This window comes from Columba livia, chromosome 12 (assembly GCF_036013475.1).
Source record: "Columba livia isolate bColLiv1 breed racing homer chromosome 12, bColLiv1.pat.W.v2, whole genome shotgun sequence".
NCBI classification, from domain to species: domain Eukaryota; kingdom Metazoa; phylum Chordata; class Aves; order Columbiformes; family Columbidae; genus Columba; species Columba livia.
The window spans coordinates 18,624,408-19,735,234 of NC_088613.1; the positions used below are offsets into that span (position 1 = coordinate 18,624,408).

Sequence of the window (1,110,827 nt, forward strand, 5' to 3'; positions counted from 1 at the left end):
CGGCCGTGTGACTGAGCGCTGTTGTGTGCCGGGTGACATGAGCAGCATGAAAAGGGGCGGAGGAAATCTGAGCAAAGAACTGAATGAATTCGCTCCCGCTCCCAGTAATTACACACTGCCTGGGAAAGGGGAGGCGGGTGAGGAGCTCTGATTGACTCCTGTCAGCAGCTGCCTCTGCCAGGAGGTGGGTGCAGAAGATGGGCTGGGTTGAGCTGTTGCGGCAGAGGAGATGTGACAGCTGTGCAAGGGACAGAGCCCACCCAGGGCCCCCAGGCTGAGATGAGTGGGGGTGGCCTCAGCCCAGCCAGGCTGATGTGCCATGAGCAGCTGCAGGTCTGAGCAGGGATGGCTCTGCTGCCACCATTGGATCTACAGGGGGCTTCCGAACCCCCTACCCGGCCCAGGGGACACAGCTGCAGCTCCGGGTCCCCATGTCCAGCCAGCAGTGAGGCTGAGCAGGGATGGGCACATGCAGATGCACTGTGCATCCCTCCAGTAGGTGCCCTCAGATACCCAGTTACCCCAGTCTGGCTCTTGGATCTTCTTGCACAGACACACACACCCCAACAGGTCTCAGGTGACCCCAAACCCCCTCATCTCACTGGCGGTTGGCTTGGACCTCCCGCTCCCTCCAGCATGCAACGCTCACTCACAGAGATACCATCAAACAGCCAGGTGTCTCAGTTGATCCCCAGGCCGCACAGTGGCCTTGGTAGTCCCAAACCACCCTGCTGCTTCCCTTCCCCACCTTTAGATCCTTCCCTCAACACCCAAGCACAAGTTTGGTACAATCCCAGGATAATCTTCCCAGGTCCTGCAGCAAGTACCAGACCCCACAGGTTTTGTCCCCCAGCACTGGAGAGGTGCCCCCTTTAAACGTACTCATAGCTGTGCTGGGACATCCAAGCAGTATCATAGTTTCCTCAAGGCGAAAAAATGGTGATAAAAATGACCTTATTTGGCCATTTTTTAACCAAGGCATGTCACCTCCAGAGCTGCCTGAATGCAAGCAGTGTTGCATCTCTGATGAGCACCACTACACATGATATTTGTAATATTTGAGCATCCATCTTTTGTAGTCACAGATAATGTTTTGAGCTGGGTATCCAAAACAAAATTTTGACAATATATTAAGTATACTTTATCTATATTAAAATTACAGATTCAATAGTGAGGTGTAAAAATCAAAGCTAATCAAAATCACCAGCAAAAGCCTGACATAGTAATGACAGAGCAAGAGGCCCCCAGCCTCACCTGGGAATGTCATTCAGCAAGAAGAGGCTTTCACTTATAATTTCTCATCTTCCTCCTTGGATTTTGGCTCATGGGAAGAAGCTCAGAGTTAAACACCACACATGGTCCTTCCAGCACTGTCAACCCACAGCAAGGCTTGACCTGGGTCTCATCCTGCCTTAGAAACTGGGCTTTTTTTGGTTAAAAGCCAAGTGGCGGGCAATGTGGCTGCCTGGCAGGCAGGAGACAAACTTGGGAGCCACTAAATTTTTATCTCCATCTCTGACTTACTTCATCACAGCTATTTCTATAGCCAAGTCTTTGTGGTGATTAGGTGGCCCTAAGAGGGTGATAACAAACACCTGGGTGGGTATAGGGTGGTGATCACTAACAATCTGGCCATCCAAGGCAGAGCCCACTAGTAACCGAAGTTTGCACAAGCGCCGCTGCTTAACAGACATAACAGGTGCTCCAGAGCTCACCAAGAGGAATAACTGTGATGCCAATAGTCTGTAAAAGTGGACAGAGTGGCAGCATTTTCACCACTCTGTGTTTGTTTTGCAAACAGCAACAAAAATACCCTGAAAACCACAGGTAACCAAGCCAGCGGGCAGCTGGGTGTAGGTCCCCTGGGCTATGTGGCGAGCCCTGTGCCATCACCAATCGCTGGTGATACCGTGGCGAGCTCTGTGCCGTCACCAACGGATGGTGACGCCGTGGCGCTTTGCGGGCGCTGCCCCGGATTTGTGGCTGTGCAGGGAGCCCTTCTGGGCATCCTCTGCCATCCATCATGGGCTGTAATAAAATCATACCCAGGACACATTTGATCAAATAGAGGGAATGCAATTTGCCGTCATTTTTTTCTCTAAAAGCATTAAAATCATCTTTATTTCTTTTCCTTGGGGAAATATCACTACCTCCTTGCATCACATGACCTTTTCCTACCTCAGCTCCCACTCCTACCAGAGCGCCCATGGCCAAACCAGCAAGCATTGCCTTGAAACCCCCCAAGACAGGTGTGCAAAGCTGCACCGCTGGAAATTCATCCCCATATTTACACAGGCATCTTTTCTGCAGCAAGTGGATGCAGCCTTATTTCAGCACCTCTGTTGTTCCCTATTACTCCAATAGTGCTTGAAGAGCTATAAGAAGGAAAAGTGTGGCTATAATTAGCAGTGTTGACTAATCGGGGTGGCAAACAAGCGCGCTGCACCCGCCAGCCTCCTCAAACCGGGGCTGTGCGTTGCTGGAGAGTGCATGAAGTCCTACATTCAAAGGCTTTGCATAATCTTTGTGGCTACGGGGTGGAAATGAGGCCATTTTCTTGCCGCTGCTGCTGCTGGAGAGCGGGGACTTCTCCCAGCGCTGCTTCAGCTCCAGCCTCCCTGCCTGGTGGGAGAAGCGACCAGGGCTCGGTTTGGGTGTTTGAGATGCTGGTGGCAAACCCAGGCTTTGGAGGAGGCGGAGGCAGGCCTCTGGCTTATAAAATCATCCCACCCTGTTGAGAAACAGTTGATTTAGCTGAAAAATCTCTCTTGTGGTCACTGGAATGGGTCTGTTGGGGAGCCCGGCTTGCAGAAGTGACCTCTGCTTTCCTACCTTCAGCGGCACCGTCACAATATGACTTGTGCCTCTCAGAGAGCTGTGGATGGGTAGTTGCCTTTAGCACACAGGTCTCAGCTTGCCACACACTGCAGAGATGTGTGAGGCCTTTCTGCACCAAAATGAGGTATCTCTGGGTCGTCTGGTGTGGGGACAGCGAGGACACTGTGTCTCACTGCACCATTGCAGTCAGATATCCAGCTGCTGTGATCATTCCTGCATTTACCTGCAGGCTCAGAGGGGTGCAGGCACCTGCAGATTTGTCCCAGGAGAATGTTGGGGTCCCATCGCTGCGTTTGGGCTCAGCCATGCTCCAGTGACAGATCCAGGCTGCCAGGGCCACCCCTGCTCGAGGATAACTTGCATCCCTGCATCCCGCTGACACTGCACAGGAACAAGGCTGTATTGCACATGCATGGGGATGGGACACCAATGGCACCTGCGCAGGGACAAGACCCCCAGCACAGGTGATCAGGGCCGATGCCACACTGTGCCAGGAGGGCAGGAGCAGCCCTGTGTGATTTGAAGTTTTCTTTCAATTCCCACCATACACTCAGGCCAAACCAGGGGGAGGACTTTCCCTTCTCCCTTCAGTGGTATCATTCCCATCTGAATGATTTTTCTCTAAGCCCTTAAGCTTCTGAGCTTTCCTGAGTCAGAGGGACACACTTTGAAGCATCTTTGCTGACACACACTGTGCCACCATATGTCAGCTCAGCTCTGGCATTCAGGGCTTCTGGGGCAAGGTGTTTTTTTTCTGAAATAAAAAGCATTTGCACTATGTTTTCCTCCTTCTCCTAGGCTGTGTTTGGTGCTCTGTCTGGATACCTCACCAGGAGTGACTGTGTTTCCCTTACACCATGATTCATCAAGCCATAGGGAACACCGGGAGCATGCAGGATGTGGGGCAAAATATTAGGGCAAATTATTGTGATAATTAACAACAAACAAAAACCTAATTCACCTGATGTGACACAGAGGAAAGGAAGGTTTTCTGTGGTTTTGGAAAGGGCAAAATAATAAAAATTCTTAAAAAAAAAAAAAAAAAAATCTAAAGTCTATTTGCGGCTGAATGTAGGGCAGCCTTCGTCCCCGCTGGTCTCCTGGCCACCTGCTGCCACCACCGAGAGCTTTCTAAGGCCAGGCTTGCAGAAAGCTGCTCCAGCAGAGCGCGGTTGCTGCGCCCACACTGGAACCACCATAACCCCCTGGCAGGGACGCAGGTCTAAGGACCAACAAGGTCCCAGGTCCTCGCAGAAAAGCCATGGGCTGCCCTGGAGCAGCACCAAAAGAAATCCGCAGCCACCATGTGCCGACAGGGATGGATCTGTCGCTCCGTTGCAAGTGTTAAACCCTCATGCTCATCCCTCCTAACGCGTCGGCACAGGGGGGTGTCAGGCAGCCCACCCAGCAGGGAAAACCCCCCCGCGGCAGCACTCAAAGTACCTCCAGCCTCCCCAGTTCCTATCCTGCTGGGCAGGAAGGACGTTGGGTTTCATAAAACCCAGGGAACAAGTTCTCAGCTTTGAAGTTGAGCAAAAGGCAGCTCCAACACCCTCTCGCCCAAGCACAGCCAGTCCTCTCTATTTATTGATTTTAAGTCTGGCTTCTGACATTTAAACAGGATCCTACGTAGAGACACGGTGCCGGGCTCCCCTCCGAGCATCTCCTGAGCGCGGGCACATTCCCTGGAGTTAGGCTGGGGACCACACTGCCCGGAGCCGTGGTCTGAAGCCTGGGGTGGGCTAGGACTTCACCAGAAAAAGGTCACAGCTGCTTGCTTGTAAGTGAAATAATTAATGTAAAGCAAGCACTTGGCTTGGAAAAAAAACCCAGCTTGAGTTAGGGAGAGTTGTAAGTGGGTAAAGCCAAGTGTCAGGAGCCAACAGGAGCAGCTCCCACGGGCTGGCCTGAGGTGCTGCCCTCCCACTGGCTGTGTGCCCCAGCCACAGCCCTGCCCAGCCCAGCAGTATGGGTCCAAAATCAGCTAAAAATGCCCAGGTGCCCCTCAAATTATTAGTAATAGAAATAACATGGGAAGAGCAGATTTCAGCCCCCTGCATCTGACAGGCTCAGTTGCTCCTGTAGCTCAGAGCACAGGCGTGCAGTCCTCGGCCCTTCCGTTCTGCAGGTGATGTTATTTCTGCCTATGAATATTGCAGCAGGAGCAGTGAAGGGTTCCTGACTTTCCAGGGCGTGGGGCAGCATTTGCAGGCAGCATTGCTGCAGGTACCGGGCTTGCCAGCAACCTGAATCTTATCCCAACCTTCAGCCTGAGCCATACACACCTGGATTTTGGGTGTATGGAGGAACTTCTCAGCCCCTGGGCATTGTGTTTTCTCCTTTGGCACGACTGCCCACAGCTGCATCTTGGTGGTGGGAATTTCCTGAGGGTAAAAGAGACATTTCCAGAAGTACAAACACCCAGCCAGACCAGAGAGCTGCTTAATAGAGTGGGAATCTGCCTTCTCCATCCTCCGGTCTGGGGTTTAAACCAGAAAAGTCTTCTGTTCTCAAAAGGTTTCCCTGTGCCCTGCGGCCTTTTCCTCAGAGCTGTGCTGCACGTCTCCCCGCAGCGATGCTGGAGGTCACTTGGCTGGGAAACATCATCCCCTGCGATGGTCAGATCTATGGCAGAAAGGCTCTTACAGAGGGAGTGAGAAAACAGAAAACTAGCAGTGGGGAAAGACCCTCCAAATCCTTTAAACGTGCCTTCAGATCCCTTTGAAGGGATTGAGGAGGTCTTGCTGGGAGTTTTTGGGAACATAGCAGCAGTTTTCCCTGGCATATGCAGGAGAATGATGCACGGCCCCGACAGAACCACGGTGCATGTCACCGACAGAAGCAGTAGAGACTGTTTGCATCCAATCTGCTTTTATTTACCACCTGGGAGTTCCTAAGCAGGGTGAGGGTGGTGGGATGAATAGGGAGGATGAGACATGGGACTGCACTTTCCCATTCAGTTTTGAGCTATTACCCTTATTTTTAATTTTTTTTTACATTTTTTTTCTCCCCAAAGGTCAGCTGCCTTGTCAGAGCTAGAAGTCACAATCAGCTTCCCTGATATCAGTGTAATCGTGTTTGATGAGTCACTTGTTTAACGGGAAGAGGCTGCTGGTTGCTATAGGGATGGCAGCAGCGGGGAGAGGATCCCTTCATTACCCTAATCACTGCTTTTGACAGAGAAAACACAACCCCAAACAATTCCAGGCCAGACTCCCCTTCACTCTAACTTTTTGACACAGTGTGATATGTCAGGTTTTTCCCCAGCTGCAGGGATGCCCAGACAGATCCCTGAGTGATGGACAAGATGGAGTTTGAGGATGTCACAGGGCTGGGAGGTGACAAGGACCAGGGAGGGGTACGGATGAGCGTGGTGCTCGATGTCGGGCTTGGGTACCATGGGGAGACGGGGGCCTGTGGGGGCTGCAGTGGCTTTGGGGTGATGGAAGGAGCTCCCCACCACTGGCTCATTGGGTTCCCATCCCTCCTTGAGCTGTTTCTTGATATCCTGGAAAAACACGGGGCTCCTGGGCGTGCCAGGGCTGATGTCTTTGCAACGCAGCTGGTGCTCTGATTTGCAAAGGTGAGATATTGGCAGCACCAAGGGAGCTGTGGCTGTTTGTTGCCTTTGGAAATGAGGCCAGCGGGTCACGGAGATCAGCCGTGAAGGTCACTGGGACCCATCTCCTCCCAGCTGGGTGTTTGCCAGCCTTTCTCCCTGCTGGCTTTCATCACCATGGGGCATCCCCATCCCACAGGCAGGCACCTGCCAGGGGAGCCTGCTCGGTCCCTTTGCTTCACCTTCTTCTCTCCCATGCCACACTGGGGGATTTATTCTCCAGTTTGGTCCCAGAGGAGCTCCCAGCCACTTCTACAGGGGACACAGGGAGGGCAATTCTGTCAGGTCCATCTCTGCAGACCCCCACTGCCATCAGTAACCCCCCACCATCTGTGCGATGCTCAGCAGAGCTGCTGCTCTCCCCCGGGACACCCCCTGCTTCCCCAGCTCTTCATTAGGGGATCCCTAATTACCACCAGAGCGTTGATCGATGCCGTTTCACCACAATGCTCTCATTCTGTGTAAATGGCTATATTTAGCTCCACTGCTCCTGCTGGGGATGCAGCTTACCTGCTCACACTTCTTCCTCCAGAGCATGAGGTGCCTCTTGATGGTGGGGAGGGGAGATGGGAGAAGCCTCCAGCTTCCAGCTGTGCTCTCCAGAAAGGTTCATACTTGTTCTCTCCTACATGAGCAGGGTTTGAAGAGCTGTTATCTCCCAGCAGCACTGGGTTTCAGGAAGGACCATCCTTCCCCCTTCACAAATCCCCCTGTGAAAAATAAAAGGTGGGAGATAAAAAAGGAGGATGGCAGCGGGGGAGATGCAAATCTCCTGGGTACCGGCTGGCCTGTTGCCCCTTCGGCAGGCCGTGCTTGAGCCATAGTGGAAGAGCCCATTTTGGGGTGCTCTGATGCCATGGTTGCACTGACAGGCTCTCTCACATCATCTTTGTGCTCTCCAAGCAGCCATGATTCCGTCAAGCTCAATCCCATAAGCTCCCCAAAGTTTTAGGAGTTATTCATGCTGGCAACACCATGCCATGGCCTCCTTCGCTCCACTGGCCACTTGGCATAACATCAGGGGACATCAGGGCAGTCACCGGAGCAGATGCAATGGGAAAAAGCCACTTGTGGTAAAGCGATGGCTGCATGGTCGCAGTGACGTGGCTTTGCATTTGGAGCGCTCCAGCCTTCTCTGCCTGACCCATCTCACTGGGTGCAATATGGGGACCAGCACAGGCACCCACATTTATCTGCTGTCCTCAGCGCGTCAATTCATGGCGGTGCTGGCTCTGGCTTTGGGCAGAGACCCCAAACCCTGCACAGCCCCTGTGGGGGTTTGCTGGGGTCCCTGTCCCCGTTGAGTCCCACTGCACTGCTTCCCAAGCAGCGGCTCTCAACCTGTGTGCAAACAGGCTGCTGGGGACAGCAGCATGTGCAGAACTGCAGTGTGACTCGTGTGTGGCTCAGGGACCCAGTGATGCTGCTGGTGCAACATGGCTGAGAGTTCCTGGAAGGGGGGACGGGGGCTGCTCCGCTTCCTCTGGGGCTCATCGGGGAGCTTGGTCTGGCCGTCCCTGCCCACAATGCGCAGCCCAGGCATGACTGTCACACATGTGGGGACACCTGTCCTACCCGCATCAAGCAATGGGGTATGAGGAGTAAACCAGGGACATCCCCTTTGCTGGAGAGACACCCCTTTCCTTCAAAACACCCTGCCTCTGATCCAGCAGAGAGAACCTGGAGGTATTAATGAGGCAGAAAGAAGCTCATCCTGCATCACGGCCGTGAAGCAGCCTGGAGCCCACGATTTATTTATCGATGCAGGTGAAAACTGCTGCAGGGATGACAGCAGAGAACAAGGACTGGGAGTGAGCTGCAGAGCCACAGGCAGCAGCGCCAGGCACCCCATGGCACCCAGTCCCCACAGCCCCGGTGTGGTTTGTCCTCGCAAAACCCACACCAGGCATTGCGGGGTGGGCAGGTGCCAGAGCAGCTACCTGCTGCCTCAGCTGCAGAAAACAGTGGCAAGGTCTTTTTCATATTCTATGCACTGTATGTACCTTAGTGCTACACGCAACCCCCCTGCAAAGTTTTCACATGCCTCAGGGAGTGGGATGCAGGTGATGCAGTGCTGTTCCCGCATCCATGCTCCTCCTGTGCAGACCCTACTGTTCCCAGGGCCAGGGACTGCTGTGCCTGAAACTGCCCCAAGAGCTCCAAGCTCTGTCCTTTGGAAGGGACAGGTATTTTCCCATTTGCTTCATGCTGCGTCTGTCCCCAAATCTGCCCCATTGGGTGTCTGAGTCTCCTAAATCCTGCCCTGTTGGTTACCTGCATCCCAAATTCTGCTCCCCAAATCCCACCTTGCTGGGTCTGAACCCCCCAGTCAGTCCTGACCCTCTCTGGTCCCTACACCCCAAGGCTCACAATGCCGGAGGGAACAGCAATACCTGCATCCCCCTCTGTCCTATTGGGGGCCAGGGGGAGATGCTATATGGCCATGCAACTAACCAATCATTAAAATCAGTGCATAATTAAATCTGATCCAAAATCTCTGAGCTTGGAATCATCTGTGGCTATTTCAGCAAGGAAAAAAAAACCTCCCTGCTTTCCCCATCAGGTGTTTCTTGAGACACAAAAGAGGCAAAATAGCTTCTTTAAATAGCCGAGCGCAGGAGGCAGCCGGCAGAGCGGGAGGCAGGAGGCAGCCGGGCTCCTGCTGCTGGAGCTGCGGCTCTGCGGGTCGGCCCTGCACGCAGCCTGCGCCGGCTTCATGCCGGGACACTGCGGGCCAGCAAGCCGACGGCTATTTTTAGCCACTTGGCTTTTTAAGAAAACAAAACCCCATCCAGGAAATGCACCGCTGATACACTGGGAAAAATAAACCCAGCCCAAATGCTGGTCCTTGGGAGCATCCCCAAACCCTCCCGCATTCGGAGGTGCTGTGATGGGGTTGGGGACTGGACCCCCAGCCCTGGCTCACTGCAAGTTTAGCGAAATACGGGGGATTTTGTGCCAAGGCACAGACTGTTTGGATTGCCTGTGTCTGTTTAACTGGAAATCAGGTAGTGAATGCTCTGACCAGGGTCAGAGCAGCCACTCGGTGCACAGCCCAGGTGGCATTAACTGATGCCTCAGATAAAATCCCGGTTTGAGTGCAGAAGGGGAGGGGAGCGGACGGCAACTGGGGTTCGTTTGTGGGACACCCATGTATGGTGCGAGTGCCTTCCTCCCCACCCCTGCGCTTACACAACCAGGCAAAACCAGGAGTATGTTTTTCCCCCAAATTACAGTATTTTCATCCTGGAAACCTTTCAAGGCGAGCGTGACCCTGGTGCTCACAGCGTGACTCAGTCATGGTGCCAAGTCCTGTACGGGCATGGGTGCTGGTCCCTGGCCCTTGCTGCCCAGCCATGGGGGACAGGACAGAGCATCTTAGGAGAAATATCCCCAAAACAGGGTGGTTTGGATCCCCCAGATGCCCCAGAACTCAACAGAGGAGCAGAGCTGTGTCTGGCCAGTGCAACCCGCTCTGCTGGATAAATAAAAGAGAGTTAACACACAACAAAAGCCAGGTGGACACCCCCGGCCAGACCGTCCCACTCATCCCTCCACCTACTGCTCCTGACTCATCGCAGCTCCGCAATGTGGGGGCAATGGGAGGAAGAGAGGGAGGAAAAGAGGATGCCCGGCTCCTCCCGGCAGCCGAGGAAGAGGCGATGCCACCAGGCACGGCAGCAGCTGACGGTGCCAACTCGGGGAGCGTTGGCTGCCGAGGGGGCGAGCGGCAGTTTGAATCCATCAAAGATGCACAAGGTGAAGGGAGACTTCCCGAAATGCTTCCCACCAGCCGTGGAGGAAAACCAGGGTGGAAATGGATGGGACGAAACCCAAAGCAGGGTGGTGTTTATCATCCCCAAACCTACACTGGAGAGCTGGAGAAGGGGCCAGGAGAGTGGCTGCTCGGTGATTTTGGGGCAATCCGGCCGTCTGCACGAGCGCTCAGAGGAGAGACAACTCCCTCCCAGCAACATTTTATTTCTTTCAGTGCCGAGATATAATTAGTGGCAGTTCTTCAGGAGCTGCCACTCACCATCACGCAACATTTGCTTTTCTTAGGAATATGACTAACTGGCAAATGATTAAACACGCTCACCGAAGGAGGAGGGGGGAGTGAATTCTTTTTCCTGCCTAGGATTTGAAAAAAAAAGCAACCCAACAAAACAACTTCAGGAGCCACTTTGCAGTCGCAGAGAGAGGAATAAACTTCGACAGCGCTTGAAGAGGGATGCACGGCTCCAGCACAAGGATGCTCAGAGCCATGACCCCTAGAAAAAGTCAAGCCACCTTCCTGCCCAACTCCTGTTTTTTCCCGGTTTTTGTGCTGCAGAGGATGCTCTCATTTGCCCGCCTGTCCTGGTTTTGTTAAAAACCAGTTTCTCTTTTAGTGAATTTGCCTGTCAGCTAAAGCTTCATATGAGCTGCATTTTCCTGGAGAACCAGATACATGTTTTGGTAAACATAGCAATGGAATGTGAGGTCATTGATAAGGATGGATGGACATCTCGCGAGAGGGGCAACCAGACACAGGTGACCAAAAACTGACCAGCTGAAGTATTCCATCCCATTCACATGAATACTTCATATAAAAGTGGGAGATCACGAGGATCTCATCCCTTTTCCTTATGGCCAACATTAGGAGAGGACCTTGCTAGTCGCCCCTGCGAACTGAGGCCAGTGACAGACTGAATCCAGCTCCGGTTGGCTGCAGAGTCCAGTCCAGGACTTCGGGTGCCGGCTCTGCAGTTGCTGGGACTTACAAGATTGGTTTTGTGTATTTTGTATTATTTTCTCTATTTTATCAGTAGCATTAGTAAAACATTGTTAATTTTTCCAACTCTCTTCTCTCTGTCCTTCTTTCCCTCCCGATCACCTGTGCTGAGTGGGAAGGGGGGAGAGGGAGGGGCTGAAGGGGGAACTGGGGAGAGGGGGTCAACAATACATCTGCCAGGGTTTTATTGTCACCCCGCAATCAGAACCTCGACACCGCCCTCTCAGCAGAGCCCTTTTAACACAGTGGTTTCTCCAAGCTCATCTTGCTAGCTGTGCTTCGAGGAAGGATGGCTCTCCTGGGGACCGAAGGTGACATCGCTGCAATTACTGCCCTTTAGCTGCGATCCGCGGCCCGTGCTGCAGCCGAGAGCCGAGCTGCAGCCTCCAGAGAGCCCAAAGTTGGATCCCGCTCTTTCAGATGGGTTATTTCAGAGAGGTTTTATGTTTTGTCAGAAGATATTTTTAGAAGACAATGTGGTTGCCAGCTCTCACGGGAATCCTTCGCTCCCCGAGTCGTTGCTGGTGAAGCACTTGGCTCAGACTGTGGAGGAGCAGCCTGGAGAAACTGGTTTTCCCAAACCCAGTAACCTCCTCCTGTTGGGGGATGGATGGGAAACTTCAGTAAAACCCAAGTTTGGCCTTTCTGCAGGGTCTGAGTCTAAAGAAACTGTGAGGCCTCAGAAATTCAAACCTAGTTTTATCTTCAGTTCTATACCGCCCATGAGAAACCAAGCAAATAAGGGTAAAACTTAAGCTCTGCGTAACTTGCACCTTAGGGCTAAGTTAATGAAAATATTTTCATTTTGCTCTGTTTCATGGCTTCACACATCCTTTAATACCCCTTCCCAGCCTGAAGACTCATTCTCTGATCCTCACTTATCCCTATATTTCGGGGACACCCCAAACACCTGCCAGGAGGCTTTGAAAGGTGTCAGCGAGTGTCCTCGGTGCGGGGACACGGAGACATCGGGGCTGTTCCTTCATCCATGTCGGCAGCAGGTACCAGCGTGGTTTGGCTCTTCCGTGCTGAAGTGACGGCAAAGAATTTTGAAGGAATAAACTGGATTTTTTCCAAACTCGCAGCCTTTTGCGTGGAGAAACATTGTGACTCAAAAATCTGAAAATGAACAGTTTAACATCAGAAAATGTAAAAAGATAAAAAAAGAGGACTTGGAAAGGGTTGCCAGGCATAACACTTTTTCCCCATCACCACCACGTGCTCTCTCAGGCAATTCATTGTGCTCTTGCCAGGGAGGAGCTGAGTGTTTGCTGGCGTGAGGGTGGAAGCAAAGGGACCCAGAGGAGTTTCGTAATGGAGCAATCCTCTGGCTCTTGGCTTGTCCAGGTGACAGGGCAGGGGAGCTTACAGGTGTTGCTCAGACTTGAAAAGCACATGACAACTTGATGGTGCCCCAATTAGAGCCCAAACATCCACCCACATGTGTTTCATCACCCAGGGACACAGGTAGAGATGTGCCACTGAGACAAGACTTCCCACCTGCAACAGCCCCTGGGACACTCAGTGCCCCCGACCTGCAGAGACACCACCGCAGACCTGACGATTTCAAAATACTGAGCGTATTTCAAAGTGCCCATTGCTAAGAGAAAAAGGAACAACAAACCCAAATTGTAGGGGGTGCAAACGAGTCAAGACAAGGATGTCTCACAAGGTGTGAAGTCTGTGCTGACACCAACACAAGGTTCCTGGCCAAATACCTCTTTCGTGCTGGCTTTGCCTGGGGTCTGTCACACAAAGACCTCTGAGACAGCAGCCCTCTGCTCCCCGCTGTGGTTTCCTTTCCTTCGGGCCACCCCTTCCCTGCCTCCGTTTCTCCACGGCACAGTCCCGCTTTCTGCTTTACAGCGCCGCGGTGACATGTTGCGGTAGATGCACGCTGCTTCTCTCAGAAGGAAACAAATGCGCTAATAGAGCACTAATTAGGGTACTTAATTACAAAGTTATTCATCTCCTGCTGAAAACCACCTGCTATTGTCTTTTGTGTCTATACTTAGGGGTAGACAGAAGAAATTACTTCAGTCACATTTGACCCGACCTCTATCCCCAGCCATGGTCTGGTGGTCAGTCTGAAGCTCACTCAGCTGGGCAGCTGAAGCTCCTGTTAGCTTGTCCCTTCTAAGTCCAGGCCTTGAAGCCACGTAAATGTCTCTTTCCACCTTCATATTCCTCACACAACACCTTTTACTAAAGCATCCTGAAAAGGAAACGAACTCTGGGTAGATCTGGGGATGTTCCCGACCCCAAAGGCAGCTCTAGCCCCCAGCCTTGCCCTTTTGCCCTTCCCCTGCAGGTTTCCTCTTGCACACCACCTCGGAAATCACCAGAAGACCCAGCTGGGACCACTTGACCTTTTTTACACAAACTGTGATGTACTCTGTGCCTCCACTGCATGTCCTGGCTTCGGTGCAGCTCCCTGGTCCAGGTGCAGAGGACACTTCTCAGCAGCATGGCACCGAAACTGTTTTGCCCTCAACAAAACTGGGCCAATGTATCTAGAGTAATACTTTGGGAGCCCTGATATTTTAAGACCTTCATAAATTCTTTCTTAGCTTGGCCCTTCAGGTCTAACTCCTCCTCTTGGGGTTTCTAAGTCACCTTCTGTTTCAAGGCCCCTGACACTGGCCCAGGGGTCCAGACCCCATCATGGTGGTCTCAGAGAGCACCTATTCCTACACCCATCTCCCACGTCCCAGACAAACATACCCTGGCACAGTATGAAGGAGCTTCCAAAACAGCTGCCAACAGCTAAACGTGCTCATTGTTGGCAACCCAAGCGATATACTGCCCCTGTGGAATTTGTCCTTCCCCTCTTGGGTGCTGTGCAGAGATGTTGCACACACTACGACAGGTTCATTCGAGTCCCAGCCTGCCCAGGGACCTGTGATGCTCCGCAGTCCGTGCCACCAGCTCCAACGCTCCTACACTCTGTTGTACATACGACCTCTAGCAGTGAGATCCTCACCGTGGGCTGGGGCTGAGCTTTGACACAAGCCGAGCTCCCCGGATGCCACAGAGCCAGCATCCCCTCCAAACACACGCTGACACAAAGGGGAGGTGGTTAAAATGAGCAGCCAGATGGCAGAAAGCATCAAATCCTTTTCCTTTGCAAAGCGTTGTCTTCAAAGTCCAAGATGAGCCTCGCGCTATCCCACCGCTACCGCTTCATGTTTAACTTTACGTACTCTGAACTATCACGTACAGACATCTAATCCCAGTCGGCTGCTGCTTTCAGGAACCAAACAAAGGCTGGCTGGGTAGGTGGAAACCAATTCTGCAGATAGGACTGATGTTGCAGGAGCGGGAGGGAAGCAGACAGAAGTAGCCCGAAGGTTAATTAGTGCAACAACGGCAAATGCTGGCAGGACTTTACATGTTGAGAATTAATTATGTTTCAGGGGATTGTTTCCTTTTGACGAGCACTGAGGACTACAATGGGAAGGTTTGACTTGTCTCAGGGGCCTTTGTTAGTCTATTTTCTTTCTTGTACCAATCAAATGTGATTTGTTTTAAACATATCCTAAACCGAGCTGGCACGGTGACTTTAAAAGCTCTTGCTGGTAACTAGAACACGCCAAGCACAAACACCAATTCATAAACAACTCTGGTTTCTGAAGTCTTCAGGGCAGAGCCTCTCCACAAACCACAGGATCTGCTGACCTGGAAGCAAAATAGCCACACAGGGCGAGTTTTGCTTCAGCTGCTGGCGAGCAGAGAGAAATAATAATTATGGGATGGTCTTTAGAGCACCCTCACTCCAGCACCAGGTTCTGGAGGAGACCTGAAGTGACAAGACCAGCCCCCAAATCTTGGTATCAACCCTCCCTTACCTGTGCTCCAAGCTAAACCCACGTCGCTTTCAGATGTTCTGGTTTTGGTTGTTTGCCCTCGAGAAAATTAATTCTGGGTAATACTTTTTCGAAAGTGACTGAAAGTCAAACATTCACCAGCGTTAAAATGAGCTCCATTTATTTATTGCTAATGTGTGGCCCAGCCGGACAAGGACCAGACAGTATTTCGGATTTAAAATACGGTTTTACAGAGCAGTTGTCATTTTTGAATCTCATTTGCTTCCGTTGCATCCTGATCTAGTCCCACGAATTCCTCCTCATGGGAACAGCCTTTGTTTGATCCAATTTTCCCCATAAAAACGTAAACTCCAATGAATGACACAGAAATGAAGACCCGTCCCCCAATGAACCCATAAAGCTCCAAGCATATGGTACTATCTTTGCTTTTAAATGCCTCTGTTCCAGATCAGTCAGATAACATTTGCAACAAAGTCTTCAGGAATCCAAGAGCAAGGGGTGAAAGAGGGAGAAGGAGAAAGGAAATGAGAGGGAAAGGCAAGGGCAGAGCTCCGGGGGCTGCTGACCAGCCCAAGGAACACCCGCACCGCGGACCAGGCCCTGCCAAACCTCTCCAGTTATCATCCGTGACGCTGAATTATTCGTTTCTCTTGCTTTAAACCGCTCACGCACAGGTTATACAAGTACAAATCCAGCCAGTGTGGAGGGAGAAGGTCTGAGGAGAGGGAGCGCCCAACCGCGGCCGTCTGTTTCTGCCTGGGGCTGAAATACAAGGAAAAGCATTTGGGCCATGTGCGTTTGATCATACATGACCTTTATTGGAGACAGGTGGGGTCATCTATTATACAGAAGTAACATCGCACCGTTCTCTTCCAATTTAATTCCTTTTAGTCTCCTTATAAATCTGTAGCAAAAGTGCACTTTTAACAGTTTTTAATCTATAGTATATATCTTTCAATATTATCTCTCAGTCAGGTATTTTATTTGTAAAAATGTCTCGCCAGATATACAAAATACATGTCTAGTGTACTACATTAATTCTTGTATTTACTGCTTAGATTATTTTTAACTCAGTGCTCTCTTATTATTTTTTGCAAGGCTTGGTGATGACAGGCTTCTGGGAGCGCCACCAGGAGAGACTCACAGCTTGTGTGTGAACAAGGGGAGAAGGCTCTCAGCCAGCAACAATTCTCACACGACAGGAACAAGATGAGAAGAACGTTTGCTGTTATTGAACACGGCTCTTCAAACGACAGTACTCTGGATAATAAAAAATAATTTAAAAACCCAGTATCCGTATTTTCTCTTCTGGAAGAGATGTGCCAGGAGGATGGAAGCTGTACCCAGCTGGAACACAATGACAGTGATTCATTTGCATCTTGAAGACAGGAGTTAATTGCTAACGTGACGTTTCTGGTTGTGATAAGAAGAAACAGATACATAGAGCCACAACTAGAAACTGTTTGTGAAATGCTGTTTTCCTGAGGACAATATTTTGGTAAAATATTTTCTATCCTGTACAAGCCACAGAATTGCATAAGTTAAATATCCTCAAGAACAACAATCACTGGTAGATAGCACGAACGGCTGTGCTGGGAACAACCACACAGAGGACAGCTCTCACGTCACCTAACAAGATGAAGAAAGGAAGATAGTCATTTCCACTGGTAGTTTAGAGCCAGCTGTGACAAGCTTTGGCACGGCAACAGGGCTTCTCAAAAAGAACATTTCAGAACATTTTCTGAGATTTCTTACAAACTCCCTTAGTCTTTTCTTTCTAGTTATCCTTGAGATTATAATATATACACACATAACGGATAATTACTTAATTTCAGTCTTCAAAAGACTAACAATTTCCCCTGTTAAGCAAGGCCTATAGAGGTAAAAGAATCAGAAGCATTTTTAGAGGAGTGTTGTGATTCCCAGATGGATCAGAACATTACCAATGGGTGACGAGGAACACTTAGCAAGGTAACATCTGGGTTGGGTGGTTTGTTTTCCTTCTTACTTGTTCATTATCTTGAAGACTACAAACAACTGGATTAGCTACATAAATAATGCTTCCCTTGGTTAACTCTTCACAACTAGTGCTGTTTCTGTGTATTAGCATAGATTCAAAACGCAAGTTGCATCAGTTTACGACGTATTGAATGAAATGTTGAACAGATCCTGTTTCGGAAGGAGGGCACTTTTGGTTTACACAATAGCTCCAAGAAATGCTGTAACTTCCAAGTTCCTACAGCAACTGGTTGCCAGACATATTGTTCAGAAGGTAACTGCTCCCCTTAAATCTGCAGCAATGAGGCTCTGAGTCAAGACTTCTGCTTCAAAAGAAAAACGCACAAGAGACTAGGCTGAACATGGACAAAGTTCTAGACCTTCTGAAGAAGAAACAGAACAGGAAAAATAAAAATATACAAAGAATCAGTGCTGTTAGTGTTACCTAAAACCAAGATAATGCATAATGGGGAATTTACAATGCTGCAGAGAGAGGGTTTTTGTAACAAAAACTACAGACTTGACATTTCCAATATGTCTTAGCTTTGTACTGCTTCTCAAGTCTGAGTCACCCAAAATATCCAGCAACCAGCTGCTGTGCATATCCTAAAATATGCCTTCAGCTGACACTGAATATTGAAATCGTTCTGCTAAAATACAGAAAAACGACAATGGTAGAAACCAAGGTATAGCCTCAGGCCAACGTTAAATGGTAAAAATTCTACAATGCTACTTTTAAATCTCTTCTTCAGTTCGTGAACAAATAAGCAGCCAGGTTTCAAGTAGAGGTAACACAGCTTTTGGAAGGTAGCACGTAAAAAAAAGCCCAGAAAGAAAACTGGAACAAAAGCTCTTCTTGTTACGGCAGTCGGCACTAATCCTCCACAAAAGGGCAGGGAGACACCTCGATTCGCCCCGCTACGTCTGTCCTGGTCCTACGGCAACAACGAGGAGCTGCTTCTGCTCTCACAAACACGTTCCATTTGGACATATCTTGATCCCTTTTTTATCTGATTTGTATACGTGTATCTCTTATCTTAGTCTCTTGACTGGTAGAAGAGGATATATCCAGACTCTGAGTTTTTGGAAATGTCTGATGTTAACCCATAGAATTCTTCAATGGCTTGGGCATCAATTTTCTGAAAATTAATGAGAGTTATAATTAGCCTCAGTCAAAACATCACCCCAAGAATCCCTTTCCCAGACAAAGCATTATTTTCCATTCTTGGGGATGATGCTGGAAAGCCACCCAGCATTAATGCAACCATATTTCAGTATCATTGAATCCAACCCAGTACAACAAAACATTTTTTCCACTTATTACCTTACCCACTATTGAGAAACAGGAAATAAAGATGAAATAATAAACCTCTCAGAATCAATGCACTCTTAAGCCTGGCTATGAAAAAAGGGACCCAGGAAAATGTATCCTTAAAAGAATACATTACTTTTTTAGTATTTGCTTTTGCATTCAGATAGGTGTTACCTGACTGTTCGTTATGTACATTTTAAAAAAGCGGTCACTGATCAGCAAAGAAGATTTTTGTACAGCTGGGAGTACATAACGACCATCTTGAACATTTTTTAACATTCAGATTAAATAACCCCAGATTTTAAAGTTCTTGTAACCCTTTTACATAGAGAAGCCCTGCAAGTGCTACTGCTAACTATACCATGAAATCTGTGGATCTCATCTGATTATGATCTTCTGGTCTTACAAGAACTTCCTTTCCTTAGGATTTGCCAGTACAATGCCTACTGCATTATCACAAGGTCTTCACTTATGAGAAATAAATTATTTGCCATATTGATACAAATAGATGGTCTGCTTTTATTTCAAGTTGAGAACTAAAGGCAGAAAAGCTGTTTTCCCATTTTCTCCTCCAACCAGCAAGGCCCGTAGGGCATTTTAAAGGTCTTTTAAAGATGCAAGTTCCAGAGTCTCGATCCAGCTCCTGAGAATGATTGGCTTCACATTCCTGAATGTGCCTCTGCAGCCAGTGGAGAGCAAGCGCAGCGACTAAACACTGAAATAAACCACTCCCAGTGACCTCTGTTGCTCAGCACTATATTTTAGTATTTTAAAACACCTTCAGGACTCTGGATGTTAAGAACAAAATAGTGGGGGAAAAAAACCCCAAGGAGATGTTTTGCCTTTCTCTCTTCTCCATTCTAAGACTTCAGAGAAGCTGCAATACTGTACTAAGGGCTTTTGTATTTTCACCCCATTTATTAACCAAACATCTCCTATAAACTGTTAGGTACACAGGCCTTGTCATATATTTTGGAGACAACTCAAACGTTTTATTTTAAGTGCCAAGTAACTTGTCATGCAATCAAGTCTATTTCCACTACTCATTTTGAATGCAACTCAAACATTTGATCTAGATTAATTCATCCTACAGATATCTTTAGTTTTCTCACAGCAAATCTGACTTCCTTTTTTAATTTCACTACCCACAGAAAACACTGTGGGACTGAAAGAGGATTATATAGACCACAAAGTGGACCACAAAGTTGCAGCTTTAAAGGAACAACCAAGCTGATGGTTTCACAACTATTTTTAGGATTCTGCAGCCTCACCTGGCGTTATGACTATTTTTCCTGCTAACTGAGCTTCAATATTCTTTGTTCATTTCCAGATAACTCTGCTGGTTCCCCAAACCAACTCCTTTTCTTGCGTACCATTCATTGCATTCAACTGAACAAATATTGACGTGAAGATGTAGAATCATTCTCCCCCTTTTCTCAATGTGGAGAAGTCCCTGGGTGGACACTTTTCCCTCTCTCAGATAAAAACTGTCACTGTAACGTCTCACTTAGCTGCTCTAATGACAACACGCATAACTAGCCAGAGATCATTAACTCAGGTTTCTCAATTAATTTTACTTGGCACGGTATCCCATGCGGACTGATCAGCCTCCTGGATTTGATGCAGCTGCTTTTCACATATGCTGTAGTATGTTTGATTATTATCTATCTCCAATTTAATTGAAAGTTGGCCTTCCAACCCAATCCAAACAGATAAATAAATATGACTTCACCATTTCTGACATTTAGTGGCTAATAAGGATAAACTACTTCCTATTGGCGGTTCAGAGCTACTAATTCCTATCACTTGCCAAAAACGCAACAAAGCTTTTAAACTGTGCTTGAGGGGAAAAAGCTTTTACCCATGTTCTCTTTCGGTTGCAATATCTGCATAGAGGCACAAGAGCTTTGGACTCATCTCCTGTCATCTGCTGACTGGCACTTGTTTTGTCATGCAGCCAGTTCACACAGAAAATGTTAAGTCTTAAAAATCTGACTTCATGTTCTTAGAGTCTCTGAAGAGCTGAAGAATTCACATTTTAGGGGATTTGGAGGTTTTTTGTCACTCCATTTTTGAGGACAACCTCTGAAATGCCACATACAGCAATTTCCTGCGGTGTCACCTTATGGCCAGTCACAAGCAGTTTGAAAATAGTACTTGGTCGAGTTCAGAGCGGACACTTCAATGTCTTTAGGCAGCAGATGGAACTGACAAAAGCAGTTGTGGCTTTACCTCACTTTTCCAGTGAACAACCTGCAGCACTAGTGAGGAATTAATTCTCAAGAGCTGATGACTAAGAGGGGAGAGAGAGAACAGATGAGTAAAACTGCAGCTACTTCTTCCAGCAGCCTGTAGTATCAGCAGAGGAGGAGAAGCCTCCACTGCCCTGTTCTCCCTGATCACCGAATCTCCAGAAATTCAGGTGAGTTTCAGAAGGTCGACGAATGAGGAAGGGTGGGACTTTATAGCTAGAGGGAGGTGAGATGGGACCTTCATGTTCATCACACATGTGGAAGACAGGAGAAGCTACAAAGAGATGCTCTGGGACAAACCCAGCGGGAATCCTCATCCTCTGCTCTTCAAAGCAGTGCAAGGAGCAACCGTTCACCTGAAAGGGCCAACGGTCTCGAATGACTCGTGTAAAACTCTCCTGTGCAGTTTTTCATGCCTTCCAGCGGAAAAATAAAGCCTAAATTTCACAGAAAATAAACACCACATGCAAATGCCAGCCAAGGAAAGTCCTCTAGCAGGAAAAGGAATTGTAAACTGCTGAGGCAGTGCTACAGGACAGGGCTACCTTGCTAATCCTAATCAAGACAGTGAATACTCCAAGAACCATGGAAAACACAAAAAGCAGAAATTTCAGAACAATGAGCTTTGTTTTTACAGCATTTTAGATAAACTCAGTAAAAGAAGATTAACTTAAAATAAAAAAGAAAGCCATTATTAAAGTTAGAAAAGCAACTTGAAGGAAAAAGACAAAAAAAAAGCATCCCTCTAAGAGAGAGGAACTACATTCTGGCTTACTTGTGACAGCTCCTTGAATTTATTGTCCAATAACAGCCAGCACATATTTAAAAGCTGTGTTTTGGCACATCTATAGAAGTGCCCACAGTGTTTGCAGATAACAAGGAATTTCACTTTGATCTAAAAGCTAAGATACAACATAGAAGTGACCGATAAAAAACAAATAGAGAACAACAAGACGGTTACTTTATACCTGCTTTTAAAATGTAGAGTTTATCTCCTGGCTGAAAAAGACAGTGAATACTTGCATTTAAAAATATTGAAGTGAACACTACTTCCAAAATTTGCTGACATAATTACATACCTTGGCCATACCAGAAACAGAGGAAAATAAGCCTCAAAATACAGTAACAGGAGAAAGGCAACTTAATATCAACACAAGCAAGGAATTTGGTGCACCTATTTGGACACGTAGTATGAGGCCTCAACCTTGACCATGAGATCTCGGAGGCAAACACTACATTTTCATCTCTATAAAAAGCAATCCTACTGTGGTATTTGTTCTACTGTTCGATATTTGCTTGATAATTGCGTGAAATACATGGATATATAAATATCTTGGATATTAGTCTTTACAGATATGTTAGTAAAAAAGTTAAGGAACAATTTGCTTGAATAGACTGTTTAAATATTATCACAAATAGCTCAAATATCTTTGTGTGCTCTCAGGACCTTCCCACAGTCTTCAGTTTTAATACACTTCCATTTGGGGGGGGATTTGCCTACAAAGGAGAGAAGTTCTCAAATACAGCAATGAAATGCAACTAGCACAAAGCAAGTTAGCAACAAAACGGAGCCCAAAAGGTGGGCTGAGATAAGAGCATTTCAGATCTGGAACAAGACAACTGTGGTCAGAGGGGTCAATACAGCCCTCGTGTGGGTTTGCCTTTCTCCACACTATTTCTATAACGAAGATGCCCCAAAATGATGAAGTTTACCTTTGAAACGTCCGGAATGATTCTGTGTTTTGCTGAAATACTTTCAAAGGTACAAAGGCTAATCCCAGACATAAAACCAGATTGGGGGAGCGATGCTGCTTAGACTTGTTTTCACCAGGTAAATCATACCTACCTCTACAATGTCATCATCAAACAGCAACCAAAAGCCATGGCTCTTCACAATGGTGATATAATGTCCACGGTTTGGACCACTGCCAGGAAAAAAAGGATTAAAGACTTATTAATCTTGTGCCTACAAAAGCAGGAGCGCTGCTCTCCCTCATGATTCTAGCTATTACTGGCAGGGTTAGGTTTCCCGGCTCTTAATGTTGTCTAATAGTACTCATAACATCGTTTAGGTTCTTAGCCTTCGCCAAATTGCTTGAATTAAAATGTCTGTCTTTGCTACTTGCCAAATACAATATATTCAAAATACACCGTTTCCTAAATATTTCCGATTGTCATTCATTTCTTTCAAAAACCAAAATTGAAAGCCAGTTATTTCAATCACTGTTCAAAAACTTTTGACCACGGTCCAAAAATTTTAATAACTGTCTGAACTATTCTATTTGCACAGATTTTTTTAATTCCCAGTGTGGTTTAGCCTATGGCTGACGGCAGCCAGGCTTTCTGCAACTGCTGCTCCCACTTTTCCAGGAGCAGTTTCCCAGTCTGATTCTATTGCCTATATCCCAAATGCTCGTCGTGAAAAGGTGGTGGTTTGGGTTAATGAACTATTGTCCCGGTTTTGTTAAAAAACAAGTTTCTATTTTAGTGAATTTGCCTGTCAGCTAAAGCTTCATATGAGCTGCACTTTCCTGGAGAACCAGATACATGTTTTGGTAAACATAGCAATGGAATGTGAGGTTATTGATAAGGATGGATACAGCTCTCGCGAGAGGGGCAACAAGAAACAGGTGACCAAAAACTGACCAACGGAGTATAACATCCCATTCACGTGATACTTCATATAAAAGTGGGAGATCACGAGGATCTCGTCCCTTTTGTCCCTTCTTCCTTATGGCCAACATTAGGAGAGGACCTTCCTAGTCGCCCCTGCGAACTGAGGCCAGTGACAGACTGAATCCAGCTCCAGTTGGCTGCAGAGTCCAGTCCAGGACTTCGGGTGCCGGCTCTGCAGTTGCTGAGACTTTCAAGATTGGTCTTGTGTATTTTGTATTATTTTCTCTATTTTATCAGTAGCATTAGTAAAACATTGTTAATTTTTCCAACTCTCTTCTCTCTGTCCTTCTTTCCCTCCCGATCGCCTGTGCTGAGTGGGAAGGGGGAGAGGGAGGGGGGAGAGGAGGTTAACAACACATTTGCCAGAGTTTTATTGTCACCCCGCAATCAAAACTCTTGACAACTATATGGATGGAAAACCACGAGCTATCAATCTACCAACCAAAAAAAATAGGGTTCTGACTCCACCCCTGCCCCAGAGTACTTTTTACTTTGCATGTACCCGAGGCTTTAAAACAACCTATATTCATATCAGGTGTAGGCAAAATAAAGTACTTCTCTAATCCTTCTGGAATTATTGATAAACATATTACCTGCCATGGAATGAAACTTCTTTGTTTAGAACAACTAAATGAAAACTGAAACTTACGGGCAAAATATTCAAAACGAGTTCTGAGAACTCCAATATTTAGAATATGTAGTTTATCTTAAGTCTTTGGTAAGTTCCTAGTAAGAACTGAGACCAGAGGGGTCACAGGATCCCTAGAAGCCCTAGATAAGACAACAGGTTTGAGAACAAAAAGCAAAGCCACTTAGTACATCTAAATTATTAAACATCATTGTTAAAACATGTAAGTGTAGTTATAGGTATAGCAAATTAAGAATCCATAGATAAAAATACATAAGATCTTAACATCATACAATAAATAAAAAGTAGCACAACTGTACCACAATAGGAATCACCTATCACTATACACAGTTTATTTATACTAAATCTATGCAATATTAGTGTGTTGATTATATTGTCTTTCTCCTCACAAAAATGTTTCAGAACATCTGTGTGCTGTAATAACTTATTACTTTAAAACTCACACTTCCAGAAGGCAGTTATAAAATTTTTTGCCTTCCACAGCTACTTTTTTGCCTAAAAGTGCTTGACATTTTTTCCTCTTTGCTTTTAAAACCAGAATTGAAGCCTCCACCACCACCACAACAATTTAATAAAGAGAAAAAGGGTATTTAAAAAGATGAGCAGTACACAGTTTATTCCACGTGGTGGCACCAGCTTCTAAAAAAACCTGTAATAGTTTAGCAAGCAGCAACATGAGAACTGTAACTTAATTCTGTTTCAGTGTTTTTCCAAGATTTGTTCTAACTTCATTTAGCTTTCTTGGAAAGCAGGGGTGAGGGTGTGGGGTTTTGTTGGTTTTGCTTTTTTAAATACTGCTCTTTGCTACAGTTCAAAGATACAACTTGTCTGAATTGCTGACATCACAGAATCCCAGAATGTCAGGGGTGGGAAGGGACCTGGAAAGCTCATCCAGTGCAATCCCCCCACGGAGCAGGAACACCCAGATGAGGTTACACAGGAAGGTGTCCAGGTGGGTTGGAATGTCTGCACAGAAGGAGACTCCACAACCTCCCTGGGCAGCCTGGGCCAGGCTCTGCCACCCTCACCATCAAGAAGTTTCTTCTCAAATTTAAGTGGAACCTCCTGTGTTCCAGTTTCAACCCATTACCCCTTGTCCTATCACTGGTTGTCACTGAGAAGAGCCTGGCTCCATCCTCCTGACACTCCCCCTCAGTCTCCTCTTGTCCAGCTCCAGAGCCCCAGCTCCCTCAGCCTTTCCTCACACGGGAGATGCTCCACTCCCTTCAGCATCTTGGTGGCTGCGCTGGACTCTCTCCAGCAGTTCCCTGTCCTGCTGGAACTGAGGGGCCACAACTGGACACAATATTCCAGGTGTGGCCTCCCCAGGGCAGAGCAGAGGGGCAGGAGAACCTCTCTGACCTACTGACCACCCCCCTTCTAACCCACCCCAGGTACCATTGGCTTCCTGGCCACAAGGGCCCAGTGCTGGCTCATGGTCATCCTGCTGTCCACCAGCACCCACAGGTCCCTTTCCCCTACGTTGCTCTCTAATAGGTCATTCCCCAACTTATACTGGAACCTGGGGTTGTTCCTGCCCAGATACAAGACTCTACACTTGCCCTTGTTCTATTTCATTCAATTTTTCCCCGCCTAACTCTCCAGCCTGTCCAGGTCTCTGGATGGCGGCACAGCCTCTGGTGTGTCAGCCACTCCTCCCAGCTTCAACATATTTGAAAGCTGCTAAAAGAGCAAACCTATGTACCCAGAAAGGAAAATTTAAACCAGGAAAAGAGAAGTAGTAAAAAAGACTGAAACATTTTAAAAATATGTACTTTTGGACAATTAGCTCTGATGCTGCTTAGCATGGACCCATATCGTCAGCCAGGGTACTGTTTTGTAACGGCATATGGATGACAGACTCCGTTCAAATGTCAAGTAAAAGCATTTAAGGGCCACAAAGCCAACGTACCTGCCACAGTGAACAACTACGGCCACGAGGTCATACATTCTGTCAGGGTTTGTAGCGTCTCCTGAAGTGTTGAAGAGCCGGAGCTCCAAGGGAAAGACAACACGGTAGGAGAGTTTGGTGTATCGATGCAGCTGGTCCATGTATTTGAACCTTTTTAAGTGCAGAGCTAGAATCATGGGCAACTTTTTCACTCGCATTCTGAGCCACAAAAAATATGTTAAACAAAGAAAAAGGTATTAGCAGACCACCTAAAACAAAGCTTTTCAAGAACAGTTTCAATATGAAGAAGCTTCTTAAAAGGCATCTAAAATGTTGATGAAAATTTTATTTTGAAATTTGCCTCTTTTTTTAAAAAAATGCACTTTTCTCATGTATATTCCAGTGAGAATAGGCAATATTTACTCTGAAAGATTAACAGCACAGCTGACATCTGAATGCAGGACAACTGCCTATGTAGAAAACATCATTTTTCCATCACATCAATGGGAAGAAATAGATGGAATAAATCTGGTTTGCTGCTCTGTGACCAAGTATGAGGTGAGAAATAAGATTTTTGTATTTGGTATTCCCAGTGAAAGCAGATGGGATGGTTTCCAGTGCCTTTAAGCTGATTAATGTTAACTGGGGAAAATGCGAGTGTCTGGAAGCACCAGATACAAGCTCTTCTGTGAGGAATACAAAATCAATCTCTTCATTTCTCTCTGATAAGGTTGCCACAAAGTTACTTGGTCTCTCCACTTTTCCTTACTCCCTTCCCCACCAAACACAAACCTAAACAGTCATACATTCTCTTTTGACTGAATTCACAAGATGTATTTTTCCAACAACTGCCCATTTTAAGAGGACACTTACATTAGCCTGAATATTTGAACCTTACCTCTTCTGTGCTTCCTGTTTACTGCGGCACTGCTCGCAATAGTATTTATATTCACTGCATAGAGTTTCAGTATTACTAAATCCCCTGTGGAAATGAAAGAGAAGTGAGATAAGCTAATAATGCTGAAAAAAAAACCCAAAGTACACACAGAAGATGAAATTCCTCTTATACATAACGCTCATGATACCCAAACATATTTTAGGTGTATATGTCCCAGTCTTGGGATGTAGTATCAATGTTCAGCTGGAAAAAATCTGGAAACTACACCCTCAAGCATTAACTGCTTATTTTCTGGGCAGGAGTTGAACATGATAGGCAATAAGCAGCAATAAGGTTTTTGTTGAACAGCAATAAGGTGTTTTGTTTCCAGAGGTAGCCACTCCGTGTTTTCTTTGGGGGCAGACATTAAACGTTAAGACCTACAGCCATGAGCCGTTGGCTAGCGCAAGTCTGGATCATCTTTCATCTCCTAGCAATTATACATCCATTATCAGCTATTAAAAAGCCAGCTGCTATACGCAACTTGTAGTATCCTAGCAGCTGATAAGCCTTGGATCTAGCAGCCAAATACACAGAGCAAATTTCTATCGGCAAAGAAACCCCTGGACACAAACATCAGGACCAGACAACTGAAATGCAATAACGTTATTAAAATAAACAAGAAATTATTATGAAACCAAACATATTGTGCTTAGTTTTGATAAAACCTGACTATATGATGTAACAAATTTAAATCCCCATTGAAGAAAGTGAAAAATCAATCTTATATACCACTAAGATATGAATCACTGTATTGGTTAACTACTAAAAACCGAAGAAACTAATAGCAGCTTCAAAAAGCCACAATAAAGATAAAATGAAAAGCACTGTGAACAGAATGTATTTTCCCATAAGTCAAAGCCTACACCTGCTGCACAACAGAGCCACTAAGCTAGGCTCTTTTCTTCGACCATTTTTCCATTCACAAGTATTTTCATTTACCTTAGACAGTGTGTAATTGATGTATTTTGTTCCACATCAACCGATAGATCCAGAAAGTCCTCATCTTTGCTACTAACCTTGAAAAGAATAATAAGAAATATTTCATAACGGTTTAGAACCGGCAGATTTCTTCTACCCGTTGCTGGAATGCCGCAATGTCCTCGCTGCAAGTAGAGAGCTTTGTGATAAGGAAGAAATCTACACACATACACAAGTCCTTTCTTGAGGTAAACTAAAACTGAAGAAACAATCTGATGTGTTGTTACAATCCAGAGGGGAATGTTGAAAAACAAAACAACACAAAACCACCAAACCTTTATGGAAAAACATGCCTCCCCCTTGAGACTTCAAGACACATCTGCTCACTTCACTGGCAAAACTGAGTTTTTAACCAGTCAGAGCTCTCAGAGCTGGACAAGTTTTAACCATATTCCACTCTGCTTTGTAAACGAACACAGCTTTCTGCTGCATTTCAGAGTTTAACAGTAAATGGTCATAGGAAACACAGAAACAGGCAGATGGCTTTTCAATTAAATGGGTTAGCAGTTAGGAAAACCATCTTTCCATTTGTGGAACACTCACATTTAATTTCAAAATTCTTTTAGAGCTTCTGTTCACCATATAACTATAATTTTACATGTAAAATGCCAAGAACAGCCATTTCAGTTGTAATCACTTCTCCTTTTCTCTCCCCTGCTAAGTTTTAATTCTTTTAGAAACATTAAACTAGACATAGCACATGACTAACTACAAATTCCTGGTCTGAAGGTGGTGTTGTTCTAATTCTAGACTTTGTGGCACTACTTTTGCTCTCAAATAGAGTCACTGTGGACCAGCATCAAGAAGCACAGACTTAGAGTGCAATAAATTCAGTTAATCCCAGAGTTCAATAAATAGCGAGCAACTCCCATGTAGAAACACAACATGAACTATCAATCACTGACACAGGAATAACACGAAGACAAAAAGGCAGCTTAGATCAGCCAGGTGCAGACTGCCTCGATGGAAACAGGGAGGAGGAACAGAAAAAACACTACGCTTTTTCTGAGAAACATACCTTAATGAGTATTGGTTTGAACATAGAGGTGATACAGTCATAAAATAGGCTATGCTCCATATTTTAATAGAGAGAGTGCAATTTCATCTACCCTAATAAATGAAAAAGTGTGCTTAGTATTAGGAAAAATGAACCAGAACCTGTGCAAAAATCTAAGAGGTTTTGTTTTGTTTTAAACGTACAGCCTCACAGTTAAGACATCTGGTTTCATTGGTTAGTGTTCCTTGGAAGATTTCATGGACCCACGTCAGATCGGTCTTGTCTCCTTCTTCACTCTCAATGCTGCCATTCTGGAGTTTGCCATTCTGCTTCTCCTGCTTTTTCTCTTCTTGGAGTAAGTCAGCAATAGTGTTAAGTAGGTAGTTCAGGAATTCGTGTGCATCCTGCTGCATATAATTATCAAATAATTCTGCAAAGGAGGAGATGAAGGAGAATGAAAAAATACAGATACTTCATAATATCAAGTTACTATGATTTAGCAATCAGTGCATGCCCTTCCCCGTTTTCTGGCCTATCCCACAATCGTGGGTTACACTGTTAAAGTTCTTTAAAGAATTGTACTTTGTTCCCACAACAGATGTTAGGTTATCCTCACCTATTCCTCAGGCTGCAAGAAACAGGCAGCTGAAATATAACATAAAGGAAACAGTTTGGGCATTTCTCGGAACTGAAGAAAACCACAATTGGTTTTTAGGTTTGTTGGTTTGCTTTTTGTTTTGTTTTTATTTTTCTTTGGGGAGGGAGAAAAATAGAGAAATTCAGATTTGCTGCCTTTGGTCATTAGTTCATTAAGTCCAGCATCATTAGGTGAAAATCCCTTCCTGTAAGTTTGTTATCTTTTCAAATTCAAGCAGAGATGATAAATCAACATACAGAACCCTTCCTCACGAAGTAGCCCTGGGAAATAAACACTAGTTCTCATCCTAAGGAATTTATCCTACCACAAATATAAGTAAACAGGCTAAGGGTGGTTAAATTTCCTTAGAGACTCTGATCAGCTCCGTGAGGTCTGTTTAGCCCATGATGGTTTCCAGCAAAGACCCCAAACGTGCTGACTTGCAGCCGTCCTCTGCAGAACATGATGCCAACACGGAGTAACTGGAGCACTGAGACTCATACAATGCTGTGCCTGGGCTGAGCAAGTACAGAAACAGAGATATCTAGAGAATGCTCTTAGGACACAGCACCGTTCTGATATAATCTCTGCTCCTGTGCTACACAGGTGGTGAAATTCACACCGAAAACAGGAGTTCGAAAATCTTCCAGAAATCTGTTAAAACTTGACAGCTTGGACTCACTCAGAAAGAAATCTGTTTATGTTTTCTATTCTTAAATATCCAATGCTTAAATCTGCATTAAAAAGTCATGTATTCATTTACCATTTTCTTTCCTCAATCGGGAAATAAATTTCTTGGGTGGGATGACTCCCACCTTCTTCTTTTGCGTAGCAATACTGTTGAAGAGATCAGAGAGGCATGTCAGGAGGCTTTCCTTCTTTCGAGGCTGCACTTTGTATGCCAAAACTTTTTCCCGAAATGGACGACAAAAATAAAGTGCCTGTAAGACTGAGTTGCAGTAGCAGGTATTGCCGAACTGGTTAAAACAGAACAGAAGGAAAACAAACGTTTTCATATTAGGTCTGTTAGGAAGTAATCAAAGAAAGGTTGCTCATTAAGAATGTCACATACTGAAAATGGAAAGGTTGTCTGTCAGAGCTCATTTATTGGGGAAATACATGTAGGCGTGGTGTAGGAGATTCATCCTTGTATCCACACAGCTGGTAACAGCAAGAAGAGGAAGAGAAAGCAACAGTCACAGTGATGCTGAGCACACACAAAAAGCAGGAGAGCACCAACAAAAAAACATCCAGTTGAGGGCTCACCACAAAAATCAAACTTGTGCAGATACAGCATGTGACTAATCCTGACAGGAGAACCTGCTGGTGCTGATGTGCAAGGGACAGAGGGACAAGGAAACAGACAGAGACAGCACCCATCCGCAGGCACACGGCGCCCATCGGCATCGCTGCGTCCCAGCCGTGTTACAGTAACGAGCTCAACGCATGACCTCAGACGGTAGATTTGCCCATGTCAGATCCACAAAGTACTTTTTAGAGATGGTTAGTTAGCAAGGTATCTGCTAAACATTTCCTGTTTCTAATGAAATATTATGAGAAGAACAAGATGCAGGCATATTCAAAGAGCAGCTGGTTTACATCTGCCATATCTGAAGTCGTTTTGGAGAAAGGAGGACGGCGATAACAGCTTCCAGAGGCAGCGCTCCGCGTTGCTCAACCAGAGCAAACACTCAGATATTACCGTATCATCCCCAAGAAATACACCATGGTTTTAAAGATGCCTCTTTGCAATTTATTGTGCAGCTGTATTGTACAATGCTGTTGCTTCAAAAAAGTGAAAGAAATCCTGGCTTTGCCCGTCCCCAGATATTCTGGCAATGAGATTCTGCATCTCAAGAGTATTGAGCACAAAGTATTTTAAACAAACAAAATGAGCATAAAAGTCTCACTACGGAACACTGACTATTTTGTTAAGTGGTACTCAGAGAATATGGTCACTAATGTTCACCAAAATTCAGTGTGATTACTGTAGCAGAATGATTTCAAGTTAATATAATAACCAGTTTGCTGACTGAAACATAACATTAACAGCTTAAAAGGTTACAGCATTATAGTTACATCAACATTAATTTATACCATATGCAAGCAACACGGAACAAGAGTTAAAACTTATTGATATGAGGAAAACAAATACGCAAGCTGAGCAAATGTGAATTAGGATAGAAACTAACTCATATGCCTGTTAGCAGCCTAAGAAAACAAATAAGCATCATGCTAGCTAAATTTGCATATAAGACAAAATAGGCAAGAGAACTACCAAAAGTGTGATTAAACATGTGGAGAAATCATATAAAAAACCACAAGTCAACTGGTTGTACATGTCCTGCTTTGATGCAATCTATACAGAGAGAAATTATTAGAACCAAACTACATGGAAGAGTTAAAGGAGTTAAAGAATTTACATTCCATCCAAATAGCTTTTAAAATTGCTGCCAGTAAGAGGCAAGATGCTTTGCAGCAGTCAGTGTGATATGGTGAAAAATCCACTTTATGGCATTTTGAAAATGTCCTTCTAAATAATATTTCAACTCTCTCTGTCGTCTACCACCTTTACATAAAGTAACATGGAAGAACTTTTATTCCTGAAATCAACATCTATTTTAGATATTTTACTGCATGCCAAGTATTCTGCAAAAAGACCACAGCATGCATTTTAATTCAGCATTTCTGATTTTTTTTTCAAGCTGGAACACAATCTTTCCAACTTTGAGCAATTCAGGGCTTTGGGAAATGTCTCAATTTCTCCTATTATTAATCTACCCTTCTCTGAAGTAGAGAGTTCTCCACAAATAAACAGTATTATATAGCAGTGTCGCACTTTCAAACTGTAATTGGTTTGAATTGAGAAGTCCGAAAGAGTCAGATCTTTCCAATCATGACCTTAACTGTGCTAGGAATTCTTCAGAGAAAAAAGAAAAGGAGGGTTCGAACTATTTGTCTTTGACAGAAGCCCCAAAACCAGGTTGGCAAAGCAGTTCTCAATGGGCCGATGAATATTTCCAAACCTAAATCTATAACGCACAGATGATATACACAAATAGTGTATAAAGTCTAATGTGATCTAAACTACAAAGGAAAACCAGGTACAAACATGTAGGATTTAAATGTTTTTTGTCATGGTTTCTCAGGTATAAAAAAATATTTTAAATAGATGCAAAAACATAGGGGTTTTTTTGCTTAAAATTGTATTTGGAGTCAACATAGCCTACCTTTATAAGAACTTGTACAATTTCACACTTTCAACATAAAACTAAAGTTTGAAGGCTTAAGATAGCAGCTTTTTCAAACTGAAAACCGAGATGTAATTCTAGAATGAAAACATTGTTCCATCCCTCTCGTACTTCAGTTCAACGTCACATGTAATGCATTTGAACAAGGTCTGGGAAGGAGCAGTCTGACCCTTCTCCCATTCACTCTGTGGTGGTTTTAGCAACAGTTTGAGTGCAGGCAAACTGGTTCCGCTCACAGATCCAAAGAGAAAATAACTATTTAAAAAAATAAAAAGAAAATTTTAAGGCTTCCATTGTCCGTGGGTTCAACATCTTTATTGATGATTTAGATGAGGGGATTGAGACCATCATCAGCAAATTTGCTGATGACACCAAGTTGGGAGGGAGTGTGGACCTGCTGGAAGGCAGGAGGGCTCTGCAGAGGGATCTGGATAGACTGGAAAAATGGGCTGATTCCAATGGGATGAAGTTCAATAAGGCCAAGTGCCGGGTCCTGCACTTTGGTCACAACAACCCCCTGCAGCGCTCCAGGCTGGGCACAGAGTGGCTGGAGAGCAGTCAGACAGAAAGGGACCTGGGGGACTAATGGACAGGAAGCTCAACATGAGCCAACAGTGTGCCCAGGTGGCCAAGAAGGCCAACGGTATCCTGTCCTGTATCCAAAATAGCGTGGTCAGCAGGACAAGGGAAGTGATCCTTCCCCTGTGCTCTGCATTGGTGAGGCCACACCTGGAGTGTTGTGTTCAGTTCTGGGCCCCTCAGGTCAGGAAAGACATTGAAGTGCTGGAGCGGGTCCAGAGAAGAGCAACACGACTGGTGAAGGGACTTGAACACAAGCCCTATGGGGAGAGGCTGAGGGAGCTGGGCTTGTTTAGTCTGGAGAAGAGGAGGCTTAGAGGTGAGCTCAGCACTCTCTAGAACTACCTGAAGGGCAGTTCTAGCCAGGTGGGGATTGGTCTCTTCTCCCAGGCATCAGCAATAGGACAAGGGGCCATGGGCTTAAACTCTGCCAGGGGAAATTGAGGCTGGAAATTAGAAAGCAATTCTTTGCAGAGAGAGTGGTCAGGCATTGGAATGGCTGCCCAGGGAGGTGCTGGACTCACCGGCCATGGAGGTTTTTAAACTGAGACTGGACATGGCACTTGGTGCCATGATCTAGTCAATGGACTGGAGTTGGACCAAGGGTTGGACTTGATGATCTCTGAGGGCTTTTCCAACCCAGTCGATTCTGTGTGTGCGAACACTTTATTCTATTTGCAATGCAACCACATTTACCAGCAGTGATGCTGAAGCCATGAAACCGCCTTATTTAAAGTGCTCCAATTACCTTCAAAACATGAAAGAACTAGAAATAACTCAGGAAAAAGCTCTGCAGAAAAACAGCGTGAAAACGATAAACCTAAAGAAATTGGTTGCAAGAAGCAAAGCACAACAGTATTAGTAATATTTTGTCCTTCAAAACAGAGAATGGATGCGGTTATAATAATTCTGGTTATTTTTAGTATGCTATTTTTTTCCTCTTCGCTCTATTCATCGCTCAGCTATTTATGTTACAATTGGAGATGCCTTCCATTTTTCTCATTATGGCGCAAACCTCAGCAGCTTTGGAATGGCCATTAACACCATACTTACGGAATATAACAACATGTTTAGACAGTTTGGTGTCTGAGAGCACAAACCGCTAGAAACCCACACAGAATTCAATTAAATGCATTTGTAACAAGCTGCAACAAATAACACTTCAACTGTTATGTTAACCTTATTTGGTGTGTCAAACAAAATATCTTTCCATTTTCAACAAAATGCACCCAGATGACCAGCAAACAGAAGTATACTTATGTTTCTCATGAGTTTTGCAAAAATTGTAGTTTCACATAATTAATACGATGCCATGGAATCACTGTTTTTGTTAACCAGCTTCCTATATTAATTGGTAAAAGATGTCACAGGTGCAACGCCTGCTTTTCTCCTCCAGAAGCACTGGCAAGATGAACATCAATGTTCCATTCTCCCCATAGGTAATTTAGGCAGACAATTCTTATTGTCCAACAGATCCCAGGCAAGTGAGCTCTACACAAACTGACAGATACCAAAAAATACAGCTTTTAAGAAGGATTCACTGTTACACAAGGCTGTCAAAAAATAAAGGCGGCATATTACTACATGTAAGAAAATTATTGACCAAGTCAATGCCATCTCCTGGCTGTGTTCTTGCATAGAAGAACTTCCACTAACCCCATGAGCAATATCTTTTTGGAAAAGTAACACATTTTCATCTTTAAAGCCCAAAATTCCATTTAAAAGCTTAAAACTTTACACTGTAGCATCAAATATCTCTTCTCTAGAAGAACATATGAACAATGCACATACAAAATGAGTTAGTGCCCTTTCCAGCTAAATATTACAATCCTATAATTAGAAACATACCTGAATAGGAAGGTTTCTCTCAAAGACTTCATAATACATATACTTATTTTTCTGTATTTAAGATGACATTTATATCTTGGTTAATAACAAGGCACAGCACCATATTGTAGGATGTGGTGTGTATGCAGAATCCGCTTTTAAGTTAGAAGTGCTCATAGATATGTTTCTAACAGAGAAGCTTACCAAAATTATGATATGAATTAAAACCCAGCATTTCAAGCATAGAAAATTCACTTACATTGACCAAACCAAAATAATGCTCATTCACAGGGAACTGTTCAGGACCAATCTCTTTCTCCAAAGCAGAGGCATTGGCGCCCTATAAAGAAATAATGTTATGTTAGAAATTAGAAATAATGCTTATGTTAGAGAAAAAAAAAACAAACTTCCTAAAAAAATCCAACAGAATTCGTACTACTCCTATAAAAACCAAAGCAGCTAAGAAAATAAGATACTTCCATAGAGAATTAGCATCTTGTGCTTCTGATGTTCTTCAAAATGAAATCAATATGATGCTTTATTATTATAAAAGGTAACACGGTTTCTCTTGAAAACTCAGCTTCATCAGCCCGAAAGAGAGCTATCTGATTTAACAGAGAGGGGTTTGGCATTTGAGTTCATTTGAAAACTAACAACAATAAATTTGTTTTCACTTAAGACTTCAGGCTACTCACAGTGACTTAGCAACACCAATTTAAATTTAGTCAAGAATGCACTGTACAAATAAAGAAACTTGTGACACACAGGGAACTTATCAATCTAGAGGACACAAACCATATGGGCTACAAATCCCACGAAAGAAAAAACGCCTTTTTGTGATGTTGATGCACAAAAGGTTTGATGTGGCTGTTTATGATTTGCATCTCATACAAAGAATTCTTGAAAAAATCTTGCCTTCACTGACACATTAGAAATATTAGCATGTTTTAATATTCTTCCTGGAAAATCCTAATGGAAAAGTGGAGCAGGATTACAAAAAGAATGGAAAGAATAATCTTATCGGTCATTGCTCAAACTCAGATCACCAGAAGGGCTTTGGGTTTGCCATTCTTGATTTAAGAACACGGCATTAAGCTTACAGCACATTTTGATACATCCTTGTGTCTCCAGCAAATAAGGACAGAACTCACTATTTTCGATACAACTGAAAAATACCACTACAGATCCATATAGTGTTATTTGTCACACAGAACAAGAACTAAAACGTATAAGCATTTTAGTTTCAGTTTTAACTTTGCCACTCAAAGTGGTTTATACACCTCCCTTTCAGTTTTTCCCCCCCTTTTTTTTAATCCACCAATACGTTATAGCTGAGCTCTCACTTGGGATTTGGAACCTTCCCTCATCCCACTCCACCTTGTTCTCTAATGTTTCTTGTTGATCTTCCAACAGTCCTTAAGCTGCATCTGTGCTGTTGTCTAAGGAGCTGCCATCATTCAACGCAGAATCCAAGCACTTTGGATTCTTGACTTGTGTTTCAAATATCCAAGTCACTCCACCTATAACCTTCTGTAAACAGAGATCCTTCTGCGTGGGTGAGCCACCTTAAGGCGCCCCAGAAAAGCACTAAACAAACAAAAATTACTGTTCCAAACAATTCAGTTCCTCTATTTCCCTGAAGCTGGTAATGTTTTTTAATTGCTGAGCAAATATTTCCATCACTTCCATTAGCGTTCTGCTATTAATATAAACCACAGACAAGGAGAGACTGTATGGACAGGTCCATCTAGATTGCCATTACCAAAGAAATAGCTAAAAATTTTCTAAGAAACAGGAAAGAAGCCACAAAATAATCTAGTTTAAAAGATGGAATGGAAACTCTGTAGTTGGATCTCCCATATCAGATTTACAGTAAATTACATATATTAAAAAAAAGAGACAAAATGCGGAAGGCTCAAAATTGGGTACTATAAAAACCACAAACACGTTCACTAGGTGCTTAAAGATTTACAAGCAAGAGGCTTTGCAAGCAGCAATTCTACAGACATTTTCTGAGGCATCGGTGGCAGTTCAAGCAGCTCCTCTCATTTGTTTCCCTGCATCCAGTACCTCATTTTTCCTCCATTATCTCCCCCCAGAAACCCGCACCAAACCGAGACATCTGCAAGGAAGAATGGCTGATACAACTCCCTCCACTTGTTAGTTCAGCTCTTCACTCATCTTGTTCTGATCAACCCTGTGACTTTGGGTAATACTGTAATAAAAAATTATAACCCACGTACTATGTAAGTGCACAAGAGGTGATGCTGGTTTTGAAAAATGTTCAGCCTTGAAATCAGACCGGACTGCTCAGTGAGGTTCCTTTACTCATATATTCTCTTTGTGGCAAGATAAAGGAAGGGACGTATGTAAAATCTCTAAGCCTACGAAGCTCAGTTTAAATTGCTCTGAATTGTCTTCTCATCTCCTCCACAATCACCGACACCGTATTGGAGAAACAAACGAATAAGCAGGTACCACAACCTACAGAAGTAGTGAAACCAGACAACCCCAATACTCCAGTCTATAAAGCAACATATGGAACAAATACCTGAACAAAAAATAAAATTGAATTTTTTATCAAAAGTATGCTATAAGGAATTTAATAACCTACCATAAAGCACTATTGCAGTTCAACGAAACCACCAACCCATATTCCACATGTATCTATCCATTTAATCTAACAGGCTACATGTGGCTTTTTTTCAAGCACTTCCTTTTATCTACTGCTCAAACTTCGTATGTTTGGGTAAGTTCACTGCAGGGGCAGATCAAAAATCAGGCTTTTCTTAATAAGTCAAATGCTAAAGTCAACCGGCCACAGAAGCTAAATTAACCTGACATTTAGTTGCAATGCTTCTGAAGTTTCTTGTCAGAGAAGATTTTAAATTAGCACACCAAAATCACAAAAACCAAACAGGAGACTGAAAGCAATTGTGGGAGGAATGAAAATCACAACCGAGTCATAAATAGTTCTGAAGATGCAAACTTGCAAATTAAATAATATGTAACATTAGGCTCTTTAGGATGCACATGCCTAGCATACCACAGTAAAATACCAACAGTGCAAACAATATAGAGCGATTTATCATTGGAGTCAACGCCCAGATCTACACTACACAAGGCAACGAGTACGTAGGGAAAAAAGCACTTTATGGTGACAGCACAAATTGGCCTTGGTCACGTATCAGCATGGAAATACATAAGACACTTGTAAGGCTGCACAACTGGAGTCAACGCTCAGCTACTCACAACCCATCACCTTTACAACTAAATGTGCAATAGCAAATTAACCAAGCGGAGATGAGATCTAATGCAGCATGAATCGTGTCTTGCTGTAATGAAGCCTAATAAGCAGCTTTGTTTTCAGACCGATAGGTGTTATACACATTTTCCCACCCCCACTCCACATTTTTTCCATCTGGATAAATATTTCTGCCTCAAATCACATAAATATTTGTCCATAAGAAACAATACATGCTTCATAATTTTGGAAACATAAAAGTCATGTTTCTCATCTAGAAACAGAATCTAACAAAAGTGGCAAGCATCCAAAGTATGAACATTTATACTTGGTTATTTGGTGAATCAAGAGAGATGTATCTCTTCTGGGGTGCCACAAACTATTCTGCATCTTACAGTACTTTATACATCTAAAAACATAAGAAAATCAGTACTGTATTGCTAAACTATGACACACATTGTGGGAGCAATAAAAAAATGACCAAAAAATATCACTAATACATACCAATTGAGTTTGGTTGGCATATAAAAGCTAAGCAAATAATGTACACCACAATACAGCTAAATATAAAGTTTAATGCATGAGATTAGAATTGACTTCTCATTGCTAGAGCAAGACAAATAAATACATCTTATAAAAACCCCGGAAGAACATCCTTGAGACTTCCAGAAGGTCCAAGGAAACGCTCTCAAGTATCTGCTCTGTTATTCTGGTTCAGGAAGAGACGATCAAACTTTCTGTACACGGCTGTGTGAGCAGGAACAAACCACAAATTTATACAGTCAACATGTAATTACTTGACAAGGAAAACATCCTCCTAGTTTAACTAAAGCAGCAATACTGTTTTGCTTATATAATTAGACTCCCAGATAGATGCAAATTTAACACTTCCATATCGCTGGGGGAGGTGACAACTAAAGTTTCAGCAACTTGCAATCAGGATTTTAAATCTTCTAGAATTTACTGTGACTTAAAGCGATGTCTTGGAGGTTGGTTGCACTTTTCAAGAGCTCACATACTCTGCTCACATCTCCTTTGAATCCAGAGAGCAGGCAAGCTCAGCTCAGTGGTTTCCACAACTCCTGCACTATTGAGCGAATAGAAGAATGGAAAGCTGCCTGATCCATCTGAACTATTTTAGCAGTTCAGAATAATAGATACGATTAACAACGGCCAAGATGGCCCCAGAAAAACAACAATAAAATATTTTCTGTCATAGCTGATTAAAAAAGGGACCTATCCAAGAACATTTGTGCTCGCTGATTTCCATCAGAAAAGAACACCCTTAAAACAATCCCATATAACGGATTTTAAATTAGCAAACAAAAGCACAGGGAACTGGTAATATTCAAATTTTTCTCCATTTTTCATACCAACTCAGTGAGGACATCACACCAGCATTAGATATGTATGAGATATAGGGAAGACGGGATTAATTAAAGCTAATATTTACCCAAAGAACACCAAAAGGTCTCTGAGGCAGGTTTTGTTGAGTTTGGTAAAGCCAAAAAGGACAGTAAAGTAACAAGGGATATGAAAAGACCAGTTTCAGAAAGTCTTAACTGAGGTAGCTGTCTAAGCAAGTCATCATGGATGAAGTGACCCCACAGTATAGCTGAAATTCTAACTGAATAACCCATCAAAACCAGAACAGAGACCTATCAAGCCTTCCAACTTGCAAGCTGTGAGTCCTTTTTGCTCGGTAGAGAAGTCTTAAAGATTTATTTCCAGTTCAATACACCACGCAAGTAGAAAAAATAGTAGTAGACTTCTATTTATTTAGCCAGATTACACTGCTAACTCATTGCATCACCCAAACGAGATCAGAAAGAAGCACGCTCAGGCATTACGGTCTCTTATAAGCTCTACAGTTTGCGACTACTCCTGCAAAGAAAATGAATATTTTGCCTGGTCTAGATTTAAATGATTTCAGAACTGGAACTGTATCAACACTTTCCAGGGGCCTAAATACTTCTATACCCTTAAAACTTATTTGAATTTGTAATTATTCCTATAGACAAGGGTTTATCGATTGCATCACTTCTCTGAGAGGAGGCATAAGAAGAAATTATTGTTGGGAGACGAAGAAAAGTTATAACTTTTCTATTCACTTTACATAAGTAGCTTTACAGTAGAAGTGATAATAAGGCCCAGAGCTGAAGAGTTCTGAAGCTACAGAAGAACAGATGGGAGTGATTAGGAACAACTACACAGCTCAGAACATGAACTAGGGTCAACTGATGAGAGAAATCCACGGCTGGCAACCACACGGGTCCCGCTTCAAGTTAGAACTTCTTCCATTTTCAGTGCTATGGGTTTTACTAAGTTTCAGTGAAATCTTGATCATCCACAAAACTCGGCTGAGAAAAAGTGGATTATTATTACAGACAAACCAACGTTACCGATCAAAATTCTTTATCCTGGACTAACACTTTCACACTTTGAAGGAATTCACACTTCCATTTATAAGTATTTACTTTTTGCTAGTATCAAGGTAACTTTGCAGATGTGGGAATGGTTATAAAAGCAATGTTGTACTGTCTTGATAAGCACGCAAGCAGACCTTATGAGAATGAAGCAGCTGCTGCTCGAGCTGCAGTAAGAAAAGGATCAAAATTAACTCAACATTGGGTCAGTATCCTTGCTGCTATTCAGAGCTCTTGGCAAAAATAATCAGGTCAAGGCTGTGCTGCTGCTCGAGCAGTGAGAGGCACTGAGGGTATAAAATGAAAGACACAACCAGCACAGAGCAGATGATGGCAAAGGGTGCAGTGCTGTGATTCTGTCAAGGATTAGGACAGCACAGGAGGGCTCAGGTCGTCGTCCTGCACAATTTGGAGGGTGCTGGTTTCACACCTGCTTGGACGGAACAGTGGAGTGTCTCACATTAGCACAATCCACCCGCTACCAACAACTGGGTGCATTTGCTACGCTGTAGAGGTGGGTGTGTGGCACATTCACGGGACAGGCTGAAAGAATCACAGTAAGAAAGCAAGAAACAACTATGGTGAAAGAAGAGGGATAGTAAGTGAAGATACAAAAAAAATAACTATCAAAATAGTCATTAAAGGAGGCAGCGGTGCAAGCAGCATTTCTGACGTGCTCTAACTATACAACAGGTTTGAAATTACGCAGGAAAATCCACGCAACAGCAGATTGGCAATGGATTTATAACCATTCCTTATTAGCTCAACAGAATGGGACAGCATACTAAAGATTTGCCTGGTTTCTTAGAAGGACATTGAAATTTAGAGATATCTAAGCAAGACAGGACACTTGACAAACAAATGCTATCAGAGTTTTTCAAATGCTAACAAGGATGAAGCAGTGGCTTAAAGTACAAGAAAAAGAAGTAAGTAGAACCATGAAGCCCTTCTCGCTTTTTCATAAACTACAACTACAAACTTGCAGTTTGTTTCTTTTTTTAATAGTAGTGATCCTGACAAAATCTACCAAGTCCCAGTAAATCACCGTCTTGCTTATTTCAGATGCTCCATTTACAGTTCATTTGTAGACAGAAGGGGATTTTCAGAAGTGAACTCTTCTGTGAAATCTGTATGTATTTGTATTATTGCTCTCAAAGTTCCAGAAGAACTCCTATATGTACATTGTATAACATTTAAACTGTAGTTTCCTATACTTGCCCATATACTTCAGCTTCTTTAGACCTGTCTAAAATACACACAAGACTAATATCATCACCCGATTACTTTTAATGAGCTATAGAGAACCAGGTAATTTAGAACACTCCATACAGTCCACGGAAGTCTGAAGATACAGTCTTCCTTCAAGGATAAATTACTGGGTTTTTTTGTTCAGTGCAAAATATTAATTTCCACATTATATGCTTTTACACAAGCCTTTCATCCTTCTCCCATTGCAAATAATATCATTCAGTTCAAATGAAGTAATTAAAGCATTGCAACTTAGGGTATCTCTAAACTTTTATGACAGCTGTATGCAGGCTCAGAACTGAGTAGCATGTTTGGTGTAACAGCCTGTTGAAATAAAAATCCCTATGATATACTAGTTTGGGCTCCATACCATAGTAATTCAGCTTTTGGACTGGAACCAGTTTATTCCCACTGAGCGCACCGCATGCACCTGCCTGCAAAAGACATTTCTCTTCAAGTAACACAAAAAAGGGAAAGACATTTAGTTGGTTAAATATACTGCATGACTGCAGACTGTCTTTTAAAGAGTGAACAAACAAAACAAAAAGGAAAATTAAAAAAAAGTAGGCCAAGACAGAGCTACTTAAAGCCTTTCAGGAAAGAAAGCTGAATGAGATGATGCATTTCATAAAGTCTGCCTGCACGTAAATTGCTGTATTAGCCGTGATAATAGCTCCAGCTTCAGGACTATTAAAAATACTATGTGGGGGATCGCAGAAAGGAGCAGAGCTGAGGCTGGATTTCTGGAAGTTTACAGAACATACTGTCATGATTTTCTAAACACAGAATGAGATGTTGCTTCCCCACCTTTTAAAACTCCTTGGTTGTGTAGCACTGAAGTCAGATGAAAAGAGTTGTCAGCTCAGCTATCAGTCAATGTGATTTAGGTTTTGAAATTATCCCTTCTCACACATCCAGGAAGGCTGCCGCTCTAGGCATAACAAATTATGGTAAACTGAACTTTGGATGCCAGCGCTTAGCGTGCTTACGCATGCAAAACAAGCTGATAATCTTGAAAGAAGCAGGTGTAACAGTGTCACAGACTTTACAGGCAGGAACGCCTGGCTTTGCCCTCTCTTCAACAGTGAGCCAAGCTTACAGAATACTTTGGTTACTGCCAATATCATGGAGACCACAGGGAAATTAGAAAAAGCTGTATTTCAAAATAAGTTGACTACTCTGAAGGGCTTAAAATCTGAAGTCTTAGTTGGAGTGTTTTAAATAAATTAATACAGAATGCTTTATAAACTGTTGTATGTCAATGTTTATTCAATTAGGAGCTGGTCTTGCAAGGTCGAAGGATCTACGCCTCACTTACAGATGTAAAGCAAGTCGTATACGCTCATGAAATTCTGTAATTTTATGCTCTTTAACATTAGATAGTAAAGCCAGGTTCCTATAAAAAGGACATATGGAAAGGATGCTGGATGAAGGGTAAGAAATATGGAAGCTGCTGCTTAGTCTCAGCCTCTAATGTCCTACTGTATGCAACCCATTTCCCTCTTCTCGGCCACTGTCTCCAAGATCACCGAAGTGTTCACAGCCAGTTCATCCACCCGAGAAGAGCTCCACAAGATTTCTCCAGACCTTGCAACACACAGAAGAGAGGATGTCTTGCTAGCGCAGCTCTGAGATATTGTGCAGCTTTTCGGCTCTCTAAAAGAACAAACACAAACAGATCTACAGGTGCACCCCAGGCCAAATGTTTACCAGTTCTATTCTTTTGTGAGCTGGGAATAAGATTTTCTCACGACCTTCACACATCAAACAGGGCAGAAACAATATTGTAAGAAGCAAGGAAGTGGATGCTGATGGAAGGCAAAACACTACGGATTTATTAATAGGTTGTAACTTCATGGATTACACATGTACAAGTTAAACAGGCACAGAGGTACAGCAGTAAAATTCAGACACAGGGCCCATCAATGGATCTGAATGTGTATATATTCACAACTCAGTGGATGGGAGGCTAAGTGGATAATTCACTAGGAAAGGAGCTGAAAATATAAAATACGACATAAGAAACCAAACAATGATCCCTTTTATTTAGCCCTTTGTTTTGGCAACAAGTTTAGGAATCTCCCAAACTGACATCTGTAAGAGCAAACACGGAAAGCCATTTACTTTTCAACAGCAACAAATACTAAGTGATGTTCATATTAATATAAATACAGATGAATTCATTAAAAGCATTTGCCCTAAATCCTGACCAAAGAACAAAACAAGAAAGATTCAATAATATAAAGCACATTGAACTACCTCCACTGATATGTTGACATTTTTCCTGGGTATTCACACTTCATTTTTTAATTGTAACAGCTCTGTAGTAAAGGACCTCTAGTATAATTAATATCTAGCTTCAACTAATGAATCATATACTGCACATAGTTTCCTCATGTCACAACACAGTTATGTTCTTTCATTTTCCAAAGGAAAGTCAAGAAATCTAGAAGTTTATAGGCAACCTGGGACAAAACAGACACCGGAATAGCAGAAGAAACTAGTCCATGCGGTAGTTCAGGACTCCTGCAAAATCCTAAAAAATCATTCAAACCAAAGCTGTGTATTATGGAGCGGAGCTGCAGGCTGGCATCTCCGAACTGCTGCAAGTCCAAAACCTGGAGAACGCATCAACAACCACCCATCACACACGCAGCACTGAACCAGAGCACAAACAGCACGCGAAACACCTTGCACAAAGTGACCTACTAACTGCTCTGCAATGGCTTACACACGTGGTTTTGTTGCTTTTTTTTCCCCTTAAAACAAAGCAGGTTATTTTTAAGCTGAGTTTTAAGTCCAAAGATGAATATTTGTTCCCTTTAGCTTAACAAGTCAATCAAGAAGCAGAGTACTGCTGGAAACAGAAGTCTGCTTAGCTACCTCCGCTTTTATCCTCCCTTCCTGAGCGATGCCTTCCCAGCCATAAATGCTATTTCACTGATAAAGCTAAACCAGAGTTCTATAAATATAGGTGAAACAGCAGCAAGGCAAACATACATCAGCAACACGAAAGCCCTGCTTGAACTGAATAATGTAAATTATTCAGGTGGCAAATGGAAATGCGTTACTTACAAATGATTCTGTCATCTTCTCTCTAGCACTGAAGTTAATAATTACACCCGTGCTGTACTGATTCAGAGGAGTAGAATAAGACTATGACCAATTTGTACACTGGATTTGAGTTCTTCAGGCATGTCTTACTGGTTTAGCAAACAATTAGACATGAATCTAGGGGAAGTGTCTCTAATTAGCCTACCAGAAACGCCAATGTTTCTGCTAACAGCTTACTACAGACTTTTTATTATACAAAACTAGCAGTCAGAGAGGACAAGATCATATCTATAATTCACATTTTGCTCCATTCTAATGTTCTGTTCTGCTTTGCCAACAACAAAAAAATGTCAATGCAACAAGAAAAACCCCAGTTCCTGACTCAATACCCCAGTTCGACGGCCTCAGCCCCCTGGAGGTGTGTTCTGAATTAGATGACGCAGTCAGACCCATGGAAATTCAGCCCTCCCTGTCCGCTCTCCTCAGTCAAGAGAGGATTCACATCTGTCCACGACCACGCGTGTGCCACAGAACTACAAAGACATCGCTTTGAAATATTTTTGAAACAGGAGCTATGCATTTCTCATGAAGGGTAACAAAATACTGTAATAGTGCTTTCTATTTCACTTTCCCACTTAATTCTGCAGTTGCTTGCAAAAAGAAAACAGAAGCTCCTGAAGTCCACAGGAAAGATAAGGGCTGGGAAATGAAATTAAGTCAAAGGGACGCAGCAGAGCTCTAGTTGGTAGCTCTTGGCTACGGATGTGTCTGGCCATAGGCGACAGCAGCTTTACCAAAACAATGAATCATATTCAAATGGACAAGTATTTTCCTATGAGTTTCCAACCTTCGCGATGCTATAGGTGCCACATGAACGATAAGGAATCGCTGAAAAAGGGACGGTGATCACATAAAGGAAACGCAACAGTCATGGGGCACAGGAGAGATGATCCGCAGCACAAAAATCTGGAAGTTATTTTAGGGAGGGGCATATGATTAAAGTTATAACTACATTACTGTCTACTAGCAAGTTGAGGCATGGAATTTAATTTTTAAAAAGATACTGGAGACAAGTGTCTGAGACAGAAAGGCAGAAACGCCAGTCCCTGTGCTACTGATTGACTAAGGGGTCTGAGAATGTCATAAGCCTGTGTTTCAGTTTTCCAGCCTGAAGCGCAGATGATGACTAGAAGCACTGCTGAAAACTGCATATTTTACTACAAATATGTAAAGTGCTGTACAATCACTACATATTAGCATAATCCTGAAGAACGTAGTTTCCCAAAGGGACTTTGTTAATGTAGTTACATGTGTTTCTAAAGAAGGCTTAGGTTTTTCATATTCGCATCATGACAAAGCAAACAGTGATTTCTCTTACTGGAAATTAATTGAAGTAGATGCAAATAAACTGATTCAATTTTAAAATACAGCATCCAGGCCTTGTTTTTCCTGGGCTAGCTGAAGAAAAAAAAGTGAGATTGACAGTAAGTTTAGCCAAGCTACACATGCACCTAAAACACTGATGCTCAAAAATTCCATAACATCTGATTAAACAGCTACATAAGAAATTTGGGAGCAAGTTTAATACAACCATTTAGTGCCAGCAGCACTGCCTAACCTCTTCTGCAGAGAAATGAAACAAGTTCTCCACTTGAAACAAAAGCAGTAAAAGGAGAACTGGCTCCCCAAAAGCTACAACATTGTGAAAAGTCTCTTGAAAAAACCCACAGTATTTGAGAAGGGGCACTAGCAAGCTATAGGTATCTGCTTAGCTTTCTGTCATCCCAACCAAAACGAAGGTAAGCGCGGGAGCAGAAATGAATGCAAGACTGAGCACATATAGCCAAAGTCTCCAAAACCAAATCACGAGCACCAGAATGGCTGTATCCAGGTTTGGCTACATACTCACAGGAAAATGCATTGCCTTACATTTGTCCTCTTAATCTGAGGCTCAGTCAGCTGATCTCAGGAATGCATCCAAAATATTACATGGGGCTGAGTCAATCACTTGCCTCTGGGGAGCAGAACTCCCCAACAAAGTCATGATTCAGCCACCTCACTTGTGTTTGTGATTGGCAATTAAAAATGCAAATTATATTGTCAAAAAATCCAGTGAGATTAGTAAAGTGTAAAGTTCTGGGAAATCTTCAGTGCTTCAAACTTTAAGATCAGGTATCCATTGCCACAAATTTAAAAAGAAAAAGAATCTCTTGTTAAGAGTGTTACTATGAAACTGCAAACAGGTTTGTACAGAACCACTGTGGCTCTGTTCAACTGGATCTCGAGTTAATCAAAACCAGCAGCCAGGACCTACATGGAAAAGAAACAGGAAAACCTTGCATGCTTTACACACGTGTGAAATCAGTCTCAGCAAGCTGGAAGACAAGAGCCCCTTTGGACAGGGCGACCGGCTCTCTGCTTTGCTACTGCTTCAGGTGAGATCTAACCTGATGTCTGACCACTCGGAGCAATTAAGATGCAGGACTGCGAAAACCAAGATACTAAAACTGAATATCCTCAGCTTGATTCTAAGTTGGATTTTGACAATTCAACCCCCTGTTATAGTTTATACTGACTAAACTCCTTACAGTAAGAATCTTTGTGAAATGTTTTGATGGCGTATCAAGTTGCAATATTTTCCTATGAGTCAGTGTGTTTCAGCGCTAGACAAACCACTCACTGGCCTCTATTTATGCAGTAATGCAACTTCATTAAAAATTCTGCATAATCATGCAATTATCAGTCTCCCCTTGCTAGATTGTCATTGGTAATATGGATGACACCCTGTTATGTGTATTCATGTGAAATGATTACAGAGCTTCTACAAACTGGTGTAACGACCTTTAAATTGAGCTCAGTTATCACAGCAAACGACTGCGACCTGACCCAGAAAAATAATTTATGCTCGATAATTCCTTTATTTCCCGAAAGCGAGCATCCACCTGCCCTAAGCACATATTTCTGGGAGCTGACACATCCCCCGGCGAGCTCTCCTTTCTGCAGCGAGCTCCCCACGCCTTTCCCCCCTCCCCGGACCGGGGCCTAATCCCCCCGCAGAATCACAGAATCGCAGCCCGGCCGGCCCTGCCCGCTCCGCTCCGCTCCAGCCCCGCTCGCCCCTTCCCGCCGCGGCCCCGCCGCCGCCTCACCCGCTCCCGCCGCCGACCCTGCGAGGCCGCCCCGCTCCGGCTGCGGCCCTCCCGAGCCCCTCAGCGCGGGGCCGGCGCCCCCGCCGCGCCCCCGCGGCTCTCACCATGGTACAGATGGAGGCGAGTCTCCGGACCGTCGTCAGTACTTCCATCCGCCCGTCGCGGCCCCGCGCCCCGCGGCCGCTGCCGCCGGCGCCATGTTGGGACGCAGCCGCCCAACTGACAGCGGCAGCCGGAGCCGCAGGTGGCGCAACCGCCAAACGGGGCCGGGCCGGGCGGTGCGGCGCCAAAACGGCGCCGGCTGCGCCCCGCGCCGCTGCTCCCGGGGTTCCCCCGGCCTCCCGGCCCTCCCCCGGCCTCCCGGCCCTGCCCGCAGCCCCTCCTGGGCCCCTCGCTCCAGGCCGGCCCGGTCCGTGCGGATGGCAAGAGGTGCCTCAGTTCCCTCCCCCAGGGAGGTGGCTGGAGGCCCCTCGCGTCACCGGTGAAACGGCTGGAAGGTGCCGTTCTCACTGTGCCGGTGTTGGGGAGTTGGGGGATGTTGTCAAACCCCCCAGCGAGGGAAACCGCAGACACCCAGGGCACCGAAATGGTGTGTGCTGAAACTCTGTGTTCCTTGAGGTGCTTTTCAGTGGCTGTGACCACCCACAAATCCCAGAATGTGAGGGGTTGGAAGGGACCTGGAAAGCTCATCCAGTGCAATCCCCCCATGGAGCAGGAACACCCAGATGAGGTTACACAGGAAGGTGTCCAGGCGGGTTGGAATGTCTGCACAGAAGGAGACTCCACAACCTCCCTGGGCAGCCTGGGCCAGGCTCTGCCACCCTCACCCCCAACAGGTTTCTTCTCCTCTTTCAGTGGAACCTCCTGTGTTCCAGTTTGCACCCATTACCCCTTGTCCTATCACTGGCTGTCACCCAGAAGAGCCTGGCTCCATCCTCCTGACACTCCCCCTTTCCATATTGATCCCCATGAATGAGTCCCCCCTCAGTCTCCTCTTGTCCAGCTCCAGAGCCCCAGCTCCCTCAGCCTTTCCTCACACGGGAGATGCTCCACTCCCTTCAGCATCTTGGTGGCTGCGCTGGACTCTCTCCAGCAGTTCCCTGTCCTGCTGGAACTGAGGGGCCACAACTGGACACAATATTCCAGGTGTGGTCTCCCCAGGGCAGAGCAGAGGGGCAGGAGAACCTCTCTGACCTACTGACCACCCCCTTCTAACCCACCCCAGGTACCATTGGCTTCCTGGCCACAAGGGCCCAGTGCTGGCTCATGGTCATCCTGCTGTCCACAAATGGGTTTTTACAGCGATGCCCAGAGCAATGGTGGAGTCAGAGAGCGGTTTTGCACCAGTAATCCTTTGCTGTCCTGCAACACGTCCTCCTTTCAGCAAAATCACAAAAAGCGCTCTTTCAGAGCACAGCGCTACAAATGACAACAGTGTCTATTGTAAACCCAGGAGGAAAAGGAGCGAAAAATGTTGCCATGTCACCATAAAGCACTTTGTGCAGTGCATACCCAAAGCAAATACATATCAGAGGAATGGAGCCAGGGATGGGTAGAAATGTTTGTCATTGGGCTCATTAATATCTACAGAATTGTGTCAAACCTGAAAGGAGCCCGGCTTGTATTTCGTGCTAACTAGAAATGGAGCGCTGTTGAAAAGTGGTGATGAAGTGGCTGGAAGTCCCCTGGTCACGCTGTGCGCCTCACACACCATCACCGAGACAGGACAGTTTCCACACGCTGTCCCTTACTCCAGCCCTGACCTCGTGGCGATTTCTGCAGGGATGGAAGGATGGTTCAGTTTCCAAAGCACCAACTTTTTTTTACGGGGCCAAGATGTTTCTGTTCTATTTGAGTTGTCCGCCTGCAGCGATGTTCTCTTATACACTTTGTACTTTCCACGTCATCTACTACAGGCTCCCAAGGGAGAGTATTTGGCAACCTAAAAAAAAAATTCCTTACAAGATATGCTAAAAGTGAATAAGGACACGTGCTCCTTACAGGGTTTCCATGAGCAGCAATGCAACAAAATTAGGGACAGGAAATACAGAAATAGTGGAATTTGTACAGAGTTTAACCGAACTGAACTATATATTTAAATTATCACTTCCCTTACATCTCAAAATAGAATCAAATATGATTTATCACAGCTGTCACAATAGTATCTGAGGACACTTCCTTCCCCTTTGGCCTCAGGATCAGAACAACTTTGCGCTGGGTACAATTATGGTGCTAAAATAGCAGCCTTGTCCCCAGACAACATCTGCTGAGGTTACTGCTGGAGCATGCGGCTGAATTTTTAACACATTTTGCCCATGATCAGGCACCGTGCAAGGTGAAATCCCAAGTGCCCAAAGAAAGGCTGGCTCCTTGTGCGCATCACATTTTGTTCTGTTCCTTCCCTGCCTCCTGCAAATATGCTTTTTATTTGCCTTTCCCAACAATGAGGGAGCAAAACGGTGGTGAAAACGCTACTTGTGCTTAGTGCAGTGTGAAAATTGGCCTTTGCGCCCCAAGTTTGCAGCAAAGAATGGTCAGATAAAGCTGCAAAGATGGATCTGTTGTTGTTTGGAATATGTTCAGGAACGGGGGACGTGTACACGAGCTGCCAGCTACGAGTTTTATCCCAGCATCTGCCAAAGCAACTGGCATTTCCCCAGCACCACCTTTGGCTTTTCTGCTCAGAAATGAGCTGTGCTTCTCCAGCCGTGTCACCGTAACATCAGTGTGCTGTGCAAAAACATCTGAGATGTACTGCAGGGAAATGTGACCATCGCAAATAGACTTTCAGAAGAAAGATGATTTTTGCCAGTGCTGGGCAGAAGGGAAAGAGTGACAACAATCATCATTTCCCCAGCATGCTGGGATCTTAGCATGATCGCTGGCTCTGCTCATCTGTTACTCCTTTTGTAAAATGTATGAGGAATAATTACACCCAATTTTGAAAGCAATTTGACATCCTCATATGAAAAGCACTATGGTAATAGCAAATATTTTTATTTTTAGAATGCTTCATCTCTGAAGATGTGTAGGAGTGCCAACAACAATAAAAACAGAAAATCTTATTAAAAACGTAGCCCAAAGCAACGCAGACCAATAAATAAATCTGTAAAAAAAAATGGTGTGGAAATAACACAGTCTCTGTGCAGCATGCAAAGGCACATATCTTTGCATGGAGCAACCCGAGGAGTGGTTAGTGAAATCTCCAGAATCATCCAAATGTTTTCAAAGTTGCTCTGAGTTTTGCAAACACTTTCCTTCTAAATTAAACTATTGTTTTTCCAAGAGAATTTGAATGTAAAACATGGTTTTCTTAGCTAAATATAAGTCCATTGTGCACAAACAATGACTATCTCTTTTAAAAACAATTCTTATTCTACATGCCAAGGGTTATACAATCTCAAATAGTGTGAATCCTTCTGCATGGTTTCCCTCAGTGAAAAGACTATTCTGACAATCTAGAAAATCAGACGAGGATCAGATTTTAAAACCTCTGGCTTTTACTCTATATCTTAAGTTGAATTCGTTCAGAATTAGAGCCTAAAAGTTGGGGGCGTGGGGTGGGGGGGGGCGGGGAAGAGGGGCCGGAACTTGAGAATAGATTTAAAACTTTTGGAGAATATGCTGCTTTGTTATTGTTACTAAGCCCCATTCTCTCTGGACAGAGGTTTCTGCGCACAGTGGAAACAAGCTTTGGTTAGAAGCACAAGAAGCCCAAGTACATAAGAAATTTAGATTGAACCATATTAGCAAAGGAACGAGAAATCAATTGGTCTGCTTCCAAGATGCAGCCTAAAACTGCTTTCACATTTGTTTTAAGCAACCAGAAGCCATCACAGCTGCCAAAAGAAGCAGTTCAACATTTCCTCCACCACAGGTCTTTCATTTCTGCCCCCACGCGTCCCCTCTCATGTCAGCACCAGCGTTTGTACAAGCACATGCAAAACAGCTTTTCCAGTCTCTCCTCCAGCTGCTGTGATCATTTCTGGTGCCCCGCTCTGTGCCTCTGCAGACCCTGCTACGTTTTTGAGATGCAGAGAACTGCGTGTTGCCCTGGCAACGGGGATGCTCTGAGGGTTTGTGTCAGCAGCAAAATGTTCCCCTGTCTCCTTCTCCATTCCCCTCCCAAGGATGCGCAACATTTAGGTGGCTTTTTTTGCTGCTGTTGCACTCTGAGCTGATGAGTGTGAACTGCCAGTGACGACTCCAAGGTCTCTTTCCTAATTTATGAGTGCCATGTCCAAGTTCAGCATCATTTAAGCATAGTTGATATTCATTTTCTCTGGATGCATTCATCTAGGCTAAAACTCACCTGCCAACTTTATATGCACTCACTCGCTTTTGTGAGACCCTTCTGGAGTTCCTTGTCACTGGCACAACATTTGGTTACCCAAAAGGACTTGAACTTTTGTTTCTGTGGATTGTGTTGCCTCTCTTTTGGAGCAAGCCAGGAGATCTGTAGTCTTCTAGGAATGTCTTTGCTCATATGGAATATTCTCCATGATGTTCCTCAACTTACCTGGCTTTTTTTCCTGGGTTGAAACTCTTCTGACCACCTAGAAGCTGATAGATACATTACTGTTAGTTTTTATAGGGGGACTCTTCAGATGAATACTTTTATATTACTCACTAACATATGCTTTTAATAGCAAATGGTAACAAATGTTGTAACATCCTACACTTAGAGAGGCGGACAGTTACATACTGGTGGTAGCTAATCCCCGAATTTATAATGTGTCCAATTCAATAACACATTTCAAAGTGCCTTCTTAATTGACCACAAGATTTTGAGTATTTTCCTATTCCTCCTTTCATTTTCCCTGTTCTTACAAAACTTGTGTGAGATTAAAGCACCCTGGTAATGAAATTTCCTGGAAAACAAATCTTCCAGTCTGTGGGTGTTTGCAGAAATCTGGAAGCAAATTTACATTGGAAATTTGAAAACCATTCGCACATGAGCCATGTCCCAAAAGACACATGATCCGGCAGCTCCCTCCTGATACCATGAGCTGGAGAGCCCTCCAGACATTTTGTTCCACCTCTTCATCAGCTGACTGTCATGATGGTCAAAGTAATAACACTTGGTGCTTACACAGCAACTCTACACAAATACTGCTTCAGAAGTAGTTTTCAGAGGGGAAGCAGAGTCTTAGAAAAGTGACATATCCATAAATCTTCTGCATCCTGTGCTTATTTCACCGGACTGTTGCACACCAAAGCTGGATTTTTCTAAAACCAGTTCACACTCAGCATGTCCTCTGTGATGCTGCCGTGGAAATTGAGATCATTTGACAACCTGGCCCCCAGTGCTTCAGGAAGAGGTCATAATCCAGAGGCTTGGCCTGATTTCCCTTCCTCTTGTGCTCACTCGCAACTGTACCCCTCGGCTCTAAATCCTTCTGGGGAGAACTCGTGTGTGTGCTGTGATTAAAAGCAGTGGCGTGAAAGCAGCTGGGCAGAGAAAGTCTCTTTGGTGGCTGCAGCCTCTACATAATGACCAGTGACCCATGCCTACCTTTTGCTAGGGCTGTACAGAAGATGAGAAAAATCTGCATCCTCAGGTCTCCATGATCTGTGGGTGGATTAGCTGCGGTGCCACTTTCTGTTAACATCCCTGTCTCCTACACAGCGTGACAGAGCACACGTCTCAGAATTATGCTGCCCGCACCAGGCTCGCCTCTTCCCCCCTGAAGCTGCTCCTGCCCCTTTCAGACCTCTTTTGAAAAGTTTTTCAAAGTTGAATGCTCTAACTGTATTTTCTGTACTTTAATTTACATCTGGTTTATATTATTTGCAGTTTTGCTTTATCCAGCTCATTCCCTCCCCACTGCTCTTCCCTTTTTCTTCCCGCCCCATTATCCTTGATAACTGAGAGCTGATTGCAGCCAGTGTACGGTTACATGCTGTCATCCCTACAGACCTCGCAGCCGCCAGCTGTCTTAAAACTATGCTGGGTTTTCCTATAGAAGTCATTCTTTCTTCATTTCCTCTGCCTGTCTCACCCCACTGAAGGATACTGAGTCCTTCCGCAGCCTTCCCAAGTCTGTTGCCAGCCCTAAATTCACTTTTCCATGTTTGGAGAAACTTCAGGGTCCCAACCCAATGCTAACCCACATTCCAGCGGGCCATTAAGACTAACAACATGTATAAACCAGCAGATCAAATGTATCCTGGAGGATACACATGTGAGCTAGTATTTCGGAATAACCCACAGCTGCCTGAAAACTGGAGGGGGGGGTGTGTGAAATGTGTTTGCTTTCCTGAAGAGGAGTGTCCCATCAGCTTCGGCACTCTGAAGGGGCCCAACTGCAGGATACAATAGGACAGGGAGAACAACAGAGCATGGAGCTGGAGCCAATTGAAAATGCAAAGAAACTAGACAGGCAGAACGGGATTATTCAAAGTGGAATTAGAGCAGAGGACGGGGGTGGCTGTATCTCGCTGAAAACGCTGCCGCAAAGACTGTAAAACAGAAGAATCTCGTTTTAGCAAAGAGCCAAGGGCCAGCACATCAAACAGGCAGTGGGGAGATAAAGCGGGGAGCGAGTGGGGAGCGCGGAGGATGGAGACACAGCTCGGTGCCCAGCCGGAGGAATGTCCTGGGTTCCCTTGTGATTGGCTGGGGAACGGAGGAGTCAGTTTTCACGGGGGCTGATCAAAAAGTTCCCTTTTGCTTTCCCAAAGTTGCTGTCTGAGCAGAGGCATTGGGAAGAGGAGGCCAGGCGCTCTAACATTCCGCAGGAAAGCGACTTAAATGAAATGAAAAGGCTTCTCTATCCAAGGATATACAGCCAAGAACTGACGCCGGGAAGCTGTTTTCCTTATTTTCTCCCCCAACTCCTCGTGGAGTTGAACGGCTCTCATTTCTGGCATGCGTCTCATCTCTCAGGATACTATGTCACAGTATTCTACTAACTTTCTCTTGCTCCCCATACCAGAGTATCCTGTATTGGACTGCGTGCCCAACAAAATCATCAAGCTGGTGGTACTGGGTGGCAGTAGCGTTGGCAAGACAGGTAAGTCCGCAGGTGTAGCTCCACGCTTTTTCTTGCTGCTGCACTTACCAGCTAATTTGCAGCTCAGTTAGACCCAAGGCTGTGAAAATCCTTAACTGTTGCAGCTTGAACATTTTAATGATTTTCTTATTTTTTCCTGAAAATGCACTGAATAATTTGAGGGTTTGCATGAGCAGCCAATGTGAGGTGGCAGCTCAGAGGAGAGGGCACCGTGTTGGGAGCTCTGCACTCACAAATGTTTCTACCCACTCCTGGGCAAATTATTTAACTGTGGCTAAATTTCCACACCCCAAAAATGGAGCTAATGGTTTTTATTCTCCTGTTGTAAATGTTTTATGCTCTGCAGAGAAATAACAGCGTACATGTGTCTTCCTGTATTGTTCTCCAAAGGGAAAGAGAAGAAAAGAGGATAAAGCAAGCGTTATTGCTTTTTAATATGTGGTTCATAATTTCAGATTATTAAGGCCAAATCTGTTTTACTACATCTGGGGTTACACAGAACTCAGTGAAACATCTAATTGGTTTGGATTTGAAGCAGCCACATTTTCATATTATTTTTAAGTAGTTTGTTGCAGAGAGCTGCACAGTCAATTTCCTTTAGGGGTACTGAAGGATGACCTGGTGGTATTCACTGTGAGAAAAATGATTATTTTAAATGAAATCTATTATAGAGTTATTTGCAGAACGAACCCTTTTATTTAGCTATTAACGAAGGGGTTTTGCAAATGATAAGGAATCTGCTGAGATGAAAGCACTACAGGAATGTAAGTTACTGTTGCCATGACAGGATTTTAAGTGTTGTATAGCGATCAAGAAAAAGGAAAATGTTCTAATTGAACAGTGTAAGACAGTCCCGCAGGTTAAGATGAAGAAGGCCCAGGGAGCTGGAGCATGACCCATGTGTGCGGAGCACATGCAGTTTGTTTGCTGGATGTGATTAGATACTGCTAATGGGTTCCATGAGGAGGACTGAGAATTTTTAAGGCTGGGAAGAACCATTACAGCCTCACTTATGAAACACAGAGGTCTTAAGTGTAGTATTGGGATTAGGTTTGGTTTACCTGCTTGTTACTCTTTTTCTAAATTATTTCAAAGCAAAGGTCAGATTGTTATAGCTGCTATCTCAACAAGCAAACCTCCGTATCGTACACTGAACAGCCACATTGAATCTAAGGGGTAGTTTTCAACACAAGTTGCGAAAAACTCTGCATTAAATATCACAGCCTGGCCCCAGATCATGTTCTGCGAGTGCTGAGAGAAGCTTTTGCAGAATAATATGAGCAATTCAAAGATTAACTTGGTCTCATATTATACTAACTCTTCCAGTAAGATATTACACGTGTTCTGCAAAGACTGGTTTTGGTTCACATTAAAGACCCATCTTTTTTTCATTGTTTTACAGCCCTGGTTGTGCGCTTTCTCACAAAGAGATTTATTGGAGACTATGAAGCCAATACTGGTGAGTCTGCTTTCTACTGCAGTACTGCAGAGAGCTTGAAAAGAAATCTGCTCTCTTTTGTGACTGGTGCATATTACAGGAAAGCCAGGCAGTGTTAGATGTCCATAAGGTGCATATTTTCAGTTAATAGCCTGAAGCTATGAAAGCAATAAATCAAAGGCTCATTATTTATGATCCTTTTAGCTATTTTTTGTCCAACTTGATGGAAAAGGAGCCGAGTAAAAGGTTTGCTTGGAGACATACCTGTACTAAAACGCAGACCCAAGGAACAACTTGCATATCGACTAAACCGCAGAAACCCAACGCTGCTCCCTCTGCAACCCCAGGGAAGCCAGAGGAATTCCAAAGTGCGTAAAAGGCAGTTCAGAACTTTTCCTGTGTATTCCCTTTTTTCAGCGGCTTTTATGGGAGACTTAAGGGAGATTTCTAACTCAAAGTCTTCTTTCCATGATATAAGCAAAGTGACCATGCAAACTGCTTCTACTGCCTTTCTTGTTTAATCCTGACACCTCAGAGGATGCGTTCCTGTGAGCTGTTTAATTCACAGCCTCTGTTCCAAGAAAGTGCCAACCGTACTGGCCAGTGTTGTAGAAAGGATCTACGTACACCATGTCTACCAGCACATCCCGCACGTAGGCCATCTCCCAGGTTTTGGGTGAAGGAGGACAGGATTTAAAGCAGTGACAGCTTGACTTTGGAGACACATGCTGCATTTCTAATGATGAGTTAGGAAAGGAGATGGCAGACACCTTTGATCTCTGCCTGTCTGACAAAACACAATCTGAAAGCTCCTCCTTACAGCTCTCACTGACCCTAAGTAACCTCGAGGGTTGGCTGCGCTATTTCTCTTTCTTTTCCTTCATCTCTTCCATGGGAGACTGTATATCAAGTTAGACTTCTGAGCTTTGCAAAGAATTGCTGCCAGAGACATTACTGAGATCCACATGCTTTTCTCATTAAGCTAGCAGCCCAACAGCCACACTGTAGAAGAAACAAATAGGCCAGAAATAAGAAACAGGTGGCAGTGTATTTGTGATCATTCAACCATGCTTCTCCTTCAGCTGGCTATCAGGCAGAGCACAGTCATCTCTGGAAGTACCTGTGTTCTTTTCTGCAACGCATTACAGAGTGGGAATAATATGTTGTCTGGTCTTGGCTTCCCATAGAACAGTACCATCTTTTCATCTTAAAATCTGATTTTTTTAAAAAAACATCTCAGAAGGGCTCTATCACCTCACAGAGTCAGTATTAAAACATAACATGGTAATGCTAGATTGAGTTAGAGCAAACTTTGCCATACTAAATCTCTTTATATTGTAAATGTTTCTATGAGCACAGAAGCAATGGCATTATTGTCACTGACCTCCCTGTTAATCTGAATTCCTTACTCTCCAATAGATGGGATTTCTCTACATTTGAGGTGAAATACATTGGTTTAGATGTAGCGGTGACAATTGTATTTGGACAAGACTGAAAGGCTGCACTCAACAGCTGTGGATATTGTATTTCTTCACACAGCCATGTGACTTGTATCAAGTTCCAAAGAAAAATGATGATGGCGTCAATCTCTGAAGCTGTCCTTATCACAACCATGGGTAGTTCATAACATCAAAACTTAAATTTTCTTCGTCACTTAACCCATATTTCAGTAACAAAGTTCAAGCCCAGAATAATGATGGTCTTACTAGAGCTGGATCGATCCTAGATGTTTTGAACTTGCACTAGGCCCTGAATGCGTGTCATTCAGATAAATCAGAAGTCAGATTCTAAGTGTCCAGTGATTGGGGATTTCAACCAACCCCTTACTGCTAAGGTCACACAAATCCCAAACAGCATCTGGGTGTTTCATGTACAGTCACTCTGTGTCCAAAACTGGAATACATTTCTTTTTTAAAAACTTTCCAAGAATAGGAAGAGGAAACAGATCAGTCCTTTTACAGGCAACGCCTTTAATCTTGGTTTAAGATTAAAAATATATGCAGTTCACATTTTAAGAGGTTAAAAATATGGACTGAAACCCCAAATGGGATTTATGCGCCCAGTTTGACTATTTAATTCAACACAAGGTGCCACCTTTCCCAGATACCACCCTAGGTATACATCCAAAACCTCCAACCACACAACAAATACAAAACTGCTTTACTGAAGTAAACAGCCACACAACCGCTCTGCTGCCGTCCAGTTCTCTATAAGCAGGTACGTATCAGAAGCCTCAAAGTCTGGATTTCAACACTTTCATTTTACCTTTATGTTCTCTTTCTTGTTATAATCACTGACTCCTATGATCTTACTTTTTCACCAGGTGCTTTGTATTCAAGGAAGTTCACCATAGATGGGGAACAGATCTCTCTACAGGTGCAGGATACTCCCTTTGTTTCACTGGAGGTAAAACATCTGCTCAGTGCATGGGTCCTTACAGCACAGTTACTGTCTCTTGTTTGTTGCCAGCACTTCTGTAACTCCGCTTTGCAGAAACACACTTGGGCTCAAATCTAAATGAGTACTAACAGGGGTACCTTAAGCCCTGCCAAAATGAGCCCTTGAAGAGCTTAAATCAGGCTCCTTTAAGAGTGAATTAAAACAAATCTATTTAAAACACATTACTGCCTCTGAAGCCTAAAGAGCTGTAAAATCATAGTCTGGCTCACTCCTGCCAACTCCTTTATTGTTTTATTTCCTGTCAAATGGTTTCTGTCGTTGCATGGCAGAAGACTCACCTGCCTACGAGACCAGCTGGCTCAGCTTAGACCTATCTACACATCCAGAATCTTTCTTCTCTAGAAAGGTGTTTCTTTCCAAAGGAACAGGCCTTACAGCAGTTGTTGTTTCCAGACAGGGTGTTTTTCAGTGGTCTCTTTAATTTATTTATTTATTTTATTGTTATTTCATTCATTCCTTATATTAAAGGTGTGAACATTTATCTATACCCCTTTCTCTATCCGTGTTCTAGATTTAATATTTGACTAGGAACCTGTTTCTAGAAATATCTTTCCAAGCAGGATCTAAGATTAAGATATCTTTTTTGAAGATCTGCTTCACATACAGAACAAGAGCATAAAAATAATGTCAAAGCAGCAGGAAATGTAGTGAAGTTTGTTTTTACATGAATGGTGGAAATCTCACGAGAGAAATAATTCCCAGAGAATAGCAGAGATTTCATGATAAAATTAGGTACACTCTTGTCCCCATCAAACATGGGCTCATTTCTGTGCCGTAGAACTCTTCCACCCTGAGCTTCCAGAACAGAATAAGCAAAGCTCCCACAGCTTCAGTTTCCATTTCCATTTTCTCTGATGCCTGAAAGTAGATTTAAGCAGAAATCTTTGACAAAGTTCCACGCTCTCTGCTGCTGCTGGGGGTGCTCAGAGCAGTGGAGAGGACCCCTCATTTACTCTGGACACTATAAAGCAAACAAAAGCTGCTATGGAAGTCCTCCAAATATTCAAGTAGGACTTAATACAAAGGCTATGCCAGCTTGCTTCAAGAAGACCTGCAACGAGAAGCTGTTGGTGGTGATTAGGCACAATTGGGACTGCCTGATAACAAAGGGAATCCCCCCCTTTCACACAAGAGAAGTGTTTATTTTCCAGTCTTTCTGTTTTAATCAAGACTGTGCCCTAAAGTTCTGTGACTGTAGCCAGAACTCCTTAAAATTTAGTAATGGCAACACCTGAGGTTTCTTAGTCAGAAGCAATTTTAATTTAGTTAGGGAGGAGTTTTGTTTTCTGCGTCCCAGATCTGCACTGTTTCAATAGTTTCCACAGACACACTTATCTTCGCCTTATCTCTCTTTGCATCAAATCATGTATCTAAAATCATTTGAAGGGACTGTTCCTGAACAGGACTTGTTAAGTCTGAGGACAGGTTGGATTTTCTGTTTAAAAACCTTAAGGGAGAGAATTTCTTGTGCTCTGCAGGCTGAGCACAGCATTTCAGGAGGAAGTCATGTGGAACCCCTCAGGATTCTAGCCACATTGGAAATGTGAATGTTTAAGAGAGAAACAGAAGCAAACAGATAACTGATTTTGTTAGGCCATTCATTGCTGCTTGGTCTATACACGGCAAATGACTGTGTGTTGCAAAATTCACTCTGGAGCAGAGATTTCCATTTTAAAAGTAGCCCATTAGCCTTTGATTTTCCTGAATAAAGCATTCCGTTGGGGATTATCCATCCATCTCACTGCTGGGTGGGCCTAGATGGAGTAACTGAGAATTTCTGCTCATTAGGGCTGTCTGAATGTACACCTTCTCCAAAAACATTTTCAGACGCTTGCCAGAGCAATGAGTTCTTTTTCCCCCATGAAAGGAGTTTGCTGGTGAAAAGAGGCTAGCAGGACATGAAGGGTGGCTAATTATCTACAGATTGGATACAACCCAGACACCAACAGCGCAAATTGCCCTTCTTCCCACAGCCTGTCCTGTCCCGGCTTGAGTTCACTCTCATTAGCCTTTCAAACAAGGCTGCTAGTGAGGATCCCTCTGATTCCATGTGCAACTCTGTTGGGGTTTGGGGTTTGAGGGTTTTGGGGAGGGAGAGGAGCGATAAGAGCATCTGTTCAACAATTTCACTGCTAACAGGATTTAGTGTTAACTGTGAGCTGGCAAGGGCAAAGAACTACTAGGTACAATAAGCCAACGTCTCTGTGGGCAATACTGAAATATTTATGAAAGGCAGTTAGTTAGCAGAACTCCTGTTGAAAGTTGTAAGCCTGATTTATACTCTGAGCCTTCAGAAATTCTGCTTCCTTCTTCCCACAAGCCTTGTTGCTCATCCTTTCTTTACTATCCAATCTACCATAAAAGAACTGACTGGCTTTACTCACTCTTTTCCACCTCTGCTTCTTGAAGTTAGGCTTTATAATTCATATTTAGGTGTCTAAATAAAAGTGATCTGTTTTGGGAGATTGCTGAGCACACGCAAATTCTGTTAAAATGAGTGTGAATGGCTGATATATATTCTATAGGTAAATAGATAATGGAACATATGTTCTAATAGTCTTACTGAGGTTGTTGAAGTTTTTTTGAATAGAATTTAGCAATAATAATAAAAGTCTGGGCTCTATATCCATGATGTTGAGCTCCCCCTAAAATACACAAAAGCCACCAATTCCTACCAACTTCATCAAGAGCTGAATAGTGAATATGCTTAGGGCCTTGATGGATATGGAAGAAATTACAAAGTTCCAGAAAACCTGTAGTACTGACAGGAATGTCAGTTCTTACCGACTGAGCACACTGGCAAGAACTGAAGCAGTGATCTCCCTGTCTCGTTGGGTTACACGCCAGCACGGATAACAAAGAGTAGGAGATTAGCTGAAAATAGCTTCATCTTGAAAAGTGAGCTGATGTCTTTTCAAGCCCCACGCTGTTGTATTCAGTTTTATATTCCCAGTGCTGGTGATTGTTATGGCTGGCTGAGTAGGAGCAGTGATAGACTGAACAAACCTCTGAGCAGCAAAATAATAATGTAAACCCATTGCTGCTCTACAAATGAGCAATGAGATTTCACCTCCTTTTAAGTTCCAGGAATTGGTGATTTGTAACAAATTGCTTTCTCATAGGAGCTTTGCCTTTGACTATCTGGACACCTACATGGTAGAAAAACCTGTCAGGCTTCACCGGAGTAAGTGGAATCCCCGTCCATGGAGACACTGAGCACAGAACTTGAAAAAAACCCTAAAAAATCACCTTGGGGGACAACAGTTCATTTCCAGCAGTGTGACTACACTGCTGAATTTTATAAGGCTCTTACTGTGCTCATCATTATTTTATCCACAATGAAAGCGTGGGTTTCTGTCACACTGATTTAGCACAACAGAATACAGAACAAACTTTTCAATATGAATATTTTGGCTGTTGTCTTATTTTCAAGCCATTTGCTCTGACCCCTCTCCACTCCTGTACAGCTTACCTGTCATCACGTTACTGTCACAGTGGAGATTTCTCCTGTCCCTGGTAGATTCCCCAGTGGTTAGAGGGGTGTCTGCCTGTACATTGAGAAACAGCCACACGTTAAAACGAAGCCCCGAGTAGCTAACAGTGCTATACGACTCTTTGCTCTGTCTGCTCCCGTTTCTCAGTTTTCTAATCTCACACCTCTCGGTTTTGACGGCAGGATGACACTGACAGCATCTGCTGCCAAGAGCAGATAAACCGTTCAATCTACTGGGCGGATGGCTTCGTTTTTGTTTACTCCATCACAGACTATGAGAGCTACCGAGTCATCCGGCCCCTGCACCAGCACATCCGCAAGATCCACCCTAACGCCAACATCCCCCTGCTTTTGATGGCGAACAAAGGAGACCTCCTGCGAGCCAGGCAGGTGTCCTCCAAAGAGGGACTCCAGCTGGCCAGTGAACTGGGAGGTACTTACTACGAAGTCTCAGCCCGGGAGAACTGCGAGGGAGTGCATGAAGCCTTCCAGCAGCTCTGCCAGGAGGTCAGCAGGATGATCGGGAGCTGCAACGGAGAGAAACGAAGAGGCCTCCACCTCGTCCGGCCCAAGTCCCCAAATATGCAGGACTTGAAGAGACGTTTGAAACAGGCTCTGACTTCCAAAGGGAAATCTGCCACGACGCTTTGATGGAGCCCACAGAAATGGTTTTCCGCAGCCCTGAAAAAAAGCAAAAAAAGGCAAGAAAATAAGCTGGTCATAAGGGGCACCTCTGAAATTCAGCAAGCAGGTTGTGTGAGAGGCTCTTCCATGTTGTCTTTACATCTTCCTTAAAAATCCCGTGCTCATTCAGCAAAGGAACCTGCAGAATTTGCTCTTTGGGGTGAGAGTTTAGAAACTGCAATTTAAAAAATAGGTTGTCCTAAGTAATTTCCTTTTTGAAAGGGACAAAGTCAAATAGTCTAGGATTACAATGTGGGTTTTTATTAATAAAAATCATTCAAGCCTACTTTGAAAAGAAGTGACTTCTCGTGGGGATGGCTGTAAGCTCCAGCAAGACAGGAGGAGAGTGATGTGAGCTATACTGAGCAAGCAAAATTTACCAGATATGCCCAGTCACAAGACTGGAAAATAAAGGCAAAAAGTAAACAAAGAGCATAAATAGTGAAAAGTAGTGATTGAACACTTCTAAATTGCAGTTTAGAAAGTGTTCTTAGCAACTTGGGGAGTGATTTGTTCATATGCAAGCTTTGGCCTCACAGTGTCTCTTCAAAGGGAGATTTTTAAAAAAATCACTATTTTTTTAGATTATTTTTCTTTAAATGTATATTGACTATTTCTGAAAGTGATTATATGGACAAAATACGTACTTGTAGCAGCATTTTGTAGGCATACTTCTAATTTTTCTATACGGTTCCTACATATCAACAAGAGAGAGAAAAACAGAGCAGTGTGGTTTAAAATCTGCAAGACAAATGGACTGTGTTAAAGAAGAGCAAGGAGGTGACCTAAAACTATTTAACTTTTTCTTTTTTCCAAACTAGTTAGCTTTCAAGTTCAAGATGCTGTTTTAAAGAAAAAAGGTCATCACATAAACTAAATTTAACTCATTAGTGTGGGTTTTTTTGTTAGTGGTGGTGTTTGGGTTTTTTTTTAAAAAGAAAATGATTGATGATGCCTGAAAATTCTGGCTTTTGGAAATCATCCTTTTGTCATTTGCCTTAAAACCAACCTTTACTCAATACCTTGCAATACATCCAACTCACCAGTCTCTCAACACGTATTTCACGGGCAGCACGTCCCTGCGTTGTGTCTCAGCACGTACCAAGGGGTTGGAAGCTGCATCCTGTGAGCTGCCGTGTTTAATGGTGACGACAACGCGAAGCATCCATCGTGCTGTTCCCAAAGCGAGTGGGAAGAAACTGGCTTGGACCATGCCCAAGTCACGAAGGAACAATCTTTTCTTTAAACAGACCCTCTGAGCAATTCACAGGACCATGAAATGAAGGAGAGCTCAATGATTTACACTCAGGAAGGCAGAAGGGGAAACCCTCATTTGATGGATACAGAAAAACACTCCCAGCTGTGCTTTCAGCTGGCAATGCTGAGCTAAATCAACCTTTTACTCATTATGAGCAGCAAAAATATAAGCTGAGACTGATGAGTATATAGATCAGGGCTTGAAAATGTATTTTATATTTTTCTTGTCCCTTTATTAGACAGCTTTAATAATGGTTTTCCTTATCACCTGGATTTGCTCTATCTGCAGCTCACTTTCTGTTTTATTTATTGTTTTCCACAGCTGGTCATCTGAGAACATAAGTTCTGATTAACTTAAATGTCTTTTGTTCACACAAAAGAACTGGGGTTTTTAAATTAGTTTCAAGTAGTACTAAGAAGGGAAAAAGAAAGCTAGATCATCCAAACAGGGACTCAAACAACAGCAGCGGATTTCTCCTTTAGCTTATGTCTAATTAACAATTTGATGTTTGAGCAGTGTCATTATTCACTGCTGGTACTTTGATATGGCATTTATTGGCACAGAATTTCAATATTTTAAATTACTAATAGCACAGCTCAAATATCAAATCTAAAGATTCATAACACGAAATAGAGCAAAAAGTTTGCAAGAGAGAAACAAACTGAAAATTGTTCACGCTGGAAAAATGATCACTAATTTTGAATAGCAAGCAAATATTTTACCATCCCAGTACTGCATAGCAAGGACTAAATTTGCTGACGTGTTTTTATAAGAGCCTCAGAGAATTAGGTGATCTAGCTTGTTAAATTTTCTGCAACTTCCTCTTTCAACTCGAACCCTTTCTTATTTGGGAATTTCAAACCTGTCAATGTTTTATTTTCAACAGTGATTAATAAAACATGCAAGGTCTTGCCTGAGTAGCATCTAAAATAGCTCCTTTACGTCTCACATCTTTAAATGTTCCTTGTTTATACTATAAATATATTTTTTTCCACTTCTATAACCTAATACACCCTGCTTTGGAAGTATACACAAGTATTCCTGTGCTTGTACTCCTACATAAGGATGTATTCCCATGTTCCTGCAGCACTGGTGGGGGACAAATAAAATCTATATATTTTAGCTAAGGCTAAAAAATATTTAAGTCTTCTCCTAAATACTAACATGTGGCAAACATTTATTCTGCTACAGAAAGTTGAGTATAGTTTCTCCTTTGTTCGTTGACCAGCAATACAAATCCTGTAATAGCTCTGATCCTGGTTTTAAGCCAGGATATACCATCCACGGAGGACAATAGAGCTCAGCATATTTATTATGATAGAAGTGCAGGACTTAAGCACCGGAACACAGGGCTGTGCCACTGAAGCTAAGCAAGGAGAACGGTAGCATGAAAGCAGGGAGAAGAGAACATTGTAGAATTAAGCGCCTAAAAATAATCGTGTAAAATATCAAAGATTAGTCATGTAGAACCTGATCCTGAATTAGAAACTTCAGGCTGCCAGGGAAAAAACGTGTATTCTACTGAAGGTTTAAAATGAAGCCTCTAGAGAGAAGGTACTTGACATAAAGTCAAGAGAGGAATGGAAAAAAAAAAAAGATTTGAGAGTGAGGTGGGTTTTTCTGATATCAAGGCAAATTCTATTCTCAGTTATATTGGTTGAGTCCAGATTAACTTCATTGGAAGCAAAACCAATAGCAACAAGCTGTAGAATTCACTTATTTTTTTCTTTCTCATCCCTCTCCATTCTCCTGAGCGGTTTAAATCTTGTGCACCATCTGGTTTTCAAGATGGTTTGCAGCTGGGTTTACTTGGGCACAAAGCAGTTGAGTGATTTGCCCCAAGGTTACACAGCTGAGCAAGTACTTGAGAGCAACTCAAAACCTATGTCCTTTGTAATTAATTCCAAACTCTTTACAATAACTACCAGACCATACCACCTCCCTCAAGGTATGCACAAAGCACAGTGAGGTGTATTACACAAGAATGTAATTAAAAGTAGGAAAAAGTAACTTAAATTACAAGCTATGTTAGGAACTGACTGAGCAAAGTATTACTGACGTGCTGGCACCGTGCACAATTATAGTAATACCCAGACTGGCTCAGGAGTTATTGAAGATTTCTGTAAATGGTTATTTGCTGCAGTATTTCTGTCAGCTGCACTTTTCACACGTTTGCAGTGGTTCCTCATGGAAATACAGTGTGATTTGGGAGATGGGAAAAGCAGACTCCGTTTTTAACTTCTCCTGTGAGTTGTTTGATGATTTAGGCCAGGTATCTTAACCAAAGTTACTGTGTCCCTAAGAGGAAGGGTATTGTCACATCTTTGCCACGCACAGGAGAAAATCACCAGTGAGAAATGAAGGAATTGCCCGCATTTGTAGTAGGAATGGCTTAAATCTTAACATCTGAATTCAGATCTCAATTCCGGATTCCTTAAACTCAAAGTTGTTTGGATCTCACATTTATATTTGAAACTCAGGAACAAAATGGAAAATTCAGATCTTGCTTTCAAGGAAGAGCTCAACAGAAATATTTGTATCTGGGGTACCCGACTACCTACAGGATTTATGACAGGTGTATAAATGAATAGGAAAGAGTAACTTTCTGAGACACTGAAAGAAGCTTAGTCTGTACCAGAAAACAGTTGTCTAAGTGGTTTACAGGGCAAATGGGAAGGCTGCCCACTTATTGTTACTGCTGGAGTTCCCTCTGCCCAGCTAGAAGACTTGGGGTCAAAATCACACTGACTCTGCTCGAGTTGCAGCTATATTTGCAGAGCCAGCACATGACCCGGAGGTAGCAGAACATAATGACTTATTTGCTAGTATTTAGTTATTAATGTATTTTCAGAGTTGTTAGAAGCTGTACCTGTCTCTTTTGGGGCTGGCACAGGAAAGCCATAGAATTAGAAGTTAAAAGAGTTCTCCAGTTTCACTCTCAAAATCTCAAAAGCAGGGACAGTGGTGCTAGAAAAGACAATCTAATCTGTCACCTCTGGAGCCAAAGCAAGACTCTTCCTTCGATAATTTTTCACCCCTGTTAGCACTGGCTCTGCCCTTCCTTGTCCCTCTCCATTCATGCCTTTGTACTCATTTAATTTAGCGAGCAAAACTTATGCAATTGTTCTCCCTTAGATTTAGAAATATATTTTTAACTCCAAACACGGTTGATAGCAAAATAAGTGTCTACTTAGCCTTTTGACCTTACTTACCTAATGCATTTTAAAGCATATCTAAATGAAGTCAGCACAACTCTGCATTTAGACAAACCTTTGAATTCAGTCCATTTCTCCCCAAGTGCTCTCACTGGCTTAGCCCAATATTTCCTTCCCTTGTTTTGTGCTTACTGTGTTGAGCTCTTTTGAGTTGCATAGTCATTGCTTACTTAAACCTGTTTAGTTCTTATAAAGTTCTGCTGCTCTTCCCTGAAATCTCTTTGGTTTAATCAAGCAAGTTCTCTTCTCTGAGCAGCTGTGCAAGCGGTAGATGAGCTCAGAACAGCTGGTGATTTTCTGCTCTGTCGGATTTTTGCCCATTATTGAAGATTTTGGAGTAAACAGGAGCATGGAGAGCAATGCAGCAAACCCAGTTGTAGTCTCCTTTCATCTGTCAGCCTCATTTGCTGACAATAATTTTATCCATCACAAAGTGGACAAAGTTTATCCTAAATGATAGTGTTTCAGCATGGGTTCCTACAGCTGGAAAAAAACCACCAAATATGAAGCAGAGAGATGAGTTGATAGGCTCTGTAAACCCTGGGATCCAATTCATTCAGGAGCTGTCATACCAATCTTCTTCTCTTTAGAAGATACATTTTTTACATTTTCCTTTTTATCCAAATGGGTTTCAAGACACAGGCTCTGGATCTCATCACGCAGACACTTACTGCCTCCTCTGCTGCAGGTCAAGGGATAGCCGCACATTCTCTAAATACGATGGGTGAAAGTATGCATGCCTTGTGCTGTTATTACGGATGCTTGTGGAGACTGTTCCTAAGAATAATGTTTTTCTTCTTTCTGGGCAATAATGCAGAACATTAGCAATCAGTAAGTGGTCAGTTTGAAAGGATATCAATTTTGTTTGATGAATCTGGAGACACACTGTACCTTCTCTGCTGGTTAGAAAGCTCACCAGATAAGAAGGGGTTGGGCTTTTTCTGATGTAGCTCTTGAACTCTCACAAAGAAAGCTGAATTATATCACTTTTTGACCGTGATCCAGGTTTCCAGATGCTTGCAGGAGCCACCACTCTTCAGAGTGTTCTGCATTGTATTTCACTTCAAAACTCTCAATAATTTTCTGTGCCACGATGAAAAAGAGAAACAACTTTGGAATATCACACTGAACTGCAACAGCCTATTCTCTTGCCTCACTATTTTTGATCAAGATCACAGGTATCTGAGCTGGTTTTACATTTGTCGGGGACTAGAACTCGTGCTCTATAAGCAAAGGTGTTTGTCATTTCAAATGAACAAGGCTTCATTATTTAACTAGCAGAACAAGGTATACTGTTGTTCTGTGATTGTCAGTAAAGACGAGTGGGATAGGGAAATGAAAGAGAGGCATCAAATCTTTAAATGATGCTCCTGTGTGCATTTGATTTTCAGTAAGAGAGACTGATTCCCCCTCAAGCACTAGGAAAGGCAACAGGCTGGTGACAGTGCTGAATATAGAGAATATGGTGATGAACATAGTGATGGCAATTCTGGCTCCACACTGTGCTCCTGTCCCTCCATTTGGGAATGGTGGGGAAGGTCACATTTGTGAGAACAGCCTCCCAAGTGCACAAAAAAGGGTCAGTGGGAAACTACGGGTTCTCTGCGGCAAAGTGGCGTTTTTGTGAACTGCACATCTGGAGGTGCTCTGCTGAAATGCGAAGCCAGAATCCAGGCCTTGGAGAGCCGTTAGCATTTCCCTTCTACATCCTTTCAGAGCAACGGTGAACACCCCACGTCTCTGTCACACTGCAGCCCAGGTGCTTCAATTATGCCCATGTCAAAGCCACTTCTTCTCCTAAAGCACCACAGCAGTATTGCTGGTCTCAGTGTAGACACTGGTACAGCTCCAGCAATGAACGGCGGGTTTGAGTTGCCATCCTTACCCACCTTTTCACTGCCAAGACCACCTATGAAGTTCAGAGTCCAAGAGCTAATACCAAATATATCTGACTCGCATTCATCAATCTGTGCTGGAGAGCTGTAACTGGCTCTCAGGAGAGCCACAATCTGCCAAAAGAGCAGCTTTCAAAGATCAGAATACATATTTGTGTCAGGACTGTGAAATGATACATTTTCTATGTAAGTGCTGTTCTGCTAGTATTATTTATTAGGCAGCTTTGCAGAAAGCAAGAAGTTTTGTTTCTAAATCCTGAGTGCTAATCACTGAGATTCCTCATTTTATCTATTTTTGTGTTTTTAATTTTAGCCATTTGCACTTATGAACCTCACACTGGGGAATTAAGAGAAACAAATGGAGCCAAAGTTTCATCTTCTATATGTTTTGCAATGCACATTTTCCCCACACTTCAAATACGTCTCAGCACTGGAAGAACCAATAATCATGAAAAGGGCTGAGAAAATACGTTCAGTTTGCAAAGCCCGGACACCCCTCAATCCCTGTGCTGCGGCTACTGGTAAGAGCCACTGGTGAGAGAAGAATATACAGCTGAAAAGCATCAGTGCTCACCACCTATTTACACACGGTTTGCAAGGAGCTTTAAAACTGAGGCTTTACAGGATGACGGGAGAAGGTTGTCAAAGGGTTAAATGTTTCCTGCCTTTAATCTAGAATCACGTAATGTGGAATGAATGTTTCAGCTCAAAATGTTTCCTCACTCTGACAGTTTCATGGTGTGAGGTCAAAGTGTGGGAGAGATGGGGAGGAAAGAGGGGGAGCATGGAGTGGTGAGCTACTAAATCCAGAGAAACACACAGAAACCCCAAGAAATAAAAAGGGTGGTTTCTCAAGCAGCTTCAGCCCAGCTGGAAGGGGCTGTGGTGGAGCCATAGGCAAAATCTGTGACTTTAAGGACTTCCTGCTCGGGGCTGCCTCTGCTTCTCCCATGTGTGTGTTTCTGCTCTGGGCACAGTTCCCACGCTACATTGCAAAATGTGCTTTGAGTTTCTCACAGTATCGCTGCCCAGACACTAACTGCAGCTTCGGTCCTTCCTCCACCCTGCAAATTCAGGAGGTGGGACTCCTTTGGGGGTACTGCTCGCTATATTTATTTTTCCTGCCTGTGTGGAGCTTTTCCTGTGCTACGAGATCTGTTTCTTACACCAAAGGGCTCTACTTGACGTGGCAAAGTTCAATTTCAAAACTCATCAGATTTCAAGTCAATTTGGTTTTTTGGGCTAACCTGATCTCAGATCACTTGTCACACAGAGACTGGCCTGGTTTGATGCCATTTGCAGGCCTTCCTGCAAGGACAAGGTAATCACTCATTCATGAATATCATGATGTCAGAAATGTATTTCTACAGATCAGTTAGTTCATCACATATTTGCCTGATTCCCTTGTAGTTCCCACCTTCTCTGCCATGGGCAAAAGTTTCCATTTGGGGAATTTTTACTTCTTTAATTTCTTGCTACTTAACATAAACTTGTAAGCACTGATACAGGGTCTGAGAAAACAAACAAAAAAACCAGTTACACAAACACTTCAGTAAACACATTTCCTTACCGTCTCCCTCAAGCCAAACACAACAGTCTCAACCTCCCTGTTTTCAGCCTGGGTTACACTCAGGCCACCTCAATTTCTTTCTTAAATAAGCCTGAGGAAGGGCATCATCATGCACTCCTCTGGCGGGCTGAGGTTTGGGCATGCAACGGGGTGTTCCCAAGCAGCAAAGACAAGGAGAGCCCCCTGCCCAAATGACAGCGATAACACGGAGATTTGGTAGATCAGCCTTCTGCCGAGAACAGTAAATTCTGCATCTTCCCAACAAATGTCTGAAGGGAATCAGTCGACAAATCCTCTTGCTCAAAGCCACTCACCCCTAAGCTGCATGAAAGAACCAAACTCCTTTCATGGCAGGAAATCCTCAGGCTGGTTTGTCACCAGGATTCAGAAAGATTTAAATAACTGAGCCACTAGCAATGGATTTTGACAGGTGAATGATACAGCCAGGAAAGCTGGTCAGCAAGCATTTCTGTGGGCTGATAGGTACAAATCCTATTTCAAGTCTAACAGGCAAACAGGAGTACTAATGCTTTCAGGATGAAGAAGCAGGCTCCTCCAGGAGGAGGACTCTAGAACCCCTTCTAAGAGTTTTACATGAAAACAATTCCTTATGATTTAGGAAAAGGTCGAACTCCTGCCCACAGCTCCAAACATTTTATTTCTAAAATGGGCCACATGAAAATTCCCTGGGTCAGACCTACCAGTTTTCAGCATGCAGTTTCACCCTTTAAACTGAACAGAAAGGTTCTAATTTAAGTCTCTTTCCTTAATGCTACCGTGTGTATTGTGGGACACTACCAGTCCCTCTAATCCCATATCTTCATGCTCCCTGTCTCTCAGGCACTTTTTCCTGCCAGTGCAAGACATCATGTAACCTGAGGGACCAAGAGCACTGCAGGGTGTTGCTCAGGTTGTCCCACCCTTGCGCTTCAGTTTCCATAAAATTAAAATGATACTTCCTTCCTTTGTAAAGTGTTTTGAGATGTATTGATTAAATTCCTGTGTGTGAGCTAGGTGTCACACTGTTTCCAAGATTCCATTGCTGCTGTGGAGAAGAGCGGATGGTTTGTTATTACTAGAGCAGGAAGTGGGGATTAAACTTTGCTTGCTAATCACAAACAAAAGCTCTGATCACAAATAAGAGCTCTGTAGCTTCTGGGTAAACCTAGGAATGAACAACTGTTTGTAAGGAAAGTGAATCCCAGAAGCAGAAACCCAGATTGATGTCTCCAAGGGAGCTGAACTGAAAGAAGGTCAGGCTTGGCAGCCTGCCTCCTCTTCACCTTGTGAATGTTCTCCAAGGGACGGGTCTGGAACATAACTGCTTTGACACAGGGTTTCCGGTTGCAAATGCTCTGTGCAGGCTCCACATCAAGCAGCTGGGATTTTTATTAACGTGTGCCTAAGCCACATTTTCAAGTGGTGTAAATTGCCGTAACATCATGAGAGTCTTGCGGATCAAAAGAAATCCAGCTGACAGTTTTTATTGGCTGAGGATTCAACCCAGCCTAAAAATCACCCATAGCAAAACTGATTTCTGAGGCCAGGAAAGTAGTTTCACGTAGGCAGACAAAGTAGGACAGTCATCTTTTCCAAGCTCGGCTTTGCAGAGGTAGCTGTGGTGTCTACATTAAGTCACACAGAAAAAGCTTCGAGAGTTGTGTAAACAAAAGCTCTGCGTGTTTAGTGGCCTTTTGATTTGCTTTAAACTCCTCATGCATATTTTGCATTCACTTTCCAGGAATAGCCTGGTGAGATTTATCCTGGCACAAGAGCTCCTAGCAACTAGGATTGATGTCTTCATGATATCAATTGCATTGCTGTGCAGCATCAGACTGCTACGATGCACGTGGGAGTCCTGATCCACCCGTGGGCTACCAGACTCATAAAACAAATATGATACTACAGCAACAACCAAAGAGATTATTTATAGATGCACCAGTACCTTCTAGCACGGTACAGAAGGTTGTGAGCTCCCACTGGCCACACCGGTACATCCAGATAGCACAGGAATTGCCTCCGCAGCCATACCAGACCCAGCTCTGAAAGCTGCATAGCTCTGTTCCCACAAAGCTGCATTCTCGCTAATAATCCCTGCTTAACTGCAAAAATGTAGCACTATGCTAGCACAGGCCTGCTGCTTCCAGTTTTGGAGCTGGTTTGGTCGGCATTAACTGAGGACTTGCTGCCCCACACTCTATTGTGTGATGTGGACGTGCCCTTAGAGTTATGCAGCTGGGTATTTGTTCTGGAAACGCTCATGCACTCACCCACTCAGCCCAGAAACAATGCAATGTGATTTTTTCTAAGTGGTCATAATTAACAAAGCACGACCCATATAATCGTACAGCACTGCTCAACATCACTGGAGAAGTCCACAGAAAAATAATTACCTCCCCACTGCTTTTGAATAGCACAAAAAAGTAAATAATCTTACCACCAGAATTCAGTGAGCAAAACAAAGCCTAAATTCATCAGTGGTATCATCTCCCTGCCTTTAATGTTCAAGCAGTGTTTAATAAATGCTCTATGGTATGAGAAGCCTTCACAATTGCTGCACGCTTAGTGTGCTGTGAACTGGAGATGTGACAGACAGTGTTCTGTAAACATCTAAGCTCACAAAGCTTGTTCGTTTATTATAACATCAGTGGTGGCAGTAGCTATGCCACTGCGGTTCGTGCCCAGAAATCCAGGTCTAAGAAAGAGCTATCACATAAAAATAAACAGGACTCTCTGGTCCACTTATTCAGCAGGGCATAAAAGCAATTAAAGAGATACTAAGGAAACCAGTCATGGAAAATTTAGGTCATACTATTTAAATTCAGTTTTATGGTTGTGTTCTTTCTTTAGTGCATTTTCCTCCTTATGCTTTAGTGTTGTTTCTAATGATGATGGCAGCTACAAAAGCATCAAGATCTTTGAGTGCCCTTCTGACTATCCATGCCCAATTTACCTTTCAATGTTCCAGTAAGTCCAGATGCCTCAATAAAGATTACCTGTAAAGTAAGAAGCAGGAAATAAAATGAACTATAAGGAGCCATCAGCCTAGGTCTGTTATGTGAGTTTTATGAAGTCCAGAAATGTTAAAAGCAAAACATATATTTTGTACCAGCACATTCCAAGCAAATGTAGAGGGGGGAAAAAAGAGGCTTGCCACTGTAAAACTGTTTGGGTATTTTTAGATACTAGTACTTCTGCATGCAGGAGATTTTCCATTTGATTTCAATTGATCAGCTTGAATAACTTTATTTGCCTTGAGATTCTAGCCTCCTTTAACGAAGATACTTTAACCTCAATTCTAAAAAGCAGGGAAAATGAGCTCAAACATTGTCTAGCACTGTAGCTGGGGTTCCAGATCACTGATGGTTTACAAGGCCGTGATAAAAGACTTGCAGCTGCCCTGCAGAACTGCACTGGCGCCTTCAAATTTGCAACTGAAAATGTCAGGTAGGTGCTTAGCAATTTGCAGTTGTTTCTTTATAGCTAACAGCACTCTGCAGCCCCACAAATCTGGGAATCAGTAGTCTGGGCCAGATTAAATTTTAAAGGAAGGATAACAGCAAGTTATTTCTGCGTTCTACTAAACCACTTAAGATATTATATAATAAATGACTATTCTGAGATATTCATTTGTATCTCATTTCTTTAACATCCTCTCTACAGACTCCATGGAGGCAGTTACGTGTCATTGAAAACTCAGTTTCATATTGTACCACTTTTGAGTGGCAGAAGGGCTGTGTGCAGGGGTGTGCTCTATACCAGACTTTATGGCCAACATTTTCCACTACCAAAGTTCCAAACTATGTGCTTTAGCTGCCCTCACCCAGGCATCCAAATAAGCATCTGAGGATTTAATGAAAGAGGATGGCTGTTCACCAGATGTCCACGCACATATAATTGACCTGGGCTATATGGACATCAGTGTAGAATTTACCAAAATATCAGCTGGGAAAATAGTGCTTAAACCACAGAAAACAGGGCTTGGTATAAGGATTTTTCTGTAGATAGAAAACTATTTAAAAGAGAAATGGTAACAGAATGGACCGAAGAGGACTGGACTCGTATGAATATAACACTAGAGTTTCTGAAGAATCAGACTTGGAACAGATCTCATTAAATATTTTTATGAATGACCCTGGCACAAACCATCAGAATATGCGAGTAAAACTTGCTGATGATGTAAAGCTGGGTGGGACCATCAATATACAGGAGGATCAGAGTGCCCTACAGGAAGAATGACATTCCTCTAGGGAACTGAATCATTGTAATAGGATGCAAAAGCAAACGCCTAGGGACCGAGAACAAGAATTTCTCTCCTAATCAGTCAGAAGCAACACAGGAAGAGAAAGGCCAAAGCATGTTACAGTAGCATGGATGGATATCAGCATCTCGCAGCTGCGAAACAGGAAAAGTGATCTGAGGATGTGTCAGGCAAAATATTACAGCAAAGGCTGGGCGTATGGGTGGAATTGCACACAGGCTGCCTGAGACCTTCCCCTGAGCGCTGCCCACAGCCCCATTTTCATTACAGGACAGGTGCAGGCAGAGGAATTACTGAGGGTTGGAAACCTGTTGTATCAGAGGAGGCTGAAGCTGTGGTTATATTTTTATACCTCTCACCTGTAAGGATCCTGCAGCAGGCTCCAAATGTGTTTTCAAGTCCACATGGCATAGCACATTAGGCACAGAAATATTAACCCAGCTGTGGTTGGATGTTTGGTGGTAGGGCTAAACACACAAGCTCCTGTGCACTTGCTGGAGCCTCCAGCTTCTTGTTCTTGCCCTCCAGGCTGCTTCTCTCCATCGTGCTGACACAAACCTTTCTGCAGTCACCTGGGAACAGAGACAGAAAATTGATCCACCCAAAGAACAATGCAGCAACAATAAAAAGCTAATTATTCAACATCAGGTCTATAGACAGTCAAATATGTCTGCACTTCCTTGAAATCTGAGGTTTGCTCAGTCAATAGTGACTTGAGAACCCTGGCGAAATGGCGTGTTTGTTGTAGCGGCAAGGCTTGGCAAGGGTGCCCTATCTGGGCTTGTGGAAAGTATCCTGAGAAAAGACAAAGTTACTCGCTGTACACCCATTAGAGCAGTGAAGAAAAATTAGTTAGCTGAGGAGCAGCACTGAGCAGGGATTACTGAAGAAACTACCTGTGAATCCCACTCACCTGGGAATTAGAAGCTGGTTTCTGTCCATGACAGTGGGTGAAGATCTGGAAGAGCCTTCCAGTGCAGAACAAACACTTGAACTGGTTTTAGAACAGGTTTGCCCCTTAGGGACTGTACAAGACAGCTTTGCAATAGTTGGAAGTGTCCAAGGAGGTCCTTTCCAATGACCTGGCACACACAGAGAACACAGTAAAATGTGTGGCAAACCACACCGCATTTGTCTACACACAAAAAATCTTGGCCATTTCCCCCCACTTTGTACCTTTGTGATACAGTGCAAATTCCACCAGTATTGCTTATGAGCACTTTTCACTCAAATATCTCAAGACACATCAACCACACAATGTCCAAGACAGGAGAACAAGGCTTCAGAGACTTACTGTCTTCTTGGAAGGAACAAGCCCTAAAGTAAGCAGGAGAAGGGCATACCCGAATCTCTTATGCTGAACTGTTGCACTGCATTCATTCCCATACCATTCTCCACTTTAATAATGAAGTTTTCCATCCTGGGCAGATTGACTTCAAGTGTTTCAAATACACAGAAAAGTGGAACTGGCCACTATGGCTGAAAAGAAATTGTTGTAATGAGGAAGACTGATCCTAAACAGAGAAAAATTCAACTCAAAATGATAGATGAGGAATGAAAGAGGATTTTCTACTGCCCCAGCCTAAAGCTGCAGCATAAAGTTGGGATGATGCAGAGGTTTGCTGTGGAGCGCCCATCCAAGAAGCATGGCCATGGCCTGGGTGCATGGCACAAGCGCTGGGGCCCCAGTGAATCCCCCTGTACGCAAACCTGCAATGACACCTACTGGTAACCAATCCAAGATGTTCCTGCTTATGACCAAAGTGAGCCTGCTTGCTTCCAAACATCAAAGAGATTTATTTTCCATCATCAAGGTTCTCCACAGTGGTTTTGTACATTCTAGTGCCGCAAGCTGGGCTCTGTTTAGCCTGACTTATTTGCAAACCACTTATTTACCATGTTTATTTTCTGTTCTGAGCTGAATAACTCAGGCTGGAATACATCAGTGTGTGTGCCTAATGTCTGTTGCCACTGGGGCCTTGTTACTTCTCTCACCTTGGGCCAGGTCAATCAGGTGTCTATGACATGGACCTTTCATGTCCCACTCCTCTGCTTCCACATTAACAGTTCTGTTATAGAATCAGGGAATCATTTCAGTTGGAAGAGACCCTCAGGATCGAGTCCAACCATAACCTAGCCCAACTCTAGCACTAAACCACGTCCCTAAGAACCTCGTCTAAATGCCTTTTAAACCCCTCCAGGGATGGTGACTCCACCACTGCCCTGGGCAGCCTGTTCCAACACCTGACAACTCTTTCTGTGAAGATTTTTTTTCCTAATATCCAATCTAAACCTCCCCTGGCACACATGAGGCCATTTACTCTTGTCCTATCACTTGCTACTCAGGAGAAGAGACCAACACCCTCCATGCTCCAACCTCCTTTCAGGTAGCTGCAGAAAGCGAGAAGGTCTCCCCTCAGCTCTTGTTCTCCAGGCTGAACAGCCCCAGTTCCATCAGTGGCTGCTCATCAGACTTGTGCTCCAGACCCCTCACCAGCTCCATTCCCTCCTCTGCACTCTCTCTAGTATTTCAATGTCCTTCTTATGACGGAGGGCCCCAAACTGAACACAGGATTCAAGGTGGGGCCTCACCAATTCTGAGTACAATGACACAATCACTTCTCTAGTCCTGCTGGCCACACTATTCCTGACACAAGCCAGGATGCTGTTGGCCTTTTATCCTACAGGACAGGAGTTGCCCTTAAACTGCACCTAATTACCTGCTCTCTGAAGGCCTTGAAAGGTGACCCTCTGTTTCTGTAGCTGTCAGCGGTAACACGTAGAAGATCACCCATGAACTGGTGAAATGAAGTAAGCATCACTTCACATAAAATACACCCACAGCAGACAGCAAGGGAAACCAACAGTATTTGATAAAAGTCTTGTTTTAGAATCTAACACTGGGAAGTTTGAGAGCCAGGGAGAGTACATCTCCTTCAAAAACCTTTGTTTCCTCATCTTAGAATGAAGACTTTGACAAAATACAACCAGCAAATCCGTGGAGGACTGATGGTATGCTAAGCTCTTTACAAACCAAAGGAAGGCAGGAGTCATGACCAAGCTGTGAAAAGTCTCGGTCCTCAGCTCAGAGTTAGCATTAGACTTTCTAATTTAGAAGAAATAACATGGAAAGAAAGGGAAGAGTGGGGAAGGGGAAACTGCATATATTCTGAAAGTCAGAAGAGTTTTAATATGCATTCTGTCAGTCCGCTGGAACACCACAGAATGATTAACGCTTGTACAGGGTGCCATAAATCACGTGAAAAATACACGCAAAGTAATTAGACTCAGGAATCTCACATGAGATTTTCTTACTGAATTCCCTGGATTTGTCCCAAATTTTAAATTGTCTCCTTTGTCTTTTTCTAACACATTTCTGGGTGGAATTACAGCCATGCATAAGTAACAAAAGTTCCCTTAATTATTTCTAAGACGGTAGCAGCTGATTGGAATTATTAATTTGCTTTAAAGAAAATCTGCAGTGAGAATGTTCTGTATTTGTAAATAGGTAAAGAGCTGGGCAGACAGATCATCAGCCATCATCCTTGAGGAGTACACAGCCTAGATTAATCTTATTAGCTTTGGATATCTACAGACTGGACATAAATAGCTGAAGGCTAGTTTTCCAACTCCTCTCTGCAACTAAGAGAAACAGGTACTTGAAGGGCACACTTTGTCTCATCCTAGACATTTGGAAATATCTCTGCCAGGGTGAGATGAATTGCACCTCAGAGAAGAACCTATTTTTCCCTTATGTAGAGTCACCATATATATAAATGTTATACTATATATAAACCTTGTATAGAAGATCCTTTAAGGAGAGTCTGGATAACTATCTGGTGTGGCAAATACCTCACAAGTATCTAATGTGAAGTGACGAACTCTCTCCCCTCATGTTAAGAGAGAGACCTTCTTGCAACAGCCTTTCCTGTGCATAGCCTGAACTTGTACTACCAAAGGCACAATGAGAGGCCTTGGTAATTCCTTTTATGAAGGGATGAAGATGTTTTGATTAAATTTTCAACTGAAGTAGGTATTGCATTGTGATATCTTATGATCACATTAGCCCACATATAGTAAGGCTTAAGTTTACCTCTTTGATTAATGCAAATGACACAAATAACTCCTGTAGCAACAGATGGTCCAAGACTGGGCAGCCAGGTGTAACTTCCTACAGCAGTTCCTATAAGTTTTCCTTTGCACAGTTCTTCTGGGAGCTATATAGCTCCAGTCACTGAGGGGCAATTCCCACACAGCACAGAAAACTATCACAGGCCACAGAGCATCATTTAAGCCCTTAATCTGGGCATAAGTAGCATTTTGATCAACCAAAACTTTCTATGGCAGAGCACATTATCTTTTTATATGTCTCCAGGAAACAATGTAACTTCCAAACAGACTACTTTGTCCATGGTTTTCATACACAGAAATCTAATATTGTATTTACTTACTCTGGCAAATTTTTAAGTCTTCCTTTAGTTAGAGCTAAATACAGTCTGTTCTTGAAATTCATTTATTTATACTACTCGGCGTCCCCACTGATATAATCAAATGAGAACACTGCCTGCAAATATGTTTTTCCTCCTGCATTTAGAGCTCATGGCATTCCACAACACTTTGAGGCCAAAGTCTGCAACTTCAGAGAACCAATTCTTTGGCAGGAGTCGCTTCTTGTGAAAATATTTTTGGCCCAGAATGACAAGACTTATGTAGCTCCTCCCAGTTCCCTATCACTAAAACCCCACAAGCCATTATGGAATGGAGTCACCAGGCTAAGCCAATGTCCTCTGGATCACTGCAAATCTGAGAAGCTGACCCAATCCAAGCATCTGATGATGGATTTCTTTATTTTCTCCAAAATCACATTATCATTCAAACTTGTCCAGACACCTAAAATAATAGCATCTTGAAGGAGGAAAGAATAACACTACCTGTTACCTCACCTGCATGAATTGCCAGAATTCCAGTGCTTGTTTTCACAGCAACAGTCATCTTGAAAACGCGCAGACACCCTCAAAAGACACTCGAGATCCACAGTGTGATTTGATTAGCTGTACAGCAAGACTGGATTAGCAGCCCTACTGAATTAGTGGCTGATGAGCTATTAAAACTTGAGCTGCTGCATCCCCACTGTGTGCAGCACTTGACCTTTCCAATAGCCTAGTTGGTGCAAGTTCAAAGGACCAGCAAATTTGGACAATACCTTAACGTGGGGACAGGGCTTGGGTTGGTGTGACATCAGCTCAGGTACCTGCACGAGCCACTGCTGTCACTGCAGGGATCACTGGATAAATGTGAATGAAAGCAGAATATGACAGCTGTGTCAGGCAGCTGAAAAGATAGTGAATTTAGTCCTGATGTCACTTCAACAAGAGCTAAAGACTTCAAAAAGGTTTTTTTCCAGAGATCTACTAGATGTGAATTTAATGTTCTCAGGGTTTAGGAGACAAACATCCTTCACACAGAACTCCTCAGGACAGGTGATGTCAAAGAGTGAGGGAAAAGCTCAGTTCTTTATAACACTAGTGCAGAGGTGTTTCTGTTGGATCAGTTCTGTAGTACATAAGCAGAAGCATTCCCAGTTACCACCCCTGCACACAACTGGGATAACCAGGAGATGCTAATCTCATTAATTTACACATGGCACCAGCATTTACACAAAGGCTTCAGGAAAAATCAGTATGTACCTCATGTGCCCTGGAATGTGGCAGACACCTCCAAAGAAACTGTGAAAAGTCTTAGAAGGGGCAATACAGCAAAGCATCCTACAAAACCAAACAAGGAAAGGATTCGGGAGAACCGGACATCACTTGGCAAAGACCAGAACCCTTTCCAGGTATTTTTCCCCTCAAGCCCCAAAGCTGAGCAGTATCCCTTTGTTGTAGAGAGAAGGATGGTGTCCCTGCACACTGCCATATACAAAGATGTGCAGATTCTAGACTTTCCTAGTGTGCGAGACTTGACATAGGAAAACCCAGCATGTGAAAGTCCCATTTTCTTCATCTTTTATCCTTATTTATAATGCTATAAAGAAAGGCAAAACAAATGAAATTTCACCAATACAGTGTTGTGGCATTTTACAGCCTTTCAGCGAGGGAAGTAGCAACAGGAAGGTTTGGAAAACAGAGAATCAAAGCTGCTGGATGCCAATATGCAATTAATCTGTTTTCATTTGCTACTTTAGGTTTTATTAATATAACAGAAGAAGAACCGGGGGATCAGAGCTGAATCAAATACTTCACACCAAGAGCATCCAGGGTTTTTTTTCTAAAATCTTGTTATTTTCAAGCACACAATAGAAACCAAATGTCTCCATCAGGATTAAGCCACCCACAAAAATAAATATTGCCAAATATAAACTGTTCCGATTCCTTTTTTTTTTCTGTCAGCAAACAAAACACCATCAGCTTGTTTACGCAGAACAGTAACCAGCTTTGCAATTAAGTAAGACAAAAATTCAACAACTGATTTGCATTATTTTCCATGCAAATGGAGACTTTATCAAGCCAGCAGAGAGGTAGGAACAGCCAATTCTCTCCAAGGAGCAACGCACAGGAGGTTAAATTGCATTGCTTGTTGATATATAACGAGGCACCACAATAAAAGAGCAACACAGTCTGAAGGGCCAACCATTTCCATTTTCCTCGGAGGAGCTGTTAGTATGAATTAGAAACCATTAGTCACTGCAACACGGGGGTGCAGGACATGGAGAATCATCAGGATCACTTTCAGTGACAGATCTTCTAAATCCATAGACAAAATTATTAAAAAGTTAATTCCTTACCCCACACTGGAACCCCAGTGCAAAGAGTAACTGCTTTGCATGTCATGGACCCTGATACCCCCCCCGGGCAAGGCACAGTGACTTAATTCTCTTTTTAAGCTGCTGCCCGCTGAAGCCAGGGTTTGTCTCGGTGCCTGTCTTGGAACACATCGAGCACAGTTTTGGTGTTCATATAATAGAGAATGGCAGTTAAAATCCCAGGAAACTGCTATAAATATGGGGGGGAACCCATGTGACATCAAAACAACTGGGTATTCCGCCCAAGGTAGATCAGCCAATATGGGAAGTGACAGCTCAGTGTCAAAGTGTCTTTACTTTTGAACATTTCCAAATGGGACCCATTAGGACTTCGCTTATTGTGGAGATATTTGAACTGCAGGCTAAGATACAAGCACAGTTTTACATTTGGATCAACTTTTGGATTAGAAGCGTTTCGATTATTTCCAGCCATTTTTTCATGAAGCCTCAATTCTGTGGGGAGTTGTTCTGTGTATTTTTATGTGGAACCAGGACCAGTCTAAGATTATAACACATATAACTAGGCTTTATAGATCTGCATATTAAGGGCATATTGCTGTTGTTTGGAGAAATGTTTATTCATCCAATTTTTAAAAATCCAGCATTAAGAAAATCCACACAGTGTTAAGAAAATTCCAGTTTCAAAAGACAAGATGATGTAACCTTAACCTACCCTCTGTTACTCATAGAGGGTAGGCAGAAATCTCGCAGTTGTGCTTTTTGACAGCCTTCATATATTCAGTCAGAAATCTTTGTTTCTGAAATCTTTCTGTGTTGTCATGGAAATTATCACCATGTCCCTAAGACCAGGATAACAATTTTATGACAAATTACCGGAGATAAGGAAGGAGGATATGTTGGCATAAGACAATACTTACAAGGAAAGAAAACTCACACGATGTTTTTGCACCCTTAAAAGGCATCCAATTAAAGATTACTCTCCAATCTGTTCCCATTCTTTACAACTAGGCAAGTACAAAATGTAGCAATCTACAGGGGATATTTTTTGCAGGATTTGATATAGGGCAGCCCATGCAGTCCAGGGAAGATTGGCCATTCTCAGGTTTTCCAACCATTTGTCCCAAGCATCACGCACCAAAATCTAAGAATGAAGCATAGCAGAACATAAAGATCTCAGTAAGATTTCTGACCATTTTAACATCTGAATCTTGCAGATCCATGTCTGCCATAAACACCCTGTGCAATTACCCGGTCTCTAAACCTTTATAAAACTGCTCCTACACGAAAATCATCTGAATGGCACCCAACATAGATTTTTAACAGGTGAAAACTCTTACCACATAAAGAAAGGGATGTGAAAACTGATTTTAGCAGAGGAAAGAAAGATGATTTTCCCCCTATTGCTGTACCGTAAGCTTTGCATTGGTGTCCAAGGCATCTGGCAACCAAAGAAATATCATCTTCCAGAAGGCAGAGACCTGCTCTTCCGGGCTGTATTTTAGGCCACATCAGCTGCAGTATTAGCTCTAAATAGCCAAATGCAAATGGATTCTTTAAAAGGGCGTTTTCCCAAGGAGGGTGATTCCCTTTCTGTGATTAAACCATCTTCACATGCAGCTTCCAAAGCGAGGGGAAGCTTTCATGGGCAGTAAGTTAGAGTAAGTAAGTTAGATAAACAGATCATCTGGGCTGACAGTGGCTTTTCAGGGGGTCATTTTGAGGTGCCACATCTAAAGCAGGTTTCTGCTGCTCCATGGATCAGGCAAGTCAGAGCACAGAGAGAGCCGAGAGGCAGCTTCGCCCTCACCAGGCCTGTCAGACAACCAAAAAGTTGATTGCGACAAGATACTGAACATCTGTCTCTCTAAAACTTCAACCCTGCCACCTTTCACAGTTACCTGGACTCACCGACTGGAATACTAAAGAATGCAAAATTTCTGCTACTTTCCACTTAAGGCATAACTAATTGACCTATAAACAAAAAAAGCAGTTCTGTAGCTGTCTAGAAATCAAAAATACTTCAGATGATTCATATAAACAGAAGTGATTTTTCTGGTATTTTTAAAGTAAAAAACAAATGGGGAAAAATGAAACTTAGATAAATGTCCAGATTTTTTTTTTCTCCTTTTTGAATTTTTGCTGGAGAGACATTGCTGATTATTTTGTTTTTTAGACTATTTTTTAAAACTAACTTTAACTTATTTATTTGTTTTGCAGACAGCACAATGCAGCAGCATGCAGAATCAAAGTAAAGGTGCTCCAGCTTTTTACTGGTTGTGCATAGGCAGAGCACATATAACTTTGTGTTATATGCACTGGAACAGGCTGCCCAGGGCCGTGCAGGAGTCACCATCCGTGGAGATGGCACTTAGGGACATGGTTTAGTGGTGGCAGTGTTATGTTAACGGTTGCACCTGATGATCTGAAGAGTGTTTTCCAACCTACATTACTCCATGACTCCATAATTCTATGTCTGAGCTGCTTTTCATCCAGTTCTTGAAAAACCTATAAGCAGACTCAATGAACGAGATCCTGGACAAAAGAGGCTCTCACTAATGAATTGAAAATATTTGTATTGTTGTTTTTTTTGTAATATTGATATTCAAAACTGTAACTACATCAAGAATTCGGAGTTTCAAAATTTTGTTTTCCTCACTACTTTTCAATGAGCAAACCCATTTATTTTATTTGTAAAAGGAAAGATTTTTTTTTTTCACATTAAAAAAAGATTCGGCAAAGTGAGATGGTCCTAAAATAAAACAAAAAATCCCAGGTGCTTTGAGTTTCTCCTTTCAACACGATTTAATGTGTTCAAGTGACAATTTCAACCATTTACCAGTAGAGGGCGGACGCTGACAATAATTTGAGGCTGCAGCCCTAAAGCTTTTGGTTTAATTAAAGTGCTAAAGCTGAGGAAAGGAGTAGGATGCATTTTAAGATGATCACTTACTAATAAGTAAGTCTAACACAAGCTCTCCAAAAGGCAAACATTGCAGCTGACATAAAAGAAGGAAGCTCGCTGCTGAGGGACAAAACCTCCTACTTGGAAAACAAAACAAATCCCTTATTCTCTTCCTGCCGGACAGACAGTAACTGATTTCAGTCCAATTATTTATTTCAAAAGAATAAAGAAACTTCCATGTCTGAAAACCACACAGAAAAGTGGTTCAACACAAAACATCCCAGCCCTGGTAATGGTGCCAGCTCCGAGGAAGCTGCGCCATCGCGGTTAGGGCAGCTTTGAAGATTCGAATGGCTGGTTAAAGGCCTGCATAGAAGGACCAAGGGAAAGACAAACAAGCCTCAAAGGCACAACACACCCCTCCAGACCTGATAGCATCCTTTAGCCACTTCAAAAGAGCACAGGTCTGTTTGATATTCACTTTTCCTCCTTGAATTTGGGAACATGTAAACAGAGAGCCAGGCCAGCAGCCTTGAGCCGAATGCAGGATCCGCGGAGGGAAGTGGGAGGAGAACGTGGCACAGCTGGCCTGGCCTGGCTGTTGTCAAACGGGAAGGTCTATCTGGTGCTGGCCCCTGGAGATCAAACAAAAGATACAGCCCCTTTGAGAATATATGACTACATACATCAGGGAACTTCCTGGCCTGGCACAAGGTTACCATAGAGGATTTTCATGCCAGACCCCCATTGCTAGTTGTCGGGATTTTGTTGCAATTCTTGAGAGTTGACCAGCTCTGAATGATTCCGCCCCTGGAATTCACTGTGCATGGGTACAGTCCTCAGCCTGAGTAATAAGGAATACACTTGAAACAGCTGAAAGAAGTAAAACCAAAACCTGTAACACTAAAGGATGCAAACCCAGGAAGAAAGCAAAAATAACCCAGTGTTTATCATTTTTAGGTTAGTGAGAATTCTGTGAAACATCTCATAGTTGGGCGCCTGACTCAGGATACTTAAAAGCTTGAGGATGTCAAACCTGTAATTATTTACCACTGGCAAATCAAAAAGAAACATCCATTTTCATAAACCTCACGCTTCAGAACGTAAGCCAATCTCTGCTTGCACCAGGAGCTTCTTTTTGAAGTAGGTTATTTAGAAAGGCTCTTTATGGAAATTCCTCTGAAACACCCTGTCCTGACGTCTGCTGGAGATGGCAAACAAGAGCAGATGAGCCACTGGTCAGATGGCTTTGCGGTTCCTCGAGCAGTAAGGTGCCTCCTGACCAAAATATGTAGTCAGCAAAACAGTGCGAATAATTCCTCGACAGGCTCTCTGAAGCCAACCCTGTCAATCCTGTGGCTGCCAACCCTGTCAATCCTGCAGCTACTCTGTTAGAAAATAAGGGAGAAAAACCACTTGGCCTGAGCTTCTGTGAGTTAATGTTCCTCCCCAGAGCCCTTCACTGAGAGAAATTTCTCATCACGCCACAGACCCTCCGTAGCCCTCACTCAGACTGCCAGCCTGCCTTTAAAGTACCTTTTTACAGGTCCCACAGAACTTTCACAACAGTTCTCGCTTTGCAAAACAAATGCCTGTTGCTCTCCTGCCCTTGCTCTCCAATTAGATGCCACTTTTTTCATTCTCCTTTAAAGTAGAGGTCACTTTGCCCATTTCCTGATAGTGACATTGTAGAGCAGGTCTTGTAAATCCCATCACTGATACCAAAAAGACACCTGGGACCAAAAAGCTAAAGAAAAAGCATCTCTGGTTAGTGAAGTTTTCCCCTTCCCCAAATTTGCAAAGTTCAGGTGGGATGAGCCTCCAGGCTCCTCTCTGAGTGCTGTCACTTGTGCAAACAGGGCTCTCCTGCAAAGCAAAGGAGAAAGGCAGAAACAAGAGATCTAAAGGCTCCTGTCCATACGCTCTCAGGCTTCTTCCCTTTGCTTTATCAAGGCGCCTTACATGAAAAGGAATCTCGCAGTTTAAAGGTCGTGTCAGCCTGCAGCTGGCTATGAAAGGCTCACCATGAAAATACTGCAGCGGTGAGTGAGTGCCGGGGTGGAGACAGGCTATGCACAGCCCCGCTGCAGCTATTGTCCGGCCTTTTTGCTGAATAGGGTTGGAAGCCTCTTCCGTGAAGAGCTGATCTTTTCTCCTCCTCTGCTACTTACTGGTCCCACTTTCATGTTTTGTACTTCAGAGCTGTGTGGCTTCCTCGCCAGGGTCAGCACAAGGTCATGACTTGTGACATGAGGTTAATGTAGTTGTTAAGTAACAACATGAGTCTTTTCAGCGGCATGAATATTCCACCCCACCCTCTCCCAGACACACACACACGCGTTCTGTCTCCCGGCTGAAGCATCACTTGAACACTTGTTTAATGTATAGGCAATCATGTGAGTCTCTTGGACAATATGTGGTGCAGTTACACAGATTTCAATTACCACACGCCCAGTAAAATAAGCTATTTAATACGTAGCATTGAAAGATTTCACATCACTTTTAAAAGCTGGGCAAATATTGTGACTGCCTTTTGATAGTTGAAAATGAATGATAAATATTGACTGTAGTGTTGACACTATGTTTTGAACAAGCACAGAAAAGTGCAGGTTGATCCAAATCTCTAAATTTGCTGAACATCTGCAGTATTCATTTACTTTATGGGGGGCTGCATATGCTTAGGAAACAGCTTAAGTGATCTGGATGAGACTTTTGAAGATGGAAGTGTGGAAATCGTGGAATTGTATTTCAAGGTTGCAAATTTTTGAAGTCAAAGCACTTGGATGTGAGGCTTCTCTTTGGGGGGATGAGAAAGAAGAGAGAGACGAAAGAAGCTTTTAGAAAGTGTCAAGCCAAGATGCACCCAATTTTTTTTCTACCCTCTTCTGACAAACTGCTAATAAATGCATTACTGAAGTGATATCTTAACAGATAGTTTCTGTTTCTGTTTTCCATACTTCAGATGAACATGCCCCGTGTAGTCTGTAATTATCCAACAGAAACGAGAGCAGGATACTGGATCAGATATTAGCGTCATAGGAAGGTACAAGGCCCCTGTTTGATAACCACATGCAAGTGTGAAAGGGGCAATAGGACTGGAGAAGAGAAATCCAACTGTCTGCTTTGCTAATGAGACAGCTTGGTCTGTGTCTCTGAATTCTGAAAGGGCTCTCAGAATAGCTATTTACCTCCTCCCTTAATCTGATGGGAACTTTTTGATCTCAGCTGGATCTGACCACTCAGTTTACAAAGTACAATTTAAGACAGATAAAGCCTCTTGGAAACAAATCATTCAAATCAGAAGACCCTAGAAAAGAAGCCAAATGATGTTAAGTGAGAAACGGCAACTTTACTAAGACTTTGAATCCAAGATCACCCCTGAAAGAAGAAAGGGCCTGAGGCAAGCTATACTGGATATGTGGCTCTAAATAGGAACCAGAGCAGCAAGGCAAAGCAGACCAAACAGGACAACTTCCCTGCGAGAAAGAGAAACTAAAATCCAAATAGCTTATTATAGTTTAACAGACTTTTCCATCTGCAATAATCACACAGCTGCAGACTTTGCAAACCACCAGGTATTTCACAGCTACCGTTCACAGTTTCACAGACCTATCAGGAAAAGAAAGCAGGTCTCATTTCTCCAGAAAAGTAGATGTCAAAGCAATTTGGAATGGTTATTATTGTCAGAATTGCAAACACATCCAAGTAGAACCATCCTAGTCACCAGGGATCCCCCAGGTGTCAAGGATGGGAAAGGACACCAAGCTGTGTTGGTTTTCTCTTCAGTTGTTACACAATTGATGGGTGCGTTGGTGAAGCTATGGAATGAGTCCCAAAGGACCTGCATCTCTCAAGCTCTGCCCTGCTTTTGTTTCAGGCCTCTGAAGGACTATTTGAGATGAAGACAGAAAATAAATACATTCATTTACTATTTTGTGTACAGCCTAAAGTGCTAATTCAGAACCTCTTCTGTGCTGCTTGCTCAGTGAGAGCTTTATTGTTCTAGGTGGGTCTGATGTCTTACAGAAACCAGAGGTACCAGGTTTTGCTTTAGACAAGTGTCACTAAAATAGCTTTAAAAGCAACTGTCATGGTTTTATGTGGGTTTCCATGAACTTCCAACAGCTGTCCAGTTATAAAGCAGCCTACAAAACAGCTGTGAGAGGCCCCAGAGAAGGCAGTTGGTTCCTACATGCCACAGATGCGTAGGCAGCAGGCGAGTTAAACACAGCAGGACAATTAGGGGCCCAGGGGAACCTGGGCTTTTCTCTCCTAGAGATGGAGTGAACCATTTACAAGAGGGAATGGTCAGAACCAGATGTGGGGCAAAGTGCAGTCAGCACAGTCTCTGTCTCTTTCTCCCTTGCTCTACGGGGGATTCCTAGTCTCGACTTGCAGTTACTTCTTTCTTCAATCTGTGCTGACTTTCTGTTGCATTCAAGACTCACCAAAGGGCTCAGGTCTCAGAGTCTCCTCTCTGAATTCCAGCTAAGAGTGACCAAGCAGAGCCTGGATCCACCTGCCAAATATTATCTCTAGCCCATGACAGTTTTTTCTTCCCAGTCTTTTCTCCAGAAGAGCGATTCTTCTTTGCTATTTACTTTCTTGGTAGAAAGTAAGATCATGCTGCCCACCCCCCGACTTATATTTCTGTTGCCATATTCCTCCTCAAGACTCTCACTGTTGACCTGTGATCCCTGCAAACTATCAATCTGCATGTAACATGCATGGTATCAAGTGTAGCAGTATTTAAAATCATCATATGTTTACTCCAGTGTTGGCTCTTGGGGAAACCATGTCAAAGATGTAAACACCAAGCATGGAACGAAACTATTTACAATGACATATATGCCTCACATTATGATGAAAAAAAGAGAAAATTTAGGTAGAATAGTAAAACTTACTAAAGTATAAAAACACCTCTGAAGGGACATCTATTCCTAACAGTCTTCTGTGTCTGAACACTCATGTTATTTTCAATGGCATCTTTCACCAGGCTTTTTAACTAATGCAATAGAATATATTTTTGTTACTGAAATAAATTACCAAAATCAATGTATGGAGATGAGGCTAGCTGGATAATGTACTATGCAATTAATACAACCGGACAGAAGAGCTATAGGACAGAGCCCAGTACAAAAACGTGCCAGCAGAGGGTACTCATACTTTGGACATCCCAGAGCCGGGTGCACTGTAACGCTCTGGAAGGCTGGAGGGACAGCACTGGAGGACAACAGGGGACCTTCAAGAATAAGCAACTGACATGAAGAATGCCCATAGCTGCTTACCACCCTCCTGTCACTGAAGAGCTTCATTAGGAGCAGCTGTGAGTAATGTAGCAAGAAAAAGAACATGAATCAAACATTGAAAATGTTGCCAAAGACAATGATTTATAGGTTGTTTCCAAAAAGCTGCTCTTTAACTCTCAGTCTTCTAGGACAAGCAGAAGGTCATCATTATTACAAAACAGCTAGATGGATGAAACGATCATAAATGTATTTTTTACAGTTCTGTAGCTACAGTTCTGTAGCTAAGTGAATACAAGTCTAAGTAATATTATCAGTGTATACATGCTCATGCCAATACAGAATTGGAAAATAAACAATAGAATATAAGCAGTGACACCACTATGAACGAGCAGGGCTCGTTCTCCATGAGACTCTTGCTTCCAGTGCAAGGGTAGAGGCTGAGCGAGGAATACGCAGGATATTCAGTAAAAAGACGGCCTGAAAAGACAGACGTTCCTCAGGGAAAAGGGAAATTAAGAACTGAGATTATCTTGTTATAAAGGCAGCTTGAGAGCAGAGAGCAACAAGAAAACTTCATGCTTCAACATGATCGATACCTTTAAGACCAACTTGGACTTTAGCTGCCATATTTAGAGTAATCTCCTCTTTATTTGTTGTGGTCTGACCATGCATGGTAAGAGCTCGAGGACTCTTTCTAACTTCGCTTGGTGTCATATAAGGACAGGTACCTAACCTGCTCCTTAACTTACTACTCAGACTCAGTTGCAATGTTGTTTTAGTCAAGCAGAGAACATACCTGTTGCAGAGTTACTACTGTATGGAACAATTTAGCAAATACTAATTTAAAAGTACCAGAACATTGTTGAACATCCAGTACTGGAAAGAAGAGCAGGGGAATATATTAGTATCAGCATTTTTGTTTGTGCATAGACAACTAACCATAATTAATAGAGCTGTCCCTTTTAAATTTTATGATTATCTTATTTGAACCAAAATACTACTTGGATTCCTCCTCCACACCTTTGTTTTTACTTTAGATTGCAAACACGTGATAGACACACAGTGCTCTGTGCTAACATACATGGAAGCAACATCTTGACACCAAGAAACCCCAGAAAAAGGAGTTTCCTTGTGATACATTTACAAGATAGCCTTTTAAGAAGTGAAATTTCACCACCAATACTTAAAAACACAAAATTGCTGAGTACCAAGTTGACTTTTACCTTGTTTTGAACCCTAAGCACCAAATTAACTGCTACTCTAACATCAGTACTGCAACTTAAGAGTCACATCAGAGATAAATATAGCATGCCTGTCTTGGACGTGGGGCCTTATCTGCCAAGCTCTCCAGAAAATTCCACACATAAGCCTTCCTCTCCCCAGCAGCAAACACAACCATTCAGGAAGCCTTCCTTTTTGGAGAAAGCAAGATGACCACTGCACCAATCTTCACAATTATCGAAAGAATCAAGAAATATACAAGCTGATGTCAACAAGAATAGAAGCAGCCCTTTGAGTTCTGTTAAACACAGGCTTTCTTTGTAGTGTCACAGTGACGAAACTTCTGCGTGCCTCAGTTTCTAAATCGGTAGTATGGATTGTAAACTGTGCGACTGCCAGGAGGCAAATCTGCAAATTAATATCTGCAAACGACTTTTTGATGATTAGGTAAAAAGAAATTAAGAAGGACCATATATTATAAGTACAGAAGGCAAACTTGCTAGTGGACTCATCAGCAAAGGGGAGCTTCATGGAAGATGAGGAATGTAGTTAGACCAGAAATCAAAAGATGTCATGCAAGCTGCAAAAACGAAAGCATCTTCAACCACAGGAGAGAACTGTTGTATCCATGAGATGGAGCAGCCAGTTGCAATGATTGTTTCTAGTAATTCATTTTTTGAGATATGTTTCAGTCCTACACTTCAAGAAATTCTTTTTAACTAGCTGAATGCTAGATGCAGATAAATAATTTGGATGTCCCTCACTCAAGCAGAGATGCAGCATTTATAGGTTTGGCTTTTTATTTTTATTTTTTTTTTTTAATATACAAGGTTCACTACTTTGACCATTGAATCTTGTGAAAGATGTAAAAAGGATAGTACTAGAAGTGAGCCCTGTTTTCTGGTCTTTATAGTTGAACAGATTTAATGTCGGTTCTCTTCAAGTCAGAAAACACACTAGCACATATACCACGCAACATTCCCAGAGCAGCTTGTTCTTAAATTCATCTTCTCTGAGAAGGACCAGCAGTGTAGCTATTGCTTTTCTTACCAGTTCAGAGTAGGTCTCCAGATTTCGAACAAAAGTGAACATTGTAAGTGGGCTATGACCAAAAATGCAGTTTTAATTTGGGTACAAGGTATGTACTTCAACAAATGTTATACAATATATCTGTGTTCTGTTTCACTTGACATCTCTTGAGCTTTCATTAAGTGATTATTAAAGGTATTTCTTGGGTACAGGCAGCAAGATTTTTCTTACTGTATGCACTAATGAATCTAATTCAGGAGAGGACTGATACCAGCACTTGGCACGGAGCAGCCTCCTTTCAGAGGTAGGTCCATCACAGGAAAGTGGGTGTCAAAACACAAATGAAAGCTCTTCCCGGGAAGGTCTACTTAAAATATCTGACTGCAGCCACAGACATATTCTATTTCTGCAAGTAGCTGCTTCATGGCAGGGTCAGATTCGTCCATTTTATTATTAAAAATTAATATATTTTTACTTCTTCCTGTATTTTGAAGCTCATACAAGTCTGGATGACTGAGCTGGAGGGAGTCATGCCTTACCCAAAACTCTTTTATCATGTTCAGACTGTAGAGTCTTAATAACTTGAGTCAAGCAAATTATTAATAGTCTAAAAACCCCTGGCCTAGCAGCATTTTTCCTAAAATTGTGTGGAAGATGCACGTTTTCTTATGTTAACTCACCACTGGAATGTATTTAACAAGGTTCTTCTCCCTAAGTCATGCATAGCTTAAACTGAAGGCAGACTGCTAAAACTGGTCAGAACAGTCTCTCAGGGCCGCTGACATTGTTTGACAAGACGAGCCTATGAAATACGGGTCAATATTCTTGTGTACAGAAACACAAAAGTGTCGGCTTCTGCAAATCATGACTTGAGTGTTCAGGGAGAGAAATGTCTGGAAAAGAATTAGTGTTGGAATATTCTGTGTCAAATGGAGGTGCCTTATTTTTACTGAACTTACTGCCATCTCCTGCATCAGAATTCAGCTTAATGGGGAAGCACAGCAGAGGATTCTATTACTGCAAAGATTCATAATTATGGTCAGGAAACTCGTGTACTGTATCCGTGAAAACACCCAGAAAATCTGAGGCATCTTGTCCAGACTTTAAGGTGGCAACTCTGCAGAATTACATTTCTCCAGAAAAAAAGACTCAAATACATATTGAAGAAGCATGTAAGACTTAACAACTGGGTCTGCCAAAAACCAGCCTGGTTACAGTTCTAAGTTAAGGTAGAATTAGTTTAAAAAACAAAGTATTCCTAGGAAAAATCTATGCTATTTTCACAGCTGTATTATTGTTGTGACACCATAGATTTCTAATCTAGAGTTCACCTAAAAAAATTAGAAGTGATTTACATCTACTAAGATTATGGAAAGCCCTATAGTCAGGGTTGTGGTGTCTTTTTCAGGCTAGAATCTGGGACATGACCACTAAAAGTGCGTGTGCTGTCCATAAACTCTCCTTCTCACATCATCTCCAGTGGAACTGCAACAAGCAGAAGAAAACAGCTAGAGCTGCAGGTCCCCTGGGAGGGTCTGCAGGGTTCCTAACTGTCAGCTAGAAAAATGTAACCTCATGGTTTGGATCCAGAGTAGCTTGGTCTAGGAATGTGAGAGGGAACTCACACTGGATGCCACTCTCAGAAAAATCCGATTGATGGTATAATTGTACTTTAAGCACCTATATTGCGTATTTCTCCGATCTCTTTTTCAGTGCTGTGGCAGAAAGAATTCTTGTGGATTAGCTTGTTAATACGTAATCCTATTTAGCAGGGACCTTTGCTGCAAAGCAGTCTTGGCTTCCCACCCATTCAGTCAGGAATGTTTATATTTAGCTATTTTCTGGAAACAGAGCTCCAGCTGCAGCACATAGCAATGGCTTTGGATGGATCTTGGTTTTCCTCAGGACATGTCTTTTTCTTGGTGTACACTGAGCTGTCTCACTAGAATATGTCACTTTGCCCAAAGAGAGTTTTGAAGAACAAGTAAGTTTAAATAGTACAGGTCCAGATCGTGTCAGATCTTAATGAGACTTGCAGCCATCCCACATTCCATCCCTTTGGGTGTATACTGCTGTTATTAAAAATTGATTGTTGCAAATGCTAAAGGTATTCTAGGGCAATTTTAGTAAATAAAAGCTCCAGGGAGAAAATTAATTCCAAGGTGTCTCAGTACCTTCTACCTCTCTAACATCCTGACGCTGAGATGCTTCTTCACTCTCTTGCAGGATGGTGCTATATATTATTAAATAAATGGACACTGAGTCTCATATTAATTTCCAGAAGTGAGTGCAAACCAGGAAACGATGCAGAAATCCCTATGGAAATCTTTCCTACACAGATATTTAAATTGCTTTGGCACCTGCTGTGCTAAATGGCTTGCAGCAAGCTGTTGGTAGGGAACTGATGAATGTAATCTGCCCATTTTAATGAGTTTCACAATCTTCATTTTTATTCTTCAACATTCTTTGCATAGCTATTGAAGTAAATTGTCCCGCCTATGATGGCTAGTTTGACACATAGGATTTGATGCAGTAATTTTGTAAAGCCAGGTGTAGGTTGCATCTGTACAGCTGGATGAAATACAACCGAAATAGACGCTTTGAAAGATACTGCTCTGGAAAAATATTTGATAGATGTTGTGGTAGCATGGACCAAGGGCATCTCTGGTTTAGTTTTCTAAATGTAGACGTCTTGCTAGCAAAGAACATGGTACGGCCAAGCAGAATGCAAACAGCTTTTGTCCTAGAAACAACCTTGCTGAAGCAGACAGCACACCTCATAAGAGTGCGGGGGGACTGACCTTATGGTTATCCACAGAGCAGCAGACAGTTCAAAATGAAAGGTGATCAAAATCCCCAAACTCATATCTATCGAGTATTTTACACTTATGCTGGAGAAATAAAGGCGTTCTGTCCATTACCTTGAAATAATTAACGAACAAGACCTGAACGTACTTCAGAAATACCACACCAGTGCTCTATATTCCACAGCCCAGCCATACTCGCTGCTGCTGCTGCTACTAAACCCTTGCAGCAGGGAGTTTACATGCACTAGGAGTAGTGCTGCAGATTTCCTGTCACTCCTGCTTCCCCAGGAAGACACGGCAAGCTGCCACCGTCTCACCGGGGACTTGAAGGGGAAGAGTTTCCTGTTAGGGACAGGATAATACCCCTTGACATACGCAGCCTTTTCCTCTGACCCAGCTGCCCAAGAAGCAGCATTCAAAAACACGGGCAGCAGAGAGCACTTGTTTTTAAACAGTTAACAGAACAAAAGTGGCTAGAGGTCAAATTCTAAACGCTGCAGAAACAAATTATTTAGTTAATATTCCATATCAGAGAGCAGCAGTACCTCCCAGGCACAAAATTATGCAGATAATTGGATCAAGTCTACTCAGTACCTGTTATCAGTTTTAACTATGAGAAGAGTGTTGCAATTACAGGCTATAAAGTAAATTGAACATCATACTTGCTTTATAAAAATAATTGCTAGAAGCTTGATTGTACCTCATCTCTTTTCTTCAAGAAGTTAATAAGGGAGGGGAGTCAAGGCAGTTCAGCTCAGCATCACAAAAGATCAAGTCCAATCCTGTAAAATAATAACAGAAATTTCAGTAGGACCCAAAATTGGCCTAATGAAATTGTATTTTATTTATTTGTACACTTGACAGGTGTTATATTTCTGAAGCCTCATTTAAAATGCTGCAACAGAAACGTTGTGATTAAAAGAAAGCTGGGTTGGTTACAAAGCAGCTGCAACATTTCAACAGTGTAATTTGAAAATTTTGAAATAGCCATCAGTATTGTTCACAACAGCAAATCAGGAAAGCTATTTCCTTCATGTAGGTTTTTTCTTATATTATCATATCTGCTCCACTGTAAAAAGCCAGATGGGTTATTCCCCTCCTAAGAAAAGCCAGATGTCCTCTTTAGAGCTGCCAACACACTTTTCTACAAGCAGAGAATCAAACTGTTTACTTCTAATGAAAACATTCTACAGATCCATCAAATAAAGTACTCCAACATTGTTAATAACTGGCCACTCAATAAACCACCACAAGGAAAGATAACGTAAAATAGTCCCAAGTCATTACTAAGACATACAAGATTTTTTTGATATTAATATTCTGTTTTCTCCCATTTATAAACTTCAGACAATGCGACTCCAGCCACTTCCTATAAATCTAAAGTATGCAATGCATATGTAGCAATAATTTGTAGCAAACATAACAAAATACTGTAAAAGGAACAAATGTCCTCTAGAATCTGGCAGAATGAATCCAGACAACGTGCTAAGGGCCTTGGATTTACCAGAATCCACCGTGTCTTCATGCGTGCGTACTTCCATTGCTCTGCTTTCCACAAAAGGGAGATTCCAGGCCATTTAATCATAAATTCCTGGGATGACTCTCCCTCCTTGTTTGTTGTGTGGGGTTTTTTTCTTTCTTAATTGTGTTTACATTCTTGTGTGTGGGTTGAGAATTTAGGTTTGTTTGTAATGAAACATCAAAGGTGAGTCCCAAATTAATACTGTGCAGTGGTATATTCATTGCACCTTCCCACATGAGGACGATAGAAACACATACGGTTCCTAAATTTTATGCAACATTAATGGAGCTAAACTAACCTGTAAACCTTTTTGTGATGTGATTTTGCTTCCCCAGTCCATTTTCCTACTGTTATTTTTCCTATTGTTTGCTTACCGATTTTCTTTTTCAGATTTTAAAAAAACCCCTTCCAAATCGTAATGTGAAATTAAAAAAAAAAAAATCTGTAAATGTGCAAGTATGTTCAGTTGATATATCTAATTCTGTTTGTCAGAAAGCGGCATTTTAATCCTGCCATGCATTGAGCAGGTATGTGGCCCATCATCTTTCTCCACATGGTATCACAGAGGTTACTGTACAAATGACACCATCACATAGAGGAAATAATCAGCAGTTAGAGCAGGGCAAAGCTCTAACTCAGGTTGCTGTATTTTTTCATAGAGAGTCTTCTCAGTTACCAAAAAAATAGCAGAACTGCTAGCAAATAAAAAGTCCCGAAGTTCTGCAGAGGAACTTTGGTATTTCAAAGACCAACAGATTGCGGGGTTTGCAAGAGATGCCAGTGAAGAGAGCAGACTGAGATTCTCTTTGACGTAAGGTTAACCCGAGTTATAATTTGAGTGTTACCCAAGAAACTATTTCTCTCCCAAATGTTGTGATGTTTTTCAGGCAAAATGTTTACATCTGAAGCTGCATGAGCTGCTGTTCAAATTCGCACAACACATTAACTGCTAGCACAACAATCCAGTGAAGCAATCCATTTATGCTTTGCAGATTGAATATTCAACTGTGGTTTGGGATCCTTCTTTACCGGGATCAGTTTTGTACTTAGCTGCTTCATTCTTCTAAGTGCTTGCTTCCATTCTAGTAGGGAAGAATGTCATCCCTCCAGAACCTCTGAAATATAAACTAGACTGGAAAACTGATCTATCTGGCTTTAAAAATATAGGCATCTATTTTAAGTATGCTTGTATTTTTCAAATAAAATCTGTTTATCGAGATTTCCACCCTGTTGATTTTTCAGGTGGATTAGAATCCTGATCTGATTCACAGCTGAGCCACACAAAGAGCTGCAGACACAGCGAAGGGCTGGTGTGTGGTGTTGCAAGCGCAGGAACAAGGAGCCAGTAGGAACCAGTAATACAGCAAAGGCTTCATGTCATCAAGCCACAGCCTTGTTTACCATGTGGCTGCTTTTGCCTGGACTAAGAAATAAATTAATTTCAGTTCCTCACATTTATGTTAGCTCTGCAGAAGAGACCTGTATCCTCCATGAGTCCATTTAGTAACCATGACTCAGTGTGATTCCTTTATTGCAAAGCCAAACCAAAATTCCAGCACACTCATACAATAAACTTTCACCGTATCTTAATTACATATGGGCACACTGTCCACTCAGGAAAACAGGTCATTGTGCACGATAAAAATCTCCAGCGAGTGCTAACTAGACAGAATTCCTAATTTTAAAGATTTGCATCAATTTGAAATTTCCCTGGGGTTTGTCTTCCTGATACCTCGAGTTCACCCACACATTTCCTGTCCTCACCGACTGAGCTGCAGGCTGCACAAAGGAGAGACTGGTTCTCTGCTACGGTTTAAACCTCTCCCCTCAAAAGTGCTCCAGCTCTGCAGAGCTTAGCTTAAGCCTTTGCTGGCTTACACACAAGCCAGTCTTCGATGAGTAACAGGCTCTGGTGTGAGGTTGGCTGACAGCGCAGCCACCGCTTGATGTCTCCGCATCAAGCTCTAGTCATTACACAGCTCTGGCTTGCTGTTGGCTGCTGTCCCTTCCCCAAAAAGAGCTTAATTCCACAGAGTCTCAGGCCAAACACTTTCTTGCCAAAATGTTTTTTTGTTCAGAATGGTCTGAGGATGTGACGCTACCCATCTTCCTCAGCCATCTCAGCCTCGGTGCTTCAGAGGAAATCCTATCAAACAATTAACTTAGTCTAACCAAAGTCATTGCTTTTGCAAACCTAGATCACAAGTTCTCAGCCAAGGTCTTCAAAAATACCTTACACTTCACATCCTGTGGTAACATGAATCTCATTGAACAAAGATGCATTGCTGGTGTGCCTCGGGTCCATTAGATTTCCAACAATGATCTAAAATGAAAAGAAGAAAGGGCCTTATTGCATTTGTGGTACATGGTGCATCTCCTGCAGTCTCACCTTTGCAACATAAAGATATTCTCACACGCTAACAAGCGTAGTCCAAACCCCCTCACTGACAGACTTCAACCGACAAAAAGAGGGAACAGAATTCAGTGAGGTAGCAAAGAATTGAGCAGATTGCATAGGAAATTTAACACAGGACGGGTAAAATTGAGCCAGATCAGCCCATGTCTGAACTAAAAGACAATACCTTCTCTCTGTACCGACATTTCTTGAATAGTCTTAATTGAGTAACACAGATCCCCAGCCCTATCAAAGTTTTCAGGGCATTGAAAGCACTTATTCTTCTTTCCATCTAGGTCTGCTTCAAAATGGGACATACCTAAATGACAAAATGCAGACAGGTGTGTGCTAGGTCCACCTGTACTGCCTATCACCTATGTTAATGTACAAAGGTTTCCTTCCTCCTCTAAAACTGTGGTTTAATGTTCTATTTTTCTTCATTGGCAGAAATGTCATCATCTTCATTACTATTCAGGACCCTTTTGACTGCAGTATTTCCAAGGCTGAGAGATAATCCAGAGCAAGAAATTATAACCCAGGAAATACTATGGGTTAGTTTTGGGGGATTTTTTTTTAGGACTGAAACATGTTCTAGTTCACTGCGTGGGCCCAAATGTGACATGGTACAAAGAAAAGCACCGTACCCACCCAGGAAGGTCTCTTCCTCTGGCAGGAACCCCTGGCCTGGCTGCAGCACTAACACGGCTTGACCACTTTTAAACCCCACCTGGTTTGGCACTCATTTCCTTGGCTCTTATCAATTGCCTTGCCAACAAACTAAATGCAAGTCTGAATTGTCAGTATTTCTGTTTATTGCCCAGAACACAAATAATTTCCCCTCTTTTTTTTTTTTTTTTTTTTTTTTTTTTTTAGCCAGCTGAACTACAATTTTCTCCTTAACTGAGAAGAGAATCAGGTTTTGCTCTTTCTTCTGTTTGACGGGATTTTTGGTAAGGCAGAGCCCTCAGGACACTGGCAGAAGGAAAGGAAACAGAGAATCCCAGAATGTCAGGGGTTGGAAGGGCTCTGGAAAGCTCATCCAGTGCAATCCCCCCATGGAGCAGGAACACCCAGATGAGGTTACACAGGAAGGTGTCCAGGCGGGTTGGAATGTCTGCACAGAAGGAGACTCCACAACCCCCCTGGGCAGCCTGGGCCAGGCTCTGCCACACTCACTGAGAAGATTCTTCTCAAATTTAAGTGGAACCTCTTGTGTTCCAGTTTAAACCCATTACCCCATGTCTTAACACCTCAGCATCACCTCAGGAAACATCCCCGAGAGAAAGGAGAAACTGTTCCACCAGGGCCAAGGTACCCGGGATGAGCGGCCGGGGTGTCTCCCAGAGCTGAGCCCCCAGCACCTTTCCCCGCGGCTCACGGAGCCTCAGGCAGCGAAGCAGCGCCCGAGGGGAGCGGGAGGCCCCGGGGAGGCGGCCCGGGGAGGAGTTGGAGGCGGAGGGCAGCGCGGCGGTGCCGAGGGGCGGGCAGGGCGGGAAGGAGACACCTGGGCGGCTGCGCTGCCTCCTCCTCTCACGTAGGTTTCGACTTTCTTCCCCGCCCGGAAACTTAGTGGAGGAGCCGCGTATTGCCGCTGTCGCAGGCCGAGTTGGCGCCGAGCTGCCCTCCCCTCCTCCCTCCCCTTCCCGGGGGCGAGCGAGCCCCTTCCCGGCGCCGGCAGGTGAGCGGGACCCGGGGGGTGTGTGAGCGGCCCCCGCCGGGCTGAGGGGCCGGAGGCCGCGGGGGGGTCGCGGAGCCGCGGTGGAGCGGCCGAGGGCGGCAGCTCCTGCCCCGGCGGGCGGTTCTGTCAGCCGGGGGCTGCTCAGCCATGACCGGGCGCAGCGGGGGAACAAATGTCGGGCTTTGATAATGATCGTTACACAGGGCGGTAAGTGCGAGCGGGGCTGTGTACCCCACGGACACCCCACAGCCGGGCGCAGGGAGGCGGCGGCGCCGAATTCCTTCGCTGGGGGATGGAGAGGTACTAAGTTGGCAAGTTGCTGGCGCTGTACTGGTAATTAATGCAGGAAAAGCCTATAAATAGGAGTTGAGATAACAGGCGAAGGAAAGCGATGTGGATGTTTTGGAAATGCCTTAAAGGTAAGAAATACAGGTGATGTTAAATATGAGGTAATGTTCTGGAAAGGCTTGTAAGAGGCTTGAAAAAAGTGTAAGGGATGCTATATAACCGGAATGCTTTTATTTTCTTTTAGAAGTTTTCCATGAGGGGTTTAGAGCGGGTGAGGCCGTGTGCTGCTGAAGGGACCGTCCCACTCTGCTGCGCTGCTGGGTTGTGTGCGCTTGACATCTCTACTTGTGACATTGCCCTCGTTATCTGATTGAAAACCGAGAGAAGAGGCCACAGACAGCTGGTGCCAGCACAGGAGGTGGCAGGGAGAGCAGGATTGCCCCTTTCCGTGGCAGTGCAGGCTTGGTTTGCTTTGAGTCATGCTTGAAATGGCACTTTCAATTCCTTGAACAATTGTTTTTTGGTCCTGCTTTAGTGTGGTAAAGTAAAGAATGCAAAATGAGTGTTTCCCTGTTGCTCACCAAACCAGGTCGTATTTTCACTGCCTGCTCCAGTATTTTAGACAAGGCGAACGGACCAGAACTTTATAAATGCTCCATGGGAAACATCATTTCAGCTGAAGTGCAGATAATAAGTGTTAGCGCTGTGCAAAGCGTACGTCAGGGCAGGGTCACAGCATACAAGCCTGTGGAGATAATAAGCAGCCTGGGGAAGTTTTTGTCACCGTCACATGGCCCCAGAGTTGTCCAGTCTAATCCTTCAGCCTCTGGAGACTCCAGAGCAGCCCAAGGTTTGGGTGGTGTGCTGTACTTTAAAGAATTGTAGTTATCCTCCCGCAGCAACGCCACTTGTGTGCTCTGCCTTTGAGGGATGGTGCTGATGTTTGTCTTTGATTCCTGAAAGGCCGAGCTCTTTTGGCAGCTCCCCAGCACAGAAAAAGCAGATTGTGCACGTGTCCTTCAAAACTGAATTTCTTTCTCTTAAGTTACACACTCAAACTCTTCTACAATGTAACTAAGCAGATGTTGCATGTCTGCTGCTGAAAAGGGCCTAAGGCAGTGGTAATATTTATTCCTTCCCCCAAAGGAATTTATTTGCTCTCTGAACCAGCTCATGAAGTCAGAACAGCATCAGTGCTTGTGCAGGGAAAAACAAAGGGGTCAGATGGCTGAGGATGGAGCGGTGAAACAATGAACAGGAGGCCAAGCTTTTCTTGGGGTTCTCTAGCTGTTGGAAAACTCAGCTGTGCTGTAAATCCACACCTTCATTCACCTGATTTATGTGTCTGCTCTAGTATGCAAGCTCGATGCATATGTAACTCTTAAATAACAGATGCACTAGCATCAAACCTCAGTGCAATGGAGAGAAGGACCTGTGGCATACAGCAAAAAGGAACCTCAACTGTTGAAAGACAAGTTTCCTTTAAAGTTTCTAACCAAATGAGTAGTGAGGAAAGTGAGGAAGAGTTAAAAACCAAACCACATGGCCTGGGGTATGAGAGCTGTAAAAAGTGGAAGGAACAGCTCCAGAAGGGACCTGGAAGCTAAATGACCTCAAAAAAAAACCCCCACGGAGTTCAAAGATACCTGATGAAACAGGCTGCAGATTATTTTGGATAACATTAGTGCTACCGGAATGGCGATTCCTGTAATTTCAATTAGAAATTGTAATGAATGGTTTCGTAAACCATGGTAGTGCTGTACTTCCCTAAGTATGGCTAATAGATGAATTAACACATGCTTATGAGATTGTGGAGTCTTAGACTTAATAGTATAATAAGAATAAACTTTAAAATTGCCAGAGTACAATATATGTAGTCCACAAAGCAACTCCTGCTGTATTTTCTTACTCTTCCTTGTGCATTGCTATATATTTTTTGTTTCTGCATTAAAAAAAAAAATCCTGCTGAGATTGCTATATTGATTTAACTTTGAAAATCAAGCTGCATCATTTCATTCTGATCGTGTATATCTTGCCAGAGTAGTTGCAGCTGTTGTCTTACTCACAGGCCTGAGTATGTTTTGCTGGTTTAATACAAAACCCTCTTGTTTGGTTTCTCCTTCTCAGCTTACTTGAGTGGGGCTGTTCATACAGTTGTTAGGAATTGTATTTGACAATCCCCAGTCAGTTTATGTTCCCTGATTTATAACACATAAGATGTTGCTCTTGGCTTAGAAATTTCTTGACATGAATTGAGTTTGAAAACATGAAAATATCTGGCAATATTTTTGATCCTTTGGACAAGAGATTGCCTGTGAGCCAATGTCTCACGAACCATCTGAAGTGTTAGAGAGGATTTAGATGAACACACATAGCAGGAATTACTCTGCTGGTCCAGGAAAAAGCGCTCAAAGAGCTGGAAGGAGGGAAGTGGAATAAGGCTGGAGGGATTTGGAGAGACGATCAGCAGCACACAGGCAAAGGCTGATTTTATGTGTATGTAGTGGTGCCATGAGCTTAGAGGGTCTCTGCACATTCTGTTTGTACTATTCCTTATCTTGAATATTCTGGAAGTGATGTGCTGCAAGGGATTATGTATCTGAAAAACTGTGTTGTCCAGCTTTGTCTGCCCTTTGCCTGGGCATTAGCTCATGTGACTTTTGTAAACAGCTGCAGCAGTCTCTCTCTTTAAAAGCTGATTTTTCTGACAGTTAAAAAGGGGTCGAGATAAAACTTGACCTGCTCCTCTGAGGGTTTAAGGGGCTACTCTGTGACATCAGTTGTGTTGCACTTGTTGAAACTCCAGTAAATCATGATCAGCCCTATTTGTAAAGTTCTCAGACTTATTAACCTACCACCTCTAGGCTCATAAAAAACAGATAAATTCTTCTCACCTAGTAAGCACGGTCTTGAAATAGAAAAGAAATAAATAAAGCAGTCCCTGCCCTGGGAACCTTAGATCTGAGGATATCCTCTTTTACATGGTCTCAATTGGTAGTGGACAAAAATTGCTGTATGATTATTTCAAGTAGGATACATAAAAATAAACATAATGGGTCTTCTGGGCCTTTTTGTACATATGATTTAAAAAAAAAAAGTTCCCTATGAGATTAACACCTGGGGCTGTTTGGTAATCTCAACAGGCTGAAAAGGAGCAGAGAAAGGAGATTGTTGTCTATACAACTCAAGGTCGTTCACGGGTGGCTAAGGAAGAATGTGGTTGCTGCACTGATTTGTGGATAGTGGAAGGACTTTGGTCTGTTGTTCCAGCTCTGGTGAGACAGCCACGCCTATTTTAAAATTATTTTTAGAACAAGGGAAAATATAACATAATTCTCAGTTTACGTATACTGCGAATGTGTGCCCAATAACATAAGATAATGATGGTTCTTAAAGACCTGTTTCTGATATTAGCTCAGACACAGCTTTAAATCAGGTTAAGATTTGGAAAAAAAAAAAAGCCTCTTGCAGTTTTGTTTCTCCCTGTTTAAGTCTAAGGTCAACAAGATACACTAGGAAAAACTGTATGATGAAAAGGCTTCTGAAATTACAAGTGCAACTCCACTTGAGCTCATGAACCCATAATACAGATGTCCTAAGCAGCAGAACGTGTCTCAAGTCTTTCAAAAATTAGACATAATACTGTTCTGTAAATCTCTAAGGGAATGTAAGTCTTAATCCTGATTATTTTATTTTATTTTATTTTATTTTATTTTATTTTATTTTATTTTATTTTATTTTATTTTATTTATTTTTTACTGTTTCCTATAGTGCTTTTTTCCTTGCTTTTTTACTCCCTGGCTGTCATCTGTGCGAAGGGCATCCGGGTACTGGTTGCAGCAGCCGCAGCTCTGCCTGCCCACAGGCACTGGCGGGAGTTTAAACTAAATTCAAATTGAGCTGCGCGCCACCCCGAGGGGCTGCAGCTTGAGAAGATGTGGGCTAGGAGTTAGCTGGTGGTTTTCTTTTGTTTAAATGAAGATAACTTGTTTTATTTCTTTCCCCTTTACCATGATCTAACAATAAGATGAAATGTAAAGGGGAATTATGGACTTAATTATCTTTTAATTCAGCTTTTTTAGTTAGTGGGAACAAGTCTGGGCTAGCAAGTACTTTGCACTGGTTTTGATAAAATGCCTTTACCCCATGAAAAGAAGTCTGGGGTATCATTTATTGAGCAGGGTGATATGTCCTGTTGCTGACAGCATCAAGTGCAGGCTGGGGCCACCAAGGGGGAAAAAAGATCCAGGACTGGGGAAAGCTGCTGGTCCCTCTAGAATAGTGCTCTCAGACGTGCTGCATGCTTGTTGCTGATAATTAGTTTTATTTTGCAGAATTTAGATTCCAAGCGTCTGCTGATGTAAAGGGATGCTGTGATAGATTGTGCTAAACTCTTTACTTAAAACAGAGAACCGTAAAAAAACCCACAAACAAATAGCACTGCTGTAACTGGGACCAGAATTGGACTTTGTGTGGCTAGTGAAAAGTTCTGTGCTGGTTTGTCCTGAAGTAAAGCCCTGGTCTGATGTTTCTGATATTAACAACTGTAACTGTCTGTTGATGGGAAATATTTCATCACCAGGTGCGAAACTGCTTTCATGCTGCTGGATCGCTTACGGTAAAGTTATGTAGAAAACAGTATTTGCAAAAGTGTTGTTTGGTTGGTTGGTTTTTATTTTAACTAATATAGAAAACAAGTGACTTCATGCTTAAGGTTGAGGATAGCCAAGATTAGTTTCTGTAAACTGAAATTAATTTCAGTTTAAAGTAACATTTGATAGAGTGTGATAGAGATTAAAGCTTTGTAGGACTTTCTCACAGATAGGCAAGGCTTAGAGCTACAGAAATACCATATGCCTACCAAACAACAGTCTCTCTCTTCCCTCTCCCTGCTTCTCCCTGCTTTTAAATATATTTGATAATGACTACCATGGTAAGGATATTTGAACAGTGACATTTGAAAACATACAGTTATTATAATATATTATATATATAGTTATAATGCAGTCTGCTTCTTCCATCTATGCTTCAGAAACTCTGTAATATGAAAGCCTCTGCTTTTTGCTGACCTACATAACAAATCCAACACCTAGATCACAAATGGACACTGATGCAGAGGTTTTGTTTCATCAGAGTGATACCTATAAGGGCTGGCTAGTTATGGAGCCTTATACCTGAAACAAACCCCTGCACATCACATACTTATTTTATATTCTATAAGACATGGTGCTATTTTCTTTCTATAGACAATGACTTTACAGGTTGACACACATGTGGTAAGAGCATCTGGTATTCATATATAGCCAAGAGACACATGATCTCTACCTCTTGTCCTCAAAAGCTAACCCAGCTCTTTGGAAAGTGTGCTACCAGATATTTAGATGAACTTAAATCTTAACATCAAATCTCCTAATCCCTCTTTGGTTTGGTTTGGGGCTTTTTGCTTTAACTGCAGAAGAAATTTTGGCTATTAATTACAGATTAGGTCCTTTACGGTTACACTATAGCATTGGGTTCTTTGGGTATAGAAAGCTTCTCCCACAAACATCAAACTGATTTTTAGGGATAAAAAAATGTAGATAGCTGCCAAATTCAAACTGTAGGTGATGTGAGGGTGGAGGTAGGGGTATTTAATTTCACAGAGAGAGATAATTAGACACAAGAAGAAAACCCACGCATGCTGCCAGTGGTGGAACTTCCATAGGAGGCTTTGGGTCAAATCCTGCAAAGAAGTAAATTGATTTCAGTGAGTGGTACAACAGAAGAATTCCTGTGAGCATCAAGTTGAGTGGAAGACAGTGTATAGAAAGGATGATGGATATAGCAGAAACATCTAGAAATGGTGAGAAAGCAGGAAGAAATAGAAATAAACCAACTTTTTCTGCAGCACTTGTCTTCTGTTTGAGGTCATTTAATGTATTGATTTTTCAGAGCAGTATGTTAAAATAGTCACTGTTTAATCCCTTTGGAAGAAAAGTGTAGGTAGAAAACATTTTGCACCACTACTTAATTCTTTAAGAAGAAGGGAGGAGAGAGGAAATGTATTGGTTCTTCTTACCTAGATAACATGAACTGAACAATAACAGCAGAATTTCCTGCTCTGTAGAAAGAATTTGGATTAATTGTTGAAATTACTTTTGAATAATCCCACTGCTGGGTCCCTGGTGAGACAATTACTGTTCTGTGGTATCATTAACTGAGCTGAGAAGCAAAGGTAGCGAGAGAAATGAATTACAAGTGCCAGCTTCTTAATTTTTCATGCCAGCTTTTCTTTCTCCTGAAGTTAGGTGTTTAATTGCAATTGAAGCTGTTGATTGCTAGTAAGATTTTAAAAATAAGTAATACAAAAAGAAGCGATCTTTTCTTATGTTGAACTTCAAATAGACTAATAAAACAAGGTTTTGTTTTGTTTTGTTTTCAAATCTGTCTTGAAGGGCAGTATGTGACAATGGAAATCCATATACCATGCTGGAGAGCTGATGTTGCAAAAGTTGCTGAGGAGAAAACTCCTTGGGATAGTCTTGCCCTAGTCAACCACGCCTTTTGGCACATCTCTCAAGCAGGGTTTCCTGGAATAATAAGTCTTTTCTAGTATAACAGGACAATGATTCTGATCATAATTAATGGAAATACAATCAATTTTTTGTTTTCTAGTTGAGAAAATGGTTACTTGCTCAGAAGCCCAAGCAGACAAGATACAAAATTGTCCATCAAGCACGGAAACACCAGAGAGTTAGAATACAATTTATTTTCAAATTTGTGGTTAAATAATGGGCATAAATGATGGGGGCAATCAAAACTTTAAAAATCTTTGCTCTTCCTTCATACTGAGCACAGCGAAGCTGCTTTGATTTAGAGTTTCTTAACTGAAGTGTTCATAAATGCGCGGAGCAGTGGGTTGTGGAGGCGGCTTATCAGGAACCCTTTGGTTTGAAGGCAAGGTCAGTCGGTGAAAGGGTTGCTTCTTATTTAGCTGTATACATTTACCATTTCCAGAAGCTTTGACTTCCCACTTCTCCATTCAGTGGCCTGATCTTCAGCGATATCAGCAAATAGTAAAGGTAACAGGATATTGTATCAGCACCTGAAACTATTCCTGGGTTTGGTATTGTGGTTTTTGGTAGAAGTTAAAAATCCCCTGATATTTCACCGCTGTTCTCTGTGTTGCTCCTGTAAACTCAGGACAGTTTGCTCAGGGTTGTGAAATGCTGCAGCAGCCACATGGGGAATGTTTGCCCAGGACATCAGTGCGTTTTGTATAAAACGTGCCCTATTTCACCTGTGAAATCCTCAGTCAAAATAGCAATGACATTTGCCAAAAAGCCCTGTTACAGAACACTGCCACAATGTACTCCTCCCCATCTCTAGAAATGAACAAAATTGCTGTTCTGTGAAACACAAAACTTCTTAACTGCCCGAAAACTGTTGGAGGAAAGTTTAGCAAAAGTTCTGCCCCTTTTTCTTATGGTTTATTGCTAGAGCACTGGATTTCTATGGTACAGCCCATCTTGAACTTGCTTTTATGTAAGGAGATGGTTTTGGGGTTGGTGCCCTACTGGTGTGTGCTCTCAGTCATCTTAATCCAGAATGTCCTGGTTTTTGTTTTGTCCACCCCCCAAAAATGAATTGTTTAGCCTTTAGTTGGAATGTTGCATTTCCAGTCTCCCAGGGAAATGTAGCTATAAATATAATAACTGGCATAATTAATGTAGTGAACTATTACATAGCAGTATACGTGGGGCACGCGCCCTGCAATTTCAAAGCCGACTTGTATATTGGGGTTTTCAATAACACAGTCTGTATCAGCATATAAGTGCTAACCTACAGGTGCATAAAAACATAAACCCATTGTACTTCCAAAATATTCTCCTTGGTACAAGGAGGTTTTTTTGATACTAAGAACTAGTTATTTGGCAGGTTGTTGTTATTTTTTAACTAAAGCAGCATCAGACATTCCTCTAGCCATCCTAATCCATGTTATACTTCTGTTTTGTGTCCTTATTGCAGTCTGGCTGCATGGTTTTTTATTTTGCAACAATGAATATGCTCTGGCTCACTTACCATATTTGTCTTCTAAATCAGTTAGTTAATACGATTGATCGGTTAGTTAATATGGTCTTGATTTTCTTTTGTTGTGGGGTTTTGTTGGTTGGTTTGGTTTGGTTGTTCTTGTTTGTTTTTCCCAGGAGTTTCCTATGTGATCTGAGGTAGGTCACTTGAGATCCTATTCGGGGATATACTGAAGTGTTAAATTCCTAGGAGCTGATGCCTCTGCGGGTTTGTATTTTATCCCCTGGTGATGCAATTTCTCAGTTTTCAAATGGGATTAGCAACAATGCTTATACCTCACAGAGATGTCATTAAGGTAAATATGTTCTTGGCTGAAAGTGACTGGTATCAAAAGCTGGAATTGTAGGAGCAGACAGGGCTGGACTGAATTGTGCCCCAATTTGTACTCCCCTCTAACAATGTCAGAGTGAAATGCCCTAAAAACAAGGAGCACAAAGTGCATTTGGAGATGCTGAGGCTTCAGATGATAAGATTGGCAGCCAGGTGCCACAGACACAGTTCCTCTTCAGTGCCTGTAGCTCAAGTGGAGGCACCACATTGGAAAGATTTATTAAAAAGAACCATTTTGAAAAAGCATAATTGTCTAGCAAATCTGTAAAAGTATCTCATCAGTGGTGTTTACAAGTCTGGGGTGCTTTGGAGAACTGAACGGAGTTTGTCCATGAGGAATGGCGCTGGGTGGTTTGCTGTCGGGTGGTTCTTGGCATCCTCCCTACTAGAGCTATTACCAGTGTTGTAGATGTGCAGAGGGGTGTAGATCTGAGGCTCTGTGCCCCAGCAGAGTTAAAACAAGAATAGGCAATGTGCTAATATTGTCAGGAATAGTCTTGCTTTGGCAGGAAAATAGATTAGACAACTTGATAAGTCTTCCTTTAAAAAAAAAGTCTATTATTTGAGTCAGTGTTACAGTACAAGAAATCATACTTAAAAAAAAAAGAGCCAACAGTGATTTAAAAAAAATACAGTAAAGATAAAGGTGATCCCAAATATTTTCTTTAGCACTGCACAGTGTAAGAAACAGGGAAATATAAAGAGATTTCTGCTGGTTTATTTCTTTTAGTCCTTTGTCATCCATACGAATAGGTGTATTACTTTCTAAATAATTCAGACTCCAGAGGCAATCCTTGCATTATATTTTAGAACAGCAGAGTCCCTTAGAGCAGCAACGTGTGTATATTTTGGGCTTTAACATTTCCATGTAGCCAATAAGTAGTAACTCGGGACCAAGGTAGATCCTTATTTTATGATTCCCTCATACTATGTGCATTGTGCACATGATTTTATGATTCCATCACACTATGTGCGAGGCTCAGGGGAATGTGGCACTTTGGAAGGAAGCTGGAGAGGTGGAATGGTCCAACAAAAAGAGCAACACAAGAACACGGGGGGTTGTTGGGTTGGTTTGACCTTCAGAGGTTAGAACAAGTAACTGAAATTTGCTGGAAACTGCAAAAGATTGATATATATCCAACTTCTCCCCGAAAGCTGGAATCCTTGGGGACTCCAGACAGACTCTTGAAACTCGACTGTTTAGGCTGAGGGGAACCGTGCCTGTTATGTTGAAATGATGCCTCTTCTAGCCACTTACAATCTGTCTTGTCGTGCTGGAGTAGTCATCTTTGCTGAATAAGATGTTAGCAATTTTCCTCTTACAGCACATGTGCGTTCTGACGGCACCGCGGAACACGCGGCAGGCGTGTTGGAGCCTGCTGTCCTCCGCTCCTGCCTTGCCAAAGGGTGTGGGCTGCTTCTCATCACCGAGGTGTCAGGATTAGGTTCCCTGGTGTCTGTCTCTTTCTTATTGAAAGGGCAGTGGTGCAAAAGTAGAATTTACCTTGGCGCTTTTGAATGAAATCTTCGCCCCTTGTTTTCGAGGACCTAGAAGTGAGGATGGAACAGCTACGAGTTACAGGGAAGAAAAAAGCAGCAAGATTTTGGTGATACTTTTATCTTCCACGAGTTTTGAAGTTACTCATAAATAGGGTTCATCTTGTATAACCTTTAAACACAGAGAGCAGAGAATTAATTTGGTAAATAATCTCAAAAAAAACCCCATATAAAAGTAGTTTATCAGCAAAATTACCGTGGGGTTTGTTTTTGCTGAGAAAGTAGATTTGTTTAATCACCTGCCAAAGTTTTATGCAAGTATTACAACCCGAAGCACAGGTATTTCTGATGGGTAGATGTTTGCCTTGGAAGGTTGGTGTTTCTTTAACTGCTGGTGCTGAGCTGATTGATTAGAATTGGTAGGGTGACGTTCAGTGATTGTCTGATGTCGAAATGTTTCCTTTTCGCTTGTAAAATCATTCAAGATCAAATAAAGACTCTTTATAAGGCAAACAGCAGGAATGCCTGTTTCAGATGGGGTACGTACCAAAGAACAGGGGTATTTCTAAGAGGGTACCGCATGGAAACAGCTGCTTTGATTCACTTGGGTGCTGTGCGTGAACTGTGTGTTCTCTTTTGGGGAGCACCGAGTCGGTCACGCAAGAGTTAAGGAGTAAATGCGAACAGAAGAGCCAGGTTTGTACATCCAGCCCAAGCGCTTTCCTCAGGGGGAAGATGCTTTCTGGCGCAGGAACAGGAGGAGAAGCAAACAACTCCTGCCCGGTGCCCGTCTGGAACCGTGACAGTAACGTTTTCATCTTTAGAAGTGAAGAACTTTCTATGGCTAGGTAAAAATCAGCCTGTAAAACGGCTTGATTCTCTTGGTGATATGTTATGCCTTTAATTAAATAGCTGACTTACGCTTGACAATTAATTGGAGTGATGTGTGATTTTTATTAGAAACCCATGACTAATTTTTTCTTGCCGTTCTCGCTATCTTATTGTTCTTGCCTGCCCTCCTCCAAAGCTGCTGCGTGCCAGCCGTGTCCTGCGGGCACTGCTGCAGACCTGCGTTCGCTCTTGCTGAGGCTTTTACCTCTTCCAGATAAAGCAATTGTTTTCAGATATTTTCCATGTTGCCCTTCAGAATTTTTCCATTTCATCACAGTTCTGTGATTATTTTGGTTTCTTGCTTTTAAAAGGCTCTGGGATTTTTTACATAGACTTTAAAAAATGCACCAAATCTCCCCAAAAAACCTCACCACCGCAACAAAACCCTCACTGTGTAATACAGTGTTATCTTCACTTAGTACCACATTTCCTTCATTAAAATAACTGCGAGGTTAAAAAGAAATCCTTCCTCCATTAGTCTCTGTGCCTGTAATCTGCTAGCAAACTGAAGTGAATTTAATATTTAATTATAATAGGCGAGATTCAAGATGGATGTGCCTGGAGACAACTCTGTTATTAATAAGATCAGTAAAGTGGCAGCTACAAAGAGCTCAGTTTGCCCCTTATTTTATTCTCCCTGCCTGCAAGAACCTGAAGCTTTTCTGTAACGTTACAACAAACTGTGATGTGCACAATTATTTACATTTTTTCCACTTAGGAAGCTCTAGTCTTTTCATAGGAAATTTGTTTCCATGGGTGAACTTCGGCATGGATGAGTGGGGAACAATGCATTGTTTGTTAAAATGAACTTTTTTGAAGGGAGTGGGCTTAAAAGGAAGGAAATGTGGTTTAGATTTAAGTTTCTTTTGAAATTTCTTCCTCTTCTTTTTCCTCATCCCTCCCCAAAACACAAAACAAAAATCCAAGCAGCTATAAGTCCCCAGACTGATGTTTCACCATAACATATCTTTGAAATATTTGGTATAATCTGGAAGGCCAGAAAGGAACGTTGTCAGTTTAAAAATCACCACACTGGTTATCCTTCCCTTCCCTCTCTGGGTTGTTTTTCCTCAAGAACCCGCAGCTTTTGTCTCAGATTTCTGGTTCCTGTGTTTGGCCGGGTTTTATCTCTTCTGTGTCGCTGGTGGGTGTAAAGTAATGTTAATATAAGCTTCAATTTATCCATGTGCTTAAACATTTTGCTGAATGAAATCCTTGTGTTCTCTGGTCCCTGGGCTGATCATTCACAGGGTCACTCTGGAAGAACCCTAAGGTGAGGGTGAAGATACCGGGGGGGAACTGAAGGCAGGAACACCATTTAATTTTTAATGGGCTAGATCTAGAGCGGCCAGTTGGCTGGAAATCTCTTTCTCTCCCTTTCCTTAGGGGTCCCCTGTGCGACAGCTGCTCCGTGACACGTTTCCCGGCTGCTGGGCCGAGCGTGCCCACTCCCGGCTCTCATGGCTGATCCTCTGGCAGAAGAACGCGCGTCCCAAGCCAGTGAGCTCTGCTGCGAGTGCGGGCAGTTCCACCTCTTGCTGGACAATCACCTCTACAACTTCCAGGATGAAGTGGACGATGAGCTCATCTGCCACATCTGCCTTCAGCCTCTGCTCCAGCCTATGGACACCCCCTGCGGACACACGTACTGTTTCAAGTGCCTTGAAAACTTCATGCAGGAGTACAACTTCTGTCCCATGGATCGGAAGAAGCTCTCTTTCCAGCAGTGCCACAAGTCCAGCCTTCTAGTACGAAACCTCTTGGATAAGCTGATTGTCTTGTGTCCCTTCAAGGCAGAGTGCCAGCAGATAATGCAGCGGTGTGAGCTAGAAGCTCATCTGCAGAACAGGTGCATTCCCATTTACATTGTATTATTTCTCCTTGTATAATGCCATCTGTCTCTTGTGCTTCTGACCAGGAAGATCCATTAAACTGGGGCAAGGTGGGACACCAGAGATGAGAGAGGGTGAGGCCAGAAAGGTGGGTGGGTGAAGACAGCGTAATTATGTGTGTGCTAGGAAGGGCAGCTCGTGCTGCAGAGGTGCAGAGTGAGGTGCCTCCCCACTGCCGTGCAAGTTGTCCACAGACACACAACCTATCAAATGCGTATAAATTTGTGTCTCCTGATCTGGGGCACCTGACTGAAAATTATTACAAACATGCTTATTCTTGTTTCACTTGCACATAGAAGAAAGACAGGTAAAAAGTCAACACTCTGGAAGCAAGGGATCGTGCAGTGTTGCCAGTTTAATTGGTCCAGTTAAGATAAATCTTTGATCCAAATCATGTAAGTTCCTTCAAGCTGCACATTATGCCATTGCTGACTCATCTATTTACAATTCCATTACCTTCTCTCATTCTTTTGCTGAGAAAGAGAAGCAAATGAAAAATACTTGTTTTTTTTTTTTCACCCCCCTTGGGCACAGGGAGACTTTTTTCCTTGCTCTTGTCAGCAGAGACGTGTTTTGGTGCTTCCAGTGCTGGTTGAGCTGGTGGCAGGCAGAATATTGTAGCTTTCAAAGAAGTGACAAAGAGCTCTCGCCATAGAGCTTGAAGAGCGCTTGTTCCTACCTAGTTAATGATTGCAGGAGAGGGAGCGAAGTGCAAGTGGAAGCAAACCTTCACTGGCTCTGTGTTTTGTCAGTGGGCAAGGAGAAATGCAACAGGGTTGTTTCCCCTCAGCTGTGTTGTAGCTTTTTGTGGCGATGGCATACTGTAAAATCAGGTCAGGCAATGTGCAGGGAACAGTTGCACTCAGGATACCTTTGCAGTTCCAGCCAAGGATGTGTCCTTGCGGTTCTTGCTCGTCTTTGATACCCACAAGCTGAGAGCTGTTAAAGCCAGAGGAAGTGATGGAAGATGCTTGTGTGTGCTTTTCCCTTGATCTATGAAAGCCTATGATCTCCTTTTTTCTTGAGCTAACTCTTGGTGCTGCTTTCTTGTTAGCAGGCAGGGCTGAAGGCTCAAGTGGCAGGGACAAGACTGCCCAGATGTGCAGCTGTTGTGTTGCTGGGGCCATGGCCCGTACGAGGGCTGAGCCTTCCTCTCTGCTCTGAAAATCTGCCCTGGTGCCAGTAAACTGCTGTCACTTGGTAATCCCTTTGGCAGGAGAGTTAAACGCAGAAGAGGGAAGCACCCTGAAATGTTTATGTTAGAGACCTGTCTGGAAACTCTTATAATGCTCTCACACATTTCATAGTTCTTTATATCATCCTTGGAGGGGAGTGTGTTCTGAAAATCGAGGCTATTTCACCTGGGCTGTAAGCATAGTTAGGCTGAAAAACGAAAAAACAAATGAAAAGATAAAAAACTTACACTGAGATTTGAGTGTTCCGGTTTTTTAGTTTTAAGTGGGGCTATCTGATAGCAAGAGACTTACGGAAATAAGCACCTTGCAACTTGTTTTCTTGGGGGATTTCTCTGCCCTTTGCAAAATGAATTTGTTCCTTGACATCTTAAGATGGACCTGTACACAAGTCAGTCAATCAGCTTCTGTCTTTAAGTTTCAGGGTCATCTTACTGCTTGGAGAATAAATAACTAGAAATAAACCAGTGGAAGTAATACCAGGATGAGACTTGTTGATCCAGAATGTAAATAGACGAGTTTAATTTGAAAAGTGACTCTGGTAAACACCCAATACTACTCATGTCTCTGAAAGTGATGCTTTTGCATTCATCACACTCCTCACCTGACACCTTTTTCTTATAAGTACTCTTGATAAAAGAGCTTGTTTTTTTGTTTTTCCTTACTCGTTTTGCCGAGATAGGCTGGCTGTGGTGACACTGCCTACAGAGCGCGTTTTGTTGAATGGAGAATTGGGTCTTGAACCTCTGTGTGGGGGGCAGTTGGTGGGATTATAAACTCCTGCAAGTTGTCTCAATTCAAGCAGAGCTGCCACCCGCATGGACTGGAGGTAGAATGCTGTCCGAGGGGCAGGTCTCATTCAGCAACAACAACAACAAAAAGCAAGCCTCACTTGCTGCTCTTGCGTGTTACTGGTTTGTTAAACACAAAGCCTGATTCAAGGCTAAGCTTGAAACTCGAGCCACTTCCTTTGCATAGAGATACAGTTCATAGTCATCTCTAAAAGGCCCAAGCTAAGTATTTGCTTATATTCTAAGAGGTATTGTTTTCTTCACTGAGTGTTTGCCAGGTAAATATTTAGCAAGGGAGACTCCGGTTCCTATTGCATTCCTCTTTTTAAAATAATTTGCTTAATAATTTTGAAAGTAATATAATAACAAGCCCACTCATAAGCTGATAAAAGTAGAAGCTGAAGGTCAAATGAGAATAAATTTTAGCATTTATGATACAAGCTTTGCATCTGACAAGAGACTGAATGTGCTTCTTCACATACCTTTGTCAGTCAGAGCCTGCATGTGCTGGAATAACCACGCAGGCAGGGACTAAACACTCACAGTTCCTGACAATCTCTCTAGGTGTCCTGGTTTCAAGAAATACAAATCTGAACTACAGCGGAAAAAGAGTCCTGTTTCCAAAGGGAAGGAAGATCCTCCTGCCAAGGTGGAGCCAAACACGCCCAAGGACCCGGAGGTGCCGAGCGGAGGGTCGTCCCTTGTGGCAGAAAGCTCCGCAGCGGCCGTGGTGTCGCTGGGGACTGCAGAGCCTGGGCTGGTTAATCCAGCTTTTGAGGAGACTGAAGAAGGTGAGAGTTTGATACAGAAATGTAATTATGTAATTAACTTTTATAATGTAAAAATGAGGTAATCATCTCAGACAATTCAATTTTTAAGGTATCCCCCAACGTTCTTAGATAGCCTCAATGCTATTCAGCCATTAGTAGCCATTGCAGTAATCTCTTTCCTCAGCTTGTCCTTGAGCAGAAGGGAGACACATTCACGCACATCAGGTGTGGAGGGATCTGCTCACAAGCACAAAGCTGCCTGCGCAAAACAAGGTGGAGAATCTCTGTTAGACTGCAGTGAATGTTTGCAGCGTTATTTGTAGAAACAAAGGCAGTCCCTGTCAGTGTGAACATGGAGTGCTTGAAGCACTTACAGAAGCCAAATAATTAGTGACTAGGAAATGTTCCAACTTCTTAATCTTAAGTTAAATATACAGTCAGTTTCCTGGAGCGGTCAGTGCCTCCCTAATGGTGTGAGGTGTGTTTTTATAGCATAACTTGGTGTTTGGATTAAACCTTGCAGATAAAAGTAACCCATCTCCACTTCAGTGCAGAACCCCTTGTCTTGACCCCTGTTATAAGGCAGCAGCGTGGAATCTTGGTCCTTTGTTTCACACTTAGTCTCAGTTTCCAAGTGCTGAGGTGCCGGAGCTGTCAGCTGCTGTGCCTGTGTCGGGGTTTATACATGGGTCAGTTTACTCCTCTGTTGGCTTTTTCCTGAAGAACACCTGGGCCAGGTTGTGCATCTCCTGTGTGACAACTGCACTTCATCCTGACAGGCAGCATGCTTGGCTTCCTTAGCGTTGGGCCTGCCTCAGCGTTGCAGTGCTCGTAGATTTATTATGACTTGCTAGCAATGACTTTCATCTTCAAAGTGTCTGAGAAGCATTGCTTAGTCTTCAGGATGCTGTGAAACGGGTAAACATCACTCCTGTTTTAAAAGAGAGGGGGTGGCAAAAGAGGAAGAAAGGAAATTAGAGGAGGGAAGTTGCCTGTGGTGAAGTCACCGCAACAGCAGACCAGTAATTACAGCTCAGGAGTTCCCTTTTCTAATGGGCATCATGGAATTTGGCATCTGTTAGGTGTGCGCTTCTGGGAGTCCAGCTGTCACAGTAGAAAAATAAATCTCTAAATGGTAAGTGAAACACACTGAATGCCCTTTAATAAAACTCAAGAAATAATAATGAAAGAGTTTAAATTTGCTGTAAGGTAAGGGAAGATGGGAAACATTCTGGAGAAACTGTAAAGAAACAGGCTTTTAAAGTTTTTAATCTGACCTATTCTTTCCTGCTAGCTGCTTTCCCTCCAGACACTACTTTGAACACACCCTGCCAGTGCTACAAATCTTGTGGTGCTATGTGCAGGAAAATTCTATTAATACATTATTTTTTTTGCTTCATTTCCACAATCAGACCTTCCTCAGAGAACTAGCCTTGTGGCTGAAACAAACACAATTGAAATTCACCGAGAAGACCCGGAGGAAGAGCTGGGGATGAGGATAGTTGGGGGTAAAGACACCCCGCTAGGAAACATCGTTGTTCAAGAAGTCTTGCGGGATTCTGTCATTGCTGCGGATGGAAGAATAGCACCTGGGGACCATATTCTTGAGGTAGGTAAAACCCCACTGGCAGTCCCACTGCTTCTCTTGACTTGACATGAGGGCCAAGGGAGGAGAGTTGTTTAGAGAAACTGGGAAATCTCTGCAGCTGAGTTTTAAAGCACTGATGAGATTTGTATGTCAGCAGCATTGTGTATCTGCTGGGGCTGAGCAGTAGATTTTTGAGGCTCCTTCCAGTCACATTTACCTTGCAGATTCGATTGCTTTTTGAAATTTAGATAATTTTGGATAAATCAAAAATATTTGTATTGGACAAGTTTCACCCAGTAGCACCACTGCTCTGCTCTAGTTACTAAGTCCTATAATTGCTTGCTCTACTATGTTGCTTAAGCTGCATATTCTCCATGGGCAGGTCCAAAGTTTACGGCCTTATGACTTGAAGTAAGCATCAGATATGTACTGTGAGTAATGAAGAGCAGCAGCCTTGCACTGTGCTGACCCACGGGCAGATTTACTTTCCAGATTCATCGCGCCGCATTGCAGTGGGCTGATCGGGATGACTTGCGCATGGCAGCGAAGCCTGCACGCAGGGGAACTGTTAGCACCTCCTGGCGATGGCTGCCCCGTCATTTCACAAGCCATAAAGACCTAATTATCTTGTTGGACTGTGGACTTCAGTACGGACAGGCGGACCCATGTGCACAAGTGGCTGATGCAGTCTTTGGGTTGGTTTCTTGGAAAGACCAATAGATTAAATTCTGTTTTATCCAGTTGAATTGTACATGTCTCAGTCTTGACTGGGCTGTAAACAGGGCAGGTCCCCATGCTTAATAGCCCTATTAGCATCCTAAAAGAAGGCTGCACGTAGTGTTATGTGACAACACACAAAACAAAAAGTAACTTCTCAGAGTTTGTAAGCAAAGCATGATTAGACTGATGATTCCAGAAGCTTGTAGACTATGGACCACTCCTCAACTTAAAAGTTGAGGACAGGTAGTCTCCAATTTGAGTCTTCTCCTCCAAGTGTGTGTTGAAAGCTGGAAGTTAAGGGAAAGCAGTTCTGCATTGCCATGGGCTGGATGAAATGATTGAATATTTTGCAGTTACAGGTTTGTTAGTTATGTGAGATGTTCTGTCTTGTCCCCATCCTCAGCTATTCACCATCAATTATGGTCTAATTTAATCTGCTTGCTTCTGCATTCTTTTTTAGAAAGCTCTGCTCTCTAATGTGCACCAGAAGCAGCTGCTTCAGTCACAGCATTGCACAGGGAGTCATACAGCCCGTCTCCAACTCTGTGATGTTCCACACTGCGGACAGTACCTAAATTATGTAGGTTCTGATTAGTGACTCTGGTTTGTTTGTCTTTCTAGGTGAATGGCGTCAACATCAGCAGCGTGACTCACTGCCAAGCTGTCTCCTTCCTGCGCCACCCAGGTCCTGTTCTCCACCTCATGGTCCTGCAGGAGAAGGGATTTTCCAACAAGACTGCACAGCAGGATTCCACTTCTGCTACGAATCGGGAAGTGATCCACGTTACCTTAATAAAGAGAGACCGATCCGAACCCTTGGGAATCAAACTGATCAGGAAGACAGATGAGGCAGGGATTTTTATTCTAGATATGTTAGAGGGAGGTTTGGCAGCCAAAAATGGAAAGCTGAGTCGGAATGACAGAGTCCTGTCAATAAACGGCCAGGATTTGAGGCAAGGAACACCTGAGACTGCTGCACAGATAATCCAGGTAATTTATGACACGGTGATGTTGTATGGCTAATGACTCTGCAGCTGCCTGTGTTGATGGCAGGGCTCCTGTTCTGACCTGGGGGCTAACAGAACACACCAGAGCAAACTGCAATCCTTGAAATATCTCTTTGGGAAAATTACTTCCCTGCAGATGTGTGGGAAGCACTGCTTCCAAATGAAGATAAACACCAAGAGTGGGAATCCATCGTGAGTCATCTCTGACAAGTCTGGAGCAAGGCCGTGGCTCATGGCACTTGAGTTCAGCCGAGGCCGTGGGGTGGAGGCTGGAACCTTTTTTGCAAAGTGAATACTTGTGTGCCCTGAGTAGATGTGTGCAGCGGCGACAAGGAGAGACCAGGGCAGCTGCTTGTGCTTCAAGCACTCAACCTAAAGATATTTGTTGGGAGATGCGATAGGCTGGCAGCACAAAACAGAACCCTTCTTGTTGATCTGAAGTACTCTCTCACCATTCTACCTGCATTTGGGAAAGGAGTCTAGAACACAATGGGAGGCACCGCAGACTAAAAACATTCTAAAATACTCGATGGGTAGAAGAGAGGTGGTCGTTCCCTGTGCAATAGAAGGGTGCTCCTGTTGCAGCATGCCAAATGTTTTGGTGAAAGTAGTAGGCAAGGAATTCTGGTTAAGGATTAAGGATTGCTACATGTGCAGCAGATATCACGTAGATCAGTTTAAATTCTTTCATCTCCCTAGGCGGTGACCTCCAGCTTCTGTTTTTATCTAAAGATCCTGACACAATACATCTCATCACATACTGTTTATATTCCGGAAAGGATCTGAGGTCAGCAGAGTGAGGGAGAGACTGTTCTCTTCCTGGTAATCGGCAGAGGAGTGCAATGGAACGGGAGAACAGAAGAGCACAGTTCCAGCACTAAGATCCTTTTTAATGTTATGTATGTGATTCCATTCTATGGCCTCTTAGAATTTTGTTTGCATCCCACTAGTGTTGCTGTATTTCTGTCGTAATGTGCAAACACAACTCCCATGTGAGGAACTATGTCTTGGTCCCATTGAAACCAGTCACCAAAGTATCAGAACCAGCTTCACTAGGTTTGGGGATCGAATTCCTTTTCAAGTGACATTTGTGTAAAACTGTGCCAGTCTTTCATACGTTATCTGTTCTCCTGAAGACTAATTCAAATTCTCAGTTAAACATATTTTAATTGCAAACCATTTGCAGAAAAGAGTCCGTCTACCTGCATTATAAAGTACCATTTACAGCTACATATGTATGCACAGCCAGCCATAGTCTGGTACTCCTGGTTGAAGGGGAGGGCAAATCCCCACCTTAGGACACGATGTCTACAATATATTTCATGAAGACATGGATGTGTCTGCAAAAAAACTGCTCTATCTGAAGTGACCTCAGAGGCAAGAGGCTTTTAAATTCTATTTCAGAAGACAAAACTCTCCTGTACTAGTTTAGAAAGAAAACAGCTGATGCAGTCTCTCTTCTGAGGCGAGGGAATTCGGTGCGGTGGCACCAGGGGAACGAGGTCCCGTGTCAAGAAGCGAAAGCAGCACCCGCGCTTCTCTCATCCGCTGCAGGAAATGCCCCAAGTGAGCACACAAGCCTCACCCCACTGGAGTCCTTCACAATAAGGTTTTGTCCAATTATCTGCAAGAACAAACCAAATTAGAAGAGCAGTAACAATAGCGAATACTTTCCCTGTAGTTCTGCCAAGGCCAGACATCCAGCTGGTTAAGTGTTTAATTGGCAGCAGTCTCAGACAAAAGGTCATGTCTTCAGGTACTCTGGGTAAAAAAAAGGCTGGGAGATGTTGAACAATAGATGTGGTACATAAGCTGGGAGGGAAAGAGCTTTAAAAGTTTCTTTACAATAAAGAAAAAGCTTCCAACTTGTATCACGGTCATCCATCATGTGGACCAGTTAGCATTCTAGCTCTGTTCATTTTGTATCACAATACAATACACTATTTTGCTTATTCATACTGAAGTGGAGGAATGAATCATCCCTTTTCGTTTGGCACTTGTGCGGCGAGGGAGGCATGAGTGAAGCCTGCCTCTGCTCCTCTTCCTTCTGATTAACATTTGCTAATTGCTTTTTTCTTTACACTGTAGGATTCTGTGGCTCTTTCCAAAAACATTGCCTTGCGTGCCATAGCCCTGTTTCAGACCCTTTGGAGAAACCACTGCCAACCCTTCTCTCTCCCCAACAAATGTCAGGGGCTGTCCCGAATTTCTAACTTATTTTTCTATCTATTTTATTTACACTCTTTTTGTTTCTCCTGGCAGACCACTGAATCCAGAGTGAACTTTGTTGTCCTGAGGCAGCCAGGCGTACAGCTCTCGGACCCGGCAGAAGACGGCAGCACATCAAATAACAGCAGCAGCAGCAGCAGTAGCAACGGAGGGAGCCCCGTGCACCATCGGAGACGACTAGACCAGAATCACTACAGACGAAAATCTAACTACCAGAAGGTGAGTTTGGTAAATAATGACAGAAGCGCTGGTTATTCTTGATCCAGGAGATCTATTATGTTTGCTCCCTGATGGCGATTTATCATCTAAGACGGATCAGTAACTCCATTTCTTCTTGAGCTATTGAAAAGCAGGTTTGTGGCTTTTGGTACTGGAGAACTGCACATTGGTCACCTTCTGGGAAAAAGAGTTTTTTTAGGGAGAATGCGTCAAAATTTTTTCTAACGTCTCTACTGTTGATGCCAAACCAGCATTTCATCCTTTCTTGTCTGGAAAGGGCAATGGGAAATTTCTAATACCATCCATGAGAGGCTTGGGACTGGCTTCTTGACACTCATCAAGCACGACGTGTTCAGGGTACTGCACATGACACTGAGTTGTGCCTCTGCTTTGGAGCTGGAGGGCTTTATGGCACAGAAGTACAACCTACACAAATTACACCGTAGTGCTCCTGCGACTCCAGCGACGCGTATGTCATTTATTTGCGTATTATATGAAACAGTCTGAGCAAGAGGAGAAGCACCAGCCTGTTGTACCAAGAGAGATTTGCTCTGTTTAGAACTTCCATTTGAGTGAGAAAACATGCTAAAACTGCTTAGACTTCTGTGTCTAAATGTCTCCGGGGTTTAGTAAGTAGCTGTCATAAACGGCTGGAGTGTGGGTCTCTGATTTAAATCCCAGAATATTGTTTCTATAGCATACGCTATAATGTGTGCTTCCACTGCAACCTAAACATTCAGTAGTAGTCAGAGAGAGGTTAATTGCTTGATATGAATGGCCTTGAAATGAATTCATAGCTTGTTCCTCAGTGCAAAATGGTTCTCCTTGGTGAGCATCTCTCTACAGCAAGTTAATGTGGATCATTAGGAGAGCAGTGCTTCAGTCGTGGTACCACTTTGGAAACACAGGGTAGTATTTCTACTCAGAACAAGTAAATGAGAAGCTGAGTTTTCCACCCAGCAATATTGCTGAAATGTTCTGGGTCAAAGATACAGATTATGTTATTTTCTTCCAGATCTGGGCGTCTCATGTGAATTGCATTAAAAAAGCTGCATTCTATGCTGTCATTCCTTTGTAGGATTTACCTCAGGGATATGCAAGTCATGAAAAGACAGTTGCAATAAAAAAGGAACCAAAGGAATCTTTAGGAATAACAATTGGAGGCGGAAGGGATAACAAAAACAAGCTCCCTATATATGTAACGAGTGTGCAGCCCATCGGATGCCTCTTCAGGGACGGCAGAATCAAGCGAGGTAAGGAGGCTCTGAGACCCTTTATCCTTTTGGAACTGTTTGGTTTGGGTTTATTAGTGAGAGTTGGACTTGGACACTAAAGTGAGGCTGGAACAGGGTTCCACCTGAGACCCTGAGGCAGAAATGGGCTTCATAGCAAAAGGTCTGTAATAATCCTATCTTACTTAATCAACAGGAGATGTACTTTTGAGCATAAATGGCATTGATTTGACTCACCTGAACTACTATGAAGCTGTCTCAGCACTGAAATCTAATGCTGCTTCCCACTCAGTCGTACTGAAAGCCTTGGAAATCATTCCGGCGAACTCGGCAGAGCCGTCTCTGGACATCAAGGAGCAAGGATTCAGCTGGTCTCCCCTCTGGATCACATGGCTTGGATTGCCCAGGTACATTTGTTTGGTGACTCTGTTCAATCACAGAGTTGACTTTCACTCAAACACTACAAATAATTGCTTTGTTGGTTGACCTGGAAGCATAACTGGTATTCTCACTTAGCTCTAAGGCACTGGAAAGCCTTATTTGTCAATGAGATCATAGTATTATGAATGCATAAGAAACTTCCATTGCTTTTTATGGTGTGAGCCATCATTCCCCGCTTCCACTGGACAGTAACCATATGTCAGAAATTCCTGAAAACCATTTTTCCTTCTAAGAGAACTAACACAGAAAATAAGAAGTTTAGATTCTGGCATTTGAGGCACTGAGCTGACATTTAGTCAACACAGATACAGTCTCTGCCAAATATCATTAACTGAAATCAGTCTGTGGCTCTTTCTGGATTGCATAACAAAAGCCAACAGATACCTGTGCTGTTGTGTAGTTTCTGATCTGATAACATCAGTTAGGGGCAGGCGTTATTTCAGTCCAATTCTTTTTGGCTGTCAAAACTGCGTCATCTACAGCACAAAGCAGAAATGATTCTGGATAGTTGAGTTTTCCTTCTGCGAAGCTTTGGAATGTAGACTTAGCACAGATTTTAGCGGCAACATGGTAAGTTCCAGACAACACAGCTGAGACTTCGAAAGCTTGAATTTCTGTCTCCTTCCTGGAGAGGTGAAGCTCTGCATTGCTCGCTTTTGCAGTTCCATCAAAACGCATTCAGCTGTGCGAGGCAGAGCCTGTTTTCAGTCCAGCTGACTGGAGGAGGATTGCGCAGGAGAGGCACGTGGAGCAAGCAAAGCCAAACCCTTCTGTGGGAAGCTCCGATTATTTACAGCCTTGTTTCTTGAGGCACCTGAAAAAAGAAATACTAACAAAGCCTCCGTTACCTTGCCCTTGTGTTACTTAGCAGCCTAATGCTAAACAAAACAGCCCAGGGAAGGTGCCTTTTGTCTCGAGCGACAGTAACTTGGCTCACACTCAGCAGTGTCCTACAAATTTCCTCCGCTCGCCCGGGGAATCAGCCTGTTCTGTGCAGGCCTGGTATGAACTAGCCCGAGCTGCACCTGCACGGCCCAGACCAGAGCACCAACCTTCAGATGCTGGCTGGTGTTTGCTCCTCATGGGAAAACCTGGCTGTGCTTTCTCCTTTCTTCCTTTTCCGATTTTTTGGATGTCTGGTGGCTTGCAGCTTCACCGCACTTTCTGCTACAGGGACTCTTTGCTCATCTGCCACCTGCCTTCATTTCAAGGGTATCCTGACATTACCTGCTGTTCAATATGTGGCTTGAAATTCTTTTGCTGCTGGTTGTTGGCTTCCCGTAGTTTAACTGTTGCTGTACCTTGCTGAAGGAGGAGCAATGATTTCAGGTGCCCTTGCTGCTCTTCAGTCTTCCTTTCTTCCTCTGACCTGAATTCATACATCTGAATTTGCTGTTCTTCTGTGGCTGTGAGGATGGTCAGAAGGCACAAAGCAAGGTTATTTCATTTCAGGATCTGACAATAATCTTCCTTCTTCTTTCCAGTAATAAAAATGGCCATGATTCTTGTATTTCCTCACTCATTTTTCCACTTGCTCACAGTAAGACCTGGTAGCAACCAGCTGGTCATCCACAGAATGAATGATTTCCCTAAAGCCACTAAGAAATCTGCCTTTTTCAGCTAAGTATTTACGTTTGACATTGTGGCTTGTGGAATCAGATTATTTTCAATTATTGCTTGGGAATCTGTGAACTGAAATGGCACCATTCTTGGTCAGCTGTAAATGTTCAGGGTGCCTCTACACCAGCGTTTTAGTTTGGCTCAGGAACGTGCCGTTGAAGAGAGAATCCCAGATGCCCTCACCTGCTGTTGTAGTTCAGGTTACAGAGGGGCCTCGACCCGCACAAACAGGGTTCCTTTTCAACAGGACTAAACCAGGAGCTCTGCAGAGGAAATCCCACTGCAGTCTGGCACCAACAGACCCCGTGTGCAACGCCAGATTACAGAAAATGCCCTGAAATGTACCCAAGCTAGACCTTGTGTCCTCAGCACCAGTTGTTTCACTCCGAGCTGTTCCTTCCGGGCTGCCCTACTAAAGCAGACATAGCCTTAGAACGCTATTACAGAGCGTCTGGCGGTACAGCGAGAAACTTTAAAGCTTATTGCTGATGGCGAGTGTGATTTTGGGGTTGTTCAGCTTCTTTTTGCAGTTAATACTCTGATCCAGCAGAAAGATCCTTTCCTCCTTAGAGGAAACCCAGGTATTTCTGATTTGAAGCTGAACTTTCTCCGGAAAGGCTGAAGTTAGTGCTCCAGGCCAAGGAAGCGTATTTGGTCGTTGCAAAACTTGAGCCCGCAGTGTTTGATTCCAGCCTTGATTCTTCTATCTGTGGTTTTCTGTTGATGTCAAATGCTGTTTGCTCTCTCGGTGACGTGCTGTTTCTGAAACGTGTGTAAGCTTGGAGTATCTTCCACCTCCGACCACGGCCAGTGCTCCACGCTTCCAATGAAGATACAAACATAAGAGGGATGGTGTAGTAATATTTTCCAGAAAGTCTAACCTCAGGCAACTAGTACTGGCTGTACGGAACCAGCTGGCCAGTATCTTCCTTGCATTTTTGGTCTTGTAATACACCTGTGGGTAGCTCTGCTGTCCTTGTAAACTTACTCCTTCTCCATTCTTTGCTTTGTTATTAATTGGTGGGGGGGAGTGTTCAAAGCTAATCATAGGCTACGACTTACTGCTACTGAATGTTTATCATCATCACTGTATATGTCACCTAAGACAGCAAACGAACTTTACTTGATTTCTCCATAGGATGATGTTAAATCAATACCAGCTACTGGTAGTAAGAAATACCATCTCCAAATGCTGGTTTGGAGGGGATGTGCATCCCAATTCATCACACACTGAATCCTAAAGATACTAGAAATACCAAGTTTACAGATAAACTTATCTTTTCTCTGTAAAGGCTTTGACTCTCAAAACCAGTAACTGTGCACAGTGTGGCTTAGGGATAATTCCGGGCGGGGGGGAAAGCAGTTTTCCTCCTGCCTTGAGGTTTATCTGGAGCAAAACTTCACCTTTCTGTGAAGCCTAACATTCTTTTCCCACAGTCATAATATAATCAATCCATGTTTCTCTTCCTAAAAACCCTTTTTCATGTGGAAAAATGATTTCCAGCAAACAGCCTTTTCCAACTCTTGGAGAAAAATGGTTTGATTTCTATTCTGTGCTGCCTGGTGCTTACCCCTCTTGCTCCCTGGGCTATTGATTTATTTGCACTAGCTGCCACATACACTTCTCATAGCTGTGGTTTTACACTTGTGTGGTGCCAGGAGAGGAAAACCGTCGGCAAGCCAGAGCTGGGTCTTCCAGTGTTTATGTGTGAAGAACTCCTACAAAAGTAAATTACAGTTTCAAAGCAGATAATTAGATCTTTCTCCTAGTGAGAAGTTAACTGAGAAGGCTTTTGAAATCTGAAACTCATCTGCAAACTGCTCAAACAACGCCCTTGGGGCAAAACCGTTTATTAGGAGAAGTTTAGCTGCTGGAATAGCTCGGTGGGAGCAGTTTCACCCAGCGAACGTGACCTGTGAGCTCTTTGCGCTCCTCGTCAGCGGCTTCGTGTGTCTTTGTGCTGCAATCTCCAGGAGCAGGTGCTCTTAGCAGTTGTGTGTCGCATTCTCCAGGGCAGCCCTGGCGCTGCAGAACACCCCAGCAGCCTGGTGAGAGGACACCAGCTCAAAACCAGCAGCCTGGCATCTCCGAGGACTCCAATACTAAATTGTATGTGGCAATCCCAGGTGTAGGTCCTGCAGGAAAGACCTTTCACACTCTGATTTGTTAGCAGAGGAAAGGCTGCTGGACCTCCCGTGTTTGCTTTCCATCATCAGTGATACGCAGCTGCTGAATGCCTCCATTGTACCCGGCGCGTAGCTCCATTCTCATTAATTGCATGGGTGTAACTCCTGTTTGTGATCAATTTGGGTTTGTCACAAGTACAGTGCATGTTCATTAGTACAATTAATGAAGTTATTAATGAATCTTTCAGGTAATGGTAATTTTCTGCTGCCTCTTAAGCTAGCACTGACAATACTGAAAGCAGATTTCCAGAGGGCTAGCGTATCTAGGTTTGAGAATGCCCTGCAAAGGGGTTGCCTCAAATCCTTAAAAAAAACACCCAAATAAATATGAGACTGGTACTTAGTTGCATTTTCCAGAAGGGAAAACATACATTCCTGGTCAGGCAGTCTTTGAAACACACTTAACAAGCTGCCTCTGGTTTTGACCGTGCCTGTCTCCACAGCCACCTCCACTGCTGTCAGGATATTGTCCTCAGCAAAGGGAACCTGGAGAGCTGGGGCTTCAGCATTGTCGGCGGCTTTGAGGAGAGCAAAGGAAACCAGCCATTCTTCATCAAAACCATCGTGCCGGGCACTCCTGCCTTCCGAGACAGGAAGCTTAAGTACGTATGAGCTCCCCTGCAGGTCCCTGTGTGTCAGAAACGCGATGGGTATTTTGGTCAGTGTTTTACGGAGGGGCTGGCTTTTACCCTTTTAACAAGCCGAGCTAAAAGTTAACGACTTCTAATTCTTAGACGCTCATTTGTGTAGTTAATGCTGTTACCAAGTTCTAACAAACCAAGTTCTACATGAATGAGTGTTTTGGTTTCTCTATAGAGGTGCAACTAAAAGGAATTAACGGTTGTTTTAAAAGGCTGTAATGTTTTAATGGAGTAATTAGATGATAGAAGTGGAAAGGGAATGTTTGAGATGAATCTCAGACTGTGAAGTAAAAAAGTTGCTTCAACAAGCAGTTGATGATGTTGGCTCAGGGTAGGTTAGATGACCTTGGGGGTCCTAGGGCACAGCGTTAACAGCAATTAAGTCCTGACAAGCACCTTTCTCATCTTCTGATTAGGTGTGGAGATGAAATAGTGGCAGTAAATGGAGTGCCAGCAATAGGAATGAGCAACTCTGAACTAATCCCAATGCTGAAGGAACAACGGAACAAAGTGACGCTGACTGTGGTGTCCTGGCCGGGAAGCCTCGTGTGAAAGCTCAAACGAAACACCCAACACTTGCAGGTACCAGTTGGCCATCCCGCAAAGCTAAAGACGTGACAGACCAAGGGACTGCTGAACTCCTGCGCCGCAGTGAATTGCCATGGAAGACTTTTGGTGTCCTGTTTGCTGAAAACCTGTCATTACTGTGCTGAGGTTATCAACAAATCTGGTGGTTGATTCAAAGCAACTGTTAATCTGAACAGTTGTTGTGGCTTCCTGGGCTCATTAAAGCTCTTTAGGGTGGTGATGCAGGGAAAGCTCTTTTTCCTGTGTTTCTCTACAAATCTCCTTTGAGGCGCTTTGCTCCATTTTAGAGCTCTGCTTTCCCTTCAAGATTATGATCAGGTTAAAACAGGCACGACTGCCCAATTTCCCCTGCTAATGTAATACTGTTCTGCTACTGATCTGACCGCCATTCTTGGACAATGAATTATTTTATATGTGCTTTTAAAAGCCAATAATAAAACCATAAGGATGGGGCCCTAATGAAGCTGTTCCTATAGACCCCAGTGTTGATATTCTTAGGTGTACTTACACCCAATGAATGTGTTTATACAATAAAGAACCAATTGTAGCTCTCATGGCTGACAGCAGAAGAGCACTGAGGTTAGGAGGATGTGTTGACCCACATGGGTCAACAGGTAGCTGTTGTGAATCCCAATTTAGGATCCCACTGAATGTACCAATTTTTCGCGAATGGGCAATTTAGACTGTGTAAAAAACCACTGTTACATATATCAGCAAAAGTGGTTTCACTGATGTGACTTTAACAAAGTTCATTCTTATTGATCAGAGGATATAACAATGATTCAAAGTTCCCAAGATACAAGTTCAAGTTATAAAACAAAGTTATGCTGTATGATGTTGGTCGCTTCCCAAAGATCTCAGCTTTGAGGAGGAACCTTGAGAGGTGTCCATGCAGCAGCTGCCTGGCAGGAGAGCTCAGAGAAGGGTCTCTTAGGATGTCATATTTATGGAATAAAGTGGTTGGCTTGTGGTCAAATTGCACGTGATGGACACATGAGACTCTTAGTGTCCTCGGTCCCTGGTCCAAGTTGTGGAAAAGCCACCTGCTGTTCATGTGCTAATCACATGATGGGTGTTCCAAGCTCACACGCATCAACACTCACGGTGTCACTGTGGGGTTTCAGAGACCAGCCTGGTTACAGCTGCGGCCCTGACCTCCTTTGGAGCCTCTACCAAACTGCCACTAGTTTTGTTAAGGAATCAAGTGCCTCCGTCACAGTAGCCAGAGACAAGGAACTTGTTTCATTTTCATCCCCTTCCTCAGCTTGATTTCCCTGCTTTTATGACTTGATAAAATGACCAAGTTTTCCTACAGTAGGCAGACGATGATGCAAAGAGGCTTGTTACAAGACACCTCTGTCCCAGGATGCTTGTTTTTACCAGTTTCCAGAGATCAGAGGCAGAATCAAGGCAGGGGGAGGCGGACGTACCTGACCCAGCAGGGTCAGGCATGTGTGCTGAGCTCCTGCAGTTCTGTTCTGGTCCCTCATGCAGCTGGAGCAAGTGACCACCTTGCTGGATGAGGGCGAGCGCCCCAAGGGCCATTGGCCACCTCAGCAGTGTGGGACCAACTGCATGAACTAAGTGACCTGCAGGACAGTGCCCCACTTGGCTTCAGGTCAAATCCACGCTATTGTTACAATTTAGAGTAAAAGAATTAAAGCCAAGGCAGGTTGGTTTGACCTGTGACAACTTGCTGAGCGCCTACCCGGAAACTGCACGTGAACAGATTCCCTCCTCTTTTAGCAGGTTGTTATCAGCCATAGAAACGTCAGACCATTCCCAGAGCAGGTTTTATTGAGAGATCTTTCATCTCATGCTGTTTCTGCTCTCACTTTCCGGGGGAAGCTCAGCTTATCAGAATCAAAGGAGTTTCTCTCTCCTGTAAAAATGCTACTTAGAATGAATGTTTAATTCCTTCTTGTAGTAAACTGGCTGCAGGTAGGTGCCTGTCGTTGTCTTAAGCAGCGCTTTTCTTAGGGCTGGCTACTCCGTAATTAGCAATTACTGCAGAGCGGAATCGTTCCTTGCTTGATGACTCTGGTGTTTATACGCAGTGACTCGACTCTCTTTGGCTGCTGGCAGCACCGAGCAGGGCCTGTTAACAGAGCCCATTACACAGAAACAGCTTTGGATCCAAAAACTTCCCTGGCACATGGTGTGGCCTCTTTGTCTGGTCGACAAATACCATGTTGGACTGTGACAGCAGAACAGTGCCTGGCCAGCTGGGCTCTGGGGCCTTTTTTTAATCTCCTTTTGTTGCTACTGAATGCTGAAAGCAAAATAACTCAAAAAGTCGGAAAGGTGCCTATGGAAAACTAGTCACTCGACCTCTGTCTGACACAAAGGAACAGAAAAGCCTGAAGCAATTTTTGTCTCTTTCCAATCAATGTGCAGAATCTGTGCCTGGTATGGAACAGTAAATATTTTTGTAGGTAGAGAGAGGGCGATTCCTACTGGGTAGCACCAAATGGAGAAAGTACAGTAGGAAAAAGCCATGTAGAAGCCAAGAGGATGCTGCAGAAGGCAGCGTGATTTTTGCTATTACTCCATCTTGTTTCAAGGTGCCTTCAACTTCACCAAAATGTCCTAGTAATTTAAATAGTGTTTCCAAGATCAGCTTGTTAATAGATGTTGAATTTGTTTTGATGCCTTTATAAATTATTGTAATATGACTGAAAAACGTGTCCTGTGTGGTTTTTTAACCTTTCCTTCCAGTGTATTGGCTACAACGACCAGAATAAGCCACTTCAACAACAGACACTTCTCCAAGAAGGTGACCTTGTGAAGCAGGAATAGTGCTTCTGGTTCTCCCTGTCCTGAAATACACTGTGACTGGGAAAAAAACCTGCATGACAGTAAATCCTACGTACCTCCCCTTGCTGTGCCCCTGCTCCTGGCTGCAGCCCACTAGGGCTCAGAATTGACCAGAGAATAGATAAATAAGGCTTAACGCCCCGATTCAGTGCGCTGCACAGCTCAGCAGCTCCGAGGCAGCGCTGGGGCTGCCGCTCCCAGAGGAATCGCACGTCTGCGCTGGCGCTGGCTCAGCTGTTGCTGGGGTTTCTACCGCTGCAGTGCGGGCAGCGCAAAACATCTGGGAGAAGGCCAGCACTGGCGTTACCTGCAGGCCGCACGGCCGTACTGAAGGCAGCTCTGCGTGTTTCCTGCTGGCAGGAGCAGGACCCGCCACGGGCTCCCCGAGACACCGTCCTCCTTCTCTCCACAGCTGGCACTTGCATAATGACACTTGTGCAAGCGTGAGGTGCTCGGCCCCCCAGGCATTCTGTGCTCAGTGCCACACAGGCCTGTTTCTCACCTCCAGCTTTAGTCCAATGCAAATACCGATGCCCCCAGCCTAAGAAGTGGCCTCTTTTCTGAAAATTATTAGTTGCCATTCAGTATTCCCCAGGGAACACGACCATGAAACCTGCGTGATGCAAGTAAAGATTATTTCCAAAGCCCCACTGTTAGACTTCTCTAATACATTAAAGGCAAACATTTCACCCCTACTTATTTAATTAAAACCAAACCATTTCAAACTATTTCCCTTAAATCCACAGCTGCTTCTGGCAGCATAAGCCTGCTAAAATCAGCGAAGGGCTTGGGTCCATCTGTAAAAACATTCCAAGGACACAAGAGGAAGCTGCAGCACTGACTCCATCCCCTCTCAACAGCCCCATCCCTAAGCCCAGGTGCAGAGTGGATGTGATCACCATTCATTGTGCCTATTTACAGGCTGAGGAGCTTCTGTCACCTCCCTAAACTGAGCAAGAGGCAAGGGGAGTGGATGCAGAACAGCTCTGTCACCCGTACAGAGGCACCACATACACCTTCACACGATAAAACAGAAAGAAGGAGCACTGACTGGGCCCAAAACCTAAACTTAGCAGAGGGGGCACGTCTGTCCCTGTGCTGCAGACAGCTGTGTTTCCAGGGGGCCATACCAAGTGCTCCTGGATCCTCCTCACCAGGTCTGGTTTGATTTCGCCCGCAGCACAGCAGGTTCAGCCCAGGTTCCCGAAAGCTGCCAGGCGACGGCAGCTGGAATCCAGCGAAGCCAGGAGGTTTCCCCTCGCTCAGATCCCTGCAGCTCGTGCCCAAACAGGCGACCGAGGAGAGGTGCCAACACTCCTAAATCCCGGTGTTGTTCCACCACAACTCCGCTGTGGCTGCAGAGGGAGGAATATTTTGAAGCCTGATGGCAGGCCCAGCCCTTTAACTCTGGTTCAGCGCACACACATTTCCCATGATCTCAGAGCACGCTTAAAAAGCTACGTGAAAACCAAAAAAACAAACAGAAAACCCTGGGTTTTTTTCTTCTTTGCCCTGCAGGTTTTGCAGTTAATGACTCATCAAATGCGCTGTCACTGCAGAAAAGCTGTTATCAGTGCTATACTGGCTGGAGTCGCTGAGGCTGTGAGCTTCGCGGGACACTCACACTTGCAAGATTACAACACAAAAAATACGTAACATTTCAGAACCATATTATTTCAGGGCAAAGATTTAAGACAGTTTTAAATAAGTCAAAGCAGTGGAAGATACTTATAAAAAAAAAAAAGTCAAAACTAAATCAAGAGAAACTCATGCTCTTACTACGGGTCTTCTGTTCATTTCCCGCTTAGAGGTGTCATATATGATAGAACTATCTTGCAACAGATTTAAAACCCCCTGGGTTTGAAGCCTTTGCACACCCCGTGCAAACACACACCACAGCTTCTCAGATCCACCAGACCAAAGCGGGATCTTGCGACCCCGCAGTAGGAGCAGCTGCTCCTCACGGGCTGCCCGCGGAGAAACCACAAAACGTGTTTGTAGCTATAAAGAAATTTATTTGGGGATGAGACTCTTCACTACTACTAACCAGACTCTAAGCTGGCTCTCAGGATCTAAATCACACTTCTCTTTGGACAATAAATTTCAAGTCGCACTTACTGTCCTATTTTTCAAAACGGAATGATGATGACCAAAAAATAAGCAAAAACTATGACCTAAATGTGTTAGTTTCAGCTGAAGCCATCTTCCATCAGAAACCATAGGATCTGATACAACAAAGTTCTCCCTAGGGATGTTTATGAGTAGAGTAGCTCAGTGCTTTGTGTACTAGTACTGCTGTATTTTGTCTCGTATCAAAAAAGAAAATAAAAATAAAATAAGTTTAACTGCATGTGCAGCCTCAGCTCTCAAAGCGACGCCACCTGCTTCACTGCTCACCTGGAGGCAGCGGCTTCTCTTCCCTTGGAGAAAAAACAACAAATAAAGAAAAACAACCCCCAAACCAAACCATCACCAACGGCGGGCTGGTTCAAAAGGAGTGGGCTCCTCCCGAGGGCTGACGCTGGGCTGGGGTTACTCCTTGGCATCCTGCTCCTCTCCCTCCTGGGCGCCGTCCTCGCTGGCCTCTTTCTCCTCTTTGCTGCGCTTGTTCTTTTTGTGCTTGTGACGCCGATGACTCTCCCCCTCCTCGCTCTCGTGCTGCTTGCTGCAGGGGGGGAGAAAGGGGGGAAGAAAGTGACACCGGAGCCCGCGTCAGCGCAGCAATGCCAGAGAGACCCAGCCGCACCGGCTCCACGACACACACGGGGACAGAGCGCTTTGGTCTCCGATAAACAGGAGCGATCTCACAAGTGCTGAGGGCATCACGGTGCCATTGAAACGCTTCGTCGTGTTTATGTGGTATCAAACATGCTGAACTGAAGGCAGGTGATGCAAACGGCTGGAGGTGGCTTCTGCACAGCAGTCTGGGCAGGCGGCACACCAGACAGACTGCTGTCAGAATAATTTTTGGATAGTTTTTATAAGCAACATCTCTGTGTCCTTCCCCACTCCTAAGGGAGCTCTAATGATCTGGTCACATCTCAAGCTTTAATGTGAAAAAGTGAGGCTGCTGAGAGGGGGAAGAGTCCTCAATCCCAGCGGTGTTTGAAGGCTTCACTCCTCTAAGCATCTTAAGGAATCCCTGGGTCCCCAGGATCACTGCAGCTAGAGAAATGTGAGTTTCCTAGTGGGAGGCAAGTCCTGCTTCTACTTCTGCTTATGCATAAATGACTTGGCACTTCATTACTTTTGTGCTTTAAAACTCCTCTATCTCCTCACCCAGAACTGTTTTCCAGATGCAGCTGGATGGTTGTGGATGTTTATACAGCATGTATATGTGAATGTTTAGACAGCATTTCTGCCAATGCAGGAGAAATCCCAGCCAGAAGTACTGCACTGAGGTTGTGTGTGCCCCCCACTGCAGCCAGCTGTGCCCCCCACTGCAGCCAGCTGTGCCCCCCACAGCCCGGGATCCACATCTGTCTCCCCTCAGGGACACGGGGAAAGCGGGAGCTCTGGTTTTGCTCACTCTGGTCCTTGGCCCCTCCTGGGAAGAGATTTGCTGCTGCTTCTCAAACATGCCATTATTTTTCCTCACAGGTTGATAACCAAGTGAGGTCTCCAGAGCAGACAGTGATGCGAAGGTGGCAGAATTAAAACAGAGCAGAGAGTAGAAGAAAAAGTAGATTAAATTTATCACAGGAAGACGGACGCAGTGCAGACACTCAGCTCCGTGATTGGGGAAAAGAATCAGATGTAGAGACAAATTCTTAGCACAGCTGGGAGACCAGTTTGGCAGCAGAGACACCTGACTGGCTGAACCACTGGAGCCCTGCCTGAAAAGCTCCTGGCTTCGAGTACTTTCCTGACTTGTTTAATAAATAGTTTCATAGTCATTAAAATAGAAAAAAGAAAAAGGCTGCTGCGTCTCCTCAGCACCTTCAGCCACCTTGTGGACAGCAACGTGGCGGTGGCTTATGCTTGAGCAATGCGACTGTCCTTTAATATTTAAACAAGCGTCAGTGATTTCCTTCAGACTGCTCAATTTGCAATCGACTGGAAACAAGGAAACCCTTTCATCTCCCTGCAAATGCCTTAAATGGGCTCAAACCTCATCGTGCTTCAAGCAGGGACTCTGAATGCACTGGAAGTGGCCTTGAACAGAAAGTATTGCTCCATTTGGTTGAGGTAACGAACACTTCCCATCCTACCCTTTTGAGCAAGACAGAGAGCAGCTGTGCGTGATTTAAGGAGCAGAGGAAAAGTAGCTCCTTCCCGCCCCTCACAACAGCCCAGTTCTGTAAATCAAGCTCTCAAGCGGATTCTGACACTTTGATCTCCACCCTGTTCATGCAGTCAGGTATCTAACACCAGATTTCAACTCTGAGCAGAGGAAGCTGGGAAATAACCCCGAAAGCTGTTGGCTTGTTAGTCTGGGATCAGTTCAGCTGCCATTTGTTTCGTATTCCATTTTGACTTTGGTTCTGGTCTTTCTTCCCATCACTTTGTTTCCAACCCTTCAGCAACAAGCTTGTCCTTGAAAAACTTACTCATCTCCTTAAGGATGAGAACAGCCTCCTGCCTCCTGTCACTACACAGGAGATTTTCTGATACTAATTTCAAAATAAGGGTACTTACTTACAGAGCTGACATGAATGTCATTTAAAAGGATGAAGTAAGCTGAAGCACCAAAAAAACGAGCTAGTCTGCCCAAGTGATAGCCAGGATGTAAAGTGACCCAGCAAACAAGCACTGCTTCACATCTGAGAGCAGAGCTGGTACTTTGCTAGAGAAATGCTCTCACAGGAAGATCAAGTGTAGCAAGCACATTTTCTCCAGAAAAGCTGGGATTTTAGAACATTCTGCTCTGCTCCAAAAGGGTTTCACCTTTCTCCAGGTCCTCATCAACCTCACTTGGAAGCACTGGGCACGGAGCTCTGATCATGCAGTGCTCAGCCTCCTGCTCCAAGAGGAAATTTCAGATTACAGGCTGAAGAAAGCTCTTCTGCTCAAGAACATTTAATACTGAAAGCTGATGCTTCTGTTATGGTTTTGTTTTTTGCTTTGGGTGTAATTTCTTAACAGTGGGAGCTATGCTGTTCCAATGTGATGTTTAGCACAGGTTAACCTCTCCTTTTCCAATCAGTGCTGCAATTTTCTTGGCAGCAATTTGACATCCTGCCAGCTGCCTTACTAAGAGTTTACAAACACCAAGGACTTCTCTCCCTGTTACACAGTTCTGCCTCCTGCCCAGGTCACGCGCCCAAGAGCGCTTGCTCTGTCTGGGCGTCACATCTTGGGACACGAGCAGATCACAGGAAGCGAGTATGACCTGGGGTGACAGTTCACCCCGAGAACATCAACCTTCTCATCTGCAGCTGTGTTCCCATCACCAGCCCAGTTCAGCCCTAGATAGCTCTTACCGCCTCGAAGACTTATGTTTGCTGCTCTCCTCCTTGTCCCTGTGCCTGCGCTCCCGGTGACGATCCTCTCGCTCCCTGCTGCGATCTCGACTCCGGCGGTAGTCACGCTCGAAGTCGTAGCTGCGCTCCCGGCTGTAGTAGCGGTATCGTTCATCATCGCTGGAGAAGAGAAAGGAAAAGTGAGGCAGAGGAACACACCACTTGTGGACCTGAATGTCAAGAGCCATGTTTACGGGACTGTAGAACCCCACTCCTCACCAACAAAATCTCTTATTCAATCAACAGGTTGAGGTGTTCGTGGTGCTCTTGGAAACATCTGTAACAATAAGCTGCTGCTGCTTTTTGAACCCAAACTGCAACCCAATCCCAGTTTCTAACCACAGTGAAGTAACTTGCCTATTACATAAGCCAAAACAGTTGAGTTATCATGGTTTTCTCCTGGCCTCTCGAGTCAAGGGTTTACAATATTTGTTCTGCAGATTTGCTAAGGCAGTACCTTAGCAGCAGGCATGTGGCCAACGTCTCAGGGCTTTCACCCGCACAATCCGTCTGGAATAGGTCCAAGACATCCAGCTACCTTGTTTAAAACCAACAGAAACACGGTCCTCTCATCATTCTGCCTCCCCTGGTGCTGCACGTCACCTCACTGCACTATTGTCCCAGACAACTTGTTACATTAAGGGAATATTTTATTTCCCACAAGTTCAAAAACTCAAATTGTGAGTATAGCTGACACGGTCTCTCTGCCTATACCCAACTACCTGCACCTCATTCAACCCACACTCAGGAGCGGGCATGATGTACCCCAAATTCAGATACAGCCCACACTCCCCTCTACATCCCACAGTCCCTAATCAATTTCTGAAAGTCAAAATCTAAAGGGCTATCAAGTCCCACTGTGGGAAACAATATTCAAATTCTGAGAGAATGGAAGCCTGAAACATCTTCCTAATGCTCATGGAAGCAAGCTAGGTAAGTAACGTCCATTATCAATCATCTGGGAGTGCTCCACAAGACTCCACTGAGCACAGCTTTGGCAAGCAGGATCTCAGAGGTCAGTGTGCTCGAAAGCACCCAGAAATGCCAACAACGTGCTCAGGAGAGCTGATCACAGGACTAAGTGTGGGCTTGCTGAGGAAGTATGGGAGTCTGAGCTCTTCAAACTGTACCAAGTTTGTCTTCTGTTCCTCCCCCTTCCACCCACAGTGCCCACAAACTCTTAAGGGAAAAGAAAATTAAGGGAGGAAACAAAAAGGTTAGGAAAATGTTGCCCTATTTGCTCACTCCCTGGGCTGGGAAGTTCCCCAGCAGGCAGCAGCCCTCTGCCAGGAATGCACATTCTGATCATGTTTTGAATGACTGTCAGTATTTCTGAGCCTGATGCCTGCAAAACACCGACGCTGCCTGTGCGGAACAAAAAAGTGATGGGTTAGGAAGAGTCTTTGCAGCCAGCCTTCACTTTAGCTCTCTAGGTCAACACCGGGAGGCCAAAAGCCTCCTTTCCCCAGTGCTCCCAGCGCTGCTGTCGCCTCAGAGCCGGCCAGTTCCTACTGAGGTGGTTGTCCCCAGCAGCACCGGCAGAAACGCCTGGTTAAGGATTTCCAGTTAGTGGCTGACTCCTGGTGAATGGCACTCCTTGCCCTGAAAGCCTCTCCAGGAGAGAAGAGCAAAGCAGGGGTGGTTTTTCCTTTGATCTGACAGTTGCATTTAGAAGACAAGAAGCAGCAGCTTCTCTGGCTGATGTTTCACACTGAGCTGTGAAGTACCAAGTAAACAGAGAGGGGCTATTTCATTTACTGGCCTCATATTACAGGTGGGAGAGCAAGAGTAACTGGTTCTGCTGGATTTAAACAAAAAAGCAGACATGGGAAGCCAGCCAGTGACACTGGCTCCTAGTTTATCCTCTAGTTATTGATCCAAAGTATCTCTTCCCCAGACATTTCAGAAAATTAAACTGGTAGAATCCCATTCCTTGACCAAACACCTTGTGCTCCAGGGCAAGGTTAGAGCTCCCTACTGGGTAGCTGGGAGCAGAAGGTGACAAAAACCAGCACTCACTTGTTGTATTCACTGGTGGTCGGAGTGCGGTCTCGGTCTCTCTCCCGTTCCCTCTCCCGCTCACGTTCCCGCTCCCTCTCGCGCCTGGAGCCCGAGTACTCCCAATGGCTGCTGCTGGAACTGCTTGTGCCTTTGTCCACCGTCGTCACCCAGGGCGTGTGGGACGTGGAGATGGGCGGGTAGCTGATGAAACCTGAATCTGCAGCAAGAGAGCGGAATTCTTGTTCATCTGGAGCATTCAGAGCATCCTTTCTGTCCCTCCCTTTTCAAAGATACTCTCTGGAGATACAGCTGAACCCAAGGAGTCAACAAGGGCCCAGCTCCCTTCTGTCCTCACTCTCCCTTTTTACTTGCAGCAGTTTGCTAAGAACACATGGACACCTCTTCCCTGCAGAAGAAGCAAGCAAGACCAGATAATTACAGACATCACTGCAAAATCTCCCCAGCCCCTTACACAGCCTGTAAACGCAAGCGCTATGCACTCCCACAGCTCTTGCTCTCTATATAAGCTGGAGAGGGACTTTTTACAAGTGCATGTAGTGACAGGAGAAGGGGTTAACAGCTTTAAACTGAAAGAGGGGAGATATACATGAGATATAAGGAAGAAAGTTTTCACCACAAGGGTGTTGAGGCCCTGGCACAGGCTGCCCAGAGAAGCTGTGGATGCTTCATCCTGGGAAGTGTTCCAGGCCAGGCTGGACAGGGCTCTGAGAGACCTGGTCTGGTGGGGGGTGTCCCTACCCATGGCAGGAGCTTGGAACAAGGTGATCTTTAAGGTCCCCTCCAACCCAAACTATTCTATGATTCTATGATATGATTCTATGTCCATCAGCTTAAGAAAAGCCTGAACTACCAAACACCAGAGAACAGAGACATAAGCAGTTTGTTATCTTCAGTGCTCACCTGCGGAGTTGTAGCCAAACGGAGGAGGCTGCCTGTTGTTGTAGCTGGCTGGCTGGCTTTGGAGAGAGAAAAAAGGATGCAAGTCACTACCATCAGTGACCACTTGCAGGTACGTCTGTGCTGCAAGTTCACCCCATTTTTTCTGAAGGTCTGTGGAACATCCTCATGGGAAAGCTGCAGTTTCAGTGAAGCTCTGTCACTTCACACCGCAAACTACTGGAAGTGCATGCAGGTACACTTGCTTTGCCACAGCTTCTGAAACAGCTGTAACTCAGTCACTTCTCCCCTTCACCCCTCCCTTTGCACATCAGGCAGGCTTCCTGGGAAACCACCAGTGCTTACAGAGTACCTGGAGAACCTTCAGAGAAAACATCTGGAGTAACACAACATGTATCAACTACTCTGCACTAGACCTAAGCACACACCTAGATTTTATTGACTCCTTCCAGTGTCATGAACGTGACAAATCAAGGTAAATGCACAGAGGATTCCCCATGGACTCTGCTCTCACTCCCCGCCCCAAGCCATGACCAGACTGAGTTACTGGCTCTGATTTTAGACCTGTCCTCCACCCTTCCTCGCTACAGAGCAGCTCTGCCCATGGCTCGGCCCAGGTGTGGTCTTACCCATCCAAGGTTGGAATAAGGAGAGCTGGTGGTGGTGCCAGCGGAGGCGGGAACAACCCTAGACACAGAAGCATAAGTCAGCACAGAGATCTCACTGTTCGACATGAAGGAACAAGATTTTGTTGCTGTTCATGGTTAAAAGCAGTTAAAGCATCTTTTGAGTCTAAACAAGGCCCTGTTTGAAAGGGAATAATTTTCCTTCAGGCTTGTATTTCTTACCAAAATTAAAACCCTACAGCTGTGTTAGTTCTGTAGGGGCATGGAAAGGAAAATAAAGGAAGAACTACTTTCTATTTTGGCTTATTCATCATAAACATAAGAGGCATTAAGGACTAAACATTAACCCTTATGGTCCTAGGGAAGACAGAAAAATCTGGTTCTTGCGTTGTGGACACATTGCTCCGTTGACTGAAGTGAGTACCTTTGTCTCTTACAAAGCACATAACATAGCAGTCACCTGATTTTTGAAGAAAGCCAATCATCTGAGCACATATCCGTTTAAAAATCATGAGAAGACACATCACTAATGATGCAGAGAGCTGTCTGAAAGGTCTGACACTATAAAAATGGGCCCAATGTCAAATGCATGAAGAGTTGTTATACAAAATCACAAGGCCGTATCTTCAGAAAGCAGAATTAAGCAGAAGTTTATGAGGGCCACTTCCAGAAGTGACAAAAGCCTTGGAAACTAAAGTCCTCAACCCTGACCAATGCGCAAGTGAGAAGTATGTGCTAATTGCTCCTACCAAAACTTCTGAAACTTGGATCAATAACTATAAGCAACCATTATTTCTATAGGCAGTTACCAATGCCAACAAGAACACCCATTGGCTTGAGTTTGCATAAAAATTCCTCTTTTCATTATTAAACAAAAGAAAAGAAGCAAACTATACTGATATAAAGGAGACAACTGACTAACTGTGGTCATTTACATTAAAGCTGGCAGCTCCAGGTTCCAGTCAATGGAGACTGAGCCAGCAGAGTCAATGAAACTTTGGGCCAATTCATCACCTCTTGCTGGGAACACCTCAAATGGGTCAGGAGAACCTCACCCTAGAAGCGTCTCACTGCAAAAAGAGGTAAGCTGAAGTCTCCAGCTCAGCTGGTGGAGATCTGTGCTGCAAACCAGCTGGGGGACACCTCTCACTCTTGGATGCTTTTGTTTGGTCCTTTTTTCCTAAGATCTTCCAATAAAATGCAACGCCTAGAGCATTTCAGTCACACTTGCTCATCAAGCGCAAGTATTTCAAAGTGCTACTGTTATAAGCACCTAACTCTAATGGTGATGGATCATCACCATAATTAGCAGGTATTCTCCTTCATTTCCCTTTCCAACCCAGTTACCTGAAGTTCTTTGCAACAGCCTGGTCATTTCGTCCACCTCGCTCCTCCCAAATTACTTTAGTCTAAATGCACTTGCAACTGGGCGCTGCAATGTCTGCAATCAATAGCACTTTGCATCCGGTTTCACTACGACGTATTTCTTCTAAATCCAAGTTTATTACAATATTATTGTACATTACGAGAAGTATGAAAAGTGACATTTTAACAAACACAGGAATTTTGTCCATCTGAGGGACAGCCCAGTATAGGTTTTCCATACTTCCATTTGGGAAGCCTGGGGCAGAGCATGAATACAAATGTACGGACGCAAAAGCTGTGAATCAAGTCCAACACGTCTGACACATGGTGAGGACAAGCACACCGAGTCCAAAGTGCTTTGGGTGCAGACATTTTGCAAATACATGAATCAAATATACAGTATAAGACAGAGACAGTGGCCTGACTGCACGTACGCGGTCACCGTCAGCCTTGGCTTTTCAGATGTACAGCATCTGCTCAGAGCTATCACTCCAGTCCGCTACACAAACAGTGAAATCTGTGTCCCCTGGAGTAGGCAAAGTTTCCAATAGACAAAAAAAAGTTACAGCTAGAGGAAACTCAGCTTTATAGCAGCTCTGAATTAGTGGGGCTCTTAACTTATGCACAAGATTGGTTGTTAGATTTTTCTATTACTATTCACCATCTTCATTGCACACCAGGGAGCAAAAGCTTCTGATGGAAATGGCATTTGTTCTGCTCAGTCTCACACTCCAAAATTCCTCCACAAAGCATCAATTCGTCACTCGGACTTCCACTGTGCAAATGCCATAACAAGAACTAAACCATTTCAAAACCCATTAAGTGGCTGTTGCCATCTGAAGCTCTCCATTTCACTTTCTAGATTGGTCTTCAGAGACGAAACAGGATAGTATTAAGAAACCCTGCAGATTTATATTCAGGTCCAGAATATAAGATAAGCAGCTGGAGTTCAACGCTGCACTGGAGTTTATTACCCTTCAATTAACTATGCTCTAAATGGGTCTTGGTGTCATCCTATGTTGTGTGACTTAATCCAAATGCTCAGACATGGCCACCTGCACACCCACAATCACTGCTGTTATTAAGCTCAAGTGAAGACCTACCTGGAATAGGACCGGGCGGTGGCAGACCTACGGAAATAACAAAGCAAGCAACACAAGTGAGCACAACAGGTAAAGGTGTAATCTCTGTAACTGAAGCTAAACCTAAAAGCACACTTTTGAATAAACTTCACATATTTGAGCAAACGGACCAGCAGAAAAACTGGTACTGTTAAGCAGTAATTAGCCAATAAACAATATCATTTACCCAAATGGTGATCTCTTTACTTTTATATTTTAATTCAAAATGTTAGCGCTTTCTTACACCAGAGAATTCTTTTTTCCTAGTGTCAACAACAGAAACAATTGATTTGGCCTTCAAAACAACCAAAGGAGCTGGAGAGGAGAACCTGCTGCAGATGCCAGGGTGTCCTTTTGCCTGTCCATTTCTTTTTTAATGTCAATCATAACTGCATAGTGAAATCAGACACTCTGGTCAACAACCAAAAGAACGAGTGAACAATTTATCTTGATTTTGCCAATCATTTCAATGAAAGGCAGGAGGAAAAGCTACCAATGTCCACCAGAAACTACCGCAGTAATAATCCTCCTCAGATTAAAAGCCTTGACTATATTTTTTATTCTGTATCTTCTACCAGGGCAAAATACTGCATGAGGTGCTCCTGGTGACTTCTCACAAGTCTGGCTGCTCCCTCAGGACCAGGGAAGATCTTAGAGTGTGGCCTCTGCTTCAGCCTCGATGTACAAGTGAAGCCAGGAGCAACAGAGGCACAGACATGGCTCAGGCTGGATCAGAAGATGCCCAGGCTTAGGAAGTGAAGACAGAAAAAGGTGTCTTACGCTGCGGCCACTACGTCTGTTAACGTGCACTGAAAAGGGTCAAGAGAAAAAATGACCCTATGCCCCCGGAAAATGCTCTGCATGAATCAATACAATTAAACTAAGCAGTATTCCCTGAAAATAAAAGAGTTTCAGAACAAATATGAGGCCTTGGTACTTATTTTAAAAATGTTCTTTAAACTCCAACGATTGCTTGATGCTTCTTTTATCTACAGTCATGCTGAATAAAGCTATAGCTAAATGGAAAGTTCTATGCATTCACGAGGTGTTAATGCCTACATCTTATTATTTGCAGTCTCTCAGAGAAAGCATATTTGCCGCTTTCAGTTGGAAAATTCTTTGTTCTCTCCACCAGTATTGATTGCCCTGAACTGCCTGGAGCCCAGGAGCACTACTGGCCTCCATGGTGCAGATGCATTCAGAAACTTCCTGGAAACTTGGGTTTTACATGCACAGATGAGACGATCAAACCGTTCTGTAACATGATGCTCAAGACAATAAAGAAGAACATTAGGAATTTTGCCTCAGCTATCTCACTGGGTTCCAGGACTCAGTCTCTAAGTGCAGGGGCAAAGGGGATCCCTGCAAAGACAGGACTCGACAGTGGCTTCTCAAGCACCATGTGCTCTTACCACAGTACAAACCCATCTGGCTATTAATAAGAGCGCACAAACTTGCAAATGCTGAGGGCTGACCACACCCAAAGGGCTAGAAAAGCACAGTAAAGCCCTAATTTATGTTATATATATATTTTGCTTTTAAAACAAAGCACAGCTCTAACGTCTGCACTGGACACTAGCCTCTGTCAGAGCAGTAAGAATCATCCTGCAGTGGCAGTTGGTACAATAAAACGCACAGAAACAAACACGGAGAGACACGAATTGTGGTATTTCAAGGCATAAACCAACCAAGAACTGAGGTGGATTAAGAGGAAAGTTGCTTGTTAGAACTGCTGTTGCGGAATTGCCAATTCCAGCATGACCCTTGAAACATCTGGAATCAGCTGTAACCATGCAGGATTCTGAACCAACCAGCCCACTGGTGTGACACAGGATGGCAACTCCTGCATTCTCAGCTTCCTCCACAGATCAACAGGAACCCCTTTCACTACACTTATCAATAAAGCAAATGATCAGTAGCACCCAAAGGCTCTCTCATGTAAACAAAACCTAGAGGGTTTTTTTTTCAAGGAACAGCTGTCATTTTTTAAGTATTCAATGGCAAATGTTAAGTAGGCTGATGGAGACACTCAACAAATATTGGCCAGGCCTAAGGACCTGTTACCTGACTGACTGACCGTCCCATCGCATTTAACCATTAAACCTTTGATTTGCACCAAGCCTGGGACGTCCTAACTTGCAGGCTCAGACTGCTGTATCTTGCTGCGTGAACACGTACCTGGCGGATGCAGGGGAGGTGGCACAGAAGTAACGGGCGGAGGAGGGTGGAGGAAGTGCGGTGGAGGTGGCCCAGCGAGCGGGGGAGGCGGTGGGCCTGCTGGTGGAGCGAACGGCTGTTGCTGAGGTGGCTGTTGGGGCTGTGATGGCTGCTGGGGCTGCTGGGGGGGTTGTGGTTTACTGCCGTGGTCTCCAAGGACCTTAGAAAGCAGAGAAACGAGAAGAGAGCATCTTAATCTCTTCGCTCCTGCTGCGAGGACCTCACCGTGCTGGCATAAAGGGAGCATATTGCCAAAAGAGGCAGCATGGGGAGACGTGGAAAGGCCAGGCTATGCTGGAATAACATCTTTTGGGAAGGAAGGAAGGCTGATCAAAGTAATCAATACACTCAGCAAGGCATCTTCTCTTATGCAGAAGAGCAGTGAGAAGAGATTCTAGCTGTCAGACAACTGGGCAAGGCAGCTGACAGTTCACTGCTACAAACATATTTTGGTCACAGAACGGCTACTGATAGAGGCTCCAGATTAAAAGCTGCCATATTTGAGGGTGACACAGTAGTGCTTCCTTTTTTAAACCAAATTCATCTCTCCTGAGGGCAGCAAGAGGCCAAACTCTGGTCTAGATTGTGCCTACGTAGGGCAAAGGAAGACCAGATTCACACCTCTCTGACAAAAGCATATCACATACCCACTACTACTGAAGGAAATAAAAATATGCACATATCAGAATGACCTGGAAATAACAGGTTATCCAAGTCTGTAAGTGGGAGGAACAACAACCATTTCCCAGCAAATGCTTTCTCTTAGGCAAACTCTTTTTTTGGGCCATCATTGGCAAAATTTGGAAAACGGACCACTAAAAAAATAAACAGACCACATAAACACATGTGATAACAAAACCAGGATTTGTGTCTAGAGAGGGGAATGGTTCCATATTTGGGTTTCCTTTGGTGAATTAGGGGTGGCTGGTAGGAGGAAGGTGGTTTAGAGTTCTCGGCAGATGGTCCTCAAAGCCTCCATAGAGCATCTTCCTACCTGGAACCCAACCATAACATTATGGTCATACACTGGACGTGCAAGATCAGAACCAAGTCCAGCTTTAAACCCCAGGCTTTTATAAGGGACAAGATCCAGTAACCTGAAGTCTGAAGCATGGGCTGCACCTAACGATGCTTAGACTAAATGTTATTTTACAGTAAAAAGAAACACAAGCCCCAGGTTGAAGTCCTCCACTGCAGGACTGGAGATTTCAATCCAACAGTGGAGGAGAAGGGAATAACCCATGTAAGAGCCTCCCAGCTACACGCCCCAAGGGATACTTTGGGAGAGCTGATGAGAAAAGGAGCTTGGGCCTCACCATTCTGATGGGAAGGCTAGACTTTAAAAGATAATCCCCAGCTCCTCGCAAGAAAGAGCTTTTAACACAGAGATTAATTCATTCTGCAGAAGGGAATGATACATGCATATGCCTCTATGGGGTTGATAAACTACCTACTGCTCTGCAGGCAGAAACAGTGTTGTGGGAGGTCAGGAATGCACAGATGTTTGCTCAGGGGTCACTAGAAGTGCAATAAAAGGAGAAATTTGTCAAGAGGGCACAAAACGTTTACCTGAATGGGGTTTTCCTCAGAAGCGTGCTTATCACGACGTCTTCCTTCTACTCTCCTAATTGTGCCTGCCTGGCCACCGATCACATCAATTGTTCCGCCCAGCTTCCTGGTATAAAGTAGAGGCATCTTTTTAGGCTCAAAAACACTAGAAGGAACAGTCTTCCCCACTACTACACAGACTTCTTTTGTACATTCTTTTCCTCTAGGGCCAAATCTCTAGAGGCAGCACTCAAACTGGACAAGAGGCAGAGAAGTCATTTTCCACTTTAGAGCAACCAGAGCTCTGTCAGCAGGGGTGAGTTAGGTCTCTCTTGACACCCAGAAACATGCTCCAAAGAATCCCCACAAACGGGTTTAATAAATGGGATTGCACACTCTGGTTCCACGCTGAAATCCTTTACTCACGCTCCAGATTTGAATAATCATTCCCACATCAGGCTCCATGAAAGTGCAGAATACATGAAGCCTTTAATGTTATCGGCCCAGATTTTTCCTACTTTCTGTCCAATCTCCCAAGTGTGGCTGATACCACTGGAGTTATTCACAAATCAGATTCTCAGACACTTTCCAGCCCACCTCCCTGGGGTCTACTCTGTTTCTAATAAAGTCAAAAGTTTTTCCACTGTCTTCAGTGAAATCAAGGCTAGATCCTTGAAAAAAAATAATGTTGATGTAGCCAAGAAATCAGTCACAGAACCTACAATTTTCATGTTCTTTTATCTGCATATTCAGGTCACTCTTCGGGGAAGAACATTTTTATAGGAGCTCATTGTAGGGTCACAAGTAAAGGTTTGTGAGAGAGAGAAGCACTCTCAACTGAAATTTAAGAATCCCTCATCTTATAGTCACGCAACAATTGATTTGTGTAAGTAGGGCCTCAGACATGTTTTCCTGCAGTTAGGACAGAAAAACGTCATCACCTTTCCAAGTCAGACTGCAGAATTTTCCGTCTCAGTAGGAAATTTAGACAAAGTGGATATAAAAATGCTGGCTAGTTGGCAAGATTTCTCGCTGCAATCTGCTCACTTTAAGAAGAAAAACCTCAACCCAAACAACCCATTGCTAAGTCTGTGTTTTTGATGCTGCTGCAGTGTATAAAGATACTTGTTCTGGTCCTGACTAAACGCTCTGCTGCAGGAACAGAGTCTTTCTTGTGCGTCACTATTTTCAAAACCAGACTGCGAGTTAAAACGGGCAAAAATGGTGTATAGTTACAACAGCATCAGCTTCATTTGCAGTGGTGTACATTTTCAAAAATCTCAGAAGATACACATAACAGCTGGAAACAAACCTGACTGATCTCATGGTACTACAAAGGGGGACAGAAATGCCAGCAAAATGCTTAAATGCAAACAGACTAAACACAGCTTTAAAGCTTGTAATGAAGCATATAGCTGGTTCTCTCTCAGACAAAGTGGAAAGTTGGAATGCTAGACTGATTTCTGCAAGACAGGTGTGCAGAAGATGTAATGTGAATAAAGCAATAGAAACACACAGACCCTAAAGCTCTGGCTCTTCTGGTTTCACATAATTTTGGTTTTCTGAAGCTTTTGATAAAAAAACCATCAGTGTTATAAGGACAAAGCAGTTTTCCCAGCAGAGGCTGCCAATCAAAATGACTCAATTGTTTTGCTTTGTCCAGCCTTGTGGATCCTCTCTCTCACAGGAAAATATAACTAATCAGCATGCACCAAGCAATTCAGCATGCAGGTTCAGAAACCAATAGCTCCTCTTATCAGCTGCCAAAAATGTAATCCACTTCTGCTTCAGGAGACAAAGATTTCCATCGTGGGAGTAAGAATAAGCCAAGTAAGCATAAGCAACCAGCAACATAAGCCCCCAAAGCTGAGGTTTTTTGTAAGCCCAGAGGCTCACCCCTTGAGCTGGGAGATAAGTTTCCCTCCCTGTGCAGAACTATACTGAGGACATCACCGAGAAGAGGTAAATGGGTAGGTAGGGGTTGCACAACCCTCTGCTAAAGACCACAATAGCTTCCTGTAAAATTAAAAAGCTGCTTTTGTTTCAGGCTCAAGGAGATTCAAAGGTGGCCCGGGGGGATCCCAGCTACCCCTGTGAAAAGCACAGCGCAGCCAGGCTTCATGCCTGCACCATCTCTTACCTGTTAGGAGGAGGCCCAGCCTTCATGCGTCCTCCCACCAGAGCCAGGAAGTCTGTTTTGAATTCTGTTTTGATGATGTTGTTTTCCACTTCTTTTTCAGCATTTCCTGTTCTTCCTTGCTGAACCTACAGATGGAAATACATAACACATAGGTTTAATGCTCTTTCAACTGAATGTAGCATCAAAGGTTAACTCTCAGCAAAGGAAAAGGGCTCCTTTGAAGAACAATCAGAGGGCACACGCAAACAAGCGATCTATTCTTCAGTCGAGGCAGCAGATATTTCTGTATACTAGCTGACTATTCAGCCTCAGCCTGCTGTCTGCTGCTAGAAGTCCAAAAGTTTAATAATCTCATAACCTTTTTCATTTAGTCCTGAAATCAAAACTGGAAATATTAATATTTGTTGTGCTGACTCATTGGCTGAAGTTCTGATTAAGCACTGTTGGCCACCTGATGGACTCCTGCAAAGGCTGATGGTCAAAGCCGCCTCCAAGCACAAAAGGCAGCCACACAACCGCAACAGACAATAGCAACAAGAAAAACAGCCATGGATGCCCAGCTCCCCTCTCTGCACCTCTCACATCCACAGGACCTATAGCTGGGTGGCCTCCAAGTCAACTGGAAATTCACTCAAGTCTTGCTATTGTGGTGGTTCAAACCTGCCAGGCAGTTGGAACTGTTTGTTCTGTAAAGAAAAGATTTTTAGCAGAGAGATTTAATTCTTAAAGATATATTTTTGTACTTCTCATCACTGAAAGAACACAGAACAGTTAAGTATCTTCTGCTCTTATTGTTTTATAATCACAGAGATGAGACTAAGTCCCAGTTTTATCATAGCCATATGCAGGAGTAACAGGTCACCTACCGTGATTTTATTTTCAGTGCTGATGGGAGGAGCAGGATCCAGTCCAAGTTGAAGCCGTCGCTGCTTTTCACAATAAGCTTTCCATGTTTCTTCATTGAATCCATAGTTAAAATAATCAGAAAGATCAGCACCTGACAAAGGGAGTAGAAGTTAACATAGATTCTAGCAGATGTGCGTTCTCAAATTGTCCTTTAACTGCTTAAGAATACAAAAATCTTCCAGAGAGCACAGCTTACTCTTCATTCTGTCAGAAAGCCACTGTGTGCCACAGCAGAGACGGCTGCATCTTTTGGTGGGAGGGGGACTATACCCTGAACAGCAGTGGGACCATTTGGGACTTAGAATACAGCACGTACACAGGCTGTTAAAAGAGATGCTTGCAACCACTTATCCACCAACCAGATTTTTTCAGACTGGCTTCTTGCAATTGTCCAAATGAGTTGAGTGCTGACAAGAGCACGGGAATGATGGTTCTAGGTACCACCAGAAAAATGGGATGGTGCCACAGAACCCTTTTCTTGGCGGTGTTAAGCCAACACGTTCCTCTCCTGACCATCACTGCCTCTGCTGTTTTGAGAAGAGATTCTGGGACTCACCCCATTGTGAAACAGGGCTAAAGTGGAAGTTTTTTTATTGATACATCTCAGACTAGACAAGTAACTACAGTTCAGCCATGATTCCAACTATAGCCTTCCAAGTTTGTCATCCAGCTTTGACAGTCTTCTGTGAAATGCCAGTTCAGCAGGAGCACTTCTGAATAAGAGAGGCAGCTGCAAACTGCTTGCCATGAAAATGTAGATGTAGAGGGAGAAACACAGCTGCAGCTAACACTGTGAGGCATCCCTCACAATAGGGAGCAGCATGGGGCATCTCCCAGCCCTGCCATGGTGTCCCGCAAACATTCCCCTCACAGTATCACAGTATGTTTGGGATTGGAAGGGACCTCAAAAGATCATCTAGTCCAATCCCCCTGCTGGAGCAGGAACGCCCAGGTGAGGTCGCACAGGAACATGTCCAGGCGGGTTTTTAATGTCTCCAGAGAAGGAGACTCCACAACCTCCCTGGGCAGCCTGTTCCAGTGTCTGTCACCCTCACTGAGAAGAAGTTTCTTCTCATATTTAAGCGGAACCTCTTGTGTTCCAGCTTGATCCCATTACCCCTTGTCCTATCGTTGTTTGCCACCGAGAAGAGCCTGGCTCCATCCTCATGGCACTCGCCCTTTATGTATTTATAAACATTAATGAGGTTCCCCCTTAGTCTCCTCTTCTCCAAACTAAAGAGACCCAGCTCCCTCAGCCTTTCTTCATAAGGGAGGTGCTCCACTCCCTAATCATCTTCGTCGCCCTACGCTGGACACAGGTATTCCTAGACAGACCGATTCTAAAACAGGGAACTGAAACATAAGCACTAAGCAAAACACTCTGACCATGCTGAGCCTGGATCTCTACAGCAAGGTTTAAGTTTATCTCCTGTGCAGGCCACTCTTCCTGTTGTACCACCCAAATATGCAAATTTCACCACAGACTCAGCAACATGGCATTTACATATCTATTTTATCAGCCTGTATTTCATCCCTCTGTCAGTTCTTCCACACCGTATTTCTTCTTCCTCTCCCTCACCTAAAAGAGATACCAGCTTGCCAAACAATTAACTGTACAGGATATAAACCTGAAAGGCTGCTGTGTAACAACATACTTGACATCTAAAATAAACTTACAGACCACACCTCTGCAGATGTCTTCCCTCTATTTGTATTCCAACATTGTTTTAAGGCCAGCTGGCTTCATTTTGGTGCAAAGATGTCAGCATGACAATGATTTCCACGCTTTATCTCTAAATTTCACTTCATTATTTTCCTTCTAACTTATTTTCTTCATAGCCCCCTCTTTCTCACTTCCTAATCAATGGCAAATCCCCTGCAAATAAAAGGCTATGCTTTATATTATGTCCATACTATCTACACTTCATCACAGAGTGTTTTAGTGCTGGTTTGACATCATGTCACATCGACGTAGTTATTATAATAGCACTGTGAGGTACTCTGATGCCTTTCATGTCAGGTGGGCAACATATAACAAAACCACTCCACAGACAACCTAAAAGCACTACTTAGCATGGCAATATTTCTGAAAGACAAAGAAAGTACAGGGGCTAACGGGGGGAAGAATTCTTTCTAAGAAGAGGCAAGTGGACTTTTTGCTTCAGTTAACATTTTACCATAGAACATTTCATGAGAGTAGCACAGCAGAAATTTGGATCTCTGGTTCCTTCATTTACTTTTGTATCAAGTTTGGATGAAAAACACACGTTTATTTCTAGCATCCTACAGCTGTCACCTAAGAGCTGCTTTGGAGTATTAACAGAAATCCCCCAATACTAATCAGGAAGACAAAAGAGACTATGTATATATTAAAAACTGCTGTGCAAAGTACTAATTGTCTGGACACAGTCTAGACAATACCGTCCAGAAGAAATAAGTGGGGACTGCTCACTCATAGTTGTGGACCCAAGGGCAGCATCTAGCTGAACATTAGGTAATGTAGCTTTTCTAAAAGAAAAATCCTAGCCTTCCTTGTCAGAGTAGACAGTGTTTTCCCTCCTTTTATTCCATTGTTTGCAGCAGGAGAATTCAAGACAAAAAGGCAACTTTCCTATGATAACACGTGCTCATATGGTAATTCCCACCATCGCTGCCCTCTGCAAGGAGTATTCTCCTGCAGAAGAGTGGACATCCCTGGGACACAGATGAGAAGGGTGCATGGGGATGACCGAACTTGGCCATGGCGAAAGAGAACAAGCTGCTGCACATGAAGAGGCAACCACACATCATCAACAGCCAAATCTTCATCCTACTCAGTTGACTTTAAAGCCAACAAACGTTATCGTATTGGTATCAGTGCAGTGTTTTCTGGAACTAGGGAATTAATAAAATAGAATATTAAAAAGAAAAAAAGTTGCTCCCTTTAGGGAAGTTAAATTAATAAAGTAGAGGTAACCCAATTTTAGGCAGAAGCACGGCTTGGTCAATAAGTAAGTGTCATTGATTATCTAGACAAGCAGAGGCTGAGCGGTAATTGTTCTGACTTCCCTGTTCCCTTGCAGCAATAAATGGACAAAAATTACATGTGAAATGAAAAAGAGACAACTAAAACTACAGCAAATATTTACCACAAGAAAATGTGAGGCCCCACCTGGTTTCCTCCATGGTTTGTCTTCAAATGAATCTAAATCCACTTCTATAACAGGCAATCCATTTATATTCCCTGCGGCATCTAAGTCAATACCTTTAGGTTGCAACTTGGCTTTGGAGAGAGAGAAACCGTTACTACTTTTAATGCAATGCCTTTAATCCACTAATTTGCTGAGTAAATTACTCCAGTCAAAAAGAAAGCACTACTGTGAATTAATTGCTGGCTTTATAGCACACAGGTAACCACAATCAACTTATTAAGAACTACTTCAGTCACTCTATAAATGAATAGCCAGGGTATACAGCACTTGCAGTTGAATAGCAGAGAAGCACATTTCAACCCAGATTGCTACTAGACAGACAGAATAAATTATTAGAGCATGCAGGAAATTTACCACAAATGAAAACAAAAAAATCCTCATGCAAAATATTTATTTTTCCCTCCAAATATACACACATTTTTTCATGGTAAAGAGACTTTTCCAGGATCAGTCTGGAGTGGATTGTGTGCTAACTGGAGTCAGCAAAAATGTGTTGAGTACAGAATCTTCAAGGGGAATTGGTCTTACTTTCCCAATCAGAGGATAAGTCATTTGCATAAAGAAATCAATGGAAGAAGTCTATGAAGCCCATGAAAGGACAGCCTCACATATGAGGAAGGACAGAATCCAAGTCACAATATACAGTATAAATGAAACTGAATGGTGGGGAAAAATGTCATCTGCAGAACTATGTTTACGTGATACTCAACCACAGAGTTTGCTTCTTTTAGTACCTTACACTGCAAGCAGCTCTGTCTACCGACCATAAAGTTCTTCTCCAGACAATTTAGAATGTTTAGCTCCAGTGCACAATATAGTTTAGAAATACTCTGTGTTTTTACCATAAAAGTAAGAATCTATGTTTGTTTGTTTGTTTGTTTTCTAGTTTAAATAGAATTTTAATGCATTTGTTCAGTGATGGGTAATCAAATCATTCCATTGCATCCTGGAGCCCCAGACTGTCCTAGCAGTGCTTGTCTTTAGGAAACGCACTTACTATTCCTAGTTTAAGTAAGATGCACTTATTTGATACCCTTCCAAAGAGAAACCAAGATTTGCAGCTGCTCCAGCTGTCAGTGCCAGCTAAGTGAAATACTGCAAAAGGTAAAGGGTAAAAATAACAGAAATACCTGAAGCAGATGCTCCATAGCCTCTACCCGTTTTTAAGTTTAGATTCATAGGAGTTCCCCTACATGGAAAAGAATCACTACGTTGGTATTTGAACAAATTACTTGGTTGAAGGTTTTCATGCAAAATATATTCAAGCCCTGACATCCTTCAGAAGGTGCTTAGTTCACTTAGGTTTGTTCATGCCTCTCTACCATTTTTAATATTAAGTCTCAACATCTTAAAAGTGAGATTCATTGTCACATGAGTTTCTCTAACCCTACAGAAACCCAGCGAACACACTTACTGACCGACAACAGAACACGAGAGGATTGTCTTGAGCATGAAGGAAAAGGTTATTTCTAAGAGTCGTAGTTACCATGCTGCCCAGGAACATACTTACTATTTAAATGGAACTGAGCAACATGGAATCACAGCTGCACATAGATCACAGAATGAGGAGAGAAAGGTAGGAGAAGCAGATTTCAAAAAGGATGGCTGCAAAATCTAGCAAGCTGCTAACGGATGGAGCATTGCTACTCGGAGTAATCCATCAGACTGAAACCACCTCTACAACAAGAGAAGGGAATTATCTGTAAAGTGGAAAAATTAGAATATGCTGCAAAGCACACTAAGGCATTTCCTTAAGAGAAGGGCTGCTAGCAGCAAGCAAAAATGCTGTCTTCTTATTTTTATTCAATGCAAATGAAGTACAATTTTAAGCTGGTGACAATTTCCTGGTTTGCAAATCCAGCCTCACCAGTGCCGAATCACAAAAAAATCAGACAGCTGAAAATCAGTAAATTCACCACTTAGGCAAATTCTCATCGATACAGATTTTGGTTCTTTACGTTTTCACAGATAAGTTAAATGTAACTTCCCACCTTTGATTTTGCCAATAAAGCACATTAATTATTTGCTTAATTTTCCAATAGCAGACCCATGAATTACCGTTCCTATTTTACAGATGGATTCTCCAACAAGCAATTGCAGGATAGAGCTGCCCATCAGCTTCCAATCCCATTCTGGTGTTCTAGCCATTACTCCCATTGCTCTCAGAAGACAGATCGGTTCTTGTCCCCATGTTCAATCCCAAACCCCCTAGAGCCACCTCAGATCAAAAATCAGCACCATAATCAGCAATACGTACATGTACGATGGTGCTCCTGTTTTAATGTTGCCGATAGTAACTTTCACGTCATCATCATCACTGTCGCTATCGCTGTCATCTTCATCATCTTCACCGCTTGGAAGGGCCTAGCAACAACAAAAGCACACAGGAGCTCATTAATACGTACCGTTGCTAAATTTCCCAGGACGGAAAGCCAAACCTTACAAAGCTTGTATGATAAAGGACTATTAGAAAGAATGATTCTGATATAAGGATGTAACTTTCTACTACACTCCAAGGCTATAAAAAGTTGTGTCTGGAGGCAAAAACCATGGAATTAACCAGCTTTCAACATAAATAGACAGGTGCCCACAAAGAAACTGCTGTGTCCTTTGAAGAAGTGACCCTACACAATAATCAGGATAAGATTTGCGAAGATAGGGAAGGTTTAACTCGGTTCTAAGAATGTCATCATGTCCCACAGTTCCTCTCCGCTACTCTTTTTGAAAGAGCTAGGGCTTTTCTGACACATCTCCTTCACAGGTCTGTGGTGAAAATATACAACCACAAATAAAAATCACCAATACATATCCACCAGGCTTCACCTAGAGAACCCTGGAGCAACTATTTTCTCACCACAACTTCTGTGGTAGGAGCTCGGCTTGGCTTATTTAGCACACTTGGTCCCCAACTCACTTTACATAAGAACTTTACAGCTGCCGATTCAACTCCAGCGCAGCACCACTGCTGTGGCAGAAAAGCAGAGGAAGCTTTCCAGATATCCAGCAGAGCAGTTCTGCAAGATGCATGAGCTGGATTAACACCTCACTGCTACAAAAGGGCACGAGGAAGGTGTTCCCGTAGCCCTTCCTCCTTTTCCACGGCACATGGGTTTGTCAGAACTCTGCATGAGCCCTCTCAACATTCCACAGTGACAGAAAAACCCACCAAAAAGCCTGGAGGAAGAGGGGGTGGAAAAGCAAGCTTCTTCCTCCTCCTTCAACACTGAGCCACTAGATTGCATTCTAAAAGGTCTGAGGCCGAATCAAAACTGATTCCCAGCACTTTGGGCTTTCGATCCCAGTGTTTCCCATATTTTACTGACCCTCAAGAAGTCACACTAAATACTGAGCTGGAAGTAACATCACATTCTGCTTTTCCTGCCAGACTGTAGAGCCAGAGACCCTCCTTCATCTGCCTCTTCAGTGGGCAGAAGCAACACTTAAATTTGGGTTCACACAAGGTTGGCTGAGAAGCCCATGGCTGTAGTTACCACTGGGAACTACCAGCACACTCCTACAGTACAAATGTAACGTACTGGGCAGTACCAGTGTCTTTACACTTACATCTTTTTACCCACGAGTATTGAGAAGCACAAAAATAACTACATCTACCATTTGCAGTGGAACACGTACATGTTGTGACATCTCTCGGTCTTCAGTGTTGACGGGTCGGTTCTCCTGAGGAGTGTCTTGCAAAGGATGAGAGGGTTCTGCATGTCTAGGAAATGTGACAGATAAAATTAAGTGGACAAGCCCAATCTATAGGTTCACCTATAAACATTTCTAAAGCATTCGTCCAGGTGACTTTCATATAATGGCTTTATTCATGTAGTGTGTTTATTCTGCTGGCAGTTAGCTCAACTATATGATAACAAATTAATCATCCTTGCTTGGCTTTGCTTTTGCTGGAAAGAATCAGTTTAGCGCTTGCAAAGAGCTTGTAAATGAGCCAAAGCTTTCAGCTGTGGTTCAGCACAATCACAACTGATACGAATAGACCATAATAAGCAAAACTTCACTTTTTCCTTAAGGATGCTAATAATTATACATATATTTAGTAAGCAGTCAGGCCATCTGACCCACAGAAATGAAGAAAAAGTGATTTTAATGTTTCTACAAATGGCTTACATTAATGAACAGTTAAAATTCAAAGAAGAGAAGACATAATTATCCACCCAGTCTTCTCATTCATTACAAATTAGTCCAGATGCAACAATGGTCAAGTTCAAATTTACCTCCAATTAAAGAGCTTGTATACAGATGTTAACATTGTTTATTGCCATTAGCCAAGCAAGAAAGTCAAACTGGTATACACATGATAGAAACAAGTATGCTAAGTGTTACAAAACTAAAATACAAAGAGAGAACACTTTTCTCTAATGTTGCAGGTAAAACCTAGTAGAACTTCCAAATAATTCTGTCTTTTCAAAAGAGACAATTAGAATAGACCATGCCCAGGAAACCAAATACAGCACCAGTACTTTGTGAAGACATTGCTATTAATTTAAAACCCCACGTTGGATAAATGTACAGAGATTATTTTAAAAAGTAAACATACATGGCCCCTAACAGAATCCAAACACTGGTCAGATTAAAGCCATTTCAGAGGTGGCAAGAAAGAGAGACACCAAACAAGTAAGCCGAAAGATCACATGAGGCAACTCACAAAGCAGCTACTGAGCATTAAAAAAAAGAACAAACGAACAGGAACAGTGTGAGCAGTTACTGAAGCTCCCACATTAGAAAAGCCCCATATATAAAGACATTCGACAATCAAGCCAAGATCAAAAAGAAGAGATGAAGGTTCAGCAGCTAACCAAGGAAGCACAGGTCCCATCTTCACGAAGTTCCAGAGGTGGCAGGTGAAGACACTTTAAGTTTTAAAACTTAGCCAAGACATCTAAGGGAACAATCACCCTCTAAAAGTATTTCAAAGCTGCACACATATGCAATTACATAAGGACCAAAAGATGCACCAATGGAAAAAAATCTCACAGATGGCTCCAAAACCTGTTGCATTTTGTTTGCCAAATCCAAGCAACTCGTAACATTGACCTCAACCCCAGAATTCTCTTAAGAATCCAAGATGACTGAATTAAGGAAGAGTGACAAGTATTACCTTCAGCTTCAAGTCACATGAAGTATCTGTGGGTGTGCATTAAAATTTGTGAATCGGAGTTCAAAGAAACATTTGCTAAGTAACAGTCCTTCCCTAACCTGTTTGCTTCCCAGGAATGAACAATCTGACAGGTCCACAGCCATCATCTGCAGGCAAAAAAACGTCGCAGCTATTTAATTTCCCCAGAAAGCCAACAGAACCCTGTGCATCGCTGATGTCACAGCATCCTGCACAGACTGCTGGTATTAAGGCATCCTTTAGGCTAAGGGATGTTAACGGCCACTGCATCCCATGCTGCACTGATTTCTGCCTCACAGGTAGAGACAAATACTCTGGACAGGCCAGCAATGTATCTCTGGAGCTGCAGCTGTCAACAACATAGCAAACAAAAAGTCATTTTTCTTAAAAGAGCCCAAAGTTCTTCATTTAAGAAGATTCTCATTGGGCAAAAAGGGGAAAAAACTAATAAATAAAGGAGAGTTAGCACAACCACTAATACTTTTCCTTTGTGCATCTTGCAGTTAGAGGAGACAGTTGCTGGAAATTCAGATTTTTAATCCTGCTTGTAAAGGCAAATTACATTCAGATGGAAGTGACAAGGAACAATAGATTTATGCAAGTTAGCAGTAAACTTCTATCTAAACCAAAAGCTCATACTTCTCACAAAGGTAATTTCATGGTTTTAGGTAAAAATTCACCAAGTCTGTCTAAAAGTTGTGTTTGAACAAGTATCCAAGTAGCACAGTATCCATAATAATCTCAGAAATTCCAGATACTGAATTCCCTATGAACTTAAAGGACAATAAATATTAAACTGAACTTTTGAAGGTGCTGAGCACACTGAAGTCCAGTGAAGATCGAGCCTTCTGAAAACCGTTGTTACATTTAAAGATGGCAAGCAGATAGTATCTCTGCTGAGAGAAAACTCTTCTGGTACAAAACACACTGCTACAAATATGTGGGTGTTATGATTAAGAACAGACAATACTTTCCAGACACAGAAAGCAAAACTGATCATTGAGTTGTCCCCAATGCTTTTATCTGAAAGTCTCACCCAAATCCCATACTTCATAAATCTCCTATAATTTGTTGATCATGTTGAGAATTTAACCTAGGCTCAAGGTTTTTAGCTTTTCCAGGCTAAAGCACAGGCTGCAGTTTTACCAACGCCAGCTCAGCACAAAGGCCAATCCTCAAAGCACCGTTTTTTCCAGAGAATTAAACTGGAAGACACGTCTGATTTAAAACTAATTGGGAGAGGCAAAAAGGACTTAAAAGTTAGTTTGAAGCCAAATAAGTTGACTGATACAGGTTCACCTTCCAAATCCATAAATGCTGTGCCAGCCCAAGCGTAGTGCCTGGGGAAGACCCCATGGGATAGGAAAAGGATTGGCTCCTGTTTCTGGACGGGTTTAAAGCATTCATGAAGCTACGCTTAATGTGGCTTGATCTTCTGAGGAGCATTTACTGTTATAATGAATAAACAGTCTCTGGACTCACCCAGAAATTGGTCCATCTTCTTGCTTACCAGTGGTGTCGTCTGCAAAAACAATAATAAAAAAGTAAATTATTCAAGTGAAAGAAAACAAGCTAAATTTAAGCACAAAATACACCACTGCTAGAGAAATACCTAGTATCACTGAGACACTATAACCCCAATGTTCTCTTTTCAAAGTTTACCTGGAAATAGAGCAACTGAAAAAACTAACAAGCAAAACCTCTCTGTAGTAGTGAAGTGTCACACCACTGACACAGAATAAAATCCAAAATGCACATTTTAAGTCTCAGAAGCAGTAAAGGCAAACATTGCATAAGCAACTGAAGTCAGTTGTGAAGGTCCTCACAGACTTTTTAACATACGGGGGAAGAAGAAATATAAGAGTATTCTGTTGGGAAGTCTACAAAGAGAACAAAGATGTTTAAATCGAGTCCTGCACTTTCTCCTCAACACACACCCCCGTTAGGCCAGGGGTTCACCTGCATCAATCAGGTTAACAAGACCTGGATGATTAAGAAACTGAAATGGTAACAAAGCATCACTTTAACCGCTTTACATCACAGTGTTGCTAAAAGGACAATAACCTCCTCACACCCCCCCCACCAAAAGCAGCTGAAGCGCCGGGCCCCTCCCGGCTGCATCCCGCTGGGCTGGGGCAGAGGCGGGGGACACCGGGACCAGCTGGGGACACATCCCTCCCCAACAGCCCGGGGGCGGCCCCTCGGGCGGGGGATGCTGCGGGCAGCCGGGTGCTTCGCGCTGCCCCCCAGCCCCGAGCCGGGGCCGGGACCGGCGGTACCTACCCCCGTAGAGCCAGTGCTCCTCGTCCTCCTCCGCCTCCAGCGCCGCCGCGCCCGGCACAGCGCCAGCCGCCGGCGGCTCCAGCTCGGTGGCCATGGCCGCCGCGCCGCGGGGCTGAGGGGAGCGGGGCGCCCGAGCTGCCCGCCCTCTCCCGCGCCCGCAGGAGGAGAAAGAGGGGGAGGAGGAGGAGGAGAAGCGGCGGCGGCGGCCGCGGCCCCGCTAGGCTCCCGCCGGGGCCTGAGGCGAGGCGCGCATCCGCTGCGGGCGGCACGGGGCGGGGAGGTCCGCAGCCGCCGGGCCGCCTCACTAAGGCGAGGCCATTGCTCTTTCTTTGGCTCCTGCGGGCGGAGAGGGGGGAAGGGAGGCGCGGAGGAGGGCGAGACCCCCCTGCCGCGGGAGCGGAGGCCGCTGCCGGGCCTTGGCGCCGGCCGCTCCGCCGGTACAAAAGGCGCCGCCGCACACCGGGCCTTGGACGAGCGCCGCGGCGCAGGACGGGCCGGCGGGGGCGCATGCGCGGCGCCAAGGCGCATGCGCCGAGGGGAGCGGCAGTGCCTGAGGCGCGCGGGAAAGGCAGGCGCGCGGCCCCGAACAGAACAGCGGGGACACTGTCCCGTGTGAGGAAAGGCTGAGGGAGCTGGGGAAGAGGAGACTGAGGGGTGACTTCATGGTTATCGGCATGGAAAGGGTGAGTGTCAGGAGGATGGAGCCAGGCTCTTCTCGGTGACAACCAGTGACAGGACAAGGGGCAATGGGTGCAAACTGGAACACAGGAGGTTCCACTTAAATATGAGAAGAAACTTCTTCATGGTGAGGGTGGCAGAGCCTGGCCCAGGCTGCCCAGGGAGGTTGTGGAGTCTCCTTCTGTGCAGACATTCCAACCCGCCTGGACACCTTCCTGTGTAACCTCATCTGGGTGTTCCTGCTCCATGGGGGGATTGCACTGGATGAGCTTTCCAGGTCCCTTCCAACCCCTGACATTCTGGGATTCTGTGAGCAGCCCCAGCGCCACACCCGAAGCAGTGCAGGGCTCCGCACCACAGCAGCCGAAGGAGCAGGTTTGCATCGCCCTGTCGGCCCCGAGCCTTGTCCTGAGAGTCCGATGGCACGCGAAACACCCGGGTTTCACTAAATCTTTACCTCATTAACCTCACTGACACAATCCGCCATGGGGCTCTGCAGCCTCACAGGACTCCCTACACGCCATGGGCTCGGTTCAACAACTGCCTCCCAAGCAAAGACAAGTGCCTGCGTTTTACAACAGCACTGTCTGGCACTGTGAGTGTCACATTCATATTTTTGTAAATACCAAAATTTTCTTCAGCCTTTCACAATGAGCCTCGTAACACTGAGACCCTGGAGATTTTGGCTACTGTAAAGTGCTGGACATGGAGAACAAGAGAGAACAACCAACCACTGTGGCTTCTTGTCCCTGATGCTCACAGCATCTTGGTAAGAGCCCCCCAAAGGGCTCAGGAGTCCAGTGGAATTTCCAAAGAGGTTTTTGGAAGTGACTGGAGGCAAATGCTGCTGCTATTTGTGTTCCTTTCACAAGCCCTAACAGCTGTTACGCCTATGTAGTGGTATTCACAAAACAGCTGGTGACACTATGAAAATGTTCAGTCCTTTTTGGGTAGGATTTACATGACCCATTTCTAGCTTTGCAGCTCATAAGTGAATTTCACATTCTCAAGATGTAGCACCTGATGCTTATTTCTTCTGCCATTTGTCACCATCTGGTAGCTTCTCCATTAGAGTAGCTGTACCAGTTAGTGTCACCCTCTCTGAGTTTCAAAGCTCTTAATTCCATCAGTACTACATAGGAACTTAGAACAACATGATTTTCAGTACTACTCAATGCTACCAAAAATTGTAACTAATCATAAAGCAAATTACCTTTTCTTCGCACTCAACAACAACAAAATATACCGTATCAAAAAGTTACCTTGGAAGTGTCTTTTCTTGTGGTTCAAGCATGGCTATGAGCCATTCCTCCTCGTCCCCTGTTCTGCTACGGGTGGAAAGAGATGCTGAACAAATGCTCACCGCAGGAATTAGACAACTGTTCCACAGGATCCCCAAAGTACATCGAGAGTCGACACAAGATCCCCTGGTTATATGCTACCAGTGATTTCAGATTAATTTACACAAAGATGAAAATGTTCACTCATAGGAGGAGCCTCAGCAGTGGCCAACAACTCTTGCTGTCTATCAATAGATTTTACAACAGTGGTTGATTTATTTATTATTATTTTCCAGATGATCTCAAAACAGCACTTGAGCCTTACAAACACTTGAGATTATCTAAAAAAAAAAAACAAACTAAACCCACAAAGCCCAACAGGAATTAAAGTTGAAAGGAACTTATTTGTACTTTGACGGAAACAGCAGTTAGGATAACTGGCTTAGTTTTCAGTTTACAACTTTGCACTTCATAATTTAGCTCAGATGAAGATGTCAGCTGACCCACTGTGGCTACAGATTTCACCATCCAATAGACTGTCATTTTAAGGTCAAAATAAATTCATCTTTGCTGAAGGATGAAATGTTCAGGAATATAGGAAACTAGTGTGGAATTAAGTTCATGAGCTGCCCTGCACTGCTGAGCTGTACTGCGTTGCCATGGTTTCTCCTCGCCATTCCCACTGTTATTTTAGCATTCCGAGTGAATGTATGCACTCAACCATAGTGCTATTGTTTGCAGAAAGTCCTAATAGACCAACTTGAGATGGTTTGAATCCATATGACTTGCAGAATATGGGCACCCATCATAATCACAAGGCATGTTAATGCAGTGTCTACGATACAGCGAAATGAGAACTCCTTTTTTGCCCTATTCAGACACTTCATTGTCAACAATGTCCAAGGATATCCCTGTAGATTTTGTCTGGAGAAGCAGTAATTTTCAATTACTCATTTGAGCTTGCACATCAAATAATTTACACTAAATACAGATCAGTCATTACCTTTTGTTTAGTATATGCCTGTTAATTTTAAATTCCTTTCAGTCTGAGAGATACTGTAATTCCTCCTCACAATTTTACTACAATTTTGGATATCCCATATGACCCAGGACATTCTTAAAAAGTGTGTTTTCTTCCTAGCAGAAATCCGAGGTCATATTTGTTATCAGTGAACTTAAATATATAAACATATTTTAATTTACTGTTCAAATGAAGGCTACTATGGATCACATGGTTTATATAAAGAATGTGAAATAAAATGTGAATATATTAAAAGGATAATCCTCTACACAGATCCAGTGATTAGAGAAAAATGGAGAAAGCTCAGTAGTTTAGCCAAACTCCAAAACTACCCTGTTCACACGTTTGCAAAATAAATAAGTGTAAGTCGATGAAGTCCAAATAAGCTAGACCTAGCAGATCGACTACAAGGAACTTACTGGTTCGGTCAAATGGAGAAATAATAGAAAAATTTAAATCAGGTAAGGGACTAAGTAAAAGGGCTTTTAGAGAATTACAAGCAGATTTCAGGCATCAATCTTGGAACTAATCTTTTTACTAAAATCATTTTTGTTAACTTTGCAGATGAAATCAGTGGCAAAGATTTTTTTACAGGAGGAATGGGAGGGCATATACAAGAAGAGCGGGAGGACCAATGTAATGTAAGTATGGAGAAATTCAACAGTGCAAAGTGTCAAATGATGGGCCTGGCCTGATGGGACTAGTAATGAATGTTGGGAGCTTGTATAAACTAGAGACAAAGTCACAAATTTATCACAGGATGGCTATGAATCAGAAATACAGTACAGCCAATATGGAGAGAAATGTGATCCTTTAAATTCAATGGATCACCTCATTTTCACAGAAGAGATGGAACTATCCGCATTGAAATAATGATGCCTTAGCCATGAGCCATTATCAGGAATATCTGATTGTTTCTGGACACCTGTATTCAAAGGAAAATGAATTCAAACTGGAATAAATGTAAGCAAATGCAAATACGATGATCAGAAACAGAGACTAACATTTCATTTTGTCTAGCAAATGAAGACTAAGAGAATTAATGTCTCTCTAAGCTTACCTAGAAAAATAAACTCGGCTGGATCACTTCCACTATTTAAGAACAATACTGACATGACAGATATAGAATTATGAATGCATTGTCACAGACATTATAGTAAGCTTCACTACTGAATAGTTCTGAAACTGCCTTCCAACAGCAGAAGTTGGGGCCAAATCCCAAATATGGACCTTTCTAGTAGCTTAGGCTATTACATGTCATAAACCCTAATGGGGATTAACTTAATGACTCAGCCCAACATTTATATATTTGTTCTAACACCACACTAACATTCTCTAAATTTCTCAAACGATATTCTGTAACTGTTCAATGCTTAAACAGCATGTCAACCCAGACGCTCCTGTATTTGTCCAAAACAACTGTGGACATCACGTTTCAACAAAACCATTGCACGTGCCCATTCCAGGAATGCAATATTTTTCCCTCAGGGATGAGCCAAAGGCTTTCAATTGAAGTCCTGCTTTCACAGCTACAAAGCCAGCCTGTTAACATACACAAAAGGCTGCATTGTCCTACAGTCACGATCCCCTACATAAGCCAATGTTTTATTTCGCTAACGGACACTATCCACGCTCAGGTTAGTCTCCCTTTGAGGTGCAACTATGACAGCACAGGAGAACACCCTCTGCTTTTGGGAGAGGAACACTGCTGCAACAAGTCCTTACAACAAAGGGTCCGTAAGCAAGCAAACAAGTCATCTGAAACGCTAAATGTGATGATCATTCTGCAGTTTGGGGTTTTTTTTTGAGCACCTTCCGAGGTTTTCCAAGTCTTGTTCTTTAAGCCAGCCAAACCATACTTAGTCGCAACACAAACACCTGGTCTCGCTCTATCAGAATGTGTCTCATTTAAAGAAAACCCACCGCTATTGCCATTCCACTTGCAGCTGATCAGTGCACTGCTACAGGGAGAGACGCAGATGATTTTTCTTTCCTTTCCATAAACACATTGCACTTTCAAAGGTTTTCATCTTTTAATTTAATTAAAGAAAAATGTCTCAAAGTGATCAAGCATGTCTGACTTCCAGCTTCTTTTAATGGCACAAGCCAGTACAGTAAACTGTAGAAAGCAAGCTCGGTTAGAATTTTATTTTAATTAAAAAAAAAGAGAAAATTCTCAAGATGTGAGGTCCTATTAAAAAAGTGGGTGTTCACTTGTAAACAGAATAAAAATGTTAAGAACACAAGGTTTCACACAGCTTAAACAAAACCATTTTTCTTAGGCAGTACAAGTAACGTTACACCATAAGAACACCAAAAGCAGAAAACAAAAAAAAAATGGCAGAAGAATCACATAACATTACTTACTAAAATGAGAAATTATTTACATTTAATACTAATAGCTTGAGATTTTTATTGCTCCAATGGTAGTGTGTTGATGAGTAAATGCAGTAAACTGTCATGGTGGGACAATAATAAACATGTATTTGTGTTGTTGCATATGGAGTTTGGTATCTATTAAGGAAAACACATGAACTGTTTTTATCAAGACCACACCAGATTTGGCAAAAATGTTTTCTGTTTTCTACAGCTGAATCCATACTTCCTAGCCTTGTCTGTGCATGACTTGGAACCCATCATTTTTTTCCTCCTCCTATAGTAAAACTTCACAGATGCAGGTGGGAACCAGTAGGTAAGAGCTTTAATGCTGTTTAATACTTCAATACTCCTTAGATACAAAACTTGCTACATACAAACCCAAATGTTTCCTAGATAAAAACTAGAAAGTTAATGTCAACATGTTTATATGAAAGATTAAACATTGATTTGGTAGACAGTAACTGCTTTTAAAAATCTGCTGCAAACGCACACTACTGATAGTTCCTAGTTCCCTTTTCTCCTTGCTCTCGGCACAATGTTTTCCCTTTTGCTGGAATCAGTCAAGGCACTTTCTTTACCACTTCCACTACACTTTGCTGACATTAATCTCTGTTATATTGCTACAAACTCTTTCTCCAATTAACAAGTATTCTCCATAAACAGGTTTACCAATTTATGCTGACGTCTTATTGTAAAAAACAAGATTTTCAGTCTCAGGATATATAATTACCTGCTGAATGTTTTTATATTAAAGCAAAGGATAGTCCAGGGAAAAAATGAACCTGTAGACCCAAGTGCAGAGAGTTCACAGCAGTACTTATAGCTGCCTTCGTCTTTAAATGAGCTATAGAACTTGTGTCTTTCAGATGCAAATATAATACTGTGTGCTGGTTTTGAATTTAATGAAAATTTATCTACTTACTAAAACATGAAACTTACTGTAAAAGGCAGTTTTGGCTTTCATATTCTTTACTAGTTGCTTTATGCCCACATATTTAAATGCCTATTAAAACAAAAAGAAGAGACCCTTTCATGGTTTGAAGACGATATAATTAATAATTATGGACAAGGTAAAATGTAAACTTTAAAGACTAATATTCTGTGCTTAAGTGCCTTGTGGCGCGCGGGAGAGATGCAGGGGCAGGGGACATGGCCAGGCCCACGGAAAGGGGACAAAGGGACGAGGGTGGGAATGCAAAGCCTCAGATCTCTGGTCACATCACAGCAAGGACTGGTGACTCCTGTAGCTCTGGGTATTATCTCCGCTTGGCACAGCACTTCACAGAAACAAGACAAATCAGACTGAAAAACTCTGAAGTGAATACGATGAAGTCAGCACAGGGTGAAGAGGATTTTTGTTGGCAGTGGGACTGAAGACTGCTCAGCATTCACCGCTGGCAACTACTACAACTCACATTTGGCTTGCCCGGTCTGTCAGTTGGAAAAGAACATTTTGAAAATATAGTCACATGAAAAAGAAAATAAGAACCTGCTGAGATTGTTGAGTTTCTCAGACACAAAAAGAAAATAACTAATAAAGTTCTGGCTAACAGTAAGAAACTTCCATTGTCCTGTTAATTAGACTAAGCTCCCTTCATTTACTCCAGAAACTTATTTGTAGGGGAAATACATAGAATCGAGTATGCTATTTCAGTTTTGGTTTACACTGCATTTTCCTGCCATTAAGTATTTTCTCTGCTTCCAGTTAACACTCATCCTAAATAAAAATAAATTAGAGAGAACACTTTGCTCGGTTCTGTGATAGAATTCCAAGTTGCAAGGTGTAGCTAATATTAAATTCAAACACAGTAGGTTTTTATTCATTATGTTACAAATGCAATTACACAGTTAGTTGTCACCAATCTACCACTCAAACCAAACCTCTTCACTAAATATACAGATTTCAGAAGCTGAAGCATTGGTCTGTGATCGGAAACTACTGCAAGTGCTGGAGTCTGACACTCCTCAGCTGTACAGTAAGAATAGCACAAAACAATTCGAAGTAACAACTCGCATAAAACTGGCCTGCTGTAAACACTGTGTACAAGAAATCTGGCCTGCTACAGTTAGTAGAATGCAATGGTCTTACAGCTAATATATTTTAATACAACATTGCATACTGAAAAGATGCAAATACATACATTCAGAGGAAATCTCAAGTCACCCTGAAACTAAAAAGTGACTTGGGATGATGTCACAAGGAGTCAAGTTGCTGCAAAGAAATGCCTGGACGTTTATGATGATATTCATCACAACATGCAGATACTCAGCCATCTGCTGTCTTTTCTCTGCTTTCTTATTTCTAGTTAGGAAAGGGAGGGAACTTGGCATCAATTTTCATTCGCTTACTATTATTGAGTGGTCTTGCTTAGGCCAGCCATTACAGGAAGTTTTTCTACAGTTACTTCCCTTCTTGAGATCAGACAAACAGGGTAGAATCCAAAAATACTTAAGAATTCCATAGTTTGTGGCTCTTCAGACTGGTCCTGAACGCCAAAAAATAAGCATGAACACTTTCAACTGATCCACTTCCTCCTGCCAGCATATTTTGAAACACTACTCTGATTTAGATTAAATTTATTTCCACTAGAAAAGGACGCTGTGTCACTTAACTGTTAAATACTATCACGCTACAGAAAAAAAAAAAAAGTGTTACTCCAGCTTTGATTTGGCTGTTCCAAATTTTTCTCCTTAGTAATGAACGTCCCCAATTATGAACCATTTTTTTTTACCTTACTCAAAAAGAAACCAAAACTTGACATCCATCTATTCCGAACTAAAAAGAGGCCTGAGGGTATTTTGCTAGTAGCAGGCACCATCTACCCCACAAACGCAACTTTTTCAAAGGTGAACAGTATTTAAGCTTCCTATTTCAGATGCTACAAATAACACCTGAAATACTAAAAAAAAAAGAAGACAGAAATGCTATGCATTTTTCATCCATTTACTAAACAAAGTGCAACTGAGCCCTACACATCTGATAACATGTACAAACTCATTATGGCTTTACCATAAAACCAGCATGTGAATGGGTCTATACAATCAGAGGGATACTAGCAAATGTAATGAATAAAACGATGTTGGGCTGTTGGCAATAGAATAAGAGCTATATTACAGTTTGTAAACCTTGGCATACCACACTTTACATTATGCAAAGAGTCAATATTTACAAATCCATAGTGGGTAAAATAATTAACCCCCTACTGTAAATGATGATTTTGCAAAGTGCAGGACAAAACCAGTGCTGTTGATTGCAAGTCCTATGCAAGCAAGTTATACTGAAGTCATTACTACTAGATGCTTACCTGGACATTTCTATTGAGGGTTTATAGGGCTGCGATGTTTTGAATGAAATATAGTATGACATGGCATTAGGATGCATGTTTGAGGACAGCAAACATAGAAATTAATAAGGCAGCATGCTCAGAACAAGTTTAAGCAGCACTGATGTTAGATCCCTAGTGGCAACTATATCAGTTAATGTTAAAAATTCAGAGTGCAACATAGAAGCCTCATTTAACATAAAAAAATGTGCAAATTGTTCTCTTATTAACAAAAGAAAGTAACATAGCAAGGAAGATATTCTACTGAAGAACATTTTTAAGTCACAGCAAAGTAGACCATCTTCTTTCCAAAATCATCTACAAGGCACTAAGGGTAGAAAATGACAGGTAACATGAACGATCAAATGCTGTTCCTCAGTCAGGTCGAAATATGGGATATTTTGGTAAGAACTCTATTAATATTACCTGTTGAAGAAGGGAAAGAGACAAGAACAGAACACAGTAACCAAAAAGTTCAAATTGTCAGCACAATTTCCATGCAACATTAGCTAGTACCTAACACTAAATGTATCCGAGATATTCTGTAAGGAGGGAATGTTTCCCCAAGCAACAAAGCAGATATTCTACTTGTTCTGAAATACAGGGCTTCAATATTTCCGCACAAAGAACTTGAATCAAAGCAATTATGAATACCAACGGAAAAGGTGGATAACTGTTAAAGAACTACGGACTGGTATGGGAATCACATCAATGCACAAAGTCCCAGCGTGTCTCCCTCATTACAAATTACAGACCGAAACAAGCGCACCTGCACTACAAACGTAGCATTGTTATGAAGTGAAAAAGACGTTTAGCGCTGACAATTTCTAAGTCTTAATATATGCCACAGTTGCTTTTGGTAAAAGTGGCTTTCATGGGTGTATATCAAACACATGTTGTTCTCAAAGATTTTTTTTGGACAGGTGACAGTCTAGTAAGTTAAAAATTTTCTCTATAAAATCATAGTTACATTAAATACCAAATAAGTAATGGAAGTAATACTTACATATTCCATCATATTGCTAGTTTCACATTTCCTCTTACTCAGCTTCCAGTGCAAACCAAGCTAAGAGAATAATTATCAAAGGATTACTGCATACCACAGCATTGTTTTGATGAGTAATGTAATAAGCATTATCAATATCAAGTTACAAGGATCTGAAACACTTCTGACATAGGCTTAAGATCAGTATGGTATGGAATTATAACAAGACTCTAAAATTCCTATATGCCAGTTATGTAAAAAAACTTGCTATTCTTAAAGCTGAAGAAAACAAACACTCTAACTTACCTTATGATATAGTCTGTTATTTTCCCATTCTAATAACTTCTGAATTGATCTTCTAGTCTAAAAAAGTAAGCCAAAACTGTATTATAAATGGTTCATTAGCCAGCCTCATCCAGAAGAATCCTGCTACTACATTTCTGACTTAAAATTAGTTTTATAGAAGCAGAAACAAGCAAAAGAAAAACTATAAATAGAAGTCCTGCCACTTCAACTCCCCACTCCTCAACATCAGATCACCTTCAGAAAAAAACAAAACAAAACATCCACGTTTTTTTTGTTAACTTGGGACTACAACCTTCCTAGAATTCATTTACTTAGTAAGAGATCCTTATGAATTAAGTGATTTTGTCTACACCACAGCCAAGCCAGCAAAACAGAGTTGGCCAAACACTGCAGTCGCTACAGGTTGTCTACTGACAACACATAATTCACATACATGTCATTTCTAGATTTTCCTAATGGAATTGTTATCTGAATCCTGAAAAAATCCCAGTCGCACAGAACTCCAGCTCACAACAAACAGTGCCTGCATTTTCAACTCTTGGATACCAAAGTGCACGTGATCTTTATGTTTTGCTCTTTCTGCAATTGTGGGAGAGGAGAAGATTTGGGGAATTTCAGTGATTTTTTTAAGGTCATAAAAAGACCACTGTGATGACCTACTGTAGTTCCTGCATTGTATTAATATGCCACAAAATTCTATCCACCAATTTCTTTGCTGAAACTGGTAACAGTATGTGAACTAAACCATTTCATTACAAAAGATACAAAGCTATCCAGTCCTGAGTCAAAGACTCAATGGGGGGGAAATACACCACTTCTTTGAATGTTTTTCCAGTAACAAAGCTATCCTTGGAATTAAAAAGTACATGCTGTTACCTGCTTTACCTGTCTTGGTTTCATATTCCAGCCTTTGGATCTCATAATGCCTTTTGTTGCTAGATGAGTGTATGGGGACTGGTTGGGCTGGAGTTAATTTTCTTCATAGCAGTTTATATGGTGCTGTTTTAGATCTATGGCTAAAATAGTGTTGATACCACATCAGTGTTTTAGCTGTTACTGAACAGCATCGACCAAAGGGACATTCCATGCCATGTAACATCATGCTCAGCTATAAAACTGGGGGTTATTCTTTCCAAAGCAGTCCTTGGGTTTTCTTGCCTTTTTCTCCTTCACTTAGGAAACTGGCTTTATCTCAACACATCACCACAAGTCTTTCAAACCACATGGCTTCAAAAAATACCATTACACTATTCCTATTTATACATTTCCTAGACATTTACTTCCTGTTTAACATCTTTATTGATGATTTAGATGAGGGGATTGAGACCATCATCAGCAAATTTGCTGATGACACCAAGTTGGGAGGGAGTGTGGACCTGCTGGAAGGCAGGAGGGCTCTGCAGAGGGATCTGGATAGACTGGAAAAATGGGCTGATTGCAATGGGATGAAGTTCAACAAGGCCAAGTGCCGGGTCCTGCACTTTGGTCACAACAACCCCCTGCAGCGCTCCAGGCTGGGCACAGAGTGGCTGGAGAGCAGTCAGACAGAAAGGGACCTGGGGGACTAATGGACAGGAAGCTCAACAGGAGCCAACAGTGTGCCCAGGTGGCCAAGAAGGCCAACGGTATCCTGTCCTGTATCAAAAACAGCGTGGTCAGCAGGACAAGGGCTGTGATTGTTCCCCTGTGCTCTGCATTGGGGAGGCCACACCTGGAGTGTTGTGTTCAGTTCTGGGCCCCTCAGTTCAGGAAAGACATTGAAGTGCTGGAGCGGGTCCAGAGAAGAGCAACACGACTGGGGAAGGGACTTGAACACAAGCCCTATGGGGAGAGGCTGAGGGAGCTGGGCTTGTTTAGTCAGGAGAAGAGGAGGCTCAGAGCTGAGCTCAGCACTCTCTAGAACTACCTGAAGGGCAGTTCTAGCCAGGTGGGGATTGGTCTCTTCTCCCAGGCATCAGCAATAGGACAAGGGGCCATGGGCTTCAACTCTGCCAGGGGAAATTGAGGCTGGAGATTAGAAAGCAATTCTTTGCAGAGAGAGTGGTCAGGCATTGGAATGGCTGCCCAGGGAGGTGCTGGACTCACCGGCCATGGAGGTTTTTAAACTGAGATTGGACATGGCACTTGGTGCCATGATCTTGTCAAGTGGAGTTGGACCAAGGGTTGGACTTGATGATCTCTGAGGGCTTTTCCAACCCAGTCGATTCTGTGATAAATCAACTCTAAATGTAACCCATGTTAACCATGGAGGTAATTAGGATTACCTTTACGTGATATTGCTAAAGTGCTTTTCAGAATTATTACTTTGGACCCGATTACAAGAGTTGTCAACTTTCTGTTGAAAAAAAAAAAAAAAAGTAAAAGGGAAGTCTTTAAATTTCCCAAATAGAGAACAAATTTGTGTTTGTTCTTAATAGAAACAGCACAGTAAAGTACATCGAATAAGCCTCAGCTCTGAAATGTTACAGTATCTATAACATACAAAAAAGTGATTTTTAATTAAAATAATAATTATTATTCTGGGCTGTGTGTGAAGAAGAAAAGTAATTTTGCCTCCAGTTCAGGCAGTTTTTGCAGGTCAGTGTCATAGTTCTGCACTCATTTATTTCAATTCTCAAACCTTTGGAAATCCTGGAAAACAGGTTATCATATACTCCATCCTGTTCTTCAAAATGAGATGGGATTAGCTATTCCTAAAACTACTAATTCGATTGGTAATTTGGTGTAATTTACTTCATTAACAAACATTTTTTCTGTTTTCTAAGAAACAGCAAAATGGAATAACCTTTTGAATGTAAGTGAAACAAAAAAAGGGTTTTGAAATGGGGATGAGACGATTAATCATTACTTAATGTTATCAGTAATTGCAAAATAAACCGAATAAGAAGAATGGAACATGTACTTACTCTTTTGTTAAGACAGACGACAGGCCACAGGCTACAGCCCAGCGTGCAGCAGCAACACAGACAGCCGCAAAGCAGCCACTTCACATTGACGGGGAGGTTCTTTCTCAAACAGGCGTTCACGCGACTGATGCTGGTCTTGAATTCTTCTGGGGCAACCTGGAACAGAAGTGCTGAACTTCAGTGGAAAGCCATTACAGGTGTATTTTCTCAATAATTGCCTCTACAGATTAAAACGTCAATGAAATATAACAGCATTATGCAGTATGACCCTGTCCTCTAAAGCACTGGTCACCCAGTGAGCGTGAAAAGTCCATTTCCTGTACCAAATTAATTTATGGTGCATGCTTTCCAAAAACTTGCATTAAAAAGCTGAGCATCACTTAGATGAACAGTCTCATCCTTATTTATTGCACCATTAATAAATCAATTGTCCTGATAACAAACAAAACTAGAAGTGGGACACAGCTGTGGAACATCTGCACTGGCTATACTGACCAAAAAGAAAGGAAAGACAGATATCTGGTTTCCAAGGGAACGTGGGGCAGCTTGGTAGTAAAAACACTCGTGTGTCACATAAAAAAAAAGGATAACATTGTCCAAATTAATTTCATACCAGTACAAGTCTACACTGTGCCTGGATGAAGGTGAAGCCCTGTCTACAGATGAATCCCTGGAGTGGCCCATATCAACGGGAGGCCACAACTTCATTTGTGGCTGTTTCCTAAAATAGGGAAGCCTGAAAGGACACATTATATTCAAGGCAAATAAACGCATCTTGTACGGGGTTATGCATAAAGCCTAGCTGTTCAAAACCGACTTATTTAAAGAATATCCAGCAGAGCTTACTCAAAAGAATATTTTCTATATATTGCCACTGCAGGGTCACAGTGGAAAACCACATTTTCTATCAAAAACAAGCTCCTTTCCCCAATAGCAGCATGTTTCTTACAGAAGAGCGAGAGCACTTACCTATTTACATACCCCAAATCCCTCCTCTCTCTACAGAATCTAAGTAACTTACATCTGACAAGTCAAATACAGATTTGTGGTATTGACTCCAAGATGACACTCTCAACTGTAAAACAATCCAGCATTCGAACGCACAAAGCAGAATAATCAGATCCATATCAATAGATTTGACCAGTCAGACACAACTAAAGAAAAAGAGTAAAAACCTTTCCTAACTACTTGCCATGTTGAAGAAACCCACCCCCCTGAATTAGTCTGTATACAAAGCTATGTAACTGCAGCCAAGCAAACCAAGCTCCGTTCATTTGATTGTGCAAACAAGGGGAACAACAACAAAAGCATTAACTTAATGACAAAGACTCCTTTCACAAAAGGAGCAAAACTATGGGACGGGAAATGGAGAGGACCTGGTTCTGCTACCTCCGCCTATTCACAAGAGCCAAATGCATTAAAACGTAGCAGGAAAGGGAGTAAATAAATACAACATCTGTTTCCTGGCCATTCAGATCACCATGCAGGATGGAGTCAGAGGTCAGCTGCGTTCGTACACAAGCCAGTTAGTAATATAAGAACATAATTTAACATTGTGATTATTTTGTAGCAGGAATTAAGTACACAGCTTAATTAAAAAAAGGGGGGGGGGGGGGGGTGTGGGGGGCAAACCCCCCCCCCCCAAAATCCCATGTATTGGGACATTTTCAATGAGCAGAACAAAAAATCACATTGCAATGTGGAAAACTAGCCTGTACTTGCACGTATCTGAAACAGGTGGTTTTACAGATCTCTTTGGCAGTGCTGGCTCCTGTATTTAGGATACCACAAACATCAATGGACATGAGTAAGACCACTTCATCTTCAATGTGGGAGCAAGTGTTGTAGTAAAGTATAACTGGGTTGGTTGTATGCAGTATGAGTAACATAGAGCTTCTGCAGACGTGCTTCTAAGTAAACCGAGACTATGCGCATTAACGAACTAGCATTCTCAGCTCTTAGGGATGTTTACACGTTCTTAACATTTGAATGTACACAAATGGCACTTTTTTAGTAAGTCTTTTGAAATTTTTATATGTATCATTCTATGTGTTTATCTGAAAGCAAGTTGTTTGGTGGTGATGGTGGTTTTTTTTCTTGACCCCATTGGTATTTTCACAATGAATCCCACTAAGAAAAGACAATGTTTCCTTTTCTATTAGACACAAAGTTTACTGCCCTTAACAACACCACATCCTTAACCCCAAAATAGAGCTGTATGAACCCACCAAAGACAAGGGAATCACACGGCGTAAAATTTAGTTTAACATGAAGAAATCTTATAACCGGTGACAACATCCAATACGAAGTCATGCACATTCTTAGATCAGAGCTCGCAGAAAAATTTGGGACCTAATAATAAGATAGCACTGGGATGGTGAGATTCCCTATTTCTGTGCCGCTTTTAAAGGAGCCCCTGTTCTCGTCAGGTTAACAGCTTGATGCTGTTTTACCAGAACAATGTTGATGGCACTGCAAATGCCTAAACTAGAAACCCACCTGGGATGCCAGCAAGACACAGAGAAAATTTCTATTTCAGAAATTTTGGTATGAAGTTTACCTTAATATAATATAATGAAAGCACCACTGCTACCTACTAATGCACCGGATACTTTCATGCAAAGATGAATCTCTTAGCTGCAAGATGAAATGACTCATGATGGTTATGCCTAACCCAAGCTATTGGATATCTTTCTACCTTCAGGAAATGTAATGACAACGAATATTTCTGTCAGTCAATGACACATTTTCATTTGAAACTAAAGGAACTGGTGACCAAGAGAAGCCTAATTCTGTGACAAATAGAAGCAAACAACAGTTTTCTTGCCCTCAGTTTACAGCTCAGTAACAGTTATACATTGTTACACAGTGACAAAGAATGAAAAATTTGTAAATAAACAAACTGTTGTGATTTAATAATAAAATGGTATCCAAATGAAACAGTCACCAAATAATTTTGTTGATATTCTGGCATAATTTTAAATTTTACCTTTCTTGCAGGTACAGATATTGAAAGGTTAATACGAAATAACTAATATATTTCAAGCAGAGAATGAATGGTGCCTCCTGCACAAAGAAAGTTCCCTAAGACAGTCTAGTTTTTGGGTCCTTTTGGCAAGTCTCTTGGAGAGTTTGTGTCTGGGTCTTGAAAAGACTTGAGATAAGTACATAGTTCCTGGCTGTGTAGTAAACCTTGTAAAGAGACATAAGTTCCTTTTAGGTCTTTAAGGGAAGAAAAAAAACCCCAAACATAAAAGGAAGGGAGGGGGTGTCATAATATTTTACAACAGGATGCAAGAGAATCTACAAACACAGGAAGAGAGCAAGTAAAGCCCAGCAGGCCTGATCTTTCTCCTCCAATCATCATGATCACAAACCCTATCCATCACGTGTGGCAATGGGATCACAATACGGAGAGCACATTTTATGGCTTACATTTCCCCGCGCTGCACAATAATCTCTGTACGGGACCTTCACTGCTTTAAGATCAGGGCAGGAAACTCCACTTTCTCCCCTAAGGTTCACCAGCTCCATTATTTTGTTGTCACCTGGAGCAGTGTGTGCTACTGTGCCATACATCACGAAGAGTATTTTGTTAAAAGCTTTAAATGCTTCTTTCAAAAGAATTAGTAATCCTATAAAGCTGTAGCACACAGAATTTAAATTTAGCCAGAATTTAAATTTAGCTTTTAATAATGTGACTGGACTTTGGCCTAAGTATTGCCTCTGTATTAAGCGTAGTCAAATCTTTTCTTAAAACATTCCATTGAGCAGAACACACTGGTCAAAAAACTAGCTCGGCATTTATAAACCAGACGAAGCTTGTGTCTCAATGGGCAAGATGAATACCAAGTCTATGTAGCTGAACTAGCTAAGACCAACACGTGAAAGGTGTAGCTCAATAGTTTTATCTATTTAGGATTTTTATTGTGCGTCGGATAGATTTTCATTCTGTGTTTAAAACCCCAGATCTTCATCTGTATTTATTCTCTATTACCATAGAGAAATCAACCCCACCTAACAGCTTCATCTTTTACACTCCATCAGCAAATGGGATATATTATTAATATTAATTTACATTGGAAAACAAAGCCATTAAACTTAATGTTACAAAGACAATGTGAATAAAGTATGACATTACCTTATACTGGCTGTGAACCAATGCAAGTTCATAATAAATCTTTTAATCACAAATTGTTAATATAAACAGTCGCTATGCGATTCAAAACTTGTGACTTCACAAAAAGTAAAAACTTGTATTTTAAGAGCAGTAAAAGATCTTATAGTGGTGTATCAACTGACTAAAATTCTTATTATTGTGAATTATTTATGAGGGTCTCTGAAGAAAACCTTACTTGAAAAAAATGAGTTTTCATTTTCAATAAGGGGAAAAAAGTGATTGACTGCCACAACCGCTGCAAGTCACAGATTTATCTCTTGCAATTCATGAAAGTATTAAAAACCAAAAAACCCACAACTGTGGTTTTTAATGTCTTTCATAACAGCATGTGGCAGACAGTAAGAAAAAAATGAGGTTTACTACCTCATTTGATTGGAGTTTTTTCCCCACAAAAGGGAACTAATTTATTTTCAAGGTCTTCTTACTCAGCAAGCCACTCAAATCCATATATGAGAAAAAGATAACAGGATATCAAGATTCTCAAGAGAAGCAGCATACCTCCATAGAGCAAAGTCACTGATTATATCTATGCAAGGAGAAGGGTAAATGCCAAGCAGAACAACTTCCTCTTTCCTCTCTTTGCAAAATTAAGTCCAAGTTGTCAACTGATCTTTAAATATAGCTTTTGTTCACTATTTAACAAGAGGAGAAAAATAAAGTGGAAAATGGCATTGATGCTTGTATTAAAATTGCAGGCTTTGCGGTTTTTTAATATACACGTAATTTAGAGAGCGAGAAAGAGATTAACCTACATAATCAAGTTTTAACATTTCCTGATAGGTATTTGTCCTGGTTTTGTTAAAAACAAGTTTCTCTTTTAGTGAATTTGCCTGTCAGCTAAAGCTTCATATGAGCTGCATTTTCCTGGAGAACCAGATACTTGTTTTGGTAAACACAGCAATGGAATGAGAAGTTACTGATAAGCACGGATGGACATCTCCCAAGAGGAGCAATGAGAAACAGGTGACCAAGAAACCGATCAACTGCGTATAACATTCCATTCATGTGAATATTTCATAGAAAGTGGGAGATCACGAGGATCTCGTCCCTTTTGTCCCTTCTTCCTTATGGCCGACATTAGGAGAGGACCTTGCGAGTCGCCCCTGCGAACTGAGGCCAGTGACAGACTGAATCCAGCTCCGGTTGGCTGCAGAGTCCAGTCCAGGACTTCGGGTGCCGGCTCTGCAGTTGCTGGGACTTTCAAGATTGGTTTTGTATATTTTGTATTATTTTCTCTATTTTATCAGTAGCATTAGTAAAACATTGTTAATTTTTCCAACTCTCTTCTCTCTGTCCTTCTTTCCCTCCCGATCGCCTGTGCTGAGTGGGAAGGGGGAGAGGGAGGGGGGAGAGGAGGTTAACAATACATCTGCCAGGGTTTTATTGTCACCCCGCAATCAAAACCCTCAACAGTATTTTCTATATGCTTATTTATAATAAACTACAATCTGGCTACAAGAACATAAAAATTGCTATTTTCAAAAAGTATTCTGTGGCTTTTCAGTAATCAGGAAGAGCTTCGCAGAAAAGAATAAACCTTAGACATGCAACGTGGTGAAACGCAAATGGTGTTATCAGCAGCCCTCACATGACATACTATGGAATCAGTAAGACGACTCTGAGCTCAGTAAGACTCTGAAGCAAGCGCAGATTTCCCAGGCTGTCCTTTATCAATCCAAAACTCCAAACGGCAACCTGCTTTTCAACTGCACTGCTGTCAAAAAAGCTGGACAAATTCAACACAAGTACTTCATTCATTCTGCTCTGGGGTGAAAATGAAGGAGAAAAACCCCAGATGGATTTGGCAGAACCAGGAGACGCCATCCAGATGCATTTTAGTATATTGTTGATATGACTCAACAGCTACTGCAAGAGGCTGCAGAGGTAGTGTAGCTTATGGTAAAACATTAGAGAAAGTAGTAAGAGCCAAATAAACATTTTCTTCACAAATTCTGGAAAAAATAGACAAGTGGGATATAAAATGAGGCAAAATGAAAGCACTAGAGGATGAAAGAGCAGAAAGAAAAAAATCCAAGAGAAAAAGAATTCAAAATTTAAGTCTAACATAAAAAATATGATTATGAATTTATAACCAAGATTTTTGTTACAAGATTTCATTAATAGCTACAAATTAATATTTATTAAACTTGCATTTAATAAGACGACAGGCCTCCAGAGAAAGCAAGAGAATTGTCACCACTCATTTGCAGAACTAAACAATGATTCTATTTCTGAAAATGTACTAAAAAGCTACTTCATTTGTAGATTTAACACTATGTTTTGTTCCCTAGAGCTTCAGATAAAACAGATTCTCTTCCAGACATCTAATACAAGCTCAAGGCTTGACAGAAATATTAAACAGAGAGGTCTAGTATTTGAAATAATTTCATTTACACCGGAGGTAGCCTAAATGCCAGATATCTATAAAGCAAGGTTAAGTGATTCTTGCTTTCATGTAGATTGTGGCCATGAAAACAGTATGATGCCACATTGAGTTTTTCTGTGTTTAGAATGTCAATAACGACAGCAATCACCGCAAATCATTTTTTCTTGTTTCCAAGTACACTGTAGGGACTGGCCATCAACCAGGTAGCTCATAGAGGACAGAGTGAATTCAACAGCGCAGCGCTGGCCTGTGGATTCATGAGCATGTATTCGTAACACAGAAACCACTGGATGCACTGCATCTTTCCATTTAAAAGAACAGTTTAATCTCACACTTACCTTCCCTGTCAGAACAGAAGGAAATTCTGTATCAAACTTGTTGCTCAAGCCAAACCTTGAAAACAAAAGAGACAAACAAAATATATTCCACCTAACTTTTTTTGTTTCCCTTAATAAAAAACTGTAATAGATTTTTTTACTTTAAAAACACCTATTAATTTATTTTGCCCTTATATTTACCTTATTTCATAAGCTGTCAATCTAAGTATATATAAGGTCTTGTGTATCACTCATAAGGTAATTTCTAAGACAAAGAAATATAAGTTGTTGCCTTACTTCAATATATTAAAGTTGCTAAAAATGCAAAAATTCTTTTATGATTAGAGGGCAGTGAGTTTCAATCTTTACTTGCTTTAAGAAACAAGAGATCCAGCTATTAAATTTCACTTTTACTAGGTTCAAAAATCCTTCCAGTGCTATTTTTCTTACTCATGCAATTTATTCACATGCAACAGATAAAGCTAGTTATAAGAAACCCATTCGTCATCATCATTGGAATTTGTAAACATATTGTTTTAAAAAAATTGCTTTGGGCTGAGTTAAACTATCTCATGCAAAACATGTTAAGAGCCTACACAAAGAACAGCTTCAAAACAACTGTAAGCTTCAGGAAAATTAAGTCTTTGGCATCACTGTGACCGTGTTTGAACAGAGCTTAATGTTAAGTTTGTAAAGTTAAATACAGTGTACATCAACTTCACTGTCAGCTCTGCTAACCGATCTCCTGAGTATTTTTGCTAAAACAAACATCCCAAAGGATCACAGCTAAAACAGGGAGCACAAATATATTGAGTATTGCAATATTTATTGCAGAAACAAACCTTCTGGAGAGAGTATCTGCTTTGAGTCAAACTGACACCTGAAATACTCCTTACTGGTCACTCGCACAAATATGCATGTTGCTGAAAAGTCATCAGTCCCCTATCATTACATAATACATACGCACCTATGTGCACACTGTAAAATTCAGATATCCAAACCTGGCAATGTGACTTGTTTACAAAAAAGTATACAACAGCGTAAAATAAACCTTAAAGAACAGATAAGCATTATAAAAGAACTTGCCCTGTCTTGAGAAATCCCAGAAGCTAATTAAAATGTTTGTCAACAATACTGGTGAAGTCCAATCAAGTACTTCAATGGCTAATTTAAGTCAGAGCCTTGACTCTTATCAAACAGCAGCAAACTGGAGCACTAGTTGTGTAAAACATTAAAAAAAAACAACCCCAAAGAGTAATTGAGGTATCTCAACCTTTTTCTCTTAAGCTGTTCTATGTACTGTCACCAATTGCCACCTATTTGTGTTTGTTTTATTCAACGTATTTTCACCGAGTTTCTACAAGCAAACGTGACTGAACAGAACACCAGCACAGCGTGGACTACTGCATATTCAAGTGAACTGGAATGATGTCAAATTAGTTAACGATGTTAAATCAGCACTACGAAATCAAACAGTTAAAACAGTAAGTGTAGTGAAGTAGCAATCAGACAATACGGAAATTTCAGGTAATACTGCAGAATTATTTCCTCTACCCATTTAACAGGCTAATTCCACTGAATCATGTTAAAGGTCCCCCTAGCCCAGAACACTGACTCCTACAGTGACCAGCAGCAGATACCTAGGAAACAGCAAATTAAAGAAAAAAAATGCAAACATACTAGCATTTCCACAAAATACTCTTCTGACCTTCAACAATTCGTAGTTTACAAACTTCCTAAGTCATACATTGTATCTTTTATCTCATTGGTCACATATACTCATTAAAATTCCCACTGCACCACTGGTTTCCATAAAGAATAACATACACTAGTGCTTTCCGATTTAGATCTATTAAGAATACAAGACCAAAATGTGTTTTACGACATTAAATTTGAAGGCTGATAATGTCATGAAACAGATTTAACACCCAAAACTTTGTATCGGTTGCCAAAATACTTCATTCAGTTCTAACACATCCAAGAAACCTCAGTGACAGAAATGCATCTCTCTTACACTGACACCTGCAAGTGGCTAAAAGAACATTAAAGATTTTGACTGTAGTTTCTCTACAAGTTTTACAGACCCTCCTTGTGATGATTTACCACCGTTCAGAAACATTAAACTCTTATTAGACGGGGAGGGGAGGAGTGCAGACCTCAAGAACCAAATACAATGAGATTTCTTTTTTCTAGAAATGTTTAAGCAGAATGTTGTATAGTTCTATGGCTTTGCAAGCAACTTTGTAAAAGTAATGAAGTGTTATTAAAATATTTAATATAAAAGTTAAGACTTAAAAGCCTTGATTACGAGACAAGCAAATTCACTGGACCTTCTACAACAGACTAATGATCTAGCATGATTTGGCCTACAAAGTCTTCTAAAATTAAGTTTATTTAAAAATTGCTATGTAAAATAACTTCCATTACCTGTCCTTTAAATCATTTAAAACATCAGTTGTTGGCAACTTACTTCCAGGCAAGCTCTCCAAGCCCTCAGTGTACTAACAGTTAGAAATTCAGCTAAGTCACCCGGATACTTTGGTTGCAATTTTCTCACTGGATGACAAACATCTCGAAAAGCAAAGCACTGCTGCCTATAGGCAACAACGCTGGAACTAGGGTGACCTCACTTTCTAGTTCTCTCTGTCTCCATTTCCCTGGTTCAATGTATGGCAGCAGACAAGTCCATCTCATTTTCCCTCATTTATAAAGTGGACAGAATGCAACTTGTCATCCAGAGCTATACCAATGTTCATAAATCCCACATAAAGACTGAAAGGAACACCCTGAATCATGAATTGCAAACCCCACCTGCAACAGGTATCACATTATAAAATTATTCCCATTAGTTTGCAAAGCATAAGGAAGGTTTCCTGTCCCCAGAAATGAAATCAGAAAATTTTGGAAAACACTTTCTCATATCTAGAACAGACATATTTACAGGTGCTTTACCTTTATTTTTTTAATTCTTTTTACTTTCAAATTTAATAGCACTTCATTCTTGTTTATGCCACTACCGTACTTATAGATAGTAATCAGTCTTCCTAGACTACATGAGCTAAACCCGTTGAGTCAACTCTCGTACAACAGGCTCCCCAAACTCCTCACAGCACGGCTCCTTTCCCCACAACTAATCCTGGTTACATTTAAACTCTCTTGAACAGATAAACCCAGAGCCTACATTCTGTTCTTTGTGAAGTATCATCTAAGCTTTGTCCAGCATTAGAGAATAAAGAAGACATTAATTCAGAGCCCTGAGCTGAAATCTCTTTGAATACTTTCTCTTCCTAGTCTAGGACCTTTTCCTATGAAGCCAACAGAATTACTGAAGAGCATCCTTACCCATGGGTAATGTTTTGGAAAGCTAAGGTTCTGATAACTAGCGGAAGGCTGAGGTGATTTGCTGTTTTAAACGTGGATTATGCAGAAGATGGAGTAATAACAGACAAAAATCAAAGGTCATCACAAGTGAGAGCACATGGTTCTCCCCTGCCTTCCCTAATTGATGATAACATGCTTTCTGTTAGCACCTGGACTGCAAATCCTTCCTCCTAAAGAAAAGATCAAAAGTTCACTTGTATCAAAAAATCAGGAAGTTTGCAGATTTAAGCAGGAATCACAAACTGCATGCTAAGGGCAAAAATGTGTTTAATGGCCATTTCATTACCTCATTGCTATCCATTCACACTGACTTCACAGTATGGAAAAGTCAGAAAAAATAAAACTTGAAAGTAAGTTAGAGCTTGTTTACTGCTCTGTTTTTGAAAGTCATGACTGTTGTTTTGGTAGGCATATGACTCAGTCTTCACTAAAAATGTTTCTGTTGAGATATTTGGATACACCAACCGGAGTCACACTGACTATGCAAGAAACAGCGAACAATGGGTTTACAAGTCACTAAAATGGAATTTCAGAAGCAAAGAAAAGGCATTTAGCAGGTTCTAGTAATTTCTCTGTGCTAAAATTCAAAAGCTTTCTTAAAACAATAAATATGACTGCCAGTTAATTTTTTCAAAGTAAGAATCTTCTAGAGTGAAAGAGCATCAAACAGGATGAGCATAAATTTTGCTAACTGCTTTCACACACGTTCTCTTTTTGTGAGTAAAATAAAACAAATACACTTTACATGATCACTCGACATGCACAAAAGGGTTAGCAAAACAGTCAGTGCGAAAAGCAAGGTCCTGCTAAAAACCCTCAGAAGATTACCGGAATGTATATTTAGTACTTTTGGATACTGCAGTAGAACTCTGTTAGGGTCAGCAGCTCACTGACAATGTCATAAGAATAAAAACTCTCATGCAAGAAAGTAATACATAGTTTGAATCTACTAACTTGGGAGTTCTATAAGAGGCCTGTACTTTTCAAGCTGGACCAGAAAACGACCCTGGAATTAGAGACTTATCCCTTCCCTATACACCAAAAGCATCCAAGAAGGCCAACACCAGATGAGGAACAGAAGGCACCTGAAACAAAAATTCAAGGAAGACGATGGCTTTTTAAAAATAACTGGGGTTTTGAGCTTTCATTTGTTTGTTTTGTAATACAGTGTCTGACTTGTCAGGACAGAAATTTTTACCAGCACTGTTCCAGGCAGGTTCAGAAAACAAATAAGAGTTTTACTGAATGATGTATCTTACTTCAGTAAGTAGAGCAGGCTGCTTCTGAAACCAACTGATTTCAAAAGCAGCAGCATCCGTGTGATCAAAAAGTGATGGAATTTCAGAGCTGACACATACAAACCAGAAACTCTTCAGGAAGCAAAATATGTCCCATTTAATGAGGAAGTTAGGATTACATACTACAGCGTCCAGAGTTTATTGGCATTTTATTCATAACATCCACTGTTTCTATTAATAGAAAGAGATTTAAAAATAAGTCATGAATTGATGAAAGTTGCCTTCTACCATTCAGGAAGTTATACTTGTTACAGGAAGAAAGCTAGGAGGAGTGGAAGAAAGGGAAAATAAGGTGCATGGAAATTCAGTTCAGGTAGTTACAAGGGTTCATGATTTCCCCATCACTTACAAGTATTTCTTTCTTTTGCTGTAGACATCACTAGTTGACAGAGTTCTTGGAGATGCTCCTGCCAAACCCCAAAAGATGCTGAAGCCAAGAAGAAACTTTAAGGAACGTCACTAATACACAAAAAGCATCACGGCAGACAAAGCAAGTGTGTAGCATTTCTTCTGGTTTAGCGTTTAAAGCCAGATAACTAGTAAGATGGGTAGGTGGTATTCTGATCATTTTGCTTGTGTTACATCCCTCCTTTAGTCAGGTCACATGCTATTTGGGGTAAGGACAGAAAGAAATTCCATCAACACAAGCAAGTACACTGTGGTGCAGCAGGGCAACTACCCACTGGCACTAGCTCAATGCAAACTGATTCAGACTTACATGATGGACACTGTATCAAATCCAACATTAGTTCTCTTAAGGTGTGAGAGAGCCTTCCCCACCCAGTGTTTTTGCTGCAGATAGCTACATCACACTGCACCTATTTACAGAGAGAAACGCGCATTCTTTTATGCAATCCACAGACAGACCTAAAGCAACACAAGCTTGATGGATCGCTGCAATACAAAAACTTCAATATCTCCCCTCCTGCCACAAAAAATTAACGCAACAACCAGCAACTTGTTACAGATGTACTTTGTTATATTAAGTCCTCCACTTGCAGGAGTAGGAATATTAAGAAAATCCCTACAATTAAACATCACATCACAATTTGCTCATCTTCTGTTCCAACTGTTTAAATGAGTAGTAATCATTCTGGCTCACGTTACATTCTGATGATAAAAACATTTAGCCTAAACCAAACTCATAACTAAGTTTGGAGCAAATAAACTACAGGGCGGCCATGTGCCTCCTCTGCAGTGCAGCGTGGGGACTCCATGGCCCAGCTGAGGCAGAGAAGGGTCACGGCGGATTGTTCGAACAGGCTGCTGACCCTCGCATGGTGTGGTGGTTACTTTCTATCGAACAGATTGTTTGCAGAAAGCACACTCAGGACTGTCAGGACTGATCAGTTGCTGCTTCTGCACCCAACACCCGGCTGAACTTCAGGTGATCACTCATGACTTAGGGTTGCCTCAAGCTACTGGGAAACGCCAAGTGTCCCGTTTAAACACGTTAAAAGCAAAACTCCTCTCACGGAACAGGTGACGAGGTCGGGGGGGAGCAGAGCCGTAGCTCCCGCCGCTGCGGGCAGCTCGCGTCCTGGGGGTGGGGGGCTCCGGGCAAAAAGGGACGGGGCTCAGTCCTCTTCGCGTCCCTACCCCCTCCAGGCACCGCCAGCGGGCGGCCGTGCCCCGGCAGCCCAGTGCTCCAGCCCGGTGCTCCCACCTGGTGCTCCCGCCCGGCCGCCGCCGCCCCCGCCACACCGGCCTGTCACGCTGCCTCGTGCCCGCCGCCAGCCCCCGCTCCTTACACGGTGATGTGGCCGGCACCCCGTACCGCTACGGGATCCGGCGCGTCGCGGGGCCGAGGCAGCTCCTGGCTCCGCACCACAGGCTCGGACTCCTCCTCCTCCTCCTCCTCCAGCTCATAGATAGTGTCGAAGTCCGCCATATTGGGGAGTAGTACGCTCATCTCAAGCCCTCCCCGCGCGCCTGCGCACTGCGCACCGGGGGCGGAGCCCTGCGCGCCAGTGCCGCCGCGCAGGCGCAGTGCGGGGCAGTGAGAGTGTTGAGGGGCGCGCACCCCGCCAGGGGAGGGAACATTCTCTCCGCTTGCGGGACGGATGGGGAGAGTTGGGTTCTTCCCCGCCCTCCTGCGGAGGGTGCACCTGCGAGGGGCCGTGGGCAACCCCCGCGGTGTCTCGGGTAGGCGGTGCCTGCGGGGAAGGATGGGCGGCCGGTGCCGCTGACAGGCGGCTCTACCGCGCTGCACGTGCGCGCGCTCCTTCCCGCCGCGGGGTGGGTCACGAGCCGCCGCGAGGGCGCTGCTGAGGGGAGGAGGCGGCTGCGCGGCGGGCGGGGGTCGTCCCGCTGGCACCCCGTTTCCAGGTGTATTTTTGTGGCGTTTTTAATAAAAGCAGGCGGGTATAGGCTTTCTGTTCTTCCCCTTCCATTTCCCGTCGCTTACTTCCTCGGGTTTTAAACGCGCCACTCAGGGTGACTGAGGGGAAAGTGAGGGATGGGGGGTGTGATGTTTATGACGAGGCCTGTGGCTGTCGAATTTTCCCGAAGCTTTGAGATGGTTTTCTGGGGTTCGTTGTTTGGTTCGGAAATTGAATTCTGTGCGAAGTAATGGGTGGTCAGAGGGAACAATATCAGCACAGGGATACAAACATTGGGGAAGAAAAGTCTCCCAGAATAGTAAGAACAGGAATGCTCCTTCCCCTTGCACACAGGTATAAGTTATCATTTAAGTAACTTTAAGCACCTTACTAGTGACCTATTGCAAATGGAAAGTAAGCCAGAAAAAATATTAGTGTTCATAATTGCGATATAGGGATCAGAAGTAAAATTCTATGAAGGTTTGTGGGTTTTTTTGTGTGTGGTTTTTAATTAATTAATTAATTTTTACTGTTAGTGTAGCTCTGTGTTGGGTCTGGTATCTGGCCAAATATGAACTCCTGACCCACAGCTACTGTAAGGAAGGGAGCTCGCCTGGTCCTAGAAGAGGAGGGTTTGCATCTCCTGTCTGCTGTTTTTAGAAAAAGACTTTCATTGTAAATTGTCTTTGCTGTTTTTCAGGGCTTTCTAGACTGCAGCAAAATGCAGATGACTCAATTGGGAAATCTTTTGCTGCTTAGGAAAGCAAAATTATGAGATCTACAATTTTATCACTGCTGCATACTCTTACTTCAGCTCAGTCTCCATGTTATGTGGAGTTGCAGGTAAATCACACTCTAATAACTTGAGAAAAAAATCATAAGTAAGAGACAAAGTGTTGTTACAAAATGAAATTAAAACATATGTTCTATGTTCTGCCATTTTTGTCAAAATATTTTCTCTTGTCCAGTGATGAATACTGTGGATAAATTGCAGAGAAAGTCTAGGACAGAGTGTATCTCACTGTCATTGACCAGACATTAAAAAGATGTCCTATTTAGAAACATATAAGAAAAATTGAAGTAATTCTATTATTGAAGATCTAATATTTTTTCCACTCATCTTCAGTTGTATATATGTGATTGCCATTCATAACCCATAGAAAGAAAGTCTTGAAGCCACTGAAATGAAGTTGTATATGGGGTTAATAATAAGGTACTGGCCTTTATTTTACTTTCAGTTAAATTCAGGATTTCTGCTTTCGCTGATGTGAAAGTCAAAAATATACAACTTATAACTGAAAACACCTTAAGAAATGATACATCTGATGCCGTGCATTTACATTGCAGGCTTTAATATTTAATTGAGATTGTATTAGTTCTTGGCAGTTTTGGTGAACTATCCATGAGAAAAGTAATTGTATTTAAAATAAAACTAGAGGGGATGTAACCTCCTGTCCTTTTGGCCAGCATTTCCTGTGTTAAAAAGGTGAGCACCAGCTTTTGCGTTCAAGGCTGTGCTGTTGTTGAGCAGAAGTCAAACAATTCTAGGACTATTTCAGAGCCATCCATGGAACATGTTTTAAGTTTATTGTTGAAGCATTTTCCGGCATTGTCCCTGCAAAATACTAAGTACAATAGTGAATACATAGTTGCTTTATCTTCTTCACAGTGCTACAACACTTCTTGTTTTCTCAAAGCTTTGTGTGACCACTGATTCTTATAAACCTTGCTGGTGTATTTCTGTTTCTTAGACTGTTTTAAGCTGACAGGAATTCTTACAGGTGCTCCCATATTCAATTATTTTGAATAGAGAGCCACAGGTAAGGTTTCTAACTCTTAACTAGATAGATGTGAAATGTGTTGTCTTAAATAATTAGATTAAGGCATGTTTGTGAATATATTGGGCATATTTTTCTTCATTTAGCTATCAGTGTCTGTACTTCTTGATTATCATCACTATTTTATCTGAACTGTAGCTTTGCAATACTCCTATTAATGTAACTGTGAATACATCAGTACCAAAGAGTTACTAGCATTGAAAGAAATAGCAAAATTTTCTTGACCGCTTGTAACAGCATCTCTGTAACTAAAACGACACTGGTGGTGATTCTGTTGATGTAAAGTATTTGGATTTCAGAATAGTTTTTCATAAAAATGTCTCACTGCTGAAACTAAGCTGTTTTGCATAGCTTAATGACCAGTTAAAGGACATAAAAGATAGTGATAGTCCTCATAAAAAGGAAAGTTTTCTAAGGAAGTCCAACAGCCATAAGTGCTGTTGAATACAATTATAAATTATCTGGAGTAAGACAGTGACAGTTTTCCACTGATGTTTTACTGTCTTTTGGCAAAACCGGCTCCATGCTGCTCAGAGCTAGGGAGGGTGAAGGAGTTAACCCTGCTCTGTGAATTAATGAGAGTGAAAGAGGAAACTTGTGAGGGTTGTAGCCTGGGATTTCATGTGGTCACGACAGTGCGCCCCACTGGCATGATCCAGCTTTCACTGGGATGAGCACTTGTGCACTGACTTGGGATGTAGATCAAGCCCTCTAAGAAGATTTGTGCTGGATTTTTTCAGAGCACTTAAGACCACCCCTTGGATGCTATAAAGCCAAGCCCACTTCCTGTTCCTTGTATGTGTTCAGTTTTGTTCAAATAAAAACAATTGAAAAATTTATTTTATTTTTAGGAGGATGAAATTTCATTTTATTTTTAGAAGGGCGAAACAAAAGGAGACAAGCAGCATGTGTGCTAAGAAGTGAAATAAAGAAACAGAATACTTGTCTGCAAGGGTTTACGACTTTAGCTATGGCAATGATGAGATGCAGGTGGTGTGGAAAGGTGCAGTGAACAGTGAGAGATGCAGCAGCAGTATCATGTGTGTTTAATTGAAAAGCCTACATTTTAATGTGTTCTAATTTAATAAATAAGTTAATGTTGCAGACATTTAAATGGACATTGTGACAGAAGTGAGCGTTTGGTGGAATTAAGGCATGAATTTTGTTAGGTTCTCAAACGGTAAAATAATTTGCTGAATGGAAGCATAAAATAAGGAAGTGTAGAGTTTTGATGTGATCTCTTTATAATGAGTGTCTGAGATATTAGCAAACCAAGAAAGGAAGTCTCTTTAATTGGAAAAGATACTTTGCTATACCAGTTTAATATTTAATGTCTTTAGCTTTTTAATTAATAGGCTGAAGTAAAATCTCAGCTGAAGTTTTATTTTTTTTTTTCCTGGGTTCTCTCGTAGCAGGAGTGATGACTATCTGGAGGAAAAACAGACCATTTTAGAAAAACACCTTTAGTAACCCATATCTGTATCTGAAGAATGCCTACTTAATATTGAGTTTCAGGTGTAAATACTATAGGGAATTTTTTCAGTATGATTTATCAAACTTTATGGTGTCACAGGAAGAAGTATTTCACTGCATTGTTTTCAATATTTTTAAGGATGCTGTTTATTAGATTATTATATCAAAAATACTGAATGATTTGTGGAGGAAGATGATGGTGTCTGGCAATGTTTATCCATTCAAATCACTTTCTTTCTTGGAGTAAAAGGTGTTCTTATATAGAGCATGAAACACTAAAAGAGAGTGCAGGAAAGATAGGAGTTAAAGCACAGTATTAAATAAAAGAACTACTGAAAGAACATGGAAAGTGAATGCTAATGTGGGCCTGAGGGATACTGAATCTTATTCCAATATACTTTTTCCTTCTTTATTCCATATCAGTCTACACAACATAATCATTATTTAGAAGCAAGAAGATGCAACAAGAGATGTCATGTTTACTGTCATAATTCACTCATTTCAGATACTTCTGTGTTTCAGCAAAGAAAGAGGTTATTAGTGTAGGAATATACTCTTGGAGTTTGGAGAATGTATTTTAAGGCTGGTGGTTGAACCATCATGTTTCTTGATCAACATCAGCTCAAGAATTGGAGAGGACTTGGCACTTTAGGTCCTCACTGGAGATGCAAATCCCTCAGTTTTGGTACAGCAGAAGTATTCTCTTTTTGCAAAAGAGTGAACAGAACAAACAGTATTTGACCTCACCTGTAAGGCACTCTCTTCCTGAGTCAATTTATACAAACTGATATTACTGATTCCTTTTTGAGAGTGTGTTCAGAATACAAGCTCTTGAGAGTTTTTCGGTGGTGAGGGAAGCGTTGGGGTTGGTTTTCAACTTGTGGGATGTGGTGGTTAGTAATGAGGTATCTCTTGATACAAATAATTTCCATTGATGTAAAATAATTGTATGGTGTAAAAAGAGTAATTTTTGTAAGAACTGTTTCTGCCTGTGTGACACATGAACAGCTTTGGAGAATTTACCTCTGCTGTAATCAGGATTAACTTGACACAAGAGCAAGTTAAGCTCTGGTAATGTCAGAACATCTGTGTTTATGCTTCATAGTGTTTTGGCAGACAGCCGCCTTCTTTCAGGCTGTTTCAAGCCTGTTTCAACTAAGCTTTCTGTTTTCTTGGCTTCCCTGCATGTGCTAGGCTGCTGGTGATTTATATTGCCTTTGAGATTGATTTCCGCACTTCTTCCAAGAGAGGAAGATGCGGTAAATGGTCCTAGCTGAATACAGAACTTGCATCACATTTGAAAAATTTGCCATGGTAGTAGGCAGTGACTGTAGCTGAATGCATACACAGCTGCATGAAGACAAAGCTTTAAAATGGTCTGCAAGTGTATTGTGTAGAAAACCAGCAGTGGAGCTGTTCTCCAGCCATCTTTCTGTGGTGTGACAAACTGGGCAGGATTTTTACACATGACTGAACGTAAAGGTGTGTTTTGTGTTGGATGTGAATGATGAACTAGCTGTCAGGAAGACTGAGGTCAGTGATTGCATATGAGTTTATGCCAAAAAGCCAGAGTCTGTTTTGTTTTGTGGGAGGCTGAGGGCCATTAAAATCCAAGCTGAATACAGAATATTAGGGTCCCACTGCTGGGCAGCCTTCTGCCCCTTAGAGCCTTCAAGCTGCCCTATGTATATATATACATATGATATGCTTACTCTTTCCATCAGTACAGAGAACTGTTACCAAATGCCTGGCCCGTGGCAGTTGTGTATATCTCTGTCCAGAACACTTCTATCTAGGTACTTAAAGCCTAATTTCTTTATTGTTTTCTTCTGTTCCATTTTTTTCTGGCATACTCAGCTTTGAAAACGTCCTTTTTCATACCCATCTGCTTCTAATTCTGCCAGTGTGCAGTGTATAAGCCTTACTCCATCCACAATTTTGCCCTTTCACTTCAGACCTAGGCCAAGTTTATTCCTGAACATAGTGATACAAGCTTAACAGCTGACGTTATTTAACATGGAAATAAGTTTACCAATAACTGAGCTTGGAATGGTTGTAGTTACATACTGCATTTTGTGCCATAGAAAGTGACTGCAAGTATGTTTTTATGATCTTTATAATTGAAAACCTCATAACATTTTTTTCCAGTAGCATTTTTAAACAACTTCTAAACAACATGATAGCTCGTATCAGAGGTTGAATTTCTTCTTATGTGTTGGTTCTGAGCCTTGTTGCAGGACGGATATGATTTCATGACTTTCACTAGTACAATTGGGAGACCTGTGCTTTTGAACTAATAAAGTAATATGTTGATGGACCAGCTCTGCAGTACTGGAAATCTCTGCCCAGATTTCAGTGAAAGTGGTTTTTAGCCATTTTGGAATTCCAAAATACTGCTGAAGTATTCTTTTGCCACTAATGCAAACTCATTTCCCAAGTTGACAAATAAATCTGCTTGAAGTTATTCCAAGAAAAACAGATAAGGGTTTAGTGGGGAGAAATCTTAAGAAGCCAGACTGTTCCCTTTACGAACACCTGATGCATAATGAAATTTGGGAGACCTGCACAGCTGTATCACTCAGGTTGGAGTTGTGTCAAACACTGAAAATTCAAGACTCTCTTGTGAGGTATGTGTCTGATATTTTTTTTTTTTTTTTTTTTTTTCTCCCTCTTCTTTCTCACTGTGTTCTTGTTGCCTTTTAGTTCAGCTGTGCAGTCAGATGGTGAAGATGTGTTTGCTGCTGCTCTGGTTACTGTAGCCAGCCTTGTTAGATGCTGTGGTGTTTGGCTTTCAGAGCTACAACTATCAGGTCGCAGAATGCCAAATGCATGCTGCTAAAATTATACGTATTCTTGCTGGTGTCTTGAGGCAGAACTATGCCTCATTCAGAGAAAGTTGCACTGGCTACATGAAGACTGGTATTGATAAGTCGTTTCAGAGAGGAATCTTGCAACTTGTAGAAAAGAACTGTGGGAAATGTTGAGATTTTTACTGGCCTGCTGTTGTGTGTCCCATCATCTTTACTCCATAGGCAGTGTTCTAAGTCTTCACTAATTTGAATGTTTTGTATTTTATCTCTTTTTTTATCTTGTTCTACTTTTGATATCTGGGCTGATAGGAAGAATATCAGGATCTAGGCAGTTTCAGTTAATGGGTCGAAGTGTCAAGTTGATAGGCATTTGAAACATTTTTAACCTTAATTGCAGATGAGAAGCAGCAGCTAATAATGGGTTTGGGACCCATGATTACAACTTGGCCATCTAGCATTCAGCCTTCTGTTGGGCCATTCACCTGTGATAGTGTTATTCATTCTCAAGTTATGAAACCTTTACCCAAACTGGCATGATACTATATCCTGCGGATAATTTCAGTAGGATCATTAGTGTTTAGTGCATCCATGAAATAATATAAATTGTTCCTTCAATGCAAATAATGTTTTAAAAATAAACCTGACTACATATTTTAAGATTGGATAAGTACCTGAGGCTTTTTAAAATAACTCCCAAAATGTTAGCATTGCCTACTAGCTCTTGTCTTTGGGAAATAAAAGCATCACTTTTGACTGGGAACTGTAAGCAATGTATAGGTGATCCTGTTTAATGCTGCGGAATTTATTATGAGAAAAAGACCGTGGTAATTTCTGTTGGTTTGGTTGTTGCATTTAGCAGATATTTTTTTTTTCCCTTTCCAGGTGCATTCATCATCTCATTGCATGTTCACTTTCTTTTATTTAGAGATAGAAATATGTAACTCGTTAGGTAAATTTGGATATGTTCCTTTGTTGAAGTAAGGCAAGTCAAGAGTGATGTGAGGGGTTTAATGAAATTACTTTTGTCATGCAAATATTTTGTAATGTCTGAAAGGTTTTTGGCTTTGTGCAGGGTTATGCAGCTCTGTGCTGTTTATACTGAAAATGCCTAATGTAGAGGTAGATCGATTTTCAAAAGTAACCTTAGTTTCAAGAGGTTGTCAAATTTCTGATCCAGGTTTTTGTTTGACCTGTATTATTACTACAACCAGCCAATTAGGGCTTTATGTTATGGTCTCTTCTCTGTAAATTGTGGCTTTAGAAATATCTTGTAATAGGGTCCTTTCCAATTTCTAGTCTGAACTATCTGTCAGGGAATAGAGTGTACTATCAGCAAGTTTGCTGATGACACGAAGCTGGGAGGAGTGGCTGACATGCCAGAAGGCTGTGCTGCCATCCAGAGACCTGGACAGGCTGGAGAGCTGGGCAGGGAAAAACCTTAATGAAATATAACAAGGGCAAGTGTAGAGTATTGTGTCTGGGTAGGAGCAGCCCCAGGTTCCAGTATAAGTTGGGGAATGACCTATTAGAGAGCAGCATAAGGGAAAGGGACCTGGGGCTCCTGGTGGACAGCAGGATGACCATGAGCCAGCACTGGGCTCTTGTGGCCCGGAAGGCCAATGGTACCTGGGGTGTATTAGAAGGGGGGTGGTCAGTAGGTCGAGAGAGCTTCTCCTTCCCCTCTACTCTGCCCTGGTGAGACCACACCTGGAATATTGTGTCCCGTTGTGGGCCCCTCAGTTCCAGCAGGACAGGGAACTGCTGGAGAGTGTCCAGCGCAGCCACGGAGATGCTGAAGGGAGTGGAGCATCTCCCGTGTGAGGAAAGGCTGAGGGAGCTGGGGCTCTGGAGCTTAGAGAAGAGGAGACTGAGGGGTGACCTCATTAATGTTTACAGATATATAAAGGGTGTCAGGAGGATGGAGCCAGGCTCTTCTTGGTGACAACCAATGATAAGACAAGGGGCAATGGGTACAAACTGGAACACAAAAGGTTCCACTTAAATATGAGAAGAAACTTCTTCTCAGTAAGGGTGCCAGAACGCTGGACCAGGCTGCCCAGGGAGGTTGTGGAGTCTCCTTCTCTGCAGACATTGCAACCCGCCTGGACACCTTCCTGTGTAACCTCATCTGGGTGTTCCTGCTCCATGGGGGGATTGCACTGGATGAGCTTTCCAGGTCCCTTCAACCCCTGACATTCTGGGATTCTGTCATTACTGTAAGTACAGATAAATCCGTAATTTTCTTTCTTTTCTCCTACAGATCAATATTTAGAAATTAATGAAGCCAAATCACTGTGCTGCTACATTGAGTCTCAGCATGAACACTTTGTGGTTAAGTGTTTCTTCTTGATTAAGTATTTATAGATAATGTCTCTGAGAAAGGCAGTTATTCTCAAAGCTTTGGCACCTCTACAGTATTCTCATAAGAATAAAGATGAATCAATTAAATGTCAGAAGGGATTTGCTGGCTGCTGGAATTAGACAGTTGTGTGATGCAGGATTTTTCTTTTGATATCAGCATGGTGTTAAAGTGGCTCACTACTTTGCAAACTCAAAATACCAATCAAACAACTGAATTTAAACAGTGTGATGGTTTTCTATTTACATAAAGTGAAAAAGACAGGGAACTGAGGGTGCTTGGGGAAAATACCCACTGGGTGAGAAGAATCATGTTTGGTTTATTATTATTTTAATTGCCTACTGGTGCTAAGGGAGAGTTTAATTAAAGTCCCTGGGGAAGCCTTCAAAGGAAGATAGATAAATATTGGAAAGCGTTATTTATAGCCTTTAGTGTTTCTTCTCACCCGTATAAATACAAAAATTAGATACAAGGGCTGGATCACATCTTCTGAAGCTTTTGCTTTGTATGAGCAATCTTGAAGAGTCAAACAAAGCTGCCTAGAAAATATTTTAATAATAGCAGTGTAGGGACTTCATAATTGCTGTGTTGCCTCCACCCAACTGCATATCCTGATCCTTGTGTTCCCGTGCTGATCTTGGCAGAACAGGGTGTATAGGATGGACTGTCATGTAGTCTTTCATGGGCCATTAAAATGTGCCAGCATGTAGTTCTGAACTGTGTTTTGATTTGCCATGATATTTTCAGTACACTCAGATTTAAAGGGACATTATAATCTAGATGGAGGATACTTATGCACAGTACAAGACAGGGAGAATAACTTCTAATTTGACTTAGCAGTTTTTAGGCTTAGAGAGAATTTTCTAGTGCATGAAAGAGAATGTCTCTCCCAAACATATATGCTTTGAGTACATTTAAAGTAGATCTGGTGGAAAAAAATTCAGAGTGAAGATAATGAAAAAGGAAAACACTTTTTATTGACAATACTGATTTTAAGCCTCTCACAGGAGGTGCTTTTTATCTCATGCAAACTCCCATTTGACATCTGCACTAGTTGCATTTAAAACATTGCCTTTATGAACAGTGGTTGTTCTGAAGTGCAGTCAGTGTCTCCAGCCGCTCTTCTGCCCAGCTGGTCAGAACAGCTTGGTGTTTCCTGACTGCCAGGCGGTTCAAAAAGGTAAACTGGAGCTTGTTTAGAAATGGCAAGATGATAATTTTGCATATGTTGAATGGGAACTGGGCAAGTAACTAAGGTTTTTATTTCAATTTTAACATAGATTAGAAAGAAAAAGAAATTTTAAGTTAAACCAGGAGTTTCTGGTATACAAGTATAATGAATGGCGTGTTGCGTGTTTGTGGCTCTTTATTTGCCATTCTTCCATGTTGATTTGAAAACTGATCACAGTAATAAAATCTGGAAACTAGGAAAAAATTTTTCTCTCACTCTATTTGTCTGTCACTGATACCTTCACCAAAGCCATTGCCTGCTCTTCTGTAGAGGTCGGCCTTTTGATGGCTTGAGATTGGGTAGCAAGGTAAACGTCCTCTTCCCTTTTTTCTTGTATGTCTAAAGTATTACAGCTTCTTTCTTCATGAGTTACTTGGGAAATTATTTTGTCTTCTACATCCTTCATGTAGAAAAGGACAACACAGGTAGAAGGGCTGCCGGAAGTGGGAAAACCTCCGCTCCCAAATCTGTTGTAGAGCAAATGTATGAATTTCTTTGAATGAAAACTGGAGCAGAGCAGTGTGTATGTGTCTGCTAGCATGTATACTTCTATTACTATAAACAGAAGTAGATCTGTTTGTGTGCATGTTCTGTAACATGCTCCTCTGTCTTCTGAAATGTCCACGCAATATCAGTGAGCAGTTTTAGAAGATCCTGAATTAAAGCCGTGCAGATATAGTCCTAATTTCTCATAGGGCTGAGTTTTATAAATATTTATATACATAGTATTTTCTGTTTGTAGTTTCTCCGCATTAAGATATGCGCGTTTATTTTAGCCATATGCATAAGAGATTATTTGCAACATATTGGAGAACCACCCACAAAATGCTTAGAATTAGTAAGATCTTATTTTTGTTACAGATTTTCTCCCCTAGTTTAGCTTGAGGCATTGTTTTTGGAGAGTCTTGTTATCATAACTCCTAATAGACTTAATTTCATGGAGTTCCTCTAACAGTTATTTTTAAATAATTGGGAAACAGTGAGTCACATCTTCAAATTTAAGTGATCTATTTATTGGGTCCAGGCAGTGAGTGCTTTGACATGTCCTGCCCATGTCGCTCCGTGCATTGTCAATGTTCAGTAACCTTAAGAAAAGTAGAATTTGATCTTCTGTTTCTGAGACCAAGAGTTAGACATTGTTGAAATAGGGAGTGATGCATTACTTTTCATGTTCCAGGTAACTGTGTTTTCTGTTTGTTTTCTTCAGTTTTCCCTTTTTATTATCTTTACTCCTGATGACCTTTTCAATAACTGTTTTGTGGGGTTTTTATCCCAGTAGATCACTTCTATGCTATCAAAAAGCTCATATTATGAAATTCCTACAGGTAGTACTACTGAAAGGTTTGGAATTGGGTTTTTTGTTGTTGTTTTAGTGCTTTGGATTTTCTTTCTACTTTTCCAGCTTCATCAGTCATCTTCTTGATACCATTGCTGCCTTCTCACCTGCTATCGTGGACTGATAGTAAAAGCTGACCACACTGTGAGCATGTTTATCCTTAATTTGTGCTTTTTCAGGAGTGTGTATGGAGTGAACGCTTTCTTTGTTGCGTGCTTGCTGTGACTTTGTGAATGCTAAGCTGCCTGATAACAGCTTCAAAATACAGTGTCAGCTACTTTTGGATATTTCTTACCTTTAGCCTGAAATAAGTGTCATGTGTAAGATCAGTGACCCGAGCCTGCTACTATTTGACTTGAAGGTTTAGAGACATTAAACAAATGATAATCCTTATCTTTTGGTGGTTTGCTGGTGGTTACAGTTCTGTTTCTGTTATATTTGTGCTCGTATTTTTGAGCAGTAATGTGTGCATTCATTGAAGACTGGAGTAATATTTACATCTTGCGAACATGTTTGTCATTCTAGATGATCTTGAAGGCCCCTTGTAACTCAAAGCATTTACTAACGTTCATGACAAATCGCTGCATTTCTTACTGTTCAACAAATCTTGACGGGTAACTATTGTTTAGGAAACTGGCATTCTTGAATGCAATTACATTAGGAAAGGAGATTTGTTTTTAATTAAATTTAATTAAATGCAATGTGTTGGTAGAGCAACATAGTTGTTTCTTGAGGGTTTAAAAGTGGTTTAAATGTTTTTCTTGTTTTCATAAAGTAGCATTCTTTTCAGTAGGCTTAAGTGTGAATATTAACATCTATGGTTTACTCTTAATTATATAAAATGTAACAAACTGAAGACACCCAACATCTTATATTTTATGCAATAGTACTCTATTTTGTAATCAGTTCACTGACATTTTTTGTGTGTATATATATGATCAGACTAGAACTACATTTACTTGAATCCTCAGTTGTATCATTCTTTGTGTCAGTGTCTGAAGCAAATTACCTCCTACTCAAAGATTCTGAGTGATGAATCTTAGCAGTGCAAGTTCCCTGAGATGTCTCCAATAATTAAAATATTTTCATAATAGTCCCAGGTCCTGTACTTAGAAACCAGCACTCTGAAGACAGTTAAATGGAAATGGTCCTTTGCAAAGATGAGTTTTCAAGGGGGCGTCTGTGATGGAGAAATCCATTCTTGCTTTTACTTTTTTTCCTCTTTTTTTCCCCCCCCTCTGTTCATTCTGAAACTATAACTTGATGAATGTCATCAGGCCGTAATCCATTTATTCCGTGTGGTGGTGGGAACAGAGAACTAGATATTTCATTTGGACTGAGTGAACCAGAGTCACTCTGAACTGAGCCCCCACTGCCATCAAACTGAGATATTTTCTTCTTGATCAGTTTTCTTTCTTTGGCTCGGCGGTTCTGGAACCAGATTTTCACCTGTGATGTTATAAATTATATCGGATTAATTCGAAGTAGTGCTCAACTTTTTACAATAATAGTAGCAATGAAAATATAGATATGTTAAAAAAACAAACAAAACCAACAAAAACCCCTCACCATGAAGAAGTTTCTTCTCATATTTAAGTGGAACCTCCTGTGTTCCAGTATGTACCCATTGCCCCTTGTCCTATCACCGGTTGTCACCGAGAAGAGCCTGGCTCCATCCTCCTGACACTCACCCTTTATATATCTGTAAACATTAACGAGGTCACCCCTCAGTCTCCTTCAAGCTAAAAAGCCCCAGCTCCCTCAGCCTTTCCTCACACGGGAGATGCTCCACTCCCTTAATCATCTTTGTTGCTCTGCACTGGACTCTCTCCAGCAGTTCCCTGTCCTTCTGGAACTGAGGGGCCCAGAACTGGACACAATATTCCAGATGGGGTCTCACCAGGGCAGAGTAGAGGGGCAGGAGAACCTCTCTTGACCTACTGACCACCCCCCTTCTAATACACCCCAGGTACCATTGGCCTTCTTGGCCACAAGGGCCCAGTGCTGGCTCGTGGTCATCCTGCTGTCCACCAGCACCCTCAGGTCCCTTTCCCCTACACTGCTCTCTAATAGGTCATTCCCCAGCTTATACTGGAACCTGGAGTTGTTCCTACCCAGATGACAGACTCTACACTTGCCCTTGTTATATTTCATTAAGGTTTTTCCCTGCCCAACTCTCCAGCCTGTCCAGGTCTCTGGATGGCAGCACTTCAGCCACTCCTCTCAGCTTCGTGTCATCAGCAAACTTGCTGATAGTACACTCTATTCCCTCGTCCAAATCATTGATGAATATATTGAATAATATAGGCTCCAGTACTGACCCCTGAGGCACTGCACTAGATCCAGGTCTCCAACTAGACTCCGCCCCATTGACCACGACTCTCTGGCTTCTTCCCTTCAGCTTCTTATCCTTCAACTGGAGCAGAACCATTGAAATTCTGTTGTATAAGGTGTGTTTGATTCAATAGTTACTGCATTTGCAGACTGCAGAGCTGTGCTTTCTGAGTGTGCTCTCCAACACAGGGATTTTTAGGAGATTGTTATCCTGAATTCCTCTAGTCTTTGAACAAAGCCAAGATACCTGGGACCCTGCTTGGGAGGCTACTTAGGACAGGGCTTCAATATGTACTTGATATGAATGAATGCAGAGCTGCTTTCCAAAGAAACAATAGATGCACTTGAAAATTTCCTGAATGGATAATCTTGGCTATATATATGTGTATAACAGGCATAAAAATTTGGCACCTTTATAAAGTGGATGTGAGCTACTATGATAGGTGAAGTACCTGTGAATATAATAGCAAAAATAAATCCTGACTTGAAAATCAGAGGCTGGAAAAACTCCTTATAATGTGCCGAAATCTAACTGACTGAGGAAGAATATGGCCTGTGGAAACAGTGGCAAAAAATTTGTAATAAATACACACTCGATATCACTAATAGATATCACACTCGATTGTTCTTTGAATGCTGAGTTTTTATTTTCCTGGCTTAGAGCTGAAATGTATCCAGTGCTCTGGACTTTTTTGGCCACCATTTTGTGTGGCTGCAAGAAGAAATAAAATGGTCAATGTCATGACCACTGAGAACATAGCTGAGATAATGTGAAGCTGAACTGTTTAAATTCCAGCTGTCTAGCAAGCTGTTAGGCACGAAAGAGTAAGTACTTCTTCTGGTACAAATGAATTCCTATTGTTTAGTTACTCATAACTGCAGGATTCTATAAAAGTAGCCTATTTATTAGTTTGTATTTGCATAGTGTATTCTCTGTGTGTCAAATATACTCACAAACTTTTTCATGGTTGCCTTCGCACTACTTTTGGATACAGAACGTGAATGCTGCTCATGTCCTCGGGCAGTAACAGTGTCTGGTGAATGGGTGCATACGAATGATGGATAGTCTCTGTGTACCTGTCTTTCAGATAGTCCCAGGTTTGCTGCAAGTTCTGACTTTCTCCGTATTGTAATATATCTGTTGCAGTGAAATTCCTTCTCTAATTCTAGTCTCTGATGATCTGTGTAAACAACTCGGTACTTTTCTTTTGTTCTTGTTTTACCTGTTTAAGAAAGAAGTGTTATTAGTATGTTAAATTTTATTTTCTACAGCATCTTTCAAACATCTCAAACGTTTTACAGACGTTCATTAAACTACAGAGTACTTGCATGGGATTGTTTTGTGTGTTACAGCAGAGGAATATGAGGTGCAGAGTGAGTGTTGGTTATCATAACTGTTTTTCCCTCTTTATCTTACTCTCTCTGTAAACACACATTTAAATGTGACGCTCTATGTGAAAAACACCCTGAAGCATCTTAAATAATCCATAGCAGTACATAATTTGAGCTGGCTATATTAGAACTCAAAGAGGTTTCATTTCAGCACTCATTGAAGTGACTTCCATGTATATGTGGGCATACATACACAGGGTTTCAAGACTGAAGTTCAGTCACAATTTTAGTTGTACCGTGTCCTAATTCTTTATTTGGGTTTTTAAAGATCACCTCTCTAACACAAAGAAATATCGAACTAGGAATGCCTTTTGGTTTCTTGTGCGGCTATAGGACATGCTTTTAAGTTCAATTATAACTTGAATTTGTTTTTTCAAAAAGGCCCAGTCTCGCAAGATGCTCAGTGCCTGTAGAGCTATTACTGGGGGTACTCTGTGTGCTGAGCTTTCCTTTCAAGTTGAACACACTTGGCAATTTGTAAGATAAGGCAATAAAATACGTGTAAAAGCATTTAGGTATTATCCTCTCTCAAATGTATAAAAGAAGTACTCTTAAATATATTGGATGAATACTGTTAAGGAAGCATTACTTGATGTTTAGAAGATACCTATCATTTCATGGACTTTTTAAAATCAATACTTCATGTAATAATACAGATCACTTTTCAACTTATTTGTTCTCCTTTGCACTTTCAAGAGCCAACTAGATAGTTTTCCTTTTTCTTCTGATCTTCCCAGGTTTTTTTTGATGTGAGTTTTCTGGGACAAACTGTAGGACAAAGACTCCTTTAAAGTGGTTCCCTAAAATCCATTGAGGTGTTAAGATGAAGCACACGCCACACAAAGGAGCGACAAGGAGATCTTATCAAGAACCCCTTTCACATTCAGAAACACAAGCCAATTGGTTTGGAATTTACAAGCCCTAAACAAATGTCGGACTCTTTCATCTTAGCAGAGGAAAAAAGGACAGAAATAGATGAAGGAATATTTTTTTCCTCAGTTCTCTCTAATTTTGGATCAACGCTGAGGATAGACTGTGATATTTTTATCTGAAGGCTGGAGGTAGACATAGCTGAAGACATTTTGAAATATGCATAATTAAGGGTGTTTTTCCAAATCCTATGGCACTTTGACTTCTAGTGTACAAGGTTTTCCTGACTAAATTTGCAGGACTAAAACAATTGTCAAACTAAGTTTACATTTTTCAGGGTACAAATTGTTGGCTTTGAAATATTTGCTCTAATGATAGTTATAATGTTAACAATAGTATAGATATTCAGGTTCCTTGTAAACTAAAGGCTTAGAAGGTAATCTTTGAAAACAAGTTAAAATTCAACAGGGTTATTCCGGCTTCACTATAATCAGCAAATATAACCATGATTTGAGGGGGTGGAGAAAAGGAATAGTTTTCCCCATTCCCCTTGGTCATAAAATTCACAGGGCATTTCTTCTGAAGACAATAAAGCCGGGAGAAGGCCTCTTTATTTGCTGTGAAAATCATCACCCTTTCCGGCAATATAACTCCTGAAGGAAAGAGGGAGAAGGAAGAGACAAGACTGCATATCAAAGCGAAGTGAAGTGTTGAAAGGGTCTGTTGCCTCAATATGACAGATAGGCCTCAAAACCTCAGACAATGTAGCCCAGTGGAAAATAGATGTCACAACTAGTTTACAAAGCAAAATAAATTAGCATTAGAGCAGAGGCCTCACCTTTTTTCCTGCTTTTCTATTTTGCTTTCTGGCTATGTTTCTGCTGTGATGTAATCTGAATTACTCGTACATCAATACTTGTTTAAACAAAGACATAAAGTATGTTGAGTACGGTTTAAAAAAAAAGCTGATGCTGACAATGCAAAATATAAAAATAATATTGTACTTTGTTTAGTCCTCTTAAAGTCTGTTCTCGTGCTGAGAAGAGTCACTCCCAGATGAAGTTTCATATAAAGCTTTAAAAGATCTATTTTCTAGTCCCTGGCTTAGATATCTTATTTGCAGTAAGTTTCATGCCTTTAAGGCTTACTCACTCTCATAAAACACACATTTTACACTGTTGATTACAGAGATTTTCAAAGTGAATTGGTCTAAAGTTCTGCTCTCACAGAACTGAATCTGATAGGGCATTTTGTCATAGATTTTTAGTGAAAACAGGATCAGACTATAAGGGATTCTGGAGATGTTCTTTTTCTGATTTTGTTAGCCGGTCTGGGAAGATGTCTTTACCAAACCCACTTTCCATGTTTATTTTTGAAAATTTCTCATTGTCTGATATGTTTGTAATATCTGTGTATTTGAAATAAAAACAGGCTTGGTTCTGACTATACAGTTACTGTATTTTAATAAGAGGATATACATAATGTCAAATCAAATATTATCAGTTGAAAGGATGTAGCACTTCTGTCTTTGTGATGGTGTTTCATCCTGAGAATTTACTTGGTCAGGTAAATTTTCATTTCACTTATCCGGCAATTTTATTTTTTGTATAAAATGTTCAATAGAAATATTTCATCATCACACAGTGTATGTGATAGAGTCTAAATAGAGGGAGGAAAAAATATCTCATTAACATCTTCTTCTCAAACATAATTCCAATTATCTTTAGGACAATTCTTCAGTAGGTTCCCTCATTTAAGTACGTGTGTTTTGATTTTTGTTATTCTGTGCTGCTCACATATGTTGACATGAGTACACACCACTAGTGAGGTTAAGGACATATGCATATTTATATATATATACTTGTAAAGTTTAAGGCTGTGGTTCTGGAATTTTAGAGCAATGAACTGTACTAAGTAGTGATAATATTGAAGAAGAGGAGCCAGTAGCTATTTTGATAGTATGAATTAATATTATGCGGTAAGGAAAAACAGAGAGCAAGTCTGTTTCAAAGAGAGGTTGTAATGGCATCAAGTAAGTTTGCTTGAGTTATCTTTTAGAGAAAGCATTGATAATATGTAGCTGCTACATGCCTTGTCATTAATTGCTTGAGTTTCTTTTTCCCCAACTTTTTGTGTCAGTATAAAGTTTTTCCAGTTTTTACAGTTAACATTATTTTAAAAACACCCATGAAAAGCCAAATCTATTCGGTACTTTTCTTCTTTTGCAAAATACCACATTTTTGCTATACTCTCCTAAACACTTTTTTTTAAGCTGTGTTGATGTCTCAAAGCTGTTTTTAACACTTCAAAGGATTTGGCTCAAGGAATGTGCAGCCTCAGGACATGTATCTATTGACAGGCCCTGATTCACCTGTCCACTATTGTTCATAAAGTATTTTGGAGTGTGTGTAAATTCTGTGCAAGTGCACTGTGCAAGTTCAGACAAGAGATGAATATAAGCACATCGCTGCTTTTCTGAATTGCATATATATTTCATGAAGTTGAACAAGAGTGTGAGAAACATTTCAGAGTCTTGCATGTCTGTGCAGTAAGTGTAAAACTAGGGTTTAGATTTTTTTAGCCTGTTTTATTCTTAAAGAATGCTCACACACTTAGAATTCAGTGACAACATGACAGAGGCACAGTTGCCTCATTGACGTTCAGTAGTGTCAGTTTGAATTTGGTCTACACGCAAGTCTTGCATCATTTCTACACCTGGAAATCTCCAGTGATGTTAATGAAGTTACTGCTGATTTACATGAGTATAAATAGGGGGAAAAAACAGACTATAAATCTGTCTGGCTTTGAAGACCTTTGTAGAGGCTCCGAGTGGAAGGATGAGATTGTGGTATCTTAATGTTCACTCAGCATTTTATATTTAGTAACAATGGGAAAACAGTGTTTATCTGCTTTGTAACTAAGAAACAATTACCAGACTAATTTTGCTCTAGAGTAATAACCATTTGAAGGAGGATTGTGTCTCAAGCCGCAGTGCTGATGTTCTGTCTTCTGATTGCTCCAATCGTAATCGCTTTTCTTTCTTTAGAGCGTTTTCTTTGATGCTCTCTAACACGCACTTACTACTTTTAGCCTTAACAATAGATTTAGCAAACCTTGCTACACCCAATTTACACCTTGGGAATATACATTGAGAAGTTCATCTGGCATGTAGATTGTGACAAAAACAGGCGCATCAACAAGTGATTTTTTTTTTTTTTTGATTGTGTAATTGTGACAAGCTGCAAAATTCTGGTACGTGAGAAAAATATTGTAAAACCGATTTGAAACTAAATGAAAAGAAGTTTAATTGATGAGATACGTGGTCTGCAAACAAAATAGCCTATGCTGATCATTTGAGTCAGATTACTTCCCTAGGAATATTTCTTCTCACCTAATGAATCTAGGTAGAAAAATTAAAGGCACAGGAACAACAGGAGAAATTTGCATAATCACTAGAGTTGGATCAGAGGACATAATTTTCTTTAAAATCATTGAAAAGTCTGTAAAGATTTAAGAAGATCAACCTGATTTTATACTCATATTTACCTTGTGGCACGAAATTTTTGCCTGTAACTGTTAAATGTTGCTGTGTTCAATGTTCCATAACATTCTCAAAAGTGTCATGTTCTTAATCCAAAATGCTTTGCAGAATATTAGAACAAAGTTTCCTGGACTTGAGTGAGATGCAGCCATATCTGAACACAACAGCTTTTCCAGTAGAGTAACCATATAAAGCCTTTATGGGATGAAAGTGAAACTAGTGCAAATTTAGTTAAAACTGCATTAAATAGCAAAAGGTTAAATAAATGTCACAAATGACGCACCAACCTGTGTGCTTCGAGTAAAGTTAATTATTTATAAGATCAGTGATAGCAGAAGATGCTTTCTCAGGCTCAAGATGAATATATACTTACCAGTAGTGTTCAGTTGCACTGTTTTCCTCATCCATTCGTAAGAGCTGTGCCTTTGGCTGTTGGGAGAGATTTGCTGGGCATTAATTGTTTCTACAGGCGGTAACCCCCCAGGTGCGGCAGGATGGAGGGAGCTGTAATCAGCAGAACTGTAGGAGACCTGTCCAGGAGACGAGCCATTGAGCTGGGCAGCAGCGACCGTGCTGGAAGGTCCTGGGCCGTAGGCGTTCCAGTCCTCCCGCTGTGGGCCGTAGTGAGATCCCCAGGTTCCCGCGGGCTGGCCATGGGTGTCCAGACTCGGCACATGATGATATCCCATGTAATCGGAGTAGGGTGGCGTAGACACAAAGTTTTGTGCTGGCAGGTTGTTGTTCCCTCTTGCAGATCCTGGATACATGCTGTTCTCTTTTTCCAAGAGAGAGCTCACATACATGATTGTCACAGATTATTAGTAATGTTGTCACAACATCTTGTTCTTCTGTATTTTCTTCCACTGCTTAAAAATAACTGTGTTTGGTTTTCTCTGATATTGCTACTCTGCTTGGAATCTTCTACTTCATCCTCCTTTATTATCAACTGTGCTACCAGGTGCTGGTGGTAATGGTTTACCAAGATCTTGTCTGACGTCAGCCTAACTGCCTGCCTCATAATTACATTTACATTCAAATGAAGGGCTGACCAACCCCACCTTTCTGCTACTTCTGGTGCTTTCTCTTTTACAGAACTTTTATCTATCCTATTACCCTTCCCTGATATCCAACAGCAATTCCAGTACTATAAGATGATGCAACAGTTGCTTGCATTTGTCACTTGGTAAATAAACTGGTTTTAAGACAAGACAGTGGTAACTATAATAGTAATTTTTGGTGTTTAGGTGATTCTTGCCTGAAACGTTTAGTGTTGTGATGTGTTCTCCATCAACAAGTAAATCTGTTAGGTTCTTAATTTCTCAGATACTAAAAAAAATATATATATGTAATTTTACTTCTTAAATTAAGGGAAACAGTTTGAATAATTGTAAGGCAATAACAGAATACAGAGCACCATTGTAAACTGCATGTCTAGAATATAACTGTTGCAAACATTTTCCCACAATTATTGATGTTTGTAAGCGGTTTACCAGCAGAGGAGAAATTCATGCTGTAACTGTAATGCACGTGTTCACACCCTCCCAATACAAATTAAAGAGATCCCTTCATCTACCAGCCATTGCAAAATGACACATTTTAAAAAGCAGACAATAAATCTTCCTAACAAAGATGGTGCCAGAAGTCCAAAGAAAATGACTGTAAAAAGTAGTGAAAAAAGTCTTTGATTAGGCCCAGCAATATTGTTGCTTTCTGTTTGCAGCTGAAGACAGCTTTTTATCTGCCTGCAAGGCTGGATTCTTTCCTCTGAAACTGCTGCCGGGTGGCTGTTTTCTATGGTGGCAGTTTAGGTGAGTGCAGTCAGCAGGGAGGAACATCTGGGTTATCGAGGTGGTGGATCAGAACTGCCTTGGTGCTTTTCTGGAAAGCGCCTGACATGTGTGCTCTATAGGGCAATGTAAGTGTTCCCACTGAGAAAAGTTATTTTGAAGGTGGGTTTATATGTTGTTATTAAGATCTTAATATTAACATGGGAGAACTAACCTATTGCTTATGACTTGAGAATTGCCTCTCTATGATTATGATTTGTATGCTACAATTTGTAGAGTGAGTTAGTTATATTTTTATCCTGGAGGATTTCTTTGCACTGAGCTATTTGTCAAGGGATATGCTTGCAAAAGAGGTGCAAATTACAATGAGTTGTTTCCCTTTACAAAGGCGTGGTTTTTCATTCAGTATGCTTTGTATTTTGACACTACTTGTATTCACACATCCCTTCTAATTCCAGCACTAAAGGATTCTAAATGTGTACTTAAACACAGGAAAAATATTCCTCTTCTGTGTTTTTTAAAATTTCTTTTATTTTTTATGGAATATTTTTTATTGAGAAGCATAGCGAAATCTTTTAATTCATTTTGCTATATTTACAGACTTCTTGATCCTTGGGGTCCTGAGAATGTTGAGGAAAGTTGTGTCATGGGATAGGACATGGAAAAATAAAGGCTTTCTGTAATTGGTGTACCCTTATAAAAATAGACATTAAAAAAATGGAACAGGCTCTTGTTCTCTTTGTCTTGAAAGAACAGTAATTGTAATAAAAGTTTTGAGAGCCCACAGATTTTTTAGTACTGATATGTACTAAAAACACCATGGAACTCCACTGAGCATACCCCAAATTAAACAAGATCTGTGTCTTATACTGGAAGTATCTTTGGCCTATTTGTGGTAATTATGCCAGCAATTAAATTCCAAGGTATTGTGAAATGTCATGCAGAGCTGTCAGTCATAGCCAGATCCATAGGAGGGTGAAGTGTTGTCTCCATTGACTATATCTGAGATCCCTTGACATGACACATGAACATTGGTTGCTCATAGATTTCAGATCAGACATGCTGTTTGACTACTTGTAAGCACACCATTTTCACATCTCATTGAGTGGCATTTAATTTCATATAATGCATTAGATGATGGTAACATTTTTAATCTCTGGTTTTCCTCTTTATGAGATGCCTCTGTGCATACCCCCCACAATTTCACTATCACCTAATCCTACTTTTTGTATCTCAGAGCTTTATCCTTTATTCTCTGTTCTTCTTTTATCTTTTGTTTATGCTTCTCCTTTCCCTTTCTTGTTTTGCCTGTTCCATTATCTGAATTTTCTTTAGATCTATTTCAATTCTTTCCAGAACATAATTAGATCAAGATACACTGATGGCGGATCGCTACACTGATTTGATATCAACTAACAATAGTAAGCTTTGAATAAGGCATTTTGTTTAAAAAGATTTACATAGCAGGATAAGATTGCCGAGTAGGACTGCAGATTTTTAACACCAAAGTGAGAATAAGATAACTAAAATGGCAACATTCAGATGATCTTCTGCACCCTGACTCTTATGCCTCCCATTTTCTGTAACAGATCCACATGGATGTTTTAAAAAGGAACCATACCTTCATATGTAGTCTAGTAGTTTGAGGCTAACAAAACTCCAGTGTTGATGTTGAGTCATTTCTTAGCCACGCATGTGTCCTTCATGCTCAGGTCCAGCATGCTGGTAGCTGCAGAGCCAGAGAACTGCTGCATCTGCAGCATACAGCAGTAACTTCCACTGTAGTTCCAGGAATACTTCCAGTGGTTATTGCTTTCAGGAAAAAGAAATGAATCCCCGAAATGCCCTTGCCCTGTCCATAATTGCACTGAGGAGGTGACAATGAGTTGCTGCTAGTAGAGGAAGGACTTGTCCTGTGTAAAGTGCTTGTGGAACTATCATATTACCATGGGCCCTCTGACTTTCTAGGGTGGTGGGAACACAAAAGCAGTTCTGAGCAGTGAGCTAGGCATCCAGAAGCCTCTCATCCATGGGGAGGTTTGTATTTATACAATTTTCTGCAGTGGGTGATAAAGACAGGAGAGGAAAGATCTGTGTAGTGTTGGCAGCAAGAGTGCTCTTGGCGTATTTCAGAGAGAGTGATTGCCAGATAACTGGCGTTTAGATGAGGTTCCTAGGGACATGGTTTAACACTAGAGTTGGGTTAGGTTATGTTTGGACTCGATGATCCTGAGGGCCTCTTCCAACCGCAACGATTCTATGATTTGATTCTAACTGAATGCCAGGCTTACAATTTTCCCTTTTTTTCCCCCATCCACCTGTTAAAATGCTGTGTATAATTTATCTAAACCAGTCTCTACAGGAGATGCATCACTATTTCTTGAAGTGTGGTTGTATGTGTGTAAAATTAAATGTGTTTTGAGATCTTTGGGGAAGAAAATTTTCTAGTTTTCTAATAAGTGGTTGATGAAAATCTAGCAATAATAACAAGCATGGTGATAACCATTGGAACTATGAAAGTTTTGTTTGTACAACCACTGTAGATAGTATACTATGGTATATGTGCTGTTATAAAGAACATTTCCAAACTGAGTAGTAGTAATATAATCACAAACATGCAATCAAATATTTTAATGACAGCCATAACAACTGCAATTTCAGGGACTACTAGTAGATTAAAACTGGCCTGTACAACAATAACTTCTATTAAAGGTGTTTTGTACCTGTAATAGCTTTTAATTAGGAACACTTGCTCATAAAGTTACTCTTCCTTTTATATGGAGATTAGAAGAAACAGATCTGTCCATCTTTGAAGCTTGAAAATTCTATGAAACCTATCTGGGGGTTTGTTTCTGAGGCAAAAAAAGCAGGTGAGCATTGTGTGTCCTGTTCTAGCTTAGGTGATAGAATAGATGTTTGTTTTCGTGCATCCAGATGACCACACTCATAACGCATCAGTAAGGTTAGAACTGCACATTTGGAATTTCAGTGGAATGGCTAGCGAAGGACTTTGGTAGCAAACTACATATTGCTGATGGTTTTAAGCAGTATTTTGGAGGTGTTACTGACCCTTTATTCAAGCTGGGCTTCGCACGCATACCCATGTCTCCTAAAATTAATAGTCAGCTGTATAAATCTTGAGGAAAAGTCAGTTCTGTTGGAAGAAAATCTGACTAGTCATGAAGGCAGGCAGATGGTTTTAAAACTCTAGAACACACTGCTAAAGAGACTGCCCTTGCTTTCACTGAAGCTTTTACAAATACAGAGCTGCTGAAAATTTTATTTATCCTTTTTAATTGGTCTGGTTTAATATGTAACACCCTAGTTAGGTCTTATTTTCAGGGTCTGGAATGCACGCACATACCAAATTGTATCTCCAAATTGGCAGTGTGGCACAGCCTGGAGACCCAAACGAGCAATGGTAGCTGAACTATTTCCACCTGCTGAACTGAGCTCTTCTGGGGAAAAAGAAAAATGGATATATCACACGTTTCAGTTCTGTACTGTGTCTTTTTCATCCCTAATATGTATTTCTTTTTCATAAGAGACCAGTAGTAGAAATAAAAGCCTCGGTTGCCCATGAAGCCTTCCTCAGTGGTTTCACTTTTAACTCCCTGCTCTGAAAGTTTGGTTAACAAATCCATTTGAAAAATTATGAAAAGTGACTTGTTGGGAGCATGGTGATTGTATTTGCCCTTCTCTCTGTTCCACTAATGTTTTTCTAACTGCTGCTAACAATGACTTTTCTTTCACTTCTTGATGTTAACTTTTTATTTTACTAGAAGGAGCAAAAATATGTCATGTATGATCTGCGTCAGTGTTGTATATGCCAGGAAAGAATGGTCTGGAGCTAAAGGAGGTCTTAGTATTCTGAAATCTAAATAGCTTAAAATCTGCTACAAAATCAATGCTGACAGTAGTAAGAGTGTGTTTTACTGCTCACAAGCCGACTTAATACAGCAGGAGTTACAGAGTCTGCATGTGAACTCCAGGTTAAATAGATTGTTTTTAGCAGAGCCATGAAAATGAACAGCAAACCCTCTATTGATATTTATTTGGTTTCTTTCTTGAGTCCTGTAGTGTAGAGCTCCCACTTGCGGTAAGTAATTTATGCTGACCAAAATATAACTTGATGGGATTATTGGGTGCTCACTACAGAGTCCTTGAGACACTCTTTGGTGTGGTGTTTCATGAAGTAACAAAGTAATCGACTGCCTTTACCATTTGCCATTCTTGCCATGTGCATGGTTTATATTCTGGTAGGCTGGCATTTTTGTTGCACAACTGTAACTCTTCTTGCCTACTCTCACGTAAGAGAGGTTATTGTCTATATAAAGTCTGTTCTGCTTTAGAGCGACTGTATTTTATTGTGGCTTAGAAGACCAGGAACATTCAGGGTGTATCTTAATTAAGCCTCTCTATTTAATGTGATACCTCTTAGAACAGTGCTTGTTACAAAACGTACAAGGAATTATTTCTGCTCTTTGCGTGTGAAAACAGCTGGCAAACTTTTAGTAGTAAAGGAACAGGCACTGCTTTACAGAGTGGGGTTTGCACAATGTTGTGTCCGAGTAGTAGCATCCCGTGCTGTACTGAAGCGTGCCTGGCTGTGGAAGTCATCTGCACGGACACATCATTTCAGCACATGTTCTGGATGTAAAAGCCTAGGTTGAAGTAAGCCTGTACTGCACCAGCAAACCAAATAAGGGTGCTAAAGTATGAGTATGCTTTTTAATTTTTATGTTAACATCCAGAATGAGTAAATTTTTGAATCTACTCCTTGAGTAGAAGGTAGCACATATTAGATGCTCTCTCATGTGTATGTTAGTGGTTGCATAACCTCTAAGCAATTGCAGGTACTGCATGTTTGAAGTTTTTGTTTTAGAAGTGTACTTTTGAGTTATATGTCTTGCTTAGTTGCATGAGGTTTTTGCACAAGGTCTTGCTTGCTATGCTCTTCTTGATCTTTTTGTATCATATAGACCACAATTCTCTCTGGGTAATGGGGTTTAAAGGTTAGTGAATTCCTCTGAAAATTGGACATACCTTGATTGTTCTTTTAATCACAATTAGGATTAAGGGCTTAGATATTCTTGTGATGTAGTCTAAGGTATGCTTTTCTTCTTCAAGGCACTTTGCTAACAACCAATCAATCTTCACAGCAACTCTGCTTTAGTGTCTCTAGTTTTCAGATGTGATAAAAGTGATAGGTTATATGATATACCCAAAGCCAGGAATAAAATAAGTATTCTGAGTATGGGCACCAGTATTTCATGACTCAGTGTTGGACCAAAATACTTGCAGTTGATTTGTCTCCACTGTTACGTCTTTCTTATTTTTTAATTATACACAATACAGCATCTAAGCAACAGTGCTACACAGCCTTATTAGAGAAAAAAAAGCTTTCTTTTGGTTTTGGTGGGCAACTGTTGAAAGGATTAAGCCTTATTGAAAATATTTAGCTGAATAGATTGCTGGTAAATTTTACCAAAAAATTGTACTACTTAAAACAATCCCTGGCATAACTAAAAGGTTAATAATCTCTAAGGTATTGCCCTGTTTTATAGATACTGCTTTTGGAGCAATAAATTTTAACCTTTGAACATGTGCTTCTGCAAATAAAATCCAGCCTTATTTTGTGTACTTAACAACTTCTGATTGGAAACACATAGCAACCTATAGCAAGCATGCTTTCAGCAAACTGGAACAGAAATGAGGCAGATCTTCAAAGTGGTCACTTATCTTCCTCAATAACTCTTCTACATGTAAACAAGATAAACCAGGTCATTTTGCCAGATTCCCCTCTCTTTGAATGATGTTTAAATAATTTTAAAGAGAAAGAGGTGGTGTTCAGATATATTTCTTGAAGTTCTTTCTTGAAGGACATTTTTATTTTTCCTTTTTAAAATTTTAATACGAAATTAAACTATGTAATGGAAATGTGATTAAAATAGGTGGCTATGAGCTTGATACTGCAAAACCCTAGGGCCAGGGTTCTGTGCACTGAGCTAGAACTAGATCCTAGATTACTGTGTATCAGTACAAAAGACAAAGTTTTCTTCTATATTCTTACCTTTTGAAAGCCTAAATCTGGAAATTTTGATTGATTTTTCTCTAGTATGCAAGCATATTTCATTTATTTGGCCGATGTGAGGATGCTTTTCTCCTTGATCCTTTTGCAGTCTCTGCAGAGTTAAATATATTTGCATGTGTGTGTGTTAACTGTAGGTAAAATATCTCTAGTATTTCTCTCTGTAGACAGGATGGCTGCTCTGTGTACTTTCAATGGATTCCTCTTTTGGACACATCCAATGGATATCTCTTTTGGGAGACTAGTGTTTTAGTTTGGTTGCCACGCTCATCAATAGAGATGATAAATCACTTTTGTTCCTACATGCCACTTGTCATGTTCCACTTTTCATAAGATGTGGAAATCAGTTGGAGTCTTTCTGGTGCTGAACTTTGAATTGCAGCTGCTTCATCTCATTTGTATTACCTATGCCAAGCTTCCAACTGCTGTTGCCAGCAAGAGGAGCAGCATTGTGAGGGCAAAAAGTGGGAATTCTGCAATGTAGATATGTATCTATTTAAAGCTGGAATTTTACTCTTATTTAGTAAGAGTCTTTCTTGCAACCATAAAATGATCAAGAAAAATTAAGAAATCATGAAAACTGCCGGCTCTCTGAACCATCCTGGTCTTACTACTTTCTTCTGCTTTTTGTAAGCTTTGTTACCATCACCCTGCTTTTAAATTTGATATTACAATTCGATAACAGGCTAATCATGAAAATCTGCATGTTCAATTTCTACAGTTTTGGATACCACATTAGAAAATGATTATGAAAAAAGTCATTTATTTTAATGTTCTTTATATACAAAGTAGTTTTACATTGCCAACACTTTCATGATCTAATAGTACTATTTGTTATAATTAAGGAAAAAAAAATAAACCAAGAATATAGTGCCTAAATGACTTAATGCTTCTAAGTCTTATTTGCAACAGCGACAGAGATATTTAGGAGGACACCTTGATGAAAATTAGTGAGAGTGGGCATCCTAAATTTCTAAATTGCTTTTGACAATGATATAAATTCCCAGATCACTTATGTGCTTTAAAAATTTTCCCTTTGCAGTCAAGTTATACACATGCAATTGTTAGTTGTAAGTATCTGGGTTATTCTTAAGTACTGCTTACCTGCCAAATTCTGCTTAGGATGGAAAGGATCAGCACTTCAGGAACTGAGACCCAATCAAAAATTGCTGAGAGATTATTTTTAAGTGAAATATTTGTTTGTTTTGTCTTCCATTAATTTGACTTACCAGATTTTTTTTTAGTGTCAGGATAGCTCTGAAAGCTGGACCACATTTAAAATTGGTTGAATGCAATTATTGCATCTTTATCCATGGGCTATATTGTCTCATATCCATGGGCTATACTGTCTCATGCAATGCAGACAGTTTTGAAATACCTACATTTCTGAAAAGCATTTCCCCCTACTTTGCTCTTCCTTTTAGGACACAAGATGAGTCTGACATGATTTTTCTTCTGTCAAAAATGAATTTGGGCCCAGATTCACAATTCCAGAATGCTTTCAAAACATTTATGGTAAGATTGAAGAGTGCATGTTTATACCAGTGTATGGAGCATTGGAAATCATACCTTTCAAAACCAAAACATTCCAAAAAGCTCATCACTGACCTTTGCCCTTAACATGTAGTGAGTGCAATCACCGTGACCCAGGCTTTCCATCAAGTGGGTCAAAACATATAAGCCAGGTTTTAATTTATCAAGATCCATGTGTGAAGTCCATGAAAGTGAGATTAGTACGTGGAACCTGTGTGGAGATCAAAGGAGAAGGAATATACTCTTCACCTAGGGGCAAGGAACCAACAGAGCACTTCTTGTGTCGCTCGTGGCCCGTTTTGTGTTGGTTTTTGTCTGCAGTGTTCTGTAACCTGTGGCTGTATCTGGTCCTCAGCTCTCCTCCCTCCCAGTGCCTGCCCACCACCGCGTGGCTGGAGGGATCCTTGCCGGCTGGCTCCACCACGGCACGGCATCCTCTGGCAGAGGCTCCCTGCGACTAGGACTCCTGGCACACAACAGTTCCATTGCCCTTGGGAACTTGCACTATGCTGCAGACCTGGCAAGTGGCTTTTGGTTTACTGTACTTGAAGCGTATGTGCCCAGAACTGTGTCATGCTGGGGACTCCTGCAAAACAGCTACCGCTGGCCTCTCTCTTTCCTACTGTAGTGCTCCGTGTACTGGTAGTTTAGAGCGTTCGTGATGCAGTCGCTCTTCGCGCAGCCTCACTGAGAGGCCACTACCTGCTGCAGGTTCCCGTTGTGCTGCAAACCATTCATAGGAAGCGGCGGTGGAGGAGGTGGAGGTGGGAATAAAGAACTGGGCATCTCTGAGTGAGTCTGTTGGTCAGGAACTGGCATCGGGCTCACTGAGCCAGAGTCACTCTGCATAGAGCCAAGATTGCTGCCGTCAAAATGAGTCATTTTCTTCTTCATTAATTTTCTTTCTTTGGCTCGGCGATTCTGGAACCAGATTTTCACCTACAGAGGAGCAGAGGAAAATTCTTTTTCAGTTGCTAATAGCATGCAATGCAGTCCTTTATGTATACAGTCAAGGGTTATAGGAAATATCAATTGCATGAGGACCAATGAGGAGTGCAGTGGCAAACTGAGACAACAGACTTGTTTGCTTGTTTTTCATACATGTAATCTTTTCTATCTGTTAATAACATATTTAGTAGTAGCTTGATAAAAAGAGCTTTTTCAGTGTTAATCCCTTATTTTTAGGAGGTATTTCTTTATGGAATGAACTTAGATTTGGGTTTTTTTGGTACAAAATCTAACAGAGCAGAATCTCCTGTGTTATAGTGATGGCCAAAATAATCTGAGAGTATCTTTAAATTGAAAACTATATGTGCTAGTCAGAGCACAGAACAGGCAAAACCTGTTACTGGCCTAGTGACTGAGGCACAAAATCTTTTCCATTTGGATGCTGCACATTAGGTGGTTAGCTCCAATATATAACCCGATGGAAACACCAGCACACTACTCTTGGTGCACCACGCCAGTTCAAAATACTGTATTAGCAGTGCCTTAGTAGCTGAGTGCCATTTATTGCATTCGTAGATGGAGCCAGAATCTGCTGCTGCTTTCCTCACAGTCCACTGCTTGATCCCATGGTCATTGTGCTGTCACAGAAATGCAGTCTTCTTTGGGAAGAAATGAAGCAACTATTGAAGACTATATGGGTTTTGATTAGGATGGAACAAGTGAGGACATGAGATGAAATGGATGAGGAATGGTCAGTTGAAAACATGGCAGAACTTGTTTAGGTATGAAAAGGTGAATGTTCTATGGGAACTGAAATGTCTTTGGACATGAATCCCCAGTGTTGGATTTAAAGCAGTGCATGCCAGTTATTTATCCTTGGAAGTGGCTCTCTATTATGTCTAGTCAGTGTAATGAGTCAAGCTACCTCATTCTAATATGTTGTGTTTTCTTGGTGTTCAGATGGCAAAGGAAAAACTTTTGTCACCGTTTGCTGTAACCCAAAGAACAGTAAATAGTTTGCTGAGAAATACTGGTTTGTTCAGTTATTCTTTCCTAGAAGCTAGAAAACAAAAGAGAATGATGATCCCAAAGGAGGTGAAACAGTAAGAGGTGATAACATCTGTGGCTATTAGATTGTGTTTGGAAAGAAAACCAGTGGTAAAGTCCCACAAAACACCTAAAGGAACCTCCATGACAGTCTCGGTGTACTTATCCTTGAGGCATTATTATTTGCGTTTTACAATTGAAAAAATTGGATATAGCCAAAGCTTGTGGAAATTTGAACTAGGTCTCTTAAGTCCCAGGCTGTTATTTGAAACATCTGGCAGTTCATTTTGTTGTCTAGTTTCTGGAACATCATTTCAGTATGAATTTATGTTCCATTAAACCAGTCTCAAATACTGTCAAATAACTACAAGTAAATACAGATCTGTAATGCTAGACCAAAAGCCAACTTGGTCACTTGTTCTTCACGTGTTGTCCTCCTTCTTTTCAGTACTTTTTATCCACTGTTCACTTGTTATGCAAATAACTCCTCCTCTGAAGTCTAATTTCTCTCTTCTTTCTTGTCCTCACCATCATCTTTATTTCTGTGTCCTTCTTATATTAGCAATGCTTCATTTTGTCTGCTTCTTTCTTCATTAGATATTACATCTTTCCTTCTGCGTTTAAACAATTGTTCTGTTTCCTTTGGTCTTGAGACATTCCTTCCAGTGCCCTGGATGGGATTTTGGCATAGCCAGGAAAAAAGCTTTTCCAGAAAAATAGTTTTAGGTTTTAGGCTGAGTGCAGTGGAACTTGGCATAGGACAGGGCATGTTCAGTCACAGTCACATGATGAGGTGGTTTAATTTGCATGAAAGGGTATGGTAATGGGAGTATGGATCAGTTATTTCTTAATCTTACATTTTCAAAATTGACTTCTGAGATGTAGGCTTTATGCACTGGAATTAATTTCATTCATGACATATATTGATTATGAAGAAGAGCAAATATTGCCAAAACTCTTGACATGTTTCCTCAATATATGTCAAGTCTTGTATCATGTCTTTTTTTGTTTCATCACTTCAAATTTATTAACGAAAAGGCTTATCAGGAAGTATCACTGAACTAGGAAGTTTCAAGTAAATATTTTTGGTTGTTTACAGAAGCGGGGTCATAATTTTTAAATTCGGCAAAATGAAGCCAAGTTCCTAAGGTTTTAATAGCCAGCAAAAAGACACATAGTGTATTTTTTTTTTTTTACACCTCTTTGAAATAATTTTAATTTTCAATAATGAAATACATTAAGCAGCTGACTGAGAAATATTTGCAAAATGGGTCTTTCCTTCTGCATTTCTGTAAGCTCTTTCAGTGTGTGCTGTGTAAACAAGTCCAGTTTGGATGAACAGTGCTACAACTAGGTGGATTTTGGACTATCCCTGCCAGGTAGACAATGGTGAATCAGGCACAATCTTCAATGAATGATACTGAAAAACAGCTGACTGAGCAAACAGTGCTGTGATGGTTTGCAAATAGAAAAGGCACCAAGTGAGCATACTGTGTGCTGAAATCTCTTCAGGGAGTTCCTTCAGTAAAGCTTTTAATTTTCTGTTTGGCTGCTTACTTCAGTGTACTGCATCAAGAAACTGCGAAGTAAAATGGGGCCGACCATTTGCTCGACCTGTGTCGTGAGTGTCTTTGTGGGAGATCTGGCTTGGCCTCTTATCTCAGCAGTTTGCAGGAGAGCCAGGGGCCATGGACCTGCTTGGCTTTGGTGGGGGGTGCCACAGGCGTTGCAGCTGCATGACTGAAGAACGAGGCACATATATATTTTTTGACCAAAAGGATTGTGCTTCGATTTACATTGTGGGAACAGAAGTAGAATTTGGAGGACGTAGAGGGGAATAGGTGTAGGAGAAAGGAGCAGCAAGTATGTAGGAAATCTTTATCAAAAGGCTAAAGGCAGCCAAAGAAACAAATACCTTCAGGTGTCCTCAACATACTTGAGCTCATCACTTCCATTCTCTGCTAAGACTGACCCTGTTGAAACTCATTATAGTATTCCCATTGACTTCAGCAGAACCAGGATATCTGCGTTAGAAATTTTGGCAAAAATTTCTCCCTACTACAACTACCCCGGTAAAACAGAGAGAAATACAGGCAGGATTTTGTTGATATTTTTAAACTCTCGTTTCTCAGAACAGGACTGTATATAAGAGCGGTGTCTGCTTTTTCTGTGTTGTTGCACAGCTCCCTGATGTCACTATGAGAGCTGAAGAAGTGCTGATGGGATATTTAGAAATGCACTCGTTTCAAAAAGGGCTATCAGGCTGTTCAGCTGGATAGTTTGAGTTCCTGCACTGCAAAGGGAACCCAGTCACATTGTTTGGTTATTTGAGGCATTAGCATTTTCGTGTTCTTAACCAGTATGGCTATGTCCTCATCCACAATAATAAATTCAAAGGAAATCCTGAATGGGTGATCCATACTCTACCTGTCTCTCGGAAAGTCTTAGGTTTGCAGCAAGTTCAGACTTCCTCCTGATTGTAATGTATCTGTTGTAATGAAATTCCTTCTCTAATTCTAATCTCTGATGATCTGTGTAAACCACTCGGTACTTCTCTCTTGTTCTTGTTTTACCTGTTTTGAAAGAAGAACACATTGCTTCAAGCTAGAATTTTTTAACTTTAGTAACACAAAATATCTGGCTTTACATTTGAAAATGTTTGTGGGTATTTTAGGCCTGATTCTCCATGCACTTACCCAGAGTAATTCCCTTGACTGCAGGGGACTTGGTCTTGATTTACAACACAAGAGGTTCATACCATCAGATTTTGGTTTTGCTTCTTAGTACATAGATGATAAACTGCTTCTCATATCCTTTATCACCCTTGTGTTATCGGTTGGGAAAGGGAAGATGTTCTTGTTAAGAGCAAGGAGCCAGGAAACCTGGATTCTGTTCCCAACTCTGATGCAGGCTTCCTGCCTGCTCTTGAATCGCTCTGTTCCTCTATCCCTAAAGCTGATACACGGCTACCTGCTTCAGAGGGAAATTGTGAAGGATATTTTACTGCACAGAAAATACTTCTGTTGAGAGCTTCCAAAGTTCCCCGCTTCTCTTTGCTAGGAAAATGAACACAGTATTGTGATTGTTACTGCAATTTGGAGGTTGTGTTTTTCCTTCGAGTCTGGCAGAGTCTATCCATGACTTGATAATAGCACAGGGAATAGTAACATGGATTTTCAGGTGATGGTTAATAAAAAAGAGAAAAAGAAACCAATAATACTTAACAAAAGACGTTGAACAATGATAGAACTGCAGCATCTGTTCTTCTGCCAGCAGCACTGCTGCATCCTTTCAGCTGCGGGTACAGCTGACTGAAGCAGACATGGCTCAGCAGTATCTGGGTCATTAAAAGGTAATGGCAAATGACATGAGCCAGTGAACACAGATGCAAGTAGCTGGAATTTTATGGATCCCATGCAGGATAATTTCTGAGAAGAGAATGTGTTGGCGGTAGTGAAAGAGAGTTGAGAATGGGAAAGGCTACCGTGCTTCCTTTCTCACCCACCTTTTTTCTGTTGTTAATGTTCATATTAGGCAATGAATATATTTGATATAAACACCTGCTTAAAACCAAGAATCCTGAGCTCTAGCCTAAGGTCATCTTACATTTTTTGAAAGATTGGATCATTGCTGTGTTGAGAATAGTGTTCCCATATTCGCTAACCACAGTCTTACCATTTTTTTGTGCTTCCTTGTCTGTCATCGTGCGGACATTTCTTCAGATGTTTATATTTAGATTGTAAATTGTCAGGGAATCTATTTTTAGCTGGTATTGTGTTTTGCAGTGAGTCTTGCTGTCACACTGTAGGTTGTGAATCTTTGTGTCCGCAGTGGTCACTATAATAGAACAGCCCCCTTGGATTCAGGTTGTCTCAGATGATGCATAAAACTCAAGGCATATAATGGCTTGCTGCCTGTATCAGTCTGCTGTTGCTAGAGGGTAGCAAACAACAGCTCGTGTTTGCTTACAGATCACTTTCTCAAAAGAATATGTGCATGCCTAGCTCTTCAAAATACAGGTTCCTCGAACTTGTAATAGTTGCACTTCTAATGAGAGCCGTTAATTTTGATTGGAGAGGACTAAAATACATTATCAGAGAGTGAGTTGGTAAAATTTCAGTCTCTGAGCAGATCACCACGGCACACTGCCCCGAGCAACCAGCTTCCCCCTGCAGGAGAGAATAGCTGGAGGTTTTGTCTATCAGTGGTCCCAAAGGCCCCTCCTTCTAACTCCCCTTGCTTTTGAAGTTTAAGTAGCACCCAGAGATCACAATTCAGGGTACAGAACTATAGTGGAATCTTGAAGTACTTTATCCCTTAATTCATTATTTAGTTTCACAGGTTCATGTTGTTTTGTTTTGTTTTTCCCCTCTCATCTGTGGAGGGTCACATAATATCCCTTCGTTATAATAGCTAAACATATTTAAAGTTGACATTGCCTTCTGCTTGCTTGTGTACACTGTGTGGTAAAGTCTCGAGAGCCATATCACTATTTTCTCTTCCAGCATTTAACAGTTAGTATGTTAGTACTTGTAAGAATTTTTGGCTCACCAGGGTACTCTTTGCATTAGAGGGTTCTTTGGGCTTTAATCTTTTTTTTACTGTTGGTATAGATGCTAGATCGATCTATATATCTATATACACACACATTACATATATCTATATACACAGTATATAGATATATTTCTATACTGGAAGTCCTGGTTAGTGTAATGCTGTAAACAGATGTTGCTACACCTCTGGTTGTGAATAATAACTTGCTTGCCCTACACAACAGAGTTTCTCTAGGACTCTTCCCAGGCTTGTAGAACAAAGTCTACATCAGAATTTGATCCTTCAGCTTCCACGCACCGTGGTGTGCAACCCTGGGCAAGGACTATGTGTGAATAGTGAGTTTACAAGGCTGTGGGTATTTTCCAAGTGTCTCGAGGCCATCAGCCTGTTTACTTGGAATACTTCAATAGGGAAAATAGGTGTGTTTGTTCCTTATGTTTGGGTTTCTGCTCAATCTGTGCAGTCAAAACCACTTTGACTCAAAAGTGTTAACCTCCCTCTGCAGGGTCTGCTGTGCTGTGTTTGGCTGGGGTACATACACAGGACATTCTCATTTCAGTAGAATTTCTGTCCTTGCGAAACCATAGTGAAAGCAGAATTAGCTCAAGTATGTTTACACTGATAATCAAGTGAAAAGTGCTGTTAATTTTACAACATTATGGTAAGAATTTGAGAGTCTCCAGTGAACAGCAGTTATTCAGTTCAGTCCACATAACCACTAGGACATTTGGTTTTGTTCATTCGAAGTGTAAATTGTTTGTTTAACATCCAGTCACCTGTGGTGCTTTAATGCCTCACTTGATATTTTTTAACTTTTGATCTCTCTAGATGGTGGTTTGGTTAGGTTTTTTCTCCCTCTTTAAATGAGAATTTGGGGTCATTCTATGGGAGAAAATGTTTAAAATGTTTCCTTAGTCCCCTTTATGTTGTTAAAATGGATTACACAAAAGAGCAACAAGGTGATCTTATCTTGAACTCTATTCTCATTCAGAAGCCATAGACAAATATCAAATGTTCTTCTATTGCCAAAACAAGGTGGTAAACTTCAAGATAAACCTTCCTGTTTCTGGTTTTAAGTGCTAAAACCCCTTATTATCTGAGTAGGAGAGGGTTGGGTCTTCTGCTTTTTAAACTGAAGAAGAAATTAAATGCATGTAGAAAACAGAACTTTCTCCCATAAAAATATTTTAATTTTGTATGGGTAGCTTTATGTTTATTTTTAGTAGCAATGATAATATCTGGTTTCTTCTTGAAGGAAGGTTGGGAGCTTTCACATCTAATTTCTTTCTTTAAGGTAAGTTAAGAGAATAATTTAAAAGTAGACAATCAAAAGGTGAATGCTTCCTTCCTAAAAGTCTATGAGTCTCTATGATTTGTCACATAAATCTTGTCTTTAATAATTTGATATTTTGTGTAGGGTAAGACACCAGACAATGGGAGTTGAGATCTGCCTGGCTCTTCTGAGAGGATACTTTTAGTCCTGGCCTAGCTGTGTTTGACTCTGTTAGGCCTTTCCCCAGACTCCTATTGATGTCAGTGAGAGTCTTGCTAATGCCTTTGTTGGATTCTGGGTTGGAATTAGTCTGCATATGGCATTTCCTTTCAAAGGCAAAGTACACCTTTCTTTTATTTGCCAAAGTTAAACAGCAGCAACAAAACCTATCACTAAACAGTTTGGGACTTCAGCCTCTGAATTCCATCTGTGAGCTGGAATAGATCCATTCTACTGCATTCTGAGCCAAATCTTTCAGATCTGCTTCCTGGTTTTATTTACAGTGATGCATTTGATTTCAAGAAGTATTACCTGAGTACAATTTGAGGTAGGACTAATGGTTTCACCCCAGAGACAGCAGAAGGAGGTTCTTCACTTCTCAGACTTCTTTAGGAGATAATGGTGCAATGATAGAAGTTAATATTTTAATCAATCCAATTCTTTAGTCAAATCCTGCGTATTTTACTCAGGTGAGTGAAATTAGCAACATTTAATTTTCTGCAACCTAAATTAATCTTGTTAATGACAAATTATAATTTTGATCAGCAATATAGTGTCGTTTTTATTGGAAATGAGTTCTGACCTGGACAGCTGTACTACAGAGCTGCAAGTGGTTGGAGAGGTTATTAGTAGCTGGGTGGAAGGAAAATGACACAAAAGAGCTTTGAAGCAACTACCTTTGCAGTATGAGTGCCTTTGTGTCGGGGGAGTGGATTTCCTGCATTTAATGAGCTGTTTAAGAACAGAGAGTTTTGTCGAAAACCCATTTTACAAATAGTGGCTCTTGAAGAGTGTCTTTGGAGTACCAAGAAACAGGACATTTCAGACTTAGAAAACTTTTCGTGAGATATAGTTTAACAATCCTGTTCTATCACACCCGCTCCAGCAATTTTTGTGACTGGCCAGGCTTCGAGTTGGGGGAAGGGAACAGCTTTCCCATTGGTCATAAAATTCACAGAGCATTTCTTCTGAAGACAATAAAGCCAGGAGAAGGCCTCTTTATTTGCTGTGAAAATCATCACCCTTTCCGGCAATATAACTCCTGAAGAAAAGAGGGAGAAGGAAGAGACAAGACTGCATATCAAAGCGAAGTGAAGTGTTAAAAGGGTCTGTTGCCTCAATATGACAGATAGGCCTCAAAACCTCAGACAATGTAGCCCAGGAAAGGAAAAAAAAACCCACCATCGGACCTCACAACTAGTTTACAAAGCAAAATGAATTAGCATTAGAACTAGCTTTGGTCCTTTTTTTCAGTGCCTGCTCTCTTCAATGTTCAGGATATTTTTAGTCTACTAAAATTGGCAGCCTCCATCAGCTCCAGAAGCTACCTAATTTAGACAGAAGATGTCATAGTATAGAATAATGTGGGATTACTGTCAGATTACTTATAAAACATTTTAATCTGAATTTCATAGTCTACTGTTGTTTCAGAGGGAGTTAATGTCTGTACTTGATGACTGGATGTTAGCTTAAGTCAGCTCAAAATGTGAAACAGCTTTCTAGGCTGAAGTTGTACTCAGTTCAAATCTGCATCTTTATGTTAGCTCAGTATTAAGAGAGAGATTAGTCTTAGTTTTTGAGTTTATAAAGACTGTCAGAGATTAGGCCTCAGAATTTGGAGATTTTTGATATTTATGCACTTTAAAAGTATGGGAAAAGAAGGGGGCAAATTCTCCCTAGTGTAATTTCACTGACTTAATTGAAGTTGTGAAGCAAAAGTAATAAGACAGTTAAGTATTGAAGATGGACATTGTGCTGCACATGATGTTCTGTAAAGTTAAATTAAAAAACCCCACAAACCTATCATACACTGCCATTGTATTAGAAAATGTTACACAGATCTGATCCTGTATCATGTGAGTAATATAACTCTGGCCAGAAGTCTTAGTGTGATGAGTAGGAGTATTCATTATGGCAAAGTTGGATGCATAAAGGTTTGTGGAACATGGTGAAATTCTATGTTTGTATTTTCTGCTGAGTCTTGATCATTTGTTCTTGTTATATGTGTTCACATGACTTGTGCCAAAAAGAATAGGATAGGATCATAGAATTGAAGCCTTCCAACAGACTTGAAGAATTTTCCTTCTGTTCTGTTGGCTTCTATTTAAACTGGTGAAGTTTTCCATTTTGACTATGTTCTGCTATTCTGTCATATAGCTCATTGGCCAAATGCTGTCCTTCCCTTTGCTAGTGGAAACTTTTTTGTTCGTCATACAGAAGCAATTGAATCCAAAGCAGATTCATTTTTGTCACCTTTAAACAATGATTGGACAGAGACCAGCCTGTATGGATTTTGTTTGCCAGAAGGATCCAACCTGCAGAAAATGTAGGTGGATTTCTAAGTGCCAAGAAATCCCATTTCCAAGGACTGTATAGACTAAAAAGCAAATGAGTAACTGATTTTTTTTTCCAAGTGTTGTATGTTCTTTAGGCATTCAGCATTTTTAAGGAATAGCTTCTTAAGAGGCTTGTTTTTCTTCACTAACTTTGAGGGAATATAACTTCATCCTTCTTCAAAGACTAGATGCTATATATTTATAGTGCATTTGGTAATGATCAGAGTGAATTTTTATTGAACACGGATGATAGGAGAGGTGTCATCTACAGGAAAAGTCTCTGCTTGTAGTTTACATCTGTTTTAAACTGGTTCCTTCCCTGTTATATAGTAACCTAAGTGGAGATTTTAAGAGGTACTTTCAGCTTTGTGAGCAAATTCTTATTGCTGCTGGAACTGGCTGTAGTTAACTGTTCAAACTCACCATTTTGGGTGCAGTTTTACCACAGATGTACGTGGTTTTCTCACAAAGGAAACAGTAAAGGCTCCCTCTGTGTGAGTGCTTGCATATCTCCATAAAAATTTCAAAATCAACAGGAGGAGATTTGTAACTTGTTCTAAGGTGGCTTTATTCTGCTTTCCCTGAAGTAATTTGCCTGTAATTATGCTCTGTGTGTGTGTGTGGAGTTGCCAGCTCAAATCTCTAGTTTTGGCTTTGTTCTGTCCCGTTACAACTGCTAGTTGCCTTGGCTTTGCTTGCCCTGTCAAAGTGGTAGTTTAGGAGAGGGGACAGGAGCAGTTTAAGAGTTAGAGGAGGGTCTTTTGCAGTTCTCAGTTGAAAATACTAAGTAGTCAGTGTTTCCTTCTTCAAGTGTTTTGAGTCAAAATGTATTTGCTTTCTCCTGGTTTCCAAACACCCTCAAGAATGCAGTGATTACACATTGGATCCTGTGTGCACTGTATTTAGGATTGGGTCCTGATCCCTCCAGTTCCAAAGCTGCAGGGAGAGACATTCAGCCAGCGGGACAGTGATGGATGAAAGCCTTGTTAGGTCTTTCCTGCGGGAAATGCCTTCCAGTAGCACTAAACCAGGATGATAGTCTCGCATTAAATACTGAGATCTTCCAGTGGTTTCAAGTAACATAACCTCACAAGCATCACTTAACACCAGTTGAAGACATGGGTTTATACTGAATGTTGTTTTTAAAGTTACAGAGTAAGGCTTGAAATAATTTCTTCTTTCGTTCCAGGTTAGTTGTGTAGGTAACAGAGTATGAAAAGACCTGTAGGGCATGAGCCAGTGGTAGAAATTTCAATAAAGTATTTTGTTTGTCATCTCTCAGGTCATGAGGCCACAGGAGAGAAGCTAACCCTGATATCTCTGGAGATGGAATGTCATTGATTCTGGGCCTTGTTCCTGTAGCTGTTACGAGTCAAGTCTACTCAATGTAAGTAAACCTTTGGAAAGAATCACTCCTGATCTTGAACAGATAACAGGAGCGTTTCTGGCACACTTTCAAGAATATCTTGCAAAAATCACTTGCCTTAATTGTTATTGTTTTCATAGTGAAATAATAACTAGTATTTTGCAACAAGTAATGAACGAGTAATAAGATTAATTTCTCTGAGTAATTTCTGTTCTGATCACTTCAGGTAAGTCTAAGCTTCAGTTTTTCCACCCTCAAGAATAGTGGCTCATATCTGTTTCACTTGGAATAAGGAAATCTAATAAATAATAGGTGGGATTCCTTCACTCTTGCCTATACAAAACCTTTACTGCAATTCCTAAAGGTTTTGCAAAGAGACAGAAAGGGAATGCTCAATGTATGCATACAGCTTTAACGGTGTAAAAAGTAATGGATTCCATCTAAGAAAATGCTGAGGATTTTGATCATGATCCAGGAAACAATACTGGTACTTGCAGTTAGCCTGGTCACACACTGGAAAACACTTGCATGCTCAGAACCAAACTCAAGTGCATTACTAGATTTGACGTTACTGTTGGGGCAAAAATGGGGAAGGACAGAGTGCCTGTGCTTTTAAACAGAGCAAAAGGAGTTAATGAAGAAAAAGGAACCAACTCCAGTGAAGCAGATGTATTGGTACTAAGCATTGCTGGGCTAGCAAAAAAAAAAGAGAGAAGGGAAGAGGCAGAAGGAGAATTACTTATCTGGATTTTTCCCTGAAGCATGACCTAGTACCTATTAAATGAATGGACGGGCTCCCGCTAACTTCAGAGAGCCTTACACTGGCCCATGGGCTTTTGGGGAGATGCACTCCTATGACATGCTGATTTCTTAACTTCTTGAGATGAAGATGCTCTATATCTTGTTGGACCATTCGAGAACGAAGAGACTCCCAACACCTTCTGTGAATGCTCTGACCCTTGCAGGCATGAAATTTGGAAGGTTAGAAAGCTTCTTAAGCAGATAGAATGTTATTATCTATTCTATCTATATATTGTATCTCTATATTATATAGATAGATAGATATCTCACAGCATCCCCACTATACAAGTAAGAGCACAGATCAAATTGGGTCTTTCAGGCAGGCAGCAATTGAAATCCACAGGAGCAAGAGGCAGATAGGTGAAGAAGAGATGAGAAGTAGTGTTTATTTGGGCAAATATGCTGCCATCTGCAAGTCATATAGTTTGTGAGCAATGTCATTGCCCTGTAAGGACTACTTAAAAGTAAGCTGTAAGTTTCTGCAGACTGGCTCTCTTCTGGTTTTAGGGGGTGTTTTTGGTAGTATTCAGCGAAGAACAAATATGATTTTAGAAAACCCAAATTCTTATTCACCCAGAGTAACAACCTACTCTGATTGTCCTGTTGACTTCTATGGACTATGAACTGGAGTTGTATTCAGCAGGAATGAGGACGACTCTGTCCGTATAGATCAGATGCATTATTTTAATAACAACAGTTTTTCTGTACAGTTGCTTTCATTTTCCTTAAGTATGTTTGAAGTAATTACTTTCCCATCAGAGACTGATTCAGTACTTGCTTTGACAACTAATATTTGCAGGCATGTGTGGCCAGAGCTGGGTTGGGAGGAAGGGCTGAAAGGAAAGCAACCTTTCTGGGGCGTAACTGAAATGCTGTGAGCATCTCTTGAGATCTCCTTCATTTCTACTGATCTCAGTGCATGTCAAAGCTGCTCAGCACCTTGGAGGATCAAATACTTTTACATAATGGATTGTGCCTCTGTTCTTTCAGGCAGTTTTCCCCCTTTTCCTTCTTTGCTTTCTTGTTTCTTCTTTTCTTTTTTTTTTCTATTCGTGCAAGGTACAGATGTTTGTTTTAGGGATGCTCAATATTTATATTTTTTCTATCATTCCTCATCACAATCAATCAGAACCTTTGTCTCATGCTTCATGACTGACTCTTACTGGTTAAATACTTTTTACTGGTTAAATGTTTGGTACTCATGTACTATTATGCATCAGAGACTGATCTGTCACTGAATTAACTGATTGTGTTACCATGGATCTTTGTATTTCTTCATATTCTGAGAGCTACTACTATGAAGTGAAGCAACCCTTTCCTTATCATTCATTTTTTGAAAGAATTGACTGCTTGATCTAGCAGAACTCATTTCATTTCAGTGTTCTGAGGTTTAGACAGGTTGTTTGTAATACAAAGTCTGATTTCTAGCCCCCCCACTGTATATATTTTACTTGAACTCCTCGTATGTACTCTGTATCTTGAGGAAAACAAGCAAAATATAGGTGGTGGTGAAAGACAATGCTTTCATCATGATTTCTTTCTGCAGACATGCTGCTTTGTTCCGATCTATAGGACTCCTATTAAAAGCAATTATTTGATATCACAAATTCTGTTAACATATCCAAAGGGAAAATACTTCACTGTCAAAGGACATTGCTTTTCATTTGCCTCAGCATTAAAGGTCAGGAAAGAAATATAAGAAATAGCTGATCAAAACCAGGATCCAGTAATTGAACTAATATTTAACTGCTAGCAAGGGAATCCTTCAGAGCAATTAGGATCTTCCTTTGTTAAACAGTATGCTTCCCTCTAAACAGGGAACCTGGCAAAAAAAAAAAAAAAAAACAACACAAAAATGTGAAATATCTTCTCAGCATAAAACCTCAGTGCCCTCGTACCTGTAGAAGTGGATTGCACCGTTTTCCTCATCCATTCGTAAGAGCTGTGCCTTTGGCTGTTGGGAGAGATTTGCTGGGCATTAATTGTTTCTACAGGCGGTAACCCCCCAGGTGCGGCAGGATGGAGGGAGCTGTAATCAGCAGAACTGTAGGAGACCTGTCCAGGAGACGAGCCATTGAGCTGGGCAGCAGCGACCGTGCTGGAAGGTCCTGGGCCGTAGGCGTTCCAGTCCTCCCGCTGTGGGCCGTAGTGAGATCCCCAGGTTCCCGCGGGCTGGCCATGGGTGTCCAGACTCGGCACATGATGATATCCCATGTAATCGGAGTAGGGTGGTGTAGACACAAAGTTTTGTGCTGGCAGGTTGTTGCTGCTGCACCTTGCAGATCCTGGATACATGCTGGTTTCTTTATCCAAAAGATAACTCACATACATGATGCTCACAGCTTGGCTTTGTCTTGCTGGGACATCCTGCTCCTCACAGGGTTTGTTTGATCTCTCTTCCCCTCCTCTTTCTCTCTCTTTTCTAGCCCTGACTGGCTCTATAAATGACTCATGCTAGCCCTGATGTCCCTTTACTACACATGATTAACAATGGTTTTACCAGGTGCTGGTGGTAACAGTTTACTAAGGTCCTGCCTGATGTCACAGATAACTGCCTGCCCCAAAATTACATTTGCATTCAAATGAAGGGCTGGCCATGCAGGCAACCCCACCTTGCTGCTAGTTCTAGTGCTTCCTTTCTCACAGAGCCTTTATATATTACCATCCCAGTTCTATACTTTTTGAATGTAGTTTGAAATCTTGTGGTCTTCAAGCAGAGTTGCATATATAGTTAACCAATAACTGTTCAGACAGCAGTAGTAGCATTTTTCTTGAGTAATACATGTCAGGATCTAACTTTAGGTGCTAGGTTCTAGTTAGTTAAAGCCTGGTATCTGCCAGTCCAGTAGTTCTTTTTTTAGAACATGCCATATTATTTTTTTTTAACTGAAAACATCAGTCTTTGACTGCAGCTTTTACCTAGTTGCTCACATGAGTGCTCTTGACTTCAGCTCTTAGTCCATGTGGGAGAGCACTTAGAAACCACAGTAATCCTCTGATTTTAACATTACAAAGGATAAACAAGAAGTCTCATAGTCATTTTGAGCATTTGTTCATACGAATAGTCTTGTTGATGTTAGCAAGCCTATTCATGAGCTGGCTGCTTGCCACAGTGATTGAAGTTTCTCTATTCTTACTTACAATGTTAACAGAAAGAGAATCTGTTACTGAGAGAATGCAAAATTTGTCACTTTCCCTATGCTTGTGTCCTGTTTGTGATATTGAAATGAGTGGCAGTTTTCCCTAAAGGTTTTTCTGTTCTCATTGCTATGCTTGTTCACAGTAAGTGACACCTTTTCTTAGAAATACGGGTACAAGTTCTAGCTTTTTAGCTCAAAAAGCAGTTTCCTAACTTACAGGAGCAATCCTGTGTTTGTAAGTAACACATTCTTATGAGAGATTCTCTATAACCAGGACCACGGAGAGAAAGTGCTGGTTTTTTTAATGAGATAGATACTTAGGATTGTTTCTTAATGAGAATTTACTCTGTTTTCATTCCTGTTCCTTTAATGATGTGATACTCAGTTGCACCTTTATTGATGAACCAACTTGTTAAAAGGATTTTTTTCTTAAACAGGTGCAAAGTATAATGAGTTTTTTCTTTGTTCAGAGGTGTATTTTTTCTTTGAGGGCCTTTTGCACTTTAACACCATTTAAACTTACAGGTTCCTCCTGGTTCACAGGAGGGAAGAATCACTTTGCACACCTGACAACACCCTTGTTTCCTTTTGTGAGAGAATGGTGTCCTTAGGCGGTGTTCACAAGATGGTTTGTAGCCCTAGTTGTGGAAAAACCTTTTGTGGCTGTTAATTTCAGGGGTTGGTGGAGAAGCACAGGCTGCCATCTCTGAGTATTTAAGATTTTCCTCCTGTGTGCTTTGGTAAAACTTGCACTTCTTGCTTCTTGTGCCCTTCTGGAGGATAATGTTTTGCCGTCATCACTGCTGAAAGGTAGTCTAAAAATCATTAGGTGGGGGGGAAGATGGCAGAAACTGTTTCTTCTGCTGGCATATGTGAGCTTATTCATTTGCAACGTACACATCTGGGAGAGCTGGCCATTCAAAGTGGGCACGTACAGCTGCTGGTACAGACTCCTCAAATCTAGGGAGGTCAATAATCAGTATGTCCTGTATCTGAACAGCCTAATTCTCCTGTAGCAGCAGAGTAAATCATATTCATTTAATTCTGAATTTGGTGTCTCTAGATAGCTTGTGTCTGTAGTTAGCAGTGCAATGGGGTTTAAATGTAACATGATCTATATTCTATTTTTTTTTTTTTCCGGAGTGTTTCCCTCCCTTTGTCAATCATTTAGAGCACTACGGTTGCTTTGTACCTCTCAAGTTCAGACTTTATTGAAATAGTTATAAAGAAAAGATACTTCACAGCTTTTTGTTGTAAATTAATTTCAATTTCCTTTTTTTCCTCTTCACTGTTGGAGACTCATCCTTTTAAGCATTTCTGTACCTCTCCTGAATGCAGGTGTAACATTAAGTCAGCCAGAGGAAGAAGCAGCATTTGCTTATTTACAGTAGCATTAGTTGTAGCCCTCCAGCTGTCTGGAAAATGTTCTCATTATGATTCAGCAAAACTTTTCCTGCGGGCCTTAGTTATCTAATATACCAATAGCACAGAACACTGCAGAAGGGCCAGGTCTCACTGCCCAGTTTAGATCCTGACCTGCCCTTCTTCAGCAGTCAGCACTGTTGCATACACCAGACTGTAGTCATGCTAAAAGCATTGAAATAATGTTTATTCATGTTTATTAGAAAAAAAATAAAATTATTATATAAAAATACATTTTGATGCTTTCAGCTAGTGTGCGTATATATTGAGATGGAAGGAGACTGTTCCCCTTGTTCCATACTGCTTAAAGAAAGCACTTTACAATATGTACTTGTTAAACTAACAATACTTCACTCCTCTGGCCACATGCTGTGACCACTAAGCAGGAAACTGATTCCTTTAAATTCCCAAGTACCCTAAGTTGGGCTGATTTCAGCAAGCTCTATTTCATTTGCAGTTAGTACAAGTGTTTTTTTTGTTTTTTAATTTACATCATTTGAATCTAAGCTGTTGGTTGAACCACAGTCTTTAGTCTTAGGTGCATTTTTAACTGCTGGGCTTATGTGAGTAGTCGCATGCTGATATAGTTCATTTAAAACTAAATATTTCCGTAGGTTGTCAAACACGAAGTATGAAGTGATTTGGATTTGAGTTGCTTTTCATACTTTCTGGCAAGAATATATATTAGTAACAGGTGTCATCTTGGGGAGATGAGTCTATATGTACAGCCAGTCCTTTGGAAACATTACATTTTTCAGTCAAAGCTGCTTCAGGAAAAAAAATTCAGAAGTTTCTCCAGTCGGTTGTTACATCTGTAAAGTGTTTGTAAACAGTACGTTATGTGTACAGTGTTTGGAGCTATTTATTTTGGTGAATAAAGCTTTAAGTCTGTTAGAATGCACTAATACAGTGCACTCACAGGTGAAAAAAATCACAGTTGACTTCACGTGGGCATTCAGTAGGTAGCTGGTGGCACATCAGATGCGGTTTTGTGCCCATTCATACTACATAGAGCAAAGTTTAGAATTTGGAACTAAATTGTAGATTTCAAACTGAGAGGAATTCTGGTTTAGGGTTTTAGCCCATTTTAAATAAAATCACCAATGTATTTTAAATTCTGAACTCTTCCTCTTCAACTTGGTGAAATTTAGAACTTGCATTTTACTTCTTATATTATTTTGCTAATAATTCTGCACTGGCAATTCTGAATTTTGCTTTGCTGTACTGATAAAGCTCTCTGCAAACATTTTGGCTTAGTGTGCTATGTTGTGACATGCAGGAATTAAGTGCTAGTGGCTGAGTAAAGAGATGTAAGAGTAAAGAGTAAAGCAGAAGCTTAGAGTAACAAAGCAGGAATGTCTCTTTTCCCTGAGTGTGTTTTCCCCGTGACTATCTTTTGAAGATACAGGAATCTCATCCTTTACTACCCTTCTCAACTTTGCTGGAGTGGAATGTAGCAAACAAAAAGGTAGATTCTGATCTCCAGAGCTGACTTAAGTGACAGCTGCCCTTGGATGACATATGAGCAATAGGGCTGTACCAGAGGCCTGGCACGTTAGAAATGACATTGCCTTGTCTTTGATTTTTATGAGCAAATATTATAGAGTAGGTAATCAGTCGGATTTACAAAGGCTGAACAAAAAGCAATATATAGCATCCAAATTCATAGCATACATTTTGTTAAGCATGTGCAGGCTTTCATAATTCTTTTGTGAGTGGCAGCATTAAGGCTAAAAAAGCAATTAAGGTGGAATTAACTGCCTTGTAAAATATTATTCTGCCTTCTTAATAGCATCTATTATGTGATAATAAATCCCAACCATTACCAGCATGAAATGAGATTTCTCCAAGTTGATTTGTGAAGAGACCAAATCCAGAATCTTGTAAATCTAACAAATATAGTTACAATTCTGTGTTATGGGCTCATATTGAAAAGACAAAAGAGGAATGGAACTGAGAAATTGTCCTGAATTTTCAAGAGAAGAAAGAACTTTATGGTTTTGAGATGAGTCTAAACCACTTTCACTGTATGGCCTCTCTAATACACAGTTCTAAATGTAAATAGTTTCTATATTCTGAGATTAGAAGGTAGTGTCTGCTATAGATACTAGCTGGGAAAACATCTCTTAAGGTGTTTTTTATTGGATAGTGCAGATGGTGATGTGATGGCTGGAATGCTCCAGTCCACTTGGATTATTCCTGTTCTGCTGCATGAATGGATCTCCAGGGCTTTCCTTTGTCATGTCATAAAGCCATAGATCTGCTAAGGTTGGATCTTAAGCTTTCCATGCTGGTCATCTCACATTGTAACCACATCTCTGTCCTGGGGTGTAGGCCTTCTCCTACACATCCTTTTTCTTATCTACAGACTTACAGAACTAAAGTAGCTCGTTTTAATTTTTCAGAGGTGCTTTTAATTATATTTTTTTTATTTCTTTTAAATATTTTTTTCTTCCCCCCTGCCAGTAGCAGCTCTCACGTTCAGAGCCAGATTTTGTTCCCGTTCCAGCACTGCTCCTGTACTCCTGTGAAGCAATGGGGACAACTAGTGGGCAGCTGCCTGAATGGCAAGGAGATGTTTCAAATACGTTTTTCGGTGACTTTGTCCTTATTCAGATTTCAAAGTTCTCGGTCTGTTCTGTTCTATATGGAATAGGAGTACTTTAAGTGACGTGAATCCTGTCTGTCACATGCCCTGATGGAGGAAGCCGCAAGGCTAGTGAAGAATCCTGGCTTAGAATTTTGGTTATGTTGCGGGGATTTTTGCCATGCTATTTAATTAATTGTTAGCATTTCTTCTTTTGCAACCTGAAGTAATGCTGTTAGGGAATATGCCAGGCTTCTGAAACTTAGCTTTTTCTGAGTGATTTTCTGTGTAACAGGACGCTGAAAGGTCTAAAAGGTGCTGCAGTATAGAGCTGAATTACTGAGCTGGCACAGGCAGGCGGGTGTGAGTACGTGGGGCTGGTCTTGTGTAACGTAGGATGGCATCTCATCAGAATGCTGCTATGTCACACCCACTTCACGGAGGTAGAAATGTCTTATGAGGTGACAACAGTGAAGAATGCAGAGCAGGACTGTAGTATTTTCATCTTGTATTCCTAAAGGAGCAGCTCTGTTTCTAATGTATTTTATTTGTTAATCGGTATATATGCTTTTAAAAGAATGACATCAACTTCCAGGATGGCACTGCTTAGTGCCCTGTTGTATAAAGAGAAAGCTGACCTGTCTGAGCAGATAAGAAGATACAGAAGTGAGGGAGAATAAACATTGAGATGATTCTTAGTGCCACTAGTTTGTTCAGTTACCTTGGACTAACCAGATAGCATGTATCTGGTAATCTGTAAAATAAAAGTAACATTCATGACCTCAAGCTATATGACAGAATTTAATAAATGCCACAAAAGAGATCCTGTATGAGGAGTGTAAAAACATGAATTCTTTCTTTCATCGCTTGTGAGATGAATTAGCTAATATATGTTGATGTCTGTTTAGCCTTTAGGATGGCTAAGGTAAACGACTGTGTCATAAGAACACGGAAAATGTTGCTAGTTCTGAAAAGAATATCTCTTTCCTAACTGTTATTTTCAGAGTGCTCTGTGCTTTGAATTTTTAACACCTTGCAGTACAGCGGATCTCCTTAGGCTGTGTGAGTCATGCGGCTTACGCAATGTGATTCAAAGTGCTGAAATTCTTGCAGCCTAACCTGATAATTCACTGCCAAACACAGGAAGAAACCGAAGGGCTCTGCTCAATAAGCTTTTGAGAAGAAAGAACAGATCCACAGTCCATACCTGGCCTCGCAGCAGACCTGATGCGCAACAGGATGTTTGCAGTCCCTGCCCAAAACCCTCAACACTGAGAAACAAATGCTTGGTATGAACTGAGTGGCCACCTGAGTGAAATGTAATCTGGCATACCAGTGCTCTGCTTTTTATGTGTTTGTGCATATATGTTTAATGCTCTTCTGCTGGTGGAAACTCGCATGTCTGCAGCTCTTTGAAATTTAGAAGAAAATGGTGTTATTTTTTCATGTGTGGCAAAACTAAACTAGGGCTGTTAAATCCTGCGTGGTGAAATGCTTTTATCTTAGATAATGGTTTTAAGAGTTCTACGAACACAGGTCTCTAGAAGCACAATCTGTTCTTTGCACTGTCTGTGCTATTAGGCAGTTAACTGCCAGCCACAGACTATGTGGTCTAATTCTTAACTACCATCAAGGATTCCAACACCCCCCCCGACCTTTAGCAGGGAAAATATATCTGGATATGACAGAATGTCTCAGTATAGGTGGCTGAGTGATCTACAGCTACATTTCATAGAGCTGTATAGTCATTACAAATAGTCACAGAGATAGCCCCTCACTAAGGTGATATTTTCCACTAGGTGGCACTTTGAATACATAGCACAGACAAAGCCTAGGCAGCTGATTAAGTACCCCTATTAACTGCTATTCAAATTTGTAGTTAGTAATTGACCAAGCTAAAAAAGGATCAATGTAGTGCTGCCTGCAGCAAGTTTCACAGCTCCTTTAATACTAACATTGATTAAATCCCCAGCCCCAACTCAGTGTAAAAGAGAATTAGCTCAGAAATTATCCTCTCCAAATCCCTGCATCCAGCCTTCTCCTCTGCACCACGGATCCCCCCACCCCCAGCAACCCAACTAATCTTTTCTCTTCCTAGAAATTCAATATAATAGTGTTCTTTAAAAAACAGAACAACCCAGCAAGTTTTATTTTAAGTTGCCAGATACAACTAAAATGAAATACTGTTATATTTCCCCACTGCTAATAAACAAGTGGGCATCAAACATTGTTGCTTAGCTCCACCCTTCTCCCTCACCAACTCACCAGGCTTCATTTCCATTGCTGTTCCAAGCTCTACTCAGAATGGCACAGGAGGTTGGAATATGCACAAATAAAATAGGCAAATAAGCAAGGACTTGAGTGACACTGGAAGGGCAAGGAAATAAATGACTTGGAGAAAAACGGGAGTTGCAAAAGGAAAACTGCATAGAGACCCAGGTAGTGTTAGTTTATATATTTAGAGGGTGGTTGTTTGAATGTGCCTAATGTTATATTTCTGGATTTGAAGCACTTTACAAAAATGGGCCTTCCTAATGCCCTTTCTATACATAAGACATGACCAAAAGTCACGTGGTGTAGAATTTACTTACGCTAAAGCTCTGTTCTCCGGCTCTTGTAGTTGTTAGTGGTGTTGGAACTGCCCAGGAGCTTCAAGAAAAAAAAATGAAGGAAACACAAGAATTCTTGCTGGGTTTGTTTGGAGGTGAGTGAGCTGTAGTCTGTTCAGGATGGAATACAGGCAAGACCTGGGAAGGAGAAGATCCTCAGTATAGTGACGTGATGTTTGCTGCCCAAACAGAAAGCTATTGGGGAATGGATAGAAGCTTTGAAAAGGCTTTAGACGTACATATCCTTAACAGAGTCATATTGACTGATGGGCTCAGTGATCATCACACGTCGGTTTACTACCAATAAATCCTCACTGCTATGGATCACGCTTATTATCCTAAATGTTGAATGTACAGCTGTTTGGTGAGTGCAGAAAGGATGAAGATACTGAACAGCAGTTGAGGAAACCTAGATTCAGTTATCAGCTCAGATCATCAAGTTCAGTTTTGCTGTTGGCACATTACATAATCTGATTTATGGCAGTACAATAAATCTTGCACTGCTCGGGGATCTGATGATGAAATCCAGTTCTTCACCATGAGTTGTAGTCACTGGGAGTTGCGTCTCTTCCAGCAGTTCTTATGGTCACAAGTACATTCTCAGCAGCTCAGATATGTAAGTGGTTTTGAGCTTGCACATAGTCTTCTAAGTGAGTGCTTTTTAGGGTTCAAAATTATTCAGTAAACTCAAAAAGAGCCTTTAAGCTATTTATGTTGACTGTGCCCTTTTGAGGGAAGCTACTCTAAGTAGTAGGCTTGCAATTAACATCATAAAAAATTCATTACGAACCAGATGAGATTATTAAAAATAAATCAAATAGTTTTGGTTCACTTGTTTTGATTAGCTGAACGTATTTCTGCAAATCCCAGTATAAACTCCTGAGTTGGAAACATTTGAGTTTGGTGTTAAAAGCAAAACTTCCAATGTCACCCTGAAAGCAGCTCTGAAGTGTCTGATGTGGGAGGTTTGTAACCGTGCAGCTGTTGCTGTGAGTGCGCAGCATCTGCAACGTGGAAGCAGAAGATGGGTTTAAAAATAGAAATGTGTGGGCACCGAATCTGCTTATTTGGGAAGGTACCGTATCTGTCATTGCCCAGTGAGTGGCCTTTTCGACTGTAGCCTTGATGTGCTAAAGAACGTGTAGCTGGGAGGCTGTTCCTCAGTAACTCAGATCTGTACCTTGGCGCATGAGGGGAGTTGCGCAACAGCACAGATATTGTGGCAAAGTTTTTCTAAGAGGGAAAATGCAGAGGCGCTCCTCTCTGCTTTTCTTCAAAAGGTGCTAAGTGGGAGTGGCTCTGGTTTTTATGCAAGGACAAACGGTGTGTGCAATTCACTGCTGCGAGATATTATTCAGAACAAAGAGCTTAGAAGGATTTGGGTAAAGATGTGATAATTACATGAGTCATACAATGTTTAAAGAATCTCAGTCGTTGTGCTTCAAGGTACAAATTGTCAGGGGTAGTTTTCCAGAACTGTCTAGCGTGTGATTATCTGAAGCTTTTTCTAAAGTATCTGAGCTTAGGTTCCGATAATTTGAAAGACTATGCTTGAGTATATGCATCATTGCATTCGTTTTGCCTGACAATGCTTGTTTCCACTATTACAACTGTATAATAGCATTTCATACAGCTTGCAGTGCCTTATATTCATGAAGATCAAAGTATTTTGCAGATATTTTCTATCTTTATACTTCTAGCAGCTGGATTAGTATTTTTGCTCAAATCTAATCTGTTACACTGTGACTTCTGTGGCTGCTAAACTGAGCATGAGATAGTTAAGGCATAGACGATTATCTGCATAGATACTTCTATGAACTATTTATAAATCACTTGGCATAATTATATGGAGTAAGGGCATCTTGAGAATAAAGAGTCATGGCTAACTAACAATGTTTATTTGCATGTTTGCTGTGCTGAATATCCTGAGTGTCTAGTTATTTATATAGCTACTGCTGAAGGAACACAGCATCATCTCACAACTATTAACTGGGTTATCCTTGTAGTGCTACTTGTAGGTACAACAGTAATATACATTTTCTATAGGTTGAGAAGTGAGGCGGAGAGAATTCATCTGGCAAGAAGTCAATGGTACAGCAGGAACTCTAAGTACAATTGGAATATAGCTCTTAAAACACAAGCCAGTGTCTTACCTACTGTGCTGTTCCTTCTTCTCCTTTATACTTGTTAAATTGTCACTGGACATTTGACCTGATGTATAGGATGTGTTGAAGCAGTGAAACTCTGATCATTATGTCAGTGGCAATGTCAGAACTTTTGCATTGTATCCTGACTTCATTTTGCAAATAATCCTTTTGAAGAGACACACACAGTCCTAGTATATGGATTCTGGAGAAATAACTAAAGAATACCATTTATATATATATATATATACACATACATATATTTAAGTACTCCTGGGATTGCACAAGTGATGAGCCTCCAAAAGATACAGGCAGTAAAATGAGAAGCAAATCTCAAGCGCTATAAATCTTTGGGCCTGTTCAGGTCTTTCACCACTCCAGTGCTGTGGAGGGGAAGGCTGTTTTCTGTTCGGCTCGCTGGGCTGAGCTTGAAAGTTGATGAGAGAATCTCAGCTGGCATCATTTACATGCAGAAATGCTAAACGAAGGTGAAAATTACGTCAGCTTATTCTCTTCTTTCGATATCTGTAGCTGTTGACTGACACCTGAGTTTAGGTTTTGGAAGATGCTGCTTGTGTATTAATGAGACAGCATTAAAATAACTTCGTAGTTGGTTCTTTCTTTTCTAGTGTGTCTGTCTGAAGTAATTGTTCCCTGCCACAAAAGGCTTTAGAATTAAATATTACCGCTTCAATCAGGCAAGTTCTTGTTCCAAGTAAGGCAGAGATACCTTTCAGTTTTGAGACCAGCACAACTGAACTGTTGCCAGTGTGGCGGGAGATTAAAAGATAATGTGTGACTAACCGGTGCTTGATGTTGCCATGGCAGATGTTTCTCAATAGCTGTCAGTCATACAGTCTCACAAATACAGAGTAAACAGGATTATTGTACCAACACCATTAGTTCTGTGCAGACTTTAAGACTGAAAAAGTTATTGGAGATGCCTGGCTCTTAGTTCTCTGGTTCTCCTCAACTGAGTCATCCCTGCATTGATCCATAAAGGGGTGGCATGAAAAATCCTGTTGTGGTTGGACGGGAAGGATAGAGTAGTTTTTAAAATGGAGGTGATGTTTAAAGGTGATTATCACTACACAGCATAGCTTTTCCAAAAACAAGCCTGGGGGCCACAATGAAGAGCTCTGAGCATCCCACTGATTTATTTTCCATGCATTCTTAGGTGCTTGTTGTTCTTAGCTTTTGGTGGCAGTGACAGAAAGAGGTGCAGGTAATTGCTGAATGGTTGCTGCACAAGTACATAGAACCTTTCCCACATTTTTGTAGTATAAAGCATTGGTACTCTGCCTGCAAAGAATATGTGCTGTTTTTGGAGACTAAAAAAACCCCAGTCCACAAAGGTAATGATTCCATTAAGATTTAGAGATGTAGAGAAATGCTCGAGAAGTGCTCTAGGTCCAAGGATCTCTGACTCCTTTATGGATATGTAAAGGCTGTTATTTGTCTCCAAAGTGTTAAATACATACCGTTGGATCCAAGAGCTTCCAAAGGGCTATTGAATAAGCATTGTAAGTCTAAATTTATACAAGTGTTGGCTTCATTTTTCTTATGGGCAAATAGGGTGCTGAGATTTGCCTATGGTCCCATTGAGGTTCTGGAACAGAACCAATAATTTTTCCAGGAGTTTTGACCCAGCTCTGTAGACTGTCTCAGTGTATTCTTTCCTGTACCATTTGCTTTCTACAGTTTTTCAGATTTACACAATTTTCAAACATTCACCCGTCTCCTGCTGAGTCATATCCTAGTTGTTCTTCTCTTTAGAAATTCTCAGGACCCAGCTGTGAATATCTTCCAGTAGCCTTATTCTGCATGTCACAGAAAACTAGTGTATTGTAGCTAGAATAGTTTGAGTTGTTTATGATATGTCAAAATGTCATTCTCCTTCTTGTAGCAGCACTCTGAATATTTGCAGATAGTGTGGCTGGACTAGGGAGCTACTTAGTGCATGTTAATGAATTTAATAGCCTGTGTGGATTAACCCTGCGCCATGGCTCATGCTTACAAAAATCTTTTGCCTTTCACATTATAAATAACGGTGGAGTTTTGCTTTATATCTCAGAGCACAGGTAATAAAGAATAGCAGTGTTAATGTTCTCATATTCTCATCCTTTGCAAGCAATCCGTGTGTTTCCAGTTACTGTGAAGATTTTTGGGGGAAATCTGATTATTGAAAAGAAAGAAGTTGTGTTTTGCTTGTTTGTTTTTTTCCTTGTATGGGGATGAGAATTTCTTCTAGTCCCACATAAGCCTTGCACAAAGTGCTTAAAAAACACTAGGAACAAATGGATAACGATTATCCTAGCTTTTCGCTGAAATTTAGCTGGTTTCTTTGATGTAAATGTCGTCTTTTTTGGCTAAATTAAAAAAGCTCTTTCTTTACCATCAGGGGTTCTGTTTTACATTCTTAATTCTTATATTCTGATATACTGGCCATTCTTGAATTTTCAAGCTGCAAAGCTAATATGACTCCAGCAACAGAGTGAGATAATAAGGTGCAGTCTTTGCAATTATAATACATTGATTTAATTAAATATGATAGTAGAAGCTTCAGTTCATATAAATCTATAATAACATTGATTGTTTCAACAACAGTAATTTTTATCTTCTGTCTCTCCTTTTGCTATGTGAACATCACTTCCTAACTGTTATGTCCTGTCTCCTTTTTGACTTCAAGCTTTGGTAGTAGTAGAGATTGCCTCCTATTTTCTATGGGTTTACTTAGCACTTGGCATTTGTAGACTCCTGAGGCTGACCAGGAGCTTGGGAAACTGCTGTAATGTAATTTCCATTCTGAAAAATGGAGATAAGTTCTGATAGTTCAGTTCTGGTGATCTGAGCTGCGGCAGGTAAGATATTAGCTGTAGTTGCCTTGTGAGGACCTGCTCTGTCCCATGGAAGGAGATTCCTGCCTTCCTTCCTTAGAGCTGCATTAGGATGCATTTCAGCGTGACCAGAGTGGTTCACTCCAAAGGAGCTTGGGATAAACTAACATCTGTAGTAGATGGTGTATAATCAGGGTACAAAATCACAGGGGGAAGCAGGAAACTATAGTCGGTATCTGCTGCTGTAGCTGTACCATTAAGGTTATCCAAAAGGTTTCTACAGGGCTGGCATATGCAACACAGCATCTGCAAAAGACCTATGTTCCTCTAGGAAGGCGGCTGGAGGCTGAAGAGGGTGCCTCACAGTGCTGGAGATGGCAGCAGGGGCCAGTGTTCTTTGGGCAGCTGGGTCTCACTCAGAAAGACCTGAGCAAACTCTCACTGTTTCGTTTGGACTGTCATTATTTCATCCACTGTCTGGCTCTATAAGGCTAGTGCTGCTGAAGTAAAAATGAAGGACCTTGTGTAGGAGGTGACTGTACAGACGGCTATCTGGAGCAAGCCACGGGTATCAAATGAAGGTTCAAACATTTTCTGATTTAGCAAAAGGGCCCTCTGCTCCACTCCTGCTAAAGAGCAAAGCAATCGAGTCTGGTCCATGAATGGGGCTTGTACGTGTTCCTGTCCAAGTGTTTTACTCCAAGTTTACAATATTGAAAGCAGGTTTTATATAGAGTATGTAGGAACTTGCATGGAAAAATAACCATTTATAGAATTATATTTGTTTCTGTACTATTTATTCCTCACATAGTGCTCTGACTGTAACTCCCAAGTATTTTTCCTGCCATGTTTCCTTTTTTGACCAGGGCTATTCCTTTATTTCTCTTAAGGTACAGGAAGGAGTACTTGAGGTCCCAAGATCAGTATGTTCATTCTTCTTTTCTCAAAGCCTTCCAACAGGATATCCCATTTTCAAAATAAATACAGCGTTTTTGGTTTGGGAAACAGGAAGGGCAGGTCATGGAATGGATGGCAATAAAGATTGTTGCTGAGATTTCCAAGCTTGGATCTCAGATTATAGCAGAAGGTGTACAGAACAAACACATGAACCTTCCCTTTTTTTAAAGTTTTCGAGGAAAAGAAGCCCTAGCAGGAAATGTTAGATGGAATCTGTTTTCAGTCTTTTGTCTAAAGACATATCTTATCCACAAACAATGCCACTTGGAATAGAGACTGGCTTGTAAACACGGGGAGAATTCTTCTGTAAACTAGGTTTGCTATTAAGTCTGCTGATCAGTGCATGAATAAAAACTAAGGAATGTTTTTATTACACAGCAAGCAAGCAGCCCACGTATCTTGTTCCTATGTCTGTGGTGGTTTTGTTTCGTTTTCAGTTTTTGTTGGTGCTGGTTTTGTCCTACAGTCATGGTGCAAAGATTTAATGAGCCATCTGCTGAAATACGGTTTTGCTCTGTAAATCAACAGGGAAAAATAGCAGCCTCTTCCTCCAAAGAGTTATTTCTTAAATGTGTTCAAAGTGCCATCTTCTCATTTTAGTGACAAACCTTTTCTTTTTTTAACTTCTTTTAGATTCATAGAGCCAGAGAAGCAGCTCTTGAACCATCTATGTTCTTTAAAAATGAAACTCTTAAGCATTCTGTTACACAGACAAGTTTTGTCTGCAGTCACACCTGTGAGAAACCTTGTCAGGATGATGTGTCTGGCTGACAGAGGTGGTGCTCAGGTGTTAATGCTGATTTTGTTTAACGTGCTGGTTTTGTTTGCTGGTCATAACACAACACAAGTCCAGTACAGTGAGGTCTTCCTCGCTCCAGGAATTGTTGGAAAGGGGACAAAAAAGATGCTTTGATAGATTTAGGTAGTCCTGAGACCAACGAAGAACTGCAGCTTCTACTTCTGGATTGGTGTAATGAATATTGCTAATTACATTGCGAAAATTACTGTTGTAAACAAGAAAAGAGCTACATCTCTCTCTTGTTTGTAACTGCGAACTGATTTATGAACAAATTAATTATAGGCGATGTAATTTGGTTTCAAGGCATGTCTAAGTGATATTCCAGATCCACTGAAAGCATCTGATTTTGCCTAATGAATAAGGGACAAGAAAAAAACGCTCCAGCTGGTGATCAATGCTGCTTTTTCAGCAAATGATCCTGTTGCTATGAGACAACGGGGATTCTCAGCTGGCTGCTGAGGCATCGTCTGATCCAAACCCAACAGAGCAGGTTTGATCTTGCCAGATGATGCAGCCTGAGTGAGTTTGAGTATTACAAGACTTGTTAGTATAGTATTTCTTCTATGGGCATGTCACCAGAAATAGAAAGAAGCAGACTTACTTGTGATGTAGATTCACAAAGAATAATGGCAAATTAAAGACCGCCTTTCAAATGAGGAAATTACAGATGGGAGAGGATCCCTGAGGGTGCGCAGATCCTTCGCACATCGTGTATCAGGGAAGGGAAGCTCATGAACAAAGATCTGCAGGTCTGTACACAGATGTAGTGAAATAACAAAGGGAGAGGCTTTTATTTAGAAGTTATTCTATAAAATGTCAATATGGAATAGGAAGAAATAAAGGAGATGCTCTGTTTCCCTCCATTCATAGACAATAGCCCAGAGAATACTATAAGAGGTCTAGGAGTCTTTGAGCCCAGTGTACACTTTGAATCTCCAGTTAACTGTAAATGCTTTGAAGATAATTATAAAACCAGCATATACGTCAAGACATGATGGCTTAAAATAAGGAAGAGGAGAACATTTTGTAGTTTTGTTAGTGTCAACAGAACTAGAGTATTTCTTCCTGCTATTTCCAGCTCCAATTGAAGGTCTAGACCAGGGGTGTCAAACTCATTTTCACGGGGGCCACATCAGCCTTGTGGTTGCATTCAAAGAGCCAAATGTAATTTTAGGTCTGTATAAATGTCCTAAATGAGTTTGACACCCCTGGTCTAAACAAACCCTGTTTTGTGATAATGTCTTTGAGCTTGTAATATAGAATTGTAGAACTGTTTCATCTGTATTCTGGAATCAGCATGAGCTTCTTTATCTGCTGCTTTGGCCATGACTTTGTGTGCTGAAATAAAATGATGTTGTGTATAAATGTGATGAGTCAGGTATTCTGCATAAACAGTTACTGGGTGGTAATCATGTCTAATGAAGATATTTTATAGTTTTGAAACATGTTTGGAGTGCACAACTCGGGAAACAGCTTCTTGTGCATCTCTGGCTGTAGTCAAATTGAAAGTCAAATACAGAAAAGCTTGACTGATTTAATGTAATCGCTTTATTATTTTCAGTCTATATGTCTATGGATTTTTTCTTTCTTTCAGGGATGGTGTAAATAACAGCAAAGAAAAAAGCACATTATTTCAAACCAATCATAATTTGACAATAATTAGCAAGATCTTAAGTAAACTCTAATGCCCTTTTTGAAAAACCTCTTCCATTCTGTGTGATTAGAGGATCTCAACAGTAAGACGAAGGGACAACAGAATTGCTTTCCTTGCACATATACTATATCATAGAGGAGATGGGAGCTATTTTTGCTTCCTTTGGTGATATTGTAAAGAAATCAAGAGAATCAGAGGACCCTTGCGGGTCCCATATTGCAACACAGTATATACAAAATACAGCTTCTAGCTCAGAGTTCAGTAATCCTTAAAAGATTTGTCAAGACAGCTATAGTCTACATCAAGCTACCAGTAGCCTACTGGAAATGCACCTTAAAGAAGAGTTAATTTTTTGTTATAATCTAAACTAGTGCTCAAAATAGTTCTGCCGTACTGGCAAAAAAAATAACTTGCAGTTATAATTTGAGTCAAGCTACGTTTGTGTTGTGGTTGGGTTTTTTGGGGGGAGTGTCACTATCCTGACAATCTGATAGTTCAGAGAAATTAAGTGGAAGTCCAAGCCCCAGAGATCCTTGCTGCAGCTCCCATTGCTCTGCTGTTGAGATGTGGTCCTGATGTGTAGCACCAGGCGAGTGATGCTAATTCCACGTTATTACTTTGCAGGAAGAGGGTGGGCAGTAAGAGATGTGCACAAGGAGATCTGTACCTTGGCAGCGCAAGGGAGGTTGGTATCTGCATTGAGTTACAACATCTTCCAAGTCATTAATGAGGGCTGGAGTTCAGAGCAGTGCTTGAGGAAGCCTGATTTAAAGGAGTAGGCAGTGATGTCCATGAAATGCAGCTGAGGGCTTGTGTTATCTATAACAAATGCTTGCCAAAGCAAGTTTCTTCAGTTGTATTTTCACATTGTGGGAATGGTCCTTTAAAAAACACAATCAGTCTGTTCCAGGCTCAGTCGGATTTCAGCTGAGCTGCTTTTCTCAGCTGAGTTGCCTCCATATCCGTCCCCTCCTTTTGCTGCAACTTGAGGGCAGGTGGTTGTTGCTGGAATTAGCCAGGCACTATACTACCTGCTGCCATGTGCTGTATGTTCATTATCTTTGCAGCCATGTTTTTACAGACAAGGGGGAGAAAGGGCTAGAGACCCCTTTTGTGCTGTATCGTACTATATGGTGTCTCTGAGGAGTGGGGTTCTCTCCCCTGAGCTCAGCAGGTACCGTGCTTTGTGCTTCACCTGCTGAAGAATGCACCAGAAAGCAACAGTGCAAGACCAGAGGGCCACTTTCAACCCCATACTGGAACACAACACAACAGAATTCCACAGCAGCATCAATTTAATGGAAAATGAAAGTGCTGCAGACCACCAGGCATTGCTGTGACATCAGGTCCTTTGCAGTGTCACCTCTGTTACCGCCCAGGTGGAACTGATGGTCATGGGCAGTTTTATGGGGCTCTGCTCCCCTCATGTGGAAGCCTGGTCTCCCATTCTTGTTGTTAAGTGTCAAGAGTAGCCAGCGGGAATGCTGCTGATCTGCAAAGAGACAGATGTGGCAGCAATATTTACCTAACATCTGGAAGTTTTATGCTTGGATAACACCGTGACATTTTAATCCTCCTACTAGATCCTCCTCTGCTAGGAAATAAGGATACCTGAAGTTGTCCTGATAGGTAAATAAATGCAGCAGTATCTCCTGGTAGATTTGGGACTATGTCAGTCTGTTGTGTTCATGTTTAGAAACCGTGTTTCCCTAACCAAGTGGCCAAGGAGTGTGTTCATTTTTAAAGGAGAACTTGTGGCTGTGGTGTGATCATTTGCCTTGCAGGAGTAGTTTCTAGACACTTGTTTATAGAGGAAATATATTAATCTAGCCTGGTTTTTGTGTACTAAGTAGTTGTTTGCGCAATGTTGCAGCAAGTCAGCATTTCTGATTTTCACATGGTCCTTGTCAATTAGGTTTTATTCCCATTTTTCAGGGGGTGGAAATTTAGGCACAGAACACTTAACCGCCTCTTTCAGAATTTAGGAACTACAATCTTGTAGGCCTGCTCTGAGTCCACCGGATTTCATCGCCTGGTTCCACAGCTAGATGGAAACAGTGCTAACTCTAGCTGAGGTTTCTTTGAAAGGAAAATATTAAGAGGTTGCCATTCCTTCTCTCTCTCGTTTCACTTATATGGAAGGGATGTGTCTTAGCTGAAGGGGATTGCTATATAATCAAAATGCAGAGATCTTCAAGCAACTGCCATCATTATTCCAAAAACTTATTTCACTTTCTTATTGCAGATTGTTAAGGAATAACATACAAGCCATGTTGTGACCAGTGTGTCATGCTCCCAGCCCCTGGCCTGAGCTCAGAAAAATAATAGCTAATCTGTATTGTTATTGTCATCTTTTGTTCCAATGACTTGTTGTTTTGGGACATGCAAAAGGGAATGAAGCTGATTGACTACCATCTGAATCTCCGCAGCAATTTCTTGGGAATAAAATGTCTTATTCTGTACTATTAGTGTGTAGAAAAGCTTAGTTAACACCCTTACACTGACAGCAGGAGACACAGCTTGCATTATATATTATAGCTTTTAATATTTTATCCAGTGCTCTTGTGTAACTGGAACTTTCACATTTGTGGTTTGTGGCTTTGGAGTTACAAATTATATGGCTTAAGCTTGCTGTAGGTTGCCAAGAATTGTTTGTAGCTTTTGTTGTATAGAGTTGAGGTTCTGCTAAATGTTTATTATGTATTTATGGAGCTAATTTGCTGCACCAATTGAGGTGATGTGTCTCAATTGTACCTTTGTGTTGGTCTCCCTCAGCATCTCCACAGAGGAACCAGCTTCTCTCACGGTGGTGACAGGTTAACAAATTTGCAGTTGCAGCTCAAACAGTTTCAGTGTAGAGTCCACAGTGATTCAAAGGGGTTTTACAGTATTTGTTTGATAAAAGTGGAATTCAAAGCTGGGACAGATTTGGGAATCCCTGACTTCAGTGTTTTCTGCCTCAGTGCTAATTGATCTTTTACCTTTGATGTAGCCATCATAAGCATTTCTTTTTTGTTATCTAAGAGTGCTGCTCACTGCCCAGGCAGATGGTAACTTTCATTTCTTTTGCCAAAGAGCTTACAGTCTAATAGATAATGCAGCCAACAAGTGGGAGGGAAAAAAAGGGGAGAGAACATTATTTACTGAGTATCATTTATCAGGATCTCAGTAGAGCTAGAACAGAAGCATCACCTAAGAGCCAGGGGGGAAGGACATCAGCAGCTTGAGGGTACACAGAGAAATGTGCCAGCTGAGGGCAGAACTCGGGCCTTCAAAGCTTTCAAATTAAATCCTCAGATCTTCAAAGAAAATCAAAGGAAAAACAATCATTTGTTTAAGGTTGAGGATACTCAGCCTTTTCAATAGAAAATCAAATACAACCAGCCTCCCTTGGGAATAAGCTGGACTGCTGAGTTTCTGACCTCTTGTGGTCAGTTATGACCACAATACTGTGGTATTTTTTTTCTGTGGGTAGAGCTTGTTATATTAAATTTGAAATTCTGGCCTAGATTCAAGAGGAGATAATATTTACCTGCCTGTGCCTTATGGCACCTTGTAAAATACTGATACTGCTCCTCAGGCTGTCTTAGAGTTCAGGTGAAGGGAGATCAAACTGTAGAAAGGACTGTACCTCACCACTGATTTCAAGTACAAAGTAAGCTTATTTGGAGATTTATAAGCATACAAGTTAAACTGAAGGTCTGGATAGGTATTTTTTAATTTTTACTTTTTTTTTTGATAACATTATAGTTGAGATGATCTGTAACAAAAACAATGATAAAGCAAAATTCACTACTTATTTTGATGAATATCATCTTTTTTTTCTAGAGCAAGATGCTTTCTTGCATACTGAAACACCTTCCCACTTTGCATCTGTTATTCTTAACACTAGTACTGTTGACATAAAAAAGAATGTAAAAATAATCACAAGACTAGAAAGAACCCCTCCGTTTTCAGACATGAAATAATTCAAAATTCGTGTTTTAAAATCTTTAAGTATTTGGTTAAAGTAATAAAGGGCATCCATGAAAAACAATTTTTCTTGCAAAATTGTTCTGATCAATTCTGAGTCTTCAGGACAAAAAGAAAAGTTGCAAAGTAAATGCTTCATGTTTGTTACCTTCTGACACCATTACCCACCAAAGACCCAGTGTCATTCCCCAAAATCCATCTTCTCGTACGTCTCCTCTTCCAAGGCCTGTGAGGCTCTGCAGAGAGAGCAGCGAGGAGTGGTGTAGTAGAGCTGTGTGATACCCACTCAGCGCACAGATACGCTCCGACTATTCAATGGAGAGATCTGTTCCGCTAAAATGACGGAGACAAAGTGGACCAGGAAACAAGACCTGCAGGGTTTTTTCCATGTAGGTGGGTGTTTTCTCAGGAGGTGATACCATGTCCCTGTGCTGCTCATAGGACTTGTTTCCTGTGCAGAACAGCCCCGGTGTTTGTCTGTTTGCAGAGGTGGACGATGGGGTACATCTTGTGTTGAACTCCAGAGTGAGGCTCCAGAACAGGCATTTAGTTGGAACAGCAGAGGCAAACACTGTACCTAGTCTTAAATTAAACTTGATTAACTTGTTAACAGGATTACATACAGTGGACTGCACTCAGTGAACCAGTGATGTCCTTTTCAATCCTCTGTCCCCAAATCATGAAGCATGTGTCACCAGTAATTGCCGAGTGCTTACAGAGGGCACAAAAATACTTGTAAGAATAAACTTGTAATGGCACAGAGATTACATAATGACAATGTCCATGTCAGGGGCTGTAAAGACCTGTGTCACTCATGACTCTGCTGCTTCAGAGTCAGATGTCATAACAGCACTTAGAGAGGCTCTGCGAGATAAGAAACAGGAATTGCCAAGAGCATTGTGCCTGAAGAATTCCCAGTTTGTGTCTTTACACAGTTTGACAAGGCCCAGACTCCCTTTTTGGGGGCTTTCCCCAGTGAGCTGCCTTTTTCTCCCTTGTGTAGTATTGAGAGCGAGAACCCGACCTCCCACAGGCACTCGCCACCTTCACAAGGCGTTTCATTACAAGACTAGGAAGATGTTTTGAGAGGAGCAAAAGGGGAAATTCTGGCTATGTTGCAGCTACTTTCTGGCGGTGGAGCTGCCCTGATGTGGCAGCAAAGCTGCTGGAAGGTTCCCAAGAGGAAGCCTGTGGCTTGAGGAACATCGCAGTGGGTGGATGTCAGATTGATATCTTCAGCCTGCAGGAGACATGCCAATGGCACAGCATGCACAGAAGAATACAGTGCACGCTTTTATACCTGATTTGTTCTCCAATAGCACCATGGTGTGCATAGGGTCACTGCAGTTGGGAACACTTGAAAGCCTCTTGTAGAGCATCTGGGATTTACAGCAGATGTCATTTTCCAGGTGCAGGTAAACCTCCAGGATATGAGCCACAAACTCAGTGCTTGTCTGTCCCAGTAGACTGCTTGATGGAAAAGCTTGGTTCAGACAGTGATATTTAGTTAATTTTGATACCGGGGAAAAGAAATGAAGTCATTTAGGAACTAAAGTTGAAGTCTTCCACCAAGGCTTGGGCGTTATTGAGTGCATATATTTATTTTAGAGTGCTACAGAAGTGGCAGAGGCTTTCAGGACTGACATACTGTGTTGCCTCATACTTTCAAAGCAATATGCAAACACTAAAACTGTTAAAAAACTCCCTTGATTCACAGCTCCTCCTGCACTTGAAGTTTGAGTTTCAGGAGCAAGTTTAGGAGAAGCAAAACAGAATGCCTGTATTTCAAATCAGGTGACGCTCTACTGGTACTGCTTACAGATAGCTGGATAACTATCAGCTGAGTGGAGGAGAAATCTGACCATGGAAGTCTGTTTTCAGCAGAGGTACGTAGAGCTACCTGCATTAAGCATTTACTTATGGTCGTGTTCACAGTGGATCTACGTGATGTTCCTGTGGGTTATGAATGTCGACTGAGTACTGTGACAGGAGAAAGGCTTTATATTTCTGAGGAACAAACTTCTTTACTACTTCCTTGGTAGAAAAGACCCAACCACCAACAACAAAACCCATAAAAAAAACAAAACCAACTAACTTCTGGGAACATGGAAGTATATCAGAGTACATTCTGCATAAATTTTCTCTGTTTCAGGTAGGTATTAAGGAACAAGGAGAAAATAAGTTACAGATTTTCAGAATTTGCATTATTCAACTTACAGCTTGCTCCATTTTGTCAGCACATATTGTGGAGGGAGACAGCAAATTAAAATAATAGAACAGTGACATTAGACAGGTTCTGTCCTCTGAAGCACAGGGGCAGCCTGAGACAAGCGTACAGCAGGGGTCATTGACTTGCTAATGTTTTGGTTTGAACCCCTATCAACAAACAGTGTAGTAATTAAATTCACAGTGGAGACTTCTAATATTTTTACTAGTTTTTTGGTTTATTGTTTATCTTGTGTAACCATATGTCAGCTCACAGTTACTGTGTAGACTCCTGTTGTGTTCCCCTCTACCCTCATCACCCAAACCATCTTCCCAGCGTAACTTTATTCCACGTAATCTTCCTGTCCTGCTTTTCTCTGCAGAACTCTTGAGTCATGTTCCTTCTAAAGACGTCTGCTTCCATGTGCTGTCCCAACTCTAAGCCATCTTTGCCAACAAGCCTTTGCCCTTCTTCCCATCTGTAGCTATTGCTGCTGCAGAGACAAGACAGCATATTAGACTTGAGACATTGTGTTCCTCTCAGAGAAGCTCTTTTTCATATTCCTTGTTTCATAGCTTTTCTTGACCATTCCAAAGATATACAACACAACTCTTCATACACAACACAGGAAACAGCCACCTACTTGCTTCTGTTCTATGTTTGTCTTTGGTTCATGAGGAGCCCTAATGATAATGGAGAAGTCTGTGCATTCAAGTCCTTTGGTAAAACCATCTATTTCCATTCTGCTCTTCAATGTCTTAGTGGGGTAATTCCAGTTACTAAATCCTTTGGGCGTCATGGAGTTCAGAACTCATTCACAGCCTGAACTGTGGTTAAACACGCAATTCTGAGGAGGTCCCGCTACAGACAACCCCAACTCTGAAAGTCACAACTAACACCCGAGACAAAAAGAAAGGTGTTTTATTTTGGCATGTTTGATACATTTTTAAAGCAAACACAAAATGTCATCTCTGTTTTTGGGTGAAAAGCGTCAGCACTGTGAAGCTCATACCTCATGAAACACCAGGTACATCTTCATTAGCAGACTGAACTAGGCAACGTAGACCTGGAGTTTTTCGTATGGTGACCGACAGGCAGTATTTTTCACTCAAGCCTATACCTGTGTGCTTCCCTGAGCTGAACGCATCTGGCATTTACTTACTCCTATAAAATGAGTTGCTTAAGCTTATTTTGAACTATTCTTAGTCAAATGCTGACCCTGCCTGCATGAAATTTTTTTCTCTATCAGCTACTTGAGCACTTTGAAGCTAATTTGGGGCACTAATTTATGCATTTCTATGCAGAATGATATATACATAATGTCTTTTGGAGAAACATTTGTTAAGGCTGACAATAGAAACTGCAAGATACGTTGGAGGTGGAGTTGTTTGGAGTGTTTGCCATCCTTTTTAGGAAAAGTAATTTATGTACTTCTCCAGGCTAACAACTTCATTAATGACCTTCACTTAGGAACTACATAGCACAAGCAGGAACAAAACAGTGAACGAAATTCCCAAAGCGCAAAATCCTAATCCATTGGCCGGCCAGCAAATCGCCTTAGCAGAACAGGGTTTGCAGAGGTCTAGAGCAGCCTTCCTCTTGGCAGTAGAAGAGTAAACAAACCCATTAGTCAGTACACTTGGTCATTTTAGAGGTGAGAAGACTGAATATTTGCATGACTTTTGTTTTTTATCTGCTTCCTGACGGTGTCTGAATAAATTCTGTTAAATTATTGACATTTCTTCTCTCTTCCATCCTCAGTTCTTACATTTCGTCTAACAATCTTGCCACGGTCAAATTTGTGTCTGTTGATCTAACACTCCCTTATCTGCCCCCCACTTCCCTTTTAATTGCTACTGCATGCCAACATCCTTTAGAGCAATTTGCAGCCTGGTACCTGCATATTGCTTCTTTATTAGTACATTTGATAACTATTTTTCTTGTGCGTTGACAGAAAGTACAGTCTTAGGTAGTTTTAGAAGGTGGCCTGTATGCTTCGGCTTCGCCTCTGTTTTATCAGCTGCCTCCTGGCTGGGGCTGATCAAGCAATGCAAAGGCAGCAGGTTGCTCAGGTTGAGGGAGGTGCTGGAGAGCTCTGAATTGCAAGCTCGAGGAAACAAGTGATAGGCCACAGGAACAAAGGCTGTTTGTAATGAGTATCACTTGTTTCCTCTTTTCTGAGTGAGAAGTGAAGGACAGCCGAAGGGACAGAGGTCCTGGCAGTTCTATTCCTGTGATGTGAAGACCTCACCTCAAATGCAGCAGCTTATTTTACACAGGCTAACTTGGTCACTGCTGAGCTGAGACTGCACTGCTCCAATGAAACAAGTTGCTGAAGACAGGACTCCTGGACGAGGGAGGAAGAAATACGGGGCTGGACGCATATTTTAAACTCCTGCTTCATTCTGCAGCTTGAAATCCTCTATCATTCCTTTATAGCTGAATGAGGAATTAAGCTGAACCAAGGGAACTGTTTACAAATATAAAACAAAGGGTGTGAAAGCAAAGCTTATCTGACTCTGAAATGCACCATGTAGGTAAAATTCATCCACGTGTGTGACCAAATGACGTTAACTTGAACTAAATATAGCTCTTCAGGAGCCCGCCTGCTGCACTAGTGATGTTGAATGAACAAAGGAGAAGACTGTAATATCTCCCAGGGTTATCTAAACTGCCCTATCTAATTTTGGCCTCGCTGGGTTTCTGGAGGCTGCTGTTAGCAGAAGGCAGCAGCGCAGGGCTGGGTGGAGCAGTTCCCCTCGTGCAGGTCAGCCAGGGAAACTTGCAACTGTGCACGTCGCCTCTGCACGCTGGGGCTGCCGTGCTAGGAGAGAAGCTTCAGCCTGTGTCCTCTGCTTTAGTATCTCTTAGATCCTTTCTGGGTATCTGCACTTGAGAAGATTGGTTTTGTCCATCTATCTTTCTTTGAGACTTGAATCCAAAACCAATCCTTGCTTATCAGCTGAGCAACATGTGGCACAAACAGAGCACCCCAAAGATGTTTTCATAGCTCAGTGTGACTCAGTGCATTGCTGGAGTCTACTATGTCAGAGCCTCAAGCTAACCCGTGGAAAACATACTGTATCTTAGAAGTAGGTTCATTTCAGAAGCTGATAGAGTCTGGGAACATTCCAGAATTGGTTCGGTTTGCCTCTGGGAAGGCTTGAGTACCAGTAGCTAGGGAATAATTCAATGACAGCAACAGCTTGTTTCTCAAAGATTTAACTCTGTATTGGTGGTGCTTGCAGGGATAAGGAAATAGCTTCTCCCGATCACTTTGAATGTTCATGAACACATAAATAGCTGATGTAAAAGGAGTTTAACTGTGTTATTCAGAAACAATTCATTCTTCCTGAGTCTAAATAGTAAGCAAAAAAGCAACAAACTCTGCAGTTAAAAATACTGCAAGTAGTGATGTCTGTGTTTGCACAGAGATACTACATGTGATTGTACTGGTCAAGAACAAACATCTATACATTATAAACTTGTTCCACAAGCTGACAGTGTCAAATCAAAGTTATATTTTAAAATTAAATTGTTAACATTAGGCTTCTGATTTATTCTCCCCTATTCACATTCTTCAGCCTCAGATAAATGATACCTCTCATGAATCAGACCTCTTTCTCTCCAGGATTCAAAGTACCATGCCTGCTTAGTTCAGTAATACAGAGGGAACAAAACCAGGATAAATAAACTGATAATCTGTAGTATATGAAGGCTTGGGCCTTTTGAGAAGGCATTTAGGACTTAAATCTAGTAATCGTATAAGCAGGTGAAATAACCACTGTTGCTTGCTGTTTCAAAGAAGGAATTTGATCTGTTATCTGGCACTGTATCTTCTAATGGAGACCTTGAGCATATTCAGTGGAGAAGAGGACCTTTTTGATTCTTCTTATGTTTTATCTGATGTGGCAACGTTTATTCAGTTTTGAACGATATGGTAGGGTCAGAACCCCTTTGAACTTACAAAGGACAGTCGCTGCTCTGAAGTGCTGATAAATAGAAGCATATGTGGACGGAAGGGGACACAAAATTAACAGTACAACTAAATGATGCTAGTCAAGTCAATTCTTTTAAGTATTCTGGGATCATAGGTAGAAATTGATTACCCAAATTTAAGTTTTTCTCCCTGGTATAATGCCATTCTTTTTTTGCGGACATAAGCAGGAAGAGAACGGTACCTGTTCGCAGTATATAATAACTGTTTTTGCATCTTGCTGAATCTGAAGTAAAAATGATCCAAAGAAAGAACTGGTAGGATGTTAAATCTGCTGGGTGACTGAAAATGTACATCTCTTTAGGTGGGGAAGTAATTCAGATCACTAAGGGGTGTAATAGTGAAAAACCTCAAGATAAAACAGCTTTTCTCAGAAACACATTTATCTCGAAATAGGGAAGTTACAGTATTGCATGAATTATATTGTTCACAAAGACCTTGTTGAACTCAGTGCCTGGAAACATTTGAGAATTACACGAGTGACTGTTTTGATTTCGCCAGAGGTTGAAGTAGCTGCCTCATTGGTCACCTTTGTACAGGAGCTGTCCTGATTAACAGGCAGCACAATGGGAGCGGCTGGAAATGCTGCTCAACTTCTTGCATACCAGTGGAACTTCTTTGTCAATGGCAGCATTTGCATCTCAATGAGGAAGTCAGACACATGTAAGTGCCACAGTGGTTCTGGAGTACAAAGACAGAATTAATCACTGAAAAAACAGCAATGCCCACCCAATTGTACGGCCACATCTGGAATATTCACCTGTAAAAGATATGCTCTCTTGTCACTTGAAGTGTAGTCCATTGATCCTCAAGATACAACTCAATTCCTATACAAGAGACCTTGCCTTCCTACTCAAGCAACAAAATTTTAGGCTCCCCTTCTTAATTTTGTCAATTGTTAAATGACAGGAGGCCAATATCAGACAGAAAATCTTCAATATCTCAAAGCTTTCATGGAACTGATTTGTTCAGAGCTGCAGAGTTTAAGCACAGGCAATCATCCTCCACTTTCACCAAAAGGCATTGATATAGCCTGAGGTATTTTGGTGACAGAAGTCATTACTTCATATTTTCATCCTCGCTTTGTTGAAAGAACATAATTATTCCAGTACCAGTTACAAACTGTAGAGAAAGACAAACCAACCAAACTCTGTACTGAAGGATACAGTGGCCAATCTTATTTTTCCATTTTTGTTAGCCAATGAATGTAGTTTCAGTTCTCACAGCCAAATCGGAATGTTTCATGGGCTACCAAGGTACAAAAAAACTGCTTCGTGGACTGATTCGTACTCATTTGTAAACACGTTTCTGCTCTTTACCAAAAGAGATCACAATCATCATTTTCAGATTCTACATAGCAAAGTTCACATAAATTCTTGTTTATTCTAATTCTTTGGAGTGAGACGATAGCAAGTCCTGGGAGGGCACAGCGTGAAGCAGTGACAAACATGATGTCCCCATTTGGGAATGGGCTGCAACATGGCCAGAAGGCAAAATTTGCCCAGTCAGGCAACTTAAAGAAAAGATCCAGATTACTTTAAATAACTAAACACTGATAAATGATCAAGTTATCAAACAGGGACCATTTAAACCGTACGTACCAGAGCATTTCTGAGTTCAGCATCTGACACGTTAATGTCTGCAGAAGCACTAGTGTCATTTGGTGTGTTTATTCCTGTGCTTTAACCAGTGGAAATCACTTGGCTGGAAGGTGTCAGGAGATGGTCAGCACCAGAGCGCTGGTGCCACACGTGCTACGCTGCCTTTGTGCATCCTGAAATCCTCTGGCTTCTCCCTTAGGTACAGATAATGTGCAACATAATTGTGTGCTTAGAGATGAAAAGCTAACCAGTGATTTATTTAACAGTCTAGGTAGTACAATGAATTCAACTGGGTTTTTTACCTCTAAGAACTTGGCTCAGATGCAACTCCACATCACGCTAATAGAAACGTTACTCTAAGGCGATCATGGCAGCTTTTCTAAGTAGATTAAGGGTAAACTTGACAAGCGTTCTCTAGTTTGTGCTCAAGAAAGCTAAATGACAAAGGCAGGAATATTTCCACCTGGATGGAGTATTTTTGAACTCCGATGGGGTGGGAGGAGGTGAAGGGAAGGGAATTCTGTCCAGGATTTTCAGCACTGGCCTGAGCACTCGGTTGGTTCTCAAAATTTTAAAGTGGCAGAAAATAGGGATCCAGTACAAAATGTTGCATGTTGACCTGGTTCTCGACATTTAAGTTCAATTGAGAGGGGAGAATGACATGACACAGCAATCTATAGGTTAATATCAAGATCTCTAAGACTTTACTGACTTGAATACTTGGGTGGACTTGTTTTAAAATTATTTTTCTAAATATTTTTGGCCTAAGAATTTTTGAAGAAAGTGTATTTTTGTCACTTATCACAGACTTATGAAGAGAAGAGCTAAATACTTTTAATTTAGTGGGACTGAAGGGTTAAAATTTGATCTTTCTGTGCTGTGTCTCTTTTGGAATCCTAATAATGGATGAGTGAAAATGAGGGTGAAGACTTGAGGAAGGTTATCTGAGGGAGCTTAAAGGAGACAAGGTATAAGGTAGCTCTGGAATTGATGGTGGTAAAGGTAGCCTAAATCCTCAAATTATTTTCATAGACAGTATTTAGAACTTGATGTACGGAAAAATCAGTAGCAGATAATAAAGTGAAGGGAGAGTGATTAAAAATTGACTTGCCATTTTAATATGAAATGTAGTTCATTTCTTTAAGCAGTTTGCATGAAGGTGCATGATGGTACCTGTTAGTGCCCTTAACACTAATTCCATGTTCTCCGACAGTTTTAAAGACTCTATTTTTTCTAATGGCTTGTGGTACTTCAGATAAACCTTATCTTTGAAGAGCATCAGATGTGGAGTCTACTCTGGCAGCAGCAATACTAACATAGCACCTGCCACCTGGATGCTGCAGGTGCATGCAACATGAGTTTTGGATGGAAATCACAGCGTTCAGTTCAACGCCAAAGTAAAAAATGTGCTCAATCAGTGGGCAGGCATGTCGGAAGGAACACAGGCTTCAAACTATAGCGTTCAAACCTAACCCCAGAGGAAATCAGATAGCATCAGCTCGCATGTATTCAATAGGCCTTTGTGTAATTAACTGTGCCAGAAAGGAACAGAAAAAACTGATTGTTTGCAGAAGTAATTTAACACATCTTGGATTGTTGGCTTCTGCCAGAGATTAAAAGCAAGTTCTGCATCTTCAGTAAGGAGTCCCTCCAGCAGATAGCTTTAACACTCCCAGTCAGGCCTGGGTGAGGCCACAGTGCACATTGTCCTCTCTGGACAGTTCATTTCCAGCCACTGAGGCCCATTATAGCTCGACATTCCAGATGGCCCGTACGTATCTCAGTCAACTTCAGCTCCTCTGCTTTGCTCAAAGGCTATTTTAAGTCATTCCATCTTTGAGGAAAATTTTCCACTGGAGTTTCAGAGATTAGACCCAATGAACTTCCACTAGAACCTGTTCCATGAGTGGATTCTTGAGGATTTGAAAATCTTGTGACTTTTCACAAGGACACAAAATACTGAGAGATATCATACATACTACCAATGCAGGTCTTATCTATGCTGGATGATGATGACTGGAGAAAATGCCAGAATAATAGCTAAAAGAAAGTGACAGCTGTTCTATAAAGAGAGACACTGATTATTAGCCATATTCTTTGAGCCATTTTAATTTAATTACATTTCATTTTACTGGCTTTTTTTTTCCAAAAACCCTAGAACTCAGTTAACAGGCTTTGTCAAGACATGGACTTCAAAGTGCGGGACACAGTAGTTTAGAAGCTTATACAAAGAAGCCCATTGTAAACCACAGAAAGCTGTAGTTTCCTCCTGAACTTTAACTCAACCAGTTTAGCAGGTGTTAGGCTGTCATTTTCATTACTTTGACTATGCTTATATGAAACTGTATTAGTTAGCTGAAGTTAAGAGTGCATCCAGAACATGAAAAGAAAATGTTCTACATCAGTTTTCTGCAGTAGAAGGCAATTTTGGAAACAACCAAACCAAACCAACAAAACCAAACTCAACAAACTGAAGTCCCCTAGGTAGCACAACATTTCATGCACCCACAGGCTCGTTATGTAGAAGAAAGGCAAAGCAAGGCCCCCATCCTGGGGAAAAACTGGGTTATTGGCTTCTCCTCTTATAGGCATCTTCCTGGAGCACATTTGTGAAGGGAGACAGCAGGACTTTCTCACTGATTCAGCAAAAGATGGCAGAGAAAGTATTTCTAAAGCTATAATTTCATTCCTACTTGTTTTCACAAAAGAAATGGTTATAGTAGAGAACTTGCGAAAGACACAAAGCTCCTTCAGCAGTTGAGTCTTGGCTGCCAGATAAAGCTGCTGTACCAGGTGGGTGGAATTTGTTGGCATGAAGGCTCAGGATCAGAAAGGACGGGGCTCCCGCCTGGGCTGCTTCCTATCAGTTCTTACTTCTACCTTTTTCTCTTTTTTATTTTACATTTTATTTTTACTTTTTCTATCTATAAATGGGTACCTTGAATAGATCAGTACTAGTTAGGGAAGTAGAGTGGATAACCTCTTAGGCTTCTTGTTTTTCTCAGATTTCCCAGCTTTTTTTCTTTGCTTATTTAAAACATTTCTGTCTGTCAAGAAGGGCTATCTCTCACCTGTCAGCTCGCTCTTTTGAACTGCTAGACACTAATCTCACATCTAGATTACACCCACTCGTGAAGAGAGATAAAATTATCACTTTGAGTCACTTGGCTGAGCAGTGACCTAGTGGGACTGGAATACAACTTTAAAAGGGTGCTGAAGTACCAGCAGTTAAGAAGACTATATGGGGTGATGCAAACCGCGTTAAAATAAATTAAATTATACATGCAAATCTAGCCCCAGCATTTAGACAACAGTCATGCACATGGGTATGGGCCATTCCAGCATGTGTGATTTTTGGCTCCCCTAAACTGTCTGCCAGCTCAAAACAGCAAAGCCAATCCCCGATCTAAAGATCCGTGCTCCCAAGCTCCGTTTGTCTTCAAGGGATGCAGAAATACTTTCACTTCGCTAATTCCACCATTAGATGTCCCTGAGCGCTCATGGTTACTGCAGCGGTCCTGCCTGTGCGGGCAGCACTGCGGCACATCACCGAATCACAGAATCACTTGGGATGGAAGAGACCCTCAGGATCATCCAGTCCAACCATAACCTGACTCTAGCACTAAACCATGTCCTTAAGAACCTCATCTATTAAACACCCCTAGGGATGGTAACTCAACTACTGCCCTGGGCAGCCCATTCCACCGCTTCGCAGTACTTTCTGGGAGGAAATTTTTCCCAATATCCAATCTGAACCTTAAGAGGGTGACTGATGTCCTTTCCTGCTCGCAGGGAGCTCAGGAAAGCAGCAAACTCATCCCAAGTGTTGCCAAAATACTATCCTAGGGGTATAGCATTTGGTCCTCTGGTTAATAAATTCTTCTTTGTGTAATAGCCATACACGTTTGTTTACTTAATGCACTGAACGTAAGGGCTAAGTGTGATTATTGTTAAAATAGTACCCAACCATCTTTTGCCTATTAGTGTGAGTATGCCTGGATTAAATTTACTGCATATAGTGATTGCCCTGGGTGCAGGAAGAAGCAGAACTTGCTTATCAGAGAGAGAAGAAGAAGAGGAGGAGAGGAGAGGGAGAGGGAGAGGAGAGGAGAGGGAGAGGGAGAGGGAGAGGGAGAGGGAGAGGGAGAGGGAGAGGGAGAGGAGAGGAGAGGAGAGGAGAGGAGAGGAGAGGAGAGGAGAGGAGAGGAGAGGAGAGGAGAGGAGAAGTGAAAGGAGAGGAGAGGAGAAGTGAAAGGAGAGGAGAGGAGAAGTGAAAGGAGAGGAGAGGAGAGGAGAAGTGAAAGGAGAGGAGAGGAGAGGAGAAGTGAGAGGAGAGGAGAGGAGGAGAACCCCATGTAATCCCATGAACATCGACCTCTCACTGTTGGGATTGTGGCTTGTCAAAATGACTTAAGCCCTGATGGAGTCATGTCAGGGAAATACAGTTGCTCCAGTGGCAGATTTTGGAGTACGGCTTCACGTCCCTGAATTGCATTAATTTTCTTCTCACTGAGACAAAACTGGTTTAACTGCTTATATTTATGCTACGAATCTGCCCGCATTCGTTTCTATAGCGAACTATTAGCTGTGTGTCTGTATTAATGACAAGACCTTGGTTACAGGTCAGCATCATTTCAATGTTGACGTCAGTTATTTTCTAGAGGGCTCACAGAGTGAGTGACAATTTGGACAGATTTTTATTCTATGAGCAAACCCAGAGGACAAATTCAAATTCAGTTTTTTAAATCAAAGAAAATGGGAGGAAATACCTATTAAAAAGAGTTACCACAAATGCACATTCTGAGTGAATATTGCCCATATGGAAATGTTGCTGTTTGCCTTTGTAATCAGGACTATTTTTATATAACCCACTTCATTTTTTTCCCCCTTTGGTCTTTCAAATATTGATCTCACTGTTTAAATTTGTATGCATGAGACCTTGTTTATGGCTACATACATAGTAATGTAGAATAAAGGGTAGAAAGATTTGCTGTGCAGAAGATAAGAAATTTGCTATTACTCATCTGTTAAAATAACATGCTGAAGTAGTCCTAAAGAAGGCAAATTAATTTTATTCCACATGCCTTTGTGCCATTCACCTTAGGGAAAATAAAACAGAGTGTTCTTTTGATCATAAAAATAGTAGAGGAGTAGGATTACTGTGGTAGAACTCAAACTTACGCCACTGTAATTCGAACCTGTTCTTTTCCTTTTTCGTCTAATATTTCTAGTTTACAGTCCAAGTAAACTCTAAATATTTGGGATTGTTTACCAGTGAAGTCATCACCAGAATGGCAACCTCATGGAATTAGTTCCTAATGAGATGATTAGTCTTGTGTTTATTTTGTGGGCTCTGAATAGCTGGCATAAACTTAGACATTGTTATTCTGCTGTCAAGATTGTGTCTGAAACTCATTTTCTTTTTCAAGGCTTTAATATAGCAGAGCTCCCAGAAAGGAACAGGACTAGCTGTGTTGTAGAAATCTTCATTATGCCCTGGGGAGAAATGAGCTTGACCAAGTTGCCAGCCAACTGCATGCTTTATACTAATCAGACAAATAAAAGACAACACAACAATCAGCAAAGGAAGCAGTTTTCTCCTTTTTTTTGGATGTGTTTTCATAGAGCCTTGTTCAAATGTGCTGATTTTACCTAGGAGAATCCCTTCCTTCACCTGTGAGGTGAGGTCTTGTATGGATGAACAGGGTTATGCAAGAATCGTGGATGACGATGATAAAGTGGAGCACAGCAATGCTTGAAAAAATCTCACCATGACATTGTTCGTCAGTTTAGATGAGAAAGTGATGAAATATTCTGGCTCCATGTAAAATCACAAGGGAAATTTTGCAAAAGCAATGGATGATTATGCAAGTAGCAATTTTCAGTGCTATTTCTCTTCAATATATTTGTCTTGTCTATATATTTTTTTAAATCCAGTTGATCAGAATGCTGTTTAGGCCTGATCTGAAAGACCATTTTCACTCAGCACTCTGTTACATGACACAGGACATGACAAGCTGGGTGGAACACAGAACTGCCGTTCTGTATGAGACCTCGGGGGTTTATTGCCAGTGAAGTGTCTCTGACAGATCAGAACTAGATACCTCAGAAAACCATGCAAGAAATCCTTTGAACCACAAAATTGCAGTTGTTTTATCAAATCAACCACCAGCTGTCTGCAATTACATTCTAGAGAGTGAATCTGTAGTTATCTTTTACTTTTATCCTTGCTGATACAATATTCTTGATTCCTAAGAAAGCTGGGCCCTCAATATTATTGAGAGTTTCTGGATGAAGCTCTTACCTTTTCTCAAAGCTATATTTACCTTGTGCTGCTCTATTGAATTGTAGAAGAGCAAGTCAATATTGATACTGGTTCTTTTACATACTTCCTACCCTGTTCCCATCTCACACACCTCCTTAAACCTTGATAGAATGTGCTGGTAAAGAACCATCCTTCAGAATTCCCTGTGCTCGTTATTGGAGCAGGCTGTTTCAGGTATTCCAGTTCCTATCAGCACCGGTACGTGCTGGGTCGTAGCAAATGTGTGGTACCATCCCTACACCCAGGCTGAGCTTTAACCAGGATTGATTTGGTCTTGCACACATTAAATTGTTCTGCAGAGCGTTTCCTTAGTCCCATGTCTTTGAAGGAGGTCTCACTGACAGCTCAGGATAAGCAGACTTTTGCTTAACCAAAAATTCTCTTGATTATTTTATTCTGTTTTGAAGTGTGAAAGCTCTTTGAACTTGTTCTCAGCAGAGCTGAGTTATTGGAGAATCAAATTCACATCAACAAAAAGCCACAAGTGATTTTTGTTGCAGTTTTTCCAGGATCTGTTCCACTTACCTGTGCCTTGGGTATACAAAGGGAAATCCTCAGTACAGTGTGATGACTGATTATCAAGTCATTTATTTAAGATGGGATTACATCTCTTTCCAGATGTGGGTTAATGTTCATACCGGTATAACACCACATCCTCCAATGAGGTTTATATTGGTGTAAAATGAGCACCTTGTTTTCTAAGACGTGCTGTTTCTACCATTTGTTGATTGGTTCTGTATAATTTTGTGTTATTGTTTCCTTTAAGAATGATCTTGGGGATAATTATTACCTTTTAGCACAGTGTTTCCTAGTACCTTTGTTTTTTAAGGCATTTAGTTTAATTGTGGTGAGACTAATAGGCAGGAAAAGGAGATACAATAGGAGATAACACATTCATATTTATACAATCTTGAGACAAGCTTGAGTGAGTTATCTAATTAACCACAGGAAGACTGTATGGCTGCTGAATAAATTAGCAGAAGAAAGCCAAAACATAGTTGATTAGAATGCCTGAAACCAGGTAATATATTGCTGGTCTTGCTAAAACTGTTCACATTGGACAAATGGTCGGGAGAACCTAAAACGAAGCTCCGATTCCTTTTTGCTTGTGTGAGCAAGTTGAGTTGCACTGTGATTTACAGTGGTCTAAGAGGAAATCGGGTCTACACTCTTTTGCAAACTTAAGACAGTCTGATAACTATTTTAGGTCAGTAGATTTGTTCTATTTAATGGTATTTTAAGTCACTTTTAGAAACAGCAAAAAAACCCAGGGAATTGCTCTTTAATGAAGGCAGAATGAGAATTTTTGGAGACCGAATTACCATACTGTGTGTGCCACGTTAACAGACGAGTATCTGAAGAGCACCCACATTCCCATTAGTGCTGCAAAGATTTGCTGAATGACATTTCTTGAGGCCTTCTTCAAAGTGCTATGTACAAGACATTATAGATATGGCAATTTCCTTGGAGGGTTCTTGTCCCCTGGAAAAGAATTAAGACTTGAAACCCATCAAGAAGATGATTTGTAGTGCCATTCCTGAGCATCAGTGCATTGCAGTTGTATCCCACACAATTGTGGTAGTTACTGCCTCAAGAAAGCTGCCCAAATTAATCCTCAGCCTCTCGGAACTGCTAACGAAACGGCTACTATAGTCAAATATCTCAAGATACTGCCTTCTTTGCTGGCCTTTGGATGCAGAAAACATGGAAAACAACTTTGTGAAGCTGAGTCTTGTACCATGTAGATCAGATTTTCTTATCACAGTGTTACCTCTTCCATTTGTGTGCTTGATTTCAACAGAAGAAAGAAGTGAGTCTCAGAAACATATTGAGGTAGGATACATATAATCACGGATGCTTACCGTCAAACCCTGTGCTGCTGCTTCTGCCATCAAAAAGGTGGTCTCCAGTTTTAAGAACTGTTAGTGAAGGAGGCAGCGTGCTTAAGAAGTTACGTATATCTGTGCGCTAACAGGGAAAATGGAGTGCGTAAAGCTGGACTTCTGAAATAGTGCTTTCGGTGTTGCAGATCAGAGAGACTGGGAATGTATTAAATGCTTTACAGACACTTCCCAGCTACTGTATGGAGTGGAGCGCTCAGTTGCTTCTGGTTCTTTCTTCACAATCAGTATGTACAGGTGAGGGACTCTTTGTTCTCTTTTCACAATGAATGCTTCTGAAATCACTTGGTACATGAGAACATGGGGTGCCGTCTCATACCCAGTTGTTGCTACATTTACTATCCAGCGATTTTGTAGTACCCGAGATGTCAGAGAAAGGTGGGAAAACTTGCATAGAGGTTGAAAATGTAATAAGCAACTTGTGGAAAAGTTTCTCTCGTGTATCCTGACTTCGATTTCCAAGGGCTTTCCATTTCTCCTTTAATATTGTATTTCTTTGACCCCTTCTAAATGTGGATGCTCTAATTATCCACGCAAATGTTCAGTTCTCTTTTGCTTTTACTGAATTCCTGCAGGTCACCAGCGCTGGCTCGTAATTTCATGAGTCACTGCTGAATGTGCACAAATGTTGGTAGTTAGGACAGTCTGACCCTTTGCTTCCAGCACAGCAGCATTCCATTCACTCTTAAAAGAGATTACTTCAAAGAAACCATTTCTCTTGGATAGCCCATGCAGTTTTGTCATTATTTGAAATTATAGATGTATTTACCTTTCAAAAATGGTTTGGGGAGGCAGTGGATTTGCTCCATAGCACAGGTTTGCTTAGAAGGAGCAGCGGCAAGCGATGGATCTGTGTCTCTTCTTGCCCTTTTCCTTTCCCCAGAGCTCCTGTAGAGCGGCAGGTGGAGCTCATGCAGAGCCACTACCTTACACAGGACCTGTGAAAAGGAGGGCTCAGCTGGAAATTACTCTTCAAACGTGACCAGACTGTTCTGTCCAGGTGAATAGTAAAAGTGCTAATCTGTATTAGTATTAATTATATCATTAGTGATGAGACAGTAAGAAGCTTATAACATTATCTATATCATATAGGGCTATAGATAGAGGATGTAAACCTTGCTGAATGACGAGTTATACCCTTTCATAATTCACAGCTCCAACTAGAAGCTTCTCAATTTCAGAGCATTTAAAACACTGATGAAGAGATGTTCTTGGTTATTTAGGGACACAGAGTTTCTTTGGACAGGTTTGGATCCTGTGCCATAGTCAAAGGACTGTCTGACCTCACACTGTTTAATTTCTCTTTCTTTTGTTTATGAAAACCAATTCCCAAAGGCAAAGCCTTTTTTTTTGTGTTATTTTGCTGAGTAGTTCTAGAAGACACATAACCAAGCTGATATACCAGAAGTATGTGGATATATTTAGTATATTGCTATAAGGTTTCAATCAAATGGATTAACTTGAGAGCAGCGATTGAAACTGTTTCTAACCTTTGATCTCGTAGGTATTAGAAATCTGTGGAATGAAGGTGACAGTGAATCAGGTATTGCCCTTCAAGAGTGGTTTCAATTGAGTCTTTGAAAACAATGTATTTTTCCAGTGCTTTTCAGACTGAAGCACTCTCCTCTACAAAATTCTTCTAGAAAAAAAGTAATTTGCCCTGCAAAATGCAGCCTCTTCCTAAAGTGCAACAGGGCTTGAATTACTACGTGACCGTTGTTTGAGGAGGGCGGGTGAAGAAAATGGTTCTAAGTAGAAATGAAGGAGGAGGGAAGGCAAAATAATCCCTTATGATTTAATCCTGCAAGGGGCAGAAAGAAGTTCTTTGAAGTCACTTGAGTAGTCCTTTATTTGTAGATCTGCGAGGCCAGGAGGGACCATTAGATCAGCCAGCCTGACTTGGTGGGCTACAGAGCCTAGAATATGCAGGTGCGGTGATTGGCCATGGGCAGTTAATTGGACAAGCTGTGCTTCAGACAAGAGGTGGCCAGGACCCAAGATGAGTTATGATATTTAGGTAAAGAATATGCAAAGCAACGGCCCAAGGCAGATCCTGTCACTGTCGTTCTTCTTAGTCCCAGTCAATGACCATGAAGTTTGCTGAGAACACACTGCTGTTCTCCGCAGTCGCTGTCAACCTTGGAAAAAGCAAATGCCACCTGGGTATCGATGATTTGGTGGGGCTTTTTAATCCACTCCCCCCTTGTGATGGGAATGTAGCTGGAAGTGCTGTGTGAAATTTAATGGAGAGCTCATTTTATTGCACATTTTATGAGCTTATGACCTTAGCAAGTATGTAGGAGCCATTTACTGTCAGAAAGAGATAAAATTATCAGACTTAGTATTTTCAAAAAGTGCTTTTTTTGGTCCCCTTTGCTACCTTTTTATAGCTCATAAAGAATGATTCGTTTTTCTTCCTCTGTTTCTGCTGTAGTTTATGAACCTACCAACTAATAAAATTTCAGGCAAATCTAATTCCATTGAAAAGTTCAATTCAATTTTTTTTTAATAAGAATTTTATTTTCACTCCCCTGTTTTAACATAGCTGCTAGCAACATGAGCGGTTTTAGGCTTTGCTGGAGAACACATTTCATTTCTCATTCAAAAGCTGTGCTGGATTTTAATAATTTGCAAGGGCAGGAGTTGATACTAAAATGACACACTGCTGTTGCCTGCACAAGCGCCTCTGGGCGCCCTCACAAGCCATTGCCAGCTCTAAGACTGCAAGCAAGGACATTGTGCTTTTGAGTATCTCTACTGTGGAAGTGAAGAAAAGTAACAGAATACCCTTACATCTATTCTTACTCAGTGTTTTACCTCTATATTTGCCACATTTTTAGCGGTACACGTACCATATTTTACTTGTGTATTCGCCACATTTTTAGCAGTGCAGCTACCGTATTTAACCTGTATATTCGCCACATTTTTATCGTACCGTACCGTACGGTGGATTTTTATCGCACGTACCGTATTTTACCTCTATATTCGCCACACACCAGCCTCCTGAGTTTATGAGCAAAAGGTAAGCACAAAGACCCTTATAAAAACCAGGAACCCCCCCTGCACCGACTCATCTCGACATCTGCTGTCATTTTGGGGATACTGAGAAAGGGGAATGCACAGCGAGCTTCATGCTGGCCATTCTTGGAGTGACCTGATGGCTTCACAAGCCATAGTTTTGTCTGAATTGACAGGCAACGCAAAAGCAACCTACAGATATTTTTGCCTTCCCTTGCCCCATTCGAACCGGGATCCTGAGCTGGTGAGTGCTTTTTGTCAAGGTTTTTCAGAGAATACTTAGCCGAACATTTTATCAAAATATTTTTGGTTTGACATTTATGTGCTGTGGGTGGTTATCCTAAGACACCTGGCAGATCAGAAATGGCGACATAATTAACTTAACTAAATTAACTTTAAAAATACTGCACATTTTCACTCCATTTCCTCCTGTTGCCAAATGCTTGATAGTTTTAAGATACGTTGTACTTTTAGAATATATATTATCCCGTCTATAGACTAATGGGGGCTTTGTTTACCCTAGTACATTTTCATCTACACATCCCTCTTGGCTTTCTAAAGCAGTCTGACTGGCGAGCCAAGCTGATGGCTTAATCCTTGGTAGTGAAATTTGAATTTTGAATACATTTTTTTGTTATTGTTGATTTGTAACAGAATTTGCATTGTCTTGGTGGAAAAAATCAACATATCCCATATGCTGATGTCGCCAGTGATTTTCTACAGCATCAGTGTGAGAAGTTCAGAGGGTGATTTCTTCTTAGACACTGGGGAGTTGAGAAGTGCGGATTGTGTTATGGAAAGGCTATGGAAAAGGTTATCTTTTTGGATTAACCTCTACTTTAGGAATAAAGAACGGTCAAATGGTGCTTTATCTAGCATTAGGTGAAAAAAGAGTTCCTTATACCCTCCACCCTCAATAAAATCAGATACCCCCAAACTTACAGGCTGTCCCCCAGAATCCTGCCTGGTTCTTGTGTTCACTCTCATGCCTAAGCTGGGTCTGAGCTGCCAGTGATGGTTGTGTTCCCTGTCACCGTTCATCTGCCGCTGGTCCTTTCAGGGCTGTCATACTTCGGACATACATCCCAACCTGGTGTCACACGTTGCGTTGACAGCGCCCTATGCACAACAAGTAGGAAGTGGAAAGTCCTCGTTTCTCTTTTTGCATCCTGATCAGCCCTTTCTACCTCATAAATCACCAAAACGTTCCCCAATCACTTCTGTATTGACATCTGGCCCAATGTCAGCGTGTTCCCGCACTTGGATGTGCCGCGCTCTGATTCCCTTGGCAGTTGTGCTGGATGCACAGACATCGATTTGTGGGACGTCTTGCAGGGAGTCTGAGATGAACCTTAACGTTGACTGGGTTGTGTCCTGGAGGAGATTGCAGCATCTTAATGCAGAATCAATGATAATGACACGCTGCTTCTCAGCTGTTTCTGCCAATACTTCACACCCTGGCTCAGGGAATTAAGAGCTGTTGGTGAACCACTGAACCTGTGGTCCTTGTTCTGTGCAGTCCCACAATTTGGGGCTGAGGTTGGACTTTCCAGGCTGCATTGTCTGCTGTGCCGTCTTGAGATCTTGAACAGTATTTAACACCCTTTAAATAAATCTCCCTGAAAGCTTCTTTGTGGTCTGTGTCGCTCACGTGTTCACGGTGGAAGATCTGAAAGTATATTCTTACCTCTGATATGTCACAGGTTACTGAAAGCTCCTTGAATTAAAGCCCTAAGCTTGTACGGTGCAGGACATATTTCTGAGCCATGTTACCTGTGTTTGTACAACAGGGATACAGTGATACAGGCAACTCTGGTTGGACTTCCAGCATGTTGTTTTAATAGTGTGAAAACTAGAAATAATTATTTGTTGGAGGGTAAATTTCTTCTTTGTCTTTTGCATGTTGTCAATAGGGGATGAATTTTGGCATGTCTGCTTGTGGATATTTGTGATATTCCATGTCTCCTTTTTCTTAAGGCAGTGACAAGGAGAACAGTGATATTGTGTTTCCTTTTATTCCTTGAGTGTATAGGCTGTTTGTTTTAAATAATACATTGAGAATCAGCTGGGGCAAATATCCCTATAGGTGCAGCAGCTTATATATATGTGCACTAAAATAAAACAAGCTGCTATAGGAAATCTGAATAAAAGCCCTTGCAGTGCTGTGCCAGTAAACATACTTCTCCTTCCCTTCTCATATTTGTCTTATTTTCCATTTGACCAGTGAAGTATCAGCAGCAGATTCAGGCCATGAAAGGTGTTTAGGCCTAATTCAATCAAACCACCTGTTGAAACGATGGCTATTTCTCAAAATACCTATTCAGCAAACCCTGTTCATGCTCTTGGGAAATTCTTGGAGGTGAACAAATGTACACTGAGAACCTGACCAAGTGCCAGATTTCCCCACATTTCTCTAGTCTCACGTTATAAGGGTTTGTGTGTCAGAGCTCTACACGTCACAGGTAGGGAAAGGGATGAAATCCAGTGCAAAATCTGTAGCTCTCTGCATGGAGGAACTAGAAAGATGTAGTCACTGGAGAATAAATTCATAATGTCTTGCAGAGAAGGTCAGTTTTGTTTCCTAGTTATATAAGCGTTCAACAATCTGTGCCTGAAAGAACAGAAGTAAAAGTTAAATGGGATGAATATTCTGTTCTACTTCATTATCGGAACAAGTATTACTAGTAAAATGCCTAAAACTAGAGTGACACATAGTTCTTCACTATAATTAATGCAAAACAATTGTAATCAGGATATTATGGTGATGGTTCAGTGAAGTTTTGAAATATTCTTTTACATTGTAGTTGGCTCTTGGATTCATCATTGCCGTGGCCTTGTTGCAAAGAAGATCAGTCAGCAGTAAGTGTTTATAAATGACCAAAACCTGTTCAAATACTAAAAAGCAAGTTAATAGATCTGAGGAAAATCTATTTTTAGGGAGGAACTTCCAGAATGGTGGCATGTCCTGGATCCGTAACATTATATAGAGAGCTGAATGGACTTCTTTAGTTCCAACTGTAAATGCAGCTAATAATTGTCAACATCTGTGGCAGAAGGTGTGGGGAAGAAGGCGAACACAAGATCACAGGGTTCTTTAATGCCTTCAAATCTTTCTGTCAACACTCAAATGAGTCTAACAGAAAGGGAATTGTATTTCAGCCTTTCTCATAGTTTACATCTCTGTTAGTCTAATTTCTCAGCTGTTTCAAATGAAGTGGTCCAAGCTATTGTGGGGCAGAGTTTTGAGTCTGTCTCATCGGAAAGCAGATAGTTCAACTCGAGTGTATACAAAGGAACTGTCTTTCCCTTTAGATGTGCATTGAAGTGGTTGAGGTGAAACCCTACACATATTTAAAAGAAAAAAAAAGTCAATTATTCAGTTCTCTTTATGGATTTTCAAGCCTAAAGACTTCTCAAAAAAATTCAGCATGTGTTTGTTTGCCTTCTGCAAGTCTTTTTTAAAGGACTTTTCCTCCTGCAGACATCAGCTAGCACAACTAAAACCCCATCCCATCCCCAGACTCATTCATCTAAAAAACTTCAAAAGGCTCAGCAATTCAATAAATCCATAAGCAAAAACTTTTCCACTAAAGAACTCTGATCTTTTTTGTGTCTTGTGAAGATGAGTGCCTCATCTGTACAAGTCATCTGCCCTAAATGGATCAAACTTGATGTTTTACTGATTTTCATAGTTTCTACACATTTGCTCAGCTCTGTAAGACACACGAACCAGTGAAGATAGATTGAAATGATTTTGCAAATGTATACACATTTTTATCTGTGTGGCAAATAAAAATATTGAAATATGAAGTGTCATTATTACGTTTTCAGTCTTTCTGTGAGCAAATTATGTTCACCAGTAAATGTAAATATTGAAGGTGCGTTAAAATTTAATTGACTATCTTTGCAATCCCTTTCATCCCGCATGAAAATAGAGTCCTACCAAGCATTCTTCACAGGCATATGTGACAAACTTATTTCAGTTGTCTGGGTAATGCTTTTATTTCAGTTTCATACTAGAAATATTTCACATGGTACTTCATATCTCTTTTTGGGACTTAGATTTTAAAATAAAAGTATAATGCTAAGGAGTTCTTCCTTTTATGGGAGTTTATCTGGAATATATCTTGTGCTCATTTCCTCATAAGTATTTAACCACCCTGGAAAAAGAACATTTTCCTTTATGGCTTTGTCATCGCATGCCAAAAATTCTAGTTTGGAGCTTTTACTTTCTATATATGAGGATAGGTTTTGCCAACCTAATTCCAGTTGTCTCTTGCAATATCATTTTATTCTGGTGTGACTTCATAACAACATCTTGATGATGGTGAAAAGAATAAACCAGCTGCAAAAATGCTTGAGACTTTATTAGAAGCCTGTTACGGCCTCAGAAAAGAAGCTGAGGACCAGGCTTTGTCCTGCTCGTCCTGCAGTGGAACAGCAGCACTGCTCAAGTGGGATTTCACCTTCTCTCTCTTCAACTCAAGGCTCTTTTAGACTAAAAGGGTTTTTGGTGGTTCGTTGCTTTTGTGATAGCCCTTGGGCATTTTACCTTCCTTGCACATCAGAAGTGACAGTGGTTGAAAGCTTGGTTTGTACCTGCTCCAAAGGCCACCTGTGCCGTGGGTGGACTGTCCTTGCTCTAGGTCTTCCCTAACCTCCGAAACTTTTCTGTTCCTGATTTTCTTTTGTGTGTGTGTGTATGTGAATACAGATTACGTATTGAACATAGTTTACTTGTTTGAAATACCAACACGGATCAGGAGAGAATCTTTTAGCTATTAGTAATAACCAAAAATATGCTTGATCCCTCCAGAGCAACAGCTAAGACCTAACCCAAGCCAAATGGAGTAACTAGGAATGGCGAGATGATATCTGAAGTGTGGGAATGTAAACACTAGGAAATACACTCCCATGAAATGCAGCCTATACAGTATTTCTTCCCAGATTTCAGGCTCCCCTTGAAGAGTCTTCACAAACAAAGGGAGAGTCTTGAAACTGCCTTGGGATTTACACTGCCCTTTGCTGGACATTTTTCACATATTTTGACATAACTTCCATGGTGCTTACAAAATGGTTTGCGGCCTTTGTCTGCCTATGAAGCAAAACACATCTTCTCCCTATATAGCCATTTGGTTTGATTTTCCCAAACCCCCAAATACATGGCAGGGAATCAGAGTAATGAAATAACTGCTCTGCTTTGGTTTGATGTCTTTAGTCTTCCTCCAGTTGTGATGTTTGCCATGTACTTTGGAGGAAGTGGTCACCTCCCCAGAACCTGTAACAGCACTAGCAAGGTCTGGGCTCTGATTTACATACTGGGCTCAGCTTGCATCTCCCATGTTCATGCTGGCAGTTTCAAAGACAAAAATAACTGCAGAGATAGTTTTGTGTTCACTTTTTGGAGGTGGAGACCTACTCAATGGTGAGGATCAGATACTTGCCATCAGGTACTTGGTCTTCTGTTAGTTGAATTTCTGAAATACAGACAGGGAGAGATGTTTAAGATTCTTTGTTAAGTGTTATGCTACATAACAGGGATACTATTTACTTTGGGATGTACCCTATTATCCCCAGTCAGAGCTTTATAAATCTCACTTAAACCCCTTTCTTTGTAGTTTCACCTTAGTAGTGGCATGATTTGGTGGTATAGTCCAGGTTTAGAGAGAACAGCATTCTACAGAACAACCCACAACTTAGTTATTCATTATCAAGAGAAGAATATTTATGTTATGCGTTGGAAAACACAAAAATTAGTCATGTTCCCCTGCATACCTTGTTGCACTCAGTCTGAATTGGCACATGCCTGAGAACACAATCAGGTGTTTAAATGTCATTTAAAAAAATGAACAACAAAATCCTGTGGAAACTTGATACAGTCTGTGACAAACTGCAACTTGTAGTGATGCACCAGCGAGTACCCCTTAGTAGGGATTTCACTGACCATCCCCAAGCTCGTGGAGATGGGCATGGCAGGACTCGGACTGAAAATGGAACAGGGTCTCTAGAGAAAATTTCAAGACCCTTTACAAGCTAATGGGCTTCTTTTCTGATGTATGACAGACTAAACATTCTCATCTTGTTAATGTGGTATTGGTATTTAATACCCTATACTGTTCTGGTTTTGTACAATGTCCCTCTCTTGTGCTCTACATTCACCTACATGCACAAGCCTGCTACAGAATTTTCCATAGAGATCTCCACAACTAAACTGCTTTTGTCACCACTTGCTCATTTTTGCATTAATGTAGGTTTTGTTTTGTTTATTTATTTCTGTAGTTTAGTTGCTGGTCTCTTACTTACCCACGGTCCAACAGGAGCATTGCTCTGGTACTGCTTATGTGTGCTCTCTTCTCAACCACTCTTTATGAATCTATGCCCCTATTTTCCCCAACATTGCACACTTTTAAGTTGCAACTGTACAGGGCGCTGGGCCATCTTGTCTAGGCCGGGCTTTTGCCAAGAAAGGCTGGACCAGATGATCCTTGTGGTCCCTTCCAACCTGGGATTGTACGTTTCTACAATTCTACTTTCCCCTCTCCTTGGCAAGCACTGAGAAACTTCTGCCATCACTTGAAGCTGAAGACCCAGCTGTTGGGAAAGGAGGACCAAACTGGAAGGGAATACGCAGCTGAGGAAATAGGGGGGAAATGCCACTTTAGGTGGCATCACTTCTGTAGCACTGCTGCTGAGCACTTTGCTTAGGAACAGTCAGTTTTCTGAAGGGCAAATTGTGGACTGTGTCTGAGAGAAACAACTGGTCTGACTGTGCACTAATCCAGGTATCAGTGCAGCTTGCTTTGTTAGGTGTCGGGGGACTTAACTAAATTGACTTGATGATATTAAAGGTCTTTTCCAACCAAAACGATTCTCTGATTCTATGAAATCCTTGATGCAAGCAAAATGGATTAGCATCACAATACCATGATTCTTCTGCCTTTGCATAGATTTTCAAGCTACCATGAGGATTTACTTTCCCTTTTCAGGTCTTTTCCCATTATATCAAATTGGAATAGGACAGTAAGAACAGGGTTTGCTTACTCTGTTCCTTTTATCTTTTTACTTATGGACTACTTAGTAGTTAATATTTGCTCTTTAGTGAATGGGGTTAAAACAGAAAAAAAAATGGGCCTTAGTCTTGCCTAAAGAAAAGGTTCCCTGTCACCTAAATACTAACTTAGGAATTAGATTATTGTTAATTGTTCCACTCTTGGGATAACGTTAGGAGGAGGGAACTACTTAGCATGATTTAGGGCATAATTACATCGCATTTTTTGCTTAAGGAGCTGTGCTTTGCTCAAGTTCAGAAAAGAATTTGAATAAGTAAAATTTGTTCCTGGGTGCATCTGAAATCTGCTTTTTTGTATTTATCGACCACAGATGTTCTTTCTTCCCATGACTCAAACGTATGTAGGCTGTCAGAGGCACAGAGTAGAGAGCTGTGAAATCAGTGCTTCTCTTTCTATGCTTGAGTGGAAGTTTGATGCAGTGGTGTTGGACCTGGCACCAGGAAGAAGTGAGTACCTTTCTCACAAAACAAAGAGAAGCAATGTGTCATGGCCAGGTCCAAAACTGTCCTTAGCATCATTTGAAGAAGAGCACACACGTATTTTCTTCTCAGTTCCTAGCTTTTCCTTTCTGGAAGGAAATAATGGAGCAAAAGGAAGGAATGAAGAGTGGAGGAAAGGCTGAGGGAGCTGGGGCTCTGGAGCTTGGGGAAGAGGAGACTGAGGGGGGACTCATTCCTGGGGATCAATATGGAAAGGGGGAGTGTCAGGAGGATGGAGCCAGGCTCTTCTGGTGACAACCAGTGACAGGACAAGGGGCAATGGGTGCAAACTGGAACACAGGAGGTTCCATTTAAATATGAGAAGAAACTTGTTCCCGGTGAGGGTGGCAGAGCCTGGCCCAGGCTGCCCAGGGGGGTTGTGGAGTCTCCTTCTGTGCAGACATTCCAACCCGCCTGGACACCTTCCTGTGTAACCTCATCTGGGTGTTCCTGCTCCATGGGGGGATTGCACTGGATGAGCTTTCCAGGGCCCTTCCAACCCCTGACACTCTGGGATTCTGTGAAGTTGACTTAAGTTTTTCTTTGCAATCCATTGGTGAGTCCATTTATTGCAATATCCTGAAGGCATCTGGGATCTCACAAATTCAAAGATTAGCACCAAGGCAAAACAGTGTTGTATGACAAAAATATCATTGAGCAGTGGAGGGAGGGATGCTGAGTCACTAGGAGTCAGTGCAATGGTCTGATCCACTTATGAGTTGTCATGACAATGAGAGGAATTATTGATTTAACCTCCAGTGCAGCTTGGAGTTCAGAAACAATCCATCAGAGAGACAAGAAGTCATTTTTGATGTTCAGATTTTGATCTAGCGATTTTAGTGCTTGTGGAGATAATGTTTTGGCTTCAGTCCACCATCCTATCCTTTCACAGGGTTGTAAAGTCATGTTACACTTCAGTCTTCCTGGTGTATCACGAGGGTGGTTTGTTGCTTGTGTCAGAAGCTTTGGGGAAGGAGAGGAAAGAAATTCTGTACATCCCAGATGTTTTAGTAGACATGATTAAGGAAGCCCATTACCTTGATCCACCACATTTGTGATTCTCGCCCCCTTCCACCTGCTCTCCTTGCCTTACCCCTGCTTGTCTTTGTAGTTCTGCTCTGTGCTAAGATGGCTTGTGACATTCTAGCTTGGGGCGTAAACAGTGGAAGACAGGATCTGAAAAATATACACGAATAAAAGGTCAAAACTCTCCCAGGAAAGAATAAAGTTCTTTTTTTCTTTTTTTTTTTTTTTTAATGCATAGTTATGAAAAGCAAATTAACCTTTGGGTTTTTGAGGAATTCACTGTGACAATGGTCCAGCTTAAAAACAAACAACTGCTACTCCAAGTAGAGTGTCCAGACATGCCCAGGTTTATTCTCTGACCCCAAGGATCAGCAAATATATAGTCCTAGCTTTAAAAAGTCGTGCTAATGTTGCTTGTCCACAGCAGCCTAGAAGGGCAGAAGGCACAGGCCTGTGTATTGGAGTTGTGGTGCAATTTCTTTTTAGTTCAGCAGGAAAGCAAGGATTTCATCATGCTGCTGGTCTCTTTGATCTTACCTGCTGTCAGATCGGAATTTTTCTTTAGCAATGTTGTAGTGGAGGAAAGAATGAGAAAAGAGTAAAACCATAAACTACAAAGTTTTCACAGTAAGAGCTGTGAAAAGAAAAATTTGCAGAAAAAGGAGAAACACTCATCATATCTGATTCAGTCAAGGAACAGTGAATTATTGACAGATGCGTGATCCTCTTTTCCCCACGTGACCTAGAGGATATAAAATTCCTGCTTCATTTGCAAAGGAGAAGTTTGTCTTAGTTGTTTGAAACCTTTCTATAATGCTTTTAGAAATCTGATTTGATTTTGGAAGCTTGCCCTTCAGAGGATGATGGTAAGAATGTGACCCTGAAAGAAGTTCAGGGAAATGGACAGTTCACAATTAATATTGTTGACATGACTAATGAATGGTATCACTATTTGGGTGCGATAAACGGATAAATTATGGTATGAGAGAACACTGAGTACTATTTGTTACCTGACGAGTGAAGTAGAGTAGCGTTAAGAAAAAAAAAAAGCCAAAGTGTATATATGAAGCCATAAGATAAAACTCCATGTAAGTTTTCATAAAAACAGTAGCCAACTTATACTTACTTTTACACAAGAAGAATGTCATTAGTTTCACTTCTGTATGTGAATCAGTGTTGCCATATCTTTTGTTTTGATGCAGACAAAAGTCATTAACTATTAGCAGATGCCACTTCACATATGATTCCCAGTGCCCTGCTGAGGCTCAAGGTGAATCACTAACCTAATTGCGAACTAATCACTAATATTTTGAAAGGCTCAACCTTGGTGGCGTGGAGGTTTTATGCTGGTAATTTGACTGTGTAGACCAATGTAATTTACATGCAGAGAGGCTACATTTGAATGAAACAATGAGTCAGACTTGATTGTAGGATAATTGAGGTTGGAAAGAACCTCAAGAGGTCTGTAATCAGCCCTCCTGCACAGAGCAGGGTCTGGGTCTCTCCGGGCCCTGCTTCACTTCTTCACTGTTGTCATGGAGAAAAAAGAACAAGGAATTACTGGAGGGAGTCCAGCGGTGGGCTGTGAAGATGATGAGGGGTCTGGAGCATCTTTCTTATGAGGGGAGACTGAGGGAGATGGGGCTGTTCAGCCTGGAGAAGAGAAGCTGAGAGGAATCTTATCAATGCTGACAAGTATCTCCAGGATGGGTGTCAAGAGGATGGGCCAGACTCTGTTCATGGTGCCAACAACAGGATGAGGGGCAACGGGCACAGACTGAAGCTCAGGAGGTTCCATCTGAACACGAGGAGAAACTTCTTTCCTTTGAGGTGCCAGAGCCCTGGCCCAGGCTGCCCAGGGAGGTTGTGGAGTCTCCTTCTCTGAGACATTCAAACCAGCCTGGATGTGATCCTGTGCGATCTGCTCTGGTGACCCTGCGTTAGCAGGGGAGTTGGAGTGGGTGACTTCCAGAGGTCCCTTTCAATCCCAACCACTCTGTGATTCAGTGAAAAGCTCCCCTGTATGTCCATAGCTGCGTGTCTCATTTCAGTATGTCTCTCATTTCTCTTCCTCAGGCCATGTTCTGCTGTGAAAACTCTGGCTCCTCCTTGCCAGCCTCATTGTAGGCATGTAGGCAGCTGTTGGGTCCCCTGAAGCTGTCCTTTCTCCAGGGTGGACAAGCCCAGCTCCCTCAGCCTCCTCTCACAGACCAAGTGCTCCGAGTTCTGACTGTCTTGGTGGGCATCTGCTGAACTCATTCTGATCATTGGTGTCTTGCTTGTGCTTGTGGGGGATGCAGCATTCTAGACATGGTCTAATGAGTGCTAAGAAGAGGGTTAGTCACCTCCTCTGGCCGTGCTGCCATTAACACAGGCCAGGTCGTGGCTGCTGGGGCACACAGCTGGGTTGTAATCAGCTGATATACTGAGCACACACAGCCCTTCCAGCAGAGCTGGTCCCCAGCCGCTCAGTCCCCAGCACGTGTTACCTCGAGGGTTTAGTCCTTCCCAAGTGCAGGTTTTGTCCCTGTTGAATTCCATAAGGTTCCTAACATTGCTCTTAATATTTGAAACACGTTTTTTTTTCCTTCATTTGGATGGGTCAAATCCTGCTCTGAGTGAAAGCACTGAACTGGGTAAACCACCTGTGTAGCCACAGTTTGCTCTAGAAAGTATGCGAGTGATAGATTTAATCCTTCAGTATCATGACCATGGATTTAGACAAGCAGTAGACATATATTCATACCCTTTCTCGAACAGGTAGAACCACACTTTAATCACCTGCCATTAAAGGAAGACAAACAGTTGCATGTGCCTGCACTGGCTTACGTGCATTACTTATTTTTTAGAGCATGTTGTAAGTTCGCATTTTAACTAAAGCTACTTATACATGCGCACTGGCCAGCAAAGGGCTGACAGACTGACCACCTCTTTGTCCCCTCTGTGCTCAGTCCACACTCTGAAGAAAGATCTCTGGACCTAGAAGGTGCACAGCTTAAGCCACAGAGGAAATATTTCTTCTTTGCTGGGTATTATTTCTTCTCAGTGAAGAAGAGGCTAGATTCAGACCCGAGGGATTCTGTGTAGATCACATATTCAGACTAAGTACCGTCAGTGACAAATGCATAGGAAGAGCGTGGGAGGCTCTCCTCATTAATTGCATTACCTCGACACTTGGCATTTGACATTATGACAGCTTATATTTTGGAATACCCTTCAGTCCTATTACTTCCTGGGAGCAACAGCCCTGTCTTAAAGGCCACTTAAAGAATTATGGAATAGGAATATTGAGAAGCCGTGTTACTCTGCCCTTGTGGTTTGTGCAGGTGTGGAGTAAGTATTCACAGAACTGCGGTGAGGAAAGGAGCAGGCAAGTCTCACTTTGTGCATCCGTGCGGATGAGGAAAGATGAAGTGAACCGCCAGAACGATGAGATCCTGCATTCTGGTTCCTCAGCTCCTGTAGAAGGAAGTAGTTCAAACAGAGTAGTTTCTCCTTTCTAAGTTTTAAGTGAATACTAACTCATCAGACAATTGCAACTCGTCAGAACTGACTTCAGTACCGTTAAAAATAATGGTTATATTTATGGCCCTTGTAGGGCTTCAGCTGCTCTTTATGCAGAGCAAGTTCATTACTGAGCAGTCAGTGGGGGGCACTCAGTGTGCCACTTCAAACAGAGAATAGCCAGCGGTAAAGTGGCGTGGGCTACTTCATAGCTTTTGAGACAAAATTATTATCTGCTACTTATGGGCCTCGCTGTGTACAAAGCCTATAAAAATAACAGTATTTTCCACTTTTGCAGAGCCTTTCCACTTTACAAACCCTCATAAACTAAGTCTTTTTATGGGAGGAAGAAAAAAGGACCTGGTTGGAAATCAGCTGGATTCTCTTCTCTGCTTTCTTCTGTGGCCACCGCAAGATCTGTTTATCTTACTCCTAAATCTTTCTCTTACTAGTCCTGGTTTCTTCATGGATTTTTATCACCTCACACTGCCAAGTTTCAATACTTCAGAGTGAGATTTTCTGGTCTTGCATCTCTAGATGCTGCTACTGCAGAACCAAAATCTTTTACATCGTGTAAACCAAAAGTAAGGGACAGACAAGCTATGTACCCTGGGCAAGACCTAAGAGAAAAGCTTACCTTTCTGGATTCCTAGTGCTGTACTTTTTTTTTCGCAAATTCTTTTCCAGGGCCACTTCCACAGGTGTATGTGATTAATAATTCACATTTTGTACTAAAAGCAATTTGGAGTTAATTTTGTGTATTTTCCTTCCACCATTTAATACATTAGTTTCTCCATAAAAGAGACTCCATATTGCTGAGCGTGCAGTGACTCATGCGTTATATAAGTTACAGAATAATTTTATAGTTTACAGAGAAGAGTGTTCTTGCTCATTATGTGGATGAAAGGAGATTGCTGCATTTCAAATGACATGTATAATTTAGACACTTATTTCTAGGACTGTTTGGAACAGGGAATGAAGAGAAACTAAAATGTTTGAAATGACTTGAGTGCTTCAGTTTTTAATGTGACTAGCAAACTACACAGACCAATAACTTTTAAGACTGTGCTAATAGAATAATGGCTCTGAATCTCTTAACACACTTTTTTTCCTAATAACAGTATTTATTTTAAGACATAAGTAGAAACTAGTATTTGTCAGTCTATAAAGATCTGCAAAGATCTATTTTTTCTGCAAGTAGTTACCTGCTGTGCTAACAAATCGAAAGAGAAATGGCAAATAGTATTTCAGAAAGATCAGCCAGCTGGTAAAGAAAAGGGCATGCCTGCTGCACTTGAATATTGTTGGGAGATTTGCTCCTCAGCCTTCTAAATGTTAGATCTTATCTACAAAATAAGAACATGGACTATTCCGTATGTCAGCAGTGCAGACCTTATTCAAGTGAGAATTCAGCATCACCATGGCTGTGAATTAGGAAATATTTCTTTAATTGTGTTCCTTTTAGAATATTATGCTAAGCTAAATGAAACACAATTTCTGGAATTTTGGTTCTGAACAACGCCCAAATGCTACCGTGCTCTGCAAATTATCTTCCCAGGCTCACGTACTTACATGCTGTAGTGAACATAGGTCTTATTTAGAAAGCAGAATTGTGATTCTGTCTTCTATCTCAGTCCCATTTATTTCTTTATCTATTTAGTTATTTAAATTGAACAAGACAGCAATCTCTGTGTCTCTTGGACTGTTCTTGGTGGCAGGTAGGTTGTGTATTTCTTTAACAAATTTTCTGAGATCTGTGAATCTTTTCAGCAGGTATAGTGGTTAGATGCCTCTGAACAATGACGAGTGGCAGGCTTCAGTCCTATAGAAATTACTGTGAGATCTATGCCTTGTAAAAATCTCTCCAAACCTTTGCATTATTTATTTATATTCTCCTTCAAGGACAACACTTTCCAAGCCAAGAGATGACACAAAGGAGCCCTGGGCTGTATAAATATAGAATCTTTTTATTTTTTTTGGTTAATAGATACAGTACAATTTTTGACTACATAAGAAAGCATTGTTTTCAGTGCATACATTCTTCAGACAGACAGGAACAGGGCAGACAAACATTCCTTAGTGTTTTGAATATTACATGCTTTTCTTTAAGTCCCTAGTTAGTGGGTTTTCCCAGTTTTCATTACCTGCTTGGACAACTCAAGGTCTAAGGAAAAATGAATGGAGCGATAAGGATGCGCTGGCTCTTGTGGCACAGGGTTATTAGGCAGGACAGCGGGACACGGCTCAGTGCAGGTCACCCCTGTCTGCCTCTAACCACGGCCCTTGTGGCATCCTGTCTGCCATGGGGCCCAAATGACCCGCTCCAGCAAGTTTTGTTTTGATGTGAACACAATATGAAAACATCACCTGTGTCCAACAACCAAACCAGTGCTTGGGCTCAACGCTTGGGTCCTGTACAGTGACTGACTCTTCATAGGGTCCAATCCAGAAGTCCTCCCTGAATTATACTTGCTTTTGATGGTGCTACTATCATAACTTTGGCAAAATTATTTCTGGTGTTGGGTTGGTTTTGGTTTGCTTTTGGTGGCATATTATAAAAACAGGGAAATGGATCTCAGGATTTGGCCATTACTACGGAAGAATTATTGCTTCCTTCTGTATTTTCCATTCAAAATATAAGACAAACATTCTAGGCTGATCTCTGACTAGGTTACTGATCCTGCCTAACTCCTGTGTTGAGGAAAACCCAATAACACTTTATCTTGTTACGTAGCTATTTGCTAGTGATGTTTCCTGTTATTGCCCAGTCGGTGCTGGTGGGAGCTGGAGACCATTGCCACAGGATCATACCCTTCCATCTGGAACAGGGCCAGATCTCATTTGCAAAGCAAGATAGGACATGACAAGGCAGTGCAATGCTCAGAGTGAAGAAAAGTCACAAACTGTTGACTGGCCAGTGACAGGTGAACTGACTGACATTCCTGCAGCACACAAGAGTGTAAGTACAAACAGAGAAGCGCCTGGACACTACAGGTTATCCTGGGCACATGCCAAGCAACTGCAGAGTCGTGTTCGCATTAGTGGGATGTCTTGAGCAGAGCAGTTTTATGCCTTAAATGTATACATGCTCAGCATTCAGGGGGTTCAAATGGCAGTGGGTTTGTGTGAGGCTGTTCCTCAGGCTTTAGGTTTTTATCTGACTTTCCTCAGCATCCCAGTTAGGGCCTCCTTCTTGTGAGGATAACTCGGAAGAGCCTAAGAGAAACCTCACTGTTTGAGAAAGGACCAGCAGAAAGATGAGGTTCATAGAGATAGTCGCCAACCTTTGTTTTGCTCCAGATACCAATATTGAAAAATCAAAGTGTTCAAAAGCTTCTGTCATTCAGGGAAGGACACAGAAAGGCTTCCAGACAAATCAGTATAAACTAGTTTCCCTTGCCTATATTGGAAAAATTTTAATGTGAAAAGAAGCTTGCTTTGGATTGTCTAGTTGAGCCTCTGCAAGAGCAGATTATACAGGAAATAGCAGAGTGAAATGAATCCTCTACCTGATCTTATTCAAAAGGCAGAGAAAAGCAATCCAAAGGGACTGTGAAGAACAAATATCAAGAAACAGATGAAAAGTAGAGAAAAGGAGATGGGAAGCCAGGTTGATAAGAACACCATCCCGAACAATTAACATGTAGGTGAAGGCACTTATCCTTGGACAGCACATTTCTGTTTGAGCTCTGAGTTCCTCTGCCCTCATTCTCTGGGGTTACAAGAGGACAAAAACAGTAGGAGTAAGCACCATTAAAGAAAACCAAGGTATGTGTTAATACCAGATACTCAGTCAGGTTAGATAAAGCAGGTGGCTGACAGGAGTCAAGTAAGAATCCCTGAGAAGTCTGAAAAAATAATAAACATCACATCATTTAAACAGTTTGGCCCTTTCTGATCCTCTAGCCAATACACCAGCCTTCAGTTCCAGCACAGGCAGTGGAAATTCCTCGCCGTTACCATGAGCTGCGTGGCAACACTTCCAGGAATGAGATAAACCTGCCGGATTCCTCCAGATCCCTGTTTCCCAACTGACACTAAATAACGTGGAGAATAAGTGAGAGCCAGAGATACTCGCAGCTGAGAGAACTGCTATGAAATGGCACTAGTAGGGTACTGTAAACTGGAGCCTGGCCTGCAAGCATTAGTGAAATGTTTAGTAACAATACTTAACTCTGTTATGTCTGGATATCTCTTTCTCTTTTGACTAAAATGTTACAAATTTTACCATATAAATGAATCACTATATTTGTTTCTACTGCGTAAACTATATACATCACTGTAAGAGAAGAACAATAATTAAATTAAGGGAGGAGAGAAAAGGACAAACAAAATATTAGTAAATAAAATACAAGACATAAGTTCAATAATACTTTTCAGGCAATACTTTTGCTTGTTACATTTAATATAAGGAGGATAAAAAATCTTCCACTCAGACATTGGAAACACAGCTGCGCAAACATCAGTCACTTGCTGTTCCCAGAAACTCGCAGGCCGTTGTCGCGGGTTTGGGGGGGTTGTTGCCATCGATGCTGCTCAAGACGACTGTTGCTTTTGCCACTGCATAGGAGCCCTCGCCGCAATGCAACCCGTGTTTTCCAGCGCGTCTGGAGCCCTCGAGCCTGCGCTCTGCTCTCACGTCGTCCCGTGCACTGCAGAAGGGCTGATCCGTGTTGCTGGGAGCCAGGAAGGGTCCCGGCTGCCCGTGCCCTGTCACCGTGGCCTTGGGTCCGTGCGGGAAACGTGCAGCACGTTCCTCTGCTCCTGCAGGAACCGCTGCAGTTCACCCGTGCTCAGCTGGAAGGATAATCTGCTCAGCGCTCTGAGAAGCAGACACTTCACACAGCAGTGTTTCCCACTCTTGTTCAAAATAGCAAACTTGCAGGGTTTTTTTTTTTCCTATATGTGCTTATTTTAAAGTTTCTAAGCAAAGATTTTTAAACATTTTCATTTTCTTCCCCTACAGAACAAGGCACAACAACAAACCGTCTCACACTGATGCCATTAACAGTAGCGGCAGACAAACTGTCTGCACCTTTTCTTCTTTTTGCCACCTGAATAAATTATTTCCAAAACAAGTGATTGATCATTTGATCAGAGCTATAGATAGTTAATTACTGCTTGATGAAAAACTGATCTAATGAGCTTTCTGGAGCTCATCAGATGAATTCTTCCCCAGTAGTTTCTTCTGTTATATGACCAGCTCTACTTCATACATAGGTACTAAAATACAAAGAAGTGCAAAAATGACCATAAAGCAAGTACAGACCACAGCTCTCTAGCAGGTCCGCTGTGAACAAGGGGCTCACGACTTACTGCAAGTGTCTTCCTTAATCCATCCAATCTGAAGTCAAGAAGAAGAGCAGTTCCCAAGAGCCTGTAATTCAGATGCTTCAGCATTCACAGTTAACATGGTTCGGGGTCTGGAGATTTATTTCCCCCTTTGATAATACCTGAGGCTTGTTTGTGTTTACTTCAATGTAACCAACTGGAACCCATCGTGCAGAAATGTTTTCTTCACTGCTGTGTTTAGGCTGTCTTTGCCAAGGTAATAGAATTGTTTTGCAAATGGTGGATTTTTCTTTCTTCCTTTAGTTTGTAGTCATGAAGAAAAAGTCTTTTTCTCTGAAGAAGTCAAATCAGTGTCAAGTCTCAGAAGAAAAAGAAAGCGTTGTGCAGACATTGGAATAAACTGCACAGTCATTTATAGATCGAGGTTCAGGACTTAGGAGGTTATAGCCTTGACTGACAGTGAACATCTTTCTCATCCTTGCTTTTTATACTTGCAACCTAGATACTTTTTCCCTTCCTAGATTTCTAAAGTCAACTCTGATTGTTACATAGTCCATTCAATGACAAGGATTATTTGCTTATTTTTGAAGTTGTGAGTCTCAAACGTTACAATTTGTGATCTATTCAGCCCTGCATGATTAGGCTGCAAAAAAGCTTTGAATTACCGTGAACCCATGAAGGGTTTAGATGCAGAGCACAGTGCATATCATACCAATATTTACCTTGGCAAGGCAGTCGGAGACAAATATGTGTCACATATGCTTACAGTGTAGCACGGGCTAGTATACCCAGAATCAAACTGTGGACATCAGCCACAGAATGCAAAAAATATGCTTTTTTTTGGTCTTTTTTAGTAAATAGCCTGTGTGCAGAAAGGAAACAAAAATGCTGCTACCCTGCTGGTGCCTTAAGGGTGTATGTGCATTTACGTGTAACTCTCATGTTGTTAATGATTATTTTATGCACATTTACACAAATGTGCATGTGTGCTGGAAAATTCTATCTGTTTAAGCTTAAGAAGGTTCTTATTTAAGGCAGCGATTTTGCCCTGCGATCGTTAGAGATGCATCTCCATCAAGGTTCTCTATTGCTAGATTGCTGTTTGGAGAAGGAGAAAACACAGGGAAACAGATTTAACCACGTTGTATGGCCCAAAAGGCTTGATACATGAGTACTATCTGCTTCCTCTGTGCTATACAGGCAGTGCAAATTATTAAATCACAAATTGTAACCAAAATATTCTGGATTTCAAAATAGCTCAGAAATACTTCTGGAAGGTGAGATGCCACGTTAAGAGTGATGCTTCAGTTTTGGATTTGCTCCAAAAGCAAAACATTAGTGTGTGCGGCTGTTGTTTCCAACCGATCCCTTAGGGCATGGTGCTGAGCAGCCTCTGCAGGGTGTGCGCAGGAGCAGCTGAATGCATTGCAGTGACTGTTATGGGGTAAAATGTGAATGAAGGAACTTGCAAATCTGCAAATGCCAATGAACAGCTGGGGAGGAAGGAGGGGGAGCACTTCTGGGTTACATCTCCTACTAAATGATTCTGATAGACAGATTTACTGCACGTGATGCAATAGGCCTTTAAAGATAGCAAAGAAGATGCTCTTAAAATGTTTCTATTCCCATCAGAGATGCGCCAGAAGAAACACAGGCTTTCCATTCCATTTTCACCCAGCCTCTTTATCCAGGTGTGGAGGCAGGTTGGGCTCTAATGTGGTCGAGAGGTGCAAGGTGCCCTGTGTGAGCTTGGGCTGGTTACACCGGCGGGGCTGAGTAGTGGATGACAGAGTTGTAATCTGGAGGTGGGCTGTGGCATTCCAAGTTTGGATCCATGGGAAGGAGAACAGAGTCTTCCAGGGTGAAGTCCATGGTGTCCTCTTCTACCTGCACTGCTGGCTGGTACTTGACAGCCTCACGCTCATGATCGGATAATATGGATTCTTTGCTCTTGCTAACAGCTCTCCGCCTGTTGAGGACAAACAGTATAATATGTTGACCTTGTCTCCATAAGGTTTATTCTCTATGTGTAATTAATTGTCAAAATTATTTAAAACCAGATATACAAGTCATTTTGACTTACCTTTGCAGCATCCTGTAAGAGAGTGACATTGTACAGATTGGATAAAGGAACTGAATTAGGTATTTCAAATAATTCTGAGTTTTAAAAGTAGATTTAGGAATAAATCCAGAAGTCCTGATGCCCTGTCTTTTTACCTTAGCACATTTCAATGCACTATAGATATCTTAGTTATGAATACACCTGTCCTATACATACAGAAATATTTTCTGTCATTGTTCTGACACAGGTTAGTAAAAATTTGACTTTCCTGAAAGCAGAACTGAAGGCTATAACTTTAAGTGTAATAAAGGACGAAATAATGAATAATCTATAACAGACTCCAACTTAAAATGATACTGAGAGCAAGAGCGTGTGTTAAACACAGCCTTGCAGCGTATGGAAAAATCTCTCTTATATTCTCTAGCCCTTTAAAATTCCTGAGCAGTATGCTAGTGAAGGGCAGCGCTTTTCACCATTACAACTGCTGGCCCGTAACTGATGCTATTAAAGAGAGCCAGCTTTCATTTTCTGCTGTCTTCTCTGATTAGAGGAGATGAAGGCGGTGGGAGAGAAGCAACTTGCATCACATGGAGCAACCTCAATGTTGAAAGTACGAGAACCCTGGAGAGGATTTGTATCACAAGGTGACCTTGAGGAACAGCAAATGTTGCAGAGGAAAAAAAGGTACTTTCTGTCACAGGCTGCCTTAAAAATCATGTTTTGTTAAGCTTGATTTCATCCATCTGAGGAATTCATTGGAAGAGGTCTGGATAATTTAGGGTTGGTTCTCAAAAAGATCTCAACATGGGAACGGCTTTGGAACTTCTCCACTTTGCTTAAGGCCCTTTTAACTTGCGTCTCTTTGGGATAAGCCTCGCTCACAGACTGGTTGTGACTCAGAATGACCTGCGAATGTGCCTGGGAGAACTTAAAATCAGGCAGTGCTCAAGCACTTGGTGTGTATATTTCATATGTGTTTAAAGGAGCGTAAGACTACATTCTAATGACCCTAAACCAAATGCAAATAATCAACAGTTCATCAAATAATTGTATAATTCATTACATTCATTTTATTTGCACTGATGCAGTGCTTACAGTCCTCAACGGTTCATGGATTCTGAGTCTGGTGCTTCAGAAAGAAAGCAAAGCCAGTTCCTGCTCCAGGAAACAAAAGAAGAGCTAAGAGACAGAGAGTAATTGGAGAAATGGGAACAAAAATCAGGAATAGGAAGAGCAGCAGTTCCCAAACACCAACTGTGTGTGCTGTCATGTCTTTGTGAGGCTACAGCAGAGAGAACTGCTGCGGGCTCAAGAGTGAGTTGATGACAGATTTGTAAGATACAGTCGGCCCAGCTCCATTCAACTATGAAAGGTAAACGTGTCCTGCTAGATTATGCTGCTGTGACTTTAGAACTTGTGTTATCTTGCCTCTGAATCTGGAACCTGTCAAAAGCTTCCATTTTCCCACAAGCTCCAGATATTGTCAGTCTGGCTGCCAGAACCAGCGGCAGTATCTTCACTTAACGCTTTCACTAATTCTGGAAAAGTCACGAGCGTGCAGTGCGTTGGCTGGAGAAGAACACTGATTTGTGATCCATGCGCAACCACACTGAGCAGCCTGTTCGGTCCATGTATAAATTGTACTCTGTCCCTGTAGTTCTCTTCTTGAGGGAGCATCTGGAGCATGTGATATTCTGTATCTCACAGTCAGGGAAGCCAGGAGCTGAGATATTCAGCCAAATTCAGACATAACAAACAGCTCAACTTTCATCAGCTGCAATGGGGGATGTGCTGCTGCATGGTTGGCCTGGTTTAGTGTGCTGTGGTGGCTTCCACAGTATGTTTGCATCTCCAGCTTTGTCTCTAGGAAGTGAATCAGGACCCCCGAGCTGCAAGAGCCAGCCCACCATGTCTTGCATATCTAGAATAAACGTGGGTTCTGTGATTTCTAAAATGCAAAGGCAGAGATTATAGATTAAAGCTAATGTTGCTGTGCTTTCAGACCTGCCCAAGGCATTGAAACCAAACCTGTTGAGTGGCAAAGGAGAAATTCTAAAATAAATAGTAACCCTGAGAACTTCAACAAAAATGTAGCACACTCTGCTTTCACATTCTAAGTTTTTCCTCTTCGTCCAGAGAAAAACGTGAGTGGAAACTTCTTCTGTACACTATACATTTGGCAGCTGTCCCTTTCTGTACACATACACTTTCTCTGTAGATAAATTCCTCCCTGGCATGATCAATGGAACCACAACTTTGCTTCACTGGTTAGTTATGTATTTTTCTCTTTGTTGCTCGGTTCTATTGACTCGTGTCAGACAATTCCATGGATGCTCTAGCTTCTAATTTGCCAGGTATTAAAGTTGTCAGTGGAGACAGAGAGAAGCTTGAAAGTATCTGTTTAACTTGGCCCCCAGCCTGCATATCTCAGAGTGCTGCAGAAAAAGAAATGTTATTAGGCTTTAGTTTGGCCACACAATTGGAAATTTTCAGACCCATGTAGACTCCCAGCAAGCGTTCTTGTTAGGTTTCTGCCCCTGTAGGTCAGGAGACGGGATATCTGGGAATAACTCCGCCTATCGCTGAAATCAGGCTGGTGTTTGAAGAAGGACTCTTAAATGCTGACATCCAATATTTGCTCCAAAGACAGAAAGCTGATGAGTTCAGTCAGACACAAGTTTTGTCATTAGCTGTCTCACGGCAGAGCAAAATGCAATTAATTTTCAAAACTACTCTTTTCATCTAAATGCATTTCCTAAATTAAAGCTAGCCAAAGGTCTTTGCATTTTTCCCTTTAATGCTCTATATTACTAACACTTCAATGTACTCTGTTCATGCTCAGCAACAGACGAATGTCCATATGCTCAGACTGTGTATTGGAAAACGAGACTGCAGTGTCCCTTTTCTCTCTGTCCTTGAAATCTTTTTTGCTACATCGACACTGCCACAGTGAATCAGACACCAGTGTTGCCTCCAGCAATGGTCAGTACTTGGTGCTTCAGGGGAAAGCAAAAACCTCTTCGTGCTCTGAGCCAGTTGTACTGCCCTGGATAAGATGGAAAAACTCTCCCTGAGCCCCACTCACAAACATTTTGTGACTGAAGGCACTAGATTTGATCAATCACACAATGATGTGGCTGCACAAGTTAATAATGGTTATGTAATTAAACCATTTCATTAAAAGCTAGCCATCACTTGGGTCGGTGCTTCTCCAAAAGGTATTTCCTTTCTGATTTTGCCTCTGCCTGGCTTCTGAGTGCTGCAGCTGCAGGAGGCGATAAAAGAGATGTTCGGTTTTGATAAATCTGCTCATAACTGGGAATGTCTCCCAGGCCCGCTTCAATGTTTGTGCTCTCACCACGGCGCAATACTCAAGATTAGATGCGTGAATATCATGACATTTAACTGAAACAGATTTGCTCACTGACCCAAGCTGGTCACATTTTACACAGTGACCAACCTGAAAACTCATTTGTGCTTGCAAGAACATGTACTTTTGGGAGCAAGATAAAGGGAAAGATGTGGTTTTAGTGTGGTACTGTGGGTAGTGAGAGCTGTTAGCAGTTCCCAGTTTTGCTGTGCTAAGTCAGATTTCCTGGTACAGATGAAGCTGAAAAGTCTAGGGATTCAACTAGACAAAGGAAAAGTTAGCCTGGATATTAAGTAATATTTCACAATCTTTTTAAAGTTTTCTGGAGAGGTGTCAAAGTTGTTTAGAAGACACCACAGAGTATAATCCTGTACTAGCTGGAAGGCCTAAATGACCTAATCAGATTTTTTCACCCTACCATATGAACCAGAGGTCTTGTTAGAGAAATACTGAAATCGTCAAAGAGCTGGGAAATCATTACAGAACTGTTTATTTTATGTGAGAGGGAGCCAGTTTCTATTCGCCTGAAGCCCAGGGTCAATTACTTGAAGAGGAGCACAGAAAATACAGCTGACTGCAAGGAAATCACCCTGACCAGTGAGGGACTGGGGTACCCAGTTTAGCACTTATTCCCAGTGCTGTGGAGCAGCTCTTGGTGCTTTGCAATAAGCTGCCCAGGTCTCTAGCTCTCAACAGGAAGAACTAATAGACTGTTGTGTCCATGTAGAAATCATGGCCTTGTTCAGAAGCTGAGCTTAGGGAAGATGAGAAATTGGGCTGAGAGCTGCCAAGTAGAGCAGTTTGTCTTATGATCACATCTCATAATAACATGTAGGAGCTTGAGGGCTTTACAACAGCTTTCGTGGGTGTTTAATGAGGCACAGGGTAAGAGTGATTAATTTTTAAAAATTTTTCTGCCATGAAAGAAATAAAAGAGTTATTTTTTCTTCTGATAGTTACGACTGATTCACAGTTTGCTTTAATACATTTTAGACAGGGCACTGCGCAGTAAGAGTTTCATCCTGGGTTCCCCTCTGGCAGTATTGGTGTATCAGTAGTCTGCTGGCACACAGAACTCAAGGGCATCAAGAATTCGTTGTTTTGAAACACTTCTAAAAACAAAGTACAGCTAGAATAAAGTTTTATCAGGCCAAAGCCACCCACTCATTGTGTCCGCTTGCATGTGTGGCAGAGTTGGTCAGCTGTCCCTGTCAAAATGCAATGAGATAAAAGCACCGCAGTCAAAACCAGGCTGGGGACCACAGCGTTTCACTCTTCTCCTTTTAGGCCTTGCCGCTGGAAGCATACAGTGTAATCCTAGAGAAACGTGGCTTACACAACCACCGAGTAGCTACTCATTCAAAGTTACTTATATTTTGGAGATCTCATGTCCGGTCATAATGCAAGTACATTTCCTCACCACAGAAGAACGATCCTCTGAAATTAAGTTCTGCTACAGAGCAAACATATTTCCATGCCTCATTTTTCCGAGCTGCTGCAAAAGGATTGTGGCCCTGTCAGCTGGGTTGCAGTTTTGCTGGGCACCTTGCAGTTGGACATGAATGCCTGATGCTCCCGAGCAAAATCAGTTTGTTTCAATATGATTGCCTTGCCTTAGGCCACATTTGGCTTTGGCAAAGGCAGAGAGCCCCCAGAGATGTGATCTGGGTGCATCGTCAGCTGAGCCTCAGTCACCTGGAGCCATGGGACTTGGCCACAACCAGAGATGTCATTTCAGAGCAAGTGAGGATCATTGGGCTGGGGTGGGGGCAAGGGAAAGGGGGAGAGAGAGGACAACTGAGCAGATACCAAACCTATTATAGTCTTAAACAATAACTGGATTATGGAGTCTCTGGAAGAATTTTAAAGCAGTGCTTGGCAGTTAGATGTTAATATTGTGAGATGAAAGCTGACACCAGAGTCATCCCATCATAAATTCCCTCTGTGGTGAATGCGCTTCCCTGAATACTAACTCCAGTGTCATCACCCCGGTCAATCTTCTGTCCCTCACTACAGCTACTGTTGTGGCTTTATACTGTAGCAGCATAAAATGCTTAGAGCTCGGAAACAGTTATTCCAGTCCCAACAGCAATCCCAGGCCCAGAGTATCAGATTAATCTTTAATAAACTCTTGACACCGACACTCCATGGGGTGTAGTGTTGCCAAATTTTAGACTCGGCCGAGAAATGAATGCAAGATAAATAAACAGCAAGATTTTGGCAAAAAAATAATAAATGCAGCTACCCTGGTTTAGAAAACATGCTAAGCCTTTGAACAGTTTTGTTTTAGGAAAGGCAGACTGTTTGAAAAGGATCCAGGGTAAATGTTTTTGATAGAGATACACAATTTACAAGGTTGACTTTATCTCCCCTGTTCAACCAGTACTCTCTTCTGACCTCTCCTAGACTATTCTGTATGCTTTTGAGGCTTGTTTTTCAATTCAGCAGTGGAGGAGCGCCAAGGGGTGTCATGTCCTCAAATGAGAGGGCATCAGGATGCTCTGTGACTGTGTAAAAAATACTGTTTGTGCCAGCGAGAGTCTGCAAGATTAACAAAAAAAGAAGCTGACAAAATAGCTTTCTCAGCCGAACCTCGGACACTCAAGAAGGATGTGGCCAAGAAGAAACACAGCTCTGTCCGTTCAGTGGTAGCTGGGGTGCTGGGAATAAGGAAACAACAAACAGATCTTGCTGCATGGTTTGCTTTTGGAGCAGAGCTCTGTTAGGATGGTCTGTGTTGGGTATCTGGTGGTGAACGCAGTCCCCGTGGAAGTGGTGACCGCAATGGGGAGAGCCCCAGATGGGGTGGGTCAGGCAGAGACTCACTGAACCCACAGAGCTGTGTTACTTCTCGGTCAGTACCAGGGGGCCTGATAGCACTTCAGAAGGTTTCCCTGGTAATCTTGAAAGAATAGGCTGTTAGGGATTTTTTGTGTTTCCACATCTGGCTGGATGTTGATTTTCTGATTTTCAGCAGAAAGCCTGGAAAGGGGAGAGAGAAAACCTTCCTTTGCCAACTCCTTACCCAAACGGGAGAGAAATGCAGGAGGGGAAACAGCAGTCAGAGGCGATTGACAGAAACCTTCAGAAGGATAAGTCCTACAAGAGGCTGTTTGTGTGTGTGTTGGATTTGTGTCAATGTGACCTCATGCAGAAAAGAGAGGTAGATCAGCCCAGGTAAAGCATCATAGTAATGCAGTTCCTGACATTTGCACTCCTTTTTTTAGAGCTGGTGCCATTTGGTCTCCATAGCAATGCACTGTGCAGAAATCCTCTCAGCATGTGTGTAGGATAAAAACATGGAACTGTATCTAGATATCTGCTGATGCCCCAACAGGTACAATGCTGGGACAATACTACAGGGGAATACATTATTGAAGTCACACTCTTATCTAGCATTTGAATGCTCCTTGTTTGTGCTGCAAGGCTCTCCATATTTCCTTGCATAACCTTTTCCCTTTTCCTCTTTCTCCTCCTCTCTTGCCTTCAAACAGCTGGGAATGTATGGTTTTAAGGCCTGAAAAGACAAAGCAAGCTCCTTGCATCTCGCTTTTCTTTCTGAGCAGGGGAGTCAGTCCCTCTGAAATACTGCTGGATTCTGCCCGTGCACTCTCATGGGAACTCACCCTTAATATTGCAGAAATTGCACGAGTTTTTTCTCATCTATCATTTATCTTTAAGGTAGAAAAACGATGACTTGATGTAGAACAAGCAGTTGCTCTGGTGGGAAAGATCATTGAGTTTAATACAGAGGAAACTAAGAGAGATCATCAATAGGATTCAAAGAAAACTCCAGGCAATTTAGTAAAAGTCTAATTAGCTTAATTAGCTGAATATACATGAAATTCCTTGCTAGGGAATTGTTTATTTTTTAATATTTTGGGTAGCTATTTGAAATTCTGCAAGTTGACATTTGAATTGGTAAAATGGGTTACTTTTGTTATTACTCTTCTGTAGGAAGGTGGAAAAGACCTATTTGACTAGTAGGTCACTTCTCTACCAGTGTCTGATTGTTACAGAAATATAAAGAACTGCGGGCTGACCGTTAGCTAAAAGCTAAAGATTTGCTTTGATTCTTCTGTGATTGTCTGTGGTATGAATGAATAAACATACAGAAAAGCTTCTATTTGTAAGCCAAATAGAAACAATATATTTCATAGGATCAGGAAGGTGGTGGGATTAAAGGACTTCTCTGTAGGACTGTCTTCATAGCTATGATAAAACAAATACAGAAATCACAGTTCTGGTAAATGTCCTTGCTTTGCAGTGCTTCTACTATTTGCTATACATGCCTTCTTCACTTTTCTCGAATCACATCAATTGCAAAGGTGCCTGTCCTTCTGGATGTCTGAAGTTAAACATCACTTAGACACTGGTATAATAACATGTTATTTTCTGGATGAATAAATCGAGTTCTTCAATCTGTGTTCCATCAGTAAAGGAGAACACTGGAGAGGCAGTCAAGAAATGGCTGAAGTGTGGATATTCTCAGCTCTTTTGCTCCTGTCATTCACCATGTGCAGAATATTCCGCCCCAGGAGATCAGATCATGAACATGAGGCACCGGCTTCACTAGACAGTACTCTCTTGTGCTTTGTTGGGTTTTTTAATGTGATTCAGAATCACAAGGCAACTTGGCATTTTGGAGGAAGAGTTAAATTGATTGACGAGACGTTAGGTACTCAAAGCTCACGAAATGAGTCTTCATTTTAATCACACAAATCAACATTTTTCATGTGAATTAACTGTCCTGTAACTTAAATGCAGCATTGCAGCATTCCTTTCAGAGATCTGCAGCTCTGGTTTGTATTCCAGTTCTTTCTGGAACCAAAGTTTACATTATAACTTTCTTGATCTTAAAATATATTAACCATACTCTTTCAGTTCTAGGACTGAAATCCAGAGCTTTCTACCTTGTTTAGGTAGTCTAACAGTTTTCCTTTTGGAATCAGAAACAAAATTTCAGAAGCGTTTTTCAGAATAGGACACTGCCTTAGAAAGAAATACCGAGAAGTACTCACGCCAGAGCCATGATCCCGTACGGCCAAGAGCGGATTTCCAGCCTCTTCGGGCTTTTTATCTCATCTGACGTCAACACCATCCCACTGTCTGACTCCTGAGTAGCAAAAGGAAGAGAACGTGAGGTTTGCACCAAAAACTCTGAATTGTGTGCCAGGTATTAAGTGCTTAACACATAGATATGTCCAGTTGTTCTATGACATTAAGCCCATTCTTCAGAATATTCTCTTATCAGGACCTGTATTATCAGTTTTTATCCAACTGTTCCTGCTAATGCTGCTATTTAGCCCGAGAACATTTGCCTTGGTTTTGTGATGATAAAGTTTTTGAGCTGTATTTTGAAAGAGCCCCCTTAAAATGATGTATCAAAAATAATTTGACATTTTCAAACTTGATATTAAGCATGACACATGGATAGTATCTAGGTAGGAGAGCTGAGATAAGAATAGACAGAAATTCATAAAGAATATATCCAATAATACTGGCTGGGCTCCTCAGAGAGAAAGTACCTTAAATACCTGCTAGAAATACACTATTAGAAACATTTCCATTTTAGGGAAGTGGAAGTTCACCATCATTTTGGCAAATGCAATGCTTTGCAAAGATATATACCCTAAACGGCTCACTGTACTTTGGTTATGGATTTCTTTATGAGCTCTCTGACAAAACTGTCTTGATTAGTTTTAAAGTTGAGGTTGTGATTCCACTGCACTTAAAGTTGGGTCTCATGGTTGCAGTTAAGTTCAAGCTGTTATTTTACACCAGTTCACAGCCATGCACAAGCCTTGTTTTAAGTAATTTTTAAAATATTAAATGTTCAAGGGGGTTCCTTTGCATTTGAAATATTTTGTGATGCTGAAAAGCTGCATGTCTGTCTGGCAAAATCAGGAGAGCAAAAGACTTCAACACGGGAAGTGAAACTCTAGTTAGTCTTACTTACCAAACGCATTAAAGCAGAAAAACTAACCTCAGCAAACAATAGATAAAAAGCAAAAGCCTTTAATAAATGCTTTGGCAATATATCAGTTGTTAATGAAACTTTTTCAAAGTATAAAGCAAAATCTGAAGTTCATTAGGTCTGTGAAAACCTCAGTAGAACACAACTTTCCTTATTGGTCTTTATCTTGACTATTTCCCCTTAAAATATGTGGTCTAGAAACAATTTATCTGAGCGCTGCTTTGCACTTTGCTTACAGAAGAATTGTTAAAGAATATCGACAGACACTAGAGATAAGCAGCACAATTACAGGAAGGTGTGGTACGGTACTTCTGGAGTGCCTGGGCATCTCTTTGAAATCATGACCTCATCGCTATTCATGATTTGATATTTAAGATCATTTCAGTAACCCAAGTTACTTTAAGTTGCTTTAAAAGAACCATGTCACATTTATTTCTGATCTGTTAATGTATTATTAGCCTTTCTTGAAACTTTTTCCCCCTTCCTGTAAAGGGTTACTTTCATATGCCACGAACAGGGAGCATTTGGGAAAGTACTGCTCATGCTGGCCGCGGTAATCGCTGACCGATACCAGATCTTTGTGTGATTCAGAGGGACAGATTTTTATCCTGCAAGAGGAAAGATACAGGAGCCATGGAAAATCCTAAACCTTCTAATCCCTAAGATGTACCGATAATGGCGCAGAAATTACATCTGACAAAATACTAAGGAATAACGGGCATCGATTGGTGCTAACAAGAGAACAGATGAGAAATAGGCTGTATTTGTCAAGGGCATGAAACGTGTCTAGGACAGGTTGTGGCTGGAGACTCTTCCCCAAAGAGCTGTTTGGAGTGCGAGAAAACATATTGAAATATATCATATAAAGCCCCTTAGCCTGATCAAAGCCAGGATAATAATGCATGAGCTTCTCTTTAAATTACTTGTTAAGCTAAACGCAGGTCCAGCTTTGTTGTCACACAGACCTTTGTGTGAGATGCTAGGGCCAAACCTTCTGCTTGATTTAAAGCTTTTTCTTACCAGACACATTTCAAAAGCTGCAATAAGTGTTTCTGGTGCTGGTGACAAGTGATCTGTGAACCCGGTGGAGAAAGATGTGGTCACGTCGCTTACCTCGTGCATCACTTTCTCCTTTTCCACCGGCACCTCATCAAATGTCTTCACACTCAGTGGTCGCTTCTTGCTGTTGTTACTGAAAGCAAGAAAGTTGAGGGGTCAGCATAAAACCTACACCAGTTGGTGGCTCAACTAACATCCTGACAGCGCAGTTTCCTGGACCAGTCTTCTTTTTTCAGCTCTTGTAACTAATAAACAATGCCCTGACAAACTGATCAGTCCAACTCCTATAAAACAGCCATCCTGAGAGAGGACATCAGAGTGACCAGCTATATGGAACTTTTCTTACCCTTCCACCCCCCACGTATGTTTTTCTTACCCCATTTCCACTGCGCTCCAGCGATTAACACAGTTGTTCAAGTTTTCTTCCACAGGACAAGTTTTGGAGTTAGGTTCTCCATCGGGGCACAGGGTGATGTTCAGTGGAATATAGTCTTTACCATCCTATATAATAAGTAATAGAAAATAACACAAAGCTGGTAAGGATCATTTATGTACTGCATCTCGGATGTAAAAGGTTATTGTATTCCACAGAGCTTCACTGGTCTTTACAGCAGTTACAAGGCTTCTAAATATCCCTCGCATATGGCACAGCGATGCGATGGCTGTATCGAGGGTGTCAATATATGTGCATCCAGTTTAAAAGTAGCTGGCGCCGACAGCTTTCACAGCAGCGTCTTTGCTGGGGTTGCAGCAATTTCTTTGTGATCGTTACCGCATTCCAGATGTGTGGCTGTTCTGCCTTAGTGAAGGTGAACAGAATTTCCCCAGTCTGCACTTCTATACTGTTATTGTGTTGGCTTCTTTGGGAATTCCAAGGACCAGTCTCAGGGACACCTATAATCCAGGTTTAAGCCGTTTATTTTGGAGGAGGGAGGGAGCAGCATGAAGTCACAAAAGCCCTATGGTCAATACGACTTTAACTGATTGTGGAATTAGCATAAGAATATTGCCTATGGATAGACTTTTGGCTTGTGCTCAGCTTGAGGAGTTGCAGCTTAGCAAGAGCCAGGCCTTAAAATGGTAGCCTTAAGGGATTTTATTGATTGTCCTTACAAGAAATCGATGCTGCAAGTTTACTGGGATTCAGTACACATCTTCATTAGCTCTGCCGTGTCATTACACCCCAGTAATCTTCAGAAATGACTCTTCCTTTAACTCCTAAAACTATTTGGCCAAATTTCCCTTTGCCTGGTATTTTTTTTTTTCATTTTGAGAAGCAGTTAAGTGCCCTGTTCCCTTGTCATGACTTTTATGGCTCCTTGATTTACTTTGGTGATAGGATAAAACTCACAAGGTCTTCATATTGCAAACTGGGCCCTCTTCGCTAAATTTGTTTGCAAACAGGAAGGAGCTGGAGGAGAATGTTCGATCCCTTCTTAAATTAAATTGACAGTTATATAACTGCTGTGGTTGTTTTTACTGAAGAAGAAAACAACCGATTTAACTAGTATGAATTTAATAATTATGTAATTGACTTTCTGAGCTTAAAACTGCATCATTTTAGAGCTCCTAAGAGCACTGATGAACATAAGCTCAGAAAATGAGAGAGAAGGTTCAGACCAACTACTGGCAGTTTACAATGTTGGAATCTAATTAAAACTGTTTGTGAGATAAAGCACTATTGTTCCTCTAAGGGGCAACAAAGCCTTTTTTTTTAATTAATATAAGTTTCTGCTTATTATGGATGGATAAAAATCTAGTTTTGAAATATAATCCCCTTTGAATAGTTAACATTTTCTTTACTCATCCCAGCAGCCGTTTTCCCTGTGACCTCTCTTACGAAATCAAATCTAATATCACTGCTCAACGTAGTCTTTACCTACGCACATGCATAACCATATCCACACAGATACACATCTGAGGTGCCCATTTGTGGATGGAATGTTTGCATTGCTGTACCTGCTGCACGTTGGCTTGAAGCAGATCTCCTAAGCGCTCCACCAGCTCCGTGAACGTCGGTCTCTCTGTGGGTACTCCGTGCCAGCAATCCAGCATTGTCTGGTAGCTAAATCAAAAACACAGCTATTAAGAAAGGAAAAGGATCGGAGCTTTACTCCCAAACTTTTTCTTTCTGCTGCTGCTTGTTTTGGTCGTTGTTTGGATAGTTTTGGATTAAGACAGCTTCAAATCTTCGTGTGCTGAAAATCTGTTCTAGTTTCCATGTGGGATGCTTTTTCCTTCCATATTCCTGCCTCCACTGAGCCTGCAGGCTTTTTATTTTCACCTAACCTAAAATTTGGCTGATAGGCCCCACTGGTTTTGCTGAAATAAGTTATGGCTGCCTAGTCTGTGTCACAGAATTGAAAATCAAGGCAGACTCTGATGTCTCCTGAACTGAGATTCATGAACGACATGGGGAGATCTGTTAATCTCGTTGGCAATGGTCAAGCTGGTTTTGTCTGTATTTAACATTCATCTGGGGCATTAGGACACCCAAGATAGGCACAACTACAATGTTTACTGAAAACAAAATACAAAATACATAGCTGTCATCTGATGAGGTCTCCTTCCTCCTCCACACTTGCATACAATCCCTTTTGTAATACTTAAGTGATACGTCTCAGCTCTCAATACAAAACCAGGAACTCTTACACTTCTGGAGTGGAGTACTCAGGAGATCTCATCCGGGTTCCTTCTTTGAGCCGTCGGCAAAAGTCCTCATCTATCTGCACTCCAGGGTACGGGGAGGCACCTGATGGGAGAAATAAGGAGGTTCCAGAGCGGCACAGTGCTCATTTCCCAGTACAGTGGATTAAACACATATCACTGGTATCTGTTGAGCATTTGAGATCGCCTAGAGCCCGGTAGTAAAAGAAGCTAGAGCAAAGAAGGGGTTGCAGTCACTATCTAGTAAATGTTTTGTTTGGAAACCCATTACAGACTCACTCTGTCCATTTAGAGATTTCAATCGCGCTGTCTCCTCTGCATTCATGATATAGCCAGGAGCACTCCAAGGTAAAAGATGGCAGAAAATAAATAAATTGTATTAGTTTGAGACTTCAAATGACCTGTTGGTCAGTGGTAGAACAGTTCCAGCACGTTCAGCTGGTTACATACTGTTTTCCAAACTGTCAGTCTGCCAGTATCCTGCACTAAGGGAACACACGTTAATTAAATAAGTCCTGCTCATCTTTCATTGCCTTAGAGCCTCTGGCCTCGCTGGCCGCTCTGTGTGCAAACTGTCGGCACCTGGTTCCTGCAGAAGACTGTGAGAACCTGGCAGTTCAGCCTCAGATGTGGAATTGTCGTCCTCCTCTCCTGGTTCACAGTTCAGTATTATAGATGTATTATGCAGCCCTACAGGTAAAATTTCCTTTGGAAGATGACCTTCCAAATTTTTAGCCTTGTTTTCTTTTCTGAGTGCGAGTTCCATGCTGTTTATTTTCAGAGCCACACAATTGTTACCATGAAACCGGGGAGGACAGTTCATGGCAACTGTAATTGCTTTTGAGAGGTAAACGTCTGTAAAGGGACCAGCAGTATTATATTAACTTGCACAGAAGTTGGCCTAGCAGGCATCAAAAGGAAGGAGTGAGACTTCTTTCACTTTCCTGTGTAAATGGTTTTCATCTTCAGAGCAATGACTGGTATGAATATATGTATGCACTGAATGCACTCTTCAACTAATGAGCAAATGGGGGCTGTGCAGAGGTGGTGATCTGTGTTGTGTGACATCTGCACCTGACGATGCAGCATAAATCAGGGGAACAAATACAGAATTCGAGAAAGTGCTCTGGCATCTGAATAATCCCGATCTCATAGGTAGAAGTCAGGACAAGACTACTGTAAAGTTTGAAAGGTTACTGAACCTCTTGTAGATAGACCTAAAAGATGTGGAAGCTTTCTTCCCTTCCTTCTCAGCAAAGGCTTCACATGCTGTACAACCCCTGTCTTTCACATTTTGGCATCCTGGAGGCTGAATGGTGGATTTGGAAAAGAATTTTAAAAGTCTTAACATAGGAGATTGAATGGAATCTGGATCTGTAACCAGCCCTCAAGGAATCCGTACATGATTCACCCTCTATAACATTCCTATTTGCTGCCTTTTTCCGCCCCCCCAGTCCCCATTTGGAAACACCATCATGTGCTGTACACTTGGGGGCATGACAAGCACAGCAGAAATCTTTTGGCTAGAAGCAGTGAAGAGGGTGCCAAAGTGTGGCTGTTCCTAGAACTGTTCTACTCTGTGAATCCGACCACTCAATCTGCAAAACTATGCACTGCGGAACAAAGATCCTGGCAACTTCCTGAGGGCATCTCACCACAGCACATAGGCTCTGGTGGCATTCAGGGCTCAGGGACACGTAGCCACAGCACATCTGAAGTCCCTTGATGTGCAAATATCAGATCACACTATTAAGATTGTTTCCTGGATTTGTGGAGATTGGAAATGATCAAGAGCTTCATTTCTGCTTTGTATCTTGATTTTTCCTTCCTAGTTACATCTTTAGCCTGTCATTATGATAATAACAACCTGGTGATTAAATGTCCAGCTCACGTGGCATCACCCATTATCCAAAGATCTCAAACAGGCTTCTATCAGCTCACAAGATCTCTCTGATGAAGAGATGGATAGAAACTGTAGCGTCACCTTCCCGCAGTTACACCATGACAGCAGGGTAAGGATGGGAGCAGGGTCTGAGGACACTGCCGTGTCCAAGCTCCTGAGCTGCTGTCTCTGTACATCTCTGAACATTCACTAGCCTGTCTGTTCATCCCACAGGCTCATCTTTACAAACCTACATATGGTGTTTTCTTTAGGGAAAATCTCTTCCAAAATGCTCAAGGATGTGGCATGCATTTGATACGGCAGCACTCTTTTGATCTTGGTTTTATTTTAGTAGGATAAAAATATGCTGTTGTTATACTACCAGCCACTGCTTGTTTACATAATTACCTTTGATTGCTTTTTGAACAGTGCACATTTAAACTCCAGGAGACACCGACGTTCTGTAATGCACTATGCAAGTGATTTCAAGATGTATTAAATACTGGTGGCCTTGCCTGACATGAGGTGCGCTGATCCCGTTTAAGTAATGCAAAGCTCAATGCAAACTCAGCCCCAAATGAATATTAAGTCGCTCAAGCCCTCATTTCTCTGTGCATCACCAAAACTTGCCCAGTCTGCCAGCCCTTCTGGAGGAAGCCTCTCGTGCTTCATTCAGCTGACCCTGAGAAGGGGCCCACATCCGAACCAAACTGTGCATTTTGCTAATCAGTATCTTTTCCTCTTTTAGAGGGTGCTAAGTCTGCGGCACCCAGTAAAAAGCAGCAGTACTAAATGGGAGCCAAAGCATACCCTGTAGCAATGACAAATAACTTGAATCCCCTGGCTCTCAATGATCTGTAAAACTTTTATATAAGAGAGTTCAATCAGTGCCACAAATCCTTAATTAAATATTTATCGTGTGAGCTGCAGATGTGAGTGGTGCCAAGCCACAGACATGCCTGGCTGATCTGTATGAAAAAGCCTCTCAGAGAAAATGACTGCTTTTGGATCTGTGCCACGGATTGAAGAAAGTCGTTTGTGATCTACGTCACAGCGAGGGCAGAGGCTGCTCTACGGATGGCAGCCCTTGCAGTAATTTAGTAGATTCCTCTGCATTCAGAAGAGCACAGTCTATTGTTCCAGGTAAGCACCTTCATTAAGAAAATAGGCTATCTAAAATTAAAAGTAACCAGATAAATTATTTTAAAAAATTGTTAAGAGATGAATTTCAGTGACCGTAGTTTAATTTTTCTTAGTTTTCGGTGTTAAAGGCCACATGACTTGAAGTTCACATCTGTTAAACTCTGTCAGGGCCTTTAGAATGGCATAAAGTTTGCCTTGTGCACTGGTCCTTGCCATTCATCAGCACCGAGTTCACCTGGTTCCCTGGAGATGCCGGATGGAGGGACTGTCCCCTCTGAGTGCGGCTCTGTGTGCTGATGCTAAAACATCTCGAATACTCTATGGGAACTGGGGCATTGACTGTGCTTCTGGATCTTTGTCTTTCTGGGGCGTTTCAAAACACTTGAGCAGGTGATGCTGTTACAGAGCCATGGAGGTGTTACAACAAAGTTGCAAACTCTAAATAAACAGGACCGAACTCTGGAGAAAGCAGTAACTGCCACTTGTTTTAACCGCTGGAGTATGAAGTTTCTGTTTTGCATGCCAATACAAACTAGAGAAAAGTGCAAATCAAAGACTTGGACTGAAATCAGGTTGTGATCTTTGCAGCCAGCCCTAAGTAAAGATTAGGATAGAAAGAGCTCCAGAATTCGCATCCAGATCTGGAGCTGGCATCTTGAGCTTGATCATTAATTTCAACTGATCCATGAACCAAAGATAGTCGGAGATTACAGAGTTTGCCTTAAAATTCAGCAGCTTAGGTTGACAATGCCTCTCGTTTTCTTTTGTCTGCAAATGTTGATTAAAAAGCCAGAGCTGACATTCCTTAATTCCCTCAGGAAAACAAAACTCGCCACTCTGCAAGGAGAATTTGAGAGTGGCAAAGTCCCGCTGTCTGTAAGGCTCCTTGTCTCAATTTCAGAGCTTTATCTCCTCGACAGTAACCAGATCTCAGTGAGGCTGAGATTTCTATAATAACAGCACCATAAGATTAAATCTATAGTACATAAAGAACACCATTACTATTCTTTCAAAAATGTTGTGGCTTGCAAATGATATGGCCAGCAGAGTATGCATTTGCCTGTTCGCTGCCAAAATGACTTACGCAGAGTCTAGCGCTGATTCTCCTATCAACCTGATGGCATCTGCTGCCAATACTTTTTTTCTTACTTAGAAAACCTTACTTAGATTTAGTGGGGAAGATAATCAAGCTGGGATAAAATGTCATGTGGACAAAGTCCCTGGGCTGCCACCAGCAACATCAGAGCACTGTGTCAACCGCAGCGAAATCCTCTGCGACCTTTGAGCTGTGTGGTTTCCCAAAGCAGACTCCTTAGGGGAAAATACGGTTTGACAGGGAAAATTCTTCATTGCTCTCAAAGAAATATTTCACTCACGAGCAGCAGAGGCTTCAATTATCTCTGCACTCTGTTGGCTTTAATTATTACAAACGTTGGGGCCAGAGTTTGGGATTTTGTTTTGGTGTCCCCCCGCCCCTCTCCCTGGTATTCACTGCTTTAATGGACTTTGCTGAGTGGAGTTCTCATTGACTTCAGCCCAGTGACTTTATTTTTCACCTGATCTGCACTGTGTAATTGTATTAACTGCAACAGAACATGGCACCACATTATCATCTTCTGTTTCAAGCTTCTCATAGCAATAGAGCCATAAATTAGGGGGGAAAAGAAGTTTTAAACCATTCTTACCTAGAGAAAATATTTCCCAGAGCAGCACTCCGAAAGACCATACATCACTCTGTGTTGTGTAAATTTTATCGAAAATAGCTTCTGGAGCCATCCATTTGAGTGGAAGCCTTGCCTAAGAATGCAAAAGACACAACATGTTGCCAGAACTGTTGCTACTAATCTGCCCAAGCCCTGGGGAAAGAAAAACTTGACATTAGCATTTCGGGTTTCTTCCACTTACATCTCCTTTCCGTACATAATCAGGGTCTTTATAAATATCCCTGGCTAGTCCGAAGTCACAGATCTTAACCACGTTGTTCTCTGAGAGAAGGATGTTCCTTGCTGCCAGATCCCGATGGATGCACTGCCAAGGAATGAGGACAAACAAGGTCAGAGGGGCCGCCCGGACAACAAGCCCCTGCTAAAGCTGATAGCATGAGACCTTCGGAAATGGGCAGATAAATGAACTTTGTTGTGAGCAGGTTAGAGAGGCAAAATGTGTGTGGGAATCTGCTGCAAATATACTGTCATATGCAAAGGAGAAAATAACTCGGGGAACAAGCCAAATATTGCAGGTAGTTTTCTGATTTTTCTATGTGAAATAACTTCCATGGTTATGGTGAGAGGGAGGGAGTGCCATTTACCACCTAATTGCTTTGCGGCAAATTTGGGAGAGATCAAAAAGCAGCTGCAGCTACATTTGCAAATGCAGTCCCATGAGTGTGTGTGAGACGGGGGTAGTTAATTGCACATAGGCAATTACTGTGCTTATTATTTCTGTGTGAACCAGCAAGTGCAAACTTTCCATTTTGTGCGTACTTTGGCATGTGTATTGCATTCTATTTATTTCAAAAACAGGTGTTCCAAAGGCTACAAACATACTTCTTTCTTTTTGTATTGAAAAGAGGCGCTAAGTTTCCTGCTAATCTCCAGCATTACTGACAAACTAAATGAATAGCTGGATACTCCTTCATTTTCCAGTAGTACTTTTGTTGACCATATTGGAAGGGTCTTTATCTATGAGGAGGCTTTGCTGCATTTAATTATGATACGGTTACATGAATTGCCTTGCAGTCTGTATTTGCACCTTCTATCTAAACTGTCACGTTACAGCTGCCAGCCCTTGTAGCCAAGAACGTGATGAATATCCCTTCACAGTTTCTTCAGTGCTGCTTATTGCTTGACCACCAGAGCTAGTGTGATCTCCAACACATTAATATAAGAGCAAAAACCAGATTAACTCAGGCTCGAAAGTGTATTTGTATTTCTTCATATCAGATAGTTCCGATTTTGTGAAATATGTGCTGCCCCGAAGTTTTAATGAGCTCACTTTTCGGGAGGCGAGAAACTCCATGCCTTTTGCCACTTGGAAGCTATAGCAAATGAGATCCTCCAGGGTCAGGGGCCGCTTGTACAGATCCTCAGCATCTAGGAGAGATCACAGACACACAAACCGCTACAGCAACGGCTACAGACTGGTTCGGCACTGGTGCCACTCGCATGCTGATGAGCCAGCCCTGCATCTGAGTACAGTTACATGAGTTCTCTATTAGCATTACAACTCTGGGTTAGGAACCGCTGACCTAGAGGCAGAACAGATGATTTAAAAAGTTGTGTCCAACATCAATCATGTCATTTAGCCAGGGAGCAAACAACATCTGGGGATAAAAGTGAGGGAAACTATTTACAGTAAGCGAGTGAGGAGACTGGGGACAGATGGGCCCCACAAATCTTCTGGTAAAATATTGCTATTATTCATCTTACACAACAGGAGCAACTTTTACATGCATATGTTACTGCAAATCTCTTTTTGGGAGAAAAAGCTGGAGTGGGGTACAGGCAAGAGAAAGAATTGGCGGTTTCAGGAACAAGTCAAGCGGTGTAAGGGCTTGTAAAGTGTGTGACGGTGTGTGTGGCACTAGCCAAGTACCAGAAGCCTTTACAATAAAAGATTTGGGACTAGGTAGGTTTGTTTTACCTTCTTCATCATCTTCTGAATCGCTGTAACTCTTATCTTCAATAAATCCTGAGCTGGCAGAGCTTCCTGTGCTGGCCACGCTCTCCAGACGCCTCTTGATCAGTTCGGTCAAATCACTGTTGGACTCATCCAGACTTTTCTCTGCTTGGTCAGAGGTTTCCTGGGACTAGAAATGGTAGAAAACTAGTTTTTAGCTTTGGATGATGCAACACCTGGGGATTAAAAATGTGTAACAGAATGGCATATGGAGAAAGTGTCCTCTGGAGATGAGCTCAAAACATGTTTGAACATGAAGTTCCCTCAATGGCAGAACTAAGGAAGCCTGGTTTCCCATTTATTAATACAGGACCTCCCATTTCACTGATAACAACATAAATTGAGCTAGAAGCTGGCTGGGTAAGGCTGATAGATGAGCAGAGAGACATTCTAATTCTGTACTTCTTGCTTTCTTAGGGAATCATGCTAAAAATGTGCATGATGTGCACTGAAATGCATCTGTCTCACCCTATCCCGGGGTGTGAGACATCACGAGTCCCTGCAATTCGTGAAAACAGTGGGGAGAAAAGAAATGTTGAGGGACTGTACCAGGAAAATCTTCTCTTACACAAAGTATCTTATGTACTTTTATGCCTGTACATAATAATAATAATAATAATAATAATAATAATAATAATAATAATAATAATAATAATAGACCAATCTAGGAAAATAATCTCGGGGAGCAGTTTCTGCAGGGCTTTGATCAGAGAGCCATTGGATGCTGTATTTCCACAAGTTAGTCCCTTCCTCTCCCCAGTGCTCATTTTTAGCCTCCTGTGTCTTCCCCCACATCCTAGTCCAGTTTGTTCCAGCACCACTGTTTGTGTGGTTGCAGACAATCGTGTGGAAGCCAAACCCATTTGGTGAGAGAATAAAGTGCCTCTATAAGTACCAATGCAGAAAAAAATCCACCTCGTGGTTGCTAATTCCCTGCCTTGTGACTATGAGAAGCCTGTCGTCTTTTTACCTTGTATGCAATGAAATCTCCTCGTTTTCCTCTTAGATAGTTGGACAGATTTCCATATTTGCAATATTCTACTATGACCATTAAAGGACCTAAAAAGACAGTGAAAGTCAAATGAGTTTTGAAGCACTGCAAAGCGCTTCATACTAACTTATCCTCACAAATCCTTTTCAAAATAAGTAAATACTGTCATTCCTATTATGAAGATGAAGAAATTAGGAAACAGAGAAGTGACACTCCAGAAGCGTGCAATTGGTAGTGGATATGGAGAGAAGGGATTACAGGACAGATTCTTAGTTTTCCTCCTAAGATGGTAACAGTTGGTATTTATTCCTTATTTATAAACAAAGGAAAATACAGAATGATGAAGAAGAATACACAATCCCACGTGCTGTTGAGGTTGTTTCAGTCTATACATAGATCCATAGCATGGGGCAGTCTTTGTTCTTCCCTGCTGCCTTCACAATTGTTTGTTTTGGGTGGAGCTGATGCGCTAGAGGCAATAACAGCATGCAGGGTCATAGGCAGATCTAAATCCAAAATTGCAAAAATATGTAGGCAAAAGTTTTTGCAAGCCTGGAAAGTCCTGCCAGTTTCTTCCTTCTGTGCAAACTACTGTACAGTTCAGTGCAATTGCTGCTTTTAGAGACAATTCTGTGTATTTTTGAGAGCTGCTTGAAAATGCTTTTATGTTTCAGTGTGAGCTATTAGAAAAGAGAAAAGCTTCATTCTGTACCTTTAGCATAATCACTGCTTTTTGTAATCATCAAATATAAGATAAGGTGAAATTGTGGGACGAGAATGCTTATGAACATGTATTATTATCAGTCCTTTCATGTCCAGAAACCTGTTTCAGTCTAGAAGGTCCGTAGCTCAGACGCAGGAGTTTGAACTTCAAAGGAAAAGCGCTGAGAGCTGCACTTGGCCATTGGGGAAGGAGGCAGCTCGAAGCTGCTCTTCTCTCTGGATTGTATCAGAAATGCCCACATAAACATGGACGATATTGACTGAAGAGGCTGCGAGCGGGGCTGGAAGGGACAGCAGAGGGGTCGAGGAGGGAAGAGTGAACCTCAGAGATGCTGGCTGCTGTGTCCTGCCTGAGACCAGGTGACAAGTACCATTTGGAAGCAGATTGTTGCATTAAAAGGAAGATGTTGAATTCTAGCACTGATAACCAATGGCTTGCTGATAATAACATTGTGTATTTCTGCTGGGGTCTGGTGCTGCACAAGAGATCTCTGGGGGACATCGTTCTGAAGAACCTGAAGTCAAATGTCCCTCGTAGATGCCCTAAGGAAATGTAGATTCTAATACAGCTTTAAAGCTTCAGTTAGTGATTTATTCATGGTTTTGAAATGCTTCCTAGGCACGTCCTCTGCCTATTTTATTTCCTCAGTGTAAAGCATGTACTATGCATTAGTTTTAGCTGGCTTAATATCAGACACTCAGCCAAGGTGTTAAAATCTGTTACTTGTTATATGGTTAAAATAATATATGTGCACACTTAATATCAGTCTTCATCAGGAATACCATTGTATGGTTACATAAAACCTGACAAGGAAGGAAAGAGCACTCTATTCTGCAGAGAATCATGGGATGCCCTGAGTTGGAAGGGACCCCCCAGGATCATCAGGGAAGGGTGAGAGTTACCTCGTCACCCAGGAGGGCAGTTGGGATGGAGCAGGCTGGAGAACGGGAACCTGAAGGACCCTCAGGAGAAAAGTTCTTCAGACACTGGACAGTCACAGTATTTCATCAGTTACTGAGCTGTGTCTTACTATACAGCTGGAGCTCTGTGGTTGAATTAGTGCTTTGGTTAAAAACTATTGACCTCTTCATAATGCTGCCATGTTTTAGGCACCTAATTTTATTTTTTAATTTTTGACAATCAATGACAAGACAAGGGGCAGTGGGTACAAGCTGGAACACAAAAGGTTCCACTTAAATCTGAGAAGAAACTTGTTCCCAGTGAGGGTGGCAGAGCCTGGCCCAGGCTGCCCAGGGGGGTTGTGGAGTCTCCTTCTGTGCAGACATTCCAACCCGCCTGGACACCTTCCTGTGTAACCTCATCTGGGTGTTCCTGCTCCATGGGGGGATTGCACTGGATGAGCTTTCCAGGTCCCTTCCAACTCCTGACACTCTGGGATTCCATGTGGTTTGTATTAAGGCACCTCATTGACTTGACAGGAGAGGAGAATCACCAGCATTCACTGTGTTCCTTCCCCTCTACTCACAGTCCCAAGGAAATAGTCCTTGCCTGTGCATCTCAGTGTTAAACCCTCCAGCTCAATCTGGCCATCCTCCCGTACAAGCTTTCGGGGTCTGCAGTGCTACGACAACCCCTGCGAGCTCCCCATTCGTGGCTCCCAGGTGACAGCAGCACCTGTGGCTGCTGCTTGCTCCTTGACAAACTGGACTGTCTTGCTGGAGGGAAGATTTCTGTCCTGGCATCCCACCAAATCTACCTCAATGCAGTTTTCTTTTTCCCTTGTGACTGGACAACTACATGTTCTTTGGGAAAGCGATAGCTTCAGAGTCAGAGATGACAGCAGGTGTATGCACCGTCTCTCTCACTCTTTCCCCTTCATTTATTCTACTCTGTTTTTTCTGCCCTCAGCTCTCCTAAATCTGTCCTTTGGGGATTGTTTTGAAGGTTCATTGTAAGCAGTAAAGAGGCATCTTTGAGACTTGTTACCCTGAAGTTAAAGCACAGTATAGTAAGAGACAAGGATGCTTTATATGGCAGTATGGGAAGGGATGTTTTAGTGACTAAGATCTAAGATTTATGGGGTCCTATGTTTAAATGTGCACTTTTCAACAGATTCTTTGCATGATGTACAGCCAGTTGTGTCAGCTTGGCCTCTTGGAAGTCCACGCTGTTGCTCCATTAAGCTTTGGACGGCCTTGGCCTTCCTGTGTACTCCACAAAAAACTGCCTGCATTGGCCAGGCAAGAATGAAGTGCCTGGGAAAGGAGGAGGCCGCAAGTGGCCAAGTGCTCAGCCTGGTACATCCTCCTGATAAGGCGGGGAAGGAGAAGGACCTTTGAAATGATCAGTAGTGCCTATGTGGAGGAGTTGGGCACCTAATTGCAATTAAGGATACTGCCTCCCTTCAGTCCATATTCCCATTTGTAAACAAGCTTACAAAGGACAGAGAAAAAAGAAAACAGAGAAGTGAGAACACTGGCTGGGAGAAGACGTTCAGAAACCATTGATGAGTGGTGGCTGTATTCCACAGCAGCAGAAGCTCTCCTGTGAGCAGAGCTAGAAATGTTTGTACTTGCATTAACTGCACATGCATGAGGCTCGAACTCCACCGCAAATACACCCAAACACCATTGGATCTGAAAACCTTTTCTCCTTTGCTCCTTATTTACTGAGAACTCACCTCCCGCTTTAGTGCAGGCTCCCAGCAGGTTGACTACATTCAGATGATGTCCTATATGGATGAGGATCTTCAGTTCAGACATTAAAGCCTTACATTCATTAGTAGTTGCACATTCTGCTTAAGATAAACAGGAAAAAAATCATCTTTACACAACAGGATATTTTTAACAGGACACAGCAAGATCCTGTTTATACTTGGAAACAAAAACCAGCCAGGTTACTTGCAGTATCTTTGCCTTTCAGACTCTTAAACAGATAATAAGTCATCCGTTTCATTGTCTGTTGACCTTTATGAAGAGGAATAACACTTTATCTTTTGGGTGACTCTTCCTTTCTCTAGCATGGGTTATGGGGGGTTACTGCCCTGTAGGAGAACCCTCCCCCCAAATCAAGCGCCAGGGAGCCTTTGCAAGGGCTGAATTTTGCACACTTAGCAAGGGAACAAACAATCGTCCCAAGCTACAACAGCACACAGATCGTGTTCCTCCATCTCTAATGGTGCTGTTCAGTTTAGTTGCACTTCTTTACAATACCTCCGAATATATTTTTCACAGTACTGAGCGATTCTCCACTGCAGGTGATGGAGGAATCCAACACACCTGTAAGTTGGATACTGGAGAATGTGGAACATCACTAAATCTCAGCCCTGCCAAGATCTCATCGACCCAAGAAATACATTTTCCAGCAAAGCAGAAAGGTCATATTTGTATGTGAGCCAAGAACCTGACCCCTGGTGAAGCACCGGCTGGCCAGTTACCCTGCAGTTTCATTCTCTTGTGCTGCCCAAGCTCAGGGGGCACTCTAAGACCGGAATGTTGTTCAGATGTTGGCTTGGTACCTCTGCCTTCTTTCCAAAACTTCCGTGATGTATTTTAACAAAAGGGGCTGTGTCCTGTTTCCCCTATTTTTGCCTTTGCATCAGATTTAAATATGAAGAAACGGTTACGTAACAGATCACTTGGTGTGACAAATGTAACCTCTTTATCTCTTTGTAGAGTTCTCCATAAACAAATCTTTCAGCAAATTGTGTCATAAAGAAGGAGCTATTCCAAGCCCAAGATTTCTTCAGTCATCAGTGTTTGTGGATGGGTGTGTACATGGGTGCTATTACTCCTGATTTACCCTGGCATGGGCTGGAACACATGCCTGGCAAAACCTAAACAGAACAGCTACAGAAAGTGTGTCAGTTAATCTTGCACATTAAGTTTTAGCCTTCATGCCAGAGCTGATACCAGCCTCCTCCATGGAAATGACAGATAATGCTGGAATTACAGAAATGCAGACATCTCCAGAGCCTTTTCTTCTTTCTCCTGAATGAATTGACTCACACTAGAGAATCTGCCTAATTTGAGATGGATTATGGGCATGTTAGATGAGGAGAGACATGTTAGAGCAGGAGGCTGCTGCCTCCACCAGGGGAGGAAGGTGTAAAATGATGGAGGAACTGCCAAATAGTTTGCTGAATATGTGCAGGCAGGGTAGAGTTGACATGAGGATCAGCTGAGAAGCACAGGGTGGGGGTGAATGAAATCCCAGAGCTACCCAGGGCAGGAAGTTTTGGATGGAGAAGGGAGCGTGTCTGAATTGAGGGCTTCCAGGGTATTTCAGGGATCTGGAGATGGGCATGGAACGGAAGAAACAGCAGGAGGAAGATGATCTGAAGATCCACTGACTAATGCAGAGAAAGGAAACCAGATTTGGAGGAGGTCCAGACAGGCAATAAACTGATGTTTTTGGAATTGCAGCGAGGTGGGAAGCAGCAGAGCATCCGAAGAAGTAGCAGAGCATCAGGAGAGGCAGCGAGCAACAGCAGCCAAATCCGGTGATAGAGGTTCGTGAATGGTGGCGTTGCAGGGGTTAATACCGGCATGTAGCAGCAATGCAGAGCAACGTGGGCTATGAAAAGCCATCCACTGAGCATCGATCCTAGCTTTGAAAACATCCTGAGTGAACAGCTAAAAACCTCCAACCCAAGGAGTCAATGTACTGGCTGTTGCATTTATTCATAAGCTGTCTGCAGAGGCTTTGTATGTAAATATGAAAGATCAGTCTCTAAGTTTCCCCCTTCCCCACCACTGAATGGTAAAAGCTTTCCTTAATTTCAGTAATTGCAAGCAAGTTGTCTCTAATTCACTCCCTTGGCATTGCTTTTTTTTCAACCCCTTGAACTGTTCTACATCTGGAAGGGCTGAGATCGAAGGCTTGGATCCAATTTCAGACTATCTAATGTAATTACATTCTGTAATCTGTTTCCCTCCTAACCCCACAGACCTGGAAGCTGCTGTTTTCCTCCTCTAGGAATACAAGACTTAATCAGCAGCACCGCATGGAGCCGCTTGTCGTTTCCTACATATTAACATCCACTGTATAACGACTAATTGCTCCCATATGACAAACCCACTCCCTTCTGAACACAATGAACTTGGGGCTGGTTCGGAGCTGGGAACTGGAAACCTCATCGCCCGCAGGTTCCCTGAGGAGTCTTGTGAGAATCTCAGAGGAATATGTACCTTTAAGCATTTTTACGGCAACTGTTTTGCAGGTTGAAGATTTATCAATGCCAAAAGCAGACGCCTCCACCACCTTCCCAAAAGCACCATGACCCAGTGTTTTACCTAGAGAAGCAAGAGTCAAGAATGAGCCAAAGGGGACTTAAGATAGTCTGCATCAGATAAGAGGTAAACGTGCATTCTCAGCTGTGCAAGAAATACAGACTCCAGTGCCCAGGCACAACGTAGACCGACAGTCAATAGAAGCCTGTATCACATATTTACAGCATATGGATATAAATGGTGTGATTTATATCCATATGACTTTAATGCAATACAGTGTGTGATAGAGTAGGATAAATAAATCTGGATTCAGCCAAAGGTAAGGCTGAAAACATACACATGGCTGAAGGGTAAAAACATCACACATAGTTGTCCTCGAGCCCAGGAAAGTCAGATTTTGGTTTAAACACGGAACTTTGGAACCCGGATCTCTCATGAATCGTATCCATAGAGATAGCCAGCTAAGGCACTCAGACACTCAGAACCCTTTAGCCCTTTAGTTATTTGATGTAAAAGCTATACTAAATGGAATTTAAGATGATCATCTCTGTTTCTCCTCTCATTTGAATTTTCATGCTTGTATTACCTAGTGTGCTCTGGGGGCTCTGACCCGCAATGCAGCATAGTACAATGAGCATCATGGTCTGGCTTTTTAGTTCTGCTAGTTTGACCCTATGTCTAACCAGCATCTCATTTTTTGTTATTTTTCTCTGGCTTCCACCTTCTTCCATGTTTTCCAGCTAAAGCACCAAGAGCACACACAGATACAGATACATTCCCTGCACTCACCATTGCACACAGATGTTACTGTTTCTCTATTCAAACACAACCTGCTTTTTACATTTTCTTGCTCCATCATCCGGTGAGCCGAGCTATTGAGTGAAATTTGGTTCATTTTTTCATGATAGCTCTTTACAACTCAACGCCATGTTGAAACAATGCATAAGGAATTGATTATTTGATGAATTCATAGATTTATTCAAAAGAAAACTCTTTGAAAGACCGTCACCTTTCAGATTCACTTCTCTTTTCCTCTATGGGTGTGAAACCATAATTTTGACAGGGATGGTGCCTGGAGGTGCCTTTTTCCCTGTCAAGAGCTTGGCTTCACTTATTCGAGAAAGAAAAAGAGGTGATAGGTATTTTGAGACAAAATCATCGCTTTTCTTACCAAATCCCTTGTTTCACCCCCCCATTAAGGATGACCCTCAATGCTGTGGCTCAGTGCCAGCTCTCCCCAAGGCTGGTGGCACTAAATGACAGGCTGCTTCTTGGGTTATACAACAGATCCACTGAAACTGAGGAGCATTAAAAATCATCATTCTTTACAGTAACCATACCCAAACCACTCACCCAGCCGCAGTCTGTCTCTTGGAAACTCCCATTTACTGCTGTCGTAGGGAAGACGGTCACACTGCTCGTCAAGAGGCATTTCCTCGGGATCCATTATAATTGACAGGTATCCTGTTTTAATATCCGTGGCATCGGGCTAAAAACAGGGTGTGGAGAAATTATTCACAGTATTTACACAGCAATTCTATTGGGAGAGCTGCCGTCTACAAGAGAGAGTGCTGGCCGGGGAGTTCCCTGGATTCCAGATTTACCCCTGAAATTTATTCCAAACCATGAATGTATCACTTCAGCTTCCTGCCTCTCTTTTTATTTTAATACCTGGGGAATCGATGTTTATGTACACCTGCCACTCAGGGGTGTTGGGAAGAGTCACTGATTAATGCTGGTAAACACTCTGAGGACACAAAATCTATCAGTGTCTTCTACCCGTATCTATTCAAGGAAATCAGTGCTTTTCAATGGGAACTCCACACGTTGCACTTCCTCATGCACTACGGAGCATTTTGGCATTTTCGTAGCGTTCTGTTTGGAACTTTACTGAAACTTCACTTTTTTGAGTCACAAAATGGAGATAAAAGAATAGCAAGACGTGGGGACCAGATAAGCTGTGTGGTTTGTGCTCATTTCTAGAGCAGGGCTCCCTTTAAAACCTGTGTTTCAGAGAAATCTTATTGGACGAGTGCTGAAATCAATCCCTCATTTTTGAGGATTTAGGATTTTTTTTTTGTCTCCTTATCTTCAAAGCCAATTTGACTCATAAAGGGGTGGGAAACCTGATTTTCTGGTACTGTGGAAGCGGGTAGAAATTTCACAAGCGCAAATGATCTCTGGAGAAGTCAAAGGACTATCAGCACAAGTCTTGCACGGAAATTTTATAGGAACGTTTTGTACAGTTTTTCTACCATCTGTCCCAAACATTCAGCCCTAAACTCTGATACTCTGCATAAACTGGGCCCAATCCCAGCCGCTTTGTGCAACATGGAAGCTCTCTTACTTTTCTCAGTTTCCGAATGAACAGGGTCAGAAGAAGCCAGAAGAGGGTAGCGGCCAGACCAGTGCAGACCAAAATGATAACTTCAATGTTGGATTTCTCCTCAGAACCTGTAGGTTAAATGTACAAGCACATTTTAAATGTAGCCAAAGCCCATGAGTGAACAATAGTTCTCATCAGTCCAACACAATATATGTGTTTTGCCTTATCTTGGAGCTCACCTTGTATTTTAATGAAGGCTGATGTGCTGTCTTGGCCCATGTCGTTAGACGCCTTGCATTCATAGAGCCCTTCATCGTCCTTTTTCACTCGCTCAATGACCAGGGTATTATTTTCCATGGAAATGCCTGTTGTAAAGGGGTTTGGGTTAATATCATCACAATGATCTACCTACCTACAAATGCTTTTAGGAGACAGAACATCCACATAGGCCTGGTATTCACTTCTATTAAGAGACATTTTAATACTGTGCTCCTCATTGTGGTCTGGCAATAACCTTTCCCTGACGTGGTTTTTCTCCTCAATATCTGTGTAAATCACTTGGGGATCTTTTAACCAACAGCAAATATGGCTGTTAATTTGTTATCAGCAGACAGAGACTGAGAAAACTTCTATGGAAGTTGGTGAAGTGATGGGAAGATAGGTTTTCTAACAGCAATAAGATGCACTGGGAAAAAAAAGAGCTTGGAGAAATTATTGGAAAAAGCATGTCTTGAAGGCTGTGAGAAGTGATGGGAGTTTAAACATGTTGAACATACAAATCAGGTTACGCACATCCCTGGAGAAATCCCTGCATGGAGCAATCCTGGATTCACAGACAGCTGGGGGCTGCAAGAGGGGTGGGAAGAGGGAGCTTGCCTAGATATGACCTTTCAGATGCTTTTCTATGTTTAATTTTTCCTCATTTGTGGCACAAAACTGAGAGCTCATCTGTTTCACTAAGGGTGTGTTTGGGGCAGAAACAGGGAAATGGATCAGGCTTTGAATCCAAAAGGGACATTTTGAGTTTCTCGATGTTCTGCCTATGAATCCTGTTGTTGTTAACAAGAGTTCTGCACATAACTTGCCTTGCACTGTGCTGAAATATTTACCCCGAGGTGTTTTTTTCCAAATATTTTATTTATGTTTCCATTGGTTGGATGAGTTACATGCTTGTCCCTCTAGAATTATTTATAAAATTCCAGTAGCTATAAAGAGTTTCTCTCAGAACAGTCTGATCTGAATTATGGATGATCCTAGATTTCCTACCTAGTCTGAGATGCAAAATTAAAGTCACAGGACCAGCTACTGACGTGGAATTCTCCACGGTTCTTAGGAGATCCCGGGACAGAGAGCTGAGAAGGACTTCGAGGCTCAGGTAAAGGAGCCCATGCTCCCTGCCCACACTGCTCCGTACCAGCCGAGCCGAGCGCACGTTCTCATCACTGTGTTGTGGGAGATAAAGCAAGGATGTGTGTGTCATGACTATGAGCCAGCACTGGGCCCTTGTGGCCAGGAAGCCAATGGTACCTGGGGTGGATTAGAAGGAGATGGTCAGTAGGTCAGAGAGGTTCTCCTGCCCCTCTGCTCTGCCCTGGGGAGACCACACCTGGAATATTGTGTCCAGCTGTGGCCCCTCAGTTCCAGCAGGACAGGGAACTGCTGGAGAGAGTCCAGCGCAGCCACCAAGATGCTGCAGGGAGTGGAGCATCTCCCGTGTGAGGAAAGGCTGAGGGAGCTGGGGCTCTGGAGCTTGGAGGAGACTGAGGGGGGACTCATTCCTGGGGATCAATATGGAAAGGGGGAGTGTCAGGAGGATGGAGCCAGGCTCTTCTCGGTGACAACCAGTGACAGGATAAGGTGCAATGGGTGCAAACTGGAACACAGGAGGTTCCACTTAAATCTGAGAAGAAACTTCTTGATGGTGAGGGTGGCAGAGCCTGGCCCAGGCTGCCCAGGGAGGTTGTGGAGTCTCCTTCTGTGCAGACATTCCAACCCGCCTGGACACCTTCCTGTGTAACCTCATCTGGGTGTTCCTGCTCCATGGGGGGATTGCACTGGATGAGCTTTCCAGGTCCCTTCCTTCTGTGGTTCTGTGTGTTGTAAGCCATGGCATGGCCCAGCCCTGCTGCTGGGTGACTGCCTATCTGCTGCAATATATTCCAGTCAGGCCCCAAGGATATCTGACGGTTCAGGTTTGTGTTTTCAGACCCGCCTGACAAGCAGGTACATTCCGTCTCAGCTTTGTGCACAAACTGTTGTCTCGCACAAGCAGGCTGAACAGAATGCTGTACTCCTTGACTTACTAATGGGATGCTAATGAGTGCAGCCTATCTGGCTGCCTGCAGACACGCGCACTGCCGCATGCGGAAGGCAAGCTGCATAAGCAGGCGCTGGCTCGCAACCGCTTGGCAGCTTTGACCTCAAAGTCCAAGCTGGAATCTACCGCAGCGATGTGATGTATTTGGATTCCTGTGTGTGTTTTGTGAGGTTGTGGTACCATCCTGACTCAGCCATTCTTGCAGTCGCTGTGGGGTTGTAGGTCCCATGTTTGTGGCAAACGTGCGAGTCTGTTATCCCGCGTTCCGTACAGCACGCTCGGGCAGCAGGTGCGCTCACCTGATGCTGCTGAAATGGGGTAACCGTTCTTTCGCCACGTAATCTGAGGTTCTGGCGTCCCACCGACTCTGCACTCCAGAATGATCTTCCCGCTGATGTTAACCTCCAGATCCGTGAGGTTTTGTATCACGTACGGTGCCGCCTTTGCTACAGAACAAAGATAAACAGAACATAATGAGATTGCAGAAGGCTCTGCCATCTTCTCTCCTTTGGCCACCTGCGTGGCCTCTCTGTGCTGCAGGTGGCAAAGATTTGGTGGATAAGTGGCAGCAAAAATCTCCCAAAAGATTATGGGAGGAGTGGGTGAGTTCATCTGGCTTATTTTCAAGCAGGCTAAGCTTAGATTTTACTTGAGCTCAAACCTCCTTGAGCTTTTCATCCCCTGAAGGAAACAGAGGACAGTGAGTGGGTAGAGCTAATGCAGAGTGAAGACGAAAAAAGAAAGGAGGCAAAAAGGAAACAGTTCTAAGGATTTTGTGTCCTCCATTGTGAGTGCAGTTATCTACTTACTACAAACTATGTTAGCCTCCACTTTATGTTCATTTATAAAGGGGACAGGAAAGCAACAACTAAAATCACAAGCTAAAATGCATAAAACCTGCAATAAGGACAGTATCTGATTGCCGTTAGTACATTTAAAATACTTTGTTTGTATAGCAGAAGGCTGGTTTGGAGGGGCATTTCCAGGCACGTTCTTCAGACCAGTTACTACTCTGACATGTGCCAGACAAATAACAGACCCCAGGAATTCTCAGAACAATATGATGAAGGTTCCAGTTCTCCCATGGATATATTCCCAGTTTAGCTGTGTTTTTCCCATCGCCATCATGTGTAGGTGTCTGTGTAGGTGGAAATTTGACTAAACGAATAAAAATATCTGCCAGGGGAGAGAAAAGCGAATTGCCTGACTGCAGAGTGCAGAGAAAGCCCAGCGCTCCCGTGTCGGATGATGCTGACAGGTGGCTCCGGTACCGGCCATGGGAACAAGCCAAACTGCCAGCACTCTGTAATACCAGGGTGAGATCCTTTCCCTTCCTCCGCACTTCAGGAAGCGGCAGGTGCTCGTGCCGTTTCTGAAAATAAATCACCTCCCACGCAGGTACGGGAGCCGTGCCAGCCCAGCTGTGGCGTGGGGAGCATCTTCTCCCTGTGTGTTGCCTGTGCGGAGCGGGGAGGGGCTGGGAGGGGGTGTTGGGGACACGTGCTTGTTCACTTAAACAAGGATGAAGCCAGCACTGGGTGGCCTGGTTTTTACCAAAGTGACAAGTGCTTACGGAAGCTTAGCTGTCCCTTCAGTATGTCATTAGCCATGAATGGAAGTGGAGAAGCCAATTTGAAAATCACTGTCCGATCCAGCTTCTGAAGGACTCTGTCTTCTGCACCCTGGCCTGCTGCTCTTTATTTCAGTTCTACTCCATTTCTGTGCTTTGGGTTTCTCTTCACCATTGGAAGATGATAGCTAATAAATTCACCCATTCCACTAGTACCTTTTCTTCTGAGAAGGCTCAGACCTGATCGCTCACTCTCTTCACTAGGAAGCAGAAGAAACTTCACTAATTTTCAGTGAGTTTCTACTGGAAGAAGTGTCCTGCTCTCTATATACACATCATAATCAAAGAAACCAGGCTTCAGGATCTGTAGTGTTATTATTTTTGAAAAGAAATGATAAAAGGAAGAGAGAGAAGGGAAGGGAAGGGAAGGGAAGGGAAGGGAAGGGAAGGGAAGGGAAGGGAAGGGAAGGGAAGGGAAGGGAAGGGAAGGGAAGGGAAGGGAAGGGAAGGAAAGGAAAGGAAAGGAAAGGAAAGGAAAGGAAAGGAAAGGAAAGGAAAGGAAAGGAAAGGAAAGGAAAGGAAAGGAAAGGAAAGGAAAGGGCGGTTGCATATAAGTAACAAAATACTGCTACTGTAAAGAAGTGCATCGCACTTACCCAGAATAAATGGTACATGTCACTTGATTATACACTTGACCAGTGACAATGGTGATTACATCTGCTGGGTCCAAATCTATTTAGGTATCTGTGTCACCCTGGCAGCTCTAAGTCGGTGGAGGCTTCTACCAAAGTCATATGAATCTGGGGTGACAGTCCCAAATGGCAGAGCTGTGCTGTTAGGAACATGGTGGGTGGTGCCTTTTCTCCTCAGTCAACACTATATCCGCACCCAGCATGGAGTTAGGAAGATAAAACGCAGCAGGTGCTGCCCAGGGACCCACCTCTGACCAGGAGCCGCGTGTGCTGCTCCAGCGTGTCGGTGCTGTTGTGCTGGTTCTGGGCTCTGCACTTGTAGAGGCCGCCTTGTTCCTTCGTGACGTTCGTAATGACCAATGTCAACGAAATGGAATAGTTGTCGGTTTTCTCGATGAGCGAGTCGCTGCGGGCCGGCTCCGAGGAGGCGTGATACCAGACCAGCTGGCTGTAGATGTACCTGGAGGCCCGGCACGTCAGCCGGACATCGTTCCCCACTATGGTTGTGACTTGGGGCTCTGTTTGCAACCCGGACGGCACATCTAGGAGGAAGAGAAAACATGTTTGCAATTAAGTCACAACTGAGAAAATCTTGAGCTGCCCGTTTGCATTTCGATGGTCAAATTTCAAAGAGCAGCCGTAACGGAATGAGGCAATTTTAATGAGACCCACATTTGCATGTGCAAACAGTGCTTGTGAATTAGGTAAGTGAATGTGCCTCTCGTGTCCCAGCACTGACCTGTGGTAATTTGGCTCTCAGCATTCTGATCATTACATTTTCAAGCAATAAATTGAAAATTTATATATAGAAGTAGTTAATGGACTAAGAGAGTTTAGTGAAGAGGCTGCTATCCAGCTAGACAAATGTTTCTAAGCTCTTCTCTTTCTGTCTGCAATCAGTGCTTGAAAGCATAATTGCATAAGAGAAAGGAACCTATTCCCATTTCTCAGAAGTAACACTCTCTTTCTTCACCACTGAACAATCTTCCCAATTCTCTCTTATTTCAGCTATGCCAATATTTATTTTCATCACATGTGCCTTGGTGGATATTTACTTGATCACTGAATGGATTAACTGATCTAATGATGTATAAGTTCTTGAGCCCTTTATATTTAGCAGAGAAATACTCCGAGGCATAAGTCCAATCTATCTGCAAAAGAGTGAGCTGTTTCTGGCTATATTTTTAGTAACTTTTCACTCCAGAAAAAAAGTCAATTTTCCTGAAGTGGCAAACTGAATCCATTTGAAGACACATTCCTATTGCTGCCAGAGACCTACAATTAAATTGTGTCTGAAAGGTATTCTTTTCCCTTTCTATTCTCTTAGTTTCAGTGATCTATCCACCCAGCAGACTTGAGCGAAAGTGCATTGATAACCACAGTGACCTGGAATTATTCTTCTGCCTGTTAAGTCAGGATTTTCAAGCAGCCAAGAGTTATGAGGAAGCCCTTATAAAACGTACCAGATGTGGTACAGGGATGGGACAGTTTAGGAGGACTTGCTCTGGATTGCCTTCTGAACATCGAACTGTGTTTGCAATAAATCTGATAGATTATTGCTTCAATAGCGAGCTGTTAGTAAGATGCTTTCTCAGGCTAGGATGAAATGGATGGTACTTGGGGAAGGACAGGAGTTAAAGGGAGCAAGTATCCATTGCACTTGCAATCTGACAAGTTCCACATGGTAGCTGGAAGTTGGCCAGGGCCTCACGCTGCAAAAAGTTCTGCCGAAGCTTTAGTTGAGCATAAATAGCGAGACTGTTGAAATAACCAATCTGCCTTATAATAAACCACATATTACATAAAATACAGAGCCCTGAAGGAGCTTTCAGATATGATGAAAAGTCTCTCTTCTTCACAAGTCATCTGGAATAGAACCAATAAGCTTTGCTTCATGTTTTTTAAAGACTGGCATCAGAAATGTTTTACAAAAGATCCAAAAAGAGAAGAGACCCCTCAGGCCACAGCTGTGGAAATTGTTATTTTTCTTTTCTTTCCTTTTCATGAACTTTCCGTTTGCTTTATGCAGTGTTTTTGTTAGGCTCAGTTGCTTAGTGCTAGCTGTACGCTTAAACTGACGTGTGGAACACACCCATCCTTCACATCTGATGCCCTGGGATTCCAACATGTCAGGATGATGCTTATCAAAAAGGGGGAAAGACTGAGGCCAGCAGAACTCCTCTGAACAGGAAGAATTAAGGTCCAGTAAAAACACGGGGATGTGGCATGAGCAGCATCTCTCCTGAATCTGTCAAACCAAAATAGGGAAAAAGTGCCCTTTTGACTTGCCTTTTTCTTAGTTTCTCTTCTAAGCATTTGCTGCTTGCTCTGGCAAGAGTCGTAGTGCTGAGCTAGATGGAACTTTGGTTAGACTCAGTTCTTCAGTGAGCTCAGTGATCTGGGAGACCTCCTGAGATCCCTCCAGCCTGCGTTATCCCTGATCCCAAGTGCTGGGTCTCAGTGAAAATATAAAGGGATTCCAGGTAAAGTGATGAGGTGGGAGTTTGGTCACATTATCTGAGGTAAACCACAGTGAACCCCTGCAAATCTGCGGGGCAAGCTAAACCTGGGCCTTCAGCAGTTAGGCTGGCAGCCCCATTTGCAGTTTCTTGTGCCTCTTTCCTTCAGGAGAATTTCTTCTTACAACTTGCAGTCCCGTTTATTTTTCAGGGTGAGTCTCCCCGAATAACTGGGAGAGAAATCAATTCAAACACTTCTACATCTCCTAAGGTAAAGCACTGGCTTGTGCACAGGGTGACAGCACGGGCTGGATTGCCTTGAGATCCCTGACATGCTGGTGCAAATGTCCTATTAATTCAATGTCTCAATTCCAAGCCTAAATTGTGAAGGACGCTTCATAGTTTTGCCTTGATACCAGACTTCACCAGTGCGGAGTTTTTGCTACCGACTTAACATTCTGGGAGCAGAAGCTTGGCTTGTTTTTCTTATCATTTCTTCTACTGACATTTTTTATTTAGCATTTGGAATATTTTTAGCTGGAACCTGTGCTATTCTCTTCCATCTTGTTAGCCTTTCAAGAAGCTCTTTCAGCTCCAATAGAATATTCATTGATTTTCATTACAGTGGAAAGAGAAAGAGAGGAAAAACAAGTCTCTCTTGCTCTCCTCTCTCTTTTCTCCTCCTACCTGGATTATCTGGGGAGTAACTGCAGTTTTGAGAGCACATTATAAGTCAGTTCATCTCTTAGACTACTTTGCTTACACAATCTTGAACCTGAGCAGTCATTAACTTCCTCTCTCTGAACAGATACAGTGTTTTATAAGACTCCTAATAAGTTGGCTAAAAGAATGCACCATGGGGCCTTTTCTCTTTTATCAGCAGTCACCAAACATTTGTCTTTCATATTGTATTACAGTGTAGTAGCTGCAAATTTCACTCTCGACTGTGCGGGATTCCATGGCAGAATAGGGAAACGAGCCATTGGGGGAAGGTAAAAAGTCAGCATAAATCAAAAGAAAGTCTGGCTCCATTTGTATTTACAAGGAATTAATTGGTTTTAATTTCCTGTGCTTTGCACAATAATCTGCGTAATTCAAAACTTCTGCTCCGTCCCAGATTCCATCCCGGTGCCTGTCAGGGTGGGGGGGTTGCCATCAGGAATAAGCATGGGGGGAGAGTGAGAAAAAGAAAGGGTGAGCCCTACCATGCGAAACAGCACAGAGCTTTTCATAAATCCTGTAAACATGTCAGCAATAACCAAATTGAAAATGGCAAGCAGTTGTACAACAGCCCCGTTCATCATTGTTCCAGTATCTGATAGCAGTTTTTTATCTCATGTTTGAAATATAATATTTTCTTTCTGGTAGAAATCTTTAACTCAATTTTTCAGAGTTGCTTTTGCAATCAGATAAGCCCTTGAAAAAGGCCTTTTGTTATTATTTGTTATTCTTATCATAATTCATTTATATTCCAAGAACTTTCAAAGGTTTCATATGGGTGGGATCCCATTCTGTTGTATATAGTACAATCACACAAAGGCTAGAATTTGATTTACTGTGGACCTACAGTAATATACCTTTGCCCTTTCCAAGGTGCAGACCAGAGATTAGAAGGTAAATAATACTTGTTAGTGGCCGAGAATACCTCCAGGAGACATCGGGTCAGCTTTTCCCTGCCCTAGGAAGGCCGCAGTCTGCCTAGGGTGTCCTTTGGTGCGTAACCAGTGGGGGACAATGACACGTGGCAGCTCTGAGCATCCGATGGCTCATCCACATTGCCCATGACAAAATAGTCATCTGACTTAAATGAGGACACGGGTGTCAAAACCGAGGTAGGCAAGATAGGCAGGAGACAGGTTTTGTTTCAGCAAGAAGCGGTAAAAATGATTTACACAAAATAACAATACTGGAATAAGAGTTAGGCCAGGGCACAATGAATAACACTGCTGTTATACTGCATTGCTGTGGGAGTTTCTGCAGCCAGGAGCAGGTTTAGGGGACGTTCAGCGGGACACAGACAGTCAGGACATCTGCAGAAAGAGCTCAGAGAGGTGTCAGGGCTGTCGGTGAATGGGAAGATTTCTCATCTCGTTGGACCCCTTATATGGTTTGATTTCAGCATGATCTCTGAACCCTGTTGACCCTTCAGTGAAATGAATTCTGCTGGCAAAGAAATGATTTAAAAATAGATAGCAGTGCTATTTCTGGTGTCCGTGGGAGTTTTCATGGGGGCTCTGCAGTGGGGGAACAAAATGGCTGTTGACATTATTCCGTTGGGATAAATACATTTTTCTGAAATGAGTGTGGTGGTGGTGAAGCAGCAGACTGGAGTAAGACATGTCCCCAGAGAGCAGGGGCAGCCCAGACACCACCTGATGAAGTTTCCCTGTCACAGCGCCTTGTCCTGACAAAACATTTCGCTCCTGACCTACCGGAACAGGTTTTTGAGGGAAAAAGAGAGTTTAGCCTCTGTATCACCTTCGGGTTTCTTACCAGGGAGAAGTTAAAGAAGCTCAGTTCAACCAAAATGTTTGACAGCAGTTCAGGATCCACCAGCTTGTTTGTTGGTAGGAGATAATGGGAGATCAGGTCTTAAAAATCAACAAATTGCTGAATTAGTTGTAGAATCCCACAACAAGCAGCTCGCAGAGAAGAGAGCACTGTGAAGTGCTAGCAACATTTGCTACATGTCCTCAAGGCCCACACGTCGCTCGTGTGCTCTCAGTCTCTAACTCAGGCTTTATCTCAGCTTCTAGGTTCAATCTGCATAAAATTAATCAGCCTAGCGATTGTAAAGCGCCCTGCTTAGAACCCGATGCTTTTGGACTTCTCTGGTTTGGTACCTCCCGAACTGTCCCTGAATGTCCCTCCAACAGGGAGACCAGAGGCAACTCCTGGTGCGGGTAACGTGGCAGTCGCTTGACCTCCTCCATGTGCACCCAGTAGAAGACACTGGGTTTTATCTGTGGGGCAGACAGAGCGGCTCTTAGAGCAGCTGGAGTAACACGCATCGCTCAGCAGAGGAGCATCACGTAAAAATAAACCAGCAGGAGGTCACTCTGCTGCTTTTTTACCGCTGCAACATGACCTACTTTAGGAGCGGGATGGACACATTTAGAAAGATTTCATTTCTAATCCATAAACAGCACTATTTTTAAACACGGGACTTATAAAAGTCAGTCATGCTCATCCAGCATCTGCCTCTTCCCCAAAGCGGCACAGGCTCTCACAGTCTTTTCTTCACAGGCGAGAATATATCTATCTTGCCAAGCCCTATTCACCTCCTGGTCTGTTTTGGTGAAAACACTTCCACCATAACCAATGCCAGAAATTTTGTCCAGTGATTCATTTCCTTCATAATTAAAATTGCATGATTAAAACATTTGTGTCTCACAACATTGCTAGATTGTTCTCAAAGAAAAAATCTGAACTATTAGCCCACTGTGGGGTAAAAAATCCCTACATAACTTTATTATTAAAATAAAAAACATAGTTGTGAAAGGTGCGTGGATCGATATAACCCTTTGAGTCTGACCTTATGCTAGTTGCTTATTTAGTTGCTGTGGCATTAATTTTGGTCACCAAGTGTTACAGAGTCCTGTGAATAGCTTGGGAACATGCGGCTTTGAGTAACCCATCCAAACATAACAGCTGGCAGAATTCAGAGCAGAAACAAAGCCACGTGAAGACTCAACACTTGGAAGTGGTGAAGTGTCAAATTAATAGTTGGTCTTCAGCCTGCCTTGGACATCTTGAGGACCTCTTAGGTCTAAGCTGTATCTGCCAAAAATGCACCTTGGAGGGCTTTTCCTAAGTAAATAAGAGTTAGGGCTTTGGAAAATATCTTTTGGAGGCTTAAACCCTTTTCTTTCTCCATTGGGCATTGGGATAGTACAAAGATGATGTAAATGGAGGTAAAATCTTTCCCCCATACGGCACCAGCTTCGTTATTGTTGGATGACATTTTTCATATTAGCAGTTCTGTGTAATAAGAGTGGTAAGAATGTTTAGTGAGCCCTTTCTTGGTTAGTCGAATTGAAATGTTCTGAATTACTTCAGAGCAACAGGGTCAGACAGCAGGGGACACAAGAGAAGCAGAGGAGAGCAGAGCGCTGCCATGAGCGAGCATCGCCCTCCGGACTTGCTTCGTGGGGAGGAAACCAAGTAGTGAGAGTCAGACATTTACCTTCCAGGTACTTCTGCACTCTTGCTTCTAAAAATTGTTATTTTGATGCAGATTTACCAGCCAACATCCATTCACCCAGAAAGTGAGCACAGAAATGATTCCGTTTGTTCTGGTGAAGCACTTGAACAAGGCTGTCCCTCGACTCTTCTCTTGGTTTTTTTTTAAACTCCCATTTCTCCTAAAAGCATTATGTAGGTCTTGATCTCACTACTAAAGAATTTCAGTGTTGAAAGGTTAAGCAGATATTTGTTTGGATTTGTGTTCTTTGCAGAAATATCATGTCCACCTCCTCCCTCCTCAAAGGGCACTGCAAAGGCTAATTGCTCAGGCAGGGATCCAGTGCCACAACAACTCCCAGTGACACCAGCCCTGGATTAGGTCTCAATATCGGCCTTACTCACCTTTGCTGACTTAATTGGAGACCAACCGTTCTCTTGAGTGAGGGAGAAGACTACAAAGAATTTAGCTTTTGCTGGAGGTTACGTGAGGACAGCGCTGACATGTCATGAGAGTTGCTCTAAGACAGAGGCAGCATCAAGGCCTGCATCTGCAGCTCAACAAGGGCAAAAGGGGCATCAGCTCTGCTGTCAAAATCATGTCAAACCCTGCGTTCCGCTGACACAGGACCCAGCCTTGCCTGTGTTGAAGAGCCTGAGAGTACAAGCACAACGTTCTGGGATTCCCAGAAGTTTTAATGGGCGCTCACCAGCCATATAGAACTTTAAGGTAACTCAGATCATCAGCATCTGGTTTTTGTGTGGTTTCTCTCATGTTCTTTACCTGAGACGTAGAACTCAATGCTCCTCTCTTCTTCACCGATCTTGTTTGAAGCCACACAGTAGTAGATTCCTGACGCACTGCTGTTTTCCGTAGTTATTGTGCTCACAATCTGCCAAGCAAACAGGGAACAAGTAAAGGCTTTGCATGCGGTGTAGGCTTAGCAGACAGGCTTGAGAGTAGTGGATAAGTCTGTGTTTTATAGTAGAAAAACAGTTCACAAAGGAGCTTCTAGTAATGAGTGAAGCTCAAAAACAGACAAGTGCATCTGTCAGGTTTTTGGTCTGTCATCTCACATCAGCTCAGCCCAGTTAATTCTCTTCTCTCCTCATTCCTAAACCTTCCCCTTCTTTTCTTTCTGTCTCCCCAGTGAAAAACAGGGTTCCCCTTTGACACACCGCCAAGGTCTTTGTGTGACAACGTCAGCAAAAAGCTAAAGATCCATCTAATCTGGAAGATTCATCTAAGACACTAGAAACACAGTCCCACATCCACCTGTTTTCTGCTTTTCAGTCCTGGTTTCTGTGGGTAACAGGACACCCACATTTGCATGGGAAGTAGGTTATTCCTGTGGATCTGGTATAAAGACTATTGTGCTTGGAAGCCCCTTGATTCTATAACCCTTCCTGACAGCCTTAACCAGAACTTGGGCGGTAAGTCAGGGAGCTCTGCAGAAGCAGAAATGCAGAAAGAAAGGGAGGATGGTGAGGGAGAAGGAAAGAAGACTTGTCCTGAGCTGCACCACAGAGAAAAAGGAAGCGGTTCAGTTACTCATGGGGCTTGAACTTGAACTCATCCTTAAGAATTTGTGTGCCTTAAACATGCTAAGCCTTCCGTGTAGGGACTTCTTAATGAGGAGCCAGCCGTATGGCACTCCCCTGTGCCTGTCATGATGCAACATCACCAGCTCGTGGAGCACTGTCCACAGGTCATGGCTTTAATTATTTCTAGTACTTTCCTTAAGCTGTGAGCAAGAAAGCAGGGTCTAACGCACCAAGACAGAGATGTTCTTGCAAGATTACTTCGTATCCCCTGCAGCCATTCACCTGAGGAACTCTGAGCCCTCACATTTGGAACAAATATCACTTTCTTTGCCGTCATCTCAAAGGACTTTGAGAATCAAAACTTATAACACCCTCTGGCCCTTTGTCCTTATCTCCAGAGAGTGCTTTGAAGTGCACAAAAGCATCTCTGGACTTTCTTTTTAATATCCTAAACTAAACTCACACAAGACATTCCTTTACTCTTCATAAAGCTGCACCATGAATGTATCTATAGCTGTGTGGGATGTATTTTCAGAGATATTTAAGATTTTCTGAGCTTTGGCACTTTAAATCCCATAGGGAAATGAATTTCAAAGGTTTTGATCTCATGTGTGTTTTACATTCTAATGGGGAACATTTTCCCTTTCACCTCGGCAGAATAACCAGTAAATGGAAAAGTATCTTCTTATCATGGGCACTAAACATAGAAATTAACCAATAATAGATAGAAACCAAATTTAGGGGTGAAAACAGGAGATGAATAAACCCAGCTCCCTCTGGTGTCCACCAAAGAAAAAGCTGTGCAGTTCTCATTTATTTTTGACATGAAAATAGCTGTAACTTGGCTATAAAATCACCCAGAGGAGCAGTCTGCTCCTCACGCCACAGGTTGTGACCAAACGCGTGTTCGGAGCGCTGCCCCAACTTTAAGCAGTAGACACTGCATTTCAAGTTACTGCTGAATCAGGACCAACATCTTTCTTCTCTTGACTACTGCATCTTAGAATTTTATATCTGGGAATAGAAAAAGCCAATATAAATGCATGCGCTGAGGACAGAAGGGGATCAATTTGGACAGCTGTTTAACAGCTATAAGTCTGGCTAAGTGACAGCTCTCGATGGGAAGTCAAGGATAATGCTGTACAGCCAGTTAAAATCATGAAGGGGAATGTAATTATCCATTTTGGAATATGTCCAGAGTGGCAGGGGTGACACTGTGACTCTTCTAAAAACTGATGCGATGCCTCGAGCTACATTTGGTGGCCCGGAGGTAAATGCGCATATACTCATGGACACACACAGATGCCAAGGTCTCTGACTACATAACTCAAGAGAAGTCTGGCCTGCTGGTGGGGAAAAAAAGGGCAAAAAGCTATACAGAGGCCTCATCCTCCCTCATCTCAGTTGTGTCTATATGTGAAGGTGAAAAAGATGTTGAAATGACACTGGGAAGCAATCTGGGGACACATTCTAGGGAAAAACATTACTGAGGAAAAGTGATGTTCTTGTTCATGTGCTCAAAATCACTGATATGCACTTGCATGCCAGTTTGCTACACACAGGAGATAATGCACTTCACTGTCTTCTCTCAGAACCAGCACCTCCCAGAGTCTTCCGAAATGTGACTTTCAAACCAGCAGCATCCGGCAGAGAAATATATGTGATTTTAGACCGGAAATGAAGGATTTTGAGTGATTTTCTGGTAATAAGATGGATCCCTTGAGATCATTATGCATCAGCTTTTCACTCTAGCTGTGCTCCTGGGTAAATCCCTGAGACTGGGAGTCCAATTATCTTTCCAGCATCTTAAAGAAAGTTCTCAGTTGCCCAACGAACCTAATCCTGGTTCAGTCCTCAACAAGAGTGATGCTTTGGAACACACACATGCTATACCAAAGGGCATCCAAATCCTCCTTCTCTCTATGAGACCGCATCGTTTTGTCTTTTACCAAAAGGAACCTGAAAGTAACATTTAGGAAGCCAGCAGTGTTATCTGCTTTTTATGAAGTATCTGTAGATCAAGGAGGTCCTATTGAAAAGTAACACCTATTAACCCAGATGTTAAACTCCATGTTATCACAATGCTGATGTTTTGTTAGTTGTTCATCACCTGTTACTGTGGGCAACCCGAGTTGAACAAACTTGAACATTTGGAATTTGCCTGTACTGGGTCATAGTGGCATGTAGGGATAAGGAAAACATTCTTCTCAATGCCATCCCTATACTTGCAATGCAACCATTTCGAGGAAAGTCTGCAAAAATAAGTTGAATGAGAAAATTTGAACTTGAGCGGCCAAACCTAGGAATCTTTTCCTGTTATTAACAGTGAAAACCGTTAGCAGACTTCAGCAGACTTGTCTCCTGGTGGAGTGGCACAGTCCCAGCATTTGGGGACCTTTAGCATGGAGTGGAAGATTTCTGAGGGGACAAGCTTAGTGTGCTTAGTCCAAGCACCTGGGAAAGTATTTTCCATTGCTAGAATCACAGTCAGGGTAGAAAAGTTTGAGACCTGTTGGCATTTGCTCCATCTGGACTCATGAAATCACAGAAAGACCTTGGCTGCCCGGGACCGCTGGTGGTCTCCTCTGAGCAGGGCTTTCTCCAAAGATGTTTCTCATGCTTCCTACCCAGAAAATTGCACCCAGACAGAGCACAGCACTTTCTGCTGAGCCTAAATAATAAATTAAACTAATAATAAATAATACTACATTAATTAGAAGTTTGGACTTTTTAGTTTACCTTCCACTCCATGTCCTAGTCAAGAGCAGTTCAGCCTAAAGGACATGTTAACCCTCACCAGTGTACCCCAGCCACATGCACAACCTCTGTGGCTGTTCTGTCCTCAGCTTCTATGCAGACTGCACTGGAACCAATGGTAATTAATACCATATTATTGGCATGTAACGTCTAGACATCTTCCTAGTGGGAGCTGGGCTGGGATCCTGTGGGTTCCCCGCACACCAAACACTAAACATCCTTCGGACCGGTTTGGATTGCCTGTGTTGAATTTGGAAGTAAAGGGCTCCATTTCCAATTACTTAGCCTAAAGGCCACCCAATACTGTGCGCCCGAAGAAGGGATTATTAGCTAATAAATAATTACTATAAAAGAATAAACAAAGTTTAAAACTCAGTAAGAAAAGAAATAAAATGACTGATCTCTGAAGAACAGCTATGACAAGTAAATAGACATTGCTGCTGGGAAAACCCATAATGGAATAGTTCAATAAAGTCCATATGTCTTGCACTGTAATGTTCCCAAACTGATAAAAACGAGCTATTTTAGCAGCAGCCAAATGACATTCCACAGCCATCTACCATGAGTGTTTTAAGACATCTTGTAGTAAGGACAGAGCAGCGAGACCTTTTTTTAAGCTAGAGCCAGCATGAATTAATACATCTTGTTATTCCTTGCTTTCTCTTTCCTTTGTCTAATCTCTCCCTCCAACAGCTTTAGTTAACAATTCTCTCTTTCACTTCGTTAGCTGTATGTGGGCGAGGATGAGGAGTAGAAAAAGTGGGTGGAAAACTTCTCAGCTGTCTAATTCTGGCAGAGCTGGGGTGGAGGTGGCTGGAGGGAGATGGAATTATAGGAACGTCACCAGAGACCCCGCAAAGAAAATATTCAGCTAGCTCCCAATCCATCTACTTGAATGGCACAGAATAACACTTATTTTTATAGCCTGACGATTCTGATCCGCGATCTTAGTTCATTCATTCAAAACATGCTAAAGGATGGACTGAGGATAAGCGATAAGAGAAGCCTGGGAGTTGGCTGAGAACTTGCAGGGTTTGCTCTCATCTCTGGCAGCGGGTGCTTCCCTCCCTGTGCAATGACAACAAGCATTGCGTTCGGCAGAGCTGATGGTGGTATGTGCGATGGGGAAATGTGCTGGACAGGGCAGCAACCCGGGGAAAACAGGAGATTTGAGGTGCCTCTGGGGGAACTGGTATCCACCTGTGGCATGGAGGGACTGATGACTCTGGCCCTGGGGCAGGTGGGTGGGTGCTGGCTACTCATGAGCAATGACCTCCCCCAGGCTTCTTCCTCACACCCAGGGGTTGCAGGTGAGGAATTTAAGATGGCAAGAAGACAAGGGGACATTCCTTATGTCCCTGCTGCTAGCCAGGCTCTCTCAAGAGACAGTGTAGTAGTCCCTGTGCTCCTGTGCTTGAGTAGAGCCTCAAACATCTGAGAGCGGAAACTCTGTTCACGAGACGCATCCCACTATTCTAATGTAGTCTGTTTGTTCCTTCAGGAGGTTTAAACCTGCCATTTTGGGTCATTTTTTTTGAGTGATTGTGAATTTCACCAGCAAAAGAGATGTATGATTTTCATTGCAGGAACATCCACGTGGCCAGGCCACTCTCTAATATGGATATGAAAGGGAGAAAAGAAATGATGAGAAAGCCCCAGTGAGGACTGAACTATGTATGGATTTTGCTGTTCTTTTCTGCTATGTCCTGTTCTCCCGAGCTCAGTCCAGTATGTTCAGTTTACTAACAGGAAAGAAGACGAAACAGCAATCCAGCTCCTTGCAACTTGAAGAGGGAAATCAGGCAATTCATGGATGTTGCACCTGGTGTTAAAAAGCAGTCTGCAGAGGTAGCTACACAGTAGTTTAAATCACAAAATGAAAAGTTCAATATTGACTCAGACCCACGGGGAACATTAAACTAGCATGATGCAATTGCCTCAACCGCTATTTGACCAAAATTCCAGTGAAGTACATCTTAACATTAACAATAACCACATGCTTTTCTTTAGTAATGAGACCCAGCCCTTAGAACACATGGGGGCTGAAATTCACTTCTCTCTCTGTGGAATAAAAGTTGAATAATCATTGTGATGAATAAGGCAAGAGACCTCCATTTCACATGCCACCTTTGTCAAATAGATGTCTAAACATCTTGGTGTGATCAAAGATCACATCAGGCATCGGTGGTCTGCTGGAAAAATCCCTGCATGCTGCCCTGCAAACTAGGTTTTGAGCAAGATTTTGGATCTGGTCATTTCTGGGGGTTGGTTCCCATATTCTTAGCAGCTCTAAAAAGTTAATGCATTTTCTCATATGTCGCTGAACCAGCTGAGGATGAACTCCAGGGATGCTGAGAGATCTTAGAGACAAGGTAAATTTCACCTTCTGCTCTGCGACTGCAGCTGTCATTGGACAGGCTCAAATCACGCAGGAAAAATAACCAGGCTCAGCTAATCCCAGCTTCATAACACAGTCAGAAAAAGCCACGCTCAGTCAGACTCCAACATCTTTATTATTTCATCTGGCTAGTCAATGCAGATGAATTACTTGCTAAGACATGGTGGGAATGGATTGAGCTGTTTCCTGTCTATTCCATTTCTGGTGGGACTGATAAAAACCAAGAAAAAGTCTGAAGGCTATGAGTTTTCATCAGTCTCTATTTGAATTATGTTCTGTTATCTAAAGACTCTGCTTAACACAGATTGGACTTCAGAATGGGGGGAAGGAGAGGAATTGTCTGCTAATGTAAGCAGGGACACAGTGCTGAAACCTGAGATTCACAAAATCTAGTTTTATTAATTTGAATAATATTTTTTATTATTTTACGTCCTGACTAAATCTTAATCAGGATGTAAAAATCATTAGGAATCACCTCAGAATGTGTTTTCAATCAGTGGATCACCAGGACATTAAAATAAGGAGAGAGTGGAGACTGCTGCATCTTTTCTTTCTGTGGAAATTTGGCAATAGGGAAAAGCTGGGAAGGCCCTAAGGATGCGTTAGCATAGACTGAGGATGTGTCACTATCCCTGCATGGGGACAGCAACCAACAGATGTTTCTTGAGGCACCACAGTTGTGAAACCCTTCACTTTTATAGGTGGACTAACATAACTTGAAGGCTGATCAGCAAATAGAAACTAAGCTCTCAGATACCAGATCCTATATTTAGATAGACTGTATATATGGAGAGAAACAGTAGCCATGAGAGCTGCAAAACTCTTGTCAGTCCATGCAGCAACCAGAAGGGCTTAGAAAAGGAAGCAACTTTGTAGGTACTTGTCACCAACCTCCATTTTTTACAAGTGATTAGCACGTTGTAGTTGCTTTTGCCTGAGATCTAAAATTATTAGAGAACACATTAAAAACAGAGCTTAAGGGGCACTATGCCAACTAAATAAATCCAATTTATAAATATCTTCCAGCAAGGGGAAAACTCAGGAATGAAATGCGAACGCTGATGTTCTCCTTCCCAGGCCAACCTCCATGGTTTCAGAGCTCTATTTTAGATTACGATTAGAGCTGGAAAATCTCCATGAGAAAGAGCAGATGGCTAAGGCACTGATCCTGCCAGATGCTGATTTAGTCTGGACCCAATCCAGAAGAGCACTTTAGCTTTGTGCTTAACTTTAAGCATGGGAGGTAGCCCCAGGATTATCCTGTGCTTAAAGGTATGTGAGGATATGAACTACAGCATTTAGCACCTTGCAGGATTTGGCGCTAAAGCATCTGGAGCATCTACCTTGAAACCTGTAGCTGCAAAACCGCTCCTAAAGCCACAAACCAGGGTAAAACTACAGTCTGAGCCAGACCACAGCACCTTCTCCAAGGCATGGCCAGAAATCTCTGAATCTACAGCAGAACAGCGGCAGCGATTCCTCAAGGATTAGCATGGACGTGGGTGAACAGTGTCACTCAGCATCACCACAGGTACCAGGGGGGCACTGAATAGATAATTCATAGTTCGTGCAGGAAATGTGCTCCCAGTGCTGTTTGGAAGGGGAAGCAGACAGGGAAGTGTAGAAGGAAGGAGATCTACCCGCCTTCACTCGGTAACACGGTGGGCAGCCCATATGGGTAAAGACACATTGAGACCTCCAGCTGAAGCAGGCAGGTTCACTCTGAAAATCAGGCCAGTCATCTCTGGCCACCGTAGGCCTCTTAAATTACACAGTGGTTTAACTCCCGCTACTGGGAGAGCAAGGCTGGGCAGTACAAAGTGCTAAGTGCTAAGTATTTTAATGAACTCACAGTCCTTATCAGTTGTGTGCGCTTCACAGGACCCCTATTGCACTGAACCGGTCTCACACTTTCTCAAAACTGAGGGAGACATAGAGGTTTTTGACCTAAAAAGTCTTTGGAGAGTTTTAAACAGGGTATGTGACATCATTACCAGAATCCCGGCATTTATAAACAGCAGAGATCCGAAAATGATCCCAGGGCTGTGGAATTCAAAGCATGCTAACAACCCGCGGAGCTTGGGAACTGCACGAGAGAGCTCCCCGTGAGCACGGCCTCCCCTCCGGAAAGCCCACTGCTATTCCCTGACATCATTGCTCAGATTTTCAGCACACATACCTTTCTTTTATCCTCATGCTTTGTGGTTTCGATGCTTCTGATCCTGTTGCCTATGGACATATTCTCCCGAACCACAATTTTTTGCCCATCGGGATTGCATCTGGAGGTAGAAAAGCAAAGGTGGTGGTCAAGAACAACAACTCACTGCAGGTAACTCAGGGGGCATTACTAAAGGTAGAGAATGTCATTCTTAGACAATAATCTTAGGTCTTAAAAACTCATAAAATCTGTTGCCGCTGGAGACTGATAATTCTTCGTGAAAGTACTGTATTCCTTCATTGCAACATTTCGAAATAATTTAAGAAGCACCTTGACAGAGGCAGACAAAGATCACTATATGAGCAGCAAGGAAACATCCCAAACTTTCTGAAGATTGAAAAGAGAAAATACTGGGGAGCTAATTAAATCATGTGAGTTTAGCATGGCTAATATGAGTTACACTCCAGCTTAATGAAGCTGTGCCTCTCTAAGTGCTCTTTTAGCACTTGCAGTGCATTGAAAAATTCAAAATGCCAGTCATTCAAATCCATGGGGAGGTTAATATTGCTGAGCCTGTCTATTTGTCTACTCAGCTTTCCGATGTGAAGTGCAGGCTGAGGGAGTAGAATGGATAAATACTGGGATAGGGATAGCAGAAAGCTCCTATAACACTGCATATTCCCCAGAAGATAACCATAACACAGTCAGTTATCAGTCTTCGGTTTTGAGTTATGGGCAGAGAGCAGTGTATGTAGCACGTCATGCAGAAACGTATATCTGCACCGAGGCAAAAGTCTACTACTAACTACAACCCTTGGAATAAATGAGCAGAGACACAGGTCCCATTTTTAGCAGCACAAAGGTTTCAGCAAGGCTGGAGCTCCAAGCATCCTGCTGAGGGTGCTGCCAGTTGTACAACTCGAGGAAACGTTTCATTTTAATGTTCCCGGTTCAGCTCCAGTCCAGCACGGCTGCGTGTTACAAACTGCGAGCCCGTGACAGCCAGTCAGTTCGGTTCCAGAAGTATCTGGGATCGCACCTTGCAGCAGTCAGCACGGTGCACAGCACACAGGTGTCCTCACGGTGCTTCCCATGGCCCGTGCCAGCGGCCTCGGGGCCCACTGGAGCAGAACAGGATTATAGGGGGTGAAATTAATACAGACGTCTGCCAGTGATAACCAAGGGCCGATGATGTAGAAAACTAATCCATAAATCAGTCATGCCTTTGCCAAATCTGCACGAGGCGCACAGGTAACACCCTGCATCAAGGGAAGGCTTATAGCTCTCAAAAAGCCTAATTAGAAGATGTCTTGAGTGACTTCCTGCAAGGCACAATTCTGTCTTGAGGATGAAGGGAAAAAACTCAAAGGAAGCAAATCACATCACAGCTCTAAGGAACAATGATAGTGCTTTGGGATTCGAAGTGCACTTGTGAGGAGGGAGGAGAGAAAGAGAGAGAGAGAGGAAGTGAGACAACAGAAGGAAACGGGGGCTGTGTCATTTCCCACAGGAATCCTCCTACAGCTTCTGCTGGAAAAAGATAAGGCTGCCCCGGGGGCCAGAAGAGGTAGACGCCACTCTGGAATTGTATTTAAATTGATAAGATCAGAGCGCTGGAACAAGGGTCATATGAGGTCTTTTGCCATCAGGTCACTGGTTTGAATCTGGCTTAATTCGGCATTCATGTCCAATTCTTTCTCCCTAGACAGAAAGGTCTGGAAAAGATTTCAGGTCATCTCTGTGGCTTTCCTACAGAATACATAGCCTGTTTCCTTATGGGGTTTCCATTCTACTCTTGTTACAAGCTTGTGTGCCTTCTGCTGACCTGCGATGCCAGCAGCCCCACCTGAGCGTGCAAATCTCTGCCGCTTCATTCCTGCAGGAGCAGTGTAACTCCCTAAATGAGGTAGCAGGTTACTTCCCTTGCGGAGGGACACCAGGTCACTTTTTAGACCCAACCTGAGACTAGATCACCCGACATCACTGCAACCACTGCCGCAGAGAACCTGGGGCAGGAGCTGCTCTGTGACTTTTCCCTGTCTCATGGCTCGCCATTCGCAGCGCTTGGAAAAGCATTGAAACAGTGAGAAAGTAAAGAACCACCCAGCAATTTTCTCTCTTGCTTCCTAGATCTGCCTTCAGTTTTTTTATGGATGGAAAAGCTGACTTCAGCCCTCTCATTGCAGGAAATAGTTGAAGCGCAGTCAGAATTGTTATACATGACTCCTGGGGTACCAGGGGAAGTATTTAGACCTCAGCCAGGACCTCTTTCTATACATCACTCTGCTCATATAACAGCAGGAGCAAAGACAATGTCCACTTGTTTAAGGTGAAACTCAAAAGGCATCTTGTGTTTTAACTTGCCTCATTCCTCTCTGATAATTTTGACCCAGTGACTTGTTTCTGTGGCTTCACACCACCGGCTGCCGCCAGACCTCAACAAAAAAGAGCCCTCACTAAGGTGTGAAACCTGTGGCCACCTTTCCCAGCTTCTGCAATGCAGGTGTTGCCACAGGAACCCACACTCAGTGTGCACTAGTGAAGATAACCCCTATAAGTGGCATAATTTCCATGTGGCAACTAAATGAAGCCAATTCTTTAGCAGGTTTGTCTGACAGTAGCTCTTACAGGGGGAAAGAATGTGTCACCTCCACACAGAAAGCACTGATATGTTTTTTCTTAGTCAGCCACATAGGCTGCATCCAAGAGGTGTACGGAAAGACCTTGGTAAGTCAGAGGGACATTGCTGGTCAACCTAGAGAAAATTCAAGCCTGATCTTCAGTCACTTTAAACGTATCTGACACAAATCTGATCATATAGAAGGTTCTTGTAGCTCCAAAAAGATCATACACAACTGCATGAGATCTTCAGGTGAGAATCACTGCTTGTGATTTTTAACAAAGGTAAGTGAGACATACTGGAAAGAAAAACTGTCTCGAAACGACCAAACTATTTTACAACATGTTCATCTGTAGGAATGTTCACTTACAGCGTGTCTGTGAGGCTGCAGGGCTGCCACTTCCACTCGATCTTCGGGTCAGGATTGCCGCTTACGGTGCACTTGATTTTGTGTTTGCTTCGTAATTCCACCCGCTCAATCTTATCAAAATCAGTTTCCTTTTCATAGATTTTGGGTCTCTCTAAAGAAGGGGGAAAAAAACCCACAAATGAGCATCCATGGTCATGGTCCTGTTTCCATCAAAGGTTTTGAAACTTTTGGCTGTGATCAATAAGTGATGATTTAGTGAAGCAACTGAAGTTGTAGGGAAGTTACCAGCAGTACTGAAAGCTGGAACAAGGGGATTAGTTGTGGTGTTTCAGAAAATACACTGAAATCCTGCCACATTCATCCTAATAGCTTTCAAATGTTGTTGTGAACCTGCTATCCTTCCGGAAAGTTTATGCCACGAAATGTTGGTCTATGTACTGTGGGCAAAATATAACAGCATTCGACGTCTGGTGGCACCTTCTGAGCCTTATCAAACAGCTGCAATATTGTTACCATTGTGCAGCTTCTCCCCAGGGTTTTGGAAACAAAAAAAGTAGTCTTTTTGATCTGAAAACTTTGCTTTTCTGTTTATGTGCAATGTGCACGGGATGCAGGGGTGAAGAAAGCAAGGAAGAAGTGGTGGGGACAAAACACTTGTAGGATAATGCCAAGAAATTCTCACCACCAGCGAAACCATTCAAAATGTCACTGCATCACTCACATCTGGAGGGGTTGCAGGATCTCACCCTTGGGTTGGAAATCTCTCAAGAACAAACTTTTGTGTGACACTTTCAGGGCTGCTTGTTGCCAGCAGGAAAGAAATGCTTTGTCCCATCTACTTCCAGCTCCCACGGGAACATGCGAAAATGAGAAATAATGCTAAAAAATCCCCAAAGCGGACTGAACTTTTCCTAACCTCGGAGAAGGGTGGGTTTGAGTTTGGGGTGAAAGCACAGGCTCTTCCCTTATGCAGACAGCTCTGCCCATCCTTAGCCGTATCTCTTTGTCTGCTTCTCATAACAGGAAATCAAACAGATTTATTGGTGGGTCCCTCTGTGGACACCTCCGCACAGCCAAGTGCGGCCGCTTTACGCTGAGGGCTTTTGACAAGTTGGGAAGTGAATGTAGATTAGATTTCTATTTTTTGGGTTAACTTATTTTTTCTGCTGTCAAGGAGGCCCCCAGATATGTAAATATGAGCTACTGCCCACCTCATCAATCTTGAGCCCTTTCCCCCTTTTTTTAATAGGTTTTTTTTCCCTTCCAGCCCTCTGCTCTAATGAGAGGACTGACCAGGCTGATCCCGTGTCTCGGTGGGATCCTCACGTTCCATCTCTCATGGCAGCCAGGTCAGACTCTGAAAGATCTTCTGACCTCATCATTGCCTGAAAATACATCAGCATTTCCTTCTCTACCACATGAAAGGAGTATTGGCTGGAGCTGGTTCAGCCATACCCTCACTCCCATGCTACAGTAAAACATCAGCTGCTTTAAAGAACCTTCCTTAGGTCATGATTGACATTTCCCTTGAAAAATCCAAATTATAGGCCTTGTACGGTTTTGCTCATGTTCCCTTTTGCTTTTTTGATCCCCTTTGATTGTCTTGTTTCCCCATCTGCCTGCAGATGATGTTCCGTCAGGCTCCAGATCTCCATTCCTCATTCCTTCGTCCCCTCAGACCGTGAGAGGGATTGTCTTGTTGTGAAGAAGATGAGAAGGGAGCAGAGTTAGGGGCTGTCCAGCTCACATCCCGGCTGTAAAATGGACACGATTTCCTGCACCGCATCGCTCTGGGTTACGCAACGTACTGCTGAGCAAGTGCTTTCAGATTTGTGAGCAATTCACAGGACAAATTTGTGGGACTAATGTTGGATTTCCTTGGAACTGGCATCTCATTTCCCATCAGTAAATTATTTCTGATCAGAAAAATAATTTTGTAAAACTCCCTGGGGAGAGAAGCACATTTTTCATTATCTTGGGCATTTTTCTTTTCAGTGTCAAATACTGTATTCAGCATGTCTGAACTGACCTCAAAAGTGTGATTTTCAGTTGGAGAAAGAGACTCCAAGTTCAGTCTGAAAGGTTATTCTAGTGTTATATGAAAGGTTACTCAAGTGTTGTATTTTCTGGGCTGTAAGAACCAAGCTTTACACACTTGGGGAGAGATACAGTATATTTGTGTGGTCATGTGTGCGTGAAAGCGTATGGGGAGACAAGGTTTGATTACAATCTTTTAATATGAGGAGATTTTTCTATACTCTTGGCGAAATGATGAACATGATTGTCATTTAAATTATCCTTCTACAAAAGAAATAATCATTTTATCTTCATTTAATTCAAATAAGAACAGACATGAGTGACGAATGAATTCCTAACTCCAGGATAGCTGTGTGGCACTCTTAAGCATTACCTAAAACCTGAAATGAGTCAAAATGATTCATCAATTGACATAATTAGTATTTATGCAATTACTTTCTTAAAACACGAGGGGCTGGCTAAAAGTGCCTCCCCATCATTTCTTGTACGGTGCCTTATAACATGGTTAATGTGGGTTCGGAGCTAATTAAGGGCACGACTCTCAGAAGCTGAAGCAATTTTCTATGTGTCTCTCTTTTTCCCTGTGGATGTTCTAACAGTGGTCAGTGTCACTCTGCAAACGACTCTTCCTGCTGCGCCAAATCCTATTTACAGAAGTTGCCTCAGTCAGTGATGGAGACAAGTTAATAGGCTTCCGTGGTGAGTTCTGGCCTTTTAGATTTGCTCAGACCATAACTAGATAGTTGGCTCAGTGGGCTGGCGTCTGCAGCCGTCTCACCTGCAAAAGGCTCTCCAGTTAGCCTGACGAGGAGTTTTTAGTCTAAAGCCAGTGATTATCTAAGGTGCACCTAGCAGTGTATTTCTCAGATAACTCTCTCCCTCCTCCAAACACTCCTTTGCTTTCTCTTGCATGTTTGCTTTCTAAGCAACATGGTGGATTATGCACAAGCTCTTATTTGCTCGTGTTTAGGTGGAAGGTAAAGCTTGGGGTAAGCACTGCTAAAATCCAAGTATGTTTCTGGTTGCACCTTAAATGATGCACCTAAAGTGCAGGTTGCATTGAGGCACTTATATTTGCATGTGTAGTGCTATTTTTTAAGCATGCAAAAAAAAGGTGTTGGGAATACAGAGCTTTAGCAGGCATGGGACTAATGGCAGTTCAGAAGGTGAGCAAGCAAGTGGGCTGACTCTGTGCAGACTCCACAGTGCTCTGTGCCTGCCCCTGTCCCTGTCCGTGTCCCTGCTCCTGCTCCTGCAGGCAGGGTCCTGCTCTCTCCCTGGAGCTCTGCAGCAGTGTGGGGAGCCCGACCCACAGCTCCCTCAGCTCCCCTTATCTTGAGCTCACCGAACACCTCTAGAGCCTTGTCCCCAGCCAGCAGTCACAGAATCACAGCACCCCAGAATGTCAGGGGTTGGAAGGGACCTGGAAAGCTCATCCAGTGCAATCCCCCCATGGAGCAGGAACACCCAGATGAGGTTACACAGGAAGGTGTCCAGGCGGGTTGGAATGTCTGCACAGAAGGAGACTCCACAACCTCCCTGGGCAGCCTGGGCCAGGCTCTGCCACCCTCACCATCAAGAAGTTTCTTCTCAGATTTAAGTGGAACCTCTTGTGTTCCAGTTTGAACCCATTACCCCTTGTCCTGTCACTGGTTGTCACCCAGAAGAGCCTGGCTCCATCCTCCTGACACTCCCCCTTTCCATATTGATCCCCAGGAATGAGTCCCCCCTCAGTCTCCTCTTGTCCAGCTCCAGAGCCCCAGCTCCCTCAGCCTTTCCTCACACGGGAGATGCTCCACTCCCTTCAGCATCTTGGTGGCTGCGCTGGACTCTCTCCAGCAGTTCCCTGTCCTGCTGGAACTGAGGGGCCACAACTGGACACAATATTCCAGGTGTGGTCTCCCCAGGGCAGAGCAGAGGGGCAGGAGAACCTCTCTGACCTACTGACCACCCCCTTCTAACCCACCCCAGGTACCATTGGCTTCCTGGCCACAAGGGCCCAGTGCTGGCTCATGGTCATCCTGCTGTCCCCAGAACCCCGAGGTCCCTTTCCCCTACACCGCTCTCTCCTGCTTGCTTCAGTAGTGCTGAACTGCAAGACGTCTTTCAATAACTCCATTCCTGACCTGCTGTACCCCTTGCTATCCCACTGCTCACTTCCTGCTCCCCCCAGCACCGGGATCTGCCGGCTGACTCCCGTCCCTTGGCCATTGCCCTCCCCAGGCAGAGTTTTCTCAAGCAAAAGCCAAACAAACCTTAAAAGCTTTCTGGTCTCTGCCTGCTTTTGGAAGGCGCAATGTTCAGATAGCTTTAAATGTATCGAAATAAATGGGTTTTCGTCCTCTCTGGCTTAAAGTGTGATTGTATCCCCAACTCGCTTTGCAGAGGTGCAATTGCTGGTGTGAGAGCTGACCTGAATAACTAAAGACTTTGCTGCTGCACTGGGAAATGCAATCAAAAAGCAGTTCAGCTTACTGTAAATTTTAAATTGATCAGCATTATGCAAATCTCACCTTACTTCCTAGTGTTATCTTTAGTTTGGGGCATCAGGAGCAAATAATATGTACAAGGATTAGGATATCAACCCTCCGCCATTCCATCCTTTGCATGAGGCTCTTTCTGTCCCTAAATTCATTGCAGATGTTATTATGGGGTTACACACTTGTCACCCAAAGGAGCAACCAACTTTAGAGGACAGCACATAGCAAGTTTCCCTGCCTTTTTTAGAGAAATTGTGCTTTACTTTCAGTGACCTCTGACCCAGCTGCTGTTCATGTACCTTCCACACTGCCATTTAAACTGGGTTTCAAATAATCTTTTCACGCAAAGCAGAGTGGTCCAGTGAGGCATTTAGTCTCAGCCTTACACACTTGGCTGGAAATGGGGCTTTATTAAAACTATTGGTAGAAAGGCAACTTGTTTTCTATTTATCCTTTCTGTTTCCCAAAAGCAAAAATAATTTGCACTTTAGAATCTTTCATCTGATGTTTGTATGGTACTTAATGGAAATAAAAGCTCTGCAAGTCGAGCTGGGTGAATATTCTTTATGGTAGATAGGAAACTCATTAATACAGGTTTGGACTGGTCAAACAGTATGGGAAAAAGAGGCTGAAATTTCCCCCAATACAGAAACACTTTGTGTTCAGCTTACAAGTGATTTTTATTTTTATCTTTTGTTGAAAGAAAAAAAGAAATGAGTTAAATGACCTGAAAACAAAACTTTTGTCTCAGGCTGAACGGAACATTGTGTTTGACCCCAGCTGATTTTGTCGGGGTGTTTTTCTTGCTCTCGTTCTGTTTGCTTTTTTGTCTTACTTAGCGCAGCACTACGCACAAAGCTGCTGTGAAGTGGGTGCACGGCTTTGTCCCCACGGTCCCTCTGAGGAAGCAGATGCCAAGATGAAACAAGTAGCCAAAATCGCTCTGTGAGTCAATACCACAGCCAGGAATAGAGCTAGGGTCACCGATTATCGGTCGCCTGCCTAATCTCCAGCGCACACACCCCGCTGCTCCATTGTAACCCGCTGCTGCGGGCTGGGAACGCCGGCAGGGTGGAAGCAAACAGGAGAGAAACCGTGCAGCTGGGTACGGGATGGATAGACATTGCAAAAAAACACATGCCACTCGCCCTTGTAGGAAAGAAGCTCTTTCCCAATCCAGCACCACCTCAGATCTCTCACTCAACCCCGATGCTGGGAATTAAAAAGGGTTTTCTCTCGTCTCTCTCTCCCCATCATATTTTTCGTGGCTCAACAAAAAGCAACCGCGTAACTATGAACTGCTTAATTTTTCGCAGCACTGGCAGTTTGCAGGGATTTTTGTCTCTGCCCCCTTTGCCTGCTTTTCAAAAGAGAAAAGCACCGGTTAATCTACCTGCAGGCCTGGCTGGGAGCGAGCATGGAAACCACATGCTGCTGCTTTCCGACTCCCCCCACCGCTCTGCTTGTGAAGGGCTGTCAGGGAGAGATTGCTGCTGCAAAGACGTGAGTCAAATGCTTCAGATTTTTCTGGCCAACTCCAGCAGGCCCCCACCTTCCTCTTCCTAAAATTGCTTTGGCTACTTCCAACAAAATGAAAATAGCTCATCTGACTTTTTCATTAGGGGCTCTGCTGGGAGCACACGGAGCCCGAGCGGAGGCTGGACTGCAAAGCTGCAAGTGGACGAGGTTTGTGTGATGTCAGTGAGAAAATCCTTCATAATTTGCTAATAATTAGTGCGCCAGGAAGAGCCGCTGCTGTCCGTGCAGGTACATAATTTCTTCTATGTATCTCCCAGAAAAAAAATCAATTGTTTCTCCCCTGCCTGTGTCTGATAAATGAGACTTGAAGGAAAGGCTGGAGCACTGTATCTCTTTGCCTTTGCTCTTCTCCGAGCGTCTCCCCACGCAAAGCACCAGCCACAGCCATACTGCCCGTTCCCAGGAGAAGAGTGAAGCAATGGGCTTGGGGGGAGCACGTTGCAACAGCGGTTGGATGCAGACAGGCTGTGTTTTATTTGAGGGTTTCTAGTTTGCTTGGCTGGCCCAGAAGGTGGAAAATTAGCTTTTCTATTTTGCCTTTTCTTGAATGGGTCATCCTCCAAAGGGCCGTGCAGGAGGTGGGTATGATACTCAAAGGAAAAGCAGTGCTGGCAGGATACTGAAGCATGCGGGCAAAGTGAAGGTAGATAATTTTGTGTGGCCCTGCTTCTCACATCTGGCTCAGTGCTTTAACCTAAACATCAGTTGGTTTGCAGTAATAATAATAAAAAGTTCATGTTTCTCACAGTCCAACTTAAGAGGTTTCAGGGGCCCTTCCATGCACAAAAAACTACAGGAGTCTCCCCTCGTTCTTCAACTGGCATTAGATGAGATCCATCACTCTAAGAGCTCTTTTTCTCTGAACTGGCAAAGTCCAAATGTATTAACCTCATCCTGAAGGCTCATTTCCCTCTTTGGACTCTTTCTGGATCTGGTTGAGGTGACGGGGTGTTGTTCACATGGATCACCACATATTTATTAATGTTTATGGAGCTAATTCTCCCTAGTAACAAAGGGAGGAATAGCCGGTCACCTGGCTGACATAACAAGGAGCACATGGCAATGCACATGTGAATTCTCTGGGTGCCCCTTTTATTCTGCTCCTTGCCCAGGAGAGAGGGAATTCATAAGGAGCCTGTGAATTTCTATGGCTTATGGTAGAGTCTGTTTCTAGCACTTAATCCCGCATTTCTTATAGATCCAACACGAGAGCTTGGGGGATCAAGGACTCTGAGAGGGAATGTGATTTCAATTGACTAGAGGAGCTGGAACCCAAAGCAATATTTGCTGGGAGAGCCTTGAGACAGCAGAGGAGAGAAACCTTGGGACAAAGAAGAAAGACGAAGTGGTGGAAGAGGTTATTCATCCCAGTTGTGAATTAACTTCTGCCTCGGTTCAATCTTCGCTCCCACCGTGGTGGTCGGAGCATGCTGACCGCTCCATGAAGGGCTCAGCGAGAACCCTGATACATGCAGATGACTTGTGCAAGGGTGAGAATGAAATGCAGCCTGTTCACCCATAAATAGATCGGAGGCTTTTTGTTTGTGTTTTGTTCTGAAACAGCTTTGTACTTCAGCCCGGAATAACTCTTTTCTCCCACGTTTCTCCTTCTTGGCTGGCTCAGATGTGCAGCCACCAGCTGTTTGCTAGGATTGTTCCTTCTTGCTCCCTCCCCTCCAAATTCTTCAGGACATTATTTTCTTGAAGGTTTTCTCAATAAGAATTTAATCAAATAAAACAAAAACACAGCAACCCGCCGCTTCTTGGACAGGGTTTGATGTGTAAATATGTAAAGAAGGAGTGTTTTGAAAATGTAGTCAGCTACCTCCTGGGGACTCGAGTCCTGCAATGAGCCAAGGCGACTCCACAAGGGAGATATGTGCTCCTGCAAGATTAAATTCCAGCTGCAGCGGGAGCATGGCTGAGCAGAGGCACAGCTAAGCCGCTTCTTAAAGAGACATCTGTTGAATAGCAGCCTGATTCTCCTCCAGGCCAGGCAGCCCTGGCACATCTTCATGTCAGCCGGGTCCAGTGCCACCCTGCAGCTCTGCGAGTCATTTCGCTCCTTGGTGCCTCGGTGGAGCTGGGACGATGGAGACCTCTGCAGATGCTCATCACTTTTATGGCCATGTCAAACTCTGGGAGGAAATAGCTCCTCAGATTTTCCTCGTTAGCATGGAGTGAAATGCCTTGCACATGCAGTGCGCGCTTTATGTCAGAACTACTGTGGTTGCTGCGTATGAGCTCCTGTCCTGCAGGGCTCAAGCGGATGACTTCTTATCTTGTTCTTAAAGGGTTCTTTTCTGCTGCCGTTATTATTGAACAAAATACACCACAAAAATTAATATAGTGCAATCTGATGACTGAGTCCTGCTGCTATTTATTCTTTGTTTGTGAACAGCAATTCACAACACTGTTAACTTGAAAATTCCTCTACGCCTCGTTTGAATTCACAGCGATGGGTTTGTCACAGCACGCTGACTGCCAGTTATCCTGTCTGTGATGCTCATGAACATGAACGATGTATTATTTTGAAGAGACTCACAGGAGAGGGGGCTGTATGCTTGCTTATAATTTCTTCAATGCACTGTCCCCTTGCAGGAAAAAACCACATTTGAATGACATTTCTCTTCTCATTCAGAAGTCTGTTTAAATCATTTTCTTATCTTCTCGTTAATAATAGAGATTAGAACTTACTTCCACAAATGCCGCTCTGAAATGTAACAGAATGGCTCTGGCTTTTGGGGAGCAGTGCTGTTACTGCAAAGAAATGTGACTTGTCAATAACTGGGAGCTGGTTCATGGTTTTGTACTCAGCATGACGCAAAACTGATGCTCCTACCACTGTGTTCACTTGCAAGCACAAGAGCATTTTTTCCATCAAGTCTGTTAATCCCTGTGTTCAAATTCCAGCTTCAGTAATTGCAGACTGCCTATAGTTCTAAGCAGAGACATTAATCACCCCTCCCAGCTCAGAGGTGGTTGTTTCAGTGATGGGCAAGGTAATTCCTGCATAAAAGAGCTAGAAAGTGTTTTGGTCTCCTTATACATGTCTAAGTGTCTGCTGAGAGTCCAAGCAATTCAATCCATTCACGTGCGATACCAGGATATCAGTCACGATGACTGGAGATAAAATTTTAAGTCATTTGTTGAGGAGTTAAGGGAAGAATGCAAATCTGCATTCAGTTTCAAGCTTCAGAGGGTTTTTTTGAAAGTAAAGCAAATGATGCCCAGTTCCGAAAAATCAGTCCCTTTACTGTCACTGGAAGCACAACAATAAAGGCTGTTTGCTGCTGTTGGATAAGCCTCAAGAGCAAAATTTGCCCTTTTTTGGTCTCTATCCACATGCATCTCAGCAAGACGAGCCTCTCCTGTGCTGGGTGCTTCACATACAGCGTGTCAGGTTAGTGCTGCAGAGACCCAGCAAAGGCAGGAGATCTGCTGGGTGTTTTGTGTCAGTCCTGTCTGCAGCCAGCGCAAATGTCCTCACTGTTTGCAGCCTTCAGCTGAAACCCAACAGCACTCTTTGGCAGATATTTTCCTTTGCTTGTTCTCATTTCTGGGATGACCTTCTTTACCAGAAGAAAAACACTCGCTATTTATTTTTCCTGTGCTTGACTATGCAGCACCTTCTCCAGTCGGTAACATCCCTGCAGCTGCTGGGCTTTGCAGACCCTTGAGAAATGGTGGTTTTGCAATTAAATAATGATTCCTGATTGAAGTCTCTGTGGGGCCGATGTCTCAGAAGGGCTGACAACGAGCACCGCGCAATGTGTGCGACGGACGGAATTCCACGTACTTGTACATACAATCCAGATGAAAGGCTTGTTCTGCACTTGAGAGCATGAGATGGTTTAATCCTGAAATAGCATCTTGCTGATGCAAACAAGGTCTGTTTGTTTTTTAGATGCCTATTTGGGGAATAGCTGCTCTTCAAGTAAACATTCTCTTTGGCATGCAAACACCAATATTTACCTTGACAAGATAGTTTATTATCATGGTTAATTTTCTCTTCCTTTGAATGTTTCCGGCCTCTTAACATGACAGCAAACCCATTGTATGGATAAACAATCTCAACTGCAGCTTAACACGTTCCTTCTCATCAGCTGAGCTGCAGTACCTGACCACAAGCATGTTCTTACCTCTCTTCACTCCTAAATGACACATTAGTTTATGTCATGTTGAAGGTGTTTTAAGCTATCATATCTTATTTAGCATTTTTAATAGGCCAAATGTGCTTAAGTGCCAAGTTCTCCATTTGTTAGACATTATTCCTTTGTGAAAGGTGAAGTGAGAAAAACACAAATGCTGGAAGTTCCATGCTGCAACAGAATGTAAGTATACAAGAGGACAATTGAGAATATTTTTAAGTGTAAAGAGGATGAAGAGAAAAGAATTCACCACAGAAAAGCAAGCAAACCTCTCTCAGTAACTTCATCTCACTGACCAAGTGAACTTTGGGATATACAAAGGGAAGCAGAGCTGACTTTTGCCGAACTGCTACTTGGTCTCATGATTCAATCTCTCTTGCCAAATTCAAAGGATTAAAAGAGGCAGTGGATGTGCAAAGAGACAAAGTGGCTCTGTCTTCCATTATCCCAGCCAAATGCGATTCCAATATCTACTTTTCCTCTATGCCAAGTGAGGCTGCTTCAGTGCACACCACCGTCTACTTCAGTTTCCCCCGGATTCCCCTGAAAATGAACCTGTCTCTCAAGTGGTCCCAGCAGATAAATGACAGTGCGAAAAATACCGATTTAGAAAGTATTTCTGTAGCAGGATGGTGGAGAGACATGAAAGACAGGGTAGCTTATCTAGTTCCTTCCGTCAGCCCTATTGGGACTTTTCCTGTCCCAACAGGATGCTCCAGTGCTTTGCCCAAGCTGGTTTTTAATCTCAAGGGATAAAACTTCCATCACTTCTCTTGAGAAACTTTGTCCCTAGCTCCAAGACCTCACTACTAGGTATCCTTCCAAACTCCTATTAAAATTTAAGTCCTGTTCAGTTTGTTCACTTTCAAGCCATTTCTTCTTCCCTCTGCAGAGACACTGTCCTGACACAAAGCTGCTGCGGGCTGTTTCCGAGGTGCAATATCTCAGTGGAAAGTGACTTTAGATGTCCTAGTTCCCAACTAACTCTTCGTACAAGCTCTCTATTCTGTTGCTTTTATTTACCACGTGGTGAAATGAGGTGGATCTCCAGTGGTTCCTAAATAAGGTGATCTACGCACAGCACTGTATCATCTACGCTCTGCAAATGTCACCCGTTCCTACTGACCAGTAAAGCCGAATCACACAAAAAATGAGAAAGAACCCAGTAGGTCATTATAAACATCAAGTCCTTACCTGTCACTACGAGCTGCATGGTGAGGTTCTTATACAGGCCGTATTTTGCATTGCTCAAGACGATGGTGTAGTTTCCAGCATGCTTTGGTCTCACATCTCTTATGCCCAGCCTGTACTTCATCGGGTCCGGCTCATAGCAAGTGTGGTTGTCTTTGATCAGTTTGCCATCTTTGTACCTGTTGCGAAAGTCCCACCAATGCTCAGCATGTGCACGAAAGCATGTTAGCCCGCAGAAAACCCAACTGTTACCCAAATTGGAGTGGGTAAAGAGCCATCCTTCAGAAGCAGCAAGGGAAACACAGATCTGTCATCGCAGCTTGAATTGGGCATCCGTTCCTTTTATCCTTCCACACTAAAACTGAGTAGCACCAGAAGTGCTATGGGATGGCTGCACCCAGCAAACAGGAAAAATACATTTTAATGGATCTGGATGAACAGTGCCTTTTGCATGACAAATGTACATCTAGATGCTCCCAAATTACACTGGGTGTGCAACACTAAGTGCAGGAAATCACAGGTTAGCCAAAATTTATTTCATTGGTCTGGAAACAAGATATTCATTAAGCAGAATTGTCTTGCAGTGTGTGTATATGACTCCTTACTGTTTCTGAAAAAGCTGAAGTCTGTGATGTGGAGAACTTACAGTCAAAGGGAAGATCAGAGAGGAAATCACAATCTTGACTCCTGACTCACTAAGGGTCGGATAGCAGAGCCTGCACGAGCGGACTCCACTGCTAATCCAACATGCAGATTTGGGTTATGAATATGAAACAGGCCAGACTTTGCCACACACAGAGCTTCAGGCTGGGTGGAAGGAAAAGCTGGGGCATGTGTCCTACTGCCTGAGAATGCTCGAAACCTCCTTTACAGTCGTTTAAACAACTGTACTGCGAGACCTCCAACATCAACAGCTGCAGCTCCGGACGCGCGGGGCGGGCAGCTCTGGTGGTCCCGCGGCAGCTCCACGCTGAGCCCCGGAACAAAGCCTTGGCAGCGACGAGGGAGACGGTCCCCACTTCAACTCATAAAAACACTTCCATCTCTTCAGTAACAATTACAAATATCTCCTGGCGGCACTGATTTCACTGCTCTGACTGAATATTAGAGAATTTGGTGTTATTCCGCTGCTAAAAAGAATGCAGCAAACAACCCTAAGCAATGACTGTGCAGGTGCTTTTTCTGCCTGGACAGGCAAGCCCCTGCCAGCTGTTGGGTGGGATTTCATACAGTGTAAGGTGTTGGATGAGGTTGTTAAAGACCCCCTGTAAAATAAAGCATAGAAAAAGTAGCAAGAGGGGCGACAAGCGGTGAAAGGGTAAAGAGAGAAAATAATATCTCCTGGGGTTGCTGACGTGTTTTCCCTCCTATGAAGCTGGTCCATTACAGTCCTGGTGGAGCCTTTAGTTTGCTTGAGAGGATTCACTGCATTGTGTGCAAGGGTCTGACATTGCTGGTGGTACAGCATTGGAGAAAATCACTTAAAAGTTAGGCAGAGAAACAATTTCTCATGTTGAGAGTGTGTCCTGCAGCTTTCTATTATGCACTGCCTCCTTGCAGCCTGGCCACCACTAATGGTGGTGAACTGGCAACCCTTCCCCTGTAGCTTTCTACGTGCGTCTTCCAAACAGTTCTGTGCCCAGGGTCAATGAAACCCCTGTTTCTCCTGTACGGACCTTTACTGCGCAACTAGGAGAGAAAAATAACATGTGAAAGAGGTATGGTGTGGCCAGCTTCACAGAGCATGTCAGTGCAGGAAGGAGTTGCATCTCCTTAACTGAACTAGAGACCACGGCCACCAGCATTCCCAGCTCCCGTCTTTTATTTGTGTGGTAAGGAACAGTGAACATGTATTCTAGACAGGAGCCCAAAAGAAGGTCACGTATTCCTGATTTTGCTCAAGATGATGGTACTCACCAGGTGACGCTTGGGCGAGGGAAGGCGTCCACCTTTGCAGCTAGTTTCAGTGACTTATGTCCGGATGTAATCTCGTAGTAAGGTCCTTTCTTATGTGAAACTGTAAGGAAAGGTTTATCTGGAAAGAGAACAAGAGGATAAGTAATGCCAGAGCACAGTACAGTGCTCACATCTTTGAACTGCGTCATGTCTACCTTGGATTTTTTGCAATACGGATGTGCAGAAGCTGCAGACACCCAAAGGGAAAGACGAGATGTAGCCGCAGATCCCCTGCAATGCTCAGCCACAGCCAGCAGGGTCTATCTCCCAATGAAGGGCTTTATATTTAAAGCAGAGAACATGCCTCTGCACTGCCCCTGGAGCAGTGTGTAGAGATGCCTGCGGTCTCTCTTGTCCATGTGAATGCCAGCAGGCCAGATTTTCCAGGGCATCAGCAACCACACATGGTGCCAGATTTTGCAAAGCAGTTCAGCTCCTGTTAATCCATGTCTGCAGACGCGTCTCAGTCCTGAAAACATAGCGCTGGGTACCAACTCTCTCATAGATTGATTAGAGATTATAGATGGTTAATGGTTGCTTAGTTGGCATTCTTCCTAATGCCATTTGTATATTAACAGATTTAATAATGCAGCATTATCCCTTAAGCGTAAAACCTTGGTTTTTGGGTAATCTGGTGTAGCTGCAGAACTTACCGTACACTGTAATGGTGACGTTGGCCTCCAGCCTTGTGACGTTGAATGTTTTGCATACATAGAGGCCTGCGTCCTGCGTGCTGACATTTTCAATTGTCAGGCTACTGCGAACTTCATACACCGTGCCACTCTGGTCTATTGTTCTTCTAGGATAAGGGTGCTGGAAGTAAAAAAAAAAAGGGGTTCAAAAAGCAGCATGAACCAGATCATTTTGTTCATCCTTTCAAAGTTTGTCAGTGGAGCAATGATTCACATCAAAATTACCATATCTCCCCCTCACTGAAATAAAGAATACAAAAGACAGATCAGCAGGAAGAGTTCTTGTGTGAGCTTTCATTATCAAGTCTAATGAGACAGAGGAACGGAGGGGAGCTGTGGCACTTCGGTGCCGAAATCTGGGCAGGTGAATCAGGGGCTGCAGCACAGACCAGCCCAGGGCTCTCAGTGCACAACGGCTGTTGTGCTTTGCTTCTTCTGCTGGTTTGGGGGTTTGGATTTTGTTTTTGGTCACAGTCGGTATTTTTCCATCTTAAAAACCTCCTGCTTTCTAAAAGAAGTTATATTATGACAGAAATATAATATATTATGACAGCCAAGTGCCAATGCAAATTCCTGAAGAATTTTAGGAAACATTATTATTGCTTCTGGTTGGGTTTTTGATCCCAGAGATTTGGCCAAGGAATTTTACACTCGTAATGTTAGAAATCTAAGGAACGTTCGTAGAAAAACAGCACTGCTCTATCACATGGAGCTCAAGAAGCGAAACTGAGTAACACTGTATTGCTTGCACTTCTATAAATTCTACGTTATATTTTCTGTAGTTTCTTCACCAAAATAAAATCAGACATTCTTTCTTTAAGTGAACAAAACAGGCCAAAAAATACTCAATTTTTAGGAATCACGTTTTACACCTTTCCAAGAGGCTCAGATCCTTCTTTGAAATGTATATTTGCTGAACTAAAAAGGAAAATAAGCAATCATTTTAATTCTGAGCATCAAATAGAACCATGAGTAGTATCTCAGATAAATGAACTGATTTGGAAAATACCCCTTCTTCCCTCTTCTTTTCTTTAGGAGAACTAAAAGGTTTTAGAACATCAAAGCAAACGCTCGGTCTCTATGTTTCTACTTCAAATTTGACTGGTTTATATTGTATTCCACAGAAAGCTCAAGAACCTACACTTGGAATTTAAATTTCATTCTTTGGTGGAGATTTCAGATACAATTGGCTTTGTTTCACTTTTTCATCCCTAATAAATGCCAAGATGGATGAGCAGATTGACAACTTGCAAGCTTCACCGCTGCTTTGAGACCTGCCCCTGTGAACCATCCCCTCCTGGCTTTTCTTGCAAGCATATTTATAGCCTAAGATTTGCAGTTTCATTTGCAGGTTCGAGATGGTCAGATACGTTTTTCATCCGAACTAAAAATACAGTCCATTTTAGGCTTACAAACGGTTGGCTGTATTTCAGAATCAGTAGTACTTAGGGTTTACTCAGCCCTTGGAACAGATTTTCTTTTGGGTAGGGGGAGACTGCATGAGAGCAAATTCAGAATTCTCATCAACTCACTCTCCCATTAGGACATGTCCAGATGAGCTCAATGCGCCCGTTGATGAAGGTTTCTGCTCTGCATTCCAGATTGAGCGTTTCTCCCACCAGCAGTTTTTTGGGAGTTGCTTTCAGTTCCAGGTTCTGTACTCTGCTCTCTGAAAGGAAAAATGTAAAGGTATCAGCACGCAGCACTCTCCACATTAATGACATCTAAGATGAAATCCTCGCTCCAATTGCCTCTCCAACGTCCACTCCTTTCAGTTTCCAAAACACCTCACCTCTTTGTGTCATTTCTGTGGAAACTGTAGGAAATATCCACAGAATGGAAGCATTAGGTCAGCTGTATAAATGCCTGAACATCAGCTGATCAAACTAAGCTGATCCTTCTGAGTGCCTCAGCATTTGCGTATCTGCAAGAGGATTCATTTCTGTAACACACAAAACATGATTTCCTGGCCCTCTGATGAGCAGCCGCCTTTCCTTCCTGAATGGGATCTCCAAATCTTCGTCTTATACATTTATTGATGCCTTAAATATATTGGCTCTGCAATAAGCCACATCACGTTTATGGTGCCCCAGACCACTGTACAGTAATACATGGTAGAGTAAGATATTCCCTGTGTCTTTTGGGGAGGGGTGACCTAATGGGTTTTTTAGCTTCGCATTCATTATTCTAGTAAAAAATAATTACTCCGACAATAAAGAAAAGGATTTACAGGGGTTTCATTTGGCTGCCAAACAACTGTACAAGCCCGTTGTTTAAAGCTGAGTGCTAATTGTATAGAAGGATGTCGTGATCTAATGGGAACGAAGTCACAAGAAACTTTCCTCTGTCAAAAAAATAATGTATGAGGAGAAAACAAAGGAGAAATAAATCGTAATCGGCTTCATATAAACCCACAGCACTCAAAAATTTAATGTTTAGTTGCTTCAAATTAAGATTTGCATTTTGAGCTGAAGCTCAACTGTAAATACAAGGCAAAGGGTACAGTAAATCACCAAGTGAAACTATATAAAAAAGCAAAGATTTTAATTCGCAGTTTAATGAGGTTTTTTACCATGATCTTGTGCGTTTAATGTCCAGAAGCAAAAAGAGAGCTACTGTTGGGTTTATCTCAGACCAGCAGTTGTTTTAACGTAGACATATCCCAACCCAAGCAAACAAAGTCTTGGTGGGGGTTGAATAAAACACTCCTGTTTGTACCACCTCAACACTTGGTAATTTTTCAAAACCAGGAGTGGATCAAATCCAAGTTCTATCGAATAGGAAAATATCAAGACAATTAAATTAAACAGTATTCCCTGAAAATAAAACAAACAGTTTCAGAACAAATATGAGACCTTGGTACTTATTGTAAAACTGTTCTTTAAGCTTCAATAATTGTTTGCTGCTACCCTTATCTACAGTCATGCTGAATAAAGCTATAGCTAAATGGAAAGTTAAATATATTTACAAGGTGTTAATGTCTACATCTTATTATTTGCAGGAAAAAAGGAGAAGAATGAGTTTGCTTTTAGCATTTCATCTTGGACTTGCTGCAGACATGTAGCAATGAGCTATCTCAAATATAATCGAGGCTAACCAAGAAGTAATGCCCAGGAGCTGAGCTATGGAGTAGGAACATTATGGCCGTTCCTCAGCGTACAGCAGCTGCTCACCCAGTCTCTGTGCCATGTAGTAGGAGGTGAAGACGCTTCCACTGACGTTGGCCGTGCAGGTGAGTACTCCAGAGTACACGAAAGAATGCGAGGGGATGACAAATCCTCTCTTGGGGTCCCACACCATTCTCTTGAAGTTCATCTCCACGGAAGAAGGATACTGAGAGAAAACAGACAGAGAGGAGGCTTGTGAGACGTTCCCTTTCCACCACAGAGGCAGCCAGCCAAGGCTGTTCTGCTGTGGATATTTGGGTAGATATTTGACCTTTTGGAGTGGCTGGTGGTCTCGTTCCACTCATATCTAAAGCGACATCAACATAAGCAAATAGAAAAGCCCCGCCTAAGGTATGACTGTCTTTGAAATCCAAAACTTGGACATCATAACTGGGGCTTTTGATTCAGTTGCTCCAGTCTCCTCAGATCTTAGGCGAGATACTATGCTACCCATTGTAGGTCCCATTTCCCTCATCTCTTTACTGGGAATAATTACGCCTATTTTATATGAATTTTGTGAGGTAAGTAGCTACCACGTGTTTTCCTGGGATCTCACAGTACTTTAAAAATATGTGTGAATTTAGATCCCAAAAACTCAGAATTATTCATGTCACTAACTCACCTGATAAGCTGTGTTCTGTGGCTAGTCATCAGATCCTCTCTGTGTCACAGAAAGGAACAAGACACTTTCAGAGCAGGCTGTTGATTTCCACTGGGCAGCCTCGACGACTTAACATGGGAAATCATAGGATGGCAGAAATAAGGGGACTTAGAGATGGTTTTTGTCCTAAAGTCATAAGTGCTTGTAATTTTCTGAGACTCTTAAAAAAACTACCTGCAAGTTCTGCTGGTGAGGAAGAAGTGAGGATACGAAAGGCAAATGTGGAAAATACACTGGACTAAAAATTCATTTAATAAGAGTGAACCCTCTGCATGCCCTTGGACAGCAGCAATGTCAAGCAGGTTAGCTTTTGCTGGTGGGAATAATTAGCTTATTATCGTTATTACCACACAGCAAAATCATCTATTTGCTAGAGCAAATCCATTGGCTGAAGAATGAAGGGTTTGGGGAAAGCCTACAGTTGCCGCATGATAACTAACTTCATTTGCACAGTTCTTCTCCCTCCTTTGTATCATATACTGACCCCTCAAAGGTGAGGCAAGTTGATGTTTTCCTTGTCAGGGCTACCTCTTTGTAGCTTTGGGAGCTGCACTAGGGACTGCAAGTGGGAACTTCCCCAATGATGTAACAGTTTTGCTCTTATTCCTGTTGTTACACAGCATGCAATTTATTTTTCTGTCTCCAAACAAACGGTACTTTTGTATGGCAGAGCGGTTTAAATAGGATTCAGTTTAAATTATACTCCTGTTGTGAAGAAATTTCAGCTCCAGGCTTTGAGAGCTGGTGCTCATACCTCTCCTATGAATACAGAGTTGATCAGGTTGGCATTGTTTTAGGTTGCTTTTTATTATATATTCAGCAGAGATCAAAGACGAAGTAATTTTGGCGGTGGGGCAGTGACTGGTGATGTGGCTGTGGGGAAGGAGGCACAGCGAGACAGCTGCTTGCGTTTGGAACAGCACTTCTGACAGCAGTGGGAAACATGGATTTCATGTAAATACTTTTGTGTTCAGAACCATTAGGAAAATTCAGGAAAATTACAGAAGGTGGTGTGAGAGCTGATGTTTAATCACGCTTTAACACCCAGGGAGGTCAAAGCTGTAGGTGGCATAATGCACACTGACCCAGCTCAGGGACTGAGCAGATCGGACAAAACTGAAAATGCTTTCTTTTCCCCAAAATTAAAATAATGTTAAGCAAAATTTAAAGTATGAATTACATGTCTTAGCATGGGTTTATTAATAACAAAAATGATACGTAGAGTTTGCTCGGATCTGTTTAGTATTAGCAAGAGGTACCTTTCCCCATACATATTTAAAGACCAGAGAGTGCAATGATTTTAAAGTATAATGGTAACATAAGGAACTTAATTTAAGGTGGAAAAAAGTACATTTTCTACAAGAATAATAAAATGTGATAAAGCTGAATTTCATGGTTTGGCAGCTCTGCTCCCTGATGGCTAAGGGAAGGGAAAGAAAAAATAACCCTACTCAGGAGGCCCTTTTCAACACTACACACATATTAAACATCTTCATAAAATATTCAAAAATATATATTTAAACAATCAAACAAGAAGCGTCAACGCTGCTTGAAGGAAATCACAGTGGCTTTCCTCCCTTTGAAGTGCGTTGTCTATTGGAGATTAAATTTGGAAGAAGAGGATGTTCTAAATCTGTCTGATGGCCTTGTTCACCTCTCCTCCCCCGTGCTCACCTCCCGCCCGCTTCCTCCTCGCACGGGAAGCCGCCACCTCGGCTCCACACGACGCTATGAGATTCCCAGACAGGGCAAAACAAGCGGTGACTTTCCGTAGATGGAGCCGGGGCCGGCAGCTCCCAAAGCCAACAGACACCTCCCAAAGCCAACAGCCGCCTCCCAAAGCCAACAGCTGCCTCCCAAAGCGCGTCCCCCTGAGATGCTCCCGGCCCCGGGAGCTGGCGCTCAACATCTACATCCCTGCCCTGCAGCCCAGGGGAAAAAACCTTGCGGGGACAATATTCTTTGCAATTCAAAAGGGAGATTTCTGTGGAGATTTCATTCTAGCAGCAGCTTGCAGCAAGTTAAAGGGGTTCAGTTTGTGTTTGAAGAAATTACCAGGAGAGAATGTCGCTGGCAAGCAGGGAGAGCAGGGCTGCCTATAATTAAGGGGATTAATGTGCAGGTCTGCTCGGTGGAGGTTCTAAGGCCACATTCTCCCAGGCAGTCAGCAATAGGACAAGGGGCCATGGGCTTCAACTCTGCCAGGGGAAATTTAGGCTGGAGATCAGAAAGCAATTCTTTGCAGAGAGAGTGGTCAGGCATTGGAATGGCTGCCCAGGGAGGTGCTGGACTCGCCGTCCATGGAGGTTTTTAAACTGAGATTGGACATGGCACTTAGTGCCATGATCTTGTCAATGGACTGGAGTTGGACCAAGGGTTGGAATGGATGAGCTCTGAGGTCTTTTCCAAACCAGTGGATTCTGTGATTCTGTGATTTAGGCTCATGTGACTGTGCCGAAGTCAACAGCGATACTCCAGCAATGAATTTGGTTGAAGTAGGCTTAAATAAGATGGGGATGTTTCGTTTTGATAGCCAAGGAGGAGAAGGTGATAACACTTCTCCAGGCCGAAGTGATGAGCCTTATTCCCTGCCTTTAATCCTTACTGACAAAACTTAAAACTAGAGATCTGCTAAAGCAATAAGGCTCGTGCTGTCCCTCTGCACGTCTACTGGAAATGTGCCATTGCTCTCAGCAGGAGCCCGAGCGCCGTCTCGGGCCTCCGTCTTTCCATGTCCTGTCTCCCAAGAGAAGGAGACATCCAACAACTGAGACATCTGAGAGGAGCAGAGGTCCTCAGACCCCTCTGCCCGCACGGCATCGGCCGATCCGCGTGTGCTCCGCTCTCACACAATTCTAAATTCTGAAGTGCTTTAAATGAGTGACTAGATCTCCATCGACTGAGGAAGCCCCAAGACCTTAAATTTCCACTTTTATTATACAAAATGGCCTTGGCCTCCACAGAGCATTCTGAAACCTTGACATTCAGATGTAGCTGCTGCTGAAGGAGTGGATGCTGTGGCCATTTACTTCTGAGGCTGAAACTTGGTTTAAATTTATGAAATAAAGCAGAAATGGGCAACTGCTCTAAGGAGTTTCAAGGTATAAAAGAGATACATTTTCATGAGGATATCTAATAGCCAGGTGTTGCACAAAGAATTTTGAAGAAAAACAGTGTTGTCATCTATCTTTGCCAATTTATGGAGGAATATCAAGCCAAAATATAAGAAAAATATGTGATAAACTCAGCTTAATCCCCAAAACACTCTTGTAAACCATTCAGTGGTAACAGCCTGCAAGAGTAGGACTGTGCTTCTGGATTTTCAGTGTCTTTGCTATTTTTTTTCTGAAACTTATGCAGCTTCATACATTTTATTTGGTATTTTTAGCCATTGAGTTGGCAGCACAGACCTCTGAATTGATTGAGTTTCTCTGAAACAGCCACTCACCTGGGTAAGCTTAGGTTTGATATCTGGTGAGGTAACTCGGCAGGGGACAACAACTGTCTTCTTAGCGTCTAAAATGTAGATTATTTCAGGATGTTCCGGGTGAATCTCCACAAATGGATTTCTGTAGTCTGCGGGGAAAAGGACATTGATTTGTAAAAGTGTTCCTTTACTGGTCAAAGCCCAGAAGGGCACTGTAATCAGTGTAGTTCAAACCCACTCTAGCGTGTGACAAGACATCCAGTCCCATCTTGCTTGTTTGCAAATGCCAGTGTCATCTAGGGATTAGAGCCAAGGACCAAGAATCGGAATATTTTACCAGTTTGCAGTGTCACCTGGTAAAAACTCATGTTGTTATCCATCTGTAAAAATAACACATCGGCTCCACAGGTTTTCATGGCACCTGAGTTGGTTCTTTCCCTCAATGCTCTGACTTTCTTTCATAGGTGATGCTGTACCGCAGCACTCCTGAATTCCACGCAGCAGAAGTGCAGAAAGCACGTGAAAAGGGAGTCTAGACCCATTATATTTAAAGCCAGGCAAAAATAATCTGTTTAACCTAACAGGGAATTAACCTGATCATGTTCTTGGGGTTCTGTGGGATTTTCTACAGATCTGCCACGATAAATCAGACTGGACATACATATACAATAGAAATAAATAAAAATCTGAGGTAGTTTAAGTGAACAAAGCTTCTGAGTCTCATTCACTGGTTTTTCATTGTATGAAAACAGTGATTGGTTGTCAGACAATTAAAATGGTGCTAAAACCTTCAGGATTTTTCTAAAAAGCATTCTTTGACTTGATGTTCTGATGGTATGAAGTTTCCAATACCATCCAGCTAATGCAATACCAACTACACCACACAGTGTAGGCAATCGGCCACTTTTGCTTTGGATTATGCTGTTGACGGGAAGGGATGTGCACCTTGCATAGTAAGCCCAACCTGCTTGTTCTTGGCTTGGGATCTGCCTCCACACACTTAATTATATTTTAGAAATGGCTTCATCTAAGGCATGGGAAATAGCTGACATGAAAGGTTTGTGAGCCATCTAGGTTGCAAAAATGTGCTCTAAAGTATTCTGACAGTACATTAAAAAAGGATGTGCTATGAGGAAATTAAATCAGGTTTCAAAAGAATGCTTAACTACTCCCAAATGGGCTAAATTGGTAATGACTGCAGTCAGCCGGGGCTGACACATCCATCACTATGGATCACTAGGGGGCCTTCAACAATGGCCAAACACTCATGGCTTTGGAGAAGGGAAGAACCTATAGCGTAGGAAACCAGCTCTCTGATGTTGTGTAATGAGGAAAAGTGTCCTTCTTGGTGAAGATCATTGATGTGCTTCCTCAACTACCCGTATATCCTCATGTCATGTTTCCTGTTTAATGCTTCATTTTTAATAGAGAAAAAAAATCTTGCTTGGTGAATCTAGATTGCCCAGAATGGCACATCTCTGTGCAAATACGTGAAGAAGTCCACATGCTACTGAATCAAGAGGGCAATGCTACTTTTGTAGCTACTGATGAAAATAACCCTGTATACAGAGTTCTGAAAATTCCAAGTATCCCTTTCTGGGTGTTGCCCATTTTGACTATTCTCAATAAACCATCTAAAATTGTAAAACCCTCCAGAATTTCTCCTTTCCCAGTACTTCATCCCTGGCAAACAATCTGTTGCTTGAAATCAGTGGGGATCCGTTTTTCCATTTAAAGTGAATGTTCCCCGCACGGACCCTGGCAGGGAGCTGTGTATCCAATGCTGTAAGATCCGCAATTAATCAGCAGGTGAAGTGCTTATTCACATTAAATTTTTCTGGGTGACAAATGTTCTATGTGTGAGTGATGTAGCTAAGCTTATAGGTGACCTGCAGAACAGTTTCAACAGGGTCTGTGAAGTTTGGAGTTGCTCTTCCACAGCTCCACTGACAAAGGAAAACAGAGTTGGTTTATCTCACTCACTTTGTCTTTATTTCTCCACAACCGGTAGCTCATCTGGGAACAGGTCATTCATTTGGGGATATCAATGTTGATTTCCTGGCTAATGACAACTGTCCTTGCTTAAGGAATGTCATGGAAATGCGTAAGTGCTGTCACTCGGAATTAATCATCAAAGAACTAGCTCGGTGCAGAGCTGGAGTTCCTTCGCTCCACAACCCAAACCACTTTGATTCATAAAAACATGAAGGGTGAAAGGACAAGTGGACAAAATGTACCATGTGCTTCATCATGATGAGAGCAAATGTTGGTTGAAGCTCCTTGTGTGCCTTGAGAAGGTCACACGTGCTGGGATGATGTTTTACAACAGGCACTTGGGTCACTGTGCAAGTGCAGGAGATGCGTGAGTAACGTGGGAGCTGTGAGGAGGAGCTGAGCAGTGGCACTGAACACAAGGCAAACAGAAGATAACGACCAGAAATCTGGACCATGTCTATCATTTCTAGTAGTGTCTTTTCATGTCAGTTTTACTCCATGACATTGGTTTACTCTGGCTGGATTGGTCTGTAAAAAAGTATGTACTTCGGAGTAAGGGCATTGCAAGAAACATTATGCAAGATGAAATAGAATTAAAAAATTAGATGTGAACTTTACATCTGAACTTTCTGGTTAGGCAGGCACTGGTTTCATCAAAACTTGAGCTGAGAAACCTGATCTCCAGACCACAACTTTGTAGCTTGTGCCCATCCCTAAACCTAATAGGAAATTATATTCAAGCCAGCATTTTATGCACTTTCCCAAACAGGTCCACTGAATTCTTCTGTTGAGTCACATTATGAAAATGTGTTTAGCGTTTGTCCCTGAGCATTAGTGCTGTGTAATAGCTCTGTAGTCTTGCTCTCCAGCTAAACCATACTTGGGGATATCAAATTTGACGATATTTTTAAAGCCAATTTTAAAGCTTGTGCAAATGTTGAAAGGCCTTTCTACTTAAAAGATGACCCTGGATTGTTTAAAGAAGATCTTCGTATTATTCATTGTAGGAAAAAGCAGATAAAGTAGATTTTTGTATATTTGCAACAAACTCTGGGCATGCAAAAAAGTGTCAAGGGAAGTATATTCATATTTCTTTTTAGTCCTATGGAGAGAAAGAGAGAAAAACTAATGTGCCAGGTGAGGGGAGAAGGCCAAGAAGAGACTTGCTATGAAAAAAGGAGCGTCTTGATACCAAACTATTAACAAATCTGGATCAAATTTAGACTAATTGTTTTAACCGAAAAGATGGGAGCACTGAATTTAAAAATATTCGTGCCAGTATTTGTAGAGGGAATTTCGGAATAGCACTGTTTGTTTAAAAAGTAACATAAATCAAAAGAAGGCAGCTAAGCAAAAGTTAAATAATCCTAAAATGTCATAAAATGTTGAATTATGCAATGATTGAAATATCTTAGTCAAAACAGAATAAAATTTCTCCAAAATATTTCCTGTTTAGTGAAGAAATAATACTTCTTTAAGCCCATTCTCCTCTATCATCTCTCCCTACCCCCAAGGTTGACCTCTGTGAATCTTCTAAGATTCACAACAGACCTAAAAATAATCTACTTTTGCAGCGGTAAATAGGATGGATACTCATCATGGTGGTACTAAATTACTGGAGAACACCTAAACGGGAAGCATGAATTTACAGTGTATGTAACAGAAGCTATATTTCACTCCTAATTGATTTTTAATAGCAGCCTGCACCTGAATTGCCATATGTCTAGCCGGTAGCTAGAATTACACTATCCTAGATCATAAGCTGCAATCTGAATTGGAAGCCAAAATGTATAAATCGAGCCTTCCACCATCAGTATTTGAAATCTAGATGGTGTTTGAAAATCACTGTGCAATTAACAGCAAGAGGCAGTTTCTGGGTTATAAAGGTTGCGTTGGAAAGGAAAGGACGACTTGAGCTGTGATTGATTGTTAATTGCTACTGGATATCAAGTCTCATGGGCATTATGTTTACTCTGTTTTTTAAAAAAAAAAGAAAAATGGCTTCTATTTTATGGGTCCTTCTCTCTCCTACAGTAAGCGGGGTTTCCCAGCTGGCTATAATGTGTGTTGTCTTGGGGCTTTATCCAGGTTTAGGCTCAGCCTAAAGAGAGCTCTGTCTGCCCAAGGCTTCCTTTCCTCCCCATTGCAATCTGTGCTGGAGCTCTTCATCAGGCTGGGATGCCTGTGTGAGTTTGGGGAGAAACTCCTGATGTGAAGATGCTACCATGGCAGCTACTTGCAGGGCTAAACAATGAGAGTTTAAATGTGAGTTTAGGTCTACACTTTGGCCATCAGTGGAAGGCGACCCTGGAATGAAAGGCAAAGGCACTTGCAGGTGAAGGTCAAGCACTCACTAAATAACCCAGGTTATGTCAGTGAGGCCAGGGAGGCTTTTTTTATCCCTAAGTGTGAAACTCTGTGCAAAAGAAAAAATAATATGTGCTAAAGAGCATCAGCCTGCAGAGCAAGAGAGTGAACCCCAGTGCGTCCTGTCCCCTGCTTGTGCTTCGCTCCGGGAGCTCCAAAACCCCCATGTAAATACTGAACAGGGAACTCATCAACTGCCAGCTGATACCTTTGTTATGGTTTGCGCAGACAAAAACTGAATCCTTCATGAAGCTCCTGAGTAGTTCAGACTGGCTGTGGCATGGAAGAACAATCTGCTGGGACATGGCGAGTGTCATTGCCGGCTTTACTAACACGTTCACCACCTTCGGTTAACCCGCAATCAGTTAACTCCTTGTAAAAACATCTCTCAGAGAGAGGACTTCTTGAAAGAGAAGGGACAAAGGCACTTTTCTTTAAAAATTATAATCTTAGCTGCAGGGAAGATCTCCAGTTCCAGATGGTGTGAATCGACTGCACTCAACTGTTGCAATTGGGCATGGGAAACGCAGGTGCCATCCTGCAGTACCAGACCTGGAAACTCTCTGCAGCTACCAGCACTGAACTCAGAGGGAAAAAATTCTCAGCGAAGAAACACTTTATGAAAATAGGGTATTTCCCTGCAGCTTGGCACATCTGTTCCTCCTGAGCTGGGAAGGTAATATGCCCTATGAATCTTACCCCTAAAGAAATACCTCTCAGTTTCCATAGGATAATTAAAAAGAATAATTTACTGTGGGCTGCAAAGCTCATTATATGTGAAGAAAGACAAGAGCCATAGCACGTTGGGGACTTATCGGCTGCAGCAGCGGCTTGGAGGCGAGGGAAGGGCCCCTTCCCTTCGGTCTCAGACTGGCTGTCTGGCTCTCCAGGTCAGTGGAAGTTTGCAGGAAACTGCAGCCAGGCCAGGGTGTTACTGTTTACCCAGCACAGCTCAGGAGGGAACACAAACAGCAAAGCGAAGGAAGCCGAGGCAGCGGGACGTGGAGGGGAAGGGGCCTGCGGTCCGGCCACAGGGCCAGAGCCAGGCAGAAAAATCCCTCTTGCTGCACACGCAAAGGTCAAGTGCCTATAGGAACGCTGGTTACCTTCAGGCGGTGAAACCCTGCATCTTTAAATTCTCTCTCTGTCTAGAAGGAGAATAATTGCTGCTTGAGATGAGCTTAGGGCGGGTTGCATTTAACTCAGCAGTCTAATAGCAGTTGCCTGAGGAACGTGCAGTTCTCTCTTCAAGCCTCCACGGCGACAGCATGTGAACACAGATACAGGACTTCTTCGCCTCGCGGTGACATCCGTTCTTTTGTTTAGCATTGTGTGTAATATAGGTGTCTACCTGCCAGGAAGTGCTGGAGGTCTGCTATTATGTCCTGCTCACTTGCCATTCGAATCCCACTCTCCAGAGCGCTCACAGCCCCTCCTGACAGCACATGCAGCTGAGGGACCGGGCTGCCATCAACATCACAACCCGGGAACGCGGCAGCTTGTACACTCTGGCTCTCTCCTACAGCTCGTGACTTCTCAGCCTTGTATCACCCGCCTGTGTGTTCAAAGCATCCTCCTGAGACACACGCAGGAGGTTGTACAGGATTTGGGGTTCTTTTCCTTTCTGCTCGTTTTGTACACCGTGACGGCAATTTGTCTCCTGATATTCGTACCATATCCGAAACTGTGGAGATAGCATCACCTCCCCCTTGCTGATAGTATCCATCAGCCCACAGAGATGATAAGCATTAAGTGGCCTTTGAGGACAGTCATCCATGGCTGTTCATGTCTGTGAAATTCCCGAATGTTCTCATTTGGCTTCTCACTTTGTTCCTGTGAAAGATAATTCTCTCACCCTCACTATTTATTTTATTCATTCATCCATACCTTAGCTGGGAAACCTGGGCAGTCTCACAGGTTCTTTGAGCTCATGTTTTGACATAACCCCCATGAAGTTTGTCTTTAGCAAGGTCAAAAGCACTGGGAGGAGGTTTATAATCTGTTCTTTATGTTAATAGGATCATTAGCAGTTAAGTGACATTTGGGTCAGAGTATTTTGGAAAGCTTTACAAGGAAGTTGCCTAGTCTGCTATATTCCTCCTGGTAACACATCAAAGCTTCTTCTAGGTGCAGGAGTAACTTCTATAAAGTCACTTGTTTTGAAAATGGATCTTTGAAAATAAAATAAGAGACTTTTCAGTTTGGCAGGCCAATGGGAAGAATTGGTGCTGGAATGCTTAGATTAAACAGAAAGCAGAATATTTTCTCTTAGGCAAAACAAAACTGACTGCAAAACCCCCAGAAGCCATTCTGAGTCAACATGAAGCATTCTGTTTTGGTCAAATGAAATACATTCTTCCCCTGGAGATTACTGTTAGAAACACAGGAATATTTGTAGAGAAAAATATTACTTTAAAAAGTAATCAAAAATCATGGAAGCAAAATGCTCCTCACTGCCAAACAAATAAAAGCCAAGACAGGAGGATTTTTAAAAACACAAAACAAAAGCACCAAACAAACAGGTCTCCATGCTTTGGCTGGAATTAAGTTTCAAGCATCAGAAGAATTCATCAATTCTGACTCCCTGCAACACTAGATTTTAGGTAGGCATTGACTTTGTAGAAAATGTTCACCAGCTCTACCAAAGCCCCATCATTAAGAACAGGTCCCCTACCTTAGCTGCTGCCAGCTGCAGACCTTGGATAAGGCTCAGCAATTAGCAATTATTAAGTGAATAACAAATGGGAAGGAAGAAGGAACGTGTGCGTGATTTTTGCTGTTGAGCTTTCATTTAGAAATTCTTTATCAATGAGAAGGAGAGGATCGTTACCTCTTCCCGCTGGGATGTCAAGTGCTGTCACTGACTTAGTGCCAGGACCTTGTGCTGCTCACTCAACATCATGTCTTGTGAGGCTCCTCCACGTATCGTTTAGGATATGATCTGAAGATACTGAATGTCTTGATTTCAGAATTAAAAGCATCTGACTTTTCCCTTGGATCCAGCCCTTAATACTTGAGGAACAACAGAGAGGGTCCTGCAGAGTGACTTAGCCTGTGGCCCTCAGCACTGTTAACTGGGACATGGTGCCAAACCCTTCCACCAGCCTGCGCGAGACAGCGGCTTATCTGCTGGGCTCCACGTGGAGCAGACGGGACGGTGTTTGCCTATCGCTGCTCGCTGAGCGTCTGGCAGCAAGTGGAGCTGTCTCGGTGGCTCCAGCGTGAAAGAAAGAAAGAAGAAATGCAGCTCTTCTCACTGGTAATATCTTCCGGAAAGCAAGCCAAAGCCCGAGTCAGGGCTGTCACCCCGGCCCTGCATTTCTGCTTCTCACACTCAGATTGTCTCTGTGAACTGTCAAGAGAATTAAGGAGGCAGAAATCAGCTTCAGAGGACTTCATAACCCAAATATGATCTCATGTGAGGGGTGCTTTCATGCACCTCTGTCCTCTTTGGATTTCTCTTGGTGGGGAAGGGATGAAGGAGATGGGGTTTCCCATCGCTGGGCTGTACTGTGTGATAGAGCTGATGTGACACTCTGCTCTGATGCAGCACTTGTAGCACCGCTGCTCCTCACTGTGCCGTAACAAGGGAGAGCTAGAGCTCACCCCTTTCCTTGGGGTGACCTGCAGCGGGATGCATGCTCTGGCAGGACAGGCTGCTTGAATGCATCCCCTCTTTCCATCAGAACAGCCTTAACAGGACTTGTACTCCCATATAAAAGTCTATCCGGCTTCACATTTGATGTGTGGTCCTTGTGCTCTGGACTCCTGGCAGGACCACACTGTGGCTCAGGTGCTTCGTGGTGTCCCTATGGACTTTGAAAGGACTCAGAGTCCCTGCAGGGTGTCTTCTGGTTACACTGTGTTCCTGCAAACAGCAGTGCTGAAAACCAAACCCATGGAAAGAAACAAATCACTCCCTCAATCCTGCCGTGTTCCTCACTCACAGTACGGCTGAGATGGTGAAACACCAGCAGCTGAATTGCTCTGGGTGGGAAGATACTGTTAAAATGGTCGCTGATCTGTATGCTGAAAGAGTGAACGACGCTGGGCACAGACAGGAATTGGCGATTCTGCCCCAGTGTACCTGGACCCTTTCATGGCAGCCAAAACTGGTGGTTTGGGCTTACATCCATCATTTAGTGACAATTACAGTGTCTTGGTCAGAGGAGGTGGGACTCATGTTTCTGAAGTAGTTATTTGAAAACCAGCCCAGTCATGGCCATAATTATTTAAAGAAATGGGAAAACAGCCCTACTTTGCATAAAAAATGATGGAGGATGTCTGTTGCTGGCCTGTTCGCCCCATGTCTGCGATGAGATTGTCTCCTTCAGCCCTGTGCTTCTGCCAGCACTATCGGTGTGTGTGGACAGGAATCAAAGCACAGCTTGGAAACTCAGATGGATTTTTCTGGACACTATTTGACAAGATATGACCGGTTCCAGTTGCTACAGTAATAATGTTGGACAAGTTGCGGATGGAGAGAAACAAAACAGAATTGAGCTCATGCTCCTTCCTATCGGTGCACTGGCTGAATGGTACAAAAAGGCGCCACAAATCCCTGCTGCTGCACAGAGCTATGGACCGTGAGGGGAAATCACTGCAAAAGCTGAGGCAGCATTTTAGTGGGTATGGAGAGCTCTTCCAGCAGACACCCCGAGGACTATCTTACTTTGAGACAATTTGTTTGCTGACAGTATTTCAAATGGCTGAGAGCTACAAGGCCTGACTTCTGCCTAGGCTGGGGCCTGGGACAGCCCTTTGGGAAGGTGGAGTGAATCTTTGCTTGCTTCTCTAGGCCATGTTAAATTTTATATGTGCCCTAGGAAACACTGTAGAGCGGGCTCTCTATATTTTCACACAAAATAGACAGCCTGCCCTTTCCTTTGGCACAGAGATCTCAAAGGTTGAAATAAATGAGTGCATTCCTCACAGGGAAGTATCCATTTGGTTGGGAAGGGTAATTGCAGGAGATAGGCAGAAGCAAATGACATTTGCTAGCTGTTTCTGGCAGCATTTGCAGTGGAGATGCCATCCATGTGAGATTTTCTGACGTGGGATTCAGCTGGTTTGCGGTAAAGACTTGGCTTTGCTGCTGCTGCTGGTCCAGAACTGACTCAGCAGAGACAGCGTATTCTTGCTTCCCCCGTTCACCCTGTTCTCTGACAGCAGCCCCGGGACAGTTGCTTGGCTGCTCTTCCCGCTCAGCTCTGCAGTGCCGTGTTCGACCAGGTGCTGCATTTCCCTGCAGTAATTATCCCTCAGAGTTGCAATGAGGTTAAACAACGCACGTAACAACTTAAACAACTCTTTCTGTTCCAGCCCTAAGATATGTTGTATTTTCAACAAGGAGATGGGCAGCAGGAGAAGGGGGTTTTCTTCCTTTTTAATTACAATCTTTGGGACTTGGAGCTGCAGTGGGCAGCAGAAAATGCCTCGGGAACAATTATTTGGGATTAAGATCCCGAGTTCCCCCTCCAGACTGCCGGTGCACGGCTGAGGCATGGTGGCCGACCCTGCCGCCTTCGGGTCCCTTATGATCCCGCTGATGGGCAGGGGTCACGGCTCAATTGCACCGCGGGGGAGAGCTGCTGAATGCCAGATTCTGACAGAGCTTAGAAACTCCACTAGGGAGGCTGTAAAAACAGAAGCAAGCACAGGAAATAATAACCAATAAGCAGGGCTTCCGATACAATCATGTTCTCATTTTGGTGTCAAGCAGCAGGCCAGGAATGAAGGGAAAAAATACCATTCCCTTTCCTTTTTTGGCAATAACGGCTTGTAACCTCAGAGGAATCTCCAGCCTTCAGGGTCTGGCTTGACATTTTTTCACTCCACCTGGCTCAGTCTCATAAACACCCTGCTGAGCACTTGCTCTCTCCACAAAACACCCGCAGAGATGGCTTTTGGATCTCACCCTCGCTTGGCTTTCACATGGAGACAACTGATGGGCTTCTCAGTCATGCCCAGACATTGTCAGGTCAATTTCCTTAAAAAGGCACTTTTAAATATTGAAGAAAATCATAGGTACATTCCGAATGCCTTGCTTAACTTCACAGTTTGTGGAGCCCTTCGCTGAAGGTGAGGTCTCGTCCCCAGAACAGCCTGCTGGCTTTCAACAAATATACACAGGAGCTGAATGGGAGGAAGAGCGTGCCCTGAGGACAGCAGCCATGCCGAGGTATAAATAGCTTTATTTCACTGCTGCGAGCTTATCGACTGCGCTGCTGTGGCAGAGAGCAGCTTTGGGGCCGATGAGCATCTCGCCAGGACATGAACCAGAGGGATCCGGCTGACTTGCCTTTCTCACTCCATCACCCATAGAGTGTATAGTACAAGCTGGTTCATTCTCTACCCATTTTTCCCTCAATAACTTTTAAAGCATGGGAGTCTCAGTAAGAGCTTTTAGCACAAGGAGGGCATATAACACAATTAAATTGCATCTGAGAGAGGACAGTCTTGGAGGGTGATTTAGAGCAAACATCCATCCAGTGCTGTTTTTCAGGGGAACCTTGGCACAACAGCCGCAGGCAAGCAAGAGGACATCCTGTGATTTTTTTAGATTAGCACTGTTCCAAGTGCATCACCAGCAAGCATTTCATAACTTGAGGTATTTTCTTAAGGAAAATGCTCAGGCAGTCCCAAAAGATCTATAACATTTCCTGCACGTGCTCCTGCCATAGAGTGATGAAGGCCTGGGTAGCCAGCCAGGGCACTGAATCAGGACAGAGAATTGAGTTTTCAATGCACTGTTTCCTGAAGCGTAGGCATTGGGCTGGGTTAACAATATTAGATGTGGGGCATCTGAGGAGTATGTAATGAGAAAAGGAAACAGCTCAGCACAACAACTAGGGTGGATAAAGCAACCAGGGCTTAAGAGTAACAAGAAAAAATCAGAGAAAGGAAATAGAAAGGCAGAAAAAAAAAGTGACCGCAGGAACTAACAAGTAACACCAAAAAGCTACTTTCCGATAAGAGGAAAACTTGCTGGGAAAGCAGGATAAGAGTAGAAAGGGACTATTCTCAATAGACATGAAGAGACAGGAAAATATCATCCACATGAATCAAACAGGTGTGTTCACCAAGTAGTGCAGAAGTTGAGTTTAGCTGTGTGGGCGTTTTACAGTCCCCTTGGAATGGAAGTCACCTCCTGGAGACATATGTTTTCTGTAAGTATAAGTTTGATGAACTATTCAAATAATATCAGACAAACCCATTGCCTCTCCAGAATTTGTTTTAGTAAGAGGATTCAAAGACTCACAGTTTAGCATTTGCTAGAAAAATGAATTCATTTCATGAGTATTTGTGGGGAACTGAATAGCGAGCCTATTCAGCACCAATGGAGTTCATGATGTCCCCTATTCAAGACACTACAAGTCAGCTCCTTTATCTGACTACTCACAATCTCAGCTGGAAAGATCCAGGATGATTCAGTGGTTTAGTAATGCATTTGTCAAGCAGAGCTGAAAAAAATCGGGGAATATTCTAACAAAAATCTGTATTATTGAAATGGTTGTTCAGTGTATTATATTCACTTAATCACAGAAGACTGTGCTCCTCTGAAGTTTCTGCTTCCATTTATTATTTGATCTGAACAGAATGATTCTGACACATGGGGAGAGGCAGCTCAAAGAGAACAAAAATGAGCAATAGGCCATTTTTGCAATAAAATATGTATAATGCAGTCATCGCTGAGTATGTCTCACAAATGTGAAGGACAAAGCAGTAGACAAACGTGTACGAAGAACGCTGTCGGGGAGTTTCATGCCTGGGGAGGAAGGGAAAGAGGCAGGACTTGGGTATTGAGGGTGAATCTTAGGAAAAGCACTGTGATAGCAAAACCCTTTAGGATAGAAGAATTTAGTCTTAAAAAGAAAATAAGAGGAAAAGAGGTTTAAAGAAGTCAGTGCATCAGTTATTTGAAACAGAAAACTAGATGGGACAGTCTAGTTTTCAAGTCCGGGAATGGAACGAGATGGGTAATTTCTGGTTCTCACATCTGTGTCCCTGTGAATTCAGCAGACATGAAAATCCAAATATATCCAGGCTTTTCAAAATGTCAAAGCTGGCGCTTGCTCCAGCGCTGGGCCGGTGGGGAGCGGGGATTTGTGAGAGCATCTGAACTGGGCTGTGTGTTGTGCCTAGCACAGATCCCACCGCTGAACACAACTTACAGTACCAGAAAGACACAGCAACAACATGAAGTGAAATTCTTACCTCTAACAAACACATAGATCTTGGCCGTGAGATCCTCATTAGATGGGGAGTCATCGTGAACGCAGGTGAAGTACCCGGTGTCGTTAGCTGTGACTTTCCTGATGACGAGCATGCTGCAGCTCTGCCTTGTGCTATTGCGGCAATTGCTGACGTGCACCCGGGGGTCTTCCTTCTGGCCCTCCCTCAAACGCCAGCTTACAGAAGGTGCTCCCCTGCCAACACAACACCCCAAAATGAAGAATACGGTCATGACTTCAGAGAAAATTTGGGCTTCCTTCTGTCAACTGTCACCGATGTTCCCAGTGTTCCTACTCTTGTAATCTGGAAATGAATGGTAAAGGTTGCTGGGTGCTGGCGTTTCCACCCATAAGGAATTAAGGTGGGTCACCCCGCGTTCTGCCCCAGAGCAGAGGAGGTTCCTGAAATAGTCTGTGGGAACTGTAGCAGGATAGCTCCTGGAGGAAACGTGAGTTTGTTTTCATAACACTATTTTTTAGCCACTTCAAACTTTAGAAGGCACCAGATAAAATTATATGTTTCTTCCAAGCTGAGGACTTTGCATATTTTAACAGCTAAATTAACTTCTATTTTCCTACGCTAAGGCTGCACAGAGAGAAGGGAACATTTATGTAACTTTGCATCACCTTTCTGACTTAATCAGCAGTGACTCAATCTTGATTTTTGTGAAGGATCTGGAACTAATCAGATTACAAATCTTAGAATATCTGCCCAGTACACATTTTTTTTCCAATTAATCTTGTCATGGCAGTCAGAACATAAAGACAGCAGGGCAGACGATCCACCATTTCACCACCTGACCTGTTCATTGCCTTAGATATGATCACAGCTAATGTCAAATGCAATTCTGTGTAGTTCACCAACAAAAAGCAAAGCTTTTTTAAAACCTGTTGCAAGACTCAAAGAGAGCCTTCAACCGACCTCAGTTAGCTTGGAAACAGGCACTGCATGCACCGCTCCTGTTGTGCTGGAACCATCAGGCCGCCCCATGGCAGCAGGAGCTCTTGAAGCTCTTGGGCTGCACTTTGAGGGCTCTGGTGACACATTAGTACACGCTGGACATGCTGGTGAGATTAAGATTGTGGTCTTTTTGTAGCAGGCTGTTTTTTGGTGGGCAGTATGGAAACTGGTGGGATGTGGGGGTAATGGTCTGTAGATTTTTCTGGAGATGAAGCTGGTATTAGAGGGAGGTGGTTCTGTCTGTCCGTGTTGGCAGAGAGAAGCCACCCTGCAAAAGGCCACGAGGTTGACTCACCCCTTCTCACTCAGTCAGTTCCCGCTGACCCAATGGCATTTGTTGGACTGAGGAGGGAGTAAGAACCTCTGGATGTCCCCAGCCGAGTGTCGCCAGGGAGAAATCCGGTCTAGACACATCGACTCAGTATAGAGATGCTAAAACCCAGTGTATCTCACAAGCAAGCTGTGTGGAGTTTCCAGTTAGTTAATCACTCCAACTACTCTTTCTGTGCCAGTGGCTTTGTAGTGGTGCAAGAGGTGCAATAAGGGAACGCGTTTGCCAGCAAATTCAGTGACACTTAAACAAACATCCTCTTGGCCCCCGTTTCTGCCCGTCCTTTAGTCGCCTTCCTGAAGATGATGCAGACACGGGGCTGAACTCTTGAGGTTATTCCCAGCACGTAGCTGAACCAGAGCACTGGGAGAAGTGTGAATATCCTCTCTGGTGAGCAGGCTCACCCTCTTTTTGGATGCACTGTCCACTTGGACAGCCCCACCTCATCCGTCACACCACCTTCCCGTCCTTCAGAGCGATGCATTATTTTTTGACGTGGAGGTCTCTACCCAGAGCTCTTTCCCTACTTTACTAACGTCATTAATGACATAATGACCGCCGCTGTCAAGAAATGGGACTCCTGGTCCGGAATATGGAACAATATGGAACAATGCCGCTTCACGCTCAGGCACTCAGCTGTCATCGTGTCCCTTCCCCTCTACCGTCACCCAGTCTGGTGTCCCTCAGGCCTGGAAATTTGCACCAGCGGCTCTGCAGAGCAGGCCGGGCATTTCGCACGCCTCTGCTTCCTCACATGTGCCCACCTTTTCCTCCTGTGTATTCTGTCCTGGTGGGCGATGGAGACTTCAGCTATTGCTCTGGGATTTTCACACATCTGCAGAGGGGAGTCCCAGAGCAGCTTTGGCCCCACACCTCGAATGAATGGAGTTGCAAGGAGAAGAGATGTTCACACAGGGTTACCCTCGGCTTGCTGTCTCCTGCTGTGCTCCACACAGCCCTGATGCGCCCTGGAACCACGAAGGACCCAGAGCTCCTTTGGAGCCAACTGGGAGGGTGCAGATGCTGCTGTGTCGGGGCGCAGGGTGACAGACATCTGCAAAGCACCTTCTACAGGGAATCTTGCACTCCAAGTGCAGAGATCTCACTTCCAGCTTCTATTCCCAGCTCTTGCATGACCTGAGTCAAGGAACCGCAGAGCTCCGGGCCTCTGTTCCCATGCTGGCATGACAGCACGCTGACAAATGTTCCTGTTTCTCAGACCTGTCGGGTGGATTTATTGCTTTGCATCCGTAAAGCAGTTTGGGACTGAAGTGCTAATAATTTCTTCATCTATTTATTCATCTGGTGATATGACAAAAATAGGATGTTCCTATAGATTGAAAAGGCAGTGGGTGGAGAACTGCTGAAAACTATTGGTTTAAGTGGCCTGGAGCACTACACCGAACTCATGTCCACGTAACGTGCTTTATGAAGCACCGCATCTAGATTTTAAAGGACTGTTTAAACTTTATTGCCATCATGCGTGCTGCTTGCCAAGCTAAAAATACTACTGTAAGGTTGTTTTGACCTCATAAGCCCCACGGCTAGCTGGAGGTATTTGGAATAAAACTGCCTTACACTCCAGAAGACATCACAAATTTACACCGCATGAGTCAATTTACCTTTCACTATAACAATGAGTTAAATAGACTAGGACAAAAATGAGAAGGGGCATATGTGTCACCATAAACTACAGCTTATATTCACCTTCCCACTCCTTTTTCTTACTCTTTCCAGTAATTTCTTTTTCAGGAAACCATCCATGTAGTGGCTACAGTCAAGGGGACTTTGCAAGAAGTTGTAAAAATAATGTGTGTGTGTGAGAGAGAGAAACTGTGATAGCTTGTATTACCTTGAGCCTTCTCTCCTATGGTGCTCTTGGAAGACATTAGAAAACAACCTCTCACAGTAGTTTGGAGTATAAATCACGTTCGGAACAAGTGACACCTACACGCATCTCAGTTTGAGGCCTCTTGTGTGACCAAACAAACACATTTGACTCTTTATATTTGCTGCTCAGTCTTGTGCCAGTCAGCTGGGACCAAATGCTACATCCCCCATTTCCAGAGGCTCATCTCCCTGTAAAGCACTTCATTACCTAAATTTTGCTTGTTTCTTGTATGGCTGGTTTTTACACATTGTGCCAAGAACTGAAGAGCTGCCATAATTTACAGTATCAGCAGTCTGTTTCTTTATGAGTCCTGGTTATCTTTGATTTCAAGAATATGATATGTTTAAACAGGTCAGGTCTTTGAATGTACACATATTAACTGCTGTTTATTTAACTGTCGTCTTATAGGCTAGATGGTATTTGAGGTTAAGAAGTTTAAGATTGTATATGTATATATAAAGAGCTAATGACATGCCCCGGTGATCTTGTTTGTCATTTACTTATGAACAGGGAGTGAAAGGGTGATTTTAGCTGCAGAGGAGCTGAATCTGAACCTGTTTTCAGATGAGGATTTTCCAGACGTGTCCTTAGTTGTGGCGCACCCCCCTCCCATAAGCTTTCCATGTGCTGACTCAGGGTTTTGCTTGAGCCCCTTGACAACATAAGGAATGTGGCCAAGCTGAATGCTGACCTGAGACTTTCCTCCCTGCTCTGTTACAGCCCGTCAGACTCTCCACGCACAAACACACGTGAGGGTAACCAGGGATGCCAGCTGCGCCAAGGTAATCAATACAACCAAGGAAATCCAGCATTGCTGGAGCAATCCTTACCTGCATTTTATTTTCAGGGTGTCTCCCGGCGAGATGACAATTTGGTCTTTTGCAATGCTTAGCGTTGGTTTCTCAAAAAATTCTTCTTCAGCAAGACCTGACCCAAATAAAGAAGAAATCATCATTAGGCGAGCTATTCAGCATGGTCACAACAGGCACAATACAGCTGAAGCAAGCTTTTTGTTTTGTAAATAGTTCCTAATTTGGGGGCCCACACAGTGCTCGCATTTATACTCGTGCAATTCAGTTGAGCGTGGAGTTAGTCGTGAGATCCCCTTTGTTTTTAGGTTCCTTTATTCGTCTCTTTTTTTTCTAACACTGAGCACCTGCATTTCTGCTAATAGTCTTCCTCTTCTTTTTTTAGAGCTAGCTTTATTACTGAATTATTCCATTTCTAGGAGAACAGATTCATTTCAAATGGATTTTACATGCATATAAAAGTGTAAGAAGTCAGATCTTTGGGAAATAATTTGATGTGTGAGCTCATACGTTACATTTTAAGCAATAGGAGAAGAGAGAACAATAGTTCTGGGGAGTGACTCTGATTCACAACTGTGAAGCATCTGCTATATTAAAACCAAATCAAAAGCCTGCTGTTTTCCAAAGCACCGTTCACAAATACTGCATTTGAAGTAAATAGCAAGCTGCTTGCTGTGTGGGCATCGTGGCTGTGCACTGGTGTCAAGCTTCAGGGCAAATCTCAGTGTGTCTGGGACGGCATCATCAGTGCTGGGGTGACAAGGGTTGGCTAATGACAATGGTCTTTAAGGACAGTAATGAGAAAGGTCTCTCTCATCATAATCTGGCCCAGGAAACATCTTCTCGATGTGAAACTGTCCTCTGTGAGATGCATATCTGAGTGTACATCCACGACAATATAATTTTCAGAAAGTGAAATGGAGAAGAAGCAGAAGTGAGGTTGGCCAGGCTGGTTTCCTTGTTCAAATCCAAAGTAACATAATCAAGGAAAGGAGAAAACAGATAAGTATCTCAATTTCCAAAGCTCTGACATTAAAGCCGTATGTTTTCTTCACCCCCCCACCCCACTCTTCAAATCTGTATCTTCTCCTTTGCCTTGAACTTGACAAGCCAGAAATCTTTAGCTGGGCTTATAACAGAGGCATTATTCTCAGAATAGTGAAGATAGCATATCTAGCAAAAAGAGAAACATTATTAGGGTTTAACTTTTCAACTGGATGAAGCAGTGATTTTCTTGCCTCCCACCTTCCAACTCATCTCTTTTTTGCTGGATTTGAGTAAAATGCTCTTAGCCTGGCACATTCTCTCAGCATGGAGAGTGAATCACTCCCACTTTGGAGGCTCTGCCTTCTTCCGTGAGCCATTCAAATTCCCATCAGTAACTCAGCCAGTCCAACTAATCTCACGGTGCCAGAGAATCCTTCCCAAAGGGGATCCTGCCCTTGGACTCCTGTCCAAGACATCCTGACCCTTCCTATAGACCTCAGGCTGAGACTTTAAACTAGACCTGGCCATTTCTTCAGCACCAGAGATATATCCTGCTCCCCCCAGGTTTGCGTGACTGATGACACCAAGTCCATTGCAGAATCAGAAGTTGGGGTCTGACCAACACAAACTCCCTCCAGTGCATCTGTGTGACATTATTTAGCATGGCCCTACCTAAAAACTGCTATTACATGTAGTGCTGTGGAAGCAAAATAGCCAGCGGCGTCCAGCCCTGCCGTTCTCCAGTTTCTTTTAAGAAGTACCATTATTCCTAAACACATTCGGGATGACACATGCAGGGTGCAGCGTCACATTTAGCAAAGAATCAACAGAAAAAGCCCCAAACTCTGCAAGAGGAGACACTATCAGGCAAACACATCCTTGCACTTGACTCCAAAGTCCCTTCTGGTTTCTAGAAACAGCCAGTTCACAGTGAGCATGAGCTGAGCTTTGCCATCTGTTAGTTCATGGTGCTGAGGTATTTCAGCCTCTTAATACCATGTGCTGAGCTTTGCAAAAACAACCAAAAAAATGGCCAACATCTTCAAATATGTTTGTCAAGTGTCATTTAATTTGCGAGCTGAGGGTTGTTGGAGTCCTGTGCAGCTCTTCCAGGACGCAGCTACTACCGAGACTTCACCCAGGTGCTGCTTCGACTTAGCAAATCCTGGGCTTTGAAATAATCCTTTATTCCTTTCGTCTTGTGCCTTCCGTTGTTCTTAGGGCCTAGCGGGGGCTTAGCTGATGTCTTGAGCTGGCCTTTTGAATAGGCCTGAGTTTTACCTCTTGTGAGCAAGTGTGACGCGGTCGGAGGGGCCTGGAGCGCGGTGCCGGGCAGCTGGCACCAGACCTGAGCCGCTCCTGTGACCGCGCAGCAATGCAGCCCTCGGGCTTTTGTAATAGTTGAGACTGTTTTTGCTAAGAGAAAGAAAAGTGTTTTTCAATTATTCTGTTTATACTTCTGAGCTACTTCTTTCTCAAAGTTTATTTTGGCTTTGGGAGCTGAAGAGAAGAAAAAGCAAAGCGTAACTTCAGTGCTTTTCTACGCCATGGAGGACAAGAGGAGAAATTCCTCTGCCACACACACGTTTGATCGGCGCTGCCAGGTGACAGAGGGTTTATATAGACACAGTGTGTGCCCTTTCTGCCACATCAGAGCCAACTGGGGAGAAAAGTTTGAGGGCAAAACTGAGGGAGTAGTGGGGGAAAAGCTTGGGCTGTGCTACATCAGGACCCTAAACACCACAACTGGCAGGATGGTGCCTCACAAAAACTTTAACCTCCTGTGGTCCCTTTAGAGCTGAGCTTCTTTTGGAGGCAAAACTGGGCACAGAAGTAGATACTCTTTAGCTTGTACAAAGCCTGAGTCTTCTGGGACATTGTGTGCAGGTCTCTTACTTGCTGATAAACTCTGGATTGCAGGAGCTGTGAAACGCAAGCAGGTGTGATCTAGTTCTGGTAAGGGCAAAGTCAACCCAGCGCCGGCAACCCATAGGAAAGCAGCGTTTAATTACACCATGTAGCTTAGTGGCAGATCTTTTCCTTCTTAGAATGAACATGAGTGTTCACTATTTTAATGTATTTCATGTCAGTTTTATGGCTTGAACTGATAAATGCTTCACAGTTCTCCAAAAAGGTTTTTCACAGCTGCTCTGCACTTCATATAAAAACTCTCAGGCTTAAAGACTGTCTCCCTGAAGTAGGACTTTGTGGTACACTATAAAACCAGGACCTACAACCTGGCCAGGGTGGGGTGGGAGACGCAAGTCGTGTTGAAGCTAGCGTGTTCTGATTTCACAAATTACAATGTCCAGGCTTGAAATAACATTCTCCTCTTGTCTGCTAAATAATTTTGCTCCTGCTCTATGGCTACAAGGGTCATAAAATGAATAGCCAGTACTCGCACCAACCATGTCATTACCATAGCAAAGCCCGGCAGAGGAGCAGGCGCTTGGCAGGCTCTGCTCTGCAGGACGGTGCATTGATATAAAGGCTGGGGAAGCAGTGGTGGGACCATGGCTGTCCCTGCCGTGTTGTGCATGAAGCCAACACTGCTGCTCGGTTCGGCTGAGGAACCTGGTGCAGCATCCTTCCTTGGGTCCTTTGGCGTGGATTGAGATACGATGTTCCTGCCCTCAAGTACTTGCTGCCAACGCAAGTTGACTACAGCAAGACCCAGGGGCGTAGAGTCACCAGGCTAAAGACAACCCCTAGAGAGAGCCTCAAGTCAGGACGCACCTTCTCTCCAGGGCCTCATTGCACCATTTTTCATTCCAAGAGTTTATTCCTACCTTCAGTTTAGACTTTAACATTCCACTCTTGATGGTGAAAACCCCATACGCAGCATAATCCCGCAAGTCCTTGGGAGTGAAATGTGAAAGGTTGACTGATACATTATCCAGGGAAGAAAAGTATATTGAAAACGTTTTTTTCCTGGGATAATCTGATTTTGCAGCAGAGCCAACATTAAACATGGGAGGATCCACAGGCAGAGGGTGATGTGTGACCTCCCTCACATCTCTGTCAGATGATTTCTGACTCCATCTCCCTTGGCTGATGGAGTTCTCTCCCACACTAAGTGAACGCCTGATGTTTGTGTTGGGACCATCAGTGAACACGGACAAAAACTATTTTTAATCTTTGTTTCTTATTGTAACAGTCTTCCTTCAAGCATCCTCTGAGCACTGTAACCACCCAGTAGCTACCCCAAAAAGAGCACTCACAAATGCTTGTGTGATTGGACGTCTCGAGGTATCGTACGTAGTGACAGCTAGCGTCAATATGATCTCTGATGAAGAGATCCACATATCCCTTTTGGGCACTGCGGCACACGGAGGAGGGCAAAGCTGAAAGAGCAGTAACAAAGAGCACCTAACCTCTGCGTCAGATGGCAAAGAAATAATTGCTAGGCAAACCGGAGACTGCTGTGTTGACAGCTAAATGAAGCAGGTTAGACAGAGGCCCTGATTCCACAAGGACTCAGGCACACAAATAGCTTTTTGCACATGATTGAACTCCAGGGACTATTCATGTGTGTGAAGTCACTCTTGTGCACAGAGCTGGGCCCTAGGACACATCAGGTCCCATTAGAAAGGACTGGAAGTCAGAGTTCTAGAGTTTATTTTAGTGGAAGAAGAGAAGAGGCATATACACAACATTTTAAAACTGTTTTGTTCCCTGCTGGCAATAGATTGGGGATGCTTTTGTAAGCTGTGCTTACCTTAAAGCATTTCTGAATCAGAACCTGGATTGGGAGCATAATCCATGCTCTGGAAACACTCTGGAATCACTGTGGGCCTTATGAATAGTGTGCGTGGCCCTGGTCACCAGTCACACGGTGATCACCAATAATTGGGATCGTGCAGATGAAGAGGCACCTGGGCTGCCTGCCAGGGCAAAGCTGGTGAAGCTCAGTCCTGCCCAATGACTTTGTGTCTGCAGCAGTAAGTGACATGAAGGAGAGACACTGCTTTCCTCTGAGCTCTCAGAGTACCCCATCACAGGCACACAGTGTGAAAAATGAACAGGTACCCTTTTTAGAGGGTATTTTCATTACTATATCCCCAAGGAAATCCTGTTTTCACTGGAATTAGAAAGCTCAAGGATTCATTGAAAAGCTGTGTGTGTCTAAACGAATGGCCTATAATCATTTTAGGATTTATTTCAAGGTTACCTCCTATGAAAAAAGAAGAGACAACAGTACTGCCAGCATTATTTTATCACAAGCCTTGCAATATTTGGTGTGTTTATTAAGTCTTCATCCCCTGGAATCAGCTTTCACTTGTTACAATCGAGTAATTTTCTATTATTTTAGAGACTTTAAAAGGCAGTAGCAAATAACTGAAAAGATCCACCTCCTTTTTTGTTGTGAATTTTGGTAGGAGAAGGACATCCACTTATTGATTCTGCTAGAGTCATGCATTGACATTAATAAAATCTCTTATGCTCTCTTTTCAAAATGCAAAATTTTTAAAATGAAATATTACTAGCATTGACTTTCCCAGTGAAGAAGAAGGGATGTTCCTGTGGTGAAGATCTTGGCTGTAAGTGAGGACCAGACCTCTCAATTTTCTTCTTTTCTGCTGGCTGGTGAGTTCTGCGTCAAACCACCTGATGGGAACTGAGTCAGTAGAGGCGCCAGAGGCCCCAGTGATGGGCTGCAGGTGGGGAATGTGTAGGTCAGAAAGGGTTGTTAGGGGGTAACTTATGCTCTAGACCTCATGTGGTTTGATTGCCTCTCTCCCATTTCTTTTTTCTCCTGATTTATTCAGGGAGTTGGTTTTGATCAGGTTATTTGCCTTCCTAAGCATCAATTCTCCATGTGTATATTGAGGATAATAATTTAACATCTCTGTACAGGTTTAAACCCTTTATCTTTCCCTGTGCTTTTGTACAGCACTTATTGTAGGGGGCTGTGATTCATTATCTGTTGCTGATACAGGCCAAAGCCCTGAAGGTCACTGGTTTATTCCCTGCTGAACTCCTTTTCCTAGAGGAGGAGATGGGGGGTTTAGACCCTGTCTCAGTTCTAGTGGCACACGAGGTAGGTTGCCACTTTAACAAGTGCTCCATGTGCTGGAGGCTGGTAGCCAAGCTATTATCCACATGCCTAGGCTGGGTATCTCACATAGTTATCCAAGATAACTGCAAAATCAAGAAAAATTACCCCAGAGCAGTGAGCAAACTGAAAAAAGGCAGATCCACCACCTTTGCAGAGGAATCCAAACCATAGACGTGTGACAACTCTCACAATTGGGGGATGAACCAGAAAGCAAGCAGATGACTTGACTCGAGTGGGAAAGAACAACCTCCCGGAAAAGCCTGCCCTTGGGAAGTGCATGGGAAAGTCCAGCCCTTGCTCTGTTTGCAGCTTGCTTCTCCATGGCACTGCGCAGGGACCAGGACCTCACCTCGCTTTGATCAACAGCCTGCTGCTCCTCGCTGCAGAATTATTTTTGAGGTTCAATGGCTTTTAAAGATTTTCTGTTTTCTTTGTTTAAGGGGAATAGTTACAAGAAGCTGTTGTTTTCCACCTAGAAATAAGCAGGAATTCCCCGGAGTGGTCTTGCAACCAAAATGCCATGTGTGGGCATGGAACTAGCAACACGTAGGCAAGAGCCAAGGCTTCCATTCTTACAGGAGCTGAAGAAGTTCATCCAAAAATAAATTAGCAATCACCAGCTCATCAGGAGAGATGGTTCTGGTTCTTTCTGGCTATTCAAACCCCAGTGTTAACCCAAGAGCATCTGCTGGCGAAGCAAGAGGCTTCATGTTTTCCTTGATTTTCCAGGCCAGAGGAGCTCGTATTTGTTTAGCTGACTCATGAGAAAGGGGAGTAATTCACACCCATTCTTCTGCCCTGCCTGCCGCAAATAGAAGTTTTGTGTAGCTCAGCCAGAGACAGTAAGTTGGGTGTATTTCTGGTGACAACAACAAAAAATTAAATCATTAGTCTCAAGCGGAGGAGACATCAACAACAGCCCAGTAAAAACAACTGCTAAGTAGAGTAAGTGTTTAAAGATAAGACATTGGCCCTGCTCTTGGGATTTGTTCCTACAAGGCTTTTCCTCACCCATAGATGCATCAGCATTTCCTGATGAAGTGGCACAGGGTCACTCTGGTTTCCTTCTGTAATCAGCAGAAACCCTTCAGCAAGGCCACCTTATTGCTCTGTGTGCTGACGCTTAAAACCCCCCGTGTCAATTAACAGGAATTTGTCTCTGTTTTTCTCTAATCAAAACATAACCTTTGGAGTTTGGCTACACCTGCTCAAAGGCAACTCCCTGAACATACAACGCCGTGTGCTTTCTCGGGTGTCCATGATATGGATCGCTGTATCAGTTGCAGATTTATGGAAAGAGGTCACAGAAAGCAACTCTAGGTCAAAATTGTTTGGTCTTTGGCGGCAGCAGCTCATTAATCACAGCCATTGTTTTCCCTCTGACACTGCAGAGTATAGAGTCCTAAGGAATGACGGAGATATCACCACCCTGTGCTTATGTTGAGTTATGGAGCGAGGGGACACGTCCTTTCTTTGTAGCTGGATGACAAGTGGAGAACTTAGATCTACAGCCATAAAATAAACATGAAATCTGGGAAAGGAGGTGGCAACATCTGCAATCATCTGCCATGCACTCGAGCACAGTTTAAAGTATTTAGGAAATGCAGTAATCTCATGTTGATGGAAAAAAGGCTGGGAACGTTGTTCTTTCTTGATCCAAATTATGGCAATTCCTCTGGGAAAGAGAAGACCTGGCACATCTCCATGATTAGCAAATATGCAGACCCAGTGGGAACAAGACACACACATAAAAAAGAGACCACACTATGTTCTAAAGACTTAAGGGGAAAAAAAACCCAAAAAATCAAAAAAATGTGAGGTATGAAACTGTTTTTGCCTCTCCCCCAACGTGGTCTCCTGAGAAAAGCTTTCGGGTTGCAGATGCAAGTGTTTCCAATGATTCCCAGACAGGATTACTTCATAGGCGCTCCAGACATAGCTCTCATTCTTCCTTGACTTGACCATTCTGAGGAGAGGGCACGTTCTCCAGCGGAGTGAGAGGAGGAAGAAGGGCACGTGTTGATCCCTTGGGTGAACCAGCGTGGGGACCAGCCCCTGCCCGAGCCTGGCCTTCCTCTGTGCTGCTGGATGTGCCCCAGGGTTCACCCTGCACTGTCACCACTGCCCGTGTTCTGCCAGCCCGTCACCTCCTCCCAGAGGACTCAGCACATGAAGACTTACTGCTACTCAGTCTTCAGATAGAGATAATAGAGCATTTATCTGGAAGTGAATCTAACCAAGATTTCTCCTTTCTGCAGAGCACTGGGTAGGGAAACAGGATGGCAGAAGGCCATCTAGATCTGCCTCCACTGGGTCCTTTGCAGGCTTCCCCGTGTCCCTCTGTCAACTCAGAACTGTCACCACAGGTGAACTCCTGGGAGCATATGTGTGTGTTGATGGATAGATAGATGGATATTTTTATTGCATATCTGCCCAACAGTTCCTCATAGCTACAGGCAGTAAACCATGGATCAAGTTATGACTCCAGCTTGTCAAAACTCAACATTCACCTCCCTTTAATCTAATCAGAATCGCTCCATACAGGGTAATTTGTATGCGGTGAGTGGTTACTTAGAAAGTTTCAGATGCTGCGGAAGGAATGTTTTAAAACTCTTTTAACTAAATTGCTGTATTATTTTGAGTAGCTATCAGCAGATTAGCTCATTTATCAAAGGTGACATGTAAGGCTGAAAAGTCAACAGCAGTAACTCATGGACTTCATGTGTGTCACAGCGCAGCACTGAACGCTGTGTTCGCTCACACATCAATGGGATTGGATTTGGCACCTCTCTATATTTCTTTCAAACTTATTTGTTTTGTACAGCTGCAAATAATGAAAGCAGTTGTTGTGCTGACTCCATTCCAAGAACTATTCCCCAACCTGCTCGTGTGCACAGAAAGGGTCAGTCACCACCGAAATCTATCTTGATATGAGCCAGGACCTCTCATGAAAATACATGTAGTAAATCTCTATTGATGCAAGCAGTTATTTCTCTCTTATACCTACCCAGCTTTAACATTTATACTGGACTTTTATCTTGGAATAAAGCAGCTGCCTTTATTCCACTCTCAGGATAAGAGTAAAGCTCTTGGACTGGATATTTTGTTTAAGAGCATGGACATCTTTTCAGTTAGAGCAGTAGTAGAAAAGTTTTCAATAGGTCTACTATACCTTTCTCATCTTTTTCTATTGAAGTGACAATAGCCATCAGATTTTTAAAAACACGCTCTTTTCTGTGTGGATCTTCTCTGTGTGCATATGATATGGTAATTTTATTTTATTTTTTACTTGTTAATCACATTATTGCATGCTTCTCAGCAGACTGGAAATACATATAGTAATTCCTATGCTGTGGGGGCACTTTTTGTCGAAGGAACGTGGTGCACCATGGTGGCAATATTAAAGCTGCTTGCAGGTCAGTCTGTTGACAAGGCAGGAAACAGGGAGAATGCAATGAGGTTTATTTTTCTGAAAGCAAGAAGTTGCCTTTATTTTAGCGTTTAGGAGGCAATGCATAACTTGTACATGCATCAGTTCATCATTTAGCCCAGCTGCCAGCAGAGGTCAGACTCCAAGTTGGCAACATCAAATATTAAGGAGGGATTTCACTTGGGTTCCCATAAAAGTTGATATCAGGGGCAACCATCAGTGGCCAAGTGAAATGTTTTTCCAGAATTCAATAAAATAATGCTGGTTTCACATGACTTGAAAATATGTTATCACAGAATCACAGCATCACAGAATCAACTGGGTTGGAAAAGACCTCAGAGATCATCAAGTCCAACCCTTGGTCCAGCTCCAGTCCATTGACTAGATCATGGCACTAAGTGCCATGTGGTTGTTCAGACACCCAGAGCTGTAGATCTAACCCAGTTCCCATCATCTTTACAGTACAATCATGAAGCAGCTTTCAATAATGATTTGGAACAGTCAGACTTGTTTCTGAACGACAGCTTTGGTACCATGGGGGCTTGGAAAATAACACTCACAGAAATTAAAAGCAAACAGATGAAAATGAAAGGTCCTCAAATTAAAGAGATTAGTAAATTAAGTTTCACTTGGCCATACTGCACAAATTAAAGCACTGGCCAGTATTAACCCAGAATACAATCCCACTTGCCACGTAAACATATATTTACATAGCTGTTGAGGGATGAGAACTTTGAAATTCACCTACCCTGGCTATTTAAGTTCTTAGAACATACATTAAACAGAGAAATTTTGCCTGGAATATAAGGTAATATTAACAAGTGACACAGTATCTCAAACCATTGAGTCAATTACATTATTGTACTGTATGTCAGCTTACCCCTTTGACAATAAAATATGTTGATAATTCATCCTAAGTAAAAGACTTTGGAAAAGCAAAAGACGGATACCCTAGAGAGACAGTGAAGTGACCAGAGGAGAGAGAGAAGTTATGGAATCCCTGAAACCCTGGTTTAACAGAAAGTATGTTTCTTTGAAAGCTTTGTGCAGTCTCTACCAGCATTCAGCCTCTGCCTGTACGTATCAAATGAGAGGAGGAAGCTCACTCATGTTCCTCCTCCACCATCTGCAGACTCAATCAGTGACTCCCAAGACTTTCTTCTAGTTCTGTCAGCCACTTGTGCATGAGACTGATGGAAAAACCCTCGAATTAACTGTACCATGTCCTTAAGCACTGTACAGTACAGAATGACCTCTGTGAGATCTGAAAAAAGATGTTTTAAGCCCATCTGATGGGAGTTACCAGGATATGCCATGTGGATCTGCTCTGGGTCCTGTCTTTCCTTCCGGAAATCTTTGTACATGGAAACTATTTGTTTGCAGTGATTTGAGTCAGTAGAGCCGGATGAGGGAGACTAACACAGCCCTTCATTTGTCTTGGTTTGCTGAAAACTGTCCAGATGAGACTGGCACATTGCTGAACACAGGAGCACGGGCCTTCAATGCATACAGAGTTCAGTAAAGAAACCTGTTTAGTGGCTCACAAGCCAAAGAATAAGGAAAGGTGCCCTTACATCTAAGCTGGTGGTTCAGCTGCACTGAAGACAAAAATATTTCAGTGCCACAGAGATGTTTGTTTTTAAGACAGCATGAGTTTACTTGCATGTTGTGAGTTACTATTTTAGTGTATAATTTGCTGCGTTCTTTGATGTTCAAAGTCAAGAATCAGTAGCTCAAATCTAAGGAAGGAAACAGTTAAGATACTAAATACATGCAACTAGATCTCAGTTTTGTAGCTTGACTCTGACATCTGGGATGTCAAGGATGCTTATATGGACAATTTTGCCTCAATATAGTTAGAATAGAATAGAATAGAATAGAATAGAATAGAATAGAATAGAATAGAATAGAATAGAATAGAATAGAATAGAATAGAATAGAATGGAATGGAATGGAATGGAATGGAATGGAATGGAATGGAATGGGATGGGATGGGATGGGATAGGATAGGATAGGATAGGATAGGATAGGATAGGATAGGATAGGATAGGATAGGATAGGATGGAGTGGAATGGAATGGAATGGAATGGGAGTGTTTTGTCAGTTTTCCATATCTCAAAATGTCAATATGGTTTAAATCCACATCCCCTTTACTGCTAATCTGGTTATTTGCCACCTTGTTTAACCCGAAGACCAAGAGCCTTTTTGCTGGGTGTGATAGTATTTCCTTGCACAGCATGCTGTAATGGGACCTTTAGCTGCTCCAATAATAAAATGTTTGTAAATCAGGGTGCTTAACAGAAGAGTTTGGAATCATGGGAGATCCAATATCAAGGGCATCTATTTATCTGCTTTTTCTGTTGCAGCTGGTAAGAGTCTAGGGAGAGAAAAGAAAATCTTCCCAAGGTTGAGTTATATCAGCCTGTGTAATTCATCTCCCAAAGGAAGCAATGATGCCAGCCCTATCTTTAGGAATATTTAAAATTAGACTAGATAAAGTGCTAGGAGATGTCCTTCAGAAAACATTTGCTGGTGACCTATATGAAGTAATCTCTAAGAGCTTTAGCTACCACATTTAGGCAGTGTTAGGGCCATGCTGTTGTGCTGAGATGGCCTGGCCTGGGCTCCAGGTCTCTTTCCAGACCTTTCCAAAGTGCCCATAAACCAGACCTCAAAAGAGGACTGTGGCTGTTTTCTAAGAAATGCAAGAGCTGGCAGAAAAATTTGGATGAGTTTCTACTGAATGATAAGAGGATGGCTTGAAAAACAGCCTCTGACCATGCTCTGTAGCTAAATCTTAGTATAGCCATCAAGCAAGGTGAGTGCCCACCAAATACTCGTGGATTAGGTGCTCAGAGACACTGTTTCTGTTCTTGGGCCACATGCCCCCAGGTTTCCTCCTTGGAGCCTTCCCGGAGTTAATCCAGCAGTCAGCCCTGCTCCCCGGGGCTGCCAACCTGCCGTGTAGGCAGCAGCGCACAAACCCTGGTGAAAACCGGCCAATATTTATCCTCAGGCCTTTTGCATAGTCCTGAATTCCTCCTCCCCATCACCCAGCCGCCTTTTCCAGGAAAAAATATCAGCTTGCATGGAAACGCTTCTTTGTCAAGAACATCTGTGTCCTCCTGTGTGATGAATCACTGACCTGCAGAAGGAGCAGGCCAAGGGAAGGCCACGAGAGGGATGGAGTTCAAATCAAAACAGGGAAGGTGGATGGCTAGAGACAAGCAGAGCAAAAGCCCACCCCAGTTAGCATTGTTTTGTCATTTTTCCTTGAGCTATAAATCCAGAAGCAAATGAGCCAGAGCCTGCTGAGATCAACTCAATTGATGCGCCACGCTAAACAGAGATTGATTTGATCAAATCACAGGGATCATGTGTCAGAAACATGTAAATGCTTAGTGTCAGTAAAATCTACTTGGTGGGGAATTACTTTGTTTTCTCAGTTTCTTAAGTTTACACGTTAAGAAGAAATGGGCTGAAACTGACTTTGGACTTCATGCTGGAATCTGTTTTCGATCAGCTCTGTGTTCTACTTCTGTCGGCTTTGTCTGTGTGCCTGTCTCAGGAGGTTTGCCTTTATTTTTGTTGGTTTGTTTTGAAGGGTGGGAGGTTGCTATTTTGGGAGACAAGATAAAAGCCGTTTGCTCAAGATGGGGAGAGAGAACCTAACGATCTTAAAAACCAATCCCAGCATCAGTTACATTTCTGCAGCCCCAGGCAGTGTTATGTTATCTCTTGCCTGCAACCTCCTTGGGTAGTTTGGCCTAACTAAGTCTGGAAGCTGGTTTCCTCGCTGGTTTGCATAAAGCTGGAAAGTACCAATCAGACCCAGGGAATTGGCTGCATTCATTTGTGAAATCCTTCTTGATGACAAACTCCATCAGGCCGTGGAACAGGGCTTCAATCGCTTCCTCGCAGCCTCCACCGCACCGTTACCCTGACGTGACCCCAACTTCTCCCTGTTTGTGAGGCTGCTCCGCAGCTGTGACATCATGTTTTTGATGGCAGGGTTTGGAGGAATTCTGCTTGTGGCAAAGCAGGAATCTGCTTCGAATTAGCACTGCACATATTTATCAAGTCTACGTAGCACGACTGCCTGTTGACAAAAGTCTCTTCTGTCCCCCGCAGGTTTCCGGATTAGCTGCCTTGACCGGCGAAAGTTTGGAGGAAAAGCAGTAGCTGGTGTCTGGGCGCAGCCTCCTGCGAGCCCAGAGAAGGGGCAGCAGGTGGGTGAGACACCAGGAGTGATGCCCAGAGCTAAACTTGCTTCTTTAGTGCCAGATCCTGACTTTTGCGGTCACTTTGAGGGGCTTGGCGGGGCGTCAGACACAAAGGGCTCCTTGGCCTTGCTGCAGCCCGTCAGCCAGAGCATTCCTGCTCTGACAGGTTGGTCAGGTTGCAGTGGATCGGTTCATCTGCAAGAACTGTGGCATGGGGGGGAAATGATTGCACAGCAATCTTTGAAACAGCAGATTTGTGCTGTGGGATCCTGCTTTTAAAGGTGCTTTGCCACAGTCACTTCCATGAAAATAAAACATTGCCAGGTACCCAGGAGCAGACCCCGTTTGCATTAAAGCCACCTACGCCGCTCAGCAAAAGCCAGGCAGGAAATTCTTCTCTCTTCATGTCTTAAGATCTATTTATTTATTTTAATTCCTGTTGTGCATAGGGATAAAACGCAAATCCTGCAAAGGTTTTTCTTATTATAAGAAGCAGCAACAGAAAAAGACTCATCTAAAAATAGCCAGCTATTTAGGGCAGCCCCTGGTAGTGGGAGACGCAGATTCAGAGGCTTGATTCCACCAAGAACGTGGTGTCTCCAGCATCCTACGCATGGATCTCACTGACAGGGTCATGGCATCGTTGGGTTGGGACCAGAAGCACCATCCTGGCTGGAGAACCTTTCCTGGAAAACTGCGTCTAACCCAGCCACTTTCTACACAGAATTTTGCCACAGCTGTTTCGTTATAAAACTCCTAACTGGTTCCGTTTTTACTATTGATTTCAAACAGAGCAGAAACAAGCACGACACTGTTTTCTTTTCCTAAAAATCTCACCTCTCCAGCCCAAGAGTTCATTGCAGTTCCTATAGACAGAGAAAACGTGCAGTTGCTCTTTAAACAAAAAAATTAGTTCTTGTGCCGGATAGTTAACAAAATCAACAATTATGACTCTAAAAGTAATTAAATGAGGAAAGCAGCTCCTGTTTTTGGAGCTCCCTTATGGCTACCTCTTGCAGAGTATCAGAAGCCCTGGTAAGAAATACTGGACTATATGAAAATGACTAAGAGAAAAGAGAATCATGAAAGTTAAGTGAGTACTGAATGAAAGGAGAGTGAAACTTTATGTCACCAAGAAAGAACAATTTGGATTCAGGAAGAGAAAAGTACCAAGGTGGGAGATAAACGAAATTGCAAGTGCATGCAGGCAGTTAATAAGGTTCCTTCCCATACTGAATCCACACACACAGCCTTGATTTGCTGCACTGGGGATTCAGAGAACTAATCCCAATAATGAAATCCAGGTCCGAGACACTGCAGGATAAGCAAACAGCTTATTGATGTAGAGCAAGGGCTGGGCTCCTTACTTGCTTCTTTCAGAGGTCTGTTCCCTCTCATCTTGGATAATCAGTACAATCTTTAATATGGCATGTGAATTTTGGTCTGGCAGATATGAACGATGTTACTGGGCGATTTCACCATGCGCTGAAGAAAATCAACAGGTTCCTAGTGTCTCCTGCCGAATATGGTGGTATTTGTGCATTATATAAATCAGGGGAAGAGGGGGAAGCAGCGCCCACTGCAGAGAAGCAGATCAATTGGAGAAGCAAGTATTGCGCAGTCAAATAAAGGTGGTTTTAATTTCTTTTCTGGATGTGCCATGAGGTTACGCATATGCCTGGATCTGCAAGACCAAGCCAAGATGAGACCAGCCACTAGTCTAGCCAACAACATGCAGTACTTTAACTCCAAGAAACACGCTTGTTTTCCAGCTGGAAAGGGAGCCTGACCATTTTGGTGCACTCGTAAACTATCAACATGTTTATATCAATTTAAAACAGAATCTTGGGGAGAGTACAAAACAAAGATGAATTTTCAGGCCGAGACCTCAGATGCCAAATTGTAAACCCTCGGCTAAAAGGTCTTAGGCTAGAAACAACTGCAGAGCATTAACTGCATAGCAGTGGTTCATACAGGAGCCATAAGAATAAAGATAGTATTTAGGAAAATTGTGAGGCATTTTGTTTGGGCTTTAATGCAAGGTCATAGGATATAAGCAGCTTTGGGAGAAAAAAAAAACAGTTTGAGAGTAAAAAGAGCTGTATGTCCAGCACCAATCCTGCAAATGTTATTCACAAAAGCTGTTGTGTTGATATGAATATCTGTGCAGTGGGAATAGTCCTCTGAGCACAAACTGCCTCCACCTTGCAGTCCAAGATAAAGAGATCGTGACACTGAGCAATAACACTGTAATGAAGGGGCAGTTCCACTGCAAGGGAACAGAAACTCTCGTGTGTTCACACCAGCATGGGGAAGGACAGCAGATCAGTTTGGGTATTCTTAGCTTGTTTGAGCTATTTTAAAATCACAAGTCCCTAAAACAAGCATTAGATCTGTTTAGCTCTTTAAAAATCCTTCTAAGAAGTTCTGATTGTTTATTTTTCAAAGAGCTTTGTTTGTTTGGCTTTTGGCCATGGAAACATAGTTCATCTTAAGAGATTTCATATGATTGTACCAGGATATCCCAAACCCATCACTCAATAGTCGGTTGCAGGGCTCAGAAAGCGTGATGCAGTTCATAGAAGCCTGACGGTGCTCTCCTGACGTGTGACCGCCCCACAGAAGTGCTGAGGTTTGAGTGCCAGCCCTGATTCAGAGCAGTGTTACTGCTGCACACTGGTCGATTTTTGCCTGATCTCCTCAGATACCTGTGAGCATCAATGTGGACTGTACAGCCAGAGTTAACAATGCCAAGCACGACCTGTTTACTGTTTGCAAATGCATATGTATGAGTAATTCTTTCTGTATGATTCATGTAGCTGTCTTTTTTGTTCCTTATACCAGCCATAGAGGTATTTTAGAAGGTGTGGTGTTTAATTGCTGCAGCGAACAAGGGAACTTTCTCTTTTCCCCGGTTTTTAGAAAAATGTGGGATGTTAGGAAGGGATCAAAGAGAAAGAAGGAAAATTTGTCACTTTTCCTTTGAAGTCTCCAGTTCTGAACTGGGTTAGAATCTTCCATGTGTCTTGTATGGACACAGACCCCTTGAAGCCAGTGAGTTGCAGCAGGGGCTGAATGCAGCTCTGACTTCCATCTCTCTGGCCTTTCCTGGGCAGCTCATTCACTGGTAGAACAAGATGCTTTGCAGCAGATCCAAACTGCCTCTTGCACTGGAAGCAGCAGTCCGACCTCTTAGACAATTCCCACTTTGCATGAAGTTTACAAGCTGCATTTAACAATTTAATCGTGTGGCTCCCTATACTGACAAGAGATCTCATTGTAGTTTAAAGGGAAAATAAATCTGCAGATGTGTCATTACATGGTAGAAAGATTATAGAGTTGTAATGCAGATATCTAGCAATAAAGTAGAAAGCAATAATGTAGGAACCTTCCATTTGCAAAATTCTGCAATATGCATCTGTTCCACTGATGATTCCTTAAATGAACATTTATTATTGAAAACCTGAATCCTGAGGATTTGGAGAATAGGAACATGCAAATCTTCTTTCCTGTTCTCATTAAGCCCCGCTTTAACTGTGAGGTTTAGGATCTGCAGCCTTTGCTGACCCTCCAGGACAGGAGGAGGGAGGAAGGGAAATCGCTTTGTATTCAGATCCAAATATAAAATCAGCTTGATGTTCTTTTCTCCCTCATCAAGTGATTCACATTCTTCCCTCCAAGTTCCCCCAACACGGCAAAATCAATGCACTTTGGTGAGTCTTTAATGCAAAGTCTAACAGAAAAAGTAATCCAAGTACCAAGTTGAATGTTTTTCTATTTAAAATGCAAACAGGATAAAATCTGCAGCTTTAACTCTTCTGTTTTCTTAAAAGATAAGACTGCTCACCCCAACCCTGTGCGCGATTCGGCAAAAGAGAGAAAAGTGCTTTCAGTTACAGAAGACTCTGTCTGGTTCTTGTTCCAGAACATGGTGAGGCTCCTCCTGAACCTCAGAGCTGGGGAATCCTACCCTGGCCACCCTCCATCTTCAGAGTTACATCTAGTTTGCTGTGTCATGAGCTGTTCTTCCCAAAGCAGAGATCAGCTGGTGGCACCTCCGAACCATGGGAAGCTTAGGAGGGCAAAGCTTTGGGCTGGTGCTTTGGGTGGGAGTGAATTTGCACCCCTCGCCCCCGTTCACAGGGGTTCATTGTGCGTATGTGTCCAGCCTTTCTTCCCATAATGCGCTTTCATCTCTCCCCATTTTAAAGAAACCGGTGACCACTCCACCCTGTCATACAACAACTGTAGGGCTATTTACCACTTTGAAAGGAAATCCCATGTCACAACCCTAGGAGCACAAGGAATAATGTCCGGAATTCCTTTATCTGTGACTAGCCCTGGCACACAGTCTCTTTCCCGTCTCTTAAGTATACACAAATGTATTCTTTTGTCAAGGCAGTGGGCCCGGATTTTAATGATGGTTTATTAAGGACAAAAAAAAAGCTTTGGCAGGACTCAAGAACAAACGTTCTCTGACTTTAGGCCCTTTTGTTCTACAAGGTGAAAAGTGACTATAAAGAATAAGGAAAAATGAATCACTGGTCTTTGCCCTCCATAGTAAATTTGACCTCCACTGTTTTGACACTACCTAAAATTGGTGTCCTGGGCTAATCAGGGAAGTAATGTGATAAGTCTCTCTCCGTGACTGCTCTGCATGATGATTTTGTTTAAAGTGATCAAAATGACTCTTGGAGCATTGCAATTTTTTTAACCCTTAGCTCATGTTTCCATACCACATTTTGCCCAACTGAAGGCCGTGCTTATCTTACCAGCTTGCGGAGTGGTGGAGTAAAAGGTGCCAATGGACATTATCAATTCTGAGGGCAGTGTTCCCCTTGGATGGGAGGATGGGGAGGAGTGAGACGTGCCATCTACGTAAGTTCCCCCTGTGTGTGCGGGGCCGGAGCTCTGGCCGTTCCCTGCAGCCGCCAGACCTTGCAGCACTGCGGTGTGTCCTGCTCGCGCAATGGAGAAGACCAGGGGCTCACATGGCTATATCTGAGACAGCCTGGCAGATACAGGGCATCTCTGCATGAGCTGGGTGCCCACAGGGTTCCCCATCACCGTCCCCAGCAGTGCCGGGTGCCTCTGCGGGGGCAGCCGAACCAGGTGCTCCCATTCGCCTCCTTCTAGGCCAGCAGAACAATGCAGGGTGCAACCTGCACCATCAGCTCCAGGAGAGAGGGGAGGGAAATCTATAGTAGGAAATGGCTGGGAGCGAGGAAAATGCAACAGAAATATTGGCACCAGCAGTCTGAGGGAGGCGGGGGCGGCAGGCGGGAGAAGGAATCTTTCCAGGAAAAGAACATTTGTATCAGATACTTCCAAAAATAAAATATCATCGTGTCGGAGAAACGTTCGAAATATTGGCAGGGCTGCTGGCTTGGCCCACAACTCTTTTCGTCACTCTTGCAAATAATTTTCAAAAAAGTGTTTATGGTCCTTCACTTTTGAGTCCTCTCAAGCAAAAAGAAAGACACATGCCAACAGGGGAGCACAGAGCAGCCCCAAGTGATCCATGGCACCCTCTTCTCCCTGGGTGGTGATATTAGAAAGCTGCAGCCTTGTTGCAGTACAAATAACTCACCAGCTGGAGTTTACCGGCTCTTGTATTTGTATTCCTACAGCACACAGGCAATGCCAGATGTGCTGTCCCTGATTCACGTATATTGTGTTTGATGTCTCTCATCAGAATCAACCCTGGGCTAAATCCAGAAACTAAACTGTTTTTAGCAGAGATAAATATTTAGGCAAGTCTGTGGTTGGCAAGAACTTGTCCCTCCCTTTGCAATCCCCTTAAAACTGAAATGAAGGTGGCAGCTCAGAGTGTGAGCACATCAAAAATCTTGTCTACGCAGGAGGATCACGCTGTGTTCTCGACTGAGCAACTGCCATTTTAAAAGTCTCCAAAGGAGGGGAGAATTTGGCAAGAGAGGACCTTCCAGGGGCTGAAAGGAGAGCATTTACACAGCATTGTGTCTGTGTGCTGCGCCACCTCATCAAATTAGCACCTGCTCTTATCTGTGTGCTGTCAGGCTTTCTCCTGTCTCCAGGGCATGACAGACAGCTAGTGATAGTAGACGCTATCATGGACTCTGACAACAGAGGAGGGAATAAATGGCACTGCTTGCCCTGCCTTTTGTCAGGTGTGTATGTGTGTGTGTAATGAGCTGGCTTTGAATGCCCGGTAGGTGTAGGTCTCTAATTTTCCTTTGCCCACTGTGTTCTGGTCCACCAAGTGTGCCCATAACGCAGAGGTTTCTATTTGTGGGACAGTGGCTGGAGAAGCTGTATACATGGGGTTTTCCTTGCTTGTTGACAAACTCACTCGCCTCTCCACTTACCGAGTGACCTACACTGTGTGTAGAAGTCCTGCACGTCTCTGAGCTGGGTTGCAGGGTCTCCTCTGTATACCAGTTAACCTCTAGTACTGTCCTGCTTACAACAAAAGTACGTGATGCTCTGAACTCCTAAGGGAGATGATGAGCTGTGTGAATTCAGTTCATGCAAACCTAAGCAAATTAGTCCCTTTCATTTCCCTCCACTGTCACTTTGCAGTCAGTGACAGTGATTTATGGCCACCTTACACATGACTGGGATTTTATTTCACAGCTTTATTTGCTTGACCTTAGTTCTCCGGACTGTCCGATGCAATGAGTAGATGAGCCCATATATTAAAAATCATCCAAGCTAATGTTGACTGTAATGGATCACAAATATTTGTCCTCCCCACATCAAAAAGACTCATGACTTTACCAGCATTGTCCCAGAAGGGGAAACCAACTTCTGCATAGACACGTTCTCATTATAAAGTGACTGTTTCAAAGAGGTGAGACTGTTGCGCAACAAAACTAGATGGCAGTTCTTAGTTTCCCCAATCCAGTGTTTCTGACTGCCTGTGTGTGTGTTCTGAGAAATGCTGATTTTGGATGCAGGTACAATGGGGAGTACACAACCTGACAGTGTTGAAATCACTTACGAAGGCAGGCAAGCATCGCTAACTTAGCACATAGAACCCAAAGTCCTGTGCAGGGGGGGTCAGGAATACCTCTCTATTTTGTATCCTGCCTGATATCTGCTTTTGAACAAGGTCAGAAGAGATTGTTATTCCCATCAGAGCGGTACTGTGTTGAAATGTGGAATTTTTCAGGAATTTTTCATTAACGTTGGCTCTGGCAGATAAAATATTGGCCATGCCAAAGACAACATGCTTGGGAATATGTTGCTCTTGAGCACAAAAATACCATACCCTTAGCACTGCAGTTCACACAGCATATGGATTGCCCCAGCTGACAAATGGAATAATAGCCATGAAAACTGATAATGCCCAGATATTTTTTTTACCTATATATTTTCATCTTAATTAAAATGCCAGGATAGCATATTCCAGTGAAAACTCATTTATGTTGTTCCCTTTTAAGTGAGAGAAACCCCTCAGTAAGAGATTAAGCAATTGTAATTCTAGCCTAGCCTGGATGTAATGATCAACTTTTTAACTCTTCAATAAATTGATCTTTTTCTAGATGGCTTAACTACATGTGAAAAGACACAGATTACTGGTCACATACATCCAAAGCAGTGGCTGAATGAGTGCCAAGTGCCCAGGAGCCTTCCCAGGCTGGCTTCACAGACGGACTTTACTGCGGGGTAAGTGAGGAATTCACGATGACCCCCATTGATAAACCCATCCGAGCCCTGGTCTGTCAGCCCTGAGAGGTGTCTGTGACGGCCACAGACTTCTCCCTCCCCAGCCGGGCACGGCCAGCACACCTCAACACCTCCCTCGCCCTCCAGAAACAGCCCCACAGAGCTTCAGTCAAACAGTTTGGTTCCTGGGACGTCTTTCTGCACTATAGGCATCTGTCTGTGCTGCCTCCTGCTCACTTCATTCCCAGAGACTTGCAGCCCCTTGTTCCTTTGGCAGCCCCTTCACAACCCCACTCATCCTCAGGCCCTTCTCTCTCCTAAAACTAATTCTAACCCTAATCCTGGCCCTAATCCTAACACTACACAGTGCCCAGCTCCAATGCTGACCCTGCCTGGGCTTCTCCTGTCCTGTTGGCTTCTGTCCTACCAAGATGCCCCAGCAGAGATGTCTTTGTGCCTGCTGGAGACAGAAGTGTGTTCTTGAAGTAAATACTTAAGAGAACTGCCTGGCCAACTGCTTGGCAAAAACAAAATGCTTTTGAAAGAGGAACAATGTCTCTTTTTGTCCTTCTTCCCACCCTTCCTCAAGATACAATCTTAACAAACGGTAAAATAAGCACTAGAGCTTTGGTCTCCACGTATGAGAAGATGCATGGAATGGGTTGTCTTGTTTGTATATGTGTGCCCCAATCACCTTTTGTTTTCTGTATGCTATGCCCACCTTCTAAGGGCCTTTGAGGGTGAAGATCCAATATACTGTGCCCAAAAATGAGAAAATCTTTTGTGGAAACTGATACTTAAACCTTAGCTGTAGGTTTGAGTAAGTGTAGATGGCAGAGCAAAACATCTGTGGCTGAGAAAGGACAGTGCCAAAATGGCAATAATAATAATAATAATAATAATAATAATAATAATAATAATAATAATAATAATAGTAATAATAACAGTCTGCATTTCTAAGATTAGTTGCGTGATGGCTTACAAAGGGATTTAACCTTGCAATGTGTTTGTGAGGTTGGTAAGTAATTGCTATTATATACTGCTGGAAACTGGAGACTGATAAGATAAGTATCTTACTTAAGGTCATACAGGAAGCCTGCAGCACGGCAGGAATTAGAGATCAAGTAAATTGGCTCCCAGTTCTGTGCTGAGCTGCAGGATCATCCAGGGAAAGGCTCTCCTGGCTGCAGGGAGCTGGCACTAGTGGATATCTAGTGTGGGCGGCAGTGCCCTCTCCTCCGAGGGTGGCCAGTGGGGCAAGCACACGGGGCAAGGAGGTGCCACAGGGTGTTTGGAACCCTTGCTGCATGCCGTTCTTTTCTCCTCCCAAAAAGCGCGCAAGCTCCAGAACAAGCAAGCTCCTATTGAGGGCGATTTGTCCTTTTGTTTCTTAACTTTGATAAATTGTGCAGTCTGATACCTATAATCACCTTATTTCTGCTGGGATGAAAGCAGTAAGAAAACAAACGGGCAGTAAGGGTGTGAGGGCTGCCTTCCTCCAAGGAGGAGGCGAAACTGCTCCTGAACATCAGCACAAACACTCAGTCGCACTCCAGGCTCATTAACCAGCTCTCCAAGTAGTACCTCCAACAGACATGTGCACAGGGGAGATGTGAATAAACTCTCAATCTGGAATCCTTTAACTGTAACAGACACTCAGCAGGGGAATCCATTAGAAGGGAGCTGAAAATTAGATTTGCAAATTTCTCTCTGCCAGAAGACATAGTCAGAATGAAAACCAAGAGGCTTGTTGGAATATAGTTGCAATCGGAGTGACGCTGCATCCATTTGCACCTATGTGCGCATGTGTGTGTGTTTGCACTACTTTATTCCTCCGAGGAAACCAGCAACCGACCACACCTGTGTGGGCCAGGTGGCTGGGGGAGGTACCGTAAGATGAGCTGTAGCCTTGCGAGCCCTGTACATCCCTGCCAGGCAGCCGGCAGTACCCAGAACACATGAGCGGGCTCTGCAAAGCCAGCGTTAGCAGAGGATGGGGAGCCGGACACACCTTTGGATGGGACAGGCTTCAGAAGCAGGTGTTACGCTCTTCAGACTGTGCAAAGCGGGGTAACAATAACTGATCTCTCATCTTTTTCATCTGCCTGGTTCTGTTCCCTTGCAAAGTAAGTAAGAGCAGGACATGTCAGTGCGAAAGATCAACAGCCAAACCCAAGTCCTATAGGAGCCTGTCTGGAGGACTTTCTGACACTGCAGGCCAAGCCTATCCCAGTATCCCAGTCCTAAGCCTTACAGCCTCAAATGCCTCAATATCTTTGTAGCTTCAGATGGCTTTTTCTCTGGTGATTCAAGTGAAAGATCAAGTAAATCTACTACAGTTCCTGAGCTGCTTTTTCTCTTCCAAACATTTTTCACCTCGTCCCTCCAGGGAAGAAGGGAGGTGGTCATCTCCCTGATGTACACAAGAGGAGCAGAGGCATGAAAGCAGAAAACATACCCGTGCCGCAGAGAGATTCCTCTCCTCAGTGCCAAAGTGCCCAAAGCACGAGAGGTCTGAGTGGGTACCCACAAACTGAAGGGTGCAGTTCATGCAGCAGCTGAGCTATGGTCTGGGCAAAGTGTCCACGCTAATTAGTGCAGCGAGCACAGATGTAATTGCATCAGCCATTTCCCATGCAGAGATTCTGGCGGTTTCTGTATCATACCCTGTTCTGCAGTTAGTGCTGCCAAAGCCGCTGCAGATGTGCCCCAAGGGAGCTCCCCTAAGGTGTTTGCCAAAGGACAGAGGACCAAAGTTGAGTTACTTAAAGGAGGCTGCTTGATGTGCAGTATGTCTAACACGACAGCAGTTCAAGGCAGAGGAAGACATCAAACTAAATTATGCCCGAAACCATGTTCCTAAGAACGTGAAGGAAATGCAGGCAAAATGAACTATACCACCACAGAAAGTTAATGTATGCTCGTTTGTATATCAGACCATTGTCCAGGGGAACTCTCAGTTTCCTCTCAGGATCTATAATGAATAGACCTATAAGAGAATGTTATGGTGGCAGAGATTTCTCTTTTCCTACTATTTAACTTAGAACAATATAGAATCAAAACACAAAGGCAGTCTTTCAAAGGCTAGCAGTACAATGCACATTAAGGACATCACTTCGACTGTTAAATGAAAGAGCACAAGAGAGAGACCTTTGCGCTATGTATGCCGAGAATTTCTCTCAATTCCTTTATGGTATACGCTGTGAGAAGGTCAGCGTATGAAGTACCCTCTCTACAGCCCACCAGGCCCAAATGTCACCACTTTGCTTTCACTACCAGCAGATGTCAAGACCAGAACCAAGATAAGCAAAAAGATTTTAAAACAGGAAAGATGACTAAAGGAATTAGGGTGTTCTGGGCCCTCCTATTTATGCCTCTTAACTCCTTTTACTGTGTCTTGGTAAGTCTGGTTAGTCTCGCTCTAAATTTAAGGAGATTGCCTATTGTGACACCAGACACGACCAGATATATTGGTCAGTCTGGAAATTAAAGAACCAGCAGCCCCAAATGATGACCCTGCAAAGCATTAGCTACCTGATTCATCAAGGTGAAGTGTTTATCCTGAACCATAATTGTGATTGCTTTAATGATGTCAGTATCATTGCTGCTCCATGTATCCAAAAGAAATGCATAGAAAGGGTTTAAGGGTATCAGAAATGTCCAGAACCTGTAACAGCAATCCCAGAATCACAGAATAATGCTTTCAGTGTTTCCCTCACACAGGTTATCAAACGCTAGACTCTGGATTAAAGATTACACTCGGCCTTTTCTTCAGGAGAAGGGCTAGTTCATCAAACAGGTGATTTCCACCTCATCTGTTACAAAGTGTGGTCACACTAAGTGTGACCCAGGAAAGACCCGAGGACAAGCGGTAGTGACAGCACCATTGTTATTTGAATGCACATCCCTCTCTCCTCTCTCTGCACAAGGAGAGTCTCCTTAGTGGTTTATTTAATGCAGCAAACGAGCCCCTAAAGGACATTGCTCAGTACTGCACAGGCAGTGCAGTCTGCCCAAGGCACCTGCAGACCCCGAACCAAGTAGTCGTGTTTATAATTGGATCTGATTTATGCTGGTAAGAGATTAATCATGCAGCTATCAGCTGCATGTCTCGTATATCTGACCAAACTGATTCTACCCCATCATCTATCTTACAGTGATTATTCCTGTTTTCCCAAGCAATAGCTGCCTGTTTCAGAAAGACACCTTTATATTTTTACTAGAAACTACCTTGAAAATGAGATTTTTATAAAAACATTCATTTAAATTGTAAGATGTTGAGACCAGAAGTTTTAGGTGAAGTCATCAGACCGAGGGACATCTCAGGCAAAGGGAGGCAGAAAGGCAGAATGCCGAAGTTGCATAGCTCAATGCCAGGCACAAATCCCCGTAGCATTTGGAAGTCTACGTTCACGTTTTAAAGCGCAGTGATACTGTGGTATTGCACAGTGGAAGAGCAAATGGCCTTCAATGGCAGCTATGCAAACTCTACTCCATGGAAATCAAACCTAGCTCAGTTTTAGCTTTTCCACTAATCCCACTTAGAGCACAGAATTTTCAGCTTTACTGCCCCAATTTTCATGAAAAGCACAGGACAGGTTTGACAAAATGAAAACTGAGATTTATACCCAAACAATACTGTCTCCTTTCCTATTTTGTCCTTCTGCCAGAAACTCTCCAGAAAACTCAAGATACTGTAAAAAAGAATGTTAAAAAAAATCATGCACATATTCTTGGGATGGGAAAAGGCAAGCCTTTCTCTTGGGAGCTTCAGTCTGCGCTTGTAGACCTGGGGGATGTCGTAGTGCCTGTTTGTGGCTGCCAGCCCTAGATGATATTGTATACCAGCTCTGACTTGCTCGATAGTACATTAGGAAAAGAAGGTTAGCAATTTATATTTAATAACAATATGACAAGCAAAATGCTATCAAGATCAACTTCAGTAACCAGAAGGCACGCTACTTCATGATTTGTTACGTTTCACCACATAATTTGCACATTACATTTCAAATGAAAAATAGACAACAACAAAAAAGGCAAAGTACATGGCTAATTTATACTGAATATTTTGATCCTTGGTATAAAGATTGCAGTCCAATTAGTGTATTGTGAAACTCCAAATTTCTTTCAGGGGCTTATCTTTCTAGTCTAACAATGCTCTTCTGATGTAAGCTGTAGCATACAAATAACCAACTCTGCTGGTCTTTCTGTTTGAAAAGTCTATAGATCAGAATAATCCCATGGCTCCATAATACCAAGAAGAATAAATCAGCCTTGTATACACCCTCCTTCAAATGTAATGACAAAATTTCCTGATGGGGAACTCAGTGTACAATAGTGTGGAGCCAGATGGGAGGAACCCTCGACATACCCTGCTCAGCAGCTCACTTCACCTTGCCCACACAGTCCCTTCACCCAGCAGTTGTGCCATGCTGGGTCTGTTGTTTTGACTTGCACTTCTCTTTCATCAGGGCAGGCTGATATTGCCCAAATTGACCCAGAGAATGAAGCTTGCATTGTTTGTTTGGCTTGGTGGGAAAGCCATGAGAAAACAGCCTAAATGCGAGCACAGCCTAGAAACCCCAGAGCAATTCCAAACCTATAAATACATCACACCGAAGACTTGGTTTATCTCTTTTCTGGATCAAATCAGAACTTGATGTATCAGTGGATTAAGTAATAAAGCTGTTAACAGGATCATTAGCAGCTTCATTGTAGCAACAGGGCCTTACTTTCCCAGAGACCCATGGTATCATTATGTTTGGAAAAGTCATCTCTGCGTGGGATGATGAGCTGTGAGAAACGCACAGCTCCTTCAAAGCGAGATGGGCCAACTGCATGGAGACCCCAGCCAGCGGAGGCTCTGCCCAAGGGAATCCCTGCCCATTGCATGCTCTGCTCCATTCATCCTGACACAGGATTCTGGGGATTAATTACTCTCTCTGGTAATTCCTACTGGGCCAAACCCCATTCTCTCCCCTTAGCCGTTACTCTATTCTTATTTGTAGAAAATTTGCCAAGACTGAAGTTTTTTTAAGCAGGAGAGCCTCCAGGAGCTTAGCAGAATGGGGTCTTTAAAGCCAAAATAAATGTGAAGTGGGAGCGTATATTGATTCAGGAATAGCAGTCGGGGTTGTGCTGCCTCACACAACTGGATGCTGGTGCAGGTCGGTGCAGGGGCTTTCATTCATCATAGGAAAGTAAGCAGGTTATTTAGCTTTCACACAGTGAATTTTCACATCCAAAACAAATTGGGATTTTCCAGCAAGATCAGTAAAATCTCTACCTTTATAAAGCATGCAGTGAGAGAGCAGCTTTCAATCAGTTCTTTTCTCACTCAGATTCTACCACAAAATGTATAAACAACCATAATAAAATGAATGTTCTCAGTCACACAAAGGAAAATTCAAAGACAGGCTATTGTCTTCAGCTTTAAACCTGGGTAACTGAGGGGAAGGCTTGTCCCTAGTGCATGAACATGAAATGAAAATAATCCAGACATCATCCGTTTGTAGAGAAAAAAATGTGGCAGGCCAAAAGGTTAGCTGATTCTCTGCTTCACACCGTGTAATAGCTTAAATTGTGTTTAAAAGGTTCTGGGGTGACATCATTGTTTACATTCCCTTGAATCATCCTTTAATTGTAACAGTACAAAACCCTTTTAACTAGCCAAACTTGCTGTTTAGCTCCATCCTGCTGTGTCATGCAAGAGCTGATAAAACTTCCTTGCCTCTTATACATCCAGAAGATTGGGAAGAGCATTTCTCCCCGCACCTGGGTGCTGCATTATTATATCTTCTGATATTCCGCATGGGTTAAGGAGCAAAGAAATGCTTGTGCTTTTAAGCGCTCGTGGAGTCCTTTCCCTTCTCTTTGCAAATGAGCAATGGCAGTACTAATTCAGGAGTGAAGGGGAGGTGGGATGTGTACCTAGCGACTCAGAGCTGCACAACACCACCTGTGGGATTTATTTTTCTGCGAGGAAAGACAGAGACCTTGAGGCTTGCAACTGATAATCTGCAGTGCTTTACTTCCCTCCTTTCAAACACAGTCGCATGCACCTTCCTGTTGAGGGCTCTGGGCAATCTCTTCCAACAGCCATTTCCTGCATGGAGGCGTATTGTAATTAGGATTGCCCACAAGAAGGGTTTCCAAGTGCTACTGTGTGGGCATGTGTTACGGCCCCTCTGGGAGCCGGCAGAGGCAGCTGGAAGAACATGTGGAGAAGCAAAGGGGAAAAACATGTTTTATAACTCCTGGAGGACACGCTGTAGTAGGCATCTGCACATAAAGGTCTGAAACACCAACCCCGTGCAACCCAGGCCGAAAGACGGGACGTCCAGGCTCAGTGTCAGCTTTCAGGGATGATTCCTATGGCTACAAAGAGCCAAAGCGAGCCCTTCTCAGTAGCTCTGAGGGAACTGAGGATGAAAACTGGGATTCTGGGAGGCCCCATGCTCACATCACACACTGCAGGCTTCTAGGGATAGAATTGCTTAACTCCTAAATTATTGCATTCAGCACCAGTTTCAGTTCATGGGACTTGAGTTAACCGCAAACAGGATGAATGCCTTTCAGGATAGCTGTTTCTGTGTATGTATGTGAAGTATCCCTACGAGCAGCCCCAATTGACTCACAGCTATAGAGGAACAAGCCAAGTAGCCCCTGGGTGGTTGGTGCTTTTCCTGCAAACTGAGCTTGGTGTATCCGTAAGGAAAAATTGAAGGTGTCCAACTTCTGAGCTGCAGGCTCTAAGGAAGCAAACAGTTTGGCTGAGGTGTTTGAGATTCGTGAAGGTTTTGTAAAAAATGGAACAGGTAATGACTAGGTCAGGCTTCCTTGACCCTCAAATCAAGAACAATCCCAGCAGGGCTGCAAACTCCCCTCTCTACTTCCTTGGCAATCATGTTCCCACAGTTCAGAAAAACACAGGAAGATCTAAGGAAACCTATGTGGAAATGCAGAAGACAAAGGCAAGTGATCTGAAAATAGAAGGCTGGTCCCTATATTTCCTTTACATTCTGGGCCTGAGTTTAGTTTTTGGCTGAATTTTGAAATCTCGGGGACCATATGCTTTTGCCATTCCCTGCAGAGCACAAAGGAAAACTGTCTTGTTCAGCCTTTCATCATTCAAAGGGTTAGACAAGGTTCTTTCCTCCGTCAAGGGCTCCTCAGTGCTAAAAGCTTTACTGCTTAGAGCCACACCAAAAGCCCTGAACACTGGTGACACACACACCCCGCACTGGCTGTGACTCCATCTGCACTTCTAGATATTCGGGGGGAAGGCTTGTGAAAATGGCTTTTTGTAAAGCTCAGTACAGCAGGAAGACTTGGTGCATCTGCTTGCAGAAAGCAAGAGGTTCAGCTGCAGGTCTCAGGCAAGCGCACTTGGGCTTGCCAAAATCTCTGCAACAGGCACAGTTTTAAAGGCAAAACTCATTTTGGTAGAGGGAGGAGAGACTGTGCAGACTCCGTTATGGAAAGGCTGAGAAATTCCCCTTGGCTTCTTCTAATGTAAAAATTTAAGGAATCCCAAGCCCTGAGGGGAGCTTAGGAGACATCCAGGAAAGGGGGGGAGAGCAGGAGAGGGATGTAGGATGTAGTGGGGACAAGAAGTATGTGCCGTAAAGACAGGCTAATCCAAGGACTTGGAGGTGAGGGTATTGGACTGCCTCATAAACAGCCCACAGACTTACTCACTATCCATCATAAAAGAGTTCTCAGACCTACTCACTATCTGTCAGAGTGCACAGTTTTATTGCACTGTTCCTGAAAGCCTAATACAAAACTTAACAACATCTGCATAGGGCAGTAGCTCAGCTGCCCTTAGTGTGTGAATTCACTGCTTACATTTCCAAACATTTCAGAATTCACCACTTCCATTTCGAAAAAGCACAGAGCTGAGACAGTCCCTCGGTACACAGGGTGTAACGCGGCAGTGACCGCATGAGCTGCGAGCCCCATCTCAGCTACGGCAAAGAAAAGCACCGTCACACCAGATCCAGCTCTGTGAAGTGGGAACTGGACTTGACCCAAGAGGTTCTTGCCCAGTTTGTATCCTGGTTATTGGTGGATTCAGGAGATATGGTCAGCTTGTAAAAGCAATTGCAAGATTTGCCTAGTTCAGTTCCCAATTTGTGTTAATTCCTGGTTTCGGGTGAGCTGGGGTTCCCCACACAAGTGTGTTCGGTACTTGGGCAGTGAGGAACTTGCACAAAATGGGCAGTTTTGCTCATCACAGCCTGGTGAGACCAGACTCCCTGCCTCCTCTGAACCTTCCTCCTTCCCCACTGGAGGAAGTGGCTCATGGACAAGTGTCCAAGGTCACACCTCTCGTTCAGAAAACCTTGCTTCACTTGAGGTGTTCTCATCCTGCCTTCCTTCTGATGATTGCAAGCTCTCTGCTGCTGAAGCTCTGCTCCCTGGGGCAATGTTCAAGCATGCGCTTATATTAAATACCATTTCCAGATAATAACCTTGCCTGGTAGACTTTGGCAGCTTCCACTATTTTCTCTGTGGCCTTAAGAACAATTAAAGAAGTGCCTAACTTGGGGAGGAGATCCGTTCTCTGTTACATACATTCTGTGCCAGTTTATTTAGGCAGCCAGGCTTTTTTTTGGTCATTGTGAGTGAGTACAGTCAGATGCTCTGCCCAAAGATGAGGATGGGAGGAACAGGACTTGGGAGCCTTCTGAAGGAAGACACTAGGGACAAATCTGTTTTGTTCCTAGCTGTTGTTTAGATATTCCAAACATCTTTTAATTACTTCCACTCGTAATTCCCATTCTAGCGGCATCAGGCTGGTTTAGAGGAAAAAGGAAAGGTAGAGCAAGGATGATCAGAGGAAATATTGAACTAAGCATGTAAGTCTAAGCTTCAGTGTCCTTCTCATACTGACTTTGAAAGTCAAATGCTGCCTCTTGGAAATTTCCCGTGTAGTTTTAAAAAATGCAGGTTGCTGTTGCTGCCCCCAAAACTGTTTTGCAATGTAAACTGAAAGCAGCTTCTTTGTTCATCCTCCCCTTTGCTGATGCTCAGCTGACCCTTGCTGCATATACTTTGCAAATGTCTTTGGAAAGAAAAGACGAGTTTCATCTCTAAATGTATATGGCACAGGGCAGATTTTCACCCTCCTTCAAACAGCACTGGCAATTTGGGAGACAAGCTTACAAAAACCACAGATCACCTCCCACTGACTGTATGGAAGAAATCTCCTGTGGTGGCTGGAAACCTTTTGCCCTTGTGCATAAACCTACCAGCAACAAAAATATTATCTATTATATATTCCACCCAACTTGGCATATTACTTCACCCTGAAGCACATCACTTTGTACAAATACTTCAACATAATATGAACAATTCAGAGAATGTATGAAAGGACAGAGAGAACTCAAATGTACTTCGTTACTTTTATTTAGATTGATACGTGTTAGCAGACCAATGGGGAAATGTATGCAGGTAAGGGCTTTTTTTAATTTCTTAAAGAAAATGTTGTAAATGTTTATAACAGAAACCTTCAACAAACAACCTGGGTTGTATTCTCAGTATTCTTTTAGGTACAATGCTTGTTTTTAGATGTTCAGAGAATATTCAGAAATACTTTACATTTTTTTTTCCTTGCCTTAAATAGCTGAATTCACATGAAGAGATTTCCAGTTGGTTGCAGGCAGAAGGCTCATATATCACAATCTTAAAAAAAAAATCTCTGCTTTTTATAACATTTTCCCACAGTAAAGCAAACGTTTAGGAATAACACTAATTAAGAGACACAGTTTTGGTTTACTCGAGCTGATCAGCAGCCCATACTGTCAGCTCTCCAACCCTCGGCTTTCCAGCACTGGAGGAAAGAAGAACCATCCCCTGAACGGCTCTGCCCTCGCAGCAGCGCAGCACGGAGCCCACGGCATCCGAGCTGCCAAACCTGGGGCAATCCGAGCTCCTCAAGCTTTTGACTTAGCTACTGATACGTCACATATTTGAAATGTATACGTTAGCAAGCTAAACTGCCCGTCCTCGTATATTCTATTTGTAGAGGAGGTTGCAAAATGAAACAACAACAACAAAAATTTGAATTTCAAACTGGCTTTAATTTGAAAGCGATCAGGAAAGACCCAATTTTTATTCTTGAATCTTGTTAGTTTTCCAGTATTAAATCACTGAAATTGCTGAGTTTATTCCAATATCCGAAAAATTATTTGCATTGCTCATATATTAAAAATGTTTGGATGATAATGTCAGGGGGCAAAAGACGCTAAATTTTTCATGCAGGATATAAGGTGTTGCTAGTGTCAAAAATTCTTAGCAGATTGCTTTTTAAAGGGCTTTTTTTTAACCAATCCATCCCGTACCTACAACATGTGCCAGCTGCTGGTATCTGCACAATAATTGCTACATCAAAATTTTCAAGCAGAAAGACCCTAAGGAGTTGAACATAAGTAAGGAAAAAGAAAGTGGAAATGTAGTGATACTTGTGGAAGTGTCTCAGGAAATTTAAAGACGCGCTATTTTGAAGCTGTGTTTTATAATAAGGCAGGAGATTATTGGGATGATGTTTGTGTGGTCTCTTCCCCCTCCTAAACACCCACAAGGACTGAAAGCGCCACATATGTTGGGCAGCATGCAGGAGATGAGACAGGTTGCAGTCGGCTACTGATACAGAAGGAGGGGGCACTCAGGCTCCTCGGCTACGGTTTGGTATGAGCTGAGAGAGTTCTCTTTCACTTGGACACCTGGGCAGTCCTGAGCGGGAAGGGATCCCTCAGCTCTCAACCAGCACCCTGGGTGCTCAGTGTCTTTCACAGTTGAAAAACTTTCTGTCTGCATTGCAGATGAAATTGTTTGGATGCGAATCAGAGTCAGCCCCTTCAGTGCAGCTCTGCCTAATTTTGACCACCGAGATCCCAGAGAAGGTTATGTACAGCCTGCAGAATAGATCTGTGCCTCTTCTGCCTTGGGAGGTCAAACAAAGTTTCACTGAATTCATTGCTGGAGGTGAACTTTGAGGGAAAAGTGGTTGAGGAGTTAATACCTCAATAACATCAGTGCTATCTGGAACCCTCCAACTACCTGGCCCTGTTTCAGTTTGGCTTCTAGTCTAATTAGGGCACACAGAGACTCTGCTAACGTGTTATCTTTTCCTAATGATGGACAAAGGGCTGACATCCCTAATGCTGCTTCCAAATCCATCATCAGGCTTTGCCTACAGGGATGGTTAGTGATGTGCCTGCCTTCCTTTTTTTGCCACAGGATGTGGGCATTGCCTTCTCTGTGCCTGGCACTGATTGGAAAGTGAATCTGGGTCAAAATCCAAAGTTATTAGGACCAAAATTATTAGGGAAGTAAGTTGGTAAGTAAGAAACCAAGTCAGCCCTAAAATGTGGGTATAGCATCTCTAGCCAGGCTTTTCACCCACCTCCTGAGTAACAATTGCACTATGTCCCACTGCATCCTAGAGGCTCAGGAACCCTTGTGGCAAGACACACTTTCTCCCTTCTGCCCAATGCTCGTTATTATCTCTCTCTGATCCGTGAATATCTATGGCGATTTATGCCTTCGTGAAAATCAGTCTGGATTTCTGGTAATGTGCCTTCTATGGGCAACTTTTCCAGCCTATTCAGACTTTAAAACTAGCATAGCATGCAGCTGGCCGCTCGTGCACGTGTCGGCCAGCTGGAGCACATTATGGGAATTCTCAGAGGGCTGCGCGAGCTTCCGATGCTGCGCCAGGTGCAGCTCAAGGTGTGGGCGCTGCTGTCGGTGTGCTGTGGGTTGCGGATTGTGGATTGCCTTCCCGGGGTGAGCTTGGGCACTGCCCCCCGGGTTGCCAGGGTTGCTGTGCTGGGGACGCTCCTTTTTACCCGTAAGGTTTGCTGCTTCAGGTTTTTTTCGGGAAAAGCTGGGTAAGGCCTTTGGAATGCAATCTTAGGCTTAGCTATTTATTCTGTAGGTAACTGTGGGGAAGGGACTGTAGGGGATGTGTGAAATTCACCGGGGCTAGTGCTTGCCAATCAGTTCCTTTCTGCAGAAGGAATATATTAAATCCCTGAATGATCCCAGAAAAATCAAGGACAGTGATGCTTCACAGTGTTTCCAGAAGCTATTCTCTTGATGTTACACTATGATAATATGCTATAGAAGTTTTGTGCTGTGAAATACGTTCACTATCCAAGAAAAAAATCATCACTGTCACAAAGAATTCCCTAGTAAGTAATAGAACATCTCCCTTACAAGAATTTGCAGCGTCATGAGTGAATGGCATGGTAATCCAGCAAAGTCCTTTTGCTTAATAAAATAATGAAAAGTCACAGGGCAGATGGAAAAACCCGTTTATATCTCATTCGCCTGCCCCTTGGCTTTTCAGATACCGGCGGGTTGCACCCCACGGGGCCGCTCCGAAGGGCTTCTCGGGGCTCCTCGCGTCCCCGCGCCGACCCCCGCGGCCCCGCAGCGCCCCCGGGGCAGCCCCGGGCAGGGGCGGCCGGGCCTTGCCCCGCGCGTCCCCGCCGGCCCGGGCGCCACCTAGCGGCCCGCCCGAGGCGCCACCTCTCCTGAGGTACCGCGGGGAGCGGCAGCGCCGGCAGCGCCGGGCCCGCGTTCGCCCGCCCGCTCGGGGGGAGAAACCCGCGTGTGAACGGGGCTTACCGTGCATCAGGAGCAGCGCCTGAAGGGCGTAGATGGCCAGCGCGGCGCTCGGCCTGGGGACCATCGCCGGTGCCCGCCGTATCCCGTGTCAGGCGCGGAGGAGAGGTCCGCAAACCGGGACAAAGTTTTCTTTCCAGCAACAAGTTTCTGAAAGCCTGCGGGCTGGAGCGGGAAGGGAGGAGAAGAACAAGGCGTGCAGGAGTTCCCACTTGTTGATTCCAGTTAAATTGTTCTTTCCATTCACCACTTCATCCTTGAGCTGCAGATTTTGTTTTGCTTTCTTCTCGAGGTGAAAGTTTTTAGCCTTTTCCCCCCCCTTTTCACAATAACTTTATTCCTCGTTTCCCCCTCCTTTTCTAATTCATAGGGTGCCTGGGGGGGCGCATGAGAGGAGAAGGCTCTCCAGCCCGGCTGCGTGGTGCAAAGTAACTCAAGGGGTTAAAAAGCAAAGCAAAGCACCAGAAAACTTTGGCAAAAAGTTTCCTCCAGTCAGTGAGTCGCTGCTCCGAGCAGTTCCTTTCCCTGCAGTTTGGGATAAGGTGGCTGAGCTGAGAAGTCTCCTCTCAGATGTAATTTATCCAGGGAGGTGCAGGTGCTGCGGAGATCGGGAGGAAGAACGAGTGTCTCCACTTGGGCGAGTTTGGCGAGGCAGGACGAGAAGGAGGGTCCGGGTCCCCCAGGCTGGCTACCTGCCGGGGGGCACCCCACAGCGCCTGGGGCCGGCAGCCGGCAGGCAGCGGGGCTTGGGCATGGCCAGATCCCGCCTTAGGTGTTTCTCTCTCCCTTTCCCCCCACCCCTCAGGGTTTGGTTTGCTTTCACTGGGAAGTTTGATGCGAGCCCGAGGTTCTTTATAGGGACAGGAAAAAAAAAAAGGAGGAAGGAGAGACGTCACCAGCCAAGGCAAGGGGACTTCACTCTCTCTCCCTCCCTGTCATTTCACAGAGCTCCTGGATTTCCTGTTGCTGCTGCTGCCCGAGATGGGGCAAAGAAACGAGCCGAGTTGTTCCCCACCGCCACCCAACATCACCGGTCCCTGCAAAGCCAGAGCTGTGTGAGCATCAGGTGGCAACATCTTCCCCCAGTCCTGTCCCGCTTCCCCCAAAAGCAGAAAGGTGGTTAGGGGGTCGGCATCTCCCTCCCGGCTCCGGGGCTCTCAGGGCTCCAGGACACAGGAGCACAGAGGGAAACCACCTGAGAAACAGGCTCTCTTGCAGGATTGCTGTCTTTGCCCCCCTTCCCCTGGTTGTTTAGCAGGTTCTCTTTATGCCTCTCAGTGTATCCTGCTGGAATGCCACCTCAGTCCTGCCTGCCCTGCTGCCTCCCTTCTTGTGGCAGCCACTCTGTGCAGCCCTTGCTCTTGGGGCACAGGGAAAGTTTCTTATTTGAACAGGATATTTCAGGCAGCTCTAATGGTGGTATTATTTCTGTAGCACGTCTGCCTCCCTGATCTGTCATGGGTTTCTCGTAGCAGCTGCCTCTGTGTCACCTGAGCGTTATCTCCATGTGCTTGGGTGTAGACAGATCCACCCACACATCAAGGCTTCCAGCCTGTCCGTGTGCCTTTGCTCTTGCCATGCCAGGCAGGATCTCAGCAGGGGAGAGCACTCCTGGGGGGGGACAGTGTGGATTTGACAGGGAACACACAGATACTCCCCCTTTTGCCTGGGAGAGCAGAGTCTTTTCCAGGCTCAGGGCTGCTCCTTCAGCCACAGGTGCCTCCTGGGCCAGCACAGCCTCAGCTTTGAGAGTCAGAAACTGTGCTTAGCTAGTGCCAGGCGTCCTGGGAGGTGCCCCAGTGCCCATAAGAGACACTTCTGGAAGTGCAGCTGGCACTCAGGTGATGGGGAGAGAGCTATTCCATGCTATTGCAATGCACATACCAGTTACGTAGCTTTTAATATACACAAACCACTATGCTGTACTGATAATTAGGGAGTGGGGGAAGCTCTACAGCTGCCCGCACATTATTCCCAATAATGCCACAAATGGGACACTGGGGTTAAATGACGTATTGCAGCCTCGCAGTAAGGCGCTGTCAGCCCCATGGCTGCAGGACAGGGTTTGTTTGCATTTTTTGTTACTCTTGCTCAGTTCATCTTCAAAAGAAGAGAAAGCTAGCAGGTGCATTAGACCTTATACTGTATGTATATCAAGGGGTTTAGTGTAACTGAACTGTGATCAGGGTATTGTCAAGTTTTTCATGCCTCTTTTTAGTGTGCTTCTAAATTCTTAATGCACAAACATGTACGCTACATTAAACTGCGCTACAGCAAAGTGAGACTGTGAGTTACAAATCCATATGTTATCCTGCAAGGAAAATGGACACTTTGGAAGATCAGAATTGATACCTAGTGTGGCAATGTCCCAAATTCAAACAATAAATTAAGCACAGAATAGCCTTAGATATTTCCAGCGTTATGAACAAGAGGCATCATTTCTCATACACACTGTTAAATCAGGAACGCTGTTCTCAACATCACATGATGTCACCATTAATGCTAATTTTTATATAAATGCCCAGATCATTCTTAAGGTGATGAATGCTTTTTCTATGCCTAAAACTAATTTTTAGACAGTACAACTTCCCCCATATCTACGTTGCAGTAATGGACTTCTAAATAGTTATGGATAACAGTAAAGACCAATCTTACAGGAAGTATAACTGAACAATGAAAATTCTAGCTAAATTATAGAACTGTAGTTTATTTTTGATTTACGGAGAGTTGTTTAAGAATTGATTAGAGGTTGCTGGCCAGCTGCTACAAAATCATGTTGCATTTGTGTAATGCCCTAGATAATATTTTATCTGTTGATAAACTTAATTGACCTTTTAATTAAGATTAAAAGCCTACAGTGTGTAGTTTCACAAGGAATTTGGTGTCAGAACCTGGCCAAATGGTCCTGGGAACTAGCTTTAATTCTTTATTTTCTCCCTCAAAATATGCAAAATCAAAAATACGGTTGTAAGAGTGGCAGGTTTTGTCCCTGAGCATCTTCATATGCTGGTAGCAACCTGTTCGAGCTTTTCCAAGGCATAGTAGATTGCCCTAACACAACAGCGTGTTCTGTTCGTACATATGGGAAAAACGATTTGCTAACTGGACTAGAACTCCGTAATAACTTGTTTTGCTGTGACAATTATTCCACCTGAAGAACTGGAAGCTCCTCAACTAATATTAACAAATATCTTAGCCTCACAATGCTCGTGGGAATTGAAGTAGGACTGAAAAAGGGCATTTCACTTCCTAATGAAACGCTATTAGCTCTGCAAAGCCACCTGGCAGCGATATCAGTGTGACCACAGCTAAACAAAATAATAATAACAAGGAAGTTAAGATTGCTGTGTCTGGTGGAAATACTACTCAACTGGGATGGAAAGCAATAACCTGTTGAGAATTTGGCCAGGATATCAAGGCTGTGGCCTCGTGCACCGTGAAGCTCTGGGACCAAGCAGTGCAGTTCTGTAGGACCAAGGACCTGCACCAGCTAGAGACTGACCATCCCTTGGAGTGTCTTCAATCCTTTGTGGCATTGCCCGGACATAGAGGAGTACACTAATTATTCCCTTTTATTGGCTTGGCAGGGAACAATACCAGAGCTGGGAACTCCTTCACTTTGTCTGGCTCCTCTGTTGGTGCTCATCGTACGTACGTGTGTATAAAGGAAGCGCAGCAGAGGGAATGGCCGTTGATCAGAGCAGGGCCTGGAATTGCGTGCTGCGTTTAGCCTTAGCCAAAGGTAAAACGTATCTAACCTAAACGCAGCCGTCCGGACATCAGGTGTCTAACTGGGCTGGTTACCCAGGCTGCCCTGCTCACTCACTGCAGAGACAGGCTCTTCCAACTCATCCCATCTGTGCAAACCTCTCTTTTACAAACCTGCTTTGGCAGGTGCCTGTTTGCCTCCCTCAACAATAGCAGAGGGAAGGGAAAAGTTTAGCCTATAAACCTGAATTTTAGATGGCTAATTCTGCCCTTTGTCATCAGGTAGAGGCAAACACAGCCTTTCCTATGAGTTTAACAGAGATGGTCCTGATTACAGGTGTGTTCTGCAAAATGGAGTTGTTCTCCAAAGCAGCTCTTGCCCCTTCAGCTGGAAAGAACTGATATTCACAGCTGTGTGCTACACTAGTGAGTGCTGGCTTGGGCTTCCAGAGCTGGGCTTTGTCTGCAGAAGGAGAAGCAAGCAGAACCTCACAAGAAAGACATTTTTCTGTGTTAGTGATCTGTGGTAGGAGAGGAGAAGGGTAGTGACTACCTTGAAGGCCAGTGAGTTGGCAGGCCCGACAACTTTCATTGCACTGTGCTGTATCAAGTTCTCCTTTTCCTGCGAGCACCTAGAGGGTTTTTTGATGGACAGCTTTCCATGTCCTGTAAATTTAAACCCCCAGAAGAGGTGGTGGAAACAGGCAGGAAATTACAAATGTGCCTTGCACTTTGCTGTGTTGTTCTGGGATAAAACAGTGCATGTCTCGTAAATTCAGTTATTATTTATTTGATGCACGGGGTGCCTTGGAGACATATGCTGACCTCCAAGACAGACAAGGTGCTGGCTGCATATGGGTCCCTAAGCCAGTAAACAGCAGTAAACCCATCATTTCCTAAGGTACATAGTCCAGTCCCACCTCAGTCCCACAGATGGTAGCACTGCCAGCCGTAGCTGCCTTAATCCTGAGGAGAGCTGCAAGGCCATCACTGGGTGTGCCTCTCTCTGCAATCTGGGCAGGCTGTCTTTTACGCACACACATCCCTTGAGGATCGAAAGACAAGTTAACATTGGCAGTCTGTGAGCAAACAGGGTGGGGAACTCTTTGATGACAGTGTTTTTCATTGGGAAATGGCACGTTATCAAAAGAGAAACCTTCTGTGGGAAGTCTCAGTTTGGAATAACTTCTGCTAGGGATGCTGTTTCTAGGGAAGGAAAGCACCATCCTGGGATGCCTGCAACTTGGTGATCTCCATGTGTGAAGTCTGGTTTCAAGACACTAGCCTGAATTAGGTCAGAAAACTGTCACGTCTTGCAGGAGTCCTCTGTTCAGCAAGTCCCTTGCTTGCTTCATTCAGCTTCCTGCAGACACGTTTGCTTATTTATTCCTTTGTTTTGAAAAAAACAGAAAAAAAAGCCTCAAGAAAACCCCATTTGGCTCAAACACGGAATAGGAACAAAATGTTTCTCTAGCTGGGAAAAACATTTCCTGCATAGCTTTGTTCAAATACACAGTAGTACACAGGCTACTAGAAGCCTAACAGCAAGAAGTGTGGGGCGAGCAGAGCCATGGGCAGGTTTCTGACGGCCTGCTGCTCCTCTGCAGGACGGCAGCTTCAGAGAGGACAGGAAGCATACACAGTGATTAACAGAGTCTCTGGGCACCTTTCTTCTTTATACAAGAAGGGAAAACATGACAAAGAAGGGTTTAATTAATCATCTGAAGCCACAAAGCTGGACGAGGCATGTCAGTCACTTCAACAACAATAAGAATGCAAAAGTATAAGTAGTATACTGCAAGCAATCTTATTTTTGTTTAAAAACTGTCAAGAATGAGGAGATTTCCTCTGGTATGGCCTCCTATCCATCCCTGCCTTGCATCCCGGCAGCCTCTTCCCTCGCTGTCCGGTTGAGGTTTGTCACTGCTTGGATCCGCTGCCATTGCAGCCCCAGTCCCGGCCTGTTCTGCTGCTCTTCCCATGCATGATCTTTCTTGCACTTGCACCGGTGCAAAAACGTGGGGACCTGCCTGAAAAACTTAAACACGTGTGTTCAGACACCAGAGGAAAGCAGAAAATGTCATCCTTTTGCTGGAAACATGGGAGATTAAAGGATGAAAATTACTTACCTCCCATTATACGGTGCTTTGAACTGTAGTCTGTTCGTTTAAGCTTTAACATGGGGGAAATGTGTGATGTTCCATCTCTTTGTATTTCCTCTCTAAGGTTGTTTTTTAGCATCTCCTTGTAGCTCTTTGACTTGAATCCTTTATAACTGAGGCTGCCTGGGGAGATCCTTACAGCTTATAAATATAATCTAGGCCTTGGGCCCATACGGCTCTTAGGAAGAATTAACTGGTTTGGAGCAGTAGACAGAGTTCTGAGTCAAGAGTACAAAACAAGAGAAATGTTAAGGAAAATAAATGGCCATCAACAAAAGGAGACAGGCACGAGGTTTGATCACTATTTTGTTTTGCTAGAGTCTGTGGCAGAAAGACAAAGATATCCACCTAATGAGGAAGGAATTCATGAGCTAGGTTTCACCCATACACAGCATTTGAGGTAAGAAAAATATTCCATCCCTTTGAGGTACCTTCACCCAGATCTTCTCCCTGCAGTGACCTTCCTCAGTCAGAGGCCAGATTTCTTGTGAAAGGCTTTCCTTCGCCAGAATATGAACTTCAAAGTGTGAGAAAAATGGGTTTCATCCAGCTGTAGGTCTCAGAGCAAACAACTGAGAATGCTCGTTTTATTTCTTTTTCTTTGGATTCTAATTCTCTCTTACTTTTTCTTTTTTTGGGGATAAAGAAGGATTTTCTTGCAACTAAGACTGAGAATGAGAAACAGGATTCGCATCCATGGTGCTCTGCAGACATTCCCTTTATGCTGAATGTTTCTGCTCACGTCTCCAAAGCACAGTCACCAGTTAGAACTGTCTGATTCAAATAACTGGAGCAGAGGGAGAGAAGCCTTAGAAGAAGAAAAAGCACAGACAGGTCTTGACAGTGGCAAGACTGAAAAACACAAGGGATTCCAGAGGACTCGCATTGATCAAGACATCGGTCACAAACGTGTTAGGGTTGCTTCAACCCATAGCACAAGGCTGAAGTCCTATACTGTGAGCTTTTTAACTTGGTACCAGAGGGGTACCATGCTCAAGTTTATCACTGAAGTCTTAACATATACCCACGCTTAGTGCAAAGGTTTTTAAAAGCTATGTTATAAATGCTAAACCCCACCCCAGCCTTCCCCCTCCTGGTGCTGCCTAGTGCAATCAGCCGGGGGGGTTTGGATCGGCCTGTGCTGGCCTATTTTCTCAACCCATTTGCTGCCTTTTAGTGATTGCAGTAACCACAGAGCAGCATCTGCAGCAGTGTGAGATGTTCCCTTCAGCACTGACCTGGAAGGCCAGCGGGGAGCGGCCAGGACAGCCCCAGACGTCCCACTCTCCAGGAGGACCATCCAGCAAAGCTACACATCCAGCCATCACCTGTAGAGCATAAGATAATCTTGCAGTGGTGTGGGTGTCATTAATCATGATGATATTTTTTCTTCCTGTTGCGTATATTAAAGGAATATGCTCAGCACTCCTTTCATTGAGCTGCCATCTTTCTGTTAGATTTCACAAGTAAATGCTTCTCGTCTCCATAGGGTGAGCATTGAGATTATCGCTGATTACACTAGCTCCAAAGTAAACCAGAGAGAGCTACATGACTCAGTGCAGCCCAGCCTTTGAGGCAAAAATAGCAGGCTGGTGTGCTGAGATGATGGAGAGAATGAAAGAGACACTGTCTACCAAAACTGAAATGTCTGCAGATGAGCTTTCAGCCAATGCAGAGCCAAAAGAAATGTTTCTTCCATGGACTTACTTATTTTTGAAATCTGAAAGGAAGCAGTTGCTAAAGACAAATGGACATTGTGCTGAAGGTTTTAGAAATGAGGCATGGTGGCAACAAAGACACTGATAGTGAAACTGCAATCACTGATCTTCATTGTCCAAGTGAATATGAACTGAAGAAAAGCTTGAGCTGAAGCCAACAGAAGTGAATAGGAATGAATGGGAAGATTCCCACTGCCTCTAATGAGTTTTGGCTCTGAACCTAGATGGAGAAACATAACTAGCAATGAGTAAACTAGATTCTAAAAATCCTTTCACCTTTAACAGAACAGAGCGGTATTAGTGAAATGACAAAATCTGTTTACGGTGCAGTTTTTTTCAGGATGTGGCTGTGTCCCACACTGAATAAAAATCTAAGCTTCACACGTTGTCCTTGCATAGATCAGCAGCAGTGTTGAAGGAAAGCAGAAGAAATATTTCATATTTGTTCATCATCTATGCTTCGCACAGAATCCAACCTTAGGAGACCATGATGGCTTTTACAGGCAGGCAGACTAGGATGTAAGAGTCTTTCTCAGCAAGGTCACCGAGTGAGTCAGCGCGAGGCCAGGAATAGCGCTCAGGACCAGCATGTCTGAGCGGCTGCGTGGGGCTGGAGACAACAGGCTCTCCTTTGTCTCCGGGGAGTCACCGGCCTGGCCAGGGAGCTCTGCTCGGGCCCTTGTTTCAGGACAGTCCATGCCATGAATTTCAGAGATAAAGTAGACACTTCTTGGATGCTGTTTCCTGCTAAAAAAAAAACCCAGAAAGCTAGCAATTGCACTCTGCTGTTTTGCCCGTGAGTTAAGTCAGATATGTTGTTCCTGTTTTGTGCTCTTCTTTCTACAAGTTTCTCCATTAGTGCTCTGTTAAACTCAGTGGGATGTCAGACATTAGATGGGAGGAATGATGTAGTTGTCAGGGCGTTAGCCTCCTGTTCAGTAGCATGATTCAAACTGCTCCTCTGCCAAAGCCCACCTGTATGTTCCTGGAAAACTCTCTTGATCTCTCTGTCTTTCTGCTCCTCATCTGTAAAGCTGGGTTAAGTTTATATCCCAAAGACACGGGGGTCTCATAAAAGTCATGCTCCAGACTCTGCAGTAACACCAGCTGTCAAGCACTGTAGTTATCCTGAACACGGAGTCTCAGCCTGTTGAGACACCAGATCTAGTAGCAAGGTGAGAGTGTGCTTTGGGGTTAAAATGGGAGAAGGAAGTCACTACAGGCTCCCAAGGTAGCATGGGACGGGGGTGAGACTGACTGGTCCTGGCAAGCTGAACTGACACTGCTGTGCAGTAAACCTGTATCCCAGGGCAGGTGAGTTCTGCTTGTTTCTGCCCATAATGTTCAGCAACAGGTGAAGCTTGCAACTGAAAAAAAAAATGCGCTTCTCCTTTTTAAATGACGCAAAACTTGGTGTTTTCTGGAGCCCAGGCACCTGCCATCTCACAGCCTGTTTACTAACATTTAAAGAACAAAGGAGTTATTTTTTAAAAGCCTTAATCTCCCTAGCAATGCCACAAGGCTCTTTTGTACAGACGTTCTTTGTCTTCTGGGCATCAGGGAGGATGAAAAATACTGCAGGGATTTTGTACTCTAAAAGATGGAAGTGGGGAATAGCAAGGGCTTTCAGTAGGAAAAATGAGGATTTGGAAATCACCAAGGTGGGCTCTGAAGACTGACCTGTGGGTTTCTCATCTCTGCTTCTCTCTCTTATAATCTCTTTGTACAAGTATTTGTCTTAGTCTCTTGGCTGGTGTGTTTGGCAATTAGCGTCTGCGTCTCTAATCAGAGCAACCTTTTTAGTCGTGTGTGAGCTAGTACTTCCTCCAGATGAGGGTTAAACTCACAGTCTATTTTAAAAATGCAACCAAAACATGCTGTTTAATCTTTTTTCTCTTAGCTTTATGGACTTCCTCCATTTCTCCTTGCAGCACTGATTGCTGGAGAAATCGCCATCTGCAGCGAACTGCACATTTGCTCTGAAGCTGCGTGTCTCTCGTTACTCATAGGTTTGTGCCAACAGTTTGTAGGTCACAGCAAACTTTCTCTTCTTATCCAGACTCCAAGGACATCCTCAGATTTATTGCCCGTTTCTACTGGCTTAACCCAAGATGGGAGCGCTTGGCGCGGAGGCAGGTTGTGCTGCCGCCGCAGCGGCGATGCCGCACAGAGGAGTTTGCCTGGGAGGCTTTGGCCATTTCACAGGAAGGGACCAAAGGAGAGAGCTCCACTGGGGCTGCCTGGGCTTTGCCTCACTCCAGACTCACATCTCTAACAAAAGGACCAAATCTTTCAAAAAAAGCTGGGAAGGAGGGGCGGAATTGCACTTCTCTCTGTCCACACAGTGTGTCACCCTTACTCCATGTCATGGTGCACTCATAGAATGTTGCTACCGGATCATAAATGACTTCTAAAGGAACAAGCTTCACTAACTTACAGTCCATAAACCGTCACTGTGCAGGTGAAATGGAGATTTTACTGGTGACATCTTTAGCCTGCAGAAGGATTGAACTAGCAGCTTCTTCTGAAGGAAGAGGCAGCCTTGGGAAATGAGCCACTGGGGAATCCTGCCAGCACCAATGGGTTGATGGGGGTGTTGCAGGGCCCAAAGCTGCCTCTTCCTTCCCAGCATTGTCCTGGAGCACTGAGGAAAGCAGTTGTCCGTTCAGTCTTTCCTTCAGGATTCATAACCAACGATTCCATCTGCCAAGTGCTGCTTTGCCAGAGCAAACAGCCATGAACACCAACACTGGCAGCAGAGCCGCTTTAAAAAGATTCAACTGTTGCTTTCACATGTCACAGCCCTTCATGTCCCCCCAGCTCTTTTTGAGTCACTCTGGCCTCTGTCTTCTTTCCAAGGAGACAGGTGACTGTATTGGAGGTGTACCTGTGGGGTGGGATTCAGCACTGCTTTCTATTCCCCAGCTTTGTTGGCTCTGCTGCTCCATTTCAGTGGTGTTTTGTAACTCTATTAGAGGTACATCGCAGTACCCGTTGCAGCTGAGGCTCAGAAAACCCATCACTTCAGTGGGACTGTTTCAGGAATAAGAGACTATTCAAAGTGCATAATGGTAGCAGAATCTGGCAGATGGAAACAGACACAAAGACGTAACAAAGAGCATTTCAGAAGGTGCTTTCTGCCAATTTTATGCACTGTATTGAAGTTCAATAGGCACGAAAACACCAAGGTTCTATAGAAATCTAACATTTTTACGGGAATTGTTTGAAAATATGTAAGCTGCATCTTCTGTTAGCGTATGCTGGCAAAATCAGTAGAGCTCTGCTAATGGGCACTGTCTGCCTTTCTGTGCCATGTAACTGAGCAACAAATGAGTTGTCTGCCATAGATTGCTGGAGTATGGTCACAAATTGCAGACTGAAATTATTAGCCTGTGTTAAAGCATACAGCGTTCTTCTAGAAGGGTTTTTCCTTTAGCCCCACGAACATCAAAATAATGCTACAACCTGATGGCTGAATAATAACATCCTTCAAATCCCTTCTCCTAGCCTGGAAGACCCGAGCTGAAGTTTAGATGTCCCTTTGACAAGCAGTGTCATGACACTCATACAGCTCTCATATTAATTCAGTTCTGTGCGATTTGACTGTTCTTTGTGCAAAGAGCAATGCCTCTGAATGACAAGGAAAATATTCCTGGGTCAGCTGCTAATACTTGCTTTATGCCATCGTGTTTGGCAGTAGCTTATTACAAATGTTGGCTTGCACGGCAATAGAGATTTTGCAATGATTTGCAATGTTATGGTGATAAAGAATTGTTTACTGCTTCAGTCTCATAACAATGTTGATGTCACTCCTGCACCCCCTCTGAACAAAAAGCATGATAGGGAAAATGGTCTAGAAAAGGAGAGAAAACATCGATCTTATTTTAATAGCTGATGCCCACTGAACACTTCCCCTGGTTGAGTATCTTGGCTTCTTCCTTTCCACAGGCCACATCCCTCTGGCAACTATGGCAGTTGCTTGCACTGAAAAGTCACATTATTCAGTTACAGTCCTAGCTTCTTTTAATGCAATTTAGCAGCTGGAAATGAGGAGGAGAGCCAGCAGCATGGGAGCAGCCAGCTCCCTGCGCTTCTCCAGCAGCCGGCCCGCACACCATAGCTGCAAAGACTCTGCTGCGCAGGGCGGAAAGGCAGAACATCTTTTCTTTGGCCTCTGACATTCCTTCTGCTTTTGCACAGGAGGAGGAAGAGCGGCAGGATGAAAGCCTGTGGGCTGCTTGCCCGCAGATTCTTGCAGAGAGGCAGCACGTGTCTAAGGATGCTCGGAAGAAACAAGACTGAGCAGGGAACAGCACGAAGGAATAGGTGAGGGAGAAGCAGTTTTCTGTAATGTTCTCCATTTAGCACAGGAACATTTAAGAACTTAAAACCATCCATAGTACATCATATCAAAGATTCATCTACTCCATCACCTTGACAGGGGCTCGAATTGGAGACATATACGAAAGCAGCAAGTAAATGGTCTTTTCCAGGATTAGTTTCCCAGCCTGCAACTGTCTGGGTACATGGTAACTGAGAGGTCGTGTCTTTTTGCTTAATAACTCTTGGTGTCTTTGTCCGTCATGACCTTAACCGCTCTCTTCTTGAGGGCAGGTACGCTTTTGATATCCACAGCAAGTCTGCAAGGTGGATGCAGAAACATCTCCTTTGGCTTCTTTGCAGTTTCTAATAGTTTTGTTTGCTGCTCCTCAAGTTTCTCCGTGCAACTCCTTGTGCCACTCCCATGATTTTATACACTTAGGTCATTCCCTCCCTCAGTTACCTGTTTTTCAGACTGGAAACTCCCAGTTTAGCCAGCCCTGGCATTGAAGCTGTTCCATATCACATTTGTTTAACTTTTCCAATGGGGATCAGTCTCTAACTTAATGCTAACAAAAGAAGCAATAACTTCCTCCACACCTATGGAACAAAAAGCCCTGAGGAGTGATGAATCAGACCAAGTCTGCAGAAATGGGGTTCAGTTGAGATAGAGAAGGTTCTGGCCCTCATAAACCCATAATATATTCTAAGAGAACTGTAGAGAGTTTCCCATTAGCCAAGAAAAAAGAGACGCCAAGCAGAGAGCGCTCTTGAAACTATTTCGGAAATGCAGGGACCCTTTCTGAGACAAATTTCCCAAGTGTCTGAGTCTCTTTATTTCTGTGCTTAGTTGAGGTTTTGTTCTCACCCAGGCTCACACTTTGTGCTGGGTTCTCACCAGAATCCCTTAAGAAGCCACCAGTGCCTGACACCCCAAACGAAGACCTCATGCAGATACACCATCTCCCCCAGCTACAGCCCTACAGAACTTCATTCTCTCCTTCCCTTCATACAACTTTCCCCCAAATGTCAGTGATTTTAGGGTCCCTCCATGCTCAGAAGTTCAACCTGAGTTGCCTTAGAGGGGAGTTAATCATAAAGATGTTTATCTCTTTCTCATTATTTTAAAAGCCTCAAGATGAGCATGTAAATTCCCACAGGGAAATCCCAGCCACAGACTGGGATGAGCCCATGATCTTGATCTGGAAATCACGAAGGACACCTGGTAGTGCACTGGGCTTTGCATTCAGTCTGATTTATCCCGGACAGAGCGCTGTTCCCAAGGGCTGTCTTGCCCTCTGTTCTTGCATGAGATGACAGTTGAAGGCAATGCTACGGATGATTTGATCGTTTCTCTTTTCAGCTGCCTGCGGTCTATTGCCACGTGTTGTCTCTGATGTGACAGAGGCCCTGACAGCCATTATATGGGAAAGTCCAGAGAAAATGGGAAAGCTGCTTATTTTTCTTGGCATATGAATGATTGTTCTGGCCAAACTGAGTCCAGCTTTGTGTGTGTTTATGTCACACTTTATTATTTGCATGGCTAGCCCTGGTATAGGTTTCAGGGGCTGGTGGTTTTGTAATTTGTACAACCCTTGGTCCGTCTGCTTTTGCTGTGCTCCGCTGTAGTTGTGGCCTTTTCCTTTTTTATCACCACTTCCTCCTGAGGGAGCAGTAAGTTCTGGTCAGAGGTTAACCTCATTTGCTGAGGCATCCGACTTCTGTGCCAATAGATACATGGAAAAGCAGAATGGAGATGAGGAGATGGCAAAGAAATAAACCAGATATTCTTCAAATGCCATACCCAGCCATTCTTACTGAGACAAAGAAACAAAGGAATTTCTGTAATGGCTGAAATCAATATCAAAACCAGCATTCTGTCTTTGTAACTATATCGTACCAACACTTCGGAGGAAAAGGGCAACTCCATTAAATAAAACTTGAGGAGCCATCTGCCTGCAATGGGCTTTGCTCTCGAAGCCAATTTGCTTCCTGAGCCAAATGCTGTTTGGTGGACACCTTACAGCATAATATCCCCTCATTGCTACAGGTTTTTGACATAGTTCTGTGCAAGGGCCCTTCCCTTGTGCATGCAGCGGTGCTGAGCTCTCGGATGGCATTTTTTCACAGTGAGTTCTTCAGGTTAGCCAGGCATAAAGATGTTTATTTCCTTTGCGTTGTGATGGCAGCTAGAAAAAGCGCATTGTGTGAGAGAAGCTGTTGTGAGGCTTCACACCAGCATCAGGGAAAGGACGGGCTTGGATGTGTTTGTGTTACAAGACCTCGAGTATCTTAGATTTGTCAGGGCAACTCACGCTAGTGTGTGAGAGCTGCAGTTCAGGATTAGTGACTCTGGCAACTATAGAGTGTTTCCTTTAAAGTCCAAGCTCTTGGAATCTGGAGGATGTGCCAGATGCTGATGCCGAGCTTTGGGTTTTTTTCAAGGTAGATTCTAGCCTTTGTATGTATGTGTCTGTCAGTATGTCTGTGTGGGAATGTGGGGAATGTGATTCCTTTTCCTTCAAAAACATACTAGAACTTTATCACTGATGTGGAAGAAGGAGAAGGAATAAACAATTCTTCAAGCTGTGGTAGCAGCCAGAGATTTTCTGGCCTTCCTCACAATGAGATTTTGGTCTGTTATTCACAGTACCCTGTCTCCTAGTTGCAAGAGATACTGCTCAAAGCATGGCCTTGGTGCAGTGTCTTCACCACTGAAGGTGGACAGAGAGACCCACTAGTACTGTACCAGCTGTAGCATTGGTCCTGCAAAGCTACAGCACGTTTCTCAAGACCTTAGGGTGTTACTTTATCTATTTAGTGTTTTTATGTATTTCTATAGTTTCTATTATCTCCCTTCCTTGCTTCCTTCCTTCCTTGCTTCCTTCCTTCCTTCCTTTCTTCCTATTGAACAAAAAATAAGGATTCATTTCTACCTACCTGTTCCGTCCTCCCCTTCCTGCCCCACTATTTTTTTTCATGACTTCGCACATTAATCATACACGTGCAGTGTTGGTGATCAAGCAATTGTAATCATCAAGCTCAGTTGCTGGTTCTAGGGCAGGGCCTGCGGTTTGATTGACAGCTGTCAGGAATGTTCTGCTCCTGGAGATCACTCACATCTCACCCACCAACCCACTCTGCTGTTTGACCACACACTGAGATCTGTTTTCTACTGTCCGTCCAGCATTGTCCTCTCCGCTAATGTCATCTGGTCTTTTCCCCAGTAGCCACCATGAGCAAATGATCACCATCCCTGTTGCTGGCTATTGCTTATTGATCAGTTCCTGGAATTAATGATGACTCAGATGCCCTAAACTATGAGAAGGCGGCTCAGGCAATGTGAGCAGAGCAGTAATAATCCAGCTCCTTCGCGGAACTGCGGGACTTGTGTTTCTCACTTGGGCTCCTTTCATTTTCCCGTGGGGTGGGGGTTAATAGGACAAGCTCTCTGTTCGCAGCCCTGGGTGGGCGTCCTGTGTGTCTCAGCTCCCCTGGGTGTAGTGACGCTACTTATGTTGCCTTGGTGGAGCTCCGTCCTAACTTTGGCACCAGCCTAGATGATTCTGTTAGCGCTTGCTGGACGGAGCAGCTTATCAGCCTTGGCTGATAGGTGGCTGGCTCTGCAATGGATAAATCAGTAGATAGGTTCATAATTCAGTCCCCTAGAAATGGGCTCGATGTGACAAGGCAATAATTTTAGGTCGCAGGAGTCATGTTTTGCTAAGATGTGTTGGCAGCTTTCCTGAGACTGAAAGAAAATATTATAAATACAATAAAGAGCACTTTAAAGCCTAGCTTTAAATAAATATTAGGCTTTGGCACTAGCTGGAAGAAGCTGCCAATAGGATGCCCAGCTCCCAGGAATGTAATCTGAGATTCTTGTCTCACTTTGTCTCAACAATTTAATAATCATTTGGGCTGAAAAAGCCCCAAAGTGCTGTCCATCAAAGTGGTTTTGAACATTACTTAAAATTGTCTAGGGAACTCCTCTAATTAGCTACAGCCTGACACGGGGTCTGTTACTTGCTGTGGGGTCTGCAAATACCCTCATCCAAGCACCTTGTAATGGGGAGGTAACACCAGACCGTGAACCCCAGTCCTGTGCAATATTCCCATGATAAACCTATTTTGGGGTTACTCAACCCTGTGGTTATTTTTTGCCAGGTCCTGTTCGGTAAACTGCCCTGTGTTCCATGTTTGCTGATGGGAACAGGGTGGGGATCGCTGTTGCGCTGATTATAAATATATGCCACATCCTTCCAGCAGCAGATAAAGCAGCTCCTCTAATTTGAACCAAGTGACTCCAGCTCCACTTTCAGAGCACCCAAACTAAGTGATCCACAGCCTGCAAGATTCCCTGGTGGCAGACAGAACATCCTGGAAAAAATAATAATAATAATAATAATTAAAAAACCTAAACAAAACATCCTCCTGTGAGCTAAATACAGGGATACACAGGAAAAGCTTTTCATCTTGGGTAGACAGTCGTAATTGTCTTGTCTTCCTCTCCCCTCAAGAAAAAACAGAATCCAATAAAACATGTTTTACTACCCAAGATGTTGTCTGATAGATGAGAATGGGAGAGAGGAAGTGGAAGGGGAGGGAGCACCTTGTGAAAAAATTAAATCCTAGGCTTGGATCTAGGACATTAGTATAAAACACACCTCATGCTTATGGAATAAATAAGCAGTTTATCCAGGAAAAAATATAGATGATCAGCATCAATGCTGCATTTAATTTTCTTTCCTCTGTTCTGGATGTTTTGTTGTGTTTTTTCTTGGGGAACCGCACTTTTACTGCTTGAAATGCCACCTCTGGCAGGAGAGCAATCAACAGTACTAAAAACATAAATCCCACTGAGCTAAAAGCACCTAGAACCACCTGTTGAGCTTCATAGAGGCCAAAGGTTGAAGATGTGGGCCCATGTCCACGTGGAAGTTGTGCTCAGGATACAGGTTATATCTGGGGCAATTGGAGGAGGAGGTTTGGTCCTTTTGCTTCTCCATTCAGACCCTATGCCAAGCAGAGCTTGGCCAACTCCAAGCCCTGAAGAAAGGCATCCAGGATCCTGCTGCTTTCAATCATACATCCCAAATTCTCATGTCATCCTCACACACCCAGGCTTGTCTTGAGTCTCCTTCTCTGGCCACTTTGTTCAAGTCAGCTTACAAAAATAACTAAAAATCTCTGTATCTTGAATCCATCCCTGCTTAAGAAACAAGCAGGAGATTTAGTGGGGGAGTGTGGAATGATGATTGTGCATAAAAGGGAGCAGGGAGAAGACAGACCCCAAATAAAAGCCTGTTATCATATTACTCTGTTACAAAAGAGCGTGGGTGTATTAATGACAGGAGCCCCATACCATGTACTGGGAGAGACCCCCAGGAGAAGTCAGGGCCGTTGTAGGAATATGTGCAAGGACACATCCCAAACCCGCCACACGCATGATGGAACCTCTCGACAGCAGATCTGACCCACTGAGCTGGGTCTGCGGAACAGAAACAGTGATCAGTGGTTGGGTTTGCCAAGCAGGCTGGTCCGTGCCAGACACAAGGTGTGGTTGAATATTAGGTGTATTTGAAGAACCAACAAAAAAGTCCCGTAAACTTCCCTCTGGTTGGCATTTCTCTCTGTGCTGATGGTATGTGCTGGACTCTGAGCTACAGGTCTGACCCGTGAGTCAGAATTGTAGTTTCGATGTGCAATAACAGCAAAAATCCCCACTGATGTCTACAAGAACAAACTCCATGCCTTAGGATTGGCTTTTTCCCCCTGAGAAATGCTTCCAGAGCAGCTTCACCAAGTCTCTGTGCATCACGTTTCTCTTCAGCGCTTGCAGTAAATATGTGTATGGCCTCTGATCCTGGATTTCAAGCCCTTTATTTGAACACACAAGATTTCATTTCGTTGTCAGCTGGTAACTCAGCTCTTGGGGTTGCTTCTCTCAACTTCCTTGAGTTACAAATTCATACCAACTCTTTCGAGAGTGTTTGTGCACAGAAGTCAATGATCTGGTGTCACGCCTAGACCCGACCTAGTGTCACACCTGGACCCTGATCTTAGTAGTCCTCATGCATTCCTAAATCAATTTCTAGAGGCAACAGTAATGCCTCACTGTAACATAAGTGGAGGCAGATGTGGCCTGACCTGAAGGAGAGCATTAGGTGCCCCTTTTCTCAGCACGGTGGGGTGGCTGATCTACCCTGTAAAGGAAATGCACGCAAACTCTGCTCTGATGTCCAAAAATTGAATTACATCCCCTATGCCTCAAGACAGCTTTTTCGTGTCCTCCTTCCCTCTTGGAGTATTAATAGCTTTACAGGTTCAGTTGTAACAGAAGGGAAAAGTAAAGCAAGGACCCAAGTCAGATCCTCGCCTGACGTAACCATGAAAAGAACCAAACCTCCGTGTGTGTGTCTCTGTGTATCACTAGGGCAAAACCTGTTACCACAGTGTTAAAACTTCTTCAAGCAAGGAGACAAGCAATTGCTTTTTTGTCAGCTTGATTGTTTCTTCATCTTAAATATGTGTAGCATGATCAGGACAGTTCTTGCATCTGAATTTGAAGCCAGAGCATTAACCTTTATAAGCTTCAGGGGGGGATTTAAGCTTTCAATTGATTTCATATTTCACCTCTTGTTATGTCTTACATAGCAGCGTGGAAGGAACAACGCATGTCCTTTTGTAATGCCTTTTATTTAATAGCTTCAAAATGCTGGGAAACCATTCAAGATTTGAAATGAGAACTGGGTCAGTTCTGCCTTCCTCATTTTGGAGATGAGGGCAAGCAGGTAAGGAGGTTAAATGATTTGCCCTGCACAAAGGAAAAGTATGAATGGTGTGATTCGGAAGAATACCTTAAACCTTTGGCTCTGTTGCCTCTGTACTTAGCACAGGAATTAATTTCCTCCTTCTGTGAGAATTACTTCCTCTGTGATCATTGACAGTGAGGCTGCCAGACAGAAAATTATAATTAAAGAAACCCCAAAGAAGATCAGCAGCCCAAAGCTGAGCTTTTTCTCTCTACAACAAACTGAAGGGTTGATTTCGAGGGAGCTTTTAGAAGAGAATGGGACTGGCTCACATGTGTTCAGCTGATGGGTGAAGTGACTGTCAAAAGGCCTCCCAAACCAGCCTTGTACCCGCTGCCAATAGCCCAGCCCAGCCCTCTGTGGAGCAAGAAGTCAAATTGCCGGGCATTTGCCCCAGTGAATAAACCTAAAGTCAACAAACCTAATCAGGATTTCTTCTTTCCATTTCTGTTTGCTTTCATTGCTAATCAAACCCTGGGCACGGAATTCCCTGGGGAATACATGGCTCTCAATGCTCTCTTTTATGTAGGGCCTCGTGATAGTTGGTGTTCTTGTAGTGACAGTTTTTGCAGAGATGATATTGCATGAGTCTCCGTTTTCATTTAATGGTAAAATGAAGTTTCCAGCCATTGTAGCTGCAGAGAAAAGCCTAGGTGATAGCTCAAAGAATACACTAGCATGCCAGGCCATCTACATCAAATCAATTAACACGGATTTCAGGGTGTTGTTTTATCACCTTGCAGAGGCATTGCAGGCTTAGAAAGCAGAGACTGTTCTATTGCCACTTTACATGACAATACAGTGACAGGAGGTCAAATGAAACTGAACAGCATTTCAATAAAGTCTCAACAAAGTATCTGCGAAAGCTTAAAAAAGAGAACACCAAATGCACGTTCGTGCTACACTATCTCAGAATGAGAAGAACGATCTACTGCTATACCTGCCGCTGATCCAAAGATGATGGGGTCCCATGTGAAGCGTAAAGCACTTTGCAACCCCTGTTTTCAGTCACAAGTACCTGAGGATTTCCAGGTCCCTCAGCAGCCTTCATCTTTGGCTTGAAATCTGCCTGTATTTATTTCTGCCACCAAAGTGGTACCACTGTTCATTTTGGTAGGAAACATCCTTGTCATCATCTTTCGGTATTCTGGCACAAAAACTTCAACAGACCTGGCTCATGGCTGTTGTCTGAAATTTAAGGTATAACCCCTACATGAACTAAGACCTGATTTCATTATCCTATCAACTTTTCCTTTCTTCTTGGTGGATCCTTGGAGAAGAATGCAGAAAATGAGGCCTCCGAAGACCCGACCGGATTTCCAGCAGGAAGGGCAGCATGTTCTTATCTAAGACATTTACTGGAGGGGAAGGATGGGAAATGTTGATTCATCAGTAACTGTTGTGGAACAAATATTTTAAAAATTGCTACATTTGCCTGCTGTTTATAAATAATCGTATTTTTAAATGCCACATCAAGAGAAAGATTATGCTGGGAATCACTGATGTGATCCTGGACAATCTGGCGATTGTGTGAACACCGGCACCTATTTTAGTTACCTACAGAAATAAAGAGGGTGTGGGAGTCCCTGGAGGCAAACGGATGAGGGACTAAGTTGTTATTTAAAGTAACAGGCTGGGACATTGATGCTTGCACATGGACCATGAGGTGCGCAGGGGCTAGAAGAGCCAGCATGACCGGTGGAAAGCAACGACAGCCCCTCCGCATTCGCTTGAAACGTGGCAGGAGCTGATAGCAACTGCAGGAATGATCTTTTTAGACAGAAATTGATTTTCACAAGATTGCCGGTAAAGAAAGAGCGCATTGCCATTAGCAGAGCGCCTACAAAATCCAGTGTTTGCTTCCACCCCTCCAAATGGATAAAACATCAAGAATTTTGACAGCGAAGGACCTGACCCTCTGAAAAGTAATTTTCAGTGGACCTGCACATTCTTTTTCTGCAGGCTGAAGGACAAAAATAAGTATTCTTTCCCACGTGACAGTTTACTGCAGTCTACCTGCTGATTTGGCCCGTGAGGACGGTGGATAGATAAGTGCTACCAGCTAGGGGGGAATGCATTTCTCTGTGTTCAATCTCTAAATGTCCCCTGCACTGTTCTGTAGCTTTATTTCATACCAGGCACAAAAGAGGAGATAATGATTATTTAAGGGCAATAACAATGTTTGTTTAAAACTATTGCACTGTAAACAGCAGCAAAAATTAGATTATACCTTTATATTCCAATATGGACAATTATATTGTTGAATTAGCTCAAAATGTGACAGCAGGGCATAGCTCGTTGCATCTTTCCCCTTCTTTCCCTGTTTTCTGCCACACTGGTGATGGCAGAGGACACTTTGCCTTTGGCCCTGGAGGCAAGTCCTTACGCAGCATCGCTTTTAAGATGTTGATGATTTTCTTGCCAAAACCGACCAGACTTCAGGAGTCAAGCAGGGCTTGTCAGATGGTTTATGATCCTGAGTACTGAGAGGCTGAATGCAAAATAATAATTTGCTTTGGGAGAGGTGGAGGTCATGGGGAATAAGATAGAGCCCAAAATGATTAATTTCCCTGTCGATACATGCATCTGAGAGAGCTCTGAAATGTCATAATCACACAAAATTGTCCCCAAAGATTTGAAAATGATGGCAAGTATTACAGCCAAGCACCCCGTGATGCCTGAGCACCATATAAGTGATGAGCGGGATGCGGCCAGCACCACGGCGGGTGTTGTCAGTCCTGCGGAGACACGGAAGCTTTGCAGGGTGGGAATGATGGTTGAATCACAGCGTAATTTAGGCTGAAGGGAGCTCAGGCCAGGGGGCCATCTGGTTCAGGGCCAGGCCAGCTCCATCTGACATGTAATGTCTCTTATAGGAAACTTGATGAGTCCTCTTCCAGCAACTAGCCCAAATCTGTTTGGCTGCACATCACCTGAGCGCTGTCCGGTTGTGGTTTGTTTGTTTGAATAATATTCTCTCCTTTGTTTTTTGTAAACAACTAAGAAATATTTCCTGGTTCAAAATGTGGAGGTAGATGGGAGGAGAGGAGCATGAGGAGAGGAGGAGGAAACCAGGAGCACAGAGAGCAGGAAATATTCCCCCCATCTGTGGAGGGAAGGCCACCAATGTAAAGGTTATTAACAGAGCTGAGAATGTGTTATGTTACTTGCAATAACCGATGAAACCAGCTAATAAAGGAAAATCATAATTTTTAAGGCAGATGAAGGGTAGTCAAGGAAACCCAATATCTTGCCTTCTCTACTGTCTAGCCTCAGGAAGAACACATTCTCTGATACTGATGCCATCAAGATAAAATCAAATTTAAAAAATATCTATACCTGTGCTGCTAGTAGTGCTAGATTGTTAAAATTATGAGAACTGTTGCCATTTGTCTGGCAATTTCCATCGCTGTGCCACCATTAACTAGTGCATCCCTGTCGGCCACCGGGAAGAAGGATCCAGGGACAGCCTTGTCTGAGTGAATTGCTTCAGGACCAGGGGTTTCATTTAACAGGAGAGGAAATTATCTGAAGTGCCATCAGAGATGGGAATAAAAGGCAATGTGCTGCTTTTGGAGGGGGGAGCTGAGTCTATGCTGAGGTTCGGCTGCTGCTGTGAGAAATTAGAGGCAGGGGTGGGAGCAGGAGCCTGGCGTGGACTTTGGTGTCCCTCACAAAACCTCCCATCCCCTCATGCACGGGCTCCGGGTATGAATTTGAGATCTTTGTTTCACCAGCAAACCCTTTCCCCATTTCTTCATGGCTGGAGGAAGTAACTAGGCAGGGGTGCTTTGTTAGTCTTGCGCCTTACACTCAATTTTGGCTCGTTAGGTGAAGTGCCCCTTTGGGTGGCTGATGGACCCAAAATCTCCTTTTTATTGACTTAGAGAAGGAGAGCAAGGCAGTGCGGTCCCAGGCGGTGTGGTGTGGGAACTGACATCAGGTCACATTTTATGAGCAATATTTACATGTCCGGGGCTGATAAAGCTTCATTGTGAAGCTGCCAGTTTCCTTCCAAGGGCTGCGCGGCCGGCTCCATGGCGGCTCTGAAGGAAACGAGGATGGGGTGGAGACTGACCCAAAAAACGCATGAGATATTTTATAGATGGACTGTGGAGAATGCGGAGGGAAGCAAGGGCAGGGCAGGGCGGGACGGGGAGTCTCTGCACGCAGACAGCGGGCTCTGTCCCGGCTGACACCACGGGCTGTTTGGCATTCCTAGGGAAGGGCAAATGCAGAGATAACTGGGCAGGGATGTGCGTGTATAGCACTTAGCTCTAAAAGGCCAAGTTTCCTGTGGCCTTTAATACTCCTGCTACGCAGTTCTTGAACTCTTAAACAGGAACAGAAAGGTCATCGCCACCTTGCCCCTGCCTTGAGACTGCTCTTTGGTGCTTTGCTGCCTGGGGCTGCCCTCACTCACCCCATGCCCGTGGGTTCTGGCATCACTGACTTCCGAAACAGCACCTCCTCTCACAGCCGGAGCGGTCAAAAGGAGCCGAAGGGCAGGTCTGTTCCGCTTGTCCCGTGGAAATCCTGAGGGTTACAGGACTTGCAATGTGGTCATGTTTCCACTTAGGTTGAATCAGTCTTCAGAGTGGTTTTCATCACATTTATTAATGACTTTCTTCTGATCGAAGAGTGGTGTGAATTTCTGCCCAGATGGTGACGACAGTAATGTGGGAACTTGGAGTAAGATGGCAATAATAAGTAATTATAAGTCATAATCAATTAGCCACGCTGAGCTCTCTAGACAGAATGCTTTTCACTCCGGGTGATTCCCGTAGATCGCCCCATTGATTTGCTGCGGAAGCCGGGGCTGTAGCACTGTAGCAGAATTGATCGCTTCACTCTCCTTGTATTTTGGTTTTACACAGATATTCTGCACTACGGAGGACACAGATCATTAGGAAACTGGTTTTAGCTCATCTTCTACTCCTCAGCACCTGCCCTGCTTTCTCCTCACTGATGCTGGGAATCGATAGTCCATCACGTTGCCTCTAAAGAGATGCAGACAGTAGGACACGGTGCAGGGCAAGCACAGCCTGAGCAGCTCTGAGACCTGCCTGATTTAAGCCTTCTGTGCCTCAGTTTCCCCACTCATGCAACTGGAGCATCACAAAGTGCCCTGGCATGGGAATTGCTGCAGGGATGCTGAGGTTTGCTGAGCACCAACTAAAAACGTGTTCACCCAGCAGCAAGATGCAGCGCTCCGGGCTGGAGCTGAGCAGCTGGTGGATAAATCCCAGCACCTTCCTGTGCCGCGTGGGTCCCCGAACCATCTGGTCCCGCCTGTGAACCAAGCCCTGCTCCAGAGGAGCAAAGCAGACTAGGAATAATTGCTCTCTCCAAGTGAGTAATGTGGGATTGCTGGCCTGTCCCCCAGCATTTCATGTTAATGACGTCTCCTGAGGAGCAGAGAGGAGAAGGGGAAGAAAAATTGCAGTGCAAAAATGAGTTGCTGGAGGCAGGTCCCAGGCATTCTTCTTTGGTTAAATTTTCCAACTTAAATAAACAGATGTAAAAAATGAGATAAATAGAGGATTTTTTTCTTCTTTTTTTTTTAGAGCATTAATCAGATCAGGCTGGATCATAAGCCTTGTGGCGCTGAATGAATGACACAGGAAAGAGATTTCCAGTAATTCCAGTTTACAGTGAGCATTTAAAATTTAATAAGGATTTTGCTGGGGAATGCATATATCTATATAGAAGGCGATATCAACCACAGGACCACTAATCCCACAAGTAGACACTGTGTTTTTCCAGACTTCATGGAAATGCAAGACTGCCTTGGGGGCTTTCAAGTCAGGTTGCTATCAGTTAATGTAGGAGCGACACTTTCGTGACCTTCAGTAAACTGGGGTGTTGTTCATAAGTGTGACACCCCATACAGACACTCATCTGATTTGGGTGTCACTCCTGAAGTGATACACCCTGAAGATAAATACATTTTGATGGCATCCCTCAAAAAAGATAAATGAGGTTTTTCTCCGCACTCAATGATTTTTGCAGGGGAGAAACGTTTCAGATGCTGTTGCTTGACTGAAAAAACATCAAGTAAAGCAGAAGATGAGAAACTTTAGGACTGATTTCTGACAAGAGTTACAAGAGGCTTAGTGGGATGAACTTTCAGAGTTCCAAGAAGATAAGGTGGAATAGAAAACTGATGTGATAAAAGAAGAGATTGGTGCAATAGACATTTTTGATGTGCCACCCTGAAATATACTGTATATCATTAAATTATTCCTTCAGTTGAAGGAATAACATTTAAGCGCAATACGATTAGGAATTTAAAAGACTTCAAGAGAGGTTCATTTCTCAGAAAGCACATTCAGGGACATTCTGACATTTAATTTCTTAGCAAAATGTAAAGTGAAGCTGGAAATGGGACATAACATTTACTTAAAGCTTGGATACAGTTTTGCATCAGTTCAAACAATGCAATCAGGGTTGAGTGAATAATTTGCTCGGCGAGTTTGCCTCTTTATTTCTGTTTACAAATGTTTTGTGAACAGCTCGCAGTTTTCTCAAATACACACATTATTTTCTGGGAGGTACTAGTTATTAATGAAATAAGTTTTATGAGTAATTCTCAGTCTTCCCTTGTTCGGTTCTATATTTAGATTTTCTGCTGCGGTGGCTAATATTGAGTGGAGGCTTAGGTCACCCATTACTATTTCTATTCTCTGACTCAGTGCAAATACACACGGTTCTGAGCACCAGACTTAACTTCGAGTGTCCTCTAATTTCTGCTAATACACTCATCCTCTCCAACACTGCTCAGAAATGAGTTTAAAAGGAAAGTGTACAAATGTTAATTGGCCTCAGCACGTTTTTGAGCTGCCGTGGCAGGTATTTGATGTACTGCTTTCCCTGTTCTAGTTTTAAAAGCACCAAATAGCAACAAGACTGGTGAAGGGACTTGAACACAAGCCCTATGGGGAGAGGCTGAGGGAGCTGGGCTTGTTTAGTCTGGAGAAGAGGAGGCTTAGAGGTGAGCTCAGCACTCTCTAGAACTACCTGAAGGGCAGTTCTAGCCAGGTGGGGATTGTTCTCTTCTCCCAGGCAGTCAGCAATAGGACAAGGGGCCATGGGCTTCAACTCTGCCAGGGGAAATTTAGGCTGGAGATGAGAAAGCAATTCTTTGCAGAGAGAGTGGTCAGGCATTGGAATGGCTGCCCAGGGAGGTGATGGACTCACCGGCCATGGAGGTTTTTAAACTGAGATTGGCCATGGCACTTAGTGCCATGATCTAGTCAATGGACTGGAGTTGGACCAAGGGTTGGACTCGATGATCTCTGAGGTCTTTTCCAACCCAGTCAATTCTGTGATTCTGTAAGTACAAAAATCTGAAGCAACATTCAGTAGCAACGTTCAACCTAGGACTTCTCTTTGCCATTGTCCTCTCTAGAGAGCAAGCTTAGATGACCAGCCTAGATTGAAAACCTCACTTTCAGATATCCTGTTAAGTAAATCCTGTTTGAAATTTTAAAAGAAAAAAAATCAGCATTTTGTTGAAGAAATGGCTTCCTACCAGAAAAAAATTAGACACATTTTGATCACTGGTGTCTCTTTTTGTACAGCTGCAGATACATGCTGACCCTCTGTATTTTATCTGGCTCAAATCTGCCATTTTGCTTAGATTTGCTGCAATTCCTCTTCTTTCAGCATGGGTCAGACTGAAAGGCACAAATACCCGTTTATATTCTAATGAACCCAAATTAGCACCTCAGTGCATCATTGCCTTTCTGCAGGCTACCGAAGAGCAACACCGCTGTATTTCCATGCTGCTACCCGCTGCCATCCCAAGCCATCTTTGGCTATAAACCATTCGGTAATGCATCATTTGAAATGGAGACGTTGCTGCTCAGGAGTTTTCCTGCTGTTTTTCAGGGCTCCGTAGGGAATTTCAGACCCATTGCCATCGCCAACCACCGCACTAAAAGTGTCAGGTGCTGGATGTCTCCACAGGGGTTTCTCTGAGTTCAACGCTTTCTGTTACCCAATTTAGATGCTGAACATTGAAGTTTAAAGTGTTTGATTCAAAATTCAACAGATAATGAGCACTGAGGGTACAGTTCTACATTGCATTAAAAAAGAAAATCTCCTTTGAGCTGTCGAAAAGAAAGCATTCTACAATTTTACCTTGAATTCTCCACCTGAAGGCATGTTTTGGAGAAGGAGCCGGGCTGGTGTGGTGCTGTGGCACCTGCTGAAGCCACGAGAAGGGCTGAGTTCTGCTCCTGCTTCTGCCTCACTTCACTGGACGGGGTTCAGGAACCTAGACATCACGGACACCACGCAGGAGATGGACGACGGAGCGTAGACCAACCTACGCTGGGTTTAATCTGGGTTTATCTGTCTCCAGGGCTGCTAGTTGTCTCCCTGCCCCAACAAGCTGGGCTGGTATACCAATGGTGTGACTCCTGCAGGAATGACTTTCATGACCCAGGGCTATTTTTTCTGCAAGGTGGTTGTGAGCAAACATGTTTTTTTACTCGTCCATGGCAGCTGGTTGTTTTACTAAGGTGCAGGTTCCTGCTACCCAAGTTTAGACACTTAACTGAGGCACCTGAGACAGGCACCTGCAAAGGGTATCCAGGTATTTGATGGATGAAGGTTCTGTTTGCCAAGGTCCCTCTTGGGGTGCAGGATACCTACATTCGTAATTTAGACGGCTCTAAATTTCAGTAGTTAGCAGTGTGGATTTTCATCTGGCTTCTGACCATGAGCCAGCACTGGGCCCTTGTGGCCAGGAAGGCCAATGGTACCTGGGGTGGGTTAGAAGGGGGTGGTCAGTAGGTCAGAGAGGTTCTCCTGCCCCTCTGCTCTGCCCTGGGGAGACCACACCTGGAATATTGTGTCCAGCTGTGGCCCCTCAGTTCCAGCAGGACAGGGAACTGCTGGAGAGAGTCCAGCGCAGCCACCAAGATGCTGAAGGGAGTGGAGCATCTCCCGTGTGAGGAAAGGCTGAGGGAGCTGGGGCTCTGGAGCTGGACAAGAGGAGACTGAGGGGGGACTCATTCCTGGGGATCAGTATGGAAAGGGGGAGTGTCAGGAGGATGGAGCCAGGCTCTTCTGGTGACAACCAGTGACAGGACAAGGGGCAGTGGGTGCAAACTGGAACACAGGAGGTTCCACTTAAATATGAGAAGAAACTTGTTGGGGGTGAGGGTGGCAGAGCCTGGCCCAGGCTGCCCAGGGGGGTTGTGGAGTCTCCTTCTGTGCAGACATTCCAACCCGCCTGGACACCTTCCTGTGTAACCTCATCTGGGTGTTCCTGCTCCATGGGGGGATTGCACTGGATGAGCTTTCCAGGTCCCTTCAACCCCTGACATTCTGGGATTCTGTGATTCTGCCAGGTTCTTCTGTGTGACTTCAAGGGTTGAGACTCATGGCTGCCTGTGTGTTCATGCAATGCGCTCAAAATCCTATTTGTCTACACTGTGCTCACTGGCATGCTTTCCTTGTATCTTTTCCTCTTTCATGTAGTTTCCTTTAGTAGACTAATTCAGAGATTCATGCAAAAGCTGTTTAAAAATAGCTGTGCTGTTGAGTAACTGTGTCAGAAAACCTGTGTGGATGTTCCTGCAAAACAGCATTTTTAGCTTGATGGACTGTCTGGCTGCGATGTTTGTCGTTGGGTTTTAAGTTGTTTACTGTTTTCAAGGAAGTTTCTTGACTCCTTGCTAGAAAAAGACACAGAAATGGGAACAAATATCAGAGCATAACACATCTGTTGGTAATCAGTAGATTGAACTGGTCAGGACCATCTACTTTTCTCATGCTTATGTGCTGGAAACTTGCAGAACAGACCATGGTTATATGCTTAAGAATCTTTCTAAGTAACCTCCAGTAAAGACAGGGTGAGGTGAGTTCAAAAAAGAACTAACAACTCTGAGATGAATAGATAGGTGTAAAGGATGAATGGGAGAATTAGTGGTCAGGACTCGCTGGCCAGGCCTGCTGTTCAGGAGTGTTTCTAAATCCAAAATGTGCAAGATCAAGAAACCTGATGGCCAGATCTGACCTCTGAACCACACTGTTAAAAGCAGGAACATTAGAATCCTCATGATGATCCTGCGAACGCTCCTGATTTCAGCAGAACTGAACCTCGCTGCTGCTTTCAGGTACTCCTGCTCAATTCAGATTCAAATCCAGAGCTTGGTCCATCTCTGTTTTCCAGACTTTTTAGAAAAGAACAGTTGATGATGAAAAAGCATGGTGGTGCAGAACATGATATCGCTTGTCAGTGATGGATCACAGCAAAGGCCAAGGAGAGAAAAAAGTGGTTTTCTTTGCTGTGTCTTACATTAAACAGCAAAGTCAAGAGAGGTGCTGTTGAAACGAGAAAGCTGAGAGTGACGTTTTGGAGGAAGGGGAATTGCAGCTAGCAGTCATAACCTGAAATGACCATTACCGTACAACTGTAACCATAGCTACCCCTCTTTGAAAAGAAGTGCAGTGAGACGCGTCAAACCATCTTTATTAATGACAAGCTGAATGACTGTCGTACCCACTTGGAGCAAAACAACCTGTCCTTTGATACAGCTCTCGGTAAAGCTTTGTTCCCGGTGTGTTTTACTAAGAAAATGGAAGAGGGAAGGTGAGGGCATGATAAAAATGAAAAGGCCTGCCATGATTCTAAGCTATATTTTAAGTTAATCTACATAAGAGGGACATATTCCAAAAAAAGAATGTTGCCAATAGTAAAAATAAAATAATCTGTCGCTACACTACATAAACTGCAGAGTGCACTGTATATAGACATATGCAGGCAGCATGTGACCAGAAAAAGTCTCTGTTAGTAGATAAGATTGTACGACAGGCCACTTAGGTGTTCCTAGAAGAATGCGGTATTGCCATTTTAGATTAACCAGGTTCTGCCCGGGAAAGTGTAGAGTCTTGTATCTGGGCAGGAACAACCCCAGGTTCCAGTATAAATTGGGGAATGGCCTATTAGAGAGCAGTGTAGGGGAAAGGGACCTGGGAGTCCTGGGGACAGCAGGGTGACCATGAGCCAGCACTGGGCCCTTGTGGCCAGGAAGGCCAATGGTACCTGGGATGGATTAGAAGGGGGTGGTCAGTAGGTCAGAGAGGTTCTCCTGCCCCTCTGCTCTGCCCTGGGGAGACCACACCTGGAATATTGTGTCCAGTTGTGGCCCCTCAGTTCCAGCAGGACAGGGAACTGCAGGAGGATGTCAGGAGGATGCAGCCAGGCTCTTCTCGGTGACAACCAATGATAGGACAAGGGGCAATGGGTACAAACTGGAATACAGAAGGTTCCACTTAAATATGAGAAGAAACTTGTTTGAGGTGAGGGTGGCAGAGCCTGGCCCAGGCTGCCCAGGGAGGTTGTGGAGTCTCCTTCTGTGCAGACATTCCAACCCGCCTGGACACCTTCCTGTGTAACCTCATCTGGGTGTTCCTGCTCCATGGGGGGATTGCACTGGATGAGCTTTCCAGGGCCCTTCCAACCCCTGACATTCTGGGATTCTGTGTGATTCTGTTATTCTCTGACTCCAACCGTAATTACACAGCTGTGAATCAGAAACGACATCGCTGACTGCAGCAGGGCGGCTGCTCTTCACATCGCCAACAAGAATAAAAATGCTTAGAAGAGTTGCTTTCCGCCAGCAAAGGTTTAGGATTTTAGGATCAGAATTAAGCAGTGCTTCCAAATCCAGCCAAAAGACAGCAGGCTGGGAGTTCACTGGTCACCCTTGGAGATAAAAGAAAGAAAAAATAATCTCTTCACCAGCCTATGAGTGAGTTTTAAAAAAATCTTCATGTCCTGTTCTGGAAAATAAAGTGTACTGAGAGCTCAAGAATTCCTAAGGCAATAGGCAATATATGCTTATAGGAAGGCAGGTATAGCAACAACATAAGTAAACCATTGTAAACTGCAAATAGATGTGGATAGGACAAAAAGGATTAAGTAGAAAGAAGGAGTTTTGTCAGGAGCACTATGAAATATTTATCTCTTGGGCTCTGTCCTTAAGGAACTGCAGGGCAAACTGAACTTTGTTTTTCAGAGGATGTGTTTAAAGGGCTTTTTCTCCCCACTGCTTTTGAGTCCTGTATATATTTGCTGCAGGAGATTCATTGTTTCAGTGAGTGATTTGTATAATGCAGTTGTTATGGTAGGCAACCAAGGATGAAGATAATGGTTAATAGCGCTTGCTGTTTTAATAGAGAGTGGCAGATTGGTGGTGTGTCCGGGCGCTGAGGTTTTTCACAGCATTTGTTTTTTTAATGCAGTAGTGTTCACCCCAGCATTCCCAGACCAGCTGGTTCACTGTTTACTCCAAAACCCATGATATTGCCTTGAATAAAAAAAGAGTGAGATCTTCACCAACAGCATTTCAGGGACCGACCAGGGCTGCCCTTTGCAGGCATTGCCACCTGGTCTTATATAATACAACTTTGTACAGCACTTCTCCATCTTTTGGCCCTCAAATTCAGCTGTCCCCAGGTGCAGCTCGCTGTGATAGATCCTGGTAGCTCGTAGGTGGCCGTTCAGGCAGCTTGGGTACTTCTTGGCCTTTCTCTTTGTTTTTCAGAAGTCAGTATGGTTTTCCTCAGCAGCTGTGTGGCGCCAGTCTTCAGGCAAGGTTCAGCCTTTCAGTGCTGCTCAAACACCGCCTTTTTGGTTTTTGTCCTCCCTGTGAAGTGGTTGAATCTGGGTTATGGCAGGAGAACCAATCTGCACCACCAAATGGAATCCCTATTCGTTTTTTCTCCTTTGCCATGTAGACTTTCGGTACTTACATAAGTGGTTGAAAACTTGTCTCCTTTTGCTCCAGGTTGCTTTCTTGTGTGTGACTTTTCTTGCAATCCATGTGTTCCCTGCTTTGGCATAAACTGTATGGCACACTTCTCCTTTCAAGGTTCAGAAGCTTTTTGGGATCGCTAGGAAGGATTGAGGCTCCAGACCTTCCCCCACCCTCATCCTTACTGCAGTTAGGCATTGCAGCTGGGACAAGTCGCCCCATGGTGGTCTGCAGGAAACCTCTTGTGAGTCTTTCTTGCACCAGAAGTGCACACAGATGGCCGTCAGGTGTGACCCTGCCACCTTATTTACCCCAAATCAAAAGATGACGAGCACCTGCTGGTGAACATGGGCTGTGCAAACCCAGCCCGTGTGCAGGGGCTTCATTGGCAGCTGGGCAGGTCTGTCCAGTTCCACGTGCTTGGAGGTCTATAGGAGACAACACAGCGGTTTGCTTTCAGTACCAATCACTTCTGGGAAACACTTTGCCGTTTCTCTGGCTTGAGACGCTGGTGACCACAGGGAAAAAAATGTCCTTTCAACCACATCTGTAAGTATTTACTCTGCTGAAAGAAAGTAAATTCTTTGTAATGCATTAACCTCTGTCTTAATAATATGCATCACTTTAGTTGTCACTGTTTCTTGGAAAACAATGCTATTATATTACAAAATTAATTTAGTATCTTTGGGTTTTGCAACTGAGTGTTTTTGCTTGCATTATGTTCCACTTCTTTTCTCTAGGAGATGCATTACTATTTTTTTGTGTTTTCTTAGTACTTAAGAGTGAAAAAACTCAAGATTTTTCTTCAGAGAAGTTATGCTAGAAATACTTTTGTGATGCTTGTTGTTCGCTAACTTATGCCTGACACGCGCTATGAGTAATTGAGGAAATTCTTCTGCACCGATGGCAGTAAATATTGGTGTCTGTTCTCTTCCATGGAAAATTATTTCTGTGCTTGTTCCAGAAACTGAAATGACTCGTGTTTCTTTGAAAGGAATTATCTTAAATCGTTGAGATATATTTCCACCACTGTTGTTGTCGGGATCACATTGAGGACAGGATGTGTTGGTTTTGCTTTTGTTTGTTTTGGTTTGTTTTTTTAATTTAAAAATACAGGATTGTTTGTGTTCAACATGCCATAAAAATTGTGTGAACTGTTCCGCAGTGCATTTGGGTACAAGTAAGATGGTTTGGGGAAGCTAAACAGACTTGAGCAAATCGAGTTCATTTGTAGCCACTTGTAATCCTTCTCCCAGTCGTGCCCAGCTCACTGCTTTCCTTTGACTCACAGGTACAGCAGCAGCGAATACTGCAGGGGCAGGGTCTGGGAGAATGGGAGAATAAGCAGATAAACTGCTTGGAAACAACAGTGCAGGCTTGTTGGTGTTATCACTAGGGTAGCGACAGAAGAAACAGAAAAACGTGGGGCAAGCGCAGCATTTTGAAAGGGTGAAAGAGTCGGTTTCTAACGGCCTCACCAGATCTTGAACTGAGTGTTGTCAGGTTGGACCTCTGGAGCTTGTCTGGTCTATCCTGCTGTTCAGAGCAGGACCAGCTGTAGCCGTGGATTGCTCTGGAACATGAGGCCTCTGTGTGCCTTAGTCTCCCCTGCTGTTTGGAGTAGAGGCAGGCTGGTGGGAAATTGTGACTGTAGGTAGACATAGAATCGTTTTGGTTGGAAGAGACCCTCAGGATCATAGAGTCCAACATGTTGAAGTTGACTTATATTGACTTATATTTTTTGCTTTCATAAACACTGCTCTGACTTGGATTCTTTGAGGAAATGTTTCATATGGATCGATGTTTTAAAATGACGAAATTAAGGCATCTGCCGCAGTTGTGGCTGGTGTTAGTCTGCAATTGCAAGGCTGTGCCTTTGTATTTTACGTTTCACTTACTGTGGTCAATAAAAATAGAGGATTGTTATGTTCCAGTTTAACTTCTTCCCATCTGTGTTTTCTACCTGACTCCCTCAATGGCTCACTGCAAAGTCTGAGACCACAAACTTTTCCCACCTACCTCCATGAGAAAGTTCAACTGGTTTTAGTGCTGCCACCAAAAGTATGCATGTCGTTAGCGAACTCTGATGTGCTGCAGTGCTCTTTCAAATTAAAGTTTAGCACCAGCCTTTAGCCAAACTTTAAATATGAACATCCTGTATGAGGAATATTCTCTGTATGGCAGAGTAAATGAAAGACCTGAAAATTCCCATTAGGGAGGTGTTTGGCTTGCTGAAGGTTGGGTGCTGGGTGGACAGGGTGAGCCCTGCAGCAAGGAGAGAGGGGTGTCTATAGCTCTTTATTTGGGTGCCTGTCCTGGGTGTAACCTTATGCTCCCCACCTCTGCTGACTGCAAAGCATGGAAAGAAACATTTCTTCAGACATGATGTGAGCCTTGGCTTATCCCTAATGGAGCTATGAGGATGCATGGGAGCTCTGCATTGCAGGAGAGGATTGAAAGCCAAGTGTCTAAGAAGAAAGCAGTGGGAGCAAACCCCTGTTTCTGGTGTGGAGAGCAGCGCGGGGCAGCACGGGTGCTGTGCCCGGGCCTGCACGTGCTCTAAACGCTGGAGGAGGCTTTCCCTGCTGACTGCGTGGCTTCGTCTCGACACAGTCCGTCTGAACTTCTTGGTGCTTCACAGCAAGGATGGTCCACGGGCCTAAAGAAAAGCCCCGCAAGCTAAAACCGTCAGAGTCTGGAGAGCACAGCGAGCGCAGCTTGTTGGAGTCGAGAGCCACGTCTTATAAATGTTAAAGGGCACGTGGCAGGAGATGCTTAACAGATGCAAAAGGTCACCACTGCCCAAGCTTTCAGTAAAACAAAGGCCAACTATTTTTAACTTAATTTCAAGTGGGAAGCCTAAAGCCATGAGCTGGCCTGATTGCAGAAGGCCTAGGCTTCTGTGATAATCAGAGCTGTGTGCATAATGTAAGCCCATGACTGCTTATGCTGCATCTGTTCTGACCTCTGCTAATGCTGTGATGCCCGCAGTTGCAGTGGGGGCCCAACCTTGTGAAGTCCTGCAAGCTCTGCCTTAAAAATCTGTTTCTGTCTTGGAGAGTTGCTGTAAGAGACAGCGAGATCGTGAACCAAAGGTAGGGGATGACAGAGCGAGACATAAATCATTTGCATTACTTAGCAGTGTCCCCGTCTTCAGCTGTCTGCTGCACAAGAGTGAAAAGGCAAGAGACATTGCAAGGCAAATGGGACAGATGCCATAGGATGCATAACAAAGGGATCTTGTGTTCTGCTCAGAAAACCCAGGGCTGCTTTGGTGTGTCCTCTACAGGACATAAAGCTTTGACTCCAATGCTATTTTCAAAAACAAATATACGTCTTTTCTTTTTAAGACAGATCTGCAGAGGTCATGTTAATGTACCTGCTGGCAAGAGTATAAGCATTGACAGGAGAAAGTCCACATCTCTGTTTTGGATGGCTTTCTTCACCCTGGTATTATAGCCAAGAGAAGCCAAGTTCTGGTCCCAGATCACTTCCTAATATTTCTCAGTGCTGCTGTAGAAAGTGGGACTGCAGATGCAGGTCTCTGTTTGTACTTTATTCTGATATTGAATATCTGTGACTTCTTGGTGAACATTATGAATGCAGCAGGATCTGAACATCATCTTGGGCGGGCAAGCAGCACCACAGTTCCTGGAAGCTGAGCTTGTCATCTCTTTATTGTGACAAAGCTGTGTCAAGAAGAAAACAAATGCAGATTTGGACCAGCCTTATTCCTCCTGAAACAGTATTTGCAGCAGGGCTTTTCTTGAATTTATGGAGGACATATGGGATATTTTTCCAGTTTCTTAACAGGTGGGCAGTGCAGGCCTGATGCTCAGCAAGGCACACTTTTCTGGAGCAGTGATAGGCAGGAGCGCTCAGCTGGGCTTTTGTACAGTTATGGGATTACTTTCCAATTATGGCACTCTAGGGGACCTGGGGAACAGGAAGACCTTTTCTTAAAAATAAGCTCAGAAGGCATCTAAGCAGAGGAGCCGCTTGTTTCATTGACAGCAGCTAGGAGCTCGGGACAGAGCGTGGCTCTGGTCCTGGAGTGCCCGAGCGCATCGTTTCCCTGGGACTCACAGCTCACCAGCGAAGCTGATCTGTGCTGTTGGGTGGCTGCCGAGCACGCCACGAGGTCACTGCCAAGGCAGCGATGCAAGCGAGACTGGAAAGGCTTTTGTATCGAAATTAATAAATGCAATGCAGCCTGGGCCTATGCTTGGCTGTCTTTCTGCCAGCTCTGGTAGAAGCAGTCATTGGTCTGACAGCAGTTTGTTGTCAGAGCTCTGTAAGAGGTCTGTTATAGGTCTGTAATTCTTCAGAGCCACTGGTGCCATTTTCATCTTACTTGTAGAACCCCTCAGTCCCCCAGCTGTCCCAGGTGCTCTGGAGGTCAACGAGCAGGTATTGCTTATGCTTGCCTAGAAATTCCCACTGAAAAAAGTGATGCTTTGGGAATCTCAGCACAGCACCAGTTGTTTGGGGATTGCAAACTGCATCACAGTTGAGCTGTTGCCCTCATTTTTCCATCAAGGCACAGATAGAGCTCTTGGCGTAGGAGTGTCCTGGTCTTACTGCAGTGGGAGGCTTAGATCTGCAGAGGGATGTTCCTGGTAAGGCCCTCTGACAAATTGCTGAGAACAAGATCCAGTCAATAATCAGCTTTAATAGTTTCCCAGGCTGAATTATGTACTTGTTTTAAGTGTGTGTGCACACATAGACACACGCAAACTTGATCCATTTGACGTTGTGCTTGTGGTTGTAGCGAAGACTCCATACTTTCCATCTTCAATACAGATTAAATACTTTTTCCACTTTTTCTTCAAAATTTTGCGGTGAGGGTGAAAGTAACATTTCTCACCTCAGCTTCAAAGCAAACAACGAAACCCCTCAGGGTCCATATCCCAGTGGGTGTAGCTCAGCCTAGCTGCACCAATGGCACTGGAGCTGCAAGGGTGATGGGGCTTTTGCTGTTTCCCCTGAGCCCACAAGAAGTGACAGATCAAATACTTCCTTCTCCAGGTTTGCAAGAACCTATATATGGCTATACCCTTGTGTGCAGCCTCTCCTGGATTTCCCTCTGTCCATCATACACCACCACACTAGGTGTTTGTACCTAACAAACAGCCTCACAAACCAAAACACAGTTGCATTTCCATACTGTCCTGCAGTGCACCCTCACTGGGCAATTTCCACGGTTGGCCATTACAATTAATAATAATTAAAAGCAGTGCAGAGCAGCAAGGGGATAAATGCCTATCGCAGTTAGTTTCAAAGCTATTGCAGATTGCACGCTCCAAATCACAGAAGGGAGTTGATGCCATGGGTGAGGAGCAATGGTTAAAAAAGCCCTGGCTGCTTCCCAGAGAGCCGAAGCACTAATTAGGGCCATGGACAGTCAGCTAATTCAGACCTTAATGAGCCCCAAGGGACTGCAAGATAACAAAAGCTCAGATGGGCGCACCACTGCGCAGCCTTGAAGCGGTGCTGGTTTATTAATAAGAGCCTTGACAATAGATGTAGAATTGTACATGCAACTGGGAGGAAACTGGAAAAGGAGCCTGTGGAACCTGGAGAGCGGGGGCAGGTCCGGCCTTTTCTAGTGGCAGATTTCACCCATTAAAAGCCAGATGCACAGCAGCAAGATTTGAGGTGTCTGTAGTGAAAAAGCCAAGAGAACTGTGAAATTGGGTTGTTAGTGCTTGGGTTGCAAAGGGGAATTAAACCTGTCCAAAGGCAAAGCCTTCCTCTTCTCCTGAGGACTTTGTAATGGATCTTAAATTTCTTCTCTAGGTGGTTACTTTTGGGTTTTAGTTTGAAAAAAAGCCACAGTGCTTTTCTTATCCTTCATTTTCTTGGAAAATGTCTTTTGTATGGGCATAGCCAGGATTTCGTGTGTGCACACGCAGGCCTGTTATCTGCCCGTGTCCCCATATCACCTGTGCGGAACCATGCCTGCCATCTAACATGGGACGCTTCTGTGCCTCTGGGATAGAAACCAGATGTAAGGCAAAGAAAAGAAAAACACAAAAGCCTCACAGCTGTCCTTGTAACCTGCTCCGAGAGTCCCGTGTACTTCATCATCTTTTATCTGATGTGCTAGGACCCTTTATGGTCAGGGATGTTGCCCTTGCCAGCAGAGCCTTCCTCTCTGTGATTTTTTGCTCCTTTGAAGCATAACTAAATTATTTTGAATGTAAACAGTGATAGTTCCTTTTGGGGGTATCCTGGCAAACACGGGGCCAACCGCACTCCCCAGCCAGCCTGCCCAGCCAAAGCAAACACTCATATTCCCGCTGGCTGCCGGGCCCTGGAGCCCCAAGCCCTGCCAGAGGTGTTTGCCCATGAGCATCGCTGCTGTCGTGCGAGTGTTCGGAGCAATTCCTGCCCCAGCCTTCCTTCTGGGCAGTCAAGGGCAATATCTGGCCTTGATTCACACATTTCCATGAGGGCTTGTGCCTGTCTGGCTGTAGCACCAATTATCTCTGCATTTAGCCTACCGAGAAGTTAGGGGTAATTGACGCAATTTTGCTTCAGAGCTCATTTTTAATGAATTTAATTTAAATTTCATTAACTGTTTCTCACATTTTTTTAAATACTTTTCTGTCTCCTTAGTAAGCTCAAATGCTAGTCATGGAGCATAATGTTTTCAAATTGTGTAATGGAAAGGAGGAAATCTCTGTACACACAATGGGTTCTCCCCACCCAAGGAGCATTAGGTCTCATCCATGTTCCTTTTTCTCCAATTGGTCCTATTTTTAGATACATTATATGTATATCACAATCCTCCTGAGGTCGTTGCAACTCATTCTGTAAATAAAAATGGCAGTTTTTGCAGAGTCCTTCAAACCTGGTCTTGCTGGGAGCCCCTTCCCTGATGTGTGACTTGCTCTGTCCATCTCTTGCTGAGTCCCTCTCGTTTGTCACTAATCCTTTCAAAATACTGTATACAATTTTATTTTGGTTTTCTATTGCACGTTTCAAATTAGGCCTTTGCTAAACCTTTGAATATCAAGCCCTTGCAAAAGAGGGCGAGGAGTTAGGTGTTACCTCACCTGGAAAGGTCATTCTGGCCAATGGTAAGAAAGGTTAATTTCATTTCCCTGCCTTGCTCCTTACCCTTGTTTACGCAGCTCAGGAACAGCTCTCTGCTTTGTAAGGCAGGATCTCACCCTTCCTCTCATTGCCGAAGTGTTTCCTGAGAAAGTACAACCTGTCTCCTCCATCTGCCGCTGCGATCAAAATAGCTGGGGGGGAGCTCTCCTCCCCCTCCCCCACGTGAGCAGCCTTACTCAAAAACCCAACTGCGTGTGGCACCCGTGAACCGGCCCTGTGCACGGGGCTCCGGGACCCAGAGCTGCCGGGGGTGATCACCTGTTGGGGCGCGTGGTTGGAGAGAGCTGGAGTCAGTGTGGGACGTGTGTGATGGGAGATGCTGCAGGAGGAGCCCAGGCAGCCCCAGAGCTGATGCGCACCCACAGAATCACAGGCTGGTTGGGGTTGAAGGGACCCCTGGAGATCATCCAGTCCAACCCCCTGCTAACGCAGGGTCACCAGAGCAGGTCACACAGCATCACATCCAGGCGGGCTGGAATGTCTCCAGAGAAGGAGACTCCACAACCTCCCTGGGCAGCCTGTTCAGGGCTCTGGCACCTCAAAGGAGTCTCTCCTCGTGTTCAGATGGAACCTCCTGTGCTTCAGTCTGTGCCCATTGCCCCTCATCCTGTTGTTGGGCACCACTGAAAGGAGTCTGGTTCATCTTCTTGACACCCACCCTTGAGATACTTCTAAGCATTGATAAGATCTCCTCTCAGCCTTGTCTTCTCCAGGCTGAACAGCCCCAGCTCTCCCAGCCTTTCCTCATCACAAAGGTGCTCCAGATCCTTCATCTTCATAGCCCAAATGCTTGGAGATGACGTCCAGAATGAAGTGAAGGACACAGCACTTGGCACAGTCCTGCTGTGACCACGGCTGCTCAACAGGTTTCCCCCATCTGTATGACAGCCTTCCTATCCTTTGCAGCCTGACTGGATGATATCTTTATTATATCTGTATTTTCCTGTTAATATTTAAGTTCTATCCTTTGCGTCATGTCAGTATTAACAGCTTGAACCCCTTAAGTGTCCCAGCCAGGCAAATGCATTGGTTGCTGCTGCCCTCTCCTCCTGTCCTCTTACATTTGTACAGTCCTAAAATGACATTTGGCCCTTTGAAGGTAACCACGAGGCTGATGTGGCCCCCGGTGAAAATGAGTTTGGCACCCCTGCTCTAGGGTTTGCTGCAGGGGCAGGTTTTTTCCAGTGCTCCAGCTTTTTGTACCACTGCAAGTGGAAATGGCCACAGCATGGACAGGAATCAAGTGCTTATTTTTGACCTACTAAACCACAAAATAAGGGGATATGTTGCGAATTGTGACTTCTTAATCACTATTTCTGGCATGAAATCCTGAAGATCTTTTTGCTGATATTCTTGATTTATGGAACTTGGAAATTTCATTTTGCAATCTAAGATCCTAAGAAGAACATGAAACAGTTCAAGGTTGGTAAGAGTTGGGGGGCCCGCGAGACAAATGCAGGTGTTTTCCTTGTCGTGTAACAAGTCTGTCTCATTTGCGGAGCTTTTGCTTTATGAAGTATATGTAGATCAGATAGGTGCTTGGTCACTAACCTGTTTGCTACAATAATGTAAGAGTGTTTGGTTTTCTTATTATTTTGAGGACTTTTCTGTTGGGATTCCTCGGTGGCAGTTCTTCTGAGTCGTCTTTTTGGAAGTAGTTATTGGAAGTCTCCCCTGTTCCCAGCTTTCATTTAAAAGAACTGGAATAAACCTAGAAGAGTCTTAATCAGAGAAGACGAAATTAAACCCCACTGAACACCACTTTCAGCCCCCTTTTCCCCACAGTCGCCAGCACATCTTTCTGCTATTCTTCCTACATCTCCTGTCAGCCCCTGGCTCCTTCTGAGTTTGGCACTGGGCAGAATTGAGGACGTGAGGATAATGCCTGGATGGAGAAGGGAATTCAGACCCTTTTACACCTGTGCGTGCTCTGGTCCTTGACTCTGGGCTGGACAAAGCTATTGTGCTACTGCTGTAAGAGCATTAGGGGCTTATTGTGGAGGTGTCTGCATCTGCTGGGCCATTGAATCTTAGAAGTCTCTTAATGCCATAGGCAGAATGATACTTCTGTCTCTATGATAGATGTGATGTATGATGTGTCCACTGAAATGAAAACAATATTATGTGGTGAAATTGCTCTGTATTCTCTGCATGTTACTTCCAGCTGAAATAAAATGGGTGAGTCTGATCAGAGTATCTAGGTGGAAACAACTGTCTAAGCATTGAAATAGTTTATTTGTTTAAAATCATAAATATGAGAAGATGGGGCGACACACACACACAAACTCCAAACCCACATGTCTGTAAGAATCATGAAGGTTCTGTTTAAGTCTGGTTTCCTGGCACCACTGCTCATCCCTACATGGAGATGAGGCTGTGGAGTCAAATGGAAAGTGAAGGGAAAGAGGGCTCACCAGATATTTGGTAGCTTTGTCATTGGAAAACTGAGTAGGTGGAAGAGCTCGGTTAGGACTCAGAATTCCCCAGCCCTCCCCGTGCTTAGCTCCCTTCTCCCCTTTCACCTCGGACTTAATGTAGAATTCATTCCTATGACAATGATGTATTTGGCACCCGATATTTTGCCTCTCTTCCAAAGTCAATCCTCATTCCTCCCCTCCTGCCCCTCAGCTGCATCTTCAGCAGTGTCCTCGTTCCTACATTTGGGGCAATAACAGGGCCCAGAAGGGCTTTGGTATGTTGGTTCCCATCTGGAACCCCTTTTCCCTGGGCTTTGCCAAGTTTCTCATACGTGCATTTGTACTTTCCCTCCTCACCACTATTTGGCCATTTCCTGGGATAACAACATAAGAAAAATAATTAGAAATAACAAACCATGAAAATCTTTGCCCTCCAATTCAACTGTTTGGCATTATCAAGGAGAAGAAATGTGAAATGGTAACACTCTTTAATTCATTAATGTGTTAATTGATTTCACAAAGTTTGTTTGCAGCCACTTAAAGCAGTCTCTTCTTTTTTGAACTGCAAGTACAAGGCTGCCACTTGCACAAATAAATAAAAATACTGATATAGCATGAGTTGCCTGAAAGCAAAAATCAAATGATTTCCTGTTGTGCTGAATTTGGTATGCATCAAAACCACAAACTTTCTGCCTTTCTAGTGAAGAAGCAAAGGGCAATTTTCACCCCCTTAATAACAAACACCTAAGGGGCAACCCGAACAGAACAAGAGCAACCCAACTTGGTGATTTCCACTCCCCCCAAAATAACCAAACCAACCCTCATCAATCGTCATAGATGAGTGCTAGTGAGAGACTTGGGACTTGTTATACCAAGTGTCTCCTTTCAAAAATGCATCCAATGGTATTTATTTTTGTATTGATTTCAAGAAGCTCTGGCTGCAACACGGCTCCTCTTTTGGCGTGAATGCTTCTCTTGAATATTTTCCAGGTGTCTTTTTGAACACAGATGTATAGTTGAGAAATCAAACCAGCAACGCAGCAGACAGAGGGAATGGCTTCAAAGCTTAACCCGTTGTCATGGTTTGGCATTACTGTCTCAGCAGCTTTGCCTGGACATCTGAAGCCAAAGATGCCATTGCTCTCAGGAGAGAAGAACCCTTCTTCCCCCGCTTTCTAAAAGTCTAACCCACATCCAGAAGATAAGAATAACAGTTCTAGAGACGGGGAAAAAAGTGTAGATTGCTCAATTTAGAAGGAGGGGAAAAAACCAAACCAAAACCAACCCAAAAAACACCAACAAAACACAATCTGCAAAAAAAAACAGAGGTTTTTTTCTTCCATTTTATTTTGAGTGGAGATGGTCTTTAATAAAAAAGAGTTCATTTTCCTGGATGTTGCCCCCACACGTGTGTCCTCCCAGGTATTTTTGGCTGGACAGCTGTCAGCTGAGCCGGCCAGTTTGGGTCATGTCCATGTAAAGCCTGGATTTTGGAAAGCAGTTGGAGGCTGAAATGGGGCTGCATCCAGGGTGCTAAGGGTCTTTCTAACTGAGCACAATGGAAATAGCGACCACAGACCAAGGTTGTTTCTTCCTATCCCTTTTCAATATCTTGTTTTTCTGAGCTGTGTCAGAGAACAACCTGCTTTGATGAAGATGGAAGGATTGTGAAGTGCTGACACTTGTGGTTATTGCTACTGTGGAGCCTCCAACTATTTGGGGTTTAGGAAGAGTTCAGGCATCTGAAAATGTATTAGCTTAACATTTGGCAAGATGAGGATTTGGAGGAGACAGTATTAAAAACTTGCTTTTCATTAACACAAGTAATTAAATCATTTAGCTAGCTAGCACTTGCAGTACAGAGAGCATGCAGCCATGTGCTATTTTGAGGTTTCACTTGTTTTCCTGCCAAGTTCTAGGCTCCAGACCAGCTTTATCTTTGTGTGGGAACTAAGGACTTGTGGACAACGTCAGGCATCACCCACTGGATCTGCTAATTTGTGGCTGGATTGTGCAACTCTTGCCCAGCCAATGTGGCTAATTTTAGATGTGCCTTGCAGGGCGAGTGTGGGCTGGCTTTGCTTAAGCATGGGCTGGAGGAACAGCCCTGAGCATGAGGATTAATTGTATAAGAATTTAGTACAATTGCAAGTAAAGCTCATGTGATGTAGCCCTTTCTTTTAATTCTGAGTTGTTAATATGAATTTTGCTGTAGTCAAGGGTTTCCTGGGAATGTTATTTATAATACACTCAGTTCCTAAAACCCTTTTATTTCTCAGTAGCAGAACTGCATCCCTTCTGTGGTTTCATCACACAGTCTAGGAAAAGGGGCTTTCTCCTGTGGTTTCATCTCTTTGCCATTATCCTTATCACATCTTTGTTGGATGTAGAGTCTATTTTCCTTTAATAAACTTATTTTTAGCTCTATGAAGTACACTTGAGATACCATCCTTCCCAGGCAGCCACGCTGCCGCCTAAGCAACCGTATTCTTTGTGGAACATTTAATGTAGGGTGGTTTGTTTTCCCAATATGTAGTAAAGCTGCCCTCAAATACATGTGGTGATTGGACTGGAGCTTTATTTCCCAAGAAAGGCTGAAATCCTGCGAGCCAACAGTAAAACCCTGTCTGCCTCTAGTGAAGTGAGGATGAAGGGTTAGTAGCTGGTATATAACCTTGATAAAAGTGGGAACATTGCATCCAGAAAGAACAAAACAAAACCCTGCCCCAGGTTTTCGCTCAGCAGCTGCAGAAGCCCAGGCACTTGCTCCCTGCTCACTCTTTGGCTCTGAGCGAGGCTGGGCTGGCCAGAGACGAGTGGATCTGGCTCTCCGTATCCCCGGTGTGGCTTACCGGGGCTTGCAGGGGCTTGTGCTGGGGGGATTTGGCTAGCAAACCTGAAGAAAGAGGGAAATCTGCAATGGAATCTGAGGAGGCTTAGTACTGAGATGATTTGTGCAGCAGAGTCAAAAAATTGGAAGCAGAGTTTATAATATGGACAAAAGTGCCGAGATTAGATCCCGATGTTTGTCTCCCCCTAGACTTCAGCGCTCTTTGAGGGAGGCTCTGCCCGAGCTGCTGCTGCCAGCTTTGGTTCGGCTCATCTTCAGCGCGGCTTTGCCTGGCGAGGATAAAACTCCAGCACCTTTTCCAAGGGCGGTGTGAGTGCCCTCATGGTTATGGCCAGCAAGGCATGCTGTTTAATACATGGTGTTTCTCTCTACCATAGGACCTGCAGTGTTGTCACAGGGACCTTTGCTTGGGAGAATGCTGTGCCAAGGGAAGTTCAAGTTGCACCAGGGAAGGTTCAGATTGGATATTAGGAAACATTTCTTCCAAAAAAGGGTTGTCAAGCATTGGAACAGGCTGCCCAGGGCAGTGGTGGAGTCACCATCCCTGGAGGGGTTTAAAAGACCTGTAGATGAGGTTCTTAGGGACGTGGTTTAGTGTTAGATTTAGGTTATGGTTGGATGCTATGATCTTGAGGGTCTCTTCCAACCAAAATGATTCTATGATTCTAAATGTGGGGGAAATCACTGCTGCAGCCCAGGGAATGAGGAGAGATGGGCCAGGGCCACAGATTTGATCTTAAAGGTCTTTTCCGACATAATGTTTCTATGATTTGTGTCTGGCTGGTTCTCAGCAGCTCATGTGAGGATTGCTCAGTCTCCTCCCTTCCATTAAAACCATTATTCTAAGGGTGTTACCATTTGCCGTCTAGTTTGAGATACGCTGCTGTCATTTTGTTGTCATAGCTCCTAACTGATTGCTCAGTGCTGTTCACACGTAGTACCAGAGTTCAGCTTTTATTCCTATGATCGGGAGCTTTCAAATGTCTTTCACAAAGTGCCACGTACATCAGCAGCTCGGTACCACCATGTCCATTGCTCCTGGATGTGGTGCCTTTTCCCACCATCGGCAATAGCACTTTTAACCTCTATGCCTGGCTCACTGCTAATTTACAGCGCTCATAAAACATCTGTGCCTGCCTGGGACTGCTTAATGGAAACTCGGCTACAATGAGAGGCTGAGAAAATGCTCGGGAGGAAAAGTGGGAGAGATAGGAGCCTCTCTACCATAGCAAGAGACAATTTTCAAGAGGGGAGCTTTGCAGATGTTTATGGAAACCTGCCCCAGGTCTAGAAGGACGTGCACAGACCAATGCTTGAGAACTGGATGCAGGGAGGCTCCGTGGTCCAGTTGGAAATGGAGAACGACAGTGATTAATGCAGGGTAGGAGGTGTCAGCTGCAGGGAGTGGGCTGGAAAGGGGTTTGGGAGTGGAAGCCAAGAGCCCTGCAAACCACAGGGCCCCTTATCGTCCTGCGAGAGGAGGTGAAATGAGGAGGCTGTGGGGTGGTACAGCTGTGGGGTGATACGGTGCACGCTGGCATGGAAACAAAAGCAAGGAAATCACAAAGAAAAACTATTAACATCAACAAAAGTTGAGAAGGGGCCGCTGGGCTCCTGCTTGGCCATTGCTCCCGAGACATTTCAGAGATGCCCTATCTAGCTGGGATCCAGGCTCCATCAGACTAATTTTGAATTTTAAAGAGCTCTAATTATGCCATCTACTGCCCTCTCAATTGCATTTGAATCAAACCATGGAACCCAAACAACTAAAATTAGGGGTGTCCTTTAAGTTAGGGGTGTCCTTAAACCCGGCTTCGGGTGCAAAGCTAATGGCTTGTACTTGAGCAGTGGGGTCAGGTGAGGAGAGGTTGCAGTGTGTGCCCTGTGCAATGTCAGGACACCCCTCGTGTCTCGGTGTGCTGATTTTTCTCATCGCTAAAATGAATGGGGAGTGGGGGTGTGTGTGCACAGCACCTGCACAGTGCTTGCCCAGTCTGTGCTGTGCTTCCAGGCACCATTACGCGAACAACAAGAAATAATGTCACTGGAAGAAATGCTGCTGTTTAAATGACTCGCTCGTGGCTTTGTTTCAGCCGTTACAACATTGCAGAACTAATGGCCAGTCACTAACGTTACAGCAATGTCCTTGTCACAAATGAATGCGTACACTGAGCTTTATTTCTATAATGTCATCAGGCTGGCAGATAATGAGAAGAATTTTTGCTTGTAAATTGCAGCGCACGTTGAAAATCACAAGTAGAAAACAGAGGGGGTTGTGAATCAATCACCTCGCTGATCAAGGATTTACAGCTCTGCACTGGTCAGAGCAGGGAAACGTAAGGCAATGACAGAAATCTGCGTTTTCTGAACAAGCTGTGCTAGCGAGATGGGTCTGGGAAGGGAGAAAGCAATGAATTAGATACCAAAGGAAATTTTTAAAGAAGACAAAGAGGAAAGGAGAGAGAGGAAGGAAAATGAGGGAGAGGGAGGAAAAGAAAGGATGAAAAAGAGATAAAGAAGGAGGGAAGGAATACATCAGTTTGTAAGTGTAAAGCTACCCGGAAGGAGCGGAGCAGTGCTGGGTGGGTGGTGGCTGCAGTCAGGGCTGGGTTTGGTTTGGGTGGGCACGGGGCAGGTTGGCCAGTCCCCCGTCCCTTATGGCCTTTGCCATCAGAAAAGTGACGCGATGTGGGGCTTGGCTGGGTGTGCTTGGGCACTGCTCAGGGCGACGGGCAAGGGGGAGCAGGTGGGTGGGAAGTAACACAGGAAAGCAGATGGAGAACAGGGCTTGTGGCATTTCCCAGGTGAGCTGGCTGGCCATGGGGACACCATGGCTGGGGACATGCTGTGTTGGGCAGCTGCCCCAGGCACGGGCAACAATTAGGCCCAGCTGAGTGTCCATCTCCAGGACCATCTGGCTAGAAACACTTTTGCTTCTTCAGCGAGGGCTGGTGGTGTCACATGTGTGCAGGGCGGCAGTTTGGGTGCCCTGAGGAACACCCAGTGTGGTGGCACGGAGCAGGTGTTCATGGGCACAGAGAGGCTTTTGCTGTGATCTCTGCACCAGATTCACTTTAATCACTGTACAAGCCCTCAGTCTTTCTGTTCCCTTCAAATACTGCTGAAATTTCTTACGTGGCCATGCTTGAAATGACGTCTCCTAATACGCCACCTTCTTCCCACCACCTTAGTCTTCCAGTCTAATCATTCACTACCTTCAGTGCTGAATTCTGTTCTCAGGAGCTAAGTGATAACAGTGCTTCTTCAAGAGCAGCTTTTAAGTCAAGATGAAGAATTTTGGAAAAAATAAACCAATATATTTTACTTAGACAAGCGTTACCATGTCATTAATAGCGCCTTCATTTGCTGAGTCTTTTTACAGCCCACTTAGCCTGCAATCTGCCTGCTGTTTGCTCCGAGCGCTCTGCTGGACCGGACAGGGACACTAACTGCTTCACTGGCTTCTTTTTTAAATGCTTATTTCACTTGAAGGCTCTCCGCTGCAATGTTTGGATAGAAACGCTGCAGAGACACGGTTATTTATTTAAACCATCTGTTTCCATTGGCACAAAGATAGCCCCATCACAATATATCTGTTGGTCTTCAAACTCTTTGCACACCTGGCAGTGGCTGTACGTGTCAGCACATCCAAGGGAGCGGGTCCTGCTGTTGCAGGCAGTTTGTGCTCCGTTGGTGCAGGTATAAATAATGCCCATCACTGACAGCAGTGCCCTTTTTCTGCTGCCCTCTCCAAATTTCTCATCTTCCAGTCTGGGAATAGCACAGGACTTCAGACCGGGCGGGGGTGGGATTCAAACTGACATTTCTACGGCAGTTTATAGCAGCCTTTCTCTTCCAGCAAAAGCTTTTTGTTTGTGTTGGGTGCAGGATAAATATGGCTTTTAACCTTCTACGTGACTGGGTATTACTAACGTGCCTTTTCATGGAACGCCAAAAGAATTACAGAGCCAGGGCAAAAACCAGCGCTGAGCAGTCTCCACATCGCTCTCTCCCAGGGTTGTTGTCTCTGGCTTTTTGGGGAGCTGTTATTCCCTAACTGCAAAACATCCCCATTAGCTCCTGACCCTGCTTCTAGTCTCTCTGGGGGTGTGAAGGAACCCTGTAAGGGTGAACATGGGCTCTGGTGGGTGCTGACTCTTGGGTATGTGCTCAGATTTCTTTGTCGCCTCTTTCCCCCGTCAGGAGACAAGTTAAACCCAGTCCCCAGTGCCTCAAGTTCCGCAGTGTGTTTTCCCACGTGTTGGTGAATCGGTGGTGCAAGAAGTGAATAGGAAGACCCAACCGCCTGCTTCGCTTTGCCCGGTAAGTGTTGTAACCACCTGCTCCAGCATACAACCACGTCGTATCACACACAACAAACAACTTGCTTCTCCCTGTCCAGAGATGTCATTAATTGGAACCCTTGGGTACCACTAAATTACGTGTGAAGCTGAAACCACTCATCTGTAATCAGGCAACAAAATCAAACTTGTTTAATGGTACATCCAGACAGTAAAAATAAGGCCAGTGGAACTGCGCTAGCAACACTGACAACAACAGCACGACACATCCTTGAGCAATCTGGCTGCGCGCTTACCAGCACAGCCCTTCTCTGCAACCTACCCAAATTCATTGCTTTTCTCTGTTGTCTTTTGCTCCCGGGGATCCTGCCCACACCTGACAAACAGGCTGCGAGTGCCACAGACAGAATCCAGGCTGGGGCAGGTGCTGCAGGCGGGATACGTACCTTGCATGTCAAAGCCCCTTTAGCATCACCTTCGCAGTCACCTTTACTGTCACCGGCAAACAGCAGACGCCTTCAGGTGGTGATTCGGCAGGACCAAATGCGGTGGCTTTGCGGGGAGCCTGCACACTCGCAGTCCTTAGAGAACGGGCACAAAGCGTCCTGGGAGCAGAACCAGAGACCGTGGCACCCGTCTCAGCTCTCGCCATGACTATGAGTATTTATTGTATTTGCTCCTATTTTCTTTTCCTGGTCCAAAGACTCTGGATTTCCTTTGTATAGCGTGAAACCACCGCAGCAGCAGGGCTGACCAGGAGCTCCTCTCTTGCTGCCCTGTATCTGTGGGGGAGTGAAACTTTGAGGAAAGCAGTGCGTTGGTCACATATTCCCTCAAAACCAGGCTGTGGGATAAGGGCTCTGTTAAGGCAGGTGGCAGAGAGAATAACCCTCCCTGTTCCTGACCCACCTTGAGCATACACACAGCTCCCACCCGTGTCACGGACACCAGTGCTTTTGCCTGTTGGAGCGGGGCTCTTGGTGGCTGCCACAGGATTTTGTGTCACTTGGGTGTCCCCTGGGAGTGCGAGTGCCCTCTGCAGCTGGCCAGGGACATCCACACAGCAGAGCTTGGCTCCAGCCAAACTTATAAACAACTTGTGAAACACAAATGATGTGTCTTAGGTCAGATAAGGCAGCAAGTGACAAATATTTTTACAATTGCACCGTAAGTGCAATTTGCCTGTCTTGTCCTTTGCTGGATTTGGGCCTGTGAGGCTCTGTAGGACCTGCAGCCATAGGCACTGGCTGAGGGTTAGGTGGGGAGCAGAGCGTGCTGTAAGGCCGTTCTTGTTCGGCACAGGAAAAGCACTGGTCTGGCTGCTGGGGAGTTAAAATACAGCATACGGCTCCTCTCTGCATTTATCCAACTTCCAAACAGAAAACAAAACACCGGTGTGACAGCACAAATGCACAAAAAGCAATTCCACTTTAAGATGTGCTAAAATACCTTTGACTCAAAAAACCCTGCGGCCTGGGCTGCGCAGGAGTGACTGATGATGGAAAAGCTATCAGATGTCCAGGTCAACCGGCATCAAATTGATAGTAAAAGCACCTGGGCAGTACAGCTCAGCAGAGCTCTGCTCAGACAGGCCAGCTCTTCCTGGGATGGAGAAACACCCAGCGACAAACGACGGCAGCGACATCGCTTCTGTAAATGGCTTATTTGTTCAAACCTGCTGCTCTCTCCACACCTGCAGTGTGGTATAGGATCGACCCAGCCTATATAAAACCTGCCTTAAAAACCACTGTCTTTAGGAGGAGGAGGTACTTCTCTTAACTGGCTGAGGTGAACTATTTCCAAGCACTTCCAGTGTGGATCAGTCCAGGCACTAAACCTGTGGATCAAGTACCGCTTTCAGTTACACCTGTAATAAGCCCGTGTTAGGTCCAGTCTATACCAGTTCAGAAAACAGTCAGCAGTGGGACTTTTTTAATTTTAACCTCAGTTACACAGTTCTATGGAAAAAGCCCCTGACTGAGGTGACTCTGGGTGGCTGGTGTAGGGGTAAGAGGAGCCCTGGCCCTGCTGGTGTGGATGATGGTTGTTGGTTGTTTGGCATCCCCACCCCAGGCAAACGGTGCTATGGGCCGGGGCCACCTACTTTCTGATTTCCTACAAACCTGCAACAGCTTGAATGCACATGTACACACCCTCTATCTGCTTCATGAATAAAAGCTTCGGAGCTTTGTGAAAGCGAGCTAAAAGAGAAGCAAATATAGATACATCCTCTTACTGAATTTAACTTCCACCGACTTCCAGGAGGCGCCTCTTGGAGCCTGAGTTCAGAGAGGTTATTTATAAGTCGAGTAACATGGTTTACTCCGAAAAACCTAGATCCTAGCAAAAATGTGTGTTCCCCTCCAGCTGCACACTGGGTACAAAGGCCAGGCAGGTACAGCTGTGGATGTTCCAGCTCTCTGCTATTATAGCAAACAGGGCAAGACAGTGTGTGCGAAGAGCTGCGCGTGTACAGCCCAGTGCGATTGCCAGCTCCTCAGCTGGGAGCTGCAGAGGTGGCCAGCAGTGACACATGCTCGACAGGATGCCATGGACCAGAGCACTTGTTCAGGCATTGATGGTTTTTTTATGAGGCAACTGTTTCTGCAGGGATTTAGCTTTTTTATATATTGTCCTAAATGAAAAATTTAAAACCCACAGTGTTCTGGAGTTGGAGGGGGTATTTTTGTTGCTGCTGTAGCCGGGATTGAAAGAGGAGAGTGATTCGTGTCCCTCAGCCAGCGCTTCGGCTGGTGTGTGACAGCAAAGGTTTGGAAATGGGCCCCGGAGGGCTCCTGGAGCAGAGAAACGTTTTTGGGCCATTGCTGCTGCGTGGCCCGGGCTGTGGGCAGGGCTGAGCACAGGGACCTGCCAAAGCTGCAAGAGGTGACACATCACTGCGGTTCTGAAATGAGAAAGCGCACTTCTTCACCAGGATACATTTGGCCTGGAGAGGGCTGGAAACAAAAGGATGTGAACATTAAAAGCATATAAGAAATACCATGACTCTCTTTTCCATAGCAAAGGTAAGAGATGCAGACAAATAAACACAGCTTTACAAGTTGCACCTGCAGTTCTGGGGAGATCGGTGAAACAGCTAGTGAAGGATTGTGAAACCCTCAGTGGACCGTGCTCAGAAATGCTCTCAGTGATTCCCACTGCAGCCCCAGCAACCACGCAATTCCAGTTTGGTCTTCACTAACTCAGCACAGATGGTGCTTTGGAGGAGGCTGACTCGCTGCTGTACTTAGTATAAACCCAGGGCTGCTTCTCAGCTACAGAATAACAAGAAAATGTATTGTTTGGGGTAGATTGGGATCTGTAATCCCAGCACTGTCAGTCGGATTCCAAGTCTGATTCCTTAAAAAAGAAAAGCGCGGCTGTAATACCACGGATATACACACACGGATAAAACGGAGACGGCTTTGACGTACAGTTGTTCATACAGCATTCCTGTCATGTCACAAACATGAAAGCTTTGCTCATTCTATCGCGGTTCCCGAGCGGAGCCGGGGCCCAGCTCAGCCCTACACGGCGTTGTCTCATGTTTCACAACAACGTGCCCTCAAACTCTCAGCTCGGGAACTGCACAGGCAGGTGTAATCAAAGCTTTGGTGCAAAACAGTGGACTTAGGCATGTGTTTCAGCGACTTTCTGAAGCGAGGTCTCAGGGATCAGCTGGCCACATCTATCCCTAGTGCTGCCTCGGGAGGTTAATGGGTCTTTTATGCAGCAATATGGCCTAACGAACCTGGCACCCTGCAGGACAAGCTCATTTTAAACTGGGTTTCTCTGGGTTTTGTTTTATGCAACCAAAGTTCATAGTAGTTGGGTGGCCAAAAACAAATACTGTCACTAAATGAAACATGTAAGTTGGCTATCAACTACAGTGCTTCTCTCTGGCCAGGAAAGCAAGCAGGGGTGGGAGCGTGTTGCAGGAGCACGGGGGTTGTTTATTGCTTATGAGGAAGCTTTGGTAGTGCTCTGGCTCCCAGCACACACACTGGGAAACTGGGTTTCTTCCCCATTCCCTCTTTGTCAGGGCTTTGTTACTTTCTACATCCTGGGTGGTACACATGGCTCGTGCTCCCCTGACCACCTCCTTCCCCACGGCTCGTATCTGCAAACTCACGGGGAGTGCCAAATTCTGACAAACAACCTTTTGGCTTGCAAAGCAATCACTGTGGGTAGAATTGTCTTCAAGGGGCGCTTTTATATGTAACCGCATTTTGGGTCTGCTCACCCCAGCAGCGTACTTTGGAAACAGTGCTGTGCCAATCCGAGTGACTTCGGTTCTGCGCTACAAGAGACGCAGCATCATTCAGCCAGGTGAGCCCCAGCACGGCACCAGCGTCATCTTCATTGCAAGCGGTAATGTAAGCAAGAGCCAAAAGCTTGGCTTGGGGTATTGCTGAAGCAGCGGGTGGACGTGAAGCTGTGATGTGCGAGGTCTGGCTGAGCCTGCGCCTGAACCTGCTCAGACTCCGGCCCCGCAGCAGCCTGTGTGCTCAAGCTTTGCCTCTATCCTGGCTCCCTCTCTCCCAGAGCAGAGCTGCTTGGCTTGTGCGTTTATAAGAATTCCCTTTTCTGACTGGTTCCCTAATGTTCAGGCTGAAGACGCCGTCAGTCTGTGTGCCAGCAAACCGGCCATCAGTCACCCAGCCAGGCAGACAGCAAAGAGCAGAAAGTCAGTGTTGTTACTGAAAACTAAGCTTTTTGGCTGCGCTTATTTATAGCAGCTTGGTACGTGTGCCTGTGTGTTTCTCCACGTGACAACAGGCATCGTCCCCAACCACTACTGGCTCTGGATGTGATAACCTCCATTCTCTCGGTCGTAACTGGATTTTTTGGGCTGTCTAGAAATACATCGCTCAACTGTCTTACCTGTGAAGTGCCACTGGGTGACTGGAGCGAGCGCTTTGCCCTTCGGGGGTAAAGCACCCGCGTTCCTTCTCCCTGCGGGCACTTGCTCCAAGGGGCACCCAGGGCAGAAACTCGCTGGGCTCTTTGTGCTCAGCCCCACAGCGGAGCTGGGCTCCCCCCAAAACCCCGTCCCTGCTCTGCTCCAGGCGCTCTGCAACGCTGCTCGCAATTTATGTGCGATCAGATGGCTGTTGGGAGACCTCGGCTGTCTTCAAGTCTGGGTCGGGGCTGAGCAAAGCTCAGGAACAGAAAGCATTTTAAACCCATGTTTCGCAGGAGGCTTGATCCGAGCTCCGCTTAGAGCAGCCCCTGCCAGCACTAGCGCGGCGGTTATTTGGTCAGCGCTGAACCTCCGTTCATCACTCGGTTCAGATGGAGGCCACAAAGCAAGGGGGAGGCGGATATTTCCAGAACAAACCTAGGTTTTGGTTACACACGCATGTCTCAGCGTCTGTTCTGCTGGCAGGCGGGAGCCCCACCCCGGGGATTTGTGCTCAGCCTTTGGGAAGAGAGTGAGGAAAATGATTTAAAATGCCTTCAGATGCCTTTTCACTTCTTTTTATTTAATTCCATAAATATTTTCATAAGGCTCAGTGTCTTTACAACACTTTTTAAACACTTTTTCTGTTTGTTTTATACACACAACTTTGACACTTGTTTGACAGGGTCAAACAGTTCGATATAAACAAAATAATAAAACTGGCAAGTGCGGATCAGCTGGGTTACCAAAATCTTTTGTCTTTTTATTTTTTTGTCTTTTTATTTTTTTTTCTCTTACTGTTAAAACCCTAAAAGCACTAAAATATCGGTATTTGGCTTCAAACTAGAATTTTAAAAACGTCTTTTTATTTTTTTAAATTCTCTGCTACAAGTCCCTGTCGTCATAGTGCCTTGAAACTCCTACAGCCTCGTTTCTTCTTAAGGAAAAAATAAGCTTGGTGATGCCATGCAGAACTTACAATAGCTACTAAATATACATGTTCCCTGAAATGTAGCTGCAATGAAAAGATGACAGAGCATAAAGAGAACAAAACCAGAAACCCAAAGCACCACAGTGTACTATCAATAACATTGCGATGGATGGCCGGCGACCATCCGGAAACTGAAACAGATTTCAAATATATTTCTCTATGTAGTATTTTCTATTTACAACTGTTAGATGCACCTAGGTTGGTTCTTGTTTGAGCTTTTTGGAGAAGGTGGGGAGGCAAAAGTCTTGACTTTAGATCCTCTGTTCTAGTGGCTAGGTCAAGGGGTAATGCATGTCATTCACCTAGGGAAGAGGGTGGTTTTATTTTATGTATATATATATATATATATATATATATAGGTTCAGCCAGAGAAATACCGTAAACATTTAAGGTTGTTACAACTCTCTTGTTTCTGCATATGGAATGGTAAGTGGGTTCCTCCTGTCTGGCAGTGACATGGAAAGTCTGTATCAGATGCTCTGTCAAAATCACCCCAAATCTGCATCTGCGCTGCTCCCAGCGCCTTCAGCCCCCGAGGGAGCCCAACCCCGCTCCCTGCCGGGAAACCGGCACCCGCTGCTGGTTCTTCTCTGTGCCAACGCTCCATCTCTTGCAGCACCTCGGCAATTTATGGAGGGGAAGAGCTTTCTTGGATGCCATGCCCGAGGGCCAAGCCCCTCTTCCCTCTGGAACAAACGCCTGCATCTGCTTTGCCGGCCGCCGGCTTCGGCGAGCGCTCGCAACGCTAGTTTGGTTTGGCTTCCCGGTTAAGAAAGAAGCTGCGAGTCCAACAAGTGGCCTTGTCAGATCATAGAGTCTTGATTTATGATGCAAATAATGGTGTGGCGGTGGTGTTTCTTTTTTTCCTAGTGCTGAATATTTAGGAAGCATCTTCTCATAAAAATTATGGATGTCTCATTCTCACTCTCTGAGGCACAAAACAGTAAATGAACAGGCTTAACTAATGGCTTGTTAATATTTCTTTTCCCTAAGCAATTTAAAAGGCAAAGAAAAAAGCGAGATTTTCATCATGTTGACAACACTTTGTAATCTCTCTCTCTCTCTCTCTCTGCATCTCTCCAGCCATTCAGAAAGAGTAAAACATTTCAGTTACCTTCTGAGAACCCACCTCATTCACTTCTTTAAAGAAACAAGATAATATTTGCTACATATTCAATATTAAAATCTGACCATAAAAATGCAAAGATACAAAAGAGCGTAAAAATAAGTTCCGATAGAAAAGTGGGTTGCCTCCTGTTTGGGACTCGTGGTGTTTCACTGCTGCCTGCCCGAGGGGCCACCCTTCCTCTCCACAACTCTCACCTGGATTTGCTGGTTATTGATAGTTTCTAGGATACTAAAAAGTGCTGAGATTACTTTTGTACTTAAATAAAAATATAGTCACTGCCTCACTGCTCTGAAATAAAATAGGCTCCGTGGAAATACTCTGCTCTTCCCATTCTCTTGTATTTCTTTGGGAAGGAAACAAGGATTGCCCCTAATTGGCCTGGGGTGCTTATGTGGTGCATCGGACTCAAAAGAAAATGATAACTATCGTGATCAATCACTTCATCCCCCATTTTCAAAGGAGCTTGCAGAATAGCTCTGCAAAGTTTTTAAGTTCGTCTTCTAAATCTGGTTAAACAGGATAATTTGCCCTAGGAAAAAAAAATTATCCTAGTGCACAGTGATTTGTTTTACAAGCTTCAACATAAGCTTTTGTGCTTGCAAATGAATGTACTTGAGGCTGAAATTGTAGGAAGTGTCTTTGAAAACAAAGCTATGAATCTTCAGAGGGAGAAAAAGAGAGAGACAGAGACCTGGAGACTTTGGCTGATCAACTGCAGCGCCCGCGGACACGCTGAACCACGGATGCTCTTTAGATTAAACTGCTCCCTGGTTGAGATTAGCTCACATAATCACGGTCATAGGCCTAAACCTCTGGGGCGCATCCACATCTGTCCTGAAAGGCAGTTCTCAACTCCCCTGCCGCTGGGGTGCATTAAACAGCAGGTAAATACTCCCAATTATTTAGGTAATGATCGTTTCGCTAATGGGTCCTACGGGCAGCTCTTGTTCTGCTGGGGGTCAGTGCCCACATGAGGCCGGGGATTTATCTGCTGCTGGGCCTCACTTTTGGGCTTGTGGCTCCTCTAAATAGCAATTAGTGGTTCATTAGCTGTGCAGGCGGCAGTGTGGCCAAAGGATGGGACCTTAGTTCCTGAAGACAGAAAACTGGCCATTTGTTGGAGCCTAATAGCCAATTTTCCTCTAGCTGGGATGGAGGGCGTGAAGCCATCGGTTTTTAAGCTTCTATCTTTGCGTGAGAAAAACAAAGATAGGAGTGGGCTTTTCAGAGTCGTGTCTCAGCTTAGAAAAGGAAAGAAATCAAAGATAACCCCACCAAAAGAAAACTAAACGCAAAAGAAATGAAAGCCCTTGATACTCTTTTCTCAGTCTTACTCTGAGTGTGACCAAATCACACTGCATTGAGAAAAAGACAGTGCTTAAAAACAACGCAAAAAATCAACTGAGGAAAACCCGTCTCTTTCTTCCTAAATAGCTGATACCCCTTCTGCTTGTTTTCACCTGCTCACAACAAAACAGTTAAAGCCAGAGAAATACTGCGCAGCAGAGCATGGTGCACGAGGGAGCACATCGAGACAGGCACGAGTCAGAGCAGAGAATGCAGGACGGGGACACGGCCGGTGCTCTTCACGGAAATGGTGGCTCCGGGGACAGCCAGGGAAGGGACGGAGAGGGAGGGACAGGGAGCACGCACCTCCCGGCACTCCAAAAAACAAACACCCCCCCATAAATAAAATCAAACGAAATATACACCAATGTAGTCCATGAGGAACTTGGATGAGGAATTCACACAAGCAAGAAAGCACTCTGGGATGCCAGTGACGACTCGGGTGGAAATGAAGGAAGGAAAAGAAAGAAAAGTGACAAAAAAGATGTCCGACCAATGGAATAAAATAAAATAGGTCACATGGTTAGAAATCATTGGTGCTTCCTAGTATCTAGTAGCAGATTGCTTCCCAAAAACAACAAAAAAAAGTTTTTGGTCCTTCTATATATATACATATATGTATATATATTATTATTTTTAAAATGTGTGTATATATATATGTATATATATTTAGTTGCAACAGTGCTTCTCCGAAAAAAGGTCCATCTATAAATATAATTTTATTTCTTTTTATTTTTTAAATTTTAGTTCTTTTAAGTTAAAATTCGCCATCTCTCTAGGTATTATTTTTTGAATGGTGTTAACCTGCTGAAGTTTTGCCAGAATGGTGCCTGGCTGCGTCTGGGTTCGGTGAACTCGAAGACCTGGGACTGGGATATGCCATCTGTCACCATGTATTGTCCCTGATTTAATGGATCCTGGGGTGGTGGGTAGGCTGGAGGAACCGACTTGGAGTAGCTCACACCTGCATCGATGATTGGGGGGAAAAAGAAACAGATCAGTCAAAGTGCAATTGGGTCAATCGTCTTTCTTCGTCATGCTATCGCTTCTTATCGCTTAATAACCAGGGTCCCAAAGGACAGGGAGACGTGCTACAGACGGCAAATCTACGGAGCAACGCAGCAGCTGCCTCGCCTCGCGGCTCGGAGGCCGCCTACGCTCCGCCACGAGTCGAAGATTTGGAAAAGATCCATTACTTTGGCATTGGCAGAGTTTTGCCCACCCTCATGGAAAAGTCCTGCGTGACCTAACGCGGCACGAACGCGGCAGTGTCTGCTCGGGTGAAGAGGCAGCCGCGTCGTTCAACCCGCTCGCAGATTTACCACTTGCTGTTTCCGAGATGGTTTTTACCCTCCCTCCCAGCTGCGCTTGGAAAGTGGTTTTGTCCCAACATGCCCCGTGACCGGCCCTGAGCAGGGTGACCCCGAGGAGCTCTCGGCACCGGTTCCTGTGCCAGAACGGAGCGGAGCTGCCTCAGGAAGCGCTACGCTGCAGGGCCCCGCGTCGCTCCGCGCTGCTCTGTGCGAGGGGCAACTCATTATCTTCTTTACAGATGTTCGTAGGACTTTTCCATAGGGTTCATTTTTAATTTACCAGTCTGGTTTCAGCCCAAAACGGCTGCCCATAATGCAGAAAAGGCTGATTCTGCTCAATCCAAACTGGTAGCAATGGATGGACTGGCAAGGCTACACTTTCAGGTTCTAGATGCATTAATTCCCACATCTGTGAGTCTCAGCTCCTGTGCAGGAACAGGGGGGGCACTGCCCGTGCAGCCTTCCCGTGGAAAGGGGGAGCTTCAGCGAGCTGGGACCTACACAACCTGTTGTAAAGGATGGTGTGGAAAGGGCGGCTCTGGGTGAACGGAGGCAGAACAGAAGGGAGATGTCACCACCCAAGTGACACTACAGGGAACAGTCACGTAGCTACTGCTGTTTGTCCTTCCCTGCAACACCACTGCTGAGGGATAACCCTCCCGCAGCCTCGGAGCAGCGTGACGGGCTGGAAACCACAACTCCAGCGCAGGGCAGGAAGGAGGGAGGAGCAGGGCTCCGAAGCAGGTTGCCGTAAGCTCTGGCCATCTCTGGATCCCCGCTGGGCACGCAGAACTGCTCTTCCTTCTGCGGGGAGGGCCATGGCGAGGCCTTTGCCTCCCCTGGTTTTAGCCGCAGGAGCGAGGCGACTCTACCCAAGCAGATCAGTGTCCTCATCTGGAAAAGCGGGATGGCAGCACCCACCTACCTCACACGAGGGTTGTGAAGCTAAATTAATTAATGTTTGTAAAACACTTTGAGATCCTCGGCTGGGAAGGTGCTAGAGAAGGCAAAATACGGTGATTAGCACCCAGGTACCACAGCAACGTGTGTAAAAGAAATGCGACTCTTTGCATTCAGTTAGCGGTTCCTACCCACACACAGACACATGCTTTGCGGGGCCAGCGCCGGCCGGCCGGGCACAGGACGGCTGCGCACAGTCGGGTACTTACACACACGGGAAAAGCCTCACAAAGGGCACGCACGGAGCTCATCAGACAACTTCTACGTGTTGCTGCTTTGTAATTCAGGAGTTCTTTTAGATACAAATCTAAGGCTTTAGTATGGCTCTAGGAAAGAGAATTACTGCCCCTTGCTAGAGAATTTACCAATCGAGGGTTGTTAAAATCCTCAAAAGGTTCAGACCAAATCAAGATATCATCTTGACTACATCTAACTGATTTCTCCTTCTTTGCAGCGAATACCATCAAACCATGCAGCATTCTGTCCACTGCAGGGAGGAACCGAGTCCCTTCCTCACAGTGGACAAAAACCACTCCATGATTCGTTCTTATTAACCTTTAACAAATTCATCACAGTTCATATGCCAAACTTATTTGAAAAGAACAACGTGCAGACGCTGTATGGTTTGATGTGCATGCTGGGATAGTTTACTCATCACCAAGTTTTCTACTCTGCCTTTCCCAAGCTCCTCTCTCCCACTGACAGCCCGCAGAGCACAGCCCAAAAGCTCTTGCTGTCCTGGTTCAAACCTGAGAAGACTTCTGTGCCACCCTTGTTCAGGCCCCAACCATCAATTTGCATTGACCACCCTATGAGACTTAAACCAGTGGTGTCTCATAAGGCCAGAGGATGGGCTTGAGCTCATCTCTGCCCTACCTCCTGAAGGCCACCAGCCTTTAGTGCCTTGGCCACTTCTCCCAGGAGAGACTAGTGAGCAATTTTACAATCTGTGCTAAGGTTAGGATCTGGTGCAGGTCCTTTACATGGCTAGAGCTGGAAAACATCTCTTCTTCTATCTGGTAAGTGGTTTGGATCTTCAACTGACCAAGAATTACTTCAGATAATAGGCCTTGTGCCACCGAGATTACTAATTAATGTACAGCACAAAAGAGCTGTGAATGTAAAGCTGCAACTAAGGGACACACAGCAATGGTTTCTAGCTTTGAAGAGTTCAAACCCACGTTGCTGTAATGACAGGGTCCAACGTCAGTCAGCCTTGTGATGCATCCAGTCTGCCATGTGGAGCTGGGCTGAGCTCTTCATTGTCTCCAAAGCAATTTGTGGAGAGCAAACTAATGTATTTTAATCATGATACAGAAATGCTAAGAAATCCTCCTGGATCAGCAAAATGTTATGCACTTGGAAGGCTGGAGAAGTAGAGAAAGGACGGTCTGGCTGAAGTCCACTGACACTGCAAAGAATGTAATTCATAGTCTGTCTTCTCCAAAAGAGAAAACGGCAGACTCCCCTGGCCAGATCACTAGCAAACCCCATTCTTTTCCTTCCCAAAATAGTCTTTTTGGTCTAAACTCCTGACAAACGTCTGTCCTTGCTGGAAACATATCCATGCACACACTGCCACCTCCCTCAGTAAAGCAGCTCAGACCCATATCCTCAAAGCTGTTGGTGTGACCCTGCTCGAAGATCCAGGCTACTGGCATTAACATCTAAGCTGGATGAACGTCAAAAGCTCCTGGCTGGTTCTACCTGAATAAGCAGCTGACAGTTTGCATATTTATCATATTTATCAAGTGGCCTCCGTGGCCTGAATGATCAAGCCTGCGCTCTCAATGGCATGCAGAACACCGTGCGTCTGTGGGCATGCAAATAGAAACATCTGTGCTCTGGCAATCAGACTCATCATTCCACAGGAAAAACATTCTCTTGTGAAACTGTGATATGGCACTTTGCAATAGCTTGAAGCACCCCAAGAATGGCCTTTTTTTTTTCCTGTTGTGCCCACGTTCTTGACAAGAACACAGGAACTGGGAGGGGAAGGATTCACCTAATCTGTACACCTCCAAATCCTGAGACAGGGGAACAAGTATGGCAGGTTGGTATTTTTGTGTCCTGCTCTGAAGCGGTTTGCTTCCTCCTCAGAACTCTGGGCTGTGGTCTCATATTCTCATATCTCATATTCAAAGCCGTAACTCCACTGCAATAAACAGACAAAAATGAGCAAAGCTCTTTTCCAATGCAATTTTGGGCTGCTTGGTGAACAGAATTCCAAGCGCAAAGGGAAAGCATCGATAGATAAGTAATGATTTCTCGACACAGCTGCTGTGCTGCCTTTCCAAGGCGTGAGGCAGCAGCTCTGCACCAGTGACCAGACCTGGAGCTCCTTCTGCTGGTTCATGCATAATTCTGCACTGTGGCAGAGCAGAGGCTGCAGCTGCACAGCGAGATCGTTCGGCAGGGTGGGGGTTGTGGAAATCTGTTCAGAATGAGAAGAAAACTCCAGGGTTTATGATTTGGCTAGACAAAACCGGTAAAGAGAGATGCTGCGCTGTCAGTTGAAATCATATCTTTTTTTAGCACTAGGCAACGTCACTTGGAATCGTTCAGATTTTGCAGCTCAGAAGAAAACAATTAAAATATTTAAAACTGTCTCTTTTTTCCCTTCTAAGTTGGGTTTTTTTTTTCCTCTCTTCTATTTGAGGTTACAACACGGCCTTAGCAGCACTTGAGGATTTAGGAGCATGCTGTTGACTCACAGGCAATCCACATGGACACGTGCAGACACAGCCAGTTGTGGTACAGCAGGACAGCTACATTAACACCGCAGCTTTCCGGGGGTCATACAAAACAAACACAGAATACACTCACATTTGCCTATACATAACCACTGAAACTTGCCTTACAAGCTGTTTATTCCATCCTCACCCTTTTAAGATTTTTAGCTTATACTTCAATCAGGAGCTATTTTATAGGTTTTTCTTCTACCTAGCTGTCTAGATCATGCTGTCCATTTGCCAGAGTTGAGTGGGAGACAGGAAAATACCAACACCTGCTTTCTGTCCTGGCGCTCAGGAACCTTTCATCTGCCTCTGACCCAATGTGCATCCTGCAGGAGCCATGCTCAAAAATCCCATAAATTTCATTTCCTCCTGCGTATTGTAACCCATACACAATGTGGGGTAGCCGGGAACATACCTCAAGAACACTAATTGTTGCATAGTTAATTACTCCTGCAATAGTTGAAGAAATAAGAAGCAGTAATGGCTGAAAGGCCCTTTGCCTTTCTTCAGCACATTTCAACAGAGGATCTCAAAGCACTTCACCACTATTCCCTTGGTTGCTGTCGTGTTTAGAGCTGGCACACTGTGCCGTGCCTGGTCGTAGTTCTGGTTGCACGGCAAGAGGTGTGGATGGAAGGGGAAGCCTCTGCCTCCCCAGGCAGACCTGAGCTGACTGAATGCCTTTACACTTTCACGCTCAACTACCCGACTCACGTCTTGTCACAGCTGCCCAACTCAAGAGGAGTTTAAGTGGTGCATTGGCCACAGCTCTTTACACAGCCGGGGGTGTTACTCCATGGCCCGGCAGAGGTAGATTTTACCAGGGATGGTACTGGCGAACTGGCTCCCTTGTCTAACCACTGGCCTGACTGTTATGGAGGAAGAGGGAGAGAACAGGGCTCACTGCAGCTTGAGAAATGCAACAGAGGAAGACAGGAACCTTTTGTCCTGCCTGTTCCACAGCCAACCACAGTATCTACAAATGCTGAGGTAACTTGACCTTCCTGAGCCTATTTATCAAATCTGTTACCACAACCTGATGCCATTAAGCTAGACATTAAGATAATGATTCCTCATGTGATAAGCAAAAGCTAAGCGAGATGGAATAAATGATACTAGGGCTTTATCAATCAAAGCCAGATGAAAACTAATTTATCCCACCTTGTATTTATATAGCTTCCCTCTCCTCTAGCATTCTGTACATTGATAACAAAGATCACTCGGTTGGTTTCATTGATAGGAAGATATCAGTTCATCCCTCGCTGCCTTGAAATGCAGCCTCTTCTGGGTAGCAACACTGCCCCTTACCTAAAATACCTCACCAGACTGAAAGTGCAGGAGTATCCAGGCTGATACACTTGGAATCTCAACGTGATGCTGATGGCAACACCTTGGCTCTTCAAATCAAATGAGGGCCAACGGAAAACCAAACAGCCCCATTTCACATCCCAACAGAAAACTCCCCTGGAGAATTTGCTCAGGAGCACAAGCCCGTTGCCAAATCACTGGGACCATCCTTAGAGATCTCCCAGCCAAGAATTTATTCATGATTTGCCTCTTCTTATATATCTGCCCGGACCACGGATGGAACTACGGACTCCAGCTGGGTTACTGATGCTCGGAGTGAGAAGCCATCTACCTGTTCCACCAGCAACGAGAGCAGTGCTTGTGGAACCAAGGCACGAAGCGCGTGGGCGAGCTGCAGATGGGCACCGCGCAACGCCTGCGGTGCCAAACTTTGGGCTAGGGTCTGTATTTCACAATCAATGTGATAAGCTTTGTGATTTCTCTGAATCTGTGGAGAAATACCACTCGGAACATTATTAGCTCCATTCTTTCACCTACACTGTGGGAAACTGTGAAAAAAGGGAAGTGACCCCAGTAATCTGAAAATGCAAAAGCCCCTCTTTGTTCTACGTGGTTGGTCTGTGTGTCACTCAGTCTCTTTTAATCGCCCAGGCTACATGCGTGAATAGGATGTGGAAACATGTCAGGGCCACGTCAGTCTTGTTAGTAAAGAAGATGCAATAAAATAGGCTTAAACACTCAGCAGAACCAGGGGAGGTACCTACAGAGTGTTTGCTGGTAAGACCTGTCCTGGCCAGGCAGGTGAAGCAGCATGAGCGTGCTGCCCTGCACTCATTCCTCCTGCTGCCCAGACCTGGGCGAGAGCTTAAAGTGCCCAAGTGTGAGAAGTCAGAGGAAAGCTGCGGGGTGTTTGGGTCGGGGGTTTTACGACAGAGTTCGCTGGGAGCTCAAGTGATCAGAAAGGGAGAAATTAGCAGGAAAATTCTGTGACTCAGAGGGTGTTTTACTGCAGGCCAATGCAGTTCATGCTGGCTGGTGATTTAACCCCTGCTGGGTTTGCATAGCTGAGTATTTATGGGGAGATTTAATGACAGCATCCTTCTAAGCGCAGCATTGGGGTGATAGTGACTGAGTATTTGTTTCCCTCCTTCCACACGTCCCAGACCATCAGGCTAGAGACTTGTATGGGCTGAGGGCATCTGCTTGGGTGAAACTGTGGAGAATACGCAGGACAGAGAGAAGGGCACGAAGGAGCTGGCTCGTAGCACGGGTCTGAAGAGCAACCCAAGGGTGGCAAGCTCAGCACTAAGGTCACTTCTTTAAATTGGAACAGACATTTCATTTTCCAAAATGGAAACATTAGCGGGAAGCATTGCTTTAGGAATGGGGTCTCCTTCCCTACCACTGGAACTTCTACTCCCCAACACCCCCCTGACAGCTTCTGGGAACATGAGCAAAAACCCCGTACATGTACACACTGTCCTGCCTGGGGACAGATGTGGACAAAGCTGGAGACCAGAAAAGCAACTGAACATTTCTGAAAGCTGCAAACACTAATCGTTGGAGGGAAGATTAAAAGTGGTAGCAGAACAGAAGCTCAGAAATGGAAAAGTGTCCTGGATATCCTGTGTCTGCACTAAGGGCTGACTGGAGATCCACAAGGGATCCCTCTTCTAGGGAGCTCATTTCCACCGCTTCAGTCACTAAGGAGCGCAGGTCTGGAAGCACAACTCGATGCACGTTGCGGGCAGCAAAGGTGCTCGGTGGTACCTGGACTCCTCTGCAGAACAGCTGCACACTTGACTGGCTTAAAAAAGGGCTGTGGGGGTTTTTTGTTGTTTTTGTAAGTCAAGACAAATAAATTTCTCTGTTACTTTACTATTCCTAGGAGACACCACGCTGAATTCTATTCCCAGTTACCACGCTGACATTGAAATAAGCTAAAGGGCAGTAACTGAGAGGCAAAATCTTGAACAATCAATGCAAAAAGAAAAACAACAACGACAAAACAGCCCTTTTCTCTATCTGTTGGTAAGGTGCAGAGCCAACACTACCCATTTACTTTATGTCTAATGGACTTAAAGAAGGTCAAAAATTGGTTTAGTGCTGTCTTAAGGCACCTGATCTAATATCATTATGTTTTGCCCAATCCAATAAGTAGTGCAAATCCTCATCCACTGCTGGAACCTGGCCTTGCGTATCATTAAATGGCTCTGGAAGGCAGCGTGGCACTGTGTGCGTGCACGCGTGTCTGTGCGGGTGTGAGTTTGAGGAGGGGGCTGATCAACAACTCCTCAAAACACTGCGAGTTGTGTTCTCTCTTCAACACCTGGGTGAAGTTTCTATTCGTTTAAAAAGCAGAGGTTTCAGGTTTTTCCTCCTGCTCTCGGCTGATGTCTCAGCATCTCTCCCTCGCCTGCTGCAGTTGAAATGCTCCCTTTTGAGATGCACGCCAGCAGCTCCACAGCAATACTTCTGGGAGGTGTGGCACAACAGTGCATGAAATAAGCCGCAGTTTATACCGTTTGAAAAATGTTTTTCTGCTTCACCTCTAACAAAGTTGATTGCATTTTCCATTTCACCTCCTTCGCGGCTTTTCTCTCTTCCTTAAGTATTCTGTGACAGGGAAATTACCATGGTTTCCCATTTAAAAGGTGGAGGGAACAACTGAGCTAATCTAGAAACAAGCCGGTAATAGGCATCCACTGACACGGGAGCAGGGCTCTCCGTGTGGCAGGTGGAGCCACTGAGCCGTCAAGCCCTGGCCTGCGAAGTCCCTCCATTTCAATGAATAAATAGTTGTGTTGAATGCAGTGGAAGTGTTCCTACTCCTGCAGGGCTTCGCTGCTTCCCAGGTGATGCTCCAAATCCAAGCTAAAGCCCCTGCCAGTGCTGCTGTGGGGCACTGCCCCTCAGCAACAGAGTCCCAAGTACCCCAAGTGTCTTTAGCAAAAAAATTGTTCGCAATGTATGTAAAATGCATACGGCAAGATTCAAAAGATCAGTCACTAAAAGCCAACTCTGAGGAGTTTCCTCCTCCCTGGCTGTTGTGAGCAATGTGCCCAGCTCCCTGCCCCACCTCCTGCCTCTCTTTGGGTGGTGGGCACAAGGCAAACAAACAGGGCACAGAGCAAGAAAACCAAGAGTCTTCAGCAAAACGTTCAGTGCCGGTACTTAATTTAATTAATCTGAAACCACAGCGTAGGATACAAGAAACAGAGTCACTAAGTTAATGACCTTATCTGTTGCTTTTCAGATTTCGTGCCTTAAGTAAAACAACCAGGCCTTGCTTAACTTGATGCTTGGGGTCTGACTGAATGTGTGTCTGACTTGAGGAGTTCATCTCATAAAAAGAACCGCCAGCGTTCTAGCATAAGCTTGTTCTTCATAAAAGAAATGCTGACTAGCGCTTAGGAGCTAATTAACTTTATAGCCAGAGCAGACTAAGATAATAGCCCCTCCTTTTTCATCTCAGAGAGAGAGAGAAAGACAGAAAACAAAAGAGCAATTGCCGTGTAAGAAATAAGTATGGTTAGGCGTATTATATTTGTCAGGATGCAAGTGCAGTGATTTAAGTGGGCATACTGGTGGGCATGCTCCGACACCTTTGAACTGTGTCACTTAATGACTGAACAGCACAATTATTAATTAATACCTTAATTAATGAATAACATTATTGACTAATGATGTAAAATATTTTTGCCCCGGCCATCATGCAAGTCAGATTCTCTGATTTTCCGGTTGCCATAACGTCCGTGGTCGCTTCCGTGCTGCGGGACAAGCGTGCAAGCGGCGAGGGGCGAATCTGCACATCCGAGCTCGTGCCAGCGCCCGCTGCTGCCAGAACTACGTGTGCACCCTGTACGATACGCGTCCCTGGGCTGAGCTTAGAAAACCTGGCCAGGGGAGCTTTTAGAGAACATCTCAGAAGACAACGGAGGAAGTTAGTAGAGAGGAGAAGACTAATGACAATGGAGAGACACAGCAAACCAAGGGGTTTACGGCTGGCCTAGCGAACCACTACTGGACCAGCAAAGCCAGTAGACAACAAACAGGTGAGGCACAAAGCAAAGAGCTCCTTCAACTCCTGCTAAACACCCAGGGGCTGTACAGAGCGGGGGCGAAGCTGCCTGGAACTGACTAGAGCCAAGAAGGGATGAGTTCTCTCAAAACCCATTTATAGGCCTGGTTGTGCTGCGGTACTTTGGTAACTAATCGGTATGTCTATGACTTTGTGAAGCTTTGGAAAACCTGAAAAATGACCTCTCTGACTTCCCCTCCATATTTACTATTTCAAAACCTGTAGCTGCAAGAGTTATTGCCAGAGATAATTAACGCTGGCTTGAGACTCTGTTTAATATCTAGCATGGCATTTATTAGTTGGCTGTCGCCTGCCTGGGTGGGGAAATGAATCTGCCATTAGGAAGATTTAATGTCTTCACTAAGGTACTTTATTTCCTAGAGCTGATGCTACTGTGCTGTCCTTAAAAAGTTATAGGTAGCCCTAGGAAACGTGAGTGTCCCCTTTCCAAAAGCTGGAAAGAGGTAGATCCCTCACCATCTCCAGGATTTTAGCCATCTTTCTTTGCTAATGGGAATTAGCAGAACCCCTACACATCTCCGCACTCGCTGCCATTTCAGCCTGAGGTAAACAACTGAGAGATTTCTGCCCCCAGGGACAGCTTCTGGACATCAGACTGGAGACACGAGAGCAAATTCATCTCTGGTGAAATTCCACTGGTTTCAACCACATCAGACCAGAGATTAATTTGGCCCACAGATACATTAAGAAAGGATACAAAGCACAGATGGTATTTTATATAAAAAGAGAAAGGGGAGGGGGAAATTCAAGGGGGACGCTGGATCCTAACCCAGCAGGATTCAGCCCAGCCCGCTCCACCCTCACATCACCAGGCACAGCGCATGTTGCCGGTTACCTTTTTGCTTACTGACTTTCTTTACTGTCATTGCCGCTTGCCGCTTTTGATTTTCAGAAATTTCAAAGCCTGAAAAAGGGAACACGGCAAACACAATTCAGAAGATTGCTCACAAAACCTCTGCTTCTTTCGGGGCGGGGGGAGCGTCCTGCACTGTCTGGCAAACGCGGAATGCCCTGTGCGGCCAACCATCAGCCAGGGAGCTGTGTGCGGGGGCAGCTATTGCACCGAAAAGCAAATCTTCCTTGAAAGGGTTGGCCTCTTTATAATCTCACTTGTGCAGGGGATGTATGAAAAGTAACATCAGACCCATTATTATTTATACAGTATCATAAATACGCCCAGTGCTTTACAGCTGAGCAACACAAGCTGAGCCTGAACTGGCGCTGGTTACGCTCAGTTTATGGGCTGACGCTGAGGGGAGGGCACGGCTGGTAAGTCATTAACTTGGCCGCCTTCCTACCCTGCACGAGACATGATGCAGCCAGGAGACTCTAAGCCAGCTGGCCAAAGACTTCCTTCTCCACAATACCCATGGAGGTCCAGGCTTGAAGCTATGGGCAGAATTTCTTCACTGAGGACCAAAAATACCAGTAACTGGCTTGGAAAGAGACCTATTTATGACTATGAGAGCAACCAAGGACATCTGAACAAGGTTGAACTGTAATTCTGCTACAAAAAAACATATGTGGGCTTCTCCAACAGTTGGGGCTAAATTAAGCATCACCCACAATCTCCTTTCAGATTAATTTCACATTCCTCACCTATCTTTTCATCTTCTTTTACCATCTTCCTTTCTTCTCTGAAAGCTCTAAGCCATCGCAACTTCTCCTCCAGTTTCTTGGCAAAAAATAAGTGCATTTCCTCAGTCTCCTTGTTATGAAGTTTGAAGGCATTCTTCATGCTGACATTGAAGTCATCATCTCTCCCATCTTCTATATCCACCACTTCATATTTATCCATGTCTATGCGACCTTTGTAATACAAAATATCTCTTCGTATCAGATCCTACAGAGAGAAAAAGAGAGGTGGGTTGATCATAAGATACTTGCAGAGCCCAGTTCAGGCAACTCCCGCCTCTGTCCCGTGGCGCCCTGGTTTTAACCTCTTGATCCAGCGTGAAGTTGTTTTTTTTCCCTCGCTGATGTTTATAACCTTTACAACCAAACCTGTTCATCCTCATCTCCCTTCTACATTCGTTATTCCCCTTGTTTTCCAGTTCGGAGATGTGCTGTGTCAGCTGCTCAATCAGAGATGTGAAATAATGCTGATAAACTGTAGTAAAACACAGATACTTTCCTGGTTTCCTTCTTACCCTCTTCACACTTATTTTAGCTTTGCCCAGCAAATTTTGTACTGCCTTTACCAGGGCTATCCCTGATTTATACCAGTGTAAGAGGAGCACTGGCCTGATGTCTCTAAGTCTTTATAGGAAGAGATAACAACAAAAGATCATCAGAAAATGGAATTTTAATGATACAGTGATGAGCACGTAAGGTGATTCAAGTTACAAGGCATACATATTTAAAAAGCCAAATTTAGCAATGCCAAATCAAGATTTCCTTCCTCTATTCACTCTCAAAAGCCAATATTTAGATGTATTAGATTCACCTAACTTAAATACTTTTTTATTTTTGAGAGTGCCCGAAAGATAAATCCTATGTCAAAGAATTCATTTAAGAGAAGAAGTAAAATGAATGTACAGCATTTATTTACTCAAATAAGATTTAATAGTGAGGTTTTTAAAATAAATCATTAATCTTGGAAAATAAATTGTACATCATAATTTTTCTAGCCAACTTGCTCATGGATCCACCAGAGAGTATTAAAGACCACGGCACAGGGAGCTCGTAGCCTTTAAAACCTGGCTCCTTCCTCTGGAATGCTCTAAGGGAGGGAAGATTCCATTAACACATGTATTGTACAAATATCTTACTCTAGTTTGTAGACTTTGAGTAGTGATGCTGTCCAAAACGTACACAAAGGATATTTCAGGCTGAATATGCAATAGAAAACCTTTTCTGTTTTGCCTTCGCTTGGAAAATCGCTTCTTTCCTCTCCCTGTGTGCCCAGGGAGGTGCTGAGAAAAGGCTGTAAGCGTCACACCGAGCGTGCTCAATTAAATCAATGCTGTGCGCTGTGTTTAAATTCGAGTCTCGGTCTAGTTCTCAGAAATAGCGTTTATCTTCACCACGTTCTCAAATAACGTGATAACAAATCTCATAGGGAGAAAGACGTGCTCCTTAAACCTCCCCCCAGAGAACCGGCTCCCCGCTGCTGAAAACTTCGGAACACAGCTCTGAACAGACCGTCCTTGGCGGGCCGGGTGCCATCACACGTACTGTTCTATGCAATATTCATGGTCATGTAGAGATTTGTTCATAAAAGCAGTTACAAGAAGAAATAATCACAATTCTCCTTTTCACCTGGCTCTGATGATACAAGGCTCTGTGCATCAGCTTTTTCTTACATGTACTAAAGACATTTTTCCCTCTCTTGAGCAGCTAATGCTAAGTGAATGCTTTAGGAGCTTTGTGCTGTCAGTCCCCTTCCAGAGGATGGTACGTGGGGTTTGGGGGTGTCCGGCTGAACTGCTCCACATGTTCCCCTCCCGTTTGAGAGGCTCCCGTGTCCTGCAGGGGTTGCTGAGGAGTGGATGGGAGGATAACAGAGCTACTGAAGGAGCAACGAGGAGATAATGTTATCATACAAGTGCTTTTGGAAATAAAATGGCCCCACGGAATATTATTCATGGCGAGAACACAACAGCGGGCAAGAACAAGCTCAGCTTGCAGAAAACACACATGGGTGAAGGAGGGAAAGACCACGAGCCCAAAGCTCCTGCCTGTTGCTTTTACTTTCTTTATGAGAAGAAACTTCAGTAATGAATCTGGAAGAAAGGAATCATCTTTTCTCCCATTGCCCTCCCCAGAGCTCTCGCACAAAAGGAGGACACCATTCCCACTCAGGGACTGTACATTATCGACTATAAACTCCAGCACCGATACCCAAGTTTTTAAGAGACCCTTTATTTTTCCCTGAGTAGTAGAGCACATAAACATCGCAGTGAGCAGCGCGTGTGTGCACAGGGGACACTGTACACACCTGGTCTGGAGAAAGTTCAGTCCATACAGCAGATTAATAACTGGATAATGTGGTTTTTAATGGGTCAGGCATTTCCTACTACCACTTCTCTTTCTTCTTCTCACCAACACGCAATAAATGGATATTAATTCCTAATTGACTAAATTTTAACACCCGTTTGATCCATGGATATTTTATCATGTATGTTCCCACAGCTCTTACAGAATAACACATGTCACTTAACTCCTTAGTGGAGCATGGGAATACGTACTTGCCTTGCTCTCTGATTTCAATAAAACTTAGGAATTCATCCAGGCTACACGAGAGACCTAAAGCAAAGGCGGCCAAACCCCTGTTTTAAGGAGCTTTCTGTGTATATGTGGACAAAAGAATAAGAATTCAGGGAACACCCAGGCTGCTGTGTGCGGTTTCCAGGAGGTGCAGACAGCAGCAGCGCTGAGGAACAAACCTGTGGTTCCGTACGGCGCTTTTGCCGAGCGCGGGACTATCTTTCCTTTCCTCGAGCACGTAAGCTGGATCAAACCAGCACACACGAGATAAGGGAAAGCAGATGTGTGGCTGAGGGTCAAACCGGTTTGTTTAAACAGGCTGCTGTTACGCACTACGCGTCGGAAGGACAAAGCAAATAGGTTATCCACAAAATGGAGATTTATCAGCTAAGTAGCCACAGTGTGGAAAGGAGCTCAGGTTTAGGGAGGGCAGAGATGGCAGCTGGGAGGCTGCTGCTCTTATCCAGGGAAAAAAAGGCTCTCAAAACCTGAGGGGTGGAGAGAGGCCAAAGAAATGAGGTTGTTTAATTTAGAAAAGACATAAATAAAAGGGAATGTGCTATTGGTATTCCAATACGTGGAAGCTGCTTGTCTTCTAAGGAGGTGATAAATTATTCTCCATTTTGATTATGGCTTGGCTTAATTTACCACAAGGGAGAATAGGATTAAATACTTGGAAAAAAAACCCTTTCCAGCTCTCAGAGTAGTTAAGCAATAGAACAGACAAAACAGGGAAGTCTTGGGAGAGCATTCCTTGGAGATTTTAAAAAGTAAGGCTAGACAAACATCCATCAGAGATTATTTGAGAACACTTAATCCTGCGCAGGGAAGAGCTGATCTCCGGGGGTCCCGCCAAGCTGTGCGCTCCGGTGTCTAAGAGAAAGGTGACAGATGGGGACAAAACGGGATGAGAGCAGGTGGGATTGATGCGGGTTTCAGGGGTGGCCCAGGAGGAGCCCCAAGGAGCACGAGGAGCAGCAGCGACACTGACCTGCAGCCTGCACAGAGCATCCAGATTGCGCTGCACAGCTCCTACGCAACTGATGCATCTAGGTCATTTGCACTTATTTGTCTAAATATGATCTTTTTTTACCCTACAGCTTCTGCGATTTCCTTTTCTTTCCCTCGCTGAGGTTAATTAAGCTCTTCTGAATAATGCTCTGCAGTCTGTTCACGTAATATGTACTAAAGATTCACAAGGAAAAGATGAAGCCAAAAAAAAGAAAAAAGTAATATTTGATGAGAGCGAAAAACAAGTTTTTGACACATTACGTAAAGCTGCCACAGTTCTGCTCTCTGCGTTTGCTTGGGCAGAGGTTTCACAGCTGAAATGCTTGTGCTGCGGCTGCGCGGGGGATGCACCTGCCTGTGTGAGCTGCTCAGGCCATCTCCTCCTGCTCGCATTCGGGCTTAAATCTCCCCATTTCACTGCCCCCTCTCCGAATGGGGAGGTGACTTTGCGTAGCTGCACTTGAAAGAAAGCAAATCTCATTTGTGACCATTGCACGGAAAGCAAGGCTGGCCTGGTATTGGAAACTCTGAAGATCTCAAGTTGGGATGGGGCTTCCACAATGAATTATGCAACTACCTCCAAATTATTGCAGTGGATATAGATAACTGCAGAAAGGATTGCGCCTCTAAATCAGACTATTCAATAAGTCTTACTATTAAATTGATTTCTCCTTGTCTTTACTACTGCTTTCTCTTCCTGCTCTCTCGCTTTAATCAACCACTTATTTTTCTGCCACGAGCACCCCGGGCCGTCGCTTGTGCAAGATGCTGTACGAGTCAAACCCACCCGCAGTGCTACAGAGGAAATTCAGTATTAATCACAAGGAGGGCAATGTGCCTGTGCAGTCTATTGCTTGTGCAGAAGGGCATTAGAATGAAAAGCTATTCAATGGTTTAAGCAGCACATAGCCCAGCAGGAGGAAATGTTCCTCTCCATCGGAGGGCACAGGTGAGCACCTCAGAGGACCTGTCCTGGTGTGTGTCCCAGGTAATTTGCTCCTATTGGAGCTGTTCCATGCAACGATCTTCATGCATCTCACAGACTCCTATTTATTTCTTAGGGGGCTGCATGCAAGGATGGATGGGGAGGCCTTAAGCACGGGGTGTATTTGAGGATGGCACATTTTTATCAAGTTCTGCGGTTTACCCTATGCTAAGTCACACTCTGCTTCTCATGCGTGAAACAAATCTGTAAAACACAAGAGGAGAAAGAGCCATTTCCAGCCATGAGTCATCAGATCCCTCTTAGGAGCTGACAGTATAAAAGATGGCAACCACAGAATAATCCATTACAAGTTTCTCATTGCACACGTAGGTTATTGGTCCTCCCGGTTATCCAAATCCGGCGTATTCCAGGAGTTTCAAAATGACTTGGGGAGGAATTATGTGCCCTGAGTACATGGAGCTGCCAGGGCTTACCTGAAACTATTAATAATGGAAACGTACACAGCCAAGGCAGCAGTGTGCTCTGTGTAAAAAGCAGCAATCTCTGCAGACTGTTTTTGCCCAGATGATGTGAGCTTCAGGCATCAAAGGAGAATGGGGATCCAAGGATGAAGCCGAAGAGAGACGGACCTACAGGCAAGCTCTACAGCTTGGTGAATGGTTGATGCTGAAACAGTTGATGAATAGCGCATAGTTAATGCTGAAATTGGGAAAACACTAAACCAGCGTCCATAACAATGGCACTCAGCCACCAATCCATTATTTGGGAAAGGTGGAGTTGTCTTCTGCACTGAAGTGTGGGGCTCAGCCCCCTCTCTGATGATTTCTGGTTGAGCCGGGCAGTGTCTGCGGAGCAGAACGGAAGAAACCCAGGGAGCGAGCAGACTTTTTCAGCGTTTTCCTGAAATGTGTCCTGATTTTCCCGCCTGCCTGCTCTCTATCTTCGCTCTGCCCAGCCTGCCGTGAGCAATGAGAGTGTGGCACGCTGCCACCTTGCCATGTCTTTGGGTATCGTTAGTCAGAAGGGCTTTCAACGTTCTTTGGTTTTTTAAAAAAAGACTCAGAGCCTACATTTTTAAAATCTAATTTACCTTAAAGCGACCCTTTGAAGGAAGCGGCCCAGCCTGCTTTTCATGAACGCCAAGACTCAGTTTTCTGTCGCGTTTGTTCATTTAACTTAACCCTACTGCAGGTTGATTTTTGAGGTGGGACGGTTCTGCACCGTTCTCATTGACCTCCCCGCAGCTGAGTGCATCGCAAACCTGCACCTCTGCTGTCCTAACGAGACCCTAAACTGAATGAACCCTTTTGAATGTTTTTGTCCTAAATATTCTTGTAATCAGAAAATAAACCTGGGCCCTGCTAAGTGGTTGGACGTGAGCTTTGCCCTCACCCTGTCAGACACAGCAGCTGGGTCGATGCAGCCTTTAGGGGCAGGGACATGGGGTCTGCACAGCGTGACCTGAAAACGCACCAAGGGACGGATTGTATTAGGAATGGGGATGTTTAACAACACCACCAACACAACATCGGCCACCTGCTTCCTACCGCAAACTTCCTAGGATAGGCCAAATTGTTAGAGGTTTCCCCAGGGGCTGCCATGGGAAGAGGGGAGACGAAATCTGCGCTATCAGTTTATGTAACTCCTTGCACAAGGACAGCTGTGCTGGCTAGGCTGGCAGATTCCTGCCAAATTATTCAGCAGTGTCTGTCTCCCGAGTTTGGAAAGGGACGCTTGATTCACCCTTGCCAGCTCCATGGAGCCGCAGTGTGGGATCCGAGTGGGGGAGGACTGGAGCCGAAAGCATTTATGTGGAAATGCTATTTTCGGTTGATGTATTTAGTGGAACATCAGTGGCATTTTGATGCCTCGTTCCACCTTGAGCCCAGTCACACTGGCTGCAAAGCAGCGAGACGAGGGCGAGCGCATTTCCAAAGAACTAATAGCAGGAAGAGATGGGAAACCCTTCTGCACACACGTCACTCGGCTTTTCTGGTCTCTCCAGTTTGCTCCCAGGGGCTTAAAATGGTGCTGCTGAAGGGCCACAGCAGGAGGGCTACATTTCCAGCTTTTGAGGGTTTGCTTGTGGGCCAAATTTACATTCGCTACAATTACAGGAGCGATAAATTAGACAAAGAGTATACTGAATAGCATCTTGCGTATCTGTATGGCCACATAAGTAGGCTAAACCTGCTCCCTATCCAGAAAAGAAAACACAGACTGTGAAAGACTTTACACTGAGCCCTTTCTGGATTTTACCATTGAATTAGCAACTAACAACCTACAGCCTTCTCCCACCCTCCTCCAGCTGGCTCCTCGGGCTGCCTCTTATCTTGTTCTCCCTCCTGCGTCCCAGTGACCTCTCTGGAGCTGCTCTCCCCTCTGTGCTCTCGCACGTGGAGGCGGCACCAGGCGCCTGAGCCAGTGGAACAGCAGCAGGAACACGGCCCCTCAGCACGAGCCCTGCAGAACTGCGCCCGGGGCGCGGACTGGCACCCACGCATCCTGCAAAAGGGTCACCGAGCAAACGCATTCACAGCTATTCTGATTATTAAAAGGAATGTCTTCTTGAATCTGCCATATCTGAAAACTAAAGTACTTTTTTGTAACTCTTTTTAATATATCACAGAATCCCAGAATGTCAGGGGTTGGAAGGGACCTGGAAAGCTCATCCAGTGCAATCCCCCCATGGAGCAGGAACACCCAGATGAGGTTACACAGGAAGGTGTCCAGGCGGGTTGGAATGTCTGCAGAGAAGGAGACTCCACAACCCCCTGGGCAGCCTGGGCCAGGCTCTGCCACCCTCACCGGGAACAAGTTTCTTCTCATCTTTCAGTGGAACCTCCTGTGTTCCAGTTTGCACCCATTGCCCCTTTTCCTGTCACTGGTTGTCACCAGAAGAGCCTGGCTCCATCCTCCTGACACTCACCCTTTCCATATTGATCCCCAGGAATGAGTCCCCCCTCAGTCTCCTCTTGTCCAGCTCCAGAGCCCCAGCTCCCTCAGCCTTTCCTCACACGGGAGATGCTCCACTCCCTTCAGCATCTTGGTGGCTGCGCTGGACTCTCTCCAGCAGTTCCCTGTCCTGCTGGAACTGAGGGGCCACAACTGGACACAAGATTCCAGGTGTGGTCTCCCCAGGGCAGAGCAGAGGGGCAGGAGAACCTCTCTGACCTACTGACCACCCCCTTCTAACCCACCCCAGGTACCACTGTCGATGGTTGGAATTCACCTGCTCAGCTCTCTGCCAGCCAGGGGGACTGACGGGAGGATCAAACCTCCTTGGACACTCTGTAGTCTGGACCCACAGAAGCCTCTTGTCTGCAGACAGCACTGGCTGCTGGGCATGGCCGCGGGGCTGTAGGAACGCTCTCCTTACAAACCTCATCTCACGCCTTGCTTTGGGGCTGTGACCAGGCCGGTGCGTTTGCTTTGCTCACCTCCATGCCCACCTCAAGCTGTATATCGGCAGCTCCCAGGGCAGCGTGACACCCGCTCTGTTCTCAGCTGCTGCTTGAAACCAGTGAGGCACAGCCTGACCCATTTCCCCACCCTGCTGCAGGCTGGACCCAACCTGGTCCAAAACATGGCATTTAATGGAGATCTGCATTGCTGGGAAGAAAAGAGAATGCGTGGGAGGTGCTGAAAAAGTCAAACAGTGTTCCTTGTGGGTCGGAAAACCACTTGAAGTAATGAGAACTGTCCCAGTGCTGCTCTGTGTTTGCAAACAAGATTTTGGGCTCACCCTGTGAGACCTGTTTTGCCTGCAATAAAAGCAGGGCCAGTGTTTCGGTGCAAAGATTACTTCAATGTTTTTTAACAGAAGCGATATGGGAACTAGACCTTCATACACTAAAAGTGCTCAGAAACGTCTCTTTTATCTTCCCATTTGGAAACCTGAACTGCAATGGAGTTTGACAAGATTATTTTATTTACTGTGTAGCACAGCTATTTCTGGCTGACTGTCTGGCTATTGCTATTAAACTAGTCTCATTTTGCGTCTCATGCAACCTGCTTTGCTCTGAGAGCTCAAGGGAAGACAGCAATAGCAATAAACCACAAGCTGGAGTTCGCATTGCCTCTTGATTACAAGAGACACATAAAAAGTACAAATGAAAACTCAGTGTGTTTCATCCAGTCGCTGATCTTTCTGCACTGTCAGGAAACAGTAAACACGGGGCCCCATCGAGGACTGTTCAAGTATTGGTGAAAGAAAAGCATAATCTGGTGCAGAAACTCTGTTAACCCTTCATACTGTCATCTCCAGCCTAATGCCACATTGGGGAAATCCAAACTACTACCCAGAACAAAGCTCCTCATCTATTACAGGATAAGCACCTCGAGCATCCCCAAGCATAATGAGCTATGATCATAATTAATGCTGTGTGTCACAATCCTGGATGTTAAGTCCTATGATTTGCAAATTTAAGCATCTGTGTCAAACTCTCTCAGCTTCAGGGTGGTAAGAAAAGCAGCCCCTGTGCCTTTAAGGCAGCATCTTTTAGTGCTACCATCATCAAGGATTGACTTCATTTCTTGGTAACTATGGTTAGCACACTGGAGTATGTGGTGTTCTTTCCTGATCACAGACATATGGTAAGTCAGACTGAGGCCAGCGCTTACTTCCTACACAGCTTATTCCCCTCTGCCTTTCCAAAAGGCATTTTTGCACTAGGGTAACCAACCCAGTCTCTTCTGGGTTGACTGAACACTGAAATGGTTGACACAGCCATTACATCTGATTAAACTTCTCACTTCCTAGCACAAGAAAATAATGCGGTGGTGATATTAGGAAGTGACCAGTGCTGTCGAAGCCAAAGAGATCATTTGTAAAGGTGGGAAACCAATTTTATATGTGAAAAGTTCCCCACACAAGTTGCTTTACAAGATGTTTGCCAGAAAGGAAAGCTGGCTGCCAGTGTCAGCTTCCCCACCTGCTGCCACTGCTCTTACTCATGCAGCCTTTGTAAATCTTGCTGCAAGTTTCCTGCTTGGAAAAAAGACTTAAATATACCCATAGTGGTGGAGACAACATCTGCCACGCACATTTAAATGCAGCCCTGTGTAATTACTCATTTTCACAAACTAGGTCTCTGCCCAGAGTCCCGTCAGTCATCCAACACGTGGTGGTCATGGAAATGCGTTTGGAACTTCTCAGTCCGAGGCAGCGGAACTGACGCTGGAGCCAGGGAGGGGTCTGAGCTGTGCCGCTGGATCCCACCAGTGCCATCGCTCCTGTCCTGGCAGCCAGACTGTATTAGTGACTAGTTCAATATAGTCATAATAATGCAGCCATATAGTTCACTATAGTCGTTGTAATGACTATTGTAATGTCCTGTTCTTTGTACCCAAACAAACCATCAACCAGGTGATCACCCATCTGCCCATATGCCCATTTGCAAAGACAGACCCTGGGCTCAGCTCACGCTGCAAAAGCCCTTGGAGGTGCTTGGAAACAGCTAATAAATACAGTGAATGTTGATCAGGGAGGTCCTGTCTGTCAGATGGCTGGCCTGGCATTACTGATAATCTTCTGCAAGCATATTGCACAGGGAAACAACTAAGTGATTATCTCAAGAAGAATCACCCTGAGAGTTACCGTCCCTCACAGAAATGTCTTGGCTAAATGTCCAACAGAAAAAGGCCCCATAACCTTGAAACATTTTCAGATCAACAGAAAGGGATGGCAAAGCTTTTGGAAAGTAGACCATATTCAAAGCAGACGGGGTTATTTGGAAATACGCTACCTGCTGCTGAAAGCAGATACATGGATACTAGAAATACCTCATAGCCAACAGACCTTATTCCTTAGGCAGAGGCAAGACTGGATGGATTGGCAGGAAAAAGAAACTTGGTAATTCTTGGAAGCGTACGCTAGGAGCCCTGCTGAAACCCTCCGAGGCCATCTGCCCGTACGGAACAAATGTGATCCTGCACATGAACAAAGATGTTTTCTGAGACTGCGGATTGTGCCTTTAGAGCCACACAGAGGACACAGAGCAGCTGAACCAGAGCAGCCCTCACCTGTTCACAGCTGAGAGCAAAACTGCAATGAAGAAACCCAAACTTACACGGGGGTGAGAGGACATTACTTTTCGCACAGCACTCACCTTAAATAATGGGTAAAAAACAAGTTGTTACCTTGGCTACAGATCCACTGCATGAACTAGTGAACAGGAGTCTGACAGTCTGTGCAATGTGACCCCGCTGTGAAACACGTTCTGCAGACAATGGAGTTCAAAGGGAATGACAGAGAACACCGACATCCAAACCTGTCACAGCACTTATGACATTGAACTGTATCTCTTCCATCAGAAACTCACGTATCAGTATCTGTCAAACCACAGAATCCATGTGCATTACCAGGAGATTGGCAGCTGCAAACATCTACCAGGGAAACAACAGGTAACAAAGGTGAGGGTGATGTGCAGATAACTGCAGTGAAGATCTGGAGGAGTGGGAGATCTTGTTTGAAATATGTGTGTCTTGTAAAGACTCTCAGGATATCTAGCGTGCTTTCATCAAACTAAAGTATTTGTGATGTATTTAAATACAGAATTGGTTTTAATTCCTTATTTCTATTCAAAATCTCTTTTGACCAATAAAGAGGTAAGATTCAACCACTATAATTAAAAAATAAATGTGCCACAATTAAGAATACATCATACCTACTAATTTATAACATCTCAAGAAAACCCATACACGCAGAAGAATTTTGCAGAGGAAGATTCATTGAGATATGCCATTGAAAATGGTACAAAAGCTTAGAAGTTTGATCAGGCTCACTACTAAACAAACCTCGTGCAAAACATAGGCCAGGTTGTCCAGGAATTTTCTCATTGTCTTCTCATTTTCTCATCCATCTCAGAGATTAATTTTAAAGCATGGGGTACAGAAGGCTTCCCGCACCATGATATCAATGGTGCTTCCCTATGAAAGCCCCAGGATATAAGTTCTCTGGTTCTAAAGCTTATCCTAAAGTTATCCTGCTTGGCTGTTGCCTGTTGGGATCTGCAACAGCAAAGCTTGACACGAGGGCCAAGGCAACACAGGCTATAAATCATTTCTTTTTGTAGAGGATGCGTGATGCCAAAATGTGAGTTAACACTTGTCTGAATTCCGTACACAGACAATCCTTCTTAACAACGTTCAAGGAAAATGTCATCAAGATGGGAGAGTCCAGCTGAAGCCCCATCTCCTCTGAACCCCAGCACTCTGAAAAATAAAACCTGCAGCTGGATGCTGGAAAAAGAGATGCGGGAGAATGAGGTATGAACCCTGTGCCAGTGATATCGGGCTCACCAGCTGAGTTAGCACCATCTGCCCTGCTCCCCCTAATGCTCGGTGGGCACACGGTCCCACAAGACCTTGGCTGGTGGCAGAAGAACCTGCCAGGTCCTGACACGGAGCCAATGTCTGCCAGGGAGACCACGACCACCGCTGTCTCTGAGACGGCTAAAATCTGCAGGGCCTTTTCCCAAGAAGGCACCTTTTGTTTGGCAGTGCCAGACACACACCACAAAACGCCTTTTGAATACAGAAGGGCAGCGGCCGGTGTCACACTAACACTGTGTGCACACTGACACAACGTGAGCTCTGAACGCTCCCTGCTCATACTGATGACCACAGAAACGCCAGCTCTGATTTTCCTGAGAGTTAAGGGAACGCTCGATACCTCTCTGGATCAGCGCAAAGCCAAACTGAATGCTGTCTTATGAATTGGAAATTCAGTGTCGCAACCAAAGTGTAGGAGGTCAAGATTAAAAATTAAACCCGGCTGCGTACTTCCAGACTCATTTTGACAGTTCTCTGAACATCTGACTTTGTTATTGTTGCTCTGTGGTTATTTTTTTTTACAGAGCCAGGAAAGAAGTAAAAGGCACAGTGACAAGGAGGGGAGAAACAAGCACACACATTCCAGAAGGCAAAATTTCAGTCAACCATGACTCAGGAGAAGAAAGTGCCACCCACGGGAGCGCAGGGGCTGCAGCTCGGTGTGCGGCGGCAGCGGGCAGTGCTGCTGCCGTGAGTCAGAGCCGCCCACGCTGCCACCCACGCCTGCCCGCGGCGCAGCGCCCGCTCAGCCTTTCCTCAGCGCACGAGCTGCGACAGGAGCGCAGCCCCGGTGTGTTCGGCCAGGGACGGCCGCAGCTCGCCCTCGCTTGAAGCGGGTCCGGGGGACTCCCTGTGCGCAGTGCTCTGGGGAGCCGCGCTGGAAATGTCAGTGAATCCCCGTCTGGCAGAAGACAGAGGCACCAGGGACTTACGTGCTGTCACTTCACTTCGCACGGTTGTGGTGGTGACAAGCTGGGATCACCTTAGCAGGACGACAGGAACGCAGCTATGCTGCTGCTGAACACAGTCGCACTGAAACACGGTTCACCTGCTGCTATTAACACTACACCACATTAGCAGCAGTATTCTTTCCTACCTTCTTCTACCTTCGTGATGGGTTTCATGGCAGAGATGTGCCTTACAAAAACCAGCACAGCCGCTGCATGAGGATGAGGCTTAACAAGCATTTACCAAGTGACAGCACATCCACCCCGCTACAGACCCGGCTGCTGCCTGGTATTTCTTCAAGAGGCAGCGAACATCATTTTAATGCAGTAATTGAGTTGTCTGCCCGAGTGCCAGGCTTCACAGTTCATACAGAAATTCTAGGGCTATCTAATCCCACATCATATGCTGCAGCCAAAGCCCCAAAGTGGCAGTGAGGCAATGAGCCAAACAAGGGGTACATGAGAAAAAGCCATGAAGTGAACAAGTGGAGGCTGGATTTGCTAGGATCATAAAAATCTCTCTATCATGGTATACTCACCATCCTGCAATTCAGCATTTCTAGCATGTGGATTGCCCTTCATCGGCACTATCCACATTCTCTTCCGCATGTGTAGCAAACAGCCACCTTGCCCTAAAAACCACTTTGGACTGGAAAGCCTGTCCGCAGCATGTCCTTAGCCGTGCTGCTTTCTCCCTGGATGTCCTTACCTTCTTGCAGAGAACCATCTGGTGATCAAAGAGAAAGAAAACACGCTGCTGGTTCCGTCCATAAGGCTGGTAAATCCAGGACATCTCTCCTGTGTAGATCAACTCGGAGCTGCGGTCCAAGATATCGTCTCCCTGGAGGGCACAGAGAAGGAGGCCGAGTGAACCGCCGCTCCAGCCAGGGCAGTGGATACGCTTCTCTTTGCAGGATGGGGAGGCGCAATAATTAAGTAAGATTTTGGCCCTTCTGCAGCTGTCACTGCCACCCCATCTGACTTCAGACCAGAAATAGGGGATAATTCTGAAGGAAGGGAAGTACATGAAGTAAAAGTGCAGACACTCAGAGCACAGTTCACATTGCAATGACAAACAAACCACAATTGCTGCTCCAGACACTGTTGCCATTCCCTCTCCCGGTGACCCTGGATGTCACTGCAGGTGCAGGTGGCATCCTGAGAGTGAAGCTCCTTCCTCCTGTTCATGGCAGAGCCACTTTGTATTCAGGGTGGCAAATTCCTGGCATCCCCTCCTTTTAAAACAGCATCCCAAGGCACATCTCCTCTAGACCAGGATATCAAATCCCCCACCCATGAGGCTGCCAAAACTCCACCCTCCAGATTGTTGCCTCTCTTCCCACTCATTCCAGCAATTACAGTCCCTTCTCCCATCGCTCATTAGAGCTCCCCATCTCCAAAAAACTGTCAGGACCACCCTGGCTCTTCTGGCAGCCTCTGGCCCCCCTGGCTAGCAAGACCTCCCCAGCCGGCTGCCAGGATGCCCTCACCCCTTCCCTGCCTCTGGCTAACGCTTGTTCTCCTCCCTCATTTTTTTTAAGGATTCATGAGCAGATGGTCTTGAAAACACAGCACTCTCTCTCCCACTCTCCCAGAGAACAAATGCAGTCACCCTCCACTAATTGGGATGAGCTGGACTTTTTTAAAAAGTTAATTAAAATCTATTTATTAAAAATGGGTGAATTCACCACCACCTGCCCTGTGGGCATCTCAGTATCTCTCTCTCTGAGAAACACCACAAAAGGAATCAGGATGACTTCAGCTGAAAGGTAAGGAGCAGCATTTGGGAGCAAGTGAGAGAGCAGCTCAGAAGGGTTTTTTTTGTCCCCCCTTTCTTTTTGGCTCTGAAACTAGTGCAGTTCTGGCTTTGATACCAAAGCAGAACCAATTTCTGGGACAAGAGCATCACAAAATCTCAGCAAACAGCTTGTGAAGGTTCAGCCAGCTCTGGGGGGCATCAAGATAGACCCGCTTTTCTGGTACTGCTTACACTTGCAGGTGCCAAAGCAACCAAGAGTCATGGCCACTCCTAACTTCTTGCTGAGGATTTCAGACCGCTGTTCAGGTAAATACGTAATTAACCTCTCAGCATTGATTGGAAGCGACTGAGTCCCCGGGCCCTGTGACAACAGCAGCTTCATTAAGTCGCTGCATCATCATACTGCAGCACAGACTTCCAAATCGCCTCCGCGAGGTGTTTATCCACCTCTCCATCTCACCTCCGTGGCTGCGCTGTCTGAAGGCCTAATTAGTGATAATTTCCCAGGGACTCAGAGGGTCGCTCCCAGAAGGGGTGGGCTGTGCATCTTGCAATGTCTCAAGTGTGTGCTGTCAGGGTCTGATTTCAGCTGTGGAACCTCCTGGCCGGACACCAGGGACCCGTGTGCTGCTGCAACAGCGCAGGTACGCGCAGAACCTTCGATAAGAAGCCTCGGAAGAAAACACACCAGCTTGTGCGCCTTCCTGGCTAAATGAGCATCTGTGAAGAAGACTCATACAAGCCTATGAAGAAGCCTCACACAAGCTGGTTGCTAAAAACAGAAAGCCAGTTTTGTGGTTTACTCCTATGGTAGCATCTCAAGCCTGGGGACACACAGAGGGCTCTGTAAACACTTCTACTTGATTAGCTGAATCCAAACTGTGTAGTCCCTGCAAGCAAGATGAAACAAAAAAACCATTCTGATCTGAAACGATAGGATTTGTATTGCATTTTTTATGTTGGGAAAACAATTTATATATACAGTCTATAGGCTAAAAATGGATGATTTCTGGTGCTGGGTTAGCAACTTTGGAAATCTAGATGGCAAATAGTTTTGTCCCTACTGGGGTCTCACGGGGTCAGTCGCAGGGTGGAGGGAGAAGAGGGAGGCATTTGCTTTTCTGCTCCACTGCTAACATGACTAGCCCAGCGTGTCCCTGGCAGTCCTTCTCCAAAACCAGCCCTACGCCTGGATCCCTCCAATCCTACACAATCTAGGAAAAAAATTATTTTCCTTATTTTTTTTCCAAGCAACTCCTAGAGACACTAATCATCTACCTCCTCCTGTAAGTTAAGACAATGAAAAAAGAGGCCGAACTTTTAGCTATTCTGAATGGGCAGATGTCCTACTGGCTTCAGCGGAGCACAGCAGCACAACGGCCAAGAGAATGCTAGATGCCTTTCTGAGGTCTCTTCCAGCCTATAATAAAAAACTCGGCCTGCATCAAGCACTGTGCCTCCTGCGACACGCAAAGGGCAGCGAAAGGAAAGCTGACTCCTCTTTTCCTGATGCAGTCACAGGCAGAGTCCGAGCTCGCAGTGTGCAGGCAGGGGAGCCCAAGGTCAGGCCGATCCCGCGGGACCTGTGCTTCACGCTCCCTCCAGCTCGCCAGGCTACAATCGCAGGGAAAGCCCTGGGGCTAATCCTGAGTGCTGCAGCACAGGGTCAGCGCTTCTGCCGCTGCTACGGAAAGGCGACGATCATCAGCCCCTCAGCGATGCCATAGGTAACCACCACTTTCTGTAATGAGGAACCAGTGGGTTTTTACTATCGTTATGAAAGACACGCTGTTGGGAGCAGCAGCATTACAAGGCAGGGCACGGCACGGCGAGCCGCAGCACGTTCCACCTCCCAGTCTGCTCTGCTCCTTCTTCCCGTGAGCAATCCCTGAGCAGACGCCGTCCCCGGCTCCGAAATGCTCATCGGCGCCTGGGCCGCGCTCCCCTGCGCCCCAGCCCACCTCCTGACACCACTCCTCGCTGTCACCGCTGGGCACAAATCCCCTCTCCTAGTTAACATTCAGCGAGCAGGGCTCTCCTCTGCCCAGCACTGCTGTTCTTTAATTAGAGATTGACAGGCTGATTAGCACTCTGGGCTACAGAAAGATCAGAAAAAGGAAAGCGAGAGAAATGTAGTCCTTTTCATCAGGCTCATTTTCTGATACCTTCTGTTGCTGAGGAAAACAAGAAAAAATAAAAAGGAATAAAAAGCAAGATGTGTTTCAGTCCCTGATGTGATTTCTTTCCCCAGGAGGATTTCCCATCAGGCTGTCCTCACTTTGAAAACAGTACATTGGTTGCATGCATCTTTTTGTTCATGTCATTCCTGGATTCAATAACATAATATTAAGCTGAGGTCAACTATGAAATATTACATAATTAAGGGCACCAAGTCTTGATTTAAAGGACCCACAAATAACAAGAATGGGGAAATTTAAAAGGACAGTGTTCATTATATTTCTCAATCATATATATTTTTTCCTTCATACAAATTTAGTATTCTTGAATCCTGCCAAACTGGTTACCCATGGGAATCTTTGGTAGAAATCTCTAGGTGTCTACATTAAACCAAGGCAATCTGTTTCAATAGCAAGTTAAAACTAATGCGGGCTGCTGAGCAAGGCGCTCTCTGGAGCCAAACAGCCCGTCCCTGGCTCAGCGACCTCCACAGATGCCCCACATCGTGTTCCTGCTCTGGGAAAAGCCTCAGCTGGATGGGAGGAACGGGATGAGGGCCAGAGGGAGCCTGAAATGACGCAGGAATCACTACTTGGTTTTGTTCTGACGTGGGTCAACAGCTGGATAAAAGGCATAAAAGAGAGCAATTCTGAGGTGCGCCAAAGCGCAGGCCTTTTTCCATCCCCACATCTCTTCATAGCATATGTGTATATGTATCTACATATTACCCACTAACCCTGGAGGTCTGTCACACTCTCAAGAGCACAACAAGGGGCTGGAAAGGCTGCCCAGGGTGGGTTTGAAGTCTGACCCAGAGGAGACTTTGCCGGCTGTTCTGAACCCACTCCAGCAACTCTGTGTGCTGGTTTTGCTTGCCTGCCTTTAAATGTCACTGTTTTGATCTGAGGGTATTTAACTACAAGTAAGAGGATGACGCTGAGCAAAGGGAAATAGAGGTTGAACATCAGGAAACACTTCATAACAAGGAGAGCTCTCAGGCATTGAAAGGTCTCGGTGGGAGGTGGTGGAAGCCCTATATTCTGCACCATTAACAACCGAAAGGACAAAAGGCACAAGAGAATTCCATGTAGGCAGGGGCAGCACCTCTCTAGGTCTGTTTATATATTGGAAATGCAGGCTACAAAATAAAGTGAGTCACGCATGGCAACAGTTTAATCCAGGCTTTTCGGTCAAGACCACGTTCCTACAAATGATACAGGAACACGTTGCAAAGCGATTGGGATTATTTCTAATTTACAGCAGTCAGTGAGATCAGGATCTTCCCTTAAGGTTCTGCTCAGTTGTTACTTGTATAAAGCTGCCAATAATTCCTTAAGACTTGCTGCCACCACAGGCTTATCGGCTGCCACTAGAGTCAGACCACTTGGGGTCCCATTCGCAATTTAAACCATCAGACCCTGCTTACGTGACTCCTTGGAGAAAGAATTCTGGCCTTGCTTAACTCAAGGATATTCGCATTTTTCAAGTGCTGACTCCAAAATTCACCTTCATGGGGCCACACAGGAAATCTTGAGGGATAAAAATGATTCCTGAAACAGGCATAAATCCATGGGATTCAGTAAAATATCCCTCTGCTTAAATTAGCTAGGACATGCCCCCTACTTCTTCTGTTTAAGATCAGCAATATGTGTGCATTCCCAATAACACCCTCTCCTTGCAAGAAAACGTGTACACGCACTTTGTATACAAGAACATTTCAAATATTGACTCGCTAAATATTTTTAGTTTGGTTTGGATTTTTCTTCTTTAAAAACATTTTCCTAACAACTCATCGCAAAAGGCGGGTAAATGTAGAAATGATAATGCAATTTCCAATCAGAAAGTCAACGCTGTTAGTCTAGAGATGTTGAGGGAAAACAGGAATTTCTCCAAATGAAAGACTTGCACGTGCTTAAACATTCGGCCTTGGTTGCTGCTGAAATAATTCACCAAGTGCGACATGCAGTGGGAACTGGGGATTGTCTCTATCTTGTGCCCCGGCTGGACTTCTGGTGGAAAAAGAACTGGACTAGGAAATCCCTCTTCCAGTCTGTAACTACGCACAGAACACAAGGGTCTGAACCACTGCGGGCTGGGTGAGAAATCAGGCCCTGACGGCCTTTGTCCCGGGAGACGCGACCTATCGATTGAGATGAGCCAAGCGGGGCTTTTGAAGGCTGGCAGCTCGGCTTTGCAAGGCGTCTGCACAGATCTAGGGCAGGTCTAAGCATCCAGCACTGCTTTTGATATCTCCCACTCTCTCCTGCATTGTACTATAGTTAACTTCTGAGTGTTTTAGGGTTTTGTGCATCCTTCTGGCCATTACATCTGGGAAGCAGGGGCTAGATCTGCTAATTCAGAAGTCAGAGGAACAAATCAAGCAGAGAAGTCCTCTGCTGGATCCAGCTCTCATCCTCTAGAGCTCTTGTCACAACTCTACGACTCTTCTTGATGCAAAATACACAACAAAACTGGCAAGAAGGGTGCTTTCCTTTGAACAGGGTTAGCAGCTGTATTCCCATCAGACCTCTGAGCGGTAGCAACAGAAGGTTTGTCTATATTATGAGAAGCTGAAGGATGTTGCTGCAATATTGTGTTTAAAATTTGGAATAGTTGAAAAAAGCCTGGAAGAATGATTTGGCAAGTTCCTGAGGACAGGAGGGAGATAAAGAATGGGTACTGTGAAGCGGGAATGATTATAAAGGATATGGCTAAAGCTAAGCAGAAACGAATTATCAAGAATATGGCTAAATAAAAATGAACTATCAACTGAGCTAATGGAAGAGAAAAAGAAACTGCTTTTCCACAGATCCTATGTGGAGGTCACCTTGGCTTTCTACTCACACATGAATATTCACTGACCTAGAATTGACCTGTACTTAATCTAAATTTATTTACAATGAGGGTCTCAGCATTTCTTACAAATGACACAAATTAGCTCGTCCTATGGAATATACTCAAGATCTGATGGTCCTGTGCCCCCCTGAGAGCAGCTTTCTGATTCTGAAAATGAGCCTGCGTGTCGGTAAGAGAGAGAGAGGTTTCCTTGCCGTGAACAACACTGAAACTATCAAGCAGCTCATCTGCATTCTCTGCTCTCACGGCCAGTCGTAATTTAAGAACCACCTATGATTGCTGCATTTATGTTTTATCAAGAGATCCAGGACTGAATCCAACCTTCATTATAGCAATGAAACTAATTCAGTCAAGGAGGACACACAATTAGAAGGTGAGACACCTGCATTTCTCCCCCCTCCTCCCAGCCTTCCTAGATCTCTTCTGGAAAAAAAACTAATTAAAGGATTAATGCATCTTTCCCATATATGAATTCACACAGATCCCATTAACTTGAATGTGGTGTTATTCCAAATCTTGACGACTACGAGGAAGCAAGAAGGCTGTTCCATCACTCTAAGTATCTCCTTGCTGAACAACGTGGATCCGTAACAACACAGAGAAGGATTTACAAAAACATTTGTCCTTGGCCTGCTTCAAAACGCCCTATTTACAGATGACATTCAGATCATGATTTTTAAAAAAAACAGGGATGAAAATAACAGGAAAAGATCATTTCAGTGTGGCTTTTTCTTAAACATGTGGCAAAAACGTAGGAGACTCAAGAGCTGCTAGTGAGGAATCCCTCTGCTCACTCTGCCTTGCCCGTGTTTGTTTCTCAGCTCCTTAATTATACCATGACTAGACACGGGGCTGCTTCAGAAACATCTTTAAGTGGGTACTCATTTTAAATGTGCAAATAGCATCTCAGACTTCAACTTAAACATTTTGGCTTCTAATCATAAAGCAACCGCCGGAAGAGTTTTCTCCATTTTCTTAACCTGTCACAAGTTCCAGGGCTTTTTGCTACCTCTTCTCCTACTTCTGCCCCAAGGACAAAGCATAGAGCCAGAATGTGCATTGACCCAAATCTCACCTGCTCCCAGTACAACAGCATTGCAATTGCCAAAGTTACTCCAGATTTCTAGTGATCAAATCGGAGCCGGACCCTAGATTTTCTTCATAGTACCGTCAATGCTTTACATCTTAGGTACCGTCTCCAAAGTCTGTAAATACGCCTTCTCTGTCCCAAGTTTAATCCCAGTTCTGGGGTCTTATCCAACATATATCCAGACCGTGTTGTGTGAAATGACCTACATGGTCTAGAATAATTCCAGCAAGCACATGGAATTGACTTTTCCCAGGTTTATAGCACCTAAGTGAGGGCCGAGCGGGTGCCGTACCTCCCAGTCCAGAACGGACGCCTGCCACTGAGCGATCTTGTCGATGTTCTCCAGTCTCCGCTTCCGCTCGTTGATCTGTAGAGTCACGTTCCTCATGACGGCGAGAGCAGCAGCCACATACCTGTAGTCGCTGACGAACACAAAAGAAAAGCCCATGAAATGGAGCCTGATGTGCAGTGCAAACGCATAGGAGTCTGTCATGAGCAGCAGCTAATCTCACCATCCTTTTGGGAAGAAATGCGGGTAGGATTTGCTGCTCATTATTGCAATACAGCATTTTTTCCATCAGTAACCTCTTTCTGGATCGTCACAAAAGAGCAGCTTGCTTGCAACTGAAATTCCGTGCGTACGAGACAAAGAAACTAGGCAGCTCCTCAGCCGGTTTGCATGTGGGGAGCCCAGGTACAGTCCAGCCTCCACCAACCCAACGAAAACCAGCTCTGGATATCGCTCTTTCAATTCTTAAGGTGCTCAGCTAAATAATACCTTAAAGTCTGAACATTTTAATAACCTATGTCTTTGGACCTGGATTTTTCTATTTTTAAAATGAACACTAGAAAACATTTGTCTATGAGACACAAGGCTGGAGCTCTGGCCAAGCCATAAGGTGACTTAATAGTGCCACAGAGCATTTGTCCCATGGCATTTGGTCCTACTGCAGATTTCAGGTGAGCAAATCAAAGCAATTCTTCTGTTTGTGCTACTTTTTTTTCCTGGACAGGCCTGTGAGTGCAATAACAAGGAGTGGAAACAGCCTCCTGCCAGGGCCAGCAAAGATGATGATCAGGCTTTTCAAAAAGTCATGCTGAAATCAATGCTATTGATTTCTGCCCTGCGCCTTCTCTTCCATTCCAAGGAACCTTAATGTTCATTTCAATCTGAAAGACAGAGAAGGCCAGCTGCCATAATGCCACCATAATATATTATTAACTTAAGGACTGATATTGATTGCTGACTAATGAGAAAAACTGTGATCTTGGGCAGCTACGGGGGGAATGGCTTTATTGATTATTATTAAGAATTGCAGAGGTGACAGCTAAAATAGTGGTGAATGCTGTGAATTAGATCAATTTCCCCATGTGATCCAAACAGGATAAATGTTAAGAAACAATCATAATATGATATACAACAGAATATTATTTGCTATTTTGCCATCCTTTCCTGGATGAAATACTGAGATGCATTTTCAATTTTTATTCAATTCGTTGGTAAAAATTCTAGCGGAGGTTAAAAAAGAAAACCCTACAAATTCCAGAACCTCAGGACTGGTCCTTCAAGAAAGTGAAGGAGAATAGAGGATGGAATGAGGAATTCCTTGTGCCTTCCTTTTGGGCCCATCTGTATGAAGCAAGCGCCTGGTTGTGTATGGAAGAAATGGAGCGATGCCAGGGAGACAACAGACTGGTCTTCAAAATGTCCATGAGTTCTTGCAGGGAAATAGGTAAGTCACTATGGCCAGAAAGGATCTGTAGAGTCAGGGAGAGGTGTGGGGTGTAGAGACCATCAGTAATAACCTCCCAGCAATTACACTCATGCAAAGAAGGGCGGCTAATGTCAGTTTACCCATCGGCAGAGCCTCCTCTTTCTCATGTAAGATGTTCAGACGCTCTTGACCCCAGCTCTGTTCTGCAGCAGGAATGCTCAGGACATCAGCAAGCTGCACTGGGGACATTCATATATTTAATTCATCTTAAGCTGAGGAAATCTTTAAGAGGTGAACAGATGTAGCTTTGTGAAAAATTCAAATGAACCGGTCTCCAAACAATAAGCAGCTGAAGGGAGCCCAGCTCTGCAAACAGCCCGTGCTTGTCGGTGCTGAGCAAGATGGGCTTTATCTCGGTAACGCTAATGCACTAATTCGAATGTTCTGTTTGAAGAGAAAACCCCACGCGCATTTTTCCTTCACGCAGTAATGAAGAAAGAGTCATGACTGAACTTTTTGGGCTTCTAGCCCATATCTGTGGCAGTGCTGGCAAAAACTTTGAAGCAAAAATGATAGAAGCAAAGCATTCCTGCTTGGGCAGGGAGATTGGACTAGATGATCTTTTGAGGTCCCTTCCAATCCCTAACATTCTGTGATTCTGTGATTTGGTCAGTAAAATAATAACAGGATAGCATTAACTATGAAATTAAGGTAAATACATTGGTTGTCAATTACATTTGGGCTGCAATGAACTCTTTCCCGTGCTCAATCAAACACAAGTCTGAACTCTTGCCAAATGTCACATGCTAACTTGAGGGAGAGTGGTCGGGTTTCTGGCTGTAGCTCTGCTGTCCGGACCTGGCACAGGGAAGATCCATAGCTCTACAAGCACCGTACTAGTGAAGAGGAAGGAAATAAATAACAATTTTTAATGCCCTGCTGTTAGATGGAGCTAACATATTTGCTTTCATCGGGACTCCTGGTCCCTTCTGAGTTTTGCATTACTATGTAAATAGTTCAATTGATTTAAACAGTATTTTCTTCATAATAAATTCTAATCAGAGTGCCTAAGGAACTCCCAATCCAACCAGTCATGAGCCTGATCGTTGTAAGTACTAGTCCACTCTCTAATTTTCTAGCTTGTGTTTCAGACTCGCAGTCCTACTGTGAACACTGTCAAAGTGCAAGTGCATGAGGACAACTCATCACCTGATGAATGGGCCCAGCTCACGCTCCCCAGTTGTTTCTCAGTTTCTCTTGTTCAGTGTCCCAACCTGCATGTATCTGACTTTTCCCCGTCTCTGATATCGTCACAACATGACATTCCCAGAGATTACTTGCTTTTCTGATCTCAGGCTTTGCTAATCTCAACCTGATCTCAAAACCAGAATTACAAGAGCAGAAAATATTTGTATTTCAAGCCAGCAGCCACAGCAGCGAGGGGTTTCTGCATAGTCCCAACACAGAATCATCTGCTGATGAGTAAGACACTCCATGCCTCACCTTCCCCATTCAAGTTAAATGAAGCATCACAGCTGTGCCCTATCACCAACACGATGCAGTAAGAAAGAGCTCTGAGTCTGAATTAACCAACTGTTGCTCAACCACAGGTTAAGGTCTGAGTCTCCTCAGAATGTATCGGATTACTTCACAACATGTTGATTTTAAAATATCCCAATGGAAAAAGGAATGTACTCCCAAAATAATTCAACCCTTGTGTAATCACACTGTCCACATCCCCTCTGGTATTGCCATTTTAAACACAGAGCTCTTCTCCCTGAGGCTGCTTTTGACTTCTCATTGTAAAGCCGCATCTGAATTCACACTGTAAATACTGTGGGGACATCACATGGCTGGTAAGGAAAATAAGCCACAACAACTGGGATCCCAGAGCTGGTTTCTGATACCCTCATGTTCCCATGAATCCACTCCAACTTTGATTTGGTCTTGTCATGAAGGAAAACCCAGAAACTGGATCTGGAGCCAAATGCATGGCCAAACTGGTGATTCTGAACTGGGCATTCAGCTCGTATGAATCAAACTCATGAATCAGGTCAAAGCTCATCAATGCATCTCTTTGCTCTTTCCCGTGGCAAGGCAGGAGAAAATCTACTCTTAGGGGGCCTGATTCTTCTTTCACCTTATTTTTATAGCAGTATATCACAAGTGATATCATAGATACTATTCTTGATTTTCAGTAGGGCAGGGAGGCAGATTGATTGCCCTTATGAGAAGCAAAAGAGATCCTGGAAGTTTTAGGAATTAATCAGACTGCTGGGTGCTCTTCTGAACCCCAAACAAATGGCAAAATCAGACATGGAATCAGGCTGAAAAGCAGAGTAGGTTCTGAATTCTCCCCAAACTCGAGCACGTTCAGGTTTGAGTGGGGGATCCTACTCAACTTGCTACCCCCTTCAGGATAAAGGAATGAGCCTTTCTGACCACTGAATACTAATTAGTTTTTTGTGTGTAACCAGTAGCATCAGCAAGTACATCAAGCGTGATTAGTTCACATGTCTGATGATAACAGAGATGAGTTTCGCTCCATTGAGAATCGGGGCTTTGAGAAGCTGTCTGCTGAACCTTTACCCTGCTTCCATTTATACAAGATGTCAGAAGAGAAGAGCTGGACAGAACAAACCCAACCCCTGGGTGTGTGCAGAGGCCGTGTAAAGAAGCAGGGAGCAGGGGCGACGTACCTGTGATCCTGCGCCGTGTACTTCAGTAGCTCTGCGAGCTGCAGGGGGTATTTGCAGATCTTCTGCACTGGCGTCAGAAGGAAACCGTCTATGGCAATATCAATCATCTGCTGCAACAGACGACACGCTTCGAAGAAATGCTGGTACCTGCTATCTTTCATCAGCTTGGAAAGCTCCATGCACGCGTCCAAATGATTGTTACAGTACTCGGAATAGATCCAGAAGCCATCTTGCTGTGAGAGGCAGGAGAAAAAGGATGCACACAGAGGGGAGCACATGTCAGACAAGCGCTGCGAGCAGCCAACCACTCTGCTTGCCAGCAAGAACACGTTACAACTCGAGAAGAAAGAACACCCCAAGGAGGAGGAGGGAAGACTGTTTCCAGAGCGGGGGCTTGTTTCTAAATGGTAAACGTAGAACCAAGCAGAGCTCTGGCCTTTGGTAATACCAGAAGACAACCTTGTTACTTCTAAAGCTCTTTCCCTGAAATATCATGAAGCCCCTGGCAAGCGTTTAGGAGCTGAGTATGTCTGAAATTCTTTTTACCAACAGGGAGCCCAAGGCACCAACCACTGCGTGGATTTCCCTGGGACCAGACAGCCAGAAAACACCAAAGACTGGAAAAACAAAGAAAAAAAACCCATTCATCCATGTGCCCAGCCATCCTGCGCACTGCTCTAACAAGTCTTTTTGTGCTGATTTTGCTGGAATCTCTTTTTTCTGCCTTCACTGACCACAGATGGGGCCATGGCAGTTCGCCACCCTTCATTCAGCCTTGATTCATCTGGGCCACACGGACAAGGCAGACGAAAGGTCAAAGACAGATTACACCGGAGGGGAGGGACAGACCCCAACTGACTGCCCGGTATCATGTATTAACACTGGAGTTGACACAAGCCCCAGTGTGTGCTGCTCCATCAGGTTGTGACCGATGCCTTACAAACTATAGAAAGGATAGAGTCATTTTTAAAAAATACACTTGCCCAGCAATTCTTATTTCTCAGTCCCATAAGGGCCCAAATAACCCACTTTTCTGGGAAGAGGGGAGCCCGGTTTCTCTCCCATCCCCAGAGTTGACGCCTTTCTTCCTGAACCAGATGAGGAAAAAGATGCTTTCCCGATCCATGTAATGGGAACTTAATGCCCTCAGTTTCCCCAATATCCTCCCCAGGGATAATTTATCAGGAGTCTATTAGCCAGCTTTCAGCCCCTATCTGATGATGGATAAGTGCCAGACATTCCTCCAAATAACAGTAGTAACTCTTACTATGGTCACTACAAATGAATAGACAGCACAGCCTCAAGACATGAAGTTTCAGCTACTGATTCTCACCAATATTTTTTACGTCTTTTTAGCACAGAGGTGGAATATGATGCTGCTTTGGAAGCAAACAGCAGACTGCAGGCTCTGCTAAAAATGAGCAATGTTATAATTGACATGCAACTCCTCAAAAAGAAACCTTCTTTCCCATTAGAAGACCAATGATGCTTAAAAGGTGCTGTGAACCTTTTTAGGGATGCCCCGCTGAAGTTTCAGGAATGTCTATCAGAAATTTCTCTAATAAGAAGTGAACTGTTGCCAGCTCAGCCCTGTCTGTAAGCACTGAGGTAACACAGCACAGATCTGCATCCCGGCTCGGAGCCCCCATACGTAAGCTCTGATACAGCACTTCATTCTCCCTAAGGAAAACCTACAACTGCAGGACTGTAATTTTCTTGACATTTCCTGACATATTTACAACACTGGCCAATTTATCAGCTCCCGTAGTACGTGGCTTATATAACAGTGCGATGGGCTGGGCAAAAGCCTCCAGGACTATATTGTCAGCTAAAATGTCCTGTTCGGTGTGCACTTAGCATGAGCGAGGATCTGCTGCCACCCGGGCAGCCAGAGCACCAGCTGGCACCTCCCCACCCGGCTCAACCGCTCCGCAGGGGACGCCAACGCAACGTGCATGGGGTTTCCAGCCCTTGCAAGTGCATCTCAGCGCCATTTGCTCTCCTATACTCTTTCGTGTGTGTGTAATGCACAACTAAGGCCCCTTGTTGCTTCTCTGGACTCTTACCTCTTCCGAGTTTGCGGTTATCCATGACCTGATGAGGATGGGCTGTGAGTGGGCTTAAGTCATATTCAGAAGAGCAAAAGAAGGTGGGGAGTAGGTGAGGGACACGGTGCCTACATGATATGATTAAGGGTGGATGTGAAAAGGTGTTGGGATTGAAAGGTACTGGGAGGCAGGTTATGCAACTCTAGGCCTCACTTCAAATTCTCCCTTCTCTGTATCTCACAAAGTAAACTGAGCGCTGTGGAGCAGCCTCTGATATGTAACCAGGACAATACCAATGCGCAAAAGCTACTCTGAGTGGTTCCTGCCTCCTGACTTTTTCTGCTACTGCTCCCTCTCAACCCCAAAAATCAATCCCAAAACTCCCAAACAGAAACACTAGATTAACTCACGTGTTCAAGGAAACACGGTCCAATTTCACTGAGATGGGGGTCCTCGTTGTTGTACTGTTTCTCCAAGTCCCGGACAAAACCCATCTGAAATCTGTAGATATCTTCGATGTTACCAAAGATGATTTTCAGCTGTTCATCACTGAACATATCCCTCCTCTTCCGGCACTGCTTTAAGTAACCCTGTAAGGAGTAAAAAAGAACAATCCATAAAACAACCCAAATGTACACTGAGGCTGCTCCCAGATTATTCCTGAGGAAGGAGCAAGTAAAAACAAAATCAGAAAACGGCTCTGGAAACAAAATCCACTTGTTATGACATGCCGGTCTCTGTCAACTCCTGCCTATGAGTAAGCATGTGATATGCAAAACACACCTCAAAATGCTACAAGGCCTTTTTTTGGTAGACAATATCTCATTTGCAACCGTTGTTCCCACCGCAGCCTGCAGCAGACCCACAGCGCTGCTCTTGCCAAGGACACGCCAGACACGGCCCGGGCCTCCCAGCCTGCGCCAGGAGGTGCTGGGGACAGCGTGTGTCCCCTGTGCGTTGGGAGGACAGCGCTGCGTTCTGCCTCAGTGTCCTTCAGCATTTTGCATGAACCACTTTTGCAAAGGAAAGGCTCCCCAGAGACCTCAACCAGCACGGGCTGAAATGGCTCTGTCCCTACCTGCGCCGCAGAGAACTGCAAAATTCGGCTGATAGCTCCGAAGGTGTGTTACAGTCTCAAATGCCTCTTCCTTCCAAAATCACTGCCTTGCAATACCCAATATCCTGGGTAGCTCCTGCAAACACTGCTGTTTCATGTCCTCTTCAGTGGCATCACAGAGAAAGCTGCGAGGGGGCTGTTGGATCATTTGCCTGCTCTGATTTTCCTTTTAGCAATGGTAATCAGGACAAGAAAGGGGATGATCATGCTGAGAAACACACTGTTCCTGTGTGATTGCATGCCCTTGGTCTAGGAAGAAGGTCTGGAGGGTGTGTAACTAGGAAGTTGTGTCAGCACCAAGTGAAATGTTGAAGGAAAACAATCTTTACGGTTTATCCCCCCAATTATTCACCCTTCTGAGTCTGAGACAAAAGTGGGAGGGCTGTTGTCCCACAAGTGTCACAGTGGGGAACCCCACAGGTGACACAGGAGGTTGTGGCTTGTCTGAGCAAGAGAGCCACAGCAGGAGCAGCCCGAGCCACCGATCAATGCCATCTAGAGGAAAGCAGCATTATTTTAATTGTGTTTTCTATACCTTCCATTCCATTAGCGCAAATATGCTATTCCAAACAGTGTAAAACAAGAGAGAATTTTTCTACTGTTTTCCCAACTATCACCTTTCATTGCTTTTCTTCCATTTTTAAGTGGGATCAGAGGAAAAGGTGTTGTACCCTTGTCTGTACAAACATCAGGCTCCCCTACTGAGTTTACAGATAATAAAGTCAAATGGAGAGGGGAAGAACTAGAATGCAGAGAGCTGCAAATTCACAGAACGAATCCACAGTAGACTCGGTAACAATTCAGATCTCTTGGTCCAGTGCAATAATTAAAAGATTTTTCTTGCTTATTCTTCATCTGCCCACGATACCCATTGGTCCTGAGCCTGAGCTCAGCTGGACACCACACCACAAATCGTAGGCAAACACTGCTCTGAAGACCTCTTGAACCTAAAAAAATGGAGTAGATCAATACCTGGGCAAAAAGCATAACACCCCAGGTTCTGTCTGCCCCCCTGTCTTCCTGCCTCATCCATGAGCTGCCATCCTGGATTCAGCTGCGGCATGAGGACTTTTCCAAACACGTTTGCCTGACGCACATGCGGTCCAGGGGAGTGGGTGACACATGGAGGCTCTGGATGCCTGGGATGCATTTCTAGTTCTGCCACCAACCTGTGTGACACTGAGCAAATCACTTCATCCCTGCTGGTGCTTCCAGTATAAGTTGGGGAATGACCTGTTAGAGAGCAGTGTAGGGGAAAGTTATGTCCTGGGGGACAGCAGGGTGACCATGAGCCAGCACTGGGCCCTTGTGGCCAGGAAGGCCAATGGTACCTGGGGTGGATGAGAAGGGGGTGGTCAGTAGGTCAGAGAGGTTCTCCTGCCCCTCTGCTCTGCCCTGGGGAGACCACACCTGGAATGTTGTGTCCAGCTGTGGCCCCTCAGTTCCAGCAGGACAGGGAACTGCTGGAGAGAGTCCAGCGCAGCCACCAAGATGCTGAAGGGAGTGGAGCATCTCCCGTGTGAGGAAAGGCTGAGGGAGCTGGGGCTCTGGAGCTGGACAAGAGGAGACTGAGGGGGGACTCATTCATGAGGATCAAGATGGAAAGGGGGAGTGTCAGGAGGATGGAGCCAGGCTCTTCTGGTGACAACCAATGGTAAAACACAGGGTAGTGGGTGCAAACTGGAACACAGGAGGTTCCACTTAAATTTGAGAAGAAACCTGTTGGGGGTGAGGGTGGCAGAGCCTGGCCCAGGCTGCCCAGGGAGGTTGTGGAGTCTCCTTCTGTGCAGACATTCCAACCCGCCTGGACACCTTCCTGTGTAACCTCATCTGGGTGTTCCTGCTCCATGGGGGGATTGCACTGGATGAGCTTTCTAGGTCCCTTCCCACCCCCGACATTATGGGATTCAGTGATTCCCCTGTCTGGATGATTTAGACTAAAAACTTTGCAAGGCCAGATATCAGAAGCTGCGCTGGCCTGGTCTAGACTGCTGCCTCTTGACCGAAAAGAAATAACATGGGGGTCATAATGAGATGACTTTGCCTGCCTTGATTATGTAGGAAGAGAAAAAAATGCCAACAGCTCCAGTGGAATGGCTATATTTGGGAACTCTAGATGCTTAGTCACACAGACGAACTGCCAGCTGGTGACACACAGCTGCTGGTTCACAATGCGAACCATTGGAACGCTATAATAAACTGTCCTTCAGCCTTGCCATGTGGTTCCTGGGAGAGAGAACTTCAACCAGATGAATGATAAACGCAACTTTGGCCAACCTGGCAAAGAACCAACCTCTGTGATGTCCAGCTTAGCTAGAGCGATGTTATTACCCTGACTTTGCTGGGTTTTTTCAGCTTGGAAGCTTGGGCTATGGAATACCTCCTGCATTTACTAGATCTAGGTCTCTCTTCTTCCAGGAGCTCCTTGATGACTCATTTCCCTGGGTTTCCCTCTCTCGTTTTTCAAGGCCAGGAGGAATGGGAGCAGGCTGGTTCCCACCGTGCAGGGCAAATAAAAATTCAGACTATCAAGGAATAATGCACAATATCTTTCCATGCTGCTTTTCATGTTTACCTGTTTCATAACAGCTTTAAAAATAAAAGAAAAGAAAAAAGACATGCACCTGAGCCCCGCCAGCCGTCCGTGCCAGGCCCTTTGCCTGCAAGCCGGGCTCCCCTCTCACACACCGCTCCCTGCATCAGTCACCCATGATTTCTGCAAACAGCTTTCAGCCCTGGCGTTGCTATTGCCTGCAACTCCTGTCTTGAATATTCCCCGTCCTCCCTGTGCTGCTTCATCACTTTGCCTGAGCCACGTGTTCCAGAGAAGCTGAAGCAGCACATTTCTGTACGGGCACCTATAAAACCACGGGGAAAAGAAACCGCGCGGAGTTCCCAAGCCTTATCCTCTAACCAGCTTGTGTGTTTAAACGGCTGGTTTCCAGCATAAGCCAGCAAATGGAAAACTGAAGATTTATACATAATATGCAGCCGGAGCCAGCTAGAAGGCTGCTGCCTAGATTTTTTCCACTAAATTTACTTCCGTTACATAAAACAATGTCATCTTCCTTCTGCTCATCCCGTCAGGTTTGCTCAGAGAAGGGATAGCTGACTGATGAGCAGATGCTGGAGAGTGCTTTGCTCAATGAATACCTAAAAATAGCTGTCAGACTGTCTCTCTTTAAAGTACTTTTCCATGTAGTCCCTGAAGTATAGGCCAAAGTTGGCAAGTATTTGCAGGAGGTTGAGTGCTAAGTTTTCTCCATCCCAGAGAGGGTTTGGAAACAGTCAGAAAAGATGTCCAGTCCATCCATCCTTCTTGTCCAGCTGAGAGCAAGGTGATGGAGTGAGGAGACACTGGCCACCGCAGGCTGCAGCTTCAAAGGCAGTTGCGATGATATGCCAGTTTCTTTGGGGGAGACGTTGTCCTGCAGCCCATCCCTCACTTTGGACCAGCACCACGTGAGCTACCCAAACACTGTTGTCTAGAGCAGCTCCGGGGAGCCTCGTGCTGATATGCCCATACCAAGGAAAAGCGCAAGAACAAAGTTGAGACTATTTTGAGTTGAAAAGGCAAACCAGAGCCACATCTGGTCCCAGGCAGTCAGGACTCTAAAGCACTTATTCAAACACCAGTTTACAGCAAGTACCAAATGCCAGGCACTGCGATAGCACTGGGGCCCACTAAAGTAGAAAATGAGCTCCTGCAGGAACACAAGTCTGTTCCTCAAAAGGCAAAGAAGCAGCCAGCCCCAAAACAGAGAAACAAAGTGTGCACAAGCAGGCTGTGAAAGACAGCTGCAAGTTGCACACTGGGGAATACATGTATGTATTCTATACATCCCCACTGATCCAAAGAGCTTTCTGCAGAGCCATCCTCCAGTCTGGTATGAACACATGAGGAACTGGTCATACAATGGGGCCAGGAGGTCCACAGATGCGGTCCTCTGAGGGAGCACCACATTCTGCTAAGAAAGTTTTATGCTGTTTTTCTCTGAGGCAGCATGAAAAAAGTGGCTTTTTTCTCTGTCTCAGGAATGAATCGGGCTAAAGCCACACGGACCACGTGAAACCTTGTCCCATCAGCTCTGCACAACAGACTAACCTTGACGCACTAAGATGCAGTGAGGATGCTTTGTACGCGGCACTCAGAGCGGTCCTGGCACCAAAACAAAGCTTAGGTGTAATCCAGTCCACTTCATTAAAAAATAAATTCAAATGAGCAAAACTCAGCACTGGAAGTTGGCTGGCCTTTCTAACCTCCCACCCCCAAATTACTCATAATACGGAGGTTTCCTTTGATCTCCCAATTGCCTCACTGTTCCCATCCGAGCTCTGTCACTTCTTCCTCTAACACCTCCTTAAATTTAGCCTTGTCTTCCTAATCCATTCACTGGTCCAAACCCTTCCCGTTTCCCAAAGCACAGCATTCTGCTCTTCGCGGCTCTCCTGCATCTCTTTGTTCCACCTGTCCTCCCCACCACGCGCTTCAGCCCAAACCGCTGTCCTGAGCGAGCACCTCGGCTGCTCTGCTCCTGTCACCAGTGCCACACTAGGGACAGACCCTGCGCCCTCCTGCGACCCCCCAGGATCAAACCCCAGGCGCAGGGGATGTTTTTTTGAACCTGGAGATGGCAATGCACATATGTGGTATTGAGGGTGGTAGAATACTGGCCCGGCTTGGCCAGAGAGGTGGTGGATGAGCCATCCCTGGAGACATCCCAGGCCAGGCTGGACGGGGCTCTGAGCAACCTGAGCTGGTGAAGATGTCCCTGCTCATGGATGAGCTTTGAGGGTCCTTTCAACCCAGACTATCCTATGGTTCTACGATTTACAGGACAGTGAGTGAGCGGCACTGCCTGCCAGTAAGGCTGGCTATTGCTACCCATTATTAAAATCTAGTTTTTAGTAGCTTATCATTTTTCTAAGCTTTAACCGCTAAGCCTGAAATTCCTATTGCTGGATATTTCCTTAAGGCTGAATTATTGTTTCTTTCTTTCTTTTCCCCTTGGTGATATTCTAGAATAACGATCCATCCACTCCTGATCATGCAGTCCAGGGAAAACTCCACATTTTACCCCTAATAAAAATCTTCACGAAACTGTTTGACCAAGCAGCCATCAGTCCTTCCTAGCCTATGAATTCCCCTCCAAGCAGCTGTTCACACAGGTCTTGGCTTGGGCAGGTGATTTCATTCTGGTGCTGTCTGGCTTGTGGGCTCCGGACTCGGCAGGACTGCTGCCATGGGCATTATGAATAATAACATAGGTTATAATAATATAGTAGCAGGTAGCGGAAATACACCCTGAAGCAGAAAAGAGAAATTGGAGGGCTCTTAATCACCCAGCAGGGGCTACGGTCCTCTGATAACAACCACACATCTTAAGCTGCCTCACTGGTATTAGGATTTATTATTCATTATAGCTTAGCAACTGGAGTATAACTACAGACTGCAAAACCCAGTACTAAACCAGGCTCAAACCTGGCCACCCAGCTAGAGCTCCTCTTTCATGCCCTCCAATACATCATATCGCTGCCGTTTGTCCTGACACCTTAAAATAAAGAGCAAAGGGAAGAGGGGAATTTGCCACTGTCAACAGCACTTCTGCATCTCATCACTGGTCATCTGGTGTCTGTTTGTTCTTCAGCACCGATAACACTCCGTCCAGATCCATCCAGCGGTGCAGGGGGGAGCTCAAGCCGGCCCGCGTCTCTCCATCTCCAGCCCTGCTCCTTTTATTCACAGACACAGTCCTGTCGTGCTGTGCCGAAACGCCTGGGATGACTGCGCTGTCCCCGAGCCTTCCCGAGGCAAACGGACCGCTCCAGTTAAACCGAGCACAACGAGGGTCTCTCCAGCAAGGGACAGCCCGTCATTCTGCAGATGAGAATACCCGTTTCAGTCCTGCTCCTCCTTTAAGAGAAGCAGCTGAATCATTTCCTGGTGCTCTACCTGGGTTTATCCCCTCAATACCATTTTGCATCACGCAGAGCAAGGCGAGAGCCTGAAAGATCCTTTTCATATCTGGGACGTAACATTAAGTTCTATAAATCAGTGTTACCCCAGAGATGTCACTGAAGCTGTACCTATCTGTACCTCCTGAGAATCACATTCAGCAAAAGCGTGGTGATGTGGCCGGGAAATGCAAGTAAAGGGTCATTTCAATTTTCAACAGAAAAGTGCAAATGCAGGAAAAAGAAACAATATGTGGAAAAGTGCCCACAGTTCTCCCCTTCTTAGATGTAAAGACCTTGGACTAAAATAGCACAGCGAGATTAAGCTCATTTGTTTCCAAATCGAAATCCCAAGACTCTTCCATATTTCAAAAAGCGCCATAGATGCTTTTTGGATGGCTTCTTTGCTTTGTCAATAGAAAAGTACCAAGTATGAAGGGAGGAAGACATTTTTCTAAGCAGAATTCACAAGGGGCTTCAGCACATTGACTCTGCAAAGACTGGGCACAGGCTTGTTAAACCGTAAACACTCAGAGGGATGAGTTGAAAGCCAGGGACATTGATTTTAGTGCTAAAAACTTCTGCCTCAGCGATAAGCATCTGCCCAGGCTGTCCTGCAGCCCTCTCAGGCACAGCCGTGTGTTCTCCTTCCCAAACACCCAGCACCGCTTGCACCCCACTTCGGGCTTAGCTTGTGGCACTAATTCTGTATGCTGCAAGACATTAAGGGGTTGTTGAGATTAACTGTAACATACTGAAGTAGCAAGCTGTGGATGCGGGGGGTCAGTCACCAGAGTTCATTGGTTTGCTTGGTCCCTTACACTGGATAAATGTAACATACTTCATTTCCCATGATGAAAACATTTTGCTCTCAGTCTCACTGTAAGAAAAGGTAAATGGGGAGCATCCTGAGGCAGGGGAAATTGGGAACCCAATGTGAAAGACACAGATGAAATGGGTAACTGATTGGTTTAATTACAATCTAATTTCCTCAATCACAAATTCAAAAGTAGATGGCATTGGATTTTAATTAAGAGGACTGCTTGAAGGATCTCAACCTCATCATTTTTTAGTCAAAGAGGTATGGAAAAAAGGTCAAAAAATTGTACTTCAAGTTAATGCAAACCAAAGGTAATTATCAGATCCAGCAGAAAATTCTCGGAAGTATCAATACTTATTGACAGATGCTGCTCCTCCATTAAACACTCTCCTCAAACACACTGCATCTTTCTCCCCCATCGCCCAAGGACAAACCCCGTCCCCAGCTCTCAACAGCCCAGCCCACGTCCTGCGGCAGCACCCGAGCGTTGCGACCCCACGTACCTCGCAAATGTCCTTGAGGTGCTTGATGTAGTGGCGCTCCGTGCTCATGATTTCATTGATGACATTGGCTCTCATCTGGTCTCGGTTCTGGACGGTCCTGCCGAGACACAGGCAGTCGGCGTTTGGATCCAAATGGCCATTCTGCACGTCGCTGGTTCCCTCCTCCACTCCATCTTCTTGGTTCACCCATAGCTGCGAGAAGAGGGAAGAGCAACAGGCTTATTCATAAAAGCCTCAGGAAGCTAAAGAGTGAAACAGGCTGGTTCTTGGGTCGCACGACTCTGGGAGATACTGGATCAACTCCCTCCTTAGAGCAGCATGGTGTCCGCAACAGCCCACGTCCATTTTTATACTGGTGCAACCAGCCCCAAACAGTTCCCAAACACTGCCAAGTTCATCTTGTAAGCAAAGTATTGACAGTGATCATGTGAAAGGTAACTGGATGCTGCCAAGATGTATGTACGCAAAACAGACTAACCCAAAGAAATCTGCAGTCACTAGTGTAAAGCAGGGCTTGTCCGGCTCCCGCACGCCATCACTGGGGTCTGTCCCAACAGGGAGAAACCTCACGGAGGAGGGAGAAGCCCTTGACAGGTGACTGATTTAATAAGGTCAAGAAATGGCTAGTTCAGAATTCTGAATGGATGTGAACATCAGCCCAGGCTGACTGGGTTGTGGCACTGAGTTTTCTGGGAACTTCCCAGAGCAGGGTTTGTGAGTGAGCATTGATTTTCATTTCACAGCAGCTTTCCTCATCATTTCACATGAAGAACCTTTCTCGCTCAGGCAAATGCCCTAACTCAGCATCCTGAGATCGTGATCCCTGAACTGCACGGAGCTCAGACCAGCTGAATAAATCTCCTAAACCTGGGGGGGCTGAGGGCAGGTTTGGACAGGGTGTCCAGCACACCCCTGGGCACTGAATAAACTGGAACAAATCGCAAAAAGCAATGAAAAACCATCACAGCACACAGAATTTTCTTTCCATCATCGAATAAAAAACGAACATTTAACTTGTAAACTAAAAGAAAATGTTGCCCTCCAGTCTCTGTGGCTGTGAACAAGACTCTGCTCTGAACACTGCATGTGTATCAAGTGTCTCCTTTTGTTACCTTTTCCCCCCAAATAAAACCCACTTTAAATAACTCTGATCAATTAGAATTGGGCTCAACAAAGCTATGAACAAACATTAAATAAAGCTCAAACCAGACAGCAATACTGCTATCTTCCACAGATCACCAACGTTGTTATATAAATGAAGCTAATCCCCAAATACTGGAGACTTTCAAACCTCCCTGTAAACACTGGAACTGTCAACACAAACAGAGCAGCATATGGAAAACAAGCTGCATCATTAACCTCACCTTTCAGTCTTACTTTCAGTGTTAATAGTTTTTAATACTTCTCCATTATTCAGCTTAAATTTGGTTTTAAACAGATTGTCAAGGGCTGTGTTCCTGTAAATTACTAGCATAAAAAACCTAAACCTGCCCGTGCTCCTTCCCTGCTTTCCTAACCAATATCGTGTTTTGCTAAAACACTTCTTACCGCTCCCACGTTTTGTCATCCTACAGTGACTTATAAAGGCTAAGAAGCCGAGATGTTCTACGAAAACCCGCCTCTTCTCTAGAAAAATGTTGATGATGCTGCAAACTTTGGGGATGAGAACCTCAAGGCAATAAAAAGCTGGAGTTTTCACCCTGCTCATGAGCGTGCCTTTGTCCGGGAGCCATCAGGGCCATGCCATCTCCTACCTGTCCCCACCCTGCACTGCCAATGTGGGACCTTCTTGTGCACACTGGGAGACCAGGGGGACGTGCTGAAGCCTGTCAGGAGCAATTAACCCTTCCTGCCACATCAGCACTGCTCCCGTTGCATGAAGGAGCCATCCCTGAGACCACACCTGGAATATTGTGTCCAGTTGTGGCCCCTCAGTTCCAGCAGGACAGGGAACTGCTGGAGAGAGTCCAGCGCAGCCACCAAGATGCTGAAGGGAGTGGAGCATCTCCCGTGTGAGGAAAGGCTGAGGGAGCTGGGGCTCTGGAGCTGGACAAGAGGACACTGAGGGGGGACTCATTGCTGGGGATCAATATGGAAAGGGGGAGTGTCAGGAGGATGGAGCCAGGCTCTTCTGGGTGACAACCAGTGACAGGACAAGGGGCAGTGGGTGCAAACTGGAACACAAAACGTTCCACTTATATATGAGAAGAAACTTGTTCCTGGTGAGGGTGGCAGAGCCTGGCCCAGGCTGCCCAGGGAGGTTGTGGAGTCTCCTTCTGTGCAGACATTCCAACCCGCCTGGACACCTTCCTGTGTAACCTCATCTGGGTGTTCCTGCTCCATGGGGGGATTGCACTGGATGAGCTTTCCAGGTCCCTTCGACCCCTGACATTCTGGGATTCTGTGATCCCCCAAGTCCAAAGGCTTCATACCTTGCCCCAGGACAACACAGCCAAGAGTCAATTTAATGTCTTGCGTGACAGAGCAGAAGTGAGACCCAGCGAATGTGGCTGTCAGCTCCTGTTTCTCATGTCCTGGTGCCCTCCGGTGAAGGGTTGTGTCCCAGCACACGAAACTGTGCAGTCCCATCGTGCCGGCAGCACCCGGGCTGGCTCGGCTGGTCCCAAGCGTGTCTGGTCCTGAGGGCGAGCAGCCCTGGGGCTGCAGAAGGGCATTTCGGTGACCCAGACTGGTGCTGTGATGGTGGTTTGCACCCAGGGAAACCCCATGGAGATGCAGCATGTCTGGGAGAAGCTCCACATGCAGGACTAATGTCAGTATTAAACCCTGTTGGCTGAAGTTTAAAATAACTTCCCATCCTACCTTCCTGCTACTGTGAAAAGGTGTTTCGCAGCTCTCACAAACCCAACTGGAACAGCTTGTTACCAAGTTTCATGACACTCCTGCCAGTTTGGCAACAGAGGGTATTTTTAAAGCTCTACCTCCTGGAGTCAAGTCATTGTGAGAAGAATTTCAATTTTCATTTAAAAAATAAAGCAGGAAAGATCTAATCATAATAGTAGTGGGGAAAAGCATGAAAGCATGAAGCCTAAAGGCTTTGAAACTCTAAGGCAAACAGCAAGCTTGCGAACTTTCATGATTTCTGAAAGCCTCGGAATCTGGTGTGCGTTCTGCGCGCCGCGGGAGCACTCCCTGCGCCCACATCTGGGAATCTCAGGAGCCCCGCGTTTTTCCTTAATGAAATTTTTGCTCCTTTCTGCTAGAATTGATGTTCCCGAAAGGAAAAAGATACAGTTCTAGTCCAGATTACTTGTTCTTTAGATTAAAAACAAATGCAAAACCATTATCGGTAACAGAGGAAGCCAAACGTGCATCCCACCCTGTGCCCTCCAGCCTCACCTGCTGAACGGATTAATCCCACTGTGCTGTTCAAACACTCCTGCTTTTTGTCTTAAGCTCTAAAGTTCTCAATAATTCAAGCAAGGATCGTTCTTCCAAGGGATCATTTGAAGTTTGGACCGTGACTCACAAAAGCTGAGGTACATTGGCAGCTCTGCTGTTGACCTTGGGCCAACCACTTGCACTGGTGGAGGCTTTCCCCAGGATAATCTACCTTACCGATGACATTTCGCATTGATACTTTTGAGGTTGACAGACCTTATGTTGAAGCAGAGGGCTTAGAAAAGCTCATGCACACTTTGAAATGTGGATTTAAATGCATCGCTGTGGGCTCACCACACTCTTGTACTCATCCATGAGCAAGAATTTGGCTGCATGGACCTTTGGGCTGATGCGGTGTGGCTGGTCTTGCACGTCCAGCTCTCCAGTCCTCTTGTGGCTGTGCTGAGAAGCAGCTGGGCTGCGCTGGGCCAAGGGAACGCTGCACCAAAAGTGTTAATTGTGTCCTCTGACCCAGCACCAGCCCCCCAAGCCAGATCCTATCTGCTTCACTGACCTGCTCGCTCCAACTGCACCAGCAGCGCGCTGCAGGCGACAGTCAGGTAGGAGAGCAAAACTGGGGGTGACACTGTGTTTTCCCCCTAACTTAATGAATGTCACATTTAGTTGATTTAGACAATGCCACAAAGCTTCCTGTTTTAGCCCAGTTCGCAGTCACCTGTAAGTACAGTGTTCGCTATGTTTTAGACACATGTGACTCTCCCCAAAACACTCTCCTGCCTGGAATGCTTGACCTCCATCGCTGCACGTAAGAGCTGAGATATCACTAATGGAAAAAGGGCTCTCTCTTCCCCAGCTTTTCCAACGTACACTGGAAACAAATGCACAGATGCACCTTTCTTTTTTAATAAAAGAAACTTCAAAACTCTAGTTTTCTGCCTGTTTCACCTGGTTTTCCCTGCTCAGGATGGGTGGCTGCCACCCCCGTGAAGCTCCTGCAGAGCTGGGACCTCAGTTCCGCGGCAGCTTTGGGATACCAGCCTGAATTACTGAACCCGATGCCACTTTTGTTTTTTAAGAATAAATAATAACAGCTGCCCAGCAATCATCAACAACCCTACAATAATAAATCAGCCTTCAATGGCTTTTCAAACACCTCTGCAATGCAAAAAAGCAAGGGGGCTGAAATAATATGGCACTGTGTGGGTCTCCCCCACGCCATCGCAAAGGTCCAGCGTGCTGAACAATGAAGTGTGCCCTGAGAACCACTTCAAATGCTTTGTATTAAGGATTAATTAGAAGAAACCAAGAAAAACTACAGAGAGAAAAAAATCAAGTTGCATAACGCTAGTGCTAAGTGGTGTTTCATACTGAAAGGCCACCCTACGTGTGGAGAAGAACAGGCTTATCATGAGGCTCACAGTCCTACTTCAAAATTCAACCCTAATTAGGAAGTCATGACCAGCTCCTGCGTAACACCATCATTTGCTGAGGCAGATAAAAGTGAAATAGTCAAATAAAAGAGCCCCTTTTGCCTAAGGATCCAGTTCTGGGAGCCAGAGAGAGCAGATCATTTAATTGTGCTAGTTAATATTATATGTGATTTATATAAAATCTGTAGAAATGTGGTGTATCAATTTGCAGCTATACCCAAATGGCGCCATTCCAACATTAGCCGACCTGTAATTATTATATATTTAGGCTGCTGAATGCATACACTGTATATAGAGGACATTTTACTTGAATAGGCACTGAGGGCTGATAGTCTCATAATAATCAGAAAGCGTGATAAAACAAACATTTTACCAGCCATCTGGATTATTAATCTCCTTCCACTGGATATTCACAAGGACAGAACTGGCAGATATTGTGTCACCCTGGATTCTAGCTCACAATTAAATAACGTGGCAGATTAACGAGACAGGCAGATCCTTCCAGAAAACTGAACCTCTGTTCACCAGTGACTTTATAACAAAACCCCTGCTCCGGGTTTGTCCCCTCTCCCTTCTCCTTAAGCTGCTGGTGACCTCCTGCCATGCCCTTGTTTTCAGCAACACGTGCTGTATTACATGCATGCTCTGTTGGACTCTACGCTGGATTAAAAAGACCACTTGCTTATTTGCAATAAAGTAGGGCTCACGGTGCAGAGCTTTGCATAAGTGAAACAACATCAGTGTCTGCGTGTCACTCCAGCGATGGGGCACAGCCTCTCTCTGCCCTCGGGAGGAGGCACAGCCTGCCCTGGGCTCTCCCAATGCCCAGGAGCAGATGTTTCTCCCTTCCTGCCTTTGGAGAGGAGGTGAGGACCTGGCAAGAGGCACAGGGATGCTGTCTGTTCGTTCCCTTACCACTGTTATCTCCCACAGCCTGAATTTTTCTCTCCGTAATGTGGCTCCAGCCTCACCATCCTTCACTTCTCCTCCGGTTCACAGGCTCTTCAATACCTTCTCTTTCCTTATTGAAACCCCCTGTCTTCAGCAAACCCACTTCCAGCTCTTCCTTCCCCTCTAAAACTCTCCATTCCCAGCTTGGCAAGTTCCCTTTACTCAAGGTGAGAAATACCCTTCACTCATTTCTGGAAAAGGAGAAAACAGCATACTCTATAGGGACAGCCTCAGACTCTGTAGGCATGAAAGGTGAACAAAAACATCTCCAAAGAACTTGCACTGTGCTTCCTCCCTCTGCTTCCCGCAGCCTGAATGCACTGACTCCATGGGCTGAGCTCCTCCGTGGAGCAGAAGTTGCATGGCCACTGCAATAAAGTGGACGTGCTACATTATATGCCTTATATACATTATATATATATGTATATATATACACACACATTATATATGTTAAATACTGAGAGTTAGGGCTCAGCCATCCCCACTTCCTAAAACTCAAAAACCCCGAGGAATGCACCGCATCATTCAGGGGAAGGTTGGCAGAGGAGAGGGCTGCACAGATTTGCGCCTGGTTTGCCTGATTCAAAGAACGGCAATTCAAAGCACCACTGCGTTTGCAGCCGCAAGCCAGCCTGTGCGGGGAAGGGCCCGAGTGCTGCCATTTGAACCTTTGGGGAGCTGAGCGATGCTGAGCTGAGTGGCACGAGTTGGCACATTAACGGCAGCTGCAATTAGCACAGGCAGCCTTTAGTTGCTAAAACGCTGCTTGACTTAAAAAAAACTAACAACCCACAATTTGTCTGCAGCGCATCCTGTCGCTGTGAAGCGCTGCTCGCGCTGTGTGCGATACCTCTACCAGAAGCTGTTTTTATGCAGGATTTGCCACGGGAGAATAAAATCTCCTTTACAAGGCACCGACTGCAGCAGGCACTGCAGCACATATCGCGTTGTTTGTCCAACAGGTGACTGCTACTTCAGCGCCATCCGCTTTGCCCTGGCAAATCTCACCTCGATGCCGCTGCGATTGGCGCTGCGCAAATGCAGATGCCCCGGCTGCGGAGGGTGGAGGCGCAGGTGAGCGACTCGCTGTTGTATCCAGATCCCTGCACGTACAATGAGCTTTTAAATGGGAATTAAAAAGCAGGCGGGGCAGCAGGAGGTGGCTGGGTCTACGTCTGCGCCACAGAGCACAGTCACAATCCCTACCAATGAAAGTTAAACCCACCTACTCAATAAAGCGCATGAGTTGCTAGGCACTAAGACAGGACTCAGGCTTAGAGTCTCCTATTAAACAGTGTCTTAAAAGCTTACACCGATTTATGTGGCACTTCTCCTTTTGCAGCAGAAAATAAAGTGGGTCAAAGGCAGCTTTTCAGCAGGAAGATGAATCTAAAATTACAACACTTGGGGAAATCTAGGCAGTGATGAGAGAGAACAAGGAGCGCTGCTGCACGGATCCACCCCTGCGTTTTCTCCTACGTAAGCGCTACAGACCACAAAGAATTTATACACCATCTCTGCTCAAAGCTCCAGAGGACCATTACCCTTCATTTCTGTACAACAACTCAACAGTTGTAATAAAAACTCTTCCTCAACCCCAGATTTGCTCTTTAGCTTAGTTTAGTAAATACAAGGAAGGGTCACTGCTGTTGAGGTGGGAAGAAATGTATTCTGTGAACTCAGTCTAACTCTTGGTATCCAAAGAGATTCAGGATTGCTTTATAACAAAATAAATCCCGTTCTCTGCCCAGGACAGGCACATTCTGCTGTGTCTCTATGGAAAGATTTCACAGCACTAAACATCCATAAGCTTTCATTTTTTTTTACTTCTTCAGACCTCTGAAAGCTGACCAGACATTCAAAGACACTGTGCAGCTCATCAGAAAGTTGACGGTTGCACCCTGTGGTTGTCCAGCACGGTTAGATAACATGGGCTAAAATACAAAATAGATACCTCCGTCTATCCTAAACTCATTATTCAGCCTTAAACCTAATTCTGCAGTTCTCATCTGCCTCTCTAATGACTTAGAGGTTTTCATAACTTTCTCCCTGAGGGCAGTAGCTTCCTGCAGGAAACCCTTCACCATTGCTTACTAGCTCCACAGTTTACTTCTCCCATGTTATGCTTTTTCTCTTCCCCAAAAAGCAGCTCATTATCACCCAGTTTCTCCTTGAAAGCTTGTGCTCCCAAAACTCTGTGGCTTTCCTCTCTCCCTCTTTCTTCTAGACACGTCTCCAGCTACTAAGAGGATAACTGCAGGTGTTCACGGAGACAACAATTCCTGTACGTGCAAGCAATTCAAGCGCAGTTTTTGTTTGCAATGCTGACAACTATGTATGTAAAAGAGGCCGAGGGAATGAGCAGGTTACTGTTTTCCTCTGCACTTGCAAATGTGGATTTTTCCTGCGATGAGATGTTGTGAGTACCAAGTGCTTTGCCAAAGATTTTCATATGATCTGGCTGGAGAGCAAGAAGTGGCAGACGTCTCATTGCAAACTAGGTTTCCAGCCCAGTTTTGTCCTCAGGAGTGATCCACATGACTTCTAGAGGAATCTGACTTTGCAGCGATCTTCTGCTGCACCCCCTCTTAGTATCTACAAGACACATGCAGTCTAAAATATCCTGAAATTAATCCTATTTGGTTTTATATCTGTCTGGGCTGGCCTGTCATCCCTTACTTCAACTGCTTTTCATCCTCTGCTACGCAACATGTTGTTGTTCCCTCTTCTTGCATAAGAGAAATAACAACCATAAAGGACAGCAATTCTTTTGCAAGTAAAACAAGAACCACCCAGGCTAAATCAGGCAGTTTTCTGGCATTGTCTTAAAAAAGCAAGGCTCAAAGTACAACAGAGAAAAAAACCCCAGCCTCCTCATTATGAAAGAGTGATCAGCTGAATGAGAAATACAAGGAAAAAACGGAAAGAAGAGCAAAGTGAAAAGCGTTGGGGTTAAAGGGTCCTTGACAGGGCCCTGAAGGAGCGCAAACCCGCCGCAACGGTCGGGCGAGCACAAGAGGGGTTAGAGGCACCTTCTCTAAAGGTCCCAAAGGCCTTGCAGGCATCTGGTTCAACATAGCAAGAAAGACAGAGAGTGAAGGGCTGGTGGGGAGTGTGCAAGAATACAACTGAAGAGGCAGGCAGGACGGCCAGCGAGGGGGCCGCATGGAGACAGCAGCTCTGGCTTGTGAACCCCACTGGCCAATGTTGCCAAATACTTTCAATTTTTAAATATTAATCACCATCCACGGCAGCAAAACCATGCAGTTTTCCCTGTTGGGAGTGCATCATTTGGTCCCCGGGCGGGTGTTTGGTCCCAGCCTGTGCTGAACAAGTGCCTCACAGATGAAATGGCTGATCCGGCCTCTTGCGGAGCGGATGGAAGGATTGATTTTGGTGGAAAAATGTCAAGCTGTGGGGTTGGGACAATACAAGGAATGGCCAAGAAACATGCCTGGTAAGGACATCCCGATTCTAAGCACCAAGGTTTGTTCCAGGATGTTGTTCAGATATTTGTGTATAACAGTCTGAGATTCATTGATTCACCTCCTTTGTCTTTCCCAGCTTCCAAATTAATCCTCCCAGCCTTTGCAAAGTGTAGGGAGAGGTGGAAAGTTCAGCCAAGTTGAATGATCCACGGTTTTGGACCTTAGAGTAAATAGGCTCGTTCGTTTAGTTGTTTGGTGTTATCTCCACTGGCTGCAGGGTCAGACTCACTGTGCCCTATTCAACAAAATACTAAACACTACTTGTTATTCTGGGCCAGAATAACAGCATAAGCTTTTTCATGAGGCAGCCCAGGCTCCAGTTGCAGTCACTGATCTCTTGCTCTTAGTGCTGCCCAGACCTAGGAGAGACACAAGACCTGCGTTGTGTGTCCCATAGGGGACAAAATTGTGCACTGGGGAGGCAGAAGCGAGCGAAGGTCTGGGTTCCCTTTTTGGTGGTCATTGTGCATCATTAGGAAACACCATGTTATACGTTTTCACCCAGTTTTCCTAATCCATATGGCTATTTCCCAGATGTAATCAAACAGGGCTGCTGATGATGCAGGGCTGCTCAAAAGAGGGCAAGACAGGCAGAGAACCAAAGGTGGCATCTCCCTAGGACGCAGCACGGCCTGCGGTGTGCGGTCCAGACAGAACAGTCTTCCCGTGGCTGCACGGAGCTTGTCAAATTGCCTGCGAGGCTCAGAGGAAGGTGTTATCTTTCATATAATTTTACCAGGCAAAATAAACCTCAGTTTTTTGAACCATATCCCCTAAGCTTCTAAAGGAATTAAATCTGTGATCCCACCTATGGAACGCTGCACAGCAGGGAGAGGAGAAGGAAGCGAGCAAGGTCAAAGCAAATGGTCTTGGCTCCCCAAAGAAGGCTTGAAAGCGCCCAAATAATGTGACAGGAGCCGATGACAGCAAAAAGGGCTGCTTCTTGTCCTTTAGCTTTCATAAAAAGTGCTGAAATCCTCCTTACTTGTGAAAGGCCAGCTTGCCACGGGAGGTGGCTGGGTACAGCAAAACCTGCTTCAGCAGAAAAACACAGACAAGCAAAATGGTTCCTTGTCCCCTCAAAAAAAATAACCAGAGCTGGTCACAGACTAAATAGCAAAGTGATTTTACATCCAAAACTGCTGGAGTCAAAACACAGCGCTGCTTTTGGAGAGGGGCGGGCTGACACCTCCCTGTGCAACACGCAGACCAGAAAGCTCTTCAAAACGTGGCCGGCGTGAACTTTTAGCCCCCACTAAATCATCTACTCGTAGCTCTGGTTTTCCAAAGAACCGCTTAAGGAGAGAGGCTACAACATGTTGAGACACACAGCAAAGACCACTCTATAGCCCAAGAGCCTGAAAAGCAGAGCCAGTACCTACCGCAGCCTCCCTCAACCCCACGCTCGTGTCTTTTGGAACCTTCTTTGCTCCTCATTTTTCAGACAGAAAACAGACACGCTGGAAATAAGCATCAATGATAACAAACAGTAACCAGTTCAGTTCATGGACCGTTCTGAGCAGCATCAGCAGCGATTCATTGTAGTGGTAAAAAGAAGAAAGTCACTCACCCTCACGAAGCTGGCGGGAAACCATCCTTCTTCATCATCGATCTGACCCCACCACCAGTCCTTGTTGGAAGCATCCAGGACCTTGATAACGTCTCCTGCTTTAAACGCCAACTCCCGGTTGGCCATGGTGACGTGATCCCATACTGCCTCAGCACTTACAATAGAACCACCACTGATCAGCTTTGAAAACAGAAAACCAGCAGTCAATACGAGCTCGGTTCCCCGGCGCAAGCACATGCACAGCAGCAGCACAGAAAGAAGCACTCAGCCAAAGTAAAACAATTCTCCTCCATTCCAATCCGTAACGATTTCACCCTCCCATCATGTCACCCAGTCTGCGACCATCGCCACCGACCGCCGCCTGCTCCCGACCGCGCCGCGCCAGCCAGCACCGCGTATGGGTGCCCAGCACCTGCCCGCTCACCGCCGCGCTGCATCTAAGAGCATGCACATCTAGCAGGGTACATGGCTTTCTGGTACAAGTTGGTTAGTGTGATACATAGCTGGGAGTTCCCAAAAATGGCAAAACCAAGTGATGGTGTCCTGCAAGTTTCAGAGCAAGTTTGCTCAGTTAAAGGATCAGTTTGAGGCTCAGAGGGCTTTCCATGCAAATCCAAGCAAAGCCTGCAAACATATTTAGAAGAACACTTTTTTCCATAGAACTGAGAGATCAGTATTTGTTCCGTGCTGGTGATGTACTGACATCCCTTGCTTTTGAAACCTTGAGGCTACACAGCAGAGAAGAAGGGCGCTGTGGCACCCTGCAGACCTGTTCCAGACCTGGCCTGGAGCACAGCCCGGCCTAACCCTGCTCTGCCCACCTGGACCTGCCGGCGCTGGCTGCCGGGAGCCTGCCCGCCAGAGACCGCACTGAGGCCAGATTTGTGCCCAACAGAACCTACTGATGTGTCTCCACATGGAGCACACGGTTGCCTTAGAGCTGGACCTAACTGATTCTCATTTTCATTGTGAGCCACCTAGTTTTATATATATAAAACTCCCTCTTAATGCTTGCAGAAAGGACCCATCAGAACACTGATAGTTGTGCATCCACAACACAAATCATCCATCTATGCCTGGGACACCCGCTGCTCCTCAGAATGATAGCCATCTATTTTTTAACAGAATAATAAATTGTGTTTATGTTTTGTCCACTGCAGGAATTCTACACTGAACAGTAAGACTGCCCTAGCAAATATAGACTTCACCCATATGCTTATTAGCTTGTCAGAGCCATCCTGAACCTTGTTCATTAATTCTGCTGTCTGAGACGCACTGAATATGCACTTGGGCTCGTCTCCAAATCAGAATTTCAGCTCACAAAGGAAGAGTTCAGTGCTGCAGCCATTACAGACCTTCCACGTGGCAAGACTTTAACAGCCGCAGATAGCCTTTCAATTTAGGCAAGCACTACAAAGCATAAAGACAATAACCCGTCGCAGCTGTTATGTAAGTGCAGAAGCACTGGGAACGGTTAGAGAGCTCTTAACAAGCTCTTTTGTAAGTTTGGCTTACCAAAATGCTTGCTAATAGCTACCTGCACAGTAAGAACCTGCAGTAAACCTCCTAGCGCTGCTGCAGGGCTCTCGCCATAAACATATAAGAGCATTCAAGTCCCTACAGGCGATTCAGTCAACAGATTAAAGGACCTGATTTACCATTTTCCTTGAACTGACTTTCCTTTAAGAAACCTTAGGTGTGTGACAATTATAGTTGGAGTTTCAGCTCTTCCATTATTAGAAACAGTTGTCCATAAAGCAGCAAGATCTAAGAGAGCCTAACTTGGCACTTAGTGCCATTCTCCCTCAAAGCCAAGATGTATCTACTCAGCAGACCTGTAAATTAAACACGGCTTCTCCATATATCACATTGTCTACGCACAAACGTCACAAGATCACCTGGCAGCAGACAGAAAACAAAGCCACGGGTTAATGAGCTCTCACTGAAGAATCACGCAATGGGCATCGTTGATGTGCTGAACTTATCACAGAGGGCATCGCTAGTGTTGGTGTGGATTGATCTCACATTTGGGCTTTTGATCCAGAGCTGCAAGGAGCTGGGCATCAGAGGGACACATCCAAACTGGTGGCAGCTGAAGCCAGGTGGCGCAGGACCCCCAGCTCACCCCAGCTCTGGGCCCTCACTTAGCGTAACGGCAGCTACATCTGGAAATCAACAGTGCCAAAGATTGATTTCTGATCCTAGTGCAACAGCTGAATGCTCAGTGACATGTTTCAGTGCTTCCTCACAACACCTTGCGTCGCCCCAAATCAAGATTGCTCGGTGCTTTCACGACCATGAATCAGTTCAAACCACAAAGAACACCAAGACAGATCTGGAAGGAACGACGACATCACGAATGAGGAAAACCCACTCAATATACTCAAGACCCGCTAAGAGTCATCTCCTCTTCTGCCAGGCCTGAGCTCTTTACCCTCACTAGTGTTTTTTATGGCCGCTGTCCCTCCTCGCCCAGCCTGTGGTTTCCCCGCTTAAGCAAGCTCTGCTCTTTCAGCCCTGGCTTAGCAGACAGCTCTTCCTTCCCCTGAGCATTTCACCGGCCCTTTTTGGCATCTAGATATTTTGCCTGCATCTTTCTTGAACACACACGACCAGAACTGTAAATACTATTCCCAAAGAGACCTTACCAGAGGTTTGTGAAACAGCAGGAAATATTTATTACGGTGTCACAGAAATCTTGCAGTAATACGTAACATCTCCCCCTTATTCCCATGGCTACCTCCTGCCAGGGGCTCATTGTGATCTTGCATTTAGCTTCACTAAATAAATGGAGTATGTTCTCTTCTTCTAAAAAATCAGTTTTCCTGTCAAAAAATAAATCAGGTTGGCCTGACACTCATTCCTTTTGTTAATGCCATTGGGTATTTTAGTCCATTTTTCACCGACGATGAACCAGGAACAGAGCTATTACGCACAAGCCATGCTGCTGCTTTTTCTGCTTCAGCTGCTTGCTGTCACTTCAAACACAGGCGGTTCTGGGCCCGAACAGCCACAGAAACGTCACCGAAACCAAACGTGAGAGGGATTGCGCTTTAGAGCCTCCTAGCCTACTCTGCAAAAAGTGCATTTCTGAGGCCCGGGAACAAAATCCCAGCTCCGATGAGCCCGGCCTGGCCAAGGCGAGGCCTGGCGGGGACCTGCAGAGGGCCAGGAAAGCACCAGCGTGGGCTCGGGATTTTCCTGACGTTAACACAAAGATCTCTTAGATGCTTCCAGTGCCGGGGATGAGGTGAGGTGGCTTTACAAGGTCTTGATACTCAAGGATAAAGGCTGGAAGTTCTTTGCTTTCACTGTTCTAGTGCTACTCTGGAGGCATTCAAGACCTGCCTGGACACCTTCCTGTGTAACCTCATCTGGGTGTTCCTGCTCCATGGGGGGATTGCACTGGATGAGCTTTCCAGGGCCCTTCAACCTTTGACATTCTGGGATTCTGTGTGATTCAGCTGATAGAAGAAAGGCTCCTGTAGCTTTCGCTGGTCCTTTCCCACCCCTGGTCCATCTCGTTCACCCAAGAAATGGATCCACACTCCAAGACATCTGCAAGCAAGCCCTGGCCTCACAAAACACACACACAGTTCAGCCTCTGAAAACAGAATGGCAGCGGGATGGCAGAATTCGAGTTCCAGCCATCGCATGTGCTGGGTCCACTGAGAGAACGTCAGAGCCTCAAATTAAAAGATCCAGTTTAATTTATTTTGCAAGACATCTTGCTGCATCTGTGGAGCCGTCTGCCGCTCTCAGGACAGGGTTACAGAGACAGAACCTGACATCTGCGGCACCAAGAGATGATGAACTAGAGAAAGGTCAGGATAAAATATTATTTTCTGAGATAATTCAACACTTCAGAAGGTTCACGTCTCTTGGTTTCAAATCTGAGCCTTAGCACTGTGGTCACACAGATTCAGCCAAAGACCTTGAGAGGGACTTATCTCCCATAATTTTAAATGTCTACCGCACAGCATCTCAGTGATCTGGACTCCTTTGTTATCAGTGGAGAGAAAGAGACACATCTGGAGTGTGATTCACCTCGGCCACTTCAGTTGTCTACCTTCGAGTGAGGTGAATCATGCCCTAGAAATTACTATTTCTCTGTGTTTAATTAGGTGATGCAGACATTTACATTTCCAAGATCTTATGTTTGCCTCATCTATAATTTGGCCATCGCTAAAAAGGGGTAACAAAGAACTGGACTTAACAATAATTATCACAATAGGGACAGTCAAATATTAAATCACACTCGGCACAATGCATTCTCAGTATGAGAAGGTTGTTGTAAATAAAATTCTGCTCTCCGTGCCCACTGGAAGAATTCAGAAAATCTCAGAATTGTATATTTACAATAGTGAATAGACTTAGATATTTGGGAAGAATCCTACTCATAAGAAGAGGGAGGCAACTAGAAGAAACGCAATAGATGATAATGTACATATGGTTTTGACATACCCTGAACGCTGCTTGTCTTTCAGGCCAAAGTCCTAGTTCCTATTAAAATCAATTACTCTTGTCAGTTGTTCAAACTAAAGAGCCTAAAGAGTAAAGTTCCTCGACGCTTTCACCATGTTACACCAGTGCAGGAGAAATGCCCACGAGCATTTCTTAACAACAGACCTGAGAATAATTTACACTGTTTCCTGGGAGGCTTCAGAAGGCTGCCAGCCACTTGCTGTCTGGGGTGAGGATCAGATAACTCCCGGGATATCTGGGATATCATGGTCACTGTTTGTCATGGGTCCTTCTTCACACCTGGTTGTGGCCAAGGAGAAGTACCAGGCAAGACAGATGAGGAGCCACTTCTGTGTCCCAGCACCACAAAGAAATTGACTTAATGAGGAAAAGAAAAAGGGAATAAAGACAATGCTCCCTCTAACTATACGCACAGCCACCACATTTCTGGAGTGCACGCTAAGAACAAGGACGTGGGGTATTATCACTGCATCACCAGAAGCACAGCAGCCTTTCCAGGGATTTTCACTTCCAAAGTGCTCTGTAAACCTCCAATAACTCAGTCGCAAACCCTCACTCTACAGACACTTATTTAAGATGCTCCTAACACCCGTGTACAACAGGTGAATGCTTTCACAATAGCAAGTAAAGTCAGCGGAAAGGAATTAAATCATTCCTACTTACGGTCCATGTGGATTATTTCTCTTCTAGGCCGGTGTTATTTCCAGGATGGCACATAGCCACTGGAAATACTGAATTACAATAGAGGTGCTGCCAAAATAAAATGACAACAACAATAATAAAGAGTAAAAAAGGGTTTCAGAGGGCTAACGCCTGTGAGCCCAGAGCTCCTGGCCCTGGTGCATCCCGGCGGCGATGCTGAAAGGCTGTACCACCGTGAACACGGCATGGAACATCATTGCAAAACCTCTGCTGAGCTCACCTTGTCCTTCCTGCTGTCGGGAAAGCTCAGAAATGCCCATCTGGCGAACGATCCCGACTGTCTCCTTCTTCCCTTACGCTTTCCCAAGGCCTCAGCCAAAGGGGAAGGATTGGCATTAATCCCACGGGGGCAGCTTCCAATAAAAATAGAAGGAATAACAGGAACAACACCCCATTACACAACAGGGTGAAACCACTCTGCCAAACCCCATGACTTGAGCAAGTCTGGAGCAAATGCATATGGCCCAAAGGAGAGGAGGAGAATGCCACGAAAGACCCTCCTGCAGCAGCAGGTCCCACACGCCTTGTCACTCCCTATCGTGTGGTCCTTATCTGAAGTACATCCTGATCAAAAAAGCCCAGGATCACCACCTAGGATGTTTTTCTCAAGCCCACGTCAGGAGGTGACCTCTAAACCCAAGTTTACAACTTCTTCCAGGGTGTATATCTACCGGCCATGAACCAGCTGTGTCATTGCAAAGGGATTTTGCTGCAGCTTGACGAGATGGGGCAGCTCGGAAGAAGCGTTTGGGGAACGGGTGAGCCTGTGCCGCTGGTCCAGCTGCTACTTTTTCCCCGACTTTGCTCCCTTCCAAAGCCACAACGCACAGCTGGAGGCCAACATCTGCTCCTTGTTGGCAACCGCCCGCAGTGAGGCAGCCGAGAGTGAAACGTGTTTTAGGGAAATCAGCCACCGCTGCAAAATTTTGCTGAGTATTCCCTATTAATCAACACTTACTTGTGGGCCAACCTGAAAAAGAAATCAGGGACTCACTGGTCCCTGGAGACTGAAATGGGCACAAAATAGCAGAAATCTTTTCAAGGGGGTGATTCAGATTGAGGCCACACAAATCACTGTCGCCTACCCATACCTCTTCCATTGGTAATCATCCTTAGCTCATGAGATTCTGCTTTGAGTTTCCAGCACAGAGTTTCTCCCTAGTCCGAAATTCACTTAAGGAAGAGTTACCTTCTCAAAAAAACCCCAGAGAAATCTACCATAGATCACCATCTCCATAGCAAATTCTAAGTACCTACAAAGTTTCTAGGACCATGGCCTCTGGGTAACATGAATATCCTTAAGGCAGGGATGTATTTCTCTCTTTTATTAATGCATCAATAGAGTTATAATAGTCAAAAAGCTCTGGGTAGTTCCCTTTCAAATCAGCATTACATAAAGTATGTATTCCTCCAGAGGAGCGCGACGGCAGGAAAAGGGAGCAGGCTGGGAAGGGGAGATGCAGAAACACGGTGAGACTACGCCATTTGTTCCAATTGTTCCTGTGCAGACATGCCCTTGATTCAGACAACATAAAAGCACTGTAAAATAACAACAGCGTTTCCCATTGTATTCAACAGGCTCTTCCATTACGGCAGCAGCCAAAACATCTTCAAACAAGAGTATACAGAGAGCTGGCATTCAGAGTGGAAAAATCAATGCTCAGAGTAACCCCAGCAGAACAGGAGACACAATCAATCTGCAAACCCCCAGCCAAATGAGAATATCACTTTGCTGCCCGTGCTCCCAGAAGAAAGGCACCTCATGCTGCTTCGCCCTCTCGCGTTTTAATTGCATTGCTCCCTCCCGAGCAGTAACTCTTACAACCCAGATTGATAGGGCAGTTAATCATGGGGCCATTTATTGTAGCAACAATACCGTCATCTTAAAGATTTCCCAAGGAGGGTGTTTATAGCTCTGCTGAGATCCACTCATGCGTCTCCCCCATCAAAACCACGTGTAGGGTATGAGCAGAACCCGCAGCCCATGTTCCCGTCCAACATTCCGCTGGTTGGCACAACCAGGGCGCGTTCACTCCGTTGACAGAGCAGACAAAAGGGAAGCATGTAAGAAAACATCACCCCACCCCGTCATGTTGTACTTCTGCTCTTCTACCATCTCCCAACAATCCCTTTGATTGTGTATTTGTTTTTAAACCTCTGGTCGGAAATTATACAAACTGAATAATGCCAAATCATAGTGGATTCGCCGTGCGGCTTATTCACAAAACAAATGGGAGGGCATTTCCACTTGATTTGCTTATTCTCTGAAGAGGTGCAATCACACAAGGGTTAAGCACAAGGCAAAGAATTTCCCTTTCTGCTTTCAAGCCCTTTGATGAATTTGACTAATGGCTGGATTTGAGCTGAAAGAGGCTGATTGGAGTGAGAGTGCTTCTGATATCCCCATAGTCACACTTGGTTGGAAGCGTTATCTATGTAACTAAAGGTGGAGAATCAGTACAGGCTTGAAGGTTCATTAAGACTGGGTTATTATATTTTTCATTGATTTAAATTTTCTTGAAAAGATATTTCCTGGCACACATGAAATCACCTGGCTTCATATAGGGTACGGCAGTAAACTCCAGGGTATACTATCAGTCTTATTCTCCACCCTATTACAGTTATTGTCTGTGTCATTCCTATTAATAGTAATAGCTGCAACACAGAGCTATGTACAGTAACTGGAGAGTTGAGAGCGCCTATAAAACCAAGGCAGCAATGAGGAAAAGCCCCAAGTAACAAGACAGAGTTACCCCAATAAAGCACTGCCCATGTGGTGGTTTAATTGGTTCTGGAGCACCGGCAAGCCCTCCACTTTGATGGTGCATATGTCACCGTAATTGCTTCCCAATCCCTTTTGCGTTCCGGGCACATTAAGCCTCCCCTTGCCTGATGACATATCTTTTATGTAGTAATTACAAATATCCACTAACCATAATCTTTTAGCTCAGATGAATGATGAGATTGGTTCTGGGACTCAAAGTTTAAACTGCTCTGGGGAAAAAAAAGCACCTTTCATCAAACACAGCCAGAGCAGCTCCCGGCACCTCACCGACTCGGGGCAGCACCGGCTGTCAGAGCAATTCCTCACATGGAAAACAAATGGCCTAAATAGTCTTCAAGATCAAAACCTAAATACCTGCGCAAATCCCAACCTTCTGACCTCAGAAAGTACTCTTCACATTCCTAAATAAAGGCTGTAACTGCCTCCAAGACCTACAGTTGTATTGGAAATCCTTCCTGTGATCAGATGGCCAAAGCCGTGCTTTGATTTATGTCCCGTTCAGTCTTACTGGCCTGAGCCTGCAGTACGCTGTATGGCCGAGGGAAGCAGTCAGGATTGCCAAGTAATGCTTTTAGCATTAATAAAGTATCAGCCCAGCTCCGCCGCATGCTGTGGCAGCAAATATTGTGCCCGATAACATCGAAGCTTTGTGTACAGACCACTGCAGGACTTGGGAAAAGGCTGATACTGTTATCTCTCAATTACCCAAGGTGCAGAATAACACAGATAAGCAAAACGGATATTACAAGCTACATATAAATTAAGCTCCGAGAGTGTACAGAGAGGGGCAAGAAGCTGCTGGGGAACCCTGAGCCCTGAGCTGAGGAGGAACAGCACAGAGCACTGGGCTGCACGGGGATCGTCCTGAGCATCCCTGTGCCCGTGGGGACCGGACCCACAACCTCAAACCCATGTATGGAGAGCCAAGACTTGGCTGGATATGTCAGGAATGCCCGATCTAGACTTATTTTACCCAGGAAGCCTGTCCTTACTGAAACTGGAAAGCAAAAGACTTGTGTCCCATGGAGCAGACTTGCTGACTGTAGGCAAATTCAGCTCATCTGAGCAACTTTTGAAGGGAGGGAAGATACATCCATCACCTGTTACTCTGGTGCATGGGAGTTTCCAAAGCAAAAAGGAACTAAGGAGCAAATTACACAAATTAATCCCAGTGGATCGCACTATTCAACATAGCTACTCACAAAGGCACAGAGATCTGCTCATCCCAGACGTGGGTTCTTCACTCTGGAACCCGCAGCAGAGCGGCCATCGGCCACCACGAAGCTGGTGACACACAGCTGAGCTGTCCCAGCGCTGCCTAGTGGGGCAATGGCACATGGACACGCAGCTGCACACGCACATTGGGAATACCGAGGGCAGCAACTGCGCCCATCTAGAATCAGGCATTCGTACTGAAATGAATAAAGTGACAGGAGCAGAACTAATGAAAGCATAAGTAGACACTTTGTCCTATAAAAGCTGACACAGTTGGCCAGCATCAAGAAATCATGAAAGGAAATTAATTCAAATGTAGGGCTGCTAATACAAAACAGAAACATTATTCCTGGATGGCGAAGTACAAGGAACAAGAGGCAAAAGCCCCTTCATGATACCAATCACTGCGATGCATTTTAAAATACCTTTTAAAAATGAAGCAGATGCCTGGACTATGTCACATTAGACCACAACATATTAAAAGACATCTTCAGTAACAGACTTAATAATGCATAATTCCCATATATTTGTATTTTAGTATGATGTCAAAATGATAACATTAAAAAAGAGAGACTTTTAGTAAGTCATGAGAACTTGGAACTTAAAACGTAGTGGCTGTTATCAGTACAAATCAGTGCCCAGACTGGATCAAAGTCCAGACGAGTGTATTACACTGCTTACACTCACCACTCCGGCTCCTTATTTGCTGTTCCGGTCTCTTTGATTTCTCAGTGTAAGTCACTGCAGCTACATCTAATACAGCCAAGGAGTGGCCTGTTGGCAGATGAGCACCAAGAGGGGAATGCCATCTACAAATTGTTTTGCAGATCCTGAGCTTCCAGAAAAGTTTAATTAAATGCAAGTGCAAAGTGAGCAATGGCTGGAGAAACAGCACATGGCCCCCAGAAAGCAGCCCTGGCTCTGAGGACTTTGCAGGGACAGTGACAGTCCCAGTTTAGCCGGCTGATTGCCAGCCTGGGAGTGGAAAGTGGAGCCTGTCCAGCGGCTCCGGTGCAAACCAAGAGCCATCCAATGAAAATCCCATTGCTTCTGGGTCAGGCAGCAAGAGGAAAAACCAGGACGAGCACCAAGAGTAAGAAAGGCCAGACAAACCTTCTGACTCCTAAATTATGCTCCTCAAGAGAATTATTCCGGCAAAAACCACCAGTTTTCCTCACGTCTTTCAGTATTACAGCACCTGGACCAAAAAGCGGCGAGCGGCATCCTGAGCTCCAAGGGAACGCCTGGGCAGCTGGCTCTGCAAACCACCAACACGACAAACCCAGCAAGACAGAGCTCAAGTCGTTATAGCAACCACATCGCGCATTTGCGCCTCACCTTCCGCCCGTGTCAGCTCGCGAGAGGGCAAAACGACTTAAAAGTAAGCGACGTAAAGCAGCTTCTTTTCTTCTTTCTTCGGCGAGGGACGGCAGAGGGGTGGCACAGCGGGGTGTGTGTCACCGCATGTACCTTTGCTGCCGCGGTTTCTAAAGCCAGACACCAAGTATCTGCCATGATACCCCCATCTAACTGACTTTGCATGATGATAGTTTTTTGCTCCTACAAGCTCAACAGGCAATCCTGGATGTAAAAGGCTGTCTCGTCAGTAAGGTAATAAATTGATGCTAGTTAAACAGACGTAACTCCTGCAGATTGTCATCAGACCCTGTAAGCCTATTACATGGACTGGGCAGATCAGTGAGGGATATGCAGCCTTCCACCTTTAAGCTGCTTTTCTCAGCTCAGGTTAGGAATGAATGAAAGTCACTGTCTGATGGCTTCTCAGATTTTTATGGAAAATTGCCACAGCCAAAACGTCCTCTTTAGCGGAGTAATTCAAAGCAGACGCCACAAGCCTCTCTCCCAACCGTACTGCACCTTGGACCTACACTTCTCAGCCTCTAAAACAGGGTGGAAAACCCGAGCCCATGGCAGGAGCTACGTGAGCCCCCGAGCAGGTAACAGGAGCTTTGCCCAAGCACCTGCTAAGAGTGAGTCAAACCGTTCCCATGTTGCTTCCTATTTTAGTTTGTGCAAAACGCCGCTGCCGAAGCGCAGCGGAGAGCGAGACGTGATGTGCGGCTGGCTCCGCCGTGCCGAACCGGCGTCACCTCAGCCGTTGTGTAACCGGCCCCTTCCCCGCTCTCCGGGTCACGCTGCCAAAGACACGTGCAAGTCCCGTCCCTCTCCATTCCACCTGTCCTGTTCATAAGAGCCCACATCTGCTGTCCAGTAGAACAAAATTATCACCTGGATGGTGCTGAGGAAAATGGTTCCACACCAGGATAATTCTATTCAAAGTCTAGAGGGCGAAGCTGTCACAGATGAAGTATCATTGTCTATTATCTGTTGGCAAACGCAGTACATAATGGCAGCCACTCAACTTAATGGCTTACATTCCAGCTCCTCCAAATGAGCCCATCGCCGTTGTATGTAATCACAGTATACATTTAAAAGTATAATTTCCATCCAAAAAGACCATAGCTGGAGCGATATGACTCACACAGTTCCCTGTGCCTCGGAAAGCATGTCAGGAAGACTGGGAATTTGTAAGCCAGTTACCATCTGTACAAATTAGGCCATGGACATGATTCTTCAACCTGGTCAACAGCAAACTCCTTCTGACATAAATGGCAGTTAGGAGGCTGCCAAAACCCAAAAGCCAGGTCCTTTGCCTCTGCAGCCCAGAGCACAGCAACGTCTTCTGAAGCTGTTTGTGAAGGGATACAAATATTAAAGAGAAATGCGATGGAATTAAAAGGCATCTCTCCCCATATACCTATTCCAGCGCTTCATAGCTGAGTACTTATAGCTGCAAACTCCGTTTCATTTCTGCCATAACAATATCATCTCCACAGCATAATTAGTGTGTTCACGTTAAATTGGGTCCAAATGCATGGAAAGAGGCATCCAAATATGATTTGTTTTTCAAGACAACGTGATGTTTTCCCTGGCTAATAGATTCGATTCATTAAGGAAAAACAAGAGCCAAGCAAACTATTTGCAGCAAACGTTTGCTGATTTTAGCAGCCTTTCCTCCTTGGTGAATTATCCAACAACAGACTGGTTTTCACATTATTATTTTTTAACTGCTATGATTTGACAACCTTTTTTAGTCTAACTTGGCTATGCATTGCTTACTGTATTCTTTAACTACTGCTTAAAATATTGATTATTCCTAATTTCCTTAATGGATCGATGAAGTCACCTGGCACTGCTCTGTTCCTGGCCTGGATGACTGTCACATTCACACTTAATTTTCAAGATAGCTGGACTGAACATTCATGTGAGCAGATATTTGCATTAGGATTTGCAACACTATCTTAAGGCAAACATCTGAGTTGTCTGAAGGGGTTTCGAATGAATAATTTTCTGCATTATTCACCTACCTCTAGAAATAACGCTCCATCTGTTCATGGAACGGTTCCTTTTTCTTATTTCGGTAAAATGAAGGTCATGTAAGTGAAAGAAAAACGTGTGCATCCCCAACGCCCTAGAACCATTCACATCTACCCAAAAACGCGAGCGTACCTGGTTCAAGGTCATTAACCAGTCAAAGAAAGAAATACAGCTGTCAGGTTAAGGGGAGTGAGTAATCACCTAGTGCATCATTGCTGCGACAAGCACCCCAGGACACAGGCTGGAGTCAGAACATGTCCTTTGCAATTAATCATTAATCAGGACGTGTTACGACAAACAAGTCAAACAGCAACTCTAAAGGTGAACCAGAATGTTACTTTAAAAACACCTACGCTTAAAAAACAAACAAACAAACAAACAAACAAAGTCAACTCTCAAATCTGAGGGGAAAAGCAAATGGAGTGTATGTAAAATCCATAGCAGCCTCTGGGTGGAAAACATCCCGCTCATCCTGGGCCGGGATTCACCCCCAATTGCTGGCAGCAGCGCGGCCCATGGGAAGCTCAGCCCGGCTGCGTGGGCTTGGCTGGCGGGGAAGATCCCTCCCCTCCCCGCTCTGTCCCATGGCAGTGACCTACAGAGCCTGGAGCCAGCCCTGCTGGCTTTGTAGGAAATAACAGAGCTTGTGCTGCTCCCCGCTGCTTTCCACCCAGAGCTCCTGCCTGGGCTGGACTCTCCACCCCCAGCACGCTCGGGATAGCCTTTAGGAATCTGGTAATTTAGTCAGATAACCCCTGCCCGCAAGCTGAGCGCTTATGGTCAGGGTTAGTACTTGACGGGGCACATTAAACCCAAGTCCTGCTCTGGCTTCAGAGTTCAGAAATGGAATTTGAGAGCATGGGAGGACCACGGACACCTAGGCTCACACTCTGAAGAAAAGCAAACAACTTCTCAGGGTAGATCTTCAAAGCAATCTAAACTTCTCTTATTTCTCCATAATAGTATCCTGCTTACCGGTGTGCTGGGTGCAGTCAGCCTCCTTTGGACGGTCAGGCTCGCTCCCTGCTCAAGTGAACAGTGACACCGCGGTCAACGGGCACATCTGCAAGCGCATGTTTATCACACGCACCGGGTTCTTCCTTCAAGGGATATGTAACCCTAGTGTCTGATGTCTCAGCCCATTTCAATGTTGTTCCATTTTTAGAGGAAAAGTTTTAGAGCAAAATTAGTGTCAAATCTGAACGTCAGTCCGGGGAGGTTGCTACACACAGTACAGCGAGATCCGAGGCTGCATGATGACAGCCCAACTTGGATTTGGATTGAAACTTGCCCAAATGGAGCTGTCGTGGTTGAGCTTGTTAGAGCCCATTAGCCCAGACGAACTATCATCCAAGGATCTGCTATGCTAGACTTTATTTGCCTGGTAAGCAATCCACAATCAATTCTATCCAGTATATCATTATTGTTCATTTCAGAAATAGGTTTTCCTGACTCAGAATGCTTAAAGGACACCTTAAAGGATTGTTACTTCTAGAACACAAGTTTTCAGAAAAGAGAACATATAATGTAGGTGGGAAACTCTGACCTAATGGAAAATCTCCAGCCCTCCTCACAGTGATTATTTAATGTAAATGCACAGGTGTTGGCTACAAGGGCTCTGGGATCCACCCAGGGAATTCACCGCATTTTTGCACTGAACAGCGCCACATGAGATAACATTAATTGGTAATGAAATACACTCAAATCTCTGAAATTAAACAAAAAACCTTTAGCTAAAGCTATTTTGACTAATTGCTGAAAACAAGATTATATACCCTTCACTGCTCTGCAGCCCGTTTTATTTCTCTTTCCATCACTGGAGCAACTTCCAAATATTCCCAAGGCTTTAGAAAACGCTACAGCGAGCCCTTCCCGCACTATCTAATCTAGCATCATTAACAACTGACACCGTTTTTTGAAGGTATCCAAGATGTTCTCTTTGGGCAAGTGCCCTCTCCAACACATCTGGTAAGGCATTTTTACTACTGGCCTAGATATGTACTCCACCTAGAAGAATTAAGTGGCTCTAAGGAGCTTTTAGTCTAAGTAAATCCTCATTTAAACAAGCCCTATGAAAATGGATAGCAGCTCCAATTGCCTGATTTGTTTTTGCTTTATGGCCCACTCAGAGAAAAACAAGAAAGATGAAATGTGATCTGCTCTCTCGCAGGTTTCAATTCCTACTGCATGTCTCACATCTCATTGCTTTTCCTTCCTACAGCACTGCCATGGAAATAATAAATTATCCTGCTCTCACTAATTTTCACATTATTTTTTATGGCCTGCGTTGCTCGAGACAGTCGCTGCCTTCATTTAAAACTGCACAGCTGGAACTGCCAGGAAGTGTATCCGAAGGGAAGAAGTATGGAAAAAAGTGGAGAAATGCAACACACGTGGCCAAGGGGTACAATGTGCAGCACTGCGAGTGACACAGCGGCCAGGAAAGATGGGGGAAAAAAACCAACCTTCTCCTTGCTATTTCCTCCATAATAGATAGGACAAGAGGAAATGGCCTCAAGTTGTGACAGGGAAGGTTCAGACTGGATATCAGAAAACATTTCTTCACGGAAAGGGTTATGAAGCAGTGGAACAGGCTGCCCGGGGCAGTGGTGGAGTCACCATCCCTGAAGGGGCTGAACAGATGTGTAGATGAGGCTCTTAGGGACATGGGTTAGTGTTAGATTTAGGTTATGGTTGGACTCGATGATCTTGAGGGTCTCTTCCAACCAAAATGATTCCATGATTCTATGAATAACAGAGAACCTGGACATCCCGAAACCATGGAGAGATTTTTCCTTGGGTTTATGTTTGGACAAGGAAAGACAAAGTTCAGCTCCAGCTCAGAGGAGTTTTCAGTTTCTTCCCCTGAACTCAGGGACAGAGGTTCTGGCTCCTCAGCTCCAAGTCAAGGCCCTTGGCCGTTTCCCTGCCTGTGAAATACGTTGGCTGGTGGGAGCCCAAACAGTAACAACACCAACGCAGGACAATAAACTGAGCTTGAGAGACTTATGAATGGGCAAGAGGTGGCCGGTTTAAACCCAGCTCTAAAGAAGGTCAGAAACCCCAAAGGATATTCAATAGGAGAGACGTTCACAGAGCAAGGAATCGCAGAGCACCAGTGGCAGGAAATCAGAGGAGTCCGAAATGCACTGACATGAGAGCGAGATCTGTAAGACACTCTAACAGTCCCTCCTCCCATGGCTCATTCTGCACAAACAACACATTTCAGACAGATATTGACAGCGTGGGAGGGATTCGGAGAACAGTAACAAATTTTATCAGAGGTTCTGGAAGGATTAATACCCAGAAAGAGATTAAACCTGCTAAAAGCTCAGCTGAACTACCATTTCAGAAAGAGTGCTAATAGAGTTTAAATAGTTCCAGGAGAGGTATTATTTATGTCTAACGGCAAGAAAGGCTCCATTTTAACTATCTAGAAATCAAAACGCCAACACAGGATTTAAAACAGAGGATCTACAAGTTGAGGAAGCCTTTTAACAGAACATAAACTCAGTAACTTTACCCCAAAGGAGCTGCAGTGGCCCAGGTGAGGCAGCAGGGCCTGGACGAGGCTGTCACCTCTGCAGCGGGTAGGAGGCCTCGGCTTCTCCAAACCATGAACAATATTGGCTGTGGATGTCTAACTAGCTAGAAGAAGTTTCTCAAATGCAAGGCTGGCAGGTCAGAGCTATCGCACGATGGGATGAGCAGACTAACGGGCTCGTTAATGACTTCGCAGTCCAAGGCCAGGCCTCTGAAAGTCTCATTGGAGATGTGAGGCCAGGACCAAAGGCAACCCTGGTGTTTGCAGTGGGTCCCATGATGGCCTGAATACCACACTGATGCACTTGATACCATCCCTATGGCACGGGCTGTGACAGTAAGAGGACAGTGTCATTACAGCACAACGGCAGCGCTGTCAGAGCCGTAACGTTCGTTCACATATTCCAAACAAGAAAACTCTCTGAGCGCTTAGATCTCCAGATCCGCTCTCAAGTATGTCTCATTTGGGAGAATCCAAACATTTTTCCCTTGTAAACCGCAGCAGACGGAGCGAGACAGGGGGTGTCACTGTGACCCTGGCACGTGGCTCTGGGTCCCCAGGACGAGGTGCCACGATCCCTCTCCCCCAGCAGCCCCAGTCTCCCTGCTGGAAGTAACACGGTGCTGCCAAAAGCTCGAGGCAATTTGCCACAGTAACTCCCTTGAATTCCTCCACTCCGCTGTGCTGAAGGGCCTGTGGCTTTTTGGGTGTGCAGCCTCACCTTTTCCACCTTCTGAGAACTTACTCGTCCTAAAAGGTATCTAGGTACCCAGAGACATCCTCTTTCTCTCCTGAAAAAAGCAAAACCAATCCCATCTCCATTATTATTTATACTCCTTGGAAATGCAGCAACTCAAGCAACTTTGAACAACTCAAGTCAGCACCAATTAATTTCAGAGGAGGTCTGTGAAGCTTTCAAAGCAGGTCATTTCAGTGCCAAAGACAGCCTTAATTAAATAAGAATATATATAAATACTACAGAATATCTCAATAAAGGTGCTATCACTATCACTAGTGGCAACTTACAGCATTTTTTTACTTACAAAGCCCTTCCTCCTTGGGTCACTTGGCGTTAGAGGGGGAACTATGAATATTTTTAGTATTCCAGTAGAGCTGGGGGAATTAAAACACAGATTGTGTGCTGGTGTCAGGGTTTGGTGTGTTTGTGTTCAGACAGCAGTAGCTGCCCAGGGGAAAAGGAAGGTGTTCCGTCATGCAACATGCCTGTTTCACAGAGGCAATAATGTAAAGAGAAAACAAAGGTGCTTACTTGTCTGCAAGCTCTGGACACCGGGAACACATTTTTAGGAAGCTCATGTGTCAGTTGGCACAGCTGCACAAGAGCCTGGGGGGCCCCTGGGTGCCAAACAGACACCTGTGCAAGGTGACATCTATGCATAGGGTTGTAAGCACAGTTTTCCTAGGGGAGCGCAAGAAAGGCACAAGCTTGCAGTGCCCAGGCACTGCCAGAGATCAGGAGAGGCTGAAATCTCATCACAGAATCCCAGAATGTGAGGGGTTGGAAGGGCCCTGGAAAGCTCATCCAGTGCAATCCCCCCATGGAGCAGGAACACCCAGATGAGGTTACACAGGAAGGTGTCCAGGTGGGTTGGAATGTCTGCACAGAAGGAGACTCCACAACCTCCCTGGGCAGCCTGGGCCAGGCTCTGCCACCCTCACCAGGAACAAGTTTCTTCTCATATTTAAATGGAACCTCCTGTGTTCCAGTTTGTACCCATTGTCCCTTGTCCTGTCACTGGTTGTCACCAGAAGAGCCTGGCTCCATCCTCCTGACACTCCCCCTTTCCATATTGATCCCCAGGAATGAGTCACCCACCTCTATCCCAGGGATGCTCCCAGGAGACCGTGGAGACCAAGAGCTGCAAGACTGTACAACTTTTCACCTCTCTGCTCCCTTCTCCACCAGCACAGCCGCTACAGCAGCTTTTAACCGCCCCTCCAGCCCTGAGGGACCCCAGGAAGAGCAGTCCAGCCAACTCAAGACCCTGGAGTTCGCCAGCTCTGGCTGGGGTACAGCGGGTTTGCAGGGCACTTGCTGGCGGTTCTGCAAAGAGCTGGTTAGCAGCATGGTGCTGTCACTTCCAAAAGTGAAACCTCATTAAACAGCAGCTAAAATACACTCATTATTTCCCTAACACTACTTTTCCTTGCAAGTAATTGCTGCAGTCACAACAGGATGGGAGGTAGTCGCAAGATCACTAGCAGGATGACAAGCCTCTACCAAGCTCCCTATTAGGTTGTGGCCATGCGATGCAAAAGTTTGCGAGCCACAGCTATATCTAATTAAAACTGCAGGAGGGAAGGATTCAGGAAGGCTGAGAACAACTACCCAAGTAAGAATTTAGACAGGACACCGTGACTTAACCCATTGCCTTGAGCACAGAGCGCAAAAGGAGTTTAATTGCTGCCACTGATGGGAATCTACATTCGTGACTCATCTCCAACACCCATCACAAAGCTGCTGTTTTTATCATTCCCGATTTACTTTTCTGACATAAAACAATGCAGTTTTCAGTGTGAATTTTCTGATTCTTTAGTGCATTTAACTTCGTAAATTCACTTAGCTTTTACTTAATCTTTTAAACACCAAAACATGAGTTAAAACGTCTTACCCAAAAAAAGGAGCAAAAAGGCATAACCATCTGAATGATGCTCTTAAGAGATTTCTCAGGGTATTTGTTCCTTCTGAAATGCAAACCCTTTCCAAATTGTGAGAAAGATTTCGGTTTGAATGCTGCAAGGTCAGAATAACATTGATATATTTTTCTTTCTCCCAGTTATTCTCTTTATAAGCAACAAGTGTGCTCACATCCCTGCTATACACCTTCAGAGTGTCTATTCAGAACCCTTCTCTCTCTAAAAATCTTGTCAAATTAATTCATCATTAAGGACAGCTTTTTTTCCCCCCTCACCATTGTGCATTAATTAGCGAAAGGGTTGCCATGGAAACCCAGCAACACGAGTTAACACCACATAATTCACCGTGTTGGTAAAATGTGGACTAGAGCCCTGCAACAGGTGCAACAACAGGGACCAATGCCCAGGGTACATGATGAAGCCAGATTTGCTCCTCTGATGTCTCTTTACTTAATAAAATTTGGGAAAACTTAAAAAAACATGGACAGTAGGACTAATAATTCTGTGTAGGAGGCTGAGGGCAGGCTCCCATTTTCCTGATGTTTTAGCCAACACGACTTTAGGACACTGGAACTGAAGTGAAGCAAAAAGAGTTGAGCCTGCACTGGACTGTAACTGGAGGGATCTCTGCTCTCGAGCCTCCAGCCTCCTGGGTTTTTCCCCCTGGGACAGCCCAGGGGAGGCTGCTCCACCACCACACTCCTGCCCGATGACCAGCAACCACCTTCTAAGAGCCTGTGTTTTGCTGCGACCATCCAATACCTACTTGTCCTTTCATCCTTCATCTTAAGCAATTCTTCTACCTAGCAAGTCTTTGTCCTCAGAGCATTTGTGCAGACCAGCTACGCCCCCGCTCAGTCGACGCTTTGCCAGGCTGGACAAGGCGCTCTGCATCCTCCCCTCCGTTCCTCCAATTGTCCTTGGCCCTGTTCCAGTCTGAATTCATTTTTGTTGACTGCTGGCAATCAGTCTACTCTAGTCCAAGTGAGGTTGTGCCACTGTCTGGTTCAGCGGCATTAATCTTGGCTGGGAATTCATTTTCTAATACATCCTTGGATCATACCTTGCTTTTTTACGGCCGTATCACACTGTCAGCTCAGTGTCAGTCTTTGATCACCCTGATACAGCCCAGCCCTGCCCTGCGTGTCCGCTGGAGGCTGCAGCATCGCCGCTCCGTGAGCCACATGCTGTGTGCTGCCGGTAACCTCAGATCTGCTGTCTGGTTCTTTGGTTACCCTGGTAATATTCCATATCTTTCGCTGCTAATCTAAGAAGAAAAACTCAAGGCTTAAACCACCTCTTTAAATAGGCAGTTTTCACTATCTGGGTAAAATTAGATTCAAATCTTAGCATCAGAATAATGAATGCATTTCAGAACAAACTCACAGCTTCCCCCAGCAAACAAAACCTGAAATAAGAGCAGGGATTTGTCCTCCTGTTGCTGAGCCAGCTCCCGAGGAATGCAAGACCAGGTGCTTACCAGCAGGTCACCTCAGTGTGTCAAACCAAGACAAATTCCCCCCTCCCTCACCTACTGGAAGAGAAGCAATTTGGGGTGTTCCAACCTCTAAAATACCAGAGACCACAGGCAGAGCCCAACCACCCCACTGGTTGCACCCCGTTGAGCGCAGCTGCCTTCCCGCCACTCGTACAAGTGCTTTGCTAGGAAGGAGGTAGCGAGATAGGACATTTTTTAACTCTTTTCACCTGCTTTCGCTTCCGAGGGATGCACATGGTTCGTGTCAAACCTGCCTGAACAGGGAACCAGCCCTGAACCTCCTTCTGCAGAAAGTTCTCTTGCTTCGCACAGCAGCAGTACGAGGTCATAGAACCATAGAATGTTCTGAGTTGGAAGGACACACAGGATCATGGAGTCCAGCTCCTGTCCCTGCACAGGACACCCCACAGGTCACCCCGTGTGTCTGAGGACGTTGTCCAGTCTCTTCTTGAACACTGTCAGGTTGGGGCTGTGACACTTCCCTGGGGAGCCTGTTCAGTGTCCAGCACCTCTGGGTGAAGAACCTTTTCCTCATGTCCCACTGACCCCCCCAGCACATCTTCTGCCATTCCCTGGGTCTGTCACTGTCACAGAGAAGAGCTCAGCCCTGCCCCTCCTGCTCCTGCTGAGGAACCTGCAGCCCATGAGCTCTGCCCTCAGTCTCCTCCAGACTGAACAAACACAGTGACTTTAGCTGCTCCTCATACGGCTTCCCCTCCAAACCCTTCACTGACTTCGTAGCCTCTTCTGGACACTCTCTAATAGTTTAATATCTTCTTCACCCTGTGTCCCCAGCCCTGCACACAGTGAATGCTCCAGGTGAGGCCGAGCAGAGCGGGACAATCCTCTCCCTGCCTGGCTGGCCATGCTGTGCTGGGTGCACCAGGACATGGGGCCCTCCTGGCTTCGGGGACACCGGTGGCTTATGTTCAACTTGCCATCAACCAGAACCCCCAGATCCCTCTCCATGGAGCCGCTCTCCAGCATCTCGTCCCTCAGTCTGTCTGTACAGCCAGCGTTGCCGTGTCCCAGGTGCAAAATCCGGCACTTGCCCTTGTTGAACTTCATGCGGTTGGTGATTGCCCAGTTGTCCAATATGTCCAGATCCCTCTGTGGGGTCTCTCTGCCCTCCAGAGTGTTAACAGCTCCTCCCAATTTAGTGTCATCAGCAAACTTACGTAGTATTCCCTCACGTCCTGTGTGTAAGTCATTTATGAGGACATTGAAGAGCGCTGGCCCTAAAATGGGACCCACCAGTGAATGGTCACCAGCCCAATATAACCCCACTTACTGGAACCCTTTGAGCTCGGCCCATCAGCCAACTGCAGGATATGTGGGCAAATTCAGCCTCTCCGTAAGTATCCACATTAAGAAAACGGAATCTGACAAAACCATTAAAGAAATCAAGCCGAAAAGATACCCGTTGCCAAGTTCCTCCATCCTTTCACATCATTCTAGCAATCCACCCGCGGAATTTTTCTCTCCTCTTGAATGAATAGTTATTTTTACACTTAAGGAAAGATGGAAACATTTTCCATACTTTCAAACTTTCTCTGGCATGCCCATCAAGCTCAAAACCCTCCTCAAAATATCCTTCAAACTCTGGGGAAAATCACTTGTGGCTTGTGCTAGAAGCTGCAGAAACTTTCTTTTACAGGCTGATACTTGTTCAGCAACTTGCTTTCCTATTAAATACTGCAAGGATCCAAAAAAGGCATAACAGCCAGGAACACAAATGCTAAAGCAAGGTTGGTCTCCAAAGCCCAAGTGAAGGGACAACCTGAAACAAGAGACTGAGCTCCTGGAAAGATTATCTTCTGTCAGAAAACAAAGGCAACAGGATCTCCCAAGCCCTGGTGCACGTTGATCTACCTTAGATCAGAAGAACATGAAGCTTTCATGTTACGTAGCCAAAGCAGGGAGAGCTTTCCTCAAACCAAGGACACGCAGCTGATTTTATACTAATGGAAACTTAAGGTCAATACATCCCCATCAAGCTCAAATTGCTGTTTCCCGAATTAACTGTTGTCAGTCCAGTTTCAAGTAGACAGGAATCCAGGAACCACCAGCAGAGCTGGGAAATCCATGTCAATATGCTAGATTTCCCAATTTCCGATAGATTTTCATTTTGGTTTATACAAATGTGAATGAGATCAGGACTGGGTCTGCCTGTGCCAGAGTAGGATTGGGTTACCTACTCCTGCAAGATTTCTGGTAAAGGGAAGAAAACGAGGGGGACATCGAGAATTAAGGAAGAAGGTAGACATGTCATCCAAACTTAATAAAAGGTATAATTATACTTGGATAATTCCTAGATATTTCTGTGAGTATCCAAGCCAAGAATAAAAGCCATGTACAGTATTCCACACTGGAAAAAACAGCAATAAATAATCAACATGCACACATACATGCACCAGAAATCCTATACACAACCATGCGAACATATAGGTACGCAAACACGAACACTTATGCAATCGGCTGTATCCAGATGTTTCAAACCATATGATTTCCTTATACAAAGCAGTGCTTACGGACTTTCTGTAATAATAGATGTTTTGTGCAGAGAGTAGCAATGAAGTTGTATAAAATCGTGTATGTTTGCTCAGTGGCTTGTGCAGGTGTGTGGTTCTGCCTCCCAAAACCAGCAGTGGATTAACCCAGGGGCCGACAGCAGCCACCAGCACAACTCTGCTCTAGCCATCCTCTGCTGCCACCTCCGGAGCCAGTTCTTTGTCTCATCCACGGAGCGGTTACTCCAGATTTAACTGCTGTGATTGAGGCCAGGACCTGGCCCAGAGGAAGGGCTGAGGAAAGGCTGGCAAAGGTTAAAGCGGAGAAGCAAAATGTGAAGAGGAAAGCAGAAGCTAGAGGGGCCTTCAATTGCAATTCGCCACGGATCAAGTGACCTGACACAACACAGCTGGCTTGATTTCTCAGCAAGGATTTGAGGATCTGCACCCAAAGAGAAATCCTCTTCCCTTGTGTCACTGAAAACCTGGTGAGTTGATGAGCGCTTCTGTTTTCAGAGCAGCTTGGGCTCTGGAATGCGTTTAAATGAGGGCAAGACCCATGGCTTGTCATTCTCTTCAAGAGGAGAGACTTTTGTTCACGTGTCTATTTGAAAACACTAAATACCACCGAAGTAACCTGCCCTAGGAGACAAGGAAGACGCTCAGGAAAGAGCACTGAAATACAGATGAAGCCAATGCAGCACAGCAAAACCAGCTGTGTGCCCCCAAAACTTCCCTCCAACTCCCCTCAGCACTGCCAAAACAATTGCTGCTGTTTCGCTGTCTCTTCTAGAGTTATCGAGTGTGTCTACCAACCTCCACTGCGAACCTCCTGCGAAAGAGATGAAAAACCCTGCTGATGCTTCCCTCCAGGCTTTAATCCCCCTTTATTTTGGCCAGATTGGATGCCCTGCCAGTTCATTCTCCCCTCAGAGCCCCCAGCAGATACCACCCAATCTCAGAGCTGCACATCAGCTGCACAACAGCTCCGGCACCCTCCTCATCTCCCCTCGCTGCTTAGTGCTCTTCCGACAAGTCTTTAGCAGCTTTAATTTCAGCGTTGCCTTGCACAGTGCTCTTATTAACAGAGCTTTATTGGGAAACACAGATTTATACTTATGCAGATGATGCAAGCGTGCGGAAACTTGCCTTGGGAGTTTGCTTTGCAAGGCTGCTCTGCAAATGTCTTTGTAGAGGATCTAAACTGGAGACCTCCACCAGGTCCTCATTCCCCAACGCTACCGAGCTTTGTGCAATGCTACCTTGATGCAAACACTCACAAAGCTGTACCTCCATCCCGAAGACCTGACGGGCTGCAGGCAAACGCCCCAGCAGAGCCACGAGCACGGCGGCCGCATCTGGGCCAGGTCGGAGCCGGGTTGCAAAGCACCTCGGCATCGCTTGTCTGCCGTTTCCAAAACCAAAGAACAAATTCCTCTGCGGTGCCTAAACGGTGATGCCAGGGTCTGTACACAGACCTTGCATTTTAAGCTCCTAAGCAGTTTACAGCATCTCATCCCAAATTCCTCGTTTCAACCAGGACAGAAACTCATTTTCTCTAACGGCATGGATTTTTAATAGTAATTTAGCTCAACACAATACAAACCCACCCCCCACGCCCTCTGACGTGCTCTTTTCACACTGCAAATCTAGTGCAGCAGGGCTTAGGAGCACAGATTGAGCCTGAGAAATGCTACAGAAAAATAAAGAAACTGAAGACAAATGAAAGCTGGATTTGCCCAGCTGGACAATGAGGAAAGCACCTGCTGTCCATGGGGAAAACTGCTGTGCACGTGCAACTCCTTCCACTGCAGCGCCCAAGGCAGCAACAGGAGTCTTTAAATTACTGTTATCTCAACCGTCCGCTTTTTATTTGTGCCTTGTAGAAGAGACATTTCTTCCTGTTATTTTTAACTCTGCTGCTCAGCACCTTAAAGATCAGAACCTTAGCAAACAAGGTGGCAGCCGGGGGATGCTGCCGGGGCTCCTGCCCAAGAGGTGCCGGATTTGCTGCACCTCCACTTGCCATCAGCGCTGGAAATAACACCAGACTGAGAGGGACCCAAGGGATGTTTTGCAGAGAAAACTGCGGGCAGCTGGTAATTCATGAGCTGAAACCCAGAGGGAGTTTCCTCCTTCGTTGCTTTTTGGGGTTTGCTTTGGTGCTTGTTGTTTGGGGTTTTTTGGGTTTTGACTTTTTTGTGTGTGTCCTGCACGGAATTCTCTTTCTTTCAGTGGTATTTCTAAAAGATTTGCAACCAAGGTTTGCTCTGAGCTTTTGCGCTTCTGTTGCTTTGATTGACTTCCAAACACTAAGAATTTCTGTGCATGTGCGTGTACACGGGCACACGTGTGCACACGTGGTTTCTGACAGATGAAGGTTCATGTGTACACCACAGCAGTAATTACTGTCACCATGCACTCACTATTCAAGAGTTCTACACAGAATATAATGAAGGCCCCAAAGAAAGGAGGCTCACGCCTCCAAATCCTCTGTGCCATCTCGATCACACGCCTCCCTTGCTTTCTTTCACTGTGTTAATGACACAGAAAGGCAACCACCTTTTTCCTGCAGCGACTGCAGATATTAGCCACAAGCCTGGCGAGTGGGGCCCAGTGCAGCCTAGCAGGAGGATTAGCATATTAATAAACCCAGAGCAAACCAAGCTCAGACTCAGCTGAGGGAGGACAAGGTGGGGTGGACGGTCGGCTTGGTCGCCTGCCAAAAATGTTAGTATTTTGGTGACATGCCAGGCTGTGAGCACACATCCTCCGCCAGAGAGGAACGGAAAGCATCTTCATTAGGGCTAACTGCAGGTTCAGATTGATCTTTCCCGTTCTCCATCACCCGCAAGATCTCACAGCACAATTTGCTACACTCTGATGGGAAGAGCAACTCTGCTGGGTGCTCAGTCCCCTTAACCCCCAAACAACCCAGCCAGGAGATTTTGCTCAGTTGTGCTTTTTGGTTGCTTGGTTGTTTTTTTAAATTTAATCCCCACTTTTGAACAAAAATAAATGTGCAAGAGCACAGCTGGGATTGTGCCACTGACTCCAGAGCACATGGATAAATCCCCCAGCCAGCGCAGAGCAGTTAACCCACGGCTAAGGGACAACGCTGGGCTTTGCAGCCGTGCCAGCATCCCCTCCTCGCCTGACAGATCCTTTGCTCCCAGCAAAGTGTTTCTGCTCTAAACAAGCTTCAGACCAAGCTGCTTCTTTTGAATCTATCTTCCAAAGACCCTGACACAAAGGGTCTGGGATGTGATGACGTTATCTCAATGTACAGATAACACGTGCGGCGCTGCGGCATTTCCCACCTCTGTCCCTCTACCGAGAACTTGCCCCTCCAAGCAGCTGCGCCTTCCAGATAACTATGTGCCAGACCCAGGGTGGAAATCCCTTCTTACGTATATCAAAACACCTTTTGAATTCCTCTGGTTTAAGAGCTCATCAGTCCCGAGCAGTCATGACTAGAGGCCGAAGGCTGCTCACTTGCTGGCTTTGCAATGGACCAGCCTCAGGGATGGAGGGTTTGGGAGGAGAAGGTATTATAGTAATTAATTCTCAGTTCAGACTCAGCTGAGAAGGCAATATTAAAAAGAGGGACCCCTAAAGAAACTCGCTGTTCTACACTGAACAGCCAAGTATTATTCATCTATTAGGGAACAGTTAAAAGACTGCACACTCCTGTAGCATACTACTCTCCAGCCTCTCTCAACGCTCACTTGAGCTTCTTGCAGAAGAAAGGCAGCCACGTTCTTATTTCACCTTAGGAAATATTACGTATTAAAGAAATGCAATAATATTTATTCTGGCTGATCTTCCGAAGTGCCGCTGACAGAGCGATGCTCACCCTGACAATGCACAGGGCTGCAGCAGCACAATTCACAGAACAGGGAAGAATGCAAGAAATGGAATATTCTGCTTGCAGATGTGACAACATCCTCTGCTTGGTGCAGCAAACCGGGAAAATTTAATTTAGAAATAAAGAGAAAACAAGACGAAAGACAAACCTGGCATCCCGGAGGAGGAAAAATGGCAGCACCACAGAATTCTGATGCGTAGCATTTCTATCTTAAACAGATCTGTTCTTCTGATTTTCAGACAGAAAAACATCTCTGTTGCTGGATTGCAGGCTTGCAGCCAACACGCTTTGGACTCGGGTCTTCACTTTATATGAGGTGCAAACAGACGCCAGGTAACATCAGCTGCCAAACGACTGGTACGTCTCCTCCCTACCCACGGGGTTTTGTGTTCCCTGCAGCTCCCAAATAACAGTCTATTTTGTTGTAACAGCCAAAAAGTAACCTTGAAAATATGCAAAGACTGACAATTTCTGACCTTCTACAAAATACTGTAGTTATTGACATTTCACTTTGTTATTCCAGCCATGGACAATGGTTCTGATAAAACAGCTGCCACAAACTAGTCCCCTATGTCAGACCACAACAATCTCTTTTTAGCAACTAAAAGGTTCAGTTAGACCATTATGAACTTAACTCTAGACAGGAGAGAAACGGAAGAGCTGGAGCACCAAGGTGGCAGCTCTTCTTGTTAAATTGCTGTCAATTTTTCAAGTAATCTGTTAAATATTACAGAGGTCATACCCCTACGCTGCTATGAAAACCTAATAAGTCTCTAAAACCCATGGACTTTAATAAGGAATGTTATATTCCCAAATAGCCTCAAATGTTTTACAGAGTATTATGACTTTCAGTTTTATAGGTCCAAGACACTAACCAAATAAAAAGTCTATTTCTTCAGTGTTTAAAAGGATGGAAGCACAAGCACAGCTCCTGCGAACCAGCCGTCAGCATTTATCAAACATCAGCCGCCTCTCCATGCTATCGGGTTCTGTGCTTCCTCTGCGCCCAAGTTCACCATTTCCTATTTCCCATATTAACTCGGTGCTTTCCTAACATTCTAAGCTCTTCTCATTCTCGACATCGAACTTTTCCTGAAAAGCTAAAATAAGCTGTCAAGGATCCTTGAAACTTAACAGCATCAGATGACAAACCTCAGTGCCGCGCGTGTTCATGTTGCCCACTTTCCCTCGTATTTACATTTTCCATAGATCTCCTTTGGCTTTGGCCTTGGCAATTCCATCTTCGAGCAGGGACATGAGTTACGGTAATGGTGGTGTGGGGATCCGTCCAGTTGGACTGAAGCTGCACCATTACCTGGGGTCAAACGGTGACGCTTTCCAGACACTCCCAGCCAGGGCTGGATTTACACGTTTCATCTACTGTATGTCAGGGCTGTAAAATTTCATCTTTCCACGTTGCCCTTCCATTCCAAATTAATTTTATTAACAGCTCTTTTTATGGGCACTATAAAACACACTTTTAAGAGGACAAATTTCTATATAGATCTTGTGTTATCCGAGGGTGACTCTTCAAGCACCCTCTGCATTTCCCTTGTTTGTCCTCACTGGATGCGCATCCTCTCTCTGTCCCCTTCAAAGGAGGTCAACCCAAAAACTAGCCACATATTGAAATATCACAGCTGCTTTCTCTTAGGTGCAGATATTGCACATTATTACTCCCCAAATATAAGCAAGGACACTGAGGACCTGTGGCCTTCAGGTCCCTTGGGTTAGCTCAAATCAGCTGCTGGAAAATTGAAGCAAATGTTGCTGGTTTGTAATTTACACTTTACTTTCCCCACTCATGTTTCACAAATAAAAAATGATGTCTTATTTTCTACTGAATGACAGCGCTGCAGTTCAGCAAATTAATAAAATCACTCACTGGCTCAGTATGTTGATTGCTCCCTCTCTTTTATTATGAAAGAAAATGTCAAATGCTCAGAGCTTTAATTCGACTCTTTCTGAAGCATTTGAGCAGTTTGGGAGCGGGTTCTCACCTCTGAAAGAACCAGCTCACATGGGTTGCTCCATACACAACCCCACGTCTCATTTCTGATTTCATGGGAGCTGCAAACCAAATCCTCCCAGGCCCGCTCCCAGCACAGCCCGGTTTCAAGCAGTGAGGCCAAACCTCCGCTGTCTGGGACTGAAATTGCTGGAGAAGGTGCTATCAGATACAGAGGCTTTAGGTTTGATTGTCATCTGGATGCTGAGCCACAACAACCAGCAGCCCCCAGCTCATACAGCGTCATCGAGCAGCCGCCCAGCTGAGGCAGTTAGGAGAGATCAATCTCTGCAGTGCCCCTGTGCCAAATACTGCGGGTAAGATTAACGTGGCACAGAATCCCAGAATGTCAGGGGTTGGAAGGGCCCTGGAAAGCTCATCCAGTGCAATCCCCCCATGGAGCAGGAACACCCAGATGAGGTTACACAGGAAGGTGTCCAGGCGGGTTGGAATGTCTGCACAGAAGGAGACTCCACAACCCCCCTGGGCAGCCTGTTCAAGGCTGTGGCACCCTCCCCATCAAGAAGTTTCTTCTGAAATTTAAATGGAACCTCCTGTGTTTCAGTTTGTACCCACTGCCCCTTGTCCTGTCACTGGTTGTCACCGAGAAGAGCCTGGCTCCGTCCTCCTGACACTCCCCCTTTCCATATTGATCCCCAGGAATGAGTCCCCCCTCAGTCTCCTCTTGTCCAGCTCCAGAGCCCCAGCTCCCTCAGCCTTTCCTCACACGGGAGATGCTCCACTCCCTTCAGCATCTTGGTGGCTGCGCTGGACTCTCTCCAGCAGTTCCCTGTCCTGCTGGAACTGAGGGGCCACAACTGGACACAATATTCCAGGTGTGGTCTCCCCAGGGCAGAGCAGAGGGGCAGGAGAACCTCTCTGACCTACTGACCACCCCCTTCTAACCCACCCCAGCTACCATTGGCCTTCCTGGCCACAGGGGCCCAGTGCTGGCTCATGGTCACCCTGCTGTCCCTCCAGGTCCCTTTCCCCTGCACTGCTCCCCAACAGGTCATTCCCCAACTTACACTGGAACGTGGGGTTGTTCCTGCAACACAAGTCAGGCCTAAACCCCCGCACCACTACCTGTCCCCCTGTTCTCTCCTCCACAGCCGTTTCTCCACTAACAGCAAAGGCTCTAGACATTTTGTGCTCTCTTTGATCTACTCTTGCCCATTATATTCCTCTCCCTGGTGTTTGCTAGCGGGCTGTACGCAGCCGTGTGTCTCTCACCAAACATACTAATGAACTTTTGATGGAGCGCTCGAGTCCTGCCAAGTCACAGAGGATGCTTTACAGAAAGCAAGCGAGCCCAGGCTGGTGGCAAGGGCTGTGCAACACAGTGCTGGTGCACCAACCCGCCGCTCTGCAGCCCTGCCAAGTAATCGAGCCAGCAGCTCCGGCCTGACAGCGCCGCTGCCTCCAGCCGCCCCGCGCCACAGATCTGCCCGGAGAGGCCCAGCCTCTGCTCATCATTTTACATGAATAAAATGCTTCTCTTCTTGCTTTCCCAGCGCTCTGCTTCACTAAAGCGTTGCACATTTTCTCCAAACCGCATGCATGCACACTGCTAAATATTTAGCATCTCGCTCCCTCCTCCTCCTCCTCTCCCTCTGAATTTTGCCTACCTTGTTTTAGCCAATCACACGGAGGAAAATTCTAGCCTGAACCGCATTAGTATAAGATATAAAAATAGAAGTACATTATCTTTTGTAGTTCTCTCAGTTGATTCATCAGCAGCATGAAGGTAAATAATTAAATGTTTTTTAAAAAAAAGACTTTTTTTGTGCTTTTCTTGAACCCAAACACGGAGATTTAGAGTCTCTTGTGATACACAGACTTTGCCTTCCCTGCTCTCCATAGCTACAAAAATGCCTAATGATGATACCTCCCCTCCCTCCCTCCTCCTCCTCAGTTCAAAAATAAGCACACGATGGAGACTTCAATTCAGGAGAAGCTGGTGAAATGTCTCTGCTACAAAGCACAAACCTCCAGCAAATCCCCTTCAAAACCCTTCCCCAAACCTCCCCAAACAGCACCTCCAGAAGCTGTCGCGGGGAGCAGAGCCGGAGGAGCGGGCGCGTGTCTGCGCGGGCCGAGGGCAGCGCAGGAGATGTTCAGAAAACATTAGTGACTTGACTTGATCCTTCATCAAAATACTTTTTGCTTTTCCTTCCTAACACTTCACTGCCCACGACACGGCAGGCTGAGCCGATGTGACAAACTGTCGAAACACATTTTTTTGAACAGAAAAAAATTAAACCTAGACTTTAAAGGTAAAACTGGCCCCTCTGAGTCCCTCTATCATACGTGACAGTCCTGCTGAAAAGAAAACGAAAAGCTCCGAGACAACTTGCTGGGCCAAGCCTTCAATGAACTGGTTAGAGCTTCGTCCTGCAGCAACAGGAGCAGCAGCCGCGATCTCCTGGGTTCCACCTTGTCTTTTAAGCTCATGCCAGTTAATAAAAGTAACCACAGAGGTACAAAAGCACCTGAGCATTTGTCAGTCCCCAGGCACAAACCTGTTCAATGATGCCGTTCATTGATTCCATAAAGTAACAAGCTAATATTACCTAAACCATTCTGCTGGCACTAGAAATAATACCTGCTACCAAAGGAAAAGGACCACAAACACAATCATTTCTAACTCTCTAAATTCACACATTGTGGTTTATTACTGCTATTGTATTAGTAATGCCCTATTTACTACAAGGGTGTCAAATCCAAGAAGTCTTTGTGTTCATTGCAGCCTGAGATTGCTATTGATGAGCTTCGCGATCCCATGTAAAGGAAATGAGTCGAGTTTAAGGCTACTGGTGCTGTTTTTGGATAAATGCTGGGGAATTTTTAGAGGCAATCTTCAGAGCAGCACTAAAATACCATGGATCTAAGCCAGTGGGCAGGCATCTCCATGCAGATCTGTGAGCAGCAGAGCTCTGTCTCCGTACCTGCAATAACCGCACACGTAAGAAACTTCATAAGAATCCCATGTGTCCAAATGCGTGACACAGTAACGTGTGTATACTTGGTTCTCTGAAGCCGCACACAACTCGGTGCGCGGTCACCTTTACATCGCTCCGTACACGTGTGACTACCCATCCACACGGCCACCCCACCCGTGCAGGCAATTTCAGACACGTGTGGCTGCAAATAAATGTCCTGTTGCACACTATGGGCGTTTGTGAGCACGCAACAGCCAACAAGGACTTTATATTCTTTACTTTTCATTACATCAGGTAGCAAAAAATAGCCTTTTCTTGGGCTTGGATGGGTAGTGAGTATGTGTAAAAAGCACTTTAAATGCCTGACCGTATTCATTAATACAAACTCTAAAGAGATTAAACCTTTATGTTTTTCTCCAGAAAATGGTCGCATATTTACTATTAGTTCAAAATAATCCTCCTGAAAGTGCAGTGCATAGGTTTAAATTGTCAATGCCTTTTTTCGATACATGATAAGTCTCAGATGAAAGACTAAAATATGGTCATTACGAGAATCTCGTACTTCTTAACAAATTCGAAAAGCTCAGAAGCCTTCATTGACCAAGAACCTGGTTCATAGTTTCAAAGGTCTTGGGCTCGTTTCCAGACTCCCAGATTCCTTGCCCAGTGTTCTCTGCCATTGGCTTCCTCGGGATTTGCAAGAATTCGGGAGTTTCAGCTCATGGTTTTAAAATGGCTGGTGCTACTGCAGGTAAAGAAAATGGAGAAAAATAGTCTGTTCTGTATTTATGCACCAGCATAAAGTAGGTAGAGTTTATGAATAAGTAGCATAGGATGGAACAGAATTATTTAAGTATTAAGGCTTTTTTTTGTGTGTTAGAAGAAGAACCTGATGCTCTTGGTAATGAATATAGGAGCCTTTTTAGAAATAAGATATTGAGGCTGCTGGACACAGATAAGACTCTATAGCCCTGTCTGTCTAGCACACCGGCTGACCAAATACTGCCTGGGCTTTCTAAGGTCATCCATAAATCCAGGGGACTTCTGACTGCACTACAGAGATCAGGCTATTGAACTGCCAAGATAAATCCTTTTCTTACAGCCAAATCCACCTCTATCAATCTTCAAAAGCAGTAATCAAAACACTGATTCCAGCATATGAAGTATCTCCTTATTTGTTTCTTCTTCTTTAGGACCGGTGCCAAAACCAAGACTTAGCTGCAGCATAGGCTTCTAGCACCTATAACCACAGTCTAGACCAGCATCATCACCAAACCAAACCTTGAGCTTTTACTTTATCAGCCTTTTCATGTTCACAAAGCACTGGTGGACACAGCAGGCAGTGATGGACGGGGCCGCTTGGCTTGCATGTCTCCAATGCCCAGCTTTCTAGCCGAGTCAAACTGGCAAATCCTATCGTCTGTTCAAAGCTTGAATCCACTCCAGGTAATAATACTAAAATATTCCCCTCCTGTCTGCTCCAGTGTTACCAACAGCCCATTTCCAGAGCCCTTCTCCTTGTGAATCCATCTGCGCTTGGGAGGTTTATTGCTCCTCTCTGCAGTTAGCATTAGAATAAACTCTATTTTGTGCAAATGCTGCTGGTGCTGCCCCTTCATTAAGCTGTGCTGCCCAGATTTGCCTGCGTGCGAGGAAAGCCAGTGCTCCTTGTAATTTGGGGGGCTCTGTGCTCAAAAAACCCCCCATTTGAATCAACTGTTTTGCTCAAAGCCAAAGGAAGACTGTTCCCTTGAGTACCTGTTCCCGGTATTTGCTCCAAACTCATAAGAACTGTCCCCCGTGAAAAGGCACTTCAGTTATTTTCCAGAAATACAAATCCATGGCCTAGTGGATTACATTTTCTGCATGCTGTAATTTGTCCTGATCTCCAGACCCAGTTTTCCCTTTATAACACCACTCTTCTATACTTAGTTGTACCTCCTGTGTTGTAATTTCTCCCTCTTTCACCTGCACTCTCTCAGTTTGGAAAGCCGGCATCTCCCCTTTCCTCACCTCCTCCTCGAACTATGCATGGTTTCTCCGCAGATTCACCCTGACTTGGTAAACCTCCAGCAAACCCTCTTTCCACAACTCTGTTGCCCTAAGCCAGGCATTTAAACATGAATGCATTTAATAGCCTGTCAGCAGAAACAAGGAGTAGAGACTGGATCTACCACTAATGTGAAAAGACTCAGCAGCCAAACGGTGCTGTGCTGTCCCAGCACGGACGTGTCTCCCACCCGAGCGGGAGGGCAGCTGGGGACGGAGCCGTGACAGACACACTTCTGTCAGGCATGTAAGGACAGCCCCAAAGAGACAAGACCAGGAGGACACACTGGGAAGCGAGGAGGGAGGTTAGAGGAGATATTGCACATCTGGAGCTGACGGCTTAAGTTTTGGGCCATTCTGCTGGGAAACCTTTTTTAAGTGTCTGGTTGTCAGGAAAGCCTCCTGTTTCCTTGAATTCCTGCCTCAAACCTTCACCTGTCTGTACACCTGATCTCCAAACAGATGTCTGATCTTTGAGGAGCCTGGTTTGCCTCCTGGGTTGATTGTTTCTTGCCCCACAGCTTGAGTTCAGCTCCCAGGACCGCACTCCACGCAGCACATGAGGCAGGAGGACACCAAGGCTACAGGGACATTCTGGAAGCAGCCAGCGAGCGGCTTGCTCCTCGAGTCCCTGATGCACAAAGCAGAGGAACTTAGTCAGCAATCACAGAATCACAAAGAATCCCAGAATGTCAGGGGTTGGAAGGGACCTGGAAAGCTCATCCAGTGCAATCCCCCCATGGAGCAGGAACACCCAGATGAGGTTACACAGGAAGGTGTCCAGGCGGGTTGGAATGTCTGCACAGAAGGAGACTCCACAACCTCCCTGGGCAGCCTGGGCCAGGCTCTGCCACCCTCACCAGGAACAAGTTTCTTCTCATATTTAAGTGGGACCTCCTGTGTTCCAGTTTGCACCCATTGCCCCTTGTCCTGTCACCGGTTGTCACCCAGAAGAGCCTGGCTCCATCCTCCTGACACTCCCCCTTTCCATACTGATCCCCAGGAATGAGTCCCCCCTCAGTCTCCTCTTGTCCAGCTCCAGAGCCCCAGCTCCTTCAGCCTTTCCTCACACGGGAGATGCTCCACTCCCTCCAGCATCTTGGTGGCTGCGTTGGACTCTCTCCAGCAGTTCCCTGTCCTGCTGGAACTGAGGGGCCACAACTGGACACAATATTCCAGGTGTGGTCTCCCCAGGGCAGAGCAGAGGGGCAGGAGAACCTCTCTGACCTACTGACCACCCCCTTCTAACCCACCCCAGGTACCATTGGCCTTCCTGGCCACAAGGGCCCAGTGCTGGCTCATGGTCATCCTGCTGTCCCCAGGACCCCCAGGTCCCTTTCCCCTACACTGCATGACACAAAGCCAAATTGTGAGCTTGGCTAAGCAATGGGTCGGAAAAAGCCACAACAGCCAGGGTGAAGCAGAGCCCACCTCCAGGAGAAGGATGCTTGTCCCACGATACAGGGTGGCTTGGCAGCAGAGCTGAGCCTTGCCCGGACACACTGCAGCTTCAGTCTCTGCACAGCGCTTGCCAAGACCTGGATTCAATGCACATCACTGTCAGCAGCCCTGAATGCTCAAGATGGACAAGAAACAAGGTAAAACCTCCTTCACAAATGCCACCAAATGCAAGAGAAATGTCAGGTGCACCAGGCTGGCCTTTCAGGAGACTGCTGGGAATGACACTGATGACATCTGTGAGATTCAGGACTTATTACCGCCAAAACACGCAAACCATAACCTGCCAAACACCAGAAGCTTTTAACACAGAGAGACTTAAACAGGGTCTTAAGATTATGTATGGTGAAAGGTAAGTACCAGACGATTAGGCAGCTATAATGCCTGTTTTGCACAATCTGACCAAATGTATTTAAAAGAGGTGATGGGAGTAAATAGCACAGTATGGTCCCAGCTCTTACCACTCACACACAAGTACTGCCTCAGGAAAGCAGGAGTCCATCCTGACCACCTCAGTCTAGCCTGGAAGACACAGCACGGTCCTCTCCAGAGCTGGGGTATCCTACAGAAACCCTGGGGCTTCCAGCTTCCAAGCCCTCGAGCTCACCAGTACAACCACCTCATGGTGTTTCTCAAGAGACAACAAGAGGGAAAGTTCAGAGCTGAAAGCCCCAGGACGCCCCACCTACTGCCCCACATGCAACACAACCTGGGGGTTCTTTCCATGGCCACAGCAAGGGAGAAGGAATTCAAATAAACTGCGGAAAGAAGCTGAAAATAACAATCCAGAAAGCTTCAAACATCTGGAAGAACAGTGCTTTGCTCTACAATTTTGAATTGATTTCTTGCCTCAAATAGATTTCTAGATGGATTGCAATTAAAATGAGTTACACAATGCTGTAAAAACGTTATCGTTTCCGCTTCGGATTTTATTTTTGCATCTTTGCTTTCTAGATCCTTTTGCATTTCAGCAGCCACTCCCTGGATTTTAACCATCGTCTTCTTTGCACTCTTCTTCTGCTCAAATCGCTCTGCATCCATTTTTATGTTTTATTACTACAAGGGTTATGCTGTTGGTGGCTTACACAGCCTTGTCACATTTCCCAATGAATAGCTGGTCAGTGGTGAAAATACCCACCATGAGCATTGACTACAGCTGCTGAGAAAGCCTCTGAGCATTTATCAGAGGCAATTGTTTTGTGAGCTGCCCTGAACCCTCAGGATGCCCTTGTCGCAAGCCTCCAGGACACAAACGTCCATCTATTGTCCTGGTTCCTGCTCATAAGCCACGGGGAGGGAGGAAAACAGTGAGAAAGGACGGACTTCAGAAAAACAGCCTTGCTTTGCTGAAAAGCTTGTGAAGCAAGTCCAGCTACCGCGAAAAAGGGCAATGCTGCCATCAGCCCCACTCCAGCCATTTGCCGGCTGTTGTTGCACAGGAATGGTTGTAAAAACAAGACGCTAAAACATGGGATTCCCAGTCAGGCCAGCAGCGGGAACGTCAGACACCAGGCCCAGCCCGCAGGAGCATCAGGACTGAGTTTTACAGATGCACAGGGCTCTGATCAGCACAGCAGCCCCTTTGTACTCACCCTACACAACCTCACGAAAGAGCTCCTGAGGATAATAGAGAAAACTGCTAGTAGTCCCAAGCCTCTGATCTTCATTTGACTTTTAAGGGTTTTCAGGCACCCATTTCCATTTTAAAATAGAAAAAGTACTCAAGTATTTATACAGCACAAAGGCTTCTAAGTAACCCAACTTCAGAAAACATTTTTGGAATGCTGGAATGAAGAATGTCAAGTATTATTTTTGCTTGAATTTCAACCTGATGTGGAAAAAAAACCCTGCAAAGGTAAAACTGTCTGCAGTAGAAACAGAAAGGAACAAGGGGAAATAAAAGGAAGCAAAAGCACTGCTAGTGATGGTGAGATGCCTTCAGCTGTGGAGAACTGTTCAAAGGAACGAGGGGAAGTCTTTCATGACCATCTGAGACTAACCAGTACAGACAATTCCTGCCAGGTTCCACAAAACAGGAGGGAACGTGCCCCAGGGAAGAACCTTCCCTTTGGGGAGGGGATGGCCAAACAGAGCAGCTCTAAAAGGAAAGATGTGGCAAGTAAGACGTGAGCTCATGTCACTCCGGAGAGACAGCAAGTCTCCAGGAGACAACGGGATCCCACCGTTCCCAGCAGGGCTGGGCTGCTCCACGTGCCTTCTGTACCATTCATCTCCTGCACCACCAGCCTCTCCTCTCCCATTGCTGGCTATGAGGTGAGGACTACTGGCTACCATGAATGGTTCTGCCCTGCAGCTTCAGCCACAAGAGAATCACAGAATCCCAGAATGTCAGGGGTTGGAAGGGACCTGTAAAGCTCATCCAGTGCAATCCCCCCATGGAGCAGGAACACCCAGATGAGGTTACACAGGAAGGTGTCCAGGCGGGTTGGAATGTCTGCACAGAAGGAGACTCCACAACCTCCCTGGGCAGCCTGGGCCAGGCTCTGACACCCTCACCGGGAACAAGTTTCTTCTCAAATTTAAGTGGAACCTCCTGTGTTCCAGTTTGCACCCATTACCCCTTGTCCTGTCACTGGTTGTCACCAGAAGAGCCTGGCTCCATCCTCCTGACACTCCCCCTTTCCATATTGATCCCCATGAATGAGTCCCCCCTCAGTCTCCTCTTGTCCAGCTCCAGAGCCCCAGCTCCCTCAGCCTTTCCTCACACGGGAGATGCTCCACTCCCTTCAGCATCTTGGTGGCTGCGCTGGACTCTCTGCAGCAGTTCCCTGTCCTGCTGGAACTGAGGGGCCACAACTGGACACAAGATTCCAGGTGTGGTCTCCCCAGGGCAGAGCAGAGGGGCAGGAGAACCTCTCTGACCTACTGACCACCCCCTTCTAACCCACCCCAGGTACCATTGGCCTGCAAAGCTACTACTGCAAAGCTACTATTTTTACTTAGGTATTTCTCCTTAATGCAGATTAAATTCTTAACTGCACAGAAACCACAAAAGGCTTAGAGAAACAAAAAAGCCTGATTTGTATGAATTAATAAGAGAGAGCAACTGTATTATTAGTGAGTAATGATTGAAGGCTCTGAAGAGGTATGGAGACCTTTACCTAGCTGAACGCTGTTTAAAACAGTGCAAACAGTAATGGTGCAATCTGACGTGGAATATGCAAAATATCCAACACCAAATGAATCTTTGGTGGATCCTGCTGACATCATTTGGGATCTCAGGTGGAATTCAAGGCGTTGCTTTTCAGGAAAGGAGGGAGCAGCCTGGGTGGGTGCCCTGCTCTGCCATAGCCCCCCATAAACCCAGCTCCCCCTCTCGCCTTTGCCTGCAAAGGGCATTTCTCAGCAACCCTCAGTCCCCCATAATCCCTTCTGCCTTTGATACAGAACTCTTCATCCTCAGCTGTCAAATCAGTTAACAGGAAAGGGCAATTTCCTTCTGCACATTTTACAGGAGGAAAAACAAAGATGTAGAAAGGCGAATGGCCTCTGCAGCATCACCCATGAGGCTGCGGAGAGGCTGGAAACTGGGGGCAGCTCCCCCAAACTGCAGCCCCAGGAGCACTTTATAACCCCCCAGTTGCTCCAAACACTGGGCAGATAAACAGAGCTCAAACCAGGCTTTTAAATAAAATAAATACAGAGAGCTCTGATGGACGCTGGACCGAAGAGCACATCCCTTCTGCTGAGCTCCTAAGAATTTCCCGGTTATTGCAGAGATTTTTGTGGTTTTAAAAATGCAGACAATTTAAACTCTCTTGTCCCCAAGCATCAGAAACCCGCAAGCTAATGGGGGTGAAGACAGAGCGCTCTGGATAAACAGGTTATTCCGTTACCATCAATTATCGTGTCTCTCTCAATTTTCTCTACAGCGTGTGGCTCAGACACTGTCCCAGACAGGGCACGGAGCTACTTGCACTCCTGCTTTCAGCCCACATGGCAATTTGCTGCCTCCTTGGGAAGGCTTTGATATTTTAAAACCACAACAGAGCTTTCTCTTTGCTTGAAAGGCAACCGCTAGCTTAGCCACAGCACAAGTATTTGCAGTGCCCTGGGAGATGAAAGCAGTTCAGAACCTTTTGGGGTTTTTGTACAAATTAAAAATAAACAAGTCCTTTTCTTTCTTTCCTTTAACTCCGCTAGTTCCTATTACCCTCCTAGGCTTTTGAAGCATCCTTCAGGAATGCGGGGATTTGACTGAGCAGCCTGGAATTCAGCCTGGCGTTAGAGATGGAGAAACCGAGATAGGGCATGAGAGGGGATAAGAGCACCCAAACACCGGCTTGCTCGGTGCCCCGCGGCTTCCCGGCCTCCGCCACACAACACCCGCTGCAGCCCGGGATGGAGGATCCAAACCCCCGACATCGCCGCTGACTGAGCCAGATCCACCTTACTGGTTTGTTTTGTTCGCGCTCCTCTGTCTCTCTATAATTCATGACGCTCCCCGTGATGCTTAGAAAGAAACCTGCATGTCCTCTCTCACCCCCTTATGTTATAGCATGACCACCGACAGCACCAGACAAGCACCAGAAGCCGTTAAAATAGTGTTCAACCCCCTCCGAATTCCAGGCAGGCAGGCGCAGGCACCGCGCTCTGCAAAGCGCTGGAAACGAGTCGCAGGGAGAGCGTGCGAGAGCAGGAGACGAGGCTAAAAGTGGATGTTGACTTCACTCTCCCATGGAGGTGGAGGCGGTGGAGGTGGGTGGCCGCGAGCAGGGGGGAGGCGGAGGGGGCAACATTTATTTCCAGCTGCTCTCATGTGTGATTTCTCTCAGCGCTGAGATTTTAGAGAAAACAGCAGGAGGTGGGGAGTGGGGGGAACCAAAAAGGAAAATCGCAGTGTCTTTGCAGGAAAACATGTTAAGGAAGAGGAGAAAAGTCGTTATCATCACCACAGCCCTGTAACTCTGCTATTCTTACTGCGGGGTTTAAAAACATAAAACCCAAGGCTATTGCAGCTACATTTCTGCATTGGACACGACCGCGTACGATGGAAATAAGGCCACTTGACCGAGAAGCACGCACCAAAGTGTGGTAACAAAATGATGTTAGAAAATGCTGCTTGCAGACAGCCTCCCTCCTAATAAATGGCAAGCTTTTCTTCACTCCCCGAGATTATGTAATGTGTTCTCGCCTGCTGCTGACTCATATTTTCCAAAATATATCTGGGAAGGAAAACATATGCACATGTGTTTTAATATACAAGGTTCCCTGTATATGTCAAAAGAAATAGATGTGAAGATGCACAAATGCCTGCACATGCATGCACACATACGCACATTCGTGTGTGAGGAGGAAAGAGGGAGAGCCCGGCATCTGTTCTAAAAAACACGCTGGAGATAGATGAATCCATCACCATTTTCTGGGGCAAAACGCAACAACTCTTCAACACAGAGAGTAGCAGGTGAACAAGAAACCAGGAAGCTACAGGGGGAGATGGTAAAATAAGAAGCACCAGGAATGCACCGCCTGCAACCTCCAGCCAAACCTGGGCCCTGGGGACCAGACACAGCCTCATGCTGAGCTTAACATCGAGCTGGGAAAATGGCTTTTGTGACAGTTGGGGCCACTGGGCCGATGTGCAAATGGCAGTGGGCTGAGTGACATCCCATGTCGGGGGGATGGCACCCGCACCCGGTCGTCAGCACCCACCCCTGCAGCGGGGGAGCGAGGCCAGCGCTTCCAAAATGCAGAAATCCAGGGGCTCAGTCCGTGAATACAGTTCCCAGGCTCCAGCTATGCCCCGAGGAAGCCAGGCTCCTCCTGGCTGAAGCCTTACAAGGCAGCCGGTTAATCTTAAGCATATTTGTTCCGAGCCTGCAGGTTCACGAGGTTTCGTTTCTTCTCTCTGCCCCTCTGTGTACTTTAAATTCTTTAGGAAAGGCTTTCAGATAGATGCCTCTGCAAAACCCTTGGTGGCCAGGAGATGGGATCGATCTGCTGCTGGGCACCAGATGAGAGATGCATCCACCCTGGACCGGAGGAGACTGAAAATCCATGCAGATGTCAACTGATCAGGAAAGCAAGGCAGAGGCTCTCTGGTGATGACAGCCGAGTTTCCCGCTGCCCTGGCCTGGTGTCCCTGTGCCCAAAACGGCCCCATCCTCACCAAGACCCAGCCCCTGACCCTCCTCACCTTATAGAGAGAGCCGGCCCCTCCTTCATCCCTGTATCAGACAGGTACACACACGCATCCCTACATACAGGCATCATTAGTACCCTCTGGTTTATGCATCCAGCTTTGCATACATCCAACACTAGAGTAATAAAATTCTAACTTAATTCCTAAAACTACATCAGAGTCCAAAGCCGTTTAAAGGATGCTCTTTCTTGTTTCACGGAAACTTTAAAACGTTTCATCTGGATTCAGAACCTGTTCTATAATTGTTACTTTTTAACTTAATGCTCACAGAACTTCTCAAAAGAAGGGCCTGAAAGGTTTGGGAAAAAGACTTTAAAACAAACATTAAAGATTGATCACACTTTTCCAAAATTACACTGACTGAAGCTCCACTAGATAAGGAAAAAGAGTTGCATAAAATTAATCAGCACCTTATCAAGCCAGGAAGAAAGAATTTTAGATAACAAGCCTTCCCTAAATTCACTATCAGAACAGAAACTTCAGTACAAAACCTATTACGAAAACCTTGTCAGATCCACTGAATACAATACAGGAGGGGTTGAAACATCAGAAATAACATGGGGAACGTGGTCCACAGAAATCCTTGAAAAAAACCTGCTTCTGAACAATTTTACTTAACAAAACTTTTCTACAGATAGGCCCAGCAAATGAGCCCACTGCTTACCAGGGTAAAAGACTGATCCATAGGGTATTTCTCTAAATTTATATTTGTGCAGCTGAGACCATGTTGCATTTTTTCAGTTATAAGAAACACCCCCTCCACAGGATCTTTGCTGCTTTCAAAGTGGTCAATGGTTCAGCTGATTGCTCTCCAAGCATCTTCCCAGTGTGAGCCCAGCTCCCTCAGAGCGGCTTAGAGACCCAGCAACTGGCACCAGGAGGCACTTAACCCTTTAGAAACAGACACTTTTGGGGTATCGATGGTGCAAACAAACCCAATCAGCAACATTCAGGGATTTTTACTTGACGCCTGGTGAGGCTGAGCCGGCTCTCTGGTGGCACGGGGCACAGCCAGGATGCCCGGGGACATCCCTGCCCACGGTGCAAACCCTATGACAATTATCCTCATCATTCCAGGCAGGCCATGCTCTGCAAAGGTCACCACACAAGGCAGGCAGGGAAGCAGATCTGAGCACGGAGGCCACGGTGTTGAGAGACAACAGGACAGTCGGGCACGCTGCTTTGAGGGGCAACAGGACAGTCGGGCACGCTGCTTTGAGGGGCAACAGGACAGTCGGGCACGCTGCTTTGAGAGGCAACAGGACAGTCGGGCACGCTGCTTTGAGGGGCAACAGGACAGTCGGGCACGCTGCTTTGAGGGGCAACAGGACAGTCGGGCACACTGCTTTGAGGGGCAACAGGACAGTCGGGCACGCTGCTTTGAGAGGCAACAGGACAGTCGGGCACGCTGCTTTGAGGGGCAACAGGACAGTCGGGCACGCTGCTTTGAGGGGCAACAGGACAGTCGGGCACGCTGCTTTGAGGGGCAACAGGACAGTCGGGCACGCTGCTTTGAGGGGCAACAGGACAGTCGGGCACGCTGCTTTGAGAGGCAACAGGACAGTCGGGCACGCTGCTTTGCCCGCTGGAATCAAAGCGGGAAGGACCCATCCACCCCCAGACCCCCTGCGGTAAAACCACAGAGCTCCCCGTGGCAGCTCCGGAAGGAAAGGATGCTGAAGCACACAGCTGCCCATGCGTGTGGTGGGGCAGTAAGATGATGTAATAACAATAAATGACCTAAAAATTAACTTTGGGTTTTAACCAAACAAAAATTTAAAAGAAATAAATAAAGGGTCAGGCTGCCTTACCCTGTGCTGGGGCAGGGGGTGATGCCATCTATTGAGAACGTTTTGCTTCTCCCCCAAGCACCCATCGGGGTTACAACTGTCTGCTTGCAAGTCCTGGCCAGGTCCTAGAGGAAGGCACCAGGGCTAGAGAAGCAGTTCAGTTCTCAGGGACTCAAGATCGCAGAGCGAAGCGGCTTGCAGTGCAGCCCCTGCTTTACTTAGCCAGAGATGCTGCCCAAAATAGAAACACAATCGTTGCCAGCAGCCTATACGTTATGTTATACATGTCTCAGCTGATATGAAAGAAGGGGCAGGCACTAAAGCACACGGGACCTTCCACATGGGCACGGGCAGACTTTTCTGCTCGTGGACTCTGCTATGCTGGGAGCTCTGAACCCCCCGAGACCCCCCAGCCAGGGCTCCCCACACAAGCCTGGCCCTCTGACCCTCCCGAACAGCAAGGGGTACACGTGCTGTCACTGTGGTGTCTCCGACAACGCAGGGGTAATGCTCTCCAAAACTGGTTTTAGTTTTAAATAAGCAGTCGAGGCTGAATGGTCCTTTGCTGGGGAGGAGGGTTAGAGTCAGCCTGGCCATCTGTGGGCTCTTTCAGATTAAGACTCATTTCTACTCAGGAAAGAAATTCAACTATAACCAATTTTAAAAAAATCACACTTTCTCCAGGAGGGTCTATTTTTAGTGAGCAGCATAAATCACTACAGCTTGCTGGCTACAACAGATCCAACAGGCAAAATGCAGCCATGTGTAGCTGGGCCAACATGGGCACACCCACAGTGTCTACCCATCCCACCACGTCCCTGCCCCAGCGACAAGGACGTTTTGCAGTTACAGGACACTGCAGAAAGGGAAGAAACACGAGTCGACAGGCTTGGCTATGCATTGGTGATGGGTGATGTTCCTCTGCTACAACAGGGGAAGAGGAGCCACAATGCAGCGAGGGAACATGCCCAAGGCCATACAGTAAATCAGTGCAAACCCAGGACCCAGCAGAACTATCCTCTGCCACCGCTGCAGCCTCTCAACCAACATCCTCTTCACAACAGGACAATTATTACACAACTATTAACATCACGGAGTTCTCCTCAAGCTTGTTAACTTCTGGTCAGTGGACATTCTGCATGTAACAGATAAATCCCTGCATTTTATCAAAATAGCTCTCATAAGGTTCCACTGGGAGATACACATTGAAGATGATTATCACACCCAGGTGAGAAAGATACACACTGTGAATGTAAAATATAGACACCCCCTCTCCTCACCAACAAAGATGTATTATTAAAAACATATAGCACGTACAGACACAATATAGGCATAATACATACATACATGCAAGCAAGCAAGCACTGTAAACAAAGAGCACCGGATCTCCCATCACAACCAGCATTCATTAAACACAGAAATCAAAGAACGACAAGGAAACGAAATGAGCAACACGGAAGAGGGGTTCTAGTCACAAATTAAAACAAAACCAAAAAAAATCCCCCCAAACTTACATGGGTTTTTGGCAATTTTCCTTCAGACATTATACACAGCGGTTGGGCTGTGTACTGAATACCTGATCCAAAAAGAAATATAACCACATTATGCAAACAGATGGGGGCAGGAGTCAGGTGAACATGCAGCAGTTCACAACATTCATCTACGGGATGAGAAAGCACCTCTGCATTCCCACAGGAGGGCTGGGATCCGGGCAGATCTTCATTCACTACAAAGCACAAGCGAGTGCCGTGCTGCTGCCATCCCGGGGGAAAATCCAAACGGCAGGACAGAAAACAGCCATCGCGTCAGAGACCTCTGAGCTGTCCCGTCCCCCTTTCAACTTGTCATGGGAGGTTTAAACCAGAGGTGGGAAATAGCCCGGGTGGGGGAGGCAGCCTTTAAAACACACGGAAGGAAGCCCTCTTATTAAAGAAAGAGCACGAAAATCAGAGTGAAGGCAGGACTAGCAGGGTCACCCCGACATGGAGGCTTTTGCCAAGGGAGAAACAAACGCACCCATTCCCCGCGGCGTGAAGGGTGCCTGAATCTTTAAGAGGGCGGATTGCTGCTCAGGAGGAATGGACTTTTTATGGACTGTGTGAAACAGGGTTGCTATGATACAGTCAGAGGCATTTTCATGAATCCTGTGGCAAATAACACTGAATCCTGCTTAAGCAGACAAACAGCAAGGCAGGTCTCCCATCACCCGGCCTCAGCAAACACACAGGAGCGATCACTGAAAAAGATTTTATGCCTTACAAATATGCTATTTGCATACAAATGATTTTATTTTTTCCTTTGGAGACCTATTTTCCAGAGGGTCAGTGCTATGATTTATTTAAAGGAATGATCCCTCCTCCCGTCCCTGGGCTTGAGCATCCGCACTAATGTGACAAACTCAATGTTCTCCAATAGGGAGGGGTAGTTATGGGGCCGAACTACCCTCAGGAACCCAACCACAACCAGTCGCACACACGGCCCGAATTGTCCCGCGGAGCTTAGGAAAGCTCCGTTACACGTAGATATTTCACAGCGTGCAAATGACACCCCCAATTTTGCAAGCACGGTCATTTCTGAGTACAGGGGACCTGCTGCCAGCAGCTAAGGACGCTCTTGCCCAAAACAAGCTGCTAATCCAGCCTGTCAGGGATGGAGCTGCTCCTGAGAAGGATGGGAAGACAGAGGTGTTTAACCAGCTCATCGCTCCTGCACGTTTGGAAAATGCAAAATTGCAGGTGCAAAACCACAAAAATAGGGTTGGGACGGGTGGCTCAGGGCCTGTTTGAAATAGTGGCCGCTCATGACGGGGAGTGGGAAACAGGGACCAAACTAAACAAGCAAGAAACCCCAGCCCTTGCCCACTTTTCAGGCTTATTTCCTCTCTTTCCCCCTCAAGTGCAACGGGAAGCCTGATGTAACAATAACAGCGTTGCTGCAATAACAAAGTTTCCTGCTCCCAACTTTCACGCTCATATAGCTCTGCATCAACCTGCTCGCTTTGACTCCACCAGCCTCCGGGAGGACAAAAGGCGAGACAGTTGTAATAAAATTACATGAATTCTCTGAAGCACGTTCAGTGATGGGAATGAAGCAGCTCCCAGCGATCGCTGCCCCGGTAGCTGAGCGTGCGCGACACCCCGTGCTCCCCGTGCACCCCACTCCCAAATACCGCCCCACAAGTACAAGCTCCAGATTGAGGAATGCACTTTGCACGCGCTAAAAACCGCCTTAGGTACCAAGCATTCCTCGTAGAAATCTTATTAAAAGGTAAACCTTAATGGCAGGGAGTTAACCAGGAGGAAAAGAAACATTCAGACACAGTTGCAGCCGTTTTAAACTCACTGGTTTGGTTTGGTTTTGCTCTTTGCTTGGGGTTTTTTTCTCAGTTTTCTACCCTTACTCCTTCAAATCACTATGTCCCTCAAAACCGCTTCTCTGAAAGGATTATTCTGGCTGCTGTTTGATTGATTCCCTTTCACGGTGATTTTTGCTCGTTTATTATATTTCCAGGAGATTCTGCAACCTCTAAAACTAATGACACACGACAGCTAACAGGAAAATAAAGCAAATTTGAGCTGTTTAACAACCCAAACCATCCTCAGCATCAGTTTTTGGGCTTATTTTAAGGGAGATTCAGCCTCTTCCGAAGCGAAGCTGATCCCCCTTGCACAGATAGCTACAAGTGAACATGGGGAAACAGAGCCAGCAGGCACCAGAGCATCTTCGCTGGGCTTCCAGCACTGGATCTTGGCTTTTCCACCCACTCAAATGAGCCACTGCCACTAAACGCTTCTTGTCAGCTTTGGGGGCCAACCCTGGGACAAATTTTGTATCTTTTATTTACTGCTAAAGCCACTTTGAAAGTGTCAGATTTGCAGCATTCAACTCAATTTCCAGTCGTGCCCCCAGCTGAAAAGGAAGCGGCTCCTAAGCCCAGCACTGCATTGAACTTGCACAGACTCCCACATGGAAATAACTATACATCTCCATCTATAAGCTTCAGCTACGTCTTTATGAATCAGTTACATGGGTTTCCCCCCCCCCCCCAATTAGTAGAGGACATCAGCTAAATAACAGCCAGCTGGAATTAGCACAAATCACTTAGATTATCAAGGCAACATCATTCCAGTGAACATCAGCAAGAGACGTAAACATTTTCAAACTGTGATTTTTGTTTTGAGCGATTCTGATTTTTCAGGAGGGGATAATAACATTTAAAAAGAAAAATCCATAAGATTCCTAACAGAAAAACAATACAGACATGTATTTCCAAGAGGAAAACGACACTTTGCAGACATTCCCTTCATATTGTCTCTAAACTTCACACACTGACACTCGAACCCCCCCCGACCAGCTCTGCTTCCCAGCTACAAACAATTTTGGTCTAAACACTTTTCAACAGAAGGACCTCTAACTAGTGGCCACCTTCTCAGCAACACTATAATACACAACTTAGCACTTCATTTTCGAGAAAATCAATGTAAATAAAGTCACGCAAAACAACCCATCTCAAAACCTTGTTATCCTTGAGGTGGGCAAAGATTTTTCTTACGCACGTTACCAAAAATTATGTATTTACACACACCTGAAAGCAAAGCAAGCCGATATAAAATGACCAGAGAAATCAAAACAAAACCAAACCCTTCTGTATCTGTTGCTTTAGCAAAGAAAAACAAAGCATGCAGCCCCCTTTTTATCTTTGATCCCTCCTTCCCAATTTGCAGAGAAATAAACCACATACAAACAGAGAAAAAATAGCCCAGCAGGTTATGTTTCCGTCCCTCTTAAAACAGAAACCAGACTTCATCAGCATGGACCTACAATTTGGAGGCTTTTGGGCTGAATATTGAGAAATCAAGTCGGATCATCACGGCAACACAGATAAATAAATAAGTAGAATTTATCTTCTTTTTTTTTTTTTGTGGCTGAATGTTATTTTAGCAAAGATTTAATCCTTTAATAGGATTTCTCATCCCCCCCCTTAAAGATGTCCAGAGCTCGATCCAATTGCACGCAGCACCTCGCACCTGGCGGCTACACGGTTACTACAGACATCGCACATCAACTGCCTGCTAGAAATTTCACACAAAACGCCTTATTCCTGAGTTCCTGATTCAAAGGAAAGCAAAATAACGCAGCCGGCGCTTACCACAGAAAGACATTCTCGCTCTGCTTCTAACTACAGATGTACAGCTCGCTAGCACAGCACGAGATAGGAATGGATTACTATTATTTATCACATTTAAAACCCAGGCAAAAGCAGCTACACTTACAGGCATACTTAAAAGACAAGACATGACAAAAGATTTAGGGAGAGATAATATACCAACGTCATACATATCACAGCGAGGCCATGTTGAAGCTCAACGCGTTTCCCCCCTCAGTAAGAAATCTCTCTCTCTCTTTCTCTCTCTCTCTCGCCTTTCTCTCTCTCTCTCGCTCGCTCTTGCTCTCTTGTTGAATTGCTAGTGGTAGTAGTAGCCCCGAACAGCTCAGGAGAAAAAATCCATTTAACGAGTGCCCAGGAAGAACATGAGTATGACATTCACAAGCAATAGCACCACGATCACTGCAAAAACGACCACCGTTTGAACATCCAAGGTCATGGTGCAATGCAGAACACTGTAGTGTTCGAGATGTGGGGCTGGCAGATTTGGAGAAGTCAACCTCTGCTCTGTAAGACTGTCCATACATCCACCATGCTAGAATAGAGGAGAAAACTGTTCCTGGTTTTGGTCGTAATGCTTTGTGGTCTGCTTTTAGTTTCTCCCCTATGTGCTGTCTCTAGCTCATTCTGGCGCCCGCTAAGTGAAGCATCATCACAACCAGCACTTAGGAGGCAGAATCCTTTCGGAAAAGCAAGCGAGCGCTGTCTGCAAGCTTCTCTCTCTCTTTCTTCCCCCCTCTCTCTCCCGGTCTCTCTCTTGCTGGCTGGCTTTGCTTTTTAATTCGTCAAGCCAGTGCAGATAAGCAGCCTGTGTGAGTGTGACAGCTCTGCAAGCTGCTGCGGCTGCATCTCTCGGCGCGAGGCGGACCCTTGCGCATACAAATCAGCTCCGGTGACCAGGCAGCGAAGGGATCCTTGCTGTCAGTCAAACGCAGAAGGAAGCGCTGGCTCCATAAATACGCGAGTCTTCCGCCCGCCGTGACGGGGAGCAGCACGCAGACATGTTTTTCCTCTTGACTTCTGCGGCGGTTCGGCAAACGGAGCCGCGCGGGGGGCCGGGGAGCCGGTGTCGCGGTTGGATGCCGATGTGGAGCTGCAGGAAGGCGTCTCCGGGCTTTCTGTGCAACGCAGATCCCGTTCCTCGCTGCCTTTGTACGGCGGGGACGCGTCTGGACCGCCTGCGCTGAGCTTCGGACGGGAAATAATAAACGGCAGCCAAAAGAGCCAGTGCTGCTAGGAGCCTGCTCAGACCAGGTAGGGGAGCAGGACAAAGAGCCGGGAAGAAAAGCAGCTGAAATAACCAAAAGGCAACCCCTGGGAACTTGGAAAATCGTTGTGAGTCTGCAACGCGGGAATTTTGTAGGGGGAAATCACTTTTTAGCACTGTACTATATGCGTATCATCCCATCATCAATCTATCGCAGAGCCTCTCTCAGCACTGCAATGAGTTCTCCAAGCTACGAGTTAAAAAGAGTTCTGATTCTACAGACAGAGATGTATAAAAGGGGGGTGGGGGGAGGCCAGGATAGGGGATATTTATTGCTTCTCCAGCAGCCAGAAGAACTCATTCCTATGTTAAATTCACATACAGACTCAGCATTTATGGTCCAGGTGCCAGCTGCTATTCCAAACCTCATTCTCAGATCCCAGAACCAGCAGTTACCTTAGAGAGGAATCACACTCACACAAGATGTGCTCAGCTGGAAAACACAAATGACTTTACAGGCACAGACAAACACAGAAAGGTTGCCAATACATATACATTACACACTAAAATGCACACACAGGGGCTGATCATCAGCACCTTCCAGGAAAACTGCTCCTCAGAACATAGCCGGGACATCTGCACACACAAACAAGGCCAACATGCACCAAACAAGCCCTTATTTTGGTCTCCAGTAGCAAGCAACAAGAGTTTAGGAGGATTTTAATGTTTAAACCTGAACAGACTGAGCCTGGACTCGGTTCACGCCCTTCGTCCCATCACAGCATCCTTCCAGGACAGGTATTTTTTGTCACCAGCATTTGCAAAAGGGACAGGTTGGATTATGTTCCTACCTCACATTACCATTCAAACCAATACTAAACCCAGCTGGTTTTTCCTTCGTTGCTGTTTGGGTTGCCAGAGGGCTCCTCAAAAGGATCAGGATTTTCTATACCCACCCCCAAATACCTTCACAGGAGAGACCATGTCAGGCGAATGAGGACCGAGCCTCCACCATGCCCTCCCTCGAGCCAGTGGTTTGTGCGGGACCAACGCTCGCCCAACGCACCGTCCTCCTCATTTCTGAACAACCTTGTAGCATGCGAGGGCCGTGACGTGTTTGTAGATGCAGAAAGTGGGTTGTGTTGAGCAGCGTTAGAAATAAGAACAGTTTGGGTTAATCAAGTGGTTTCTTCTTCTTTCTCACGTGTGATAACTAAAAGCCAAAGGCTGTCTCTAGCAACTGAGACCCCCGCTCTGTTCAAGCAGAGACTTCCTTATTCAGAAGGGCAGTGAAAGGAGACTTTTCACCTGCATATTTACGAGAAGCTGTGTTAAAGATGCCATGGCAGGCAGCCCAGCTGCCCCACACGGGCCAGGCTGAGCCCAGAGATGGATCTGCCGCATCACTGGCCTCCAGACCAGCTCTTCCTGTCCAGGATGCATGTTTAGGGTAGTCAGTCTGTCTGATGCAATTTTAGAATAGCGAACACATAAAAGATGTGGAGTATTTACAATTGCTACCATCCTTTCCCAAAACAAAACAGGCGATTTTCCACAGCCCAAGCCTGAGCTCCCATATATCACAGAATCCCAGAATGTCAGGGGTTGGAAGGGCCCTGGAAAGCTCATCCAGTGCAATCCCCCATGGAGCAGGAACACCCAGATGAGGTTACACAGGAAGGTGTCCAGGCGGGTTGGAATGTCTGCACAGAAGGAGACTCCACAACCTCCCTGGGCAGCCTGGGCCAGGCTCTGCCGCCCTCACCGGGAACAAGTTTCTTCTCATATCTAAATGGAACCTCCTGTGTTCCAGTTTGCACCCATTGCCCCTTGTCCTGTCCCTAGTTGTCACCAGAAGAGCCTGGCTCCATCCTCCTGACACTCCCCCTTTCCATATTGATCCCCAGGAATGAGTCCCCCCTCAGTCTCCTCTTGTCCAGCTCCAGAGCCCCAGCTCCCTCAGCCTTTCCTCACACGGGAGATGCTCCACTCCCTTCAGCATCTTGGTGGCTGCGCTGGACTCTCTCCAGCAGTTCCCTGTCCTGCTGGAACTGAGGGGCCACAGCTGGACACAATATTCCAGGTGTGGTCTCCCCAGGGCAGAGCAGAGGGGCAGGAGAACCTCTCTGACCTACTGACCACCCCCTTCTAACCCACCCCAGGTACCATTGGCCTTCCTGGCCACAAGGGCCCAGTGCTGGCTCATGGTCACCCTGCTGTCCCCAGGACCTCCAGGTCCCTTTCCCCTACACTGCTCTCTAATAGGTCATTCCCCAACTTATATATGTCTAGAATAATTCCAGTTTCAGTCTCAGCAACAACACTAACGTCTCCAAAACATAGAATCATACAATGGGCCCTAAATTAGAGGCATCTTTACAGCCAGTTAACATTTTCCTCTAAACTGCCACGAGCACAGAGGAAGCCTGGGCCTAGGCCCCCGCCTCAGATTCAGCTTTGTTTTTAGGAAGCTGTTGTACCTGCCCACAGCAGCCCTGAGGGTCTGCAGACCCACCCCTGCCTGTGTCCTCCCAACACCACCCACGGGCAGGGTTTCAAGGCAGACTCCTGTGTGCTTTTGCATACAGTGGGGGATAATAATCAGGCAGGTAAAAGCAGCAGAGGCCTAAGAAATATCCAGAAAAAAAAAGGTGCAGTAGCTTTCACACATGCTCAATAGCCGCTTCCGTAGCCAAAAAAGAGGGTTTCATGAGGAGCAGCGTGCCTGGCAGGTCTCGGGCAGTCATTCTGCAGGAGCTGAGCCAGTCACAGCGCAGGGGAGGGCAGAGATTATAAATAGAGGCGACGAAGCCAGCCCCCTGCCAGCTGCAGGCAGGAGGTCCCCTGCTGTCCCCTCGCCACGTACAGCTCGTGCGTCACCCGCAGCTGCAGCGATGGCTGCGGAGACCCCAGCGCCGCCGCAGCGCGGGGGCTCCGGATCAGCATCCCGCCCCCCCGGCCACGCACCACAGCAAACGCCCCAACACATCGGGCAGGAAAGCGGCGGGTCCCTCACCACAGAGGTGTAAAGAGGGGCTCTGGTGACAGTTGTGTCTGTAACAGCGACCAAGGGTGAGCAGCGCAAACAGATTTACTGCATAGAAACTTCTATTTAAATTATATTCACAGTATTCCCAATAGGGCTTGCTGCTTTATATAATTCCCCATGCCTTCTGCATGCACTCAGTGTTAATTTTACTATGAAAATGGATGAGACTTTCTCATAGAAGCCCTACCGAAAAAGAACACCTACACATCAGGGGTTTATATAAAACCACCACAAAGTTTAACTGCATGTAATGCTTTCTGAAAAATTTAGTCCAACCTTCTGTATGGAGCTAAACTGAGGAACCAAAAGATTTGTAACAGTTATATAAAATACTACCTCCCCTTCCAGCACAGCACATGCCCTGACACTACAGTAGCTTTCAGGAGCACAATTTGCAATGCAAGATCAGCAATGGCTTCTGTATGAGAAAGCAATTTGGAGCTTCAGCCAGGGCTTCCACTAAGACACCACATACATACATCTATATGTGTACACAAATCTATATGTACACACATACAGAGAGTGTATTCTGGACTCCCAAATAACGGACAAATCAGAGGGGCCACTACAATAGCATTAATTACAATATGGTAATTTTGAGGAGAGCCTCAGAAGCAGATGATGCCAAGTCTCGACTCTTTGTGTGTAACACACGGGGCTCAGCCCCGTGACCACGGCTCCCTCCCATGGATGTCTCCAGTAATTAGCGCAACCGGCTACTTCCAGCTAAACACACGCAGCTCTAACTCAGGAGCAAAGGATTTATAATTTGAATACTTACAGGTCCCAGGTTCGGTATCTGGGCACGCGCTGGCAGGAGAGGCCAGGGGCATGAGGCAGCGCAGGGTTTCAGCTCCAGTTCCCTGCTCCGCCGTAGATCCCCTGGGCAGACCAACAACCTCCACTGCAGCAATCTCTTGGACATGCAGAACACCTCTGTTTTCCTAACACATCTTCTCCATCTTCCATTCACCGCAAAAATGAAGCATTCAAACTCACAACCTCCACACAGACGCAGCAAATGCTGTCGAAGCCGCTGTAGGAAGCAGCACGGCTGAGCTCTGGGGTCTGGCACGAGGACCCCAACTCTTCCAGGCCAGGAAAACCTGCTCATCAGTCAGTCAAAGGAGATAAACCCTTTGGTGAATTTGGGAGAGTTTCAAACAAATCCTGCGGTGCCTTGTGATTCTGAGTGGGAATAAAACTATGGTCGTGTTGGTGTGGACTGGATGAAACCCACGGCCTGGAGGAAAATCATCAATCATCAGTCCTGAACTGCCTCGGTTCTTTTGTGTTCTCTCTCTGAGCACGAGGTCCATCTCAGACCTACACGGCACCATGTTTAAACATTTCGTTTGAATGAACAATGTCCCCAAAGAGGAGCAAACAGCAGTGGCACCCCGAGACGGGCAACTGCTCCTCCATTCCCAGTCTGCTCTGCCTGGCACGTACCGACTGCTGCCTGCTACGTCAGGCACCGACGTGGGCTTGAGTCACGGCCTCTATAAGAGATTACGAGAAGACCATCAAATCCATTACGTTTTTCTAAATCTAGCGAGGTCACAGTTTCTGAGATTAAAGGCCAGTGGGATTACGATTTGCTATGTTTCCAAACAGAAGGATTTTCTTAAACTGGGAGCTACCTCTATTTTCTTGCTCTTCACCATAAGGCTGAACCAGAGCCTTCTCCTCCCATCCTCCAGCCAGAGGGGAGGCGCCAGCCCACGAGCTGCAGAGCTGCTGCAAAAGGCAGCAAGAATCTCTGCAATCTTCGTATGTTTATGGACTGGCTTCATGGGAAGCTTTGAAAATCCCAAAACGCCAAAAATTCCTTACCCAAACTGAGAAGCATGCAAAATGGAGGAATATCTGTAAAGATCCAGACTCAGGGCGTTGATTTGGGCAGCTAAAAATTATCTTTCCATCACCCACTGTTCTTTGCCTCTCTATCCTTCAAATGCAAAGGTTCCTCACCGTCCATGTGAACTGGGGACTTCTAGTAACTTTCTCTACTTTCTTCTGTCCTTCTTCCTTTTCTTTGCTCTACACACCTTCCCTTAGAAGGGTTTGTTTCACCTCACCCTCTGTCTCACAGCAGCTCAAGTGTCCTCTGCCTGAGAAGCAAACAAGAAAACAAAGGCATGGGGTGGCTGGAATGAGCTTCCTTGGGCATCTTCCACATTAACCGCACCGCATGCTTCAGCAAATTCACAGCACAGCTAGACAAGCAGGTGATTCATTTTCAGAACTAATACCAAATACTATTACAGAAAGACAAAGGGGAAAGAAGGAGAAGTGGGCAAGGATAAGATGATGATCTCAGAAGCTGTTGAGGCATCAAGAGACTTCAGAGGAAGAACTGCATCAGAAAAGGCTGAGTTGAGAACCTGCGAAGCAGTGAAATGAGAAAGAAGGTGGACAAGGAAGAGGGCAGAACAAGGCCCATGAAGCAAGCTGCTCTTGTAGCAAGGATAGAAGTACTGGAAAAGAAAATACGTTAAGCTTTTAAGACCACTTTTGCAATGTTTGAGAACATAGGGCACTGCCAGAGGTTGAGTTTGCCATGATGCTCAACCTGCGTGACCAACTGGCCATGAACATTACACAAGCTCAGAGGCTACAGGGGCAGACCTGAGCACCTCCAGGTCACTGCTCAAAGGATTCCATGAGAAACAAAAACGAGAATTTCACCAAAAGATGGGCAGCGCCACATTACCCTTCCCACATTAACCTTTGGTAGATGTACTATATACAAAGACACACAAGAGGTCAGGCAAGCTATAGCAGATGAACTCTTTCCCATTCTTCACCAGTTCTCATTTTATCTCAGAAAACAAGAAGTGATACATAATAGAATTATGTCTCCAGTGTAGCAAATGATTTATTTTAACCATTTCATTTAATACTAACAGCCAAACAATAATCAAAGGTAGGCCAGAGAGGCTGCAATGTACCTGTGCACCAGCTTTCATTAACCACACTCTTGAAAACTAACCATATTCTAGACAAACGGGTCTTAACCCTTTGAGCAAAGGGCAGTAGTGACATGTCAGATACTAACCAAGGCTGGCCTTGGACCACATCTGGAGACCTCAGGTAATCCCGGTGCCTCTTACAAACAGAGCCAGCATCTCAGCAGATGGTGCTCTTTCCTCTGTTGAAGAATTAAAGCACTTGCATGGTGCTGCCGTGGGGGGAATAAAGCCTGAGCCTTGTCACTGTTGTCTTATGCGGTGTCCAGATGTTTATTCTGGAGCACCCTGCCCAGGTGTCACGTGCATCTGTGCACCACACAAATCACACAAATGGCACAGAGAGCAAGTCTGTCTGCGGGGTTGATTCCATCGCAGCCAGAACAACAAAACTTCTATTTTTAAGTTTATCTGAACTTAAAGCATTAAGACAGACTAACATCTCATGCCCCTGGCAATCTCCTTGCATCTGCTCCACACCCCAGCCTGTACTCTAGAAGCATCCTCGGACTCCCAGCAGAAATCAGATGTGGTAACACCAGTTACCCTGGTCACAAAGACACACTTCAGGGACTCAGAAACTTCAGTTTAAAAGCACCTATCAAATTCAGATGTTCATTTTAACCTTACATAATCTCTCCTTTGTCTGAAAAGAAATGGCCTAAAAGAATATGTAGACATTTACTTCTTAATTTTACTTCTCAGGCTTCTGGGCTTGCACTTGAGCCTGGAAACAAGAGAAAAAAGGCAAAACCCAAACTGCAGAAAAACACAGGAAGAGCCCCTTCCTTGCACTGCTCCCTGCAGGCACTCTTAGGTGCTGCTGCTCCATGGGGGGATTGCACTGGATCAGCTTTCGAGGTCCCTTCCAATCCCTGACATTCTGTGATTCTGTGATTCTTACAGGAACTCCAGTGTTTCTGATCTCATCTCTGACATCAAATGGCAGAGATCTCCACAGCAACACACACCTGAATACCGTGGTAAGTGAAAAAGAAAACGATCACCCACTAGAAAGCACTAAATCCAGGCTCAGTGTCCCCAGTGCGGTCCCTGAGAAACACAGCTGTGCAGACGCAGAGAAGGCTCTTTGCCGTGAAAATCAAAGGGTGCGTTTCAGCTTCGCCACAACAAGGAAGGTCCCTGTGAATCCAATGCATCACATTCCCTATGCAGTTAAAAAGCACATCTAATAAGAGTCTTATCATCTGCCTAAGCCTGCGGAGGTCCAGCAATTAGCAGCGCGGGAGCGAGATGCCAGGCGGAATGGAAACAGCGTGATCCACGATGCACATACTGAACAGCGATGGCAGAAACTACACAAAGGAAAAGGGAGAAAAACAAGAAAAAGTTTCTGGTTCTGCTTTGTGCCTTTCTTGCCTGACTTTGCAAAAAGCGTGGCTTTAATGAGCAGCTCTCCTGCACCAGGACTCTCCGCCAAACTGATTCTTATCAGCTCTGCTCATGGGCATGGCCAAATCAGGCCCTGCCCTGCTGCCCCATGAGAAATACAAAGGTTTCTGAATTTGGAAGTCCTGATGCTCTACACGCCCTGGGACTTGTTATTGAGCCTCTTCCTGCTGCTCTGTCAGCACGAGCTGACGCTGAGGGAAATGTGAAATTATCCACCACGGATATATTGGGAAAGCAGAGCCCAGGCACAGTCTGCTGACTTACTGGGAGCCTGGACACAAGGGTGCAGCAGATGGGAGCGGAAACCACGGCCCTGCTCCGCGCAGGAGGGATGAGGATGGCAAGCATTTGCCCGCAGCTCCTTGAGCCCTCCTCACACCCCTTCTGCGACAGCTGGCTTTGGCTTCCCTGCATTTCTCCTTGGCAAGGTATTGAGTAAAGAAAAAAGCATCTGATTAAGAAGCTGACCCATGGGTCTTATGTTCTCCGTGCAAATTAACCTAGAGAATTACAAGTATTTCGCATCAATCATTTTCTCCCCCCTCTCCCAAAAAACAGGAGAGGGAACAGCCTATTGAATCTGGCAGTCTTTTAGTGAAGAAAATTATGCAAGACAACCTAATGAAGTAGGAATTCCAGCTGGATATCAGTAGATGTATGAATAGAACACGCAACTCTCCTTTTTATCAGCAATAACATCAGCATTAAAAAGGAAAAAAAATAAATTTTATAGCTTATTTTCTTTCTTTTTCTTTCTCCAAATGAAGCAAGTGAATGCCAACAGGCTTTTATTTCCTATTGCAGCCCGGCTCAGCGGGACGGCTGCAGCGAGAGCTGGCGCGGGCCGCGCTCCCCTCCGCCGCCAAACAACGGCCTTCCAGGAACAACCAGCGCTGCCCTCCCGCCGACCGCTCGCGCCAGCGCGCCAAAGGGACGCAGGCTGCGCGGGATCACAGCGACAAACCTGCCTGCTGGAGGACACGGCTTCAACACCACGGGCGCGGGAAAGAACCTGGGGCTGCGCTGGCTGCTTCGAGAAGCACAAATGGCACTTTTGCATCGTTAACCGGCAACACCAACACAGAGATGGAGCCAAGGTTCACCGTGCTGTCTGTAACGGCATTGTGGTCTGCAACCTGAAAACAACTAAAGCAGGGTGTAATTTACTGCGTTCTCGCGTTATCTGGGGTTAAATTCAAGGAATTCCATAGCACGGCACATGCTGGGATCCCTGTTGTACAGAGCCCTTGTGCACATGAACACACCCCACGTTGGGTTCAGTGGGATTCACCGGAGCTCTGGACCAGCAACGGGACTTGACTTCTCACCCACACCCTCCTACCAGACCAAGTCAGGGATTTCACAGCCCCAAACCGGCTCCCAGATACGACACTCCCGCCATTCTCCAACAATACTCGTCTTTCCTTTCCCTGCCCATGTTACATAATAGGCGGCTTTATTTATTTATTTTTTCATAACAATAGAAACTACTGGAGACGGAGATAACTTGATGAATTTTTTCCTATTATCTAAAAGCTTAGTCACGCCGGGAATTAGTCATGTTCAAAATAACAGCCGGGCTCAAAGAGATTCAGAGCAGCCACTCTGGAGCAGGAGCAGCTAATGTCATAAATACATTAAGATGTTACCTTGAAGCATTTCAGAGGTTTTTCAAAAAGTGTTTAAAAAAAGAAAAACCCTCTGACTAGATACAAGGAAATCAGGTCCTTAGCAGTTAAAAAAATACTGTCGTTTACAAAACCTGCTGGACTCAGCCACCAAAACCCTCAACACAGGAGGGACAGATGGACTCTGGGACCACACGGCGCCCGTAGCTTCCCAGCGGGCGCATCCTGCCCGACGTGCAACAGAATATTAATACTGATTCATATTTCTATGGGAGCCTCCAAGCAATGGTCTCCAAGGGTTTTCCAGGCATCCCAAATGAATCATAGGGACAGAGAAGCTATCGACATGTCCGTTATCCCGCGGGCAGGAACGGGGGCACAGAGCCATGGTTTGCACATGGGACTACAGCCAGGCCCCCTCCCAGCCCAACACAAGGGCCATGCTCAGCAGTTCCAGCTACTTATTCAAATATTTCTATTTACCATCACATCTGCCCTTTCTTAACCTGGACATTTTTCATGTACTCTTATAGCAACACTAGTAGGAGGCTATAAATGAAAGATTAAAGAAGCGAAATGGAAAACAGCACAGAAACTATGTGGGTGAGGAAAAGCCTGCAAAGAAATGCATTTGGTAGGACCAACTTAAGGCTTTGGGAGCTCTATGGCACTGCAGCAGACAGAACGTTCTCCAGTGCCTGCAGAGCTCATTCAACCCCAGTATCGACCTTCAGAGATAACAGATCCCGGGGGAACAGGAACGAACTTGCAATGAGCTGCTCTTTGGTGGGAAGAGGCCGCAGGGTACAGAGATGATGGATCAGAAAACATCCTCTGCAGGTCACCCGAAGCATCTGCAGGTCACTGCGACCCATCGGCTGAGCCAGGTGCTCTCTGTGCCCTTTGCTCTCAGGGTGCTCTGAGCCTCTTAAATCCCATTTTCCCCAAATGCCTGGATAACACAAGATCTTCTTCCCATCCCATCCCGGCTTCTCCCCACTACCTCCATTTTCTTATCCCAGCTTTCAAAAATGAAAATGCAACCAAAACTGCTTTCTTCCTCTTCTCTTTTTCTGACTTTACGTTGAGCTTTTTAGGATTATGGAGTGCAAAGAGCCTCTATACTTCAAACACCCCATGATTTGCAGACTGACAAGCGAAGAAGAATCAGTAAGGAAAAAGGTAAGGAAGTTTTTGGTCTGCTGAACTGCCCTGCTCACGAACATCTCCCCCACTTGCAGTATTGGGCCCTTTTATTCACTCAATCCCTCTTTCAACACATTTTACATTGCGATGATTTACGATAGCTTACTTTTTGTTTATGACAGCAACGTAAAATATCAACAGATTGATTTTAAATATTTGAACGACATGCACTGTAAAAATGTGGCTATATATGCCTGTTAAATAAAAAAAACAAGACTGGGACTCTGTGTCTATTGAAGCAAAGGCTGCACTCACTTTGACTTCCACAGGCACAATATTAAGCCCAGAATTAGACCCTGTGTAAGGAAACATCGAGGAAGACACACACTTGTCTTTCCTATAACAGAGCCAAAGGGGTGGAGCAAAACCTCTGCCCTTGTCAGGTAAAAAGCTATTCCAGAAAAGGCTGTATTAGGGCACGATTTAAAGCACTTCATCTGATTACTATGCCAGATCAATATGCTCTGCGAAGAATAACTAACTAAATAATCATCATACTTACAATGCCAATCAGACGTGTGGATTCATTCTCATCACTACCAGTGACAATTAGTTTCATCTTTCTGGATTAGAAACAGATACTAGCGGAGTTTAGCAACTTAATACCAATGAAGCGTGTAAAATACCCTCATGGGATGCCAGCATAATTGGCAAAAGATTAATTGTTTAAAAAACAGAAAGCAGCACATGCAAAGGAGAAAAAAAATAATAATAATAAAAGATGCTCTGACAGTTTAGTATTATGGAATAATAGCTAGGTTTAAGGGCTGATTTAGAAATAAAGAGCCACCTGCCATGAGAACAAAAGGTACTATCACTTGTAAAATATTAGTGACACGCTTCTTAGAGGTGACTCACTCTGAAAGGAGCGGGGCTGATTCTGTAACCCAACCTAGAGCTGGGAACTATAGAAAAGAGCACTTGGAATACATCGGTGCTGTGCAGAACTGCTGAAAAATCAGCCTAAAATCCAGGTTTAGACCAAGGTGCTTGAGCAGAACAAAATCCAGGGACGCTATCCCAAATACATTTCTGCTTTTTTTTTTTTTCAGTAGATACACAGACAATAATATCAGAGTAAAAAAAAGCAGGTGAAACTACATAACAGAGGCTCAGTGCTCATGGAAACTGGTCCAGTGATGCTCTAGATGAGAGGCTGAGGTTCCTGACCACACGGCTGGCAGCTGTGTGTGAATGGATCAGCCAGCCTTTGCTTAGGAGTGAACTGAAGGCATTTTATATTTCTGTAGCACGTTCTAGACAGCAGATTGAGATTATGATATTCACACCGACCTGCTGAAACGTGCACTGTGGAACAAGTCATTTGTTTAGCAGAGTACAGAGTACTGAAAGTTAAAGCAAATTACCAACAGGAACACCAGGCAAAACTCTGTGTTAGGTGGAAAACTGCTATCTACATTGGCATTTGGCCAGGACATCTGGACCAACGTGCCTCGTCTTGCAAAAAGAGCGCAGAATTCCTGCAGCCCTCACGTCACCAGGACCTTGGCTTGGCAGCACCCGCTGCTCACCCATCAACCACAGGAACCATCCCCACGCACGAGCGACGGCAGAGATCTCCAACACATTCATCTGATTTGGTTCCGTTTTGCTTTGTTGTTTTGTCATCATTTGTGACCAGATGATCTAGACGTACATAGAATATCTTCAAACACTGCTGAAGTCATTAAACTGCTATATAAAATACAGAAACCACAGCCATCTCTTTCATCTTTCTGTTATTAGAAGGAGTGATATTGGGAGATCCCTGAGTAGAACCTGCTTCAAAATCAATCACTGGAGCTCCACTTTCCCCAAAAAATACTTTAAATTACAGACTATTCATCAAACACTATGATTTCTTTCTGAGAGTACGCAAAGATTAGACTAATTGGAACAAAATAACGAAGTCTCCCTTATTGCCAGCAGCAAAAAGGGAGGTTGGAAAGGTAAGAGGGCGAGAAAGTGTCAAGTCTTGTGCTATGCCAATTAGAAAAGCAGTTTGCCCTGCACCACATCCCCTCCCGTCCCCAGCACAGCTCAGCAGACACATCCAGCTTTCCATCACCACTTTTCTTCCAGCATAGTAATCTCTGAACATGTAAATCGGCAAACAGGGGAAAGGCGATTTGTGTTGCTTAGACACTGACAGAGAGGGGAAAAGTGCGACTCTGGCATGCACAAGGGGACGTGCGGGGATGGGGCAGAGGGAAAGGAAAAGCTTGGATGCTCAGAGGGACAGCAAAATCCCCAGACTGTTGCTGGGTGCCAGACAAGCCCTAAACAGGACCCTAAAAAAAATCCCCTAAACAAATGTGCTATCTGCCGCAGGCTGCTGCCCACACGCTCGCATTGTGCTCCTTCAGAGTCTTTCGGAAGCATCAACCATTAAGCTCCTGTTTGTATAAGAATCTTAGAGGGGAGGGAGGGCAGGAGCGAGCTGCACAGGGCATCACCGAGAGAACGGGCAGTGATTTCTGCACCGGCTCCACAACCAGCCCCGCTGCCGGTACCATCTGCTGGGTGTCCCCAAAGAGCCAGGTGACACCAGCCACCACCAGCCCAAGGGGACCAGTCCCAAGGGACGTCCCGAGGCTCCCTCCGGGATGGCAAACGCCCAGGGAAGGGCAAACCAAAAACCCCTGCAAAACCCAGCCCAGCGCAGAGAGGGGGGAGCAGGGGGAAATGCCATTGCAAAGCAAAGCTGGAGGAGGAGGGAGAGCTGGGGAGGAGGAGGAGCGTGTCAGTAACAACTGCATCTCTTCATGGGGAAGTTTCTGAATGAGAAACAGGGACCCTTGCTGAGATGGGGAAACTTCCCCGTTTCCCCTCCTGGCAGATCCAGCCCCTCCGAGCTGTACTCCAGGCACATCTGCATATCGGCAGTATTTTTTCCAATTAAGCAGAGCTGTCACTGTTTCAACTGCTTTCCTGAAGCCTCTGTACTTCAGAGGAGTGTTTTACAGCCTGATGCAAGCAAAGGCAGGGACGTTCCGGCTCACCGGCAAATTCAGGCACCCCCCCCACTGCAACTCATCATCCCCAGAAGGGGCAGATCTGACAGGTCCCGGCGGCGGTACCGCTGCCGACAGCCAGCATCCCCCTTCCAGTGCTCCTGTCCTTCCAGTGCTCTCCCCGAGCTCTTACACCATGCGAATACCTGCAAAACCCTTTGCTTTTTTCCCCGCAAACCCACCAGTTCACCCTACCGAAACCCACCTCCCCAGCCCCTGCCGAGCGCCGTTCCCCCCTCCCACACCCCAACGCATGCACACCCTCCTTCCTTTCTTTTAATTTCTTCTTTTGCTCAGCAGTTTAGGAATGCAGAGTCCATAAAATGGCTACAGAGTGATCAATGGTTTCAAGGACAGGGAGTAAAGGAGGAGTCAGAAGATAGGACAGAGGCTTATTTCCCCGTCAAAGTACTGCAATAAGAGGAAAAGAGAAAGACATAGCTACCTGAACTCACCATTCCTGATCCATCCCTTAGCCACTGCATCTTGCTTCTGCTGATGTCCTTATTATCAGGCAGGGGAAAGAAAAAACCTCCCTACTGCCTGGCGAGAGCTGGCAGGAAAAAAAGAAGCCCCCCACCCCCACCCTAGGCTGGAGCTTTCAGTCAGACATCCCTCAGCCCGGCAATCCCGTGCCTGTCAAGAGCACGTTATTAGCAGCCTCCTCACTACCTGGGCTTGTAGTTATTTATTTCAGTCACAGACCGAGGGATTCGAGGGGAGGGGGATGTTCTTTTTTTCCCTTGCCGTGCTTTGAAACTCTGCAGGAGGGGAGGGGAGGGACAGGGGACCAATGACAACTTATGGGGGTCCCCGCAGGTGCTCAGCACCCTGCCCTCCTGCCAGTCACCCTCACCCCGGGACTCCCAAACCTGCAGAGCCAGCACCTGCCTCCACACTCAGCAAGGGGCTGGGGATTTTGCTGACGTTCCAAGGGCAGTAAGTTCTCTCTCTGCTCTCGGCATCAAAAGTCCCCTTCCCTCTGAAACAAAACCTCCCAGCCCAGAAAAGTGCTGCACCTGCCCAGGGTTATCCTCCCCGCAGCACCCGCGCTCTGCTCCCTGCTAAGGGTTTTAACTCCTGCCCATTCCCCTTGCTTCTTCTTGACTTCCCGGTCAGAGCAAGGAAACGACAGCCCCGCACACAGTTAGAAAAGACACTCGTTAAGTGTTCCTCATCAATACGGCCACCCACCACGCTGGGGTAGATGAGATCAGCCTGTCTGGCGCTGGTGAGAAGAGGCGGTGATAGCATATGGGATGTGCACAACCAACTGGAGACAGGACTGAATCCTCCTGATCCCTCCAGCTGCGACACGTATGTCAACGTGGTTCTCCCCGTTTCACGGAGGAGACGTGGAGATCTCGCCATGGCCATTCAAAGAGGCTGTTTCACAGCCCTCTGCCACCCTCCCGGCACCGACTGCCACCGCAGGGACCGACACACATCTGAATATGGTCTGCAAAACCCCACCAATATTCCCGATATCTCCTTTTGGGACCTACATGCAACTAGCTTCAGAGGCAGGAGAGGGTAGGTACAAATCATGGAGACAACGTGGAAAAATGGCTCACACACTGCCAAGATATACATACACCAGGTATGCTGGATGTACTGGATCCATACACAGGATATATTGCAAAATCTGTAGAGAAGCTTCAACCTCCTCTATTCCCTTTGCAGAGGATTTCAGGTTGCGTTTGAAAGCTTTTTTCTCCATGCACTTCTGCCTCAAGGGGAGAAGGGCATTTGAATCTCCTGCTCCTGACCTCCAGAGGAGTCAACGTGTTTCCTGCAGCTGGAGCTTGAGTCAGGAAACACCACGCAGCCCCTCGTGACTGCCACTTTCTGCTAGCCCTAGGTGTCTTCACTTATTTATTTCAATAGGACAGAACCAAAGGAGAGGGGAGAGTGAAGGGATGCTGCCCAGCATCTCTGCATCGCTTGGGCCCCATGTAGCCTGCTCTAGTTACATCAAGCCGCATTCCATCACCTTTTATATAGGCACTGACAGGCATCATTATTCCCAGAGATGGCTGACAAAAGAGTCAGGAGGCAAATGCTTATAGACATTCAAACTCTGGAATTCTGCCTGTTTCCTGTATTAAGTGACAGAAAGCCCAGCTAAGTTATTTACGTGCAAAGGAAGACTCTGGTCTGAAAACCATACTGGAACGTGTGCGTTGTCAGCCTGGGTCTGCTGCTCACCTTCCTCCCGGGGAGAGCCCAATCTCCTACCGATGGCCACGCGCAGCCCTGGTTGTCACAGAACCGACGGGTACATCATCTCATTGGGATGTCAGTGAGAACCAGCGCAACTTCATCAACTGATTCAGAAGCTGGAGGGGCTGGGGAGAGCTGGGACAGAAGAACTGATAGATAGACAGACACCCTGGATGCATGGGCATTGCTTCCTTCAGAAAACTGAACTAAAGTAAAAGCAATTATGAGGTTATCTGTAAATGAAGTGTAAATGTTTCTTCTACAAGTTAATATTAAATAAGATTGGCGTTATTGTCAAGTACACGCACAAATCATACAAGAAAGACCCTCTTAAGCACAAAATCAACTCTAAAACATGCACTGCATCATCCCAGTAACTCCACTAACTTCAGGCAAAGTTGAACCCATCTTGATCTCGGCAGTGCAAATGGAGGCAGAACTTGTCCAGCACATCCCACCCTGTTGCTCTAATTGGTAAAGTGGATCTGGAGAAGGAGCGGGACAATTTTTGTTGAGTCTTGTTACGCACAAACAGAAATTATACCAGTTTCTCTGCTCCTGCTGTCAGCTGTTGATCAGGCCTGTCAACAAGGCTAATATTCCTATCCCTTGCTTATGTTAAGCTGATTGGGGAAGGAAATCAAAGGTTGCTGGGTTAATTGTTGCTCCTTGCAAAGGTGACAAAAGGCAACAAAGACCAGAGATCAGCCAAATCCCTGAATCAGCATCGGTCTGCACGCAAATCCAATCTTGCCCAGACCGGTGGGGCAGCGACTCCCTCTGGCACACGCGACCTCAGAACGAACCTGGCTGCATCTCCCCTGCCAAGAAAACGCACCTCTCACCTCACTCTCTGTGCAAAGCATTTTGCAGCCAGCCAGCCAGCGGGCAGGGGACCAAACCCAGGGCCCCTGCCAGAGCACAGGGTGTGGGAGGAACAACCACTCTGCTGGAGCAACCCCACAATGGAGGAAGGTTCCTGCCTTTCCGAGTAGGACATTGTGTCTTGGCTCCTCTGCCGCATGGTTGAATGGGGATGTGTTAACCCAGCTGCCCTTGTGGCAACCAAGCTGCAACTATGGAACCTGATGATACTGTAAAATACTCCTTTTTGCAGTTTGATCCAGCACTGCGTAGAGGTGAATCGCATGTTACTCGTCGCACCCCAGACTGCTTCCTGTAAAGAGATTTTAGACCTGTACAGTATTGCCACGAACCGTATGTTGACCTAAAGAAAATGGGAAGAGCAACTGTAACTCCAAAGTGTCACAAAATATTTAACATTCAAACTTGTTTTCGCATGCACCAAAAGATGTGCCACATTCCAATACAAAGCCTCTTGTTGTCAACAACTGTAACCACTTTAGAATGAACCAGTTCATTGAGTGCTGAAGCAACACTGTTGGTCAATAAACCAGTTTCTGGCATAGCGCTATTTGTAGCTACTTTTGGTTTCTCTGAGAGACTGCAAATAATAAGATGTAGACATTAACACCTCGTGAATACATTTATCTTTCCATTTAGCTATAGCTATATTCAGCGTGACTGTAGATAAGGGTAGCAGCAAACAATCATTGAAGCTGTTAGAACACACAGATTTCTTGTTGATAAAACAACTCGTTCATTCTCAGCAGAACTGTGGTCTGGTAACATTATACCCAGCACAGTCTCCAAAGTCTCTTTGCCTACAGAACGAGGACCAAAACCAGCCGGTGCGTTTCAGCCCCTGGTTATCTGCAACCTGCACAATTCCTTTTACCACACTCTTGGTCTGGATCAACCAACTTTGGGGATGATCTGACCACCTGGTCTAAATCTGTACAGTCTAATAAAACTTCTTGCAGCACAGAGCATCCTTCCAACCCCCCCAGGGCTGGGGGAAACTGCTCCCAGCCCACCGCTGGGTCGTGCTTTCACACTCACCCCATCCATCCTCAGGCGCTGGCTACAGGCAGGGTAATGCCAAATCACAGGTCTTAATAATACATTAATCATTATACATCTTCCCCTTGACAGTCCAGTCCAGTTTGGGGTCTCCTGCTGACTGTCAAGTGACTGATATTCATAATGTGCAACAACCTCATAGGTGAGTAGCGATGTGAAGGCAGGGACAACGTTTACCTGGAAACTGCTTTGTGATGATATAAGGACTATAACTATTATATTGAAGCCACTTTTCCGTGCGTAACCTTTTTCTCCTCGTTACTTGCAGCTGGAGAGCGATTCAAAAGCAAAACAAATGGGTATGTGCAGGAGGACACTTGCTATCACATCTCACCGCTGAAAGAGCAAGAAGTAATCTCCATCCTTGTACCTCATCCAGTGTATCTGGAATCATGTAAGTGACACACACGAGACTTTAACAACACTCCCACTGCAATCCGCTGTCCAATCCAATATATGTCAACACCCACCCTGCTCTCCCACCGTTAGATACTATAATGCTGCAGTGCAGGGCAGGTTTTGGGCGCAGATCCTTAGTTTGAGACATGCAAAACACAACACCGGGATCCCAAGCTTGATGGTTCATTTTCTTGCAACCTGAGAGAGCAGTAAAGGAAGCAAATCTGCATTACAGGCTTTTACCTGCCTCTTATCTCTTTTCTACACTGCATTATATTTCCACATCACCACTGAAATCTCCTTCAGATCTTCTTTAATCTCACCCTAAGAATACTGTTATAAACTGCTCTCTGGATGTGGAAACTTCTTCCAAGATGCTTCTCTCCCTCATTGTTGCCTTCACAAGGGGATTTCCCGTCCTTTGCTTTTCACCCACTCTCTCCTTCCTCCCCAAGTACAACGTTCACTGGAGGTGTCAGAGACCGTCCCGCAGCAAATGTCACCCCACTGAAACTCCAGCCATGACTCAAGCAGGAGCCCGTGAGCGCGCTTTGGAGGGCCCTGGCACAGCGGCTATTTCACCGCTGCAGAACGCAGATGTTCTTCATTACATATTAGAGAGCACACATTGGTTCTTGCAGTCATTGTCTCTACCGAACTGCAAAGAAAAGGCGCCAAATCTTACAGGTTAACTAATGAGAGAGGAGGGGAATTTGTCTAACCTCTACTAGGAATTATCCAGCCTGGCTTTATAAACCAATCGGCCATGCTACACAGCTGTGAAACATGCACCTTCCTTCAGGAAAAAACCCCAGACCCTATGGAATACTTTCAGAATGGCCCAGTGCCTCTCCGATGAGCGCAGCAATAACGCAGCGCTTCGGGCCCCTGCAAAGGATTATTATTATTTATGGTACATTACAAGAGAGTTTGTTTCTTCTTTAATAGGAGATGACATACTCAGAAGCTCCAGATACAAGTGTCCTCCTGAATGAACTCTGACACAAAGATAGTTTCAGTCATACATTATGGGACTTGAACAAGTGCGTAAAAATCACTTGCTCTGATGAAAGTGATCAGGATCTTGCCATTTCCCAAAAAAGGGGAAAAGATTATTATCTCCCTGTTGCAGCTGCAAACCAGGGGCACAAGGCCACCCCCCGACCTGCCCGAGGTTACACATCAAATAGTGGCAGGGACAGACATGGCAGCCCAAACTTGTCTCTCCCTCTGCTCCAAACCACTTCTCCAGTCCACATCAGCCACGTGTATGCTGACACAAACTAGAGTCACTTCTCATCTAGTTATGCATATTTGGCATTATTAACTATTCGGTATATTTATATTTAGCAGCCACAGTGCAAGCAGGCACCAGCCTAGCTCCAGGCAGAGCTGGGATCACACACAGCTTGCTCCTCTGGTACAGGAGCTAAAGGATGGAATTGGCCACGCTGTCCACAGACCCTCCCCAAAGGGCTTTTTGGTGATTTTACTAACAAAATGACAGCTTCGGTTTCTGAGAGGACAAAAACAAACTACAACTTTTATGAAAGCCCTCACGGAAAAGCACAGTTTGGAAAGCTGTCTCTAAAAAGCTACTTTTTTAGTCCAGTTTTTAGTCCCCGGTTCAGAGCGCAGGGTCTCCCGCTGTCCCCCCAGCCCTCTCCACACTGGCCCGCAGGACACCCCACGGAAAGCAGCAAAACCCCCATTCCACACCTGCCCCCCTCCCAAACCGCTCCTTTGCCAACCTGCCCCCACCGTTTGCATCTTGTTTACTATTCCCTTCTCCTCCTCACCCCGTCTGACTGACAAGACGACTCATGCCTCAGCCCATTTGATTTGCTAATATCTTTCAACTTCTTCCAACAGTGGCACTTTTAAAACTCCCACACCTGCTTTAATTAAAGCGCGGCAGTCTGTTGCCAAGGAACACGCTCTGTTGCTAAGACCTCTGCTTTAGAGGCACAAATTAATAACCTGCAGTCAAATTAAACTCTTAGGGCGATGAAGAAAGAACCTCAGTTCAGATCCCCAAGCCCGTTAAAAGTCTGTCCAGCATCCAAGTCTTCTTTACGTCCATCTGTCACTAGCGCTGCCCTAGTTTTGCTTATGCGGGGAAAATCCTATAGAGATTAAAAAAAGAAATAAAACTAAATTTGAAAAAGAAAGGGCTTTACAAGTAGCGCAGTGCTCATATGTAAATTCATTTTGTTTGTGTACTTAGAGAGAGATCTGCAGCCAAAAAAGGATTTTGTTTTTCGTAAAGAAATCCAGAGCTTAATATTACTATTCACAAGAAGATCTACAGGAAAATAATAGATGCTCCCCGGGTTATGCATTTTAAGGTCAGAAGGGACTGGCAAAGCCACATACCCTGTCCCTGTGCTCCTCCCTCATGCCTGGAGGGATGGCCGTGCCTGGCCCGGGGCAATTCCAGCCCTCCAGGCTCCTGTCTGTCTCCTCCTCCCCACCCAAACCCACCGGGAATCCCCCCAGCGCTGGGTGCCTTCAGACAAGGCATCCCCACCTGGTCCTGCACCCACAAATACACACTAAACCGCAGAATACAAGTGCTTGGCCTCGTGTTGAGGTATTTGCAGCTGTGGAAACCACTGAGGTGAGATAGCACAGGGTGAACCAGCCAAGGCAGAGCTCTCACTAGAATCCACGGGATTCCAGCTTGAATAGCCATTTTACAGCTTGGTTCTCAATAAACAGCACTATTGCACAGAAGGCAAGTAGTCTGGTCTCCCAAGGCCTCACATCTCCATTGGGCAGGTGAAGACTTAGTGAGCCGGTCACACTTATAAGGTGACGGCCACAATTCATCAAGAGTGAAGCAGATTAAGTCTTTCATATTCACTCATTGCTCTTCTCACTCTATTACTTAATACAAGCCACAACCTGTGGATGCTGAGCTCAGGCCACTCAGTTCACAGCCATGTTTTGATGGCTTCAGTTGCTCAGAGTTACAAGCAGGTGGTGACAGACACTTGGAGAGGAGCACAGAGCAGAGCGGGGAGCGCTCCCGGAGCAGCCCGACCCCAGCTCTACGAGTACGGGATGTCCAGTGATGGACACCCAGGACAAACAGGAGTCTTCTGATCGTCTTCTCTAGCATGATGGATGTTTAGCGGTCACACACACGCTTTACTAATGCGCCTGGGCCGGGTCAAGCTCAACATTTCTAGTGCCTCCCCGCTGCCCCATGCCTGCCGTCAGCTGTGCCAGCCAGGGTGCAGTTGCGCCACTGGAACAGGCAGGGAAAGGAGCAGCTGGGACCAGCCCCAGCTTCACCGGGAGAACTTCGGGTGCTCAAGCACCATCTGCAGCTGCAGTCAGCGTAAGGAAACCTCTTTGCTGAGTCCCTCTACCCGGAACTACTGACTTTCAGAGGCAGGAAAGTTACCCAGGGAGACGCTCTCCTTCAGGCTACTAAAGCATCATGAGGTTTCCCTTCAGAGAGGGCACTGCCTTGTTCGCCCACTGCAGTTAAAAGGCAGAGAGACTCACTTCCCCACCCACCATCCGCAGAGCGATGTAAATTCACCTGATAAATAGTACTGCAGGCTGAAGGGTGCAGGTCTTAAAACCCACTGAGTATGCTGCTTTCATCCCAGGCTACTTTCCAAGACCCCTCCAAGTCCCACAGTCCCCTCGTTAGGCTTTCACTGACACAGCCAGTCCGTGGGTCTTGCCCACTGAGCTCAATCTGCAAAAGGAAGTTTCAATCTTGTTTCCTTTTGAAAAACATACAAAATTCACTTTCTGACACTGCCTCTGTTACAACTTCCATCATTGTTCCACAACTCCTTGCAAGTGTGCTGTGAAATTGTTAAAGCTCATCTGCCTACAATAATTAGTAACTCAATGGTTTAAATCCAAATGATACGAGATCCCTCTTGGGCTTGTTTCATTATTTCAGAGGAAGCAGGCTGTAGACTCAAAGAGTCTCTGGCTTGCCAGAAGGAAAGCAGTAGGAAGGGCTATTCCTCTCCCGCTGTTGCCGTGTCTTTCATTTCTGCACTGCCACGCTGTGTTCTGCCGTACCGGTGCAGCGGGCTGTGCAGTAACATGAGGAGACAGGCACATCCAGGAGGAGCCAAAGGTTTCCCCATGGAAGCCATTTCACAGCGGGGATGCTCACCAGCAAATACAGGGTGTAAAACACGGACAAGGATCATCTAACATCTTCCAGAGCATTTACAATTCCAGGTCATAAACCAACAGAAGTCTACAGAGGTCACATCTCAGGAGCACGGATAAAACTGCAGTCAAATAAATAAAGGGGTTAAAACCAACTACAGTACTGCCGTGAAAGGCTTTCTGCAGAAAAGCAATTCCTTTATTGAACACGCATCCCCACGCACAGGAAGCCATAAGAATGTAGCATTCTCTCCCTCTAGCGGCTGGAGGCTTGGAAGTGAAGAGGATGGGAAATGACCCCCCAGTTCTTGGGAGCAAATGCAGTTGTCCCCCAACACCCCTGTGCGCCAGCAATCACCCCAGCACGTACTAAGCTCAGAAAAGGTATTAAATCCTTTGCAACCGTCGCTCCCCATCACCACTATGCAGAACAGGATGCAGCGAGCTGGTATCTAAAATCCGGCGTGCAATCACCAGATGCCCACAGGTCATTGCGCCAGAGTCACTCGCCTACATGCTCTACTCACAAGTGTTTCTTTTTCTTCTCCACAATGTTGGACTCTATAAGACTAGTGCTTGTTCATGCACCGTTGCCAAGAACATACGAGAGCTGCTCCGTACTTATCCTCACCGTATCATCCCACATCAGCCAGCCTGCCAGGTCTGCTCACACCTTACAATGGCAACATGCTTGTAGTAAAGCACAAGCCATAAAAACCAGTCACCCTGAGATGGTGTGACTGCACAGAGTACTGGTGAGACAAACCAAGCGTATAACTTGACATTATGTAATCTGAAAAGCTCCGTAATAAACTGTTTCTGAATATACTCATCTTAGTATCACTCAAGGATTTTAAAGATCACAAAATACCGAGGTCTGTACTACACTTTAGGTTCCCAGATTTGGTTACGTGCCTTCTCTATTTATAGGAGTGCTGGGATTTGGTTTCACATGAGCATTCTGCCACTCAGCCCATCCTCTGGGGATAACTGGCATGGTACATGATGTTCATTTTAAACAAGCGTAGCATTGTTCAGAAGGACAGCATTCCTAGAAGGAAGACAACATGGCAATACCAGTTCAAGACAGCTCCTTCCACATAACTGCAATACAACACAACTCCTTTACTTATTTTAGCTAAAAAAAGTCACACTCAATAACAGACATCATTACATCAGCACAAGGTATATGTGTGTGGGTCTGAAGGCTGGATGAATATTCCTGACAACAGCAAAAATGTTCTTATAAAAGGCTGGGGGGAAAGGAAGAAGAAGGTGATGGATGCTATCCAAGTGAGCTGGTGGGTTTGACTCAAAGATAACAAATTTAAGTCAAATCCCATTAAACTGCCCCAGCCTTTTCCTGCATCTCCTTCCCAGCTACTCCTGATTCGTGAGAGTCAAGTCCATCCTTTGCCGCCCAAATCTGTCCTTTGCCTTTGGCACTTTGATCGGCAGTGAAGATTATAATTAGGTCCCAAATGTGCCACAACATCACTGCTGAGTACAAGGGATTATACAGAGGTAAAGACTTCAAGAGCCCATGTGATGTAAAGCCAGAACACCATCTATCACCTTCTGGAGTGCTAAATATACCCATATTTTACTATATACTTGTCTACTTAGCTATCTCAGGAGCAGTCTGTCTCAGTCCCTAAAGAAGGCAGTTTGCTATTTATACATAATGTGCTTAGCAATTTTTGTCACTAAAGTTGCAAAAATATATTCTACATGGGGCTTTTCATCCTTATAAACTTCAATGTGGGAAAAATCTATGCTACAAACTAATCTTCGCAGGTTCTTAGAAAGGGATGTTGTCAAGCAGGATGAGTGTCCTAACGCCTCCGAGAGTGTGATTTCTTGTAAACTGACTATTTTAACCATGTTTAGAATATGACAGGAGGAAGAAGTTACACAGGCAGCCACTGAAAATCTTCCTGTATTCGATCTATAATTATGGTAGATTTTTGTGGTTTACTCTAGATTTTCACAAAATAAAGATGTACCTAAAGTCCCTCAAGAAAGACATATGCAAGACTACTTGCATAAGCCAGGGAAGACTGCAAGATCATCTTTTCCATTTCTTCCCCAAACCCAAAGCCTCTGGAAATGCAAGTAGACACATTGACTCACATGGCTAAAGATGATCACTGAGACTCCTTAAGTGTGAAACGACCAAGGCAGAACGAAAGGTACGGTGCTAAAATAAATGCTGGGGTGTAGCCTTGGCTTGCTTGAACCTTCTGCCAGAGTGGACCTATAATGGCATTTGAAATACATTAAATGCACAATATGGTTCAACCAGGCTGCTGCACCAGAGGCTCTAAATGCAGCCAGAAAACTCGTCCTGAGTGTGCTGAACCAAGCAGCCTCCTTGCCATTAACCACCCGGATCTTGCTGGGCTATTTATTTTGAAGGGGGTGAGTTTGAATTTCAATGTGCTGGATTGTTTATCAAACACATTTTTCTCTTAATTAAGCCATGTTGTGAAAATACAAAAATAGCTTTTGGGGGATAGCAGACTAACTATAGAGGCATCACAAATATGTGTTAAGTGAAAAGGTGCGAAATACATGTTCTTACAGAGAAATGTGTGGCTTATGCTTTACTCCACCTCTACTACGTTGGCTGCTGTGCTCTCTAAATAAACTCAGTTCCAGCAGGACAGGGAACTGCTGGAGAGAGTCCAGCGCAGCCACCAAGATGCTGAAGGGAGTGGAGCATCTCCCGTGTGAGGAAAGGCTGAGGGAGCTGGGGCTCTGGAGCTGGACAAGAGGACACTGAGGGGGGACTCATTCCTGGGGATCAAGATGGAAAGGGGGAGTGTCAGGAGGATGGAGCCAGGCTCTTCTGGTGACAACCAGTGACAGGACAAGGGGCAATGGGTGCAAACTGGAACACAAAATGTTCCACTGAAATGTGAGAAGAAACTTGTTCCTGGTGAGGGTGGCAGAGCCTGGCCCAGGCTGCCCAGGGGGGTTGTGGAGTCTCCTTCTGTGCAGACATTCCAACCCGCCTGGACACCTTCCTGTGTAACCTCATCTGGGTGTTCCTGCTCCATGGGGGGATTGCACTGGATGAGCTTTCCAGGTCCCTTCCAACCCCTGACATTCTGGGATGCTGTGATTCAGTGCTGTGCCATTATCCCACTTTGCGTCTGGATAAGCACAACTGGCGCGCAATTTTGGGTACATAAATACTTAACGCTGATCCCTTCAGTGGATAGTGCCGCTCAGGTGTCAGCTCTGCCATAAGGAGAATGTGATTAAGTCTCCTGCAAACCGCTCTATTAAGAACAGGCTGATCCCATGTCATTCACAAATAGGAATATTAGCGGGGGCTTCCTCTGTGTCTCTGAACGAGCAGAATATCTCGCTGATATGGGCCTTTTCATTATAAAGACACATAAAACCATACAGAATTTCCTCCCGCTTTGAATTGCAGCCACATCTTGGGTAGAACATCCCAGCTCCCAGTCGGCACAAAGCAACGGGAACACGGAAAGTAACGGCGTACCTGAGAGATGCATCTCATCGGGAAACAGCAGCTAACGACTCGCATATTATGCACTGCATTATTCGTTAGGCAATTTCTTCATTCAAATTAAAACATCCATGTTCCATGGTAGCTCACTGCTGAAGTTTCTGGCGCGCTTAGAGCCGCGTAATATTAGTCACTTTGGTCATACATCAAAAACATCAGCCAGCGGATCAATGTTACACATGGACTCAGTAGGCAAATAGGGTTTTGCAAGAGCTGTGTATCTTCTTCGGGACTGACTGTATTTAAAGGTTGTCTTAGAGCAGCCTGTGACGCAGCCGGGCCAGCTGCAAACTCACCACGCGGGGAGCAGGGATGGATCAGCAAGGAGCTCTCCGCTGGCTGCACATACACAGCAGATTTTCACGCAGAAACTCCTCTAAAGGGCTGACCACAGCGGTCTAAAGCTGGTCCGAGCGCAGTCCCAGTCAATGTGTGCTGCCAAGGATGGAAAAACCTTGTGCCTCTGGGGTAGCGTTATCTATTTACCCGAAGTCTGAGGCTGTGACCTAGTTATACCTAAATATATATGGAGATAAAATGCACGTTGCTTAAAGTCATTATAGGAGGAGAGAAATTACTAGTTACTGGTTGATAATTTTTTCTTGATGGTAAAACCATCTGCCTCTTCTTTATGTCCAGTCACTCCACATGTTGGAGAAATGACTTATTACAAAAGGTGGGGAATTTAACAGAGATATGGATATGCCTGGGTGCACGCTTGGTGTCGGGGGGCACAAGGGATGTTTGATCCTTTTTTGGATGAAATATACGGAATTACTTTGATTTACTCCCCGAAAATGGCAACACATTAGTCCCAACCAGGACCAGCAAGCACGAACTGTCGTAACCTCTTTCTAGCCACATTTCTCGTGACCGAGTGACATGACTTGTCCTACACTAAAAACAAAATAGTTGTTTTCCACAAGGAGAGAAATTTGGCTTAATCCAAAGAGGAAAGAGTGAATTCACTTCTTCAACTCAAAATCGAGTAGCTAGTTCTCTAGCCATGTGCCAGTTACAGCAGCAACCCTAATGATGCTCAGGTTTAGCTGGTTCTGTTTTCTCCAAAACATTTCCTGAGTTTCTTGAGCTGGCAAAACTTTACTGGAAACCAAAGAAAACTTGGATTTTGGCAAAGATTCCCAGAATTGCTGCTCGTTAGAGAACATATTTGTTAAAAGATTTGCTTTGATACCCAGAGTTCCAGCTGGAAACCAGAAAACCATTTTGCTGAGTACTTGAGCAACAGGAAGGCCACATTTTCAGGTAGGACCCAGCACCGAGTGCTTATTCATTTGTTGTCTTATCTTTTCTGCAAAGTCCCCAGCAGTAACCTGGAGTTTCCCCTCTGAGGCTTTAAAAGAAACATAATGCCAAATCTCTTTCAAACAAAAAATCCATTAACTCCACAAAAAACAGCAGCAAAATTGGAATAAGCACTTCTTGCCCTGTACGCATCGCATTCACAACAGCAAGGCTGGATTTGATGTATTTAGGTACCACAGCACATCTTGCTCATTCTTTCTGGTCTGCCCGTTGTTCCATTCACAGCCCACACTCTTTCACTACTTAGATGATGCTCAGGTTCTATTTTCTGATGCTACATAAACCTCCTGGTATCATTTTGGCGCTGGTGGCTATGAAAACCGCATGAAGAGAAAAAATAGCTCATTATAACTTCTTCTCCCCCTACCCCTTTGTTTTCCACCTCAGATTCCTCATATTTCAGTGTTATTTTTAACATTTAATAACAGCTCTGGTCCCCCATACGGGATGGAGCCAACTCCTGCAACACCCCAGGTGTTCTCTGCTCCCACTGACTTTGAGCCTACGTAAAACGCACTGAGCAATAAAACTGAGCTTTAGTGGCTCTTAAATATCCACTTTTTGTAATACTCTTAACGCTGCATCTTGTAAGACCTCAAATAATTTCACACTCATTTACAAGAATTATATACAATACTTGCTTTCTCGTTCACCGAAACGGAGCTGCGTGTCGAAGGCGGCTGTTATTTGACAGCCCACAGAAATACCACACAATAGATTAATCCTCAATGTAAAGAACACTCAGATGCACACTGTTCCACATGGAGCTGATCAGAAAATTGTGGCTTCTGCACAAAATGCTCACCGATGCTAGAATACTTAGCTCGTGCAGGGGTTTTGCTTGTTGGGGCTTGGGGGTGTGTGTATGTTTCAATGGAAAATATTCAAGCAGGCCATAATGAATCTGTTCAGCCCAAGCATGGGCGCACACTGTTCCATCACTGCTGTGCTGGTCATGATGAAGAAACAGGAGAAAATGAAGAGGGGAAATGTCTTCTCAGCCATCACAGTCCTACTGGCTCCAAGAGGAGTTTTCCATTTGGATTTATTGCGAAACCCCAAATGTTCTATTGCTGCTGTGCTCATCCAGTGGCTCTTGGGGTAACAATACAGGACAGGCAGGGGAATGCGCGCGAGCAGGACTCCAAGATGCCCAGCAATCTCGCACAGCTCTGCAGCTGGCACGTGGGAGCTTCATGCTGGCCCCATTTCTCTTGGAGATCTCCAGTAACTCAACCAAGCCCAACAAACCACAGGAGTGCAAAGGAAACTGGAAACTAGTTCCTCCTGCACCATCCTGGATGGGATGAGCAATCCTGCTCCAGTCTGTCTCCTGCCCAGCCAGGGACAAGGCAGTGCCCCGAAGAGCTGCCACCCGGGACCAGCTCGTCACTGCAAACACCCTTCATGTCAGAGAATCACACAGAACCACAGAATGGCTGGGCTTGGGAGGGACCTCTGGAGATCATCCAGTCCAACCCCCTGCTAACGCAGGGTCACCAGAGCAGATCACACAGCATCACATCCAGGCAAGTTTGAATGTCTCAGAGAAGGAGACTCCACAGCCTCGCTGGGCAGCCTGGGCCAGGCTCTGGTACCTCAAAGGAAAGAAGTTTCTCCTCATGTTCAGATGGAACCTCCTGTGCTTCAGTCTGTGCCCGTTGCCCCTCATCCTGTTGTGGGACACCAATAAAAGGAGTCTGGTCCATCCTCTTGACATCTACCCTTGAGATATTTATCAGCAGAAATAACATCCCCTCTCTCAGCTTCTCTTCTCCAGGCTGAACAGCCCCAGCTCCCTCAGTCTCTCCTCATAAGAAAGATGCTCCAGACCCCTCATCATCTTCACAGCCCACCGCTGGACTCCCTCCAGTAGTTCCTTGTCCTTCTTAAACCAGGGAGCCCAGAACTGCACAAAGAACTCCAGATGTGGCCTCACCAGGGCAGAGTAGAGGGGTAGGACAAACTCCCTCAACCTGCTGGTCAAACTCTTCCTAACGCACCCCCAGAATACTGTTGGCCTTCTGGGCCACAAGGGCACGTTGTTGACTCATGGTTAACCTGTTGTTGACCAGAACTCCCAAGTCCTTCTCTGCAGAGCTGCTTTCCAGCAGGTCCACCCTCAACCGGTACTGGTGCCAGGAGTTATTCCTCCCCAGGTGCAGGACCATACATTTGCCTTTGTTGAATTTAATCAGGTTCTTCTCTGCCCAGCCCTCCATCCTGTCCAGGTCTCACTGAATGGCAGCACAGCCTCTGGTGTGCTGGCCCTTGCTCTCAGTTCGGTGTCATCAGCAAACTTGCTGAGGGTACATTCAGTCTCTTCATCCAGGCCACTGATGAACAGGTTGAACAGGTCCAGACCTAATACTGACCCTGGGGTCAAAACCTTTCCCCCAGCATGAGTGTGAGAACACACCAGGCTGAGAAACAACAAAGCGCAGCGAGTTTTGGCAGCCCTGCCTTTCCTCACCAGGAAGCAGCTTCTCCTGCAAGCTCTTCCTATGAAGCGTAGAGGTTTTAGTAATACATTCAAACACCTACAGAGCTCCTCAACAAGGACTTACCCTTGGTGCACGCAGGAGGACTGTGGGTCTGAGCCGCCTGGGGAAGCCAAGGTACACTGCAAAAGCTCCATACGAAACAGCTAATGGTCTATAACTAGAGCTGTTTGTGAGCACACTGGTAGGAAAAACAGAGACATTTATTCTTGCTCAAATTACTTTTTTTGTCCACTTGCTTTATTTGTTCCCTCAAGGAGATTAGTGCTTTCTTGAGTTCAGGAAGACTATTGAACCCTGAAAAATCAGTGTATGTGAGGCTTGCTGAAAACTACCTCTGGTATGTTCATACAGTACACTACATTGATTATGTCGCATATGCAGTCTTTCAGCACATTAAATTGCTTCTCCCTGAAAGCTTTTCTCCCACTGAGTCTGCTAATTGTTTCTGCTTTTAAAAGTTATTAGTGAATTTAGAGTTGGGTATAGATGCTGGTTTAATAACCCCCGAGACTGCAAAGCAGGTATCGGATAAGCCTCGCTGCACCACTCATTAAACATGACTTAGAGCGACCACCCCCCCCCCAAAAAGAGGAAAGCATCGGCCTGTTCCTCATCTTCCCGGGACACTGCCATAATAAGGCCAACTTCTGCCCCAAGGACCTCATCCAGCTCTTCCTGACATGAAGACACCGTGTACGGTGCTCCTGGACATGGAGATGGACAAGTCAGGCACCATCTGTACATAGATATTGGTAACTGGGCAGGAGGCACTAGCACCCCCTATCACAGAGGAACTGCCAAAAAGGCACAGTTCCCTGTCAGCTTCCCCTTCCCACCAGCAAGCTGGGCAGGACAGACAGTAACTTAGAGTGAACCCCTGTCTCAGCACAGGCCTCCTGAGTCATCTATCCCACTCACGCCACCCCCACTCATCATTTCCAAGAACAAAACATCGCTTCTTTCCCCTTTTAGAAGCAATTTTTTCTCTAGCAGCATTGCGGCCAACACAGCCCGTTCCCCACCTGCCCAAGCTGCAGCAATCGTGTGACACCGAGCTGGAAGCTGCTGCTTCCTTATCTTAATCACGTATACTGGGAAGACCTGACTTCGACTCCTCGTCTAGACCCCTTACTCTCTCTCCAAAGCCCTTCAGCAAAAGCTGAACATTTAGTGTCAAGCTTCAATGTTACAGAAGCACTTTCTGGCTGAAAACATGTCCCACAGTATCACTTCCAGACTCTCAGCAAAGCTTTGGGAATCCCAAACCACCCCTGGGCTCTGGCTGCTTCTCCCACTCTTACTTATCTCCTCAAGCTGCTCTTTCAGAGACAAGAGATGATGTCCTTTTTAACAAGGCACATTCGAACAAATCAACAAATACTCCTTCAGCAAAGCTTTGGCTCTTATTCCCAGCTGTGTATTCACATATACCTCCCGTCTGCTTTGGAAATCCCATTTGAAACTGCACACCAAAACTCTTTTAAGATTCATGAATGGATATGGCGGTAGGGAGAGAAGAAAAAAAGAAAGCGGCCTAACTGTCTTTGAGATGACAAAACAGGATATGAGCTCTCACAGTTGTCTGCTAACCTCCAGCTCTTCCTAGGAGGATATAAACCAGTGGGAGAAGCATTTCACCCCATATACACCTCGCAATAAGCACCTGGCACAGGGCACTGTCACCAGAAGGGCACTGGGGAAGCTGGCTGGGGTTTGCGTGTTTCACTCACAGGTAAACAACAGCATTTCTGGAAAGGAACGCTTTAACTTTTAAAACCAGCCTCCACTTTTTATAGAAGCGATCTCATTTAAATACAGCCACAGTGTCCTATTCCAGAAAGCCAAATGTAGGCCAAAGGATGTAGGCAAAGGATGATTCTCAGATGTTTGCGCCCCCTCTAGAATGATTGCAAACATGTGAAATTCAGGGGGAAAAACAAGAGAACTGGGGTTTTACTGAACCAGGCCCTTGGGGGTGTATTGTACTGCCATTTCCTTCGTGCATACTATTAGCAGCCATCTTCCTAAAAATCACAGCACTGCTACAGTCTTACACAGAAGGGAAAGCAGGTGAGCAGAGCAACACGTGCAGGCATTTTCCTCTGCCACTCAGGCCTTTCATCTGCCCACCCTGAGCCAAGTTCAACTACAGTTAGTTCAACCAAACTGACTAAAAGTTCAAATCACATCCAAAACATGAAAGCCATAAAATGCCTTCCACATATACTCTGGCCTTCTCATTCTGCTTTGCATTTAGTTTCTCATGCTATTGATTAAGCCCACTGTGTTCAGTACTGAAATTAGACTGCCAGATCCTCAGAGCAAGCACAGGGGCTCTTTTAAATGACCAAAGTTTTTGTGGCATTTAGATAGATAATTTGGATATTCGTGGCATTGTGGCCAATGCAGTACAGCAGACTTCAAAGTATTCAACACTTAAAATCAAGCATGCGCTTTGGAGCTCTTGGGGTTTGAGGCCTGTATAGTAAATGTAATGCTAATGCTGCCAATACACTTCAATTACTGATATGTGAAGATATATTGCTAACGTCAATAAAACTGATGCCAGCACAGCTATAAGGAAATAATCAGCATTTAATATTTCATCAAAATGTCTAATTTTTAAACACTGAAGTTGTCAGGGTTTGTTTTTTACTAATTAATATTAGTTTTAATTATTTAGCTGGCTTTACAGCATCTTTGAGAAATGCTCTCAGTGCCTCAGCTGGCTCCAATGCCAACTGCTCACCAAATGATGCCACACACATTTGTCACCAGCGAGCTGCTTGGAATAGGCTTTTTAACTAAAAGCTCTTTTCCTGACTGCCACTCATGTTTTCTTCCTGAGGAGAAGCATCTGAGCTCACATACTCCTGGGAGAGACCAAGCCCCTCGTCCAGGTGTCTCGAGGTAGCGATGATGGGGACATAGAATAATTTTGGTTGGAAAAGACCCTCAAGATCAAGGAGTCCAAGCATAACCTAACTCTGGCACTTAACTATGTCCCTAAGAACCTCATCTAAATGCCTTTTAAACCCTTCCAGGGATAGTGACTCCACCACTGCCCTGGGCAGCCTGTTCCAATGCCTGACAACCCTTTCAATGAAGAATTTTTTCCTAATATCCAATCTGAACCTTCTGTGGTGCAACCTGAGAACGTTCTTGGCACAACCTGAGGCCATACATGGCTCTTCCACACCTGACCTGGCCTTCACTGACACTTTGGGTTTGATGCCTCTCCACAGACAGAATCACAGACTGGCTGGGGCTGAAGGCACCTCTGTAGATCATCTAGTCCAACTGCAGGTTCACCTAGACCAGATAACAACAGGATAACATCCAGGTGGGTTTGAATGTCTCCAGAGAAGGAGACTCCACAGCCTCTCTGGGCAGCCTGTTCAGGGCTCTGGCACCTCAAAGGAAGGAAGTTTCTCATGTTCAGAGAGAACCTCCTGTGCTTCAGTCTGTGCCCGTAGCCCCTCAACAGGGGTGGTAACCTCAACATTCAAGCACTGCTGGCAGCCAAGAATCATCCTCATGGATGACACAGCCAGCCTGGGTGGACAGACATGCCCAGCCCAATTCCCTCCTGGCCCTGGTGCTCTGGTCCCACCAGTCCCTCAGTGACCAAGGGCAGACCCAGTCTCTCCACATCAGCTTTGGGGAAAGTAAGTCTGATATCAAGTCTTGCTCTCCTCCCCTTACCCCACAGACAACCCGTCCTTAAGTGAGTGGAGCATCTCCCGTGTGAGGAAAGGCTGAGGGAGCTGGGGCTCTGGAGCTGGACAAGAGGAGACTGAGGGGGGACTCATTCCTGGGGATCAGTATGGAAAGGGGGAGTGTCAGGAGGATGGAGCCAGGCTCTTCTGGTGACAACCAGTGACAGGACAAGGCGCAATGGGTACAAACTGGAACACAGGAGGTTCCACTTAAAGATGACAAGAAACTTCTTCTCAGTAAGGGTGCCAGAGCCTGGCCCAGGCTGCCCAGGGAGGTTGTGGAGTCTCCTTCTGTGCAGACATTCCAACCCGCCTGGACACCTTCCTGTGTAACCTCATCTGGGTGTTCCTGCTCCATGGGGGGATTGCACTGGATGAGCTTTCCAGGGCCCTTCCAACCTCTCACATTCTGGGATTCTGTGATTCTTCCTTCCATACAGAGGCTGCCACGTCTTTCTCCGCCCCACCAATGGCCAAAGGAACACGGAGGCAAAGCACCACTTGCTCCTCTCACTCCCCAGCAATATCACAGCTATGAAGAATGAAGCAATGTTGATTTTGCCCCATGTCTCGCTGACAAAAGTCACCAGCTAAAGGCTTTTTTTAACTGGCAATGTTAAAAGGTAGGGTGTGCTTGTCTGCTGGGTCCCAGGTGGAGTTAAAGAGTGGCAGTCAGAAGGATCATCCTTTCCCTGCAATCAGAGCAACATTGCTATGGATGTCACCCAGGGAATAAACACGAACCTCCGCAACCCAGTTTTACACTTGCTTCCCCGCCTTTAATCTAGCCTTAAGCATCCTGAATACAATGGGATGCAAAGCGTTAGGACGAGACATACCGTCAAATCCTGGACAAACATCCTGCCAAAATTCTGACTTTTATAATCAAGACTCTACTGAAACCATCTCAGGACCTGCTTTTTTACAGCAAAATGAAGGAAGCATGTTCCATGACTATCTGCATCATGCTCAGGGAAAGCATGGAAAGTAACTCCCAAATAGTCTGTTGCTAAGATTAAATACATTGAATATTTTTAACCCATTTCATGCTGCCGCTTCCATAACCACCTATTTCAATGCCTCCCCATGCCAAGGGCTGGTGATGCAAGAGCTCAAAGTTTCCAGAGCCGACTGTACGAACCAGTCATCAGTTCACCTGGAAACAAGGACACTCAATCGGATTTTTATTTTCCCAGCTTCTAAGAAATAGATGGGGGAAGCTAATATTAGCTGTTCCAGGAATAGTTAGGTGGCTAAAAAGAGAACAAAGGTGATAAAATAGACTGTCTGCAGCAGCTGCAGGAGAGGTTTTATTCCTTCAGCCTGTCATCCCCAACAGCCTCTGACTTTTGTTGCCACTTGATGGAAGACCTAGATAAAACCCTTGGGTCACTTTGTGACACCCACCGCCACGGGGCAATAGGATTAAATGTGTATCAGCTAAAACTTATCACGCTGGTAGATTTGGGCCTTCTGCAAATATATGTCAGTTGATAAGGAAGGAACTCTGGCCAGCTCAAGAGGCTCCGCTTTATTAAAGACCATACATCACTGCACACCCAAGCAGGGAATATTAACATGAAACACTTTGCATTGGCATGAAAGCCCTCACTCTAAAACCCCAAGGTGCTTTAGAGACCCGAACATGTATTTTGCAGGTTCTGACCCAAATCACAGCAGCCCCCCCAGAGCTGCACTGGGACCCCGGGCTCCGGCAGCATCTCCGTGCAACCCGGCTGTGTTTAGCACACATCCAGGCTCCTGCCACCCCCGTTTCCTTATTTCTGATCGCACACACAGTATGAACATGGGGTTCCCAGGATCAAATGGGCGCTACCCTTTCTGTGCATCAATCACCTGATGGCTCAATGTTCACTCATCGTTCTCCTGGCCAGGAAAGGCCCTACTCTGCAACACATGGAAACGAAGTGCATTAGCTCCTGTCTTGCAAAAGCTCTGCTACAACTAAGAGCGCTGAAAACCATGAGTTAAAATTCTTCCTGGATGTTTCGCTTTCAAAGAGCTGGATAACAGCAGGGAACCGCATCATTTGTTTCCATTTTCGTGACTGCATTCTGCCTTTTTGGGCCACCACTAGGCCTAGCTTTAATGGTTTGCAAATTACACACAGAAACAGTCATAAACTGTACTGAAGTATTAAAGGACCTTTTTTTCCCCCTTCCCAGAAACAAAGGCTTGACACGTTGCTGCCTTATTAAGCCTATCGTGAATGTGCCCGCTTGGATGACTGTAATTACAGGAATTTAGTATGGCCTTTTGCTTTGTTTCATAAGCCAAAAAAATAGGGAGCTGGAGGAAATGGAAAATAAAAGACCAGCGGACACAAAAAAGTTTTCCAGGAACCACATGAGAGAGCGTGAAGAATCACTGTTTGCAGAAACAGGCGTTCTGGATGGGGTTAGCAGTGCTGGATGGTCTTAAGCAAAGAGCACCCAATGAGCAACAGGGCTACAAGGAAGATGCTGGGAACCACAGTACATCCCATCGTCTCTCCAGTGGTGCGACTCGATTTGAGCTCAGGGGAAGGTAACATTCCCAGAACCAGACCCAGAGCACCCTGCCCTGGGCTCTGACGCATCCAGAGCACCATCTTCCCAGCAATGTTCTCCAGAGGCATCTTTGACTGCCACCAGGTAACATCCTTCCAGCGCTCTGTGAGCCCGGGACAAACCTACTGAATCTGTGGTGGATGAGACCGTCCTGACATTTGGGGGAAAGCAGGTTTGTTACCTCAACAGAAGCTTGGTTTTGCTAATTTTCGTATTTATGCAAACTGCGTAATTCTGTAGTGGAAGGACACAGATTTTCCCAGGTGAAATGTCTGCCTGCACCGGTACAAAAGCTAATTGCTATTACAGAACAGAACAGCTTCTTGAGTTGTATTTTTTCCTTGCAAATTTGGACCGCTGAGAGCAAATAATGGGTTGTGACTGTTGTATTTTCCCTGCAATGGGAGCAGGCCCAGGAATCCCACAAGGAATGCGTGGATCTGATCCTGTGATGAGTGTCTGTTCTGGATCAGCAGCCAGCAAGGTACCTCGGTGCCTTGTGCGTGCCCCGCTCCTCCAGACAACCCGCTGCATCTATCAGCAGCATCTGCTGCTAATAAACAAGGAGAAGCCAAGCTCCCAGCTCACTGCTATTTTTGGATTAAAAGCTTGTTTTGAAAGCAAAGGAAGTTTCCAGCTTTCACAAAAGCCTTTAACCTTCTTTATGCAGAAAACTACCTACTGTATATTCCCACCAGGCATACACTCACATACAGATTCTTTAAATTACCTGAAATGCGATTAGCTTAATTTCCAAATCAGAAGCTAAAGCATGCTGCCAGAAGAGAGAAAACAGGTTATAAATTAACATTAGCCACAAGTGTAACATAAACCCAACTCTATGCTGGTGAGCCAGTGAGAGACAGATGAGCCATCGGTTGTTGATGCAGGAGAGCACCGAGCAGCAAAGGAACATCCCCCATCCCGTTCCAAGGGGCATTCACACAGTCCATGCCACGGCAGGCCTGGGGAAGCAATAAGCTCAGCAAAGCAGCAGCGCTAAGGGTCAAAAACTCAGACATCTTACATCTTCACCGACAGATTTGCAAGCAAACAATGAGCTCACTTTCCACTGGCAAGATATCACATAGCAAAACACCAAAACAAGCTTTTATGTTGCCATTCAAGATTGAAGCTGAAGGAAAGCAGTGGGATTATTCCTGTGATGTAAACAGCATCTTGTCTTGTATTGCGACTAGCCCTGACACTTTTCTCTGACTAATCCATATAATAGATATAAATTGGCCTCAGAAAAACCCCACAGATCCTCAGTAACTCCTTGCTTCAAAAATCAAGATCTCAGTTTGGTTGCTCAAGTCTTTTATTAGCATGGGGTGATTCCAGCAGAACTCCGCCAGCACTCACATCTCTGCATCTGGATCTCAAGGTACGAAGGGTTTTGAAACCTGGCTCAAGTCACAGATCATCACAGATGTATCAAATGCTGGGTTTTAATTCCTTTGTACCAAGTGCCAGCAGTCTGCATATGCCCAATGTGAGTGAAACTGGACAGTGAGAGCACAGGACTGAGACACACAAGCCAAACGCAACACAAAAGCTCCAGCTAAAAGGCCAGTTTAAAGAAAGAACCCAAAACTAACATGTTCCCTTTATTTCTATTAAAGAAAAAACCTGCAATTTTTCCCATCAGTGTTATAATTTGGAGGTAGGTGGTGAGGACTGACTCAGGACTTGTGAATGGTTCATGCTGGCAATGCTATGGGGACAGCGGAAGCCACCATTAAACGTCATTTTTCTCAACCCAGGAGAAGACTATTGCAACCAGAGAATCAAAGGGCTGCAACAGCAGCAAGGGACCAACCTAGAGGGGTTGTCCAGTGACATTTTGCTGCTTGTCCTCACTTTGGCAAGCCCCAACGCTCCTGCCTGCTCCCATGTCCCCCTTGCCGTCCCTCCTCCATGGGTCTTTGCGCCACTGTGTACAACGCAGAGCCCTGAGGACTCACCCTATTCCAAAACTACCCAGGCGCTGATTAGGAAATGAAACTTGCGTCACTGGATCTGCATATCAAAGACCTCAAAGCCAAAGCATCTTCAGGGACAGAAAGGGAAGGAGCAGAACAGAGGTGCGGGTCGGGACAGGTTTTTTGTTGGGGAGCTCCCCATTGAGGTTTTTGTATTTAAAGATCTGGGAGGCTGCAGCTCCTCTGAGCTTTCATAATTCCTGCTCGGCACAAAACCCACTTTCATGGACCCTCCTCCCTCCCCTCGCAACCCTTCTCAGTATCCAAACAAATTGCCAGCTACAGACTGATGGCAGACTGAAAGCTGCTGGCACAAAGGTACTGTTTTCATATTTCTGTTTCTTTCACTTAAGTCTGCATTATCCATAGCGACTTGAACATTCAGATAGCTGAGATAACAGAAACCGATGTCTCCAGTACATGCTAAAAGGAAACTATCAGAAAACAGAAGCCAGTCTCTTTCAAACGCCCCAAGATGCTCAAATCTTTTTAGCTTTTCCTGAACTGTCAAGTTCCTTTCCGCAGCCCCGCCCCCTTCCCAATTCTTTGATATAATTACTGAAAAAAAAAGCACCAATAAACCACCACACCTGGTCTTCAGATCCTATTGTCACCGCCAGACCCTCAGTCTGAACACATCCTTGCAGTCACTTAAGCACTTTGTGCATCACCCCCAGAAAAGGTGCTGGAGTTGCCTCTTTCCTGAGCCTGGTGAAAATCTCCCCAAAAGCCAACACTGCCAGAGGAGCGCAGCTGTTAGGCTTAATTCCATCCAGATCTTTACAGCGGATGGACTGCTCCATAATGGCCGTGCCTGAGCAGTCAGCTCCATTATAGGTACCTAACCATGCGATATTCAGCCGGATTGGCTCGTAGAGCACTAACAAATCTCCAGGGAGAGAAGCACAGGGCAATAAATCACTCAAACATTAATTTAAGCTGCCTGTTATTCAGACTCGTTTTTCTTGGTTATTGTTTAGAGATCCCTTCAAAGTAGCACAGCTCAGAACCAACTGCTTTAGCTAATACACCTGAGACACCAGTTGTTGGAGCTCGGCAGGTTTCCACAGCTTGAGGGCTGCTCAGCAATCCCCAGATTCACCAGAGAGAGAGAATGTCTGGATGCCAGAGAAGGATCAAGCTTTAGGCTCTAACCATCTTTGAGATGATACCCTAATTCTCAGCTGAATTATCCAGCAGTGCTCTGAACACCTAAGTGCAGAATCCACTTACTTCAGATGGAGGTGAAGAAGCCCGTCTTCCTTCCCTGCAAACCAGTGCAGAACTTGCCAACACTGAGATGCTGCAACTCTGCGATGAACAACTGATCCCCCCTTCTTTATACTGCTGCAGAAAACTTTAAACACCCATGCTGGGGGATCTGACAGCACAGGGGTTTCTGCAGCAGTACTCAAGGTGGGCTGCAGGGTGATGGGACCATCTCCTCCCTGCCCAAGCAGCCGCAGCACGTCTCCAGCCTCCCAATTCCACGCCAAAGCCTTCAGACCATGTCACAAGAGCATGCTCTCTAATTAGATGACTTACATGACTAACCAACACAGTGTGAATTGTAAATGTCAGCTAGCACAGTCTAAACCACAGTTCAGATTTCCCTTTGGGAGAATCCTCCTGCTTTAGAGATTGATATTTATCTTTTAACAAGCACAGGACTATGTGTATTCATGTGGATACAGGAACAGACCAGAGCAGTGCCCACACATCTTAATCATCGCATCAGTCTGGTTTCTAATATTTTGTAGATTTTTCCTTTCCTTTCCACAGCTCCAGGAAAGAATAACCCATTAGCTGAACTCAAAAATAAACCCCAAATGCTTCAAGCTATAAATAACCAAGTCAGACATGCAGGATTCTGTAAACTCCTCTCTTCACCATGCAAGGGCAAGAACACAGGAAAGGCAAGGAGAAAGGGTGGAGTTACATCCTTCTAGTTTTTTTTAAACAGCATAGTGCCATAACAAGAGCTAAGGCTTATATACAAACGCCGGGCAGATTGTCAGAGCTGGAAAGACACATGCGTGAGCTGCGGAATCATAAACCAGCTCCTTTCTTGTATTAGAAAGGTCTGATTTCCCCCCAGCATCTTTGTCATGACTTGACGAGGGTTATGAAAGTGCAAAGTGCTGCGACTGGAGCTACGGCAGAGAGGGGAGGAAAAAGAGGACATTTCAAAAGAAAATCCATGCACTCCAACACTGCCATGACCACCTGTTTCTGAAAACCCCAGCATTATGTTTGCCAAGTCCACAAAACCAGAGGATTACCTCCTGCCTACCTAAACTCTTCCCGTAATTTCTAACAGGCTCACAAACACCAAAAGCCAGTGACTGCAGCCACCACGCTCCATCCCCTCAGGAACAGGCCATGGAAGGCCCTTGAGGATGTTGAGGTGTCCTCCTCACCGGAAAACATCTCCATGGCCAATCTGGATGGACCCATTTGGGTGGGTGGAATTTGGTCAAGCCCCGCACCGCTGAAGCGAGTTGCCAGATGCTGAGGACACCCCAGAGGTCAGTGATGCTCAGCACCTCTCTTTGCCCAAGGAGGCTACCATGATTTCTGTCCTGGCACCTTAGCAGTCCTTTTCCCTGCTCAAATACCCTGTAGGATCCCTTAAACGCTGTACCTTTCCCCCAGTTCACTCCTACCCCTGGTTATTAACAAGAACTTGCAAACCTCATTTTTAAAATGATGGTTCTCATCATATTCCTATAACTACTTTTGTTCAGGGATGGAGCAAAGAAATGCTTAAGAAAACCCCTTGGCATTTTAACAGGCGTTGGAAAGAACCGATTTCAGAACAGTGTCTCACAACGGATGTCTCCATGGATACCTCTGTGTCAGCACCTCCTTAGATAAGAGCAGAGATTTGTACGAGTATCTTCTGCATTTTAGAAGGCACCTCAAAAACACTAATTATGCAAATCTCCATCCTCTAACTGGTGGATAGTTCTAAGTCCAGGTGACAAAACACATAAGCAGAGCTGTGCTAGAAAAGGAAGGCAAAATATTTCAATTAGACTCCTCTTACAATTGCTGACACTTTGACAATTACCAGAGACCAGGGAATCCTTTAAGGCCACAAAACTGCTTTCTCCCCTCTCTTTTTAACAGCAAGAAGATAGAAAGGAAGAGACAAATGGAGAGGCAGAATTCAGAGAGCAGCATCTGGGATGCCTGTGGTGTTTGAAAGAAAGCCCTAGAGTCTGCATGGCAGAACCGTCACTGGCCAGGACCTGGTGGCTGTAGCTGGAGAGACACAGCCCAGAGGAGCTAAGACGAGCACTTGTTTTAGATAGTCCACAGATTAGCAGATGAATCAGTCTCCATAACGACAAATACTTCAATTAAACCAAAAATCCAGCTCTGGTAGAAGCTCAGGAGCCACAAAGCTAGCTTCACTTCCAGAACAGCATCAACGGGACCAGAAAGACAAAGCCAGCATTGAGAGATCCATGTTCCCTGTAACCGACACACAGCGAACAAAAACCTCAGAAACAAGGTGAATTGTGGGAGGTGGGTCCCACTGGGACCTCCGTTTTGTTCTTCCATTGCTGAGCACAGCAGAGGTTAGAAACGCCACAATCTCCTACTCCTGAAGCAGCTGGGAGCCCACTCAGAGCCTGCGGGACGCCACAGGGAAGGGGTTTTCTCCATCCCTGAGCGGCCCCTGTAAACCATTCTAATTCCCAGCAGAAATCCTTTGGACTGCTCTCAATTATGCTGATGTGCACCGGCCCCACGGGACTACGCGCCCGCTGGGGATTGCTGGCGTGCTGCTTCTTGGCTGAGCAAACAGGGAACGCCGCAACACAGGAAAATCTCCCACCATGAGCCAGCTGGATGCTTGAGCCCCTTCCCATTGCACATGACACCACTCAGGACTGAACCTGCAGGGAATGACCTCCAAAGAGAACAAAATCTTACTGAATCCTTAGGGGGATAATCCAAGAAAAGAGTTGCCTGTTGGAAGTAATTTTGACTGGAGACTTTCCTGTGTGGTGTTTCTATTTCTGGCACGCAACTGTGAAAGCTCAGGAACAAAGTGGAGCCCTGCCAGGTTTCTCACATCTAGAACAAAGAGAGCTCACCTGAGAAGCTGCCACCGCAATGTTTTAAACAGAACTCAGGCTTCAGTCTTAGGAATGGGAAGTCTGGATAAGGCAGAAAGTTGAATCTGCGCAGCAGGTTTGCACATGTAAAAAGTTAGTGCCTGGGAGCACTCCTGGGTCCCAGCACAGCTCCGGCTGGCAGCAGCTCGGACCCAGCTTAAAACTGGGTTCAGACTAAGAGAGGTGGATAGGAACATGCATAGGAACATCAAGAACCGACCAAAAAGTCCCAAATGCTGTCTGCAATTAAAGCTGAGGGATACGCAGAGGTATAGTTTATTGGGAAGGATTGTGGAGTTCGAAATAGTTACCCCTCCAAGCATCATCTTGCTGGCAACTCACACTAAGACAAATGGCTTGCTCACACCCTTCTCCAAAGTTCATACAAAGTCCAGCTTATACATTTCAACTTAAAGGTCAATCCTGAGTGTCCCCATTACCCGTGGGGACACAGGCACTTCAGCATTCCCACAGGAAAGGCGCAGCAGCCTGTGTCAGCAGACGCAACACCAGGAGACACCACATGCATGTTACATCACCAACTGGTCACGCTTTGCTCCTTGATGGCCATTTCATCCAAATTCCTCTGCTGCTCGTTTGCAAAAGCCTTCTTCAGCCCCGGGGAACTCCAGAGTGCCGATGGGAGACATGCACCAAGCTCCCACCGCACCGGCCTCTCACCCTAAGGCAACCGACACCGGGCACAGCCACTGCAAACTCTTGTCTTCCCGCCACGTGATTTTTGACTGAGCAGTGACCGTACCCCCACTGAGCACACCCAATATTTCTGTTTCATCTGTCACACAAACACCAGTGGATTTAATTATGCAAGAACTGGCTCTCTTGGGGCCCATCTTCATTATTAGTCCTTTACTTGAGGCTGTGTGAGCAGAAATATTTTGAGTTTTTCTAATGCCAATTAATTGCATTTATACAGTGCCCGTCATCCCAAAGAATCCCCCAGCACTGTAAAAGGAGGGAATCACTTCACTTATCCCTGAACCGTAACCGCCCCAGCAGTGCAACATGGCAGCTCTTTAACAGTGACGTGGAGGTCAGATGAATGCACAAAAACTTTCCAGGGTTTCTCAGCACTGAGCCCTTTGGCACAGTCCTACCACATCCTTTGGGACACTGCCATGCGGACACCGTGGCGGCTCTTCAGGCGCACAAGAAGTACAGAAGCTTTTGTGCTCTGAACGTGTTGAAAACAGAGCTTCAGGCTGGAGACAGAGCTGCAGACGCAGATAATGCCGTTGAGTCAGGTACCCTAAAGTAAACACCGACGTCCTGCAGTTGGTGGAGAGCCCGGAGGAGGTTCGGGCGCTTCTCAAACACAGGAAGGAAATGGTGTAATTTATAGAGAGCACTTCAAATGTTCAAACGCCACTGGTTTTTTAAAGGGCAGACTTATGCAGAGCTGAAGTTTAAGCATTTTGCTCCCAACTGTTTTCTCTAGGAATCCCTCTCACAGAACAAAGCCTTGTCATGTGTAAGGAAGAAGAAACATTCACTCCAGACAAAAACCTTCTCTACGTAAGGAAAATTCCCAGCTCTCACCTCCACTCCATATTCCCAAAGTATCAAGGCAGCTACCAAGCAAACTCCATTAAAATGTGATTTCCTGAAGATTCGATCAGAACAATTATTATGCTCAGGATAGACGTGGTAGCAATTTTCATCTGAACATCTCCTTTGCAGCAAATGTGAAGAAAGTGGGTGGCTAAGGTTAACCGGAGCTAGGTTCTCAATATTGGATCTGACATCAGAAACTTCGGCAGCTGAATAAAAAGGATTGTAACCAATACAGAGGTCAGGGAGTCAAGAGCAGCTAATTCATTTCTACCACAGCCGTCCCCCATGACGCAGAGGAAATCATCAGGCTTTTCTGAGTTTCATTTGCCCATTCAGCCACACAAATGACAGCTCAGACTTTTTGGGGTGATCAGAGGAAAGCACACTGATGGCAGGCACGCCAGCTACCCTCCGTGTATACTTCGGTGATATAACATCCTTTTTGTCAGGACTTCCTTTTATTCTTCATGAATTCCCGCAATAACTGCAGCTTTCAGAATACATTTTAAGACAAAGACATGCTGGAATATTAATGCTATCAAAAAATAACGGAAGTTGAAAAGCATGTCCTTGATCATGTCTAGACAGAACGGATTTCTAGTATCTAGGTAGTAGATATAAATAGATTAATATTACTCAAAGACCCGGAACATCTCTACACATTATCCATAGAGGAGTGATCCTACAGCACAAGCCGTTACCAAGTATTTATTGTGTAATGAAGAGTGCATCATTCAGCTCCTGAATCACTACCTGCAAAGTACCCAGAGGAAAACAGTCCAGGGGTGCCGGGGTGTTGCTCAGAGTCGCTCAACAATCTCTTCTCCTTTGGTAAAGGGAGTGACAAATGCCATGAGAACCAACCCCCAAACTGGGGCTCAGTAAACATTAAAGATGAGGAACTTGCCTCCAAAGACTGCAGGGAAACTGCCCTACCGAGCTCCGGGTTCAGACAGGAACGTCGGCATTCGAGTCAAACAACCAGCCAAGAAAACAGGAATGACAGACGTGAGGTCAACCCAGGTCTGAACTCCATGACTGTGTTTCAGAAGCCTCAAAGACAGCAGATGAATTCCCAGCTCTGAGCAGCTAAGAAATTCATCCTCCCACCCTGTTACAGCCAGCAGCCCAGAAAAGGCACGAACTCAATTCCTCCTTCCTTTGCTCTTTCGCAAATAGGTACATTTCTGATTGCCAGACTCACACACCACAGTGTGACCATAAAGCTACCTCTGCATACAATTCCTGCTTTTTCCTTTTGGAAGGCACAACACCACTCCTGTGAACATGCCCCAATTTTTCTGGCATCCACACCTCACCAGCAGCAGTCCACTGTGATCCTTGGCACTCCTGAATCGAGCTCAGTATGTTAAGCTTCCAATTTCTTCTTTCACTGAGAAAAATCCACTGCTGGGTAGACTTTTCTGGGGAGGTTTAACTGGCTTTGAGCCATGGGCCAAAGCACTTGCTCCCTGCCAAGTCTTGAGTCTTGGTAGTACTGAATACCCCAAATGTTAACATTTCTGGAATCTCACACAGACCCAGGTGCTGAAGAGCAAAAGCACAGAATCATAGAGCAGTTTGGGTTGGAAGAGACCTGCAAAGGTCACCTAGTCCAACCCCCCTGCCACAAGCATGCGGGGGTCCAGGATCCCTGTGTTTCAGACAAGCCCTATTCCCGTTGCTTATGTCCACAAATTTGTTTCTCCAAGGGTAGCAGAGAAGCGCTTATTGGGACCCAGAGCTGGTTGGGTACAAGCGGCAGAGTGTTGACGTAAGAAGCGTTCACACTTAGGCAGGAGTTCAGCAGCATGAAGACCTTTCTCAGGAAAGGGGAAAAAATGAGAAAGCGAAAAAAGAGAGCAGGAGTGGGTTCATCTCCGAGTTAAGGCTGTTTTAGGTGTAAGCCTGGGGGAATTAACTTTAACACTCCATTTCAGCTTTTTTTTCCCCTTTCTCTTTTGCACAAACTTGCATCTCTCTCCTGCCAGACTTTGATGGCTTTATGTAACTGTTTAAAAATTGAACAAGCTTCTTAACTTAGGTTTAGCAGAACACACTTTTTTGCCTCTCTCTCTCTCGAATGCACATTAAGAATGAAGATTTCTGGAGAAAACAAGACCTTTTCCATCCACTGACATCAGCCACTGTAGTACACAAAGCCACGTCCTTGAGGACTGTATTTTTTTGTACATTCTGTTCCAGTACAAGCCGACGCTTCTGCAGCCCCAGTGGGGCCGAGAGCCGGAAAGAAAGCCTCATCCCCGAAAAACACACAGGTCAAGCAGGACAGCAGCACCCACAGTACAACTCAACAGTGGGGAGAATCCTAGAAAGCAGTCATGAGGAAAGAAACCCCAAAACCTTGGCAGTCAGGTACAGTGACAAAAGCCCCAAGTCACAGTCAGGGTTTTGCCCCGTATCATGGCCTGAGAAACAGTCTGTAACCTGCTGCTGTCATGAGAATGATTCTTCTTTACGTTGTTTATTTTGTTTGTTTTTTTTTAATACAAGCTGAAAAAGTTCCTGCTCTGTGTGACTAGATGAAAAAGCTTCTAAAGAGATTCCCCCAAGGCCCAAAAAACAGAGGCAAATAACCCCCGCCCTCTTCTGTGTGTTTGTATTTCTTAATTACATCACTTTCTCAGCCAGAACTGTATTTGTTGATGCTTCAGGTTGCCATTGCTGGTAGAAAAAGGCTTTCAGGAAACCCAGTAAAAATATACAACAGCAAGATTTGTAATTAAAGCCCTTCTCTTCTTTTGCTTTGTCTATTAGAAAGTGTCTGCCTGCACTGAGGGCTCTTTAGGGGAAACGTTGCTTCTTACTGTTTGCACAAGCTCAGAACAGACTCTGTCTGGACCGAGGGCCACTGGCTATACCCAACAACAAACACTCACTACAGGCAGCTCCTCTCGCTCGAGCTGTTTTGCTCCCAGCTCAGAGCTAAACCACAGGCCTTGTGGCAGTGGGCTGGGCCTGCCAAAGGTACCGGCCACAGACTTTACCCAGCTCCACTTTTGGGAGGTAACCAGCAAAGTGCAGCCAGTTCTGCTCCATCCGGCAGGCGACGGGCAGCTCCCCAGGACATCCTGCAGCAGCCTCTTTTTGCTCATTAACATTAAGCATCCCTGGACACGGCGATCCAAGGGCAATCCAAGGCCAATGGTACCTGGGGTGGATTAGAAGCGGGGTGGTCAGTAGGTCAGAGAGGTTCTCCTGCCCCTCTGCTCTGCCCTGGGGAGACCACACCTGGAATATTGTGTCCAGCTGTGGCCCCTCAGTTCCAGCAGGACAGGGAACTGCTGGAGAGAGTCCAGCGCAGCCACCAAGATGCTGAAGGGAGTGGAGCATCTCCCGTGTGAGGAAAGGCTGAGGGAGCTGGGGCTCTGGAGCTGGACAAGAGGAGACTGAGGGGGGACTCATTCCTGGGGATCAATATGGAAAGGGGGAGTGTCAGGAGGATGGAGCCAGGCTCTTCTGGTGACAACCAGTGACAGGACAAGGGGTAATGGGTACAAACTGGAACACAGGAGATTCTCAACCTACTAACCACCCCCCTTCTAATCTACCCCAGGTACCATTGGCCTTCCTGGCCACAAGGGCCCAGTGCTGGCTCATGGCCATAAGCTGAGTGGAGGAGCCACCAGACTAAGCGTGTCCAGTGGACAGAGGAGCATCCCAAAGAAAATCAGCACATTTTTAGAGCCCTCACCAAAAGACTGCAGCTTCACGAGGTTACTGAATGTGGCTGCTTATGCATCTCTGCTGTGCATGCAGAGTTTAGCATAAAAGGCATGTGGATCTAACCAGATAGCAGGAGCGTCATCAGCAAAAGAACGCCTGATGCAGATATGTGGAACAGTGCCATGTGTTGCAGCCACATCAGGCAAAAAGCAAACAATGAAATAATCATTGGAAGAAGACCCTGACCCTTCCTCAGAGGCTGCAGAGGTGTCGCTGCCGGCACAAAAGCCGTGGCGCTACGGCACAAGTGGAGGGGCTGACAGCATTTGAGGGGGTCACACATTCCCCCACGGCCCGGGGCTCATCTGCACAAGGACGCTGCTCCCGGCGTGTTGCGGGCGGCTGCGAAACAGAGCGCGGCGCCTGCCTTCCTGATGAGAGCTTGAAACTGCGCAGCACCTGCCCCCAAAGCAGCTCCCAGCCACCCCCGTTTCCCTCCCGGCTCTGTACAAAGCCACGAGGGATCCCTGCCCACCCTTGTGACTCCCGCAGAGGTGGCTGCACTGTGTTCCACGCCACGGAGGAAACCTGGACCTGCACCAGCCTATATGCAGCATGTTACATAAACTATATGGGAGGCAACTCCTTGTGCAGCACCACCAATTACCTGGTGAACGCCAAAATTGCAGCAGGGTCCTGGCTGCCTAAAACAGCTCCGCTCTGCTCGGCTGCTCAGTGTCGGGCAGGTTATCCACCACCTAACTTCTGACCTACTTCTCTGTTGTGTTTCTCCCCCTCCCCGCTCCTGCCCTCAGTCCCCAATTAAATCGGTGTGAGATTTCCTCAATTATCCTCTTCCTGCTAATAGATGTGGAAAGAGGATGCCATAACAATGTATTCCCTTGGCAATGGTTCAGAATAAATCTCAGAATTAATGTTGAAGAGTGCAGGATGGAGGAATATTTTCATTAAACATAAATGTATAGAAATGAGCGGTTACATTTAAGAAAGCTGATCTTTTGCTGTCACCACAATACTTCACCTCTCAGCCATGCAGGGAGAACCCTGGTGCTCGTATTTAATTGACAGGCCAATAAATCAGCAGTGATCTCCCCTTTCCAGTGTAGCTGTGCACGCTGACGTTCAGCTGAGATCAGCTATTTCAGAATCCAGCAATACCAACCAGCACAACCTAAACTGCAACGTGCACGGGAATCCTGTTCAGAAAACGCTCAAAGTCTGGAAGAGGCAAAGCATCCTAATGCTTGAAACAGACACATATCCGCAACAAAACTTGGAGGGGGGGACCTAAAGAATAAAAATCCATGTTTGGAAATTTTTGCAGGAGAAAATGTTTATATAAACCTTTGGAAAGAGGAGGCGCAGGAATAGAGAACTTGTATTTGAGCACATGTCCTGGTTTTGTTTAAAAACAAGTTTCTCTTTTAGTGAATTTGCCTGTCAGCTAAAGCTTCATATGAGCTGCATTTTCCTGGAGAACCAGATACATGTTTTGGTAAACACAGCAATGGAATGAGAAGTTATTGATAAGCATGGATGGACATCTCGCAAGAGGGGCAACGAGAAACAGGTGACCAAAAACTGACCAACTGTGTATAACATTCCATTCATGTGAATATTTCATATAAAGTGGGAGATCACGAGGATCTCGTCCCTTTTTCTCTTTTCCTTATGGCCGACATTAGGAGAGGACCTTGCGAGTCGCCCCTGCGAACTGAGGCCAGTGACAGACTGAATCCAGCTCCGGTTGGCTGCAGAGTCCAGTCCAGGACTTCGGGTGCCGGCTCTGCAGTTGCTGGGACTTTCAAGATTGGTTTTGTATATTTTGTATTATTTTCTCTATTTTATCAGAAGCATTAGTAAAACATTGTTAATTTTTCCAACTCTCTTCTCTCTGTCCTTCTTTCCCTCCCATTCGCCTGTGCTGAGTGGGAAGGGGGAGAGGGAGGGGGGAGAGGAGGTTAACAATACATCTGCCAGGGTTTTATTGTCACCCCGCAATCAGAACCAGACAACACATTAAGGTATTCCTATAGGCAATCGCAATTCTGGATGACTATAGAAATAATGCAATCAAGATTTCTAATTGAGACAAAAACCGTCTGTGAGGAATAGGTAATGAACAGTGCCAGGGAACTGCCTTCCCCATTACAGAGGCTATCAAGCCTTTGTTCAACTTTATAGGCCCTTTTTGACTCATCCCACAAAAGTACTGTGAGATAAGAAACTGCAAGTCTTCATACAAAGAAACCTTGAATCTAATGGAAACTACATCTACACACCTACAATCTGCGTTTTCCATACCTGCATTCCTACTTTATCTCTGCTATTTACCCAAAACTGGGCCAGAAACGCTATGCAATCTCCTAGCAGCTAGATAACAAACTGCAATTAAATCCATCACTGCATAGGGAGCTCAGTGGAGCAATATTACAGAAGAAAGAAAGAAAGAAGTTTATTTTAAGCCTGATGGAGAGCAACATGCAGTGTATTAAAGGAAGCCGGACCACATCCCTGCTGCATATACCCAGTAAACTTAGCAGGCAGCATGTCCATAAACAGACAGCAAATAGCTAGTAGGGTGACCTCAAAATTATTTAGGGCACTGCAGTGCTGGATGAGGCTGAAATGAAAACAGATGAATACTTAAGCCCGGGCAGCAAAGGAAGCATCTCCACGATGAGACGAAACCATCTCCAACAGCAAGGGACCGACGGGCTAAGAATCACACGAGACTGCAGAGGCAAACAGGCTTTTGCTGTGCTAGGGATAGACTGAGTAGAAGAAGAAAAGGAACATAAATATCTATTTTTTAAATTATTCTCCAGTATTTCTTCATGCTCTGTGCGGGACCTGCATGTCACAAGTTATTAACACCCCAGTGAACAGAGCACCACCTCTCAAAACCCTAGTCCCTTTTTTGTCTTAGAAAGGCAGTGATTCCAATCCCACTGAAATCACAAGCAGCAATACTGCGCTCACCTCTGGAAAACACACTTTCTCTAACTATCTCTTGAGAGGCTCTAACAAAAAGCTGGAGCTTTCCCTCTCGCCTCCCTCCCCTCGCTGTTTGCTGTACGGACACCAAAAGCCTCCATTTCCACCTTAATGCACATGTACTGAAGCTATTTTTGGGCCAAGAGTGACGTGGCTTTGTTTGCATAACTGGGTTCCCACCTCATCATCTGCCGCTCTAATAGTTGGCAAAATAATAGCTGGAAAATGCCCAATTCCAAAAGAAGTGCCTATAAAGTTAGGGTTGCCTTTATCTTGAGGAAAAAGTTTAAAAAGAGAAGAAAAAGGTCTTTCTGCAGAAGCACTTATGCTTCAGCCAGATGTAAACCGAATTATTTGGTGATGAGCAGCTGGGATGCGGGGATTTAGTTCTGCTCTGTTTGGGTGAAAGAGTTTCAAAGCAGAACAGACAAACCCCAAACTCAGACGGGAAGATCACCATTTTACACAGCGGAGTTTCAAACGCTACGGCCAGATCCACTGCAGACCTGATTTGTAAGAACCCACGGCAACCCAAAATATCATCCATAGGAAATGCAAACCTAACACTGATGGTTAAAAACAAAAGCCAAGCTCAAAATAGCAGCATTTCAGATGAAGCAAATGTGTCAGCTGGACCATTCTCAACTGTCAAAACTGAGCTGTAATCACACATCTCTCTTGAGGAATATTTGATATTTGTCCAGGGGTAAAAATAAAAGTGAGATTTCTTACAAGAGAGAGAGATGCCCTAATAGAGAATGCAGGGAAATAAATTATGTGTACAAAAGATCCAGGTCCCTGCTTCTTCTTGTCCAGCCCGCAACTACTGCCCAAGAGACAGACAAAATCAATTTCTATACCAACTCCGTCACTGCAAAATGCTGCATAGGTGGGACTGAACATTTTCCTCATCTGCGCAGCTGACTGAGCCAGGAGAACTGACCCTTTTTGGTTTAGCAAATCCTTGTTTTGAAAGCACCAGTGCTTCAGGTTCGTGCTTACTCCCAGCCAAAGCTTTGCCTCCCAAGATGGTGCTGCCCGAGCAACAACTTCACATCTGGGCAGGATTAGTGCTCAGTTTATACTGGAGACATCTCCCTTCGCTATCTTTCTCCATTGTCCATCACCTGCACCCAGCATTAAAAGGGCTTGAGGCATTTCACTCACATAGTCATTGGCTCCAGCGAAGTCACACAGATAAATGAATAACACAAGACCATGAGCAGCTCAATCCCTCACAGCCGCAGTAAAGACAAGGGACGGAGGCTGTGGTGGGGAATAGCTCCCCCTCCTCATCTCTAGGAAGAAATTTCTCACCTGCACAAATGACTGAGCTGCCAGAGGTGACAGGAGAGTCTAGAAACATCTTTCTTACCCTGCACTGAAACAACACATCCTGGGAGCTCCGCTCACGGCGCTGGCTGTCCGATTGTGCTGTTCTATTTCAGCAGGGGCATTACACAGCATGCACCGCACAGTGCAGTTACAGGGAAAACACCTGACAGTACAGTGCTCAGCAGGCTCGATGGACACAAAATAACATACGTATTTGCAAAAGACTGCATCAGCTTCTTAACCATTTCACGGAGTCACTGTGGAGCTGAACACCTCCCAGTGCAGAGCCCAGGTCTGCTGTACTGCAAACACAGTGGAAATCTCCCAGAGGGGCTCAGCTCACACAGCTGAACACCTCGGAGTCACCACTCACAAGACAAAGGCAACCCCACAAGACAGCTTCTGGCAGCATCACTGCAACTCCGGGAATGCAGTCAGCATTGCTAAGGCACCTGAGCGCATCACTGCTACGCTGAAGTCTTTAATAGCTGTAATTTACCTTTTTCTCTTTGTTTTCCCACTTTCTAGAGGGTATCACCTGATTGCAGCCCATTTAAGTGCCCGAAAGACAACTGCAACAAGGCAGCCCTGTCACTGCTTGGCAGCATGCTGCTCGCGATTCAGCTCAGTCCATTCCCCAGCATTATGCTGACACTGCTTTGACCTATTCACTTCCACATCTAAATATCTCTGAGACACCAAGCACCCCTACAGCATAGCAAGTCTCCTTTAAAAGACAGTCACAAATCATGGCCTGATCCAGTGGGACCTGCTTGTTTCTCCAGGCAAGGCTGAACTCACCTCAAAATTTGGAAGCATGTCAAGGGACAGAGAGCTGAGGAGCACCCAACATACAAAGGGCACTGGTGGAGTTATTTCTGCTTTTAGACACATAGGTTCTTGTATGAGGAGCAAAGTAAAGGGGCATCATTCAGCACTGACTCATCCCTCTTGGAGGAATCTCCTTCCTGGGCACCCCACTCCAGCTGCAGTTTACAGGAGGCCTCTTCTGGCTTGCAGCAACTATTTTGCTTTCCTTTCTCCCACCAAATCATAGATGGCATCGCTGGGGAGAAAGCCTACATTTGACACCATCACACCAAGCAACGGCAGACAAGCAGAACTGTAAGAGACAACACTTTGTCAGTACATAGGTTTGCAGGAAAACACATTTCAACCTGGTTAGCAAGCAGTGCCGAAGCAGCTCTCCACATTCAGCATAAGTTACACCTGCTGCCGAGGGTGAGAACAGTTGAAGGCCAGTGACCAAAGACCCCCTGAAGGTGACCTGCAACAGCCACAGGCTCTGTGCTGTGTCCCTGACAAGTGGGTGGTTCCTCTGATGCTGGCTCATGGTGGTTTGGGCTCTGCAGCCTCCCCAACTATTCAAAGGCTGCTGCAACCCATCCTGCCAGCCCAGGGTCTGTCTTGGCACTGTGATGGCAAACAGTAACATACTGGTAACAGCAGTATTGCAACCAGCTATTATTCCAGCTTTCTTCCAGTTGCAGAGGAGTTCGACCACTGAACCAATCACACCAGACAGAACTAAAATGAAAGAACTGTTCTTCACAGAATCCCAGAATGTCAGGGGTTGGAAGGGACCTGGAAAGCTCATCCAGTGCAATCCCCCCGCTGGAGCAGGAACACCCAGATGAGGTTACACAGGAAGGTGTCCAGGCGGGTTGGAATGTCTGCACAGAAGGAGACTCCACAACCCCCCTGGGCAGCCTGGGCCAGGCTCTGCCACCCTCACCATCAAGAAGTTTCTTCTCATCTTTAAGTGGAACCTCCTGTGTTCCAGTTTGTACCCATTGCCCCTTGTCCTGTCACTGGTTGTCACCAGAAGAGCCTGGCTCCATCCTCCTGACACTCCCCCTTTCCATATTGATCCCCAGGAATGAGTCCCCCCTCAGTCTCCTCTTGTCCAGCTCCAGAGCCCCAGCTCCCTCAGCCTTTCCTCACACGGGAGATGCTCCACTCCCTTCAGCATCTTGGTGGCTGCACTGGACTCTCCAGCAGTTCCCTGTCCTACTGGAACTGAGACTGATCTCTCAAGGCTTTTGGACAACAGGATAATATATTTCCCTAGACATTAGAGACTGAAAGAGATTTATTAGGGGAATTATTCTCTACAGTCCATGTAGTCCATTAAGAGATTAAGTCCTCCCCGATTCATTGAGGTGCTCATTGCAGGACATGTGATTTCACTAATATAATCATCAGCTTCCCATTCTGTTAATTTTATGTTACTCGTTCTCCAAGTACAAGCACGTTGTTGGGTTAATGTCCCAAGTTTAATCCAGGTATGAAAACCACTATGGTTCTGTAGAACAAAACCAGGGACAAAATTAGACCCTTTAGCCCTACCTGTGGCACTCAGTAGTGGCAGCTTGTTATCTGAACCTTGCTTCAGCCTCTTGATATCAAAACACAGAGCAAAATCCAGCCTAAGCAACTGCACCTTCCCCGCAAACCCCAGATTTTCACAGCATCACAGCAGTGCGCCTAGGTGCACTGTATTTCTTTTTTTCTATGAACTTACCCCCTCCACATTACATGAGTATCAACAGATTGGAACAGGTAAGGGAAAGAAGCAGAGAGGATGGTCCCAGGCATTCCCTCCAGGGCATTAGCAGAAACAAATCACCAGCTTTGGACACAGCATGGTGTTGCACGCAGTTTGCAACACCACAGGAGCAGAAGGACAGCGCTCCCACCTCCACACAGCGTTCCTCCATCACGGGAGCCGAAGGGGAATTGCCCTTGGCCATGTGAGTCCAGTGATGCGGTGAAGCGCTCTGGACTTCACCTCTGAGCGTACAGGAGCTACATACACAGTGACCACTTCCCCTCCACCCCCTGGTGAGTTTCTGGATGTATTCACCTAGCCAGTGACCAGTGGCTTCAGCAGCACTTTCGTATGGAAGATGCATCTCAGAATCCTATCTCAGCAGCTACACAAGAGATTTTGAAGCTATGACCTGTGCTTTTGCCTTCCCCTCCCATATTTAGCCCCTTTTCAGCTAAATACTGGTGACACTGCGGTGGCCTTGAATCACAAATGCAGCTAGAGCTTAGGAAGCACTACAAAAGCATTTGTTCCAATATTTACTCAGAGATTTTTCATGCTACACCTACCACGGACTTTAGTTTATTGAGAACATGGTGCACTGGGGAAGGGCAAACCACATGGAGTATATACTGCTGCCAAGCAAAATATCATTAAGGTTTTAGCAATGCAACACGAATTGAGTTTACATTAAAGCTTCTTTTGTATAAGCCATATCCCTGAGTGAAACACAGTGCCAGAGCTGAGTAATGAATTGAAGCAGAGCAATCAAGGTGGAACTACTGAGCAACAGGGAAAAGGATCCATTCCAAGACGATATATAAGATGAGGATGGAGAGCTTAATTTGAAGTATAGAAGAGGTAATTATGCACAGTCACCATTATACATGCATTTAATACTATGTGGGATGCAGTACCTACCACCTACAGTTGCACAGAAAACACCCCAAGGTCCAATTGCCCTATCAGACCAGCACAAACTGGAAGCTGAGATTCCTCGTAATATAGGCTCACGCACAACTTCCAAAGAGCTGGGAGCCTCTTCTCAGTCTGGAACTTTAAATCTCTCTCTTGCGCTGCCCAGAACAGAAATCCACAACTCAAAGGTCACCACTTTGTCATGTCAAGCTTCTCTTTCCTGTAAGGATTCATGCTGTCTGGTGGAGAAACACTCATGCTACCGCACTGTTGGTGTAACACCAAAGGAATCAAAGCTTCCATCCCCCCCGCACTGCCCTGTACAAAAAATGACCACTTCAAAATGTTATTTCTAAGCAAGGCAAAATAACCAGAGCATGGTAAGTTTGTAAGTACTGCTCACTTCTGGTATTAGGAATTCTAAAGTGTATTTTGCTCTAATATTAATCACAGTCACTGAGGAGCAAGTTCAAAGCACAGTCCATTCATGCAAAATGGATGCAAATGGGTTTAGGGATGACCTAGAGTTCACTGGAGACTACACACATCCATTCAATGCTCTCCGTGCTCTGACCAGTTCATAAACTAAATCAGATTAGACACATTAGACCTCAGGTGCTTCAAAGGCTGCTGCAAACCCCACTCGTTCAGGGGTCCTTGCTGAGCACCCTTCACACAGACAGATGGGACCATATAACACGTCAGAGAGCGATGAGGCTCGGAGCCAGGAGCATCAGGATCTGTCAGCCTGGACCAAATCGCTGTTTCCTCCTTGAATGAGCAAGCCAATTTTTGTATTATTATTTTTCAATTCTTTTTTAATAATACTGCACAGAGTTTTTCAGAACTTGCAAAAAAACCATTTAGAAACACCTAAGAGTGGTTCATGGAGGAAAGCAGTGGAAAACCACTCAAAAGTTTCTGAGCACCACTAAGTAGAACAGCATAATAGGTTTATCAAGATATAAAACAAGCCCCCCTCAAATATACAGGTCAGACATGCCCTGCCAGCAGAAGTCCTGAGTGTTTAAAATGAGGGAAGAGAGATCCAAAGAGCATGTATTTTCCTGGCAGCTCTCCATACATGCATACAAACCTCTTGTAACCCGCACGCTGATACTTTAATAGCACCAGGAAAGCCATGAGACTCTGCTTTTCTATCAGCCTATTCACACGGACAGAAGGACTGAAAAATGACTCCAATGACATCCAGCTCATGTATCAGAATGCAGCAGTTCACCAGCCCTGCCAGACCCCCTTCCATCCCTAAGCAGCAAGAGAAACATGGTGCAGGACACATTTCAAACAGCAAAAAAATAACCCCACTAAACAAAACGCTCACTCAGCACTACGCTAGAAGATAAAAATAGAAAGCAGGAGAGCTGGTACTGAATATCAAGCAGCATTCCCTGCTCGTTGCAGCACACTGTGAGCAAGAGAGAACCCAAATCAACTTTCCCTTTGCTCTGTTCTCTTGGAGGCTGCACATTGTTTGAATTTCTTATTCCTCATAAACACGCCAGAGGGGAATTAGCTTTGGGGAGCTGTGGACTTGCACATCCACCATCATTGCAATGGCAACTCCCCACCGGCCTCGAAATAGCTCACGACTTGGAGAGGAGAAAGGACAGGCTGGGCTGGTGGGGTTTGTGAATATTCAACACCTCTGCGCAGCAGACCTGCTGGTTATTAGTAGGGGATGTCAAAAAAGCTGGCTCTCAGGCAAAGGTTCCATTCTAAATAATTAGATGGTGGCTTCCTCCAGCATATAAATTTGGGCTTTAGCCCCTTGTACAAGAGCACACAGGACAGGAAGGGGGGAAAGGAGCAGCAGACAGGAACGTTTGCAGTTGTCGTTACTATGTTAAGGGCTAAAAATTAAATCTCTAGGCCTAAGATAGAGAGAACCAACACATGTGTCTCCACACAGTGAGAGGATGTCTGATTTTAGGATGGGCTGAATCTCCTTCTGAAGTGCATCCCCACAGCGTTTGTCTATGGAAAGAGCTGAGGTGACTGAGTCTGGTCAGCTAGCTAGAAGCAGCAAGTCCCTTAATAAATAGCAGCAGAGGCCAGTGATTTGGGTCAGAATGAAGCCAGGCCGGGACTGTCTCCCTCTGCTTCTGCCTTCCAGATTTGCTCCGTGGTTGGAGAAAGTAACTCATTTCTCCCCTTGTCCTTTGTCCCCAAGGACTAGCCATGTCCCAGCTGGCAGGACCTGCCAGGGTGTCAATCACAGAGCCATGACAGACGCCGAGGGACCCATGAGAGCTCAAGCAGCCTTTCCGATCACTCTTTGGCACTTCAGCTGCATGCTGCAGCACAGTCTGCAGTTCTTGCACCTCGAGATCCCGTGCAAGTTGCTTTCGATTGTACCAAACTGCTCTCATAAAAGCAGAGCCTCTAAGTGACCTAGGTGCTAAACCAAAATGCTTTGCACATAAACTGTCTCAATTCAGAGTTTTCTCCAGGCTGAGAAGGGTACTTCTAAGAAGCAAAATACTGAAAGCTTTGAAAAGTCAACTCAGTTTGACTCTATTTACTTTTTTCCTGCTCCTTGAAATTAGAAAGGAAATCTAAAAAATTATGGCGTGGCTCGACGTGTACCACCCTCTAGTGCTTCAGTTTTCCTATTCCTACCTACAATACCTCAACTACTCCATAGAAAATTTCTGAGGCTTGTGCCCAGGCTTACAGACACTCACTGTTAGGATGGCTTGGGCATGACTGACAGGAGAGCTATGAGTAGGAAGAAAAACCCAGGTTTGTGCATGCACATGTGCACTCCTAGGGTGAAGATGAGATCCTAGGATTAAATATTTGCCCACGTCTCCTTTCCTGCTACCACCACTCACTTTTGCAACCGCATTTTGCCATCCCTCCTGTCTGGACAGATGGATTAAGATGCAGCCAGCTGCAAAATTATGGATGGTGTTACCAGATGTGACAAACAACAGTGATAAGTAGGGGTCTTGACAAGGGGGATTCCTCCTTGGGCTTAGGATCAGCCTCTCGGCCCAGACTTCTGGGTTAGGAGGGAGTTAAGAGAGGCCACGTCTAAATCACACACACAACTCTACACCTCTCCACCAAAAAAAACCCACCACCACCAAAAAACCACAAACAGGAACGGGAGGGGAATGCGTTTTTTTGCCAAAATCTGCACATTGCACGAAGAATTAGCAGCCTCAAGGCAGCTGCTCACCAACAGCTCTGCATTTTTGCATGACATGCAGTGATACCCATGCTCGTTTTGCACAACCACTCAGATCTCTGCAAGGGACCAGATGGCGCCAATGCCGCTAAGACAAGCCCGATGCCTTGTCAGTCTCCTCCTGCTCTCTCTTCACCTTACACATCCCCATTCAAGTTGGAAACCAGGCACAGTTTCTGCAGAAGCCTCTGTTTTGGAAGTGATAACTCCTTTCTGTGCTAGCTCTGCCACCTGACTGCTTGTCAGCTGTCAATGAATGCACCTAACAAGAGATACCCAAGCCCACAAATCTTATCTCAAATTTATAAATCTTGCCAAAGAACAAATTTCTTTCTGGCAAAGAGATGATCTGCAGACCCATAGATCTTCACTCAGCTTGGGGCAGAGGCGACAGATGAATTTTCCAGCACTGCTATTGTGAGTCACATTCATATATCCTACTCTTGCAGCACTTAACACAGCACCTCTGATTTATAAACCCCAGCACAGGTTTCACACCTGCCCGTTCACCATAATTCAAGCTGAACGACATGCTGCTTAATGGCAGCACTGAATAAGTATCTGAAGGCGTCTTGATCAGCACCCAAAACCAACTCTCCGTCCCAGTGACACACAGGTCCTCGGCACACCCTGTCTGAGCCAAACATCACACACAGGCTCTGTGCTCATGAGAAGCTCATTTCCCTCTCCAGTTCCACATCCTTCCTAGATATCACCACTGCAGAAGCAAAGTTTCCCAACCCTCAGCAGTACTTTTGGTTTGCTCAAGTTTCCATTTTCCGCTGCCTTTGCAAGGGTGCTCTGATGTCAGCTCCGTTTGCAATGAGGAACAGGCCTGGTATTACTGAGATGACTCAGGACACAAACCGTCTTGTCTCTCATGCATTCAGTAACAATGCTGTGTGAAAACAGAATAGCAGCTTGCTTTCCAAGCAGGCCCTGAAGGACACCTATGAAGGCTACAAAACATATGGCTCCTCTTAAAAGATTAAGAAAGTGTTTGATTAATTAAGGTAGACCAAACTTATCCATGCACTGGTCAGCACCAGATCCTGAACATGGAAATGGTTTACATGAACAACACACCTGATACTTCAAAGTAGGGCTTGCATGCTGTATAACAGGACACTCTGCAGCTGCCTGCCTTTATTCTGGCCCCGAGGACCAACAGTTCTATTGGATTTGGATCATTTTATCTTCTAGGAGCTCAGATGTTCAGCACACCTATAACCAAAACAGCCCCCCGAGTTGAAAGGAGGAGTTTATGTCTGGGAAGCAAGGTAAGACCCAAAGGGAAGGGAGCGAAGAGGAAGGACTGAACTCTTTGCCTATCTATCCTCCAGCTTGTATCTCAGCCCACAAAAAGTCAAGAAAGAAAAAAGAAGTGATGCAAGATGGCACTTCAGAAAGTCACAGCGGCTTCAATAGCAGCGGCCCATCCCTGCACGTGTTCCCTGGCAGCCAACGCTCAACGCAAGCAGGCTGGAGAGGACAGCCCCCCTTACTGCCAACTTACTGCTGCTGGGATGGAAAAAACAGACCCAGAGGCCAGGTCCTCCCTGGAATCACATTTCAGGAAGACAGTTCATCAGATATCAAAGGGAAAATGAATACAATAAAGGACCGGTAAGGCAGGACAGTAACGGGTAGGGAAAGAGCCACACAAGAGACAATGGCAGAAGGTCAGTTCCCCATCTCGATTCCAGCAGGGAAGATCCTGGCTCCCAGCTCATCCTTTCTTTGTCTGAGGAACAACAAGGGCTAAACCTCTTCTGCCCTGTTCACGGAAAATCTCTCCTTGTATCATGTCCATTGCCAGCTAGCAAATCTATTGATTTTTGGAAAATCCAGAGCCTTATCTGTTGGGTACCAGTGAAACCAGACTCACAAATGATACAAATCCAAAACAAGATCATGGAATAACCAAGGTTTCCAGACTTCAAATGCATGGCAAACCACCACACACACAAGCAAGGAAGCATATCAGACAAACTGTACAATTCTTGCCATCTCTTCTGAATTCTTCCCAGAGAAAGACACAGACATTCCCAGGCCCACAACAGGTTTTACTTCCCCTGCTGGAAGCATCATTCACACACACAAAAAAACACAAAGTGGATTATGCCTATATTTGCAAAACACTCTGGGAAAGAATCAGTGACATCAGTTTGTCACCAAGACAGTGCTGGTAGTGGTACGAAACCCACAGGACAGATGGTTAAAAAGGAAAATAAAAAAATCATCATCAAAAGCACAGAGAGCAAATTATCGGTGATCTAAAACACCACAGTTCCCTCCACCTGCAAGGAACACTCGGCTGAAGAAATGGGAGGCCCAATTCCTCCTTTAGACCATAAAGCCTCCAATACACATTGAAGGGAAACCAAACCAGAGGGGAAAGGATAATGCACCTACGATTTTATTGCTACAAACCAACTCTAATAACAAAAAACACCCAGCTGTAGCTGAAGGAACCACAGATTCAGGAAGCTGTTAGTAAAGCATGCTGTTAGTTTCCAAGGCTAAACATGCAGCAGGTAAATAGTACCCCTGAAGCAGGCAGAGGCATATGGCAAACCACACCTTACCCGACTGATTTGCAGCTTCTCAGCTCCAGGCTTGAAGAGGTTCCATCGACGTCCACCGTTCCTGCAGTTCCCGCGCACCTTCAGAGTCTTTGAAGCCTGTTCGTTCTCAACTGCCAGGAGAAAATCCACAGGAAAAAAAAAGAGGAATGACAAAAGATAAATGCTGTGCTTTAGCTCAGGCTGGGGGCGGAGGCTGTTCTTTTAAATGAAAGAAACAAAATTGTTTGCAAGAGACTCATTCAACCTCTTCTTTAGAAAAAGAGAGCAGAGAGTATATTTAGGTGCTTTATTCAGTGCTCTTGGGATACAAGAAAAATTGCAGAGCTTGGATACTACATAAAATGCAGGCACAAACGGAGAGCCGAGAGCCAAATTCAGAGGTGGTGTGAGCAGGTGGGGTCAGACAAGCTGGGTGTGAAGCTGGAATGCTCTCCCAGGAGCACCAGGCAGCACAAGAGCCTCATCTGCAAACACCAGTATTAAACATGCAATAGCTCCTTGGGTCAGAACTGCTAACAGTTTGGACCTACAGAAATCCCAGCTTTACAATCATTGTGATCCATATGATGCAATGGCTTGAAAAAGAAACAGCTCCTCGAATTTATGTAGAAAACAAAAACGGAAAAGTCCACAGAAGCTGTTTTTCAAAGAAACTGGGCTACTTCTCACCTCAAGCATTTCAGGCCAACCCCTCACAGATGCAATTCTGATCTAGCTTTAAGCGAGCTACAACATTTACACCAAATCTCAGGCTGGCCTTACAGATGGTACATACCCCAGCACAAAACAGCTTGTAAAGAAGAGGCAAATGCTGGAGGAGGGCTGGCAACTCACCTTTCAAAATTAAGCTCTCGCTTTTCTAATCAACCCAAATTTTCAGCTCTCCATCTCATCCCTCTCTTTTGGGGGTGAGGCTGCTATTCTGTGCGAGTCCGGGGTTCTTCCCCTCCCACATTTGGCAAGGTCAGATGTTAATCCCTTCCTCTGTCAGGCTGTTCGCATCCCTGCTCGTGCCCCCGCGGCAGCTGCCAGCACAGGCTCCTGTCGGCAGGTGCGCGCGGGCCGGGCAGCGCCTGCGTTCGCACACACACCACCCTGGGGGCCTGGCATCGCCTTCAAGGAGAAAAGAACCTACAGAAAACAGCCAAATTCGGGAATTCTTCCCTGAAAGATGCACAACGCTTGTTTTCTTTTTCCTGATGCACCTCTAACCACGGCAGAGGTTTCAGACTGTCAGTCCTGAGGGGTTTGAAACAGATAACAAAGGGTAAACGGTCTCACAGTTTGGGAGAGTGGAGACACACACCCCCGCTCCTGGGGTTCAGGTCACTTCTCCTTACAGGGCAAAACACACACACACTACATGCTCCCTGCCCCCAAATCAAACATTTGGGGACTCCGCTCTGCCCAGGCCAGAGCGCGGCAGCGCTGGGACCCTGCCGCAGCCCCGGCGTGCCTGGGTGGGCAGCAATCCTGATCCTCTTCCAGCGTTGCTGGGAGAGAGATTGCACTGAGACCTATTTCCTAAACGCGATGCTGACGCAAGCAGCCTGCTGTTATTTTTAGCAACATGCGTTTCACTTTCTAGACTCGTAGAAAATCAAGCTGCAGCGCGAGTGCCGATTATAGCAGGAGGCTGCTACCAGGCTCCAGAGGCAATATGCCCACATAGTAGCACTCCAGAGCAATGTGCAAACACAGCAATGCTCACATCTTGAGAGATGCATGTGTTACTTCCCATGCGCTAAAAATGTGTGCACCCCAAGAGAAGAGCCATCAATTAGAGAGGCAGCCACTTTGCCTTTTCTTTCCTAGTTCTTCTCAAGCCTGATGTGCTGCCACCATCCATTAAGTGCTTGGATCCCCCGTGTGCTCCTGAGCAGTGCCAGCACCGTCTGGCAGCGCTCCCGTACTTGCCCGCTACTAAATCACAGGATTCTTGGTGTTAGCAGGGTCCCTTCAGGAAATAATTTCCTTACTCTAACTATCAATCTTTTTAATTAGAGGTTCAAAAAAATGATGTCATCTATTCAACCATCAGCATACTTAGATGCCAACACAGAACCCCTCCAGCAAATACATTTTGTAGTGCTTTCCCCAGCATCGTTTTGAGCAGGAAAAATGCAGAGGATAGCTCATCATAGTCTTTGTCTCATCAGATTCTCTTCTTGATCAGGGAGAGTATCCAAGCATAGGAGAAAAAACCCCAAAACCCACTCACTTCTTGCTGTGTTTCCAAACAAACATCCACGTGCCACCTCCAAAGGGCAAGTACTCACAACAGAGACTGGTAAGAGGACAGAAAGCCAAGAGGAAACTATCAAATGAAAACTCACACAGAAGTTGCTGAACAGCTTTCACACCTTACGTGCCTATCTGTTCATCTCGTAACCAAATCATAGGGACTGCGTTCAGAGACATTAAAGAGAGAAAACAGCCTTATTTCATAAACACACTGTTTACAAAAAGATCTCATTAGGTAGCAAGAAACTTGGCACATGTGGCTACCAGAGCTCCCTCACCTGGCTCCAGGGCTGTAACAAGCACAGACACAAGCCACACTTCTGACTTTCCAACCTGTCCTGCCCTTGGCTTGCTCTGCAGGTTGGGCGAGACCAAAACACAAACCTGGGAGAAAAACACCACAAAGCTACTCACCGCGTCTTCTGAGCAAGTGCTGCATGCGCCCTCCCACCTGGTCCAGCCCCATCGGGGTGCTCTGCGAGAGGGGTGCGGAGCAACATCTCTCCACGAGGACTTTGAAGGGTGGTGCTTGTGGGGATGGTTGAGAAGGATGAGACATCAGCTGGCAAGAAAAGAAGAATTTTACCAATAAGTGTCAAACCTCAGACAAAGCAATCACGGAGCATATAAAAATACATGTAATATTCAAAACACTACAACACACCTTAGACTTTCCCACTGCAGTCTGCACCCACTTCATTTGTTTTTGACTGCACGATTAAGACTTGTTGGCTCTGGAGTTGGAGCACCCTCGCTCCCATTGCTTGGGGCTCATAACCTCCAACACAGCTCACGGTCTTTTAAGTCCAACAACTTCCACTGGCACTCAGCCTCCGAGGCACTTCTGAGAGTGAGATGTGATGAAGTTGTCTGCTTTCTGCACAGCATTTTCTCTGCTCTCACATTACCCAGTAGGAGCACACATAGAGAGTGAATTAGCTGGTGCTGAAGACCCACTGCTAGCTAAAACATTTTAGTTTGGCTTCATGACATGCAATGAGGGCTGGCTGCGTTCTAAACAACAGCAAACCAGCAGCCAAAGAGATATCCTGGCTGGCAGGATGGAGTCTCACCCACCAGTCCCCTGCCATGGTGCCAACACCAGGGACCAGGCCAGGCCTATGGTCACAGAATCCCAGAATGTCAGGGGTTGGAAGGGACCTGGAAAGCTCATCCAGCGCAATCCCCTCATGGAGCAGGAACACCCAGATGAGGTTACACAGGAAGGTGTCCAGGCGGGTTGGAATGTCTGCACAGAAGGAGACTCCACAACCTCCCTGGGCAGCCTGGGCCAGGCTCTGCCACCCTCACCGGGAACAAGTTTCTTCTCATATTTAAATGGAACCTTCTGTGTTCCAGTTTATACTCATTGCCCCTTGTTCTATCATTGGTTGTCACCGAGAAGTGCCTGGCTCCATCCTCCTGACACTCCCCCTTTCCATATTGATCCCCAGGAATGAGTCCCCCCTCAGTCTCCTCTTGTCCAGCTCCAGAGCCCCAGCTCCCTCAGCCTTTCCTCACACGGGAGATGCTCCACTCCCTTCAGCATCTTGGTGGCTGCACTGGACTCTCTCCAGCAGTTCCCTGTCCTGCTGGAACTGAGGGGCCACAACTGGACACAATATTCCACATGCAATCGGTGGCGAGGGTCAGCTAGACTTCAGATCATTAGGCACATTTACAGTGATGGGGCAGGTCTAAGGTAAACCAGGTGAGTAAGTTTACAGATCAGGGTCAGACAAAGCCCCCTGACCGCTGGCAGGCCCATGGAGGTAACACAATACCAAGGTCAGGCCAGGAAACCAGGCTCCAGGTTGATGTCCAGCCCAGCAAGGCCCGCGGCCAGGCAAAGGCCCAGCTCTGGCTGAGCTGAAGACCAGCACTCCTCCCCGATGCTTAAGGAAGGACCAAGCACCCAGGGCACAGGTTACATGGGCTGCCCAGCCCCTGGGTGTGGTGTGCAGGCCCCAGGTGAGGCTCCTTAGAGTCATAAAGAGCAATTAGTGCATTCAAAGCACAGTGAGGATGGACAGCTGAGAGGTCTGCTCCAGTGGGTGCTCCTGAACTGAACTAGGAGATGCACCCTTTGGTGGTCTACAGCAAACAGGAGACTGTTAATTTCTGGATTTTTTGCTAGGTTACAGCTGCCAGTCATCACTGGTCTCCATGTACGCCCATGCTCAAGAGACAAGTGAGTAAGAAGTGGAAAAGAAGATTTTTCAGAAAGATCTCCAGCACTTGTAAGACATAATCATGGAGTAGAGAGATGAGCCTGCAAGGGTGAGGTTTAGGAGAACAGGCTGTTTATGTGTGTGCTCATCTAGTAGCATAACAATAGGATCCGCCCATCCTATTATAAAAGTTATAAGTTCTTAGAATAAAGCTGGAATACCCATCAAGAACAATTCCTGCAAAACTCAAGAGTCTTCTTGATAATAAGATCCATGTAAAAGTAAAGTAAATTAGTAACAGGATGTCATTTTTTCCTCACTCCCAAAAATCTTAACAAAACACTCCCAGGTATTTCCAGAGGTCATATAAGGTCTTTTCCAGTTCGATAAACAGAAGCGTACAGATGGTCTACAAAGAGGACAGGAGGTGAATAAACATACCAGCATTGCTGTGCTGCTGGAGCCATCAGAAGGGTACAGAGAGCCTCCTGGGGACAGACACGACTCTTCACGTAAAGGTGGATTTGAATCCCTTTGGTGGAATACATAACTGCAAAACAACATATCTGACCCACTGCCCATCCTCCTTCAAAAGCCACGTCTCACATCACTCAGCTATCAGCAAAGTTCTAATACAAATGCACTAAGTCTTGTTACAAGCAGAGCTGCTTTTCTTCCCAGATGCTTCCTGTCCTCCCTACATCACGTTCTGGTGTGACTGGGGAGATGTAACTATCTGCTTGCAGATGGCCTGGCCTTGCTCTGCACCAAATCCACCAAAGACCAGCAGCTTCAGCCCTTTGTCTTACTCCTATGAATTTTTCGAAGTCTTTCCCCAAAATACTGGGGTTTAGCTTATTGTAGGACTTGAAGCACAGGTAATGTTCCCTGCTGATCAAAACGGGTCAAAAGCCCTGCTACTCCTAATCGCACTGCCCAGCATTTGTAGTGCTTGCTCTTTGCAGCAGTGCCATTTGGACCAGAACAGGGTCCCAAAGCACCCAGTGCACACCCACCCAGCTGGGCACCATGCACCCAATGGGGGTGGTCTGCACCTTCCTCTGAACACCTGTTATAACACACCCCTCTGCACCATTTTCCCTCCAAAGTATGTAGCACCTACCACCACAATTAGGGTTGTATTTCTTTCTTTTTCGGTTATTATAGTGTGCCTTATCTCCAGGGAGAACACAAATTGCAGCCCTTGCCAGGTTTCAGAAGGTCCAAATGCAAGGATGGGGCAAACCACAGCACTTCAAAGTAAACTGGGACCTCTTTTGCATTCTCTGAAAATGCACAGCATAGTTCAGCAAAACTAGAACAACTGTTTTTCCTGAAAGATTCACAGAGGAAAGCAGAAATTATCGCAGTAGTTTCTCTGGAGGCTGACTGATAAAACCTCCTAAAGAGGCATGTCCCCTATATCAATAGCCAACAAAATATTACTTGAAACAGTAAGATACTTGCAATCGATTGAAGCACCCATAAAGTGGTGAAATCCCCCCATTATACCTCAATATCTGGTAACATTAATCCCAAGAATGAATTAGCATTTATAACTAACTGGAGAAAAACACTGGAGTTGTACTTCAATGGCCCTGCTGCTAACTGGGTGCCTTGAATGGTCTAGGGCATCTGTCCTCACAACTCCAGCAGCCCCAGTTTTCACAGACAGGCTATAATTACCCCAAAGGCACAGTGGGAGTCTGTGGATGAATTATGGCTTAATGTCCCATTGCCTGCTCCTAGCACCATGTCCAGTGAGCCAGTACAGTTCTCTTGGCTGGGTAACAGCCGAGAGGAGGCAAAAGCCACAGAAAACCTCCCGCTCTGAGACCTTTTGGACACATAGTCCCTTTAGTATATAGGCCAGCAATGGCCAGAGGTTCCTATGCACCAAGGATGGCAGGAGGTGGCCTGTTGTAACTTGGAGGCTGAGAAGTAGATGAAGGCAAGGCCAAACTGTGGAAAACTGAATTATCCATGTGTTCTGTGGCAGCGTATATAGATATATATATATGTAAAGCTTTGCAAACTCAACCTGCTTTTCCCTGACAAGGCTAAAAATACGTTTCCCAAAAAAAACCCTACTCCACTATAGACAGAACTAAATATAGACTTTAATTCAAGATTTTGCTAGCACCTCACGGTTATTAAAAACATAAAAGTCTGAACAGCTTGGAGATAGGCTTTAAGGGTTTTGTCTCCACTAAAAATAAGATGATTGTCAGACACAACCGTATTAAAAGCCATAAATACAAAGAACCTTCACTCTGCAACTAAATTGTACCTCACTACAGATAGTGTTCTTCTGGCAACAGGAGGATTTAGGAAGTCAAGTACTATTTCTTAATTTGGAAGGACTATGAAGTGTTTTGTAAGCACAACTACCAGCAGCAGGCTGAGACACAAGCCAGTTTAGTGCCTGTAACCAGGAGATGAAGAGATCTCTGAAGATCAGCTTTCAGAAATACCCGTCTCCTGGTTAGTCTCGTTCAACAGAGTGGAGAGGGAAAAGACAGATCAACTCAGCAGTCCCCGCTCTGCAGTTGCTCCCAAAATGTTCTGTAGCGGAGAGAAGAAAACAATCTCAAGCTAAAGGGCACTATGAGAACCTGCTGCACATCACTTGCAATTTCTGCTCTGACACAGAAAAAGAAAGTGACTGTATCTTCCTCTCGTGAAAAGGCACTGCAGCTGCTGCACTACAGCAGAACTCCAAACCTGTGGGATGATCTGAGATGCGCCCCAGCTATCAGATCGAAAACATGCAGATAATCCGCTGGCATGTGCACACTCAGGCAAATCAGTAATCCTGTGCTTCCAGTTAGACCCACCGCACAGGGAGAGTCCCTGATTTTCCCATACAGAGCAACGCAGCGTGCAGCTATTGCAAAGAAATCACTAAACCGAATAATGCTGTGAAAGCGCCGATCCTGCGCCATCGGTGTGGGCTGCTCCGCAACCCAGAGCACCTTTATGCTTAGGTTGGCTCCTAAGTACAGGACTCGGAGGAACAAACTCAACAGCTGCTCGAGAGAAACATCTGCAACCATCATCTGCTGTGCTGTTGAGAAGTGAGTTTGACCAGACAGACCCTTACAGGGCTTTGAAACCAAACCGGCTGGGAAACCCAGGGCATCCCGGGTCAGCCTGGCACCTCATCCTATGGGACAGGCAACTTTTGCCCTGGTGGAAAAGCCTGTAGAAATCTCATTTTCACACTTCTGGCAACCGTAATTCCCTCAGAAAATGGCAACACAAAACCAACCAGCGTCTACGTGCAGCTACGACAGCCAGCAGCAAGCTGCAGTCTCTAAACCTTCTGGGGATCAAATTCAAAATCTTAAGAAAAATATAAGGTTTGCTGTTCCATAGAAATAAACTCTTATTTCACAAAGAAGCCAGCAGAGGGCATGGAAAGACTGCAGTGAAAGGCCTCTGCTCCTCGCCTGTCAGACACCAGCCAACATGCTCTGCAGTGCCCGGACCTGTGCGCACCCCTGGGACCAGCAATGAGCCTCAAGCAAGTTTTGGGGTCTTACAAACCTAAACTGATACGTGAAATACAAAGTCAGATGCCTATTTTGCAGCCTTTCCTCGTGTCATACCCAAAGGAGGTATAAAATCCCCCACAAACCCTGTCCAAGTACGTATCGGGTAGTCTGAAAACCCAATGGAGATGCCAGAACCACAAAGGAGTCTGTGTGGCATCAAAGCTTCCTTCCACCTAAACACCACCTCACGCTACGGGAAGCGGTCAAATCCAACTTTGCCAACCTGCCAGTCCCAATCTTCCCACTACAGCAAGGACAGCTTCTCCTAGGAAGTCCCCAAAAAGCTCAAATATTGACACAAAACCGCCCTGTTTGGGCTTCTTCCCCCATTCCCGCAGGCGTAGGCTACAGAGAGGCTCGGTTGCATGAGGACCAGGCCTGGCCTCGTGCCTCTCCCCGACCACCCCGTGTGCCCCCTGCACCTGCCGAGCCCTTCTTTTTAAACAACAAAACTTTTTCAACTTTTAAATCCACCTTTGTGGGCTATGATTGACTCCCTGCAGTGGGATGCTGCGGGGTTTTTAGAGGTGGGATAAGCATAATTCACTTCAATGGGGACATGGAAAACGGAAACTTTTCTAACTTGCAAGTGAGGGCCTTAAACTGCCCAAAAACTAGTAAGAACTCCATGTCATCTTTCAGTTCATTTCTCCGATCTATGCTGTTTCCCCAAAAATAAACCTGAGCATGATTTTTCAGGATTTTTGAGGATGCTTGAAATATAAGCCCTACTCCAAAAACAAGCCCTAGTTAAAGCTCATTAAAAAGTCAATTGAAATAGTGTCCAGGCAGCTACACATATAAAAAAGTAAGCGTCTTTTGGAGCAAAAATTAATATAAGACCCTGTCTTATTTTGGGGGAAACAGGGTATCTCTCAGAATAAAGAAGGCACATTCACTGCAGAGTTGCAGCTGTGTGAATGGTGAAATCAGTAACCCATCTCCCACTGACAATGTATTTTGCCCTTTATCATTCTTTCAATTCTTCACAATGTTTTTAACTCCACTGTCTCAGAAGTTCCCAGAACAAACAAGAATTTGGGATAGGGTCTGAAAGCAACTAGGCAGAACAGTTTGAGAAAGTGATTTTCTGCCTTTCTACAGCTGCTCTCCTTCAATGCTACTGCAATGCTGTTTCTTTTACAGCATTAAGACCAAGTCATATTGAGCTTTTACTTGCCTATAATATCACTCAGCTCCTGCCCAAAGACATAAAAATTTTAAAAGGCAAGACCAGGAAAGCAAGAAACAAGGGCATTAATGGCAGGTGAGTACAGCTAAACAGATTTGCGGTACTGCTAGGACCAATGCGCTGGTCCCCTGAACCCCACTCCAGCATCCTTTGTGCCACACCAGCCTCAGTCTCTTCTATGATCTCCTAACAGGTTTGGGCCAGGTGCCTTAGAGAGAACCAGCACTTTTGTGGGACAACGTGCAGGCCGTTTTGAAAATACTTGCTTGAGCTATTTCAGCTCTACGCTGCTAGCGCATTTGCAAACTGCTGGAGCGCTCGCTTACAGCAGCTGAGCAAGCCAGGCCACACTGTCCTGGTGGCACCTTCTCCCTGCTTGTGGCTCAGCATTGCACTGGAAATACAAACCCTTCCATAACGTGGAGCAGCCTGGAGTGCAGGCAGGAGGGTCAACAACTGTCCTGGGGAACAGGTGCCAGCACAGAGCTGGATTTAGCCTTAAAATAATAAGAGGCTGGAGTTTGCTGCTACTGTCGTGCTCAGGCTGAAGTTATTCCTCTTGCATGTTTATTTTTGGTAAAACATTTCCAAGTGTCACCCCCTGATGAGAGACAGGCAAGCAAATCCCTCAGGTATCTCAGGACACTTGTTACTGGAGCTGCTGGTGGACTCCCTGGGTCCGGTTCTATCCAAGAATATCCTTCCTTTAGCCTCACTCTTGACTGCTCTGGGTTTGATGCTGCCACCACATCACTGAGCATTTCTAAATCTCTAGTTTCTGGGATGCTGAAGGTGTTTACAAACTAGGGTGGGCTCTGTGCTTTCCCTCCCATCCCGCTGCTGCTCCTGCCCGCAGCAGCAGACCTTCCGTCCGGAGCTTGTCCTGCTATCACCACACTCCACGGGAACTCGGGGGAGGTTTCCTGTCCGGTTATCTCAAGCACCATATTTAAGTTTCTTGCTAATGTTTGTAAGCTGCAACAGCTGAGCTGGGGCTTACCGCATCTCCTGTTCATGCAGCTGACCTGGGAAGTCGCTCAGATTTTGGCCCAAGTGCTCTGCGATTAGGCTTGTAGCCACTGCCCTCGGCTAGCGGAGATGGGAAAAGAGTGCCAATATTTTCCTCTGCTCGACTCAATCCTTTCGTGCCCCTGTTATCTTGTTTCTACCCAGAATACTTTAAGCATGGTTCCTGTGAAGGGATGTCAAACCACAGCCCTCTCATTCAAGCTCCTCCTGAAAACACTTCTTCCAGACACCGCAAGAAGTGACTAACCACTATTCCTCCCACTTCATAAGTGCCTGGAATTACACAGCAAGCTATTTTTTTCGTATTACAAAAAATGGAGCAGAAAAACAAACCCAGGAATAACTAACAATGGCACTACCCATTTTAGCTGGGAGTCAGAAGTTCAGATTTTTTTTCACCCCAGCATTTCTAATCTTCTGCCAATTTTCAAACACTTCCCCTCTTGGCTCACAAGTTACAGTGACCCCTTTTCCAAAAGGGAACAATGTCATCACCTCTGTAACATCTCTAGTCTCTCCAAAACCAAAAGATAACAGCTGTGCTTCACGCTGGGTTCTACTGTGGTTTGACCACAAACCTGTCCTGATTCCACAAGCAGCACAGAGGCTGTGGGCCTGGCACAGCTGACACGACTGCTGCTGCTCACCAATCCCTGCTCCACACGCAGGACACACGGATGGGTGCTTCAGTGATGGACTGTGAGATAACAGGGAGTCTGTCAGCTTCAGGAGGCCCTTTCTCATCCCACATGTTCGATTCCCTTGTCCATGGGATTTCTGAAGTTCCCTGGTGTTAAGCTGGACAACAGAACCCAGAACCTAGTCCAAAATGCCATGTTTTAACAATTTTAAGAGCTTTGAAAGACTTGCTTGTAACAAACAGGAATGCACGGCCATAATTAGAGCCATCATCACTGCCCACCTTACAATTAGGGCTGGGTAATTAAAATCCCAAAAGGCTCTTTTTGTGTAGAGACAGATGCAGGGCAGCTCTGACCAGACCCCCGATTGGCATGTAGTCACACTGGGAAGGCATTTTGCTCACATTACACAGCAAGCCCCTTAGCAAGGCTTTCTTCTACAGGCTCAGCATCAGCCTCTTGCCACCACACACCTTCTGACAGGTTTGGAGCAGGGGAAAGCTCATTTAGATCTGCCGGAGAAACCATCTGATGAGCAGCCTTTACAAGATATGGGCTTCCTACTTTTTCTGTTCTTGCACTGTGTGCCAGGGCAGCGACTGGTATTCTATGTGCTGTGTTGTAACCAGCATCACCTAATAAAAATCAACTACCACCACTCCTACTACTTCTTAAAGTTTTCTTAAGAACACAAGGGCCATATTGCAATCGCTGAATGCTGCTTGTCCATGTCACACCGCCAAACTCCACATTCGTTAAAAGTGCTCTTCCTACAAGTTTCTACTTCAAATGAACCAAATGCAGAGAGGACAAATATTAAAGGTAGTGCCTAGAAACACCTAAACTTCTGCTACAGCCCTCTTCTAGAGGCACTGATATAGATAAATGGCCAAAGCGTCGTAGGTGGAGCAGCTCTGGAGGGTTTTCACTAACAGTTCAGGTATAAGCCAGTTAACTGACTCTACTGGGACTGATATAAAAGACGTGTCTACTGCTACAATTCGTACGACGGCTTACTTAACCGAAAAAGCCAATGAGGGATATATAAAACCACTTTTCAATGCAAACCATCTTCATAAGAGGTATAACAGTACGGTCTTATTGAAAACATTATAGTAAAAGGTACTCATACCTTGCCGTTTTTGAGCCGTCCAGAGGAGACAATTCTAGAGACGTGCACTTGGAACGGACGGCACTCGTCACTACAGTTAAACTGCTCCTCTGTGTCCGTTATCTCTACAGAGTTTTGTTCTACAAAAGAAGTGGTTCCACGTTTTTTCATGTGGCCATCAGTCTGCGTCAAAACTTGTCCTTTAGCTGGTGCACATTTTAAAAAAGTCACTACAGAAAAGTCAACATCAGCAACTGGAAAACAGCCCAGGTCTGCAGCATCCAGATTATTCAGAGTAAGATCTTCAGAGCCTGGTAGGTCCCTGTCCATGACTTGTGTCTTCTCCAGGGTATTGTCAGTGTCTTGAATCTCTTTAGTCAGAGTCGTCTGGGGAAGGTGAATCGGAGCCTCAGACACTGCAGAAAAGTCACCATCTGTAGCTGGAGAACAGCCCACGTCCACAATATCCACATTATTCACAGGAAGATCTTGAGAACATGGAACGTCCCTTCCCATGACCTGTGTCTTCTCCAGAGTACTGCTGGAGTCCTGAAACGCTGGCTCACCTCTAGAGAGGTCTTGCAAAGGCAGCTCAGAATGTCTCAAGTCCTGCACATCCAGTTCTGTCTTTGCAAGCTCCTGAGACACTGATGAAGATGGATCCATGGCTTTAGCAATGACCAGAGCACAAGCCATGTCCTCGGTGTCCAGTTTAGTCAAGGTCGTCTGTGGAAGGTGGATCGGAGCCTCAGTCACGGCAGAAAAGTCACCGTCTGCAGCTGGAGAACAGCCCAGGTCTGCAGCACCCACATTATCCACAGGAAGACCTTGAGAATGCGGCAGGTCCCTGCCCATGACCTGTGTCTTCTCCAGAGTACTGCCAGTGTCTTGAATCCCCAGCTCACCTCTCGACAAGTCTCGCAAAGGCAGCTCAGGACTTCTCAAGTCCTGCATATCCAGGTCTGTCTGTGCAAACTCCTGAGCCACGGCTGGAGATGGATCCATGTCTTTAGCAACCACTGGAGCACCAGCCAAATCCTCAGTATCAGGTTCAGTCAGCGATGTCTGGGGAGGGCGGATCAGAGCCTCAGTCACAGCAGAAAAGTCACCATCTGCAGCTAGAGAATGGCCCAGGTCCACAGTATCCGTATTATTCACAGGAAGGCCTTGAGAATGTGGCACATCCTCGCCCATGACCTGTGTCTTCTCTGGAGTACTGCCCGAATTCTCAATATGTTTAGTCAGAGTTGTCTGTGGAAAGTCAATCAGATCCTCAGAGGTGTCTTTAGTATTCAGCTCAGTGAAAGAGTCATCTGCGAGCTCCAGCAGGTGGGAGACTGATGGTTCTGGCCTGAAGGGAGAAAGTGATGTTTCATTAAATCTACCATTCTCACTGCCCAGAGCAGAGGAGCCAACGTCTTGTGACACTTCTGTGGTTTTGCAATGCTGCATGGGCTCCTTCCCCACCAAACTCTCAAAGCTCACATTGTCCCATGTGCCTGAATCTGGGGACTGCAGACATGCTCCCACCGTGCAGAAGGCCTTTGCACTCTCATTCTCGATAACCAAGCCCTCTTTGTGGGGGGGAGCATCCTGCCTCCAGCTTCGGAAACTCCGCTGAGGCCTCTTCTCGTCGGGTGAAAATGCCCTTGAGGAGCCTCGCAGCCTCCGAGCTGCCTCAGCCATGCTGGTGAAGAACCGCACAACACCCCCAAAGTGAGTGGCTTTGGTGGCGCTGTTTGATTTTTTCCGCTGGCTGAGATTCTCCTCACACCTCGTATCCAAGTCAAAATAAGAAGCAGAACGATGGGTTATATTTTGTAAGTTCTGGAAATTGGTTTCAGCCCTTTGATCTGGAAGCTTTGAATTATCTTTGCTAGTTAATGAAATTCCTTTCAGATAGCTCCAGACATCAGAGCTTCTCCCTCTTCTGCTCTCCTGTGGGACAGTACACCTCTTTGGACTGTCCATTTCTGTAACTGCAGAACTCTTAAAGTTTTCAAAGTTCAAAGACTCGCTCTTTCTGGCTGGTATTCTGTAGCAGTTATTATCATTATCTTCACTGTGTAATCTGACACTAATATCCCTGAGACATTTACTTTCATTGGCATCAACTTCAGGAATGCTGATATTCAGCTCTATGTCTTCAAAAGAAGAATCCAAGTCCTCGATGTACCCCGCATACGAGTGGCGCGAGGGCCTACGACTGTCGCACGGTTTCTTAACCCTGTAGACAGCCCTTTGCCCGCTGGCCTGCTGGTCCTCCTCAGGGTCACAAGCAACCTGGACACTGGATGCTCTCAAATCTGCATTCTTAGGCATCCTGGAGGTTCTTCCCTTTTTTGACAGCCTTACCCTGTCCATGAAGGATGTTTTTTTTAATTCTGAGACCTCAGAGGTAACTCCCAGTAGGATCATGGACTGAGGTCTTCCTTTATTCGTAGTGAGTCCTTTCCTTCGTCTAACAAAATTCCAGATCCGGTTGCCCTTGGTCATCTTTTTATACCTGGGTGCTTCTTCCCGTTCATTCGGGATCGCATCGCTGGAGGTGCAGTGGCCAGCACCACAGACCTCCGGTGCATCAGTACTCCCTTCCTCCATGTTTGCTTGGAAAATCCTGTTGGCGTATCCATTTGGAGCTGTCACGGGACCAGTATGCCGGCAGCCCTCTAGGACTTCCATCGCCCTGGCTCACAAGTTGGCATCAGGGGTCACAGATGCATTATTTTCTTCACAATACCTAAGGAAAAAACAACAAAAGAATGCAATTAGGAGCAGAAAGGTTCTTTAGGAGACACATTTGTTAAAGCATCACAGGTCAAATCTAATCCCAGTAGCGGTGGTAGTTTTGCCATCGAGTTCAGTGAGGCTGAAATTTTGTTCCCAAACCACATAAGGTTTAAAGCAATTAAACCTGATTTAAATGACTCATGATTTAGTGACTGCAAATAAACTTCCTGCATTAATAAAGTTATCACAAAGTATACGCGGAATACCATAAATCCCGCCTTCGTTTTGCAAACCGCTAGTACTCTAAATACGGCAGAGTACATGACAGAGAGGAAAAGAGGAAATTACAGCAAAGCGGCCCTGTGCATGTCACTGTCATCTTCACCAGCCTCTTCACCAGTTCAGTCTCTTCAGGCAGCCATTCAAAGAAAAGTCAGGATGAGCCGTTTCCTGGACCCAGTGCAATTCTGAAATACTGCAATATCAGAAAACTCACGGAATATCCAAGCCAGGTTTTTCCTACTATAACTATGGCATCAGGAGGGGAATCCCTCCCTGGAACTGGAATGCTAAATGAAAGCTGTTTGGCCACCACTCAATGCTACACAAAACACACGTGTTCCCCTCAAGTGAGTTCCACCCTAAGTGAACAGGATTAAAACTACAAGTTCCCCATATGCAACAGCAATGAAAACCACTCCAAACCTTTTGTGGGAATACACTTACACTCCTGCTCATATAGATCCTAAAGCTTCCCTTCCACTGGTGCAACTCTGCCCTGTCTCGCTGCTACAGCTCCATAAGGTGGTCCTGGGTTTGCCGTCTGCCTTTGCAACATGCAGAATTGCAAGCCAGGAACTAAAGAGGGTTAAATTTCCTCAATTTACAATCCTACTCTCAGGAGGAAGAAGGAAGCAAGAGCAGGAACAAGAACAGGGACAGACATGGTTTGATAATGGAAAAACTCTCCGTTTTCCAGAGGCGCTCACCCTGCAGCGCTCTGACACAAAGGCATGAAGCTCATTCCCGCTCTCGTCCATTTTGCTCTTACCACTCTATGAACAATCCCCACATTTATTAAACAAAAAATTACACTCACTATTTCTATTAAAAAAAAGGTTATTAGAGCAGTGGCTGTTGCCCTGGACACCTCATGGACAAGGAAAGGCTCACCCTTGCATTCAGTCAAATAAACCTCTTTTTCTACCTTACCACTATGTCTGTCTTCAACAAGCGATAAACCAAGAGGCCTCCATGGATGGCAGAGGCACCAAGGAACAAGAGCACAGCCAAGTGAGGCTGAAAACCTTAACAGAAACAACTGCTATCCTGCTTTTTTACGAACAACTGTCATCTGGCTTTCGCTACAGTCATGATACAGGGGTTGTGCCAAGTATTTTTGGCACCAACGGTACTTAGGGTAGCAAAAATAAATGTTTGCTACTGTGGTGGGTTGACTGTGGCCAGATGTCCAACACCACCATGCTGTCGTTCCCCCTACCCAAACAGGACAGGGGAAAAAGATGAAAAAGTTAATGGGATGATATAAAGATATGGAGATCCCTTACCGATTACTGTCACAGGCAAAACAGACACAATTCGGGGAAAATGAATTTGATTTGTTGCCAATCAAAATTGATTTGGATAATGCGGCTGGTGAGGGGCTGGAGCACAAGTGTGATGGGAGCGGCTGAGGGACCTGGGGGTTCAGCTGGAGAACAGGAGCTGAGGGGAGACCTTCTGATCTCTGAACTGCCTGAAAGGAGCTTGGAGCCAGGGGGGTCGGGCTCTGCTCCCCAGGAACAAGCGCCAGGAGCAGAGGAAACGGCCTCAAGTTGCGCCAGGGGAGGTTGAAGTTGGATGTGGGGAACAATTTCTTCCCCATAGGGCTGCGGGGCATTGGAACAGGCTGCCCAGAGCAGTGCTGGAGTCACCGTCCCTGGAGGGGTTCAAAAGACATCTAGATGAGGCTCTCTGGGACATGGTTTAGTGCCAGTGTTGGGTTACGGTTGGACTCGGTGACCTTAAGGGTCTCTTCCAACCAAAATGGGAAACAAAGATAAAACTAACACACCACCTCGCTCCCACTCACATCCTTTTCCCAGGGCTGATGGCTCTACCTCCCCTGGGGGGCAACAGGAGGATGAGGAATTGTTAGAGGTACGGTCAGGACATACCAGCTCCTCTCTGACGCTCCCTTCTCCTCACGCTTTTCTCCCGCTCCTGCATGGGGCCTCCACAGGCCACGATTCCTGTCAGGGAACATCCCGCTGCTCCAGCACCTCCTCCCCTCCATCTTCACTGGCATCAGGGTTCACAGCTCTGTTTCTCATTGGTTTTTAATCCCCCCTCACTCCTCTCTTGTCCTTTCTTAACCACGTTTCCAGTGACAGGCCCTGCTCTGGGCTGCGGTGCGGCTGCTGCGGAACCAACCCCGCCCGGCACAGGGCAGCCCCGGCCTCTCCTCAACACCTCACCACATACACCCGTACAGCTACACAGCCTAACTGTATAGCAATTACCTTCCATACAAGCTGCCTCATCCTGCTTTGGCCGTCTATTTACACAGCCTTTTATACTGGCCATGATGGAGATTTTCATGAGAACCTCCTTCCCCAGGCAAAGGCTTGTTTTGGGGTCTCGGTGCCGCCTGCCAACACTTGAACCCTGTAGCACGAATTCACACAGGAGATGTGTGGCCCTGAGTCCATACACAGACCACAAAAAGCTTTTGTTCCCAAAAAAACAAGGGTTTAGCAGGACTGTTTCTCCATCTGGTGCTTGAGGAAGAGACCAGCTCCTCATCCCCTGGGCTGTCACTCCGCGTCTGCAAGTTATTCACAGACATGCCTGCTGCAATTTAAAGAGTAACACATTTGAAAGGATTTGAAAGAGTGAAAAAAAAAAAATCATTAAAAAAAGAGCATTTTTTGTAGTTTCAAGTTGTTTAGCCAACTGGCAGCAAAAGACAAACACCAGAAAAGGTCCCTATTATTTTGTTTTCTCTTTCCAGTTTTGTGTTTTATTGTTTTTGGCTGGGTAGATCCTGCATGAGGAAAAGAGGATTCAAAGGGAACAGCCTGGTCTGCAAAGCCTTTGGACGGATGCAAGCAGAGAGGAGAGAAAGGCTGTTTCTCATGTGTCGAGCAAAAGAGAGCCTGTGAAAGCACACAGATCCTGCATAGCCCTCCCTGAAGAAACAGCACGACACAGAAATGTGGCTTTAAAATTAAAAAAAAAAAAAAAAAATTATATATATATAGGTATTTAACTTTTTAAAAACGGCTTTAAACAAGACATAAATTAGAGGCACCACCACGAAGCCAGACCCGAGCACGGATGAGCACCAGCTCTTGGTGGCTCCTCTCCACCTCCCTTCCCGCCACAGCCTCACCTGAACCCTCCTAATCTTGGAAACCACCTTCCTTGAGGGATAAAAGGAATAGCTAGCCACAGGCATGGTACTCCAAAGGCCTTTTGACCAGCTGCTAGCAAATATTCGGTGTGAGAAAAGCATGTTGTTCTTGTCTAATTTGCACCAATTAAGCCTGCAAGGGCTACACACACTGAAATAACCAGATAACCTTGGCAGGAGCCAACTCAGAGAGGCTCAACTCCATTAGTGCCCATGGTCACGGCACTGCCACCTGAGCCAGTGCCAGGACTGGCGTTGCCTCCCCCAGAGCAAAGCTGCACCGAGGCAAATCCTCTTCATTTGAACACATTTCAACAAATTTCAGTCAACTTCGCCCAGTCCTCCCCAATGGGGTGCCAAAAATCTGCTACGCCCCGTCAACCGATGCAGCCGCCAAAAATCAGCGTCCACCGATATGCAAACACACAAAGGCAGCACGCTTGTGCGAAACCTATGCTTCAAATAAGCCAAGCAGAGAAAAGCTGGCCTTGTCAACCAAACCACGCAGGCTCAATGGCACTAAGGTCCATCACGACAAAATAAAATTAGAGTATGGAGAAGAACAGCCACAAGAGTATCTGATGAACCATTACTCATCTTTTTGAGGTGCAGAAGAAGGAGGTTTTGAAGAAATGCTCTGAATGCATTTTTGAGAACACTTATTAGCCAGAAAACTATAACAATTAGTCAACCACCTTTTGATTTCTTCCCCTCCTTGGGCTGCAGGCACAGTTGCAGATGTCAAGTCATAGAAATTACCACCTAGCAACTAAGCTGCAACTACCATCTCTGTGTGTGGGACTTGAACCACAAAAAATGTGAGGTAACGCAATTACCTTCCACCTCTTCCACTACCCTGTGAATCACCTCAAGCCCAAAGCGGGTGGCTCAGCCAGCTGGCTGTGCTTGGGGCATTTGGTCTACAAAACACACAAAATCTCACCTGGAAAGGAAAATGGTTTCATAAAACCACAGCTATCAATCAAACACTGAAAACTGCTCCAGCTTATGGGAGCTACATGGGTCCCTACCCTGTCCTCTGCACAAGACCCTGTTGCTCTTCTCATCATGCAAGCAGTAGTCCTTTGTTCTGAAAAGTCACCTTCCTCTTCCAGGTCACAGAGGTGGACAAATAAATCAGGTTGCCACCAAATCCCACGCAAACAGCACCAGGTGTGTCACACAAACATCTATACCTACAGCCATGATTCCCCACTTTGAATTCTTTCCATTTTTTTTGCATTATCCAAATATTTAGGAAAGAACTAGGTACTTCGTATCTCATTCATGATTGCGTAACATTTCCTTGGCAACAAGGCTTTTCTTGCATGATACAGGTGGGAGTAATAGCAATTTAGCTCCTTTTAAGTGTGATTTAGCAGAGGGATACAAGAAGAGAAATCACACCAGGGGCCCAGGTAACACCCACTGAAGTTAACAGTTCTCACAGACTTAAAGGACATTGAGTGAAGCCAACGCAGTCAGGGCTGTCACAAGTCATTGTTCAGGGACTGATACTTTTTTTGGGAAACCTTGTTCTTCGGTGATGGCCCTTAGCAAATTTTCAGGAATTACCCACAACCATAGCAAAATAAGGGTTCCTACATGCCTACCAAGGGCAATGGGATAGCAAGCCCAGCAAGCAAGGAAGCATCAATTAGGAAAGGTCTGATCCAGGCTGAGCTTTCTCAAGAGACCCCAATGATGGAAAGAAACTGCTGTTTGCAGGGCTGGCAGCACAAAATGCCTGAAATCTGATCAGATCACTGCAGGTTTGGGGCAACTAGCACAAGTCTGGTGGGTTTTTTTAAAAATAATTAGTGCTGTAAAGCTGCCCCCTACCTAGAATAAAAATCATCAAAAATGCTGGACAGTTGAGACCTCTGTCAGAAAAGAGGGCCTGCAATGGGCTTTCAGGCTTGAATATTCTGGAAGGGCTCTTTCAGCCATGAGAACATTAAAACACCTGTTTATTGATTAGCTGCTGTAGATCACAACACTGACATATTTACTCGGGAGCTGCCATAGGCATTTCCTCACATGTTCCAATACTTGATCCCTTTTTTGCTGTACAATAAACTCCAAGGATTGTTAATGACTGTTTTCAACTTTTCCTATTTGCTGTGTTGTCTATCACTTTGCTTTGCTTGGCCTGGGAGCGCTAGGATAAAAGCACGGGCCTTCAACCTCATCTAGTATTTGGGTCCTACCTTGCTGCTGTCCCAGTATTCTGAGAACCATCTCATAGAGAAAATCAGCAATTAGTCCCTTTTCTCCTGAGACATATTTTGTAGTGAGAGGAAAGAATGGTACCTACCCCTTCCTCTCTTCCAGGACAGGTGTTTATAGCCTCTCAGCTCCTTGCATATTCTTGTGCAATCAGACTGTTCATATCGGTACATGTTATGAGCCCAATTTTGAGTATTGTTCATAAGGTTAAACTACTGGGTACACGCTCCACGGCAATCGGTCTCTGGGTGGCAGGGTGTACATCCCAACAGACGCACTCAATGAGACAATATCTGTGGCCCCATCAGCCAACCAAAGGAAAGCCAGGCATCCCCAGGCGCTATGGGATTCTGGAGAACGCAAATTCCAGGCTACAGTCAACTTGTAAATCCCCTCTATCAAGTGACCCGAAAGGAGAACTACTTCGACTGGGGCCTCGAGGAGCTACAAGCCTTTGAAGAGATCAAAGAGGACACTGGTGGTGCAGTAGCCCCAGGGCCAGCCTGAACAGGATTCCATGAGAGAAACGTGCCCTCCACCGCAGAGCAGAAAGCACCTGCAGAGACCCCAGGTTGACCTCCGGGGTTTTGGAGCTGGGGTACAGAGGCTCTGGGGCTCACTACACCCCAACTGCAAAGGAGATACCAACAGTACAAAAGGGGGTTCAAGCCATGTCAGAAATAGTTGATATAAAAGCCCAGCTCCTCTTGGCACAGCAACTACCTGTGCTGTGCTTGATGGTCCAAGGACGGGATCTGCTCCTGCTGCAGAGCAATGACTCAGGACACTCCTCCCAGGCTCTCCATCCCCTCCTCACCCATCAGCAGCACTAAATTTGCTTTGAAATCTGTTGGCTGCCTCCAGCATTGCACGGTTCCACGGATTTGTGCTAAAGGCCTGGGGCCGGTACAGCAAAGGCGCCAGCAGCCTTGCAAGGCAGCAGCCGGAGCTGGAATGCACCGAGGGCCCCCGGGGACACGATCTTCCACTCGGCTCTTCCTCTGTGGGATACAAAACAACAAACAAGAAGGAGCCTTTGGCCATTGTTTTTCGGGGAAGGGGGGTGACGGGGCGAGGGCACGCGGCGCAGCCTGCCAGAAGGCATGGCTGAGCTAAGGAAGTCCTGCCTGGGCTTCGGTGTATCCGCTCCTCTCCAGGAGGGGCAGGGGGAGGCAGGAAGGAGAGAAAATAGAGAACAAATGATCATATAACCCTTGAGAGAAACCTGTCTGCCTTTGGAGAGCGTATTTAGCCCAAGCATGCAGCGCCTCTTGCTATACAAAAGAAAAAGAGGAAAGAAAACCCCGCCAGTTCTTCCGTTACCATGTTCTACCACCAAAAAAATGGGAGGAAACAGATGTTAAACTCTCCAGCATCAGGAAATTATCTCTTTCATGAGGGTACAGTTACTTCAGTGTATTTAGGTCAAATAAATAGGGAGAGAATTGTGACTTCCCCCCCTTTCTGTCTATGCCTCTGCAGACATTTCATCCTCTCCCGGTGCCGCTCCAAAGGACGAACCCCAAAGCCACATTCACGTTTCACAGCGCACTCCCAGAAGATGCAGGCAGATCCCAAGCCTCTACCCTCTAGTAGATTCCCAGCTCACAGCCACCCACACCACAAATTGCTGCAGCCCCCATGAAAATTCAGCATCTCTTCTTTACAGGATGAGGACCGTTTTCTGCTGGGCTTTGGCCACGCACGGCAGTACCGCAGCTTGCACGTTGATTTTTTTTAAATAGAGGTGGAAGGAGCATGGAGACTCGGGTGAAACATCTGCAAAAGGGATCTCCAGGCCATTAGCAAGCGCAGTTACGGTTTTCCGGCGCTGGGCTCCCCGAGGAGTGCTGAGCAACTGCCCATAGGAAGCAACCATAGAATCTAACCAGCATTTTTACGTGCTCTGCAAAATACGTTGCACAGGAAGTTAAACCCCCTCATTAGGAGGCAGACAGGAGAGCGCTTTGAATCCCTTTCCAGTCGGCAGCGGACAGACTTTACTGACACACAGAGTTTTCGGTGGCAGAAAGGAATCTGCAGCAATGGTCTCGCTCCATCACCAAGGACGACCCACCAGACAAGTGAACACCAGGCAAACACGCCGCCTTCCCTAGGGCAGCGTGCATCTGCCCCGCATGGTTTTCACTGGTTTAAGCCAAAGCTTTTACAGCACTGGATCTGCATTTGTGTTTCTGTTAATTCAACACTCACCAGGCAGACGGATGGATGCACAGACAGCTCCATCCCTGTATTCATAAGGACGGAACTCAAAACTTTGAGTAAATCAGTTCACTCATGTATAATTTAAACATTACTTCCTTCCCATTTCGGGGAGCTTTAGAGTTTGTGCAATGGCTAACTAAACACAATGAAATTAGAGCAGGAGACATTTTGCTTGCGGCCAAGGGACGGACAGAGTGGCTCAACTGAATCTCTCAGATAAACTGGACCTGTCCTGGTCCTGCCGGGGAGGGGCCAGCTCACTGCAAACCTGAGTAGCTCCAGGCTTGGTGGGCCTGATGGAAAAGTATGAGGGTGCAGAGAGGTGCCAGGCAGCTCAGCAGGGTACCAGCACCTGGCTCTGCACCATGCTGAGCCCTAAAACCTCCCGCCAAGCCAGCAACAGCTTTATACGTGCAGTGCCTGCACAGAAAAGTGGAGAGAGCCATCATCTAACTCCTCCTGCAAAGCCGGGCAGGAGAAACTACACCAGAAAACACAGAGGTATAAAAGCCCCTGTTAACTGGAATCAAAAGATAAAGATGTAACAGATCAGGCCCTACTGAAGCTGAATTTCAGAGCAAGGCTCTGCACAGAGCCCAGAAGGCTTTGCCATTGTACCTGTTGCTAAACGTTTCTCCAGGCTCACACAGGTGAGCTGTGAATCGCAGATGAGAATACACCCTTTGCCATTTAACCAGCGTTCTTTGTGGCAGCATTATCCCTTGCACACTGCTTCGTATTTTCATAAGCCCTTTTTTGCAATTCTAAATTCTTTTGTTACATAGAAAATAAAACCAAGGTGACTGTCAAACAGATCCAAAAGGATACTTTTGCTATTGACATCCAGGATGCACAGGGACCCCCAAAAATGAGGGAGCTTGAAAACGTACTCATCTTCCAGAACAAGGTTATGTTTTGATGCACGATAGCTGTTTCCCTGGTATTTGGCACCAACCATCACCATTATAATACAGAAATATCTGCCGTTACCTGTAGATAAAGCTGTTCAGTAGACAGTTGAAAGTAGTTAATGATGTATAAGAACATTTAATTACTACCTAGTGGCAGACGTAGGTATTCTAATCCCACAGGGATGAGCTAAAACGCAACAGTCCAGGCAGGTTCAGGGGTCTACACCCATACACACCCCATTAACGTCAGCTGAATAACATCACGCCTCTGGCTGCCATCCTTGGTGAGGATGCTGGGAGCAACGACTGTGATGCTTGTGACACTACTTTGCATTCCCAATTAGTCAATTTAGTAGAGATGCCTCAGGAACTTGACAGCTAGGGCATTTCTCTGCAATGATCCCCTTAAAAATCCTTTCCTTCTCCAAAAATCCTGAAGTAAAAGAGCACGGCTGCCTGCAGTCTGAACATGAGGACAGATCAGTGGCCAGCACTTAATTGTTTATATCTTGAGACAAAGATAGTGCCTAAATAATTGTCTATTGTATCCCAGAGACAGCACAGGAAAGCTCTTCCCCTAGCTGGGAGCCTACAGGTCACACATGCTTCTGCCATAACATTTGCTATAAATAGTCTTCAGTTGAGCAAAGGTTTGCGCTCGTTACAAAGCAGAGCAAGGCAAGCACTGTGCTCCTATCGGTTTCAGCCATTAGCTCTCCCCAGAGAGCGCATATCCTACCCTATTGTTCCTGCTCAAATGTTTGAAAGAATTATTTTTTCCTTGCTTCTTTTGTTTGGGGAGTTTATTTATATTTCCTCTTTGACATGCAATTACTACTAGAAAAAATAAGTGCCATCTTACAAGGCAGCCAATATCGAAATGAAGTGTGGAGGGTCACGTTCGTTGCCGTAGTTGCAGACCTTGCAATCTGTGTTAATGTACGTTCAGCGCATTCAGCTCGGGGTCAGAAACAAAGAGCCGAGTGCCAACCACAGCCCCAAATTCACATGCAAGCACTGGGAGCACATGCGGCAACCGGTTCTGCTCAAACATTTCCAAGAATTATTTTAGCATATTACTCAGCAACTCACTTATATGGCCCCGGCGATGTCAAAAGGCATCTCAAACAAACTTAACTGTCTCCCTCTAAGCCCTATGTCCACCCCTACAGAGATACCAAGTGACCTGTTCTTTTTAGGCATCTATATGGGTGGGATGCCCCCTGCACTTCATTTTCCCCCCATGCCCTTTTTCTTTATAGCAGTTTGGACAGGCACCATCACTTCTTTCAGGTTTCTCCACCAAACAAGCCAAACCAATCACCATGTCAAAGCGAATGATTGCTTTAGGAGTCTTCTGCACCACTTTTGACTAAAACCAACCCAATGTCTGGGTAGTTGGAGGTTTGATGTTCCAAGGAGGCCGATGACACTGGCTGTGCACTCAGCCACTGCTGCATTTGGGGATATCCAACTGCGGGAGACAGGCAGCCTTGCGCAAAATTGCATTTAGATGTGTGAAAAATATCACCTTGTATTTCTAGAGAAGCGGCATGACTGCTCGGTGCCCGACCTGCTCTCTGTCTGGGGCTTTTCACCCCAGAGAGGCACAGAGCTTTGAGGGGTCTGACACCCGCCTGCACCTTACATCTCCACCACAGGGCAGGTGTATTATCAAACCCAGGCATGCCCAGAACCCTAAGAAGTCACAGTCACACACAGACACCCTTCTCTTGCCTTCCCCCCTCAACAGCAACAACCAAAAATAATCCTTATTTGCACCCAGAGCTACTACCACACAGTGGTCCAGAACGGCGCACACAAGGGATGCTTTACAAGAACTACGGGTGGGTGGGTGATGCTTGGATCCCAGTTTTGGTGGCAATGCCGCCACTGCTGTAGCCGTTACCCAGCCAGAGCTGGTCCTCATGTGCTCCTCTCACAACCCAAGACTTCAAAACCTCAGTTTGTCGATGCAGGCCTGCCCTGCTGACCCGATACAGATAGCAAAGCAAACAAGCAGCTTTTAAGCAGGCCCCAGCAGCACATCCCCTGTCTGGCCCGCTGCACAGTCCCACCAGCGTGGCTTTGCCCTGCAAAAAGGGGCTGTCGGCTCGCATTCCTCACGCACCAGGGCCCCGCTCGACTCAGCCACGCTCCGCTGGGCGACGGCAGCAGCAGTCAGCTCTGACCACAGGGAAGGAACATCGCATTCAATTAGCATCATTACTGATGAGCTTTTTCATCTTTCGGCTGTGCCCCCACCACGCACCGCGGCCACCGGGATGGGGCTGTGCACACACAGGTGGCCACACTGTTGTGTCCCATGTGTTGTCCCCAAGGATACACTTATCCCTTTTTTAGGGTTAAAAACTCAGCTAAGCGAGAACAGCCACAGGACCCCTTTATCGCCATTTACGGAACAAAGCCAGAATAATTTCTACAAGGAGCTGGAGACTTTGTTCTAAGTATTAAGCACCTTTTTATTTCACCATTTTCTATATTCTGTTAAGTCTCTCTAATACCTCCTTTACAACAATAAGTGGATTTATTATTATTATTACAGGCAGCAATGGACTAAACAAAAACCATAAGCAGGAAAGGACAGGGCCAGTCACCCTGAAAGTGCCCATCGCACCTCCTCTGCAGGTGCATCTCCCCATCCCCAAGGATGAGCCCAGCGCAGTTACATCTTTAAAAGCACAAGCAGTTTGAGGACACATGCAGGCAACACCTAGTGTCTGCAGGAAATTACATGTCATGGATATACAAACACTATCATGCAAAAAAAGCAAGCCTGGCATCAGACAGCAAATACAGCAGCACACCTAGGAAAAGAAAAGCATACACATTTCACAGAATGTCCTGAGTTGGAAGCGACCCACGAGGATCACCCAGTCCAACTGCTGTCCGTGCATATGACAACCCCAAATTCACACCATAAAACATTTCTGGAGGGATTCGCAGCCCGTTGGAGGCGCAGGAGCAGCCCACAGCGAGTCGAGGTGCGCTAACTAGCTCGTGTTTTCTCCGTGATTCAGTCCAAACCCTGCGGAGCTGGTGCAAGAGCTGCAGAGCCTCCCACGCTGGCACTCGACCTGCCCGCACAGGCAGGGCGGCCTGGCCCCAGCTCACCGGCACCGCCAGCCTTTGCAACATCTGCTGAGTTTTCTGGATGTTGTTCCAGCGTTGTGTCTTTTATTTGGCTGGCACTAGCGCTCAGCGCCGAGGCAAAACCACCTCGGCTTACAGGCCGCATGCTGGATTTTTGCTACATGCAGACGTTTCCTTCCTGTAGTAAAATGAACAGGCTCTCCCATATATAGGTTATATCACTCCCTTGAAGTAAAAATTCTTTAAGGAGCCAATCCTTCCTGTCCATTCAACTTAAGAAGCATTAAAAGAGCACTCTGAATTGTGGTCATACCCAAGGGTTTGGCACACAGGCTGCAAAACGCCTGAGGATGTCAGGATGAAGATGGTAAATATTTTGACAGGTTACTGGTCCCAGTAACAGCACCTTCCCACAAAAGTTATGATTCACCGTTCACATCAGCAGCACGGAAAAAGTGACCCCTTCCTCCTTCAGCAGAGACAAAAGAACTGCTTAAGAAAAAGTGTTCAAGAATATGGAGTTGTCCAGCAGAAAACCCGAGTAAAACTCAATTCCCACAGAAGCCAGAGGGATCGTCCGCTGACTTTAATCACTCCTGGACTTTTTCTTGTGTGTCTTCAAACACGTGCTCCCCCCTTCCCACAGCAGCGTGCAAATGAGCGCAACAGCCCCGCAGATGGCAGGGAAGCCATCGCTGGCACTGGCGGAACAGCCACTATTTCACAACTACTCACAGCAAGAAAATCAAGAAACCCGACACAGCCAACGTGCCAAATATGATCTCCCCAAAAGATGCAGCAATTGGGCAGGCTTGTGAAGAGCTACTCCCAACACATGGGCAGGAAGATGCTTCGGTCCTGACAGCATCGGCTGAGGGTGTGGATGCAGAAATACACGTCAGGCAGCGACTGCTCTGCCCCATGGCCCCGTGTGGGTGATGAAAATACATCCAGGGAAGTCAGGAATGAGGCAGCGAGGGAAGCGCCCATGTATCCAATTAAACCCAATCTTTTTGATCCTCACGTCAAAGGCAGACACCCACGGTCGGTTTGTTTTCAACCCCAGAAGAAGAGTGCACTGAGCCTTCCTCCCCAGTGGCACCTCCTCGTCCCACCTCTGGGAAGGCGGACTCTGACTCCCCCAGCTGCATAGGTGCAGCAGTGAGAAGGCACAAAGGAAAAGATAAATCAATTAAGCATCTAATTTGGGAGCTGGGTTATATGCTGAATATGAATTTTTGACCCATTGCCGCAGCAATGCAGCTCAATTGCCTCCCAGCCAAATCTGGCTGTAATTTACTGGGCTCAAAACATGATCTCCCCATACCCTCACGGCTGGAAATCGCAACTTAAGTTGCACGAGGCTAAACTCCAGCTTGTTACCACCAGCAGAAACAGCAGAAGAGTACTTCACCACACTCTTTGCAGAAGACCTTGTCCTACCCAGCTTGCTACTTCTCTCGAAACCCTCCTGCACGCTCAGGAGATGCCCACAGACACCCCAAGCCCAGCTCCGGCACAGCCACGGCCCAGCTGCACCTTCAGCACAAAAACCACATCTTCCACTTACATGCTCAACCACGCATTTAGCTGCCTAAACTAAACTCGAATTAAGGATCTCAATACTCCTTCTTGTGATGTATTTACCCTCATGCAGCAGAGGGTGTATAAAGAACCAGGGAAATGCAGCACAAAGGGGGTTTTCCAACACCATCGTTCAGGCAGACCTGGTCTCCAAAGACGACTTTATACCTAAATCTGTGGTTCCTTTCTGCTCCCAAGAAAAGTGGCACCCCCTTTCATGAGTGTGTTTGAAGGAATATGGGCAATGCTTTTGCTTTTCTCGACACTGCAGTAGGGTCCATGTCCCCTGGCACTGCACAGATCCACGGAATTGTCCTGTAGCACCCCACCGCAAAGCACTTCACCAAAAACAACTTGTTTTCTCAACTCTGTCTTATTAAACATGTCCCTGCTATGGCTGTAAAGAAAGATGAAACTTTCCAGTAATCAAAACAAGGTGCCTGGAAAGATTATAGAGTAATTATCACTCAAAGTTCAAACCTGAAACCATAGGAGTAGATTCCCTGTACTTATTATAGACAGTTTACATGGCATTGCCTTTTGTGGGTACAAAACCCACTGATTACAATCAGAGGAGCGCTAAGTACAAACATGCCAGCCTGGATCATGCAAGGCTTCCATATAACCCACTGCTTCCTCCTATGCTCTGGACAAGGGCAAATGCTTCAGAGAAAGGAGGCAAAAACTTAATTAATGAGCAATTATGGAATAACCTGTGCCTTGGAGAAAATTGCTTCCAGCTGTGTCAAACACGGGTTGGTTTATGGCTTGAAATGTATTTATTTACTTCCCTTTTATACAAATATTTTTACCTAATGCAACTCATTAGCTTCATAAAAGTTTATTAAAACGCTTGGCTTTAACTTATTATGGCAAGAGATTGTGGGGACTAATTACAGACCAGAGAGGCCAGAAAGGCGATGCCTGCCCTTGGGGGTTATCACAGGCACTGCTGTAGTATCCCAGAGAGAGAAAACATCAACCACTGAAGAGTCAGAAGCAAAGAACTGGCCACTGCTCCAGCAGATCCCTTCTGCAGGATCCCCGTCTGCAAGCGCCAACTTACTTTACGCAGTTCACAGCATTGGACCGGGGCAGAAGGTCCTGCTGAGTCACCTAGAGAATTCAGCTCTCTTCCTACTTGCAAATCAACCTGCAAGCTCAGATGTTTGCTCATTTACATCAGGCTTTTGTGGTTCCTTTCCTCTCGCCTCCTCCCCGACGTGCTGCCGGCAGCGTGAGGTGCTCAGCGGGATCCCAGCATCGCTCACGGCAAAAGGTGCAGCTGGGCCAGCGAGCGACACAGAGCAGGACACCGCTAACATCGTCACACACTGTAATCGCACAACAAAGCTGTTCTGCTGCTGAGCGCTCCTTACACAAGCCCCAAGCGCGGGGCGGTGTGCAGCGCCGTCGTTTTGCTCACATGCACCCAAACCGTGCCCTCCACAGAAGCGCCGACCCGCAGTGCCACAGGACTGCCCTGCCGCCCGCTTTCGGGAGGGCAGCGCCTCACCCTAGCGACTAACCGCATTTGTTCCTGTTTTTCCTTCCTCTCAGCAGCCCGCTCTTAGGAACGGGAGCAGAGCCTATTTGATTCAGCCTAATTGCTTAAGTGCTGGCGAGAGCCCTCCCAGCTCCGGCACTGCGTTTGCAATTGGAAAATCTGAAAGTATTTCTTTATCGTAAGCAACTGCAGCTGATCCTGTACTGCCTGCCACGGGCCGTGGTGGGACCCAGCAAACTTTGTGGCTCTGCTTTAGGTTCATCCACTCAAAAGCAATTAAAAACCAAGAAGAAGCAAGTTTATGATCCCTCTTCATTTCCATTAGAATATTTAAGGTTTGGCCTTAAAAATCTTCCTTTGCAGGAGTGGAAACCCACATACAGCAGCATTTCTGTAGCAAGGGTGTTTCTTTGCTATGAAACTCCGAAAGCTTTCCATGCATATTGCTCCCTCAGCCTGTAGAGCTTTCCAGCTATCGAAACTCTACGTCATTTTCCCATTTCTGCCAGAACTGGGTGAGAAAGGGAAGATACTTTACTTTCTGGGGATTATAAGGTATCGAGAAGTAAAACCTCCCACTGTCCTTGCAGCACAGGGTGCCGCTGGATCCCATTCAGCATCAGGAAACAAAACGATGTGGCCACAGGAAATGTCAGCTGAAGCCACCAGGTCGGAGCTGGGGAAGCAACGAGACTCATGGTGCTCTCCGAGCTCCAAAGCCTCACATTGTCTCAGCTTTCACTTCAATATATCCTAACACAGGACACGACTTCAAGACTAAGGTCTTTGTCATCCTGTAACCATCTCCTTTGTAACTGAAGAGATAATTCATGGGAAATACAGCCTAAAATGAACCCAATCCATTTGGTGGGGAGAGACCCTACACAGATTATACTCAGATGTTCCTTTTATCATTTAACTAAATGTAATTTTTACATTTATCTTAAGGACTGGGGAAAAGTCTCCCTGGGAACTGGAACTTAAAGCTCCTGGCTTGGAGCAGGAGAACCCCCAGGAGAACCCAGCTCTCTGCAAAAGGCTCTTATCGCTCCACTAAGACTGGAGGAGCAATAACAGGAAGAAATTGTTTTGGCAGGACTTACACCATACAAAGTAAACTCACTGGCAGCCGTTGTATAAAACCACACTGGAAAACACACGCAGCCCCCATCCCCGGTGGCTGCGGGAAGCATTGCCCACACCATGGAGCGCAGTGACAATGCTCAGAGGCCACCACCTTGAGCCCTGCTGCTTCTCCTGGCTGTCCCCACTATCTATAAGTGGACACTCCAAGCATGACGGGAGAGGATCACCGAGGGACACAGTGTGCATTGCTCGCCTGCTCTCGCTGCTGCCAGTGTCTTTGTCAGCTCTGGTCCACAGTGTGGAAATCGGAGAGTAGAGCAGACATTTAGGATGCGCTCTGCACCCCGGAACGCTGTCGAACAGCAAGAAGGAAGGGTGGGAAGATGGTAGCGGGCTCTGGGGCTGGTGCCTTTGCTCGCCAGGAAGCTGCTCAGAAACCCAGCGGATGCTCTCTTCTTCCTCGTCCTCGCTCGGGCAGGACCCGGTGCCACCCTCCAGCCAACAGCATCCTCCACACCAGCGCGGGGAAAGGAGCCGTGATGAAGCCCAACACCAACCACTCGGCCGAAGCCGAGAGCGCGGAGCCTCCGCGACCGCACGGGCTAGACGGATGACTTCATACCACTCCAGCTAAACAATTCCAGCGCTGAGGGCAGACGCTCGCATCAGTGGCATTGTTTTTGCACACAATAGGCACTTTTTATACCCGCGAATGAAACGGGGCAGTTTTAAACTGATTAATGGTTCTCTCAAACAAGTCTCTGAGTGTACGGGAGGCCCCTGGCAGACAATGTGAACTCAGTTTCAGTGGTACAGCATCAGCTGCTGCCCTGCACCAGCCCAGCGTGTGACGAGCAGCAAGAGCAAATGAGCTACAACCGCTCCCCGTGTGGCTTGTTAAGATAAGGGACACGGGAATGCTGCTGCCAGGCTCCCTGTCACTCTGCCAGGCACATGCTTTGCTCCGCTCATCACTGCAGTGTCAGAGAAGCCTTTTGGTTCGCTTTCTTGTGCCAGCACACAGCAGCATCAGCCACCCTGTTGCCACAAATGCAGCAGTGCCCCCAAACTGAAGGCAGTGTATACCAAAGTGAAGACACCAGCAGTTTGCTGCAGCAGCAGAGGAGCTGGCGTGAATTTCATGCTGCCTTGTCAGCCAGGGATAACACGACAACACCCTCACCAGCTGGTGCTGCATCCAAGGGGCTCTGCTCCTCCCCTCCTCACCCTCAAGTGCAGCATCCAGACCAAGACAAACCCTCCAGCAGCAAATTCCCACCCAGCATAGGACAGGTTGCTGCGCAGGCTCTTGGGGGCTTTTTTGGGGCAGCAAAAGCTCAGCTCTTGAGATGCAGAGTTTGCAAAACCCCTGGGAACTTGCATGCTTAATTCAGCCCCGGCGTGTGGCAGCGGAGGAATGTCACGCATGTGGCTTCGCTCTTTACACCTGCCTCAGTTTGGTGTTTTCCCCTCTTTTGGGATGGTTGCCAAAAGCAAACGAAAACCTCAGCAAGGGGGAGTCGAACGCTTGGGCAAGGCAACTCAACAGGTGGGCAACCATCCCTGCAGCAAGGGGAGCACAATTCGGCCCGCAAAGCTTTGGCCAAGTTGTAGCCAAAACATTACACACAGCCCTGTGTGAGAGGAGCTGCGGTTCGCACGGGTGAGGAACGGTGTTTTGCAACTTGGATAGCGCAGCCTGGGAAATACGGGCTATCGCTGCCAACCATCTAAGCCACAAAGATTAGTTAAGGGGAAAAAAAAATGAAGTGAAAGCAAACACAGGCAGCGCAGCGTTCGCTCCAGTGCTCAGATAAGAAACTGAGGCACAGACAGGTTAACAGGCATCCTCGGTCACACCACAAGACTGCAGCAGATGAAAACAGAACCTGCCCCGTGCTGTACAAGCCTATTTACGCCTGTGCGATCCAGGCCACATTTTTTGGCATCTCAAAGGCAGGGTTTTGACAGAACTCTATATCCCCCACACCAGCTGATTTTGCATCACTTGCATCTGCCACACATCACCCACAAGCAGGAGCAGGCTAGGCAGCAAGAAGCTGCAAACTCTAACGAGTGACCATGTCCTGACTCCAATTTCACTCCATGTTTCCCTTAACTCTAAGGATTCCTGTGAAAAACCCGAGCAGCAAGCCTGAGCACAAACACAGGGATCTGGGCTAAGTGTGAACCCTGTGCAAAACCAGCTTCGAGCTTTGCTGCTCCGCCGGCAGCCCTGGCTACCCTGCAACATCCTTTTAACACAGCGAGACGTTTTAGGATGTGAGCAAGACCGAATCCTGCTCTTGCCCCAAACAATAGGCTCCGCAATAATGGTGCAACCAGAATTTCCTGTGCGGCAGCACAAGCCAGCTCCCGGGAGAAAATACCATGGGAAAGCAGCACCAGGAGAAAAGCCGCTTTGCAGTGCACCGGGGCAGCTCCTCAAGGCTCTTGGGGACACTGTTTTTCCAACAAGCAAAGCACCGCAAGCAAGTCCAGGCCGGGAAGCAGGCAAAACCGCACCAGCGGCTCGAAACAGAAGCTGTACAGCCTGGGAATGGCTGTGGATAATTAATTATCGCACCGAGCCTTTTGCAACATCTGGATGCAGCTCTCTCTCACGGATATTTCCTACCCTGCACAGCCTTTGTGAAAACATCACGTTGGAGTGGGCTACAGTTTGCAAGGCTTCAGTCTCAGCTCAGCTGGGCTGAACATGAACATCATTGCGGTGCGGGAAGCTCAGAAGCGGGGCTGGTCTGCTGCATCTCTCACAGCAAGGACACTGGTCCACAAATGGCACAGGTCCCAGCAAGAAAAGAGCAACCGCTAGCACTGCATCAGACAGTGAGGCAGCAATTGTATTCACAATGCTCCAGTCCTAACCTGCTGGAGATACTACCAAGAATGAGGGGTCAAAATGGATCACAATCCCAAACACAAAGGACAGCAAATGAAGAACTGTTACAGCAAAGCAGGAACTGGGTATTCCACAGCTCTGCTGGGCTCAAGGATTTGAGGAGAGATGGGGAGAATTATTAGTGAAATGGGAAAGGACTGAACCAGCATGCTCAACACAGATGAAACCAGCACTCTGCTTCAAGCTCAAGAGCTTTTTGCCTTTCTACCTGACAGCACAAGGCAAGAGCCACCGGCCTCAAGCTGCAAACATCATGCACCTGGGCCCTGCTCCCATCTCCTCCCTGCTCCAGGGACCTCCAACCCTTCTCAGCAGCAGGAGATCCAAGGTTCAGGATGCAACACGGGGGGAAGGACCACCCTCACACACCCAACATCTTTCCAACATCTCATCATTGCCATCTCTCTGGCTCTACTTGTGACACTCGTCAACAAACGCTGGTGACATTGGTTTTTCTACAATATTTTTCGAAGAGGTGCAGAAACCATTTCTATTACTTTTTTGGGCCCTAAAGTTGCTTACTTGCCTAAAAGCATCCAGAGTAAAATATGGAAAATACCAACACCTTTTACATCCAGCAGTCCCTGCCCCACCAGCCCAGGAAGACCCTCACTGTGGACATGGAGAAAGCTCCACATCTATTTCAAGAGGAAAAAGGTCAGAAAACAGGTGATGGCACCTAAGCCTGGCTTAGCAGCGATCCCAAACAATTCAAGATGCTTCAGGAGATCTCACAACTGGCCAAATTTGGTCCCTTACTGCTGGATTTAGCACATATCCAGCACAAAATGTTGCAAAGCACATCTGTACAGGTTGTTGAGAGACCCAGTGCTTGGGGCCTTTGCTACAGAGGTATGCTGGTACGCAACAAAAAGAGCAGTTTTCAAGAGAAAAACTCTACACCCAGCATTTGGCTTGCTGAACGGGAGACCAGTAAAGCAGAAGCAAGAGGTTTTCACCCCATTTCTTCCATCAGCTCACCTAAGTTGTCTCTGTCTTGTTGTCTCCAGCTATGAAGAAGGGGCGAGAGGTGTCACACCCCTGAGCACCCCAAAGGGGAGGGCTGCCCCCCGCCAACCTCCTATAAATAGCAGACCAATGTTTAAAGGCAAAGAAAGCAAAGCCTTGATCCCAAGATTAAGGAGGACCCTCTGGGTTTGGGATAGGGACAGAAGAGGTAAGGATGGAGACGGTGCAACTGGAGAGCACGTGCTGGCTGGGACCCCAAATCCAACACACACCCCATGCAAAAACAAAACAAGCCTTAGAGCACCAGCGAAGCTCCTTGGCATTTGCACAGCGAAGGACTGGCTTTACTGGCCCTGTTTGTCTGGCTTGGGCCAGGATGAGCAATGGGCAGCTCGGCAATGCGTTCCAACGAAGGGAGACGTGGAGCTGTGGGCTCCAGACGGAGCGATGCCCTCTTTGCAGAGAGGGAAAGTGGAGAAACCACAAGCAAGAACTCCCTGGTTCATTATTTTAACAACGCTGTCAGCTGCAGCGAGACAGGTAGCTGGTTTCCCTGCACTCAGCCCTCCACATGCAACACACCAAAATTAATTCTGCAGCATGTAGGTACCCAATAATTTTGTTATTCCATTGAGGCATCAGGGAACTCTTCCCCAAGAAGCTGTGGTTTCCAGGCATGCATTGCTGCCTGCTTCAGATCAAGCCAAGCTCACTCTGCCCATCTCCCGAGCTACTGAAATCCTTTGCAATGTTTGCAAAATGCCCCCTTCTGGCAAACTATAACTCAAGTTTTCAGGTCTTATCATGCAGATGAAGAGAATTCCAATAGATCTGTCATTTAACAGAAAATTAACGCTGCATCCTAATGTCAGCACCAAACACAAGAATAATCTCTTTCTCCACGGACAGCTATTGCGTGCTTGACATAACAAGGCCAAATACAACAAACCTACAATAAAAAAAAGCCCTACAAAAATCAAAGTTGGTGACACTTATGCCCTGAAACACAGTTGGCAAGAGGCCAGTGGGCAAGACACGTGTTCGGTCCCTGGCTCCTCCTGCATTTTGCTTGCTCCTATTTTTCCTCTTTTTCACCCCATGTTATTTGTGGCAGGGGTTTTTTTCACTGTTGTTTTCACTGTTTTTCAAGCGAGGCAGAGTAATTTTATTGAATCAGCTAATATCATTGCAAAAATCAGGGAAGTCTTTGAGATCACAAGACACAAACAAGCAGCCAGGTAAATACGGACAGAAACAATTGCTCCAAGCATAACTGGGTTGCAGTAATTAGCTCAGTGGTTTTCAGCTCCCGGCCTCAGATCCTCAGGATTCCCAAGACTATTTCTGAGAGGTCTGAGATAGGGCCAAAGGCAAACCCATTCTCATGCTTCACCTGGAAGTTTCATAGGAGCCTGTAAACTGAAAAGAATAAAAGAAAAAACAATACCACACACCAAACAGGACAGCTGAGAGCAATTAGTGCTCAGGAAAATGAGCGCTAACAGTGGTGGGAGAGCACAGGAGACTCCGGTGCTTGAGGAACCAAGATGGAAAGAAGTTACCATTTGCAACAGGTATGGGACAATCCAAAAATGGAGCAAAATCAGCCTATTGCAACCATGATTTTTAGTACTGAGGATCAGGACCTGTAGTTTCCAGACTCAAGGCAGACTTTTCCCCAGTGCTCCCAGCTTAACTCATCGGGAGGCTCACCCAAAGGGAGCGTTTTCTCCCCTTGTTTGCAGACATACACACGATGCACAGTTTTTCCTCCTGGACCATCAGCTTCTCATGCAAAAGTGCTCACGTCCTACATGCACAAGCAATGGTCACCACCTGCAGCTCCAGTTTGCAAGCCAACCGAGCTCCTGGGCTCTGGGACAGAATCTCTCTTGCAGGAGGAGAGCAGGGAGCTCACTGTGACCCCTCGGAATGATAGAGCCCATCCTGAGGCCACACAGCTCCCGTCTGCCCCGCGTCCCCACCGCAGTGGCACCCAGGCCACCGGTGACACAGGACAACACGGGGTTTTGCACTTAGCAGCTCTCACCACATAACCTCTCTGGGTAACACAGACACAACATACACCTCTCCCGCTCCAACACAACCACTCAGTTGGTTCTCCTTACAAGAACATGTAGAAATCAAATTAATTAATGGCAGCAACGCACAAGGGTGCCAAAAGCATTCATCCCGCAGCAGGGAAATGAGATGGCACAGCAGAAATTCCCTGTCTGGTCATTTGTTGGATCAGGGTCCACATGTCACTCACACCAGCCGTCCCCGGGCACCCTCAGTACTTTAACAGACATAAGTTTGGCACTTTTCTTTTCCCCAAAGCCAATCAGTGAAGATACCACGAAGGGAGTGAGCAGCATTCCATAAATATTTTATTTAAACAGTTACAGTACGTTTAGATCCAGCTCACTGCATCACAGACTGAGGTTTTAATGACCTGTAACCAACACAGCCGCTGAGCCCGGTGCAATGACTTCTGCACCACAGCCCAGCCCGCTTTAAAAATGGAGCTGGTGCTGGCTTTGGGGTGAGCTGCTGTCACTGGGGGGAAACTGCTGTGCCTCGTCTTATAATAAAACAGAAGGGAGGGGCACAGAGGTTATATCATCTATATATCCCTGTATTTTTAAATAGCTCGTCTAATAAACGTTAAGGTGTGAAACAAAACCACAGAGGTGGAAATGTGAACACAGCAGCTAACAGGAACCCTCCAGCCAGGCTCTGTAAACACATGACTAAGACTTTCTCACTGAGGTTGCCCCATCAGCTTCCCTGGGAATCCTAAAACCAGTAAGGACTGAACCCTCCCAGCCAAAAAACACTCATTAAAGCCAACAGAAATACTCTCCTGGACTCAAACATTCTTTGCATCAGCCTGGGTGAGTAATGACCCAGTTCTTAAGCAGTACATGCGAGCAATAAACCAGGCATAAGCTACCGAAATCTGCCACACAGAGTGGAAAATAAAACCAGGCTGCAATCAGAATCGGGCCCACAGTAGTAACTGCCCAGCTCGACTTCACGCTGGTACTTCCTCAACTCAAACAAAACACAACCAACAAAATTTCCATTTTGCATTACGCTTTTTTCAAAGCTAATCGGAATTTTGCAGCTTTGCGTTCGTAATGGGGGGCAGCCGGGGGTCTGTCCTGCAGACGGGGGGTGACACGTTATTTATCAGGTCAGAACACAAAGCAAACTGGTGCGACCCCTCTCCCCTGGGAGTCGCGGCTCCGAGGGTCCCAGCGCCGGTCCCGCTCTTACCTCACCGCATGGCCCCGGCGCTAACGCTGTCCCGGCAAGTAACTGCAACTCTCCGCAAGCGTCTTCAAGTTGAAATGTTAAAAAATAAAAATAATAATTAGAAAATAAAAGCGACTAATGGTGCGAGCTCCTCCGAGAAAAGTTAAAAAAAAAAAATAAAAGTTGAAAAAGGGGGTGCCCGTGCCATGCACGGCCCCGTCCGGCGGGCCGCCCCCGGGACCTGCCTCCCGCCGCCGTGCCCGGCTCTGCCCGGGGAGCGCTCCCCGCCGGCCCCGGGACCGGCCCGGGACCCCCCGGCCGAGCGCTCAGAGCGCGGCGGCGAGAGCCGGCCCGGGCCGGGCGAGGGCAGCCCCGGGGGCCGGGGGCCGCCCGCGGGCAGCGGGGCGCGGGGGGCGCCCGCCGGGGCCCGGCTCGGGCCGCGCTGCTCCGCCGCCGCCGCGCATCCCCCGCAGCCCCGTCCCGTCGGGGCCCGCCCGGCGCCGGCCGGTGCTCGCCGCGCCCGGGCGCTGCCCGAAAAGAGTGGCAATAATTAAAAAAAAATAAATAAACAAAATAAAAACTCTGAATTTTCTAAGAAGGTCCCTGGCCTGGATGCGAGCGGGAGCCCGCAGGGAAACTTTCTATAGCCGGTGCGGCGAGGAGCCGTCAGCCCGTCCGTCCGTCCCCTCCCGCCGCCGGCAGCCTGCGCGGCGCCGCCCGCCGCCCCGGCCGCGCTGAGCTCCGCGGACGCGGGGGAAACGCGGGGGAGGCTCCGCGCCCGCCTGCAGCGCCCCGCGGGGATGGGGCTGCGCCCGGGCGGCCGTGCCCACAGAGGAAACTCGGCGGGCAAAGTAGTTTTTCGGGGAGATGCTGCCTCGGCTCACCGCAGCTCACGGGAGCTGTTTCCCCCCCGCCTCCGCAGTTAAGAACAATCAGAGGAAGCGCGGCAGCTCCGCAGCAGCCCCGGCACCCTCGAGCCCTCGTGCGTGGGGAAACTGAGGCACAGGAACCTGGCATTGAGGACCTGCAACACAAGCCTGGCCATGCCATCGCCATATAAAAGGTGCCAAGTCACATCTGGCCTCATCTGCAGGGGCCCAAGGGCCCCGCATGGGCCAACACCCCGGCTTTGCAGGTGCCAATGGCAAAAAAGGCACTTTGCTCCAGACGCAAGCCAGACAAACGAACAGCAGGTCCCACCACAGCTTCTGCACCACTATTGAACCACCTGTGTGGTGAGATTGGGAAGACTCCCTCAGCTTTATCCAGGGTCCTTATTCCTGCATGAGACCACGATCACAGGCTGGATGCACATTCAACTTCAGCTTCTTTGTTCTCCCTCTCTGTGAGGAAGACCACTTGTTTTTCCATCTTCCTCCTCCTGCACAAAGACCTTTTACACAGCCACAAGCCCACCTGGGCAAAACCAGATTATTTGGGTTTGGCCAGCTGCTTCAAATTACTCATTTGACAACCCACAGACACCTGGTGAGACAGCACTGAGCTTTACCAGCCCGTCCCCCAACCCCGATACAACACAAGCTCAGCAAACCCAACAACAGTTTCCATCAGCATCCAGTCTGGAAGCATTCATGCACAGATAAATAGATCATACAAGTGAAATAATTGCTTTTAAGAAACAAGCTTTATAATGTTAAAAATATTGGAGGGAAATGAAATAATTATTTAGGCAAGGCTTAGTGGATTTAATTGCTGCTTTTCCATCACGTGTAATTGGTGTTTTAAGTTATATTAGTAGTGTTTCCCATGGAGAGGCAGGTGTGTGCTACAGAAAGAGGGTGTTATTAATAGGATAACCACAATTAAGTAAAATTGGGATCATAACATTAATCACTCCATGGAACAGCAGAAGCTCAGAGTTTTCCACCTGGTTTTCTGATTGTTTCAGTAATGCATCAAATTGCAGATGCTTTCTTTGGCTTTGGGCACAAGCAGCAAAAAGCCCCTTTTTACACCATCAACCCATTCACAAAGGGTTAATCCGAGGACAAAAAATCCACCCCAGTAGCTTCAGTCCTTCCCCATACATTCATATCCATCCCTGCCTCGGGATGCGTCCATGTCACAGAGCTCATGCAGTCTGGTATTCTATCTTTCACTGCAGAGATTTATCCATATACCAGGATGGATCTGCTAGGATAAAACATCAGCAGCCAAAACTGTGGCTGCCATTGTAGTCTCAGAGAGGTGGGGAATAATGCCTTTTCCATAGCAAGAGTGAGATTTCGTGAGTTTTCATTAAGCTACAGGAGAGGACAAGAAATGGGGGCCTCTCAGTATGTGCATCTCCCAGGGACAAGGGTAGTACCTCACAACCCTCAGCCCTTTCCCCCCCCCAAATCCAGCTTTTATGAGGTATCAGTCCTTAAATATTAACATGTTTGCCCATCAGACAGGGATTTTTCTTCCCTCAGCTAAATCAGCACCTACCAGCAACCACTTTAGCTAGCCAGAGGTGCATTGCATTGCCCTTTCCCTCCCAACAATAGTATTTCCATTTTCTTCAGCTAAAGCTGATTGTGGCCAAAACTCACCGATCACTGGAGCAGACTCTGTGTTTGTGACTGATCAGAAGCCCCTCATGCGGGATAGCAAGTGCTCCAGACTTCCTTGGCTGCTTCTCTAGAGATGGCCATGCTGCAAGAAAAATCGGTAAACCATGAACTATTAAATGACCCATAGAGGACACAGAGCCACTTCTACTTTCCCTAAAGATGTTGAGATTTTTTTCTATGGGCTAGAATGAAACCTATACCAGTAGCACCCATCACCAGCTGACCAACAGAGGCAGAAGGAGCAGAACCATAACCAGGTTCATTTGAATCGAAACCTAGAACCTGTGGAAAACACTTGAGAATACTAAAAATCAGCAGTAAGGCCTTAAATCCTGATTACGCTGGGGAAATTCACAGGTACTTACTTCCAATGCAGAGAATTAAATGACTGAAGTTGCAGGCAGGCTCTGGGCAATTCTTGTCTCAAAGAGGAGGTGATGGAGCCCAGGCAAGAAATAAATGAAACGACTGAATGGAATTTCTTTTGGCTGTTACTTTAGGCTTATCCAAAGTTTAACAAACTTAGGGACCGCAAAGACCAATGAAGGCAAAGGCAAGCCCAGAAAACACTGAGATGTCTTATTGATTTGTTTATTCAGGTCTAGCAAAAATTGGCAGCTTAAGGCAGCCCAGCCAGGGCCACAGGTGATGTGGTGGCCTCCCCATTTGCCAACCCTTCCCTCCATCACCTCTCCCCCAGCAGATGCTTCGCTTCAAATACCATCAAGGACATAAGTGCCCTGGGGCCATCTAGTCAGGACTATTTTGATATCTCTGCAGGAAAAAAAAAATATAGGGAATTAACAGCTTCTCGGAAACCCAAACACAGTTTCTGTAGTGACACAGAAATCAGAAATTGTGCTTCTATAATGAAGACAGCCCAATTGCTTCCTGCTGGGATGCCTATAGGGAGCTCAGCCCTATAGCAATGCCTTGTAAAGGAGCTGTTGAGTGTCTGCAGGTGTTAAGTTTTACAGCTGGGTCTTGTGGACTGCATTAGGTCAGGAGGTTGGAAAAACAGCCATTTCAAAAAGAAATGGGTCATATTAGCAGTATTTTCTAGTAGATGTCCAGTGGAGGGATGCCTGGTCACCATGGTGTTACCCATCCCATAACAATGTCCTTTCTGCTATCCATAGCCAACCTGCTCTTGGTCTTGTACCTCTTCATATATTACGTGTGCACTGAAATAAATTAAAACACAAGATCACAGAATAACATATATTGTCATTTTTTAAATTCAGACACCTTGATCAGGTGTTACAGGCTCCTTGCCCCTTCCCAGAAGGGTTCAAGTGCTTCCATACTCCTAGTTGAGTCCTTATATTTTATAGTTGTAAAGATCCAGCAGTGTCTGGTTCCTTGTCTCCTTTCATTTTCTATGACATTTAGTTGAGATAGTTTCAGGCTGAGATAGGACACCTGGCTCCATCCTCCTTCCACATCAACTCAAACTGCTCCCGGGCAGTTTTGCCAGCATAGAACCTTGTGCCACGTACTGACCCAGGATGGGGAATCCCAGGCACTGCCCAACTACCCAAAACACCCCCCCGGGTCCCCCCCATGGCACAGGGGGTTCCTCAGCTGCATGAGCTTCTCCTCCGCTGTTTTCCCTAATCCCTTGCACTGCAGCCAAACATACCCACCTGTTCATTTGGGGGAGAAACACCCCATCACCCTGCACTTGGGAGTCAAGTGCAAATACAGACCCTCCAAAACACAGGCAGTTTCCCCACCATGTAATTTTTCTGGTGCTTCCAGGTTAGACCTGGTGTGGGGTTGGGCAAACACATGTAACAAGGCAGAGGGAGGATTAAACTCGCATGATCCTGGCTTGCAGTCTCAAAGACAGGTACTGGGTGGCTTAATCCAACACCCAGTTGTATCACCTACAGTTAATTCATTTAAGTGACCTGTAGGCCGGGCGAGATGGCCCTGATGAGCTTGGGGACACAGATGGGGACAGGTTGCACTTAGCCACCACCAGCACGCTGCTGAGTTAAGGATGGTATGCTAGAAGATACAGCCTGGTGTCCATCAGGAGCATTTATTCTCCCATTTTAATAAAGCACAGCTGTGCAGCTTTGGCCACACCAGCATGGGGTGCAGCAGCAGGAGGTGGCCCCAAAGGGCAGGGAAACAAGTGCCCTCACCATGGACTTGTCATTCCAGTGCTGGAGGGTTCGTCTTTCTTTCAGGTTCCAGCTGCACACCCACAAGACAACCCACCTAGAATAGGAGAACTGAAACTTCCCCCCACCCACTATTTAAAGTTCTAATGGCTGGAGAATGGGGCAGATAAGTGTTCTGCTCTTGAGCTCATCACCAGACTACACTCGTTAACTCCTGATTTGCTCTATAATGAGGGTTCATTTGTGCTCCTTATCTCCATTTCAGCAGGGTTTGTTCACAGGTGACTCCTATTGCTGCTCTGGACCTTGCTTACTCCTCCTCTGCAAGGGAAGGGAAAACAGAGCCTAGGAGTGTGTTCCTGGAATAGCACAGGAGCCCTCACAGCATGGCCCGCACCCTGAGGGTGGCAAACCGCAGGGGAAACAAATTAAAGAGGGGAAACCTGGAGGAAAGGGTGAAATCCCTAAGGCGAGAGCTGAGCATGGGGCACATCACGGTTTCGCTTCCGTGGGAGCTCAGGTGAATTTCACAAATTCTTCCCTGCTGCAATTCCCAGCTGATTCTCCATGACTCAGCAGAAAGTTTGCAGGACTTATTTCTTGCCATCACCCCTCCACAGGCCAGCGCATCGTAGGGCACGTCTCGCCGTCCTGCAGCACCGCTGATTTGCAGCTCCGGTTGTAGAGGTCTGTATATACAGCATTGCTTGAGCATACACCATGTGGGTTTCCTTGCATCCCTGTTTCTGCCCCACCCCCAGAGCATGGTATAGACTTCAGCTCCAGAACTTATTGCTCTGCCCTGCAGCAGGCTCAGGTCCACCCAGGAACATGTTAAGGAGGATTTTGTCTTAACAAGAAACCAGCTGGCAGAAGAGCAAACAACAACAGGAGTTAAGAGGTACCCCAGCCGCTGCTCAGCACCCCAAAGCCACCCCATGGAGATGGCACCGCTTTTCTCACCCTCTCGCAAAGGCTGATGGGCACTTCTGACAGCATCCCGTGCCCTGTGGCAAGGTTTAGGATTTACCATCAAAGCTGCTCTTTGCTGAGGTCAAGCCTTGTGCCAAGGCTTCTGCCCTGAGCCCCCAGGACAGCATCCCCACCTGCAGCAGCCGCAGGGCCACGCAGAGAATGGCAGGATTGCTCAGCAATAGCGCAGGTGAGCTGGGACAGGGAGGTCGGGGATTTTGGCGGTCGCACCCGAGGACCACGCGTGCCTGCAGCCAGCAGGGCAGAGCCCTTGGCGGCTGCAGGAAAGGACTTGCCGGCAGAGCTGCGCGTGGGAAGCGTGGCCGTGCCGTGCTGTGTCGTGTCACCCCGTGGAGCCCGTCCCCAGCGCACAAGCTGGTTTTCCAGCCTCCAGACACCGCTGAGCTCCCTGTGGGACTGGCAAGGAGCAACACTGCCCCGAAATCGACAAGTAAGTGTGCCCTTTTCCTCCCTTCACCCTGAATAAACAGCCCCCTAAACACCTCTCCATGTTTCTAAGCAGCTTAGATGTGCTTTAACAGTCCTTCGCGCTTTGCTTGCCATCCCCAGAATGCCCGTTCTTCGACATTTTTCCCCAACCTTGGCTCTCCTAGAGCCACCATCCAGCCCCTGGGCTGGGCGAGAGGGGCAGGGAGCAACAGACAGGCCCCGAGCACCAAGTGGGAAAACAAGGAAACATTTCCACGTATTAACTTCATTTCCTTTGTTTCCTCCAGCCCGGCAGCCTCGCTGGTGGGTTATTAATAGCACACTGTAGCTGGCCACCACTCCCTGCACCCCTCTGTGCCCAGGGAGGGACGATGCTGGTGGGTTCCACTCACTAAACATGCAGAAAACCCACATCCCTTGCAGCTGCACCACAAATACTTCATAGGAAAAGAGCATTCAGGAGACATCTGTGAAACACGCAAGTTTCTGCTGCTTCCCCAACTTGGGATGCTGGAAACCATGTTTTTAACATTAAACCTCCTGCAGCATCATTATTTTCTGTTAGTGGAGGAGGAAACTGTGGTCTCCTGCCTTTGCAAAGCAAACGCCGCTGGGATCCAGTGCGGCAGAAGGAGCAGAGTAGAGGCAGCCAAAGACAAGGCTGCTGCAGCGTGCCCCAGCAGCACCCGCGGATGCAGAAAAGCCCAATAGCTCCATCACTCCTAGCACTTACATGAGCATTTATAGGTTTCTTAGAACACGTTACTTGCTTTTAACTCTAGAGGCAGCCTTTTCAGCAAGCAGTCGACAGAACAGAACAAAGCTGGATGCTTGCAAGGCAGGCAGGGAGGTTTCAGCTTCACTCTGGCAGCGCCTTTGGGATCCACCTGCTTGGACGTGCTGCCCAGGATGCCTCGGCAAGGGGAGGGGGGGCCCCTTGGTGACATGGCTGGGACCAAAAGTCCCATTTCCCCACCAGCTCCTGGCTGAATCGCCTCATCCTTTGTCCTTTGCTGTTCCCATGTGATGGACTGCGAGAGGACATTTCTTCAGCAAAATCCCGCTCCCAGTGTTCAGTCCTTTAGCAAGGGCGAAGGCGTTTCTGAGACCACCACCCTCACCCACACTAGGGATTAGAGCCAAACCAGGAGGGAGAGCCTGAGTGGGCAGGGGGAGGTGGGCAAAAGCCTCCGAGTGCGTCTCCGGGAAGAGGAACGATGCTCTCACCCATCCCAGCTCCCTCATCACGGGAGTACAAACCCATTAACCCAGTTAAGCAGCTCTGCTTGAACCAGTCCAGACATGCACACTGGAGATGGGCACAACCTCCAAATGCAGGAGCAGCCCCAGGGAGATTTCTGCAGCGTGACTCACACTCACCCAGCCCCCGAGCAGCTCGGGGACCCTGAGCCTGGAAGGGCTGGAGCCCAGCAGAGCTGCCAGCCTGTCCTCACCACTGGGATGGCTCCTGCTTGGCTGCGGTCGCAGCAGTGGGCTCAGGACAGAGGCATGGCCAAAATTCAGCAAAGCTGCAGAAGAGGTGGAAAGCAGCGGGGTGCCGGCAGAGACCCTTTTCACCTCTGCATCCTCCAGGACCACACTCCTCTGTAGGATCTACAGCATTGCTACTTCAACAGGGACAAGTGAACAAGTGGAGGAGAATGGAGGACCTCAGCACCTGAGCAAAATACTGCAGTTGATTTTAATCCTGGAAGAAACAGTTTTATTCATCCAGCCTGCTCTGAGTCTCTTGGGCCGTGGAGTTTCACCTGCTGACAGCTGCTGACCGAAAGATGGAAATCCCACATTGGAGAAAACACCTGCTTTGAAATGAAAGCCTTCAGAGCAACGGAGAGTTTGCCACCTGCCTTACAAAGTTCCCCCAGATGCCAGATACCCTCTGAAAATCCCAGACGTCATGTTTTTTGGGAGGTTGCTGACCCGCAGCCTGCAGCTCTGGCTCTGCTTTTGAACACAGGAGAATCCTACACCAAACCATTCTGACCACACCACTGATTCTACCACCGTGTCTACATGAGGTGCTGGCCTCCCGTGGCACTGTGTCCCAAATAATTTCTACAAACCGGCATTAAATTGCTGTCCCGTTCCTCCAGCTCCTCTCTCAAACCCCAGCCAGAGGGGACATCCAGCACCTTCGGCTTCAGTGACCAACACACTCCGGTACCACAGCACAGATAACACCCTTGGAAGCGTCATCTTCATGATTCACCGTTTGGGCGTAGTGTAATTTCTAATAGTAAATAGGGAGGAGGAATGTGCAGGACAGATCAATACGGTTTTGAAATGAGAGGCAACACAGCAGTACAGGGACCTGCTGCCAGCATAGATCAGTGGGTGGAAAAAAATTACACGTAAATAATAAAACATAAGCCAAAAGAATTTGTTTGTCCAGTTACATGCTTCTGTGAATATATATTGGTCCCCCCATCTACATCCCCTGGGGTGTATTTTGAGCTCAGAACAGGGCTTTCCCTATTGGAGCTAATCTGCCTTTTCCACCACCTTGCTCCTGTGCTCGCCCAGCCACACCTTATGCCTTCCAAAGCCTTTCAAAGCCACGGCTGCTGTTCGGAGCAACATTTGGTTTTGCACTGGCTTCGGGCACCTAAACAAAACTACCAATAATCATGTAAAAGCACGTGTGCCTAAATGCATTTTGCACCAGCAAAAGGAAAACAGAATTGCTTCTTATCCTCAGCACCATGGTGTTTGCAGCCTTTGCAAGCAGCTCCCGCGGGCGCCATGCTCCTGGCTGGGGTGGCACAGGCAGGGTGGTGACATCATTAGTGGCACCGTGTCCCTCCTGATCACCCGCTGGGAGAAGATTTCAGAAAAGAGGGGCTGGGCAAAGTCAACGCAGGGAGCGCCAGCCTGGCAATGAGAGAAGGATGAAGCTCAAAGGCTGGGATGGACCTTGGTTGTGGGCAAGTGCTTGTGCAGGGAGAGTAGCCAGCAAAGGATCCTGCAGGAAAAATACTTCAGGGCTATTAATCCTTGTCCTGGAACACCAGGACTTGAATTCACAGTCACAGCTGGGTCAGTAAGATGGTGTAACAGGCTGGCTGGGGGTGCGAGCGCTGCCTTCCATCCCGGTCAGGGACCCTCGTAGCCCCAAACCAGCTGGCTGTTGACTCTGAAAAGCTGCGTGTGTAACCAGGCAAGTCATACACAACAATGTTAGTCTCACTTCAAACAAACATTAATTCTGGGGCCAAAAGCTGGTGATTTTTTTGTCAGGCTCTGTTAATTTAGCTGTCTCACCACAGAAGCACTCAGCCAGCTCCATTTCCTACATGCTGCTTCTCAGCTGCCCAATCCATTGCCTCTGATAAAAATCAGAATTATTTTCTCTTTTTAAAAAATATATAAGCAATCCTTTCTTGCAACTGGTGATATATTGCACCAGCCGCTGGGCCGCTCTCCTTTCTGGGGGAGGTCGGACAAAACCCACAGCAGCTGCCATGGACCAGCATCCCTGTGCATCCACATGGCACCAGTGACATCGGCTCAGCCCCGTGCGAGAAACGGCTTTGCCGGGGCTGCCGCAGCTCCAGGGGTTTCAGCCAGAAGAAATGCCCTGCTGATTCCTCCATGGGGAAAAAGCAACAGCTTTACAACAAGCCCCTCTGGGATTTGCTGCCAAATGTGTGACACTGTGGCCATGGTACAAATGCTGAGGTCACTTTATCCCATATTTAAAGCCAGTCCCAAAAAATGCCTGTATGTGTCCAGTCTTGCCTGTGTTACCTGGTGCCCCGGTCATCACAACTCTCCTGCTTCAATGAGCTCAGTGTCTCCTACACAGAGACACCAGCATCTCTCCTAGATGCTAGGGAATTGTAGGACTGGTTTTGTTCTGCTTAATGGAAAAACAGAGGTGAACACCCCATGGGCAAGCCCGAGCTAACAAATCTACTGGATCCTCTCATTCTGGGGGGTCTTATTACATCCCCCCTCCTCCTCCTTGGTACAGGTCTCTCATTGCCCTCAAAAGCCCCAAAACAAGGGGCTGAGAGTGCTGTGCAGCAACCAAGAATCTTCCTGGGGGTCAAATGTTGTAAGAGGATTCAAGAGGAGCAAAAAAAGACCATAAATAAGGGCTGACAGTTGACATGTCACAAAAAAAAACCACCAAGTGCAGAGTGCCCAATCCCACACTAATGCTTCACCAAACAGGCATCACCTGCAGACCAGCAGTTTGCTCCAGCATCAAGAAGCACCTGAGCTCACGCTGTTTTGAGTGAATATTGGGGCATTTTTCTAAAACACAGCAAAATGGCATATCCACATCGCTGAAGGTGTCTGTGGGCTGCGATGGGTAGGAGCCTGGAGAAGCCGTGCCGTGCCACCGAGCAGAAATAGCACGATGTGAGGCCAGGAGAGGTGTTCCAGGCTAGAACAGGACCTGGTTTCGCTCTGGCCACTCAAACTTCAGCACTTCCCCACAGGCCACAGTGTCATGCTAATGAACAACCTATGGGCACACACCGGAGAGTTTTCCTTTCTAGACTTGTTCATGGGTTTTTTGGAAGAAACAATAACAAAACAGCACTCCTCCCGCTCCCTGGGTCTGGCTCGAATCCAGCCTTCACTTTTTCCCTCCCTAGTTTCACACCAAGAGGCACTTTACTTTTTGCAAACAAATAATTTATCCAAAAAGGAGGAGGAGGCTGTAGAAGACAGCAGCACGTCCTTGGCATGATGTTAATACGCACGTGGAATTTAACTTCCTCATGTTGCAAAAAAGCACAGGGAAAAACATAGCAGAGTGCAGCAGGGAGGCGAGAGATCAGATCAAACGGATCAGATCAAACGGAGCAAACCTCCCGATCAAAGCCAACATGACTTTGCTCGTCACCGTTCAACAGCAGCAACGCAGGGCGGAGGAGAAAGGTCCTCAGACATGCTGGAAATACGTGCGGGCACCAACATGCGAGTTCCTGCCTTCTCCCGCCTGGCCTTGTGCGGGAAAGCGCCATCTCTTCCCAGCGCCGAGCCCTCTGCACCGACACGCAGGCAGCGCGCGGCGCCCGGGGGCTGGAAAGGCGTCCAGCAAGGTCTGCGGGAGGAGGTGCTGGTACAAAGCCCCGTTGTGCTGGGTGGGGTATTCCCCTGGAAAAAATAATCAGGGTGGAGCTGAGCACATGAAAATGGAACAAAGGAGAAATCACCCAGGAAACAGACGCGAGCAAAGGGAAGCAGCAAATTCCCACTTCTTAAATCGCTGAAAGGGGGTTAACCAAGGCATGAGCAGAAGATGGAGCACAAGCTGCGGTGCCTTGAGCTGGAGCTGCATCATACAGAATCATTTTGGTTGGAGAAGACCTTTAAGGTCATCAAACCCAACCCTTAACCCAACACTGCCAAGTCCACCTCTAAACCACGTCCCCAAGAACCTCATCTAGCTGGGGGCAGCACACAGCCCGGGTGGTCAAGGAGGAGCCAAGCTCAGCACCACCACCCCAGCAGCAGGAGAAACCTTTGCTGCAGATTCAGTTGAAGAAGCGCAGCCTTGCTCCCCATCTGCACCCACCCTTTGGAGATGCTAAGTAATACCCTGGAAACCTTCCCGCGCATTTCCGAAGCGTGGGGAAGAGAAGGGAGTCTTTCTCAGCCAGCTCTTGGCATGAGAACAGACACAGCCAGCCTTGTGTGGCTTTAGAAAGGATTGGTTTATTTATATGTTGGCGGCTCTCTGGCATCCTGCCCTTTTGACATCCCTTCTCCAAACACAGCAGCCCTTGCCTGGCCCCAGAGCACCCCTTAGGGACATTTGAGGTCAGCGGTGATGACACCAACCATGCTGGCCAAGGGCCATAACCCTGCTGGCAGGGCAGGGACCAGCCCCACTGTACTTAAGCAAGGTGAAGGGGATGAGGATGGTGGCCAAGGCCAACCAAGGCATGTTCATGGTGATGAGGCAGCTCCGCGGTTAGGCTGGGAAGTCAGCCCATGTGTCAGGGTCTGGATCAACAGGGTCCATATCCAGGGATAGGATAGGACTGAGCTTGAGCCTTGCAAGACAGCCCAGGGAGGACTGGAGAACCACGGCTGAGCTTAAATGGGCTCCTGGGCCCATGGGTGTGAGTGGGGGTCCCAGGTTGTGGCAACTTGGAGCCATTAAGGGCTATTAGTGCCCTCAGGGTCCTGGCAGCCTGACTCCAAAGCTGTCCTGCAGAAGAAAGAAGTGCCATGGCCAAAATGCATGAGTTAATGCAGCAGGAGTTGGGGCTCAGGGACAGGCCGGTCACTGTTGGGGACCTCGTGGCTCTCAGCAGCCCCTACGGGGACAATACAAAGGAAGCACAAGCCGTTGCCACCTTTGCTTTGCCTCGTCACATCAAATCCACACACGGCACCTATGGAACAGCAATAAAAGCCCAGACACAGCGAGAAACAAAAGATCTGACCCAAAAGGTCTAAACGTGTCCCATCCAACATGAGTGTAAATCATGGAGAAATCATCCTTATATACTGGTACCTGGGCTGGGAAATGCTGAGTTGCTGGGACCAGAATGTCTCAGTCCCCAGCTACATAGTTTTCAGCAGGCTCCATTCACTGTGACAAACAGAAAAAACACAGACAAAACCCCCACGAAATTCATGAACAACATCTGCGAGGTCTGGTTTGCATCAGACAGACTTGGGCTCTTCAGCTCGAGCCGTTTCACTGTGCCGAGCAGGCGGTGAAATCCCTCTGTTTCTCTCATAGGATTTATTTTCCTCAAATCCTGTTTTTCAGAGCCAGTCTTTATCACTTTTTGATCATATTCGAGTCTTCTTTGCCTGGGAGATAATCTCCATATAACAGTTGTCCTCTCAGCCCTCCTGGGGCTCCCACGCAGGGGCTACAGGTGTCATTCAAATGAATGTGTCCTTCACGTTAGTGGCTTCTCCAGCCCTGGAAAACACAGGGACAAGTTCATTGCTGCCTCCAGCTCTGGTGCCATTATTCAAAAACCAGAGCAGCCAGCTGAGGATTCTTGGTTTCTCTCGCCCAAGTAACTTTACTCCCATGGTGGTTGTAGTTCTTGAGGAGCTCAGACCCACATTTGTTGGGGTGGCGGGGTTTGGCAAACTTCTGCTTAAAACTGCCTCTCATTAATCACAGGCACAGGCATCATTAATCACTGGCATCTAATAATGATTGTTTGGTTGTTCTTCCATCTATAAGAGCTGATAAAACCGTAACCACTCTTTCTCATGTGCTATCAAGTAGTTGTGTCACACTAGTGTCACGGTTCCTTGGCTTTTGCTGTCCCAGTTTCCCACCCCTGTAGCAAGCCAAGCAACTTTGTGTTGTTGTCCTACTGTGAAGCCCCATGGGCTTATGGTGACATTCAGCTACCGCAATCACATTTGTGGCCATTTATCCACCTGGGACCTGAGACCAGGCCTGGCTGGCAGATAAGGCTGGGCCCGGCTAGGGCCAGTCCCAGCAGAGCCCGGCCCTGCCCTTGGCAACCCCTGGCAATGGCCATATGGGAAAAGTGGTGCTATCCAGAAGCAGATCTCTTTGGTGGTTTTATAGAAGGCCCAAGTCAGATCTAGACAGGCAACCACTACTCAGGCTTGGGGAGAAAACCTTCAAAAAGCTTCAACGAGTCTTAAAGTTAATAGAAGCTGGCAGCTAAGGTCATCTTTTTCCTCTCATCCTGTCACTTGTTCCTTGGGAGAAGAGACCAACACCCTCCATGCTACAACCTCCTTTCAGGCAGTTGCAGAGAGTGACATCTTGCTGACATGCAGGTGGCTTTTAAAAACAGACCACATTTTTGAGCTCTCTGACCAAAGGGGATGACCAAAATCCATTACCTGCTGGGGCAGAGCCCACTGGTGTTACTGGTGGCGCTGGGCTGAGCGGGTCCCTGATGCTCTCTGGTGCCTGAGAACGCTGTGGTGGTGGCTTTGCCCACTCGGATCCCACTCAGCTGCGAAGCCACAACGATTTGGCACCCATGGTCCCCCACGTGGGTGACCATGCAGACCCTCTGCTGCTCCCAGCACCTGTAACCACCTTGTGCACAGACATCCTGCAAATTCGGATGGCACTGAAGCCACCGAATCCCTCCAGGATCCCCAGTCCCCTCCCCAGCCCTCCTTGAAAACCAGACATGAACAGCCAAGAAGCTCCCAGAGCCCAAGGGGTTTTTCTCCTCTTGGATGAAAAGCCACAACATTTTTTGGTGGAAAAATAGGGGAAAATGGAGAAACCCATGAGGAAGGCCCAGTGGGGAGAGAGGAGACTCGCACAGAGATGGGCATCCAGCCGACAGTGCTGCAGTGTGGTGGGTCTGCGTCCCCCAGCGGTGCCGCTTGGTCCCCGCTCCATCGCCGTGGGGTGACACTGGGGCTGCTGGTGCTGAGCGCTCAGGGCACCGAGGGAGCCGGGACAGATGCACGAAGCGCCGGCTCGTCGGCGCGTTCCCCCCGCTGTGTCCCGCACAAGCGCCCCAACCCCCGCGCTGCCTCTGCGGCTTTCGGGGGGACTTTGTCCCGGCCCAGCATCGCTCCAGCCCCAGAGCTGCAGTAACTGAGCTCTCCCTTAGAGGTCAGCCCAGCGCCAAAACCGGCCCCAAAGTCCACCCTGACAAATGGGATCCCCACAACGAGCAGGAATTCGGTTTAAAAGGCTGTTTGGGGAGGGCAGGGGATGGTCCCCAACACTGCAGCCCCTCGCCCTGCTGTTGCTGAAGGGTGTTCCCAAAAGCTGAGCCCTCCTGCCCGCTGGTGGCCTCAGCTGCTGCCTCCGTCCCTCCCCATCCCCACGATGTGGGGTCACACCAGTGTGCGGTTGGGACAGAGCAGGGATGGACCTGCCCGGACCCCCGGCTCGAACGGCCCTTCACTTTCTTCCCCCAGCTCCTGTTTTGGGCGAAACTCATCAAAGCTGCAAAGCTCCTCTCCACTCCCCCGTTGCTTCCACACGCTGGCTGCTCCGAGCCCGCTTGTGGGTTGTGCTCACAGCCATGTCACATCAGGCAGGATGGGACGGGAGCTGATAAGCTCCGCTTGAGCTGGATGGGGGAAGAGGAATGGGCATAGCGAAGAAATTAAATCAGCTGTAGCAAACTGCTTGCAGGATCTTTGGTGGAGCGGGAGATGGAGATAGGTGCTGCCACCAAGCTGCAGGTGACGTGAAGGTCAAAATCAAGACGATTAAATTAAACAGTATTCCCTGAAAATAAAACAAACAGTTTCAGAACAAATATGAGGCCTCGGTACTTATTTTAAAAATATTCTTTAATCTTCAAAGATTGTTTGCTGCTACCCTTATCTACAGTCATGCTGAATAAAGCTATAGCTAAAATGAAAGTTAAATGTATTCACAAGGTGTTGATGTCTACATCTTATTATTTGCAGTCTCTTCACCTGCCAGTGTGTTTTTTTCAGTAGGCACTTGTTTGCAGTGAACAAGTGGATATGTATTCACTAGTAGGCAATTAAAGCTGAAGGTCTGAAGCATCCCTGATCATGTCACCTCCACCAGCAACATTTTGCTATCAGGGTCAGATGCTTCTCCTGCCATGTGTACAGCAAGAAAGCAGCAGGAGAAACAGAAAGCAACACCGAGACAAGGTGAAATCCATCTCCTGCAGCATCCCTCTGCCAAGCTGTGCCTGGTGGCTTCCAGCATCCCCTCCAGTACCTGGTCACCTGTATCCATCACTTTGCCAGGGGGATGTTACTCACTGCAGGTGAAGCCAAGGGTAATACGTCCCAGGCAGCACTTGCAACGTGTTATTAAACACCTGCAGTCGTAAGCATTGCCAGCAGTCCCCTGGGTAACCCCATCCCCGCCGGGAGCCCCAGCTGGCACAGCAGGGTTTGACATTGTCCTCAGGAGAAAATGCTGTTGCAGCTTCAGGAGTCTTAAATCTCAAAGACGGGATCTGGAAAGCAACCCAAGTGCTTCGGGGAATGTATTTTAAGCCAAGAAGCATGTAAGATGCAGGAAGCATGCTCAGAATAACAGCTGCCAAAGAGGCTGGACGGGATCATGACTCCAGAAGGAGAATTGGAAGATGAGATTTGAGCTCACGGCCCAGGAACCATCAAGTGGCAGCAGGCACACAACCCTTGCCCCTGCTCAACCTTTCAAACAGCTTTTTCTTTTTCCTCTCTGGATGAGATTCCCATCCCTGGCGGGGAACAGCTCGTGCAGCGCTGACCCAGCCTCATCTTGCATTTCTCCCAGCTGATTACCTTCCAGACTTCGGCCCGTGTTTAAAACGAAGGATAACAATCAGAGCTCAGGAGCAGCAGTCAGTGCCTGCCCTCTGCCCTTTCCCTCGCCTAGGTAATTTTTTTTCTCCCCAAATTCAATTTGGGATGATGTCCCTGGAGAAGTGCTGGGCTGGTGGCCTCTCCTCTGTGATGGCCCCTCACCTGCTGCCTCTGTCCCCCAGTGTCCCCACGATGTGGAGGTCACGCCAGTGCATGGCCCTGCGGGACGGCTGTGGGGATGGAGCTGCCCAAACCCCCCTTCACCTTCTCCGTCAGCTCCTATCCCAAGCAAAACGCACTAAAGCTGCAACCAACATCAACCTCCCTTGGTGACGTGGTCAAACGATGTCCATGAGGCAGAACAGCCCAAAGGCCCTTGTTTAAACTCACAGGGAAAGCACCCTGTGAGGACAGACCCACCAGTGACACTTCATCCCCTGGGAGCCACGCGGTCTCTGCTCCCGTCACCCACGTCACCCCGGCCAGCGCTCCAGCCCAGCGACAGCAGAGGACGAGACACCAAGGGGAAAGTTGGGCTCTGGGGCCGGTGCCTTCAACGACGGAGATTCTGCAGGTTCATTGAACGACACGGGGTTTGGCCAAGGGGTGTTGGGACCAGCGGCGTGCTGTGCTCTCCAAAGCATCTCTTGTGTTGCCTCCTCCCACGGAAAAAAAAACACTTCACTTGAAAATAACCAAGAGATAGGAGGGCAGGGAAAAGGAAAAGATTAAATCAAGCATAAAACAAGCCAAGGAGAAAACCAAACCACAAGCAAAACCCACTGTTGTCCAAAAATCTGAAGTTTATTCATCACAATTCAGTGAAAGGAACATTCATTGTAAAACACAATCAATACATTAAAAAGCTGAAAGGACGAGTAGCAGTGAGAGCAGAAAGAAATCGGGAAAAACCCCAAACTCAGCCAGGTTGGTCCCGGGAGGAGCCGCCTCCGCTCCCGGCCCCGCGGAGCAGCCGCCGCAGCGCACGGCCCAGGGAGCGCGGCCCCCTGGACACGGCCCCTCAGAGGTTTTCTGTAGAACCGAGAGGCTTTCCTGGGTTTCCATTCATCACTTCACCCAAGTGCCGCTTCCGGGGTGACTCGATGCGGCGAGAAGAGCAGGTGGGCCCGGCTGGAGAGGAGGGAGCCGCACAACCCAGGGCAGAGGGAATGGGGCGTGTGGCACTGGGCCGAGCAACCCAGGAATGTTTGTCCTGTGACCTGCCCGTCCGGTCCCTGTGCTGGGAACAGGGGCAAAGTCACTCAGGAAAAATTCAAAAGCACCTTTAGGTGAAGGCTAATTAATTAGAAGACAAAAATAACCCAAACTACCGAGAGCCAAATGTCTCAGCAGCCATTGCCATCTCTGTGGCATTGGCAGGGGGGCAAAGAAGAGTGAAAAATATCTGCTTTTGGCTGTAATATTTTAGCTTTTCAGCATTTAATTTTCTTCCTGCACGTCACTGTTTGACATTGTTCTCGTCTGCTCCATTCAGCCCCGCGGTTTGTGCAGAGAAGTTATTCCAGCCCTCACACCCCGCGCAGGGTGACAAACTCCGCGGGGCCACAAGTCCTGCAGAGCCGAGCAAACACAGCAGCGCATTGTCTGCCCACGTCCAAACCAGAGCGAGAAGAGCCCGTTAGCTGGGCTGGGTCTCAGCTCTCCAGAGCTCCCCCTGCCTTTCTGACCCCCAGGCTCGAGGCGGCGGCACCGCGGGAGGACGCGGCACCGGTGCTGGCGATGCCGGCGGCGCAGGAGCTGCCCCGGCCCCCGCCCAGCGCAGGACACAGCAGAAGGTGGAAGCCCCGCTGAGCCTGTGCAGAGCCCGCGGTATTTAAAGAGCCGCTCTCAGACCGGAGCAGGCGACGCTGCCCGTGCCACGGTGAGAGCCGAGTGCCAGCCCGGCCAGGGAGCACCGCGGGGACAGAACATTCATCCCCGGCGTCGCCAGCATCGCCACGCACCCACCAACAGCGGCTCCTGCCCGGACTGAGGAAAAGCCTCAACTGGGATAAAATGATTACAGCCCCAACTGACATCTGTGGTTTTCTAGTTTAAAGATGGTCACAATTCCTTCAGGGAGAAATCACCGAACTCCACAAACTCAGATTAAAAACAAAACTCAGAAAAAAGACACAAAGTGACAGGGGGAGGAACCGCGGGCGCTCGGCCGTGTCTGCGCAGCGTGTGCCGGGCCGGCTGCCGCTGCCGGCGCTGCCGGGGCCGCCGGAGCAGGAGGTGCCGGCACAGAGCAGCCGGAGGTTCCCTCGCGTCGCACGGGCAGCGGCAGCAGCACGGTAACGGCCTTTTCTCCATCGGAACGGGAACCACGGCGCTTGAAAAGACAACGCACACCAGTAAAACAAAAGTCCGTAACGTTTCCCCGTGAATATAAAATGCAAAACTATACAAAAATAGATAAAATCCACCATTTTCTTATGTGTATAAAAACAAACAAATAAAACCCCCGAGGCCCCAAAATGCAATACAGAATTACTTGGTAGACTGACCCGAATGTCAGTGGTTTAAGCGCAGTTTAGCAGCCACAATTCATCCCTCTCAGGCAAGAGCTTCCCTGGAAGGGACGTGTTCCGGAGAGCTCCTCGAGGGGAGCTTTTCCTCAATATCTTGGCAAGACGACCCGCTGTTCCCGCTCCTGGGACCTACTTCTGGTTCAGAAACCCTTTTTCATAGGAAGCCTCAACGACCCCTCTCCAGCCTGAGCTCCTCGGTAAGGCAGGATTGGACCCACAGCCCGATCCGGATCAAGAGCGGAGGATCTGCTCCTGTTTATCCCGGGGCAGTCGGGTGTTGTAGGAAGAGCAGCACGTCAGGCGGCGAAATCCAATCGCTCTACGGCAGTGAGAATTTACAGGCTGGGTGAGCGCTGAAAAGTCTGATGTCTTTGGGTTAATGGGGCCGAATGCGCCAATAATCCAGCAAATGGACTCCAAAAGTGCTTTTAGAAAACTCATCTTAACCCAACAGATCTTTGCTTCATTTAGTTCACATCAGTTTAAGAGGAGGAGCCTTTGGTCTAAAGTCAGATTACCAAGTCTTGGCTGTATTGCTTTCACACATTCAAGTCTAGAAGCCGTTTTCACTAAGCCCTTCCATGACGTACCTACACCCAAGAGAATTAATCCTCGAGACGCGCGTTTGCAACGGAACATTCATTTTAGCACCGAGACGCTCTCACTCCGCACCAGACTTTGCAAAGCTGCACCACGTCTGAACAAAACGCTGCGCAAACCCCTTAACCTGCGAGAGCCTTTGGTGACACGCTAAAACAACATAGCGATTAAAACCCAGCCCGGGGCTGCTCGGTCCGAGCAATTGCTGTGAGTGCCCGCCGGTGTGACAGCGGCCCCGATGTCACCAGCGGGGTTCGCTGCGGGTTTGTGTTGTGAGGGCGGTGAGACGTGCGGTGCCAGACCCGACCCTGTCCTGGCTCTGAGCCAGGGGGAGCCTGTGCCAATGAGGCTCAGTGCTCGTTAGCAGCCGCTCAGGCTGCGCTAACGAGGGGTGACCGCACCCAGCACCAGAGGCCAGGGGACCTTTGGCTGGTGACCACGCTCTCCTCTCCAGGTGGGGACACGGAGCTGGAGCAGCATCGAGAGCCGGTTTGTCCCACAAAATCTGCTCCGGTCGCACAGAGGGACGGGGTAAAAACCGCGGCCGGCCGGTTCCTGCGGTGAGCGCTGCAGCGGGACCGGCGGGAAAACACTGAAGAACTACGGGCTAAGCCCATGGACACTCAGATGGGTCGAGTCCAGCAGCAAGTCTGGCCGGGAAAGAAATAAAAACAAACTCCAAACATAAGTAAGTGGAAGCACCGGCAAGGAAAGCCCGGCTTTGCCTTTCCCTGCTCCTTCACAGGTACACAAGGGAGGGCTGTGAGGAGTCTCTTCTCAAAAAGAAATATCAGAACCTCAGTTTGCTGGGAGGGAAGCAAACAAACCCAGAGCAGCTCCTGGTGCCTGTAAACCCGGCGATGCCAGGGAGCTGCTGACCGTTCCAGCCACAGCCGGGTCCACAACTTGGGGGTGGGAGGGAAACCAAAATCATCACCGGTAACTGAATTAAAATCAGAATACAGAGCTGGGACAGGAGGAAGCAGCTTCGCAAGTCACAGACAGGGAGGTCTGGTTTAGCGACAAGTGTGTCTGAGATCCCGGAGGACACGGGAGACGTCTCGAGGACCAACAGCCTGAGACAGATGTTTCCAGGGGCTCGTACGAGCTCCTCAGACAAGTCCAAGAGGAAAAAGAAATCCAAAACCTGCAGCAACCTCCGGCTTTCTTGTTCCCTCCCGTCAGGAGGAAGAAGTTGTGAAGCCTAATTTAGGCTGCATTACATCCTGTATTCCAATTAACAGAATACTTTCCTCAGATGATTGATGCAAAGAAAACAACAGTAAAACAATAATAAAAAAACAACCCACAAAACTTCCTTTTGGTGAAAGTAACAGCATCCGCGGCCTCGCGGCTCCAGGCACGATGCACATTTAGCTTATTTCAAAGAGCTGGCCCGCGTGCCCACGGCCCGGCAGAGGCGAGGAGCGCGGGACCAGCACGGGACAGGGCCCAGCGGGAATCGTGCTCCGTGGGGGCAGAGCGGGCAAAGAACGGACCGACACCTGGTTCCTAACGGGACCATCGACAGCACAGCTCTGCGAGTGCGGTATCTGTGAGCAAACTGACACGAGACCTGGAAAACGCTACCGGCACGCACACAACAGCTCCTGTTTTGGGAAAAAGTAATAAATAAGAGTGTTACTGCAAAGTTCCCCTTTTCGGCTGAGTGGCCTCCCATCCACACTCTGGAAACAGCCGCATCCTTCCTCCCAGCCGCCACACCGAGACTGAGACGGAGACACTGCAAGTGAGTCTGAACAAAAACTTTTCACTGAGAAGATGAAGAAAACACCCCAGTTTCTCTCCAAGGTTTCCCCAGCTCGCTCCCCCAGCCCCAGCCCTGCAGAAACAAACCCAAACCTGCGGCGCTGGCCGTGGCTCCGGTCCCAGCGCTTACTCCAGCAGCACAAACGCGCCGGGGCTGCTACTGCCCTCGGTGTCTGAGAGGCTGCGACTCGCGCTGAAAACCAGAAAGTGCCGCAGCATTAACGTGCGGATCCCGAGGTGGCTCCAAAGCCCCAGAGCACCCGCAGCAGCGAGACCCCGTACCAGAGCTGCAGGAGGAGCTCACCCTGATCAGCCCAGCTCGAAACTCAGCTCACTCACCAACTGCTCCCTCATCTCTATGTTCTCCCTCCCTGCCCTTTGCAGCCCTTCTCACACCATCCCCGAGCGGCTACTCGGCTTCGGTGACGCTCAGGGCCGCGCTCCAGCAGCCGGCGGGCAGCGCGGGGCCGGCTCTGCCTTTCAGGGTCTCTCCGCAGCGCTCCGGGCTGTTCCCGGCGTCGGAGCTGCCGCTGGGGTGCTGGGGCATCCCCTGGGCGATGCCCACGGGTCGGCACTTGGCGCGTTTCTCCGGGGAGAAAGCGAAGCCAAAGCTGGGGGGCAGCTCGGGCTCTGGCTCTCCCCGGGCTGACACGCGGGGCAGCTTTTTGGCGGTGACTTCTCCGTGGGACCTGCAGGAACCGGCCGCCTCCCGGGCCGGCCTCGTGTCGCCCTGCAGAGGCAAAGTGCAGGGCCTGGGCCGGTGCCGGCTCAGCTCCGGCTCTCGGGGCCGCGCGGCCGGAGTCTCTCCAGCGACGCTCCGGGAAGGGGACAGAAGAAGGGACGCGGTGCCCGGCTGCTCCGATGGCTCCCAGGCCCTTTCCCCCGCGGCGGCCGGAGCGAAACCCCAGGGCTCCATTTCCCCGGCCGCCGCGTCGGTGTCGAGCTGGAGCTGCTGCCAGCCCGGCCAGCTCAGCCCGCCCTCGGGAGCCGCCGGCTCGCCCTCCTCCTGGCTCCTGCTCCTCCTGGATCCGCCGGCCTCCTGTTTGCCACCCTCCGGCTTCCACCAGAGCCCGCACGGCCCAGGGCCGCCCTTGGCAACCTGCGGGTCGGCCAGCTCGAGCTCCAGGCTCTCCGTGTCCAGCGAGCGGCTCCTCCGGCCCACGGAGAGCGGTGCCGGCAGCGAGGGGCTCAGCCCGTGCAGGCGCAGGTGCCGGGGCAGGCTGGCGACCCCCCAGGGGCAGCTCTGCAAGGAGCCCGGGGGGTACCCCGGGGACATTCTCTCGTCACATTCGGCCAACGACTCTTGCTGTCCGTAGCCGTCGTCAAAGTCCTCGGCGATGTCCTCGCCGGCGTTCATCTCGGGATGCCGCTCGCACTCCCCTTCTCCTTCCTGCTCCACGTCCACCACGTCAAAGGTGACCATGGTGGGGAGGGCAGGCAGGTTCTGGGTGAAGGAAGAGCCGGAGCTGGAGCTCCCCAGGCTTTCCGAGAGGCTGGAGAAGAGGGTCCCGCTGCTGTTGAACTGCACCAGCGCCTGCGAGAAGCTCACGGCGTGCTCGGGCTCGTGCTCGCTGCCCAGCGGGGGCTGGGGGCTGGTGGCCCCCGCTCCACCGCCGCGCTCCAGCTCTGCCAGTCTGTAGCCGGGGAACAGCCCCGCGTTGGCTGGGGCTACCGAGCCCCCAAACAACCCACAGTCTGGGTCCAAATCAAACCCCCGGTTGTTCTTTGGGAGCTGAGTAAGGCAACTTCCTTGGGCTTTTTGGCTGTTGTAACAGTTCTCTGGACACAGAGTCCCTGGGAAATCCCTCCACTCGGGATCTTCAGCTCTGGCCACCGCAACCCCGCCGGCCACAGCCCTGCTTGGGGCGTGCGAGGCCGCCTGCTCGCTACCAAGGCCGCTCTGATTCTTGCCAACCGAGCCGGCAGCTCTAGTTTTACATTCAAGGCGCTGCTGCTCCCGGGGACACTTCTCCTTGCCGGGAACATGCAGCCGTTTCAAGAGCGGTTCCCGCTGCAGCTCCCAGAACAGCAGCTCTTTCTGAATGGCCGCCAGCCGCTCTTCCTCCGTCTCCATCAGCCCTCGCTTCTGGTCCATCAGCTGCATCAGGCTCTTCTCAGCAGGGAGGCACAAGTCCAAGAAGTAGCTGAAGAGCCCCGGCTGTGGGACTTTGCCCTCAAACAGGGATTCCTCCCCGTGACAGGGACTCAGCAGCGCGTCAAACTCATAAAGGGCATCCCCGCTGTAACTGTCTCTGGGCAGACGCTCCTTCTTCATCTCCCCCAGCCCGTCTCCAGCCTCGTCCTCCAGCCCCGGCGTGGTGGAGTCGTAATAACCCTCGTCGCTGTTGGGGGCGGACTCTTGCTGCTCGCTCTGCGGCGTCAGGAGCTCAACGCCGTCCATCGCGCCCCCCGCGTAGGGCTGGGCCTGCGCCTCGTGCGAGGCCTGCGTCTCCAGACTGCTGCTGGACACCTGGGCCCCGTAGCTCCTGTCCCCCGCTGCGCCGCGGGGCCACAGCTGCTGCAGGTACTCCTCCTCCGCCTCCTCGGGCACGGCCATCTCCTCCCCGCCGCCCTGGTAGGTGACCAGGCAGGAGCTGCGTTGAGCAGCGTCTCTGCTGCGCTCCACAGAGATGCTGCTCTCGGCGATGTCGGGCTCGGCGATGTCGTCTCCACAGCCCGTCAGGGAGTCGAAGCTCTTCAGGGACGCGGCGTCTCCCAAGATGAGGCTCAGCAGGTCCCCGGAGTGCAGGCAGGGAGGGTCGATGTCCATGGAGTCTGGGTGAGAGGCCGGCAGCACATCACCACGGTCAAACTCTGCGCACACACCGGCGTCAGCCTCTGATCTCGTAACCAGAACGTCCCCGTTCCCCGGCGTCGCCACCGCGTCGCCCTCAGAGCCGCCGCCAGCAGCCGGGACACAGCCGGGCTCGGCAGCCTCGGCACAGCCGGCAGCGCTGCCCCCCGAGCGCTCGCCCCCCGAGCTCCCCGGGCCGGCCGCGGCAAGGGGGACGGGTCCCAGCGCCCGGCCCTGCGCGGCCCCTCGGCTCTCCCCTCCCGCACCGGGAGCTTTGCCGGCCTCCTCCGAACCCCCGCTCCACTCGGGCGCCTCGGCTCTCTCACACTCGGCAACCTTGCTCTTCCGGTGACGCCGGATGCTGTTCAAAAACCCTTTCAGGCCTTTCTTGGGTCTGGCAAAGGAGGACTTGTCCCCGTTGGGCTTTTTCTCGCAGCCCTCGGCGCTCCCGCCTGGAGAGCTGTCCCAAGGGCCAAGATCAACCCTGGCGCTGGTGTCGAGGGCCAGGTGAGCGCTTTGGGAGCTTGGCAAAGGGCAGGGACGCGAGTCCCCGCTCCCCTCCGAAGGGCTCTCCGGCTGCGCCCCGTCGCAGGCAGCACCGCTGAGCCCGTCGTGGGTCTGACATTTGCTGAGGCCCTTTTTCGAGGCCACTTTCCCCTGGCCTTTGCTTCTGCCTCCAAAGAAACTGGGCAGCGTGCAGATGCTCCTCTTCCCTCCAAACAGTTTGAAAGCCGTTTTCTTCAGCTTGCCGGGGGGCGGCTGAGGCTGCTGCGGCTCCGCAGCCACCACGGAGGCATCGCCCCGCTCGGGCAGCCGGTCCCCGCTCTCCTCCCGCCGCTGCTCCCGTCCTTCCCGCTGCCCGCAGACCAGCGACTGCGACCCACTCCGGGCGGGCTCCTCCGCGCAGCCCGTTTCCATGGCAGCGGGTCGGTTTGGGTGCATCTAGCTGGAAACGATGACTTTGGTAGCGGAGTCCACTTCTGGGTGCAGCGCTTGAAGCATCACAGCTGATCTAAAGCAAAGAGAAAGGGACGGAGGTGAGGAGACGGCAGCAGACGGTGCAAAGACAGAGCTGCAGAACTTTGTCAACAGCTGGAACTGGGGGTACAAAACCTCCGACAGCCATTCGGATCCTCCACTCCTTAAAGCCGTGCACAATAACCTCGTGATGTTTAAATTTACCCGTGTGCAAGTGCAGGAAAACCAGGCGTCTCCATTGCGCAGCATCCCCCCTGCCCCAGGACGGGCAGCTCTGACCCCTGAGCCACCCGCTCCAGCCCCTTCGCCTTCCCGGCCCTTTTGCCAGCGGGGAGGTCGGGTTCGGTCACCGGGCGCCTCTGAATGGGGACACACGGGCTGCTCCGTCCACCTGCCCCTTCACATCAGCAGCTGGGGCACAGCTGGCGGGGAAACCTCCTGCCCACCCCCCAGCCCGGCTGCTCCAGCTCTGCCCACGAGCCCCAGATGCCTCCAGAGCCTCCCTGGAGCCTCTCTAGAGATCACAGAACCCCGAACGTCCCGAGTTGGGACCCACAAGGACCATGGAGCGCAGCTCCTGTCCCGCCAGCACAGCCCCAAGTTCACTCCGCTCTGAGGGCCGGGTCCAAATGCTGCTCGAACACCCAGAGCTGGTCAGACGGGCTGGAGGACAAACCACACGCGCGGTGTGTGCGCAGGGCTGGGCAGAAGGCAGAGGGGAACGGAACAGAAACACCACTTCAACAGTTCCATGGGAAAATCCTTTCGCTCCAGCTCCACGTCAGCCCCGGCACCAGCACACGCTGCTGGACCGCTCGGCTGCTCGGGGGCGCTCAGGACGTGAACCGCTGTCAATAAATCTCGGAAAGGGGTTTTACAGAACAAAACACGCGAGGCCGCAGGAAAAGGCGGCGTTCGTTTCCCCGCGCCCGGTGTCCCGGGCCGGCCGGGGCCGACCGCGGGGTTTGGCCGGTTGGGCCCCGCAGACGGGACGAGCGGGCCGGGCCGGGGCAGGAGGGGCCGGGACCCCCCGGAGGCTCCATCGCCCGGACCCTCCCGAGCGGGGCCCCGCGGGGCCGGAGCTCGGACCGACCCCCGCCCCTCCCGCCGTTCCCCGTTCCCCGCCGGGCTCGCCCGGCTCCGGAGAAGCCGCCACGGCCCCGCAGCGCTCCCGGCCGGCCGGGCGGGGGAAGGCCGGGCCGCGGCCGAAACCCGGGGAAAGCGGCGCCGCCGCCCCGGCCGGCAGCACAGGCGGGGCCGGGCCCGCTCGCCGGCCGCAGGGCAGCCGCCCCCGGCCCCGCTTCCCCGGCGCCCGCTCCCCAGCCCTTACCGGCTGCGCGGGGCGGCGGTTCCGGAGGCGGCGGGAGCGGGTCCGGCCCGGCCCGCCCGGGCCAGCCCAGGAACGGGCGAGCGGCCGCGGGGGCAGCGGGTCCGCCCGGCGCGCGGGAGGGGCGGGGCCGGAGGGGCGGAGTCTCTGGGGCGGGGCGGGGCTCTGGCGTCACGCGGGGGTGTGACGCTGGGCGGGGCCACGGGTGACAGCGAGGTACGGACCGCGTGACGCTGCGCGTGGGGGAGGACACGCGGGGTGACCGGACGGGCCGGGCCTCTGGGTGCGGTGACGGTTCCCGCCCGAGCTCTGCAGGGTGAAGTCACCGCGTTCCCAGCAGCGGGCCGGTAGAGACACGTGCAGAACCGTGCTGGGGGGTCAGCGCACCCACCCTGCTGCCACCTTCTTCCTGCCTTCAACCCGCCTCCCCCCCTGCTTCGGGTTGGTGGGACACGAGCGACACCCAACAGATCTCCCGGCCCCCACTCTCTGCAGAGTTGTTCCCAACACTGTCCAGGCTCATCCGAAGCCCTAATGTTCACAGAATCCCAGAATGTCTGGGATTGGAAGGGACCTGGAAAGCTCATCCAGTGCAATCCCCCCATGGAGCAGGAACACCCAGATGAGGTTACACAGGAAGGTGTCCAGGCGGGTTGGAATGTCTGCACAGAAGGAGACTCCACAACCCCCCTGGGCAGCCTGGGCCAGGCTCTGCCACCCTCACCCCAACAAGTTTCTTCTCATCTTTAAGTGGAACCTCCTGTGTTCCAGTTTGCACCCATTGCCCCTTGTCCTGTCACTGGTTGTCACCAGAAGAGCCTGGCTCCATCCTCCTGACACTCACCCTTTGCATATTGATCCCCATGAACGAGTCCCCCCTCAGTCTCCTCTTGTCCAGCTCCAGAGCCCCAGCTCCCTCAGCCTTTCCTCACACGGGAGATGCTCCACTCCCTGCAGCATCTTGGTGGCTGCGCTGGACTCTCTCCAGCAGTTCCCTGTCCTGCTGGAACTGAGGGGCCTTCCCTCAGGAGATGCCCCCACAGCCCAGTCAATATAGGCTGATTAATAGATGCCACAACATCTGAAACAAGCCTATAAATAATGTAAAAGGTGCCTACATTTTGCAGAGAGCAATTCTCAAACCACTCGCCTCTGCCCCAAAAGCACTCATGTTTGAGGTGCGGTTAGGGCAGGGTGAACTCAGCTGGGGGGAACATGTTCTGCTGCATCCCAAAAGTGGTCCAGAGCATCAGCGGGAGGTGTGCGCTGAGCTCCTGAGGGGCAGCTCTGATTAAAGGATATTTCACCAAACAGTAAACGACAATTTAATAAGAATAGCAGCAACAGTTTTAATTAAAAAAACAAAACAGAACAAACTCATCTCCCTTTGCCCTCCACACTTTTTCCCACCCCATTCTCAAACCAGTAGCAATTAAAGGTATAATATCTTCCAGTGAAGAGGGTTTAAAGCCAAACCCAGCTAAATCAGATCCTGCTCTGCCATCGTGCTGACATGGAGCAGGAGCTGAGCTCTCCTGTTTTCTCCCCGGTTTCCCTTACCCTTTTGCACAGGCATCGCTTTTTGGAGACACTTCATAAGCAAAAATTACTTTGCACCACAAATTCACGGCAGTCTCACGCTGCACAGGTGTCAGAGCAGCTTTCAGTTCGGGTGCTCGGCACACGTCCCGGGCAGGGGGCTCTCGTCAGGGCTGGTGTCGGAGGTAGTTCACCAGCGCCACGGGGATCGCCAGCTCGCCGAGGGCGTGCGGGTGGCCAGTCTGCTTCAGGAGACGTCTCATCGCCAGCCTGGACTGAGACATCAAGGACTTGGGATGAGCTGCGTAAAGAGGGGGAGGAAAAATGAGACAGTGGCCTCCAGACACACAACCCCACTGCTCTCCAACCCAGGCATCGTCCTAAGCGAAGGGACATGGATAGACCGAAACTAAATATCTTTGCTAGGGCTGTTTACGCTGTGTTCAAACACAAGTTTTGCAGGATGTGTTTCACCGGAGCTGGGTGTACAGAGATAAGATCTTCCACCATCATACAGAAATAAGTGCAGTTTACCTGGACGTAGATGGTACAGGAGAGGCAAAGCTGGGCAGCAGAAAGGAGAGGACTGGAGACAAGCAGCCTTTAACTCAAAAGATTCATATTAAGGAGAAAAAACAGGCTGTGGAAATCCCCACAATCCCCACGTGCTCCAGACCAGCACTGACGACCCTCAGTGGAATCATCTCCTTTAGCAAGCATTTAGAAATACTCATGAAAAGCAGATGCTGCAGTGAGCGTGAGAGGGAAGATAACCCCATAAATGCAGGTGGTGGTCGCACCAGTTCACACCTCAGACCCGCACCAAGGCCTCCTGCCTCCCACTGCAGCCAGCAGCGGAAATTTTGGACATTCAGTGGATATTTATTAGAAACAAGCCCTCCTGTGGCAGTGTCCCCCAAATCCCAGCAACTTGTTTTAGGAGTTTCCTGCAGCAGCATGGATATCCAGCCGTCAGACTGAATCACCAGGGGTGAACCTATGCTCTATAAACTTCTAGCGTCCTTCTCTTGCTGTGTTCAGTATTGTAGTCTTGGGTTTTGGGGCGTGAACACAGCAATCACTGGGAGAGAGGGAGGAATGAAAGCTCAGAGCAAAATAGTAATAATACGGGATAATACAGTTTAAGACTGGAGAGAACCATGAGCTCAAGTCATGCTGCAAAGGGAGTCAAAGCTTATGGGAAATCCTGGGTGGGGCTACTGGGAAAGAGACGAAAAAGTAGAGGAATCTGAAGGAACTTCCACCTAGATGAGCAAAATTAGTGCTGGTTTCCAACCCTGGGGCTACACGTGCAGATTACCTCTCGCCTGCAGCAGCAGCTCCAGGCCCTCGCTGTGGGGTGCCGTCTTGTCTACCGTGATATCGGGCAAATGGACATTGGCTCCAAAGTCAATGAGCAGCTCAATGAACTTACTCCTGCAGCCGTGCCTCAGGCAGGTTTCCAGCAGAGTCTTGGGCTCCTTGATCTGGGCGATCACCCTCTCCTCAGTGCAGTTATAGTCTGGATCGGCGCCATAAAGCAGCAGCAGCTTGAAGCACTCCAGATGCCCGTACACGGCGGCGAGGTAGAGGGGACCAGAACACGCCGCCGAGTTGGCAGCCCACTCGGGCAGCCTCGCTCGAACGTTGGTTTCCGCACCGTGGTCCAGGAGCTGCCGCAGGATGTCCACGTCCCCGTCCCTCGCGGCGATGAGCAGCGGCGAGCAGTTGTTGTAGATGCTGCCGGCGGGGCTGGCTCCCGCCTCCAGCAGGACCTTCACGCATTCCCGGTGCCCGTTGCTGACCGCCATGAAGAGTGGGGTCTGAGCCTTCACATCCAGGCTGTCCACCTCTGCCCCATGGGCCAGGAGGACCTCCACGCTCCGGACGTGGCCCTTGGTGGCAGCCAGGCGCAACGGGGTGCTGGGCACCCCCCAGCCGCTCCTGCGGTTGATGAACTTCTTGTATCTGTCTTGGGACAAGAGCTGATCTAGGGTTCGGTAGTCATCCTCCAGTACTGCTCGGTTCAGCTCCTCACTTTCTCCATTGTCTTCTTCATCTTCTCTGGGCTGGAGCATGGAGAACATTTTAGTGATATCCATCAGGCTCATTTTTCTTTGCTCTTTCTCCCACGTACTGCTTTCATCATAAATGGTAAAACCAGAGATCTACGGGACAACAAAACCAACGCCACCAAAATGTTAGAACCAGCTCCCTGACCCCAACACCACCTTTTTATTTTTGTTAGTTTTTTTTTTTTTTTTTGTACACATTTAAGGAAGTTTGTTTTTTTTAAAAAAAGACAAATAATGTTATTGCCCTGTCAGCACAGGTGAGGAAATCCACGCTGGTGAAGGGCTAAGGAAGAGTTTGTTGCTGTCGCACATACATGGGCTGCTTCCCTTTAAAATGTTGTGATCAAGAATACGCTGAGATAATTAAATCTGGTGTTCAAATGCTGCATGGGGGAGCTCACAGGCTTTAGCTTTAAAACTCTTTAATGCTGTACTTCTAGCCCTGTGAGGTGAAGGGTGTGATACTCATGGGATACTCAGACCTCGAGCTCAGGAAGGCTCCTGGGTGGCCACAGGCACCCCACTGGTAGAGGAAACCATCCGTTTTCCCAAACCCCTCAGAATTCACCCCATCCATCTGCCGAGCGAAGAGCACGTTGGAAAACAGCAGGACTCGAGCCTGCTCCATATCGGCCAAGGTGCCTCACCAGCACCTGCACTTCCAAAGCTTTTGGGATCTACGGAACACTCGGAGGAGTTTTAATCTAGGAGCTGACAGCATTGCAAGGATTTATACCCTGCCGCTTTTTAAAGGTATTGGATTTCAAACCAGAAGATGAAGTGAATGTGAAGGCAGCTGGTTTGATTAAAGACTTTCAGCCTCACCCTTCCCAAAGTAACATCAGTGTTTGAGTCAGCAAACCCTCTTCTCTCCTGCCTGTTCGAGCGCGAGGACCGTGGCTGCAAGGAGGATCTGTGATTTTTATAGCAGGAGGTAGGGGTTGTTGGGGGGAAGGCGAGGGGATGCTGAGCTGATCATGCCGGAGCTGGGACCAGTCCCCAACACGTTTGCCAGGTGCTTGGCGCAGGATCTGGCCTCGTGGTGGCCAAACAGCAGCGGGGATGAGGAATGTGACGCCTCGGCCGGCACCTGAGCAGCTGGAAACGCCGCCCGCCGGAACGCTGAGGAATTCCTCACCATCTCGGATTTCCTCGGGGAGAGGCAGCCGCCGCACAGCTCGGTCTCCCCAGGCGGCTCCTCTGATCCTCCCTTGGAGGAGGCGAGGAGCTGCACTGAGCAATTAGCCTCTTTCTGCATAAGAGCCTGGCAGTAACGAGGTGGTCACAGGAGGCTCATCACCCATCGCATGCAGAGACACGTGCGAGCCTGGAGGAATCCCCACGCAAGGCCGGCTCCACAGCTCGGTCAGCTAGAGCGAGTTTGATGGCAGTGAGCGACAGCAAAGCTCTGCTGCACTTCCACCTGTTACACTAACCCGGACAAATTATATAGAAATATGTGAAACTATAGTATTACTGTTATTCACTAGACACGCTGATAATGAGCTCTGGAGCTTCTGAAACCCCTCACCCATGTGGCTCATGGGTGGGATTTATTTTGCAGATTGGATTCAAAAAGAACCACAGTTATATTCCCAATGGAAATAATCTGGGAAAGTAAAAAAATAGCTGTAACATTTCCTGAATGCACAAATAAGCATCTCCAAAGGGACGTTACTTCGACAGCATAAGCACTCACGTGGGGAGCTCAGAGAGGTTCCTCAACCAGAAGAGCCCAAATCAGATTTGTCACTTCTTGAGCTGAAGAAAGTTGCCTGTGCACCTGCAGAGCCCCCAAAACAGAGGTTACGACTGGAGCTAAAGGTGGCGGAGAACAGACCCGCACTTTTACAACTGGTTACCAAGCCATCTCCAATTGCCAAACGCAACCTGCTGCCGCCTTACCTTTGGGAGGCTGGTGATGCTCACAGCAGGCTGAGCGAGACAGCGGCCGTCCCGTGGTGGGTTCTCCCTTGGTTTGAACCAAAATCAGGAGAAAAGGCAGAGATGTGGCTGTGGCGGGGCTGGCAGCCGCTCTGTGCGGACACGGCAGGCTGTCGCACTCACAGCTGAAATGCCACTGCAGGGGGACAGCCCAGGGCGCTGGGGCTAATTTTAGCCCCTGGAGGGTTTTATCTTACCACTTCCATTCTTGGAAAGTTCCCCCTGGGTAAATATAGAGAGGGGCAGCGTGGCGGGGGGAGGATGGGACAGGTGCTGGAGGCTGCTGGACCCATCTGAAGAGACGCAAAGTGTTTGCTTCACCGTTTCCTTGCAGAAATCGCAGGGAGTGGGGCAGTTTGAGTCCCCGGCCGGGGCAGCGTGTTCCCCGCTGCAGCACCGACCTCCGCCTTGTTCTGGGTGCTGCTGCTCGCCCAAACGATTTCCCTCTTCCCCCTGCTCCCCAACGCCTCCTCCACTTTCAGAGCAATACAAATGACCATCGGCAGCATCCAGAACTGCTTGTTAAGCACAAGAAGGACAAAAGGCACCGCAGACAGTCCAGATTTCTGACCCGAGCTGCTCCGCAGGCTTCCTCCCCGCTACACCCGCCGGGGCAAACTTCTTTGGTGTTATAAAACCAAGCACCACATCGCAAGGCAGAAAACTTCACAGGGGCAAACAAAACAAGCAGGGAGCAGTGTCTGGGCTGTCTTATCAACAGCTGTCAGCTGGTAAGTGCAACCGTATTTTATCCAGTTCCCTTTAAAGCTTTTCCAAACTTTTTGGTGGTAGAGCAGGCACAGCCTGACAGTTTGAGGCGGCGTTATCAGCGGTACTAGATAACGAGAGGGAACCGCGTTATCCTGCAGGAAAACCTCCGCTGGTGCAAGAAGTGAAATCGGGGGCTCTGCAAAACATGGATGGTGTTCTTACCGTCACCACCACACTCACCGTTTGTGGTCACACTGTGGAAAGTGTGGAGAGCAGGAGAATGTTCAGTGTTGGCAGGTTTTAGACTTTTGGCTTCCTCATACTGTCACTCTCTGTAAATTCACTCAAAAACAGGTTGTTGCTTTAAAAAACCCTCAATTTCCTGAAGTCAACGCTCTGAATGGAATTATCTAGTAGGAGAAATGTGGGTAAAGATCAGAGCAAAAGCGGGGAGTTCAGGGTTGATTAAGTGCCAAGAGGCTGCAACCCCAATGGGGATGCTGTGGTTGGAAAAGCCAAGTCTGGCTGGAAACCCCCTCAAAATGCAGAAATAAAAGCAGCAATTAAAAAGACGGTGTATTATAATGGCAAAAAACAAGGGGGGGGATGCAGACAACAAAATGAATACACGTTAGAAAATATGAAATGTAGGAAACTGTAATGGAACTTAGAGATGAAAGGAAAATCCTTGCATGGAAAATTTAATGATAAACTGCGTATTCTTTTGTTGTTGCTGCTGCTGTTTGGTTGTTAACCAAGAAAAGAAATCTTAGAAATCAGACCAGCTCATTGGTAAGGAACGGAGACTAAACCAAATACTAATGAAGGACAAAGCACAAAGTACTTGGTGATAAATCCCCCCCAGCTGGAAGAAAGCAAACCGACAGGCTCCTCGTGCTCCCCTAACAGCCAGAGGTGCATTAAATAGCATCCTGCGCAAATATTGAAGCCTGCAGGTTCAGATAAACGCAAAGAGGGAGCCCAAGGAGAGGAGACTGATAAATCTGACCCATTTCGGACAAGCTGACCCATTCCAGACCCCGGGGAGCACTGAGGGGTTGGGGAGGCTTCACCTGCTCCGGGCACGAGCCGCTGCCTGACCCAACGTGCTCCAACTTCTTTATCAGCTGCCCGTTAACCGGAGAAGAATTAACAGCCAGGAGGATATTTAATGCCAATCAAGAAGGTTTTCGGGGAAGGTAAATCCTGCCCAACAAAGTTGCTTCCATTAAAGAGATTATAGTTATTAATGCAGCCAGAAGGAGGTAAAGAGCTTTCTGATTTAACGCCACTAAGCATTCTGCTTTGAAAGTTTAGTGCTAAACAGTACCAAATAAATCATTTTGCAGGGATTAAGGGTTCACTAGCAGTCCTCAAGGTCAGAAACACACAGTTATTGCACAGGGCTACTTCTGCCTCCTGCCTTTGAACTACACATCACTGCCAAGCCGCAGCAAAGCCTTTCAATGGGGAGCGTCCCTGTGACAGTCAAAACATCTGCTCACGGTTTTCCAGCACTTACACCTGCCCGTTCCGCTGGCACCTTCTCAGCACCCAGCTTGGAGGTGGCTCCAGCAGCAACATGACTCAGATATTGACCATGAGAGGGCACGAACTCCTGCAACCACCCTCTGCCTCCCCACCCACACAGCAACAGCTCCCAGGGCCCCTTCTGAGGCACTTCACACCTTGACCATAGAATCGTTTGGGTTGAAAGAGACCATCAGGATCATTGAGTCCAACCATAACCTAACTCTGGCACTGACCCATGTCCCCAAGAACCTCATCTCCATCTGTCCAACCCCCCAGGCACGGTGACTCCAGCACTGCTCTGGGCAGCCTGTTCCAATGCCCCACAGCCCTTTGGGGAAGAAATTGTTCCCAGATCCAACCTCAACCTCCCCTGGTGCAACTTGAGGCCGTTTCCTCTGCTCCTGGCACTTGTTCCTGGGGAGCAGAGCCCGACCCCCCCTGTCTCCAAGCTCCTTTCAGGCAGTTCAGAGATCAGAAGGTCTCCCCTCAGCTCCTGTTCTCCAGCTGAACCCCCCAGGTCCCTCAGCCACTCCATCACACTTGTGCTCCAGCCCCTCACCAGCTCCGTTCCCTTCTCTCAGCTCGCTCCAGCACCTCAAGGGCTTTATTGTTGTGCAAGGCCCAAAACTGACCCGAGGATTTGAGGTAATGGGTGCGTTAACATATGTAGTTGGAACTGAAGGAGGAATCCAGCAACTGTTTCCTTCTCCTCCACGAGCTGTGAATCCTTCAGGGATTTCAGCAGCGCTGGAGCCCCAGGAGCTGGACAGCACAGCAAGGTGGGTCCCGGCTTCGCCGGCGTCCAGGAGCCCCTTTCCTTTTCCATGCAAGGATGCGCCAGCACCAGCAGCTGTAAACAGCTGTGAGAAGATGATCATGAAGGACCTGAAACTCAGAACCCAAAGCCAGCACGTGCCTGCCCTTCATCATGTCAGTTATTTGCACAACACCGATGGTTCACACAAATCCGCCTGTTGGTCCCAGCGTGCTCCAGGGCTGGCAACACTTGGAAGTTATTCCTGGAGGAACTAGGGGGTCTTCTCTGCTTTTATTTTACAATAGTAAAATGTGCTGTGAGGACGAAGTAAAACCCTAATAACCAGCTCTGAGCCAGGCCAGCCCCAAAAGCCTCTTTGCCCTGAGATCACAAACCACATATTTAATAAATTAAGGGTTTTTTGATTATTCAAAGTATCAGGCAATAAGAGGAGGCGTGGGAGAACCACGCTCTTAAAGGATTCTCCAAAAGCACAAAGGCAGCAACAACAACCTTTCAGAAACAGAATTTCTGATCTGTGTGAATTGCTTTTTCAAGCCCCACACGCACTGAATCACTGTGCAACACAGAATCCTTGCTTTCAAAATGCTACCCGTCATCCAAAAAAACAACCCAAAACCCAACTAACACAACAAAACCAGGAAAAAGTATCAAGTTATAAAACGCTGTATGAAGTGACATACAAATAAGATAAAAAAGAGCTGGACGAGATTTCCTTAAATGGCAAACGGAGTCTCCGCACCTTTACCCCCTCCCTGTTTTTCCCTTTGACAGGTGAGATCTGTGAAAGTCTCTGCGGTGCTTAACGTGCAGATCCAAACGTGGGGTTTTTGCAAGGGGGCTTGAATGTGTATTTTTATGGGTTCCCCTCCCACAGCTGAGAAGGCTCCAAGATCTGTTCAGCCTGGAGAAGAGAAGCTGAGAGGGGATGTTATTTCTGCTGATAAATATCTCAAGGGTAGATGGCAAGAGGATGGACCAGACTCCTTTTAGTGGTTGAGTGGTTTAGTGGATGAGGGGCAACAGGCACAGATTGAAGCACAGGGGGGTCCACCTGAACATGGGGAGAAACTTCTTTCCCTTGAGGTGGCAGAGCCTGGCCCAGGCTGCCCAGAGAGGCTGTGGAGTCTCCTTCTCTGCAGACATTCCAACCCGCCTGGACTGACCCTGTGTGACCTGCTCTGGTGACCCTGCGTTAGCAGGGGGTTGGACTGGATGATCTCCAGAGGTCCCTTCAACCCCAACCACTCTGTGATTCAATGATCTGGTTCTTTGTCGAGAAAGAGGAAAAACATCACTTTTCCGAGCCCCACTGCAGTAGATCCATGCAGTAGTCCATGGTCTGGCTCGCAGAAGGGTTATCACTCTTATAAGACTATGGGCTTTTCTATCCCCTCGTCCCTTCAACTCCCCCTCCAAGTGAAAGAAAATACAAGTTACAGGAGAACACTTGAATTGAGAAGTCATCAACCCAAAAATTGGAGTCTACCTTCGATATCAGAGGAGTTGATGCATTTTCCATCTATGCATTTAACCTTAACAGCAATGTATCTCCAGCAAATCATCACCGGCATCTTTAACTGCTGGGTAGCGGCATTGAGTAAAACCCGAGTACAAAGACATGTTGCTGCTGAAAAGCTCAGGTTTATATAACAGAGAACTGCCTGATGCAGAATGAAAATGAATCAACATTTTAAGGAGTCCTGGGCACATGTGAACCTCAAAAAACCCCCAGGTTCACTCAACTGCTTTTTCTGTCTGAACTTGACCTTAAAACAGTGGTTTTCAGAACCTACTTCCAGTTAAGTTTACTGGTCGGGATTTTTACTCGGCATAAGGTGTTTCCCGAGAGCTGTTAAGAACACAAGTCTTCAGCAATACTGTGACCACTCTGAATGGAACCTGTTCCCTCAAAGCTAAAGGAGCTCCAGTGGGGAACTTTGACATCCTGCTCAGAAAGATGCTGACAAACATTTTGTTTTCCCCAAATGTAAATTACAGCTTTATCAATTCTAGTCAGTGTTAATGCTAGTAACCCAATTCAATGCCAGCCAAGTCTAATTTAGGAAAACGAAGGATTTCACTGGCAACATTAAGAACATTTATAATTAGCAAGAAGGAAAAAAGATTTGGAAACATCTGGGATGAGTATACCCAAGCGTATTTTTTGCATTAATACATAGAAAAGAAATATCCATTTTGAACGGATTTCTGTGGAGAACGCCAGGGCTGGGTACCAGGTGCCGCTCTGGTGTCTGCTCCTTGTGTTCGCGGTTTTAGCGAGCGAGGAGGGACAGTTCAGGGCTGTTCGTATTCAGGATTAAAGGCTGAACGCTCTGGTGCTAAACTGAGCTGGGAAAAGCGGTTCCTCGTCCTTCCCGCGTGTTCTTCTGCCAGTCACAGCCCCGTCGCTCCATTCCCCACCTCCCACACGGGGCATCAACAACACCCAATACGCTTACTTTAAACTTCATTACTAAAATAGCCTCCATTGCTTTGCCAGGCCCAGACTTAACCCATTTACGTGGCATCCTGAAGCATTTTGTGAAACCTTAACTCATTTCACCTCATTTCTTTGCAGCTCTAGATTTAATTGCAGGATTTGACTGTTACTACACAGTCGTAGGTGATGACAGTTATTCCGATCTTGGTTATGAACACGAGGCAAGTTTTGCACCTGGAATCTCCCTCTTCCTGAGCATCCTCCCACCTCACGGTGAGTCTGAGCTCAGAACACCCCACCGTGACTCACTGCTGGGGTTATGATTGCACAGAACTGGATCAAAGAGCCTTTTTAAATGATACCATCAGCAGACAGGCTGCAGGTTCTTCACTCCATCAGAATAAACCTTCACCTTCACACAGCGCGCAGCTTCAGTTCCTCCGAGATGGAGATTTAATACAGCCTCACTATATTATCGCTTTTTTCAAAGACTCTCGGCAGTCCCTCCAGAACCAGTTTCTATTCTGTAAAAGAAGTGGAAGCGAAATCTCAGCAGAAGACAAGTTCAGTACTCAAGTCTTTAACTGACGTCACATTTCAAAGGGTGAAGTTCCGCTTTGGCTTTAATTAACCAATAAACAAGACCAGTCGTTTACTTCAAAAAGGCAAGGGATTTATTTTTGTAGGGAATAAAAATAAACTGTAATACAAGTGAAACTTCATGGAACAAATACATTCAGAGAAAAAAAAGACACAGTGCTCCTCTAAACATGGTACGTTTGTTTTTAAGCAGTGCATTAACTAAAGTGACTGATGTGTACAGCCATCGCAGCACATTCAATATGGAATTTCATCATCCACAATTGTATACAACTGTCCCTCAACAGACACACCGACAAAAACAGCGACCGACTTACAGAAACGGCAAAAACATGGACAATTCAGCTGAGTTCTACACATAATTTTAGGTACATTCCTACGAAGCTGCGTTTGTGGATGAATGGAAAAGCAGGCATGTGTGCGTAGTTACTCAGGACGAGATCCAGTGCTACACGCTATTCCAGTAGTACACTGCTACATTAAATACAGACACATATTCACAGGTAAATGATATGGGAAGAGATAGAGGTCAATCACTTTCACCCACCCGCTTTCCACATCGCCTTTGTAGCTTGGAGGTGCCCAAAGGACGCAGATCAAATAACAAATCACACCGACGGCAAGCGGCACTGACTTGATTGCTCTACAGATGCTTACAAAAACATGGGCTGCTTGGAGACATTCCTCAGCTAATTAATCAAGTGCTGGGCATTAATTACTACATTCAGAAGAGATTCTTGGGTTTGGTCCATGCAAAAAATGATCCCATCAGAAGGCGGAGTGGTGGGAAGGAGAACAGCATCTCCCCGGAATCCCCGGTCACTGCTGCTGCTGAACACAGGGGGCCAAGGGATAAACCCAACATCTACGGGCAAACCAATCATTCCCTTATTTTTGTCCTGTAAAGCAAAGAGCACCGACTGGATTTTCTTCACCACAGGCAACAACTGCGAAACAAAACACACTTTAAGAATCCAGCATTGTGAAGTTCACGTTAAGACATTTCAGCTGAGAAATAAAGCTGCACGGGTCCCTCTTCTACTCCAAAGTAGTGGCTTTAATGCAGAATGTGACCAGCACTTGCCTGTTTTCTACCTATTTGTAACAAGACAGACATTATGTGTGGGCATGACACAACGGAGTGTCTTGGTAAAGCAAGAGATGCTCCAGAAAAGGAAGAGTTTGACCCAAAAAGGGCCCATCCACAGCAAACAGGGTCTCTCCTCCCGCCCAGCGAGAGGAATCCACAGGGAAAGCAGCGAGTTGCACCGCTCACCTCCCAGCTCCAAACCAAGACCAGCGTCCCTCACTTCACAATGGAATAAATAAGTTATAGTAACTGATCGCTTACATCAGGGGATTCCTACACACCAGCTTTTAGACCTCCTGCGACGCTTTTCGGGAACGGCCATCGCGTCGCTCAGTGCTGGCAGCAGGACAGGACTAAGCCCAGGCCTCCTGCCAGGCTTTGGGAAGCCAGGCCTAGTGGAGCTGAGACCTGAAGACACGCTGCACAGCTTCAAACGGCTTTTCATGTTTGGTCGTGAAACACCCAAGAGTTACTGTCAAAACTAAAAAGCTTCTAGCTAATTGGTTTTTAAACAAATAAGCTCAGGGAAAGCCAGGAAACCCTGGAATCTTTCCCAGCTCCGTACATTACAGCACCAGCAAGAAGAATTTCTAATACATTGCAGACTTTGACCAAGTCTGTATACATTAAATTCAAGAGGTTTAAAAAGACACATCATTACCCTTTTTATTTTTGGCTAGGTTTTGCATTTCAAAGTATAAAGCCATTCCTTGCTTTGTTACTGAAGGCAAAAGCAGCAAGATTACTAAAAGCTTCCTAACAGTTTCAGTGTATGAAGTAATCTTTCCATGGTTATACGCACCTGTAGCAATACTGTATCCAAAAAGGATTTGTGGAGATGTCAGCATCACGTTTTTGGAATAAGCAAAAGACTATTATGCTTTTTTCAAGGTAATCTATGGTAATTCAGAAGCCAAGGAAATATGTAAACATTTCTAGAAACCTTCTGCAAAACGTTTTCATACCAAAACTAACCAATGGCATGTCTAAATCCTTCAGTAGTCAGTCAAAATTCCCTACAGTTCTGTATCTCTAATTCTGATTAGAGATCACATTAAAAGAACTGATGACACCTAAAATAACTGGTCCTAAAGAGAGATGTCCCCGCTCAGGGCAGGGGTTGGACTAGATGAGCTTTGAAGGTCCCTTCAACCCAAACTGTTCTACAATTCCATACGAAACGGGCTCCAAACTGCCAAGACGCTGCTCCACTAGGAAGCAACAGGACATAGAAAACCCACCGTGGATTCTGAGCCCTGGGTGCCCACAGCAGCCACATTAAGACGTAGGGTGCAACCTCTTCACTTGAGTACGTGGGTACGGCCAACTTAGAAGGCTGCTGGACTATCCAATTTTATATAGGAGCTTAGCAGATCTCTTTTTAGGAGCAAAGAGACTCAACAGCAGATACTCATGTGGAGATCTGAGAAAACGTGCATTTGGAAAAGCACGTCCTTCAAAATAAACACATCGCTGCTGTATTTTTGATACAAACATCTGCTTAAGCATATCGGGTCCAGTACTTTACGTTAGTTCTCAGATCAGTCGCATGTTGTAGTTCTCTCGCTCCTACCTCAAAACCAACTATTTTTTAAAAATTACTTCAACATTACTCCTTTAAGAACGAAAAGCCTGCAACATTAAAAAACGGCAGCATGTAATTTAAACAACGAGATCCAAAAGCAAGCAGAGAGCATCTGGAATGATCCTTCTATATTATGGAGACAACCGTTAGCAAGCATAGATGTCCAAAGACATAAACTTTGCATTTATATGAGGGAGGACTGCGTGCTTGCAGGTGTCTGGTTCATTTATGGAAATGCCAACTATACGTACAAACCAGGGTCAATTCTGTCAGACAGCAGAGTTAATTCCAAACAGCATCCTATCATTACCACCATCATCACCATCAGGTCACTTTCTGAACAACCAGCAGAGGTTGGTGGCAGGTAACATAGGAAAGAAGTCAGTCTATAATATTTCTGTTTCAGAGAGGGGTACTGTGTAGTCAAAAACATGTCATAAAGTTAAATATCAATTGCTTCATTTTGACATATTGAATGCTTGAGTTTGTTTTTCCCAGATGTGGGATTTTATAGCACTATTTATGCTAGGATATTTAGTGATTAACTAATGTGAGTCATTTAATATGTTGGTTTCTTGATTACTACTGTGACTGTGTTTGGAATATCCATCATGACTATAGGAAGTACCTGCAAGCACCTGAAAGGCCCTTGCTCCTGCACTGCAAAATGAGAAGTCTGAAACAACTGCCTTCATGAATCATGGAATCATTTAAGTTGGAAAAGACCTTCAAGATCATCAAGTCCAACCATTAACCTAGAACTACCAAGTCCACCACTAAGCCACTAAGGTTGGGACTGTGTGCAATGAAGCACAGCTCGAGGGGCTCGTCCAGATCAAGCGCTGCGGCTCCTGCGTAAACGGAACGTGCGTCTCCATTTTAAACACACAACTTCAAGTGAGCGGCTCCAGCTGAAATCACTGCAGTTCACAGAAGCCGAATAGCATTAACAAGCACCAGGGTGAGTCTGAGCCGGAGCCCCAGCCAAGGTGTCACTTCTTGCGCCAATACAGCCCCGATTTTGTCACCACCTTCACAAAATTAGGATGTTCATCTCTCCGCGTCTTGACAGCACAGACAAAATATCTCTAAGGTTCATGTAATTTTAACATCCGAGATTACATTTGCTGTAATCACTCAGTATGGGATGTGAAGTAATCGTTTCAGGGCCCACTTCAATAATAATAATCTGTAATTACTGCCTTCTCAACGGGTGTGAGGAAAGCACATTGATTCCAGCTTTGAGCAAAGAGTTCCTTCTCTTGCTTCGATTTAACCAAGATCATAAAATAAGATCATAAAATATATTTTCTCATTTCTAATTGTGAGGATTTTTGACAGAGGGACGTTACAGGCTTTGTGGCTTGTTGCACTCTCACATCAGTACATGAGGTGCAGAAAATCTTATTATTTGAAAGGTCGGCTTAGAACGAAGCTACTGAAGTCAGGGGATGGGCAGAGAAGCCAGTGGCAGATAAAAAAACCTTGTTTAAAAACTGACTACAAAGCAGACCAAATACTACACTCTACACTACAATAATAAAAACAGTACATCGCGTGGCTAGACATTAAAATGGTCTCCATCAAAAGGCACAGGGGGGTCTGGTTTTGTTTAACAAATATGCATAGGAAACAAAAACCGAATCAGTTCCGCCACAAGGTGAGGATCCATGCAGAGATTCACTGAAAACCAAGATTTTATCATTGTAAGATAAATTGAAATTATCATTTTAAGATGACCTGGCACCACCACCGAGAATAAATGGATTGCATCTCTCCTACTCCAGTGATAAACACTGCACAACTCCATTAACCGACCAAGATTTCTTCCAGCTCGAAATACCAGCACTGGTGTGCGGTCATAACCTTGAACACAATCTGCGCCTCCACTCGAAATTAAGGTTTACACCGCTCAGAGCAGCGTGTGCATCTTCATCACTGCGAAACAAGGTGAACCGAACCAAATGCAGACTGTTCCCTGCAGCGAGCGCGGCCCCCTGCGAACGTACGGACCGGCTCCCGGCTGCGAGCGGTTTGGTGGGTGCACCCTCGCGGGGACGCGGTTTCCCAAAGGCCGCATTCAGAGCCCGGCAGTGGTGCAGCCGCTTCCCGTCCTCGGCTCCAAGTCCAAACCATCAGCGGTGGTGGCGTGGAGGGGATGGAGCTTCTCGGAACCAGACGGGTTCTCTCTGTGCTTTTGGTCTCCATCCGACATAACCGAGTCCTCTGCCGAGGCGCCGTTGCTCAGCGCAGGGGGGGGTTCCTCTTCGTAATCCTGAGGAGTGTTGAGCATCGGGGTTTTGGAAGCAGCACTTCCCACTTTAGACAAGGAGCAAGTTCCAGCGGGCAAAGGACCATCAAGGAAAGGAAGTTTCTACACAAAGACATGAGGAAAAATTAATTAAAGCTATTGTTCCCAGATGGCAGGGATACACAGAACAACTGCCAACATAACAGCCCTGTGTCACTGCCTCTTTTTCAGCTCTGTAATCCAGCATTGAAGTACACAGGCATATTCCTTACATGTTTTATATAAACATCATTGTTGAATAAACAGCATTGTTAATAAAACAGAAGTTTTCAGCATTCACATTAGCCTAGCAAAGAATGCTGATAGGTGTTCTCACTGGTATATTTTTAGATGTGTCTCGTACGACTCTATTTTTAGGATTTTTTTCTTTTAATGAGCGTAGAAAGGATATTGCGATTAGAGCCCGAGCATAAAAGAAAAGACAAACTTCTCCGAGGCAGCTGCACCAGACGGTGGTGCACCAGACTGCACCAGGGCCCACCAAAGCTGCTCCATCACCCCCGTCCTCAGCAGCGCGGGGAGAAAACGAGATGGAAAAAACCCCTTGTTGGTCAAGATAAAAGCAATTTGATAAAGCACAAGCAGAGGCCGCACACCAAAGCAAAGGAAAACAATATATTTGTTCTCTACTTCCATCAGAAGGTGATGGGCAGCCACTTCCTGGTTGCTCCAGAAAACAAAGGTAATGACTGATGTCCTCCCTCCTCCTTGCACGGAGCTTTTCTAGCCAAGCAGACACCATACGGTGCAGCACGTCCCTTTGCTCAGCTGTCCCTGCTCTGTCCCCTCCCGAGCTCCTGTTCCCCCCAGCCTGGCACAGCCACTTGGAGAGGATCATTCAGCCTACGCAACCCAGTTACATTTTTGCCGTTACATGAAACCCAACTTAAGTAATTCAACTGTTCCAATACCTGGTTGATCATCAGTCTTTCTTGCGAATGAGGAGGCAGGAGAGAAAAATGTGGGGGTGAGCAAAACCGAATATTTTTGTATATTCACAATATTAATGCTGGGAGGGAATGGCACACCCACTCTTCTCCTCTCTCCCTTGTGGTTTCCCCCGAGTGGAGTTGAAACCCAGATGTTCTTTCAACACCTGCTTTGTTTAGAGAATTAGAACATTATGAGCCTGCAACAGAACTTGACCAAACACAGCTCTGACCCAGCAGGTGAGAATTTGGGGTAATCAAACTGATTTTTTTCCGGTTCTCAGGGCCATGCGTTAGTGCCAGAGTGAGGTTATGGTCGGACCTCACGATCTTGAGGGTCTCTTCCAACCAAAACGGATTCCATGATTCTGTGATTTTGCCCAGCATGTTGCAGCAATTATTCAGTGCCAATGTTCAACCTCCGTTATGTTTGCCAAAACCATCCTGGGATTCTGGATATTATTAAGGACTCACATTTTCCAGTTCAGACGCATTGTCCTCCAGTTTCACCCTCTGGCTCATGCAGCTGAGCAGATGATCCAACACACTCTGTTTTGGGTGCATTCCTTTGTCAAAGCGATTATACATCCCACACCAAAACCTCAAGAACAGGGCGAGAAAAGAGAATTAGGTGGCTAATCATACAATACTGGCCAACAAACTACATGCTGTTTAAGAAAAAAAAAGTTCCAATTGAGATTAGCGATTGATTTTAAAAAACAGCCACAGCCTTGGATTAGAAAATTCAGTATCAATGAGCAAATGTTCATCAAGTTCAAGAACACTTCTGAGGAATTAAGTGCTTCTGCCTTATGATCCACATGCATTGGCAGTAGGTATGAGCATAAGATGAAAATACACTTTTCCTACAGCAGACTCACCAGCAGCTTGGGCAGTTCACCTGCGAGTGAGTTTGTCCTACTGCCCTACTTTTCATAAAACCCTTTGCCTGCCAGTAACCACACATGGCACACAAAACCACGTTTGCATCCTCCTCTCTCTCAGCAGGGAACGGGAGTGAGCCAGAAACAAAGCACAGCCCTGGGCAAGCCAACAGACACGGCAACGACAAATCCCTTCTTGTGATCACCAACCTGCGGGTGACTGGGTGCTGAAATTCCTCTTTGAAAGACCTCCTTAATATGTATTAAAAAGGAGGAACATTCTATAACAACGGCCTACCCTACCACAGGAATTTGACAGAGCAAACAGTCAAGGGGTGTGTGTGTGTGGGTCACAGAATCACCAAATGTCAGGGGTTGGAAGGGCCCTGGAAAGCTCATCCAGTGCAATCCCCCCATGGAGCAGGAACACCCAGATGAGGTTACACAGGAAGGTGTCCAGGCGGGTTGGAATGTCTGCACAGAAGGAGACTCCACAACCTCCCTGGGCAGCCTGGGCCAGGCTCTGGCACCCTCACCGGGAACAAGTTTCTTCTCATATTTAAGTGGAACCTTTTGTGTTCCAGTTTGCACCCACTGCCCCTTGTCCTATCATTGGTTGTCGCCGAGAAGAGCCTGGCTCCATCCTCCTGACACTCACCCTTTATATATCCGTAAACATTAATGAGGTCACCTCTCAGTCTCCTCTTGTCCAGCTCCAGAGCCCCAGCTCCCTCAGCCTTTCCTCACACGGGAGATGCTCCACTCCCTTAATCTATCTACACATGTAAAGTTCTTTTCCTTGCCTTTCCCATTCTCTTTCTCAACAAAGAAAAAATATTAATTTCAATTACAGTACCTGCACACACTTAGGAATTACCTGTGCACTACTACTCTCAGTTTAGGGATGACGAATGGAGATAAAACCATGCTAATCAGTGAAAATTTATTTTATTAAACCTGAATTACCAATCTACATTACAATGAAAAACGCCCCCCTTCTTCCCCTTCTTAAATAAGCAACTTACTGGAAACTGAAAGGCAGCGTGTTTGGTTGGAGCTCTTTGTAAGCTGTAAATCCTCTGTACAAAGGATTTCTCAATTCCTGCTTCTTCTGTAGGAGGAAAGGCCACAGAGAATGGGTCTTCTCAAAGATTCTGTCAATTACAAATACCATCTAATCACTAAAAAAGAATCAAGTTAAGTGGGCTAATAATAATCCTAGCAGAATTAGATTGGGGGAGCTATGTATTATTTTTATACAACATCCGATTCGTTTCGTAAACACAAGATACATCACTGAGGAACATGTAATAATTTAAAATGGACATTATCCAGTCCAAAAAGGGTATCTATAACTTAATATTGAGCTGCAAAATAGAATTTAGGGATATAATAAATCTCTGGGGATTAATCTATAATTTTTTTCACACTGTAGAACATAAACATCTATCAAGACGCTACCCTTAACCAACCTACATTAAAAACACGCAAACAAACACAACCTGCCCTCCTCCTGACATTTAAAGTGACTTTTAGACTGTTGCCTCTATAAAGTCCAACTCACCTGAGATCCTCACGCTCCTTGTGACAGGTCCCAAGGAAGTTGCCGAACTGGCAGGAGTAGACGTGGTCGTGGATCTCGAGAAGGAAACGCTCGTTAAACTCAAACGCGCAGGGGAACTGCTGCATGAGCTGCCAGACGCACTCCACGAACTGCGTGAAGACGGGGGACACTTCTTTGGGGTCACCGTACAAATGGCCACACCTGCAGAGATGCAAACGCAACAGGGTTAAGTCCTGCGCCACCCAACACAAAGTAATCATCCCCTCGCCATTAAACAACTGGGAAGTTTTCCTCACTATTAGAGTCAGAAATTATTCTGCAGAGTCAGAAAACAACCCCCCCGGCGTTTATCTTGCAGCAACTGTGCCACCCTCAGCATTACGTGTTCTCCAAGGGTAGGAGCGACGAGAATTGCGTGATGTCCGTTTATTCTGAAGTAAAATTCATAATGGAAGAGCCCATGTAACAGACTTGCAAGCATCACACAAAATATTTGCAGAATAGGAAGGCCTATGCTATGATGTCAACGTAAGGAAAACCAGGAAATATTCTCCAAAGAAACATCTGTCACTCAAGTACAAGAGCCTAATGATAGGCCTTAATTGGGGAAAAAATGTTGACATTGGTGGGTTTTTTCTGTCTGCCAGGAACAATAAGAAACAGTGGCGGGGGGGGAAGTGTCCTTTACAATCCCTTATGGACATGAGAATATTTCGTGGTGCAGGCATAGCCACAATGGGCTGCAATAGTCAGAAAAACCTCATTTTGCTCCATTAATGAAATCCTGGTCGACAATTAGAAAGAACAAAAGAAAAAACTCAAGGAAAAACCCGAAAGAGCAATCAAAAAATATTTTTACAGCTTTAAATGATGTTCAGAAGAACCCTATTAGTTCTGCACAAATCTAGCCAGGATCTATTGATGTTCACTACAACCCATCTATGCAGAATGCAAACCCCCCCTCTCTCCCCCTCCCTCCTTCGGTATGGAAGGCGCAGACACATCTCCCACTCTCTCTGCTGCTTGAGGCCAACAGCTTCTTTCGTTTGACCCCAGAGCCCCTGGCCAGGGCCGTTAAGAGAGAGGAGAAGGGAGCACAGAGGCGCCAGGGAGCCGCTGGGTGCCCACGGCCAGTGTGGGGATGTTTGGAGGCTTCAGGGGCACCCACAGCCAGTGTGGGGGTGCAGAGAAGCTTCTGGAATGCCCACAGTCAGATCTGATCAGCCTATAAAAACAGGATTCTCGTTGAGACGTGTCCCTTGTGCCATCTCTTGGAGTTACGAGCTGAGCCGCTGCCGCCAGGAGCCACTGACCCCATCCCCGGGACAGAGACTCCGCTTGCCTTGCCAGCACGGGTGTGAGTAAAATCAACCCTCAAGGATTGCGAATGTATCCACTTTCCGTGCACATTTGCACGTGTATTTATACTTTCCGTGCACATCTGCACGTGTATTTATACTTTCCGTGCACATCTGCACGTGTATTTATACTTTCCGTGCACATCTGCATGTGTATTTATACTTTCCGTGCACATCTGCATGTGTATTTATACTTTCCGTGCACATCTGCATGTGTACTCTCCGTGCTCAATACAAGCATGTGCATAGATTATTTCCTCGCGTAACCCTGTGTTTCTACATAAGCACGTGTAATATTCCATGCACATTTGCACGTGTATCTCTCCTCACAGGATTGTGAGTGTATTATAAATTTACCCTTGCAGAATCGCAAGTGTACACTTCCCGTGCCCAATACGAGTACGTGTATCCCTTTAAAATAATCCCGCACCGTGTTCAGACAGGTGTGGACTCCTCCTGGACTCAGGGCCGGCTCTGGCATTGTTTTGGTGAAGCCACGTGCATGCACACTGTGGACCTCCGGTTGTATTAGTTGCTGCCCCTTAATAGTTTTTCTCAACTGATATCCAAACTTGTATTCAAGTCACTTTTGGAGTGCTGAAACCCTATTTCTCACTGGTTTAATAAAAGTTGTTTTGGACCCTGTTGTCCCTTAAACTAACCTCAAGATGCCTCCATGACACCATCACAGAAGAAAAATAACCAGAAAAGGCATTTTTGAAAGCAGCCAATACTCTGTTATACTGTAATGACTGTTTGTGTTTAAGAGCAAAAAAAACTGGGGCAGAATTCTCCTTTTGTAGGATGGGATATAACCTGGGTATTCCCAGAAAGGAACATGCTATCCCCAAACTTCAGTGGAAAAATGAAGCAGGATTTCTTACAACAGAGATCTGAGCTGATGAAATCTCAGTCCGCGATTCCAACCACAACACCCTAAGAAGCGATGGGAGGAAGGATTGATTTCCCTCACAACTGTACGGCACCAGCCACCACTGTAAGAATTATTCTGTCCACTGGAATGCAAGTTCGTATTCCCAGTCAAGGCTGAAATTCATGTCTCAAGTACTTTTTGTACCCACTGCCAAGTTCTTCTATTTGGAACAATCCTTTCTAATAGAAGAATAGAAAGTAATGGTGCGGTGATTTGTTTGTTAAAGTAAGAAATGTGAAAAGAGTCCCTAAATAAGCAGAAACAGTGACCACAGAACATTTGTTTATTTTATAACAACCAAACAGCAGTTTCTTTGACTGCTGTTTCTTGTATACCAGTATAAGACTGTGTATTTGCTGCTTCTTATATACCGGTATAAGGTATTGCTTATTTTCCCCAGATATGCTTTGCAGAAACAGATTGCTTTTACTATTAAACCCAGTTTCACATCAAGAGCAAAGCTTCAATCAAGTTACTATCACTGAACAGACTGGTCCCTTCCCTCCTCATATTCTTTCAGACCTTCTCAGTTACTAATTTATATATGAGAAATATAAATTAGAAATTAGAAATATAAAAAAGAAATATATATGCGAAAAATAAGTAATAATTGAAGGTAATATCCACACTGGATACAGGCTATCAGCTACAGGAATGACAGAGAATGCAGGTCAAATCGGGTTTGAGCACTATATTTGACTCAAGTTGATGCTCTGAACCTGGTAGAAGTCCAATCAACTCCAGTATTTTCCAAGTCTTTTCTCCTCTGCCCTGTATTCTCATTGAATTTTCTCTCTACACCCAAGATAACACATGCTCTTACCTGTGTGCAAACTTGTGGCCCATTGCAATCCACTCCTTTTCGATTAGAACCTTCCATTTCAAAACAGAGGTTAAAAAGAGCATGACTTTGGTTAGAAAAAGCAAAATGAAGCATTTCATCTTAAACTCTATAAAGTTTACAACCAGCGCTACCTGCTGACCCTACTATTTTGAGGGAGTTTGTGTTGTTAAAATCATAAAATATAAACACACAGAGCTAAACAAAGAGTTTAATATTACACTATGTACTATTTAATTTGGAAAAGAATTATTGTGATATTCAGCAAAATAAATCAGCAACTGCAATTCAACAAAAGTTTAACACACAAATAAGTAGCACAGCTGTGCATCGAGGAGCTCAGGATGAAACCACAAACACCATATGGCTATTTCTCTTTCAAACAGAATGTCTTTACCATATATAAGAAAACGACAAGAACGCAGTATTTTCCTTAAAAACATGTCTGGTAAAGAACCAAATGACTGATGCTGAATCCATTATTACTTGCCCTGCTGGATCATATTTAAAGATCAATTCCTGACACCATCATCCAGAGACTTAAAAAACAAAGGGAAGGCAGAAATTCCTTTGAAAAGTGATATTGCTTTTCAAATGTTTAGACTCCTGTTGTGTTCATTTAGGGATGACCAGTCGTAGGATTTGTGTGTATCAACCATTTGCTCAGAGGACACACAAGCATTTGTCTGGTTTAGTGACTGCTCCTGTTCCTGATCAAAATCACGTTCCTTAGTTCAGGCAGGATGGTCCGGAGCACAAGCAAAGCTCAGGCACATTTCACACTTGGATGTAATTGTAACTGTTGTAAGATGGCAGTATAATCCAGATGCAAAAAGAATAAAAAGGAAACAGTCCTGGCAGCACAACACACTGGAGGAGGCAAAATTTGCATTGTTCTGATCTCAGGCTTTCTTTTAAGGAACTCTTCTGAGGAAGAGCAGCAACCTGCATTTCAGGTATTTAACAAAGGGAGATGAATGGAAAGATAACATCACAGATCGCACTATAGTTAGGCAGTGACAGCTTCAAAGAAGAAAACATCTGCAATAGAAGCAAATGGTCAAATTCATGTGCAATGGCTTCGAAAAAAGGTCTTAAATGATGCACAGAATGTGACGTGACGCACAGAATGTGACGTGACGCACAGAATGTGACGTGACGCACAGAATGTGACGTGACGCACAGAATGTGACGTGACGCACAGAATGTGACGTGACGCACAGGTTACATGCTGCCCTGTGCATAAGAGTGAGTCCACCCAATTTTAAATCCCAGCAGATGGGAGACTATTCACTATACCAGTGTTAAACACCAAGCTTCTCCCCTATTTTTTTGTGGATTGCTGCCAGGGCTGCATCCTTTGCTCCCTCATCTCTTGCTGAAGTGTCTCATTAGTGGCTCTCGTGGACATTCAAGGAAACAAAGATTTGAGAACTGGAAATCAAACGCTGCCGTTTTGTGCCCATGCTGCTCAGAGCAATTAAAGCTTGTTTATAGAATCAAAGCTGGTTTTATATAGGTCACCTACTGTTCGCTCCCGGAAACGGCCTAAAACATTTAATTAGGGCCTGTTTACATTTCAAACCCAGGAAGCACTTTTTGTTTTTGAAGTTCCATCATTTGTGTTCTTACCATGAAGCCTTTAAAAGTCCTATAAAACGGATCTAAGAGGAGGCTGGCCAGGGAGCAGACCTGCGCCGTGCGATCCCACCCGTCCGAGCAGTGCACCAACACGCTGGCCTTCTCATCTTTCACAGCCTGTGGAGAGAGCAGACACAAGAACTCAGCAGCTTTCTGGGTTGGTTACTGGAACTAAAAGCTGTCCCTTCATCCGCATTTACCCGCCTGGCCTAAAAACCAAGGGCAAAATTTGTCATTTCTCATCCAGACATGGAAATTTCTGGGCACACAGCCATCAACCCATCGGAAACCCCAACAAATAAAACGCTGTAGCACGACTTGTCAGCACCACAGACCGTCAAGAAACAAAGCCCCTCTCGTCTCAGAACATTTTGTCTTCTGAACGGCCAAGAATTCTCAGTCCTCTCCTCTGAGGAAAATCTTGATGGATGAGTAATGAATAATAATTGGACACAGGGGGACCAAGAACTTTTCAAAATATAATTAGAAGAGCTCATGCCAGCTTCCTCCCACATGGATCACCTTCTTCCCTTTGTACTGGTGGCAGACGAGAAACACAAGAGAGCTGTTTGTTTGCTACACAGGAAAGTTTTAAGAGAGAAAAGACAACATTTACAGAGGGTCATCACTCCTTCACCACCACTGAGGAGCCATGGGCCTCAGCGACTTTTCTCCATTTGCCTGACCTGCAAAGCCACAAGCTCTGCAGAAATGAGGACGGCACTAATAACCGACATTGCAATCCCCACATCGCACAGAACCAGGAGAAAATAAAACTGATCTGAACAACCCCCCGTTTAAAGCAGAGCAGTTTAATAACTAACGAGCGCAAGGTTATGAGTTGTTTGCACTACTAAATATACTGCAGCATTAATAAAGGTGAAGTTTTTTGTTTCGAGTGAGTTCTACTAAAGCCTGGATGACTGCTTGTTGCAACACAGTGAACAGGACAATGTCTCAACCCCTACAGCATTTCATTTAATCATAGGCAGCACCTACCTTGTTTCCCCAAAAATAAGACAGAGCCTTATATTAATTTTTGCTCCAAAAGATGGTTACTTTTTTACATGTATAGCTGCCTGGACACTATTTCAACTGACTTTTTTAATGATCTGTAACTAGGGCTTATTTTTGGAGTAGGGCTTATATTTCAAGCATCCCCCAAAACCCTGAAAAATCATGCTAGGGCTTATTTTTGGGGTAAGGTTTTATTTCGAGGAAACAGGGTTGGAAAGAGCCAGCAGGGTGACCCGCAGGCTGGGTTTGGAGAGCTGAGGCCAACCTGAAGAGTTTTCCCCCCTCTTTCCAGAGACAACTTCACGGCCTTGACCAGTCCCTAACACACAAGTACAGACTTTTTAATTCAGCTGCAGGTTGGAATACAGTTTTACCTTGGCAAGAAAGACACCGGCATCCATCACAGCCTTAATGTGCCGCAACCAGCCTGAGTTCTCCAGCCCAGTGAGGAAATCGCTCATTGAGGGGGACTTTGTCTCACACACTAAAAACACACACAAAGCAATTAGCTGACACTCCATTAACACCACCTCTTTCTTTTTGCCACCTCCTCAGCATCTCTTCACAGGAACAGAGCTGGGTAGATCCTAACAGATATTTTTTATCAGCAGCAATATCCTGCCTACAGGACACAGAAACCACTGTTTGCACGTTTAAATACACAAACCGGAGTCTTTTAGCTGTGAGAAAATTTAAGAATCTGAAAATATCCTCTTTCTCTTTTGTTTTTAAATGGCAACGTATTATTTTCAGCTGAGTTTTTGCCAACAAAGGAAGCGTTTAGTGATCTGTAACTTCAGTATAAATCCCCATCGCACACACATCTAATGACCACTAACATGCATCACCAGCACAAAGACCTGAAGCAAGGAAGGTTCTAATTTAGAGAGAGAAATAACACGCCTGACCTTGAAGGCAACTCAGATGCTATAATGAAATCAGCATAGAAAATACTTACAGTAATACAGCTCGATAGTCCGTAAGCACCATCAACAGAGATATTATCACTTTTAAAGAAGAATATGGGAGGAAACCAATATTTATTCTGCTGCTTCTTCCACCACAAAACAAATCTGCCAGGAACAGGCAATTGGAGGTCTATTTGTGATCAGGCCAATCTCTTCGTGCTGTGAACAGCCTCATTTTTTCTGCAAGGCCACCACAGATCCTGCAGCGTTACCTGGCCAGGCACTTGGCAGCATCAATTCTTCAGCTTTTATGAAGCAAGATGACCACTACGCTGGTTACTAGAGTATTAAACTCATATTTTGAATGGCAGCACTTGTATTACGTTTTAGAAAACTAAGCACAGGGACCAAGCAGAATGATTTGCAGCATCTACTCTAAGTGCGCTGGTTTGAGCCAAGTGACACCATCGCCTTTAATGGGACTTGTCCAGCGTCATTTAGCGACACTATGGGCTGGGTTCCCCTCGTGATCCCCAAGGGCTCAGGGAAGTCTTTCTTCCGCCTTGCTTTGCATTTTTCCCCTAAGATCACAATCTCACAGAGTAACTTAATTACCTGAGCTACTCTGCATTTTAACATATTTTAATGTATTAAAGCATTAATTTAATACATATTCATGTGTTAAAAACCAGTTTGGTTAAAGAAATCAGAAATATATGAAAAACAAGAAATATGTATGTATGAGATTGAAGTCTTTGGGAGCTCATGCCGAAGTTTTATTTTGAATCAGAAATATTGTTAACACTGAAATACTCCAAACTAAACACAGGAAACCTCAGAAAACTATTTCCTCAACAACCTATGCTAGTTTTGTTTCACTAGCTCACAAAGTAACCAGGAGATTATCTTAATGGCAAAATGTAATATTTCTCTGGCCTTTTTCATTTAATTTCACATTTAAGAAACTCACATTTTATGTAACTAATGCAATTAAGGAATGCTGTTAGCATTAGTTACTATTCTGGAGTTGCTATAAAACTAAGCACAATAATAAAAATAAAATGTCTGTCAGGAAAGCATTTTAACAACATCAATACCTTCAGCCACCTCAAGACAGCAAACAAAGAATGATATTGACTTGGCTTATCTGTTTCCATCTCAACACCCACGTCCACATGCGCTTGTGCATGTTGCATTTAGATATTCAGCAAAAAGTTCTGACCCAAAGCAGGTGATGAACAGTGGTTCAGCCCGTACCCACCTTCCAGGAGCTTCTGCAAGCTGCTCCGCATCACGTGGATGTTTTCTATGCCGATAAATTTAAAGCGAATGTTATCATAATTATCTTCATTCTCATAACCCTTCCCGGCAGCTCGGTTGGCCATGGCATTTAACTGTCAAATTCAAGGAAATGGGGACAGGGCAGAAAAGGAAGAGAAAATTACGACAAACAACACGCAGAAATAATGAGTCTGTTTTGCAAGCTCTTCTGTTTTTAAAATCTCCCAGAAAATATACTGCACAAAGTTGCTACTCAAATGTACTTCCCCACCTCCCAAACATGATTTCTAACTGTTTCACTAAAATTATGCCAGTGTCTTCAGTCCATTAGTCATACGTAGCCACTAAGCCCCTGGACAGCATTTCTTAGGGTAGGCAGAATCAGAACTGTGCCTCATTTCAGAATAAAGAGACACTGAGTCTGTCTTAACTGTGGCGCTACATAAAACCAGTCAGACAGAAGCATATGAAAGTAAAACTAGGAAAGCCATTTTTACGAGTAACATACATACATGGTGGTATAGAAATAGAAAGAGAATTCCAAAGCTTTTCACAGACATACATGCACAGATGAAATAAAGCCACCTGAGGGAAACATAGAAATATTAAAGTTGAGCAGAAAGAATACAGCACCCACTGAACTGCAGAAAAGAAGTAGAGGAGGAGTCAGTTGCTCTAACAGTTACCCAAACCAGTTCAAGAGCTACCAGGAAACCTTTAGCATCAACCCAAAACCAGAGCATCTCAACCCCAACTATTCATTTGGGAAGAGGAGTGATTTGCCTCCACAGAGAGAAGAGAGGGAAGAGTTGGATATGTTATATACATCTTTTGAACAATTAAATAACCCTAGTGCTTCAGTTCTACCATTGTGTTAGAAGGAGAAAGGTGATGAGTTATAAATTCTCCCTTTTTCACCAAATACTTTAGAATAAAATTGCCATCAATGATGCATTTCAGTGGAACATCTCTAACACTGGAATCTGTACCAAAAGAACATGCAGTGATTGCTATAAACATTCACGTAATTACAGACTAGGTTATGTCTAGGAAATGTCATGCTACAAAATGCCAAAAGACATTTTGGAATAACAGATGAAACATTCCCTTTTTTCCCCCCAAAAAGACTTTTACCTTCTTGCCCTTGCCATAGTTTAACTAAATCCATAGTTTCTATACAATAACTGGAATATCTGCACAGTGAAGCAGGTTCTCAGAAAGCTCAATTTTAAAGTAATCAGAGCATTTTAAAATCTTTGTATTCAAATAATTGTGTACTACGAAAATCCTTGCATTCTAATTTGCTTATAGCAACACTCCCAATCAATATCCTTACAAGACAATAATTTGAATTGGTTTCTAAATTCAGTTCCCCAAGATGACAGCCATTAGAGATTTCATTTTGTGAGTGTTTCTTCAATATCCTCTTACATAAACACCTCAGCAATGAAGTTCTAGCCCCAAATAGTGGCTACAGGCCAGAAGAGCTGAACCGTATTAAACTCCAAGCTGCGCATCATGAGAACATTGGTGTTATTTTTATGAAGGCAAAGAAATGGAGGAATTGTTTTTCTTAATTGTTATCAGACTCCACACAGTCCCATTTCTTCCCAGGCCTACTGATGAAAGCACTTCAGCCTGGTGGAACTGAATCCTAAGGCTTCTTTCCAACTCACCACACTACAGACCTCGCTCTCTGGGGTAAAATGCTTCACCGGCTCAACCAGCTTCAGGTCATCCTTCACACAAACCTCAACCCACAACACCCCAGAGCACAACATTCTCAACAGCACTGAACAGTCTGGTTACGCACAAGCATAGATACCAAACCAGGAGCCTGATACCAAACTCAGGGCTGACACAATTTGACCTAATGCAGCAGAAGAAAGTATTAGCAGAGTTGTGAAAGGATGAACGGGAAACAGTGTTCCGAACTCATAGGTGAGCTTTAAAATTAGCCAAACACCCCCGGCAGATACCTTTGGCCTTGTGTCTACAACATACATGAAGGGGCTCCCAGGGTTGGCTTCTCTGATGGCCTGCAGCATCTGTTCATCCTCCAGACAGCGTGCGCTGAACCCGGCGAGCGGCTGGCTGCACCGGCATATGGCAGCCTGCAACACAAACAGCAGATCCTGCTGCACTGCCCTCCACAACGCAAACCAGTCGCTTTTAAGCATCCTCTGTATCACAGGATCAATCACAGAATCACCAAATGTCAGGGGTTGAAGGGCCCTGGAAAGCTCATCCAGTGCAATCCCCCCATGGAGCAGGAACACCCAGATGAGGTTACACAGGAAGGTGTCCAGGCGGGTTGGAATGTCTGCACAGAAGGAGACTCCACAACCTCCCTGGGCAGCCTGGGCCAGGCTCTGCCACCCTCACCAGGAACAAGTTTCTTCTCATATTTAAGTGGAACCTCCTGTGTTCCAGTTTGCACCCATTGCCCCTTGTCCTGTCACTGGTTGTCACCCAGAAGAGCCTGGCTCCATCCTCCTGACACTCCCCCTTTCCATATTGATCCCCATGAATGAGTCCCCCCTCAGTGTCCTCTTGTCCAGCTCCAGAGCCCCAGCTCCCTCAGCCTTTCCTCACACGGGAGATGCTCCACTCCCTCCAGCATCTTGGTGGCTGCGCTGGACTCTCTCCAGCAGTTCCCTGTCCTGCTGGAACTGAGGGGCCACAGCTGGACACAAGATTCCAGATGCAGTCAACTGAAAAGCTGCTACTTCAATGGATGTACAGAAGTACTACTGGATTATCTCTCCAAAGTAGAAGTTTGGGAATTTTAAGAAAGTAGTAAGTCTAAGAAGCCTCGCTGCAAACTTCATTGCGGTGTTCTCAAACCTGCTCTGCCTGATGATCAGTATCCCAAATGTCAGCATTTCTTGTTTTCGATATAGTTTCTACTGTCTGAAGGATTATCCTGTACAACTTTGCTTATCAGTTGTTACTGTTCTGCACTCGGAACTGCACAGAGTACGCTGCAGGGAAATTTCAATAGTTGCCAGCATAACTACATAGAGTTGCCCAGGTCAAAGGACACTTCCTCAGGAAAACAACAATTTGATGTGACAGCATTTTGCTGACATCTGCATCAACCCACTGCTGAGACAGCAAAGCTAAAAATTTACACTCTGCTCTTCAGTGGAATAAAATCAAACTGAAACCTTCACTTATTCTGAGCTAGTGGGGCTTTACTTCAGGGTGGTTCCCTCCATCAGTACTAAGAAAATCCAGCTGAGTTAACATGTATCTTGTTAAAACATTATTCAATATACCTAAGCGGGAGAATTTTAAAATCCCCACATGCTGATAAATTTCCAGACAGGAAGCTTGGAAAGTTTGTGCTTTTGCATAGCTGTGGACACATCCCAAGGGTTTGTCTTTAAGCAGCTTATTCTGCGATTCAGAACAAACTAATATTAAAGCTCTTAAGAGAAGCACAGTTCTCAAATACAAAATTACTACGCTCTAATAATGATCTAGTTCTTTCACTAGAAGGGGACTGGGCAACAAGGGGAACCCTCCTGCCCCACAAAGACAGCAGACAAGAAAGAACTAACGTTGTTTTCTTTGTATAAGTAAGAAAGCACCGGAATCCGCCCTCTGCTTCTGAACCTTGAACTTCCGATCACCACGGCCTTATTAGCAGCTCTAGGCACCACTATTTCTGGAGGATACGTGTTGCAAACCTAAGCGAGAGGAAAGAAAAAAATCCAGGTATCACTAGCAATTCAAAACTCAGCATAAATCCATCAGTAGCTTACAATTGAGCATTTATAAACAACAGGAACAGATTGTTTGCCACAGCGCATCTAACATGGCCAACATCTGAAGTTTCATGCCTTTAAGATGCATTTTGAAAAACAACACAGGAATAGGAGCAAAATAAAACAGTGTGAAGGAAACAAATTTTGCAATTGAACCTAAAAAATAAACCAAACCAGACCGCACAGTACACCATACATATTAAGAGTTCTTTAAATCCATACATTTTACGAAAGTTTCTTATTTATCACAAGAAGAGAAATTAACAACAACTGCATCTAAAAAGTTCCCTCTAAATCCTGTTCAACTTGGAAAGAGCTTCCAGCATTCAGGCAGCAGCCGCAGAGAGCGGCTGTATCCCTTCTCCTCACAGCACAGTCTCTTCAGCACAGATAAGCCATTCTCCAAGCCTGGCTTTATTTGAGGCTGGAAAATTTAAAACATAAGCTGGAAACCCTGAGGAAATTATAAAGCGCTGGCACTTCAGAGTTACACATCCACAAGTGAAGCTTCAAAGTGATTAATGATTTTAGATGCACACGTTCAGATACCCAAATCAGCTAATGGGAAAAACACCTCTGGTGTCATATCTCAATTCAGGTATCCAGCGATGCAGTCATTTAAAATTACCGGCCGCTTACGATGGCACAAGATTTTATTTCTTCAACCCAAAGCATAACAGTAAAGAAAATGAGTGGGGAAGGGAGCGGAGAGCAGGGGAAGGGATTCAAGACTGAATATATCCATATATTCCTCAGAGTTATTTGCTTTTAGACAAAAACATCTGACTGTACACAACACCCAAAAAAATAAAATAGGAAATAATAATAAGCAGGAGTTTGAGCAAGTTTCCTGAAAAATGCTTTCATTTCATGTTGTGTAGACCCAACCCGGCCTTACAGGGAGAAAGAGAAGAAAGTTCCAGCAGCAGCCAGATTGGACTAAAATAACAGATTTAATTCAGGAGAGGATCCAACCAAGCACGGAAAAAATGTCTGTTTTCTGTTACTGTTTCTTCCTTCCTTATCTAGTCCCTTCCCACTCTGCCTCATTCCCCACCAAGCCAAACTGCTGCCATTTATTTCTCTTGTGCACATCTGTCACCAGCCTGGTGGGACAGGGTTCGGAAATACCCAAAGCAGCTAAGGGTACTTGAGGCTTTTTGGAACAGATGGTTTGACATCTCTCTAAGAAAATGAGTATCTGGTTCTTTGCCAGGGGGATCAAAGCAAACCAAGGTGAGTCTGCAGCTCTGTGCTGTTCTTCCATAACATCGTTATCCTCAACTTCACATCAAGATGATGTTGCTTCGATTAAAACCAACTGAGCTCATTCCTCCCCAGAGGCATCACTTATGCAGCAGTGGAAAGACTGCTGTATGTCATTAATAACAGATATGGCACCTAAATGGCTACTTTGGGCAAGAATTACCTCATAGTCTTTATTAGCGTCTGTTATTTCCCAGTAGTCGTTTGGAATTCCCATACGTTGGTAATCTACTTTTAAATCAATCAGCTTCCATCCAATCTCCCGGTTCTCTTTAGACATTTTAGGATTATAAGAGAAAGCATAAAGTTCTTCAGGCTTCGCTGGGAAGAAGAAAAAAATCATTAACTAGTTAGAAAGAGATATAAAGGCATAGGGAGAGGTTGGCACTTCTTCCTAAAGCCCAACTTTTGGATAATCCCCCTGTGCAAGGCAACAAGCTGCAGGCAGATCACTACTGATCACAGAATCACAGAATCACAGACTGTCAGGGGTTGGAAGGGCCCTGGAAAGCTCATGCAGTGCAATCCCCCCATGGAGCAGGAACACCCAGATGAGGTTACACAGGAAGGTGTCCAGGCGGGTTGCAATGTCTGCACAGAAGGAGACTCCACAACCTCCCTGGGCAGCCTGGGCCAGGCTCTGCCACCCTCACCATCAAGAAGTTTCTTCTCAAATTTAAGTGGAACCTCCTGTGTTCCAGTTTGTACCCATTGCCCTTTGTCCTGTCACTGGTTGTCACCCAGAAGAGCCTGGCTCCATCCTCCTGACACTCCCCCTTTATATATCTGTAAACATTAATGATAAAAGGACTGAAAAAAATTGCTCAGTCAAGAAAGATCAGGAGACTTAGAAATTATTTACTATAGAAGCCAAAGGGCCATGCCACTGCACCACACAGTTGGCTGTGTTTTAATAATAGCTGTTTTCCTTACGCTTTTACCTCCTCAAAGATCAGAAGCATGAAGTTTTCTTGTATTGCTTTGCGTACTTCACTAATCTAAGCAAACTACTTAAGACTGATTCTTGCTCCTCAAAAAAACCCACAAACACCTGAGTACCACACAGAAGAACATGGATGTTTAAAATATCTCAGCCTCACATTGACAGGTTTTTGTTTGGGGTAGCACCGAGTGCTGACAACTCATATTCAAATCCCCAGGAATTTCCAATTTTCAGTTCCCATGTGCTGGGAGATACGCTAAAGCATTTTGTTAGAATTAATTAAAACTTCGAAGTAGTATTTTCTCTGGAACACGTTATTTCCTACTGAATTCACTGCAACAGGCACGTTAGATGAGATTTACATAAGAATTAATTGATAAATGAAAACATACATTAAAAGATCTATTTCCCGTGAAGATGTGATAAAACAGCTCTTGCACACCTTTAAGTTCATCGTTTAACAGTGAGTTCCGTGCCACATGGAAAACTTGATGGATGTCTTGAATATTACTGTCAGCCCAACAAAAGCTTCAGGCTGTGCCTGACAAATGGTAATTTCTTCCTCCCTCCATCTCTACCAGCCCAGTTTCCTTCCCCCTCTTCATACAATGCAAATCCAACCAATATCTCATTCAGCTGATTCCCAAGGCAGCAGAGACTGAGTGAAACCTGTCAGAGTCTGATAAAGTAGCCAGGGTACCGGAGATGTAACCCATAGCTGTCAGTCAAACGTGTGCAAATCGTAAATAATTATATGCTCTGCCAAAAACCCAGGAAGGAAGCACACGTACAGAAATTTTAAAGCAACAAAAGGAAACTGTTAAAATCCATAAATAGAACAATGAGCTGCAGCATATTACACCAATAACCACAAGACAAAAGAAACTGATCTAATCCCCTGCAGTGCCAGCTCCCACGCTTCAACACACTACGTAAGCCTCTAATTCTCAAACGGAAAGAACAGCGACAGCTTCTAAACATAACACCAGAAACTTGCCACATACAGCATTAGAGTTAGAACTTTGGAACTAAGAAAACTCCAAAGCTCAGAGGACAAGGGAGATGCTGGGAACACACACAAGCCTTAACTTCAACCAAAAACACCCCTCAAACTTGGCAAAAACCATTTCTACCACAGTATTCCTATTCAAGCCCTACGGATGGCCAGCACGAAGCAGACTGGTGCTGTCAACTCCCTTCCCTTAAACCTTGACACTTAATTAGAAAATGCAATTATGAACGGCATCCTTATAATAACATTGAACTCCAACTACTGGTTCAATGAAGGAGCACTCCAAAAACCAGAAGCTGCCATAGGCAGAAGGCAGGTAGGAAACCAGGCAGAACGCTGTCCTGTGAGAGCAAGAAGCCTGAAGTTCCATCTGCGATGGACTAAAAAGCTGAAGCCAAAACAGACCACAGGCTTTTGAGGATGTTTTGCTCAGGAGTGACTCCAGGTCGGGGCACCCAGGGCGAAGCACAGCGTTTCACAGCTGAAAGGAGACTATAGAGCAGCCTAAACGTGCTATTAGGAAACAAATTAAACATGCCAAGGTTTAAAGCTCTATTTGTGGGACTCCAGAATTCTGTGAACATCTGGATCGACTGGAAAGGGCAGAACAACACGCTGCCAAGGGGTAAGTCACAGAAATGCTTGACGATGGCCCAAAAAGGGATGTGACACCCAGCATGAGTGCTACTAGAAAAAAAACTGAGGTGTCGCTTACAGCCTGAATCGGGAAAACAAACTTTGCATGGGTTTCTCAGAAGTTCCTCCTGGGAGACCACCAAATTCCCACTGCTACAAAGATTTGTGTTTAGTTCGGAGGCCAATGCCCTGGTCCACAGGGCAGCACTGTACTTACTGATTGTGTCTGGTGGAGGAAACCGATTCTGATTTCACATCCTTCCCCTCCCGTACTGACACCGCAAAACCCACTGTCGGGCAGGCAGGCGAGCCTTCCAGCTTCAAGCACTTCAGTGATTTCCAAACCAGGCTCCCGTCCTACATACCTGGCTGTGAAAGTTTCAGCAGTGAGGTATACACCTCGTGGCAGTCACGTTCCTGCCCAATAACAAAATGAGCCACGCGGAAGTTCTTGCAGTGAATAAGGAGCGGGTACCCGGCCGTGGTCAGGGGCAATTTTTCTACAGTCGCAATATGGTGATGCAGAATCTGAAAAACAGGAAATAGACGACGTTTTTCAGAAGCCACTGATAAGGTCGCGAGCAGTACAAGCAGATATTAAGTTCCTGCAATGCTGTTGGCTATTTATGCTTAGTGCATCTAACCAGCAGCAGAAAATGAGTTTACTTGTGATATTTATCAAACAAACACAATAAATGTCCAGGCTGTGCACCCAAAGGCTAGATAACTAAGCACAAGATCTAAAAAATACAGACATGTAATATAAATTACTTTTAAAGACTGATGTGCAGCTCAGTTTACCAGGTTCACTTTGCTTTCCCTCCGCTCCTCCATATGCAATATATTCTGTCATCCCTATTTTACTTTAGAATTAATAAGAAATACTGCTAATTTCAGTGCTAAGTTTGCACTTCTAAAAGCTGCAAATTCAGCTTTGCTGGCTTAGTATGTTGAGTCTGAGATAGGAAAGTAGATAAGCTTTTTGTATTCCTGGAACTAACACTAACTCAGTGAGTGAATTCCATCAAGTTACACTAGCATTGTGTTCATTTCCTTCCAAAACAGCTGTTTCTGTTAAGCATTTGCTATCAAAGTGCTATAAAAGACCACTTCAACTTTGGAATTCACGCCTGTTCATTCTGGATATAAGATACAAAGTCATTTTTACACTTGTGTTTAAACAGACTCCCGGTATCACAACATACCCATGTTTCTTTCCTGACTTCAGCAGAAGCGTCTACATAGATGAGGTGGGTGGCTGTCAGGTATAACGTCCCGTTTGCTGCCTTCCTGTTTGTATAGCGATCTAGCAACTTCACATTTTCAACCTGCAACATCAAAACAGCATCAAAAAAGGAATTTAACTCTGAGCCAGGAAATATCTGAGCACCTGTTGAATAGCAGCCGTGTAACTGCTAATACACAACACAGGAAGAAAGACAATATAAGAGTTAAAGTCTCCCCTACAACACTAACTCAGCTTTACACTATAAATTCCAATTATTTCCCCAAGCACCTTTCATAAACCACACTATGCTAATTAATATAAAGTTTTAAAATAAAATATTAAAGTATTTTACATTGTTTGTTTGATTTTCTCCTGGCCTATTTGCTTCTTAGTCACCGTAGGTGGGATTTTTCTTTCATCGTGAAGCAAATATAATGGAAAAAAAATTGTTGAAGGACATAAAAACAGAGAGTTTAACAGTATACAATACATTAATTCTGGGTATTGAATGTGTAAAACTTCCTTAGGGGGTCATTGTTCTGAGATAAATCATGAAACATGTCAGCAAAAAAAGATTAGAGGTCTCAGCTGGATGTTTTTCAGCACATATTATTATTATTATATCTAATATTGTCCTTTTTCAGGTCTCTGGAGACAAGCAGGTCCAGCAAAGCACCTCAGGCACACGGGTAACGAGCATCCCCAAACTGATATCCTAGAGAATTAAACAAAATAGAACACAGCACCCTTTGTATTAAAATAAACAAGTGAACAAATGCCTGGATGGGCAGTTGCCTGGAGTAAATACACATTTTTTTTAGCTGTCATGAGCACAGCATCACCAGACCTCATTTCACTTAATTCAACTGAAAAAAGCACATTTTAATTTATTTATTCAGAACGAGGGGGTCTGTGCACTTCGATATAAACGCCGCTCACACAAATCCCACCCAAAAACACCTTTTGATCAGTATCTTTACTAAAAATTCCCTTTCCAACAATACAGCAGGAAACACCTGAACAACCACCACAAGCAGCTTTGAGCTTCCCAGGCTCATCCGTGACCCGCTTGAGAAGCATAAGTTCAGCGGTATCTCTGCCTTGAAGGAAAGCGAAGTTATCTGGTTTATTGGAATTCATCAGGACGTTAAATTAATAATTTTTAAAAGAGAAGTTGGAAATGCAGGGCGCTGCCAGCCCAGCCCCGCCGCCCCTCAGGGGCTTCACCTCAGTGTCCCGGCCCAGGAACCCCCCAGAGCCGCGGGGACCCCAAATGGATGGCGACGAAGCTCCGGGGCGGCGCAGCCCCTTACCTTGGGGGTGGTGATGTGCTCCATGGCCGTGCCGCCCGCCTCCCCGGCCTCACCTCAGCCCGCCCGGCCGGCCCGGCCTCCGCGCCGCCATTTGCACGGAGCAGGGGCCCGGCCCCGCCGCAAACCTCGCGAGAGTTCCGCGGAGCGGCGCCACCGCCGCCATCTTGGGTGCGGGCAGGGTCATGGTGCCTCAAAACCCCTGGGCTGGTTTTGGGGTGCTGAGCAGCCCCCCAGAGTCCCCTCTGCTGTCCCCGGGGCCCCTGCTCCGCTCTCACCCCCCTTTCCCTCCCGGCACGGGTACACTCGTAGCTCTTAGGGAATATTTTAGGAAAAAACCACATTTTTTTCCTCAGCACATATGGCCATCAGCTCCCCCATCAACAGACTGATGGCATTCCCACTCATGAAGAGAAGCTGCTAAATTAACATATACTCTGATTAAGCTGCAAAAGACACACCCATCATTAACCAATTGACATGTTGTTTTGACCACCTGCAAAATGAGGGAATATTTTTCAACTTTTAGATGCTTCTGCATGACAAAAGGGAGACAGAAAATTCCGTGATGTGTTGTTTAGAAGCAGAGCACTTAGCTTATATTTAACTAATAATAGAATATTGTAAGTAAGAAATTAAACAATTATAACTTTTATTTCTTCGTATGGATGTATGTCAAAATTTTCTAAAATTGTAATGCATGTGTAATAATTATGTGAATATAAGCAGCGCAAGAGCATCCAGTCTTTGGAGCACTTATGGAGGATGATCCTCAGAGCTCCCCAACGCTGATAAAATAATGTCGTTTAATGGTATAATTGACTCTGCTGTTAAGTTTACTTCTCCATTTTAACGAAAGACAGTTGGAGACACGGTTGACCACGTTGGTACAGGCGCTTCACAGGACTAACAATACCTGTCTTGACAGTTTTTCTGCATATTTTAATTAGAAAGCCGAGTGCTGTCTCATGCGGATACCCGGGGCTGGTCCCGAGGAACGGCTGTGATCACTATTCACCTGCTGCTGCCTCTGCAATGAATACTCACGCTGCCGTGCAAACCCAAGGGCAGCAGCTTCCCCACCCGTTTGTTGCCATCTAAACTCTCCGTTTGCCAAGAAATCTGCTTCAAGAGGATGACCTTGTATCGAGCCTGAGAACTGACATCTTTTAATGGTTACATAGCGGGGGATATCAGGGCAATGTGCCGGTGCAAGTGTTCATTGCAGATCCCAGCAAGAAAGCTGCTCACACTCCGTAAGGTGTTGATTAAAATCCTGCTTATGACCAACACACAAGAAGGAAAAAGGGGATGGCAGAGATGCTCCTGCGTTCCTCCAGCTGGTGGCAAACCCAAGCTGTACGGCATCGGACGGACCCCGAGCACAGATCCCATCCTTACAGGTGTTAAAAGATACTCATAGAAGCAAAAAACTCTCTTAATTTCAACCACTTATATGAAACCACACTGTGTTGCTTCAAGATGAGACCCAATTACACCTGGTTTAATAGCCTGCACACAGGCTTCTCCACTGCAATTACCCTGTTTCCCCAAAAATAAGACAGGGTCTTCTATTAATTTTTGCTCCAAAACTTATCACTTTTTTACATGTATAGCTGCCCAGACACTATTGAAATTGACTTTTTAAATGAACATCAACTAGGGCTTATTTTTGGAGTAGGGCTTATATTTTGAGCATACTCAAAAAGCCTGAAAAATCATGCTAGGGCTTATTTTCAGGGTAGGTCTTATTTCCAGGGAAGCAGGGTGTTGCGGCAGCACTTGTTCATTAGGGCTTTGTGGATGGTGATAATTGACAACGTTAATAATAAACCGGGTGGGGAACATTGAAGGGAACTTTATGGTGCTATGCAATATACGTGTAGAATAGCAACAGTTCTTTCCCCTCAAAGGAAAGTTCACACATGAAAGGCAAGACATAAAAAAGGAGGGAAGAAATAAGCACGCTGAGATGAGGACTAGAAGTAAAAGATACGTTTCTTAGCCAGACACTGCCACCTCAAACTAAGAATTATGCCACAGAGATCGGTTTTGAGCGGGAACCCCAAGGAATAAAGGGTGCCGGCTTCTTCCAGGGAGCGTTTCTCAAGTAACAGATGGGCAAAGCACCGAGCAAATCTGAGCTGCAAATGCTCACAGCGGAGAAACGTACTGATTCAGCTTAATTTGTGAGAAATTCCAAAGGAAAGGGAATTCTAACCCAGCTTGGTCATGGGTTGCTGTAAATGGGGAGATGCTGCCCAACACAGGACTTGCTCCTCTCACTGAAGAAGGAGCAGGTTCAGTGTTTGGTTTTGGACCCTTCAGGCCTGTGTCCACGTCTTCGACCAGAAATCTGCGTGTACTGAACCTGCGGAGATGAAGCAAAGGAAGGAATCAAAAGAAGGCGGCTGACAGAGAATTAGGCCACAGAGCTGAGCTTAGCAAATGCATTTTGAGTGTATTTGGGGAGCAGAGTGAAATCATTAAAAAAGATCTTACAACCACCCAGATCAATGATGAGTAGAATTTTCAAAGAGGCTGTTTCACCTGTCCTCCTGCTTCTTTTGTTCTGCATTGCTCTGCTTTCTTGTTTTCAAAGACGATACTTAGAAAAGCCAAATTGATCAGATTCTTTGCTAAGACAAGGTTGAGCTGCCTTTCATAGAGTTAATCAGAGTTGTAACCTGCTGGAATCCTTTTAAAAAATCAAACTCCACTGCATTTGCTTAAAGAAAAAAATCGAACTCGATGCATTAGCTCCATCAGAGCATCCTCTCCATAATAAGGGATAGTGTGGCTGCTGGGGTAAACTGGAGGCAGAAGAGTGAAGGAAACAGCTGGATTTTCCAGGTACCAGGAAAGTATTTTTACAAGAGGTGGAGTCCGCAGTAACTCCTGCTTCCGACAGAGTTGTTTTGCTCAAGGGGAACAAGAAGGACGTGGCACTGCAATCCAGCGTGTCCCTTGGAGAGCTGCAGCATCGCAACTGAGGAAAATGCATCCTCGAAGGCCTCTCCTTTACCATATAAGTCACAAATACATCCATACGTCTCACAGCAGCGCCGTTCGCTGCGGAGGTGCGTCAGGTGCGTACGGATCCAGGCAGAGCCCCGCCAAATATCAGCACATTGCTTGTGGCACTGGCGTAGGCACATCCCAGGAGATCAGCCCCACATCCACTACAAGAGTGGTTTCAGTGGAGATTTTTCCTGGAGAGAGGCTTTAGAACATCCTCCACTGGGTCACTGGGTCACCAGGGGCACCCGCTGTGTTAAAACCCTGTTTGACGGGTGAAGAAAACTGACACAGAGCAGTGAGCGTCTTGTACAAGGCTCCCCAAAGTCAGTTTAAGGCAGACGACGAGTTCCAAACCAGACTTTATTGTAGGCGGAAAAGTGCAGCCAATAAACCAACTAGAAACAGGATTTGTACAATTAGTTAGCACTCCGATGACATAAAATACAGGTTCGGATATCAGTTGAGGAGATTATTGGGGTACAGCAATATAAGAATAATGAGGATCCACAGCGTGCACGCACACACTCGCAAGAAACAAAACTAGAGCCCTCTGACTGCAGGGTACCCACAAGAAATAATCACTCACCTGGGTTGGGCAAGGACTCATTCACGGATATATCCAGTAAATAACCACTCACCCAAACAAGGAGGTGAGGTGCTCTCAATCCTGGGAATCTCCTTACACAGCGTCCCAGTCTAAGGAGAGGGCTCCGGTTCACAGACCCGCTGCTTGGAGAAGACCACTCCAAGGGGGCCTCCAGCAGGGACCCCATTTTATAGTCTGGTCAGATGTGGCTGTGGGCATTACAGCGTGGTCCAGAAGCTTTGCAGCTGCTCTAGGCACCTCCTTTGTTAACGACCCTGTCAATTGACTGAGGGTTCCTCATCTCCCGTGTGAGGAAAGGCTGAGGGAGCTGGGGCTCTGGAGCTGGACAAGAGGAGACTGAGGGGGGACTCATTCCTGGGGATCAATATGGAAAGGGGGAGTGTCAGGAGGATGGAGCCAGGCTCTTCTGGTGACAACCAGTGATAGGACAAGGGGCAATGGGTCCAAACTGGAACACAAGAGGTTCCACTTAAATATGAGAAGAAACTTCTTGATGGTGGTGGTGCCAGAGCCTGGCCCAGGCTGCCCAGGGAGGTTGTGGAGTCTCCTTCTCTGCAGACATTCCAACCCGCCTGGACACCTTCCTGTGTAACCTCATCTGGGTGTTCCTGCTCCATGGGGGGATTGCACTGGATGAGCTTTCCAGGTCCCTTCCAACCCCTGACATTCTGGGATTCGGTAACTGACCGAGGGTCTCACCCCTCTGGCCCCCCCAGCAGGCTGAGCTGAAGTCACCCTGCCCCGGGATAGAGGAGGATGTGACTGTCAGCACTTCGGTACCACCCCAGGTGTGTATGTGAGAACAGGCACAGTGGGGCACAAAAGGTGCTAAAGAGCCATCAACTGCCCCAGCAAAGGCTCCAGATCTCAGGGGGATGTGCAACTGCCACAGTCACCAAGACAATGTCACAGCTTTGACTGAACTTCTAACACAGCATCTTCAGACTACAGATATTTTTTTGTGTCATTTTAAGCCACATTTATTACAGAAATCCCCCTGTACTATGGGAACCCATAATTCTTTGGATCTTGCTCTGAGTCCCTTACATTGACATTGCTTCTGCCACTCACATGGTGCTACCATCAGACTTGCTTTACCCCCAGCCATTGAATTTGCTGGGTTACTGATAGAAGAGCAGCTTTCTATCACATTCTGTGATTCTAAAATGATTTTGCAGTCTGAACCTCATCAGTTTGCAGCGAAAGGTAAGCTGAGTTGTAGGGATGATGTGTCCCTCACCAAACGATCCCTATAATCTCAGTTTTATTAGTCAGTCACCACTTAGGAAGCATTTAACAGGCAGCTGAAATCTACCACAGTGAACCCCTATGAGCAAAACAGGGAAATATGTAATGCGGATGAAAATTACATTTTGTCTGGGAAACATTTGAGAAAGAAAGTGATTTATTTTGCCATGATTACCAAGTGAAGGGTGGGAAGGGGCATTGGAGACACCCACGCTGCCAAGCGCCTGCAATATGATGCCAGAGGGGCTGTTGAAAAGGGAGCCTTGTCTACAGGTGTTACACAGAGAATGGTCCCAAAAATACATGGAGATGGTGGATTTGGATACAATTCAATAGGCAGTTCCCGTCAGTATGCACGGAGTCCTGCCCGGCATGCTGTCATTTTGCAGGCAGACAGGGTGATGTTTGCATGGCCAGATCCATTGCTGATGCACTGACGCTGAGGTACGCTGAGTGACACCAGGCATGAATTTGGCCTTTGGAGCCTGTTTTTCTCACTTTAATGATACTCGAGAAATAGCTGTCTCAAAAAATAGCCTTAGGGAGCACAGATTTTGCCCATATTTTAGGATTTTACCTGTCACAAATAGATTCTGAAGCATCTTCCCAGAGAAGAGAAATTTAAAAGTAGCTTAATTCAGGCAATATGAGGCTGCTGAGAAGCATGAAAGCAGAACTTCAGTGGAAATCTTTTAAAGTGAGGTGGTGTCAGGGTCCTTATGTGATGAGTTGCAGCACCATAATAATTACAGCTTCTGCTAAGAGACCAAATACGATGCAACTAATGAGCTTCCCCGAAGGTCTGGGAAATGCCTCATGGGAAAAATCTACCATTTCTTACACCTTTTTCTGCTGACACCCCCTGGACAACGATGATTTTCTTAGTGCTGTGTGTCCTGAGACCCGGTCCCGATGCTGTACTGCAGTTCTGTCTGCCACGTTGTGGGACATCAAGAGATACACCTGACAAAACACAATTAGTTTATCCCTTGCAGTACCAAAGGAGTCACAGGACTTGCTCAACGTGTGTTCCCTTGGGGCGATACTGCTAAAGAAATCCAGTCCAGCCCCTGATTTCCCCCTTCAAAAGGTTTTACAGCGCAGAAGAGGTGGTGACTACAAAGAGGCACCGAGTGGGGACCGTCCCTCTGCTCCGCCAAATTCTGTACAATCAAATGGAGCAACTCAGGGGTCCCTGGTATTTTTAGACTCCCCAGGTGTGTTGCTTTGCTTTAAATTCACATAACAATCTGCTTGTCATGCTGCGCTGGGGCTGTGGGACAGCACCTCCAACCTGCTTGGGGTCAGAAGGTTTTGGTTAATTAAAGCATCACTTGCAGAGATTGGAAAATCACTAAGGAGATGTGAGGTAGGGAAATGTTCAGTAGAGTGGGTGTTTTGGTTTTCCTTTGCAGTTGATGTGGCTGGATGTTTTTAATGGAAGGAAAACAGAATGTCATTATAAGAACCCTGATGAAACCGCCCGCCACCTGTGTTCCCTCCCAGCAGAGTTTAGGAAGATAACCAAAACTAAAACAGTTTCATCTGGCTTGTTGCTCTGGGGGCTGAACTGAATACTTTCAGAACAAATAGTTCATACAGGGAAGTTTCTTCTCTTTTCTCGAGAATAGCTTGGAGCAGGTTGTGATGTTTCTCAGATGCATTTTGTTTTCAAAATTATTCTACAACGTTCTTCTTACTTCTTGCTGTGCAGGTTGAGTTGCACTTGTTGTATTTTAATGGTGTTATCATCAAGTACCATTGTTTCTTTCCCCTGAATAGAAACAAATCTCCCTGAACATCACACGGCCTGCTCATATAAAATTTACTTGCTGCCTCAACTTGAGAGAACAGCTATAAATCTGATTTTTGCAAAAAGCAGGGCTACTGAGAACTTTCTTGCATGAACATTCATGGGATGGGACCGTGAGAGAAGCCTGAGTGAGGCCAAAGCAGATGTGTTTACAGTTTCAAACAAATCTCTGTAGATAATGTTTTGCAATACGTCTGTCTGGGTGAAGAATAAAACCCCTCAGCCTTCAAACATGACAGATCCCGGGCTTCCCTGCAGACACGGAGCCGCTCTGCCTCGCCCTGCCGGGAACGTTGTTTCCTGGCAGTTTTGTTCCACAGCTCCTATTGCACACGGGGCTCCCGGCTGGATTAAAGCTCTGCAGGAACGAGTCGAGGGTGGAACCCCAGGTTTCAGTATAAGTTGGGGAATGAGCTGTTGGAGAGCAGTGCAGGGGAAGGGGACCTGGGGGTCCTGGGGACAGCAGGGTGACCATGAGCCAGCACTGGGCCCTTGTGGCCAGGAAGCCAATGGTACCTGGGGTGGGTTAGAAGGGGGTGGTCAGTAGGTCAGAGAGGTTCTCCTGCCCCTCTGCTCTGCCCTGGGGAGACCACACCTGGAATATTGTGTCCAGTTGTGGCCCCTCAGTTCCAGCAGGACAGGGAACTGCTGGAGAGAGTCCAGCGCAGCCACCAAGATGCTGAAGGGAGTGGAGCATCTCCCGTGTGAGGAAAGGCTGAGGGAGCTGGGGCTCTGGAGCTGGACAAGAGGAGACTGAGGGGTGACTCATTCATGGGGATCAATATGGAAAGGGGGAGTGTCAGGAGGATGGAGCCAGGCTCTTCTGGGTGACAACCAGTGATGGGACAAGGCGCAATGGATGCAAACTGGAACACAGGAGGTTCCACTTAAAGAGAAGAAGAAACTTGTTCCCGGTGAGGGTGGCAGAGCCTGGCCCAGGCTGCCCAGGGGGTTGTGGAGTCTCCTTCTCTGCAGACATTCCAACCCGCCTGGACACCTTCCTGTGTAACCTCATCTGGGTGTTCCTGCTCCATGGGGGGATTGCACTGGATGAGCTTTCCAGGTCCCTTCAACCCCTGACATTCTGGGATTCTGTGACTCTGTGAGAGCTGGGAACTGTCTTCCCCTTGGTGTGGTGCTGGGGTGGCTGAGACCCAAATTCCTCTGTCTGTCCTGCTGCGTCTGGAAACAGGAGCACCAAGACCTCCTATACGATAGATTGTATTGAATTAAATCCCAAGCAGAGTAGGTACATTGTAAGGATCTGGTGTGTACTCTTCTTCCAGTGTAAGACATGATCTAACAAAATACAAGAGATCTAGTGCATTAAAATATGTATGGCAGAGAGACTGGATAGAATATTCTTTGACATGTTTCGGGGTCTTAAATGCTTTGTTCCGGCACACAAAGCTCTGACGCTGTCAAGCTTGTTAGCAGTGTCAAATTTATTCCTAACTATTTTTCCTTGATGAAATGGAGTTGGTCTTTGTTTTTGAGACGGGACTCAATCCACAGTGACAAAGGGTGGGATCGAAGCAAGCTATTGAAACCTATCCCAGCGAATTCGGGTGTGGGTTTGGGAAAGCCACTGAAAACATGCCAAGAACTGTATAATACGGGGAAGGAGAGCAGGGGTGGTACCTCAATGCGGGATGATATTAGGATGTTAGCAGCATCTGGAGAGCTGAGATGGTGTCTGGCAGATGACAGAAAGGGATATAACTCAGGGCTGGAGCCAAACTCAAGCTTTACTTGGCTGCAGACAGGATCTCCTCTGGGGTTTTCCCCTGCCATGCTTAGAAAATTGTTTTTTTCCCATTTGAAATGGAGCTCCAATTTCAATATCTATGCATGCACTCAGTGAGAAAATCAACCAGACCTTTTCCTGAAGCCCAACTTTTATTCAAGGGTAAACAGAGGAGCTTTTGGAGATGATAGCTTCTTGTTAGAGATCAAATTAAGGAGGGATGTCCCTGGGGCTTGCAGTGGGAAAAATACTTTAGGATTCTTGTAAGCTGTCTGTGTGAGAGCCTCCTTCTGTATGTTGTGCAGATCTGTAGATTTGACTCCATTGTTTAATTACAGCTCTAATCATCTTACTCATGCTTCATTTCCCACTGTAAATAAAAGGAATTTTAGGCTGTGCTTTGCTTTTTTTCTTCCAAGTGGCTGCGTAAATTTGTCCTTTTTAAAACAGTGACTGATTATTAGATTGTGAAATCGCGTGCTCATCTAGTCAACATGTCTGAGTTGAGTCAGCCCATTGCCAGGGGAAGCACCCCGGGGGACAAGGATGAACCATTGCAGGTTATTTGTCACCAGCGGGGTGTGGAGTGCTTCAGCTCACTGAGCGACAGCAAATGACAGCACTGTGACTTTGTACTTACACATTCGAAATGTAATATAGTCTGGTGACATCTTTGGTGGTTTTATCTACAGGGACAATGGCAAACTTTGAGGGAAAGCAAACAGAATGTGTATGTTCTCTCAGGACAGCCAGGGCAGCCCTTTTCCCAGATCACACCTGGTCTGTCCCAAGTGGGTTGCCATGCTCGCCCGTCCCAGTGTGCACTGATTCCAAGTTGCAATGTGCTTTGTTAGGTCACATTCCCAAGGAATGTCATCCCAGAACTTCCCTGCCACCTCTGTTCACTGCTGACAACGTCTAAAGGGCTTCCAGAAATAAGCTGGAAAAAATATTGGAGAAGGGTTAAGGGGCAGGGAGGGAAATAAGTATCTCAACAACAGCACGGGAATGTGATCTCTCCACTCCGCTGCCCTTGGCAAACCCCAGTGCCAGCCCCCGCAGGGTCGTCCAGCACTGGGGAATCCGCACACCCGTCCATACCAGTTACCACCACACTGGTTTCGTGGGGCCAGGCCAGTCTCGTTCCAATCGTCCCAGCCCCATGGGCATGCACTGGCTGGTTTTCCTCTTGTGCTTTCTCCACCTACAGGAACCCTTAAGGCCAAGCACTCTAATGTTCTGTCTTCTTGTTGTTAAAGAAAACAATCTTAATTTCATGGCTGCTGCGGGGAATGGAGTCTCTTCAAAGTCATCACAAGTGTCACAAGATTGCTTTAGCCACAGAGCAGTGGGAGAAGATGTGAAGAACCGTGTATCTGGAATATTGTGTCCAGTTGTGGCCCCTCAGTTCCAGCAGGACAGGGAACTGCTGGAGAGAGTCCAGCGCAGCCACCAAGATGCTGAAGGGAGTGGAGCATCTCCCGTGTGAGGAAAGGCTGAGGGAGCTGGGGCTCTGGAGCTGGACAAGAGGAGACTGAGGGGGGACTCATTCCTGGGGATCAATATGGAAAGGGGGAGTGTCAGGAGGATGGAGCCAGGCTCTTCTGGTGACAACCAGTGATAGGACAAGGGGCAATGGGTGCAAACTGGAACACAGGAGGTTCCACTTAAATATGAGAAGAAACTTCTTGATGGTGAGGGTGGCAGAGCCTGGCCCAGGCTGCCCAGGGAGGTTGTGGAGTCTCCTTCTGTGCAGACATTCCAACCTGCCTGGACACCTTCCTGTGTAACCTCATCTGGGTGTTCCTGCTCCATGGGGGGATTGCACTGGATGAGCTTTCCAGGTCCTTTCCAACCCCTGACATTCTGGGATTTTACGATTCTATGATTTTATGATCCCACTGGGCAGTGCTGCCCAGTGACAAAGTCCTGCCTAGTCCTGACTGAACATTTAGGAAAGCTGGGATGTGGGTAGATGAAGGATGATTGTTTCCCTAGAGTGACCTGGAAAAATAATAAGTGGTTGTCTAATAAAGCACTTCGAGGACACTCCAAAACCAAACTTGACAGAGGGCAATTTGTCCAGCAACTCTTTGCATTCTCAGCTACCAAGAAGTAGCGACAAAGTCCATGGTGTGTAGAAGCACAGGCCTCTTTCATGCCCTTGGACAAAAAGCCCACACAAGGTGAAGCAAACAGCAGCCAGCTGGCTCACACTTGTGGTGCCACTGGACACTGTCGAACAGAAAGCGTTTGTGTCAGATATAAGTCTGTGCTGTTATTTGCAAACCTATCACGTTCCTCATCCACTGCTGGCCTGGCACTATCACCCTCAACTCCAGGTGACAAATCGGTTTGAAAAGCCCATTGCATCACGCACCCACAAGCAGAACCTTGTTGCCCCTGGGTAATATCATTCCAGTTCATAAGAACAGGTTTATACTTATATTGCCAGATAATAAACACTAACAACTCCCATTTCTCCCTTTTCCCATGCTTTAATATGAAATCTCAGAAGAGAAACACAATAGATACCCAGACAGTTCTGCTTAAGGAACTTTCCCGCTGTTCACTGTGCCCTTACCGAGCCAGGCAGGAGTGCTGGTGACTTCTGATGGTAAAAGCTTCGGAAGAGTGAGGTGGGTGCTCCCATCAGGATGGATGTGTGAGATACCTGCCTAGCCAAACGGGAAAGAATATGGAGAAAGAGTCATAATGGAAAAGTCATTTTATTTTTTCTTAATAAGTTGCATAACAGAAAATTTAGCCTTGACACGTAAAGGTAGAATTCCTCTTCTTTATACTTAATATAATCTGTGCAACTCCTACTTCGACATACCAATGAGACCATATGCCTTCTGGAGGATGATGGAGGCCACAATGTACTCTCACAAAACATGGCTGGCTCAGAACTCCATTAGCTCTGACACCCCAGCAGCACGTACCTGACCCAACACCGCAAATCAAATCCTTTCCAATTCATTTTCAGTAGAAATCTTTCCTCTTTCTTTTTTCTCTCCTCTGCTGAACCCAAGCGAGATACTTCAGAGGCCACGGCAACTCAATTGCTCATTAGCAGAGCAAGCTTAAGTCTAGACCTCGTGTTTAATCTTCCTGGACCATCTCAGCTTAGTCAATTCTCTACAAGGTTTAAGCAAAAAACAAAAAGATGCAGCAAAGCAGAAAAACAAAAATGACCTTTTAGCCCACGGATGAAGATTTTAAAGCCGAGAAAAATCCAATAAAGTTTCTTTCCATGCAGATGAAAACCCCCATGTCCCAAAGTTGTGCATGTGCAAAACAAACAGAACTCATCAGTTTGTACCTTAGCTGTGGATTTCTCATCTTCCTGCATTTTATTCGCATAATTACCTCCCTCATAAATACTTCAATGCTCAGAACATCTCGGACGCTAGACAAATGAATCTACCCCTTTATGGCTTTGGGAGCTATTTTGAAATTACCTGTTCCTAAGAAATCCCCTTGCAGGGAGAACTTAATGTTCCTCATTCCAGCAAGAAATTCAGTCCAGCGAGAAATGCTTTGGTAGCGTTTATAATTTGCTACCAATCACCCTGCATTTTGTAACACTGAACAAAACACTCTACCGAACAAAAGTTTTAGTGCCCAGGCTATTTGTGTACAAGATTGCGAAAGAGAATCCAAATCATCTTCCTTTCTCCAATTTCTCCAGCAGTGCTTGTGCAATCTGATGGAGACATCCCAGCATGGGAATAAATAAACCTGTCTAAGAGTTTATACTCAGCTCCCATTAAACTGCAGATTTTTGCCCAGCCGAGATCTTACTAGATGGTGTTATTTGTTTTCCAAATGGAAGTCTGAAGTTTTGCTTTTGCCTACATAAATGCTGACCTACTGTAATCCTTAGAAAATAGATTATCTATGTATTTCATATGTCATTGAGGGTCTGTGAATGAAACCGTGCTGATGTCATTTAGACTTTTATTACCATTTCTCTTGTTGAGTCAATTGGTCCGGGAAATTTTGAAGTCCTTCCTCCCTTCTTAGGTTTCTTGTTTGTTTGTTTAACTCACAGAAGGTTTCTGTAGTGCTTTTCTTCCAGGCAGCTGTCAGAGTTATTTATAACCTCTTAAGGAAATAAAAGAGTTTAGTAACCAAAGTAGCCGGAGTTACCTTAGTTTATCCTGTTTAACCTGCATTGTCCCCGTGTCCCTTCTGTCGTGTGTTTTAGGACACATGGAAATCTGGGATGCCGCAGTGTGTCTGCAGCCACTCGCCACAGGAGTCGAGGCGCCGCTGGGAGCACAGAAATGGGCACGCTGGCTTTGGATTAATCCGAATTAATCCCATGTGCAAAGCCGGGCACAGGCTCTGGCTGATAACAATGAACTTGCCTGTGGTGTCTCCCAGAGATGGGAACTCCGAGCTCCTCAACCCACAGGCGCAGGGAGGCTGTCCTGGGTTCTTTTTGTCTCGATCATAATTTCAAGCTCTTCAGCCACCTCCACCCACGTCTCCTTCGCTCCCCAGGTGGGACACAGTGTCGATGACCCTCCAGTGCAGGGGGACACACTGTCAGCAGCTGATCTCTGGAATCCTGTTCTGTGTTTCCTCTTGATTTACTATGTGGGTAAGGCATTCAGTCACCATATCAGTTATTCTGCTTGTAAATTGAATAATGGGGGGGGAGGGAACAGCAAACAAAACCCACAACACAACCAAACAACAACAAAAAAACAAAACCAAAACCCCAACAACAACACAAACCAAACCAAATGAAAACCAATAAGAGAAAACCAACCAAACAAGACCCACCAAGGTTGGAAGGCAGCCCTGGGGGTCATTGAGTCCAACTCAAAGAAGACTAACTCCAACTAAGGTCAGTATCGTAAGTACCTCCATTAGAATGTCTTGAGAGATGCAAGAGGAAGGGAGGTTTAGGTGAGATCAGCATTACTGTGGAACCTCAGAATCCTAAAGGTGATATTCCCTTTAGTAATTCTATTATTTCCATTAGCGTGAATAATTTCTTGCTCTCCTTGTACTCTGCTATTATATCTGTAGTTTCTCACACGCACATCTGTGGATTTTATCTGTTGATTGCTTTTGGCTTTAAGGCCTCAAACCAGAGCAATTTAAAGACAGAGAGGAAGAACACCAGCTCTTAAAAGAATGGTACAGCAACATTACTGTGTTATGGTAAAGATTAGTATGCATGGTCGGTATGAAGCTGAGCTGCCATCCTTTCTGTAAGGCCATTAGCTACGCTTCCACAGAGACTATGAGGTTGGACAACATTGGCTTTACCAATAACTAAGATTATTTTATTTGGAAGTCAATAAACATAACTGTTGTCTTGGCTGCCGATGTTCTGACAACCGGCAATTTTTCTCAGTAATTGTGAGTTTCAAAACTCATCTGTCATAGTCAGGATGACTAGCAGAGCATTAGGCAACATGCCATCGGGAAGAGTCGGTGTTCGAAGTTAGCTGGGTTTTATGATGATTTATGATGATTTTCTCTTCTTGACCCACATCTGCTATGGGCAAGGAGGGGTGTGGGAACAGCAGGATGGGCGGTTCTAGCAAAATAGCCTTGGACTGGTTATACAGAAGTATGTTTTTTATGCGTGTAAGGAGCGATAGCCCAGGCCAATGAGAATGATATCTCGAGTTGGAAAACCACCCCTGTATGTACGATGTGTGAATGTTGGGCCTGGGTCAGAACACTGCCCACAAGATATGCATGAGAACGTGACTGAAAACAGTCACAACACGAGTGTGGTGTGTTTGGGATAACATTTTTGAAAAAACATCCTGTCTAACCTCTTGGTCCAGCCCCGTATCCGTAAACCTATAAATTGAGAACTGTTAATAAAAGAGAGCTCCGCTCTCGCTGCTAACAAGAACTCTGTGCGTCTCTGTCTGCGTCGGTATGCATAATTCTCATCGCCACATTCAGGGTCACATGGAGAGAATAAAGTGAATTATTGAGGTCTGGCCTGAGTTTCTGTTGGGAGACAGATTACCAGTTGTATGTTTCAATTAGCAAAATTAAAAGCCTCAAGTTCAGTTTAACAGCCTGAAGGAGAAATTGGCAGAGGGGAGGTTTTATACCCCTGCTGTTTGTGTCAGAAATGCCATCGGTGTTTTGCAGTAAGGTGTTCACAACGTGCCCTGTGTCAGAGGCCGAGCGCAAGCTGCCCCCACGCAGTTCTGCAAACTCAGCCTAGACTTGCAACAGCCCTAATTTCAGTCTCAAGGCTCAGTCCCGACCTAACGTGTCATCAGCACCTACTGGCAAGATCCTCCTCTGGGGAGTGTGCAGATCACAACGAACTGTTCCAGTCAGGGACACTTCTGCATTTGGGAAAACGTCACTCAGCTGAGATTACCCAATTAATTCCTATACAACACTTGCCTCACTTGAGCTGATGAAGATTGCTTCTTTATTCTTACAACTCAACTTGTCTCTGCCATGTCTTCCTGTTCCATCCCACCAGATTGTCTATGCAGCAGGTTCTTTCTGCCCAACATTACAGCAGATCCTGAATCTGTTACAATACCAAAGTGGAACTCTACTGTGAAAAGTGATTCTGTAGAATCAGCAGCCAAATAAAATCTCGTCACAGAGTTCTATCTCCAGTAAGTGTCAGTAAGTCCCTATCACACTAGAGTCAGTACCAAGCCCAGGGCTGGACTCACCCCACGGCTATTTCTGGACACTCAGCCCAGATGTTAATAAGCAATGAAGACATGCAGACCAAATACTGCCCTTTATTTCAAATGTGCAGCCCTGATACTTCCAGTGGGACTCTGGGAATATGATCGATAGCTTGATCTGAAAACAAGGGAATCGCACCGCTGTTTCTGCAATTGAAATGAATGTAATACATATGTTGATATCATGCAAGACAGGCTCCAGCTTGGTGTTGTCTGCCTTTGTTCTTTCTAGACAGCTAACAGGAGAAAAAAGCAGTAAAACTTGCTGCTAATGGGACAGTTGAATACATATGGCAAATGGGAAATAAACAGGCTGCTTTTATCTTCTCTGCCAAAGAAATAACAGATTTTAGGCCAAACCTTCAGCTGATGATTCATCAGTTGAAAAGTTTTATTTCAGGTGAGGAACTGGCCCTTTAGATTTTCCCTTGGTTGGAAGAGGGGATCTTGAAAAAGGGCCTTAGAAGACCCTTAATAACGTTGTTTGAGAATACAAAGAAATGCTTTAGCGTGACCAAGAGCTACGAGCAAACTGCATTTGGAAAATACTCCAAGAGGAGCCACCTCCCTTCTCAGCATCTCGCAGCAGCCGAGGGCTGGAACAGAAGTGGCGCTGGACGCGGCTGTTTCTGTCCAACAGCTCCGTGCCCGCTCTGGCCCTTCTCTCCTTCCAAGGAGGGAGCTAAAAGTAAAGCAGATTTTATCCACTGTGTGTATTCCGCTGTTTTATTAGGACACAGGAGAGGACGGGGATTCTGCAGTCTTGCAAGGGGCTGCCAAGGCAGGTGGTTTCTCAGTCGCTGGCACCCTCCGATGGAAGAGAACACGGGGAGGATTTTACTGCTTAGACACAAGATCAGAGGTGTGTTCTTGAAGAGAAGCAGCGTATCTTTCCAGGCCTCTGCCAGGTTGTTGCTGGTCTGTCCACTGAAGTGCCACTGCTTGAACCTATCCCATTTGCCTGGATGTGCTGGGCTGTGTTTTGGGAGAGAGAAGGATGCTTAGTAGTTCTGTAAACCACACAAGGTCTAATATCTCCTCAGAGTATGCAAAAGCCTTATTGGCAGTGGTGGCAAGTGATGCACATGCATTCAGGGTAAAACAGACACTTGCTAAGGGAGCTCTTCTGCAAGGCCTGACGTTCAATAAAGCTACACCAATCTCTAGCTTTGGCTGTTGGCTCCTGGAGAAGGAGATTTCAATCGTGAAGGTCTGCTTATAGGATCAGAATCATTTTGGTTGGAAGAGACCCTCAAGATCATCAAGTCCAACCATAACCTAACTCTTGTACCAACCTGTGTCCCTGAGAACCTCGTCTATGTGCCTTTTGAACCCCTCCAGGGCTGGTGACTCCAGCACTGCCCTGGGCAGCCTGTTCCAATGCCCCACAGCCCTTTGGGGAAGAAATTGTTCCCAGATCCAACCTCAACCTCCCCTGGCGCAACTTGAGGCCGTTTCCTCTGCTCCTGGCGCTTGTTCCTGGGGAGCAGAGCCCGACCCCCCTGTCTCCAAGCTCCTTTCAGGCAGTTCAGAGATCAGAAGGTCTCCCCTCAGCTCCTGTTCTCCAGCTGAACCCCCCAGGTCCCTCAGCCGCTCCCATCACACTTGTGCTCCAGCCCCTCACCAGCTCCGTTCCCTTCTCTCAACTCGCTCAGCACCTCAAGGGCTTCGCTACATTCCTTCCCCTCCCTGGTAGCACTTCGTTCGTTGTCACGCCAAGCAGAGTTTCTCAGTGTTGTGGGGAAGCCCCACCGATGGCACTGTCGTGTAGGGCGTACATTGTGGGCAATCGGGAGCTGGGAGCAGGGACTGGCCAAGTGCTACAGCTCCGAACGAACAGCCCGCAAGTCTGTGACCCGGGTGCAACATGGGACTGGAACAGTTCTGGCAGCAAAACTACAATGTGAATGAACATATCCTGATATTAATTAGCTCATTTTGGGCAAAAGGATCAGCAATGAGATATCTTAGTGAAAATGCAGTTTTGTGACCCACAACGAATTCCTAATCCATCCTCACAGCATTCCCTGATGTAACAGATGAGCTGCTGTAGATCTGGCCTAACGGCCTGAGTTAACCCTTCAGGACAGACACCTCTCAGATGGCTGGAAAATGAAGGGCAACAGCTCAGAGTATGGGTTGAACTTGAAAGCCACACTTTAAACTGCTGCCCTTTATGGTGCACTGGTTATTTTTTATTATATCTGAGAAAAAAAAAAAGAAGACTTTGAGCCAGAGACTAAAGTAACACATGACAGAACTATTCGATGTTTTAATGTCTGGGGGATTTAGTGCCTTATCTGTGATGCCAGCTGGGGAAAATGAAAGGCTTTTCTTGGCATTAGATGAAAATTAAAACATCAGTTGTAAGAAGTAATGGTCAAGCTGAAAGGCGTTCAGAGGTTCACCTTGAGGTTTGGCTTTGAAAAACCAACGCCTCTTTAAATGATCCGAGCTTCTTGGTAATGACGGGGGCAGGGAGGACACCCTGTTTCTTCAGCATTTTCTGTGTTCACCGCTAGCGAAATGTGTCCACTTTCCTTCTTTTCTCACTCAGAAATCTTTCAGAGAGGCTCCTATTTTAATGGCCATGGAGCAGAAATATAAAAAAAGTAAAAATACTAAGTGAACGGAACTTTCCTAAATTTCTGGAAAGGCTTGGGTTCTGCGAGGGATTAAAATGAGGGGCTGTGACAGGCAGTCTCCAAACCGCAAGTCCCTGAAGATAAAGCCAATTCCACAGTGAATGCAGGAGTGACACACGGTCTGCCAGCAAATTCAAATGGTTTGGTTTAGTGTTTATGTTCTTCAAATATTTCTCCTTGCCTAAATTCCAAAAGATCTGCTTTACCATACGCGCCATTGCTTGCGGTCCCGTGCACTTCCCAGCTGCCTGCCCTCCCTGATCTACCCGCGCTGCGCAGAACCCAGCGGTCTGTGCTCACCTGGGTCTTGTCAGGATGTTTTAGGCCTCCAGGGCCGAATTCATCCCGTATGTAACTTTGAGGGAAATTGGGAGAACGGCATCAGAAAAAGATTTGATCCCTGTTGCATCAAATGGGTTTGTATCCTGTTGAGTTCCGCTTTGGCAGAGCTGTAATTTGAAGCAACAAGCAACAAAGGGTTTGCTCGCAGATTGTTCGAGGAGAAATTGGGGTGGAGATCGGGGGTGTGCAGCCCATCCTCACCGTTTACAGCCTGAGACATCCACGCTGGTTATTGCACCTGCCCCTGTGCCATGGCGTGATGAATCCCGCCAGCGCAATCACACACACGCAAAGGATTGAAATGATTGTGACAGGCAGTCCCCAAGCCACAAGTCAGTGAAGATAAAGCCAATCCCACAGTGGCCGTATGAGTGGCACACTGTCTGCCAGCAGATTCGAAGCAGCGATAAGTGACTGATGGCCTATTAGGTTTCTCTCGAGTGTCAGAGCAATCGCAGAACTGCCAAGCGGTTCAGAGCTTGTGTCTGCAGGGTGTAAGGAAGTGTCAGGAGAGACAATCGCAAGAGACATGCAGGTAATTTCAAGAAAGAAACAAGTATTAACCAGGAAGCACTATGAAGACTCATACCAAGAAACAGAGGAATTAATCTTGCAATGGATATCTAAATTGCTGCTTAATTTAATCCCCAGTAGAGTGCCTACATCTCAGTACAGCATCGGGACTGACCTGTTGTAGGTCAGTCATCACGCACCCTGACTGTGTTCTGGACACCCTCTGGTGATGGTGTTTGACAGGGCTGCCTCGTGGCTGGTTTGCACATCTTCTGTGTGTCCGTCTTCCTGCCGCTGGGACCAACTGAGATCTGGAACGTACAGCTCTTGGGCCCAAACCTCCGTTTACTACATCACCTACAGAAATTTAAAAAGGAAAGTGACTTAAAAAGGTATCCCATCTTCTTGTCTTAATGTAACTGTGAACGATGTGCTCCTGCATGAAATTATCTAGTAATTTTCTTGTCTTTCAGTGTTTCAAGTGTTCTTAGGAAAAGCACTGTCAGACTTTCAACATATTGTTATGGTTATCACCTGGATAAATATAACCCTAATCTGTCTGCTTACCCCTCTCTCTGAGTCTTCCCTGCTGACTCCTTACTCTTTCCTATCCACCATAAGTTTCTTTCCTCTATTTCCAGGATCTTCACAGCCTTTTCCTCAACCAGCTTCCAAAATCTTCATGACTACGCTTTGCCTTTTCTGCCGTTTCTCAGTCGCTATGGAAATGTTCATTCCAATTCCTTGCCAGCCCACAGAAAGCCTCCAGCTTGTTAAAACTTCACTGACAAGCCTATAGGGTTTTTTGCACCTTCTATTGTCCTGTTTGAGAGAAGGTGCTTGTAAAGAAACACCCCAGGACATGTTCTGCTGTGCTGACCCACAGTCCCACTGTTGTGTTGTCTGTCACCTCAGAACGCCTCCCATGAAGACTATCAGGAACTACCGGCAAAAACCTTTGCTGTATTATTTTAGACAGCACCTTGCGCAGTTTCCTTAACTGACAGGTAATACACACAGAGAAATAGAAATGAAATTGCTGTGCCACAGCCAAGCAGATGCCCTGTCAGGACTTATTCCTGACCGTGCTCTGATGAACCCAAATCCCTGCAAAGACCTTCAGTTCAGCTTATGGAGCATCATCCAGCTCAGAGCGAAAGGCTTTCCCGAGCGCCCGGATTCGTGGGGAGGGGAGGGGAGGGTTTGTCCTTTGGGTTGAACATGTCACCGGGGAAGGTTGATGTTGGTTGCAGATTTGATGAGTTTCGCCCAAAACAGGAGCTGGGGGAAGAAGGCGAAGGGCCGTTCGAGCCGGGGGTCCGGGCAGGTCCATCCCTGCTCTGTCCCAACCGCACACTGGTGTGACCCCACATCGTGGGGATGGGGAGGGACGGAGGCAGCAGCTGAGGCCACCAGCGGGCAGGAGGGCTCAGCTTTTGGGAACACCCTTCAGCAACAGCAGGGCGAGGGGCTGCAGTGTTGGGGACCATCCCCTGCCCTCCCCAAACAGCCTTTTAAACCAAATTCCTGCTCGTTGTGGGGATCCCATTTGTCAGGGTGGACTTTGGGGCCGGTTTTGGCGCTGGGCTGACCTCTAAGGGAGAGCTCAGTTACTGCAGCTCTGGGGCTGGAGCGATGCTGGGCCGGGACAAAGTCCCCCCGAAAGCCGCAGAGGCAGCGCGGGGGTTGGGGCGCTTGTGCGGGACACAGCGGGGGAAACGCGCCGACGAGCCGGAGCTTCGTGCATCTGTCCCGGCTCCCTCGGTGCCCTGAGTGCTCAGCACCAGCAGCCCCAGTGTCACCCCACGGCGATGGAGCGGGGACCGGGCGGCACCGCTGGGGGACGCAGACCCACTGCTCTGCAGCGCCATTCACCGCGCCCCCCCAGCAGTTATCGAGTTTTCTCTGTTTTCCCCCGTTTTTCTACCGAGTGACCGGACAGCGGAGCGGAGGGGGCTGGGCACCGGGCGTCCCAGGGGCACACGGGGTGAAGGCGCCAGCGCCGGGCGCTGCTGACGAAAAGCCGTTGTCACCTCCAGGCCCCGCACGTCCCCATTGTCACCGCTTCGTGCCGCAGCCACGGTAAAAAGACCACAAGGGCCACCCCCGCGTGTCCGACCCCCCGTGCGGCGTCACGCGGTCCGTGTCCCAATGTCACCCGTGGCCCCGCGCCCTCCGCACACCCCGCGTGACGTCACCACTCCCGCGCCGCCGCGGCCACGCCCCCTCCGTGCTGAGCCCCCAACAAGGCCCCGCCCCGCCCGCCCCTCGGCCCCGCCTCTCCCGCGCGCCGGGCGGACCCGCTGCCCCCGCGGCCGCTCGCCCGTTCCTGGGCTGGCCCGGGCGGGCCGGGCCGGACCCGCTCCCGCCGCCTCCGGAACCGCCGCCCCGCGCAGCCGGTAAGGGCTGGGGAGCGGGCGCCGGGGAAGCGGGGCCAGGGGCGGCTGCCCTGCGGCCGGCGAGCGGGCCCGGCCCCGCCTGTGCTGCCGGCCGGGGCGGCGGCGCCGCTTTCCCCGGGTTTCGGCCGCGGCCCGGCCTTCCCCCGCCCGGCCGGCCGGGAGCGCTGCGGGGCCGTGGCGGCTTCTCCGGAGCCGGGCGAGCCCGGCGGGGAACGGCGAACGGCGGGAGGGGCGGGGGTCGGTCCGAGCTCCGGCCTCGCTGGGCCCCGCTCGGGACGGTCCGGGCGATGGAGCCTCCGGGGGGTCCCGGCCCCTCCTGCCCCGGCCCGGCCCGCTCGTCCCGTCTGCGGGGCCCAACCGGCCAAACCCCGCGGTCGGCCCCGGCCGGCCCGGGACACCGGGCGCGGGGAAACGAACGCCGCCTTTTCCTGCGGCCTCGCGTGTTTTGTTCTGTAAAACCCCTTTCCGTGATTTATTGACAGCGGTTCATGTCCTGAGCGCCCCCGAGCAGCCGAGCGGTCCAGCAGCGTGTGCTGGTGCCGGGGCTGACGTGGAGCCGGAGCGAAAGGATTTTCCCATGGAACTGTTGAAGTGGTGTTTCTGTTCCGTTCCCCTCTGCTTTCTGCCCAGCCCTGCGCACACACCGCGCGTGTGGTTTGTCCTCCAGCCCGTCTGACCAGCTCTCGGTGTTCGAGCAGCATTTGGACCCGGCCCTCAGAGCGGAGTGAACTTGGGGCTGTGCTGGCGGGACAGGAGCTGCGCTCCATGGTCCTTGTGGGTCCCAACTCGGGACGTTCGGGGTTCTGTGATCTCTAGAGAGGCTCCAGGGAGGCTCTGGAGGCATCTGGGGCTCGTGGGCAGAGCTGGAGCAGCCGGGCTGGGGGGTGGGCAGGAGGTTTCCCCGCCAGCTGTGCCCCAGCTGCTGATGTGAAGGGGCAGGTGGACGGAGCAGCCCGTGTGTCCCCATTCAGAGGCGCCCGGTGACCGAACCCGACCTCCCCGCTGGCAAAAGGGCCGGGAAGGCGAAGGGGCTGGAGTGGGTGGCTCAGGGGTCAGAGCTGCCCGTCCTGGGGCAGGGGGGATGCTGCGCAATGGAGACGCCTGGTTTTCCTGCACTTGCACACGGGTAAATTTAAACGTCACGAGGTTATTGTGCGCGGCTTTAAGGAGTGGATGATCCGAATGGCTGTCGGAGGTTTTGTACCCCCAGTTCCAGCTGTTGACAAAGTTCTGCACCTCTGTCTTTGCACCGTCTGCTGCCGTCTCCTCACCTCAGTCCCTTTCTCTTTGCTTTAGATCAGCTGTGATGCTTCAAGCGCTGCACCCAGAAGTGGACTCCGCTACCAAAGTCATCGTTTCCAGCTAGATGCACCCAAACCGACCCGCTGCCATGGAAACGGGCTGCGCGGAGGAGCCCGCCCGGAGCGGGTCGCAGTCGCTGGTCTGCGGGCAGCGGGAAGGACGGGAGCAGCGGCGGGAGGAGAGCGGGGACCGGCTGCCCGAGCGGGGCGATGCCTCCGTGGTGGCTGCGGAGCCGCAGCAGCCTCAGCCGCCCCCCGGCAAGCTGAAGAAAACGGCTTTCAAACTGTTTGGAGGGAAGAGGAGCATCTGCACGCTGCCCAGTTTCTTTGGAGGCAGAAGCAAAGGCCAGGGGAAAGTGGCCTCAAAAAAGGGCCTCAGCAAATGTCAGACCCACGACGGGCTCAGCGGTGCTGCCTGCGACGGGGCGCAGCCGGAGAGCCCTTCGGAGGGGAGCGGGGACTCGCGTCCCTGCCCTTTGCCGAGCTCCCAAAGCGCTCACCTGGCCCTCGACACCAGCGCCAGGGTTGATCTTGGCCCTTGGGACAGCTCTCCAGGCGGGAGCGCCGAGGGCTGCGAGAAAAAGCCCAGCGGGGACAAGTCCTCCTTTGCCAGACCCAAGAAAGGCCTGAAAGGGTTTTTGAACAGCATCCGGCGTCACCGGAAGAGCAAGGTTGCCGAGTGTGAGAGAGCCGAGGCGCCCGAGTGGAGCGGGGGTTCGGAGGAGGCCGGCAAAGCTCCCGGTGCGGGAGGGGAGAGCCGAGGGGCCGCGCAGGGCCGGGCGCTGGGACCCGTCCCCCTTGCCGCGGCCGGCCCGGGGAGCTCGGGGGGCGAGCGCTCGGGGGGCAGCGCTGCCGGCTGCGCCGAGGCTGCCGAGCCCGGCTGTGTCCCGGCTGCTGGCGGCGGCTCTGAGGGCGACGCGGTGGCGACGCCGGGGAACGGGGACGTTCTGGTTACGAGATCAGAGGCTGACGCCGGTGTGTGCGCAGAGTTTGACCGTGGTGATGTGCTGCCGGCCTCTCACCCAGACTCCATGGACATCGACCCTCCCTGCCTGCACTCCGGGGACCTGCTGAGCCTCATCTTGGGAGACGCCGCGTCCCTGAAGAGCTTCGACTCCCTGACGGGCTGTGGAGACGACATCGCCGAGCCCGACATCGCCGAGAGCAGCATCTCTGTGGAGCGCAGCAGAGACGCTGCTCAACGCAGCTCCTGCCTGGTCACCTACCAGGGCGGCGGGGAGGAGATGGCCGTGCCCGAGGAGGCGGAGGAGGAGTACCTGCAGCAGCTGTGGCCCCGCGGCGCAGCGGGGGACAGGAGCTACGGGGCCCAGGTGCCCAGCAGCAGTCTGGAGACGCAGGCCTCGCACGAGGCGCAGGCCCAGCCCTACGCGGGGGGCGCGATGGACGGCGTTGAGCTCCTGACGCCGCAGAGCGAGCAGCAAGAGTCCGCCCCCAACAGCGACGAGGGTTATTACGACTCCACCACGCCGGGGCTGGAGGACGAAGCTGGAGACGGGCTGGGGGAGATGAAGAAGGAGCGTCTGCCCAGAGACAGTTACAGCGGGGATGCCCTTTATGAGTTTGATGCGCTGCTGAGTCCCTGTCACGGGGAGGAATCCCTGTTTGAGGGCAAAGTCCCACAGCCGGGGCTCTTCAGCTACTTCTTGGACTTGTGCCTCCCTGCTGAGAAGAGCCTGATGCAGCTGATGGACCAGAAGCGAGGGCTGATGGAGACGGAGGAAGAGCGGCTGGCGGCCATTCAGAAAGAGCTGCTGTTCTGGGAGCTGCAGCGGGAACCGCTCTTGAAACGGCTGCATGTTCCCGGCAAGGAGAAGTGTCCCCGGGAGCAGCAGCGCCGTGAATGTAAAACTAGAGCTGCCGGCTCGGTTGGCAAGAATCAGAGCGGCCTTGGTAGCGAGCAGGCGGCCTCGCACGCCCCAAGCAGGGCTGTGGCCGGCGGGGTTGCGGTGGCCAGAGCTGAAGATCCCGAGTGGAGGGATTTCCCAGGGACTCTGTGTCCAGAGAACTGTTACAACAGCCAAAAAGCCCAAGGAAGTTGCCTTACTCAGCTCCCAAAGAACAACCGGGGGTTTGATTTGGACCCAGACTGTGGGTTGTTTGGGGGCTCGGTAGCCCCAGCCAACGCGGGGCTGTTCCCCGGCTACAGACTGGCAGAGCTGGAGCGCGGCGGTGGAGCGGGGGCCACCAGCCCCCAGCCCCCGCTGGGCAGCGAGCACGAGCCCGAGCACGCCGTGAGCTTCTCGCAGGCGCTGGTGCAGTTCAACAGCAGCGGGACCCTCTTCTCCAGCCTCTCGGAAAGCCTGGGGAGCTCCAGCTCCGGCTCTTCCTTCACCCAGAACCTGCCTGCCCTCCCCACCATGGTCACCTTCGACGTGGTGGACGTGGAGCAGGAAGGAGAAGGGGAGTGCGAGCGGCATCCCGAGATGAACGCCGGCGAGGACATCGCCGAGGACTTTGACGACGGCTACGGACAGCAAGAGTCGTTGGCCGAATGTGACGAGAGAATGTCCCCGGGGTACCCCCCGGGCTCCTTGCAGAGCTGCCCCTGGGGGGTCGCCAGCCTGCCCCGGCACCTGCGCCTGCACGGGCTGAGCCCCTCGCTGCCGGCACCGCTCTCCGTGGGCCGGAGGAGCCGCTCGCTGGACACGGAGAGCCTGGAGCTCGAGCTGGCCGACCCGCAGGTTGCCAGGGGCGGCCCTGGGCCGTGCGGGCTCTGGTGGAAGCCGGAGGGTGGCAAACAGGAGGCCGGCGGAGCCAGGAGGAGCAGGAGCCAGGAGGAGGGCGAGCTGGCGGCTCCCGAGCGCGGGCTGAGCTGGCCGGGCTGGCAGCAGCTCCAGCTCGACACCGACGCGGCGGCCGGGGAAATGGAGCCCTGGGGTTTCGCTCCGGCCGCCGCGGGGGAAAGGGCCTGGGAGCCATCGGAGCAGCTGGGAGCCGCGTCCCTTCTTCTGTCCCCTTCCCGGAGCGTCGCTGGAGAGACTCCGGCCGCGCGGCCCCGAGAGCCGGAGCTGAGCCGGCACCGGCCCAGGCCCTGCACTTTGCCTCTGCAGGGCGACACGAGGCCGGCCCGGGAGGCGGCCGGTTCCTGCAGGTCCCACGGAGAAGTCACCGCCAAAAAGCTGCCCCGCGTGTCAGCCCGGGGAGAGCCAGAGCCCGAGCTGCCCCCCAGCTTTGGCTTCGCTTTCTCCCCGGAGAAACGCGCCAAGTGCCGACCCGTGGGCATCGCCCAGGGGATGCCCCAGCACCCCAGCGGCAGCTCCGACACCGGGAACAGCCCGGAGCGCTGCGGAGAGACCCTGAAAGGCAGAGCCGGCCCCGCGCTGCCCGCCGGCTGCTGGAGCGCGGCCCTGAGCGTCACCGAAGCCGAGTAGCCGCTCGGGGATGGTGTGAGAAGGGCTGCAAAGGGCAGGGAGGGAGAACATAGAGATGAGGGAGCAGTTGGTGAGTGAGCTGAGTTTCGAGCTGGGCTGATCAGGGTGAGCTCCTCCTGCAGCTCTGGTACGGGGTCTCGCTGCTGCGGGTGCTCTGGGGCTTTGGAGCCACCTCAGGATCCGCACGTTAATGCTGCAGCACTTTCTGGTTTTCAGCACGAGTCGCAGCCTCTCAGACACCGAGGGCAGCAGCAGCCCCGGCGCGTTGGTGCTGCTGGAGTAAGCGCTGGGACCGGAGCCACGGCCAGCGCCGCAGGTTTGGGTTTGTTTCTGCAGGGCTGGGGCTGGGGGAGCGAGCTGGGGAAACCTTGGAGAGAAACTGGGGTGTTTTCTTCATCTTCTCAGTGAAAAGTTTTTGTTCAGACTCACTTGCAGTGTCTCCGTCTCGGTCTCGGTGTGGCGGCTGGGAGGAAGGATGCGGCTGTTTCCAGAGTGTGGATGGGAGGCCACTCAGCCGAAAGGGGAACTTTGCAGTAACACTCTTATTTATTACTTTTTCCCAAAACAGGAGCTGTTGTGTGCGTGCCGGTAGCGTTTTCCAGGTCTCGTGTCAGTTTGCTCACGGATACCGCACTCGCGGAGCTGTGCTGTCGATGGTCCCGTTAGGAACCAGGTGTCGGTCCGTTCTTTGCCCGCTCTGCCCCCACGGAGCACGATTCCCGCTGGGCCCTGTCCCGTGCTGGTCCCGCGCTCCTCGCCTCTGCCGGGCCGTGGGCACGCGGGCCAGCTCTTTGAAATAAGCTAAATGTGCGTCGTGCCTGGAGCCGCGAGGCTGCGGGTGCTGTTACTTTCACCAAAAGGAAGTTTTGTGGGTTGTTTTTTTATTATTGTTTTACTGTTGTTTTCTTTGCATCAATCATCTGAGGAAAGTATTCTGTTAATTGCAATACAGGATGTAATGCAGCCTAAATTAGGCTTCACAACTTCTTCCTCCTGACGGGAGGGAACAAGAAAGCCGGAGGTTGCTGCAGGTTTTGGATTTCTTTTTCCTCTTGGACTTGTCTGAGGAGCTCGTACGAGCCCCTGGAAACATCTGTCTCAGGCTGTTGGTCCTCGAGACGTCTCCCGTGTCCTCCGGGATCTCAGACACACTTGTCGCTAAACCAGACCTCCCTGTCTGTGACTTGCGAAGCTGCTTCCTCCTGTCCCAGCTCTGTATTCTGATTTTAATTCAGTTACCGGTGATGATTTTGGTTTCCCTCCTACCCCCAAGTTGTGGACCCGGCTGTGGCTGGAACGGTCAGCAGCTCCCTGGCATCGCCGGGTTTACAGGCACCAGGAGCTGCTCTGGGTTTGTTTGCTTCCCTCCCAGCAAACTGAGGTTCTGATATTTCTTTTTGAGAAGAGACTCCTCACAGCCCTCCCTTGTGTACCTGTGAAGGAGCAGGGAAAGGCAAAGCCGGGCTTTCCCTGCCGGTGCTTCCACTTACTTATGTTTGGAGTTTGTTTTTATTTCTTTCCCAGCCAGACTTGCTGCTGGACTCGACCCATCTGAGTGTCCATGGGCTTAGCCCGTAGTTCTTCAGTGTCTTCCCGCCGGTCCCGCTGCAGCGCTCACCGCAGGAACCCGCCGGCCGCGGTTTTTACCCCGTCCCTCTGTGCGACCGGAGCAGATTTTGTGGGACAAACCGGCTCTCGATGCTGCTCCAGCTCCGTGTCCCCACCTGGAGAGGAGAGCGTGGTCACCAGCCAAAGGTCCCCTGGCCTCTGGTGCTGGGTGCGGTCACCCCTCGTTAGCGCAGCCTGAGCGGCTGCTAACGAGCACTGAGCCTCATTGGCACAGGCTCCCCCTGGCTCAGAGCCAGGACAGGGTCGGGTCTGGCACCGCACGTCTCACCGCCCTCACAACACAAACCCGCAGCGAACCCCGCTGGTGACATCGGGGCCGCTGTCACACCGGCGGGCACTCACAGCAATTGCTCGGACCGAGCAGCCCCGGGCTGGGTTTTAATCGCTATGTTGTTTTAGCGTGTCACCAAAGGCTCTCGCAGGTTAAGGGGTTTGCGCAGCGTTTTGTTCAGACGTGGTGCAGCTTTGCAAAGTCTGGTGCGGAGTGAGAGCGTCTCGGTGCTAAAATGAATGTTCCGTTGCAAACGCGCGTCTCGGGGATTAATTCTCTTGGGTGTAGGTACGTCATGGAAGGGCTTAGTGAAAACGGCTTCTAGACTTGAATGTGTGAAAGCAATACAGCCAAGACTTGGTAATCTGACTTTAGACCAAAGGCTCCTCCTCTTAAACTGATGTGAACTCAATGAAGCAAAGATCTGTTGGGTTAAGATGAGTTTTCTAAAAGCATTTTTGGAGTCCATTTGCTGGATTATTGGCGCATTCGGCCCCATTAACCCAAAGACATCGGACTTTTCAGCGCTCACCCAGCCTGTAAATTCTCACTGCCGTAGAGCGATTGGATTTCGCCGCCTGACGTGCTGCTCTTCCTACAACACCCGACTGCCCCGGGATAAACAGGAGCAGATCCTCCGCTCTTGATCCGGATCGGGCTGTGGGTCCAATCCTGCCTTACCGAGGAGCTCAGGCTGGAGAGGGGTCGTTGAGGCTTCCTATGAAAAAGGGTTTCTGAACCAGAAGTAGGTCCCAGGAGCGGGAACAGCGGGTCGTCTTGCCAAGATATTGAGGAAAAGCTCCCCTCGAGGAGCTCTCCGGAACACGCCCCTTCCAGGGAAGCTCTTGCCTGAGAGGGATGAATTGTGGCTGCTAAACTGCGCTTAAACCACTGACATTCGGGTCAGTCTACCAAGTAATTCTGTATTGCATTTTGGGGCCTCGGGGGTTTTATTTGTTTGTTTTTATACACATAAGAAAATGGTGGATTTTATCTATTTTTGTATAGTTTTGCATTTTATATTCACGGGGAAACGTTACGGACTTTTGTTTTACTGGTGTGCGTTGTCTTTTCAAGCGCCGTGGTTCCCGTCCGATGGAGAAAAGGCCGTTACCGTGCTGCTGCCGCTGCCCGTGCGACGCGAGGGAACCTCCGGCTGCTCTGTGCCGGCACCTCCTGCTCCGGCGGCCCCGGCAGCGCCGGCAGCGGCAGCCGGCCCGGCACACGCTGCGCAGACACGGCCGAGCGCCCGCGGTTCCTCCCCCTGTCGCTTTGTGTCTTTTTTCTGAGCTTTGTTTTTAATCTGAGTTTGTGGAGTTCGGTGATTTCTCCCTGAAGGAATTGTGACCGTCTTTAAACTAGAAAACCACAGATGTCAGTTGGGGCTGTAATCATTTTATCCCAGTTGAGGCTTTTCCTCAGTCCGGGCAGGAGCCGCTGTTGGTGGGTGCGTGGCGATGCTGGCGACGCCGGGGATGAATGTTCTGTCCCCGCGGTGCTCCCTGGCCGGGCTGGCACTCGGCTCTCACCGTGGCACGGGCAGCGTCGCCTGCTCCGGTCTGAGAGCGGCTCTTTAAACACCGCGGGCTCTGCACAGGCTCAGCGGGGCTTCCACCTTCTCCTGTGTCCTGCGCTGGGCGGGGGCCGGGGCAGCTCCTGCGCCGCCGGCATCGCCAGCACCGGTGCCGCGTCCTCCCGCGGTGCCGCCGCCTCGAGCCTGGGGGTCAGAAAGGCAGGGAGAGCTCTGGAGAGCTGAGACCCAGCCCAGCTAACGGGCTCTTCTCGCTCTGGTTTGGACGTGGGCAGACAATGCGCTGCTGTGTTTGCTCGGCTCTGCAGGACTTGTGGCCCCGCGGAGTTTGTCACCCTGCGCGGGGTGTGAGGGCTGGAATAACTTCTCTGCACAAACCGCGGGGCTGAATGGAGCAGACGAGAACAATGTCAAACAGTGACGTGCAGGAAGAAAATTAAATGCTGAAAAGCTAAAAGATTACAGCCAAAAGCAGATATTTTTCACTCTTCTTTGCCCCCCTGCCAATGCCACAGCGATGGCAATGGCTGCTGAGACATTTGGCTCTTGGTAGTTTGGGTTATTTTTGTCTTCTAATTAATTAGCCTTCACCTAAAGGTGCTTTTGAATTTTTCCTGAGTGACTTTGCCCCTGTTCCCAGCACAGGGACCGGACGGGCAGGTCACAGGACAAACGTTCCTGGGTTGCTCGGCCCAGTGCCGCACGCCCCATTCCCTCTGCCCTGGGTTGTGCGGCTCCCTCCTCTCCAGCCGGGGCCACCTGCTCTTCTCGCCGCATCGAGTCACCCCGGAAGCGGCACTTGGGTGAAGTGATGAATGGAAACCCAGGAAAGCCTCTCGGTTCTACAGAAAACCTCTGAGGGGCCGTGTCCAGGGGGCCGCGCTCCCTGGGCCGTGCGCTGCGGCGGCTGCTCCGCGGGGCCGGGAGCGGAGGCGGCTCCTCCCGGGACCAGCCTGGCTGAGTCTGGGGTTTTTCCCGATTTCTTTCTGCTCTCACTGCTACTCGTCCTTCCAGCTTTTTAATGTATTGATTGTGTTTTACAATGAATGTTCCTTTCACTGAATTGTGATGAATAAACTTCAGATTTTTGGACAACAGTGGGTTTCACTTGTGGTTTGGTTTTCTCCTTGGCTTGTTTTATGCTTGATTTAATCTTTTCCTTTTCCCTGCCCTCCTATCTCTTGGTTATTTTCAAGTGAAGTGGTTTTTTCCGTGGGAGGAGGCAACACAAGAGATGCTTTGGAGAGCACAGCACGCCACTGGTCCCAACACCCCTTGGCCAAACCCCGTGTCGTTCAATGAACCTGCAGAATCTCCGTCGTTGAAGGCACTGGCCCCAGAGCCCAACTTTCCCCTTGGTGTCTCGTCCTCTGCTGTCGCTGGGCTGGAGCGCTGGCCGGGGTGACGTGGGTGACGGGAGCAGAGACCGCGTGGGGGGTTTAGGGTTTGTGAGCAACCGGGGGTGTGTATCGCGTCTTCTACTCCTTGCGCTGCCCCAACCTCCTTCGATGGGAGCATCTTCTCGGAAAATTATGACTTTCCAGGTAACACTCCGCTCAAAGCTCCTTCTCTGGGCCTCCCCTGGTTGCCAGAAACCACCTCCACAGCAGATGGGCAGACATCACATGGGACCTTTAATGTGGCTCCGGTCACTCCAGGAACACTGTGTCTTGGAGAACTTTCCTGTGCCAAGCCTGGATCCTGCGGTGTTTTCCTTTTAGGTGCAAACGGGCTGTATCGTAATCACTGATTTTGCTCCTGGAGCACCAGCTGCAGCTGCCCATGGGTTACTGGGGAAAGCACCCCATGCTGGGCTCGGCACAACCACCACCCACTGTCTGGCCCCACTGGAGATGCCTGTAGCTGATGAAAAGCTTGAGGGCACCTCAGCACCAGCCTTTGCACAGTGCTGCACAGGCCAGTCCTGTTTGTGCTCAGTGCCTCTAACAGGAGGCAGCTGGGAAGCAGCAGTGGAAGGTGTAGGTGTTAAAAACCACTGTTTATTATAGAAAAGGTGGTGGAGAGGCTCTTGAGTAGTAGCTGGAGCTCAGGTATCTGAAGCACTTTCCCAACAGCCAAGTGCTGATCTCTGCTCCTTTGAGCACAGCGGAGACGGCTCGGGGCTGCCCCACAGCTGGGTCTCCTTGTGCTGCCAACACATCTGTGCTGCATGTGGTCCACGGCAAAGGGCGTATTTTCACAGAATCCCAGAATGTCAGGGGTGGGAAGTGACCCGGAAAGCTCATCCAGTGCAATCCCCCCATGGAGCAGGAACACCCAGATGAGGTTACACAGGAAGGTGTCCAGGCGGGTTGGAATGTCTGCACAGAAGGAGACTCCACAACCTCCCTGGGCAGCCTGGGCCAGGCTCTGCCACCCTCACCCCCAACAAGTTTCTTCTCATATTTAAGTGGAACCTCCTGTGTTCCAGTTTGCACCCATTGCCCCTTGTCCTGTCACTGGTTGTCACCCAGAAGAGCCTGGCTCCATCCTCCTGACACTCCCCCTTTCCATCTTGATCCCCATGAATGAGTCCCCCCTCAGTCTCCTCTTGTCCAGCTCCAGAGCCCCAGCTCCCTCAGCCTTTCCTCACACGGGAGATGCTCCACTCCCTTCAGCATCTTGGTGGCTGCGCTGGACTCTCTCCAGCAGTTCCCTGTCCTGCTGGAACTGAGGGGCCACAACTGGACACAATATTCCAGGTGTGGTCTCCCCAGGGCAGAGCAGAGGGGCAGGAGAACCTCTCTGACCTACTAATCACACCTCTTAATTTTAACCAAATTAATGTTTCCCCACTTGAACCTTTTGGACAGAGGGAAACACGTGGTCACGAGCTGTTTGCTGGCGGACTTGGATAAGATGTGGGGGGCTGATCCAGATCAGTGGGGCCACCGAGGAGCAGGGGCTGCACCCCAGCCCTGTTTTCTGGCAAGATGCTGCATTTCACCTGGGAATAGCCCCCAATTCAACTGTCATGATACTTCTCAGTGACTTCAGATCTGAGCACAAAGCCTCTGATAGCAGTCTTTCATGCTTAGCTAGAAAATGCCTACTGCAGAAAAATTCAGCAGAAAATAATAAGAGCCCAAGGGGTCAGTTATTCATGCAGTTCAGAGCTGGGTATTTTAAAAGCAGTTTTTCGTGTGAGATTTCCAGCATTTCAGGCTTCTAATCCTTCAAACTCTGAAGCAGACGCATCTCAAAGAAGAAAGAAAAACTTACAACTAACTATATTAAAAAAAAATCCAGACTTGTTTGAAGTCCAAACACGTTGTGATTTGAGCTAGCACTGAAAGTTTGGCTCAGCTCTTGCCGTGTTTGATTTTTAGGTTCCATTGTTCAGCACCCTGGGCCTTATCTTGACACAGACGGAGCTCCAGCCGCTCCTGCTCACTCCCAGTGAAGCTACAAGGACTCGTCCCCTCTTGAAAATCAGGCCTATTGTGTATGAACAATCAAGAGCATTCAGGACATTCACAAAGCACACCTCGTAAATCAGTATCTCAACAGGTTCTGCCATTCTCACTTCTGGAACGGCTTCTCAAGAGGTGGTTTGTCTTTTTACGTTAGGAGGGCCATGGTCTGTCCAGCTTTTTGCTGACGTTAAGAGGGGGCTCATTCCAGAGGGGACAGCCCAGCAGCGAGCACATGAACACTTAATTTTCTTGCTCAAAAGACTCGTGGTAGGGAAGTGCAGAAATGAGGCTGGCTCTTCAGGAAGGGGAAAACAGACATGCAGTTGGGAAAAGGAAAATCACCAGGAGTGAAGGGGCTATCAAAGTCTAACTCAAGGAACATTTAGGACCTGAATTTTTACTGAAGTCTGTTGGAAATTGGTGGTTCAGTCAAAAAATAATGCCCCCAAAAAAGGAGTAATGGTGTTAAATCCACTGACGGGAGCCACCTCTGTCTCATTCTGTTTGCTGAGGGGGGTGAACTGGTTTTAATATTTCTTGCTTTTGTTCTTAAAGAAATATCAATCTAGAAAATGAGAATGTAAAATACATTTAGGTATATTTATCCATTTAGATTTTTGGGACTAGGCAAGTCATTAGATCACATGGGGTTATATTAGGTATACACAACAACTATTTTAACTGTATGTATAGATCAGGGTGTTACATTTGTACAGTCCTAAAATTCCATTCAGCTCTTTGAAGGCAACAGTGAGGCTGATGTGGCCCCCGGTGAAAACGAGTTTGACACCTTTGATATGGTTCAAAACCAGAGGTGTTTTCTTTTCCATGCACCTCTCAAAGCAGAGTGCTAACATGTTTGTTGTATATTTTTGTTCTTTTTTGACACAACTCACATGAGCACACAGCACTACAGCCAACCAACAGGCTTCTCATAGGCACTAATTGTTTCTATACAAAACCTGCAGAGACTATGCCCCTTTTTAAACTAAGCTTACAGGTCTGCTAGTTTTCCTCTGCCGAGGCAGGGTATATTTTTAGAGGTATTAGTGTTCCTGATTCTCTACTCTGTTTTCACCTAAAGCCTGGACAAAGCATTTACAGAACAGATAAAGTCATGCACGCCTACATTACAGAGCTTTTTCCTCAATAACATGAGGAAACCTTGGTACCATATCACAAAAGAAAACCGGACACCAGGTTTAAATCTGTACCTTCAGGAAACAGTTGATACTGCAGCTTTCTCTTCTTCATTGTATTAAACACTCATTATTATTAGCTCATTATTAAACACTTCTTATTAGTTCATTGTGCTAAACACTCATTATTATTAGCCCATTGTATTAAACACCCATTATTATCTTCTCCTGTAGTTTCCTCATTCCAGTGGCAGTGCATGGGCTTCGCTAAGTACATATCCCCTGCATGTCCCCTGGTTCAGGGGTGACATCCCTCCACTGATCATCCTCCAGTAAGGACACGCAGAGATAATGTGCGCTTGTCCATCACCTTGGCACATGGGCCTCCTGGCTCTGTCCTGAATTACTGCCTTCTGTGTTCCTGCATTCTCCACTTCCTTTAATTATACCATAATAAAGCAGTACTGCCATAATTACTAATAAAGGGACTTTTGCTAAAGGCCAGATCTTCAGTTAGCAAGCAGTCGCTGTAGGGAGCCACCTGTATGCATTATACAGAGCCAGAATGAGGAGACTTCTCTTTGGGACTCACCGTGCCCAGCACCAGCCTGTGTGCCAGGAGCTGCTCCTTGCGGCTGCGTTATCCTGGTGTGAGCAGAGAATCAGGCCTCAACAGATTCGTGAGACCAGACCTGCTCAGCGGTATGACCCAGCATCGCTTCTCCGGTCCATGAGGCTCATGATTTGGGCTCAGAAATCCCCCAGCAACACTCTTCTGGCACGTCTTTGCCTCCAGTCAGCAGGCTCCTTCACCTCAGCCCTCTAAATCACAATCATCAATCTTGAGCCTTGGTCCTACAGTGATTCTTCTGCCCTGTCAGCCCCAGCCTCCCCATTCCCTTAAACTCCTCAGCCTTTGTGGGACTAGACCTGCATGGAGAGAGCCAGGCAGAAGCACAGAAACCCCTAAAATCCCTCTAAAGCAGCCACCTTGGGTAGGAATTGCTTTCTAGCTTACGCTGAACTCCACGATGCTCAGCCAGTGTTCTCCTTGTGAGGGTGAAAGCAGCACCCAGCTCTCCAGAGCAGCTTTCCCCTTGGACACGTCATGACCCAGACTTCCCCACCAGGCTCCTCATTCACATCACAATTCCGCCTCCCAGCTCTGGTTCCCTGCCCTCTGCCACCCCAGGGCTGTTCCTTGTTTCCTTGCTTAGGTTTGATTCTCTCTTTCTTCACCGTTGAGCCCCTCTCAATTGGACATTCACACTCAGCTAGCTCTTTCCCTCTTGTCTTCATCTTTCAACATGCGTAAAGGCAGCAGGATGGAGGTTGCTGTATATTCAGTGATTAAAGCAGGAACCTTCATTCTCTGGGGCTCTTCAGCCAGCACCAGACATCCCCGCTCCACGCTCACCTGTTTAAACATTCAGAGGAATAATGAGGGTCCCCCTGCCTCGCAGCAAACAGCTGGAGGCAGGTGGCATTCAGGATACCCACAAAGCATGGTAAAAATAAAATATGTGGAGTGGCTGGCTAGCTACCATAGGGGATTTGAGTGATTCTCAAGGGCAGTATTTACCATACTCATGAAACACAAACAACGAAGTTACTGCAGGGCCTTCTCAGTGTGCGTCCCATATTTCCCTGTATTTTATTTAGGGCCAGGCCTGGCCGGTGTCAGCACCCAGCCCGGTCCTGACCGACCCCATGGCAGAGGGAAGCAGCATCGGGAGAGGATTGATCAGCACTTAGAGGGCTGCAGGCTCCTGTTAGCAGAGAGGGGTTAGTTCTTCCCTTGTTTCTTGTCCTGTACTTAATATTCACTTGGCATTAAGAAATGACAAGAATGTACGTGAAATCTGGTGGCAGAGTCCAATCATTAATACTATAGAAGACTGTAAAATACCGATACTGAACAATGGTACTGCAGGGAAGGCAAAGCAGCCGCAAATCGTGAAGGTTCCAGTTCGTGCTTTCTGCTGAGAATAACAGGAATTTTTAATCATCTCACTGTCCACATAAAACTCAGAAGGGGGAATGTGCATTTCTCTAAATAAGAGAAACAACCCTCACCTAGAAAAAAAGACTTCTCTCTAAGGGCTATTTCCATGGTAACTTGTAAATTCAAAGCTCAAGCTGTCTTGGCTGCAGGGATACTCAGAAAAGGTAAGAAGATTGTTGTTAATAATGGGAAACCATCATCACTGTCCTCTCATGCAAAATAGGCTGGATTGTTTTTGTTTAAAACTCCCCCAAATCTGGCAAAGAACAATCATGAAAAGTTTCACCCCGGCAGGTGAAAGACTAAGAAAGCTGAGAGTGACGGAACCCAAGCAATCAGAAGCCTACTCATGATTTGGCATCATAGTTCACAACAAGCATCCTGATACATCCAGGTATCCCTTTTATCCTGACCAAATTCCAAGTGGGTCACAAGTTATGCAAGCATATACAATTTTAATCCACGACTATATTCAGTAGTTAAGTGGATATCAGGACAAAGAGCAGCCTGTAACCAAATGAAGATGAGAGACTTTGAATGGGGAAACAAATGCCTGGAACACACAAACACACACGCAGACCCTGAGCAGGAACTCGGTATTTAGTTTGCGGGAGTTTATCCCTGCTAAGGAAGGCAGTGTAATCCTATGCAGGACAAAAATAATACATGACCGTATTGTTAAAGACAGTGGATGTGCAGACAGAGGAAATCATGGAACAGCAGCCATCATTCAAAGTGTTAATGCAACCATCAACTTCAGGCACTTTTAGCATTTGAATGCCTGACTTAGCAGGTGTCTTTACCCATTTAAAGTGGAAGATGGGAGGAAATAATTGCATCCCCTTATCTTTACTGAGGTACATTTTATTCTCATGGAATCTGCAAAGCACTAAGCACATGCTTGAAGCCTGTCTGAGGCTGCTTTTTTCCATAACAACAAATAATAAGTTAGTATTTAGTCTGCCCTAATGGTGCTAGAGGTTAAACATGTGAATAAACTAGAATTTGCCCTAAGGCAAATACAGCTTTGGGTTTCAAGTATCACTTCAGTGCTTTGAGAGCCCAAGCCAAGCCATCTGACTGTCTTTTCAAGGGTATTGGGGCTGCTCAGTATTTTCTACATCGTGCCCATGGATTTATAGGATTAGGTGCTACACAGTCAGCCAACCTTACACTTGGAGAGCCGAAACGGAGCAGGGCAAATACCTATTTCAATGCGCTGCGCAGCATTTGGAAAGGCCTCTGAACAGAGATTTCATTTACCATTTCTGAATGCAGGGATCTCTTTAACCATGTTTGCCAAAAAGCCCATTAAAAAATGGGCTCAGTCGTGGAAGGTGACTGAGCGGGAAAGGTGACGAGCGCTGATGACAGACTGAAATACGACTCAACTGAACCTATTAAATAGTTAATAAAGCATCAACACACAAGCTGCTATCTAATATTAAAACAAAAATAATCAGAAGGAAGATAACTCTGCACAAATATTTCTAAAAGCCTGCATTGCTGAACAGCCTCCATGTACAATCAGTGGCAACACTCCTAAAAATTGTGTGGGAACTGGCTTTTGAGTGCATTCAAGAATACAGGTTGGAGTCTCCAAGCAAGCTGCAAATAGTGCTATTCAATACCAGGATATTGGTCCAACAGATACTGCTTTAAATCCCTGTTTTCCAAAGTGCTCAACTAGCAATAATTTTCTTCTTTGCTGCAGTTATGCACAGGCTAACCATGCTTCAGACATGGATCCTGTTGACAGAGCAAGTAGGTAGACCTGTAAGGGGACTAAGACCATGAATGGTCTGGTTTAATTATTAGCTCAAATATGAAGAGGTCACTACCAGTCCTACGCTGCTATGGGGTCTTCGTAACACTGTAGGATTTTCCTGTGTAGATGAAACTTCTAGAGATCTTAACAGAGGCATTTTGTCCCCTGAAGCACACATTCGAAGTAATAGATTACACTGTGTCTGGGGAAAGAAGAAGTGCAAAAGACCCTTTAAAATTTTCAGCCTCTAGGTTTTCAAAAACGGAGACTGAAATTAGACAAACTTACGGCTTTCAAAATTATTTTTCCCTATGTTTGCTGACTAAAATCTTCTTATTTGTATTCATGTAATGCATTATCCATGCTAAACAAGGCAAAATTTACCTCGATACTAGTTTGTACAAGTTACACTTTAGAGCCCACTAGAAGCTGGTTATCCTTGTGTTTTCCTTCTGCTCTGGAAATTTCATTTCTCACTTGTCATCACGTGTTGTCCCCAGCTCAGTCCCCAGGTCCAGCCCAAAAGCCCAAGCACCAGTATGAGATGTGTCACCTCCAAGAGGAACCAGCTGCTGCTCCCTGCGGGAAGGAAGGGGAGAAATGAGGAAGGTGGAGCTGGAGTAGCTGCAAATGGTTTTCAATTAGTGGGTGTTTCTTTGTTGCTGTAAAGAGAGGGGATTAGGGGCAGGTCAAGAGACAAAAGTTCCTGAAAAAGGAGCTCAGGCAGTGCCTTGGTGGGCAGCTGGTGGGTTGGGAGCATCACCTCTGCAACTGCTGTGGTGCTGTGTCTCTGAAATAAGAAGCAGGGGCGACAAAAAACGGGCAGTGTGGGCCAAGTTGGTAAGAGGTGAGAGTCTGTGTGACCCACCATGGCACGGGTAGCTCTGTGTGCCCTGGTGCTGCTGCTGGCCGTGCCGGGCAGCGCGGGGCAGGCGGGGGAGTTCTGCCACGGCTGGGCGGGCAGCCCGCAGCGCTGGCACCGCGGCTTCCAGTGCCCCGAGCGCTACGACAGCCCGGAGGCCACCCTGTGCTGTGGGACCTGCAGCTTGCGCTACTGCTGCTCGTCCAGAGAGGCTCGGCTGGACCAGGGCCGGTGCCCTGGTGACAATGAGCAGCCCAGCCCCAGGCCTGCAACGCCAGGTAAGCTTCCCATGCCCCTAGCAGATGTGGGGGGGGGGCATATCAGATGTGCTTTTTTCTTTGCAAACCTTGGAGCAGCCTTCCCTTGGTAGCACTGGCCAGATCCTTCCTCTGTTTCTCTGCCCTTTGGAGCTCCAAGCTGTCACCATTGCAGCAGGAAGGACACAGTGCTCAGTCTCGTGGCCACATGGGCCAGAGCCACCCAGTTCCCTGAACCGGGAAGAGGGAATGACTTGGGGCCTCACTCAAAAGTCAGTCCTACTCTTAGAAAAACCTCTGAGTTACTAACAAAGTGATCTGGTGACACCTCTGATGTTTATATCTCTGGTGAAACGTGTTGCTAACATTCCATTAATGCACATGGATGACTCTTAAGTAATGCATTTAACCTAAGTTCTGCCTTGTAAAAATGCTTATAGCCCTCAAACCCATAGGCAAGCTGACAACAGTTTAGGTACTAACTGTAAAACTTACAAGTCTAAATTTCTAGTTAATGCACAAGCTGTGACATTCGAGTGCTGAACAGCTCTTGCATGGATATTCATGGCAGATGCTACAGGACTGACTGGCCCGACCCTCTGTGCTTTTTCAAATGTGCCTGCCATAGCAGTTGCCAGTTTCCAATATTTTTGCTGCAAAAAGAGGGAGTTGAGAATAAAAGGATTCTGGCCTGCTCCCGGGTGCGTGCGTGCCTTAAGGAAGGAAGCCCACAATAGAAATTAGAATAACCCATGAATGAACAGTTGGCTAATGTCACTCTTACATTTTCAGTGCCCGTGTACCTGCCGTTTCTTCTTGTTGGGTCTGTATTTGTGACGTTTGTTGTCGGTGGTGCCTGCGTTGGAATTTGCTGCTGCAAGTGCTTAAAATCCCAGGATGAGGGGCAGCAAAGTGGACTTGTGCCTGGCCAGACTTGGCTACTAGAACCTGATCTTCCTTCTCGCCTCTCCAGTTCCAGTTCTGCCACAAGAAACTCCCTGAGCAGTGGTCCTCAGACCAGCAACATCTGCGTGACTCTAGCTCCATCTCTTCCTATTATTGAGTTGGCCGATGATGCTCGGTTTTTAGGTCCTCCACCTACCAGCAGGCAACTCTTCCACCCTTCACACACTAACCACAGAATACCAACTGATCATACTGTGATAATGGCTCCAGCATCATTCCTTAAAAGAACAATTTATGGACACAGTGCCAATGCATCCGCTCTTGGGGTAACACAGGGTGACCAAATGCTGTACTCAGGAGCTCATGTCTGAGGAGGTGACACATCAGCATACAGCCTGACACTATCAGAAGAAGTTCTGCAGGACTGAAATGGCGACTTTCAAGTGTTTGGTGCTATTAGGAACTGCATCAATTTTGGCTTTTACAGCTCTGAAGGTGATGTCTTAGAACTTTTATTTTTTTAACTTGTACTATTTTAATGCTGTTGAAAAGGCAAGAGATTCTGAGGCTTGTATACCCGTTCAAGGATCAACTGCAACTGTAGAAATGAGTCTCTTTAAGCTGCCAGACCACGCTCATAGGGGACATGTTGGAGGACTTGATTTTGGCTTCTGTAACTGTGTCACTTCTCAGCAACTTAGGACACGGAGGTACCTTAGTGGAGTTATTAGTTGTGGACACTTGACAGCCTGTAAAACACAGGGAGACTGTGCTTAATCTACACACTTCTACCAGTCGACTGATGCATGGTGGTAAAACACTGACCCACCTACTCCTGCTGAACTGTTGGTTTAGTGGTGCTGCTAAAGGCGCAACTTCTAGCCCAAATTTCAGTAAAATGTATGTTTAGTACAGATACTAGGGGAAGATAATAAAACAATGTGTTGCTTCCTTTCTTCCAGTGCCTTAGTGGTCTTTTTTCTCTCTTCACATAACTGGACACTTCAAATAGATGAAGAATGACAGGGTAAGGTTAAGAACAAAATCAGACTCCAATCAGTTTTCTGAGAATATGTTGGAAAAGCTTTCCTAATTTGACTCCTTGTTAAGATGCCTGACCGCAGCCACCCCCCTCCCAGCAGGACACTGATAGGAAGAAGATGTCTAAATATACTACTCGCTGCTGGAGTGTTTTAACACCTCCTCACAGCACAGAAACCTGAGTTGATTGTGCTGTGAAAGCCCGTTAAAAGGACTCCACAGGTGTTAGCAGCAGGGACCAAGGCTTAAAAATCTTATGTGTACAAGAAGTAAATGCTAAAGCATTTCGTATATTAGCACTGCCTACCAAACAGAAAACTGGGACAATAATGATGCTTGGAGACTTCTCTTGGAAGTTAATGGGACTAATATACTTTGTAAACACATGTATGACCTTCTGCTACTTTATATATATATTTTGCTTCAGAATGTTACACCTTAATTCTGGTGAGCAGTGTGTCCTACACTAGTGCTTATACTAAGCACCTAAGTGCCCTAGTTTGTAGGGGCAAGGTAATATATTTGGGTAACTTATTATACCTTCATGGGTGTGAATCACAAGTTTCACAGAACTTAGCTGATCCAGGGCTGTGACTTCAGTTTGCTTGGCCACTTCCTCTTAAAATTGGAATAAGAGTATAAGCATGAAAATAGAATACCCTAAAAGGAAAAGCTTCCTCAAAATACTTAGGCTTGTGTCGTATACTTTTTTTTAGTACTGAAAAAAAAGTCAGTTAAGGCTTCCAGAACCATACTGGCTTGAACTGAAAATCATTGTCCTTGTTACAGTCAGTGAAAGGTCACTGGGATTTATTGATAATTATGCCAATACTCTGTATGGCCGCTGGAATACTGGTTTTTAAAGTTAGGTTTCAAACTTGTATTGCTGAAGGCACTTAGAAAATTGCTTCCTTTTTATAAAGTAACTGTTGTTTGCAGTTGGCTTAGGAAAAAACATAGAAAATGGAGTATTTTATCTCCTTAAATGTCCCATTTGATAGTACATCATGACAAAAACTCGGGTCAGCTCAGAGATAAATGAACAAAACCTTCCTGGTGCGCTTTGTTCTGGGAAATAGAGAGCAACTCATGTCACATTTATGCTTTTAGGAAGATACATTTTACGCTTAGTAGGTTCGAGCATTAGAAATGAAGAAGAGGTGGTTTTGTCGGCCAGTCTCTCCTTTATTAAAACATCATTATTAGCTGCTGTAGCTTTTCTGAACTAGAGAGGTAAAGGAATATGTGACCTGACCGTCAGGTAGTGTATACAGACCTCCTGTCAACCCCAAGAGGAATTGAAAGCGCTCCAGGAGGCAGCTTCAAGATAAGGTTTTAAATTAAATAAGAAACTAGAGAAACAGCCTTCTTGATACCATAAAACAGAAGAAGGTCAAGGGGCTCACGTGTAACCCGAAAGAATGAAAAGGAAACAAAAGCTGATCAGAAGCAAGGAACAGAAAAGCTGAATGGTTTTGTTAATTGCGCTCTGGAGAGGATTAGCAGGCTGTTTGCAGTCAGTGCACCTTCCTCTCCCCACCTTCCTCTGGGTGTCCTACAGCTGAAAACCACGCAAAACAAAACAGGCAAAGGGGCTTAACTGAGTGGACATTCACCGACAAAGCTAGTACGGGATCAACAGGATTTTCTGGATCCCTATGACGGTATTTTCTATGCAGTTAAAGCTAACGTTTGCGGCAACAAAGCCAGGCCAAATATTGCAAAGGTTCGATATTTCTTTTCAAAACTGCACGAGAACACCAGAACTAACCTATTTGTTGCTCTCTGAGAGACGTTTTTCAAAGAACCATTTGCTTAATATCTTCCATCAGGCACCATTGTCAGCCCGGATTACCTTGTTCTCCATTAGCATCTGCATTAAAGGCAGATCAACTCATGTGGCGACTAAGGAAAAAGCACGGAGTATTTTCTATGTAAATTCTATCCCTTTACTGATTTGAGGAGCCTTGCTACTGAGTTTAGCACATCTTTAGATAGATGGGATATGTTCATGCTAAATCCTACTTTTTTTCTCCCCTAAACTGCTTTTTCTGGTTCAAGCTAAAGCAAAAGTACTTAGCAAAGACTAATAGTCTACTTACCACCTATTGTACTGGGTGCTTTGCTTTGTTTGCCTAATGATGCCCCCATCCCATTCCCCTCAACTTCTCATTAAGAAATTATTTACACTCTTCACTCCTTAATCCTCAGTAATGACACAGGTGATCTGAATTGTTCTGGGTGTATTCTTTCTGGCTTTAGGAAGAAAGAAGAGCTCAGAACTGAAAAGGTGAAGATGACAGTTTTAGCCCTCAAAAGCTGCTTACAAGGCTTGCAGAATAATGTCCTTGTGGTATCTTGCAGGCTTGTCTGCACATGGTTTGAACAGGAGGGTTAATATTCTTTAGCTTCAATCTGCTCCTGTTTGGTCTGGGATAAAACAAATGTGTTTTGTCCAGATTTAACCAAACTAGTTTAAAGCATACTAGGTGTCTATGTTGCATATAACTGTGTCTCCACAATATTGCTGTTTTATTTTTTTCACTGAATCAATATATAGCACTGATCAATCCACTCTGTACTAACTAGAAAACAAAACCAAAGCAACTTAAAAGAGCTTTTACTTCTCAGGCTATAAAGCCCTGGTTTTTAAAGGACTGAATTAAAAGCAATGGCCCTTTCTGAACAGGGAAGTATTGTCAGTCTCCCATTGGGGTAAACTGAGGTACAGAAAAGTTGCTCAAGATCTTTTGCCTCTTTAGCTCTTCCAAGGCCACAGAGTGTCGGCAGAACTGTGAAGAGACTCCAGCAATCCGCCCCCTATAACTTGGAAAAGTCCAGTATTCGTGTTAACAGCATAATGAACTTCTTTGGCTAAGAATAATGATCAATATTTGCCTTGCATTAAGTGACAGAGTTGCCTTTATTCAGCATCGCTGCAGTTTTTCAAATGTAAAATCAGAGTTGACTGTTATGGGTGATGTATGTTTTTTTCATGTTTACACCAAGGGTTTCACAAAGATCTGCAACAATTCATTTCAATCAAGGCAATTCAACCCTGAACTGAAACAAGAACCCCTTCTATTCTTCAAGCAGAGCTACACTGATTTGCTATTCTTCAGTGCCACGTATTCTGGCAAATGGATCAAAAATTATCAGAATGCAGAAGCCCATCAAACCTACAGATTTCTGTGGGATCTCAAAGCAAGGAGAAACTTCCTCACGTGGAAGTTACACCGTTTCCTTAGGTCTTTCCTACAAGAAAGTGAAGGTAGTTACAAAGTAAGATCAAAGTTGTCGTGGAAAATTTTATATACTCCTATTGCTTTGAAACTGGTTTGATTGTCTTTACAACATCACTTTATGTTGTATTAGATCTTAATATAGTAGAAAGGACGGTGCCTAAACAAAGCCCTACATGCTGGGAAGTGCCTGTTGGAATCCCAGAGTCTCGACAGGGATGGATGAGGGTGAAGGAGGCTCACAGGGAAGAACGAAACGGGATGTTTTTGACACAGCAATTCAGGTTCTGACTGGATGGCTGTGCCCACACAGCCACTGCCACAGTGTGACATGAGAGGGAATGTGCTGCTGCACCAAACTTCACTGCAGGAAAGCCCTTGAGGTGCTGAGCGAGTTGAGAGAAGGGAACAGAGCTGGTGAGGGGCTGGAGCACAAGTGTGATGGGAGCGGCTGAGGGACCTGGGGGGTTCAGCTGGAGAACAGGAGCTGAGGGGAGACCTTCTGATCTCTGAACTGCCTGAAAGGAGCTTGGAGCCAGGGGGGGTCGGGCTCTGCTCCCCAGGAACAAGCGCCAGGAGCAGAGGAAACGGCCTCAAGTTGCACCAGGGGAGGCTGAGGTTGGATCTGGGAACAGTTTCTTCCCCAAAGGGCTGTGGGGCATTGGAACAGGCTGCCCAGGGCAGTGCTGGAGTCACCAGCCCTGGAGGGGTTTAAAAGGCACATAGATCAGGGTCTTAGGGAGTTAGGTTGTGGTTGGATTCAATGATCTTAAGGGTCTTTTCCAACCAAAATGAGTTTATGATTCTAAGCATGGAAAAGGGGAGAAGGCTGCAATCTTTTGTTGCCGGTGAATCTGTGTCTGCCTAGGAAAAAAAAACCAGATCCTTATGTGATCCGCTTCCCTCTAGGGCCCCTGAGAGACGCAGTACATGAGCACTCTTATCAGCACACTTTCTGCTGGTTTTTTGAACTTAAATAAACTCTCTTGCGCAGGAGCACTGTGGAGGTTTCAACTGGCACAAAATGCTGCCAGCTTGCTTCATTCCCTTTGGTGTGCCAGGGCGAGCAAGGCAGCCCTGCTGCTGACTTCAGACTTCAACCCTGTTGCTGAGAGATCAGGCATCCGCTGCTTCATCAGGAATAGAAGAGGATCGCAGCTTGGCAGTCCTGGGTGCAGATGCAGAATGAAACTGGAAGTGTTTTTCCTTTCCTAGGAAATACAGCATGAACAGCATATAGTGCCTGCTTGCTTATATATACGCCTGCATGCTTTCAGGTTTCTTGGCACACAATTTTGCTGTTTTTTTCTTCTCTTAAGCCCTTAACAGTCACTGTTTTACTGACAGAAGATTTTCATGTAGTTCTTGTATAATGGGACTGCCATCTCCTGTTTACCAGAAACAGGAATGGATTGATGGGGCCCAGGAGAGGTCGGTCATGCTAGAGACTTGTTCCCTGATACTGGTTTACGACAAGGATCAAACCCCAGCTCACTGGTGTCTGTCATTATCTTCTCTTTCAACTGCTGATTATTTCAGTCTCTTCTTGTTCTAAGCATCAAGACCATTGCTTTTACAAATGAATGAGTGAATGACTTGACTCAGTATGAGACTTGTGAACGCATATATTAAAATATGGTATGTTTTGCTAGTCCTTTTTTAATTTGCAAGGCAAAATTTGGGAAGAATGAGATGTCAATGAGTTTGTTGGGCACTTGGGATGCTGACATTCAGAATCCTGTCAGTTTTTACAGTTTATTCACGGTTACTCTGTCAGAGCCTGAGAAAGTTGGTTGTGGATCCAGGACCTCCCTATAGCTGGCGCTGTACAGGACCAGGCCCTGGCCCATACGTGCTCAGGCAATGTCTGTTCCAGCAATGTTTTGCAACACGCTGCTACTATGAACTGACAATGTGCTTCTGGTATAGATGCAGTTGTATCGACAAACATACAGTTTGTACCAGTAAGTTACTTCTATGAACAAATCAAGCTCTAGAACAGCTGCACAGGATGTTTTCTTACTCAGTCTTCTTAAGGGAATAGAATTGCTTGCTAGGACACTCAGCATCATGATTTTGAATAACATAGAAATGCCAGAAAAAGTCTGGCATAAAGCAGAGAGGAAAAGAGATGTATGGCCCTTTATTACTTTCATGGATTGCAGCTGAATTTCTTAATTTCTCTGGGCTGTTTAGTCAAAAGGATAACTGATCCAAATGCATTGTGAGGCTTGGAGAAATTTGGATTCAGTTCTGCACTTAGCAGAATACATGATGCAGACAACTCGCAGTGTAACCTGCACATTTGAGCTTTTTCTGCATCATGTATTTAAATTCAGAGGATCCCCTTTGCAAAAGCCCAAGTTCTGCTCATTTAAAAATGGTCACAAGGGCCACAAATGTTATCCCCCTCCCAATACGGATCTTATTTTAAATTCTTTTGTTTGTTTTGCTTCTTCATGCAAGCCATTAAGGATGCAAGTCTATGGTATATGTGAAAAATGTAACAGTTCTTCTCTCAGGATAACAAACCCACCGATAAGCAGTTCTGTCAGCAGCAGAAACTAATGAAGCTTGGCTTGCTCTGGAGTTGTCCCATGTCTATGTGCTCTGATGTCTAATAAGGTGAAAAATGAGTGAAGCTTTCCTTGGCTATCCATTGCAGCTCAGTGTCCCGTGGAGGGTCATGCTGGGCGAGTCCTATAAATCACCTCTCTGTGGGAGTATTAACACTTGTCCCTTCCACCTGGCTACCTGTTTTCACAGAGCTTGTAGGAACTTCACATCTTGGAGGTTTCGGGTCCTGTATCACATATGTTTGATTTGAGCAAAGGATTCAAAAGGTACCTGGGAAGATTAGGAACGGGCACTTGACCAGCAAACAAGACATGAGGCTTGTTTCCTTGGCATGTCAGACTATAAACTGTGCTGTGCTGGGTAGCAGAGCCCTTCTTCACCCCATCAGGTCTGCCCAGCAATCAGGCTCACAATTGGAAGGTTGTTTGCTTGCTTGTTTGTTTTCTTCCTGTTCTCTCATCTCCTGCATTTGAATATCACATTTCAGTAAGGATCTTGAGCTGGCTATTATGTAAAAACTACAGACACATTTCCATTGGGAGAAGGTGAGGCTCTTTGCATGAGCTCTTGACCTAATCATTAGGAAAACTATCCCCAAATCTTTCTATCTCCTGCTGCTGTGATCCTGTCATATCAGAGGCTTGGAGATTAGTGAAGATAAAGACTGATTTAGAAACTAACTCATGTTATTTAAAGTGAAATCTCCTTGCCTCATAGATATAAAAATTAACTTGCTATGTTTATTTCCGTGTCTTTAAAACATAATCTGTAGATAAAAGCAAAACCATGTCTGCTTTGGGGATGGTTTTAGGAATAACTTTCAATGAACTGTGTTAAACAATGTTTTTTCAATTTCATTGTGTGTTTCATTCACATTCTCTCACTATGAAGTTAATATTTTACCTGAAGATACATCTTTCATGCCTGCCATGCAATTGCAGTGATGAAGAGGAAGGTGAGAGAGCAAGGAGTGATGTAGGGAAGAATATGCATCACTCCTCCAATAAATACCACAGGCTGCCAAGATTTTCTGTATAGCAAGGTGAGCAGAATTCTTTGTGAGTACCAATAAAGGCAGCTGCCAATATTTATGATATGGAAATGTTAAAAAAAGGAACCCGATGTTCTTGGATGACCAGTTTTCTCTTATGCCAGAGCATGAATAAGGGAGTGGAGCATCTCCCGTGTGAGGAAAGGCTGAGGGAGCTGGGGCTCTGGAGCTGGACAAGAGGAGACTGAGGGGGGACTCATTCATGGGGATCAATATGGAAAGGGGGAGTGTCAGGAGGATGGAGCCAGGCTCTTGTGGTGACAACCAGTGACAGGACAAGGGGTAATGGGTGCAAACTGGAACACAGGAGGTTCCATTTAGATATGAGAAGAAACTTGTTCCTGGTGAGGGTGGCAGAGCCTGGCCCAGGCTGCCCAGGGAGGTTGTGGCGTCTCCTTCTGTGCAGACATTCCAACCCGCCTGGACACCTTCCTGTGTAACCTCATCTGGGTGTTCCTGCTCCATGGGGGGATTGCACTGGATGAGCTTTCCAGGTCCCTTCCAACTCCTGACACTCTGTGATTCTGTGACTCACTGCTGCACCTGCTCACCAGCTCCCTTTAATGAGTCTGGGCAAGACCTTAATGGCTCCTCTTCAATTAAAAGATCTCTGTCCTCTTCCTCGCTCTATGCTCATCTTCTACATACGTAGCCAGGTGGAAGAGACAAATCCTGTATGCGGGGGAAACGGCAGCAACTGCAGTTACAACTGTTCACAGTATTTATATTACTAGTTTAACAGACCGGGAGATCAAAGCAGAAAGATTAAGGCTGAATTCCTCTAGGGTAGTCCACTAATATTTGAGGCTTCTGATTTTGGGGGGGACTTGAAAAACCCATAGTTAGAGCAGGAGGAAATGGGAGCAGGAGGTGCTCTGCGCTTCTGCAAGTGGGTGTTCCAGAGCCTCCCAAATCAGATACTGCTTATGGAACTTGGCCCTTACTGGTGGTTCCTGGCAACATCTCCTTTATTCAGGCAAAATTACCCAGTCACGGAGGCTGTGCTTTGACTTTAAAGTCAGACACATGAAGTACTAAGTAATCTAGCAGTATAAATTTGATTGAATTAGGCAGGACAATATGACCATGATTTTTATTAAACTAGCCAGAGCGTATGCTATGGTATTTATACAGCCTTTGTGGTTTCTGTTGCCTTTCTGCCAGCTCTGTAAGATAAATGATACCTGATATGTCATAAAATCTGCTGAGACAAAGTTCTTACACGGCATTTTTGTAACAGACTTGAACCAAACAGAGAGTTTGCACTAGTTCAGCGCTTTGTTCTGAGTGTCATCAGAGCTTTTGATCTGGTACAAAGTGCCAAAACCGAGACTCACTCCTTTGTAGAGCTGCAGGCTTCAGCTATCAAATAAACGTGCGACCTACAAGTAAGTGAAACCTTGAATGATTCTTTACAAACTACATTGTTGATTTTAATAAAACAAATCTGATCATCATGAGAATTTTTGCAAGCACTGTAATCCAAACCAATTGAATTCCCAATTTGGTATGCAGGGACAACAGGCACAGCTGCAATTCATGAAACCTCAGAGCTTCCACCCAAGCTCTTCCAATGGCAAAGAGTTTCTGCAGAGGATTCACTGAATAAATTGTGTAAGAGACTCATACAGCGAGTAGAACTGGAACTTGTGGGAGTTTATTTTTCTTCTGTGGTCATTAAGGAGTGACGATCAGATTTCTAAAAGTAAAAACGCTGTGGCCCAGCCAGCACGGCGAACTTACACACTGACAGTGCCCTGGGCAGAAGAAGAATAAATGCAAGAGTGCGCACGTGACCCTGCTTTGTGAGCGGGCTTTTAACCCACAAGACCTTCAGCGCAACACCCTGGGGAATTCTCTTGCACAACTTAATACATTTATGCTTCATTTTCACTAAAACTGCTGCTTCTGCCAAGACAGTAATTTCTGACAGTTTCTGCAGACGTTTTCACTCCAGATCTCACGGCGCTTAGATAACGGATCCAGACCACCCAGCACACCACAACCCACTGCTTATCTGTGGGGAAATCTGATGAAGTCCCGCTCATATTTTCTATTGGTGAGGTCAGACAGAGAGCGACAATCCTACCAAAGGGCTTGTTTCTAACCAGAGGAATTATTTTTACATTAATAATAAAGTCTTTTGAGGACAGATGACTGAATTCTTAACAGAGGACAGGTGTGGTAGTTCTGGAGAGCTGTATGGAGACAAGTATAATAGGATCTCTAACATGAGCACGAGTGTTCAGGCCGTTTCAACTGTTTAGAGACATCATCTCACCTATCACGACATCATGATAATGTGCTGGGAGGCATCGATTCAGCATGAGCAGTCAAGTGAATCAGAGCTTAGTAACGTATGACAGAGCAAACCAGGCCTGCTAAACTCAAACAGCAGAGGATCTTCATGGGGTTCATGCACTAGAAGTGGCCACCTCACAAACTTGCTGGGTCAGTTTGGAGACGGGATCTCTAGTGAAATACGAGTTGAATCTCTGCCAGCTGACAAAGATGGCAAATGATTTAGATAAGACTTCTCAGAAGCTCTGCTTTTTAACAAGCTCAGTGACACAGGTACCTAACTTTGAATTTCCACTGATAAAATTCTCAAATCTAATGAACTTGTGCCACCTTGGAGACTATAATTTACATAGGAGAAGTGGAAATAGGGTATAGTTACTTGGAAAAATGTATCCATCTGTATTGAGGACCAGAGAAGGTGCCCTGGAGGCGGCTGCCGAGGAGAAGGGAGAAGCAGCTGTGCAGCATCTCTCCTGTCACACGACAGGCAGGATTTGCTATGCCAACCAGTAGTTTTTTACAGATTACAGCATTCTCTTCTTAAATCTTCTCTTTCTCCGTCATTCAAATTAACACATAGTTTTCAAGGTACCCAAATTAGTTTTGAAATGACAGTATGTATATATACCGCTTAGTATAGCTCCTGGAATGCCAGCGGTCTTCAGATCTCATTCTCTGTATTGCTTCTTTTATAAAACCAGGCATTCAATATAAAAGAGAATCCAGAAAACAGACTAGAAACTATTACAATAAACGGATGCTTTTGATTCCCTCCAGAAGAGAGCAAGCACAAACATACGCGTTCACCCAAATTAATAATAATATTCATTTGAAGTTTATCTCACAGTTCATCTCAAATACATGAATTAAATATTCTATTAATGTTTTATATGCGGTAGGTCAGTGTGCTTTGGCTTTCACACTGACTTCTGCAAGAATAAATTAACATAGAATTGCATCTTGGCTATGAGACAGCACCTTCAAATAGATCTCATTCATTCGTCCCGTTTTTTACAAAGCTGAATCAAACCAAAATAACCTAACAAAATCAAGACCTGGCAACAAAACAGTTGCCACACAGACTATCGTCAGCTTAGAGGAGTACTTCAGAAAGGTGATGGATGGACAACATCCTTGGGGCTTCTTTAACAATTACATCTATCAGGATAGTACTTCATGCACAGGCAATTTTTTCTCTGTATGTCCTGGTTTTGTTAAAAACAAGTTTCTCTTTTAGTGAATTTGCCTGTCAGCTAAAGCTTCATATGAGCTGCATTTTCCTGGAGAACCAGATACATGTTTTGGTAAACACAGCAATGGAATGAGAAGTTATTGATAATTAATGGATACAGCTCTCGCGAGAGGGGCAACGAGAAACAGGTGACCCAGAAACTGATCAAGGAAATATAACATCCCATTCATGTGAATATAAAAGTGGGAGATCACGAGGATCTGGTCCCTTCTGCTTATGGCCGACATTAGGAGAGGACCTTGCGAGTCGTCCCTGCGAACTGAGGCCAGTGACAGACTGAATCCAGCTCCGGTTGGCTGCAGAGTCCAGTCCAGGACTTCGGGTGCCAGCTCTGCGGTTGCTGAGACTTTCCAGATTGGTTTTGTGTATTTTGTATTATTTTCGCTATTTTATCAGTAGCATTAGTAAAACATTGTTAATTTTTCCAACTCTCTTCTCTCTGTCCTTCTTTCCCTCCTGATCGACTGTGCTGAGTGGGAAGGGGGAGAGGGAGGCAAAAGGGGGGAGGGGGGCCAGGGGGTTAACAATACGTCTGCCACGGTTTTATTGTCACCCCACAACCAAAACCCTCGACACTGTATAAATATGAAACTGTGGCAAAGAATCCCTTGCTAAAGGAATGTTATGCATAAAAACAGATGACTTGGTGAAAATATTATTTCAGGGAAAAGTTATGCTTTTCAGTGCCTGTATGAAGACAGCCTGATGCAGCCAGGGATTGCAAAGCCCATTACCAATTAGTTTCCTGTGTGCAACTCATATTATGATTGTTTTGTTGCTTCTGTGTGTTTTTCAGTGAAGAAAAGACTTGTTTCTCAGTTCACAGGCCAGCTCTTCAACTACCCGTGAATGACATGTATCTCTCACTAAGATAGTTCTGAAATGGCAGGGTAACATGGTCTGCTGTATGCAGACACTGTTGCAAGAAGTTCCTGCAATTCTAAATCTTTGCCATACTAGATAATACCAGAAATATTAAACATATTACTGCGCTGTGATACTAGTCCTATGTCCCTTGGATTTCTTTATCCAACCCAGGGCACTATAGGCCCCTGCTGCCTGACATCTTTGGGGTTTTGCCTCTATCCTCTTGCTTCTCCAACCTGGTTCCCTCCCACTTTACCTGCTCCTCACTGTTGTCTCAGGTTACTGGACTAGGTATCACACCAGTTTCAAAAAGAGTCAATGATGCCACAATTCCAACTTTATGCCCAAGTGAAAAGCCTTGGATCACTTAAAAATGTATGCAACCACTTGTTTGGTAGAAATATACTTAAAAATAAAAGTATTTGAAAATTATTTTCTATTATTGAAACCCAAAGCACTGCTGCCAGGTCCAGCCTGCAGCTGCTGGAGGCCAACAAACATTCAGCGGCCTAACCACCCAACACAAGACAAAATGAAAAACCAGAACATCTAAAACTCCCTTTAAAGAAATCACAGCACTTTCCAGATGAATTTGAATCTCCGTGTCACAGGCAAATGTCACCTACAGACAGTCTGCCTCTATACCCACTTGTTCACTGTTCTGCATCCATCTCCTTCGTGCCCAAACACTATGTGACATATTTTTGTTTAAAATTACTTCTTAGTGTCACCTGAGTACAACCCTGGGAGGGTCTTAACTATGATGAGGAATGATGATTCACTTCTGCTCAGGTACAATGTTAATGGATATCACGGTAATACTGAAGACAGATTATATAGAACCATCCTCTCATTTGCGAAATGATGGGGATGTAGAAAGCAGTAACATCACATCAGTGTCTGCCTAATAGTACAGACTGCTGGTTTTCCATGACTATATTTACAGAAGCGACCACAGAAGACTGTAGAGCACCTTCTGGCTGATCACAGCTCGTGCGTGGAAATTCCCTCCATGCTCAGTGATCATTTCTACAGGCACTGCTGCAAATGATTTCATCTAACCATACATTACACTTTTCCTCTACGCTTATTCTGGAGAAAAACATCAATGCGCTGCTAAGCTAACCAGTCACAACAGCTTGTGGTGATGAGTTCTGAAAAGGTTTTAAAGGGAAGGGAAAGTTCCAGCAGTACCTGTCCCAGCTGGTGAAAAGCCATCTCACTGCTACAGGATGCACTCATCAATGAGACACTTGGCATCAGTTATTCAGAGATAAATCAGCTGCAATCACAGAAGCATTCAGGAGCAAAGATACCCATCCAGCAACCCTGATATGCACAGAAGTCTCCCTAGGCGATAACAACTGAGCTGGCTATTACAAAGGAAAACACATTTATTTCAGTATCGCAATCACAAAAAAATATAAACAGAGGTCCCAGATGTATGAAAAGTGTTTTGCCAAACAGGGTATAATATGTCTCCTGGGTTATAAGTAATTTTTTGTCATCAGTTTCCCTGCTTCTTCTGCTGAATAAACAATCCCAACTGATTTCCCTGCTCCAGATGATCTGTCCAAGCAAATAATATTTTCATTTCCTTCCCCCTTGCCTAGGAGAAAATCTTTCTTTTCTATTAAAAGTTGGTTGCATGGGAATTTTGGTCAATGGTCTATGAAATGGTCTATGAAAGAATGAGAGTGAAAGTCTTTGTTGATAATTTATATAAAGATGTATCTAGAGCCATTCTTCTGGGTTTATCCTCTCGGTAACTGTCATTTCACAAAACACAGGAGGAACAATGTCATTCTCACTGGAGTGTGTATGTCCATCGCTTCTTTCTACCAGAAAGAATCAAAATTGTTGATCTATGTGTCACAAATCCTAGAATGACATAATCTAATGGAAATGTATCCCCAGTTTATTGGGAAAGTATCACCATTTTAGGAAGAAGGAGACTATTTTTGCATTCTAAGGATCAGTGGGCACACCGCTGACATCCATAAAATGTCCAGAAAGCGACAGATTTATTTCAATATAAGCTGTCGCTTTGGAGAGGAAAACAGAACCGTGTGACACCTGGCGTATCTGGGTAAAATCCTACAAAGACACTGAGACATATTCCAGCGTGGTCCCCAAGAGCTGGGCTGGCACAACAAGGGGTAGAGCAGAGCCGGGAGGAGGCAACGAGGCACAACAGAAGTGGAAGCGTTTAAACAGGCAGAGCCAGCTAAGCCTGTGCATCCATTAGTTATCCAGCCTGCTTCAGTTTTCTCTAGAGTCAGTGCAAAGACAGAGAAAACTCTAGAAGGTGATCTAAGACATCCAAGCAATGCTTTTGCTGAGTAGCCCTCAGAGATTTGCTTAGTCTTTGCCCACCTCAGAACAGCAGCCAGATAATTCACTAAGTTAGGCACTTAGGAGAAGCCTAAAGATAAACCTAACGATGAAACTCTTCCCCCAGATTTTGTAGCACATGTATTAATAACACTTGTACAGTGCTAAGACTGAAGGGGTCCAGGTTCTCTTTCCCTTCGGTGCTATGGAATAATTAATATATATATGAGAGTAAGAATAATCTATTCTGAGCTCAGACCCATCCTGGATGATGAACTATATACTTATTGTTTCGTAAGAAACACGTATTCAAAGGCATTTAGCTATTTAAGGCACCATGTCTTCACATAATAAAGGAATCTGGATGTCGGAAAGGGCAAAACAACCACCTCTTGAAATACAAGGTCTCTTTAAAATGTCTCTAGTTAGCAACCTAGAAATACACCCAAAGGCACTGCTGCAAGAGATAGCGCTGCAGAGGCAGAGATCTGCTCCCAATGGCAACGCTTTTGGGATTTCTACCTTACTTGTACACAGGTGATGAATTTATAAGCAGATGCAGGCAACTTGACAGCCCTTCTCTTTTTATCCTACCTATTCTTATTCATATAATTGTCTAATCCTTATTTGAAACTCCCCAAGCTATTTGCCTCAATAATTCAAGTTTTATTCATACTCTGGGGCTTGAAGAAACAGAGCATAGTGTCTCCTGCAAGAAAAATCCAAATGATGTTTCTTTGTGGCTGGAATTTAATCTGTTCTAAGTGGTGTCTCTGTTCCCTGGTGCTTTTCTTACCAGAGGTTAGCTCTGTAGTGCTGAAAATAGAAGATATTTTAGCATTTATGTGCAAGTGTGTGCATGCAGGAATGCAAATCTGTAAAAGCTCCAGAGTTCATCTAAAATGCTAATAGAATTATAGAGCTCCCAACCTGAAGAATACATGGTGCTCTTCGCTTCTTCCCAGACATAAGAAATGCAGCGGGAGGTCTCTCTCTGTCCCCACTGGTCAGCAGGGAGGGTTTTGCACTCTCGCTGTTGTTAGGCAAAGAAAATGGCCTTGAAGCTGCGGGTGTTGCTCATTATATATTCTTCATCTCTAGAGGTGCTAATTTGAGATATGGGGACAGTGATTTTCTTCAGGGATTTTTAAACATTTATAATTCTTCTCAGGTGTAATCTAATTGAAGAGTTAGAGCATCCTTCCACATACCAAAGGGAAAGAAACAAAACCAATCAGCTCTCTCAGCTTTATTCCAGAAATAACAACAGGCTAAATCTACCACAGCTGCCATGAAAAAAGAATATGGCAGGATGACACGCGGCGTGGGGACTGCTCTGCAGAGAAGTTGTGAATAACCACATGTGGGCTGCCACATGGCTCGTGCCAGCCAGCGTATCGCAGCCTTGTGTGTGTACACACAGCATTCCTACAATAACTTTGCACCAAGAAGTAATGGACTGCTTCTGTTCAAAGAGCGCTCTAAACTAAATCACTTTTCAGGCAATCTAGTTTGACAGATCTCCCTCCTCATCGTATGTAAATGACATGTTCTTTATTTGCATAGCGCAACGGGAGCAAATGACAAAATGAAGTTTGGCAATCTCTGTTCTGCTTCTGTTTACCACTATCTAAGTGACTCCAGGCAAGTTATTTTATGCTGCATCTACTCCCCATTCGGGCAAATGGGCACATCACCATCCATGGGTACTGTCAGGCCATTTCACTTATTAACATTTTAAAGTAAAATAATTTTAAATCCCTTGGTAAGAGCTCCTGAAAGTGAAGATTTTGCCTGGCTCTGCATTTCTTGGCTCTCTCCACAATAGGATATGAACTTGTTCAGACATCACAAGAAAAACTGCTAGTAGGTCACTTGCAGCATAATGACAAGGCCAAGATATACAGAACCTGACCTTGCCAACTCTATATCTGTAAACAGAAGCCCTGTTCCAACCATTAGGCCGTGTGGGTGAGGAAAAAATGAGGAAGCTTGCCTGGAAAAATTTCATCCCAAAGATCAGATTGTTTCTGAAACCTACACTGGTGAGCAGGGCTTGGAAAGGTTACACCGATCCCCCCTCACGTCTGCATAAATCAGCAGCTCCCCTGGGGCCAGCAAAGCACCTGAGTTCCTTTAGAAAAGGATCCTGCAAGGGAAGTTAAGAACTGGAAAGCATATTTATCAAATAATAGTCTGAGGTAAAGTTTAGATCTCTCAAGAGGCTTCAGCTACATAATTGCAAATACATATTATTTTATCTGAACCTCATAACTCTAACCTGCAGTGATTAAACTAAAATTCCCATCCCAGGTCTGCAGGAAAACAAGTCCTAATAACATCTGCTAAATCTCAATATCACATTCAGCCACCTTAGTAATCTGTTTTAAAAAAGCAAACATCCGCAATCACGTTATCAACCAGGCAAGGGGCTGAAATCTCCCAATGGGATATGCTGAGTTAGAGAGAAATTTTTCTTAAAAAGGAAGCTTATATCATCAAAATGAAAAATCCCAACCAAAGCAAGCAACTATGTGCCGTGAAACCTAACCACTGTAATGATTAGCAAGCTTTTTTGTCTCTCCTCAATGCCTGAAGAATTAAAAAGCTTACTACAGCTTCTTCCCCTCTTAAATCCAGGTCCAGTCTGTTATTTAAAAAGATTGCTTCTGGTTTATCACAATGAGTGTAGAATTCTTTGTGGCAAGCACAACTAATACAATAAATACCCTTACATTCTTATGTGTTACTGGTAAACAAATAAAAATAATCCCTATCACTAACACAATCCCCCATATGTCATCACGATAACAATGCTCTGGAGCATCTTATGCCTGTGCACTGTCATCATCCCAACAGCACCAGCCGGCTGCGTGAATCAGGGCAGGTTTTCTTCTTTAATGAGTCACAGAGAGAAACCGAATGTTGAAGCTGATCCTGCTGAACATTTTCTGGTGGCTGAACAGAACCCTCACAGCGTTATGATACATCCATAAAAAAGCAGAGGCAGACTCAGTTTCACATGGCTAACAGCATTGCCGGCACTTCAATTTCTTCTGTCAAGATAAAGTTTCTTTGGAAGAACTACAGCAAATATCATTCCGTGCAATCAGTTTATAGAGGCAACTGTTGCCAGTGGCAACTTCAGTCAGATGAGGGTAATGTGGTGCTTTAGGGAGAAGTTTGATTTGCAATAGATGACAAACACAAAGACCTCTGACATATAGAAAGGTGGGTGGGAAGGGAAAGGGGCTGTCAGGGCAGAAGACACAGGGGGTACCGTGTCTTCTGTCCCCAGTTCATGCCATTGAACAGTGTCATTGGTCAGTGTTGCTGCTTCAAGAAGGATGCAATTAGGCATGTAACGTGATGCTCCACAGGACACTCACCTGCTGCAGTTTGCATGTGCGGCTGGTCTCAACGCTCCCTGCTGCACAGTTGGCCTGTGCCAGTGGTGGCAGAGTCTCGACACTCAGATGATTTTAAGTGAGGTCTCAACATCTGTGAGGAGAAGCACAGTCCAAATTACAGCAGGCTCTGCAACAGAACCAAGTTTTAGTGGTTTAGCAAGTTGCCACCTTCCAGCTGGGCTAAAGGCACCATCTGGTCTGTGTCTGCCTGCCCAGATGGAGGTAATATGGCTTGGAGTAAACCTACACAGTTTAATGTAAGTTACTTCACTGAAGGCACCTGATATTTAACCATTATCTCAAGCACTTTTCTGTTTTTGTTGGATGATGTAGTCGCAGTACACACAATGGCCAGCTCGATGCTTAATGCTTTGTTATCTTCTTGATAAATTACACTCATTGACTCTATAATTTCTTGTTCTTGAAAGCAGGTTGGAGCATGGAGGGTGTTGGTCTCTTCCCCCAATTAACAAGTGACAGGACGAGAGGAAATGGCCTCAAGTTGCACCAGGGGAGGTTCAAGTTCGATATTTGGAAAAAATTCTTCACTGTCGGGCTGTCAGGCATTGGAACAGGCTGCCCAGGGCAGTGGTGGAGTCACCATCCCTGGAGGGGTTTAAAAGACATATAGTCGAGGCTATAGGGTTAGTGCTAGAGTTAGGTTATGGTTGGACTCAATGATCTTAAGAGTCTCTTCCAACCGAAATGATTCTATTCTTCTGCAGTTTGAAAGGATTAAGAAGATTTGGACAATAAGGTAGTTAACTAGGACTGCAAAGCACATTTTCAAGGACTAAATTTTACATCTTCAGTTCTCTATTGCTTTCCAGTGACTGTGAAGTACAGAATGAGGGGGCTTTACCTAAAAGAAGCAATTGAAGTCTCCAATGCATACTTGACTGAGTGCAACTACCCACCAACTGTGCTGAACATCCATCCACAGACAGGCAGAGATGAAGCATGGAGAGAACGGACAACAACAGCTTTTTCCATAACAAACTTGCATGCTCTTGGTTGGGAAGTAGCATGCTTAAGGCTTTGGAAGTGCTCTGATGCCCCTGCTTTCTTTCCAACAAGCAATGCACCGACAGTAGAAGGAATGCTTAGGATTAAACAATTGTTAATATGTTGTAGTTATTAAAAACACATGGATTCAAGTCTCAGCATTAAAATTTGGATATGATAAAATATGGGATTGTCTAGACATGAGGTTTTACTTAAACATGCTGAAAAAGACAGATTAGAACTGATTCTGGCTTTTAAAGACCCTCAAACATGGAATTTCTCATGTACACAGAGAGAAATTACGAATGCTGGAGAGATGTCCTGTCAGCAGAGGACAGAATGAGGAGCATAGTGGGCAGCACTGTAAATCATATTCTGTTCCTGACTTTCTTGAAGTTGGAAAATTCTCTTCATCTCCCTAGCGTGACCTGTAGCTCTGAAAATCAGGTCACTTTGGATGTGCTATTATTCAAGATCTTGCACTACTATGTTAATCTGCTTATGCTCCCACTGGCCCTAAAACCTAAATCAGCTGCCTTTTTTAGTCTTAAGTCTGGTATAGCCTGACAAGAAGCGTTCCTTCTGCACTTATTTTGCAATCAGTATCCCAAATAGTTTAAAGTTTTACTGGGTGTTCTTACACGAGATCACATCTCTGACTGTAGCACAGGCATACCCAAAGTTCCCGACTCTCCGTCTCATTACAAATCAGATTAATGAGCATTTTACACTCTATATAATGCTCTGCACAGTGTTCATGACCAATGGACAGCCCAGGACAATTCTACGTACCAAGTGACATCAGAGCTGTTCTTGGCTGTGGTCAGGTGAAACCAAAACAGAGTTCTAAATGAGAACACTCCTACATTTCCTAGTCCCTCTGCCACACCATCAAGCCACACCTGCTACACAAGATTTATCATATTAAAAATCAGAAACAGTTGCAAACCCACTTGTTAAAGGGCTGGTCATGGAATATTACGATGATTGCTGTTAAAAACATCATATGCTACAGGTCAGCTACAGCACTGTTTTACCATTAGAAAACGAAAGAGAGACGGTAGGTGTTTTTTAAATTACTTTTTTACCATTAGGACAGTGTAGTATATCCCCGATGATAAATATATATGGCCCTCAAGACACCTGTAATCCATATATGTTCTTCATCTTCATAATTCCCTGGCAGTTTAGGCTTAACTGCATAAGAAACAAGCAGGCTGATCATTTGTTAATGCGTGAGGAGCAGGGAAACAAAGATCTGAATGGCAGCAAAGAAGAGAAAGATAAAGGCACTCTGAGGATGGTTGGTTTTGTTCAACTCTGGGGACCCACCAGGCAACATACACTCAAATTTTGGTTCACCAAAACCACATTGGCAACTAGTGAAGGAGAAAATACTTCCTTTGTAAGGGAATTGGTAGTTTGATCATCCTTAGTAGAAATAAGCAGGCTGAATAATCACTGAATTTGTACTGTCAGCAAGAAGCAGCTGCCTCAGCGTCTTTGCCTTATCAACAAACAGCAAAACCAGGCACCCCAAGATGTCCATGGTGACAAGCAACGGCCTCTGACCCAGCAAAACTTGGCATCCCTCTGGTCTGCAGAGGAGCGGGGATGAAAGAGGCAAAGGATACCCAGCTACAAAACCTGTATTTTCTTTGGGGAAGCTACTGGTCAAAGTCGCTGATGTGATGCTATAATGACAGTTCTCATGGGGCTAATTCTTGTCAGCAGCTGGGTTCCATCTGTTGATATTACTCAGGTCACTAGGTTTTGGCTTGTTTTTTTGGTCCTAGATCAAAATCTTGCCTACAGATACTTGGTTGCAAATTACCACCAGTGTGGGAGTCTGCAAAAGTCAGGTATAAATTAGACCCCTCAGACCCTACGCTGTGTGCGTTCGTGTGCGTGATATTTTTTTAAGCAAGACCTTTCCAGTTCCCTTATGAAAAATATTTAGGAAAGATCTATTCCATTTTATTCCATTGAACCAGCTGAATCTGTTCATTAAAGATATGCTTTATTCCTTGCACACCGCAAGCTCCTGCTCAGCAGGTGTTGCTGGCAAGCAGGATCAGTATATTCACCTTCCACAGACCCCAGTGTGTTTCAAAGCCTCCTTGTCCTCCAGCACCACAGGTCAGACTTGGTTACAGAATAGTTCCTTAAACATTTCTTGTGATTCTGTGATTAAGTAACGTCTTCAACCGTTCACAGGAGCAGAGCAGCAGTGAGGCTGGAAAAGGCCCCTGGGGGTCGTGCAGTCCAAGCCCTGCTCACAGCACAGACAGAGCTCAGCACCGGGCCCATCCAGGTTTGAAATATTTCCAAGGACAGAGACACCATGACCTCTCTGGGCAACTTGTCTGAGTTCATTTAAATTCTAAATTCGCCCTCCACAATTACCTCTACAGCTTTTATCTTTATACTTGGTGACTATGAGCAATGTCAGCATGTAAAGATCACACACAGATACTCATCCTTGCCTGTCCTGCTGTGAGAATGGTGCCTTTCACCAGAGGATTGTTGTTGCCCCTGTTTAAAGCATCATAATTAATCATAATCATAATCATAATCATAATTAATTTGTTTTAAAACAATATCCAGATCACATGATAGGACTGAGTCCACAGAAGTTCTACTATTTACTTTGCCTTATCACTGATGTTTGGCATTTTCATTTCAATGCAAACATTAAGACCAGAATATCTCCTGACAGTTTTATCTTCCATTTTTTATCATGCTTTTATTTTGCTATAGGCCTCTCTCTGATACTCATAATTTTAAAATGCTATCTGATCTTCAACACAGACAAGTTCTAAAAGAAAATGGCAAATTGCTTTAGGAGATAAATAATCCAATCCAAAATAATTACCTCTACACATTCTGGTACTATAACTTTCCCACTTCCTTTTCCTCCTCTACAGAGCCTAATAACAAGAAACAGTGCTGTGGCTCCTATTGACTGAGAAAAGAGATGACTGCTAAGAACTGAGAAACATTACTAAAAGAGTGAAAAAGAATATCTGAGACTGGCCAGCGTAAAAATAGTAATTTATTCCAAGTGGACAGATAATTTGACAAAGTAGAAGCAAAGGAACCCAAGACAGAGCTTGCAGAACTCTATCTGCAACTAAGAAAGGTTTTGGATTCTGTCCCTTCATTAAAGTTAACGCCACTGTCTGCTATACAGGTAAAATCTGAGGGAGCTGAAAACTTCAGCCAGGTCATCTAGAAGTTCTAAGAGAACTTCATGGTTAGCACAGAAAGATGCTCCCAAATCCCAAAATACTTGGGATAGTAATCCTTAAGCTTTGTTCATAAACAATAATATTTCACCCCAACAGTGGCTCATGTTTAGCAATCTGTGGAGGAAATATGGACTTTCTAAACTATGGGGGTAATACCTTCCCTCGCTTTTGCAAAATTTGCCACACACTCCCTTGTAGGAGACAGTTCTTGAATGTCAAGCTTGAAGTTTAACATCCTTCCCTATTCAAAATTAATATTTGCAAGGATCTAGTCTGTGCCCAGTCCGTATTGAGAGACTATAGCCAAGATGGTAACCGTAGTTTTGAGGCCCGTATGTTACAGCCTTCTTAATGTCTACACAAGTGCCTGAAAACACAGAAGTCCAGCAAAACAATTGGGCCCCTCAGTTCCAGCAGGACAGGGAACTGCTGGAGAGAGTCCAGCGCAGCCACCAAGATGCTGGAGGGAGTGGAGCATCTCCCGTGTGAGGAAAGGCTGAGGGAGCTGGGGCTCTGGAGCTGGACAAGAGGAGACTGAGGGGGGACTCATTCATGGGGATCAATATGGAAAGGGGGAGTGTCAGGAGGATGGAGCCAGGCTCTTCTGGGTGACAAGCAGTGACAGGACAAGGGGCAATGGGTACAAACTGGAACGCAGGAGGTTCCACTTAAATATGAGAAGAAACTTCTTGATGGTGAGGGTGGCAGAGCCTGGCCCAGGCTGCCCAGGGAGGTTGTGGAGTCTCCTTCTGTGCAGACATTCCAACCCGCCTGGACACCTTCCTGTGTAACCTCATCTGAGTGTTCCTGCTCCATGGGGGGATTGCACTGGATGAGCTTTCCAGGTCACTTCCAATCCCTGATATTCTGTGAACCTGTGAATCTGTGTAATTGTAAGACACCCATCTATGGTAGTTCTGTAAAAAAAAAGAGCAAATAATAGTCAAATAGTCCTCACAAATAATGCAACTACAGTTTTACAGTCAATAGAATTATCCACTATTCTTCCATGACAGTCACTAAGTTATTCTCTTCCTGTCTACCCAGAACCTTAAAATCACAGGTGAGATCAGAGGCAAATGAAGAGGAAATTACCATTCCAGGGATAGATATTATTATCTTCTTCTTCTAACAATAAATATATTATTGGTCATAGACATAGACAATAGCCAAAGGCAGCCAGGGATACAGGTACAGTTCAGCTGGCACAATACACCAGCCAGCTAAGGAGATTTTGGCAATATTTCACTTATTTGGGAAGGAGAGAAAATAAAGTTGAAATGACAGCCTAGCTTTTAAGTTAATAAAGCCCCTGTAACTCCTGGGATTATATCAGCCTAGATCAAGGTCACCTTACTCAGATGTTTCTTGTTTTCACACACAAGCCTGATCTTGTGTTTAATGTTCTCTGATGCTGCAAAGGACCAAAATAATAGTAAGACCCTGTTGTAGGACAAGCAATTTTATTTCAGGTACGGAACATTTAAACACACATAACAGCTTCTGTTACATGTTAACGGAGCCACAGTTTCACTGTCTCATCTTACTCTGTCAACTTTGTGGCTGAATTATGGTTTTAATATCTTAGTCTTTGCTCTGTGATTTTTCTCTGTTGTTTTTCTGATCTGCACTTCAGAGTAATACATTGTTAGAGACACTTTAGCTGGTTATAACACAGCATTGCAAAAGGAAAATCTCTTACGAATTATGTATATCTATGGCTGTACATAATCTAAACATGTTCAGAATTTGTTATTCTTTCAGAACATTTGAGTACAAATGAGTACAAATTCCTGATAGAACAGAAATACATCTTTACACTTCATTTTTAATTAAAACCAGCAGCACATTCCAGCATAACACTCTTCCCAGTTTACATATTTTCATCACAACCTCCATTCAAAAAGCATCTTCCATCTGTTCTTTACAATTATTTTGCTTTAAATATTTAATGATAAACATATAAAACACAATATTGGGTGAATGTGGCCCTTATTTCCTAAACAATTCCCAAGGGACTATGGACATGCACACATCTTAATACATAAATCAGTATGCAGCACAGTCTATATTACTATTCATAACTGAGAGAGGACTATAAATGTACATTACTTTCAAAAATTCAGGAACAATGTAACAGCAGAGTATTTTAAGTTCAGCTATCCCAGGAGTCAGCAGGTGTTCTATGAATGAAGGATCCGAAAGCTCAGGGCCTCCTAGCTGCAAGTGTTCCTAGGTTTGAAGAATTCATAAAGCTAAGTAGATGCAAGAAATAATAATGGAAAATTCTATTTAATACAGGAGAAAGGAAGGGTGGATGTAGATATATTCCTAACAAAGGGAATAAAGCTTGACAAGGTGTTGGCAGCCTAGCCAAAACCTTCAGTTCATCTGGGTAGATAACATTCCCCAGCTGAATCCATCTACAGATTGTGCAAATCACAAGGGGACAAAAACTGCCTTCCACCAAAGCAAGTGAAACACTTTTTCCACCATACCTGTTCAGACTTGATATTCCCCGACTTCGTTTCCATATATCTAACCTGCTCCACAGCCCCAGCAGGCAGCCCCACTCCCCTCATGAGCTTTTTGATAATGAATAGAGGGTTACAATGATTCATGAGATTCATAGAATACCAGGCTGGAAGGGACCTCAGGCATCATCTGGTCCAACCTTTCTTGGCAAAAGTTGCTAGCAGGATGGGATTTTCAAGAAAAAAATTGCCAGGCTCTCAAGTCCACAATTCAAAATGCACGCCAATGTGAAGATACCTAATCCAATTCTAATTTAGCTGTGAAGAGCTAAATTCTTAGATGTTTAAAGGGAAAATATTCAAGGCTGCAAGTTTTTATAGCTCTCCAGCTTAAATATAATTTTTGAAAGCATATGGAGTTGAGGTAACGGAAACAGAATGATAGTTTAAAGACAGTTTGACTGTTAGGTTATTAAGATCAGTCCATTTGTTTCAGTTGCTTTTAATTATCTTCTTTGGAGTCATTTTGGTTTTATACTGGTGTAAACACATCACATCTCATGCTGGTTAATTTTCTTGTTTGCCTGTTTTTAATTTTATGAGGATTTCAACTTCCAGGTGTTTAAATCAGCAAGGAAAGAAAAAGAAGATCATCTTAGAATGAAATGGAGTCAATTGAAACTATATTTTAACTTTATGAGTGTTCATTTTCTTACACTGGCAATTCCCAGTCACTAATCTCAGGCAAGATAGCCTGACACTTTTAACCATATAAATACCATAATTTTGAAATAACTACAGGCTTCTGTTTGTTATTGCTTAAGATTCAACAGAGGATACATGGTAAATAGGCCTTTAAGGAAACCAATTCTACTATTCCTGCTAGCTAGGGTAATGCCTGCCATCATGAAAATAAAATGACTGCTGTTAAATCAAGGAACTAATTACAATCAGAGCATGAAGTTCATTTTCTGCTGGAGGCTTGGTCTACTGGCATGAAGTAGAATGATTTACCTGAGAGCACATCTCAGGGCTGTGCCAAATCTGTTGGCGTAGTATATTTCTGATACTCAAGCTGCCTGAAGGCAGCTCAGCAGTTCAAGAAGGTTCCCAGGCACTTATGGGCCAGCAGGTCTCACCAAAAGGAAAGCTGGGAACACGTACATCTGGAAACTGGGCTCATGCCTACATATGAAGTCAAAGGGAATCAGACTCGAATCTTCCTCCACAATCCCAAGAGGACAGGGAGCCTTCAGACCGCATCAAAACCAAAGACACTATTTTCACTTTTCCCTTTTTTATTATCGACAGCCCTCCATCTCCAAACTCTGACAGCAAAGATCAATGTGATATCAAATGGAAAGGATTATGTTGTGTGTATGCTCAGGCTTCTAAAGTAGAGCTAATAAATCTCCTCAGTTCACATAACGAGACGTAACTGCATTTGACAGTATTTGCGAGATACTCTTTACACTGAAAATCCTCCTTATACACTGACCCTGGAAATCCCCTGTGCACGTCATCATTTAATGTGTCTGCCAAACTCAGTGTCAGCTTCTTACTGTCTGCCTTCTCCCTCTGTAGGTGGTTCAGCAACTCAAAAGGCGCATAATTATTCCATAAATATCCACCAGTGAACTTATGAAATGTGGGAAAAAGGCACAGGATTTTACAAGTTTTGATCTCATCCATACTTGAGATTGCCATGAAAAGGTGATTCACTCCAAATGATAACATAACCAATTAGACATGTTTTCATCATAAAAAGATAATGTCACAGCAAGAAATGCACAATTAGAATCCAGGAATCTCATTCTGTCTGACCTTAAAGGAATCAGTTACTCTCTGTGCATGTGATTGCCCACCCATAGTGTGGTAGCACTAATACTTATTTTAGGTGTCTTTTCAGAGTAATTAATGTTTTGAATGTTCTTCAAAATTTTGTGATGAGTCAGTTGAAAAAGTGTTCCCATATGTATACTTAATTGGTTTTCAAGGATATTTTAGGGGCATGCATGCTTATATGCCTAATATGAACTCTTACCAGCCTGTAATAATTGGAGACCAGAAAAGAAAAATCCCACCAAAATTTACATATATGAGGTCCATCCTACTACTGGGACATCAGAGTTAACAATTTTACAATTGTGTTTTCTTTATAAGCAACACACACTGGAGCGAATGATAAATGTACTTAATAGCTGCAGCATTATTCAACACACAGCCTAGCGGAACGTTCCGAAAAGCACTGAGTGGTTTGTCTGATCGCCTCCAGCTCTCTGTCTCACGGGAGTTGGAAACATCAGCTGTGTTTCAAATAAGATGCTGTTAAGAATATGATTGCTTAACCAGGACGATGAAAATCTCTATTGAAGATTGTAGAGGCTATATTTGTTGAGACATTCTCCCTTAGGCTATGATACTAAAGTTCTCAAACATCTCCCCATACATACAAACACAGGTAAGAGGCACAAACTGGTTGCCAAACTCCAGACTAGGGTCCATTTTCTGAGTTCTCAGACCCAGAAAATTAAGAGAGAAGTTCTTTCTCCAAAAATACAGTCACTCAAAACAACTCATCTTATGAATAGGGAAATGCTCAGAGCAACACTCATGTTCCTTCTTCCAGGACCATGAGATTTCACAGAAATAAACACGCCTTCAGAAGAGATTATAAAGATCTCAAACATTGTCCTCTGAACAAACTATAAAATCACTCCACCTTCTCCAGTAGAAATAATATTCCACCAGTAAAGAATTAGAAGAAGAAAAACAGAAAGAGCCTTGCTAATGTGACAGCATGTGCACTTCACTACTGCAATGATTAGTATCACAAAAGCTCGCTGAGGAACAAATAAATACTGTGTTTTTACAACAGATGGATATGTGATGGGTTAAACAGACTGTCAACGTGAAAAGCTGCAATTTCCAAATTAAGGATTTTCTAAAGTGTCAAAACAACTCAGCAGTTTGAAGTAAATTCTGAAAGATTCCCCAAAGAGTCAACCTGTTACCAAAGAAAACTGATTAATGAGTCTAATATCGATCTGTTGAACGCGTATGATGACTTTGCCTTTTCCTTTGAAAGCTCTCGCCACAGCAACACACTGGGAATTCATGAGGATGGTCCGCTGGGAAATCATTAAGCAAAAATAATAAAAGGAGAGAAGAAAATGAGGAAAATCTCAAACATTTACTATATGGGTTTCTGAGGTCTCTTTTTTCACATGAATTAGTGTTGTGTTCAGGAAAAAAAAACCAAACAGAACAATCTGTCCATCTAAGGGAATGCATTATTCCTCGGAAGCACAATGATACACCACTGGTCTTGAATACCCAACTATTTAAAGCACCTCCTTGAAGGCACCTACAATAACTGCATGAGGAAAAATTAAAATGAACTGATGCAAATGTGTATACAAGGATGCAGACCGAGTTAAAAAACAACACCCTTGTCCCTAAAAGCAAAAGCACCATGCACTGAAACTTCATTATGCTCAAGCAGCACTGCATCTGTTCAGACACAAAAGACCAAAACGATTGGTGAAAGACCATGATTTAGAGACTCAGTCCCATCCCATACAATCTTAGGTTTGGGATCAGCAAACAGACAATTACAAGTTAAGTACTTGGAGAGATCAAAAGTGGATCTAACTCTAACTCTCCTCCACTACAAGTTTTACGTCCCCTGTGAAAAACTACTGTCATGTGCCTGGTGAGTCTCCTCTCTGCTATTCAAGCAGAGCACTTCCCACAGCTGTGTGTGTTCTCCAACAGGCCTTCAGGTCTCTGGTGAGGGGTTCAGATGTTTTCATATAAATGGAAATACATATGTATGTACATACATGAATAGGTATTTTATAATGCTGGCTAATGGAACTTTATTGCATTTTCAGGTGTTTTCCCATAAGGTTATTGCAATTTCTTGTTATTATAAGGAGAAAGTACTCACAAGGAGATCTGCAATCTGTGTTTGCAGTTTGCATTGAAAACTCCCCCAAACATGAGAAGGTAGATGTTTGCTATTTACCACCTCCTTAGGACACATAGTGAGTAAGAATATTTATCCAGCTGAAAGCACAAAGCAAAATCAGGAAGGCAAAGCATGGTTATGCTAACTAGAATCTAGTCTGTGCACTGAGACTAATACCAAACTTTGGAAACACAGCCATGGCTCCTTCACAATCACAAGTGATAATTTCAGTTTTGCGTTTCATCCTAAACACAACCTTTCCTCAGGTTACGCCAGGGAGAGCGTACAACACTCTCCAGCAGCTCACAGAAACAACACATTGTACAAAAGCTTGGCATAAAAAGACACTTGTCACGCTCTTCACGACCAGATAGTTCTCCCCAGGCTGGTTACCAGTTCTGACACAGATGAAAGTACAACCGCCTGCAGAGATGCTCCTGTGACCAAGGACAAGATCATAAGAGACAGTTTATCTTTTTCTCCCAAAAGACTTTTAGTTCTCTTTTCTCTGTCAGGAAGCCTAGTAAAAATGCAGCTAATTGTGGTTTCCTACGAGCAACCGAAGTATAATTAACAACAGCTACCTACAAATACAGGTCTACATTTTTCTCTGCCGGAAATTCAGTGGATACTTTTTAACATTTAATTTGTATGCACACTTTTGATCTGCCACGGACACCAGGCAGTCTCTAGCAACTTTAAGCAAACATGAGTCCATTTCCTAATTAGAGATGTGAATTAATAGAAACTGAAACAACCATTTAAAATAAAGCAGGCACTAAACAATCATTTCCTGAGATGCTATTATACATTCCCTAGAGTGTTTCCTTTGTAATATTTTCAAACTATCCACTCTCGTCAATGATTTATGGTGTCTAGGTGCTACCCGGCAATACTTTCAAGGTCTGTGCTGCTAAAGAAGAAAACCTTTATTTTATCTTGAACTATCAACAAATGTTTAGAAATTCCATGTGAGTTCTTGCATTTGTCCTTCATATTTCCAGAGCTTAGAAAAAACACCTACAAACTACATTCCTTTTCATATAGAATAATGCTTATGAGCATCTCATTTATGAGTCAAATTAACTTTTTCCCCCATCAGAATACGCTTAATTCCGTTGGCCTCATACCATAATTCACCAACCAGGCACTGAACCTCGTTGTGACAGCCCAATTAGTTCTGCTGGCAACATTAATGAGATTATGATTATATGAGAAACATACCTAGCAAGTATGAATTGTTATGCAGCCCTCTGGTTAAAAGGGATATTACAACATTAATAGAAGGAGACATCAAAAAGCATTGGCCCACACAAAGGAATTCAACAATTGTGTTTAAATTTAATATAGCATATGATAAAGAGACGAGCTGGAGTAAAAGCCTTTCACTGCTTCTCAGGTAATATTATTTATGGCTCTACATAGGACCAACTCCATGACATTAGCAGATGGAAATCTTAATACCTTCTGACACAACTGGGTTGAGCCATATATTATCACCCACAAATCCTTTAAAAACAAACATTGGTTCAAATATTTATGCCATTCAACATATTAACTTCCTGGACATCAACCTCAGTGATAAAATGACCTGTTTTAGGGAAGATCAGTAAAAATAATTATCTGTATCCTGGGCTTCAAATCAAAAGCCTTTAATACTAGGATCACACTCTCCACTGAATAAATGTCAGAGAAATAAACTTGATAGAACAATATATTTTCCATGCTCTAAAGTTATGAATTTTAAAAAGGACTGAGAACATGAAACTACAATGTCTTTAACCTCTTGGGAATACATTCAAATACCAACCAGGTCAGTAATAATCTAATATCAACTGTTCCCATAAAAAAAGATGACGATAAATACTGAAGTATCAAGCTACCAGGGAGGTATTTAGTGGGAACTGTGAGGATCTGTGTTCTTCTTAGTTATTCTGTGTTATTCTCTCTGTATCTTGACTAGAATTTTAAAGAAAAGGTAATGATATTTCTCCCAACCCTATTTCACCATTGTTTATAACCCAGAGCATGAAAACTGCCAGCCTACCTCTTAGATCCTTCCGGATACTGACCTTATTCAGCTTGGGTGCTTCCTAGCTTGTTTGCAACATTACTTTCCTGAGAAGGAAAATACAACATAGACAATCAATGAAAGGTGACTCTTTGGGTTGGAGAGGTTTAGTACACAATGCAGATTTTGCTGAGGTAAATGGCATATACTTTCTTAATTACATTTTCCTCCCCGCATAGTATTGACAGCCTAAGTCTCATTGGTATTCAGCGGACTCCCCCTCCTGCACTGTGGATAACTGCCCCTTTCATTTGCAGCTACACACCTCTCTGATCACTACTATAATTTGTATGGATGGAAAATGTAAAACAAATGTTTATCACATGCGAATTATTTTAATTCCTTGTAGCAAGCTAGATGAAAATGTAAAGGGCTGGTACCAAGCAGTCTACTCTCTGCAGAAAGCAGTGAATGACTGAATCTTAAAACATTTGAACAATTTGTAGGCAGACTTGTTTATTCCACTTTGCTTTACACTCCACCACATCAATGCATTTATTTACTCATCTATCTCATTACACTGGCCAAACTTTCTTTATATTATGGGTATAGTTGCAGCACACAGAGCTCCCTCAAGAGAAACAAGAGAACCTGAGGTGCACATTGTGAGCTGCACTGAATCAAAAATGGGAGAAGACAAGATCTCTGTCCTGAAGGTCTCGGCCACGCTGAGGCCTTGGCAAGTCAGTCCAAACACAGCAGGAGGTGCTTCAGAGGGTAAAACCTCAGTGACTTACATGTGACAGACAACAGGCTGTGCATCCCAGAGCTGAAGAATAAGCTTCTCTTGATAAAAGCAATGACCTCCCTGAAAGGAAAACGAGTGGCATTAGCTAACCTGAAATAGCAATATCAACTGTGGGGGACTACGGTGGGTCCATGGATTCCCTGACGGAGGGTATGGGAACAGAGATTGACCTTGAAGATATTAAGGTGCACCTGTGAGAAAGAAGAGAGTAAAAGAGTAACATTAACAACAGCAAAATTAGCCACTGATATGTTACTGTTGCAGCCTGTAACAAATAGCAAAAAGACACATGACCTGGTCAAGACTATATAAAAAAAGCGTTTGTGGCAATAAATGGAGGCTGCTGTTTGTACATAAGAAGAACTTCATCTATGTCATTTGTCTGTCTCAACCGCGACAATTAACCCCAAATCCCAGTGCACAGAAGAACTGCTTTTATCACAATGCACCTATTGAAACTGGACCTCAAGCTACAGGTAAATTTCATCCCTTGAAACACAAACTTCTTGCAGCTCATTTCTGTGATGGTGCCACATCCAAACAGCAAGAACAGGGAGGCACCAGCCTGCCCACCAAGGCCCTGGTGTTCCAAGCCACAGGCCCGGACATAAAAACCGCACAACTATATAAAAGCAAAACCTATTTTAATGAGAGGTTAGCCCTACCCCGGCTGCCCAAGGTACCGCAAGACCCGAGGCCGCTGAGGCCACCGCCCCCTCAGCGCAGACAGGGCGGAGCTTTCCCGCCTTCCCGCCTCAGGCGCTGCGCGATGGCGCCGCGTTCTCCCCGCCCCGCTCCGCTCGGCTGCAGCCGCGGTGAGTCCCGGGGAGCCTTGAGGCGCTGGGCCCGCCCTGAGAGTGTGGTGTCCGCGGCCCCGGTCCCTTCAGCGGCCTTTCCGTAGCGCAAGGCCCCGGGGCACCGCTCTGTGTGCCGGGGTAAGGAGCCGGGTGTGAGGAGAGAAGGGTGCCTTACGGGAGCCCGTGTGTTCCTGGAAGAAAAGGGCGCCTGGAGGGGAAGGTGCCGGTGCCGGCGGGACTCAGGGGAGCAGGGAGCCTGAGGAGGCCAGGCACGGGCCTGGGGCGCTTCTGTGGGGTGTTACCAGCCTTGCGAGCGAAATTTTCCCTCACAGAACTCTTGGTCACAGCGGAGCAGGTTACTGCGCTGGAGGGGGCTGGTGTCAGGGGAACCAGTGCACTAAAACAGCCTGAGCATCTGGTTCATGTGAGGCTAAAAGGGAATTCGTCAGTTAAAATGTATGTTAAATAGTTTTTAAAAGTCACGTTTTCATCATGGAGTTGCAGGATGGTGAAATGAAAAAGAGAAAAAACCAAAAACAACCAAAAGCAAAAGAACACCGCACTCTGTGGCCTTCTTACCTAGAAAGTGCGTGGAGAAGAGTTAATGGGCTGTTACTTGGTGGAAATGTAGGTTTTTTATCGTGAGTGGTGTGTTGCAATTGCGTTTTTGCCTCTTAAGAGGATAGAATTTATTTCCCTCAGGTTTTCTTTTAAGGTGCTTCCCATTTTTAGTGACATTCAATCACGGCAACATCTTCTCAGCAGTGAGTGAAGGTTTTGTCAGCATGTCTGTAAGAAAAAGTGACTCTTAGAAAAGGAATTCAAACAGTTCTGTGGCTTTTCTTTTTCAGAGCCCTTAATGAAACACTAAGTGTGCTTTCTGCCAGTCTCCTAAGGTAGATATCATTATACCTCGGCCTTTTGAGTAATAGAAGCTGTGTAACAGCAGATGCAACTTTAAAGTTGTTTGCAAACATATTTTATTTGCTACTTATAAGTATACTTACAGCTTCTAAGTTGATCTGCTGATGTTGTAAAAAATACCTATTTTTTACTGTGAAAATTAGCTAATATCAGTCCTATCTGATATATGAAGCGTTTCTTGTTCAGCTGGTCACTTTACTTGCTGAAATGAATCTTCTCACTCTTTAATTGTCCATGTGCAGCTTGTGCATCTGCATCTTCTTAGCTCAGCTGTGGGCTGGGGAACTAATTGATTTTCTGTTTGCATTTCCTATTGTTTTTCTCCAGTGAAACTGGTCTTTATAACTAATCTCTAGCCTGAATCAGTGGTGATGTAATGAACAGAAGTATTACTTAGTGTTTATTTAAAGTTTTGATCAGAACAATTCTTTAATTTTTGAGACCAGGGTAAAACAAAAAGAAAACCTTCAGACCTAGAAATTTGGCACTACGGATTAGTTGTGGAAGTCTCACCTTGGGAAGTAAGTCCTGAATTTGTTTTAGGGACACAGTGTCGTTATATAGCGCACAGATGAAGGAGCCGTGGCTGACCGCTGCAAACATCTTTCTGAAGGGATGTTGCCTGTACATTTACTCTCGTTACATTACAAGACTTTGTAGGAAATTGGAGCAAAATTATTCAGAACAAAGTTATTTAGGTCCTTAAGTTCAAAGGAAGAGGGGTATTGCATAATTCTAATTAAAAAGGGTGAAAAAAGTAATAAGAAAGCTTTAAAATAAATCTGTTACATGATAGGTAACTGACTGAGGTCTGTTTTGTTACTTGAGCTTGAATCTGGAGAACTTTATTTCTGTTTTTCAGAGTGGGAGCATGACTCCTTATTTGAGAGCATCAGCTAGTTGATGCTTGTTATTTTTTCCTTTTAATTTTTCTGGACAAAAATCTAAGAACAAGGAGGTTTTGCGTTTCTGAGTGGTGAGAGGCTTAATAATAAAGCAAAAAACCACATAATTTTTAATTTTTGTTTGTTTTCGTGAGTGTTTTTATCCATGTGTTACTGTAATTCACTACAAGTTTGAAAGGAATGCTGCGCAGAAGTCATTGCTGATATTCGGTGATGACTGTTCCTGTGTGCTTACCCAGTAGATCTTAGAGTGATCGGCAGGAGTGCTTTGAAGGGTGTTGCTTTGATCCAGTGCACTGATTAAGTAATTATTTCGACCACCTTTTGTAGCTAAATTGGGTGTGAGCTGAGCTGTATTAGTCCTCGGTGTGTCCTCCATTGCTGTAAGTAATCCACTCATTCTTCTTGGATAACTGAACCTGTTTTTGTTTACAGTGCTGCAGATATAGTACTGGTTACCATGAAAAGTGGTGGACAGAATGGAGCCAGAGTTACAGGAGCTCTGGTGTGGGCTATGGTGAAGATATGAGCCCCTCGGTGGGGAGGAAGAATCCTGCTGGCAGCGAGTGAGCAAACCGTCTGAGTTGTGTTGTTCCACAGAGGATTTAGAGGGGTCTTGCTGTGTCAGATGATGTTGGAAGGCATGTCACAGTTGGCAGGCCGAAATCATGCAGGTATGCAGAGTTTCCTATGCTTGAGACCTGCTTTTCACAGCTTTAAATCAGTGCAGTGAAGACTTGAATCATCAAAAACCAAAAATATAAAAATTGCATATTGCATTCTTGCTGTGCAAAGCAACGGAACCTCAGTATGCTGACTAGATCTGTGTTTTGTACTCTCAGGATTTGCTGACAGCTACGTGCAGAAGGGTGTGATTTGGCCATGGAAACCCTTCCTTGGTAATCTTGTGATGCTGAAGTTTTGGCATATTAAGAAAAAATTCTCTAAGATAATGTTGACTGAGTTACCATGTATGAAGATAGTTGACCATAAAATAATTTTTCCAAGTACATGGGGAAAGTTCCAGGACTTCATATTCTTTAGAGGCTTAGATAGTACCATAAAGCTGCATCAGATGAATGATAAGAAGCAGACAGCAGGTCATAAGCTAACTGCTATAATACCTTGTTGTGTTTCTTCTGTCTCTGTGGGGTTCTCTGTCATTCTTCTACATTCTCCTTTTCTCCAAGATTGGTCTGGTAAGTATTTTGAGTTCTTGAAGAGGTTAATTTTTTTTTTTTAAATCTCTCTAACTCAGGAGCTTGTCAGTGTATATAATCACTTTAGCTTTAAAATTTAGCTACAACACTTCAAATATATTTTTCAAAGTAGCAGAGACTTAAGATTTATTTTAATGTCTGTTGGCTGTTGCTGTTGTAATCTGCTTCTACTCAGGCCAACTTGATCAACTGGCATGTACCAACATATAATTAACCTTGTCTATACTTCAAAATTGCTGGTAGAGATGTTCTGCCTTTCCATCATCCATTCAATGTGTTACTGTTGTGTTTGTGGGTTTTTTTGTTTTGTTTTTTCTTCATTCTGCAGTATTAACCAGTGCTGTTATAATTAGGAATCCCTTTAAAATACTGTTTAGGCATGATATCCCAACAATGCAGGACAAAATTTGCTGTTGGATATATATACATAAACATAAACCCTGTTTATTGTAGCTTAGAATATAGAGTTAGGTATCAGTGCTTCAAAATGTGAATGAAGAGATGATCATTGCCTTAGTGTTAGTTCATGTTACATCAGTATAAATGAGCAGTATCTAATAGTTTTAACAGTTTGGCTTAAATTTTTTACTTTTTACAAATGATAGGTTTTGATAACATTTTTTTTTTTTTCTGGAGGTAAAACAAGGGTTTTTAAAATATTCCGTGTCTAACCACTGAAATCCTTATTTCTGATATCAAGGAGTACATGCTGGGAGGAGTCCTTGCTGTGTGCGCAGACGTGTTTTTAATAAGTGTTACTACTTTTTATCTTTACAAGGTTAATGTTTCAAAAAATTACGGAGTCCTCTGAATGCTACCAGTTAACTGAGCAACTAGGGAGTAATTAATAGAGAAGTATTTTGGGAAACAGATATGCTGTGGTGCATATCTTACTGAGAGCAGCATATATAACTAATAAAAACCATAGAAAACCTGTCATGCTGGTGTCCCCATAGGGACATGTATTTTCTTTATATTATATAAGCACACTGAATTTGCTATTAGTACCTTGAAAAAAGAGAAGTTAGCTGCATCCTGAGTGTTCTTAGTGTTTTGAACCGGGACTACGCCACACGCATCTTGTTCTTGATGGCAGTGACCTTTCTGCCCTCTAAAGTCTTTTGCCTTTTCCCAGCTATTCCCTTTAGCTTCTTTGCTCTTTCCTCAGTTTCTGCAGAGGTGGAGTTGTGCTGCAGCAGCCTGGGGAATGGGGAGTTGATACAGGTTTAATTTCCCCTGCCTCACCATTATTTTCCCTTGGAATACCTTGAGACAGTTCACCTGAGCTCCCGATGGTACCTGAAGAGCCTGTGTATGGCTGAAAATAAGCGATGGGGTTGAATGAGGGAGCAGGTAGACTGCATTTAAATTAGCATTACAGATTAAATTGGATGTGTCAACAAACTCTAAGCAGTAGTCACTGTTTTTCTCAAGGTATCCTGTATTGTCTTTCGGTGGAGTGATTAGAAATGAGCACTACAAGATACTTTGTGGGACAGAAGCTTGCTCAGAATTTTACCTGGAAATCACTGATATTTGTATAGTCCTATGGCTTGGGGTTTCTCTTCCATCTACAGAGAAAACTCTCACGTTCAAGTGGAGGATGATTTGCCTCCCGCTTTGTTTTTCTGCACTCCTGCTTTCTTTACCATGTGTGTTCTGAGCTGCCTTTTTTCCATGTAGATGAGCAGTTGGAAGTAGCGGTTTCTGCAGCCATAGAAAAGGATGTCATGGGAAAATGGATTGATCCAAAAAATCCAGCAGCTGACATTAAGCGAGAAAAATCTCCCATCAAAACTCATGCTGGTGAGTTTGGTAACTTTAGTAGACATTATAATTCTTGCTTCTTTTGAAAGGTGATGTAAACATTTAACTAGGCTTAAATTTTATATACAGCTTAAGACAGATAATTAGCCTGTCTTAATTAGCCAGGTAATTAAGTGTGAAGCTCCTCTTTTATGCTTTCTTGGAAAGTAGCTTGTTTCCCATAACACACATGGCTTTGATTTTTTTTTTGACATAGTGACATTATCCTAGTGATGCATTATCACAAGATCTGTATAAATACATTAAAAATATATCCACATCGTAAATTTAGCTGGACTGTTTAGTTTTTCTCTTTTTTTCTCCAGCTGGACACGTACTAGGAGTGTGGTGGAGGTTTTTTGGTTTTTGTTTCCCTCCCCCTCCAAAGTAAATACGACTTCAGAATTTGTCTAAAATGTTTTTTCTCTTGTTAATCAGTTGTATTAATTACTGAATTACTTATTTGCCATGTTTTAGTTCCTGAGGGAGGCAGCAGGGCACAGATTTTGGCAAGAACAATGAAGCAGCTTTAACCAAGGCAATGATGTGTAGGGAGGAGGAGGGAGGAAGGAAGGATCCTGTTTGCCTGTGCTGGTTATGCAAGCAACTGTTGAGAGCAGATGGTGGGATGCAAGTCCTACTTGAGTCTTTCAAAAAAGTGGGTCAGAGATACTATTTTTAATTAAAAAAGAGCAAGAAAACTGTAGTTGAGCAAAAAATAATTGAAGCAGAAGGGGCATCTTCCTCAGTCTGTACGTACATGAAAAGTGAACAAACTCTGAAGTTTTGCAGCTTACCTGTAAGACTGATTATCCAGGGAGATCCTCCTGCCTAGGTACTTCACGGCATTGCATTTGCATACAAGCATTCTCAAACTGTCCATATATTGTAGGAAAACATGACCCGAGATAATTTTTTAGGCTATTCTTAATTGCATAGCTCATTCACGGCAGTGATGAGTCAATGTTATGAGTTCCTGACTCATCTTCAGCATTTATCTTTCTATTACTGGTTTTCCAACACTGCCATGTAGTCAAGTGAGAAGACAGTCAATGTAGATCATCTCATCTATAGTAGAGGCTTCTCCTGGCGAGCTCCTCCGAGATAGTCTGCCTAAAATACATGAGAATCTTGTGACCATTTGATTCATAGAGAAATTGGAAAAAAACTGTTGAGTTCAGATTCATTGAATGAATTATAAACACCAGTAGAACATTGAGGAGGTTTTCCATCACTGCAGAGCTTTCCCTTGAGTGTTACACTTGGTAAGGTTTTATCCTCTTAATTTCCCTGCACAAAGGAACATTCTGCCTTTGGTTTATGGACTTGGAGTAGCTAGTTCTGTTTCATGAGCTTGCGCTGGTTTATGCAGTGATGTGTTGTATTCTGTCTGCTGTCCTAGCACTTGCCATGGTAGCGGCAAAGCACTTCTCAGAGACATTGGTAGCAGTTGGAAAAGCTGTAACAATGTGAAGAGCACAAAATAAGGTTCAGGCTTTTGCTGCTTTGCTGCAAACACAGTACAATGTCATGGCATTGACAAGTTCTCCCTGATTTCATCAGTGTCAATCATACTTAGCTATGTACTACATTTTTTATTGCAGAATATTAACATATAAACAAAATAAACACAGCAGCTGTTGTATACTGACATCTGTAAATGGCTGCTTTTCTTTGACTTAATAATTCAGTACTTGGTAGCCCCCAAACCTCTTACTTTATCAGCTGGGGGCTTTTTTTCTTTTTTAAATACAATAGAAGATGAGCTCACCTAGAACTAGATTGCTGCACAGTTATGCCCCTCAGTAAATTCAGCAGAATGAATGATGTGTGCACTGAGCATGCGTGGTACTTTTGATTTTGTCTTCAGGTAATAAACCAAATTATTATTATTATCTTGCTACTGATAGGGTTAAATGGGGATGGGGAGGGCAGTGTGTGGAAATCCTGGTTGGCATATGGTAATGTCCTGGAATGCGATGCTTATTTTTTGTAGTTTTGTTTGTGGGCCGAAAGAAGACAAACTTAGATGTTGGCCTCAAGAGAAGTGAGGAGTTTCTGTCATAGTTGTTCTTCAGTCCTCCTCTTCTCTGACCTTCTACCCAACTGTTGTAGCAACTAGCTAGACAAGTGCAACACAAAATGACTAAGTCCTCAATTCTGTATGTTAATAACATATAATAGGTTATTCCAAAGACTATTAGCTTTAAAATTTACTACAAGAAACTGCAGTTCTTCAACTTGAATGTATCTGAAAATTGAAGTGGGACTGTTTACCACTTCTGAGTTGTACTGAGTGCAGAAGTTTACTCTCACCTTTGTTTGTGATTGTGTCTACATTAAATGCTTTGCTCATTTATTTTTCTGCAGTGTGTCCACTGCGCTATAGTTGGCAAAAGTGAGAGAGCTGTTACTCCTAATGTGTATTATCTAGAGGCATAGGAATGTTTGAGCAGCATCAGGCAGGTTTGTGGCTGAAATACAGTTCAATCAATATTACCGATTTAACCATTATTGTTGTTATGATAGTGGTGTCAACCATGGGAAATCTAAAAGTAAAAAAGGCCAGTATAGATACAGGCAAACAAATACTTGTGGTTTGTGTTGTTAAGGTGAAAGGCTCTAGCAAATATGTGTGTTTAGAGATGTGTGCCCTGAGGGAAGTAAAAGTGCTTATTTTTCTGTATCAGATTTTTTCCCAGCTTGTCCAGAGTGTTTTTGAGTAGATCTAGTTTATATTCATTTTGTTCACAAATTTTCTTATGTCCAAGCATTTAATTATTGACTTACCAAACAGTAGTAGTAATAGTCTATTTATAAGAATTGAGAAAACATCTCCCTGTTATGTTTGGAGAAGGGAGCAGATATTCAGTAGTCTATACTGCGTCTCTCTCCTATTTCTGAGCTTCTCAACACCAAAGTTTATTGCTTGATAAATGTGCACGTTGTGGGATTCCTGCAGACCTAGTTAGGCCCTGAGATTCCAGACTTCGCTTCTGATTCTGCAGTAAAATAAAGTAGTGATAATGTGTACTAGATGGGGAAATCTCAACCAGCAACATCTAAATGGAAACCCCTGCTTATAAAGGAAGTTCAAGTTCATTAATGCCTTTATGGAACTGGGAAAGAATTAGTTTCTTCCAGAAGACGTGGATTCTGCAAGATTCTTACTATTGTCCCATGTCACTAATGTTGGCGGAAACTGAGGGTATCCTTCAGCATCCTGGAGGAACTTTAGTTCCTTTAAATTCATATTTGTTAAAAAAAACCCAACAAACTTGGTATTTCAGACCGTTTGTATCAGTTCTGTGTTATCTGCATGAATCTGGCTGTCAGCTTGTTACTCTGAGCTGCTGAACTCAGTTGTACAAATGCTATTTAGATAATTATGAAAATGTCATCTTGAGATGCAAAGTTAAAATCTTTCTGAGGAGTAGTTATCAGTTACTGCCTTTCACAATTATGTCGCCTTTCACTGGTTTACATTTTTTCTTCTTAAAATAGAGTATTAGTAGAGCGTAGTAACAACAAAATGCCTGCCTGATTTCCTTTCAAATCAAAGTTGGACATCAAAGGAAAAGGAACCTCAATAAAGATTTTTCTTTATTCTTCTCCCTGCACTCATGTAGATTTAAAATGTCAGTTGCATACAGAAAGCAAAATCTATGTAGGTCACTTAGTTATAAACCACACAGCAGGATTTAGAATGTAGACACAGAGATTAGCTAATCTCTGTTGGTACACACTGAGTGCTTCTGTCATCCGAGCAGCTTCTTGGTGCAGTTTGTTGTGCTTTACTTTGTAAATATTCTGTGCTGTGACCTTACTGCTCTGACTTGGTGTCTGTTCTGGTGTCTGGTTTTGCTCTTCTTGTCACCTGTTCCTGCCTCAGTCCTCTCCAGCGAAGAGGGGGTGGGAATGTGGGATTCAGGGCAACCAAGCATCAGCAAAAATGTACTTCTGGAACGGTAATTGGCACTGGCAGGGACTCTCTGCAGACAGACATGCGGTGACATTTAAGTCTGTCACCACAAAGGGAGACAGAGCATTTGAGCATGTCTAGTTCAGAGATGGAAAGGAGGGAATAGATAAAAGACACAAGAAATAAAACCAACTACCAAAGCAAGTGCATAGATCTCTTGTGTTCATCTTTTTTCTTCCAGCTGAAGGACAGGTGAACCTCATATACCTAGAAGAAAACATGGAAGTGTAAATAGTTAACTCGCAGTTAAAATGCTAGATTTTTCAGAATTTAACTGCGTGCTGACTTACCGTTTTTTTTGTTCTTGTTTCAGTAAAATGATAGTCCTCGATAATTTTATTCTTTCTGAGCTTATTTACTGCTAAACACAAATTAATATTAAAGTAGTAACTTTTTGAAATGGGTTGTACAGTCAGGTTTAAAAACTGCTGTTCTCTTTAGCGTTTCTTCCGATGTCTGTAGGTGCAAATGGGTGGGTGTATGGCAGCACACAATTCATGCGCAATTAGAAACCAATTTTTAATTAAAATGCTCTTCTGTATTTCAGCAGAAACTTCCGTGAATTAATTAGACTGGTATTAAATTGTCACTAAATGTTCAACAGACCCCATGTGTTTTACTTAAGCATTTGAATACTCAACTTAGGATATGCAAATGCTTTGTTCTAGGATTTTTTTCCTCCCTCAATAGTAACTTTTAAATCTTTTTACTCATTCTATGTGCAGCATAGATGAAAATGCCACTATTTTATTAGTGTGATTAAACCCAGTAGTGACACATGATTGACACTGTTTTACAGGGATTCTACATTGCAATTGTAAGGAAAAATGGCCTGATGACTGAAATGGTGGTTTCTACTGAAATGGTCATGATCCTACCCAAGAGAAATCTTTTGTTAAATTGGATTCTAAAGTATTGTTAATTGTTATTCCTCTGTCTATAAAGTATCACTATGTCTTTATTCAGTTTAATATGTCGTCTCCTAAGGAGGAATAAATTGCTTTATGATAACTGATTCTGAACAGTGGTAGTTGCACTTAAATCACGTACTTTCCTTGTTGTCTATAAAGCAAAGCTCATTGATTTCTGCTTGGCTTAGTCTTAATTGTAGATTCACTTATCTGTTACACAGATCAGCTGCATTTCTGAAGAGATACTTGGTTCCCTTGCAAAATTCCACAGCTCTGTCTTGTGTACTTGAGACTAAACTCACTGCAGCATATTTAGGCAAAGTTTCACATTCATATTGTTCAGTGTTTCGGGGATTTGTGTGGTGGTTATGGCAGGGTACTCCACAGGACTGGAATGCCAGTGTCAGACAGACACCCTGGAATATGCTGTGCCTGTCTAGAAAGTGTAGAACTGAATTTAATCACTGAAAACAAGTGAAACAGACAATATGGAGGGACTATTTGGATGATATAATCGTACTTTCTAGCTAAATGGGCACTATAATTTGTTTCTGAATGCTTTGGGTTAAAACAAAGTGACCATACCTTACCTGTGCAGTCATTATTAGATCTCTGACCTTCTTTGACTGTGGAAGCAGAACCTGGAGGAGGGAACTGCGGTAGCGTTAGCGGAGTGCAAAGGTATTCCTGAGTCTTCCAGTAATGCTTACTTGAATGTTTTGTCTCCTCTTCATTTCTTCTTTAATTACACACATTAAAGTGTTTAGTTTGGCTTCAGTAGTAACAGAAAAGAGAAATCTGTGCAATAAAAGTAGAGAGGTACTCTCCCCTCTTTATGTAGTTGAAAACAGCAGGGTGCCTTAAGGTCATGTAGTACTATACAGCATCATTATAAGCTGATGCTAGCGAAATACTGAAATTGTAACGCAGTGACTCATGTTAGCTAGTCCATATTGACTGGTTGTGTTTAAGCCTGTGGAAAATCTCCCACTAAGTGTTGAATGAAGTTGCAAATCCATCCCTACCTGCCCATCTGAAGTATAATCTCTCAGTTTTTATTTATTATTTCTTGCCTCTGGGAAGGATAAGAGAGGATAAAAGAATGAAAGATATTGTTTAAACAAGCTTGTATACAGTATTTAGGAAATTATAATTGAAGCTCTGTAGGTTGTAGAATATATTTGAGGTGTTCTCCAGAGTTAGAAATAGACTCTGCCTCTGATTGTTCAGTGTCTTACGAATTGCTCCTTAGAGGTACTAAATGAGTAGCTCTCTTTAAATGTTAATTCATTTTGTTTTAGCAAGTTGCAGTTTCAGGCAGGAAGAAGCTAAATCTGTATCAGACAGTCATTGAAACTCAGTTTATTTAATGTCATAGTATTTAAGTACTTGCTTTACTAAAATATTTGTGCTGTATCATTAAGTAGCCTCATTCTTTAGGGTTCTTATCCCCTTCGCTCTTTGGAGACTATTTGTAGAGACGTTAATTGTGTGAGTTCCTACAGTTATCATCCATATTTTAAAAAAATTCTGCACTGCTCTTATTACAATCATTGCCTCTAGGCTTGACATTTGGTTTGTTTTTTTGCTAAATATATTATGAGGTCACACAGATACAGTATTTTTTCTCTTTCCCTGATACAGTAATTGACACTTTTGTTATCTTGATTTATGCCTGACAGAAACTACTGAATTATTAGATGGAGAACTGGATGCTCTTCGGTCTTTTTGCACCATTAAGATAAGTAAGATGCGTCAGCAGCTGCACTCTAAGCAGGCAGACGGTGGCAAGTCAAGAAAGCTGCAGCCTGGATTCACAGCAAAGAAACAGGAGACAAGTGATTTGAACTGCATCGTTCCTGATCAGCTAATGAATAGAATCCGCCTGAAAAATATCAGAGAGACTGTTAAACAGGTACTGCAAGGGAGGAAAAAATGTAGATTTTGCCTATGCTTTTTGGAGAACCACTAGAAAAAAAAAAAATCACCAAACCCTGTAATATAAGGATCAAATCAGACAGACCTTACTGGTGCCGCTCTAGGCATCTCTGAAAGAGATATTTCGCGTGGTATCTCCAGATTTACCTTTTTCATGTTCTTGTTAGACACTACTGCAGAACTGTTGCTGGTAAATAATCAAATAATTATTTTATCACCACACAATATTTTATAATGATTTGTGTGATTGAGTGAGGCTGGGATGATCAGTTATTGCAGACCACAATAAGCCCTGGATCAACTGAAGAAAAAAAGTCTTATTTTCTGGTTATGTTTGCACCTGTTACTTATAGAAGCATTCAGCATTTTATTTTATTATGGAGGCTTTGTGAATACAGTATTAAAAGTATTCCAAAAGCAGAACCTTCCCCCCTGCTCCCAGCTGTCTTAGACATTAGGTAAAATTAAGAACTAAAGCATGTCCTATAGAATCTTGTTTACATCCGTTCCTTTATTAAGAAGCCTCTGGATCATCTTTATGCAATTCCCAGTGCTTTTCTTATGCACCAGCCCAGTGTTCTTTCCCACCACAGCTCTTCCCTTCGGCTCTGCTTTTAAGTCTCTAGACTGGTATTTTTTTGGGTGGTGATACTTGCATTCTTGCTTTGTGCTTGCAGATGGATTTGAATATGGGGTTATGTGGATTTGGGCAGTGACCATTGCCTACAGATGCCTTTACCCATAAATCTGGGCCTTGGCGAATGTCTGTGCTTTGTTTGAAATTGGTACAGAATGTCTGCAGCTGGGGAGGTATTTCTGATTAAACAAAAAATGAGCTTTGAATAGTAGTTTGTCATTTATGTTGTTTTATCTCTATTATGTGTGCTGGCTTTAATTTATTGCCCTATAGCACAGTAAGAGTGATAACATTTTCCTCTGCAAAGCCTCTGCCAGGTGAGCAGGGAGTAATACTTTTAAAGTTGGTTCTGACATGATGATTATTTCAGGCTTCCTGTTTGATTAAATTGTTTTGAAATTTCAGCAGTCTGCAACTGCATTCTTCTATTGTATAAATGTTAACCCACCCACCATCCAAATCTTGTAGAATTTTTACTGCCTCTTTATTTGTCTTACGAGTATGGTAATACATTTTCTAAGAAGAGTAACTGTGACTGCTGTGCCTATTTGCTTCTGTCTTTACCTCCACATAATAACATTTTTATGCAGAGGAGAAGAAATCAAGGAAGATGACAGAGGGACTTTAGATGTGACTTTCTAGGATTGATTCCACTGCTTTGGTAGTAACTTACTGTGTTTGTGTAGCCAGGTGGAATCTCTGTAAATTAAATCAGATAAAATTATTGATATCGGGATTTGTGTAATGATATTAAATATGCTTCAGATTTCATGGTGGATAAACTAATGTACGAACTAGTAAGTAGTATTGTTTATCTTACAGAGAAAACGGTAGAATTTTGTTTGTATTCTGACTCAGAGCTGCATGTAGATGTTTGAACTCGTTGCTTCAGAGTTTATTTACCTCTTAGAATTTGTAGGGATATCTATAACCTCTTATAATTTGGTATTTAAGGCCTTTTGTATACTGTCAGCCCAGGAACACTGCTGTTGCTATAGCCTCATTACAGACAAGCAGTTACCTGATTAACAATTGCCATTACTGACTTGTGATGATCAGGTATTTGAAATGTGGAGTAAAATGTGTTAATTTAACTTAATTGAGCCTTCAGGAATTAGAGTATTTGCTGTTGTGTAAGACTGGGTAGCATGCACAGGCTGGCTTCTGGAGCATCAGGTACTCATTAAGCCAGAGTAACTAACAGCTGGTGGTGCTCTAAACGTATTTAGCACTAGCAAAATATGTATAGACTTACATTGGCAAAAATAGTAATTTCTACTGAGCATCCACCCAGGGTCAAATGAGTTATGCTTATTAAAACTTTTTTTTTACCGGTATAATTGTACCCTCACAGTCGGTTTTCCTGGTCACTGATGTGTTGCTTGGCAATAACATGACTTCATTTTTTTTGACTCTTATAGTATCTGGAAGAAGTCAGAAGTGCCTATGCAACCTCAAGCATCAGGGAAACTTTGCTTCTTATAAGAAGAATTAGCATGTTACACATCGGTGCTGTGGTTCTGAAATACAAGGACTAAGTTATCAGTGCTGGAAGGGACAATACCTGGGGAAAAGCAAATATATTTAGTGTGAAAACATTCAGACAGGCTCGTGAAGATGATACTGTGCTGAAGATTATGAAATAATTTAAAGCTGCCTACAAAAGCAGAACTTTGTCCGCAGACAGTATCTGTATTCTTATTGCTTGTTCTTAATGGAGTGGCCCTCTTGTTGGGACAGACATTGCTCATTGCAGCAAAGTCTCATCTTTCAGGTGACAGAAGCTCAGCTCCATGAATCTTCAGTGTGCCCTGACTGTCAGAAAAAGCAAGCAGAGCTAGCCAAGATTGCCTTTCTCAGACGGAAGAAGGTGCTAATGGAAAGTGCTCTAATCCAAGAGAAACTGGAAGAACAGATTTACTCCAGAGTAAGCAAATGTTGTTTATAAACAAAATTGTGGTACGTTTTATACATACTGTAACTGAAGGATCTGTGAGATTTACCCTGTTTTATGGCAAGGAGATGAGATTGACCTGAATGCAGTGCAAGTCAAAATAGAATTTGGCTCCGTATCTTTAACAAAATGCTTGAGACTAACATACTAATCAGATTATTTGAGCTTGCCTGATTTATGTAAGATGAAGGTCTTTACCAGGATGTCCTAGAATTGTTTTGCAGTACATCTTGATTATTTTTCCACAGTTTGTTTTCTGGTGGGCTGTCCAAGACAATAAATAACAAAATGATGTTGTAGTAGGTAACTATGGCCATACTAGTCCTCCTTTTACTCATCCTTTGGTGCAGGGGTGTCAGAATAGGATGCTGCAGCATGTTGTGGAGGCTGAGGCCTCTCGGATACATGGAGGTTTCTTCTTGGAAGAACTGTCTGTGTCTCCTGTCAGAATGATTCAAGTTTTATTGCTAGGAGATACTTCTGGAATAGGCAGTAGGCACCATGAGCTGAAACTTAGGGAACATCTTGGGTTTTCTGTGGCTGTTCCTCAGGATGAACTACCCTCTTTTTGGAAGGGAGTCAGATTGAAAGCAGGTTGTTTCTGAGCAGTCAATAACGGTTCTCTTGGAAGCCCCAAGATCTTTCTGTGTTTGTGAGCAGGGTGGGAATTTGTGCACTCTACCACATAGTCTTTTTTTAACCTAATAATGCTAGTCTTCTGATTTTTGACTCCCATTTACTGAGTACCTAAGATGTGAGAACTGCAGTCTCAAGTGAGGCTTCACCTTTTTTCTCTTTTCTCCCAGCCTCCCCAAAATGGCCAGCTGCTTTTTCCTTCCCCTCCTACTTTATGGGGCAGATCACTGACTGCACTGTTTGACAAAGTTTTTAAGTAGGATGCTTTAGAAGTCCAGCAAAACTGCCTGCCTAGTTGCTTTTTAGGGACTGGATATGGCTGCCAATGGTAGGCCTGTGATACAGGACACGAGAAATGTCAGGGATACAAAACCGGGTAATTTTCATGTTCCTTTTTTATTTCAGGATGTGCTTACACGTATAGGAGAAGCACTTGAAAGCTTTCCCAAACCTTCAGAGGATCCCAGGAACTTATGGCAAAGGCTGAAAGGTCATAAAATGTAAAGCCTGAAGGCAGTAAACGTAACTCAAGGACATAAAGAACTGGGAGAGTCATCTGCGGGCAGTCACATACTGAATGCCAATGATTGTGGATGTAACCTGTGTTGTCAGTGATTAATTGGGTGGTGGTTTAATATTCTAGCAGGTGGAAGTAGATATGCCCAGCATGTGGGTGTCTGGGTTATGGTTCAACCCTTCATTTTCCCTAAACACAAATGTTGCAATGTATTGTAATCCAGCTCAATACGTTTTGCACATTACGGAAACCAATGATTTCTATTATTAATCTGACAAGTAAAAAGTATTGTTTTTGTGGGATTGCTTGTGGAATTTCAGAGCAGCTCACAGCTGCTTCCATCCATAAGAAAAATGAATGATTCTGTTTTTCAGGGCAGGGAGGTACAATTACTGGATTTCAGCTCAATCTTTGCCCACTGTGTCATGGTAAATTGGAAGCGAGAGCCCCAGGTGGAGGAGAAAAAGAAGGTTGTGAAGTAACTATAGAAAGGAGTAAAATGAGATTGGGGTATTTATAGAACTGAAATAATGAGACTATAAGAGAAATTAAATTAATCAGCAAGACTGAGGATGCCAACAGGACAAGAAATGATGATAAATTAATCATAGAACTTGTATAGGATAGGTTTCTGGGAATAGAAAAAACAACATAGATTAAAATCGGAGTAAGATGCCAAATAATATTTTTTGACCATTTTTTGAATGTACTTTGGAATTTGTTGTAATTTTCTGTGATACTTTCCTAGATGGCCAAGTCACTGTATGTCAGAGTGGGTGAAAGATTGGTATTCAGTACATATCTAAATAAAATGGCTTTATGCTGGGGATCTCGATGGGTTCGACAATGAAATCATCTTCATTGCATCCTCAAAAGATGTGCTGATCAGTGGGCACAAATGCAGCCACCTTGCTGATCAGTGCAGATGGCGAGAGCTCGTGTCCCTCTTGCAGCAACCTTGGGCCGTTGGACTTGAGTGAGTCATGAAGTTACCGACTCTCACCAGTCTCCAGTTTCCTGACTTGTGTGCACTTAGATGTCTGAAGGCTGCAGAAATCTTGAAGGAATATCCTTATCTATGATATTTTCCTGAATTTTTCTTACAGAGAAAGTAGAATTAAATGTTACTGTTGCATTTTGTTGTCCCATTTTGGGACAAGAATATGTATTCTTGAAGTTGGTTTTGTGTTGTATACCCATGTAGTTATTTACTTTTGTATGCTGTATTTTGTTTTAAGAGTGTTTGAAGGTTGTGGAGCCTCTTGTTTTCACTTCCCACAAATCAGTGGAAAACGTGATACAGAGGTAGAGAGGTCCTCCTATTTTAGCCAATACCTGCCTTTTAGTGCTTAAAACCTACCTTGGGTGATTTCACTGAGAGGTGATCCTGAGCACATCAAGCCCCAAGTGAAAATATAATGCAGGCCGGAGTTGTTCAAAGCTAGTTGTTCTCCCTGCCTTGGCACAATTTATTCTGATTTCTTGTAAACAGCAGGTTTAATAGCCCATCAAAAATATTCCCCTAAGCTTGGCTTTCACTTTAGAATTGTCACTGCAGATTATGTAGCTACCTATGTAATGAATGCAGCTTTTTGCTTCCTATTACTCTATAATCCTTAGAAATGTTTAAATCCCTTAAATCTCCTACCTTCCAATCTTATAAACCTTTTCTTTTTAGATGCTGCGTCTCTGTTTCTTATTTGCTTTGGACTATACCCCTTGTTTCTTGAGTTTCTCCAAGTCTCTCACAACCTGCCCAACACCAGGCAAAGGTGCCTGTTACTCCATGTGAAGTCTCACAAGGGCAGTTGGATACAGAAGTGGTGATCAGGAATGGAACCCTTTGAAAACGTAATTTCGCTGTTCTTGCCAATGAACACAGTTTTCAGCCCTTACAAAACCACAGAAAGTGAGTTCCAGGACTCTAAATGTAAATTGATTATTTTTATAAGTAAAAGACTACATTTTGATATTTTTGCTTTCAGTACTTAGGTGCTTTCTAGAAATACTGAAATATTTCTTTGCAACTCTTGTCAAGCCTTTATGCAGATACGTTGAACTATGAGCTATTTGGGTTAAGCATCTGACAATATTTCTCTGTAAAATAGTATTCATACTCGCGCAGCACAGTGGCTGTATAGTGCTTGTTTGTTCGCATAAATGTTCCTAAGACAGATCAGATAGCTTCTCCGAAAAATCAAAGCACATTTTGCTTATGTCTGCATGCGTTTCTCTACTGCTCACTACAGTTCTTTCATTTTTTATCAAGAATGACTCTGAGAGCTGAGTGTTTGTCTTTTGCTTTCTTGTAGCAGCTATTAGGAGTGTACAATGGAATGAATGATCTGAGTCTCTAAATAATTTATGTTATAATCCTGCAGTGTTTGAGACTAGAGATCTAAAAATTCTGACATGGAGGACGTAGGAAAAAAGAGTAGATCACGTCTCTTCCTTTTTCCCCTCACAGGAGCTCCCCCATCCACCTTCCTCAGCAGTAGATGTTTTCTTTTGATCCAAAGAAACACCCTAAAACTATGATCAAGAAATATTTATTCCTCTGCTCCCTTGTTTGTGCTTGCTCGGGTATAAAAGGAGCGAGATGGATCGAGGGTGATTCATCTGGTGGGCAGCTGTAGTACTGAAACAAATCAATCTGCCTGTTAAAAGTACTTGGGAGCTTTTGCTTTCTAGCTTCCATGCTACACATAGTGGTGTTATTTAATCTTCTGAATGATTTGTTGTGTAGCAGAGTTTATTGCGCTGAACTTTGTACAAATACAGATGGGTCTTCCATATATGCATTGGTGTATTATGTGTATGTTGATAACTGGTTTCATGATGTTAGACTTCATAACTGACTCTTGGGATAAAATGATACTCTTCCTATGGAATGCAGCCATGTAATTTCCACTTTATTTTGTGCTTTCTCTGTACAAAAATGAACCTGGCTTCCAGGCTCAGTCATTCCTTAATCTTGTTTCTAATCATCTGTTGGGTCATGGGACTTTATTTGTTTTTCCTCTAGGATAAACTTCCATCTCATTCACAATAGGCTACTAGCATGTGTTGGAAGGGGAATGAACTTTTAGTGCAATTAACTTGCCTGGATATGAGCTGGGAACAAAGATGAATGTGTTTGAACACTGACTTCCAGGCACTTGTGAAATGTATCGTGGTGGAGGCTGGAAGGGACCTCTGGAGCTCATCTGGTCCAACCCCCTGCTCAAATGAGGTCAACTAGAGCCAGGTAGGACCTGGTCCCACTGGTACCCCCTTATGTTAATCTTGAGGTTTTTCTCTGAAGCTACATTAAAATCTCAAAAGCTTCAGGCTCCCTTGGAGCCACTGTCCTTTTATAAATCCCTCTCCCAGTCTTGGTTTTGTTGTGTGCGAGAGTCAGTTGTTCGCATGTGTTGGTGTTTCTACTGCAGCCAGTGTGATCAGCTTCCAAGAGGAGCTGAACCCATTTATTCAAATTGGGAGCTTGACAAAAACTTTAAACTGGCAGCACTGAGGACAGGGGTTTGTGGCTGGTAGGGATCATGTTCCCCTACGAAATTGTTACCTGACACAGCGCCCAGATTCTTCAGTAAAAACCCGAATTGTAGCTTTCAGTGCAGTTATTCCGAATCAAACATATGCCAGCAAGACCTGGTGTGCTTTCAGCTCTGTATTTTTAAGGCATTTTGAAATATGCCTGCATTCTTCAAATTGTAATTTTATTGCCATTCAGTATGGTTTTCAGAGAATGACTTTTTATTGTCTCCACTCAGAGCGCACCTAGACACTGTGTAAATTGTTACTGCCTGGTATTCTAAGTGCCGCTGTGTTTAAAAAATGTTTTTAATTTTGTGAATACCCACATTAGTCTTACAAGCACTGCATTTGCATTGTTTGTATACAACTAGCTAGCTGTTCCTTTTTCCTCCACAACTGATTTTGAAAGTCTTTGCCTGCACCGACAGCTGTGTGATCTGTGTGTGCAGAGTCACAGAATCCCAGAATGTCAGGGGTTGGGAAGGACCTGGAAAGCTCATCCAGTGCAATCCCCCCATGGAGCAGGAACACCCAGATGAGGTTACACAGGAAGGTGTCCAGGCGGGTTGGAATGTCTGCACAGAAGGAGACTCCACAACCCCCCTGGGCAGCCTGGGCCAGGCTCTGCCACCCTCACCCCGAACAAGTTTAAGTGGAACCCCTTGTGTTCCAGTTTGTACTCATTACCCCTTGTCCTGTCACCGGTTGTCACTGAGAAGAGCCTGGCTCCATCCTCCTGACACTCCCCCTTTCCATATTGATCCCCAGGAATGAGTCCCCCCTCAGTCTCCTCTTGTCCAGCTCCAGAGCCCCAGCTCCCTCAGCCTTTCCTCACACGGGAGATGCTCCACTCCCTTCAGCATCTTGGTGGCTGCGCTGGACTCTCTCCAGCAGTTCCCTGTCCTGCTGGAACTGAGGGGCCACAACTGGACACAATATTCCAGGTGTGGTCTCCCCAGGGCAGAGCAGAGGGGCAGGAGAACCTCTCTGACCTACTGACCACCCCCTTCTAACCCACCCCAGGTACCATTGGCCTTCCTGGCCACAAGGGCCCAGTGCTGGCTCATGCTCATCCTGCTGTCCCCAGGACACCCAGGTCCCTTTCCCCTACACTGCTCTCTAATAGGTCATTCACCAACTTATACTGGAACCTGGGGTTGTTCCTGCCCAGATGCAATACTCTACACTTTCCCTTGTTATGGGAAGTATGTGCCTTCTGTCTATAAGGCACTAGGTCCTCTTTCAAATTTCCTATAGAATTGGTCAGAGCACCTTAAAAAAACTTCCAGCTTCTGGGCATGGATATTCACTGCTTATTTATTCATTTATTTATTTTGTAATAAAATAGTACTGTTTGCTGTCACAAAGACTAGTGTGTATGACCCATAAATACGTTTGTAAAATATATCCGTAGCATGTAACAGAATCCTTCTGAATATTCTGTGCAAATTCATATTTCTTAAAGAACATTTACATCCTTCTTCTTGACATTTTTAAATAGAACATTTTTTGCCTACAGAAGTAAGTTTACAGCATCATCACAGTATTATAGCTTGTTTAAAAATACATACAGCATTCATGGTAATTGCAAGCAAGCTATATACTTGAACAGGGGTTTTGGTTGTAATTGTACACGTTTTCTACTTTTTAAAACAGTTACATATATTAATATTACATACATCACTTTGTTAGAAAATATTACTTATATGCTACTCACAAGAGATCTGTCACTTTTCTGTGATTATAATATTACAAGCTATGAAAATAGAAACACACCATTGTATGGTTGGTTTAAAAATAATTACAAGCCTGGTTTAAAAAGCGTCTTAGGCTTGCTCTTTCCTTGGTAAGTTAGGTTCCACTACCATTGGAAGTCCTTAATCCACATATGGTTGGAATGCCACTAGCACCTCTCAACACTGAACCTTACGGGAAAGAAATGTGACTTTCTGCCTGCTGACAACTTCAGGGTTTGGTCCCCCACGCTTTCTGTGTGGAACTTTGGCCAAAGACGTGAAGGGTTCTCCAGCTACCGGCCGCCAGGGCCAGGCGGCTACTGCTGGGGATCCAGGGATCCCATTTACTTAACACTCTGGATTTCAAAATCTTAAGGCAGATGATTAGGTCAGTGCAAGACAACACAACTCCACTTTCTTTTTAAACTTAATTTTATTTTATTTTTCCCCAGCTGTGTTGGTTTGCATTAACCAAAATCTGCCCCTTTGCCTATATTAACCAAAGTCTGACCTTTTGCTTTCCACAGGCCAGTGGGTTTTTGAAAGAGCGCGAGCAGCAGATTTAAATTGACTGGTTTGGTTATACAACAGAGATTAAAAATATGTGATTGCATTGGTTTTACTCTGCACAAATGAGACTAAATATATAAATATATATATATTTATAGTAAAGCTGTAGGAAATCTCCAAACTGCTAACAACTCTTATAAATAAAACAAGGATATATTTGCTCGGAAATTTCATAGTTGCTGTTCTTTTATTATTTTCAGGTAATGCGAGAGTATTTTTGATGGACCCTTTTTTATGAAACTAGTCCAGGCGTGCTTTGACAAATGCTCTTTTCGTGGTCTTTCTGATACTCCTCTTGTGCTCTTTGCAGTTTTTTACCTCTCAGTTTCCACTTGTGAAAACAGTAGGTTACTAGAGATGTCATTACCAAAGAGAAAATAATAATCAGCACTATAATCAGTGCAATAGTGGATGAGAGGGACCCCTCTAGCTGCTTAGTTTCAGTGTCTCTTGTTGTGTTCAGTTCAGCAAAGTTTTCATAGTCTGTTGAGGTCAAAAGCGCAGGTACAGGAACTTCTTTGAACTTGGGCCTCATTGGGATTCAGTGGTTGTTCTCACACGGTTAAAATTTCTGAAGAAGCCAGAACTACGAGTCCCTCGTCACCCGTGTCATTCGTAAAACTGTTTTCTCCTCAGGTTCCCCAAGCATAGATGTGGCTCAGCAACTTGGTTTATTTATGAAGCCAGGGAGCGTAGGAATAACTGCACGTGGCACAAAGTCTACAGCACAGATCATCTATATTCGCACTTGTGTAAGTCAGAAACGCATGTGCACTGTTGTCTTCTTTCTCAAGGGGTCTCTCTAACATTATAGGCATTAACAAAATCTGCTACAAACCAGGAGCTCTCATGTTAGTGAAAGGTTTTGCTTTTCGCCTCTTCTTTAATATTTTCTCTCAGACTTGGCTTGTCTGGAGAGGATTGTGATTTGTGGTTTTTGTCCTTGTTCTACTGGAGCTTAGATGTCCTCACTGATTGCAAGTCTGGCATCTGGAAAAATGACCTGGGTGAAAAATGATACAGGATTACTTCAGAGGTGAGTTCCTCTAAAGGCAGTGAGCTGTAATCTAGAATTTAAAAACCTTACTCTTTAATTCAGATAGAATTTCAAATACATTTAAGTCATTTGGCTTTGATAGGTGCTGTGTGTGACAAATCCTAAAGAATTTCCTCATCTGAGCAGTTCTGAAGTGAAGAGCTGGACTACCCTCCCCCTTCCCTCCCCTCTTCCAAATCTCCAGGTTAAATGCCGAGGAACAGGGCTGGTCTGCTCTCACTGGTTTCTGCTTCCACTCGGGACAGTAGGATTTGGCCGCAGGATGTTTTGCTTTGAGGAGCTGTAAGCACTTTCAGAGCTATTTATTTCAAATAACAGATTGCTCCAATCCTTCTCCACCCTACTCCCAAATGCTTTGTGGGCAAAATTAGGTTTCAGAGGTCTTGCAGCACAACTCTTTGTTCAGAAGTGCTCAGTTCGATGGGATGCAGTTGTAATTCATCTGCTTTAGAGAACTCTGTGGTTCATCCCACTCAGGCTAGCAGAGAACTGAGGGTCTCTGTTACTAATTAACAGCACGTTCTTATTTGTAATAGAGACTGTTTACTATAGATTAGCATTCTGTTTATGTTAAAAGATGTAAATGAGCAGTTCTTGCCAGTTTGGAACAATATGTTCACATAATCAAAAATAAATGTTGATTTTGTTTTTAAGTTTAAAAGCCAGATTTTACTGTATTTTAGGACCAAAAAAAAGTGTTTGTAAAGCTGATTGAAAGTTCATTTTGCATAAGGCAACCAGTGCGACATCGTACATCTTTGATGAATGTCTACATGTTGCACTACTGGCAAGCCATATATCAGGAGGTTATGACAACAGAATATTTTAGTGCTGCTTGGCTATGTATTCAACATCTTTCTCAAGTTGCCTTAGGAAAGGAACTGCAATAAAAGAATGTAAGAAACTGAGGGATGCCTTTCTGATTTATGGACTGGCTAAGTGTCCACCACCCACGTGAAAGTCCAGGAGGGCAGAATGTCTCAGCACTAATGAAAATCAGATTTTTGCCATACTTGCCTGAACCTGTATCTCATCTCATCTGTATCCACAGCTATCAGATTCCTATGGGGAACATATAAAATCATTAGGCATCTGGTACTGTATGGTACTGTTCCCAGAAGGTGAGTGGATGTTACTTGTAACTCCATTTCACCATCAGGTCAGGTATGTGCGTTTTCAAAAACAAACCAGGAATGCTTTTAAAATCTTAAGCCTGCAAACTACTGCTTGTGCTTCAGCCATAATTCGGGAGAAAGGAGACTGCTCTTATGGACAAATCCCTCCACTTCACAACAGTGTCTGAGGATTCTGCTCGTGCCTCTGCTGCAGACTCTTGAGCAACTATGACCAAACCATTCAGTGTCTGTGGGTAATACAGCAATGCTACCACTGACTTCTGGCCTGCTTTGCGTTTATGTTTATTAAGGGCAAAGTATGGTTCTTGCTCTTGTTTGTGGATGAATTGGTGAACCAGGTTGGCAGGCAAAGAGTGCAGGGTGACGTGCATGAGAGAAACTTCAAAAATTGCAAACCATGGCTGACGGAGGCCCACCTTGGTGTCTGCACAGCAATAAGCAAGTGCCAAGAAGACGGCTTAACAGAAGAAGCTCTTGCTTTTTCCTGGGGATATCGATCTGAAGTGCGTGTATGCTAATGCACACAGTGTGGAGCAGAAACAAGAGGAGAAATGAGAAGACTTCATGAAATTGCAAGGTGGTGATCTCACTGGGATCACAGATGTGGCTCACACAACCGAGGCGCTGCTATGGAAGCTGAGGAGAGCAGACCTTGGCTTTTTCAGGGGTCTGCTTGGAAGACTCTTACGTAAGACACTCTTGGAGAGAAGAGGGCTCCAGGAAATCTGGTTGCTTGCCAAGGATCACCTCCAAACTCGGGAACGGTTCATCCCAATATGCAGGAAATCAAATGATGGTGGCAGAAGGTGTGTGTGGCTGAACAAGGAGCTCCTGCCAAAACTCCAACATAAAAAAGAAGCATGCGGGAGGTAGATGCAAGGACAGGTGATCCAGGAGGAATAGAGCAACATTGAGCATGCAGGGATGGGGTTAGCAAAGCCAAAGCCTCTTGGGAGGTGAGTCTTGCACAGAACATAAATGCAGCAGGCAAGGGCTTCTATAGATATATCTGCAGCAAAAGAAAGGCTGGGGCAGATGTGGACCTGAATGGTGCAGGAGACAGGATGACCAAGGATGTAGAAAAGACCAAAACTGGTCATATTTGTCCTCAGCAGTCTCAGCCCCCTGAGACCAATGGAGAAGTGTGGCACAGAAAGGACTTACCCTTGATATGAGAATATCAAGTTAGGGAATGCTTAAAGAAACTACTCAACGTTGACAAACCCATGGGAGCTGAAGTGCTGAGGAAACTGAACGGTGTCGTTGCAAGGATGTTCTCAGTAAGTTTTTAAAGGTTCTGGTGGCCTGTGGGGCTTTCAGAGGACTAGAAGTGAATTTCATTGCTATCTTCAAGAACAACAAGGAGGAGAATCTGGGGAAGTACAGGCTGGTCATCCCCGCTTCTGTCCCTTGGGAAGGTGACATAACAAATCTTTTTGGAAACCATTTCCAAACACATTAAGGACAAGAAGGTAATTGGGTGTAGTCAGCATGGATATAGGAGGGGGAAAATAACCTTGGCCAAGCTGGTAGCCCACTGTGATAAAATGATTAGCCCGATGGCTGAAGGAGAGCAGTGAGTGTTGTTTATCATTACTTTGGAGAGGTTTTTGACACTGTCTCCAAGACCATTGAGTAGACAAACTGATGAAATATGGACTGGATAAGTGTAGAGTGAGGCGGATTTAGAACTGGCTGAGCTGCTGGTCTCAAAAGGTTGAGATCACAGCACAGAGTCCACTTGGAGGTGAGTCAGTAGTGGCGTACCTTAAGGGTTGAAACTGGGGTCAGCGCTGCTCAGTGTCATCACTGATGACTTGGATGATGAGATAGAGTGTCCACCCAGCAGGTTTGCAGATGATACAACACTAGGAGAATTGGCTGATGAACCAGCTAGTTGTGCTACCATTCAGAGGGCTCTCAACAGGCTGGAGAAGTGGACAGAGAACATCATCATGAGGTTCAACAAGGAGAAATGCAAAGGACCTGTGCCTAGAGAGGAACAACCTCATGTACAAGTATGTTCTGGGGGCCAACTGGTTGGAAAGCAGCTTTGCAGAAAAGGACCTGGGGGTCCTGGTGGACAACAAGCTGAACATGAGCCAGCATTATGCTCCTGGTGTAAAGTCCTGTGACATCCTTGTCTGCATTAGCGTTGTCAGCAAGTTGAGAGAAGTGATTGTTCACCTCTGCTCAGCACTGGTGAGACCATAGGAGTGGTAGAGGTTAATGTCTTGGCATCGGCTTATATTGGAATGTGCTACTGAGATTTCAGCTGTTGAGAAGGATTTGGGCCCCTGGTGCTCTGCTTAAATTTCGAGAAGACTGTTCAATGTTATTCGTAATCGTTGGATTAGGCAGACAACACACAAAGCACACATTTCAAGTTGAGTCAGGTTCCATCTACTGAACTTTCAATGTCAACACTTTTATCGTGAGGAAACTTTCTATTAAAAAAAATCCCAGAACATTCTTCATTGTCCATGCTCCAATTTAGTTCAAACAGTAGAGAATAAATTATTACGTTGGTTGTTTTTGTGTGAGTCATAAGTCTTCAGTGTATTTTGAGCATTATGAACATGCAAACTAAGTATCTCAGGACTGCTCACATTTACTTCCCATTAGCATTGAATGAAATATATTAAAAAGGTTCAGGTATTTATAAAAATAATTTGAGTGATATTTTGATCCATGTCCTCACCTAGAGATGGACTTTGCTACCATGGCTCATGTTTTCATACCTTTGTGGTTTAGAAAGTTCATGTTTAAAGTAAATACAACTCTATGAATGGGGAGACCAAAAATCTGCTCCTTTTTTTTTGTAATGTTCTTGGGACAGGCATTAGCTTTCATTTTTCAAGCTCGACCTCTGTGCCTCTGAGTACCCCAACAAAGTAGATACAAATATATTTTTGAGGTTTTGTGTAGCTTTTGAGGGTGGAAAGTAAGAGCACGTTGGATGCAATTTGTATGAGAAGAACAAAGGAAACTACAGTAACAAAAATCAGTGTCTTATATGGTAATTCAGGTTATTGGCATCTGTCAAATACTGAATTACTGCAAAGAGTTAAGAATGTTGGTCAACAGCTTTTTGGTTTCATTGAGACTCTGTCCTTTTTATAAAGGCAAAACTTGTTTCTGTTTGCTGTTGCATTGGTCATAATGACATTATCAGTGTTATATTAAAAAGAGTAATGATGATTTGCACTGAATCCTTTAAAAAAAAACACAATTGGAAGACTAGACTTCTATGAAGTTTTAATTGGCTGTGTGTTGGTTTTGGTTTTTAATTGTTAGGATAACTCTGTTTTCTGATTCTGTGTTTCGGTTAAAGAAAGGACCGAGTTTGGTGAATGTCTGAAATCTTCAGCTTCATCGGAAGGATCAAGGCCAGAAATTATACGTGAGTTATTGCAGTTTTGTTGTTTTAATAGGAAGCTGGTTGTACATGCGTGACCTTTAGGCCAAATCAAACTTCCTTGCTTTGCCTTCCTGATTATATTGGTCTGAGTAAGAATGGTTGATAAGGACACGTAAACCAGCAGCAAGTGAGAAATATGTATCATACTGTTCTCAAATGAACACACAAACATCTTTTGAAGGAAAAGAAAACTCACCTGTAAATATAAATCTGCTCTTTGTGAATTAACATTAAAAAATCTCTTTGATTTCAATAGTAGGAGAATCTTTGGTTTCTACCTTTGTGAGCTGCTTTTGTGTGCTCATCCATATATACGCTGTGCTTTTTCAAATGTTGAGTTACTTCTAGTGTTTATATCATCTTAAATATGTATTGGCTTTTTAATATAGTTTCAAGCTTGCTTGCTTGTGTATTTCCCTGCTGCCTTTCAAATTCTCTTCCGTTTTTATTATATTACAGAAATGTAATATGCCTCCTTTCTCTAAATTTGCATATTTTGGATATAAAAACATTTGTGTTAAATTCATCCATCATGTTGGAAACCTGATATGTAAAAGCTGCTTTTCTCCTTTCCCAGAGCTAGAGTAGCAAGACATCTACTAATACACTTGTGTGCAAAATTGCAGCTGAAAGCCAGGGTGGGAGTGAGTAAATGAAACTGAGGACAAGAAGGAGGGAGGGAAAGGAGGAAGGGATGGGAGGAGGAGGCAGGAAAGGCTTAATAAGCAGGTAGTGAGATGTTTTAGCCTTGCTACTTATTTTTCACCGCATCTTCTGTAACCTCACGTGCAAGAACAAAGGGCCAGGTTTTATGAGTGTTTTAAGTATGTACATGAGACCACCCTTGCCGTTTTCAAACCCCATGCATGCACTAGTACGGATCTGTCTCTGTCTTTAGATACTTAAAGTACATTTGGAATCCTTAAGGTTTCAAGTCTGCGAAGAACTGATCAGCTTCCAGCTGGGAGCCACTCAGCCTTTGTACTTCCAGGTAGGTTTTGTGTGCTTTGAGGGGATAGGTTAAATAATAAATATGGAGTTGTTACAGAAGGACATTTGAGTTATGTTTGTAGTGTCACTGGGTTTGTAGGTGTTAAACACTGCAGATTTAGCTGAGAAGTCCTAAAATCAACCCACCTCTTTATGACTTTGTCTTCCATAATATTAATCTTGGAACAAAATAGAAAAAAATTATCTAGATCAGATTTTTACACGTGGTTATCTTTAGAGACTTAATCTGCATAAAACCTGTGTGATTATGTCCAGCGATATAACTGGCAACTTAGATAAAGATCTAAGCAAGTCAGTCTTTTAATTAAGTGTATAAAATTCTAGCCTTAGTCTCTTGGAATGCTTTACACTGTTTTTATCCCAGTGAGCAAGAAAACTCTGCTTTTAGTAGTTGTTGAGCCTGTTCTGTCTTCGTTATACCTGACTTTTTCTCCCTTATGCACGAAGAAAAAAAACCTGCAAGTTTTGGAAGCACTTGTAATAACTCATTCCAGCATTGGTCACATCCATGAGCCAACAGGAAGTTCAATCTTGTTCCTAATAAAGGACCAGTATTCCTGTTCTCCTTAGAGCTGCAACGGGCTTGGCTAAGTTTGAGGGGCAATCTGTGTATGACAAAAGCAAATGATTTTAGAGTAGAACCTGATACCATCTTACCTCTGCATGGAAAGATGCTGAGCAGAAGAGCTTCCCTGGGTTGGGGTGGAAGCTGCCGGCTGTGTGGCCACTCAGGACATCTGCTTTTGTTCCAGAACAACTGCCATGGGCAGGTGTCTGTGCTTAGTGCAGCCCATCACTTGGAACCTGCAATTTTTCTGGGCATTTGGTTTACAGAGAACCCATATGGAGCTAATTCTGCTTTTTAAGGTTATAATTAAAATGAAGTGGTCCCTGAAGCCAGAGCAATTGAAGCAGCAGACCTGTTGTGTTGTAGATTTAGACTCTCTGAAATGGATATTCATCCCACTGATTTTATTGGTGACTTCTCATGATAGTATAACTTGTTAATTTAGTATAACTGATTTGATAAATACCAGCAGCTTTTTAGGTGCGATTACAGCCTCCTCGTACCTGTGTGTTTTGACAAATCCTGTCTTTTGTCTGTACAAGGTCTAAATCCTCACGGAAGTTGCTGGTGCCTGTTGCAGCAACAAGCTGCACGTAAGTCATAATATAGACTGAACGCTTGACGAATTCCCTCCTTAACCCAGTGTCACTAAAACATACCTGTGATACATATTTTAGCCTTGTCTGTGCAGTGGTGTGAGGAAAGTTGGTCATCCTGATCAGTGAAATCCTTGCGTAACGTTTCTAGGTTTGCTTTGAAACTGTATATTAAGTGCTGCCCACAGCTGTGCTGGCTGAGGCTTGGGCAGGCTGTAATAGAACATGTTAGGAGGAAACGGCAAGTCTTAGTCCTTCCACATGCTTATATTTGGGGAAGGGTTTGGGTGTTTTTCTCCTTTGAACTTAGTAAACAGTGCTGTATTGAAGTGCTTTTCTCTAAACAGTAGAACAAATCTGTTCATGATGTCCACTTCAAAAGAGACTTCAATACATTTTAAAAACTATGTTGAGATTGTTTTTCTCGAAACAGCACAAGAAATTCCTCTTTATGGAGAGTGGATTTCCTTGATAAGTCATTCTTTGTTTTTCCTGCTTACATCATCAGCTAAAAAATGTACCCTATAAAATGTGGATTTTTTTATTCCTTTAAAATGGTCTTTCCTGGTTAACTTTTGACTAATTTGGTTCCTATTTATTCCTCTTGCACAACGTTCTATCCTGTTCTTCCCACACGTGTTTCAAAATCAGGGGCAATTACATTCTGTGATTACAGAGGCAGCCTGGGAATTTTTTTCATTAGTCTATATTTTAAATGGTATTCTGTAAAAACACGAATCCTGGAGTGGTAAGCATCAGTGTAGGCTAGGGAATGGTTACACTTGCTCAGTGAATGCTTTTTTCCGTTTGCCTGTTTCTCGGATGAGTTTGTCCTAATGCCCTGTATTACATGGATTTTGGAGTCAGAACAAGTACTGACCAGCCCAGATAGAAGTGGATGTTTAATTGTTCCCTTTGGTTATACAGGATAAACTGAAAGCTGTTTAGATCTGAATTCAAATGAACAAAACCAAAACCTAAGCAGCTTCATAAAATAAGATCTTAAGACAATCAGTAGCATTTTAATTAAATTCTAATATTCTTTGCAGGTGCAGGAGGGTTCTGATTCTGGGCTCACTACTTGTAAAAGGGAGATGAACAAATGCCATCTGCTTTTGTATCCCCCTCTTTTAATCTCTCATCTCCTTTTCTTTCCTTCCCTACTGCTACCAAGGAATGTAATTACGGATGGGACGCTTTGCAGCCTTTCTCTTGGGTCTAAAATCTGCCAAGATTGAAACTCCTGCAGGAATAACATATAGATATATATATTTTTTTAAATGTGCAAAAGAGTTTTTGAACATTCACATATTCATTGAACTAATTTAAAAAGAAAACTCTTTCCAGCCAGCGTGCCTGTTCTTGAGTAACAGTTACAGCGCAGGACTACAACGTATTCAATGCTCAAGGAGTCTCACCTTTAAAATTGTGCAAGAAAAAGAAAAAGATAAAGGGTGGGAGGGAGCAGGGGGCTGAGAGGGGGCGTGATGAATGTCATTTTAGATTCAGCTACTTTATGTCTGTACATTTCTGGAAGAAGAACACACTTTTTGTTCCCCCGCAGCATGGGCTGGGGACGCTCTCTGTAATTGGAGAGTTGTAGGTAAGTACCAAGCGCCCTTCCTTCCTCCTCTCCCAGTCTTAAAGCTCAAAGAGCTGATCTCTGGGGTGGCTGGAACTGGTGTTGGGTAAGCTGGTCCCAGCACAGAGGCTAAAGCAGGAGGTGGTGGTGAAGGGAATAGGGACTTTGTTTAAGCATTCAGTGGTTACTTGTGAGCATGGGTTTTTCTTCTAGATCCAAATCACATTCCAAATGGGAAAAGTTATGTGAAATGCATTTGAGATCAGTTAATCGGGGGTTCCATGGGAGGTGCCTGTGCGCTGCTTTAGCTGCGGATGGGAGGGGATGAGGGACATGTCACCTTCCCCCTGTTGTGGGCTGAGGGGTTCAGCCTTCACACACAGGTAGCGAGGCGAACTGAGCAGGTGTGTGTGTGTGGAGGGGCAGGGATGGGGGTGCTGCTTCTGTGGGTGAGCAACAGGGACAAGTAACAGGGATAACTGCGGGGGGGAGGCTTAGCATGGGCGTGTGGATGGGAAAGGGTGAGGGGTCCATGGGGTTACAGTGGGGATGGAGAGGAAGATGAACATGGTGTGAGAGGAGGAGGGGATGTTCATAGCGGTGTTTGTTGCCTCTTTGTGCTGTGAGGGAGGATGTTATATAGTCTTTGTGAAGGGTGTGTGTGGAAAGCTGCTGGTACTGGGGGGAGGAGGGTCACGCCTCTGCTAGAGCTGCACAGCCCTGCTGGGGACACGGGTGTCCCTGGGCCAGGCTGGGGGAAGCAGAGTGAGCAGCACAGCCCTGGGTGCTGCTCTGCTGCAGGCTGGGCCACCCGTGTGCCGGTACTGTGCCACCCAGTGTGCCGGTACCGTGCTGCCTGGTGCTGTACCGTGCCATCCCGTGTGCCGGTATGTGCCATCCTGTGTGCCGGTACCACAGTGCCCAGTGCTGTACCACCCATGCCAGCTCCCCACGCTGGGTATGGCGATGTTGTGCCGTGCCAGCCCTGCACTCGGGTGCCAGCCGTGCCATGCCAGCCCCGCACGCCAGGTACTGCACCGGGCCGTGCCCCGGCGGGGAGGCTGCGGAGGGCTGGAGCAGGTGCCCAGCCAGCCAAACGACAGATCTGCAGCAAGCACTTGCTGATGCTTGGGCTTTTTGCTGCTGCGCTTTGCGCTCCACGCCAGGAAAATGAGCTTTGTTGGGAAATCAGCTCATTAGGTGATCCCCTTTGAAAGGAGTACACATTCACATAATGGGGAAGGAAAGGAGGCTTTTGACTATGTCCATTTAAATAAAAAGTTGTGACCGCTGCACCCTCCCTCTACTTTCTAATGAGGCTCCGGTTCCGCACAAAGGATTTATCGTAGCCATGCAGTACTCACCTTCTCCAGCCACATCTTCCCCGGCTCGCTGGGCTACTTTCAGAAGGGGAGAGCGCTGAGGGCTGGCAAGGCTGGGAGCCCCTGCCGAAGCCTGACCACGGAGGTAGCCAGAGAGCTCGCAAACTGGCCCGTCTCGTCCCCTCTTGGTCTTTAAAACCGAGCAGCGGATCGTGCTGAACAGGCGCCTTCTTTGTGCTGCAGCTGCGGGGAGGGTGGAACAGCTCCGCACACCCGCTGCCTCAGCAGCGCTCGCTGATCCCAGCCAAATTTTTCAACTTTATTTAGGGGGAAGAATAGATCACATGGGGAGCTTCACCAAACTGGGAGGAGCATGTTAGTGCAGAATCAGGTCACTAACATAAAAACCCAGGAGTTAGTCACCGCCACAAAGATTGATAGTGTTAGCATAATCCAGGCATAAAAAGCAGGCTGAGACAAAGACGAGAGATGCTTCTGTTTTCCTCCCTTATCTGTCTCATTAAGCAGGGTAATTTTGTGCTGCTTTTATCGGGTGAGTTTTCCTAATTGAATAAGAAATAGAATAGAATGTGAAAGAAATATTTTCAGCTTCCAGGTGCTTTTGAGCATATTTTTCTTGGCTGTCAATCTAGCATTTCTGGAATGCCTCCTGTCGTGTTCTATCGATCCAGTCCCAGAGAAATAGATGTTACAGACCTGTTCCAAAACATTACATGTGCCCACATGCAATAGTCTAGATGGACTAATTGTCTCTGACTCCAATCTTTAATTTGCGTCTCGTGCTCAGACAAAGGCTGATCCATTGTTGTCCCACTGGCTGAGAAATCTTTGTGGAATTAAGTTTCTACAGTGCCTTTTTCTAATCTCTTTCATTCATTAATAGATGGCAAAGCTGCCAACAGTAGCAAGATAATGTCAAACTGTCCCCGAGTGCCGAAGAGCTGATCGCTGCCAGGACCGCAGCGTGATTCCTATGACTTTTAATATCTTTGTTTATTTCATCAACTGCACGTTCCAAACCCGTGATGGATTTAGGTGATTTAGAGGCCAAAACTCAAGTACAGATGCCTAAATATGGGAGCCTAAATAATATATATCTTGTGAAGAAGTGGGCCTGACTTTTTTAGGTGCTAAGCAACTGTTCTTCTGCATTTCCATCTGCTTTTAAGTCACATCCCACCCTCTGCCACCTTCCTCATGTCCACACTTTTTAAAAGAAATTAGCGTTGGAAAGTAGGCTGTTTTGTTCCTTTGCTTACAGAAGCATCCTGCCCAAAAGCTCCTGCTCCGTTCTAGGAACATGATACCAGATGAAGGAGAAATCAGGAACCAAATGGATTGCTGCAACAGAGCCAAGAGGCCTGATGTGTCCAGTTAGCATAAAGCTGCAGGAAAGCCTGGCTGGTGTGCACCTGAAAATGGCTCAAACAGTTAATGAGTATGTTGCACCCACCTAGGGAATGGCTATCCTTCCTGCAGTTTGCAGAAAGATTAACCAGCTTTGGCAGTGAAACGTTTAAACAGTCAAAATGATGATTCTTGGCAACTTCTTAATGAAGTGCCTCTGGCTTTGAGATGGTATCAATCAGGATATCACGTCAGGAGAAACAACGTTCATGGCAAGGGAGAAGAATTGCGGTTGCAGTTGGTTCTTTTTATAGGGCAAATCAATGGAGCGGAGAAAAAGCGCGTCACATCTTTACTACAATACAGACATGCTGGAAACAGCGAGAAGCTGTGCTTTAAACTTGAAATGGTGTATTGGTCTTGAAGAGAACCTGAGTTTTATTATCTGGAGACTGACATTGATGTCTAACTTCCATTTCAAGTGTGCAAAGGCCCGATTTTCAACAGAGATGCCATCTCTTCTGTATGAACAGTTTGAGATATTTTCATTAGTTTGTTTTTTTAGTAATTCCTCTGTATTGCCAGCTAGTAATGGAAGATAACAAGCCTAACAAAGTCTTGTGCAGGTCTGGTTAGCCCTTAATTATGTTCTTTTTTCTTATTGACTGAAATTTTCTGTCGTATGCATATCACAAAACTTCATTTTCCATGTCTTTTTATACACAGCTTCTTACTGAAGTGTCTTATGTCAACTGAAAAAGCTATATATAATGTGTGTGTATACATACATATTTATACGCATACATATACATATGCAAAGACCTGGTAATACAAATTTCAACCAGTTTGTGTTAGTGCAAGGGTAGTTTCTACCATCTTTACATTTAACTCTCTAACACTTTGCCTATGAATTCATAAATAAGCCAATAAGGATTGTCCGGAAATGTTTTAATATATTTTTGTGCTACATTGACTTTTTTTCCCAAATATTTGTTCTTAAGCCAGTATGGCTAATACACTAAGATTTCTCACGCTCTCAAATTTGCCACTTCCTGAATCTTCTGTGTTTCAAGGCCTGTAGCTGGTCAGAAGCTCCATCAGTGTGAAGATTGTGGCTTTGTCAGAAGACTGACCAACTACAGCAAGAGTTTGTCGGTGTAGCCCTATCTCCTCCAGGAAAATGGACACTTCCAGAAAATCACTGCTTCAATAAGTACTCGATATCGTGGTTAAGCCCACAGATCCAAATCAGCCATGACACCCAAACACCCAACTCCCATTGATTTCAGTAGGATTTAGGCTAGACCGTTGTGATCTCTTGGCAATGAAAGCTATTTGAAGTTCATGGGAGCCATTAGGAAGACCACAGTATGTTCTGACAGTAATTGAAGACATAGAAGAAAAATGAACATTTGTAACTCCTTGAGAAGTTCTTCAAGCTTTGAAAAATGGCCCGAAGCTTCTCTCCCAGTCTGCAGTGAAATGTTCCTTATTTATCATCGCCCAAATCTCCGATGGCCCAGTCAGATTGTTGACATTTCCATTGCCGCTTCTATTTCCAATGTTGTAATTAGTGATTTTTCAGGCTTCCTGATTGTCCCTTCTCTAAGAAATTTAAACTGCAAACAGTGACATATTAAAGCACGCTGGGTAGCGCTGGGATGGAGGTACACGATACAAGGAGATTACGCCCAAGGTAACTTGTTATTGCTTTTACATTCAATGCTTATATTGTTGTTAAGGTGCTATTCTTATTCTATAGAGATTGAAACAGGTCAATTAGGTGTAATGGGTCACCATTTCACCTTGGTGCGGTGAGAAAGGAATATGGCTTTCCTTATTTAGAACTGAGCAAGCATGCATTAAATATATATATATATATATATATATATATATATTAAAAGCAAAGTTTCTCATCAAAGCCAGGCCATCAAATTCCTCTTATTTGATAAAGTTTTAACTATTGACTGCGAGGGAAGAGCAGAATTTATAGCCAAACAGAATGGAATGAAATCGCATTATGCAAAAAGTTTCAGTGCTTTTGTGGTGTTGCTCTTGAGTCCTTACCAGAAGGTTTGATTTTATTAGGGGAGATAAAATTTACTTAAAAAAAGAATCAGTTAGCAGTCTATTCCTGGATGAGTACATCATGTAAAAATGGCTTACCCTAGTACTGCTGCAACATCTATCAGTATCGCTAATTTTAATTGAATGCAGCCTGATCATAAAACCTGGAATGAGCTTTGAGATTTCAGAGGCATCGTTGGTGGGAATTATCACACTGTTCCACTGGTGTTTCTCATGGGTATCTGTGAAATGGCTCCTGTCAAAGACAGCCCCTGAATTCTTTATTCCAGAAAGAAGGCACCGAGAGGGGCTGTGGTAGGACTGTAGAAAATACATAAAACCGGGGAAGTCAGTCAGAAATTCCTAAATAACCTCTACCATTTTTTTTTTGAGAGTGAAATTGAAAGGCATTCCGGATAATATTAATGGAGGGAAATACTTCTGTACACAGCACATTATTCTCCTGTAGGATTCATCGCTGTGAGTATGCACTGAAGTTGAAAGCCTTGAAGGATTTCAGTGAAGGTGTCGGTGTTCATGTGGGAACACAAACATCTGCAATTATAGGCAGCAGGTTTTTATGGTGGCCTCTGGTTGTAAGACACACATGTAAAGGGGAAATTCCCTTTTGGGTAGATTTCTTGTATGTATTTTTTTCTGCAAGTGTAAAAGCATTCTGACAAGCATCTGGGACTGACCAGCGTCGGAAAACCGGGCTGCATAAACAAGATGATTGATCTTGTATAGCAACTTTTCCTTTCCTACCATGAAGCAGTTCTGGTTTCGTGTCTACTTGGTGAGGAATAAATTCTCGTTCAGCACCAGTGATATAAATCTGGCTTTTTCCACTGAGGTCAACTCCTTCTGTGTATATCTACATAAATTTCCAGTCCAAGTGCTGGCGGCTAGAGAGTCAATGTATTTCTTTTACCAGATCAAAAATCTCCTCAAAACAGCTTGAATCAAACAGTGAACATTCTGGAAACGTGAAATATATTATGAGCATTCTAATGCACGTCGGATAAGGACATGTTGTTTTACACTGCTGTATTGCAAAGGTCAGAACTGTTAGAGAAGCTGACATGTTCTTTGAAACGACCCTGAGTAATCCCAGAATAGATCTCTGCCAGCACCAACCTTGTCATTTAGTAGGTTTTCTTTTGTTGCCTCTCTTGCCTCATGTAGAGCGCTGGTTAAATTTAAACACCAATCGTGTCTCTGGGCAGTGTCTCCCATTCATGCAGTCGATACATATTCTTGTAAGCGTGATGGAAATAGAGCAGCTTTCGGAGCAGAAGAAAGCCCTGTTCAACAGTTGGCAGACCTCAGGTTACCAGTTTGTTGTTTTCTTTCTGCAGGGAAGCTGCAGCAGCTTCTCCCTTGCTGGGAGAGGCAATGGGTACAAACTGGAACACAGGAGGTTCCACTTAAATCTGAGAAGAAACTTCTTGATGGTGAGAGCCTGGCCCAGGCTGCCCAGGGAGGCTGTGGAGTCTCCTTCTGTGCAGACATTCCAACCCGCCTGGACACCTTCCTGTGTAACCTCATCTGGGTGTTCCTGCTCCATGGGGGGATTGCACTGGATGAGCTTTCCAGGTCACTTCCAATCCCTGACATTCTGGGATTCTGGGGAATGACAAAATGCTTTGAACACGTGTGCCTCCGCAGCCTGGTGTGGAACCACAGACCCCTTGCCATTCCCTTCCTCCCAGCTCAAACAAGTGAAGCCCACTGACAAAGAGTCTCATCCCTTCTTGCACTGGTCCACACAAAGCATACCAGTTCAGGGATAAACTGGAAGCCTGGCAGACTACGTTGTGAAAAAGTCTTTGACTCTTCTACACAGCTTCGCTGGTTGGAGAAGGTTGGAAATATATACCACACAATGATTTAAAGCACAGGAAAAAAGGAGATGGTCTCAGCAGGGGAGTTGACATATGTGAGTATGTCTGACATGGATTTTGATGGAAAGAGAGTAATGAGACCCCTCATCCTGGTGACTGTAGGTGCTTCTCCTCCTTCTTCCCCTCTCTTTCCGGACTGGCACTTGAGTGGTTTGAGTCTGTGGATGCGGGTGCATTTGCACTGCTTATTCTGTTGATAACCACATCATTAGGTCTCGTTGTTAACGCAGCTAAATGCAGCCTTGGAAAATTTGATTTAATTTCTGCATTTGCTACTGAAATTCTAATACCAAGTTGCTGCAAATGAAACCTCTTATGAAGTGTTCATTAACGAAATGTTCCTCGTTTTCTGGGTACTCAATTTGAAGCAATATATGATCTACAACAGCACTATATACTTAGAGCTGCAGCTGGACCTGAGTTTTTAGATTTTAGAGCACCACATAAGCAGTCTACAAAAAGCATGGCCTTGTCTTGTAAATTTGGTATCCCAAATTAATGAAGACTTTTACGACACAGAAACTTTCTAATATTTTTTTCACCCATCAGCCCAGATAAAATGGAAGTGTTGGGACAGTGAGTTCATCAAAAATGCATTAGTAAAGTGAACCTTAGAAAAGCCATGAATAAATTAATCATGTACGCTCAGAGTGGAGTTTGAGTTTGGCAAAGTGGGTTAAACTAAGCAGAGATGAAAAGATCTTGTTCTGTGATAAAGCGTTCGGCTGTCTCTGAGTAACTCCCCGTGGAGGCAAGTTGTCAGAAACGGGCTGTGTGCTAAACAACAAGGAGAAAACTAACACTGAATCGCTCTTTATTAACTGAGAGTCATCCACCCTCTACACTGAACGAGGCAAAGGTCCAGCACAAAAAAACATAGGTGATCATGTAACTGGTGTGGTAGCATACTGTGCAACACAAGAGATTCCAATTGAGATTGTCTAGGCGATCTTAATTCTGGAATTTCTTAACTTTTGACTTAGCATTTTTGATAATGTTCTTTTAACTTGGAATATTGTGTATAATATATATAAATGTTTTTAAATAAAACTGGTTTGTCTCCAAGTCGTGTCTTTTTCACACTGCCTGCTGTCAGCGTTTCTGAAGGAGAAGCAGCTGGTGTGCTAAAAGAAGTTATGGACTTTGAAATCCTGCAAGGTTAGGAACTGAGTGGTTGGAGGCAGATATTTACACAAATGTCATCTTTTTTGGCCTGCTACATTCCTCCCACTGTTTTCCCCGCTGTATTTTATGGAGCAAAGTGTAAACATTTGCTTTGAGGTATTTTGTGGCTCTAGTCTAGGAGTGATCCTAAGAGTAACTCGGTGGGGTTCCATGGTTGTGGTTTCTCAGTGGCTTCTCTCTCCGGTGTTCTCACTTCATAAATAGAAAGTTGAGGTTCTTCATAATTGCCAGCATGGGATCCGAGAGTCAGACTGAGCTCTGCAGCCTCAAATGCTACAGCAGGAGTGGTGCTGGGACCAGAGTTGGGTTGACTGCTCTGTTCATCGCGTTTGGGCCAGAACAGGCTCCCACTCCAAGACTGGTGTAGGCTCTGCCGTGCTAAATAAAAACCAAATACCAAGAATGGGTGATCATCATTAAAGTGAGCAGGTGCATGTTTGACTACAGGGAACAGATCTAGTAAATAGGACCTTGTGATTTTTTAGTTATTTGCTTTCGAACAAATGGCATTTTAAGGGAGTGGAGCATCTCCCTTATGAGGAAAGGCTGAGGGAGCTGGGGCTCTTTAGCTTGGAGAAGAGGAGACTGAGGGGTAACCTCATTAATGTTTACAGATATATAAAGGGGGAGTGTCAGGAGGATGGAGCCAGGCTCTTCTCGGTGACAACCAGTGATAGGACAAGGGGTAATGGGTGCAAACTGGAACACAGGAGGTTCCACTTAAATCTGAGAAGAAACTTGTTGGGGTGAGGGTGGCAGAGCCTGGCCCAGGCTGCCCAGGGGGGTTGTGGAGTCTCCTTCTGTGCAGACATTCCAACCCGCCTGGACACCTTCCTGTGTAACCTCATCTGGGTGTTCCTGCTCCATGGGGGGATTGCACTGGATGAGCTTTCAAGTTTCCTTCCAACCCCTTGGATTCTGTGATTCTGTGAAGGTGGTTGTAATCTTACAGTAGTTCTGTTTCATGCTTTCATAGCTGCAGAGTGTAAATAAAAACTGCTTACTTTCTCTTAATCTCATAATCTTGGTGCAAAAGAAAGGGCAATATGTTTAACTCCTTGAGAAAGACCATTTCATGTAATACTGTAGTAAGGGATAAAAGTCAATGACTAGTGGTTTAGGTTTTTTTAATGAATCTCCCATTTAAGCTTGTCCAGGGCTGCTCCTGGCAGCATAATACGAGTTGACCAGGAGCAGGAAGAGCTGGGAGGAATGTTTTGCCCAGTACACAGCACTGTCTGTCCAGCTATATTTGTTTGATTGAAGGTTTATCTTCCTCTAATATGGATTCCATCATCGATGACAACCTCTCATGGAATCATAACCAGCTTTTAGACTGGGCAAGCTTATAGTGATACCATTGAGACAATCTCGATGAGAACTGAGCGATCATTACACAATTTGGTCCATTCCGTGTAACAAATACTACAGACATACGCTTTTTAAGGTGTTATTTGAACAATGTGGGGTGTTGCTGGTGCTTTTGCCAAAGTGAATCTCTTGCCTTTGGAACTGGGATTCTGGAAGTCGACGCTTAATCGCTGCAGAAGACTCAGGGCTCAGTTCATGCTCTGAGACAGGAGTTGGAGCTGGAGGGAGGAGAAAGTGTTGCTGTGTCTTGTTTCACAAGGCATGTAAAAGGAACTATCGTGTGTATTTGTAAGTTAGCAAGAAAAGCTGCCCAATGGGAGCAGTGAGCTCCAGGTTCTGCCAGTAGCATTCATATGGGACTTTAGAAACAGATTTCAAGTACATGACCTGTTTTATCAGGTTCTGTCAGCAGTGCTGTGTTTGCACTCAGGGTCATGTAAGCCACAGCATAATCTTACACCGCATTTCTGTGGATAGTTTTTAAAGGCAAGGGGTGCATTTCCATCCCCCTCTTGCGTGAGTCATCCGGTGTATTGCAAATGAGCTGACACTGATTTTGTTCTCAGTCAAAAACTCTTTGCTGTAAGAGGTGGCCCTAAGGAGACTGTTCCTGTTTCTTTGCCCTATCCAGCTTCTTTTTTTCATAAAGCATAATTTTCTCTGGGCCGTTGTGAGATTGGATTTGAATTGGCCAATGGCTTCAGAAGTTATTAGCAGGAGGACAGTTCTAGACAGACACATGCAGATGATCACCTAATACAAAATGTTTGAACTAAGCCTGGGTGTTTGTAAGAGAGTGATAGGAAGGGGGCTGAATCCTTCGTTCTAGTTTGATCTCCACTCCAAATGTATGTGATTAATGAACACAGTTAAAGTAGAATTTGTAGCTAGTTGCCTTCAGGTTTGCTATGTGGTGTCTCAGGGGTTGCAGCAGCAAATTTCCAGTTTTCCTTGCGGAGCAGTGCCTGTCAACCTTCAAAATGGAGCAAGTCGGACAAGTTTTTGCTCCTTTTCTGTTTTGCCTCTCCTTCCTCTCTCCTTCCTTCCTCTCTCCTTCCTTCCTCTCTCCTTCCTTCCTCTCTCCTTCCTTCCTCTCTCCTTCCTTCCTCTCTCCTTCCTTCCTCTCTCCTTCCTTCCTCTCTTTCTTTTTCCCCAGCAGTTGGTCTGAAATTTCTGTGTTGCTGTTTAGATAAGGAGCTTTAATGGCATTTTATTCCCAAGTGCTAGATCTACATACCCTATATCTGCCTGAGCCTTACGAGTTTGTTTGCATGCTTCTCTGTATTCACAATTGTGTTTTCTCATCTTTAGGGGGAAAGAAAAAGTAACTTCGCACCTGCACTAGTGGTGTTAACTTGTGAAAAGGTTTGTTGGCTCATCTGTGCATGTATCACTTGTTCCGTTTCACAGACACTAGCATTTCTCCCCCTTGCAGTTTTATTCTGAAAAGCTTTGTTCCTGCTGATCCACACACCAGATGCTCCTGTATTTGCTGGATGCCTGAACTTTCCTCTCAAAACCTGTCAATGTCTTTTGTATAGTTATCCCATGGAGCTAGCTTGAAAGTGGTATTTGTGTCACTCTGATGCTGATGCGGGCTGATTTCTTTTTATCCTTTTTATTTTGCTGGTAGAAACTCGTAGGTAATTGCTTTTGTGCTGGAAAAGTAGCGGCTTTACTAGTGTAGCTCAAGTCAGGTCTGCACAGTAGGTTTCTGATAACTGCATCATGCGAGAACAGGAAAAGACGTGCGATGCCAAAGCCCACATGTCAGCAAATCTCATCTTTGTGTGGTGCGTGTTTTCCTTAAGGAGATAGTTTTATTATATTTGTACAAAGTACAGCTTTACTGGTCCAGTTTTGAGCTCTTTGCCCCCCAGGGAGATTGTAATCCTACCCCAGCTCAGTGGTGCTGAACTTGTGAGAATTCCCTCGTGTGTGCATTTTTAAACGTGAAAAATGGATCTGTACTTCAGAGTTTTGCTGACTTTAATATTGCCAAGCTGCACAGTTCTGCTCAAGGTAGAATTATTAGAAAAGTCAGTGCTCCTTTAGGCAAAAGGAGCCTCTGGACAGTTGGGAAATTGGGTTAAGATTACCACAAAAGGACACAATTGGCTGGTATAAGTGCCACCTCCCTGAAAGTGTGTGGGGTATAACTAATAGATAGCTGTTAATATGTAGTGTATTACATTATTATTCATTATTACTTCTGATTATAATAATTCGAATATATATTTATAGAATAAAATATATCTAAGACTGTGGTAAAGCCTTTCCAAAGGCTTTATCTGTTAAATGCCAGGAGAATGTACCTAGAGTAGACAAGTCTGGATACTTACTTTTTGTGATTATTTTTGAAATAATAAATGACACAGAGAATCTTGTGTAGAACTGCAGCGTGTTGGGATGCAGATCCAGTACTTTGCAAGGAAAGCTCCAGCAAACAAAAGTGAATGCATTAAAAAAACCCTGTCAAAGTGCCACACTTCCCAGCAGACTGTGTTTCCTACCTTCTGTTGTAGTGGTTTTAAGCTCCATTAGAAGCTTCAGCATGACAGAGCTGCTTAAGCTGGTATTTCACATGCACAGTTCATGTCTCAGCATCTGCTGAGCACCCAAAATAAATGATCTAGAAAAGCACCTCTTTGAACCTCAATCAGCCTTTGCGAGCAGATCGGTTTCTCTCCATATTTCTCAGTGGCAAGAGGTAAAAGCCTTTAAGCAGTTTAAACCACTGCTTCCTACTGTCCCCCCCCTGAAGTTAAATCACTTGACACAGTAATTGGCATGTCCTCATCGCCTGGAGCCCTAATACTTCTAATGATGTCCAAACAAATTAACTATGAAACAAGTTATGAAGCAGCTCAGCGGGAACTGACTGGTGGAAAGAGAGGATCAAAGCACAAAGCTGTAAAATGACTCCTGAAGTGCTAATAACTTCTAATAACTTCTAAAGGGAGAGAATTAAACTGTGGAAAGAGCAGCTCTGTCATATTCTGATTAGTTAAACACAGGTGTGGTTGGGATGTAATGCTGTTTGTATTTTGGCTGGAAGAAAGCAGTAAGAAAGCTTTGAACTAAGGAAGCTCCAGACCAAAAGTGAAAAAGAAGAACCAGATTGGATGGATGAGTCTCCTGAGCGCGAGTGGTGTCTGCACAGCCCACAGACAGCCAGATGTGCTCCTGCTTTCCTCGTTCCCGTTCCCTCCAGAAGAAGGAAAGAACACATTTAGAAAGGACCATCATTTTGTTTCTATGTTCAGTAAGTTTGATACATTTCCCTCCTCTTCAAAGCGGTCTCAGGAACTGGTGTGGCTTTCCTGCCTTCATCCCTCTTCATCTGCTTTCTCATCTTTGCTCCCTCTAGTGTCCCCATGCCGGTGCTGGCTTGCTCTCCTGCTCTAGACAGGGAGACAGAGTTTGAAATGATTTCGGTTTATTTTCCCTGCATTTCGCATAACACAAGAATGACATCAGCCTGTCACCCTTCAAAGTCTCTGCAGCCTTACTTGAGCTCCTTATACCATCCTAGCACTGCACTAGCACCAGCCTTGCTCAAACCTTGAGGCCAACTTAAAATTTGTTAGATTTTCAAAACTACACCTGCATCTTTTTGATGATTTCCAAGTCTTTAATTCATTCTCCGTTCATGGGTCTAGGATTTATTTTACAACCATTAAAATGCCTTTCTAATTCAGGGAGCTGGGAATACAGGAATAATGTAGGATATGACACTTGGGATTAGAGCCACAAGATTTTGGTGACTGCAACAACATCCTTTGCATGTAGATATTGTGCTGGCTCATTTTGCATGGTTAGATTTGCTCTAGCAACAAAAGCTTTCCATCCTTTTGTCCATCCTGCTGTGGAGAGCAGGATGACCATGAGCCAGCACTGGGCCCTTGTGGCCAGGAAGCCAATGGTACCTGGGGTGGGTTAGAAGGGGGTGGTCAGTAGGTCAGAGAGGTTCTCCTGCCCCTCTGCTCTGCCCTGGGGAGACCACACCTGGAATATTGTGTCCAGTTGTGGCCCCTCAGTTCCAGCAGGACAGGGAACTGCTGGAGAGAGTCCAGCGCAGCCACCAAGATGCTGAAGGGAGTGGAGCATCTCCCGTGTGAGGAAAGGCTGAGGGAGCTGGGGCTCTGGAGCTGGACAAGAGGAGACTGAGGGGGGACTCATTCATGGGGATCAAGATGGAAAGGGGGAGTGTCAGGAGGATGGAGCCAGGCTCTTCTCGGTGACAACCAGTGACAGGAGAAGGGGCAATGGGTGCAAACTGGAACACAGGAGGTTCCATTTAGATATGAGAAGAAACTTGTTCCCGGTGAGGGTGGCAGAGCCTGGCCCAGGCTGCCCAGGGAGGTTGTGGAGTCTCCTTCTGTGCAGACATTCCAACCTGCCTGGACACCTTCCTGTGTAACCTCATCTGGGTGTTCCTGCTCCATGGGGGGATTGCACTGGATGAGCTTTCCAGGGCCCTTCCAACCCCTGACACTCTGGGATTCTGTGATTTCTCAGCCATGCGATGTACTGTCCTGTTACTAGTTGAAAGTCAGGAAGTATGAAAGGGGATTGGAGATGAGTGTGTATCTCTGAATCACTGCTGCAGAGAGAATGTGGAATCAAAAATGAAGGACTCCTCTTTGCATCACATAAAAAGATTCTTTACAGAGTTTTTAAGGAAACTTAACTGTTCAGTGTGCTCTAAAACTGTGTGTTACTCTCATATACATTCCATTTGCATGAGAGTATCTGCATACTTGTATGTGCACATAGGTATTTCAAAGATGAGAAAATACTTTGAGGGCTCTCTTTTTAACTTGGTGTCCAGACCTAGACTGTAGAGATTAGTCTTTCAAGTTTTGGGCTTACTTATTGGTATTTAACAAAGAAGTCTGGAAGGTTTTGAACAGCCTGCTTAAAAACCACACAAAGTCATCCATTGTCACTGGTGATGAGCTGACGTTTCTTATGTTAGGAAAGAAGACTACAGCTAAGGAAGAGCAAAACTGGGCTTCCCGCTTTAGTTTGCAGAATGATCCATTTGTTATTTAAGTTATATAAGATTAGCAAGGTGAAGAAGAGAGCTTGAATTACTGTGGCTTGCATGTATTCTGTGGATAACAGATACAGATACAATACAATATACAATACAACATACAATACAATATACAATACAATACAACAGATACAGATACAGATACAATATAGATAAAATACAGGTACAATATAGATGTGTTTGAATCAAGTCAAATAGTTCTCTCACTGTTATAGTACTAAATCAAGTAAAAAAAGAAAAAAAAAATAAAGGATATAGTCAAACTATAACAAATTGAAAATGGGTCCAGCAGAAAATTGTCAGATGACGTGACATTAACTCTCCATGGACCACTCAGCACCTGATGTTGAAATCTGACGTGATCTTTGGGTGGGATGCAGATTTGTAACTATGAGGAGGATCTGCTGGGCAGATCTGGAGTTGGTTGGCTGGAGACAAGTCGTCCTCTGCTTTTGCAGGAAGAGCGAAGCGGAAGAGTTTCCTTCACAGATGCCCGTTTGCGCATTCCGGGGAGGGATGTTATCTCCAAGAGACAGGAATGTCTTCCACAAGTTCCCAGAAGCACGTGAGTGGGTGAGTGACAGCTGAACACGAGTCCATGGTGATGCTAATTACCACCTCCCTCCACTCACCCTTCCGACAAGCGACTTCCTGAAATCTGTTTCAGGGAATTTTGTATGTTTGTCACTCCGCATTAGGCTGCGGTGCAGCGCAGCTTGTTGCTTCGCATTACGTGTGACCGTGCTGTCTGGAATCGGGCCCAACCTAATGGAAAATGATGTAGGTATAGTGGGATTTAAGTCCTCGGGTTGCTTGCAGCGCATCTTTCACATTGTGTCATAGCTGTGTTGCAGAGCTGGGTGCTGCGTGTCTGTTGCATCACAGGGGAACAGAGCAAGTGATATGATACAATAAAATACCCCATCTAGATCAAAATGTTTGTTCTCCAGGAGTACTTGGACCTGTTGCTTCTAGCTCAATGGAGTAACGTTGCTTGGTCACACGTATTAAGAATGTAGAAAACCAACGCTTTTTTGAAAAGCCCAAAATATTACTGTATAGCATATGGCACCCAAGATACGAGTAAACTTGCAACATCCGTTTATGTTTCTCTTCCTCTGGTACACTTAAGGTGTTGCTTTGGGATTTTTAGTGTAGAAATGGAGTTGCTGCAGGGCAAGGAAGGTGTTTTGTGCTTTGTGGTCTGTGAAGAAGCAGCGAGCAGATATTCTGTTCACCTCTTTGAGACTGTGTGTGTATTGCATGTAAATGCACTGGATATGATGATCCATAGGGAGGCTTGACTCCTAATTACCCTGTCAGATAACGCAGCCCCATCCTGATGACCCTGGTTTTTGGGGGTGTCTCCAGGGTGGGCTGAAGGCTGAACACTCTGCTGCAGGCCAGAAGGTGCTGGAACCTTCTCCTGTCACAGAAAACTAAACCACCACCGCTGGTCCACAGCCCAATGAAATGACTGTTCGATGAAGTTACTTGTCTATCTATGTACGTGCCTAACTATGCCGGTATATTTGGGATCATTATCTGCACTGAGTTTCTGCAGCATGTGTAAATTGTGTGACATCGCTGAAGACGCCATTCGCATTTTCAATGAAACTCTTTTACCAGTAGAGCGGCTATATGGTATTTTGGGCATTCAGGAGCCTGTTCTGGAAAAGCAGAATGTCCAGATTGTGCTGAGGACGATGCCTGTTACAGCCCTGATTGTGCAGCATGCAGAGGTTTGCACTTGAAGTGAAACAACCAGCACTTTGCCGATAATAGTCCGTGACCTCTCTGCTTCCCAACAGCTGGCTTACAAAAAAGAAGCACATGTTGAAATGGCACCTGCTGAAGCCCAAAGCATGGGATGGCAGTCACAATCCAGGAGCGCCTCATTATCTGATCAGCAGTAATACGTATTTTCCTCTCATTGCTGCACCCTTGAAGAACACAGCTAAATACAAGGTGCTTCAAGGGTTCAGGGAGGGCATTTTCAACAATGGTAATGCTGCCAGCAAATTGGTATTATTGAGATATGATTGTAGAATCCTACCAACACGAGTGAGCGGCAGCAGAAGTGCTGCTCCTTTTGTTCCACTGAAATGATACCAATCACTGGCTATGTTAATGATACCTTCGTTAAAACGTGCCAATAGAAAGTGGCTATCTTGTTTTTGGTGTATGCATTCCTAGATCACTTTGTTCCAATGTGACCATAGGGGGCTGACACAAATCACTATGCTGCCAGCACAGCTGTACTACGTAATTTGTTGTTGCGTAAAGTTAGAATTAACGATTTTCACACATATCAAGGCAGGGATATGAGGATTGCACACTACAGAGCTTCTCTAATAAGACCCCTCTGTTATAAACCATATACAGCATAGCAGGAACACTAAACAAGGGGTGGCTCCCTTATTGCAACTGAAGGATGTGGAAAGAATAAGCCCAAACCAGTACAACTGAACTCTAAACTGGAAGCTGTGAGTGAACCAGTATGATGGCAGCCAGTGGATCTATAAACCAGTCAGTCCCACCTAGAATAGAGAACACTTTCTGTGTCCCTTTATTTGCAGAGATGAATATTCTAGAGCTCTGGGAAAGCCGAGGTTCACACCCAGAATAAGCAGTTCAGGCCTATTGATGCGCAGCCTTCACTCTGGAAAACCAAAGGAGGTTGCAGGAAGGTTGCAGGAAAGTGTAGAAATAGTAGCTGAAACAATATTTACATTTTTCCCTCACTTCTGATTATTCGCAATGGCACAGAAGAAAGAGGATAGACAGCTATATGAGATTAAGTTTTTTGTTCACTTAGTGCTTCCTTATATTGTAGGTCCTGCCAAATACCAACTCTTCAAAGAGAAAGGGAAATCAGATATGTTTAAAATAGTTGTTTTTTCTTTTTTAAACAGATGAAAATATAAGTCCTAGGAATTTGATTTTATTTTCTACTTCTGAACCTTACTAGACCACAGAGAAGTACTAGAAGAAGCTTTATTGATCTGGAGTTTAGGCTGAAGCTCAATGAGTCGTGACTCAGGAGACCTAAGGGAAGGGGAAAAGCCAGTGAAGGGAGAGGAACAAGTTACTTATATTCAAGGTCCAGTCATGGAATTCACAGATCTTCCATCCCCAAGACAGCTGAACACAATCTTCCCGTTTTTGTAAAGAATTCTATTGTTGCTGTTGCCGATTTATTTTGGGGCCTGGTCTCAAGAAGTGCAGGGCACTGCTTGCTGTAGTTGGTAGAAATTCTGAATGCTGATAGTTCACAAGATCAATACTTCTGCTCTCCAGGGCCTTTCAGTCTGATCCCTTATGAAAAGCATTTTTCTTTAGCCATGCATTAGCAAGTTATTGCTCAGTGGGAAGAGGAGGCAGAAGTTTAAGCTTGTGAAAGGTGCTCCAAAGGTCCCAAGAAAAGTAAATAATTCCAGTGAGTCTCATTGCAGACTGGCCATTAGCAGGATTACACCTTTATATCCGCAGAGCAAATAAGTGGAACCAAAACCAACAGTTTCAGAGGAAGGAGAATCGCTCCCTGAACTGCTTTAAATGTTAGCAACAGCAAGAGACAATCAATGCAGACACATCAAGGGGTAAGTTAAAAGCCTTTTGGTTCATCTTCAAGCACTTTGTTGTAGGGGAAACCAGGGTGGTGTCAAGATCCTTTTTATACAGAGCTTGTTTACTCAAGCAGCACGAAGCAGGAACCCAGCTTGGTACTATGAGATGTGCAGAACATTGTCATTTTTGTTCTGTTCGCTATTATCTGAGACAGTAACGTCGGATTCTCTGGTTCTTCCATTCTCTGCAAAGCAGTTTTGCGGTCGCTGCTTTCAAGATGCTTTCTGCTGGTGCCGGGAAGCCTGGGAGTTAGTCCTGCTGCTGCACGCATGGCTGATATCCAACTTTGTCTCCTTACAGTCAACAGAGAAAGGCAGATATAGTAAGCAATCTGAAAAGATCTACCCCCCTCCTTTGTTACACAGTCTGAAGGACGTTTGTTCTCTTTAATGTAGATGTCTGCAGATAGCTGCTTTGAATTCAGCTTAACAGCAGTAAAACTTGAGCAGAGACCATTTCCAGGAGATATCAGCACCAGTGGAGCAGATATGAAAGGGTGCAGAGAAGAGGGAAAATAATGGAAGTGTCCAAGGCAACAGGTGGCTTCCTATGCAGCTGTAAACAGGAGAGGAAGAGCCCTTGGCCTGATGAGAAATTCGACTGGAAATTTTGCCAGTGGTGATGCACCCCAGCCTCCCAGTGGGAGATCTGCTGCTGATTGTATTTCTCTGGCGGCATGAGGACGTATCACCGCATCCTTACAAACAGCAGCAATCTCCCACCTCCAGAATGTTAAAGAACCGCAGGTGCTGACAGGTCGAATTTGATTGTTGGTCACTGTTACTGATACCTTCCACACTTAGAGATGCTATAGGATCAGACTATTAACTGATGCTCCTTAAGAATCTGTGGTTTTCTTTGAAATTGGGTGTTTTCTGGTTCATGGGAAAGGCTTCTCACATCAGTGCTGCTGTCCGGCTTCTTCACAGATGGTTACGGAGAGGAGACACCTGGCACTCTCTGGGGCTCTTTGCATTGCTCAGATGATATTAATTACAGCTCCAAGCGAAACAGCCACCTGCCAACCTTTGACTTGGTGCTGTTTGTGTTATTACGAATGGCACAGAACACAGTTCTTTCTCTGCAGACATGCAGTTTACCCTGCTGAGAGTAATTCATTGCCACTTTCCAGGTTTCCGGCTACTCCATTAGTGTTGCAGAGCCTGAGGACACTCTGCTGGTGACAGTACGGGGTAAACATCAGGGCTGGTGACTGCAGGCTGCTGCTTTGTTCCTGGCTTGCCCTCCTTCACAGAGGTGTCATCTGGCAGAACATAGTCATGTGTATAGAAAAAGTGGTTTGAGATCACTGGATGAAAAGCAGCAAAACATGCTTTATTCAGAGCTGGGTTTTTTCTGTGCTTTAGAAGGTCTTTGTGAGCTTCATCCAGAGGCAGGGAGCTAAATGCTGTTCCAGGTCCCTCTCCTGTCCTCTTGTTAACAACCCCGTCCCCTTCCAGCCTGAACTGCCACAGCGATGGCCGCAGGGCAGGGGGTTGGGAGGGAAAATGGGGAGATTTAAGAGGGTTGGCACACACAAAGAGAATGAGCACAATTGCATAAAAAGGCTGGGCTCATTATGATCGCCCAAACACTCCTCCCCTCTCTCCACACCCTTACTTCAGCTTTCTCCATATGTTTTCTCAAATGATTTCTCACAACTGCAGTTCTCTCCCATAAGTGCATCACAGCCATGCTGTATTTCTTCTCCCAGGGGAGGTTATTTTCATCTCACTTGAGAGGGGTTTCATTTATCCATAGCAAGGTACATTTACTGGTCTACCTGATGTGTTTGTGTGGCTGCATTTGTCTTTGCTGCCTGGAACCGGGCGCCTCTTCCCTTCCCCACAGCGACGTGGCACCACCCAAGAGCTTTTTCCTGTGAGTGCAAATGAAGTCAGTGCTTAACCCAGGTTGTTTTGTACTGAGTATCTAGGTGTAAGATCAAAAGTTGCTTTGCCTTTCTCATCCCTGCATAGTCAGGTTATTTCTTAGCCAGAAAGAAAATATAGAGCGAGTCACTGATGTGCAAGACACAGCCAGAGACTTCCAAATCACGATGATAGGTTTGATGGGAAGCTGAAATGCTCTGGAAATGCTTGAAATGCTCTGGAAATTTGTTGCCTGCTCCATTTTCCTGCATGCTACTGGGAATCAGAAGTTGTTAATGTCTCTAGGCCAGTGGTGTCCTCCGGGAACTCCATCGCTGATCTCTGTTCTGCTCCCAGAGGATGTGTGGATTCATCACAACTGTCCATCCAAGAAGGGGCCATAATCTTAAAGAAATATGTCTCCCTTCTCATTTTTCAATTCCCTTTCAGGGTTGACTGCGTGTAGTTTTAGATGCCACTTCGTATGACCAGGTTAGAGGAAATAACACGTGCCCATCACTTTAGACTCTGAAGAACACACCAGCTCATTTGAAAAAATGGATGGGAGGAAATGTCCTGTATACACAGGCCTGAGGAGGGTGGCAGCATTCCATGAAATCCCCTATCTTGTTTTAAAAATCAGAACCAGTGTTTAATGAAAGATCAGATCCAATATCCCATGTGCAGCCCCTGGATTTAGGCATTCTGGGACTCTCTGAATTTTGGGCCAGATTCTTCTTAGCAAGGGATGAGCTGATGGACCCATTCATCCCCTAATGGGCTGTGGCATCTGTTGGGCAGTTCTGCGTTGGGCAAAACCAGTGAATTTCTGCTCCTCTGGTATTTTAAAGCGGCCAGTGAAGTGCCAAACCCTCTGCTTTGCAACCGTGCCCTGGTCGCGGTGGCCAACCTTCGCAGCTCTTGCACATGGAGGTTTGGAGGGCTTAGTGCTCCCATGGGACTGCATTCCCTGCGCCAGGTCCTGGCTTCATCACCTGCTGAGGAAGCTGCTTTGGTTAGGACTTTATTTCCAAATACTGGAGAAAAGCAGAGCTCTCCTGGCTCCCTTAGTCTCTCAAAGGGAACTTGCTCTGGCATCATGTTTTCTCCTTCATTTTTTTACTGTAATGAAAACCATTCACAGTGTTTTCTCTTTGATTCTACCCCCTTATTCTTCCATGGTCTTAGCGCTGGATTTGTTTGAAAGATTTCTGCTAAAGCTGGTTTCTATTAGAAACTCTTTATGTAGCCACATCAAACCACTTCACAGGAACATCTACTTACACAAAACTTCCAAGAGACAAACGCTCAGACATTCAAGACCTTGTGCTGTGGGCGGAGTGTTTCACACTGGTGATGTAGGTCAAGAGAGGTTCTCCTGCCCCTCTACTCTGCCCTGGTGAGACCACACCTGGAATATTGTGTCCAGCTGTGGCCCCTCAGTTCCAGCAGGACAGGGAACTGCTGGAGAGAGTCCAGCGCAGCCACCAAGATGCTGAAGGGAGTGGAGCATCTCCCGTGTGAGGAAAGGCTGAGGGAGCTGGGGCTCTGGAGCTGGACAAGAGGAGACTGAGGGGGGACTCATTCATGGGGATCAATATGGAAAGGGGGAGTGTCAGGAGGATGGAGCCAGGCTCTTCTGGTGACAACCAGTGACAGGACAAGGGGCAATGGGTGCAAACTGGAACACAGGAGGTTCCATTTAGATATGAGAAGAAACTTCTTGATGGTGAGGGTGGCAGAGCCTGGCCCAGGCTGCCCAGGGAGGTTGTGGAGTCTCCTTCTGTGCAGACATTCCAACCCGCCTGGACACCTTCCTGTGTAACCTCATCTGGGTGTTCCTGCTCCATGGGGGGATTGCACTGGATGAGCTTTCCAGGTCCCTTCCAGTCCCTGACATTCTGGGATTCTGTGATGTTAGACTGTTTTTTTCACTTCTTTGTGTCCTATCGTTCTTCAGAATGATAAAGCTGGAAAGAAGTGCTTCGACCTAGGAAAGAAGGCCAATGAAGCTGTTGCCAGATCACCCTTCTTGCATGTATTTATTTCAGGAGAAATTCCAAAGCTTCAGTTTTCTGCTCCAATTGAGGAGAGAAGAAAGTTTGTGGAGCAAAAAAAGTTCAGTCGGTTCTTAGTCCCTGGATTCAAAATATATCACATGTAAATGAAAAGAAGCAAAAAAAATCTAGAAAAAAATATCTAAAGCTCTTCATGATCTTTCAGTGTTGTATCCCTGTCCTCCCATACGCTCTTACACATCATCTTCCCTTGCTATACTCTAATTATAGATTCCCCGAGGCAGAGACCTGCAATGTTTCTGTCAGTAAAGTGCCATGTGCATCCATGATGCTTTACAAATAATCATAGAGAATGCGTATTTTGTGAAATGTTTAAGCTTTTCCAGTTAAAAAAAGCCACAAAAACAATCTATCTGCCATATCAGGCATGATTAAATTCCAGTGTGCCATCCTTCCTCTGTTAAGATCCTAAATTGATGTTCTTTTCCTCTGTTGTTCTTACTTGTTGCAAATTAAAGATAAGGACCCCTCTCCCCTCTTCTCACATTTAATAATTTTGTTTCAAAGCCCAGCAGCTTAGAGACCAGCCCCAGTCCTGACAAAATCATTTCAATATCTAAGGTGTGTATGAATAAGGGACAATAACCTCAAATCTTTTAGCTGCCATGGAGTCTTTGTATTTACTGAACTTAAACGCTTTATTACCTAAAATGACACAAAATACCAAGAGTATAAGAATCACCATGTCTAAGGCTACGCAATTCTCCCTGTCTTCCCTAGAACTCCCTGGGACCTGAACACATCGAGCGTCTCGCAGAGGGGTGACTGGATCTGACAGATCACCTGTGCTTGTACAGCCTGGTTTCCAGATACAAGTGCTGCAGAGAGCTCCGGCGAAACGAGGCTTCTCAACTTTCTTCCCTGAACAAATTATTCATCATTAAAAGCAAACAGGCATATAGCACTCAAGAGACACGGGGCCTCTCATCACCAGACGTGTCATTATAAATTTGCCTGCGGGGCTGTCTCTGGAGCTGGGTGTCCTGCAGCACCGACCCCTCCTCAGCAATCAGCCGCATCGTAAGGCTGCTACTGCTTCGTAATTTACACTGGAGGATGGGAAAACATTTATTCATGCCTCTGTGTAGAATCAAAGGAGACGAACACCAAGATTCAGTGTCTGAAGGAGCTGGCAAAGCCTTAAGTGTCTGTGGGAAATGCTGACTTGTGTTTGCAGAGGTCCCCAGCGCTGTTCCCCACTCCTGCTTCCCAGGTTGCTGGGCCTGCAGCAATGGGCGCTCCTGTCTGTGCCGTCCCACCTGCTCTGTTTGCAGCAGCGTCCAGGGTGGTCTGTGCCTGTTGTGTTGCTCAATATGCACCATGCAGGCTCAGCAGTTGAGATTTAAATTGCTTCATATCGCTGTTTGCTTAAACCTAAATGCAGATGTTGCTGTTTACTGTAATGAGGTTTGCCTTTGGTTACCTTTTTCCCTGCTCGCTCCCATCTTTGCAAAGACAACACACTTTTTCACAGGGATATGGCAGTTCTTAGGGAAACACGCAGAAGAAAAGACTGAATGATCCCAAACGAAGTGAGAATCCACCAGCAATAAAAGCCTCCTACGATATCAGAACTTACGCGTTTGTGTGTGCAAGGGTGTAGGAGTATAAGAAAGGAAAAATCTGCAGTTTTGAGGCTTCAGATCCTTTGCAACAAGATAATGATTTCAGGCTGAAAGCAGCATTTGACTGATCTTTTAATAGAATTCTTGGTCAGAAAAGATCTATTCAGAGATCAGAGACAACCAGTAACGGCACTGACCCTGTGTTACAGTAGACCTAAGGTAAGTCCTTATGAACACAGTTCTTTTTCAGATAACAGAATGTTGTTTTCTGGTTACAAATCCAAACATAGTTGCTCCAAATTTGCTTCATCAAAAAGGAGAAAGCTTTATTGGCTTTTTGAAGTCTTTCTGAAGTCTGCTTTGCATGAATTTGCCTTTCTTCATCTGTCAGGAGTCTTTCTTGAAATGAAATGGTTTATTCCTCCCTCCACAGTAAGGATTTGGGAATAAGTAGTTTTTCTTTAAGATCTTTAGGGTTTCAATAATTTTGTATTAAGATCACTGTGTTACAAACTAAATTATACCCGTACATGCTGAAGGAGCTTCAAACAGATAGTGATTCCCCTTGTGTCATCACAAATAGTTCTGTGGATGTTTCCAGACCTGTGAAATTTGACCCTCCAGCTCAGAGTGATTCAGGATAGTGACATTAGGGATATCAAAGTAAGAAAAAATTCCCTATGGAAATCAATTTTATCGCTTGCCTTTATAAAAATAATTTATTAGTTCCATGATGTGTTACCAATGAGTCCTTGCCCCACTGTCAGGTTACATAGCTATTAGCTGCCTATAAATCCAGCCTATTAATGATTTTTGCTGCTGATCTGCAGTCACAGAATCACAGAATCCCAGAATGTCAGGGGCTGGAAGGGACCTGGAAAGCTCATCCAGTGCAATCCCCCCATGGAGCAGGAACACCCAGATGAGGTTACACAGGAAGGTGTCCAGGCGGGTTGGAATGTCTGCACAGAAGGAGACTCCACAACCTCCCTGGGCAGCCTGGGCCAGGCTCTGCCACCCTCACCGGGAACAAGTTTCTTCTCATATTTAAGTGGAACCTCCTGTGTTCCAGTCTGTACCCATTGCCCCTTGTCCTGTCACTGGTTGTCACCGAGAAGAGCCTGGCTCCATCCTCCTGACACTCACCCTTTCCATATTGATCCCCAGGAATGAGTCCCCCCTCAGTCTCCTCTTGTCCAGCTCCAGAGCCCCAGCTCCCTCAGCCTTTCCTCACACGGGAGATGCTCCACTCCCTTCAGCATCTTGGTGGCTGCGCTGGACGCTCTCCAGCAGTTCCCTGTCCTGCTGGAACTGAGGGGCCACAACTGGACACAATATTCCAGGTGTGGTCTCCCCAGGGCAGAGCAGAGGGGCAGGAGAACCTCTCTGACCTACTGACCACCCCCTTCTAATCCACCCCAGGTACCATTGGCTTCCTGGCCACAAGGGCCCAGTGCTGGCTCATGGTCACCCTGCTGTCCCCAGGAGCCCCAGGTCCCTTTCCCCTGCACTGCTCTCCAACAGGTCGTTCCCCAACTTACACTGGAACCTGGGGTTGTTCCTGCCCAGATACAAGACTCTACACTTGCCCTTGTTCTATTTCATTACATTTTTCCCCGCCCAGCTCTCCAGCCTGTCCAGGTCTCTGGATGGCAGCACAGCTTCCAGTGTCAGCCACTCCTCCCAGCTTGGTGTCATCAGCAAACTTGCTGACAGTCACTCTATTCCCTCGTCCAAATCATTGATGAATATATTGAGTATTACAGGCCCCAGTACTGACCCCTGAGGCACTGCACTAGATCCAGGCCTCCAACCAGACTCTGCCCCACTGACCACGACTCTCTGGCTTCCTCCCTTCAGCCAGTTCACAGTCCACCTCACTACCTGGTCATCCAGACCGCACTCCCTCAGTTTAGCTGTGAGCATGCTGTGGGAGACTGTGTCAAATGCCTTACTCAAGTCCATGGTATAATCCTCAACATCTGAAGAGGTTGGTCTGAATTCAGGAACACGTAATGATCATTTTGTTCCCCTGTGATACACAGTTATTCATAAGTCAAAAAAAAATTCAAGGGCCCGAGCATTATTGCATGGAGACATAGAGAGACATAACTGTTAAATCAGGCAGCAGAATCAGAAGATGTGGTGAAGGACAAGGATGATCACAGAAGGAGACATCCAGCATCCCAGCAGAACAGCCTCCTCCTGGGGAAATCACATAGTGATTATTGCTGGTTATTTGTCTTAATAAGCAGATTATGAATTCTTTTTTTGACTTCTGAAGCATTTGTCAGTGGTCCATTGCTGGAGACAGGATGCTTGAGGCAAGCATCTGGGTGAGATGAGCTGTGAGCTCATCTCGTGAATCATGTCCTGTAACTCATACTTCTGTTAGATACTCGTGTTCCCCAAGATGAAGGTGATGTTTTCTAGGTTACCTTTCATGAGCAAAGGGGTTTGACCCATGAGATCCAAGTTTATGAAGGATTATTGTCATGGCACGAGCTCCTCAAAGCGACCAAAGGAGGGAGAAGAGAGTTGGACAAAGCATCTCTAAAGGTCTCCCTGAAAAATGTAGGTTGTGCTGGACTACAGCATTGGCAAAATTGTGATATGAGTGGAATTGTTGAATAATGTTATCAGAATTGTGCTTTTTATGATTTCTCTCGTGACAGTCCTCAAAATGATGTGGTCTGCCAGAAGAAACCCACTGATGGGAAGAGTGCCGCTGGATCGTCAGATCCGACAAGTGCCACCCCAACTGTCCTGAACGGGAAGGGCCGTTCTGCCCCCACACATGGAAAGAGGAGCGAGATTAAGAATATAAACAGGCAGTAATGGTGTTTTGAACAAGAGAGCAGAAATGGAGCAGGTTGCTACTCTGTAGGTGTGGTGGATGGAGGTATCCAAGTGCACCAGCTTTAAGGCCTTAACTTAAGAGATAGTGCTCAAGGTGTGTTTTCAGTTTGTAAGCTGTGCCTTGAGTTTGTATGTCTAGTGCATGCCTCAAGGATTTGAGATGGCAGCTGGGGAAGAAATTTGATGCTAAAATTACATTTTGGTTTCTTTTCCTCTTTTTGTAATCTTCTTTCTCACTTAATAATTAAGAAGCAGCCTAACCTTTTTCTGTGCTGGAGTTGAATTACAGGCTTTCACCTTTAATCTGCTTGTCACTGAGTGAATTCAACTGAAACTAGCAAAGACAAACCAGATTACTTCTCCAGAGGAAACATACCCATTTAGAACAGTGAATGTTGGAAACCTTTTGAGGTGTATGTGCCATTTGAGGTGAACCTTTCAATGGAATGTGTCTTCTGCTCTTCAAGAATGAGCTTGATGCCCAGTATTACCATCTGTGGGGTGCTAGAAACAAGTCTCTGTATCAGTAGAGATCAACAACTTATATTAATTTATCAGAGTATGAGATTGATTGAAATCAGTCTTGCATTTCAACAGAATGTGTGGATTCTATATATAATTAGAATATTATAGAATGTCTAAATGGAGCCACAGGGTCTTGATTTCTCACATGTGGTTTCCATACCTTATACAACATCTCAACATTGTGTTTTTTTTCATTAAAACCTTAATCATTAGATCCCACCTCACTGAGATTATATGCTCTGCTTGTCCTCAAACAAGGCAGCAATAAACAAGACCTTCCTGCTGATCACAGCATGGCTCTGTGCTAATATGCTAATAAAACCATCCAAGCAGAATAAAGGCCAGTAAAAGGATTTGACGGGGTTGTAGGATCTGTGTGGGGTTGGTCTGCAGGTTTATTCCAGTACTGGGGAGAGAAATTCTCCCCCTTCTCATGCCACGTCAGCCAAAACTTGAAAAAGCCTCGAACAAAGGTGTGTCTCCAAGAAATAGATGACTATTGTCATTCCAGGGGGATAAAATATTAATTTGGTGCATATGTGTGTGTGTTAGGAAAGAAGAAGTCTTCACTGTTGAATGTAATGCGGTTTCAAAAGCAGTTGAAGCTGGAAGACTCAAGATAAGACCTTGAGGTACAAAAATAGTTGTAGAAGCAAATGTGTAATGTGACATTACACAAAAGGATCAGTGGGAGTGAGAGTAGCGTTAAACTTTGCTCTTTAACAGGCAGTGTGGGACACAGTCACGCTCAAAAGAACCAGACTCAAATATAATTACTGCATCTTCATCTAAATGATGGACCCCATGCTTGTAGTTGAACAGAATAGCTCACCTTGGCGTGGAGGAAAATTATACTCATCAGGATGAAAGTCAGAGCACCGAATAGGGGCAGGTAGCTTTGAAAAATGTCCTTGAAGCTTGAGGACACCCAAAAAAGCTGCTGTGACCTCCTGGTAATACTAGCCTAGGGTAGCTGCCAGCAATTTCTTTCCTTGTGTAGAGAGGAAGATGAAGGTATGAGAACAATGATCCCCAGAAGTGAGAGAGGATGAACTGCAGAGACAAGCCAAGCAAGACACGGGCTGTGAGCCCCGAAGGACGTGGTGCTGTGATACCCAACGGGCTGACAGACACAAGTGTTTCTCACCACCTATTTGCAATTTTTTCCCTCAGCCGCAGAGCTCTGGGCTGCCTTTGGTGAAATAAGGATTGTCCTGTAGACAGAGCAGCACTCTCCTGGTGACAGTTGCAGGGAAATGACACTCGACAGATCCATGGACAGGTGAGATTTCATGATGCAGATGCATGGCTGTGATGGGTCTTTCTCATCCGAGCTGATGGGTGACCTGTATTAAAGACTCAACGTAGAAGCTGTGGCTCTGTAGGTACATTCAGACGCCATCCAGAAGGGTCAAGGTAACTCAGACACACTGGATGTTGTATTGCCACAGTTTACAAAGGACAGGGAAGCAAGAACTTAATCGTATTCCTCCTAACCTCTTTGCTATCTTTGTGACCAGTAAGTAGGGATTTGCCCCCTCTGCGTAATCCCTCTTCCTCCTTTCTTGTCCAGTAAGAATCTCCAGTTGTGGCTTTTTTGGGGAGCAGAAGCTACAGACAAGAAGTTCAGACTGTGTCCCCCAAAGCAGCTATATCTGTATGAACACAGTAGGTTTCAGCAAGTTAAATCTGCTTCTAATTCTGTATTTGAAAATGAGCTTAAATGCCAGTGGTGATGTAATGTTCATTTACATTTAGATTCTGTTTCTATTTATTTTTACTCCTATTAGTCGAATCTCAATTCTAACTGCTTGATTTTTTTATCCATCCAGGCTCTTTTTGATATGAACAGCTCATTTTTCACTTAAAGCCTGCCAAATTTCATGCCTTATTGATTCAATAAACGAAGAAGAATGACAGGTAGAAGGGGAAATGGATGTTTCCTCCCCAAGGGTAGGCTTATAAATTTGATATGAACTGATTCTCTAGGAAATGTTTCCCCTGATTGCCACTAAAATGGCTCTGGAAGGAAGTTAGAGGGTATCATTCACCTCAGGTTTGCCCTGGATATGCACAGCTGGAGAGATGCTTTGGTTTTAAGATATCTCCTGCACCGTATTCCATAAACATGAGCTGCCTGGATGTGAAAGAGGGCTTAAAAATAACTCTGTGTCTCTGCAGCCTGTCTCTGCGGTGCTTTGCTCTCGGCGCTGCTGCGTTCTCTGCTGCTCCCAAGGACTATCCTGGAGGTAGGAGCTACCAAAGCACCCCGCAATTAGTTGTGTCCTCGTTTGCAAATAGGCACAGTTCACATGCAGGCGTTCAAGTAGTTTCTCAAGCGCTTTGTACCCCCAGAGCATGAGGCAAAGACAAAAGAGCCCTGGGTACAGATCAGGAGGTGGCAGCTGGAAATCAGAGGAGCAGCCCAGGGAATTAAGGCAGAGACCCAAGTGCTTCTGTGCCTTGGGTTCATTTGTTCTCCCAGAAAGATCAAGGGGATTTATCATTAGAAGAAACAGAAGTAATAACAGCTAGAGTCATCAACAAGATTTCTCCAAGTATTTCCTCCCCAAAATACCCACCGGGGTGGCAGGGTTCCCTAATGGGATGGTGTTAAAACAATTGCCAGAATAATTAGTTTTCTATTAGGATACACATGACATTTGATATCTCTCTAAACTATTGTTTCAGGCTCTCCACAGACACAAACATGCTGGTTACACCGGCTTCGCCTACTCACCCTTTTCTTCAGAACAGAGAGGTTTACAAGAGTCCTATTTTTTAATTTAAGATCCTGAGATAATTACATGACTTCTGGAGGCAAGAGACTCATTGTGCTGTGACTCAATCCAGGCAGGCATGCAAGTGAGAGAATAGACAAACCATAGCTAATAAGAAAGCTCTTTATTGTACACAAAAAGTTACATTAAACTAGTATTAAAAAGGCTGCAAATTGAAGAACTCTGCAATCAGAAAATAGCAGAATGGAGGTTGATTTTATGAATTTAATTAGCCCCTTTGCCCATTTACATTATGATATACTCCCTAATTACACTATCACATCTTTTTCCAGAGGACTGCTGTCTTGAGGTTGGATACTGTTGCCAGCTTTATGTGTCATTAATTTACTTTTTTTAATAGAGCAGACAAACTGAATGTGGCAATTGCTTTCTACTCATTTTTTCTGTTATGGTGAGCTGTTCTTACAGAAGAAGATTGCAGGGAATATCAAAGTGTGGAACAAATAGGTTGCAACCTATCCTACAGATTTCCACAAGCCTCACAGAAGAGGTATGTCTTTCTTTTATTTACTAGCAAGGTTGCATCATGTAGGTGAGCTCAGGGATACTGGTCTCCTCAGTTAACCAGCTTTGCTCATAATGAGGAGATGTGTTGTGCAATTATTTCTGTGCTGGCAGTTTCCAGTGTTTCAGACACAATGAGCGTTATTTACAAATGGTGTAAGCTGAAGCAGCTCCAACAAAATTTGGACATCCATATACTGGGATGAAATTTGATCCTTTAAATAGATCCAGTCAGATTCACAGGTAGGAATTCATCCAACCCTGAAATCACAGAATCACAGAATCGACTGGGTTGGAAAAGACCTCAGAGATCATCGAGTCCAACCCTTGGTCCAACTCCAGTCCATTGACTAGATCATGGCACTAAGTGCCATGTCCAATCTCAGTTTAAAAACCTCTATGGCCGGTGAGTCCAGCACCTCCCTGGGCAGCCATTCCAATGCCTGACCACTCTCTCTGCAAAGAATTGCTTTCTGATCTCCAGCCTAAATTTCCCCTGGCAGAGTTGAAGCCCATGGCCCCTTGTCCTATTGCTGACTGCCTGGGAGAAGAGACCAATCCGCACCTGGCTAGAACTGCCCTTCAGGTAGTTCTAGAGAGTGCTGAGCTCACCTCTGAGCCTCCTCTTCTCTAGACTGAACAAGCCCAGCTCCCTCAGCCTCTCCCCATAGGGCTTGTGTTCCTGTCCCTTCCCCAGTCTTGTTGCTCTTCTCTGGACCCGCTCCAGCACTTCAATGTCTTTCCTGACCTGAGGGGCCCAGAACTGAACACAATACTCCAGGTGTGGCCTCCCCAATGCAGAGTACAGGGGAAGAATCACTGCCCTTGGCCTGCTGACCACGCTATTTTGCATACAGGACAGGATACCGTTGGCCTTCTTGAAAGATACTTTTGTTTTGTTTTGTTATAGTTGTGGTTTGTTTTTGTTGGTTTTTGTTTGTTTGTTTGTTGTTTTTTAAAGTTGATAGAATCATAGAATCATTTTGGTTGGAAGAGACCCTGAAGACCACCGAGTCCAGTCATAACTCTGGCACTGCCTCATGTCCCTGAGAACCTCATCTCCATCTGTCCAGCCCTCCAGGGCTGGTGACTCCAGCACTGCCCTGGGCAGCCTGTTCCAATGCCCCACAGCCCTTTGGGGAAGAAATTGTTCCCCAGATCCAACCTCAGCCTCCCCTGGCGCAACTTGAGGCCGTTTCCTCTGCTCATGGCGCTTGTTCCTGGGGAGCAGAGCCCGACCCCCCTGGCTCCAAGCTCCTTTCAGGCAGTTCAGAGATCAGAAGGTCTCCCCTCAGCTCCTGTTCTCCAGCTGAACCCCCAGGTCCCTCAGCCGCTCCATCACACTTGTGCTCCAGCCCCTCACCGGCTTTTATTTCCTCACAGTTGCTTGCAGTTTGAATATTTCTCAAGTTAACTGCCCCTTCATTTTCCACTTTCCTCTCTTGCTTCACTCCTCATCAGGATTAACAAGAAAAACAGGCTTTTAGAAATACCCTCTGTAAAAATCTTCCTCGTCAGAAATTGCTCCATATTGCTCCATATCCGTGCTGCTCTATGAGGATGTGAACAGGACAGCCCTGCACATTGGCCCACACAGCGTGTGACTGGGGACACGGCTCACTGCGCGCTGGTCTGAGATGGTCACGTTCTTCCTTTGCCACTGAGTGGGGATCCTTCTAAATAGTTGCAATTCTGTTCTTCTTCTTGTGTTGTATATACTAGTCCTAAGTCGGAGTGGAAAACAGCCCCTGTCTGGCAGTGTCCCTAGTGGCAGTGGAAGCATTTTTACCTTCCTGAGCTGAACCTCCTTGCAGTTGTGGACTGAAAGGCAGGAGTAGAAGTTAAATCAACTCTGCTTCTGAGGATTGTTTTCTTTTTCTCTACTTCAACACCAGCTTGAGAAAACCAACCATCTCCCTGTGATCTTTGCAGATGCTCAGCCAGAAGCAACTTTGCCTTTCATTTGACGATCATCTCTGCAGACAACAGAGAGTGATGGACTGTGCGTGTCCTCACTGTGCCAAGAGCCAAATGCAAACAGAGCAATGTGTATGTGCAAGGAAGCACCACACGTGTGGTGTAACAAAGCAAGCGGCAAGCAAGGACATCTGATTTATGGAAGAGACATTGAGACCGACTCTCTTCCCAGTTCCGCACTTTATAGAAATGGACCCTTCGTTTTAGCCTAATAATGACTCCAGAATGTGGTCTAATGAGTGCTACCCGTCAGACAACAGATCTTTGAGTTTTCTCAGCCTTTTAACAGACACAGACAGACTTCCAGCCTCTTTGTCTGAAGCTTTGATTAAACTCTTGCTGAAGTTTCCCTTTGTTGATACGTTTCTTTTCAGGCAAAGGTGAAGCGTAGGAGAAAAAAACAGCCGATGTCTGAGAGTGTGTCAGCTCCCGTCTCCGTCCCCAGCACCACCATCCAGATCTAAGTCACTTGTTGCCTTTCCCTGCTCAGTGTCTTGACTGGTCGGGTCATGTTCTGTTCCTTATGAGATGTCCCACTTAGGGAGGGCACTGGCTGAGGTGATTTATAGCTTTTCTATGTCAGAAGACCAAACTGTCTCGATCCATGGAACAGAGCTTTAAAGCCTTAAAGAGCAGAATCTCCAGTGCTCACAGGAGCCCATTAGTGATTTTCTGCTTTTGAATCTCAGCTCAGGATGTACCATTAGGATCCCAGACAACCTTATCAGAGATGTCCAAAGGAGTTAGCAAGACACTTGCGCTGTTTGATTCCTGTCTGACCACAGAAGCAAAAGAAAAATAAGAAGATGCAGATAGAGGGGGAAATACTCCCATGGGGAGGGTTCTCCTTGCCTCTAAAGGAGTGTTAACAAGCATTAATAGATACTAGATGACAACATGTTCATAACAAAATATCAGTGTTTATCAGGTATTACATGATAGGTGAAACTCCTCATCCCAGTGTTGATAATGAGTACATCCAGGAGAAGTGTTTCAAATTGGCTGCAGATTGTAATTAGCTTTTCCCTCTGCCTCTTTTTTCCCCTTCTTTCCTCCTCCCATTCTGATCTGTCACTCTTATTACTCACACAATTTATCCTGTCAGGATTCAAGAGTAAAACGAAGCCATTTCTGATCTTTCACCATGAGTGGCTCCTGAATCTTGTTAAAATTGTCAGATCTTATCAGAAAAGCGACGCAGACATCTGCATCAGCCCTCTCCCTGACCACATCTGCCACGAAACCTGGCAGCAGAAGGATGTGGCACCTCTGCCTATTATCTCTAGCTAGCATAAGTCCTGACACAAAAGTTGGGTTAAACTTTTCCCATACATACTTCTTGCAGAACTTCTACGGCGCTCTAAAATAACAGAAAGAGAAAAGGCGACTTTTGGTTTTCCTTGCAATTAAAGGCGTCTTCTTTCAGGCAGCCGTCGATGTGAAATGCAGCTGCTGCTCCGTTGCAGGTGGCCGTAGCCTGATGTGGACCCAGCACAGCTTGGCTGCAGACACAACACACTTGAGAATGCCATTAGTGTTTAACCTTAATTACAGGGTAAGTGTTAGCTACTTTATCTGATCTTTATTTCACCATATAGCCATACCTGTAACCCAGGTGTCCACCTAACTAGGGTCTGATAATTCTCTTCTTGCTACACATTAAGCTCAGCAGAAGGATTAGGCTGGCTAGTTGAGGCAAGTAATGGCCTTTCAGCCTAAGCCTCTGCTTGGTTGCCTTTTTTTAAAAAATTTCCTCTTCAAACTAATCCAAGACCACTGGTCTTAATTTTAAATGTATAAGAGCTTTCAAGCTTTCAGCATTAGGGTCTGGGCTTAGGAGTCTGGTTACCCATCACTTTGCTTACAAGATGAGACGTCCCTGGCTTCTTACCTCCCATCCATGTGTCCGGAAGTTTTCATGATCCAGTGGAGATCCGAGAATGTAGCAGGACGATGAAGGACAATAAAGATCTAAGAAAAAAGGTTGGGAATCTGTGGGCAAGGGCTTCTTAGGTTGCTTATTCCTCTGCCTGCTTAGTGGAACATCATGGGACACTTCCACATTGCCTCAGGCTCCTCTTCAAAAATCCTGAAAGAATGTTTTCCTCTGACGTTGTTAGGGCAATCTCCCAGACCTGAGATACATTCCCAGGTATTTGTGGGGGAACCTGGTAATTAGTGATAGTCATGAATACCTTGAATTTTAATCAAAAGGCAGAGAAAAATAGTAAAACCAGAATTCATGCAGATTGGAGCTTCATGAGCACGTAATGATTGCTGTACTTTCTCAGGAAGCGAGCAGACTGGTTCATACTGTCCTTACTGTAGTCCACAGAAAAAAACCACTGATTTTCTTGCAATTCCCAGTTATGACTATGGATATTTGTGGTGGGAGGGGGGAAACAGAGAAAATCAGTGTTTTTTCGCTCTGCGCTGAGATGCATGATGAAAGCATTGAACAATCATAGAGGTTCTGAAAAACCCCGATTCTTCTACCTCTGAGGACAGAAATCACATAACCATACCTCGACACATTATCGTGACGTACAGCAGCAGACACAGCTGTTGAAATGTCTGCACACACTGCAAGTGTCTTTCCACTGTCATCCTGCATGAGCTACCGCTGAGACCTCAGGAGAGAAATCAGTTCAATGCCTCCTGTTTGTCTCCTTCTCCTTGACAAGGATCACGACTGAAGCCTTTCAGCCCCTTGAGATATTTGTTTCCCAATAGCCAACAAACCCTGATGGAGCATTGGGACAGGTCCTTACAACGAGACACTTGATCCTCAAACAGTCGTAAGGCTGGTGTTCACTCCTCTGCCCAGCCAAGACTGTCTGGTGACATGATATAGTAAAGTCCTTTGAGTTCATGAGAGAAGATTGTGGCAGGATTAGCAGAACGCTTGTATCTTGATATACAGAAAGGATAACACTACACAAAGCTGGGAAAGGTCTAAACCCAATCTGTTAGGTGGCTCAATTCTAGTGCTCCATGGAAGGCTCCTTGGCAAACCCTGCTTTTCAGGATTTTGGCCCCTCTCTGTCAAAAGCCAAACCCATGCCCAGGTATTGTTATTTCTCAAGATGACACAGCCTGGAACAACCGTGAGGAGCAAAGCCAGCCTGAGAGATTTGAAAGGTCTGAGGAACGTGAGTGTATATTGAGGCCCTGGGTGAGCAGCCTTGGGATGGTGTTCTTGGCAAAGGGTTTAACCAGGTTTTAGCTGTGAAGTGTTTGATAAGGGACAGGGTAACTCGGGAATGAAGGGATGTGAAATGGTAAGGATGCCATCTCTTAACAAAGCATATGAAACAAATGATTTCCACTTAAACAAGACCCTGCACAGGGATTGTCTTCCTCTGTTTTCCCCTTGATGTGTTTCTTCTTGTTACTGTGTCACTTCATCACTGGGAGGAACGTGCTGAGGTGCAAGAACATGCTCTGTCTGCTCACAGTGCAAGCAGCTGGTAGCTAAGAAATGAGCTGCTCAGAGAGGCATTTTAAAATACGGAGTGATTTTGATGAACATTAAATTTCTGTTAGGGGACAGCACGTTTCCATACAGAGACACCAGATCTCTTCCCTGCGAGTAGACAGCAAAGTATCAATCCTTCATTTTTTTTTTTTATGAAAAGGTTTTAATTGTGAGACAAATGGACATTAATGCCTCCCCCTCTTTCATTTTACAGAAAAAGAGTGACTAGGAAACTTATTAAGTGGTTGGTTAACTTTATGCATATAAGTAGCTCCATTTAATTTTAAGCTACTGCAGCTTCCTATTGAAAGCATCAGCAGAAGGGCGGGCAACGAAATCTCCATAAAAATGCTGTTAATCTTGAGAAGACCTTGAATGGCTCCTGCGTTCCCTAATGAAGCCTTTCATGCTCTTTTCACAGTCTCATTCCTATGAGGTGCATTTTTGCTTATGCGCTGGTAAAATACAATAATTCAGGGAGAACTATGAACTGTCCTTGAAATAATAATAGTCTGTAACTCCTGTTGGATAGGAATAGAAGTAGGATGCACATTATGAACCTGACGTTGCCTCAGTGGTGCAGCAGGCACACAGGACAGTGGCAGCTGGTACCTCAAGTGAGACACCTGTCGCGTTTCTTCAATGCAGGCTACTTAAATTTTAGAAGAACTGATTCATCATGCAAGATTTTTGTAGGCCTACAGTGAAGTTTTATGGTGTTTCTCATTATTACATGTCCACGATGTGACACTTTGCACAGGAAGATGCCAATTTGTGCATATTCATCCTGAAGGAAAAGGAAGATTTTAATGTATTTAGGCTTGCACTCACATCAGAGACAGCAGGTAAATGTATATGATATTTTGGGTGTGAGGTTGCATCAGTGCTTGAGTCCAAAGGCCACTTATTTGCCCTCGAAGCGACGCTCAAGCACAGCTTTTGGTGAACTCCGGGACGTAGGGAGGGAGAGCCTTTGGGTGCACACTGTAGACTGACGTATTAAAAGCATTTTGACATATTCCAGGCTGGGCCTGAGGCTTTGGGTCTTTCAGGAAGGAGCAAAGAGCAAATGAGGTCTTAGGCTCAGCCTGCTTGTGACTGCGCAGGCAGCCCGGGTCTGCTGGACTTGGGGGCAGGCAAGTGTGGGGGCCATGACAGGTTTTAGCACTTTCAAACAAAATGCAAAACGCTTCCGATTTTTACATGCTCTTTTTCATGTTCTCTCTTGAAGAAATCAGGCTCCCCTGGGGGAGACCCCCTGAAAGTTTTGCCTCCCTCTTGCACTTTGCCCATCTTGTAGGACTCGGCACACCGAGACACACGTTTCTCACTTTGAGCGGCGTGGGCGGCTGCCATGGGGCAGGTGGAGAGACTGTGAAGCCCCAGGTGCAGACAGGAAGGCTGTGTAATCGCCCAAGTAGAAACGTTAGCAGAAGGCAGACGCTGAGCCAGAAGCAGCCAGCAATGCAGAAGTATATTCAGAAAGAGCAAAAGCAAAGGGTAAGGCAGGAAGAAGACGGAGCATCAGCCGAAACAGGGACCTCTCTTCCTCACATGCTTTGTCGCACCGGCCACCGGACACTTTTACCCGCCTGTACCTGTCACCGTGAACGGGTGACACCTTGTTGCTGCCACAGATAACTTCACTAATTCGTTGAGCTTTCAGTGGTATTTAGAATGGAAAAGAACCCTCATCTGTCATTCCCACGTGCCCTCTCCCATGTCGGCTGTTGCTGGCAATATTGCTGTTTGTCATTGCGTGGTTCAGCTGGTTTGCCTGCTGCTTGGGTTTCAGAGAGGCTTTCTGGCTTAAAAAAAAGGTGGAGTTCCAGTGCAGCATGTGAAATGCCATCTACCCGTTTTATTTTAATCCTGTGGGGCGCCATGATGTGGGGTGGCTAAGGTTGGAGAAGTGGGCCATCCGTTAGCTTGATGTATGTCTATATCGTTACCTGCATACCCCTCGCTGTTCCTGAACACTGGATATATGTGTGTGTTTAGTTTCTCCTATTCCTCTGAGTATACCCGCTGTTTTTGGTGTGCATCTGTATCTCTTTAGGGACTGGACTGAAGAAATCAGTCAGCCTTCGCCCTGTTCCGTCTTTGTCGTGGTTTTGTTACAATCAGCTGACGTGAATTGGAGAGTTGTTTATCCCCCGAGAAAGCCCTTTACTGTCAGGCTCAGTTTTTGTTCTAGCAGTTTGTTTCGCTCACGTACTTTACCCTAGAAACTGCAGGATCCAAGGCTGTCAAGTGCAAAACGGCATTTTATCCAGGAGCCAAATCTAAGATACAAAAGTTCAGCCACAAATTTGCCTGGGTTTTTCGGATAATCCAAGAGGCAAGAACAGAACTGTGTAGGATGATGGCCAGAGAAAGAGGATCACTGCCACCCTGTTACAGGTAGGACAATATTTATGACAAGTTTAGAAAAACAGACTGCGTTGTACTGGTTCCTGCCAGACATTGGACTTCAAGGAGCAGCGTTAGTGCCTGACTTGGTAGAAGCTTTATTCCATGCAGCAGCTGCCTGCACTGGGAGGAGCTGGTGTTGCCCAGATAACCTGGCAATCGAGGTCACTTGCACTTTTTAAAAGATGAAGTGGCACATTTTCTGATGGTATTTGAAGTCTGGGGCCTTGGTCGTATTCCATTGTGAGTTACTACATTGCACCATTGCAAGACTCATTTGGGGTCTATGATTTTCCTTTTGTTTCCTCTTTCAAGCCATTATTTGCACTGTTAAACCTTCGTAACTTCATTCCTGGGGCAGCAGCAAGACAGGGGAGGTGAAATTGCTATTCCGTGGCCTATCCCGTGGCTGTGGGTGTTGGAGAGGGTGTTGAGTGGACAGGGGGTGTCAACCCCAGCTTTACAGGATGGGAGAAGGTGTGAGCTGAGCCCCTCATTAGTCTCTGGATTAATATCTGCCTCTTCCAAAGCTGTGGAAAGACATAGCAGATTGGCACCTAGTATCTTAGGTACAGTTTTGATATTTAAGATCCCTTTTAAAACCTCAACATGAGGTGTTTTATGGGGTAGATGTGCAAATGAATGAAACCCATGAAGATAGGATGCATTGCGGCTCTATTACTGCCTTTAAATTATATTCATATGAGCGTGCATGTGTGTGGTAGGGAGAAAAAGGGGGGACACTGAACTTTAAGGAAACAGTTATACGGAATTGTAATTTCCTGTTATTTTAAGCATGCTTTATCGTCAGTATTTGCTAGCACAGAAATCTCAGTAAATGGAACTGCTCGTTCAGCATATGCTAATTGTTTTCAGGATATGTGGCATTATGGCACTGATATTAATCGCATGTCATTGTTCCTGAATTAAAATGTTCCTGTTTACCAAGCCCTTTTCTCATTATAGTCCCAAGCCACTGGAGAGTTTGGAGTTCAGCTATTTGTCAAATATGTTTTTTGAGTTAATTCTTCTGAGACTGTTATTGGGTCTTTGTATCCACTGGTAACAGCCCAGGAATTGCCATTTTACTCAGAAACGGATCAGCTAACCTGACTGTACTCTCAAAGATTATGCAAATAAATAAACAAATAACTTGAGATATTATGTATCCGTGCTAGGAATACCAAGTCTGATGTCAATGTTATGTTGGTAAATTAACCAGCGTTAATGATTTATAATCATTACAGATAGATGTTCATTATGAAATGTGTTGCTTTGTTTTCTTCTGTTTGTTTTTAGTTATGAGCTGCTCAAATACCGAACAGCCTGGCTGTTTTCAAGCTGGCAACTACTTAGGACCCAGAACAAATCATTTTCTTAAATAAAGGCAGGCAAGAAGTTATTTTTCCTGGAAATTATGTAAGATTTTGTAATGTGTCTTCCATGCTGAAGTGGGATGAAAGGTCAAAACTCATTAAAACTTTAGCAAAACAGAAATCTGCATGAAAAAATTAGTTTAGTGTTTAATTTTTATAGGCCTTGATTCATCAAAGTGCCTAAATATATGTTTAATTTTCTCTTTCATTTCAGCCACTTACTCAGAGTTTTATTGAGTTGAAAATTGATGAGATTTCTGGGAGTCTGGTCTTGGAGTGCCTGGGGAATAAGCCTGAAGATCAGAGAAAACCAACATGCTTTCCAAGATTGCAGTGAAGCCATGAACCTCTGCCATTCTCTCCTCTATGCCGAGCAGTCTGTGATGGTAAGAATCCACTCTTTGCAAAGTGATGGCCCTGCGGAAATTAAATGGTGCTTTAAATGGCACATATAACATAAAACTTGGGTCAGCCTGCTTGTCTGGAGTACTTGCAGGAATAGGTGGCTGCAATGTGTGGAAATGGATCCGTTGTTCAGAGCAGTCTAAATCTGGTGCTGTACAAAGTTACGGATCTTCTGGATAAAGAGAGCAATCACGCTTTTTTACTCTCATGTTTAATGTTTTCCTTTCTGGGACCTCTACGGGCCCTCTTCTGTAGTCTCAGGGTTCCCTTCCTCTGCCCCGCTAAATAACAGCTGGGTAGTAGAGCAACCAGCTTGGCTGAAGATTTCAAATTGTCTCTATCAACGTCAACTGGGATCTTATTCCCGTAATCTCATGGCTGTTCTTGGCAGTTTGTAAATCACAGATGTACGTCAGTGGGAAGGAGTGGATTCCCTCTGTCTTAATCCACAGCCTTTTATGTCTCCTTCATATCATATGTCTTTATTTCATTTCCATCACGTGGAAAAGTGTCTTCTCCCTGCGGCTGCATGCGGATGAATGTGTTTTATTCTTGGCAAGATCTGAGGAAGGCGATTTACAAGGGTTGTGGGCACTCAGGACGCAGGAGCGCTGGTGCTTTTGAAACATGCCTTGTATATGATGGATGGGGCGTATTATCTAAATGCTAATAAATACCAGACCACAAATTGGCTCCATTTTTCTTCATTCCCCTGCTGCCTGTGGTTGTTGAATGGTGCTAAATCCAGCCTCAGACACATTACAGTACTAATTAGTTCCAATTTCTTTCTTTGTTCTTTCTCGTTGGTAGGGATACGGATGTGCTGCCTCTGGACACGTTTATGCTACAGCCTCATGGCTTTGCCTCCACCAAGAGTGCGTCGAACAGTGTGGTGTAAGACAGCCGAGGTACAGAGCTGCTGTAAATCTCTTCTGGCACAGGACTCTCGAGCAGAATTTAAAAGGGTCGGTAGGTTTGTATTTCTTACTAAAGTCTGCAGGACATTCCTGTAGGGATGATGTCCTTTGAGTGTACGTTTGATCACATATACATGATATATTGCACTCTATCAGATGAATGCTTGCTACAGCATCTTCTGTGTAAACTGAAGAGCAAATCAACTGCTCTTTTTTAGCATTCTAGATTTTAGATTCTTAAACATAAGCTGATGGCAATTGACTTTTTCAATTTACATTTTGGGCCAAAATTTGAGAAGCAGGTGTGTGACTTTTGCTTAAACAGCTCTGCTGCTGGCAGGGAGATACCTGGACCTACAGAACCCCTTCTGTCGAGAGTTAGAGCAGTTTGCACGTGGATGAGTTGGAAGTGCTGGTGGTGCTCACCAGCATGCCTACATAAAATCTGCAAATAGATCAGAGCTGCTCTTTGAAAGTCTGTCCCCGGACTCTTCACGAGGTAGACCTCGTTTGCAATGCTTTGTATTCAGGACATTCTCAGTAATAGCACCTGTTGCTTTTTGGCCAGGAAACAAATAAACAAGCCACTTTGCACTCATGCATCCTGCAAGTCTTACATGTTATTCCAAATTAAATAAAAGCATAAATAGAATTCATGGCTCATAGGCAGCCTCTAGCCAGGCTCTCTGGCACCTTCTGGGAGCTTTTGGGACCAATGCTGACTTTGTAGCAGCTGAAAACTTTGAATGACTTGGCACTTCAATACGAGGAAATAATATGTCCTTTTGAAAAGATCTGGTTATTAAAGATTCAGAGTCTTTTCAGTCTGTTGTGAGATCACTAACAATTTTCCGTCTCAGAGAACTCAGATGTTTGCTGTGTACTTGGGGAAAAATCTTTGCAATTTAGTGCAGTGGGAATGGCCCATCCGAAGCAAAGGCAAAATGAACAAATACACATTTAAGATACCCACCACTATCATATATTTATCCTATGAAATACAACAGCAAATTTTTCCATCAATTGCTTTTTGGTCTTCTACCAAAATACTCCAGAAACCGAACGTACTGAATTTAGCAAGCAGAGGTTATGTGTGAATTCATGGCAGCCTGTGCACAGGGAACAAAACTTGTTTTGCTCTTCAGCGTGGCAGACAAAGGCGTAACATAAACTGCGTCGGAGCAACACTGGGAGTGGGGTTCTCATTTTTAATTATATCAGTGCTGAACTGCAGGAAACCCTGTCCAGGCATTGCAATCATTTCTTACAATCAGAGTTTTTGGTTGGGCTCACCTTCTACACTCTATTCTGTAGCTCAGATAAGAGGTTGTATCAAGGATATAGTTCATGCTTTTTCAATGCTTTTTGTTATAGATCAGGTGAAATTATTCAAACAATTCTTTCTGGCCATGAAAACAGAGTTTGTGATTCTTATAAAAAGGCTGCTGTGTGCCATCCTTGCTAGAGAGTTCTCCCAGGCTCGCTTAGGACGTTGGGTTATGGTCTGCGACTTACACGAGCTGCTTCATGATATTTAGTTTTGAGATTGCTGCGTTTGTGGTTACCCTGTGGTACAAGTGAGGCAAATCATGCGGTATAAAGACAGAAGATCTATTGGGACGTTCCTTTCAGCTCCTTCTGCAGAAGAGGTTGATGGTGTGTGTGCATTTATCCTGGGGAGTGGCTGGTGGACCTTCTGTAAGTGAAACAGAAAATACTGGAAGTGGGACAGATCAGTGTCTCCTACCGACTCCTATGGTCCTTGTCTGAAAGATGTTTTCTAACTTAATATTTGTCTAGCTTACAAAATGGCTAAGGGAAGACATTTCACATTCGTCCCATTTTAGACATTTAAATAGCTCAGAAGAGTTTGATGGTACTGAGCTGATGATACGATCTGGCTCTGGTTCCTAGCAAAACTGTCCCCTACTCCACATGCAGGTGTGCATGGCATGCATTTACTACCTGTATTTCTGTGTTATTACTGTCATCTGTGTTTATTTGTTTAGAGCCAAGTCTGGACTCACCTGATGTCCTTCGTTTCTGTAGGATCAAGCTCAGTTCTGAGCATCTGGCTTTGGTTTTTTGGGTTTATTTTGTTAATCTTTTCTAGGGAAGGCTGATAAAAAGCAATTCAGAAGTGCCCAGTGGGTGCAGAGGTACAATATGCCAGCGCTGTCTGTAAGCGGTGATGAGACGACCTCAGCAGCCCATAGGTTTGATCATACTCATCCGAATACATAGACGAGACAATCTTGTTAAATAATTGAAGTGGTATTAAGTTCAGGCCTCTCACATTTAGTGCTTTTCAACTCTCCTGCCACTTATTTCACTGCTCTTTGCAGAGAAATTACACTTTTCTAGTTTCAGCATTTGTTCTGCTCTGTGCCACCGGCTCCCAGCAGCTTCTGAGACCTCCCGACCTCCCCGGTGCAGCCGGTAAGATCATGACTTGTTTCCATGGAGACCAGAGTAAAGTGATAAATAAATGTGGCTGGGAATAGCAAGCTTTCACCTTCTCTAACCAGGATAAAAACAGAGGGAGAATCATGGCCTCATTGTGTAGTTACACAAAGGGGACACAAGAGCCCCCGGTTCCCTCTCCTCCGTGTCCCCCAGAGCCACGGCCACGTGGCAGCACTGCCTTTGTGCGGCCTCAGCATCGCCGGGTGCAGGGATGAGCAAGCCCCAGCCAGAGCGTTGTTCTTCACCACAGCTGCCTATCGAGAAACCAGCATCTTGGGTCCCTCAGTTCCAGCAGGACAGGGAACTGCTGGAGAGAGTCCAGCGCAGCCACCAAGATGCTGAAGGGAGTGGAGCATCTCCCGTGTGAGGAAAGGCTGAGGGAGCTGGGGCTCTGGAGCTGGACAAGAGGACACTGAGGGGGGACTCATTCATAGGGATCAATATGGAAAGGGGGAGTGTCAGGAGGATGGAGCCAGGCTCTTCTGGGTGACAACCAGTGACAGGACAAGGGGCAATGGGTGCAAACTGGAACACAGGAGGTTCCACTTAAATCTGACAAGAAACTTTTTCGGGGTGAGGGTGGCAGAGCCTGGCCCAGGCTGCCCAGGGAGGTTGTGGAGTCTCCTTCTGTGCAGACATTCCAACCCGCCTGGACACCTTCCTGTGTAACCTCATCTGGGTGTTCCTGCTCCATGGGGGGATTGCACTGGATGAGCTTTCCAGGGCCCTTCAACCCCTGACATTCTGGGATTCTGTGATCTTCAGCACCCAACAGTATTTATTTCAGGGTGTGCTTACTTTCACTGACCAATGTTGAAGACTATCAGCTGGCAATGCACATTTAGGTTATGCAAGTGAAAATACCTGTGCTGCTTTCCTTTGATTTCGCTGATGGAACTGTGGCCTGAGAGCTGGACAAACTCAGGTTTGTATCCCAGACATGTTGCTGAGTTGCTTTGTGGCCTTGAAGGATCATTTCTCATTCCTCCCATTTTACTGGTGAGGTTATAACACCTTTGGAACAGGGAATTCCTTTCTGAGGATAGTTTATATGCTGTCTGTCCCAGGGATGACTTTGTCATGGTTAAAAGCTTCTAGGTGAATTGTAATAATAAAAAATGAAGTTCAGGAATGCTCCTCAGGGCCAGTACTATGTTTCATTCTCGCACATACGTCTAGTTACAGGTCCTGCAGGGATTAGTAGGGGCTGCTAATGAACATGGGTCTTGTGAAACTGCCCTGGCAATGAAAATAGAAATCTAGTCTCACACAACTCCAATTTGCTGCTGAGAGGGAACTTGTTCTCAAAATACATGACTTTTCTTATCAATCTAACTTCACCCTGCAATGAATATTTTCTCATGTGGTGGAGTAGGTGAATTTTGTCAGACTGAATGGTGTTCTTTAAAGTTGTGGTCGGTTCAGTCCAAAAATTCTAACCCCAGATCCTTCTTGCTTCTGGTGGAACTAAAAACTGAACCCAGATCTGAGTGCTGACGTGGTTTGGCTTTAAAATGAACTAAACCATGAAATTCAGAACTTAGAAATTGAGAGAGGAAATTTTAAACTGCATCAGATCTGAACTGTAATGTGTTCATGTTTTACTTTACTATCAGGTCCTTTCAGCCTAGTCACATTTATTAATTACCTCAAATACCACATTTGTCTGTAAGCAGGCAGGCTTTTCTGGGCTTTGTTATTACTCATTACTTGAATCACTCTCTCTTTGTCGTGTTTGGTTCTGCTGGGACACCCAGGCAATTTTCCAAGGCTGTGAGCACAGGATTGTGCAGAAATCATTGCCCGGCATTGACACTTCAGCTGAAGATGCTCTCTCTTGTGATTTACCAATAAACCAGCAAGATACTTTACTGCTAGCAGCATTATAGTGCTGAAAATTGTTTTTCGGGTGAGATGGTAAATTATGGTTTTTCGCTTTCTGTAGACATAGCTGTTTGATAGCTCTAGTTTTGGTATCTTATAGAGTCAAACTGAAAGTCCCTTGTGCTTTCTCTCCCTGATGTTAAAAAAACCAGTTCTTTTGTGTTCTGTGTTTCGCAGAAGAGGCTGCATTTCATTAGAATTTGTATATGCAGTGTAGATGGGGAAAAAATATTAGCATAGCAGGAAAACCCTCTTTCTTCTCTTCTTGTTCCAAAGGCAGCCAGAACTCGTGTGCCACCGTGTGCTGGGTATTGTGCTACACTCGTGTCTAGACATCAGAATCATGGAATTGTTTAGGTTGGTAAAGACCTTTAAGATCATCAAGTCCAACCATTAACCCAGCATTCCCAAGTCCACCACTAAACTGTGTCCCTAAGAACCTCATCTCCATCTGTCCAACCCTCCAGGGCTCAGCCTCCCCTGGCGCAACTTGAGGCCGTTTCCTCTGCTCCTGGCGCTTGTTCCTGGGGAGCAGAGCCCGACCCCCCTGTCTCCAAGCTCCTTTCAGGCAGTTCAGAGATCAGAAGGTCTCCCCTCAGCTCCTGTTCTCCAGCTGAACCCCCAGGTCCCTCAGCCGCTCCCATCACACTTCTGCTCCAGCCCCTCACCAGCTCCGTTCCCTTCTCTCAACTCGCTCCAGCACCTCAAGGGCTTTCTTGGTGTGAGGGGCCCAAAACTGACCCCAGGATTTGAGTTTTGGCCTCACCAGTGCCCACAGGGGATGGTCACTGCCCTGGGCCTTCTGGCCACACCAGTGCCAAGATGCTCTTGTCATTTTGTCCACCTGGGCACACAGTGACTCATGTTCAGCCGCTGTCACCAACACCCCCAGGTCCTTTTCCACCAGGCACTTTCCAGCCGCTCTTCCCTGGGCTTGCAGCATTCATGGGGTTTTTGTGACCCAAGTGCAGGACCCAGCACTGGGCCTTGTTAAACTTCAGACAGTTGGCCTCAGCCCAACAATCCAGCTGGTCCAGATCCCTCTGTATGGCCTTCCCACCCTCCAGCAGATCAACACTCCCACCTAACCTGGTGTCATCTGTAAAATGACTGAGGGTGCACTTGATCCCCTTGTGCAGATCATTGATAAAGAGATTAAACAGAACTGGCCCCAGTACTGAGCCCTGGGGACACCACTGGTGACACCACTGTGAGCCATGGCAATGATTTCTGTACGTGCCTGGTTTTGTGTGCTCCGGTCTAGTTCTTCTGTGCTTTGTGTTGCTAGTGGGGTACAAGTCTTATGGCTGAAGGGACAATGAAGGGAACCATTCCTTCCATAAGCCTTTGGCCCTCTGAAGTTTGTCCTGTGGTGCTGCCTTATACCTTAGGGGTCCCTCATTTTCAGTTGTCTGAACAGGTCCGTGTTAGCGGTTTACTGCTGGTGAATACTTCTTTCTCTCTCCTACCCACTCTGCTTCCTTCTTGTAGTAATTTCTAGTTTTATCATTGAGATTCCTTCTAATTGTAAGTTTTGAAATACACTTCTGATTGACCATCACTTATGAATGCCATAAAAAAATGCCAGAATCATCCTTGAACTTTTCCTGCTCCGATGGGACTGAATACCTAATTTTAAAGAAGGAAAATTAAAGAAACCTTTTGGTCCTTTCTAGAATCCCGTTTGACAGTCTGATTATCCTCAAGAAGAAAGAACCATGCTGGCGCAGCCCCGGAGGAGGATTAACAACCCTGGAAGCAATGAAAGAAGATTCACACTGATGCGAGGAAGACAGATGCGTGTGTAGTTCAAGTTCAGCTTGGCAGACTCATGCAGAAAATGCCAATCTGACACTTTTAATCCTGGTAGGAGAAGAAAAGTATGAGAGGGCTGGGTAAATGATGGCTCATTCCAGCTCAGTGTGAGCTGCTGCATTGAGGCTGCGCTGCCAAACAGCCCCTGTGTGCCCAGGGTGGCTCACATCAGGGTGACAAAGGACGCCAGCCCAGAGGTGATCATTCATCTTGGGCTGTTGCTGCACAGTGGTGGCAGAGATGTGGGCTGAGGTGTTTTTGCCTTGAGCAACAAGGCGGATCTACAGGGAAGACAAAGATGTAGCTGAATGTGCTTTGAAGTCACCAGCGGGTGCTGATGGTGGGGCACGTTGCACAGCTCACTAAAGAAGGGAGGTGGGTAGAGCAGGAGAAAGCTGCTGCTGGAAAATCCTTCAGTGCCAGCTGGTCATTGAAACGGGTCTCCTTTGAACACCCGTCTCTCAGGAGTTTGGTTGTATTTTTGGTCTTCATGGTCAAAAAGTGGTGTAGATATTTGTCCTTCTTCACTCTTCTTCAATCGCATGCGCAGGACCTACCACCACACAGGGCTCTTGTGTGCAATTGCCCTGGTACCCGTATGTCACGTTATTATTGGATTAACAGGCTTTAAGTTTTAGTGTTGTAACATTTGGATGTGGTTCTGCAGAAATTCCTCCGAGGCTTAATGTCTGCCAGTCCAGAATCCTTTAGCAGGTTCTCAGGAGGGATTATATCCTATGGGAAGGTGTCAGTATTTCATCTTACAAAGAGCTGAGGAAGGGAAAGCATCCCTCATCTTTCTGTCCAGTGCAAAACAAGACGATGCAGAATTTCTTCTGTTTTCTACATTGGGAATATCGACTACCATAGTCTTTGCTGTAAAATAAAGGAGGATATGGCCATGTAATAATTCTCTGTGGGTTTGGTTCGCTGCAAACAGCTTCTGTGAGGTGCCCAGGTGAAAGAAGGGAAATGGGGCTTTTTAACACCCTGTCTTGCACTTCACTGAACAAAATAAATAGAACAACACTAAATAAAGTAAATAAAAAAGCACGACTGCCCCATCCATCTACCAAAAGGAGAGTGGCACACCCTAGCCTTCTTACAGAGTGGAAGGGAATGAAAATTTAAGCAAAGGGTACAATAGTTTTGTTGTGTTTTGTTTTGAATTCGAACACAGGGGTGTTGGATACCTACTGGATGCCACAGAGCTGGAAATCCAAGCACTTTTATAAAGAAAGTGTCTGTGCTGATGGTAAAAGAGAAGAAGGCTTGGATGAGGCTTCCAGTAATCTTGCACTGCTAGCTTCAATCTAGGTTATTTTTTATGCAGAAAGAGTCCATCGATGCACTCTGATTTGACTGAATAAAATGAGGCAAATGTCTGCTGGTTGGAAACCAATGAAAACCCACTATGTGTATGTGTGTTGAGGGGAAGCTTTACCACTCTTAGTATGTTTTAGATCACAGTTGGTCTCCCGAGTCTAATAGAAAGGTGGTTTGCATCAGGGAGAAAGAAAGAAAGAAATAAATAATGTCCCAAAGCAGGGGACTTGTAGGAGGCAGCAGGTCGGGCTCTGATATTAATATATGTTGTGCTGTCTAAATCTCATCAGTGGCAATTGCCATTCACCTGTGAAGCAGCTGGCACACTGGCAACTGGACACGCAGGATAATGGGATTCTGTCTCCACAAATACCATCATGTCTTGATTTTGAAATTTAAGACAGGATTTCAGCAGCTGAGTAAACCCAGGTTTTGGTGGTGCTGGTTTTATTAACACTGGTCCCTTTCCAGTGTAACTTTCTGAAGCTGGAAAATGTTTCCTTCTTCTCCTCCCCTTTTGTTTTGCCATGAACACACAAACACCCCCAAAGTCACCCTCTTGCTGCCCTGCACAAACATACCATGAGCATGGGGGTTGCCCAGGCAGCAACGATTCCTTGCAGATGTTCTCATAATCTCTTCAGTTTGGTTGTTGTTACCGCAACCTGCTTTTATAGGTTTTGCATCTCAATCCAAGCTGGTTTTCTAGCCTCATTGTGGCCTGTCACATTTTTTCTTCTGCTTTATGCAAGTTACATGCATTTACTTTTGCAAAGCTAACTTTCCAATTTAGCTCTGTTGAAGAATTTATCAGTGCAGCCGCTTCGTGTTTCACAGATCATGGATGTTATGGGGAAATCTAAGGAAATACGTCACCTCTGCTAGGTGAGCTCTGCCTCAGAAGACAGTATGAAGCATAATAAATATGATTTATTCCCCTGTTTCTCAAAAGATTCTCTTCATTAAGATACTAATCTGTGCTAATCTCTCATGTGGCTACTTAACACAGGTCTGTCTGTATTGATTTTCTCCTGCAGATCACTTCAGCCCTTGCACACTTCTTGCGTGCCTGACATGGTTTGTTGCCTCTGGATATATTGCAGGGCCCAGCAAGCTGGTGAGTCTCTGAAACCAGTTTTTTTCCATTTGAACATCCAAGGTCTTCTTTTGCTATGAGATTGACAGGCAAGGGCAGCTCTAGCTGAGATATTTTGTAACCTTCTGGCTGATTTCTTCCCAGCTGTTATAATGAAGCATCTGTGAACAGATAATTTCTGGGATCTAGAGCTGGACTGGCTTGTAGATGACAGCCAAAAAGAGGCTGTCCATGGAGAAAGGGAATTTGAATTTTCTGCTGCGTGTCAGCTCTGTTCTCAAGTGTAAATCTAAAATAAAGCTTGTATGGAACAGAACGCATTCCTCAGTTCCAGTGGCAAGCTTTGCTGAGATATTGAGATGAATTAATTTTTAATACCATCAACAGAGCTGCAGGATACAATGCTAATCTCCACAACTGTCTCATACTTCATGTGGCAGATTTTTGGTTCAGGGTGACTTGTTACTGCAACAGAGGCCTCAGTGAAGAGGAGGAGAAACTAGTGATGGGAAATGTCACTACGGGAGCTGCGTCAGGCAGGGTAGGACAGAGGGAGCATGTGGCTGGGGAAATAATGGTTAAGGAATTGGAAGGGCTGACTTGGAGAGGTGGTTCAAATTGCTCAACCTGCATCATTTGCCTTGCGGGCAAGCGGGGAGGGTACGGCAGGGAAGTCAGGAGCTGGGAGGACATGAAGACAAAGGAGAAACAGGCTGTTCATAGAGGAGACACTGCGGTCAGTGAATAAACAGCAGGAAAGCAGATAAAGTAGATTCTGTTCCCAGCACTGAAACTGATTTCTGGGATGATCTTGAACAAGTTACTGAATTTATTTGGCTGTCACTTGTCTTGTACAGTGCTGGAAACTTGATTTCTTGTTGCTGCTGGAAAAATTTTAGGTGGAGTTGTGAAGCCACGTTGGATGGTTGCTGCCATGGCATCTCCTTTAGTTCTAGTATAAGAATTTAATTGAGTCTTTTCTCTCTACATTAAATATTAAATATTACAAGATGCTTTGAGTTCTGAGGATGAAAAAGCATTTATATACGCTAGCATCTTGTTTTAAAATTACTGGAATGTGTAAAATTATGGTCTGAAATTGTGTCGTACGCAGGAAACACAAGGTATTGTTGTAAAGTGTGTGTCTAGATATACTGCTGCTAAAGACAAAGCTTTTGTTGCAATTACATAGGTAGGGGTTATAGCATGGAGTAGCAGGTCAATTAGAGACTGAAAGTTAAATACAAGGTGGAAATGCAGGCTCAGGAGATCCGCGAGCTGGGGATCATCTCCCTGACAAGGCGCTGATGCAGTGGCTGGTGCGCTTGACATTACAAGGGTAGAGAATATCTCGTGATAACACAGCGGCATACTGAATGAAATAAGAATCCTTTCCTGTTCACTTGCTGAGACTCATGGCAAGGCTTGAAGAAGGACAGAAAATGCAGAGCGTTTGTTTCCCTTTCCTCTCAGACTTGTGTTTCAGGGCACGACTTACATGGTTGTTGAACTCTGCCTGGCTGCCACCCCTCTGCTTTGGAGAAATAAGTGTTTAGAAAACAACACAGAGAAGGAAAGCAAGTGTGTGTGCATTGTTCATACCACTATTGTTATCAGTGAGCATTCAAAACAAGCCTCAAGAATATCCCGAAGCCCAGGTAAGGTTAACTGGCTGCTGGAGGCTGCTGCTGCAGACTTTCCAGGAGAGAATGATTTTTATGGGCTAAAATCAGCGGCCGCATGTCACCTGTCTGTGTGACTGTCAAATAAGCACTCTTCTCTCTTGAAACTGAATTTTCTAAAGTGGCCAACTGGTACAGAACTGGTGAAGAGCCATGTTTGCAGCATGTCTCAGTGTGATTGACATGTTGTTTAAGGTGTCTTAAATGGGAACAGCAAGGTGCTGGAGAGATTCCACGCAAAGACGAGCAGCAATAAGTGGAATTTTTGGCAGCAGGCAGATTCACATCTCTCCAGTCACTGCGGACAGACTAGTCATAGGTGGCCACAGATATGTCAGAATATTAAACATCTAATTATTTCATATTCAGACAGGGTTCAAAACTGTATTTCACAAAACCAATCCAGAATAATATTATCCTGTGACTTAAATGCCAGGACTACAGAACTAGCTGACTTCTGCTCCAGGGGCTGGTGCACATTTGTGATAATAATTCATCACATCTGAGTCTCATTACTGGAGGATGAGCTCATGCTTAAGGTATAAGTGGAAGTGATGAAGGAAACTGAAAATATAAGTCCAAATCTTTTAGTGATTCAGAAATTTCTGAGATGGTTTGCACATTCCAAGAATGATCTCCAAGGTCCCTGCTCTACAAATCAGTATCTTGTGATTAATGTTCTGTAGGAACAGTTGGATACTTATCTGAACGGTATGTTCACCTGAGGGTTTTGTTAAAAAGTTGTCACCGTGTCAATGAGTTTAGTGCTCTCCAAAAGGCCAACAGAATCGTAGAATCATTTCAGCTGGAAGAGACCCTCAAGATCATCAAGTCCAACCATAACCTAACCCAACTCTAGCACTAAACCATGTCCCTAAGAACCTCATCTAAATGCCTTTTAAACCCCTCCAGGGATGGTGACTCCACCACTGCCCTGTGCAGTCTGTTCCAACACCTGACAACCCTTTCCGTGAAGAATTTTTTCCCAATATCCAATCTAAACCTTCCCTGGCACAACTTGAGGCCATTTCCTCTGGTCCTATCACTTGCTACTTGGGAGAAGAGACCAACACCCTCCATACTACAATCCCCTTTCAGGTAGTTGTAGACAGCGATAAGGTCTCCCCTCAGCTCCTGTTCTCCAGGCTGAACAGCCCCAGCTCCCTCAACTGCTCCTCATCTGACTTGTGCTCCAGCCCTTCACCAGCTTTGTCAGCTCCTCTGTGCTCTCTCCAGCACCTCAATGTCCTTCTTAAGATGAGGGGCACCAAGCTGAACACAGTATTCAAGGGGAGGCCTCACCAGTGCTAAGTACAGTGGCACAAGCACTTCTCTAGTCCTGCTGGCCACCCCAGTCTCGTACAAGCCAGGATGCTGGTGGCCTTTTTGGCCACCCAGGCACACACTGGCTCATGTTCAGCTGCTGTCACCAACACCCCCAGGTCCTTTTCCACCAGGCACTTTCCAGCCGCTCTTCCCTGCAGCGTTCATGGGGTTGTTGTGACCCAAGTGAAGGACCCGGCACTTGGACTTGTTAAGCCTCATAGAGTTGACCCAACGATCTAGCCAGTCCACACCCCTCTCTATGGCCTTCCCACCCTCCAGCAGATCAACACTCCCACCCAACTTGGTGTCATCTGCAAACTTACTGAGGGTGCACTCAATCCCCTCATCCAGATCATTGATAAAGAGATTAAACAGAACTGGCCCCAATACTGATCCCTGGGGACACCACTTGTGACCGGATGCTAACTGGACTTGGCTCCGTTCACCACAACTCTTTGGGCCTGGCCCTCCAGCCGCTTCTTCATCGATCACAGATATAACATCCATGAGCTGCAGCTTGTCCAGGAGATGCTGTGGGATACGGTGTGTGTGTCTATAACCAGTGACCACGTAGCTGAGGCTGTCCGCATTTCCATCTGCAAACCTGACTGTCTTCGAGCTGCAGGATTTTCTTTTTTGCCAGTTTTTCAAATGACCACATTAATCCTGTTCACAGTGATCTCAACACAAACCGATTTTGGAGAGAGAAGGAGACTTGCCAAGTTCAGAACAAATGCATTTAAAAGTATATTCCCACCATGGAAAAATGGGTGAGTAAGTTTTCAGTAGAGTTTACATTTCTCTACAGCTGTAAGGCTGTTCTGTATATTTCAGACACTTTAGTGCTGTCTATGGAAACAGTGAGTCAAGTATTGAGATGCTTAAAGGGATTTGTATTCAGAATCTCTGGGGTATTTGAAACTTCTATAGTCTCTGCTGAATCACCAGCAGAGCTGAGCCCAGAGGCTTTCAGCACCGCTAACGTAAATCCCGGGGCTGGTGGTGTCACTGGTCAGGGGACAAATGTGTTCTCAGGAATATCTAAATCTGACAGTGCAATCCCTCCACCCCCTTTTGTGAGCAGTAACCGCGGTACAAGAAAGCTTGTCAAAATTATTTGCATGCCTCTTAATATCTTGTTCCGCTAAAAACGTTACAAAATACAACAAAGTGAAGCTAGACTTCTCATCACTACGTGCCTGCTTTTAAAGATGTTTAAGGCATAAATTATGCAACAAATGTCGTTGGCTACAAAGGGAATAAATGTGCACGCTGAGGCTGATGTGCTGCTCAGTCGTACTAGAGCTGGAGCTCGAGGAAGCAGAAAGGGAGAGAGGAGGAAAACGGGTGCAACGTCAGCCCTTCCTAAGGGCTGGGCTGGGAGGAGCGAGTTTCGGGATGCCTGTTACCATTTATGGTGCTGTCCGCATCAGGAGGAACAGTCTAAGTAATGAGTTTAAAGAGACCGGTTCAATAACTGGTTAAGCAAACAATTGTATTCTTGTTTTGAAGCATAGATTTAGTTTTTGCTACTTCTGGAAGGTCTTCAGCAATTTGGCTAGGCCTAGCAATGCTGATAGTGTGCTTTTGGTTGGTTCTTTGTTTGTTTGGGGTTTTTTTGCCCCCGTTCAGTTGGCATGCTTTTAATGTTTAATATATAGCAGGATGAAAATAGCAACCACAGAAGAAATTCTACTCTTGCTTAAGGATATGGATCAGGAAGACAAAGGTCTGCAGGGGATTGAGTGGATATTGAGATTTCTGTAGTACTTTAAGCTCAACCAATCCATCAGTGCTTGGTAACTATTTTATCCACATGAAATGGCAAGTTACAGTGCACATCAAAAAGCCTCCGTACTGCTGCTCATTGCTCCTTCCTCCTCTTTAACTCTCAGACTCTGCGAAGTGCTGAAGTATCTTGCCTAAGGCAATGGATACAAACAATTACAAGGTTGTAATTACGAGCCTTAGCCTGCTGGTCATTCTTTTGGTCTCTCTTATCTTGATTTTTCAGACTAAGAGCCCATCTGAGGTGCTCTTCAGAAAATCCAGGTCAAGTTTTTCAGCTCTTGGAAATCTAGGAAACTTTGTGTCTAGTCCCAGGTTTGATATTTAAATCCATCTCTTATCAAACCAACACAGAGGTGCACCACACCATGAGCAGTCAAGACCTAAAACACAGTGGAGGATCTGAGGGATCCTGTCATCTTAAAGAGATGTCCTTTTAAATTCTACATTGCATATTTTATATTTGTACTCTATGTGATGAAGCCCAAGTATACTCCGCTACTAAGACATGTAACCAGCCCATTAATTTAGCATTCTCAGGCCTTTCACATCCTAGATACTCATGGTAAGTAGGTCTTTCTACTTCATTTCAAGAAAAGAGCACATGTGATTTACAGAATCTTCCATAAGCTTCTAGCGAGTCAAGAAAACAAAGTATATTCAATTTCTTGTGATTTTTTTTTCCTTTCTTTTTGGAAGATTGGGAATTTGTACTTTCCAACTTCCAGCAATATTCTCTGTGTACGCATTTTATGAACCATTCTATCCTGTGAACTGTTTTAAGGGGATGCAGTGTGCTTCCAGACTTGACTCCCCTAAACTCTGCCACCTTTCCTTTTTGAGGTACCTGAATCCCAAACCATTTCTACTTGGTGCTTGACACATGCAACATGGCACATCTGCCTGTTTCTGCAGAGGATGTGAGCAGAGAGTGTGGCAGGAAGAACAGGTAACAGATGCACAATATTTCTCAGACATTTCACTGCGATTATTAGGGGCTGCAAGAACAGATACCACTAACGGGAAGAGCCATGTGTAGGGGTTAGAAAGGAGAGGCAAAACTCATTTAAAAACAGCCCCAGCTTATTTGACCTGCTGCATATTTACTTACTGTTCAACACAGGGAGAGTGAAACAGAAGCTTGTGTTTCTGCAAAGGATTTTTCCTCTCTAGGAAAGCAATTTTCTGATTTGTTCAGTGTGCCAAGATACAGGACTGTCAGACGGACCAGAGATGCTTACAAGGCCAAGCAGATCAGCGCTGGCATAGACGTTCTGACCCAGACACGCATGCCACTAGTTTGCGTCTGGTAGGCAGAGAAATCCTGCTCTCTGCGCAGGCTTCGTGACAGAGCTTTGTGTTGTGCGAGGCTGCAGAGAGACGTCGGAAAACAAAGTGCACCCCAGGGGAGCTCCCGCTGCTGAACCATCGGAGATGAGCTGGCAGTGTACCAGCCCCAGAATAACGAGATTGAAAATGAGCTCTGAGAGGTGAGATGTGATACTGCAGGGCCAGCTGCGCTGGGTATCAGCCTCCGTGCTGGTCTGCAGAGGGATTTCAGCTGCCATAGCTTGTGCAGGGAGAAATACGCATTCCACCGTAGGATGGAAGCAACAACGTCCTTGACTGCTGAGACTTTCTGAAGGCTGGATTCAGGAGAACAACTTCTCGTGAAGCAGGGATTAAAATCCAGTGCCTCTGCGAAGTGTGATAGGATCACAGAATAGTTTGGGTTGGCATGGACCTTCCCAGCTCCCCCAGTGCCCCCCCTGCCATGAGCAGGGACATCTTCACCAGCTCAGGTTGCTCAGAGCCCCGTCCAGCCTGGCCTGGGATGTCTCCAGGGATGGTTCATCCACCACCTCTCTGGCCAACCTGGGCCAGGCTCCCACCACCCTCAGGGACAACAATTTCTTCCTCATGTCCAGCCTGAATCTTCCCTCTTTTAGTTTATCATCAGCCCTTGTTCTGTCTTAACAGGCCCTGCTGAAAAGTATGAACAGCTACAGGGCAGCGTGCGAGAGCCCCAGTGCCAGGACTGCAAGCTCTAGGTCTCGCTCTTTTGGGAAATGCCATTCTAGCTTCCAGCCACATCAACCCTTGAATCCTGCCAAATGGACACACCTGCCTTTCTGTGTGCAAGCCCTTCAGCCCTGGAATAAATTGCATGGTGCAAATAGGGACTCAGATGAAACCACTGAGCTCTAGGATGGCTCAGGAGGTGGAGGCAGGAGTGGGTGGGGATGGAAATGCGCTCACTGCCCAGGGAGTGTTTGGACAGAGGATTTCAGCACAGCCAATGCTGTAAATCTGGACAAAGTGTGTCGGTGGAGCTGTGTTTTGACAGGAGCTCTCCAAATCTGAGATCATAAAGGAGAGTTGGAAGGAAATGGTTCTGAATTGGTAAACTACTGACAGACCTGTGTAATGAGAAATATCTGTCAGCTTCTCCATGCACACTAGATTTATTCACTTAAACAACAACTTTGCTAGGAAATTTATAACCATCCTACTCCAGTGGAAAACTGAGACCTAATTACTGTGCTAGTGTTATTCCTCACTCAGGGCTTAAGGAAAAACTTCCAACCCTCTAAGTCTCTTCCAAAATCGAGAAGAATTTAAAAACGTCACCCAAATATAGCTTGGTTCCAAACCAAGTAGTGGTTTAGCTTGCCAAGTGTGGTGGCTGTATCCATTATTCTCCAAACCAGGAGAAACGCTGGTGTGTGGGTCTGGTATGACAGGGACTGGCTTTTAGCAGAGCAGAGGGAAAGCTGGGCTTAAGAAATCCTTGCATTCCCTTTGCTGAAGAGCTCTGCCTACGTGCAGGCTAGAGAAATAAATTAAAGGTTAGAGTTCGTGCCACGAAGCAGCACATGTTGACTGTGGAATGTGTGACGTGCTCTGAGGAGGAATAAGGGACAAGGGGTGAAAATAAAAGATGCAAGAAGGGTACTGCCCCACTTCCACAGCACCAGTGCAGCTCGTAGTCCAAGTCTGGATATATTAAGATCAAGGTAAAGGATTAGGAGCCTTATTTTTAATGGCTTCTACCCCACTGAGCCTTCTGACAATTGCCTTGAACTTGAGCTTCATGAGGTCGTTGTGACATTTCCTAAGAGAAATTCAATGTACAGCATTTTGTGCTGGTGCCCGTAAGTACGGCTTCCTTAATTGAAAATTAGTTTCTCGTGTGGGCACAGAGAGAGGTTCATCTTCACCATTCCTCGAACTGCCTGATTATTCACACCAGCTTCCAGCCTCCAAACAATTTATAAGTTCTTATGTCTCCTTCTCTCAACAGTCTCCACATTGATTAATCAACTTTTCTAAGTTGATTAATAGCTTGACAGAGACTGCATGAAAAGTAACTCTTATTCTTACATCAGAATTCCTAACTGAGGTCCCAACCATCTTTCAAGATCATATAATGGCATCTTTCAAGATCAGATAATGGCAGCAACAAAACACTAATGTGGAATTTGTCTTTAAATGCAAAATCTTTGAAAATTAATACTAGAATCAGAAACTCTTTGTCTACCCAGGACTTTCTCAGCAGATCTGGGCATGTGTTGCAGCCTATTCTGAGGTCTGGTTAGGCTTTCAGCTAAAGGAAACTTTGGTTTTAATGTGGGAATAAAGAGAGATTTTCTGGCTTTTTAAAGCTGTTTTCCTCTAAGAAATTATATTCATTTGTCCATCAGAAGGTGTCATTGTATTTTACATTAAAAAAAAGCTTGTAGTGCCTTATGAAAAAGAGCTGATGCTTATCTTACAGACTGAGAATGGGAAGTAGAAGTAATAAAAGTGATTTACGAGAATGAATGAAGAAAATCCATGATGGAGCTGAGATTGGAATCTGAATCTGTTTCCTTCTCTATACCTTATTCTAGATTTGGGTCAGGTCTCACTGGGCTGAAACTAGGATCACTGAAAGCAGCAGCAAGCCTTCTAGCAACTTCAAATGCAACAAGTTTTTCCCCTTAATATGTCTGAAATAGTGATATGGAGGTTTATAATGATCCTTTTGCTATATGTCCAGTGCAGACCACCACTAGTTCCCAGGCTGCTTTAGAATTTCTCCATGGCATTTGTCTTCATTTAATTTTCATTCCGAAGGTCTTCATCTTTGTGGTGATACAAATGTTGGGTGTTAAAAATTGCTGGCCCTACAGGGGTTGCTGTAGTAGAGGTAAAGGGGAGGAATGCCCCTGATTCCCTGATTGATCACTCACTGAGTTTGGTGCTGATGTCGCATCAGTGGGAGTTCAAAATGCAGCTGCAGCGAAGTCTCCAGCTGGATCAGAGAAAGATGGTTTATCTTCCAGGGTGGGAGAGTTTGCTTTGGGCCACAGTGGTTCAGAGAGGGATTTAAAGACTGTCACAGAAAGCAACTTCCATACCTGTGCTTGGTGCACAGTCACAAAGACAGTTTTTCGGATTATATATATCATAAGAGCATAAAAAGGAATATGAGCACAGAGAAGAAGATGAAGTCTTGATTCCAGGAGCTGACTTAATTCCTTGCTACTACCACCAGTAATCAAGCCAAATATTTTCCCGTGTATATTGATGTAAACTGTTTGTTTTCCCTGCAGTGGCTGTTTAGAGAGGGGGAGCGTGTGGGACAGCCTTCTGGACCTGCAGAGTTGATGGCCCATGTTCTGCCCTTTGGAGAAAGCTGAGTTGCCTGTTGATGTGCTCCCCTCCATGGGCAAGCAGCGCCGTGTACAAGTAAGAAAGCAAAACAGGAAAAATTGGAGAGGAACTGTGACACCGTATAGAAAAGTCTGGAGTCTGTGTATTTCACAAGAGATTTTCTTTAAAACTTAGCTTAATCACAGAATCACAGAATTGACTGGGTTGGAAAAGACCTCAGAGATCATCCAGTCCAACCCTTGGTCCAACTCCAGTCCGTTGACTAGATCATGGCATTAAGTGCCATGTCCAATCTCAGTTTAAAAACTTCCATGGCCGGTGAGTCCAGCACCTCCCTGGGCAGCCATTCCAATGCCTGACCACTCTCTCTGCAAAGAATTGCTTTCTGATCTCCAGCCTCAATTTCCCCTGGCAGAGTTTAAGCCCATGGCCCCTTGTCCTATTGCTGACTGCCTGGGAGAAGAGACCAATCCCCACCTGGCTAGAACTGCCCTTCAGGTAGTTCTAGAGAGTGCTGAGCTCACCTCTGAGCCTCCTCTTCTCCAGACTAAACAAGCCCAGCTCCCTCAGCCTCTCCCCATAGGGCTTGTGTTCAAGTCCCTTCACCAGTCTTGTTGCTCTTCTCTGGACCCGCTCCAGCACTTCAATCTCTTTCCTGACCTGAGGGGCCCAGAACTGAACACAATACTCCAGTGTGGCCTCACCAATGCAGAGCACAGGGGAAGGATCACTGCCCTTGGCCTGCTGACCACGCTATTGTTGATACAGGACAGGATACCATAATATTTCATCCTTCTTGCCCATATAGTTCCTGCAGGTAACAGTCAGGAGTTATGGTTTCAAATGTCATGAATATCGCTTAGTTGTTTTGTGGCATAATCTTTTTTATTGATAAATATTATCAATAAATAATAAGTTTGTGGGTCGGACGTTTGGCATTGCCAACAGAGAAACTGAGGCACAATCCGATATGAGTGTACAAGAAAGAAATAGAGTGTGCAAGACTTCTTGAGCCAGATCTGGGCAAAACGTGACGCTGCACAAGGGGGGAACGGGAGGAAGGTGTTGGAGCATGGAGGGGAAAAACTGCAGAAGAGAAGAGAGATAGAGGGAGCAGTGGATTTGTAGAGGCGAAGGAAACACAGAAGCCAAGTGTCTATGGAAGGAAATGAAATATTGGGTATGATAAAAGCCAGAAAAGGCTGGGAGAGCCAGATCGGTACCGGGGGAAGACAGAGTCCGCAGCACTTGCTGCAGCGCTTACTCTGCTGTTGGTCCCTCGTGTGTCCCTTGTGCCGCTGTGTCGTCCATCTCAGTCTTCAAAATTCGCAGACAAAATTCCAGTTCAGCCTCTGGTGATTTAATCCGTTGCTCTGTGTCTTTGCTTCTGGCTCTGAATTCTCCAGGAGGAACAGAGGGCAGCAAAGGGCTTAAACAACAACCACTTTTGTTGTTGTTTTTAAACTCTTCATTGAAATCCATGGTCTCTTCCAGCATTAGTCTGAAGCCTCATTTAGTAGAGGAAACTTTGCATTTAATCCAGAGGCCTATTAGGGAAACAACACAGCGGGAAACTAGTTAAGACTGTTGAGTTGAAAATAGACTTGCTAATAAACCTCTTGTTCTCATTACAGTCCCAAGGTGCTGAGCATTTTTTGTTTTAATAAAGAGACGGTGATTTTGGATGACTTTTTCTTTTCCCCTTAATGTAATACCTTGCAGTCTGGTTCAAAGGCAACAAAATGGGGTATTTCAGACAATTACACACTTCTTGTATATAACTCATCCCTTTGCTTGACATATATAATCACGAAGAAAACAAAAACTTGGCTTTTTTGCTCAGTGTAACTTTTTTGTCTAGTATGTCTTGGGATGGCATAAATAAAAGGAGGACAAGGCCCCGGAGGTTCTGTTTCACTCATAGTTTTGTCCTTTCATCTCGGCAGTCCTTGTTTTAGATTATGTCTGTCTAGAGCCGAATTTCAGCTTGCTCTTTATGCCCGTTGTTTTTTGGAGACCTGTGTCTCTGATTGTTTCTGTGCCAATTTGTGCTTTCCTTAGGAGCTGAGAAATTTCGGCTTGGCGATGCCTCTTTCAGAGCTGTCACCGAAGGGCTGAAGCGCAGCGAGTCGCACAGCTAAGAATGTGGCCAAGTCTGTGTCCAGTTTGGGTTGGGAACGTGGATATCCTGATCCCCAGATCTCAGCTTACATCATTTCATTCTTCCCCAATACATTTCGGATGTAGCTACAATAAGCAGGAAAATTCTTCACAAATGTTCAAAGATGAGGCTGCTGAATTTAGAAATAATCCTTCAGGCCTGTTTTGGGGCACTGGTAGCCCAGAGTGGTCTCATATGGTTTCTTTTTTGTTCCCACATGCAAACCTGTCTCTGTTGTAGCTGGGTTTTGGGCATCACATCAAAGAACCTGTGAGGGTTATGTTATTTTAACTGGGAAGAATGAGCTTGTAAGTTCCCATCGATGTAAAAGAAAGCAATGGATCTGTTTTGGAAGACAGGGCAGTTACAGACACACAGAGTAATCATATAAACGTCACCAATGCACAGGCTTACGGGACAAGAGCACCTACCATTGGACTAGCATAGGGGTAGAAGGCGTATGTAGAAATCGCCTGTATTCCCTTAAGTAGTATGTTATGGAAATTCATTGGTTTATTTTGACTCTAATCAGTGTTTATTAGTCTTAGTAGTACTGATTTTAGCAGTAATCACTGTCATAGTTCTCACATGAACCATTCCAGATTTTTATTAATTTTATGTCATAAACATGCCATCAAAGGATGTTCTGCTTTCTTCACAGAGACCTTACATGAGGTAACTGAAAGTCAAATCCAACGTAAGGACAAAGACCTCGCATGCTTTTATAGCACTTCTGAGGGTAAATCTTGGTTTGGCTGGAATAGATGGGAGTTTCTTTTTATTATACAGTTCTAAAAAGGGATTTCATATTTTCCTAGTCCATTCACAGAGTTAAAAGAGGGGCAGCACTGGCAAAAATGTAGCCCTTCTGCTGGCTAGGAGATTAATTTGCTGGCCAGTTTTGCATGTTCATGTAAACTGTGGGACTGGCAGGCAGTGCCAGTAGCCACATATAGAGTGTGAAATCCTACAGTTATGGTTTCTTCAGGCAGTTTTGGCTGCAGGAGGATGGGAACTGCTGCAGGGGTTATAGCAAGAGCCTCATCTCGTCCTTTCTCCAGCCTTGAAGAGCAGCCACCTGCCCTTTAAAGAGTCTTGTAGAGGACAATTACAGAGGTACCTGTCTAAAGAGCAAGAGTGTCTGACACAGACCACATTTATGTATATATTCTGATCATATAACCATATACAATGTCTCTGAGGCAAATTGTCAGTGAGTTGTCATTGCTTCAGTGGCTCTGAATCCCTCCTGAGCCTGCTCTGCTGTCTCTGCAGCAGCATATTTCTGAAACCCACTCCCTTCTAGTTGTGTTCACTTTTCAGTCCATCACAGTACAGGGCTCTAATCTCCTGACCCCACATGCCAAGATTCAGACAACTTGTTTTAGGCATCAGAACCATCTTAAGAAGGAATTTCCTCTCCAGCCTGTGCTCAGAATCATTTACTGCCACCGAGGGATCCAGAGCATCAAAGGGATGCACCATCCTCTCTCCGCTGGCTGCAGAGGGGCCCTAAGTGGCATCAGCAGGTAATTTTGGTGGTTTTGCTTTAGTTTTATTCCCCAACTGGAGCAATGTGTCTGCATGTCCCTGGAGCTTGTGTGCCTGACACGGGGCTACACGCCAGCACAAGATGCAGAGACAACCCACTGACTGTAAGGTCAGAGGGGTGCACAGAGCATCAGTTTTCTGAATCCTCTGCGGGACCCGACTGCCACTATGGCATCAAATGCAAACCTGAGGGATGTTTAGATAGTCTTAATCTCATCCTAAAACAATCAGGAGGACTTTTTCAGTTTCTCAAAACCCTTACAAGGTAGATCTCATCAAATGCAAACCTGAGGGATGTTTAGATGGTCTTAATCTCATCCTAAAACAATTAGGAGGAGTTTTGCAGTTTCTCAAAACCCTTACGAGGTAAATCTCACCCTGTCTGTAACAGATAATTTTGTTGATATGTTCAGAAGAGGTGGCTGCTATTTCCTATGGGGAAAACAGTGTATGAAATTCCCTTATCATCTGATACAAGTAAAGAGTTTGTAGCTTCTTTCTCATTCGTTTTCAGGCAGCTTATCTGTTTGAGTTGCAACTTGATTAATTTTCTTAGGACTCAGGCTTCTTTAAGGCCCCCTTCTTCTTGCCATGCTGCTAAAACCCATTGATTTTCTGGAGAACAGCAATGACGCCACTTAATTCATAACTCTTTTCAGAAGCCTTAGCCATTCTATGAGGTTGTTTACTCTGCGTTTATTTTCGTTGCCGATTTGATTAGCTCAGTCTTTCATACTTCTCTTTCTTTACTGGAAGATGCAGTTCTGAAGTACATATCTCCACAATGAGAGCTCTGAGACAAATCAATCAGTTGGCTTCTTTGCAGTATCTCTGCTTGGATTAGTTGCTCTCCGTCCTTTCTACAAGGACTTGTAGCATCAGCCCCAGATTAGCTTTTCTTGATTGGATCATCTATCTTGTAAAAGACATTTTCTTCTCTTTTTTGCCGCTCTGAGCTGGTGTTCATGGAGATGACTATGACAGCCTTAGCTTCAATCCTTAGGACAGTTTTATCTTGAACAGTATAAGCAGCCAGAACTTTCTTTGGAAGCCCAAGGATAATGTCTGTTTAGGTTAGAGAATGTGAAACTCTTGAGAGAAAATTAGCGCTCTTTTGTGCTATTAAAAGTAACTTAATCACGGGTGATCAGTAATAAACTTTGCCATTTGTTGGGCAAGTTCTCTCGTAGAGGGCACTGGAATGAAGACTTTGGCACTAGAAAGACAGAGACAACTACATTAATATAATTTAGGAAAGAGATTTCTCTGAGGAGACATAACCGGAGGCTCTAACTGTCTTCAAGGTAACCCAGTATATTTCCCTTACTTTGTTAATTCCTTTCCTGTGGGACAGCGTAATCCATTTCACACAGTGATAGGACAGAGAGTGATGACCTGAAGCTAAGGCAGCAAAAATTTAAACATCCGTCAAATTATTCAGGAGCTCTGAAAGCACCAAGAAAAGGCACAAATGGTGGAGGGACTAAGTACCATTTCTTAAGGGAATCAAAACTGGCAACAATTAAGGGTGAGACACTAACTCACCAAGGTTATTTAGGACATGTTTAGCACATTCAAGAGAACATCTGTGTTTTAGAGAGCCAAAGCACTCTGTACAGTTGTTGGTGTGAAAAAGCATTGCCTTCCTTAGCACCGTACACTTTTATCACTGCAGCGAATGTTGCCAGGATTAGCATTATTTTTGTGTCATTGGGTGGCCAGGGAACATGTTGGATTGGAGCAAATTTCCCAAAAGCATGAGGGAGCACTGATTGGTTTTGTTTCTGGACCAAATTTTATTTTCTGAAGTAAATTATCCTAAGAAGGAGTTTAGCTAATTATCATCCAACAAAGCAACCTATCAGACTAAAGTTATTTACAGGTCAGTAACAAGGTTGGTGCAAGGAACTGAAAAGAAATGCTAATATTTGAAGGCAAAGAACTCAGAAATTAGGAAACAATCAAATTACTGTTTCTCAGAAATGTTAATTTGTTGAATATGTATGTTCGAGTCCAAGACTGCCAGCTCAGTTTTGGTCTGTTTCAGTCTTGGTCGATCACACTTAGGATCAGGAGATGACCAGCACTTTTCCTTCTGTACGGTTTTCTTCTTTGGCGCACTTGCTGAGCTGAGCAGAAGCATCTACATAACATTGTAAAGGTTGTGTTTGTGCACATCCTGTGTGTCTCTCAAATTGAAAGGTTTATTTTCCTTGCTGCTTTTTGCTGCTTCCATTTCTGAGTTCGGTTTTGCTAATTCAACCTTTTGGGGTTGACTTTAATTGTTGGCAGCACTCCTGTCTTTAGAAGGTTTCAGAAACCACTGTCTGTGGCATCTTCTGAAACTTTTCTGCAGTGTTAGGTTGATTATCCAAAGAGCTAAATATTCCAGTGTCACTATTTTAGATGGTACACAATTACATGTATCACCGACAGCAAGAATTAAACCAGGAGAGTGAGTTCAGGCTGATCTGTGGCTACAGGATCCTGGAGGAGCTGAGGGGGTTGTTCCTGTGGGTGACTGCAGACAAACTGGTCTCTAACACCTATTTACGGGTCTATTTACCAATGAGAATTCTGCTGTTGTCAAGATGCAAAGCTAAAAAGGGGTTTGGTCTGTGTGAAGCTGCTTTGCACTCAGGAAATCCTGTATCTTACAATCTACCAGGCTAAACCAAATAAATCAAACCAGAGGAAAGGACTTCAGTTCATTCTTCACTTAGGTGGAAGGTTAGTGTTGTCTAGGTAAATCTAGTTCTTGTGAAGCTAAGAAAATGCCTTATGAAATAACCTTAAATCGGAAGTTTTGTCCTGAAGGTTGTGCTTAACACATGTATCACGTATAATTAACTTTTTTTTTTTCCGCAGGACACAGTTCAAGTCCCTGATTAAAGATCATACTGGAAGTGCGCCAGGCTTAAATCTATTTTGGTAGACAAAAATGGGTTGAAAGGGACGGGAAAGGTTAAAATATTCCACTATTTATGGGGAAAACATGAACCGAAGCAGGTCATACTGGACCAGTGCCTGAAAAGCCAAGAAGTGAGGAAAACTACAAATGCAAAGGGAAACTAAACCAATATATTAGTATGTGAGCAAAAGAAACGAAGAGGCTTAGCAAATGATTTCCTGTCCCCTGAGCTGCAGGAACAGTTCATATGCGCGTTTTCAGTCTGCGCCAGTGCGGAGATCACATCCATTTCACACACGCAGTGGCCTAAGAGCAAACGTGTGCTTTGTTGTACAGGTTAGCAGCCTGGTGGGGATTTGCAATAATATATTCATTTTCAGCTGGTGCTTTAAGATGATGAATGACGATAAAATGCAGATAAACCACTATTTGTGACTGTGAGAAAAATCACGTAACCGATTTATTTTTTTTTCCCCTTAGGTTTTACATCACAGAATCCCAGAATGTCAGGGGTTGGGAGGGCCCTGGAAAGCTCATCCAGTGCAATCCCCCCATGGAGCAGGAACACCCAGATGAGGTTACACAGGAAGGTGTCCAGGCGGGTTGGAATGTCTGCACAGAAGGAGACTCCACAACCCCCTGGGCAGCCTGGGCCAGGCTCTGCCACCCTCACCAGGAACAAGTTTCTTCTTAAATTTAAGTGGAACCTCCTGTGTTCCAGTTTGCACCCATTGCCCCTTGTCCTGTCACTGGTTGTCACCCAGAAGAGCCTGGCTCCATCCTCCTGACACTCCCCCTTTCCATATTGATCCCCATGAATGAGTCCCCCCTCAGTCTCCTCTTGTCCAGCTCCAGAGCCCCAGCTCCCTCAGCCTTTCCTCACACGGGAGATGCTCCACTCCCTTCAGCATCTTGGTGGCTCTACATGGGTCACTTTAAGTTGGTACGGACTCCTGGTTTACTGTGCAGCAACAAAAGCAGAGAAGACGCAGAAATCTTGCTCAGCACGCTCTAGGTATGTACTGTTATTAAAACCACTGATGCTACATGACCATCTTTCCTTGCCAAGGTCCCCAAAGCCTGGCTCTGCCTCTGGAGACCTCGACCAGCGGTTTGTCACCAGCTCTTTGCTGTCCTTTGTCCCTCGTGCAGATTCATTTCTCAGCTGACTCAGCTTTACTGTTTTCCACTAGAACACTGTTAGCAAGTTGAGTCCCACTGGGTGCTTAGGGGTTGCTTTTTGCACCCCCACCCTGCATAATTATTAATTTAATGGCTGTGTTATAGAAGGTGGCAGCTGTTGCTTTTTATTTTGAATACAGTGTTGATTTCTCTCAAGGAGTCTTAGTCCCCATATTAGGAGGGAACAGAAAGAATACTGTACTGGAACCATGTCCTGATATTTTTACTACATCCTGCTCATATTTTTTTTTCTGACAGAGGGTTATATATCTTAATTATCTTTTGGCAAATTGTTATATTTTCCAGTTTATCATTTCATGTGTTTGAAACTGAAGCTATTTGTAGCCTTCACTTTCACTTGCTTCTGTCTAAATATATTTTAGGGTTGCTTGCAAAGGTTAAGAACAAATACAGACATCCCCTTTTAAGAAAAAGGGGGAGACATATCACAGGCTCCTTTTTTCCTTTCCTCTCAGACACAGTCACATACATTCTACTATTAATTATCTGGTCGTTGTGGAGAAACAGAATGAAAATAAGTGAAAAGAGATAAATATACTCCAAATCCAATTTTTTCTAAGTTACTTAATATGGCCACATGTGACAGCAGTTGTACACTAGTAAGGTGTCAGATATACAGGGCATCATTGTTGGACAAAAGCAAGCCTGCATTCCTGCGTGCTTAGAGCGCTTATCTAGGAACCTGCTCCCCACTCTGCTTCAAACCGTTCCCCAGACAATTCAATCTGCAGTAACATTACCTTCCTCAGTTCCTCATTCGTGTCTCGTTCAGTGATGATTTTCATCACCCTGTGAAACAACTGGAGGTATTGCTAAATTTGTCATGTTTTTTACACGTTAACCAGGGGAATCTCCGTGTCAGGACTGCACGAGAGCGGCTGCGTTTGAGATCCTGGTGTGAGGTGCTGAGGGAACAAGCTGCAGCGCTGGCACCAGGTGAGTGAACCGCTGAGGGATGGAAGCCTGTTCTCACCCACTTAAATCTATGTTCCCTTCATCTCCGTGCTGTGGAAACACCAAAATTGCGGTCATTTCTTTTGGCCAGGCCTCTGAGTCCCTTCAGAGTTCACCCCTGTCCATAAAAGAGTTTTAGAAGGATGCAGAAGATGGTAAATCCATCAGTGTGCAGCACGGGGGAGCAGGAGAGACCTTCGCAGTGCAGCATGAGCTAAAAGTCACCGTATTTGTAGAAGGGACAGCAGTGCTGGTGAAAGGAGGCGCCGCTTTTTGTGCCCCTTCCTCTCCCACCACCTTTATTTCAAACTCAGAATTTTCCTGGAAAGAGCTAAAAGGAGGCAGATTCCTTCATGTGGTTACTGCCGGTTTAAAGAAGAAACTCTGCAGTACCGGCCCGTTGGGTCAGTGCTGTCTGACCTGGGAAGAAGAAAGAGACCTGCAGCTTCTAGAAATGACACGGCCAGTTTATTTGGTGGTGTTCTGGAGACATTTTGTGAGCCAGCTAGCGAGGGCTTGGACGAGTCCCACTGAATCTCTGAATTAACGATAAAAGCATAATGCAAACGCCAATTCTTCAGCCAAGGCTAACAGCCAGATTTGCTCTCTGCTTCGTTAGAGTGAAACATAGGGATTTCAGTGTAATCAGCAGACTCATTGTAGTTTTACACTCAGGTAATAGAATTTGGCCCAAAGAGACTGGAAAGAACTGATGTATCACTTTTATTTAGTTGAATATAGCTGTCATGCTCTGTTCAGGAGAATATTTTAATCAGGCCCCATATAACATTGCCTCTATGACTAATTTCAGCAGCAATACTAATTTAATTCTCTAGCAATTTATTGACTAAGAAAGAACTAAATTGCTTGACAGGATAATGGAGAGAAGAAAGAACCTGGCAGGAGGGTTAAGTATGGCAGATTACATTGACTACAAGAGTACTAACTGTAATACAATCCAACAAAGTTCCTGTAAGAACAATAAATAAGGAGCTTAATATATCGCTATCAGGTACGAGCTGCATGATTGCTAAAGACATTGTGCTTTTGCCTGCTTGGAAGCCAAGCTCTGTTTTGCCTGACATCAAAATGGTTTCAGAGCCTCAAGCCATTAGCTCACGAAGAACACAGGAAATAATGTTGTTATTGTAGTACTTCTGCTAATTTCATCTCTGTATCATTGCCTTGCTAAAGCAGAAAAAAAATATGTTAAAAGATGTAAATTGTTCTTAAAATCAAGGGGGAGAGCATTTGTGTGGTTTTATTGGTGTTTGGGTTTGTTTTACACATTATGGATGATGTTGGTAAACTCAGTATGTGGAAAGTGGTTTCACTTCTTGCCCTGCAGGTTTTACAATTATTAAAATACAGAGGTTATAATGGAATTTATTTAAATCTGTTCTGAGGAATGCAGAACAAAATATTCAAAATGACTCGGACCTGCTGAGTTTTTGAGGATCCTTTCAGAAAGATTTCTAAGTGGCTGAATGAACCCAGGAAGATTAAGCAGCAGAAATACACTGTTTAAATAATGAGCTTGTAATTACAGCTTTTATCTACTGGGATTTGGTCATTTGCTCTCTCCTCAGATGGGATGGAAACTGGCTTCCCATAACTCACTTCTGTTCTGCTGTGGAAGATGGTTTACACAGAGCACTGAGGCTCTGCTTGCTTCAATGGTGAGGCTGTAACAGCAAACTGGATCAACAGACACGGTGTTTTTCGTTTGAGTAGCTCTGATTTCAGATTTCTAACTTGCCAAACCAGAGACCAAGATCAATAGTTACTGCTGGTGTAAGCAGATGGAAATCCGTTGGTCTGAAAAGGTTCAAGATCCTTGGAAATGATCCCAGTACAATCTTGGAACAACAGAACTCCTGCATCACGCGCTTTGTTTAAATCCAGCCCTCCCTCCCCACCCCCTAAAAAAAAGCAGTGGTCGTGCAGCCCTTCAAATGGACATATTCTCAGATCTGGGTCAGGAGAGGATTTGGGGATGACAAAGATAATAATGCAAAAATAAGGGGGTTCCCCTCTCTCCACACAGCTGCTCCCTTTGCAGAGCCAGCAGCTCAGCCCCACGGGGGCTTGTGTGGCGCCTTCCAGCCCCTGGGGTCCAGGTGTTGAAGAAGCGAGAGCAGCTCAAAGATGGTGCCACCTCTGCCCAGCCTTTTTTCCACACCGGTGGAAGAGTGCAGAGCACTGAAAGGTGAGACTTTTGCATTATTACGTCTATGTGGTGCTGCACGGGGTAGGTAGGTTAACACACACCCTTTGGCTAATTAGTGGTTGTGCATTTGTGGCGATAGCACACGCATCTTTCAGCCACAGTTTTGTATCTAAACATTCAAAACATTATGTCTAAGTCTGCTGTTTGAAAAAGCAGCATAGTCATGGCTTTGCTAAAGACAGGCCGTGAGTCCTACCCCAAAAAGCAACCTATCGGACTTAAATCCTGCCTGGTTTTTGAACCTGTACGTGATGGTTCTCATGTAACTTTTCTATCTATGTATTTTTCCTCCTGCTCCACTGCCTGTGAACAGGCTGAACCTGTTGCAGTGTAGGAAGGTCCAGCCGCTGTGTGCAGGTCAGTTCTGCGCTACCGAACGCGGCTTTCATGCAGGGTGAAACCCCAAATTATTCAAAAGACAAGTGGTGAGAAATGTATTAGTGAGGTCCTTTCCAAACCCAAAGGCTTGAATCCAGTTTTGATTAGAAGCTGGTGAGCTAATTTCTTGGAAAGATCAATCTGGGTCCAGTCCTCCCTCCTCAGTTCCCTTTGGTGGCTGCTGGCCCCAGGTGGCTCCTTAGTCACATCCAGCTGGATGTCACCCAGCGCCTGTCCCTCTCCACCAGAAGCTGAAAACGTGTTTTGATGTAGATGAAAATTGTGTTTCCATTTCATCTGCGGGCTCCAGTCTGGCGTGCCTGTGACTGGAATCGAGAAGAAGGTTTTTCAGAGCCACGATTGCTTGCCTGGCTGTTCGAGGGGACAAACAGCTATCAGCTCATTACCTGGCCATAAAAATACATTCCCTGTATAGAATGTGTCAAATCCTTTTCCTGGGATGACTGTAAATGCTAAGAGGGTTGTCAGTCTGGGACAGATGAACTTGAAATGGTGCTGGAGTGTAGTGTTCGGGGGGGGAATATAATGCTGGAAAACTGAACCAGCTTTGCAGTTTGGGTATATTAACTCCATTAATCAACACAGCAGGTTCACCCATAGCTTCAGGAAGTCAAACTTTCTTCTGTGATCTCTCCTCAGTGAAGCTCAGCCATGAGTTGAGGAGAGATCTGCTGGTGTGAAGAATCAGAAAAAGTGACTTTGAAGCTGTTCAACACCCTCAGTCCTTGACGTGCCCAAAAATAATACCAAGAGGCAGTTATGGGGCTGTCTCACGCTGACATGAGTGCTGCCGTAAGAAATACCTGTTCGTTTCCTACTGCCTGAGGAAACATTTGGTTCTCCTGAAGCATTGTAAGAGCTGACAGGAAAGGCTTTGCTTTTCTTTCTTATTTTTAAACATAACTTCCCGAGCAGGAGCTGTCTTCCTCTCACTTCAGGAGCGCACAGATCATGTTGATTCTTTCCAGCTCTTGGCAGCGCCAGCACAGTCTGAAGTAGCTGTTTCCCCTTAACTGCCCTGGAGTCAGGCATGGAAGAACAGGGGTGTGGTATTCAAACTGGGGAGAGGGGCAACAAGGACAGGACATATTAACATATTAAAAAGCAGCAAGTTTCCGACAGCGAGGGGGCACCTGGGCAGCACGAGCACTGCCCAGGGCTGGGAGAGAGGAGATCTGCTCCGTCCTGGTTTCTGCAGGCAGCGGGGGTGCTGCGAGGTGGGGAAGCCAACCCTGCAGCAAAAGATGGGCTGGTGCTTTGGAGCAGCTGCGTTTAATCGGACTCAGGCTCCTTGTACAGTTTCCTTGTTCTTGCACTTCTAACAGGAGTAACCATGGTGTAACTGTGGGAAGGAGGTGATACAGGATTGTGCTGTACCCGACTACTCAGTGCTCTGTCTGCCCCCATTTCAGTAGCAAGGGGATGTTATTTAACTACACATTTGGTGGTTTTGGCTTTGCTGTTTTTGAGGTATGGATGGATGATAGTGGCAAGAATAAGGCACCTTTTCTCAGTCACAAGGTAGTTGTGAGACGTGGTGTCTTCTCCATCTGCTCTCTTCTCCAGAGTAGCAAGTGATAGGACTAGAGGAATTGCCCTCAAGTTGTGTCAAGGAAGGTTCAGATTGGATCTGGGGAACAATTTCTTCCCCAAAGGGCTGTGGGGCATTGGAACAGGCTGCCCAGGGCAGTGCTGGAGTCACCAGCCCTGGAGGGGTTGAACAGACAGAGATGAGGTTCTCAGGGACATGGGTTAGTGCCAGAATCACATTATGGTTGGACTCAATGATCTTAAGGGCCTTTTCCAACCAAAATGATTCTATGATTCCATGCTCAGGAAAAAGATCACAAGTTGGGCAGATGGCTGGACTGAAACAGATCAAACCTGATCAAACCTGACTCTCCTCGGGTCATGGTCTCTTGAGGTGGTTTATACACTACCCTGCTAAACCACCCCAGATACAGCCCTTAAGGTTTGGCTGTATCTGCTGGATCCCTCTTCAACAGGTTCCAAGTTGGCCCTTGTTTAAAAACCTGTTAATAAATGGAAGTAGGTGTCTTCCCGTCCTGGAAACTCTTCCCTCAGTATCTTCTGGGTCGTACATAGGCTGTGCTGTTCCAACCTCAGATTCACATTTCAATGTAATTAGATTGTCATCCTTATCTCAGTCTTAATTAAATAACAACCCAAACACGGGCAGATAGGAGACTTAATGCTGCTGGGCTGCCAGCTTTGGAGAGGAGATCCAGGTAATTTGTTTTAACTGGACAGTTTATTACCAGCTTTTCTTCCCCTTAGGACAGATGACCCTTATTTTCTCCTGCCTCTTGACGACAACAAAAAAATGTGAATGAAAAACTGTTTTCCTGCACTTTGTCTAAAAATATAGTTTTGAGCACAGCCAGTGTGGGCAGCCCTCGTCTCACTGGACCGGTCACCCGTGCAGTGTCCCTTGTCTTCCAGCTTGACAAGGAGTTTGGGCACTGCGTAATGCAATGACTTACCCCTTGGATTTTTAATAGCTGTGTCTGGGAGAACAGGGAAGCTCCTGCTTTTCACTGGGTTCAGTTCCTGCTGTCTCATTGCCTTGTTCTTCCCTTCCATCTCCCCAGATTCCTGGATGTCTCCTGCTTCCTCTGGCCAGCTGGCGAGTGCGGCATTTCCCACTCCCCCGAGACCGCGCGCATCCCTGCACCAGCACCGCCCCACGCCTGGGATACCTGGGACATCGGGCTGAACCGAAACACCAGGCAGTGGGAGCTCAGGCTGCTTGGGGAGCCCAGGGGTCGGCTGGGGCGTCTGACCGGCACCGGGCAGCCGGCGATGGGTGTGTGGAGCGCGATAGCGAGAGGGACGGTGAATCAGAGCGGTGTGGGCTAGACCTGGGCAGAGCTGTGGGTATGGACACAAGCGCACGGCAGAGACTAACACAGTAATGAAGGTTTAGCACAAGGGATTTTGACAGCAGGAAAGATTTCTTGCCTTTAGAATGGGGGATGGTTAAACAGGGAGAAATGGGTGGAGGACAAGCAAGTACAAAAAAGCCAAAAAGAACAGGGCAGGAGGGTGGGGTCTTTAAATAGACATTTGGAGCTAAGGAACATCAGTACATACCTGGTTACTCTGCATCCAGGCAGATTCCCAACGTTCCAGCCACTACAGAGTCTGCTCAGCGCTTGATGTGAGGCTCGAATCGCTCTAGACCATGTTTACACCCTGAACAGTTTGGATGTGAGACAATTCCAGACTCAGACGTGATACTCTGGCCCAACTCAAACAACAATGTAAATGTAGCTGTGATTTACCTGGTGGCAGTGCAAGTTATGAAAGTGTTGAAAGGCCTGTGCCATGCATTAAAATACATAACAGAGCTGTTGAAATACTTGATTTTCTTTTTCCTTAGATCATACGTTCCTATAACCAGTGACATTGATGAGTATTTCGGCACATTAAGAGACTATTAACTTTTGGCTTCAGCCAACTTAGCTAAGAATTTGAGGGCTGCGGCAGCTCCATAAAAATTCTCTGCTCTCGGTTCGCTCCTCACATGAACAGTATCCCAAACTAATTTCTCCCTCTGGCCTCAGCTGCAGCACTTTGGCACAGGAAAAGGGCACCCACTGCTGCTAAAGAACTCGCTGCTTTACAGATGAAAACCGAACGTCTTGAATTCCACCTGGATCCTGCTGGCAGCGAACGCAGGGCCGCAGCAGTTACGTGATGTTTTCTCACGGCGACGCGTGATTCGGTAAGCAGGATCCCGTGTTACCTTTTGCTCCCCGGTAGTTTCAAGGTGCAATCCCACAAAGAATGAAGTGCACAAATCTAATCTTGAGGTGACAAAAACAGATGGTTGCAGCGAGATCCCTGCATAGGCAGGGGGTCCCAAGGCTTGTCTGCAGGACACTGCAGCTTGTGAAGCCTTTCGTGGTCACTCCAGGAGGAGTTCTCGGGTGTATGTTATATCACATTGCAGGTGGGTTTTGCTACCTGGGTTCCATCCTGCTGTCCCACCCGAGCAGCCTTTCTTGGACAAAAGCCTGGGCTAGTGCCCTGCACTTAGGACAGTGTGTGTATTTAGTAATTACAATTAATAATTTAGTAAACGTGTGCCTGCTTTACCCGTTTCAAATGGTTCAGCATGTTTGTACTTCCTGTTTTCTCATAATAAGCTGTCTACAAAAGCTGTATCTTAAATTTCATTCCAGACCTTTAACAAACTGAGCTCAGTGAGAGAAATAAACTGCCAGAGGAAGCAATTAGCTTAAATTTACCTGAAACCAAAATCTTACCCAGTGGCATGAACGAATCCCGAGTGGTTCATTCCTGGGAAGGAGTTTCAGCAAGTGGAGATCAGGTTGCTTTTCAGCTTGGATGCTCTCACTTTACATCCCTTGTCAGACACCAGCTGTCACACTCTTTTCCTCAAGAAAGGCTCCATCAGCCTAAACTTGGCCCAAGGCCCGCCCTGCGTTAAGAACAGTTCTATGGATATAGAACTGGATTTGGCTGATAGAACAGACATTTTGGGTGATGCTTTGGATTATCTTTGGTAACTTCACAACACTGAAAGCTTGACTTGTTTACTGGCCCAGGCCTGATGGCCAGTGACAGACCGGAGGATCCTGCCCAGCAGATTCCCTAGACGAGCTTTGCACCAGACGGGAGCGTCAGTCTGCATGACCAGACAAGAGCTCTGGGCGTCAGGATTTGATCGAGCTGATGGGCCGGGCAGTGAGATGCGAGTCCTGAGCGACTGGGACTTTCCTTTGGAGTCTGTTTAACTGTGTTTGTGCAGAGGCAGAGATTACATAAATGAGGGGGAGACGGGGTGACGTTATTTATATTACAGGCTCATCCTGTATGTGTGAAGTGCTGGATGCAAATAGTGCGATTTAGAACCCGGTGGTGCATACGCTGAAAGCCGAGCGAGCCGGCCGGTCGCAGGGTCTGTCACTGTCCTGAGTGTCCCGCGACACTTCAGATGCAGACAGCGCACCCTGGGTGGAGGATTCATCAAGGGATGGTGGAAAAAAGACAACAGTGCTAGGAGAGCTGATACTTAAAACCCAGTCTGATTCTGGAAAACTATTTCCCACCGTTACGATGCGCCTGGGATTTGGAAACCGCCGCACGCTAAAGCATGCAGATTGCAACCCTGAAGAGATCATGCATGCTGCCACCAAGTGCTAAGGAACACGGGTGTTGTGTGTCCTTCCTGCCTGTTTTAACACTGCCACCCTGTAAGCCTGTGTACCACCATGCAGTCTACGCAGAAATGGCACGGGTTTGGTTAATAACGCTTGGCAAGCAGCGTGGCCTGGGTATCAACGTCATGGTCTGATCTCTAGGCAACAGCTTCTCCTCCGCCTCATCCTGTTGCTCTTTCTGAAATGGGAGGGATAAAGAGTATTAATAAGAACCCAGGCAGGCTGTGAAGTCAGCACACCACTCGGGAAGAGGGTGCTGCTGTATCTTCACTAATAAATCAGGATCGTTATCACACCAGGGGAGAGAAAGAACCCAGAGCAAAGGCATCTGCTGTGAATTATGTCTCTGGGCCCACCAGAGCTCTCCATCTTCCCCCAGCACTTGCTCAGCGCAGCCGTGCAGCCTGCCAGCAGCCATTAATCCCTCCGCTCCTGCCGGAAAGCTGATACGGGGCCGAGGCAAATATTTCTTGTGTCTGACGGTTTGGGTTGTTTTTTTCTTTTTAATACTCGCTGTAATGAGCAAAGGGCCCAGAAGTGCTCGCAGTGCTTTCTGCAGGGTCTTTCCGCAGGGTCTACAGATGTGTGCGCCAGCCAAATACAGAAACCAGTGAAGCTGTTTCTTTGTTCAGGTTCGGTCGCCCCTTTTGGCTCCAAATCCGTGTGCATATATAAAGAGAGGAGCGTTGGCTGCCGAGCACAGGGACCTCACAACAGCACTCTGTCTCTGCAGAATCCATTTCCGACACAGTACGCTTCCTTCAGGGGAATTTGGGGGGAAATGCCAGTGGCAAAACTGATTTCATTAGTTGCTGATTTCACCCAGGCTTGTGCTTTTCTAAGAGTAATCCTGATTTATGCAGCTAATCCTGTTTCAGGTGATGTGTGGTACCATAACACAGCATGTCAGAGAATATTTTATAGATATTTGCTCAGTATTTATGTCAGGTTTTCCCAGGGTTTACCATGGTACAGTACTAGCACGTATGTAAGAACTTGCATTTTTCAGCTAGCAAAACCTTATGGATTTGTCTGATAGTCTTTTGTTCCTCAGCAAAGAAGGTGGAACCTGAACCCTCAATAACCAAGTGTGTGTGTTTTCAAAACAAAGGTGAGTCACAAGAATAGACTTGATGTACTTCTATAAAATGACCCAAGTAATGCCAGCAAGGATGTCTGTAGGAAGCTGCGTTATTTGGGCGTGTGCAGTGCCGCTGCCCTCTAACAGAACGTGCTATTTCATGTCCTGCACGTTTTCAGCATCCTCACTCTTCCACCACATCCTTCTGCTGCTCATCTGGAACCCAAATACTAGATTCCCAACACTCATCGTGAGGCTGTAACAAAGGGGCTGGGTCTCCCTCAGTTGTTTGTTTGGAGCTGGATCACTCGGTGTGGCAGCACAGGACAGGGGTAGACCTCAGCTGCTTTTCTCCTCCATGGAGACTGACCATGACATGTTGGAGAGGTGGGCTTGTGCCAGCCTGGTGAAGTTCAGCAAGGCCAAGTGCAAGGTCCTGGGCAATCCCAAGCACAGGCTGGGCGGAGAGTGGACTGAGAGCAGCCCTGAGGAGAAGGACTTGGGGGTTTTGGTTGATGAGAAGTTCAAAATGACCTGGCAATGTGCACTTACAGCCCAGACACCACCTGTGTCCCAGGCTGTGTCACCAGCAGCATGAGCAGCAGGTTTGGGGGGATTCTGCCCCTCTGCCCCACTCTGGTGAGACCTCCCTGCAGTGCTGGTCCAGCTCTGGGCCCTCAGCACAGGACACACATGGAGCTGCTGGAGAGGGGCCAGAGGAGCCACAGGAATGATCTGAGGCTGGAGCAGCTCTGCTGGGAGGACAGGCTGAGAGAGCTGGGGGGTTCAGCCTGCAAAAGGGAAGCTCCGGGAAGATCTTATTGTGGCCTTTCCATACTTAAAATGGGCTGATAAGAAAAATGGGGACAGACTTTAGCAGGGCATGTTGTGACAGGACAAGGGGTGATGGTTTTAAACTAAAGGAGGGAGATTCAGGCTGGACACAAGGAAGAAATTGTTGCCCCTGAGGGTGGTGAGAGCCTGGCCCAGGCTGGCCAGAGAGGTGGTGGATGAACCATCCCTGGAGACATCCCAGGCCAGGCTGGACGGGGCTCTGAGCAACCTGAGCTGCTGAAGATGTCCCTGCTCATGGCAGGGGGGGCACTGGGGGAGTTTAAGGTCACTTCCAACCTAAACTATTCCATGATTTAGAGTAATTGTTTCCAAATGAATGTACCCAGCAGCTGGGCAGGGTCTTGAAGCTCTGGCTGTCACCGCTCTGCCTTGTGTGAAACGTGTTTTGATGACTGGGAGCAGGCGAAATGCATGAAATTCTCATCCCCAGACTGTTGATGTGCAGTGCCTCCTGCCAGTGCCCATGAGAAGCTTGGAGAGAGCCGTGTGCTGGATGTTTACCAAGTGCTGAGTGATGCACAGCAGTGAATCACACACAGATTTCCTGTTCTTCCTATCAGAATTATGGCAAGCCATAATAAGATGGACCCAGAACAAAAATAACTCCACCAGACTATGGTATAGTGAGCTATTAGGGGACTCCCTATTTAATAACCAAAACTTAAACTGAATTTACTCTTCCAAAAAATTTTTAAGGGCAATGCATTACAGCAAGTGGTGTACTAAATACAAAGTTTATCTGTTTGCTATAGAGATGGAACTAACAGTAACAAATGGTGACAGGTAACATGAGAGGGGGTGGCTGAATGGGTTTTTCTGATTAACTCCTAATGAACTGGATACAATAACAGCAGGAATACGATCTTTGATGTCACCAGAAATCCCTCCCAAAGGAGGTGTCCCAGCCTGGGTAACAATCGTTGGTTATTTCTCTTTCCTTGGGCTGGCACAGAGGACTAAACAAGCCATGGGGATATTGTTAATTGCTCCTGTTAATTTCACTGTTTGTTTTGTTACCAGATTGCCTGTGTGAAAAGAGTATTTATAAATTCAAGAGACAACAAAAAGGTGAACTGTCTGTAGGAGTAAAATCAAATGGATCCAACTCACAGCTGCCTCGGTCTCTCCAAACAAGAAAACCCCTGTTTGTGGTGGAGAAGGAGCAGGAGGAGGGTGCTACTCGCACTGCCAGTACTAGTGATGAGGTAACACCGCACCGAGACACCTTTTCCTGCAGCACCTTTCTCTTCTGGTCCCTCCAAAAAGCTTCTGCTCCCGGTATTAATAATATTGAGCTGTAAGTCGTTCCAGTCAGCAGGTTCCAATATTATTTGTACCCTCGGGGCAAAGAACCGTGACAACTGATGTGTTCTGTGGTTTTACACTCTGGAATTTGTTCTCGTGAGTCTGAGAGAACTCGCTGTGCCGCAGCAGAGACGTGGGGCTACAGCCCCGGCAGCACCGGCGTGGCGGCACACGGCAACACCGTGGTCTGCGGTAACACAACCAGCCCTACAACACCCTGCGTGGTGCTGAAACATGGTTGTTTTCATTAAAAATCACTAAATGCTGCTGTTATGCACCTGAGTCCCGTTCTGACCGGCTGTGCAGAACAAGCAGCTCCTTTTTGTAGAGCAGGGTTTCAGCTTCAAAGATGTTCCTGTCTGTACAGCTGCTGCCCGCGCTCTTTCCTCACTTAGGAAAAAACCCTGCCCAGATCAACCGGCTTCCTCGCAGGGACTGACAGTTGCTGCTGTTTTCCCCAAGACAGGAACATCATAGCTGCACATTTTTGTCATTTGCTCTTCCTCCCCTCGGTAACAAGAAATCTCTTTGTCGTGAACCGATGATGAGGACGTCCCGCACGCCAGCACCGTGCGATGCCTGGAAGGGAGGGACCTCTGGCTGCCGCCCAGCGCAGTGTTCTGCTCTTCCCAGATCCTGATTTTCTGTTACATACGGAGACGCTGGTGATCCGTTAATCACCATAGGCAACAATAAGCCAAAGCACATTGATCCCTAGTGAGAGAAACAGGATTTCTCCCCTTTGGAGGTGGAGGTGAAATGAAGAAATAAAATTAACCGCAGAGTCAATTATACCGTTAAGTGACATTCTTTATTTTATCGGCGCTGGGGAACACTGGGAATCATCCTCCATAAGTGCTCCAGAGACTGGATGCTCTTGCGCTGTTTATATTCACATAATTACTACATATGCATTACAACTTTTGAAAATTTTGACATATATCTATACTAAGAAATAATTGATTACATTAGTTATAATTGTTTAATTTCTTACTTACAATACTTCTATTAATAGTTAAACATAAACTAGGCATTCTGCTTCTAAACAACGTATCACTTAATCTTCTGTCTCCCTCTTGTAATGCAGAAGGATCTAAAACTTGAAAAATATCCCCTTTTATTGCAAGTGGTCAGAAAACATTTATCTCATGTCACTTGGTCAACGATGGGTACGTCTTTTGTAACTTAATTGCAGTATACTTTCATTTGGCAGCTTCTCTTCAATGGCAGCTTTTGAGATAAATCCATGTCTTGCCGCTTCTCCTTTTGGTCGTTCACAACTTGCTCTTTAACTTCAGCCACCGTAGTTCATGTTTAAAAGTGTGTTATACACACGCTGATCCCAGAGTTCTCTCAGTCCTTCACGACCTAGAAGAGGGACAGCACTTCATCTTCCCTCTGTTTCCATCCCGTTGCTTTTTGATCTTTCTCTTAGATTCCTTCTGTACACGAGCGCTCGCTTCAGAGAAAACTACTAAAATGAACCCAACTGTACCGTGGTGTTGTCATTATCACATAAAAGAACGAATCCTGTCTGCAGCTGCTAACCTAAAGCTACGTAAACCCCGTCAGTTTTAGGTCAGTCTGACAAAGATAAGAGTGACTTGCAAAACACCCAATCACAGACTGACCTTGCAGCTTTACACATTTTGAAGTGCATGTAATTTGTTTACTCTTGTTTTAACACAGATCTCCAGGCTGCTGGATGAAGTGTCCGTTAGCTGAATGTTGCTTATTATATGCTAAAAGGATTGTGTAATGCAATACGCAAATGTGTAACCAACTGGCTCTTCAGAGTGCGAATGTGGTGATAAGATTTTGTATACAATAGCTGTTACTTTTCTCTCTGGTGTGCTGGCTTTACTCCAGCATCCAGGCTTGCGCAACTCATCAAGTCCAACCATTAATCGCTGCCCCATGTCCTGAGAACCTCATGTCCGTCTGTCCAGCCCTCCAGGGCTGGTGACTCCAGCACTGCCCTGGGCAGCCTGTTCCAATGCCCCACAGCCCTTTGGGGAAGAAACTGTTCCCAGATCCAACCTCAACCTCCCCTGGCGCAACTTGAGGCCGTTTCCTCTGCTCCTGGCGCTTGTTCCTGGGGAGCAGAGCCCGACCCCCCTGGCTCCAAGCTCCTTTCAGGCAGTTCAGAGATCAGAAGGTCTCCCCTCAGCTCCTGTTCTACAGCCTACGGCAGATTTGGAAAAAAAATAAGAAAACCTGGTAGCCATGCCTGCCCGCCCTCGCTTTCTGCATCGAAAGGTGCTGAAAACGTCCCTTTTCCGTAACAGGGACTCCCGTGTTTCCCGGCGGGTGGTTCGCAACGGGGCGGCGGCCGGCAGGGGGCGCCAGAGAGCCGCGCGGCTCACGCATGCGCAGTGCGTGCCCCGGCCTGGCGGCCGCGCTCCGCCGTCCGCGGGCCCTCACGGCCCCGGCGCGGCCTCCCAGGCCTCTCACCCGCCGCCGGGCCCTGCGCACCGGGAGCGGCGCTGCCGGCGGGGCGCGGACGCAGAAGCCGCCGGAGGCGGTGTGTCGCGCATGCGCTCTGCGGCGGGCGGCGCGCTGGTGACGGTGCAACCGGAAGCGCTGCGTCGCACTTCCGGCTGAGGACGCGTCCGCCCGTCAGCGGGGCAGAGGCCGGAGCGGCCGTGAGTGAACGGGGCGAGAACGGGGGCACCGGGGCCCGGACCGTGGGGGCTCCGGCCTGCGGGGCCGGTCCAGTGCGGCCCAGGGGCGGCGGGGCCTGACCGGCGGCAGCTCTGGGCCAGGCCGCGACTTCGCGGTGCGTGTTTGGGGCGGGGTGAGCGGGCCCGGGGCCCCGCTGCGCGGTGTCAGCTCGGCCGGGGGTGAAACGCTCACAAGTATTTATCTCTCCCCTCAAATTTTTGTTTTACCTTTAGAATTCCTGTGCTTTCGTGTTGTCAAGTGTAGCGGGCAGTTCTGGGCTGGTTCCTGAGACACAGGACAGTGCTCATACAATCCCAGAATGTCAGGGGTTGGAAGGGCCCTGGAAAGCTCATCCAGTGCAATCCCCCCATGGAGCAGGAACACCCAGATGAGGTTACACAGGAAGGTGTCCAGGCGGGTTGGAATGTCTGCACAGAAGGAGACTCCACAACCCCCTGGGCAGCCTGGGCCAGGCTCTGCCACCCTCACCGGGAACAAGTTTCTTCTCATATTTAAGTGGAACCTCCTGTGTTCCAGTTTGTACCCATTGCCCCTTGTCCTGTCACTGGTTGTCACCAGAAGAGCCTGGATCCATCCTCCTGACACTCCCCCTTTCCATATTGATCCCCAGGAATGAGTCCCCCCTCAGTCTCCTCTTGTCCAGCTCCAGAGCCCCAGCTCCCTCAGCCTTTCCTCACACGGGAGATGCTCCACTCCCTTCAGCATCTTGGTGGCTGCGCTGGACTCTCTCCAGCAGTTCCCTGTCCTGCTGGAACTGAGGGGCCACAACTGGACACAATATTCCAGGTGTGGTCTCCCCAGGGCAGAGCAGAGGGGCAGGAGAACCTCTCTGACCTACTGACCACCCCCTTCTAACCCACCCCAGGTACCATTGGCCTTCCTGGCCACAAGGGCCCAGTGCTGGCTCATGGTCACCCTGCTGTCCCCAGGACCCCCAGGTCCCTTTCCGCTATGCTGCTCTCCAACAGGTCATTCCCCCACTTATACTGGAACCTGGGGTTGCTTCATGTTTAGGTGAAGATGAGGTTTCTGCTTAGAAATCAGTTTTTTCCAAAGCTCGGATAGTCGCTGACCATTTTCTACAAGACAAACACACTGCTAAGAACAGGCTGGGTGAGCGTCTGTCAGTGCTGAGGCTGGATCGGGTGCCCTGGTCCAGACCTGCGGCTGCACTCACCCATCCCAGGCACAGGGACAAGCAGGAGGATGGATTTTCTCCTCACACATTCAAGTTTCGCATCCAATTCATCCCCACAGGTGCATGTCCTCGTGTCACTGTGGATTGTCCCTGTCCGTGGCCGCAGGGAGGGGCCTACATGTCACTGATGTCACCTCAGGCTCCATCTACAGCTTCTTACATTTTATTTTGTCCAGGTAGCAGCAGCCTGTTCTCTGGTATCAACATGGTGAGTTTAAACAGTTGCAGTCACTTCCCCTCAGTGTATTTTACATGTTCTTTTTGCAGAAATATTCTGTATATTTATTCTCATTCTTCCCACTCTGACCACAATTTTGTAGAATTTTACAACCTCTAATCGCAACAAATCGTGGACTAGAGCGGTGATTAAAGTCAAACTAAGTATCTCATCATGCAGCCACAACCCTTTGGAAGAGACACAAACACCCTCGGGTGCTTTGTAAACTTTCTGCAATGACTCTGGGGAAATCCTAATGAAATTTCGTGTTGTTCCTACAAATTAATTACTTTGAAAGCTCAGCTTCAAACTAAGAAAAGTGTTGTCTCGCTTCTAACGAGAGCAAAGCTGACAGTGGGCTCAGGGGAAAATCTGTGTATGCTTTCACATCTGTAATTTCGTTAGTTCTTCTCATAATTCTTATAATGCTTTCCCTTGGTCATATTTCATGTAGAAATATATATGTATTTAAAACAATGTACAGTACATTTGTGAGCCATTATGTGGTAAACAAGTAAGATTCTTATTCTTTTAAAAGTAATTTTACTTTCTATTTGTTCTGCTGTCACTGTTTGTAGCCAGAATTTTTGCATCAGGTTTTGGAACAACTGAAGAAAAGGTCCATGTGGTCACAGCTGCTGCCAAAACACGAAACAGAATTTGTGGTAAGTGGAGTTTTTAGAGGCTGGGGATAGGAAGGGGGTTACATCTCGTGAAAGAAGTTGGCACAGAGACAAAATGTGGTGTTTAGTTGGTCAGAGTTGTAGAGTTTTGATGTAATTACTCTGGTAAAGATTTGAGTGCTAGAAAAACTACAGGTATTTCTATGGTTGTTCTCGCACATTTTAGAGTTGAATCCCACTGGTACCACAGTCACAACAGAGTTGTCCCTGTCTTTATTTTCCCCGAGCTTGACACTGCCATGTTTCTTCAGCCCACATTTCCTACCCCTCCAGTGGTTTCAAGATATTTAGGACAGAGTAACATGATTTCTGATTTCAGGTGCATCTTTACCTTGTTTTGTCCAATGTTGAACCTACTTTCTTCTCCTTCCCTGTGGATTTTTTGGCAGAGCGGGGATAGTGGATGCGCTGGTGGGCTCGGGATGTAACGCGGGAGGTGTCTGGTGAGCACAGCGAGTTCAGGTGTTGCATTTTATTAGGTCTCTTACTCACAGCACTGAAGAGGTTTTAAAGGCCAGAGCTCGCCCGGCCTGGCCGGCTGGGAATAAAACAATTCCAACAGCAAAGTAAAACCATAAGCAACAGCAAGTGGAAGTGGGGAGCAATGAGTTCCCCCAGTCACAGTGATGGATTGATCTTTAGAGGAGTGTTCCTGCAGAACCATGAACCAAAAGGCTCTGCTGTATGAATTCCTATGAAAGAATAAAAATACTATGTTCAGCTTGTCTTTTGGAAGGTGTAAATGCTTTGAGAGGTTTGACCTCCTGAGGTGAGATTGTTGAAAGAAGCGCTAAAATAATCTGAAGTAAGTTTGTCTTCACCAGTTTAGCTACGGCGCTGTCTGAGGGGGAATTACACTGTCACTTTCTTGGCCTTTAAGTGCAAGTGTCACCACTTCTGGGTTAAAAATCTCAGCGGAGGGAAAGCACAGAAAAGAGGCTCAAGTTGTGCTGATGCCGGTTGTGCCTTTAGCGGAGCAGATCTAGTCGAGGGATGTGGGAGAGGTGGCTGCTCGCGTGTTTTGCACCGTGATTCCCTTTGTGTTTCAGAGCTCAGAGGTGGCAGCAGAAGGGCAGTGACTGGAATGGCCGTGGTGGAACCCTGGCCAAAATCTGGCCAAAATCACCTTCCGTGTGCAAAAGCTGGGGGTGGTCTGACCTACTGGACTGTGATAATCCTGGAATAGTCCCTCACTGGAGAAGCTTCTGTGGCTTAGCTGGCTGAATTCAAAGAGACGCTTCAAGTTGTGGTTTATCCGTGGGGTTTCGCATCAGATGAGCTTCCTTAAATCACTGCTGTTTGTGCTCGTGCTGCTTTTTCCCTGCTGCCTGGCACATTGTTAGACCCATCAGATTTCCCAGGACAGTTATGTTGTGAGAGAAGGAACAGCTCCTGTTCCTGCCCATGAGTTGGACTGTGAATGTTGTATCAATTTAGAGATAAATGCATGTCTGTGAGCTAAAGCAGACGCTCAGCATCCCAGTTTGCGTTCGGAGCTCATTAACAGTTTGGCTGCTTGCTCCCTGTAATCCTGACAGGTTTTAGAAGGGATTTTGTAATCGTTGTCTTCAAAGTGGAAGATAAGAAAGGAACATTGCAGAAAACAGAAATGTGATTATAGCTGAGAATGGGAGAAGAGCAAAGCCTTAGCATGTAGACTGACTGCACAATTTGAAAAGCAGAGACAGTGTCTGGCTTGCAAAATAAAGTTAATAATAGAAGGGGAAATCTCAGCATGAAGCTGGAGGATGCATCTTAGAAGACACTTGTGCAAATAAGCGTTCATTGATTTTTCTCTTTTTTCCCTTCCACATACTGCATGATCATTTTAGGTGATAACAGATGACACATAACAAGGCTGAGAAGTGGATTACACAGAGACTACAAAGCTGTTTGACACAAAAAGTGACACAGGAGTTCTTAAGAAAGAGCCTCTTCTGTCAGCTTGAATTTTAAGCAGTTTTATGACATCCAGATATTCTTAGAAAATACAGAACTAAGCAGTTTGGCGGGGCATTTGCTGTGCCCTCCAGACTGACGGGTGACCAGCCCCAAACCCAGATGTAAACTGACCCTAAAGGAGGTGGATTTCAGGAATTAGCTGAGTGCCGCTTCACACTCAGGCGGAGGGACAGAGTCCAGGTGCAGATGAGCCAGGTTCACACGCTATCGAAAGACTTCAGGACCTTCCCGAAGTATTTTGCTTCTCCTTTTTGGTTTATCGTAATGTTTGTGTGGTGAATCCCTTCGAGATTGTTGAACTTCAGTGTTTTAATTTCATTCCAATTTAACAAGCACTGTCATCAGCCCCTCAAGACTGTGTGTGGTCAAAGAACTAAAAGTATTTAGAGACACGGGCTTCAAAAAGGAATGGGGGAGAGGCCACTGAAACTCTGTGAGACTCAAATCTGTTTATCTCAAGTTTCGTAGTTTTGCTTTATTCACTTTCTCATAGGGTGTCTGTCACCTGTCGAATGAAGGAGCTGGAACAGCCTGTCCACAGCCAACCTGACGAGCACGTGAGATCTCCGCTACACCCCGAGCCTTTGGTTGGAGATGCGCATTCGGGTGTCTCTTCCCACGTGCAGAACATGGTATTTAATCGTTGCCCAGCTCCTGTGTTGTGGGGACGCCAGTGTACAGCTGCTGGTTTCTGCACCGGGCTGCTAGCGGGAGCGCTGGATCTCAGCTCACAAACCAGCTGCCCCCTTGGGCTGCCCCGATGCTTTAGCGTTGGCTCTGGGCAGACGTGCCAGCACCGCGGCCGCTGCTTGAACGCTGGTAATTCACAGGCCAAGGCAGTTGTGTGGGGCTCTCTGTTGATGTGCATTGCAGCCTAGCCTCAGGCTTCTGGGGAAATAAATGTGCAGAGTTCTGATTCTGTGCACTTCACGGGCAGTAAATCAAGAAGAATGGCTGAATTCCAAATGGCTTCTGTTTGTATTTATATTCCATGTGTTGTTTTTTTTTCTTGCTCTCTTATTCCAGGCTCACCCCTTGGAGAAAACCATTACTGCGGCACGCTGTGTTCTGCAAGTGATGATATATTCACCAGGAACACAAGAGTTCACACTGTGGAAACGGGCTTCAACATCAACATGCCCCTGAGCCGCCCCGTGGGCATGACATGTCAGTTCATCCCTTTCTGCTGGGTATTTTTCCTAGTTGCATCCTGCCATCCTCTGCTTAAATTGCTCTCTCAGTGTCTTGGAAACGCTTCTGGTAATGCTGTAGTTCAGCGAAATGTTGCCTTGTCTCCTGCCGCTGCAGCAAGGGGAGGCAGCGCTGACACAAAGAAGTCGCCTCTTCAGCCCACCTCACCCACTTTGGAGAGTTTTCCTGTTAACGTACAGCGGGGGTGTTTGTAAAGATGCGGCGCTACACACAGCGCACTGTTCTCCCCTTCTTTTAAACAGGATTTATTGATGTCCTTCAGGCTGGGGTGGGGGGAGAAGGGAGGGCTGGCTGGATATTTCTCTTGCAGTTAAATTCTCTGTGTTGGCTCTTAAAAGCGTTAAGTAATGAGGGGAAAAAACAAAGCTTAAAGCTTAAGAGCCTAAAATCATCTGGGACAATCACTTCCATTCCAACGCCATTAAACAGTTAAGGGTCGTTTTGCTGGAGTGAAAATGTTGAACTATTTTGACTGTACAATTCATGCTTTTTAAATTAAACTAAGGAATTCAGCTTGCTTGTCGAAGGGAGGGGAATCTTCCAGCAGTCTACCAGCCTATTGTATATTGTGTATCATTTGGGTGTGTGAATTAAAATAACCCCACACACCAGTACCTGCTGTGGCTGAGCAGCTGCAAAGCGGTTTTGCAGAGGACCTGGGGGTCCCGGTAGCCACCAGCCATGGGCCAGGAATGTGTCCTTGAAGCAAAGGCTGCGTGAGGTGGCACCAAAACATCCAGCGAGGTGACTGGCACCGGTGAGATCCCTGGAGTGCTGTGTCCAGGCCCAGGCTCCCCAGTGTGGGACACACGGAGACGTTAGGCTGTTCAGTTTGGGAAAGAGAGAGCTCAGGGAGGAATCTCTGTGTTATAAATACCTGCTGTTCAGACTAAAGATGGCTCCAGACTCTTCAGAGTGACACCTAGGAAAAGCAGTGGACACAAATTGAAATTTGGGGATTGCTACTTAAAAAAGCCCCAAAACATAGTGAGCGTGATCAAGCAGTGCAGCAGGATCACAGAATCCCAGAATGTCAGGGGTTGGAAGGGCCCTGGAAAGCTCATCCAGTGCAATCCCCCCATGGAGCAGGAACACCCAGATGAGGTTACACAGGAAGGTGTCCAGGCGGGTTGGAATGTCTGCACAGAAGGAGACTCCACAACCTCCCTGGGCAGCCTGGGCCAGGCTCTGACACCCTCACCGGGAACAAGTTTCTTCTCATATGTAAATGGAATCTCCTGTGTTCCAGTTTGCACCCATTGCCCCTTGTCCTGTCACTGGTTGTCACCAGAAGAGCCTGGCTCCATCCTCCTGACACTCCCCCTTTCCATATTGATCCCCATGAATGAGTCCCCCCTCAGTGTCCTCTTGTCCAGCTCCAGAGCCCCAGCTCCCTCAGCCTTTCCTCACACGGGAGATGCTCCACTCCCTTCAGCATCTTGGTGGCTGCGCTGGACTCTCTCCAGCAGTTCCCTGTCCTGCTGGAACTGAGGGGCCACAACTGGACACAATATTCCAGGTGTGGTCTCACCAGAAAGGTTGTGGATCATCCTTGGAGATACTCAAAGCGCAACTGGCCACAGCCCTGGACAACCTGCTTGAGGTGGCCTCGCTGGGGCAGGGTGGTTGGACCACGCAGGCCCAAGGTCCCTTGCCAACCTCAACAATTCCACAATAAGCACAGGGTAGTTGGGTGTCATCTCACTTCGAAACTGGTCTTTTCAGTTGCCATTTACCCTCTTTGGAAAACATTTTCCTTCAAGAAACTTGTTACTGGTTAAACTTATTTTGCATGTGTTGCCTGTAGGTGGAGACACTCCTTAATTGAAAAGAGATTCTTCTCTGCCTCAACCACCCTGGCTGCTCCGTTCACTGATTTAGAAGCAGTGTGCTTTTCTTCCCAATAATGTATGTGTTCATCTTCCTTACAGAGCTCATGCAGCTGAAACCAGCTGCAACATCTGCTCTGTCTGCTGAAGCTTTTAAAACCGTACAGGCGCCCTTAGCCTGCCCCTGCAGACAATCAGCGAGCCCTGACTTTGCACACTTGCCTTCTTTGTAGCTGCATATTCTTTTCTCCAGTTCTCTAGAACAATGATCTTAAGTATCTGTTTCCACAAGTAGCTGAGCAAATACCTGCACTTTGTGCAGGAACCTGTTGAAGTAATGCCTCTGCAAGCAGTGTAGATAAAAGCCTGTAGCTGTTGCGTGCTCCTTTATTTACAAAAAGCAGAAAAGGAAACACCTGCCTGAGTCGGTAGAGAACAGCTCTGTGAACGTACTGCTAGGGCTGGCGTGAGAGCAGTAAACAGGCAAAGCTTTGCAGATGTGTTGGGAAGGGGATGAGCACTGACCTTCCCCAGAGACTACAGAGAGATTGTACGCTCAGTATTTCTGACACTGGTTGTCCTGGTAGACTGAAATACTTTCCTTCCTCTTAAGATACATCATACATTCCCCCTTTGAGATGTTACCTTTACTGTTTTGACATCTGGGATTCGGTTGTTCCTCCTGCTCGTTCCTGGCGGGACAGGAGCGGGAGAGCTGCCGTGTCACACTGCTGGGGGGACTCACATGGATGTGCCTGTTTGGAGAAAATTAACCTTTCTGTAACTACAGAGAAAAACAACCTGTTTCAGGCCTCCCCCTTCTGATGCTCACAAATATACACAGATCCATTCCTGCATAAATTTTGAAGACGGAAGAGTCAATTCTTGGCAAACATCACAGATTCTATTTTTGATGTTTGATGTTTCCTGGTTTTTGTGTGTTTATTTTAGAGGACATCAAACCTTGACCTAAAAGCTTCTCCTAATGAGGAATAAGCTAGGGAACTTATCAATTCTTTTTAAAAAGCCCACTTGATTTAACAATACAGAATTGTCTAATGTGGGCTTTTAAACGTACAATTATTTAATCTAGCAGCAAGAATCCTGCCGCTGAAAACGTCCAAGACTGGAGACTGCACCAGACTGCTCCTCTTCTCTTGGTTAACCAGTCTTCTGGTTACGAGATGAATCTTTGGAGCTGCTGCAGGTGTTCTTCCCTCTCAGAGCTGCAGGCTGCTCTGCCCGCTGTCTCCTCTGGTCAGTTTTTAGTTCTGTGTACCCTGTTTGATGTACAGACACGACATGAGACACTTGTCACGGGTGCTGTCCCGAGCTACCTGAGGTAGATTCCTGCTATCTTCACCCCCCTGTGAGAGGATGACTCCGGCAGTGCTGAAGCTCTGGCCAAGCTGGTTTCCCCCCTTCTAAACCCTTTCAGCCTGGCAATGCACTGTGACCCTCTCCTGTTGCACGACCCACACTCTGCCCCACATGCACTGCGGTACCATCAGATGCAGAGCGCCAAGTTGTGCTCAGCTTGTGGTACCCGAAGCCCAGCCTGATTAACTCGCCCATCTCCACCATTCCTAGAGCTGGCTCCCTGCTTCATCTGAAAACCTGACAGCTCTGATTGTAGAGCTCCTTTTAAACCACTTCAAAACGCAATCAACATTTTGGACTTGAGAGCAGATCCCATTACCGCATTAGTGATTAAGCCTGGGACAGCAGTTCTGTTGTCTCACTTCTGATGGAAGCTCCCAACCCGCTGATTTTAATTCAGTTCTTACACCGCATCAGCATGGCGTGTGTTGCTATTTGAATAGCTTGTGGGATTGAGACAAATGCGTTGCAGATATTGCAAGTTTGATGAGGAAACTCAAATATTGACTAGGACTGTGGGACTGTTGTGTGGGTTGTTAACAGTCGGGCTCCCTGTCAGCCTTTATGGGGCACAGAGGGGTTCACACTTACTGTGATCAGGCCACTCCACCTGCACTGACTTACATCAAAATTGACGCAGAATCGATTTTCGTTTTCCATCCTGAGCCTACAGAACTACCACATTTGCATTTGTTCTTATATAACTAAGACTGATTGTTATTAGTAATACAGGCTGCATAGTGATGCTGTTAATTCCTTGGTTCTGTATTTCTTAGCAATACTGACTGTCAGTGTTGCGCATCCATAGGCAGAGGTGCAGCATGTAGTGGGTCATAACATGACCAAATTTACTTGGTAGTACCTAAAGTCTTCAGTCCTTCATAGTTAAGGCATTTAGCTGCTGTTTTTGGTGTTGCTTACTGCTGGTTATTGAACACAAAGAACTCCATCATGTATCTCTAACCCTATAAATTCTCAACTATTTAAGTAGTATCAAAAAGAGCAGCAGGGACTTACACAATCAAGGCATTCCCTGCACGCACCGTTCTCCACAGCCCTCAGAGGAGGCACCGAAACCAGCCCACCGGGGGGCTCCAGCCAGCTGCGATGGGACCCCCCAGCACCCACTGCCCAATTCATCCCATGGGGCATGACCTGAACCGCACTAGGAAGAAACCCGGCCCAGCTGAGAGGAGCCGGGCGAGACCCCGGGGAGAAGACCCCGCACAAGCCGCCCTGTTTATCACCTCCCAGGCAGGCTGGGAGCTCCATACAGTTGAAATGTGCAGGGTGCCAAGGCTCGGGAAGGGGGGAGGCGCTTCAAGTGAGGTGCTGAGGCTCTGAGCGGGGTGATACGTGAGGTGATGAGGGTCTGAGGGTGATACTTGAGGTGCCAAGGCTGTGAGGGAGGGATATGTGAGGTGCTGAGGGTCTGGGCAGGGGAAATACAGAATCACAGAATCCCAGAGTGTCAGGGGTTGAAAGGGCCCTGGAAAGCTCATCCAGTGCAATCCCCCCATGGAGCAGGAACACCCAGATGAGGTTACACAGGAAGGTGTCCAGGCGGGTTGGAATGTCTGCACAGAAGGAGACTCCACAACCTCCCTGGGCAGCCTGGGCCAGGCTCTGCCACCCTCACCGGGAACAAGTTTCTCCTCAAATTTAAGTGGAACCTCCTGTGTTCCAGTTTGTACCCATTGCCCCTTGTCCTGTCACTGGTTGTCACCCAGAAGAGCCTGGCTCCATCCTCCTGACACTCCCCCTTTCCATATTGATCCCCATGAATGAGTCACCCCTCAGTCTCCTCCAGGCTCTGTGAGCTGATGGGGCTCTGAGGGGAGACCCGTGAGGTACCAATGCTCCAGCTGTGTGGCAGCAGCAGCTCGGGGGCTGCCCAAAGACCCGCAGACGCCAAGTTCTCCATCACCCCAGACAGCTGGTGGCAGGCCCTTCGTGGTGCTACAGCTTCAGGGGGTCCCGGGAGGGCCCCATCCTCTGCACACAGCCCAGCGGTTGCCCTGGGTGAGCTGGGGCTGGTTTGGTGGTGAAACCCGTGGGCAGGTCTGCCATGCGCACCCTGTGTGCATTCTGTCAAGAGTATATACACGTTACTGAAAAACTTGTTGGACGAACCTGGCTTTGCTACATGGTTTGCCTTCATAAATGACTAGCCCTACGCATTTATTTATGTATATAATGCATGTATGTACGTACTTTTATGTATGTACATCTTCTGCAGATTTTTGCTGCTAGAGTTGCAGTATGATAGTATTTGTCTTGGACAATAGTCGGGGGGGTTTAAAGCGCCCTGTGGGACACCAGCAGCAATTTTCTGCCTGCACTAGAGAACAATGAATTAACCCCAGGCTATTCAGTGAGGTGTTCTGCTGTCTCATTGACTCCAACATTTCAAACGGGGCCGGGAGATGGGGTATGCAGTGGCAGAGCGCTTCCTACAGCTTCAGGAGACTCGGGGTGGAAAAATTGGGCCACAAAGGTATAAAAATATGACCCAACAGTCTGGACCCTGCGGAAAAACGTAGGGGTGAAAGGCGCTTCTCCCAGGTAGAAAATGAAGGGAGCTTCCCATACCGGGAGTCGAACCCGGGCCGCCTGGGTGAAAACCAGGAATCCTAACCGCTAGACCATATGGGAGGCGCTGAGAAGCAACTCCCCCGCGCGCCCTATAGGGCTGTCTGCGCACCCTCGTGCCGCTCAGCGCGCTCTGAGGCTCCGGCGGGGCCCGTCCTGCGCCCCGCCCGCCTCGCTCCCGCCTCCATAAAGCCCCTCCTGCCAGAAAGGGGCTGCCCATACCTAAGATGGCGTCTGGCGCTTCACTGCCGTCCCGCCCTGCCTTCTTCTCCCTCGGCCCACCCGCTTCGCCGTTGGCGGCGCCACGTCACGTGATGGGAGGGGACCCGGGCGCGCTGGAGAGGGCGGGGTGAGCGCTCACGTGACCAGCGGCCGCTGAGCGTTGGGTCTCGTGAGCGCCGCTGGGGGGGGCGGGGCGGGGGTCCCGGGCGCCGCGGCGGGAGCGGGCGAGACCCTGGCGGCCGGCGGGCCCACGCGAGGCCGCGGCTTTGAGGCCTACCCCGGAGCGGGAGCTGCTCTGCCCCGCTGAGCTCCGCCGCCTCCGGAGGGCAGGCCGGCAGGCACCCCCGCAGCCGCCCGTGGGCACTGCCGAGCCGGCCCGGGAGGCGCCAGTCGCGGCTGGAGGTAGCGGGCGGCGGCGGGGCCTGGCGGGGGCTGAGCCGCGGGGCGAAGCCGCTGCGGGCCCGGTGGGGCTGGGGGCGGCGGGGACTGTCTGGGCGGGCGGAGGCGGCGGCCCGGGGGTGGCGGGGCCGGTGCCGGGCGGGGAGCGGGTCGCCCGGTGCGGGCGCTGGCGCACCGCGGGGCTGCGGGGAGCCCGGGCCGCCCGGTGCCGGGTGTCTCCCGGGGCTGGCCGCGCTCATCGCGCTTGGGCCTGGTTGGGCCGTGTAGTCACGGGAGCGTTGTTCGTTGTGGGGGGTTGGAGGCTCTTGCTCAAGCGTCCCCACGCTGTGCGGAGCAGAAGTTGTGAAGTTCCCGGGGAGGCGGAGGCCGGGGAATTCTGTCAGCGCGGGAGCGCTTCCCCTTTCGCGCGGTGCTGGGGGGATGTGGATGCTGGAGTGAAGCCTGTGACTGGGGAATGTGGAGCGATGTAAGAAGATGATCTTCTCTCTGTAGGTGGGTGATGCCAAGCACAGCCATGAAGAAAAAGGTAAGAACTGAAGGGCGAATCCTTTGCAGTTGGGTTTTCCTTCCCCATGTGCATTTGCTAATGCTGTTCTGTGTTTGCATCCGTACCTCGGTGTGTTCTTTGGCTGTTGGCTGCCTCTTGAGATGGAGTCAGCAGATGCATCCTTGGCTTGAAGTGCTAGAAATCAAAACCGAGTTGGAGTTTATCCGCTGGCGGGCTGGCTGCGGGGCCATCGGCGATAACCGCTGCGGGAGCGTGCCCGCTGTGCGCCGCAGAGCCCTGCCCTGGCTGCCGTGTGCGCTCCCGCCTGCTTCATCGGCCTGTGGGGAGACCCTCCTGGCGCGTTACACAGCCTGCAATGCACTGAGGGCCCCTGGGAGCGTGAAACAGCACATGGGGAAGCAGTAGCACTTTACTGAGAACCTGAGGGTTTATTCTGGCAGTAAGCATATTCAAAGCCGTTAAAGCGGCTGTGTAGAGAATACACGGCTGCGTTTCTGCGGTGTGCTGGGATTGGGTTTCCTGCCTCGTCCTACATCTGACCCCTTTGAAAGGCCTCTGCAGTCTAAAACCTGGGAATTGGGCTGGCCTGTAGGCTGACTTGGGCTGTGCCTTGGGGCCGTATTGAGTTTCTGCATGCGGCTTTTCTGCAGATGGTACGAAATAAGAGATGTTGATGTTCTCTCTTCTCTGTGCGTAGCTCGGGGAGAAAGGCTGGTAGATGCGACCTGACCAGCTGCCTTTCCGAGGAAAAATCCTTCTTACCAAATCGAGGCACGTGGGCAGCTTCTTTTTGGAAAGGGTGTCAGCCCGTTGGATGTGGCAGTCGCTCTCAGAAGGATAACTTGTGCAAACAGGACGCTGCGATTCTGCATCTTCTGCTTTGCGCTGAGGTTCCGGCAGCTGTTGCTGTGCGGTCGCAGAGCCAGGTTGGGAGTGGAGCAAGTGCCTTCCCGGCTGGCGTTTGGCCCCGCTGTGTGCTGGGCAGGCAGACTCGGGCCGCTTACACCCTCATTAAACCTACCCTGGGTGATAGATTTTCAGGGCCGATGCCAAAGGCTGAATTTGACTTTGTAACTGAACTTGTTTAGCAGCTGTTTTTGTGAGCAGGTCTGTGTTGGCTGTCGCTGTCGGGGGTTTTTCAGCTTTTATTTTTAGATCACAATGTTGAGTCTTGCCTTGTGTGACAAGACTCTTCCCTCTTCACCTCCCACAATCATCCCCTAGTTTTTGGCTACCAAAAGGTGCTGCCTCTCCGATGATCTAGAAACAGGACTCTGGAGTCAAGTGTCTCTCTACACAATAGCCTGGTGCGCTTGAACTGGGCTGTCCCGTCTGCTTTTGACTTTTGCTGTTCTTCTGACATGCGAAACTTGAAATGTAACTTGTATTTCACTTCTGTTGGGGAAGAGAAAATGAATCATGTTACAAAAAGGAAAATATTGTGATTAGGAGAGAAATAATGGGTAAAGAATACCAGTTGTGAGTGGGCAAGGGATTGTTTCCAGCCTGGTCTTAAAGGCTTGAGATAAAGCTGTTTTGCCTTGGCAAAGGCCTTAGCTGTCATCAGAAACATCAAGTGTCCACCTGTGGTGCCTGTGTGTTTGGAAAACAAGCAGGTGCGAGGGCACAGGGACGGGAGAGGCTGCGGCCGCTTCGGGAGCAGCTCCTGCGCTTCCTGGGGCGCTGGTGACGAGTCCTCTGTCAACGGGCACTGGGAACAGGGGCTGGGGGCCTGCGCGTCCTTCTGGGTGCTGGGCAAAGGAACAGCAGTGCGGGCAGGGAATCCTGAGTTTCATCGTTCCAGAATGCGAACAAGAGGGAAAGGTTTTCAGTCCCACCACAAGTCAGTGACTGTGGATAGCAAGGAGATGTCTGTCTCCTGCTTTCCCAGCTGGGGGACTCCTTTCCCACCCATCTCTTCTGAAGTATTTGTGTCTGAAATACGTTGTTCCTGTGCTTTGGTGGGTATGGCAGTAACATGTTAGCCATGGGGGAGCTGTGAAGGACTCAGTTTTCTGTGGTAGCTAATTTTTATTTATATTTTTTTTCTTCCCAGGTGCTACTGATGGGTAAAAGCGGGTCTGGGAAGACCAGCATGAGGTCCATTATCTTTGCAAACTACATCGCCAGGGACACACGGCGCCTGGGTGCCACAAGTAAGACTCCTCTTGTTTGAACTGCAGGTTCTCAGGGCCCAAACCCCTTCATTAAAGGGGCAAGGCTGTTCCCTCCAGCAATCCCTGCCTCTCCTCTGGAGCAGGGGAGTGTCTGCTGCTCCTCCCAGCTGCCACACCACACAGGGAACTCACTGCGAGTTCAGCTGAGGGCAGGCGGGAAGCTGGAGTGAGTGGGGAGGCAGCGCTGGGCTCAGTTTTGCTGCTTTATCATTGAACTTTAATCCTTAACTCATTATTTTTTGATTAGGAAGCCTTTGCTGCAGCTACACCCATTATTGGAGGAGTGTCCAGAGCCTCCTCTGGTCCTTCTTGGTGAAGCTTTCCTGTCCTTTGCCAGATGATCACTAGCGCAGCTGGAGGCGCAGGGATCTTGCCATGCACCCATGGTTTTGGCAGGATGATGCACTAGGCTTAATTGTTGTCTTCTGCCTTATTTTTTTCTCTCCGAAGCCACTGATCTGAAAAAGCAATAAGCGATTCCTCTGAAACAGGGGTGCGAGTTGTCAGGATCTAACTGCACTTCCCGGAAAGCACCTGTGAGGACTTAATGTCATGGATAGGTGTACATTTCCCTTTCGCCATAAATTTGGCCTGTTCATAAAGATTACGTTCTTTGTGTTACTGATTTATTGTTTTCAGGCCTGCTTAAGGCCTTGCAGAGTATGCTGGAACTAATGTCATTCTTAACATATCACACAGATCAGAGAACATGTTGTTAAAGGGGAACTACCTGCTGTGCATTTCAGGAGAATAGTGTCCTGGGTAGAGAGCAGGGAGGCTTCAGTTACCCTGGGAACTGTCTTTTACCTTCAGCTACAGATTATGTCCAACAACATTGTTTAATGGGATTTTACGGACTGTGGGCTGTGTTGTGAAGAATGACGTTTTTGGCTGCCCCGTGGTGCAGCTCTGATGTGGGGTGTGGTACTGTGGGTAAAGTCCTGTTGTCTCTTTCCAGTTGACGTGGAGCACTCCCATGTTAGATTTCTAGGAAACCTGGTGTTAAACCTCTGGGACTGCGGAGGGTAGGTACTGCTTGTTCTTTTCCTTTTAAAACTGTTGGGGGTTAGCTCTGGGGAATAAGGCTGGGATGCAACAAAACGGGAGTTCCTCCTGCCCCGGAGGGACGAGTGTACCGCTCGTGTGCGAAGGGACTAGAACAAGCTTCACGAGCGCGCTGTAAAACTGGTGAGACGACTGTGGAAAGAATGGATGCCACAGCTTAGGCTTGTGGGTGGAAGAGGTCGGCACGATTACGCTGTCTCTGGAGTTATCCCCACATAAAAGACGTGGTATGTGGGTTCTCCCTTCCTTTGCTACCTGCTTTCTTCTGCTGGCAAAAAGCCTGAGCCCTTCAGCTGGCCTTTCTCCTGAGGTGGTGGGAGGCGACGCTGTTTGATCCCAACAGCTGCGTGCTGAGAAGTGATGCCGAGGGTAGGCAGTGATCCTGTGGCTCCTGGAAGCAGCTTTTTGAAGAGCGCTCTCCCACGGACAGAGCCTGGGCAGAGCTGTGCGGCTTTGCCACGTTTCATCAGCTCTCACGTCCTTGTGCATTGTCTGGGCCGTATTCAGCAAAAGCTACTGAAGTTTTGGTTATATATTAGCTTCTGCTGCTGTGTCTTTTTACGTGCGACTCTCTAAAAGGCAGTGTGGGTCCAGAATTAACACAGCCCTGTTTGCACGGGACCCTGAGCAGCCAGCTCTGACACAAGGAAAGCTTCAGCTTCCTGGGAGACAGGTGAGCACATGCTCTTCAGGAGCATCCAGCTCTGCTGGGTTGGAAATGCCCAGGGAGCCGTATGTCACGGGGAGTTAATCCACCTGTGGGGCTCTTGTCTAGACTCCTGTGATGGGGTCTCTGGCTCAAACTGCAAACTTTGCCTTTCTAGCAGGAGATATTTCGCATGTAGCGCCTTTCCTGACAATGCTGAGAGAGACCTGGTTGCCCTCATGGGAATCTTCTTGCTTTGTTGCTCTGCTCCTTCTCAGACAGGACACCTTCATGGAGAACTACTTCACCAGCCAGCGGGACAACATCTTCCGCAATGTTGAAGTCCTCATCTACGTCTTTGATGTAGAGAGCCGTGAACTGGAGAAGGACATGCACTACTACCAGTCATGCTTGGAGGCGATTCTTCAGAACTCTCCCGATGCCAAGATCTTTTGTTTAGTGCACAAGATGGACTTGGTGCAGGAGGATCAGCGGGATTTGGTGAGAAGCTGATAGTTGCTATAGAGATGCTTCCACATTGAGCATCTTTTGACTGCGCTCATGCATTGTGATTTCATACTTCAAATACAGCCCCATCAGTGCTGTTCCTAGAAGAGCTTCTCAGATGTTAAAAATTGTCAAAGCCCTCTAAACCTTTTGTGCCTCTTCTACATTGTCATCTCACTATGTCTTGCATATAATCTAGTGGAGAACAGAGCTCACGATTTTTAGTGACAACTACTCTAAGCCTTTTATAGCACTGACTCTAGTGTTTTCCCCAGCCCTTGGCTCCAGAAAGGAGGTAGAACTGAAAGCAAGCAGCAACCTTAAACTTGCTGCTCACCATTTGCATGGCTTTAAGGATGGTGACAGCGACAGTTGGTTTCTCTTAAGCCATTGCTTGCTATTCTAAAGCATAAAGAAAATTAAGAAGTTGAAACTTACCCAGTTAACTAGAGGGTGGTTTCTGTCGGTTGATTTGCTCTGGCAGTTTGGCCTGCCTGCCCAGACATCACCTCTCACACCTTCCTCTGCTCCAAGCGGCTGGCGATCAACCTTTCAGAGACTTTTGGTATTTTTCTCTTCTTCTCGGAGCTTGTAAAAGGTTGCAGGGAGATGGGAAGATGTTGAGTTCCTACCAGCCTTTTTCAGCTTGGACTGAAAAGCAACCAGCTCCCGATACCAAAAGAACAATGAGCTTTGTGGGTTAGACAAGTACATCCACGGCTGCTTGGCCGCTCCCAGGCTTGCAGCAGGTTTGGAGGCCCCTTTAGGCTGTTGGTTTTTGTCTCCAGTAAGAAGTCTTATTAAATTTTCTTCTGGTTCCTGGTGAGTATGTGCCTGGGCAGCTGGGGAGGAGGCCACGCGAGCTCCTGTGGCTGAAACCACACCCTGACCTCCCTGCGCAGATTTGTTCAGCATGGCAGGTTGGCTTCAGATCACTCGTGGTGATCCTCCTCTTCCAGCTTTAGTCCTGCCCTCCAGCCCAGGGCAGAAGTAGCTCGAAGAAGCTTCTTCATAGGCTTGATTTGAGGAGCTTTTCCTCACTTCTGTCTGCATTAGCGCCAGACTGAAGGATGAGTCTCAGATCCTGTTTGTTTAGGGGCTAGCGGACAAATCCTGGTTTTTTATAGTTGTGCAGATTCTAGCGAGGCTGTGAAGTGAGGGTAGACAGAGGAGAGACCTCACTTCAGTCATGTTTTCAATGTGTATCATTGCACACCCATCAAGATCTGGTTTCTGCTACTCAGAAAAACCTGTAAATACTGTGCAAAATCGCTCTGTAAACCTTACTGAAGCCTTTGGTGTCTCAGGACCCCAATGTAAGTGTTGTCCTGTGCAGGATTTCAGGGGTCTGGGTTGATGTTCTGGCATGTCTCTAAGAACAGCGAGCTGAGGTGAAGGTGGTGATGGTGTTTTCCCCGCAGAGGCATGTTGCTGGATGTCCTGTTGTTTTTTAGCAGTTCTGTGGGAACCTGGCACAAGGCTGCCTGGTCTCTGCTGTTCCCACTGCTCCCCTTTTTTTGCTGTAGGTACTCGAGATGTGTTTGAAATGCATTGTAAATGCATGACCACAACCACACCAAAGGCAGAAATATTTACACTCGACTGCTGATCTTTTGCTCTTTTATTTCTCAGATTTTTAAAGAGCGTGAGGAAGACTTGAAGCGCCTTTCCCGTCCCTTGGAATGTGTTTGTTTTAGAACTTCCATCTGGGATGAAACACTCTACAAGGTTCGTACAGCTTCCTCTCCATATCTGGCTTCTCCCTTCCCACTTGAAAACAAGGGCATGAGGAAAGCGAGTAGTTAATTGCTACTGGTTTATTAGTGATGCCCTTTGTAGTTCTGCAGCAACTAGTTGTGGAGGTTGTAAACAGCATCTGAGCATCCTGGTTTTAATTAGAAAAAGTAAAACCCCTCCACATGTTGGAATCATGGTGTCAATATGTTAATACTGCTTAAACACTTCACCCGGCTACTTTAGAAATATTTAGAAATAATATGTAAGCACTTTGCCTGGCAACTTTCTGCATCTTTTAGTCATGTTTATCCAGCATGGAATTGTTGCCTGGCTTTCTCTGCAGCACTGTGAAAACAGGAGAATTTTCCCTTCTGGGAATTTGCTTTGCTTTCAGGAGTGGGTGGGTTTTTCGCTGTGACTGCAGTGTCAGAGGTTGTGCAGGTGTGGGAGTGGCGAGTGCTACCTGGGCTAGAGCGAATGACTGATATAATTGCCAGCTAGTGCTAATAAGCAGCCGTAGTGTTGTGGCTGGGCTGCTTGGCTGAAGGTGAGGACCATTTGGCTCTTTGTCTTGATTTCACATGGCACATTTGCCCATTCTGGCAAATCCACCCAAAGCCGTAACAAATTCCCCTGCTTCAGCGTGTGTCAACTCTGGCTGAGGCTGATTCGGTGGGTACACCAGACACCACTCTTCACAGAGCTCCATCTAGAAATCAGCCTTCTCGAGCAGTCCCGCAAGCGTCCCTGACGTGCAGCAGTTAACACTCGTTACTCTGAGCAGCTTATACAGAGGCAGCCGTGTTCTGGACACAGCCCTGCCAACGCTCCTCAGAGCTCGTGCCATTGGGTTGGGCTTTTAACTTGGCATTTGGCAAGTGGGCTGGTAGGAGCGCTTGGTAAATATCAGGTACTTGGTAAACAGGAGACACAAATATCCACCCTGAGCCCTGCAGAGAAGCGTGTGGTCGGGCACAGGCACAAACCTGTGTTGGTAGGTAGGCAGTGAAGTGAAGCTGAGGTTGGAGGACCTGAGTCTGAAAGAGGACAGATGCTTATTACACCATCTCCAGTCCTTTCTGGGCTTGGTCCTGACTCATTGAGTTAAATTAGAGCTGTTTGGATCAGTGATGAGTTGCTAAGTGTCCATCTGCATGTTGACCTTGCTCGAGATTAAAAAAAAACCTGATAACTTGAGCAGGTTTACCTGGCAGCAGTAGATAGAAGCACTGACAGTTTAAAATGAGGGTGGTTCAAGCCTGTTTTATCAAACAGTTTCTTTGTGACTGATGTGGAGAGGATCTTGACTTAGTGAAGAGTTTACTCAGGTCTGGGGTAGCACTGGTAGTCTCTACTGCACCAGAGGTGGGAGAAGCTTCTTGGTCTTGCTTGGGTTGTCACCACCCAGCTCTGCAAAGAGTCAGTTTTTGAGCACCTCGCATGATGAGACAATGAGGCAGAGAAGTGCTAATGCAGCTTGTGTTGTGTCCTTCTTTATCGACAGGCTTGGTCCAGTATAGTCTATCAGCTGATCCCCAACGTGCAGCAGCTGGAAATGAACCTGAGGAACTTTGCTCAGATCATCGAGGCAGACGAAGTGCTTCTGTTTGAGAGAGCCACTTTCCTGGTGAATACAGCAGTTCTGCCCCTCGTGTTCCTCTGCCCGGCCTAGGACGGAGTTCCCCGGATGGAAAGTGCTGTTGTGGCCGTAGCCCAAAGAGCGGTGCCAGTGCCGGGTGGCAGGACACGTTGATCCAGGCCTTGTGATATTGAAAGTAGCTGTTGAGACTCCATGGCTCGTGGCACCTTCCCAAAATTTCCACTTCCAGCAGGTGCACTGAGTGCTTGATGGGTATTTCTCTCTTCCAAGCTGTGAGAAGGTTTCATATCCCCATTCTGTTGTCGGCTGTGGGATTTTTTTGAGAATTCCATTCTGCATAGGGCAAGAGCCTTCTTTAGCTTGAGGAGTCTTTTCAGTTCCTCCTGACCTGGCATTTTCACTGGTATTTATTCCTCTTTTTTTTCCTGATGCTCTACAAACCCAGAGTATGGACAGAAGGTGACAACTGGCTGGATCGCAATAGTTTTTGAAGGTCCCAGCTGCACGGTTCTCTGCTTCCAATCTGTTGTCTCTGCAAGGTGGAATGTGTTGGGTAAAACCACTGTTGCTCCTTGTCTGTCCATGCTCTTGGTTTCTGGATTGTTCTCTTCAGACTCCACACCAAAACTCTTGCTGACCTGAAGGTTTTGAATTTGAGTGCATTTCTTGGTGGCCAGATGTCTGATTTTTGAAGTGACAGAGGGGATGTGGAACAGGAGTCATTACTTTTCTCACTTCTTAAACTATCAGAAGTAAAAACCTGCCATTTCTGGCAAGTTCTGCTTTGTAACCTTTTGTAGATAAGTAGCTCCACCTTGGTATGTAACAGAACTTTCATTATAAGTACGTTTCTTACTGAAAAAGAGGAATCCTTGCTACGAAAAATCTATACGTATTTTCGGTGCGATGGTGGCTTTTTAAAAGGCTCTTTCTTCTCACTTTTTTCATACATTTAAACTTCTTCTGAAGTGAAATCTTGCTCTGAAGTTGTATTCAAATCACAGTAACAGAAAAACCGATCTGAAAAGTTAAGGAATGAACTTGCACGCAAGGAAGGCTTCAGTGTGAATGTCACCCTTGAACCTGGCTAAACCTGTACCTGTATGAATAATTGGGCAGGTTTAAAAAGCAGGAAGTATATGGTGATCTTTTGAAAGTGCTCCAGGAAGAAAAAACAAACCAGGAAAAACAAAAGCGTTGTTCTCACAAGCCTGTTCAATGTGATTCCATAGGGAGAAACATAAGAGTTTAACATCCCTGTATAGGGGTGTCCAATGCTTCCTGTAGCGAGTGGTTTCATGATTCTTAGGGGCTTAAGGCACACAGCGTGAGGTTTTCAGAATATTCCTTTTTGGTTTGCTGTGGGAACAAGGATGATGCAGCTATTTGATTGTGTGCCATTCCCCTTACGCAGTAACTGATGTAAGTTAACTGATTTGGGTGAAGAGTAAAGGTGTGTGAATGGTTGGGGAGAGGCAGCTGTGGGTCACGCTGCAAGGATTCCAGAAGACGTTTGATCGTCTGAATCCCAGTCCTTGAAAATCCTCAGCGCAATAGACTTGGGAAAGAAAAGCTATTCCAGCGTTTGTCAAGTGTCTTTCCCCTACCTGAGGTGATGCTCTCGCGTTTTTTTCCTCTCCTTGCACTTCCTTTTTCTTTGAATCAAGACTTGAATCACTGTTAAGCTGGAGTATTCAGACCTCACTGGACAATAGTGTGTCTTGTGTATCTTTTAGACTTGCACCTGCACTTGTGAAAGGTTTCTTGGTGACTGTATTACTGAGTCTTGTTTTGCCGTGAAACACAAGTATTGTGGCAAATAGTTTCCAAGATTAAATCGGCAAAAGGCGAAGGGAATCCCTGTCTCGGTCACCACCCGTTTCCCATCATTGCTGTTGAGCCTGAGAAACCTTTCCTGAAACAAATTATGAACTCTTATACTCTTTCTGCCTTCCAGGTCATTTCTCACTATCAATGCAAAGAACAGCGGGATGTCCACAGATTTGAGAAAATCAGCAACATTATTAAACAATTCAAGCTAAGTTGCAGGTGAGCTGGTTGAATCATTAGGTGGGGAAGAAACCTCCAGCAGGTGTTTCAGCTTCATCCAGAAGCACAGAAGTTCTTCAAGTTATTACTAGTTCTGTGACTCCTCAGCAAGCTGCGGTGCCCTGGTTAAATGCTCAAACCATGCTCAAACACAACTGAGTTAATTGTTACATTTTAACTTCTTCCTTTGCTGATGGTTGAATGAGGTTTGTGTTGAAACAACCGTTTTCTTGCAGACGTTGTTCTCCTGGACAAGGTAGGGAAGTCCAGGGCTGAACTGATAAACTGGTGACAGTCAGTGCTGCGGAGGGTCGGGTGGGGAGTTCTGCTTCAGCCCCTCGGCCACAACGCTGCTTTGGGAGGAAGAGGCTTGCAGACACTATTTGTTGGTATTTCAAATGGAGAAGTGCAAAGTTTGCTTTGGAGCAGCTTGGCTTTTGAACAGCTTCCAAGTCCCACGGTCTGGTGACAGGGAGCCTGAATAGGGTGGTGAAGTGGTGGTTTACAGAGCTGCCTCCAGATATTTCAGTTTTATACCTATTTCGGCTCGGTTGCCCGCAGAGTGTTCAGCTGCCCTTTGGAATGACCGAGCTGTTCTGTCCTGGCACAAGTGACGCTGACCGCCTGGGCACAGCGACTCAGTCAGTCTCGACTTGCCTTCACCATTCAACGTGCAGATCATTTTGTGGTGTTCTCATTTAGCCTAGAAGCTAAGGAATATTTTATTTAAGAATAAAAACATATAAACAAAACGAGAAAGGAAAAAAAAAAAGCTTGTAGTCACACCTGGTGGTGTTCGCAGAATGAGGACTCCAATGCTTCTTTGTTACCAAGAACTCAAAAATGGGATGTTGGCTACGTGGGTTATGTGGGTGCAAAAGCAGTTTGAGCAGTGTTACAATAATAGTTCATTTACTTTTGGTTTTTCTCTTCTCTTAGTAAGCTGGCAGCTTCTTTCCAGAGCATGGAGGTCAGGAACTCTAACTTTGCTGCTTTCATTGACATCTTTACATCAAATACCTATGTGATGGTGGTTATGTCAGACCCTTCAATACGTAAGTTGAATGATAAGCTGGTTTTGTTTGCAGGGACAAAAAGCCAAATGAGTCTAGTTTCAACTGTGTTTCTCTTGAAAAACGCCAAATACCAGGCAAAGCAATAAAAACTCTTGTAATTAAAAGGGGGAGAGGGATGGATAGTTGTACTCTGAGCAGAGGGTGAGGGAAGGTGGTTAAAAAGTGACTTACCGTGCGGAAGGCGAGCGACGTGCCTTCGACAGCTGAGCTGTCTGTCGCTGTCAAGCGGAGGATCGCAGCAGCGGTGGGGAATCACTGTAGCAGATGTGACCTGATTTAGTAGGTCGTGTCTAATAACCTATTTTGGGCTGTTCTGATCTGGCAGCCTCAGCGGTATTTTTTTGGAGAGAAAGCAGAGATGGATCATATTGGAGTTTTTGCTCTTGCTGCCTGAACTGTCTTGGTGGGCAAGGACTCTAATTATAGGAGCATCTATTTATTTTAAAAAAGCTGCAGCGCCAGCCCTTACAGGCACCGTGTGACTGTTTAACTGTTTACACGGCTCCAACTGGAACTGCTCCTGTTAGGACCTGAAGTGCTGAAGAGACACTGTCCAGGCCAGCCTTGTGCTCCTCGCATGGTTTACTGAATTAGGGAAAACCTGTGTGAACCTTGTGACCGAGCGACCAGCTGTGATATTACCGTGCTCGAGGAGCTGGGGTGACTTGTGCGAGTATCCCGCCTTGCTCGGAGTTTACTCCGCCTCTTCCTCAGTGTCGCACTGGGACCAGCAAACAGCACAGACCTCCCAGCGTTACACTTGCCCAGCCGGGGAGCAGTGGGGTTGAAATGAGTGTGCTGACGGGGATGTTGTGTTTAGGCAGCGCTTGACTTCTGAGCGCTTGGCTACTCGCATCCCTTTAAACTTTTGTTTTATCTCCCCTGTCCCTTTTTCCGTCCCAGCTTCTGCGGCTACGCTGATCAACATCCGCAATGCCAGAAAGCACTTTGAGAAGCTGGAGAGGGTGGACGGACCAAAGCACAGCCTGCTCATGCGCTGAACGTCGGCCAAAGCACGTGGTCTTTGGGGGCAGAAGAAAATGAGTCGGAACTAGTTATTTTTAGGAGAATCTAACAATGTTGATGTCTTTGGGCTTTGAAATGAGTGTGCTGCTTTATTTTTTCTCCTTTTAACGTTGGACACTAGTCACTCAGAGGATGTCTGCATACACTGTGGACCTTCTAAAGAGCCTTCCCTGGCCTGCGGGGGCTTGGGAAGAAGTGAGGATGGGTGATGTGCACATGGTCTCATACTCCTCGTTGTCATAGTGGCACACGGCAAAGCCATTCCGGATGTTTTCCTCCTGGGTGATCATATAAATCACAGGAATGGAATATTTACTGGTTTATTGGTGGGTTGTTAGAATACGTTTATAAATTTTTCCTTGTCTTCAGTCATGACAATAAATTTTTGCTACCAGGGATTTCAGATCCTAAAGCTTCAGAAAATGGGATATCTTTCTTCTAAAACTTGGGGCAGCTTTGGCAAGCAGGTATGTAATAGCTGCATTTCTCCTTCCACGTTATTGGGGTTGTTGACTGAAGACCATTCCAGAGTTTCATTTAAGATAATAGTTTTTTTCCCCTCATGTGGAGGCAAAATTCACTTGGCTGGTGAAGCAGTCGGGCTGGCATTGGCCTCCTTACACTCGCCAAAGCGCTAGAAAGACCACGGTAAATAAAAGGGGCCAAAGACCCTCATTGACCAAACAGCAGGATGGTCCTGGCGCGCCTGGTGTTGGTCCTGGTGCGCCAGGAGGGGCTGCGCGGGCACGGCGGAGCCGCAGGGCGCGGTGTGGGTGGTGTGTGCATGAGCTATATTAGCTACGTTTGCGACGAGCCTGTCGGACAGTGTTTGGCACCAATGTTACTTGACTTGTCTATTTTTTAATGAATTTTTTTGTGTGCGTTTCCATTAAACATAGGAACAACAAAAGCGCTGTGAGTTGGAGGAATCTCTGGCTTGCTGGGTGGGAGCTGATGCTTCTCAAGGTCTCTCTTCCTTTGTTTTTCCTTTCGCTGCATCAAATTACTACATGAAGAAGGGTGTGGTGACTGAGCCTGGCTCTGTGCTCTCCACATCAAGCTTTCCCCATGTCCCTGTGGGGGACACATGTGCCGGGGGCATGGAAATCTGAGCGGGTGAGTCTCACGTGAGATTGGGGAGCTGAAGGGCACATGTCGGCTGGAGAGCTGAGGACCCTTCCATCGGTTCTCCATCTTCGCAGCATTAAACACCCGCATCTTGCACCACCTGCTCAGATGTGTTGGTGCTCTGTCAGGCTGGGCGTGTTTTCAATTAGAATCAAGTCAGCGTCGCTGTGGGAGAGGAACTCTTAATGATTCAGGTGCTCGAGTTTCTGGAGAACTGGTGAGTGGGCTGGAGATGCAGCAGGAGGTTTCTGTCTTTGGTGCCTGCGGGTGTGGAATGCTGTGCCTGGCCTGGCGTGGGGCCGGCAGATCTTGGCTTTTGTCTGACGTCAGGGTGGAGGAAGCTGAAAGGCGACTACAGTTCCTGCTTGGACAAGGTCAGTCTCTACTTTTGCTCTGGCTGCTGGAGAAACTTCACAGCTTCCTGCGCCCAAGCCCTGCCCTGGGTTCTGGTGAGCAGAGCACAACGATGAGTTGCTGCTGATCTGGATGTTGCAGAGCCTTGGGACTGTCACCTCCACAGAATTATTGGGGGGGGTTCTGCTTGCAGCTGTCACAGCTCCAGGAGAGCAGAGGGTGGCTCGTGGCCACAGTTCCAGCGCAGACTGATGCACCTTCTGCTGCCGGGACGTTTTCATGGACGGCAGCTGTTCTGCAAGAGACGGGGGAATGGGCGGTGGGAAGTGCTGCCTTATTTCTATTGTTACAATGAGTTCCCTCAGGTTTTCTCTGGGGATAATCTGCTCAGCACATGTAACTGGGGTAACGTTAAGGGGGAGAAATGTGTGGAGGAGCAGGTACCAAACCCCTGTGAAGGATGAGCGGTGCCACAGCTTATCGGGACCCAAACCCCATGTGTGGGTAGCCTGTCTTGCTGAGGCCTCTCTGGGGCCGGCGATATGACGGTGGTTGCTGAAGCCCTGCTGTTCCCTCTCCCTGCAAATCTGTTTTCCTAAAGAACGTGTATTTTGGGGGCTCTTTTGAAATCAACGTTTCCCTGGCAAGTGACCACCAACAGTGTGGATGCAGATATGCAGGTGGCTTTGAGACAACCGCCTTACCGTTTTCAGCAGTACGGTGTCATGTTTGGGTTGTCTCCAAAAGGCAAGCCTCGGGGCCTCTTTTGGGGTTGGTCGCTGCCAGCGGAGATGAGTGTCCAGCTGTGCCGGGCAGGTCCTGCCAGTGGCTGCTGTGAGCTGGGACTGAGCTCCTTGCATGTGCCCGGTGGTGACAGGGGTTCTGCAGGATGGTTTCCAGGTCCCTGTCAATAGTCCTGCTTGGTGTAACTGTGGCTTGTGGGCACCCCCAAGTAGCATCTGCACCACCCCGAAGGGCCTGGAGTTCACAAGATCTTGCGTCCAGGTCACATAAGGAAGTGGCATTTGGCCAGATGCAGGATCTTCCCCTTATGTGAGGTGGGGAAGGGATAATTTGGGGTGTTTAAGAACATAGAGTGCTGCATCTCAAAATTGTGGGCAATGCCCCATCTCTGTGTCCACTGTCCTGCTCCAGGCAGGTGCTGGGAAATAGACTGGCATAGATTTGGCAATAGATTTGGCATCTCCCAGGATGAGGTTTCCTACCCACGAGCCCCGTTCCGCCGTGTGATCACCCTTGTGGGTTTTAAATGAATAACAAAAATCCACATGTTGGAGCTTCCCGTGCCCCACCTCGGGCCCTTTCCTCTCCTCCTGGCACCGCCCGGCCCCAGGACCAGCCCGGCTCTTCCCTGTGCCGTCCTGATAAGCACTTGCAGGCAGCAGCGTGAGCCCCTGAGTGCCCTGGCACGCTCGGCCTCTCCTCGCACCTCCTGGCCAAGCTTTGGTATCTTCATGCCTGTTTTGCTTGTACTAGGGAGCCCCAAACTGGACACCGGGTCCTGCTGTGGCCTCAAAAGTGCTGAGCAGGGAGGAATAGTCATCTCCTCCATAACCAGTGCCCACTGGGACTTCCCAATGCTCATCCCAACCCTTGGCATCTAATAATTCCTTCAGTTTTCCACCTCATAATCCATTTTTTTCCATACATTTCTTAAGAAGACCATGTTGATGTGAGTGCTCGGCCCATCAAGAACAAAGTGCGATGCATGAAATCGGGCTGGAAGGAGACTTGTGCTTTGAACCCACCCAAAGCACTGGATTGAGCCCCAGCTCCAAGCAGCAGGTGCTGTGGTGGGGATGGACTCTGCTCCTGTGACAGAGCTGGGGGAACGGATCACGTCCCCGCAGAGCCACAGCGGTTTGTGTGAACAGCTCCGTATGGTTGGATCTTGAGATGCCAGCGGTGGTGGATCATGTTCACCAGGGAGGAGAGAGGCAGGACGGCACATTGCCAGCATCCCGTGCCTTTCACTTTGTGGAATCACTGATGACATCTGTGGTCAGCCTTGAAAGCAGAGGCGTGGAGCTACTGGCCTTGGTTTAATGATTGAATTGAGAAGGGATCCGGTCTTCAACGCAGAGCTCCTTGCCTCGGGGTGCTGGGTGAACAGCAAAACACACCCATTTCTGGAGCAAAGCGTGGTGTGGAAGCACCGAGACGAGCTCAGCGCAGCGGGGACATCCCTCGCCTGCAGCCTGGTGCTGGGTGGGTGTCCCCACAGACCTGGATTCAGTCTTAATGCGGAATCCAACCGTGCTGCTCTTGGAGCCGAAAGGCCGGTGGTGTTGGACCTTCCCCTTGGGGCTTCACGTGCCCGTTGCTGTGGAAAAGCCAAAGGGACCGCTGGGCACATAGACACATGTGGCCCCTATGTGGGGGCTGTCCCCATCCTTCTCTCCTCTGCTCTGTGTGTGCACCCCCGGCCTGAGACACCCTGCCCGGGGTGGTGTGAGCACAGGAGAAGGCTTTGGCTCTTCTCAAGGTAAATAAGTTATTTTGGGATCTAATGCCCTTCCTGTTTGATGAGGAAAAGGATGAGCCAGTGCCCTGTGTCTTGTGGGTGCAGCGAAAGCACAGGTTAATTTTTCTGCCTGTGGAAACTCAGCAGGAGGCTCAGGAAGGGGGTTGACTCAATAAATAAACACGGGCTCACCCCCAATCCCTCTGACCCAGCTCCAGCCTGGGGGTGGAGATGCTGTGGGGCTGGGACCCCCCTGGAGCTGCAGAGCCCCCCAGCACCAGCACCACCCCCTACCTGGGGCTCCTTGTCCGGCTCTTCCTGCCCAAAGCTGTCCTAGAAGATGTGCAGCTGCCAGGGAGAGTGGGGGGGTGCACCCCAAGCCCCCCAAACGCTGGCAGGCAGCTGCAGGTGTTACATCCCACCCTGGGATGGTGTTTTTCCCCAGGGCAGCGTTTCCCCCTTTTTACCCATCTCTTTTGGGAGGGTTATGTGGCATTTCAGGATTTGGGGCTGGTCCTTCAGCTCTGGGGGGGTCAGGGTGGGGGTCACTTGGGCGCAGCACCTGCTCTCACTGCCTGATTTTGTCCCCAAAAAGCTTTTCTGGTCCCTAAAATCTGGGAAAGGCGAGAGGCAGAGCTGGGCCAAGGGGGGCCCACGTGGGCTCAGCCCTGTGCCTCCCCCCACACGTTTTCCTGGCTGAGCCGCGGCAGCAGGGTGAAGGGCAGGGTGTCACCGGGGTCCCTGTCCTTGGTTGACATGTGGCAGCTCTGTGTTGGCGTGGAGCAGCTGCAGCTTCAGCCAAGGTCACCACCAAGGTGGCCATGACCCGCTCCTCTGAGTGGTGTCCGAAGGGGACAGCGTTGGTAGGGAGCACCTGGCCCAGCGCTCGCTGTCCCCCCGCCTGCCCCATGGGGACACTAGTGGCAGCGGCCTCCGTGTGGGGTGGATTTGCAGGCAGGTTTCAGCTCAGAGGGGCTCGGTGGAGAAATGGGGACCCCAAATCAGGGGGGGACAGGACATCCTGAGGCCGGGGGTTGCCTTGCTGGGAGCCACAAGGTCAAACGGCAGCGCTGAGGGTGGGACGGCAGTGGTGCCTGTCACTGTCCCTGTGCCGGTGTGGTCAGTGCTGAGGGAGCCCAGGGGGCGCTGGGTGGGGGGACAGGCTGAGGGGTGGCCCAGCAGCAGGTCTGGGGGTCCGCGGGGCCCCTTCCATGTGAGACCCTGCGTCTGAGGATGGGGGGGCAGAAGCAGCTCCTGGAGCAGGTCCGGCCCCACTGTCCCCACCCTGTCCAGGGAGGGTCCCCATCCCTGGCCCGGCCCCTGTCCCTGTCAGCCTTTTCCCGCCCAACACTTCCCATGTGGCACCTCAGCCCTGAGACACCCAGGAAGAAGCTGGGGGACTCCCTGACCCCCCAGTGTCACCAGGGCCCCAAACACTTAGGACTCAACCTGCCCCCCCCCAGCTGCACCGATGCCCCCTTGGCTGGGGTGCTGGGGTAGAGGGGGTGCTCAGAGCAGGCCACATATTTGGGGGTGTTACATGGGTAGTGGGGGCGTGTGGGCAGCCGGGCAGGGCTGTAGGCAGCACCCACCACACCCCCCTCCATGGGAACGTCCCCCCATGTGGGCCACATCGTGACCCTGCCCCTCCAGGGCACCCATGGGTGCTCGGCCTGGGGTTTTGGGGTCCTCCGTACCCCTATGGGGTGTGGGGTGCAGGGGGATGCTCCCCCTCCCATCACCTGTGGGTGGGGAGACACGTCCCCAAATGGGGGTCTCTGCCCCCCCATTGCTGGACACGAGTTCCCCAGGTCTCAGCCCCTCCAGCAACGCGACCCTCTCTCCCACCCGGATTTAAGGGGGGCCCTGCGTGGTGTGCGTGGGGGGGGGATGGGAGCAGGTGGGGGAGCCCCCCTCCCCAAAGCCTGTATCTGTTTCCATGGCAACGCCGGATGCGAGGGGAGCCGCCCATTGGCTGCTGCTGATGTCACCGCAGGGCGGGGCACCCCTTGATTATTTTATTGGGGGGGGGGGGGGAGGTGTGGTGCCCCCACCCAAAAATGGGTGGGGGAGGGGAGCTCCGCCCCACGCGGCCCCGCCCCTCCCCGCCCGTGGGGCCCCACCCGCCCCACCCGGCACCGCCCCGGGGGCAGCGGCGGCGGCGGCAGCGGGGATGCGCTCGGAGGAGACGCGGGAGAAAGTGAGTGAGTGGGGCCTGGACCGGGACCCACCGGGGCCGGGGAGAACCCGAGGGCGCGACCGCTTCCATCTCGAGTGGGCTCTTAAAGGGGCAGCGCCCGCGGGTGGGAACGGACCTGCTGGGGGGACATTGTGGCAGCGCGGGGCCCGGCGCGGGGGGGGGAGGGGGAGGGAAGGGCGGGGGGGGGCGGTTCCGCCCCCCCCCGCCCTTCCCTCCCCCTCCCCCCCCTGCCGGGCCCCGCGTGGGCCCCCCCGCCCGTGGCCTCTTCCGGGGCGGGCGCCACCGCGCGCTTGGGAGGTCACGGCGCGGGGGGGCAGGGGGGGAGGCGAGGGGCGACGTCGCGGCGCGCGCCCCGCCCCGCCCTTCCCTCCCCCCCCCCCGCCTCCCACGCCCTTTGCTCTTAAAGGGCCCGACCCACTTCATGCGTGTCGTGCGTTCCCCCTCCCCCCCTGCCACGGGCTGATTGTGGAACGTGTCTGCGTGGGGCTGAGCCCCCCCCACCCGCGGGGGTTTGGATCCTCGGTCCCCACGAACTCCCCTCCCCGAGCATCCCGGGTGGCCGCTGCCAGAGGGTGGAGTGGGGAGGAAATTCCTCGGGGGGGTGTGACGGCAGCGGGGTGTGCCCCCCCCACGCCCACGGGTGGAGGACACAGACCCGGGGAGGGGGGGACACACACGACACAGGGACCTTCCTGCGTTTTCCTGTGCCTGCCCTCCCCCAAGGTCACTCCATGGTTTGGGGGCACCCCACATCTCTCCCGGAGCTGTTTTAGGGCAAAAAGGGGGGGGACTATTTATTCCCAAGCTGGGGGGGAGTGCACAGCGGCTCCCCGACATCAGGACTTGCGTGGGGGCTGGGGGGTCCCCTCATTCCCCCCCTGCCTGGGTGGGTTTCGGGTGTGCCTGGGCTGAGCTCGGAGAAACTCAGCCCAGTGATGAAAGGCCAGGGGGGTGCGGGGGGGGCAGCGAGGCAGGATTTGGGGGGGCAGACCCCACTGCCACATCTCTCACCCCCTCAGCCCCATGAGGCTTTGGGTTCAAAGCCCCCCCTGCAAAGTGGGGCTGGGGGGGTTGCCCCTTTCTTCCCCCCCCTTCCCCTAATTGTCGGTTTGCGGGGACGCCCCCAGGTGTGAGGGGGTGAGTGTGGGTCTGGGGGGGTTGCTGCGGTTGGAGATCCCCAGCCAGGGGGGAGGGGGCAGCTGTGGGGTTGTCCCCGGGGGGAGGGTACCTGGATGTGGGTGTGTTTGGGGGTGCCCTGGCCAGGGAGGCGTTTTGGGGGTCCTGGTGATGTGTGTGTTGGGGGGTCCTTGGCTGAGTGTGGGGGTCTTGGGGGGTCCGTGGCTCAGAGTGGGGTGTTTGGGGGGGGTCCTGATGATTTGTGAATGTGCCTGTGTTTTGGGGTCCCTGGCTTTGTGTGGGGGTATTGGAGGGGGTCCTGGCTGGGAGTGGGGATGTTTAGGGGGTTCACTGGCTGAGTGTGTGTTGGGGGTGTCCCCAGCTGAATATGAGGGTGCTGGGGGGGTGTCTGGCTGTGTGTGAAGGTGTTTGGGGGGTCCCTGGTGATGTGTGTGGGTTTGGAGGGTCCATGGCTGTGTGTGGGGTAGTTTTGGGGGGGTGCCTGGCTGAGTGTGTGTTGGGGAGGGTCTCCAGCTGAATATGTGGGTACTGGGGGATCCCTGTCTCTGTGTGTGGGGGTGTTTGGGAGGGTCTGTGGTGGGGGTGTTTTGGGGGTCTCTGTTCTAGGTTTGGAGGGGGTGTCTCTGGCCGTGGGTGTGTATTTTAGGGCCCCCCCCCATCTGCGTGCGAGGGCTGGGAGGCTCCGGGCCGTGTATGTGTGTGCAGGGTGTGTGCGCTGGGTGTGGCCGGGGCGGGGCCGGGCCGCGCGTGTCCGTGTGTGTGTGTGTGAGTGTGCGTGGGGGGCTCGGTGCGCTGGTCCCGGGGGGGAAGGTCTCTGCTTGCAGGCAGGTACGTGCGGGGGGCCCCGGGGGGGCTGGTGGGGGTGTCAGTGCTGGGGTGATGAAGTGCTACTTTACAGGGGTGTCCCCCGCGGCGTCCGCGTGCGGGGCACCCCCGCGCGTGGACGGAGGGACCCCGCGGGAGGGCGAGTGGTGGTGCTGGGGGTCCCTGTCGTCGCGTGCGTGTTTGCGGGGGGCCCCGTTGGTTCCGCGCGTACTGGGGCACGGCGTGTGTGCAGCGTTTTGGGGGGAATGGAGGTGTCCCGGGTGGGGCCCTGCCCGGCTGCCTCCCGCGGGGGCCGGGCCGGGCCGTGCCCGCAGCCCCTCCCTGCCGCGGCGGGGCCCTTTTAAAGAGCTCCACCCCGGGCCGAGCCAGGGTGGAGCCGCGGGGCCGTTCACACCTCTCGCTCGGCTCGGCCCGGCCCAGAGCGGCTCGGCTCGGCTCGGCTTGGCCGGTGAAGCGCGGCGGGGAGCATGATCCTGCCCGCGGAGGGGATGAGCGCCGCGCACCCGCGGAGGAGTCCCCCCCGCGCCGCCGGGGCGGTGAGTGACCCGCTGCCGTGCCCGCTTCACCCCGGCCGGGGGAGGGGGAGGGTTCGCGCCGCGGCGGCGCGGCCCCTTTAAGGCGCGGGGGAGGGGAGGGCGGCGGGGCGCGCCACCGCCCCGCGGGGGCCCCGCCCACCCCCCGCCCCGCCCCGCCCGGAGGGGCGCGGGGGGGCACGCGCCGCGGGGCGGGGCGGGGCCGGCCAACGGCACAAAGGCGTGCGGGGGGCGGGGCCTGAGGGGGTGGGGCCTCCTTCCCGCCTTCGGCTCGCGCCAGGCCAAACCGTCGTGTTGGCCGGTCCGACCCGCCCGGCTCCCGCTCCGCCCCACCGGGGGCTCTCGGCGTCCCGCACCCCGCGTTGACCGTGGCGCCCGCCCCGGGGCAGCGCCGCTGCCGCTGGTTGGGGTGAGGCCGCCAAAACCTCTTGCCCCGCCCTCCCCCCCCGCCCCATGCCTCAGTTTCCCCGTCCGCTCACGGCCCGCGGGTGTTTTGCAGGGCCCGGGGAAGGCGACGCCCGCCATGAGTTCGTCGGCGCTGCTGGCCGAGGGCCCCCTCGACCCCCCGGTGCTGCTGGCCGACATCAAGACGGAGCCCCCTGAGGAGCTGCTGGCCAGTGACTGCGGGCAGCCCCAGGCCGAGCCCGTCGACCTCTCCCTCAACAAGTCCAAGGTGGCTGCGGCAGCCTCGGCCCCTCCACCGCCCGCCCCCGCCTCGGTGCAGTCCTCCCCTTTGCTGGTGGCTCCCCCCCTGCCTGCTCCCACCACCGTCTCCATCTCGCCCTCCGGCCTCAGCTCTACCTCGGCCATCCCCGCCGTCCTGTCGCCCGGCTCCATCCTGGCGTCCACGCAGGGCAGTGGCGGGCAGCAGATCCTCCACGTCATCCACACCATCCCCTCCGTCAACCTGCCCAGCAAGATGGGCAACCTCCAGACCATCCCCGTGGTGGTCCAGTCCCTCCCCGTCGTCTACACCACCATGCCCACCGACGGCGTCACTGCCATCACCGTACCCCTCATCGGGGGGGACGGCAAGAACGCTGGGTCTGGTAAGGGCACGTGGTGGGGAGGCACTGAAATTTTGGGGGGAGGGTCCTGCAGCAGCACCCCTGAAGGATGTCCAATTTTGCCGCCCGGGGGTGCCCCCCCACCTACCGTATATCTGCCACCTTCACCCAAAGCCCCCCAGGAGGACACAGGTAGGTCAGAGGACGCGCTGGCTGTCGCCTGCCCGGCTGCTGGCAGCCTGCCTGCCCTTCCCGCTGCCCGCGGCTCTGGTTGCAGTTGGGCTGCACCACCCCCCGTCTCCTTCCCAGGACGTTCCCACCTTATCCAGAGTGGGGGAACTTGGATCTCCCCTCTTCTGTGCAGGCAGCCCAAAGGGGTGTCCCCCCAGAGTTGTGCCTCACCCTCCTGTATCTCTGTGCCCCATGGCGCAGGGACCTTCTCCATCTCCCCAATCTTATTTTTTTGGGGAGGGAGCAGCATTTGGGGCGCTGTGGGAGCAGTTGTCCCTCTGGCATGGGGGTGGGTTTTTGGGGGGGTGGTGTCTGTTCTCTGCTCGCAAGCCTCACCCCCTCCCTCCTTGTTTCTCAATAGCTTTTCTTTCCCGCCCCCCACCAGTGAAAATTGACCCGGGCTCCATGTACCCCATGACCATGAGCAGCGACAGCGAGGACAGCGCCTCTGAGAGCGGCCCAGCCCCTTTCCAGGACCTCCCGAGAGAGTGAGTCTCACCAGATGCGTGTCCCCCTCCTTGTCCCCCTGGCTGTGTCCCCAGGCGCTCCGTGGGGTCTGTGGGTGCAGGGCCATGCTCTCCATCTCTCCGTCCTCCTGGCAGGCCAGTGACGAGGGGGCAGCGAGCCGATTCCCCCGACTTGAAGAAGCGGCGCATCCACCAGTGCGACTTTGACGGCTGCAATAAGGTCTACACCAAAAGCTCCCACCTCAAAGCTCACCGGCGGATACACACGGGTAGGGGCCAACGCCGCACACTGCTCTGCCCAGGAGGGTCAGGATCGGCAGCGCCAGCTCCTAGTGGGCTGGGGACACCCAGGGATGGGCTGTGGGGACAATGGTCATCTGTCCCTGCACTCAGGGAAGGTCTTTGAGGATGCTGGCACCCTGTGCTGGGGCTGGGCTGGCTCTTTGGGGCTGCTGCCAAGGGCTGAGGGGGTTGCCTTTGGGGGCTTGGGAGTCTTTCGGTGTGCTGGCAGCCTGTGTCAGCTTGGAGAGGCTTTTGGGGGCTCAATGGGACCCTTTGGGGGTGCTGGCACCCTGTGCTAGATACTGGGGGTTGCCCTTGGAGTCTCAGGGTAGCCCTTTAGGGGTGCTGGCACCCTCTGGCAGGAGCTGAGGTGTCCTTTGGGTGTTTGAGGAGGCCCTTTGGGGACGCTGGCACTCTGTCAGGGACTTGGGGGCTCAGGGTGGCCCTTTGGGGGTGCTGGCATGCTCTCCCAGGGTTTGTGGAGGCCCTTGGGGGCTGGGAGGGACTTTGGTAGCACTGCAGGCCTTAGGGGACACTTGAGCTCTGTGCCGTCCTTTTGGGGGTGCTGGTACTCAAGGCCATGCCGTTGGGACTCTCCTGGCCCCTGCCCCAGGTCCGGTTAGGGGTTGCTCCCTTGGGTAGCCCTGCTGGGGCCCCCCCGCCACCCCTTTGCTGGGGGGGCACCCCCTGGGCTGGGACACTGTGGGGTGCTGTGGGGTGCCACTGTGCCAGGCCCCAGGGAGGACAGGGGTGCTGCTGCTACAGTCACATGCAGGGTGCAGGGCACCCCGCTCCCACCCAGGCATCTGTTGACACCCACGGCTTGCGCCGGGTACGTGCCGAGGTTGGCGAGGGCTGGCGCAGAGATGCCGAGGCGCTCGCAGGGCCATGGCGACCCCGCTGCGGCTGAGAAACCTGCTGTTGTCTGTGAGCGGGTGCTGGTGACTGCGGCCATGCTGACCCCTCTCTGCTCCCCGGCGCAGGTGAGAAGCCCTACAAATGCACCTGGGAAGGCTGCACCTGGAAGTTCGCCCGCTCCGACGAGCTGACCCGGCACTTCCGCAAGCACACGGGCATCAAGCCCTTCCGCTGCTCGGACTGCGACCGCAGCTTCTCCCGCTCCGACCACCTGGCCCTTCACCGCCGGCGGCACATCATGATGTGAGCCCCGGGGCGCCTGGCCGGGATGGGGAGGGGACAGCAGAAGATGGGGGTGCGTCCCCCCAGCCCTGCTCCTCCGTGTGCGGTGGAGGGACTGTGGGAGTGGAGAAACTGAGCTGTGCCTGGCAGCAAGTGAACCGTGGCCGCTCCAGGAGCCTCGCCGACGCAAGATGTAAAAAGCTGGTTTCCGGACTGGTCCTCCTCCCTTGCTCCCATTTCTTGTTTTTCCCGGGCTTCTCCTTCCCCTTCGCAACGGCTGGAGGCTCCTCCTTGACTCCTCGCTTGGGATTCATTCAGTGGTAGCCTCCGAACCTGCGCATCTGCCTCTTCAGCCTCTTGCCCATCTCCATCCTGTGTACTCGCTGTCCCCTGCCCCACTCCCCGTCCCCGGGGACAGAATCTGGGAGCCACGGCAAGGACGGAAGCCCGGGGGAGGCTCTGTCATCTCCCTCATGCAATAGCTGTTGGCCCCTTTCCTCATCGGAAGCCGCTGCCTCTCCATCCCCAGCCACTGTGTGTCCCTGTCCCCACAGGACAAGGCACCCTGGCACGTCACCTCCCTCCCCATCCTTTGGCACGTTCTGAGCGTCACCAGAGGTGCCGGGGACACGCAGGAGGGACGGGAAGGAAAGAAAAAGCAAGAAGGGGGGGGAAATACAGCCACCCATCAGCAAACCACAAACAAGATCACCACCACCAAACAAAAGGGAAACTTTTGCGGAACATGGAACTGTGATTTTTTGGAGTTTTAAGGGGGGGTGGGGGAACGGGGGGCCACCAGGTCTTGTTTTTTTTGAAGACTGTGGGACAGTTGAACCATTTCTAAGTTAAAAAGGCATACTGTGGCCACACGCTTTTCTTTTTAATTGTAATGATTATTTTTGTGGATGTCCCCCCCCCAGCTGCTGTGGGGGCAGCCCTGCTCTCATGCTGGGAGGGTGGCAGGATTTGGGGTTGGAGCTTTGGGGCTGCTGGGTGGTGGGAAGGGTGATGGGGGGGCTGTGACACCCCCCACCCCAACCAGTACCTGTGGGGCTAGTTAGGTGTGGAGGGGGCTTCCCAAAAGCTCTCTTTGAACCCATGCCTTTGGCTGGGAGTTGCTAGGCTGCTTGGGGAGGGGGGAACCGGTGTGTGGAGGGTCTGGGTGGGGGGCAGAGACCCCCACCCCCAGTCCCTGAAAACAACTGACAGATATTTGAGAAATTACTTTTCCTTTCTGTTTCCATCCACTGTCCGAGGTGTTTCAGGGCACAGAGCTTGTCCCTGGCGCTTTGGTGTCTCCTGACCTTCTTGGTGCTGGGCATGGCTGAGGATGAGTCTTGTTGGTGGCTGGTCACCAGTGGTGTCCCCAGGGCTCGGTACTGGGGCACTTCTGTTTAATCTCTTTATCAGTGATCTGGAGAAGGGGATTGAGTGCACCCTCAGTCATTTCTCAGACAACACCAAGTTTGGGGAGTGTTGATGTGCTGGAGGGTAAGAAGGCCATACAGAGGGATCTGGACCAGCTGGATCATTGGGCTGAGGCCAATTGTCTGAGGTTCAACAAGGCCCAGTGCTGGGTCCTGCACTCAGGTCACAACAACCCCATCAACGCTCCAGGCTTGGGAAGAGCGGCTGGAAAGTGCCTGGTGGAAAAGGACCTGGGGGTGTTGGTGGCAGCAGCTGAACATGAGCCAGTGTGTGCCCAGGTGGACAAAAGGGCCACCAGCATCCTGGCTTGTACCAGCACTGGTGTGGCCAGCAGGACCAGGGCAGTGACCGTCCCCTGGAGGTGAGGCCAAACCCCAAATCCTGGGGTCAGTTTTGGGCCCCTCATGTCAATAAAGCCCTTGAGGTGCTGAGCGAGTTGAGAGAAGGGAACGGAGCTGGTGAGGGGCTGGAGCACAAGTGTGATGGGAGCGGCTGAGGGACCTGGGGGTTCAGCTGGAGAACAGGAGCTGAGGGGAGACCTTCTGATCTCTGAACTGCCTGAAAGGAGCTTGGAGCCACGGGGGTCGGGCTCTGCTCCCCAGGAACAAGCGCCAGGAGCAGAGGAAACGGCCTCAAGTTGCGCCAGGGGAGGCTGAGGTTGGATCTGGGGAACAATTTCTTCCCCAAAGGGCTGTGGGGCATTGGAACAGGCTGCCCAGAGCAGTGCTGGAGTCACCGTCCCTGGAGGGTTGGACAGACACAAAGATTTGGTGTTTGAGGACATGGTTTAGTGGTGGACTTGGCAATGCTGGGTTAACGGACTTGATGATCTTAAAGGTAATTTCCAACCTAAACAATTCTATAATTTTGGCCGGGTCTGTGTGTCCCTGTTCTGCCGCGTGTCCCCTCCCACAGCCGTGCTCCCCAACTGATTTGGCTCCTCCCAGGGCTGCACCCCCGTGTCCTTCCCCCACCAAGGCCTCAGATCCTCCCAGGAACCACTGGCCTAAAGAAGGCGAGAAACCACGAAGGAGGACGCTGTGAACACCCCTGAGGTTTGGGGGCTGTTCTGTTCCTCCGAGGCTTAGGGGTCAGCACTGCTGGAGGCCCCACAGGACCCCCAGAGCCAGGGGCTCATCTTGCCCCCCACTGCTGTTTTCCACGCCCCGGGGCAGGGAGTGCATTTCTGTTTTCCTTTTTGTTGTTTAAAAAAAAAGGTGACACCACAACATGCAATTTTAAACTCTTGAGCTGTGATATTTATACAAAAAGTGTTTGAAGTTTTTTCTACGCAGGAATAATATTGAAAGCGGATGAGTTTCCTCCGTGTGTGTCTTGCTTGGCCGCAACGGTGGGGCAGGGAGAGGGACCGGGGCAACAGTTCTGTGTCCGCTGTGCCAGGAGCAGAGGGGCTGAACTTGGCAAAACGAGATATTTGTTTTGTTTAATCATCTCCCCTTTCCCAGGAACTGAAGACATTTCACAGCTGCGGGAAAATGTGGCTTTTCCTTCCTTTTAAACATCTCCAGGGGATGCTCCCCAGCACCTTTGGCTTCAGCAGGGACCTGTGTGATGGAAGTGCCCCCCTCATCCACCACTGCAGCACCCCCAAATTGCCCCCCTGGACGGGGATGAAGAACCCTCCGAGGTGGCGGGGAAGGGGGTTGGTGTCCTGTTCCAACATCCTCCCCTCCTGCCATAGGATGGAGGATTTTTAAAGGCAAAAATGATTTTTTAAATGTAAAAATGACTTTTAAAGCAGCTCAGGCGAATACCCCCCAGACACCTGGGAGCAGGCGATGGTTTTTGAGGAGACACGTTGCTCCAGAGCGGCCACGGAAGCGGCTGGGGCAGACGAGCTGCTTTCCTGCTTGGGGTTGCCATTGGAGGAGCAAACTGCAAACGGGAACAAGATGAGGCGTTTTCTCGGTCAAGCAAAAAGCCAAGGTGATGATGGCGTTGCATGAAGTTTTGCCTTTAGAATGTCAAGCCCTGAGCTGTTTGTGCCCAGACTTGAAGCGGCCCCGGGACAGGCTGCGCGGGCGCCCCGCGGCGCAGGGGGAGGATGCTGGCAGGGCCGAGGCGCTGTTTCCCAGGGAAAACGCCTTCGTGTGCACCCAAACCTGCTGCTGGAGGCCTGGAAGCACTCTGCTTCGGCTCCACAGTGTCCTGTACGGCGAGACCTGCGGCTGCTGGGGGTGACACCGGGCTGTGAGCGGCCCCTGGCACTGCAGGGCTCAGCCTTGGTGTCCCCTGAACCCGTCTGCGAACAGGGTTGTTTTCTCCCCCGAATTAACGCAGGAAACTCGGAGAAACCGCGGGGTCCCATGCAGGGGTGCTGGTGGTGATAGTGGCTGGGACAGAACTGGGGCTGCACCCAGAAAGGGAGGGAACAACTCGCTGCACTGATGACAGATGCACCTCTGGGTGTCACCGTGTCCCTCCTCCCAGCTGCCGAGCACAGCTTTTTTTTCACCTGCAGAGGAAAACCCCACTGGCTGCTTTTCTCAGGTGCCTGGGCTGAGCCCATGCAGGTGGGAATGCAGTTTTGAGGCAAAGTGCCTTTTTCCTTGTTTTTCCCCCTGTTCCCCGATGTTTTCCTGACAGCGGGTGTGACGCCGGGGGCCCCGCAGGGTGATGGATGCTCGCTGGGAGGAGGTGGCTGATGCGGGGAGCCCAGACCTGTCACAGCTCCGTGTGAACGTTCTCTGGGTTTTGCGATGTCCCTGTGCCAAGGAGCTGCTGCCGGGCACCGGCAACTGTAAATATTTACCCTGGTGACGGCAGGGGGGACGGGATGGGGGGTGCCTGACATGTCTCTGCAGGCAGTGCCCTCTGCCACCCCTCAATTTGTGCAGAACTGCTTCCCCCAGCCCATCGTGGCCTGGAACCACCCCGCAATATCTGGGGTGATGCTCTTGGACCCCGCTGAATGAGCTGCCAGCTGCCCAGCCCTCTATCCATCTGTCTGTCCATCCACAGAACCACACAAAATCCCAGAATGTCAGGGGGTTGGAAGGGACCTGGAAAGCTCATCCAGTGCAATCCCCCCATGGAGCAGGAACACCCAGATGAGGTTACACAGGAAGGTGTCCAGGCGGGTTGGAATGTCTGCACAGAAGGAGACTCCACAACCTCCCTGGGCAGCCTGGGCCAGGCTCTGACACCCTCACCAGGAACAAGTTTCTTCTCATATTTAAGTGGAACCTCCTGCGTTCCAGTTTATACCCCTTGTGCCCACTGGTTGTCACCAAGAAGAGCCTGGCTCCATCCTCCTGACACCCACCCTTTATATATTTATAAACATTAATGAGGTCACCCATGCATCCATCTGTCCATCCCACTTTGCCTGTCCCACCTGTGGCCAGGGACGGATGGTTGTCCGTAGTGTGACAGCCAGAGTGTCATTATGGAGCTGAGGCAAACATCCCCCTTCCCTGCCACTGCTGGTGGAGGAGCTTGGGGAGCCCTTGGCTCACCCCCTGGCACTGGCTCCGCTGTCCTCTGTCTGGCTCTGATTTTGCTCCTTTCACCCTTTCTCTTCCCTCTAGGAGACCTTTTGGGGTGCTGAACCTCCGCATCCCCCAGTCCCTCAGCAGGGCACAGGGTGGCTGAGCTCCTGGTGTAGGCTGGGGTGGGTGGTGGGAAGGTGGGTGAAGCCCCCAGGTCTTGGGAGTTGTGGGGTCATGTGTGGGGGGTCACACAGGGTGGTGTGGCAAAGGGACATCAGTCCTTTCTGCAGCTGAAGGTCCTGCCAAAAAAGCAGCAGAGTGCTAACCCCTCCCCAGGGCTTGATATCATAATCTCATGAGGTCCAGACTCTGCATCCCCCCACCCTGCTCTCCTCTATAAAGCCCTGAGGGTGCTAATTGGTCTTAATTGCTCTAAGCAGCCTCACCTGAGACCTCTAGCCCTGCACCTCTGAGCCCATTTAAGCTCAGCCTGAGGCCTGTAGCTTTTCCCTGAGCTGTGTTGTAGCTGCCTGAGCCCTCTGCAGCCGTGAGCCCTACTGGCTCCCCAGCTTGGCCTTGGACCTGCTGTCTGGGTTGTGGCTCCCGTGGGAGCTGCTGGCCCCCACTGTGTCCCATGCGTGGGGATGTGCACCTCGTGGCCTCCACAGTGAGGCAGCATTTGGCAAAGCTTCTTGACCCTGAAGTCATCGAGCACCTATTTTAGAGACAGCACAGCTGAATCTTGACCCTGTGACACCCCCAGGTGACTTTCCCATATGTCTGTGAGCCTCTAACATCTTGGTGTCCAAACAAACACCATCAAGAAGTCCCCTTCAGGTGGCCGACTGGGGTTGTGCTCGTGGCTTGGCTGTTCCCTCGGTGGCTATTGGGGAGATGCCCTGTGCTCTTGAGGCAGGTCTGGGCTTTGCTGCAGCTCTTACCATTGTCTTTATTTTTTGGGCATTGCTCCTCCAATTGGGGATTGGGGATATCATGCCCCGTATATATCATGCCTCCCTTGTTCTGGGTTTATTGATGCTTTGTGTGGGGATGGTGAGATAGGGCCTGTTGCAGGACCCCCAGGTCTATCCCTGCGGCCCAGGTGGGAGCACAGGGACCCCCCCTGCCCTGGTTGTTTTCTGGGTGTAGCAAAGATCAAAGGCTGGGTTTTTGCAGGAGGAAGGCAGATATCTTCCCCTTCCTTCCACCCTGCCATTTGTCCTGGAAATGTGCCTCAGCATCAGGCCCTTCTGCTTCCTCACCCTCCTCCGCTCCCAGGAAACCCTGGGGTAGCTGCTGAATTTCACTGTCCAGGGCTGTGATACCTCCCAGTGCTCCAGCACCACGTAACTGGGGACACTGGGGGCCTCCTCAGGACTCTTTCCCCATCACCCAGCTGCCTTTTTCTCTGCCCCCTCCTTACGTCATGGCCCAAAACTGCTTCACCCCTGTGGACGAGCAATGACTGCGTGGGGGGCTGCAGCCTGCTGGGGTCCCCGCTTGGCTGGTGGCATCTCCACCTCCATGGGGTGTGCGATGGGGTGGCCTTTGTCCTGTGGGGTGTGACGCTCATCTGTCTCCTTGCTCCAGGGTCACCTGAGGTCCCCCCGGCTGGTTTCTCAGCCCTTTCCTGGTCCCGGTTTGGCAGGGGGGTGCTGGGGGCCTCTCCCGCCTGCCAACCCGGCACCGCTCAGACCGGTTTAGCGAGTGGATGGGGCGGTCGCTTCCCCTTTGAAGGGCTCCCAAGAAGGATTTGATGACTGGAAACCTCCAGAGGAGGAGAAAGGAAAAGACAAAAATAGGTGGTTTTGGGTTTCGGTGGGGAAGCGGGGGGCTGAGGCGGCAGGTTGCTCCGGCAGCTTTGCAGACCTCTGACTCTTGGTGGTGGTGAAAGGCAACATGAGGGAGGGTGTCCCCCTTCCCTGGCCAGCTTGTGTCTCCAACAAGGCTCCCAAACAGCACCAAGGCTGAACTAGGAGGTCCGGGCCCAAATCTTGTGTGGGCTCGCTCCAGGGAGGTAGATGCAAAGAGGACTTGGGGATGTCCACCATAGCACAGCGAGAGGTGGGTGCTCCAGCCACCGCTTTGGGGGTGGATGGCTGAGTTTGGGGGCTGCAGCAGGATGAGGAGGAGGAAAGCAAGGCTCAGTGACCCCCAGCCAGGGTCTGGCCCCGCTTCTCCTGCCCCACATGCCAGCCATCATCTCCTTGGTGGGATGTGCCGTGGGACCCTGGCCAGGGAGGTGACTGAGGCTGTGAAGCTGGGCTGTCACCCTTCTAGGGCTGGCTCCTGGGGCTCCCTTGTGACTAAACCCAGTAGTGGGGTCTGAGGATGGGTGAGAGCTCCCCTGGAGCTCAGCCAGCGATGCTGGAGACCAGCTGGGGGTCCCTCTGGCTGCCAAGTGGTGCTTGAGATGGTTTGGGAGGTGCGAGCTGAGATTTATTTCTCAGATTGATCCAGATTACCTCAAAGTTTGATATTTTTTTTTTGCCTTTTACCCCAAGTCTCCATGCCTCAGCCCAGGGTTTCACCTCCTGGCTCCTGCACCTCCTGCTCTCCATTGAGAGGAGGACCCAGGTGTCCTTCCTTGCTGTCTGCGTGAACCCTGAGTGCTCGATCCCCACCCAGCGCTGCGTGAAGACACCTGGGTCTGGCTCCCCAGTTCTCTCTCACCAGCCACCAGAAAGCCCATCCCTTCCTTTGCATTGCAAAGAGGAGACATCAGCTGCGGCCCTCGGTTTGAGAGCTGCTTTCAGCTCCACCGTGGACCCTCCTTCACCAGGTCCCCTTTCCCCAAGCCTACTTCAGCATCTCAGTGTCAGCTTTCCCCCCAAAAAGGGGATTCTGTACCTGAGGAACAATGGGAGGAAAGCAGGTTGTGTAGCTGCTGTTATCACTGTGCATTCACAGAATCCCATAATGTCAGGGGCTGGAAGGGACCTGGAAAGCTCATCCAGTGCAATCCCCCCATGGAGCAGGAACACCCAGATGAGGTTACACAGGAAGGTGTCCAGGCGGGTTGGAATGTCTGCACAGAAGGAGACTCCACAACCCCCTGGGCAGCCTGGGCCAGGCTCTGCCACCCTCACCCCGAACAAGTTTCTTCTCAAATTGAAGTGGAACCTCCTGTGTTCCAGTTTGCACCCATTGCCCCTTGTCCTGTCACTGGTTGTCACCAGAAGAGCCTGACTCCATCCTCCTGACACTCCCCCTTTCCATATTGATCCCCAGGAATGAGTCCCCCCTCAGTCTCCTCTTGTCCAGCTCCAGAGCCCCAGCTCCCTCAGCCTTTCCTCACACGGGAGATGCTCCACTCCATCATCTTCATTGCTCTTGTCAAGCAAGACATGCTGTCCTTGCTGTTGTGTGATACGGGGACATAACGGGACCTTAGACCATCACCCGTCTCTGTGGGTGCAGCGTGGTGGGGGCGTACGGAATGAAGTGCCTGGTGGTGCTGATAGACTCAATGCCGTTTCCCTTCCTGTGGGGCTGGTGGCAGATAAGGGCACTGCGGGTGGCTTTGGTCCATCCCTGAACTGAAAAGCTGCTCCTCCTCGGGAAATCATCGCCAGGCGAGTGCAGCCCCGCGTGCGCCCCGCTTCAGGAGTGGGGTTCATCAGCCCTGCGCTGCAAGGCCACGCTCTGGTGATGGGGTGGAGAGAAAAGTAGCGCTCTGGTTTATAAATTTTATCATCTGCAGGTAAAATTCCCAAACTTCCCAATTGGTACCCAAGGAAACAGAAATACTTTCCTGAAAATTTTCTTTTATCTCTATTTATACTTACTCCCAGTGACAATGAATGAACAATATGATGGACCTGCATGAAGATGAATGGGACTTTTACACCCCACCACCAAATCATCCATGTGAGCAAAAATAAAAATGCAGTTTAATTGTTTCCTGTAATACAAGTGAACAAGTGATGTAGCTAGTAAAGACATTAGAAATGGGCTAAAGCAAATCCCCAGAGGAATCTTCCTGAAGCCCATGATTGTGGGTTGCAACAACATGGGGTGGCCCCATTTACATTTTTGAAACAGCAGCGAGGTTTGCTGTTTGTACAATTCTGGGTTGTCTTGCAGCGCTGACCTGAGATGCGTTTGTCTGGACAGTGCCCATCTAGTAGAGAGGGACATCCAAGTACACAACCCTTGTAATCCAGGTACACCAGCAGTAATAAAATGACTGGCACTAGGATTAAAATAAATATGATAGAAAGCTGCAGAGGAACCTGATGATGCCCAGGGCGATGCTTAGGGCAATAACTGGAACAATTCCCTGAGGTCTGGGCAAGCAAAGTCAGGCCAGGACATTTTAGGGGGTTTCCTTGAAAACTGACACGAGTGTCCACCACCAATCTGGCTTCTCTAGTATTTCTAGTATTTATTTTATTTTATTTTATTTTATTTTATTTTATTTTATTTTATTTTATTTTATTTTATTTTATTTTATTTTATTTTATTTTATTTTATTTATTATTTTATTTTATATTATATTATTTTATTTTATTTTATTTTATTTTATTTTATTTTATTTTATTTCCACCAGAAAGCAGCCCCTTGTAACCCTGTTAACAATTCAGCCAGGCATGGGGACATTTCTGATGTTGCTGTGACAGGTGTACGTTCTGTATGTGCAGACCTTTTCTCCTGTTGTGATTCTGCTGAGGATGTCCCTGAAGTACCACAGGATGCTGTTCCAGAGTAAGGATAAACCATTCCTGGATGTTACAACAGGCCTTACAAATTTGTTTAGTGACTGGAAACTCCTTGGGGGTGTCTGTTTTACCTTCTACCCCTGCCAGGTTTGCTCTGCTGATCACTGCTTGTAATTCTTCACCTCTTGCATCCCCCATTTCTTGCTCCAGTTTCCGGAATGCTGCCAGATCCAGCACCTGTAAAGAGTCTTGAGACCCCATCCCCATTTCTTGTGCCAGTGCATCCTGGTGGGTTTGTACTGGTGCATCCACTCCATTGCCAGGGAATTCCCAGTTGGATAAGCATGATTGCACCTGAGGTACTTGTGGTTGACATGATGCTGGAGGAATTTCCTTCTTTAGTCCATTGAGGACCTTTGTCGCATCTTGTATCAGTTGGGTCCTTGCCCCAGTCTTGGGATTTATGACGTACCCACGATCCCTGAGCCACCATGTGGCTTGTTCCCCTTCCTGAGACGGAATCGTGGGAATAGTTCCTTGGTATCCTTGTTGACGTTGATACAATTTTTGTGTTGTTGTTTGAAACAGAGGGGCTAATGGCCCTATGACACCTCCCATCCCTCAGCAGTAAGCTATGCTCCCAAGTGCAGAGGTTTCCCAAACACTCACAGGATTTATTACACCTTTAAACAATAACAAACTCAAAAAGATTATATAGGTAGTCAGCACACACGATCAGATGAAATAATGATGCCTCATTTTTAATTTTGATGGTACAAAATAATGGCATGTAAGTTACACTTGGTACATGTAAGCATGCAGGTAGCACTAAGGACCACCTTCTGTCTGGTATGGCTAGTTTACAGTTTTCTTCTGGAAGACAAAAAGGAAATTGAGGAATTCTCCAGTCCTTATTAGGTTTTGATTCAGGATAGCGATATAGCACTCCAAAGTCCTTAAGGATGTGTAAGGTGGGCACATCACTTTTTGGGAGACAAAGATCTGCATGGGGACTTTGAACGACTGCTTCTTCTAGGGGAGCTAGATGGAATTCTTGATCATCTTCTCCTTTGTCTGTGACAGTGCTCAGGTAAGGATGTCAGAATGGGTGCGTTTGGTGGTCTGTATGCAGCAGGAGTTCTTATCCAGGTTCCATAGGTTATTGTAATTCAATAACACAATTTTCCCCAAATTCTAAGCAAGATAAATGGAAACAAAATTGTTTTCTGAGCCTAATACCCAAATTTGCATGTGAATATCAAATAAGTTCACCAGCTAGACTTTGATCGGGTATTAACTCTAGTATTTTCTGCCCAAAGTTCTTATATTCACAACAAAATACCTCAAGGCTGTATGACGAGGTGGGTGATGTTGATCACCGCCTAGCTGCTTTACAGACGGGATTAGGATGTTGTTGCCAACTCCCCCAAAGATGGTGCTGCGGAGCCAGCCCCGCGCCTGCCTTGGAACCCTGCAGCCCTGCTGCCCGTGCCCTCGCACCCTCCGCTGTGAGCATCAAGCTTTTGTTGCATGGTGGGTTCCAGTTTCCACGCGTGGTTCTGCAAGGCTTGGTGGAGATAGACCCTGGTGGAGATAGACCTGGGAGCCTATCCTGTCCCTGGTATCTGCTCCAGCAGCAGCAGGGCTTCCCTGGAAAGCAAACCACATGGAGAAGATGCTCCTGGCACAGCCTGACCGGTTCCCCCTGGTTTGCTTTTTCAAGGGCTCAGCACCTCTGAGTGTCCCGTCCCCCACCACAAGAGCTGAACTTCACCTTGTTCAGCTTGGTCCGCTCCTCAGGAGCACCCAGACATCAGTGCAGGGTCTCACATCGATTTAAACTGTTCACTTGGTGTATTTGTTGTGTGTTTATGCTGCTGGCAGACAGGGGCTGTTAAAACCTGGCTTATCCCCATCCCACGCTGCTTTCCCTGTGTTTATTAAGGGCCTCATCCTGCTCAGGGCAACGTTGTCTCACAACTGGAGGATGTTTTATGCCAGTGGTGTAGAGCTGGTGCCCTCGGGGAAGGTGTTTCCCAAGCGGTTTTTTGGAGCTGTCACCCCTAGTCCCACTCTCTGGGCTCATCTCCCCCGGGGGATGCTTTTCGGACCCTGGTGTGGATGTGGTGTGGGGGAACGACATCCACGAGACACCAGAACCCGCTGCTGTGGCTCCTGGCATCATATGAATGACCACGGGCCTTGACCACGTGTGTGGCTGGTGGGGAGTCCCTGTGACCCACTCTGTGCTCACTGGGGCGGCAGCAACCTCGTGGGAATTCAGTTTCGGATTCAGATGGGAGTTCAGATTGGATATTGGGAACAATTTCTTCCCCAAAGGGCTGTCAGGCATTGGAACAGGCTGCCCAGGGCAGTGCTGGAGTCACCATCCCTGGAGGGTTGGACAGATGTGGACATGAGGTTCTCAGGGACATAGGGTAGTGCCAGAGCCAGGTTATGGTTGGACTCGATGATCTCGAGGGTCTTTTCCAACCAAAATCGTTCTATGATTCTATGAAGAAGCTTTTCCCTTCCCTGGCTGGACCCTGGCTCCTTCCCTTTGACCAGGGAGCATAGAGCAGCCTTAGTGTCCCCCCTTCCCCCCATTTGTGTGGTCCCCAAGTCCTCTGGAGGTGCCAGGGATGTCCTGGGAAGGGCGACAGCAGCAGCCCCCCCTGCAATGGCGCAGCCCACACGGGATCCTGCAGCGGGAAGTGGGGAGGGGGGTCCCAGGGCAGGGGACTGTTGGGGCTGGATGTGTCTGGAAGAAAAATGGCTTTTTTTTTTTTTAACCAAAAACTTGATTTTTATTTCCTTGTTGCTCTGGTTTTTTACACTCCTTTTCCCCTCCTTTCTCAAAAAGAGAAACCCAAACACATTAGTTGCTTGCTTTCTCTGTAGGAGCTGAGCTGGAAAACAATTTTAAACTTTTTTCTTTTTTTTCTTTTTCTCCCTTTTTTTTTTTCTTTCTCCCCAAAGTTTATCCCTTTTTCCCTTCACTTAAACAACTTGTTTTTGATCCTTCCCTTTTTCTCCCCTGGGAAAGAGCAGTACGGGCAAGCAGGAATCTCCCTGACCCTAAAAATCATTTTTCGTGCCGAATTCAACCATTGTTTGGTAAACGGCACTTTCTCATTAAAAAACCCCCGCCGTTGCTTTTAGAAGCTGAAACACCCCCCCATTTCAGCGCAGGGGACTCAGTTTGGAGAAAGTTTCGGTGCTGCGGGTTGTTTCAGCCCCGCAGGTGGGCTCAGCCCTGTCGGGGGCCCGGGGTTGCGACCGAGCCGTGGTCGCGGTGGCCGAGCATGGCTGACGGTGAGGATCCCGGCCACCCGCTCCCTCCCGCAGCCTTTTATCGGCCGGTGTCCCGGTGGGGCTGCCGGTGGGGCCGTCGGCGGGAGCCTGATTGGCTCGGCACCGTCGCTTCCAGGTTGGCGTTCCTCATTCCTCCTTCCTCCTCCCGCAGCCCAGGTAAACCCGACCCGGCACTTGGCCTCCCAGGATTAGCAACTCGCTCCGGCTCGCCTCTCTCTTCAGTTTTTTTTTTCCCCTTTCCCCTCCCCTTCCTTATTTTTTTTTTCCTTCCCCCCACCCTTTTTATCTTTTTTATATTTTTTAATATTATTTTTAAATAAGATTTGTTTCCCAGCCGGGGGAGCAGGCGCGAGGGGCGCGGGAGGAATGAGCAGCGGGCTGGTGCTGCGCACCCCGCTCCCCGAGGACGCCTCGGCATTTACGCCGCTGAAGCCCGTCACCATGTCGGGGGAACCCGGCGAAGACGCCCCAGTCTTTGAGGACATCAAACCCCTCACCCGGCCCCTGGAAAACCCGCCCGACCTGGCGCAGGTAAGGTGGAGGCCGTCGCTTTGCTGTGGGGCAGAGGGAAGGGGCAAACAGCGCCTGCTTAGGTGCATGGAGGCTGCGAATGTCTCCTGTGAACACGAGCGTGGATTTTGACTTAATTCTGCCTTGTTTTTCTGCTCTTTGCTAAGACACCTCTGTCGCTTTGTACGCTCACGCTTCCCCCTCCGCCGGATTTTCTCTTGGGCGTGTTGGGTTTCATTTTTTTTGTCCTGCCTTTCTTTCGAAACACCCTGTTGCCCATTTTGGAGAAGGGCTTGGGTTTGGCTTGCTCCCCAAAGCTGGGGCTCAGCCCCTCTCCCCTGGGGGTTCTGGGGGCTCCGTGATGCCGACAGCTCTCAGGGAAAGAGCTGGGCGATGGGGTTGCCGTATCTGTGTGTGACGGGGGGCAAAATGAGAGGCTATTTTCTATTTTATTTGATTATCATTATTTTTGCTGCTACTACGGCAGGGAAGGAATGCTCCTTGAAATTCCCCGTCAGATTGCCCCCTGCATGCTGGAGATAAAGACGTGGACAAGCGGCTTTAGGGCTTTGCTGTACGCGTGCCCCTCTTGCACAACCACCCCTCTTGCACACCCACCCGTGTCCTGGCCCATGGCAGAAGCGTGTTCAGGCCCTGCTGCCCACCCCAGGCACAGGGACAAGGCTCTTCACCCATGTTTTGGATGATGGACCCCTTGTCCCACCAAGAAGAGCCTTCAACTGCTCTCCCTGGTTTGAAGGGGGTGAGCCAGACTGTCCCCACCCCTCTGCCACCTTTTCAGTCCCCTTCTCCCTGCAGAGGAATGGGGTGAGCTGGGACGCGGGATGCCCAGCATCGCCAGCAGCTAATGATTAACTCCGCGCCCCGTGTCCCCAGCGCCATTTTGACTGAGGCGGGAGGGCGGCTCCAGCCCCTCGCTCCATGGCCACCCCATGGAGACCCCCTTGTCCTGGAACCCCCTGGGAGGGCATCCCCATGTTGGGCAGCTACAGTTCAGCATGGGGCAGGGGTCGGGGTTGTGTCTCCATGGCCTGTCTCCCCTGTCCTGGTGGCCCTGGTGCCCCAAGGGCCAGTTCTGGGGCTCCGTCATCCTGAGGGGGGTGGCGAGGTGAAGGCAGCGTCTCCATTGCCTTATTTCTGTGTGATGCTCTGGTGATCCATTATCACCATGCGGGGTCAAAATCGGGGGAGAGGGCTATGAAGCCCACTCCTCCTTCCCCTACGGTGGTCCCAGCTTGATAACCCTGGGACAGGTTTGGGTGGGTTATCTGAAGTTGGAGGGTTGGGTGGTGGCTCTTCAGAAAGGTGTGGGTTACCTCTGGGGCCCATCCCTGGTGGGAAATGGTGGCAGCAACCTGCTTGGTCTGAGGGGAGGGTGAGGATTACTTTCTCTCCACCTTTGTAGCCCTGGCTGCTGGGTGGGATTAGGCAGTGGGGCTAATGCTTACCCCAAACCTTGGCCATGGCTGCGGGGTGGATGGGCAGCGGTGCCTCCTGGCTTTGGCCAGCCCCGTGCCACCTCTCGTCCTCCTTGTGGGGGACATGGGGATGCAGAGCCTTCCCATGGGTGGAAACACCATCCCATGACACCATCCTTGCTGCCCTTCAAAGGGAAGAGGGGTGTCTCACCCTGGCTTGGCCTCTGCGGCCATGCCACCCCACGGCCGGTTTGCTCCGGGGTGGAGGCAGCCGCCCTTAGGGGTGGCCCATCAGAGGCGTCATCCCTTTGCTGTAGACCACCCCGTGTCACTTCATGGACAAGGGGGTCCTGGGATGGAGGCTGCAAAGCTCAGCTCCAGCCCACCTGCTCTCCATACATCATCCACTCATCCCCCTGCAAATGCGTCAGGACTTCTGTGCAAACCCACCCAGTGTCAAGCGCTGTGGGTGGCAAAACCCTGAGAGCCTGGGGCTGGACCCCACATCTCTCAGGGAGGAGTTTTCCATGCGTTGGCCCCCTTTCTCTTAATGAATACCGAAGGCTGTGGTCACTGTAGGAGAGATGCTGAAGAAGCTGCTGTAGCTGGAGGGTGGAAAACCTGGATGGCCGCACGTCTGGGAAGCCCTTTGCTCTGGGAAGGTGTTTATCAGAGCAGTTTGACAAGACCTATGGAAAAGGCTGTGACCTGTCAGAGCTCCGGCTCTCGCCCACAGGGCATTTCCCCTCTCCTGGCTTCTGTCTCAGAAAGAAAGGAGCAAACTCACAGCTAATCTCTTTATCTCGCTGGTTGCAAAGTCCCCACCCCACCTCCACAAATCGCTTTTCAAACAAGAGTGGAAGGTGGGGGCTATTTGCTGTCGAAAATTTTATTCGATCCGAGTCAGATGGAAATAGGTCCTTTGTGGAGTTTATGACCAGTCTGTTCCCTTTTCGCTGCCTTTGCAGCTGACCTGCCCCAAATTAAAAAACAAACAAAAAGAGAAAAGAGGAGAGAAAAGAGCTTGTGAGAGAAAAGCACTTTTCCTTTCTGATTTGACTCAGATCGGCCACAAGGAGTATTTTCCCCTTTAAGTCTCAAGAGGCAAGTGCTAGAAGGAAGGTAAAAAATAATAATAAAAGAAACCAAAAGCAAAGCATGTCCATGGAAGCATTTCAGAAGACGGGGAGTTGGTCCCTTTGTGTTGCTGCCAGATGCCCTCCCCGACGAGCAAAGGGGTTTTGGGGCACTTGAGGGCTCATCTGCTGCTTCCTCCTTGCTGCCCTTTGCTCTCCAGGTCTGATAAGCCAAAGCAGCTCCTGGGCACCTCGTGGTTACCTGGGGCTGGGGAACCCTCCTGGGATCACCTGCTGCTTGTCAGACACGTCACTGTGTCCCTCTGGGCTGGATTGGACCTCCCAGCAGATGAGCTACCCCACTGCCCTGTCCTCTAAGCCACCTCATCCCTCCTGGAGGCACCTGTGGCTTTATGCCATGGTCTCCCTTGGGTGTACGTGTGGTCCTCAGTGGTGCAGTCCCCATCCCTGCCCTCTTCTGAGAGCTGTTCCTGGGCTGACAGCTGCAGTGATGGAAAGTGGGATGGTGGGAACAGATCCAGGTTTCCACGATCCTGGAGATGTTTCTAGAAGGAAGGTTGGTGGGGAAGGAGGTGGCGCTTCCCCTGATCCCTTCCCAGCATGTGCAGGACAGGAGCTGGCTCCCAATGGGCTTTCCTGCAGCTGTGATGAGCATGAGGTGCTGGTGATGTGAGAGGGGTGGCCTGCACTCATCTCCACGGTTGGGTTTTCTACAATTAAGGAGAGAGGAGAATGGCATCTGTCAGGGGTGTCTGCCCTGCCATCGACTGCCGGGTGCAGTCACCTGTCCTCGAGGAGTACCTGTCTCAATGGGTCATACCAGCCACGGATTTAGAGCTGGTGTTGGAGGGTCACTTGTGTTTGCAGCGCTGTTGAGTGAGGTCAGGACCTGGTGAAGAATCTGCTGAGAAGAGAGATGGACAAACACCCCGGTCCTCTGGTTTAACCCCTTGCTTACCTGTATCGGGAGCCCCAGTGGCAGCCATGTTGAGGCCAGTGGGGACAGAGGCTGTCATGGGTGGTGAGCAAGGTCCTGGTGGCTGTGGCTGAGAATAGCCCCAAGGCTGCTCCTCTTTCGTTGTCTTGCTTTCCTTGGGTGGGCTATGCTGCTGCAAGCTGAGAAATGGGAGCAAATGTCTCCTCTTGTGTCCTCTAAGCCTAGTTCCAGTTTCTCACCCCTGTGCTGGTGAACCTCCCTCCTGCCCTTCCCTTGCATGGGAAGGAAACAGCTCCAGCATCTGGGAGGTGCTCGAACAGATTAGACGGTATCAGGATGGTGCTGTTCCCCAAGAACTTTTCCTGGTGCTTCAGAGCCTCAGTACCATGAATGGCATTTCCCACATGCTTTCAACAGAGTGGGTATAGGTGCTTGTGCTGTTCCTCTGACTTTATTCTGGCAGGGATTTTGCTTCTGGTATCACAGGAGAAGCTGGGCCAAGCATTTTTAGATGTGTTCTAGCTTTCTGGACCACGCAGGAGCTGATTCAATCCTGCTCTATCCCTGCGGGGCCCTGTGTGCTGTGTCCTGCATCTCATGGGTCTGAGACCCTTTGCCCACATCTTTGTCAGGAATGTGGCTGTGCTGGGGTGATGACTAGATGGTGGCTCTCTCTTGGGCCAGGGATGGACTGTCCTGCTCCACGGTGGTCCAGCATCTTGCACAGCCCATTTGGAACCAGGGTAATGGGTCTTGCTCATACGGAGGTGGTTTGCGTTGGGGCCAGGAATGACTCCTGCTCCACTTAATGTATTAGTAGAGATGTAAAAGTCCACAGCACAGCTGTCAAGGAGTGATTCATGTCCTTGGGCTGTTGGGAGTTGCGTGCAATTAATGAATTCAGCTTTTCTGCTGGGAGAGAGGAGATGGTTACTTTGCAGTTTTACTCTGGGCCTATAATGAGATGTTGACAGCTTGTTGTGGCTGGAGGTTGCTGAGCCTGGGCATCTTTCTGCAGTTTAAAGTCACTCCTGGGGTGCTCAGAGGGGACCGAAAATACTGTTTCCTCTCCCAGGGTCTTCCTTGTCCCCAGCACACTCAGGAGAGAAGGCCGTGCTGCTGAATGTGGCCCCGGGTATGGGAACACCACAGACACGATGAGCTCAGCGGGGCCGTGCCTGTTTCCAGGGCTGTGCCCATGTTTGAGGATGGGCTTTGAGCTTGTGGTGTTGCAATGCAAAGGTGTTTCCCTGCCTATCTCTGCTGGATTGTGACGGTACCTGGGGACTACGCAGGCTCTGCACCGCCACGTGTCAGACCGGCCGCAGTTCACATCGTAACCATGTGCTGCCTTTGGTCCTCACCCATGCTTTGCTCCACCAGCCAAGCAGGGAGCCGAGCTCCGGCCTCTGCCAGGATCCCATGTTTACATTGTGCAAACAGGCGTGGAAATGGAGCAGCCTGGTGTGATCTGCTGAGGATTCAGAGACCCGGTGCCTTCCTCCTCTTTCTGAGCTGCTCAGTCCATGTGATGTGCTTGTGCGGGCAGCGTGAAGTTGCGGTTCTTCACTCTCTGTTGGCTGGCTGGGATGTTCTGCCCTCTGACATCCTCCTGGCTTTGCAGAAGGGTTCCAAAATATCCATGCATTCCGCAGAAGTGTGCAAAATGCTGTGCAGAATTCATTTGCAAAGGCTGCCAGCAGGCTGAGCAGGCTCAAGGGATGTGCAGAAACACATGGGTGACACGGAGATGTCCAGTTAAAGGCTGGGCAAGGAGGATCGAGCTCACTTGATCATAAATCAAGATGGTGGGTTGGCAGGTGGTTCAGGTGAACCCTTGGTGGCCTCTGCCTAGAGGGATCTCATGAGGGATGGATCTTTTCAGGCTGTTTTGCTTTGGGATCAACCGGCACTTGATGCTTTCAGGATCAGGCCCCACAGATTTGCTAGTCTGATGGGTTCTCTGTCTGGCAGGTGACTGCAGGGCTACAGAAAATTAAGCTGGAGTCCCCAGAAAGGTTGAATTTGTCCCTCTGCTCTTGCAGGACAGTCCCCAGGCAGGACACCTGTGTCAGGTGGTGGTGAGGGGCTCGTTTCAGATCAGATCCTGTTGTAGGAGCAGGTCCAAAGTCAGTGGGGAGCTTGCTACTGCTCAGCACACTTTAGACAAAAACCCGTGTTATCAGTGAGCCAAAGACTGGGAAAATTGGGGGATCTCGGCCGCCGTGTTTATTTTATTTTTGGTAATCTCCCCACCCCGCAGACTTCCCATGTGTGTGGGTGCGCACGCAAGCGCTGCTGGAAGCAGACGAGGTGTAGGATGAAGTGGCTTGGCCCAACGTCGGGCTGGCCGGAGCACAGTGGCTTTGTCCGGGTGGTACAAAGGCTGATTGTTCTGCCCGGGGGAAGTTTGGCTCAGGAAGGTGGGGAGCGAGGGAAAGGGACAGTGCCAAGAAAGAGAAAGATTACAGGTGTGCTGTTCCTTTTCCTCCTGCGCAGCCCTAGCTGGAACCTGTTTTCCACTTGCTGGCATGGGAGAGCTTGCACATTAGGCAGAAAAGCTAATATATATATATTTATATATATATATATATATATTTAAAATACTGAAAATGCAGGTATTTAAGGGAGGAAATGAGCAGGGGACCCCGACTCCATAATAAATGCAACAGATTTCCCTTTATCGCTCTTCCTGAACGGTCTGTGGGAAGCAAACACAGTCATCTGAAGTTACTCACGAAGGTCTAGGGTTGTGCATTTCTGGCCACTGCATCATCAACGGTGAATTGTCCCCTCTCAAACCTGTTTGGTCAGCTACCTACGCTATTTTGTTCTCGTTCCCTGGTCCAGTGAGTTCTTTTATCTAACCCATTCACTGCAAATAATCACACTTACGACCGTCTTGTTAGCCGAGCCCCTTGATTAGAATATTTGCTTTTCTTGTGCTCCATTGGTGAATTACATGAGTCACAGGGTACAGTTGGTGTTTGGGGATTGGATAACCAGTGTTTACAATTCAGATGTTCTCAGAACTTGAGCTAGCATGAAAACTCTCAAAAAACCCCCATGGGCTGTTTACCACATCAAAGAGGTTCAGCCCCTTCTAAGCTCAGATTGAAACTCAAACAAAGAATCTTTCATTAAGTTCAGAAATGCTTGAAGAATTCTTTGAGATTTTATTTATTTATTTATTCGAAGTGTGATGGGGACCTTCAGTTTCCACCAAGGACAGGATTTGCAAATATTAAAATTCATTTAATGACCTTGCACTTGTACTTTCCAGTACAAGCAGGAGAAGAGAAGGGCCAGAATTCGGTCCCAGTATAGCTAGTCTGAAAATACAGGTATTTATCGCTTGCAGGTGGAAATAACATCATCTATCTGTTATCATGTCTCTTGCATCTAAGACAATTCCTTTCATGAAACTGAACCCACCCTGGAGAGGGCAGAGATATGCGGCTACCAACTCACCAGCCAGTTCAGCCCATCACTTTAATGCTGCATGATCATTTTCAATTTTGCTGCTCCTCAAGGACAGTTCAGGGACCTGAACCCAGGTGTGGCTGAATACATTCAACTGAAAATCCTTCTCAGGAATAAAAGGTTTGATGGTGTTCTCTAAAATGTGGAAACGACCCGGGTTTGTTAAATTGAAGGGAAGAATTGGGGCATCTCCCTTTCCCAACTGCTTGTTCAAAATGCCCTTGTTTTAGAATGTAACGCTTCATTCTGAGCAACTTTCAGTATTTGGTGTTCTTATAGTTCTGCATCGTGCTTTTGGGAGAACTCAATCGTTAGCTTGTCTGATAGACGTCACCTCTAGAACACAACGAGTGTTACATCCCTCTTGTTTCCCAGGGGTTGGCAAACCCCAGGCTCCAAAATGCTCCAGCTGAAGCTTCTCTGGGGCTTGGTGCCTTCTCCACAGGAACTGTCCTGTACTTGTTATTGGCCCATGCCATAATCAGCCTCCCTTCATTAACAGCAATTGGCAGTTCATTTCTATGCAGGGAAAATGTGGAAAGAGAGGGTTTAAGCTGAGGAAATGGATCTTGAGGATGTCTGCTGTCAGGCTAACAGAAGGACCCTCCTAGGAAATACATGGGGTAGCAAGCGTGGCAGAAGGGGCTGGAGCAGGCAGACCTGCTCCAACATCCTCGTCTGTCCCTGACTCCAGCAGGATCTTCTTGGCCTTGTGCTGTGCAAGCTTGAAAGAAAGAAGTTGACCCAAAGACCTACTCATTGAAACATCATGTTCTCACCTGCCTTAGGATTTGGTTTGCTAAGTGGTTTGGTGAGGAAGTTGAGGGCCACAAGGACAGTGGGATTTGCTGTCTTAACGTGAAACCTGACCTTACTTCTCCCAGACATTTCATGGGGTATCAGGCCTGCCTCGCGTGTTTTACTGAGAAGAACAGGCATTTTGGCTTGTTTTATCACTTGCTGAGTGCCAGGAGGACTTCACAAGCCCCAGCAAGCAGTGCATGACTCACTGCGCCTTTGTCAGACCCTGCCCTGCGAATGTGCTGCTTTTCTTCTCATCAGAGGAGGCGAGGTGACGAGTGTGAGCTTTTAGATGGTTTGAGTGAGGCCGGAAGAATCCCACAGTAACCCATCTGGAGAAGCTCCCTGACAGCTCTAACAGCCCACATCATGCTCGGTTCAGGACTCGTGGCACTGATGTGTAACCAGAGGGGAGCTGGAGGTATCAAGGACAAACCCTGTGTCCTGTGGCTGTGCAATGGCTAGAAACAGGTGGACAAATTTGTCCAGGTCACCCTGGGGAACAGTGATTTCTGAGAGCCTCCATCTTCTCAGATTCAGGTTGTGCTGGAGCAGAGGCTGCAACCGAGGAGAAATAGAGTTGCAGGCGGGCCTGCTTCTAGCTGATGGTCCCAGCAGGATCTGCAAGGCTATCCAAATTCAAGTCTTGATTGTACGCATGCATAAACCAGGGGAGTGCTTGAATTTCTGCATGTTTTGGCCAAGGCTGAGGTAGCTCCAACTCTCCTAATCTTCCAGGAGTTGAATTGACATTGGATTGTCTTGTTTTTCCATCCAAATGGCTGTACCAGCTCACACCAACACTCTATGCAGCTCAACCTCAGCTTCCAACAGTGGGTGCCCACTTAGCTTGATGGAAAACCTCCAGCTGGCTTTGATGGGCTTGACTCTAGTACTTGCTGAGCAAGAGCAGCTTGGAAACAGCTGTACACAAAGGCATGACTCCCTTAAGTCCTCATGTCCTCCTGTCCCACACTTTGAGAGCTGCCCTCCCGCCAGGGCAGAGCATAGAGCAATGGGTGAGGAGACAGGGCTGTCCCCATTTCCCCACCTGCCTACGGGCTCCATCCAGTGCCCAGATTGTGGGTGGTAGGTCTGCAAAAGGCAAAACCAGTGTGGAGATACTCTAATGTCAACTGGGATCCCCCACCCCAGTCTAGACCTGCCTAAGGTGAGATGGGCTGAATGGCCGCTATGTTCTGCAAGAGATGGTGCAGATGGGCCAGAGCTGTCTCCAAAGTCTACCCTGCTAGTTATTTCTCAGTCCATTTACGGCTTTATTTTTGGAAAGGTTTGGAAAGACCACTGAAGTCTGGCTGCTCCAAACTGCTTCTCTTCCAGGCACTTGACCTTGGAGTTGGATGAGGGTGTTTTTCCTGGTTTCTTTGGCCTTTGTGGTTGTTGACTGTAGTGGCATGATTTCCGTGATAAATAACCAAGGTAGATTGCCTTTGAGTTAGTTGTTATCAGTTGTCAGAGGAAAGGAATAGCAAAGAGTCAGCAAGTCTGCTGGCAATGTTGCTGCCAGAGCCCAGCCAACCTCCCAGCTGCCCACATCTGCCTCGGTGGTGACTCTTGGCGTCAAGGAAATTCCTTGTTCCTGAGAGGTGGTGGTTATCTTGGGTAGTTCAAACACACAGGTAGGAAAAAGTACCAGAACAGTGGTCTGAAGCATGGGGCTGGGTCATCCGTGAGCTCCTGTGAGAAACCTGGAGAAAGGGTGTATCTTTGTCCTGCTCCAGAAGCTGCTTTTTTAGGTGGAAAGGTGTGACAGCTTCAAGATGGAAAGCTGGTGGGACAGATCACCTCTGGCAGTCTTCTCCATGGACTCCAGAGAGAGCTTGCACAGGGACTTCAGCTTAGGTGCCCATTTTCCAGGTGGCCAAAGCTCGTGAAGATGAATCTTGCCCCACTGCATGTAATGCAGGCACAGCTGGATGCTTTGAGGGCAGCACTAATTTCTTGGAATTGCTCCTAACCTCTTAAGAGATAGAGCAAGCAGAGGAGTCCACTGGGGCCTTCTACAGCCCAGCACCCACCTACATGAGCACAGAGTTCACCTCTACTGCCTGCAAAGGTGCTTTGTTATTTAGAGCAGCTAAACGTTTGGCCCTGTGTTTACTTGAAAGGAAGAGTCCCGGGGGTTTCTTCGCTAATCCTGTTTTGCAGAGAGTTCCAGAAGACTTGAGGAACAAACAGAAAATAACGTCGATCGAGGTCAATATCAAAACCAAATGATCAGAGTAACAAATATTTACTCAGGTCAATATTTAACTAGGAGACAATAAATGCTGATATTGAACCAAATCTGTATATAAATACAGTCTATTTATAACGTATGCCTTTAAAGGGGTAGTGCCAGGTACTTGCCATGGGTTTTGATTGATGATTATCCTCCCCATTGTTTGCCGATTCCCTTGGAGGCTGGAGTTTCATGCAGGTGCACGTATGAGAAAAAGGCTGTACTGCGTAATCCCGGGGCATGGACAACAGGCGTAACCGTTGTCCCACACATGCCTGCGCTCAGGGGGGTCCCTTTCCCCAAGGAGGGACCCCCTTGCACCAGGAGCGGGTGCCCTGGTGTCCCACCATCCCTTGAACCCTCACATCACCGGGTTCTGCCAAGAACTGAAGTAACTCCCCCCGTCTCGAGTCCTTTCTCCACCAACTGCTCCCTCTGCCAACTTTACAAGCTCATTGCCTGTTTAGCAAACATTGATTTCTCTCCTTGTTCTCTGTTGCTGCCTGTGTGGTGACAACATCTGATGTTTCTATGGTGGTTTGTTATTTATCAACTTCAGATTAGAAAGCGTTTAATCATGGGAAAGACACGTCCCACCTCCTGCCTCGACAGCCTGCGGTGCCTGGTGCTCTTCTAACGATGCTTGTGGTTAATCACTGGCAAAATGGCACGGTTGGCTTGAGCGACGCTTTTTTCTGTGTCGTCCCAACAAATGTTTGTCTTGGACTTTGTGTGTATTGATCGATGTCCTGATAACACCTCACCCTGCCTTGACGACATTTGAAAGATGGATAGAGGTCCCCAAGGCAGGAGGTTCCTGCAGGACTTATGAAAATTGGCAGGTGGTAGAGGGGAGAGACATGTCAGCACCCATTAGCCACAGGGGAATCCACTCAGAGAGAGCTGGGGGAAGCAGAGATTCACTGTCTGTGTTCTTCACCGAGCACCTGGCTGGTGGGGTTGGGTTTTGGTGATTTCACAGTGCTGGGTGCTTCACGACACACAGCTATTTCGGAGGTGGCTGAGGTTATCGTGCCTTCCAGGGGATTTTGGTTGCCAGGTCCCAGGTTTGGATGTGTCAGTGCTCAGTATAACACAGTCCTGTTGGTCCAGTGACACAAACTGGTGTCCGAGGACCTTGTCTGGAGTGGACAAAGTGTTTGTGCTCACCCCTTTTCCTGCTTGCTTTTTGTTTTTTTTTTTTGTTTCCTTCTTTTGTCTGGCAGGTTGAAGAGATTCTCCTCCATGGCCAGAAATAAATACTACTACTTTGAGGGGAAAACACGGGAGTTCAGTGCTTTTATTGTATGAAGGGCTATTCGTATTGGCTTTCCCTTCCTGGCCAAACTGAAGATCCCCATTTGGACACCTTCAAACATGCACAAGTTTTGCTGATGTCTACTTTGCCTGTATTTCTGCTTTGTTCACTTTTTGCCTGAGCTACTGACCTATAATTCCCTTTATGGCCGCTGGAGCCCTTGTCGATGCAGCTGGTGGAGTCTGAGACATGCCCGTCACTAGACCTTGTATCTTGTGCTCATCTCCGGTGATTGCAATGATGGCATTGCTAACATCTATAGGGGAAACTGGGCCTCTGAAACCACCGAAGACCTGGTAGCTTTTCATCTAGAAGGCATTGGAGGGCTTTCTTCATCAAGTCACAGTGGGTATCTCTCTTACACTGTTGAGACAAACTGAGCTTTCTGGCTATGTCTAAGTTCAGTCCTTCTCAAAAATGCAAGCATGTGGTTAATTCCCTGCCTGTGGCTGTTGGACAGGGAGGAAGGGATGGGCTGTTCCACATCATTGCTGTCTCATGTGAGCCCATCGCGGTGTCCTCAGCTGCCCTCTCCAGAGCTGCTCCAGGCAGGGCTGCACTGTGACACCAGGACCCACCTGGGCTGGATGAGAAGTCTGCAGGGACCCAGTGTCTATGGAGTTTCCTTCTGGTGGGGACCGCTTTGCCCTCAATTGCTTCCTTTGTGTTTGTGCTGCTTACCATGGAAGGTCTGGAATGCAGACAGCGGGCAGAGCAAGGGTTTTGTTGGTTTCCTGGTGTGGTTGATCCTAAAATGTGGGATCCAGCAACGGGACCACTGCTTGCAAGCTCAAGCATTACTTGTGAAAGAGCTTGGTTGAAGTATACAGGTGCTTCTGCAACTATTCCAGCTGATGGAGGCGATGTGACGCAGCTTTCAGCCCCCAAGCCTCTGTAGCTCTGACCTGGAGATCTCATGTTTAAGCATCTCCTCATGCTTCCAGGCATGAAGATCACAAGGAGACCGGTGGCTCCCCAGGCTGTTTGGCACCCGTCCTCTAGCAAGGCCTTGCAAGGAACACCCTCCATTTAGATACAAGTCCCAGAATATGAAGCCCCCAAAAATGGGAAAACTGAGTCCATTGAGTTGGTTTTGCTTGTTTTCTGTGAGAAAGAGGGAAGCATGGGCTGTTTTCTAGCCCTTGCTGTTCTGCTGAGCAGCCTGACAATGTGTGCAGGACCCCAGACTGGAAGGGTGAGAAAAGGCTTTACCACAATCTTGTTGAACTGGAGAAACAGTAGAGGTCAGGGTGAAACTTTGTGGTTGTGGAGGAGAAAATGGGCTCACTGGAAGCTGCTGCCAGAGAAGGATGTGGAAGGAGAATGGGGCACAGGCTGGTGCTTAACTCACAGATAAATAATGTTTTGGGGTTTGGAGATAACTGTTCCTCTTTACTCGGTGCTGGAGGACTGTGGCTTGTTTTGGCACTGACCTCAGAGAAAGGATCCAGGTCTGGGTGAGAGATGTGAGAAGAGACCTCAGCTCTCTGTGGAAATCTGAGGGGAATCAAGGCAGGAGAAAAGAGGTGTGCAGGACATCTGCAAGCACGCTGTAGAGTGTATGTGCAATGATAAATGATGTGGAGTGATGCCTTGGAGATTGCTAAGCACAGGAATAGGCTAGCTGGAGGAAATATGCAAAGAATGTCCCTGGGGACCACAGTGTCAGGGTGGCTGGGGTATCTGGTGCTGTCCTGAAGATGTGTGATTCCCCCATGTCCTCTGGAGGAGCCTGACTGTGGTGTGATGCTGAGAACTTCACCTTGGAGGGGCTGGATCTAGCTGGTGGTGCTGCCACACTTCTGTCCCAGCTCTGGTTTCATGGCTGAGGCTCTTCTTCTTGAATCCTTGCTCTAGCAGATGCTGTGGCACGGGGAGCTCGTTAGATGTTGGGCAGAGGAGTTGTGGCTGAGGCATGCAGCTGAGCACGGTGTCCCCCGGCTATTGCAGCACCTTGTTGTGCGTGCCTGTGCTGGGGAGGGGGTGCTTTGTAGATGGGAGCCCCATGGGGACTGGGAGAACTTACTGGTTTGACTGGGCTGGAAATCTCTGAAGGTCTTTGCACCATGCCTCAAAGCCTCCTCTGGAAAGCTCTGTATTTCTCAGCTGTCTTTACTTTCCCTGTGAGAAGCCCAGAGTTCACCCAACCTTGCAGCCAGGCCAAGCTACTGCCCTGATTCACCAAGAGAAGGTGATGATAGGAGGTTTCATCTAAACATAAGGAGAAACTTCTTGACTTTGAGGGTGACAGAACACTGGAACAGGCTGCCCAGAGCGGGTGTGGAGTCTCCTTCTCTAGAGACATTCAAACCCACCTGGATGTGATGCTGTGTGATCTGCTCTGGTGAACCTGCTTTAGCAGGGGGTTGGACTGGATGATCTCCAGAGGTGCCTTCAACCCCAATCACTCTGTGATTCTGTGATGGCAAGGCAGAGCTGGCTCTGCTCCCACCTCTGGGCCGGGGGGAAAACGGAGGCTGAGCTCGTCTGCTCTTCTTGTGGCCTCCGAACCCTCGTCCCTGGTTCTGCAGGGGAAGCCTGGATTCAGGAGCTGGTGCGAGGTGCCCCCCTGAGCCATGGCCCCACGGCGGGGGGATGAGGGGTCCCACACTGGGGTGGGGCACCCACCCAGATCAAATATGGCTCCTGCCAGCCCCGCCCATAGTGTGTCTGGCCACGCCCACAACAGGCAATCACCCCGCCCACCCGAGGGCTGGCTCCACCCCCTCCCTGCTGGTCCTCCCGGCCTGCAGGTGGCTATGCCAAGGCTGGGGGCAATGGTGGTTCGGTGCTGGTGATGGTGGCTTGAGGCGCTGGGGCTGTGGGGGGCTGGGGAGCGGGGGGTGAGCCCCTCCATGGCCGGGGGTGGCTGGGCACAGGGGAGGCCGTCCGCTCCACTAACCCAGCCCTGTCTGCCCCACAGCTGCACCCGATGAGGATGGAACAGCGGATGCCGCCACTCATTCTAGAGGTGACGTGTTTTCCTCAGCCCTCCACCCGTGTGCTCCTGTCCCTGCTGGTGAGAGTGTCCCTTGGGAGACTGAGCTGGGACCATTGCTCCATCGCCCAGGTCTGCTGGCGAGGAGCTGGTGGCACCTTTGCTCCCTCATAGAATCACAGAATGTCCTGAATTGGGAGGGACCCACAGGCTCATGGAGTCCAGCTCCTGTCCCTGCACAGGACACCCCACAGGTCACCCCGTGTGTCTGAGGACGTTGTCCAGTCTCTTCTTGAACACTGTCAGGTTGGGGCTGTGACACCTCCCTGGGGAGCCTGTTCAGTGTCCAGCACCTCTGGGTGAAGAACCTTTTCCTCATGTCCCACTGACCCCCCCAGCACATCTTCTGCCATTCCCTGGGCTCTGTCACTGTCACAGAGAAGAGCTCAGCCCTGCCCCTCCTGCTCCTGCTGAGGAACCTGCAGCCCATGAGCTCTGCCCTCAGTCTCCTCCAGGCTGAACAAACACAGTGACTTTAGCTGCTCCTCATACGGCTTCCCCTCCAAACCCTTCAACAACTTCGTGTCCCTCGTCCTCCCACCTCTGCTTCCAGCTGGGGTGCATTCCTCCTGCTCATGGTGTCTCCATCTCTGCAAGACACTTGGGTCCTGGTTGTAGCTCTATCTCCTCCATTTTTCTTATGTCTTCATTAATTGGATCCCCACCAAGTATGAAAGGAGCAGCCAGATAGACACACCTGCATTCAAGACACTCAAGTTGGATCCCACCCAGACATGTCAGCACTTAGTCACCCTGGTTGTGCTGACCATGGGCCAAGGAGCTGGTTTTGGATAAAACATGGGCTGGGAGGTGCTTAGGGCAGTATTTTGGTAGTAGGTGTCAGCACTCCGCATGAGCGGTGTGGGAGCGAACTAGCATTGTTAAGCATTTCTGGGCCACAAATAAGCAAAATTCCCCATTTTCCTCTTTGAAGGACGCTGGGGCCTTGGGGTCACATGGGACTTTTCACGCAAGCAGCAGTATTGTGACATCCTGGATTCCAGTGGAGTGGGACCCTCACCATTCCAGTCCTGCATGCACCGGTGTGGCTGGAGAGGACTGGTGTTCTTTCCTGTCTTTTGAAAGCCCATCGCTTTTGTCCTGCTCACCATCTGCCCCTTAACACCCTATTTGCCCTAGATCCTGGGGCTGCTCAGGGTCAGAGTTGGATTTATCAGGCTTTAATGGAATGACAGCAAGAAGACTTTGCTCTGCAGGTAGGGGTGATGATGAGAGGAAAGGAGACTGGGAGACACTGAACAGCGGGGTAGCCAGCGGACAGGGATACTCTGCTGAGAATGCGGGTTTTGGATCTGAAACCAGGGACCAACGTGCCCTTTTACATTTAATTTCCCTGCCTGGTCAGCTGCTGTATAAGGACCCACTGGAGTTGTGGGGGGAGAGACCTTCCCTTGGGAGCTGAAGGTGAGAAAGTTAAGTGCCAGAGATAAGGGAAGTGTAGAAGTAAAAGGCATCCAACACCTTCCTCCCCGCCCCCACTCCTGGCAAGTGGGTCATTTCATTGCTCAGGTATGTTCGGTATTCGGAGCCTCTGGTACTGCCTAGAGCGAGCTGCCTCCCCAGGGTCACTCAACGTGCCCGTGTGGGGGCACAGGGCAGCTCAGCTCCAAAGCTCTGGTGTGGTTCTCCCTCGGACAGGAACCCAAGGTGGACACTGCAAGGCAGAGCAGAGAGGAAATCAGGGGTTTAGACCAGTCTTTGAGGACTGGGTTGATGGTCTCTTATTCTCTCCCCTGCCTCCTGTTGGTGCCTTAGCTTAGGGTATGCCCGGGCAAGGGTTTCCTCGCTGGAGCACAGGGTGGGTGTTGCTGGAGCAGAGGCAGTTAGGTGAGGGTGTGACACAAAGTGAGCTTGTATTGCCAACAGGTAGCTTCCTTTACGAGGGCAGGGACTTTTCAGGGCCTGCACATTCACTGAGGACAGGTAGGGTCTACAGCACAGCACGTAGACACACCAGCGCAGCGAGCATGGCATAGAAAACACAGTCCCAGTTTGATGTGCCTGGTTCCAGTGCAGCGTAGCGCTTCCAAATCTAGCTGCTCTGAGCTTCTACCCATGTAGGAGAGGGTGTATTTGTGGCACGTACCTGTATTTGGGTGTAAGCCAGCTTACCCATGCATTGCCAATATGGCTTGCAGAGGTGCAAAGGCTCTTTTGAATTAGCTGGAAGTGCAGGTGATATGTTTCGCTGGAAAGGGCGAGGAAATCTCTTGGGTCCTGTCCAGCTTTGTTAAGAGCAATGAGGTTGGTTGCAGCAGGGATGACTTTGGCCCATTGCACTCCAGTGACATAGTTCAGAGCTGTAAAACCCTCAGCTCAAGCGTGCAGGGTGTGGGGCAGGATCAGCTTGCTCTCCTGAAGTGCACTGTAGTAGGCTCTGCCAGGGAAACCTGGTGGTTTTGCCAGCTCCTCTACATATGAATGAGTCTATGAGGGCTTCGCAATGAGCTTGACACATGGATAACCACATAATTAAAGGCTGGAGCTTTATAGAAGAGCATTAGCACTGGTATCTTTAACCACAAAGAGCAGAACTTGAGTCATCAAATGCCAGGGGATGAATTTCCTAGCGGATTGCTCCATCAGGCTGCTGAATTATTGGGCCTGGATCCAGTGGGATGCTGCATCAGACAAGAAGCAAGAGGGGAAGAAACCTGGCAAGTGATGATTGTCAGAGCTAGAGGTCCTGCTAGCCTGGAGGACCCAGACTTGTGAAAACAGCTCTACAAAACTAGAACTAAACCAAAGGTTAGGTGAGGGCTGAGTCATTTTACCAAGGCAAGACCGTAATAGTATGCCTGAAAGTTTCAATTTTAGCCTCACAGAATTAGTGGCAACATCACTTGGATATCTAGGGTGATAGCCCAAATTATTCTCAATTAGTTAAAGATATTGTCTTAGAATATTCTCAGCTAATTGAAGGTATTGTCCTAGAATAAAATGCAATACATCTCAGTCTGTTGGCCAGGACACCAGAGTCAGCATGTCTAATGTGGGCTGCAAATCCGACATGCCCAAAGCGTGAGGCTGACTGGAGCACAGTTTCTGATTTAATCCCATTTCTAGTGTTAAATTCTCCTGTTGGTGTGACCAGAGCTTTGTACCTAAAGCTTGGCTCTTCTTTATCAGATTGTATTTCTTTCATAAATGCATCCTCTGCCTGGCTTACCCTTTGCTATCAGTGCAGATAGGTGGGAGGGAAGTGGGACAGAGGACAGTGATTCACTCCTGGGGAGTCTGTGGCTGAGTCAGAGACTGAAGCTAAATCACCACAGCCGGTGACTCCTGGGCCGTTCTTGCTGTTCTCTCCATTTCCTGCTAGCTTAAGTACTTGTTGAATGTTGAACTCCCACCACGTGTGTTGACGTAGCTCTTCACAAGTTCTTGTCTGTATTTTTTGCTGTAGGCCCGATCTGAAATGGATAAGTACCTTTCGAACGAGGTGCCACCCATCCCGATGATACCAGACAAGAAGTACCGCCGGGAGAGTGCCTCGGTGGTAGATGAGTTCTTCTCCACGGAAAAGCCTTCCTCGACGCCGTACAGTGTGAACATCAATGTGATTCTGCCAGACACCACACACTTGCGCACTGGACTTTACCGGCCACCCAGACCCATTACACCATTCACACAGATCAAAACAGAGCCCGGCACCAGCTTTGCCCAGCCCTGCTCTTCTGCCTCCGGCTCCACACAGACCCTGCCTGACTTCACCAGTGTCTTCAGCATGCCCCAGTCAGTGGCAGTGAACAACATCTTCATCAAGCAGGAGATGCCCTCCGAGATCCCTTTATCTACCAACCCACAGCAACCCCAGCTTTACCAAATGCCTCTTGGCAATGGAAGCGGTGACATTACCACCCTGACGTCCTCCTCCAACAACACAACAGCCATCAACAGCCTCAGTGGTGTCACCATGTCCACAGGTAACACTATGTCCAGTGTGGCCCACAGACCTGTCCATCCAGGAGGCCCAGTTAAGCAGTACCCACACGTCTCCCAGGGACAGGGAAACTTCAGCATCTCAGGGCAGTTCTACGCTGTCCCGGGAGTGAACCTGCCCCCTTCGCCCCCCAACTCGCAGCCTGGCAGCCCAGAAAATCAACCCGAGCTCATCAACACCATCTCTCCTCCACCATCGTATGAAGCCACTTTTGGACTGAAGTTGGTCCAGTCATCCCAGGCCCCTCAAGTCCCCAATGGCCTTGGGACCCTTTCCCAAGGGCACATTGTCATGCAGCCCCCCAAATACAACAGGCGCAACAACCCTGAGCTGGAGAAAAGGAGAATCCATCACTGCGATTTCCCAGGTATGCTCATGGCTGATGTACTGGCTTGGCTTTGGGGGGGTCTCTTCTTGACACACTGAGGCTGGGGCTGCCTTAGGACTCCACGGGAGTTTAACTGAGATCACTTTGTTTGTCTGCATGATGAAGGGAGCTGTGGAGCTGGGTGGAGAACCCAAGGAAGTGGGGTTCCTACCACCGCCAAGGGACTAGAAGGGGTTGATCCTGCCTGTGCTAGCGGATGCCTTTTTTCTCCCCTTCCCTTTCCTCTTTGCACTCTGGCAAAAGCAAGCCTGACTCTGGGAGGCAGAGTGCTCCTGCAAAACAGAGGGATGCTCCTGGAAACCTGCTGCTTTAGCTGCTTGTTTTGCTCTGGACTTGCCTAACCCTGAGCAGCCACATGCTCTCTGCAGGTGAAACCACGCTGGCTTTTCGCTGACCATTCCCACTCTCGCATAACGAGTGGCAAACCATTGAGTAATTTCCATAAGCAGCCTTTACGGTCTCTCCCTGTAGCCCAAATTTTCTTCTTCCAGAGGGGCAATGAGCTGAATATCTGCGTCATATCCTTCAGTGGCTTCATGTGCTGCATCAGGATGGTGTGGAAAGGCATTTCAGGGTAACAATCAGCCCAGGGCTGAAGCTGTTCCCTGTGTGTCACCTCACTGCATGAGCATGTCCATCTAAGGACCTGCGATGCCTTGGCAAGAGGAGAACTTGCAGGGTTTCCTGCGCTGTGCACAGAGAGCTTGTGGGACCCACAGCTGCGAACTGTGCCGCATGGGAGAGAAGCAACCGTGTCCCTGGTGAGGAAACCCAGTGAAACCAGTGTGAGGGCTTGAAAATCACTGGTCCTTGTGCAGGGACACACACCTCCCACTTCCTGGGCCCAGCCCCAGCCATCAGCTGTTGGAGATTAGCTAACACTTTTCCCGTGGGGGTGTGTGAACTGGGGAAAGTCATTTCCTAACTGCCTCCTGCGAGATTTATGTGCTGTTTCCGTGGCACAAGAGTGGCTGTAGTAGGTCAGCCCAGATCCTGTCTTCCGCAGTGACCAGAGGAAGTGTATAAGAACAGGACATATTTAGAAAGATCTTTTCTGTGCTTACTCCTTCCCGCCCTCTGGCAACCTGCAGATTAGGGACTTTCTGAGCCGGAAGCTGGACCCATGGTTTGTGGTTAACAGCCTCTGCCAAATCTATGACCTTCTGCTGGTCATGGTGGGAGACTGAGTAAGGGTGGGAGACTGAGTAAGGGTAAGAGTGCGCAATGGGTCTGAAACAGACCCCTCCACTCTTGTCAGAACTGGTCAGAGCAAGAGTCTCATTGTGTGGGATGCATTACCAAGGCAAAGATCACCTGTTTTCAGCAGGATTTTGGCCTGCACTGGAAAGCAGAAAGATATCCATGGCACAAAAAAAACCCAGAACCTCCACTGAATAAACACCGGGTGGCTCGATGGTGTGTATGCGCAGACACAGTGGAGGATTTCTTCTCATCCTTCACACTGAGGTTCAGCTGGAGGTGAAACCAGCCAGGACTGGTGGCAGGGGCAGCAGGTCTTCCTGAGGTGGTCTGGGTGAGGAAGCGACAATGCTGAGTTCACACCTGTAACCGGATGAACAGGGAAGACCTGTTTGCAAAGCCCAGATCCAAGTTGCCAGGTAGTGGCCAAAGCACTTTTTCCTCTGCGTCCTCATGGGGAAATGAAGCTCGGCCATGAGCTGCTCTGGCCTCTCTGTGTTGCTCCCTTTGGGTTTGGAAACTGCCCTGGGTGCTCCGCTGGCTTAATTTCTCAAGGCAGCCCTTGGTCTTGTGCATACTCATCCTTCTCCTGAGCGTGAGGGACCTCCGAGGCTTCAGAGCACCAGAAGAAAAATCGGACTGGGTCAACAACCCTTAACCCTCCTACCATGGGGAGGAGAAAGGCAGCTGGCTGCTCCTGCACCTCCTGAGCAGGACAGGACGGAGAGCTGATTCTGTGCAAGAGGCTTCTTCAGGCTGCGTGGAAACACTGGAACGAAAAATATGACTGTTACTTATGCAGGTCATAAAAATTCAAATTCCTATTTCAGTATACTTGTCAAAACACAATGAAGCAGGGCCATAGAGGCAGGATAAGAGGCTTTTCTAAACTTCATCTAACTGAAACGAGGAACTAGCAATGATTCATTTTGGGATGCCTGTTGAAACTTCTGCCCAAGTCATGGTGTTTCTGTTAGGAGCCTTTCTTTGATTGAACCTGTTGTCGCTGATCTTCTGAAAAAACTTCCCACTGGCTTTATTCTGGATCTTGAAAGCCAAGCTGTGGCTCCTCAGCGTACCCAGCGTTTCCCGCTTCCTGGAAAATTTTCACCACAAGTGCTGGGGCTGGGACTATTCCAAAATATATCTTCCCTCCAACCTTGTAGCAGTGATATCAGTTACGTCTGGAATCCAGAAAGACAAATGTCAGCACAAAGCCAGAAGCTAACAGTGATGAATTTAATGTTTCCATCCTGCCTCCAACACCTGGTTGAGGAAGGGGGTATTTGGAACTCTGTGCCTGACTCTTCCCCCTGACTAATGCCCAGCACAATGCCCATGGGTTTCAGGATTGTGTGGCAAAAGATGGGGTGTTGTAAAGGTTTGTCTCTCTTGGAGAACAAATGCTGTTTAGCTACTGCTGAAACAAAATGGGTATAGCCAGGTTTATTTGCATAATTACTCAGGGTGCTTTTCACGCCTGCTCAGTCCCTAACCTCAAATATAAATAGATGTTCTGGATTTGTTTGAGGAAGGGCCTCTTTCTCACAGGGAAGTCGTGTCTTTTCTGTTTTTGCAGGTTGCTCAAAAGTTTATACCAAGAGCTCCCACCTGAAGGCACATCAGAGGACTCACACAGGTAAGAGCACCACATCACCAGGAAGCTGCCTGCTGACACTTCCTATTCTGTGCCTGTTCATGGCAAAGATTATATTGCTGAGGTGATTATGTTAATCTAGGGTGGTTATTGGGGTAAGGAGCACAGTTAAGTCTGTTGATGTTAATGGTCCAATGGTTGGACTGGTTTATAGCGACTGTACATTCCTGTGTGCACTTGCTGGCCTTGTAGAGCATTGGTCTAGAATTTAGGAGAACTCTTGGAGGCTCTTGAGTCAATGGATTGGGAGGAGGAGGTGCCCCCAAAACCTCCATCACTCTGAGCTCTTCCTTGTAGATCTCCAAAATCCTATCCAGGTCTGATCCTGCATAGCCTGGCAGAAAGATTGCGTAAAGGCATGTGGTACATATATATGACCTTGGAGGAGACAAGTGCTGTCTCTTTGTGTCAAGCACCCCAGTGGTTCCCAAGGAGAGGGAGGAACCCTTCGTATCTCCTTGTATACCAGCCACACGGACCACTGGCACGCGGTGCTTGTCCCCTTAGCTCCCGCCAATGGTGCTGCCAAATATCTGCACAGAAGGGCTTGGATACAGGTACTGAAAGGCTCTGAATACCTGTCCAGATGGGTTGTGCCGTCATTCCTGAGGGCAGAGGTGTCGTGGGCTGCCCTTGCTGGTGTAAACAGGGTCACTAATACAGAGGAGCTCTCACCACAATCAGCTTCCCGGGCTAAACCTGGCTTAGTGGCACTTATGCATTCAAGCACAGGTCTCATTAAGGCATTTATTATACCTGAAACTTTATCAGATCCCTGGGTAGTCCAGGAACCATCAGTGCCCTCATAAATCTCTTTTATAGAAGGGCTGATCTTTACTGAAAGCAATTAAGCTGGCCCAGAGTTCACTTCTCTTTTTTATTAACAACGAACAAAACCCATCCTGGGGCTGGGAATCAGTTCTTGCACTTGGCTCTGTTCTGTTTTCATCTTATCAGTCCTTAGAACAAGCCAGCAAAGAATTTTTCTTTGTGCATGAGGTACAATATTTTTTTGGCAGGGCCTGGGTAGGAGCGGGCTGGAGAGCAACACGGAAGGGGTGGAAGAAAGGAACAGGAAGGACATTGTCCCGGCTCCGAGAGCTGTGTGGTGATAAGCTTTTGTCACAACAGCAGTCTGTGTTCAGGGCTGTGCTAGGGGTCTTGCTTTAAAATTAAATATCTCTTTTCTCCTTCTACTCGGAGCACAGGTCTTAGCTCTGTGCCCAGAGATGTGACCTGTCTGAGACATGCACCGTTCTTACAAATCACAATATAAAGATGCATCCAGGCAAACTGGGGTGGTCTTTGAATAAAACGCAGTAATTTTTTCAGGTTTCCCAGTAACTGAGCTGGAAATCTAAGTGTGTTTGCCACCTCCACTTCACTTGCTGTAAAAGGGCAGAGGTGAAGGAGAATGTGACCTGAGTAGCCAAGTAAACTGGTGGTGTTGTGGGGTGTGTAAAAGAAGGGAATCCAAACTAGAGAGCTCAAGGTGTCCAGGTCCAGTTTTTGAAGCCTCATGTTCTGTTTTGAGGCCGCAGCCTCGCTGAGCACAGCACTGGAGCCGCAACACAGGACCCGTCCCAACCCTGCCAGACGAGTACACTCGATGCCACTTCAGCTCCATCGCTTGAAGGGTTAATAACGCCCTTTCTCTTGACTCCTCGCCTGACGGGAGCTGGGCTGAGAAGTACACGATCTCTAGGATCTTTACTTGTGGTTTGCCCGTTGCTATGGGCTGGGCTGTATTCATCTCCTGGAGACACCATTCATTTCCTGGGTGCCATTGTGAGATTAAATATATAACCCGGTGGCTGCTCACCCACCTCCCGGGGCTGGGAATGCCAGTTTGGGTCCTTTGTTTGAGCTTGCCCTGCCGTGCTGTCCTGGGAGATGGAGCCAGCTCGTGGGACAATGGAAAGCATTTTGTTTCGATCCTGGAGATCAACTTGTTATTGTTTGAAACTAAAGGGCCTTGGTAGGGTTGACCCAGCCAGGTGACCTGGCTGGGACAATGTCTGTGGCTGTGCAGTGCAAATCCCGCCTTTGTCTTAGCATGCTAACGTAAAACTCGAGATCCTCAGCATGCCCTAAAACACCTGGCGTGCTGCTCGTAAACTGACTTTAAGATCTGTATTTACCTCAGCCATAAAAAATAACCATGTCTCCTCCCTGTGGTGCAGAGCCCAGGGTTTTTTTGGTGAGCAGGGTGTAGTCTTGGTGCCCTGTCTCCTCCAAGTTCACGTGTCCGTGCTCTCATATTTTGTGCGGTGCGTGCAAGCCACTGTAGATCTTGCTGTGGCTGAATGTTTTCTTGTTTCCTGGCCAAATCCACCACCCGCCTGGCATACAGGAACGGCCGTTCGCTGGGAAACATGTCAGAGCACGACACACATGCCTGTGCATGCAGGCTGCATGTGTACGTGCATTCATGGTGCGCTCAGCAATTGGCTGATGAAACGGTAAATATTTGAGGTCGGGAAAGTCAGCACATTCCCTGAACTCTGCCTGCTTGTTCAGGCTGTTAAGAGCGAGGACTAATATTTGAGAGCACCACACCCATGTGCAGAGAGGGCTGCAGCCAGGGTTCAGCTCCGCAACCTGGGCACGCAGGCAGCTGGAAGCGGGCATGGGCTTTTCCAGTCCAGTTCCCAGCTGGCTGAGAAGTTGCACAATTGTAATTCATTTCAGTTTGGGAATAGGTGTGTATGGGCGGGAGCAGGGGGGGAGAGGGCAGAGGCATTACGTCACCCAAATGCTCTGAAGAAAACACGATGTTTTATGTACGGAGAGCTGCTGCAGGGCTGAACTTTGAGGCAGAGGTTGTTAGATGGCGGTTTCAAAGACGTGAGGCTTTGAGGAAAATTTATATGGCATAACTCACTTCTTCCTCCTTGTACCCCCCACACCTGTATGAGAAGCAACGCATGCCATAGGAATTTTTAGTTAAAAAAGAGAACTCAGAAATTTTTTTAGCCAAATGCTCCAAAAACCAACCAACCAAAAACAGGAACTTGAACAGCCCTAGAAACCAAGCCTGGAAAACAAAGGAGGGTGTATGTGGGTAAGACCTGGTTGCTGCAGCTCAACAATTGCTGGTCCCTTGGTGGCTGTGGGCTGTGTACAGAAGTGACCGCTGGTCGTGTAAAGCCTCAGTGTGGCCATGAGCCCTGTTCTGCAGTGGGGCAGCCCTGGGTGCCCAAGGGAGGCCACACGTCTCCAGGAGGACGGGGTGGGGGTTTGGGAGGCCGGGCAGATGCGTGTCTGCGTTGGCTCTCGCGTGGCGGGGCCGTGCCCGTGACCTGTGGCTCTTCCCTGCAGGTGAGAAGCCCTATAAATGCACCTGGGAAGGCTGCGACTGGCGCTTCGCCCGCTCCGACGAGCTGACCCGGCACTATCGGAAGCACACAGGTGCCAAGCCCTTCAAGTGCCTGGCCTGCGGCCGCTGCTTCTCCCGCTCCGACCATCTGGCTCTCCACATGAAGCGGCACCAGAACTAGGAGCCGCCTATGATCCCCACTCCAAGAGCAGCTGAAACTCTCATTTTCCGAGGGGCCTCTCCTCCTCGCGTACGTAGGAACAAACCCATGCTGTGATCAACTGGCAGGGCAGGGGTGGCCCCCTCTGCAAGCCCTGTCGCCTACCGTTTCTGGTTTTAAAAGAAATTTCATTAAAAGAGTTATAATTACAGACTGATCTCGTGATGAGGCTCCCAAAGACGCTAAAGAGATGGACCTTGGATTCCAAAGGGCTTTCTTCCAGCAAACCTGCTATTTATTTGTCACTCAGGAGCAACTGTCCTTCGTGTCTCAAGCTCTTTGGGATTTTTTTTATCACTTTCAGGGTGGTGTGTTCGGTGAGCCCGAGGAGGGTTGTGACAGGTTGGTGGCCTGGCTGTGCGTGAGAGGTCTCACCTGGAGCTGTCAGTGCAATCCCGTGGCGTGGCCGTGGATGTGGCACCTCTGACATGCAGGGACACGAGCACACGCCCAGGGCTGTTTGGGTTGACAATCCCAGTCTCTGTGGGGGCAAAGAAGAAAGGGCCAATGACATACACACCTGGTGTGCCTTCAAGCAAGGGACAGCACAAAAGCAGATGACAAAAGCCGTCATCTGTGTCCTGTTGAGCCACCTGTGGTTTCCTGGCAGCCATCTCACTTGGGGCTGTGAATATCTGCCCTGCTTGGCCAGGGCTTTTGGTTATGTCCTAAGCATTTCTGCTTCCAAGACGTATTTTGACTTCAGGTGTCTTTGGGAGGACCAGCGTGGGTCTTGAAACCATTGTAAAAAAGCCACTGATGAAGCTCTGGTTTCCCAGAATACTCTGTGCCTTTCTCCAAAAAGCGCTGGGCAGGCTCTGCTCGTGCCTAACACACCCTGTCATCGACAGTCACACCGGTCTTGTGCTGTTGCTGTTTTATCACATTTGGATAGAAAAGAAAAAACAGGAAAAAAAGCGTCTTTGAAACAAATTCCAATAAATCCTGCTGTTCAGATTGTAATCATGTTACCTACCTCACAGGTTCCCCGCCTTGGGCTCCGTAAGGCACCTTTCCCCTTCTTCCGTGAGGTGCTGTGACACGTGGGGCACATCAGCCATTCTTCAAAGTCTACCAGGACAGGATAAGAACCAGGCCATGCCAGTTTAAACAGCAGCCCTGCAGGTAATAAATAAATCAGGAACAAATAATGGGCCCGGTGTGTTCAACAGAATATCGATTTCCCTCCCCACATCCTCCTCTTTTATTCTTTCTTGAACAGATTTAAGGGGTATGCGGACTGATGTGTGTCTGCAGTATGAACTGGAAGGCCATGCTGAACTATGCCATCTTTATGTGGTGGAAATTTGAAGGCCACCCCTTTTTGCTGTTGCCCAGCCACACATGAGTCAAAAACTGCAGCTGGGTTCCTAGTTGTCCTTTGCCTTGGATAAATAAAACCACTCACACCTGCAGCACGTGTGGCTGGTCTGGCATGGCAGGAAGGGTCTGAGGGAATTGCACGGTGTGGTGTAGGCTTTGGGATGGAAGATGTGCCCTTTGTGTGGCTCTTTGGCAAGAAGCCTCCTCCTTTCTCCGTGCCAGTGGCGAGGGTGGGGATGGAGAGGTGAAGTCAGGCCACCAAATTGCTGGGAGGCGGCTTGGGTGACATTCTCTGTGGTGCGTGGGAAGGGCTTTCCAGACCTGAGCGCTGGCGACTTTGCCTGGCTGGAGGGTTTGATGACAACACCCTCTTGGCACCATGTTCAAGTGAGGACTGGAGAGTCTGTCTCATGAGTCGCTTTTTGCTGACCACATATACGTCCTCCGCGTCGTTTTTCCAACTCTTTCATTGCTTGTTGCCACAGCTCGCTGGGGATCGTGGGTGCTGGAGCAAATGGGTTCATTTGCCATCTGCTTTGTTGGCTGTGGGGTCTGGCTCCTCTTCAGGGCACAGGACCTTGCCAAATCCAATGTTGTGACCTGGGCCCTTTTTCTCTTGGAGGTTTGGTTGGACCATATGAGAAAATAGGGCTTGCAGTTCCATCTCCTCCGAGGAAATGGAGGGGTAGGAGTGATATGTGGCCTGAAGCCTCCGTGCAGGGAACAATTTTAGCTCTTGCTTCTGCCTATAGATGGGTCTGGAGAGGCTCGGGGAAGGTCTATGGAAAAAAACAACCCTGGAGAGCAGCAGTGGTGCAGGAGCGCGTCTGCCAGCACAGGCGGGTTGAGCTCATGCCAAAGGAGTTTCAGGGTAGCGTGGAGATGCCTCAGCCGGTCCCTGCCGGTGTCTCCAGGAGGCTCAAGCTGGCTCTGTGGGGCTGCTGGGCACCCAACACGGCTGTGCTGGGCTCCACCTGCTCGTCTGGTGCCTGTTCAGCCCAGGCACGGGGAGCTGGTGGCACCGCAGTCCCAGGACAGCAGATCCCATATCATAACACGCAGGGAGATGTTGGGTTTTTTTGGTGCATTGTGATTGAACCTCCTCAAGGTGAGAGTTAAACTATGGGGCACAGGGTCAACTCAGACACCACCTGTGCTGGGGTCAGCCCTCACCTGTGGCCCTCTCAGAGCGGTTTCGTTGCCCCGCCTCTTGTTTTTGGAGAAGGGAAGCTCCACTACCCCCAATGTCCATCCCTCCCCTGCTGTGCTGGTGGAGCCCAAAACCTGTTTGCTGAAGAACAGTACAAAGCCAAAACAACCAACAGGCAGCTTCAAATTGTAGGGAAATTTTAAATAATTTTCCTGATGATCTTGTTTTTTATCACTACAGAAAAAAAAAGCATCTGCTTATCCCCACATAGACTATGTGTGTGTGTGTATATATATATGTATATATATGATTTATTTTTTAATTTGATGGGGGTTGCAGAGGAAGAAATGTCTTAACAAAAACCCTCCCCAACCCAGTGCTGCTTCCCAAGCAGCACCACTGCTCCGCATGCAAAATGCCGACATGCAAATGTTTTACTACTGCAAAGACAAAAAGAGCCTGAAGGAAAACCACAGCAAGCCTTGGCTTTTGTTTCTCTATCTTTGTGTGGACAGCCTCTGGCCTTGCATCTCGTTTTGCAGCTCCTGGTGGCCAAGGGTGAGCGCCGGGGCGGATGGGGAGTGATGCTGAAGGACCAAAGCCCCTCTGGGCTGCGGGAGGGACGGGGACAGCTCGGAGCTGAGTGACGTAGCTGGGGGTGCGCGAACCCCAGCCGAAGGAGGGACATTGAGGTGAAGGGGACATTGGAACAGGTTTGCAAACCGGGGAGGCTTTGCAAGCCCGTGCTTGGTGCAGAACGAAAGCCAGCCTGGCGCCTTGTCTCTGCCACACTTGTATCATAGTCGGGAAAAAATAAACCCAAAAAATTGATGTAAATAGGAAAAAAAGAGCACTGTATCACTTCACGGGTCTGCGTGGATGGAAAGTGATTGTTTACTGTCTGAGATGAACACAATGTGAAAAAAAAATTGGGACCTGGAAAACTTGGGTGGAAGGTTTATTTTTCCTGGTGATGCTTTTGTTTGTTACATAACTCCCTCTCCCCCCGAAACTCCCCTATGGCTATTAATCTTTCTCATATTTTGTAATAAAATTTTATCACATGGAGATGCGGCCTTTCTTCTGTTCTTTCCCATTGCAAATGCTCTTTTTGCCTCTACCCGCTGCTGCCTGTGTGTGTTTAATTTTTATATTAAGCTGGATGAGGGAAACAGGAATCTGAGCAGGGGAAGGATCTGTGCGTGGCATAAACCTGGAGCATCGGGCAACGCTATTTGTGTTGTTACGTGGCCTAAGATGACACTTTGGAGGAACGGTGAGTCCGTTCTCAAGCCGATGTTGCAATGCTGTGCAAAGAAAAAGAAGGGGCAGGACACTTTTTTCTTAATCCCCTTTACTATGTCCTCCCATTTTTTTGCTGTGTAAGGGGAGAAGGGAAAATCCGCAGGGCAATGGGTCAAAGGGATCAGGAGTGGGGATCAGGGAAGAGAGATGGGGGAAACAAGGAAGTGCTGGGGACTCGCCTTCAAAATCCCTGTCTGTGTCCTTTTGTGTGTGTATATATTTATATATACACACACACATTTGTACATATGCAAACAAGCAGCAGGGGCAGAGCGAGGGCCGCTGAGCTCACTCCCTTTGCATGTAGGCACCTGCACGCACACACAGACACCTACAAATACACACACGCATCTCCCCCTATATATATAGGCTGGACTAAACAGCTCTTTATAAGCCGATCCTGCCAGGATCCCATCTGATTTCTCCATTACCTGCTTTGGAGCCACTTCCTGCAGTCAGGATCATGAGTTATTTCATGTTAAAATTGACAACTCCCTATTGTTTCCCAAAGGTCTTGTGTTTCAGGTACATTTCCTCTTTGCCTACTGGTTAGGTTTCCTCAGCTCAAACTTTGGGATGAGTTGTTTTACATCCTCCTGTGGCTTTTAGACCCCGTTGATGGTCCCCAAGAATTGCACTGTTTTGCTTTCCAAGCCTTTCGTGTCCCTCAGTTATTTCCAGACTTCACCGTTGCTTGAAAAATAACTTGAGGCCTGAGATCTAATTAAGATTAGGGGGACAGGGAGTGCAGGACCTCAAGCCACACACCTTCTCTGGCCACTTCCCTGCAGCTGCAGAGTTCTGCTGCAGATTGCCTGCGTGGAGCTGGGGAAGAAACCAGCGACAGGAACTGATCCTTCATTGCACAGATGGCAAAGGGGAGGAGAAACCCGCAGTTATTTTGTGACTTCAACTTCTGAACAGCCAAAGTTTTGCCTTCTCAATTTCTTCTGCCTGCAAATAATGTCAGAAGTTGGGGGGAGGAAGGAGGTGCTACCAGGGACCCCCATCCTGACGTGTGGGGATGTCAGAGATTGTTGTGGCACAGGCAGGGAGGTTTGGAAAGGAAACCAGTGTTTTTGTGGGGTGAAGTGTTAGGAAGACATGGTTTAATGCTAGAGGATGTGGTTTAGTGCCAGAGTTAGGTTATGGTCGGACTTCCAACCAAAATGATTCTGTGACTGGGGAGGTCCAGGGGCTGAGGAAAGCCTTGTGGAGACTGCCATGGACCTGTCATGGGCTGGCTGCTGGGTACAACACACCTCCTTTGAAGCCATCTCCTGCTCTGCAAGTATTCATGGAAACTCATTTTTGATGTCTGTTCTTACGCTGGCTGGTATGGATAGAGCCATGATGCTGTTCATCTCTGCTGAATGCATTCCCTTGGCAAGAGGCATCACTTGCCCCGATACCTGAACGCCTCCTCCAACCCCTCACCTTGCACCACGCACGTCCTGTGCCCTGGCTGCGCCGCCGAGCTGTTCCTGGTGAGATCACCGAGATAGTGAATGATGGGAAGATCTGCTGTGACGTCAGGAAAGTCCAGAGAGTGGCTGTTTTATTGCATGCGAAACTGAAGTTGTTCCCAAAGGAGGTGCAGTGGGGAAAACCACAGAGAGGGCATCAGAGGAGAGTGTGGATGGAGCTGCCATGGCTTCCTCTCCTTGGTGGGGATTCTGGCACGTGGGATGGGGACCATCCTGTCCCAGAAAGGCTTCTTGTAGCCATGGGCCACAAGTGAGGAGGGTGACAACTCAGGAGGTTGTGAGAAAACCTCACCTTTTGGGTCACTCCAGCTAAAATGCCCCTTTAGAAAAGCTTCAATCAGCCTGTCAAGCCCACCTGCAGCTGTCTCTGCTCACTCATCTCGGCCTCCATTGCCAAAAGTGATTTGTACCATCCCCAGTATGGAGGGACAGGGCTGACTGGAGCGTGTTGGTGGTGCTGAGGACAGCAGGCGGGCACCAAAGCACCCATGGGCTGTCCCTGTTGGAGCACTAGGCTGCACATCACCTGCTTCCCCATCCTGACCCTTTCCCTGCCCAGGACCCCAACACTGGTCCTTTGCCGTGGGGTGGTGATGCTCTGCTTCACCCCTATGGCATCATGAATATGAGAAGGTCCTGCTCTGGTCTGAAAGTCAGCTGGTGGCTCAGGAGTGGTGGGTCCATCTCGAAGTCAGGCTGGGATGTCCTGGGAGGACACAGTCCCTCTGGATGTTGGGGAGTTAGTTTGTGTTGGGCATCCCCAAGGGGGAGATGCAAGACCCCGCTCAGGTCCCTCTGGGTCAGCTCTCTCCCTGAAACAATGAGGAGAAGGCAGCAATTAAAAAAATAAAAATAAAGTCCTATTTCTCCAAAGAGTGACAAATCTAGGACACAGCTCAAAGTGGAGCTGGAAGTTCAGGTTCATTCCCCAAAGGGTCCTCAGCAGAGCAGGAACCCAACCTGCCGAAAGCCCTTCACCCTGCAGACCCAGCCAGCAAGAGGATCCCCCCTTACCCATCCCGTGACTTTCACTGCCTGCAGCATCCCCCCAGCTGCCGGTGCTGTCCTCCCCTTGTTCGTGCTCCAGCGATGAAGCAATGCTGCTGTAAACTCTGGTTCAATCACATGGACTGTTCCCGCGCAGTTACAGGGCTGTTAAAGCTGTAGGAATGCCAAGATCGCGGCTGGTCAAGGACAGGGAGGGAAGGAGGAGGCGAAGGGAGGGATGAAAACCAGAGGTGAAAGCCTGGAGGAGGCGGTCGTGCTGCAAGGTCCTGCTGCATGGTCTTGCATTGCATGGCCAGGAGGTGAAAGGCCCAAGGGTGCTCTGTGTTTCTTTGCTTGGCATCCAGAAGGAAGCAACACCGGTGCCACCACGCTGTGTCTAACCTGTGGAAAGCAATGGGAGTCACCATGTCAGGAAGGCCCGGTGGGTTTGGTGGAGATAAGCATCTCAGTGGGGAGGGAGGCTCAGTGAGGCTCTGGTCCCCTCTGTTCCCCCGGGGTGATTTTGGAAGGGAAGGCTGTGAGGCCCCACCGCAGCGAAGCACTCAACACTTTGAGTGCCTTGCCAAGACAATTAAATTCAACAATATTCCCTGAAAACAAAACAAACAGTTTCAGAACAAATATGAGGCCTTGGTACTTATTTTTAAAATGTTCTTTAAGCTTCAATGATTGTTTGGTGCTACCTTTATCTACAGTCATGCTGAATATAGCTGGAACGTTAAATGTATTCACGAGGTGTTAATGTCTACGTCTCATTATTTGCAGTCTCTCAGAGAAACCAAAAGTAACTACAAATAGCGCTATGCCAGAAACTGTTTTATTGACCAGCAATGTTGCTTCAGCACTCAATGAACTGGTTCATTCTAAGGTTCAAGGCGTGGTAGGACAGGATGGGAGAAAACCTCACCCAGCTCCCCTGGGATCTGGAGGAGATGTCCTGGACGCCCACCTTGCGCCGCAGCCCGGCGGCGAGCCCAGCGCTGGCCCCTGCCTGCGGGCACCTGCCGGCCTTGGCACTGCCGTTCAAGATCGGGTTATTTTTGAACTTTATTGTCCCTTCCCCCCACCCCGAGTGACTAAGCCGGCGCGTCTCCCCCGCGGCAGATAGCTGTCTCCCCAAGGTTATTGTGTTTGATGTTTTCATGTCCCAGGCTGTAAAGTTATCCATTGACTTGGGAAAACACAATTAAGAGAGAAAGAGCTGCCAGGCGGGTTATTCAGGTATCTCTGCAGCCCAGAGAAGGATTGCAGCATGGGCTGGAGATACGGTTACCGGAGGGTACCCGTGGTGCTGCTGTCATCCCCTGCCACCCACAAACACCAGGGCTGGGTAGGGGGCACCAAAAGCAGGCTGGATCTTGGGGACGGTGACAGAGAGGTTCCCAGGACAGCCACGCTTGCCGTGACAGCAGCCTCGAGTGCTGCCCTTCAAACCCAGACCTTATCTCCTTTATCCTGAGGACTATCAAGCCCTGCAGTCTCCCCGTGGTGCCCTATCATACAGCCGAAGCCAGGACTGAGCCATTAAAGTTAACTATTACCCTAAGTGAGTGTTTATTTGGGGTAATACAAGCCCAGGGGAAAGTGAGGGAGGGGAGGAGGAGGGCTCTTTGATATGACCAGCCCTGCAGCGCTAAAGTGGTGCTTAAACAAGATGAATGCTTAAATAACAGACAGCAAACAGTGCTGCCGGGAGGCGGGCTGGGAGAGCCCCGGCCACCATGGGCCACTGAGCCACAGCCAAGCGGCTGGGACACCCCAGTGTCCCCCGACACACGGGGCACTCTGCCCATGGGGATTGTCTTGTACTGGTGGGAGGAAATGTCCCTGCAAGCTTTCACCTGGATTTTTGTCGTCAGACAACTTTGGGGAGAAATCTTTCCTTTCCAGGTGTTTTCTCCTTCCACTTGCACACCCACGCTGTATCTCCAACTATGTTGTATGTCCACCTGGATGGCCAAAAGAGCCAAGGTAGGGAACATCCACATCCAGACCTTTTCTTGCGTTGTAGGTGGCATCACACATCTTCCAACTCTGAAGGTGAACATCCCCAAAGTACAAGGGTCCCCAGTCCCAACCCTGCTCCAGAGAAGTCACTACCCCAGAAAAAAAGACCATTTTATCCCCTCCCAAGACTATTTCTTTCCCCCCCGTCCCTGGCAGGGACCCTGTGCAAGTTGTGGCTGTAAGGCAAAGGACCTGCTAGCTGAGAAGAGAAAGGGACCCTTCCCATAGCCAGTTGGTTTGGGATAAAAATGATCCCAGGTCCCTCTGTTGAAATTGTAATAGTGTACAGAGATGCCGTGGTCCCGGCGTCACTGCGGCAGCAGTGGCTGTATGGACTGGTGGGAGTTTTCCTAGAAGACAGGTCAGCCTGCACAGCCTGAGCCCCAGGGGAAGGTTTGAAGGAGGATCCTCACAGGGAGTCCACTGGCAGCTCTTGAAGAACCCTAGGAAGAACATAGAGAGCAGAAGAGGTTCTCCTGCCCCGCTACTCTGCCCTAGGGAGACCACACCTGGAATATTGTGTCCAGTTGTGGCCCCTCAGTTCCAGCAGGACAGGGAGCTGCTGGAGAGAGTCCAGCGCAGCCACCAAGATGCTGAAGGGAGTGGAGCATCTCCCGTGTGAGGAAAGGCTGAGGGAGCTGGGGCTCTGGAGCTGGACAAGAGGGGACTGAGGGGGGACTCATTCCTGGGGATCACTATGGAAAGGGGGAGTGTCAGGAGGATGGAGCCAGGCTCTTCTGGGTGACAACCAGTGACAGGACAAGGGGTAACGGGTACAAACTGAAACACAGGAGGTTCCACTTAAATATGAGAAGAAACTTGTTCCTGGTGAGGGTGGCAGAGCCTGGCCCAGGCTGCCCAGGGGGGTTGTGGAGTCTCCTTCTGTGCAGACATTCCAACCCGCCTGGACACCTTCCTGTGTAACCTCATCTGGGTGTTCCTGCTCCATGGGGGGATTGCACTGGATGAGCTTTCCAGGTCCCTTCCAGCCCCTGACATTCTGGGATTCTGTGAAGAGCAAAGTGTCCACTGTCTTCAAGAAGGATAGCAAAGAGTGGTGAGGGGATGCAGAAGGATGGCAGCAGCACTCAGGCTGCAGGACCAGCATGGAAGGACTTGGGACAGTTGGCTGCTGGGGGAGCTGAGCCAGGGCAGTGGGAAGACACCAGGGCACTGAGTGCAGATGGAGTGTGACCCTGTCCCTGCCCACAGCCCCACAGCCCCATCCTGAGCTGCCAGCAGGGCAAACCCCCCAAAACAGCAAGTCTGGGGGTGCAAAAACAGCAGGGGCAGCCACCTGCAGTGACAGACATGCATCCCTGTGGGTGCTTGGCCTGGATGGGAGCAACATCTCCAATGCAGGGAAGTGCTGATAGCAGCAATTTCACACTGATTTTTGCTCACTGTGAGCAGCTGGTGCAGTGGGAAGGGAGTGACTGGGAAGTCCCAGCCTTGCTGTGGCTTTTGCAGCCCCACAAGTGCATCTCATCCATCCCTGCACTGCGTGGGGACATGTCTGAGTGCTCCAGGGTGGGAGAGGTGGGGAAGGGCAAGAACATCCCTGTGCTTTTCAGTGACAGGACCCAACATGACCCAAACACACCCAGCACCCGTGGCCACAGTACTGGGCAGTGGGATGGATCCTTTGCCCTCCTGGTCCTCTCCTCAGCTGGCACACGGTCCCCCTGGGCACATGGCAGCAGTGAGGAGGCTTCCTACAGCATGCCAAAACAATGCTGCTCCCAGGAGTAACAGAACCTCGTGCAGGAGGGTTCACCTGAACCCTCTAATCCCATAATCCGTCACCAAGGAGACCTGAGCATTACCTGGCATGGCGAGAAGCAGAGGGGCCCCACAGCTGGAGAATCAGTTCCTGACACCCCTGCCAAGTCCCGTTGCATTTTGGCTCACCCCAATGCTCCTGCCAGACAGAGCAGGTCTGGGGAAGGACTAGAGATGTGGTTGCTGTGCCCTGCTCCTCCAAGGAGGAGCCATTTCTGCAAACAGCTCTGGTACTCTCCTTTGCGACCCATCCCATCCTCCTCCTTTGCGACCCATTCCCTTACCGATTCCCCAGGCATCGGCAGTGTTTAATTATCCCCGTTTTCCAAAGCACCTTTTTCTGGGGTGTCTTCATGGCCTCATGAGGGTGGAAGCTCCCTTGGAGCTGGCTTTGGTTTGAAGAAAATGGGGATCTCGAACTGCTGGGGGGGGGAGTCCTGCTCTGCCCTAACACCATTATGGGTGCATTGGAGAGAGATGTGCCTCGGTGCAACCAGACTGGGTAAGATTTTGATGAAAAAATCCCTGCTGGCAACAGGAAGAACGTGAGGTTCTTCTTCTACACCAGATGGAGAAACTGCCCTATTGAAGCTCAGATCTATCTCAAGGACAAAGAGGGACAAATCCCAAGCTGGAGAGCACCAGAGGGCACAAAGCATATAGGGGGTTGTTTGCTTCCCTACAGACACCTTGAAAGGCATATTGAGCCCAGGTTCATCACCGAGGGTCCCTGCATGGCCAGGAGGGGACATGTGCCAGGAGAGGATGATTCTGTCCTCTTGCTACTCCATTTGCCTTCTGAACACACCAGGCTTTCTCCCATGACTGCAAAGGGTGCAGGGGGAGGAGAGCAAACTCATAGGTAGTTTATAGGAGAAAGGATTAATCTCACACTGCACATGAACCCCCTTTCTGCTCTCACAATCTCCTCTGTAGTGAGTGGGGCCCTCACAGCAAGAAGGGCCTTGAGGTGCTGGAGCGAGTGGAGAAAAGGGAACGGAGCTGGTGAGGGGCTGGAGCACAAGTGTGATGGAGCGGCTGAGGGACCTGGGGGGTTCAGCTGGAGAACAGGAGCTGAGGGGAGACCTTCTGATCTCTGAACTGCCTGAAAGGAGCTTGGAGCCAGGGGGGTCGGGCTCTGCTCCCCAGGAACAAGCGCCAGGAGCAGAGGAAACGGCCTCAAGTTGCGCCAGGGGAAGTTGAGGTTGGATCTTGGGAACAATTTCTTCCCCAAAAGGCTGTGGGGCATTGGAACAGGCTGTCCAGGGCAGTGGTGGAGTCACCATCCCTGGAGGGGTTGAACAGATGTGTAGATGAGGTTCTTAGGGAGATGTGTTAGTGCCAGAGTCAGGTTAATGGTTGGACTCGATGATCTTGAGGACTTTTCCAATCAGAATGATTCTCTGATTCTGTCTCACCAGGGCTATGTGGCACTTCAGCCCCTGCAGCCCAGCCTGGGCACCTGCAGGGATGTCCTCTGAAGCTCCCACCACCTCCCACTGGACACCTGTTCAGCTGAGCCAGCTCAGAGACCTCGCAACTCATTGCACTGATGAATCAAATTTTTCCAGTGGTTACATTGCTCTGCCTCTGCTGGTCTTTTCTTCTTTACTGGGTCCCTAGATTACCCAGGCTGATGTTTGGGGAAGGAAGCTGCAGAAGACACGACGGCTGGGTGCGGGGGCAGGGATGCTGGTGCAGCTCCTGGGGCTGCCCTCGCCGTGAACCCAACGGCAGAGTGCTGGGCACCGCGGTGCCGAGAGCTGCTGCGGAGGGGAGGCCTGTGCAGACAGGCACCGCGGCAGAGCTGGCACGTCTGTCCTCGTGGGAGGGGACACGGAGCCAAGTGCGCCCTGACCAAACCAACATGCCACGGGGCTGCACGTCCTTCAGCCCATCCCGGGGTGATGGGGCTCAGGGGCTGCGGTTTCACGATGGTGGAGGAAGGGGTGACATCCTCACTCACTGGCTGTGCGTTTTGGAAGGGGGTCTTTCTCCTGCAAGTGGTGCCATCCCCTTTGCCCAGGATGCAGGAGGAGCTGATGCATACAGCAGCAGCGGTATGAGGAAGAGCAGAGACAATCTGTCCCCCTCCCACATCTCCAGCTCGTCCAGAAGCCAGATCTTCACCTCTGGCTCCTTCACCTTCTTCAAACTCGCCCGCTCCATCAGGCAGCCGGTGCTGTTCTACTGCACAGCGCTTGGGGCAGCAGAGCCCTGCGCTTGGTTGGAGCTTCAGCTCTAAGTGCTGGGAGCTTGGCCAGCCCAGGGTGAGTTCTGGCAGTGGGGACAGCAGACGCGACTCCTCCTCCTCTTCCTCTCCGCCCGGCTCCGAGTGAGGGTGCAGAGCTGCAGGCGGGCAGAGTTTTCCACTTGTGTCCATTTGCAGCTGCGGGAGGATGCTCAGACAAGCCCCAGGGTGCAGCATTGCAGAAAACAGCATGAAGAGTCGAAGCCTGAGCGGGAAGGAAGACCTGAAGTAAGATCAGGGACTCAGCCCCATATTCTAAGGCCACAGAATCACAGAATGTCAGGGGTTGGAAGGGACCTGGAAAGCTCATCCAGTGCAATCCCCCCATGGAGCAGGAACACCCAGATGAGGTTACACAGGAAGGTGTCCAGGCGGGTTGGAATGTCTGCAGAGAAGGAGACTCCACAATCTCCCTGGGCAGCCTGGGCCAGGCTCTGCCACCCTCACTGGGAACAAGTTTCTTCTCATATTTCAGTGGAACCTCCTGTGTTCCAGTTTGCACCCATTGCCCCTTGTCCCGTCACTGGTTGTCACCAGAAGAGCCTGGCTCCATCCTCCTGACACTCCCCCTTTCCATATCGATCCCCAGGAATGAGGTCACCCCTCAGTCTCCTCTTGTCCAGCTCCAGAGCCCCAGCTCCCTCAGCCTTTCCTCACACGGGAGATGCTCCACTCCCTTCAGCATCTTGATGGCTGCGCTGGACTCTCTCCAGCAGTTCCCTGTCCTGCTGGAACTGAGGGGCCACAACTGGACACGATATTCCCATGGCTTGTCCAGGTTGAAGAACAGTCAGAAGTATGAATTGCATACATATGAAATACTGGAAGAGGAGGAATATGAAGTGAGGAGAAATTCTGGCTGTGCCAGGGGCTCAAATCACAGTTGAATCTGTCATTTAAATCATCATCTAGAAGATGGATGGCACCAGCAGCACACATCCACACCAGTAACTTTGCTCAGGTTCCTGGCAGAGCTTTACTCACAGCTCTTGGGATCTTTTCCATCACTGTGTCCCAGCTGGGAAAGCCAGAGGCCAGAGCAGCTGGGGGTTCGGCTGCCCCGGGGTGGTGGCCCTGGCCGGCCTGTTGTGCTATCTAGTGGGATGCTGGCCCTGCTCCCTGAGTGGGAAAATCCCCCTGGAGCTGGGCACCCCAACACTGCCCCCTGCAATACCCTGATTGCACACACCCCAGGACACCGGCAGAATAACCCCAGTTATCTTTTGGGAATTTCTCCCCAACAGCCATTTCCACCCCAGGGAAGGGGACACCAGGTCAGGTCCCCTCTGGCAGGACTAGATAGGACACTGTGAGTCCAGCCCTCCCCATTCTGCACTAGCACAAGGTGTGTGTGTTCACCCAGGAGGGCCAGGAAAACAAATTAAAAGCCTCTAACATCATTGCTTGGCTGCTTCCAGAAGCTGCCTGGAGAGCAACACTTAATAAGAGAATACCATTGCGCTCTCACTAATTCAATCTGCTTTCTGAGGCTTCTCCAGAGCTCTGCGTTTGCTGCATGCAGTGCCAGAAATGCCAGCCTGTGTGTCCCCTCGCCACCAAAGCAGAGCACCCAGCTCCAGCCCGGCACCAGCAGCAAGTGACAGGGTGCAGCGTCACTGCTCAGCCCCCTTTCCCAGGGCAAATATGTCTGGGTTTGTCCAGGCAAGTAAACCTGGGGCAAACCACAGCAGCATTGGGCGTTAAAAAGTAGTGCAGGAGGACTCTGGCTCAGGTGGGGAGCAGTGACTCCTTGCAACCCAGTCAGGATTTCAGCTGGAGGGAAAGTCTTGCTCTCCTACAGCCAGCAGCGCTCCTGCGGAAGGAAAAGCTGATTTATTGGCTTTCTTATCTACAGCAGATAAAGTTCAGCTTTGAAGAGTCACTTCAAAAGCAAGAAGAAAAGTCTTCTTGTGAGATCTCATCAAAGTGAGACGCTGCCACTCAAAATGCTTCATTTTAGTATGGTGCCAAGAGGATGGATAAACTTTCTTGGACATTAGCAACTGCATCAAGTAGCAGGCTTCTAGGCAGAAAATTAATCTCTATCCTTTTCTACCACATTATCAGACATTTACTGCAAATGTCCCCATTTCACATGCTGGAGCAGGACTTGCCCGACACAGGAAGCACCTAAGCTGCAGTACAAAATATCCCAACATTGTCCATCAAACAAGAGCTTGCCAGAAAGACCACACATGACCACTGCAAGGGCAACTCTTCCTGATGCTGATGGCTTCAGCTTCTTCGTCCAGAAGCATTTATCTTCTCTGTCAGTGGCTCGCTGAGTGCCCGGAGGACTCTTCCCCTGGTCTGGGGCTCCTGCAGGGCTTGCCATAATTAACACTATCCATCACCAGCACTGATGAGGCTCTTTGAGAAGTGTGAGTAGGTTGCAGCAGCTATTGCATTACTCCTCAGGAGGGAGGTATGCCTTTTGAAAAATGGCCCCGTCATTAGATGCGGGGCATTAATTTAACACCAAGTCCAATGGATAACCCTTTCAGAGCTGATTGATCTTCTCTCCAGAGCTTTCATGAATTTGCTGGAAGAGAAGCAGAGATGCATTTTGCTTGGAGAAGAGCTTCTAGAGACCTCCCCAGACCAGCTGCACCAGCACCACCATCCCACAAGGAGATCCAGAGCCCACCTTGATATGATGGGTCATCTCAGAAACGTGTCAACCTGGACATGCAGAGCATCCAGCAAAGCTCTGCTCCAAGCCAGGTGTGCAGCACTCAGAGCTGAACAGAAAAGGCATGAACCAGGGAGACTGACATGCTTGTGAGAGGCACCTGGGTGACTGGTGCCCAATCCTTGGCCGTTCCCGAGGCACAGATTGTGCATGCCAAACCCAGCAAGCTCAGCATGGCTGTGAGGTTGAGCAAGGGAGCTCTGCATGGGCACAGGGTCAGCAGATGTCAGTGAGATCTCAGGAGATCATCTCTCTTGGGTTAAGAGATGTACTTATCTTTTAAAACAAGTAACCCTAGCAATCCTGCCAAGACCAGCACTGGCAAAAAGCAGCAGCTGCTTACTTGACCTGCGCTAATAGGTGAGATTCTGGAGACAAGCTCACTGTCCACAGCATGATGGGGAAAAGGACTCCATAATCTCCCCATCTTTCCAGCGCTTTGTAACCTCCTTTGTGCATGCAAAGCTTGAGCTCCCATCCCAGTCTAATCCTGCTGCTTTAAGGTTATGCCAAGGCTTACAGGAGGTTTTTCAAAACCTCCTGAACTTTTCTTTGAAGCTCATTTGGTCTCATGGTCCTCCAGGGTTTTCCCATTCCTCCTCTAAAAAGATTCACAAGCTCTGCCATGGAGTGAAGGGCACAGCTGTCCTCACAGGATTATACTCACAGGGAAGGCAGACTACAACTGATAACACTCATCAGGAAGGAACAGAACAGGGGCCAGGGAAAGAATCAATTAGCCTGCATCTTCACTGGATGACATGAACAGCTTTGAAACATGGGCAAGGAGCTGCTGTCAGCAGCTGGTTTCTGTTAACGCCTTCTTCAGCAAGCTGCCATGGAGGAAAGTGGGGGGCATCACCTGTAGGAGCCCCCAATCCAAGTTAGGGAAGGTCAGTTTTGGAGCTCAAGTGTCCACATCCCTCTTGAATAGCTCAGGAGGTGCCAGCTAATGCATTTAGGGAGAAGGAATGCAAAAACCAGACTGAAGTGGTAATGAGTTGCTGGGGAACAGTTGGGCACCAGTCTGTGGTGAGACAGCCCGAAGGGCCAGGACAGCTCTGGGCAGCTTCTTACTGCAGAAATGCAACCCAGGGCGGTCTTTCTGCACAGAGCATCAAGTTCCTGCTTAGCAACATGATCTCCAGAGCCAGCAGGTGCTTCAGCAGGAGAACCTCAGCACACACTGTTGTGCAGACACAGACTTCCACACAGCTCTGGGTCCAGCTTCTGTGGTGTTTACCGGGGATCAGCTCTTGCCAAGAGCTGCACACAGCCCAGAGCTATGCATTAAATGAACTGTTTTATGTGCTGTGGGTGACTGCCTCCAGCAGAGAAATTGGAGCTGCTCAGCAGAGTAGCCCTGCTGCTATGCTGCTAAAGAGAATCACTGTGGGAACTCACCCAGAACTTAATGTTCAATATTACCAGGTACAATTAAATTAAATTAACGTAAGCTTTGGGGAGGAAAGATCTTCAGAGTTTCTAAAGAAGGAGGAATTTTTGGAGAAGGACAGATTTGCAGACCTGGGTTCACACATCCTTCTCTGACCTCAGGGAGACAAACCCTGCTCACATCAAGGGGAGCACAGATTTTGCCGTGTGTGGGAGCAGCACCTGGCTCTGCAGGATGAGAAAACACTGATCCCTCAAATGCAGGGAGCTGAGCTGCATTAGTGCAGAGTTCATGGTGGCAAGAAGCCTCAGCTAACGGTTTTCAATAACAGAGCACTGAAATATTAAAGTAATATGGTCTTTATTTCAGAGGTTTTATTACATTTGCCAGGCTCAAAGACACAGTGAAAAACAAAAATTACTGGCTGGTAGAATCCTATTAGACGCATTAATCACCATCAAGTACTAATATCCGTGTACTGCCTCCCTGATGCTATTCATTACCGCAGCCACGGGGGAGAAGGCGATGCAGCCCCAACACTGGGCGGTACGGAGCACACGCACAGCTTCCCTGGTGGGTGCTGGGACTGCTTTAAACTCCCCTTGACTGCCAAAAAAAGCATCAGCCACCAGCCGCTGCTGCTCCCATCATCTCTCTGAACCCACACTTGCTTGAGGGGGCTCCATGTTTCCCTCTCTAGCATGAAATTCCCTTTGCCCATTGCTCCTCTGCAGCAGCTTTGCCTGCAGGAACACACAGTGTCTGCAGCCAGGAAAAAACAGACCTTGCAAACACTGGTCTAACATACAGAATCATTTTGGTTGGAAGAGACTCCTAAGATCATCAAGTCCAACCATAACCTAACTCTAGGACTAAACTGTGTCCCTAAGAACCTCATCTACACATCTTTTAAACGCATCCAGGGATGGTGACTCCACCACTTCACAATATCCTTCACTGTGGATAGCATCACCCAGACCAGTGCAGCAGGAGCAATACTCACCCTGGTGACTTCCCTTACCTGTGTCTGTGTCTCTGGAGACAGCTCCAAGAGCCAGAACAGATGCTGCAGAGCCCCAGGGACCTGCCCTGAGTTCTGTACCAGGGACAGTGTCTTCTGCAAGGAGAAGCCTCGGGCACTAAACCTTCCACCCAAGGACACAGCCAGCAGGGCAGGGACCTGGTCGCACCATCTCCAGACAAGGCAGACATGGGGATGCCAGCTGCAGTCAGCCCAGCAGATCACCAGACAAGCCCAGGGTGATGAGGCTAGTCCAAGGTTGAGCTCGGAAGCCACTCCATGGATCAAGGTCTGAATCAGGAACATCAACAGCCAGGAACAACAGTGGCTGCAGGTGAACTAGAGGCCAGCACCCCTACAGCACAGCCCACAGAAGGAAACATGGTCCTGAGCTGAGCTTAAAGGGGCTCCTGGGACCATGGGTGTGGGTGGAGGCTCCAGGTGAAGCTGCTCAGGGCCATTAAAGCCAATTAGTGTGCTCAGGGTGCTGACAGTCAGCTGTGAGATCTGATCAGGTTGCTTAAGGCTCGATTCAGTTGGGTCCTGGAAACCTCCTAGGGAGGAGGTGGCATAGCCCCTTTGGGGACCTGCTTCACTGCCCAGCTGTCCTTACCATGAAAACGTCTTTTATATCCACTGCATCCCGCCTTTGTTTCTTTCATGTCTGTTGTCCTTCATCCTCCCATCACGTATTGCTGTGATAGCCTGGCTCCGTCTTCTCGAGCTCTTCTCCCAGGGGCTGGAAACCTGCTGTCAGTTCCCCCAAAGCCATCTCCTCTCCAGCTGGACAAGGGGGCCAGTCCCACAGCCCCTCCACAGGGCAAGGGCTCCAGCCCCTGACTGTCTCTGTCATCCTCTGCTCCTATTTATCAATGTCTTTCTTGGTGCTTGTCCTGGTTTTGCTAAAAACAAGTTTCTCTTTCAGTGAATTTTGCCTGTCAGCTAAAGCCTTCATATTAACTGCATTTTCCTGGAGAACCAGACACATGTTTTGGTAAACCTAGCAATGGAATGCAAACTTATTGATAAGCACGGATGGACATCTCGCGAGAGGGGCGACGAGAAACAAGAGACCAAGAAACTGACCAACTGTGTATAACATTCCATTCACGTGAATACTTCATCTAAAAGTGGGAGATCACGAGGATCTCGTCCCTTTTCCCTTTGCCCTTTTCCCTTCTGCTTATGGCCGACATTAGGAGAGGACCTTGCTAGTCGTCCCTGCGAACTGAGGCCAGTGACAGACTGAATCCAGCTCCGGTTGGCTGCGGAGTCTAATCCAGGACATTGGTTGCTGGCTCTGCAGTTACTGAGACTTTCAAGATTGGTTTTGTATATTTTGTATTATTTTCTCTATTCTTATTAGTAGCATTAGTAAAACATCTTTAACTTTTTCCAACTCTCTTCACTCTGTCCTTCTTTTCCTCCCAATCGCCTCTCCTTAGTGGAAAGGGGGGAGAGGGAGGGGAAGGGGGAGGGGGGGTGGGGAGAGGGGGTTAACAATACATCTGCTGCCAGGGTTTTATTGTCACCCCACAATCTTAACCCTCGACAGTGCTGGAGATCCAAATCTGGACAAAATATTCCAGATGTGGTCAAATGAGATGGGGATAATCTTGTTCCTCGATGTTCATAACCACCCAGGATGCTGCTTTTTTCTGTAGAAGGGTCATTTTTGAGGGTCCATCTATCCATCATTATCTGTCCATTTTTACAACGCAGACCGTAACAGTATGTTTCAGAGCATATCCCTGCTGGGAGGTCCCACTGAAACCAGCTTGACAGGCTGCAGATCTGTGCATAGAGGCTGGAGCAGGGACAGTCACAGATCGGTAAGAGGAGGCTGGAACAATGCTTCTCCCACTAGAAATGACCCCTAAAGCTTTTTGAAGTCTTCAGTGCAGTCTTGTGAAACCATGTCAGTGTTTCTGTCTGAGGTGCTTAGAGGCTGGCTTTAGGTGTGGTACGTGTCAAAACATGCAAAAAAGCCAAATATTTCATGAGTCCTGAATGGATGTAGAAAGGATGTAGTTAGCAACATCCTCAGTCCAGGCAGCTCTTCCAACAGACCCATCCTGCTCTGGGGATCTGGCAGAAGCCTGGGGACTTTTTATAAGCCCTCTTTTAGCTCCAGGTTCCTGGGGAATGGAGATGGATGGTCCCAATGGTGCTCCTGTTGTCCCTGCAGCCTATGGCCACAACCAGCTCTCTTGCACTCCATCACTGCTGCTTCTGAGGGGCTTAATGGGGTCCATTGGAACGGGGGGTGCATGGGACCCCCCAGCCTGCAGCAACCCTCCCTGCAGAGACCTTTCCTATGGAAACCTGTGACTGCAAACATGGCTTTGCAGCAGTAGTGCCATTTGCTGCATGCCTTCTGTACTACTGAAATGTAAAATACATTTGTTTTTTCTTTCCAGCCTCTGCTGGTGGACAAATCATCAAGGTCACATTTATATTTATTAGATTCATCTTAGTGGCTCCTGGGGAGGGCTGCGCTGACACCCAGGACAAATCACGGTGCTGGGGAAGGACAGGGAGAGCTACTGGCAGCTGCTCAGGAGAGCCGGCTCTCCATGACCACCAGCGAGAGCCTGAGAGACCTTCTTGCTCCCCATGTCATGGGAAGACAGAGGAGCCTCCGTGTTCAATCACTGGCTCAACCCAGGACTGCTGGCAATAGAAACCAAAAGGCAGAGTTTCCCATTTTGTCGCAATTTAGTTTTCTCCATGTCATGAACCACTGTGATGGGATATCTCATCTGCAGCAAACATCTGGGGACTGTAAGAAATGTGGCCAAAGTTTTGGGGTTCGGACAAGGCAGCAGCTTTGGGACTCCTGAATAAAGAGGGGGAGTATTCCCCCAGGCAGATAGGGGTTGTCCTTCCCAGAGTGGCTCTTGGCTGTGGCCCAAGTTCCTGGGCTTTGTGGGACTGCTGGCCATGGTGGAAGCCAAAATCACCTCTGGAAATGGGGATGAGCAATGAGCATCTTTCAGGGCTGTCATGGGTGGAGAGCGGACACAATATCCAAATCTGCTGACTTGCTTCCGAGTCTGAAGCTGCTGCCTCCACATGAGTCAAGGGAATGAAAAAAACCCATTTATGTTTTTAGGTGTTTATTCTGATTTGGAAAATAGGCTCCTGGACTGCTTTGGTTGTTTATTCAGCATCCCAACGAGTTCCTGCAGGGACACAGCGGTACAGGACTGAGCAGCCACCCTGCCATCCTCCTGGGGCATCCACACCACCATCTCAGCAGCGAGACCACCTTGTGGGAAGGAGGGCGTTACAGAAGCCTTGTAACCGACTGCAGTTCCCCCACAAAAACCTAACCATGTATTTAAGGCATGTAGTGAATCAGTATTTAAATGTCACGGAGCTTTGGCATAAGGAGGGCACTTAACATAAGCCCATTAGACGATCCCTTGCTATTTATAGAAGTGGAAACAGCCTTCTACAAAGGGAGCAAGTCCCTTCCTTTGTCAGTGGGAAAGTGGCAGATGGACTTCTGGCTGCACTTGCCAGCCTCAGTTCTTGGACTAAAGCCCAGGGTTTTTGGTGTCCAAGGGCTTGTGTTGCCCCTAACACTCTTCTCCTTGACCTTGCTGGAGGAGGCACCACCCAAGCAGGGTTTGTCACACCATGGTCTGGAGTCTGCTGTATGCCAGGGACCTGTGCTCAGAGGATCACATCCCTGCATCCCTGTTTGATCAGGGGAAGAGAAACTACAGTAGAGCTAATGCACTTTGCAAAGCCTTTTAGCAGCCAAGGGCAGATGTAGCAGCCAGAATGAATTGTCCCATCAAACCCCTGAGGAAAATAATAATCAGAAGTGCAAATTCTTCTCCAAGTCCCAGAAGGGTTCAGCTTTCAGTGAATGGTGCCAAATTCAAGGAGAAAGGACAATATTCTCACTTTCCCTGGGCTCCAGAACCATCACAAGTCTTGCTGTAATGGGCTGTGACCCACGGGTGAGCTTATCTCTGGGGGCTTTTCCCGAGAAGCTGGGTGCAAGGGGAGGGCTGGGGGCCCTTGGCATGCACCGAAGATGCAAGTGCTCCAGCTCCCGGGGTGGCTGTACACCAGGAGTGGGTGAAGGGATTTAGGAAAGACCTGTGAATGATGCGGGCACCTCCCCATGGCTGGTGCAGGGCTGGGAGCTGTGCAGAGGAGCCGATGGCAGCTCTGGGATGCTGCAATCTCCTGCACAAGGGTGCCCGCAGCAGCTCTTTCTCCTGGAGGGATTCACATTGGAGAGAAGACGCTTGAGGCTTCAGCTTGCAGTGTTTAAAGATCAAAGCCTGACTGCCAGCCTTCATCCCAGCGGGTTGGGGAAGAGGGGTGGGCAGACAAAGAGGCAGCAGATGCGGTGACCTTTGCATCCTGGGCGAAAGAAAGTTGGGAGTAAAATACCAGCCCCATCAGGCTGCTTTGCATCCAAATCCGCTGCTTGCTCCTGCTGCTGCGGCTCTTCAGAGGTGCTGGGAGCCTGTGCTGGCCTTGATCTACTCCTGCTATTTGTTTCAATTGATTTATTTTTAAATTTGCAGAGAGGAAGAAAGCGATAAATAAATAAACAACCTCCCATCCCCACCCCCAGCATCTCAGATCCCAGTGAACTCCTTGCAGATTTCCAGCTCTGCAGGGTGATGGATATCATCTGCACCCTTCCTCCTCCCCCTGCCTCTTCCTAGCAGTGCCCAGGAACCATCCATCACTTGCTGCACTCAGGGACAGAAGGTCTGGGGGGTCAGCAGCCATCCCCCTGCTTCAGCTCATCTTGCTGAATTCAGACACCCACAGGTTTGGTGGCTGTGCTGGGTGGGGAGCCCTATTTCATGGAGCTGTGCTGCTCTACAGACGGTGCTTCAGAAAGCAGATAGCATGGAGGACCTGCTGGTTGAGATGGAGAGGGCAAGGTAGGCAAGGTGTCCATGTGTTCCCCTGGCTGCCCCTGTCCTGCTCTGCACTCGCCTTTAGAATCTCAGAATCATTTTGGCTGGAAAAGATCATTAAGATCATTGAGTCCAACTGTTACCCCAACACTGCCAAGTCCACCATTAAACCACATACCTAAGAACCTCATCTCCACATCTGTTCAACCCCTCCAGGGATGGCAACTCCACCACTGCCCTGGGCAGCCTGTTCCAATGCCCCACAGCCCTTTCCAAGAAGAATTTCTCATACTATCATGCTGGTGGGCAAGACCACAAGTTTCTCTTCCCCCATGGCTGGGAAGGGAAACTTGTTCTCTAGATCGAATTGGACTGCAGCCTTGGGAATACACTTTACTTCTTCATCCCAATATTTCACCTGCACCAGCTCCAGCTCCTCCTGCCCTTGCCACTGGATTACACCAGGGTGTAATTGCATCTGCTGGCATGACTCTGGGACTGGGCTGCTCCCTGCAGAGCAGTTGTGTCCTCACAGTGGTTAAAACCTTTGCTCTCTGTAAGTCAAATCGCAGCCAGTGTCACCTGCCTGGTATTTATCAACACCTAATGTAGAGTTACAGAATAGAGTCATTTTGGTTGGAAAGATAATCGAGTCCAACTGTTGACCTTCTTGCAAACTGAAGATTAAAAAAAATAAAAAGAAAAGAAAAAAGTCCTTCTCGCTTGCTGGCTTGTAGGAAATAAGGGGCAGAGTCCTCTGCAGCAGCTCCCAGGTAGCTCTCACTTATCTGCACTGCAGCTCACTGTTGCATTAGTCTCTGCACTCGGAAAACGCCGAGGCAGGACAGCATTTGCAGAGCTCCAGCAGCCGCTCCGGCAGGGTTACTCAGCAAGGACAGCCCCGAAAGCAAGGAAGAGCCCAGGATGATCTCTATTGAACAGGGACAAATTAAATGCCCCAGGGGCGGATACCATCCAGCCTCGCTGAAGACGATTTCTATACAAAACAGAGCTTTGCGGTGAAATCTCGGTTGGCTTTTGGTCCAGAACAGAGCTGCAAGGTGGTGCTCACGCATTTTAGCATGCTACTAGTGTAATAAATAATAAATTATTCGATAGAAGCAGTAATTAGGGCTTGTCCTCACTGGTGGCCTGTGTCTGGGAGATGAGAAGGATCTGCCTGGGTACCCTCTGGAACAACTCTGCTTAATCCCCGCAGCCAGACGATGTGTCTGGGATGCAGTGTGGAGCCAGACCCGCTGCTCAGGGACCCTGGTGGGACCCAGCTGGGGGGATCTATTGGGGGAGTACCCCTGAGCTGAGCCGCTGGGAACAGCGGCACCAGACAATGCCTTCCCGGGTGGCTGCTCTGTGAGCAGAAAGGAGAGGTGCTTGGAAGACGGGAGGCGAGGTTCATAAATCAGGGACTGCAGATCGCACCAGTGGCATTTACGGCTCCCGGTGCGCTGCCGGGGAATGATGCAGAACCCTCACCCAGCCCGGCTCTGCTCCTGGAGCATTTCAGCACCTCCTGTTCCCTACCCGTTACTGCTGTTCATCCAAAACCTCAGTTTCTCGACTGGGAAATGCCACCTTGTGCTGTGCCCTCACCTTCTGCCCAGCACCCCTCCCCTGCTCACCGGCACCTCCACTTCTGGAGCAGCTGATGGAGTCAGCTCCTGCAGGTGAAGCTATTAATGGTTGCTTTAAAGTAGAAAAAGCTCTTAAATGTATAAGTCTATAAGCACTTGACAGGTCCCTATCTCCCTAAGAGGGCAGAGCTCTAATCACAACATGCCATCTGACAGGTATTTTTTCAGATTTAATAACTTCAAGGGATACTCCAGGCCACACCTGCAGCAGCCATACCTTTTCTAGATCTTTGACAGCGTTGGACACATTGCAAGCTTTTCCTTCAGCCAATATTTCTCTAACATCATGATATCACCTATATTCTGCTAAAGTGACAGCATTCTTCCCATCATGTAGACCGAGCGGGATGAGAGTGTCAGCTCCACTGGGAATGCCGGCCACAAAAGAGAAATTTAGGACAAGAGCTCTGGGCAGACTCCTTGTACCTCTGCAGACATCCTGGACACTAAAAAGTTCGAGCAGAGAGGTCAGGAACCTCAGGTTTAGGAGACCCGCCTCTCCCAGTTTGATGCGGTTTTGCTGAGCTGGGAAGGGTGGGCATATTCTCTGAGGACCAAGAGCACCCATGTAGCACGTCCTGAAATGAGCCAGTTTTCTGTGACCTGTATCATCTAACTGAGGCAGAAGAAAAGTCTCTTTTCCCGTTGTGGTCCTTTGGCTTCATCCAAGTATATTAAATCCTTCTTCCTGCTGGCACCTTCCATAGCATCAGCGCTTGACACAACTGCAGTAGCTTGTATATGCTTTTTCCTCTTGGGCGTGCATGGCTGTGGGGTGTATGTGTGTCCTTTTAGCTGGGGAGGGACCACCTACCTGCCATGAACACCCAGCCCGCTGTGTGAAAGCACACGTGCTGTGGACGTGCCAGCATTCCTGAGGATATTTGTGCCACGCGTGCACTGAGTGCAGCAGCACGCACGTGCTCTCTGCCTGGGTCACTGTCCCTTCCCCCACTCCTTTTCACAAGGACACACTGTGAAATGGAGCTTTTTGCAGACCCTTCCAGGATGGAAACAGAGTAAATTCGGTTAAACAATGAACTATGTTTTTGCAGCAGTTTCTGCTGCATGATACCTCATCCATCCATGCTGCAGAAACAGCAGGGCAGCCGTCCTGTGCATAATTGAGCTCTATGGAGAGCAACCAAGACAGGGAAAGGTTTTGATTTCCACTGTGCTGGCACTCTGCTGGAAAGGCCTCCTCGGAAAGCTGCTGGGGCTCCTGCTGCAATTAACCCTGACAAAAGCAGGAGGTCCCTGGAGAGCCAGAGTCTGCTGGGGACAGCAGGGCCAGCATCATTAATAGGGTGTTTCTCCAAGTCTCTGTGCACAGGGGAGGGGGGGTCAGTGCACACCAGGGTGCTAATGAAGACATTGGTGTTGCTGGCAATGAGCGGGGACTGCAGATTGAAAAGCAGGATGCGGCTGCAAAAGGGAGCGAGGAAGGCAAAGTGCTTCCAGGCACAAACTCCTGCACTCTTGAGAAGGAAGATCTGGGTCAAATTTGGTGTTCTGCTTTCACCTAAACAGGTAACAAGCAGAAAGGAAGAGCTGTCTGCTGGGACTAACCCAGTGCCCACAGATGGGACTGTGGGAGGGGGATGTGTCCCTTGGGTGGGGTTTCACCTTTCCTGCTGGCACCAACCCACCCCATCTCAGAAAGATGCTGTATACAGGGAATTAACATTATTATTATGTTCTCCTTATTGCAAACACTGAGGTTGGTTGTGGCTTTTCCTGCCCCTTTACTTTCATCAGGGAGACGGGGATGATCCTGTCTCTCTACAGTCCTGCAGTTCCTGTGCCCCTTTTCCTTCTCTTCCCTTTTTTTCCTCCAGCTACACGCTTTGAGCACGTAATACCCTGCCAGAGGAGTCCTGCTGTAGACACCCAAAGGAGAGGAGCTGCCAGGTTAGGCACTCCTGGGATGGTTCATCCCCATGGGCCGTGCACACGGTGACAAGCTGCTGGGACCAAACAAGCCTCCAGCTGAGCTTGGGGACAGCACTAGGTTCATAATTAAATTCCCAGGCTTGGCAAATCAGGGCAAGGGAATTCTGCTTGGAAGTCTTATGAGGAGCAGCTGAGGGACCTGGGGGGTTCAGCTAGGGAACAGGAGCTGAGGTGAGACCTTCTGATCTCTGAACTGCCTGAAAGGAGCTTGGAGCCAGGGGGGTCGGGCTCTGCTCCCCAGGAACAAGCGCCAGGAGCAGAGGAAACGGCCTCAAGTTGCGCCAGGGGAGGTTGAGGTTGGATATTGGGAATAATTTCTTCCTGGGAAGGGTTGTCAGGCATTGGAACAGGCTGCCCAGGGCAGTGGTGGAGTCACCATCCCTGGAGGGGTTTAAAAGGCACATAGACGAGGCTCTTAGGGACATGGGTTAATGCTAAATTTAGGTTATGGTTGGACTTGATGATCTTCAGGGTCTCTTCCAACCAAAATGATTCTCTGATTCTCTGGCTGAGCTGTGATGGGAAGCAGCTCATCACTTGGGAGGAAAGGTGGTCCAGATTCTCACAGCACTGCCCGCTCTCAGGAAGCTCCAGTTTGCTGTAGCACGACTCCTCAGCCGAAGTACAAGAAGAAAGAGAAGCTTTGAGCTGATCAAGCAGAATTTAGGGGCTGGTGTTTGGAAGCAGAAGAAGAAGGAACCAGAGCCCTGCACATGGCCTGAAGTGAAGCACCATGTTGAGGTTACTGAGTTCTGCGCTTTATAGGGCCCTTTCAAATGAAAAAAGAGCAGATGTCATTTTAAAGGAAAAAAATGATACCCTGAAGCCAGGGAATCCCAAGGTATCGTAAGAGAAGATCAAATGGAAACATTTTAAGAAATGTCAACAGGACATATCCTGACACTTCCAAAAAGGTTCCCCCTATGTTTTGCACTAAAGCTATTTGTCAGGTTTGACCTGAGTTTGTACTTACTGAAGCCTCTCTCCCTTCCCTCCTTTTTTGAGCAGAATCCTCAGCAGCCAGAGGTGTGACCCACCCCTGAGGACCAGCGGAGCCAGCTGTGGAGCCAGCTGTGTGTCCCCAGCTCCTGGGGCAGGTACATGGCCCAGCTTCTGCCTCCTCTCTGCCAGGCTCCCTCTGCAGATGAAGCTGGAAAGACATGGGGAGAACTTCCAGCTCAACCCTTTCTGCTACCACTTTAAAACATTTTGTAAACTCTCCCCAAGGCTTTTTCCTTTTGTTATTGCCTCTGGCTCAGAAAAGATGCTTCCTTTGACAGATAAAGCAAGTGGAGAATGAAGGTTGTGATCCAAACATTGTTTGCTTCACAGTGCAACAGAGGAAATATAGGTTGCTCTAGGAAGATGCTATTTTGTTCTCTAAACCATTCCCAGTTCTGCTTTTGTCCGTGGAAATCACTTAACACACCTTGAAACACAACAATGTGTGTTGCTGCTGCTGGCCACCCCTTCCTGGCTGTCTCCTGAGGCTGAGCTGGTTTTGTTCACTTCAGGGCAGTGCAGACACTGCTCTTTGGGGACTGGTTCCCAAAAGGATATTCCAAGAGGATACATTCCCCAAAGAAAACCTATAGCCCTACAGGTCATGTTCCCAAAAGGCAATGTGGATGAGGATGCCCTATTTTGGGGAAAGCCAGCAGAGGGGACACAAGTGCTGTTACAGCCAAGGACGCCAGGGCTCCAGGATGAAATTAATTACAAGCTGATCTTACTTATAAGCACAGGTGCAGATTATGAGTCCACCCTCCATGGTGGGTTCTTCCCCCCCCGCCACCCTGAGCTCCATCCTGGAAGGCCATTTCTGTTGTGCCTTTCTTGTCTCTGGCTGCAGGTCCAGTCCTCTGGAGTTCCCAGTTTCTTGGGAACTGCTTTAAAGAAATGGTTAGGGCACAGAGAGAGAGAGCAGAAAGAACAATCAGACAGCAATAACCTCACAGAAGGGAGCACCACATCTACAGAGCAGAAAGCACGTGGATGAGAGCTGCTGGCCATGCACCAGTGCAGGGCTAAGCCCCAAAGTAAGGAGAGAGAAAGCTTGATACACTCAGAATAACTCAATGCTGAGATCACTCACCAATTGTTAACTCTTCTCATCACTGATCTGCCACTAACCTGTGCCTCCGGGGTGCTGCACGTGCAGCCAACAGCAAAAATGCAGTTTCCTGAGCCCTGGACACCCAGGGGCTTGATCCCAGCTGAAGAGGAAGAACATCATGTCATGTCACCTCTGGCCAGGTCCTCTGGTAACTTCTCCAGAGCACTTGGCACTTCACCCTGAACTACAGTGAATTGCAAAGCTGTGAGTTTTCAGGGGAAAGAGAAACACTGCAGGACCCCAGAGAGGTGATTCCCTGCAGGGATTCACTCCATCAAAACAAGCACCGCAAGATCAACATTTTGGGAACTGTTGGTCGTTTCTGCACTTGGAGCGTGTCAATGGTAGATAACTCACATCTGCTTCTGAAAGCAAGAGGTTAGTCTAATTTATGATGAGCTTAGATATCAGCAGCAAAATTTGATTACAAGGATGTGTCAGGCTCATTGATCTCTAAATAACAAAGCAAAAAATTTGGCCCATTGCATGAGAACTGCAGCATGTCTCCACTCAACACTGTTTTATTGGGAAAGTTGTTTTCCCAGCTCTCTTGTGTTGACGGGAATGCAGTGCCGTGCTGACGACAGTGCGTGGCTTGTGTTATATTAAAATTTGTACTTACTGGAAATAAAAGGCAATTCCAGAAATACTCAGTGGAAATGCACTAGATTCCAAGGGAACTTACTGTTTTTCCCAGTAAATTGCATCATCCAGACCCCCAGCAATTCCACTGCCTCTGCCTAAGTGAGGACGTGAAGCAGGGATGTCACAGCTCTCTGTGTCCCTCGTCCCAGGGCTCCCTCTGTCAGACAACATATCAGGAGCTCTTCTGCTGTCAGCAAACCCGTCAGCAAACCCATCAGCAAATTTCAGCCCTTCTGTGCTCCATGTGGGAGGTGATGCTCGTCTAAATGAAGCCACAGACCTGTCCCTTATCAGGGCAGCAGTAACATGCTCACAGCCTTCCTTTGGGTGGTTTAATGCTTCTCCAGACTTGGCAGCAGAAATGGCAGGAGGAGTGTAGAAAGCAACAACTAAATGGAGCCTTTCTGGATGTCAGAGCAGGGCCAGGCTTGTGTGAAATGTCTTATTTGTTGCCTACCTCAGCTCTATCTCTGGAATATCATCAGAGGTGTTCGATGGGGTTTGCACGGACAGGCTGTAGCTCATCCCGAGCAGCTGTGGGCTGGAGACCAAGCTGAAGCCTCTGAGGTCCATGCTCAGACCTCAGACTTGTTCAGCCTGTGACCCTGGGCAGACAGCAAATAGCCCAATGTACCTCAAGACAAAGGATTGCTAACTCGGGGACAATATTCTGCTTTGTTTCATTTTTTCTGTGCTCAGACATTCCACAAGGGTCCATTTCTTCCTGCAGGTTCAGCGTATCCACCATAATCTCAGGGCTGAGGTTACCAAATCAGGGATGAAGATGAAGAAAGCACGGCACAGGGCTGTATGGCTACAGACCACAGGACATTAAGCTGTTGGTGGTCAGAGCTGCAAATGCCTCTGGGTGCTGAGAAAGGAGAAGAACAGGGACAACAGAGGGCTGGATGGCCTCTCACCATGCTGCCTGCTGCCCTCAACGAACTCAGAGCTTTGAGCCTTGACCAGCAGTTCCCTCAACTGTTTGCTCATACCTGTGTTACAGAACTGATCTGTCCTCTCCAGGAGAAAGGTGTGCCAGCCTTTGGACATGGGACTGTGTCTCTTTCAGTGGGTACAGAGGCTTCCTCAGAATCCCAGAGTGTCAGGGGTTGGAAGGGATCTGGAAAGCTCATCCAGTGCAATCCCCCCATGGAGCAGGAACACCCAGATGAGGTTACACAGGAAGGTGTCCAGGCGGGTTGGAATGTCTGCACAGAAGGAGACTCCACAGCCTCCCTGGGCAGCCTGGGCCAGGCTCTGCCACCCTCACCAGGAACAAGTTTCTTCTCAAATTTAAGTGGAACGTTTTGTGTTCCAGTTTGCATCCATTGCCCCTTGTCCTGTCACTGGTTGTCACCAGAAGAGTGACACTCCATCCTCCTGACACTCCCCCTTTCCATATTGATCCCCATGAATGAGTCACCCCTCAGTCTCCTCTTGTCCAGCTCCAGAGCCCCAGCTCCCTCAGCCTTTCCTCACACGGGAGATGCTCCACTCCCTTCAGCATCTTGGTGGCTGCGCTGGACTCTCTCCAGCAGTTCCCTGTCCTGCTGGAACTGAGGGGCCACAACTGGACACAATATTCCAGGTGTGGTCTCCCCAGGGCAGAGCAGAGGGGCAGGAGAACCTCTCTGACCTACTGACCACCCCCCTTCTAACCCACCCCAGGTACCATTGGCCTTCCTGGCCACAAGGGCCCAGTGCTGGCTCATGGTCACCCTGCTGTCCCCAGGACCCCCAGGTCCCTTTCCCCTACACTGCTCAGGACAAGGGGAAGGGCTGTGCAACCTCTTGGCAGGGCTTGATCACAAGGGTTTGGATGGAAGTTGTCCTGATCTTCTCATTTCCATTGTCAGTGCATTCCCTGCAGAGAGGTTCATGGGGAAGGAAGAGCACCTGAAGAGATCTTGTAAGACTGAGGCCAGCATCCCCATGGCTGCACCTGCAGAGATGTGGAGCACTTTGCACCCCACTGTGCCCAGCACACAAGCCCCACTGGCTCCGATAGCTTTTTTGTCCAAAGAAGCAGTCAGCCCTTAAGGTCTGCCATCACCTTAGCATCCATGGGGAGAAGAGACTAAACACAACTACCATTTGCCAAAACTCCCGCCTGCTCCTCGACACACAATGTTTAAGCAAATCTAAAACCAGCTTGCTGCTCCAGTGTTATAACAGATTTATAACCAGAGCCTCATCTGCCTCTCAAGTACTATCACAGCCTGTTGACTCTCTCCAGCGTGGAGAGAATCAGGCATGTCCATGTCCAGGGGACAGGACAGGTCTGAGGTCCAGTCAGGACCAAACCTTTCCATATTGAAGTTCAGCTCTTCAACATATGCAAATCTACTGAGGTTCCAAATTTGCATCCTCCAAAAAAGAGAGAGCATGACAGCCAGACAGAGGAAAAAGCAGCCTGTCAACACTCACGTAACAGAAATGGTTTTTTGGGGGCGTTTTTCTCCCCCAGGGCAGGAAGGTTATTACTGTTTTGTGCAATGCCTCTACACAAGGAACAGTCCCCCCTCCCAAAACTGTCATTTTAGAGTTCCCACCATCTTGCTTTGACTGCAATATCTTCCAAGGGACACATTGTCACCCTGCAAACAGAAGAAAAGCAGACAGAAAAACATTTTAAAAGATAAAATAGAGCACAGTCACTCAGGGGCCCTCTTGATATCGAGTCAAGATGCATTTTGGATGAGGAGTTGTTTTATAGATGGGCTGATGTCTGTTCAAGACAAGACTCCTGTAGCGTGAGGGAGACAATGAGGACGGAGCAGTTCAGTAATGGGTTTTAGTGTGTATCACCACAGCTCCCGCAATGTCCAATGGAGCAAATGATTGCATCTGCAGCATCAATCATTTAGTGTCATTAGACAAGAAGCTCTGTCACAAGATGAGCATCTTCTGCTTGGAAAATAAGTGTCTCAGCTTTGCCTTGGTGCTGATGCACCAGCGGGGGACCCATTATCCTGTGACAACAGTCTCCAGCTGGCATCATTCCTGCCTGGAGAAAACCAGAAACACTAGAACCCTCTTTGCTACCCAGATGTGCTTGTGCAGTGTGTATTTAATCTTTGAATTTGAGATGTACAGGATGTCACATGGTGCAACAGTTTATCACTAAACTGTGGGAAAAGTCTCCTGCGCTCTGAGTTTGCTTCACAAGGCTGCTGAATGAGCTGGTGTCTGGGCAAAGCGGGTGTTAGGGAGACAAATCTGAGTCTAAAATTGAGATGGGGAGATGTGCAACAGCAGAACACACCTGATCACACCTGAGATTCACCAGGCTTATCTCTAGGCAGGATGATTAAACTCCCTGTATTTGTGAACAGAAAGCAATACACATTCCTTTATTTGCTAACACTTGGTTGAGTCGCCAGAAAGAAACTTCTCTAGTTACATCAGTTGCTGAATGAGGTTGGTAATTAATCACAGCCTGGAAATAATACATACCCCTGGTCAGGCAGTCGTCATCCATAAAGGCATGGTCAAAGGCATGAGCTATTATCCGAACATTTGCTCTCCTCGGGAAGCTCATTTCCATACAGAACTGCACCTTGTGCAATATATCTCCAAGAGTGATCACTTAATGCCTCAGCTCCAGGGAACAGAACCAAAAAAGTGAGTGAAAACTATTGATCTGGTTTTAAGTAGAGCCATATCTATTAATCTGGGAACACTAATCACTGGGGGTTTGACAAGAACATGAGGTTTCTTGTGCTGCATTAACACTCTCCATCCCCTTGGGCAAAGCCTGAGCTGCTTTCAGGGCTTGGCCTAACGGCATGCACAGAACGGTCTCGGAGGCATTGACAGGCAGGAAAGCCTTGCAAGGGGTAACTCTCCCTGCACACACAAATACATATTATTCCTGGTGTCTGACAACTTCTTTGACCAGAAGAATTACATGGAAGAGATGTTCCTGGGAAGCCCCAAGGACAATCTTCATCTTGGTGTTATCCCCATGAGCCTGGACTGGATGTGGATTTGCGAAGCGGGGAGCATGGTGGCTTCTTGTCTCCTCAGAGGGATTTATCACTCCATTATTCAGATCTTTCAATCATAAGCAAAAAAATGGCAATGAAGCTCAAGACCAACCAAGCTGGGGAATTTTACAGGGATTTAAAAAAAAAAAAAAGGCAAAGAAACTCCTTACTGGTTGAGTTTATTTCTCAGCTTTTTTAGATAGGAGGAGCTGTAAAACTCTTAGCAAGCCAGTACAAATGAGGACACAGGCTTAAATCTGAGCCCAAGTGAGCCAGGAGGAGCAGGGGAACCCATCCTGCTGCTGCCAGAAAGGGAGAAAGGAGCAGAGTTTACTGGAGATTGTCTATAACTGCTCCGAGAACTGATTGTGATTTTTCCAAGCCAGCACTGCTTCCCCCCAGTCATAGTGGTGCCTGCATTGCTTGATTACAGAAGCACAGCTGAAAATTCAGTGTTTATTTTTCTCAGTTTTCTAGGGGACAAGTGCCTGAGCAGGCAGTTGAGGGTGGGGAGAGGCAATTCTCTAAGCAAAAGGAAAACTTGAACCAGCTGAAGCAGAAATAGAAGAGACTAATACAAGCTAGCAAGTGACCCTCCAAGAAAAGCTCAGAGACATTTTCCCCTGCTATTCTCCCACCTTGCAGAGCCACGACTTGTCACCGCTCTGCCACCTCTGCTGCCAGCCTGGGCCACGTCCTTCCTCTGTCATCCCCAACCTTGGGTTCCAAATCTTCCCTTGCGAGAGCCTCATAAGCATAAAAACATCTCAGCTAGCTTCTTGTTTTATGCATGAATGAAGCCTTTGGGAGACAGGAGGAGACATTTCGGCATGCTGGGTGAGCTGAGGGCATACTCAGGGACACTTTTCAGCTCACCCCAGTGCTGTGCTCCTCTGTCCCTCAGCAGTCACTGGGCTGGAGGAAGCTGGTCTGGTCCCAGGAGAGCTGGTCCTCCAATAACTCTCACTAAGGCAACCTCCAGCAAGGGGGTGAGGGCAGAGATACGCAAGCCGCTTCTCCAGATGGACTCAGACTGCGGTTTTCCCATCATGGCCTGTGCTTAACTGCAGCCCCCTGCTTCTTTCAGCCATGTCAGGCACACCCTGTCAACTCCCCTGGGTCCAGCTGTCATGGAAATCAACCTCCCTCCCAAATTTCAGTTTTGTTTCAGCCCTCGGAGCAGTCTACCCTGGCAGCTCCTCTGTCTTCCCAGTTTGTGGTTCCCATTAACCCCATCTGGGTCTTTGCAGACTCTCATGGCAGGGGTCAAAGCTTGTCCCTCCCCACTGGAGACTTCAGCTTCTACTGCTGGGGTAAGAAACATTGAGCAAGATGTGGTGGGCAGCAGCAAGCTGGGCTGGCCTCCAATGCCACAAGCTCTGGGATGATCCTTTTGGATTATATCATTAAGGATTTTTATGAGAAGTGTTACTGGGCCTCACCAACAGCCCTTCGTCTGAGAGCAATAACCTGCTGAAAATGGAGGTCAGAGAAGACCTTAAAATGAATCCTCAAGGGTTAGTGCCAATGCTGAGTTTTCAGATCAATTTTTATGTTCTCTAGGCTGATGTGCCCAATCTGCTGTCCCAGGCTGGGCTAGTGACACTTCTAGTGGTGCTTTTGCAAGTACCAACATATGCTCATGTTCTGGAAAAACAGATCACTGGCTACTAGTTATGAGAGTTCAATAATGATTTGTGTAGCTCCATTTTTTTTTATGGTGAGAGGTACTAGTAGAGACCACTAGTAGATTCTTCTCCAACCTCCCTGGGTGGTCAGAATTGGGTGAGGACTTCCAGTATTTTTCACAATTTCATTCCACAGCTTCTCTTGATTTGTAACTACACATTCTGCAGGAGGGACAGTCATTTAATGCAGTGGGGTGAACAGCAGTTATCACCCAACTCTTCTTCCTGAGCAGAACAAAACAAATAAAACAAATTAAAGCTCCTGCAGACCTGGGTTACAGCTGCTTGACACAAGCTCCTCAATGGATTGTGAAACAAATGAGAACTCAAGAACTCCCTTTCCAAGGATCATATGCACAGGGTTCTGCTCCAGCCTGCCTTCTTCTCCCTCATTGATCCTCATCCTAATAGAAATTTTTCCAGAACATCTTATACTCTAGGCCCTCAGCCAGTCACACCACCAATAACCATCTTCACTCAGCACTTACATTCACCAGTTTCCATTTGAAATGAGTAAAATTTATAATCCAAACCCCAGACATGCACATGTCCGTGGGGTGCCAGGAGAGTCACATCACAGAACATCTGCTTTGGTTAAGATGGTAAAACACACATATTAAAAATACATATCTTTTTCGAAAAGCCTTTTTGTTCTGCACATTGGCCCTGCAGGTGGGGAAATGGCTGACGTGAGAGCACTGTGCCTTTGACTCACAGGGCATGTGGCTGCAAACATGGAGAGGGATGCAGACAGATGCCAGCAGCAAGGTGGAGGGTTGTTCCAGGGAAGGCACCCTCTTGTCTGAGCTGTACCTCACTGCCGTAGGTGAAAAATGCTGCTTTTGCAGCCCTGGTGAATTACAAACACAATCAGCAGCTGCAGAGTTTGCTCTGTGCTTCACTGGGGACTTGTTCAACGCTAACGCATGCAGCAGGCAGGGAGCAGACCTGACTCAAACAAGGGTCTCTCCAAGGCCTGGTTTTATAAAGTCACTTTCCAGTTTCTCTGCCAGAGGTGGCTGCTGACTTTAGTGACAACGATTTACAAGTAGGTGGAAGCAGCCAGACCTTTGAAGCCTGTTGATCTTTATAACCCACCTGGTAAAGATGGAGGTTTTTCTTTTCCTTACTGTTTGGCTGCACTTTTCTCTATTTTCTTGTCCAGTGGGAAAGCCATCCCACTGAAGCCAATTGGTGACCCCCAGCTTTCAGTTTGGCCCTTCCCAGCTGGCTCACACTTCGTCCATAGTCACTGGGTTCTGCTGGGAAGGTCTACGGTTCCTGGGACCACAGAGAGGGCTGCTGCCCCCACAAGGGCAGATGCTTGTTTTACTGCATCAGCGAGGGAAGAATCCTTAAACCTCGACCAGTTTCCCCTTCTGCTGGCTTCACACAGCCAGCCTAAAAAATATTGCTTGGCTGCACATTGAAAGATCTCCTGTCCAAAATTCCCCAGTATGTCCTTCCTTAGGATGCTGGTCTCTTCTCCCAAGTAGCAAGCAATAGAATGAGAGTGAACAGCCTTAAGTTCCACCAGGGAAGGTTCACATTGGATATTAGGAAACGCTTCTTCACACAAAGGGTTATGAAGCAGTGGAACAGGCTGCCCAGGGCAGTGGTGGAGTCACCATCCCTGGGGCTGGGGGTTTAAAAGACACATAGATGAGGTTCTTAGGGACATGGTTTATTGCTCGATTTAGGTTATGGTTTGACTCGATGATCATAACGGTCTCTTCTAATCAAAATGATTCTACGATTAGGGGCATTGGAACTAGATGAACTTTAAGGTCCCCTCCAACCCAAACTGTTCTATGATTTTCTCTCTCTCTACACTCCAAAAGAAAAAAACCAAGAACTGTGCTTCATCCCCCAGCCCAAAACTGTCAGTGCAGTCACTGTGCACAGAAATCCAGTGCACAATGCACAAAGAACTTGTTCCATACTTCTACTGGCTGAAATAATCCATATCAGCCTAGAATTTAACCTAATCCATCTCAAAGACTTTGAGGAATGAATGGATGGATGAAAATGTCAGTTGGGAGTTTTACTTCCTGAGCAGCCAGTTCTTCTTGAGAGGAATCGCTCTGTTCAGCTCCAGATGAGAGGTGAAACCCCATCACCTCTCATTAAAGTGCAAAATGGTGACCTGGCACAAAAGCTCATTGGAAAAACCTCCCTCTCAGAGCAATGTGAAATGCAACTGGAGCTGCAGAGGGTGTTTGTGCAGCTCTTGGTGCCATCACAGGGCAGTAGCACTCCTGAGATGGTAACCCTGTCCTAAGACCAGACCCAACCATGGTGGGGTTGCTGTCACCTGAGAGAAGGGAAATACCCAAGTCCACATCATTCCACAAGTCAGGCAGACAAAGCACCATGCAACTCATGCAGGAAGATGGTTCTCCCAGCCAAGATTATGTCAGAGCATCCTATATTATGTGTCTGGCACAGCCTGGAGTGGCTGTCATGATGACACCCCCACTGTCCACCTACATCTCAGGATGTAAGTAGTAGCACTGCCTATTTTTTTAGCAGCAGTATTAAACTTGTGACAGTAAGGTAATAAATTTCCTGTTCTGAGCTTCCAGACTGCACAAACTGTTATTAAAACACCCTGTCTTATCTCTCGTGCTGTAAGGCTGCTTCAACTCTCAGAGTAAATGACACAGAGCCAAGAAAGGAGCAGACCCCTTGTCGAGGGTTAAGATTGCGGGGTGACAATAAAACCCTGGCAGATGTATTGTTAACCCCCTCTCCCTGCCCCCACTTCCCCCTCCCTCTCCCCCCTTTCCACTAAGGAGAGGCGATTGGGAGGAAAAGAAGGACAGAGTGAAGAGAGTTGGAAAAAATTAAAGATGTTTTACTAATGCTACTAATAAGAATAGAGAAAATAATACAAAATATACAAAACCAATCTTGAAAGTCTCAGCAACTGCAGAGCCGGCACCCGAAGTCCTGGACTGGACTCTGCAGCCAACTGGAGCTGGATTCAGTCTGTCACTGGCCTCAGTTCGCAGGGACGACTAGCAAGGTCCTCTCCTAATGTCGCCATAAGCAGAAGGGAAAAGGGAAAAGGGACGAGATCCTCGTGATCTCCCACTTTTATATGAAGTATTCAAGTGAATGGAATGTTATACACAGTTGGTCAGTTTCTTGGTCATTTGTTTCTCGTCGCCCCTCTCGCGAGATGTCCATCCATGCTTATCAATAAGTTTGCATTCCATTGCTAGGTTTACCAAAACATGTGTCTGGTTCTCCAGGAAAAATGCAGCTCATATGAAGCTTTAGCTGACAGGCAAAATTCACTGAAAGAGAAACTTGTTTTTAACAAAACCAGGACACCCCTACAGAAGGGTCTGAATGAAGCTCATCTCCCACAAAGACAGGAACCACAGAGACAGCTTCATCACAAGTGTCATTGCCAAAAAAACCCCACCAACCTTTCTAGCTTTGACTGGCAATGGATATGCATTAGCTTTGCTGCTTATCAATTGGAGATTACGAGATTCATTTGTCTCAGCAAGTGTGAGTAGGAAAAACCCCGAGATTTACCCATTATTAATAACACTTCCAGCTAAGTCTGAGGCTTTAAGTCTTTGTTACTTATTAGGGCTGGCGCAGAAATGGAAAATTTTTCTTAAGCTTTTGCAGAAGAGCAGAAACCCAACATATGACGTATTTGGCTATAAGAAACATATACCCCCAATGGTAAAATCTGGAGGAAAAAAACACGAAGTAACCAGGTGGAAAAAGCACTCTAAACCTACTGTTTTCATGAGGCCAGCCAGAGCCTGACTGTCCTTAAGTCTCCTGCACCTCTGTTCAAACTGGGTGAAACTGGTCATCTGACTCGGATGCTATTTGAGGCAGGGAACGGTTGACAGAGATAGACGGATACTACAGTGGCAAATTTTGTTGACTTAGCCAGCCAGGCAGAGAGTTAGTTAATTTTCTTGAGCTTTTATTTTAATCTTTTAAAAACTGAGAAATTTTTATCTTTATTTGCCAATAAAATATCAGTTTGTTGGGACTTCTGCATGACTTCCTTCTGGTGACCTAGTGCTCTGTGTGGAGCAGCAATACACAAAGCAGTCTCAAGACCAAAAAACCTAAATAAGAATACGGGAAGAGACCTGCTTGTTATCTTTCAGGAGACAAGTGACATCAGGAAGCCAAGATCATTCTTGCCAACAAAGGTATTTAAGCAATTACCTATTCAAGTAATGTTTTTGCAGGGCAATTCTTACTCCTGGGGAGGTGCAGAAAGATGTGGTGGGACCAGATCAGCCTGGCTCTGAACTGGTGGTGCTAGGAAAGTGCGCAGACGCTTGCTTACTGGGAAGATCCATAGGGAGAAGCCTCTTCGTAGCACATGGACTCCAGCTGAGGCCATCTAGAATCACTGCAAGCGTGACAGACAAGTAGATAAGAAGTCTGTTGAAATTCAGGATGGGGAGAAGACTGGGAGAAATTTGGGGGATTCCCAGCAAACGCTGCCTTCTGCAATTCAGTGAGAGGCATTGTAAATTAATACAGCTGCAGGACAGAGGTGTGGGCAGCAGAAATGTGTGCTCAGCCCCAGGGTAGGTCCAAGATAGAGTGTCTGTCAGTGGCTTGCCAACACCAGGGGAGACAAGATGGCCGAAAGATGCTCCTGTGACAAAAAGACAGCTGTCATCTGCACATCTGAGTGCTCCAGATCTGAAATGAATCAATATCTGAAGCATAATTACATTAACAAATCCGGGAGAATTAAACCTCCAAAGCCTCATCACTCCATCCAGGATGAACCGTGTAGTCAGGAGCCCAGAGAGGTCTCTGACCAAATGTGCCACGTAAGATACAGTCAGCCACCAGCTAGTGTTGGTTGTAGGTTGATATCTGCTGTGGGAGTATCTAAACACTCTGCATAGAGTACACTGCTCAAGGTTAGCCTTGAAGTGGTCAGTCATCGGGGCCAAGTTCAGCAACGTGAACTTCTCAATGGGTTAAGGCTGTTGGCAGCTCTTGGCAGAGTCAAGTGAGCAACGCGGTAGCAGTGATGTGAAGGCACCGCAGACCTCCAAGTAAGTAAATATCCCTTTCCCTTCCCTAACTCAATCAGTACCGGTTTCACAACTCTGGTATGTGCTCCCCAGAATGACAGGAAGGGAGGAATTACAGTGCATTGATTTGTCCCTGCTTGCTTGGCTTTGTGATTCACACCCAGTCACCAGCTTGGTCGATGAAGCAAAAAGCCATTGACAAGCAGATAATAGAGGAAGTCAGTGAGATGTTTGCAGCCCTGGGTGTGCCATCTCCCCAGCGTGTGCTGCTGGATGTTGAGCAGATCCACCACAAGCCCCCCTTCTGCACTGCTAGCTGCTGGGCCACTTCTCTCCCAGAAACACAGGATCCTGATACTTTCTGAGTAACCAGAACATAGGAAAAAAAGTCTGCTTGGGCACACCTCAGGGTATACACAGGTTTTTATTACACAGTCCATGGTTGCAGGATAGGCTTTCCTGATTATTTTAAGTTCCATGCCTCAAGGACGGAACAGATCAAGATATTCAGTCACTATAATGCTGCCCTCAAGCATATCAGCTTCTTCCTCCTTATTGGAAGCCATCTGCACATTTTGAGCAAGTATTCCATCCCCTCCATGCCACTAAAGGTATTTAGCAAAACAGGTCCCAGGATAGACCTTTGAAGTACTCTACTCGTTGCTAGTCTCCAGGTAGAGTCCAATTTCTCAAACTCATGTCCAGGAGTCCCTCCCCATAAGGGCAGAGGCTCTGTCTCCAGAAGAAACAGTAAGATGCAGTAAAGAGTGCGACTCCATCCTCAAACAGAAGCACCCTTGCCTTTCCCATTACCATGTTTATTATAGAAGGGCTCAGATGTGTCCCTGACATTGGAGATGTTAGCAAGACAACACTAAGCATTTTTACTTCTTTCTCATGTGAGCCAGATGCAACAGAGAGTACTGAAGCCCTTAGCTGTACAGGCAGAATAATTTCTCTGTATTTACAGCGTAATTTAGGTGAACTTCAGGTACTTTCTTCAATGTTTCAGTGCATTTCCAGGCTTGAAAGAGGTACACATTTCATTTTCTGAGATGAGATGTACATTCATCACGCGTTTTTCATAAAAATCTATCTATATTCATTAATTGTATGATATGTCCTATTTGCTGACAAGAGCTCAAGGGATCTGGCAGACTTTGAAGTCTTTGGTTCCTCCACTAACTCAGCAATGGCTGGGGGAGGAAAGCAGTGGACAGCATGAAATGGTTTGTCTCTTGTTACCTGTTTATAATAAATATCCTTCCCGTGAGAAATAAGAGTCTAGGTGGTCCATAAGAGGCCGACCCTCACATCTCATGAGAGAATACGCCCCTGCCACAGCAGGGCTGATAAACATGATAAGCCATATCCTACTTATTCTGCAACAAAAAGAGGACATCAGCTGTCCAGAAATCAAAGCATTTTAGCATGTGGCTGAAAAACAGTATTTATAATATCCCAAAATAGATTTCCTTGGGTAGTGGCTGCAAGCAACTACTTCCACCCAGCTAATCAGACTAATGGATAAGCATCTAATCAAGGAGGAAGAGCTGGAAAGTTAGTTAGAAAGCAGGAGGTGTGGCTGGCCACACTTTTTTTTCTGCCTTTCTTTAAACAAAAACCTTATTTCACTCAACAAAACACTTTTTGTCTTTACAAGAGACATGAAGCGGTTTCAAGAAAAAAAACATACTTCATGCATAGACATAGATTCTTTTGTTCAAGTTTTTATTTTTCTGCACACCCAGCAGAGGACTTCTGCATGCAGTGACAGACACATGCCGCTGCAGTCTCACAGCCATCCACTTGCTCCCAGTCATCAGAGATGAGCAAAAGCAGGATTGTTCCCTTCAGGAAGGTGAGCTGAGAGCCAAGGTGGATCACACAGCCATCGGAGCAAGACCAGCCAGGACCTAGGCCCACATTACCCAAGCAAGGCAAGCAGGACAGACACAGAGAGGGTGGCCAAGTCCAACCAAGAGTCTAAATCATCAGGCAATACCCATGGTGATGAGGCAATTCCAAGGTCAAGGTGGGAAGTTGGAGTTAGGAGCACCAGTCAGGTCCATAGTGACAAGGCAGAAACCAGGTCAAGCCAGGAGGTCAGTCTACAGGTTGAAGTCTGGATCTAGGGGATCCATGGCCAGACACAACCTGGGGCTGAGCTGGAAGACCAGCACTCCTCCAGCTCAGGAAAGAAGCAAAAGACTGGGGCCAAGCTTAAATAGCTCCCTGGGCCCATGGCTGTGGGTGGAGGCCCCAGGTGATGCTGCTCAGAGCTATTAAAGCTTGTTGGTGGCCCCAGGGCTGTTCTGTTTGACAGCAGTGTTTTCACTGTGGCTTCACTGGCTGCTTCAGTTGGTGAGGCACAAACAAACCAGCCAAGGTGAACAACTGGAATAATCTCCCAACATCTGCTTGTTTGTGTGTGTCAGGAAAACTCAAAGCCCATCTTCCTTCTGATTTGACAAGTCCTTGATACAGTGACAGCATGAGAAAAAATCTAAATCAGTCAAGCAATCAGGAAGTGTGAGACTGTGAACAGCTGGGCTTCCTGAGACCTGGGGAGGATGAGTCACCTTTGGGGTCCTGCTGCTGCCCATGTCACAGGGCTGCTGCTTGGCTGCAGGCTCCTCACCTGTGAGAAGATAATGATTTTTTACCTAATAATTGCTTTATGCCCAAGGAGCACGGAGAACACAACCAGACAGTGTGAGAGGAGTGGGGCCCCATGGGATAGATGTGCCAGTGACTTTGTGCATCCCCATCCCAGAGCTCCCCAGATACAGTTTGCATCAGGGCCAGCCTGTCCTGGCCATTAGGAGGTTAGATGGGGTGAGTGCCTTTGCCATTGTTATCAAGGGTGGCTTCAGTACCCCCAGTTTCCATGTACCCTAGGGAAATGGTGAGAGTGGACCCATGCCCAAACCTCAGTGCCTGAGGCTGGACTGCAGCCTCACCGCAGCCCAGGCAATGCTCGTTTTGGATGGTCCCAGTATCTCCTGTCTCCTGTTAGAGGCTTAGTCCCCAAAGCAGCTAAATCAGGACAGCAGAACATGTAGGCTGACGGTAACTCCAACCCCGCCTCCTGGGAAAACCCTGCCGAGGAGTATCTCCTGGCGTGGATGAGGTGAGCCGTGCAGAGATACCCACGCGGGCAAAGCCTGAAGGGACCCTGAGGTCAAAGCCAGACACACGCCCCAGTTCATCCCAGCGAACATCTCCAGCAGAGCCCGAGCGAGTCCTGTTTCTGCTCCCGGCATTTCCCTCTGTGGCTGGCACAGCAATACCTGCAGATACAGGATCTGGAATAAGAGGTTTCTGGCACGGGCTGGGGATGCTGAGTTATTCATGAGCAAAGCCCAGAGCCTCAGTCCTGCTGACTTGAATGGGAATTTTGCCTACGGCATGACTGTGGGGGTTGGTTCACAGGCTTGGAGGCAGGTACAGATTGCTACACAATGGGGGATCATACTGACACTTCACTACTAACTACAGTTTATTAATAAAAGGCAGAGTTTACAGGCTGCTTCTGCAAGCATTATTCATTCGCACATGCTCAGAGATCCACCTCGGAGATGGCAGAGGTATTCACGCACTCACTGTGGGGAGATGTGGGGAAGGATTAATATTCTCCCCATGCCTTCTCATCCTTGCTGTGGCACTTGGACCAGTCTTCAGACTAGAGATGGAGCAGAGAGCGAGGGATGCCCGTGTGATGCCTGCCTTTCTGTCCTCTCTGGCCACCGCAGAGAGCTCTGGCCCCAGAGCTCCGGCTGCTGCTGGGATGCTGCTTGTCTCACGCTTTTGCAAGCGTGAAATCCAAGGTGGCAGCTTGACACGCAGCAGCAGGAGGGAACAATGTCCCACCCTCCCTCTGCACATCCTATCTTCCAGGAGGCCTGAAGAGCCACTGCAGCTGTGCTTTTGGTCCTTCTGCTTATGCCTGCAACGCCCTAAATAGATTACTTCTACTAGCCCAAACCCAAATATTAGCCTTCAGGATGCCCGCACCTCTTACTGTAGCCCTTGCTGTGGGATGTCAAAGGCCTGATCTGGGTCCAGTCCGAGGAGATCTGGTTATCCATGTCTGGAGCTCTTTCAAAGCACAATCAGTGCTTGATTTTCCAAGATGCTGTTTGCCTCAAAGAGTCATGAGGTCTTGCTGTTATTTGGCAATAATTGCTTTTTCGATTTTTCTGAGAAGCGTCACTGAAATTCACACATCTTTGGCACAGGGCGTAACAGCATCATGGCCAGAGGTGACACCACACAGGAGCCAGTCACACTGGAGATGTGATGAGCAGCAGAAGAGGTCCTAGACCAAATTCCTGGGGGCCTCTGGAGCAGTGTAGTGCTGACCAGACTTACAGGGGAAAGCACAAGTTTGTCTGGGACCAGCAAGCAAAAGTCTGAAGATGGTTTTATTCTGACTGTGCATGATAGCCTTGCCCATGGGATCCGCTCCCATCCCTGCTGGGTGGGAGTGGAGAAATGTGCAGGTGCTATTTATATCTTTAGAAGCGGTTAGATTAAACCAAGAGAAGAAATGTGCTGTGAAAGCCTCTCTCTCCTTCATACACTATTTAGGAAGCTAGGACTGCAAAGCATCACCTTTTTTTTCCCCCAGCTGCTGGTGGCTTTGTTCCTGGGAGAAAATGCATGGGGAGCACCGTGGTGAGCACCTCCAAGTGCCTGCAGACCATCCTGGGTCAGCACAGCCCCTGTTTGTTGGGGGTAGCAAGACCATTTGCAGCTCCCATGGGGCCTCCAGAATAAAAGTTGGAAGGATTTGTGTCTTTGAGAGTGCACTGTTTTCTTGGGGGTCCAGACATGGTGCTGAGCCCAGGCACAGCAACATTTGGGTGATGCACAACAGCTTTTATAATGAGTCCTCATGCAAGCTTTGTTTGTTTGTTTGCTCACCAGAAAGCAAGGTCTCTACGTTTTCTGAAGATCAGACACCTGTAAGTATCCCAGGTTGGTCCCCTGAAAATGCAGCTCTGCGAATCACCAGCCCATCTGAAAATCGTGGCCCTGTACTTCGTCCTATTTATGTCATTGGGCCAGATCCTGCTGATATCTCCCCCAGCACCAACCCTGTGTTTCCCCAGTGATGCTCAGCTTGAGGCTGGGGTGAGGATTTGTCTTGCTGCAAGGAGGGAAACTGCTCATTTCTGTTTGCATAAATTAATCAGGTGATGAGCTGCACTGCTCTTTCTGTTTTTATGTATTTCCCTGCTGCTCCCTAGCTAAAGTAGGAAGCTGTGTCCTTTGATTATATGTATCCTCTTTATTTGGGTCTGAGATAATGATTTAAGCAATCATTTGCTCAAAGCCATCTCTGTCTCGTTTTGGTTTTGCCCATGGGTTGTGGTCGGTGTCTAAAGGCCAGAGAAATCTTCCACCCCCCTGCGCTCTGCACTGCAAATGCTCAGCAGGGCATCAATTAGTGAGAATACTTAAGTTCAAAAACATAATATCAACGCAATTTCCCAAGTGCTGCCTTTTCCGGAGGTTTTGGTTTCAAAGGCATTCCTCTGCGGTCAGGAGAAATACTATAAAAACATGAAACGCTTCTTGTTTGTGAATGCTCGAGTCCCGCTTGTGAGCATTTCTCTGTGCTTTCCTTGTCACGAGGTCTCCAGGGAGTTGGTGGAAACATGAAAAAAGAGCAGCAAGCGTCTCTGACAGCCATGGCCCCGACAATGGTGGTGTTTTTTCCAGCATTTCGTTTGTTTGTTTTTAATGCTTCTCCTCATCAGTTTTGCTAGTATTGGATGGGGGTCCTAGCTCTGCTTGTGTTATTTTGTCCTGCAGCACTGTGCTGACCACTGCCTGGGATCTCCTTGCTTGCTCATGTGCAGTGAAAGCTGAATCCTGCCTGAAATCCTGAGCTGAAAGGGTCCCAGGGGCATGTACGAGCCTCACCTCCGGTAGCCTACATGATAAGCAGCAGGTCTCTTGCTCACAGGTGTCTCCCACACCAGCCACCGTACCTGTCTCAGAATTGCTGTCACTGGGGTGATGTACCCTGTTGTTGCCATAGCACCCAAAAAGGGGCAGATCAGGTGGTGCTTAGTGTCCCAGCCCAAGAAAGGTGGCTGTGCTCATGCTTGAGAGGATGCTAATTCGAAATTAGCCTGCAGCATTCCCTCATCTCCGCTTGCCCTTCTCTTTGCAGATATTGGTCTAATTGAGAGATGCTTCTGGCCCAAGATCTCAGCCCGCTGCCCACAAGAACCTGTGTGTGTGACGGGGCAGGCAGGAGAAGTCACTGTGCTCCTGATGCTGCTTGCTTGATGCTTTCCTCAGTTGCACGGCTTCATTTGCCCCAGCCCACACTTCTGTGGTCTTTTCCATATGGGAAATAGGCTGATCTCTCTCCTCGGCCAGGTCCATTTACTACACTTGTTCCTACTCATCCTTTCATAAATGAGACTCTTGCATCATCTCATATCTCCCCGTGGGGAGGCCACTCCTGTCTGTTGGAGCCCCAGTATTCCCCATTGCCTTGTGCAGGTCCTTCCACTATCCTCAGCATTACAGACCTGAGCAGTTTCCAACACACTGAAGAAATCAGTAATATTTACAGTGGATGATTTCCCACGTGTGGCTTGTGAAGATTAATGACACTGATGTTTGCCTGCTCTGTGTGAGTATTGTTGAAGGGCACCTGCGGACTGAGCTGATGAAGATAGTTTAATACCATTAATTACCTCTCTTCAGATGAAGTTTCCAGCTGGGCTGAATGTCCCGCTTGCCTGGCAGTGCATTGTGCCCTTTCCACGCTATGGCTTTGCCCAAGACCTCTCGGTGGTGAGAACCTCAGCTGTTTCAGCCCAGCTCCACTGCCCTGGGTGGTGTGAGGGTTCAGGCTGCCCCATTGCTGCCCTGTGTCCCTGGACACCCCACAGCAGGGACCCATTCTCTCCAGGTATCCCCCCACCTGTCTGCCATTGGTGGGAATCTGTGATTGCACCTGCCGAGATCATCCACACGGGTCCTCCTGAAGCTCAGGTTTGTCCCCACCTCCACCAACTTTTTCTCTGTCTGGGTTGCTCCTGCAGAAAAGCCACCTCTCTTCTCCTACAAAAACCTCTCTGTGTCTTTTTCCTGTGTGCCCAAAGATTTCTCTGTGGGGCTCCTCTTTCATTCCTCCTTCCACCATCTGCTCTGTCCCTTTGTCATTGAGTTTTCCTGCCAGAAAGCTGAGAGCAGACCCAGGGCTTTTGGCTCCCAACCACTTCCCTGGTGCACTCAGGGTTTCTCTTAGCGCAGCCTTTGTTCAGGACTTGAGGTCAGAGATTTTCCAATTCAACACTTTCCAAAGAGTCTCAGAGTTTGTTTTGCAAAGTGTTTTGATAATTCTCCTTTTATCCTAAAAAACACCCAACAAAACAATAACAATATCATAATTTCTCAGGAGGCAGAAATTCCCTCTCCTACCAGTCCTTGGGTCCAGTGGTTTCAGAGCTAATACGGAGCTTGGTGGGTTTATTTCAGGAAACACCTGACTCCTGGTCTCAGTTTTCCTGCCAAGCCCGCAGTTCTTTATTGCTTTTGTCTGCATTTTGGTTTCTCTGGATGATGGGGTGACCTGTCACCTTGGGAGGTTGCCACCAAGGCCTGAATTACTTTATGGCTTCTTCTCCCATTAACATCTGTGCACAGCTGAAACCTGAAGCCAAAGGAGTAACGCCAGTCTTGTGCCCAAGTGATTGAATACAGAAATCAGAGGTACAAACGAGAATAAATCCTGCTATTCTTAATAAATACATAGAGTTATAAGAAAGTCTAGTAACACTTTGAATGGCTAAAAGGAAATGTTTCATATAGGTCTAAATTCTCCACATGATCTCTTTAGTATTTTTTGCAAGTCATTCATCTCTGGAAACTGGCATCGTCCCTCACTCTCCAGCATACACTGAGCTTGAAGCAAAACATTCCAGTCTTGAAATTACAGAAGTTTTCATCTGTCTTAAAAAAAATAAAATATTCATGAGAGTATATGCATAGATCTTGTATTTTAATAAAATTTGGATATTAGTATCTGAAAGTGTCCTTTTAAGGCATTTCAGGAAGATTTTGAGGCTTTGTGAACTCACCACCATACAACTTACTGCAGCTAGGAACTTTTCCCTGAGAAAACAGTATAAATAGAAACAGAAGCCAAACCACACTGCCTTCACTTGAAGTGATTATCATGATCTACTGACCCACGAAGTAAATATTGATTGAGGTGAAACCGTGGCCAATATTTACTTGTAAGAAAAATAAATTTGTTTTCAGCAAACAAGAAGTTGATACACACGTGGTTTGTGACCTGGTTCCCCACCAGCACATCTTGCCCTGTCTGATATGAGGACTGGCAGGCAGATGTAGAAGAGCCTTTCCAGATCAACAAATCCTTCTCTGGTGATACAGGCTTGAATTCTGCACAGCTTTCCCCAACATCTGCTTAATTTATCTGTGCATCCCTCCCTCTTCTGGACGGTTTGACCACAGCTGGCTGCTGGGAGGTGAGTCCATAAACCATCCCCTCAATTGGAGGCACTGGTGGCCAGCAAAGCTGATTTCATGGGTTTGTTCACATCTTGCCATGGCTGCTTCAGTAAATCAAGGGCCACCACCAGCTCACGTCAGGATGCACAAAGCCCTAGGGTGAGCAGATGCTCTCCTCACTCATCAGGCTGATGGTCAGTCTGTACATCCCAGACTGTTTCCTTTCTTCACATCTTGGCAAGGCTTTCAAAGGGCAGTGTTTAAAAATACGTAACAAGGAGTTCCAAGGCACAAAACATGCAGAGAAGATAAAACCCCAAATCCATCTGACTGCAGTAATCCTCTGCCTGGAAAATCCACACAGTGACTCCGGAGTTATTTGAGCCCAAATGTGCACTTGGCACAGGAGATACTGTTGCTCCTCATCATGCCCTTGTTTCCTGCAAGGATCCAGCTGTCATGCCCAGGACACCCATTTCAGTGCAGTTTCTGTCCATAGTAAGGTTTTGAGGCGGATTTTGTCACTCCAACGCTGGGGCTGGGGCTGCTGCTAACATCTGGAAGATAAGAGACCGAGAGCTCTGGTACATGGGTCTTGGGCTGGGCTTAGGGAATGCTCCTTCCCCAGAAGAAAGATGGAAGGGGCAACCACCTCTCCATGCTGCCAGTGACAGTCACATCACTGTGGTGTGCTGACAAGCAGACTCAAGGGCACAAGGAAGCACTCAGAGCCCTTGGTTCACCACCTTTTTGTTTGTGCACTGGGTGTTTCTCTGCTTGTTGACCAGGCTCAAAGCCAGGAAGGACACCTGACTGTGGACTGTGCTGTAGGACGTTCATCCTGACCATGTCTGACCCATCCAAAGTCTGAAAACCCTGAAAACTTCACTGACCGTATGGTGTTAAACTTTTTTTGGGGGGCGGACCGGGGTGGGGCTAGAAGAATATCTAGCATCAAGCTGAAGGTGTACAAGGTGGGTAACGTGGGGATGGGTGTGCTGGGTGCTCAGTGCGACCTCATGCCCTGTTCTACATCTCAGCTACCCAAGTCCTCCTGCAGAAACACCCTGAAGCCCCAGTTTCCTCACAGAAGAGAAGAAACTAGGCCAGCTCCCCACCTCCTGAGACCAGTTTTCCTTACAGTCCTTGAATTGTCCCTTGATTCCAGTCACTCACTTGAAAAAAATCAGATTAACATTCCCTTTACAATAAAAGGGGGAAAAAAAGTGCTGTTCAGTGATAACCACCCCATTGTGCTCAATACTGAAATGTCAGCTGGCAGTAAATGTATTGCCGTAAATACTCTTTATTAACAGGGGAGACATTTAATGTCTCTCACACACTGTGCTTCTCTCGGCCAGTTGTTAAAATGTTAAAGGGACAATGCTCTTTGGATTGATGGGATCCCTTTATTCTAAAACCTCCTTTCAAGAGCCATGGTTTGATTTCAAAGTATTTGATGGATTCATGAAACAAGTGATACAAGAGGGTCCGAGTTCCCATACAAACCACACCAGCCCCTCTGCACACACCAACTACCTCCTCCCTCCCTCCCTCACCAGGCTCTGCCTTTTTAATCTGATTTTACGGGTGGGCTGGTCTGCTGAGATTTACAAGATCCTGCCTTTCTCCTGGCTGCTCAGTGGAGAAAATGCCGGCATAATAAATTTTTAATACTCCCTTTCAAGCTCTAATGACCACTGCTAGGGCTGCAAGGGGACACTCTGAGGGACAAACCCAAAAGCTTTGCTGCTTTTCACTCGTCTTTCTTCTGAGACCCTGGCAGCAAACCCATGGGCCACAGTCAGGGACAGACAGTGACCATGAGAGGGGAGTGTAGAGCCCCAGGAGAACAGTGCTGGGAGAAGATGAGTGTCTCTAAGTGTCCCTTAAGCAGGACCTTAGAGCAGGTCCCCGTTCCTCTGCTCTGCAGAGCTGGGAAGGCATTTTTATTGGGATACTACAAAAAAAACCCTAGTAGAAAGGGGATTTTGCTCCCATAGATCGTACAGTGGATGATTATTTATGAAGCTATATGTGATGGATAGATGGTTACTGCCATGGTGTGGGTGAGGAGGGTGTCCCTGAAGGACCGTCACCCTCTGGTGTGTGGGAACCTCATTGCAACGCTCATTGTGGGGTCACCTTCCCTCCCCTGGAAGGAGAAACCTGCTGTCCGAAGAGGAACTCAGACGTTCAGACACACACCCAGTCCTGAAAGAGCATTTCATTTTAAATCTCTTTTGCGTTGGCTCCAAACATAATTATTCTTGACTTCCCAACTTGTCTGTGGTTTTCTCAGGTTAAAGCAATTCCTTCTTATAACCTTGCAGGTTGGCCAAAAAACCACCCAAAATACTTTTATATGTTTTGGAAGAGCTCTTGTCACCAGAGGAAAAGTACCAAATGTCGCTGAGAGCCCTTCTCCACTGCAGCCCTGTGTACACACATCTGCTTTTTATGTGCATTAAACTCTGCCCCTATAATACCTGCCAGCAAGATTGTGTCTGGCTTTTATAGGAACCATTATCAGCGTGTGAGAAATATGCAGTAAATTTTAGCTATAAATCTTTCTGTGGGATGCTTGGAGAGTCCCTTCACTGCTGCGAGCCTTGACTTTGTACATGGACTTTCATGCTCTTGCATTTTCCCCACCCACTGCCGACTGTGACGGTCCAGACACAGACCCCAGCTTTGCTGCCCATAATTTTACCTTCTGCCACAACAGCTGCCGGGGAGGGAACTGGCAGCTTCCAGACCATTTTTTCCCACTGGTCCTCAGCCTGGTTGCTCTTCCTCTCGGTCCTGCTCCGTACAGCTGGTCCCTCCCTGTGAGAGCATCAGGACCTGCCTGTGAGAGCATCAGGTCGAGAGATGTTCTCCTGCCCCTCTACTCTGCCCTGGGGAGACCACACCTGGAATATTGTGTCCAGTTGTGGCCCCTCAGTTCCAGCAGGACAGGGAACTGCTGGAGAGAGTCCAGCGCAGCCACCAAGATGCTGGAGGGAGTGGAGCATCTCCCGTGTGAGGAAAGGCTGAGGGAGCTGGGGCTCTGGAGCTGGACAAGAGGAGACTGAGGGGGGACTCATTCCTGGGGATCAATATGGAAAGGGGGAGTGTCAGGAGGATGGAGCCAGGCTCTTCTGGTGACAACCAGTGACAGGACAAGGGGCAATGGGTGCAAACTGGAACACAGGAGGTTCCACTTAAATTTGAGAAGAAACTTGTTCCCAGTGAGGGTGGCAGAGCCTGGCCCAGGCTGCCCAGGGAGGTTGTGGAGTCTCCTTCTGTGCAGACATTCCAACCCGCCTGGACACCTTCCTGTGTAACCTCATCTGGGTGTTCCTGCTCCATGGGGGGATTGCACTGGATGAGCTTTCCAGGTCCCTTCCAACCCCTCACATTCTGGGATTCTGTGAGTCTGTGATTCTGTGACCTGCCTGCCCAAGGGAGATTTCTCCTGCCTCTGCTTGACTTCACATTCCTCCTGCATGTCAATCAATACAATACAATACAATTAAACAGTATTCCCTGAAAATAGAACAGTTTCAGAACAAATATGAGGCCTTGGTACTTATTTAAAAAATGTTCTTTAAGCTTCAATGATTGTTTGCTGCTACTCTTATCTACAGTCATGCTGAATATAGCTATAGCTAAAAGGAAAGTTAATGTATTATCGAGGTATTAATGTCCACATCCTCTTATTTGTGGCCTCTCAGAGAAAGCAAAAGTAACTAAAAATAGGGCTGTTCCACAAACTGGTTTCTTGGCCAACAATGTTGCTTCAGCACGCAATGAACAGTTTGATTCTAAAGCAGCTACAGCTGCTGATGACAAGAGGATTTATATTTGAATATGACACATCTTTGGGTGAAAACAAGTTTGAATGTTAAATATTTTCTGGCACTTTGGAGTTACAGTTGCTCTTCCCATTTTCTTTAGGTCAACGTATGGTTCATGGCAATACTGTACAGGTCTAAAATGTCTCACAGTTCTGCTGGCATTAAGGTACATGGGAAGCTCAGAAAATTCACTAGAGACAGCAAATACTTTGGGGATGCACCAGGAGAGCTGGCAGAGGGATGGGACCTGCTGGAGAAGCTCATTCACAGGGCTGGGGCAGGAGCGCGTCCAGCACCAAACCTGCTCCTCCACAAAGCTCCTCGCTTCTTTGACCAGCTTCTTCATACAAAAGTGACTTGCAGGGTGATGTCTGGCACCTCAGTTTATGCTGCTGTAAAATGGGAGCAGAGTCCAAGGTGAAATCAAGAGTGCCTGGAAAGCGTTCCAAGTCCCCTTGGTGGAAAGTGTTAAACAGAAGCGATCAGCACCATTTGAAAATCAGCATTTCTGAAGTATCACCCTGATGCCAAGGCACGAGACACTGTAAATAGCAATGAAGACATCCAAGGCAAGAGAGGGATACAGGCAGAACTCACCAGAGAAAAAGAGACCAGGAGGTGTGCTTGTCACCTTTAAAAACCCCAATTGTTTCATTTTGATAACACCAACTATTTTGTTTCAGGTAAGGATGGTAAAGAGTAAGGTAATGGTAAAGATGCTTCACTCCAGGAAGGGTGAAGCTTGATAAAATATATATTATATTATATTATATTATATTATATTATATTATATTATATTATATTATATTATATTATATTATATTATATTATATTATATTATATTATATTATATTATATTATATTATATTATATTATATTATATTATATTATATTATATTATATTATATTATACTATATTATATTATATTATATTATATTATATTATATTATATTATATTATATTATATTATACTATACTATACTATACTATACTATACTATACTATACTATATATTACTGTATCTGTATCTTAATGTTGCATTAAGCTATACGTATGTTAATACCTAGCCAATAAATATTAAACTTCATGTTTCATCACAGCATCAAACTTCAAGTAAATTAAATAGAAAAATAAGGTCAAAGCAAAAAGTATTTGGTTTGGCACCAGCAATCCAGAATGGGAGTGGCAGTGACTCGCTTTGATTTTCGTCCCTCTCCGTGGATTTCCACAAGATGTTTCAATTTTCCTGCCTCTCCAGTGGAAAACCCTTCTGCTGGAAACTTTTGGCAAGGTTTTTTGAGGACCAAGTAGCTGCTCAATAAATGCTTTCTCATCTACTGAGCAAGTTTTATTTAATTACACAGCAGCTACAGCGTGTGGCTCTTCCTGCATTTTAAACAGCAAGTGGGTCCCACTGCACCACCTCATTGAAATTTGCTTCTTTTTTTTTTCCTGTGAACAATATATAATTGCTGCAAAATTACATAGCATTAGCTAGTGAAATAGTGAGACTTAACTAGCAGCCGGGATCTTTGTCAGTCCTCAGCAATGCGTCTACCACCATGTCTGTGGCCAAACCTGCTTCGCTCTGCAGGTCCTTTGCCTGCAGAGGTGGGATGGGGACTCTCCAGGAGCTGTCACAAGCAATGTCCCCAGAGGAAACGCCGGGATGAGGCTCCAAGGCTGAGCACCTCCGTGTTGCACCAGTGCATCGCGCTCTGGTGATGCTTGTTCTGTGGGGAAACGGTGAGAGCGGAGAACAGCAGGAATAAGAGATGAGAATACAACCCTCCGTAGAAACAGATGAAAGCATTGGCCTTGGCCTAGTGAGGCGAGTCCCAGGAGATCAAAGCTGTTTATGTCTAATAAGAGAGCATGGAAAAAGCATTAAACAAACAGCTTAATTTCCCTGCAGTGTTTAGACTGACACTGCCTGTAACTAATGGTGGTTAGTTATAGGCTATAATAAGTTTTCCTTATGTAGGCAAAGTCCCATTGGGTTTTCTGGGTGTTAATATAATAGGAATTAAGTGATTTAGACTCTGTCAAGCAGAAGATGATATCTCTCTTTCCTCTCTGCTTATGAGACCCATCCATCATTCCTGAATGCAGGCTGCCGGCAGCAGCGAGGAACCCTGCTCCTGCCTGCCAGGTGCCCACAGCAACAACAGCAAAGGGAACTTCATGCATGGGAAGGAAGAGAAACTTTTGTTCCCCTTCCACCTCTTGGGCTCACTTTGGCCAAGCCCAGGATTCCCATTGAGCTATTCTGTCCCCTTGAAGACCCTCTTACAGCCTCAGCTCTGCCTGCCCATGTCACCCCCCAGCGGGACAAATCTGTCCCTTTTAACACAAGATTCTTCTCTGACTGATTTATAATTTCTGGAAAGTTCATTGATCCCAATTTTAATCTCCTAGTGCTTGGAAAATAGACATAGATCACCATAATAGCAGAAGAGGAAAAAACAAGTTTCTCTGACATAACTCAGGCTGCAACGTTTCTGTAGTAGAACATTAGGATCATTATATCAATTAAATCACTGTATGCACTAAACCAAAGCAGGTTTCTTTTCTCCCCGATGGCTGCACAATGAACCATTTTGATCAGATACTTTGTTTTTTGAAATGAAAATAGGCAGTTTCAAGTTTCCCGAGTCCTAAACATTTCAGGCGCCCCCTTTAAAACATGCCTGATGTGGCTGTGGCTCAGGCAGCACTGCTGGGCAGAGCATTGGTAGCGGCTTTTCAATACCTTTGGGTTGCGAAAAAGATCGGGGGAGTTACTGGCATGAACTCACTTGTGGTACTTATGGTCATTCAAGTGTTTGCAATCACATTTGCCCACTGTCTGGTTGCACCAGGCAGCTCATTTCATTATAACCGTCTCTGCAGGCAATACATACAAATTATTACATACTCGGTGTGTATGAGGCTTTTTGGGAAGCCTGGAAAGACTCTTACGCCCCACTGCTGTGAAAAAAGGGTGAAATGTGTGCCTACATTTCTGACACAGCCTGGAAAACCTCTGCAATCCTTTTGCAAAGCCAAGTGCTTCGCTGCAACATTTTCTGAAGGGCATTCCAGAGACTGCTGTGCTAAAAAGAACCTAATTCTTTACTTGTGAGTCTCTCTGTCACCTGCAAGCAAGTTGCTCGTGCAGCTAAAATCCCTTCCCAAACCTGGGAGGACACCACCGTCCGGGGCTAATGCCAGCCTGCCTGGGGAAAAGCATCTCGAGGAGGGGTCTGAGGTGGGTAAAGTGCTGCAAACTAGAAATTGCTCTCCCTGAACCCCACCCCAACCTTTTATTGAAATGTGTTGATTTTCCTGATGGCAGCAGGACCTTTCTGAAGCCAAAGAAAGAGGCAGAGTGAGTTCATAAGCAGTCCTACAATGAACATGATCTTGCAAGATAAGAGCAAAGGAAAGACTGCCGGCACTTGGGTCAGATGTGAGGTGTCTGATGGCAGCCTTTAGAAACAGAGATATTTATACAGGAGGGTGCTTCTGGAAGGCTACTTATTCTATTTTCTTCCTTTTGCATCTATGTATGTGCCTTTGTTTCCCCTTTCTGGATCTGCTCCTGGCTTTACCGCTAGTTTAAAATAAAAATATAATCCATTTACAATCCTCCCTTGCGGCCATTAAGCACTGGTCTGAGAAAGGCTATTATCTCCGCTCAGCTGGCAGAGGATTCAGAGGCTTTAACTCCTGCGTGGCTGTGTAGGCAGGAGCATCCCACTTGCCAGGCTGTTGGGGATGGGGGAAGCCCATGCCTGGCTTTGCTGCCTTTTTGTGCAGCCAAGAGCTGCGAGACCTCAGGGTCTTGTCCTGTCTCCTCTTCCAGACTTTGTCCCATTGCTGCCACGAGCAAGGGGCTGCAAATCTGCAATGGCCCAGGGCGAATGCCATGGGGGCTGCTTGCCTTCCGCAACGGGGAGGTGTGGTCCATGCGTGGCCAAGGAAGAAGAAACACTGTGCAGGGAACATCTCCAGCCATAATACCTTTAGGCTGCTCAAGGGAGCAGAGGTTCCAGCCAGTGGTGTCCTGAGACGGCAAACTGGGGGGCAGAGCTCAAGGCTCAGATCTACTCCTGCTGCCCTGTGTGGCTTAGAGCAAGGAGCTTAACCTTGATGATTTCATCCTGTAAATGGCAATAACACATCCCTTGTGTGTCATGTCCCTGTGCTCAGGGGCAGGGCTATCCCTTGTGCCGTGGTGTGCAGAAGCTCATCCTACAAGGTTACTACTGGAAATTCCACGTTTCTCCTCCATGGGGGGAAAAAAAGTTTCTGTTTGCTCCAGATTGGAAAGAAAACCCCACATTTTGCATTTTCCTGCTTGTGAAATTTCTGCCAAATACCAATACTACACAACCAAATGAGACAACCACTTATTTCACCGTTATGTGCCCATGAAATATTTCAATTCCTTTAACTCAGCATCATTGGCAGGAGACTTGAGCTACTGGGACATTTTGGACCAGCTTTGAATCTGCAGGTAGTGCCAGAGGAAAGCAGCTGAAGCCGTGCCTGCCTGGGCTTCTCCCTGTTTCAAAAGCAAAAGCCCTTCCATTTTTGCTGGCGGGATGCGAGTCTGAAGAGGGACTTTCCCTGCAAGCATGTCCCAATCTCCCTCGAGCCAAATGACACTCAGATCGTTATAGTTTTCTATGCTGGACAATTCCTGATCGTTATTATTTGGGCCCTGCTCACCAGGTTTTAAATTATTCCATCTCAACTAGCTGATGGCATTTGTTACATGTCATGCAATGTTCCTGGTAATTAATTGGTATTTAATTAATTAAGGGATAATGGCATTCAATTAAGGGATGCTTGTGGAACACTGTCACTGGGTAATTAATGGCTTCCTGCTGCTCAAGCAAAGCTGAGGCATTTGTGGAAAATAAATAGAGAGGAGAAGCTGAGATGTTTATTCCCTTGGCAGGGGACAGTGTTGTATCCCAGTGACCTCTGGTTCTCCTGCACCGTTACCAAGATGGGAAGCGTTGCATGACCTTGCAGCAGCTGGGTACCGCTCACACGCTTCCAGCTGGCAGCAAACAGGACCCGCAATCAGAGTCGAGGAGGATAACTGCACAAACAGCGAGCACCTGATGTTTCCAGCATCACACAGCAGGTCAACTGCAGAAACAAGACCTGGTTTCCAGACCTCGTGCCCATGCCTCTGCTGAGGGTGAGCCAGGCTCTGTCCCCGGCATGTGTAAACTTGATATTACAGAATCCCAGAATGTGAGGGGTTGGAAGGGACCTGGAAAGCTCATCCCGTGCAATCCCCCCATGGAGCAGGAACACCCAGATGAGGTTACACAGGAAGGTGTCCAGGCGGGTTGGAATGTCTGCACAGAAGGAGACTCCACAACCTCCCTGGGCAGCCTGGGCCAGGCTCTGCCACCCTCACCGGGAAGAAATTGTTCTCACTGATGTCAAGGACCAAGCTACCTGTGAGAAAATGGACCTTGTGTTCTATCAGCTTCGGAGGAGAGCAAAGGAAAACCAGGAGTTTCCTGGGACATGAGGAAAATGAAAACAAAATCCATGAATCAAACAGAACAGAACACCATTTTGAACAAAGAAGTACAAATATTGAAGGATAAACAGGAATGATTCACTTTACCAGCTGTTCCTGGCTGGCTAGCAACGCTCTCTGATGTTGAATGAACCCTGTGTGTAATGGGTATAAATATTTCAGGCACTTCTGGCAGGATTCAGAGGGTTTGAACTCTTCTGTTCCCTGCTGCACAACACCCTGTGCGAGGGACCAGCCTGAGGCCGGGACTCCTGCTGCTGCTGGGGAGCACAGGACCATCCAGGAAGGGTGATAACCACATCTGCCACCATGACTCCTGGTCTTCCTGGCTTCTCCAGCCACCCTTTAAACATGCGCCACTCAGCTCTGCCCTCGGGCTTTGTGAATGGGGTTGTTTCTAGGTAGAATGATCCCTGGGCACTAAGCGCTCTTGGTTTCCTCTTCAGTGTTTGCTTGTCTTCAGTGGTGAAGACAAACAGCTCAATGTAACTGCTCAGAGCAGATGTGCTTCAAAGCTGCTGGTTTCCTCCTGCCCCACAGTGAACCCAGTTGTGCTTCCCCGGGTGACTCTGCCAGCAGCCGAGCAGCAGGTATTAATGGGTATTAATTATATGGTTATTAATGATATGGGTATTAATTATACAGGTATTAATGTTACAGGTATTAACAGTATGGGCATTAATTGTACAGGTATTAATGCTACAGGAGGCTCTGCTCCTCTGCCATACAAATGCATAAAGCACGTCTCAGCAAGGTGTTTGTGTGGCCTGCATTAGCATATTCTTTTCATTCCTAATCCCACCAGACTCAAGAGAAGGAGTTATTGCAGCCTAGGAAAGAAGCAGAGAAAAATTACAACACGTAGTATTTAAGGTGATGCTGATGTAGGTAGCAAACTCCTTTATTTACCAGTGAACCTTAACCCCGAAGTCCACATTGGAGTATTTCCAGTGGTTTGGGGCTCAAGCTTCTGCCTTTCCAGCATGTAACTGGTGGAGGGATAAGGATCCTGGTCACAGCTCAGGGCAGCCAGTGTGTAGGGGTGTCTTCCCATTAATTTGTGCACAATTTGGTCCATCCCTGGGGATGCAGAGAGGATCAAACATGGGCTGGAGCACCCAGAGCTGGGATGGATAGCCCTTCAACGCTATTCAATGAGATGCAATGTGAAACATTGCCAAAGCCTGCAGTGCTTTTGTTCCCCAGCAGCTTGCAATGGGTTTTCCCTAAAAAGCCCTCCGCCGTTTTTGTTCCAGAATCACACTTCCAGCTGAGAACTGCAGAACAATTAAGGGGTGGGGGGGAGAATGCAAATTGGCTTTTCATAGTTTGATTGTTGACGCCTTTTCTGACGGAATGGCTTGCTGGATCTAATTGTTTAGCCCAGGAATTTAACGATGCTATTAATAATTAACTGTTCCTTACACTTTACACTGGCTCCTTAAACACATCAATTTTTTTGTTATTTCTTGGCACTCTTGTATAACCATTTTTTCCTTCCTAATTCCTTCTCATATTTCAGCCTTACTTCGGTAGAATTAACATGATATGCAAAATACAGAAATCTATCGCTGTCTGGCACCTCTGTTCCTACAGCAGGCTTAAGCTGTGACAGGTCCTGTCCAAGTGCACATCAGTGAGTGGCAACTTTTCCAGGGAAGGGGTGAGGATGTTGAAGTTAAACAGCACATCAGTGACCTCCAGTCTTTTCCAGTGGTCTCATGCAATAGGGCAAAAATGCATGAAGAATCCTGGGCAGAGGAAGGTCAAGGGAATTTCTGCTGTGAAGTTATAACCCTAGAAAGCATCAATGCTAATAATTTCTTTGATGTTCTGAGCGTGTTAGGAACATGTGTTTCTGAGTACATGTGTGTGTCCATGCCAGTGTGTGTGAGATGTCCCTGTGATCTCTCAAAGCTCCTCAGCGTTTGTGTCACTTTGCAGGCGAGCCCTGTTTTCTCCCAGTGTAGGTGTACGGGGTGAACACGGTAGGGTACATGCAGCTTCCTGAGACCTCTGAGATGGAAGTTAATGTGGAAATGTAAACATTAATTACAGCTCCAGTGAGCTCCAGTTTCTAATTAATTGCAATTAATTGCAGGTAAAAATAGAGCTGGTTATATAAAATATAACTCAAAAGCCCTGAACTACCTGGTTACACAATACCCAACAATGAATGATCTCTGCCAATGCCTCATTAGGGGTGAAAACGTTCCAGGTGTGATTTTTGGAAAACACGCACAGCAAAATGAATTGGAAATGGCTCCTTCTCTTGCTGTGACCCACTCTTCACCCCCATGTGTATCCTCATGCCGCGCTGGGTTTTATCCCGTGCTCCATCCCCAGGGAAGTTGCTCCCCAGACATCCCATCTACAGTAAGCAGAAAATTCGCAAGTCGGTGCCTGGTCACTACTTGCAAACCTGGAGGTCCAAAATGCTTTTAAAACTCAGTTCCCCACCTCGGGGCTAAGGACACAGGTTTTCCGCCGCAGTGGTTCAAGCAGTGCTGGTGGTTCTTCGTCGCTGTTTACCAGGCAAGGCTGCTGTTGCTCTGCAGCCTGACAAATCGCTCCACAGCTCCTCTCCAGAGGTCATTCGTGTTGGCCGGCACCCAGTGTAAGAGCAGTTCATTTGTCTTCTATGTGTGTGCAAAACTGGCTGGCTCTAAGATGGGCAAATTCTTTTCACTGGTTAGTGTTTACAATCAGAGAAGCAACTTGCAGGCATGACGGGTGCCATCAAAGAGTATCAGGAAGGATGCAGAAGGACCTCCAAGGGCTTCTGTTTGGGAACAAGCCTCCCCTTCCTTCCCAAAAAACAGTCTGCCCCTGCCATGGAGGAATCAGGTTTGGGGCAGGGCTGTCGCTTTCCTAACTGGAGGCTGATCAGAGCAAGTGGAAGAGCCTGTCTGGAGTGTGCTGTTCAGTGGGAGAAGCTGTGATCTCCAAGGCACAAGTCTCAGGGAAAATAGGCTGAGATGGCAACTTCCTTCAGTTGCCAGATCAGCTGCAGGGATGCTGTGCAGCTGGTTTTAGCACCAGCAGTGTCTTCTGCAGCTCTTTCTGTGGAAGTGCCTCCAGCGCAGTCATGGACAGGCTCCAGATCTGATGGCCTTTGGCTCAGCCCCTTCCCATGACGCTTTTGCTCTTACAAGCTCCACGTCTGTCTCCTAGGAACTGAAAGGCCTGTTCAGGGGATGATGTGGTTCCTCCCCCTTCGTGGAGCCTTTTGCTGGCTGCCAGCTTTTCCCTGGTGTTATCTTGTGTTGCTCCGGCTCTTCACGTTCCTGTAAACACTTCCCCAGCGTGGCTGCATATAAAAGGAAGAAGAATGTGGATCTGACCTCTCCATCCACTCCCCAAGGGGCCAAGCAACTCCCCTCTCCTGGCAGAGCCTCACCACAGCAAACCCTTAGGAGGTTTTTTGTTTCGTTTGTTTTCATTTAGGTGGAAAAAAGATGATTTGCCATCTGAGGAGCTGCTTGGAGATCACAGTCGGAGCATGAGGTAGTTTCTCTGGGGTGTGCAGGAATTTCCCTAAACTGTCGCTGGAGCCACAGCCAGGAATTGGGGGTGAGGAAAGCTACTGTCTGCAGAGCAATGGACTTCTCTGACCTGCTGGGGGACAAGGCACATGCTGGGGTGGTGGGATGCAGGATGATGGGGACAGTCTCTTGGGGCTCCCATGGGTGACAGGCAACAGTCTGAGGAGCATTGTTACAGCTCAGGTCAGCCAAGGTCTGTATTCTGCTATTTACCTTCCTTGGTCCTGTCAGGACCTTGAAACACACTGCTTCTGGTTGCTGGGACCAATGCTACCATTGACTATCACAGTCTCAGCTGGGTCTTTTCCACTATCCAGCTGTGCATCTCCCAATAGGCTTATCCAGCACCTCCATCATGAAGTTATCCATGAAACACCCCAGGGATCATTTGCATCCTGACCTGTTGTCCTTCCCGCAGGTATCACGGAGGCTGAAGCCTGCCATAAGATCACTCAGAGGCTTCCTCGAGTTGTTTAAAGGCTTTGTGCCCTTCCTCACCCTGATGGAGTGGTCTGTAACAGGCCCCCGCCCCAAAGTCACCCTCCCACCCCCTCCTCTGATCCTGACCCGCAGGTGATCACTCAGAGAGTGACTGATCCTGTGGAGGAGCCCCATACATCTGAGCTGCTCCCATTCTCCCTTCAAGGTGGGGCTCCTTGGTCATCAGGGGCAATGTTGGCTGGCTTGGCCATGGCTTCCTGGGGCAGCACCCTCCCTCTCACTGGCTCATTTCTGTCTGCAGGCCCAAATGCAACGCTGCACGGTGTTCGAGTGTTTGTGTAAGAACAGGAAGATATCTGCAAAACATCATGACCTCTCACGAAAAGAAGGTTTTGCTGAATCCAGTTGCAAACGTTACAGACGGAGGAGTTTTGGCAAGAACATAGGGGAGTCAGATATACAACTTCCATTAATTTCAGAAGAACTGAATGTTTAAAGCACTTGTACACTTTTGAGCAGCTAAGTTCAAACATCTGCACCAAAGAGATGAGGAGACTGGAATTAATTTTCAACACCAACTATATTTTATTACTTGAAACACCAGGAAGATTCATTCTCATGGATGTGGGAACTTCTGCTGCATGGTACCTCTGGCCCTGAACATTCACTCTGGGCCTCCTTCCTTTTTCTATGCCCCTCCACCCGTGATTATGCCACTTAGGACGTCATACATCCTTCCTGATGCCCACAGCAAGGAGCACTCTGTTGTGGGTACAGACTTGTAACCCTTTTGACTGCTGGGTGGGTTTAATGAGCAACCTACACTCCTCATTTTGGGAGCATGGGTAGTGTATGCCACCTGCTACCCGAGGACGTTAGTGGAGACACTCAACGCACTGGAGGACATCCTCCCCCCGGATGGGGGATGGGGTGTCCCCTCACAGCTGGTATTTCTTCAGCAGATCGCTCTGCCACTGCCGCTTCTTGTTGGGAAAGGCAACAGGGATCTTGATCTTGCGGAACTCCTCAATGCATTTCCCCAGCTCGGACTCCAGCGCCCGTCTCTCCTCGCTCACTGCTGTGGCAGGACTGACCTCCACCCCATTCTCCTTCACTGCTGCTTGGTCGCTGTTTCTCCTCTGCCCTGCCTGCTTCACCTCCTCCAGCTTCTTCAGGGACTTGGAGAAGTCCAGGGTGTTGGGGCGGGCTGGACACTCCTCAGGGGCTTCTGGCCATGGCAATGAGTCGGTGGGGCTGGGATCCTTGGCCTCTGACTGGGGGTCTCTGCGTGGCAGGGTCTCATCCGTGTCTGGAGCTGGCCTGGGCTCACTGCAGCTGCCAGAGGTTTCAACGTTGTCCCCACTGGTGGGGCTGGCTGGGTCCTGCCTTGTCTCATAGCTTTGATTTGGCTCCTCTGGGTCACAATGGGCTGGGGAAGGAAAGCAGAGAGCGGTGTGAGGAACAGGAGCTTGCACAAGCCCCTGTTGACCCGCTAGACCGCGAGCAAGGCTGGGGTGCAGCCAGGCTGGGGGTGCGGGTTCCTCGGCTCAGTTGGGCATGGGGCAATCCCAGCGGAGTCCCTGCGGGGTGCCCAAATGGGCAGGGAAAGCCAAGCCACCACCTTGGTGAGCCCTTCTCCAAGTCTTGGGTTGGTTGAGTCTTGGGGCCAGCCCCAGGTGGGGTTGGGTGGTCCTGGGAAGCTTATGGGCTTCCCATGGTCTGTGGTTTGGTCTGCAGTGGTGTGAGAATGGTGCAGACAAGAAACCTGAGATGCAAGGAGGCCTGAGATGGAAGAAGTAATTGCTCAGCCTCCCGCAGACCTCAGGCAGGGCTTGCACACACTTTTGTTTGTTAATGGCAGCGGAAAACGAGCAGTGACTGCATGGGCAACAGCCACTCTGTCTCAATTACCAGCTGCCAGGGGAAAAATCAGGTGGTGAGAAAAGTGAATGGAAACTGCTAGGAAAGCATTGAGCAGGGGGCCTCCCTGCTCCCCTCCTCAGGTATGCAAAGAAAGACACGTGTGTTTACAGCTGAACCCGGACAAGTGTTTGCTGATACCTGTGTCTGGTGTGGACAGGAAGGTGAGAGGGGTCTTCACCCAGTCCAGCAGACCTGTCCCACACATCCCTTCTCAAGGCACGCTGTCACCTCTGGCGCTGTCCCAACAGCCACGACCAAAGCTGGTTTGGGGATGAAACACCCGAGTGATGCAGAGGAAGCTGGAGATGTGTCTGTGGCGCTCTGGAGGTACCGTGGGCACGGGACAGGCACGGTGGTGGGACAGCAGAAGTGTCCTCAAGTGTCTTGAGGGCTCTGAGCACACGGTGGGTTCAGGTCTGTGCTTGCCAGACACTGGCAGAGACATTCTCACAATTTGGCTGTTTTAGCAGGGATTTGTTTTGAAAGTGTATTTTTCTTTTCCCCTTAAAGTTCCTGTTTTTCTAAATATCGTTGGCAGCAACACGGGCCTTCCTGCTCTTTAAAAGCTTTGGGAAGGGAGGCGTGTTTCTTGTAATTGTTTTCATTTGCACAGCTGTTTTTTTGTTGGATAGGACACTTGGAGACTTTCTTCCCATCACAATAACAAGATTCGTTATTCCGAGTGGTGGTATTAACTTGGCAGTGTTTTTCATTGCTTCTTTTCAAGGCACTTTAAAAAACACGTTTGTTGTACAGCTCTAATCACACCAGTGCCTCTCATTTAATGCTCTGGAGTTTCCAGCCCTTCACCTATACCCACCTCTGTACTGCTGGGGCTGTACATTTGCCCTTGCGTTAGAAACACTCCGGTTGTCACAGCCGATGTGAATTGCAAAAGTGCTGTTACGTGGGGTTTTATAGGGAGCGATTGCCATTGGGCCATGAATTATCTTGACCCCTTTCCCCTCCTTATGTTGTAGTTTTCTATGTAGGACTTTGCACACGGGAGCACGCAGGACTGAGCAGACACCATGAGTACCCAACATTTAGGCAGCTGATAAATATTGCCCAGTAATGCACCTGACCATTTAATGCTGCAACATCTGCCCTGCCCAGATGTGCTCCAATCTTTGCTATTAACATGTGAAAGCAATCAAAAGGGAGTTTGAATCCTGTTCAAAAGTACAGATATACTATAGCAAAAGCAGCAGCCTGGGAGAGGCCATCCTGGTGACACCCGCCTTGCTTCTCCTGGGGGAGTTTTCTGTCCCTTTTCTCTCTTGGTTTGTTCTTCTCCTTTTCTTATTCCTTAAGGCGCTTTTTGCTATCAGAGCCCTCAGTGGTGGCTCCATGAGCAGGTCTCCGGGTGGGAATTCTGCACGGGGAACCTGATGCAGGGAGGACCCCAGCGCAGCTGATGTTGCTTCAGGGTGCACCCACCAAACCCCTGTGCAAAGACACTGCTCCACTTCTCAAAAACAAAGAGCTCTGAGAACAGAGATTTTTTCTCTAAAATGTCTGAATTCCTGACCTGCTGGGATTTTTTTTTTAAGTACATCTGCTAGCAGACATATGAAACAGGGTATAAAGTATTTCTATTTTAAATTCCTCATCCTACACTTTGCCCCCATGGAAGCAGAGAATGTCAAGGTGGATTTTCATTTTCCTTGAAAACTTTTTGCAGGGATAGAGGTGTTTTTTGGGTTTTTTTCCCCCTATTCCTTCCTCTTTTTTTTTGACATTTACTTGAACAGTTCCAGCACTGAAATTACTAGAGGTGGAAAGCACAAATGTCATCCATCACAGCAGAAACCTTGAAGGCTGGATTTTCTTCAGCAAATCTCTCCAGGAAGTTACAAGGATGTATCTTTGCCCTGAATTCTTTGAGTGATGGAATAAAGTCTCTGAGTTCTTATACTGCTTTAATAATCTTATCTGCGAGGCTCACAGCTGCACTTGTGAAATGGGGAGCCGAGGCATGGGGAATATAAGCTGATGCACCCAAATTCATACAAGAGGCCTATGGCTTAGCTGGAGACTGAATTAAAATCTCTTCAGTTCTTCCCTGGTATCTTAGTTCCTGCAACATCCGGTGACTGTAACTGGCATGGTATAGCATTTTTTTTTCTAAAGCTTTCAACACATTTTACATCACATTATTCACATTTGAGGCACAGAGAAGTGGAATAACTTGTTAAGGTCACCAGGCTGAGAACAAATCCAAGTCTCCTCGGTGCTGCTCCTGCACACTCTCTGCACCAGATCATGCTGGTTTCCTTTGCATGGTCTGGCCAGGCTACAAACCTGTAACCTCCACACTCATGCAATCTCTCTGCTCCTGCTATGTTCCCATTGTATTATCTATAATATCTGAGTCTGCTGAGCTTTGGGAGAGCAGGACAATGGTGTAGACCCCCACTGAAAAATCCCTTTCTAGAGCAGAATTTTGCCAGGGCATAATTTCTTTGCTTTGGAACTGCCAAGCAGGTGATCTTCAGGCCATTCCTGTGCTTCTCCAGTGCATGGACCCCCATGTCAGTGCACAACTTGGTCCAGATTTTTGCAGGTGCCAGCTGAGCAATTCTGCTAATTTAGGTATGATGAGGTCATTTAGGCCATCTCTAAGTAGCCAGGGGACTTTACATAATGGAGCTAGTGACTTTTAATGACTTGTCTTTGGAAATACTCATTGATTGGCCATAATAATTTACTTTCGTTTGCTCTATCTTGTTCGCCAAGGGCATGTTATCTCAGCCTATTCTGGCTGGTTCGCAGACTAACATCTGTAGAAATGATCTTGCACTCCCTGAGAAATGCAGACCTCAGCAGGTTATTTATTTTATCCCCATATGGTGCTGAAACACGTGATTCCTCCTGGCCAAGCATCCTGGCCAAGCATCAGAGCACACAAGTTCACCTGCACGGGCACATGTGTTTCCAAACAGCAAAGAACTGGAGGGGAACCAAAAGCAACGTGAATTTGCAGAAGTTCTGTGAGGAAAGTTGACTCCACCTTGGAATTTGCAGGATCCAACGACAGGCAGATGTCAAGGGGAGGATGTTCATCTTGGCCACTCTTCTACACTGGCCAGATATTCCATGACTGGTGCAAGATACTTAGGTCTATGGATCTGTGCTTAACCCTGTCTATGAGACCAGAGTTCTTCTGACCCCAAATAAAAGGTTGGGGTGTGCTATTAGGACAAGTGTGTGTTTTCTTTCTGTGTGCTAGTGATTTCAAGAGTGTGGAGTCCCTTTTGGCTAAAGTTCGACCTGGACCAAATGTGACAATGAATGCTCTGGACTCTGAGGCAGTCTAGGTCTTCCAGGGTGTTTACTTGCCATTGCTCTCTGCAGCTTTGGACAAATAACTTTATTTTCCCTCAGGATAATCTTCCCTCACTTTGGTGTATCTTGTCAGTGAGAGCCTCTGTGGGGCCGGCCCGTGTCTGGCAATACCAGGGTATAGCTCCTGAGATGATCCTAGGACACTTCACAACTCTTCCAAGTGCACCTCACAGCTACTGAATTTGGAAAAAAAGATCTGTTACGTAGACTGATTTTCTCATTGTTTTTTAATTTTCTTGGACTTTGCTTCCCCTGTGATGCTTCTGTCTGCTTTAGAGCATCAATTACAGTGCAGAAATGACACTTTGGTGGCAGCCCCATGGTGCTGATAGTTGTCCTGCTGGGTGCAATTAACGGGGTCCAGCTCATGATTTGCAGGGAGAAGCACACGCTGTCCCAACCCCTTGCTGCTTTTTTGGATAGCATTTTGTTTTTCCTGAGTGCTTGACAGGAAGACAAGCTCGCCATGTGCCAGGAGCCAGGGATGGGGCTCAAACTGTTGGGTTTGCTTCTCTTAGTCAGAGTTTCCAGACAACGAGGGTTGTGGTGAGGTTCTCACATGCGCAGGTGAAGAATGGTTCATTCCTGGGGTGCTTCCCCAGCCAAATGGTGGATCTTCAGCTCAGGCTGCTTTGGCCTCAAAGATAGCTTTTTCTTTCTAGCTATTTGCTGCAGATACCCAAATTTCCCTCAAACAGAAAAGGAGATTTTGTCCCAAACAAAAGCATTCTTTGGCCCATACCAGGCAGCCAAGCAGAGAGCTGGATATCAGAGGAAAACCTGCACCATGGGCAGAAGCAAAGCTTTGTGCATCTCAGATCATTTCTATGCCTTGGTTTTATTTCAATAACTCTTTTCCTTCCAGTTTTTAAATGAAAAAAAAGTGCAACAACATGTTGCTTGGGGTCAAACAGGAATGTCTCGGCTCCTTTACAAGCTTATTTAACTCCTTTCTAGCCTCTTAAACTTAGGATGTTGTGGCACAAATATGAGTAACACTTTCAAAACAAGGGCTGGAAGAGCATGTTTAGTTTGTGTATGTGTGTGTGTGCAGGGGAGCAGGGACCTAAACGATTCACTTCAACCCAAGTTTTGCTTGCCCCAAAACAAAAAACAGATTTTACTCTTTGTCCAAAATGTTGGTACTGGTGGGGAGCTTGGAGTGTGTCCAGAAAGCAGATGTTGATGGAAATAATTGAGAATTTTATATGTAAGAGAAACTTCCACGGGAGGTGCCAGCCGGTGTCTGCCTTGAGTTGTGTGATGGTCAGGGATGGTCACCACAGGCTGGGTGGTCACCAGGATGCACAGGGTGTATCCACAATTTGCCCACGCCCAGTGCAAAGCAGCTGCTTCTGTGCAAGCTCCTAGACCCTGTCAGTCTCAGGTTTATTGAAAAGTCAAGCTGAGCCTGAAAACTGGTGTCTGCTCTCCTGTTTGGCTCTATTTCCCCTTATTTTATCAAAGAAGGACAAGGCTCAACATAAATAAATATATCTGACCCAATCTGGCCACAGCAGTACACTCTGTATTCCCAAGAGCCTCAGTTACACCAATTACACCAGCAAAGGTTGTTGCTCAATCTGCAGCATCAGTGACTGTTGTGAATGGATCAACTGCTATGGCAACCCTGGCAGGACCTGGAAGTGCCAGGACCAGGACAGACAAACAGCCTTTAGTTTTCAGCTTCCCTGCTAAAACCCAAGGTCCTCTCCACGCCCTGTGGAGCAACATGTATATATTTATCAGCACAGGCATTCGTTTGCTTTGCATGCTCTAAAAATGTCTGTTTAATGGCATTAATCTGGCTGGTCGATAGCAGCGGGAGCTTCATGTGTGGCCGTGCCATGGTGCTTGGCTCTCAGGCCCGTACCCAGGCCCTGCCATGCAGCTCTGGTGATGCCCATGAGCGCTGAGCTGGATCCCTTGGCAGAAAGCACCAAGCTCAGCAGAAAGCACCAGCTAGGCTGGATATCTGTGATATGCAGGTGCAGAGAGTGGCTTGAGCCCAAAGTTCATTGTTTGGGTGGCAGTACTAGCTCGACTCTCCCTTGCTGCTATTCTTACAATCCATTCCTGCTGCTGCGGCAGGAAAAAAAACTAAACAGCAAGGGGCACCTCTTGAAAAACCCAACCTTGCAGCCTTGAAAAAATAATCCAGATTTTTTTCCTGTCATTCAGGTTGTTTTTTCCTGTCAGGAGAAGGCAAGGTAGGTTCAGGAATAATGGATTTCAGTGGGTTTTTTGTTTTGTTTTCTGAGAGCAGACTGAAGCATGAGCCCAGCTCTCAAAGGTGGAGGAAAGCTGGTCAGTGGTATCAGCTGGTGTTGGTATCACGTGTGCCATGGATGGTTGATGCCCAGCAGCAGCCTTAGGTGGACGGTAGGTCTGTTCCTGCATGCCTCTCAGGTGATAAAGACATTAAGAATAGCTTGGGAAGTGTATAAATGACAGAGATGGGCTAAAAAATGTCACCCTTTTCACCTCCTGTGGTTATGAAGGTCACAACTTCACCTCTTGCAAGGATGTTTAGCTTGCAGAATCATGGTACCGGCCAGTGTGGTTGCAGGAAACAAAATACCCTTAAGAGCATTCCTCTAAATAAAATAAGCATTGCTGAGTGCTTGTGAATATATACACACATGGCAGGAACGGGTGCAATGTGGAAATGCCTCTAACCTGCAAAGCTGTGCAGGGGAGAAATGCAGACAGCCCAGGAGCATGTGCATACGAATGCTGTGTTCTTCAGACCTTTTTTGCATTTAAATCAGTCTGTCTGCCACGAATCACAGGTGCATATCTAACTCCAGTCACCTTTTGTTATACGTGACTTCTGTCAGCACCCAGGGTCTGTTTGGAGATGGAACAAACACCACAAAGGGTGTGTTTCTGCAGTTAATTCAGGACCGAGCCCTTGCTGTGATCTAAATCAAGCCCTCACCACTCTCTAAGCCCCTCAGTGAAGGCTGACACGATATCCATCAGCAGGCTAATTGCTGTTCCCAATTTAATCTCCTACTTCCTCGTATTTCCCCTTCCCGGAGCTGCAGACACCGCCAGGCACTGCGTGCCTCCATGGCCTTAATCACACAGAGCCTTTCAGCTCCACCCCTGAGAAATCGCTTATGTTTCCCAAACATATATTTTCTGTTGTTGTTTGAGAAGGTTACGAGCTCTGCTGTCGGTTTTAAGCAAGTTCTCCTGCGCAGTGTGGATCTGTGCAGTCCAAATATTCTTTCTTCCTTGTTCATAAGCAGTGGGTATTCAACCAAATATAATATCACTGGTTAATTTAGCACTGCACTAGGCTGTTTCAATTCTGCACGCCTGGAGAAGGTGTGGGAAGAAGCAGCAAATTCAGACTCCGTGAGGGTCTCCCAACTCTCTCTGCCTTTGCAGGTTCTGGTAGGGAGCAGCTTTGCCTTCCCCTGGTGCAGGGATGTCCCAGGTCCTTGCAAAGTCCTTTCTGAGAGCAGCGTATGCATGCAGTCTGCTGAAGCAGTTGCTTTGGAGGAACTGTGAGATGTCTTCTAAAACACGGCCAGCTGAGGGGTGGTGAATAAGTACATGATGGACAGCAGTTTTATTGGACCAAGACTTGGCGTGATTGCTTCATTTGATCATTCTTTTTGAGTGCAGTGACTCCAGCTTTATGGCAAGGATGGGAATTATAACACATTTCATTTTGGCAAAGCAGAATGAATTCAGACCCGAGAGGTCAAATTCCGGTGATGGTGCAGAGCCAGGCCCTCAGATGTCGGATGCTGCTGGAACTGAAGCCAATGGAGTGATTCTGATTTACATCAGCAGAACATCTGGCCCAGGGCAGGCATTTCAATACCGTGTGAAGCAAAAGCAGCTTTCACTGGGCACTTCTTATCAAGCCAATCAATATTGGGTAAGACCCACCGGTTTCTTGGCCAGAATTAATCATCAAGACTGTGTATGGCAAGAGGTGCTGCTCTGCCAAGAGGAGCCGCTCCTGCTCAGCCTAAGCTGCCTCCCCAGCTCAGAGGCCACAGGGCACAACAGCAGCCAGGGAAAAGCCACCCCTGTGCTGAGCCCTTCAGGCTGGAAGAGGCCAAGAAGTTTTTCCAAGGGCATAGACTAATATTGGGAATGTCTACCTGGAGCAAACCACCACTAAACCCCAAATGGATGTTGCAGTGTGAGTTATTGCATCAGTTATTACCACTCCTCTTGGTGCCCTTAAAGAATTGCCAGGTTTCTCTCACAGCTGAAATATTTCTTAACTTTGCTCTAGCTTCAGCATGTACTTAAAAGAGGGACCAGGTTACCCCTGACAGTCACTGGCAGACTTTGAGGGTGTCTAATCTTCTTAGGCCACCTACTTCTATCTGGGGTGAATTTGTCCCCAGCCACAGATCATCGCTGGACATGCCCCTGAGGTGGGATGACAGAGCTCTGCCTGCATCCACAGCTTTGAAAAGATTATTGAGGAGATCAGTTGTGCAAAGGAAAAAAATGAAGCACGGAAATTGTTTGCCGTTGATATCTGGGGGAAAAAATGGATTCTTGGGCTCTCCTAGTCATTGGCTATAACATCGTGAAAGAACATTAGGTCTTATATGGTTAGAAGACCCAGAAATGAATGTCTACCAGTCAGGTTTCTGCTTTGCTGGGTTCTTTCTAAATGAGCAAACAAAAACCATGCGAATCCAGCAAAGCAGCAGGTCCCCACACTGGGATGTGTATCTTTATGTCTCTTGTTAGGAACTTACAACAAATAGGTGTTTTTACTTTCTCCAGCGTCAGAAAATGGCAGAGCTTGTCTTGTAGTTCCTCAGGAGCAGATCAAGTGTGCTCATGCATGAAAGAGCGATTAGTGATCACTTGCCGTTCTGTTTTTGGAAAGAGCTAAATGCTTGCAACCAGCGGACATGATTCAGCCCTTTCATCTGCTCTCTGCTATGCCGTGCACAGTGGGAAACTGAGCTGTGGAAGCAGCTTAGTATGGGAAATTTGGACATGGGAGAGCCTATAGCACCCCGGTGTTGACTTATGACTTATTTAAATATGTAGCAAGTACGCAACAGTACAGGCTCATGTGGGGAGAGGGGTGACTTGGAAGGGGTGACCTTGCCCATGGCTGACGGTCATGAGTGGAGGCCTCACACTGCCTGGACCAGGTGCTGCCCTGCCACCCTCCAGTGACAAAGCTGAGCATTAGGATCAAGGGGGCTAAACCACAGCACCCCAGGCTGCATAGCAGGATGAAAGCAGGCTGTGATGAAATCTGTGAACCCTGCATACATGAAGCCTCAAGCCCTCATCCCACCTTCCCCTGCTGATGGAAAGATGCTTTATTAGCGGTGCAGAGCCAGTCACAGTTCCTCCAGAACAGAAAGCCCTTACTGTGCCATCTGCCCCTCTCCAGCAGGTTCTCCATCCTGGTGTGTCCTCCCTCAGCTACATGCAAGCCAACATGTCTTTGACTCCAAGCCTTAGCCCAGCTTGGCACTGGCATAATGAATCAGGAGCAAATCAGCTCATTTGGGGTGAAGGAATGAGATACGACAGGAGGAGGGAGAGACTGTGACATTGGGCTGGCAGGAACACGCATCCCTATTGAGCGCCTGTTGCTAAGGGCAGGTCCATCAAGATGACCAGCATGTGGCTCTGCATGGTGTGACTGCAGGCACCCGGGACAGCAAACTGGCATGTTTCTCACCTGGAAGAGCTTCTGTTGTGTCTGTCTTGAGGTCCAGGATGGGCTCAGAAGAAGACATCTGTTTTTTTGGGCTGTGCTCTGTCTCTGAAGGCTGGGGAACCGGCAGGTTAAGCCAGGAGCTACCTAAAAAAAATCAAAATGCAAAGAGGAAACTTAGAAGAGAAGTGATGCACCAGGAGTGTCAGAAGGGGCCAGGGTGGCATGTGGTGACCACACTTCACTCCTGGTTGTCCCCAGAGTCTAAAGCACCTCCCAAAGCACCACGCTGGGTGCCCATGGTGTGGAGTGGTCTGGATAACATCTGCTGTGATCCTCTCCAGTGCCTCCTGGTCCCTTCTTAGGCTGCTTTTTCAGCTTTGGGCAGTGCCTGTGACCACCTCTCACAGCATCCCACCATGTATTGCTATTCTTCCTCCTTTATCTTTGAAGCTCTTCTGACTCTTTCCTAACCCTTTATATCGCTGGATTTTAAGATATTGCTTTCTATATACTGACTTTGCAAACTGTGGAAATAGTTTGTCCTAAAAGTGTTTATCCTAAGTGTTTATCCTAAGTGTTTATCCTAAACTTAGTGCTCCAGCTCTTCCTTCTTTTTCTTTCCTGACATTTCTATGCAGAGACTTAAATTTGCCATATAGCACAGATATAGCTTTGGACCTAAGTGTATTTCCTGCCTCTACAAGGGATTTTTCCTCTCCATGACTGAGGCTCAGAGCTGGCTCATCCTGTTGGCGTGCAGTGCCGAAAATCCAGGCTGCTTCATTTACACTTGCTCTGCCCACAACGGTGGCTGCTGCCCCTGCAGAAAGTGCTTGTGTGGGGTAGATCTGTTAGAAATGCCTCCTAGATTATTTGGGATTGGCATCCCTGGGCTACTCACATATGTGTCCGGAGGCTGTTGCATGCACTGTGGGTGTGAGGTCAGTGGGACTTGGACCTGTGAATGCACACATAGCCCTGTGCACGGTCCACCATGCACTCTCATCCTCACAGGTCCCCTGCAAACACATATAGGAAGCAGGAAAAACAGGTTGAATCTGGTGTTAGCATCTGTTCTTGCCTGCATCCCACTTCCTGCAGCTGCACAGGCCAGAGGCACATGTGAGTAATCACATTCCTGTCCCTACTTTCTCCCCCGTCTCCCACGTGTCCACATGCTGCCTGTGTGACAGATAGACACGCCCTTGCTCTGATTTAAATATTTCAGTGCTAAATACCCCACAGAAGCGTTCACACACTGCTGTGTATCCAGCACAGGGCACAACACCTCCATGACCAAGCCAGGTCCCCTAGGTACAGCCGCTGTGTCCAGAAATCCCCACCAGTGCTCTTCATAACTCCATTTTCACACACTTTAAGCTGCTGCTCATCTTCAGGGCAGATATCTCCACTCTTCGAAACCCACGTGCTGAGAATCACCATCAAACAGCTGATAACCAGATTTAGACCAGAACTTATGCTTTCCACTGATCTGAGGTGGCGACTTCATGTGCCCCATTGGGAACAAAGCCTGAGCCCTCCCTTTTCCAAAGCTGTATCACTGCTTGCCCCATGGACACGACAGCCAAGTGGAGCTTTCTCACTGAACAACCGCTGGGTCTGGTGTGCAGGTACAACCCTTGAAGCACAAAGCCCTTCACAGGCTGTCCTGCAGTGCAGCCATCGCTGCTCTTGCAGAGGGAGAAGCAGCGTTTGGCCAAGGTCACCCTGATTTGGGGTGCAACCAGAGCGTGCTCCACCTCGGCATGGGGAGCTGTGGAACTGCTCTGAAAGACTGACTGCTCTGAAAGACTGACAGCTCAGCAGCTTTCTATGGCTTGTGGTTGCCAGAAGCCAGGACATCGGGGACCGCTCTTGCAGACAACCTGGCCATGCTTGACCTCCACGATCCAGCACCCATGGGCCAGAATAAGATGCAGCATCCAGGAGAGGGCAGCAGAATCCCAGCATGCTCCGTGCCTGTTGCCACCCTCATTAATTGTGGTTTCTGAGCATCGGTTCCTGACTCTTTCCTAAGCTGTAAACATGGCCTTCTACTTCCCATAGCAATGATCTTTATCCAGATACTGGCAAAGTCTTTGGGGTCACTATCGGTCTATAAAGGTTTTTAATGAATGTCCCAGAGTAGCTATCTTTGCATCCAGTTAAGCAGAGGGACTACCTGCAGTCCCAAATTGACATCTGGAGGAGGAAGTCTGAGCCAAATTAATGCCATGGGGCATCGCAAACCCTTTAGGGAGCTGTGTGGGATGAACAGGGCAGAACACAGCCACCCAGCAGCCGTGCTGAGTGATCTCCTTTGCTGGCAGACCAGTCCCCTCTCTCCTGAGGTTACAGATGCCCTCGATCGTAGGGCACAGGGTACTGCAGCCATTGCCTCTGTAAGCTGCAAAGGGACATGGTTTTGCACTGAGGTCCTGGCACACAGGTGGAGAAGGAAAGAGTTTTTGATGGAGCAAGAACTGCACTGCTGAGGCTCCATCACTGCATTTCAACAGCTCGGGTTCCCCAGGTACCTTCCGAACACCAGCCCAGCATCCAGCAGAGCTCCAGCAGGGCCCTGCGGCTGGGTTTCTGCTTCCACATGCTGTCACGCAGCAGATGAGAGTGGCTGTGCAAACCAGTGCTTATTAAAGATTTAGAAGGCAAGCTGTCAGCACTGCTGCTAAAGATGGGCTTTTCCTCTTATAGCTCTATCCCTCTCTAATACTAATAGGATTGGAAGGAGGAGGAGAAACGGCGGCATGCCGACCAGCTGACGGTGTGTGTTTTTTCCTTGCAAAGGTTTTGCACGCCTTGGAGGATCTTTCTAGCAGTTTGCTCATCTTCCAGCACCCTTCCTTGGTTCTTTGGGGTTTTGGGTGAATCCCTCAGGCTCTGCAAGCGGAGGTGGTGCAGCCTGGGAGCAGAGACACAGGGGAGAAACAGCTCTGTCCCGGCTGCTCCTCCTCCTGACACCTCCGACAAGGGAAATGGAGCTGGCAGAGGGGCCTGTGCTCTGCATCCTCTGCCAGAACTGCATTAACCCTCATTTGCTTTAAAATTACAGCTGGCCAATAGCTGGAGTTTCCATTTCTGCAAGGATTTTTTTGGGATCCGAGGCCTGGATTTGGACCAGGCTGGAACAAACACAAAGGGTTTCATCTTTCTCCGCAAAGGACAATGATAAAATCAAAATGCATGCCAACATCACTTCTTGAGCCATTAAACATTCTTTTTTAGTGATGCATCTTATAAAACATTTCAAAAAGGCATTTTGACATGTTGCATACTACTTGAATGTATAATTTCCTTCTAAATTTGAGCAAAACTAGACCAATTTTAGGATATAGCTAAGGTTAAGTCTATAGCAATAGAGAGCTGTTTCATCCCAGTTTTTCTTTCCAGTTCTAGTTACTCTCTCATTCTTCCCTTTGGTTAAATTAATTAAGTTTGTGAATCACTCAGATCAATTGATGTTGAAGGACATAGTATAAGTAGTTTTGCTTAATTGCCTGGAGGCAAAGGTGAGGTAGCAGACTCCATGTCTTCTTCATAAATAGTTTGTTGCTGTTGTTGTTTGGTTGCTTTGTGTTTGTTTTCTTTTTTTAAATTTTATTATTATTATTATTATTATTATTATTATTATTATTATTATTATTATTATTATTACTATTTTCAAGGAGTCAGCAGTGAGGATAACTGGCAAACCCTCCATCTTGTGTCCCTGGAATCAGACTCTGTGTCCTTCAGGGTTTCTTGTGCTCTTCACATCCTCCTCCTGGGTGGTAGGAACTCTCCCATTTCCACCGTCACTCTGTACCCGGACCTGCCCTTGGGTCCAACTGAGCACCCCACCCTTATGCTATGGGTCCAGCCCATATGTGCAAATACATCTCTTGAGCCAGAGCAGACAGCAAAGGCACCATTATCTCTTTCCAGCAGTCAGACACAGAGAAATGAAGAAATTTGCAGAGAACTAAACCCACCTCACTCCAAAAAAGAGACAAAGCTTACAGCCTGGAAAGTCTTCCTCCCACTTCACCTTTTTCCCACTCTTTGCACTTTTTCCTGCTCACAGCTTGAGGCCAAGATATTGCTCATCGGATAATCTGCCAGAGCCTAATCCAGACCTGGGAAGCCTCCGTTCCGCATTACAGATGCAGTTTACCCCTTTCCATTTCCTTTCTGGAGCATTAAGTCCTTTGGGCAATGACTATTTGTGGTTCTGCACAACAGCCTTTCCCAAAAGCTGAGGAATGCAGAATAAAACATGCCTGTGTAGCGCTGGGAGCCACATACAAGCTGAGCAGTGCAAGGGGGAAGCTGTGCTCTCACTGAGATACAGCATCGTTCAAACCTCCTGTTGGCCAGCATCTCCACGCACGCAGATGCTCACTGGAGCATCTTATTAAAAGTCCCCCACTCTAATGTTAAAGGCTTGTATGAGAGGTGGCTGTCTGCCCTTCCTGCCTCCTCTCCAGCTAACCCAGCCCTGAGCACCTTTCGAAGAGACTAAAACTCAGGATTTGGGAAGACTTCAAAGTCCGCACTGAAATGTCTTAGCTCAGCTCCACTTCTGATCTCCAACCCAGTTTGTCCAACAAACGTGACAGCTTAGATGATATCCTAAGAGTCTGGCGAGGGGACTGAAGCCACCAAGGAGGCTTTCATGGCCAGTGACACCAACACTGGGAATCACAAGTAGCCTAAAGACACTACAGAAACTCAAATCCTCTAGATGCCTCCATGCACAGACAGACCTGAACTCCCATCTTCACCCGCACCCTCACCCACTCCCAGGCTTGCCCTGGGACATCCTTTGCGATGTATTTACCTGGAAGGCTGCAGTGCCTGGACAGCTGCCTGTAGAGTTGGCCTCGTACAACAGGACCTAGAAACAAAGGAGAAGGAGTGGGTCTGGCTCTCTGCTCCGCGTGACAACTTTCTGGTGACCTCTCACACCCATTTGGGAGGGATGCAAGGAAAGAAAAAGAGTGTTGTGGTCCCATCCCATGGAAAACTATTTCCAGGGAATTTCCCTTGAATGCGCCCCATGAACCCAGGCAGGTTTTATGGCACATGACACATGGTCTTCTTTTGAAATGTCCCTGGTAGGTGCCCTGCTGCACCCCTTCAAAGCATTTCATGCCTTTTGGAAGTAGAGAGTAAGCGGACATCCCCCTTAATCCAGGAAAACATTTACCAGCTCAAACCCATCGCAATATTTCAGTTAAAGATGCCCTTGCACTGACAGGAAGCAGCCAGTTTTTAAGGGAAGATGTTTTTCAAAGATGTCCCATGGGTGCAGGGGTCAATGGGCCAGAGGAAGAGATGAGAAAAACATCTGAGCAGACCAATGGAGTCCTCTTGCCTTTGGATGTCCCCCATGGTACTCCTAAGGGAGTCCCAAGCCTGAGACATCACAACAACCATGTCCCTACTCATGCTTTTTCCACCCAGAGGAGTGAAGGAACTGCCCTGTTGCTCCTTGGAAGCCTGAAGAATAACCCCTGGTTTTCATCCCTGAAATCCTGAGCTGTAGAGAGGTATAAACAACCTGTTTATTGCTTGAAGGGGAGGAGGGGAAGGTATGGAGGACAGCATCAAATGGTTTGTTAATTCATTTGGTTTTGTTGTGGAAGAACAGTGGGCTGCAACAAGATATCTCTCCCTCTCTGGTTTTAGCTGGTTGCTATTGAAAAGAAATTTTCCCTAGAAACCCATTAATACAATGTGGAGAAGCAGGTTAAAATTCCACTTAATCTTGACATATTGTTCGAAAAGGAGAAATTAGAATATTTCGTTTAAAAGCTGCAGAAGGAAATGCATTTTTCACATGTCAAAAAAAAAGGGTTTTTCAGCACTGTTTCCCATACTTTTTGATGAATTTGCAATTAGTCTTAATTAACCCCAACCCTGCATTTTTCAGCAAATAAATAGTTCACCTGAGCATGTTTGCAAAGATCCATTTAGGAATTGTAACTACTTCTGTAGGTAGCAAGCAAATTGAAATAATAATTAAAAACCGCCTGCGTGCTTCTAATACACTGGGAAAAAAAATCCATTCATCTTATGTTAAGTCAACGGAATAGTGGATAATGGAGAAGAGTTAATACATTTTCCTGAGTGCTTTTTGATAAAGGCCGTCAAAGAGGCTTTTAAAGAAACTCAATTGCCAAAGGGGGATTGTGTAACTTCCACGATGTATTAAAAGCTCGTTAAGAGACAGAGAAGAAAAAATGAAATCAAGAGTTCATTCTCAAAGTATAAATAATACAATAATAGGACATCCCCGAGCGTCCATCTTAGGATGAAAGTCTTTTATTAACAATGCAAGGGGAAAAGGGTGAACAGTCAAGTGGAAAAAAATCTCAGGGAATAGAAAATAATATCAGCTGTCTGAGGTTTGGATAAGCTGCGAGGGGACCGGGTGCAGGTACACTAATGAAGAGCCTGCCAGAGGGTTAAATGAAATGGCAAGCAGTGAAAAGCAGTGCACATGATAAAACGTCGCTTGAAATTTTCCTACAGTGAGTTTTAAATCAGCCTTAGTGACTCAGGAGAGAGAATAAAAATATATAAGACCCCATAGTAACGATGTGCAGAGGAAGAAATGCTGGCTCAGCAGCCAGAAGCAGCACAAGGAGTCGACTGCATTGGGCAGGGGGATAAGAAACCACAGAAAGGGTAAAAAATGCCTTTAGGGAATTGAGTAGTGCTCTAAGTTCACCCAGAGTCCTGGCCGCTTCTCCTCAGGACAGACAGACAGGATTAAAGTCTGCCCAAAGCTGTTCAGTGAAACTGTGAAAGGCGTAAAGGGAGTTTCACAATGAAGAGGGCGAGACCAGTGTAGTCAAGGCTAAAGAGGAAAGAAATAAGGAGAAAGCTAATGTGAGCATTGCCATCATCATCAAAACATGGGATTTTTATGGAAAGCCTCCTTGGAAACCTCCCTTCCAAAATTAGTTTGGATAAGACTGAACATGATAAGAGACACAGACCTGCAGGGTATTGGGCACCACCCACCAGATTAAATTCTCCCGGAGTGGGGCCATTGAAACCCAGAGCAGGGGTTTCTTCCACCTTGGTCTGAAATGTCACGGAGCTGGACACACGCTCTGCTTGCTCCTGCCTGCTAAATCCTCTCCTCCTGATCCTGTTTTCTAATGTAATAGTTTGCATTTTCAGTCTGCCCACGTATCATTTCTAGATGGGCCAGGGCGCTTAATCCCCGTTGGTTTATTCATTATTAGAAAGCTTTTCGGTTTTCCTTTAACCTCATTCGGGTCTGATTTGATTACAGAATACATCCAGTGCTGAGTTCATGTTTCTGAGAAAGGAGTGATAGTGAGGGCACAGTCATGCAGCCTGGAGGGAGATGGGCAGGAGGAGATGCCTGGGGAGGAGAAGGGACAGGTGATGGGTGGAAAAGCTCCAGTGTCACGTAACTGTGAGCAGCCAAACCCCAGCCTCTCCTGCCTCTGCCCATCCCCAGAGGTTCACCCTGCAAGGCATCTTTAGCGGGAGCAGGGTCAAGACTGGGAGATTTTTTACCCCTGTTGTTTGTGGAAGAATTAATCAGAAGATTGCAGCCCACCAGGCTTTAAGGTTGAAACTAAATCCCTATAAATCAGTGTCACTGAGCTCCCATCCACTGATTATTTAAATAATGGCTTGATTTTTTATTTTATTTTATTCTAGTCTTCACAAGAAAAAAAAAAAAAAAGCTCTGGATTTTGTTTCAGATCAGATGTAAAATGACACGAAACACCAAACACAGCTTTGCTGGATTACACCTCCTTGCCAGCTATGCAGGCAGGCGAGGGCTGGCATGCAGGGACAAGCCAGCCTGGTAAACCCATGTGGGGTCACCAGGAGGAAAGACGAGGGAGGAGGACAAGCCTGTCACTGTCTCCTTCTTTTTAAAATTCACATCAAAGCTGATTTCAGCCTTGTTGCGGCAAGCGAAGGGCAAAAAGATACTGCTGGCCATAGAGGGGTGTGGTTTTGGTGAGCCTGTGGTGAGACATCGCTTCTCCTTAGAAATAAGGGTTTAGGTGGAGAAAACCAACAGGTTTTTTTGTGAAGACATGAAGGAGAAAGTACCTGGCTCAGAAGCAGGGACCCTCCTCCACTCCTCTTTCCCACCGCATCCCATGGGCAGGAAAGGCTGGGGCTGACTGGCCAGTGGTGGGGTTGCAAAAGATGCTGAATGGAGGGGACATCACCACTGTCACACGCAGGGAACATCACTAGTCACACGCAGGGGACATCACCACTGTCACACACAGTTGAGCACTTGCAGACCAGGTTGTGGGTCTTAGGGGCTGGAAAGCCAGGACAATCTGGGTCTCCTTGAAGAGCTCATGAGCAGAGGCAACCCCACAAGCATGAGTTGTATTAGTTTGCTGGTAGCATCAAGAGCCTCGTTTGAGTGCTTTCGGTTGCCTGCTAGAGTCCTCCACCCTTTGTTTATAATATGGCCACGTGTTTAAATTTTGGTGCTGTGCATATACCCCCCCAGCTCATTTCCTGTGGGAAGCCAAAAGAGATGCCAGTTCAGATAGGGCTGTGGGCTGATGATAAGGCCTGCTAGGCAGCAGCAGCAGGCAGGTGTGCCGGTAGGCACTGGCAGAGAAAAGGAAAATAAGGTAATGTAAACCAGATGTGAGATAAGGTTAAGGTGGGAAAGAGAGAGCAACATCCTCTCCTCGGTCACACTCACAGGGCTGCGGGGTGGTCTAACCCAGCAGGGTGGCGGATGCAGGCAAAGAACATCCCTGCGTACACCCATCAATCCAGAGTGTGCTGAGAAAACATTTGCATTTTAACTGCTGGACTTATTGCTTCTCCTCTGTCAGGACTTATGCACAGCAGGATATTTATTCCAGGCTATGGCTGGATTCAGTGCCAACCCTTGTCAAAGTATTGGTGCTGCTTCTTGCCTTGGGACACCAAGGTCTGGCCCCTACTTTTGTAGTCAATTATTTCAGGGGTCTGCCCAGGCAATGGGAGAGGATGGCTGGATTAATTCTCCCTTTCTCAGCCCACAGACACAGGGTCCTAGGGAATCATCTCTGATGGATGTTTGTCTAACCTTAAATCTTCCAGGAAGGAGACACCAGCTCTCCCCGAGAGACCTTGCTAGTGCTGCATTACTGCTGTAGCTGATAGAGAGCTTTTAGTGATGTCCAACACAAACATTCGCTACACCCAATTAAGTGTTTCTGTTCTCAGCCTTTATGCAGCAACTTTACAGTACAATCAATTACCATCCATTTTATAATTAAACTTTGCCTGATGATAGACTGTTTTCACGTCTTCTGCTTTCCAGACTAAACAAACCCATCTTCTTTAACATTTCCTAATAAGCCGTGGTTACTGAACCTCATCTTATTATTTGTGCTTCTCCTCTGAACTTCCTCCAGTTCATCAACATCCTTCTTAACCTGTCAGCCCAAAGCAGGCAGGGCGTTCCAGCCCCAGCATCAGGCTGAGAGGAACAACATACCCTGTGTCTCCTGCAAACACATCACTACCTGACACACATCTTTTCGGAAAGGCCCCCACCCTTTTGAACTCACACCCTTAAGCGCTGGCAAGCCCTCCCAGCCCTGTGTGTTTTACACAGATGCCGTCTCTTCCATCGGCAGGGTTATTAATGAAAATATCACCGCAGCCTCTCTACAGAGGCTCCTGCATCGCCTGCTGACCATCTTTTCCTGCTCTGTCAGTGAACTGGAGAGCACCGCTCAATTTGAGAGCTGGCCGTGTGTTTGCCTTCCACTGAATTCACCTGAACAATGTTTCTCAGTGTATTGCTGCACAATCTTGTTTTGCAGAAGGTCAGTGTCTTGTCCTGTCCCTATGCAGGAACTTCTAACCAGCCTGGTTAGCTACAGCAGCGACTATTTTGGGCAGGAAACCTCAGAACAGCAGCAAGACTGCCAGGGAGAAGTGGTAAAAAGTGAGCGGTCAGGGAATATTTGTGTGAATAAGCCCGCAGAGCTGGGGTTGCACTCTTGGCTTCATGGGCTCGTGTTATCAGTTTGGGTTTTTATCCAGCTATTTGCTGTGTGCTCTCTCAAGACCAGTAGGGTCTCCCCTCAATGCTGGGATGCCTTGGTTGAAATGCCACCTGCGGGGCTGAAAACAATTTGTTTTCAGCTGGCACATTGGGAGGCTGATAGCCACAGTGAGCGGGAGTATGGAACCACACAGGGACAAGGCAAACCCCGCACCCCAGACCCAGAGGGAGCACAGCCTGCTCCAACTCTGGCTTGTGGTGACATCCTGGCACAGCCATGGGGTTTCTGCAAAATAAAAATTACACCCAGCACCAAGGGAGAGGTTGAGGATGCTCTTACTTGCAGCATGTTGCTCTTACCCGGGTTACACCAGAGTCCAGTAGGTCTCTGGTGAAAAGGGAGAGAGGGGATATTAACAAATACCTTTATTTTGCAGGATATTGACAGTCTCCTGTATCCACTGCAGCTCAGGGTGGCTGAACAGAGAGCCACAGGCTCTGTTTTTACTAATAAAAACTGCCCAAACTGGACGGCATGTCACACACCCAGCTAGAGGCCACAAGTTCTAAAATATCTCTGCCAAATAGTTTTCTGGGCGTCTGCACTGCTCCAAACCAACAGTTTTTAATTTGCATGTGCAGTTCAGGACGGCTCCGGGCTGCAGGGGCAGTGACGGGGAGGGGGTGGCGGTAACTTCTGCCAGATCACCCAGGGGAGCCGGCCCCCTCTCTCTCTGGTTTTGTGTTTAATGCATAAATTTAGCTCTGCTTTGCTTCTTGTGTAATTCAGTTTGGCTGGCAGAAGGCTGGCAGACTGCCTAGGCGTTGTGAACCACGTGTGCTGTGTGATGAGAAACACCTTGAGCAGACAGCAGCTTTGCAGCAGCCATCCCATCCCATCCCATCCCGTCCCATCCCATCCCATCCCATCCCATCCCATCCCATCCCATCCCATCCCATCCCATCCCATCCCATCCCACTCCATGGGGAAGAAGGAAACAGCAATATTATGTCTCTGCAAGCTTGTTCCCTAAGTGTGGTGAGCACTGTGGGCTCCTGAAGGGCAGATGAAGAAGCTCATGTGCTGGGGACATGGGGAAGCAAGACTCTGCCTCAGATGGAGTGGGGTGGCTGGAGGAGACCACCTGTTCTTGTTCCTGCTTGCAGTGTGGCTGTGCCTCTCTGCTTTCCCCCCATCCTGGTGTCCAAGCCCTTGGAGATGTGAGGGGACAGCAGCACGTGACAGAGGAACAGGATGGGGAGGTGACCCACTGCCCATGGAGGGAGAATAGGAAAGTGTCTTCCCCAAGAGGAAAAGGGCTTCTGAGAGGCTCCAGATCAGGAGGGATTTGACCTTGAGGTGCACAGGGGTTTGGGCTGCTATGGGTAAGGAAGTTTCTTCCCACTCCCTCTGGGTGCTTGACACTCACTCCATAGGGTACTGCCAACCCCAAGTCTCCAAGGGGCCACAGGGTTTGATATTCCCATGTAGATATCAGGGTTGGTGATGGGCACAGAGGAAATCCAGGGTGCTTCTGCTGTTCTCACAACAAAAAGGACTTAAGAAATCTATGAGGATACATGAATCACAGATACTTGTGTTTGCAAACCATATCTGAACGCAAATACCCAAATCCTGGTGGCACCCAGCACAGCTGGTGGAGCCATTGGAGGATCTAGCACCTGGATGCTACATGGAGCTCTGTCAGGTAGACTCAGCCAGACTTCAGCTCAAAAGCCATCCCAGCCAAAGGGAGATTAGAGCTGCAGGCCCAGTCTTAAATATAAAGTAATTTATTTGGGATTGGTTTTTGTTTTTCTGTCGTCTCTCCTGTGTTTTCAAGGCTCGCTCCCCTGCCTGCGAGGCTCAGATGCAGGTAGATGCAAGGTCCCTGCATCCTCTGCAGTGGGGATGGGCCCCACAAACTCATTTCACAAGTGGCTCACCCACTGACCCAGGGTCTCCAGATTACCAAGGGCTGAGCTAATGCTGAAAGCTCCCAGACAAGCTGCTTTTTCAGGAAGTGCAGTCCTGGAAAATGCAGCCTGAGAGAAAATAAACTCCCCCGAGCCACAGAAAAAGAGCCAAGCCTGCAATTTCTTCCTTGCTGTCTGGAAAGGGCTGGGGCTATGTTTTCCAAAAGGTTAAAACACAGGGTAGGGATGCTATTTTAGTGAACGGCTGAGCCCCTTCAAACCTCCCAACAAATGGAGATGTCCCCGAGTCCTGTTTGTGCAGATGCAGAGCTGGGCTGGGCTCCGGGCCACGTCCTCCCCCCGCGGGGACGGCTCCGGGCTTTGGAAAAATTACGCACAGGGGGAGTGGAAAAGAGGCTGTTTTGCAGGTGGTGCTGAGTTATTCCAGACATGGAGTGCAAACGCAATTGCAAATCAATGGAATTCCCTCCTCCTCTACCCCTCCAAAAAAAGGCGGTCTGTGCTGGTAATTAAGACTGGGGATTACTTGTGGGGGGAAGTGTAGCAGGAGGCTCAGCCTACCCATGCTCCAAGCCTTGGACAGCATCAACCCTTCCCCCTGCAGCCCATCCCGAGGTCCTGGCATTCACCTATTTTTGACAAATTTCATTTAAAAAAGACGTCCTTGGTAGCTGTTGCTGGGCTTGTCCCATCAGCTGAAGACCTGAGGGTACAACTGGTACGTGCCAGCCCAGAGAGGCAAAAAGGCAGGAAAGTCAAACATGGAGTCTCTCTAGAACTCTACAGTGAGTAATTGCTAATGGCTCAACCTTGTAAGAAACAGCTTTAAAAGTAAGTAATTGCTTGCTCCAGGTGCTGAGACAGGATGAGGAGACCTCACTGTTTGACACAATCATTCAGCAACTGTATGCACGAACCATCAGGGCTCTGCGTGCTGCCTTGTCTTGTTCAGCGGCTGACAAAGGCATCCATAGGGTCATTAACTCAAATTTCCCAATCAGTTTTGCTACCAGAAGGGCCATCCATTATTATCACACGGGAAACCTTGCACACAGGTCGCTCCAGCACACCATTATTTTGTTGTGTGTAATCAGGCCTCTCAAGAGAGAGCTTTGCTCTCTGGGTTTGGTGCCTAGGATATGTGTTTTCTTGATGGCCCTCTTTTGATACCGGGTCACTTGTGTGTCCCTGGCACAAGACTGATGATGATGGCTTTGTATGGCACTACAAGAGAGCCGCAGCCTTTCTGGGTAACCTGGTGCTCACTGAGTAGGTGTCATCATTGCTAAGCACAAGTGGAGAACCTGAGATACACCTTGAAGAGCTTCCCCAACCCCACAGAAGGTCTTGGTATGGCATCTCAAAGGGGTTGCCTACTCTGAGCTGGACTGTTCTCCTGGACCGATAGGTCCCTCCTGGGTCAGAGGAAGGTTGTCAATGGTCTATCACCCATCTTGAGATCTCTTCAGTCTCTTTGTGGCCAGTGCATGACGTGCTCATGGTTGATCTACTTCCCCAAGTTTACATTAAGATGCACATTGATAAAGAGGGGTCCCTTAGGCAAAGAAGGAGCTTAGATGTCTCCGTGGTTCCTGTTGGAGTCTGTGGAGTGACATCTGCATCTCTAATGCCTGTGAATCCCCCCGGTGTTAGATATCTAGATGTCACCTCCAGACAGGCACTGCTCAGTTTTCCTGCTGAACTATCAAAGATGCTGGGGACAACCAGACTTTGACATCCAAACTGAAGAAGCTGAAGTTACAGCAGATCAATCTACTTGATTACATGAACTGCCAGCTTCAGGCGAGTAAATAATCACCTTTGGCAACGGGTCTGCTTTGAAGCTGCAACCACAGCTGTAACCAACCTCCCTACTGTGGCTGGCCTCACATGGATAGTCCCCTTCCTGCTGGAGTGGAGAAGGGGGTGACTGAACCCCCTGGGCGACATCGTCTCCTGCTGCTTTCCCTACCTCTCGAGAGCAGCTGCCAAGTTCCAAGGACGTGGTCCGCACTCTGACATGGTAGGACCAGAGCTTGGCCTGAGCACATGTGTTATGCTACAGCTGTTCTTAGCCCCCTCCAAGTTTTTCATCCAAGATCTTGCTAATTATCTGAGAGTACACAGAGCTGCTGATCTTATCGTTGGTGGGACACACATCTGTGCAGAAGGTCACAGTGACCACTGGTAGCTGGGAGATGTCTGTGATTTTGGCCATGAGCACACAAGGAAGCCTCCTTTGCCTTGGGTGGGCTGGGAAGCTGTGCACATCTCTCCTTGAGGAAACCTGTAGCCCCTTCTTGGTGCCTTGTACAAAAAAAACTCCTCCTTTCTTCATGTTGTTACAGCCAATCCTGCCTTTTTTATCAAAAGATAATTTTTGGGGAAAATAATTGTTTTCAGTGAATTTTTTTTTTTTTTTTTAATGATTATCTATGCAAAGAAATCCAGAGTTGCTGGAATAAAAATGAGGGTGTGTTTGAAGAGGGAAGGGAAGGGAAGGGAAGGGAAGGGAAGGGAAGGGAAGGGAAGGGAAGGGAAGGGAAGGGAAGGGAAGGGAAGGGAAGGGAAGGGAAGGGAAGGGAAGGGAAGGGAAGGGAAGGGAAGGGAAGGGAAGGGAAGGGAAGGGAAGGGAAGGGAAGGGAAGGGAAGGGAAGGGAAGGGAAGGGAAGGGATTTCTGGACCCCAGTACTGACTGATTAACCTGTGAAACAGTGCAGCAGATGTTGGTTAGAGGTTGTGTGGGTCCATGTACCACAGGAGCCTTCTGGGAACTTCTGAAGCAGCTTCTAAGCAGAAAAAGATGCTGCTGCAGGATTTGGTGACTGTGTGGAGCACGGCCAGCAAGAGCAGGGGAGGTGCAGCTCAGCCCTCCGGGCAGCAGCAGAGCCCTGTGTGGGGAGGAGGGGATGCCCAGCCAGAAATCTGCTCTTCCCCAGGAGAAACCAGCACTGCTGCAGTGTCTGCCAGTAAACCTGAGGACAATGGATGGTTTCCTGACTCCTGCCAGCCTTCTGCTTGACAGGAGACAGGGTGGTTGTGGTTTGTCCTTCATATACATGACACTGATGGATGACCTCGGCTCCTGCAGAGGGAGGGAGGGAGAAGAGCTGCCTACGGTGAAGGTCCCTAGTGCCAAGACCTCATCACTGCTGGCAAATACAAATATACCCCATCACAAGGACACGTCTTTGTTTTCTGTAGCCTGCAAAAGCACGGTTTGCTGGAAGGTGGAGTTAGCAACACTAGATTGAGTAGGGGAGGGAGGGACGTGAGCATGGAGATATTTGGCATAAGGCACCAAGCCCTTATCATGACCCTGATGAGCTCGGTGCGTGTTCAGCTTTTCGACGTGCTGAGAAGAACTTTGCTGGCCTGTTTTGCTAGGGTGGCTTCTAGAAGACTGGGAAGCTTCCCAAACTAGGACCTGGGGACTTCAGTTCCCCTGGAGCGAAGCGATAGTTAAAAGGCTGCAGTGTGGGGCGCCTTGTTGATTTTTTTTGTTCCGCTGAGGTTTTGTGTTAAATCTTTTCCAGGCATGCAAAGAACAATAATATTTTGGGAACGCCCATCAGGAAACATTGGCTGTACCCTCAGTTTCTTCAGGTTTGGAGTTACTCCAATAAAGTGACTGAAGTCAAACGAGACTTCTCCACTTACACAGATGAGAAGCTAGAAACCCAGCTGCATTGTGTGTGAATTTTAAAAAATGCACGTTCTACAGGAACGTTCTACGTTCTTCCCCGTCCTGTGACCTGCCAAGGTATCGCCCTGCCTTTTAGGGTGCCAGACTCGCTTCCATAACATTGCCATGAACATCAGATGCAAAACAGATCCTGGCGAAACGAGGCAGCCCACAGAGACACCCCATCCCTGGGGAGACTTTGGGACAAGCAGCGACTGTGGCAGAGGGCTGTGGAGCTGAGCCAAGCAGGGGAAGTTTTGGGGATGGGTGGGTTGTGAAACAGTTTCCTGTTTACTTATCTCTTAGTTTTTTCTCGGTTAACTAAAAGCTCTAGCTACTAAACTGCTGCTTGCACCGGTAACGCAGGGGAAAGCCCTGTCCCCTGCTGCCCATTACTCCCATTCCTCTTCCCTCAAACCAGCCCAGGCCTGGGAGAACGCGGCTGCACTTGTGTGCCCATCCTCAGCATCCCTGTACTGTCTGCTTGCAGCTGGAGAAGACCATCCTCCTGGGTCCTTAATGATGTTTAATGCTTTGAATTGATTAAAAAAGTATATTAACCAGAAGGGTCAGGTGTAATAGGAATAACAGATATACATGGGGCATAATTGCATTCACTAAATGAGCTTTAGTCTGTTGTTCTGCTGTAGAGGGAAAGGATTTTTTTTGGTTGAAAGCCTCAGCTCTGAGGAAGTGATTCCCAGCTGGGGTAAAACAGCGTAACTACTTGGCGGGTTTCTTATTTAGAGTGTGGCCACTGGAGACTATTTTAAAACAGCTTGGCTTTACCAAAAAAGTGCCTTTGCCATGCTTCCTAGTTCCAGGTTCCTTAGTGGAGAGCAGATGCGGGCAGGCTGTGCCCTGCATTGCAGTAGACCATGCGGCTTGTGATGGCTCAGAGGTGAGGGAAGTGCTGGGGTGTCCATTCCATCACCCCCAGGACAGCTTGGCTCAGCAGAGCCTCCCTGTAAGGGCCAAACAGGACCGGTTTGCCTCAGGTTGCAGGTTGGGGAAACTGAGGCAGGGTGAGTTAGGAGAGGCTGAACCCAGGGCCTGTGCCCATCCCTGCAGCATCCCTGTTCCACATCAGGATGAGACCCCAGCACCCACCACACTGCTGCCCCCGGCAGTGGAAGGGAACCATTGCCACCTCAGCTGGGTCCCCAAACAGCAGAAGCAGAGCCTGGTGTACCCAGCAAAGCACAGACCCACCTGGCTGCACAGGGACATGCAAAGAGGATCCTTCCTCTTTTCCCTTGCTCCTGTTGATGTTTTTCTCTGCAATATACTCCATGGATCAGTGAAGAGATGGCAGAAGCCCTCCTGCTCTGCTGGACCCTGTCTCTTTGGGCCATGAAAGCCATCAGCTTATCTGGCTACAGGGATTTGCTAATGTGGTACTGATAAACACTGTCTGTCTGGCCAACACTGAAGCACAAGATCGGGTTAAGGAAAACTTCAGATTTTTTTTTCTTTTCCTTTATTTACTTTTGTGTGTGTGTGTGTGTGTCTTTGAGCTTTAAACATTTATGCCTTTGTTTGGTTTTTGGTTCTGAGCCCTCCCTTGTCATGGAAAACCACCCCAAACTAGAAACCAAACAAAAGCTCAACATCTAGTGGAACTGCAGCTTCCAGCAAAGCTGGGAGGGCCAAGGCAGCCACGCTAGCAGAGGTCTACAAGCACGGCCTCAAGGGTGGGCAACAACAATATTCTGGGGTCAGTGGGATGGGATTACGTATTTGTACCGGTTCAGGTGAGTCCCGATCTGGGGCACAGCAGCAGCGTTGTCTTTGCAGATGCTAGAAAGCAGCTCCCCGCTCCAGAAGACTGAGCTGCACCTCCAGGCACTATCTGCTGTTTAGGGAGACTCTGTCTTTCGAGACACTGGCAGGGAAAGAGAATCCTGGCAGTGTCACCTCTGCCTTGTCCCTGTTCCTCAGGGAGAGCTTTGGAGGGGCAGGGCCCTTCTGCAGGGTCCATGGAAGGAGAAATGAGGGTGCAGGCTGTGCGGGTGGGGGGAATAGCTAGGGACCCTTTTTGCAGAGGTGGTGGTTCCCCTGCCCGCAGTGTCCGCTCGTGGGATGTAGTCAGGGGAGGATGGTGGTGGCCCCTGCTAGCACCAGCGGGTCGATGTCCCCAGGGACAAGGATGTTCCTCCTGCTCCTGAAGGCTATAACCAGCCCTGCAGCACCCAAAACTGTTCCTTGTCACCTGCCCAGCCCTGGTTTTGAGTGGGGATGGAGAAATTTTAAAATGCTGGGGATGAAAGAGTGGTGTGTCAGAGATGTCCCCCAGCCCCTCCAGAGGAAGGACACCAGCCATACCCCAGCATGCTGAGCCCCTGCAGTCCTGCTCTGGGGCATGGGCCGTGGCCAGGAGCTGATGCTGGGGAGTGCGGAGGGGGAATAGCAAAACCACAAGCCAGTTGCTTTTATTGCTTCTTTATATGGCAATGTTCCCTCATCCTCTGCTGGGACCTCCCAGGGCTGTTCCTGCCCGTCCCTCCTTCATGTCCCCGCTCTGCTAGGAGCACAGAGGTTTTATAACATCCTCTGTGGAGCAAGAGGGCTCCTCCAAAAGCTCCATCTGGGGGATGGTCCCTGCTGCCAGGCTCTGGTGACCCTTGTGGCCAGGCTGTGTGGTGGCTCTGAGAATGCATGCCCTGGAGATGGCTCTTGGGACAGCTCTGCAGTGATGTGACACGCAGAAATCCCCAAGGTTGCTCTCAAGGCTCCCATGCCCTCCCATTGAGCTTTACTCTGGATTTTATGTTCCCTTGCCTTAAATAAAGAAAAGTTCTTGTTTTTAGAAACCCACTCATTTGTCCCAGTGATTCTACTCCTTCTCCATCAGGGACTTTCTGTCAAAGGCACTGCTGCCTCCCTCCAGATCCACATGAGGAGCAGAGACTTGCTGCAGAGTTTTGTGGGTGAAGCAGCTCTTTCACAGGTCTCCGGCTGGTTGTCCTCTGTTAACAACACATCTGCCAGAATGCTGCCTGGCATCCCTGGCTCAGATGCTTTGCTAGGCTCTAGGGATTTCCCTCAACATCTCTAAACTCAGGGGCTATATGCCCATACGCCTTGGTCAAACCATGCTGGGATGAAGGAAGATCTGGTACAGGCAAGCTGCCACCCAAGGCAGAGGTGCGATGTATGCTCTACAGGCTCAAAGGATAAGCCTCAAGCATCTGAGCATCCTTGATCTCCCAGTTCTGCTCAGTGCCTCGGTCTGCCTCCACAGGAGACCTGTACATCAAACACAAACCCGACCCTGGTGCACTTCAGGGTTCTCCAGCTCCTGCGCATTCAGAAAGGGCTGAGGAGCAAACTGGGCTCACTGGAGGCTGGGCAATGGAGGTTGTGCATCTCAACTGGCACCTGAAACTTGGCTTCCACTTGTAAAATGGCCCCCAAATCTACAGCACCCTTCTGCTTGCTTGTGGTGGAACTGGGCTGTTCTTCCCAGCCATGGTCCTTGGGGTGGGCATTGGGGTGTCCACCATCAAGCTCTGCAAAAGGCCATGGGCAGGGGATTGCTCTGAGCTGCTGTGGCCTGGGCAGGCTGAGCCAGTCTCTATCCTCTGCTGTGGTGGCTTTGATATGGTTCCTCCCATCAGGTGTGGGTGGCCTGGACCCAGCTCTGGCATCACCTGGGGAGAACACGCCAAGGAGCTCAGGTCTAGAGAAAGAGGACACAGTGTACTCCTCTCCCCTGCCTTCCTACAGAGATCCTCTAAATGATGATGGGAGAGGACCACCACAAGGCCTGGCTCCATCTCACTCACTTCAATGGTCAGGAATCACAGAATCACAGAATGGTTGGGGTTGGAGGTACCTCTGGAGATCACTCAGTCCAACCACCCTGTTGAAGCAGAGTCACCAGAGCAGATCACACAGGGTTGCATCCAGGCGGGTTTGAATGTCTCCAGAGAAGGAGACTTCACAGCCTCTCCGGTCAGCCTGTTCCAGGGCACTGTCACCTCAAAGGAAATAAATTTCTCCTCATGTTTAGATGGAACCTCCTGTGCTTCAATCTGTGCCCGTTGCCCCTCATCCTGTTGTATGGGCACCACTGAAAAGAGTCTGGTCCATCCTCTCAACACCCACCTCGGAGATATTTATGAGCATAAATAAGGTCCCCTCTCAGCTTCTCCAGGCTGAACAGCCCAAGCTCTCTCAGTGTCTCCTCATAAGAAAGATGCTCCAGACCCCTCATCATCTTCATAGCCCTTCGCTGGACCCCCTCCAGTAGTTCCCTGTCCTTCTTCAACTGGGGAGCCCAGAACTGGACACAGAACTCCAGATGTGGCCTCACCAGGGCAGAGCAGAGGGGGAGGATAAATAACTTCCCTTGACCTGCTGGTCACACTCTTCCTAATGCACCCAACATCAGCTCATCCCCGCCTGCTGGCCCTGATCAGCCTTTGCCAGAGCTCCTAAATTAATCCAGGAAAGCTGGGTTTGTACAGCTCCTCCAGTAACACCAGCCAGGTGATTTGTGCTTTCCATACAAATGCTCTTCTTCACGCTGCTGGCAGGAGAGGCTTTTTGTGTCCCTGATTAGAACTGTAAGAGAGGATGGCACTTAACAATATGCAGTAAAGAGCTGTGTTTGTCCTCCATAATTGCTGTGTGCTTCTCTGCCTCCTGCTGAAGCGCATCATCGAATTTTGGCCTGAGTCTAGGGAACTGTGGAGCTGAGTTAAGTTTTCTGTGCTCTAGAATAGTCTGTGAGCAGGAAGAAAATTTATTTCTGATGGCATATTTGTCCTGCTGCCTTGGGGACCCCTTTAGGGTCACTTTAAGGATGTTGTTGGCAAAGCAGACTGTGCATTAGGGTGTCTAGCCTGGAGAAGGGTAAGGAAGGAGAGAGAACAGACATCTGGGATGCAGGGGTTGTACTGTGAACTCTATGATTTAGATGAAATCTGGTTTAGTCTGTTTTCAAGAACATATTTCAGTCAGATACTGTACAGCTCTCCCAGAGGAGGGGGGATGATAACTCCCAGCCATCCATCACCTAGAACTATGCAAAACTTTTTAAAATGCAAACGCCTTTTAAGAAAACTTCATGCATGTCATGAAGTCACAAAGTCTAACCTGCTTTAGCTTAGGACAAATTGTCAGCATGGGTTGAACAAGCTTCATTTGGCAAAGAGCTCCCCACCGGCTGCTGGAACAGCTTACCCAACCCAAAGCATCTTCTGGCTCCTGGGACTTCCAGCAAACGCAAACCATCACTGCTCAGCTGCGTTCCCTCTCCTGCTTCTCCTGTGGCCCCAGGAAGGAGGCCCAGAGGTCTCTTCGTGGCTGACCAGAGCACAGCATTGCTCTGCAGATTGTCTCATCCTCTGTGCATTGCAGCCAACTGGTATCAGCTGCTAAACTGAGCTTAAAACCTTTGTTCTGTTAAACCCCTTCCTAGAGAAAAGCATCCAAGCTGCAGTTTCTGCACCAAGAAATGGAGAACCCTCGTCTCTCTGATGGTTTTTCTCAGCAGCAAATACCCATGCTGTTAAAGGTAGCTTTTGGGGTTTTATTTTTCAAAGTAGAAGGGGTTGGATCCAGCTTCCAGATACTGCTGCTTCTACCCTTTCTCTTCTTGATCAGTAAGTACTTCATTATTTCAACACTGTGATCTAGTCAGTCTTGATCTTGGTGTTGTGCTTAGCAGCCTGGGCTTCTCAGGTCTCTCATGGCAAGACGGGATGTCTAGGCTGGGAACAGAGTTTTCTGTGTCTCCCTTCTAGCCTCTCTAATCTTCTGGACCCCGCAGGATCCTGCTCATCCTCTTCCCAGTCCTCCAGTATTGATCTTCTCCATCCTTATGGCTGCTGGCAGGATGGGGAGAGCTCAATTTCAGGGCAGGGTAGGACCAGATAGGGTTTCCTTAGAGAGGGGCTGAAGTCAGACCTCAGACATAAAATGTTTTCAGATGTTCTCTCAGGGTGGCAGAAGTGTCTGATGGAGACAGATGGGATTTGGCTTCTCCTTATGGGGAAAGCTCAGTTCCTGCAGTGTTTGTGCAGAATGAGATGCCGAGTGAGTAACCAGCAATTTGCGGGCAGGGTGCTCGCCTGGGAGCGCAGACCCAGCCCAAGTTCATGTTCTGCCTCATTTGAACAAGGGGTGTTATTTTGGGATGGAAGATTTTCTGGGGATCTCTAAATGAAAGGGTGAGTTACATTACCCCTCAGAGGGAAAATGAGCTTTGAAAGCTTAAACCCCCTTTATGAAAACATTCCTTGGTTTCTGGTGATGTCAGCAGCTGCTGAGCTTTGCAGCGAGACCAGACACCTTCCCAAAGGACGCTCTCCCCCACTGTGGTCCACGCTCTTCCATGAAGGACCTGATGCCACACAGAGACACCTTGGGAGGTTTCGGGTTTTTTATGCTACCCTAAAAACTATCCTGAAGGCCAAGCTGGTGGCTGGTCTGGTATCAGGCTCTACCTTAGACACAGCGCCCACCTCTCACTCACAGCAGGGCTCCTCTCAGAAAAGCCGATGAGTGCTCTGTGCAGGTCAGATTAAAAGAATCACAGGGATCCCTCCTGGCCCTGGGCTTTTGCAGACAATGTGAGTAATCCCCCAATGCACATGAAACCCATTCTGGCTTGCCTAGTGGTGTGCACTGCCTGTGTGCCCATCCTTGGAGGTGCTAGCCCTCCTACACTGGAGCAAAGCCACCCATGGCCGATCTGGGGGCAGCCAGCTCCTCTCCAAAGCCCTGGACCTGCCATGCAGGCAGACGATCTTCACCTACAGCTCCTAGATAGGAGCAGGGTGCTGCCACTGGTGCCTCTACCTGGTGCACGGTTCTGTGCTAGCTGGGAGCATCAACTTAAACCAGTCGTGCATTGGCAGAAACTAGTGCCTGAAGAGCAGGGTCACACCACCTCCTTGGGAAGAGAAAAATCACCAACATCCAGGAGGGAAGGAAACTGAACAAGAGTTGTTTTTACCCCTGAGTGCCTATGGACATCCTGGATGGTGGGAGATGAGAAGCTCAGGGGTAGCTAAGTAGGCCTAGGTGCTTCGAATGAGCCCAACGTAGAGACAGAGCACCATGGTCCAGCAGGCACCTCGAGATCTGGAAACACACAGAAATGCAGGTGTGTTCCCAGGAAAAGCCAGCAAAACAGGCGACATCAGGAAAGTGCCTTCTGTGCCGTCTCCTTGAAGCCCTGGAGACTAGGAGAGCTTCACAACTCACTTCAGCCATCCGCTGCCTTTTTTTTCCCCCCAGGTCAATTGATTTGCCATGATTGATCAGAGGATGAGTACCTTAAACCATGGCTTTTCCATGCCACCATGGATCAAATTGACCAGGTTCTCCTCCCAGCCACGGGCAGCAGCAAAAGGACACTTGTCCATTACTATACATATGCAAAGAAAAGAAAGAAACCCAAAATTGTTGGTTTGGGTTTTTTTTTTGAGATGGATCTCAACGAAAGTATTTTTTTCTGCAAAGTATCAGTTTTCATGAAAACCATCAGACTCTAAAATGATTCAAAAGTAAACTCTTCTGCTCTGATCATATTACACTTGGTGTATTGGGTTAAACGGCCCAGATCACATAACCTGGCAGATCAAAACCACCTAAATGTTGACTTTGCCATTATGGTCTCTCCCTCAGGAAAAATGCTTGCTCCTGTGAGATCCATTTTTCATTTCATTTCCAGGGGGAAAAGCAAACTTCCGAACACCCATGTCTCTCACAAGGCAGTAATTTCTTTTTCCAGTCAGTCCTAATTAATAATGATCAGAAAAACTTTAATTAAAAAAAAAAAAAATACAAGCAAACGTGGAGTGCATCTCCCTTCCTCCTTTATTTAAAAAGGTTCTGCCCTTCAGCCTCTCTCTCCGCACTGAGCTCAAGTTCCCTTTTTTTTTTTAAAGCTGGTTGGCATTTCCTCTTCAAAGTGCTGTTGCAATGAGGAACGGGCCCTTATAAAAATACCATTTTCGCCTTCCCCTTCTTCAGGGACTGCCTCATGGTGAAGTTTTGCTTGCCCTGCATGCTGGAAGGCTGCAGCCCTCCTGCCTCTTGGGAAAACAGCTGCAAGCCTTCCTCCCAAATGAACGGCCAGAGGAAAAGTCCTTTTGGCTGGTGAGATGACCCTTTAGCTCCCTGCACCAAGAGCTTCACAGGGGCTGCTGGGGAAGCAGCCAGAGGTGGAGGACCAGGGATGGATGGGGGGTATGAGGGAGACGAGAGCAAGCAGGTGGCGGTTTGGGACATCAGGGGACGGAGGTCACCTATGAGTGCTCCTGCAGGTGTTGGCACTGAGATCTGCAGGCTGACACCTTGGTCCAGAGCTCACAAGGCTCTGCTTGAGTGATGGAGATGAATGTATCACCCAGGGCTGGTCTGCAAGCAAGCAGATGATTCTAGACCACACCATTGGCATCAGGGATGTGCTGCTTTGCAGTTTTGCCCAGCTGGGATGGGAGCAAAGATTCAGAGAGAAGGGGGGTGGTCAGAGCAGGGAAAGAGGGCTCCAGTAAGTTTGTCCTCCTTCCTTCTCTTCACTTGAATCTGTACAGTACAGCACATCGCTCCTGCCCATGTGCCAGCGCTGTTCTCCTGCTCACACAACAGCCCAGTGCCCACAGCGCACACCCAGCGCTACCTCCTTTGCACACGAAGATGAAGGCAAGTTGTTTTTGTTCCTTTATTACACATTGCCCAGGCATGGTAAAGCAGCAGCAGCCAGCCCCAGGCCCACAGGCAGGCCGTGGAGAGCTGGGGTTGCAGAGACCTTCACAAGAGATTGCTGAAATAGCAAAGATTTTTGTGGTGGGCAAAGATTCCCTTTAACCTGTGAAGTCGTGGCTGAGCCCAACTGCCACTCACTGGAGCAACACAACCTGTCCCTCTGAGCCCACATCGCTATCATGCTCTCAAGGAGAGATAAAGATACTTTTTTCTGACAGACCTCCAACCAGTTTGGGAGATGTATAAGCATTTTACACCCGAGAGCATGTAAAGCCTTCCCCACACCCCCCCACCCCCCAACATGTGCATGAACAGAGCATTTGTCTATTCACCCCCTCCCAGTGCCCTCCCCCCAAAAAAAACCCAAGGCGTCCCAGAGCAGCAGCCATGCTTTGAATCAGAACTGCAAACACAGGGCGCATCTTTATCTAACCTTCCCCAGCACTGACAGTCTAAATGCTAAGCTGCTTACATGGGCTAATGGCAATATATCCGTGCTGCCAGGCTTCATCTTTCCACCCCCACCCTCCTCTCAGCTTCCCACCTTTCTCCATGTCCTTAAATCAACACTTTCCCACTTGAACCCCTTGGCAGATCAAATACAGCATATGCAGCAGGTACCCGGGGAGCTGCAGGAATCCCAGCCCAGAGCACAGTTCAGTGTATCCCTCCCTCCCACCCAAAACACGTACACGACAGAGTCCAAGTCCACACATCCAGGGAGGGTTGGGAGCTACAGGCGGCTACTGCAGAAGTCGGAGAGAGGGAAGAAGGCTGTTGGTCAGCAGCTGCTACAGGGAAGAGTCAAACAGGTTTAACGTGGAGGAAGGAATGGGGGAAAAATAACCAAGAACAAACTCAAAAGGAGGCAAAAGGGGGTTGCTGGGATTCAGGGGTTGGATGTCTGTCTACCTTCTAGTCAACAGCCGGCACAGGAGAGGAAAGGGAGAGTTGGTGTTTGGTTTGCGAGGTGTTTATTTTTTGGTGTCACTCACGGTAGAAAACATATTCGGTGTAAGAGGTCCAGATCCTGTCATCTGTCTGGTCATGGGCGAAGGCACAGGTGCCTGTGGAGTTGCAAGCCACCATGTGGAAGCCAGCATCAGCCAGTTTGTCAAAGGCTTGCTCCAAGAAGGTGAATTTGAGGTAGTACCGGGAGGTGTACCTCTCCGGGGGCCTGTCCGGGTCCCTGCTCTCATTCAAGGTATCCCCAAAAACCTCCTTGGCCAGCGACGTCTTGCCACAGACCATGATCCGTGCCACCCTGCGGAACTTGGCATCTGTCTGGCTGTCCCTGCCCAGGGTGTACGTACCCCGGTAGCCGATGGTGATGAAACCTGCCCTGCGGATGTCGGTGCCGGCAGCACCCATGCCAGCGGTGACACCCCCAGGGCCACCAGCCACGGTGCTGGGGAGCATGGCACTGGCAGAGGTCAGGTTGCGGGTGGCATCCGTGCTGGGGGAGATTTCCTCTGGGTCGCTTTGGCATGGGTCATCTCCCAGCGAGTTCTGTTTGCTGAACTTGGGGGCCAACATCTTCACAAGCTCCGGCAGCATGAAATATTCAGCCTCTCGCTGCAGGCGACTCCTCTCTGGGAAGTGGTCAGGCAGCACGAGCTGCTGGTCCCTCATGTAATCCAAGATGTAGCGGAAGAGGAAACCATCCCGGTCCACGAAGAAACGTCCCTTGCTGTCACGGGCCAGGGAGCGGACGTTCTTCTGGGTGAACATCTCCCAGAGGAGTGAGCCAGGCACGCTGACCAGGGTGGGGTGACGGGTGATGTAGACTTGCCCACCCACATTGAGCTCAATTATCTCGGGGAAAGGGAAGTCCTCGCTGGGTTTGGCACAGCCCCCATTGTCTGCCAGGGCCATAATGATCTACTGCTGCCTTCCCACCTGCAACAAAAAGCGGCAACATGCCAATGTTAAGCCTGCCAGCAAATGCAGCTCACCGTTCCACCAATCCCAAGCTAGACTGCACTTGCTTTGGGGCAGCAAGCAGTGCAGGATCAGGCCGCTGTCTCTCCAGGAGTCTAGAAGTCAGTTATCTTCCCTAATCTCTGGTTCCTGGAATAAGCAGCATTAGCTAACACCGCTTTCCCTTCCGTGCCACAAGAAGGGAAAAGCGTTGTCTGTGGTCAGAACACGTTGTCTCCACCTGCAGCCCTCCCGGCAGTCAGCTCCCAGGGCTGGGGCTCAGCACCTTTGCCAAGGAAGGTGCAGGGACACTATACCGATGTTAACAACAGGAAAGCCAGGACTGTCCCACCCTGGGTCTGACCGGTGAGCTGCCTGGCCCAGCATCCTGCCGGTCAGGAGGAGCTGCCAAGTGTGCTGGGGAGGACTGCATTATGGAGCAGTGCCGCCTGCCGAACCGGTGCACTGGAGAGGGGGTTTATGGTCCCATACAAGGAGCACCCACAGGTCTGCCAGAAAAGCAGCCACTAAAAAGGACAGAGTGACAGTGCCTTTTGGCACTCTTGCTCCATCCTTGCTCCTGGAAAGTACTTGATAGAGACTCAAGGCCAAGCTGAGAGAAGGTGAGAGATGGCAGAATCTCTCCAAGGGTTGGGACCAAGACAAATACTGGGCTACTCGTACAGCCTTGGGCCAGATGCCATATATTTATACATTTTCCAAAGGCAAGCTGATTCTTAGCCATCTCTTGACACCGCAAATCAGCGCTTACATAAACCTGGCACAGCAGACAGACTCCTGATCCAAACCATGCTTCATGCAGGGATTTAGGAGACCATGGAGAAAAGGGTTTTCCCTGCACTGTCCCCAACTGCCGGGCAGGGTTGGCCTGAAGCTCTGCCGTCTCCCCTGTGTAACGTTAGTGCAGCCCTAGGGCTGCTTTGAAGTTGGCAGTAGCTGCCTGTACCCCCCGGGAACTGGTCCTGCAGCCAAGAAACAATACTAAGTCTTGGCCCATCCTTGTGTCCTGCTGTACAGCTTCACAGGAACAGCACAAAAGGATCCTAATGCAAATTTCAGATAAACTAAAGGGCAAAGATAAAACTCTGTGGGCACTTTTGGGTATGGGGGAAAGCTAAGCCTGCATTTCACAGCCACACACCTCCTCCCAGCTCATCGGGATGCTCAGGGAAAGTCGGTTTTGAACAAGAAGCGACTCAGGCAAGCCTCTGCCAAGGATCAGAAAGTGGATCAGCCAGGTCCACATGGCTTCCAGCTTCCCAAATCCTTTCCTGCAGTGGCTTTGAGTCTCTTTCTCTGGTGACATGCCCACGCCGCTGTCCCCCTGCTACAGGAAGACCAGGCAGGAACCTGGAGCCAGGTCCCTTTATTACGGGTGGCAGGGGCTGAGGGCTGCACAGAGCAGGGCTGGGAGTTTGCAGGGGTGTGTGGGGGGACACAACAACAAAGCCGCCTCCCCCCCGCCCGCCTCATGCACGGAGCGCTGTTGCTGGCAGCTGCAACGCCCCAACCCGGACCGGGCAAAGAGGCAGCGGGACACCGGCAGGGACACCGGCGGGGACACCGGCTCAGCTAGGAGCCAGAGCCGTCCCCAGCATCGCACCGGCCAGCGAAGGGACCCTCCTCCCCGCAGCCTGTCCCGGCTCAGCGGGCTGGCAGCCCCGCCGCCCCTCTCACCTCCGCAGCGCGGCCCGGCCGCTCCGTACCCGTCCAGTCCGCGCCGTTCCCGTAACGGTCCCCGCCGTAACGGTCCGTGCCGTTCCGCTCCGCGCCGCCGCTCCGCTCTGCCCGCCCGGCTCTGGCGCTGTCGTTTTATTCTCGGGGAGGCGGCGAGCGCCGGCCCCCGCCGGCCCCGGACCCGCCTCGCCCCCGCCCTCCCTCCCCACCTCCGGATCGGTCTCCCCCTCATCCCCGCACCCACCCCTCATCTGGAGCTCCGTGCCGGGGGATCCCCCGGGGGGCCCCTTTCCACCTCCCGGCAAAGCAGGTTTGGCTCTAACGCCGCTACCCAGCGTCTCCCTCTCAGCACCCACAAGGCCAAAAAGGCTTTGAACATGCGGGAAAGGCAAATGCATGGGGAGCCTTTATTTCACAGAATCCCAGAATGTCAGGGGCTGGAAGGGACCTGGAAAGCTCATCCAGTGCAATCCCCCCATGGAGCAGGAACACCCAGATGAGGTTACACAGGAAGGTGTCCAGGTGGGTTGGAATGTCTGCACAGAAGGAGACTCCACAACCCGCCTGGGCAGCCTGGGCCAGGCTCTGCCACCCTCACCGGGAAGAAGTTTCTTCTCATATTTAAGTGGAACCTCCTGTGTTCCAGTTTGTACCCATTGCCCCTTGTCCTATCACTGGTTGTCACTGAGAAGAGCCTGGCTCCATCCTCCTGACACTCCCCCTTTCCATATTGATCCCCAGGAATGAGTCACCCCTCAGTCTCCTCCAGCTCCAGAGCCCCAGCTCCCTCAGCCTTTCCTCACACGGGAGATGCTCCACTCCCTTCAGCATCTTGGTGGCTGCGCTGGACTCTCTCCAGCAGTTCCCTGTCCTGCTGGAACTGAGGGGCCACAACTGGACACAATATTCCAGGTGTGGTCTCCCCAGGGCAGAGTAGAGGGGCAGGAGAACCTCTCTTGACTTACTAACCACCCCCCTTCTAATACACCCCAGGATGGAGTTTGCTGGAAGTACTTATATTGTTTCTCCTCTGTCCAATCGGCTGTTTTCCCCAACACCTTATAGTGCTCCTTCAAACTTAGTTGATATTGCCCAAAGAATTCAAAATATCTGAGTGAGACAAATGCAGAGGTACACTGTTTCATACGTAGTATACACACGTGTGCTTGAACTGTGATCATATTAATCTTGTTTCCTTAGGAAAAGAGCCTAAAAATAACCTGAATCTGATAATGCTTTTGGAAGGCAACAAATGCAAGGTGCCTCTGGGCAACTGGTTGGAGGCTCCCCACAGAAAATGCTCTGCCCAGCACCCTTGGCAAGGTTGTATCCCTGCCCAGAGTGGGACCTGCAGGGCTGCAGGGATGGGGACTCTATTTTGGGGTCAGCAAAGGTATCCTGGAGGCTGTGCATCCTCGTACTGAGAGTCAGGGTGGGAGCCCAGGACAGACATGGTTAGAGGAGGAAGGCAGGGGGATGCTGGTGCTGAGGTCTTGGGAAGCCATGGAGAAACTGTGCTCCATGCAGGGCTCCAGACATGTAGCAACTACGTCAAGATATGTTTTAACCCTGTGTCTGTGCCACTACATCTTGGAAGAAGAAGCTCAGACCACCTCGCCCGTCCTCCCTTTGGACTGGAGAGATGAATACCAGATAACACTTTCTTCTCTTGGTGGCGTTCAGATTAGCCTTGTTCTGCAGGCAAATTCCTGTCCACTGTCATCTGAGCAACAATTCACCCCTCTGCAATTTTCATGCCAACCCCTGTGTTTGTATCGTGTGACACAACATCAGGGAAACGTTGGTGCCTTCAACAGACCTTGCATTGAAGTGAAAATGCACTGTGCTCTTCAGTGCTTCATCACCTGCATTACCAAGACTCGAATTGGTGCAAATATTTTCATGAGCTGTGATGGAAAGCATCCAGGTCACTACTGACATGTCTTGAGGCAACTTGAAGTGTGGTCTCCAGAGAAGGAGGGGTTGATTGGTGCTGTAGAAGTGACGAGGGGGTCTGGAAAGTTGCCAAGAGGTTTTATAAACCAGCCTTTACAAGTTCTTCCAAAACAGAATGAAACAAGAATTTGGGTTCCTCTCTGACTTCTGAAGGCTTTTATCAACCGCAGCAGTGGGACACGATTCCTCCACATCCCAAGAGAAGGAAGGAACAGGCTTAATGTGTGTTTGCTTGTGTGCACTGTTATTACACAGAACGTGGTCTGGTGATTGCAAGGAAGGTGCTGGCATAGCTTCTTGGCTGCTATTTCCAGTTTGTTAAGCTTTCTGAGCTTGGACACAATTCACTTCACCTCACAGTACCTCGACCTCCCCATCCTCAGACAGGGGGTCCTGCCCGCTCTCCAGTGACCATAAGCATTGCTAAAATCCCCATTGTACTGCTCCAAAACTCTTTGGGAGGTCTTTTAATATGTATTTTTAAGGGGGGAAATAGCTATAAACTGAAAATGAGACACAAGTTTTTCCATAGTTTGATTATTTTTTTGGCTAAAAAAGAAAAAAAAAACAGTTATACACCGTGCTCTGATGATGATCTTGTGATACATCACATTGCAAGGATGTTGTCACAGAGACCCGACGCTGCTACATCTTCTTGATGAGTTCCTTATCTAGAGATAACAAGAAGAAATACATGTTGAGGGAGGAATATTTGTTAGAGGAAAAAACCCATATTTTGTGTACGTCAGAAGGGTCCAGCACACACAGTTTCAAATTCCACTATGCCATTGTTATGGTTCACAAATGAGGGGTAAATGCAGGAAACTTTCATTCTTAAACAAAGTGGAGCACATCTTAAAAAGGCAGCAGAAGCCCTGACTGCAAGACTCTTGTGTGGCACTGCATTACTCTTAATACATTGAGGGTCTTATAGCTGTGTCACCGTCAGTCAGCAGGAAAATTACCCTTTACAGCTTCTCTGTTCCTCTCTCTTCCCCATCTGCATTTCTCCCCTTCCTCAGTGCAGTGTTTCTTTCAGCTTTCCTCTTGCCATTCCCTCTCTATGCGCTAATTAAAATCCCACCCTGGGGTTTTTGAGTGTCAGTGAGAATAGTGGAGGGTCAAAGAGGCTCTCTTCCCTGAGTCGCTGATCCTGTGCAGGCTCTTGATGCCCATAAATCAGCAGCAAACCTGTACCAGCATCACTGAGACACATCTTTGTCTCTCTTCCTTCACCTCCCTTCTCCAGGAACTGTACAGCTCTGTCTGTAGGCACCAGACATGTGCACATGTGAAGTTAAATCAAAGTGACAATCCTCCAATGGTTCTTCCTCTAACACCCTCTGTTCTCCGTGCTGAGGACTTGCTGTGTCCAAATGAGCAGCCTGGAAACTTCAGGCACTGCCAGCTTCTATAAAAAGTGGTTAATCTGGTTCTGCTGGGTGAGGAGTTCAGGTGGCTTTGCAGCGCTGGGAACCGAGTGGGTAAGAGGCCACATATGTCTGACCCTGTCTGCTATGGTCCCATTTGAGACTTCAGGCTGGCATTTCAATAATTTACTTATGCATCTTATCTTTCCCATTTTTAGCAGCATCTGCCAACTTGCACTACAGTGGTTGTGTCCTTTCTGTGGCAGATAGGTTTGGACAAGGAAGGAAAAAGGCTGCGCTTAATGGTGTGCTTTAATTGGCTTTTCATTATGAAAGCTTAGATGTCTCTGCAGCAAAGCATGGTTAGAAATCAGTAGCAGGATGAGGACTAGGCTGCAAACTCCTCACAAAATGTGGGAGATGCTGATGATGAAGGTTTTGGTTCAGTGTCATCAACACAGGAAGATTTTCTAAGACCCTCTTGGGCAGTGATGAAACCAGCATCATCACCACTGACTTCAAGAATGATGGAAATACCGTATTGGAGATCCGTTTCCATCCTGTGCGATATTTGCCGACAGTAACGAGAACATGCGTATCCACTGATCTCATTTCACCATCTGGAGTCAGGAACTGAATGGCCACTTTGAAACTACTCATCCCTAAAGCAGAGATGTCTCATGCAGCCTTTTCTTCATGACCTCTTTAAAGCTGGGAAATTAAAATCATGATGTAGGACAGCAAACGCCACTGTGTTTCAGGCAAGCACTGTCAGAGAAAAGCCCAACAGGGAAGGATGCTGGAGCAGGTTTGGAAATACTTCTCCATGTCTTCAGGACTCAGAGGGAAGGGGAGTCAGGAATGGCTGGTCATGGCAGAAGCAATTCCTGAAGAGCAGCAGAGCACCTCTGAGCAAGTGGCACGTCAGCACACTAACCACTCCCAATGTTTCTCTGCCTTGTACTCACTGGGATCGCTCTGGAGGACTTTTCGGACTCAAGTAAATTCTCCAGACCAAATTCTGCCCTCAGTATAAGCTGGTAACCGAGCCAGTTCAACCTTTTGCTGAAGCAACTACCGTGACCTTTGCCTTATCACAATGTCACTCTCCTATAGGTACTTGGGTACTCTCTGTAAAAGCAAACATCCTGCCTGCTGTGTTTCTAGGATGCAGATCGTTTAGACAGTGAGCTGGAAACAACCTGGGCTATAAAACTTTCCATGTATACTTAGATTTTCTTACACAGAGGATATATTTAGGTGCTATCCCATAAGACTCAAGCATGCATCATACAACAGAGAGATGTGATAACAAGAAAACCTCAAGTCAAAACCAAGGTAGATGACAGGCGGATTGCAGGAGGAACCTATGTCAGCCTCATTGCAGACAGTCTGTTCTTTGGGCTCTGCCAACGTGGTGCCCCAGGGTGAAGATGCCATCTGGCTTGGCAGAGCAGCCAGGCTGAGGATGGTGCTGGTGCAAGCAGAGGGGGATAGGAGGATCTGCTTCAGCACATGCCTGCATTACAGCCAGTTTTTCTGCAAACCTGTCTGACAGACAGCTCGTCACATCCCAGCCTGGGGCTGGGAGTGAACCAGGGTGGGGAAACATGGGGTACAACAAGACATGCCAGCCCATCTGTCCTCCGAAGCCTCGGATCTGGAAGCACTCCAGTGTTGCCCTGGAATGGAGTGAGCTGTTGTGAATCTCTCTGGACCGCTGGAGAAGCCCTGTGTGCTTGCTAGCCCTGTGCTCTGAGCAAGTCATAGTAATAATCCTAGAGCACCCCAAAGCAAGCTCTTGAGTCTGCTCTCCCTGTACTTTCCTATAAATGAGAGGGCTTTTGACCTCAGACATTTCCAGCTTAGACAAGTTTCTAGCACTGTATTGATGGCGAAAATGAGAAAAAAATTCTATATGCTCAACATGGTGTGAGGACACCCTGTAAATCAGGAAGGAACAAGAGGAACATCTTCAGCATACCAGAAAGCTTGCTTTCAACTGAGGTGCAAAGGAAATGGCTCAAACACTCCTGACTCAGGAGAAGGAAGGACCAAGCTGTTTCTGTTCATGGGACTGCTTGAAAAACTCTTTGCCTACATGCTACAGCCCCTTGGAAACTGGGCATCAGACTCTGGTCTGTCTCTGCTAGAAACACCATTTCTCACACACCAACAGCAATGCAGTCTTGTAAATCTGCCAGGAATGTACGCTAGAAGAGTCTTCCAAGGTCATCTACTCCTGGCCTGTGTTATCACACCACTCTCATCATACAAACCTTCTCCTGAATGTATCAAATCCCACCTAGGAAGTGACTAGGATTTTTACTGTCACAAATCTTGCTAAAAGATATCATGCTGAGACCCTTCCTAAATGGGTGGATGGTTCATTCTTTCCACTTCTTCTCATGCTGCCATCATCCTTTACCTCAGACAGGTCATGTCTCTTCTGCCCCTTTGCAAGTAGCTTGAAGCACAGAGGAGAGACTTGCCTGATTTTCCACTGTCAACCCACCAGCCATGGGCTAGCACAAAGCAAGAGCTCAAGGTGTCCTAAGAGCATGAGGGGGTTCAATTCCAGCCCTCTTGGAAATGCTTCCATTTTGCAGATGGAAAGACCAAGGCACAAGAGCATTCATGTGACTTTGCCAACCATAAGAGCCAAGAATCAGTTTTGGAAAGCATGGTCTTATTCAAGCACTATGCCAAGGAAAGTCGTTGGCCTATTTTTCTGGCAATGTGCCCTGCGTGCCTCATGACTTTGAGTGCCTGGGTAGTGCCCATGTTCAGCAGAGAGACACAGACTCGGAAGAAAGATTTACTCGTGCTTAAAAGGGTGTTTGCAGCTCCGCACTGACTTCTCCAGTGCAGCTGCTTAGATCTGACTCCAGTTTGTGAGGCTGGTTTTGAAGACCAGAGCCCTGCTGGGAATTTGAAGGCTGCCACATGGGACTCCCAAGCACTTTTTGAGGCACTACAGCATGTCAGGGGGACAGAGCTATGGAAACTGCCAGGAGAAGCAGAGGAGCTTTCTGAACAGTCAATTCAGCCTTTAAAAGTTGCCAGGACAGAGGAAGGTTATGTAGGTGACAGTGAACACCATGTGGAGCCGTGCTTGAGTAGCCAAAATCCCAGTGGCAGGAGAAGCCCATGCATTCAGACCCTGACCTGAGTGACGAAATGGCATTTTACATGTGCTCGACATTTCCAAGTGTGTTTACCTAATGCCGATTGATTGCGAGGAATGGGAACAGATTAGAGTCTCTTATGGAGTTGCTTTTAAGCAGAAAATTCATCTCTGACTTGGTCTCCTCCAGCTTCTTCCAAGTTCAACCTGGCCTTCAGATCTTTGATCTGAACCTGCCTAGCTCTCCCCATCTGCTGTCAGAAGGCATTGTTATCTTGGAGGATGCCCTGAAAGTTCATTCCATCCTATTTTCCCCTGGCCCAACAGTACAGGGCACATGGATTTAGGCAGTCTTCCTGGCCACAATAGATGTGAAGACCCTGTGTCTTTTGTTCTCCAACAGACATGAACTTGGGCTTGTCTGTGGATGAGTTTTGTCTGGGTTATCTGCAGCATCTCCCTTAAGCAGGTTGTGCTCGCTTGGTACCTCTGGTGACACTTGGCCCTGCTGTTTGCTCTGGTCTCACAGCACAGGGGTCTGTCCCAGCCCATGGGGTGATGGAGAACAGGCAGGTGGAGTTCCCAGGAGGAGCTGCCTCAAAGCCGGGTCAGACATCAGCATTGCCTGCGGGCACTGGTAACCAAAGGCATTTGCTATGGACAACTCCTAAAGCAGTAGTCGCAGAAGAGAGTTGGTAAATGGACTCACATGTCATGAACAGAGATGAAACCAGCTCACCCCAAAAGCAGGAAGGAAGCAGAAGAAGTCCTAATCATTTTTTCCCAGAATAATTTCTCTTTTCTGTCCCATTGGAGTAAACTTGCAAAAGGCACCTATTCCCCAAGCAAGCCAAGAGAGACTGCATTTACACGGGGCTGTATTTCCCTTCGCTCAGCTCAGCAACAACAGGAGTCAGATTTTCAGCCTGGCTCTTACTTAGGTCTCAGAATAGGAGCCTCATTCCCCAAAGTTTTCACAAATTGACATTTCCTATGATGGCCTAACCAGCCAGATGAACAATTTCCACACTTGGTGAGAATGTAGATCGCTGCACACCAGTTGTTTTAGACTCAGCCTATTTATAGGCATTAACTCCAGTCCCCTCTGATTTAATAATCTGCTAATCTCAGTCTTTCACACAGTGAGTATATATTCACAGGTATAGAGGTAGCTGTGCTCTGGCACAGATGTGTTTATGTGAGTATGGTGAGTCTCAGCTTTTTGTGGTGGTAGTCTCATGGTGTTTTATCAAGGAAATTAGAAGAATAACCACCATTTTATAAACCAGGAAATCAAGTCATGCAACAGTGACATGACTTGTAACTGGAATAGAGCACAAACCAGGCTGCTGGTGGCTTGTGTGACCCATTGGGCCACACAACCTCAGATATTAAAATATATAATAAGGCAGCTTTTCACCAGTGTAATTACAGCAGGGTATATCTTGTATTCAGAAGGAGATTGATTTTTAAGGTACTCAGAGCGGCACAAAAAGTGGATATTCTACTCTTTTTACAGAAGCTTTTACTGGAGATGATGCTGGGTTTGCTGGGGGAGACTCTCTTGACCATACACACAGTTCAGTGATCTTCCACTTCTTCCAATCCAACTATTTTGGAATGCACAAGCCCAAGTGGCAACTGAGTTTTTTGGTGTTATTTGCAGCTGATGAAGGCTTTGAAAAATCATAGCCCTGGGTTTCCCACAGCAGTGTGTTTTAAGCAAGGTTTAGGTGACGTGTGCATTTCAGGAACACAGACAAGCTTTTCTTAAGCTGGCCCAGGATTTACTTAGCCCTGCTTTAGTCACCACTGGCTTTCCAGGAGGATGCAGAGGAGCAGAATAAGGGAGGACTGGTTCCAGCTTCTGCAGGCTGAGGATGCTGGACCAGTCAGACCAGTCCATATACAGTGGCAGGGAGAAAAATGGATGAATTAAAGTGGAGCAGCTTCTTGTGGGGTTCCCAGCTGACAATTCTTATATTCCCAGTTTAGCCTATGTGGCAAATATCTCTCCCCTCTCCTGGACATCATTTAATCTAATTAATCTGATTATCTATCAGAAAAAAGAAATCTTAATAGCTGGCTAAATGTGCTGAATGAGTAGATGTTTATTAGTATTCATTATATTTATCACCACCTCGCTGTGGTGGAGCTACGAAAACATAGGGAAAAAGAGTGATAAGCCTCTTCCCAGCTTATATAATAACTTATGTTGGATCAAACCTTTATCTCGTCTTTGCATGTAGCTCCAACCACTGTGAAATCCACGTGGGACACACACACACACACACACACACACACACACACACACACGCACACACAGGCACGAAAGACCATAAACAGCTTGAGACAATCTTTCAGCGTGTTTGTGAGCACCAAAACCAGCTGGGACCACATCCACCCAACTCTTTTGCACCATGCAGGCTCTGCAGCAGCAGCATTAAAAGATTAAAAGGAAGAGCTTTTACAAACATATTTTGTTGTTGATTTTGATTCTGACTTTCAAGGGGTTCTATATCTGAGGTCACTAGTTATGCACTAAACATTGAATTGCAAGACAAGGTACATTAAGTGGGAATATGTTTTGTTGTTTTTTCTGGGTTTGTTTGTTTGTTTTTCTTTATTTTCTTCTTTATCGTCCTTTTAAAATTATTCTCACAGTACCATATAGCCAAAGACAGAAGAAAACCCCAAGTCTCTTCCACTCCTGTGCTTCAACCCCTGGACAGTGCTTCCTCCAGGAAGGCTGTTGTGTTAATTTTCAGCATAAAAGGTACGGTGCTACTCACAGCTCAGCATAGCACAGGCTACTGCAGCCATATCTGATTTATATAATGTCCCAAATGTCAAGGAAAAAGATAAACTTAATGCAACTTTGACACCACAGTCCATCATAGCACAGTTACACTAGTGTTGTGGTTATGAGGCAATAAATAAGGATGGACAGAGCTTGGCTGAATGCTCCCTAAGGTGGCTTCAGGAGTGGTTGAGCTCTGCTCTGTGCTCCCCAGGCTCTGGAGATGGGCTTGGGGGTAACTGTGTTGCCTGGGGTCAGCTTCTCATTTTGTGGCATTTTGCCTTGAGGCAGCTTCTGGTTTTGGGAGCTGAGGGTGGGCAAGGGACAGGGTCTGGGTGTGATGGGGACATTTCATTCACCGTCCTCTTTGGAAGTGTTTATCATCTCTGGAGTAACTATACACTGAAACATCCAAGGAGTGAGATGAGGTTTATCACCTCCTTTAGTCTAGTGGCAGCTCTCTCTGATTGCGCTGGGTGTCCAAGGCAGCAGGACTCACCCACAGGACACTCCTGCGTCCCCACCAAGGGCAGATGTTTTATCCACCAGGCCATGTATGCAGCCTCTGCTGTCAGAGCCAGATGTGCTGTCCCCTGTGAATCCTCCAGATGTGCAGTTCACTGCTGACAAAGCTCTGACATCAGCTTCCCTCCCCTGTGGAGCTGAACCATGGGGAGCTGTGCTTGCCCTCCTGTGCTCCCACCCTGAGCACAGGCAGGGAGCAAAGCGGGGTGTGAGTGTCACAGCTTTGTCCCAAAGGTGGTTCCTACCTTTAAACCTCATAGCGTGCTTCAGTGGATGAATCTTAGTGCCTTGTTTTCCATAGTGCAGATCCTCTCCGCAAGCCTGGGTACAGGAGATGGTAAAGAATGTAGAGCCTCTCAGAGCCCAAGCCCAATCTCTGCTTAAATTCACTCTTTTTCCACCCAAATATTAGCTTACCTCCCATAGCAAAATGCCACTTAAGAGCTGTTTCACAAGTGCATTTAACTAGACCTGAAAAAAATCCCAAAGCAATCCACTGAAAGCATGAAAGCATTTGTTCCCTGACATTTCCTGACTACTTGCTGTCGTGTTTCCATAGAGAACACAGTGACAGTGATGGTCATGCTACCACTAGAATAGGTGACTCAGACTTTGCCCTCTCATTACCTGCTTGAAATGCTCAGCTGTCAGCCCTGCCATGTGTTTAGCTTAAATTATTGCCAGAAATGATGCCATGGCAATGCTAGGCAACCTGCACACTAGCGGTGCTGGAAATTAAGCTACAAATAATGATGATGCTTAACATTTTCCATCAA

General features: G+C 45.9%; 21 protein-coding genes, 10 long non-coding RNA genes and 1 other non-coding gene across 78 annotated transcripts; 13 read left to right on the forward strand and 19 right to left on the reverse strand.

Moving 5' to 3' along the window:
* Positions 1 to 15,855: 15,855 nt before the first annotated feature.
* LOC102089707 (ubiquitin carboxyl-terminal hydrolase 12-like) lies at positions 15,856 to 48,511 on the reverse strand. Of its 3 annotated transcripts, none has more exons than XM_065078031.1 (9): positions 48,271 to 48,511; positions 35,305 to 35,385; positions 30,152 to 30,225; positions 28,955 to 29,181; positions 27,716 to 27,792; positions 26,735 to 26,818; positions 25,858 to 26,055; positions 22,467 to 22,545; positions 15,856 to 18,195 (listed from the first exon to the last, which is right to left on the reverse strand). In XM_065078031.1, exons 2-9 carry the CDS (start codon positions 35,328 to 35,330, stop codon positions 18,094 to 18,096), a joined length of 867 nt encoding a protein of 288 aa, XP_064934103.1. In that variant the 5' UTR covers positions 35,331 to 35,385; positions 48,271 to 48,511; the 3' UTR covers positions 15,856 to 18,093. The 3 variants fall into 3 exon arrangements, with proteins under 3 accessions (XP_064934103.1, XP_064934102.1, XP_064934101.1); XM_065078030.1 differs by having other exon boundaries at positions 27,716 to 27,787; positions 29,019 to 29,181; positions 30,152 to 30,365; XM_065078029.1 differs by having other exon boundaries at positions 30,152 to 30,365.
* On the reverse strand, positions 43,204 to 45,030 carry LOC135580725 (uncharacterized). Its single transcript, XR_010475737.1, has 2 exons — positions 44,847 to 45,030; positions 43,204 to 43,619 (listed from the first exon to the last, which is right to left on the reverse strand). It is a non-coding gene; the product is annotated as an uncharacterized LOC135580725 (long non-coding RNA).
* Positions 48,512 to 54,406: 5,895 nt separating the features above from the next.
* On the forward strand, positions 54,407 to 65,445 carry LOC102088282 (ras-like protein family member 11A-like). The gene is made up of 4 exons (XM_005512835.3): positions 54,407 to 55,182; positions 56,585 to 56,641; positions 58,944 to 59,026; positions 62,757 to 65,445. Exons 1-4 carry the CDS (start codon positions 55,038 to 55,040, stop codon positions 63,222 to 63,224), a joined length of 753 nt encoding a protein of 250 aa, XP_005512892.1. The 5' UTR covers positions 54,407 to 55,037; the 3' UTR covers positions 63,225 to 65,445.
* On the reverse strand, positions 58,422 to 63,226 carry LOC135580724 (uncharacterized). Its single transcript, XR_010475736.1, has 3 exons — positions 63,015 to 63,226; positions 62,553 to 62,628; positions 58,422 to 59,938 (listed from the first exon to the last, which is right to left on the reverse strand). It is a non-coding gene; the product is annotated as an uncharacterized LOC135580724 (long non-coding RNA).
* Positions 65,446 to 72,232: 6,787 nt separating the features above from the next.
* Positions 72,233 to 96,976, reverse strand: LOC110354969 (uncharacterized). The gene is made up of 5 exons (XR_010475735.1): positions 96,932 to 96,976; positions 96,128 to 96,209; positions 76,370 to 76,538; positions 75,816 to 76,028; positions 72,233 to 74,191 (listed from the first exon to the last, which is right to left on the reverse strand). It is a non-coding gene; the product is annotated as an uncharacterized LOC110354969 (long non-coding RNA).
* A 3,840-nt stretch (positions 96,977 to 100,816) lies between these two features.
* LOC102088087 (ligand of Numb protein X 2-like) lies at positions 100,817 to 131,899 on the forward strand. Of its 4 annotated transcripts, XM_065078044.1 has the most exons (11): positions 100,904 to 101,022; positions 104,454 to 104,585; positions 113,485 to 113,947; positions 116,539 to 116,765; positions 118,157 to 118,353; positions 119,674 to 120,042; positions 122,322 to 122,507; positions 123,586 to 123,760; positions 123,936 to 124,146; positions 128,431 to 128,589; positions 129,045 to 131,899. In XM_065078044.1, the coding sequence occupies exons 3-11, from the start codon at positions 113,559 to 113,561 to the stop codon at positions 129,178 to 129,180; spliced, it is 2,049 nt and encodes a 682-aa protein (XP_064934116.1). In that variant the 5' UTR covers positions 100,904 to 101,022; positions 104,454 to 104,585; positions 113,485 to 113,558; the 3' UTR covers positions 129,181 to 131,899. The 4 variants fall into 4 exon arrangements, with proteins under 4 accessions (XP_064934115.1, XP_064934116.1, XP_064934117.1 ...); XM_065078043.1 differs by lacking the exon at positions 104,454 to 104,585 and having other exon boundaries at positions 100,817 to 101,022; XM_065078045.1 differs by lacking the exons at positions 100,904 to 101,022; positions 104,454 to 104,585 and adding an exon at positions 101,085 to 101,229.
* Positions 131,900 to 134,027: 2,128 nt separating this feature from the next.
* On the reverse strand, positions 134,028 to 161,257 carry LOC102089520 (pre-mRNA 3'-end-processing factor FIP1). The gene is made up of 16 exons (XM_065078048.1): positions 160,949 to 161,257; positions 160,148 to 160,187; positions 157,162 to 157,246; positions 155,786 to 155,892; positions 154,659 to 154,717; positions 153,489 to 153,599; positions 150,298 to 150,428; positions 149,432 to 149,556; positions 147,313 to 147,418; positions 145,705 to 145,903; positions 143,509 to 143,535; positions 141,044 to 141,101; positions 140,418 to 140,473; positions 139,515 to 139,713; positions 137,457 to 137,615; positions 134,028 to 134,698 (listed from the first exon to the last, which is right to left on the reverse strand). The coding sequence occupies exons 1-16, from the start codon at positions 161,040 to 161,042 to the stop codon at positions 134,566 to 134,568; spliced, it is 1,689 nt and encodes a 562-aa protein (XP_064934120.1). The 5' UTR covers positions 161,043 to 161,257; the 3' UTR covers positions 134,028 to 134,565.
* Positions 161,258 to 165,941: 4,684 nt separating this feature from the next.
* LOC102087904 (cysteine-rich hydrophobic domain-containing protein 2) lies at positions 165,942 to 187,359 on the reverse strand. Its single transcript, XM_065078049.1, has 6 exons — positions 187,140 to 187,359; positions 180,731 to 180,785; positions 173,827 to 173,982; positions 170,921 to 170,977; positions 170,636 to 170,695; positions 165,942 to 170,055 (listed from the first exon to the last, which is right to left on the reverse strand). The coding sequence occupies exons 1-6, from the start codon at positions 187,298 to 187,300 to the stop codon at positions 170,005 to 170,007; spliced, it is 540 nt and encodes a 179-aa protein (XP_064934121.1). The 5' UTR covers positions 187,301 to 187,359; the 3' UTR covers positions 165,942 to 170,004.
* Positions 187,360 to 187,395: 36 nt separating this feature from the next.
* Positions 187,396 to 358,805, forward strand: LOC135580728 (uncharacterized). 3 transcript variants are annotated; one of them, XR_010475740.1, is made up of 5 exons: positions 187,396 to 187,533; positions 188,410 to 188,552; positions 216,196 to 216,286; positions 227,964 to 228,068; positions 358,575 to 358,805. It is a non-coding gene; the product is annotated as an uncharacterized LOC135580728 (long non-coding RNA). The 3 variants fall into 3 exon arrangements; XR_010475741.1 differs by lacking the exon at positions 187,396 to 187,533 and adding an exon at positions 187,582 to 187,716; XR_010475742.1 differs by lacking the exons at positions 187,396 to 187,533; positions 216,196 to 216,286 and having other exon boundaries at positions 358,575 to 358,710.
* Positions 199,282 to 208,617, reverse strand: LOC102087719 (homeobox protein CDX-4). The gene is made up of 3 exons (XM_005512833.3): positions 207,267 to 208,617; positions 202,168 to 202,313; positions 199,282 to 200,205 (listed from the first exon to the last, which is right to left on the reverse strand). Exons 1-3 carry the CDS (start codon positions 207,694 to 207,696, stop codon positions 199,999 to 200,001), a joined length of 783 nt encoding a protein of 260 aa, XP_005512890.2. The 5' UTR covers positions 207,697 to 208,617; the 3' UTR covers positions 199,282 to 199,998.
* On the reverse strand, positions 216,870 to 231,317 carry LOC102089330 (homeobox protein CDX-1). The gene is made up of 3 exons (XM_005512841.3): positions 230,747 to 231,317; positions 220,727 to 220,872; positions 216,870 to 217,243 (listed from the first exon to the last, which is right to left on the reverse strand). Exons 1-3 carry the CDS (start codon positions 231,177 to 231,179, stop codon positions 216,989 to 216,991), a joined length of 834 nt encoding a protein of 277 aa, XP_005512898.1. The 5' UTR covers positions 231,180 to 231,317; the 3' UTR covers positions 216,870 to 216,988.
* On the reverse strand, positions 284,044 to 415,230 carry LOC102087545 (vascular endothelial growth factor receptor kdr-like). 2 transcript variants are annotated; one of them, XM_005512832.3, is made up of 30 exons: positions 414,407 to 415,230; positions 379,438 to 379,534; positions 375,408 to 375,619; positions 362,850 to 362,977; positions 358,747 to 358,906; positions 357,106 to 357,242; positions 355,535 to 355,694; positions 354,843 to 354,960; positions 352,929 to 353,104; positions 341,528 to 341,678; positions 338,559 to 338,658; positions 330,464 to 330,572; positions 323,287 to 323,580; positions 321,076 to 321,222; positions 318,699 to 318,824; positions 318,481 to 318,587; positions 317,487 to 317,622; positions 316,092 to 316,196; positions 313,583 to 313,696; positions 310,197 to 310,285; positions 309,191 to 309,356; positions 308,543 to 308,640; positions 307,454 to 307,576; positions 307,234 to 307,345; positions 302,509 to 302,608; positions 301,816 to 301,921; positions 300,233 to 300,357; positions 299,911 to 299,989; positions 297,842 to 297,936; positions 284,044 to 289,357 (listed from the first exon to the last, which is right to left on the reverse strand). In XM_005512832.3, the coding sequence occupies exons 1-30, from the start codon at positions 414,468 to 414,470 to the stop codon at positions 289,147 to 289,149; spliced, it is 3,945 nt and encodes a 1,314-aa protein (XP_005512889.2). In that variant the 5' UTR covers positions 414,471 to 415,230; the 3' UTR covers positions 284,044 to 289,146. The 2 variants fall into 2 exon arrangements, with proteins under 2 accessions (XP_005512889.2, XP_021135664.2); XM_021279989.2 differs by having other exon boundaries at positions 313,583 to 313,699; positions 414,407 to 415,229.
* Positions 338,559 to 345,906, forward strand: LOC135580729 (uncharacterized). Its single transcript, XR_010475743.1, has 2 exons — positions 338,559 to 338,708; positions 343,153 to 345,906. It is a non-coding gene; the product is annotated as an uncharacterized LOC135580729 (long non-coding RNA).
* On the forward strand, positions 393,020 to 468,244 carry LOC135580727 (uncharacterized). The gene is made up of 4 exons (XR_010475739.1): positions 393,020 to 393,121; positions 400,642 to 400,765; positions 462,493 to 462,612; positions 466,839 to 468,244. It is a non-coding gene; the product is annotated as an uncharacterized LOC135580727 (long non-coding RNA).
* On the reverse strand, positions 463,110 to 677,559 carry ARHGEF9 (Cdc42 guanine nucleotide exchange factor 9). 15 transcript variants are annotated; one of them, XM_065078032.1, is made up of 14 exons: positions 677,423 to 677,559; positions 651,468 to 654,186; positions 642,160 to 642,307; positions 639,502 to 639,611; positions 529,372 to 529,551; positions 518,570 to 518,761; positions 510,585 to 510,764; positions 508,127 to 508,359; positions 504,005 to 504,134; positions 496,539 to 496,670; positions 482,981 to 483,224; positions 482,217 to 482,285; positions 471,765 to 471,924; positions 468,056 to 469,412 (listed from the first exon to the last, which is right to left on the reverse strand). In XM_065078032.1, the coding sequence occupies exons 2-14, from the start codon at positions 654,126 to 654,128 to the stop codon at positions 469,406 to 469,408; spliced, it is 4,446 nt and encodes a 1,481-aa protein (XP_064934104.1). In that variant the 5' UTR covers positions 654,129 to 654,186; positions 677,423 to 677,559; the 3' UTR covers positions 468,056 to 469,405. The 15 variants fall into 15 exon arrangements, 14 of the variants coding, with proteins under 14 accessions (XP_064934106.1, XP_064934104.1, XP_064934113.1 ...); XR_010475738.1 differs by having other exon boundaries at positions 469,344 to 469,412; positions 471,765 to 473,270; XM_065078034.1 differs by lacking the exons at positions 468,056 to 469,412; positions 471,765 to 471,924 and adding an exon at positions 463,110 to 463,372.
* LOC135580726 (uncharacterized) lies at positions 577,928 to 578,135 on the reverse strand. The gene has a single exon (XM_065078050.1). It carries the CDS (start codon positions 578,133 to 578,135, stop codon positions 577,956 to 577,958), a length of 180 nt encoding a protein of 59 aa, XP_064934122.1. The 3' UTR covers positions 577,928 to 577,955.
* A 17,003-nt stretch (positions 677,560 to 694,562) lies between the features above and the next one.
* LOC102086637 (APC membrane recruitment protein 1) lies at positions 694,563 to 703,940 on the reverse strand. Its single transcript, XM_065078052.1, has 2 exons — positions 703,786 to 703,940; positions 694,563 to 702,489 (listed from the first exon to the last, which is right to left on the reverse strand). Exon 2 carries the CDS (start codon positions 702,417 to 702,419, stop codon positions 699,093 to 699,095), a length of 3,327 nt encoding a protein of 1,108 aa, XP_064934124.1. The 5' UTR covers positions 702,420 to 702,489; positions 703,786 to 703,940; the 3' UTR covers positions 694,563 to 699,092.
* A 1,152-nt stretch (positions 703,941 to 705,092) lies between these two features.
* Positions 705,093 to 709,461, reverse strand: ASB12 (ankyrin repeat and SOCS box containing 12). Of its 3 annotated transcripts, XM_005498061.3 has the most exons (4): positions 709,302 to 709,461; positions 709,096 to 709,179; positions 706,643 to 707,489; positions 705,093 to 705,622 (listed from the first exon to the last, which is right to left on the reverse strand). In XM_005498061.3, the coding sequence occupies exons 3-4, from the start codon at positions 707,430 to 707,432 to the stop codon at positions 705,489 to 705,491; spliced, it is 924 nt and encodes a 307-aa protein (XP_005498118.1). In that variant the 5' UTR covers positions 707,433 to 707,489; positions 709,096 to 709,179; positions 709,302 to 709,461; the 3' UTR covers positions 705,093 to 705,488. The 3 variants fall into 3 exon arrangements, with proteins under 3 accessions (XP_005498118.1, XP_005498119.1, XP_005498117.1); XM_005498062.3 differs by lacking the exon at positions 709,096 to 709,179 and having other exon boundaries at positions 705,354 to 705,622; positions 706,757 to 707,489; positions 709,302 to 709,441; XM_005498060.3 differs by lacking the exon at positions 709,096 to 709,179 and having other exon boundaries at positions 705,354 to 705,622; positions 709,302 to 709,441.
* A 5,995-nt stretch (positions 709,462 to 715,456) lies between these two features.
* Positions 715,457 to 742,066, reverse strand: MTMR8 (myotubularin related protein 8). Of its 2 annotated transcripts, XM_005498064.3 has the most exons (14): positions 741,920 to 742,066; positions 740,584 to 740,706; positions 739,744 to 739,906; positions 736,951 to 737,108; positions 735,315 to 735,443; positions 733,728 to 733,862; positions 731,729 to 731,861; positions 729,934 to 730,043; positions 728,534 to 728,659; positions 726,884 to 726,933; positions 723,769 to 723,969; positions 723,230 to 723,358; positions 721,795 to 721,921; positions 715,457 to 720,454 (listed from the first exon to the last, which is right to left on the reverse strand). In XM_005498064.3, exons 1-14 carry the CDS (start codon positions 741,941 to 741,943, stop codon positions 720,161 to 720,163), a joined length of 1,902 nt encoding a protein of 633 aa, XP_005498121.2. In that variant the 5' UTR covers positions 741,944 to 742,066; the 3' UTR covers positions 715,457 to 720,160. The 2 variants fall into 2 exon arrangements, with proteins under 2 accessions (XP_005498121.2, XP_064934125.1); XM_065078053.1 differs by lacking the exons at positions 739,744 to 739,906; positions 740,584 to 740,706; positions 741,920 to 742,066 and adding an exon at positions 739,596 to 739,737.
* A 20,750-nt stretch (positions 742,067 to 762,816) lies between these two features.
* LOC135580730 (APC membrane recruitment protein 1-like) lies at positions 762,817 to 772,176 on the forward strand. Its single transcript, XM_065078054.1, has 2 exons — positions 762,817 to 762,955; positions 764,252 to 772,176. The coding sequence occupies exon 2, from the start codon at positions 764,322 to 764,324 to the stop codon at positions 767,646 to 767,648; it is 3,327 nt and encodes a 1,108-aa protein (XP_064934126.1). The 5' UTR covers positions 762,817 to 762,955; positions 764,252 to 764,321; the 3' UTR covers positions 767,649 to 772,176.
* A 7,173-nt stretch (positions 772,177 to 779,349) lies between these two features.
* Positions 779,350 to 783,651, forward strand: LOC102086450 (protein shisa-1-like). Its single transcript, XM_065078055.1, has 2 exons — positions 779,350 to 780,547; positions 781,319 to 783,651. The coding sequence occupies exons 1-2, from the start codon at positions 780,277 to 780,279 to the stop codon at positions 781,801 to 781,803; spliced, it is 756 nt and encodes a 251-aa protein (XP_064934127.1). The 5' UTR covers positions 779,350 to 780,276; the 3' UTR covers positions 781,804 to 783,651.
* A 19,909-nt stretch (positions 783,652 to 803,560) lies between these two features.
* LOC110362604 (uncharacterized) lies at positions 803,561 to 813,773 on the reverse strand. Of its 2 annotated transcripts, none has more exons than XR_010475746.1 (4): positions 813,695 to 813,773; positions 813,019 to 813,089; positions 812,258 to 812,328; positions 803,561 to 804,680 (listed from the first exon to the last, which is right to left on the reverse strand). It is a non-coding gene; the product is annotated as an uncharacterized LOC110362604 (long non-coding RNA). The 2 variants fall into 2 exon arrangements; XR_010475745.1 differs by lacking the exon at positions 803,561 to 804,680 and adding an exon at positions 805,210 to 806,018.
* Positions 813,702 to 832,053, forward strand: C12H8orf48 (chromosome 12 C8orf48 homolog). 5 transcript variants are annotated; one of them, XM_065078058.1, is made up of 7 exons: positions 813,854 to 813,964; positions 814,678 to 814,722; positions 816,091 to 816,329; positions 818,559 to 818,681; positions 825,257 to 825,489; positions 827,924 to 828,076; positions 829,145 to 832,053. In XM_065078058.1, exons 3-7 carry the CDS (start codon positions 816,284 to 816,286, stop codon positions 829,241 to 829,243), a joined length of 654 nt encoding a protein of 217 aa, XP_064934130.1. In that variant the 5' UTR covers positions 813,854 to 813,964; positions 814,678 to 814,722; positions 816,091 to 816,283; the 3' UTR covers positions 829,244 to 832,053. The 5 variants fall into 5 exon arrangements, with proteins under 5 accessions (XP_064934129.1, XP_064934128.1, XP_064934132.1 ...); XM_065078057.1 differs by lacking the exons at positions 813,854 to 813,964; positions 814,678 to 814,722 and adding an exon at positions 813,702 to 813,844; XM_065078056.1 differs by lacking the exon at positions 814,678 to 814,722 and having other exon boundaries at positions 813,765 to 813,964.
* A 2,039-nt stretch (positions 832,054 to 834,092) lies between these two features.
* LOC110362586 (uncharacterized) lies at positions 834,093 to 846,235 on the reverse strand. Of its 2 annotated transcripts, XR_010475744.1 has the most exons (3): positions 845,835 to 846,151; positions 837,174 to 837,218; positions 834,093 to 836,102 (listed from the first exon to the last, which is right to left on the reverse strand). It is a non-coding gene; the product is annotated as an uncharacterized LOC110362586 (long non-coding RNA). The 2 variants fall into 2 exon arrangements; XR_002420061.2 differs by lacking the exon at positions 837,174 to 837,218 and having other exon boundaries at positions 845,835 to 846,235.
* Positions 846,236 to 855,803: 9,568 nt separating this feature from the next.
* LOC135580731 (uncharacterized) lies at positions 855,804 to 901,003 on the forward strand. The gene is made up of 12 exons (XR_010475747.1): positions 855,804 to 856,952; positions 859,208 to 859,322; positions 867,049 to 868,112; positions 870,569 to 870,846; positions 872,451 to 872,559; positions 873,459 to 878,114; positions 884,040 to 884,211; positions 885,041 to 885,195; positions 893,676 to 893,755; positions 895,208 to 895,392; positions 897,419 to 897,512; positions 899,374 to 901,003. It is a non-coding gene; the product is annotated as an uncharacterized LOC135580731 (long non-coding RNA).
* A 1,865-nt stretch (positions 901,004 to 902,868) lies between these two features.
* Positions 902,869 to 931,518, forward strand: LOC102083831 (uncharacterized). Of its 5 annotated transcripts, none has more exons than XR_010465771.1 (10): positions 902,881 to 903,264; positions 910,293 to 910,827; positions 911,861 to 911,951; positions 913,559 to 913,648; positions 914,017 to 914,178; positions 917,211 to 925,828; positions 926,992 to 927,140; positions 927,728 to 927,814; positions 930,288 to 930,426; positions 930,821 to 931,518. It is a non-coding gene; the product is annotated as an uncharacterized LOC102083831 (long non-coding RNA). The 5 variants fall into 5 exon arrangements; XR_010465770.1 differs by having other exon boundaries at positions 902,885 to 903,264; positions 913,559 to 914,178; positions 917,211 to 917,425; positions 918,186 to 925,828; XR_010465769.1 differs by having other exon boundaries at positions 903,116 to 903,264; positions 913,559 to 914,178; positions 917,211 to 918,346; positions 922,765 to 925,828.
* A 5,280-nt stretch (positions 931,519 to 936,798) lies between these two features.
* TRNAE-UUC (transfer RNA glutamic acid (anticodon UUC)) lies at positions 936,799 to 936,870 on the reverse strand. The gene has a single exon. It is a non-coding gene; the product is annotated as a tRNA-Glu (tRNA).
* A 145-nt stretch (positions 936,871 to 937,015) lies between these two features.
* LOC102083655 (ras-related GTP-binding protein A) lies at positions 937,016 to 950,729 on the forward strand. Of its 2 annotated transcripts, none has more exons than XM_005498059.3 (10): positions 937,016 to 937,156; positions 937,921 to 937,954; positions 939,993 to 940,092; positions 941,072 to 941,138; positions 942,103 to 942,325; positions 943,964 to 944,059; positions 945,573 to 945,695; positions 947,626 to 947,717; positions 948,657 to 948,772; positions 949,697 to 950,729. In XM_005498059.3, exons 1-10 carry the CDS (start codon positions 937,035 to 937,037, stop codon positions 949,792 to 949,794), a joined length of 1,071 nt encoding a protein of 356 aa, XP_005498116.2. In that variant the 5' UTR covers positions 937,016 to 937,034; the 3' UTR covers positions 949,795 to 950,729. The 2 variants fall into 2 exon arrangements, with proteins under 2 accessions (XP_005498116.2, XP_064884113.1); XM_065028041.1 differs by lacking the exon at positions 937,016 to 937,156 and adding an exon at positions 937,179 to 937,431.
* A 5,102-nt stretch (positions 950,730 to 955,831) lies between these two features.
* Positions 955,832 to 964,353, forward strand: KLF8 (KLF transcription factor 8). 8 transcript variants are annotated; one of them, XM_065078068.1, is made up of 6 exons: positions 955,968 to 955,986; positions 958,369 to 958,484; positions 958,981 to 959,530; positions 960,081 to 960,207; positions 960,322 to 960,455; positions 961,452 to 964,353. In XM_065078068.1, the coding sequence occupies exons 2-6, from the start codon at positions 958,416 to 958,418 to the stop codon at positions 961,631 to 961,633; spliced, it is 1,062 nt and encodes a 353-aa protein (XP_064934140.1). In that variant the 5' UTR covers positions 955,968 to 955,986; positions 958,369 to 958,415; the 3' UTR covers positions 961,634 to 964,353. The 8 variants fall into 8 exon arrangements, with proteins under 8 accessions (XP_064934136.1, XP_064934135.1, XP_064934140.1 ...); XM_065078067.1 differs by having other exon boundaries at positions 955,969 to 955,986; positions 958,318 to 958,484; XM_065078064.1 differs by lacking the exon at positions 958,369 to 958,484 and having other exon boundaries at positions 955,832 to 955,986; positions 960,105 to 960,207.
* A 9,880-nt stretch (positions 964,354 to 974,233) lies between these two features.
* LOC102083464 (Krueppel-like factor 5) lies at positions 974,234 to 1,003,581 on the forward strand. Of its 3 annotated transcripts, XM_021294157.2 has the most exons (5): positions 974,240 to 974,998; positions 989,218 to 989,265; positions 992,720 to 993,623; positions 996,424 to 996,483; positions 999,823 to 1,003,581. In XM_021294157.2, the coding sequence occupies exons 1-5, from the start codon at positions 974,834 to 974,836 to the stop codon at positions 999,999 to 1,000,001; spliced, it is 1,356 nt and encodes a 451-aa protein (XP_021149832.2). In that variant the 5' UTR covers positions 974,240 to 974,833; the 3' UTR covers positions 1,000,002 to 1,003,581. The 3 variants fall into 3 exon arrangements, with proteins under 3 accessions (XP_005498115.2, XP_021149832.2, XP_021149933.1); XM_005498058.3 differs by lacking the exon at positions 989,218 to 989,265 and having other exon boundaries at positions 974,234 to 974,998; XM_021294258.2 differs by lacking the exons at positions 974,240 to 974,998; positions 989,218 to 989,265 and adding an exon at positions 990,014 to 990,509.
* A 58,316-nt stretch (positions 1,003,582 to 1,061,897) lies between these two features.
* On the reverse strand, positions 1,061,898 to 1,083,190 carry LOC110362304 (uncharacterized). The gene is made up of 3 exons (XM_021294044.2): positions 1,077,116 to 1,083,190; positions 1,072,300 to 1,072,422; positions 1,061,898 to 1,062,765 (listed from the first exon to the last, which is right to left on the reverse strand). The coding sequence occupies exons 1-3, from the start codon at positions 1,077,456 to 1,077,458 to the stop codon at positions 1,062,275 to 1,062,277; spliced, it is 957 nt and encodes a 318-aa protein (XP_021149719.2). The 5' UTR covers positions 1,077,459 to 1,083,190; the 3' UTR covers positions 1,061,898 to 1,062,274.
* Positions 1,083,191 to 1,096,597: 13,407 nt separating this feature from the next.
* Positions 1,096,598 to 1,100,449, reverse strand: LOC102098935 (BTB/POZ domain-containing protein KCTD12-like). Of its 2 annotated transcripts, none has more exons than XM_065028044.1 (2): positions 1,100,303 to 1,100,449; positions 1,096,598 to 1,098,554 (listed from the first exon to the last, which is right to left on the reverse strand). In XM_065028044.1, the coding sequence occupies exon 2, from the start codon at positions 1,098,528 to 1,098,530 to the stop codon at positions 1,097,643 to 1,097,645; it is 888 nt and encodes a 295-aa protein (XP_064884116.1). In that variant the 5' UTR covers positions 1,098,531 to 1,098,554; positions 1,100,303 to 1,100,449; the 3' UTR covers positions 1,096,598 to 1,097,642. The 2 variants fall into 2 exon arrangements, with proteins under 2 accessions (XP_064884116.1, XP_064884115.1); XM_065028043.1 differs by having other exon boundaries at positions 1,100,274 to 1,100,422.
* Positions 1,100,450 to 1,110,827: the final 10,378 nt, after the last annotated feature.

Coding starts and splice junctions, on each gene's coding strand:
- LOC102089707 (XM_065078029.1), bottom strand. CDS start 48,318: ATGGAAGTACTGACGACGGTCCGGAGACTCGCCTCCATCTGTACCATG. Junction 29,182..30,151: donor CCGATTGAGGAAAGAAAATG/GTAAATGAATAC, acceptor CCTCCTTTGCAG/AATTATTTGATAATTATATG. Junction 27,793..28,954: donor GATGTCTTAACTGTGAGGCT/GTACGTTTAAAA, acceptor ATTCTTTTCAAG/GTTAGTAGCAAAGATGAGGA.
- LOC102088282 (XM_005512835.3), top strand. CDS start 55,038: ATGCGTCTCATCTCTCAGGATACTATGTCACAGTATTCTACTAACTTT. Junction 55,183..56,584: donor CAGTAGCGTTGGCAAGACAG/GTAAGTCCGCAG, acceptor ATTGTTTTACAG/CCCTGGTTGTGCGCTTTCTC. Junction 59,027..62,756: donor CTCCCTTTGTTTCACTGGAG/GTAAAACATCTG, acceptor TTTTGACGGCAG/GATGACACTGACAGCATCTG.
- LOC102088087 (XM_065078043.1), top strand. CDS start 113,559: ATGGCTGATCCTCTGGCAGAAGAACGCGCGTCCCAAGCCAGTGAGCTC. Junction 122,508..123,585: donor GAAAATCTAACTACCAGAAG/GTGAGTTTGGTA, acceptor ATTCCTTTGTAG/GATTTACCTCAGGGATATGC. Junction 128,590..129,044: donor TTCCGAGACAGGAAGCTTAA/GTACGTATGAGC, acceptor TCTTCTGATTAG/GTGTGGAGATGAAATAGTGG.
- LOC102089520 (XM_065078048.1), bottom strand. CDS start 161,042: ATGGCCACCGAGCTGGAGCCGCCGGCGGCTGGCGCTGTGCCGGGCGCG. Junction 145,904..147,312: donor CTGAGGAAAACCCCATTCAG/GTAAACGTTTTG, acceptor CTGCTTTCTAAG/GTCCTTGGAGACCACGGCAG. Junction 139,714..140,417: donor GTTTGGCTACAACTCCGCAG/GTGAGCACTGAA, acceptor CTCTTGCTGCAG/ATTCAGGTTTCATCAGCTAC.
- LOC102087904 (XM_065078049.1), bottom strand. CDS start 187,300: ATGAGCGTACTACTCCCCAATATGGCGGACTTCGACACTATCTATGAG. Junction 170,978..173,826: donor TCGTCTGTCTTAACAAAAGA/GTAAGTACATGT, acceptor TTACTTTTTTAG/ACTAGAAGATCAATTCAGAA. Junction 170,696..170,920: donor ATAACAGACTATATCATAAG/GTAAGTTAGAGT, acceptor TTATTCTCTTAG/CTTGGTTTGCACTGGAAGCT.
- LOC102087719 (XM_005512833.3), bottom strand. CDS start 207,696: ATGTATGTGAGCTCTCTCTTGGAAAAAGAGAACAGCATGTATCCAGGA. Junction 202,314..207,266: donor AGTGCAACTGAACACTACTG/GTAAGTATATAT, acceptor TTTCTTAAACAG/GTAAAACAAGAACAAAAGAA. Junction 200,206..202,167: donor TGGGACTATCTGAAAGACAG/GTACACAGAGAC, acceptor ATAACATCACAG/GTGAAAATCTGGTTCCAGAA.
- LOC102089330 (XM_005512841.3), bottom strand. CDS start 231,179: ATGTATGTGAGTTATCTTTTGGATAAAGAAACCAGCATGTATCCAGGA. Junction 220,873..230,746: donor GGTGCAATCCACTTCTACAG/GTACGAGGGCAC, acceptor CTTTCAAAACAG/GTAAAACAAGAACAAGAGAG. Junction 217,244..220,726: donor TAAGACTTTCCGAGAGACAG/GTAGAGTATGGA, acceptor GCTCCTCTGTAG/GTGAAAATCTGGTTCCAGAA.
- LOC102087545 (XM_021279989.2), bottom strand. CDS start 414,470: ATGGTCCCCAGGCCGAGCGCCGCGCTGGCCATCTACGCCCTTCAGGCG. Junction 358,907..362,849: donor TCAAACCTAAGCTTACCCAG/GTGAGTGGCTGT, acceptor GTTTTCTCTCAG/TATCCTTCTTCCGTGGAGAT. Junction 353,105..354,842: donor CCTCGCCCAAGCGTCACCTG/GTGAGTACCATC, acceptor CTTTCGCAACAG/GTACAAAGATGGCAAACTGA.
- LOC135580726 (XM_065078050.1), bottom strand. CDS start 578,135: ATGGACAGTCTTACAGAGCAGAGGTTGACTTCTCCAAATCTGCCAGCC.
- ARHGEF9 (XM_021279982.2), bottom strand. CDS start 654,128: ATGGAAGTCCTAGAGGGCTGCCGGCATACTGGTCCCGTGACAGCTCCA. Junction 642,308..651,467: donor GACGGCTCAAAAACGGCAAG/GTATGAGTACCT, acceptor TTTTCTTGCCAG/CTGATGTCTCATCCTTCTCA. Junction 496,671..504,004: donor CGTCCGTTCTGGACTGGGAG/GTACGGCACCCG, acceptor TGTGCCCTCCAG/GGAGACGATATCTTGGACCG.
- LOC102086637 (XM_065078052.1), bottom strand. CDS start 702,419: ATGCACCCAAACCGACCCGCTGCCATGGAAACGGGCTGCGCGGAGGAG.
- ASB12 (XM_005498061.3), bottom strand. CDS start 707,432: ATGAGCCTGATGGATATCACTAAAATGTTCTCCATGCTCCAGCCCAGA. Junction 705,623..706,642: donor GCTGCTGCTGCAGGCGAGAG/GTAATCTGCACG, acceptor CTCTTTACGCAG/CTCATCCCAAGTCCTTGATG.
- MTMR8 (XM_005498064.3), bottom strand. CDS start 741,943: ATGGAGCACATCACCACCCCCAAG. Junction 730,044..731,728: donor CTTGCAGAAGCTCCTGGAAG/GTGGGTACGGGC, acceptor GTGTGTTTTTAG/TGTGTGAGACAAAGTCCCCC. Junction 723,970..726,883: donor GGCCACAAGTTTGCACACAG/GTAAGAGCATGT, acceptor GCATCTCTGCAG/GTGTGGCCATTTGTACGGTG.
- LOC135580730 (XM_065078054.1), top strand. CDS start 764,322: ATGCACCCAAACCGACCCGCTGCCATGGAAACGGGCTGCGCGGAGGAG.
- LOC102086450 (XM_065078055.1), top strand. CDS start 780,277: ATGGCACGGGTAGCTCTGTGTGCCCTGGTGCTGCTGCTGGCCGTGCCG. Junction 780,548..781,318: donor CCCCAGGCCTGCAACGCCAG/GTAAGCTTCCCA, acceptor TTACATTTTCAG/TGCCCGTGTACCTGCCGTTT.
- C12H8orf48 (XM_065078057.1), top strand. CDS start 816,284: ATGATGTTGGAAGGCATGTCACAGTTGGCAGGCCGAAATCATGCAG. Junction 825,490..827,923: donor TCAGAGAGACTGTTAAACAG/GTACTGCAAGGG, acceptor CTCATCTTTCAG/GTGACAGAAGCTCAGCTCCA. Junction 828,077..829,144: donor AAGAACAGATTTACTCCAGA/GTAAGCAAATGT, acceptor TTTTTATTTCAG/GATGTGCTTACACGTATAGG.
- LOC102083655 (XM_005498059.3), top strand. CDS start 937,035: ATGGCGTCTGGCGCTTCACTGCCGTCCCGCCCTGCCTTCTTCTCCCTC. Junction 941,139..942,102: donor AACCTCTGGGACTGCGGAGG/GTAGGTACTGCT, acceptor GCTCCTTCTCAG/ACAGGACACCTTCATGGAGA. Junction 945,696..947,625: donor TTGAGAGAGCCACTTTCCTG/GTGAATACAGCA, acceptor TCTGCCTTCCAG/GTCATTTCTCACTATCAATG.
- KLF8 (XM_065078065.1), top strand. CDS start 957,817: ATGTGTGTGCAGGGTGTGTGCGCTGGGTGTGGCCGGGGCGGGGCCGGG. Junction 957,952..958,980: donor AGGTCTCTGCTTGCAGGCAG/GTACGTGCGGGG, acceptor GGTGTTTTGCAG/GGCCCGGGGAAGGCGACGCC. Junction 960,456..961,451: donor TCACCGGCGGATACACACGG/GTAGGGGCCAAC, acceptor TCCCCGGCGCAG/GTGAGAAGCCCTACAAATGC.
- LOC102083464 (XM_021294157.2), top strand. CDS start 974,834: ATGAGCAGCGGGCTGGTGCTGCGCACCCCGCTCCCCGAGGACGCCTCG. Junction 974,999..989,217: donor ACCCGCCCGACCTGGCGCAG/GTAAGGTGGAGG, acceptor TCTGCCCCACAG/CTGCACCCGATGAGGATGGA. Junction 996,484..999,822: donor ACATCAGAGGACTCACACAG/GTAAGAGCACCA, acceptor TCTTCCCTGCAG/GTGAGAAGCCCTATAAATGC.
- LOC110362304 (XM_021294044.2), bottom strand. CDS start 1,077,458: ATGTCCGCTTACTCTCTACTTCCAAAAGGCATGAAATGCTTTGAAGGG. Junction 1,072,423..1,077,115: donor CAGGCACTGCAGCCTTCCAG/GTAAATACATCG, acceptor GATTTTTTTTAG/GTAGCTCCTGGCTTAACCTG. Junction 1,062,766..1,072,299: donor CACAACAGAAGCTCTTCCAG/GTGAGAAACATG, acceptor TTCCTTCCCCAG/CCCATTGTGACCCAGAGGAG.
- LOC102098935 (XM_065028044.1), bottom strand. CDS start 1,098,530: ATGGCCCTGGCAGACAATGGGGGCTGTGCCAAACCCAGCGAGGACTTC.